General features: G+C 32.6%; 13 protein-coding genes across 26 annotated transcripts; 7 read left to right on the forward strand and 6 right to left on the reverse strand.

Moving 5' to 3' along the window:
* The first annotated feature begins 18,411 nt into the window (after positions 1-18,411).
* LOC130895715 (muscle-specific protein 300 kDa) lies at positions 18,412-223,608 on the forward strand. 6 transcript variants are annotated; one of them, XM_057803203.1, is made up of 30 exons: positions 18,412-18,831; positions 42,953-43,409; positions 65,771-65,832; positions 73,161-73,256; positions 76,764-76,940; positions 82,963-83,202; positions 83,262-83,760; positions 87,510-87,805; positions 90,385-90,586; positions 92,190-93,982; positions 101,317-108,475; positions 108,543-108,758; positions 112,733-113,003; positions 114,804-115,143; positions 117,473-117,547; positions 121,861-122,111; positions 122,189-122,900; positions 122,958-124,076; positions 125,669-130,036; positions 131,639-131,812; positions 138,482-141,499; positions 156,729-156,891; positions 159,225-159,367; positions 161,375-161,526; positions 185,506-186,316; positions 188,593-188,751; positions 188,824-189,036; positions 190,773-191,033; positions 201,054-217,955; positions 221,298-223,608. In XM_057803203.1, the coding sequence occupies exons 1-30, from the start codon at positions 18,529-18,531 to the stop codon at positions 221,427-221,429; spliced, it is 40,764 nt and encodes a 13,587-aa protein (XP_057659186.1). In that variant the 5' UTR covers positions 18,412-18,528; the 3' UTR covers positions 221,430-223,608. The 6 variants fall into 6 exon arrangements, with proteins under 6 accessions (XP_057659186.1, XP_057659188.1, XP_057659187.1 ...); XM_057803205.1 differs by lacking the exon at positions 201,054-217,955 and having other exon boundaries at positions 221,298-223,125; XM_057803204.1 differs by lacking the exon at positions 221,298-223,608 and having other exon boundaries at positions 201,054-218,099.
* On the reverse strand, positions 60,376-62,816 carry LOC130895721 (uncharacterized). Its single transcript, XM_057803223.1, has one exon. The coding sequence runs from the start codon at positions 62,729-62,731 to the stop codon at positions 60,431-60,433; it is 2,301 nt and encodes a 766-aa protein (XP_057659206.1). The 5' UTR covers positions 62,732-62,816; the 3' UTR covers positions 60,376-60,430.
* A 16,395-nt stretch (positions 223,609-240,003) lies between the features above and the next one.
* On the forward strand, positions 240,004-306,023 carry LOC130895716 (muscle-specific protein 300 kDa-like). Its single transcript, XM_057803210.1, has 11 exons — positions 240,004-240,240; positions 246,744-246,917; positions 248,209-257,976; positions 275,426-275,728; positions 292,641-292,898; positions 292,956-295,960; positions 296,052-296,090; positions 298,901-299,273; positions 299,353-299,760; positions 300,114-300,175; positions 304,836-306,023. Exons 3-11 carry the CDS (start codon positions 248,644-248,646, stop codon positions 305,065-305,067), a joined length of 14,013 nt encoding a protein of 4,670 aa, XP_057659193.1. The 5' UTR covers positions 240,004-240,240; positions 246,744-246,917; positions 248,209-248,643; the 3' UTR covers positions 305,068-306,023.
* A 5,541-nt stretch (positions 306,024-311,564) lies between these two features.
* Positions 311,565-312,108, reverse strand: LOC130895728 (biogenesis of lysosome-related organelles complex 1 subunit 6-like). The gene has a single exon (XM_057803237.1). The coding sequence runs from the start codon at positions 312,043-312,045 to the stop codon at positions 311,641-311,643; it is 405 nt and encodes a 134-aa protein (XP_057659220.1). The 5' UTR covers positions 312,046-312,108; the 3' UTR covers positions 311,565-311,640.
* Positions 312,109-316,508: 4,400 nt separating this feature from the next.
* On the reverse strand, positions 316,509-357,089 carry LOC130895718 (uncharacterized). The gene is made up of 18 exons (XM_057803217.1): positions 356,036-357,089; positions 353,029-353,468; positions 352,728-352,973; positions 350,357-350,686; positions 349,969-350,221; positions 348,791-349,030; positions 348,501-348,736; positions 346,283-347,670; positions 343,225-343,839; positions 340,594-340,810; positions 339,829-339,936; positions 338,399-338,581; positions 338,204-338,341; positions 336,531-336,780; positions 336,262-336,476; positions 334,101-334,316; positions 333,629-334,044; positions 316,509-332,106 (listed from the first exon to the last, which is right to left on the reverse strand). The coding sequence occupies exons 1-18, from the start codon at positions 356,299-356,301 to the stop codon at positions 331,426-331,428; spliced, it is 6,438 nt and encodes a 2,145-aa protein (XP_057659200.1). The 5' UTR covers positions 356,302-357,089; the 3' UTR covers positions 316,509-331,425.
* Positions 357,090-357,437: 348 nt separating this feature from the next.
* Positions 357,438-361,048, forward strand: LOC130895194 (WD repeat-containing protein 91). The gene is made up of 4 exons (XM_057802376.1): positions 357,438-357,809; positions 357,861-358,001; positions 359,312-359,427; positions 360,489-361,048. Exons 1-4 carry the CDS (start codon positions 357,566-357,568, stop codon positions 360,801-360,803), a joined length of 816 nt encoding a protein of 271 aa, XP_057658359.1. The 5' UTR covers positions 357,438-357,565; the 3' UTR covers positions 360,804-361,048.
* A 1,633-nt stretch (positions 361,049-362,681) lies between these two features.
* Positions 362,682-364,354, reverse strand: LOC130895195 (uncharacterized). The gene has a single exon (XM_057802377.1). It carries the CDS (start codon positions 364,352-364,354, stop codon positions 363,578-363,580), a length of 777 nt encoding a protein of 258 aa, XP_057658360.1. The 3' UTR covers positions 362,682-363,577.
* LOC130895193 (nuclear hormone receptor HR96) lies at positions 362,682-381,098 on the reverse strand. The gene is made up of 6 exons (XM_057802375.1): positions 380,370-381,098; positions 380,066-380,314; positions 377,927-378,146; positions 375,105-375,317; positions 370,603-370,815; positions 362,682-367,653 (listed from the first exon to the last, which is right to left on the reverse strand). Exons 1-6 carry the CDS (start codon positions 380,906-380,908, stop codon positions 367,456-367,458), a joined length of 1,632 nt encoding a protein of 543 aa, XP_057658358.1. The 5' UTR covers positions 380,909-381,098; the 3' UTR covers positions 362,682-367,455.
* An 8,273-nt stretch (positions 381,099-389,371) lies between these two features.
* Positions 389,372-413,299, forward strand: LOC130895062 (uncharacterized). The gene is made up of 12 exons (XM_057802175.1): positions 389,372-389,627; positions 391,712-392,028; positions 393,293-393,482; positions 395,751-395,982; positions 397,340-397,605; positions 400,515-400,894; positions 401,348-401,854; positions 404,114-404,820; positions 408,847-409,005; positions 410,869-411,072; positions 411,842-411,916; positions 412,004-413,299. The coding sequence occupies exons 1-12, from the start codon at positions 389,440-389,442 to the stop codon at positions 413,198-413,200; spliced, it is 4,422 nt and encodes a 1,473-aa protein (XP_057658158.1). The 5' UTR covers positions 389,372-389,439; the 3' UTR covers positions 413,201-413,299.
* A 3,304-nt stretch (positions 413,300-416,603) lies between these two features.
* LOC130895714 (complexin) lies at positions 416,604-968,852 on the reverse strand. Of its 8 annotated transcripts, XM_057803198.1 has the most exons (8): positions 968,760-968,852; positions 935,848-935,878; positions 912,366-912,387; positions 837,692-837,735; positions 746,249-746,316; positions 478,529-478,692; positions 460,945-461,074; positions 416,604-445,373 (listed from the first exon to the last, which is right to left on the reverse strand). In XM_057803198.1, exons 5-8 carry the CDS (start codon positions 746,301-746,303, stop codon positions 445,300-445,302), a joined length of 423 nt encoding a protein of 140 aa, XP_057659181.1. In that variant the 5' UTR covers positions 746,304-746,316; positions 837,692-837,735; positions 912,366-912,387; positions 935,848-935,878; positions 968,760-968,852; the 3' UTR covers positions 416,604-445,299. The 8 variants fall into 8 exon arrangements, with proteins under 8 accessions (XP_057659181.1, XP_057659180.1, XP_057659177.1 ...); XM_057803197.1 differs by lacking the exon at positions 935,848-935,878 and having other exon boundaries at positions 968,760-968,846; XM_057803194.1 differs by lacking the exon at positions 837,692-837,735 and having other exon boundaries at positions 968,760-968,846.
* Positions 503,446-504,270, forward strand: LOC130895713 (uncharacterized). Its single transcript, XM_057803193.1, has 2 exons — positions 503,446-503,633; positions 503,802-504,270. The coding sequence occupies exons 1-2, from the start codon at positions 503,574-503,576 to the stop codon at positions 504,210-504,212; spliced, it is 471 nt and encodes a 156-aa protein (XP_057659176.1). The 5' UTR covers positions 503,446-503,573; the 3' UTR covers positions 504,213-504,270.
* On the forward strand, positions 622,744-628,688 carry LOC130895712 (uncharacterized). 2 transcript variants are annotated; one of them, XM_057803191.1, is made up of 2 exons: positions 622,744-623,079; positions 626,947-628,688. In XM_057803191.1, the coding sequence occupies exon 2, from the start codon at positions 626,954-626,956 to the stop codon at positions 628,640-628,642; it is 1,689 nt and encodes a 562-aa protein (XP_057659174.1). In that variant the 5' UTR covers positions 622,744-623,079; positions 626,947-626,953; the 3' UTR covers positions 628,643-628,688. The 2 variants fall into 2 exon arrangements, with proteins under 2 accessions (XP_057659174.1, XP_057659175.1); XM_057803192.1 differs by having other exon boundaries at positions 622,750-623,079; positions 623,917-628,688.
* Positions 808,695-816,274, forward strand: LOC130895758 (uncharacterized). Its single transcript, XM_057803301.1, has 2 exons — positions 808,695-814,597; positions 816,097-816,274. The coding sequence occupies exons 1-2, from the start codon at positions 813,762-813,764 to the stop codon at positions 816,272-816,274; spliced, it is 1,014 nt and encodes a 337-aa protein (XP_057659284.1). The 5' UTR covers positions 808,695-813,761.
* Positions 968,853-995,806: the final 26,954 nt, after the last annotated feature.

A 995,806-nucleotide genomic window follows, 5' to 3' on the forward strand; every position in this document is an offset into this window, starting at 1 on the left:
AATAAACGTGTTTAAATTTCCTTGGGTGCCAGAAACAATATGGCCGTTTTCCTGATTTAGAAAGATTATATTTCTTACCAATAGAATGATAGCTATGAACAGTGACTTAATTCGAAACTATTAATTATCTATTTTAAACAGGTATATATTCAATCAAGAAAACACCTGTACCAAGCTCAAGCAAAACTTAGGATACCTAAGAAATTGATACGATTGTTGAGAATGACACTAAACAAAACAGAAAACATAGAAGGAAGCTTATTCGAAAAATTCGAAACAAAAAAAGGCTTAAAACACGGCGACCCGTTATCAACAGTTTTGTTGAATTTCCTTCTAGAGGTGATTATCAGAGATAGTGGATTACGATCACAAGGAATTATTCATAATAGCAAAAGGCATACGGAAATGACGTAGTGCTCATAAGTGGAACAAAACAGGAACTACAGAAAATGTTTTTACAATTTGAAAAGACACCAAAAAGATACGCCCTACATGTCAAAACCAAGTATATGGAAATGGGTAACGACTTTTTAAATCACAACCAATTAAAAATCACAATACAACAAAACAAGGAGTTCCGGTTTAAAACAAGGAATTCCGGTTTGATAGTGTACAAGAGCTTGAATACTTGGAAGTGACGGTAACAAGTAAAGGAGACGAAATTGAAGAAATCGACAAAAAATTGACAAGAGACAATAAAACAGTTGATGCTCTAGGAAACCTATTAAGGTCTAAAGATATCTCAAGGGTAGCGAAGCTAAGAATTTACAGTACTACTACTGGATAATATATCCGAGCTGATGATGGTAAACAAAAACAGAAGTCGAATGAATACAATCTTATTGCATTGGTTTATTGCGAATATTCTTAACAAAATATTCAATAGGAGACAGTTGCTGATGGTTATATTATATGTAGAACAAGGTTCTGAGTTTCTATTGACCTGAAAATATCATAATTATACTTTTCTGCATAAATAAATTACACTAACTAGCATGTATAGAATTTCAGTTATATCAAATAAACGCTGTCTATTAAGAAAAATGGCAAAATATTTTTCAAGTATGGTATGGCGCTATTTCAGCATTCATTCATGTTATAAATATCATATCACTTTAAGCTCTAAGTGAATTTATGAAGCTTTATTTTCAGTTGTTTATTGAATTAATGGTAATGAAGAATATTTTAAATGAATAGCTACTTCTATAGTTAGGTAAATTGGAAGTTTTACATCGTGTAGTATTCTTTCTTTGTTAATATCTGGGGATGTCCTAGAAACCTTGATATCTTATTGTTCCCTAGGATTGTTATCATGATGTATTTGTTAGAATGCAGGAACTTTCAACAGGCCTATGCAAGTTTTTCATTTGTATATTATTATTTCTAACTTTGTACAAAATAAACTTAAAACAAACGAAAGAAATAAAAATAAATTGAAAAATTTATTACACATGATGTTGTTACTTACAGAACAGAGTTCTCCTGAAATACTGGCTATTTATAAGGTTTCAATTTGATATTGAAAGACAAACACAGTTATGATACAGTTTGTTAATCAATTCTGATTCTGATGAAATCGGTCCAGCTGTTCTAGAGTTTTCACGAGACTAACAAACAACAATTCATTTTTTATATATAGCTTATTAATAACTATTATTATTAAGAGTAATGCCATTAATCACAAGTGAAAGTACAAACATTTTTTGTTTCAGGTAAGCATATTAATCTTCTACTGCCTAGAAATGATAAGGTAAGCTTAAAATGTTTATAGAGACGCAGAATTTATTTGAATGGGAGATATAAATCGTGTTATTAATTTTATTAATAAATTATAGTTAAAAAAACGATTTGATAGTTAATCAAGCTAAAAAGTCGCGAGCAATTTAAGAATATGAATAAAATAGCTGACGAGAAAATTAATGTCAATATTTTAATGTATTCAATTTGTATTAGTCCTTGGGCCCAAGCGACAAATTTGTTATTTATGATCACACCGTTGAAACTTTTTGTAGGTATATGTTATTTTGTTGGAGTCGTACAAATTTCAGAGCTGGCGCATTATAGTAGTGGTAAGTTTTAAGATTTAAAAAAATTATAACCACATTGGAAATATTATTAATAAATAGTTTTTAACATATAATTAGTGACAAAAAATTGTCGGTAAAAAATAATGGGTCACTTGAAGAGTCGGCCAAATATGTCAGATTTATGAAATAAACAGTTATTACCAAGAGAATCTGCCATAAAAAAATTTTGCTATAACTTGATAACCTTGTCGGACAACTTTTACGAGACATGTGAGCAGTCGGATGCACTAAAATTGTCAAATGTTTTATTCATAACCCTTTCATACTAACAGGTACCAGTGGCAGTTAGTTATAACTTTTTTTTATAATTCTTGGCCGTCGGTTCCCTCTCCCCCCAAACACAGATATCTGGATCTGCCCCTGGATTGAATGAGATAATTTTATTATTATAGTTAAGTAATAGAGTTAAGTAATCCAAAACAACCCTTTTCAAAGCGGCGCATCATCATCAATTACTTATTTATTATTATGAACTCTAACCTCATTAATATAATAATTAATAATAATAATAATAATAATTGTTTTTAAAAAGAAAGTTGGTGAATTGATTTATTTGATTATAGTATGACTAATTAACACTGATCTGAACTTGTAGACTAAACTAACTTAATCGTTAATGGGAGTTTAGGAGAGCTGCTACTCAAGTTTCGACATATGGCAACACTGATATGAATATGTCAAATTTGACAATGACATTTTTAATGGTAAACGTATTGTCATACGAGTGCTATTTGTGTTGTTTATAGACACTTACAGACATTCACAAATTGAAATTAAAACGCGAACTTTTTCGTGCGATAATTTTATATGACTGTAGACGAGGATTAAAGAAACCGCAGTCTATTGATCAACTCGTTTCGACTTTTGCTGATGAAGCACCATCACAATTCACCGAATTCAATCGTTGTCGCACTTCATTGCAATCGGTTAATGTGCCAGAAAACATCGATGATGTGCGTAAATTGTTGGGCATTAGTTGTTCGCACACTAAGCACTTCGAAGCAAATGGTCGTCTGTTTTTTAAGAATAACTGAACATGTCGCCACGTTTCCATTAGAGCAACGTAGAACGGTCAATTCTGAATGGTGCACCAGCATTTTTTTGCCAGAAGTGTTCGAAAAAAAATCACTAAGACAATTCGAGATCTCACACATCAGTTCAAACAAAAAGTTTTTGAACGGTCAAAACATCGAATTGATAAGTCATCTGCCATACAGACCTTGTTTGATACCCAATGATTTCTTCTTATTCTCGAAGATCAAAATAAATTGCGAGGTTTTTCTACACCTGAAGAAGCGGTTGATGCGTTCACATTACATGTTTTGGAGGTACCTCAATTGGAATAGAAAAAACGCTTCAACAATTGGTTCAAACGCATGCAAAAATGTATTGATCTTAATGGAGAATATTTTGAAAAAGAATAAAGCCATATTCAATTATTAATATTTGTTTTGATTTGTCTATCCAACATATACCTACATACTTGTTTATTTATTTGTTGTAACGAATTTTTCTTTGTTAGTTCTTGAACGATAGCCTTTCGTTTAAAAAATATCTACATGTCTGGGAAGAATTTGTAAGATATCGTTGAGGGCATACATTTTCCCCCAAACATAAATAAATTTGGTTACTTGAATAATTTATATTACAAGAGCTCCTGCTTCGAAAAATAATCACTTATATTTACATATCTCGAATAAACAGTGAAAACATATGTGCATTGGAAACAATTTCTTTTGTTTTTATACAGAGTGTACCATATTACATTTTTCGATGTTCGGATTATTTCAACAGATATCACAAAATGTTTATAAAAATTGCTAGAGATTTCCAGACAGTAAGGCAGCATACAAAAGAACATTTGAAAAACTAATGGATCGTACAACAGCATTTAATATTATTAAATATAAGTATGAGAAATATGTATTGAAAAACATTAAGTGCATATTGACTATTTCCGACTACAAGAAGAGTTACTTTACTGTGATTTTCAAAAAGTATGAATAGGTTCAATTCAAATTTAATCATCAGTGAAATTTTTTTGTTTCGCGCTTTTTGCAGATATGGCTAATCTTCAAATAATTAAATATTTTTTTATAACTTTTAACCAATCAACTCAATCCATTATATCTCAGGCAATGGCCAATTAATAAATGGAATGGAATTGTAAACGATCATAGTTCTTTGACGAAAAATGCCGCAAAATTGGACAATCGCTCTAAAAAGCTCGTGTCGATAGGTACGAAGAAATGCTGATAAAAATAACGGTGCTTCAAAAGACGTCTATAAAATCGCGACAAGCGACGAATCACGGATCTATGGATATAAACCCGAAACTAAATAGCAATTGATTGTATGAGTGTATAAAGAAGAGCCAAATGCAACAAATCGCGCTCGAAGCACTTCGAAGCAAATGGTCGTTTGGACATGTCGCACCGTTCTATGAAAGCAACGTAGGACAGTCAATTCTGGATGGTGCACAGAAGTGTTTGAAAAAATCAGTGAAACCAGTTGGTAACTATCCGAGCAGTGTGTGCATTATCATGCAAAAATGTTGCGTCGTCTTCAAGAATAAACATCAATGATACAAGATGGTCTTCTACTTGTGTGCAGTTGACATCCCGTTCTCAATTAAGACTAACTCCATGCGAACGTCCAAAGATATGCCACCCATATCATTACTGATTTTCCACAAAATATAAGTTCTGTACAATACACGCTTGGGCATATCTTTCGCCTTGTCGTCGCTACACTTTCACACATCTATCTCAATACGTAAAACAGAATCGCGAGTTATCAGAAAACAATACTCGACTACAATCCACTATTTTCCAAACATAGCCAAAAATTTACCCTGGTAATCCAGTGTTCACGAGAAAGCGGCGGTCCAATAGCTTTAGTCGGGGAAGAGATCCGGTAGCATGTCGCCTCCTAGCTGTCCACTCTTTTATGTTTATATTTTTTACTTCGACAGGAAATTGTCGTGATCGTTGGGTAATGATAATGGTTTTTAGGAATGTAGGGAAAAAAATTAAAATTTCTAAATCAGTATTATGGGTTAAATTTGTTCACAAACAAAAATGTTTATCATATAATAGAGAAGTAGCTGTAATATATATAACAAAATAAATACATTTAAAGAATCATTATTGCACAAAAAATTAGTGAGAACTTACTAAACACAATTAGTGAGATGATTTAGAAAGCGAGAGATATAATTTTAAAGTTGAAATTTTTCGTAATAAAGAACCACGTTTTTCAGTGTACCATCATTGCGTGTTTTATATAAAAGAAATATCAAGTCTTGGATTTTAATTGAATTCGAAGGGCGACTTGCGAAGTTGTGTTTTATCGCAACAGAATATCTGCATATATTTGAGGTTATTCAGGTCATTGAAGTAACTACAGATCAATAAATAAATGCCCTCTCACTCATATAAGTCCTGTAATTTATCACTTGAAAATATAAGTGACTCATATCTTTTCGGAATGTTGATAGGATTTAAATGGAGAAAAATGAAAAATGATCGGAAAGTATTATTCAATCCAACGATTACGTCTAGAATTCTGAAATCTAGTGAAAAGCGAAGGGCAATTGTTATAAAAATGTAGCATATATTCATTACGATAAAAGATGTAAAAATAGTAAAATTAGGATTCTCTCAACTCACAATTGGATATATTGGTATGATTGTTCATGCAATCAGCAAGATTTATTGAATGTGCATACTAGTACGAACTAGTTTACTGATATAGACTTTGAAGCCGAGCTTGCTCTAATATGTTAACGACTAATCATAATTTGTAGTCGGGGAGCTGGCTAAATAAAACAGCATCGATAAGGTACACGACATTTGAGCTTGGAAACGGAGGTCTCGTAATTAGTACATCACCAAACGGCATTTCTGGTACTCTATATAGGTCGGATATGAAAATACCCTCCGATTTTCCCGGGCGAAAAAATGGGCTGTAAAACTTCATATGGTACACGAGTGAAAACTCTGGATCGTGGAGCCGTACCTCAAATAAGAACGCTGTAACAGCGCCAGAAGTTTTGGAGGTCGGAAAAGCCTCGCTAGGAGTGACCGAAAGTGCCGTAAAACTCGCCCGAAAAACCCGATATGGTACACAAGTGAAACCTTGTGGAACGTGAGGCCGGACTCTTAACTAGTAGCAGTGTAATAGCGACAGAAGTTTTACAGGTCGGAAAACCTCCGAAAAAAAGGAAAATCGACGTACTTGTGAAAATGAAAACTCTTCGCTTTCGGCTCAAATGAAAATTATTTTTGTTGGCTTCATTGAAACTATCTGTTTGCGCTACCCAAAAAAATCATGAGGAAACGATGAAAACTCACTGAAATACAATATTTTTTTTCGCGCGCGTGATTTCAAGCCGCTTACTCATTTTCGGCCGTTTCGCGCCGCCGCCGCCAACTTCGCTGCCGCGAAAGTGGGCTTCTAACTTTTTTTTGTAAATTCATTTACAGCGCTAATTTTCATGAACTTTTTTAAATGTCTGCGAACAGTTGTATCTTTGCGAAAAGTCCTTCAGTAATGTTTATCGGCTCATGGTGCCCGAAGAAACTTTGAAGAACGTTGGGGAAAGATGATGCTCGCTTCTCAGAAATCCGTTGACGTGTTCGCTCAGTTATTGCGACTATTCCATTTTTAGTTATTTACTACATTTTTTGTACGCAATATAATAATAAAATGATTCAATTTGACCTGTATAAACAATATATAATTAAATAAAATTTCCTAGACAGCAAATTCAGAATAATTGGAACAAAAAATCCATTATTGATTTGCAAATAAACTAAGGCTATGAGCGAAAACTTTTAATTACAGTAGCCTTTCACAGATAGAGAATGACCCTCGCTGACGAAATTTTTACCCAAGCAGATCAAATTTTTTGACATGGGTCTTACCATCGGACCTCGAAGAGAGAGAAAAAGAGAGAGAGAGAGAGAGAAAGCGCAGATACTGTACCACTCCGCTGCTGCCAGTCAGTTTGACGCGTGTACCACGTGAGGTTTTTCTGATGAATTTTTCGGCACTTTCGGTCGCTTCTGGCGAGGGTTTCCCGACCTGCAAAACTTCTGGCACTATTTCCCTGCTATTATAATCTGGCCGCTCATTACAGAGAGTAATCACGGTGCATAGTGCGTGAGAGAGAAATTGTAAGCCTGAATCACACCATACACAACACTAAAAGGTATTTAGTAGCAAATTTGAATTGAATTTTAAATGCTTTTTTCAAACTAACATTTTTATTTGAATTTTAAATACTTTATTTTAATATCATATCATATAAATAATACTTTTATTTATCAATTGCATAGCATTCATACATTAAAATCTTCGTTCACTTAGTTAACTACTAAATGTTATACCTACATATTTCACACGTTGCCTTTTTAAAAGTATCTATAATATATATAATTATTATTTTAATCGTAATTTTGTTTTACCTAACCTTAAATAGCTAGACGGTTTTTCAAATTTATGATATATTAAATAAAAATGTAAGAGTACCTAATACTGTAAAGTAATATCTAAGAAAGAAATGTGCTATATGTTATATTCAAATACGTATCAAAGGTTATAAAGTAAATTCATACAAAACGATATAAATAATAATAATAATAATAATCTTTATAAACTACACAAGGTCCTTTCCTGAATAAATTCTTTGTTTTCAAAAAAGGTGGTTGAGAGGGATATAAGGGCGGATGATTTATTTTAATCTTAATCGGAATCTGATTACGACGAGGACGAATCAGCTCTTAAATTTATTATTAGAGGTTCCACTTGTTTTTCCATTAAATTATCAATGTCCCACATTTTATTTCGAAAAAATCGGACATGTTGGATTGCCTTACTCCAATCGGTTTGGGTAACATTATTTAAAGCTTTAGTAAATAAAGTTTAGACATCACTAATTTTAAATGTTGTGTTTTTCCTTGCCACCTCACCCTTGATTTGTGCCCATATTTGTTCAATTGGGTTGAATTCACAATGGTAAGGTGGCTTAGATGCATTTTGTCAAAATTCTAAAAGTATTAAAGCAATGACGCGTTTAGAAATGATTGTTCTTCAGATTGAATAACGTAAATAGACAGTTTAAATTTAGTTCCACGAATATCACAGCCACTTTTAACAATAAAATTTATTTTAAAATAGAGGATAGTCAATGTATAACATAACTATAATACCACATATTAAAGAATAATAAAAATTAAAGTACATGTTTAACATGCGCTATTATACAGTCACATAATTCTTACTGTAAAAGCGCATGTTAGAAATGTAGTTTAATTTTTAATTTTTATCAAAGTAAATAAATAACATAATAAAACAAAAGCTTAAAATAATTATTAATATAAAATTTTTAGAATATAATAATAATGAATTAATGTAACGTGCGGCTGTGTGAACTTGACTTTCTCAGACATTGCTCCAGCCAATACGAATCGTTATAAAAGGTACCACTAGCATCCCATGAGCCGATCACGCGTTTTTATCGCTCTTACTACCGACCGGCCAGAATATAGTTGAAAGTCCGACCTCACGTTCCACAAGGTTTCACTCGTGTATCATATTGGGTTTTTCGGATGAATTTTCCGGCACTTTCGGTCACTTCTGGCGAGGCTCCTCCGACCTCCAAAACTTCTAGCGTTGTTACAGAGTTCTTATTTGAGTTCGGACACCACGATCCAAGAGTTTTCACTCGTATACCATATGAGGTTTTCCAGCCCATTTTTTCACCAGAGAAAACCGGCTGGCATTTTCATATCCGACATGTACAGAGTACCAGAAATTGCGTTTGGTGATGTACTAATTACGGGTCCCCCGTTTCCAAGCTCAATCTTCGTGTACCTTATCGATGCTATTTAATGTAGCCAGCTCTGGGACTATTGGTGGTTCCGCCGACGATGATTTTTATATGATGGCTATTTGTTTGGATTTTTTATGACCTGCTTTTATACAGCGGATTTCTAAGAAGGCCTTTCTGTATGTTTAAGGCGAATGAGAGATGTCGAATATTTTAGATATGATGAAAAAGTTTATAGACGGGTCTTTAATAAACGAAGGGAGTGATAAAAAATTTAATGGCATCGCGAATATATCGGGACAGTGACAAGTAAACATAAAAGTGAACTAAACAATGTATTTCCATAAATTAGATGTTAGTGTTAGTAAATAGTTAACCGTGTAAGTGTAAATGAATAGTGTATGAATAAATTACGTGAGGAAGATACATCGTTGTATAAATTTATCCCAATGTTTTGTGATCAAAAACTGTTGAAAAAATAACAATACGTTTATTGGGAATAAATTGTAAATCTGGGAACTACTGAGAACTATAAAAATATGGAAAAATGAGGGAAAAGAATCACAATATACGTGTTTGAAACAATATCTACATCCATGAACAAAAATTTCGAAATGCAAAATAGTATATTGTAAGTGAAAAAAAATTACGTACTTTTAAAAAAATATAAAATTCTCTCACGTATCTCTTATATCTCACGTATATAACATTGAATTTATATAGAAAATAGAACTGTCATCAAAAATGAATGATAAATCACTTTATTATAATAGAAAAATATAATTTCAATCCTTAAACCTGGGTAGCCGGGACTGTTGGGCATTGTGGTCTGGGAGAGATGGCCACCACTTATTTTCATTTCCCTCTTTACCCTTGAAATGTTTCAACTCTTTGTTTCTCTTTATACCACAGTAAGAACACATGTCCTCAAATTCGTTGCCATTTCCATGCCCCCAGAGCATGCAAATGTTGCACTGTATCCAATCTTCGATTATTTTTGTCTTATAATAATTACTACCACAATTTTTTCTCTGTCTTCAGTTTCACATTCATTGAAAATGATGGAAATTTTGACGACCTCTCGTTTCTCAAGAGTCTTTTTTTTGCTTAAGTCTATCATTCTAAATTTCTTTCTTTTTTTGTAGTTAATTCTCTTTAATTTTCCGTTTTTCAATATGTTCTTCATATATCAAAAGAAAGCTTAATTATTGGAATCGTTTGCGGACTTGATTTAATTTTACAGAGAGTAGAGATATTTCGCTTAGTACTTATTAGGATTTTATTATAACAGGATTCTTGTTATAAGTTTGCCGGGTACAAGAAAGTTTTGTTGTTACATATAAAGAACTCTATCCAATACATTATGTCATTTTGACATAAAAATGTCATCATGATATTCAGAAAATATATTTTATAATGATATAAAAGTGTAATACAATTTAATGAAATTCAGAGTACTGTTATATATTTTAAGATAATGATTGCACATACTATTATGTTTATTCAATGATAACCTATTATTTAACTTGGGCGATAATTGAAATTAAAAATAAATATGAATTTTTATCTATTTATTTCATATGAATGGGAAAAATATACGGACTACAAAAATTATCGCATCATTGGTATTTTAGGATATTTTTAATACTTAATTTTAGTTTTTTGGGACAAACTGTATATGTATCAACTTAATCAATTTTCTGGTTTCTTATCATGGGCAAAAAATATCACAATTTCTCACAAATTTTTTTGGAGAAATCATTTCTGTCTTGGAGAATGCGTCGAGATCGACAACTCTAAGCAAATTGTGTTATTGTATAGTGAAAATTTAAATTTACGTCCAGAAACTGTTTAGAAACCTTCCAAGATGAATGGAAGTTGAAATTAGAGCGAGGGGCGGCAATATACGCTATTATAAATTCATCGGCTGGTTTTAGTTTAAGCACCGTTCATTTTTTTGTATAGATGTTTTGTACAATCTTTTTGATATTTTCTATGTTTTGGTAAATCAAACTTTTTGTCCTCTGTAGATAAACTGATGCAAAATAAATGTTGCAAAAGGCGTATCCATTAGTGTTTTATTTCGTAATAATAATAAAATTCGGAAAATAGGCAACACATTTAAAATATTTAAAAAGTAATGAGGGATGCGATAGTTTTTGTGGGGTGTTTAATATTTGAAATCAATAAGTATAAGTTCCAATAGTTTTGGCACATAATATTTAACCATATATTTGTGAGAAAAAATGCCAAAAAATCTTCAATTGGAGGGAAGCGTTCAAGTATTAGGTACGTAACGCAATGTTTCAAGATTTTCGAGCTTTGTTGCTTTCTTCTTCCTAGTCTTCACCTTCAAATTCACGTCTGGTACCCTGTTTAAACCAAACTTCCTTACAAGGAGGTACATTTCACTCGTCTATTTACATTTTATAATTTAATATTCAGTTGTAGCAAGTTAACAAGGTATAATAATAATTTTTTCCAAGTTCCAAGTTGAACTTTAATTAAGTGCTTCTGTATAAATAACGGTGTATTATGCCGTCCAATTTATAATAATTTTATTGCCTTTTAACGAATATTTTCTCGCATAAGATAAACATATAATATATATAATATAATAAATTTATAAAATGAAGTACCTACGTCTATGGTTCATCAAAGAAAATTGTTAGTAAGGGCTTTGAACCAGTTTTTATAATCTGCAATTGGAAAAACTATAACAACCAGAAAATTTTGAATTCTAATGGCATTTTAATACCATAATTTTTATATTATTTATAAATGTGAAGATAATTGTAATTTGGAAAAATATTCCAACAAGTTCTTAAATTGTAAATATAATGATCATTTTAAAAATAGAATAAATATAATAGTAATTAAATTGAGTTAAAATGTGATATTTAATATGTCCTGTAGTCGAGTTGGAATCTTGTGAGTCCCTCCCATAAATCACTTTAAATCATTTTACGTACATGTTTTTCCAGTAGCTGTTTTCTCTCTGATCTTTCCACTACTCACGCGGTATTCAACTAAGTACCCCAAGTCTATTATGGACAATGATTATTTAGTTATTCCCTGGAATTTATTTATTTATTTACTTTATACTACTGGTAAAAAAATACTTAAGGATTTCAGAATATTCAAAAGATGGGAAATGGAACTAGGACATTTATTTCCTATTTTCCTGGGAAATTTGTCGCATAACAACTCAATTCGGTTGAGTTAGTGCGACTTTAACGTACATTCTTCTATTCTAATTCATTCAAATACTCTTTGCACAGTTTTTGCTAATGTAATGCTTGGGATCGTTGAGATGCTGGAAGACACATTTTCTGCTGATCAGGTGCTGTTCAGAACGTACTATTAATTAATAATTGTTTAGATTTTTCTATAGCCTTCTTCCATCAGCTCTCTAGTTGCGCTTCCTTTAAATCAACCTCAAACCATCACCGCATCTCTGTCATGTTTCATAGTTGGGATCTAACATCCGTTTTTCCTTTGACCTGTGCACAAACAGTCTTCTCTTACACTCAAGAACTTTGACTCCACTTCATTCGATAAAAATCTCTCTCACTCTTCATGAGTCCAGTTTGTATGTTCTTCAGCCCACTGCAACCTTTTAATTTTATTTTAACGTCTTTTAAAAGAGGTTTTTTAACTGCCACTCTTCCAAAAAGGTCAGATTCTCTCACTCTCATTTTTTCATCGTAGAAGTACTCTCAAGACAAATTTCTAAGATCTCTAGATTTATTGATCTGAGCTACAATCTTTTGGACCGTGAGTCGTCGATCACATTTACTGATCAATACAATACGTTTATCTTTAGAGGTTGTGGATTTCCAAGGACACCTTGAATGTTTTCTTTTCGTCAAAGCTCCTGGTGCATGCATGTTTTTCATATTGTAGTCCATGGTATCCGAGGTATTTTGCCTAGACTATAAAGACTCGAAATATCACATGGCCAAAATCTCGAGGACGAAAGCAATTCGTAAATGAACACAAAAATGTCCTGTTTCAAAAAGTATAAATCACAGCAGGGTCTGGAGTCTCAAAGGGCTAACTGGGACTAAACTACAATAATAAAAACCAAAGATATAATTCAAAGTTAAAGAATAATAAACAAATCAGCCGGTACTTGCAAGTTTAAACTTGTTGTAATCACCGACAAAATATAAATGGATTATGGTTTGAGCAAAAACTTTTGACCAGTAATGTAGGTATTACCCACATTTCTAATGTTGCGAATCCGGGTTCTGACGCTAGAGCTTTTTTTCTAGTTTAGAAAATTACGACACTTGCAGCAGAGGTAATTTTAGATATTATACATGCTGTTGATTTCGTAAACTTCAACCATCTTTATTTCAGTCTGTATAGAAAATTCAAAAATACGTCGTTTCCAGTAATAAAATAAATCTGAGGTTTGATACTCCGATAGACCAAAAAATTATGTTTAGCCTTACGATTCACCGTTTTTATTTGTTGAACAACAAAGCATTTGCCATTTGGTGCACTTTGAACAAGTCCCTTCTTTTGAAAGTACATTCGAGTAGTGAACATTTCGTATCATAAACTTTTAAAAGCGAATTCAGTTTGTGGATAGAGAGAGAGAAATGCTTTATTGTCGAAAAATTGTTACAATTTGTAGACAAAATCTCGTAAAAACTAAAAACGAAACATAAAAATAACTAAATAAAGATACAAATAAAATTTTATATACAAAAGGAAACAAAATTATAGGGATTTTATTAGATAATAATTAGTATATCAGTCCATAGCAAAAATTAAATCATTATACAGTATATCTGGAATTAAATATTATGATTAGAATAAAAGTAGAAGTAGAAGGCACTTTCAAATAAATATGATGAGATGATATCGATTTGAGTTCAATTGGCAAGTGATTGTGCATTTTTTGCATTGTAAAATATTGAGCCCTTAACTAATTCTGAACGTGGAGTAGGTAGGTAAATGGAGTTCCTAAGTGCAACGATCTTTCTGAAATTGGAGAAGCGTGGTTTCCTGCAGTGAACCCTGCTGTTTTGTCCGAATAAATATCTAACAGCTCTTTTTTGTAGTTTGAACACCAAATTGAGTCGCACCACACGTACCCCTGAAGGGAAAGGCATATCGGAGATGCGACTCAATAATGGCATAGTAAACTGTTAAGTAGGTGGATAAGTTCAGTTCTTTTGAAACTGATCTCACCATGATTTATTAATGATTAGATTATTAATTATAATCCTATGAAGTACCGTAAGATCAGGGTTGATCAAGAGAAACTAGCATTGTCTGCAAATAGACATATTTTACCACTGATGTCTGATAGGTGTTGTCGTTTATAACAAAAGAAATAAAATGGGACCTAGTACTGAACCTTGGGGTACTCCAAATTGTATTGGCTTGCAAGAAGGCATCGTAGTATCAACCCAATTGTTACTGGAAGAAGTTTTCCAGAATCCAACTAACATTGAAACATTGTAGCATTCTCATTGGGTACTAACCAGAAGATACAAAAGAATAGAAAACCAACCGAGTGAAGACTTTTGTTTTATCTATATCTATAGATGACCTTGTCTTTAAATCGGACCACTAATATTGAAATATTCAATAAGGCAATTATGATAAAAGCCAATAAGGAGATTTGAAATCTTATTTAACCCTAATTGACCTAAAAAACCGTTTTCTCTTCCACATATGAAAACAAATTGAGACGCTTATCGTAGCAGTGAACAATTTTTGAAATTCAACTGTACACGACGCTATAGTATTTTTCGTTGTAATGAAAGCTTTGTTTTAAAAGTCTTTTCAATCTTGAAAAGAAGCCAAAATCACTAGGTGTGATATCAAGGGAGGATGAAGCAATGCAAAAACAACATTTTTTGAAGTTAACTCTGCCTCTTTTGTGAACTGCTTTTCTAGTCTTGTGTATTATTCATACCATTCAATTTACTCAGGGCCGGATTAAGCTAGGGGCTTGGGGGGGCTATAGCCCCGGGCCCCAGCTCCCAGAGGGCCCCATCATTTGGAAATCATTTTTCCGGGTTTTCGAATTCCTTCAGGGGGCCCCGTCATTATTTTAACCCCGGGCCTTATAAATCTTAATCCGGCCCTGAATTTACTAATTAAGTTAACAAGGAATTTTTAAGAAATTAGAACAAGAAAGATGAAAGATATTGATTAGAGGTATGATTGGAGAAAGAATTTTTATGGATTGATAGTTATGAATCGCTTAAGGTAAAGTGAAAACTTTAACAAAATCGGAGAACCAGTTATCGTACCAAAAAAATTCCAAGAAATGTTAATGGTTATTGGTCTGACAAGTAACAAATATTTAGCTAACTACCGATTTGATAAATAAATTTGTGAAACAATGAAAGTTCAAGTAACTAAGATAAACAGTGTGATAATTGAAAAAGTACATTAGAATTATCAATGTACATGGTAAGCGTAAAGTTCGTTAGTTCAGAGTTTATTGTAGGACTACTAATCTAGTCAACAAAAATAACGATAAAGCTCCTAAAAATATGAGTGATAACTCATTTGATTTGGAATAAGCTCTAGAAAGATATATTCGATGGATTTTACAATGAAAAAGACTAGGCACTACGAAGCCTAAACGAAAGGTAAGACCAGAGAAAACAAGACTAAGTGGAACGAAGCAAAGATCATAGCCAAAAATAAGAGGAAAGTAGTAGTATTTGGGGTCGTATTTATCCTCTTGTAAATTTGCTTACATAAGACATGATAAAATTAGCCAGTAAAAATTACGAAAACACTCACGTCCAACAATATTTGAGGCGATAGTTCTTCAACGAGTCAGAAGACGTTTTAAAATCGCAATTAGTAGTTTCAATTTTAGAAATAAGCAGAACAATTGAACACAATTCACACGTTGAGAACTCAGAAATCCTTTTTGGAAGCAGTTTTCAACATTCTATGGATATTAATTTATTGAGAAGTCTTCGAATGAACACTAATTTGCAGGTTTTATTTGAAACTGAGCTTTAAATATTAACTAAGCTGATGGAACCGATGATATACGGGAAGTTGAGCTTACGTGAAATGGTAATGAGTCAACCATATGATTAGCAGAATTTTCCAGGAACGAAGTCGATATTTATGTAAAATTTACGTCACTACATTTTCAAAAACTGTACAGAGTGGAGAAAACCCTACCGCTACATCTAAATGGTTAAAATCGAACAAAGAATGTTAAGGCAAGTGTCCAGTATGTCTACTAAAGAAGATGTTTCGCAAAAGAGCACCTAATATGGAAATGAATCGGTTGTTTTTAAATCTGGATTGGAAGAAGACAGGAACTTGATGCAAAAATTGTCAAACAGAAATCAACAAACTTCCCCGCTAAAAGCTATATGAGGAAATCCGTAGTCTACTCACGAGAAGTTGTTGAAACTAATGCTTATCCTGAGACTCTCAAGCCATAGCTGAGTAATGATCATCACCTCAACATCATTGAAAAATTAGAGAAAAAATTCTAATGTGTACTACTTATTCAGCTCAAATTCAAACAAACACTTTACATATTTATAACAAAAAGGTTTATTATTTTCGGTTAATTCATTATATAATCCTAACGAATACCATTCGAGTAATCGAAAGTAATCGATTATTATTTTTCACTAGTAACTCGATTAAATCTTCAAAAAACCACTTAATCTATACACACGTCATTTTTTGTAAAAATTTCGAAGCTCTTCTGATATCGTATTATAACTGAAAATTTTGGTTAGGTTAGGTTTTTAATTTTCTACGAAAGTAGTTCAGATATAAATCGGAATTTTTGAATAAACACACGAAAAAGTTAGTGTCGTGGAAGTGGTGGCTGCACTGGTCTGTTAAAAAGCGTAGGGAATAACCGGGACCACGCAACCTCGCTTTTTAGTTTACTTATAAACGAGAAGGATGTGTCAGTGTCCTGTTGTGCTACGCATGATTACTCGTTTTGTGGTCAAAGATAATGAAAAATTACTCAAGCAATTAGGAGATGAGTGCCTTTCCAAGAATAAAGTGTACGAATTCCGCTTTCCGAAAAGGCCAAAAAAATGATAGGAAACTTGCCACATACTCCGCGTCTTAGAAAAAACGATGTAAAAGAGCTCATTTTGGGAGGACGACACAGTACTGTATGCTGAAGAATAGTGCATCAGCCCCAGTACTCAGCAAATAATTCATGAATGGCTCGGTTACCGTAAAATTGCAGCCAGGTGGGTGCAAAGAAAGACATCCACACTCTGGAAAGTTTGCGAATCTCCTGTAATGGTATGAAGAGGAAGGAGAAAATTTATTGCGTCAAATATTCATCATAGATGAGACTTGGCGACTCCACTATATTCCAGTAAACGCGAGTCTCTGGAGTGGAGGAAGAAAGACAAAGGCGCGTCAGTTAAAGCGATGTCATCGGGAAAGATGTTGTGTACCGTATTTAGGGACATAAGAGGAGTCATTGCCATTGATTTTCTCATCAAATAACGAATTGTTAACGAACAGTATTTTTTTATTGTTATAGTTTCCCAAGAAATAAAAAGGTACCGCAGGCATGTAAAAGTAATATGGACGTTGATGCCAAATAGAGAGCCCAAGAAATCCTTCAATTTATGATAAAATGAGAATTCAGTGAATCGTTACCCTGTATATCGCTTATACTTCAATACTTTTTGACCATTTGCATCTCGGTTGCATCATACGAGAGGAGTTTTTCAAAACTTAAACTGATTAAAAATCATCTTCGATCTACAAAGGGTTATAACGACTGGCTAATCTAGCTGTACTTTTAATAGAAAGAAAAATTTCAAAAGAAATCGATTTCACAGAAATTATTGAAGAGTTCAGTAAATTGAAGGCACGAAAACACATATAACACGCTTCAAAAAGTACTATCTTTTATTTATTTTATCTAATTTTCTTTTGTCGATTCTTATTTTATTTTCTTCACCCATATCCATTCCATATTGTAGGTATATATGCTTATAATTTAAGTCGAATTTAAATTTCACTTGCCAGATTTTAACGAAAAAACATAAGCACTTATTTATACATACAGGAATAAAAAGCTTGTAAAACTACATTTCTTAAAGCTGGGGTGCCTCATTCAGCTTTTCCACCCCGAGACTCTGTCGGGCTTAGTCCGCCACTAACTATAGTTTACTAATCTCCTATTTTTCAAAACTAGATAAGCAGATGTTAAATAATTTATTTCAAGAATAAACCAAAGAAGAATGATATATCACCTGCCGAATAAATAATTTCGATGAAGTTAACCGCGAAAAATTCGAACACAATCGCGAGTCGACCCAACCTTTCATGTCCTACTCTGAAATTAACGTCTGCGCTTTCCAAGTTCAACATACACGCCCAGAATATTATCGAACGGAACCGTATACGGTATTAATCGTTTGTATAAGTGGTCTACTGTGCATAACTGTCGAGAATTATTGGTCTTGATATACCCAAACAAAGGTTCAACGTTAATCACTTGCGTACATTCAGTATCGAGCGATCTCGCGGACACGCGGTACACGGAAATCTCAATACGCGAAATGACAGAACCGGTAAAAATAAAATTCTTCGAAATAGTGCAATGACAATATGAGTCAACCGAAGAAAGATTCGGGTGAGGGGTCCAAAAGGCCTCCTGATAGCCCGCAAAGCCCTTCGAGTAAAAAACTCAGAGACCGGGTTAGTTTTTTCGAAAAGGTGTGGACGGGCTCTGAATCGGGAACTTTGAAGGATGAAAGTGGTGTCGACGTGGAGGAATTAGAAAGGAAACTGCAAGAAGAAAGGGCTAGAAACGCTGGAGGTACACATTTAGAACAAGTGACTTTAAGACAAATTAAATCTCCAAGACATGTGGTGCAAATGAAGGAAATCGGCCCTGATGGCAGCTATAAGGCAAGATTTTGAGTTTTTATTAAATTAATTGAATTACGAAAATAAAGGATACAAAAAACAATGTTGTGGGAGTTTGCATAGAATTTTCAAAATGAAACAATTATTATTTTTATCGCTTGTTCATTTCTAGTTTTGGTAAGCAAAATTATTAATCAATTTCGTTAAAAAAATTCATTTGAATAAGATTATCAGACATATATTAATTTAATATGTTTTTATTTGTGGTTCAATTATCATTTTGTATTTTTATATTTGAAAAGTACTGAATTTCTACTTTAATATTCTCTATACTAACTGGTAGTCATACTATTTGTATATGAATATGATGACCATGATTCAAAAAAGAATAATATGTGCTCTTGATGGATTAACAGGAAAATTTCTCCCTTATCACATAAATATATTAGTTTTTAACAATTTACGTAGTTATTTTTGAATATATTAATGAGGCTATTACCATAATTTTTATTTAAAATGAACTCGTTATAATTAGATGTTATCTCCAAATAATTTGTCAGTTCAGTAATTACCAATTTATATTCAACTATTGTTTTTAATAAAATATAGTGTTGATTCTGTTAGTCAGGAATTTCTGTCTGTAGAAACATAGATTAAATTGTTCTATCGATCCTCAAACGACATTGTGATAAAGTCTTTTTATTTGGAATCAATAACTCTATGAGAAATGGACAATTTTAGACCAATGTGTGTAATGTATTGCGCATTTGCCGGTGTATTTTGGAAAGTATTGTAAATACTTATTCACCAGAAGATTTATGGAATATATGATGTGACAAAATTGATTTTTTCGACATAATTATTGGCGTAAAAAATGTCTAACCGAAAAGACAGCTGGACATAACTTTTTTTAATTTAACAAATGAATTATTCGTTGTGACAGTTAAATCGATTTCCTGTACTGAACAAATTAATAGTACAAATGTTAGTTGCTTGCTTTAGAGAACTCTTAATGAAGTTTTTTACTATAGAAAATTCAATTTTTCAGCCGACATCTTTGTTTTCTAACGCTAGTTCCTGCGATAAAGAATTATTAGTTATATTGGTCTGTTCTGTTGTACGGAGCCAAAGTCTGGTCACTGGAAACCACCACAACCAACAGAATATAAATGTGGTTACAATGACGTATACAGGACAGGGAAGTTACATCCCCAAAAGTGTCACAGCTCGGTCATGTCTTCAAAGGAAATCGATACTGTACTCTAAAACTTAAAGTGCAAGAGAAAAGAGAGGGTGGTAGGGACGTAGAAACAAGAACAAATCTCCTGGTTGAGGAACATACATTATAATTGCAAATTTCAGGGTAAATAGTCAACAAACTTGCCAGAGAAATGCCTAATACTCTAATTGCAACTTCTGAGTAATATGTTATTCTGAATATTAGGAATTCATATAAATTTGACGAATTGAGGAGATAGTATATCGGTTTGTCATCGATATTTTGTTTGAGAAATTGCGAACACTAATTCATGTCTCTGGAAAATACTTTATTCCGACCATTCACGAAGAATCGAAGAATAAATTTGCCAGAGAAAAAAATGCTGTACTGAGAAGAGACATGGCACCACAGTTTGATATTAACGCGTCATTCAGAGCTAAAAACTGTGATTAGAGCTCTTGGCTGATATTCGATCATGACTATTCAAAAAACAACATCTAATAATTTCGTCGAGGAAAGTTCGCTGCACTGAAAAAGGAAATAGTGAATCTGAATGTCATTGATAGCTTTTTTTTGAGAAACTACAAACTCTAATTGAGGTTTCTAGAAGGAATTAACCAGAAAATCACTGCTGCACTGAGAAAAGAAATGGCACAGCAGTTTGATAACTCTATTTGGAGCACCTGGGTAATATTTGATAATGACCATTCATGGAGCAACATCTTACAAAATTATCAAAGAAAATGTGCTGTACTGAAAAAGAAGATGGTGGATCTGTTTGTCAAAGAGACCAGACGCCTTTCGAGTTGCTAAAAACCGTAATTGGAGATTCAGGAGAATATTTTATTGTAACCATTCATAGAGAAACATATGCCAAAGAAAATCTGCTGCGTGGAGAAAGGGAAGACACCATAGCTTAACATTGAAGTGTCTCTGGACCTGCGTAAAACTATAATTGTGGATTTAGGAATGTATTTTATATACCAGAGAAAGTTGGTTGTACTGAGAAAGAGATTGATTCACATTGATCGCTTGCTTGAGGGCATTTCCAAAGTCTTTTCTAATGAAAATGGTGAAACTGTTTATTCATTTTGATTTTTTGGGAGAAATCAATGAAAAAAATTACCAGAGGTCTACTCTATTAAGAAAGTTTAAGTTTCTATTTTTACTAAATTAGTAGTTAATGATATACATGATAAAATTATTATGGGAAAGTACGGCAAGTTTTAAAAATTATCTACGATATTAGAGAACGTTAAATTCCCATTGTGGATCTATTAAGTGGTAATTACAGGTTTATGGTGAAGATATTAGTAGATTCAATTAATATCCATGAACAAAAATAAACAAGATAGGTAAAACTACAGATATATTGATTAATTTCCACTGTTACAATTGAAGGACTTAGTAAGCTTATCTACTAGTAATAGTTGACGTCATAGAGATCGATGACGTTACCAGGTAACTGAAACCAATATTAAATGGGACCTTATGGTAAGTGACACCTCGTTTGAATAATATTTAAATACTTTCAATCATATTAATTTTTTTAGTGTTACTTGCAATAAGGTCCCATTTAATATTGGTTTCAATTACTTGGTGACGTCATCGAACCCTATTACGTCACCTATTACGACAAGTACAGAGTTTTTAGAAGCAGTGCATATGAATTTGTACAATGCCAAAATAACAGAAAATTCACACTGTATTAAAAAAAAAAATGAAAGTGCTTCGCTGGCGTCATCACACAAGATCTGTTATTTAACTAAATATTAATTCATATTATTGCAGAAATAAATTCGGATATACAGAATGATTTACATATATATATTTATATATATATAAATATATAAATAAATAAATTCTTTCCCATATTTCTTTGAACGAATATGATATTCTGAACAATTGTATCCTTTATTTTCGCAGAAATAAAATTTGATAATTAAACAAAAAAAAAGATGTGTAAAAAGTTTTGGCTAGTGTCAGTATTTTTTTATTCTATATCGTTTATTGAATGAAATTTAAGAATAATATCTTTTTTAACTGGAACTGGAATTGAAGTTGTAACATTACTTATGAAAAAAATTTAATTTTAGAATTATGTATTACACTAAAATCCATTAATGCTTCACATTAATTGTGGAAATAGATGATTATCTTATCTTATCGAGGGAAATTTTTTTATATTGTAAAACTAACAATAAATACAATTTTTACTTGTATATCAAAATGTTTCGATCACTACAGAATTTTAAACGTTACCACGTACAAGGATCATATAGATACTATTGACGAGTGTCTTTTTTGCTATAATGTACTGATAGCCTAGACCCCCATGGGTTAATTCTACGAGGAAATATTGAAAAATTCTTAGCTTACTATGGAACCAAACAAAATTTCAATTTTTAAAATATTTTATTACTCAGAATATTCTCCACTTAATTGGATACATTTATTACAGCGAACCTGCAACGTCTCTAGGCCTTTCAAAAAAAAATGTTTCTTCTTGCTTTGCAAACCAGACTTCTATAGGTTTTATCACCTCCTCGTTGGAAGAAAATTTACGACGTCTTAAACTTTTTTTCAGTTGAGGAAAGAGATGATAGTCGGACGGAGCTAAATCTGGTGAATAAGGGGGGTTTTCTAGTAATTCAAACCCTACATCACGAATTTTTTTCATGGCAACATGAGATTTGTGTGCAGGGGCGTGGTCCTGCAAAAACAAAACACCTTTGGATAGCTTTCGCATCTTTTCTCTTTAATTTTTTCCCGTAGAGTGGTCAGTAATGTCGAATGGTCATCATTGGTCAATCAATCATGATTACTTTATGGCAATCCCAAAAAACTGAAGCAAGAACTTTTCCAGCAGATTTTTGGACACGGTTAGGTCTTGGAGAACCAGAGTGTCGCCATTCCATAGATTGTTGCTTTGTTTCTGGATTGTATAAATGTACCTAAGTCTCATCCATAGTAACAATTCGGCTTAAGAAGTCAAATCGAGCACAGATCGAACGCGATGCTTCTTCCCTTGCACGCTTTTGGTCAACATTCAAACATTTGGGGATCCATTTTACAGCAATTTTTTTCATATCCAAATTGACGTGAACTATATGATGAACGCGTTCATATGAAATATTCAATGCTTCAGATATCCGTTTTAAACCAATTCGACGGTCTGATAAAATCATGTCATGAACTGCATCGATATTTTCGGGGACTAACTCAGAAACTCGATCGCTCATCATCTTCAATGGAAAATTTACCTCTTTTGAAGCTTGCACTCCAATTTTTCACGGTCGCATACGAAGGACATTGATCACCAATGGTATTAAGCAAATCTTTGTAAATCTGCTTACTTCTTAACCCTTTTAAATACAGGTACTTGATGATTGCTCGATAATCCAATTTTTCAATTTTCACAATTTTGGTGGACACCTCTTCTCTTTTAAATTATTGCGTAACTCTGGTTTACTTTTTTGACGTCAAACTTTACACTGACACTTCTTCAATAAGTTATTGTTCGTTGCTATGGTAACGCAATATTTTGTTTATGCATGGAACTGGTCTAGGCTAACTAGATATCAATACACTCTATTAATTGTGAGTTTCCTGGAAAATCATGAATATTGATTGATTGATCTTATTATTTTACATAATTCATCGGCAAATGCCTACTCCCTAGGTCTTCAAATCAAACATCTCATGCGTGTAAATGTTGTATAGTAACGGAGTGATAGCCGATCCCTGAGGTAATCCTTACTTCCTATACTTCCCCTGGTCTTGATTGTCTTCCACTACAAGTATCTTTAACCCTTAAACTGGCAAGATATTAACCAATGACTTTTTTTCTTGTTTTCATGATCATGATTTCCTATCATTTAGACTTCAAGTAAGATGTCAGAAAAAAACTTTTTATTTTCAATTTTTGAACTATATGTTCCAATAAGGTATCATATATAATACCTTGCCGGCTTAGGGAGTACTGAGATTTATAGTTATTTAGGTAAAAACTTCTAGAATTTAGCTAAAATCACATCTTCTATTTCCTTTTTTTGGCATTTAGATAGTCTTTTCAATTTTTTTTCTTCAAACTACCATACAAAGATGACATCTCTTTGTCAGGTCAAAATAAATATGAATAATTTTTGCGCAAGCCATTAAATTATAATCTCAATATTCTACATTTTTTTTCGTTCTTATGCATCCTAGCCCTCTCGTCTATTAACAGATGTATACGGATTACTTTGGCCCTAAGCAGCGGTTTTCTTTACGATCTAGTACACATTTCTCTGTATTTTGTTTTTTCCAGGACCTCGTACAATACTGGGGCCCCGTAGAGGAGCATATAGTGTATTATGTTTATTAGCATCCTCCTCCTCTGCATTCCAGGGCCGCCAGCCTAACTTAACCTAATTTGAAGGAAATTTACCCAGATGCTAATGTGGGGCAACCCTTATTTAACGTATTTCGACGAAAATTTTTCATATACACTGTCCCTACCATCTATACAAAGAAGATAAATTTAATATAATATAAGTGATCTGTGGAGTATCCTCTAAAATAGGGCGCGGTTCTCGGTTCTATGAAAAGTTGTCAGTTTTCATAAATAAGTGGAGAATATAATTGGAACTATTTCTATAAGAGCAAAATTAAAAAAAAAAATGTTTTTTGTTTTTCTAGAATATAGTACAAAATTTTTCATAAATTTCTTCAAATTAATTTAGGTGACAGCACAGGCCAATCTTGTTTGCATTGCATTTATTTTTCACTCATTTGTTATTTTTCAAGTATAAATATTTCTATATATTACAGTAAATCATTATTTGACAACATTTTTGTAGCCTTAACGCGACAAGCAAAATCTTTTATCTAGACAGTTAAGCTAAGTCATTCCTTGTAAGATACTTCCTTTCAAAAGCATATGGAGGACTTGTAACCATGTAGGTGTAACAGGTTTTCTGCTCACCAGTGGTGTGTATGAACATGTTTATAGTTTTTCTTCTTTTTTTTCTAAATATAATATTGCTCACTAAGTGTAAAAACAGACAAAAAACCACAAGCTAATATCTACCACCACTTTTTTTCTGAGACGGAAAAAACGGTGATTTGATATTGAAAAATTTTATACTAATTTTGTAATTGGCTTTAAATATTGTGAAGTTAGTGGTTGTTTAGAAGTTATGTTCAATATTATAAAGTAGAAAACTGTATGATTCCGAATTTTCTTTGACTCTGAATTAGTAGTGGTTTTGATGTCAGCTTTATTTTGTATTATTGAGCATGGCAGATAGGAGATTCATTGCAAGGTAGAACTACAACGAACTCAAAGAGTCACCTTGGTATATTCCCCTACGATTAGGTATTTCGTCAGTACTGAGGGAGTTTGAACCGATTTGCAGATTTAAATTTGTTCGCTATCTTTTCATCGTTGTTGGAAGGAAGTTTATAATAGTTGGGTGGACTTTGTAAATCTGCAATACCTCCACAAGCCAGGTATGAGGTACACTAGGAAGAATGCTTTCTTGTAATCTACGAAAGCAGTGGTGTATATTCTAGTGATGTTTCTGTGCTTGTCGAAGTGTATAATTTGTTGTTTGCACCCTATGTGATCTCTTTGCAACCTTTCTGTTCCTTTGCTAAGATGATATTTTCCTCGTCGTGCCTCTAAATTGTGGTGATACAAGCTGTATCTTTTACAAAGTGGGAAAGCACGTGATAGGTCTGTTTTGAGTGGGTTTATTCGTCTAGGAGCTCTTTGGAAGCAAATAAGTGGAACCCAGTGCTAAAAATGCTGAGATATCTTCTGGGCTCTGTAGAAGATGAGAAAATTGCTTCGCTAATTCCCTGTGTACGCTCGAGAATTTCTTATACTAGAAATTCTGGATATTATCAATGCCCGGTGCTTTCCAGTTGTTAGTATTTTGGATTACGTCAGTAGTTTCTTTCAGTGTATAATCATCAACCTGCATCGGTACAATATTTAATCGCATATATTCAGCTACTATCCAGCCGGCGTTTCTCTTCTGGTTTTTGGTAGTTAACCACAATGAAGACCAAAAGTTTTCCAACTACTGTTTCGATGTTATATGTTAATTGGTGTTGTAATTGGGCATAGCTCCAAGTTTCCTCTGAAATACTTTTTTGTTTGCTTTGAAAAGTGTTATTATGTTATTTTTTTATTCTTATTATATAAATCTATTAGTTTTCTTTCAAGAACCTCACTTTCTTGTTGATTACTAATTTTTGTTGCATTGGAGTTTTGTTATTTATGATCTTGTTTATTATCTTTTATAACGACCAGTTGTGAATAAATTACCCTGTAGAGATGTATATTGGTTTTGGTTAGTACCAACCATGGCCATGTCAAAGGGTTTTTCAAAAACCTTTCCACGTCAAAAATATCTGAGTAAACAATGAAATATAGAAAAGTTTTCACTTTCATAAAAATCGACATTGAATAATCGGTTTTATTATTTTCAATTTTTTTTTTTGATATTTATAACAAAAACTGACTTGTACGAGGAAACCCGGACGTTACTGAATGATCTGTTATAATCTGTGGATCGCAGACGATGTTGCTAACTTTTTCTTTTTTTGTGCCGTTGCGGACGCACCCACTCCATAGTCGGTAGAATACTACACTGCTGTTATCGTCGAAGAACATTCAGATCAGTGAAAATAATCAGACAATGAAGATGGAAAGTTCTGATAAAATTCCGGTTAATTCTTTCTTTTCAAACATATACAGAGAGAGTCTGTAGTTTGCAACATACGTAACCCATCAGTAATTATTCCCAATGACAACTTATAGAATTTACCGGTTTCGAAATATCAATTGATTGTTGATTTTTTTTATAACTATTCTTATAGAGTGTGTAAAGTTGTACAATACTGCCAAATATCGTCATCAAATCATATCTAGAGATTTTAATTAACGCACTATTCACACTACTACTACACTAATACTCACAATTACACTATTTGACCCGCGTTTCGACAAACAAGTTATCGTCTTCAGGGACCGAAGGTAGTAAAACACAATTTTATTAAGAGATATACCTTTTTATAGCGTTTATAGCCTTTTCTTCCATATGAATGTTGATTCTTCTTCTTACAACGCCGTCACCTTACTAAATTTCCGAGCAATCTACGCAAGTCTTTCAGCCGTGAATTTTGTCTACAGCCGACCGTTTTCTTTCGATCTTTCCTTCTATTATCAGGCGGAGAATCCCATATCCCTCACCTCTCATTATATTTCCTAGGTACCGCAACTTTCTCTCCTTGATTGTCATGAGACCCATTTGCTGTAGGAACTCTATGTGTGTCAATTTTCTTCTCTGTGGCCCCATCCATGGTCCAACTTTCGTATCTGTACCCAGGTATCTTTGAGATGTTGATTATGATAGAGATAGTGAAACTGCATCATATGTATCTGAGGAAGCAAATGCAATATATAATATGTTATCAGCCAAATCAAAATTAGTATATATGAGAAAAAATATGACCAATTTTGTTAATGATACGACAAGAAACATGTATATATAATAAAGGTTTCCGAAAATGTGCTATTTTAAGGAAAAATCATAAAACCTCCAACGTTATGTTAAGGAAAATATTTATTTAAGGAAGTTTTCAGAATTGCTCCTGCTTATTAATAACAAAAGCACCAGATACCAAGGAGAAAAATCTATCATCTATCAGTTTTATCATTGGATATCAATAAATTTTAATAAATTTCTTTGATTTATTTCTTTTGATAAATTAATGCATCTAAATGTTTTTGATTTTTTGATTTTAGGTCTCTTTTGTTTTAAAATTAATTTTTTTTCGATCATTTTTAAGAGAAAGATAAATTTTGACGTTTCGACTTTATTTTAAGCCTTTATCAAAATATATCAAAAAAATTTATTCAAAGGTAACTGAAGAAATTTACTGTATAAGATATAATCAATTTCCGTGGCACCAGGATTTGGATATGACGTATTGTAAACCGACTCAAAATAAGTCGAAAATAAGAGATAAAATTTTTCGATATATGGCTTCGTTTTCGAGATATCGATATTTGAATTCGAAAAAACCTAACCTAACCTAACCCCACCGTAGTTTGAAAACATCAGGGGCATATTTCTACATTGAATTTTCGATGAATTTTTCAAATGATTGCTAAATATCTTTTTTATTTTATAAACAAGGTTAAACTATTCGTTGATTCATCATATATTATGTAATATTGATCACATAGTGATGAAAGTTTTATATAACTGCCCATCTCTCTTAAAAAATCTGTACTTTTTAATACATATTGAAATATTAGGGTTAATTAGGCAAAAATTAAATAAAAAACCTTTTGTTGGTTAAATTACATAACTTGTGTTGAATCTAAAGCGATAAAATCTTTATTCTCGAAGAAAATTAAATGCCATCTGTTGTATAAGACAAATATCTATATCTCGAAAAAGAAAAGCGATATCGAAATATTTTATTTCTAATTTTCGATTTATTTTTGCCTTATTTACCTAAATTCATTGACAGATTGCAGCGCCACGAACATCGTACTCTTCCATATACCATTCCACGAGAAGCTCTGGAAATGCAGGGGACAACATCACATCCATAAAATACCACAGTGGCTGAATATATCCATATATAGAAGATAGTTTCTATCAAAATATTGAATTGTCAGTCTTCTTCCAAACAAATTACAAATTGCGGAAGCAACTCTTTAAGAAATATCTAACCTTTCCGATAAGCAGCGACATGGACGTCTTAGGGAATTTATTTTGGAAGTAATTGTTCAGCCTTCACTTTCAATTATTATTCCAATAAAAAGTAAAAAAAGTCTTTTTGTCACAGCAAAGAAAAATTAACATTTACGCATGAATAGAAATGAAGAAAGTTTTTTCAAAGTTGTACAAAACCGTTTGGCAAAAAATATAATTCCGTTTTTTGTTATTATTAACGTCAATTTGAGTGTGAAAGCGGAACTATTGATGAAAACATAGAATTATATTAGATAATAACCATATCAACTCTGATTTGGTTTGAGCTATTAACTTTTCAATAATTTATGGTTGACTTGGTTTATCATAACAACAATACCCGTCAATATTGACGGGTATTTCTTTTCTTCATCTTCTTCTGCTATCCATTAATATATGGATTGCTCCTGACCAATTTATTTTGTCTCTAATGGTATGAATTAATTCTGATGTGGTTCTTATCCCAGTGCAATTTTTGATATTGTGGAGCTATTCCTCTCTATGCCCAATCCCCTTCTTCCCTCTATATTTCTTTCCATTGAGAGCTGAAGCAAATCGTAACTCTCGCTCTGTATCACATGTCCTGGTTTTTATACTTTTTATCGTGTTCAGCAATTCACGTTCTCTTTCTATTCTCCTCAGAATTTCTTCATTGGTTTTTCTTGCCGTCCATGAAACTCTTGAAATTTTTCGGTAGATCCACATCTCAAATGCCTCCAATCTGTTCATGTTGAATCATCCAATCTGTTGAAATTGATTCTCATGAGCCAACTGTGTACTCCAACTATGTCCAGAAGCCTTTGGAGTTCATTAATGTTGTCTGCCATATCGTATATTGTTGATCCATATGCCATTTGCTTTGATTCCTAATTATTGACCGTCGAGGGCTTCTTGAAAGAGGTTTTCCGACTAAAGATTAAACAGGAGTAGGGAGAAGACACATGTTTGCCTAACACCTCTAAGGAATTTTTGGGCCTTCGAAATTTCGTTGTCAACTCTAACTGCAACTGATTGGTTCCATTACAAATTTCAATACGTCTTATATCTTTCTGGTATATGTCGCCTCACTGTTTGAACGATTTCCAGGTTTAGCATTCTATCAAAAGCTTTTTCGTTATTTATAAAACATATAATTACTTTTTTTTTGGTCGTAGCAGTTTTGAACCAGTACTTGGACCGCAATTCTTTCTCTCGCACCGTATTTCTCATTGCGAGAGAAATTTTCCGTTCTGAACGTATGGAAGCCATCAGAAAACTTGTAGTATTTATCTGTAAAAAAAGTTCTGCGACAGTTGGAACAAACTTCGGTTTTTATGAAAATTTCACTCGATATTGATGTGTAAATCATAATATGTCATAGATCCATGACAAGTTTCTCAAATATGAATTTATGAACGTATGTAATATCATCTTGCTTTAACTAATATGCAAAATTTTTAATCGACTTGATCGCTCAGTTTGTGAAAAAATCTAGCCAATCATGAATTTTAATTCAAAATTTTATTTTTAAAAACTTTATTCCCAAAGAAACAAGGTATAATTTTACGAAAAATATTGAATGAACTCATTTAATTTTAACGATTGAACAAAATTCATTCGATGAATGAATTAACAAAAACTCATTAAAATGATAGTCATATTAAAATGAATGCTGATTAAGTATTTATGAAATAGCATCGTTGTTTCTGACAGAAAAAACGTCTCAAAAATCAATAAGCGAGGTTTTAAAATGTATCTTTTTTTCAATTCAACTATAAATTATTTACGCTTAGTTTGGCCTAATTATTTCGTTACTAATTAATAGGGACATTTTCAATTTAAATTTCACTATTTCATTGTAATATTTCACAGGCTTTTTCACTTATCTTAATGATCCACAATAATTATCTTTCAATTTTTCAATAAATTTGATGTATTTCAATAATTACTATTCATATTAATATTATTATTAATTGACAAATTATTACCATCTACTAATATAATATATTTTGTCATAATAATTATCAATAGATTGGGGAAAGATTGTATAAATTTATAATTTTGTCAAAATAATTTTTAATATTACAAAATAATCTACAAAGGAACATCGTATTTACAATGACTAACTTTTTCAAAAGGTTTTATCGACTAGAGAAGGTACAAAAAATTATCATGTTATTTATAAATAATGAAGGCATAAATTGATCACATTGTTTTTCGTGGGCTTAGCCCCCTCACTCGTGCATTTTAAGTAGAAGTATAAGCATTAATTTAATGATAAAAACTCACATACCTACAATAAGGAATAGTTAAGACAATTAAAAAAAAATATATAAAATATTATAATAAATAAATAAAATAAAGTGAAAAGATAAGTTAGATAATGGCTTAGGTATACATTGGAGTAAAAAGCTATAAGTTCTACTTATGGGGAAGATAATCATAAAAAGAATGGACGGCAGCTGGGTTAACAGCCTTCAACTGCTGCAAATGATATTCTTCAAGGCTAATGCTAATTGGTTCATCATTCGATGGAATAAATGAATTTAAAAATGGAATTCATACATTAGGGGAATCAAAAAGAAAAATAATCATAGATGAAGAAGAAATTCGAACAACTTGGTATATGTATATCAAAGAACTGTATAATGACTCTAGATCATAAGAACAAATGCCATTTGATGAAGGTGAAGGACCAGAAATACTAAAGTCAGAAGTGATACATGCTACAAAGTTGGCAAAAAACAAGAAAGCTGTTGGAACTAACAACATTCCAACAGAGTTGCTAAAGGTTATAAATAAAGAACACATAGTGATATTAGTCAAACTCTTCAATCATGTTTATTCAACCGCTGAAATTCCAGAAGACTGGTTAAAATCTGAATTCATAACTTTGCCGAAAAAACAAAGTCCAAAGCACTGTAGTGACTATAGACTGATAAGTCTTATGAGTCACAGTATAAAAATATTCTTAAGAATCATCCACGCTAGAATCAGCAATAAGTGCGAAGAAGATAAATTCGGCTTCAGAGATGTATTTGCAGTCTTTATCGATTACAAAAAGGTAATTCGATCGAGTTCAACACGACAATTTAATAGATATATTAAGGGAAAAAGGAGTTGATAGTTCCGACATAAGAATGAAAAAGTATATTGGCACCAAAGAACGCGCGTTCGAATCAACGGAAATTCGACAGAAGAATGCAAAATGTTAAGAGGAGTCAGGCAAGGCTGCATAATCTTACCACTTCTGTTTAATTTGTATTCAGATAAGATCTTTTAAGAAAGCTAGACACAACTTATCATATATCATATGGACTAAAAATTAACCGTAAACTTATAAATACAATCAGATACGCAGACGATACAGTTGTGTGCGTGACAACTTGAATGGACTGCAATGCTTTTTAAACACCATCGACAGAGTGGGAAGAGAGAAGAGTCTAAACATATTTAATATATGGTATTTAGTCGCTTGACGTACCATGACACGCAGATAATTTAAAATTTTAACTCCGGAAACGGATGATTAAATGTTAAATATGGTAAGTTCCCTTATATGGTGTCGAAGCATGGACCACTAATGGTTTAGATGCTTTTGAAAAGTGGTTATATGGATGCATGCTATGCAAACAAACAATGCAGTCCTTAACAGAGCAAATGCGGTTCGTGAGTTGGTGGTTAACATTAAATGCAGGAAAATAGCTTATTTGGAACACATAATGCGTGGTACCCGATTTAGTATAAGTTGGAGGTCGTATAGGAATTGGAAGGAAACAAGTCTCTTGGTTGAAGAATATTAGAGAATGGACTGGGATAAGAGAAGCGGGACAGTTATTTAGACTAGCTCAAAATAGAGAGAGTTTTGCCATGCTGATCGCCAACGTCAAGGGGACTTGTTACGGCAGCTAAGAAGAAGAAGCAATGGAACATCTTTTTTTGGGAGGTCCACAAATTCGTCGTCAAAGTCAAACTTGAAAACTTTATTACTAAACTTTGATTTTAGAGTCTGCTTTTGATGTTATTGGCAGTTGGTACTCCAGCTTAGGTTCTTGGTTTAATTTCTTTGCGCAGTTGGGTTACAAACATGAAAAATGTATTTTTTTCGAGTTATGCCACTTCTCGTGAACAACGACGATATAATCTTTTTACGTGTTAATTTTTAAAGTCGTCTGGATGTTTCTAGATGTAACTGGCCTAAATACTGGCCTAATAAAGCAATATCCCGCCTGTCTCGGTATTCTTAATTACATTTATAATATTAATTCATATATTTAAACATTGCAAACAATCATATTTGTTAACGAATCTATACAATATGATAAGCTGTATCAAAATACTGTTATACTGATTAAATCATCGTTACTCTTAATCTCCCTTATTAGTAAAACTCGAGGTAAACGATAATAATAGTGTTTGCAACGTTTCTAAAAACGTATTTCAATATTCAAGGTTACCAATATATACAAGAGGTGCAATTATAAATTTGATTGATTACAGAACAAAATATACCGACCCGAGTTCGAATTTTTTTAAACAAAGCATCGAATTATTTTCGATAGATGTCTCATATCATCTTAAAATAAATTTGACAGAAAGCTCGGTTCTAATACTCATATGGAGGAAACTGTTTTCCCAGTTGGGAGAAGATGGAAACAAAAACATTTGAAAAAACCGAGAAAAAGTTTTCTTGAAAATTGTCCCGGTTCTTGAAGCAATTCTTTGTATCTAAAAGTGATCATAAGAGGGACATTCTGGCAGTACTGCATTTTTTATACCACAATTCTTTAATAGTATGATTTTTACTGCAGTTGAAACGCAGCTATCATAAAGTTAATTGTGGTATATAGAATTTGTCATCAAAATATTAATTTTTCAAGAGAATATGCACTATAATTTCTAGGTCAGTGACGTTTGAAAAATGACGTAGTGTGATTCATCTGCTTCCAACTAAGAAAAGAGCATAGCTTCACCATTTACAGTTGCTTCGTAAAGAAAGAAAGGTTCATGAATTTCCCAACAGGATTTTCCATATCCTAACAATGAATATAGGGTTTAGTGTTCATTAATATGAAAGGTCGATTTACAATTCACTCAATCCGTGATTTGCTAGTTTTAGATCTTCTAAACTTTTTTCACTTTCTTTCTCTTCTTATCTTTCTCTTCTCTAATCGACATGGACGTTATTGTGAACGTTTTCGTCATGATCTTACAGGTATTGAAACCGAAACCCATTTCTATATAGCGGCTTGATTTTCTTATTGCCTGTATTCTAAGTCTTTGAAATAGCCATGGCGCCACGTAACAGCATGGGGTTGGGTATAGATGAAAATTTTTACATAAAGCATATATCCTAAAATCGGCGAATGTCTTATAAAGTGTCACCTGTGCTATAATTAAATTATTTCGGGTTTTTTATATTTACTACAATCCATTTGCAGTTGAAAATTTTTTTTTTGCCCTTCAATATCCAAACTATAGTGTCTTTCTGAAGGTTAGACAGCAATGTATCTCGGAAGAATCAAGGCGGAAACTGGAACATCAACTGGAACAACAACAGCATTAAATTTTTCATTCACTGATAAATAAAAGAATAAAACAAATTGTACACATTCATACATGTTTCTAAATTGTCTTGATTTTAGGTATCTTCTGATTTAAAATTTAAAATTTTTTTAATAACAGAAAATAATTTGATATTTCGAACTGTTGACAAAATTTGTATATTTGTATTCATCAATAGATCACCTGCATCTTAAATACTAAAATAAAATCAAAATAGAAATCTGTTTTAATATAAAAAAACTACTTTCCACATTTCAAAAATATGTAGCAACCAACTATCCAATTATTTGTAATTGCATTGGAATTTATAAAATAGAATTAAAAATTTTACTTAAACCATTTAGGTCTTGTTCATCATTTATAGCTTTCTCGTTCTTTTGAAAGTGAACCATTTCTAGAAATTCTTTTTTTCGTGTATTAGATTCGATTCCAGGAATTTTTGAATCTTTAGAATTGAATTTATGTATTTTCAAAATACTAAGATGTCTGCCCTATGTAGACAGCGTCACAATCAGTACAAGATACATGATATATAATATTACTTCTTTTTTTGTTAACATCGTTGAATCTGTAGAATTGTTAGGGCTTGTTTACATATTGCCGCCTTCTCTAAAAAGTTAAGTTCCTCCTGTTTTGCGCTAATATCAGTTTCCAAAGAAGCACCTCTTTAACAATCTATCATACCCTTATTGAATCGCATCTCAGATATGCCCTTCCCTTCTGGGGTACGTGTGGTGCGACTCAGTTTGAGCGAATCTTCAAACTACAAAATCTTTGAATCCGTTTGCCTAATTCGTAAGCACTCTTCTACAATTTCAGAAATATCGTTGCACGGCTACACCTACCTTCTCCACATTCTGAATTAGTTAAGGGCTCAATATTTTACAACGCAAAAAAATGCACAACCACTTGCTAATAGAAATCAAATCGATATAATCTTTTCCCACATTCCGCAATAATTTGAGGGAATATTTACTGGACAGTGCCTTCAACTCTGTAAGCGACTTATTCTAATATTTAATTCCGCTGCATACTGGTGTAATTTTGTGTGGTTTTATTTTGTATATTGAAATTTTATTTTATTTGTATCTATTTTTAGTTATTTTCATGTTTGTTTTTTAGTGTTACAAGCTTTTGCTAACAATTTTTTGACAATAAAGCATTTGTCTCTCTTATAAACTGTGATAGGAATCGATCATTCTCGACTAGCTTTCAGGACGAATTTCTTTGGACTATGCCGTAACCACTGTTTCTCAACTCTCATAAACACTATAAATAATTAGTTTAATGAAACAAAGCTAATTTTTCTGCACATAATGTTTGATTGAACTTCTAAAATAAACATTAGTCACCCTATTGTTAGCGAAAGTGTTAAAAATCTCAAAATAACTGAACTAACATTATTCTCAAACTTTTCTTCTTTGTTAATATACATCTTTGCTCCAGTAATTAAATGGAAATTGCTTGATTACAGTTTATTCAAGTTCGTTCCGGGAAAGTGAAGAAAATCTCTAGCATGATAATTATTGGTATTATCTGGTACTATGATATTCATTTTCATTATGTTGATTTTAGTTATTAAAATAGACATTTTAATGAACTGTTTATTAAATATCACTTTAAAAGATTGAATAAGACATATTGATAATAATTACTAGTTGATTGGACGTCAATTTTGATATAAATAGAATGTCAAATCGATGTCTTCTGAAAAATGGAAAATAACACACCTACACAAGAAACTTTATTATCGGGAAACCTCACTTCCTCGAAGTATTTATCTTTTGATATAAATTGATTAAACTGAGCTGAAATGAAACGCAAAAAAAACTAAATACCAAGTACTATAAAATCATAAATTAACAGAATATGAGGCGGTAGAGAGAGAAGAAGAAAATTGAAGTTTCAATATAGTATCCTCGAAGTTGTCGAAGAGGTTTACCAAAAATACCTAACTAGAACATGAAAAAGAATGATGAATGGATGAGATGAGAAAGTTAATTAAAGTAACCATTTGAAAGCAGATAATAAGTTTTATGAAAACTTCAAATCATTGAGAGAGAAAGTCTCAATTAAAGTGAATGAATCCAAAGAAAAATCGGACACAAAATGATAGGAACCATGAGGAAAATCAAAAATTATTCTATGAAGTACTAAAATAAATAAGAAATATATTATGATGAATGTAAAAGGTAAGGAAGGAACTATAATCACTGAGGAGGATAAAGAGATAGAAGGAATAATTCGAGGAGCTTACGAGAGCGGAAAATGAGGAATAGGTGATAAAAATAAACAGTACGAAACATTTTGAGGAGGTAGGAGAAGAAGAACTTGTAGAAGAAGCAAATGACATATTAACGTTAAAAAAACATGAAAAGAAATCAATATAACTGCTGTAATAGAAAGAACAATATTAGAGAAGAATATGGATGAAATGAGAAGGGATAAAAAAAGAAATGATAAAAAGAAACGTGGAAAAAAGTATATGTCATAACCCCCAATCAAACAGCCTTCCACCTCACGATAATCTGGACTAGAATTATTTAGAAAATAAATGGAAATGTATACTGACTTCCATAATGTTGTACCTAAAATTTATCAAAGAATTTTGGTTAAAATGCTTATTAAACGTTTATATTCGTGATATAAACTGAAGATTATTTGAGAATGAATGATTAGATAACTGAAGAGATACATTTATACGTCATGTGACCTATAGCTACCTGCGGTAGTATCGTTACAAACTTCTTGAATCTCTTTTTTGGGATTGCCATGGAGTAATCATGATTTATTTTTTGGATAAGGGTGAAGCAATAACTGGAGATTACTATTCGATATTACTGACCACTCTACGGGTTAGATTAAAGAGAAAAGACGCGAAAAGCTATCCAAAGGTGTTTTGTTTTTGCAGGACTACGCCCCTGCATACAAATCTCATGTTGCCATGCAAAAAATTCGTGATTTAGGATTTGAATTACTAGAACACCCCTCTTATTCTTCAGATTTGTCTCCGTCCAACTATCATTTCTTTTCTCAACTAAAAAAAAGGTAATAAAAAGGTAATAAAAGCTGTTCTAGTTTGCAGAGCAAGAAGAAACATTTCTTCTGAAAGGTCTAGACGTTGAAGGTTCGCTGTATAAAATGTATCCAATTAAGAGGAGAATTTGTTTGGTTCTATAGTAGGCTAAGAATTTATCGTATATTCATTGATATGTTCCTAACTCGTTTTGATTTTAAGTCTCTGCTGATTTGAAATTAGTTTTTTTAAGACATTTCGACCTGTTGCGGTCTTTATCGAAATTTTTAGATTAATTTGAAAAAAAAAATAATTGTAAATTAGTAAAGACCTGTAAGAAATCAGAAATTGAAGCTATTTATCTATATTTATAACAACTTTCTTATAAATGGAACAGAACCATCATCATTAAAACAGTGCATAACTTGTAATGTCATATATTACCGTTTAGATTACAAGTTTCTTAGAAATTATCTTGTATACTGTAAATTTTGAAATTATCTAGAACGTAACCTTATAAAGTCTGATTGATTTATGTTTCTACTATTAGCGAATTACTGTTTTTTTTTGATATCAGTAAATAAAAATACGTAATGTATTGGATTTAATTCATGTTGTAACCTACTTTATAAAGGTTTAATAAATATAATTATGAAATCTAACTAAAAGCACTATCTTTCTAGTTTTTCGATAATTATAGTTTTTAAAACAGAGATTATCTAAATATATCAACAAATCAAGCAAGTATACAATGAAGTGAATAAATGCTTATTCATTGCACTATGAGTTGATACGAGAGCCGTTTTTTCCAGCTTCCGATCGCTACGCGGGCAGAAGAAAGCGGGTATGCGTGGTTAAGTGTGAATGGCGAGGTGTGATTCGTTTTCTACAGGCTGAAGTTCATAACACTGCAGAAATCCATCGGAGAATGAGTCGTGTCTATGGGGAAAACTGTGCTGATAAAAGGGGTCCAAAGACGCAAATCTGTTGTTTCAGATGACCTGGTTCAACGAGTTCACAGAATGGTTGAAGAAAATCGCAGATTCACCTTCACTGTTTTGTCTACGGAATTTTCAGGAGTTTCAAGGTCTGTTTTGTATTCCATTGATACTGAATGGTTGGCGGCAACTTTCTTTGAAGAGGTTATTGAAAAGCTTGTCCACAGATATGACAAATGTCTCAATCTCTTCGCGAATTATGTCGAAAAGTAACCAATCTTTTGGTAATAAAATTATTGTTTCATATGCACTTTTTTTATTTATTGCCTATCGCAGGTTGATAAAAACGGCCATCGTATATCGGGTAACCTAACATTACATTAGTGCTTCAGTTCCTTTACCACAATTAATTCAACTTACTCCGTAAGTATGTTTGTTTAAAAAAAAGTTTCTGATTAAACTTCCACTAAATTTTAATCAACCTATTGACTTCTCTATCACAATATCAGATTTGTCATATTCACATCAGTGTTGCCATATCCCAAAACTGGCACAAATTCAAGTTATGTGCTAAATTTGCAAAATCCGAGAGTGTGAATCAGGACTTGAAACAGAGGAAATTACGTAACAATAATACGAGTTGAAAAAAATCATTTTTGGAAGGTTGACAAAATGTAGAAGATCAAATTCGTTCAGAGATGCCTTTAATTCCAAAAACCGACGAAAACATGTAAGGGTTCTTATGAGATGAGACCGTCATGTGAAATGAGGTTAATGAATGATCAGTTAATTTCGTACCCTTCACAGTACATCAAAATTTGACATATGATATATGTACATGCGAAATATTTCTGCTGAAAAACCTTTCAAGTACACAGAAGAACAATAGAAAAAACGTATGGGTTAATATTGTATCAACAATGACCAATAACCCTGATGTTAATCGTTGTTTCCTTCTCCAGATATTAAAACATGTCTTCCAACAACTCCAGTGGTGTATAGCTGCTTAAAGATACTACTTTGAAGGGAATAACATCGTTAAAAAAATAAAAGCATTAATGTATGACAAATTGATCTCGTTATTTTCTAAGATGTAAGAATATATAATTCAGGGTATCATATATACGATACAACACGAAGTGTACACTTTTCTTGCTGTTGTAGCAGAATCTGAACCATTGAAGGGTTATTATTCCCAAACCATGTTTGCATCTCATGATATTGGAGCTCAAAATTCTAATGGCTACTTGGCTGTCGGAAAAGATAATAATCTTCTGCTTATAATAATTCCCTTGCAAGTTGAACTGGACGCAGTTTTCATTTTCATATTACCCAAGCTTTCAGAGTGTTTAGTTTCAGATCTGTATACTCCTATTCCAGTTCAATCTGCTGTTTTGAAGACATACTTATACCAATTCACAACATTTCTGTTCATTAGTAATATAGTGTTTTGATGCTATTTACTTTGCAACTTAGTTTCAAGGTAAAGTGTCTCTCAAAGCAAATATTTTTTGGTATATCACTTTCTGAGAGTGGCTTGTCCTTGGTAACTCTTTTAAACATTCTGAATGAGGTTCTAGTGCTGCCGTTGGGCATATTCTCATGAACCCAGTGGTACATCCTTGTAACTTATTGATTCTTGTAGTGTTCAGATCATTTTTAAAGCCCTCGACCACCCCCATATCAACTAGAATGTATCTGATCGTAGGTATTTCATATCTTAACGTCTTAGAATCTGAGAAAGTATTTAAAAATAGGAACCATTCTTTTTCACGAAAGAAAAGTGTATTATCAGGTACTCACTACTTAAAATTTTAGTTTCATTTTAAATATTTTCAATTCTGTCTAATGAGCAAGTGAAAATACATTTGGTTCATGGTAATCAATGTTGTTTTCATTCTTTTATTTACTTTCGATATTGATCTCTTACATGGTATCTAAAAATAGAATCATTATTACGCAATACTCACTATTCTACACATTTTACCCATAGCCTGAGGTCATTTGAATAAATTATGCAACTGTTAGGTTTTTATGGAGGTCAGAGGCGAATACTACACAAACATGAAATCGAATTAAATAATGAATATGGGTGGAACCTTTTTTGGTCTGTCAGATTTAATAAATGAACATTGTTTTTCAAATTATAAAGTTGTTTTTTTTACAATTTACAGTCGAATTACACATGAAAAATCATGATAAGATTTACGGTAAATGAAACAAATGTACAGGAGTTTGATGGAAATTATTTTCAGAATTTTAGGTCCACCATTAGAGGGCGTATTTGAGAATATAAAATTCATTTTGTCAAAATTTGCCCAATAAGTAACATTTACGATTATCGTATTCTATGCATGTTTCATTTTACAATTTTTCATTCTTCTCTTCAAATGAGCGGGGGAGGGGGGAGAGTCTAAGCCTTGTTATCAAAAAATGCATAAAAATCCAGTTCGGATAAGCCGATTTTTATGAACGAAAAGGTAGTCCGAATACATAATACAATTCGTGACAGATTTATTAAGAGTATTACCTGAAATTTAGTACCTAATCCACTTTGTAATGGTGAAAAATCCAAAAATTAAAACCTAGAATATCTAAATCCTTTAGGTTAGGTTAGGTTGGGTTTGGTTAGGATAACTTAGGTTAGGTTAAGTTAGGTTAGCTAAATTCACAATTTTATAAATAAAACGGATCTAAAAACCGAACGAGGAGAATATTTTTTATTGGACAATGAGTTAACCAATAACATTTGGATCTGAAATTCACTGTAAATATATATTTTATTCTTGTTTTTCTTTCCATAATTAAAATCCCGGGATACTGGTAACTGTCTTAAGTTAAAATTTTATGGCGGGTATTAAGATAATGAGTTAGCGCAAGCCCGATGTTGTTTGAAAGAGCTTCTGTGTGCATCAAAGTTTAAGTGGGTATTTTAAAATCAAACTAAATTAACATTGAAACATCTAAAAACTCATGTCGTATCTTTTTCCGAGATATCTTAAGAAATGTGTAAAGGGCGAGAATTATTCTTCAGATGTCTATTAGGCTGGTTCTCCAAACAGAAATTAAAAATTTATTCTGTATGTAAAGTTGTGTGTGCCATTTCATCGGTAACATATGAATTAATTTTTTTTATGCTGTATTATAATATTTGTAAGTTCAGATAGAACCATATTCATATCAAATTGTATATAGTGACCATTTTACCATATTTCTTTAATGTAAATGTTGTTGGAACCTTTTCCATCCTACGGCTGTGGTAAGATGCATTATTCATTACATTTACAGCACCGTCTGGCAATTTTTTAAAAAATTTAGACAACCATTTTTCAAATACCATCCACATCCTCAAGTTAATCTCCAGGTTTTTCACTTACAAATAGTAGCAATGCATCTTTAACAAATCCATGCTTAGAATATTATCTCAAATTATCTTATTATCTCAATATTATGTCAAAAGTACTTTGTAAAATCGGCTACAAACTAAACGATCAGGATTACACAGGATTGCCAACTTAAATTTAAATAAGTCCTATCTTAACAACAGGGTTAATATTTAATTCTTCACGCGGCATTGACAGACGGTTTGTTTACATAGAAATACCTTTAAAAATGATTTATGTACCCTTATTTCAATTGCTCAAAAAAGGTGATTTAACCAGCGTATAGTCCAGATCTGGCCCCAGTGATTACTGGCTATTCGCTGATCCTAAAAAAATGCTCTCTGGTAAGAAATTCAGCTCAAATGAAGAAGCAATTGCTGAAAGTGAAGCCTATTTTGAGTCAAAAGACAAATCCTTCTACAAGCACGGCATCGAGAAGTTAGAGAAGTGTTAGAATGATTGTACTGCAGGTACGTTAACCTAGCGGACCAATTTTTTCAAAAATGGCTTTTGATTAGCTTCATAATTTCCGTTTTTTGACGCTTTTTTGCCGTGAAACTCCAAGAATTTGCCGTTAGTTATTTTTTGAAACAAACCTATGGTCTGCTATCTTAACACATAAGTTAGCGAGCCACCGCCTGAAAAACCGCTTCCCTACGTACGGCAATTATATTTGAACACATCAATAATTGCCGCTTAATTTGCCCTTCAAGAAATCATCGTTGATTCATCCGGAGCACATCGAAGAGACTTTGAGCCCGACACCGATGTGCTCCGGATGAATCAACTTCTTGAACTATCCATACCACGAAGTATTTCTATCTCAACTACATGCAAAAGCATTTGTATATTTCACGAAATACAATTTCAAGTGCCCTAGCAATAAATTAAAGCCAAATGAAAGTTATTTTAGAACCAAATAGTCACCTCTAATTCCGCCAGAAAGAATCCTGTTGGGTATGATTTAAGAGCTAAATATCGATGAAAAATATATGGACAGATAGAAACAGACGGAGTATAGTTTATAAACGAATTTTATTAAAATTACATTGAAGATTGAAATTGATGTTGAATAGTGCACAATACATGTTTTGTTGGTATGTACCAAACGTTTTTAAAATGTAAATTTTCTGTATATAGTAAGTATAATTAAATATTGATTAAACTGATAACTGATGATTTTTAAATGTTGAGCGATGATTCTAAATAAGCTAAATTTTCCACTAGCCAAACATTTACACATTTTTAGTGGTAGGGAAAAAAAATAAAAATATCAGTCATTATTTATTATCTTATTCTTACAGGAAACTTATACGTCAACTACGGAAGAAGGTGATTTAACAACAGGCACAAAATCTGTTAAATTCGAGAAAATAACTGTAAAAAAAACTGTCAGGCATCTTAGCACAAGTACATCATCGACGTCAATCCGTCACATCACTTCCAGTAGAACTCCATCCGAAGAAAATATAGATTCTGCCTATTTAACACAAAGTAATGGGAATTTAGCCTCATTCTCAAAAACATCCAGCGCAAGCTCCTTAAACGGAAAATTTCCATCGGATGAAAGTTTTAAGAGTCCGAAGAAAACGGAATCGCGGGATGAGTGGGATGGGGATAGCAGTTGTTCTAAGGTGACTAGTAGTAGTTCGGAGTGGTATACAGATTACAGGTCTCAATCGTTCAACAAAAGCGACGCTAATAGGTTCGAGTTTGTAAGGAGCAAATCGCAGTATGATGAGCATATCCAGCATATTAGAGGTTAGCTTTCCAATTAAATTTTACAAATTTTCTACTATAATTGTAGGTTTACCGTGAAAAAATTATAATATACCATCAAAACTTGGCATTTTGGATATGCGCCAAGCAAAAATATGATAAAGGCCTGAACAGGCATATTTTAGTTCTAATGTCACTTGATGGAACCGAAAATGTGGTCATAGTGAAAAATAAGAAAGGAATCATTCGTTTGCTGTGGTGTTCCGTTGTAAAAATAAGTCTTATTAGACTTTAATATTGTAATAGAATTTTTATTTTGGACTTGCATATTGAATCATCTTTTTTTGGCGTGGTAAACGGTATATGAGCGGGGGAGCGTGTTTGGATAGTTGCACTCGGGGAGTTTTAGTAGCCATGAGTTACTTCGACGGAAAGCGTCGCGTTTTTTGTGTTAGCACGTTTTACGAGAACGGTCGTTCATACGTATTGACAAGGCGATTGTATCGTTTAGAATATGGATGAAGCTCCGAGTTGAAATTTAATTAAAATATAAGTTACGCGTTTTGAAGAGACCGGTTTCAAGTTTAAACCACCAGCAAAAGGTCGTCCAAGAACGTCTAGGACCACAGACAATATTAAAGGAGTCAGTACGAAAAAATCCGTATGTGTCTACTCGGAAGCGATCGGCAGCTTTAAACTTTTCGCGAAGAAGTTTACAGCGAATTGGATGTTTGATGTTAAACTGCATCCTTATAATCTCCAGTTAACACAGGAATTAAAATATACCGACTTTGAAGCAAGGTTGGCATTTGCTGAAGAAATGCTTAGTCGATTTTCCACTTTTGACAACATCCTTTTTTCTGATGAGGCACATTTTCATTTAAATGTGTTCGTAAACCGAAAAAATTGTCGTTATTGGACCGAAAAAAATCCAAAAATTAAACTTCAAAAATCACTGCATAGTACGAAAGTAACTGTGTTTGGTTTTAGGCCCATATACTTCTATTCTATTTCTGTCTGCAGCCTTGTACCATATAATGGCATTTCTGTTCATTTCTCGTATGGTGTTTTGATCCCATTTACTTCTACAGATCTACAAAGCTAAACTTTTTTGGTACTTCTACTACTTGAGGCATGTCCCAGGTTTGGTTCTTTAAGGACTGTTTTTTCTTTGATGATTCCGTCTCTGATCATTTCTAGTACCTCAAACCACTGCCCCGTATGTGATTATTGGTCTCACAATTTTCGTGTACATTCACAGTAGGATCTTTGGGCTACAACCCCAAGTCCTCCCTGCGAAGTTTCTGCACACCATCAGGGCTTTTGTGGCTTTAGTGGTTATCTCTTTCCTATGTTTGCTCTAGCCGAAATATAGAGGAAGGTATGTTTTCCGGAAACGTATATAATGGAGTGTATGATATAATTTTGACTAATTGAAAATATGACTAAAAAAACAAGTGAATATAGCGAAGTAGAAGCAATCGCCTCAGTCAGGTCCAGGGCCGCAAAGGTCGATCTTGCCTTCTTCTGGTAGTCTCTTCTAAAGCAAAATAGAAAATTCTTTTAATGAAAAAGTGTAAATACGTATGATTAAAGATTCAGTATATACGTTTCTTTTAGGATATAAATCCGGTATTACAGACAACAATCCATGGTTTGATAAAAAGTGCACTAGAGCAGTCAACAAGAAAAATGCTGCTCATCGAAAATGGCGCTCAAATTCACGTGTCGAAAATCTTAAAAACTTTTTATCTCGAGAAATACCTGCAAGCAAACCATATATGCTTGCAAGAAACGATATAATGGGAGAGTGAAGAACGAATTTCTGAACTCCCCAAATGTATCAAGGTCTTTCTAGTCTGTTACTAAAACGGACAGCCAAAGTCAAAAAATTCCCCGTTGACTGCAGAAGGTGGGACAATCGCAGTGGCTGCAAAAGGAAAAGCTGACTTGTAGGGTCGCATGATTGCTTCAAATTCAACTCGTGTTTCGCTTGAAAAACTGCCACCCAGACTGTCTGGAGTTAGTTCATCGATGGCATAAATAGAATTTCGACACCGAGATGTGGCAAAAGATTTAGACATCAATAAAGCCACAGGCCCCAAGAGAATACCACCAATCGTATTGAAGAAATACGCAGCTGAACTAATAGGTCCGCTATGCACTTTTCCCCATCATATAAAATAGTTCTTTTCCCTCCTTATTGGCAACTTGTATCAGTTCAATCCAAACCAATAAAAGGAAAAAGACAGTTTCCAACAACTACCGTCCGATCAATTATTGAAGTATATTGAGTCAGTTAACATCAACAGCCATCAATACGGCTTTCGTAAACATAGATCAACTAGAGATCTCTTTATCTATATAACCAGCGTATGTACTAAAGCTATAAAGATCTATAGGGAATCCAGAATAATCCTACTACACATATCGAAGGCTTTTGACAGGTTTCGGCGTGCCAAACTTCTAAATAAAATAAGATCGTACGGTATCTCATCCTCACTTATCGACTAATGTTCCTCAGAGATGTATCTCGTCAACTACTCTCTTTTCCTTATACATTAACGATGTAATTGATAATACTGATCTATAGCTTCGACGGCCTCCTTAAGACCAAAAAGCAATAGCATCTAATCTGAGGATGCTCGACTCAATACAGTTGACCAAAAACTTGGACAGTTCAGAGCATAGAAGAAAGGTCGCTGATATGACTGTTTTACCGAAACTAACTAACTAACTAACACCGGAAATGCTCTTCTGAGCTGTCTATCATAATCCTACCTGAAGAATTATTTGCAATACCTACTCGACAGGTGGCTCATGAACACAGAGTTCGCCTACAGACTCATTTCTTTGGAGAAGAACAAGCTTGTGGAATCAGCTGTCAAGGCACGTATTTTCCTAACACTACAACGTACAGAAGTTCTCCACACTGTAGACTCGAATTACAAAATTCCAAAAAATTCTATTACATTGAAATAATAAATGAATTACTAATTACCAGTTATTGGCCTGGCATGGCACCAGCCTTGACGACAAGTGAAAAGGTGTGGTCGTAAACCGTAACTGAGTTTAAGTTTATTCGTGAAATTATCGTTTTGAAATATCTGAATGCCCGCCGAAACGCTTCAAATTTGATCATCAATTTTGTCTGTAGTCAAATCCATTCAAGTTGTTTGGACCACACTTGGATGAGAGTTTTTATCACAAATTCACTCATCTAAAGTCAGAAACAACAACATGCTCTAACATTACGAAGCAATTTTACGTACCAAAATATTATAATAATTTACTGTATTAAAATATTTTCGACGATAAACTTCCTTGGAAGTGTATTTTTATAGAGACGTCTCTTCGTTCACTGGAAACTCATAAAATATTTATAACACTCATTTTTATCGCCAACAAGAACAGCACGAAAGCATATTTACGAACTATTTCTATACAGAACCAACAAAAAATAATGAATTTGGATACTATTACGAAGAAAAGATCAATAAAAGTAACTGACATACGGAAATATCGTACAGCAGCATATATGCCAACGTTTTTATCCGTTTTCTTACAATATTTAATATGGTTTGTAAAATGGCAATAATTAAATTTCAAAATACAAATTTTATTCAATAAATAATTGATAATAATCGAGAAATAATTAATAATAATTGGTTAGTATGATGAGTGAATTATGAACTTCATAACACGAATTTAAAAAGGAGCGTCCACATTATGCCGATCGACATGATTCGGCACAGGCCGGACGGAAAAGCCGAATTAGTGTGGACGTGTCTTTCGCCCTGCTCGCTGTGCCGCAAGCCGAACCGAATCGTGCCGACTCCAAACCGAATTAGGTCGGTACGGATCAAAGAAAGCTGAACCGAATCAGCACAAATTTTGCGCTGTGGACGTGCCGATAGGCTTCTGTTGATCAAAACTTAACGTTGCTTCATAGTATTGTTCATTCTTGAGTTTTTCAGTGTTTGGTACGTGATCGCAGATCGATATTAAGTTTTGTGAATGCCATGGAGTGGCATTTCATGAGGGAAAGAAAAGATTTGAGCTACTTTATGTGCCAACTCATAGCTTAATGTCTTGTGTTTATATAACTTTATTAAAGAATAAAGTCAAAACGGAAAGACGTCAAAAAACCGCAACAGGATAATGTACCTACTTATATTTAGTTATTTACTACCATAAATATAAAAAAATTAGGGTTTGCTCAATAGAAGATTTTCGCAACACAACCAATGTTCAAGATAAAGGGTGCTGAAACATAACTTGGCTGAAACTACTGGCAACATTGTAATAAAGTTTTAAACAAATATATTTTGAAGATTAATACTTTCTATCGTAGTTGTTGAAGGCTTTCTGCGATTTTCCCGTAACTTGGTGAACCAGTTCCACAGTAAAATGGCCGACGATAGGGAATAATGCAGCTGTACCCCTCACTTAAATTAAAAATAAACAAAAAAATTAAATTTCAAATAACAAAAAATTATAGAAATCACCATAACCCCAGAGCAATTCCTATATCAGAGCCAACTCCAACAAACCTTACTAACATAATAAATTTCCCTTATTTCAACCAAATTATCCATCTCTTTCTTTCACTCGTTCCCTCTCTCTAATACTTCCCATGAATTTGTTTGTGTATTTGACTCTCATAGAGGTTGTAACCATAAAGTGATATTCGGCCTCAGTTAACGTATTTAAAAACTGGTACTCAGATGGGGTGAACAATCAATATAAAATTGGACGCCACCAGCTTTTTAACTAAAAACGTTAAAAATTGATAAAAAAGGAAAAAAAGCAGGAAACACCTTATGAATTGAATTAAAAAATCCAAAACTATTCCCAATCACGATTATCCAAATTAATAATTATTGCTAATAACAATAAAAAAAAGTTTCAGCAACCAATAAATTCATTGAAAAAATAATAAATTCGCATTAACTGCGTATCCAAAAGAGCACAACTCAGATTTTTCTATATATTAAAGATAAGGCAGGAACTCTATGGAAATCCGGGATGGTTGTAGCTCTCAACTGGATTCCCAGTTGTTAGAGTTGAGGTTGAGTTTGTAGTCTGGTAGTTGATGTGGAAACTCCCAACTTGGCAGCTATAGAACTGCGGGAAAAAATATAATGAGGAAGGAACAAGTAGAAAGAACAGATTTGAACAAAAGGAGCTTATGCTCTAACAGGAATCTGTTCTATTCTATTCGTTCTGTTCCCCAAATAAATGGAAAATATGAATGCATTTGAAAACTATCATACAAAATTTGCTTAAAACAAAAGAAAAACCAGTAAGATAACTGAAATTTTTGTGAGTACAATAAAAAAGACAAACTTACCAGTAAATATAACAAGAATAAAATGACCACAAATTTATTTAAATTAACTTTTGCTTGAAGTGTAGACAGTTAGAAGAATATTTCGAATCAATTTCGAGGTTTTATTGGATTTCTCGAATGGAATGGGAGGTCGATAACAAATTAATTTCTCCAAAAACTCGAATGTTATAATGAATAAATAAATATTAAAGTAAATGTACCCATTTTTAAATATTTTCTTTCAAATGTAGTAAGTCAAATTATCTGGACTATTATTTCCTTTTTGTTAATCGTGACCTTAATAATGATAATTATTAGGGTTCGCGCCAGCATGGCGACATAGCGACAATTGTCGCCAAATCATCAAGAAATGTCGCCAAAACCATACACATTGACGACAAATTTGTCAGCCAAAATATTTTTAAAAAAACCTATGTTTTATATTTACTGTGCTGTTTTTGCATAAAAGAATTTATATATGGCGTAAAAATATGTATAAAAGTGTGTGTAGCATGCATATGTTAATTTTTTTACTTTTGTCTACCACGTTATATTTTTGGACCACTAAATCATAACTTAGGTGGTCCTTTTGGACCACTAAATTTTCATTGCTGGTGTGAACCCTTATAATTATACTTAATAAAGAAGAGAATTTGATTTTCTTCCAACTATTTCAACATCGAACACGTTTAGAAATAAAATTCAAATACGGTGCTGATTTGAATTGAAATATGCTATAAATAGTTCAAAGGTCTTCAAATAGATCAAGGTCTATGACCGTATCATTTGCCCTTTATCACGGAAATTCTAGCATGTCAATCATGTTGATATCCCTATTGCGTGTCAGTTCATCTAAATTTTGCGCGTGTATAGAAAATACTAATAAGCTGATGTCTTTTACTAAATTTATATCTTTCGTTCTTTTATGTTTAGTTGTTATAAAACATCCTCATAGCATTTTTAAACTGCTTTCTAAATTTTTCTTGTCACGAAGGTCTTTTGGGATTCGTTCGTTGAAGTCGAAGGAATTACTCAATTTCTGCTTTCAATTTCTGTTAATTGATTTGAACGCTCCAATATTGAAATTATATAACCGTGTCATCAGCACATCTTGATATTAATTCTATTTATGATATCGCTAAAGACTGTTAAGACCGCTTGACATAATGCAAGAAATTGCATTATGGCAAGCTCAAAATATTGCACGCCGCTAGATATTAATCTCTTGCCATTTTCATAAGTAAAAGTGATCAAATTCCCAACTCCAAATTTTATTCAATATTTTGGGTCTAGTTCAACAATGAATATAACAAAGCTAAGTTTTACGAACGTCAGCAGATCTGAGATTGATATTTGGTAGTTGCTAAGCCAAAGATAACTAGATATTTCCTAGAAATGCAGCTTGGGCGCTATGAAAATGACGCCAAACCGATAATGATGTAAGTGCGAGATCTTGCATGAAACTGAAACTGAACTTCATCTAGGCATGCATTGCACGTTGTATCGCATCATGTCTAGCGGCGTTTAGCTGAACTTCTTCTGCGTATGCTTTGGATCAAGAAATATTGCATCTTGCATTGCATTGCACGTTGTCTTGCATCATGTCAATTGCTTTAATTGCAAACTCGTCTAGCGCTTATATTGTTAAGCACTAATATCGAAAATTTTCTTGATATTATTTGCTTTCTGACTTTAATAAAAGTTTTCAATCATACAAAATCCTCGTATATGATCGATTTTGAATGTCGACATTCAATATAGCGTAAATTGACAAGGTGATTCAGGAGTTTTCATTTTTGAATGAGCTCTTGTATGCTAGCGAGATTTGATATTTAGTTCGATTTTTGCGTATATTCTGGGATGTTTTCAGCTGTCCTAAATGGTGGACCCTATTTTTAAAACTTTGTATTTATTAAAAGACAAATCTAAAATTAACAATTTATATAGCTACGAGAGTAAATCACATATAAACGGGTAGTTTTGAATAAACGCGCGAAAAATTTAGGGTCTCGAAAGTGGCCGCACTGAATGTTAGACTGGTCTGTTACGAAGCGTTAAGAGAACAACCGTGACCACATAATCATTATTCGTTTTCTAGTCGAAGATAATGAAAAATCCGCGAGAATTGATCGAAATTTACTCGAAAAATTCGGAAATGAGTGCCTCCCCAAGTCTCAAGTATATGAATAGTGTGCGGCTTTCCGAAAAGGCCGAGAAGTGGTTGCGCCCCAGAACTAGCGTCACCGATGAGAACGTCATCGCCGTAGAAAAACTCATTTTGGAAAAATCGATGCAGTACTGTACGCGATATAACTCAAAAATTGGGCATCAATGTAAGTAGTATTAAGCAAGTAAATCATGAACAGCTTAGTTAGCAAAGAGATGGTTGCAAAGACTCTTGACCAAAAACACGCGTGGCCCTCCAGCGGTATGAAGAGGAAGAGGACCACTGAACGGAATTTGAGAACACTGCCAGGGGAAAAATTGTTGTGTACCATGTTTTGAGACATGAGAGGAGTAATTGTGGTCGATTTTCTAGCAGTATTATAGTAACAGCGACGCGATATTCCAATTCGTAGTGTGATAATGCTACAAGGCAACACCAGATAACATGCAACTGGGCTTACGATGAAAACTTTGAACGAATTGAGCTGGAAAACACTGGACACCCTTCTCATAGTCCCGATTTATTATTATTCAATTTATCCATTGGAAGAGGTTTCAGTGAGGTACCAAGAGTGTGTAAAGTGTAAATGAAACTATTCAGAAAATTTGTACAAAATTTCGGCTCCGTAGATTATTTATAAAATTTTTTATACCAAAATTCTTGGTTTATATCTGAACCACCCTCGTATAGAAAGAAAAACCTTCGAAGTTTTTCTATAGATTGTAAATTTATGTATCCATCGTTTGGTGCATGACAAACATCTACTCGGTAACCAATCTTAGACCACCTTAGAGCATACAGTTACATGGACTGATACTCCTCCCTTTCTAATCAGCGAAAGGGAAGTTTGGAAACATCTAGTAGGACTAACATCAACCAATGAGGATTTACGATTCGTTTGAGACATGTTTCACTAAAACAGTCATCTATGCTGTTGGAAACAAATTTCTCCCAAGTACAGTTTACATACCGACCAGCAGTAATTGATTTCTGTTTACAAGAACCTGGCTGAAATAATAAATTGCAGTTGACGAAATTGCATACCACTCTGTGACTTTGTTTATTCAGGGACTTACGCAAATTAAGCAATAGTGCCCCCAGAAGAACCTCATAGGCGGCTTCTTGAAAACTGTAGTCACAGTTTCTGCACAATCACAAGTCCAAGGACAGGCTAATGTTTGCGCCAAGGTGATTACAACATTGAAGCTCTTCGTGCTTCAATGGGTCGAGGGACTCCAATTTTTTTTGTAATACTTTATTCAAACGTGATCCACATAAGAATTGATTCCGGCTTAAAATGGGGCTATTAGGGATAAATTGTAGCGTTATGTTAGGTTAGGTTGGGTTAGGAAACTATAACTATAATCGCATTGGTGAGAAAGTATTAACTCTGTTGTTAACTCTTTTATAATTTCACCACTCTTTTTCAAATTTGGTATTTTATCATTAGGATTATCCAACAATTATTTTAATGTGCTTACTCCATCCAGCGCCAGGATTAATACTGCAATAACTTTAACGAAGTTTACATAATGAAATATTTCTCATTTCTACGGAATTTTATTTTTATGTCATGATATTTACCACAGATTTCCTATCACAGATTTTTTCATTGTATACTAACGAAGGATTATAGAGAATAAAAATAAATCCAATTTTCAACGATACACTTACTGTATCTACCTGCAAATAGGAGTGGTCCATCTTGACCTTGTTATTCTTTATATTGATTTTCTTAGATGAAACAAATAACCTTAAAGTCACCGACTGCAAGTAAAAATAATCTATAAATATGCGTGAAATAGTCGTAAAAATGATAACAAGTTATTGTGGATGACATCATTTTTATTAATAACGCTTTTATTTATAGCAAGCTCATTTTTATTACCCCTGCAATTGAAATTGTTTATAGATTTCGCACGTATTAACAATGAGTTGTTGAATATAACAATATAAGCTGTCAGAATAATTAATCCTTAAACAGACAAAAATGTTACATCACGATTGTTAAAACCTGTATATGGATTTTAATTTGCATCGTATCATTTTAGTATCATAATAGATATGCTGTAGAGATCATCAAATTAGTATAAAATAGTTTTATTCTCTCATTGAGAGCAAAAAATACGCCAAATCAAAAAAATAGCAAAGGATTTTGTCGTCTTCAACAGCGTGCCATAGGTTAATTAGTTTTTTCAATATCAATTGCAGATTATAAAAACCCTTGCTGACAATTTTGTTTCTCCGGCTCCAAAGAAGGCAAAGACTGTTTCATCTGCAGGCAAGGTCTTGGCGTCCGTTTTTTTTGGATACGCATGAGATAATTTTCATTGACTATCTTGAAAAATGAAAATCTTTCAACCGAAAGTGTTGTTTCATCAAGACAATGCACCACCTCTCACATCCATTATTGCAATGGCCAAAATAAATAGCTCCGTTGAATTATTTTTTGCTTCCATGCTTGAAAAAATGGTTCAGTAGTCAAATATTTTTCACCAATGAAGAGGTGAAGTCGGAAGGTTTCATGTTGTACTAAGGTTGGGTAAAAAGTACAACCAACTATGAAGTAGTAAAATATTATGTATAAATAACAAAACGTCAAAAGTATTTATTGAAAGAGAAATACAATTAAAAAAAAACAATTTTCATTTCAATGATAAATACATACTTCTAAACAAAGTGAAGAAAATTTCAATATTATATGAATTACTGTAGTAAGCCTCACACGCGTAAGACTTTTGGGAATGAGTCCTACAAGAAAAACGTTTACATTTGCTACAAATTATTGTAGTTTTTGAAATTTGTTTTGGGGCGATTACTGCAACAGCAAATATGACATCGATCTGTTGTTCCTGCCTCTGGAGCTGCATTCAAATATTCTTCAGAACGATTTCGCAACTTTTTACCAAGTATTGACTCCATTCCCAGTATTACGTACGTAGGAATTCCATTTATATTTTCTGATCTCTGCTTAACTAATGGTTTTACAAGACTAAAATCCTAGTTATTGTAAGTAGATTAGCCTCCGATTTGTTTTGTTGCTATTCCAAGTTGATATGCTTTCAATAAACAGTGTGTAGACATTCAATTCCACAATATCAATTAGAGTGAAAAATATGGGCCATGTTCTTATTGGTCTTTTTGTAGAGTGCTTTCTGATTATTTGGTCCACCGTATCGACTTCTCCCTTAGTTGAGTTATAAAATAAATTCACGTCACTGTTATTTTTCAACTCAGCATTGATTTTTGCGTCGGAATGTTGAGTAGATTGAAAATAAGCACCTTTTTTGCTTTTTCACGAGGGATTTATAATACTATGTAACGGATGGTTACCTTGTTGTTGAGATCAGTAAACGCAAAAACATTTGAATGTAGTTCTCTTTTTTTGTTAATTTCAACTCCTCTGGGATTCCTTTTCGGTTTGTCTTCATGGTGCCTACAAGCGTAATGCCAAAATTTTGGTACAAGTCTTTTGCTAATTCGACAGATGTATAAAATCTGTCTGTGGTCAAGTTGCATCCTGTATTTTTTAGTGCTTCTACTAATCTCTTCACAATCGCTGCTAGACCTCTTGATGCGGGTGTAGTGTCGTCATATTTTCCAGCATATACTTCCATTCCCAATACATATTCCGTATTTGTCTGGCTTCTCTTTCATGAAAACTTCGAACGGGCATCGTCCTCCAAAAAGTGACAACATCTCGTCTATAACAATATTTGCTCCTGGAACAATATAATCGAAAAGCAATGCGTTTAACTTTTCGAAAACATTACGAATTTGGGCAAATTTGTCGGTTTTCTGCGCTTTTCGCGTGTGTTTTTATCATCGGGACGTTGTACTAAAATAGATGGACCTTCCAAACTTACTCGACCAAAGATCGTGATAGTCCATTTTGGTATCATCATTAGCGTCCGTCAGAATCAAACTTCCAATAGAAGCGTACATCTCGATAGTACTCGTAAGAGGAATGTTTTATAATTGCCTCTTCGTTAGTGTGCATGACGATAACACTCATAATTTTGTTCAAAAAAAAACTTTTGAAATGATTCCAATATAGTTTGTACTTTTCCGTTTAGCCGCAAACCTGATTTTTCACGCAATATATTCTTTAGAGAACGACGTGAAATTTGAGGTACATCTTATATATATACCCTACTATTTTTCGCAACAAATTGTGTCTTGTTGTTTTCTGACGATAAATCTGGAGCCACTTTTTCTTTACTAGACGTAGCTTCACTCACTTCACTAACATGATCTTCCTAATCACTATCACTTGAGGATTTGTCGCACTCCATAACCTCAAAGTTCGAAATATTTTCCACTCCTACAAGTTCGTTCTGAGAGAGATGTCGACTCATAATTGCACTTGTTTGAAGAATTGTATAAAAAACAAACTATTATTACTATTATTTGCAAATTTGCTACCCAAATTAGTCAACAATGCGCACAGGTGGATTTCGAGTTGAAAACTGAACAGAACTTACGAAAACAAAAGAATCAGCTGACGACTTTGTGCGGGAGCGTGTTGGACCAAGGTTTTAGCCAACCGATTTTGAGTTTATTTAAAAACGTCGACGTTGTACTATGCATTTTATGTTCACGTGGAAGAAACAGTATCAAGCTAGAAACAATATAGAATTTTTTCGAATTTTTTGTTGAAAATTTAAAGAAGATACAAAAAAATGTCTCAAGGTGGCACTAAGTGCCAAACCTTGGTCGTTCTAGGGTTAATGTCTATTTTAAGGAGGAAAAGCTAGAAAAAGTTTATGGAACTAAAAGAAGTTTACATTGAAAAATAAATATATTTTGTTTTACATATTTTTTGTGTTTTCTTTGTAGAGCCAGGTACTTCTGGGACCATCCTCGTAGTACATCTCTTAAGTGAAGATATTTTGTATGTTTTTTACTCATTTGTATCAGGAGAATGTCTTTCAAATTCCACATGACTTATTTTTGTCAAATTTTTTTTATTAGCTCGAGTTACTTTATTTTCGATTTTTATCATATAAGCGTATATATTAATGGATAATGTTTTTGTCTCATTAGATTGTGTGTTCATAAGTTGTAGAAAAGTTATATCAAGAATATTTCGGGATGCTCTTGGATATAAATTAGAAATCTTGAATTCCCAATTGTAATAGTAAATCTTTTGGGTATTGACACTAGTAGCAAAGTGGAAAGGAAGTATCGTTTAGTTTGGAACCCAGACTATAGGGCGAGATACACGAAATCATCTCGAATCTGTTACTCAGTGGCGTGTATGTAGATGGTATAAACTATAAACACTAAAAAATCGATCTAAATGACTTTATCCAAGTAAAAGTTGTATTCAGCATTCAGTGCAATGCTCACCTGACTCTTCAATGTCTAAGAATATATCTGAACCCTTAAAGAAATTTATGATCAAGCTCATCACAAAATGTTGTTGATTTTCAACGAGCCAAAATGCTTTTCCGGAAATATCAACGTACTTCTTCTGTTACCCTGCAACGGTTTTTTTTGCTATCGCTACTATGTTGATGCTTCGTTGCCAAGTTTAAGAGAACAACGAACAGCTGTTAATTTTGGTTTCAAACATTTTTGACAATAGCCTACAGTAGTTATAACATTGAAATAATATATAGCCTACATATGTTGTTAAAAAAAATGACTATGTTAGAACATATTCAACAAAGATCAATTATAATTCAGGTAAAAAGTGATTTTAAAATTTAATATTTTTATATAACAACATAATGTAGGCAATAAAAAAAATATGTCGAGCAAATAATGTCCCATTGACCATCTTCAAGTCTGGCCCACTATTTGTTGCTTGGGCCGGAGCGATACCGGCTAGGTTTGCTGTGCTTAATTATATATCCCGAACTAGTTGATAAGTACTTAGCCTAATTGGGCCTACATTAGCCTTCAATTGGCGTTTAAGATTCACTTTATGCTGAGGCAGCACTGAAAATTCCTTATTTGAACACTTAATTATTCTGGAGGGCCAGAGAAGGCCGTCTATTATATCGAGTTGATGAAACCACATTTTTGCTATTATACCTTTACCTTAAATGGAGTGAAAAATACAGTGTGATTTGTCAAACTTTAATAGAGAAAGTAGAGAAAAATATTCCTTCTTTTCTCTGATCCAAATTGTGGACTTGGTGCGCTTCTGAGCCACGACTTTAGAATGAAATTAACTCCTATGTGGGTAACATTACCACATAATATCTATGGGGTACGTGTGGTGCGACTCAATTTGAACGAATATTCAAATTACGAAAGAGAACTGTTAGATATTTAATCGGACTAAACAACAGGGCTCACTGCATGGACTTCTTTAAACGATTAAAAATTCTGACTTTTCCTTCCTTATTTATCTATGAATTAGTTCTCCTAATTCGTAAGCACGCTTCTCCAATTTCAGAAAGATCGTTGAGACGCCAAACAGTTGAAAAAGACTACATCTATCAACAGATGCTCAAATAAAGATTTTAACTGTTTAACTATATACAATCTGCTCGTGTTGAACCCTACATTATTTACTATGCTTTTTACTTATTTTCTAATTTTTAAACGAAGTCCCCATCTTGACTATGTGTTTTATAAAAGCAACAATTCATAACACACAAATAACAACCACCATTCCTGATTATCAAACAACAAATGACACACTGACAAAGTTAAAAAATTCTGTAACAAGAGTGTACATAGTTAAGCAAGGAAGATAGCTACGTCTTCTAGTTTATATGAAGAAAGAAGAGAGATCGATGACATAGATTAATGAAACTTATTAATTGATACAAAAAATAAATAAATAAATATATATATATATATATATATATAATAAATTACTTTTCTTACAGAGATACACAATTGTGTTTGATTGACTGTGTCACCAAAACCACAGATATATTGGAAATTGTCTTATATATATATATATATATATATATATATATATATATATATATATATATATATATATCTTCACTTCATCATCTTTGTAATGTAATGAGAAGAGTCACTGATGAACATTTTAATAAACATGATTTGAAAAACTGAAAGTCGACCATTTTTGACCCTGATTTTGCAATTTTGGCCGGTCAATTGCATAGTAAATGGCATTGAGCCAAAGCCTCATTAGTAAAAAGAAGTCGAACTGGCAGTTTCCTACGAAAATCCATCAACAGGCCAGTAAAGCATAACACACAGGTATTTTCTCAGCAGTTCCTTCAGTAAACCAGTAATTGATTGTACCAACAGCTACAAGAATTACTTGCTGGTCAATTACACTACTTAATATGGTTATTAAGTTTTATGTAATCATTGAGAACTGATTTGTTGTTTAAGTCAAATGTTTCTCGTCAAAAGCTAGGCGTGGTTCTTCGTCTTTCACATTTCACTTCTTCAAGGGTCAGGTCTTCGATAAATTTCAGCTGTACGATTTCTTCGGTCTTCGAAATCTTCATGTATTCTTTTTTATCAGTGAGAAGCTGGCCAAAGCAATGCAAATCTTTCAAAATTAGTTACAGCATTCTTAGCGTAAATGGCATAAATTTCACAGATCAGTTATAGACTTTTGTTAAGAAATTGCACTCGTCTTTAAACGATCAAAATATCCTCCCAAAAATCTCAATATAATGTAACTTCAAGTGCCATCTGTTAAACGTGGTTCAATCAGACCAGTAATTCGCAATGTACCCCTTCTATTGTTAAAATCGCAAAATACTTTTCTCTACAACCGTGCGTTTTAACCCACTTTCCCACACGCATTTTAGTTTTCAAAGTGTCACTTTCCCGCACTAGTGGAGAAACAACTATCAAACCACCCGGGTTTGATATCAGTTGCTATGACAACCCAAGCGTGTAATTGTTACTAAAACGTCAAAGTTATTCAAAACGTCTTGGAAGTGACCGAATAAGAACAATCTTCTTCTAAATTAAACCACATTAAACCGAACCCGATACAATAATATTAATGGATTCATCCGACGAAGGACTTCTCGAAGCCATTTTGAAGGCTGCAAATGAAGCTAATTCCGAGCTGTTACCTGCCAAATCCAGACTAAAGTATGAGAAACAATACGACCATTTTGTTACATGGATTAAGGAGAAAGGGGCCAAAACTTATGAGGAAGAGGTATTACTGGCGTATTTTTCAGAGGTTTTGAAATATAATACATTATGGTCCCGCTATTCGATGATAAAAAGTTTCTCTGTTCTACAAATGACTTAAAATTGTTGCCGTCACCGTCATCGTCATCGTTATGCGACCTGCAACCGATGCCATCCCCACCGATGTCATCTACCTTCCAGTTGAAACCAAATAACTCCATTGAGCCGGGAATTCTTACTAGTCTACAGAATGCAACAAATTGTGTTTTCAATATTAATATTTATAACAATTAGTAGTTTTTAGTTAAAATTTTGAATATTATTATGTTTGTTGGAATAAAATAATTTTTGAAAAATGGGTTGGTATACTTTTTTGTATATACGGTCGTAGAAAAAATAATGTTCCTAACTCATGCGTAAATTGTCTTTCCCGCACTTGACCAAACTCCGCTCCGCGTCGTTCGGGACAACTGCAGTCGCGCGCGGGAAAGTATCACTTTCCGCACTTGTTAGGAAAATAACTATTTAGATAACCTCCTATTAGTAATGACATTGAGGTATCACGCATTTTGATAGTGTTACTTAATTACTTTTTTTAAACATTTCATAAATCTTTCATGAATGAAAACATGGGAAAAAAGATAATAAATCGCGTCCTCGTGTTAATATCAATCTACAAATATCAAAAGTGAGCCAAAACATTTCTGTCAAACCCAAACTATAGATACGTGATTTTGTATTAACTTGACATGATTTATGGTCTTGACGAAATGATGTCCTTTGAAGAAGAAACTAACTTGATTTTCTCTAACATATCTCAGAAACACCGCTACCTATAAATTCAGTATATTACAGTGACAAATTATCATGGAAAGGAAGGATAATTCTGAAGAAATATCTGTGTATTAGTTTTTCATAAATTTTCCAGTAAAGTTTTCTTTACTCTTTATATAAATATTTTATGGTTATCATCAATGATTACAGTAGGCCGTTCTTCGTCATGAACGTTTATACGCTATCTTTATATACATATCATTTCTTCAGTGCCATAAACTATTTTATGTGGCAGCAGAGGCGGCGTTAGGCGGTGTGGGGCACCACCCACGTCCTCGCCATGCTAAGGGCCTTGCGCTTCATAGCCGAAAATAAATTTAAAATAAATGAATCCAGTTGATGGACCTTTATGGACTTCCAAAAAAATCAAGTCCTCAGATCATGCTAACCGTGTTTTGGGATACTTAAGGCCTTTTCGGAAACTATAATTCGGATTCAGGTAGCAACAAGCTTTCGAAATCTGTTATTAAATTTTTTCGAACAATTATCCATGTCCTTGGGTTGTCAATACTGAAAATATGACGTTTGAGTGTAGTTCGGGCACGTCATGTAGTTAGAGTCAACAATAACGATTTCAATTCGGATTTTTGAAATTTATTTTTTGTATAGAACTAAAATCAAAGTTTATAATTTTCAATAATCGACAATTTCTTTCCATCTTGTAGAAACTCCCCATTCTAAATTCATACTTATCAGCTCATGACGTGAGGGCAGTAAGTTTTGTTGCAAAATTCTTTGATAATGATTTGAATCGAATAACAATGATAATTTTGATAAAGCGTTCAAACAAGGTCTTGGAGTTTTTTTCCTGCAGTATACATTTGGAATAGCTAAAATTTGTTGTAAAGGTATTTTCAAAACAATGACGTACAATCCGGTAAATATAAAATGTGGATATAGTCTTTTTTCAAATGCGTTATCTGTGTTGAAAAAAACTCTTCCTTTAGTTAAACGAATTCCAGTAATTGAAAATTGTTCTAAAGCCAGTCTCGAATTCAAAATAGGACAAGACTCTTGTATCATATGCCATAAATTCAAAATGAATCCAGTTGATGGACCTTCTACATAGAAAAAATAACTATTGCCATTATCTAAGACGAAACCGGTGAGAATATCCAGCTTGTTCATTTCTACTTCATCGTGTTCAGATTTATTACTGAAGAAAACGCTATTATGATTGAATATTTGGTTAAACAAAATTTCTGCGAAAACTTTATTATCTGTGATGAAAAAAAGCCTTTTGTATGTTTCGGGAACGTGATGATAAACCAGACTAGGAGCTTGTGGTGCCATTAAATAAACCTCGATAGAAACAGTGGTACCAAATTCTAAAAATGTAGCTTCAGATATCTCATTTGTATTAACCAGGTCTTTTATAATGTTAATATCATTAACATTTTTTGTATCAGTATAGCGAAAAGTATAGTAGTCGGAATCGGTGTATAAAGTTAAATTAGGAGCGTGGCATTGTCCTATTTCTCTAAAATCCCAAATGTTTGCTACTATCGAACTGATATCAAAAACGCTTACAGCTAGAAGCACTGGTAAATTCGTCTCGACAGGTTCGATAAAAGGTTCGAAAGCTGGTCCGATCCTGCTTATGTTGTAGTCTTCGAAATTATGACCGAATAAATCACAATTTGAATTATCTTTTTTAATTTTCTTATTCCCATAAATTTCCACAAAAAATCTATTGGTTTGTATGCTTTCTATCAATCTAATTTTTGGTATGTAATCCATAAAATGCATATGACCTTCATTGAAATAAATATTCTCACTTAAAGGTTTTTCTTTAGTTGTACATTTGAGTATATCAGAAATGCGATATGAAGCAAAAATACTTTCGAAGCCTAATTTTCTCAACTGATCCGCTGGTAAATTTTCAATTTTGAAGATCTTAACTACAATTGGATTTAATGAAATTTTCTGAGCTCTTGATAAGAGATTGTTAGCCGAAACGAAAACGAAGGCACTATCAACAAAATTGTTTTTGCTTACAACGCGAAAAGTGCCCATACTAAACTCCGTGAAGAATATTTCTGCAGGAATGCTTATGATGATCTTATCTCTAGTTTTCGTTTCATCTTGTGTTTTTTTCTTTTTTTCTTTGAGGCTTTTCTTGTCGGGTTTTTGTTTTTTCTTATTCTTAGACTTAGATTTAGGTTCTTCTTCATCTTCTATTTGAATTTGTGAACAGGGATATATGAGTTCGTTAATTTTTATATACTTACCAGCGTAAAAGTTTTTCAACACATCGTAAAATATATCGAAATTATTATTGTCATTTAGCCAAGAAACTGTTTCACCTTTCGGAAAATTCGCACATTTAATAATTATATTTCTAATATAATGTTCTAGTGATAATCTTGATGCGTTAGCAGGATCCGAATCTCCTATAACATACTCGAATTTGTCTCTGCATTTGAATTTTTGATCTTCGTTAATTATTTCATCTTTTTGTATCACAATATTTTCTGTTTTGAATAATCCGGGTGCTTTTTGTATGTTGTTTGTGATATGGATTTCGATTATTTGATTATGGAAGGTTTTAATCTCCTTAATAGATAAAGATTCGACGTAGTGCTCCATGCGAATTGGTATCCATATTGTGTCATCTCTAATAACTGTATAAACAAGAATCTGGTTATCGTTTGTCAGGATTTTTGCTACTGGTCCCCAACAAACCACATCTAACTCATATTTACATCGATTAGGGATTAATTCGTAATGTATATGAACTGCAGATAATATATTTGTTGCGTTAAATTCTATTGTTGATGGTTCTTCCACGCTTTGTGTTTCAATAGGCTTTTTCTCTGTGATTTTATCTTTGCCTTTCTTCTCTTTAACCTTGTTACTTCCTTTTTCTTTTGATTTTGGTTTCTTTTTAGCAATAGAAAACGAAAGTAAGAATGATATAGTGAACGTTATCATGTTCTTTAATTAAGTGAACAATATTTTGACGTCTCAACGATTTGAATTTAAACCCCCTATACACAAACAACTCATTCATTTGCGCATCTTGTCAAAAATATTGTCAAATATGATGTTTTTCACAATACACAATTGTCAAAAGTTTCTACTTTTTACGCACTGAACGTCAAAAACATAACCTCATTTTTCTAGTGAGGGTTTTAATTCCAGATACTCTGAAAAATGACTTCTCTGAGCTGATAGAATTTATAGGTGCTCATGGATGTTTATATAACAAACAGTCGGCTGGATACAAGAAAACTAAAATTTGGCGGAATATATATCTTTCATTAAGAATGAAACGTCTATACCGCGTTAGGTTCCCGTTCATTTTATGCACCGCTGTTTCTATAATTTTGAATCACTGTATAGTTCTTATAACTATACACAAGAGGATATCTCAACTAGCACGATTTTTTAGCCAAGATGGCTGATAGGCTGACGTCAAATCAGTATACTGTCAAACGTTATTCATTTGAAATGTTTGGTAGCATTATCAATATCAATATTTTGAGTAATAAAATCTTAATAAATGTAGGTAGTATTTATTCATTTATTATTATATTTATTTTAACAATTTCTATCCTTGCTAATCCTTTATTTTCTTATGAAATGAAATCCTTAAATGGGCACAAGTACGTTTTCAGTGGCGCCTGGATCTGGCAATGCCATTGTGAATTGACTCAAAATAAGTAGAAAATGAAGAATAAAAGTTTTCGATATATCGCTTCGTTTTCGAGATTTTTATTTAATATTTGTGTATATCAACCTAACCTAATTTTTTACAGCCAAAATTGTCTAAAACAATTTCTTCGCGAGAGGATTATTTTAGTTTTATTTTATTATTATTTTTTTTGCATGGGAGGCTTCGCTCTAACTAATCTTTATAACTTATAAGTACCGATATCTCGAAAACGAAGTGAGATATCAAAAAATTTCATTCCTAATTTTCGATTTATTTTGGCTGTTAAATTGCGGCGCCACGGAAATCGTACTCTCCCCCTTAATTAATTAATTAATTAATTAATTAATATTAAATTATCAGTTTTTTCAGATTGACATTTTTCCTTCTCCGTACATTGTATGCCACAAGTTTTCTCTTCAAATCGAGCCAGATAGTTAAAATAATTAATTCGAATTATAATTCTTAATCTAAAAAAGTCATACATAATTTTCCAAAGTATATTTTCATTCTTTTTTATCTTATTTGCTAACCTTTCCACTACCCCATGTCCCAATTTTATGCTAAAGAATGTCGAGAAACGTACGAGAGGCACGAAGTTAAGATAAGAAAGTATTCGAATGACAAAGAGGGTAATATGCGCTTGGTGAATTAGTATGGTAAATAATCAAAATCAAAGTGCTAAATTCTGTATTCCATAATAGAATATATATTCTATCTAGGTATCCAATAAAAACAATGAAAGTAGGTACCCACGCAGTGCTCTTCATTATCTAACAAACACAATAGATCTGACAATAGTAGTCAAATATACCTGCTTGTGGGACCTTACTACCTATACCATCATCTAGTAACGCGCAGTGACGAGCGTGGATATTCCACATTCATTCCTGTATTTGCCAAAATGTATATTGTTTGTATCTTTTCAAAAATAGAAATTCCATTTTTCACTTTTTCCCGCCATTTCAAGGAAGTTTTAATAATTCCACTGCAGTAACCATCACGGACTATTGCAAGAATTATCAATTTCAACTTTATATGTGAAGTCTCTTAATTCAGGTTGACTTTCATTATGCTGTTTAGCTAAATATCTTGCAATATACTCAAGTGCATCATCTGTGGCTTCGGGTAAGGTGTTATCTTTGTACTAGAATTGGAAGCATTCCCAGATATAATAGCGGAGCTTGTTGAAGAGAATGTGCGACTAGAATTTCAACTTGACTTTGAACTTCTTCCTTTCAATGAAGTAGATGTATCTATCAACTCAAGGTTCATTTTTTCTAAAACTTTTTATGTTATATACATTTATTAAACATTTTATTATTTTGACTTTTAAACTGATGTGAGCGTTTTGGAAGATAAATTAACCAATTTTTATAGGAGTTCAATACCACAATTCATTGATTTGCGTTTACATTTTTCATACGTTTTTCTCATAATTTCTACGATCTTTTCAGAAGTGAATTTTCCCGTTTTTTTGGTGTATCTCCCATTGGAAGTTTCAATGATTGCATATGAAGAATATGTACTCTGCATCGATCAAAAGTAGTTGGGTGATTAATTGCTGACCTCCCCGTGACTTCTCTCTATCCAGATGGTAACAAACGCAATGTCAATCTACTTCGTTGATCCGTATTATAACTCTGCTGACTCTGGTCGATGGTCACCTCTTTCTTCTTTCGCGATTCTGGCTTTGTGGATGATGATGTTAGTTCTGATAGCGAGCTGTATGCACTGCATACTATAAGAGCGGCTTTGCGTTGCATCCTAGTTATTCTTTTGTGGTGTATTTCCATCTACATAGTCTCTCCTCATATTTATACACTGTACAGAAGTATTGAATTTGTGACTGACATACACAGTGTCCTTTTGGTGTTTAGTTTCAGATTTATTTGCATAGATCCATGATTCGTAGCCTGTCATTACTTTTGAAGCACCGTACGTTCATCATTAAAAATGTCAAATCCTTGTAGATGCAATTTTAACCATTTGAAATTGTCTTGAGGTACTTTGAAAATCAGTTTTATCAATTCCATTTTGTTACGCCTGTGGTTGATGACAAGTGATCTCGTTTATACGTAACAACACAGTAAATTCCTTGGAATAACTGATCTATTTACAGAATCCATGTAACAACAATGTAACATAAGATCATATAGATTATAGAACAAACATTAACTAAAAATAGATTATTTCTCATTTTTTTACATAAATCTGTATCAAATGTTTGTTGACAAATCTAATCGTATGCAAGAATAAATTTTACTTGAAAACATAAATCAACATTGAAACTTTAGTCAGAGTTTGTTTTGTTTCAGATGAACAAGAACGAGTGCAAAAGAAAACTTTCGTTAATTGGATTAATTCTTATTTATCTAAGGTAAGTATACGAATTCATATTTTATTTATTTCGTTTGGGAAATAGCCATATTATGGTAATTAAATCCATAATATCTATGGAAAACACACTTGATATGAAGTTCAGTTTCGTTTATGATACTATTTATTGGGAACCTGTGGATATGGATCAAAAAGAAAAAGTGCCGGAGTAGAGATGGAAATTAGTAATGAAAGCTTTGAATTCTTTTTAACGTTATATGAGTATGCTAGGTCTCACTTTGGCAGATCTTCCTCCTCAGCACGTCCTAAAATATATTATTTTTCTATGCGATCTATAGCTCACAATTTGGTCTAGACTTTTCTAGCAGGAAAATAAGCATTTTATTTACTGTTTCTTATCCTTTTCAGTGACCTCGTCTTGTCTTCTGTAGAAATAGAACAAACATACAAAAATCGTGAAAATAGTGAAATATAGTTACTATTTTCTTTATCGACATTCTATTATCAGAATTTTGACCAAAATTTATTTGGACTCATTAATTTTTGGCCCAATTAAACTTAATTACCTAATTTATTCATAAATTACACTTTAAAGACCGATGTTTTTGTCAGAAATAAACTTCGAGAATAAAATTTTCCTCAAAACTTAAAAAAGACATTTTCTGATAAAACGGATATTCAGAAAAGTAGATGTGACAAAATTTAACTGGAAATAGCTTCGAATCCGCCAAATTGTGATAAAATTGAACATAGATATACAACTTTTTCACTAATCTGAACTTAAAAAAACAATTTCTGAACTAATTTGGTAAAAAGAACTTTCTATCAAAAAAAACTTGAATCCACCAATCATTTAAATATTAAAATTAGAATTTTATTTAAAAATAAACTCGTTCATAGTGAACTTGGAGTCTAGATGCGAATATTGGACGAAATTAATTTCAGAAAGAAAAATTTACTTTGACTTGCCAATTTTTGGCCAGATTGAACTATGCTTATCAAATTCATTGCTAAATTACACTTGGGTAAGCAAGGTTTGTGGTAACTTCGAGAATTAAATTTTCGAGAAAAGAAACTTGAAAAAACCAATATCCTCATAAAATGAAAATTCAGGAAAGTGAATATATGACCAAATTTAACTAGTAAAAGAAAAAGTTCTTCCTAAAATATATAAGAAACCGATAGTTTTCGACCATATTTAACCGAGATAAGCGAATTTTTCACCAATTAAACTTTTAAAATCGAGATTTTGTAGTAAATAAATTTATAGAAGCACCTTTCGGTAACAAAAAAATTTTAAAACCTAACGCATTACATAACTGAACATATTTGAAAACTTGAAAAATTAACAAACTCGAATCCGCCAATTTGTGATGAAATTGAACATAGATAAACAACTTTTTCACTAATCCGAACTTAAAATAATAATTTTTGAACAAAACTAACTTGGAAGAGCGAATTTTTTTTTATCGAGTGCACGACAGTATAAAAAAATTCATTAAACTGTAGGTACATTAAAACTAATTTAACCCGAAAATCAGAATTTTGACCAAAATGTACTTGGTCTCGCCAATTTTTGGCCAAATTTAACTAAGCTTATCAAATTTATTACTAAATTAAAATTGCAGAAACAAAGTTTGTGACAAAAATGTATTCCGAGAATTGAATTTTCGAGAAAATGAATTTCAAAAAACTGAGTATATCACCAAATTTAACAATTAAGGGAAAGAATTTTCACTAAAATGTACTTACCGCACAAGTAAATTCGGCAAAGCCAATTTTGTATTTAATTCAACTTGAATCCGCAAATTTTTGACCGAAATAAACTTAAATAAGTAAATTTTCACTAAATAACAATTGGAGAAAGGAGCTTTGGAAACAAATCGAACTAGAAAAACGGATTTAACACAAAAATGAAGTTAGGAATGAAAATATTCAGATAAGCAGATTTTGACTAGAAACAACTTATAAGGTATAATTTTTTCGCCGAATCGACGAAATACGACAAACACCCAAAGAAGAAATTGAAAATTTCTGCTTTGAATGCTTTCAAACGAATAATAACTAGTAGCAACTACGATCTAATTTTATTTACGGATGCTTCCAAACATGGACTGATTCCACCAACTTGCAGCGTTCATACAGGTGAACTATTTAGCATTCTACAAGCCATCAATTTCATCATCCCTCCTTATAAGCATATTGCAATATGTACAGACTCAATGGCTTCAGTTTCATCTATTAAAAATATAGTTACCGATCACCTTATTGTCCAATCTATACATGACTCCTACCAATCTCTCACATCCCAAAAAATAACAATTAACCCATGGTTATCTCATATCTTCTACCGCCAGACCCATTTGCACCAACTGTAGTTCGAATTTCACGATAAAACACATATTGACTTAATGCCACAAATATGTCCCACAAAGATTGCAGTTCCAGTGCAAGACCAATTACAAAGACATCCTAAATGACTTGGACCAAATCTCTTTGGTGCTTCAATTCTTAAGGGATATGAATTTTTACCATAAAATATTATATATTGATAATGTGTTGATGTATGTTGTATGTGTACAGAGTGAGTTTTATGCAAGGAACGTCTCAATTATCTCGAAAACGACTATGCCGATTTATGTTTCCATTAATACAAAAAGTGGCCTCATCGAGAAACATAACATTACTTAAGAAGTTTGGATCGTTTTGATTGTAACATTTTTCCACCATTAGGTCTGCAAATTCTTCACGTCTATCAAAATCGTCTTCTGACAACTCTTGAACCAACGTTACTTTGTATAGATGGAATTTATTATCATGTAAAATTTTCATTACGGATGTTTGCGAAATATCAAGTTCCCTGGATATTTATCTATTACTCAAGTGTGGACCGTCTGCTAACAGGACACAAACATCTAAAAATTTGTTTTCAGTTGATGCAGTTTTTCTGCATCAACATTTTACTTTTACTAATTTACTGACAGTAGATCGTGTCCTTGGGATTTCAGTTAGGATATAAATTATTAAAGATATTACACGTTTCTTATTGACGATCCATTGTGACTTTCATTAAACTTTAACAATACTAATTTATTGAAGCGTCAAATTTGTTATTGTAGCAGTCATAATCACCTAAATCTATTATTTTAACTTCAGCGGAGATAACGCAAATCGTATTAGCCATTTCCGAGATTAAAAAGCCAACCTACGATATAACAATTAATGTTTGACCAAATTTAACTTACGAAGAACGTATTATAATATTGAATTCAAATGAGCGAATTTTCAATTAAACTCAACTAAAAAACAATTATTTTACAATAATAAATATAAAAAAACGACTTTTTCACCAAAATGAACATTGAAAAGATAATGATTGAGATTGAAACTTAAATCAATAAATTGTGTTTAATTGGAATCCAAAACTGTCACATCTAAAAAAATACTCTTGATAATGAGCATCGTGGTGTATTTATAGATAAACATTGTCGGTATTTGATTTGATGTTTTCACTTTATAATTCGCCTGATTAGAAAGGCTATATAACCATAGGTCGTTATCTAACCAGCACTTAGCGATTAATGAATGATTTGGCATTTGATTTGTTTTCCAGGCATATGGAGCATGGTACAAGATTGTCTCGTCTCTCGTTCTAAAGCTTCCATAATATAGCGGTTTTCCGCTAAAACTAGACGCTATCACGAACTGTTCACCATTTCAAATATCAGAAGTCATTTAGTGTTCGCGAAATTATCCTTGTGAGGAGTGTACGGACGTTAAATCGGTATTGCTTTTAATTAAAAGTTCGTGTATGTGAAAATTAGAGGTTTTCATTTTAGATAAATTCTGATTAGTAAGAGTGTGATAAGTTTTACGCCTAAGTTCGATTTTTAAATCTTCTAAAGTAAGTAGCTAATTTCGATAATTAGTAAAATTTTGATTTCAAACGGATTTGTTTTCGTTTATGGTATCCTTTGTTCCGTCGTTCGTATTGGTAAAATCAGTTATTAGAGGTTCAATTTTCTTTCTTCATCATCATCTCTATGAATAAGATTATGATCTTTCTTTTTACTTCAATTAACGTGTCTCGACAACTAAGATCCTTGATACATGGTATAACTATGATACAATTATTAGCTATAACTACGACACCTTAACATTAACAAACTGTTTGGATTATATACATTAAGAATTTATATTTTACCATATAAACCAATTTCTTCCAAATATTGGTAACTGTTTCACGGTATTTAAACTTTCTTGGGGCGAACTTCCTAGCTGGTGATTACTGCTCTTATTAATATGTGGTTGACCCTCAGTGTTATTTTGCAGTACTGCGTGAGTCAGTTGAGTATGCCCGATGTGTAGTATGCGTACAGCAACCGAGTTTCTATGACTCATGGAAGCTAGGTTTCTGAAAGCGATTGTTCTTTGAATTTCATGTAGCGTATAGAACGTCTTGTTGCTGTTGAGGTTGGCTGTCGAAGCTTCTTTTGCAGCTTGATCTGCAAGTTTATTTGAAACAACACAACTTAATAAGAAAAGTGACAGAAGCAAAAAGAGAAGGAAAGGGAGACCCAGAAAAACTTGGCTACAAATAGAATAGCAAGAGGGAAGGCAAAAAGGAAAGAAAAAATGGATGAAAGTAGAGTTAAAATTGAAATCCCAATACTCTGGTGCTTGAAAGGGCAAATAGTTTTTTAAAAAGAAGAAGGAGAAAAAGGAGAAGAATGAAAAGAGAAGAGGGAGAAGAGGAAGAAGAAGAAGGAAAGAAAAGGAAGAAGAAGAATAAGGATAAAACTTTTGACTAAAATTGATTAAAAAATAGTATATATCATAAAATTAAACTAAGAAACGTTGATTATCACCAAATTAAAACTTGAAAAGTAATTTAGAAAAGCGATCAGACTTTACATTGATGCAAAAAATAATGTACGAACGAATAAAACTTATAGAATCTAATTTTAACCATAAGAAGCTCAAAAATTCGTATTTTGATGAAATCAATTTATTGAAAAAGTATTTTACACCAAATTGAATTTGAAACAGCAATTTGATAATCTGGTCGAACTTAGAAAACGGGTTCTGAACAACATAGAACTAAACAGTACGATTTTGAACATAAAACTTGAACCAAGAAATTATTGTTTAAATAAATCTGGATGTCAATTTGTTAAATGAAATTAAATGTGTTCAAACGAGTTTCGGGCCAAATACTCAAAAAAACAATTTTTGACCAAATTGAACTAAAAAATCTTTTTTAACCAAAAATATAAATACTTTCAGAATTTGATAAACCAATAGAAGTGTTTGAAAAGTGGAATAAGACAAAATAGAAAATTAGTCTGATTTTACGTATACCAAAGAATGATTCTACCAAGAAATAATATATTTCTTTAATTTCTTATTTTTTAGACCTTCTGATGCTTGAGAATGTTCTTGATTTTTGGTCTCTTCTATTGAAAAATTAGTTTTTTTTTAAATTTTTGAAAAATTAATAAAAAAATTGACATTTTGACATAACATATATTGACGATGATATTGGCAATATCATATTTTGATACAGACTGAAGTTAAGTCGAAACATCAATTTTTTTCATTAATATTTCAAAAATTCTTAAAAACTAGTTATTTATGCAACTCGTAGGAATCACTTTACTCACGAGTTTCATACAAAAAATTTTCTACGTGCGTGGACTTAAAAAAATTCTACAAAACTTTTATCAATTTTTATTTTGTAATAGTAATATTAAAAGTACAACTGTGAGCATTATTAATTTGAAGTGAAGAAGAAGTTACATTACTATTGGTACTTGAATTGGCAACATTTAACGAGTTCAAAGAAACAACATCGTCTGTAGTTGTATTAGTACTTATTGCGATAAGCGAGGGAATTTTTGAAAAGGTATTGATACTTATAACTTGGGTTTTGCATTTTCCATTTCTATACCTCAAAAAGAAATGATCTGTTTTGACATTTGTGGGTCGTTGGATTTTATATTTTTTATAAATCTTACCAAGTTTAATCTATTGTCAGATATTTTACCAATAACAGTAAATCGACGTTGACCATGAGGTTTTGTATCAAGTACTGTAATAATTAAAACATTTCCGGTATTATTAATATCGTTACACTTCATTTTATATAATTCTTCCCTCCGCAGAGCTCCTGCGGTTCCGAATATTAAATCAACCTGAAAGATGTTGCGGAAAATATCTAAGCTAACATTAAAATTTTTTGTTCTCACACCTTATACATGAAATAATGATCGTCTGGAGCTTGCAATAGAAACTTATCAATTTCTTCAGAGATAAATGTTTTAGTTTTTTGGGTCTATAGCCAACTGATTTATTTTTTAAATATGCAATGAGTTTCGAGTATTTACTGATGTCTATATGTATATGTTATTTACCATTATGTTGTCTTTCAGTTTTGAATAAGTCGACTAAAGTGTTGAAGATTTCCACATTTTAGATTTAGTTTCAAAGTAAGCTAGTAACACTTATTCTGTGAAGCTGTTTATGCCTTTTTTAGTACCCTACTCCATAAAAGAATTATATTCCTTCAAATACTGTTCCCTGGATTTCTCAGGAACAAGATTCATTGTCGTTGCAGTTGCCGATTCAACAACATCTTCTGGTGTGCAGTTTAAACTTTCTTCACTATTACTCTCCATCACTAATAATAAAATAATAAAATGACACGTAACTGCACTTTTTTTAACGCAAAAGCGTGAAAAAATGCATCGCCACCATACTTTTTTGTACGCTTTTTGATCAATTCAGAAATTACATTCTTTATAAATGCAAATGAATGAAAAAAACGTGAATATTATAACGGACGTAGAAAAAACTAATTTTAAAACAGAAGAGACTTAAAATCAAGAACATTTAGAAGCACGAAATAATTTATTATATATCATTATAAGAGAAGCATTATGTTTTGTTATGGTTTTAAAAAAAATGTTGATTAATTAATTAATTAATAAATATAATATATATATATATATATATATATATATATATATATATATATATGTGTGTTCACTTTTTCTCACTATTTTGATAAATATTGAAATAAATAAAAGTTAAGAAATAAAACATAGATGTATTATACGTTTCTGAAATTTTGGATAACTTGACAATGATTTAAAAATACATTTTATAAAAGAAATACATTTTTTTTAACCAAAAAAATTTATCACTCAAATTGTCTGTTGAAAAGTAGAACGCTCTGTAGACTTCTTATTAATTAAAATATTTGGAGAGATAATAATTTCAGATTTTCTACCAATATTATTTTGAAATTTTCTTCATTTTTCTTGAGTTTATCATTTGTAATTTGACTCGAATTTTCATTATTTTCAGCGAGTTCCACCGCTTAAGATAGAAGATTTGATCGAAGATTTGAAAGACGGCACTAAACTACTTGCACTTCTAGAAGTTTTGTCAGGAGAGAGACTGGTAAGTTTATTATCAATTATTAATACGTCCATTAAGGGGGTCCTCTAGTTTCTCGGCTGTTCTTTCACGGCTTTTCTAATAATATTTTACAGGGAAACCATTGCAATAATTAATCTGATTGTTTTTGCATAATCTTGGGGTCGACAGGAAGACATCAAGTAAATAAGTGCTTCACGGTGACCAAGATTGCGCTTGTTATGTTTATGTGAAATTAAAAAACCAAACGGCATTTCATTCTTCATATTAAAGACTAGCGATTTAACTAGAGTTGATTCTAAATACACTTACATTCAACTTTTTACTCTTTTTTTCGCTCGTAGAAAAAACTATCCAAGCAATTATGATAATCTCAAGTCAATCGCTGACTAAAAACATACTAAAGATGCTTTATAAGTTTGAACAATATAGGAACAGTAATTTCTGAAATATCGAGGTCACCGTTTCAAAAAATAGTGTTCCGAGAAAAAACCGATTGAAAGTTCACGCATGTGATTTATGCTAGAAATTTCACTTCACCGTCAATCTGCCATAACCAGACCATACAATAGACCTTACTCTTTGTTTTGCAAGTCACGCAGAGCTACACCATCGTCTCTTTTCGCGATTCGGTCCTGGCAGTGATAGATCCGAGAGCTATCACGTTATTGAACATCCCCTGTAGCTGGTTGGCTGATTTTCACTCCCATGGCTTCCAACGTCTTCAGGATAGATTAGAATCTTTCGTTGAAGATTTTGGCAGCGAGAAACGTGGCGATTTCAACCACTTTTGGCCCAGAATGGAGATGCTTCGGAGCAAAAGTCCAGATTAGCGAATTGAGCGACTCGTTAATATTTCGAGTTTCCGCTCCCTGCTTCTATGGATTAATCCTCATGAATTGGAACTATAACTTTTTGACTGCTTCAGAATAAGGCGGTTTATTTTGCTTGAATTGCTCAGTCTCTCCCAAAAACTCAGCTATGCACCATTTGCACCTGCAGGGCAGTTTTGATGCTGTGGATTGCTGTCTTTGGGTTGTAATTTATGAACCACTTCAGATATCGAAAAATCATTTAGAATATATTTTCTACACATATTGTAGATGTGACTTATGAAAAAAAATCGATTTTTTCGATCTCAGAAACTAGAGGACCCCGCTTAAGTTAGCATTGTGAATATACCGGAATCAAATTTAGAATATTTCAAAATTTGTTGCTAATTTGTTATAACAAAATTAATTTTGTTATTGCATTCATTATAAGTTTGCTCATATACATTATATTGTAATTTTTAATCCCTTACGTTATTGATAAAATACCTATTATTCGAGGTTTTCCAGGAGTTTTACCCGCTTGTGTACAATACATTTTTTTCTTATAGTAGTGTTGTTTTTAGGGTCAGGTTAAAACCCTTGACCATATTAACCAAAATCACTCAAAGCCTCGTCGTTATTGAGCACACTCTTTTTCGAAAAAGTGACAACAAATAGTGGCTTCAGTGTTTTTAAGAAATCCTGTAAACTATGACAAAATAAACCTTAGATGTGTTAGTGAAAAATATTTATTTAATTTAACTTCGGTAATAATTTGAATTGTATGTTGAAAACAAAGATCAAAAATACGCTACAGTTGAACGTATGAATCATAGCAACTCAACTTTATAAATCAAGTGATAGGAAAGCTTGAAGAATCAATTTCATGACTGGAAAAAAAGGTAGATAGGAGCAAAACTAATTATTGGGACAACCTACAGGGGCTGAGATAGGCAAAAACTCTTCTGGCATACTATAACCAGAGAAGATCTACTGAATGTATCAATATAAGTAAGAAGAATATACAAATACTAACAGGGGTTCTATCGGGGCCCTGTCGCCTCAATGGACACCTGAAGACGTTAGACTTATCAGATAATGCAGTCTGCAGATTCTGTTGCACACGTACATACATAAATACAGTTTTATGACAAAATTCTACAAAGAAAAGTTAATTTTCCAGTAAATTATGCTTAAAAATGTGTTTGATTAAATAAATTTAGAAAAATTAACAAATTACATCCTGCAAGGTTGAAATATTGCATAGATCAATATTACAATATTGACATTATGAAAGTCTCTTGCCATTGCATCATGACCTCCACTAACAAAAATTCCATTAGTAAAAGTAAACTTATTCCTTACATCTAGTTTTGTTCAATATTTTGTGACCGGTTTAAAAATGAGAGTAATAAAACTAAGTAAGGAAGTAACTGAGTAAAGTAGATAGAAAAAAATTATCAGAATTATGAATTTCACTCGTGAAAACTATTTTATTACATTTACAAATTGCAATATGGAATGAATTAACTTCTATTTAGGTATCTTAAAACAAATACTGAATAAGTGTTCACAAAATATAATCTTTTTACGCGTTAATTTTAAATATATCTGGATTTTTGTAAATGTAACTTCAGTGGATTATTGTCAATAACTGTATCTGCTGCTACCCTGCTTTTGGAGCCTGGAGGTTGGTTTTTAAGTCAAAAGTAACTAGATTTTTCCCTATAATTGCAGTTCAAAAAAACGGTACCAAACCGATAATGTTGCAAGTGCGAGATCTTGCATAAAACAATCAAATGAATTTCATATGAGCACGCTTTTTATGAAGAAATATTACGCCTTGTATCGCATTGCACGTTGTATTGCATCATATAAAGTATCCTTTAGAGAAGCCTAGTTCTGAAATCAAATGTTTTACATTCAGTTAGATTATTTTTCCTTTCCCACTAACTTTTATTTTGCCTATATGGTTATGAACAATAAAATTCTATTTAATTGAAAGGGAAATGGATAGCTTTTAAAAATTTTCACATTCTGAATGTATTCGGAGTTGAAAGTCTCATACTAATTGTTTCTTTTGAGAAATAATTTTTCCAAATCCTCTGTGTCTAAGAAATGAAGAATGATTAAAATTTTGACAAAATATATAGGGCAGCTATATGAAACACAAAACGGATTCAGTCCAGGGTAATAATTCAAAAGATACTCCTAATATACTAAACAATAATATAATTATATTCTATGTATGTAAATCAAAAAAGCACTTAACGCAGTCGAAATACAAAAGTGAATTGCAGAATCCTCTACAAAAAAACTAAAAATAGAATAGTTAAGAAAAGTAAGGAATTGGTGATTATGTAAAACACAATTTTGTTATTCGGAAGGGTAACTTTATAACATAAAATTAAAAACCAGGATGCAGGGATATGGAATGTGAGAATATACAATTGAGAAAATTTTCCCAAAAATTTGTTCAAAAATAGGAGAGGGAGGGTCGGACCCTGGATTAGGTGGAAAAACGTAGTTGCAAAATTATTGGAAACATAGGAAGCTGAATCGATCGAAAAAGGGTATTGATTAATTGGAAAATATAAATTTTTTACACCGATTTTCTTTGTCCCTTATTAAATATCAGTATCACTTCATACTTTTGTGAATTTTTCAAATATTTAAATCATTTTTTATATTTTTACTCAACTATCTTTATCATTTATAGCCTGTGGAGAGAGGTAGGATTCTCAGAAGACCACATTTCCTGAGTAATGCTAATACTGCCCTTCAATTTTTAACGTCTAAGAGGATTAAACTGGTAAACATCAACGCAAGTGATTTAGTAGATGGGAGACCACCAGTTGTTCTAGGACTAATATGGACTATAATTTTGTACTTCCAGGTGAGTTGTTTCACATATACGTTTGTGTAGAAGCTTTAGATAATAATGCTATTCATTTGATTTGGATGTTTTAAGAAACTGTTCCGCAGTTCTAAAAAAAAACGATTTTGAAAATTGTAAGCGAATATTTTATGTCATTAATAATAGAAGTTGAATTAAAATTGAATAAATTAGTTAATTATATATTGACAGAGCTCTACCAGCGGAGCTCTAAGGTAGAAGAAATTTTGGAGCTTTAAGAAAAAAGTTTTTACTTATTATATATACAAGACTATACATTCTATTGAGAATTGTAGCTGCTCAAATTGAGATCTTTTGACCCTGTATTTTTGTGGATGGTCAGCTCATTTTATCCTTATTTAATTACAGCTTCTCCATTTCTTACTTTCCTGCATCTGTTTGTTCCAGTCACTTGCTCCTAGATTTTGCGTATCCTGCACAATCTGATCTTCTCATCTATTTTTTGGTCTACCAGGCAATCTTTTCTCGATCAGTCTCCATTCTGTACTTTCCCCATATGTTTGTTCCAGTCACTTACTCCTTGATTTTACATATCTTCCAAAATCTGATCTTCTCATCTATTTTTTTAGTCTACCGGGCAATCTTTTCTCGATCATTCTCCATTCTGTAATTTTTCCATCTGTTTGTTCCAGTCACTCACTGCTAGATTTGGCGTAACTTGCACAATCTGGTCTATTTTTTTGGTCTATCCGACAATTTTTTCTCTGTAATTTTCCTTGTATCCTGCCGTTTTTCCATTCTTTTAATGTATCCGTACCATTGTATTCTTTTTGTTGTAGTTATATTTACTATATCCTCATTTTCTACTTTTATCTACTATAATGAATAGAAAGTAACAATTTCCAATTTTCTTTCGTTCCTTTTTCTAATATCTTGGGATTAAATAATGAATACCTACTTCATCATTAATGGCTACATTACCTTTCAAAACATTAACAGTGCAATCAATAAACTGATCCACCCTATATTGTTAAGATTTCATTTTATTCTTGTTTGAATGTTGTCTATTACTTGTTGTTTTGTGCCCTTATTTTTCTAATTCTTCTTATGTCTTATTTTTTCTCATTAAGTTTTCCAAAATTGTATCATCTCTTTGGTCTCCATTTCTATTTTTGTACTGTTGCTATTAAACCAAGTTTAGTGGCTTGATCACCTTAATTGTTGTCTTTCAAAAGTTCTCATTATCAATTCTCTTATTATTCCATTTCATCTTTTGTTCTAACCCTTGTATTGCCGTTTTGTTCCTTTGTGTTTGTCTAGCTTTCACATCTGAATGTTAATATAGGTTTGACGATTGATTTAAACGTTTTAATGTTGTTTTCTGTGTTTTATTTTTTCGTTTATATACGTTTTGTTGAGTATCATTACATTTCTTTTTCCAATGTCCATTTCCAAGTTTCTTTTTTTTAGTAATGTATCTCATACATTTAAATTTTCTATTTCTAACACATACTATTTTGTCGTCTGCAAACACAACTAAATGTTTCCATGTATTCCATCAATACTTTCTTAATTTTGTCTATTACTTCCTTAATAACATCGACTGTTTTTAAGTTAAACTGTTTTCAACTCAGTTTTAGTTCTTCCTTGGTTCTCACCTCTTCTGATTCTGCGTTTTCCTTTTTTTTCGGGATGTTCCATAATATTTTCATTAGTACGAGGGTTGCTACCTAAGTTTTGTATTTCTTCCCACAAATTAACACAAACTTTTTTGAACGATTGTCAAATTATGCGGTATCCAATGAGAACAAATAATTTTGACAGCTAAATGTTCATGCAATATTGGATGTCTTCGATTGAACTAATGCCAAAGTATGCTGTAATCTCACGGTATGTCACATAACGATCTTGCAACATTAGTTCTCGCACAGCATCGAAATTGGTGGCTCTAGATGGTGCTCCATCACCAAAAGTCGAAGCCACTTGATCGGTCTACTGTTGTTGGTATAATCCACGTGGAAAGTCATAGGAAATCATCGCACAATTTAATTCCATTTTTTGACCAAAATGAATGTTCCATGTATCTGTAAACAACTCAAATAGCACTCGTATGACCACAAGCTCTAATGTCAAACTTCCTCGAAACTTAAATAGCAACTCTCGTAAACTGTCAAATGTTTTTTTACATCTACGAATCTTCTTTATGTAATTCTTTTCTATCGTTACCTTATGATGAAGATTTGAGCTTTCTTTTCTAAGGATTTTCTAACGTTGGAACTTATCAGTCCTTGTTATATAAGTTTTGACCGATAATCTTACATATATATAAGCTTATTCCTTTGTAATTTCAGCAGTTTTTTTTGTTTCTTTTTATAGAAAGGTAGGATTATGTTTATCTATCAATCTAGTGGCTTCTGATTTACTATTGCCTTTGCATTTAGTACTTGGGTTAATTCTGAGATTCCTTAACTTCTGAGATTAATAGAATCTCCGTTTTTATTTTCTTATGTATCAATGCTTAACCTCTCTTCGTCATTTTGATCACTGTTCTCACTTCTTCCACTGAGAAAGGTACTCGCTCACGATTTTCTAATTTACTTTCTATTATTTTTGTTCATTTGTGTGTGTGCTATAATTTTTTTGAAGTTAAAAAGACTAATTTTTCATTTCCGTGTGGGTTCTTCTACATTTTCATCACAAGCTTTTCTCATAACTTTTGCTTTACATTATTAACAGTTAACTCATCTTTTAATCTTCATATTTATTGTATTGTATTTTTGGTCAAAGCTTATATTGCTTCAATTCTTGGTTTGCTAAGAACCACTAATAAATATTTGTAACTTTGCTCCATTCATTTTCGGTCGAAATAAAAATTAGAAGAATCCAAATACATGACTTACACATCAAGTCATACCCAAAACAAATGAAAGCATTTATAATAAGTTGAGCTAGTTCACGTAAGCTAATTGCACGTTAAAATTTATTTATATTTCGAAAGCTTCGTAACAATAAGGATATGGAATTTTGGCACACGGTGAGTTGGCTAAAGTAATTTATCTAAAGTAGATTCACGTATTCAAAATTTTAGAAGTGGCATGAAAAATTGTGCAAAACTAGATGCATTTTAAGTAAACATTCGTTATAAATTCTCCTAGGACCACCGTTAGATTTTAAATGAGAATAAAGGTCAATAGGAATATCGTTTTGATAAGCAATTGAGTTTCTATCTAATTGTATCCTGTTTTGTTATTTTATAAAAACCAGTGTGTGATTAGAGCTTGCTTGCACTGGTATTCGTTATAATATTGACCCCCTTTTCAATAAAAGAATATTTGTCGGTTATAGTTAAATTTTGAACTTATAATTAAATGATCAAAAAAAAATAAATCTATATCAAATCTCAAAATACAAGCCATAATTCGATAGACGAATAAATAAGAAGACGGTTTAATCGACAGTATAACAAGTGATTTATTCTAAAAATGTGATAACTGTTAGAAAAACTAATTTTTTGAGTACATCGTGTTTCTATTTCTGAAAAGATAAAGGTTTTGAGATCCAATGTAGTGGCTGATGCAGAATATCTATGATCTATGCTTTACGATTCAAGTCCGCGCTGCAACAGCGCCTTTATCTTTCTCCAGGTCTCCTGTAGACTCGTCCTCTTCTATCGCTTCTATGCAGGTACACTCTGCGTTCGTCTGAGAAGAGAACGGAGCTCCATTATTCGTCAGTTCTATTAACGTGTTCTCTGACAAATCGTAGACGAGCTGCTTGGTGAGATGGGGCTTAGATGGTGCCAGTAGCTAGCCTTTTTGGCTCCAGGTTAGCTGCCTCAATTACTCTTCTTACTGTTCAGCCACTTATAGCCACTCTTCGCGTTTTTCTGAGCTCTTATTGGACCTGAACACCAGTGAGGGCCCGATTTCTCAGGGATGTGCTGACAATAAATAGGTCATCTGTCTCGGATGTACACCTTTTTTCGCTAGAACCGCTTCCTCGATGAATGTTACCAGTCTCTTAGCAAGACGATAAACTCTGGTAACAGCGTACTGAACACTTCTAGCTGACTCTGGCCTTGTCGCAATAGGATGAACATTTTAGCGGCTTTATCATTTGTTGTGTCAATTTTAGGACATAATTCTCGTTTGTTGTTAACGAAGGTGTGAATCGATTGACGTTTAATCTAATTGATAGTGGTGGATTAGATAGATATCTTTTATGGAAGTCAGCGTCATGGAAAGGGTGGTACCGATCATACCTTGCTGCTGGACGGTATAGTCAGGCAAGAAATTTTCTTTGAGAAAAAAAATATGTCAAAATGGATTTACTAAGGGAAATTAGAAAATGGATTCGATAAAGGGTTACTGCAAGTGTTCAAATTGTTGTTCATATAGATCACGACAACGCTTCTCAATGGAGAGGCAGGTCTAGGGAAGAATGTCAAACTGTCCGCAAAGAATTTAAAACTCTTCAATTGCATTTCGGAGGTCGAGAAGGGTGCGTGGTGGTCTTACAAAATGCGGTCCTTGAGAAGTCCCCACTGAAAGGAATCCCAGTGTGTCAGGTGACATGATCCTGCGGACCACTCAACGAATCATCATCTGTCATCATCCAATCTTCAAAATGAACATTAAAGTACTTCGGCACACATAACGCGGAGCTCGATCCTGCATAAAATAATGGATGTTCGCTAGTGCTGGACCGTTGTCCATTTGTCCACGTAAAGCTTCAAGCATTTCATACAACTTTGGCCCGTCACGTGACCCTCCAGCTAGGAAAACAAAACTTGTCAACGCTTACTTCTCAAGATCGCTAATTTAGGCCTTTGGTTCTACGATACAAGGTTATTTACAGACAAATAACATCCCAACAAGAAAATTTGAATATTTGGTTAATTTAACAAGGAATGAAAATCCATGGTATGGCTTGCTGCAGCTAATTATTCAAGGCAAAATATACGGGCATAGAAGATCGGCATGGATAAGAAACTTTTGGCTCAAAAATCTCAGGAAACGGTTTAACCACAGCATTATTCAGAGCAGCAGCTAACAAAGTCAGAATAACCATGTTTTCACTACCAAAAGTAGAAGGTTACCTTAGATACTCATCAGACCGCTGTGGGTTACATTCAGGAGTCAGTTGAACCACCATATGTTCTACAGAACGTTGTCAAACCCAATTTGAAAAAAATATAATGTGCGACCACATTTAAAGAGAGACGCTGTGATCAGTGCTCATTGGAAAAGTAATAGCCACTGCACTAGGAGGTATTGAAGAAGATCCAAATCAATCAAATTGTCTTTGGTCTTGATTACATCTAGGTAGTTGAATCACATTTTCTGCAGTACATCAGAAAGCCGTCGAACCCAATTCATTTTGAAACTTATCAAATCAATTAAACCCCTAGATACTTGATTTTGTATTAACAGAACACGCCTGGGACGTTTCAGAAAGATTACTCAATTTAACTTATTATTCAGAGTGGCACTCTGAAAGCCTGAAACGAGGTAGCTGTAGAGAAAATCGACCATTTTATTATGCGCCGATGTGTTCAAAGAACATTGTGAGATCTAATACATTATTAATTTTTTTTGTTTTTGACGAATTTTGATGGACGATTTACCTGGTCCTAATACACGCGTATACTATTATTGCAATGCAATGAATTTATTAACACTGGGTATTTCAAGTCGCTTAGTGTATGATCACTCCTGTCGATAATAAACCATCAAAAGGTTTGGCTCATGTTTTTTGTTTGGTACCAATAGGTAGTACATGCATTATTTATTACTGTCTTCTTTCAGTTTTTCAACCTAAAAGTAATTTTAGTCGAATGGAAATAAAATATAGGTACAATTAAATAAAATAACCCATGAAGAAAGCTATACAAAATTCTTGTTATATAGAACAAGTAGATTACATATTAATTTAACCATTCTGTTCTTCTGACACAAGCAACAAAAGCTATTAACACAATCTGATACATTTGTTTAGTTGAAACGTTATTTGGTAAGCTATGCTTGGAACTATAACGTGTATAATTTATTTCTATTGATAGATTGAAGAAAATAGAAGACAACTCGAATACTTAACTCAATGGGGAAGCACCAGTAGTTTGGAGAGCGCTGGAACCACTTCATCGAGAGACAAATGGAAACAAGGAGCTAGGAAAACACTATTGAACTGGGTTTCGAATGCTTTGCCAACTGATTCTGGCATTGAAATTCGTGATTTTGGAGCAAGTTGGAGAGACGGAGTTGCCTTTTTGGCAATTATAGATGCTATTAAGAAGAATTTGGTAAATAGATTAAATAATCATTATAAATAAATTAATAATACTCGATTATATTTTATTAGGTTAATATTGCCGAAATGAAGAAAGCCACCAACAGAGCGAGACTAGAAACCGCTTTTGATGTAGCTGAAACTGAGCTGGGTATTTCAAAATTACTAGATCCTGAAGATGTAGACGTACCCAAACCAGACGAAAAATCGATTATGACATATGTTGCACAATTTTTGCACAAATATCCAGAACCAAAAAGCACTGGTCCAGATGCAATAGCTGCAATTCAAGAAGAATATAATAATTTACTTTCTTGGTTGATGCAGAAAACCCAAACTTTGGAAAATTTGGAAAACACCAATTCTTTACCTCTCAATTATAAAGAATATTTAGATTTTAAATCTGAAGTAGACGATAAAGAAAAATTATATAGTAAGCTGAAAGCTTTGATCGAATCACAAAGCTCTGTATCTATCGCTAAAGAAAGCTGGCAACAAGTTGTACTATTATGGGAAAAATTACAACAGCAACTATTGAGATGGTTGTGGTTATTGGATTCCAGATTACCAGGTAAGTGGAATTATGAAATTATTCTTGCGACAATTATAATTTATTACAAATCTAAGTGGATTTCACTATATTAATTCAAATAAAGAACTCATAGTTACGTATACAGGTCGGCATAAGTCAGGCAACGCTCTCGAAAAATCGGCTTAAGTCCGACAACGCTCATATATTTGGCAACGCTGTCGAATAGTCGGCGTAAGTCTAACAACTCTCATAAGTCTGGCAACGCTGTCGAAAAAAATTAAAACGAAGCATGTTCGTGCTTCAGACAGGTGTTTCTGCGTCAAGATAGCACGTGCTTGTCGAGAAGAGGCGTTTTCAGAATGAATAACATCACACTTCAAGAAAGATGTTTGAGTTAAGGACACATTTTTAACACGTCAGAATGCGACAAATCAGATAGGCCGAACACATATCTGTGTTGCAAAACTTGTGTGCCAGCTGACATTGTGATGTTTTTAACCTGTTAAGTAGTATCCTCGACCTTCACTTTCACACAATACACATTCAGAATCCTTATAATATAATGGAGCACCTACAAGAAGAGATGGATTGGTTCGATGAAGAAGAGGAAATGGTTGCGGTTACTGCAGCATTGTTTGTGCTACAATATGAATCCAGGGAATACTGGGCTCATCCAATAAACCAACGTAGACACGAATGTGGTGAATAGCATGTTTTGTGGCTCGAAATCAGCAATGACGATGACAGGTGTAAAATGTATATCAGGATGACCAAAAAGGAATTTGACGTGGTTTACAATTTACTATTATTCACTTATTATAAGTAAATTAAAGAAGCAAAATACAAACTTTAGAGACGCTATATCTCCAGAAGAAAGGCTTTTAATAAGTTTAAGGTAGAAAACAACAAAATATAATACTATATTTTTTTAAATACAACCGAGTATAAAATATATTGAAAAAATTTCTTTGAGTGTTTTCTGGAACATAAGTATTGGTTTGAGATTGTTCGTAATTATGGGGCAAATAATATGTGGATGGCGACTGTACAACAATTTCAGAATCATTCGAGTAGGTAGTTACCGACTATAGAGCTGGCGAAGGTTGCGACATTATTAGAATTACAACTTGTGGTTGTATGTCTGGTGGTATGTTTTTCAATACCGATTTTGAAATGAACTTGTTCATTGTAGGGAAGCTTTTTTACAGTACTAGCTAAACTTGAGAAAAATGAATCGATATCATCACTGGTAGTTTGTACTGCAGTTTGATGTGGATATTGGATCTCAGACCTCATGAGGTTATTTCATTTCATTATATCCACTAAGACACTCATTGACTTGTCGATTTTTGTTTTGCCTGAAGATGACCTAGAAAAAGAACGACCATTTGGTGTATCAAGATCGTTTAGTTTTATCGATACTTCAGTGAATTAGGAGACTTGCTCGTTGCCTGGTCTTCATCGCCATCTTCCTCATCTTGCGTTTCTGTAATAACAGTCATACATCATCACTTTGACTTTCCACGTTACTATGTGATGCTCTCGGTTCAAGATGGGGTGCCAAAAAAGACATCTCATTTTCGAGTTACCATTTTTGAATTTTTTGGCTACTTGGCCACTATACAAATCTTTGTATGACTTTGTGGGACACTGTGTCCTTGGCAGGGAGATATAATTCGTGGAGGCAGACGCTTAATAAATTAGAAGAAGTAGGCCAGTATAGTACCTAATATTGTTTTCAGTCAGTAAAATTATATATAAATGTACACCTAATAATATTGATAAGTAAAAATCGATACTTACAGTTTTTGTTTAACACTTTTCAATCACGCTCAGAACATACCGGTAAACAAATTCAGCAATGGTGGTGAATATAACACTTTGTAACCCTTCTGACGAAAATCTGACCAACGTAGATATTGGAAACACGCGCTATGATGTGTTAAAACGAGTTGTCGCTCTCTGACGACATACCACAATAATATGCTTAGATCTATTTAGAATAACGTACTAGATATTTATATAGCACGTGTTAATGCGTGTTAACACGACACGTGTTAAAAATGTGTCCTTAACTTTATTGCTACGTCGTATCTGTGTGCGAACGCGAATTACAAAACTATATCCACCAGATGAGGATTCGTTGAGTATTCCGCACGGCCATGTGACCTGAAACCCTATGATTTCTTCCTCTGGAGCCTTTTCAAGGATTTTGACGCTTCCTTTTGTTCCTCTTAATGCAAATTTGATGCATGACTCATGCCGATTTCTGTTTATAAGATTGTAAGCGCAAAGGAGATTTATCATTTTTATGGAATTTGAATATGAATAAAATGGATGTTTTGTTTATATATCATTACATTTAACAATTATTTCTACATATTTCAACAGCCCCTATATCATATTCATTAATAACATTTTGCGCAACTGGAGCTCTACCTGTAGAATTTTATTGTAGTCTATAACTTTTTAACGTTTATTTAAGAAAACCATATACAATAGTATCATTCAAAGTATTGCCCATCTGAAGCTATGACCTTTTCCCATCTTTCTGGCAATTTTCGGATTCCATCCCAAAAGAACTGCGCCGGCTTGACAGCCAAGAATGAATCAAGCCAATTTTTCATATCTTGCTCTGATGTAAACCGTTTTCCGTTCTGCATCGACCGGAACAAATGGTAATCAGAAGGGGCAAGGTCTGAGCTATAAGGCGGGTGAGGTAAAACTTCCCATCCACTGTTTTCCAAATAGTTCTTAATAGCAATGTGGAGCGTTGTCATGATGGAAAATTATTGCCTCGTGTCTGGTTGCATATTCCGAGCGTTTTTCGGCTACTACTCTCTTCAAATGAATTAATTGTGTTCGGTAGCGTTCTCTATTGATGGTTTCTCTAGGATTTGGCAGCTCATAATGCAGCACACCCTTCTGATCCCACCAAATACAGAGCAAGGATATTCGGCTTTGTCGTTGAATTGGCTGGTTGACCGGATTTCACATATGATTTTTTGCGCTTGAGGTTGTCATTTTTTGTTACCAGTAACAATCCGATGCAAAAATGATTTCCTTCTGTGGCGTTCCAGTAACATTTCGGACATGCAAAACCGCCTTTCGACGTCTCTCGGCTTGAGTTCATGTGGAACCCAATTTCATTGCTTTTGAATATATCCAGCGGCTTTTAAACGTTTTGAAATGGCTGCATGAGAGGCACCCAAAGATTCTGCGAGCTCTTCTTGTGTTTGACAACAATCTTCATCGAGTAATGCTTCCAGTTTTTTATCTTCAAAGTTTTTTAGCTGCCCAGGACGTTCATCATCTTCCAAGCCAAATCACCACTTTTAAATCGTGCAAACTACTTTTGGCACGTTCGCTCAGCTAGAGCATGTTCACCAGAAACTTCCACCAAAATACGATGACTTTCGGCAGCGTTTTTTTTCATAATAAAGTAATGAAGAAGAAATCCCCGCAAAAACACTTTTTCAGGATCAAAGCTCGACATATTTGAGTGAAAAAAAATTATTGTTGTTAACGCTTAAAATGAATAACATATACTGAAAAGACGTACAATAACAAGAGGCAGTACTAACTATTGAGATTTTATAAAAATAATCTTTTTTAACGTTATCTTGTGTAGTTGTAACCAATTTTTAAATTGGTAATTACCAGAAAGTCTAAAAAGTAGAATACACATATCAATTAATAAAATATTTCCAAATAATTAACTTGCTTACAATAACTATCTTATAGGTATGTTATTCAGATATTTATTTGTGCTTTACTATATTTTATAGGTGATTTTAAATTCATCGGTGAATGGTTGGCGAAGGCCGAGAAACTGATTTATTGCGATAAAATTCCTACAGTGATGAACGAAGAAACTGCTTTGATAATCAGTAGAAAGTTAGAAGAACATAAAACCTTTTTTGTGGATCTACCCACCATTCAAGAAACATTCAACAGAGCTTGCAAAAGTCCATTAGCTAGAGAAGTGCCTTCCGAACAGTTGGAAAATATGACTGTTAGACTGAACGAAATTGGACCTAAAGCAGCTCAACGCAGAGTTAGACTTAAATTTCTAGAACACAAGGTTAGTATAAAGCGAAACATTCCAAAATCATTAGGAACCTTTCATTTCACATATACATTTTCATAGTACTGGGAATAGCTTAAGAATAAAAGATATAGGTTCTGAAAAGCACCATTAAACAATTCAATTATTCATACACTACCACCTCGGAAAAACCATTTAAACTCCAATTGAATTCGCTTGATGCAAATCCGACGTATTTATTTTCTTTATAAGTTAAATTAGCACTAAAATCATCGTTTTCAGTAAATAGAAGATATAAAAGTGACGCTATAACAAGTACCGAAATCGATTGATTTCAACAACAGAGAAAACTCCAATATCATAGATGATGGAAGGGAAGTAGAAAAACCTTCAGACACTTAAAAGATAGAATGTGAAATATGGAAAATAAAAAATACTGAAAGTGGAGAAGAAAATGATGCAACAATGGAGATTCTAAAAATAAGTGGACGAGAGGTGCACAAAAGGATCTGCAGATTAATAAGAAAAATTTGGGAAGAAGAGCGATCACCAAATAATTGGAAAAACGCTGTAATAAGCCTTATCTATAATAAAGGTTACAAGACCTGTTTAAAGAACTACAGGAACATAGCATTACTGGATGTGACCTACAAAGTTCTGGCCAGGATAATAAGGAACAAACTGAGACCAACTCATAACTATGAAGTCGATTAATATCAAGGTAGCTTAAGGAAGGGACGAATTACAGCGGATCAGATTTTTACTTTAAAAACAATTTAGAGCAATAATCAAGACCAAAATCTAGAACTACATCTACTATTCATATATTATAAACAAGCTTACGATACAATAGAGAGAACAAAGTTAAGTTGTATGAGACTTTAGTGTTTTTAGGTGTCTCCAGAAAAGAATGGTGAAATTGACTCTAGATTAAACTGAGTCAAGGTATTATCTGAAGGAAGGCTACCAGAAAGATTTCAAGGAAAAAGAGGACTATAACGAGGGGACACATTATCCACTTTACTTTTTAACCTCACATTTGGGGGAATTGGATAAAGTCTATAGTAGACTGGAAATGAAATCAAAAAGATTTGGTCTCAGCGTGAATGGCGAAAAAACTAAATACAAAAAAAAACAAGGAATAACATTTTGAAAAAGTTGAGTTCATCGACTATCTAGGAGTGCTTATTACGAATATGGATGATGAGAAGAAATATCTAGAAAATCGGATAGCAAAGGGTAGTAGATTAATGGAAAAATATTTTTCAAGCGAAACAATTTCCAAAGCAACAAAAAAAAAGGATGTAAAAAACAATGATGACTGTACTGCGTGGATGTGAGCGTTTGATTCTGACCAAGAATTGTGCTAAAAAAATAAAAGTATGGGAGAGGAAAATACTCCCAAAAATACTGGGTATGTGAAAATGAATAATGAGTCATGGAGAAGAAGAACAGAAATATATGCCTAATATTACGCAAATGTCAAAGCCCGAACAGTCAGGTGATTGGGACATGTATTCAGAATGAATTCAAACAAAATTTCCAAAATTCCAAAAGTGCACAAATGAGAGGGGAATTAAAAGAAGAAGAGAAAGGCCGAGAAACCAATGGAGAGTATGAGAAGAGTGGGAATAGCTGAGTGGAGAAAAAGAACAGAGGACAGAAACTAATGGAGAGTTACAATGAAAAGAGTAAAGAAACAACAATAAAACAGAACTTAAATAGTTTGAAACTAGAAATTATCACTTAATTTTAATTTTGTACTATATAATTAATTGTGAAGAAAGACATGTTCACGTTTAAACAGGCGTACCCGAATAAGTTATCGATAATAAGGTAGTCACACGTATAAATCCGTAAAATCTCTTCTTGTGCTACCCTACTATAATGAATCAAATTTTCACTTGTGTTAAATAGTATCAGAATGTGATATTTTCTCGTAGAGCTTGAGACATTGAGTGGATAAATTTTTTCAATACCGTACCAATAAAAAATCAATTTTTTAGTGTAGCACCACGATATGGTCTTTTGGAAATCATCAAAATTTTTAAATTGTTTACCACTGTTTAAATATTTAGTTATACGTCTTACTATTAAGTTGGAATTTCTAGAACCGTTGGTGAACACACTGTTTACACTACCACTACACTAACACTCACAATTACACTGTTTGTCAGTCTCATTATGAAATTAAATCGTTAACTGTTATTGAATAATTATAATGTTTATATTATTTATTCATTTAAACTACTTTCCACTGTGAGTTTATACATAATATTTCTCATTTAATTACTAGTTTATTCATATACTGTCTGCACTAGATTACTAATTTATTTAAACACACTGTTTAGTTGTTTATCCCAATGAATTCGGATCTATACAAACAAAACAAACAAAATGAATTTCTTCGAAATTGATTCCATAAAAACTGCCAAAACGTATTATAAATAAGTCATAAAAAACAATTTCTGGAAATATTTACCCGGCGTTTGAACAAAATTTCATATTCTAATAACGTAATCGAACAGGACCTGCTTCGCGGTCCATGTCGTGAACTAGATCGTAAAATTGAAGCAGATTGGGAACGTATTTTATTTTTGCTGTTTTGTTTCTAGTGTTGCCTTATTGCATTTTTACAACTTACTGAATCAAAACTAAAAGTGTGGACATCAAAATACGGACGAGTGGACGAAGTTACTCAATTACTGGACCAATATCGCAATTTCGTGTCAAAAAGTCAAATCTTCGTTGAATTCCAAAAGGCTTATATTGACATGCAAGCAGTAAATGAAGAATATAAACGAGATGGAAATATAGGTGAAATATATTTTTTAAATTTCTTTAATTTCTTAGACCTTTTGATATGTTTATGTTTTTAAATGTTATTAATTTTAGGTCTCTTCTGATTTCAATTTTTAATTTCTAATTTTAAATCAGAAAAGACTTAAAATCAAGAACATTCAGAAGCATAAATATATTTTTTATATACACTCCATAGTACTGCGGATTAACTAGAGGTACATTTTAAGATTTTACCCCTCTAAAAAACGCCAAACTATGTGTATAATAAAGTCATTACTAAAAAGAGGGAAAACAAATAGATTCAAAATATCTCTAATAATGCTATTAATAGTTAACGATCCCATTTCTGTCAGTATAAATTTCGTATGATCTGCTCCCAGAGAAAAACAGAGCATTCCCATAACTTAATGCTTTCCTGTTTTACAATTATTTGCAATATTCTTTGTACAGCTTCGAGGAACGCTTTGGATCGTTTTAATGCTGAAAAATAACTTTTTTACCAACTTGGCGCTGGCCAGACCGTACTACATTTTCCCTTCGAAATCCCTTCAATTTTTACCATGCCTTCAGTCGCCCTTCTTTCAGAACGTCTCCAAACCATCACCGTGTGACCTGCGCACAAACAGTCTTATCTCTCAAAAGCAGTTCCCTAAATTCATTGCTCTGAGTTGTTATCTGTGGGCACATGAGTCCTCGATTACGTTTCCCAATCAATACATTTCGATTATAAGTTTGTGATTTTCGAGGCCGCCCTGAAAATAACTTTTTTACAAATCGGACGCTAGCCAGAACGTATTACATTTTCCCTTCAACATTCCTTTAATTTTTACGATGCCTTCAGGCACTCTTCTTTCAGAACATCCCCAAACCATCACCGTGCCTCTGCCGTGTTTTATGTTTGACCTGCGCCCAAACAGTCTTCTCTTAGATCCAAAAACCTCAAATTTTGACTCATCAGTACATAAAACTTCACTGTCAACCTTCCAAAAAGTACAGCTTCTCTCAGTCACTGTAGAATTACTCAAAAAGCAGTTCCCTAGATTCATTGATCTGAGTTGTTATCTCTGGGCCCGTGAATCCTCGATCACGTTTACTGATCAATACAATTCGATTATCTTTAGCTCCTGGTGTATGCATATTTTTTCACGTCGTAGTCCGAGTAAGTCGGTTTTATCCATTTTAAAACTTACAAGTCTGAATTTTCGAGATAGAAAACAATTCGTATACGAACTTAAAAAGATATCATGGTCTGAAAAGTATACATCACAGGACTAACTGGGACTAAACTACAATCATAAACACCGAAAAAATAATTCACATTTAAAGAATAACAAACAAATTAGTCGATATTTGCAAGTTTCAACTTGCCGCACTCATTTTTAGTTTGTAAGATACCGTTTCGACTTTCGCTTGACAATATGAAGAGAAATTGGTCATTTGAAATTTATCTTGTAATATCCCAAGAAATTTATCAGGTCAACACTGTCTTCTCTTTTCGTGTTTACATTTTAATTTTCCAATTAGTTATTTTCAGAACATTTTATCTGTTTCAAATATGCTCTTCGTACTTTTTTAATTTTTTCAACACTTTCAACATTTTTTCTTTACTTATTTTTAGACAAAAAAGAAGTATCTGAAATTGATCAATTCATGCGGGAGATCGCCGAACGTTGGAAGAACGTTTCCATGGAACTCAGATGCGTTCAAAGTATGTTAGAAGAAGTGGTGGCATACTGGAGACGTTGGGATACTTTATCAGAAGAATTTGATAAATGGTTAAGTGCTGCCGAGAAAGCGCTCAGCCTTCCCGAAGAAGAACAAATGGAATTTTTCCAAAACATCAGCTTATGGAGAGATAATTATCAATTATTAAGCGATACTGTAAGCTTTCTGATAGCAACTTGCCAAGATAAAATATCTTCGGACTTGAAAGACCGGTTCCAAGTCATGACAGAACGATGGGAAAAAATTTACCCCCTGGTCAGCAAATACAGCCACGCTGGTGATATTATAAGAAGCAGAAAAGATTTTCGCAGTGGATTAGAAGCTCTATCTACTTGGCTAAGAAAAGCGGAAAATATTCTTGGTGCTCCAAGTTTAGGATCTATGGAAAGAATAAGACAGCATACTATAAATCTACAACGTCTTCAAGGAGAAGTGGAAGAGATCGAAAGCCTTTTTAAGAATATTAGCAAAGCGTTCCAAGGCTTGATTCAAGATTTATCAAGAGAAGAAGTAGAGAAAATGATGAATACGTTAAAACAAGAAAAAGAAGCTTTGGTTAAAGTTAGAGCTCTGTTACCATCTCAAATTCATCTCTTCAATCAACTATTGATCCAACAAGAATCTCTGGAATCGGGTCAAAGAGAAATTAATAAGTGGTTGGATGAGGCCGAGAATCTTTTAAGTGGCTTAACGTTAGATGGAGACAAAGAACAGCTAAAAGAACAAGTTGACAAAGTAAAACAATTCTTCACAAGAACTCTATATTATAAATCAATGTTGGATAGTAAAAATAAAGTTATGAACAATATCATTAAATCGGTTGACCTAGCTAATAACCCGGATGTGACTAATATGACAGCTGAAATGGATCAATTGAACGATAGATTTGAATACGTTACGCAAAACGCCCAAATTTGGGAACATAAACTACAAGAAGCCATCAGATGCTGGCATAATTTTACAGAGTGCGAAAGAGTAATTTCCAGTTGGTTGAATCAAGCAGAAAAATTAACTATGGAAAAAAGAATCGATAGTAAGGAGACTGTTGAACAGCATAAAAATTTCTTCCAATCAGTTAACGAAAGATGGATTCACGATTTAATCCAAAGTGCACAAGATTTATGTAACTGTCTTCCTAAAGAACAACATACACCAATTTTATCTTCAGTTGACTACCTACAGAATAAATGGAAGGAAGTATTGTCATTTGCACCTCTCCATCTTATGAAACTGGAGTTCAGATTAGACGAAACAACATTCAACTACTATGTTAGAGAAATTGAGAAAGAAATCACGAACCAAAAGATTATGTTTAGTCGTCAAGAAAACGTTGAAACTATTATTAAAAGAAATAATGAATTCTTCTCTTCGAAAGGTCCTTTATCCGAAACAAAGAAAAGCTTAGAAAACTTGATCAAAATATCGAATATATACACAGCAAATCACACTCACGATCAATCTTTGAAGCAATCCGTTGAGAAAGCTGAACAACAATGGCACAATATTAACATCAAAATTGAGAATTTGAAGCAACAGTTAGATCAAGTTCCAGAAAAATGGCAAGCTTACCATACGAAATTTGAGGAAATGTCCAAGTGGATGGATAGTGTTGATGACACTTTGAAGAATATTTTGAACGATGTTAGCTCAATGGAGGAGTTTGAAAAAGAGAGAACAATTTTCCAGGTAAGTTTTTCTATTTCGAATTTTGTAACTTCAATTAACTCAATCAAATGATTATTTTTCTATATTTCTTAGTACTAGCTGCAGTCTAGAATTTTTTAAGTTGGGCTAGGTTGACTGGGATTCGGATCACTTTTTTGGAGGGTATAAATTGATATGCTTATTTTGATAGTTGTCGTATTGTCGTTTTAGTATACTTTGTTTCTTGATTTTTTAATAATTTTATAACTTAAATTTGAATCTTCACCAACAAAGTTTTTGTTCTTTAGGTTGTAACAAATACAGAATCATAAACATATTTTTCAAAAAAGGTGCACATAAAAAATCAGTTACTTCCCCATATTGCATTACACCGGTCTACAACATTATTTTTTTGCTTTTATTCCCAGAAATAAGAATTAAAACAAAAAATGTTTCTGAATTTGTTTTTATGAGTATAAAATCAATGAAAGTACATACAAAATCCACAAAGAGATGATTTATTAAAACATATCAAAAATCAACACTTTCAAAATTAAATTAAGAAATTAAAAAAATATATTTTTTTCACTTTTTCTGTAATGTTTCTTTGGCAACGTCTCCCAAATTCCGCTATGTATTGATAGAAGTGTTCCCGTTGCTCTTTCAAATAAGCTCCCATATTATCTTCAAATTTATCTAGATGAGAATGTAGCATATGCATTTTTAGAGACATTTTACATCCTATGATAGAAAAATTCGTAATCATGTCAGTGATCAGCTCTTCGTACTTCTCAGCTCTATGGTTTCCAAGAAAACCATGAACTACTGCCTAGGCCTCTACTTTACAAAAATATCACAATTCATATTTTTTATTGTTTGAGGGCCAACAAATATTCCAGCTAATTTTCGCCTCTGAGAGCCTTGGAAAAAACTTCTCAAATAGTTTAAAGATTTGGACTCTCGATTAAGAGCCTTTACAAATTGTTCAATAAGACTCAATTTAATATGCAATGGTAACATTTATATAGTTTTGAGATCTACAATTATTTCCCGTTTAACATTGTATTTTCCTGTACAAGTCAATGTTTTTGTTGGTAATAAGCGACATAATTTCTACTATACCATAGGAATAAATAACAGGAGTGTTTAGGATAACCACCTTGCATTTTCTGTTAAAAAAACACACCATCTTAAAATCACCGATAGGCTATTTCCCACTTGTATTCCATATATTTAATTGCAGTTAATAGCATATCAATACTGTCGTAATTTTCTTTGAGATGTACCGAATGTGCTAAAAGAATCCATGGAAATTTGTTCCCATTGTGTAGTAGAACAGCTTTCAGACTTTTAGTTGAACTGTCAATAAAAAGACCCCATTCAGATGCATGACATGGAATACGGATTTCTTCAAATAGACCTTTCACGTTATGGCAAAAACAATCACCATCTTCATAACTGAAGAAACAAGAAAATTCTTCATGACGTTTTCTTTGACTGGATATTCGAACATCAGATTTAATTAAATTCCATTGTTTTAACCGCGATGCTAGTAACTCTGTTTTACTTTTTGGAAAATTTAAGTTTCTTATTAAGTCATTGAGATCTGGAGATAATGAGGTGTGGTATTTTTGGTTCAGATTCAGAAACGAATTCAGAATGTACGGATACAGATGAACTTCGTGATTGCGAGCTGCTTTGAGAGAGTAGTTGCTTTTCCATCAATGGCAGGATTTTCTTCTGCATTGGAGCATATGTGGATGGTAGGTCAGAATAAGTTGTATTCTTTGAGTTTTTATTTCTGAGTGGATTCACAATACAAAAATAACAATCAGTGTAATGATCACTGGGTTACCTCCAAATTCTCGGCACTGCAAACTTCATTGCTCTTTTCTCACCTCGGTAACAACCTACAATAAAACGTAAAGTAACGTAAACCTAGTTCATGTTATTATAAGATAGTTAATAGAATAAAAAAGAGAAAATGAATTTACCATCAAGATTGTACAGTTACATGATACATGTGGACCCCATTTTTGTCTTGATTTTTGACTGGTAGATTAAAGTAAGCTTGATAAACCTCGCAAATCTTTGAATTTGTACTTAAATCATACTTTCTCTCTCTCTCTCTCTCTCTCTCTCTCTCTTTAATAAATTGGTGGCAAATATAATAAAACGAGTAAGCATCTCGTTTACAACTTCTTATAGCCATTTGCATATATTCATACAGTGAAAAATGATATAAAAGACGTTATTTTTCTGTAATATTCAAACACCAACTGTCGTACACAATGAGCGATGCAAGAAACACTGTTCACACACCCTCTTACTTCTCTTTCTTCACCAATAGCGTGTGAAAACTGACATTGATTGGGCGCAAAATTCAAACATTGTCAAAACTCTGTAAGTTCCTAAAAAGCAAATAATTTGAAGTTCTAAACACATTATCCGTTTTTTTTTAACGTTGTAATATGGGCCCCTAAAAACATTAAATTTTAATGCCTAGAAAATATGACAGATTAAAAATTGGCATGTTAAATGTAAAAATTAAGAAATGTAGATAAGATAACTTGGAAACTATATTTTTAAATTGCACGTTAAAATTTATTTAGTAATTGGCCTCGCATGCTGGGTACTTAAAAGATGGTGTGACATCTCTTGCTGACAGTCCACAGCAAGTGTGACAGACGTATCATGTAATTCTTTTCATTTTTCTTCCAAATATGACAGTACTAAGATTCCTTTAAAGGAATTGCTTTGTCACCACGCATTGGTTCGTCTGAATTGGCTGGGGTATTTTCAATATGTCAGTACACGATTTGGACCTGTCCACATCGTTGTCATCGTCTAATGGTTCACTGATTAAAGAAGAATAGGAAAACCACGATGGTTGCCATTCACTTTCATCATCTGAACAATCATCATATGAGACTCATCGGAGCCGTTTTCGATGATGAGCGGTAGTTGAATTCTTTAGAGTAGGCATTCCTTGTTGTCTTTGTTGAAAATTAGCACCCTCTAAAGCGGTAACTCTACATATTTAGAGTTGTATATGATTCGTCACATGAGGCGATAATTCGGATACATTTGGATAAGGGTAGGTGTCAGTCTGGATAAGGGTAGGTGAGGAGGTAGAGGGCGCAGTGCCTCTAGGTAACACAAATCCATAGGGTTATCTCAAGGTCCTCTAGAAGGTCACGCACGCCCGCCTTTAAACACAAGCTAGTTTGTCTTTTCGAGTGATATACCTCCTGTTGTATCATGCAGTTACCTACCTACACCACTTACATGACGTTTTTTCTCCACGTTGCGTATTTTTTAACTTTGCTGTCACAAATGTTTAAATAAGTTTTAGGGGACCACATCATGTATTCCTGAAATTTGTCTGGGTATTCCTTTAAGTGCGAAAAATGATGCTGATATTCTCCCAGATATTGTCGCACATGATTCATGGGATGAGCGATGACTTAACGTGCCAATCAGTCACTATTTACATGCTGTAGGCACGTCATCAATATCATTACTACTGTCGCTTAACACCTTGTTCTCTACTTCTATCTCCTCACCTTGCGACTATCCTAATACAAGTTGTCGACGCTATGGACGATCTGTGCAGACAAAAGAAAACATCTGTTATTATGGAATCCAAATTAGCACTACAAAAGTCGTTACAAGAAAGTTGATGCATTGCAGAAGATTTTTTTAACATCGAATATAAACCTAGTGAATGATGAACGAGAGAAATGAGGAATATTATCAGTATAGTAGAGAAAAAAATGAAGAAATCAGTTTAAAATGTTTTTTTTACGTAATTGAACTCACAATCTATTTGTGGATTAGATTTTTCGTATTTTAGACTTGATCTAATTCAAAAACTTTTGTATTTCGTTTTTCCCAATTGTATACAGATATAACAATAAATATCTATTTTTTAAATGTTCCTCCTGGTGGAAACATTACATGGTCACTAATTCGCACAACAGAATTATTTTTGTATTGTTGAAAGAAATCGAAATCTTTGATACGAAATTGTTTCTATTTTTCATGATTTCACGTCCTATAATTGAAACTGTAACTTGTTACTTTTAAAAAGTTAGTTCTACTTTATTCCTTTTTACTGTATCTTTTTTAAATCTGTTTCGTTTAATTGATAACCTACCTTAAAAACCGAATTGGAAATATCTATCTGTAGATTCTTTAGTAACAGTATCAGTTGCAGAGTTGTTATTATTTTCATCAACCTCCATTTTATCTGGAAAGATCGTGTTGAAATGTATGCCCATCCCCATCTAAAGTCTCAGTCATAATAATATGAAATGATTAACTTACCAAATGCAAAAGTTTATATTATAGTTGTGTATTGAGAAATTTTTCACTGGTGATGTTTTATTTACCGTACTATTTAAAGATAAGACATACCGATCAAACTAACTATTTTATTTGGAGGTTTGGAAGGTAAATGAATACTATTGTGTGTTAATGTTTGTCTGGTGGAAATCGAAATGTTTGAAATATTAGTTTTTGTGAATTGTTTGTTGCAGTACGTAATTTATCAAATTTTTGAGTAAGATATGCGGTATAATGAAGTGGAAAATATATAGTATGTGATAAGTACAATTATGGACCATGTTTCTCGAAGTTTTTTTTTGGTTCTAATAACCGAAAAAACAGTCAGCTTCATTGAAGTAGTATTTGTTCAGTGAACAACGGTTTTACCTCAGATTCCCATAAAAACGCATGGATTTGCTTGAAATTTTAAAAATGGACATTAAATACCTTAAAAAGTAAAGTCTGTCCTATGCCTATATGTACTTTTTGTTGACATTAATCCAGAAATCTATGGAAAAAAACATATAATAAGCACAAGTTACTTTATAAAATTTTTTCAAAAAATCAATCGTTTTTGACTTTTGAATGTTTGTTACATAAAAATCATATTTTCAATCGAATTTTTACAAATAAATCATAAACTTTAGATTTTACGAGAAAAAACTGCAAGGGGGTCAGATGTAGCTTTTAAATAAATGAAAAGATTGTTTTTTTTTTTGTTTAAAGACCTAATAAAAAAGGAGTTATGATTTGTTCAATGCGGAACTTATTTAGTGAATATTGAAATATTTTCTTCAAAGCATAATCTTCGCAATTTTGAAAAATGAATATTTTTTTCATAAGGGGTAATTTTTAAATTTCATTTTAATTGCATCATCAAATCATTTACAAATCAAGCAGTACAAAAAATATCAATTTAACATAAGTAATAATTTTAATTCTATAAATAAAATCATAAATATTTTTTATTCAACTTTTTTGCAATAAGGGATGATTTTTAAGGATGAAAAATTTCTGATAAAGATGAATTTAAGTTGAATACAATAAAAAAACACTTTTAATATATACTAATTAACATAAACTACTATAATTTTTTATTCCACTTCATCATAAGAGGTTTTTAGACAGTAAATACCTTAAATAGTAAAGTCCGCCCTATGCCGATATGTGATTTTTGTTGGAACTAATTTATAATGAAAAAGCATTATAAGTACAAGTTATTCTATGGAATTTTTTCAAAAAATCAATAGTTTTTGAGTTTTGAATGTTTGTAACATAAAAATCATATTCTCAATCGAATTTTCACAAAGAATTCATTAACTTATTTTAACAAAAAAACTGTAAGAGGGCCAGATGTAGCTTTTAAAAAAATTAAAAGAATGTTTTTATTGTTTGTAGACCTAATACAAACCGAGTTATGATTTGTTCAATGTGGAATTTATTTAGTTAATATTAAAATATTTTCTTCAAAGCCCAGCCCAATCTTGACAATTTTAGAAAATTAATATTTGTTTTCTATATATATATATATATACATATATATATATATATATATATATATATATATATATATATATATATACTACTACTACTACTACTACTACTACTATAATTTTTTTTTCAATTTTATCATAAGAAAGGTTTGTTTTTAAGGGTTGAAATACATTAATTAAGAATTGAAACACATCAATAGTATTCTAAAATATCATGCGATCTTCATTTTTTTCCTAAAAATGTTTCGTTAACTTTCTAAATGCTTTAACTTTTATTTTATCGAATTTTGACAAGAAAGGGTAGTTTTCACCCCTCACATTAATTTACACATATTGTTATAGGGTAGATTTTGGAGTGATGGGTAAATAGAACTTAATTCCAAAATTTCACGCAAATCCGTGCGTCTTGAGGGAATTTTGAGATGATACCATATTTTTACAGCTGTTCATTGGACTATATCTTTCCTTCCACCACATATACTAAAATCAGAAATGTCACTTCTCTTTTATTAAATAAACTTTGCAATTTATACAGAAAAAGTAACAATTAATTTTGGAGAAACACAATCCCGATTTCTAGCATTTTTGATTTCTTCAAGATTGGTGGTTCTCAACTTTTTTTTGGTAACTATCAGAATAAATGGAAATCCGAGGTTGCCATATTGGACCAGTATAGTGGATAAGACAAATCCTCTCACCACATTTCAATAATTTTTTCTAAGGTTAGGTTTTTGAAGATTTTTTTGAAAAGAGCCAGTGCCTTTTACTTTTTCAATAGGGGCTTTTTTCTTTTCATAATATGGTGGACGCTAACAACTGCTTTGCATATTTTCCAATATGATTTTCTTATATTGTTAACCAAGATTAGTTGAGTGGATTTGAGAGTTCTTCGTGTCTGAAATTTGCTTCCGTGTCTCCCTTTTGCATGTCGTTATTCAAGGTTTATGTAATGTAAATATGTATGTAATTGTATGTATGTAATTATAGAAAATTTAAAATTACCGGATGCCGAATATGCTTTTCTACTTTTTTTTGGCTGGCCATTCTACCTCAAATTATGAAAAGTCTATTTCATTATACAGTGTGTCTACTTAAGTTGGAACAATATGGAAAACTTTTTTATTAGTCGTTTTATGAAAAAAAGTTATTCTTGATAAAATGCAACAGTCAGATATAAATTTTTTTAAAGCAGTATACGAGGTTAGTCAAAACATTTTAATTTTGTGCAAGAGTAAAGTGTATCTTTATTTTTTACAATTCAGAAAAATGTTATAAAGTTGTTTTGAATTGAAAGTTATTGGAATTACAGCCATTTATTAAGTAGTATAATTTTTATATATATAATAAAACCCTTTTTCGTAACCAGTCTCGTTAATTGATAGCCAAACCTCGTATTAGCCTAAATGGCCTTGAAGTTAAATTTATTAAACCTTATTTTCATCATAAATTTCAGACGGATTGTGCGATTTTAACAAGACATGGAAAGTTTATATCTATTTATAACTATCTATTTATATATTTTTATTTGACTAATACATATCTCTTTTGTTAAAGAATGTTTGTAAAGAAGCTGATTTAAAACGTGAAGATATGAAATGGCTGGTCCAAACTCTTGATTCCTTAACCTCTCACTGTCCCGAAGAACAAGCCGTGTCGGAGCAAAAAGCTTTGGAAGCCTTGATAATTCGCTATAAAAATTTGATACCTTCTCTAGAAATAACAATGGTTAAAACGGACACTTTGTCCAAATGCTACATCTACAGAAAAGAAGTGAAAGAAATTTGTCAGCTACTGAAACAAGTTCGCGAACAATCGAAAAAGCAAAGAGAACCGGAATCGTTTGAAGTAGTCGATCAAAATATAAAGAAACAGGAAATTGCTATATCACATTTAGATCAACGAAGACCTACTATTATGTCGTTATTACAAAAAGGAAAAGAGCTCACTAAAGATGAACATGCTCCTAGCTTTATGCAGCAAGAAGTTAAAACACTAGAAACTGGTTGGACTACTACTTATGACGAAACAGTAGATACACTTCATAAACTTATTGACACCCAAAACGTATGGACCAATTATTCTGAACAAAAACAAGAGATAACTCAGCTTTTAGAAAAAACCCAAAATGAACTCCAGAATCTAGCCGCTCCAACTACAGTCCCTTCGGAAATTATAAAGAAACAAGAAATGATAGCAAACTTGCGAGAAGCTAAAGAAGATACGTTAACTAAACTTACATATTTGAGTGAACATCTTAGTAAACAAGTTCCTAATCAAAAATCAGAACTCGACAAGGAAGTTGAACAAATCCAGCAACAACTTAATGATACTTTGAATCACGTACAGGAAAATGTTACACTTTTAGAACAATACAATACTAAAATCAATACAATCAGTAACCAATTAAGTCAGGTTCAGACCTGGACAGTTCACGAAGCTCCTCAGTTACTTACTTCCATAGACATTTACTCTGTAACACCTAGAGATAAAGTAGAGAAGATTGAGATGCTACAGAAGGAAGTGGAATCTAAAAAGAAAATGTTGTACAAACTGAACGAACAAGCACAACAGTTGATGATTAATGAGACACCTGAAGCTAATAGGTTGAAAGCACATATTGCAGAAATTCAAGAGAAAGTGAACGTGCTTAATGAAAACGTAAGAAGCCAATCAGCTGTTGTTTCCGACGATTTGAAAAATTGGGAAGCATATCAAGCTAGTTTAGAAGAAATAATACCTTGGATTGAAAATTCTGAAGCTACTTTACAATTGGGATTACAAAAACCAGGTAGTTTGGAAGAAGCCGTTCAGGTACATAAACAAACCAAGCAGTTTCATGAAGAAGTAAATCAACAACTTCGAAAGCTACAAGAAGTTGCTGAATTAACTCAGAAGATTTCTATACTGACACATGCTCCAGATGAAGTAGACTCAATTCAAACGCGAGTGTCGGTAATTCAAGATACTGCTGCTCATTGGGATGATAAAACTGATAAACTCTTGCAAAATTGGATAGACTTTGATAAAAATATGCAACATTTAGAAAATTGGATTTTGTCAAGTGAAGAAGAATTATCTAAACCTACTAATGTGAAAGTTCAAGATATTGATACATTAGAAAAGGAATTAGCAAAACTGAAAGCTTTTAATAATGAAATATCTGAACAGCAAGCTAAATTGATATCTTTAACACAAACTTCAGATCTTCTGAGCTATAATATTAGTCCCGAAGGCGCTACCTTGATGAAAGACGAAGTACAAGAATTAAAAATGAAAGTTTCGAATATTGCTAATAGCACCAGGGCTAAGATAAATGAAATTTCTGACGCCATATTGACGAAACACGATTTCCAAAATAAAATTGCGGAATACACTAATTGGATGGAACATATGAAAGCCAATATAGCTCAATTAGACGAAGTACCTGCTGATAAATTGGATCAGACCATTATGAACATCCATACTTTAATACAGGAATATTCCGATAAACAACCCTCATTTCATACCATATACAGTGAAATCAAAGAAGTATCTCTGCAGTCACCTCAACAAGTAACTGAACCTTTAACTGAGGAATTCTCCGCTTTAGTTCAACAAAACCAATATATAGAACAAAAATTACAAGAGAAGAAATCCCAATTACAAAAATGGAGTGAAGTATTGAATTGGCATACCGACACAACCAATCAATTATCACATATAAAATATCAAGCTGATGCGGAAAAACTAACTCCCAAAGATTTGAAGAAACTTATCACGGAAACGGATAATATTCTTGAAAAACTTATCACCTGGAAAGGAATTGCACAAACTATCGACAAAAGCAACGTCGTAATTTTAGATAAACAAACTAGTTTACCGAGAACAGCAGATAGTGTGGTTAGAGAAATTGAAGTCAATACAATAAATTTAAAAGGACAGTTGGGAAATAAAGTCGATGCACTTCAATCGTTAATGGAACAACGCGATAAATTTTCCAAATTAAAACAAGAAGCAATTGCAGATTTGGATAAAACTAAATCTCAGTTGGCTGTAATAACGAATCAAGTTAAGCATACTAGCGATCTTCCAAAAGCAGTTGAACAATTGACCTTACTTCTAGAAGATCAAGCTACAAAAGCTGCTATTAAAAAGAAACTCCACAGCGAAGCAATGCAGTTAATGAAAAAAGATATACAAAACGTTTCAGTTATTCAAAATGATGTATCTGAAATAGAACGTAGCTTTAATAAAGTGAATGATGATATTAGAGATGAAGATTTGAGATTATCGGATATAATATTTGCCTGGAACGATTTCCAAGAAGCGAAAGACAGAATCGTAACTGATATTGGAAAAATTGATAAAAGCATCGAAAATATAAGTGTACCAAATGATATAGTACAAGCTAATATAAATTTCGAGAAAACTAAGAAAGCTTTGGACGCCATTAAAAAATCTAAAATTGCTTTAGAGAAAGCTGACTCGAAAGCTCAAACTGTTATCAAAAAATCGGAGAACATTCCCGGAATTGAATCAGAAGTAAAAAGAGACTTGAAAATATTAAATGATGCATGGGGAAAGATATATGAAAGAATTTTAGTATCGGTGCAACAAACTGAATCACAAAGCGCAATTTGGAAGCATATCGATGAAACTAAAACTACATTACTGCAGTGGATAAGTGAGCAAAATAATCAAATGATCAAAGCTGCAGAAAAGCCAAACGAGAGAGAAGTAGCTACCGCTAAATTGAACAAATATAAAGAAGAGCTACCAGCTCAATTGAGACTTAACCAAACGATACCACAAAAGTATGCGCAACTTGTAAACACTACAGATAATAAAGAAATTCCAACGCTGCAATCTTTAGTTACTTTATTAAACGAAGGATTCACAACTTTAGAAGAAAACGCTAATCAATTAGAAGCTCTAAAATCAACTTTCAATGAAAACGAAAAAGCAATTAGAAATAATATTAAAGAAATAGGAAATAAAGTGTCAGTTTTAAGAGAAAATATAGTGAAATGTGAAGATTTATCAGGAGATAACGCAAAAATATTAGAACGGCTGCTAAGGATTAGAGATCTAAAACAAGAATTGCAAAAGTATGATAGCGATGTTAAAAATATAGACCAAGATATACAAGCTATGAAAACTAATTATCCCAATTTCGAAAATACACTTTCAAAAGAACAACAGACGCTGAAAAAACGATACGACACAACAGTTACTTACGCGGATAAAATCGAACATGCGCTGTTATCGTTTTTGAAAAAATTCCATAACGACAAATACGGTGCCTTACAAAGAATCATTAATACACACAAGGAAAAAATCCAGTGGTGTTTACCAGAAGCTACTAGTGATAAATATAATTTACAGGTGAAACTTAATGCGTTAGAACCGATTCAAGCTGTACTGGATGACTGTGATAAACGTAAAGAAGAGCTACAGAAATCTATAAAAGTACTAGAAAAAATCGAGAATCCGGATTCGGTGAAACTTCAGCAAGCTGAGCTGGATCATCTATTATTAGATTTGGAAAACATGAACTCGAATTATATACAAACAAAACACATACTTGAAAATAACATCGCGTTACATGACCAATACGAGAAAGTTTCTGAAGGTGTAATTAACTGGTTGAAGGATACTGAAAATAGAGTGAAAATCGAGAGTAGTCTACAAATGGATTTGAAAAATATCGATACTAAAACTTCTGAAATCACAGCATTACACGAAGATGTTAAAAATTATAAACCAGAAATAGAAAAATTGACACCTCTAAGTGAAGAATTAACCAACGAGGTACCTGAAAGTCGTATAGGACCGTTCGTACAACACCTGAATAACAGATATCAAGCAATAAACAAATTTTTGACTCATTATATTGATAAATTACACGAACTTGATAAATATAAAACCACGTATAATAATTGTATACAAGATGTAGAAAATTGGTTGATAAAAGCCGAAGAAAAAGTGAATAATTTCAGCAAAAGCGCCAGGAAACCAAACAATACTATTTTGGAAGAATTGAAGAATTTCGCTAAAGAAAAAGAAGTAGGTCAAAGTTTATTAACTAGAGCAGTTGAACATGGAGAAGCTCTGTTTCCGGGTATAACACCTGAAAATAGAGATACTATTAGAGCAGAGTTAAGAAATTTGAGAGACAAATCTGAAATATTGATCGATAAAGTGAACAAAATATATAAGCAAGTAGAAACAACACTGATGCAGAGACATTCGTTCGATGACAGTTTACAACAAGTCAAATTATGGATAGATGATGCTGAATTGAAATTGGGAGAAGGTGGAAAACTTGATGTAACTCTATTGGATAAAAAACAAACTCTTCATAACTACAAGATCCTTTCTCAAGACGTCAATCTCCACAAAACTATTCTAAAACAATTACAAGATAAAATTGGTAATTTATCTGATTCTGAAGCTGAATCTAAATTAGATGAAAATGTTAAAAAATATAACAGTTTAGCTGAAGAAGTTGAAAATAGAATAGAAAAATCAGAAGAATACGTTTTAAGTCACGAGGCGTATAATCAAGCTATAGAAAAATGTCGTGATTGGTTAAGTGCTTTAACTAACGAAGCTGCTCTATTAGTTGACGAATCATCAACTGAAAGTCCCGAAGCCAAATTAGCGATAGTAGAAAATCTCTTATCGCAAAAGGAAGAAGGTGATAAGATTATTGCTTCCTGTAAACACCAATTAGACATTGTATTGAATCAAACAGCTCCTTCGGGACAACCTATGCTGATAAACAATTTTGATGAACAAGAAAAATCGTGGCAGAGATTCTTAGATCTCTGCCAAGAAGCAAAAGAAAAACTAAACGAAATTCAAAGTCAATACGCTGAAGTCTCTAAGATAATGGATGATTTGGAAGCTTGGTTGAAATCGAAAGAAAATTTTGTTAAAGATCAGAGTTTAAAAAATACAGAAGACACAAAGAAAACACATTTGGAAAAACTTAAGATTTTAGATAAAGAGATTCAACAGAAAGAACCAGATTTCAATAAATTCCTTGAATTGAGCAAATCCTTAGAGGTGGATACAAGAATTTCTCTTATACCTACTAGATATCAGTCATTAAGAAACGCCGTTAAAGAAAATCATAATAAATACGAATCTTATGTTTCGGAACATCATGATTTCAATGAAAAATATAATGATTTCTTGCAGTGGTTAACAACTAAGGAAAATGACCTTCAAAACTTTTCTCAGATTGTTGGAGACCTTAATATTCTTCAAACTAGACAAAAAGATATAAAAGATTTAATAGACGAAAGGAATTGTAGAATACCTGAATTTGAAACTTTAATAGATAAAGGGGAGAAGTTGTATGCACACACTTCCCCAGATGGCAGAGAAATTATTAGACAACAACTTAAAAATATTAGAACTATTTGGGACGCTCTAACCGAGGATTTACAAAGTGCTAGTAATAAATTAGAGCAATGTTTGACCCAATTTTCCGATTTTACTGTAACCCAAGAACAACTAACGAAATGGTTGAAAGATGTTGAAAAAGCCATGCACCAACATACTGAACTAAAATCTACTTTACAAGAAAAACGAGCCCAGTTGCAAAATCATCAAATAATGCATCAAGAAATCAAATCACATCAACAATTAGTAGAGTCGGTTTGTGAAAAAGCGCAACAGCTGGTAGATCAAACACAAGACAAATCTTTGAATATATATTTGCAATCGATTAAACAACTGTTTTTAAATATCGTAAGCAAATCTGATGAGTTACTCCGGAATTTAGAAGAATGCGTCGACAGACACAATACCTACAATCAATTAACAAATGATTACAAAAAATGGATTGAAGAACAGAACGAGAGACTTGCAGAATATGCTGACACTACTGGTGAAAAGAATGACATAAACAAACGAATTGAAAATATCATGAGCATTAAAAGAGATAGTGAAATAAAAGGTCCACAACTATTAGAAAGCCTCAAGCAAAACGTTATTGTTGTTGCCAAAAGTACAGCATCTAAAGGAGTGGAAAACTTAAAGATAGAACTCGCCGGTATGGAAGATTCTCTTCATAACCATTTAGATTCAATAAATAATAAGTTAGATAATCAAAAAGAGGCGCTCAAACAATGGGACGAATTTGACAAAACATTAGAAGCTTTGAATCAGTGGATCAAAGATACGGAAGCTGAATTCAGGGATCAACCTCTTCAGGCTACGTTACACGATAAAGAAAATAAATTGAGAATTTTACAACAACAGAGAGAACAAATTGCTGCTAAGGAAAAGGAGATTGACGATTTTGTTGATAAAAGCCATGCATTATTAAAATGTACCGGTTCGCAAAGAATCCAACCAATAACTTCTCAAATGAGTAACCGATTCCAAAATTTACATACTTTGACTAAAGATATAATCAACAGATGGCAGAATATTGTTGACGATCATATAAAATACAAACAAAGATTAGAAGAAACTTCGGCTTGGTTGGCGCCTCTTGAGAAACACATTCAAGCTTTGAAGGAAGATGAAACTACCGATAGTGTCGAAGCTAATAATAGATTACAGGTACTTCTTTCTGAAGCAGAGCAGGGAGAACACAAATTGAACTCGTTAACTATTTTGGGCGAAAGGCTTTTGCCTGACACGGCTACTGAAGGCAGAGAAATAATCAGAGGTGAAATTAAGGAGATCAGAGATAGATGGGAATGCTTGTCAGAAGGTAAAAAAAATTATTAATACTTAAAAATAACAACAACAAAATAAGATATCAACAAATGGTTTTTCAGGGATCAAACAACAGCAGAAGTTACAAGAATCTCAAACTTTACAGTTGGCAAATTATCAAGATTTGCTACAACAGGCTCTAGCGTGGTTAGACTCGATTGAAAAACAAGTGAAGATTGAGCCTAATTCATGGATTTCCTTACAAGAAGTGAGAGGGAAGCTACTGAAGCACAAGACTTCTTTACAAGAGATTTTAACTCATAAGAGATTTATTGAAGGTAATTTTTATTTTTAAAAATACGGATATTGGAAAATATTGCACGTATACAGTGTTCCGGGATTTGATGCAAAAAATTCGGGAGTAGGTAGATGACGTGAAAATAATACTCATACGTCCCATCGTTTCTGACCGCAACTTCTACAGGGACAACCTGTACAATCTAAAAATAGCAAAAATGAAACTTTCGATCGATTTTTTTAATAAAGAGGTACTTAGGTACTTTTGTTCAACTCGATAAAATTTATGGTTTAGGAGATATGTAGATTTTTAGATCGTTGTACATGCCAAGGAAAACGTTCGCCTTAAAGAGAAATTCTGAAGAAAATTATCATAAATTGTAATTATTTATTGAAAATACTTACAGGAGGTATCTACTTACTCCCGAAGTCCCAAAACACCTTGTAGAATATAAAAATTAAAGCACCTCACTAGGTAGATACTAAATTTGTATGAGCTTTTCGCTTATCGTTAATGAATATGTTTTTCTGTAATTGAAAACATTTTAGGGGTGGTTTAATAATTGGAGGCCTATCTTCAAACCAAGGAAGTATGTTTGATAATGATTAATTCAAACTTTTTACCAGAATCACATTCATAAAATTCATATTTTTAATCACACTATAAACTATCAACTACTCTCATTCCAAAAATTTTGAACAACACATGGGGAAGATAATGGAAACATGAGCTGAATATAACAAGGATTAATTTAATACTTCAACACAAAAAAGATCAAAAAAACCACGATGTAAGCAGAGAGGAAGTAGAAAAAGCAGTACATAAAATACTCATACGTCCCATCGTTTCTGACCGCAACTTCTACAGGGACAACCTGTACAATCTAAAAATAGCAAAAATGAAACTTTCGATCGATTTTTTTAATAAAGAGGTACTTAGGTACTTTTGTTCAACTCGATAAAATTTATGGTTTAGGAGATATGTAGATTTTTAGATCGTTGTACATGCCAAGGAAAACGTTCGCCTTAAAGAGAAATTCTGAAGAAAATTATCATAAATTGTAATTATTTATTGAAAATACTTACAGGAGGTATCTACTTACTCCCGAAGTCCCAAAACACCTTGTAGAATATAAAAATTAAAGCACCTCACTAGGTAGATACTAAATTTGTATGAGCTTTTCGCTTATCGTTAATGAATATGTTTTTCTGTAATTGAAAACATTTTAGGGGTGGTTTAATAATTGGAGGCCTATCTTCAAACCAAGGAAGTATGTTTGATAATGATTAATTCAAACTTTTTACCAGAATCACATTCATAAAATTCATATTTTTAATCACACTATAAACTATCAACTACTCTCATTCCAAAAATTTTGAACAACACATGGGGAAGATAATGGAAACATGAGCTGAATATAACAAGGATTAATTTAATACTTCAACACAAAAAAGATCAAAAAAACCACGATGTAAGCAGAGAGGAAGTAGAAAAAGCAGTACATAAAATACCAATGATTTTGCTAGAGCAATTATGGGAAAAATATGGCGTTACTTCAGAAATTAATGCTTTAGAATACATCTACAGTAAGAAAGAATATAATGAAGAAAAATATGGGGGCCTTGGAGGAGATGGAAATATGCAGTAAATATGAGACCGTAAAGATTGAATAGCAGAGGAATGAAATTAGAAGATATATTAATGAAAAGATAAATATAACAGGGAAACAATCCACTATTAGTTATGGTTAAAATAAAGAAACAACTGATTAAACACAGGATCAAAATGTAAAGAGACCCTGGAAGTAACAGCCTATGAGTATCCTCATAGAGGATCGAAAGATGAAAATAGGAATAACAAATAAGGAAAAGAAATCAACGATATTGTACTACACACTAAACAAGACTTTACTGGGCATAGAAATGGAAGTAAAAAACAAAAACTTGTGATAATGCCTAAGAGAACAATCCTAAGAGATTAAGGACTAGACATGTACAGGGAACTTTGGCATATGAATAAAGAACTAACCTATTCAACGCATTCAACGAAATGTTATTACTAATCATTTTGTTGATTCCTTTTTAGATCATAGTTAAGTATTCCTAGTAAGTACTCGAGAACTTTGCTTGGTTGCACAGATTTTGATCTTGTGGAAAATAACTTATTCATGTATCTAATCATATTAAGTAGGATGGTAGTATTTTTGAAAAGAGGATTATTCGTGCTTCATTCTAAAGGTATATTTACAACTTTTGCCTTTCAATTTGGATGAAGCAACCAAATTGATCCATAAAAGTGGATCATTCAATGCCATTTAATGTTGAAAGAATTGAGCATACTCAATATTGGCATGACAACGTGGTTGATCGAAAAATGAATGTGTAAATTTGAACGATTCACTTTTCAGCCAGTCGTGCGTTACGCAATGGTTTTCAACTTAAAGGAGGATCATACCCTTCTGTTCTTGGAACAATTTAAAAAGTATACCTGTCTATAGAATTATAAAACGGAGGGTGATGAAAACGAATTGTCGTGAAAATACTATTAATTAATTAATTAAAGATTTGAAGATTAGCGGTGTCACCAAAGAAATTGATAATTAAAAGTGTCCGTACTTGTTTTTACTTAAGTTAACAAAAATAAAAAGATCGAACTAAAGCGGCTGTTCGAACACGAGCGATTTTTAAGAAACTTTTGTTGACATAAAACCATACATGGATGAATAGAATCAAATTTAGTACCCACGACCTCCCCCACTTCCTCTCATTCTGATTACTCGGAAGTAGACAGAACTACAAACTTTCTTTCGACCCTCTGGATTGACGAAAAAAATAGCACTCCAATTTGCCCTCCTTTCCCCAGATGATAAAGGTACAGATGGTTTGGGTACTTCCCAACTATCAAAGAGAGCGGAAAACTAAAAATTGCGGAATCCGGAAGAGAAAAATCTGGACAGTACATAGATCGTATGCTACGATTTTTTAGAAGATGCAAACACAGAGAGAAAAATTGAAAAGTGAATTTCATGAAAAACTTTTTCCAGTCTGATGAAATTCCAATATGCCTGTCTGAAAATCCTGATTTTTCTCTTTTCAAAAATATGTGTATTATTGCGGTTGCCCCCCTTTTTGGGGGATCTAGGTTTATCCAAAAGTCGGAATATTTAAACATCGCACTTGAGGGGTGCAACTTTTTTACCATACACGATAGCGAATAAACGGAAAGTACCTTTTCGATACCAAAAAAAAATCCATGGATTCAAGCGAAGATGATTGAGGTATGAATCTGGATCCTTTTCTTCCAATTCTCTTAATAAACGTTCGAAGCTCCTAATGCTTGTCTTCTTAATACCTATGATCGCACCTACCAACGATGGCGTTTTCTTAGCTTATTATCGATCTCATAAGCGCACAGCCTCATTTGACGACATCTTTCGAAAAATATGTATTGAGAAGTTCACTTTCCAAATACTGTGTAAACAAAATTCCTTTAATTTCTGTTCCATTCAACAAAAGTGATTCAATTTGGTTAAACTGTCTATTTTCGCTCGAAATTTCACTAATCTTGGAATATATTGACACAGAATTCGTATGCATTATAACCTCTGTCATCTGAACAAAAATATTGACGTGTTATTCAGAAGGATATTTCGTGAGTATACGCTTCTATTATAACCGTCTCCTGAGGCGGTTGTGAGCGATAACTGCGTTGTTAATTTCTCTACAAATACTAGAAACTTGATAGTGTATAAAATCTATGTGTACAAAGCTAGATCGCACACATTTACAAGCAATGAAATACTATTTATAAGATGTGATAAATGGAAAATAATTCACAAATTTATTGATCACATCACCGCCACGTTGTCAACTGTTTCTATGTTTGTTATTCAAGTGCAGTAACTACAAAGTAATTGGATATAGGGTGAATAATATATTTCCAATTTCAATTCCTATTATTCTAAACACACATTTTCAACTCTAAATTTTGACATGATCATATTAATTTGTTTAGGTGTGACCGAAAAAGGTCAATCTTTGGCGCAACTAACCAGCAGCAAACAAAAGAGAGACGAAATAGATGAAAATGTAACTTCTATAAACAATCGTTACCAAAATGTTCTCAAAACCGCACAGAATAACATCAAACAATTGGAGGATTGCATGGACATTTATCAGCAATTTTATGATCTCCACAAAGCTCAACAAGACGAACACAAACAATTATGGGAGAAGTTAAACTCCAATTTGGATTATGGTGGTAATAAACAGGTGTTGGAGAAAAGGTACATAGTTATTCGTTATTTAGATTGGATCATAATGTAATGAATTCGTTTTTGGTTTAGTTTATTCAATCGAAATTATTTTTATTAAACTTTACGAGTGTTCATTACGGTACTTTGTATAATTTTTTTTTAATCACGATGTACATCCAGCATTCACTCACTTTTTTATATATCTAAAAACTAGATTATGCGAATAATTCATGCAGGTCCAAATCCTTTTCCTCATCCTCTTGATCGAATTCAAACATTTTTTTTTCTAAAATGGCTACAACTTAACATTTGATCACAGAACACAGTTGATTTATCAAATTTCTGGTTCTATTCTGTTTCAATTTCTGTTCACTTTTCTCACGTTTCAGCTCCGCTACAGTTATAGTTCTTCAAATATCAATTGCAGATTATATAAACTGGTTCGAAACCCTTGGCTACAATTTTGTTTGATCTACCACAGGCGTAGTAATTATTAAAAGGCATTCGAATCATTATAAATTGGACGGCATTAAACGCCTTTATTTAGACAGATGTACTTAATTGTAATCCTACTTGGAACTTAGAAACAAATCATTATCATACTTCGTTAACTTGCTACAACTGAATATTAAATTATAAAACGTAAATAGATGAGTAAAATGTACCTGCCTCTAAGGGCGATTTGTTTAAACAGGGAATCAGACGTGCAAAGAGCCCTTTTTGTACCCCGTTTGAAAGTAAAAACCATAAAGGAACTAAAACAAAAGAAAAAATACATTTCAATTCCAAAATATCTTTATAAATAATAATCGTAGTCAGAATCGTCTGAACTAAAGTCATCATTTGATTGAATTATGGAGGGTTGTAGAGAGGATGATGCCACATACTGATCTTCTTTTTTGAAAACAAAGTTTTTCCAAAGCTCTTGGTGGTCTGCTGCTAGAACGTTCTTTACGAGTTTTACAACTCTTTACTCAGTTCTGGGGACGAATGATTACATTTTCGTAATTCTGATTTTACGTTTGCAAATATTAACCCTAAAGGATTATATATGCAATAGTAAGGAGGCAGTTTGAGAAGAATATGATCCTGTTCTTTGCACATCTTTCAATATAATAAATTTTCTCTAACTTTAGGCCTTTAATAACAGTAAGCAATTCTTTGTTTGTCTTTTTTACAATCGCTGACATGAAAAGAAATTTTTTTTGTTAAGCGCAAATGCTAAAATTTGAGCTTACTACTAGTATTTGATATCTTTGTTTGTTTTCATTGGTAAACAGTGGAGAGGATGAGTCCACGTGGACTGACGGTTTGTTAGATGTTTACCGAATTTTATACGGGGAGTAAACATCATTTCTTAATTTGGTATGAATGCGTATTAATGAAATATTGATTGATCTTCGCATAACTGTCTTCTGCAATTGTTAATGGAACAACTATACCTGGCGTAAATTGGAAGCGCTCGAAAACATGACGTCCGCTTCAGAACGTGTTGAGTTTGTGACGAGTCCTCTGGGATTTCACAAAAGTTGCATAACGATTCTATCCACTAATGGCGACCATTTTCTTTTTATACGGCCGTACTTACTATTTTTACTTCGGTCAATTCAGTTGGTTAGTTCTATTATAAAAAGCCACATGTGTAGTTTTTAGGACAGAAATCTTGAATAATAAGTTCATATACGACCACAGGACCTAACTTCTTCATCAGGATAGTATCCATAAAATTCTAAATATATATTTCTGCAGTTATTCCAGTCTCCAAAAACTTTACAAGACTATTAATGTTCATGTTTTTGGCAGTACATTTAGAAATTTTTTATATTCTAGGTTGAGTTATATAATAGAGCTGCAAGATAGTCTTCCAGAAAACATGGCGAAACTTACGGACCTCGAAACTTACATTCAACAAAAAGCAATTAATTTACCTGCGCGTGCACAAGAAAACATGCAACGAGATGTCGAAAATATGAAATTCGAACGACAAAAGTTCGTAACTACTCTAGCTGATATTAAATCGGCTTTGGAAAATAAGTTAAAACAATGGAATGACTATGAGCGTAACATGGATAGGTTGTTAGCATGGCTGGCGGATGCGGAGATGTCACTGAAGAGCTACGCTTTGAAGAGTACTTTGGAAGAAAAACAAGATCAATTAGATAAATACCAAGTAAGTTGAAATTACAAACTAGTCGGGTCAAAAATATAATTACTGAAATCGATAATGCGTGATTCTATCCTCATTTATGAAATTTTTAGTGTGAACATTGAGGCTTTAAACATTCTTTTAATTCTTCTAGAATAGAACCTTTATTTTCTGTAAGTTTATACCCTTCGGTCATTTTTAAGAAGTGGTGCTCAGTTGGACCGTGCTACAAGGTGCAATTTCTTAAAATCGCTTAAAATACAATTACTGTGACGGGGCCATCATTAGTTCGGTCAGAAATGATCTGTTGACTCGTTTAAACATATTTTCTAATATTTTAAAACCTTATAGACTACAATAGAAATGGGGTATAGGCGTATATTACAGAGTCTCTTAGACCATTCTTTATCGGCATTTCTTTTAACTAGAATTGATAGTTGATTGCTTGGTAAACCATTCATGTTTAAAGTGTAAAGTCGTATATACATAATACAGGAGGAGCTGGGCTGTTGCCTGTCTGCCAGGAGTGAACCTTTAAAGTATCTTAAGCCAGATATGTCATAGTTATTTCAGTTTTACTATTTTTTGAGTTATGAAAGAACAAACTTGATAACTTGATTATTTTAATACTATTCACAATTCACAATTATTAGTAGTTATTAGACTGTTGAATTAAGGTCACTATTCTTCTTTTTTTTATTGTACTTTATAATAGTGACTACTCACTAATAACCTAAATATTCAACATTGAGCAACAATGAGCTACCTATATCTTTATTATAGTTCACTATCTATGAAAATTGAACTATAATTTGCTGCTATTCTAGTTATTGTAGCAGTTACAGTTGGCCCTACACCATATAGCAAATATTATAAAAGCAAATGACCTCCACCGAATAAAATGTAATGGAACAGTAGCAAGCAAGCGCTCTAGTGAATTTTGGAAATTACGCTTGATAAGTAGACAACCCAACTCACATATCGATTGTTACTGCGTTCGGCTATGTACGTCTAAAGCGTTACACATAATTAAAGAGAACATGACGCTGGTTAGCTATAAACATAACCTCAAAAGTTAATGTATATAAAGAAATTTGAACGCAATCAACGATTTTGGACGAATGTTTTGAACATAGATAAATGAATCGGGGTTAATATGAACTTTTAAACTTATTCAGCAAAGACTTAACAAAATATTCGATAAGAAAACCTGATTGTCGATTAGATTAGGAAGTTAATCGCCAGCTCTTGTCATGGAATTTTTAAATAGAAAAATGATTCCTTATAATCTGCCAAATTTATATTTGTACAAATTATATTAGCCTTTAATTGAGAGAAGTCATTTTTCAGGGTATCCGGAACTAAAAACTATACTACAGGTGAGGTTATGTTTTTGACGTTCAGCGCGTGAAAAATAGAAAGTTGGTTAACTCCGACGTCAAGAGCGCGTAAAAGCGCGATCTTTGTGTGCGTTATCACAGTTTCTCTACTAGTTGAACTATCTTCGACGTTTATGTTTGTCTAATGCGCGGTATGCTCGCGTTTATTCTATGTACCGCTTAATGACGGTATCGTTGGGCAATCCATTTGATTTCGATCTCAGCGCTCAGCTCGTGTTCGGTTACATATATTTTTGTATACCCTTATTAAGATCTATTTGTTTGTGAAAGAAATATTACAGATTTTTTTAACTTCTTTAATATTTTCATGCTTATCAATTAGCGAGAGTTGTTTGTACTCATGTATTCTGAGCTATTTTTTTATATGAAGTAAATAGTATTCGTAATGCATAAAAACTGACTGAGTAGAATACTTCCAAAGCTCACGATTTGATCACCATTTGAGTACGAATTGTTTCTCAATTGCTATACAGCAAATAAACATTTACTAGTTACTGTTCTGACCGGAAAACTTCATTTATTTTAGGTTAAATTTTCTCGTTATTCGTTTACTGTTCGTCAATTATCAATCTGAACAACCTATGTTCACGTGAGCGCGAACGACATTATCGAATGCAGCTTTGGGGGGTTTGGAAATGTCGTAAAATATATTTACAGAAAAGTTCTTTCCGGAAGTTGACCCTGTGAGATTTGGCAATTCCTTATCTGTCACAGGTTTCAACTAAGGACTACTTTTTAAAATTGACCTAAGGCTATGTTCCACAAGCAAAATATTTATCCCAGAAGATTGACTTAATATCAAATCGTTAAGGCTTCGTTCAGTTTTTTATGATCTTACTAAGATTCAGTTTCAATCAACCGCAGTGTAGAACCTAGTGAAAATACATTTTTGTGAGAATCGCCTATTTTTTTTTATTTGGCATATACTATTTTTGTTTTTGATTTATCTCTAGGAACTATCTATAGCGATCGAGTCTCGAAAAATAGATATGAAGGAATTTGTAACAATTACAGATCAACTGGAACAAGTAAGGATAAATGTCTACCGTATCTTTGTTTCTGTAGTAACTTCTCTACCTTCATGTATCTTCTTGTATAATCATTGGTATAATCCAAAGAAATAGAAAAATAAATGTTTTATATATAATTTCACATTAAGCGGGGTAGAAGTACCTTCAAATTGAGTGCAAATTTTACATAATTTTCTCTTGAAACAATGAACTCTTGAGTGAGTTAAATTGGCTTCACCGACAACCCACTTTTTTGTCGTTAATTGTATTTGTTTCGCTATTACTCTTGTTTCTTATTTTATGCATCACTTCGCTTCATAATTTCTCTCTAACCACCTTTGGTGTCTCATATAAACCAATTATATAACATGCAAATTTTTCAACTCTGATTGTTTAAATTCTCGCCACCACTTAGAATTATCCTTACTGTCTCTTCCTTTTCCAGCATCGTTCTACATGTCTGATACATTTTTTCTCATATAGTTTTAACACTACTTCTAACATTAAGAATGAAGTTTTTAATCGCTTTCTTGACCTTCCTCGATTTTAGTACTTCCGTCTCTGAGGTATTTGAAATATTTCTTGATATTCTTAAACATCCATTCATTTATACTTGATACTTTTATAAGATACCATTGTGTCCAATAATGACTTTTTGTCAGAATTTACACTTGAATAACTATTTTCATGTTAATTTTGAGCATAGTTGAGTCATATGGCGTTATTTCATTGAAGAAGGTAACAACCAAGGACTCTTCCACAAATAATAGAACAGTCTGCATAAACAAATCCCTCAGTCTGTCTTTTGACAGAAATTACATTTTAGTGAAACATAAACAAACAACATAATAATGTATGTATGGATTTGGGGTCTCTTATATACTGGAACCCATAGGATCTTTAGGATCTTTTGTATCCTTCTTCTTGCTGTGATACTGGAGAACCCAGTGTTCACAGCTGATCCATCAATCCCACTCCTTTTAAAAAGTATAGAATGTGGGATGACTTTAATCGCCCGAGGTCTTTGTCTTCTATTTCATACGCATCCAGTTGTAGTGCTCTGGAATTCTTTAGTGAATGTTGATAGAGTTTTCGTCCTCTGTGCACCAAAATCTGCACGCCGCATTATTTGCTAGGTCTAACATCTTCAGGTGTTTGTTAATGCGACAGTGCCCCTATATAACTCCTGTTAATATTCCTAGATTGTTCTTACTTCATTCACTACTACATTCATTCATTACTACATTCACCAGATCTACTATGGTTATAGTTTCCCAGAAGAGTCTCTGCCTGTTTCAGCTCCCGCAGGTTGTCCTAATAATTGGTTTTGCCCCTATCTACCTTATTTTCCAGTGATTTTCCCATTGTTCTGTAGCATAGCAGAGTTTAAGTCTCATGAAGAGCTTTTTTGCCCCGATTTAGCGATCTCATCAACTATTTTATTTCCCTTCCCGGAATCTATTGTAGGGTATCTTTATTTTTCTTGCCTAGCTCGTTCAATTTTTCCAGATGATATAATAGAGAATGTGGTTCCTTTGTTGTAATTTGTAACGTCACAAAATTGGAGTTACTGAGACTGTCCTATTCCTTGTGGAAGAATCCTTGGGTAAAAAAGCTGATATTTCGATTATAACGCAAGTACCCCATGGCTGCCCTGAATAAAACTACACTTATTCCCATTTCTCTTATAGGAATAGTTGAATACATTTTTATGGTACTGTATATGACAAATAACAGTTCAAAAACCTTCCAGAATGGCGCTGGTGTAGGTAAAGTGTACGGTATGGTTGACGCAAACAGTTCACTATTGAGCATTTCAAAATAAACTGGAAGAAGTTTACCATGATATTTATGAAATACCACCTTTATTTAACACGTTGAGCCCTGGTGCGGTCAATAGGCCCGAATCTGAACTTTCCTCTCAACCCAGAGCGATCCTATGGACCGCACGACCTATTTTATTCCAAACATCCTTGACGGCCATAGGATCCTTGGAACATTACTCTACACTTGGTTCATTTGATTTTGTCTTAGTTTTCATATTTTTTTTTATTTTCTTCATTCAAATAATATTTGATTACATTTTTTAACGTGTGCTAGTGTTCATATTACCTGTACCTATTTTTGATAAAAGTATAAAAAACATGACGAAAAACATATTACAACATAAATATAACATTGAAAAATTACAACAATGTGGTTTTTCATAACAAAAAATGCAATAAGAAATCACTTATTGAATTTCAGAATAATTTTTTGTTCACTGGACCCATCTTTTCTCACCTTTTGACATGGACCTTCTTTATTCACTAGACAATGGGTTTTTTGGTTATAGCGTCTCTTGATCAGCAACATTCCTAGTTGCATTCTTCAGTAACTACTTTGCTACACTGATTTAATAATTAATAATTGCCAAATTTTCTTTTTTGTTATACTTTTATAAGGAATATGGGTATTTACCATTGCTCTACCAAATAACAGCTCAATAGCAATTTTTCCTCACCACATGCACGTCCTACTGAAAAAAATGTTTCCCCTTGCCATTTGGTCAGATAGATATATAGAAGATTTACCTTTGTTATAGTTGGCCACGGTTTGAAACTTTACAACCACTCTTAATCGTCTGTCAATGTTTACTCTCTCATTAGCATGTAAAAAGCATCAACATCTCGCGCACTGGGCACTGGGGAAAGTTTTAGTAGTAAACTTTCCCTCAAGCCCAGAGCAGACACAAAAAACATCATTTTTCCGCAAATTTGTTTCGAATATTTTTTTTCTATTTTTCCTTGGATCTTTACCGCATATGGAGTGTGAAAATACAAAAAAAAATTTAGGACCCAGGAAAAAGTTTATCAATTTTGCTTGGGGCTCAATGTGTTAACACATTTCGATATTCCCTTTTTTCTAGAAATTTTTATGTAAAATTATATTCCAAGACTCCAGTAAACTCTTCATTTATTCAAATAAAACTGACAATCTCACTTTCTCTTTGACATTCAACAACCTTACTGATTTTTTCAACAAAAGAACACATACTACATTACAATTGTGCTCACTAAGTCTGAGCCCACACCACATATACATAGTCTCCAGTCAAATACTAAATTAACTTTACACTTTTTCATGCATGGGATCATGTTCTTACATCCTTCTATTCTTACCAAGTTATCGTCTTCAGAGACTGAAACAGTTTACCTTCAGCCTCTGAAGACGATAACTTGGTTATCTAAACGCGCATCAGATAGTGTAATTGTTAGTGTTGGTGTAGTGGTGACGTAAACAGTATATTCAGTAAAACTTGACTATATAGTGTCTTGATAGATTGCCTACACATTGTCGATGAGATCATTCCTTTCTGCATTGGACCAGATTTAAGACATTTAGACGTGAAAAATAAAAAACATTGTGTCTATCACAGCATTCCTGTTTTAGTATTGAAAATTTCGGGGGTTCCATTGAATCTATTCCGCTCGATATAGTTCTAGAAATTCATTCATTTGTCTATTAAGAAAATATTTTTAATAATAATTCACTTTGGATGTTTAAACGTCCTGAATTTGATAAAACCAATGTATTGCAAGACGAACGACGAGACAAATCCCTTTGATCCTCTTCAAAAAATCGTCAGCGGACGGTTAACTTCCAATACGAGCGCCGACGTCTTTCAACATTGTTACCAACCCTATTTAGATCATCCAAACGTACGACGAATTGGTCCTGAAACTGGCCCCAAAGTGTGAAGTAATTCATATTGTGTTCACTACCGATATCAGTTATCAGTGGATAGATGGATGACATTGAAGAACTTACTTATTGCTCTGAAATTGCTGGAGTACCACAAAAGGAGCTTGAAGCAAAATTACAAACCATGCAAGAGCTTGTTTTAAGAAAAGAAGAGCTACAAACTTTAGCGGAACCAGCTCAAACTGGCCCTAATGTGTGATCTTATTCATATTTTGTTCACTACCCACATCAGTTATCTGTTGTCAACCTAGCAATGTTGCCACATAGAATTATCGTTAGACAAACAAACTTAGTCCAAGTTAATAAAATTTGTTGTGAACGTTATCACTTCGATTTTGATGTAAGGAATTGTTTCTTCCGAGAGTAATACTTTGAAATTGGTGGATTTTGAAGGCATTGTTTATATAAAGAGAAAATATGGTTATTCAGAAGTTTACTCGTAAATATTTTTTTATTTCTTTGGATAATTAATAATAACAGGTGATGGCTGTCTATTACTGATCCATTTATATTTCTGTTAATATTTAATGTCTGGTTCCATGAATAGAAAAAGATGTTTCATATAAATTTGTTTATCATATTTTTAGGCACTGGGCTTGACTCTTAGACAAAACGAAACAGAATTTGATAGACTTTCTGATAATTCAGCCGAATTAGCTCAAAGTAGTGGAGATGCAAGAATTGCAAATAATGTTCAACAGATACTATCCAGATTCCAATCGGTACAAGTGACTGGTAAAGAAATACTCAAGAAATGCGAGCAAGCAGTTACAGATCACAAACTATTTTCAGACAAATATAGACAATGTGCTGATTGGATTTCAGTTACTAGAAATCGGTAAGGATGTAGCAAAATTATAGTTTTTCTTTGCAAAAATAAAAATATAGTTAAATATATATAAGTTTCGATTCTAGGTATGAGAGTTGTGCAAATAGTATTGATAGCGCAAATCGGCAATCTCTAGAAAATCAAGGAAATATAATCGAAGAGCTTTTTGGACAACAATCCAATGCTACATCTCTTCTTAATAGCACGATCGAAATGGGCGAGAAATTATACCCTTCAACATCGTTAGAAGGCAAAGAAATTATCAATAAACAACTTCAAGAACTGAAAGATGCCATGGACTCACTTTTCGATGAAATTGGCAAAACTGATCGAAATTTGAAAGCTAACAAAGTAATATGGTCTGGATTTGAAGAAAGTTTAACCAAGGTTTCTAGTTGGTTAAAAGAAAATGAAAAGCAGTTACCCCTAGAAGTAGAACTTAAATCCACTTTAGATGAAAAAAAAGCGCAATTACAAATATATAGAAATTGTCTACACGAAATAGCCTCACATCAGCAAGACATACTGGATTTAAAAGACAAGGCTAATAGTTTACCAGACCGTAATGAACTTATCGATAGCCAATTTAAAACTTCATCTGATCAATATGAAAAATTGTTAAAGAGAGCTCAAAACTTTGTGGAACAATATGAGATAATTGTTAGTAATCACCAACAATTTGTTAAAGCTCTTCATCGAGCAGACGAATGGATTAGTACTACAAATAGTAATATATCTAATTTGAGTGATCTAGATTTGGATAGGACAAGTTTACAATCTAATTTAGAAAGGTTGAAGGTAAAATTTAATAAATTATAATATTTTGAAGATGTTTTGTTATCATATTTATTCCAGGTACTGAAAGCATCAATCCGTGATGAAGAATCTAGACTACTTACTATTAAAGCTTTTGGCGATAAAGTCATTCTGGGTACCATTGATTATGGTCAAGCTAACATCCGGTCTGAAATACAAAATTCTCAAAAAGAATGGGCCGCTTTGGTATCAAATCTTGATGTAGGTTTTCAACAACTGGAAAACAAATTGCAGCTTTGGACTGATTACGAGGCACTAAAAGATAAATGTCTCCTTTGGATGCGAGAAACTGATAACAAATTACATTCTGTCGATCTTAAATCTACAGCTGCAGAAAAGAAAATACAATTGGATGTCCTCAAAGAGCTACAAGGTGAAATTAAAGCTAAAGAACTTGAAATAGATCAAGTAACTGAAAGAGCCCAGCAACTTAATAAAGGTATCATGGGTAGACCCTCACAAATATCAGAATTGGGTGTTAGGTACCAGCAAATTTGTCAGAAGATTAAAGATTTAACCAACCGTTGGCAACAGCACGTTACTAATCATCAAGATTTCGACTCTCAAGTTGATCAGTTTTCTCAATGGATGGATGATATTAAAGAAAAACTCACGTATTGCTCTGAAATTGCTGGAGTACCACAAAAGGAGCTTGAAGTAAAATTACAAACCATGCAAGAACTTGTTTTAAGGAAAGAAGAGGGTTCGTCTAAGTTACAAACTCTAGTTGAACTAGCTCAAACGGTGTTAGCTAATACAGCTCCTCAAGGCCATAACGAAATAAATGAAACTTTAGTTAAACTGCAAGAGGAATGGTCTAATCTAGCCACTTCCATGGTTGAATCTAAAGGTCATCTTGATGATGCATTAACAAAATGGGCGGAAATGGTTGAAGAAATCAAAGCTCTGGTAAAAACTATAGAATTACTGGAATCTCAATACGAAGAACTGTCTGAACCACAATCTACCCTTAGTGAAAAGAAAAACATATTGGCGAAAATAAAAACATTAGAAGAGAAGACGAGAGCTGAGAAGATTGATGTTGACAATTTGAAAGCACACATCGCAGAAGTTTTGCAGAAGAAAAAAGGTAGTGAAGCTACTGAAGAGGCTCAAGAAACATTAAATAGATTCGACGCTATAGCTGCAAAGATATTTGTAAGTATTTGAAACTAGAATTAAGTTACCCAAATGAACGAAAAAAAATGACAGAAACTTTGAAAAAGCTCAATAATTTTTTGTGAGAGTTGACGTGGTGGAAATTGACAGTAGAAAGGAAATCGCTTAAAACTAAAAACAATGTAGGATAGAATGAATATGACTAAAATTAAAGCTTGATTGTCAGACGCGGTTTCAGCTTCTTAGTTTGGGGCGGTCACGGATTAAAATAAAATAAAGAAAAAATGGAAAAAACAGTAAAACTGTTAAAGAGCTTTCCATAGGTGAATTTTCTTAACTGAAAACCAGAAAATCTACATAATATTTTTCCGTTTGGAAACAAAATTGAAATATTTGAAGCTTTCTCTTCTTTAATTTACATTTTTATAAAGATAAATTTTATTTTCACCACTAATACTCTAATCGATATTTGAGGGCATATTTAGGTACTGGAAAGTGCCTTCTACTCTGTAAATGACTAATAATAATATTTAAATCCTATAATTACCTATCACTGTTACCTATAATTTTGTATCTTTATTTAGTCATTTTTATATTTGTTTTTTAGTTTTTACAACCTTTTTTCTATAAATTGTAACAATTTTTTGACAATAATGCATTTCTCTCTCTCTCCTTTTGACCCTGGATTATATGGATCAACTATCAGATGATTGCGGATCCTAACCCAGAACCCACCCTGACTCTGACTGAGATTTAGATCACAGTTTCCGAACTCGCCTTCAATTTTTGTTGGGAACATCAAATGTACATGATCAACAAAAATCTTTGATCTTTATTTCTTTATACGTGCGTTAATTTTTCTATGATATTTATTCAGTTGTTCCTTATGTTTAATAATCGTATCAAGCGAAATTTCAACTCACACGAATTGGGCATCAAATGTCAATACTAATAAGCAATTTTTATGTTGTAATGCAAAAAATATGAAAACCTCAAACTTCAATAGCTAATACGTTATATTGATCATGAGAACTAATGATAAATAATCATATACGGGGGATTAACAACTTTAATAAACGAAGAAATCCGTCAGCTGCGCGCTCCTTTTCAGTCTCACAAGTGAGACCTAATAAGTTTTTATCCGCAATCTGCACAAGCTTGAGACCGTGTGATTAGGTGGGTTTTGTGAACTTAGATTATAAGTGAGGTTAAGGACATCACGCTGTCAGATTTTGACATCAAAATAAGCAATTAAGTACACAGTACTAAATTATTGAATACAGTCATTGATGTAAATAATCTTATTGAGAATATTAACTTATATTACGTGTTCCTGTCATTCACTGAGCAATGACGTCATTATTTGAGTATAAGATACTCACATAACTAAGTTTACTTGAATGTAAAAGGAAAGCAGGCCATTGACAAGCGACAAGTGACTTCCGTTTATTTAAACCTTACTTTATTTAGAACCTTTAACCTCAAATATCTCAAGACAAGGTCATAAGATTTTTATGAATTTTTTGAAACAATTTTAAAATTGTCATCATATTGAAGGTGTACAAGCGTACTCAGATAATTATCTCTCTTCCCGGATTTACTTTAATTTTTGAATTAATTTTTCATTGTAGAAACTATCATTGGATAAAGATGCACAATACAAGGACCATAAACTATACAAAGAAGCTTATGATGAAGTTCAAAGATGGATGACAAGGGCTCAAGAGAAAGTACCTCAACTTCAGAGACCTCTGAGCGAAAAATTAACAATAGATACTCTTGCTGCTCCTTTGGATCATTTATTAAATAAAAAAGCGCAGGGTGAAGTTTTGTTGGAAAATTTGGAGCACACAGCTCAAGTTGTTTTACCAAATACAAGTGAAAAAGGCCAAGAGTTGATAAACAATGACATCAGAGCCCTAAGAGAATCATTCGATAGATTATTCAAAGACTTAAAACAACAAAGAGAACAATTAGATGCAGTTTTAGCTAACTGGAGAGACTACAAAGATGAATACGAAAAAGTTTCAGATTGGTTACAACAAATTGCAATTCTTATCAAGAATCAAAAAATTGCACTTATGTCTAACCTTCCAGAGAAGGAGAAACAAGTTAAAGATGTTGAAGGTATATTACAAGATCTCGTAAACGGAAAAGAACAAATTGAAAAATTAAATAAAACTGCAAGCATTCTATTGAAATCTCCATTAGAAACCCATGTCAATCACCAACTTCAACAACTTAATTCGAGATACCAAGTTGAGTTAAGTTTAGCAAATGATGTGCTCAAAAAAGTTGAAACTAATTATGGACAACATAAGGAATACGCTGATAATCTGGAAAAAACTAGAGCTTGGATTGATAACGCTCGAGAACTTATAAGAAATTGTTCCGAAGCCGTTTCACATAGCAGCAGAGAAACGCTGCAGTCTCATCTCAATAAAATCCAAGATTTACTTCTAAGACGCGAGGATGGACAAAACCTAGTTCACACAACTGTTAACTGCGGGGAAAAAGTTTTAAGAAATACTAGATCTGATGGTAAAGAAGCTATAAATAATGAATTAAAAGAAATACAAAACGATTGGGAACGCATTGTTAAAAAATTGTCTACCACAAAAGTTAACCTTGAAACAGCTTTACTTCAATGGGCAGACTACGATAGTTCATACAGTCAATTACAACAATGGATAACTGACCGAGAAGCTAAGCTACAACAAGTCACTGAACCTAAAATTACAAAATTAGAGAAGAAAGGACTTGGTAGTCTACCCATTGGCGACAGAAAAGCTACTTTACGTGAAACTGGGAGCATATTACAAGATATTGTTTCATTCGAACCTATGATCCAGTCTGTAGCTTCTAAAGCTGAAGATTTAAAACAAGCCGCACCAGCGTCAGAAATATCAACTAAATATGAAACGTTGTCTAGACAAGCTCAAGAATTATACGACAAACAAAAAGAAGTAGTTGAAAAACATGAGGCGTTTGTTGACGCTGTTAATGACCTTCATCAATGGATCCGCAATGCCCGTGAACGTCTAGGAAAATGTTCCGAACCAACTGGAGACAAAGAAAGCTTAGGAAGTAAGCTTTCACAACTTAAAGCACTTAAAAACGAGGTTTCAGAAGGCCAACAAAAATTGGAACTTGCTATTGATCTTGCAGATAAAGCTATTCCATTCGCTGATGATATGGATAAAGAAATTATCGAAGAAGAAGTCGGTTTGCTGCAAGAAGATTTCGATAATTACGTAGAAAATTTGAATCATACAAAGAGTTTATTAGAAGTTGGAATTGTTAAGTGGACAGAATATGAAGATCAATATAGAGATGCTTTGGAATGGTTATCACAAACAGAAAAAATGATACAATCTTTCAACAAACTTCAGGATAGCTTAGAAGAAAAAAGAGCAGTGCTAGAACACTTCCAATTACAACTACAGAATCTGTTCGATTGGCAATCTGAATTGGACCGATTAAACATGAAAGCTCAGATCTTATTGGAAACATGTGCTGATACCAGAGTAAGTAATGCTATAACGCAAATATCCACCAAATATAACGCGATATTATCACTTGCTAAAGAAATTATGAGAAGATTGGAATTACATTACCAAGAGCATCAACAACATAATGCTCTTTGTCAAGAATGTCAAGATTGGATGGATAGAACAAGAGATAAACTCAATAGTTGCCTCGAAATACCTGCAACCTTAAACGAAATAAATAATAAATTACAAGCAGTTAAAAGTATCAGAGCATCTCTCGAACAAGGTCAAAACAAGTTAAGATACATCCAAGAACTTAAAGAACGCGTTATAATGAATACAGAACAATCTGGCGTTGCTAAAATTAAAGAAGATACAGAAGTTCTTCGTTTGGATATGGAAAAACTTTTGAATGATGTACAAGATGCTAGATGCAAACTTCAATCAAGAGCCAATCAACTAGAAGATATTGATAAGATATACAAACAACTATTGGAATGGCTCCAGGAACAAGAAAGTCAAGTCCAATTAGATGATGGTTATCTTAACGAATTAGGAGAAAAGAAAGCGAAATTAGAAAAACTTAGAGCTATTCAAAAAGAAATTGACTCACACAATGATTTAGTGGAAAAACTTGATAATAAATTACAAGAAGATTCTACATTTATTACTAAAGAATATGAAAACGTGATACAACGTTACCACAAATTCAAAAACGATATACAATCAATAATCTCGAATTTAGAAAATGAAGTAGCGGATCACGAGAAATATAAAGATTGTTATAATTCTGTTTGTGACTGGATCAGGAAAGCACAAATTGAAATCCAATCATGTTCAGATCTACATCAAGAACTTGATAAAATCATTGAGAAGGAAAGTAAAATTTTAGAAATATCAAATTCATTAACGGAATGCGACGATTTAATACATAGAACTATAGAGTATAGTATTTTGGTGATGAAAACCACAGGATGGGAAGGAAATGATATAATCAGAAATGAAATAGATCAACTTAATACTGATTGGGAAGGCCTTCAATTTATATGTGAAGATACTAAAAAATCATTGAGAAACTGTAAAGAAGCATGGGAAGAGTTTAAAAATTCATATAATTCTGCTAACGATGCTATAGATACAAATCAGAAACGTTTAAATGAAAACTTGAACGTAGAATTTAATGAAACGAATCTAGAAAAATGTCGCAGTCTCTTGGAAGATATAACCGCTCTTAAACCACAAATGGAAAATCTCACAGACGTTTGTGAAACCCTGATAGAATACAGCGCCATTAGTTGGGTGAGAGACAAGACTGTTCAACTTCAATCTAAATACATAAACCTTCTCACGAATATTCAAAGCTTGGTATCCAAAATCGAAAAGAACTTAACAGATCAAACAGAATTTTTGAATATTAAAGCTGAGCTGGAAACATGGTTACAAAATGCACATAGTGCAGTACAAGAATGCGTAGGTGTTTGTGAGGAAGCTATTATTAAAGAGAAACTGGGAGTGATTTCTAATATTGCTGCTAATATGGGTGAAGGACAAGGACTTTTAACAAAATTACAAGAAGCTTTTGGTAAAGCCATAAACGTAGCAACGAATGAAAAACAGGCAGAGCTTCGAGATAATATGACAACATTAAGAAACAGCTGGGATCAAATTAATATGGATATTAAATCAATTCAAGCTCAACTTAAAGCTAGTCTAGCTAGATGGGAAGAATTTAATAAAAATACACAGAAATTCGAAATATGGTTAAATAACACAGAAAGTAAACTTCAAGAAAAATGCTCTAGTAGAGGACAAGTTAGTGAGATTAAAACACTATTGGAGAGATTCAAAAACCTCCAAACGGAAATTCAAAATAAAGAAACGGATTTGGATAGATTGAAATGTGAAGGCCAAGATCTCAGCGCTTGGGTTAAACAACTTTCAGTTCTAGAGCCAGTACAACAACTCGAATTGAGATATAAAAAATTGTCTGAATCTTGCAACGCTATTAAGGAATCTTTTGAAAACGAACTGGAAGATTACAACATTTACCACCAAAAACTACAAGAAACCGAAAAATGGTTACTTCAAGTATCTTTCCAACTGATGGCTCACAATTCTCTATACATCAGTAACAGAGAACAGACAGAAGAACAATTAGCCCAACACGAAACGCTTTTAGAAGAAATACAAAAGTATCAAGCGATTTTGGACGACGTTAGAGGCAAAGGACAGGCTCAAATGATCAAATACGAAAAAGAAGCACCTGATGTAAAAGACACAATAGAAAAACAATTGAGTAACGTTCAAGACAGTTATAACTCTTTACTACAAACCGCAATTCAGATAAAGAATAGATTAAACGATTCTCTGGCTAAATTTAAGGAGTACGAAGATACATTAGACAGCATCATGCAAAATTTAGATGAATTTGAGCCAATCATAGCTCAAGAGATCGAAAAACCAATTGAGAATTTAGCTGATGCCAAAGCTCAACTAGAAACTGCTAAGGTAAGTGATTATCTTTATTTGTGTTTAAAGGATAAAATTTCAAATTGCATTAGGCAATAATTAGTTCGCAACATGTGAAGATATGACATTTAGTGATGTAAACCTAGATATCTAAAGGTTTGGTGTATGAGCTAACAATGAGGTCCAGAGTGTCTAGTCTTTTCAGTCTTCAAGTTCGCAGTGGACTTTACTAAAGTCTTGGAATGGCCTTATAGTCTATTTTGATACCTAGTAGCAGTCATATGAATAATCGTTCTTATATGAAGATATCTGTGTAATATGTTGTTATTAACGTACCAAGGAACATCGCAGATTTATCTCAATATTTTTGACTGGAAGGTATTATTTACATATATCAGTCGCTTGCGGTTTCTCAGCTTCCCCCTTCGAGTACCGTTTGTCCAGAAAGGCTTCAGTAAATACTTATAAATTAGCAGTTTTTTGCAGTGAGTTGGTAAATTCCAAAAATGCTACTACTGGTATGAGTTTGAATATTCATTTGTTCACGTATCGTAGTCACGGATTTATTTATTCTAACTTTCGAGTTTTTGAAGAAATTAATTTGTTATCGACCTCCCACTCCATTCGAGAAATTCAATAAAACCTCGAAATTGATTCGAATTCGTCCTCTACCTATCTACATTCCAACAGATAAAATGACTGGACTTTATTACCGTGGCATAATGCCCATGTGACACATCTTTTCATTGTGATGTCCTGATAAGTCATCAAACTATCCTTTTGGACAACGGCGCAGGTACATTACGTTTATGGAATTATGATCCATCATGATACAAGCCTAATGGCATCTTACAAATTACAATTGTAAATTATTGAATGTATGGGGGTTGTAGGTATTCAAACCCCGTCTAAAATTTTCTTGGATTATACAAATTTTGTAGTTTGATATGAATCAACTTGTCACTGAAATATTTTTCAATGAAACACCATTCATCTATACGATGTATTAAAAATTAAATTGAGTACTAGAAAATACTATTTTTGCTATCTATACAGGGCATTTCCTAAGTAATCTGAAATATTTTAGTGGACACTTGGTTACTCCATCCAGATAGAAGGTGTTCAATTGTTTGTAATAAATGAGCTCTGACTCTAAGTGAATTTTATTTTTCCTAATGACGCTACTAGAAGTAATAAGAAAGAACAAGCTTATTCTATGTGGCCTTTCAAATAATGTGTCAAAAATGCAAAATTTATATCATAGGGATATTTGGTATTGTTAACAACGATGCCTAAGTTTACTAATACTGAAATGGCTAATAAGCACTTTTGGTATGAATTAGCGAATGGTAATGTTTTAGAGACTGGACTTATGTACGCCTACAGTTATCCAAATAATAATTTACCACGTTCTGATATGTTTACTAAGATACATATTCGTTTACAAGAGACTAATAATAAAATAATAAAACAATTCGACACCCTGTATCTCATTAACTACAGGACTTATCACACAAGAACTTGAAATGTAAATGTAAATATTTCGATTATTTCTTCTATATTGTTAACAATTTCTAATAACTACATCAAAAAGATCTCATGTATTTAACAACATTTTCATAGTTTAGTTTCCATTTTCAGACGCTCCACAACAAATTGCAGAGTGAGAAATCTCGACTGGCTGTAGCTGTACAAGCTTGTGAAGCTGCTACTGCTTCTATCAGTCGTCCTAGCAGTCCAAGAGATACACTGCCTCCTCCAGTACCCATCAAAGAACTTGAGTGTAGAGCCAGACTAGAAGATGTGATCGATCAAGTGAGTAAAAATACAAATAAATAACATTATACAAAATAATAATAACGTAAAACTGTTGTGTAAATGAAAATGCGATAAATAATGAAGTTTGAAGAATGTTATTTAGCTTTATTAAGTTATAGTAGTCGATAACATGTTTAATATCTTCATATATGTATTCGAAGCTATTTTTTTGTCTAGTATACATTGCTTTATCATAAAAAATATCAATAAGGCCACTGTTAAAAGTCTTATATTGAAGTTTTTTCATATTTACGAATCATGGCAGTTAAATAACGAGACTTTAATCATAATCTCTTTATTAAAAGGAAGTGGTTATTTCTTTCACAGTATTCTCCCTAGAGTACTATACCTTACTTCACCCCTCCTTTCACTTCTGGTAGTAACTCTAGTCGTCTGTCGATGTTAACGACTTTGAAACTGCCATCGTCTGCTCAATCGACCGATTCCTTTTCATCAGCATTTTAATTTTAGGAAAAAGCCAGTAGTGAACCAGATCCGAACTGTATGAAAGGTCTGGGAGCGTTGCACAGTCTCTAATGGCCAAAAATCGCTGAAATTTCAATTCGACTGTTGTTGTGGTTTAAAACTCGTAAACGCTCATCATTTCTATGAATAGTGTACACTGTGCTCGGTACAGAAGTCCCATCATTTTTTATCTAGTCACGACCTTCCCTAAAATGTATTTCTCATTCATGTTAAGTCGATAAACATTTATTAGTGTCCGTACACTTCTTACAATATTTGCACTATTGCACTACACTAATTTTGTCACAAATTTAATGACATATGTTTCTTCCCTCTTCTGATATATAATCTACAAACATACGAATACAACTGCCGTAATATCAAGAAGCCGGTTTTTGCTAATTGTCTCAAAAAACTACCTTAACACGTTGAGCCCCGGTGCGGTTTATAGGCCCGCAACTGTCCCCACAGCCCAGAGCGGTCCTATGAACCGCACGATGTATTTTCTTCCAAACCTACTCCACGGCCCAAGGGACAGTATTTAAATGTTTTTCAGTTTGATCAGAGCGTCCTGGGTTCTTGAAACATTGTCCTACACTTTGTACGTCATTTTCTCGTACTATTTTTTTCAAATAACTTTTTCCTTTAGTTTTCCCTGGATCTAAACCCCATATTGAGTGTAAAAACACAATAAAAATTTTAGGCCTAGGGGAAAGTTTATTAGTTTTGGTTGGGACCCAACGCGTTAAATAGCTTTACCGCGAACAAAAATTCAAGCCATAAAAATTTTAACAAAAGGGTCGTAAGCCACATAAATTTAGTTTTCTCTGTTTCGGCAAAGATACACTGGTTTCACTATTCTTTAAAAAATCATGTGATTCGCGATCTGACAGTGGACTACTTTATTTTTCTTCAAAATCAGAATTTTGCACGTGGTCGCCAACACAATATTTTAAAAATATTGGTCATAGAGAAAAAGGTTATTTAAATATATTACCGACATCTATCGACTGGTACGTAGAGCCACAAGTAGAAAACTTTTTGGGCACCTAACGCAGAATACTTAAAACTGCGGCTTAGGTTCCTTATTGCCCCGAACCACTCATTTCGTTGAAGTGTCTATTGAAATTTTGATAATTAGTTTAAGTGTGAATATTTTTTAAGGTCAGTTAAAGCTTTTGTAATACTATGAAGTGCATAATGCATACCGTAAAGTGGGGTAAAACCAATCAATTTTCATAGTTTTTTAGACATTTTTGGTTGTAATTTTAAAATTAAAAGTCTGACAAACAATATTAAAAATCTATGATTGTTTGTCAGTCAAATATGCAAAACCAATATTCAGATGTTGCAGGATTTGTTCTAAAAAAATATGATCATGATCGGTTTTATCCCTCACTTCGGGGTAAAACCGATCAGCATCTAATTTGTGCTAATTGGTATTAGAAATACGTATGAGTAAAACCGATCAGTTAAATTAGTTTAAAAAAAAAATCTTGCATTATTTAACAAAAAAAAATCTGACAAGGCATAAAATGTGCCAAAAATTCAAATTAAAATGAGATAAGGTTGAAATAACTCCAGGCCAAACCTTCTTCTTGTAAGTTCTAGGCATGATAGGAATTACCCTACAAAATTGCATTTTTAAGGTTATTGCTAAATTATGTGTTGTTAATCACGTAATTTCTGTTGTGGTAGGATTTGAAAGTCTTCTAAGGGTTGCGCTTAACCTAATACTAAGCTTACTAAGTCATAAACTTACCTGATTTTCACTTCCCGGAGTTTGTATTCACTAAATGCCTCTGCGTTTAAAATTGGTGTCTCTATTTTTGTTTTATTATGAACGTGTGGAACTAAGAAATACAGTTCCCACTATACTAATAGCTTCACAGAAGCGTACTGCTCGGTGAGAGTTCTAGTTCTTAATTTTTCCGCTAACTGCTAGATGGCAGGGTAGTTCAACTGTAAAAAACATATGTTGAATGGAAAAACCCCGACATATCGGAATTACCCCATTTTACGGTAGTAACTAATAAATATTTCTGTTTGTAGTATAAATGCTTCATTTTGTATTAGATAGTCAACTTTTACTAATAATTCATCGTTTTCAATCAAATTTTATTAAAAAGACCAGTTATATAGTTTTGGTTCCATACTTTAATATATATATATATATATATATATATATATATATATATATATATATATATATATATATATATATATATATATATATATTTATCAACCCACATGGGCAAAGATTATTCATTTTTCAGATTCTTAACGAAACACTTCATTCCATCATCATCATCATTACAATACGGTAGTGCTTTCCTATATGTATTAATATTTGTTGAATTGATTTGGTGTCAGGTTTCTGTGTTTGTCCACTTTATTTATCATCTAACAATTGTTTAAAAAATTTATTTCAAGAAACAAGGAGTTCTAAGAAGAAACTAACAACGTCATCTAAGTCAACTTTTATTTACCGCGTTGGGCTATTTACATCTGATAACTAATGATTCTTCGTATCGTTTGTGCAATCCATGTTATTTCGATATCACTGCAAGGTTCACGATTTTTGAAAACTCTGATTAAGATATTTTAAACACGCTAATATCACCTTCACCAGTACATGGTTATTTGTAACTCTCCTGTAGACAAAAAGGGCCGGTTTCTTCACATTCTAATGAAGTACAAAATATTTATTAGCCACATAACTTTAGTAGGACCTTTTAATTGTCGAACATATGTTTACCGTTTCTTCACCCTGGTTGGTTTAAATCCGAACTAACTAATAAGTCTAATAACTATTTGTCACTTTATGATGTATTCAACAAATAGTCTACTGTTGGTTACACTATCAAAGATGCGTATATAGCAATCGGCCATGTATTGAATAAGGAAAGAAATAAGCAAAAAAACGTTCTTCTATTGACGGTTTTCTATGATTTGTGTATGTGACAACGATCTGTGCTTAATTAAATTTGCACGTGTTTTGTTGAGGTTATGTTGAAATAGTCGCTAGTTGGAGAAAGATGTGTTGGTCTGAAAATTATAGTTTATATTGAAAATAATTGATAGGAATGGAAAAAGAAAACGTTCAAAAAATTTCATCATCGGACAAAAATTTGTAATGACGAACGGAATGAGCTTGTTCTGAAATTTTCTGTATTTCCTCAATCAATTCTTCATCAAACAAATCTTCTAAATTTTGAAAAGCATCCATATTAAATATTTAATTATTTGTTTGACGAATACTTCCAAATAATGAACTAATCAAATATAGGTATAATGAACAAACAAACCACTTTTGATGTATATATTAAAGGTTAAGTTTCTACTAAACTCTTTAATTGACACTTGTAACTGCCTAATTACTTATTTGGCAAATAACTCGATTTACTCGGAGGTTTAATTTATCAGAAGATGAAGAAACCGAATTTTTTGTTATTCGGTAAATAATAGTTAGTAGGGACATTATTAGGAAGTGAAGAAACCGGGCCTCGAAGGTTCACTCTAATAGAAGGTGAAGACACCGAATTTTTGGTTATTCGGTAAATAATAGTAGGGACATTATTAGGAAGTGAAGAAACCGGGCCTCGGAGGTTTACTTTATTAGAAGGTGAAGACACCGAATTTTTGGTTGTTCGGTAAATAATAGTTAGTAGGGACTTTATTGGGAAGTGAAGAAACCCTGCCTAAGAGCAAGTGGCTTGTTTCGTTCTATAAAGGAATCTCCGATCTCCTTGTTGGAAATGGAGAACTTATACGAGGGTGCTAACAATTGAGAAAATAAAAAGGAAAAAATACAGCGCCCTACACTTTTTTCACAAGAATGGTAGTATTTTTAATTCATTATTTTTAACTTATTAGTTTGATGTGCTTTAAAAACGTGTTTTTCGGTTTTTTTAAACTATACACGACGAGTTAAAACTATCTGTATATCGCAAAATACTTATAGTGAAATCATAAAAATTTCTACGATGTTTTTAACTAAAATATTTTAAAAGACTTCCAGTTCTACTGTAACTTTGTTATTTTACATAGAACACCCTGTATATTAATACATTTTTGAAATGTACGTGAACTTTTAGTATATTTTTGTCTGAAAACTGAAAAATACATACTTTTTGAGTTAATTTTTTTTAAATTTGATTGTTGCAGATTCTTATAAATTATTTTTTTACGAGCAAGGTCAGACGTATTTGAGTCTAAGTGGAAAATTTTTCATTATATACAGGGTGTGTATAAAAAGTGTTCAAAGTTTAACTTCATAAATATCAAATTTATTAATTTTTTTTTAAATAGAACCACTCGGTTTTTTCTATTTTAATGCATTCAGGGGTAAAACATAAGGCAAACTCATGTATACTTTCCTATACCTAAATTAAATGTTTCCTGTAAATTTTTAGAGATGCAGTTGCAGTTCATTAACTGGTTTAATTCGATTAACTTTTGCTTCAAATGAACCGTCACATTCACCAAAGCAAATTTCCATAATTTTCGTTATTAAATTGAGAACGAGCCATTTTGACGATATTCGAAAGTATCAACAATTGACTAATGACAGTTAAATAAGTGTCATTTATTACAAAGCCTACTAAAAGTTTACATAAGAAACCTCAAATATATCGGAAACGACTAAAAATTGGAATAGGAACTGTAAATACTATTTGATTTTTTTAGCAGACCTTGACAAGATAAAGAAAAATACTTTTTTATTTCTTAGTGCTTGTATCAACGGGTCAAAATAAAATTTAAGACTACACCTGCATCTCTAAAAATTTACAGAAAACATTTAATATCAACGGTAAGGTTTAGGTATAGGAAGGTATACATGAGTTTATTTCTTACCCCTGAATGCATTAAAATAGAAAAAACCAGGTGGTTCTATTTAAAAAAATTAAGAAATTTGGTATTTATGAAGTTGAACTTTGAATACTTTTTATACACACCCTGTATAAAATGAAAAATTTTTCAACATAGATTCAAATACATCTGACCTTGCTAAAAGAAACCGAACTGATACCATTTTCATATTTTTGAGAATGTCCTCGAAAAAAAATAATTTATATTGGTCTTTAGCGGTGTTTTGATAACTCAAAAAGTATGCATTTTTCGAAAAAAGTTCTTGAACAAAAATATACTATAATTTTACATAGATATCAAAAATGTATTAGGGTGCTTAATCTAAAATAACAATGTTACAGTTGTCTTCCGGTAGAACCGGAAAAAGATAGTATCCAAAAACCCAAACGTAGAAATTTTCATGATTTTACTATAAGTATTTTGCTATATATACATATAGTTTTAACTCGTCGTGGAACATCCTGTATATCAATTTAATTATTGTTTAACTGGACGATTTATTTGAGTAAGCTGATTCATAAGTTCCAACAAATATGATACCAAATGATCAGGTCGACCAAATGTTGGTATTGATATACGAATTGATAGTTGCAGAAATTGTAGTACCACTTAAAAATGGTGCATCAACTTTCAGATGATGACCCCGAACGGATGAGGTAATTCTGTGAAAATATGTCCTCTAAAATTCTCTAACATCCAGACTATATAAGAACAATTTATATTAGGGACGAACGTAATTTCTTCCTTAATAAAAATGTTAATATTTAAAATGTGACGTAATGGAGTAACATAAGTCCTCGAAAAAAAGATACACAGTTCCCATTGAAAATAAATGTTTGGAAATCCTCACATGATTCGAAAAAAAAACAAACATTAAATGCCCGACATTGACGGTAAATGTCGGAGCAGGTATTTTGGGAAACCACACAGTTGAGCCTTTTTTTTATCTCTAATTTAACCGTTGAAGAATATTGCAATCGAACCGTTAATTTATTAAATTTTGGTAAATAATTCAGAAGATTTGAGGACTTGAAAATAAGGTTCTACATTGGGCTCCTGTACACTATTACTAATCAATAATTCTCTTATAACTTTCGAAATTATACGATTCGAAACATCTTGTTGGTCCATTGTTTAAGTTTTGATGAATGTTCTATGAACTATTTTGAGCAAACTAGTAGATGTTATTGTGAACGTTATATTTTGGTTATTAATTACAAAATAAAAAATATTTTTGTAATCTGCATGTTAAGAAAGTTCAAAGTGTTTACTAATGATTCAAGGGAATGAGTGAATAGAGAAATTTCATATTATTTGTTTTAATTCTAGATACAAGCTCATCTCAGCGACTTGACAACATCGGTCGCCGAGTTTGAAGAAAAAGAAAAACAACGAAACGAACTTAAAAACTGGATATTATCCCAGAGAACAGTCGTTACTGAATGGAAAAATAAACCAGTCAAATTAAGAGCCGATGCAGCTAAGCAAGAAATTAACAATATGCACGATCTGCTAACAGCTATTGACCAGCGCAGAAATCTATTAATTTCCGATTTAACAACATCTGGAGACGAGAACGATGAATTGGAAAAGTTGTTGAACGATTTAGAAAGAGATCTAATTGGTATTATAGCAGAAAAGCAAGCTAATTTAGAAATTATCGACGAATACAGACAAAACGTGCAAGTAATGAATAGTTGGTTCGATAACTTAGGTAAACGTATCGAAGCTATCGACAAAGGTTCTGGATTAAATTGTGAACAGAAACAAGCTTCTATATTAGAAATCAAAGCAGAATTTGATGACCAAGGTTCAAAAAGACTTGAAGAAAACAATCGCTTAGCTTCATTAGTTACTGATTTTGTAAACAATCTAGACTCCCAGCAAATAGAAGAGCAATCTAAAGCTACAGAACGAAGATACAATGAGATTGCTAAAAGACTACAGAGAAAACTACAAGTATTAGAAATGACTAAGAAAGGTATAGAAGACACGAGAAACGAAATCAACGCAGCAAGAGATTGGGTGAAAGAGAAAGTATCCAGTTTACGTAAACCAGAACCACTCGGTTTTGAAAGCCGAAAAGCTGACGATAGGATAAATGCTCTACAAGATCTGTTAAAAGAAGCAGGAAATAAACTAGTTCTTAAAGAAACTCTTCTCAAACGCATCAATAATATGAGTAACGAACTAGAACCTACTGAGGCATCCCAAATTGAAAAGAGCCTCAAAGAATTAGAAAACGAACAAGGTCAATTAATAGACAAGATCAAAAGTGAAATAGATCGAGTAACAGCTGCAGCTAATACAAGACGAAATCTTGAACAAAACCTAGAAAAAGCCAAGGCTTGGATCAAAGCTAAAAGCGCAGATTTAAGAAAACTTTCAGGTTACTTACCTCTTCAAGCTAACCAAGTGGAAAAAGAAATCACACAACATGTCGCACATGAAGCGGATATTAAACAATTTAACGAAGGAGACTTGAATGATCTTCTCAAACTTGGTAACAGTGTATTAAAAGATTGTGATGAAAATGATCGTGAACGTTTACAACAAATACTTAATGAAGTCAAAGAAGAATTCGATAATCTCAAACAAGAATCTGAACAAAAAATTGGTGCTCTTCATGATTTACTTAAAGGTAGAAAACAATTTGAAGGATACATAGAGGAATGTGTGAACTGGTTAAAGGAAGCGGAAGTCGCTACTTCGTCTGATATTAGAGCCGCCAATTTAGACGTACTAGAAGAACAGTTAGTTAAATATGAAAAACTACACGACGATGCTAATAAAATACAAAATTCAATAGAAAAAGTTAATGAACAAGGAAAAGCTATCCTACCTACAATATCAGAATCTGACAAAATAACGTTGAACGACACGTTAAACAGCCTCAAAAATCGTCACAGAAAAGTTGCTGATATAATCGAAGATAGAATGATGGGATTGAAACAAAATATTCATCAACTTAAAGAGGCACAAAGAATTTTAGAAGATTGTGAACAGTTTCTACAAGACATTCAAGCTCAACTTAAGGATCTCAATAAACCTCTCGGACCCAAAGTAGAAGATGTCCAACAAGTAATATCAACTTATGATAGAATTCTTAAAGATCTCAAAGATAACAGAACAAAGTTAAGTAATGTTCCAGGGGCAAATACAGCTGACCTACAAAATTTGGTCAACTTGCAAGATGATTTAATCAAAACATGCGAAGATCAATTATCAAAATTACGTCAATTACTACTACTACGTGAACAATACTTAGCTTTAATCACTGAAATTATGACATTCATCACTAAATATACTGAAATAGTTAGAGACATTGAAAAATCTGGTGGCTCCATCCACGAAAAAATACAGAAGTACGATGATGTCATTTCGAAAATACAGGAATGCGAAGCTCTTTTGGCGTCAGCTTCAGACAAAGGACAGCAAATTGCCGCAGATGGTTCAGCTCAAGATAAAAATACTGTTACCGAACAACTCCAATCGCTTAAGCAAGCTCTACAAAATTTGAGAAGAGCCGTTGAAAAACAAAGACAAGAACATGAAAATACAGCAGCTGAACATTTGAAAATCGCTGCTGAATTGGAAGAAGTTCTTGATTGGCTACACGATAACGAAAGTGCTGTTAGATCCAGACCTTTGTTAGGTAGAGATGTCGCTACTGTCGATAAAGAATTAAAGAATCACTCAAAACTAGCAGAAAAAGTGAACGATAATTTGAATAAAATTAAAAGTATACAAGAGGCTACCAAGAATGACGATAATCTACCTGGTTCTATTCAAGAACAACTACAAGAAGCCAATTCCTTATTAGTTTCGTTACCTAGAGAATTAGAAGAGAGACAAAAATATTTGGAGAACAATAAGGTGTTGCGAGAAGAGTACGTCGTTCAGAAGCAAAAATTATACGATTGGGTGAAAGAAGCTGAAATTCGTTTGGCGACACATAAAGATGGAGTCGATTTCGAAAATATTGTTCAAGAATTAGAAGAACACCGAATATTCTTTAACACTGGAAGTAATATTAGAGAACTAGTTAACCAGACTATACAACAAGCTGCAGATAAAATTTACCCTAGTTTGACTTCTTACGAACAAGAGGAACTCAGCCGTGAGCAACAACAACACGTGCAGATTTTGAAGAACACTTTGAATTCGGCCAAATCCCAAAAAGCTCAATTAGAACAAGATGCTGAAATGTGGAAAGATTATTGTAATACCTTAGATCGAGTGAAAGCAGTTATATCGAGAACCAAATTCATCGACGAACCTGTGTCCACGCTTGCTGGTTTACATTTCAACATTCAGAAGATATCACATGCCTTGAATGACGTACAGGTAAGTTATTTAATAAACTATTTAATTCGGTCTATATGAAAGATTCCCAAATAGTAAATATTTAATTTAATTAATAATTATTAATACAAATTTGAAACAATGATTAAATTCGCAGAGAAAAAATGAAAAAAATTAAATAACTGTAGGTAATTGATCACTTTCTAGCAATCTAGCTGGAAATAGTTTGAAATTGATGAATGGCACTCTTATATCTTCACGGAAATCGTAAAAGATTCTGCTGCGTAACATGGTTAAACTGAACAAGTTTGATTATAGTAGACAATAATGTTATAATAGGATTTTTATATTGAAATTCCATGTACATTATTAGAGATTTCCAACAATTACTTTGCGAATTAAAACAATTGTTTGTTGATAGAGATTCGAATATTTTTTATCGTTATCAACAACCTTAGTTAGAAAAAAGAATAAAGAATTTGAATCAAAATTATTATTTAAATTATTTGATCCAATAAATAAGGTAACTGTAGATTATCATTTTACTGCCTTAATCCAACTCACCAGCATTTAATAAACATTATTTATTACTCGTTAGTTTCATGTATCATTTCTTTCTCACAATAAATTTATTATAACTTCTAATATTCGAAAAAAATTAACGTATTAATCTAAAAAGCAAGACTCTTTGGGACAGGAATTATTAAGATGATTTGTTATTAGTATAATGACACGATTATTAAAACAATGTAAGGACCTTTTCACATCATATATATTTTAATAATCTCAACCTTACATGGCCTTCCTGTCAGTCCTGAATTATCAAAATATGCATGATGTGAAAAGGTCCTTACTTTGTTTTAATGATCCCGACCTTACATTAGCGTTACGGATGCTACTAAAATAGATACTAAAATAGAATATTCATTTCTTCATTACATATTCAAATTTTTTTCATACATCATTGTCAAATTCCGATATAACTCTATGTATGTTTCTAATTACTAACGCTCTTTCAACAAAATTATTGAATTCATAAATTGCAAAAATCAATTTACAAGTTGACTCGTGACATAAATAAATTTCAACACGCAACAAATCTCAATTAATCAATTAGCTGATGATAGATACATAATTATTCGAAAGCACGGAATATACATTAAAAATAGTACAATTTGGTGTTTCATTTGCCACACTCCCACTACGAAAACGTTCATAAACTATTTGGCAAAGACTTCGTTCCAATTTATATCTTCTCCGAGTTTTCCGATTTATAATCAACATCTTTCTCTATCCTACCATAGCTCTTCTATCATTTATCCTACATTTCCTCATCCACGCCCTCCCCAATTCTTGTGGTCTTTCTTTTCTCCTTTTCCCTCGTGGTATCCATCGATTGATGTTTGACTTCCATTATCTCCCTTATTCTGTCATTTTTTATCCTGTCCTTCTTGGATTTGCCCGCCGCTTTTCAGTCCATTTGGATCGTAATTAGCATTTTTTCCGCCAATTGATTGATCTGCCACAATTCGCTGCCATATGTTACAATGCTTTTATGTTATATATTTGTTTTTTGTTGACTTTCGATATTGTTTGTTTCTTCGGAATAATTAGACTATGGAGTCTTTTTCATCTTTCATTTAACTTAAAATGCTTATATCTAACATATTCTATTTGGAACAAGCCTAACCTCTCCTAAATTATTCACGAAATACATTCTGTCAAAGTTTTTGAGGCTAAATTAATCTTAAGGCCCGTTTACACAGATTTTAGCGTATACTAACAGTTTGGTCTCATAATTTCCAACCATCATAGATATAGATTTTCTGCCCTGTATTTTATTTGTATCCCGTAGTCCAGGTCGATTTCTTATGCTGTTTGCTCCAATGCACATACATTCAGTTTATCTATGTTTATTTCGATACTCAGTATTCTTCTATGAGTTGTCGAGTTGTTGTAGCTTAAATCGTCGTGATTCTGTGCTATTACTATTTGATCCTCTGCTCTCTGTTTTATGTCTAAAACACGGCAAAGTTAAATATTCATAGAAACAATCAGGGTGCTATAGCAGTTTATTCTGAATTATATTCCATTGGCACTGAAATGGCTTTATAAAAGTCTTGCGTACAACTCGAATAACATTGTTAGTTGCATCATCAACTTTTTCAAATTTTCGATTAACTTTCTGTGGTATGTGTATGATCTGTAACATCCCGCACTTAAACAGAAATCGGCATAAGTCATACCGAATGAATTTATTAAAAGAAATTACAAAATGGATTCGAAGAAAGGTTACTGTTAATGTTCAAATTGATGTCAATCTTGATAAATGTATTTACAGCAACGTTTTCAACATGAAGCATGTCAAGCTGTCCATGAGGAGTTTCAAATTTTTCGGAGGTTGGGAAGGGTGCACGGTCCTTTTGCAAAAAACGCTTGAAAAGGCCTCACAGAAGGAAATCACGGAGTGTCAGGTCACATGACCGTGCGGAACACTCAACGAATTCTCGTCTGCCTATCCGTTCTCCATAAAGGAACATTAAGGTATTCTGGCCATCCTGCATGAAATGACGGATATTCGTTTGTGTTGGGTCGTTGTACATTTTCCCACGTAAATCTTCCAGTATTTTTAGATAACTAATGACCCACGAGACCTCCCGCATAGATAACTGCCCACACACACCCAGGTAGATTTAATTCTTCTTCAATGAAGACGTAGTTATTTCGATTGACCATACTGCTCAGCTTGAAGGTTCATGCATAGCAGCATTCGTTGTAAATAACGATTGAATATTTGAAATTTTCCTGATACGCTTACTCAACTAATGCTGGCGCCACTGTTTCCATTAGTTGTTACAGATACCGGTCGTTTAGAACGCGGCGCGTCGGTAACAGAGTCCGTTTTTAGGAAGTTCTGGTACGCCTTCCACACTGTTGAACGATTTGATAGCGATGAGATCGGAAATTGTCGTTGAAACTCGGTAAACATAGTTTCGTAATCCGCGCTCGTACGCAGACACGACGTAACAAAAAAAACTCATGTAGCGTGAACTTGTATCTATTATTCATTCTAAAAACGCGTCTACTCGTATGACACAGACACAACTGTTTGAAGCACAAACATCCTTCGTTTTCGACAGCGTTGCCAGACTACCTTAAATGGAAGAAAATGGAATGAAAGTTAATTATTCAATCCTTCCAATCTTTTTTTGACTGATTTTTATTTTATTTATTTATTTTATCGGCCGTCAAGATAATAAAATATACTGCATTGAATACTTGTTCAGGTTGGTTTTCTCTATTAGCTACTAGGTTTGCAAATGCTTCTGGTTATCTTTCTACAATATCAATAAGGATCAAAAAAATATTCGTTAAGCGTTAACAAATGATACCGAATATTGATGTTCACCAATTAGATCCGCGATCTTTAGTAGCGAATCGACAGTCGAAACTAAACTACATATTTGATTCATCCTTTGATCTGAATGATCCAGTCTACACATGCGTGTCTATCCGGCTTCGGCCAATAGAAATGCATCTGTGTTCACGATTCGATGTTTTCATTAACCAAGAGATGCTGAGTCCTTCTACAATTGATATTGGAAGAACTGTACTTATATCAGTTTTACGTCCGGAACTCTTGGATATTTTTATAATTCATCACTTGAAAATAGTTTTACTTTACTAGTATTATTGTTTAGATGCATGATATAATTTCATTTAGAGAACCACCGTTGCGTGGAAAATAAAAAAAAACGTAAGCACAGACGAACATGTTAAACGAAAGAATAAAAATAGTCGTATTCGTGCTATTATGGGATGTAATATAACTATTTAATAGCGTCAATTATGAGTACAAACTTCAATCAAATGATTTTATAAATTGACATTGAAAAGTTCAATGCTCCTAATAAATGAAAGATCTCAACACCTTTTTATGATAATTGAACCAAAGTGATATAACAATAGACATAATTCGGCTGATATAAATATATTGAATAGAGATCTTCATATTTTATAAATTTCTAATTGAAATTTAGGTTAAAGTAAGTGTATACAGAATTATATTACTTTTAATATATAGTTATTTATTCCATTCACAAAGTATTGTTTTGAATATTGACTCTCATAGAGGGCGCTAGTTACACGGTTCGTACCAAGTATTGTTGAATATTCAAAATTGTAGATCATAAAATTATTTACAAGAAACGTATCAATACTTTTTTTCCTACGAACCACCGTTTATGAGATATAACGATTCAAAAAATTGTAAAAGTTATAATTTTTCAGATTTACTGTCGTATTTAATGGCGATAATGATTGTACGAGAAATACCAAAGCTGCAGAACAACATCCTCGAACTTTAGCAGCATCTTCGTCAATTGATAATTTATTTGATGAAGTTATGACAATTTCAGCCAGTTAAAAAATTTCTTACAAATACTCACAAGTCTCGGTTCATTTCAATGTTGTAAAAAAAGTTTACTGCTGAAAATATATTGGTGAAACCATTAAATACGACAACTTTTACAACTTTTTGAATCATTATATCTCAGAAATAGTGGCTTGAAGGAAAAAAGTAGAAATTGTAGATAATTTTATGATCTACAATTTTCGACTAAGGTATTTTCATGATAAAATTCGCGGTTTCGCTGAAAATTGCGAAAAACTCATTTTTTTGACCTTTGAGCTTGAATAAAATTTTTTCCATACACGGAAATGAAAGGGGACATTCAAATTTTATGTTCAATTGTATTTTACACAATTTTACTGATTTTTAGCTTAATCGGAATTTATGTAACTTCTAATTTCTAAATTACTATTTAGTGTACCTAAATTCACAATAATTAATAAATATACTCTGCTTCTTTTATCTAACTAGAAAAATAAACGAAACTACGAAACTATAATACCAATAAAGTTTATCAACACTTTTTAAATTGGAAAATAACTACAAAATAATGATTATTACATCAAATTAGTTTCTATGTAAATTAAATAACCAAAAAAGTACTTTAAGGTAAACAACTCGAGTAGAGTACTGATGTGCTCCTATTTTTAGATCATGATATCAGATTTTACCTCATTCGTGAACGATTCACGGCCATAGACGTACTTTGAAATATTTAATTTAACCATGACCTGTTAAACGTTTTAAGAAAATAATTCAAGATGTAACTAATAATTTATCAATAATAAATTCAAGGTAATTAGATGATTTATATAATTTAGACTTTTATTTACGAGGATGTATTGATATCTAGTTAGCTTAGACCAGTCCACGCATAAACAAAATATTGCGTTACCATAGCAACGAACAAAAACTTATTAGAAGTTCCAATTTGACGTAAGTTAGAAGTAAACTAGAGTTACGCAATAAATTAAAAGAAAAAAGATGTCCACCTAAATTGTGAAAATCGAAAAATTGTAGACTTCTTAAACCGAATTGTTACTATGGGTGAGACTTGGGTACATTTCTACGATCCAGGAACAAAGCAGCAATCGATGGAATGGCGACACTCTGGTTCCTCAAGACCTAAGAAGTTTCGTGTCCAAAAATCTGCTGGAAAAGTTCTTGCTTCAGTTTTGTTAGATTGCCATGCAATAATCATGATTGATTTTTTGAATGAGGGTAGAATAATGACTGGAGATTACTATTCGACATTACTGACCACTCTACGGGCAAAATTAATGAGAAAAGACGCGGAAAGCTATCCAAAGGTGTTTTGTTTTTGCACGACAACGCCTCTGCACACAAATCTCATGTTGCCTTGCAAAAAATTCATGATCTAGATTTTGAATTACTAGAGCACCCCCCTTATTCACCAGATTTGGCTCCGTCCGACTATCATCTCTTTCCTCAACTGAAAAAAAGTTTAAAAGGTCGAAAATTTTCTTCCAACGAGGAGGTAATAAAAGTTGTGGAGATCTGGTCTGCAGAGCAAGAAGAAATATTTTTTTTGAAAGGTCTAGAGACGTTGCAGTTTCTCTGGAATAAATGTATCCAATTAAGAGGAGAATATGTTGAGTAGTAAAATATTTTGACATTGAAATTTTGTTTGGTTCTATAGTATGCTAAGAATTTTTCAATATATCGTCGTAATAATCTTAAAATATTGTAATTAAAACAGAAGAAATAACCCAGGAGATTGTTCATTTATTGTCTGTCTCAGTATTTCTGATACCTTCCAGAATTCTCTTATCTATGACATTTTCTTCTACATTTGCATTTATCGGAGTTATGAATCAAATTGATTAACTTCTTCACAAAGATATATTATTGACCTTATCATCAATTTCGTATTTTTGCTTTTACTTGAAAGCTTACAGCATCTTCATATAATTTGTTTGCGAATCAAACTTTTTGGTTTCATCCACAAACTTTCTACATTTTCTACATTTCTACTTTTTCAAGTTCTTCATATAGTTGTTTTGTGTATTGAGTCGTAAGCCTCTGGAAAATCAATGAAATGAAATGAAAATAAAAAATGTCATCACCACCATAGAAAGTTTTAGACAGCTTATGAGCTATGTTAGCACTTTTTTTCACGTGAAAAAAAAATTAGTGTTTTACGAGACTGTCAAAAATGAGTAGATACTACAAAAAAATATATTTTCCACACATAAGGAAATTCTGATTGAATGATGTGGTACCTTTACTATTTAAGAGAGTACGCTCATGTGCCTTCAATGCATTTCACACATGAATTTCCAAGGACGCGAATGTGTCCGACTGAAAATTATTATTGTTAATTATTTTGTTAACCGCGGTGGCAGTGCGCGCGTACATGATATTCGGCTTGTCATATTTTTTGTGATATGTGCGATTTTCCCTATATTATCCTAATGAAAAACTGTTTTATTGTACAGACAATAATTTTGAAAAGTGATTCGAAATGTTACGTATTAAAGTAGATGATAAGGTTTGTTAAGTGAGATATATAGTTTACTAGTTTACATCGGTAGTACTTGCCGGTAAAATAATTCAGAATAAGTATGAGATTTTATACCTCAAAACTATTATTTACAATGTAACTAGTAATTTGGTTCATTTTGAGTAACGTAATTGCTTATGATAACTTTATATTTCTTCCTATGTTCTATCGAGTTTTTTATCACATTTGAGTTAGGTCTCTTTCGACAATGTGTTGATTCAAGCTTTTTGAAACCGATGTAAATTCGAAAGTCTTACAAAGTATATAAGAAGACATTTTTGGCCGCATTATGTTTTTTGTGGCACGAGTACGATTTCCTTGGCGACTGGATTATGCCATTTTGTAAATCGATAATGAAGAATAAAATTTTTCGATATCTCGCTTCGTTTCCGAGATATCGATACTTGAAGTTGGAAAAATTCAATTTTATGTAATATTTGTACATGTTACAGATACCGTTTATGGAAAATAGACCATATATAAAAGGACTAGTCCATATAGAAAAGGACTGAGGATATTAGTCTATATGTGTAAAAAGCTTGTCTTTTAATGAATTCTCTAGCCCGTTTGTAAAAGGTCTAGTCTATTTATATACGGCCCAGCTGCACCTACGCCATATGTATATTTCTAAGATATTTAAACACAATTTTTTTACGAATTTATTATTTATAACGAAGTATTGAACGCCATCTGTTCAATAAAGCGAATTTTGAACTAACGTTTGATTATAACTTTAAGTATCGATATCTCGAAAACGAAGCGAGATATCAAAAAATTTCATTCTTCATTTTCGATTTATTTTGGCCTAATTTAGCCAAATCGCAGCGCCTCGGAAATCGTACTCTCCCCTTTTTGGTATAGTGGCAAATATCATGTCTTTCCCGGAGCATTTTTTTCCAGACCAAAACTTTTGAGATCGCTTTTTCATTGTTTTTATTATTTTATCAATTCTGAGTGCTTTTAAAATAAATTGATTTGTCCTATCCTCAATCCAGAATATTCTTTTCGATTTCGAATTCAGTGATATCCGCTTTTGAAGGACCTTGCATTCCGATACATTTAGAATACGATATTATACTGTGGGATCATGAAGTAATGTTAAAATTCTAATTTTGTGACTAATAGAAACGTTGAAAAAAACTTTTTTCCAATAATTCAGGCCGTCTATCGAAGTAATATATCATATTTTTCATAATCCATTGAAATACAAATAGTTCAAGACTACATAATTAATGTTATTTTATTGACAGTTTTTCAAAACAAAATAATTCACAAGAACGTTACAAAAATAAACAAATAACTTATGTAAGTCGTTATTCGATGTAGAAATCTAATGAGAAACGTGATTTCTAAACTTAAAGACTCTCCAAACTATTATACAAGTCTCAAGAGAGACGACTTTCGAACAAGTCGGCGCAAGACGTCAAGTGTGAGAAAAATGCATAACCCACTAGCAACACGCCACGCCACGCCATGCGACGTCAGTTCACGTGGTACATTGTTGTGTATACATTTGTAACACGCTTCGTAACGAAACGCTCATTTCATTCTATAAATTAGAACAGAAAAACAAATAACTTTTGTAAGTCGTTATTCGATGTGAAGATCTAATAAAAAACGTGATTTATAAACTTAAAGACTGCCCAAACTATTATACAACTCTAAAGATATGATCCCAAGAGAGACGACTTTCGAACAAGTCGACGCAAGACGTCACAGTGTGAGAAAAATGCATAACCCACTAGCAACACGCCACGCCATGCGATTCAGTTCACGTGGTATATTGTTATGTATACATTCGTAACACGCTCATTTCATTCTATGAATTAGAAAAGAAAAATTTTTAGTAGCATTAAGTAGAGGGAGCACTAGTAGTTCATCTTATGACCTAGTGTTTTTAGAAGAATGTGCCGTAGCAAGAGAAAAAGAAGATTTTGGGTCCATAAAATCAACAAAAATCCTGAAAAACATGGTGCTTTTCATGTATTAATTCGAGAACTGCAAGCAGATCCTAATCGTTATCATATGTACTTTTCTATGGATAAAGAATAATTTGATTATTTACACAATCTTGTCTAAGTGTCGGTTACGTCTGAGAATTTTCAATCGTCCCACGTGGGATGTCATGACGTGTCGTAGCATGGAATGGCGGATTATTTATTTCCAAAAATGCATCTCTTAGTTGATTATGTAGGCAACGAGTTACCATAACCAGCTTATCGTACAATTCTGGCCTTATCGCTATTGTATGCATTTCAGTAACTTATCGAGCCCTGCATAATCGATAATAATAAATAATTTTTCGTAAACTACCCCATAATTTACTCTGCGTTGTTTATACAAAATCTCCTAAAAATTCAATGAGTATCTTTAGTAGTAATAATACGTATGACACTGAATCGGATGACCGATGGGGAGTTGCCGATATGAAAAAGTTCCCAGAGGGTTAACAACAAGTAGAAGTCTCTAGATATACAAAAAGTAATTAGAAGATCCGCAAGAAAGAAAATGTATAGAGGATTGTAAAAGATTCCTGTCGAGCCTGAATGAACCACGAAGCTTTCCTTCATCAAAATCTAATTCATGGATTTTGGTTACTATTTCATGAAACCGTTCTTGGCTCCTGGATATATATAATTTATTGATTTCCTCTCTTATGGACAGTAATAACCTCATTATTATCATCTTCTAATAAAATCAATGCATCTAAATTTCGCATATTCATTTTTCGGATAATTGTTTCCACATCAATAAAAAAAATATGACTGCCAAAATGTATACCAAAGCATATGATCGTTATTACTGGTGTCTTTTGATCGAAAATTTTATGACAGGTCAAAATATTCACGTTTTGACCTATTTCGATCTTTATCAAAATATGACTTCACATTCGCACTTTGCATAATTATATTTATTAATAGATCATCTACAACATGAATATCAAAATAAAAATTTCTTTTGACAAAAAAATAATTTTTTCTTCCAAAAACTATGTAGTAACCGGCAATCAATTAAAATACACTATTCAAATTGATTAAATCTTTTGTGTATTTGAATTATTTTGATATTCATTATGCAAATTTCCAATGCCAAGATAGAGACGGAGATTGTTCAAAACGACAATATTTTTCTCTCTAAGAAAATAATTTTCCCTGAGAAGAAATTTCTGATAATGACTATTTATTTACAAAAATTCATTATCATATTTTTATTCAGATCCCTCTGGTTTTTTAAATATTATAATAATAACAACACTAGTTTACACAGTTTATATCCCAAATGGAAGTTAGTCTGAAAGAATGATAAAAATATGTAGTCACGTCTGATTCTATTTTTAAGGAGTGGAACTTGGTTAACATAGTAGGAACAAAAACAAAATTAAAAATAACAAATTTTGGCCTCATTTTTAGTTTTTTGAGCTAGTTTTTTCTAATATAGACCACAATTCCCTATCATATTTTCATCCCAGGATCATATATCCTAGTCCATTTTTGTGAATTATACATGTTTCATCTGAAATGAAATGCTTTTTCCAGCGATAAACAAATTCTTGTTTTCGACCTCGAGACAAGAACCTTGTCTACTGACGGAAATTTTTTTCTAAAGAAGAAAGCTTATACTTTCTTTCGAAGTCTTTCTTATAAATAATTTCCTATTTGACATTTTGGTTTTCCAGGAGCTTAACGTGCTGTTTGAAACTCGCCACATCTCTTCTCTTTAATAAATTTGTAAATCGTTGATTTCCCAGCATCAAGCGTACTGCTTTGTCATCATTATTTGTACATGAATGTTAGTCTGTAAATGATTTGAAAAAATTGAATATTGTTTTTTCATTAATTATTTTCACAATAGATTGCAAACTGCAGGGCTTTACAGGGCTTTTGACCACTCCAAACATTTTTCTATTGTTCTGTAGAGCTTATAGTGATAGGAACGCAAGAAAAGCTCAGATACATTCATAAAAATCTTAGGAAATATTGAGTTTATTAGACTGTAAACCAGCGTTAAAACCAGCAAAGCACATTTGTTCGTGAAGAAAATTAATCTCCAAATGCGTGTTACAGAGTTTTAACTCTATTGTTTACTCAAACCGATCTTAAAATAATAGATCATACAACACACTTGTTCTTTTGACAAGTTCATTTCTCCATGGAAAATCGTATTTTAGTCTAAGGCCTTCAGTTTCACGGAATCTAAAAATATGACTGCATCTTGTATAGGTGGTTTAGATTTTGGTGTGTTATTTGTTCCATCATTTAATTTTTTTTTGTATCTTGGATTATTCTTTCAAAAGAGAATTTAAATAAAAAAATTGAGAAGAAGTACGATAATGCAAGGAAAAATGATTAAAACGTATGATTTTTCACGTTCCGTAGAATTTATATCATTTGAAAAAAAAATATGAGTCAATTGCTGTTGATAAAACCTCCTCATTTGTATTATATTATTTCCAAAATATTATCTATAATAATATAATAATAATAACTATATTGATTCTGTTAATTTCGAAATACATTCATAAACCTTATCTATAACTTGATTTATAAAATTATCTATGCATCAATAAATCCTTATACAACATTGGAATTGATGAAGTAGGTTGTTTAGTTATGGAATGAGGAAGGGATTGATGAAATTTGGTACGGCGGAAACACCTACATTGGGAGATATGGAGGTTTGAATTTGGCCTTTTACTAGGGGAAGGGGATTATAGACCCGTTTTCTGAAAAATTCAATATAGAAAAAACGGTTTTCGTTGCTAATGACGATACGAGCGACCGATAAGGTACTTCACGGAAAAGTAGAACTCCAAAATGAGGCAACGGATAAGACGGAGTGAGCATTCAAAGACAAACTTAACATATGCTAACCTTTTTTCTTCCGCATTGTTTCATTGCATAGACTGTCTTTTATTATGTCTAGCTCCTAGTCTTTTTCTCTTTGATTTCCATTATAGCCCTATCGTTTCGTATATTTTCATGTTGGCAATATTGAAACTTCTTCCACTTCTTCCCATCTGGAGCAATGAAGCGTATGCTGTCTTCCTCACTGCAGCTGAAGCATTTTCAAACTACCTTCACACTGACTGACGCGCGTTTCGATATCCAAGTTATCACCTTCAGAAACTGAAGAAACAGTTCACCATCTATATCTCCAAGAAACAGTTAACCTTCAGTTTCTGAAGATTGTACAGTGTGTTCAGTATTAACATCACCAACGATTCCAACTTTGTTGGAGAGTAAATTCAACAATTCTATAACACATTGGATTGTTAAACACCCTTGGATCTTTTAAAACCCCCATCAATTCAAAAATGCCTTATGCAGTCATGGCTTATAACCATTCAATACACTCAACGACAAAAAGAAAACCTATAAACGTAATTAATAGTCATTTAAACTCTGATGATCCTTTTAATATAGAAATCAAAAAAATTAAAGACTACATCAAGGACTACAAAGAAAGAACTAAAATACTATACTCTAAATCCAATGAAGACTTATTGAATGATAAAGAGAAACGAATTGACAAAGCTTATAAAAACCGTGATGATCCAGAAATTTTTCAACAGAATCAAAAAGTTAAAACTCACAAAAGACAAAAACAAGCAAATACATTTAACAAATCTACAATAATAAAAGAGGTAAACGCGCAAAACTAAATAATTTCGACTAACTCGAAACCAAAACAATTCAAAACGACCTTTACAAAATACCTACGATTTTTCTAATTAACATTTATTCTTTTCAATTCCCATCAGCTATATTTCTAATAATAGGATCACTCACATATTAGGAATACCTATAATTTTAACCAAAATTTCTACTAGTGTTCAACCTACTCGTTAGCCCTCGAAGTTGAATTTTTCATCACCAATCATCCATTCGTACAGCGATTAGAGGAACAAACGATTGGATTGCCATTTTTCCTTTCAAAGAAATAATTATCAATCAATTTGCCAAAAACCAAGAGGAAATCTACTCAAGGCCCAGTATATAGACTATAATTATCTATTGTCCTTTTATTCTAATTGTAAGAACCATAGTTAGCAAAAAACTTCATTCCCAGTGGATGCAACCGACAGAAGACCTAACCAATAAACCCAACTAGTGTTCAACTTCCTCGGTAGCCCTCGAAGTTGAATTTTCGAAGGGAGGAATTATCTCGCCACTCCTGATAGGAACCATTTAAGATTTGTTAACCATAAATTAAGTTATATAATATGTCTCTTATTTTATGTTCCATTAACTTATCGTCTCGGATTACCTCATTTATGTCTTATATTAATATGACTGTGAAGAATCATAAATCTACCTTCTTACTATTGTATTCGTTTTATATTGTAAGATTTATTGTAGACTGACTGTGCTCAATGTCTTCATAAGCGGTTCCACATGTCCCTTAGACACTTAATAAATGTCACGTGACGACTATAAATATAATTAATTATAGATTGTGTTCAATAGAATTAGTATTTAAGAGAGAATAACTTGAATAGATCGTCAAATATAATCTTAACACTCAACGAGAACAGTAGTCAAATTATTGAAATTACTTTATTTATTTATATTCTATGTTAATAAACAGTTTTTCAAAGTTGTTAATCAAGATATTTAACTCGTACTATAAACATTGAAATGTTCAATCGAACACAATTAAATATAATCAATTTGTGAATTTAGATTTTTGGAGCGTTTCAAGTTCGCTTGATTTTGAAAAATATGAAATTAATTTAATTGCCGTGAAATACTGATATCATAAAATCATTGATTTGAACACAATGAGCTATTTTCTATGACCTTGATATAAATAACAAATTTACCATTATGCCATGCAATTTATTCAAATTTATCCATCGATACAGGGTGTTAAGTTTCTTTATACAATAAGTATAAAGCAATAATAAAATGAGTGGGCTTCTTCAGCCATTAAAATCTTGAAGTATAGGCTGTCAAAATTGGTAAATCCGCATCGGTGTTATCTTCTACCGAGTGAAATTTTTCGAAGTAGTCCTCGTATAATTGAATTATACATTTCCATAGGTATTTCCAAGTTCTAAAGAAATTTGAAATAAAATAAAATAATATTAAGTAATTTGGAACTAAAACGCTTAAGTATACCACCCATTATTCATATTGGTAGCGAAGAAACGTTTACATACAACGCAATTATAACTACTTCTTAAATCACGTGGTTATTATGTGCCAAGGAGTTGCGCAAACTTGTCAAATTTTCATAATGCTAGAGATTTTTCCCCATTACGAGATGGAGATTTTATAAAATGACCGATAAATTTGATAAGTATCAAATAATTTATCATATTTACCAAATTCAGTGGTGATTTCATACGAGGTCTGGCTATTAAATAACGAGACTGCGTGTATTATATTATTTGTGCAGTAGCGGTTTGAAACAGAAGCAACGTTTCAATCTGAAATTTCTCGTTAAATTGAATAAAACTCCGACTGAGTGCTATAAATTATTGCAAGAAGCTCATACCTCAACAATTCTCTATCTCGTCCGCATATTTTTGAGTGGTGAAAGCGCTTTAGTTAGGGGCGAGAGAGCACTGAAGATGACAAACGCCCAGGTCGCCCTATGACTGTTTCAACTCCTGAAACAGTGACCAAAATCAACCAAATTGTGCATGCAGATCGTCGAATGAGTATCCGGATGATTGCCGAGGCTGGAAACGCCGATAAAGAAAAAGTTAGAAAAATTTTTCACATGACAAAAGTCTGTGCGAAGTTGGTGCCAAAAAATCTGACTACTGATCAAAAGCTCTTGCGTGAACGGGTCTGCTCAGATTTCCTTGAAAAGTTAGAAAAAAATCTGCTTTGAAAAGGACCCGATTTGAGTCGATGAAAGCGGCAAAGAAAAAAAACGGCAGAGCTCCTAAAGGTCCTCACCTAAGAAGACTTCCAGCACTACTTCGATCTATAGAAAAAACGTATGGAAAGGTGTGTGGCGAGGTGATGGGAGTAAATTGAAGGGGAGCATTCGAATGTAGATAATTTAGATAATAATGCTCTTTTTTCGTAACCGGTCTCGTTATTTAATAGCCAGACCTATAGTCACCGAATTTATTACTTTTATTCAATATTAGTTGATTCATTTTATGAACACACTGTATACTATCTAAAAAACTTTATCACTCCACAATTGTTTGTTTTCCGATCTTATTCTCTGTCACTGTTTGGGAATAACTACAAGTTTTGCTTTAGATTTAATGTAGTGCATTTTTTAACGCTATCAAAGATCATCGTACAAAGAACAAAAAGTTCAAATTACTAGAAAAAAACCCGATTTAACAGAGAAATCTTATGTTTATACAGAACCAACAACTAGAACTCGACCTTCTGCAACAACGTGTCAACGAAATTATACAACAAGCTGACCAGAAGAATAGGCAGAATATACAATCTCAAAGTGATCAAGTCAGTGAAGAATGGACATCGTTAGTATCAGATTTGGAGAAAAGAAGAGATACTCTTACAGGTAATTATATATATTTTTAATCACCACAAGTAATTCATGTATATATGATGGTTATAAAAACATTATATTATATATATATAACGAACACAGTTTTCTGCAATAAGAGAAATATATTTCTACTATTAAAAAGTCTTTAAACTACTATAGTGTCATTTCCTAATCGCAAGTAATTATTAATAATTTCTGATTTTACAAAAAGATTAATTAAACGTGAATAAATTAACTAAATTCTGTTGTTTGGCCACGCATGTCACTGTCTATTACAACACTCGACAGAGTGTGGTAATAATTAAAGAAAATATGTATTTGTATTCTTCACATCACATTCCCAACGATGTGATGTGATGATTGAATTACCCTAAAATTATCTTTGGAGATACCATCTGTAGTGCTGTATTTTTTCTTGGTTCTTTAAATGTTTGTTGTGCTGTGTTTTTTCTTGGCTCTTTAAATCTTTGTTCGAATATGACTTCAGAAAATTGAATATTTTCACCATTATCAATGTAAATATTTATTAAGAATTTTCTTTTTTGGTGCCATTCTGTAATCGATTTTTCACTTTTTTTCTAAAGGTGTCTGTTTTAATTAACACGGTATGTAGATTTACATCTTGAAAATTTGTTGGCACATAAAAAATTTCGCCTTGGGGTGTTCTAATTGGGGTTAGATACATGACGTTCGTTTTTTCATCTCCTGGTTTTCCTTTCTTGGTGAACTCAAATCTCAGTTTTTCCATTATAATTTTCTTTTTGTGGATTTTACACTTTTTGATGATATTTAACTGAGAAACCTCAATTTAGTAGCCATTTAAACCAAGAAAACCCAAGTCTGGACCATGTAAAATGAAAAAAAAATATTTTCCAATTTTCCAGCAAACTTAGCCCCAGGAGAAGTGATTTTCCACCAAGTGTAACTCATAAAAACACTTTTTGACGATATTTAACTGAAAACAGTTTAAACATGAAAAAACAGGTCTGGACTAAGCCAAATGAAGAAAAATGAATTTCGACCAAAATTTAACTCAAACATCCAATTTTAAAGCAAGCTTAGTTCAGGAAAAGTTACTTTCCATCAAGTTTAACTCATAAAAACACTCTTTGGTGATAATTAACTGAGAAAAGCCAAGTTTGCAGCTATTTAAACCAAGAAAAAACAGGTCTAAACAAAGAAAAATGAATTTTCACCCAAATTTAGCTAAAAAATCCCATTTTATAGCAAGCTTAGTTCAGAAAACGATCTTCCATACTTTAAAGATATAAACATTCATTCATGATATGAGTAGATTCAAATATCAATACACCATCTTCAACAGCACTATTTGAACTGACAATATGTACTATTATCAATCTGCGCCTCTTCCTATGTTGGATTTGAACCAGATTCTTTTTTTCTATTCGAAATTCGCATCAACTGCTTTTTCGGGTGTAGAAAAACCTCGCAATTTATTTTTGATTTGCAGGAATAATCAAAATTATTAAATGCCAAACAAAGATTGTACGTCAGATAACCCATCAATTCGATGTTTTGATTGTTCAATAACGTTTCTGTTTGAACTTCTCGCATTGTCGTGGTCGGGAATGATTCGTCTTCTGTGATTGGTTTCCCTGATTTTTTGTCAAACAAATGATAGTGTACCATTCAAAATTGATCGTTATACGTTGTTCTAATAGAACGTATGTCCAGTTATTCCGAAAAAAAGGCAACCATTTGCCTTTGGTTGGATTTGGCTTATCTTGAAACGCCCATACAGTGGATTGTAGTTTAGTTTCGGGTTCATATGCATAGATCCATGATCTATGCAATGTATATGCCTCAGGTATTCCTGGTCATCATGTTGTAAGTTACATGGTTTTATCGCGTATCTTGCAGATCACTACATTTTTGAACATTTTACAAGCAAAGACTAATCATGTGCCATATTTATAAGTGCTTCTGTTTCCATATCGACCTTTCCATTCGCTGGCTGGTTTCTAAGTGGAAATTGTCCATACTTCTTATTTTGGTTATGTTAGTTGGTTTTTATTTTTATCATTACATTCAAGCAATGGCAGGAAAATTCGGTAAAAACTATTTTTGGATAGATTTGTCTAAAATGTGTGAAAAATATCAACATCAAAATTATTCAAAGCGTCAAATAATTTATATTTAAGAACATACCACAGTGGAAACCCCGACTGGAAATTATTTGGAAACATTTTACACTTTAGTAATAAAATTTCATACAAGATTATTATGATGAATAGGAAAAACAGGAAAACATTTTATCTCTCCACGTTTCCACCATTTATTTTGTTTATCTAATATAATATATAACTAATATTATTTATTACCAGGATTGGCTCAAATGTGGGAAGTTTTTGAAGGCAGATGGCAAAATTTCGAAAGTTTGCTAAGCAGTGTTTCGGAAAAGGCCAAACATCTCGATTATGTAGTTAGAAGTAAAGAACATCTTGTGCAAACAAATAAAAGCTTGAAGGTAAGAAAAATAGGACTTGAAACTATCTATTATTTAACATTTATTAGACACAGTATATTAATACTTATCACTCACCAGGGAATAAAGAACCACTGTAGATGTATTTATTATAAAGCCATGACCATTCTAACAAATTATTTTTATTACTAGCTTTAAATGCAAATTAAAACTCAAACTCTATTTCATCGAATAGTTATTTGTTATTTTAAAATCAAATATACAAAATACAGATAAAATTATCGATATAGAAAACACACTATACTTTCTAAGATAAGTTAAAAACTGAAAAATAATTTGAATTTATAAAAATATTTTGTAACGTATACGTATTTGAAATGAAAGGCGTGGAATAATAAAAATGTGTCACATTTCTTATGATTTTTTGAAACTACCGGCAACAATGTATTGAAATTTTATATGTTTTGGAAACTGACATATCTAATAAATTTGTTGTTATATATGGGTCCCAGAAAAGGCGCTAGCTGCACGGCTCTTATCAAATAATACTGAGCATATCACGTGACTAAAGTAACTTCTTTAAACTTATTTTATGATAAATACTTCACTTTGCTGCATAGAACTCATAATAACATCAGTGGGGTTTAATACACCCCAGAGCGTTTCTACAGCGTATGCTTTTATTCAGTACCAACCGAGTATTCAGTTGAGACCCATACTTTTAGTACATTCTTCCTTACCAATTCTTTCAAATACTCTTAGCCCAGCTTCAAGGAATGCAATGCTTGCGATCGTTGTGATGCTGGAAGAGAAATTTTCTGCCGACCAGATGCTATCTAGAATGTAGAACATTTTTTATTGACTTCTTTCGTCTCCAGTCGCCGTTCCTTTAAAACAACCCCAAACCATCACCGAGCCTCTGCCGTGTGTTACAGTAGGGATTTCACATGGATTTAGCATCCGTTCTTCCATTGACCTGCGCACAAACACTGTTCTCTTAGATCTTAAAACTCTCTCCCACTTTTCATGAGTCCCATTTTCATGTTCGCTAGCCCACTGCAGTCTCTTAATTTTATTTTGACGTTTTAAAAGAGGTTTGCCAACCTTCCAAATAGGCCTCTCAATCTCCTTTTCACTGTAGAAGTACTCAAAGGCAGATTCCTAGAATCATTAATCTGAGCTGCTTTATCTGATTCCAAGAGTGGTCGATCACTTTTACTGATCAATACCATACGATTATCTTCAATGGTTGTGGTTTTTCGAGCCTAAAGCTCCTGGTGGATGGATGGATTCATATTTTTTTACGTTGTACAGCTACTTTCTATGACTATAAAGACTTGCGATTAATAAATGAGTTTCAACCGATAGTTCCTTGGTTTTGCCCATATTAAAACTCACAAGTCTGAATTTCCCAGAACGAAAAGAATTCGTATAGGACTTCGCAAAAAGATATCTTGGTCTGAAAAGTATAAATCACATGGCTAACAGGGACTAAACTACAATCATAAAATCATTAAAGAATAATAAATAAATTTTTGTTGTGTGCCCTCGAATAAAGCAAATAAATAACGTACAGTATTATTTTTGGTTTGTAAGATACCGGTTCGACCTTCGCTTGACAATATTAAAGGGAAATTTAAATTTTAAGTGTATTATTTTGAAATTTAACGAATGGATTATTAGGTAGGCAAAAACTTTTGACCGATTATGTAATTTTATATTCAGTAGATGTCAAATGGAGTGTTACCTAAGATTTCTGGCCTCTATTTGAAACTAGAATAAGTCTATTTTATGTTAATTTTCAAAATTATAAAGAAGAAAATCAAGTTTTGGTGATAAATATAAAAAAAAGAACAATGTTATCACGTTTTTTCTTTACAGTGTATTATTTTGAAATTTAATGAATGGATTATGAGGTGGGAAAAAACTTTTGACTGGTAGTGTAATCTTAAATCAACTAGAAATCTACTATAGTAAGGATTTCTGGCCTTAAAACTAAAATAAGTTTATTTTTTATTCATTTTCATATTTTTATAATGTTTTTTACAGGAGCTCCAATCCGAAGCAGAAGGTATAAGATCATTCCAAGAAGAAGTTAAGAAATTATCGAGTACTATTTTGACGTATCTGCAGGAAAGCTCACCACCTTCAGCGAACGCCCTTTCCACCAAATTGGATCAACTGGATGAGACGTACGAAAGGTAAGATTTTGCAAAATATAATAATCGAAAGGTTATATTAACATTCCAAACTTGTGCCAAAATTAAAGATGCGTGAAAATTATATTGTGAATAATTCTGGGTTCGTTAATTTTTATTATCAATGATGAAATTTTTTAATTGACGTCGAATTAAGAAAAACGGCATTTTCTATAGAAGAATTAACAAAAGGGTTATTAAATTACTAGCCTTTACCCGCGGCTCCGCTCGCATTGAAAATCATTATGAAGTTTCATAAACTTCAAACTTTATTAAAAGATAACAACAAACGTTAAAACATATTTCTCTGTAACAAAAATAAATAATATTGAATTTTAACAATTTTAAAAGATATAAATGTGGAGTATGAATCTAAGACATTTTTAGTCGAATTTTTCAAGGAAAAATGGGGGCACATCATTTTTCCCATGTTTTGAGAAAAATAATTCAGGTAATTTGGTATTTTCTTGTCGACATGCTTCCTCCCGTACTTACATTTCCAATATTCAATTACATTATTCAGATTAACTGTTATCTCATGAGGCTGGGAAGTTAGACCTGACTTCTGTAGACCAACTCCAAAAGATGTCATTTGAAAGCAAAGGTTATACTTTTTTATCTTGCTTAAAAATTGCTTTGATTCATCTGCAACACTTAACAATAAAGTTTTTAAAGGCTCTTCTGGTTCACCTAGTAATGAAGCTCAGCACATAGTTTCAACTTTCCTTTTTTGAAAGCATCGCAATAGTGACATTTTTTGTTCATGGAGCCAATAAAAATCAAAGGATGATTATGATATTATATTGAAGGATCATATTGAAACCTAGTACCATTAAATACCGATCAATCCTTACGCATGAAATTTCGACGGCGCATTTCTACATTATGAACTTGAAGATGAATTTCAGTTGCTCCCAAAACACTTTGTCGCTCTGTTTGCTGTTGTCTTCTCATCTCTCTCTCAAAAATGACACCTAACCTCAAAAATTCAAATAGTTCTATACTACATATATAATGAAAATGAAAAAATAACAATAAATAAAGAAAAATTCCAATGAGCTGAAACTATAGTCAATTAGATTGGATATTGACGTGACTGTCGGTAATACAGTACTAAGGGCTGGAACTCCATTACTGGAATGCTAGATGGCGTTGAAAAAGCTAGATTTTGAGATATTTGACAAAAAATTGTTTTGTATCTCGTAAAAAACAACATTCACATTTATAATATGAGTAAGGATTATTACAGCAGGTATTAGGTCGATTTTTTTTCATATCATCGCAACTTTTTTTATTTTTGAATTTTGAAAAGTGATATATTTTGAAAATGCGTACAAATGCACAAATAAATGATACGAAATAATATACAGAACATGCTGGTGTCTGGGCACAGTTGGCGAAACTCCAATTCGACATTTAACGAATAACACAACGTAGTAATATTAGTAATATGGTGAAATCAGAACAGTTTTGAAATAATTTTTAACGGAAAATTTATATTTATAGACACAAAAAATTTACTGTTGGTTGGGAGTAGTAGTTTTTTTTCAATTTCCTTTTCTTTTTTATATTAGTTTGTCATGTATGTACATATGAAACGAAGACATGATTTTTACACAATTAGAAACACACTCTCAAAACCGGAGTTTTATTTTTTTTTTAGAAAAATCAATTTAAAAAGAAAATATTTATTTCTATCTAATCAGAAAACAACTTACTACTATGAGGGATTAACCTCATAAATTACAATTAAAACGTATACATGTATATATAAAGATAATCTCCAGGGTGTTTCTAAACTCATGTGACAAAATCAGGAGGTGATTGGTCATATGAAATTAAGATGGGTCTTTCCAATAACAAAATTTCCTCAGCCTAATTCTTTCCGATATATTACTCTTAAAGTTGTTATTTTTTTTCTAAAATTTCAATAAAGCTAAAAACTTGAAGTTATGCAAAAAATTAACTACAGGTATTTTTTGGGGGGTGAAATTTAGCAACCCTTAACAGGGTAAAAGAAATATACACCATAATTTATAATATCTCTAATACATTGAGTGGAAAATAATAAAGATGTAAAATGTATACGATTCATAATTATATCTTATAAATATGGTTGCTAATTCCACCCTGTCAATTCAAGTCACCACCTTTTAAGGGTGATATCTCGGTAAAGAGTGGGCTGAGGAAATTTTGTTATAAGGAAGGCCCATCTTAATTTCAGACGACCAATTACCTCCTGAAATTTGCCACATGAGTTTAAAAACACCCGGTATGTTTGGAATTGTGTAACTTGCTGCCACCGTATCCAGATTGTCCTATATAAGATACATATCGGACATCCCCAAATCCTCAGTTTTTTTCTTCTTCATTTTGTTACATGTTTTATAACTTGTAGTCAGGACTTTTTGAATACTATTTTATTAAGGAAACATATATCATGTACAAGATGATAGATAAGCGCAGGAGTGCCACTTGACGTCCGTTCTGCTGCCACCTAGTAGTCATGAGTAGTTGATATAGGAGACCATACACTAGCCATCTAATACTATCTTATGTAACACATTTAAAATCTTGAATCATAATTTGATTATTCCATATTATGATAATGATTATTGTTCCAAGGATACTTTCAATTATTAGTATTTGATTTTTTGATTTCACGATTCCTCAAATTTTTTTGAAAACTCGTTGATTTAGAAAAGCTCGTCGAGGTTCAATTTTACAGTAATTGGTAATATTTCGATGTTATAACTCTAATGTCCCTATTTTTGGAAGTATGAATGGTTTAGTATTGAAAAAAAAAAACTTTCTAATTGTATTGGTTGAAAAATTGAGGCTATTTTCTTCTAGTGACCTTAAGGTACAATTATCTTTACACACTGAATGTTGTTGGCAGTAATAAGTTACTTCTTATAGCGGACTTTTCTCTTTTCCTAATTGGTTTTCGTTTTGTATTCGTTTTGGATTATTCTAAACAAGTTATTATTGAAAGAATTTGGGATGATTAACTATTGAAATATAGATAGCAAAAATTATTTTTGATTTAAAAATTGACAACCGAGTACCGAGAAATTACTAACTCACGATTCATTATTTGAGTTTCTAGTTTCTGAAATGCGAAATTCAAATGTTTTGTACTCTAAATATCCCTTAGTAACCTCGGCATTCTTCCATACACCATAGCACTTCATCGTAGTCACACGGTCATCAACTTTTGCTAAATAAAATGCCGATGTCGGGGTTAATTGAACCCGAATATTTTGAAATTATTCGGAGAATTTTCCCAATTGTGTTTTTTAAGTTAGATTGTAAAATACAGCGGCCTTATCTGCAGGCTAAAAATATTTTCAATCTCTTCATTTCATTTCTACAAAAAATAGTGAAAACTCATTTTTTGGTCAGTTGTGATTTCTGGCACTGTTGCAAATGAAACTGATTTCTTCTATATGTGTGATTAACATATTTACAAGTTTTTGTTGCCGATATCCATAAAATACGCCAATCAAATAGTAATATAATTTAGTTGATCAAAAACGTTTCATTTTCTGCCTCATGAATAAATATTAAGACAATTTCTCTAGATAAAACAATGGATTTTTTTGTTGGTACCCTTTTGACCTTTGCTTTAAATACTCACATAATTTGTTGAATTTATAAAAATCAATATTTGTTTATCATCTAATATTTAGCCCACAAAGAGTTCGGAAAAAAATTTTCGGTTATATCTCTAAAGTACATCACCGCTTCTTTTATTCATTCATTCAAAATAGAAAAGTTTTTATGTTGAAGATTGTTGGTGTGAAAACCCAACGGGTTTTCGTGGAAACATTTGAATTATCCCTTTTTGTTACTTCTTACGACGTAATGTAACTAGTAATTAATGAAAATTCGACAGAAACTTCAGTATCTTTATTAGTCAATATATCGCTTTTCAATTAATGCATCCACATGTTTATTTCTTTGGTGAGAAAGCAAGTCCACTACTGCAGATATCAACGGTTTGTTTCATAATTTTAACATTAATTGACGGATCATAATTAAAAGAAATCGATTGGTCTGTTTCTGAGTTAATTTGTCTTTAAATTTATTGATTTCATTTGCAGCTTCAATTGCCGATACAGTCTGACCCTCAAGTTTTAAAACAGCTTGATGAAAACTTGTTTATTGAGCATGTAAAAAATAAAGCCATAATTCGGATGTGGGATCTTCAAAACAGTTTTTTTGTAACAGGGGACATTTCTCAATACTCAAAAAGTGGCTTTTTAACGGCTGATACTTTTTTAAAACCCTCCTCAAGACACGCATATTCTATCTACTATTCAAATTTTCGCGCTGTTTCTGAAAACGGGACAATTAAGTGTCCTAGATTTCGTTTCAGAGACATCAGGACTCGTAATTATAAAAAGCAACAGTCCCGTTCAAAACAGGACGTCAAATCACGTTACATATGAGTCTCTGAATTTTTTTGGTACAAGTTTTATGTTTCCTTCTGACGCTTATTCGAAATTTCTTGAGAAATTTGAAAATCTTTTTTTTTTTATTTTTGACTTGACACGTTAAATATTGAGTTTAATACTTATCTACCTATTTAAAAAACGCAAACAATAATAAAATAAGGTAATTGATAAATTAAAAAAAATATATTCATAATTCAAAACACACTGCTATTCTAAATCTTTTTGATTTTAGGTCTCTTCTGTTTCAAAATTAGTTTTTTTAATAAAAATTGACGTCAATTTTATTTATCATGAAAATTATTAAAACAAACTAATTTTGAAACAGAAGAGACCCAAAATCAAGGAGATTTAGAAACATAAACATATCAAAGGTTTAAGAAATTAAAGAAATTTAAAAGTTTGTATATACCACGGGTACTAACAGATATTAACCCTAGGGCCAGTTGCCTTCAACTTAAATCTTTCGCTCTGAGACCTACTAATAAATTTTAAATATAACTGAAGTAATTTATTTGTTATGAAATGAATCTCAAACAAAACGCAATAATCGTAGAATTGAATTTAATTAGTATTCGACACCTTATTTAAATAAAGTTGAATGAATGTTTTTTTTTTCAAATAAACTCAGTCATATCATATTTCGATGAGTTGGGTGATATATTTGAAATAGAGATACATTTCAATTCATATAAATCAATTACAAAAGTGAATATAGTAAGTAAGCACGTTTCGGTTCCTATGAATCAAAAGAAAGTACATGATGATGAACGGATTTCTGTTCTGTTTGTTTTTATCTTAATGATTTGAAGTAATTTTGAATGAAAAGCATTCCACCACGAATTTGTCACAATGGTGCCAATTAAAGAACATTTTTTGAAATTAGTCAAAGATTCATATATTCACAGTGTCGAAAATGTCATTAAACTATTGGATCCAAATGTTGAACATAATTCAACGAAAATCAAAATAGAGATACACAATAGTTGAAAAAGAAAATGTAATTAATTATAAAAAATGACTTTATGACATTATTTTATCAATGGTAAGCAATGAGATATACTGTAGTTAAGACCAAAATCACTAAATCCAATTTTTTTATAGACATCAAATGAAATATCTGATAAGAGTAATGAATTAACATAGGCGATGTAAGGTACTTATTTCCCATCGATAGCTCAGGTTCATCACCATAGTCCCAGATTCCATCCACAGAAACAATATTTTGCATTGAAATCCGGATATGCATGATGACGATCTTCCAATTCCAATTTGACAATTTACTACTGCACTGTTCATTAATTTCGTTCTAAATTTTGTTCCTCATTATCTAATTTTAGATCCTACAGCAAAATCCTTTCCTTGTATCCATCAGCTAAATTGAAACGTTATACGGACGCAACTCCGAAGACACATTCTGTAAAAAACTAGTGAAGTTTGAACCTGTCTACATTGGTATACCACTAAACAGACGATTATTATTTTTTATTTCTTCTGACAAAGACTAAAATGGCATAAACTTTTTTTTAATTGGATTTTTCATTGTTGAAAATGTTTGTTGTACATCAGATGTCAGGAAAATGTGTATGACACGCGTTACCTTGGGGTAGAATCACTCCCTCCGTAGGTAGCCATTACTGTTTGCTCTTGATGGACTTGCGTAGGCTACAAAGTATCTCACAATATACGTCTCTAACAATACTCGCGGAATTTGATGAGTATAGAACCTAGGACGTTAGATTACTTTTGATTCGTTGCTCTATCGTGTACACTACACTATTAACTAGTTAGGTAGCAACCACGTTGCACTTTCTGTCAGAAACAACAAAGCTGTCGGGAGTTTTCCGATGTTCTTCAGATTGTAATTTGTCGAGGAGTATCAAATGAGCATAAGAACTTTCCTTAGTTCCACTTTGCTTAATGAAAAGTTTTCAAGTTAGTACAATAAGACACAAATTTTTTATTTTGTTTTTTTAAACCTAGTGTTTTACTTGGTTCTGATCATTACTTGATGGCTTTTTGAGAAACTTATAAAAGTTTCTTATCCTATAGAAGTGCCGGGTGATTAGCCAGTGTGGACTAGTATCCATATCAGAGTAATTTCATAGTTAGTCCAGAGATTGCGTGGTAACTCTCTGATCCATTGATCAATGTATACCCCGGATTATTTACCAGTCAGGTAACAACGACTTTGCAAAGTGACCTACCTGTCTGATGGCTATGAGGCTCTAACTCAGAGAGAAGGTACTCGACTCTTTCCTTTGGTTCCTTGCAAAAACGACAGGAGCTGTCGGGAACTTCTGTAATATTCTTCAGGTGGTAATTCTTTGTAGCCTTCAATAAGCATAACAGTAACTCCACTTTGTTTCATGAAAGGCTCTTTTAGGTCCTCGGCCTTTTTGGAAAAACGGTTGTGATTCTATAAAAAGAACTATCCTGGAATTATTCGCTAGGTGATCATCTTGCACCTAAAACATGCACTCCTATGTAGCCGCGAACTCACATCAAAATCACTTTATTTTCTCCCAATTAGTTCAGAGGCATTGTAGCTATTTGCTGAAACTACAGTGCATACCTCTTAACTCATCCTGTCGTGCATAATATTTCGCTGGACAACAGGATGCAATTACCTGTTTCAGAAACAAAAACGGTTTCCAAAAACAAAACACTCTGGTGTCTTATGTGCCAAGATGCACATATTATTTTTTCTGTAAATAATCGAAACATAGATTTAATGAGAAGAAAATTTCTAAAGCAGTTAGATCGTGAGCCCATCAGTGATTATCGGAATCACAGAGCAAAATTAAAAAATTTGCCACGTAAAATAAGAATGCATCGACATGCTCCAATATCCGTGAAGAACATAGGCCTGGAAAACGAAGGCGATGTCAAGAATGTTTTGTTTCAGATAACAAATCTAACCTATACTCTAAAAAATGTTATAAATGTCTGTGTGACAACTCTAGTGAAAAGGCAGTTGCAGATGAATCTGATTAAGAAAACGATGAAATTCTTAGACTGTAACAGCAATATGTTTATGAATCATCAATACTTATTAAAATTGATTTTTGCTAAAAATTACTTAAAAATACTATTGACCCAGCGCGACAATACTTGACAAAAAAGAGGGGGTAACTACTCGAAGGTTAATTTAATTTGATTCAACAACTATAATCATTTAAACATTTTTTATATCTCAATTTTGCTAAAATTAGAATTCCAAAAATACATTCTTAGATATTAGATATTCCGAAATTTTTTAATAAATATGACATCATCTGAAATAGTAAAATGTTGTGTATATAGAATAAACGTGACATAACGACTGATAATATTATTTCGGCGATGTCATTTCTTATTTAAATGACTTACGTTACTTGTAAAAGTGAATATAAAGCGGCGGTACATAATTTATTTTATTATAAATAGATATTTGATCATCGATATAAGTGTTTTTTACAGGATTAAAGGAGTATTAGCAACAAATCAATTTGTTTTCTCTTATCAAACCATTTGAAAATGCATAAAGAATTATTAAACAATAAAAATCTATCCTATCTCCTCTGAATCATTTGCCGATAAAAAGTTCGTTGATAACATTGAATTGAGAATAAATATTAAAATTTTTGCATACAGTACAGGTGCCAAAAGAATTCACATATACAAAGTATGAGAGAGATACTCGTTGAATTGTTTTTGAGAGGGATATATTTATGCCGGATAATCCGAATTCTGGAACGTTCCTTATATAGGAAAATTTATCCTCTGCTGGGATGAAAATAATTGGAGCAAAAATTGGCTCGAGAAACCAGAAAGCTTTTGGAGTTATTGAGTGAGTACATAGGATGTGCGATGCTATTTATGGCTAATGGATATGTTGACCAGGTTACAGAAAAACTACAGAAAACCTGTAACATTATCAATAAACCAAATAAAATTATTTCATCGGAAGCCATACTGGTCTTTTCACCCTTCCACCAAAGGTCGGTTTTGACGAATCTTCTTCACCGTTTTCTTTTGAGTCAGTTTATGGACCCGACCGATAATTGTTTTTCGCGGTTAGCAGCTCAGTTTTTATTTTACCTAACAATTCCTTGTTCGGGTTCGTTGCTTATCGTTCGCTGTAAATATGTTGGAATATAAAAACAAAATGGAACAAATAAATGAGATAAATAATAGATTGCAATACCCGTTTAAACATTTCAGGTAAGTGTGAGTGCAAAAGAAAATATGCACGGATTGTTAAGTATCTCAAACAAAAGTAAAATAAAAGGGTTGTCTGAAAATTTCAGATCTCAAACTGAAGAAATCAGCAATTATCAAAGTTGATAGATTCTCACTAAAATTTCAGTTATTTTAGACATTTAGGCGATGATAAAAGCGAGTTGTTGTGAAGATTTTTTTTTGAAAATGGTAAAAAACGAGTATCAAGCTGTTAAATATGTATTTTTGGAAGGCAATACATCTAAGCAAAAATTTGGGCGGAGACTCTGCATCATCATTTTCGATCGTAAAATTTTGGGCGAAAACTAGCGATATCATCTAAAATATCACCAAATGGTACTGGACAAAATCTGCATCTACCACTATACTCCTGAAATGAAAAAAACAGTCAAGACAGTTGATTGCTAAGGTCGAACTTGCTTTAAAGACGGTTTTATTGGCAATAAATGTGACTGTTTCTTGGGATAATCATAGCATTGTATTGGCACTGCGTGCTATCTTGGTAAAATAATAGTATCAAGTATCATTGTTTGATTGATGTGAAAGTTTAATAAACATCGGAATTAATAAATTTGGTACTCGATGGCTTATACCTGTATTTCTATCTTCGACTAATTAACAGGTGAACAAACAAATCGAGAATTAATTCAATATTGGGTTTTTAAAAAAATAAAAACAAGAGGCGTATCACAACGGAAAAGCAATTTTCTGTTCACCGGACATTGCAAATTCCCTATCTCCACTTTCCATTGCCAAACAAACATTCATAAGGTTAGTGGTGTAAGTCCATTTGTTAAATTTATGAATGAATGTATATATGTATGTATGTATAAATTACAATCACAATGAACTTCCATAGATCTAATATAAATTTCGACAAAACCAATATCGTATTTTGTACTTTTTCAATGTCACTGTTGAACAAAACATGCTACTTTTCGGTGCTCATATTGATTATCTAATTGTAATAGTATATCGAAATTACCTGTGAGGAAAAAATTTGCACCAGAAAGTATACAAGAGAATTATGTCTCATCGTAGCTGAAAACGGATCCTATATAATGATCTAAAACGCTCTCCAGATTTTCATCACAAAGTATCACAAAGCTGGGTTCAAACCCAAAAACTCTGTATGTATGGATTTGGGGTCTAGTATACACTGCAACCCAAAGGATCCTTTGTGTCCCCCTTTCTATCTGCAATAATCCATCAATCCCACTCCTTTTAAAACCTCTTCGTCTTCTATTTCATACGCTCCCAGGTGTAGTGCTCTAGAGTGCCTTCGCGAGAAATCTGCATGTCGCATTGTCAGTTAGGTCTAGCATCTAGAACTCTTGTTCGTATTCGTAGATTGTTTTTACTTAGTTTGATACATCCAGCAGATCTACTCTGGTTATATATTTTAGAATTTGACAACTCAATTCGAGTGTTATTATTTTGGGAATGACAGGGATCGTGAATAGCAATAAAACCTGAAGATGATAGTGGAAAGGTTTTTAAAGTAGATAATTTTTAGAAGACTTGTTCATGAGATTTGTGTGCAGGAGCGTTCTCCTGCAAAAATAAAAAAAAAACATTTATATAGCTTTCCGCGTCTTTTTTCTTTAATTTTTTCCCGTAGAATGGTTAGTAATGTCGAATAGTAATCTCCAGTTATTGTTCTACCCTTATCCAAAAAATCAATCATGATCACTCCATGGCAATCTCAAAACTGAAGCAAGAGCTGTTCCAGCATATTTTTGAACACGAAACTTCTTTAACTTATTCATTCCATCGATTGTTGCTTTGTTTCACGATCGTAGATATGTACCAATGTCTAATCCATACTAACAATTCGGTTTAAGAAGTCTACATCGTTTTCAAATCGAGCACAGACCGAACGCGATGCTTCTACTCTTGCACGCTTTTGGTCAACATTCAAACATTTGGAGATCCAACGTGCAGCAATTTTTCTCATGTCCAAATTGACGTAAAGTATATGATGAACGCGTTCGTATGAAATATTTAGTGCTTCAGATATTCGCTTTAACCCAATTCAACGGTCTGATCGATATTTTTGGGGGCTGATAAGGTAAAGGTAATAATTGCAAAAAAAGCAACAGCACTTGAAGAAAAAGAAGTGTTTTCTATGAGGACAACGCATCTCATCACACCTCGGTGATCACACACCGAAATCAGCAGATCTCAGCTTGCTCATGGAATCTTTGGAGAACATCGATGTTGTTTTATTTATAAATTAAACATAAAATGACTGAACAATAATAAGGGAAACCATTGTAATGAAGGGAAACCATTGTAATGAAGGTTAACCATGTTTCTTTACCTAATACAGCTCAAAATGTCGCTCGTTTCCGCATCGCTGGAGAACACTCAATGCAGTGTCCAATCTTTTGATTTTTTGCTACCCTATTAACATTACAATTTCCGGTGATTTAAAATTCGAAACACATCTTGAAACAACAAAAAATTCTTCAGATCAAGTCGAAATCGTAAATAGTCTGTTCTCTTTCATATTACGGTCCATTTTTTTTAATCAAATCATCAGTAATTACTGAAGGTAACCCATTTTGTTCATCATGAATATTTGTGCGGCTATTTTCGCACCATACCAGCACTAATAATGTTTTGATCATAAAAATCACTGATTTTGCATTGCACGTATTTTCAATACTTGTATAATTCGATTTGTGCATATAATCTGAATAATTGGAAGGAACTTTTTTATGAACCGTAACAGTGTAATTTTGAAGTACTGCAAGTTCTGACGTAGTAAGATGTTACAGAAAACTCGCTCTCGAAATAAAAGTCTGTAATATTAGAAATGTTGATATAATATTCCTATATATAGACAACTTCTATAAGTGAAACAAATAGTGTATCGTTCTCTCTCTCCTCCGAGCACTTCAGTTAGTTCTGCGCATCTTTTTCGCGCATGAAGCATGCGCAGGATAGATAAAGTATGCCCAACGAGAGAGAAAATGAATACTGTCGGCACCGTAACGTGTTTTCTCATTAGAACTGTCCATGTAGGAGTTTCAAGTACATATGTTTGACAACATCCGAATAATATTTAAAGCAAACTATGGTAACAATATCAAAAGAAAAAAATACTTTAACCTAACTGTATCAATGATTTTGAAAGAGATGTTATCTTTGGAAATGTATGTATGTCGTATGTACAAAAGAAGGTAGAGGAACATAAATAAGATCAAATGGTAAACTAAGTATCAAAAGGTTCGTTCCAATCCATCAAAAACCCGTTCTTCTCGGTACGGTGACGATTCTGCGCAATAGAGATTACGTGTATCAACCGGGCGGTTACCGTTATACGAACAATTCTTATTTGTGTTTCAACCGTTTGTGAAACGTTTCCGGGACGGTTTTTTCGATTTTTAATTGATAACAAGTACTATTAGAAGAACCGTGCATAGCTGGAGATTGCGCAGAAAATATCTATAAACGCTTCCGATAACAGTTCCAAGAACGGTTCCGACTAGCAGGTTTGAACAAACCTATGATAAGCGTTTCATACAGTTTTGTGATCCGTTTTGCTACTACGCGTTAAATTTTTCTTCGAATATCGAATATATATATATATATATATATATATATATATATATATATATATATATATATATATATATATTCAAGCCTGTTTTTTTATACCATGTCTTCTTTGACTGTGGAGTAATATAGAGCTGTTGCAGAATGAGACATGGATCGTTGCAGTAATGGTTCGGGGGGGGGGGGCTATTTTTAATGGTAAGCAATAAAATATTTATTAGAAACAGATGGTTTACTCGGCCCCATAAATGTAAATCAAAGTGTGAAACTATATTAATTTACGCAACAGGAAAGTACTGTTTTTTCAAACGAGTAAACAAGATTCTACGGCGAGTTCTGGAAGTCTGCGAGTCCGAAAAAACAGTTTTCGGTCAGAACGAGCTCAATTTATTTGAAATGTTATATTTAAATCCTTGTTGTTAGGTGAAATATCCATATCATGTTGCTTTCAAGAGAAAGGTCTTTGATTTTGTTTGTAAGTGAATTATCTATATATCATTCAGTGACATTGGTAGATGATAAGTAAATAACGTCGCTAAAGTTCGGAGAAGGCAATTATCTGTGTCATTTTTAGGATTTGTTAGCTTTAAGAATTCTACAATTTAGCCCCAAATTTTCAAGACTGTTTATACCAACTGGATTATCTGTTGTGTGAAGCATGAGATGACCTCAATGACAAATATTGCCTGTATAATATCAAATTTTCTTACCCAATTACAAAAAATGCCAAACATATAAAGGTCTATACTAGTTGCGACTAGGTTGACCATTTTCTTATCTACAGCGGTCAAATTTTAATCCGGTTAAGTTAGGTTAGTTGAGGTTATGTTTTTGGTAACAAAATTTCAACCAATTACTTCAAATTCATCCCCATTCATGGAAGTTATCCCAAAATGAGGGGGGATATTGGTAAATGTATTCAATATTTAGTTATCGATAATCCTGGAAAGTATAATTAGCTTAGCTTACCAGAAGTATTTAGTCCACATGTTTTGAAAGGTTTTCGGGACGCAATTCATACACGACCCTTACAGTTAACCGTATAAATTAATTCAATAATTGTTGCTACCTGAAAGTAAAAACAAATTATGTTTCTTACAATTGTAATTTTTTATTAAATTACCTTTAGCATTAGGATTTTCATTGTGGGATTTCTTAATAAATTCATTGATTTGTTTTCTGTTGAAGACTTCTGATTTCTTTGCTTTATATCCACGTTGTACCTTTGAACAAATAATAGGAAATAAGGTGTTTTACATCATTATTAATTAAAATGGTATTTTACAGCATCGAGTAGACAGAGTTAACGATTTCTGATTTTTATGCCAAATAAGCTAAAATTTCGTAATAGTTTTGGATTTCTTCAGATCCATCCATTTTGTAAACAAACTATGAGTACTTTCGTACCTAAACTTTGATTTTTCAGGTAGTAACTGTTTTGTAGCAGCTGCTGGATCAGTAATTTCGTCAGGTATATTTTCAATCTTGTTTTCACTGTTGATTTCCATTATTTATTGCAATAATCGCAACCAAAAACCATTCAAACAAAAAACTTAATAATTAAGATGTCAAAGTCGTAAGTTGGTATGTGGTTCTGCATTCTACTGCCTACATGATCAACCATATGGTACCACTCTTCTTGAACGGCAGCAGTAAGGTCCTGAAGGGTTACAAGTGGGTTTTTTCGATTGGATATTGCTCTGCCAATATAATTCCACACATGTTCAATGGGATTGACGTTTAGTGAATTTACTGGCCAATCCATTCTCTGGATATCCCCTTTCTCTAGGATGTTTTGTACCATTTCCGATGTGTGGTCTGGTATTATAATCTTGAAAAATGAAAGTTGCTTCTTATTAATTGGGCAAGTGCTGAACTATCGGTTACAATGATGATGTACGGCGACCCCCCAAAATACCACGGATCCGCCATAATAGGGAACAACATCTTTGGTAAAATTGAATCGTTCCTGTCTACCTGTGTCTCTCCAGACCCTTTCCTGCCGAATATCACTGTGGAAACCAAATCGGGACTCGTCGTAAAAAAGAACGTTGCGCCATTGTTGTAAAACCTAAGCACAGGGCTCTTGAGCCCATTGGAGACGGGCAGCCAAGTGTCGTCGTGAAAGTATAAGTACCCTTAAAGGTTTTCGTGCCCTTAGATCCGATAGATGAAATCTTCTGATGGTACTTCTCGAAAATGCCCTTCGGTATGGTAGCAAAAAGTGACTTCGAACGAAGGTTATTGTTATAAATCGGTTTCTTCGGATGAAATTAACGGTCTTCCTTCTCCGATGTAAATCTGGGGCGACCCGTGACCGGTCTTCGCGCAACGCTGCTAGTTTCCTGGAAGAGGGGCAACTATCCGTTTTACTGTGACATATTCAGACGATTTCTTTTACAAAAATTCATAAATTTACGGACGAAAATATTTTTTTGCTACGATTGTTTTTATTTTTTAAAGATTTAAAAACAAAAAATGAGCTCTATACATAGGTTAAAAGGTTAGAAGGGGGGCCAAGACTTTTGGTTGCTAGGTATAATGGTACATATAATTTCAACAACGTATTATACTTTCCGGCCTAGTACTAAAAGTTTATACTTTCGGAAAATAGTTACTTTTTCGAATAAAGGTGGATTATTTGTATTTTTTTATCAAACATTAAAATTTGCTTCTTTGTTATAAACATTTTCAACTGTATATTAAAAAATAAAACATTCCTCGCTATTTTTATAACAACGTGTTTTTTAAGAAATAAAATACAAATTATAAAAAATTATGAATATTTTTCCAACTTCATTTCTCTTGATCGATTTAAGACATCCTGTACTAAGTTTCGAAATCGAGAAATCCATCTGCTGCCAAAAATGAAACGTAGCATTCTGCGCATCGGCGTCAAATCTAACTTCATCGTCACGACGCCTTCCAAATTCTGCAACCGGTGAAAATTCAACAATCGCGACTCGAACTTTCGACTCACTGGATGGCTGGATAGTCACAATTTGGGGTTTCCACCGCCTGGCACCGACTTTTTTATATTACAGGAAATATCAGATCGACGAGAGATAACACAAGTTAACGTTGGGTTTGTGTTGAACAGTGTTTGGTCGTTTTTATTTTTATAACCACGTGAGGTTTTATTAATTTTCGTTTCACGTGGAAGTGTAGTTGAATTTTTTCATAAAATTACGTGAATTTTCGTAACTTTTCAAAGTGTTTTCAGCCAAATAGTTAGCCAGAAACTTCAAGGTGATTGACAAAAATACCATTTTTATCTTATATTTTTAATCGATAATAGGGAATTGATGTTATTTAAATAAATAATAATTTTAGAGAAAAAAATATTAAGTAGGTTTGTATTGGATCATGGATAAATTGGGTGAGAACGATTGCCCAGTGAATTTAAAATTCGTTGCACCCAAAGAACAGTTTAAAATAGTGATAATGTTGCGCAATAATTTTATTGCTTAAGGACTGTTAGTGATAGTGATTTTATCAGCAGAGTGAAAAAATGTAACTCCCTTTTGATATATCTGATAAATTAATACAAGGTGTGATCATAAATAGGTTAAATTATTTCATTAACAAACAAAGTAAAAAAGTTCAAACAAATTGAAATGATTTTTTTTCAAAGACTGCATTTGAAGTTTTACTTATGACTAGAACGATTTCTTTTGGAATGGCATTAACTTGTACTATCGTGAATTTCTAATATCGAAAGTTGGGTAAAAATATTTTAATCTCAAACACATTTTCTAATAAAGTACCTGAAGTAGCATGTTACTAAATCTGGTAATTAAATCGGATGTGAACAGCCAAAACTCGTTATCCAAAGTAATTTACACGGTACATTCTCGTGTTGCAATCTTTTAAATAATTTCTTTTGAGAACAGTTCACAGTTGTTAATTTTGATTGACGATTCCTCCAGCATGAAAAAAATACAAATTTTACATCAATAATTCTGGTAATGAAATCTTAATCATCAGTCATAGTGCTCTACTGGATTTTCAAAAACTCAATTTATTGTTTAATCGCCTGAATAACTATTTCAGGTTTACTTTAAGTTGTATCGTTTCTGTTCCATTATTTGTCTATTTTTCATTCCTAATAAATTGGCTTTGATTTTTTTTCTTCATAAAAATTTTGGCTATTGTACTTGTTTGTACTTTGTACGCTATAACGTTCAAAAACTGTAATAGTTGTTTCTGTTTGACTATGCAGTTTTTATTGGTGGATTTCTATTCTTATTGCGTTCATTAATATCAATTTAAGTAATTCATTTTATTGAAAGCAACCCCTACGAACTCTCTTCATTTTTACTAATCCCTCCTTCTATGGTGTTTCCTGTATTTACGATGTAATCATGTAAAAATATGTTAAATATAGCTATATAGGGTATATGATAGTGGCGAAAAATCAATCTAGGAAATACAGAAGAACGCTGAATATTGGAGATGATCAGACAGTTTATAGTTACTAATATCTAGGAATTATTTTTTAAAACAATAAACTTCTAGATAAAGTAATAAATCACTGAAATGTTCAAGGGAGAAACGAAATAACGTTGCCTAACGTTACACTTTGGTATACGATAAAAAACATCACTCAATAAGTGATGTGACTGACACACAGATAGCGCTGCTATTGTCAAATCCATGTGACGTTTTTGAAGTAGAAATTTTAAAAAGACTAAGTGTGAAATTTCGATTAGTGAGAAAAAAGTGACATCCATATAAGGGAAGTTTTGTTATTTTGAAAACAATGGATTCAAAACAATTTCGTGTGTTAATTTATCATTACTTAATGAAATTCAGTACAATGGATCCATCAATGGATTCAAAATTGTTATATGGACTCTGCTCCATCGAAAAGAACTATTTGTTATTGATTATTATATTATAATTATTATATATGATTCGCTGAATTTAAACTTGGTCGTACAAACACCGATGATGGAGAACATTAGGGTCGTCCATTTGAAGTGGTTACTGTAGAACAACAACGTGTTGATGATTCAGAACAGTGTTTGGCCATGTATATACGTAATAAATCAGATTTTTAGCGTCGATATGTGACTGTGAATGAAATATGGATCGATCATTTTACTCCGGAATCAAAATACAGCTGAGTAGAATGTAGTCGATGAACCACGGCCGAAGAATCCAAAGGCCCAACAGTCAGCTGAAAAGGTTATGGCTTCAGTATTTGGGTATGCCCATGGAATATTGTTCATCGACTATCTCAAAAAGGGAGAGACAATCATTAGCGAATACTACATAGAATTGTTGGATCGTTTGAATGCGAAAATGAAGAAAAACCACTGTGTCACAAAGATAAAACACCGGTTCACAAGTCGTTGACAACGATGATTAAATTGAACGAATTACACTTCGAATTGCTTTCTCATCCACCGTATAGTCCAGATCTGGCCACCAGTAACTATTGGCTATTCGCTGTTCATAAACTATGCTCGCCGATAAGAAATTTAGCTAAAGTGAAGAAGAAATTGCTGAAAGCAGCCTATTTTGAGCAAAGCACGGTATTGAGAAGTTAGAGAAGTGTTGGCATTGGTATTGCTCTTGTAGGAGATAACATTGAAGAATGTTGCGTTTTTTAGTTAGTCACACGACTTATTAAGTAATTTGTTAAGTAAGTATATTTAAAAGAAGATTTATAAGACCATTGTGAAGAATATGATAAAAATGATAAGACAAGAAATATAAAAGCTACGGTCAATATGTTCTTGTAGTATTTTCGCTGGTATACAACTCTTCATCCAAAATTAAAGTAATGATTACTAATTTGAATGAAGCTATTTGGCCGTATAGTGAGAATAAGAAACATTTAGACCTTATGTTACCTTCCAGTGAAGTTACGTCGATATTAAAGTCGCACAGCGTAAGTAAATGTTCTTATAAATATATATCCACAATATGTCTTGATCGCACCTCGTAATTTTTTTTAATAATAATAATAAGTGAAAAAATTCAGAATTTTAACTATCATATGCTTAATACCTGTGTGGAAAAATCATAATTGGATTACATCATTACATGACTGAGGCTTCTCCAAACCACAAAAAATTATGGTTAAGCAAATTAATTTGAAAGTAAGATTCCAAATTTTTCCTGGATCGTTTTCTTATTTTATTCTTTCAATATTAGTTGTTATTATTTTTGTATCAATGTCATAGTTTTTGTTCGAATTGTTTGCTTTATATCGGTTAAATTTTTTTTTAATTTCCTTCAAAAAAAAACAACTTTTTTACATAAATTATAAAAGATGAGTTTATCACTTTTACTACTCTACAAATCAACTTCTGCCCTTCAGATTTGGAAGAAAAAACATTTTTTAACAATCCATTATTTATAATATTTCCGATATAAAAAATACAAATCTCTGTTTGAAGCCATAATCTCGAAAAGACCTAAATTATTTTACAGTTATAGGGCAAATCACATGGAAAAATTCTATCCAATTAAATGTAAATTTATCATAAACAATCCATAGTTATTTATATTTTTAAAATTATCAGGTGTTCTATTAAATGCATCACTAACTTGCAGACTATTCAAAATTTAAATCTTTATAACTGTAGATATATATCCAGTTTTAGGACCTCTAGTTCTCTATATAAAATGTTCATACTGGTTTGTTTATCATATTGAAACAATAATAATTTTATTTGAAATAATGTAAATTCAATCAAAGTCATTTCTGTCTCTGGCCCTTCTTATCAGCGCCTGAGAGTCTAAACCGGTCCATTCGCGAATATTCTTCAGCCATGAAGCCTGATGTCTGCCAGAACCACGTTTTTCCTCGATTTTCTCTTCGATCTAAAGTTGCAAAAGTCTGTATTTGTCCCAGATACGACGTTTTTCGAGTTTTTATGAATTCTATAAGTTTCCTGTCGGTGCCTATTATTTGCGTTACTTCTTCTTTACTGATATTAGCGATCCAGGGGATTCTCAGCATCCTCCGAAAGATCCACATTTCGAAACTCTCTAAGCGCCTTAGTGAGTTCACCTTAAAGTTCCAAGCCCCCGTTCCGTATAATCAGGTGCTGTGTACATAGCATTTCACCATCCTGTACCGGATTTTAAGGTCGAGTGCTCGGGATATAAGCAATTGTTTCATTTTTAGAAAGACATTTCTTGCTTACTCGATACGTGATCTTATTTCTATATCTTTTGTTACCCAACACCCCAGATAACATATCAGCAATAAATAACTCAGATGAAACAAAAATAATGCATTATGTACAATACGTTTAGTTTTTCTGATAAGTTTTATTTCCATTTTCTCTGAAAACCCTATTTTAACTTTTTCTTCGAGAATATTTTGATCTCAGTTCTATCCAGAGTCAGCCTGAGTATTCTTACTAGAACTTCTAGAAGAACACCAGATATAGTCCAACATTTTTCTTTTGGATACTGTCCACTGTCCAACTTTGTAGGTCACATTAAGTAGCGCTCCACCTCTGTAACTCTCAGTGCAAGTCTTGTTAACTTATAGATAAGGCATATAACAGGATTGTTCCAATCATCTGGTAATCGCTTTCCTCTCCATATTCTCCTTATTAGTTTGCAAATCTTTCTTTGCAGTTCTCGTCTACGTCTTTTAAATATGCTATAATTTCCTCTAATCTTATTTATAACTTTTCATTCGGTATCTGAAGTACCTACCTCATGCTCTACTTCCTGTTATTCCTAACTTGAAAGTATAACGATTGTTATGGTGAAAAGCTCACCGGAAAAGGATTTATGATGATATAGGTCACTTATAGATGATAGATCCTTATCTAAATCGCAACCAAATGACCTATTTATATAATTGTGAAACTTTTAGAAGTGGGTTCGATTAGAAACCGTTCCAAATTGTCTGACTAAAGACTAAAGTCGAAAATTCATTGGACGTTTTGTAGAAAATCCATTCGGAAAACTGCATTACAACATGATAGTATAGAAACCATCTATAAAATGTAAAACGTAACCTTCAAAAGGACTTTTCCGAAACTATAATCAGATTATCTCGATCATGATTCAAATGTTTAGAAAATAATCCGGATCACGTTCAATTTTGTTCTGAAATGGGGTCATAACCATATGAAAGGATAGTTCTACCCTAGTATACAAGTAGGTTAATTCAATCAATGAACTACTGTTTTATTTGGATATTTTAGAATTTTCTTTAGGGACCAAAATATAGACGAAAGTACTTTTCTAACTGACACCTTGTAGAACACATCTGTGTATTTATTTTTGGAGACCGGGTTCTATTTCTAACAACAGTTTCATTAAAATTAGGTCACCGATTAAATAAGTATTCGTATTCGTAATATCAAATAGTTCTAGTTTTCTCATTTATCTAGATAGGATGGGGTCAATGTTAAACATCAAGGAGCATCAAAAAATTTTGGGTTATTGCTTCATAATAATTTTCTATGTTAATGTTTTTCAAACTTTATTTTGAAAAATGTGGCTCAATTTTTTAATATAATTTAAATTTGCATTGTAATTAAAATAATAGATCTCATGTGATAGCCTTGTACACTTTCAACTTTGGACAGACCACAAAAGAATTTTCTATTGATAGCTATGATCACCACACGTATATCGCGACATGTCGATGCCGCAGAGAATAAAATCGATAAACAGAAAGCAACCAACGCAATTGAAGAAATGTCTTCACGTAAAGACGATTTAAAAAAATTTACTCGACAAATAATTGTGAATATGAAGCAATGACTGAGCAGTTGACACTGTTCATTAACATAATTTTAAATCACAAAAAAGTGCCAGAAGAATGGAAACAAGTATACTAATTCCACTGTTTAAAAAAGGTGACAGAAAAGAACCGGAAAACTATATAGGAATCAATCTACTACTCTAAAAATGACAACCAAAATTTTAATCCAACTAATAAATCAAAGAATATCTTTTGAGGACGAACAAGGTTTTAAAAGTGGGAGATCATGCGCAGACGCAGTATTTGTAACTAGACAAATCAAAGAGAAAGCTCTAGAATATAATCGACCGGCGTTCATTTGCTTAATTTACTTGACAAAAGCATATGACAGAGTTAGATTAAAAGACTTGATTCACCTTTTATACAATAGACAAATAACGTTAGACATCATCAAAACAATAGATGGACAGCTTACAGGAGAAATAAACATAAGCACGGGTATAAGACAGAGAAATTCCTTAAGCCTTCTACTTTTTAATCTCATAATGGATGAAATATTGAAGCCAGTGAAAAGAAGGAAAGGTAATGAGATGGGAAATAGAGAAATAAAATTCTCTGCTATGCAGATGATGGTATCCTCATAGTAAAAAGTGAAGACGACCTACAAAGATTGGTTCACAAGTTTAACATACCAGCAAAGAAGCTAAACATGGTAATTTCATCCCAAAAACAAAAACACTGGTCATTAGCAAAGAACCAATTAGATGTAAGATAGAAATTAACGGTACCAGCAGTGAACAGATTATGGAAACTAACTACTTAGGCACACTCTCAAGCTATGGAGATCAGAAGTAAAAATACAAATACAGAAAGCCAATAGAGCAGCAGGATGCCTCAATAATACAATATGGAGAAACAAACATATTACATCGGAATCTAAGACTAGAATTTACAAAGTTGTTATAAGACCAATAATGACATACACATCAGAAACGTGACCGGACACGTCCAAAACACAAAGAATACTGGAAATAGCTGAGATGAGAATACTGAGGATAATCACGGGGAATACCAGGGGACACACTGAGAGATCGAGTAGCGACTACATTAGAACAACATGTAATGTGGAGAAGATTAACGAGTGGTTATTGAATAGAAAAAAAGAATGGAACAACCATATAAGTAGAATGACAGATGATAAGATAGTAAAGATCGCAACAGACAAATCGCCAAATAATATAACTTAAAAGCACAACAAAAGAAATAAATAGGCAGAATTGCTATAAAAAAGATAGAAGAAGAACAATTGTGAAGCGTGAAAATACGAGGGTGACATTACATATACATCAATGGGCTTCTGAAATCGAAGCTTCCACAACTAAAAAGTCGTATTTTGGATAAATTTCAAAAAATTTCATGAATTATTCCATCTATGTCATCCTACATCATATAACATCAGCCACGTAAATTTTTCTTTACGGTAAACAATAATCAGAAATTACAAAAGGCCAATATAGGGAAACAGGGCGAAAAAAAAGGAAGGAGAAAAGTCACTAGACACAGCTTTCAAACGATCTTTGATTTTTTTATGCGATTTCCTGTCAAAAACAAGACTAGAATCACCATTTAATATTGTTTTCCTGCTATCCTCTTCCATACGGAGACAAAATAAAACTACAAATCCGATATGGCTAAAATTCTAAAGTAGCCGTCTACACAATAGTAAATTGCCTCTTTCTTCCTTCCGACGCGTCAAGCGGTGAGGCTAAGTATTTATCGAACTACCCTGAAAAGATGAAATAACCTGTGAATATACGAGGGTTGTTTTTTTTTAATCTCCTATCACACAGTATGATAGCCAAATAATAAGGCAGTTGGTGGACGACTGAGCATCTTCTCCGATCGAACACTCTGTTAATGGCGATTCCAACAGGTCATTTCCCATTGAGTCACATAAAGTATAATATGCGAGCTGTTATCAATAAATTTATAGAAAAATGAGTCCAGTGTATGGTAATACTTTTATGAGGATGGCATTGTTCGTGAATTGTGTCAAAAATTTAAAGATGGCCAACTGATTTTCATGATGAAGCGGGTCAAGAACGCTAGTCAGTCGCTACCTAACCTAACTTTAAGGAGTTAACCAAGCGGTTAGTGAAGTTAGAAGGTTCACCATAAGTTAATTATCGATGCTCTGTACTCTATCGCTACTAAACGTTTGGAGTACAAAAAGGTTTGCGCTTACTGGGACCCAACTATGTTGATTTACAATCACAAAACTCATATTTTGGGATCAAAAATATGAGTTGATTGTGGAGTTTCTGCAGCCTTGAAAAACAATTTACGCAGATTTATATTGTGAAACTTTGCGAGGCTTACGGAGAGCTATTGGAAATAAACAAAGAAGTATGCTGACTTTTGGGATTGTTCTAATCTACGACAAACACTCTCCATACAATCCTGACTTGGCACCGAGTGATTTTCATAATTTTCCTGAACTGAAGGCTCGGAGGCACTTCTAAAGAAACCATCTCAATTTACTTCCAATTATTGATGGTTACAATTTATGAAGAGGGTGTTGTAATTATTCACAAATATAAATAAATGTCTTAATTGTCAAGGTGATTATGTAGACAAATAAATTGTATTGTACCTTACTTTTGGTGATAGAATCTTTTTAGTATATTCACCCGTCTTTTCCTATATTAATTTTGATATCAACTCCTTTAAGCCTATCGAATTTGAACCGCTTTATAAATTGAGAAATATTCACATGCATAATAGAATTTATAAAAAAAATGTAACATAATTACGTAGTAATAAATACATTTCTGAAATGTTGTAGATGATTCAAATGTTTGGAACTGAAATAAATATTTCCCGCATTTCGCTGTGTTACTTCGATCCCCTCGGTTATTTTGGCACAATTCGAGAGGTCAAAAATTTAAAAATAGTCGAACTGAAACGCAGCAGTTTTAAACAGTGAGAGATTTCTCACAAAAAATATTGCATGTATATCAAATATTAATGTTATATTTTTATTTTCAGGCTTTTAACTGATTTAAAAGTAAAACGTGAAAATATTGAAGAAGACTTAAAGGAAATAGAGAAGGTATTGAGAGACATAAAGAACTATAAAACTAGTCTAACTAACCTTAAACAAGAAGTAGAGAAATTCTACGTTTTTGACGCCAACATCGAAAAAACTCAGGAAGACTTAACCCAACTTCAAACCAAAGTTAATAGCGAAATCGAAGATACTAAAGACTTTTCTAGTAATATTATTAAAAAATATACAAACTTACAAAGCTTAGTACCTTCCGACGTAGCACAAGAACTGAATCAATTAGAGTTACTAGCAGAGTCTATATCCAACGCAATGGAAGAAAAAGATAGAGAATTCAAAAAAGCTAGAACCACAAGAACTGATTTTAACAATGACGTTGATGAAATACAATCTTGGATTAAAGATGCCGAATTGCAAATTCAAGATAGATCCATCGAACCTCAAATTTTGCATGACAATCTCCAAAGAATTCAATCTGACTTTAGTAGTACCAACGATCGGTTAGACAAACTTACAAGAAATGGAAGATTGATCATTCAAAAGACTAGAGACAACGAAGAAAAAGAAATAACCCAATCTACTATTAATGCTTTGACTGAACAATTATCCCAATTGAAATCTTTGTTAGATGAAAGAAAACAACAAGTTGGTGAAACTTTGGATGCATGGCAACGATTCTTAACATTATACCAAGCTGTGATGCAATGGGTTGCCGAGAAAAAAGTATTCCTCAAGGATCAGTTATATCTGAGTACTCTAATTGAAGCTAAACAAAAGTTACATGAATATTCGGTAAGTTTCTGTATATATGAATAAATTTTTCAATAAATTATCTTTATCTTGGTCTTGATATCCTTAAATGAACAAGAAGTTTGTTTATAGAAAACGTTTCCGATTAAATATTTTCACGAGGGTCGAATTTAGGTCGAAAAGTCAGAAATTTTTTCTATGGAAAATGAACTTTATTTACAAAAATGAAACCAAAATCATTGAACTGTTTTTTATTGGGTATCTTTATCGTATCGGGGCATGCAGATAGTAAAATTTACTTCGCACGTTGTTAATTTTCCAAATACATTTCCAATCACCCTATATTTGTTCAATCATAAAAATATATTTGACACGAAAAACATTAATATTAGTAAATGATTGTAAATATAAACTACGTCTCAACTAACTTGTATAAAACACTGTTTCATTTTGCGTGAGACATTGGAATCAATATATTTGAAGTTGCACGCTATCTTTAGTGCCAAGTGAATATTTCTAGATAATATTTATAATAACGATTTAAAACTCTTGCCGCAACTATCGCTATCCATATTATAAAAAAATTCTTGTTTTGTATTTCTTTTTGGGCTTAACATTAGTTTTGATCACGCAAATTATCATGAGAAGTATTTTACACCATATTTTATTTAGGATAACCAGGATTCTTACAGAAAAGCATACAATGTAAAGAACATTCAGTACGAGGATGGTACCAGAAGTAACTGGCCTTACCTAGGGATGGCGGTAGTCGCTTGAAAAGTACCACTGTATTAGAAAGTACACAATCTATACAGCATGTTTAAAGTTTGAGGACGCTATGTTTTTTAGTATTTGTTTTGCAGCCATTAATAGTGACAGTTTTCAGTGAATTTGTAAATATGGAAAAAATTGGTTATCTTTATGTGATACATTACTTTTATTTGAACCAATATAAAAGCAGCTGAAATAGATTCTACTCTGGGTCAGACTGCTTTTTCGTAATCAACACTGAAGTGTGTTTAACAGTGTTTCACAGAAATAAAACCGTATCATAACCATGGATGAAAACGTTTTTGTAGCAGTTCCGAAACGAAACAAATACTTTAATAACAAGATGATGATAGGAGTGCTGAAAACAAAACTGAAGTCTGAATTCACGAACCAAAAAACTCAAGAAGATTTAACCCAACTTAAAACCAAAGTTAATAGCGAAATTGAACGTACTAAAGATTTTTCTAGTAATATTATCAAAAATTATACAAATTTACAAAACTTATCACCTTCCGATGTAGCACAGGAATTCAAGATAGGACCGCAAGAACTGATTTTAACAATTACGTTGATGAAATACAAACTTGGATTAAAGATGCCGAATTGGGAATTCAAGTCAAATTTTGCATGATAATGATAATGATAAGCTGTGATGCAATGGGTTGCCGAGAAAAAAGTATTCCTCAAGGATCAGTTATATCTGAGTACTCTAACTGAAGCTAAACAAAAATTACATCAATATTATTTGTTGTTTTGAATGCAAGGCGCAGCGCCTAATTTTTTATTTCTTTCTCATCTAAATTGTATCAAACTCTTCATCGTTCCTTTTTAAATATCAAAATTTCACTTACAAATGTTATTGTATCTTTATTGCTATATAGATCTTCACTTTCACTTACCTCTGTTTCTCAGTATAGTCATATTAAGTCCCTATTTATTATTTCTGCCTGTATCATTTTTTACTCTATCAATATAACATAATTTGAATAAAGTAAGAAATGAATTTTTACCTGTCCCACATAGTTAATGTTCGTGTTTAACTGCCTAGTTTTGTTTTTTATTCATTCAAACTATTCCTTTCTTCATTAATATATCTTTCGATTTAGTTTCTTCAATTTCTACTTTCTGCAGCACCATTTTTTCAATTTTGAAGCTACGCTATCTCGTTCAATTTTTTTCTGTCTTTATTTTATTCGTTGATTCTCATACCTCTTCTCTATCTATTTCGTACCATTCCTTGATCTTCTCTTCTCTTTGTCTTCCTATTTTAAAGTATTAAATTTGTCCACGTCATATTCCTGTTTTTTCTCTTTCTGTCTTTTCTCCTAATCTTCTTATTTGGATTAATAATTTTCGAGAAAATATATTTCTATTAACTAATCAACAAAGCTTTTTCTCTCCACCATTCAATTTCTTTGCGGCATTTAATAGATCTTGAGGCTGTTAATTGATCGAGGAGTCCAAATAATTGAGATATTTCATTTGACGTTTCCACGCTGTTTCTTTTCTGTTTCTTCTTCGTCCGTAATCATTTGTATATTTTTCAGAACGCCGCAAAGAGCTGCAAAAGCGCTACCAAAAATTTGAGTGATATGGCTAAAGAACTAGAAAATATTGGTGACATAACTAGTGTGGGAGACCTTCCACAAAAAATGGAAGAAGCTGAAGAAGCTAAAGCCGAAGTTGAAGCGACTATATTAAAAAGGGTAAATAAAATGATGAATTATGGTTTGTATACATTGCTCTAGAATTTCTTATCCATTTTTGTTTATTTTTAGAACGGATTGTTACAAGAAACCTCTGAAGAGTGGGAACAATGCGAGAAGAAGATTAAAGACGTGAAAGGCTGGATAGAAAAAACAAAAACCGCTCTCGATTCTCCACAGAATAAGAAAAAACCATTAAGAGATCAGCATGGATTAAGAGAAAAAATGTTGGCCGACATACATATCCAGAAAACAAAGATTTCTTTATCCGTTGAGAAATTACAGGTAAAAGTATCAAAAATATTATTCTTATTCAAACATTACATTCAATACAGATTTTTCTATCTCCCTATCCATCATTCCAAATTATATTGAGTTTTTAAAAATATAGAAATCATTACATCAGTCAAAATATTAACAAGCAATGAGGACCGGAGATAATAATCAAATTTCAAATAATATTTATTTAATTGATACAAAATTAAAACAATCACACTTTTAAGCTGATTTTATAAGCAACCAAAAAAATTTTTTCGATTTTTTGCTTATTTTAAGTGACTATCTTCAGAGATTCTTAATAGCAGAGCATACATCTGTCCTTGCCGGGCTTGTAGAAGGATTTGTCTTTTGCTTCAAAATAGTTTTCAGTTACAGCAAGTGCTTTTTCATTTGCGCTGAATCTCTTACCAACGATTATTTTTTTGAGATCAGCGAATACCCAATAGTCACGGGGGGCCAAATTTGGACTATACGGTAGATGATTTAACCATCGTTGCCATCTACTTGTGAGAATCAGTGCATTATCTTGGTGAAACAGTGGTTTTTTATCGATATATGAGGCCGTTGTACCTTGATTTTTGCATCCAAAGGATCCAACAATTCTATGTAGTATTCGCTATTGATTATCTCTCTCTTCTGAAAATAGCGATGAACAATATTCCTTGCGCATCCCAAAATACTGAACCTCCAGCTGAATGTTGTGCCTTTAGACACTTCGGACGTAGTTCGCCAGCTGCAGTTCACTTGATTATCGTTTTGATTCCGGAGTGAAATGATTGATCCATTACGTGTAAACATGGCAAACACTGCTCTGAATTATCAACACGTTGTTTTTTTCGATCGACTGTGATTAAACACTTTGAAAAAATCTTTCACATGGTCAAATGCTCATGCATAATTGTGAACAAATTGCCTTCTGATATCTTTATGGCCTCACTCTATCTCACGCAATTCCAATTTTATAACCAATTTATTGACCTTTTTGATGTTTTCTGGAGTAACCTCTTCAATTACAAGACCAGAACGTTCACCATCTTCGGTTTCTGTACGACCAAATACTACCAAGCAAAGTCCAGTAACAATTTTAAAGCCATTGCTCAGCTTGTACAGTATTTTCTTTTACTAAAAAGCAACGATAAATAAACAAAAGATTGTTTTGAATCCATTGTTTTGGAAATAACAAAAGAAGCTTTAATGGATGTCACTTTTTTCCAACCAAGCGAAATGTCATAAAATTTTACACATAGTTTTTTGAATGTTGGTACTTCGTACACGTCATATGGATTTGACAATGGCAGCGCCATCTGTGTGTCAGTCCCACGACTTATTGAGTGATGAGTATATGTATCATGGCACAGCATCACACATGACTGCGCGGTTTTCAGAAATTCAAATTTATTTAGGCAAATGAAACATGGTTGGCGACTTCTATCCTATTAGGAGACTGAACTTACTTCGAGGTACTAATCATGAACTCAGTTTTATAATAGATTTTTTTCTACTCATTCAGTTCAATAAATCTTGGGAAAGCTCCTGGTATTAATTAATTCCACATCTCATTTTTAGCTTTCGTATTTAAACTTTTATTTCAATTCAAGGTAAATACTCGCACTTATATACTTATATTTAGTGGAACACTTCTAAATTTTATCACTATGAGTGCAATAATTTTGATTATTGGAAATTTAAAAACGTTTACAAACATATAAAGGTCAATTGTTGATGTTTGTTTTTAATTTTAGGTTCATTTCCGTTCTGGCATAGAAAGCGACTCTAAAGTAACCGAGTCAGCCGAAGATTTACTTGTTGAACTCGATGAGCTCAAAGAAGTAATAAAAACTCAAAGTTCCGAATTAGAAATGGCTATATCACAAGTGGACAATTACCAGCAAGAAGTACAACAATTACGACAACAGATAGTCCAAGTTGAACAACAACTGAGAACCACAATGGCTCCCAATTATTTACCCCACGATAGAGACCAAGCTATCCGCGACCAACAGGTGAGGACATTGTGATTTTGTTTGATTTTCAAAATTAACTCAAAAATAACTATTGTGTAGACTAGATGGGAGTGGCATGAACTGTTGTTTCGTTTGGACGAAAAAAGTGACTGAAATTCATATAGTTAACGGCATAATGTCTTCATAAAGCCGTAACTAACTAAAACATGAAAGTTGACAAGTTGAACTTACTTTCAATGGATTTGATTATACCACTAATGTGAAAGAGTCATTGTGAAAAAGAAAAATAATTCCTGATGACTTTATTATAATTTTTTTTTCTTTTCTCTCATATTAATTTACAAATGAACATTATTTTAGTATTAATATGAAATGAAATCACACGAAAAATATAGTCAAATGATTGTCCTTTATCCTGACACAAAACGAATCGAAACGTTAAGATAAAGGAGCCCTAGTGGGGATTCACTCACTCCGGATTAATATAAAAGGGGATACTTCTACCATGTTCAGTTTGCCCATCAAAATAGTGAACACAAGTTATTGGGGAGGTAATGGGAAGACAGTCGAGGTCTAGTCAACAAGTTCAAAAACGTGGAAATAGAAATAAAGGTCCTGAAATTATGAGTGATACCTCAATTGATTGAGATTTACTTCTAAAAAAATATTTTCTACGGATTTTAATAAAGGTGAAAATTACAATTATTATTAACAAAATATGATGAAAAAAAGCTAATAACTCAAAATGTACTAATATTAAGGAAATTTCGTTAAAAGTTAGTTATAATTTGAATTCAGCGCTGAAAAGAGGGCTGAACCTTGGCTGCAACGCCGCTAAAGAGGGTGCATCGGATAACATAATTTCTTGAAGCTGAAAAAGAAAAAAATATGGTTTTATCTAAACACTGGAAAAATTTCTGTTTAAAAAAAATTTATGGATTTTTCGGATAGTTATACAATTGTTAACTAACAAATATTTCCTTAACCTCCTAACCAAGATCACGCCATACAAATTAATATTTTTTTATTATGATTTTTGCTGGTATATTTATAATAGAAAAATGAAATTTATAAAAAATGGTTATATCATTGTATTATTATGATTTTCACACCTAAAAATGATATAAATCATTATTAGTTGCCAATTTTTTTGTGAATTATTGAGAAATTTATTACTATTTAAAAATTTAAAAAAATAAAAAAATTACTATTAAAAAATATTTTTCACTATCTTAATCTTTCTTTATTATTAATACATTTTGAATTATTAATAACGATAACAATTTTATACCTGCGTCAAAATCCAAAACGTTTTTCTAGATATAGATCTCAATCAAATGAGCTATCGTTTAAAATTTCGGGACTTCTATCTCTAGTTTTCACGTTTTTGAAATAGTTTATCAGACTGCAGTATACAGAACGTGTGGAGCACAAGTTATCGAGCAGAATTGGAATTTTTATTATTTATAATTATTATTATTATTACATAAGAATTGAAAGTTTGTGGAGCAAGAAATTTACGTTGTGAATCACAATATTAACTTTTCTTTACTATCATATTTGCATAATCACAATCTACATCACGTTTGAAACCTTTATATTATGTTAGATTGAGCGCATCCCCTGAGTTGGATCCCGTACAGCCATATCGGCTTTAAAATTTTTAAGAATATTTGGTAAAGAGGCAATGCTTCAGTGTTTCTAAACGTTATCTTGTCTGATCTGCTGAAATAAACATTAATTTACATTTTGTTTTGCTCACCAAGGTATATAACATAAAAAGTTATGATCCGGAGGAATTAATCTACAACAAAAAAAATGTTAAATTTGATTAAAGGGTTGAAGAAAAAGTATTTTCCGTTCTGTTAATTTACCCCTGCGTTGTTTATAAAAATAGAAACACTGTCATTTTATATTTTAGATCATATTTTCAATATATGAATCATGAAAATACCACTAACATCCTTATCATCATCAAATATAAATTATCAAATATACAAACGACCTTCCAATGTGTAATACTTATGATGTACGAAATAAAAAAAATTACACAGTAGCGTATCCAAACTTAAAGGTTCTTGTACATAAAACAATGTATTAGTTGGTTTTTTATATTTGCGTATCTTGATACGCCATTGGACAAATATGTATCCAGATCATGCCACGACCATCTTTTGCCAAAGTGCACTGCAGCTATAGTGAAGCGAAAGTTAGTAAAACATGAAAAAATCTCACGACTTACTATCAGTCTAATATATCATCGAAACGAATATAGAAACTAATGTATATTAGGTAAATTTCAGTGTATTTTCTGTGGAAACTTTCTACGTAAGAAGTTAATTTATATTTACAATAATATAACTTCTTTATTTTTAATAGTATCAATTTGTAACGATGACTAAATATATTTGATAAAAAAAGTTATCATTCTAACATTAGCGAAAAAATTTTTCAGAAAACTTCGCATAACCTATAAATATTAGATATTTCAAACGTTAATTCTCTGATGAAATTTCTATGTAGCCAGATTTATTAATACATATGATTTATGATCATTTATATCAGTTATTCCGAAACAGAATCGATCATAATAATCATAAATAATTACACCCTTATCCTAACTTTAAGAGAATTCCATCTGCTGTTAAGATTGCGATCTTTAAGAAAAACCCATTATGAGATCTTCCTGTGACTTATTCTAGTTGTTACTTGCAATATTTGTAACTTATTAATTCACATTGCTACCGAACTATAACTGTATTTTCCTAACTGTTCACACCTAATGAATATTTGGTTCGTTAGCGAATCAAATTAAACGAATATAAATATGTATATGTTAATTATACTATATACCAACTAGAATAAATAATACGAGTACATTCCGTGTGCAAAATACTCGGACATTACTTTGAATAAGAAATTACGAAGAAGGTCCCAGAAGGACCTGGCCTGACCAGAAGATGGCGGTAGCTGCTTGAAAAATACCTGTACTGTATTAGGAAGCACACAATCTATACAGCATATGTTTCAAGTTTGGAAGACGCCACGTTGTTTAGTATTTATTTGGCAGTCATAAATAGTGAACGTTTTCAGTGAATTTGTAAACATGGAAAAAATTGATCATCGTTATGTGATACTTTTATTTGAAAGGCATTAGTCCAACCAATATAAAAGTCAAACTCGATTCTACTATATGTGAAACTGCTCCTTCGTTATCAACAGTAAAATATTTGATAGCAGAATTCAAACTGCGAAGACCAGCATCGCAGTTGTCAACCAAATGTGGTGACGACTGCAGAAATGTTGAAGAAAATCCACGAAGTGGTACTGGATGATCATCAACTGAAAGTGTGCGAGCTATCAGATATAGTGAGCATTTTAAAAAGTGCGGGACACCACAAATTAACTGAAAATTTGTACATGTAAAACCTGGTCGCGTTTGCTAACAATCGAACAAAAACAGCGTCGTGAAGATATTTCCATCGAGTGTTTCACAGATATAAAGCCCAATTTTTTCGCCGTTTCATAACCATGAATGAAACGTGTGTCCTTCGCTTTAAACACGAAATAAAAGAACAATCAAAACAGTGGACTGAAAAGGAAAAACCGTCTCCAAAGATGGCAAAGACCGTTTTATCTGGAGGCGAGGTCATGGCGTTGGTTTTTTGAGATGCTCGTGAGATAAGTTTTATTGATTATTTTAAAAAGGAAAAACTATCGATGGCGAAAACGGCCGCATTAGGCTAAGAAGAAAGTATTGTTTCAGCAATACAATGCACAAGCTCACACATCCGTTATTGCAATGGCCCAAAATTGGTGAATTAAAGTTTGATTTGTACCTTATGTATCCCATTCGGCAGATTTGGCCCCCTCGGATTGTTTTCTATAGCAAGATTTGAAAAAATGATTCCGTGGCCAAAGACAGTTGGTGGCTATTTTGAGAAACTTGACGATTCTCGTTATAAAAAGGATATCGAACCTACTGAACATAGCTGGGTAAAGTATATAGAGCTAAAAGAAGATTAAGTTGAAAAATAAATATATTTTTTTCCAAAATTTTAGTGCTTTCCGTGTTGGGTTAGGTACTTCCGGGAACATCCTCGTATAGCGGAAAGTCCATGTCCAAAAGAAACGTGCAGGGCTTAACATATAGTTGAGAAAAATGTTTTGGTTACTTGTAAGAAATTCTACCCTATAATGTTATACAAGCAAATATTAAAACAGATATATGGTAATGAGGGGATGAGTCAATCAAAGTAACTTTGATACAAAGTCTTCAGAACAAAATATTAAGGAATACAGTCGACGCTCCTTGGTACAGCAGAAATAATGGTATCCATCGGAACTTCACTAACACGTGAATGTTGATGCTTTCCAGCTCCTGGAAACATCGATTTAGTAAGAAGACTCAAGGAAGGAAGGAAGAAACTCTTTGAGTTAATGAAAGAAAGTAAAAGAAAAAAGCAGAGTATGGTATATACACGTTAAATGTAGAAGGATATCAAAAACTAAGATATATTAGCGAGTAGACTTTAGTTATTCAAGTCTCATGTACTACTTTGGGTGATACAAAAATTACTCATTGATCAAATTAGATAATAAGATTATAATATCATTGAAGGCACTGTAAGAACATTTTAATAGAGGAAAAAGACAGTGAACATCAGTGAATAACTTACAGACAGTATCCCAAGAATAATGACTATTTTGTAAACAAAATTATTACAACTTTTGTATGGACCTTACTAACATATGGCAGCAAATCTTTAAAAATACTAGAATATAAAAAGAAGATACTTTTAGCGATGGAAGTGTGAATAACAGAGAAAAATGACGAGAATATCATTAACATACAAAAACATTTATGTTCTGATGATATAAATTGAAGAATTAGAAAGAAACAATCAAGTGAAATAAGCAAAACATGCGATAAAACTTATCGACAATATATTTGAAAAGAAAATGGGAACAAGATCAAAAGATGCCCAAGAGAATCATATTAAGAAGTATAATAAACTGTCCATCTTACAGTAATATACATAAGTTAATATTGATAATTTCAGATTATAGATGATAATAATGAAGTGATATCCACAAATCTACAAGTCACAGCGAATATAAACTCAGATCAAATAAGATCATTAAGAAGACTATACTACTGCTCTAAAGGTTGCTTGTCATGATACAAGACAACGTGCAATTCAATGCAAGACGCAATATTACTTGATCAAAAGAAAGCGCAGATTAAGTTCAGCTGATTGTTTCATGCAAGATCTCGCACTTGCAACATTATCGTTTGTTACCATGTTTATTGCGTGCAAGTTGCAATTCTAGGGATAAATCTAATTAATTTTCTCTCAAATCAGCTGACTTTTGTAAAACTTAGCTTTATTTTCATTGTTAAGCTAGGCACAAAATATTAAATGAAATTTGAGGTTAGGATTTTGATTAATACTCTTTTCTGACCATCACACTCCAAAAGCAAAGTAACTGAAGTTATAATTATTGCTAGTGATTCACTGATCACTTTTTTCTTGTTTATTTTACCTAGTTTTGTTATTTTTATTTTTTGCACTTTGTCTAGCATCATGTCAAGCAGCCTTAAAGAGTTTAGATATCGTATTAATAACGACTTGGTAATTCGCAGTCTCTACATTATAGTGAAAATTGCATGAACAGTCATGGCATTTTCTCTTGGCTACAACTGTAGTGAGAAAAAATATGCGAAATTAAATATTCTCATCCCCACATACATAAATCTGTCTGTCATAATAGATAATTTTTTTTGGAACAGAATCACCAGAATTGACATAAATAGTTTAGATGCCAACAATAAACTCTAATAAAGATATAAAACCATGTCAATGTACAAAAAATTATTGAAGTTATATGATTGTTGATATTTTAACTTTTTGTTTCGAAATTACCAACGTTTGTTGCAATAATTCCTAGGAAAAATTCCAAGAAAATTGTATAAAACAGTTTGGAAACATTTTGATGAAATTGTGAAAATTTGTGAAAATTTGTGAAAATGACGTATCGGAGGTGGCTAAAACCGTTCATCAAGGTGTTTCCATTTCCCCCCCTCCTACCGGCGGCAGCGGGGATTGTGTTTGTTTTGGTTATCGGGCTCTCTATTATCCAGTGGCGCATACAATAATTGAATATACTCAATGATTAATACAAAGTTATTTCTTATCAGATCATTATAATCTACCGTCAGTTTGAAAAATCCACACACACGTGTTTACAAAAAAATCATCTCCTTGTTTATTAAAGAAAATAGTATAAAAGCATTTTAATTTGTATTTGAATTGAATATTTATATTAAACAATTTATGACTCTCCTTATTTTAAATCTTGAATACTGGATTCTAGATTCATTATGTCATATAAAACGCTGTTGTTTTTATAGTTATTATACCATTTTCAAAATAAGAAATAACTTCTTGATTAAATGAATTGATTTGCGCCACTACTTTTGGTTTACTATTTGCTTCATTTATTGCTTTTATGCTTTGACCATTCTCACCACATTGCTTGTAGTTGCCATATTTTGCTTGAGTTTCATCACATTTTTACCACTTGGTTTTGTGTTCACTCTCTACCTCATCACCTACACTAAATAAGACATATCCTAGAAACAAGTAGAAATAGAAATAAATAAAAACAGGTAAACAGGTATTTTGTGACTAACTAATTTTCAATAGTGATGATCAGAGTGTGTCTAGCCTCATATTCAAATGCAGTATATTTGTTAATATTTGTTAAAACCTTTCGAGTAAAAACTTCAATACTTCAACATTAACAATATACAAATTCATATATAAATAGATGTGAGATAGTTTTTAATAAATTTCAGTAAACAAAAACTTACATAAAACATTTACGTTCTGATAAATATTTGAGGACAACTTTTTTATGTATATAATAATTGAAATAACACAATACAAAAAACAGTAACTTCGCAATCATTTATTTCATGAATTTATTTTTTCATTCTGACATTTAATGTGTAGTTACCATTTCATTCTTAAAAAATAAATATTTGATTTACTTATTATCTACATAGTGTAACTGAAAACATGTTGATTATTGACCCTCTATTTCTAGAAACATACCTTAATATATATAATACGGATGGCTCAGAAAATTTCCCACTTTTAAAATAGTCATGAAAAAAAACACATTGTGTTCAAATTAATGTCTGTTTATAATACATAAAATGGAATATCATATCTTGCACGTGACTTCCATTTCGTAGCTAATATTCCAGAAACCTGACTCTTAGGTTTACACAAACTCTTCGTTACTTAGCACCGTATATACGAGGTTTGGCTATTAAATAATGAGACTGGTTACGAAAAAAGGTTTTTTCCATTGATCGAAGCAGTGCTGGAAGTCTTCTTTGGTGGGTGCTCTTCGGAGCTCTGCCGTTTTTTGCTTTACCGCTTCCATCGACTCAAATTGGGTCCCTTTAAAAGCAGATCTTTTTCTAACCTTTCAAGGAAATCTGATCAGACCCGTTGACGCAAAAACTTTTGGTCAGGAGTCAGATTTTTTGGCACCAACTTCGCACAGACTTTTGTCATGTGTAATTCTTGGTGTAAAATTTTCCGTTTCTTTATTGGTGTTTATCATCCGGATGCTCATTCGACGATCTGCATGCACAATTTAGTTGATTTTGGTCTGTTTCCGAAGTTGAAACAGTCATAGGGCGACCTGGGCGCTGGTCATCTTCAGTGCTCTCTCGGCACTCACTAAAGCGCTTACACCACTCAAAAACACGAGCGAGATACAGAATTGTTCCCATGGGCCTCTTGCAACAATTTGAATTTTACACTTAGAATAAGGTCAATTTTTTACATGTATAAAAATTAATTGTCACATTAAAGTGACCTAGACAGTTTAGCTACAACAATCAATTTGAAATATTGATTATATTTTTAACTGGTATTTGCTTCTTTTAGAAAAAAACAACAATCAGTTTAAAAGAAGTTTATAGCAGAAAAATTGAAAATCCATTCAATTCCATATTGAATGATAGCTTATTATATTTATTATACTTGTTACCTTCAATTTCAAATGTTTCCTTCCAAATAACTATCTACATTCCGTTATCTGTTTTATTTAGAGGTGCAATAGAAAATATTTTATTAAAAGCAAAGTAGAGATTAAGTTAGTACGGGCTCCCCCAACCTAGGTATGTCGTAGTTCACTCAGAGACATAAGACACATTGTATTGCCCTTTTTTCAGCAATTTGAAAATTTAATTAACAACCTAACCACGTTCATAGCTTATTTTAAGTATTTCCAACCCCGAATAAAGTTTTTTACTTCTTCATTGTTTAATTCTACTATTTCTTCAATAAAATTCACTGTAAGATAATCCAATGGTCTTCTGGATTGAGTGTTTCGTAAATCATTATCTTTTTTGATCTGACGCTATATCTCGCAATAATTTCTATCTGCACACATATCTTGAGTTTGGTACTGATTCTTGTGTCAATTGCATCATTCAGCAATTCCATCGGTAATAGCACAGTCTCTTCTTAAGTATCATCTCCCCTAGTCTCACATTTTGCAAGCATATTTGCTTTTCGATTCCTTTCCGCTTCTTGAGTGTCCATGTACCCAGCGGAAAGCTATTCTGGTGTCTCGAATCAAGGAGAATGTCTATATCGTCCCTTAAGTTGTTGTTGTTTTTTATGATGTTTGTTTTCAAGACTATTAGGGTAAATTTTTGTCCTTTTGTTTGAATCACAACTTCGCTCTAATAATCTGACATTATTACTTCGTCTAACCTAATGCAAAACACTGGTTGCAAAAGCAAGACTATAACGTGGATAAGGAAATATTTCAATTAATTTTGAACCACTCGATTATAGTTTGTCGTATAAGGTCGAGTATTGTCATGCAAAAACAAAAACTTTCAGTCATCGACGCTTGTTTTGATACCTTCTCCTGAGGTATTGCAAAGTTTGAGAGTATTGTGGTGCGAAGCGACAAAATTAGCCAACATTCTTTTGTCAACAAAAACCGTATAATATACCGCATCCAAAACTAGCCAAATTTTTGATTGCAATGCACTTTTAGAATTTGACTTATGACTGAACGCCGACTGAGAGAATACAAGAGGACGTTAAAATTTTCTAGATAATCCTCGTATTATGCAGATCCAAAGAATTAAAATATCGAGGAAATTTCTAATTGTATTTGTTTTATTTATGAGACTTATTTCCAATAAAAGGAAAAACTATATATTGAATGATAATAATTAGGAATTACCAATAGTAAAAATTCGTAATTTATTACAATCGAAATATCATCATGTTTGCTGGAAGTGTTTCACAAAAATTTTATAGTTAACAACAAAATTCAATTTTGGATCAAAAAGGTCTAGATCTACATAAGATGAATAAATCTTATGAATCAGAAAATTGATGAACTTTGTACAGTACTAAAATAGTATTAGATCAATTTTATCAGATCGTATTAGGTAAGTTTAGATTATAAACGATAAATTATACATATTTAATTATAAAATAAATGTTTTTTTTTATGAATAATTAGATTTTAAAAGTTTCTAGGATTTGTTCTTCTCGTGCATCTCTCATACACCACACGTGAAATCATGCTTTTACTATAATTTTGGGTGAGCCAGAAAGCGAACACAATCATGAGTATTTATGTTTTTCATTGTTTGATTATTTTTCAATGTACATTTTTGTTTTCTTTCTCTTCGTTACGCTGCATTTTCCCCTTAACCTTATCCTGTGCAGGTCCAAAAAGAGCGAGTCCGTACTTTGCAAAGAAAATTGAGCGTTCGAAATGAACGAATGAAACATATAATGCAAAGAGGAACGCCCGATAAAGAACCGCTTGGTACCTAGCAACTTCCCTTCACCTAAAAAAAATTACCCGACAAATCCATGAAATACCCCTTGAGACCTTGACATAATACGCGTCTTAGCCACCACCTTATACGTCTGTATATATATTATTGTTTATTTGTATGTTGCGCGTTACTGATTTCTTGCATTGTTGCTGTATAAACAGGCGCGGATCGAAGCAAGTCGGCAGAAGATTTCCTTACTCGTCGCCAAAATCCAACAAGTGGATCCCTATTCCACGCAACCCCACCCGGAATACTCTTTGCTCGGAGTATCCTACGCTGACATCGCCGCTGGACGCTCGAAATCTCAAGAACGTCGATCAGCTTCACCCGCCTACGAAAAACTCGATATCGAATTGAATAAATTGGAGAGAAATACAGATGCACTTCTCCCTGAGTCAAACAACGATCAGTCGAATGTTCAGCTGGAGCCAGACACATTCATTCAATCAAAAACATATACTCAATTAGAAAATATTCCTATAGTAAACGAACCAGAGCCTATTATAGAATCACAACAATCAGAAACACCTCCCAAAATAAAAACACCTAGACGTAGTCGTTCACCCAGGCCAAGAAATTTACCAAAAAGAAAGGTTTCAAATATAAAATCTGCTACGGATATATCCTCTACAGAAATTATTGTAGAACCGGTAATAGTCATCGACACTTCAACGGTAGTAGAAGCAACTGAAGAACTTTTGGATAATACTGAATCAAAATATTTAAATATAAAACAAAGAGGCAGAAGTCGCTCCCCCAGTCCCATGTGGGCACCAGGCGGATGTACTTACGCTGAAATTTTGAGAGGACAGCCAAGAACCTCAGAAGAAAGAGAAATATCCTCAATACAAGATGATACCGAACCGCCATTGTCAACAATACCAAACGTAGTAAAAGAGGAACTTGATCCTAATACAATGGATATTCAATCTGAATCAAAATCTGGCAGTAAAACTTCAGAAATATACGAAAGTATAATATCTCATCCAATTGAGGAATGGACACAGTATCATCAAAGCGAATATCAAACTCAAACACCTGAACAGAAACCAAACTATTTTAATCAAAATGTTCACGTCAATGCTAATATTGTTGAGTATATACAACCATTACCAGATATGGTAAATTTCATAGCCTCGGGTCAACAACTGATGAATTCAGGTCTAGGAACCTACCACAGCTCTGAAAACTTTAATATAACTTATAACGATAATAATTACTCTGATACAATGTATACGGAAGGGACGTATTCCATTTCTAATGAAGTATCTCCTCCAGCTGAAGAATCAGATATCAAAGAACAACTTGAACTTTCAAAAGAAGAACAAGTCGAAGAAATGCCGCGTGAACCACTAACGCAAACGTCGCAAACTGATGTTACTGGTTCGCATTTCTCTTATGCTCAAATTTTGTCTCAGGGACTAAGCGCCAAAAATCTCCAGCCATCCAGTATAGCAACAGTGCAATCTCCGAACGCCCGAAAAACCCCCAGACATAAATCTCCAATGCTTGGTTACACCACGCATGCGGAAGATACGAAGTCTCAATCGAGGGAGTACGAAACGCGCAAATATTTGAAGGACAGTTCTCTACCAGAGAAATTCCTCAATGTTGTTGAACAGCAACATACAAAAACATTAAAAGAAGATATAGATACCTTCGAACGTGATCAGTTGTCTTCTTACCATGGAGAGCCTATGAAAATAGGTGGTCAAGAAACAACTGTTGTTTCCTCAAAACAAGACTTATTACTTAGTGATAGTAACGCTTCCCCCATAAAAGATAGATATAAAAATCAAAAAAGTAAGAAATCTAAACCTCAAGAAAATACAGATAAGTCACATACTATCCATACCAAAACGAAAGAAGTTGAAGAACCACTCAATGAAATTTCTATTGAAAAGACTAAAACAACTATTAAATTGTCACAAACTAACATTTTCCAAACAGACGAATCGTTCGACGGTAGTGATGCCAACTCACAAGATAAAAAATCCAAAAAGAAAAGAAAATCGAAAGCTAAACCAGAAGAAAATAAAGCTACATTTGTTATTGAAGAAGTTATCAGACATATATCTGATGATGAAACTGAAAATGATAAAATAAGCCAGCTTCCGAAACAGGAGAAAAAACAAAAAAATAAAAAAGGAAAGGATTCACAGAAACAATCTATAAATGTAGTTACTGAAGAACAAGAACAAATTAGACAAGTACTTGAGTCTAACAAAAAGGAAAGTTTCAATACTGAAATCAAAGAATCTGAAAAGAATGTAGAGAAATCTAAAAAGAAAAAAGTGAATAAAAATCATCAATCTGATATACGGGAACATGATAATTATCAAGACACTAATAAAATAGAGAATGTGAAATCTGAAAGCTCAGATATCAACTTGGTTTCTATAAATACAACAGTAGAAACAAACATGGATACAGTAACAATTAGTACTGATAATGATATCAGCAAATCTAAGAAGAAAAAGGACAAGAAAGCCCCAGAAACAATAACTTCTGAAAAACCAACTGCAGACCATGTTATTGAAGAATCCAAGTGCGAAGTAATTGATGAAGCAAACATTGTATTTGATAAAGCTAGGACCAAAAAAGATAAAAAGAAAAAACACAAAAAAGAAGTAACAAAAACTGAAAATCTGGATCATTCAATTGAACCAGTACAAATAAATACAGCTGAATCACATATTAACGAAATTGAACATGTGGAAACAAACATAATCAACGCTGCTACACAAGTAGATGGTAACAAAATAGGTAAAAAGAAGAAACAAAAGAAACAATTTAAAGACAAAGATAGTGAAAATGCTGAGTCACCATATATTAATGTCACTGAAATATCTCAAGTTACACCTCCAACTGAGGTAAAATTAGAAGAAAACTCAACTACTGAACCCGATTCAAAAGCAAATCACTTTACTTCTGAAGATCAAATTGAAAATCGACGCAAAAAAAAGAAACAACATTCAGAAAAACCTGTTGAGGTTATTGAGCCTCAAAAATCAATTTCTGAACTAACTAGTCTAATTAATTTCATCGAAACTGAAAAATCTCACGCTGAACACGCAGTTATTGACGCTATGAGTAATTTCAAAACATTAGATGTAAAGGAAAACTCTCAAAAAATAATTAATTTAGAAGAAACTAATGCTACTTCTAACGATCAGATCAAAAAAGACAACAAGAAGAAACAAAAGAAAAAATCCACAGCTCAAAACCTTAATAAGCCTGTCGATAAATCACAAGAATTTATTCTCACATCAATTCCTATTTCGGCTACTTTTATCGGTCTAGATAAGTCCAAAACTGAACGCACGATAGTTAACACCGGAGAAACTGAATCAAAATCAGAAAAAGTGGAAGAACTGGAAACCAAAAGAGAAGTTATTACCAAAGTAATTGATTTAGAAGATAATTTGGATAATAAACAAGTTGATAAAAAGGAGAAACAATCCACACCTCTAGAATGTAACGAACTTCTAAAAAATGTTGACATTACTAAAGAAATTACCGAAATTTCAGTCACTGATACTAATATTTATAAAGAAAATGCATCAGAACCACAAAAGAAAGAAGAATCGCTATCCAATAAATTTGGTACAATCGAAACTATCGACTCAAAAGGTTGTATTCCTACTAAAAAATCTAAATCGAAGAAACAAACTTCAGCTAAAGTAGAAAAACTTGAGCAAAATGTCGAGTCACCGAAACCTAAATTTGTTTCTAGTTCATCCGATTTTATTAAAGCAGAAAGGTTGGATATTAGTAAATCGATTCATCAGCATACAACAATTGAAACGGAACCGGAATTAAGTCGAAAAGTAACATCAACCGATCTAATGAGCTCAACACAAATTGAAACTACTTCTAATAATGAATTTGAAAATAATGACAAAACCGTTGAAACTATTATACCACCTTTATCTATAGACAACGAAAATCCACAAACTGAATGGATTTGTGAGCACACGATAATTGATAAAACTGTATTGAAACCAAAAGAATCGCCAAATTTATCGATAACAGAAGATTCTGTAGTAAATGATACGAAAAGAAAGTCTAAAAAAAAGAAAGGAGAAGCAGAGCATCGACATAAAACAAATGTTGTGCTTAATTCTGCTATTGAAGAAGAAATAACCAAATCTGAAGACAACACACCACAAACTTCAAGTTATATCATTAGTGAAATTGATTCTAAGATTGTTCCCAATAAAAATGATATTTCAGAAGAAAGTACTAACATATTTGAAACAAAAGACGTAATTACAACAGAAGTACAAGAGAAATCCGAAAAACAAACTCAATACATACCAAAGAAGGATGATGAAGGGTTGAATAAAGTAACTAAAGCATCTTCATTAGGAGAAAATAACTACGATAGTAATAAAACAATCAATATTGAACAAATAACAGTTACAAGCCACGAAAATATTATTCAAACTACTGAATGTATACCTAATGAAGAAAGTAATAAAAGTAGTAGTGAAGATGAAATTGAGAACAATGCGATTGATTTAAATTTATTAGAAGATTCTTCTGATTTTGTTAAGTCCGTTATAGCTACAGCTGTAACTAAAGTAACTGAACTCACTGAAACAAAACAAACAACTAACTCTCCATCCTCGACTGAATCAACTTATTCTGTAAGTATTCAACGCGCTGCTAAAGAAAACGATGAAACATCGAACAAAGTTATTATTTCCGAAACTGAAATGGTGAGTTATCCAAAAGATACAACAAAAGTAACATTCATCACTCATGAAGAAGTTAGAATGAAACCCATTATCACTCTTAAAATGGAATTCATCGAACAACCTATTCTCGAAGAAATCCATCACATTGAAAAAGGACTCTATGAAGAAAAATCGATAAGTAGACTTGTAGAGGAAAATCAAATTCAAGCGGTATCTGAAATATCCACTTCAGAAGAAAAAATAACGAAAATAACAGATGTAGACAACAATATCGATGATATTGAAATTGAACAAGTGATATTTGGTTCTGTCAAGGAACGGCCCAGTCAAAAAGCTATCAGAATAGGAAAAGAAGACGAAGAGAATAGAAAAATTGTATATTATGACGACGAATTCGTGAACACCAATAAAAATCAACAAGCCATACATATAGATGTTACATTAGATCATTCAAATAATGACACTGACAGTTTTGAACAATCATTGTCAAGAAAAGATTCGGTTGTAGAAACAGAAATTACCACTTCTGAAGATTTAATTGATGTTTTGAATTCTGAGAAAACAACAAAAATTAGTGGTACAATTGAGATTGATTCCGTGCATTCTGAGTTATTAGAAAAATCTAAAAACCAGTTAGATATAGAAGCTGTGGATACAATGATAGTCGGAAACGAATCAGATTTTATTTCAGACGAAGAACTCGTTGAAAAAGATATAGAAGAATTATCTAGTACAAAGGTAACTCTGGATGCAGAATTAAGTAAGGATATTAATAAAACAGAAGAGCAGAAAAAATCTGAAAAAACTAGAGAACATAAAACTTCAGAAAACTCATGCGATGAATCGAAAACTGAATTATTACTTGAGGAAAATTTGAAAGTAATGAACAGTGTTGAACATATTCAAAAAGAGGTAACAGATATAGTAGATAAAAGTCAAAACACTAACAATATATTATTACAGTTGAAACAAGAAACGTTATCAAAGTATAAACCAGATTTGACGGGCATACCAGATAGAAAAGTGAAGTCCGTATCTCCATCACCCATTGTAAACTATACTTTGAATGAATCTATAGTAATTGGTGACTATAAAAATAGAAAAGATAGTGATGAAGATAATCTTGATACGGTAAATACAAATTATACGGAAAAAGTTGAAGAACTAATTTCAGAAAAAATAAACGCTCTACCTTTAGAAAAGCCTCTAACAAATGAAACTAACGAAAATAACGCATCTAGTAATTTAAGACAAGAGTTAGTTGAAGAGACAGAAGAAACAAACTTTTCCACTTCATTTATTAAAATTGAAAAAGATTTGATGGAAAGCCTTCCAATTATACCAATGTCTCCTGAAAAACCATTACCGGAAATAAGATATCTCGAACCAATAGTAACAGAAGAAGTTTCAAAAAGTAATAAAATTGTGCAACAAGATTTACCGGAAAATATAGCTGATGTGCTGTCAAAATTGAAAACCGAAACCATTCAAAAGTATCACGAAGAAGTTAGTAAAGAAATTGGAGACAATAACGTACCTAACGATAAGAAATCTGAAAATAAGAAGAAAAGGAAAAAAGAGAAGAAAAGGAAATCTGTAACTTTTGAAGAAACACCTCAGATAATTAATATTGATGATGTCAAATCTTCACCGCGTGATGTTCAAGAAGACGATACAGAAACAGCTGAAGAATTCATTTTTGTATCTACTTCAAATACACAAGCTCAAGAGACATTACTTAGAGAACAACAAATGGATGAAATTGTGAAGAGCTTTGAAGTAGTGAATGTATCAGAAGATATTTCAAGCATTTACCAAATTACCTCTACTATTGAAAATGTACAAAAAATAACAGAAGAAGAAGTTAAATCTACTGAAAACAAGAAATCCAAAAAGAAAAAATCTAAAAAGAGTGATAAAGTACAGGAGGAGTCTGGTCCAACGGAAACATATTTAATCAATGAATCCAACAAACAACAAGAAGACAAAATCAATACGGCACTTGTAGAATATAGTATAGAATCACCACTTAACAGCCCACCAGGTGACACAAAATTAACTGAAGAAATACAACAAAGTGAAATAATTGCTGAACAAAACGTCATAACTAATTCTACGAAAGTTGCAAAATTACAAATAGAAACGACGGCTCAAGACATAGTTTCTGCCGAAGCACCAACATCTGTGAAAGAGGATCTAGTTGAAGACATAAAACAGGCACAGCAAGAACAAAGCAAATCTAAAAAGAAAAAACACAAGAAAAACAAAAAATCAGTAGAAGAAATTATACCTGAAAGTAGAACTGTTGAATCTGAAGAAGTGAAAGAATTACAACAAAGAGAATTTGTTGATTCCGTAAATAACGAAATGGGCATTTCCTATGCTACCGCTCTCAAAACTAATATAAAAGAAGAAACATTCAAATTTGTAGCTGAAGAAGTAAAACATGAATTAGAATCAGTTGAAATGGAAGAGCCAGTATCAATTGTTGATAAAGATACTCCAAAATCCACACCAACTGATATACAAGAACTACCTTCAGTTGATACTAATCATCCAGATTCTGAAGATAGTACGAAGTCAGATACCAAAAAACCCAAGAAAAAGAAGCATAGAAAGAAGAAACAAGATACTGCAGTTGTAGTGGAAGAATCTACTCAGGACGAAACGAAAATTGCGGAAACTACAGACATCGTCACATTAACGAACAAACCTTCTTGGGCTAGTATTGTTAGTACCAATATAGAACTGAAATCATATACTGAACATCAAGCAACTGAGCCAAGTATTGAAATTCGCGAAAGTGTAGAAGAAACAATCGAGAAACCAACTGAAGCAGTATTGTCTGATACAAATGACTTGAATACAGACGAAAAAACACACAAAAAGAAGAAGCATAAAAAGAAGCATGCTCCCGTGGAAGAGGCGAAAAAACCAGCATTTGAAATTACTGAAGAAATACTGAAAATACCAGATAAAGTGAAAAAACATGATATTGTATTTGATCACAAGAAAATTGAGAAAGATCTTGGACTTCGCGAAGCAAAATCATGTGCTGAACATCATGTAACTGAGCCAAATATTGAATTTACCGAAACTGTTCAATCAATTGAGCAATCAGTTGAAGCAGAATTATCTGATACAAATGAAGTTTACACAGGCGAGACAACAAATAAAAAGAAGAAGCATAAGAAGAAGCATACTCCCGTTGATGAGGCAAGCAAGCCAGCATCTATAATTACTGAAGAAATACTACAACTACCAGATAAAGTAAATGAACTTGATTTGGAAATTGATCACAAGAAAGATGAAGTTATTATTGAGAAAGATATTGGACTGGAAGAAGTAAAATCATGTGCTGAGCATCATGCAACTGAGCCAAATATTGAAATTACCGAAACTGTTCTAGATGAAATCGAGAAATCAGTTGGAGCAGTATTATCTGATAAAAATGATAAGAATACTGACGAGAAAACACATAAAAAGAAGAAGCATAAGAAAAAGCATCCTTCCGCGAAAGAGGCGAGGAAACCAGCATTTATAAGTACCAATGAAATACCACAAATACCAGATAAAGTGAATGAACTTTATGTTGAAATTGATCACAAGAAAGATGAAGTTATTATTGAGAAAGATCTTGGACTGGAAGAAGTAAAATCATGTGCTGTACATCATGCAACTGAGCCAAATATTGAAATTACCGAAACTGTTCAAGACACAATCGAGCAATCAGTTGAAGCAGAATTATCAGATACAAATGAAGTGAACACAAACGAGAAAACACATAAAAAGAAGAAGCATAAGAAGAAGCATACTCCCGTGGAAGAGGATACCATGCCATCATTCAAAGTTACTGAAGAAATACTACAAACACCAGATAAAGTGAACGAACTTGATGTTGAAATTGATCAAAAAGTTATTATTGAGCAACATATTGGACCTAAAGTTCGAATTGATAAAGCTGATATTCCAAAAATAGCTACTGATGAGGAGAACAATGAACAAAAGAAAAAGAAGAAGAAGAAAGGTAGAAAACAATCAATTGACAGCTCAGAGGAACCGATTGTAGCCGACTTAAAAGTTATCCCATCACCAGAAAATACTTCGAACATCACAAAAATTATTCAAATGAATGTGCTTACTACAGTAACATCTACAGAAAAATCAGATCTTAATGAAGAAGAATTTAAAACTGCTTCCGGTATCTCAAGTAAGCCCATAAAATCAGAGAAAGGAGAAAATGGAACGGGTACATCTCGTGAAGTTGTGATGGCGATTGAAATTGATGACTTAATTTCTGAATCTATTGAATCCGAAAAATTAGAAAAACGTGATACGAATGAATCCTCCAAGGATATTATCAACACTGTAACAGCAGTAACAGAAAATGTGAAAACTGGACTTGAGGACGAACAAAATTTGACATCTCCACTTTCGGTAGCTGAGCAGACTATTGAAATGATTCTAGAGGAATGTAATAGATCGGATTATTCAGTTATTTCCGACATGAATATAACAGGAAAATTCAAAATAAAGAGAGATGAAAAAATAGACATTCTAACGACAGAATTTTCGAATGAATCAGAAGCATCGCAAAAAGAAGACTATGTAAATGAAAACGTCCCTTCGCATCCTATGGAAACTATAACAGTTGAGGAGAATCATACAAAAACGGAATTCACTAGTGAATTTGAACAATTAGAACAAGACAAAATTGAGACCGAAAACAAAGGTTTGCCTATAGAAAAATCGATAAATGTATTAGATGAACCCGTAATTCAATCAGATCAAAAAAGCAGTGGAAATAATTTGGAAGACCATGTTACTGAAACGCTTTCCTACTACATGACTGAAACATTATCGAGCCAAAAAGATACTAAAATGAATGACCTGGCAGAAGAAATTACTTCGAAGGAACTAGAAACTGATTCTGCATCAACAAAAGATATCAAAACTACAACTGATTACAAAGGTTTACCTATAGATGAGTCTACAAGTCTCTTTTTGGATGTACTAGATGAACCTATGATATTATCAGATGAGGAACCAACAACAGAAGAAGTATCTCTTGTTGATGGAAATATTACTAAAAAGCAAGAGCTTGGTGATATGCTTGAGTTTTTAAATGCTGAAAGAGGTGCTCATTTTGATGAACCTTTACAAAATAAGACACCTATCGAATCCAAAGATGCACTATCTGATCCTTCGCATGAAATTCAATACAAAGGTTTGCCCATTGATGAATCTACAAATATCTTCATTGATTTATTAGATGAACCTATAATACTTTCTGACGAAGAAGAAATAGAAGTAGATCAAATTATTTCACCAAGTAAACCCACAGACTATTCTACACCTCTTATAACAAACCAAATTAATATTGGTGAAACAATTACCGTTAAAACTAGTAACAACAATGAATTGGCTAATATTTTAACAGAATTTTTAACATCGGAGAAAACAGTACATTTAGACAAATTTAAACAAATTCAGGATGTTACTATATCTGAAGCTGATGATTTATTTGCTGATGGAGATACAAATATTTCTATAGATAAATCAAAAATATCAGAAACTGAAATCAACATCACAAATGAAACAGTAACAGAAGAATCATATTTAACTGCCATCAACAACGATATAGAAAATGAAGCAACTATTGAAAGAGCTCAACTAACAGGAAAATCCGAAATAAAAGATGATAATATAGAATGTGTTATTGATGACGAAAGTATTGAAAGACAAACAGATAAATTGACGTCATTAAGCGACGTAATCACTTCGAAAAATGGTAATGAATATTATAATTCCTCCCCAAGTACAATACGTACTCTCAAAAATCTGTCTGAAGAAAAAGTATTCACATATGATATTTTGAAACTACTTAAGTGCGAAAGAGAATATTTCGAGATGAAATCTGAAAACAATAAAATAACATCGATTACTGAAGAAATTTCGAATGAATCGAAAGCGGTACAGGATGTGGAAAATGTTTATGATAACATAAAAGATCTTTCAGAAGTCGGTGATAAGTTGTACGAACAAAAAGAACAAGGAAAGAGAGACTCTAAAGTTGTAACCGAATTTAAACCAGAAGTCCCAATAGCAGAAGATATAACTGTTTGGAAATATGATATACAAAATCTCGTGCAATCTGAAATTTTATGGAATGAACAGAAAAATAGAAATAAACATGATGTAACAGACCAGTATAAATCAGTCGAAATTGAGTCCACAGCATTCAATAAAGAAACAGACACGGCAATAAACTATAACGTAAAAGAACTCTTAAACGCGGAGATTGAATATCACGAACGGAAAACACAAGAAGAAAAAATAAAAGATGCAAACGAACCGACTTATTATGAATATATTTTGGACTTATGTACAGAAAATATATTTAAGTATAATATGGAGGAACTTATACACGCTGAGATTGAATATTACGAACAAAAAGCACACAAAGAGAAACGAGATACTAAAGAAGTTGATGAAGAAGACGTAATATTAAGTGTTGATGAAAAAAGTGTTTTGAATTATGATGCTGAAGTAGACAAAGCACAAGAAAATGAATATAAACCAATCGAAAAATCAATATTTGATATAGAACCAGAAGCTAACTTTAAATATAAGATGCATGAACTTGTAGCTGCGGAGATTAAATTCAATGAAGAAAGAGCTTTAAATGAAAATCAACAAAAGAAAGATAATACCGTTCGAAAAACAATCATTGAGACAGAAATAGAAACTGCGCTGAATTTTAATATTGTGGATTTAATGAACGCTGAGATTCAATGGCAACAAGAAAAACAGGATACAAAAATAACCGGCGATGTAGTCGAAATGCAACAAACAAACGAAGAAAGTAAAACAAATAATAATATAGGAAATGGAGGTGCGCAAGAAATATTGGAAATCGTAGACAATGCTTTAAAATATAACACGGAAAAACTGTTCAACGCTGAAGTTGAATGGCAAGAACAAAAAGCTCAAGAAGAAAAACTAAAAATGCATGCGTTAGATAATACGAAAGAAGAATTATCAGAAACAAGTGAAAATCAAGAAATAATCATTTCAAATGATAAAGTTGAAGATGTACTATTTGAATTTACAACAAATGAAGGAAAACTAGAATCAAAAGTAATCGATACCGGTGATACAGGTGAAATAGATGCAATTAGAGAAAATATTGTTCCAGGTGACATTCTTGAAGATGCCTTAGTTAAAACAGATTTGAACGAGGATGAAACTAATTTGATATCAGACTCTAATAATAGAGAAGTATCTTATATTAATCTAGATTTCATTCGATCTGAAAAAGAGGATAAAACAGCAGAAAAACTCAAAGAAACTTATTCTTCATTAGAAACATCTAAAACTGATATAAATGTTGAATTCATTAAAAATGAACAAATTAAGTCATCATTAGAAGAAACAGAATCAGACAATCTGCGTGAGGGACATTCTAGTGAATCGGTGATTGCAGATGAAGATAAGGAAGAAACTAATTTAACTGTATCTTTAGATAATGAACTAGGAAAAATGTCACAGAAAATGAGCTCGGTTGAGATTTTAACAGCTGTCGAATCAATAACAGAGGAATATACAACAAATCCGACTGAACTTAAAAGGATCGCCTCCCAGTTTGAAGCCATAGTCGACAATATCACTGAATTTGTACCCAAATCTGAAACCAAGTCTAAATCAACTTTCAGCTTAAATCCAGATGCCGCCGAGTTTATACCTAGTACAATATCTCACACTACCGTACCGAAAAAAAAAGATTTCAATTCCGTTTACGAAGTTGAAATGACATGGGATAATGACAATAATGACTCTAACATGTTTGAACAATATGAATCGGCTTACAATTTACCTCCTGCTCACACAACTAAATGGGTGAATGATATTCTTGAAGATAATGATGATAAAAAACGTAAAGAAGAAAAATTAGAACAACAAAGATTGGAAGAAAGTCTTCTTCCAAGTAACGTAGTATCGGAACTAAAAGTTAGTAAGGTTCAAGAAATATTACCAGTACCATGTAAAACAACAGAAACAACTGCTAACACTGAAGATATTAAACATCCAGTAGAACGTGTCGAAGAACAAATTACAGAATGTGTGCAACCTGAAAACAAAATATCAATCAACAAATGGGAAATTTTACTTTCCGGCGATAAAACATATGCTGATGTAGTAGCTGCTACTGTTCCATCTAAACCGAAAGAGAAAATACAACAGATGGTCGATACAAAGGAATCAATTAAAAAACCAAATATAGAAATTACATTAACAGAATGTAATATGGACATCAAAGATACTGAAGAACTGAAGAATGAACCAGATAGTGAAGGTTTTCTGGAATATATTACGAAGAAAGATAAAAAGTCTCGATCGAGATCACGATCTCGTTCGCGTCAAAAAACAATTACTATCTCGAAAGAACCCGTTCAAGAATTATTGTCCTCAGTCCAAACAGATGAAATAACATCAGATCCAAGTGTTTATTGTAACGACGAACCTACCAAGAATGATGAGAACAAACCTGATAATACAACTGATTCTACTCGTACTTATGCCAAAATTCTTGGTTCCGTAACAAAAACAAACAACGCAGCTGAACAACCCTCACAAGTAATAGAATCTGATGAAAGTCAACTTCTAGTTACCCAAAAAGTAAATGAAATTAATACCGACTTGATTACTACAACCAGTGTTCCTGATGAAACTGTAACAGTAAAAATAGTTGAAAAGAAGTCAAAGAAAAAAGATAGGATAAAATCAAAAGCAAAAGACATCCAACAGTCGAAGGAGGAATTAACAACTACGCAAGAAGACTCCAATATTATAACGGATGCGAAAATAACAGAACCTACATCACCAAAATTAGAAACGGAAACAATTCAAACTCAACTGCATTCTTCAGTTAAAGATTTGAGCCCGGAAAAATCTAAAGATACTGTTGATAATGCTAATTTGACAGAAAATGAAAGTGCTGAATTCGAATTAGTAACTATGATGGCATCCGATAAAGAAAAATTAACGAAAAATAAATCAAAGAAAGATAAAAAGAAATTGAAGAAGGTACAAGATGAGCAGAAAGAAGAACTATCTTCAGAAACATTGTGTGGTGTACAAAAAGAAACCGATATTGAAAAAGTATTTTCAGAAAAATGGCCATCTGATTCAGAAAGTACTGTTGTCGACATTACTCCTAGTTCCTCAACATACGCCACCATCTTAGGTACTAATCCGCCACCTAAACTGAAATCTCCAGAGGTTGAAATACACAAATCAGATAATATTGTCCAACAAGACTCTGATAATATAGAGAATACAATTCTGAATATCACTGGGCAGCTACCTGTCTCGGAACAAGTTGCTACTTTTATTGAACATGAAGTTAATGATAAGACTCTTCAACAATCTATGGATGACATAAAATCAGAGCAAGAATTGTATGAACAAACAGAAATTGATAGGAATGTAGTATCTTATGCGAAAATTACAGCAATTAAACAGGAGCAAACACCTGCAGACGTAATTGAAGTCGATAAAACAGTAGTTAAAGAAGATACTGAAAAGTCAGAAGAAATTCCAATAGAAAAGTACCAACCTAAGATCATAGAACATAAACAAGCTCAAAAGAAATCTAAAAAATCAAGAAAACGTTCAAAAACTCCCAAACGAGAATCTTTGCAACTGATTCCAACTGAATCAACACCAGAAATAAATATCACTCTAGAAAATAAAGAGGAAACGCCAAAAGATTTGACAGAAAATCAATTTAATATCATTAAAACAAATTTACATCATTTAACATATGCAGATGTAATCAAAACTGGCAGAAGTCGAGAATCTTCTCCTCATCCTAAAGTCTTACCATGCGAGACTACTAGTTTGGAAACGGAAACTTCAGTACACAACCAAACACCTGATACAAAGAATTTAACAAAGCAGTCCATCGAAATCAAAGTACAAAAAAATAAATACGTTGATGACGAAAGTTCTAAAGTGCAAACCAATAATTTCCTTGAACAAGAACAAGCAGCTATTCTTAAAGAAACTGATGAGAACGATGACTCTTGGGTTATAGTAGACCAAAAAGAAATACCTATTATCATTGAACCTACTTCGGATACAACAGAAAAAGATAACGAATCAATTACTAAAAAGAAACGAAATCGATCCAGATCTAGACGTAAACATCGTAAAGAAAATGTAGAAGCTACAGATATCCCTTTAAATACTGAAAATTTGTCTACAAAAGAAACCGGTATTAGATACGAAACAAGTTTAGAAGATAAACCAATGTCTCCAGGAAGAACCTATGCATCTGTTGTGAGATCTACCTTAGAGGAAATTACACCGGAACACATCACGTATAAGCCAGTAATAAGCACAGTGGATAACAAACCTCTAACAATCCCACATGAAAGAAAAATCGAAGAAATACCAGTAAACAAAAAGTTGATAGAAAGCGAGTCCAATGAGGAAATATCAACGCAAAGCATTTCTGTAGGTGTGTTAGAAAAGGAAAAGAGAAGTAGAAAGAGGAAACCGAAATCTAATGTATTCGTCTGTTCTCAAGACTCAACTAATCGGGATGGATTAACTCAAGAATCTGAACTAATTGTTTCAGAAGACGTAACTGAATTACCCAGCACTATTGATTCCAATAAACAGCTTACTGCAATAACTCAAGTCAATAAACAACAAATTGAACTTAATAACGAAACGGAGATAAATACAAGCGAAGTTGATATACAAGACGAGACTCTTAGAACTCCAGAAGATAAAATTGGAGAATTACTGAATGAACCAAAACAACAAAAAGACAAAACCATAATAACTAAAGTTGGCGCAGAAGATGTATCGATTGAAATTGTTTCTTGGGCAGAAGAGGTCGAAAAATCTGCTACTTCAGATAAAAAAGAAGAATTTATAGAAGGTGAAATGATAAAAGATATACATATATCGAATACTATTGAATCAACTGAAAAAACTGGTATAATTAAAGAAACTAAAGAAAATGTTCAATTAAGCGAAAATGCGAAAACGAAAAATGATATCAGCGAAAAGGAAGTTCTGAACTCCCAGAAGGTCTCCCAGAAAACTGAGAAGGAAAGAGATACCCCAACAGAAAATAGTAGTATCGAGATTATAGCCAGTTCTAGCGAAATACGCAAAGCAACTGAAGAAACAGTTATCCCTAAACCAACCATTGCAGAAAATAATACTGACAAGAAATTAGAGGAACTCATTCCTGAACAAGAATCAGTCTCCTATGAACAAACTACTGTGGAACAAAACACTGAGAGAAAAATAGAGGAACTCACTCCTGAACAAGAATCAGTCTCTTTTGAACAAACTACTGTGAAACAAAATACTGACAAAAAACTTATTCCTGAACAAGAATCAATTTCCCTTGAACAAACTGCTGTGGAAAAAGATATTGACAAAAAATTAGAGGAACTTACTCCTAAACAAGAATCGAAATTATTTGGAGAAGATACCAAGGAACAACTTGAAGATAAAGACAAGCATATAGTTGAACAATTTTTACAAGATGCTCGAACATACGATGAGAATGTTAAATCAATCGAATCAGATGAAGCATCTAAACAAATAGTTGAAGAATTCCTTAAAGAAGCAGCTAAATATGATGAAAACTTTTTGAGGGAAAAACAATCTGTTGAACCTGTTAAATCTTCGAATACAACTGAAGTTGATGTGAGAAAAACGAAGAAGAGTAAAAAGCATAAAAAAGATGACGAGGAATATAAAAAACCCGGATTTATAAAATCGATAGTGACAACCGTCGTTAGTAAAATTACAGGAAAATCATCTAAACATTGTGAACCACAATCGAATTCTTTAAATATTTTTGTGAATAATTTAATGATTGACGAATCATCAATTTGGTTAAATAAAAGAATTTATGAGGAAGCAGAAGAAAATTGGCAAATAGATATAGCCAAAAAAAGGAAAGATTATGGTTCTGGTGACGATGCAATCACTTCTGGAGGACCACCAGATGACGACGGGGGTTCTAATGGTTCTAGCGGTAGAACTTCACCTAATCAACCAGGTGGAGAATCGCATAGAATATTACCAAATTCAGAATATAAAATGTATAGCTTACCCGGGGGTATAGCTGGGTGGAAAGAGCCTAGTACATATTTATCACCGGAACCCGTTATAGTCGAAACAGCATTAGTAAAATTAGTCGATGATAAACAAAAAGATCCGGAATCCTCAGAAATCCTTCCTAACGAATCCTCCTTAGGGCCCGATATGCAGCCAACGATTTCTACATCTCTAGGTGGATCCAGCGACGACAAACATCTTAAAAAGGTGAAATATCATTGTGTTGTCTGTGTTTGGTTCCAAACTTTGTGCTTGTCTCTCATTAACCTAGTCGTATTTGTATTCTTTAACTTAATTTGCGTACTAATATTATCTATTGTATAGTGTCTTGAATACATGTGTATATAACAACGTTTCATTATTGGGAAATTTGTTTGTGCTACGTCCAAATTTATAGAATCTTTCAGGCTTCACCATATTTGTTATTATATGAAAATAGGACCATATAACTACGTATAGAGTAATTCATCTTTTGTATCATGCATTATAATCATTATATTACTTGTAATGAAACTGAAATTTCTACTATGGAAACCCGATTAATACCATTTTTGCGATGAAATAGTCGAATCCAGGCGCATATAAATTTGATAACCAATATGCAAAACGCATACAATATTTTTCTTTATTATCATTTATTTAACTATTATACCCGCATAAGAACAGACACAGAGCGTATAGGTAAGCTCAAAATATAACGAGGCGATTTATCTCTATACCAAGTTGCATCCATGACGAGTTATAGGGTCTGAAAGTAGAACCAAAATGAATTTCCTTGCAATCATTTAAGCTGAAGCTACCAAATTTGGTATCAAGAAAATATTTGAACATTTCAATAAATCGGTTGAATAAATTAAATTCGCTCGAAGTAAAATTATCGGACAAAGCTTAACATCGTACTAGAGCAAAAAAAATATAGTTTTCACTTGGAAATTATTGTGCTCATTGTAATTAATTATTGTGGCTAAAGTGAGTTTTTCTAATCAGAATAGAAATCAAAAATACTTCCATGTTAAATGGAAGTTTTAAATATATAGGAGGTGTTTGAATACTTCAAATTCAGATCAAAATCGTGTCGCGAGTTTGCGAATACACTGACAAACAAAAAAATAACGAAACAAATTGAAAAACATTCCTCGTGTAATTTTTGCACATCTTGAAAGCTCTCAATAAATTTTAACATTAACTGCTATCTTATTATTTTGAAATCATTTAGTACATATCAATCAATCAATATAGTACATGCTGGATTAGAATCTATAAAAAATTCATATAGTTTGATGTTGGATTAAAAAAAAACCTTTCCCATTCCTGATAAAAATCTAATCAGTCGAAGACCTTTGAGCTTTGAAGTCACACTAGTAGTCGCCTATTATTTTTTCAACTAGGGTTGTGATTTATTTGCTATAAATGATGATAGTACTATGAAAGTTGTACTTAGAAGTGAAATCCAACGTAATTTCCACAATCTCCGTTTTTATGGATATGCCATATTGATATCGCTTTTTGAAACCACAAAGTATTCAAAAATCGTTAAGTATCTTTGTAAGGCTATCTTCTCCAAATTCCAGTCACTCTGTTATTGATTGAGTCCTCTCTTTGTGATTCTCCATCTCATAATGTTTTATTTTATTTATTTATCTCTACTTCTATATTAGTTGCATTTTTCAAATACATTCTACTGATACATATCCTATTTTTTTAACTTCCAGTATTCTGCTTTATTCTACTTCTCTTTTTTGACCAAATATTGTTAATATCAACTTCCTCTTTTCTTTATTATGTCTTGTCCTATTAGAAATCATTTTCTCTCTGGTCAAATTATTTTCCATTCGAATCACTTGTTTCGTAGTGTTCTTTCTACATTTACTAGGACATCTTCAGCTGAATTCAATATCTCTGCATCTTTGTCATTTTATAATAGGTAGATCCTCTTGATTGGTTTCCTAAGTATTATCTACCCCTTAATGAAATATGATAGAATCCTCCAAAGTATACCAAAATCAACTTATATTGGAAAATGCTGACTTGATCTTATACTGGTAATTTTAATCCTCATCTTACTGAACTAGTTAATAAAGATAATTACAAACAAATTAACATTTCCTTTTCGAAATGTTCCTTAAGTAATTATAATTTATTCCATGTGAGACTCTTCTCGTCAAAAGAGAAAAATACACAATAGCACCATTGCTGATTCAAATGTTAAAGTTCAGAAACCATGGGAAAAAGAAAATTGGTGCTGTGTTAACAGATACGGGCGACTTCACGCAGAGATAACATTTTCAAATATTCGATTTAGACATTATTTCCAAATTTTATCAAAACGTTTATTCAATTCTCCATATTGATTTCACCATTGCTTGCAAGATTTGATTCATGGTCTGCTGTTAACTTTTTTAGAATCACTTTGACCTCCTCCACACCTCCTGTGATTTCAAAAACTATGGAGAGGCAGTATCGAGTGACTGCAGTTCCATTGAAATGCATTTTATCCCAAAATATTGTAAAATTAATTAGTAATAGCTCAGGGCGTTGTCGTGGCACAAGATTCAGCCTGTCCTGGCGATGTCGGATCGTCACTGTTTCTCCGGCAGGAATATATTCAAGATGAACAATAAAATCGCAACTCGGATATCTTCAATCATCTTTACCCACTGAATTGTTTAACGGTCTCGGGGTTAATTAGAAAATAATTTCCGAGTGTTTTTCGTCAAATATTACAAAAAATGTGAGCCCCCCCTTTTCGTGATACCTCTAAAAGATGTTTTTTCAAATTATATGCAGAAAACACCATCCAAACGTAATATAAACTTCAGACTCAAAGCGAAAATTAAAAATAGATTCTGTTTGTTAGGCATATGTGCACTGGGGCAGTGTCAGTTTTCAAGTTATAACTAAAAAATCTTACTACTGTGCTCGTACAGTGTTCAATACAAATGAAACAAGAACCATTTTTTATCTAAGTTTGAATAGATTTGGAAAACTCACCATCCATATAAGAAAAATTAGCCTTACTTGGTCTGGAAAATCTATTACTACGATTTGTTCCTTAGAAGAGTTTCAATTGTAGCATAATTATTTTAATAATAAATACTTCGTGGTATGTTACACCACCTTTCAGTTCCAATGTTGAGTCAAGAAATTATTAAACATGAGATAATCAAGTCAACATAACCAAAAATTTTATTGGAGTTTATTTTTTTTAATTACCCAAATAACGATTTGTAGGCTCATCTTTATGCATGATTGTTTTCTTTACAAACCTGCTTCAGTTCAGTTCATTTAAGAAAAAATCGAAATTTATGGCGTTGATTGGTGCGATTTTTCTGCTTTTTAAGTGGCATGTAACTTTTCTTATTTCAATAAATCTTTATCCAAATTAGTTTTCTTTCGTATTTTGATGTTATTTATTAGTACTGATTCATAATTCTTAAATATTTCACTTAAATTATTCACCAAATACATTTCAAACTGTGCTCAAAATATTGGATAAGGATTTTGATTTGATATGAAGCCAAACTAAATATGCAAACTGTTACAATTTAGGAATTTGCTTTGGAAGTTCAACAGCTCCAAAATACATTAGAGGCAACTGAATGCTCCGCAGCAGCCCTTCCACAAGAAAGCTACGACGAGATGATTGCTGCTCTAGAGGTGAGTTCCATAATTTTTACATGATACTAACTTACCAGACAGACGTTGTCAAATCATAACTATAAATATTCAATTCGAAAATATATTAATCTTACGACAAACACTCGGTGTATGCGTCATTTTGAGAAATATCAAACAATGTTATTAAATCCATATTTTGAAATTATCTCAAACTATACAGAGTGTTGAATAACTACATTAGAAACCAAACATACTATTTTTTAAACGAGAATCCCTGTATATTAGATTGAAGTCAGATAACTCATAGTGTTTTCAAATTTTTCAAAATATATAAGGTTGTGTAACGTTATATAAAGTCATTTAAGACATATGGACATGTTTATAAACTCGTGGCCATAAATAATGCGCCACCCATTATTTCAATATCAAAACCTTAAATGTTAATCTTTTGGGTTTCTTTTGTTTTGCTATCACAACAATTTAAAGTGTTTTAAATGTTAGCGATAAAATGTAAAATTTCTTACCATCAAATAACAGTTTTTGTGGTTTTTTAAAATTTTAATTTCATGCATATTTTAATGTTTCTTTCAATCTATTGTTGTACCAACTTGTGGACAGCAGTAATTTAAGTCAATCAAGGTGTGTTAAAGTCGATACTAGTGAAACAAAAAATGGATAGAGCTGGGCAGTTAAGTGATCGCGAAGCTGAAAGAATAGCCGAGTTATTTGGACAGGGACAAAGTTATCGTGAAGTGGCAAATCTGTTTGGCATACACCACACAACCATTGGCAGATTGATGCAAAGATTTCGAGAGACCGGTTCACATTCTAGGAGGCCTGGACAAGGACGTCCTTCAGTTTTAACTCCTCGAAATGACCGTTTTTTGCAATTAAATTCATTAAGAAATGCTTCAGAATGCTGGTCTACATAGCAGAAGAGCTCTCCAGGAAACTTTGCTAACCAGGCAGCATCGTGTTGCTAGACTAAGATCTGCAAGGCAACTTTAGATTTGAATTTAGAAAACTTTTATTTACTGATGAGACAAGAATCAGTCTAGGAGATCCAGATGGACGTAATCAAATTCGAAGACGGCGAGGAGAAAGATTTGCGCAGTCTATCATTTCTAGGGAGCCGTTACAAGGAGGGTCTATCATGTTTAGGGGAGGAATTTGTTTTGATGCCCGCACAGAATTAGTGTCTCTTCCTAGACCCGCCCTTAACGCAGTAAGATACATAACTGACATTCTTGAAAATCACGTCGTTCCGTTTGGGCTATTTATTGGTGATTATTTTCGTTTAATGCATGATAATGCTAGACCATACGTTGCGGCAGATTTTCTGAATTACCTAAACGAAGTAGGAATTCATACCCTGAACTGGCCACCAAGAAGTCCAGATATGAATCCTATCAAGCATGTCTAAGACATTTTAAAACGCCGCATTCGTCGTCAAAATCCATCTTCTCAAAACTTAAATGAGTTTGAGCAAGTGGCATTATTAACATTATTGTCTTATTTTTAAGAAAATTTGGTTTTATTGCAATGTTTTTATTTTTATTTTCTTACATATTAAAAATCACTCAAAATTACTACACATCTCTTATTATTGAAAAGAAGTTAAACAATAGCAATATTAATATAAATTTATTAAACAAAAAAAAAATTTTCAGAAATCGGGGTGGTGCGTTATTTTTGCCTACGAGTGTATGAAATACTTTTCAGCCAAATTTTAGTAAAACAGTTTATATAAATAAGTTTATAATACCTACTTATTTTAATAATCTGATCAGTGTCACATTCAAACTATCAATATTATATGGAATTTGTTATTAAAAATTAACAAAAAGAGAATGATCCGACAATGATGAAAACTGACGGAACTTTTGAGACACCCTCTGTATAAATTATCAATGGAAAATGTGAAAATAGAAATCCGCAACGAAAGGGCTAGAGCATTTTTCGTTAAAATAAATGTTTTCAAAAACCGTTATTTACCAAGAGCAATGAAAATATATTTTCTGTGCTATTATGGTTTTTCGGTATTATTGTTTGGATTCAAATCATAGACATTGACTAAAACGTCGATGATGAAACTGGAAGCTCTTGAGATGTGTGGTTGTAGGACGATATTAAAAATATCATGGATGTAACTAATTCCAAAGTACTACAAAAAACCAACAGTGAGACATGTGAAATCAATATTAACATAAAAAATTCAATATTGGAGTCACTTAACAAGAAATGAAAATGAAAATACAGTTATAGAAGGCCGGGACAGAGAGAAAACTCTTGCTTCAAAAATCTTTGGAAACTGCTTGCCTTGACCACCATAGAATTATTCGGTACAGCAGCCTACATAATTAGAATAATTTTATCGGAAATTTCATTGTTTTCCAATAATTTTCTCATATTTTAACTCGGTACCACTACAGATATTTGGTTTATTATACTACTGTATAATAAACAATGAAATTTTTATTGTTGTTGTTTTATCAATAAAATATTTAATTTCTCAATGCGCTTGGCAGATAAATATATTGGCAGGTCGTGGTATTACGTAGAAAATGGTTTCTATTTTTAGAATCGCATTCAATTGACCTTAGAAATAAATTTAAATTGTTTGCAGTGCATCGATCTATAAAAAGTGTATAATCCTTTTTGTAGATAATGTAAATTATGCTGCAATAAAAAAGTATGTGGATCAATATGCGTTCAAGGTCACATTTTATGTGGCAGTAACAGCAAATTCTTAGTCACACCCAGGGTAATCAATTTCGGGTCACTACATTATTAAATGTGGTCATAAAAACAAAAAATGAACAAGTTCTGAGTAAAAAAACTCGATAAAATATTTTTTTGTTCATTCGTCATCATCCACCACTTTTTCAACTGAGTTTTTTGCTATCAAGCCCTTATTATGTTTAGAATTAGATCTAATGTCACTGCACCTTATCTGTAAATTTAAAGTTATGAGAATTTACGCTCTTATGAAATCCAAGCTGTAATGGTTTCTGAACTTCGTTCATTCGAACTGCATTTGAGAAAATACCCTTTCGACATAGGCTTTAGAAGGAAGGATACTTATTATGCAGGATACGAAAGTTTTGAGCGAGTCCAAATTCGCTTCTTTGGCTTAAATCTCATCTCATTTTTCCTGAACTGTCAAAGTTGAATGCTTGCTAACTTCAGATAAAACTGGGTTCACACTAGAATGATTATCGAATAGGTGATCTACGGAAATTTTTTATCTCAATACGTGCGGTTGCAGCTTCTGAAAGACCTTCAATAGAAATATCCTCTGTCGTGGATAGATATTTTCACTAATAGGTTATCGTCAAAATATTTATCTAAGTAGTGGCAAATGTTGTCATAAAAATCTATTGAAAAACGACTACATCTACTTGATTATTAGCCATCCTCAGATGGGAACCAAAAAATTGTTCATGTTTCCTAGCAATAATTTATTCTTTTAAACGTTTCGTAGTTGCAAAGAGTTCAATAACCTTGGTTTCTGTTTTCTGAAGTCAGCAGTTATATCAACGCATTTGAGTAATCGTCTCTGGAAGAAATAAAATACGAAATAAAGGCAGTATAAAATATTAGAATCTTCTCAAAGGCTGCGCATAACGACAACCACCTAGTTGGTATATGTTTGGCAAGCTCTTGCTATTCAGCTTTATCTACGAACTCTTTCAAACTTTATCTACAGTGCAGGTTATGCAGGTTGTTGTAAGTAATTTCGATTTTGTATCAAAGCATCTATCTATTTTCACAAACGGTTGGCAATCGTGGGCACACCACTGATATTATTATTCAAAACAATAAATTGAATGATATAGATATAATTTTTAAGTAAACAAAATGAAATCATTCTATTCAGGTTTGCTGGCAATTTTTCATTTTTATGGGTTCTGAATTGCGAGTAGACGTTTACAGATCATATTGAATGATTTGGTGATGGTAATTGAGCTTTGGATATCTCCTAAATGTTTTACGATCTAGCATCGGTAACATTTAGGGCCGATTCTCACTATAAAGCCGTTCACAGTTCGTTCTCGGTCTAATCTCGGTTTGATAAAATATTATGAAGTAAAAAATATATGTGTGCATTCATACTATCCGTAACAGTCAAGTTTCGCTCGAACCCAGTCCAATCACGATCAGGTTCGAAGAAATTTTGTTTGAGCGATATCGAACTTGTCACGACATGTAACGATAGTGTGAATATTCTTTTGTTTCGGGTTCAGTCAGCTATTACTCGCTGAAGCGATCAGTACCTCAAATGCAATAAATTTTGAGTTTTTTATTTTTATTTTTACTTTCTTTCTTTTTATTTTCTTCAAAATCATTTCAAACGTAGTACATCCAACAGTGTAATTTTCTACTTCGTCTTATTGCTTTATATTTTCTTCTTGTCTTGATAATATTATCTTCTTCATCAAGAAGAAGAGCTACAATCGCTAATTCTTCAATCGAAAAGGTTAATGACATTTTTTCTCTGCAAATATTACAATAATTTTCTGATATTATTAATTATCTACGATCCAAATACATCCGACTTTGATTATTGACAATTCAAGACTGAATCGTGAACTGATTCAGATTGTATAATCTTTACCAGACCGAAATCGGATCGAGAACAAACTGTGAACGGCATTATAGTGAGGATGGTTTCTTTTAAACTTTCCTATACGAATTCCGCGGACTAATATTGCAGTAGTTCAGCCACTAAAAGAAAACTTTATAGCAATTATCGATAAACTTGACTAGAAATAAGAAACTGAAATATAAAGCATTGTTACATTTGAAGTATTTTGGCAATTAGATGGGGAACGTTATTGACATTGAGAGATAGATATTTTAGCTGAATAGATTAGTTTTCTGAAAAATGCATCATACCATTAAAAATTTTTGACGAAGTTCCAGCCGGGGCTCTCACTGCGAAATTTTTGTTGAAACCACAAACAAATGATGATAAACAAAAACAACTCAAAACGTGACTTAGAGTACAGAGCATTTCATGTCAAAAATTATGAAAGTCAAACCAATCTTACTGTTTTTGCGAGGAAAGTTATTGATTTTTCGAAAAACTTGTAGCAATTTAACAGAACAGTTTCGAATATACGAGATCTGGCTATTAAATAACAAGACTGCTTACTAAAAAGAGTTTTATTATAAAAATTATTCTACATTTGAATACTTCCTCGCCACATACCTTTCCATACGTTTTTTCCATTGATCGAAGCAGTGCTGGAAGTCTTATTTAGTGAAGGTCTTTAGGAGCTTTGCCTTTTTTTTGTGTTACAGCTTCCATCGAATCAAATCGGGTCCCTTTTAAAGCAGATATTGTCTTCGGAAACAAAAAAAGACTGGTGTTCGAGCACTGGCCAAATACTGCTTTACAGATAGCGCGTTATGGGCAGGTGCGTTGTCCTGGTGCATGATCAGACCGTTTTTTACAAACTCTTTATTGCAGTGTTGCCATAACTGATGAATAGTGAGTCTGGTTAACAGTCTGACCCACTGGAACCCTTTCAGTCATCACGATACCGTTAATATCGAGAAAAACGATCAACATTGCCTCTTGGCACTCACTAAAGCGCTTACACCACTCAAAAATACGTACACGAGATAGAAAACTGTCCCCATAGGCTTCTTGCAATAGTTTATAGCACCCAGTCGGAGTTTTTTTCAATTTAACGAGAAATTTGAGATTAATACATGGTGAGAAAAAAACACGTTCATTTCAAACCGCTATTGCACAAATATTATTATAGTGACGGAAACGTGTTTTGGGACTTGCATAGACAAGATATCTAGACGTACTACTCAATTTCTAGGGCGCCATCTAGGCGCCCAGTCTCGTTATTTAATAACCAGACCTCGTAGGTAATTCAGGTTGAATTATTTTTATCTTAGGAGTTATGTCTAAAACCCAACCCAAAGCGGGTAAAAGTTGATTTCAAAGATTACGTTACGTGCCAAGGAAAACATACGTAAATATTATCCCGCGATTGTTCCATCCTTTAAGATGATTTGTCTTTGATTTTATGCTGTGATCATATGAACACAGATGATACAAAACTACTCCTGAAATTATCAATAAAATTCGGGCCCTACCGGAAACGGAATCAGCATGTTACAGAATGAGTCGACAGAACCGCTAAGATCAAAAGAGATAACAAACTCTTAGGAACAAGACCCATCGATTGTCAAAAATAGAATGACATTCCACAACTACATCATAAAAAATGACGACATAGACCGAAACTATAGTCTGTTTATGTACCAGGGAGTAATAAAACCTAATTACTAATCTAAAATTTAGTACAATCATTTTAAGTATTATTACAAAGTATTCTAATTTTTTTTCTTAAATTTACATAGATGTATCTGAGCTACTATAATTTTTCGGTCTTTGGTGGATCTTTCATAACCATAAGCTGTACAGAACAATATTTGGAGTGGTCGAATTCCCTGTTTACTAAAGATTACATAGTCGTATCATAAGATCTATAAACTCCTATTTGCCAATAAAAGTTAGACATTTTATTTTAATTTCAAGAATCTCTTCCCGACAAATTTCACCGAAAACATTATTCTAGGTTTTCCCATATAGTAACGATGTCCAAGTAGTGTATTCTTAACAGTTTGGTTTGGTTCCAGCTTGCAAGGTGCAGTGTATAATTTTTTGTGAATTCTAATTTAATTATGGAAATTTTGGAAGGTCAGCGTAAATGGCGAAAAATCGGTTCTATAAAAGTTTATGAAAAAACATGAAATGTTTTGAATAATTTACAGACAAATATTTATGTGAAAGTGTTGATGACATAGTGGAATTAGTTGATGCTACGATTGGTGTTGAAAAATCTACAATTTACAGCGATATTAAAGAAAACCAACATTTCAAATAAAAAATCATTTGAAAAAAGACTGCGACATGCATTCGTCTTTAGAAAAGAATTTCCAACAGTAGACAAAGTTCTTGTCACGATTTGAGATTACCCTGAACTTAGTCGAAGCACCATTATGGGAACTCTTAAAAGAAATAGGTTTTCGCTAGAAAAAGCATTCCAGAAAGTTTATTATAGTAGTAAAAAACGATATTATAGTATGGAGAAGAAATTACCAAAGGACTATAAAATCAATGAGAAATCAAAGAAGAAATATATTTTATTTAGATGAAATGGATCAATGAGGGACATACACCAAATAAATTTTGGTAAGATGAAATTGATACAAATCGAATGCATGTTTTTTCAAATAATTCATCTACTGATTTAAATCTATCAACAAGAAAGAAGCGCAGATAGATAATAATACACATCAGCAGTTTAAGGTAAGGGGTTTTGTTAAAGGTGGTTGGAATCTACTCGCACTGGTGACTAACACGAAGACATGACTGCTGATATCTTTGAGATATGGTTCGAAAAAAGAATTTTGCACAAATTATCTACAACCAAGTGGTTAAAAAAAGATTTAGAGAATTGGCTACATTTTAAGAATATTAAGTTTCATTCTGGTTCACTATATTTTTTGTGTTCCCTTCACAAAGAGAAAAAATATGAAATTACGAGGTCTGGCTATTAAATAACGAAACTGGTTACGAAAAAGAGTTTTATTATAAAAATTATTCTACATTCAAATGCTCTCCTTCAATATACTCCCCTCCCCTCACCTCACCACACACCTTTCCATACGTTTTTTTCATTGATAGAAGCAGTGCTGGAAGTCTTCTTTGGTGAGTGCTTTTAGGAACCCTGCCTTTTTTTGCTTTACCGCTTCCATGACTCAAATCGGGTCCCTTTCAAAACAGATCTTTTTCTAACCTTTCAAGGAAATCTGAGCAGACCCGTTGACGCAAGAGCTTTTGGTCAGGAGTCAGATTCTTTGGCACCAACTTCGCACAGACTTTTGTCATGTGTAATTCCTCGTGTAAAATATTTCTAACTGTTTCTTTCTCGGCGTTTACATCCTCGGCAATCATCCGAATGTTCATTCGACGATCTGCAGGCACTATTTGGTTGATTTTGGTCACTGTTTCAGGAGTTGAAACAGTCACAGGGCGACCTGGGCGCTGGTCATCTTCTGCTTTTTTCAATTTAACGAGAAATTTGAGATTGATCTTGTTTTTCGTCACTGCAAGTGCAGACAATCTTGTTATGACGATGATTAGATCTCCACCATATCACTACGAATTAAATTCGATTGAACTGGTATGAGCACATATAAAGAGAGAAGTTTCAAGATACATTGTTTTTCATACCTTGTGAAAAATGATACATTTTAAAAAAACTTTTTACCTTCAGCTATATGTGTACACCCGATATAATATTCATTATATTTATACAAATGTTATTTCATTCGAAAATACTCGTGGTAATGACTAAAAAAAATATTTCAACTGTCTACTAAAAGAAGTGATACATTTATGGATTACGAATGCTTCACCATTTTATTACTCTCTCCTTCATAAAAATAGACTATAAACAGGCAATACAGCAATTTTTTTTAGTATATTGCTCATGTATTTATCTTTTATTGTTTTTTCATTGGTCTACGATATTTTTAATAAGTCTCAACATTTTGAAATGGGAGAAAATAATATTAAAAAATTGGCTGTTATGAATACCCAGCTAACATAAACGTGTTAGATTATTAATTTCTTGTATCTATTAGCATACATACTTTCATTTTATTTTTATAGTTATATCAACAGAATGACTTCACCGTATAATTATAATTGTGACCCCTGATTATGAAAGTTTGGCAAATCATTCACTTGCCGTATTAAATAAAAACACGTAATCACTATTTATATATCCATATTATTGGATAATACTTTTAAATAAATTGTCTACTGTGACTCTATTTTTGTAATAAAAAGTAGGTCATAAATATTTTCAAAATCTGAAAATATCAATCATATTTTCGACCATTTCTATCCGTAACATTTGTCCATTTAAATTATTTAAAGAATGGCTGTATCGTGTTGTATTGGATTTGTTTAACGTATGTAACAACAGTTTTCGATAAAAAATTGTAGTTGGATATTTTGAAACAACAAAATAATGTAATCAATTCATTTATTCAGCACTTGTTTCCTTAAAAAACAATTTAAATTATACCTAACGGGTAATTTTTTTTCAATTGCGCGTAATTTTTACTTAATGTGTTGCATAATATGCTATATCGTGTGATTGTCAATTTCGCTATTTTTTTTAAATCTTCTACATCAAAGCTGTTGCTCATTTTCCTCTTTCCAATCCTTATCATACAGTTTTCTACTCAATATCGCCCAAAATTCTTCAATTTGATGAACATGGGGAACATGTGTGGAATCATCTTCTTTTGGTACATACAAATAGTATGTCGTGAGACTCTAACCAATCTGGTTATTTTGGCAGAGTGACAAGATACAAACATAATATTATTCCGTTATTGGGATGATGAGTATCAATACAATCAACCAATTTTGGAAGACATCTCTATAAATACTACATCACTCAATAAGTCGCGTGACTGACACACAGATGACGCTGCCATTGTCAAAACCATGTGATGTTTATAAAGTACCAACTTTCAAAAGACTCTGTGTAAAATTTCATGACATTTCGGCTAGTCAGAGAAAAGTAACAGCCATTTAAGTGAAGCTTTTCAAAACAATTTGTGTTAATTAATCATTGCTTCTTGATGAAAAAAATACTGTACAAGCTAAGCAATAGCTTCAATAGTGTTATCCGGACTCTGCTTCATAGGAAAGAACCATTTGTTATTGTTTTACTGAATTTAAACGGGTCGTACAGACACTGATGTTGATGAACGTGATATTAGAAAGCTGTATGTTTACAATTATGCATGAACATTTGACCATGAGACAGCTTATTTCAAAGTAGGTACCTCGTTTACTCGCAGTCGATCAAAAACAACATGTTGATGATTCAGAGCATGTTTGGCCACTTTTACAAGTAATAATTCAGATATATGACAATGGATGAAACATGGATCCATCATTTCGCTCTGGAATCAAAACGATCATCATCTGAGTGGACTGCAGCCGGTGAACTACGACCGATGCGTCCAAAGGGACAATAGTCAGCTGTGAAGGTGATAGCTTCAATATTTTGGTATGCGCATGGAATATTGTTCATTGATTAACTCCAAAAGAGAGAGACAATCAATAGCGAATACCATATAAAGTTGTTGGATCGTTCGAATGCAAAAATCAATGGAAAACGGCCTCATATATCGAAGAAAAAGTCACTGTTTCACCAAGACAATGCACCGATTCACACTGATGGTTAAATTGAACGAATTACCCTTCGAATTGCTTCCACCGTATAGTCCAGATCTGGCCTCCAGTGAATACTGACTATTCGCCCCTCTCAAAAAATGATCGCCGGTAAAGCATTCAGCTCAAATAAAGAAGCAATTGTTGAAACTGGAGCCTATTTTGAGGCAAAAGACAAATCCTTCTACAAGCACGACATCGAGAAGTTAGAGGAGCGTTGGATCGATTCTTGACAAAAAATTGTGTTTTCATTAGTTAGTCACACGACTTATTGAGTGATGGTTGCATCCAACGCATCACCCTTCACATGCCCGACATAGGGCTTCAAATACATGCTTGGGATGTGGCAAACAGACCAAAACTTCATTTACAAATTTCTTTTTGGATTTATATTTGACGTCATTGGGAGAATTTTCTATGTCATTCGTGTAAAATTCGTCATTCAATTTCAGAATGTGATAAGGTGAATTATTTTTCGTCATCCATGATAACAACTTTGTTCTCTGTGAAGTGACGTCTTCTTAATCTTCAGTATATTTTTGAAATCTCTTCCTTTTACGATGTTCAACTACCTTTTCTTCAGTTCTCTACTAATAGTCATGTGGAAAAGCCGAAATCGGCCAGCAAATCTTCGAGTTCGTGTACCTAATTTGTCTTTTGCACATTCCACACACAATATGTTTGACTGGGCATTAGTCATAGCTTTTGACCGCCCACTTTTTGAAAGGTTTAAACATGGTATTTCTTGTTCACATTCAGTTATTGTTAAAGTACAATGTTTCGCTCTCTAAATATATTTACAATGACAGTTGTACGTCATAACTAAATTAAAATTTGACAAAAAATTTAAATGACATATGAAAATTGAACAATTATAAAATTTGTGTTATCTATGGCAACTCACAAGTTTTGTGAAATTAAATTGAAGGTAACATTCAATTGTATTGGTGAGTTAATTTATCCACTGTGGGCCGATACGTGGTCAGGTAGTCAAAAGTATTTTGACAATATTCATTTGAATAGGTCTAAAGAACATTATGAGAGTTTAAAGAAATATTTTTTCTAGTTCATTTAGAATTCGGTTTTTTGTATTCAACTATTTTTTCTTAAATGAATAAAATTACATTTTAACAACTTTCTTTTTTGATTCACAATGTCGTAATGATATATGAGAGTATGTCATCTTCTACGTACATTCTGTAAATGGTTAAATAGGTCTAGAAGACCATTACGAAACGGAGAAGTTCCCATTGCAACTGTACTTTTTATTTACGTATCTTGTTTTATTCAACAACTAAAAAAACTAGTACACAGTGAGTAAATATTCTTCATACTAGAAATAACAGTATACGGAATATTGTTTGTATTTACAGAACACCTACCACTGACGTGCATACTTTATCTCATCTAAGAAAATTCTAGGATAGTGTCTTCTTCAAAAATTACGTGAAACTATACAGAAAAATTTATAATGAGACAACCACCTGACAACCTTAATAATTACTTTGTGAGTGTAGAGGAAAATTCATGGATGCATGGAATAAGACGAGGATTATAATTCTTTAAACTGCTAGCTGAATACTATAATTCATCTTAACTATGATAACAAATAACTAAGATATATATATATATGCAGTTTGTTAGCCATAGAGTTATCATTATAGGATTCAGTAACATTGCTGGATTTCCAACCCTCATAATGTTTTACAATTAAAAGATCTACTCCTGCCTTAATCAAACAAGTTGCAGATGAACTTCGCAAGTACTGGCCTGTGTATAATTCCGAAGTTGGTGATCGCAAAAATTCGATAAATCTTTTATCATGATGCCAAATTTATTTATTCCCACGGGTTATTTTGTACATTTGCCGTTTTGGTAATATAAAAAAGCGTGTCTCGTCCGGGCGTGGTCGAAGATTTTAGTAAAATTGATAGAATTCTCCAGTGACTCAGAAATTAATAGTAATTTTGACGCTGAACACACTGTTTATAGCACCACTACACTAACACTAACAATCACACTGTTTAATGCGCGTTTAGATAACCAAGTTATCGTCCTCAATCACTGAAGAAGTATGAATATCACCAACGGTTCCAGAAATTCCAACTTAGTAGTTTTGGTACTAATATCGGGTAATTTTATTAAAGAGGTCGAATTGAAGCTAGTGCTAGTGGAGCTTGACATCAAAACCAGAAATTCAACAACTCGCGTAATTTGTAAAACTCGCTGTCCCTTGTTTTTGCAAATATTACGCCTGTTGAACGATATCACTCTTTTCATAACTAGTTACGTGAATGATTATTTGATGATTATGGTAATGTTTAAGTTGATGGTTTCAATTTTTTCAACAACTTGACAAATATTTTCAGAAAAAGCATTTGACTATACTTTTTAAATAATATTTTGATATGTAATGTAAAACTCTATATCCTTGCATTCCATTGAAATGAAAGTTCAAGAAATCTGAATTATTTTAGTATAAAAAACAATACAAGTATTCCCGTTTGGAATGTTGATAGCAATAATATGTTTTGGTTTTGTTTATCAATAGAATTTGAACAACTAGTAAATAATATGTCAAACTGAATCATGCTATTTCATTGTTTATTTTTGTGTTTGTTTCATATACCATGTAATTAAATTTGACCCGAACTGAACAAATAAAAAAACATTTTTTTGTATTGTAATACAAATCTTTATTATCGATTCCAACTCACAAGGTGTTGAATATAGCGAATACGGTGGCTGAGTGATAACTCTCTTTTCGTTTTTGTCCAAATAATCAGTCACCATCACGCTGTAATAAGGCGGTGGTGTATTGTGTGGTGGATAATTTATAAATTCATCACGTAGACGTTTTAAAACGACCATGTATTACTATTGAAATGTGTTCATGATGATCCATGACACGGTAATAAAAAAAAACGTTCAACATCTTGATTTTCGACCGATGAGGTTTTTTCGGTTTATTTTTGAAACGCTACTCGCTAGATTCTTGAGTAGTTCGTATTCTTAAAACCCACGTCTCATCACCATGATTGATCCATTTGCTCAGGTACGTTGTAATCTCTACTCGACGTTGTTTTTGCAAAAAATTCAGGTCTAGCTTCATATCCAAAATATTAACAAAAATATGATACATATCAACAAGAAATGTTGAGAGTCTCTGCTATATATCTAATGCCGACGATGATTTTATAGCAGCACCTTTTTTATGTTACCGTCATTAACAGAGTATCATATACTTGCGATAAAGTAAACTCTCCAAAACACTTCTGCAACATTTTCAACGATTCCATATCCGTAATTCCTTTAGAAACAAATTTCAAGTAAACCCGTTGTTCAATTTTTTTTCCATAGACAAACTTTTCTAAACAAACAGCTGGGAAACACGGACATTAATGGAGATATGACGTTGAAACTTCACAAGAACTTCAACTACTAATTTAGCTTTATTTTTCTTTTATTAATGTTGGAGAAACTCACACAATTTCAAAATATATTTTATATTAACCTTATTTATGTTACGTCCATAAATACATTGCTTTATATTTAGGGCTAAAAGCTCCCTAAAATATGCTAAAAGTACATTTTCTGTGACCGAATATTTTCACTGCTACACCAACCTTAAAAATTTTTGTACACACCTTTTTTAATTATTCGGGCAATCAATTCTTTATGATAACTTCACCTCATTGTTCAATTTTTAGAGGTGTACAGTTGTACTGAAGTGCAGTACACCTTAGTATTTAATTCTTTAATATTTTCCGATATAGTAGTTAGTTATTATAATCTATACTTTTTGAAATAGCTTAACCGTACTATAAGTAATTATTTTATCTATTCACCTAACATCATTACAATTCATTGGCATAATGTGTATTTAAAAATTTATTTTCATAATAAAACTACATGAATTGAATCATCGACTATAATAAAACATGAATAGCTAATTGAAATATTTTCTTCGTATCACCACCTGCATTGTGTCGTGTGTCGTTAATTTTCTATCACTGGAAACTCAAAACTAAAGTAAACTGCTTCAATAAGTCACGTCATTACCTTGTATACGAAGGCGATTTAAAAAGGAGTTATTCTTCGGAAATTGACAACACTAAGGTTATTATATCTTTAGTTTCCACCATGTTTCTGAAGTTATATGACAAAGTTTCACAAAAATCTGATACATCTATTAGTTTATATACTTATATAAAGAAAACCTTTTCCTTTGCTGGGTGAATATGAAGCAAAAAGATTTCTTAGCTTCGATTGAACATTACATTTTAAATCAAATGTAAGAAACCTAAGAAAAGTTACATAAATATCTCTAGTTTTAATAATAACCATATAAACAGAGATGTTGCTAAGTATTCGGCACACTAGAAAAACTACAAATATATGAAAAACTGTTTAACAAGAATCAGAAAGTGTATAAAAAGGTAATAGCACTGATTTTCCACTTTCCTACCTAATAACCAATATAATATTGTGCCTTCTGCTTGTTTAATTAGTTAATATAGTATCTGTTACATCATTGAAGACAGGATCATCATATCTAATTGTCCTTCTCCTTTCATGTGCTTTGTCCGGTCTCCTTGACGTTAGTGATCAGTGTGATCACCTGTATCCATGAAGTGGATGTTTGAGTTTTCGGACCGGAAATCGATTCTAACTTTGTTATTTTAAATTGAACATGCTGTATATTAACACATTGTTGAAATCTACATAAAATTTTAGTATACTTTTTTCGAAAAATGCATACTTTTTGAGTTATTACTTTTTTTGTAAACAATTTGATCATTGCAGATCCTTATAAATTATTTTTTTTATGAGGATACCCTTAAAGATATGAAAATGTTTTCTTTTCGGTTGCTTTAAGCAAGCTCAGACGTATTTGAATCTATTATGAAAAATTTTTCATTTTATACAGGGTGTGTATAAAGAGTGTTCAAAGTTTAACTTCATAAATATCAAATTTCATTATTTTTTAAATAGAGCCACCCGGTTTTTTCTATTTTAATGCATTCGGGAGTAAAAAATAAGGCAAATTCATGTATACTTTCCTAAACCTAATTTTTAAAGATGCAGGTGTAGTCTAAATTTTATTTTGACCCGTTGATACAAGCACTTAGAAATAAAAACGTAGTCGTGGAAAGTATACATGAATTCGCCTTATTTTTTACCCCCGAATGCATTAAAATAGAAAAAACCGGGTGGCTCTATTTAAAAAATAAAGAAATTTGATATTTATGAAGTTAAACTTTGAACACTCTTTATACACACCCTGTATAAAATGAAAAATTTTTCATAATAGATTCAAATAAAAAAATAATTTATAAGGGTCTGCAACTGTGAAATTTTTTACAAAAAAATCGATAACTCAAAAAGTATGCATTTTTCGAAAAAATCTTTTAGACAAAAGCATACTAAAATTTTATGTAGATTTCAAAAATGTATTAATAGATAGGGTGTTCCATTCAAAATAACAAAGTTACCGATAGAACCGGAAGTCCGACGCATTTGAAAATATTTTAGTTAAAAAGATCGTATCCAAAAACCTAAACGTAAAAATTTTCATGATTTTACTATAAGTATTTTGCCATATACAGATAGGTTTAACTCGTCGTGGGACACCATGTATATCCGGCACTTTATCTCGCAGTCTGGGTTTTCATCCTCTGTATTATCTGATCTTACCTAAATTCAGATAAAAATGAAGTATTTGCTAGAAATTTGCCTGCCTATTATGGCTTCCGCTTTATTTTGCAATACCTGTTTGAATGTCAACATCAAAAATACACTCTACTTGCAATACCTAAAGCGCAATCTATGAGGTTATAAACCTTCCTTAAAATAGCTTCCTCGAGCGGATCGGTTGCCAAAACATGTTTACTCAAAGTCTTAGTTTTTTTATCATTTATTCTTCTCGTTTGTGGTCTTCATTCGAATGCCAATTATGTTATGTAAGTCAACTACTAGCGTTATGATATCAGTTTGTTTCTCAATACCAGATTATATTTTAAATAAAAAAAAGCTTACATTCTTAACATGTTATTTGTGGTAACTTTTATTGGAATTGTAATGACCACATCCTTTCAATTAGTATAAACACGATGATACATCAGCATGATATAGTCCAGGAAAATATAAAAGGTGTCTACAAAAAGGTTTTATATCCACGATACTTGGCGGTTTAGAATTTTGAAATTTTTTTTTATTTTTATTAATTCAAAATGCCTGATGCGATTTTGATGAGATTTGACAAGGTGACTTAGCATTATTGAAAGATTGTTTTAAGTACATTTCAAGAAAATACTGATACCAGAAGTGACCATCATCGTCGTAGTAGAAACTCTCAATATTTTCTCATCAAAGTAGAATAATCAAAAACAATGAAATCTTTATATGTTGAATGATTTATATTCAAATTATTTGCACCTGACAATATGAGGAAATCCAAGAATACGTAGAATTTTTTGAATGGTAAAAATATTCTACGGCAATTACTTTCAATTGTATGTTCTTGTTGTAAAAATTACATATTCACTCACCTTCTTTTTAGTTTCACGAACAATTCCCGACCATTTCAACAGTTTAAACTCTTTTGAATGTTTCACTAATTGATAAAAGTTCTGTACTTATAAAAAATGTATAAAATTTATCGAAAAGAACTATTGAAATAATTTAGTAGCATACTTTGTTAAATTGATGCTAGATATTGGCGTCTAAATTTAAATATGTTTATAACAATTTTCAAAATTTTCAATTCATACTTAATGTAATCTTTGAGAGAAAAAGTATTATTTTCGTAAATATGGGTCACATTAAGAGGAATGGCTGAAAAGTTTCCAGACCTCAACCTGAAAATGTCAACACTTATCTAAATATGCAAAATTTCAGCCATTTTGAACGCTTAGTTCCTGTTTGACCATCATATAAGTGTATTCTTTTACATGCAACAATATACAACACTGCGTAACCTGGTATGAACAACCCATCATTTTAGCAAGTCCTCTAAAAAAAGTTCATCACTTCTTTTAAACCTCCTTTTACAAGTAAAAAAATACAGACTTATTTACTTCTTGTATAACCCCCGTAGAAGCTGCCGTCATTACTTGCACACCAACTAGAGACTTCTTCTACTTCTTGTAAACCAACTAGAGACTTCTTCTACTTCTTGTAAACCAACTAGAGACTTCTTCTACTTCTTGTAAACCCTCTGGAAACTTCTTCATAGCGGTAACCCTCCCTCTACCTGTTCATCCTATTTAGTGTCATAGAGTATACTTGAAAATAAGAAAAATTGAGTATGGAAATATCATTTTTTTATACAATACGCCTACGTAAATAAAAGAGGAGTGCGACACTGTGTATACAGACTTTACACCATCAATTATGAACATGAAATTTTGGGAAGCTGAATTAAAATGTGGCTGTATCAGCTTGATTGTCAAAGAGCGTTCGTGAGGGCTAAAAATTGTGAAAACCAACGATGGTATTTAACGAACATCGGATTGAGAATAAAGCAATAAAGCTATCCACGCGTTCGATGTTGTGATTGCTAATTCCGAACAAAAAGCGAATCCAAATAAACATTTTCCAGGCCTTATTGTAACTGTAGATGAAACTGGATTCACTACTGCACTGCTGAAATGATAAAAACACTCAACAGTTAATTGCAAGAGGCGTCTTTATCAGCCGAATAAGTCATGGTGACCGTTTTTTCGGAATAGTCATGGGATTGTGTTCAAGGTAAAACAATGACAGGAAAGTATTACACATCATTGGTTAATAAGGTATGGGGAGAAATTACGAAATAGTGACTGCATTTGAAAAAAAGTACTTTTCCATCAGGACAACGCACCTTCTCACACTTCAGTGATTTCCATGGCTAAAATTATTTATTTGCTCTTAGTATTAATTGACCATCCACTGTAGTCAATAGTTCTGGACCCTATCGATTGTTTCGTGTTTCTTAAATTCGAAAATTCATTCACAGGAGAAAAATTTTAAATAGAAAGACGGCAATTCTGATTTGCAAGGATTAAACCGTCACTGGAAAAAGTATATAACAGACTGAAAAATAGAAACGGTTATGGACAAAATGTCTAATTTTCACACAACCCTCGTATTTTTTCTTCTTTCAAAATATGTCTAAGACTCATTCATCAGCATTTTTTTTAACTCCTAGTTTGTTTAGAGTGAATTTTCCATTCAAATATCTTGTTAATTTTTAATTAACTTATTGACTTTTAATGACAATATATTTTTAAAAATAGAAATGTCACTCAATTTTTCAATTAGAAACTATTAGACTAGTCTGTAAATAGTAACTCCTAGTTGCCTTCTTTGACTTGGAGAATACCGCGCATCGGCATGAGATAGAAACCGGTACCGGTTAATCGGCAAGGTTTAGTTATATATCGAAAGCTGTATTAGCAAAGTCGAAATACGAAACGAGAACGTTTTAGCGATACGTGCGAGATTTAACAGTATAAAATGTATTTTAAATAGAACATAGTGTAGTGCCCGACTAAAGTAGTCAAAATTTTTTTCATCTAAAATATTTGTTTCATTTTCCAGGTTAGTAAAAGTATGCATATTCAACAATTATTAAATAATTGACCACAACTCTATCAATTAATTTTAATTTTAATTGAAGAAATTATACAGGTAGCATTTATGATATTGACACCCCCTTATTTATGGCGTTTGCACTAAGTCAAATTTGGATTTTTAAACAGTTTTACAGGGTGACGGAGTTCATTTTTCACCTTAATCATTGAAACATAAATTTATTATAAACCCATGAAAACGATGATTTCTATGGCAAAATACACATTTTTAGTTGTTTTCCTCTCCTTGGAATTCAATTTTTAATTTATTATATGTAAAGTAGTTATTTACATTTTGACGTCTAATTTAATGCTGTCATATATTCTAAAATCTAAAATCTAAAAATTACAACTGAATGATTTTCTATTCTAAGGAGATGATTAAGTTAAGAACAAAGTATACAAAAAAATATAATAGTAATAATTTAGTTCGAAATGTTTCAACTAGATATTAGTGGCATTTCTCAATTATTTTTCAATCTAATCTAATTCTAAAATCTAAATATAATAATATAATGTTGAATGCTTGAAAGCCCAAGGCTTTATCTTAAAGAATAAAAATTTGTCATCAGAAGAGGATTTCTCAAATTCCAATTGAAAGAGTTGTTTCCAGGCTCGGATTAAGCTATGGACTTGAGGGGGCTATAGCCCTGGGCCCCAGGTCCAAGAGGGCTCCATCTTTTGGAAAACATTCTGTATTTTTTGATGTGTTGATACCACAAATCTAACGTATTGATATTATTTTTTTTATTTTTTCGGGTTTCCGAATTCCTTAAGTGGGCCCCGTCATTATTTTACCCCCGGGCCTTATAAATCTTAATCCGGCCCTGGTTCTTTTTATCCAGGCTTTATGAAATTTTTGTTATAATCAACAAAATAATTGAATTACGATTGGATACACCATTTGGCTGAAAAACAAGACAAATGAAGAGGTGATTGCAAAGAGAAACGGGAATGATTGTATCTTGGACGGTTATAAAAAATTGGAAACTTCCCCTAAACCAAGTGTGCAAATTTTAAAGGGGAATCTGTTCAAAAATAAAATATTTCATCTCCTATCCTATCAATTCATATTTTATTTAGCAGTTTTTAAGCAAATAATAGTCTCCTTAAACAAATGACATTAATTTTTATAACTGACAACTATAACTCGATATAATAAATGAGAAAATTCTTAAAATATTTATGAACCGAATATCAAGGAATATACTTATGTACAAGACCATTAGCCATTATTGTAATTGAGGGGAGTAATGACCCTTGAATTATTTTGACGTTTTCAATCAAGTATTCAATGCGATATGTTGCTGGTTTGTTAAGAAGTTGTTATTGCACTAACGAAATCGATGATAATTGAGACAACGTGCTTTCAGAAAAAGGAGACTCCTCGGTAATCTGCTAAAAAATAAATTATCAGATGTTCGAAATATCGATATATCATCTCGAACAGTTAGAAGACTTTAACATGAAGTAGAGTTAAGCAACGGAAGACCAGCCAAAAAACCCTTGCTTACAAGAGAACACAGTTCAGAGATCAAAATTTGCAAGACTAAATCAATGATTGAAAACGGGTTCTGGTCTCCGATGAAACTAGAGTTAGCTTTAAAGCTCCAGGTCGACGTGAGCGTGTCTGGCGAAAACAAGGAGAAAGGTTTGTCAGCTGTAATATCTCTCCTGAAGTGCCTTTTCGTAGTGGCTCTAAAATGTTTTGTGGGCGAATTTTATTCGATGCTCGTACGGAATTTGTCCCTATACATACAAGGTTTATGAATACCCAATATTACTTAAACAAAATGCCTTTTGCTCCATTGGTTGGGCCTAATATTTAATATGCATACATGATATCAATATCCCTTTATTAGAGTAGCCACCTAACAGTCCGGATATGATTCCTATAGAACATCTGTGGGACTGTCTCTAATCACAACCAAATCATAGAGGTCGCTATTGAAGAATAGAATAGAATATACCGCAAGCTTTTGTTGAACATTTGATATTAAGCATATCGCGAGTTTTGCCCCCATTTTCATTTATTCTCTTTTACTATTCACTGGTTCTATTATTTTTCTTTTTAATTTGAGCAAATTGAAATAAGGAAAATTAAGATTATGTTCGACTAATATGTAGGTGCTCATTATTATTTCTGTCACTTAGTTTTATTTTGTGTTTATATTGTAAATATTCAGATTAATTAAATCGGTGCATTAATTTTGTCCATGAATTTATTTTACCGTTATTCACAGTTAACTGTCTAACGCATTTTTCGATAACAAAATTATCGTCTTCAGAGATTGGAGGTAAACTGTTTTTGTAAAAGTAATTTTAACAAAAGTTTTCATAGGATTATCACAGATGATTTTTAATTACGTAATACAGCTAAATACACATTCAAAATAATTGTATTTACCTATCAGCTATTACGCAAAATCAGTTAATTTACAAACAGAAAAATCAGTTAATTTACAAAGTTTCTTTCATATTTTCATGAAAATATGATCTTAATTGTTTTTTATTCCTTGTTTTTTATTTTAGTAAACATTGATGTTTCAAAACATCGATGATTTTCTTCCGATGATTAACAGCCATCGATGTTCATTAAATGAAAAAACATCGATGACAAACATCGATGTTTTGTCTACCGATACCCATCCCTAATTACAAATTTCATCTGTGTAAGTTGTGACCTAAATTACCACTCAGTAAATAAAATAGCATTTTGTATTTTCTGTACTTTTGTATATATATGATTTACAGCGGAAAATACATTTAAATTGCCTATAATCTCCTGGATTCTAACTTTAAATAATTCTCATGTTATAAATATTTACCTCACTTATCACAGTTTGTAGGTGTAAAAAACCGGTTTAGCAATATATCATATAGGTAATTTATAACAATAAATAATTGTTTAACTACAATAAACGTTTCCGATCTTTTTTAGCAACTTCTAAATACATAATCATTATTTTTAGAATGAGAAATATTAATAAATAATGATCCTGAATATTTTTTTCGTAAAAATATTAGTCTCATTCATAAGATACAAACAGTTCAAGGTCCACATTATCAGAATGAGAAAAGAAGTAGAACTCTAATCAATTGTTTATCTATTGGTATGTCAATATAAGCAGTTGATTTCTGTTATTATTATTGATTTGATTTCAATTATCACTTATGTTTACATTACTCAATCGAACTTCTGAATAATATGATTCATATCTGCTATAAATTTGCATTTTTTAAATAACTATAAAACACACAGTCAACTCTATTTGCTTGAATGGAAACTAATTATAATTGCTATAACATATTTTCCATCAATTTCACTTACAAAATAAATATCTCCCCTATATATGAATTGCAAATTGACAAATTCTTTCAAAAAAATTGTCAACTATACGAGGGATGATAAATAAGTCTCCGTCATAAAAATAACTTAACAATTTTATGATAGACCCAAGTCTGATGAAATACTTCACCTAATAATACTAAATTTGATTGTCAAACAAAATAAGAATCTATGGATCTAGCAATAATGTTCAATTTCTATTGGAGTAGTTATATGAAACAAATGCACTAATTTTAAAAAAGAAACAAATAAAAGGACATCATAGATGATGTTTTAACAATTATAAACTTTCTTCTTGTATACAAGTGTGGATTTATAGAATATCCATGTTTCATATGCCTTTGAGACAATAAAACTGAAACTGAACCCTCAATGAATCAACGAAGTTTTAGTTACTATATGTGCTACCAAATTATTTTGGTTGTTTAACAGATGAATTTACTGGAATTAACAAAAAAAAGTGTAAGCCGGTATATTTATTTATTTATGAAGACAACTTTTTAAAAATCCCAAATTCACACTTTAAACGAACGAGACTGAATTCAAAGCTGGTTGTTCACTTTGTCATATTGTAGAAATTTTTTGGAGTATATATGAAGCAGAAATTTAATTTGATTTTGTGGAAACTATACAACAACAATTGTACAGTGACTATAAAAATTTACTGCTACTACAGAGAGTTTTCCAGATAATTCCTAAGGACGATGAAACTATATCAAAGACGATGTGTTTTCTAAATATATAATACTTCTATATGGACAGTTTCTATAAGTGAAAGTTGTTTAGACTAAGGAAGAAATGAATGAATGAATGAAAACGATGTTCCAGCTCGGTTTTGCGTATTCTCAAGCTTACTTAACCTGAACTAGGTATCTGGAACGAGAGAGAAAATAATATATTGTCAGCACCTTAATAGTGGGTCATTCAAGGGCGAATCCAGGGTGTGGACAAAGGGGGGGTCATTAGTATCAGTCCTCCCCCAAAGACATTTTAAGCTTTTTACCCACAAAATATAAGTTAATTACGTTGTTTTTGACAGCATAATCACGAATTTTACGCAATTTTTACTACTTCAAACCTCATTTGTTCATCGACTTTGAAACAAAAAATCAAGTTAATTACTCAACGTTGGCCCCCCCCTGGATCCGCGCTTGGGGTCATTTTTTCCCGCTTAAACTGTCCATATACATAGGAGTATTACATATATGGTTTCTTTTTGTAAATAATCCAATTCATGTGTTCTATATCTATTAATACCCAAATCGATGTCCATGGTAAATACACAAATCCACTAGGTTTTGATTATATATACTGTGATCCATGTGTAACAAACTATCTTTTTCTGACTAGCTTTGCTATTATGTTTATTATGTTATCCCCCTCCCACCTTTAAATAAAAAACTAGACTCTAGTATAAGTGCAAACGGCGTAGCTAGCTAGCGCTATCTATCAATAATTATTGGAAATTTGTTAAAAATAGTTTTTTAAATAACTACTCGTATTCATTCTTAGAAACTACCTTGTAAAATAACTTACCTTTATGGTTTTGTATATAAAAATTGATAATGAAACATTGAAAATTATTATTTCCTTTACATTTTCATGATTAATCATTATTTCAACATTAATTTCCATTGTTACCTGATTTTACTTAATGAAAAACGTGTTTTGGTTATAAACATTTTTTTGGTGCAATTAAAAGCCTGATAACAATATAACAAATGCTGATAGGTTCGGATTATATATACTGGGTCCATGTTTTTCTTTTTATAATATTATAATAATAAAATAATAATATAGTCACAAACTATGTTTTCTGATAAGTTTTGCTATTATGTTTATTATGTTATCCCCCTCCCACTTTTAACTAAATAACTGATTGATCATAAGAGGCTTGAGTATTGAGTATTGAGTGCGTAGCTAGCGCTATCTATCAATCATTGAAAATTTCTAAGAAATAAGTTTTTGAATAATAACTACCCGTGATAATTATGTCTTAGAGACTGTCTTTTAGAAAAACTTACCTTTATGGATTCAGAAACCATTTTTTACAATACATAGGAACTTATAATTTAAATGGGAAAAGTGGAATGTTCAAATTAACAACAAAAAAATATAATATAATTATATTAAATTTTGTATACAAGAATTGATAATAAAACATTAGAAATTATTATTTCCTTTATAATTTCACATTAATCATTATTTCAACATTAATTTTTATTGTTACTTGATGAAAAACTTGTTTTGGATAAAAAAATGTTTTGGTGCAATCAAAAGCCTGATAACAAATGCTGATTGCTTTCAGAATAACAAAAATCATTGCTCCTGATATTTCCATGCACCTCTCTTCTCTGTTATCCTAATATAAAATCTGATTTTTTTGGGAAATATTTTAATGAAAATCACATTTTGTGTTAGGATAACATAAAAGAGAAGAAGTGCACAATAACTTGCTCCTAATATTTTTAAAAAATTTTTCCAAACTTTCACACATTGTTGATATATATCTGAATCCATGTATTATTATTGATATAGACTTAAATCCAAGTGTTTCTGTTGATATATACGTTAATTCATGTTGGTAAATACTCAAACCCATATGACTCTGTTGGTATATTCCTACTTGAATCCACGTGCTTCTGTTATCAAAAAATTCAATGATAGGCGTAGCTCAATAAATTCTATTAAATAATTTGTGTAATGTTCCTAGTTCAACTAAAATTGGTGTAACTTACATTAGTATAGATGAAATGTTGATAATGTAGTATCCCAAGATACTCACAAAGACAATAGGGTAAATTTATTAAATTAGTTTAACACAGCTTAGATAAGTTTCTAACACTTTTAACACATCTAATAGTTCAAAGTCATAAAAAGCTTCCGTTACATACGGGATTGTATGTAAAATTATTGTATTGTTGCTATTACTTATTCGTAATCAAAATATCAAAATTAATAGTCCGTTTGAAACTACTCAAAAATCGAGTCTCAAGATTCCGTTACATACATACGAGTGATCTATTTTTTGCCTATAAATACAACCAATCACTTAACTTTTTAACTTTGTTGTTAATTTCTTCATTTATTTTCGTATAAATAATATTCCGTTTTACTTTCAGACTGTTACAAGTAATTTGAAAAAACATGCAACTGAAGCAATCAAACTTGAAGTTCAAGTTAATTCTTTGACTGCAGACTACGAAACTCAGGCACTGTCTGCCCAATTGGCTGGTATACGTACAAGGATTGCTACGTTATTATCTCAAGCGGAACACGGCAGACTTGTAATTACGGTACGTAAATTCGCACCATGTAATACTTTAGTTTTGAGCCTATTCTTCCTTCCAAAGCACGTGTAGGCGTAAATATAGTTTGGTACTGGCATCCTTCTAGCCAACAATAGATAGTAGGTTTTCCTTAATAAATAATTGTTGTGAATTTCTAGGTTATGTTAGTATTTCACTGATCTATCAGTTAAGATCTTTTAAGCAATTTAGAAGTATTTTTGTTTGACTAATTGTTAACCAAAATAAAATTGATTTGAAGCAATTGTTCTAATACGAGAGCTGCCACTTAAGCTTTAGAATATGGCAACACTGCTATGAATATGTCAAATCTGTCAAATTTTACCGTGAACCTACACAGAATGCTACTTGAGTTTATAGATACTTGAAATATTCATCTTGGTCAAAAAATGAAATTAAATCGTGAAACATTTTCATGCGATGATTTTCTGTAACTTTCAACGTGGTTTGAACCAACAGCAGTGTGCCTATCAACTCGCTTTGAAATTGGTGATAAAGAACCATCTCGAGCCACTGTGTTTCGCTAGTTTCGTAAAGGTCGTCAAAAATCGGCTGTTAGTTTAAGTTGTACCAGATAACATTGATTCTGTGCGTAAACTAATATTGCAAGATCGTCATGTGACATACCATGAGATTGAGGCATACTTGAGCATTAGTTCCACTCGCATACATTCAATATTGCATGAACATTTGGTTGTCAAACAGATTTTTTCTCGTTGGATGAAGTATAAATTGACAATCGCTCAAAAAGAAAGGTCTTTCAAGACCCATACCAAAACTCACCAAAAGTTATTCGCGCAAGAAGCACTGCAAAGTTAATGGTCGCCTGCTTTTTTTTGGAATAACTAGACATTTCGCCACAGTCCCATTAGAGTAATTCTTATGGTACACAAGCATTTTTTGCCAGAAAAAATAAGGAAAACCAATCAATACGAATAAATTGTCCACCATCACAATGCGAGTTCTCACAAATCAGTTCAAACAGTTTTTGAACAGTCCAAACATCGAATTGATGGATCATCCGCCGTACAGTTCTTGCTTGACACCCAATGATTGTGCAGTCAACGTTTTTCTACACCTGAAGAAGTGGTTGACGCGTTCAAATTGAATGTTTTGGAGGTACCTCAATCGAAATGAAAAAAATGCTTTGTTAGTTGGCTCAAACGCATTAATTACAAATTTTTGTTTTCATTCTTAAAGCTTAAGTAGCAGCCTTGTTATACTATTTCAAAAAAAATTCACAACAACTTGCGTTTATTTCAAGTTGTTTTTGTTTTAGGACGCCCGAGAAACACAACAAAAGAAGAAAGAAGAAATCGTTCTGTATCAAGAATTATTAACAGAAATACAAAGTTGGCTTGAAACTACAAGAATCAGAATCGAAACTTATTTAATAAAGCCAGAGAGTGAATCTCAAGCTGAGGAACATATAGATAACCTCGAAGTTTTAAGAAAGGAACTTTTGAGCAAAGAAAACAAACTTGAGGAACTTAAAAAAGCTTGTGAAAAGTTCAAAAATTACTCTGATCTAGAAACTTTAGTGAATACTTTATTGGAAAGGCTTGAAATAATTACTACTATAATCGAAGAAACTAAAGTAATTGTTATTTGTAGAATAGAAACAATTAAAACATTGCTTAAAGATATTAAGGAACGAAGAGACAAACCACAAACCCCTGATCTGTCGCTTGAAAATACGTTGGACTCAACGTCAATGCCAATTGAAGAAATTCCTGTTCATGCTGATGTAAAAACTGTAACTAAAGATTTTCTATATAAAGAAATAGTACAAAGACCCGTAGCTACTATCGAAACTCAAACAGGAAGAAGCCTGTCATCTCCTATAGAAGAACCATTAACAAAAGATTTCACCGTAACTTATAATCAACCTGTCGACGTTCAAATCCAGACAATGTCGCAGTCGACAAGTGAAATGGAACCGGTACAGACCAAAGAAACAATAACGATATCAAAGGAAACATCAGGAGGTCAAGAAACGATTCGAATTGCTACTAAACCTATCACAGAACATCAACCTATAGTAGAAGAACCAGACAATCTTCTGGTGGAAGCAGATTATAGAAAGAGACCGGAATCCGAAACAAGAACGACAGAACTGAACATAACCAATGTTGCACCTAATCAAGCATTTGAAACTGTATTTGTAGAACCAGATGAAACAACTACAGAAGTAATAGTAGACGCTGATGGTACGAAGAGAATAATAATGAAAAAATTGCATAGAACTGTTGTCAGACACCAACAATCCTCTCAAAATCAACAATTCTCCACTTTAAATACGCTAACGGAAGGCGGTATTCCCGTTTCCCAATCATTCTCTCAAATAACTCTCACTGGTCAACAAAGCTCCACATCTATAGCTAAAGGTGACAATAGTAGAGCTACTGTCACTAGCCAGAAATATGGAGGAAAAGTTGTATCGGGAGCACTTGGAGGAGAAGTTGATATTCAAGAATATGAAACGGAACCGGAGACGCATTACAGTTTTACTGGACCTACTACAAAACCCGAAGAAGTAGAACTACAAGGAATGAAACTACACGAAGGAGATGTCACTTTCATCAGTAATGACAATAACCTATTAATACCAACCGAGACCCCACAAGTTGTTTTCGATGGTAATGAAATACATACTTCCAGCTCTAGTGTAAGAGCTGTTGTACAACAAGTTACTAGAAGAATAATCAGAAAGACACGAAGAATTATACGGCGAACAGTGATTATAGACGGAAAAGAACATGTACAAGAAGAAGTCATTGAGGAACCTGAAGAAATAGAGGTAACAGAAGAAGGAATACCAAGAGTAAGCATCAATGTAGTTAGAACCGAAAATGGCCAAGTTGTAACAAATCAACAGTTTGGAGAGCAACCCATAGTCGAAGAACCAGATGTTACTGTAACAGAAAAAGTTACCACAGTAAAGATAGATGCACATGGAAATCCACTAACAACTTTGCCAGAAGATGTAACTGTCATTTCCAAACCAGTGACGGAAGAAGGTGTTACAATAACTGAAGTAGTACAACATACATCAGAAGAATCGATTGCCAAAAAACCTGAAGAATCATATACGTTTATACCCCAAACTGATGTACCAGAAAAGGCTTCTTCAATTATGTTGGAAACTTCAGAAGAACCTGAAGAGAGGTATGTGATAGACCAAAGCACTGCACTTCAGCCTGAAACTGCACCACAAACCACTGAATTTGTTATATCCTCTCCAGAAAAATTCTATGCTTCAACGAACGATTTCTTAGATAATGAAAGGCATGTTCATAGTGATTTGGAACGTAGAACAATTGATATAGCACTTAGTTTCGATGCAATACACCAGCCAGACAACAAAGAGACTCTTATTGAAGAGTCAGTGAAACCTCTATCAATTAAAGATGATATTTCCATTTCTATAGACGAACCTCAACTAACCAAACAAATTGAAAGTCCAATAACAGAAAAGTCGGAAATAACTGCATATCCTGTTGGTCACCACACAAGTGCAGTTATACAAGAACTGGAAAATATCACGAGAACTATTGAAACAGCGTGCCCAGACCAAAGAAAGATCACTATAACCACTGATAGGAGCACTGATTTACAGTCAACCGAACCAGTATCTGAGGTAAAAACTGAACTTGAAAACTCTATTGAAAATCAGATAGACATCACAGTTAAAACGGCTGAAATTGAAACTGAAGATTCCAAATCTTTAGAAAGTCATAAAGATATTGTTACTTCAATAACTGAACAGTTACCAATAGTACCTGATATAAAAATAGATGAACATAGTGCTATTGCCATCACTGAAATTATTTCTCCTAAATCTGCAACTAAAGATACTGGGGTTACCAAAGTAACTATTGAAGAGTTATCTGTTCCATCTGAAAAAGAAATCATTGAAGTTAATTTACGTACCCCAAGTGCGCCTCCATATGAAGAATGTTTGGACTCAAGATTACTCGAAAGTCATATCTCAAATCAATTTATCTTAGCGGAACAGCAGCATCATTTACCAGACACCATAGTAAAAGAAGAAGTCAAGAAATCTCCACAATCGAAAAAGAAGAGAGAATTTGCAAAAACGAAAAAAGCTATTGGTACTCCTAGAACTCAAAGTCCTGTAGTACCCGAAGATGAAATCACTGTAATCGATGTAGATAAATCCGAAGGGGAATCTTCTGAACCTTTACCTGAAGTAGCTGTGATAAGTAAATCTGTCGATATCACCGAGAAAATTGAAGGAATAGTCGAAGAAGAGATGCCTAAATTTGACAAAATTAAAATACAAGAAACTGAAACCATGACTTCTACAATTAAAGAGAGCCCTGGTAATGTTGAAATCAATTTATCACTCAAAGAAATAAAACCTGAAATTACCATAGTAGAAATGCCACAGGAAGTTTCGTCAAAAGTCGCCAAAGCAATAGATTGTAACGCAAAGTTTATCGAAGTAGAAAAACAATTTAGCCTAGAAAATTCTATACGCAAAGAAGAAGAACCAATCATCACCACTGAATTAGAATCACACGAAATTGTATCAAGTAAGGAAGCTCCAGAATTGTTAACTGCACCTGAAAAAGAATTGACAGTCGAAACAACAGTTATCGAATCGGCAGGATCAGGTGATCTAGTAGAACCTATTGCAATTGTAGCATCCAGTAATCAGAAATTACCCTCCAAAGAAGTAGACATTATTCTTTCTTTAGAAGAAAAATATGAGGATACGTCTATTACTACTCCTAAAGTAAGCCTATCAATGAGAATTGAAGAAACTACTGACGCTACTGAGCCTTCCGACATTCTTCAGAAAGATGTCCATGTTCAGTTACCAAAAATGACAATCGAAAAAACGGAAATCACTGAAGTAACTTCAACCGAACCGAAACTAGAACTGGAGCAAACTGAACCATCACTTCCAAGCGATATTGATCACGGAGGTAGAAAAAGTAAGAAGAAAAAGAAACATAAAAAGAATGGAACGCCGACTTCAGAAGAAGAAAAATGTGATACCATAATTGTTGCCAAAGAGGCGGTAGCAGTTGAAGAAGAAATAGAACAATTGAGTCAAGATGTGGATGATGAAAAGCAACAGTCCGTTATAACTTCTTTGGCAGAATCTGTGGCATTATCGATTCCAGATGATTCTATCAAATCAGAAGAGAGTCCAAAACCAACACAAGACATATTTGGCTCGGTTAGTGAATCAGAAGATAGTTGTAAAGGTAAAGAAACTGGTTATGAAGCAGATAAAACTCTCGAAGAAAGTCTAGCTGACGAAGACGAACAAGAAAAGAAAAAGCGTCGAAAGAAAAAGAAGAAGCAGAAAATTAAAACCAAAGAATCCGAAGAATCTAATGTTCCCATATCAATACATGAATCTTATACTGATAATTCAATACAATTCAGTGATGACGAACCAGTTAAAAAAGTTGATAATAAAAATGAATCGGAACAGCCAAAGAAGACAAAAAAACGGAAGAAAAATAAAAGGAAACATGAAGAAGAAAGTGAACCAGAGTTAGTATCCGAAGAACCAATAAAATTCGAAGCACGAGATGAGATAATATCACAAGACGACTCTTATCATACAATATCTACTCTTACAGATCCTGGCACTGTTAAAGTTGTTGAAGAAAGTGTAATAAGTAGACCTGCTAGTAAATCACCAATTGAAATAAGTTCTAAAATAGTAACAACTGTTCCAGTTGTTGAAGCTATCATTACTCAAGAAACTATATCTCAAACATCTCCAATTGATGTAAATGCTGAATTTCTTAATGTTGAACGGGAAATGGCCGATGTCACTATTACGAAATCCGCAACGGAGCAAATTTCAGTACAGACTTCTCCTGAAATCCGGAAGGAAATTAGTGATAGCTATGCTCAAACTAGTATTGAAGAAAACAAAATTGAAATCAAACCTGATATTAAAGAAGATTCTACACAAGTTTATATAACAACAATCGAAACAATTACCCAAACCTCACCAAAAACTCAGTCGCCCGAAGAAAAATTTGCGACAGAAATAACTGAAATATCAACACAAACTATTACACCTGAAAAAATAGAAATAACTGAAGAATTTGTTCAAACCGATACTCCTGTACCAATAGAACAAACTTTTTTAACTGAATTAATTGACAAGAGTGATTCAGCTATGCAAACAAATGTAGAAAATCGCGAAGAATCCGCCCAAACTAAATCACCCGAACCAATTTTATCGACAGAGACTGCTACTCAAATACAACCAGAAATAAGTGACTTTGGTCTACAGACATGTCCAGAATTACCACATGAATGTGTCGAGCATATTGAACTTACTGAATCTTGTATACAAACTTCATTAGAACCATCTGCTCCACAAATAGTTCAGCCTAAACTAACTGAATTCGGTATTCAAACGTCTCCTGAGTCGTCTGCAAAATCTACTTCGTATAAACCAATAACTACAATACAAACTACAGAAACTATGTCTCAAACAAGTTCAATATTGAATCAAGAAAGTGATGAAATAATTACATCAAGCCTTACACCCACGACAAGTACTTCCGAACAATACGAAATTCATGTTAAGGCTTCAGTTATTGTTCCATCAGAAAATTCAGAATCAGCTGATGAAATTATCGAACATAAGGTTTTAACTATTGAACCAGCAGTTAGCGAAGAGAAAATACAACAAGACATAAAAAGCTCGAGTTCTATTTCATCTGATATGGTACAAGTTAAACAATCATCGGGATCTGAAGGGGAAATTGACGTTCAAATCAATATTGACGGAAAACCAATAGATCAACATTCTATAATAACAACATTCTTAGATTCCGAAAGAAATAAAGATTCCTCTGAGAAGAGACATAGAAAGACTCATAAAAACTCCAAAACGAAACGTCAGGAAAAAAAGACTGGTATTGAGAAAGATTTATTCTCTGAATTTAAACGACAAAATACTGTAGAAGGAAGTTTAGCACCTATATCTTATGCAGATGTTACTAGAAGATCAAGAACTCCTTCGCCTGTACGAGGAGAAACTATAGTTACAAAAACTGTTGATAAACAAGAAGAATCAGTTGATGAAACTCAACTTGCTTACTCTCAATCTATAGCAACGGGTGTTGTCACTGAAATATCAACGAATTTGGATAAGGATAAGAAAAATATTATGCCGACTACACCTAAAAAATCAACAACGTCCGACTTAACATTACAGGCATCATCTCATAAAGTTATTGAGAAGAACGTTGTAGCTAATGAACCCATAAATGTGGAAGAGAAGATCCAAGAACAAGGTATCGATAGTCCAAGTATTATTTCTCCCAATATTGTAAAACATTCATCGGGATCTGATGACGAATATAAAGCTCAAGTTGATGTATATGAAATAGACAAACATTCTGCAATAACTTCATTTTTAGATTCCGAGAGAGATGCAGATTCTTCTGGAAAGAGATACCGAAAGAAACGTAAACAATTCAAAACTCAAGAAAAAATTACTGGCATTGAGAAAGATTTGTTTTCCGAATTCAAACGACAAAATACTGTAGAAGAAACTCTAGCACCTATATCATATGCAGATGTTACTAGAAGATCTAGAACTCCTTCCCCCGTAAGGTATACAGAAATTAGAGGTACACAGGAAACAATAGATGAAACTGAGACTAAGCCTAAATCAGTAGCAACAGAGGTTGTTTCTAGAGTGTTTACAGATTTAGATCAGACTCATGTCAAAAGTAAATATACTAGACCTAAAGAATCAACATCGTCCGACTTAACACAACAGACAAGTATTGATATGAATTTAAGTGTTCCTCAGGAATTGGAATCACCATCTACAGTTGAAATTATAACAAAGGACACATATACTGTCAAATCTCATATCGACGTTCCCCAGCATGTTGCATCCTTTACTGTCGATTCTATTCAAACTGAACTTAAAGAAAAAGAACTTCCTTTAGAACATGAAGAACCTTTAGATACTACAATATTGGTTAAATCGAACGTTGTAGCATCTTCACCATGTGTATCAGCAACAATCGAATTTATAGAATTTGAAAAAGGTAATACTTTTAAAGATGACGGTACAATTTTGATTAATGATAAACCCGTACCCCTATCACATGAACAAGAAGTAAAAACAATTGAAAAAATTGGAGATACCGATCAAGAAAATATCTCAACTGATCAAGAAGTTAAAAATCAAATCGCTGAAGAGATGCCTTCTTCTGACGATAATAATATTGCAACCGTTGATGAAATCTATCAAGAAAAACTGAAAAATAAACCAATTGCTACTAAAACTAAAGATAAAATGAAAAAACCGGTCACCATAGAAGAAGTGCAATCGTCGATTATTATTGCAGACACTCCTTTAACACCAGCATCTGATTCAGGCCCATTATCCCCTCCAAATTATCAAATTTCAACTTGGCAAAAACCTCAAGACGTATCAGCATCGCTGATACAAGCTGAAATCCAATTGACCTCAGTTCCTTTAAACGAATTAACAATTAAATGGAATCAAACACAAGCATTGGAAAGAGTAAAGAATTTGCAGAATGCTAAAAAGTCTACACACCTCAGTAACGTACTTCACTTAGCTACTTTGAACGAAATTATCACCGACGAAACGATTCAACAACGAAATGATAACATTCAGAAGAATCTAAATTTGTTACAAGAAGCTGTTGAAAGAAAAGACGTGGTAATTATTCAACAAACTGTAATCACTACTGTAGAAACCATAACAACCTGGTTGGAAACAATCGAATACAGAATTTACGTTCATAGACAACAGACATTAGAAGGTCCATCCGAAGCTAGAGTACAAGAATTTAGTGAACTCAAACAAGAAATAACCAAAATAGAAAATAAAGTAGATCAACTTCAATCAGTAATACGACAAACCGATGATATTTACAATGAAGATGAACGCCAAAGAATAAAGAGTTACATTGAATCTCTTCAACAACAAGTTAAAGTTATCGAGGAAGTTACTGAAGAGAATGAACAAATCGCTGCTGAAGATTTGAAAAGATGGAACGATTTCGTGGAAGAAGTAACTAATATAAACCAACAAATTAGAAAATTACAAAGACAATTGAGTGAATTGAAATATTCTGATGCGGCTCCACAGACAAAATTAAATGAATTAGACAAATTTGAAAACAGTAATAGGTCGTATCTGAGTAAAATAGTTCCTCTTATGACAGAAGCTAAAGGATTGATGCGAGATTTCCCTACTAAAGAAATACCTAAGGAAGTACTTCTTAATAATGAATTAGCCAAACAAATTGAACAACAAATAGGTATCGAAAGAGAAAAAACTTACCAATTTTTATCTTTAGCTGACGAATACGAACAAACTCTCAAAGAATTCAGTCAAATTATTATCATTGCTGAAGCTTTAGTTGAGAGCTCGATATCAGTTCGCAATTTAGAACATCTAGAAGACGAAATGCAAAATCATCGCAAATTTTTCGTTAATTTGAGTCATTGTAGAGCAATTCTAGAATCTCTGGAAGAGAATTTAGATTCCGAAACACGAGCAATACATTCAAAACTGCACCAAAACCTTTACGAAAGAGCTAGTGTAATTTTAGATAAATCGACTGGTCGGTTTCAACAAATGTCTTTAGCTGCGTCTAGATGGACGGTCTTAGAACAAAGTACCAGAGACGAATTGAGGTGGTTACAAGTAGCACAACAAAGAGTTCCTGAACTTAATAACGTTACATCTACAGATTACGAACGATACATAGATCTCCATAACTCATTGGCTGCTGATATAGATTATCATCATGCCAAACTCACCCACCTCAATTGTGTAGCTCAAAAACTGCAAGAACTTGTTCATTGTACAGAATTAGAACAAGCTTACGTAGAATCTCTAGATATAATTCAAAAACTACAAGAAGATGTTAAGAACAATCTTGAACGGCTTTTGGCTTTTAAAGATAGTTGGAAAACTTACAACATGCTTAGCGATAAAGTGGAATATTGGCTAAAAGAAGCTGAAATAGAACTGAAACAAATAGAAGTACCTTCAGGTCCAAGAGGTCACTTAAGACGTTTCTGGGAACTTAAGGCACAACATGAAGTTCACAATTTAGCCAGATTGAACGCAGGAAATGCATTAGACAAATCTCTGCAAATTGTACCCATTAGCGATGAAATGTATCAACGAGCTAATAACTCAGAATTAAACGCGCTATGGCAGAAGGTGTCTAAAAAGATCGCAGAGTTAGAAGCTTCCATATTAGATACTATATCTGCTCCAGATATTCCTGTTAACGAAAAACTCGTATTTTTAGAACAAGAACTCCAAGATCTTAATGTTGACGTAGACAATCTTAAAGGTATAATAAAAACTGAAGAAGAATTAAGTCTATACGTAGAAAGACTTCAAATTATGGCTGTGAGAATCGAAACCATACAAAACGAATTGAGTAGATTAGGCTTACTCTCCGCTAGCGAGTCAGAGAAAGTTGGCTATCTCCTCTCCTTATCCAAAAAACTAGAAGTAATCATAGCAGAAGAATTAGAAGGTGGAACATTAATCAAAGAACGACTACAAGCTATACAAAAGAGTATTGAAAGAGCTAGGAAAAAACATGCGGATGTTAGTAAGGGGTTAGATCTCTGCGAAAGTGCAGAAAAACTTGGAAGTGAGTCCGTTGAAAAAGCAGTTTCCGACTGCTACGAGATTGGCGAAGAACTCGTCACTCTTTGGCAAGATTTAATGGCTATCCGTCAACTTCTCCATACTTTACCAACCAGATTAAAAGTCACCGTATCACCACTCACCGTCGAAAGAGACATCTCTAAACTACAAGATGACCACACAGCTCTAGAAAAACGATGCGGACAAATCTTAGCGTTACTCCGAAGTCGGTTGGCATTATGGAAGCGCTTCGAAAGACAGTTGGAGTTAGTACAACAAAGTGTACAAGAAGCCGACTTTATGGTTGAACTTCTGACTGTACAAGGAACTGTGGATTATGAAAGGCTGAGAAAAGCAACCGAAAGATTAGAGGTAAGTGCTTGTTATGTAATAATTTTTCACTACTGGAAGTTTTTGAGGCTTATAAGACGTTAGTTACCTCAGCTTTTGATATAATTGTTCGTGAGTGAATACGCAATCTCGCGACAAAATGTAGATTTGAATATGAGGTACTTAAACAACACAGATCCTTTTCAAACTTGAACATTTCCTTGAAATTGATTTATTTTTGTTCTTAATAATTTATTTTGATCAAAATATTTCTTTTTAGCCAAAATAAGTAACTAAATTAAGCGCCCTCACTCAGTAATTTCCAGTCATTATTATTTTTTTTATACCGGATTTTTGAATCAATTACTTTTAAACGTAAGAATAAAGTCTGCTAAGTTAACTGCCATGTATATATTCAGTTTCTAGTCCTAATCAACGATTGGAGGTAAATATCGGTATAGATTATGAAATTTTGTGCAATTTCAATAATAAGAATGATGTTACATTAGAATACAGTTGAATACGTTACTTCGTTTAAGGCGGGAGGCATAGAAAATAATTGAAAACTATACCAAAAATACACAAACAGTTATCTGTGCATTAATAAATTTTAATTCGAATCATTAGTTTACTGAATTACTTGGAGCGAAACTGATTTTTCTTCATACCTCGGCTGAAAGTACGTTCTTTCGTCCCTAGTAGCAGGGACGAAAGTTCAACATTTACTCCCTGTAGAAAGTACACGCGTGTCCTCCATAACAACGACAGGAAAAAAATTCTCATGCGTATTTATACTTGTAACTATTCATTCTATCTATTTATTCTGCCGATGTGTTAATTCTGAAGCTGCCTCTGCTTCTTTTCCTGAGAGGTGAATTGCCAATTATCTTTCCACCTTTTAGGTGGTCTCCCGGGAGGCCTTGAGCCGGGCGGGTTGTTTTCTAGGACTATTCTCGGAAGTCTGTTCTCGTCTATCCGTCTTACATGGTCGTACTACTGCCTCTTACGTTGTCTTCCCCATCTCACAATGTCTTGTATTGCTATGACATTAATAAATAATTATTAATGGGATAAAAAATGAAATTTATAAACGTACTTTCGACCGGCTATGAAGAAAAATCGTATACACTACACTGGCCGAAAGTTAAAATCTCGATCCTGCCCGGCATGATGTCCGAGGCGAAGCCGAAAATTTAACTTTCTGCGCTTGTGGTTTAATATACTAATATAATTAAAATTAGTTCTAATGCTACCCATATCTTAGCGTCAAACCTAGTTTCTTCTATTTTTTATCTATTTACGACATTATCACATGGCTTTTAGTGAGTTTCCTAATGTCCCTTTTTTATTTTAGGTCCCTAACTGTCCCTTTTTTGCAAATTGGTCCCTAAGTCCTTTTTTTTCTTAAATTTTGTATCAAAGATTGTCCACTTTAGTGTTTCATGGTATACATCTTATGGGAAATAATTAATTAAGATTTCCGATGATTTTTGATATTATTAAAGCTAAATTTTGAAACTCATAGAATTCAATATTCAAATTGATGTTGATATGAAATATTGATTAACTAACCAACCTTGCCACGTTTCTAATAAAAAACGCTCATAATATAGTTGGAAAAGATATATTTTATATATTATTTTTTCAATAAATATTGGGAGAAAGATAAAATTTGACGTTTTAACAATATATATATATATATATATATATATATATATATATATATATATATATATATATATAAAATATAAATAAATTTTATCTTTCTCCCAATAATTATTGAAAAAATAATTTTAAAACAGAACATTTAGATATATATATATATATATATATATATATATATATATATATATATATATATATATATATAAATTTTAAATTTATACTAAATTTCAAACGCGGTTTTTCCAAGTTTCATGTAACTTTTGTTGCTCTATATATACTTTTACAATTTTCCGAAAAACTAAAAAACGGGGAGGTAACAGCTATCAGTTTTGTGCGCACTTTTTCTGTAACACTTCCAACCTCAATATTTAATAGCTATATCTCGTATTATTAGGATGATTTATTATTTGGAGGAAAAATAAGACCACTCTCATCTCTTACTGCTAAAAAAAATTTCAATTACTTGGAACATGTTTTAAATTCTGTATTCTTAAAAATAAAATACAAACGAACATCCTGTACTCACAATTAATTTCATCTCTAAATTTTCTTTCCCTCTATTAATTTAAAGTGAACCAAAAATAAACATTCTTTTTTGAGAGAATGCTAAAAGTGCTTTCCGCGTCAATGGGAGAGTATTTATAGAAAGAGAATTTTCCATGTTGATAGCTATTAATTCTTAAAAATGTATACAGTCGATGGTTAAAATAACTGTTCGGACAATACATATAAACAAAGAACTCTGTAGAAATTAGTTATCAATTTAGTTATCTTTATCTTATTAACAATTCCACTAGCCGACAAGATTTTAAACAGGCCAGACCTTTATTTTTGAAATAGAAATACCTGTCCAATAATAGAGAAAATATTTATTAAGCCTTTACACGTACCACTTTTCAATAACTTAATTATCCCTGTTTACATTAGGTAGGTAATTTTATAAAGGGGCGGGTAACATCGGTAAATTTAATGGCCCAAAAAATACCTGTATTATTCAGAATAATAAACATAAAAATAATATTAAAAATTAGTATTATTTTGAGTTTCATAGTTAATGGTTCTCTATTAATAGTGCAAAAAGTGATAATAAGGTCGAAAATGTCAAGCCAAACGCGCCGCGGCTGCAAAACTTCTGGCAGATTTGTGGAGAATTTATGGTGAAATCTCAAGCTAGGCAATTTTCCGAAAACGTAAAAAAAGCCTATTTCAAATATTTTGGTACTTTAATTGGAGACAAGACAAGTAGTGGGCCCCCCACACGTGTTGTAGCGAATCATTGGTGGAGTGGATGAATGGAAAGAAAAAAAAACTTGCTTTTTGCAATTCCAATGGTGTGGCGGGAACCTACTAACCATTTTGACGACTGCTTTTTTCGTCTAACAAAGACTGGAGGTTATTCTAAGAAAGGAAAGCACAAGATCGAGTATCCAAATTTGCCGTCTGGTATACGAACTATTTTCCATAACAAAGATTTACCAGAAAAAAAATCGGAGTAATAACGTTTCAATGACTACACTCTGGCCTCTGGTATGCTCTTGGGCAGAAGGATGCTGTAATATAACTCAAGTAATGGTTGCTGTAAAAATTTTGTTTTCATGCCTCGTATATGAATATATTTTTGTCTCATAATCTTCATAATCATATTATTTCAATTCATCTATTGATATAATAATAAACGACCAATGATTCTATTAAATTTAATGACCAGTTCTTGAACCGAAACAATATCTTTTGTTGTCTGAATTTTTAATTATCTCTGGGTTAGAATAATTACTGGACTATTTCGGGAGAAACCGAACATTTGCTGATAACGTGGTAAATCAAAGCTCTCATTCGGTATTCAGTTTCAGTATCAAGAAACATTGTGGCAAGTGTGGGTTCGTGCGCAGGGCATTTTCAATAAAAATCGCGATAAAAATCTTCATGTTACAAAAAATTTTTAATTACAAAAAGTAGTTAAGTGAAAAGTTAATAGTTGTGTTTCGATGTTATCCATTCATTGAAATATCTGTTTTTTTTTACATTCCCAATACATAAACAGCAGTACTCTGTGATCCTGATAATTTAAGTTAGTATAAATTAATTGAATTTGATAATCACGTTTTTTTATTTATAAATATTATTGTTGTTTTTATTAAATAGGTGCTTAGTGCTCATTTTAGTCAATAACTGTTTACAAAATAATCGTCAAAATATTAACAAATATGCGTATAATGTTTTTATATTTACATATATTCTCCCTTACACGTGTCAGGGATAATAAACGATTAGTATACAGGGTGATTAACTTATACTCGTATTTTCCTAACTTGTTTTTTGTAAAAAAAATATAGTATTCCATAGGGTTAGTTATTCAATAAAATAATTGTAACGAACGATTGTTTAAGTATTCTTCATCTTCGATCAGAGTGGACTACTGCAGTGAAAAGTACTCGTATCGTATAAATTGTAGATTTGACTTGGATATCTCCATAATCCCTTAACAAAACATGAGGCTGAGGAATTTTACGGAACCAGTACTGCGAAATGAGTTATGGATTCGAATGATGTTCATTTTTTGCGATGCAAAATGGATTTTACCAGATGATTACCTACAGAGTATTATAATAAACTTTTGAATCAAAGAGATGTTAAAATTTTTGAGAAAATACTTTTTTTATACTAGGAAGACTATAACATTATGTACCCTCTAACATAGCTCAAAAAAACAGCGAGTTTTAATGAGAACTTTTGGAAAATCCCTTCTTTGTACTCTCAAACTTCTAGTTGTTCTCATTTGCTAAAAATTCAATCGTGGAACATATTTCTAATGAAGTAAGAGTTGGTAATATTTGTGGAAGGGTATTTCTAAGGATGGAATTCATAAATTAGAACATGATTGGAACAAGTACATTGAAGTTTGAATGATATTTAATGACAAAATCTATTTCAAACTATAAAATCGTGTTTTTCTTATTGAACCGCAAAACTTGTCGAACAACGAGGTATATTTTAAACAAAAATGTTTTACTATAATAAAATATTATACAATATGTCGCGTTTTAGTTGAAGAAACTTAATTTTTCTCGTTATTTCAAAGAATTGTTTTGCAGTCATGACGTGATTTATTTTCAAAGATAATCATTCAAAACTTAGACCTTGTCTACTACTAATAATTAGAGATAATACGTGCTCGTAGTGATAACATCACTGACGCTAATTTTTTAGTTTTTGGATGCAAGTAAATTGTTATTTTTATGTTAATACCACAGATCATTACTTTTTAATCCGGTCAAATTAGACCAAAAAATAAGAGTGAAATTATATAAATTCCCATCAAGCTGAAAATCAGTAAGGTTGTTTAAAATACAATCGAACATAGAGTTTGAATGTTCCCCATCATTTCCGTGTATGGAAAAATTTTATTCAATGTCAAAGATCAAAAAAATGAGTTTTTCGTGATTATCAGCAAAACGGTAAGTTTTATCATGAAAATACATTTAACAAAAATTGTAGATCATAAAATTATCTACAAAAAATGTATCAATACTTTTTTTCCTACGAGCCACCGCTTCTGAGATATAACGATTCAAAAAGTTGTAAAAGTTATAATGTTTCAAATTTACTGTCGTATTTAATGGCTATAATGATTGTACAAGAAATACCAACATCGTCGAACTTTAGCGACATCTTCGTCAATTGATAATTTGTTTAACGAACTTATGACAGTTCTCACCAGTCAACAGAAGTTTACTGCAGAAAATATATTGGTGAAACCATTAAATACGACAACTTTTACAACTTTTTGAATCATCTCCGAAACAGCGGCTTGTAGGAAAAAAAGTATTGAGACGTTTTTTGCAGATAATTTTATGATCTACAATTTTTGTCTAAAGTATTTTTATGGTAAAACCCACTGTTTTGCTGATAATTGCGAAAAACTCATTTTTTTGACCTTTGACTTGAATAAAATTTTTTTCACACACGGAAATGATGGGCAACTCTCAAATTATATGTATTTTAAACAATTTTACCGATTTTCAGCTTGATTAGAATTTAAGTAACTTCGAATGTCTAAATTGACCGGATAATATATCCACTTTTCATTTCACACGTCTCGAAAATTGAAACCTATTCACCTCTAATAATAGTTCCTTCGAATGCTCAATTTTTTACAATTTAACCTTTAGTTTCTATATTTTTTATCATCCTCAAAATTCAAATGGACACCTTGTACGTACGTATATTTCATTATAATATAGCAATAAGTTCATAAAACAATCAGCGTTTGATGATTCTTTGAATAAAAAAGACTAAATAATCGATCTCCTAAAATACCACAACAAACATTTACTTCCTGATATGACTATATGTTTTTAAATACCAGAAAACAAGTTTTCTAGGACAATCATTTTATTTATATAGAAAGTATTCACAATCTACATCAATTCACTTTGCAACCGATGCTTCCATAACTTGAAAACTTGAAATTCAATCCTCTTAAAAAATTTATGATTTACTTCATCTGTCTTATCCTTCGCCGCGAAACGTCGACCACGTAAATGGTTCTTCTGATTGAAGAATAGCCATGAAACCCATTGGGCCACATCAGGTGAATAGAGTGGATGTTTAATGTATGTTACATTTTTTTCACGTGTAAATTCGACTGCAATATAGTGGTGCTATACTAACCCGCGTATATTGACCGGCTCAAGATCCGCAGGTTAACTTTTGTCAACAGTTTGCTGTTGTTTGTTGTATCTTTCTCCATGCGAAACCTCTCATTTTTTGAAATAGCGCTGGAAGTCAGCTTCTCCAGGCCGCGTGCAGCTTCAACGGATTAAAATCTTGTTTTTTTCAATTAGATTTTACCTCAGGAAACAGATAAAAATTAAACGGCGAAATATCCGAATGATCTAACATTACCTCTTGATGAACAATACGAAATAAGCAAGAGAATTATTTTTATGGGATTCGGATACAATTCGGGTCGTTTTTCACAAATAGGTGAAGTTCGTAACGTTGATTCATAGTTTTACCTTATCCAATCAAAATAATATAAAAAATTTATTACATCCAACATTCTTTTTTTGATATTATGGAAGATGAGCTTCAGGCATCGATGCTTCGTTTCAGGATCATATGTGGAAAATCGTATTATTTTCCTTACCGATAAGTTTTGGTCGTTTTCTATGACATTAAAAGTATTTCAACTAATAATTTTTTGAGGTCCACATACTTTTCAAATCCAATTATCGATTCTTTCAATATTACAAACACCCAAACTACTGAAGAACGCGTGAACGCGATGAACATTTGCAGAGACATTTATATCAATAAATTATAACTTTAAGTTAAAGTTACGGCTGAACTGATTTGTTTACAGTGGCGAGAGTCACTTCATTTGTAACACATTTCGTAGCAACAGCGATTGGTGCTGAAGTTAGGCGTTATTCTTTTTTGAAAATTTTAGTCTCGTTGTTTTATGGTTCTCCTCATAATCACGGAATTTGTTTATCCTTACACAGAATTCTGTACATTGAAGATGTATTTTCGTAATACATAAATCCGAATCGTACGAAATTGAGAAAAAAACTCATTTTCAAGCAACTATGTGTACCTAACATCATTAAAATGATTAATACACTCTTATCAACAGTTAAATATTTCTTTATTAGCTAAACATATCTTATTTAGCATGGTGTCTGATGTAATTGTTAATTTTAACATAAATTATTCATTTCTTGATAAAAATGTAATCACCATAACATGACTATAATTGTATTAAAATAATTATTTTTGAACTAATTTAAGTAGAGACTTGTCTTAAACTGTTAATTTTCTCATTAACATTCAATTGCTGATTCTATTTTATAATAGTAAACGAAGTCAAAAGTATCTTGTATGATATTTGCAATAATTTGAATAATTTTGAATCATTGAAACATTGAAAGATTTTACATTAAACACCAGATCAGAAAACATCTTATTTCTCTTTATTTTTTTTTCAACCTCCGATAGTCTATAAATAAAAGACAAATTCATATACAACAATAATTTTATTACCAAAAGATTGAGACATTTGTTATATGTCGACAAGCTTTTCAATACCCTCTTCAAAGAAAATTATCGCCAATGAATTCAAAAAAAAACATCTCTCGTATTAACGAGTATCATTAAATTCTTTTTTTCACTTGTTTCATTGTGTACAAAGGGAGTAAATCCGCAATCTCGCGACGCAGTTTTGATTTTAAAACAATTACTTAAAATTGATGTATTCTTACTTCTATTTCTAATATTCTACTTTCATTAAAAAGGCTCACTTAAGCAACAATAATTGAAATAATCACTATAATTTCTATATTTTTCAAAAATATGTAATTTTGAAGCTTTTATATATCATATATTTAGAATTAATTTCTCTCAGAAATCTTTCATTTCCACTAAATTTAATAAAATTTCTTTTGACTACGAAAAAGAAACAAACTGAAAAATATTCAAAAAAGTTGTATGTAATTGCAGACTTATTACCCAATATTTTAATTTGGATAGGAGATTAATTCATTGACTATTTGACTATGACCAGAATCATTCTGTTAAATAATACCGAGTCATCAATATATTTCTTGACAATGGAAAGGGTGAATTTAATATATTTAACTGACATATTGAGAGAAAAAATACACTTAAGTCATAGTCGGGTGTGAAGCTGCATACAAACATTTATGAAATATAACAATTTTCCATTCTTCACTCTTCTATTACTTCATCCATTAATATTAATAAATAGGATGGGGCTTATACTTCGTTACATTAGATATATTTCCGATTTTCTGTTCTTGCTTATTACATAGTTTCACTTTTATCTCATATTTTAAATAATTCTTATCGGCGTTTCATTGGTCTTTCTGTTGTGGAATTTTCCCCATACATCTTTCTTTGGTACTGTCTAGCTTTGAATCATTAAGAATAATGAAATTGCCGCTAAGCTAACCGCTGACAGGACCAGAATCTGCAATGGGAATCCCTTGTTCACTGGGAATATTTTAAGCTATGTGAAAATGAAAAGGCAAGACTTCAATTATGTATCTATAGATCTCGCGTTAAGTTGCAATTTTAGAAAAAAATGAGTTTCTAAACTGATGATATTACATTTTATTTTTCTTAGAATTTTTTTCTAATGTTTCTTCATCCATTCTCAACAAATTTTTCCATGTTTTCTAGTCTCTAGCAACACTGTCCATTAGTCTCCAAAAGTAAGGCGGCAGCAGATATAATTATTGCCAGACCAGTTTTTTTTTCTTTACTTTACTTAGCTTTGCTATTTTCTTTATTAAACTCTCCTTAAATTATTAAATAGCGTTTGAGGTTAGAAAATTGTTTACTTCTACTTTTGGAATGGAATAGTAAGAGACTTAAATAAAGTCAAACAACGTGCAATATTCGTCTATGTAATATTTTGATCTTGCTCGAAATTCCATGTAACTTCTTGCACATTGTATTGCTTAATGTCAAGCGGCCTTAATATCAAGCAACGTGCAATATTCGTCTATGTAATATTTTGATCTTGCAAGGAATTCCATGCAATTTCTTGCATCATGTCCAGCGGCCTTTATCACAGATATAATATCAGTAGAGTCGTTCTGTGCAATAGAAGAAGAAATTACTATATACATCATCTGCAAACTGTTAAGGTCTTAATGATAGACGGAGGACAATACTTCAATTTGACCTAATGGAAGAGCCGTGCCTCAAAACCCAGTCACTCTCGAAGAATTCTCTACTTCTGACGAATTAGAAAACATTTAAAGAACAGTTTATAAAATGATATTCCGCAAAAAAAATATTTATTTTTGATAAGACTAGCCGTTTATTGATCGATATTTATTAAATGAAAAGGCAGTTGAAATTGAATAGTTGTTTGTACAAATCTCATTTAAACAGATAATTTAAGAACCCTTTATATATCTTTCTTGCTTTTTGGCGAAATATGTTTATGGTTTCTACTGATTTGTTCTCAATTCTATATTCAATCTGTTTATTATTTCTCTGAAAAGTATTAAAATTGCTTATATTTGTTTAATTGTGTTTATTTTTGTTGGCAGTTTAAATACTGCTTAATGTTAATGGAACATGTTTTCGATTTCTATAATACAAGGGTAGAAAAGTGACTTCTAGATGAAAAAGTTTCTTTACTCTGAAAAAAGTATTTAAATTTATAACAATATGGATTCAAAAACTCCCGTTCAGTTCAGAACTAGTTTACAAGGCCCAACGAAAATCTGGAGTTAGCTTTCAGCTCCGGCTATTGTTGACTGTTATCCCTATCATTGATCACAATCTATCACATTTTTCAAATCACAAATTATTCCATTTGACGAAGGATAATATTAACTTTTTCTTGTTTTCTTGAATTGTTGTTAATCGCAAAAAATAATGTTCAATCAACACTTGAAATTGTTTTTTTCTGCATCATTTTTGTTTAGATGAGAAATTAGGAAGTAAATTAGATTGTGAAATGAGGCAAATTTCGACAACACAGATCTGAATCGAAATTTTTGAATTATTTAAAATCAAAAGATTGTAGGAAATGGTTAGTATGAAAAAGTTTTGAGTTTGTTGTTTTGAAAGGATTCAAAAAACTACGAGGAAAAATATTTTTAGAGTTTCTGGGGGACGTCTAGAAGGTTTTATAAATTTTGTATTTTGTAATAACTCAATAATTGTTTAATAATTTTAACTGACTATTTTCTTCGAGATCACTACAACTATTAGGTACATATTTTTAAAGGGTAAACTTCCTAAATTGATTGGGCTATCTCTAAATCTCTAAATCTCCTTAAAATATGAGTCCCACACTCTACAATTGTGGTATTTCACAATATCGTATATTTAGTTATCTGCAACCGTTAACAATTCAATAATTAAAAATAATCTTTGTGATAAGTAGCAGTTAAACCGGATTTCGATTATATCGTTTCAGTTCCTCTAAGATTTGAAAGAGCTATACGCAACAATACATATTACGGTTCGCGAAATGGACGTTTAAGGGGACATTTCGACTTAGATCATCCATTGAGTTTTTAATTTTAATTTATATAATATAATACATTAGTAAGCAGAATTTGATTTAGTTAACTTCCAATTACCAGTAACACAGAAAATACAAATATGCAGAGAAATTTATGCTGCTTACGGTGAAGGTGTTGTAAATAGTGTAGTAATATGTTTTTCTTATTTATTTGTACGATTTCTATTCGTGGGGTTAATAGATAAACACTGCCACTTACGTTCTTAATTTATTTAAATACTATACACTACACTAAACTAACTTATAATGATTCACTAATCATTATCAATTAACTTTAATAATTTATTTAAATCCTTCGATTACTTCGTTAATTCGTTCTGTTCGCTACGATTATTTATTATAAACAAATAGAATTTTCAAAACTTCTGAAACGTAAAGAAAAAAAAACAAATAAATAAATGGTCCTTCCTAGAAATTATCCAAAAGAATCAATGTAGATAAACCGCTTGCTATAAAAACGGTTATAAAAAACAAAGATCAAACTGATTCCGCGTTTCATAAAAAGTAAGTCAAAGACACCGCGCGCGCCTTTTCCGAATTTTAGAATTTCAATACATCTAGGCAGGATCGGCTCTAGAGCGGAGACACGTTCGTAAGAATTAAAAAGATTTGCGACAGATTACATTTTACAATTTATCGAGGTAAATTGTTAAAATACCACTGGGTATTCACTATCAAACGATTTGTAAATATTTTTAAAAAGCTAGATATATAAATAAACGATTTTCAATTAACTGTAGCTGCAATAATTTCTTGAAACGCAATAATGTATGGATACTGATCTTGAACTTCTATAGAATGTAGTACTCGGGAATCTTTTTAATATATTAATAATACAGAAAATATCATGATCGTGGTCGAAGCTTGGTGAAGTAATACAAAGGTATGCAAAGCTCGAATTGACGCAGAAAAGTGATGATACATTTTTGACAGTCAATTGAGTAATTAAGAATTAACCACCACGTCAAAGCCTTGCCTAACACTCGCTAAAAATTGTCCGAACTAGGTTGATAAGTTGTATCAATACATTCTAGATGCCATAATTACAAAGTTTAATATCGACATTTATGTTCCCAATTCAAAATCCAGTTAGACAGGCATGAACGAGCTTCGTATGTTCTCGTATATGAAAAGTTAGTCACGAATTTAAGTCTGAAAATTATTGGAGTGGGTGGAGTACAAACTAACACTATATATTATTTATTAAGAACAGAGCTTGATATGCTCTGTTCTAGTTCATCACTAATTATTCCTCATGCGGTCCTGTTGTTGATCTTTTTTTCCTTGCTATCATTTTACTTAGACATTCGTTAACTTTTTTAAGCACTTTTATCTGGGTCTCCATCTTCTACCTCCTGGATCCGACTGACGCATTGACATGTCTACTGCTCTTCATAAGTGCCCAGACCATTTTATTCTTTCTATTTTTAGTTTTTCAACTATTTTCCTCCTATATTACATAATTTATATGCTAGTTGTATTCATTTTCATTAATCTTGATTATGCTTATATTCTCATGTCCTGTGTTTTCACCCATTTCCCTAGAGACTGTTTTCCGAGCAGACTTCTCATAAGTAGACCTTCCGTTACAAATATAGAGCATACCAGTTTGACCGTTATGGCTTTATAGCAGCTCTGAGTAGAAAAATCTGCTTATTTTGAGATATCTTTCGCAGAAGCCTATTTAGGCTAAGCCATTCATATTGAAGTCATCAGTATTACAGACTCAAAGTCCGCTATTTTCTGTTAGTAACTTCAAATCTCAAGACTAAGATCTAATAGAACTTCAAGTGCCTTTGTTGTGACCATTTGCATCAACCCCCAAGACACGCGATCCAGTTTTACTGAAACTTTTTTTAATGATTAATCTTCGGTAAAAAGCCCTATGTACACCCAAAATGTCCTGCTGCATACCAAGAAAGAGAGAGAGAAAGGGCAAGAACTCTTTTGGTGTCAGTTTGTACACTGTGAGTGTACAAACTTTTCTTATCTAAAATTTTTTTCTTTCTCTGTTAAATGTTAAATATCTGATTTTCCTTAAAAATCTTTTGTTATATTTATAAAACCACTGTATTTTATTTGTTTACATATTACAAACAAACTGTAGTTTTCATATAAACGATTTCCACGACTAATTTTACTTTTTTAGTTTTATTAAACATTAAAGTTGTACATGAATTAAATTTTCCTGTTCGACGCCAACTATTTCATATAGAAATTTTCTAAAATGTTTTAAATGGAACATTACTGAGGTTAATGACATTTTCTAATTGATAAGAATAATCATCATGCACAACAGTAAATAATTCTAGTCATACATAATTCACAATGATAATTTAGTAAGTATGCAATCCTTAATGTTAATTTCTATGCAATATTAAATATGTACAAAAATATGGTTTATTAATTTATAACTATGGCTAGAACAACGTTAATAATCTAGTATTCGTCTCAAGACTGCGTTGAACAATTTACGAAGATTTAGAACAAGAATATAAAAATACCAGGAAGGTTATAGAGGAAGCAGCATTCCAAGTCTTATAACAAGAATTGAAACACCTACTTTTAGGCTTAACAGATTGGATCAAATATCTAATCACACAGAAGAATCAAGCATGTAATGAATGTAATGAGGTCCGTTAAAAAATATATTGTTCAATAAATCGTTATTTTTGGATTTTACAAACCGCTACTCATATATCTGCATAGTTTCCTGGTTAATCATTGTACTTGTCATATCTTAGAACTGAAGTCTCCCGTCTGCTGAGACAGCTAAGAGCTCACCATCGCTTTTACTTCTCCAATGTCACTAAAGCACGGATCGCCAAGTTAGAGTTTTGAATTCAAATATGAGATTGGTTTTCGCTGATCTTCTATTCTCACAATTTTTTTTTCAATTGCATGGATCAAATCTTCTATTGATTGAATCAATATACATTCGCATACCCATATTTGAACTCCTTAACATATTTTCGACCTTTGCTATTAGATACTCATTACTTAAGAGCCATTTACTGCTATCTGACGATGAATGTCGAAGATAATGGACAACATACTGAGGTTCACACCTGTTCAACGATTCAAGCACCTTAAACATTCTAAAGGTGCACAGCTAAGCCTACAATATTGATATAGAGATGGAATTGACTTGCATTTGTTTGCAGAACAGCTCGCTTACTATTCCCAAAGAAGAATATCATGAAAATTGTTTTAATAAATGAATAAACCTCAACATGTGGAAAGTATATTATAAATCACTTCTCAAATTTAGCGTGCTTGATACTAATAATGAAATTAGTCATGAAATAACAACAATTATCAGTTATAATAAGTTAAAAAACATTGATCTCAAAGAATAATCAGAGATCTCTTGGTCCAAGCAGTACACCGACAGGATTACTTGAATTCAGCGAAGACATGTTGTGGGAACGTGTACTTCATCTTATTCATCAGTAAAAACAAACGAAACAACCAAATTAGCGAAGGTACTCCCATATCGTATCTATCTTTACTAAAATAATGGATATTCAAGTTTACATTTACATCTATCGATAATCTACTTATTCCAGTTAATCGGGAAGTTTACTTGAAGTCATGTACCTTGAAAGAGCTTATAATAATCTTAGAAATGAATTACGAAGAGCTTTCAACATCATTGTTATAAAGAAAGATCTCGTAAACTTTATCAAAAGTTTTATCAAGATTCCTTGCCAGAAAACGAACTTTGGCCATCAATTGTAACAACCAAATGCTTAAAGAGAGGTGTTTGCACTGAGCATTACAGGCATCTAAGTGAAAATGGCACAAGATTGATATGACTGACATTTCATGCTAACAAGCTGTATAAAACATACTCCAACTGGGTACTAAAGACAAGCTTCAGTAAAACCGAATTTTAAGTTGTTCATTGAAATCCGTAAATACTTGGAAGCAACAATGAACGAGAACAGCTTATGTCAATAAGAAATTGAGCTTCGAGTTCAAAAGGGAAAAATAGAAAATGAATATCTCAATTCCGCATCGTGCAACAGGGATATTTCAGAGAACCAAAGAAAGAAAAGTACATCATTATTGGAAGCTATGGATATAAGGCTTTGATCATCGAAGGTAATTGGTTACATAGATAGATGACTTAATAGTGCAAGAGTATGAAGCAGGTGACGATTACGATAATAGAGCTAAAATGGAAGTAGATTGCGTTAAATGGTTTGGGCAAGAATAAAAATGTCTTCCTAATAGAGGAACGCGAAAAATGCTAATAAGATCTTGGAATAAGAGCATTCGTAAGTCCATAGAGGCAACTAATTGAGGGTGATGCTTTTAATGGTTGAATGATGGAGGGAAACGACAAACAACCAACAAATAATTGTATAATTTTGCTGGAAAGTGCAAACCAAATAGAAACGCCAGGATCTATTTGAAAAACACAGATGATCTGTCTAACAATGTATTTACTACCATATTATTGGCCAAATTATAGAACCCTTTCAAACTATAATTACTAAAAATCTTGTAAACCATTCCGAAATAATCAAGATGTTCAATTCTTAAACTTCACATTGTATATTCTCGTATATTATTATAATAAACTATTGAAAGTAGAACATATTAATAGATATATGGGAAAGAAAAATACGCGGTAAAAAGGAGGGAGATTTATAGCCGAAGAGAACAGATGATGAAATGAGGAATCTATTTGGAGAAGCAGAACTAAGCAAAATAATAAGATCCAAAAGAATGGAGTGGCTGGGTCACATACAAAGAATGCTAGATTTTAGAGCAACAAAAAAAATGATGGACATAGAACAAGGAGGAATAAGAAAAGAAGGAAGACCAAGGAAAATATGGTACGCAAAGGTGATGGAAGACCTGAGAGAGAGGAATTCAAGACTAGAAAACGAGAGCAAAATACTTAATCAAGTTCAACAATGTAAAACGACAGTTTATAAAATTTATCAATTCTAGAGAATTGGACTATATTTTGTTTTCAATTTAATGATTTTTGTTCTTAAGTTCATTCATTCTTTTCTTGTCAGTGTTAACAGTTTATCATATAAAAAATAGAGTTCAACAAGTACTTCATAACGAGACTATCAGAGATATTTTTTATTTTCTTATTAAGCGGAGTTTTTAAATTTTTCATTATACAAGTTTTTATTCCAATTTGGTATAAATCAATCAAATCTGAAATGCAATTAGATATCTTTAAGCTGAAGTGGTCCATGCCGTTAATTCAATATCAACTTTTTTTATACAAAAAGAATGTGACAAGTATTCAGAGGCCTGCTGTTAATTATTTTTTGTGCAGTCGTAAGATACCAGTTGCGTTCTATTTATACCAATCAAAATATAATTTTCTATATATATAGAATTCAAAATAGGGGGTGAACCAACTAATCAAATAATAATAATGATTCTTATGATTTTCTCAAATTTGAAAATAAATTATCAATATAGGAATTGAAATAGGAATAGGAATATAGGAATGAGAAAAATTGATTATAGGAAAGTTATAATAAAATTTCTTTTTTAGAGTCTTACATTTTCATCTGATTCAACACTTTTTGTGAAGTATTCATATTTCTCTTTTGACCTTGCTGAGCTTTAACATATTACAATACACTTAATTGAAGTGAAGCTAATAAAAAAAGTCATAAAAATGTTTATTATTGAATCAGTTGCAACAATACGAACTGCCATTAATTTTTATACCACAAATACTATAAACTGTCATAACTTTCAACATACTTCTTGTGCTGGTAGCTATATCAGTTGCTTCAGACGAGTTGCGTCCCGCGGTCAACCGGGCCTGTAGAAGTCTATATTAGTTGCGTCCAGGCTGCCCGTTTTCTTATTTACAGTCTAAGGTTAGATTAGGTCATAAAATATCTTATCCCAAGATGAGAGGAGGTGTTACAATTAATAAGTTGATAATATGTATTTATGTATGTATTTAAGTTCCAGGTAAGAAAATAGTTAACCAGACCTTCGAGATGCAATTCATATACAATTCTTAAAGTAACCCGGATTAAAATTTGACCGCGGGAAGCAACTCGAATCAAACAAATCTAGTTATTGTTGTTACAAATCCAGTCAAATATGACTAAAGATCAGCTGAAATAGTTGTTTTCTCGATTACTTCTTTATATTCCATCATATGACAATGTAGCCATGGATTCACAATAAATACTTGCATTCACATGATTTGGGGAGAGATAATCAAATAAGTTTTGATAAGTTCAAGTTTCTCTATCAGAGCTATGTTTGAATATTTTATTTCATCTGTTAAGTTGGAATTTCTGGAACCATTGGTGACATCCATATTTAGCACTGTGTTTATATCTACTACCCTCACCCCGACACTCACAAATTATACTGTCTGACGCGTTTTTACCTTAATAATAACTAGGCTTTAAAAACGCGCCTCAGATAGTGTAATTTGTGTGAAATTCCTAATCAGTTTAGGTTCGATTGCATGCGCACTTTCGAATTTGTTCTTTACTTCTCTTTTTGGGAGGACACACGAAAGAGCTCTCAATGGTTAGTAGTAGCTACGATATATATTTTGACCTTGCAAAACATTGTATGTAAAATGAGAGTATGTATTGGTAATAAAACTTTTACTTCAATACTATTGAAATAATATTTTTGTTTATTAATTTTAACTTAATTCTGTCTGTAAGCCTTGATTGAACATTCCAGTAGGTACAATTTCTAATCACTTTATCTATAATAAAACATTGATTTTTTTCCTAGAATGTATCAGGAGATCTAATTTCCCGGGAAAACCTAGTATCAGAACTCAAAAATTCCGCTAAACCATTATCAGATAGCTGCTCACCGGAGGTCTCGGCGAAAATCGAGGCGGCAGTTAAAGAAGCCGTGACAGCTTATGAAACGACGTGTACAAACTTGAAAGAACTTTGTACCAAGTACCATCATGCTGCAGATCTATGGAAACAGTATAAGGAAGCTTCAGATTTAGTGAAAGAATGGATTGAGAATCCAATGGAGTCTATTGAAAATTTTGAGCCCGAAGAGGCTATTGAAAAAGTTAAGGTAAGTGGTATACATAGTATATTAAAATTAATGTCAAGTTCTTCAAACACGGAAAAGGACGAAAGATATAACAGATACATCTAAAGTTGTAATGGATGATTCATTTAGAGGTATATGTTTTGAATAAATAAAAAAATTGATAATAACAATTTTATTATATAATCTTTATCATCATCCAAAAGAACAATTATTTCAATAAAATGTTTTTCAAATGTTGTTCGTGATCACGGTTAACAAGGTCTATTGTAAAGTTACAATGTTCAATGACATGTGTTAGTATTTCGAGTGGTATTCGGCCAATAAGTTGTGTAATATTGGCATCCAATGCTTCCGTTTGAACCTAACCGAGCTCCCTAAAGGAAAATGACAAGAAGTGAGATGGATATCACATGATCTACCCTACCAATTCACTGGTCCAAAGCGTGTAATGAGCTGTTCTCCGAATTGCTGTCGCAGTAACGCCATGATCTCACGAACTGTATGGCAATTACTGCTAATCTGTTGGAATTAAATTTCATCGAGACCACGAGCTTCAATTTCTGGCACCAAATAATCACAGTCACCAATCGCAGAAACATTTCGGCTGCTCTCTGTTGTTTAGTCTTAATTTAATGGCAGCTCTTGAACTTCTTTGGGTTGTTCATCACACCAAATTGAGGATCTCGTGAAGACAATAATTGGCCTCATTAGTAAACAAAACTTTTGTCGAAATCAGTGGATCTTCTGTAAGCTTCAAGAGCACAACAACTAAAACGGAAACAAGTAGGAAGAGCTGTCGGTTCCAGTTCTTACAATAGTTGAATTTTATATATTTCCATAGAAAGATACCTACATTAAATATGTCAAATTTAGTAGATTTTTATCCAATAATGAAAATTGGGTCTATAAATTATGCATGGTAGAGCGAATTGTACGTTCGGTTGGCCAATTATGTGGACCATAAGGGGGTCATCCCTTGTGGCGGCCTGTTTTTTAGGGATTTTTTAGGATTTTTTTCTACGACCAGTAGATAGATATTAACATATATTTCGACAGTATAAATATACATTTTAAGCTAAAAATATTGTGTAGAACTTGAGTTACACGATTCCGGCTGATTGGCTGATCTGAAACAAAAAAAAACGGCGTTCTAATCTGTAAGCCTAAATGCATGAAATGGACTATTATCAAATATACAAAAAATTGGATTTTTGGTAGACATTTGAAATAAATGTTGCGAATTTTGCGTTTTTTTTTGTTTTTTGCTATAAAAAAATCAAAATTTTAGAAATTTTCGATTAATAATAGTTTATTCCATGCGTTTACATGTATTGAGTGTGCCCTATAAACTTCAAGTCATTCGGTCAAGCCGTTTTTGAGATACGATGGAGGAGAGTTTGAAAAACATGTTTAAAGTTTCAAGTCCATTTTAAAACTATGAAAATCTCAACTTACCCTCAATCGGCGAACTTTGGTAAAATATTTAATAAACTATAGAAATTTCTGTTTAAGCCTGTAGAAACTTGTCTAAACTTGTATAAATGTATATATGTATGAAAGGAGGGACAGGTATAAAGTCGACGGTATACAATGGGCCCGGACCCCAACTGCCAACACAGCGCTCCGAACAACTCTTTCTTCTAGCTGCTGCAACTTTAAAACGACACTAAATAGATAATCCATTACAAATAGTTTATGTGGGTTATCAATTCGAAATTTCAAAATATGTGGATAATTATAGTAGATAAAATAATTTGTGAAAATGCATGGAGGTAATTAGTAAGAACGGCGTGGAGGATGTAGAGGACGAAACCTATTCACATTCTCGCAAAGTATAAGAAACTTCGGAATACCTGGGGGCTTATGAAATAGACGAAGATCTGGTTAGCGGGTGTGAATATGTCGAATTTGACATTGCCATGATAAAGTTTGACATTTTTAATGGTGGACGTACGCAGAACGTGACGTCATACGATGCTATTTGAGTTCAAAGATAATTGAAATATTCATCTTGGTCATCATCATCGTGCGATGATTTTTTATGACTTCTGGCGTGGATTAAACCAACAGCACTATGCCGATCAAGTCGCTTCGACTTTTATGATGAAGCACCATCTCGAGTCACCGTTTTTTATAGGATTTATTTCTTAAAGGTAGTTCAAAATCGTCGGTTGTGCCAGAAAACATCGAGGCTGTGCGTCAACTGATATTGCAAGATCGTTATGTAACATACCTTAAAATTGAGCCTTGAAATTGAGGCATACTTGGGCATTTCACCTATATCCATTAAAGGTTTCATGAAGATTTGGCTGTCAGAAAGATTGGATACCAGAAACTAAACAATAATCGACTGTATGGATCTTTAAAGATTAGCAAAATCTAACAAAATTATTCACATACGAAACATATTCGTAACAAATGGTTGCCTCTTTATTTGGAATAACAAACATTTGTTTGCCAGAAAAAATCAGGGAAAACAATCGCAGTAGACGAATTATTCTCCACCACTTCAATGCGAGCTTTTACACATCAGTTCAAACAAAAATGTTTTGGAACAGTCAAAATATCGAATTGATGGGTGATCTATTGTACAATCCAATGGCACCCAATGATTTCTTCTTATTCCCGCAGATCAAAAATAAATTACGAGGTCAACGTTTTTCTACACCTTAAGAAGTAGTGGATGCATTCAAATCACATGTTTTGCTGGTACCTCATTCGAAATGATTAAAATGCTTTGATAATTGGTTCAAAATGCAAAAATGTATCGATCTCAATGGATAATATTAAAACAATAAAGCCATTCGATATTTATCGAAATATTTTAATTTGTAATTTTGAATTACTTTTATATCAAAAAACACCTAAAATCAAGACAAAACATCTAAAATTATTTAAGAAGTAAAAATAATATATAAATATATAAATTAATAGGAGCAGATGAAAAATATTATATTAAATGATTAGAGAAATTATTGAAATTTAGTAATAATAGGAAAGGGTGTAAGCTAATTAGTTTTTTTATCTTTTTATTTTCATAGTTTTATATGAGCTACCATCACGCAACAATCGTCAAGTTCTGTTTTAGACTAGTTTTTTAAACACAAAAAAAACTTTGTTGACTGAAAATGTGACATATAGAATTTTTACTGTCACGTGATTATAGCTGTAATTCTAATAATAACTTTTTTCTACATTTCACGATGTCACGAAAATATATCTTTGATCTCGTACATATTGTGTTTTTTTTTCAGAAAACTTAAATAATCTAATGGATCGGATCTGTTTATTCAAGTTTTTCCATTTCTTTTTGTTTTGGATTTTTCGTTTTGTTCATATATTTTCTCCAACAACTGTTCACTTGTTTTCTTATTATTTGAGATATAATTGGTCAAATGAATCAAGTTTGTTTTAGTCCTTTAATCATTTCGAATAAGGTAAATTTCGTAACCATGTGATGAACTATTTTAACGAATAATCGCATGTTTCAGTATTTGATCAGATGTAAGTTTTTTATTCTTTTAGAATACACTGAGAATATTCTGGGGACTGATTGAAATCGTTCGACAGATAAGTTAGATGATGCAGAAGATTTCAATGATCTTCTAAATTGAAATTTGTTATAGTGGAACAATTGATCTCAGCATCATTTTCTTGGAACAGTCTCCGAGAAAGTTGGTACTTTTTGTTCCACATATAATCTATAGAGATTGCGAAGAATTGATTCTTCTTGAAAAAAATCAATGCAGTTTGGTACACCATTGCCGTTCGTGTTTTTTTAGGAGCTGTCGAATTATCCACAATTTTTCAAACTGTAATATCAGGGATTCTTGGCCACGCTTTTCTAACTTTAAGTAAACAATTCAAATAATCATTTTTTTTTCTCAACGGGAATAGACACTATCGTTCTTTATAACTGTTCCATGGATCGAAATGAACTGACAACGCCAAAGGTGTTGAGACCATACATAATCCGACCCTGTTAGGGTGAGGTGTAAATATTCGTAATATGCACACGTTTCCACGCCACCTATGAGGTACTTGGCGCTTTTTTTTACCGTGGTTTTTCCGGTAAGCCTATTTTAGATCTTATTGAATTCAAAAGCACTTTATTGAAATACAAATAGAGTATTGAAAATGATGACAAAATAATTGTAATTTGGACTTGAAAGGCTGATGAGCTACTCAAAGATCCATATAAATTAACAATAATTGGAACGCTCAGTAAAAAGGAAATACCACCAGAACTGCTGGCTACAAGCGAAATGCAAATACATTATGTTATGATTAGGAAAAGGTATTACTTTCGTACGTGTCTAGAAAGCATCAGGGAGGTGAAATTTCAGAAGAACAGGAAACCTGCGATTGTTCAGAATTACAATGAAACTCAAGGTGGTGTCGATACATTAGATTAATTGTGTATCAACAAGAGCTGCAGCATAAAAATTAGAAGATTGCCCCTGTGTGTGCTATATGGTATGATATGGCCAGCATCAACTCCTTTGTGATTTATTCTACTAATACTTTAAAGGATGAGGAGAACTTTTATGTGAAATATCCACTAAGAAGTTACTCCAATTTTGAATATTCAAAATGATTCAAAAAATACTCGTACAACAACAGGAAAAGAAGCGCAAAAAATGTTTCTACTGCCCAAAAAGACGTATGACAACAACATAAAATCTTTGAACCGCTATATCACGGAAATGACAATAATGAAGAGAAAAAGTGTTGAGTCATTTTTTTTGAGAATCGGATGATCTACAATTTTTGTAAGAACTATTTTTGCTGTAAAACTCACCATTTAGCTGTAAAACGCGGAAAAACCTATTTTTGCAAACTTTTACCATCAATAAAATTTTTTGCACAAGAAGGATTGATTGGGACTTTTCACAATCCATTTATAATAGTATTCATACCAATTTCTAGCTCTACGGGAATTTTGGTTACCTTTAAAGTCTTATTTAACTGGAGTACTAATTACTTTTCTTAGATCGTGAAATAGTATATTGTGCAACAAGTGGGAAAAGTTTAACTTTTCTTCCGAGTGTGAAAGTTTGTGGCCCGAGCCCGAAGGGCAAGTACCGCGAACTCACGAGTGAGAATAGTACTTTTCCCACATGTTCTACAACTGCTCAAATTGAAAGAATAAAAGTAATGGAACTTAATGTTTATTTTTATGATTATTAAAATCAAAATAATACTAAGGTATCATTTTAACTGTTAAATAACATTATTTAAAATTGTAGTTGATTGTGACATTTTTACAATTTTGTATAGCTAAACCCGGAACGTCATTTCTTTTTATTAAATTTTCTGTTATGTTAATTTTAGATGTTGAGAGTTTATCGTTTATTGGGTATATTTTGTGTCTCTATTTCTGTGAAGGGTTCGAGTGGTTTTTCAATGGAGTTGACGATTTCATTTGCACAAATATCTATCTACCATAATTTGAAATAGAATTTTTAATGATTATTTAATTCTTTTTATCTACTGAAAAACCCATTAATTAGAAAAATCTGTGTCAATTCAAAGAAAAAATAAAATAAAATTCTAAAAATAATTCCTTCTAAATAAATTTTCTTTTATTAGTACAGTGAAACCTCTCTAACTTGAAACTCAAGGGACAAGCAATCTATTTCGAGTTAAAGTAGTTTCGAGACTTCGAAATAAAGAGCTGAAATAAATTTACTTCGACTTACGAAAGTTTACATTTTCTAATAAATTTTATTTTTGTTGATCAAAAAATTTTACACAATTTAATTGAAAAAATCAATTATTTTTCTTTGAGATTTTGATTTAAAAGATTGAAGATCTACGATATTATCGATGTTATGTAGAGATGAAAAAATATTTAATTTTAAAAGTTAATGTGCTGTCAGGTTGACACTTGTAAAATGAACCTAAAATTACATAAAAAGTGCACGTGAAATCTATACACACATTATTTTATCGTAACATAATTTTAAAAAAGTTATCGGACTTTGCTCATCGACATTGAAAATGTCATCAAAGTTATATTCTCTTATTATGGTTTGCAGTTTTAGCTTCCAATCGTCACATGTGTTATTGTTTACATCGGCACTCCCACCGCAGACTTTATGAAAAACAATGGCGTGCCTCTGCTTAAACTTCTGCAGCCAGCCGTTACTAGCTTTAAAACTGCCACAGCCTAAATCTTTTGCATATTGTTCAGCTTTCTCGCGCAAGATTGGTTCTGAAATTCTGGCATTTTCGCCGACACACTGCTTAAACCATTTCAACGTAGCTTCTTCAACACTTGGCTCTTCAGCCTCTCTCTTTCTTCTACGATTACAGTCACCTTCGTAAAATCGAGATAAAATTTCGTCTTTATTTTTCAAAATCGTTGACAATGTGCTACTAGGAATACCAAAATATTTTGCTATGTCTCGCTTATTCTTTTCACTTCGATCCACAGGTTCAATAACCTTTACTTTATCAGAAATGCTCAGACATTTCAGTTTTCTCTTAGCACCTGCCATGACGATAGTGGGAATGTAAATACCGACGCCAACTCATACGTACGTATATTTATATGCCTTTACATTTTTGAATCTCGAGTTGCAGAGGCTTGTGATCGTCGCTTCGGGTTATAGAGGCTATTAGTGCTAAATATTGGAAAATAAAAGACTTTGTCGGTCGATCAGACTTACACTTACAGAAGGTGTAATTTTACATTGATTTTTTTCGAGCTGGAGAGATTTTCGAGTCAATGAGGTTCGAATTAAAGAGGTTCCACTGTAGATATTCCTTGTCTAGAGCTTCGTTTAAAAATATTTGCAATTGATCGGATGTCAATATGTTTGATTTTTTAGGGACGTAATTGTCGGACTTTATTTTCAAAAATCAACGTAATTTCTGATACATGGATATATCGATTTTATTTTGTATACTGATAGTACTTCGCAACATTGAATATTGTGACTAAAGTGTAGACGCCTTTAAAGTTTTCGACAACTTTTCAAAGTATACCAAAAAGATTTTTTTTGCATTTCTCCTCTATTCCATAAATTTCTCGTATGCTAATTCATATTTTTTCTTGAAATTTCCGGCAACAAATCTAAAGTTACTTTTGTTGCTTTTTTCAATATCTCTTGCGGAGTTTTATCAAAATCGTCACTACTGTCAGTATCCATATTATTTATTATAAATTTGTATAATTATGTTCTACTAAAATAATATTTAATGAAAATTGCGATTTTTATCAAACCACGAATGAAAACAGTTGTGTCAACTATTTGAAGTTTGTTTGTGGTGTGAGTAAAGTGCCGTGAGAAATAACATTTTTAGACGACGCCATCTGAAAGTTGTTTGTTTTGTATTTATTTACATACCAAAAGTTGCGTTTTGAGTGTTCCATGTAGTGAAAGTGACAGTTCCGTACTGCAAAAAACTTTCGGGACGCTCTGGAGTAGACAACTTTAACTTCCTTAAATGTGACTCTAGCCACTTCAATGTTGACAGTTGACAGTTTCACATCGATAATTTTGCATAACCTTAAATTTTTAATTTTGTGAAATTCCATTAACATCTAGTAGATATATACATATTCCATTTGCATCCAATCCAATAAATATTAATAATTGTCCTGGAGGTAAAATCAACATACTTTTTGCAAATAATCAATAAATTAAAATTGAAATTGCAAATATCATTAAGTACATTATAATGTTCAATAAATAAAATGTTTATAAGTCTCTATTATTTATCTTCTTTCCTCAGTGTAATTGAAAAGATTTTGGATGTTATGCATCGTCTAAAAAATGTTGTGCACGCCGCGGCTGAAATACTACTTCGTTGCACTCGTCTGTTTTTTGCACATTGCAAGTTCAAATCTCAACATTGAATATGTAGTCCACAAAGTCAACGTCTTTAATTTCTTTAAATGTTCAAAAAAAGCAAGTAGTACCTTTTCGTTGATGCTGTTCATATTTTTCATGTCGACTTCTTGATTTTTCAGGTATCAAACAAAAATTTTCAGACTCGTTCAACAAAGTAGCACTTTCAGTCCTTGGCATAAAAATAACTATTCTCACTGTGTGAGCAATATGTGGTTTAGAAATTAAGTTAGTTATAAGAAATACGGCACTTTTATATTTATTGTTATTGCCGAATATAGTGAACTTATAATAATCATAACCCCACTTAATGAGTTACGTAACGCGAGTTATGGCCTAAATTCTATTATTTTACACTCACGTAACATTATTTAAGTGAAAAATTCGACTAGATGTCATATGCAGCATCTTCGTGCTAGATAATCTCGACCCTTCGGTGTCGAGAGGGGCAATTATTACCGTCAACCAACTAAAATCCGCCCTTGCGACGCGGCGTCGCTATCTGGGGGTCTCATACATCGTTTTTAGAGTCGATGGTGCTTAAGAAGTAGTCTGACACTTCGGTTGTGTTTTCATAGGAAGTTCATTTATTTTTAGAAAAGTAATCGCATCTCCAGTTCGTCCGGCGCAAAAATTTATAAATATACGTGTTCCCGATTCTTTTTGTTTTGGTATTCAGTACGTAATTTGAGGTCATTCGCGAAATTGTATTCAAATAACTAAATTTATTTTTAAAAACTTTTATTGCGTGAAATAGTGCTTCAAGTTTTTTGTGTCAAGTGACAATCACGATGGATTTTTATTTATTTTGGCGGTTGAATTATTCGAAATCTACTTTGATTATGATAGATTGTTAAAAGTGTTACCTTCAGTGCATTCTTAGAGTGTTATCGTAAATCAGTATACTATTTACCTAAATGTAAAATACAGAATATCCAGTAACTTAATGTTCGAATTTCGAGAGCGAGTACAAGTTAAAACTAACCCATTTTCGGAGTAAGCTTTCGAAATAAAAAACTTTTATTTCATACAAAATTAGTAAACTGTACAGGGGAAAGTACGTTCATGAACAATTTTTTATAGTATAAATGAATCTACAATTACTCACAGTAATCCAGAAGCGCTTTTTGTCTAGTGGAAAACAATCTGATAATAAATTTTCAACCTACTTGATAAATGACAAACTTCCATCTGGTTTTTCAATAAGTTTTGTGGTTGAATAATAGTTATTTACGGAACTAGTTATGGAAAGAACAATATTGTTCAACAAGCGTATTATTTATCAAAACGAGCGCCAGTGAGTTTTGCAAATTACACGAATTGAACAAAATCGTTCTTTTCATAACGTGTTGACGTACAACGTTTTATCTAATCACGCGCTTTTATAATATTCAATAGAATCTTCAATTACAATGAAAATATTAATATGGATTCAAATGATGCTAGAAGTATTGTTAATATGTAAGCAAACAACGATTTTTCAAAATAAGTCAAAACAAGTTAGAAATATCTTGAAATATCTACAGATAGCGAATCAGACATTCCATTTGAAGTAAGAGAGTCTGCAAATGCTGCAGCGGGTAGTTTGATGCCTGAAAAATCAAGAAGTAGATACGCCTTAGCCTACCAAAAATTTGAGAAATTAAAATAAACGAACATCAACGAAAAGGTACTAATAGCTTATTTTGAACATTTAAAAACATTGACTTTGTGGACTACATATTCAATGTTTACATCTGAACTCGCTATGTGCAAAAATGTCAATATCAATAAGTATATTATGCTTTTGACTTGGCTGAAGAAATGGTCAGCAGGACACAATCCAAAAATATCGGATATTCTGACTAAAGAAAATGTAGAAAGATTTAGTGTACAAGATGCTGAAAACGATATATTTATATTTCCTCAAGTACGACTTGATTTACGATATGTTTATAATTTATTATTAAATAAATCTGTTCGTTAGTCACAATGATAATAGGGATTTCAGGAAGGCTGAACAGACGTTCCTACACGAAGGAGACTTATTTGATGAAGGCACCTTTTTTAAAATTACAATTCCAGATAGCAAAACACACGTTATTCGCGAATTTGTGGTCACTGCTGCAAATATTGCTGGTGTCAATATTTTCGACCTTCTCAAAAAGTATAGAAATATTAGACCTCCTGCTGTAAAGCACGACAGATTTTTTTGTGCGATATTATAATATAAAATGTGGCATACAACTAGTGGGAATAATATTGGAAAATTACCAACAAAGATTGCTTAGTACCTGGGCTTACCTAATGTTAAAGGATACACAAGACATTGTTTCAGACGTTCGACATCTCTCCTGGCAGACTCAGGAGCGGACATGTTGAAAGTTCATAAGAAAATAAAAGATGAATTTCAGAAAACATTCTAGGCCAAGTCCCCAACATACATGTAGATATCACAGGCTTTAAAAGAAATTAACATTAGACAAGAAGTTCAAGAGAATATTCGCCCAAAAAATGAACTTACTTTAAATAAATGAATAAATGTTGTTTTCAATGTTTATAGATCTTAAAATACTATTGAATTAAAATTATGGGTTAATTGTTTAAATAATGAAATAATTGTCAGTTTTTAGAGTAATTAATAAATTATTCTTAAAAAAATTTAAACAGTTACATAAAGTTTTTACATAACTAATATACGAGGGTTATGAAAAATGTGACGTTTCCTAGTGTCGAGAAGTGACTTAAAATGTCACATTTGATAGCAAAATAAGATAAAAAAATTATTCTATGATAAGGAGGAGATTTCATTATAACTGAATGCGTTTTTGAAAAGAAAAGGAGAATTTTTGTGTGGTTTTTTGTTAGTTTCTGTTAGGAATAATCCTAATATAGACTAAATGTTCCTCTGCATGGCTTAGGTAGGATAGAAACAGTGTTTAACCCATTTGCTCTTCTCATTATAACATACCATAATAAATTCGTATTTATTGTGGTCTACAACTTAATTCGTGCGGTTTTTTTTTCAAAATTTGAACGTTTATTTAAGAAAAACATGTACAATAGTATTATTCAATGTATTTCCCATCTGAAACTATGACCTATCTTTCTGGCAATTTGTGGATCCCATCCCAAAAGAAATGTTGCCTTGTGTCTCGTCGCATATTCTTGGCGTTCAAACGGATTAATTGTGTTCGGTAGCGCTCTCCATTGATGGTTTCACCCGAATTTAGCAGCATGATACAGCACACCCTTCTGATCCCACCAAATAGAGAGCATCACCTTCGCGCCATGAATATTCGGCTTTGTCGTTGAATTGGCTGGCTGGCCGGATTTCACATATGATTTTTTACGCTTGGGGTTGTCGTAATGGATCCATTTTTTATCACCAATAACAATCCTATGCAAAAATAACTTCCTTCTGTGGCGTTTCAGCAGCATTTCGGACTCCCCACAAAAACACTTTTTCAAGAACAAAGTTCAACATAGAGTGAAAAAAAATTATTGTTGTTAACGCTTCAAATGAATGACATAAACTGAAAAGACGTGCAATAACACTAGCTTTCCAACGCAGGTTCGGAATATTGGAAGATGTAATATTATACAAGTTACGCCATCTCTTATCAAACCGCACGAATTAAGTTATAGACCATTTATCAAACACTTCATCAAAAAATATCCAACGGTATTTTTAACTAAAAAAATAATTTATTTTGTGTTGTATTTTATGTTAAACATGGGGGCCACTCTAATGTGGCCACACTATCTATCAAGCCACAGGTATCGCGAGGGAAATTAAATTTTGGAGTTTAAAAAAATTAGAATTCAGAAATTATCTTATGAGAGAGTGCACCATGCTACAGAAAAAATGCACAAAACCTGTCCGCGTGCACCGACGAGCAAAATATTCTTCCTCAGAAGCTCGTTCAATGTAAATAGTTTTCCACTCAAAACTTTTTTAGGATATGCGAACAAACAGAGGTTAGATAGAACCAAGGGCGGATCAGGCAACAGTTTGTTCTTTAATTAACTGATTTCTTGAGCTGTAGAGGGTACTGTGTCTTGATGAAAAATTATTATTTTTTCCTTGGTCTTATTTCACTAAAATTTTCATTCAATTCATTTAAACTATTCAAATATTACTCTGCATTGATTGTTCCTGCCAATTTAAATGCAAAACACAGAAAAATTACTTTCTTAATTTAAAAAAATGATGCTAATAACAATAGAATAACGGAGAACGTATAAATAATTTGACCATTCTACAAGTAATTCACATGCGTTCATAATAAAATAACGAACCTGGTAGCGCCGTCTTTTATGTAACGACTGAACTTATTGAAAAACCTCTTGATTATTTGCAAAACTGAAGTTATTTTAACTTTTTTCCCTTTCGAAATTACGACATTAAGTTCCTGGACTCTATAGTATAACAAAAACCAAACTATTAATAACTTCATCTAATCCAACTCACAGATTGTCTGTATTCATTTTTATCCACCCTAATTCGTTCTAATATTGTTTACTTCTATTCTATATACTCATGTTGAAAATCTACAATGAGCATTTCAATATCTACCTAGTGTTCATCATGCGTTTTTTTCATCATGTGTTTAATTGTATGTATTGCATCTATTTTAGATTTACTTAGCATTAAATCATATATCTGGAAGATGTAAACTACGTTGTTCAAAATCTTTTCCCTCTCAGACTGTATGATCGTAGTCGGATCGGAAGGATGCATGTGTATGTTCTGGCCTTCATACGCTGCATTTAGAAGCAAATTCTTCTATAGTTTTTGTCTCTCTCTTTTATGTCCGTTTTCCCTTTTTTTGTCATCGGTTTCTCTCTGTATATATTTATATAATCGTTTTTTCCCGCCGTACTTTACCAGTTTCATTCCTACCCATTGCAATTACCTCATTTTTTGTCTTCTTTCTCCCGATTCATCTATACAATCTATATTTTCGTTAATATCTGTTAAAAAAACTTCTAGCAAATCTCTACTTCTTAACTAAAGCGAATATTGTGCAAAATATTATTGTTTTTGTTTCACAAAAATCATTCTTTCTGACGAAATCGTCATCTAAAAGTATTTAAAATGGTGAAAATTTAACTGGATATTTTTTTTATTTGTAGAGGGTGGTACGTTTCCAAATTGACTTGTCCTTGTCCATATTTATCTTATTATTTATATTATTTCAAAAATTTCTCAATGTTTGGAGTGAAGTTGGGTATAAATAGTTTTTCTATTAGAATTGTCTTATAAAATTATAATTCTGTACTGCATAGTTCAGGTTATAATACACACATCCTTCCGTAACACATTTAGGAAGTTTCTACATCGTTTAAATGTGCACACCGGAAGAATTAAAGGTTAGTAATTCTGAAAATATATTCGTATGTGATTCCACTCGTATTAAATGTTATTGTCCTGTTACCTATATGGAAACTGAACAAAAAGTGCCATTGTGAGTTTAATCGCCAATTTTAAAACGCAACTATTATTTTAATTGGACACGCGAATGGTTCTTTCGCTTGGTGTTTCATTGCCCGGAAATTCTCTGAAATGCGGATAATGTCAGAATTTTAATTCCGTTTTCTTCTAATCTGACAGAAATATTTCGTTTTCTTTTGTAACTTCAAACAGTTTCTACAAGGTGTCTCAAAAAAGTAAGAATTTCATTGAATAAATGTTTGTTACACATTAAAATAAATTACTTGGGAATTTATTTCTTTAAAATAACATCGTCCAAGTTTGAACCGTTGCGCTCACGTCATTGTGCCGAGAATTCACTTTATTATTGTGAACATTTGATTTGACCCTTCTAGAAGACCTCGAACGCCCGGATTATGATTTATCCATTGTTGATTCAGCCTCTCAAATTTCTTGTCCCATTTTTTTATCAGTCGGGCGTCTGGCCTATTATGTAAGTGACGAATATTGCAGAATTTTCTACGCTCTACAGTCGCCGAATTGCTGTTTTTGTAGAACACACGAAAACACAACGCATGATCCGCTCTGGAGGAAAGCTCCATAGCGTCTGAATTGTCCAGAGCTAGGCTACGGATTGACATACCTTCGATTAGCTGCGTTCACGCAATAAGCAATAGAAAGGGGAACTTTCTTTTCAGACACCTTGTAGTTTTCCATCGTCGTTGTTAAATATTTTACCCATTAACTTAATCTTCAGCATTGCAAACAAAAAATAATCGGACAGGACCAGATCAGGGTTATATGGTGGCTATTCAATTTCTGTGTAAAGTAGTGAGAACTGGAGCGTTGTCATGATTTAGCCACGAATTTTTTGATAATTTTTTGACGCAGCTACCTCAGTAAGTCGGAGTAATAAGCCGCGTTCACGGTTGTATTCGTTTCCTTTAAGTTAATCTAAAGGATCCCCTCGCAGTCCCAAAATGTTGTAAACATCACTTTTTTGGTAGAAATTTTAAATAAAGGTGGACATTATATTCTTTCTAAAATAGTAACAGATATTGATGTTACCCACCAAGAGACTTCTGTGTGGCTTCATGAAGATTTACACCATCGATGGCCAAAAATCAAAAGTCCCTCAAGAAAGTTATGTACGTAGTTTTCTTTCGTCATCCACACCATTCGCCTGATTTGGCCAAGTCTGATTTCAGGTTATTCTTTAAATTGAAGGAACATTTATATGTAGGGGATTCTTAGTTGTCTAGGGTTTTTTTCTTCTTAAAACGCCAGTTAGAAGGAAAAAACTTTTATTATACAATTTAAACAATGGAAACACTTTACTTATGTACAATGTAAATAAGAGGTTAATAGTAAGAATATTCGTGTATGTGGTTTATACGTTAAATGAGCGGAGATCGTCATGATCACGCGGTAAGTCGTCTTAGTTTCGTAATCTTTACCATCTACGTCTTACTCCCGACTGACTGTTATTGTCGGCTGAAGAGAACTCGTGTTTCGTGCGTGGCTGTAGAATAATCTCAATCCTACATATATAAAGTTTCACAACGGAGGACGAGATAGAAGAAGAAATTAATTTTTTGAAAGATATGGGTGGAATCTAAAGCCATTTCGTGAAAAAATTTTGGACACTGTATTTTAGAGTAAAACTGCTTCGATTTAAATAATGGTCTCTCTGAGAGTATTTAAACCACGTGAGTTGAATCAACGTCGAGATAGAAAATGTTCTAAATTTATTTTTCGCATCGTTCCAAATATCTGCAGACTAGTAAAAGCTTCATTATAATTCCACTTTTATAATTCAAAACACGTGGTTAGAGTTTTCTCTGGAAATCTTAAATAACTATAACTTTAACCTATTAACCTTGGCCGACGTTTGGCGCTTAGAACCTGAATTTTCAATTAAATTCGATAGAAATCGAAACACAAATGGATTTGTAATAATTTCGTTTTGACTAAGTCACGCTATATTTAATCACTTTCATTGCCATTAGATTCTAAATTACAAACACGTTCATTTCTTTGTTTTCCACTATTTTCTGATATATTACTCATTTTCTTAGACGGTGAATACATTGGGTTTTGAATTGCATAACTCAGCTTGCCACCATTTTTTAAAAATACATATTTTTATTTTTGTTTGGAGATGACTGGTAAGAATTTGAATATATATTTTGAATACTATAGGAAAAAATGGTACTAAACTTTCAAAAATTAAATTGAAGCTAATCAAACGAGCAATATGGGTAAGATAGAATTTATTAAAAATGTAATTTTCCAGGAAAATTTGCTTGTGAAAATTGGGCAGGTACAAAGGCGGTTTGAGGAAGAATCTTGGAATAAAACTCTTCATGAATTGCGTTCATTCTCTGTTGAGTTTGCCAATAAAACTCAAATCAGTACAATATTGGTCAGTTATTATGTCCCTTTTCTCTAAATAACCAATAAAGGCACCGTGAATTTGAAGATATTCTAAAAACGCTGAATATAAATCGTAAAAAAAGGAGATCATGCAAGTTCGAAAGCAAAAAATTCGTTTTCAATAGTGACTATTTCAGCAACTAAAACTTCCGGAAGAAAGATTGACACGGCAGTAGACGTTAGTGAATGCTTTTTACTCTAGTAAAGTGTAAATACGATCAGCTGACAAGTTTGTTGGTAAATTACTCATTTCTGCTCAATATAAACACTGGCCTACACGATTTTTGTAACACCCATCTTCAAAAATTATTTTTATAATACCAAAATATATTCATAAAGGACTAATACTTACCATTTTTAAATGTGTACTTTAGATCCTTTTATGTTTGCTTATTGTAATAGAGGAAGAGTCAGTGACCAATTTTAGGTGGTTCAAAAGTCACGAAACTTTCTATAGTGAATCCTCTATACCTACTGAAAATGAAAAGCCACCTCTGGCAGCCCTATTTAGCCGGGGGAGGCTACTCTAAAACTTGAAGAAGGGTAAGAAATAAGATTTATTTTGGTTAAAGTTTTACTCATAAAATAAAATATTGATATATACTCATGTAAAACTGAGCATAAAAAAACAATTTATTGCATACGACTCTAAATTATTATATAATGAAGTAGGCAATCAACACCCGTGGAAATATACCTCGCGTTACTTTAAAATTGTCTTTACTCGAATATATTGTCAATCTTTAACAAAAAACATATTTTTTGCAATATTTTTGCAGTAAAAAATATTTATTCTGATAGCAAGATCGACGCACGAGTAAAACTGAACTGCACTCTAATAATGTTCGTAAACCCTTAGAGGATCCCTACTTTTTATTCTTACCTGTGTTAGGACCCTCGAAATGTAAAGTAAGAAATATAAAATTACGTCCCAGGTACAGGTATAGTTCTTCCAATATCTACGCAGAAGACAGTTATGCGAAGATCAATCAATATTTCATAAATACGCATTCATACCAAATTAAGAAATATATATATATATATATATTATATATATATATATATATATATATATATATATATATATATGAATATCTCTATTTTTTTTTGTCAGAAGTAGTTATAAACACAATATATAAACAGAAGGAGAATGTTGATTTTTCACTCGATCTTTATTTGTGATGAGAAATAATTTAAGTTGTGGTATTTATTTATTTACCAGGTTTGCGAAGAAACTTTAGCTGCCCATACAAAGCGGTTAGTAAAACTTCAGGAACTAGTATCTGGTATAGCATCAGCTGTGGGATTAGATGCTAATGCTCTATTAGGTGGAGAAGTTGAAGCTCTGGGAAAGCGTCTCGAAGATGTTAGAGAATCGCTTACAACTCTCGCTGATGTTGCTGAATCGAAAGCAAAAATTAAAAAAGACAACCAAAAAGAAATTAATGGAACCAAAAATTACTTAGATTCAGTACAAAAAGTAAGTATATTTGCCTCGCTAATAATTATTATGAAATAATGTGCTTATTTTTTGCAGAATATTTTTTCTCTTGAGAATAGTGCGGAAGATTCTGATGGCGAAGAAAAATTGTTAGTTTTAAGAGATCATCTATTAGCGTTAAGCAAAGCTGAAGGTCAAATACAAAAATTGAAAGATAAAACGATAGAAGTGTCTACTACAAAAACCGAAACGTCAGTAATAGAAATTCTTGAGCTGTGGCAACAAGTCTTTAGAGAAACTTTCCAACAATATCATCGTTTAAGTACTAGATTGGTTAAGAACGAAGACAGTGCCGCCGTTCTAAAACTATGGCAAGAATATTTATTAAACGTACAACAATTCCTTCAGGGCACAATTCCTGGAGATTACCATAGTTTATCGGATCATCAACATCTTTGTCAGTTACATCAAAATCTTTTAACAACTCAACAGAATGTTTTAAAGCCTGTTGATAAAAACGATCCTTTAGCTAGTGGTTTAGTAGAATCTAGTGTAATGAAACAATTCAATTCGCTCACGAATCTACATAATGAAACCCTTTCTAGGATCATGGATAGACATACAGAAGTTCAAAATCGTTTAGATGCATGGGAAAAATATAAAACAGACCAGAGTTGTTTATTGAACTGGCTGAAGAATATAGAGAAGGAAAGGGAACGTATGCAGTTGAGATATATGCATATTAGACGTATCCCCAAACTATTAACGAAAATACAAAACCTTCTAGACAAGATGTCGCAAGGTGAAGAACAAGCAGATAATTTGCAAAGACAACAAAATCAGTTATTACAATTTTGTGATGACGCTCTTGCTACGTCAATAAGAATGGAACATGTCGCTATTAAACAACGTCTTTCAAATCTACAAGCGGGTCTAGAAACGTGGAAACAGTTCTTAGATAGAATAAAAATAATGGTCCAAAATTACGAAGATGGTATACGAAACGTTCAAAAAGAATTTGATGATATTCAAGAGATAATTAACGAAACTGTCATACAGCAACATCTTTCTCATTCTGCAGTAAGTAACAGATTAGATCTATTGCGGAATACAAGGGAACGTGTCACAGTTTCCGAAAACCAGTTACAGAAATTGATACAAATGCAAGAACAATTAAAAGAGTGTCTAAGTCCATCAGATATGAAGACAATTAACCAAAAGATGTGGTTATTACGTCACCAACATGACGATTTGAATCATCAATTGATAAATCTATGCCTTCATCTCGAAGAAAAATTAGGCATAAGATCCCTGTTTGAAACCAGATATTCTAAATTCCTCATATGGGTTAACGAATTGGAAAAACGACTGAACCAAGACTACGACATAAATCAAACGCTTATAGAACCGAAGGAATTACTCAAAAAATTAGAAACTGAACTAAAAGCTGAAATGGCTCTTAAAGAAAGAGAATACAATTGGTTAATTAAAACTGGAAAAGATATATACGACTCATGCGGAGAGGAATATGCAGATGTTACAGCTAAACAAATAATTCAAGCCAGAACTAAAGAAATCGCGGAACAATGGGAAAGATTAGAACAACTCGGAAAGAGCAGATTTAACAAAATCAATGATTTAATGCAAACTATATTCCAATTAGAAGAACGAATAGTCTCAATCAGAGCTTGGTTGAGTCAAGTAGAAGTACAACTAGCAAAACCATTAGTATTTGAAGGCTCCACGCAAGACATTATAGACAGAAAAATACAAGATCACGACAGATTAAAAAAATCCATTGAAAACGAAAGTGGTGATATTGGAGAAGTACTTAACCTTTGCGAGCTAATTCTAAACGATCCAGATATTAACAAAGCCAATTTCTCAACAGAGAATATCAGTAATGCTGTGATTAACATCGAAAAACGATGGAAAATCGTTTGTGGTCAGTCAGCTGAACGAAAACGTAAAATAACTCTAATATGGAAATTATTACAAGATGTTACCAAACTCAGTGAAAGAGATGAGCGTTGGGTCGCAGACAAAGAAAAATCTTTAAATAATTTAGATAAACCTACAAGTCCTTTAGACAAAAATGAACTTCAACAACTTATATATAACGTAGAAACCGAAATAAAAGACATCGAATCTCATGAACCCGCGTTCCAAATTCTCAGTCAAACTTATTCGAAATTAAACACAGCTCCTGGCATAGAACCGAAAAACATTCAAGAACTTACCGCTAGAACTAGGTTGATTATAGTTAGATGGGAGAATCTACTTCCTAAAGCTCGAGCTATTTTATCACAAATTCAAACAGAATTAGCTCCTTTCAAAGAATTTTCTATAGCTCACGAAGATGCTATTGTTGGTCTGACTAGGTTAGATGCTCAAGTTACGGAATTACAACACCTGTTACCTCCTGAGAAAGTATCTCCTCAAGAAAGACTGAAAAAACTTGAAGAAATTGAAAAGCAATTAACAATACAAACTCCTAATTTAGAAAATGCTGATAAATTAGGTTTACAAATAATGAAAAGGAGTAAAGGCAAAGAAATCGAAATAATTCAAGAAATGATAGATGAATATCAGATACTTTGTAGAAATCTTCACGAGAGAATAACTTATATTAAAACAGAAATAGAAACAGTCATTTTGGCAAGTGGACCACAAGAAGTAGATGAGAGTATACAAGTAGAGACACTTAAATTTGAAAAGGATACCGCTGTGCAAGTTAATACTTTACCTCCGCAATTGCAGAGGATGACGTCGATAAGCGCTAAAGATGCTTATTTGGTAGAATTAGAAGCTGCATTGGAAGAATGCAAAAATAACCTAAAGCAACTAGAAGAATACGTTTATAAAGAAATACCCAAACAAGGTTCGACTGAACTACCAATTAGTAGCAAAAAAATTGCCAAAATATCAGGACAATGTTTAGCTAGTACTGAATTAATAAAACACCTCCATGATCTCCTCATCGATGAATGCCATGCCACAGAAGCAGAAGCATGTTCTCAAGAAGTCGAGAAACTTTTAGAAGAGTTTAAAATTTTGCTGGTCAGAGCTAAAGAAAAGGAACAAAAATTAAGAGAGCTTAGGTAAGTACATATTGAAACACTGTGTTGCTTACAATCATTCGTTTCACAATTAACTACACTAACTGGTTGTGGTTTTTTTCTTTTCCTGTAGAACGGCTGCCTGCGATGCTTATAACCTGCTATGCGCACAGTAAGTACTTCCACTTCAGACATCTTATTTCGTTTTTAACTCAATTTAAACCCAACTTTCATACTAATAGTTGAAACGAAACAATTGAAACACAAATAATAATTAACAAACTTCAACATATGAAATTTTTGATTAATAAATTTGTTTGAGTTATTTTTTTGAAATGGTATTTCGATCTTTATTTTTTATCTCGTAACTATCAACAAATACATTTTCATCTTGAAAATCCCCAAGTGAAAATTCACCATCTAGGATCGTATTTTAAATGTGTGTGTTAACAGTTAAAACCTGTTTTTAGTTAATTTTAGTTGGGAGAGTAGCTCCCACATTTCCTTTCCGTTAAAACTTGTTTGTACTAACTGGAGTTTACTACTTCTTTTTCATTGGACAGTAAAAACTACAAGGTGTATCAAAAGAAACTTCTGCAATTTTCGTTATTTAAATGATGCTCCAGGCGCTCGACTGATTGGAAAATGGTCCAAAAAGTTTGAAGATATCAGTTCAATACTGGGCGTTCAAGGTCTTCTAGAACGGTCGAAAAGGTAGACAGACTCAGTCTGTTCGGAACAAGCCTGACTTGTTTATTCGGAAACCTGGTATTGCTTGAAACGTGCATAAATCATATTAATTTCGCATTATACACAAAGATTTAGGATTATAAATTTCAGTTGGTGCAAAAATTAAAGCCTCAGTATACTGACTTCATAAACTAGATGATTGAGCGCTTTCCAACGTTTACCAACATCTTGTTTTCAATTGAATTTTATTTTCATCTTAATCGAAGAGCAACAAGCAAGATTGGCACTACTGGAGTGGGGAAGGGACGCACAGTTACAGTGAATTCAGAGCGTTATATGCAGATGTAACACCTATAGACTTTTTTCTGTGGGGTTATATCAAATCTAAAGTTTAAGCTGACAAACCGACTTCCCTGGTACAATTAAGAGAAAATATCCGTCAAAAATGGCATTTGTTTACATTTGAGTAGGAGATTTACTTTTCATTGTTTGTATACTAATACGGCTATTGGTGTCGAAGGAGAAAACAGAGAACGATTGATTTAATGAAAATAGGAACAAAAATCAGATCTTAAACGGGTTATAGTGCACATGATGTATTGGTATTTTTAACTTTGCATTTAAAACAAAAATAAGAGTCTTAAGTTCTTTATTGTTGATTTAAATTCACTATTTTTCCATTGGATCGAGTCTCAGATACAATATTGAATCTTCGTTATGATAACAAAGTAGTTTTAACACCTAGGGTACTAGTCAACACTAGTTTTAACTAGGAAAAACTAGAATTAAATGAAAACTACAACATATAAATATATACAATGAGGGGACACATTGCTGTTACTATTGTAAGAAATAAACATTTTTCGATTCTCATTTCTAGTTTTTTCAATTCAACATAAGTTGAGTTTTGAAAAATCAACTATAACTTGAAAATTTTCCAAAAAAAAACTATTTTTCTTTAAGTGACTTTTATGGAACAAATGTGACAAAAAGTTGGAAAATGTTGTTTAGAATCAACATCTAAGCCCATATACCAAATTTGTAAATCAGTTTGTCAACTGTAATTTTTAATTTCTATGATAATAAAAAATTCACGCTTGTCTTATAACTACTACCCTAATAGTAATTAGTAGTAATTAAATGAAAGTAAAAAAGTTAAAAACTTCTTATTAAATGATAGGCTCCACTAATTCCCCTCCTATCATGTACAAATGTTACCTGTATTTGATCTTTAGTGATTGATCGAATCTGCGCAAGTTATTCTGTTTTTTCAATATTTCACCATAATTCTAAATGTTTGTCAGTTCATTTTAACATATTAACTGCTTTCTAAGTACATTCAAGTGAACTGAGACACTCAGTTTTTGAGTATCTCATACTCAGATAATGAGTTAATATTCTCAAAAACCACATAAAACTCACCAATGCCATTGGTGATCCAACCGTCTATTGCAATCATTCAGCATTGTGTACTTTTTTGTTTATTTTGATGACAAGATCTGACAACGTGGCGACCTCAACTCTACTTTAAATCTGAGTTCACTAAACTCACTAAAGCACACAATCTCAAACTTGTGCAGATTGCGGATGAAAACTCAGTTAGGTCTGACATCTTTGTTACAAATATTAGACTTTGTTTGGCAAAATAAACAAAAAGAAAGGTAGTTGAACGATTATTTTGAAGTTTGGTATAGGGGTATGTTGATCCTAATCAATAAATTTTTATCATGTTTTCCACTCTGCCCATTCCTCATACTTTTGTAACCTTATTTTTCGGTTTCTCTATGTTCGATTGTTATTTTAAATGTTTTGCTAGATATTCCTCTTCTGAATTCCTCATCTTCTTCACATATTGAACAATTGCTTAAAATATGAGGTTGGCAATGGCATCTTGAACAAAGTTTTCCTACGTCTTAGTTTCCAGAAAATACGCAAGGTACCGTTCTTTTTAGAATCTCTATTATGTTTGCTAGCTCACACACTTTCAGTCGACGATCATCCCAAATCGATTTGTGAATTTTCTTCACTATTTCTGAATTCATCACCCAATTTGAATAATCACTGCAATATAATAATGTGAACGAAGGAGCAGTAGAAACCATTTAAATTTCCATAGGTATAAACTGAAAACATTTGTTTTATGGTGTATGTACCTAAAATACAATATTTTATATCATATTTTTTTCAAACCAGCCATATTTAATTTCACCAGTCAGAAAAATCTCATCTATTAACTTGTTTACTAAAAAATATGAAGACGTTTGTTTAATTAGAATTTCTTTCCAAATTTAGCGAGGCCGGTAGGATTCTTTGCCCACTCTGTACAAAACGTAATTGGGCGCAACTTGATAACGACCTGTGGAGATTGGAAAAATGGTTACAAGTAGCTGAAGGTACTCAAAAAGGTCAGAAAACTCCACCTGTGAACATTGAATACCTCGAAGATGTCATACAAGATCATCGAGAATTCCTTTTGGATCTGGATAGTCATAAAAGTATTGTCAGGTCATTGAACATTGTCGGTACTCATTTAGCAGATCACAGCGAAGATACAAGCAAAGCTGATGAATTGCGAGTGAGACTAGAGACTGATAATAGGAGATGGGATTTGATTTGCCAAAATGCCGCCAATTGGCAACTACAACTTCAAAGGGCTTTAATGAATGTAAGTAATCAAAACATTGATTTCATTTCTTTGTTTAAATATAGCTCTCGAAATTAAAAAAAAATTGTTTCTTTTATAGAATCAACAGTTCCATAATATTATATCTGAGCTTTGTATCTGGTTAGAGAAAAACGAAAAGAAAATCCGCGCTTCGGAACCAGTAGATCTTACGGCCGCTCATGAAGTTATAGAAGCGAAATATCAAAGCTTTCTAGATCTTCGATTAGAACTAGAAAGATGTGAACCACGAGTTTTAAGCCTACAAGAAGCTGCTAATCAATTATTCCGAGAAGAAGCACCCGAAGGCTCTAGTACTATATATAGAAGATTAACAGAACTCCGTTTGAAATTACAATCATTAATAAAACTTACAGGGGTTTACACATTAAAGTTAGGTGCTGTACTAGGAAGAGATCCAAACGTTATTGGATACTCAGCTTCTTCCGCTTCTCGATCCGGGTTACCATTGCAATCTCTCAATTACGATGTAAGTTTAACGAACCGTTGTATTATGTTATAAATCTGTAGCGTTGTCTAGTCTAAACAAGTATGTTGTAGAAAAGTAATAAGTTTAATGTGCCATGTTTAAAAAAATATTTCCATTGTATTACATTATTTTTATATGTTTGTAAAAGTTTTCTATTCAATTTGTCGTTTTTGAGCTGTCTAAATGTTCATTCTTCCTTAAAAAAATCTAATCAGTGAATAGAAAATTTTTAGATAATGATTTTACTATAGGGTAGTTTTTTTTTATTTTTTTTTGAGTAGCACTTTAGTATTAAATGTTTAGAGTAAAAAGTTTAAAGCACTGTTTCACATTTTCCTTTGCGTTTTGGATAGCTTTTGGAGCAGCCCGGGCAAGATCAACCAGATGCCACATCACCTGACGCCGCCCTTTACAAGTAAATATTTTTGTTTTATTTTTTATAATTTCCATTATATTAGTAACTGGATTTTCACACAAAAATTAATTATAATCCTTCTCAACCTCAAATTACAAATCATTTAGTTCAATTTGACAATCGTTTATCATTATTGAGAATTTTAATAATAATATACAATGCACATCAAAACAGAAATTTCTTACAGATTATTGACTGACACCTAGTTAAAAAACAAACTAGAATGTATCAAAAGAAGATTATGATGAACACGTAATGAATCCTAGACTCCTTTTCCTTCCTTCTACATCTAATTTCTTGTGCAAAACTATCAAAAATATGACAAATCAGTTCATTCCGATATACAAGCAGCTAAAAGTCCTGAACTTCCATGTCATCGATTCACACCTGACAATGGAAGTGCTGAAGCAAGCTTAATAAAATAAGATAAATTTCTTTAATTTGGGTAATTGCTTATAAAAGAATCAAAGGAAATAAAGATGACGATAAACTTGTAAGGACAAACATGTTTCGGTATTTTCCTATGAGTAGAATTTTCTGAAAAATGTGCCTTTAAAGACTGGATCCTTAATACCAGTAGATTCAAAAACATATAGATGTCATTGTAACCAAGGTACACATCCTCGCTAACTTGTTTACAGTATAAAACACCTTGGGAATCATCTGATGAGATTAGATCGATTAGAAACTGACGAGTATAGATTTTGTGATGATTCCAAGTCACCTGATTCTAGAATGCATCGCCGTTGCAAGCATAAACCAAAATTTTTCGAATAAGAAGCCCATAGGAGCCAAGATTTGACCTCCTTGAAGTCAACACAGAGACTAGAGTATTTTAGAACCCTTAAACTAGAAGATATCTTTGATAGAGGAAGAGGGTAATATTAAAGTTGCAGTGCTGCGTAACTTTACATCTACATTCAAATCAATTACAATTTTGTTCATAGTTGAGGCATATAACAATGTAGGATCCTCAACTTATTTAATCCTGGAATCCTTGTAACTTTCTGTGTCTAGTTATAGTTGAGTTTTCCACATCTTTTATTTTCTCGTTCCCATGTCTGTTTTGGTCATTCTTTTTGCCACTTTTTGCCTTCAACTAGATGTTTTACTGGATTAGTTTTATTACGTACCTTTTTGAAAGACCTGTTTCATCGTTATTTGGGGGGGCTAGAATAAAAAAAATTAACCGTAGTGGCTTATCTCGATACTCAGTACGTTGTATAATAAACATCAGATCCGTTGAATGGAATATTTAAATTAAAAATTTCAAGAAAGGGGTAAAGGAAATATTTAGGTTGCGAAAATCACTATGCCAATTTTCCAGTTTCATTTCAATTTCTAGCGTGTCATTATTAAAAAAAATTGAATATATGTACATTTCAGGAAGAAAAACCAATTTAACCCTAGAACAAAGACCACTCAAATATTTCAACATTTAGAAAAAAACTAACAAAAGAAAAAGTTTTAGGAATAAAATTATTAATTCTGATTACTGAGAAATATTGATAAAAAGTTGATAATCATGATTAATTCATGATAAATAATCCTTTATATCATAAACTAAGTGTGAAAATCAAATTACTAGATTGCTTCTTTTAATATTGCATGACTAATCTTTTACAAATTGTAAAAATTATAAATTCTTTCGATAGACTGAAAGTAAGATTGAATAATATATTTTTCACTGCTGCACTTAGCTAGCAATACACATATTCCAGCGTTTAAATAACGACCAAAAGCGAATGGCATCGAAACATTCCCTTTTCAACACATTCTTTATTTTCAGCAGAACCAGTACTCGTATAGTGCTGAATCTGGTGAATAGAGCGGATGTGCATAGATATATTTATCAGGATTCAAGTACTAATGACTCTTTAGAAGTAATGATTAGCTAAAACTTAAAGCAGGCATTTTCACCAATGTACAGTGGAAACTGGGGAGAAATATAATATAAATTATTTTCATCTATATTTACTTTGAAATTAAACATATTATTATCAAGGAATTGAAAAAGAAAATATGCGTACGGTCAAGTATCAAGAATTGCTTATGAAGGCTAACAAACATACTCTATCAGTTTATTGGTAAACTGTCATGACTGACATCTACTTATGGCGAGCTTTATCATCATCCATTTTGTTCTTATCGAAGCATTCAGTCACTTTTAAATCTGTTTTGCGTATTTACAATGAAAGAGAACACTGAACAAACAGTCTGCCCTTCAATATTCAATGAAAAATTCTCGATGTGGTGCTATCTAATCTAGCCGACTATTGAGTTATCGTCACCTTAAAGTTTTTTTAAAAAGTAAAGTGCATAAACTTGAACTTCAAGTCTGAATGTTTTTTCACTCATCGTCCTTCAGTACTTTTCTCCAGAGGTTACGAATGCGGGTTTTTTTATCGCTTTCCTTTTCTACTTCTTTTATACGTATCTTCTAGTACTACTTCCAACCATTTTTTTTGTTTTACACTTTTTTATTTCCTCTTCATCAATGACCATTTTGGTCTCCTGACATCTTTCTCATTCTCCATCCACCTCACTCTGGGCTTTTATATTGCGTATTACTGTTGAGTATTTCTAAATAGTTATAAGGGTGGCTGATTTGAACAACGTCCCCAGTGTTCTATAGACGGGAGGCTACAGATCGGGTTTGTAGTTTTATCGAGTAGATCGTTGATGTACAGAAGAAAGAGAATCGATGACAAGATGCGTACATGGTCAACACCAACGTTAACCTCAAACTTTCTTATGTGTGTTCATCGATAGCGACCTGGATCGATCGGTCTTTGTCCATTGCGACATTTCATCATTTTGTATCTGATAAAAGCAGAGCAGAGCTGAATGTGTAGCAGTATGTAACTTTATAAAAGGATTCACGTTTATACATTTAAAGTGGATAAAATGTCGTAACTATGAGGAATCTTCATAAATTTTAGCGATTTAAAAGTTGAAATAAAGTCGAAGGACTGTTAAATGGTGGACATGTGCTCTGATATCTGCTTTACCCACCAGATTAATCACCATGAGACTAGGGACTAGGGAGCAAATTAAAACCATATTAATAGTAGCTTCCTATAAATGCGTTATATCATAGATTTCTCGTTTGGACAAGTGCTTTGCTAACTATAGGTAGCAATTTGATGGATATTTTTACTTTTTTGTTACTTTTCTACTTATTTTTTGATAAAATAATTTCCATATTTTTATCATATAACTAGACATTCACGAACACAATTTTCAGGTTACAAGTTTTCATAGATTCCAAAATATACTATATGTTTTACATTAGATATTAATATAATTTTAGTTACTTCTCGTCTTTTCTATATAAAATTACGATGCAGATTACTATTAACTAACACTAATATATTTTCTGCGCATTTGTACAAGGGCTGATCCTCTTCTTCCGCCCCTGACACAATTACAAGAAAAGACTTACAAATACACTTATAATTTTAAATATAGTCTCCAAAAAAAGATTGTTCAATCTTTGTAAACCACTCATGACTTCATTATCCAAAGGGTATCGGTCACTAGGCAAGGTTCATTAAGTTTTGGAAATTTTCGGTAATTGCTGGGGGACAAATCTGTAAAATATGGTGGATGTTCTCCAGATTCGAAGCGTGCATCAACTATTACGGTAGTTGCAATTGACGACTTGTAACTGAGTGCATTCTCTTGATGTAATAGAACATTTTTGCGTAACTTTTGCCATAACTTTTCTTTTACTACCTCAGGTAATTTCGGAACTAAGACTATATTTTTAAATATTATCTCCTTTTTTCCATCAATGTTTTCACTTTTTCTGAAGTGTTTCGAATGAAATATTGTTCAATCTCTGTCAACTACTCATGACTTCATTATCCAAAGAAAATCGGTAATTGCTGGGAGTCAAATCTGTTTAATATGGCGGATGTTCAATAGATTCGAAGCCTGCATCAGCTATTCCGGCAGTTGCAAAGGCTGCATTCTTCTTTGAATTACTTCTGCCGTCTTTTTTCTTTCATTGCTTCAGGTAATGTAACTAGAATAGCATAATAAGCACATGTAATCGTTTATCATTTGTGCAGTTAATCTACCGAAGTTACATTTTCGGCGTTCCTGCTGACAGTCACATCAATTTTTTCTACAGTAATGAACCTCGACCCGTTGATCTGTCACTCACCCATTATTACTAATGTTGCAAGAAACTTTTCTTTGTCCTATCTCTATTGTGTTAATATCGACTGCAAATATCTTTGTTAATATTTTTGCTATTTGTTATGAACACAACTTTTTCATGTTCAGTTTCGTAGTGAATATGTTTTATCCCCAAGGTATGAGAGACCACATATGACACCATAGATATTTGTGTGTTGTGGTAGCTCTACCTATAAGATCGTCTGTACCTCTTTTCACTGCCATAGGATGGTGATTCTTATAAATTTCGGCTTCTACTGTAGGTAAGGTTTGAAAAAGTTGTTTTCGTTAAAATGAATGGGTCAAAGGCGTAGCGAAGTTATCAGCCCTTGTTTGTAAAGACTGCTTTTATGTTATCATTAAATAGAAGAATTTTTATGTATTCAAAAATTTTACGCCGTTTTTGGATACAAAATTATTTTTCTTAATTATTTCAAAATAGAACATTTAATATATTTAGTTTTTTATATTTCAGTGGTTCTGATGATGAATCTGAAATCAACACTTCAGTATTAAGACGAGGATGTCGTTTCTTGGGTAGAGTGGTACGAGCTTCGGTACCAATACAAGCAGTAATGCTCCTGTTACTCGGTGCCGCATCATTAGTACCTTTTTCCGAAGATGACTACTCTTGTTCTTTAGTAAACTCCATTGCAAACAGTCTTACGCCTACCTTGAGGTATAACGATGGACCACCACCTATATAGACGTAGATGACAATTTGTTATATGCAGTGTCAGTAGTTTTGTTAACCGTCGAATAGAGGTTCGTCTGTGATATAATTGAAACACAATTTTGGAGTATTCAAGAAGGAAAATACAACTACTGACGAAACTGTGTTTTTGATAAATTCATTCCAATTATTTTGAAGATTTTGATACATAAACTTTAAGTTTGTGTTTGAAAATCTCTACAATTTTTGTATATTTTATATTGAACATACATATATATGTGTAAATATGTGACTTATCTCCGATATCGTCGAAAATTAACACGATTTTGTATCATCCTATACATATGTAGGTTTAGTTTTTATTTTTTATCGTTATCGAATAAAAATACCCGCTATCTATCTGTATATTGGGTAAACATGCACAAAACGTGTGAAAGGAATTAATATATTTTATATCGTTGTTCTTTTTAAATTTTTAATTGTTGGTTGTGAAAATTAAAGGTTGTAAATTGAAGGGGTGGAACACTTTAATTTACAAGTCTCTTAATTTTACTCTGTGATTACCGTCTTGTTTTGTCTTATTTTAAACAGAAATTTAATTTGTTCTCTCCACTTTTTGAGTTCTTTTCAAAATACGAAATACTCAGTGCAACTTTTCTCTCCAAGTTGCACAAACCTATTTTGACATAATCAAGATGGTGTAAATTGCCTTGAAATTTGTTTTTTTATTATTATTATTATATTATTCTAATCGTTGCTTTTGCATAAGTTCATTTGACTACGTTTCTGTATTTTTTTGTTAACTAAGCAATGTAACAAGATAGAATTGCTTTCATTTATCTATATTGACGCTTTAAAATGTGTTTAGAAAAACAAAACATATATTAATAAAAGGATTGTTTTCGCTATAAAATTAATTGTGTTTATTTCGCATCTTAATATATAATATATCCACAATGTTTTCAGTTAAAAATATAATTTAAAATATTATTAATATTTTTTTTATTTAGAATTACCAAATTTCTATTTCCTAATTTACATTTTCCATTCCTTAATTTTCGTTCCGGCTTATACAATAAAAAGTTCTGAAAAGTTTTAAACTATAAAGTTTCATTTCCTCCCCAGCCCCCTTCAAAGTTATAACAATTATACTAAAATCCCAAAATATTTATTTTGAAGAGAAAAGTTTCGAACAAAAAATGAGGCTCAAAAAAATTCTTGTACCAAACGATATGATCGTGTGTACCGCTGAGCATTCGTACCTTTTTAATCACTGCGTGATTACCATTTAGGTATTAATAAAAAATGTACAATAATTAATAAGCAAATTAGTCTAAAAGGTGATATAATTTATAAGAATCACTTTTAAATAAAATTCAAACGGTTTGGTAAATGCTGCGTGAATCAATCAATTTTTTTCACTAAAAACGCAGCGCTTGTTTGGTGGTCCTAAACTGGACAAACAGCAACTCAGAAAAAACTGAACAAGTTTCAAAGGTTGATCTATCTGGCTAAGTCAACCTACCCCTCCTCAGCCTTAGAGGCTACTAAACCTGCCTCCTCTTCAACTTAAAGTAGAAAAAGAGGCATTCAGGGACATGCACAGATTAATCCAGATAGTAGAATTAAAAACAGGAAACCTGACAGGTAACTAAAAAAGCAGTGACAAACCAAATGCACAGCATTATGGACAATGGGTCATGGGTTAATAAAAACTTTCTGCAGCTTCGAAATGTATCCATCAGATACACCGACATTTCGAGGTTAGCGCAAGGAGCTGGATTGGACATTTATGCACCGATAAGCATGCTCTCCATACTACTAGGAATATCACTTATCATTTGTCAGTTAGAGTTGCTAGCAATAAACAAATGTGCTCGGGAGTGTTTGGATAAGAAACCTCTTTAAAAAGCACATCTACATTCTCAGGTAGCCAAGAGGTTTTGAAGGTCCTGAAAGCTAGTAGACCTAATGTGGCTACCGGGCCACCAGGGTATACCAGGCATATGGATGCAGACAGCAACGACTCCATACCTAGGGCCAGAACCCTAGTGTGAACTTATGACAGTGGCTTTTTTGTGAAGGGACTAATTATATTCGTATAAAATTTAAATTCTACAAAAAACTTTTTAGCGCCTAACAATTTTTTTGTAAAAATGTAAATTTCTTCATCTTCAATTGTATGATAGCAGTTAACGATTTAATATGTTGTAAAATGTCTTAGTTACATTTACTTTGCCTGCAATCAATCAACATAAAGTATTTTGATTGAAATGAACGCTCACTGTCGCAGACGCACATACTTGGCGGTCCTTTCCACCGTTCAACCCTCCACCCCTAAAAAAATATAATTCTAGATCCGCTACTGCCTCATTAGATGCCACATCGATAAGGAACTAAACGAATAGCTAAAGAATCAGATAGAGTCCTACTGAAAAAACGCTCCAGGGCTAAGACAATCCAAAAGAATCACAACCAAATCAGCTAAGAAGTCTAAAGAACTTGTCATGATGACCAGTAATGACATCAAATTGATAGTCGGTCTTCTAGCAGGTCACTGGAGGGGGAGGGAGCATGGTGGAGGACGTCAACTGCAGAATCCGCGAACTAGCTATGGAAACAACAGAGCTCTCTCTGAGAATATCCTCTATAATTCCTCAGGTGTGCCACTTGGTATAGACGTAAATTGCTCCCGATCGTCATATTTTGGGCTCCCCTATGCACATCTCCATCGCGTGGGTTCTTATCCTGCATATTAGTCATTTCGGATGCGATTCCAATCGTCCTTCAGAGTATTGAAAGATGAACGAATTTTGATGGACACCAGTAGCCGAGAACGCGAAAGTACATTTGCGCTCCTACAAGAGCGCTGGGAATTTGAAGAAACCGGGAGTTGCACTTATAGGTTAATTGTAGGGGTCTGTGACCAGCATAGAGAATTAAATTACTACCCCTCACAGCATTTCTACAGGACACGGAGTGTTCTATAAATGAGGATATGAAATGTCAAGTGCCTTGAAATCCAAAAGTGGTCGTGGATGCTAACAACGAATGTCAACTGAACAGCAATTAAGGAGTACACAAATAAGCCCTGATGGTAATTAAGAAAGTATTTTTGAATCTTTATGACCAAACTGAATTTTGTCATTCAAGGCTTTTGTTAAAAATTCCACCGTTGACTGAAGAAGATGGGTCAATCTTAGTCACTCTAAAAGAGACAGCGGACATGTCGGGTCATATATTTGCTTCAAACTCCTTATTCGCGGGGAAAACTATCACCCAGCCTGCCTGGAGTTGGTAAATCTATGCCAGAAATAAATTTAATCGCCGGGATTTGGCAAAACTACTCAAATGCTTGAATATCGACTCGCTCAGATGGAATACCACTAATCTTAATGAAGAATTGCGCAGCATAATTAACAAGTTCGCTATGCAAACTCTTTCCTCTACTATATAAAAGAGGCCCCTTGCCTGCAGATTGCTTGGGTCCAAGCCATACCAAAAAAAACTTTAAACCCAGCCTTTGTTAAGGTCATAAAAAAAGTCGTTAACCAGCAGATCGGTGTGTCGTCATCACTTATCGACTGGCTTAGTAGCTTGTTATCGATGATCACATTTAAAAAAAGTTTGAGTATAACGTTTGTGTTTCCCGAGGATTAATCTTGTCATCGACTCTACGATCTAATCGACAAAGCTGCATACCCGATCTATAGTTTCGCCGACAATAACACACTGTTGTCGTTATTCAAATCATCCACTCTATAACCTCATTCAACATCAAAATCCGTAGGCAGCAGCAGAATCATCACTATCAATACCGATCACAAACAGTCTGGAGTGAGGTAGAAGCAATCTGATAAGCAGACAAGACCCAAACTGCTGTTTTTACAAAGAAAGCTTGCACTTCGGCTCAGGATTTGGCCCTGTCCTCACTTAAAATATCACCATCACCGCAAATTCGCTTGTGGGGTGTTTAGGTTGGGAGCAATATGTCCTGACATAGTCACGTGGCCGAATTATCTAAAGCAGCTACACATAAACTTGGCGCCCTTTCTAAGACCAAAAAGTAATATACTCACAACAGCTCCAAGGCCCAGATTTGTCCATCTTTGGAGTATTGCCTGCTCATTTAGAGCTCGGCACCCAAGCATACCCTGAGGATGCTCAATTTAACACAGAAGGAGGCAAATCGATTTTTACGCGATCCAGAGTTGACTAGAAGTTTGGACAGTTTAGAGCCTAGAAAAAAGGTCGCCGACATGAATCTGTGTTACCTATACGACCACGGCAAATGCTCTTCCAAGCTGTCCAACATAATTTCACCTAAAGCAGTATCTACAAGACCTACTCGACTGGCAGATGTGGCTCATAAAAACAGAGTTCGCCTGCAGACGCCCAGAACATCAATTTATGGAGACTCCTTCCTTTAAAAAATTGCAAACCTTTGGAATCAGCTACCAAGACACGTCTCGAAAATTTCATTAAATTCCAGAGAAATCCTATTGATAAAACTTGATTTAATTATTAAATTTTTTAAAGGAAAAGATGGAGGAAAACACCATCAGGAGTTTCACTACCAGAAAGAAAGTAGACAATGTATGCTAAATCAAGACAAGGACTATTTTCAGCATAACAAAAATTCCTTCATCTATTCTAAATTTACAAGAATTTTTTTCCAAAACCTTAAAATGTTGAAAATGTGCAATATGGCTTTAAAGTATTAACACATAACTTTTTGAAAACATGATGTTTCTCTTGCTGAAAAGGAAATAATGGGAGAATAATATTGAAAGGACTTGAAACGGGTGAAAACCCATACATCTGAATAAACTAATTTAAGTATAGATATTTTCAATCACTCAACAACACATAAGTAGAAGGAAGATCTTTTGACAACAAAGCTATTATGCAAAAAATGAGATAAACATAATATGCTAATTTATTGTATTGCTACAAGACAGCGATATAAGAGATAACAAAAAAATGCACAAGGAAATGACAAGTTGAAACTACAGTAACTTTCTGCTGATCAAATTATCAGTAAATGCTGTAGAGAATTGTTTTTTATAAAGATGTTTTTATATATATTTAGGCAGTGTGAGAACTGTATTTTATATATATATATATATATATATATATATATATATATATATATATATATATATATATATTGTTATGGTATGAATATATCCAAAATAAATTATTAAATAATAATAAGATATAAATAAAGCAATAAGTTCAGTTCTGTTATTCGGTTACTTAGAGCAGTTTATCACAATAAAATAAATAACATTCTTTATATTAAGTTTTGGCCAACACTATATTCTAAATTATTATTTAATTTTGACAAATCCTGTATAATCAAAGAATTTAATCCATAAATTGACAGATAAAAACAGGAGCACCAACTTCAAAAATTTGTGTGACATACCAACATAAATTTTAAGGTTATAAATGATAAAATATAAAAACTTTGACAACTGCAATGATAAAATTAATAACATAGGAATGAAATAAATACAACAAAGAAATTATAGAATAATATTATTTGAATAAAGTCACAATAATTTAAAAATTTAGAAATGACAATTTAGTAACTAACTTTTAAAATAAATATCATTGGTTAAAAGAAAAAAAAAAGTTTGTTTAAAAAAAAAAACAATGAAGAAGAGAATCAACAACGAGAAAAAATTTTTTTTTTGGCAAGAGAAAAAAGTAAAATAATTTTAATTGAAATTTAAAAAAAATTAAAATCTTGATAAAAAAGGCATAAAATATTCAAAGGATTGATAATTAATAATTGTATAAGTGTAGTAATAAGAAATTAGTGAAAACAATTAAATAAAGTGAAATAAGTGAGAATACTCACAAAGGGACAATTTCCAAGATAAAGAAGTTGTGAAAAGGAAAAGAACAGGAGTGGAACTACAGCGGAATATCTGTTTATTCTGCAAGGCCGTAACAATTTCCAATTTAAAAAAAAAATTAAAAATACAACATAACAAACACTTAAGGTACTGTTCTATAAAGTTTAAGTATTTCTTTTAGTATATAATATTTGAGTTCACATTTCCATATAATTTAGTTTTATGAGTATAATTATGAGTATGAATGAATGAATGAATGTTTGTAAAATAAAATAATTGTAATAGCTAGTTAAGAAATTGTATATTTTGAATATTTTATTCATTATAAAGAACAGACCCGGTCTTAAAACTATTATAATCTGACCTTATAACCATAACAATTTATCGCAATAAAATTTTTTTAATTTGACCTCACAATATAATACCCTGAGAATAAAAAAAATAATAATAACATAATAAAATAAAGAAATTCAAATAATTATTAATGGCGCCCAAATTAAAATCTGATTTTATTTAAAATAAAATTTATAAAAATAAACATTACACACTATAAGACCATAACAATAATATATATATATATATATATATATATATATATATATATATATATATATATATATATATATATATATATTGTTATGGTCTTATAGTGTGTAATGTTTATTTTATATATATATATATATATATATATATATATATATATATATACAATATACACACACTTGTTTGTTTTCTCAACATTAGTTCACACTTTCAGATTTATCTGGTTTCGATCCAATCAGTTCTTCTTCACGCTTGAGGTCTAACTCAGACTGTAGCTTGGCAAATTTTTCTTTTTCTCTAATTTGTTGTAGTCTTAAAGCTCTATTTGTCAACTTGGTGCTCCTTTCATGTAACTGCTTCATGGCTTTTCTAATTGTTATCAACTTATTTTGATATAAATTCATCTTTTTAAACAATTCTTGAATTTCTGGAGAATGTTGAACATCCGCTAAGTCAATATTTTCATCATGCATTTGAATGATTAACATGTTTTGTTTACTTGTGAGTTCCGTTAGCTGCATCTGTATATTAGTTAGAGATGGCTTATAAATAGAAACAAAACCTTTCGATAGATCATTGATTGCATCATTATAAGGATTCATCTCAATGTTATGATCTGGAATGAATTGAAAACCATAATAAAAACATTCGACAACTGTCACAACAATAACCTCAAAATAACGAAGACTGTACCGAATAAGACAAGGCGCCACATTCAATATGCACAAGGGTGTGCCGAAGAAATTTTTCATATCTGTGAGGTGTACTGGTAACATGCTAAATTAAAAATAAGTAGAGAAGTCATTAATATAATAAAATTAAACAAACATTATTGATTATAACGAATTGTTTTTAGAAAAATTGATGTTATTTCAAAATAAAGAATAACTAAATTATTATATTGTATTGTTTATATACAAAACTAATTTTTTCTACGACCGTGCGTTTTAACCCACTTTCCCGCACGCATTTTAGTTTTAAAAGTGTCACTTTCCCGCACTAGTGCGGGAAAGTGACATTCTTCAAAGGAGAAACAAATATCAAAACTGGTTTGATATCAGTTGCTATGACAACCCAAGCGTGTAATTGTTACTAAAACGTCAAAGTTGTTCAAAACGTCTTGGAAGTGACCGAATAAGAACAATCTTCTTTTAAATTAAACCACATTAAACCGAATCCGATACAATAATATTAATGGATTCATCCGACGAATAACTTCCCGAAGCCGTTTTGAAGGCTGCAAATGAAGCTAATTCCGAGCTGTAACCTGCCAAATCCAGACTAAAGTATGAGAAGCAATACGACCATTTTGTTACATGGTGTAAGGAGAAAGGGGCCAAAACTTATAAGGAAGAGGTATTTCTGGCGTATTTTTCAGACCTAAGTAAGGTTTTGAAATCTAATACATTATGGTCCCGCTATTCGATGGTAAAAAGTTTCTCTGTGCTACAAATGACTTAAAACCGTTGCCGTCACCGTCATCGTCATCTTTATGCGACCTGCAACCGATGCCATCTTCACCGACGTCATCTACCTTCCAGTTGAAACCAAATAACTCCACTGGGCCGGCAATTCTTACTAGTCTACAGAATACAACAAATTGTGTTTTCAATATTAATATTTATAATAATTAATAGTTTTTAGTTAAAATTTTGTATATTATTATGTTTGTTGGAATAAAATAATTTTTGAAAAATGGGTTGGTATACTTTTATGTATATACGGTCATAGAAAAAATAATGTTCCTAACTCATGCGTAAAGTGTCTTTCCCGCACTTGACCGCTTGCCCGAACTCCGCTCCGCGTCGTTCGGGACAACTGCAGTCACGTGCGGGAAAGTATCACTTTGCGCACTTGTTAGGAAAATAACTATATTCGATTTGCGGTGATTATTTCATTGTATCAATTTTTTTCTAAAACGCTGCGGCCCCGTTCTGCTTGCGGCCTAGTCGACTTAGAAGTAAATACGACACTACGTGTTTGTATGGCTGTGATTGTGAAGCCTACCCTTCATATTAAACGTCTGGGTATTTTCGCAAAATTCCGGGAGTTACGCGCATGCTTAGCAGACATATGATTTTTCTTAAGCGATATATTAAGTATATTGTAAACATTTAGAAAAAGTTGTCGAACCGAACTGCTTATGAAGTTCTACTGGTCATGTAAGTGCAAAATTTTATTATTTTTCTTACCTCACTTAACCTAACTACCTCTAAATGTAACAACAAAGGCAACCAAAAGAATTTAGTTGCATTTATTCGACACTGGCAGTGCAAGACACTGACTTAAAGGGTCACTCTAGCTCCAGGAATTTTGCGAAAATACCGGCACTGATATTATTCCTAATGGATGGTAACAAGTACTTGCAAAAAAAAACATGATAAGTATTTTAATAATATTGATTTGACATTATCGTGGAGCGTTACCAGCTTTATGAACTTAATTTCACTACTTAAATATAGTAATTATCGATGAATTGGAGTATGCAGGGTTCAAAAATAGTTCATTATTGAAAATTTTAACGACTTGCATTGTACAAAAGAGTGAAAAGTGGTTCAGGCGTAAATCTTTGGCGATTCTTTCATATCGCACCGCAAAGTGGGGTCAATTATCAAAAATCGGACAATAACTAAAAAATTAAATTTATCAATCTGAAGTATCTTGCACTGTTCTATTTGTTGGTGATGTTATTCCTTATTTTTGTATTTTTATTATTAAGATTAACATACATAAAATAAGTATTAAAACTAGAGTTGAATAAAAAACTAAGTAAAGACCAAACATAAAACTAACTACGGAATACACTCGGGGGGTTTTGGGGGGTCGCTGATTACGAATTCGATGTCAAATTTCTTCCTTCCCCTCCTAAAAACCTCTCTATAGGGTCCTTGCATATTTTTGTTATACCCTAACTACGTTTGGTATATGATTCTTAATCACACATAATTCTTCAATTTTTTTTAAACGGTATATTAGTTCATAAAAAAATAAATAAATTTAAATACCTAAATGACACGCCAAAACTCATTTGTTGTCACACGACTGAGTGTGACGTTACGTGACTTATAAAGTAAGTAAACAGACTAATATTATTACACCAGAAATGGTATACACATTCAATATTATTTTCTACATAGATATTGTCATACTCCACATGAATAATGGTAATAAAATTTTTAAATTTTGAAAGTCATCAACGGCAAACGGCAACTATGAATGGAATGGGGATGAGCCCTTTTTCACAATTCTGTCTCTTAGTATCTTATTCATACAGGTTGACCCATTTAGATTGAAAAGACACATTTAGAATTATTGGTAATTACTTTTTCTTGCCCTTCTTTATAACATATCAGTTTAATCGGATGAAAACTACAACTTAAAAAATTTTTTTCTTATGTAAAATTTCTGCGGTCAAAAGGGAATAAGAAATAAATCCACACATAAATTTATTATTCAATGTATTGAGAAGATTTCGAATTATATATATATACAAAAAATAAAATTTAAAAATAAATACATAATTTAATATTAAGTTCCACCTCACCGGATGGAATGTGTAAATACCTATTGATGTTTTAACCTTAGGTGTATAATTAAATGCTGAAACGTTAACGTACAATAAAGGTCTTTTGATAGTACTACCATCACGAGATCAAAAATACTTTATAGTTTCCTCTACTATAACATTCTTCGTGTAGAAGAGCTCCAATTTCGAATCTAAAATGAATCCGATATGTTTCTTCCATGGAACATATCTGATATAAAAAAAGAGGAGCTGAGAATTGATGGAATCAAAAAAAATCACACAAAAATTATTGAATAGGAAATTTTTTCTTAAATCAAATGAAGACATTGCGGGACCATAGCTTAGTCAGTCTCCTGAGTAAGCTATGAACTTATCTGGAGTCACGTCAGTGCCAAGTAGTACCATCCTTTTCTCGAAGCAGTTCGGCCATTTTTGACTCTCTATAACTTCGTTGTGGATTAAATTAGAAGCCTGTATTCCTAGTAACCAAGCAAACATTGTAAATACACAGAATTTTTCAAATTTCATTCAATTTGAACCAGTAGTTTAAGAATTATAACTAGTCAAAGTTCTTAATTTTGTCACTCACTGACTTACCGATCATTAAAACTGTAAGGTCCTTTTAGTAAACATAGAAGCATCAAATTTTTGAGTACAATTAGTGTTAGTGTATAAATCAGAGGAAAACTTGAATAATTTGCAATTTCAGTTCAGTTTTCTGGAAACACCAACTGCATAAATAACTTTGTATAATCCCATATCGCACCTTTGCTAAAATAGTGTCATAAGTCCAAAAATTAGAAAAATTTAGGTTTATCGCTAACAGTTTCCTATATGTATAGCATATACTATAACAATACACAAAAGTCAGGGCCTAAGTCTCAATAATGTGCTGGTGGATATCGGTTCTGCAGCATTCACATCCAGGCAAGCTTACGTTGTATTCAATTTGTAAATACAATAGACTAAGAAGCATTTACCGTCCAGACTTGTCAAAAATTGTAACATTAAAACCTCCAATAAAAGCCCATAGAGATAGGGAGTGGACTTTGAGAAAAACTGTAGCTGGAACTCAAGAAAAAATAAGAAAAGCTCATAAGACATAGAGTGGGCTTTAAAAAAATTAGTTGTTTGTATTTAAGAAGTAGAGGGTACTAGAAAGGAAGAAAGGAGGTAAATCTACAAATAGAAACTACGCCTCGCAACTCAGTTCTTTTGCGATAAAAAGTTGTGATATCAATGTAATACCAAGTCGGTTGTTTTATTCAGTCCCTACTTAAGGGACCTTCTGTCTTGAGTTATTACGTGATTAGATAATCTAACAACATCTTATAGTGACCATAATTGTTTAAATGAAATAGATTTACATCGCAATAAAACTCACAAACTATACATATTACAGTGAATGAGATTGTTTAGTGCGATTACAAAATAGCGCTGATTGAGTAGCGAGACTTGTTTTTTTTACAAATCCTCATCTTCCCCCGAGGACTCTGAGCAAACAGAGACCACGGAACTCACTACCCCAAATCATTGATGTTTACCAATGTCGAAGCTCTGCTCAGTGCTTCTGACAATGTCCAGCTCAGAAGCTGCAACATCAATGATGCGGAGATAAAAAAAAGAAGGAAGACCAATGATGCCCAGACGGCTTGGGACTTGATGGTCTTGGATCTTAGGGTTGCCCCAACCTCCAATCCTTCTTCATCCAGGGCTTCCAACCCTGATATCCAGGCTTTACCTGGCTTTGCGCCCATCAAACAGCGAGTTCGATCCAAAAGCCATAAAATTGCACTCGCAGCAGAGTCCGTTGGGACGATCGAATCTGCAGCCGTGAATCGAGCTGCCGGTTTCTCTAAAGAACAGCTGATGGATTTCATACATGGAGCTAGCGTGCGGTATCCACCCGGTAGCGAAACAAAGCCACTGCAGTTTTTTCCTCTTCGACTGATTAGGAATTATATCCTAAGTCGTCGAAAGGTTCAAGCCAAAGCGCTTGATCGGCTTTTCAAAAGATATCTTTGGTAATATCAAGTGGGGAACGACGAGGCTATGAGGACTACGTGCTTAATGGCCGCCCACTACTATACAATGGATTACGAATCGCCAGGGAGTGGAAATTGCAACTACAGCTTGTTCCTTAAGAAGTCCTGAGCTTCACTGCCCCTAAGTGAGGGAGGCTGGTAGATATGAGGTCTAGGTATTAAGAGACTGCGCACCTAGAGGGCGCCCTAAACGGGTGGGGTAAAAAATGAGTAGTGCGTTGGGTATCTAGATATCTTGTCTATGCACGTGCCAAAACACGTTTCCGTCTCTATTATAGTATTTGCGCAGTAGCGGTTTGAAACGAACGTGTTTTTTTCTAGTGCCGAAAAACAGGAGCAGCGTATCAATCTCAAATTTTTCGTTAAATCGAAAAAAACTCCAACTGAGTGCTATAAATTGTTGCAAGAGGCCTATGGGGACAATTCTCTATTTCGTGCGTGTGTTTTTGAGTGGTGTAAGCGCTTTAGTGAGGGCCGAGAGAGCACTAAAAATGAAACAGAAACAATCAATCAAATTGTGCGTGCAGATGGTCGAAGGAGCATCCGGATTATTGCCGAGGCTGTAAACACCGATAAAGAAACTGTTAGAAATATTTGACACATGACAAAAGTCTGTGCGAAGTTGGTGCCAAAAAATCTGATTCCTAAACAAAAGCTCTTGCATCAACGGGTCTGATCAGATTTCCTTGAAAGGTTAGAAAAAGATCTGCTTTGAAAGGGACCCGAAGCGGTAAAACAAAAAAACGGCAGAGCTCATAAAGACCCTCACTAAAGAAGACTTCCAACTCTACTTCGATCAATGGAAAAAACGTATGGAAAGGTGTGTGGCGAGGGGAGGGAATTTGCTGAAGGGGAGCATTTGAATGTAGAATAACTTTTATAATAAAGCCCTTTTTCGTTATTTAATAGCCAGGCCTCTTATATGAGATTAGACGGATCAAAGGACATTCAGAAACCTAGTTTTAATTACTGAGCTAGATCAACTGGAGGCAAGAATGAATTTCATGATATTAAAAAAAATAAAAAATTTATCGCAATAATAGTTTGGAATACGTGGAATTTTTTCAAATTTTGTTTGAAAATAATTAAGAATAACGAATTATTTTTAAAATATCAAATGCAACTTTCTGATAATTTTATATGCATTTTTGAAAGTGTTGATGTAGCATTATCAAAACATCCTTTTATGTGATTATAAAAAATCATGACATCTATAAAATTATGTAGTTCAGTTCCCGTTAAAAATTAACATCTTGTTACAAGATAACATACAATAATTACATTCATCATACAGTAATGTTACTATTCTTAAGTATACAACTACAAGCCTTCCGTTTTTAATCTAAGGAAATCGAATACTGGGTATTGTATAAAGCATGACTAACTTCCAGCAATAGATATGTCATTTTAAGAGAGTTCTAAAGTAATTTTTATCAATATATTCCTTTGTTTGAATAGTTATATCAATACATGTAATTTTTATGGTAATAATTATTCAGTAGAACCTGTTAATCCGACCTCGGATGGTCTGACTCCCCGCTTAGTCCGATCATACGGCCGCAGCTACAGTCAGGTCTGCATTGCCATGGTCTAACTCCCAGTAGTAGCTGATTGTTGATAGGTGAGGTAGTCTGTACAGTTTCAACATAAAATAACTTATTTCGAAGTCGATATGATTGTTATTATGCACGCAGTTGTGACAGTGTTCTTCTATTGTATCAACGAAACGTAAGCATGTGACGTTGTCTTTAGCGGAGAAAATGAATGTGCCTGAAAGGTTGTATGAAGGCGTCTCTTTAAAAGGTTGGAAGTGGGTTAAGAATTAGGATAACAACTGTTAAAAACTGGAAAAAATCGGAAAACTCTTGAAAGTCTTACAGTGACGATCGATGATGAGAAATGCGCTTTGAAGAGCCTAAAATTGAAATTATAGACAACGCCTTGTGGGTGTGGTTTAAGCGGGAAAGAAGAAAAGGAACTCCACTGCCTGGACCCATTATTAAAGAAAAGACTCTGGTTTTGTATAAAAAGTTAGAGACAATGAAAATGAAAAGTTTACAGTGAGTGAAAACTGGCTATATCGGTAGAAAAAACGACACGGTATTCGAAATGTAATTATTTCCGACTGACGAAATAACTGCTAATGATTTTGTTCCAAAATTTCTTAACTTGGTTAAAAAGCTGAAACTTTCCCCGGATCAAGTGTATAACATTGACGAGTCTGGCTTAAACTACAAAATGTTCCCCGCAAGAGCTCTTGCTGCAAAAAATGAGTCTGTAGCTGGTACAAAAATTGCCAAAGATGAAATAACAATTGCTCTCTGTAGTAACACAAATGCCATTGATTGTGATCGGAGAGGCAAGAAAACCAAGGGTGTTCAAAAACATTGAAATGACATCACTGCCTGTATATTATCTTGGATGGATTCCAGAGTCTTTAAGGAATGGTTTTATGACCAGTTCGTCCCTGCCGTTACAAAACATCTAAGAGAAAAGAAACTCGCGTAATCTCACATCCGAAGATGAACTTGAAAAAGGTGAAATAAAACTTTGTTTCTTCCTGCCAACGTAACATGCCTAATCCAACCCATGGACCAGGGGGTCATTGAGTGGCTGAAGATGCGATATCGTCGAAAATAAATTAGATAAATTTTAGAGAGGTCAATAGCTAGTTTCAAGCGATGAAATCAATAAATATAAAAGGTGTCATCTATACAATTGCTGAAGTTTATGAAGAAATGCCGATATCAACGCTTGAAAAACTCTTGGCGTAAACTGTGGCCAAAAATGGAAGAAAATAAAAATGAAACGTTAAAAGAAATGAGTGAAGAGAAAGAAGATAAAACATCCCGTGCAACAAATGACGAAACTCAAGACGTAGACACTCAAAACAATTTTGAAGTAGTTGCAAACTTTACAACCGGATGTTGACGTAAGTGAGTGGATCAATCAGTACAGCTGCACAATAGAAGAAGAATTAACTGACGACCAAATCACTGACTTTCTAACTCGAACAACCGATGGGAACGAGAACGATGATGATAACGAAGACAATGAACCTATGGCTCGAGTATCGCATAAAGATGATAAAAATGCATTTGATGCAGCCCTTCAGTACATCGAACAAAGCTCTACGTCTACCCCTATAGATATTTTGTGGATTAGGAAATGGCAGAATATCGCGGCAAAATCAAGGTTGTCGTCTGCTAAGCAAAAGAACATTATAGACTTTTTTCGCGTTCCGCTTAAGAACATTTTTTTACCGTGTAACTTCTTACGTTTTAATTAAGTGCAAATCAATTGTGTGTCAGACCATTGTTTTACGAGGTCTGTGTATTAAATAACAAGACTGCACACCTTGAGGGCGCCTTAGACGGGTGGGGTAAAAAACGAGTAGTGCGTTGGGTATCTAGATATCTTGTCTATGCACCTCCCAAAACACGTTTCCACCACTATAATAGTATTTGTGCAGTAGCTGTTTGAAACGAACGTATTTTTTTCTCGTGCCGTTAAATTGAAAAAAAAAACTCCGACTGAGTGCTCTAAATTGTTGCAAGAGGCCTATGAGGACAATTTTCTATCTGGTGCGCCCGTTTTTTAGTTGGTGGGCCGAGAGAGAAAATCAAAATTTAAGACAATGTTGATCGTTTTTTTCGACATTAACGGTATCGTGATGACTGAATGGGTTCGAGACGATCAGACTTCCAACCAGAGTTCGTAAAAAACGGCCCGATTTTGCACCAAGACAACGCACCTGCCCATAACGGGCTATCTGTGAAGCAGTATTTGGCCAGTAAGCGCACTCTAGTGCTCGAACACCCGCTGTAGTCACAAGATTTGGCATCGTGCGACTTTTTTTTGTTTCCGAAGATAAAATCTGCTTTGAAAGGTACCCAATTTGAGTCGATGGAAGCGGTAAAACAAAAAACGGCAGAGCTTCTAAAGGCGCTCACTAAAGAAGACTTCCAGCACTGCTTCGATCAATGGAAAAAACGTATGGAAAGGTGTGTAGTGAGGGGAGGGGAGTATATTGAAGGGGAGCATTCGAATGTAGAAGTATTTTTATAATAAAACCCTTTTTCGTAACTTTCGTGTAAGTCGAAAGTTTACTTTCCGTTTTTATATTGTTTTGACATGAAAAAATATTTCAGACAGTATTTTCAGTTAAAAATTACAATTATAATCTACTGTATTGTGATGTTACGGGTCAATAAAAATTTTCCTATAATATAATCAAAAATTTGATGCAGGATGTTCAGGAACTTCGGAGCGGAGGAAAGAGTTAAAAAAATGTCAAATGATTAGATGAAGTTTCGATAAACTGTTTTTTTTTTTTCGAAAATTTTATCTTCGAAATAACGACTCTATATGTATCTAAATGTTTGAGGCAGATATTGAATTAGTTAAATGTTGAAATAATATTAGACATATGATTGAGCAAATGTAAAAAGTAAGGAATTTTTTTCATATTCTAATATATAAAAATTACCTTAAAACTCGTTTCAAAATAGTTATTCTAATACAAGTGTTATTTGAATATTGACACATTTCAACAACGCATTATAACGAATATAAAAAAATCCAATTGTACATAGTTTTCGCTATATTTCATATAATGTTTTTGTTCACTATGATTCTTATTATTCTTTCAATTCTTCTGGTTATGAAAATATGATGCTTTACAATTGAAGCGTTTATTTCTAAAAAGACGCTATTTTGAGGGAATCAGGGATATATAGAAGACTTTTGACATGGTTTGGCATGCCGACCTTATAAATCTGTAGTAGGTAGCAATTGATCATCACCATATTGAAAACATTCTGGTACTGCGGCTCAGGATTTGGTTCCGTCTAAACAATCTATATACCCCGCAACAGCTTCTAATCCTCTACGAGATTCGTTCATCTTGGAGTACTGCTCGCACATTTGGAGATCAGCTCCGAAGCATACTCTGAGGATGCTCGACTCGATACAGAAGAAAGAAATTCGACTTATAGGCGAACCAGAGTTGACCAGAAACTTAAACAGGCATCTCCATTCGAGTGTAATAGAGTTTGGTTTTCCCAAAAAAAAAAAACAAAATAGGAGAAGAAATTATTGTATTATTGTTTTCTTCTAATAAAAATGATTTTGGGATGTACGAATAACGTTAATATATAAATCCATCCTATACATCTAGTGCAAAAATCTAGTGCTCGGTAGTGTATATAAGTCAAGTGAAGAAGAATATTGGAACCCAAGGTATATTAGTGAATAGACTTTAGTTATTCAAGTCTCATGTACTAATTTGGGTGAGACAAAAATTACTCATTGATCAAATTAGATTATAAGATTGTAATAATTATAAATGCGTTGTAAGGACTTTTTAATAAAAGTTACAGTCCTGATTTCCTAAGGAGGCAATCTATAAACGAAGTGGCCGGTATCACGAAAAAGTTTTAGTCGATTGTAAATATTTTTAAACAGCGGTTTGTTCCTCTGTATCGATCTATAGAATTTGAATTGACCATGTCATTCATTTTTTTCTTCTACTTTAGGCCTCTTTATGCCCTTTCGAGCGTTAGAGTATTGAAATTCATTCTCTTTTTATCAATTTCTACCACTCCTGTCCAGAGTTGTGATTGACCAAAATAGATGAAATTCATGATTCAAGATCATCAGCCAGGTCAACGGATCTTGATCTCTTAGGACAGCTAGGGTTGTCACAAAACAAGGTTATCCTCCGCAGACTGTTGGTGCCTGATGTTCGGGATTAATTATTACAAAAGGTCATTGAATAATACCATAGCCACCTTCGCCGATGACACTGCCATTTTAGCAATAGGAGAAGTAATGAAGAAGCAACCAATAAGCTTCAAAAAGCTGTACACCGCATCTATGATTGAACGAAGAGTTGGAAAATTGAACTTAATGAAATTATCAGTTCAAATTAACTTCACAAACAAATAATAATAACCTGATTGTGCGCTCAAAATCAGGAAAATATTTAGGTATTAGTTCAGATGCCTAACTTCTATGGAAGGTTCATGTTGAAGAGAAAAGAGAACTTGGTCTGAAATATAGAAAAATTTACTGGTTAATTTGAAGAAACTCCACTCTGTCTCTACTCTGCAGATACTTAAGCTTGTATGGACTTCTGGTATCCAACTGTTGGGATACACCAAAGCAAGCAACTTAGCAATCATTCAAAGATTCCAAAAAAAAAGCATTTAGGAGCTTAGTAGATGCCTCTTTGTACATTCATAGGGACCTAGAAATGGATACTGTTGACCAGATCATTAAGAAATTAAGAAGACTCCATTATTATGTCAATGTGGATGCTATCCAGCTCCTTGATAATATTGGGTTAGAAAAAAGACTTAAAGAGGATCAAGCTCTTTGAGGTAGTTTAGTGTTAGTCCAAAAGCAGAACTTGTGTGGGCACTTTGGTGCAATCTATTCTACAGAATCTAAGGAACGCTGAAGTTAATATATAATAATATATAATAAGTTAATATTGAATTTTAAACTCCATTAGATTAAGTTAGAATTGAATTGCTCATTGATCACAGTTGAACACATTGTAATATTCCAAATGCCTTTATGGGTGTTTAATTTAAAAAAAGAGGATCATTGATTATTTTGTATTATAAACTATTACCATATGACATATGTTCCACATTTTTTTTATAGTTTTTTTTTATTATAAATTTCAAATGTTGTAGAACGTAAGAATCGATTTTGAAATATTTTAACACTAAATTTTGAAAAAAAAAATTCTTTACCTCATTTCTTCAATATTTTTATAAACGTGTATATTTTACCATTATTAAAATGTGTCAATTTATAGTTGGACACCTTTAATTTACAAAATATCTTTGAAGCCAACATAATTATGGGAAGTTAGACATTTTAACATTAGATCTAGTGCCGAAGCAGAGCATATGTGAGACTTTTCAAGTAACAGAAAGCTTGAAAACGTCTTTCGATTTCGTTAATATATTATGGCAATTCTACTAATTACTTGCAAACCTCAACAACTTCTTTCAGGTAACACAATAGTTATCTACTATTATTACTGCGAAATTTCAAAAGTGCGTACCTCTTTTTAGTTAGTGATTGTCATTAAATTATTTCTGTATAAATTTTGATTACTGTAAGAAGTCGTTTCTTGGATGTTAAAGACGAACGACACCGTCCAGCAATGACGGGATACATAAGGGAGGTGCTGCTAGGCTGAAGAGGTACTCGGCGATATCAGTGATTAGGAAGGGTGTACTAGTACCAGTATTAAATTAACTGGAACAAAGGCTGCTTTTAAGCAAGAGGCAATATTTGGCAAAAACAGGAATCTTAAGTGGTAAAAAAGAAAGGATTAATACGCCACGTGGAATCTCGTGTAATCTCCAGATACTATTTTGATTTTTGCAATAATGTGTAAATCAGTTTCGATAGATACTATCCGAATAGTTTAAATTTATTTTCAAGTTGTTCGTTTTCCATATAACAAGTTGTTTTCATGTTTTTGTGGTTTTTAGTTTTTTGAAAATAACTTAGGATTTACAAACAAATCAACCGATTTTGACCGACTGGGTGGGTACTGACGTGGTTTTTTGATGTTAAGAGCTGATTAGTTTTTGGAATCGGTCGTAAAGCCGTTTAAAAGTTATTCCCAAGAAAAAAATTTCATAGTTTTTTTAAGATTTCAAAATCTACCGGTCCAAATTGGTCCAAGCCATAGTCAAAATCTAAGTTCAGTCAAGCCCTTTCCATTGGCGTTAACTGCGGTCAAATCGATCAAGCCGTTCAAAAGTTATGGAAGGTTTTTAGTTTTTTGCAAATAACTTACGATCTACAAACGAATCAACCGATTTTGACCGGCTTTTTGGCGATCGACGTGGTTTTCCTACCGACCCGAATCTGTCCAAACCGTAGTCAAAATCTAAGTTCAGTCAAGCCCTTTCGAATGGCGTCGACCGCGATCAAATCGGTCAAGCCGTTCAAAAGTTATGGAATGTTTTTAGTTTTTTGCAAATAACTTACGATCTGTAAAAAATATTCAAAATTTTTTAGGAGATAAGTTATAGGATATCAAATGTTCAACAAAAAAAGTCCTACCAAATTTTATCATAAAGTTGATGGTTGCGTCGGAAAATTAGAAGAATGTAAATATTTTAAATCAATCCATCTTTAGCGTTAAATAACTTTTGGAAAAGTAAATATATCAGAAAATTATACAAATATTTTTTAGAGAGCGTTCAATTCTCTACAGAAATATGTTCTGACTCAACTATGCCGATCACTTGTTAACGAGTTCCAAAGTTAATCAAATGAGAAATTGAAATTTTCGACGCACCTCTTAATTTTAATAAATCTAAGTTTTTCAAGATTTTTTTTTTCGTAATTTCGAACAATATTTTCAATATTAATAAGAAAAGAACATAGTAGATTTTTTTTAACAGTCTGATGAATACCTATTTAGGTTTAATACATTTTTCATTAAATGGAAATATTTTCCAGTTCCAAGAAAATGTTTTTTCATTGTCTAAATAAAGAGTTTTTAAAAAGGAAATAACCCGCTTTAATTCCTACGGAAAACTGCTTATCTCCGTTTATTAGGTCATAATTTTATAAACAAATTACGTAACTCCATTTTCTTGGAAAATACGGAAATCAGCTCAAAGACAGTGAAATAACTCATAGGTTTACAATATCATTTGATCTATCCATAAAATCAATCACTTTTTTTAAACCCAGTATATTTCATTATAAAACTGTGTTTTGTGTGCCCTGAAAAATTTTCGGAAATTAATCAAGGTTCTTACACGAAACCTTGGTTCTCAAATTATAATGTCAATAAAGGCGGCAAAGAGTTTTGAAAATTTTGTTATTTATATATTTATTTTATAAGTTTTCTTTGGATACTATTACAAAAAACATTGGAAAATGTATTTATTCCAAATACCATATGCCCAGCTTCAGGACTAATTCTGATGTTTTTTAATATAAAGTCATAGATACATTTTTGATATTTCCCTTAATAATAATTTTACAATATAAACAATACATTGGAAATTTAAAAAAAAGTTCTTAAAATAAAATTTTTAAAAAGTATTATATTCATAACTTCTATTCAGAATTGTTAATAATCTCAATTTGCAATTTTTTTTATAATATAAAGTTTGATAAAATAAAGTCATATTCCACTTCCAATGCTATTTTTATATCATAATCCTCGAAAAATATCAAATCTGTTAAATGTTACGGTATATTAAGATAGCTCTTATAATATTTCTTTGTGTGGTTTAACTTTAATACTAATGTCTACGTGATTGGTGGTTTTGGTGAAAAAAGGGGTTACGATCCTTTCCACCGGATCTAGAGGTGTCGAATCATGAGATTTTTTTGACTAAAAGCTCCTCTTTTACAGTCCAACGCTTTGTAAGTTTTATTTCAAGATATTATTCCAATTTCGGTGGTTTAGAAAAGAAATTATCGAAAGTTCAAAGTCTCATTTGACTTGTCTCGATTATTTTTAAAAAATATAGACCACGGACTCAAAAAATCATAAAATTTTGAAAATTTGCAATTAATTTCTCTGAAACATTCAGGTTTCCCCTTTTCACTTTCTGTTTACACAAAATAAAATTTTTGTTTTTTCACTTTTCCTCAGTATAAATGTATAGAAAGTTATGAAAAACAGGGGTGTTGCAATTGGAAAGTAAAATTTTTTATGTAAATTTAAGAAAGAATACATTTGGCAACGTCTAAAATAAATTTACCCTTATGTTAACGACAGAATTTACCGACTTTATTTAGCAAACGAGTTCCGTAAAAACAATTTTGTTTTTACATTTTATCCAAATTTGATAAAAAAATGTATAAATATAAGAATTAGACCTTATTACGATCCATCTCACCAGTACCACGTAAAAGCAGAGCTCAGTTGAACACTATAAGTGTATATCTCGAAAATTCTGTTTTTCAGAAATCATGATCACGAAGTGACTAATAAATACGAGGTGTGGTTATTAAATAACGAGACTAGCGCTGCTACATAAAAAGTACGCCTACTATTTCGAATGCGATATCTACCAGTGTAGCCGTCGTCTTCCTTTTTATAGAATGTTTTTTTTGTTTTGCTATAAAAAGGATCGAATTAAAAATAGAGCAACGGATTGTTGTGAAATTTCACATGAAATTGGGAAAAACTGCAACTGAAATTTAATTGCCAAACATTGATGAAGATGATTCGCGTTCAGGTCGACCTTGCACGCCAAACACTGATGAAAATATGTAAAAAGTCGGTAATTTTGTTCTACCTAACTGCCAGTATTCTAAGTATTCGCGGTGCTTAAACCCTCATGTTTAAACAACAAGAAGTTCGTAAAAATATTTGTATTGACAATTTAATGTTATCGACAAGCAAGTGTCGGACTGCTCAGCAATGGAAACGGTAGTCTTATCAGACTAGACCAGAGTATGGCTCCATGGAAACAAGCGACGTAAAAGAGGCGCTGGAGACCGATCTGCACAAAGTATAGAAAAAAGAAATGCTTACAGAAGTGGACCCAGTATGTTCTGGGGGTAATTTCGCACAAAGAATTATCATACATTTCCCCGGGACGAAATAATGGTATCACTACAAACCGTTGTGTAGCAGAAGTTTTGAATGAGCATATAATAGCCATATTGGCAATAAATTTTTATTATACATTCAGGATAATCTCAATTCTCATACAACTCTGATATTAAAAAATTTCTTCAGAGATGTTGGTATTGTAGTAATTATATGGACGACCACAATCCAATAGAAAAGATTTGGAACAAGCTAAAAAAGAATCAAACCAAAAGCTCCAGCACCTACCATGGTTTTACACCTACAAGAGATAGCAGTTAAATGATGATTCCTTAAGTTATAAAAATCAGTTGATATCCTCTATAACAGCCTCATTGGGAATAAATTATCATTAATACAGGACAATCCCAAGCCTCATATAACTCGGATATTAAAAAAATTCTTCAGAAATGTAATTGTGTGGACAATCTAATAGAAAAAATTTGGAACAAGCTAATAAAAGCATCAATGCAAAAAATCCAGCAACTATCACGGTTTTGAACATACAAGAGACAGTGATAGATGAAACGATTGTATGCAAGGCATCATTCGAGCAAGAGAAGAAACATATTCATCACATATTGTAATTTTTTGGAAAAATATTATCGATAAAAGAAATAGAATTGATAAATTAATTAGAGCATTGAATGTCCTTCAGAATGATATGCAACAAGGGCAGATTCTAATAAAAAAAAGAAACTAAGTTATATTAAAAAAATTATCAAAGTGGCTCAATACTTTGCTCTTAAATTAGAGACTTTTTATTGATTCCAGCTCTATCGGTGACAACTACCCACCATAACCTAGTTTATACAATTATTTCACTTCAGACCTGGGTTAGGCTAAAAATGTGCCATTCAAGTATATATTGTTTTTAATCAAATTGGTAGACAAGTATTTATGACGTCGTGTATGAATTTAAAATAAAACTTTTTGTTACAACGCTACTTTATACAAATTACTTAAATTTACACAAAAAAAATTCAAGAACTATCTTAATAAAATACCTAAAATACCGTGAAAAAGGATAATTTTGTAATACCACCAACATCTAGGACCTTAAGAATTATACAGATTCTTTTCCGTTAAAACTATTGCACTACTCGGAAATCGAAGACCAATCAATTTGGGTTACACAATTTAATACATACGAAAAAAAAAAGATTACACTTGATTAAATCACAATTTGTCACTAAAAAAAATCACATAAAAGTGGAATTTTAAACTAACTAGAATATTTTATTCTTCCTATTAATAAAGTTATGGTATAATTTCTAACACAATTTCTTGATTTTAATTCCGTAAGTCGTGAGATTCACTGAAAATAATTTCCGTTTAGTAAATCCTAATAATTGTCACAATTAATAAGGATTGCGATTGATGTAGAAATAAAATCAAGAGTAACACAAAATGTATCTTATAAATAACCTGCAGAGTTACACGAACAATTTTTTTCTCCTTTCAACAAATTATTGCTGAATTATTTCCATTTATCGTCCAATTTATATTACACTGGATTTAATTTGAGTTAAATATGTGAAAATGCACATAAACAAACAATTTTTGTCGATTTTTGATAAAAAGTATTATCGCATAAAATGGAAAGGTAATTAATTTTGGAAGTACGATTACTACTGAAGACTAATATGTCTTAAATTATTTGAAGAGTTTTATAAACTCTTATGACACGATAGGTGAGTGATAAAATGACTTATGACAAAACAAACACGTGTTACAGTTGCGTCAGTACCTCCCCGCGAGATCAAGTTTCAACTCTTCTTCGATTTAATGATGACTCGTGCCATCTAGTTTTCAATTATTTTGATCGTGAAGGTGTAGTTGCTAAATTTATCATTTTAACTAGAGCAGCAGTAACGGGAACTGCATTTTGAAGCTGTTGATGATAAAAATTTATTTGAACACTATTGATACACTAGAGTCTCACCAATTCGAACTATTTGGAACATAATCTCATTCGGATAAGCAAAACTTCTGATAAGGTGGACTTTTGTCACATAATGTCATATTATCTCTTTGAGTGGAATATTAAAAGTCAGACACTAAATACATCTTCCGTTCCCAAAAACATATGACGAGTCAGTCAATCAGCGTGTGTTTTTGTGAGTAGTTTTTAATGTAGATTTTTAGATTCTGTACTTGACCATTCTATTATTTCATCATTACTAGCAAACCTTTCACAATAAAAGATTAGCTAGCCAAAGATGTTGGTAACTACAAAGCAACCTTGTTCGGTTTGAAAAAGAGCAGAGCTAAAATTGAAAACATTTCTACTTCTCCAAGCAACCATATCCGATTTGATAGAGAACGGAGGTAAATTGGAGAACTTTTGTACTACCCCAAGTAAACAAATTATTGAAAAACGTAGCAGTTTACCCAAGAAAGATAGTAAGGAATCCCTATCAGTGATCCTTTTATTAAAGATCAAACTGCATGAGCTCATGAATTTACGACTAGATGTGGTTTCTTAAGACTGAGAAAAGAAACAATACAGAATTAGACTGATAAACTGGAGAGAAACAATCGGCAAACAATGAAGTAATTATTCAACACCTTGGGGAATTCAAAGGTAATCCGGAATCAACTTAAAGCATTGTCTTCTAAAAGTCTGATATCCCAATAGGAACAATCTACACCAGGATTGAAAATGAACAAACAACACATAAGTGTGTCAGCCAGCTGCAATGTGTCTGCTAAAAATGAACCTCCACTGTTTTTACAGAAACTAGAAAAAGCATGTATGGATGACAAAATGACAATCACACCGCTCAGCATATGCTGCAACGTGTTAAACAAAAACTAAAGAAAATGGCCCTTTTTGCGCGCAATTGAAGAAAATATCCCTTTAGGTATAATTTAAATTGTGTTTCTTGTTAACTATATGTTAAGTAAGATATGCTAAATAAATGAATTGTTAACATTATTTTGTTATTTCAAAATTGCACTACAAATTTTTTTAAGAAAACTTTTGTTACATATGTTACTCATTACTTTGTGTCTTGTGTTAATAAATGGATGAAGTTATTTGAAAAAACTTGTTTTTCTTTACGTTTCCTAATTCATCTATTTTAGAAAAAAAATTTAAGTTATAGCACTGTCCGAATTAGGCAGATCTCCAGATTGGCAGGACTCTAGTGTATATGGTTGTGAAACCGGAGCACAATATTTCAATGGATGCAAAAACAATCCAATTTCTCTTTGGATTTCAAGGATGAAATTTCTGGAACTGTTGGTGATATTCATAATGAACACACTGTTTACTGCTACCACCAATACTCACAATTTTCATAACCCTGGACAATAACATATTTTCATACAGTTTTCCATTATCTGTATTTATATTTCACGGTGGAAACGGAGAAATTCAAATTCGAAATAGAAAATAGGAAAGTTTTCCGGAGTTGTAAGTTTGCCATTTTCAAAAAATCCCTTTTATCCCTGTCGAATAATTTTTAAATATAATATGTAGAGTTTTCGTTTTGTCTCAATTTTATCAAATGTAAACAATAAAAATCAATTATACTACTTGCATATTTCCAAATAGATTTTTCATCATAAAATATGTACAAAATTTCATAATTCAAAAGTCTAATGTTTCTAATAAGTAATATACACGAAAAATTTGCTTATAAAGTAAACATATATATAAATATATATACAAAGAAAAAAAGGAGTAAAGAGCGATGTGAAAGTCTGTCTAATTCTATCACTCCATGATATTTCACGGACAAAAAACTCAAAATATCAAGTTTTTTGAATCCCCAAGTCGATTGGTCTAAATTAATATTAAAACACCTTAAGAATTAGGATAATACTGCGAAGGAGGTGGAGCGACATTGTTCATGGGAGGAGCATATTGCTGATATTCACTATATTGAGGAGTAGGCCCGGTAGCCGGTGGAGGAGGATACATTCCTTGTGTGGGAGGCGGTGGAGGATACTGTGTTGGATATGGATTGTATCCCCCATACATAGGTTGTGCTGGAGGTGGTGCTTGTCCGCTATAATCATATCCCGGTTGTGGTGGTGGCGGATGAGGCGGATAGTGTGGTTGGGGCGGTGGCGGATAACCTTGATATCCATAATTATACTGGGGTTGTTGAGGTTGAGGCGGATACATCATATCGTACGGTTGAGGTGGCGGTTGAGGGTAACCGTAACCTTGCGGATGGGGAGGTGCGTGATACGGCGGTGCTTGGTAGTTGTAGTAGTTATTGTAGCTGCCATAGTCTTGATTTTCAGTCTTGGGCTGATCTGTAGTCGTTGACGATGATTGTTGATGATTTGGGGCTTGTGAATTATACTGAGAAGTCGGAGATTGATCGGAAACGTATGTTACATCATCGCTATGATCACTTATTTCGCTTTGTTCTTGGTGTTTTGGATCTGATTGTTCAGAGATTTCGTCGTCTTCGTACGATTCTAGATTTTCATCATTTGTCGCTTGATATGCACTTGTTATACTATCTAATGTGTCCTATAAAAATATTATGCTATTATTCACATTTTCATTATAAAGTAGTTCAAAATTAAATTATATTTTATTATGTTCATTATTATTGATGATAATTCAATAATTTGAGTTCAGTTCAGAAATTCAGAAAGCTGCCGTTATTGCCAAATTGGAAGATGGTTGGTCTATCAGAAGACTGGTAACTCATCTAGGTCTTAATGTGAGTAGTGAAGCCAGAGTGAAGTAGCGATGGAAACAAGACGGGACCTCACACTAAAAGGTTGAGTCTGGTGGAAGGAAAATTTCGAATAACGCGCAAGATGTAGAATTGAATAATTTTTAAAAGGAACATTCCTTTGAATCGGCTGCTAGTGCTTCATATGCGACAAACCTTCCAGGATTCCGACCTATGGCATGTAGACGAATTAAAGCTTCGGATTTCAAAAACTGTGCAAATGCTAAGAAAACATTGATTTCAAATGAGTGTAAGCGATCCAGAGTTATATTGGCATTTAATTATGTGTATCGTGGTAACAAATTGCCTTCACACTGTCGTGCAATGGCGGACCTATTCGCGTTTACAGAACACCGAATTCAAGATTTTTCCCAAGACTTGTATGTTATTTCAATGAACAGAAGTGTAAAACTAATAACTGTGCCTCAGTCATGCTGGTACCGGCAACTTACTTGATAGATTAGTACACTCAAATCTGTACAAATGTTTATTCTTCTTTATTTGATAATACGCATCGAACGTGTGGGTCATTAGTATAATTAAGGTTTACAAGTAATGTTTTATACATAAATTAATTCAAATTATATAAGTCTTAGAGCAACGATCGCTTTTAAAAACTGTTTTAAATTTTGCACATCACATGAGGAGGATTCTAGAGGTTCTGGTAGTTCGCTATAAGGAAGTTGCTTCTGTTGTTTCGTTGTTGATTACAGGGTGAAAGTATTGAAGAGAAATTAATTGTTGGACTGTTGTGAGAGGATATGGGTGTCTGAATACATTTGAAGTTTCGCACTTCTAGCATGTCTAGTAACACTCTTAGTCGATTCATACTCAAATCTCAATTCTTCACACTTCTAATTTTTCCTTCTTTTTTCTTGCCATTGCCAGAACAGTGCCATATGCACGGTATTTATATTTGGAATTCTGTCAAAAATTAGAAAATTTTGATAGCTCTACTCTTTTTATTTCTTTTCTCTTATTTCTTTTTTTTCTTCTTATTCTTTTTTTTTCTTCTTTGAAAAAAGATAGAAATAGAAAAGAATGACAAAAATTTGTTCATGAATTGATGTGAGTCGATTTTTTACACAGATAGATCATTCTTTTTTGTGTTTTATAACTTTGCCTATATAATTACGCAGATATTGAAATGTATAGTATTGTTGTTATAAAAGTAGCGATCGATGATAAGGAAAAGTTGAGAAATTGGAAAATAAAAAGTTATAAAACTTGATTCCTGTATAATTCTCGAATTCTTTTAATGGAAGTATCAACAGTATATTTGAATATTTTGATGGCAATGACATTGCATACCTGGAAAGGGGTACTATCACCTAACATCGACGAATTACTGTGATCCATTTGTTCGACGCCAGAATGCTCCGGACTACTTTCTTCTTTCTCGTCATCCTCATCAACTATCGCTGGTCGAGCCGGGGGAGCGAGAGGAAGTGGCGCTGGTGCTTGTTGGGGCGTTGGAGGGGCAGTTGTCTTAGCCGCTACCCTTTGAATGGAGATATTCTTTTTCAATAATGCTATTCTCTTTTCAATATCGTCGTTGCTTTCTTGATGTGGGGGTTGGGGAGTCCTTTTCATCCTTTCTAAGTGCTGAAGCAAAGAAGGGGTGTCTTTATGCTCGTCGTCGCTGCTACCAATTGGCATTCTGTCGTCTTTACCTCCAACAAACGACTTTGGAACTTCACATCCAACGTTTTGAGACATTTTTTTGCCTAAAAAAATTAAAATATCAATATGTACGTTTTATGATAAATTATTTGAATCTTACCTGGTTGTATGTTTTTTTGCATATTTTTAATCCTCGACACAAGATTGGGGACTGACTGCCTGACGCTCTGAACTCCAAACTTAGCAGTACCAGGTACAAAAGGTTTTACAACTCTCTTTTGGGGTACCACAGAGAGAGAAGGATTTCCTTTAATCGATGGAGGTAAAAGAGGTGGTTTTACCATCTTAGTTGGATCTCCGCCTTCATCGGCTTTTCCTAAAAACGTAAGACAAACTTTATTCTGACAAAGCTGACATAAAAGATGGAGACATTACTTTAAACATTTATTGGAAGAAATGACAACAGAAGAGGAAAGTAAACCGGACGCAATACTGTTTTACCCAGGGGGACTGGAAAACAGATATATAACAAAGAAAGAGTTAAAAGAAGCTTCTAAAAAAAGAAGGCAGGAAATAAGTGGATAATAGGCTGGCTAAGAGCCATAATAAATGAAATACTGAGAGTAATAGTGGCACGGGAAGACTAACAAACAAACAGTATTTTTCCAATATATAAAAACGAATACACAAGAGAATGAAATAATTATATACTGCTAAGCACAATTGGTTATCTTGAGATGACATTCAAAAAGATAAACAGAAACGACACATCAAGGATCCTAAAAATCAAAGGAGTGGACGAAACAACGATAAACAGAATATATAATAATATAATGAATACTATAAAAACAAGACACGAAATGGATGTAAACTATGCCCACTGCTCTTGTCGGATGTTTTGGACGAAATTATAAAATAATCCAAAAAAAAAACAAGCGACACATTTCAAAGTGGAACAATGTAATATGGATTACGTAAATGTATCTGCACAGGAATAGCCTGTGCAGATAATTTGGTACTAATCGCTAAAGACAAACATAATCACGATGATAGATTAGAAGAAAACAATGACTCAGTTATAACTTTTGAGCTATATGAGTTATAGTTATAACTCATATAAGAAAAATCTAGGAACAAAACTGTAGATACTAAAATGGAAGAAATGCAATTAAGCTAGTTTGGGCATGTGTCGAGAATGGGAGAAGACATGATAATTTGAGGAGTGTACAAAAAAAGAAATAAAAAGGATGACCAATTAAAACATGGAAGGAGGAATTTAGAATACAGACAGAAAAAAGGAACATTGAATGGAATAGGATAAGGCAGTAATGGATAAAAAAGAATGGAGGAACGTGATACTACATCATAGCTCGATTCCCCACCGCAAGGAGGTGAATTATACTATTTTGTAAGACCTAGAGACAAAATTTCACCGCCAATAAAGTCATTGTCATTTTTTATTATATTTTCTAATGATGCAATTTGTTTTACTTTTAAAGTAAATCCTTATAACGGGGTTTTTCATCAAACACACCTTGAATTATAGGAGGATTGATTATAGTTATTGGATTTTGGTAAGATTAACAAAAACCCTTAATTTTGACCAACAATCCTACGGACAGACGGTTCTACTTTCAATAGATAGTAATAATAGGGTGAGTTGCCATAATATCCACCATTGGTGTTGCGAAAATCCCCACTATATACAAGATAGAAAGATATTTCGTTAGCAAGCTAGTAATAGGTAATATCTTCTTGGAATACCTTTGAAATACACTGCCGAATAAATGTCCAGCCTGTATCACTGACTAGCTAATGTAACCATTTTAGATTTGTTCCTTTTAGTAATGAATATAAGGAAAACCAGTGAAATTATGAATCAAAATGGAAACCATTACTTCCCTAGAGTGGAAATTGAAACTTTCATTTTGCCATAAAGAAAAAAGCTAAGTTGGGAATAAGACTGTGGCCATTTTGAGCATGTAGAAAGATAATAAACAATATTTTAACAATCAATCTCTTTTAATTAACAATTTGTTACAAAAGAATATTAATTTTGAAAATCATCACAGTACATTTACATTGTACCTTAATCTGTTGAATTTTTCGTAATTTTAATTACTCCTAAACGCACTAATATACAATTCAAAAACTTGAAAATCATTTCCAGTAATTTCTCTTCACCAGTTTCCTAATATTTTTTTCCAAAAAGTGTTAATTTTTTTAAGCTATTTCTAAGATGCAACAGTTTACCTCGCTTATTTGGTTACCTGTTATGATTTCATGGAGGTTTAACTTTACACCAAAATTTATGAACTCACCTTTAACTTTAATTGCTGTCTTTATAGCAACTATCTTTCCGCTTTCTAGTTGCATATAAACTCCTTTAGGAGATTTGAGAACTAATACTTTTTGACCTGCTTTAAGAACTATGTTACCCTTTTCGGGTTGATTTGTTGGTATGACTACATCCAAAGGTAATGTCATTTCTTGAGCAGTCATTCCTTGCCGCTGCCAATGTTCAGCTGGTATCCATCTGAAATAATTCGTTATTTGAAAATATTATTATTCAAGTTTAAAAAAAAAATACCTCGATGGTCGTTCTCCCTGTTGCATCGGTCTCACTGAAGCCACGGGCCTATGCCCCCTAGCTGATCCCATCAAACTATAAGCAGGTTGGCGTGAAGCTTGTTTTTCCCTCTCATATCCCTTTTTAGCCAACCGTTTCTCTTGTTGCGATAGTTGTTTTTCTTTTCTATCCACTAGTAGAGATTCGTGTTGGAATGGTTCTTTATTCAAAGTTCTGCCATATTTTTCTAGCACCTTTTGTAACACTACATCTGAAACACGAAACACAAATATATTAATTATAAGACATGTGTGACCAAAGTAATAAGATTTGGCAACATGATGCCTATCAGCCTGAGCTAGACAGGTGTGATTGTACTTTCCACTTTATCAATCCGAGTTTCAATTGTATGCATAGAAATTATATTTGCCTGAACTATAATTATTATAGCTTTCCGCTGGCACATATCATTTTAGGATGGCCAGGAAGTCCATGAAATTCAATCTCATTTAGGGACACCACCATCTTCTGAAACTTACTAAAACGTAGAATTTGTGAGAACTTTTGAGAGATCAGGTCATCGTTTAACAATAAGAATGATTAATGAACAGTTAATGGTGCCAGATGTTCCCAAATCAGAGCCGAAAGAAACGTTAATCTTGTTGAGATTACCAATGACCAAGAATATTGGTTGAAGTCCTTGTAACTTTTTCCTTCTAGACTTCCAATGCTACTAAAAGTATTAGGAATAAGGATTTCACGTCTATAAAGCTCCCAAACAGGACTACTTTGATTTAGATGGTGTTGGTTGAAAAAATAAAAGTTTTATCACTTTTAACACACACCTTGCATATGGAGAAGAGATCCTCAAATTCTTCTCACGTCTTTTGCTCGTTTCCATATACTGCTCAAAACACTCACTGTGGTTTGTTATTACATCAGTAATAAATAAGGTCTCATGGTTGTTTTCTCTTTGGTCTTTGTACTACTGGATGATTAACTAGCAATGCTTTTAGACAAACTTTCAACTTCTTTTGGTGTAGCTAAGTTTTTATGTGCTCAACTAGTGTGAGTTCGAAATACCACCCTGGCATAAACAGGTTGGGCGTCACATTTTTGAAGACCAACTCGACCAAATGCTTCAAACTCAACCTGAACCTCTATTGTTCTATTCGAAAAGGCTTCATAATGTAAGTCAGTTTTTGTATTCGAGTCACTCTAAAGTCAAATCCTGCCCATATAACTACATTTTCAGCTCGCCCTCCAGTTCCAGAGTTCTAAAGAAGTCCAGTATCTGCGCTGGTTAGATTCTCGTTTTTACGCATTATCAGCGGTGGTTTTTGATGACGATACATTCTAGATTATTCAGAATTTCATCTTCCTCACTACATAACCTGCACTTGTCTGCTTATGCTAAATCTAATCTCACTAGGTGCTTTCCAAGGCTTCTGTATCCCGTAACAAAGCCAGTGAAAAGGTGTAGGAATTGTCACTAAAATCCAGATATTTCTTAGAGTGGTCCATTCCTGGAAGAATTCGCTAGAATAATTATTTGATATAAATTTATTTGCTGCATTGTTCCCATATTTTCTGTCTTCTTTTTACAAATAGTTTTAATTTCGTTGGCTAGTCTATCACATTGGTCTGTTGGTTTTAATAGTTATTGACTTACATGTGGAAAGAAAGTTACTTACCTATATAGTTGTCTTTGACGTGAGCCCAATCTTTTTCCTCTACGTCATCGGTTTTGTCGTCCCAACAAAGCGTACTGACATCTTTCATTGTAAGATGGGCATCAGGATTGCATTCATCTACTACTCTGTCGGACATACCTAAATTTATGACAATTAGTTAAGATTATCAATATTTAGATTTATTTTATAATTTACCTTGTTTATTTATTTGCCTATCATATATCTTCTTTTCTAAACAGTTGTCTACAACCAACCTATACACAAAACAAGGTTTTCTTTGACCGTATCTATAAACTCTACATACTGCTTGGGTATCGTGACATGGATTCCAAGAGGCGTCTAAAACTACTACTCTATTGGCTCCAATTAAATTAATACCTAAAATTTAATCGAGGTTGTAATACATTTTGAAAAGATGTTGTATATATTGTACATGTAGTTTGCTACGAACCCAAACTAATGCATTAAATAATAACTGGAGAGAAAATTTGTGAAATGCAATAATTTAGAATATAATAAGGGGTAAGTAGGTTTCTGATAGGGTGGATATTCACCAATAACAGGAACATTTTTCTACATTTCAAAATGCAATTATATGCTTTCCCTGTGTTTGCGGGTCAGTTTATCGGGCTACAGCAGTGTCCTGCTCTACTTCACTTTCTTTTCTAGGATCTCATTAACCACCGAAAATAACTGTAAACGCTCCATTTTGAGGTTACAATGTATACACTTGAAAGTGGCGATCCAAAGTGGTCTGATTGGTTATCTTTTTTATATTCACTCATTCAATGAAAATCACTTTGAAGTTGAAGCATAAGTGTTTTTGCCACCATAGTGTCACTTTAATTAAGTTTTGATCACTTCATTTACGCTGATATTAGTGAAAAATTAAGAATACAATGGGCTTATTCATTTTCAGTGGTACACAAAATATATTTAATAAATCATGATTAATTAATTAATTTTGGCCAATTATAAATGATAAAAAACAGTTTGAGGCACTTTTGTGCATAATTAAAAAGAATGAAGTCAACGTAGTTTATTTTTTTCACATAAAAGAAGGAATCGAGAAGAGGCGGTTCATATTTCGATTTAAAACATCAATGTTATAATTATCAAATTTTTTTCAATTAACAATAATTTAGTTTGGAACCAATCATGATACTAAACACATTGTTTACACTCACAACTTACACTGTCTGAGTTTACCTATAGTCTCTGAAGACGATAATTTGGTTATCAAAACGCGCATCACAGTATGATTGTGAGTGACTGAAGGTAAACCTTTAATAGTGAAGACGATAAATTGGTTATCGAAACGCGCGTCAGTGTAATTGTGTGTGGTGTATTGGTAGTGTAAACATAGTGTTCAGTATGTCAAATATATATCGACATAGGCATGAAAGTATCGAAAATGTATGACTCCAAAGCAATGGGACTGTTATTTATAATTATAAAGACAGAGTTTGAATGAAAAAAAGACAACGTGCAAAGCTGTTACATTGAGTCACGTGGGTGATACGTGGCTGTATCCTTATGTGATAAGTTATGTAGTTATCAATCGAATTTGTGTATGCAGTATTCTTATAACTAGTAACATAATTGTATTGGAACTGCTTCCTCACCTAGTGATCCTGCTCTAGTAGAAACTAGGAACACGTGTATTTTTGGATTTGAGTTGAACTCATTGATAAGTTTCTCTCTTTCCAGAGCACTTGTAGATCCATCTAATCCTGTAAATAATAAATGCCGTTATACTTTGAACTATAATGGAAGATAATTTCAACTGTAACCTGGTGTAGGTGGCAGGTAAGTGTCAGCCTCATCCAATATGAGAATAATTACAGTTTCCAACAGAAAGAATTACATTAAATAACGTGGATAATAAAATAGGATCCCACCAAAGTTAAGAAAACTGATGGATTGATTATAAAAAACTAATATGCTAGTGTAAGGACACAATATGTGGACAGAAAAACTTATAAGAAACTATTTTGTTCGACTATCAACGATAGTACTAGATGTTAATGTAAAAAGATCTTTGGACAATAATACCAAAGTAAACGATGGAGGTCCTGTTGCCAAAAGGAAAGAAATAGGGGAGGAGTAATCGTAGATATCAGCGATGAGGAGGTGAGCAGTACATGCAGTAACACAAAAGCTGTTCCATGCTGCTGCAGAGAGGTTTTTGTGGGGAGGATTACCACACTACCATGTAAAGTCAACGGGGGCTGTTTTCTTCACATTTGGCGACTGTTTTATCGACAACAGTTGATAGTTTACAAAATATTTTTGGAGAATTTATAAATATTCGAGTTTAAACAACTGATCTCACTGACTAAATATTTATTTCTGCAATTGTCTGGTATGAAAGGATATAAATTACTTACTATAGTAACTGCTATTTTTAGCCCAATTAAACGTCTCTCCTGGAACCTGACTCATTTGAAGGAACTGTTCTATTAAATCCAAAGTTATTAGAGATTGACTAAAAACTAACAGTCTATCACCTAAAGCGATGCTTTCTCGTATTATACAAAATAATATTCCCATTTTGGCAGAGTTTTCGATACATCCCGGTTTGTAATCTTGCAGTAACTCGATCGCCTAAAAAGTAAACAATCGTTAAAAATTTAATATACAGCTAAATGGAATAAATTCATTATTTCAAAAAATCCTTCTACCCCGGGACTTCCAAGCTATATCCTTTTTGAAAAAATCCACGTCACCTTTCTTTTGTAATCTCCTTATTATCCCAATAGCATGCAATTAACTTAATCCTCTCCGATATACATGGTACACGTTTTAGGAAAAACCAACATATTTACACTAACCCAGGCGAGACGTTTTGAATCTAAGAGAAACTCATTCTCTCTTGGGGAAGCCAAGACCTAGATCTATCTCTGCTCCTAGAGATTCGGCAAGCGCGATTTAATGTAGTTATACATTTTGTGAATATATTGTTATGTTCATGTATATACAGTAGTTATCAAACTTTGTTTATTGTGTTACATCTTCACCATACTCGACCCTAAGACTACTGCCCATACCTTGAATTCAAATTATTGACGTCTTCCTTCAACTTGAAAATACGATCCCTAATTTTGAATAACAAGTAGAATCCCCAAATTTTTAAATGGGTAGTATAGCTTTGCCATCTATCACTTGAAAGGTCTTCTCATCGTCTACTCAAAAATATCATTTATTACAGCAATTGTGATGGAATAAAATAAAACTATGAGTTTAGTTGGTTTAAAACTTCTCAGTAAATTGTTTTGTAATTATAAGTTGTCAGTATTATACGAGGGTTGTTTGTTTTCCAACCTCCGATAGTACAGTATGATGACCAGGTGATTTCACACCTCAAATGGAAAATCCTAAATCAAAAGGAGGCAAGTAATGTTTTGCTTTTGAGGGTAGATATAGATGAGCAATCCTAGTTGACCATCAAAGGGGGCAATCAAATTCACTCTCAGCATTTCTAATGAAGGCATTGACATATCGACAGTCTAGATTAAAGAGAACCGAGTCCCCAATAGAAATACACTAGTAACGAGACTGCTGTTAAGAACATCAAGGGGAGTACACCATAAGTGAGCCAGATGAACCTTAGATTTGAATGCGAACATCAAAATAGCCCAAGTGAACGCTCACCACGCTAAAGGTGCATGAGCAGTTATTGTTCAGATGTTGACTTAAGAAAATCTTAGCCTACTCCCTATCCAACGACATATCAGATGACACACCTGTAAAAACACCTAGGTAATATATAACACAAGAAGCGGTAGTATACTAAGATTCTGTATCAAGGGAAGAAACGACATAAACCATGTTTGTCTTTCAGAAGCTTTTCGAATTACGAAAAAAGATGTTAAGAAACCGTTATAGTCTCCTGCTACTATGATGAGAACAGGTCTGTATAACCACTAGAGCTACAAAGACTAGTGGAGTACTGTCAGAGAAAGAAGTGGCCAATATTCCTAGGATGCGATGCAAACGCCCACAATACTATCTGGGAAAGCGAGAACACCAACAGCAGCGGTGAGCAACTCTTAGAATATATATTGAATAATAACCTTTAAAAGAATTTTTAGACATAACATTAAGTACATCAAAAGTGTGAAAAACTGAACGGTATCGAATGAGCTGTCTCTTTCTGAGCACATATTTAGACTAGAGAGCGATTCCACTGAGTCAGAACTCAGTAGAAATCCAAGGAAAACTGTTTGGGAAACATACAATACCAATCTACAATATAATTTGATGCGCACCCAGAGCAGAACGGCTAGACACCAACTGATTCTGGAGCAAGATCTCAAAGAAATAAGAAGTGGTGGAATGATCATCTGTTCAAGAACCGAAACACGACACCTCTACATTGTGGCAAACTGTTCTGAGGACTGGTAGAGTTACACCAGAAAACTCACTGCCTCAAAAAAAGGAATCAGAAAAACAAAGAAAATTCTGTAAATATATTGACTGTATACCTGTGGCTGCAAGACTATAAATTATATAAATATATATATATATATATATATATATATATATATATATATATATATATATATATATATATATATATATATATTATATAAATAATATAACCATGGCACTAAGGAAACCGGATGACACCTTCAGGGAGAATGAGCAGGATAGAGTATAGCTCTTGCTAAAGACTCTTTCGGGGGAGCGGCGGTTCGGCCATAGGAAACAAAATGGAAAAAGGAAGACCCCGAGAAAAATGGGATAACAAGCTAGGAAAAATGTTAAAGAATGATAAAAATATATCGTCAGATAAAAAGCGAAATTTCCGGATTGATAACTTGGAAAAACATCTTGTTATAAATTATATTAGATTTTTATAATTTTGTTAGAATAATATACAAAGTTTGCAATTTTGGGTTAAAAAATATACAAAATGTGCATTTTTTGTGCATATAATAGTCACTGAAAAATGTCCCTTAAAAAATACTTTCCACTAGAGCATGAAAAAAAAAACAACAAAATATGGCCATATTTACCCAATCATAAGGAATACCACTATCCTCCTTAGAGTCCTTTAATGCCAAAGGATTCAATTTAGAAAATGGATTCTCTTGAACGGGGGTCGGCAGTTGGGGTTTTTCGTCTTTATGTTCATCCTCGTTTTTAATTTCGTTTTTAAATTCAGTCTTAATATCGGACTGAAATTCGTTTTTAAACTCTGTCTTAAATGGTGTTAAAGACGGTAGAGGCGGTAATACATTAGGTTTTACATCGTATATATCTACGCCTTCTTCAATTTTAGGCTCTATCTTAATATCACTGATGATATTAATTTTCTTGTCCATAGAAGTTGTAGTTGTGGCTGTGCTAAATACTGGCGGCAGTTTTATGTCGCTTATAATATTTATTTTCGGTTTATTTTCGTTACTAATCTCGTTTTTGAGGTTAATCATATTCGAGACATTCGGTTTTAGATCTTCTTTCTTCATCCAAGAGCTAGTTGAATTTGTTAAATGGGGATTAAACTGATTGTTCGGAGGACCAAAGTAATCGCTGTGTTGATTATCATAGCTAGTAGTGTTCTCCTGCTGCTGGGGTTGGTTCCAATAATTCTGTTGATAATTGTATTCGTTTTGGAAATTTGTGTTGTTCTGAAAAAAAATTCATCACAATTAAAATTCAATATTAAATAATTTTTATAAAATTTTTAACTTTAATACAGAGATTACGCATATTATCCTCACATGTTTTATCTATCGTGAGGTCGTATCAGCTTAATGCATCGAACATGTCGATTGAGTTTGAATGTAAGCTACAAGAATATCTTATGGTGGACTGTAGTTCTATGGTAGGCGACTATAAACTTGTAGCCAGGGTGATGATAATTTGGGGTCTCTGTAAGAGATTCCATCCTGATCGCCAGAAGATCCGAAAGTCACGAATTCTGTTTGTGAATGTTTATTACCTTCGATACCCCATGATTTTAGTTAATGGTTACACTGACTTGAACAGGGATGTAATTATACATGAATTTATCCTCTTTACAAAGTAACTTCTTTTGTTTTGTAGAGGATAATGGAAATAAGAGGGTTGGTGTGGTGGTAATAGTTCATAGTAGCATTGTTGAGCACATAGGTCTTCAGAGAGGCTTGTCGTGATCCACTTGATGTTACAAAAGGCTGATGTTCTTTGAGAAGCGGATCAGGTGCTTTGGCTTGAGCCTGTTGATGTCATTATGTGTGTTGATAATTAAAAAGGAATTTTTTTTTCAAATTGTAACATGGCACATATCGATCCATGATCATTTTCCTAAATTCTCTAATGCAATTTGCTGGAGATTGCGCTGTAGTTTGCAAGCACAGCTTAGGGCACTTCACATTTGAATATTTTACCCTTATAACTCTCCAATTCTGTGGAAAAGTTTATGCCCTATAATTTTATATAAATAGATTTGGAAAAAAAATTTAAACCTAAGCTTTACGGAAATTGTTAAATAATTTGTTTATTGACATACTGAAATATAGAATATTCTTAAAAAGTTGGTGTTCTCCAATTTTGAAAATTCAAAATGGGACCCGCATTTACTTACTTCATATATATATGAAAAATTTTCCGCAGAAAAAATTATGAACTATAAAAATATAGGCCCACAAAAACTACACAATTCGAAAACTCATTTTTTAGAAGTCAAAGACCGACAGGTACTGACAAAATATTATCATGAATCATATAATCATGAATTGCTATGTATTCAATTAGGGACATCTGTTATGGGGGAAGTGTTGATGTTGGGTTGATTTTTTAACCTTACTTGATGAGAATACTGTTTACACTACCACTACAGCAACACTCACAATTACACTGACTGTTTCAATAACCAAGTTACCGTCTTCAGACACTAAAGGTAAACAGTTACCTAGTGTGTGTTGGTGTAATGGTACTGTGAACAGTGTGTTCAGTATAAATATGACGAAAGGTTGCAAAAATTCGATGATAGACCTGAGTTTTCGATCATCAATAGACTTAGGGTATATACACATTAAGGAAGAAAGAAGAAGTTTCTTTGGGTTTTACGACTTTAAATGTTATAAACAGTCTTGGAATATAACTTTTTTGCAAAATTAAACGAAGTTCATATATTTTTTTCAATCTACAAAAAAATGAACGTTTCAAAAAAATCATATAGAAATGTTTATTAATTTTTTCACAGTTAGTGGATTCTGAATCATACGATGTCACGACATAGTCTATAGTACTAAAATTGGTTTTAGATATTCTGGTTGGTGCAGTTGCGGCACTCTACAAAATCTATATAAAATAAAGGCTAAGGAAGATCCTTACTGTGACTGTGGACAATTATAAGACTTGAGCTACACCTTTCTTGGTTAGATCATCTCACAAGGACAGCTTTTAGTCAAGTACCTAATATGAAATGGCTTAACACTCTAAGTAGACACTAGGCGTTTATATCCAGTTTTGTAATGCATGGCTTAGCTTATAATAGTTGTAGAATGTTGAAAATATTTTTAATTTAGTAGGGGCTACTTTCTAATTTTTTTTTGTTTACTTCCAGAGAAAAAAATCCTTTCTTTATCCTACCCTCTGTGTAATATCCTGGATACACCACAGAACGTGAAGAGTCTATATTTGTTACCATTGGTAGTCACTTATTCCTAATTTTGAATGGCATGAAGCAGATTTTCAGTCGTACTTCACAGTACACTCTTCAAACAAATTGGTAACAAGAGAAGAAGAACATTTAATGTCGTAAAATCCAATTGAACTTCTTTTACTTCCTAATAGGTCTATCGCCTAACCTAGTTATCATTATCAGAGAGGTAAACTAGACTTGAAAGTTAATTTACCTCTCTGAAGACGATAAATGAGGGAACCGAGGTACTAAATTACCTCAACCATCAGTTAGACTGCAATATCTTATAATTAAAGAAATCCAAACAACATATTTTCATTTACCAAAAAAAAAAAAAAAATGTGAACAATAACTCAAGTATAACTTTCTAGAAAAGAAAAGTTCCGTTTTTTTATTTACTAGATAATCTGCAATTATATAACCCTACAATGTTAAAAACTCACTTCTATATTATAATTTCTTTGGCGATCTTGTCCAAATACAGGATTATTTCCATTTCCGCTACACCCAATTTCCATAATATCTTCAGAACTAGGTTGCATATTATTATTCACACCATCCGGTACACTACCCACGGAATTTAACATGTTACAGGCATTCTTTAAAGGGGTAAGAGCGCTAGTGGTATTCAACGAATTATTCATGTTATTTAATGATGTCAATGTTGAATTTCCACTCAGTGACAGATCCTTTGTTTTCGATGTGAGTGGAGTTAGTGATACTTTTGAAGATAAAGGTGTTAGAGTGGAATTTTGAGAATCCAGATTGAGGAAACTGGTTTTTTGAGTATGTTCTGATAAGTTGAAGCTGCTGTTGTAATCGGTATTTGCGTTGGAAGTGTTCGGGTAATTATAATTATTACTATTAGGAAACGTTGATGGGAATTGAGCATTTTGATCAAATTCTTGATCGTAATAAGGTTGTAATATAGTATCTGGAAAATTGTTGGATATGTCTTGTATCGTCGTGGAATCTTGACTTGATGTACATTGCTGAGTTTTTATTTTACTCTGCTGAGAGAGGGCGTTTGCGAAGGATGTAATTGGGGATGTGCTAGAAAAAGTAGTGGTAGGAGCGGTGGATACTGATTGAACGAGAGGAGTTCCTGTACCTTCGGTGGAACTATTATAAGGAGTTACGGAAGCAGCGGGCTTTCCATTTTTCCCTTTTGCTGGAGTTTTCCTCTTTGATTTTGGTGGAGGTTTTTCATTGGCAGTTTTTGTTATAGGTGCTCCACCTACTTCTTCTAAATCTATATCTACAGCTTCACCACCGGCTCTTTTCTTAAGGAAGTTGTATAGAACGTCGGGATGATTCCAGATTTTACAACATACAGCAAAAGCTTTCAGCGGATTTGGCACAGCTTGAACTCGAACGACTTCGTTCATAAAAGTTTCATATAGTGTTCTTTGAAAGGGCGTCATCCTTACTAATAACACATATTCCTCTTTTTGGGGTAGAGCAGTTTGCAACACCGCATGAGATCTCCTTTGAACAAAACCTATCAGTAACGAATGAAGTACATGGGCTCTATATCTCATAAGTTTGATATCTGCTTCTGTTGAATCTATACACTGTCCATTCATAATGGGTCTTTCAAACATATTGCAAAATTCAGTTTTTGAACCGAGATAGTTTGGTCTGACAAAATCTACCATACACCAGTACTCCATCAAGTTATTTTGTAGTGGGTAACCGGTTAAAACAACTCTTCTTTTGGTTTCCATTTGTTTCAGCGCTTGGGATATGGAAGCATGAGAGTTTTTGATGCGGTGACCTTCGTCACAAATAACCAGATCGGGACCAGGTTTTATTAAAGCTGTATGTACCTCTGAAAAAAAAAATAAAAAAAAAACTGTAACTCATATTACTACTTGAAGATATAATTAGGCAAATGAAAGAATTATATTAAGTTGGATCAAATAAAAACTATTATAAATGTCTTTAAGTAGCCTGGTTATACTAGACAACATAATTATAAGAACTACCTAAGGCAATCCATAAATATTGCAACTTTTCGATCATAGTTTTACCAAGTAGGACATTTAAATGAGAAAAGACTCAACTGTGTTATTGCCTAAGGCAATCTAGAATTTTCATATCATTCAGCTGAGAAATCAGAACAACATTGAACTGACAGGTCAGTGACTTGTCTAATACTCCCTCAAGATAATAGGCAGGGAAGAGGAAACGAAAACTCAGAAAAATAGCCTCCTTCAGGAAGAGATTTCATTGACAAAATATTTTTTTAAGTGTGGATTCAGAGCAGTTGGAAAGCCAAAACGCTACCCAAACAATCTTATCTATAACACTAAAATAAATTTAAGCTTCTTTCTCTTCAAACTTTTATAGACTCTTGGCACATTTTAGCAACAGTTACAAGAAGACTTCCTGAAAAATGTTCGGGATTTTGAGCTGAATCTTATTCCCTAAGATTCACTGTAAAGAGGATTATGATTCTAAACTATGGTATGTCAAAACGTTTTAAACAAAAGAAAAGATTTTATACGATTTTGAAAATGTGCAATTTCTATCTTTCTATCCTAAGAGAAAGTGTACAAAAAAGTTCAGAGCAACTGTGGCAGCTATTAGATAGCAGATGAAAACATAAGACAGAAGAAGATGAAGAAAGAAAAATTTTGTATGCTGATAATTACTCACCATCAAATAATTTGCTATTGCGGTTATCATCAATTTCTGGATTAACTTTCCTTCGAGATTTTGGCATTTTCCTCTGGCTCAGTAATCTGAACTGTTCATAGCCGATTAATAGCACACCGCCGTTTGTTCTCCATTCATGTATGACTTTAGCTCTAGCCACCAGAGTTTTGTGGCTGTCATTTAAAACGAGAATATTAAAATTTCTCGGTCTTACTTCTCCATGTGCTGCCAAAGGGCTAAAAGAAAAATAATAAATGAAAATTTTCAACACGTTTTTTAATAAATAGTACCTGCTGGCCACACTTTCTTCAGGCGGGATCCACATATTATATTCTGCCATCCAATTTTGTAAAGTATTTATAGGCATTATACATAGAATTGTTTTTGCTGACGTATGACGGAGGAAAATGTCAGAAAACGTAACAATTTGAAGAGTTTTTCCAAGACCCATAGAATGGGCCAAAATACAGCCGAATCCCGTAGAGCTTTCAAATCGACTAGTGCTTTCAACAACGTTATCATATAGAAATCTGAAAGAATTAATAAAAATTAACAAAAATGTAAAGTAGACCTAAGTACCAAACTTATATCGAAGAATATCCCGAAGTAGTACTTCTTTCTTCAATATCTTGCATGATTTTTTTTGTTATTTGTAGCAGCTTGTTTCTTACACATATCATCAGATTATCTGGTTAAGTACCACGTCTTCTTAGTGATGAGCTCTTCTGATCCTGAATGGTTCTTTCAGTTCTCTTTCTCCTTTAGTTCTTGTTTATGTTTTTTCATTCTAAGCCATCCCCTCCTTTATTTCCTCTTTAGCATTTTATCTGTTTCAATATAAATTTCGTTTTTTGAAATATATTAGATGGCATCTGCCTTACAATACATCCTTTAATTTCATTTTGAATAATAATAATAAAATTTTTCACAACTTATTTCAATTTCCACCTATTTCTATTTGTTTACTTAATTACTTTTATTTTTTTCATGTTTTATATTCTATTTTTCAGTATATAATTTTTATTATTTCAACAATCTCCTCTTGTAACTTATTCAACCGATCGATTGTTTCTTCTTTATCTTTATTGAATTCCTTAATCAATTCATCATAGTTTCTTCTGCATTCTCCTTATTTACTCTGCCTTTGCCATGTGTTCTTTCAATTATTCTACTCCTTCCAAATACCTGGACTAATTTTCCTTTTTATTTTCCATTCTCCTTTTTATCAGACCACATTGCTAAACGAAAAACTCAAGTCAATCCATTGACTTAAGTTCTGTTTATCAACCATTATTTTCTTCAATTCTTTATGGCACCTCAAATTCTTATTTTTTACATAAACAGGTTGTTATCTGCCTTTTGCTGATAATTAGCTTCATTTATAATATTCACCTTCTATCTAACTGTAATATATTTTCTCTGAATTCCTCTGTAAGTGAAAATTAATAATGCAAAAAAGAAACTATACCTGACTCCACCGATCTGATGGGGTTTGATAATCCGAGAAATTTGCGGTGCTACAAAAACGTCAGGTTCTCCTTCAGGATGACCTACGTTTACCAATACTCTTCCTTGTTCATCTGGTTGATTGAATTGATCATTGGTATGCATGCCAGAGTTTGTTGGATCATCTTCTGTTTCTTCCTCTTCTTCTTCAGGTTCAGATACCACGATACAATCATCGTCGGAAGATATGTCTATTGTTTGTACAGGTGGTTTACCTAAATTTGATCCAAAAAATAATTTTAAGAAGTCTAATTGATATGAACAACAAAATGAGATTTTTCGTACAAAGGATAATATAATTTCATAAAAATAAAGACATTTTTGTTGTTCAATTAAAGTGGATTACTTACCCTTAGGTTTATGTGTTAAAGGAGGTGACATAATTTTTCTTTCATCACTTTCGCTATCGCTATCACTATGCCTCTGCATAATTGGTGGCATCATTTTTTTCGAGACGGGAGCAATACTGACAGAAGGAGTCAGATCAGGTCCTGTAGGAATCTTTTTAGGGGGCAAAAGATTTTTGGAGACTTTAGGAGCGCTCATGGGTTGCTGGGCTACCTTCTTTTGGTACCTAAGTAATTCAAATGGGCGTTTAGGAATACGAGTCATTGGCTTAGTTTGTCCATTGGGCAACTTTACTAGTACAGTGTTACCGATTCGTGTTTGTTGTGATGTACCTAATGAAAAATTAATTTTATCAATTGTTATTTTACAAAAAAAGCATTTGAAAGTCTTTGTTACTGCAGTATGTTATACAAATTACAACAAATTTAAAAAATGAATACTTAGTGACATAAAAATACAAATAATAGTATTATTAACTATTCACCAACAATTATAACTCAATAAAGATTCCTGTATGATACCAACTATCTCCTTTGCTCTGTAATATGAACTATTAAACTATGACTTAACAGCAAATCACCCAAATTTGCAAAAATACATATTGCAATATGCAGATTAGGGTGGTTCTCGAGACAGCCTCTTATTTTGTTCTATGATGGATAAAAAGGGTTCAAGGAAAATTTCAAGTAAAATCTTTGAAGCTACCAACCTTTAAATTATTAGAATAATTGCTTTTTTTATTTTTCTATACTGATAGAAGTATCAATGTCAACACAAATTTCTTCAATACAATATTAACCAATGTAATTTCAATTATTCTAATTCATGAGAAAGAGAAGCACTAATCTAAATTTCATGTTCAGACATCCAGATCAGACTATCGCAAAACGAACTAAATAAAAATCAGGATATATTCCGAATTTCATTTAATTCAAGAGATAGATTGTAATCTAATAAGTGACTATCAACTACAAACAGGATCAATTGGATTGAAGTCAAGACAGTACACTGGCAATATCACTGCTTACATTTCGATCTCTCTTCCAGATACTGGAACACGTCGATAATTACCAAGTCTGATCTTATAACTATTGGGGTTAACAGAGGTCCAGTTACTGCGCCTTAACTCAAACTTATCAAGCTATCTTCTTGTCAAATCATTCCATATCTGTTAAAAATCTTGGTGAAATGAAGTAGATGTTGAAATATATGTCTCCTTGTCACAAAAATAAAATCTGATTGATTTTTTTCCCTGTTTTGAAACCTTCTTAATTATCCAGAAAACGAGATTGTATCTCCAATCAAAACAATAGTCGCAGTACACTCTTAGGGGTATAAGTTGGGTTGTATACATAGACAAAATGATTTTAATAAAATCCACTCATTGCATTTTTGTCAAATTAACAAGTTTCATACAACAAAATATTTTCACTAAAATAAATTCTGAAGCACTCAAAGTAATATTAAAAAGTACCTTGTAATTATAGTAGTATATAGGCAAACAACTCAGTATTTAGGAAATAGACTAAAAGGTCATTAATATGATAAAAAAGACCATCTAAGTAAAATTTATAATTCTATTTTGGCTGCTATATGTTTTTGACCAAGGAAAAATTCATTTGTCTGTTTAAGGGACTGGTACCAGTTATAATTGTTTGAAAAATTGATTTTTTTCTTCAGTTTTCGAATCCTTTCACTTTAAAAAAATCGACAATTTTTTTAATTCTTTGTTCTTTTTATTTGATTCGTATATTTTACTGTAATTTAGGAAAAACAGTAAAAAAGACCTTAACTTTACATATTTTTTTAACAGCCACCATTTTTTTTTTCAATTTTTTTATTCACAGATTGTAAATTACCTTCCTCTTTAAAGAGCTTTTTGAATTTTTTATTTTAGATTTACCAATTTCGAGATTATCTCAGAGAAGTGGGGGGCTATCATTTTCGCAGTCTCAACTTTGGCGCCCTCTATCTAAAAATTTTTTTTGTTACACTTTATTATCAAAAAATAATGAACAAAAAGTTTCATATGAAATTATGATAAAGAAAACTAGGAAAAAAAATTAATTATGCATCATTTTTTACCTTTATAACGGGTACTAGTCCCTTAAAACAAATTTTTATTTTGATATCTATTGATTAATATAATTACGCAAATTGTCAAGTCATATTTTGATAGAGACCGAAATAGGTCAAAATGTCATTTTTTACCTGTTACTTTAAACTAATAATTTTGTATCAGAATATACCAAAAATCAAGGTGATTCATCACGAAAAAAATCATGATTAATTTGTGTGATAAACTATCAATTGAAATTCAAATTGGTTGCTATTTTCAAAAAAGTTTATTATTAAATCTAAAAATCTACATACCGGGTTTTGAATAATGGCCACCTTGTAACAAGGATATCACTCTATTTTGCATTCTTTCTTGTGCTGCTTGTTTTTGCAATTCTCTCAGAAGCCTTTGTTGCTCTTGTACCCTCCTGAGACGTTCAACTTCCTGCCTTTGAGCCGCCAGAGTCGATTCATCCAGTTTAGTTTCATCCATAACTTCACGAATGTTTCTCCTTAACGCAATTCCTTTGGGCAGCCCAGGAATCTCCTCACCATCAGCACCTGTAATTCAATAAGTATTAATTTTTCTTCCACTAATTTAATAGATATGCAATACCTAATTTTTTAGTAGTGACAACAACTTCATTTTCCACTACTTCAGTCTTTTTGGGTTTCTCCCCTTTCTTGACCGTTTCAAAACTGATCTCCCCCATTTCTTTCAGTTTTTCTTTAATATCAATATCGTAATCTTCCTCACTGGCAGCTTCCTGTTTTATAGGAATATTGGGCTCTTTGGGAGTGTTCGAATCAGGCGTACTGGGAGGTGGTGGTTCAGTAACAGTAGTCTGTTGCACCAATTTTTCAAAAAAGGATGCTCCACTACTACCTTCATCTTCATCAGAGTTACTTGGAGCTTGAATAGGTAGTTGAGGCACTGGAAAATTTTTATTGGGGGTAACTTTCTGATTGAGTGGTGCGTTGGTGTTGAGTTCATGAGATTCATCTTCTGAATCTTCCATTTCTGATTCAGAATCATAATCAGACATTTCCGTCTCACTAAAACAAATTCAATATAATTTTTAATAACATAATTATTTTTTAAGATTAAATGCAGAACTTCAAACTATACATCTTTTGCTTTCGTCATGTTTATTTTTAGCTAATATAAAATTATTGCTTATATTTTAATATAATAGTGAATTTACCTCATACGAAACATGTCTAAAGGTGAAGTATACAGGGTGTTTCAATAAAAAGTGATCCCGTCTCTAGGATAGATAGAAAACTGAATAATATTTGGGGTTTGCTTGTTTATATGAATATGTTTTGGAAGTTGGCAATCCAATGAATTTGTTTTTATGTCTGATTCTCATAGTGGGCGCTAGTTACACGATTCGTACCAAGTAGTATTGAGCATAACTTTTTCAAGTTAAGATTTATTAAGACAAAATTTCAAATGGATTGAAACATCATTTAATTTTAGACCAAAAAGGTACTCTCGATACCGTTTTTGGAATATTTTGATTTGGAAATTATAAAGTAATAACTGATGCTGATATAAAGTATTGATAAAGTTATTAATTATTATTATTATTAATTAGTAAGCAGTATGTGAATTGATAATTTGTTGTCACGTAAATGAGACCCTATTGATAAAACAGATATATTTACAATAATTGGGACTGAGGGCTTTTGTTTCTTGTAACGTTTCACAAAAATCCAGTCTAATAAGTATAGGATCTTGTTTTTCAAAGTTAAATAAGTATGGGCACTGAGCTATTGGAGGCATTAGAATGAAAGAAACAACAATTTGGTGATTATGTATTGCAGTTCTGGGACTTAAACTGTTGTTTGTTTCATACTAAGGCCCTAAAAAATTTTTTTCTATCATTGAACAAGGGAGCATATAATTAGCAACTAATTATGGAAGCATTCTACTAATATGGCACTTGATTGTCCCATTATTGTTTTTTCTGTCTGCTCATATTGCTCTACTAACTTTAGTGAAATAAATCTCATGTTTTCTGGCACACCCGATTTTGAACGACCTTCAGGAAATTCATCCTGTAGCAAAGTTCGACCACGATTTAATTCAGAAACTAACGAAGCACAGTGGTTCGTGATGGTGCTTCATCACCAAAAGTCGAAGCGAGTTGATCGGCACACTGTTGGTTTAATCCACTTCCAAAGTCATAGAGAATCATTGCGCGTTAATGAGAACAAAAAATTGAAATTAGCCCAATATCATAGGAATTGGAAGCAATGGATCAAAATACAATGAATCTGAAGTTGAAGCAGAAAGATATCAATTTCAACCAGGTTATGTGTCATATTGTCAATACCAAAGTTTGTGAAAGGTTGTTTGTCCAAAATTTATTGATAACTATTAATGTTATTGATTATTTTTTTCAAAAAAAAATATATATAAACTAGTTTGAAATTGCTGGCCCGTTCTTCATTTAAAATAAAAAAACTTACACAACTTTTATGTACAGAATTTGTTCTTCTAAAATGTTACTCATTTATTGGAGAATAAGCATGTATTGCTTTCAAACACTGACAATATATTTTTATAATGTGCTCATAACTAAAAACTAATTGTTTTGCTTTTGTTTCCCATTATTTAGCTTCTAAAAACACGTGCTTCCGACTTAATATTACCTGAGGTTACATGAGTTTGTTCACAAACAAACTCAATTAGTCTAAACTTGTGGTTTCCACAGTGAAGATGTCTAAAAGGGAAAAGCACACGAAATTAACAGGGAAGTGCGTTCTACCATCATTGTTTTACATAATAAAGGCAAATCCGAGCGTGAGATTACTTTATAATTGAAGTTACTGAAAACTTGTGTTCAAGTTCACACTTGGGAAGACTAAGAACTACCACATCAAGTGAAGATAATTACCAGCAAGCGAAACAGATGCTTAATAGCATCAGAAATCTACGTTATGAACAAAATCAGAGTTAAACCTTTATCATTTACTAAAATAACTGAGAGATGCAAAATCGTATGGTCGTGTTGCCATTTGATAACCTTTGCTAAGACCACAAAACAAAAAAAACAGTTGCAGTGGGCTCTTACCCAGTTCAGCTAACTATAGATTTTTTTAACATCTTTAACAGTTTAATAAACACTTAATATTTTATTGGAATTTTATTTAATTTTCCTACTTTAATTAAGGTGATCTTACTTTTGGCTTGCAGTGTATATGAACATGAATTTATAGTATCTTGCCACTCAGTGGGCACTGGGAAAATATTATTCATAATATATATGCTCCAAATCAGTCTAAAATTAGGGTTTAATAAATGGAAGCAAAATATTTAGATAAGTGGGAATAAAATTAATATCTATCTATATGAAAAATATGAGTGTATTAAAGTTTAATAAAACATCTTAATTTTTGAATTTTAGTCATTATTCAAATTTAATTCATTATTGAAGTTGCGAGAAATAATTCTGGATTTATTCTCTTACATGTTATCACCTCCACACTTTTTTGTACTAAAATCATATTCAGAATGCACTTATATAACATGTATATGAAATTAGCAGAAATATACTCTACTTAGTTCATACTAATACTTGGAGAAATTATACTTAGATAATTAAATTACTTACCTCAAGTCATCAGTTTTTTTACCAATAGGTAATCCACTAGGACCAAATTTGAACTTTTTCATCGATATCTCATTGGATATCATTGATCTTTTTAGACCTGGAATAGAAAAATCATCTCCACTGTCATCTTCAGGACTACTGTTCATTTCATCTTTATTCTCTTTGGGTTTCGCCACCGGGACATTTTGAGGTCCCATCTTGGGTTCTCTTGGTTTTTCAAGTCTCTGTATCGTAACATCACCAAGTCTTTGAAGTACAGGGTCCATCACGAGAAAAATGTTCCTGTCTATATTCTGTGTACTAAGATAATTCGCAGTTGACAGAAAAATCCATTAAGGGAGTCTTAACATTTCTGTCATAAGTTTTAAATAGTTACGTTTGTTGTTTACATATGGTTATTGAATATTTTCAAAATAACACATTGTCTGTATCTGTTTATAAAATGGTTTTGTTTACATGCAATTTTGAATTAGCCGCCATTTCAATCATCAGAGGGCCGGTAAGATATTTTAATAATTAGAAAAATCCACTACGTTAATAAAGTAAATGCTGGATATTTCGACTTGCCCAAGTGATTAAAAATCATTATTAACAAAGTTTTGTAAACACATCCAGTTTTAGTTTTCAAGATACAATAAACACTATCACAACTAGCAAGATTTACCATACACTTTTTTCAGATATCACGAACATAGTATGCATTAATGTAAATAATTATTTTGAGGAAGTCAGGAGAAACATTAGAATGTATTTCCAGAGTGCATATATATAAATACACGTTAATTAAACAGGAATTATCAAATATCAATAATCACCAAAATGGCATTGAACCACGGCATAACTCACTATTACAGAAACATCGACAGAGAGCGCTGGTTTATTTTGGCATATGTAATTAAGATTCTGCCTAAGCTTACAGATTTCGGAGATTTTACGCTTCGACAAACCGTAAGATAGTTATATTAAATAAAATATTTTACATAGAGAATAATATCTTAGCTCAATTGTGATTTAGCTTATTTGTGAAATAAAAATCTTTGTGAATAATGTTCAAATGTCTAGAACTATTTTTAAAATATTTGCTTTAATTTTGCTTCATTATTTTTGTGAACGTTTTAATAATTTCACGAAATACACATGTCTATAACTGTAGCATAAAACATCCATTATACATGTGCTTCCTTAAATTTAAAAATATCTACTATCCACTTGTGGAAAATGTTATATTATACACCGCAAGATGTACCTTCAGAGCGTACGTTTATTATATCGCAAAATTAAAGATCACTTATAAAGATTTTCTGAAACTATTATCGGTTAATCGGATTATGATTGAATGTTCAGAATGTAATCCTGACACATCCATCGAAGTAATCAGCTCATAACCAATTAATCTATGCTCACATGTTACTAGATTGGCTAACCTGTTTGCCAGTTTTTGTTGATTTAGATTATTTGTATGAGAATACATTCCAGTTATCAGAGTAAATTGATACAAAAGGGAAAAATAGTACAAAACAAAAGCTTACAATGGCCCATGCACAGTTTTTGGATGAAATGATAAGGGAATATTTATTGTATAAAGGATTTGGATCGACATTAAAAGCATTTGATGCAGAACTGAAAGCTGATAAAATGAAAAGTTTTAGAGTTGACAAAATAGTTGATCAACTAATATATTTTATAAACAATTATGATCTTATTTCACTTAGGGATTTGTGGGGTCATTTGAATAGACATTTGTTTTCTAAATTGGAGAGTCATTATTTACCTAGTATGTCAGTTATTAATTTTTATTTTCAATATTAATGCAATATCTTTTCAGGTGTACGTAAGCTGGAAAATGCGGTGTTGAAAATGTTCTTGATAAATACAGTATTTAATAGTAAACCCGATAAAATGAATGAATTTTTTGTCAAAATGACTCCAGAACTACAAAACCAAGCAGAATGGAAAGATTGGTTTGGTAAATATCTATTAAATATTTTTATTTATAGCACTTTAGATAATTGTTTTGCTTTCGGAATACACTTTTGAGCAAAAAAATCGCCTTGTTATTAGAATTAGTGCTCTCACAGTCCAACAATATGATCAGTAACCACCTAACCTAACCACCCTTATGCTTGTTTACAATATTGAGAATTAGAGTAACTGACTCTTATAAAAGGTTATCTACCTGATCCACCACCATCAGTTAGCCATCAAATGCCAACTGATACACATACACACCTGAATATTTAAGTGATAAAGCAGCTCAAGTGGTCACCCTATTGTAACAAGACCAGAGTTAGCAAAAAGTTGCCAGTGTGCTGAACATAAGTCAGTCTGCTGTTTCCAGAGTTTACCCTCATTACCAAGGGACTGGTAAATTTCATTAAAGACACGGTGCTGGAAGAAAAAGTTTCATCTCTGAGAGAGATGACCAATTCATTGCCAACACATTTCTGAGAAATCAGGCCCTCATTGGTGTTCAAGGGCTCAGAAAAATGTGAGGAGGGACTGTGAGTGGCTGGACAGTCAGAAGGCAGCTAACCTTGAGCCAAAAAGGCCGTCTACTGGCCCCAAATTAACCCTAGTCCATCTATTATTTACCTGATACATATTCATTAGACTGACAATCAATGGAGCCCCTTGCTCTTTCTAGACAAAAACAGAGTGTGCTTACATGGTAGCAATAGAAGAGGACAGTAGATCTAGAGAAAGATATGTGCAGTGTTGAATAAAAGAAACTGTGGCTTTTTGGAAGAGGTTCTGGGATGGTTTGGGCGGGCATTTCAAAGGAAGCAAAAACCGTGTTGGTTTTTATTGAAACTGTCAGTGGACCAGGGGAATTAGCGGGGAAACTGATACATAAAAGAAATTCTAGGGAATCACATCGTTCCTTAGGCCAGTTTCATGAGCAAAAATTTCATCCTAATTCAGGACAATGTCCGTCTACAAACTGCAGGCTCCGCAGGGCAGTATTTACGGAATGTAGTAATTGGATGGATTCACCAGTGCATTAATGGGATCCACTTAAGAGAAAAGTTCAGGCTAGAAATCCTGCACTAGCCACAAAAACGTAAAAATGAAAGCTACAAATTTTTTGCTAGAGATTTTTTACTGTGAACTTGACCTGATTCTTTTACTCACGAGTGTATTTTACTAAAAAATTTTCATTTGTAGAATTATTTTTGTTTTGGAATATTAATTATTTCAAATCACTTTTAATGTTAGTCAAAATTCGATTTTAGTATGTTTTACATAAACGAGACAGTTTATCGCATATATTTTTAGTATTACCATATATAAAAAATCCAGAAGAAAATCCAACATTTTCTTTACATTTTACAAAACAATGGCAAGATACTCTTTGGGTTTCAGTTCATAATTTCTTGGCCACAATAATACAGGTAAAGTCATTATAGATATTTTATACAGGGTGTCTCATAACGACCCAACTACTTTAGTTGGAAAAAAATACATTATACTTAATTTTACATGTATTTATTGGAATGAATTAAAAGATAAGAAACAAAATTTCACTTTTTAAACACGACATTGTTTAAATGACTGAAATGATGTTGATGGTATTCCTCAAACTGTTTGCATACATATTCAAAAACTTTTTGAAGAAATGGTCGAAGAATACTCCTGATCTTTTCTTCATTTATTTTTTCTTAAACCTGTCAAATTTTGTGTATTATTCTCCATACTCTTAAGATAACCTCAAAAGAAAAAATCAGGTGGGGTCAAGTAAGGGCTCCGAGTTGGCCATTCAATATAACCTTTGTGAAATCACCTTTTCAGGGAACAACTCGTGTAATGCAGCTAAAGAGTTGTTAGTGGTGTGTAATGTGGCCCCATCCTATGGGAACCATGTCAGACAGTTATACTGCTCACATTGTTGCAGTTGAGGCCCGAAAAAATTGAGTAGATATCATGACGACATAGTGTGCAGAAGTTATAGTCACTGCATGTCCTTTGTTATCTTGTAAATTGCCAAAAGTTATGATATGAACACTCGAACTATTAACTTGATGATCTTCGATGATCATATCAGTGTCTACTATACCTTTATTTATAGCATATGAATATTATTGGTATAAGCGTTTGGGAAATTGAAAAAATGTTTATTAACCTTTCCTTCCATATATTAACTATTGCAGCCTGAAAATTTACATTTACATTTTATAAGTTGACCTTTTTTTGGTATTTTCTGTGGTTTTGATCACCATTAATAATTTGTAAATGTCTCAAACAACTATATTACAAATTTGCTGATTAATAATTTTTAAAGACTAGACTGGAAACTTTCAAAACTGTATTTCTTCTCGGGACCAATTTTTTATATCATGAAATTTTTGATACCCTGTATAATGTATAATTTTTTAGTTGAATGACAAATTATCAAAATAAAAAAGAACATAGTGTTCTAGAAAATCATAATATTCATTAAAATTTATTTTTGTAGTTCATGCCAATCCCCACGTTAATGCATTTTGAAGATGATGCTACTAGAATAAGTAAACTGGAAGAAAGAAACGAATCTCTTAAAAAACGACTGATATTATTACTTGATAGAGGACCTCAATCTAGTGTCACTCCATGTCAAGTAGAGCCCCCTCAACACTTGTTAGACGACTTCTATGTTATAGCACAAGAAAATAATTTAGGTGAAAGTCAAGCTAGAAGCTTAAGAAGTATTATAAAGAATATGAGTAGCAGTGCAAGTCCAATTTTAGGTAGAAAAGAAAGCGCATTGGGAAAGAGACGAGAAAGGAAATAAAATTGTTTAACTTACCTTATGATTTTCCAGACATGATTAGTTCCAAAAAATTTTATCCATATTTATTTACCTTAGATATTAGAACTGGTCAGTATTAGTGAATATAAAATTGGATTAATTGTCAATTTCACCCCAATTTGTTGCAATAATTAACCCTTAAATCCATGATTTTTTGTTTCTTTTTGTGAAATTATGAAAACAATTTGAAAACGGCCAATATAATAAAGAAAAAATAATGAAAAAAATCCCATTCTATTTTTTCAGTTTTTTATTTTCAAAAAAAAGTTATGCCAAATGGCTACAGTAATGATTTACAAAAAAAAGCTGATTATGGAAATTTTTTTTTAGTAAAGTCCGCATTTTTCATACTTGATTCAGGTGAAACCTCTGCACTTAGGATATTTGCAACTCATTGGTGGACAAGCCATATGCCTGTTATATTCAGTTGTAGATATGGGATTTCCCAGGAGAATTTATAATAGACCGGACCGTTTCACCAATATGGAAAATTTTACCCTTTTTATAAGGTTCAGACCTTAAAAGCCAACATTTCGGAACAGAATGAGGATAGTCTTTTATCGATTTAACTTCTTCCTGAAGCCATAGATTAACTTTCTTATTATATTTTAATATATGTTGCTTTCGCTGTAATATCCTATGATCCTTGGTATAGCTCAAATTGACGTTGGCAAGGAAATGACTTGTGAATAATGGGATTTTAAAAATTTTCATTATTTTTGAGGTCTATTGTTCTTTGATTAAAGTTCCCTTTTTCTTTAGGATTGACAAAGAATAGAAAAGAAAGATACCATTAACTCAATGAAAAGCGTTGATAGTTATTTTAAATAAATCACAGCAATCCGAGTGAAAAATGTTGTCAAATAAATTATCTGTCAAAATTGGGCAAAGAATACGTACCATTAAGCTCAATAATAATCTTTGTTACCTAGTTTCCTTAATAGCTTTGAATGAAAAGTAGTCAAATAATGACATTCAAAGCTACGAAATTCGGGAAAGAATAGAAAAGGTACATACCATTAAATTCCATAAATAACTGTGATATTCTATTTCATTTACAGCTTCCGAAATGACAGAAATCGTTGTAGAAGTTAACTGACGAAGTTGGACAAGGAGTAGAAACATACTATCAACTAAATAAAAAGTGTTTATAGCTAATTGAAATAAATCACAACTTTCGAAATGAAAAATTTCGTCAAATGAATTATTTGTCCAATTTGGGCAACGCATAGAAAAGAAGGTACCATTAACTTCTATAATAATCTTTGGCACCTAGTTTCTTTGATAGCTTCGAATGAAAAGTAGTCAATTAATGACATTCAAAGCTATGAAAATTAGACAAAGAATAGAAAAGAAACATACCATTAAACTTCATAAAAAACTGTGATATTCTATTTCATTCACAGCTTCCGAAAAGACAAGTAGTCCTATAAATTTACTGTCAAAGCTTGACCAAGAAAATAGTTCAATTAATGTTATTTGAATCGTAAAAGATAAAAGTTAGAAAAACATGCAATAAGTCCCATTTTTTTGAATCTTCATAACAATGAAAAGAAAATTAAGAAATGAAACTTCTTAAGAGATGATATTTTTTGAAATGGTATGTTAAGAGCAATAATACGTTCTGGGTTAATGAACTTTTCTCTAAACATGTATCATTGAAATAAATAAAATTCTGGATACTTCGACAATTTTTGTCAAAGTTGAGCATATTGAACACATTTACTACCACCACTATTCAGAGTCTGAAGAGGATAATTTGGTAATCCAAACGCGCGACATTGTTTTTGGGAATGTTAACGAGAAATTTAATTTTCGTTAAGTTGCGCATACGAATCGAAAAATGAGTTTTTAACAAGATATTTTAAAAACAATTTTATTTTTGAAATAAACTAAATAATGGAAAAACAATAATATTTGTCAATCAAATTGATAAACTGAATCCTAAATCTACCATACAAAAAAACAATTTCTTTCAATTTTGTTTTGTAGAAAAAGTTGATTTGATAAAATTTGATTTATAATACATGTATTTTTATAGTACAGTGCGGTCGTAAAGTATGGAATAAATTCAATAATTTCTAATCCAAGAGATATTTTCAAAAACCCTCGGACACGTCAATTTTATTTTTCGACGAGGATTTTTTTGAAGAAAAAATTAATATACAGGGTGTTCTCAAAAAAGCTGGGCAGGTAGCAACTTTGTTTTTTTAAATAGACACCCCCAATTTTTTTTACATTTTCGGATTTCTTGTAAAATTCTAAGCATTTTTCATGTAACACTCCCTATACCTAACTTTAACCGTTTTGAAATTAGAGCGTGTTAAAAAAAATCGCCTCGATATTACATTTAAGTCAAAGTAGGCCATGAGCAGCTGCAAACAAGAGAAAAATTTATACGAAATTAATAGAATCCACTGGTTTTCAGGTAACATTTTTTAAAAATTACGATTTTTACACGACATTTTAACTCTAATACCTAGTTTACATAATTTGATTTTAACAAATGTTGAAAATGTCTTCCATTTGTTAACTGGCAATAACCTAACCGATTAATAAATTCATTCTGGACACTATTAATGACTTGTGGTGTGATACGTCGCATTTCTTGAGTAATACGATTTTTTAATTCTTCCATATCTGCAGGTTTTGTTTTAAAAACTTTTCCTTTTATGTAACCCCACAGAAAAAAGTCTAAAGGGGTTAAGTCCGGGGACCCTGGAGCCCATTCGATCGCCCCCCTTCTTCCAATCCACCTATTCGGCAAAATTTGATCTAAATATGCGCGAACTTGTGCATGGTAATTTGGCGGGGCGCCATCCCGGATATAACGTTGCTAGGGCTGGTAGAACATCGTTATGTAAAAGCTGCAAATACCTTTCACCAGTTAAACTTTCTTCAATGTAAAAGGGCCCTACAATACTGTTTCCTACAATACCCGCCCATACGTTAATTTTTTCCCTATACTGAGTATGGCCTTCGCGCATCCAATGCGGATTTACGTCCGACCAATAACGGTAGTTTTGCGTGTTTACTTCTCCATTTAAATTAAACGTAGCCTCGTCCGAAAACACAATATTTTTCACAAAGTTTTCATTCTCAAGGCACATAGCTTGTAAACGTTCGCAGAACTCGAGACGTCTGTTATAATCGTCTTCATAAAGTTCTTGAAGGACTTGCATTTTGTAAGGGTGGTATTTGCTTTTATGTAATGTTTTGATCACTGCTGTTTTACTAACATTTAATTCTGAGGCCAATTCTCTAGTTGTAACATGCGGCCGTTCTTGGACACTTAATAAAACATCCAATTGTGTTTCTTCTGAGATAGATGGTCTACCAGACTTTGGAGCATCTCTTATATGACCAATTTCTCGAAATTTTTTTTCAATCTTACTTACTGTTGATTGCGAAATTGGAGTCCGATCGGGATATTTTTGGTTAAATAACTCGCATACTTCCTGTTGCGTTCTGGTTCTATTCCCATAGCCAATCATGATTAAAACTTCTATCCTTTGCGTCTCAGTAAGCCGCATCTTGATAATAAAATTAATTATAAAAATGTTTTTTCAAAAAGAAAAAACTATTGCGACCATGCAAAAAGATACTTTGATAGATATTTAGAAATCGAAAAACACTTTAGGCAATATCGAATTAAAAGCAAAATGAAATAAAGTGCTGTTTTGTGTCAAAAAGTCATAGCCTACTTATAATTTAATAGTAAAAAAGTTAAAGTTAGGTATAGGGAGTGTTACATGAAAAATGCTTAGAATTTTACAAGAAATCCGAAAATGTAAAAAAAATTGGGGGTGTCTATTTAAAAAAACAAAGTTGCTACCTGCCCAGCTTTTTTGAGAACACCCTGTATATTAATTTTTTCTTCAAAAAAATCCTCGTCGAAAAATAAAATTGACGTGTCCGAGGGTTTTTGAAAATATCTCTTGGATTAGAAATGATTGAATTTATTCCATACTTTACGACTTTACCATAAGTGGGAAACCTTTTCACCATTAAAGCATTCAAATTAAGCAGTAATAAGAGAAGCCGCATAAACTGATTTGCATGCGAAAGTGATTTTTGTAAAGTTATTATAGTTTTGTATATGTTTATCAATTTATTGTATTATATAGAATAAATAAAATACAATAATATAAAAATCGCAAAATTACAATATAAAATATTTTTTTAATCTTGTAAGTTAGTGACTTAATTAACTTTGTTTTTTATTTTTTATTTGAAAGTAATTGTATATTTCGATCAAGCTTTGCAACACGCAGCTTTCATTGATACTCTAAATGTACATACATCTTAACACGTTGACTGCCGACTACGAAATAGCTTATAATTTACCCTCCGAAGAGATTTTTCTACATAATTCAACTAAGAAATAAATTTTTTTAAACATACATTTTTCATACCTTTTAGAGAGAACTTTGTATTTAAATTAATATTTTAATGATCTAATACGGTTAAATGGAATTGTGAAAATTGCCTTGGCAGTAACGTGTTAAACTTGTTTTAATTTTTTTCGCGAGAGAAAATGTTGTCTAGCAACAGTAAGTACTTCCAAAGCAAGAAAGTAAATGGCGGGCATGTTCTCGTAGACATGGATATTCAACAGTTATTTCCAGATTTCTAATTTTAGTGTTAAAAAAGGATTTGGTGATGCGTATTGTCTTGCCATGGGTCGGTTCGGTCAGGAAGCCAGAGAGGCGGAATAGCATAAATACGTGACCGAATCGATCCTACGGCAGACTGGTTCACTTCCTCGAACAAGAACCTTCTCGAATTGAGCTCGTTAAAAGTTAGACATCGTCCTTGGAAGACCTCCGACACCAGATGACTCTTTAGAGAATTGGGGCAAGAACAAGTGGCCTTGCTCATTACCCCAAGAGGTTTGCACCTATTTTGGTGCAAAAGACGGCGACAGTATTACCATTTTGTACTGGGGCAGTTCTAACTTTTTCTAAACATGCAATTGGCTATTACTACAAGTAGACAACAGAAACTCACATACATACCGGTTTTATGTAATTCTATTATATTTTAAATTGTAATATATAATTATATGATAATTAACATTAGAGTTATATTTTATAAAGGCCGCAGGTTCCCCACCTCTGATATATACTTTATTATAATCGAAGGACGAAACAACTTACGCATTCAAATAAATCTTATAAATTCGTTTCAACTTTTTGAGCTTTTCTTTCCTTTTTACGTTTTATACAATCCACTGTTAATAAATATGTACAAAATAAAAATAATTATTTTTTACATTTAAATTGTTTACGTTTGCGAGGATATTATTGCATATAATTTATTTTAAATGGAATGGTAATAATAAAAAAATACATTACATAATACGGAGTTATGATATGGTAATGCACAAAATTCATTAAACGTATAACGTTCGTTTTGTAAACTCGGAATATAAGATCAGAATGTAGAACAAGTTATGTCATTCAAATATCTAGGAGCGAACATTAATATCAGAGTACCCTGAGAGATGTAATTTGGCGGAATAAATATATGACTACAAGGAACAAAGTCAGTATATACCTGTGTGAGACCAGTAATGACATACGTTCTAGAGATCTTAGCAGAGAATCATAAATAAGCGGCTTTTAAGAGCTACTGAATAGCGGAACACCATTATATGACCACAAGAGAAATTATGAAATAAGGGAGATAATTAACATCCAGGATGTAGTCAGATGGGCGAGAAATCGGCGAAGGGAATGGAGAGACCACGTGGACAGAATGTCAGACGACAGGTTGGCAGATTGCAAAGAAAAACCGAATACATACCGACCACCTACAAGATAGTATGAAAGCTGGTCTTTATCATCCCAGCTGCAGATAGGCAACCATTGATTCAAATACAGGACTAAGTCCTAACGTATGATGAAGAAGATCCTTGGATTAGTGCGGAAGTTTGCACTTTCAGTTATTCTGTTGACCGTGCATTTTGTGTTCGGATAAATATCAGTCTGGAATTCGTTGAAAGAGGATATTTAGATTTGAATAATTTACACTCCGCAGTACAACGTCATTCGAGTTCTGAATCGTATTTACTGGCCTGGTTAAAATTAAAGTCATTTGGCTCAACCCGCATAGATTCCAATCTAAGTAAAGCAATTGCAACCGTATGTTTGCTTGGAAAGCAAGAGATTGGATTTTGCGCTACACTGTGGCTAACAGTTGTTATAGCAAAGAAAGTGGAAGGCTCACTCTAGAAATGTAAACAATTAGGTCTGTGGGTTAAAGGTAAATATACAAAAAACAAAGAATATTGGTTTTGGACCAGACATACTTAGTTGTGATTTTGATTTTTTTTCACAAAAATGAAAATTGTACGTTTTATGAATTTTTTGATCACAATTCTATTTATAATTTATCTTATATAAATATTAAGCATTCTGCGAGTCCCATATAACGAATCCGGTTTATAATCTAAAGTATATAAAACACAAAAATATACTAAATATTATTTTGCTTAAATTATATTAAAAAAATATAACGATGTTGATATTTTTCTTTCGATTATTTTAGTCTAACGACTCCTTGTAGAATGTTTCTTTTATCCGAGCCTTATGAACTAAAATTTTACTAATTTAAATTTAATAAACCGTAGCTAGCGATGTAAATCAAATATTTCAATTAGTAGTGGTTCCACTTCTGAGGGATTAATATTTAAATAAACGCTAATTAGTTCCTCATTTACCCTTCGAACTTCTGTTAGCTTCTGCATCAGTTTCAAGAAAAGCGATTTAGCTTCACACCCGGAATGGATACTTTCCAGGTATCTCCGCAAAAGGTAAAAGTATGCATTCTGAAAATACAACTTTTTAAAAAAAAATATATGATATGGAAAAATTGTTAATTATTTTTTGAAATATAAGACAGATCGAAATGTTCAATACAAAAACAACCCACTAGGTAATAATCAGACAAATACGAGGTGTGATCCAAAACACTTTCTTATTACATCACAGATTCATACCAATTGTAATTGAAATAATTTCATCTAAATATTTTTTCTAAATGAATATTAAAATAATTGAATTATATTGTAAGGTGTATTTCTAATAAAAATTTAGTTAATTTATGACATTAGCTGGTCAAACTAAAATAATCACTTTGATAATTTTCAATACCACAAATAATACCTGTATATTGATTAACATTAATATTTTTCTTTTCAAGAATTTTCTTTTAATAAGTCAAATTATTTTATTTTTTTATAACATTAAAATAATCGAAACTAAAATCAATAAATTAACTTGCAATTGAAAATGATAAGAAGTTTATTGGATTAAGAATTATTCCTCCATTATTTTGATTAATTCCTTCACTTTTTAATATATTTTGGAATAAACTTATTATAACTTCACCTTTTGACCAAAACTATCAGTAGCAGAAACATTTTTCTAAACCCTGTGTACTAAAGATTTTTAAAAACAAGCATCCTTAAAGGCTGTTGAATGTACATATAAGGTAGAGTGGGATTATCAATAACCTTCAAAAGCTCTAGCTAACAAAACAAAGTAGGGTATACCAGCTTTGCCAAAAACAGGGCAACGGCTCCATATTTTGGACCAGAGGAACATTCCATCTGAAAGATTCATAACTGTATCAGAAAGGAAATCTGAGGAACTTCTCGAGTCCAGAAATTACATTAATCTGGTAGTTGATGACTGTCCCGTTAAACACCACCTTAAGTTGTAAGGCACTACAGAAGACGATAACTGCAGAACATCTACTCTGCTACTATCCTGTACATTTAAGCAAAATGCTCAAGTACCTCGAAGTGGGCAAATGGGACAACAAACACCCGGAGAAATAGCATAATTTGGGAAGAGTCAACGTATTTTGAAGATAGAATAAAATATCTTTTAAGGTTTAGGTGCAAAGCGACTGGAAATCTAAAACGACTCCCCAACTTATAATCAAAATATAATTCTCCATTCCTTCCCTCTAATTTTTTTCTTTCCAATTCTGAATCACAATTGACACTACCTCTTCTTTGGTCTCGACTTTTTATTTTTAGAAATTGTTTTTCTCTAAATTACCAATTTAGGCATCTAATCTTTATGTACTCTCTCACCATGTCCCGTCCTAGTCACCCAACTCTTTGCTCTCTAATAAATATATTGTTACGAACAAGTTTGTGAAATGGGTCCTTATGCCGGTCCTGTCCAGTTACAATGAAATTTAAAATTCGGCGAATTCGCGCGGCACCTTTCATCTGCTTTTTATAAATGGCGGACGCGCCTGTTATGTTTCCTTTTATAACTTTTTATTATAGCAGTCGGTTTATTTACAGTATTTTCTTTCTAGTTATCTTATTCTTCCATAATTTTGTATTCCTTTGATTATATTGGCTTTCGGTTCTAATTGTTCTACTAGGTATACAGATATGGAAAACTTTTTTATAAAGACCTGTCTTTTTAAAGGCCAAAGTAGAGTGTAGATTGTTTTGGGGAGTCGTTTTGGCTATACAAGACTCTACATCCTATTGTTCTGATTCCAAAATACATACACTCCTTTCAAATGAGGCTATTTCTTAGGATTCTTGTGTCCTACTTCCTCAGATGTTAGTACTACTACTTCAAGGTACTTAAGCCTTCAAGCTAAAGGGCCAGGATATTCGCAGAGTAGATTTTCCCTTTCCATGGCTTGCTCGCACAATCTGCAATTGTCGCCATTCCCATCGTCTTAAGGTAGTATTTGACCGACCACCAGATTCATGTCCTTTCTGGTCATCACGAGAAGTTCTTCAGACTTCCGGTTATAAATCTTTTGGATTTTCGTAGACCTGGAGTGTTTCTATTCTAAGCTGAGATTGGATATGTTGTCAGAGCAAAAGACTCCGTTGGATGGAGCATTTAACTAGAATGGTGGAAGATAGTTGGGTGAAAAGATCCTTATTAAAGGACGAAGGAGTGAAAAGGAAAAGAGGGCGTCCACGAAAAAAAATGGATAGAAGATCTAGAAAGCATAGGTATAGAAAACTGGCGTAACACAGCCACGAACAAAAATAAATGGAGGGAAGCAGTAGGGGGACTAAAGCCTTGGACCTATAAGACCTGTTGAGCTGTTATTGGCCAATACAAGAAAATAACTAATGAAAGCAAACAAAAAATTGAAAACAGAAGGATACCAAAAAAAGAAGAAAGACAAATGGACTAACTAAGGACTAGAGATCAAAAAGGATATCGAATATTAGCAAAAAAAGTTAGTCAAAAGTAAGAATACAATAAAAATATAAGGACCATTGATTGCGTACGCCATGAATACAGTCATAAATAAAAAGGAAGATAATCGAGAGAAAATACTGAGAACTATACGAGGACCAAATATTACAGGATATGGAGAGAGATGATTGAAGACAAATAAAAAAGTAGAAGAAGAAAAAGCGCAAAGGCTAAATTGGGACACATCATGAGAATGGAACCTACATAAATTATGAGGAAGTTAATACAATGGATACCTCTATGGCCAAGAAGCAGAGGTAGACCAAGAAATACCTGGAGAAACCAAATTGAAGGAGATACTAGAATCTTAAGAATAGTAAACTGGAAAGCAAAATGCAAAAATGGAGAAAACTGAAAAACGAAGCCAGGACCAAGAAAAAACTATAACAAAAGAACAATGGGAGTGATCCATCTTGAGATTTAACGGGATGATGATGATGAAAGTCTTCAAATTTTTTTTCTTACATTCCTCAAGTAAATAATAAGTTTATTTCAATATATAAATAAATTATCTTAACTTATACCTGTTCTAGCCTTATGACGTCTTGGTGTACCACTTTAGGCCTGTCAGGTGAAAATACCAGGATCATACACAATATTAAAATTATATTTTCATCACCTTTCCATAGAGGTCCAAAGGTTTTGATGAATTTTTCATGTTCGTTGTAAGCAGTTCCTTTGTTAATTAATTTCAAAATTTTGGAATTAACTCTGAAGTTTTCGGTGGAATGTGGTATCTGCAAAAGAGGAAATTAATTCGCTCTATTTCGAAAAATGGATTTTCCAAGAAAAATCCTACAATTTTTCATTTATTATGACTATAGTAATTCTAGCTAATGGTTCATATTTTTTCTCAAAATACTTATAGGATTATATAGATTTTTTTCTGTAGCATTTTTTATACCTGGGTAGAAGTTTTGGGGACGCAAAGGGACGTAAATAAAAATGAAAAAACGTACTTTAAAAAATAGATGCAGATGATGAAATAGACGCAGTACCCCCGGCCTGATCAAGAGATGGCCGTAGTTGCATGAAAAATACTACTGTACACAATCTATACAACATTTGTTTCAAGTTTCAAGACGCCACGTTCTTTAGTTTTTGTTTGACAGCCATAAAAATTTTTATTTGAAAGGTTTTAGCCCACCCAATGTAAGGCAGGCAGGGTCTTGGCGTCTGTTTTTTGGGATGCACGTGGGATAATTTTCTTGAAAAAGGAGAAACTCTTATGCGAACTTATTGCAACGTTTGAACGAAGATATCAAGCAAAAATGGCCGCATTTGTCTGAGAAGAAAGTGTTGTTCCATCAAGACAATGCACCAATTCGCACATCCGTCCAAATTCGTCAGATTTAGCCCCCGCGGATTATTTTCTGTTTCCAAACTTGAAAAAATAGCCCGGTGGGAAAATTTACATTTAAACTGTTAAAGTTTAGAGTGGGGTTTGAGAAATAGGCCTTTTATTTAAACTGTTTAAACATGTAAATTTAAATTATTCGAACAGTTTAAATAGGGACAACCACCCTGTGGTTTAAGAGATTTTCCCGCTGGGATTAATTTTCGCGGGAGAAAATTTTAGTTTGATTATCGAAACGCGCGTCAGAAAACGTAGTTGTGAGTGTTGGTATAGGGGTAGTGTAAACGGTGTGTTCATTCTCATACCCTGTACCAAATTTGGTATTTTCAAGTTGAAGGGTAGCAAAGAAATTTTTGATTTTTTGGGCCCTACTTTGCGATCCTATAATTCCTCAGGTATGTAACTTGGTATAAAGGTAAACTGCCCCGTAGTGTCATATTTTGACCTATACGCCTCTGCTATATATTGGTTCTTATACGAAACACCATTTATAAGTATAGAAAGTTTCTAATGAAAAACGTGAGCTGTTTCAAGTTTAATAATGTAAAGTGTAAAATACACAAAAAGTTTTCTCATATTTCTCAATTTTACATAAATATTAATTGATTTGATTAATATTATAATTTGTTTATATCTTGTCGATGTTTAGAAACGATCAATTTTTATTTATCTATTATACCTATTATTTAAAATCTAACATACTGAAAAATTATTGATATTGATAAACTTTTGTTTATCAAACAAACTATTCAACCTATCTAAGATAAATATTTTTTGTAATCACCTCTAGATATTTTTTATTATTTGAACCAAAAATGATCTCTCATCATTAGAATAACATACAAAACATAATAGATAAAGCTCAACATTAATTAACAAAAATTAATGAACATACGGTAAGAAAAGGTTCCGATAGACTTGGCATAATATGTGAAAAAAAAAACTGTGAATAAGAAGGTGAACTGGAGGGCTGCAAAAACGATGTTCACTAAAAGTATTGTTGAACTCAGTCAGGCACAGTCGACAACAACTGGTGGTGTAGTAGACCACATCTGAACCAACTACATTGGAATTTCTGATATTTATACTGAGCAAACTGTGTACACTACAACTACACCAACACTCACAATTACACTGTTTGAACGCGTTTCAATAAACCAAGTTATCGTCTTCAGAGACTGGAGGTGGCTAAAATCTAATAACTTGACCTACCTATTTATACTAAATTTTCCAGCCACTGAAATCTCTCCTGCAAAAAATATTAGTCTACTTTTGTGGTCTCTCGACTTTGCTGTGTGTGTATTGGTTTTAGGTACCCAAAATTTTTCGAAAATGGCGAAAAGAGCTCAACACAACCAACTAGGTTTGGTAAACGTGTATCTAGATTTGTAAGATTGACTCGTATTTCTGGTTAGTAACAGAGAGTGATGTCCAAAGATTCCCGATTAACGCACGTTACAATTGATGGTTCATTTTGCTTGGGCTATCCTGTAGGTTTGAATTTACCGTCAAAGTTACTACATGCAACGCGGGTGCAATAGAGGGCACAACACAAAGTATCTTTTCACTGTTTAGAGCCGAGTTCGCTTAACAACAACTACCGTTCGATTGCTTTAGTCCTAGTAATCGTCAAGTTCACAAAGAAAATCTTGAGTCTGCTAACATCATCAGCGACCATCGATACGGCTTTCGTAAACATAGATCAACCGGGGATCTCCTGGCTTACTCCACGAACATTTGGACTGAAGCTATAGAGCAATCTGGGCAATTCGGAGAAATCGCCTTAAAAATACCGAAAGCTTTTGACAGGGTTTGGCATGCCAACCTTCTAAATAAATTGAGATCCTAAGATTTTTCGTCCCCACTCATCGACCGGCTTAGTAGCTTTCTCAAAACCGATCCATCCAAGTCGGTATCGATGGAGACATTTCAGGAAGGTTTGCAGTCAATGTTGGTGCTCCCCAGGGACGCATCTTGTCAACGACTCTTTTTCTCCCGTACATCAATATTCTAGTCGACAAAACTGCAAACCCGATTTATATTTTCGCCGACGTTAGCACACTGATGCCTTTGTTCAAATCATCCACCCCAATAAATTCGGCTACTACACCTTACTTACACCCAAATCGGTAGACAGCAACAGGTCAACACCTTCCATACCGATTTTGAAAACATTCTGGAGACCCAGGCTGCTAATTTTTACAAAGAAGGCACTGAAGCTCAGGATTTGGTCCTATCTGTATATACCACCACGGCAGATGCTCTTTCGAACTGTCCGACATGATATCACCTAGAGAAGTATTTGCAAGATCTACTCGACAGGTAGACGTGGTGCTAAGTGCTAAGTCGATTCTAGCGATACCTCGGGAAAATTTACGTCGATTATATGCATTTTTAAATTGTTTCTGGCTCAGAATATTTTCCTGGTATAAGAAAAAAGCCAAGAAACTGGAAGGAATACAGAAAACCGAAAATTGGCCGTCAGAAACGAGGGAGCATGATTTGACGATAATTTGATCACATTGAGCGCTGTGATCGATGCAGTTATCCCCACTATAGACTTCGATCCGTGCCAATACCTTATAACATTATTTTCTAAAACTTCGAATGGTGTTGCGGGTTGAGGACTAAAAAAAACTGTTCAAGAGTTTATTAAATTGCTCTGTGTCATAGTAGTTTTGAAAAACCCAGGTGAAGATGTCATTGTTGATATATTGTCCTTCCTAGTATGCAATTTTGAATGGTCTTGCGGGTTGAGGACTCAAAACTGTCCGGGAGTTTTTTAAGATGCCAACGTTTCGATATTTCATTTGATCTTCTTCAAGGCTAAAAATATATGGTATTGAACTCAAACGTTGATAAAGATAAACAAATATATTTGAGTTATAATGTACCATATATTTTTAGCCTTAAAGAAGATAAAATGAAAGATAGAATCATTGTGAACTTAAAAAACTCTTGGACAGTTTTATTTTGAATCATCAACCCGCAACACCATTCGAAATTGCATACTAGGAAGGTCAATATATCAACAATGACATTTTCACCTGGGTTTTTCAAAACTATCGACAATACCTATGACACAGAGCCTTGATAAAGATCATATAAAAGATCGAAACGTTGGCCTCTTAACAAACTCTCGGACAGTTTTATTTTGAGTCTTCAACCCACAACACCATTCGGAATTACATACTAGGAAGGAAAATAATTTTAACAATGACATTTTCACCTGGGTTTTTCAAAACTATCGACAATACCTATGACACAGAGCCTTGATAAAGATCATATAAAAGATCGAAACGTTGGCCTTTTAACAAACTCTCGGACAGTTTTATTTTGAGTCTTCAACCCACAACACCATTCGGAATTACATACTAGGAAGGAAAATAATTTTAACAATGACATTTTCACCTGGGTTTTTCAAAACTATCGACAATACCTATGACACAGAGCCTTGATGAAGATCATATAAAAGATCGAAACGTTGACATCGAAATTACATACTAGGAATGACAATACTTTCAATAAGGATTATTTTCTATTCAACCTAGTTTTCTGAACAATGGGACGCCACTCAAAACGACCAAATCCTTTGTTATTTTTTTCTTTCAATATATTTTTTGTTTGTTCGAGTGAAAAACAAAACATCGTTAGTGTGTTTATACTAACCTGCCAACTTTGTATCTTAGTATCATAATTCATGGCACTTCGCAGCATCATAACTTCAGTACAACCCCCTTTCAATAAAGCCACCTGATCCTCTTGGCACATATTTCTGAAGGCACCTATCTTTTTCACCATTTTTATTAATCTCCTTACGTATATCGTTGTTAAATTTATAACATCAACTAAAACAGTTGCGTCCATCTTTTGTTGGGAGTTCTGAAAGGATACCACAAATTATCACAATACATTTCTATAAGGGGGGGAGGAGGCTACTGGTTCGAAATGAATCGCCGTTGAATGCAAGAGATCAAACATCAGATTCATTGGACTGTAAATGTGTGGTGCCGGTCAAATGATGGGGCACGTTTAGATTTTTTACGAAACGAATTGCTACTTCTTTCAGAAGACTTACCCTTAGCTATTCATCGTGACATGTTCTTACAACGTGTTGGTTACCCGGTACATTATTCCAGACACAGGATGTTTCTAAATTCAGAAGGTGATTGCTCGTATGAAATTAAGATGGGCCTATTTTATAACAAAATTTCCTCAGCCCATCCCTTTCCGAGATATCACCCTGAAAAGTTGGTGACTAAAATTGATTTTTTTTTAAATTTCAGTAAAGCTAGAAACTTGAAATTCTGTTATTTTCGTTCTCTTGGGTGTTTTTTTTTCAATATTCCTGTTATATTATACGAGGGTGAAATTAGCAACCCTCACTTTATTTCATGTCAAAACTTTTTTTCAAGATTTCGTTTTATGAAATAAAATTATAACTAAAATTTTTTTTTTTAAAGATATTTTTTCTATTTTTAATTTTTTCCCCAAATCAATAGCTGCAGAGAAAAAATAAACACCATCATTTTTTAAATAAATTGAGTGGAAAACAATAAATATGTAAAATGTAATACGATTCGTAATAAATGCTTATTAAATGTTACGAATTCGTCCGCGACATGAAGCCGGAACTGTCCGATTATAATAAATTGTAAGATTTGGCGAAGATGAGGCTCGTTTGATGTTTTTTTGTATAATTTTTATCATAGCAGGTGATTTGTTTACATTGTTTCTTTTGAATTAATTTCTAGGAAGGTCTATTTATTTGTTTTGTTTCTTTATTTCCTAGAATTTTTTAGAACTTCGATTTGGATATATGAACGAGTATGTTTAGCGCAGTTACTTTAGTTTATACTAAAAATTATTCAATTTTTGGTGATAAATCGATCATTATAAATTAGTTAAGTGTAGTATAAGTTGTTCAAATAAAGTAAGAACTAAGATAATTTTCCATAGTAGTCAGAATTACTGTAAAGATTTTTGATGCGGTTATGTATAATATTTAATTATATATTTGAAATCAGTTTTCAACGCTTTCATTAGAATATAACATAAGTTTTTCTCAATAAATTTGGGAAGTAAAAATGAGAAAAATGAAAAATATGTCGTATTATGTTTTTATGAGATTTTTTTTACAAAACTATGATAAATTGTGAAAGTAATATATTATTTTATGTTGAACTTTAACCGCGAATAACTTTTAACCGAGTTGACTTATTGAAAAATTATTTCAGACCATTTTTGTAGGCCGTTTAATTTTCTACAAAAATATCTATTTCTTTTTACTACAAATTAATTCGTTGAAATACATTGAAAAAACTGTTAACCTCATTCAAGGAACAAAATCTTGAACCAAAATCATTTTGAAAAAAAAAACAAACTAGAAATAATTCATTCAAACCAAGAAAAATTTCAAGATTTTTATCTTGAACTGAGTTTATTGCTTTTTAAGTGTAAATAGTGAACCAAGGAAACCAAGGAAAAACTTAAAGTAAAAATAATTTATTTAAACTAAGAAAAAATTTATTGGTTCAAAATTGGTTCAGTTTAACTGTTTTTTTTTAATGTAAATTCCAGAGAAAACTTTTCATAAAAACTAATTTGAGCAAATTTTTTGAAAATGGAATAGATTTTTACTTTTTTGTCTCTAAAATTCTGACATTTCAAATTTTTTGCCAGCCTAGGCCTGGGCCTCACGGGCCTAGGCGTAAATCCATCATCGCATATATCTGGAATTTTTTCCTCTTGCCACAATCTGTCTAAAAGGTTATACAATTTCTTTTATTCCACTATGTTTTATGATTTCTGCGGAGGTTCCACTTTTTCAGGCGCTTCTGTCACTTTTCAAATCATTTTATTTTCTTTATACTTCCGTTGGAGTTTCTTCTCTATCATTTTGTTCCTCTTAGAAGCTGGCATTTTTCGTCCCTACAATAAATCTTTTTTGTCCTCATATGTTGTATTGATTTCTTCACTTCTATATAGACAATCTCACCCTCTTTATTTCCATTATCATAAATGGTTCTTGTTGTTTTTGATCTACCAAAATTCAATTTTTTGGTCTCACATTCTCAGTTTTTTCACAAGGTCGTTTAATGGCTCTAAATGTATTTTTACTTGACAAGTTTCTTCTCGACAACTTTTTTTGTATAACGCATAACATCTGCAATCATTTTAGTACTAACAGTGTAACTAGCGCCCTCTATGAGAATTGGATATAAAAACACATTCACAAGATTTAACACGTTCGAAAACATATTTTTATGAAATATCACAATGTTGCCAGTAGTGGTAAATGGTAAAAATGTGTATAAATGTTTTTTCTTCAACTTCTTTTGTTTTGGATTCGGATGGTACTACGAAAATTTTTACTAGGCAAACTCCAATTATATTTCAGTTTTCTACCTATCCCAGAGACAAGTTAACCTTTTTTTTGAAATGCCCTGTATATAAACAACTGATTAAATAAATTGAACCTACTTACTAACCTCAAAGTTTGTCCTGCCAACCAGATTTTCAAATTCTTCATCTATGGGTATCAAAAAGGCTTTATTAGCAACTATAAGTTCGTTCAATTTGGCTCGTTCCGCATCGTTCAACTCGCGCGAATTGGAGGGATTATGTGATATTGATGAAAAAGCTTGAAACTCTAATTTTATTGCTTCACAAAGGATAGATTCTATAGGACTACTATCTTCTGACCGGACACTACAAATGAATCATTATCTATACTATTATAAAAAAGCTAATTCCTAATCCACACTCTCTACGACGCCATACGAGTAAATGTTAGTGTGAGAGTGTGGACGGTGCGAGTAAAAGGACGTAACGGCATCAATATAGACTAAATCGAGAGTGTGGATAGCTAGCACTACTGCCGCCGCCTCCGCTCGCTAAGACTCATGTCGGTAGCCTCTAGGAAGCGCCTTGTGAGAATATGGATCTAGCATTAAGAGTTTGAATGGGAAAAATATTTTAGTCTTGGGTATATCGTCATCATACACCACGCTCCGATCAATATGAACGAAGCGTCAAAATTAATGAACCGCCATAGTATCACCATCTTCAATACGATAATCCATTACTGAACATTGACTGCCTCTAATTATTCTTTCCAGTACTCTCCCTTGTGGAATCATCAATTCTTTATTTTAAGAATCTCTACTTCTTCTCGACGTACTTTTAACCTCAACCTTTTAGGGCTGGTTCAGTATTGAAGATCTTTTTTACAATTGACTCTTTGTCCTTCAGTTACACCGACCACAGTTTTGCAAATCTTATGAACTGAGTACTGTTACGAACTCAAGTACTGATATGAGGGTTGCCTTAAATTGTTTTCAAGACCCAAAAGTTACATATTTGCTTACCAAACAAAATTGCTCTGTACTTAGATTCAAAAGAATTTGTACCACACAAATTGAGGTCCTTGTGTAGAGCAATAACAGCATAATATGTGAAACTTCTTTCAAAAAGAGCATATTTGAGCTGAGGTATAGTTAACAGACATTTCTGTCTACATGTACATAATGCATTTTTTCCAGAAAAACAAGTTTTTCCCACAAATAAACAGGTGTCGAATGTTTCAACACTCTTTTAAAAAGAACCATAAAATGAAGTTTTGAAGCTCATTAACATTTTTTACCAATTTAATCCATTAATTTTGGCCGAAACACGGTCATACTTTCTCCAATTAAAAATAAATCTACAACACATATTGCATACGATTTTTCAATACCATGTCAAAACAAGGTTAGTAAACAACAACAGAGATTCACAAAGCTTTTCCCTCATCTTAAAATTAAGAAAAGACCTGTATATATACAAAGATTCATCCTAGTATACCTTTTCTGCAACAATATCTTCAAATGTTCTTTGAACCTCAAGTTCATATCTAAAATAGTCCTAAGTTTTCAGCAAATTGTTTGAAAACCAACGTTTCACTGCCTTATTTCAATTTCAAATTTCTTTACAATTTTCTCTACGTCTCAGAGAACAGTGAAACTTCAGTCTTATTTGCATTCAACTTTAGATTACACTCAGTGGAATATTTAAGGATGCTCAACAGATCTCTATTTAGGTGTGTAGCTGCTGCTTCTGGATCTACAGGATCAAAATAGTGCAGCACCTTAGTGTAATCAGCTTATGACTCAATGTGGGAGAGAGACACAGTCAAAAACATATATGAGGAACAAAAGTGGGCCAACCATTGAGCCCTGTAGCACACTAAATAATATTTTGACAACCACAGATAAACTTTAACTTCTATCTTTGAATGACCCCTTTTCCCAACGTTTAGTCTTTTGATGCATACCAAAACAAAGTTTCAGTTCTTTTAGAATCTTTTATGGGGTCCAGATGAAATCATATAAACTAGTCGGAGTAGGAAATGCAATTCAATATGAAAATTTTGAATATTGAAGTTTAAATAAATTTGGTTTAAAAGACCTCTATAAACAAGCAATGGATTCAATGTGCAATGTATTATTCAAATATTTCAAAATATATCGAATTTTTCAATAGATGATCAATCAAATGTTATCAAGAGCAAATATTAAATATTTTGATTAATTAATTGAAAAAATTTTGAGTATAGAAAGGTAACTGATTGTTAAAATAATAAAAATTACCTTTGAACATCATTCATTACTTGAAAAATGTCTACTGATGGCATAAGATCACAATTTTCAGTATTATCACTATTTGAGCTTCTATTTACATCATTATTGCAGCTAGAATATCTTGATGTGTTATTATTTTTACTGTTTATATTTAAATTTGAACCACAATGGGAATCATTTTCAATATTTTTATTAAAATAAGAAGATTCATGGTCACCCTTCCTTCCAGCAGATCTATCATCATTGGAAGATATATATCTACAAAAACCATTTTTTAATTGAATTCCTCACTTACCTATATAGATCTACATACCTATCAGTAGGAGATGAAATGCTGCTTTCTGTAGAATCTAACGATATATTTGTATAATCATATATATTTGGAGGTGACGTAAGTTGAGGACTTGGTTGCCGAGGCGATGCTTGATCTGCATTAGTATAATTTGAATCTGAATCAGTATTTGATTGACTTTCTTGCAGAGAATCTGATTCTACATATTCCCTTTTGATCTTCTTGAAATTTGTTTTTATATTACCCATATTCTGTCGTTTGACTCTGTTTTCTTCAATTTTTTGTCTTTTCGCGACTTTATCTTGTTCCGACATTATCAAATCTTTACACATTCCAATAGAAAAACATTTATCCAGTCTACATTTTTGACAAAATCGTCTTGTTAACGTTGTTATATCACATTGATTATTGAATGGGCATTTAAGGGGTTTCTGAATAACAGCATTTCTTCTAAAAAATGCCTTACAGCTTTCACATGTTATAGCATTAAAATTGTACCCTAGGGCTTTGTCACCACACACACCACACACTTTTAAATCTATTTTCACAGTTTTCATCATGGGGGATCTTAGATAATAATATAATTAAAGACTAAGTATCACTTTACTTGCTTGCCATCATACAAGTGATAACGCATCTCTTTTAGATCTCTATGTATTACGAATTCAATTAGATTATGAAGTGTTTTGACCTTGTCCTCTGTATTCAAATTATCATATTGTTGGAATAATAAAAACAAAAGTCAATGTCACTAAACAGCTGTTGTGACAATTGACAAGAATTATTTCTTCTTTTATTATGAATTTGTGTCAAACGCTATAATAGACCAAGCAATTGACTTTTTTGGGCTTATCAAGAAAAATATTCGTCAGTGAATGGTTTTCAACGTCTTTTGGTGCATCCCATTAAGCGTTCACGGCGCCTGAAATTCTCTTTTGAGCGTTCCACATAACGATTACGATCGTTGTGGTCACGGCGAGAACGTCACTCATGACGTAACAACTACCCTTGCAAGAGGTGGGTCGAAGTGAGCGTTGAAAGAATTGGCGGAATTTTCAAAACTCAAGCAATGCAGATTGCAACTATGAGGATATATCTTATTATTTGATGCGGTATGAGATATTATAAGTACTTTTGAAGCATTCTTGTGACGCACCCCCAAATGTTTGACTATCGCCGCAGAAGATATTTTTATTTTACTTCAATGTAAATGTATGAACAATCAACAAAAAAATTGTACTTTTGGTTTACTTTGTGAAGAAAAACAAAGAGTCAATCGAATCCATAAAAAAGTGATAAGGTAATATGGAATGATAAGGGAACAAATTGGGAGGAGCTGGTAAGCGAATTTAATGATGAAAATAACAAAAGCTGACAATTTAAAGATTCGCTCTAGAACGAATCACTTTTTATTTTATCGGCGTATCGAAATTGTTAACAATTTCTTCATCATCAACATCATCATCGTCGAGTTCAACAAATATAAAGTACCGTTTATTTTTATACCTAAATCATTACTTAAGTGAAGAACTCAATAAAACTAAAAAACCTTAACCATTAGTCATATGTTCCACAAAATAATAGTAAACCCATATCTGATAGCCAGATACACTAACATTACATTCAATAAACTATACCCTGAGACTTATTACTAAACACTTAACTATTTCTTAACATATGTCGTTCACTTTTTACTATTTCGATATGCTTACTACGAGATCAGATTATTTTCTGACTACTTCTGTTGTTAGAGCCTCGTTTATATGCACTTCAATCAAAGCCAGAATGTTTGAAATCTCCAATTTGCCGTGAACAAATAAAAAAGTCTTCTTAGAAATTGATTCTATAAAAATGACCACAATATACTGTAAATAGTTATAAAAACAATATAAAGAAATTGCCACTATATATAAAAAACATAATGTAAATGGTCCTTCTGGGAATTGTACCCAACGCATCCGCAAAACTTTAGATTCTATAGAATTATGCCGGCTTCACGGTCTACGTCAGTGGACGAGTTTGTAACAGTACTTATATTATATGTGTATTATATTATAAATTAAAAAGAAACTGAATACAATATTGTTCCATATCTAGCCTGTATAGATTTTCAAAAAGCATTTGTTGCCATATAAACGTTCGTTTTTTATCATAAAAGAAAGCCTTAATATTCAAAATATATCGTATTCTATCACTTGAACCCAATGTTTAGTCTCTTTGAGACCTTGTTAAATTCATTCTTTGGTTTTAGAAGCAAAAAATTGTCGCATGGCATTTTCATCATCTCCTTTGGATTTAAACATTTTCCCAAGCAATAATTTCGCAATGGATGTGAATAAATAGTAATATGACAGTGCAAGGCTTGGACTAAATTCTGGATGAGGTAAAAGTTCAATACCACCCATTTCTTCGATCTTATTTCACATAATTTTCGCAGTATGTGATTTAGCATTGTTTTTTTGTTAGAGAACCAGCTTCAGATCACCTAAATCTGAATATTTCTCTGAAAAAACTTCATACATTCACATCAGCTGTCTACTAGACTTCGGTTTTCATAGTTTGATCATCTAGAATGATTTCTAAGTATACTAAATTTTCACAATTTCGCCAGATACCCAACAAGACTTTCTGCTCGAATCGATCTCTCTTTGCGAAGGTTTCGCTTGAATCTTGGTTAATTCGTGTGGCACCATTCGACAATTTTTATATATCTAAAATGACCAAGTACTGATATACTTCCCTTGTAGGCTTAATGTCCCACAAAGGTGAACGACCTCAGCACGAACAATCCTCAAGCATCTAATCTCTATTGAAATGATTGAACCAACGATGTGTCTTCTTCACATATTTTCATTGCTGCTACGGCTGCTTTCAACTTTCGTTTTCAATAATCTCTCAGCATTATATAAATTCCATATCTTTCTCACCCAAAACTATTGATTGTAAAAAAGTTTTACGTCGTCATTGAACAAAGAGAAAGTGAAGCAATTATCATCTTCATAGAATTGCCTTAACAAGTTAAAATATATTTGAATTAAGACGTAGGAATTTTCACGTATGAAAATCATGACACCACATTTCAACATAATCAAAATACATCGAGAAGTCCACCAGATAGACCCTATATCTCTAAAATATCTCTTTTCCTTGCATTGTAAGACATATTCAAAGAACTATCATGGGAACTAAGGGAGATAAGAATTGACGGATCCTACCAAACAATCTGCCCTTTTCAGACTATATAGTCTTAATTTCGAGTGATATTGGTGAGGTTGAGAACTTAACAGGCAGATAAGAACGTTGGGTCAATTATGAAAGTAAAACTAATATAATGGGTGATACAACAATCATAGAATATCGTATTATTGTAAATGTCAGCTTGTTTGGGTCACTATAAAATTTGAGCAAAGAAAGCTAGACTTCCGAAAAGGACAGAAGAATTTATTTACCTTGTGAAACTTTTGATCATTTTCGACATATTCTAAAAGACAGAACCATTTCCAATAACCTAAATAATGGAACTAATGGAAAAAAGCGATTAAGGACAACTAAGAAGGCAATGGACAGAGCCATGTTAGGAATCTTGCTCAGAGATAGAATCCTTAACGGAATCAGAAGACGTACATGAGTCAAACAGATCATATGGCTTATATATATGCTGAAATGGTACACTAGAAGAGCTCAACATGGCGACCAAGGAAAACCAGAAGAAAAAAAAGGAAGACACCAGAGACTCTGGCTTGACTAGAGTAAAAGGCCGTCACTGGATACAAATGACACAAGATATAATGATATGAGAAACATTAGGAGAGGTCTAGTAATTATTTCAAAATGTTGGCTTACTTTGGTCAGAAGATTTGGTTGATTTGGTAGAAAAAGGTAGAAGGTAAGGTAGAAAAAAATGTTCATTACCTACCAAGGTTAAAAAATAGAACCTGCTTGATTAGAATTGGATAGTGATCCAATTTATAGAATTTACTTGGCGTTTTCAAAATCAATTTCGTTATGTTATTAGAGACAAATGCATTTCTGGGTTTGTGATAGTTGAAATAAATATTCGAAATATTCATATTTTCCTTAATATTTAATATCATTTATTGAATAATAGGACCTCAAAGTTGAAACTCTATTCGTTTGAGGAGTAAATTAGCAATCAATTTTGTGGCATCAAAATAAGAATGTCGTCTGAAAAGTTTCTGACAGTGAACTGGAAACCTCAGCACTTATGAATATAATTTGGAAAATATATTGCTGAAATTTCAGCCATTTTAGTTAAGTATCAGTTACTAAATATTTATTTTTGAAATACAATAAATTTACACAAATGAAAGAGGACTTAGACAATGTTTACGGAAACTATGCAATATCATTTAGGACCGTTAAATTTAAGGGATTACCAACAAAAATCAGCGGTATCATCGAAAAAGTTCACCAAATGGTACTAAACGACGTCGGATCAAGGTTAGAGAGATAAAAGAGGTTATTGGCATATCACACGAAGGTAATGGTCTTATAATGACTGAAGAATTATGGATGCGTTTGTTCACTATAGACCAAAAGTGCATTCGAATGAAAATACAGGTGGTTTGAGCAAATAAAAAAACAATCAAGTCAGAGGGTTGGAAAGGGTGAGTCGAAAAAGGCAGAGAACGGAAAAGATTATCTTCAAAAATGAAAAATAATAATAGAAAAGCGACTGCATTTAAGTGGAAAGAAAACGCTTTTCTTTTCTTTTCTTTTTCTTGAAGTCTGACTTGCAGGTTTGAAAAACTTTCATCAGACGAGGATATTATCGTATACGTAAACGCCTATTTTGATGAGAAAACTCACAGTGATATCGATTTTTTTGTGAGGTCGGAAACTTTTCCACAAAACCCTCGATTTTTTATAAGTTGAAATTTCTAGAACTGTTTGTGATTTTGGAAGTTTACATTCAGTTTTTGAAGATGCTAATTTGATTATCGAGAAGCGCGGAAGACAGTGTAATTGTTTAGTATTCGCATTTTTTTATCGTACAATTTGTCATGCGAGTTTTTTTGGAATACCTGAGATATTTTGGCAATAGCTCCACTGTTCTCTACGGGTTCTGATTTGAAGAGTACAACCACTAGAATCGCTCATTTTTAGCAATCTTCACCACTAACAAAAGATTATAAATTATTTTACATTAAATAGAAAATTTGGTTTCCAAAAAAATTTTTAATTCCATATTATATGAAAAATTCTTAGCCTACTATAGAACCAATCAAAATGTCAAAATATTTTATCATTCAGCATACTCTCCTCTTAATTGAATACATTTATTACAGCGAACCTGTAACGTTTCTGGACCTTTAAAAAATTTTTCTTCTTGCTCTGCAAACCAGACCTCCACAGCTTTCATTACCTCCTCGTTGGAAGAAAATTTACGACCTATTAAAGTTTTTTTCAGTTGAGGAAAGAGATGATAGTCGGACGGAGCCAAATTTGGAGAATAAGGGCGGTGTTCTAGTAATTCAAACTCTAAATCACGAATTTTTTGTATGGCAACATGAGATTTGTGTGCAGGGGCGTTGTCCTGCAAAAACAAAACACCTTTTGATAGCTTTCCTAGTTTTTTTAAATTAAATTTTATTAAATTGGCTCAGAAAACTCACAGAAAAAGAAATATCTGGCCTTGTCAAAAGAGATAAATACATTAGACTACCAATTAATTTCTGATAAGGATACTTAGGTTTCTCCTCATCAGAACAGCTTTCGTCCAGATTTAAATTTAACTTAGCCTCCACTGTTTTGACATCAAAAATATTAAATTTCTTTAATAAATGATTAATATAATCTCTTTGACTTAAGATGATTACACCCTTTTTTTATCAAAATTAATTTGCATGCCCAAACGTTCTTTGACTTTACCCAAATCTTTAATTTTAAATTTGGAACTTAAATCAATTTTTAAATTATTTGCTTCTATTTCGTTGTTAGAGAAAATAAAAAAATCGTCCACATACAGAGCAATTATTGTGATTAAATTATTTTCCCTTTTTATGTAAATACAAGGTTAAATTTTTGATCTTTCATAATTTAATTCAATTAAAACATCAATCACACGATCATTCCGAGCCTTAAATGACTGTTTTAGCCCATATATTGCCTTTTTTAGTTTCAAGCATTTATCATTATCCGAACAAACAAGCCCTTCAGGCATTTGCATATAAACATTTTCTTTCAGGAAACCGTTAAGGGACGCTGTTTGTACATCAAGATGATCAATGCTTAAGCCAAGCTTCACTGATAATGAAAAAACTAATCTTAGGCTAGAATGCCGCACAACAGGAGCAAAAGTTTCCTCATAATCTACATGATGTTTTTGAGAAAAACCTTTAGCTACTAATCTGGCTCTATACCTCACTACGCCTTTACAATTGACTTTCTTTTTAAACATCCACTTACTTTTCACAATTGAAGCACTTGCTGGCCACTCGGCTATTTCCCAAGCATCATTTGCTGTCCAGTTCATCTGACATTGCTTTCTTCCACATTTCTGCATCTGGTCTGGACAAAGCTTCTTCAACTGTGAGAATGTTTTCTTGAAAATCATTTTCTATGCACATGTAAGTCACAAAATCATCCATTCTTTTAGGTTTTGAGACTCTTTGTGAACTTTTAATTTTTTCTTCAATCACATTTAAAAAATCATTTTCAGTGTCAGACTCAGGGTTTTCTATTTCATGTTCAATGATTGAAATTTCTCCTGTTTGTGAAGCAACATCTGAACCCCCCACTGAAGCTGCTGCTTCATTTGTGTCTTCTATGACAATATCAACTTCATCGTTGATGTCTTCCATTATTTCAGCATTCCTACATGTGATTGTTGTTGATATTTGCATCAGAAAGACGATATCCTTTGCTACATTCACTGTACCCAACTAAAATTGTCTTCTTAGATTTTTTGTCCCATTTCAATCTAGTGCTTTTAGGAATATGGGTCATTACTTTGCTACCGAAGATTCTAATGTGATTTATGTCTGGCTTTCTTCCATTCCAAATCTCGAATGGGGTTTTATCGTCGGCAATTCCTGAAACTGTACTTCTATTTCTCAGGGAAACTGCAGTATTTACTGCTTCTGCCCAGAACCTTTTATCTAATTGGGCATGGAACAACATACAGCGAGCTCGTTCAACAATGGTTCGATTTAGGCGCATATATATAATATCACACTAAATACAGAATTTCCAATTTTTGACTTCAAATTAGGACATTGGCTCTTGTAGTGCCCCATTTGTTTACAATTATAGCATTGAATTGTTTTGGTTGAACTGTCATTCGAGCCTGATTGTGACCGCGACTGACTTGACACTGACACATTCCTTCCACTATTCGCAAACTTCTTCTTTCCTTTGAGAACAAATTTGCCGATGAATACGTTACCTGTAATATCGTTGGCTTCCATTTATAGCAATTTGGTCTTTATGGCATCAGCTGTAATTTGGATTCCACTATGCTCAATGGCCATAATCATGGGTGAAAATTTCTCCGGAAGCCCCGCCAGGAGCAACAATCCAATCCATACATCGTCAATGTTGAACCCTGTCCCCCTTAGCCTCTCGGATGTTTCAATTACATGATTTACATATGACGCCATGCTGTCCATATTTTCTAATCGCTCCGAAATCAGTGATCGTAATAATGTTATTCTCCTCGCAAATCCAGCATCATCATAAAGCTTTTTTAATCTATCCCAAAGCTCTTTTGCTGTCGAGTTGTCCTTTATGTGGATGAATAAGGTAGAATCGATTGTCAAAATCAATTTTGCTTTAGCTTGAACCACTTTTGCTCCGTCCGATTTTGTTCCCTCGATGCATTTCTGCAAACCATCGAGAATCAGGAAATTCTCAGCAGCGAACGACCATTCTGCTTAGTTCCCGCGACCACGTAACTTTGGAACACTGGCTATGAAACTGCCCGCAGCTATTTCGCACCAGAATTACCACTCTGGGCCTATAACCTATTAAAATAATTTAATATTTTAGTGGAATAAAACGCGACGTGGTTTCCTTTCAGGTAATCAGCAAAAGACTGACACGACTTTTTATTAACATAACATGACATACTTCACACTTTTTAACAGTGATACCAACTAATAAAATAAAAACATTATTGATTAATACCAATATTTTGTTTGATATCCAAACATAAACATATACTAACAAAACTGTGGAAAAACATATAAATTACTCCTCTTCTGAAGACTCAAGAAGTGATGAGGTTTCCTTAGCTGATTCTTCTAGTGATGAAGATATTCTTTTCAAGGAACCGTCCGAAGATGCTGAAAGTATTTTTTGAGCTGCCCGGTTTTCTGGGGTACCTGTGGTGTTATTCAATTCGAACGAATTTTCAAACTACAAAAGAGAGCTGTTAGATATTTACTCGGGCTAAACAGCAGGGCTCAGTGCAGGAACTTCTTTAAATGATTAAAATTTCCTTCATTATTTATCTATGAAAACATTTGCCTAATTCGTAAGGACGCTTCTCCAATATAGAAAGCTATAAACTTAGGAACGCAAAGCCAGACCTTTACTATACATACTCCACGTTCAGAATTACAATGCAAAAAATGCACAATCACTTGCCAATTGAAATCAAATCGATATCACACTTTCCCTCATTCCGCAACAATTTGAGGTTATATTTACTGGAAAGTGCTTCTACTCTGTTCTACTTCTTCTGTTTATTGAAATTTTATTTAGTTATTTTTATGTTTGTTTTTCAGTTAGCATCTCATAAATCTCTGTGATAATAATCGATATAATTAAATTATGAAGAAATTATATAAATATTATATTAGTACTTATTTCATGTAAAATAAAACACTCCGTATAAACTATTTTGTTATAGTTTAAGTATTTAAATAACCTTGTACATTTTTTTATTATAATCAAAGCTATCCAAATTGGGTCATTGCTTGTTTATGAAATAAAAAAATAAAACAATTTTTGCTGACGAAGGGGTCTATTTATTGAAGACAAAATTTCAAATTTCTTTCACACAAGTAATTTAGTGGCCAATACGAGTAGACAATAATTTTTACTTTTAATATTAAATGAATACAAAATGTCTATAAGAGTAATATCATCGCAATTGTTGTTATTTTCTTCATTTTTTTTATTTGGCCATGCAACCGATGAACACATTGAAGTATCTTGTAACATAAACGTTAAAAAACCTACTCATTGTGTTAGTGAAAAATTTCTCAGTATATCTGTGGATCCGGCAGTTCTACTAGCAGGAGTAAATTTAAGGTAAATTATTATTTTATTATCTTTTTTAAATAGATTTTACCAAGAAAATATTATGTATAAAATTATAGTGATTTTTATAAAAGTTAATAAAGGGTGCTGCATTTATAACGAAGATACCTACGTATTTACATGATTATACGTACATAGAAGAATATTTTTTTGCATATTTATAAATACGTAGATTGTACAACATATTCTTTCAACTTCCATATGCCAAAATCGACATTTTGGCAATAATGTTTCTAAATTTTCCTTTTAGAGTTACTGTATTTAAGTTTTAACAGTTTGTTTGTGGTCTAGATGAATTTTCTAATCAGATTTTCATTCTATCTTTTATCCTATGTAAAAGCAAAGGAAATATTTAATTTTCTTGTTAAAACAGATTTCTATTTTGATTTTATTTTTATACATATACCAAAATTCACATTTTTTTATTACTGTTCCTAAATTTTTCTTTTTAAGTTACTTCATTTAACTTTTAACAGTTTGTTTGTGGTCTAGATGAATTTTCTAATCAGATTTTCATTTTATCTCTCATCCTATGAGAAGCAAAGAAAATATTTAATTTTCTTGTTAAAACAGATTTATATTTCGATTTTATTTTTATAGATATACCAAAATTCACATTTTGTTATTACTGTTCCTAAATTTTCCCTTCGAAGTTACATTACTGAAATACTTTTTATCCCCTACTCTTGACGGCTACCCCCGGCAAGCGGGTCGTGCGATAATTCTTTGGAAAGGGTTTGAAAAGTAGAACGCAAAAATGTATAATTTTCAAATTATGGATGAAACAATTAATTAATAAAAATTATCAGGAAATAATAGATTTTATTTATTCTTTGAAATAGAAAAAAATGATAAAATTATCCAAAAGTGAACTTAATCTACTTCAGGAGATGCCCGGAATTTTATTCATTCACTTCCTGGCAGAAGTAAATTCTTAGTTTCGTTACCTCCCTAACCTAAACTTCATGGTTATGAAGGGGCCCGAAAATTTGGCTTTATTTCTGTAAAACATTGCCAAACACTGGATGGAAACATCTTCACGACGCTGTTTTTGTTCCATTGTGAGCAAACGCGGCACCCATCTTGCTCACAGATTTCTCATGTCCAAATTTTCAGTTAATTTGCGATGAACCTCACTTTTTGAAATACCTATTACATCTGCTAGCTCGCGCACATTCAGACGACGATTATCTAGTACCGCGTTCTGGATTTTTTTAACATTCCTGGAGTTGTTAAGTCGTTTGGTCGACCACTAAACTCAAAATTTCAATGTTAATAACGAAGGAGTAATCTCACCCAGAGTAGAATCTAGCATTTATATTGGTTTGGCTAATTGCAACCAAATAAAAATTTTTTATCACATAACGAAAATCAATTTTTCCATATTTACAAATTCACTGAAAACGTTCACTATTGATGGCTGCCAAACAAAAATTAAGCAACGTGATGTCTTCAAACTTGAAATATTTGCTGTATAGATTGTGTACTTTCTAATATAAACAACTACCGCCATCTCTAGGTCAGGCCAGGTACTTTTGGAATTAAGTTTAATTCTAACGTTCGCAGAATTTTTTCAGTGTGATACGAAGTTGTTTGACCTTACTTTTTTTTTATTTAATTTCATTCTAATCGTTTTTTATTACACGTGCTCCTTGTTTAATAATGACTTTCAGCTTAGCTTTCTACTATACTATTTCCATTCCTTATTGGATGTATCTTGATTTTCTCATAGAGTTAGCTCAATGGATAAGTCCCGTATCGATTCGATATTTATTCCTTATTTTTGCTTATAACATATTTCCTTTATCATTTGAAATATTTTTTTGTGATCCTTTGCTCGATTCCGGGGATTATCCACAAAATATCACATAAAGACACGTGTTACTTATAGAGAAATATCTTCAACAGTCATTTATGTGACTACTCAAACGTTTCAATGGGATTTGACTATGAGAAAGGCTTTCTTCAATTAACTTTGAACAGAGTCTGATTGTATAATTATTAAAATTTGTCACTGGTAGTATTTAAAAGAGAAAAATGTATCAATAAATATTTATATACTATTTAACTTTCAGCGAATCTTCTCTTTGCTTAGCCAAGCATTTAAGCCCCGCGTTCATTCGAATAGCAGGTCCAACAACACAGTTCATGAAATATGTGGATGTCGAAGAGAGTTCTCATAAGATGCTTGCAGATGATGGTGGCAGCGTCAGAATTTCTCCTTCGATGTGGTTTGGAGTTAACGAATGGTTCAAATTAGCTAAATTGACTCCCATTTTTGCCATAAACGATGATCAAACCGATAAAGGTGTTTGGAATCCAAAATCTACGCTACCACTTTTCGAAATTTCTGATCAACTTAATGTTAGTTGTTACTGGCAACTTGGATACGGTAAGTCGTCAAGATGGAGTGTTGAAGTCGTAGATGTGTTTTAAATTGAAAAAAACCTGAAATGTTTGAATTACAAATTACAAAATTTCACAAGAACTATTTTCGATTTTGTCCGTTGTATTAACACTATTCTCTTGTTTGACATGTTTCGAAAAATGGTTTCTCTGTTTCGATATTAGAACGCTAGATTAATTTGCCAGGCAAAATGTCACTAACTCTTAGCAAAGATCTATTGGACGTGTGTAGAATCATGTTATAACCATCAGAAATTTAGAGTTTAGGCACGAAGAAGTCGGCTAACATCAACACATAACACTTTGAATTCACGGGAGCTATGATCATCAATGAAGTAATATTTAATAATTCCTTGCGCTGAAATCGCAACCCATACCGTAACTATAGGTAAATGTAGAGATTTCTGATGTTTATATTTTGGATCGGTTGCACTCTAGTAGCGGCAATTGTTGACGTGCCTATTAAGATGGAAATGAGATTAATCCAAAAAAAAAAATATTGGAACGCGCTCAATTATCTGATTCACGGCATCAAGCCTCTAACCAGCATCCATTGGCTTCAATTCTGCATCAACTGAATTGCTGGAGCCCCACATATTTGTGTAAAAGCGAAATACTAAATAGACAAGTCAGACTCATCACGAAACGACCGAGTATTACTGTGTACGTTTTTAATAGTTCCAGAGGACCTGGATCGCCTGATTTTTTTGTTTATCCACTGTTGGCATCTTGGCATCCGGCATCTTGAAACATCTCGATCCATTTTTCAATCAGCTAAGCGCCTGCCTCATCATGTACTTAAGTGACGACAATTGCAGAATTTCCTGCGCGCTACAGTCACTGAATTATCGTTTTTGTAAAACTCACGCACGCACAACCCACGGCCCGTTCCCGATAAATTTTCCATAGCAACTAAATTCCTAAAGGTTTGACATACCTCCCGCACCTCTCCGAATAGCCGCGTTCACGCAATAAGCATAAAAAGGTGAACTTTTTTTGAGACACCTTGTATCATGTTGTCCTTATTGTCCCTAATTTGCTGTTTATAGCACACGGTATGGAATTTCGGAACTAAAAATAGCAAGATACCCCCAATCACCTACAGAATGACTTTTTACTAAATTGACAATGCATATTTGAAATATATCAATGAAAAAAACTACCAATCAAAAGCTATTCTCGAATATTTTGGAAATATTGAAAACTGATTTACTTTATAGTATCACAAATTTTTTGTTGCGCTGTTTCAGATAATTCAGACAAAAACGAAACGCGCTATATACAAGATCTGAATATATTGCATTATATTTTGGGAGCCTATGGAGAAAAAAATGATACTTGGAAAATAGTAGGAAGTGATATAAGCGCTATTCCTGAAAATCAAATTGAAAATATTATGATGGAACTGAATGGTGTTGCTGAAACTGTTATATGGGAACCGTTAGTATCAAATTTATATCTAAGTATCGCTTTAGTTTAGATTTCATCTGCCAGGAAATTTTCTTCAATGTTTTTAAAGGAATTATGATTATATTCACGTTAGTTAGTGATTTTCAACTTTAATATTTCAGTACGTTTTTCTTGAAACAAATTGTCAGCGGTTCAAAAATCTAATATTTCATACTATGGGACTTATATATATTTGTTGTTTTGAAACATGATAGCAAAAGAAGAAGAAAGAGAAAATACAAATATTAAAAAAATCAACTATGAAGAAGTGAAAAGAGTAATATTGAAAATGGAAATCATGGAGAGCGGTGCAGATAAGATAGATTTAGAAATGGTCAAATATCTAGGAGAAGAAGGTAAGATATGGAAATGGGAGATGATGATCATGGATATGGAGCTCAGAAACAGTACTTGAAGAGTGGGAGCAGAATTTGCGAGTTCCAATCCAAAAGGAAAGAGAACAAACTAATTGCAAAACTACAGACCAATATGCCTAATTTGAGTGTTCTAAAAGATATACAGAATAGAAGAATGATTAAAAAGAGGAAAAGTAGACTCAAACTGGAGGAAGAACAAGCAGCATTCAGACAAGGAAGACAAATAATAGATCATTTTTTCATACAAAGAAAGATGATCATAGAAAAACGTTACGAAAAAGGAAAAACTGTACTGAACGTTCATAGACCTAAGAGAAACCTCAGCTCAGTCCTACAAAACAACGCGTGGAAGATATTAAAATAAACTGGAAGTACCAAAAAAATAATGACTGTAACAAGAAGAGTATATAAAAGAGTTAGAGGAGAAGTATAACTGAATGGTAAAAGATCTGAAGGCTTTACTATAGAAGAAGGGATAAAACAAGGATAAAACAAGGGACAGTTTACGCCCACTATTGTTAATATTAACCATGGATGAAATACTGCAGATTGTAAAGAAACGAAAAAGACATCTACAAAAGAAGATGATCCCAATAAACCTATATGCTGATGATATTGTAATTATAGTAGAAAACCACTGAAAGATGCTGGTATTAACAAAAATTTGGATAAAAGAACTTTAAATGGAAATTAACACAAAACAAATCAAAACAATGATGATGAACGAGCAAAATGGGAACGAATTCAGACTAATAACAAAAGAAGAAGGTATAAAACAAAATAGAAGCGGGTCTTACAAACAGAAGAATTTCAATTTTGATTTTATTTTTATTTTGATATTCAGGTGATCTATTGATTAATATAAATACGCATATTGTTTGAGTCAAATCATATTTTGATAACTGAAAGTAAACGAAACGTAAAATTTTTAACTGTCTTGAAAAAATTTTAAATCAAAAGGAACCTTAAAAACATAAATATATTAGAAAGTCTAAGAAGTCGACCCTTTCGTCGATATTAACAATCCCAATGGCTGTTAATTGCAAGGAGAGGTTGTAACTACTGACTAGTTTAGACGTTATCACGTCTCATCAGAGCAGTTTAACAACCCTCGATCGGGCTTGAGACCCGAACTAAAGACAACGTCAAAAAACGTCGCTATTTGATACCTGTAGTTAAACATTTCCAAGCGAACACTAAGGGGCGCTATTCTCACTTCCAACTGCGAACCATTGGTCAGGTAGAAATCTAGCGTAATCGCTGATAATGTAGATTTTGATGGTGAATGAGGTGTGTAAAATGTATCAAAATACAGTATTTCTACTATTCACCTTTGATATCATTTCGAATGAATTCTGTCGTTCTTCAAAGGAGAAAACAACTACTTTCCTGGCTAATAATATTGAATTACAACTCCTCGTCGAACCTTTTATCGACATTAAAATCCCCAATGGTTCGCAATTGCAAGAAGAAGTTGTAACTACTGATTAGTTTCGACGTTATTATGTCTCATCAGACCAGTTTAACAGCCCTAGTTTTGGTTGAATTTTTATTGTGGTTCAACCGATTCTTTTCGAATACTAATATATCATTGAAATGGAGAAAATAAGCGTAATAATGAATATAGTAACCTCGGTATAGATATTGGTAAAAAAAAACCAAATCGCTCCCCTTAAAGAATCTCTGTTATATTGGAGTGTACTAAGAGACCAGCTAGATTTGATTGCTGCGCTTGTTCCTTCCGTCCATGAAGCCTATTATAAACTTCGCTTTATTCATCCTATATTTCATTGAGAAAATATTGTCGTTAATCGGCACATATTTGTTATATATTTTACTGAGGTTAATATTCAAAATGACAAACTTTGTCATATTTACTTAGGAATGGCATAGACGTGAACAATTTTCCAACAAAAGATGTCATTTACAAAATACTACAACGTCCAAGCTCTAAGCCAAGGGTCAAAGTATGGACCACCGTTCCTAAATCAACAGAACCTGTAACTTTTTCATCGGCATTACTGTGGGCTAAGCAGATTGGTAACTTAGCAAAGATGGGATATGATGTTGTTTTCAGACAACCACGTATACACGAACTGTTTACTGCCACTCCGGTGAGTTTTTAATTATTATGCATTTTCTTTTGAAGCAACTAGTTCATCTGAAAATATAGGAGTTGAAGTTTTCGGAGTTATGGAAAAAATGTATCCATATTAACAGTAAAAGCAAGTTTACCATGTCTAGCATGATATGTTTATTCGAAAAATATTCTAAAATAAATTTGAGGTTGAATAAAATAAAATATTGCAATATAGAACAAATGCTCGCATTTACATTTATCCCTCATTTTAATTGCAACCTACCTCTGCAAAGCGCAATTTTCCTTCATGATTTCTTTATCTTTCAATTCAATTTTTCATGATTTCCAGTTTTGTCCCTGTCTTCATTCCAATCTACGTCTGCGAAACGCATTTTTCTCCATAATTTCTTCGTTCTTAAACTTGTCATGATATCTGATTTCATCCTAGTCTTAAATCCAATCTACCACTGCAAAATGCATTTTTCCTTCATAATCTCTTCACTTTTCATTATATCCAATTTTATCCTTGTTTTCATCCCTTCATTTTTTTCATCCTTCAGCTAAATGTTTTATGATATCCCATTTAATCTGCGTCTCAAATCTAAAGTACCTACGCAAAATGCATGTTTTGTTCATAATTTCTTCATTCTTCAACTCAATATTTCATTTTCTTTCATATTGTTTTAATCCTTCGACCTAATGTTTTGATACCCAATTTAATCCTTCTCTTCATAACAACACCAACGCACGTCTTCGTAATTTATTTTTTCTTTCATATTTTCATCGTACTTTAACCTAATGTTTCATGGTACCCAATTCTACATGTGTTTTCATTCCATTGTATCCTCATGAAATGCACTTTTCTTCATATTGTCTTTATCCTTCAATCTAAGGTTTCATATTATCCAGTTTTATCCTGCGAGTCTTCATTTCTGTCTTAATAATTAATTGTGATTTTTTTTGATATTTCGGCCAGAAACTTCTCAAAATGTTCATCATAAATTTTTTGTTTTGTTTTTTAACTTTATATTTTTATACATTTATCCGATTTCTGATTTTTTGAGAAGTGTTTTCTGTTACTATTTGTAAGGGCTTATTTACTGTTTTATCGTTGTATTTCTAAATTTATCCAAGCTCCCAGACTTTTTGCTTCCTTTATCTTATCTCTTATCAGTTATACTCTCAACTCTTCACACTATTCCGTTTTTTACTTTATTCGAAACTAAAAACACTTATTTCATTAAAAACAAAGCAGAGTTGCCTTTTTTCCAAATAAAACTTATCAAAATTTTGTAATAATTTCAGTAACGTCCAAGAGATATTTATCATTATTTTTCTGTGTTTATTCCCTCTTCAATAAAAAATTGACAGAATAGAAATTTTCCTTTTAGATATATTGGTGCTCGCTTCTACACAAGAAACTCATGGGATGTAATGTGCTAGAAACAAAATCAAATTTATTCCAAGAGGATACAAATATTTTCGCCCATTGTACTAGAAAACAAAACAGCTTTGTACGTAGAGGAGCGCTTACCGTTATGATTGTGAATGACAATCAGAATAAATATAAAGTAAAAGTTAAATTGGGAAATACTCTACCAGAAAAATCTATGGAAGTACAGTCGTACATTTTAACTTCAGATAGTGCAAATTCTACGTAAGTATATTTGATGATTTTTTCAAAAACAAAATAAAGAAAAGAATATAATTAGAATTTATCTTCTTTGAGCTACTGTTGTTGATAGCAATACACGTTAAATCCATCATTTTAAATAATTTTTTGTGTTTTGTAATACCAGATAATCAAATTTGATATTATTGCTTTGCTCAAATTCATATTTTTTGATAATTTTTTTATATTCTCTCGTAACTGTATACACAATTGAAGAAGCAATCCAGCAATTTTTTCTGTTTTTTGAAGTATTGATGGCCTCTTCAATTGTAGAAAAGCGTGGATCTCGCAATTTATTTTTGATCTGCGAGAATCACCCTCAATTCGATGTTATGACTGTTCAAAAACGTTTTTATTTGACTGATATGTGAGAGCTCGCGTTGTCGTGGTGGAGAACGATTCGTCTTCTGCGATTGGTTTCTGGCAAAAAATGCTGCTGTACCAGTCAGAATCGAACGTTCTACATCGCTCGTATCGGAGGCGACATACTCAGTTCTTCAGAAAAAACAAGTGACCATTTGCCTTGAAAGAAGTGCTTCGTGCGCGAACACTTTGGTTAGATGTGACTCGTCTTGAAAGTCCCATACAGTCGATTGTTTGTTGTTTTGTTTTGGTTTAACATGCATAAATCCATTATTCGTCGCCTGTCATGACGTTTTTGAAGCACTGCGATCAAATTTTTTCAGCATTTCTTTTTTTTTTGAGCGATTGTCAAATTATGGGGTATATAACGCGAACAAATCTTTTTGACAGTCAAATTTTCATGCAGTATTGAATGTAAGCGAGAACTAATGCCCAAGCATGCCTCAATCCCACGAAGATTTTGCTATATAAGTTTTCTGGCACAATTGACGATTTTGCGACCACGATTGAATTCGGAATACCAGCGAAACACGGTGACTTAAAATGGTGCTTCATTACCAAAAGTCGAAGTGAGTTGATCAGCGTTGTTGTTTAATCTGCGTCATAGGAAAACCTCGCACGAGAATGTTCATTTTTTGACCTTGATGAGTGTTTCAAGCATCTGAGAACAACTCAAATAGCACTCGTTTGACAACACGTTCAAGTCAAACTGTCAATGTCAAACTGCATGATGGCAATGTCAGATTTGACATATTCACATCTCAAAACTTACGTAGCAGCTCTCGTACTACTTGTAAACAATTTTCAAAATTATATTATCACAGAAAGGTTCATTTCGTGGGCTTCTTCGACACTTTTTTCAACAAAATTTTATGTTCATAAGTGCATAATTCTAGATGCTTTACAATAGAAATTGCACTATGTCATTAAATTCATGCACATATTTTCTTTGGATCACACCTCGTATAATGATAGCTGTGAATGGTATTCTGGAACGAACAATGATCAATACAATTTTAGAATACTGAATTTTGTTTCTTATTAACTGAAAAACTATATTTTTTAACAATGAATTATAGTTTATAAAAAACTGATCAACACGCTTTTAGCGATAATTACACTAAAAAGTAGAAACTACTGATAGACTAGAAAATTATAATTATAAATGAGGTGCTGAATATTATATTGATATAATTATTTGATAATCTCATTTCGACAAGCAACAGGAACAGAAAAATGGTCGTATGAGGCATCTCAAGTATTCTCCTGATGTTTCTGGCAAGGAAAATTCTACGAATTTATTAAATGATTATGTTATAATCGATCCTTAGTAAGTGTGTAAAATATCAAAAATTTTAAACGGTTTGAAGTGCTTAGAAATCGACTTGATATTTCGTTACATACGAGGGTTGTCTGAAAGATTTTCACTGAGTTTTTGGTGAATTGGACGGTTAGTTTCCGTTTGACGATCGTATGAGTGACTCGATTCTTTCGAAAACGGAGAAAATTTAGCATCGATCTGTCATTAAATATTGGTTTTTTGAAAACTACGCATGAGGAGATTGAAGAGCACTGTGTACGGAGACTCTGTACCATCATTTAAAGACAGAAACCATATAGCAGCTTAGAAATCTTTTCCACATCATCGAGCAGAACTTCAATTCAATAACTTAGTTGAACTAATGTCAAGAAAATGTGCTGCTGTGATATGTGCAAATGGAGCTCACATAAAATATCAGCTGTTGTTTGAACTTCTCTGTTATCAAATTCCATTACACTTCTTTTGTTTCGTTATTTTATAATTTATCAATTTATTCAATTCTCAGTATTTCAGGATATAAAAAAGTTTTTGTGATCCATTTTTGTTATACACTTTCAAGAAATACCATTAATTTTTTTTATCCTAACCTTAAAAATCGAATTACATCAATATCCTTAAATTTGGATCGATTTTCCATCGGTTTTAATAGACTTTACGAACCAAAAATAAAAACAATTATCTTAATTTTGGTGCAATATAACTTTGCTTTAATGACCTTAGATATAGATTTGGATCTTGGAAAGGGGAATTGCGAGATAAATCAAAAGTCGCGTTTTTTGAACTCAGTTATATCGGGAAATTTTTTTATCATTCATTCAAGGAAAAGTTGAAGCTTCTACTGAAAAATTAATTTTGAGATCTACTAAGCACTTGAACATTTAAAAACGCAATATTTGAACCATATTAATCAATGTTTTCACAAAATTTGTATAGACTATATGAACAAATGAATTTTTTTACAAAAAATATGAACAAAACAAAATGGTAGCTCAATTTTGGTGAAAATTATGAAAAGTATGATGATGACATTAATTTTGTCTCCTTGTACATTTTTACGATATCTTGGAAGGAGAAGGCTGAAAGAATGTGTTGATTGTCTCGAAAAATCATTATAATAATGAAATGCGATTATGACAAAACATTACTAAAAATTTTTGTTCTTAATAAAATTCAAAACTCATTGTACGAATCACCATTTATTTTGTTTCAGCGGAACATATTTGAACGGAAAACTCCTAGCCCCTGAAGTTTTTCATGAAAAACAACCTTTCGAACCGAAGATTCGTCGAACTAAATCAGCAACTCACATTCTCTTAGCTTTGCCGCCATTATCTATCGGTTTCTTTGTTTTACCTGGAGCTAGAGCTCCAACATGTATCGACAATGAACAAGAAACTAATTTACTCCTCGAAGAAATAGAAGAAGATCAACAGATGCCGTTCTCCGAAGAAGTAGCACTTCAACTGGGACCAAGAGGAAAATTTATCAAACATAATTTACTAGAAGAAATCACTAATAATCTTAAGAACGAAATGAAGTTTGATGAGAGATATTATAACAGTTTTGTCAAGCAGGAGCTAACAGTGTTAGGTAAGACAGATTTTTATAATATTTAATTTAATTTAGAAGAAATTGATTGTTTACTACTAGTAGCTTTTACAGTTTATTACTCAGTAGAGCTACATGATATTTAATAGCGACAATTTTTGTTGGATTTCTAAGTTTGGATAATACCAGTCGAATGCTTACTAATAGTGTACTGCAGCATGAAAAAATTTCACAAATCACTCTGTAAGTAAATAGAGAAGTTGACACCATAAAGGACTCTACACATGGTTGGAGTATGTAAGGTTCTTCATGACTCACCCTGTATAACAAAGTCGATGATGACACTGGCTCTTATAATTTTTGCTAAGTGTATCATAAGAATAACTTTAAAACTATTTTTTATACATAATAATTTACACTCAAGTTGCATTATAAATTCTATAATGTCATGAAGTTATTGGAATAAACTGAAAAATACTTTTTTTTTAATTCCAGATGCCGAGCAGCAGCCACCAGAGAAAACTGAAGATAAAATAGACCAAAAAGATAGGAAACATTTCATCGATAAACTTAAGTTCTCAGATAAACATAAGAAAGTCTTCGATATTGAAAAAAAGAGAGAAAACTTGAAAAAATATCTATTAGAAAAGGCAAAGTCAATGAAATTTGAAACAAAACCAGAGAAGAAACAGACTAAATTAGAGCTGACTAGCGATGAAATTGAGAATATTTTGAAAGAAAGAGCTGTTGAAAGAGCTGCCCAGAAAAACATCAAGTTTACAGATGAAGAGCTAGACGCGTTGTTGAAAAAAGCTAGTAAAAATTTTAACAAGTCTAGAAGTAGGAGATCTGCATTACCAAAGGAAAGAAGAGCCATCAATATGCCACTGTTGGAAAAGTATAGTCGGATGAACGAAAATCAGCATTTGGATGGTCATCAAAATACGGAAATAAAAAGAATACCGAATTTCAGTAACAAGAAGAATGTACGAGAAAGACGAGGCAAGTCCAAATCTATCTTCAACTCTTTATTTTGTAAATTACAGCAACTATCCGATTGTTCTGATTCGTTAACAAGCAAAAGGAGATACGCAAATACATTTTCATTCCCAAAAAGATTCAGTTTACCTCGAAACTCTTTTCTTCAACCGAAACCCATGAAACTTTTGAAATTATATAAAAACCCTTTCAATTTATATAGATTATTCCCCTGGAGAAAATCCACATTGCGCAAATCATTTATCAATCCAAGACTTGGTAGTATTTTCAAACCACCTCGATATTTATACAAAAAATATTTTGGTATACCCAAACTATACAAACCAAGACTTCCTTTTCTTCGTATGAGATTCGGCAAACCTTTTTTTTATAGGCTACTTCTACGAAGACCATTCATTCACAGATATCCTTTACGAAAATATATTTATTATCCTTATAGATTATTTTAGACAAAGCAATGATAATTGAAAATATTTTGGTATAGTAAGTAGATTTAAAAAAATATCTCAATATATTATGAAAATTCGACGTATTTTTAACATTATTTCAAAACTAATCACAACATTATGAACGCATGATTTAACTTACCACTACACTGTCCGATGAGCGTTTCGACAAACAAGTTATCGTCTTCAGAAACTGGAGTTAAGCTAGTAAACAGTCTCTGAAGACGATAACTTGTTATCGAAACGCACATTAGACAATGTAATTATGTGTTTTTGTATTAGTTGTGTGCTCAATAAGGATATCACCAACGATTCCAGAAACTCCAGCATTATAATTAAATTTTGTGTATGTTAATTTATAATGCTAAAATTATCTGTCATCTTAACTGGTGATATTGATTTTTGAAACCTTCTCACATTCCTTGTAGCTTCTCTAAATGTTCGTTCCTCCAGCTAGCTATTTTATGTAGTAATTTTTTTAATAATCAATTTACTTCACTGGTACATATCAATTGATGGTTAGCTTTGCTAGGCTGCTCAATGTAGGCATTTTGTGTATGTTAATTGATAATGCTAAAATTATCTGTCATCCTAACTGGTGATATTGATTTTTGAAACCTTACATGAAGTTTGCTTCAGGGGAAGAGGACTTACTAATTTCCATAACGAACACGTTCAATTGAACACGTGCAATTGAAAACATTTAAAATTCGCATGACATGTAGCAAAATTTTTTCTAACACTAATTTAAATTGAATGTTCGGATTGGAAAATTCGAGAATTTTATTATTGGTTGTATTATTTTATCGCAAAAATTAGACATCTACTTGCAGTTTTCCTAAAATACTTTGTCAGCAACAGACTTTCCATAGATGCTAGATAAAGTTAATGGTGCTGCTGTAAATTAGCCTCCACTTTCTCCAGACTTAATTCTAGTTGAATTTCTTGTATGAATATCTTAATTCTATGGTTTAAGTTAGATTAATTAGGTTAGGTTAATTTAGGTTAGGTTTACAAGACACATCAAGCCCAAATATAGCAATGTTTTGGATATACAATGAATGGTCTTAAAAGAGACGAAGAGATTTTGTAGTGGAGTTATAGAAATCTATGTCAGCGAGTCAATAGAGAATACATTCCATAGTTATTCAAATACATTAATTGCGCATTTCCAGTTTCATTTATTTAATTTTTCTAATAATTTTTTCGTGAAATAATCTAGGGCGAATTATTATTTTATACCTTACTGCTATAATATACTATCTAAACTATGTGATTTTGCACGAAGATAAGTTCACTTAAATCAGTTTATTTGAGTATAAAAGATACGAGGGTTGCTACTTACTTACGTTTTGAGGTAGAAATAAAAACAAATGTTTATAATTGGATATGATTTCAAAAAAAGAGGCGACCATTTGCTTCAAAGTGCTTCGTGCGTGAACAACTTTTGTTGAATTTGGCTCGTCTTGAAAGAATTTTGTTCTGTAACAACTCAAATATCACTCGTATAACAACACGTTCATTATTAAAAATGTCAAATTTGACATATTCACATCAGGATTGCCATATCTCAAAACTTAAACAGAGCTTTCAAAGAATTTGTAATTTAGTAACGATTATTGTAATATATGTTATCTTAATCTATATTATCTGAAGATGGAGTTTTCTTAAAAATTGTATTTGGTATATATTTTTCTTTCCAAAATCCAGATATTAATTCTAGTGAATTCTGAAATTTAAAGTACACATAAAATTATCGAAACTGTATGTAAAGATTGTTTGGATTAGTTTATATACCTAGACATGTTATTTTTAGCTGTAAACCTAGACCTGGCGGATCTGAAGGCTAAAATTGCCGAAAGAAAACGGTTTTGGGAAGATAAGAGAGAAGAACTCATAGGAAATTCAATAACTTTGAAAGAAAATATAAAAGACAAAATAAGGGGTTTGAAATCAAATCTCAGGTTTAGAAGAGACATCAACATGGATCTTTTGAATAAAAACGCCAAAGATCCAAAAATTGTTAAGAAAAGTAATAAATCTAAGCCGAAGGAGAATATTAGAGCCACGATTCGTCAATCAGGAGAAACAAGTCTGGATGTTTTAGATGATTTTCAGCGTTCTGAAGATACAGAAGGAAGTCGAGCCAACGGTGAAATTTTTGCAGAATTAGCAGACTCGGAAGAATTAGAAGAGCAAATGTTCATTGATGCCAACAACGGTCCTAAATTCAAAAAACATAAACTATTTGATAAAAAACCTAAAGTCGATCCTTTCGGTATCGAACATCCGACTATAGATATAGTTGAACCAACTAGAAGAAAGCACAAGAACAAATCGAAAGGCAAAGCTGACGATAGATTACAATTTTTAACATCTTCTGAAGAGTTTACTGACATTGAAGAGGATCTACCTTGTATACACGAATTTTTCGGACCAGAATATAGTAAAAACAAAGGTGCCAAAGCTAAAGGAAACATTCCAGAAATTAATGAATACTACGATCAAAAAATATTCAAAAAGGTTAGTACGATCTTTAAGTAAATTTTTCATTAATTTTTATATCTCAGTTAAAAGATAGATATCACAAAACTTTACGTACAATAAATATAATAATGTCGCATAATATTTAGAATGTATTTTTTATTAAATCAAATGTTCAAAATGACCACCATTCATTCCAGGTGATTTTGAAATTCTCTTACAACATTTCGTATGACCTTCGTTATTTTGTTAATTTCTTCCATTATCCCAACTTTTAAATTAGCAATATTTTCTGATTTGTTGAATTATAGTTTATATTCTGAATAACCTCATAAGAAGTAATTGAGAGGAGTCAAATCGGGGGATCTAGCCGACCATTCGATCGTTTTACGTCTTCCAATCCACCTATTGGGAAAAACTTTGCCTAAATAATTTCTTCTGTTGGTATGAAATAGATTGATCTATCTCCTTTGGATGATTAACATCAGGAAAAAGTCTTTGTAATATAGGCACTGAAAAGTTAATAAACAAATCTAGTTAAACCTCACCATTAACTGTGCCCTCAAAAAAATAAGGCGAATAATTTCACTGTTAATGATACCTGCTCAAACGTTCACTTTTTTAAGATACTTAGTTTGAGCCTAATACATTCAGTAAGGATTTTCCCTACTCTAATGTATACAGATTTGTTTGTTAATTGTTTCGTTTAATGAAAAGTCTCTTCATCAGAAAAAAAAACTATTTTTTTATGAACTGCAAATCTACGTTTATTCTGTCCATCATCAATTCACAGAATTCTTGTTTTCTATCAGAACCATCTTCATTTAACGCCTGAACTAACTGAACTTTGTAGGGGTGGTATTTTTCTTTATGTAAAACTCTCAAAATAGATGATTCACTAACATCATCGTCAGCTGCAAGTTCTCGAGTTGTCTTATGCGAATTTTCCACAATCTCTAAAAGTACTTTTTTTCATCAGTAAATTGAACATATCTACTTGGTTTTTCAATCTTTTTGACATGTGTAGTGTCACGAAACTCTTTTTCAATTTCGTTAACTTTAGACTGCGAAACGCGTTGACAGGGTATTTATTATTAAAAATTTCATAAACCTCCTTTTGAGTTCTTGTTTCATTACCACAATTAATCATAATTTGAATGTCTATTCTTTAAGTCTAGGACAAATGACGTCTTTTAGTAACTCTAAATACCCAAATGACAGTAACCTACCAGATTCATATCAGTTGGTCATACAAAATGTACGAGAGTTCCAAAATCGCCTGTTATAATTGCACCAAATTTGAAAAATTTTATATTGCTGAATAGAGAACTAAAATCCCTTACCAACAAAGTGCTACACGACCCCCAATCTTATTTAAAACTTTCGAAGGGGTGGAGGAGGGGGATGATATTCTCATATTGTAACTTGTCAATGTAAGAAAAAAATCAACTTGTTTCAGGTATTTTTCACATAGTACATAATAACGCTAAAATTGAATTTATTCGATACATATGAACCGCATTTTATATCTGATTTAGAGTCTACAGTTAATTTCAATTGGAGATTACTACAGAGTTTGATAATATCAGTTTTTTCCGGAATCTCTTCTCTTTGTATAAAGAAGATCATTGAAATGTTTGAATCCACCAAACTAATGTGGTGTCCAAAAAAAAACAGATGAAAAATCCAACTTCAATTTTTTTCGTACAAATTATAGACTCGTCCGAAGTAGAGGAATCAGAAAATTTTATGTATCTGGGTGAACTACTAGATAATAAATACGAGGAACAAGGGAAATCGAACTAAGAATTGACAAAAGTAACAGCTGTGCAGGCAGACTTAGAAGAATATTAACATCGAAAAAGATATCTAGATCTACGAAAGTTCGAATTTATAAGACAATGTTGAGACCCATCCTGACATACGCCTGTGAAACTTTGATAATGACGAATAAAACTAAACAGAAATTGGATATCTTGGAGAGAGAAATATTAAGAAGAATTTTTGGATGAAAGCAAAGTTACGATGGAAGAGAAGATCAAACCATGAAATTTATACACGTTTCAATGAGGATTAGCTCGTTTATAAAGACAAAAAGATTACAATGACTAGAGCACTTAGATCAAATGGACGAAGACAGGCTCTTGAAACGAGTAGCATAGATAGAGGGAAACGGTGGAAGAAGACCTTAAAGAGAGAAACATTGAGAGCTGAAAAAAAAGGCAAGAGACCGAAAGAAGTGGAGAGAAATTACAAGGCTATGGACCTAAATGGTCTGCATATAAGCCTACGAGGATATATTGAAAAATTCTTGCCTACTATAGAACGAAACAAAATTTCAAAGTCAAAATATTTATACATTTATTATAGTGAACCTACTGCTTTGCAAACCAGACCTCTACAGCTTTTGTTACCTCATAGTTGGAAGAAACGACCTTTCAAACTTTTTTTTAATTAAGGAAAGAGATGATAGTCGGACGGAGCCAAATTTGGTGCATAATTCAAACTCTAAATCACGAATTTTTTCTATGGCAACATGAAATTTGTGTGCAGGGACGTTGTCCTGCAGAAACAAAACACCTTTTGATAGCTCTCCGCGTCTTTTCTCTTTAATTTTTTTTCTCGTAGAGTGGTCAGTAATGTCGAATAGTAATCTACAGTTATTGTTCTACCCTTATCCAAAAAATCAATCAATGATTACTCCATGACAATCCCAAAAAACTGAAGCAAGAACAATTCCAGCAGATTTTTGGACACGAAACTTCTTAGGTCTTGGAGAACCAGAATGTCGCTATTCCATCGATTGTTGCTTTGTTTTTGTATCGCAAAAATGTACCCAAGTCTCATCCATAGTAACAATTCGGTTTAAGAAGTCTACATCGTTTTCAAATCGAGCACAGATCGAACGCGATGCTTCTAACCTTGCACGCTTTTGGTCAACATTCAAACATTTGGGGATCCATTTAGCAGCAATTTTTCTCATGTCAGAATTGACGTGAACTATATGATGATCGCGATCGTATGAAATAATCAGTGCTTCAAATATCCGCTTCAGCCCAATTTCACGGTCGCATACGAAGGACATTGATCACCAAGGGTATTAAGCATATCTTCGTAAATCTGCTTACCTCTTAACCCTTTTAAATACAGGTACTTGATGATGGCTCGATATTCCAATTTTTCGATTTTCACAATATCGGTGGACATCTTTTTTCTTTTAATTTTTTGCGTAACTCTGGTTTACTTTTTTGACATCAAACTTTACACTGACATTTCTAATAAGTTATTGTTCGTTGCTATAGTAACGTAATATTTTGTTTATGCATGGAAGTGGTCTAGGCTAACTAGATATCAAGACATCCTCGTAAAAAGCCTAGTGAACGTCAGTTTCGGCTCGGTGGGTGACATAAGCGGCAGTAGCCTCCCACGCACGACAAAAAAAAAGAAATTCAGTCATTTCCTCCCAGCTGCAAATTTGTAAGCTGATTGTTAATATACTGATGTGATAAATAAAAAAAAATTAGCTAGTAGTGAGTCGAGGAAAATCTGGTCAGCTGATGCAATAGATGCTTTCTACGTAATAACTTCCAAAGTATCAGATGAGGGTTTGTCCGCCGAGATATAGCTAGCTGACTTATATATTTATTCATATCTACATATAAGCTATCATAAATAAAATTTTTATTTGAGAAGAAATCATTGAAAATATAATTTTTTTTTCATGTTCCAGGCGTCAACTCATGTATTATACACTATAGTATATTCAGCTGATTATTTTGTTTCCTAGAGATATTGAGATAGTTGGAGTTTCACAATTTTTTAGTTGGGAGAAGAAATGACTAAATTTCTTTTTTTTCTCATGTTATCTCACCCATCGAGCCGCAGCTGACGTTCACTAGGCTTTATGATACAACTTTCTGATGCATTCTACTCACTATTATCTCTTAAGAGGAACTTGGTCGTGTATTTCTGTTGCTGGCGGACTATATGTTTTTATGGTTATATTCACAACACATCTGGATAATATTCTTCTACAAATAAGTTAATTTTTTTCTTTTATTTCAGAGATCAGTTGGCACAGAAATGAATGAACGAATTGCTCGTGAGAAACGTGACACGGGTATAACAATTATTGAAATATTTGATAACGAGTTACCAGCTTCCGATATCCTTCCAAGTTTGATATTGGATGATCCTGTTTTGGATAGGCCGTTTCTAAACGAGGTAAGTGGAATATAGAAAATAATTTTTTTAGTTAGCAAACACTAATGTTTACCCCGACGCTATATGGACAAATAACACTTACAGCTTTCAAAATCTGTGAAAACCTTGACAAAAATTTATATAGGTTGTTTAGAAAATGTTGCCGAATTCCGCTATCTAAAAACTTCGAAAGCTAAATTTTTCCAAGTGGCAATCCCCATTTTTATCTTTATCATTGAATTCTACATTATAAATTAAGGGGACTTCGTTAGTAAATTCATACAAAATATAGTGATTAAATAAATTTTCAGATATAATGAATCTGAGATAGTGGAGAGATCGATGGCAATATTTTTTGTTTTAAATACCAGATATGATAAGAAGCAACCTCTTATTGGAGGTTAAACTCAGACTCAAAACTTTGCGTGTCTATATCCTGGAGGCCACAACTTAATTTTCAAAAATAAAGATTTACTTTATTTACTCGATGACTACAACAATAGGTGATAGAATAAAGACTAACTGTATCTATGAATTAACAAATATTAAATAAATGGAAAAATGCTGAATACAGTAAAGTGCAACAAAATGATAGGTATTATATTAACAGGATGTCTACATATGTTTGCTGCTAACATTAAAAATATTATCAGGTTTTTTGAGAAAACTAGATTTGCTGAATATAATTAAATAAAAAAGAAATAGTAGATATTTGTTAACAATATGTTTCTACACATGTTTGCTGATAACGTTAGAAAATTATGATATTTACTACGAGAAAATAAGTTGTATGAGCTGTACTGTCATCTCTTTATTATATTGAATTATGTAATTGTCTCTATATGATTCGCAATTTTCATCTGAAATCAAACGAAGTTGTAATTAACAATTGAACGATTATTTTCAGAGATTTTCACTAAAATTTCAGCTATTTTAGATGCTAAGTTTCTGTTCGATAATCATTCAAATCATTGTGAAAATATTTATGAAACTTGAAAAAAATTAATAACGAATGAAATACTGAGAATTGGAGTGGAATTAGTAGATTGACAGAATTGTTCTATTATACAAGAACGGAGAGTCAAGAAAATGCCAAAATTATTCTGCTCAACAAACCTGATAAACTGTCTAAAAGGGCAATGGAAAACGGGCTGAGATGTAAGAAACAGGGATGAAATAAAAGAGAAAACATAGTAGCAGACGGAAGTATCAAAAAATATTTTGCTGGTAAAGAAAGAGATAGCGAAATAAATAAAAACACAAATTTTTAAAAGGGTATACTCATTTTTGATTCAGAAAATATGTACCATAATATAAAGCTAAAGAAATGAGATATAAAGTTTGGAGATGGGATATCTAAGGAAGATAGAGATGGACAGAAATAAAAACAAGTAATACTGAAAAAGCCTGAGAACAAAATCTATAGATACCAAAATTGGAGAAGTGCAGCTTTGATGGTATGGAAATGTTACAAAAAGTGTATACGAAGCAAGAACAGCAAGAAAGGCCAAGAAAAATGAGGAATTTGATGAGTCAAGGGACAGTACTTTAGTTGTCGGCTAAGATGAATGACGGAGCCGTTTGACCTGAAGTTTCCCAAGCAGTAACTAGTATTCTTTTCAATTCAAGGATATCTGTCGATTTATACTCCAATTGATTGTTCCACTATACGTTTAGGTGGAATATTGGAATATGCACAATATTTTTTTAAAACTCTTTTTCCATGTATGCAACAACGAATTTTTACAACTATGCTTTAAAACCACATTCGCTGATTGCGTCAAATGGTGAACCTTTATTTGATCGACAATGACGATTATTTTCAGCCAGAGTGTTTATAAACAGCAAATTCGAAAGATATATGATTTTATTGTTTGATTTCAGATATTCGTATATAATAATCGTGAACCCTACTATGATGAAACACTCAATAAAACATCTGATGAAACACTCTCTAAAACATCTGATGAAATACTCAATAAAACATCTGATGAAACTGTAGGTATGGAGACTACTATCGAAGATAAAATTGTGAAGGATCTGAATAATGAAACAAATAGTTCTTCGAAAATATCAACTGATAATCATGTAAGTTTTACCAATATTTCAACGCGGAATTTTAATTTGCTATATATTGAATAAGTTGTAAAAAATTTCACCGGTATACAAAACGAAGTATCTGGTCTGTTTTGATATGGTCAACAAATTTTTATAACTGTTTTTCAAAATACACTTTTGCATGCGTTTGAATTAATTAACGAAGCATTTTTTCCATTCCGATTGAGGTACCTCCAAAACATGTGATTTCAACGCATCAACCTCTTATCCCTGTCCAATTTTTAATATAAGCGAGCCACGACATCATATTTCTGCTCAGTCCTCTTCTTCTCTCTATTTTTTTTTGTAGCTCTGTATCAAATGTTCCAAGTATGCTGTTTTGCTACGTTTTATTGTACCCAACAATTCCAGATGTCTTCATTTTCTTCTCGGAATTTCTTCGTTAGTTTTTCTCGCCGTTCAACTCTCAAAATTCTTCGGTAGATTCACATCTCAAATATCCTCCATACAATCGTAAGCTATGGATTTTATCATGTGATTATCTTCAGCAAAGTTGTTCTGCATGAGCCAACGAAGGTTTCTGTGTGGTGGATTAATTGACATTTAATAAAGTCAAACGCATTTTGAAAGTCGAAGATACCTGTTGTTTATTTGAACGTTTCGTTTTATGCAAAAATTATGGATGAAAAATCGAAGTTGCATCCGCGACGGGATATGTTAGTTGTCGATATGAAGGATTATACGTTTTCCGTATTTGCAAGAAAAATAGTTTTGAGACAGTTTTTTTTTTCGTTCTCAGGTGGATGAAATTACTGAGACGACAGTACAATTTAACGATTCTGATTTACGCCTAGAAAATGGAGTTACAAGCAAAGTAAGTGAACCAATTTCACCATCATTGAATTTCTCATATTTTTTCCAACTTTATTAGTTGATCTTACCAATGTTATGATTGTTTCAGGATTTAGATTCAATACAAGATCAATATATTCGAGAAAGGCGTAGCATTCAAAAAGATCTCAAGCAAGAGAAATTTTTGGACAAAACATATTCCAACAAAGAGAAAGAATCTAAAAAAGACGAAACGTCTATGAAGAACTTAAATAATTTGAACGATCAAATGTACATGATACGAGATAAACTTCAAGAGAGGAAAGACGAGCTTGATAAATTGGTACAAAAACAATTAAAAGACGATAAGAAAAAGCGAAAAATTAGTAAATTGAACATTGAAAAACGATCTCGTCCAAACCAAGGAGATTGGAATTTTAATATTGAACTCCCGAAACTTTATACTGAAGATACACAGAAACAAAAATTAAATCACGATGATATGAACAAAGTGCGTCGATCGATATTTCAAACGAAAAACGTGTTTGGTGATTACCAGTCAATGACTTCCGATTTAAAACCGTGGAAATCTTCTGACGTTTCTTCATTCAAAAGAGATTTATATGCTGTAAATCCTAATTTAATACCCCCTAATGACTATTATTTATTCAAAAATATCATAAGCGCACCAAAAGATACTAGAAAAAGACGATCAATTGATACAGATGTAGATTTTAATGATAATGCTATAGACACTAGCATTAACGAAATAAAAAAAGAAGACTATGAACAAACACCAAAAACTTATAAATATGGTAAAAGTGAACAAGATATTCAAGATGAGGAATTTCTCAAATTCAAGCTTCCTAATAATGTTGAACTTGAAATAGTTGATATGGATGATATTAAAACAGACAAAAATAAAGATATTCTAAAATATGATGATAAAAACGATAGACAAAAGAATGAAATTGTTAATAATCGATTGGACAATTCACCCACAAATAAAATTGAGAATCAATCAGATAACGAACATAACGAAGAAGATGATGCAAGATTAGATGTTATGTTGGCGGATAATTTATTCAGATTGAAACTCCCGAATGAAGATGAGCTTGATTTTATTAACAACGGAGGTGATACGGGAATAAAATTAATTCATAATTCTGCTATTAACGAAGATATGGAAGATGTGAAAGAATTCATTCCAGAAATAACCCCAAGATCTATTAAAAGCGTCGATACATTCGTTGATGAAATCAAAAATTTTTTCAATCAAATTGGGAAAGAATTGAAATATTTTTTCAATAAATTCAACAATAATTGATTGTTGTTGAAAGTATGTTAGTTTATTATAATTATTTATTTTACAATTAGTAATATTGTTCACTATATGAAAATAAATGCATTTAGTTTCAAATTGTTATTCAGACTATTTCTTATTGAAATTAACTGATTGTATTATGAACATTATTAATAATGGTGTTTGATCATTCATAGATTTAAGTATTTATTTGTAGTATTACTTATTTATTTTTCGTATATTGATAATTTATTATAAATAGTTTTAAATATGTGCTTACTTGTTGATGAAATATATTTTAAAAAAATTGTTTTTCGTCATTTATTTCACGCATAAAGTAGACAAAATATTATTATAGGAAATTATCAGTATGGAATTGATGTGAACAAATGTGATAATGATTAATATTTGCATTAATTTGTTAAGTGGATATTTGAATGCAGAAATGATAAAAAAAAGGAATTATTGTTTCAGAAATGTTGATGGATACAGTCCAATGTCTATTTTATCTTGTGTCATTTTCTGAAGTGGTTGTTCTATCGCCTGTTTCACATTGTACATTTTTGTTTTTGTAAATTGGACAGTTTGTGTCTCGTGCTTGACGATCCCTTGGTGTAAGTTTTAAGGCTTCGTAGATGATACAATTTGAATTGGGGACCTGGCATGACGACCCATCGTGTCTGCCACTACATTTCTAGCAAGTTATTTGTTTAGTCTTTCACAAAAAAATAGCGACTATTCAGATTATCTAAAACTTGTGAAATTAATAGGAATTTAGAAAATATTCACGATACCAACTTTATTATTGCAGAAGAAGAATCAACAAAAACATTCAAATGGTGGGTGATTCGTCCTACAGTCCTTGTTTTACACCCAATGCTTTCTCCTTTTTTTCTGTGAATCGAAATCAATTGCGAGGTCAACGATTTTCTTTTTCTGAAGGATCAGCTCAAATGATATGTAACGTACATCCAAGTAACTAAAATTGTTTAAACAAAACCATCGAAATGATGGATGATTTGTCCTACAGGCCTTATTTTGCACCCAATGCTTTCTTCTTTTTTTTCATGGATCGGAATAAATTGCGAGGTCAACGATTTTCTTTATCTGAAGGATCAGTTTAAATGACGTGTAACGTACATTCAAGTAACTAAAATTGTTTGAACAAAAACATCGAAATGATGGGTGATTCGTCCTACAGGCCTTGTTTTACACCCAATTCTTTCTTTTTTTTCCGTGGATCGAAATAAATTTAGAGGTCAGCGATTTCCTTTATCTGAAGGATCAGTTCAAATGACATGTAACGTACATTCAAGTAACTAAAATTGTTTGAACAAAAATATCAAAATGATGGGTGATTCGTCCTACAGGCCTTGTTTTGCACCCAATTCTTTCTTCTTTTTTTTTTGTGGATCGGAATAAATCGTGAGATCAACGTTTTTCTTTATTTGAAGGATCAGTTTAAATGACGTGTAACGTACATTCAAGTAACTAAAATTAATTGATCAAAAACATCAAAATGATAGGTGATTCGTCCTACAGACCTTGTTCAGCACCCAATGCTTTCTTATTTTTTTTCGTGAAACGAATTAAATTGTGAGATCAAAGTTTTTCTTTATCTGAAGGATCAGTTTAAATGACATGTAACGTACATTGAAGTAACTAAAATTGTTAGAACAAAAACATCAAAATGATAGGTGATACGTCCTGCGGTCCTTGTTTTGCACCCAATGATTTCTTATTTTTTTTCGTGTATCGAAATAAATTGCGAAGTCAACGACGTCAACAATTTCCTTTATCTGAAGGATCAGTTCAAATGACATGTAACGTACATTCAAGTAACTAAAATTGTTTGAACAAAAATATCAAAATGATGGGTGATTCGTCCTACAGGCCTTGTTTTGCACCCAATTCTTTCTTCTTTTTTTTTGTGGATCGGTATAAATCGTGAGATCAACGTTTTTCTTTATTTGAAGGATCAGTTCAAATGATATGTAACGTACATCCAAGTTACTAAAATTGTTTAAACAAAAACATCGAAATGATGGGTGATTTGTCCTACTGACCTTGTTTAGCACCCAATTCTCTCTTTTTTTCCCTGGATCGAAATAAATGGCGAGGTCAATGATTTTCGTTATCTAATGGATCAGTGCAAATGACATATAACGGTACATTAAAGTAACTAAAATTCTTCAAGCAAAAACATCGAAATGTTGGGTGATTCGTGCTACGGACCTCATTTTGCACCCAATGCTTTCTTATTCTTCTCCGCGTATCGAAATAAATTGCGAGGTCAACGATTTTCGTTATCTAAAGGATCAGTGCAAATGACATGTAACGTACATTTAAGTAACTAAAATTGTTTAAACAAAAATATCGACTTGATGGGTGATTCGTCTCACAGACCTTGTTTTGCACTCAATGTTTTTTTCCTTTTTTTTTTCGCGTATCGAAGTAAATTGCTTGGTCAACGATTTTCTTCATCTGTTCAAATGACATGTAACTAAAAATGAGAAAAGCGGACGTTTTGGCCCGGTTTTCGGTGTATCTGGTGTACTGTGAAGCTTCTGAAACATTGCGTTATGGATAAATCGAATGTAAATAAACGAAAATAAACTGTAATATTTTATTAAGTCCCCTCATTTCACAATAACGTTGCAGGTGGTGTACAACTAACAACAATCATATTGATCGACTAAGACTTATTATTAATATTATTATTAATATTATTATATAACAACGTGAACAGCCTTACTAACTATAGGTACTCAGGCAACTACAACGTGTTGTTTCACAGCTTTTATGAAACAATTACTGGTAATAAGTGTATGAATACAAAAATTTTGTCTACGATATTTGTGTATTTTCTTTAGAAAAATTACAATTATAGTTTACATATTAATAATCACATCAAAACTGAACAAATTTCGTTAGAATTTTGTAGAATATTTTTGAATTTGAATCGAAATTAGTTCCATTTTACCTATTAAGCAACAACTTGGAGAATTGGTAGGAAACTTTTTGTTACAACCACAGAAGAACCTTCGATATTTTTCAAATATTGTTCCAAAAGGACCATGGCCTATGCAAAAGGAACTAACAAGTGTTGTTTGATTGATATTTAGTCAAATATTTATGCTACAAACTGCCAAAGAAAACGGTCGCTTAGATTGCAAGCTTCGTAAAATCACGTGTGTCGGCGCGCCGCGGTGCCCGCATAGAACGGCCGTGCTCCGAAAATCGGCTATAGTTTATCAACCAATTGTCATGGAATTTTTTTCGACAATGTTTAGTCTTCTTTGCAGGAATGGGCTATAAACAAATAAATATGTCATTTTTCTATTTAAATTTTTTCTTCCAAGTGCTATAAAACTGTTCCAAATGCTTAAAAATGTAGATATGAGGGCTGGTTTTGAAGGCAAAAGTATTTTCTTTGAAATGAATCTTCAAATGTCTCATTTGAATTTGCTTAGGGCAAAATATGACCGATTGAAAGAGAAATCAGCGCATTTTTGCATTTTTTACAGTACTCTGCCTATAACTTTGGTTCTAACAAATATTTTTTCAAAACTCAAAAAGAGAAATATTCTTTAGAAGATTTGCAACCAGACGATTTCATCATAAACCCCGTTACTATTGTAGATAATACATTATGGCCGTTTAAACAATTAAATTGTTAATAAAAAAAAAATGACCAAGGTGCCAGTCTCGCAACCCCAAAAATCGATTCTTCGGCCCAAAAACCATAGATATCAATCATTTTTTCGTGGTGATCCATAAAGGGCTACGGGAAACCTGTATTCTGGCATTCTTTGCATGTTACCACACCATTGCAATGCTGTATTTACTAATTCTTGTTAAATATTTTACACCAATTTTATGTCATATTTTTAACTGTAACTTATAGTTACCTGCTCATAGAATCCAATTCGACCGACTCTACTTTAAATAGTTGTTATCAGTATTAGTATTCTGTATCAAGTTTTGGAAAATATGTAAGGCAAATTCCATTTCTTTGGCATTTCTTCTCTTGAATGAAAACTACGATCCTTCCCAGTCCGTACTTGAATAACTTTATTCCCATATTTCCTAGCTCACAAGCTTCATTATTTTAAAGTATTTAATTTGCTTTAAAAAATAATAAACTGGGTCTGGTTGTGAAGGACAGGTGATAATCAAGTATTTACCTACAACTTTTTGCCGTAGAACTTCTACAAAACTTGATTTTAGAAAAAGAAATGGTTACATTACATTAAATAGAACAATAAATATTGAAGGTCTTCTAAATAGAACTTAATGAGTAAAATTGTTAAGAAATCTATTTTAACAATCCATGGTTAGTTTCGTTGTAGTATACATCATAATTTATAATATATCAATTTATATTTTATAAATAAGTTAGTAGTGATTTTAGTAAAGATAATACACACATATTGATGTTAAAACTAAAAAATTTATCGAATCAACAACAATATCTACAATACAATATAATATACTGCGAATATCATCTTGTTTTCTTATAACAATAAAACATTGATAACTTCGATAACGTTTTTTTTTTCAGAATTTTGCTTGATTCTTTATCACTAGCTTTAAGTATATGTTTCTTAAGCAGAAGCTGATGTGAAATCCAAAATAACCTTTTTAAATTCTTGATACCCATCGATTTGTAATATTTCAACTGGATTTGAGTTAAATACAGTCTCAATATCTCAAAAATGGTAGCAGATGAAATGATAAATATTGTAAAAATACACAATCAAAAGAATAGAGAGTGAGTGAGTATTTAAAAGATTTGGACATAGTTTATTTGCCGTAACAAATATAAAGTTGAAATTTCTGGAACAGCTGGGGATATTTACTCTGAACCACCACTACACTAAAATTCACAATTACATTGTCTGACGCGCCTTTCGATAACCAAGTACTGAAGGTAAGCTTCAGTCTCTGAAGACGATAACTTGGTTATCGAAACGCGCGTCAGATAATGTAATTGGGAGTGTTAGTGTAGTGTTAGTGTAAACAGTGTGTGAGTATAAAAAAATATGTTGTAATTGTAACTGAATAATAAAAATTTGCGTGATTAATTTATAGATACACAAATTTGAGATATGATAGGCAAAATAATTAACTGTTTCGTGTTTTCTTTGAAAAATGGGCAATGTAAGACAAAGTTAGGCTACTAACAGATTTTGTCTGGAAGTTGAAACCCATATAATATCATCCGATAGAAACCTAGATTCACGGCACCTACAGCAAATTGTGATTAGCTACATTGAAGTATTTATAGTGGAAGACAATGTAAATGTCAAACTGATTCTATTCGGATCTCCACAAAATAACACAAGCTGCTCTAGTCTTCATTAACAGTGAACCTATTTTTGTGAAGGATAATCTAAAAGAAAAAATCACATTACTCCAGTGTATTATACCAACACAAGGTAACGCTAATCGAAATGTCATAGCAGCAAAAATTTCAGGCTCTAACCTAACCTATTTTTGTTAGAGATATTCTAAAAGACATACTCACATTACTAGTCTATTATACCCACACTAAGGTAAGTAACAAATTGAAATGTCATCTATGACAACTTTTTCATGTACCATAAAGTGTATCACAATTAGAGACATAAAAGTGAAAACTCTTAATCTGATTGAATAGCGAGGCAGACACTATTCTTTGATCGAAAATCCTTGAGGCTGTGATAAGACAACCCGTACAAAATCCAAGCAAAAGCTGGAGATATTCCGTTCACTGTCTATCACCAAGACTTGATAAACCCAACTTTCACATTAACGAAATCTAAACGACAGTTGATTGTACGAAAATTAAATCTATTTGCTTGTTAGACTAAATTACTTATTGGAGAATCGCTAAGAACAGGGGCAGTATATTTCAGACAACGGGAACGGCTTCAGAAATATCCGGAACGCATTCAAATCGAGCAATTCAATTCACGATGTAGCCAAGTATCAACATATCTGTAGTTAAATCGCGAGGACAAGCAACAAAAGATCTATTCGAGGATTCTGGTTTTTTTGGATTCTAGTCATAACGACTAGAAAAAAACCGTATATAGTAGTTTGAAGACAAAGAATAACGTATAGGTAGTTAACATTAGCTCTAGCATCCTCGAGCCAAATAATTGTGCTAAATATCTATCTTGACAGCCTGAAAAACTGAGAAGACAACAGACGCAATAGAGGAGATTTATTCGAGGATTCTGGGTTTGGTACTAACTTTGTAGAATGTTTTTTTCTGATGACATACTTAAATTGAGTTTGAACAAGTTCTTCATGTCATGACGACTAGAAACAAACCGTTTATGGTAGTTTGAAGACAAAGAATAACGTATAGATAGTTAACTCAAGCCATAGCATTCTAGAGCCTATTAATTGTACCAAATATCTACCATGACAACCTGAAAAGCGCTGAGAAGACAACAAACGCAATGATGGAGATCTATTTGAGGATTCCGGTTTTGGTACCAACGTTGTTCTTCATGTCATAAAAACTAGAAACAAACCGTGTATGGTAGTGTGAAGACAAAGAATAACGTATAGGTAGATAAAGTTAGCTATAGCATCCTAGAGCTAATTAATTGTGCCGAATATGTACCATGACATACATACTCCAAAAGTTTTTGGTTCATCAAACTATTTTGATTTATTGTATTTTATCCTCTTCTTAAACCCCTAAACTCAATTCCAAGCGCAATAGATAGACGAATACATAGACTGAGCGAGCACCACCTCAAAACAAACCATTCCATAAATAAAAAATCACCTCATTCCAACTCGCAACTGAATATGTTTCCATCAGCAAAACCATATCTAACTTAAATTTTTTGATCCTTCTTAAAACCAGATCACGAGTTACGTTATCACTATTTTCCAAAGAAAACTTAATTTTGAGGTTATAGTTGTAAGGCTATCAAAAAACCGTCCTTGGTACGGTGACGATTCTGCGTAATAGAGATTCTGTGTTCCAGCCGGGCAGTTACCGTTATACGAACCCTGCATAGCCGGAGTTTGCGCAGAAAAGATCTATAAACGGTTCCAATACCGTTCCAAGAATGGTCCAGATTAGCAGGTTGGAACAAAGTTTTCCATTTTTTGAAATATGTTAAGTATTTGTTCATTCGTTACAAAATAGATAAAGAAACAATCGTAACTTGTTTCTTTACGAAATTAGAATGAATAATTTCACTTATATTTTATGATAATTATGGATTTCACATACAAATCTTACGAGGTAAATAGGATGGCTCGTTGTATGTAACTAAAAAGGAATATATTGATTCATATGGTGAGTATTTCAATATCTAATAATAATCATAAATATTATTTCTTGTATATTATTACTTTAAAATCTATATTAAAGCCATCCTGTAGACCTATCAGATCATTATAATATCTGGCCGTATATTTTATGTATTTAATTATTCAAGAAAATGGATTGTTTTCTAAGGTATGTGTGTCGTTGTCTCTAATTTAGTTTTTTTTTATTCATGCAATCGATACAAAAGTGGTACGATTTTCGGCATTTTTGATCTAAATAAAAATTTTTTATACATATTTCACCAATAGAATATCTTATTATTATAATATAAAATTACTGTCTCATAAATATAACAACTCAATTACATAAAATAACAAGGTAGCATAAAAAAACTGAATTTATTGTTAATCATAAAGATAGTCCCTAAAAAATTTGTAAATTTATATCAGTTTACTCTTTTTTTAAATCTAAGCGTTTCCAAATACACTCCTGAGCAAAACTCAACTTAAGCGATACCTTTGCAATTAATTGTCATTGAGAAAAAAATGAACACAAAATTTTGCTCAAAAAAATCTTAAAGCTGATGGTATTAGCTTCAAAATAATATGAAATATTCTAGTTTTTTGCTTTCATACTCTAGCAATATGTCATTTTTATGTTTGCTTACAATTAGGGGAAACTGATCTTTACAAAAGGTTATCTACCTCTACCAGTTAGTCATCAAACATCAACCAACACACATCTTGGTTAACAATTGACAATAATTCTACCTGAAAATTGACACAACAAGTAATAAAGTTGCTAAAGTGGTCACCTATTGCAACAACGCTAAGCTCAAAGAAAAGTGGCCAGTATAGTGAACATTAACTTTATTCGAAGATGCTGTTCCAGATGAAAAAAGGTGCGTATCCTATAGATATAGAGATAACCGATTCATCGTCGGCACACCGCTGAGAAATCAGGCGCTCACTGGTGCTCTAGTCTAGCAAGAGCTCAAAGAAATGCGAGGACTAGATGTAAGTAGCTGGACAATAAGGAAAAGACTCAAAGTAGCTAACTGTTAACTAAAAGGGACAGCTACTGTTCCCAAAGTAACCCCAGCTCACCGAGCAGCCCGTTTACAATTTGCCACGTTAATTAGATTATAAATTAATGGGGTTCCGTCCTCTTTTCAGATGATAGCGTGTCTGCAGCGATAGAAGAGGACGAGTTTCCAGAAAATCCGAAGAATGATTCGCGTATTGTTGCATGAAAGGAAGCTCGACTTTTGGAGAAAGTTCCTGGATGGTTTGGGTGGATATTCCAATGGAAGCCAAAACCGAGTTGGTTTTTATTGAAACTGGCAGTCGGACAGGGTGTTAACGGCGAACCGACACATAGAAGAAATTCTATCGGCGAAAATTTCGTTCTAAAGCAGGACATACTGTAGTTTCCGTACGGGATATCGAAATTATCGCTATGGATTAGTCAGCGCGTAACCCGTATTTGAATCCTATCGAGCATTTATGGAATGAAGAGAAATGTTTGGGTTGGAACTCTTGAAACAGCCACGAAATCTAGCTTCAAAGCAGCGCACACCAAAGAATAGGAAAGCATCGAACAAAATCTAGTAAATAAACTTATTCGATCCAAGAAAAAGCGATTGGAAGCTGTTATTAGTGCCAAGGAAGAGAACACGAAAAATTAATTAGTTAGGGACTATTGACCGCGAGCGTGCGACTTAAGTCGATTTTTTTGCTAAGTGATTTTCAAAATTCCAAATTGACAAATAATTGTACAAGCAACGTTTCATAGCGAGAGAAAAAGATGACATAAAACTATGATAAAATATTCATTTAATATCAAATTTCCTTTAAGATGTTGTCAAGTTCTTAAAAATCTATAGAATGGTACAGACGTTAGCTTTCCCAATCACCATAAACAGTTATTTCACAAAATAGAAGAGAAAGTATCAGAGAAGATTTCACGGTTATTAGTTTCTGAGATAATGTCTTGATCTCTTGATCATCAACTGCTGAGGACATTGAGAAATATATGGATTGCAATTATTTTGCTAAATTGATAATAGTTTTCACAAGATTAATTGCTTCTGCGAAAATAAGCTATCATTCAATAGAGAGAGGTTTTTAACATCTGTCTATTTAATATGTAACTTTGTAAGTAGCATACTTTATCATTTAGAGACAAAATGCCTCTTGTAGTAACTAGCTCTTAATGACCGAGAAAACATTCTGATTCCAGCGTGACGTCATGCGCAAATCGTATCAAATTTGATCCGACAATTCAGCATACCGTCATATATGTTCGTGTTCTAGAATGAATAGAATATTATGTCAAATAAATAGCAATAGAGATATGAAACTTCAGTTTCCATCTTAATTTTCCTAAATTTATTTTAGTTTTCCTTTAAGTTGAATTGGTAGATTCATAATTTGGAGATTCCAAGTTTTTGTCTATATTTAATTGCCTCATTCATGAAACAGTAATTTGTAAATAATTTTATTGATTCAATTGATACTATTTGGTGAAACTTCGCATAAAAATTTATGATTATTAAGTACAATAAAACGTTTAGATAATAGATTTTAACATTTATATCACACACCTGACTAAGTCGTACTACGAATTGCTTATATTTTTGTTACGTTTTAAAGATGGTTCTAAAACAACAACAGACGGTAGGAACAACTTTTTGAGCGTATTTCCAGGTATATGAAAGTTCATCAGCCTTACTTTTACCCCACCAGATAACAAACATATTTTTATCCAAACTTTATCTACAGAAACAGAAAATATATTTTCACTATCATTACATCATTTAGTTAATAATTTGCACTATGCGATATACAGCAATAACTAATTAACTGGTTCTAGCAAATTTTTTATGGTTGCCTAGCATGTGGAAAATTTTTCGCTTCCAATATAGAGAAGCTCAATCTGCGATAAAGAAAAATAGCGGAAGGAGTCAAAACATACAAAGAACTTACGAAAAAAGTAGAAAACAACTACTTTCCTGGCTAATTCCTTTACGAATATTGAATTACACTTCCTCTGAAGAGCGTGATGTCAATTGACCTTTTTGGCTCGCAGTTGCAAGGAGGGTAGTTCAGAGTAGTTCAACAACCCTCGTTCGGGCTTTAGACCCAAACTAAAGACAACGTCAGAATATATTTTTGAAATTATTTCAGAGGTAAATAATTTATTTTGAGAGATTTTACACACGTGATTTACCGTCGAAAATCATATTATCGGCGACTACGCTAGATTTACAACTGACCAGTGTTTCGTAGCTGGAAGTGTGGATGGCGCCAGTAGTTAGTGTTCGCTAAGGAATGTTTAACTACATGAACCAAGCTACGATCTTTGACGTTGTCGTCGGGGGTTGTTAAACCACTTTGATCAGACATAATGACGTCGAAACTTGTCAGTGGTAAAAAAACCCTTCTTTCAACTGTGAGCCATTGGGGATGTAAAAAATATCGATCGGCATCACGCTCATTAGAGGAGATGTAATTCAATATTCGCCAAGAAAGTAGTTGTTTTTTCATTTGGAGAACAGCAGAATACATTATCGAAATATTGTTAAGTGTTTGCGTTAATTCTGAGTTTATAGACGCGTTCTTGTACTAATTTGAATAGAAATAGTAATGAGTTTCAACTTTGGTTCGAAAACAACTGTCACGGATTTGTTGAGGATTCTTTGTCTACATAGAACTATTGGACACAGCTAGAGTATACGAAGTTTCCACTAATGGACTAAGGCTTAAGCTGGTAAATCAGGTAGCAGTACGTTTTTTTTGGTTCGAAGTAGATATGTTAGACAAAAAGTGAATCTACAGTGCGTTTAAGAGAGCTAAGAGTATCTTACACAAAACATGGAACATGGACACATTGAGCCATTGGGGATGTAAAAAAGATCGATCAGCATCACGCTCATTAGAGGAGATGTAATTCAATATTCGTCGAGGCATTAGCCAAGAAAGTAGTTGTTTTCTCATTGGGAGAACGGTAGAATATATTATCGAAATATTGAATTTCGAAATTTTTTGGGAGTTATTACTAAATTTAAAGCAGCTTTAGTCAAAAATCAGATTTTGTTTTTAAATATTAGAAGTAAATCTCAAGCCATTTTATAAAATTTAATATTTGTCGGTCATGAAAAAATTTATACTACATATCTATTTTATAAATTGTGACCTTAGACTTCAGACAAATATTGAAGCCTGGATGAGTTTTATGTTATAAACAAAATAAAGGTCCGAAATATGGTGTTAAGAAACATTGGATAATTTCATACCCAACTTCTTTGTCTACACTGTAGAAGTGGAAAATCTATGTATACAGTAGTAGAAAAGTTAATGGAAAGCTGTTAGAATAGAAATGAAGAAGAAGCTGCTTTAGAGAAGAAAGGTTCTAAGTTGGTGAGACATTCGATATGTCAGTATAATTTATTATACTTTATTTATATCATCCTGATCACAAAAATATGCTTTTTCTGTGTTTTCACAATAACATGATCTTTCATTAGACTAGTTAACTAGGCATTGGTCTCTTCTAAATGATTTTTGACGTGGGATTAGTAGCTTAGTCGAATTTAGAGGTACTTTCAATGATTTTTAAACTGTTAGCAATACAAAATATCTTTGGAAATGTATGGTGTTAATTAGTAACTTGAAATCAATGACTGTAGTTGACTAGTCATAGGTACCCAAATTTATTAGTTGATGATTTAGACAAAACTTATAAGAAATATGAGGAATGGATTCTTTTTTACATAGCAAGTAATTCGCAGTTTCGAATGTCATTAATAATAATTCTTTTTGCTAATATGGAGCTTAAATTGTCATAAAAGCTCGAAAATTTGATGCATTCTATTAAAAGAATAGGTAATCTCCAGAATAAGTACAAGGAATAAATTCTAAAGTAGCTGCTACTTTGTAGTAAGATCTAACACCTCCGATATATTTGAATGTACACATTTATATGGACGATTTATTTGAAAATTTTTCTGTTGATGAGATAAAGTTATGAAAAATTTTTATATCTTATACCATATTTGCTTACGAACTGCGAGCTCATTATTATAATTACATCACTCGAGTGAATCAGTCAGATCTTATTTTTGAAACAATAATAAGTACAAACGTATTCGACTCATCAATATACTTTCGAGTTCAAAATATATATATATATATATATATATATATATATATATATATATATATATAGGAGTTTTTTTGAGCTGATAATCTTGCTTTGGCTCCATAATGCCACGACTTTGGATCAGAAAGTAATCTGAATAATGCCATGGAAATCTCTTCAAGGTACTATATTACGAACAATCGCAAACCTAATCCCTCAAAACCACAAGCATTGGTTCGCCCCCTAAGAAATCAGAGTTGGATAAAAACAAAGCTACAAAAAAAATATTTGGACGAATTGTAAAGCAGTAAATCCAATAATGAATGCATATTACACTGCAGAGTATGCTTGTCTTGTTTGGTATGACTCAGTTCATGTCAAACAGCCTAAGGTTGCGTTCAGAATACTAACAGTATGTCTGGAATTGAATGACTTCATATTCTTGTCGAGATAGTGTCACCTTCTGTATAAATAGAAATTACAATAAATAAGGAAAAGAAGAATGTTGTGGAGAAAGACTCATCCGTTACATGAGCACGAACCACATACATATACACACACAAAGAAACTCACAACCACCAAAGAACATGTCAGGTTGAAATCTTGGAAAGCCGAAGGTCTCCTTCTGAAGATTTTAAACTACAATATGATCAGGCATGAATTGTGTGGATGTTGAAATAAGGAGTCAAGAAATTTGGGACTGATATGACAAGTAGGCTAGCTCTGGTCAAATTATGTAGAATTTAATGAGTCCTAACTCCATGAAAGAGTATATTTTCTTGGTTTTTAGATGTTGGAATAAGGAATAGTTGCAGAAAAATGATATTTTTATCATTATTTTTAAAAATGTGTACGTACTGAAAATAAATAAGTTTGAATCATCCAACAAACCAAACATTTATAATTGATGATTATAGAGATAGGAAGACAGACAGATAGATTCTTATTGGTAAGGAATTTTCTGTCAGATTTGTTCATGTTGGCTCTAATAAACGAATGTTTTTTGCTGCCGGATTTGGGTTGAGAAATTTTTAATAAGATTGTATAGTACCAATGGTACTAATGGTAATATGGTTTGCTGAATACAAACTACGTGGTGAATAGATAGTGTTTGCGTTAATTCTGAGTTAATAGACGCGTTCTTGTACTAGTTTGAATAGAAATAGTAATGAGCTTCAACTTTGATTCAAAAACAACTGTCATGGATTTGTTGAGGATTCTTTGTGTACCTAGAACTATTGGACACAGCTAGAGTATACGAAGTCTCCACTAATGCACTAAGCTGGTAAATCAGGTAGCAGTACGTTTTTTTTGGTTCGAAGTAGATATGTTAGACAAAAAGTGAGTACCATTGAACTGCAAACTAGGGGAAGAAGATTATTCGGCAGTTAAGCTGATATATTGGAAAAACAGCAGTTTTTCAAACGTCCGTGATTAACCAAAGGTTAACAAGTCCTATGGACTCATGCACGATACTGTTAACGATCTTTGCACTATTTACTTAGATATTCTCTCCACAAGTAAAAAAAACTGAAAAAAAGAGGACATTGAGCGGAATAGATCTTGATGTAAATTCATCCTAATCGTTTAAGAATTTGCCGATAAGATTTTAGTTTGTAATGATATAGAAGTCCTCATTATTTGACTCCATTAGATTTTTTTCTGGTCTACCTGGAAATTTCATTAGTCTAAAGTATATCTCTTTCTACGACCCTTTACGAGGTTGATTTTGTATCTTCATATTACAAAGAGGCATCTTCTTGGAGATTTTGAACATATACATCTATGGAGCATGTTCTTCAGAATACGATGCTTAATCAGAAAGTAAGTCTTGTTTTCTCATAATATCGCTTTTAATATAAATTTCGATACTTGCTGTAACTTAGTCGACGCCCAGCAATTACCACGGAAAAATTTCAACAGGGTCCTTTTTATTGCAAATTGGAATTTTAAATATGTGCTGCAATTGAAGATTAGGTCAATCGTCGTGTAGCGATTTGAATTTTATTGGATAATAAACCTAGAAACCTATAGAATATACAGACAAATCTTTGAGAAAAGTCTAGCTATCTTTCTGTAACTGTAGCTGTTATCAGCGAAAGCAAAAGTATGTTAATTACATAAAAAGTATTGGAGAATCCATAAATTATACTAAAATGACAATTCCCTAGTGGTGTATAATACAAATACGCTTAATCTGATAACCATGTATGATAGAAAAGTATTTAATAGTTTTAAATACACGAGCAAAATAAGGATGTTTTGTTTGGTACATTTTACATTTATTAATTAATCATCTTGATTATATAACTGATTCACATAAGCGATGATAATACAAATGAGTCCAATTTCTTACGACAGCCAATGATTGTAACAGGATTTTTTTTTTAAATTAAAATAATAATAAACTGGTGGTAGCTCTTATCATTATACAAAATATACAGTAAGAGTTAAGAATTTATACTTCCAGAACTTTCAAAAAATGATGTTTTAAAAACAGTTTGTTTTGGAAACAAGCACAAAATATTTATTAGAAACCTTGGTAACCGGGTAACATTATAATATGTTCAAAATACATTGACCATTATTCACAATGTTTGTTTTTAAGTTTTTTTTGTAAAATGTATGAATGAAAAAGGTATAAGGCCAGCCTATAAACCTTGTTGTGTGATTGCAAAATTTTGGATATTTCAAATACATGGTAGTTCTTTATTTATGGCTTAATCAAGTCATACTACAGATTAGGTTAGGTTATAACTAAATATTTTGACACTAATTATGTTTTCAATATTATGAAAATGTTTCTTCATACTTTTTTTCAAACTGAATCTGTTGTTAAGTTGGAATTCTGTTCAGCATGATTCTATAGTTTGCAAAATATGGACACCATGGAAAAGCTTTCACAATATAGATCATAATAAAGTGATATATTGAAGTCAATTTTTTATTGATAAACTTTTCTTTACTTTTCTGTACACTTGAACAATCCTTTTTTACATATTCTTCAAAGTTAAGACCGTGAAAGTTTACATCATATGTGGTGAACTAAGATGACAACTAACCCTACAAATTTAGTAAGTAAAAAATTTGATTGATGCGAATATATTTTTAAAAAAACATGATAATTGGATGCTGTTCTTTGGAGTCACGATTTACATGTGAAATTTCTCTTTATCTATAGTTTTTAAGAGAATACCTATCCTACAACTTCTATACGTATCTCAATCTAGATTTTTTTATTTTGAACAAGATGGACCCCTTGAAGTTGATAGATATATAATTTGAACTGTCAAATTTTATATTGAAGAAAATGAATTTCATTGTAACTTCCAAAAAGAATAATTTCATTTCTGTTTATAGAAAATCGGATAAGTACTATAACATTTCAGGCTATAACACAATAAACGTTTGATATTTGGAAATCAAAAAGTTCCATTGAGTGTAGTGTGAATGTATTCAGTTTATAAACATGCAATTTAGAACTAAACATGCTGATATATTGATGTTTTGAACTAGATGTCGCTTTTCATTTTTATTACTATTATGTAGAAGCTTTTGCATGGATTAACGAGATTTTCCATGTCATGTATTCCAGATAATTTGTTTTACTGTTTCTTCCTTTGATTTTGACTATTAGACATTGTGAGAAATAGGTAAAAACCCAATATATGGCTTATTTTTTTCCAAATTTGTAGGAACTCATCGTTTTTTCAATGAAAGAACTACTATATTGAAATACCAAATTTGCTGTTTATTAAGAGTTTACTTACTGACCATTGAAAATATTTTTAATTTTCACGTTGATTTCACCCAAATTCCACATTGAACATTGCGTTTTGCCAAAAAGACACTGTCAAAAATAATTGAGCAACGACACCAATCATATTTATAGTTTTAAATAGTCTAAATGCTACACATTTCTATAGTGTGAGATAGACATAGATTCACTACATGCTAATAAGAGAAAATTGTTGATATAGAATTAATTGACATAGAGACAATAGAAAAGATAAACGATGGCCATCTTCAAGAAACAAAAATGCTAATCTATATTTTCACATTCTCGTATATGATTCGTTTTTAAGACTTATTGAATTAAATACCAAGAGATACGTTTTTATATACTTTCTTTTTAAAGTTCTCTATTAAGATCTATCAAGAAAAAAAACTTTAGTCGAAAAAACATGAAAAATGGTTCAAATGAAAGAGAACAATCTACAGTAAGCGATGATGTTTTTGTTGCAACATAAGAGTAAAATGTATTGGAAATAATAGAAAAGAAGTAGAATTACAAGAGCAAGTTGATAAGAGAAAAAAACAATTTAGTATTATGAATAGATCTTGTTGGTTATCAGAAAAATAGAACAACTTGATAAATAATATATTTATTTTAGTACTATTCTACTAGTTTCGATTAATAAACTAGAAGTTCTGTTCGCCATTCATAAACAAATACTTTCGAAAAACCGCATCGTAGTATTGGGTATTTGAATCGACATAACACAAAATATTTTGGACATTATTCATAGTCCACAGTATAGAACTTCCTACTTAATGATTAGTACATACTTGAAACTTTGCATATGGCTTCATTTTTTATCTATTGAAACTGCTAAAATTAAAATGTATTCGGTAGCTAATATGACAAGAAATCAAATAATCAAACGTTCATAGTGCCCAACAAATTTTCTGCTGCGTTTTTGGAGTCCGACAGTTTAACGATTTTGAGAGGTTTTGATTTGCTATTAATATATGTCGGACAAGAGAAGCCAATCATTTATTAGAAAAAAGATAACATAGTATACTACTGTCCCTCACAAATACTGATGCATAGTAATTCCGACAAAAATAACATAAAAAAATGAAAATAATGGAGTTCGACAGCTTAACTATGACGATCTCGCGAGGTTTTGTTTCGCTATTAATACATGTCGGTCAAGAGAAGCAAATTATCTATTAGAAAAAAAGATAATATTGTCGGACTCACCGAAACATAGCTATATGTAAAGTTTCTCTGGAACAATGAATGAGAGATACTAATCGTTTCTACCTACTAACTACCAAGACTCTATGAGAGGCTGACTGCAAAAGAAGCATTTCAAAGTAATAGATTGGTAGTGAAGTGTTTATGAATCTTTGGTGAGCCCTTCAAATACTGATTTCCAGTATAAACATAAGTGTCTGCAATCCTTAAACATTCGACTCAATGCTCCATAAATGCTCTATAAAGGTATATGTATCAGTATTCCTTCTAATGTAGCATCTTGATGTAATAGAAAGATCTAGCATGAATTCCATTAATTTGATTCAATTGATTTTCAAATACAATAACGGTTTGAAATAGTCTACAAGAAAGTTGAGGACTTTATATTGATTGGAGTTAACTAACTTTTCTGAAAGTAATAATATTTTAGAAGCTTGAGATAGAGCTTTTTGTTAAATTTTCGAATGAGTTTGATTGTCTAGAACAATTTTTATATGTGTAGAAAAGATTTGTTGTCGATTTTAGAGACGTACCAGCTCAAGTACATAGTAAAACCCTTCCTTGGGAAAACATTTAGATAACGAGAATGTGAAATCATTAAAATATTATGCTCAATTGTGCGAATAGACTAAGCAGTGCAATCTACCCAGAAATCAAACTCTAAAATACATATAAATAGTATGTTGATAAAACATAATATAGTATTGAAAATATCATACACTTTAAGATGTACATTGAATGCTAAATCATTTACAGGATGTTACATTTGGTCGGTTGAAATGTACTGAGCAAGGAAAATGTTTTAATTGTATTTAATTATCTTTGAATATACAACTTTAATGAGAAGTACATTTTAGTATTAATAGAATCCATTAACATTACAGGACAACAAAATTACATTGCTTTGTATTCATATATTTCTTGCTCAGTACAAAAGACTTTTAGGATAATTTATAGGTAGAGGTATCCACATAGAGAAAGAGACGAAGGCAACAACAATAAACATCGAACAATCAGTTGTAATGACATGCGACATCAAAAATATATAAATAAATATAGTTATATCGGAAATGGTGGAAATTACTTTTTATACGCTGCTAATAAAAAGCTAAATTCCAGAGAGGAATTTTAGCATTCATTTTCTGATTACCATCACCGATAGTGATGTGGATGTTCTTAATACAAATGTATTAAGAACCATATTTTTGGAACCTATTGGAAAAGGAGGAAAATATGATGAAAAATAATTTTCAGATGATTTGAGGTCGGGAAATGGAGGAGGGTAGTTTTTAAGGGTGAAATACGGTTTCTATCGATTTCAGGCAAAACTACATGTCCTATAGAAAAAAGTCAAGTGACAAAGTTGTAGATAATAAGAAGATCTACCACATTTATGATCACACTTTTTTCACATAACCCCAAAATTTATGTGAAAAATTTAAAAAACCAAGTTTTTCTACGAAAAACATTTATTTTCAGGAAATTACCTTTTCATGTCCCATATACACTCAAATTTTTGAAATATTTTTTTCCTACGTTATTTTGACATAATATCAAAAAAGCACTCTTATTTTCGAACGAAAATTCTCCCGTCAAAATCAGCTTTTTTTTAAAAAGTCGTTGAGATTTTCATTCGTTGAAATCTCTGCTTCCTGATAGTGTAAAAAAATATTTTCATTCCCATGGTAAATTTTCTCAAAAGAGACAAAAAATAAGACGAGAAAATCTCGCATCCGAATTTTTTTTAATCATTACGTACAATTTTTAATTATTTATCTAATTTTTCCACTCTAATTACACGAAAAATATGAGATTACATGTTACATAGATAAACATGAGTAATTAAGAGCCTAAAATTTTAATAAATATCTAAAAACTGTACTTACATACAACTTTGCCAAGTGAAGAAAAGTAAACAAAAATTTATTAATATTTTAATTCGGGTTTACATTTATAATTATCTTATAAATTCAGTATTTCCTGTTAGGTTAGAAATATGTATCTATCGTTTTAGGAATGCGTTAAGTTTTTTAGTCGTTTAACGTTGTAAGGGGTATACGACAATATCTTTTTGTTTTTGCGTAATAAATCACTGTATTTTCGAAATATTGAAATAATGAAAATTTTGCAACTTTAATATAAAAAAAATGAAAAAACGTGTTCGGAAAAAAAGGTTATTCTATTCCTTACACCGTTATTTCAGGGATGTTTGGATATGAGGGGAAAAAATGATACAGCAGTTTGTACTACCCGACCTAGCACAGAATTATTTAACATTCACGGACTCTCCAGAATTCAACACGTTGTAATAAGAAGATTAAGAATTGCCCAAATTTATTGAATTCAGCCACCAGATCTACTTAACAAAAATTACGCCATTTAAAATGGATCACTGTTATCTTTGATTATTCTATCAAATGAGGTTTATCATGACATCCATTTCTGTTATATAATTATAATGAAAATTGTTTCCAATTCCAAAATAATTATTTTACTCCATAATTTTATCCTTCACTGTATAATAAATTCTGATATTTGAGTTTGAGATCGTGGGAAGGTTTATTAATGGAAAATTATGCAATTTGTTCCCAAACAAAATAAAGGGAAAAGGCTAGAACATGTTGAATCAATTTACTATTTCGGTAGTTTCAATGTCAAACTCCAGAAACAATTTAACGATAAACACAGAGTTCTATTATTTATTGAATCACCAGGCACCACCATTATTTGAATTTATTCTTTTAGTAACGTGTAGGGAATAACAGACTTCTATTCTTATCAAGGTTTTTCTTTTTATTGCCACTGAAAAAAATACGTGTCGTAAGTGAATGACGTGACTTCTGTACTATATGTGTTTGTCATATCGTTCATTTTAGTTCTGTTATTCGTTATAAAACCAGCTTACTCACTAAGTTGTTTATATTGTTTGCAAAGTTTCATTCTATTCACTTTATGTTATTATGTATATTATCTTGCTTTCTTCCTTCATTTAAACTATGGTTTTTATCTTCACGCTTTTTACTTCCTGGCGAAATATTTTTCCAAATCTTCTTCAATTATCTATAAGTGACCTTGACATCTAAGTTATTCAATGTTTGTGATATCATCGTTGTCTTCTTTGATGGCTTCCATTTTAAGGATGCGAACTCACTGTTTTTATATCTAATTAAATCGTCAGGATTCTATGCAGATGAATCCTCGATCCTATTTCTTGCATATGATGATATTTTCACCAAGATACTTCGTAATAGTTGCACTTAAAGCTTTTTTGAAGATTATACACTAACGAATATTTAAAAAGTGCGAAGAGGTTAGTGGTGACACGCAGTTTGGGTTTAACAAAGAGGCTAGGTACCAGGGAAGCAGTTATGCAGTTACTAATTCAAAAATCCTATGATCAAAGAAGAGATGTTTTCGTCTGCTTTATAGACTACCAAAAAGCGTTTGACTCCATTCGGCATGACTTACTGTTTGACATCCTAAAGGATGTTGATATTGATAGTAAAGACATCAGGATCATACATAAGCTGTATGTAGATCAAACAGCGGAACTGCGAACTAGTGGCTCTCTAACTACGGAACACTTTCAGATACTTAATGAAGTCCGTCAGGAACGCATACTCTCACCGATGCTATTTAACATATATGTAGAGCGCATTTTTCAGCTATTATTAAAAGACCATCAAAAAGGCATTAAAGTAAATGGAACTCTCATAAATACAACGTAGAAAACCTACAAGAGATAGTCAATTCTATCAACGAAAGTGGGACCAAATACGGATTCACAATAAACGCACATAAAACCAAACTAATGATCATAAGCAGACAACAAAACGGCAAAGCTCAATTACTTGTTAATGGAAATAACATAGAGACTGTCAATTAAGTTTAAATACTTTGGATGTATGTTAAATGAAAAATGGGATTGTGACGAGGAAGTTAAAACTCGCATAGTACTTTCAAAAATAGCTTTTACAAAGTTTGAAAGTTTCTAATCCGCCAAGAAGTCCTTTTAAGCCCTAGATTGAGGGTGATAAAATTTTATATTTGGCCAATTCTTTTGTATGGTGTGAGATCCTTAAACAAAACGGAAGCAATGAAAAAGTGGCTGTTGCGCAGACTTCTGTGGATTCCATGGACCGTATCCTATTTGGGACACATCCTGCGATACCGAGATATTCAACTATCAAGCTCATACTGTCTGGAAAGATCGACGGAAGGAGAGGACCAGGACCAGGGCGTAAACAACCCTCCTGGCTACGGAATATACTACGGAAGAGACTGGTGTGGCAATCAGGGTGCAGCAACAATTATTTTTTGGACAAAAGAACACCTACACGTTGCAAAGTGTATGATACTTGAAGAAGAAGATACATTCGATTAAGAACTGTTGCCGACCAAATTGAGCTCTTTTGACCTTGTACTTTTTGTGGATGGTCCACCCTAATTAATAACAGCTTATCACACATTTTTGCAGCTTCGAATATTGTTCTTCATTTTTCTCTGTCCTGCATCTGTTTGTTCCAGTCACGTACTCCCAGATTTTGCATATCTTGCACAATCTCACCTCCACATCTATTTTTTGGTCTAAAAGGCAATCATTTCGTCTCCATTGTGTAATTTTCCTTGACGTTTTTCCATTTTTTGAATGTGTCCGTACTATTGTATACTTTTCGCTGTAATTGTAATTACTGTATAACCATATAATTACCATAACCCGCATGAATTCTTTGTTTTGTATCGTTTTCTGTGTCATTTCTGTTGTTTATCATTGTTCCTAAGTACTTAAAGGTGTCGACTACTTCGAAGATGTAGGTCATTTATATTCAGTATTTCTTGTTTGCAAAATACCTTCTTTCTTTCAATTTCCATATATTTTGTCTTTTTCTGATTCATTTTCAATCCTATTTTCCTTGCTTCTCTCACAATTTTCTGTAATCTAGATTCTTTCGGTCTCTTGCTAATAGAGTTAAATCATCAGCATATGCTATTACTTGTATTGATTTATTAATAATTATTATGCCTTCAAATGCAATGTTAAACAAGACTGCTGAGAGTCCGTTACCCTGCATTACCCCAGCGTTTATTTCAAATTCCTCAGATGGTCCATTTTTTGTTATTGCACTATCAATAGAATTTAGCATAGTCATTTTCCCCAATCGTATCAACTTTTGGGGTACTTGTAGTTTTTCCATGTCCTTTATAATCATCCTCATTTTCAGACTGTCGAATGCTTGTTTGAAGTCGATGAATAGCATTTGCATATTAATGTTGTACTCATAGCTTTTTTCCAACACTTGTTTGATTTTTCTTACATAAATCATTTTTGATAGTCCCCTATTTTTGGTTCCACTACTTTTTTCAGTCTATCATTTATTGATGTTGTTAGTATTTTGTTTACGGTATTAAGCAAACTAATACCTCTATAATTACTTCACTTTGGGATTTCCTCCTTTCAGTATTGGTATATTCAATTTAGTATATATCTTGGCATTGCTTCTGTTTTCCAGACTCTTTCTATGATCTTGAATATTTTGTACCTTAGGTTATCTCCCCAATATTTTATTAGTTCATTCACTATTTCGTCTGGTCCTTTTGTTTTATTGTGTTTCAATTTGTTGATTATGTCATTACATTCCGCTTCCGTCGGTTTTTCTTCATTTTCTAGAGTGGTACAATTGACACTTATATCAGTCATGTCAAAGATACGGCCCGCGGATCGCTTCCGGCCCCTGGGCCGTATTAATAAGGCCCGCGATCGCAATGTGTCACAAAAAGAAGAAACATGTTTTTTAGAACTTTTAGACTTCATTTAATTCCTCTACGGATGTTTTAAATACTCGTTATCTCAAGTCTACGGATGTTTATAAGTAATTTCAAGAGCAGCACGTGCCTAGACAAGTGAGAGAGAAAGACAGTATCGCCATATCTTAGCAGCAAGCGATAATATCCTATTTTTTCAACGCCCTTCAAGTCTAGATTAGAATCTTCCTTAACCATATAAAACAAGTGCGTTGGCGTTATGTGAGTCAGTTGAGTCGATTAATCGAAGCGATACGGTTGTTTAGCTTAGGTCATTTTTTTTATTTTCAATGTGGCCCACCTACAAATTCAAAATTTGAGATATGGCCCTCTGCAAAATTGAGTTTGATACATCTGACTTATATTATCTTCTTCGTATTCACTGTCTTCTTCCGTTAATAATTTTTTGAAATACCGACTCCATTCTCTTTCTTTAATATTTGTTGTATTTCGTTTTTTATTCTGTGTCTTTATATGTTGATATAATTTTACATTATTTTTATTGACATTTTTCAAGTTGTCCATTTAGCCATTTTATTTTCTATGTCTTTATTATCTTTTTTTATTTTTCTATATATATTATAATCATCTTGTTTCATAGTCCACAGCCATTTCAAATTAGCTTCCTTTTTCTCTTTAATTTTTATTGTACATTCCTTGTCAAACCAGACGTTATTTTTTCTAATTCATAGTTAATCCATATATTTATTGTTTTCGTGATTAATTTAGAGTATTTACATTAATTCTATTTTATAAAACGTTAGCATGTTAGCTGGAAGTACTCGTAATATCAAAATATTGATTATGGTGGTGTGAAAAGGTCTTAAAGTTGTTTCAATGATCTTGCATGGCGATCCTGTCAGGATAAAAAAGGTACCTGGAGCTATAAAATAATTAAATGGAAAATTCCAAGATCCTCCATCAAGTGATTATTTTGTTGGTGTTGTTCCTTCTAATATAGAAGGAATCTGAGGAAGCGTTGGGAAAGAAACCTTGCCACTTCTAGAATCAGCGTTGCAGCCGTATAGTGGTCAACTACGAGGATAAAATTTTTTTTCTTCTGTGAAACTATAAGAACTGCTGCGTACTGAAGTAATGAACAATTTTATTTTGGGCGGGTGAATATTTTTTAATTTCTCTTTGAACTATATATAGTTAATAATTTGTGTATTCTAGTTTCTACAGCTTTTTCTTAAGACACCCAATGTACGGTCCTTTTCTAGTAGGAACATTTTCGAAAAGATGATTTTTCTCTAACGGTTTTGGTGTGAGTTTTTATGACCATCACATGCGGTGGTCTTACACAGTTTTTCTGTTAAATAAGCTGCGGCTTATGACATGAGCTTTCTATAAATGATCAAACGCTGCTCATCCAGCCCTTGAACCCATATTTAATTATGTAGGATATTCCAGCAGAAGAAATATTTTGTTCAACTAATCTATAATCTGGATTGTGCTTTCATGACCTCTGTCATAAAATATTGGATATGCAACTTTTAATATTTCTTTTACTAGACTTTTTTTTGAGTTCTCTTTTTTTGATTCTCTCCAATTTGAACATAATTAATCTCCATTCAAAGATTTGGGAAAATGTTGGCAATATTTGTATTACTGATTTTAGAAATTCTATTTTGAATCTGCCTGGATGAAGATGCTTATATATTAGATGAATATGATTAATTATTATTTCAGAAACATGTATATTATCTACTAAAAACATACAGCACATAATATACAATTTGTCTAACACTTACATGATTCAAATTGCATTGAAAAAATAGAAAATAATCTACGAGTATGTTACCGTCAATTTAAATCCGTTATTTTAATGCCAGTTTTTGTATACATCAAGTTAATTAAAATAATTTGGACAATTGGAAAAAAATTTAGTAATAAACCCCTATTTTCCTTAAAGAAATGAATGTTTTGTCATGTATATTTAGGTCATATACATAAATCTTTCCAGGAAAGATGCATTTCAATGTTGCAGTCTGATGAACAGTATTTTTAATAAACATTTTAGTTACGTTATAAAAAGTAATTCTACTATTTCATCATTTAAATTGATACTATAATTTTTTTGTTCTGATTAACTGAAAACGTACATGTATGAAATTTTTGAAAACAATTATCTACGTAATCGTAATGGATGTACATATTCAGATTCAATGTGATCGTACGGGTTTATATTTTCACTGTTTATTCTACATAAAAGTTGTAAGACACTTCTTCACTTATAGTTATTGTATAATACCATAATATAATAATTATACTGAATATGTCTACTTCAGTTGAATTGAAACTTAAGTAGATTCTAAAAATCATTTCCATCGAGTTTTCTTTGTTTATGGACTGGATTGTAGAAAAAGTGAAGTATTTTACTCGTAGTATATATTTTTGAAGCTTGTTGACTGTTCTCTCGATTAAAAAAATATTAATATCGTCATTCATTATACAATTTAAGATGATATTTTCACTGATCATTTCAATGTACACGATGATAGTGGATGGAATTATAACGAATGGGGCATTAGAACTGGTATAAACACCACGAGAATCAATATCTTTAAGGTGCAAAAACTTGTTCGCTTATGTATAGCCGAGACCATGACAACAAAGTGGTTATAAATCTTCTACGACTTCATATATTATTGAAAACCTAACTAAGAATATTAATCAGAGATAAACCGAAACCTTCCTAAAAAATAACTGAACGAAACATCGAAAAAGTGAGCTGTAGAAACAAATTAAATCAACACATCATACTAGAAATGAACGCAAATGGCATTAAATAATATAACAGAGCCGGCCTCGGTACCAAATGCTCCGAAATCTTTTTCAACATAACAAATATTTTTCAAAGAGAATTTGAGAACTGTACCTAGGTAAATTACCCTTAATGGGTTCCGGAGCACTTGTAAAATCGGCTTCAGAACTACATAGAAAACATAAAAAGATATATAGGGGAAAAACTAGTTAAGTTAAGCAAAGACACTCCCGGGAAGCTATTACCAGAGAATATCAACCTACGAATACTAAGAGGAGTCTTGTCAGGACATCACTGCCTAAATAGACACCTGAAGAGGCTGGGTTTTAGAGAGAGTACATTCTGTTATGTAAAGAGGACAGTAACTCTATCCACATCCTCTTGAAGTGTGAGACCTCCAGAGCATTACACCTGGGATCATATGACATAGAAAAGAAACTTTGAATCTCTAAAAGGAGTGGAATTGATAGATTCGCTGTAAATACTGAAAAGGGGACTTAATATACACTATTAATACCCATTCACAATAGGCATATTTGAAATAATATATTATTGCATGTATAGGGTATAGTCGCCTAAGAGTACGCGTGATCTAAGAGTACGCATCATGATTTTATTGGAAGTGGTGTTTAAGTGCTTTCATACACGTTTTCCAATTTTTCATGTTAATGGTAAGTTATATTAAAATTTTACTAAAATCGGCTTAGCCAAAAGTAAATTATTAATGTTTTCATGTTTTGACTACCTTCATTATAACTTTCTATGTATTTAATTCATAAGTTTAAGTTTGATACAAGGTTATGTTTACGCCTGTATCAAGAACCGTGGAGCTGGTGTATCGTTGGTTTGATCTTAGGCGCTTTATACTTTATTCAGTTTTAATTCGAGATTGATTAAAATCCAAGAGCCCGCAAAGATGATTTCTCCAAGAGTACGCGTGCGTTCTCTTGGATGTTTCTTTTTTACGGTTTACTATTTTTGGATTTGGTCGTAGATGGCTCTTTTCTATAAGAAAAAAAGTGACCGAAGATTGGAATTAACACAAAAAATTTTTGATGAAATGGAAGAAAAAATTAACAATGGGCAGTCCAAAAGATCCTTAGCTAGAGGCTCAGGAAACGGTTCAAATCAGGACATATTCCCACATACTTAGGTCATTTTGAGCCCGTCTTTGATTTAAACCAAGAGCTTCATTTCGTAAACAAAATAAAATAGATGAATCAACATTTTTACAGGTTGCCAATCGAGGAATTACGTGTAGTTGTATATAGATTCGCAGAGGAAAAAGTTGTGGAGAGAGTGGTATTAAGAGGAAGATGATAATGGATTACAGTAGTCTGCTGTTCAACGGCAGATGATATTATATACCTCCTGCTTTAATTTACCCCAGAAAGAGGAAGGAATTTATTTATGGGGCACCTTAAGATAGAATCATGATGCTATCTGAAAGTGGCTTTATAAATTCTGACTTTTAAAACAATGTACGGTTGAATATCGAAAATCCAGTGCGTTCAGTTTTGGACAACTATTTTTCATATATAAGTCTCGAAGCCATATCTTTTGCATGGAAAATAGTATCCATCTTCTTAGTTTGCCATCTCGTTGTAGTCATAGATTACAATCACTCGATGTCAGATTTTTCGGCCCCCTAAAATCGGCCTACAGCCAGGGAAGTGACAGATGGATGACTATGAATCCAGGAAAAGTCATTACTATTTATAAAGTGGCTTAAATTTTTTTGGAAAGCGTATACGAGGACGATAACGTTCCGTTAGTTTCAGCATCCGCAAACGTAATCTCTGAAAAACCAATTCTCATAGAGGTAAGTTCCGAGAGCCCAAACTTGGCTCAGGCTTGGCCCAACTATGTAGAACTTTGAGGCAAGCTTGTAAGCCAGGCTTGGCCCAGACTTGATAAAACTCGTAATAACGATGGGCCAAGCTTGGTCGCCAAGACTGGGCCATGCTTAAATGCCAGGACCAGGCCAAGGTTAAATACCAAGACTTATTCATTACATAACTTTTTCTTCTTTATCTTTATTCCATTTCTTGGATACTTGGATAACACACTGCGTACTCTTGAAAGAAAGTAAAACCCAAGAGGACGCATTTCGAAAATTTTTATTTTATTTTTCGTTATTCACAATAGGAAATCAATAAATTTTGATTCGCTTTTGTATTCTTATATATTTCTCACTTGAATAAATATTTACTTTCGAAAATTGATTAAGTTGAGGGATAAAAGTATAATCAAATTATAAATATATTCTTCAATTAAAAAGCGTGGAATTTCATTCATTCTTGTCAATACTGCAGAATCGATGATATTTTTGATACGCTTGACAATTGGGTGTCAATCTTTTGATTCGTACTTTGGTAGTTCCAGTAACATTATTGAAAATATAACTGATCTTTCCAAATCTTAAGAAATTTTAGGACTATTCCCATTAAAGTGTGAATATAATAATCTTAGTTAGACAATAAGGATGGTTAAATTATTTTGTTTTTCAAAATTCATCATGTATTGAGATGTGATGTATCGCTGCAAATTTTATAAACTTAAATAATAATAATAATTTAACATTTACATTATTTGAAAATATTTCACAGATGAAATTACCATAAACGTTAATGATTATTCTTTGTAATATGATCCATGTTTTTTGAGCCACAGCAAAAAAGATTCACTGTACGTTAAAGTAGTTTCTTGAGAGTATCCCAAGAAATGATTCCAGATTGTGATAAGTGATAAGTGATGTTTTTAGACAGAATCATTATAAATATGATTTTCTGATGATATATGTACATCCATTCCATAAACATTAATAAGCACATAATGAGTATCATTAACTTTTTCATCAATAGAAACAATTATGAAAATATTATTTCTATCGATGGAAAAGTCACACACTGAAGGCTTCTAATACTACAAGGAATTTGGATGACCCATCATGGAATGTGTGCTAGGAAAGACGAAACGTGTATTTAGAAATAATACAAAGGAAAGCCTCAAACATTCGTCATATTAAAAAACTACATGCGTTCATCAAAACATTATCTAACTCAAAAATAAGGACCAGGCACTGATTATACAGTAAATTTAAAACCAAATTAATTCATGTCACTTTATTTATATTTCAACATAATTTTCATTCGATTTCATAATGTATAGTGAGTTTTGGAGAGTGATAGTCAATTTCAAAGAGTTTTCAGAAATAAAAATAAAGTATTCAGTGAAAAAATCTCAGATATTCTGTGCTTAGTCCTTTATGCCGGTATATGCACACGTTTTTTACTTCATTTTTGGTAATAAATTTTCTGACGATACAAAAAAATAGGTTAAACTATTTATCTATCTACAAAACCTGTTAACAATTTACTTAACACTACTACAAACGTATTATGATGCTAGAAATATCAATAAATAAAAAATGATGCTCACAAAATTATTATATTTGTTAATTTGTGGTGAAAGTTACACAATAATTTTAAAAACAGTTTTCATAAACTCCACTCGCTAACCATAACAATTCATCCCTTTATAGCTAGTCGGAATTCCAGGTAATTATTTAGAATTGGTTAGGTTAGGTTAGGTTAGATTTAATTGATTTATCATATGTAAGTTGAACCATGTAATGTCTAAAATAATGGAAATAATATGTCTCCCCCGCCTTAAATTTACTATTTGTACCTTCAGAAATAACCCCAAATGCGTAAAAAATTTTTTGGAACGATTTTTGCCTGGAGCCCCAATTCTAAATATTTACCGAATTCTTTTATCCTACGTCTCGACTAACTGTTAAGGCTCATTCAGACATACCAGTTTATTCGGGCGATTATTTGACTAGCAACTCACTAGCACTCAAATAATATGTGTCAATAGCTTTACTTCGAGTTAGTAGTCGAAAGTACAAGTGCACTGGCAAATGTAAACATATACTAGCACGTTTCTTCTGTTTGTAAACACGTTGAGCTCCGGTGCAGTCAATTAATCAGCAACAGCCGTAGTTTCTTTAGTCAGTAACCTCTTTGCAACACTGATTTGAGAATCAGCAATTGCTATATTCTTTTTGTTATTCTTTCATGAAGAATATGGACATTTAACATTTTAACAGCACAATAACAATTTTCCTATGCCCCTTCAACGTCCTTCTCAAAATATTGTAATTTTGGTTGGCGCATAAAGTGTTAAAATAAAAATTAGCATGAATTAACATTTGAACATGAATGAAAAGGAAACGTAAAATGTGATGATTATTAAAATAGACATAGAAAGAAATTCTGCCAAAATTCGGTACCCAATTTTAGCAATTATATCTAAATCGGAAACATTAAATCGGCTTATTATCAGGAGTTAAGAATACCTCCAATTCGTCAATTAAAACCGTTGTTTAGTTGTCTATACAACACTTCATAATCTGATTACTCATATTATTATTTTGTATTGAAATTAATACCCTTTATTGAATTTTAAAATCGATCTGGAAAACGCCATGTTGCGTTTTAAGTTCCACAGTATCCTCCCCTAGAGGGCGCCTCAGACGGTTTTGGTGAAAAACGTTTGAAACGAACGTGATTTTTCTCGTATAGTTTCTTATTAATTTAACGTACGTGACTGAGAAACTTTTAATTTCAATGGTCTAATAATAGATAGACATGAGCTCACTTTTTTTTAAGCAGTGTTGTCATTTCTTAAACTCAATCCAAGAATTCATAAAATTAGTTTATAGTAAGTTATGAATGAAACAAATAATAATCAGAATATCAGAATCAATACAAGAAATACTCGAATAGAGAATGGAATATGGAAAACAAAATAAGAAGATACGTTTCTATGATGGAAAGCAGTACCGATAAACATCAGAACCAGAATATGAACCAATTGCGAACATCTAAAATACGCACTGAAGTAAGTAAATATCGTATTAAAAATATTCTAACCTAAATATGAACTTCTACAATACCAGTAAATACTAGAGTACTACACTTGGGAGCGTATGAAGTAGACAAAGATCGCTGTCAGTTATAGTCATGCCAAATTCTGGATTTTCTAAAAGAAGTGGGATTAACAGATCATCTGTATACATTTGGTTCCCCATTATTGCATCCAGAAAGGGGGACACTATAGATCCTTTGGATCTTAGTATATATGAAACCCCAATACCTACATACCAGTCAACACTTTTTTAGAGAAACGGATGCTACATTAACAGAATGCATGCAAATTTGATACGAATTAATCGAAATTTTCAAGAAGAATATAAAAGATGACAACAACTTTGTTTTTGGTCAATCGATTTGTAACTTAAAACTCACGTAAATTGAATGTAAAAATATGAAGTAAGTGACTATTAAAAGTTTTTATAGAATATGTACTATGTTTTCCCATTGCATTGAAAAAATATGAAGACATTCCATTGTAATTTTGATATCTAAAATCAGAGTAATTGTTATTATAGAATTTAATCTAGAGACTAACCTCACAATTGGTTCGATTTATACGTGGAAAATATTGCATTGTTTACGAGCATCATTTTTTGGAAAATGATATTTTGAATTTATACTTGGCAAGTTATATTTGAACACATGTCATCATAATATATTTGTTTTTTGTTAATTGTTTATCGCAGTCTCTTTTTTTGTTTTAGGCATTTAGCTGCGTGGCCAAGTTATTGTTACATAAAGTGTATGGTGGGGTCTAGAATTTGCAACAATCATCTAATATTAGAAATAATACTTTGGTTTACGATCTGTTTGCCTCTGTTTATCTTTAAAATTGCTTTTCCTAACATAAGTGGTACTGTTGTCAAATCCTCACCCAATTCAAGGGATTTTTTTCTAAAGGATTCCATATACAGGGATTACAAGAAAATTATTGTATTAAACGACACAAGTTCAAGATAATGATTTTCATATTGATACTGATGACGCTTGTATGTAGTATCTCATTAACGTTCTTAATTAAAAACCATTGTATACTTATATCGATTAAAAATGTTTTTTTCAAAGACAATATATACAAGCTATCAAAATATAAACCCTGTTTTCGAACTAAATAAATTAAATTATAAAGGTTGACTTGTTTCTCTATAATGACGCCCTATGGTGTAGACGGCCCGCAGTAAGTGCCTTGTGGTATCCCAAAATTCATTGCATAACACATTTACTTTCTATTTGAGACTTGAGTTCATTTACTTGTGTCTCTATCGTGTTCTTCAATTCTGAAATTCAAACAGGTAAACATTGAAAATACATCGAATAAATAAATTTAGATCACAGACATTCGTTCACAATCATTCTTGATGCCAAAGTATTTGAAAATTCGAGACAGTTCAAACATTGGAATCAAAAACTGATACCTACATAAACATTTAAAAGTTGAATGTTAACTCTCTAGAGAACTTTGGAGATCGTTGGATAGGTTAGATTAGGTGAAGTTGAAACCTTTTACAACATTTTTAATGTATGTTATCTTTAGCTAATGCTCTCTTCCGATATCTTCTTGTAATTTCATAATAATATATTAGCTCGTTTCAGCCCTGTACACAGTAGTTCGTTGCTTTCTTAGTTAAAAATGTATAGGCCTTAACCAATTCATTTTGAAACTCTTTATAAGGAGGTCAACGCGTTTATGGATGGCAGCCTTCTAACTCTCTCATTAATTTCTTACCGAACTCTTTCCCAATAACGTCACACTGGGGTCAATAAGGTTAAAAGAAAAAGTTTTTTGACAGTTTTAAAAGAAGAATGAAGGTATAATATAACTAATATAACTGGGAAGGTGGTGGCGCAATTATGTAATATTATTTTATGCGGAACAACAGTAACATTTCTATTTACAATTAAAAACAGATTTTTCCAATAGAAGACAGAAAACACGTCTTCTCGAAAAAAAATCAGCTTGGAATTGAACTTTGATAATTATTGAAGGCATCTATCTCTCGAGAATAAGCTACTGATTCAGCGTGTTTAGATATAAATAATAGTAATTAACATCATTGTAAGGGAATATTAAGAGTGACCAGTGAAGAGTACAATAATAGAAGACTTCAGTCTCTCTCCAATCTACCGGCCAAAAATCTAGTGTCAGAACCTAAAAGACTTAGTTGAATGACGTCAAGTTTGGCATTATAGATCGATCAAATGGAACAATCTGAATCACTTTTTAGTGAAAGCAAACGAGATTTATGAAGTAATCGTGGTAGGTATGGAAGCCTATATTCATTACTGCTCTAAGTGCTTTTCATGCAAGAATTTTGACACCGAAATGTGAATAAATTTCTCAGAGACTTGGATATCAATAAAGCTACCGGCTCCGATGACATATCACCAAACGTCTTGACGAAGTGCGCAGCTGGAATAACAAGTCCGCTATGCAAAATCTTTTCCCTATCATATAAAAGAGGTCTCTTTCCTGCAGATGGGAAACGTGCATAGAATCAACCCATATAAAAAATGCATCTTGTCACCTAATCTCCTTCTCCTGTACATTAACGATGAGCTCGACAAAACTGCAAATCCCGATAAGATCTGCCAACATCCAAATCCAAAGCAACGAATCACCATCATCAAAACCGATCTTTAAAACAATCTGGAGTTGGGTGGGAGTAATCTGTTTGAGCTTAATGTGGCAAAGACCCAGGCTGATGTTTTCACAAAGAAGGCTGGTCTGCGGCTCAGGATTCGGTTCTGCATGGAGAAAAAAATTACCATCATTGCAAATTCACTTGTTGGGTGATTAGTTTGGGAACATTATGTCCTGGCCGAATTAACTAAAGCAGCCTCACAAAAATCTGGAGCCCTCTTTAAGACCAAAAAGCTGTATACTCCACAACAATTTCTAATCCTATACATGCTCTGCTAACACATTTGAAGCAGGCATACTGAAGATACTCGACTAAATTCAGAAGAAAGTAATTATAGGTGATCCAGACTTGACCAGGAACTTTTTTAGTCCACAGAAGAAAGGTGGTTGACATGATTCTGTTTTACCTATACTACCACGCCAGATGTTCTTCCGAATTGTCCAACATAGAGTAGTATCTGCAAGATCTACTCGATGGCAGATGTGCCTCATCAACACCGAATTCGCTTGCAGAATTATTTGGACTTATTTGGAGAAATGCAAGTCTATAGAATCAGCTACCAAGGCATAAAGTTTCTGATCACTTGAATATACAGAGCTTTAAGATCAATATCTACAGGCATCTTCATACGACAGGGAGCGCTAGATCTACTTAAATGTAATAAGGTTTGCCCCCTTATCTTTTGCTTTTTACGGAAAGAAATTAAATAATGTCGTCTTGGTTCACTATCATATTTCAATATATCTTATTTTAAATTGACTGTGTTAGGTGAAATTTGACGTTTCAACTTAGTTCGTTTTTATTGAAATAATACTTAAATGAGCAATTTGCACAATTATATTAATTAATAAATCACCTACAGCATGAATATGAACATAAATATTTGTCTTAATCACAAAAAATAATTTTTCCTTAGTTGTTACATTCCAAAAATATGAAGCGACCATCGGTTAAATTATTCATTGAGAATAAATAAAATATAAGAATCTAATTTATCTTTACATATTGTTCGATTGACTGACTGAAGTTGCTTGAAATTTTTCGGTATTGTTCAACCAAAATTAACATGAGAGCCAGCTCAATTTTCTTAATAAGATTCAGGTTGGATATTATGATATAAGGTCTATATTCTTGTCAAAATGAAGTTAGAAGTAATCCATCATAATAATCTAAAAAACAGATGTTTCGTAAAAGATTAATTGAATTGTAATACTCGAGGAAGTTCTTCAATTATTTTTCTCAAGATGTATCATCCAGTTCTATTTGGTCTACTGGACAATTTACGTTTTGGTTTCTTTCCTTTTTCTAGTATAATTTCGCACAATATTACTGAAACTTCATTAAAATCCGCAGACATTTTTTTCGATAATTGATTTGTTATCTACAACACATTCAATTATTTCACGAGAAATAGATATATTTTGCAATAAGAATGTTTTAACTGTCTCTGCATTTTCAAGTTTAATTGTGAAGCATTATACTAAAAGTACTTACCTACTGGAACTCAGGATCTATTGGAAAATCATACCAATCCAACAAAAAGAGAAAAGGAAAATAATAAAGGAAGAAAATGAAAATGCCAAATATTTATTATTGATAATTAAAAAAGCAATACAAAAATAATAAAAACGAAAAATTTCTACTGCCAATAGAGAAACACAACATTTTCAATGCAAGGTTCAACTGATCTTTCTGGTATGTTTATCAGGTGTATTCAAATCTTCCTTTTTTAAAATCATACTTTGTTTTCAATAAGTAATGTCCAAGTACACGCAAGATTACTTTTCATGAAAGTAGCGTAAAAGTATATAATAACCCAACCACAATATTAGCTTTTTTGAATGAAAACAACAGAGCATTAAATTCGAAAATTATTTAAATCAACTTACAGCTGTACCTACACTTTTGATGTTAAAATGAAGTTTTCTTTAAAAATGAATATCCACAGATTTTATTTCTCTTCCTATATATACATACACAACTTTTTTTGATATAAGATTTGGATATATAATGGCCTTTGTCTCAGAAGTTTATAACGTCGAAAGTCTTCAATTCCCTCAATCTGATTGGAAAAATGGTTTCTTATAAACCAAAAAAATACGATGAATGTATTCTATTTACTGAATATATTATTTATGACAAATAATTTCATAAAAAATAAGAGACCTCGACTTGGAAAATAACTAATACTTGAGTTTGGTGAAACAGTTTATTATACGAAAAAAAAGTGATGAATTACTTTCTGTATATTGAAATAATCGAGCGATTTATTTATTAACTCATCTACAAAATGAGGTTTTTTTTCTGTGGTGGATAAGAAATCTCTACCAACCTACACTGCCCACCAGTGCTAGCAGCACGCATGCATTCCATTTATGTCTCTGTGGGCCTTTATTCCCCCACATAAGCAGTCAGATATTACTTCGTAAGCGAGGCATTAGCTAATTTGCTCTTATTTCTTCATTACTTCCCTGTGTCCCCTAAAAGTTGCAGGTTACTTGGAGGTTAAGAAAGACACATTCTATTTATGATACCTTGATCAAGCTTCGATTTCAGCTCATTAGTAAGTCTGAAATCTTTGAAATTAAGGAAAGAATTGCACCGCTGAAAATTGGGCATTTCGGCGACTCCTCGCACTCCTATTAACACAGGTATACCCGAAAGCTTTCATGCCTAGCCAGCATCTGCTTTAGGTAGTAGTTAACACTAACGATGCTGTGCTTGTGTCACTTATTCACGTTGGGAATTGAACGGTAGGTTCATTCCTCTTAGAAGAGTCCTCCACGTTTTTTCCCATCTTTGTATACTCCTTTTGATATGGTATGCATCCCTATTGTCGTTTCTTACTTAGCAATAGATGCACTTTCCTCAGCTAGTTCCTCAATAGGTAAAATTTCTGCGATTGCCTCGGCGGCTTTTTTCAGAGCTAAATCGTACGAAATGCACTAATCACTTGTAGTTCACTCAACCAGTCTATTGATATATTGATATCAGCTTCTAAAAACCGCAAGGCGCAGAAATCAGCGCAGACCAGAACAGAATAAATAAAGTAAAAGAACAAGCAAACAAAACCAGCCGAATATCAGACTCACTCCGGGATATTATTTGGAATAATACCAGTTTGAACAAAAGGGCAAAAGTCAAAATATACAAAGCCTGCGTTAGATCCATATTGACATTTGCTGTAGAAACAAGAGCGGACAATAAAAGAACTAAAAACATCATTCGAACAAGAGAAATGAAATTACTCAGAAAATATGCACACACTAAGAGACAGAAAAAGAAACACAGACAGGGTTTGAATCACTAGAACACCACCCTTATTCACCAGGTTTGGATCCGTCCGACTATCATCCCTTTTCTCAACTTAAAGAAAGTTTAAAAAGTCGTAAGTTTTTTTCCAACAAGGAGGTTGTAAAAGCTGTGGAGGTCTGGATTACAGAGCAAGAAGAAACACAAACATAAGACAAGAATGTGAGGTGGAAGACATAGTCAGATGGGGACGTGAACGTAGAAGAGCTTGGAACGAACACGTGGACAGGATGACTAGAGAAAGGATAGCAAAGATCGCATTAAAAGGTTATTAGACGAAAAAAAGTAATAAAATTACTTACTTCCATATTGAGATTTCTGTGCATTAAAAAAATCAAGCGATTGATTGACTAATTCTGAGGGAAGTTCACAAGAATGTGAATAGCTCTAGCAATTCCCCATGTTTTCAATTGGATTTATATCAGAAGAGTTGGTTGGTCAATCCAGTGAGCCCTAAAACTCCTTACGTACGTGAACTTACGGGGTGTGGAGGTTGAGTATATTTCTTTCTAGGACATTATGTTAACTTTTGATAGGAAGCAACCCCAGAGGGAAAATTAAAGCTTCAAAGATTCAATTTCTTACAAATTCCGATTCATACCCGTCATTACATTGAAGAATCCTCTTTATATCGTGTGTCAAATTATTAATTACATTTGTGTTTAATGTGGAATTACATGTTTAATGTGGAATAATTCATTTGTTTACGTATGAAAATAATGTGTTTCTCGAAAATAATGCAATCAGCAACAGCACATGAAACGCATATTGTTTCTAGAGCAGAACAAAGATCGCAAGTGTGGATTCCAGAAATATGGAAGAAAAACAGTCAGCAATGAGAGAGAGATATACAAAAAATGTAGAGGTTTGGGCGTGTTTTTGGCAATATTAAATAGTAATGTTTCCATTATAGTATTACATAATCTTTATTAATAATTTGTGCTTAGTTTCTTAGTATTTTCAACATATTGTAAAAATACTTCTCTTCATCAAGAAGAGTTTTGCTTTGTTGTTCAACACCAAATATAATGAAACGGAAACATGGTTTTATAACAAAGAAGAGGGACAAAGTATTATCAACAATTCTTAAGATACACTTTTGGTAATAAAAATGTAGATATATTCATAATTTTCTTAAAAATATCAAACTTAAACTACTTATAGATGTGCTTCCGGAAGTAAAATACATTGATTAATACAAATAAATAAACAAATGACACAACAACGTCAATATTAGAAAGCCACATATATAGAAAACCCACATTATCTGAATTTATTATTTTGTTTGTTTATAGCTTCATACAAAAATTGGAAAATGTCAAATTTCAATCACAAACTGACATTCTTCAATGCGAAAATGTGATTCTCACATTGAACTCCCTTTGAAAGCCCAGGTTTTTCTCTTTAATTTGAACACCGGTTAAGTCTGTAACTAATAGATACTACTTAAGTTGAAACCATATGAAAAACTTTTTTATTAGTGGTTTTATGGAAAATTATTCCTGATAAAAAGTTCTGCATAATCCAAAAATTAAAATGCAACCGTCAGATATCAATTTTTTAAAGCAGTATACGAGGTTTGTCAAAAAATTTGTTTTTTTTATTTTTCGCAATTCAGAAAAATGTTATGAAGTTGTTTTGAATCAAAAGTTATATTTGAATATGTAATTACAACCATTTATTATGAAAATTCAAGTATGATTATTTACACTCTGATCCAAGAAATGTTGGATCAAAACTCGTTTTTTACAAGAGCTATAATATTTTCCGTTGGGGCAACATTTTCTTCAAACTAAACCGTCACTTCACAAAATTAGAATTATTCATAATTATATATTTAGCAATAATTTATAAGAGATTATTTTGATCGGGACTATCAGTTGATTTCAAAAGGGATTTAGTCGCGCGCGCTCTGCCCTCTATCTCAGAAACGATTCACCGTATGAAAAAATTTTTACAACAAAAGTTGTAGAGAATTTAATGCTCTACAATATTGATGAGGAATACAAATAGCGTAAAACCCATAGGAAACGAGTTATTTGCAGAAAATATGCAAAAAATCAATTTTTTTGACTTTTGATCACGATTTTCAAAGTTGCTCACATCGAATTATATGTTTTGAGAGGAATTTTACGATGTCAAATGAACAAGTTTAAACAACTTTATGGTTGGGTATCTCAATTTTCCGAAATTCTTGTTTAAATCTCCCTAAAATGACTGGACTACTGATTGAATAATTTTTTGGGATAATGGAATTTTTCACTAGATCAGAAGTGGATGAAGTCAAGTAAATGTCTTTCTTCTAGTAGAGGAGGTATGCATGGGTCTCTCAGTTAAGTTGTGGAAGTGTTTGCGAACCAAATAAACAGATTCTAAAATGGAGAGAGCGGAGAGAGTTAGAATTTTGTAGCTCGTTTTTGTAATTTGATAGATAAGATAGAATCGAAGAGGTTCAAACTACAAGACCCTCAGAAAGACAAACCATAACGAAGATGCGATTTGAATAACGATTAGTAAGTTAAAGCAGTACGAGAATCGAGATGATCAGACACAGATTTAATGACAATCCAAGTAAAGTTTAATTTAGTTGTCAGGTTTTCTATGTAGACCAAGAAATTTGATTGAATTTAAGGATCGTTTTTTTTAGTGTCTAAACAGAGATAGTTTGCGTCAGACCAGGACTTGCTAGTTATAAGATCATTACCCATGGTCTAATGTAGAGCTTGTATTTTCAATTTCTACATTTAAATTTACCAATTTGGGTCGCTAAATAGATAGAATAAGATGATTAGATGATTTCTAAGAAAGAATAACATTCACAATTGATACCGCGTATTATATTAATTAATCTTAGACATTTTCATTTTAGATTACGATGTTGCCTAGACATTAAATTTTGTGCATACCTACTTCGTTGATAACATCATTTTTTCCACACCATAACAAATAAGTTGGTTATATTTTGAGTGTTCTGTGGTACTTATCGGTGATAATATTATATTTTTATCATAGAAAGGAGAAACCTAATTCATTTTCTAATTAAAAACTTATATCTTGCTTCAAAGGGGAGAATCACATTTTCAGATCAATTTATATTTCAAGTTTGATGTGTTTTGGGATTCATCATTATGTACAGGGTGCCCAGGTAAAAATCCAAAGTGTTTTATCTTCAAAACTGTTAGTTGTACAAAATTACGCTGAGAAAATTCTGTTCCAAATTAGCCAAAAGGTGATCTGAGAAAATAGGTTTAGGTTTAGATGATAATGATAAGACGTATCCACCATGTTGATTTTTCACTAAAAGCCACCAGGTTCGTTCGTCTAGGGCTAATAGTTTCCAAGATAGAGTACTTTGTATTTTTATCTAAGCAATAAATAAAATAATGAATGAATTCCCTACTGTATATCTAAATATAAAAATGATGTTACTTAGTGAATGAGAGAATCCGTCAATTAATGAAATGAATGATGTTCTTTAATCATTGAAGAGTTTTCTGTATTTTCTGCTTTCTAGTTGTGACTAGGCTTTTAAATTTCATTTTTCTCGTGAAACATCCACGACAATAATTTATTTCATCTAAATAAAAATACCGATGAATCGCTTTTTTCCACTAATATTACGAATTTGAATATTCTAAATAGTTATATTGTTAGTAAATTGACAAAACTGTCATGTCAAAAATACGAAAGATAAAAACTTTTGAAAGAGGATCGATCCTAAGTTAAATCAACCTTCGTATGTTGAAATTTATTTAAGAAATTTGTTGCTTGTAGAAAATCGGGCCAGGCTATAATTATTTAAAAATCAAAAATAATTTTTTTTACAATTTCTACCGATAAGTTTAATGAGGGAATACCACACCAATCGAAAGTACAAAGCCTGCAGAACTCGGTATAATTCAATTCATCTACAATCACTGATTTGTCTACATCAGCGCCATTATGGCTTAAGATTTTTGATCTGGTATTTATAATATATAACTGGACAATTCTTGAATATGAGATATTCGTCCTTATATAATATGTTTAAAGAATTAGTCAAGAAGATGATGTTAATGCCCCAACTAAAACTAACTTCCTATTTAATACAGACGAAAGTGGATTTAATAGTGACCCTTGCAGGGTACAAGCAATTGTTAAAAAGGGTAAAACATCATCTAGAGTGTCACGAGGTGAAGATCTACGACAGTTCTGACTTACATAGCGGTCAGATTGGTCATTGGATAAGACATGTACACACTTTTTGTTTAATAGTTTTCATGTAAATTTGTATTTTCTATTTATTTAGGGATCAAAACGAATAGAATACGAGATATTCCTTTATATTTAATTATATTTTAAAAAAATATGAATTCAGTTTTTTCTATATATAACATAAGCTCCTTTTTATTAAAATCTATTCTATTCTATTCGTTCTGTCCCCTAAATAAATAGAAAATACGAATTTACATAAAAACTTTGCTTAAAACAAAAAAGAAATTATAAAGACAACTGGAATTTTTGGGAGCGGGGCGTAGCTCACGCATTCTTGGAAGACGATCCGTCTGAACGATATGCAGTGAGTTCGCCTCGGTAGAAACCAGGAGCGTGGGAAGTCCACGACCGCTTACGTTCCATATCAAACGTGTTTGATTTTCAGGCGTGAATATGACAGTTGCTAGCCAGGTTCTGACGAATTGACACGTTTAGTGAGTTTACAAGATGTCTGAGCCATCAGGTACTAGAGTAGTGAAGTTGCAATATAATGAAACAGTTAAGTTTATAGAATTGTATGCTAGTGAGCGATTGTTGTACAATTCTAGCTACAAAGATAGAGATTAAAGATTGGCCGCAGCGAAAAGAGTAAGCGAATCCATGGGATCAATGGATTTGGACCAAAAGAGGTTTTAGCTAAATTTTCAGTTTTATTTTAGGGCCCAGAGCTTGTCTCATGTCAGTGTCTGATTTTAAAATATGTTTTGATATACGTTCCAGGAGATAATCAACCTATTCTTCAGACATTCGTAATAGATTTTTAAAATCTTCATGATGATTAATCCTTAGCTCATGGTCAACGAAATGTTGAGCCCTTGAATTTCTTTTCTGTATTCAGTTATTTGTATTATATTTGAAATACTTACTGGAGCAAATATAGAAAATAATATCACCACATTTAAATTGGAGTGTAGTGTAGATAGGTAGAGATCGATATCAAGTACATTATCGTCTTCAGAAGGTAAACTAAAACAGTACCCGTTTTATACAAAATTTTTCCACCAATTAAAATGTGAGAGTTGAGACAAAGGGCCAATTCCTTACAGCCCACTCTATAGATTTGGAGTTAAGGAATAAATTTGGAGATTCCCGCCAAGGACGTTTTCCCGCTAGAATTAATTTTCATGGGGGAAGGTTTATTGGTGTAAAAATTAAGTATAAAACAAGTCCAGTCATTAGGTTCCCAGTCTCAGTAGACGATAACTAGGTTATCGAAACGCGCGTCAGACAGATTAATTTTGAGTGTTGGTGCGAACAGTGTGTTCAGTATGAATATCACCAACGGCTCCAGAAATAGTTTCAAAAATATACGGTGAAAAACGCATCAATAGAAATGAGAGTACGTTTTATCGACAGTTGTAGACTTTTATGCGACTGTGAAGGTAAACGTTCGACAAACAGATCCAAGACAAATATTTCGTGGGATATAGGAAAATGCTGCATGATGTGAATGTTAGTAGTTCATACAATAGAAAATGATGGTTATATGCCAGTATACACCAATCTTTTGAAGTAGTTAAAAACCTTAATCTATAATTGGTTGCGAAGGTACCTTTACTATCAGCCATGGTTTTACATACAGGGTTCATTTCACGGGCTCTTGGTTATCTCAATTTGTAGCCACCAGATTGTCGTTGTTTTCGAGGTATGGAAAAATTAAAAATTCAACTCCATATGAATTTCAATAAATATGAAACATACAAAATAACGTAATAACTGTATAACGCACTCGCTCATTCCAAAAATTTGATCCTTGCCCTACCCGAGACCTGTATGTTGTTATCAGTTGCTACAAAATATTTTTTTTTGTTTGCTAGTAATTTTATCTTTTTCTCTATTGCTCGAGATAATTGGCTTTGACTTCTTTGTCGCTTGTTTAAAGTCGCATAAAAATTTTATGTATCAAAATTCGACTTTTTGCAAACCACTTTATATCATTATATTCAATGCAAAGATTTCACTATTGAGTAGAAATAACTCGAAAGAAAATATCTGGCAAGCGTTTGCTTATTCTATATGCTTCGTATCTACATACAGTTCGTGGAAAGTTTTTTCTTTACACTCATCGGTAGAAATCGAAATAAATAAAGGTTTTTGAATCCGTACTTAATTATAGCCTGTCCAGAATTTTTGCATTTTTTATAATTTTTAATATACTCAATACACAATACTTAATATAATGATTTTTATCCCCTAAGCAGATTGGTGAAGCTCGATTTTACTCAGAATGTTGAATTGATCTTAGTTGCAATTACTCATTATTTTGGCATGGCAGCTTTTGGTGAAATAGACAATTATAAAGTTTATAAAAGTGATAAAAACAGTTCATTTAACAGTTTTATAACATCAAAATTGAGCCCAATAAGTTCATTGAAGTATCCAAATATTGTCAAGGATTTAGAAGAATTCATTCTAGATTCAGATTTTCGAATTCCTTTAGCTTTTAGCAAATATATTTGTTCGCATTACTAAGAACTACTCAATAACATTCAATAACTTTGTTATATCTTTTTTTTATTGTATCCCTCTAACATATTGGTGGTAAATCAAATATTTATAAGGTCACAAATCAATAAGATTAATCTGTTTACCGATATACATATTAAGAAAACCTATTTCTAATGAAGTTTGCCAACGACTTTGCTAACAGTGCTTGCATATGTGCCTTTGCACCTTCTTTTTTGGTTTTTAGAGATTAAGTTTTATTGGATCGTCTGTTCATTCTATATGGATACAAATAAAACTTAAATTTCTTCTCCAGTCTAAATCCAATCACAAACTACTCTACTATGAATTAGATAAAGAGTAAAAATGTGTGAATAAATGTGAAATATGATAATTCTTCCTAGTGCACATGTGTCACGCAGGGTGAGAAATGCAAAATCTTGGAGCTTGTAGCCTCTGTAGATAGTGTCAGTACGGTTGAATTGCATTAAAAAATTTCATCAAAAAATACTTTCACTTTGGATTCTAGTAGTTCGCTAGTAATAGAGCAGTCAAACTGATCGCAGATTCTGATCGTGCCAACATTTCGTCAACTGGATCACAGCCGTACACATCATTTATCGTTTGAGACTCTTTTAGGAAAACAAAACGTTATCTGTCTTCTACAAACTGTCAATTGACGTTAGGGATTGTCTTCTACAAAAGCAAACCGTTATTTGTCATTAGGAGAACAAACTGTCATTTGACTTTAGAGACTGTCTTCTACAAAAGAAAACTCTCATTTGACGTTAGGAATTGTCTTCTACAAAAGCAAACTGTCATTTGACGTTAGGTATTGTCTTCCACAAAAATAAACTGTCATTTGATGTTAGGGATTGTCTTCTACAAAAATAAACTGTTTTTGACAATAGGGATTGTCTACTACGAAAATAAATTTTTCTAAAAATGTATGATCCTAGAGATGGTGCCAATTAAAAGTTTTTCTTATGTAGTCAGCAGAATAGTTTGAGAATCACTTAAAAAAATAGAAATTTTCAGTTTTAAAAGGTTTATTCTACAAAAGCAAACTGTCATTTGACGTTAGGGATTGTCTTCCACAAATAAAAATTGTCATTAGACGTAGGGATTGTCTACTACAAAAATAAATGTTTATTTATAATCTTAGAAATGGTGCCAATTGAAAGTGTTTTTTATGTAGTTAGCAGAATAGTTTGAGAATCACTTTTTAGTTTGAGAAGATTTATTTCCGAATTGAAGAGAGTCCGTAAAGAAGCAGTTCAAATCGAAATAAATGCAGCATTGAATACAAGTATTGTGCGTTTGCACGTGAATGAAACATAAAATATTTCAAAAGTACCATGGATGTACCATGAGTAGTTCTTATTTAACTTGATTTATATTTTATAACAAAGTACATCAATATCTTGATTATGTTATTGGTTTAATTATCATCTTTGTATGTACTATATTTCGATTTTTGATCATGTCACATAATTAGGTTATGTACATATAATTTCACTCACTAAATTTTCAACTTATGTCGTGTTTTATAAATATAAAAACTACTTTCTAAATAATTACTTTTTCACAATAACTCGATAAATATGAAAAAAAAACAAAAAATGTAGTAGAAAATATCCTATAAAACTGCTCCAAAGCAACTGTGATGTATCTGCAAGACTAAACGAAAAAGTGAGTACATTAGGTACTGACACAGCTGGGTTTGAAGCTATAATTTTTCGACTCAAATCATATCAATTTGTAATTCTCATTTGGTGAAATTTCACATAACCTTTAAATGTAGAAGGATTATATAGTGGTAGGTTTCAGTAAGAAAAACATTTCAATAATACTCAAACTTAACCTTGAAACTATCCAGTTATTGTATTACAACATTTTTTGATTATTTTTGCTCACAAAATATTAGTAACTGTATGATTTTCAAGGTTATCTAAGTATGTCTCGAGGCGTTGCTTATCTAAGTACTTTTGGATCTAGAATAGGGAGGATCGATGTTTAACTGAGTAACTATTTAAATAAAAGTGAAATATCCATTATAAAATGAATCCAAATTATAAAATGTTACCAAGTAATATATCCCGATGGAGATATTTGATCTGAATAAGATTGAGCAAAAATAAAGAAAATTTGACAATTTAGCACAAATTCGAAAAATTTTTAAGGACTCCAATACTGTAATTATATACATAATTATATTTTTTGATAGTGTGTAGAAAAATGCTTACATCTTATTTTTTAAAAATTGTCCGTAAATTGTAAAGAAGCAGGCAAATTATGGCAGAAAAATTCACATCCCGACTGATTTTATATACACATAACATATAAAATATGTCTAGGGATTCAACTGATAGGCTTTTCTCTTTGCCCAATGATGTCAACATGGCTGTAAAAACACCAATTACTGGAAGAAGGAGATTTTCTTCCTTAGGAATTTTTCTGTAGATACAGAATTGCGGAATGCGGGATCGATTTGATTTCAATTGGCAAGTGATTGTGCATTTTTTTTATTGAGCCTTTAACTAATTCTGAACGTGGAGTAAATAGGTAAAGGTCGTGCTCCGCGTTACTAAGTGGATAGCATTCTGAAATTTGAGAAGCGTGCTTACGAATTAGGCAAACGGATTCAAAGATAAATAAGGAAGGAAGAGTCAAAATTTTCAGTCCCCTCAGTGAGCCCGAGTAAATATCTAACAGCTTTCTTTTGTAGTTTGAAGATTCGCTCAAATTGAGTCGCACCACACGTATAGGGCATATCGGAGATGCTACTCATAAGGGCATGATAAGGAGGGTTAAGGAGTTGGATAACCTCAGTTCCTTGGAAACTGATTTCAGCGCAAAACAGGAGAAACTCAATTTTTTAGATACGGCGGCAATATTTAACTCCTTTTTCAAGGAATTGTCGACAAAAAGTTCTAAGAATTTTATATATTCAACGACGTCAACCGTGATCTTATTTAATAAAAAAGGCAGCAATGTAGAGCAAGATGGCGTCTTAGATGACCGCGTCTGATTAAAAGATCAGTCATTAATGAAATTTAGTACCTATTACAATAATTCTAGCATTTTTACTTGAGATGAAAATGAAAACGATGTCTTTTTTCTCCATTTAAAAAAATGATCCAGCAATATCAATCTTTTACAATGATGAATCTAATAGTGACGTAAAAAATGCTTGACTCTACTCAAAGTGATGTTGTCGTGATGGGTCAGCTGAAATCTTTTTGTCACATATGATTATACCAGTACTTCGAGTATTTCAATTCAGTTTTAGAATAAGTAGCCCACAGAAAAAAATTGTATACGCTTTAAATGATTGGAGCAACTATGATAATTTATCCTTCTCCTTATGTGGACCAAAGATTTGACAAATCATCTTAACCAAACTTGTTATACAAGTGTTGAAAAATAATAACTTGAGAAATGTTTTTCATCTTTTGGAATACATCCTCATTTAAATAACATGATTTAGCTATGAGAATAAACACTTTACAGTTTAATTAATTGACCGAAAATTTATTCTAGTGCAACTACGTAGAAAACAGCTAGGGAGCACACGGACCGGATTGAAAATCTTTACTTAGCTCCGAAGGTATATAGGACGTATTCAGAATACGTTCGGAATTAGAAATCTGTCCTTCATGAATACAGGATATTAAATCCTGAATATATTCTATTAGCACCGCGAACGCATGCGCATGTATCTGATGACATAACACGTTCAGGATATCTATCATTATTTTGAATTTTGTATTGCAAATATCTTTCTTTCTAACGCAAAAACAGTGAGTTATTATGATCAATTTCACAAGAAAATTCAAACCATACAATTTCGATTCGAGAATGCCTTTTGGATCTTTTCATGTTCACGAGATATTTTCGAAAAAGTGATAGTTCATTCATCATTAATTTTCGACTTCACAAAATGATTTTATTGGTCTATTTGAAATCTATTAAAACTATGTATGAATGGGGTTTTTCAGTGAAACTTTTGTGAAATTTCATATGGATATTGATGCGTTTTGTATAACATTAAACCGTGTTATTGCTCAAACAAACTCTTTGCGATCTAAAGTACAATCGTTGTGTTTCCGTGGAAGCAATATGTGCCATCATCTACATAACTATAAAATACTACATCTCTTTCTCATATTCCTGACTCTGCTGAAACACTCACTTGTAAATTCATCTTCGTCCGCCTCTTCTGCTTCCCGAGCTAATTCCTCGGGAGTTTTCTTCTTCCGCATAAGAGGATTTGGTTCTTCTTGAACGGGTTCTACTACTTCTTCTTTTTTCTTTATATTATACTGAAAAAAAAAAGAATGATATATCATAGATAAACATAGCTCTTGTGTGAGTTTGTGTGAAAATGAATACAGAGTCTGTTCTGAAAGTAGTAGGACCATAGATTACTGTATGAAATATAAGTTTTCAAGCAACTTTAGTGTTGTTGTGAGAATTTCTGATGAATGAATCGTCCATAAACACCTCAAGTGCGAACACGATACATAAAATCTACAATAATAAGGGTTGAGTGATACCTTACGTATCCTAAAATTAAATGTAAAAAATGAACAGGAAAATATTTATTTTTTTTAAATTTTCGAAACCATGATATAGTAGACACTGAGTCATTTCAGAAATCTTTTGTCTGAAACTCTTATATATATTTTGAATATCGAGATTTTGTTTGACAAACAATCGATTTCTAATCCTCCTAAAGAAAAAAATCAAAACCGATGGCACAGTCAGGCGATGTTGTTGGGCATTCAATTACCCATCTTCGACCATTTGAAGTAAAGCCACTAATAGACATATCATGTATTTAATATTTCTACCATTTAACAGAAAATGGTATGATTTGATTCACTCGACTAAGAAATCCTCTTGGGTTGATATTCGATGCTGGTGTAGTTATCCCTAAAGGGAGTCAACCTGACTCCGTTAGGGAGTCGCTATAAAGTAACGGACTCCCTACTAGAGTCAATTTGACCCCGATTAAGATTCCATCTTCTTTCTTCTGAATTTTCACCTAATTATAACAAGAATGTTGAAATAAAAATATTTACCACACGTTGTTTAGTACATATGCGAATCACTCATTAAGCAGAAGCATATAAATTAATATGATATTTAATAATGCCCTCCATGTCGAAAAAATATCAGAAAAAAAAATATTATGTCGTAGGCTTGTCAGATTTCTTAGATGTTCAACCGGGATACTGGAATATCCCCCAGAATCCCAGGTATAGAAGCGAGCAAGGTTTGTTAGAGAGGGTAGTTTATTTTAATCATATTAATAAATGCTTACTGATGATCCGATCTAGTTGTGAGCTGAAGATGAGTGATTTTGATGACGAGTTTCTGTGCTGGCTTTTCTTAGAAAAAAAAAGTCCTCTTGAAGAAATGTAAGAAGAAAGTTTGGGTACATGATTTAATTTGGATAGATCTGGAAGAGAGGTTTTTACAACATGCCAACCTTTGCGGAAACAAAATGATTTGAAAAATCTTACCAAATTAATAGAGTAACTTAAATATATTCTTCGAGGTATGAAAAAGAAATTGATTCTCGCACAAATTTGGTTGTAGCGCCGGGTGTCAGATACCGCTCTGGAAACATTTTTAAACGGCAGTTGAATTGGGAGTGATCGGAAGTCATTGGATCGGATTGGGAGTAAAGAAAGACTGTTGGCATCTGTGTTAAAATGTTTGTTTCTCCTCCAACGGTCGAGAGCAATCGAGTCGGATCAGAACGGAAGAAATAGGCATTCAATGTAGGTGTAGCCTTAAAACAATGAATGATACAATCACATGAATTTGAACATTGTATTTATTATTTACTACATAAAATCATCATCGACCATTAATACGGCTTTCATAAACATGAATCAACCGAAAGTCTACTGATCTATGTCACCAATGTATGGACTGAAGTTATAGAGAAATATGGAGAATATAGGGCAAATGCATAAATCGAAGGCTTTTGGTAATGTTCGGCATGACAACCTTCTAAATAATTTGAGATCGTACTGTTTGTCGTCTTCAATCATAGACTGGCTTAGTAGCTTTCTCAAAGACCGATCCATCCAGCCCGCTCGCATGCCAGGGATGTATGTTGTCACCTACTTTCTTTTTCCTCTACATCAACGATTTATCCTCTACATCAACGATTTAAATGACAAAACTACATACCTGATCAATAGCACAGTGGTATCGTCGTTCAGACCAGCCACCGCAAACTCGACTAACAGTTAAATACGCAACAAATTACCACCATCAATACCGATCTTGATAATATCTTGAAGTGGAGTAGAAGCGATATGATTGAATTTAAAGCAGCGAAGATTTAGGCTGCTGTTTTTACTACTATTTGGACAAAAATATTGACGCAAATTGGATTGTGGATGTTGAGGTTTGGAACAATTTGATTTGCATAGTTACGTAACCGAATTAACTTGGACCCCTCTTTAAGACCAAAAAGCTATATACAACAGCTTCTAATCCTATACAAAGCCCAGATTCGTTTATTTTTGAAGTATTGCTTGCATATTTAGATTAAGACAATTTAGAGCATAGAAGAAAGGTTGCTGACCTGAATCTGTTTTACTGATACTACCACGGCAAACGCTCTTTTGAGCTGTCCAACATAATCCCAACTAGAGAAGTATTTGCAAGACTTATTCGACAGGCAGTCGTGGCTCATGATAATCGAGACTCGTTTCTATGGAGAATGATAAGACTGTGGAATCAGTTAACAAGACAAGTTTTTCTCGAACACTACAAGACACACAAAAGTTCAATATCAATATCCACAGGTATCTCCATATGACAGGAATCATTTGAACTAGTCGAGTGTAGTAGGGTTTACCCTTATGTGCTTGATTTTTGTGCTCGTTTTTCACATAAAACATCTTCCATTCGAACTGACAAGATCTGTTGAATTGGTCAGTTTTTTCCTTTTGTTAATTCTCACAGTGCATAGTCAGTGGTTTGATCAATTCAATTAGATAATGATTTAGTGATTTTTTCGATTTGTTTTTTCACTTGCTGGGGAAGTTTTTTAGTATGTTATTTTTTGTAGAGGTACTCTGTCAAAATTTTCTGGCTTCTTTCTTTTCTTGAACTTTGTTTGAACCTCCTTCACTAACCGGTGTTAATAAGATATTTAGCACAAATAAAAAAAATTGGTTATTAAAAATAATCCTTATAGCGCGGAACATGAATAAAATACCCAGAAATTGGAAGATCAATTGATACCACTAAATAAAAGAGAAGATTACCTATTGCTTGCATTACTTCTTTTTCTAGCTCTGATCCAATCAGTTTCTTCATTTAATTCGTCTCAATTCAAACCCATACATATCACAAATCAAGAAACTAGTATTCACTCCATCAAAAAGAGACGTTTATATTAAATTTTCATAGGTCAAGCCCCAGGACTCAATTTCTCGCACCAAATCCAAAAAAAAAACTCAACCCTGGAGTCACGACTGGGAATGTAATACACACACTCATCACAATTAATACTTGAAAACACAGCAGTGTGTTTCTAAGAATCCAAGGTTTTGTAATCAATCTAGTCCTAGAAAATACTTTGGTACTTGGTACTTTGGAGCGCGTCCTTTTTGAGTCCTATCAAAAAGATTGAGAAAATCTAGCACCAGTTTGTGATACATTGATAAACTTTCGTAGAAACTCAAAACTACGCCTATGATGTTATTCAAAAGTAGTCTCCTGTGTGAGGCAAGAAGAGTGTTTTCTTGTTACCCTTTTCTTGTAGGGTTAGAAGTAAATAATAAACGTATGTTCTGGATCAATGAATCATCATATCATCGGCTGAACAGTAGGAAGGCCATCAGGGGTTACCATTATGAAGAAGTTTCCAGAGGGCTTACAAGAAGTATCTAAATGGTTTACAAGTAATGACGGTAGCGTTTACCGGGGTTATACAAAAAGTGAATGAGTGTGTGTATGCTCTATGACACTGAATCGGACGGTCAGGTGGATGACTAATAGGGGTGTTGCCGATATGAAGAAGTTTTTCTAGAGGGATTTTAAGAATTAGAAAAGTAATGACTGTAGCGCGTCTACGTGTGTTAAGCAAAAAGTAAATAAGTATGTATGTTTTCACGTGTAGAAGATATCCCTCTCTGTCTGTCTCTCTCTAGGTATGTTTAGAAGAAGCGAAGTTTTTGTGACGGGGGTTATGAGAAAAGTAAATAAGTGTAGTGTATAGGAAGCTATGCAGTTAACTGATTTTTTTTAAGGATACTACATTTTTTTGCCACCTAGATTATGAGCGTTTTCGTATTGGGAACGTGGCAATGAAACACCAAAGTGGACTGACTTCAATATATTTCCAAGCTTTCGAAACTTTATGTATTCATTATCTGGAACTGAAGTGGTAAAGTACCATATAAATATTTATAAATGTATAAAAATATTTGAATTTCAGAAATTAATATTGAAATTTACGCTTAATAGAATTAATTGATTGCAATATTGATTTTGGTTACTACAGAATCATTATTTTCATTGGTTGGATTATGAATGATGTTGAATTTTTATAGGTTAGATAAGGTTAGGTTGTTGTGAATGATGTTGAATATTGATTGATTAGAATGGAGCTAAATATTTATTGGTTCCATTATGAATGACAAATAAATTTTATAGGTTAGGTAGTTATGAGTAAAGTTAAATACGAAAACGCTTTTATATATTTTAAACACAATTCACATAAATTTGGATAGCAACCAGGATCAACATTTTAATATTTATCGCAAGTTGATTTGAATATTGATTTTTGAAACTTTTGAATTTTATGCCTATAAAAACTTTTTTTTCGTCTGTGAAGTATTTAGTATGCCTTGAGTTTTTTCGTGCTCCATTTTGATTGTTGTTGATTTATTTTCCCTATTTTGGTTTGTAGTGAATATTTCTAAATTTTCATTTGTTATATGAAGATATTTAGTTTTTTTATTTTTTTCTTTTCTCTTGTATCCATTCATTTGATTTCTTAGCCTGTTCTCATTGAAGAGTGCTTGATTTGTTAATCAAATATCACCTCACTTGATGTTGACGATTGTATCAACATATTTATTGTACTTATTCACTTCATATTATCCCTTACGATGGGATATCACTATGGATAATTTTTCTTAAAACTTAGATATGGATAAAATATTAATCAAATAGTTTTTTTTATCAATTTTTGTTTACTCATGTAATTTCGGTTTTTGTATCATCAATAATTACTATAGAAGATCGTAACATACCACGCACTCAACAAATTTCGAAATAATACTTGTGTTGAAACAAATTGAAGAAATCCTTGGGATATAAAAAAATTGTGTCAAAGTAGGATAATGAACAATCATTATGGCTGACCCCTTGCCTGGCTAGTTTCATAATAACCCTGTTCATGATCTTATAAGATGCCGTTCGGCTTGTTCGGTTTTGCTTCAAACATTTTGAATATTCCTTTATTCACGTATTTTGCAACAGGAGCCACTTCTAATTTATTCATTCTAACATTCGAGTTTTTCAAAAGAATTAATTTGTTATCGAACTCACACTCCAATCGAGAAATTCAAATATATTTGTTGATTTTTTTCTTTATATTCGGTTTATATTTTCTTTGCTTTTTTTATTGTGCTCGCAAAAATTCCAGTACTTTATGGATTTCCTTTTATTATGTTAGCAAATTTTGTTTGATAGATTTAGTTTTTTTATATGTTAGAGCATAAGCTCCTTCTATTCAAATCTGTTCTCTCTACTCGTTTCCTCTTCATTAATTTCCATCTGTATTCCCGTTTCCTACCTCATTTTATTTTTCTCCAGCAGATCTACAGCTGCCAGATTGGAGTTTTAACCACACCCAAAAGACTCAACCGGTAAATCACAAGAAACAAATTGAACTCCATTAACTGAGGATACAGTTGAGGGCAGCAACCATCCCGGATTTCCATAGATAAGTCTCAGCCTTATCTAAATATATATATATATATATATATATATATATATATATATATATATATATATAAAATCTTTGCCAGTTATATTGAGAGCGTTTTCTTATTGGGAAGGTGGCAATAAAACACCAAACTAGACTGTAATATATTTTCCGAGCTTTCGAATACTTATGTATTTATCATCTGGGAAATAATCAATTGAAATTTGTTTTGGCTTTAAGATGTATAAATTCTTGTGAAAATTTCAAATTCATAGGGTTCAAAATTCAATATTCAAAGTGACGTTGATAGAAATATGGATTTATCCGCTTTTTTTAAAATTTTTAACGTTATTTTAGAATTTTTGATTCATTTTAAATATACAAAGCTTCCGATGAACATTTCGTGTTAGAACTTAATATTAGTGGGTTTTACCATTCAAACCAATCATGTTCTTATGCAAGATGGCGATCTTGATAACACTAGTTTCACACGCGAGCTTCTACACACGCATCTCCCAAAATTATATGGAAATGAGAATGAACGATTGATAGTTTCGAGAGCACGAAATTACCAGCAAAACAAAGCACCCTCGAATAGTAAATATTATTCAAGTTAACTGCATGCGATTCTATAATAAATGAATACACAATTTTTTCTAGTTATTCTAAATACGTATTCAGATTATTTAAAAAATGGGTTGTCGTTTTTATTAGTACAGTAGCCGTCGTTCAAAGCGTTATAACGATCGGACGTTTATATTTATATCAAATCAACAAAAGCGACCAGAAGTTTAATTCCGTATCAGGAAATTGCCGCATAAAACGATTAATGCCGTTAGATACAATGATCACAATATTTTGCTCATTTTCTATGAAATTCCCACAATCATATTTCTTCCGTCATCATGTGGACAAAGATTTAGAAATCTGAAACAATACTGTTCTTACTTCAGTATTTTTTTCGTCTGCTGCCTTAAGTCGGATAGATAGTTCTTCATTCTTTTCTGCTGACTGCAGAGTGTCAATTATTTCGAAATCTCAAAGCCGAAAGCTCCAAACTTGCGGGAATTTTTTTTAATAATTTTGATTCTTTGAGCAAATGATTCAAATACGGAATACCGTTGAAGATGCAAAAGAGCCATTTCTTCAGTAGTTTCAGGCTGCATGACAGCTCCTTTGTCTAGAGAGAAAATCTGCGGTGTTCCACAGTTGAGTACATCTAGATTATTAAAGCAATGAAATTTAATTTCTAATGAAATTTCTATTTATGAAAAATCCGGAAAGCAAACGTCAACGAATTAGAAACGAAAATATGTAATAGAAAGACTTCTTCAGTGATTTCAAGCTGCAAGTCAGCTCATTTGCCAAGAAAAATAATCTATTTTTTGGATAAGTTTGATTCTTAAACCTTGAACCTTAAAGGGAGTCTGTCGTGAAGCTTTTTTTTCTACGGTATTCCGTATTTGTGTGATTTGTGTGATTAGAGTCCTGAATATGGGCTAGATCTGAGACAAAATAGGCGCCTCCACTGAGATCTTATACTCAAATAGAAACATCTTGAATGTACCAACATATGACAGCAAACCTTCATCTTCCGGAACCGATCTCACCAGTCTAGATGATGTATCTATTTATGACAAGTTCCGTTACCAAAAAAAATCGGAATATATCTAAGAGAGGTAAAGAAGCCATCAAAATATTCATATTAAACGAATTTATTCAATCGTAGCCATCTAAATATACAATATTTATTGTAACTTTGGTGCAGATTCTGTTATTGTAGCTATATTTCCGAAATTTTGTCATTTAGGATTTCTAAAAATACCAGATATATAGATCTATTTGAAATAACAAAGTTCGTTATTTTTCCGATTTTTCCGAAAAAAAAGGAAAGATCTGACAACAATGTATCGGCTGTGTCAAAAGACTCTTGAAGAAGTTAGCCTAGACCACTTCCATGCAAAAACAAAATATTGCGTTACCATATCAACGAACAATAACATTAGAAGTGTCAGTGTAAAGTTTGATGTCGAAAAAGTGAACCAGTTACACAATAAATTAAAAGAAAAAATATGTCAACCGAAATTGTGAAAATCGAAAAATTTAAGTATCGAGCCATCATCAAGTATCTGTATTTAAAAGGGTTAAGAGGTGAGCAGATTTACGGAGATATGCTTAATATCCTTGTTGAACAATGTCCTTCGTATGCGACCGCGAAAAATTGGACTGCAAGCTTTAAAAGAGGTAAATTTTCTATTGAAGATGATGACGGATCGGGAAGGCCAGTTTCTGTATCAGTCCCCGAAAATATCGATGCTGTTCATGACATGATTGGGCTAAAACGGATATCTGAAGCACTGAATATTTCATACGAACCCGTTCATCTAATAGTCCACATCAATTTGGACATGAGAAAAATTGCCACCAAATGGATCCCCAAATGTTTGAAGGTTGACCAAAAGCGTGCAAGGATAAAAGCATCGCGTTCGTTCTGATCGCGCTCGATTTGAAAACGATGTAGACTTCTTAAACCAAATTGTTACTATGGATGAGACTTGGGTACATTTCTACGATCCAGAAACAAAGCATCAATCGATGGAATGGCGACACTCTAGTTCTCCAAGATCTAAGAAGTTTCGTGTCCAAAAATCTGCTGGAAAAGTTTTTGCTCCAGTTCTTTGGAATTGCCATAGATTAATCATTATTGATTTTTTCGATAAGGGTAGAACAATAACTGGAGATTACTATTCGATATTATTGAGCACTCTACGGAAAAAACTTAAAGAGAAAAGACGCGGAAAGCTATCCAAAGGTGTTTTGTTTTTGCGGGACAACGCCCCTGCACAAAAATCTCATGTCATGCAAAAAATTCGTGATTTGAGTTTAAATTACTAGAACACCCCCCTTTTTCATCAGATTTGGCTCCGTCCGACTATCATCTCTTTCCTCAACTGAAAAACAATTTAAAAGGTCGTACATTTTCTTCTAACGAGGAGGTAATAAAAACTGTGGAGGTCTGGTTTGCAAAGCAAGAAAAACTTTTTTTTTAAAGGTCTAGAGACGTTGCAGGTTGCAATCAAGAGGAGAATATGTTGAGTAATAAAATATTTTGACATTCAAATTTTCTTTGGCTCTATAGTAGACTAAGAATTTTTCGATATATCCTCGTACATAAAACCCACTGTCTATTTTGTCATCATCAAGAGCGAGAAAGTATGTGGAGTTTCAAGTCAATCTTGATTTGAAGTGAGTGAGAAATGTATTAGAAAATTTCATTTAAACTAACAGGGTATGTTAGGTATGTGAGGTGGAAAGTTTGGTTTTCTTACATTCAGAAGAATGAAAAAATAAAATCATGATATATGATACAACCATCATTGTTAATATTACATGAAAATATCATGTTATTATTTTTGTAATATAAATGAAATATTATCTTTCACAAAAACAGACGCAGCATAAATTATTTCTGATGTTTTGCGTATACCAAGCTAAGTAATATATTCATGCATCTAAATGTTCTTGATTTTAGGTCTCTTCTGCTTTAGAATCAGTTTTTTTAATCATTTTTGGAAGAAAGATAAAATTTGACGTTTCGACTTTTCTTTAAGTCTTTATCAAAATATGATATTGACACTGACAATTTGCGTATTAATATTAATCAATAGATCATCTAGAACATGAACATCAAAATAAGAATAAAATCAAAATAGAAAATGTTCTATTTTTTCATCGTAATATACAGGGTGTTCCACGACGAGTTAAAACTATCTACAATTTTCCTGAATAACATTTCTTGATAACAAAACAACATACACATACCAAACTTTGTTGAATTTAGATTTCCATACCCATCACTCATCATATTTCGTGAAATACCGATTGTAATGTAATAAAAGTTTTCGCAATTTTATATGAAAAGTGTGAGGAATACATGAGATGAATCTTACGAAAATACATTTTAGTTTAATAGAATAATAAATACAGGAATAATTTCATAAGAATATACAGGGTGTCCCACGACGAGTTTAAACTATCTGTATATGACAAAATACTTATAGTAGAATCATAAAAAATTTTTCATTTGTGTTTTCGGATACGATCTTTTGAACTAAAATATTTTCAAAGATAGCTGACTTCCGGCTCTACCGGAAGTTGACTGTAACTTTGTTATTTTAAATGGAACACCCTTTATATTAATAAATTTTTGAAATATACGTGAAATTTCAGTATTCTTTTGTCAAAAAACTTTTTTTCGAAAAATTCATACTTTTAGAGTTATTCATTTTTTTGTAAAAAATTTGACCATTGCAGACCCTTATAAATTATTTTTTTACGAGAATACCCTTGAATATATGTAAATGGTTTCTATTTGGCTGCTTTTAGCAAGATCAGACGTATTTGAATCTATGTTGAAAAATTTTTCATTTTATACAGGGTGTGTATAAAAAGTGTTCAAACTTTATCGTCATTAATATCAAATTTCTTAATTTTTTTAAATAGAACTAGCCGTTTTTTTCTATTTTAATGCATCCAGGGGTAAAAAATGATGCGAATTTATACATACTTTCCTATACCTAAACCTTACCGTTATCCAGATATTAAATGTTTTCTGTAAATTTTTAGAGATGCAGGTGTGGTCTAAATTTTATTTTGACCCGTTGATACAAGCACCAAGAAATAAAAAAGTATTCTTCTTTATCGTGTCAAGGTCAGTAAAAAAAATCAAATCAAATTGTATTTACTAATCAATAATAGTTACGTAGAAATATTCATGATTTTACTATATGTATTTTGCCATATATACAGATAGTTTTAACTCGCCGTGGGACAACCTCTATATTCTTATGAAATTATTCCTGAATTTATGTTTTTTCAATAGGGGAAACACATTCTAATGAACTAAAATGTTTTTTCGTCGGATTCATTTCATGTATTCCCCACACTTTTCATAAGGAATTGTAAAAACTTTTATTGAATTACAATCGGTATTTCAAAAAATATGATGAGTGATGGGTACAGAAATTCAAATTCAACAAAGTTTGGTATGTGTATATTATTTTGGTATCAAGAAATGTTATTCTGGAAAATCGTAGCTGTTTTCAAGATACATATTTTGAAATCACCTTAATCATTTAAACCGAGTGTTGCATAACTTTGTTACAAACTAAATATATCTTTTTTTAAATGAAAACTTTTGTTTACTATACGAGATCAGAATTTTTCATTTTGTTTTAATGCCTTCTATATAAGGTTTATATAAAAATAGTAGATAAATCAACTCTCAGTTAGAATAATTGGGTGTACAAGAACTTAACCTTCCACTTTCCTTGTGCTTCGGAATGGAATACCCTGTTTTTTATCGCACGAATAGATTTTTCGAATATAAAAATTAGTCACAGATGGAACATCAGCATTTACAATACATACTTGATTTTTTTTTGTATTGTATATGAATTTACAAACAAAATCGACTATAGATCAAGTTCACAAGATAACTAATATTATTGAGAAATCGCTAGAAGAGAAAAACGTGAACTCTACTGTTTTTCTTGACGTAATTCAAGCTTTGGACAAAGTTTGGTATCAAACACTGAAATATAAAATGGATTTACTACTGCCAAAAAGTTTTCAGAATTAGTAACTGATACTCCTGAGATGCAGATATGGAAAATTAGTTATAACTTCTTAAATACCCCGTAAAACTCCTCACCCTATATTATTGTAAAAGAAAAAGTCAAGTTTATTCCTAATATGTAATAAAATATAGAGTGTTTCATTTGAAAAAATGTAATTTTGATATGGCAGAGCAATCTGGAACATCTTGTAAGATTGTAAATAATTTTACAATGTGATGACCATAATACCTCAAATTTTCGAATTGATATATGGCAAACTGTATACTTGTTGTTATAAAAAGTCCGTATGCAACTCTACAAAAAATTTGGGCATTACTTTGGATTCGAAACTACGCTGGAATTCTATGTCAAAAATAAACACAGAGCTTAACATCAAGTTTAGAAAAGTGAATTGGGTACTTGGAAGGAATTCTACTCTATCATTATACAATAAAATAATGTTATATAAAATCAAATCTTGAAACTGATATGGACATATGGTATTCAGCTTTGGAGATGCGTCAGTCAAAATATTTTACTTATAATATAGAGATTTCAGAACTAAGTATTAGGTGATGGAGTTAACGCTCCTTGGTACATTTAGCTCCTGGACATTCCTGACAACAATGATTTAATAAGAAAACTCGAAAGAAAGAAACCTTTTGGTTGAGTGTGTAAGTGTCAGTGAACGAAAAAAACTGTGCTGAATGAAGAAGGATATCTGATCCTTCTAAATAGACTAGATTGGTTATCTTAGTCTCATGTACTAATTTAGGTTACAGAAAAGAACTTCTTCTTCTTCTTCTTATCCAATTTTAAGATATCATGATATATTAGTTTTGAAGGTTCCTCTGTATCAGTTCCTTAGCGGTGGACTGCCAGCTGTCCATCCATATCTTAGGTGGTCGTCAGGGTTCTCTTTTCCATATTGGTTTCCCTTCAAGTGCGATGCGTGGCAGTCTATTCTCTTCCATTCTTCTCACGTGGGCGTACCAGTATCATTTTCTTTGTCTCTCCCATCTTACAATATCTTGCACTCCACATTGTTTCCTGATATCAGTGTTCCTGATTCTATTTACTCTTGTTTTTCCCACTCTAGTCCTGAGCGTTTCGACTACCTTAAGCATGCTTTTCGTTTTTTTGGTTTCCTCTCTGGTTTCTATTCCGTATGTCATAATTGGCTTGCTACAAGTCCTAACAACTACAACCTAACCTAACTTTGCTTTCATTTGTTGATCTGTCTTCTTAGGTCCTCCACTGGGTCGTGATAACTCGACAGGTTCATAACCAGGTATTTAATTTGTGAGACTTGTTCGATGATTTTGTCCTGAACTACCATTTTATATTGCACGGGCTCTTTAGTAAAGGTTATGATTTGGTGATGATATTTAGTGATAATAGTTCCTCTATAATTTTGACCATCAAGAATTTGAACAACAGAAATGGACTGAGGCTGTCGCCTTACCTGATGCCTCCTGTTGTTGGTATCTCTTCCGTATAAGTGTCTGCTGCCTTTACTTTGGTCGAGTTATTCGTATTGAGACTGCTGAGAATGATAATAAATACACTGTAAGAAAATTTTAATAAAAAAAAACCTTAATTTGCAATAGGAAATCTTAAGGAAAGTTTTAACGGGTCAATATTCGATCTTTTTCCCTTTGAAAATTCAAACTGGTTACCCACATAACAAAAAACCTACAGGAAAATGTGACGTGTTAGAGTATTTTACACTTTCAGGTTGAAGGAAATAGTTATTTGTATCCCAAGAACTGAAAGTAATGAAAGAGCAACAGACGTGTCCAACACAGTATTTCAATCGTGGCGTACACAACACGCATCCAAAACTTTTTCAATTACACTGAGGAAAGAAAATAAATAATAGAGACTTATAAACTTATTTATTCAACAATATAATGTACTTAATGATATTTGCAATATCAATATTAATTTATTGATTATTTGCAAAAAGTATGTTGATTGTAACTCCAGGAAAATTATTAATATATTTGGATTGGATGCAGATGGAATATGTATATCTCTACTAGATGTTGATAAAATCTCATTTAAAATGTTTGTAATTTCGATACAATTTGTAGATATGTTTGTGTCTTTGATAGAATTTGTTCATTGATTCGTATTTGTGGTAGAAGAAAGTTATGCAAAATCATCGAAGTGAAACTGTCAACTGTCAACATTGAAGTGGCTAGAGTCACATTTAAGGAAGTTAAAGTTGTCTACTTCAGAGCGCCAGAAGTGTTTTGCAGTACGGAACTGTCACTTTCACTACATGGAACACTCAAAACGCAACTTTCGGTATGTGAATGAATACATTACGAACAACTTCCAGATAGCGTCGTCTAATAAAATAATTTGTTTCGGGGTATATGTAAACATAAAGTCTAAATATATATATATATATATACTAGTGTAATAAATAGATAATATAATGAGTGTTTAATTGAATAATTCAATGTAATTATTCCATCACTTGTTTTCAGTAACTTTGGCAAGGAAATAAAATTGAAATGGTGAATTTATACAAACTACAGTCTGTGAGATGAGTCAAATTAAAATTGATTGTATATTTTCAGCCCTTAATCTTCTTTAAGTCAAAGTTAAAGACAAACAAAGTTCCTATTTTTCTTTCGTAAAAAATAAAAAATAGCAGCGTTAGCGTTTTAATATCTTCCATCTTTGCAGTTTTTATTAGCACTCGACCTTGGTAAATTTTAACCAAAGGTGGGGAGAGAGTATCTGTTTTTGTCTTAGCTAGTAAAAAGTCGTGATGAATAATACCATTTATTGTAGGATAGTCTTTAACACATCCTTTCAACTTAAATTCAAAAACGAACATAAAGAGATTACTAATCTGAAAGTACATTTTATCTTTCTTATCTGTGATTTTTCCTTTTGCTTCTTGTGATATTTTTCCATTTCTTGAACTCTAGAACTAAGTCAGATGATGTAACCTCAAGAACAGTTAACTTATTAAACCGTGATGAGTTTTGCAAAATTATATTAGTTATTTTATGAACATCAAAATTGTGGTTACATTTTTTTAGAGCCTTAGATATTTTTCCGAAATCCCTGTCACACGGGAAGAAACTGTGGCCGCGAACAGGGAAATACTGAGTGACCTTCTGGAAACGACCTGAATCTATCAGGTATAACCAGAGCCTTGACATCGTTTGGTTTTTGTTTTGGCTTAAACAAAGTTGGAATTTCTGAAACAGTTTATTACTGATTACACTGTTTACACCACCACTACACCAACACTCACAATTACACTGTCTGACGCACGTTTCGACGAGACTGAAGACTGTTTACACAACCGCTACACCAACACTCACAATTACACAGTCTAACGCGCGTTTTTAGATTTTAGTTTACCTCCAGTCTCTGAAGACGATAACTTGGTTATCGAAACGTCTAATTCTAAGTGTTGGTTTCGTGGTTGTGTGAACAGTGTATTCAGTTTGGCCTGAACAGTTACCACTGAACAGACGAAACTTAGTGTATTGGCTTGGTACTGGAAAAGAGCAAACCTCATTAGGACTTTTTCGTGCTACACCTTCGTGGTACAAGAATAATGTATTGTTACTCTTAAGATTAACTGACAACTGTCTCATGTAGTATAATTTCTGAACGAAAATTGTAGGATATAGTAGATATAGTTTTCATGTGATCGAATGCTAACGACAAAATATGTTTTTCGTCTTTACCTTCTTGTGACTGTTCGTGCTGCAGTGCTGAACAAAACTTTTTACTTATTGATTCATGTACCATAAGCTCTGCAACTGCCGCTCGTTTAGCTACATTATTTAAAGTAGGACTCTTAATTTTCACATTTACTACATACATCAACTTGTAAGCGACCAAATCGATAATTGAAATTGTCTCTATAATATTGCCAATAAAATAATTTGCTTACTATATACCTAAAGTCAGGATGTTTTTGCATGTACAATCGCCACATCATTCTAATATTTAGATCGGGTGATAAATAATAGCTTTTACCCTTGTAATGAGTCCAGAAATCAAACAACAGAATCCATAGAGGAAATGGAATTACGCCTTATAAAAACTCTTTTGGATTTGCGCCCATTTTAAAATAAAACAAAAAATTTAAATGCTGATATGACCTATTTCCAGTCGTTATAAAATCACCCATTTAACTAAAACAAATTCTTTATTTTCAATATCAAAATTTAAGTAGTAACCATCGTAGATAAGTATAAAATGATATTAAATATCCTCATATTTCATTCTGATATGGAATCATTATTGGAGATAACCTGGAATTTTGTTATTAATTATCACATATTCTGTGGGTATCAGTTTTGTTTACTGTGTTTTCTAATTCACTCTCGATGGAAGGCTTTGAATTCTATCAATAAAACTAACCGATCCGTGGTAATAAATAATGTATTAGTTCCGTCTACACGAAATAGCTTTCAACAAATCTTCTATACTGACCAATTCGCATGGTGTTGACTGTTTGCTGGATGTCAATAATAAAACGTGTTTGGGTTACTTCAACTTTTATTCCAAATTTAATGGAGGATTAGAATAAATTTTTATTATACAAATAACAGTTACTACCATTGATATGTTCCAATGTCATGAAAACTCTCTTTCAAATAAATTGGTAATCGAAAATACTCGACAGCTTTTTGGTAATTTTTCAATCGATCAATAGACATAATCTGCTACCTACATCAAAAAATTTATCATAATGATTAATGCTTTGACAGTTTTTACTTCCATAAAATATTTTTCCAACCAATCTCCTTGAATTTTCTCATTAAAATCGCTGCATGAATTAAATCCTTCAGGTTTTCAAAATCTTTTTTTTTTATATATAAAATATAACCAAGAATATGCGGAGGAACCGGAAACAGCGAAGAGTAATCACGCTTGCGACTGGTCGAGGCTCGGTATGCGTATATTTCACCGGCATGGTCCCGCTTTATTTTACCAACATCGTCTGAGCAATGTTAGTAAATAAATTACCAGCAAACACGCTCTGTTTGTATAATTAGGGAAATCCTGCCTACGCATTATGATTCAATGGAGTGGGCATAACGCCTGGATTAGTCGTACAAATCTTAGATTTAAAAATATGAAAAGAAAAGAAAAAGAAATGGGACCAATACTGAATAATGTTCCATGGGAACATATCATAAATACCAAATTTGCAAAATATGATATTCGACAGACTGAGAGATCTGTTAATGTCCGGTTTAAAGAGTACGTAGTTCATTTGAAATATGGACGAATCGAGTGTTGCCAATCACGCTGGCAGTTAAAAAATGTATCTAATTATGAATTGGAATAATTGTAATAAAAATACAAAAAGTCAAATCCTTATAGCCCACTCTGTAGTTTAGTAGTTAAGGAATGAAATTGAAGATTTCCGCCAGGGAGGTTTTTCTGCTGGAATTAATTTCGCGAGAGAAGGGAAAATTTGAAGATGATAACTTGGTTATCGAAACTAGCATTAGATAGTGTAGTTGTGAGTGTTGGTGTAGTGGTAGTGCAAACAATGTGTTCAATATGAATACCACCAAAAGGTTCCAAACATTTCAACTTAATCTGCAAAAGTTCCTACAACGTCCTTTGCATAATGAGCCATTTCTGGCCACAACACAATATTTCCTTTAGGATGCTTTTTTATGAGCTACATTAATCTAAAAACAACTAACTTATTCATATATTTTGGTTACAGAATTTTCAGGAGGACACATGTAGGCTGAAGATCAACTACGAGAAATATATCTCCAACCATACCAACATTTTCGAGTTGAACTTTTTGTGACTTTTGAAATACACGTTTGAATTTACTTCCCTGTCTCTCTGATAATAATAACTCTCATTATTTGCTGTTTCACTCCCGTAAAAAGTGAAAATGATTTCCACACCTTAAGTGGGGAAAACTCGTAGTCACTGATTCTTCTAAGTTTTAATTTTCTTTTCTCAGAATATTTTGGTGCCGATTTTCTTGATTTTTGAACCTCATTATGTTCCATTAATGAATTTCGCTTCAGAAAAGTTGAAATATAGAATAAATCTCTAATAAATGCGAACATGAAGAAAACAAGAAAACCACGTCTACAAAAGCTTGTTGTTTGGATTGTCCACCTCGCAGGAAATATAATTGAAATACAACAATCAGGTTTTACGTGACGTACCTTATCCCTGATTTCTTGTCTCATCTTTTCCCTTTCTTCTTCCATTTTTCTGTGTTTTTCCTTCCTTCTTTCTTCTGCTTCACGGATAGCTTCCAGCCGCTCCCTTTCGGCCTCTTCCTCCTTTTCTTTGTCGTCTCCATCATCACCATCACCACCCACCGCTCCTAAAACAAAAATAAAACGTGTCACTTATTTAATTCTACAGATTCTGGGATTTATACAGTGAGTTACTTAAACATATAAATTCATTCCCCACGTAATTATGCCTTTAATTGAAAAATACCGATACTTTTTTGCATTAGAACCCTGTATACATTCATACGTTGATTAGTTAATCCACTTTACGAACGAAATATTCCTGTGAATAAACAGGCCGTGACGTCTAAATGCTCATCAGAGCCTCAAATGTAGCGTCGCGTCGCCAAGAAGTCGCCGAACGGATTCAATAGTACAGAAAATATCTAATTCTCCTGAAATCCTATGCTTTTCCTTGTTACATTACATCCTCGTAAATTTGGTGTGCAGTTCAATTGGATCTGCAACATATTTATTAGCATTTTTAACGAGTTTTATATTACGAGGGTATTGGGAAAGTTTCTAGCCTAAACGTCAAGATGGTATTAATATAATTTGAATAGTTATTTACGTTATAAGTACGGGAAGTGATTTAGTATGGTTATGAGACAGATGTTTAGGGACGAAGCGTCAAGAATATCTAATCGAATACCGTAATAATAACTTCACTGACGTATATCGTAATATATTTTTTTTTTATATTGTGAAGTTGACTTTAGAGTACAGTATGAAAAAAATATATTTGCGCATGCGTTTGAGAGATTTTTGACGCTAAATTTCTGTTTAATAATCGTGGTTTATTTTTCTATAAATTGAAAAAAATTAGTATGTAGCTGTTAGGAAGCATGTTTTTCCATCAGGACAAGGCACCATACTCCGTATTCACCAGATCTGGCCTCTTGTTTCATAACCTCAAAGTTCAACTTGCAGGAGTAAAATTTTAATAAAACATACGTTATTTTTATATATATATATATATATATATATATATATATATATATATATATATATATATATATATATATATATATAGTTATTTTGAGGAGAGAGACTGTAACTATTTTTTACAAGGGTTTAAAAGATTAGAGCATCGCTGGACTGAGTGTACTGACTTGAGACTATAAGATAATTGAGAGGAAGGATTTGAAAACATAAAAATTTCAGTGTAAAACTCTGTTATCTTCAATTTTTATCAAGTTCATATCGATAGCCTCAATATTTTGATATCCAGTTCAATCGAGTTTTGCGATTTTACAAATAAAATACTAACTAACTCTAAACAAAAAGTAACTAACTGAGAATTATTATCTGACTTTCCAAACGTGAAATCATGCAAATAGTAAGTTAATTCTAGAATAAATTCCAATTGGGCAAAGTTTAGACATGTACAACGACCTAATTTGCGCGAACTTTGATATTATAGTTAAAAGATGTACTGATAGTTGGATAATTAGTATTTTCACAAAATTTACTTGGGCTAACATTTTAGCAAATTCTACAACGAAACACATACAACTTATTTTGCGTTTTTGGAGATTTTGATTATTTTCTAGGTTTCTACAGATTCAAATATATTGATCTCTTCATTGAGTATGTGGCATGACGAAAATAGAAATGATTAGAGCCACTCACAGAGAATAATTGAATTCCTATATAAATTTCAAACGTTCTGAATCTAATAAAATATTCACTCCTGTTACTCCTAGAATTGATTTTTACTTAAAATCTGAGCGATTAAAAAGGAAAGAAGCTGCAATTTATATAAAGAAACAAAGCGAATTATCTCTTGATGGTATACTTAGCATGTATAGGGACTCGCAAGAAAAGAGATTTAGTTGAAGTGCTGGAAGAAGCCCAACACGACCTACAAGAAAATTGCTAAGTAGCTGACAACCACACCTTCTAGAAGAAGCTATTGATTTCATTTTAGAAAATAATTTCACAAAAAGACAAAACCATGGTAATAGAGATGACGCCAAATCTAGAAATTGTCATATTCACTTATCATGAAATAAAAGATCACAACCAAGTCCAAACACACTATCAAGTGTTGAAACATGTTTTGGCCATCAGACCCATCCTATATTGTGCTGAACTGCCTCCGGATCAAAGTTAGAAACGTGGTTTTTAAGACGACTGTACTTATTAGCACAAAGTGATCTAAACTATTTAAAACGTGATTTGATTATGTCTAAAAAACAGGCTGACCTTTTGGGGTTTACATTGAATGACTGAAATCTACTTTCTTATAATACAAAAATTTCTTATTTTCGACATCGTGATGATCAAACTTTTCTCTAGCAGATGATTAAGTATACGGCGATAATGTTCCTGCTTTGATGAATTTATCGAATTTTGAATATGATCAATGTCATTGGTAAATGCTCAAAAGTAGTGTTTCTACATTATAGGAAGAAACTTCCTTCAGTGCCGTCTGCTCATAGTTCTGATATGACATTTACCAGAAAAATATCAGATATGAGAAAACAATGAAAGGGCAATTTGTGGCGATTTCAAAGGCATCGCACTTTGCAGTTTCATTTATAAATGGACAGTGTGGACAGATTTACATGATACATTACTAAACATTGATGGCATTTTCTGACCATCATTGCACACAAAGCTATGTCTACTAAAAATTTTTATGAATTGGCAAATCTAGAAGATAATTTCCCCAAATTCAGCGAGGCAAAAATTTAAAAGATAATGTAGTAGGTTTACTAATAGGGCAACTAATAAATGATAAAGGCTGCGAATGGAAACTAAGTGACCAGGAAAAACCCACCTGGAAATATTTTGTATACGTTGTCCAATTTTTTAACCCATCCTAAACCATAAAATTATAAAAACTTAATAAATGAACTTATAATATCTTATAAATTCTTGAGGTGTGATAGGTCTTTATAAACACATATACTAGACATTAATTTGGATTTATTTCCGACGAAATTGATTGCTGTAAGTAACGAACATGGCGAGAGGTTCAATCAGGATGGAAATGGAGTCCAGAAAAGCAAGCAAATTGTTGGAGACTTGAAAATTTTTCCAGGAGCCAAATATTCACGACAAAAATCATAAGTATCCATTCTATATTAAGCAAAAATATCTTTAGATGTAGATGATGTTTCTACGAAAGCATATGTTTGATGTCGTAAGAAAAGTGAAAATTTGTTAACCGGTATAATTAAAAATTTTATTTATACTTTATCCCAGCATATTATTACTTCATAATTTTTAAATTAAAATATTCCGAAAACGGTACACAGTATCTATCGAGTTTTCTCAGGAATACTTTTTTGGTGAAAAATAAATGTTTTGCTTGATAAATCAATTAATTAGTGAGCATTATGTGAATTGGATTTTTTTTTGCCTAATAAATCTACTAATATTCAAAAAGTTATGCTCAATATTACTTGGTACGGTATTGTAACTAGCGCCCTCTATGAGAGTCAGACAAAAACATATTTATGCAATATATCAGCTTTTTTTGGAAAATCGTGAAAAGTGTCTATATATGCATTGATTATTTTTTTTCTATCTCTTCTAGAAACTTTTTTGAAACACTTTGTATATTTTGTAGGTTACGAAAATGATAAATATATCGGAGACTCAGTAAGGGTTTAAGTACACTTAGTGGAAAGAAAAAACCCCTCTACATTCGGCAACCCTATGGATATATCATCAACAAAGATTTAATTAGAAACCACACAATCAATTAACACTACGTTCATTTTGATTGGCCGAGTAGCTCGGTTCTATAACAAGGTTTGTTTCCATGGTATTGGGCGAATTATATGAGGGTTGCGGTTTTCTGATCGAAGGTAGCTCAATTTAATGAGAACGTTTCATATTTTAACGAATTTATCTCAACGAGTGTCTGGCTTCAATTAATAGCCGTATTCATCATTTGAACATTACAATTTGTATTCGATATATTAATTTTTGATTATTATATTCCAACGCCAAATTATCGAAATAGAAAGATTGCGTTGTTCATAAAATTTATATATATGATGGTTGTTTGAAAAGTTTCCGATCTCAAAATGAAGATTTGGGCAACTCCAAAGCTTAACTGATGATGTGCGTTCGGGGCAGCCAAGAACATTTAAAAATTTCTCCAAATAGTATTAAAAAGGTTAGAAGGTGTCAAAAAAATTCACTTGTTATATACTGACTGAAAATTTATTCATTCATTGAGTGTTGCGTTTGCTTACTTTTGAAGAAAAACGTATTCGAATGAACATTGCGCAGTCCTTATTGACGCAGTTTAAGCAAAATGAGTCGGATTTTTTGCATCGATCCATAATTTGGATTCATCAACTACACTTCTAAAATGAAAGTTAAGAAAGTGGATTGTAGAGGACGAACTACTCTGAAAAATGTGAAGCTGGATTCATTGGCAATAAAACTGATGACACGTGTTTGGGATAGTCATGGGATTGTGTCATTAAAAAGGTAAAATAATAAAAGTAGCATATAACTCACCATTTCTTTATATGATAAAGGGAACAATTGCAAAAGAGAGACTACGTATAAAGAAAATGAATTTTTTTTATCAGGATAATGCACTTTCTCAAAAATTCGGTGATAGTCATGGATAATATCACGAATTGCACTTCGAATTGGTTGACCACTAAGTGTCAATAGTAATCACCAGATTTCACTTACAGGGAAAGATTTCAATCTGACTAATACGTTATGGCACAGGAAAATGTCTATTCTGAGAGGAATGATGGCAGCTTTCTTTTGAAAGGAATAAAAAAGAGCATCGCTAAACTAAGCTGAAAGGTCGGAAACTTCTCGTACAACCCTCTTAATTTTCCGTCGGGCGCATTTAATGTGTGAAATGAGTTTGTTTTGATATACCAAGTTTCTGTGTTGCACAACATATAGAGAGTCTGCATCTATCTTCCTAACCGCTTTCTAAGAGTTAGAGACGCAAATCCTACGGAGGTAGATGAATTCAAGAAGTTTATCGGATTGCTCTATTTAACTGGAGTACTAACGAGGGATCGGTAGTTCATGGTAGTTATCAATTATGAGAAATTCAAATTTCTTGTGACATCCATTCGATTTGCTAATAATATTAACAGCAGGAAATCTCATTCTTCTTAATTATTTAAATACTTCACACGTAACTAACTTATAATGATTCACTCATCACTTTCACTTAACTAGCTTGAGTAATTTATTTAAGTTCTTCGATTACTTTGCTAATTCGTTCTGTTCACTATGACTATTTATCATAAGCTGAACTATACTACCCTATATATACTTCTTACAATCCCAAAATAATTCTCCAAAGATCTAAAAAAATAAAGAAGTAAAACAAATAAATAAATAGATCTTCCTAGGTATTATTTAAAAGAAACAATGTAAGTAAACCGCTTGCTATAAAAACAAAGATCAAACGAATACCAGGTATTTCATAAGATTTTAGAATTGTACTATATATAAGCAGGACCGGCTCTAGGACGGAGATGAGTTGGTAACAGTAAGTTTAATTATTTCAGTTCCGTTTCTATTTTTTTTTTGTCATAACTTTGTAGTTTCTAATTTTCGGCTTTTACATTTTTTCCTTATTCAATATGCTTCTTGTCTTGCATATCTTTATTTTGCTGGTGATCTGTTAATTCTTCTGTTAATTATAGACACTACAGTAATTATCATTCTTCTAATTTTTCATAATTTCTTAATAACCACAATTATCATTTCATGAAATATAGGAAGAAAACTCTACAAAAATTTGTTGTATGACTGAGTAAATCAGCATTAATTATTGCTTCCCTTTTCATTTTTCAAATTATTTTTCTTCAAACATTATTTGCAGCTACAGAAATCAAAAAATCGTAAAGAATCTTAAGAAATTGTTTCTATAAAAGCACCTGCAACCATCAAAAGGCATTTCAAAAGTATTTTGTGGAAAATGAACATAAAATTCAAAATTGTGACCAGTAGATCTACATAAAATCTCGAAGAATAAAAATATTTCTCCTTCTGTAGAAACTGACCTATTTTATACCCTTCACACCAACACGTGTGTTCTGCGGATGAATTAACCTCGGTCTATATGAGGTACAAAATCGTGTCACTCGACCCATGAAATTCTAAAGACGGCAGATTTATCCCACAAAACACAGGGAAATTCAAAATCGTCAAAAGTAATAATACTAATATGGTTGTTTCGTTACTGTGAGTAAGTTCAGTGACTATAATGACCCGAAATCGGATTTCATGCTTCGGTAAACTTCTGGTTCACACCCTCGCATTCCATGTGTGTCAGATGTGTGTTGATACAAAAAAATGGGGACAGTACCGTAACTACAATCACGTTAACCCCTGTTATTTACGCTTTCCTCTTTTAGACAGAGTGTCTCAAAATCCCGTCTCTGAGATAGATAGAAAACTGAAAAATATTTGGGGTTTACTTAGTGAAAAAATTCGAAGCCCCATCCGTATTCAAGTACGAGATTAGAAGAAAGTAGATTTCACTCGTTCAATGTAAACCCCAAAAGGTCAGCCTGTTTTTTAGACAGAATCAAATCACGTTTCAAATAGTTTAGATCACTCTGTGTTAATTAGTACAGTCCTCTTAAAAACCACTTTTCTGACTCTATAATTGATCCGGAGGCAGTTCAGCACAATGTAGGATGGGTCTGTTGGCCAAAGACAAGTTTATCATTTTATCCATTTTTGCACATTTTCTTCTGTGTAAGGGGCCGAAGAATATCTAGGTCATTTCTCATATTCCTAACAGACACATTCGCTCATACCACTTGTAATCATTGTTCAAGATCCATATTTCAAGAATACAAATTGGTTTTCACAAAGCTTACGAAAGTAGGAGGCATACTAGTTGAAATAGACATTCAAAATTTCTTAAAATAATATTGTGTTTGTGCAAATATATTAGATGGTAACAGCGTTGATTTAATGGACAATGAATTTAGTTTTGGGTATTAATAGAACTCATCTCCTCCTTGGAGCCAGTCCTGCTTGGAAATAATGAAATTCTGAAATTTGGTGAAGACGCCGTCTTTGATGAAATACCCTGAACTCGTTATCATTAATTTTTTTTTGTTTCTTCATTATTCTGTAATGGTGCTGCAAAATAGATCCTCAAATGTTTGAATGTTGACCAAAAGCATGCAAGGGTAGAAGCATCGCGTACGATCTGTGCTCGATTTGAAAACGATGTAGACTTGTTAAACCGAATTGTTACTATGGATGAGACTTGGGTACATTTCTACGATCCAGAAACAAAGCAACAATCGATGGAATGGCGACACTCTAGTTCTCCAAGATCTAAGAAGTTTCGTGTCCAAAAATCTGCTGGAAAAGTTCTTGCTTCACTTTTTTGGAATTGTTATGGAGTAATCATTGATTGATTTTTTGGATAAGGGTAGAACAATAACTGTATATTACTATTCGACATTAGTGACCACTCTACGGGTAAAAATCAAAGAGAAAAGATACGGAGAGCTATCAAAAGGTGTTTTGTTTCTGCAGGACAACGCCCCTGCTCACCAATCTCATATTGCCATGCATAAAATTCGTGATTTACGGTTTGAATTACTAGATCTCTTTCTCAACTGAAAAAAAGTTTAAAAGGTCGTAAATTTTTTTTCAACGAAGAGGTAATAGAAGCTGTGGAGGTCTGGTTTCAGAGCAAGAAGAAACATTTTTTTTGAAAGGTCTAGGGACGTTGCAGGTTCGCTGTAATAAATGTATTCAATTAGGAGAAGAATATGTTGAGTAATAAAATATTTTGACATTGAAATTTTGTTTGGTTGTATAGTAGGCTAAGAATTTTTCAAAATAGTACAGATAAAGTTATTGATTATTATTATTATTATTATTATTATTAATTAGTAAGCATTATGTGAATTGGCATTTTTTTGCCTAATAAATCTACTAATATAAAAAAAGTTATGTTCAATACTACTTGGTATGAAACCTCTATGAGAGTCAGACATAAAATTTCAATATAAGGTTGTCAGTAGTTGCGTTAAAATTGTAAAAAATGTGTATAAATTTTTTTTCTTCAAAATTTTTTACTCAGCAAATCTCAAAAATGTAGAAAAATCATTCTAAAAGGAGGATTATTTTTCTAAGAATTGTTTGATTGATTTGTTTTTCGGTTTCACAGTCATTACAACAGCATCAATAGCTTAGACAGGCTTCCGATTACTGAAACATCCTTCATATTTTCTAGATTCAGCCCCCGATGTTAACCAGACGTTTCCAAAACTCTAAGAACACGTAGTAAATGAAGAAAAAAGCTGCAATATCGTCAAAAAATGCATTTATATTATTGGAGGGTATATTCAAGAGTATATTAAAAGATAGATATCTTTATCGTAAGTGAGTCAGAAGTTTTCAGATCCTTAACATCTACCAATGCGGATTTGAAAACTTTTCTTTTTAGATACCCTCATAAAAAGGTCGCTAGCCTCCCAATTACTTCCACTTACACATTAATCTGTGAATACAATATGAATAGATCTTTTCAAATTGATATTAAATATACACCCCACAAAAATTATCGGATCAATGGTATTTTAGGATATTTTTAATACTTAATTGCAGTTTTTTGGGACAATCTGTATATGTATCAACTTAATAGATATTTCTGGTTTATTATAATGGGCAAAAAAATATCACAATTTCTTACAAATGTTTTTCCGAGCAAAAATGCTCGAGTAAATTTGTCTTTGAGAATGCATTGAGACCGAGAACTTTCTAAGCAAATTGTGTTATTGTATAGTGAAAATTTGAATTTTATTAATAATCGGTGTGCCTCAACGTCAACAAGACATGTGACGAATGAAGAAGCCGCTAAAATCATCCCGCTCATACAAGATGGTCTCAGTCACTGATATGTCGCCGGGGTAATTGGAGTTCAACAAAGCACCATATCCAGAGTTGTTATTCGCTACCAAGGAACAGGGCAACTAACCAGAAGACACGGACAAGGCCGCGGAAGGGTAACTTCGGTAGTAGATGATCGTTATTTGAGGTTTACGGCGTTAAGAATTAGGCATACCACCGCTCGAAGGCTGCAAACAGATCTGTTGGCTGCTCGTAATATCCGAATAAGCCTAAACAATTCGAAATAGGCTGAGAGAAGCAGGTATACGAGCCAGAGTGACAGCTAGAGGTCCACGTCTTACCAGAAAACATCGAGTAGTAAGATTGGAATTTTTATTCACGAATGAATATTTTATTCACGGATGAATCAAGATTTTTGTCTGTATTCATCAGATAGGCGTGTACCAGTATATAAGCGACGTGGTGAACGGCACGATTAGGTTAATTTTTGTCAAACTGAAAGCTTTGGTGGTGGCTCTATCATGGTTTGGGGAGGATGAAAGACTAAATGCTGACAGGTACATAACCAATATCCTAGAACCCCATGTATTGCCCTATATGCCTCATATCGGTGACAAGTCTGTGCTAATGCAAGATAATGCTCGTCCACACGCTGCTAGAGTGGTTCAGCAGTACTTAGAAGAGGTCGAGATAATACCCACCCTAAATTGGCCTGCACGTAGCCCGGACCTTAACCTAATAGAGCATGTCTGAGACCATCTGGGATGGCAAATTTAGAAACATCCGGCACCAATAAGAACAGTAGATGATCTTCAAAATGTTGTTTTTAACTTCTGGGAACACATGCCGCAAGGATACGTCCAGAACCTGTTTAGAAGCCTTCCAAGACGAATGGAAGCTGTAATTAGAGCGAGGAGCGGCAATACACGCTATTAGAAATTCATCAGCTGGTTTTAAATTAATCACCGTTAATTTTTTTGTATAGATGTTTTGTACATTTTTTTGATATTTTATGTTTTGGTAAATTGAACTTTTTGTCCTCTGTAGTCCTCAGAAGTAAAAAAATGCAAACTTCGATAAATAAAACGATTCTAATCTCGCACGCTCTGCCCTCTATCTCAAAAACAAAGTTATTTGTATAAAATGGGCAAAAAATAGTTTTTTTTTTTAATTTTGATCCCCAATTTTCCAAGTTGCTCACATCGAATTATATGTGAGGTTTGAGAGGAGTTTCAGGATATCAAATGAACAAGTTTAAACGACTTTATAGCTGGGTATCTCGATTTTCCTAGATGAACTACCTTAAATGAATGGACTAATATACCATTTCATTGTTTTACTTAGAAAAAGAAATCAAAACTCCTTATCTCGAGCTCTTCAGCTTTCTAGTTTTGTTAAGCATAGATAGAGCTTGTATTTCCGCAGCCATTAAAGGTCAACTACAGACAACTCTACTTAGTATATTAATTCACGGAATACCCTGCACCACCGCTGCTATCTCAACGTAAAGGACAGAGAATTTGTCACTGGATTCAAAGTGTTAATGAATCTGCTTGCATCTACGTTGTTAGTATAAGAAGAACTTACTGCTTCCCTTCAAGAGATAGTCAGAACGAATGATATTAAATTTAAAACAGTCTCCATTCAACAGTCTATCTGTAATAGAATAATGTTTACCAAAAACCGTATTTTAGATTCAAGAATGCGATTGCGCCAACTGTAGAGCATTCCAGAAACTTAAAAATAATTTCTAGCGCTTCCTTTTAGCTATATTAGTCATAAATTTTCCCACCCCAGGTCTTCACGGCAATTACTTCCGGAGATAGGGCTGAATGGCTTTCTTAATTGGCCTCCCGATACAACTTCAACAACGTTTTTGGCTACAAAGTGAAAGTATTTTCATCAATTATTTGTTTACATTTACTATTGCGCAGTGGATATACTACATTGAGTCGAAATACTCCCCAAACAATTTATTTTCAGCATATGAGCGTAAAAACTGTGTTTAATTTAATAAAAAATCTCGCTTATAAATTCGTTCTTGTAAAAACATGACAGTCATTGTTAAACAAAAGGGCGAAAAAGCATGTAAAAGTAAATACGAAAGCAAAAAGTTCGGCGTTATCACGTCGCACATGAATGTATGTTTTTTGTTAAACCATTTAATCCCGGACATTATAATTCGACTTAAATTTATGACCATGATTGTACTATATAGGCGAATTCAAGAAAAAACAACAGTTGTTGATTTTGGTGCATTTTTTATGTTATTGTTAAAATATTCACTTGTAGATGTGCTTCATTCTGATCATGATCACATAACTTAGGTGTCCTTATGATTATAACGTTAAAAATATTCATTTTATTGAAATAATTGAGCCGGAGGTTCAATATTCAGGTCTCATACTAAATATTCCGAATAATATAGTTACACAAAATTCTACTCTACTCGTAGTTATATTAACAGCAACGAAAACGCTTCGTTCATTATCGATTATTAAAAGTGGGAGGCGACTATGAAATCTTTCATGATTGACGTTGATTTGGAAATAGCAGCAGACAACAGATTTCGAGACAATAGGCAAGAATATGATATTATCATAGTCGATGTCCTAGTGGAATATCATCTGGTTAGTGAATAACGCAATAAAAAAGATCCTAGGTATCATGTCAACTCAAAAGACAATATCCCAGGCTGGGTAGGTATTTCATGAGAAAACACAGAGTTTTACATTAAGAAGAGCTATAGAGAAGGCGACGGACTACTGCCATGGAGGGTCAGAAAGGTTTTACTCAAGGCAGCGGTGCAACACATTAGGACGACTCAGACAAGGGTGTATAGTTGTCGGAGCTAACCCTTTACGAGACCTTTTAGAATCTCCTACATAACTAAAAGGAGCAACAAAGACTAAGCACCGAAAAACGTGACTTAAAATACGATTAAAACCTATCGTCTACATAAACAATACAAGTGACATCAGTCAGCTAAAAGACAATATCTACCAGGAAATGGTAGCAATCACCCCAGATTTATTGATAAGAGTTTTCATAAAGCTGCGTTCGCGTTTAGAGGAGTACCATGTTCGAGAGGACCGTCATTTAGATGATGTTATTTTTAAAAAATAAACTTCAACAATACCTTATCTATTATTTTTCTAGCATATATTTAATAAATGGACGTTCTATTGCGTTATCTTGTACTATACTGTATACTATTAATGTTAATTTCAACAAAAGGATGAATCCGTTTTGAATACTTTATGGCGTGTTTTATGACTTATGAAATAATAGTTTTATATACCACATAAAAGGACGCTAAGCAGTGGAATTATGACGTGACGTATTGATAGATTTTATTAACGTGCTGATGTTAAAAGATTATTTCGAATTTTCGAATTTGACGAACAATTGAAATGTACTGTATTACTGCTTTACGATCCTGTAAATCGGTTAACTGCGGCCGATTGTATGTGTATTTTTTGATGATTCAATTTGGAACTACGTAATGCTGAAATTTGACAAGACAACTGAAATTCGAACTATTGTTTGTTAACAAAAACTAATTCATCATTCCCTACGTTTTCAATTTGAATTTTTGTTGTTACTGTCAACATTAATAAGCCAGTTGTTTATATTCCTATCGAAAACATTCGAGCCAATTTTATCACGAGGTTGCCGTTATTCATTTTCCGAATTCATTGCGTATTATTCCAAAAGTTGATTTCGATCTAATTGTTCATACTCTTTTCAGTTTGGAGAGAGAGAGAGAAAGAGAGAAATGCTTCGTTATCAAAAAATTGTTACAATTTGTAGACAAAAACTTGTAAAAACTGTGAAACAATCATAAAAATAACTAAATAAAGATACAAATAAAATAAAATTTCAATATACAGAAGAAAAAACCACAATGAATAAAAAAATTACAGGTAATAGCACTCGGCAAGTCGTTGACAAAGTAGAAGGTAATTTCCAGTAAATATGCCCTCAAATTATTGCGAAATGTGGGAAAAGATGATATCGATTTTGATTTCAATTGAGAAATGATTGTGCATTTTTTTGCATTGTAAAATATTGAGCCCTCAACTAATTCTGAACGTGGAGTAGGTAGATAAAGGTAGTACTCTTTCTGAAATTGGAGAAGCGTGCTTACGAATTAGGAAAACAGTTTCAAAGATGAATAATGAAGGAAGAGTCAGAATTTTTTATATTTTAAAAAAGTCTTTGTTTAGTCCGAGTAAATATCTTGAAGCTCTCTTTTGTAGTTTGAAGATTCACTCAAATTGAATTGCACCACACGTACCCCAGAAGAGAAGGGCATATTGGACTCAATAAGTGCATAATATACTGTTGAAGAAGTGGATAAGTTTAGTTCTTCAGAAACTGATATCATTGCAAAACAGAAGGATCTTAATTGTTCAGACAAGGCGGCAATATGTAACTTCCATTTCAAGGAATTGATAAAATGATAAAACAAAGAAAATAGTAGTACTACAATTTGTTGATGAAAATATTAAGATTAGAGTACACATTATTAAGGAGGGAGAATATAGCATAATTTGTGCATTTGTTACTCGAAAACCCAAATTGGGTAGTAAGTATTTTATATTTGAACAAAAATGATAAAAGCCTCTTTTTGATTAATCTTTCTATGATCCAAAGTTGAAAATACTTTCATAGATATGCAAATACATGTATACCTTCTATTGGTGGAAAAGACTATATCGGTCAACTTAACCGTTCATATATTACATCAGGAAAAAATTTAGAAGCAAATTTAGAATTATTTGATAATCTATGAGAATCAGAACAATATAAAACTGAGGATGATGTAACAAGACCAAGCGATTCAAAACTGATCAAAAAATAACTAGAATTGATGAAAATGACAGTAGAATAGGCGAAACTAAGATAAAGGGACATGATTACCATGGTGAGTACCTGATTATGCCAATTTTCTCCTATTTCTCTATCTCAACTGTTAACATTATAAAAGGCCGAATGAAAAAATTGATGCATAATCAAACATATTTACAGTTGAACACTATTCTGTTTGCTGAAGCTAAAATGAATATTTTTCCAGATGAAGGAAAGAAAATTCCCTTGTTGGTCTAAAACTAATAATATTCTTATGAAATTACCTCGAGTAATTGAAGAATACGGAAGAAATATATTCTTGCTTTTTTTTCAACACTCTCTTATTAGTTTCATTTGTATATTTATTTACTTTTCAATAGGTACTAACCCGAACACAAAAAAGTTTTCTTGCGTTGACTGTTTTTATAACAAAGGTATAATCACTAAACTAATAAACTCTACGTAAACTATAAACACTAAAAGATATCGTCCATTAATAAACTAGAAGAATTCGAAATGTGGACCCTTCAAAGAATATTGCGTATACCATGGACAGACAGACTGAGGAGCGAGGATGTACTAAGAAGGTTGAATACTTGGAAAAAAATATGCAATACCTCAATTGATCATACAAGAGAAGGTCGACGGAAAGAGAGGCATAGAAGAGGTGAATGCATATTGGAGAAAAGCAACACAACTCTGGGATGTCATCAAGGTATTTGTTGTTATGCACTACCTTGATGAACGCTAAGTTCTCGAAGTCGAATATAATGGTATTATACAAGCAGCCTTTAAATCGATGAATATTATATGAGATCCTTTTCCATGTTTTATTTTCTTTTCTATTAACCTTAATATGTATATGTTATGTATCGTTTGTTTCCCTTTTCAATATGCATTTTGGTCTTCCTCCAATTCCTCATAAATATATTTCCTTATATTCGTCTGGATGATTCTCGTATATGATTTGAAGGCAACATAAGCATATTGCTGATGCTGATGATGCTTCTTTATTCGATTTTTTCCCAGCCTGGGTATTTTATTTGTGTTCCTTACTAAATTGAATATCTTATTATCCATCTCATTCCTGTTTGTCTTGGATATTTTATCATTTTTGCCTCTACACGCTTTTTCTATTTTGAGTTTACCTATCGCTTTTTTCACTTCCTACCGCGTGATTTCCTCTCTTTCTTTCTATCGTTACATAATTCTGTGCTATCCTCTAATTCTTTTTCATCCATGTCACCAATATGTCTTCTGTGTTCACTTTTATAACTTATTCTTCTTATATCCCTTCTCTTACTTCCTTTCATTGCTTTGATTTATTTCCATAATTTTGTTTTATGTGATAATTCTTCTCCAAATTGTTACTATGTTTTCTTTTTTGCTTCTTTGATTTCTTTTTTGAATTTGTTTTATATGATTTTGGATGTCTCCTGATTTTCTTCGCTTCTATTTTTAATATCTATGTTGCTTTACAATTTTTCTTATTTTTTTCCGGTGGAATTTTAGAGATATACCGATTTGTCTTGAGCATTTTCGTGTTCGTCTCGAACGCTCGTTAACAGTCAAGGTGGTACGATTATGTTTGAGTTCAGCTCGATATTATATTTTTCCTTTTTAGAAAAATCTTTGATTTATACGATTGTTAAACATAAAGTGTCGAAATTTTAGCGAAAATCTCTGATAGCATGCACAAATACTGATAAGTGCTGATATCTTTAGGTTGAGACAATTTTTTAAAAAACCCTCGTAGTGCGGATTCACTGAAACTCAGAGTATAAACCAAATAGTAATCGCCTACATACACAGTTCGTGTGACTAACAAAAGTAAAACCAAAAAAATGTTAAGGGGTAACGAGTGAGGCGTGAAAAAATCCAAAATGCGGGTATTTAATTATAGATTTCAGTTTCATTACATCATCCGATTTCAGCTGCCCGCTTGTCATTAGGAATTCCGTATCAATACCACATGTACCGAAAATCCAGAAAAAGCCGCAGATGTGGAAGAAGGCCGTAATGCAAAATTGAATTTATTCAGGAATGCTGCGGTTACTAACGACATGTGTTGAAGCCTGAGTTGCAACAAAATGATAAAAAAAAATAATGAACCGAGAATGTTAAACTTTCTAGATGCTTGAAAATAATACAGAATCACTTGAATTTATAATCCAAATATTGTGATACTCATTTTATGTAACTGGCATCATAATTATCACCTATTTTAGTTTTCCTAGAACTTGAATGATTTCCGAAAATTTTTCTACGTGCGAATTTTTTAAGATTTTCCCATGCCCTGGCTGCTGGAAATTTTATACAGAAGCTGAAAATATTAACATTTATCACAAAATATTAAATATTTGGTGAACCATTCTGGCCTCAATCTCGAGCTAGAGGATTTATTCAAAGAAATTAGTAATATTTCTTGAGAAAGCATCCCTTTCAACAATGGATTTAGTATTGTGAAATAATTATTTACGTAACTAGTTATGGAAAGAGCGATATTGTTTATATTTGCCAAAACGATGAAGCTAAGCGTGTTTTGTAAATTCCGCGGATTTAAAATATTTAATACAACCTTCAATTACAATGAAAATATTAATGTGGATTCAAACGATGCTAGAAGTATTGTTAATATGTAAGCAAAAAACGATTTTCCAAAATAAGTCAAAACAAATCAGAGGTAATTACTTAGAATGTCTTCACATAGAGAGCAGATGTTTAATACATGAAAAATCAAGAAGTAGATGCGTCCTGACCTACCAAAAATTTGGGAAATATAAAGAACATTAACAAAAAGGTACTACTTGCTTATTTTGAAAATTGAAAAGCATTAAAGGCGTCAACTTCATGGTCTACATATTCAATTTTAAGATCTGAACTCACTCACAGAAAAATTGAACATTTTAACGAAGGAGAATGTAGAAAGATTTATAGAAAAGGCTGAAGAAGAAATATTCCTATTTGCAAGGGCGATTTAGTATACGATATGTTTTTTATTTATTGATGATAATAATGATAATAGGGATTGTGGGAACCAGGAAGGCTAACCTGACGCTCCTGCGAGAAGGAGACGTATTTGATGAAGGCACCCTTTTTAAAATTACAATTCCAAAAAGTAAAACACATGTTAACGGCAAATTTGTAGTCACTACTGGAAATATTGCTGGAGTCAATCTTGTTCTCTTTAAAAAGTATTGAAATATTAGACACAGGACATTGTTTCAGACGCTCGTCAGCGTGTCCTTGGCAGATTCAGGAGAGAGGACATTCTGAAAATAAAGCAGCACAGAGGATGGAAATCCACCAGTGTAGCCGAAGGTTATGCTGAGAGTTTATTGAGAGAGAATAAGAGAATAATTTCAGAAAAAATTTTGGGCGAAGCCGCTGGTATACATGTAGATATCACAGCTTCAAATAAAATTAGCGTTAGACAAAAAGTTCAAGAGAATAATCACCCAGAAAATGGACTTTGATACATACATGAAGGTATTAAAGCTGGTCGTCATCATCCCAGCTGCAGCTAGGAACCCATTGATGCAAATTTAACCAATAAGAAGAATAAGAAGAAGAAAATGGATTCATTTTAAATAACTTTGCCTTAATAATGCTTTCAATGTTTATAAATCTTAAAATACTATTGATTTAAAATTATTGAGTTGATTGTAATTTTTTTACAGTAATTAATCAATTAATCTTTGAAACGTAAACAGTTACGTGAAGTTTTTACATAACCAATTCTCATAACTAATATTCGAAGCTTATGAAAAATGTGACGTTTCCTAATGTCAAGGAGTGACTTAGTGTCATATTTGATAGCGGAATTAGATAAAAAAAGTTATATCGAAGTATTATTTTCATTTTATGAAGCATGGACATTCAGAAAACCCAGTATGTATGACGTTATTCACCTTTGACGATCAAATAAGTAGAAATCGAAGTTATGACTACTGGTTCCAAAAATTCCGACTTAAACATAGTGATATTTGTATATTTTATTCAACTCAAAAAATAGCAGTTATTTTTATTTTTTTACTCACTTTCCACTCAGCTTCTGCAAATATGTGAGATTTGCACTTAATTTTTTTGCATGTATTTTTGCACCAAATAACTATTATAAACCATTTTTGATTGAATTTTCACGTGTTTATTTATATTAAGAGCATGATTTGATGATCACTTTGAGCACTGTGATCAATTCAGTTGCCCCTACTAAATACTCCGGTCTCTCCCAATATAACATTTATTAACAAACTGCATATTTTTTCGACAAAATATGAGAGCGTTTGTAGGCACTTTAAAGTTTCTGAGAAATATCTAGTCTCATTACATTTTTAGAATGTGTAAATGTTCTGGGAAAAAGGTTTTTCAATATAACGGTTTTTCTTACATTTTCACAGTCGCTTCATATTTTAATATCTTTTCGATAGCTGAATTGGTCGTAATATGGCCTGCTAGATTTCTTAATATCACTCATTTGTACTTTCATGTAAGTCTTATTATACAGAGAATTAAAAAAAACAGCCGAAAAAATGGTAAAAATAACTTAAATAGAACACAAACAGGACATCTTTTTTTAGGTTTTACAAACAGCCGATCATATCATCTCAAAGCAACGCTTTAGTGTCAAATTACTCAGAGTCAATCTCTTTTACTCTTGTGGACAATAGGGTACTTGTATGGTTTGAGAATAAAATAGTTTTCAATACTTTTTATAAAACTTTTATTATAATTTTTTTAAATCCTGTGATCAGTATTTATAGAGAAAAAGTTATTGAGAATTGAAAATCTTTGTAGGTAGTTTAAACATTTCAGTAAGTCCGCCATATTGCATGACGTCATACATATAAAATGAACACTGATATGATACAAAGTAAATACGACAGTTATTTTCTCGGTTATTCTAAAATAAGCGTTATTATTAAACTTTGATTAACAGTGTTTTGTGCAAGGATATCAAAATACCACGGCTAAAACAATTGCTAAAGTTTCTTATGATAAGAAAATATTCGAATATACTTTCGATTTATAACGTGAAAATTTGCGAATTTTTCCGATTTTCAGTTGCATATTTAGATATTATGTTTTGATTTTTAATTACATATTCTACTTCTTGGCATTATTTCATATCAAGAACTTATACAATGAACAAAAAAATAAATACTTTTTGAAAAATGCAAGTACCCTATTAATGGTACTGACGCAGCGGAAACTTTGTCTTTTTGTGGACAGACTTTCGAAAATCAAATCTATAGACAAAAATTATCGCAAATAAACATTTAATTACGATTTATGATATTGATAAATTTAAGAAACAATGGAACTTCAATCCATAAAAGTCAATAATAGATCTTATTTTCCATTAAAAATGTAAATTGAGTTGAAAAGGAATGCTTTTGCTTAAAATCTGGAAATACCGGACATTTATTGGGAATAAAAAGTTGATCGATCCAAATGCGAATATATTACTTTGTTTATGATTGACAAGTGATTAATTTTTCATCTACAAATTGAGGATTATCGTAATTCTAAGAAGAGAAATAAAAAAAAATAACTTGGATTCGATGAAAAAAATTAATAATGATTTGTACAATTAGTAATTATTTTCAGGACTATGAATCGGAGAAGACTTTTTAAAATAACCCCTATAATATAACAAGATGATATATTGATGCGGATTTCCATTTACAACAATTTAAATTGAAAACAAGCAAATTGTGGACCATTGGGCTGCAACATGTCAAATAGATTATCTATTGGGTTGTTTAGAAAGATTTATTGATCAAGATTTGAGTGAATGGTCTTTCATTCTATTAAATAATATTGATATTTGCTTTGTTATTAGTATATAGGATTTATTTCAACATTTCTCTGTACAAATAATATAAAATTATATCCAAATTTATTGTTGTTCGAATAATTTGTAACGGGATACATTATTAAATTAGAGAACCAATTCAAATATTATATTGCTTTGTTCATAATTGACTTTTCATATTTTTATCTACGGATTAAATATTATAATGATTATTCAATGTTTCTATAAAGAGAATCGAAAATAATTTGGAATTGATCAAAACAATTCAGATTGAAATTAATAATTATGTCAAATCATAATTTTGTTTTACAAAAAAGTTGATTTAAACATCCTTAAAATGCAAATCAACTATAAAATAACAATGGCGGACATTAGTCCTTTGACTTTTCCACGCATTAAAACAATTGAAGAGACCTGGAAAACTCGCTTTGCAGCGTTTTTATCATATTGTCATGCTTGACGGTATCAAACGCCTTCTCGTCGTCGATGAATGTGATGTAAACGTCTTTTCGTTGGTCAATGCAGTTTTGAACGAGGGTATTTAGAAAACTGCTTCGCGTGTACTCATACCGTCTTTAAAACCAAACTGGGTCACTGGATCACACTTAATTCTCCTAACTTTCTGCACATCCTTGTGTGAATGATACGGAGAAATAGCTTGAGTATATGAATGACTCATTAAACTAATCAGTCGATGATCTTTGCATTTTACCGCTTTTCATGTCTTATGAATTATTATAAAAGTTGAGTAGAGCCAATGTTATAGTCTTCGAACAGCTTTATAGCTGGATCCAGATTGTGACACCATCTATTTCTCGGTCGACTAACACTTCTTCTCCTCCTGCTTGACATCTGGGTGGATTGAGTAGCCCAGTGGTTGTGTTGCCGGTACCAAGCCCAGATAAAAGAGGAGAGTTGATGGGCCAGTTTAGCACCCTACCAATCGTGAAACAGCAACATGCTCAAAGCCCAAGTAAGCCTCGGAATTGGATTGATTTTCTCGTCAGTTTGAAAACCAAATCGTCGTATTTTGAAATATTTGAAAGTCATAATCGTATAATGTTGTCCTGATTGGCAGTCTTCAATCAGATGATTTCAAATTAATTGATTTCATCGGGATTCTACTCGAGCAAAAAAATTTCTACCACATCGTCTTCAAGAAATAGAAGAGATTCATAATTCCAAACTATCACCTTATAATTTGAAAAACCTCATAATTATTTTATATTATTTTAATCTCCGCTTCACGATCCAATGATTTAAAAATACTACTCTAAGATAGAGCTGGAGATTATAACAAGAAATATATTTTACCTCTCTTGTATCGGTAGTATTACTTTCAAATAATGCTTAAAATCTTATCAAATTTTTCTGGATGCAAAGGAACCTGGTTTTCAAATATTGAAGAAATATAAATAAAAATAAGAAACTATGATTGTTTCTTATTTTTAACGGATATTATTTTATAGCGATCATCCATGGATGCAGTGCAGTTTTTTATTGTCTCCTCATAGTTTTAATAATCACAAAAGTCTTGCATCACATCGACCAACTGGTAATGTTTGTACAATTATAAGGACGTTAAACGTCTTTAATTATTTCTAGAGAAACTTTTAATTTATTAAGAGATATGTAGGGTATTAAGTACTTATTGCTTCGGAGAATTGGAAGTTTCTCATGAAATTCATTTTATAAATAACAAGGGGGATCTTGGCATATCCAATTTATTGTAAGCACAAACTTTTATTGCGGAATTTTTTATGGTATCAAATATTTTCAAAGTAATGAACGACGCGATGAAATTGGAGATTATACTTGAGAAACTTCATCACTTAATAAGTCGTGTGACTAACTTAGAAAAACACATTATTATTTCCTTCAAGAGCAAAAAAATCATTTAAACTCTTCTCCAGCTTTTCGATGCCATTCTTGTAGAAGGATTTGACTTTTGCCTCAAAATAGGTTTCAGTTTTAGCAATGGCTTCGTCATTTGAGCTGAATTTCTTACCGTAGAGCATTTTTTAGAGATCAACGACTAGTCACTGAGATCCAGATCCAGATCCAGATCTGTTCTATACGGTGGATGAGGGAGCTATTTGAAGTGTAATTCGTTCAATTTTACTATCGTTGCCATCGACTTGGGAATCGATGCATTTTCTTAGAAAAACAGTGGCTTTTTCTTCGACTTTTAAGGCCGTTTTTCTTTGATTTTTGCATTGTCGCTTCAACTTCACAAGAATGATACAAAAAGTATTATTTCGTGGCATCAGTTCTTTAGAAGAGTCATACTACATTCCACTGAAATTGAGTAAAACAGACTTAAAAGTAAGTCTACTAGAGAAATGACGTTTTGAAAGAGGATATTTTCCAAACATCGAGAGTAGAGGCAAAAATGTTATTAATTCTAATAATTGTATAATAGTATTTTTCTACGTCAGTTATAATATTCATGTTTTTCTACATTCATTTGCATTCATAAAAAATATAATGTCTGAATCGGTCAAAAAGCATGAAAAAAGGTACCGTAACGGTTTATTTTTTCACGCTTATGCGTTCAAAAAGTGTCATTTTATTATTAGTGATGGAGAGTAATAGTGAATGAAGTTCAAACTGCATACCAGAAGGTGCTGAATCGGCAACTGCAGCGACTATGAATCTTCTCCCAGAGAAATCCAGGGAACAATATTCAAAGGAATATAATTATTTTATGGAGTGGCGTACTAAAAAAGGCATAAACAGCTTCACAGAAAGACTTACTAGCTTACTTTGAAACTAAATCCAAAATGTGGAAGTCTTCAACACTTTGGTCGACTTCTTCAAAACTGAAAGACACCCTAATGGTAAATAACGACGTAGACATCAGTAAATGCTCGAGAACTAGTGAAAAAAGTATAATTTTACTCATTTGTTGCATAAATAACAATTATATCGCAATTTTCATGAATCATTGTTAATTCGACGTTAATGATCTAAAAGAAAATAAAAAATATTTCCAATGTCTGTAGTGAGAATTTAATCAATAAAGGGTTTTCAAATAATCAAGATGCATATTTTGAATAGGATAAACTATTAATAACTAAAGGTAGCAAGTTGACTTACGACCTGCCGTCAAGGACAATCGATTTCTTTTTGGTAACTCACGTCCTTTAATTCTTCTTCTCTCTCTATTAGCCTTTTGTCTAACGACATACAGCCAGGATCTGTATTTTGCTAGATACCAGCTTATTTGAAGAGTGTACCGTGTGGTACACCTGAAGACCTGCTTCATGTCCTTCAAAATGGGAATAGGTTATTACAGAGGGTAGCAAATAGAGACTCTTCTCCTCCTGTGGTGTATCCAGGACGTTACACAGAGGGTTGCATCGAGAGAGTAGGATAAAGAAATAGCTCTAGAAAGTAGCTCCAATGGAAGTAAAAGAATTGTCTACGATTCTACAACTATTATAATCTAAGCCATGCATTACATAATTGGTTATAAGCATCTAGTGTCTACTTAAAGTGTTAAGCCATTTCGCATTAGTTATTTTTTACTAAGAGCTCAACTGACTTTGACCCTGGAACCAAAAGCAACGAAAAGATATTAATGCTCACATCCTTAAAAAGAGTGTCAAAATGCATAGTTTACGATACAGGGAGGAGAGGAAGTGCATTCAAGATACGCGATACGTCAATAGCACCAACTTTAAAACAAAAGTTTTTATTCTCGCTTGATTTTTTCGATATAGGTAAAGGTAATTATTCATATATACCAAAAAAGTAATACCAATTTAGGAACAACGCAGACTATCAATGGACGTAATCGTAAAACTTCACGAATAAAGAACTTCAACAAATGAAAGAAAAATAGGAAAAAAATTGACATTCCATCAATCAGTTCCGAAATACACCCACTTCATTTAATTTGAAAAGTTATAAGAAACCATTACGAGATGTCTGTTTTATTCATTGGGATGATTTTCTTTCCTCGTGGATAATTAATGATGAAAATCTCAATTGCAAACGGCCCGTCATGAATAAGGAATGAGTCACATCATTTAGTCAGACAAACATTTTTTAATTTGTGCTAGACTACATTCGACAGTGGCGTGCCGTGGAAATTTCAGTACTGAGCACATTATTGATAATGAAGAAGTTTTAATTTTTTTTTATAGATAAATTATAAAAATTTAAGTAAAATAAAACAAACACGTGAAAGAATTAATAAAATATCTCAAGAAATTAAAAAGTTATGGGACTTTGAAGTTGCGCTTGCAAGAATAATTTTATTACACGCGGCGCTCCATCGTGTGACGTCATTTGACCTAAACGACGCAGCACGTATTCGCTGAGTACGTACGAATGTATTGTTGTGTAGTTGCTTGCGCCGTTCGATTCGCAGTTTGTTTATTACCCGATGGCAGAAGTTAAAAAAAATGCCTACAAATATTGTATTGTTCCTATGTGTCAAAGCACAACAGTTAAAAATCCCAATATAGTTATTTTCCTAACAAGTGCGGAAAGTGATACTTTCCCGCACGCGACTGCAGTTGTCCCGAACGACGCGGAGCGGAGTTCGGGCAAGCGGTCAAGTGCGGGAAAGACACTTTACGCATGAGTTAGGAACATTATTTTTTCTACGACCGTATATACAAAAAAGTATACCAACCCATTTTTCTAAAATTATTTTATTCAAACAAACATAATAATATACAAAACTTTAACTAAAAACTACTAATTATTATAAATATTAATATTGAAAACACAATTTGTTGCATTCTGTAGACTAGTAAGAATTGCCGGTCCAGTGGAGTTATTTGGTTTCAACTGGAAGGTAGATGACGTCGATGAGGATGGCATCGGTTGCAGGTCGCATAAAGATGACGGTGACGGCAACGGTTTTAAGTCATTTGTAGTACAGAGAAACTTTTTACCATCGAATAGCGGGACCATAATGTATTAGATTCCAAAACCTTACTTAGGTCTGAAAAATACGCCAGAAATACCTCTTCCTTATAAGTTTTGGCCCCTTTCTCCTTACACCATGTAACAAAATGGTCGTATTGCTTCTCATACTTTAGTCTGGATTTGGCAGGTAACAGCTCGGAATTAGCTTCATTTGCAGCCTTCAAAACGGCTTCGGGAAGTTATTCGTCGGATGAATCCATTAATATTATTGTATCGGATTCGGTTTAATGTAGTTTAATTTAAAAGAAGATTGTACTTATTCGGTCACTTCCAAGACGTTTTGAACAACTTTGACGTTTTAGTAACAATTACACGCTTGGGTTGTCATAGCAACTGATATCAAACCTGTTTTGATATTTGTTTCTCCTTTGAAGAATGTCACTTTCCCGCACTAGTGCGGGAAAGTGACACTTTCAAAACTAAAATGCGTGCGGGAAAGTGGGTTAAAACGCACGGTCGTAGAAAAAATATTTTTTTCGTGTACCAAATAATATAACAACAAGGAAAAAGTGGTGCAAAGTAATGAAGCGTGATTCAATTGGCCCTAAAAGCACTAAATATGTGTGTGAAGATCATTTTGATGTAAGTAACTATTAATAATAGGTGCCTATTTCTGATCGATATACCTATTGAATCGTAAGTAGGTCCGGAATAACTTATTCAGTAAAAATAACTATATATTTTATATAAATATATTTGTTATTTACTTCATATGTATGTAAGTACTGTGAATATCGAATTTATTTACAGGTTGAAAATGATACTGAAAATTTAGTTAAACATCGACTAGTTGGGGAAACAATGAAGTTAAAAGCCAACATATGTCCTCATAAATTTGACTGTCAAAAGGTGGTGAAACCTCAAAAAGAACGAGTAGCGTATGAAAAAAGACGTCGAATTGAATTTTATGAAAATCTATTAACAAAAGAAGTACCGTCGACTTCAAGTCAATCATCTTCGTTTCAATCTTTTGAAATGATTGTGTGTGATGAAATGGAGTTAGATGAAATAGAGGATCCGCTACCAGAGAGCATTATTTTTACAGAATCAGATAATCATCCCAATAAAAAAAAGAAACAAAAGAGTTCAAGTAAATATGAAAACGTCACAGAAAAATCAAGCAGTGCAAACAATTACAAGAAGGAACAGTGTGAAAAATAGAGGAAATAAATACTTCCAAATTGTTTATGAATCTCCTCAGCACTCTCCATCGAGAATATCGATATCTTCTCTAAGCAGTTCCCAATCAAAAGCATCAATATTTTCACTGAACAGTACAAGTTCAGCTAGCTCCTTCTCAAACACAATCAAGCCTCAATATTGCAATGATGCCATAAACAAAATAACTAAAAACGTTATTTTTTATATGGGGTTGCCACAAGAGATTTTTTTTCTCACGAAAGTGTTGCTAGTCCAGTAAGAGATATTTTAATATCATTGAAGAAAATTCGTTTAGACGATTCCTATGTGCGTCTGGCTATAGATTTTGATATTTCTAAAAGCTGAGTAAGTAAAATATTCAATAAAACTGTTTCCTTAATAACTGACCGAATGAAACAGTTAATATATTTTCTACCTATCGAAGAAATTCGTGAAAAGTTACCGATATCTTTTAGAAAGAGATATTCAACTACAGTGAGTATTTTGGACTGTTTTGAAATAAGAATCGAAAAACCTTCAAACGACTGTACGTAAATAAACACGAACGAAGCAAGAACCCTAGCGCAACTCGGAAACTAATACTTGAATGATTCGTAGTTCGGTGATATTGAATAGGTCAAATGACGTCACAGGCGAATCAGAAACCACAGACGTTCCGTACTAAAATACGTAAACTTCAATAATTTATTTCTAAGTCATTTATAGATGGATTTCAAAAATTTTTTCAGTGATTAATTACTTTTGATCTATATTTTAATAGCATCACGTTAAATATAGTATTAACAACATCATGAAACTTCTCCATTATATACATATTCCAATGATCAGTTTTTCAGTTTTTCATAATGTGAACCAAGTCGTTCTAATAACGAACGAAGAAATCACGTTGCGAGGATGGTCCCAAAAGTACCTAGCTTGACCTCGAGATGGCATGTGTTTCAAGTTTGCAGGCGCCAAGTTGTTCAGTATTTGATTGGCAGCCATCAATTTTAGTGAATTTATAAGCATGGAAAAAATTGGTCATCCATATGCGATACTTTTATTTGAAAGGCATTAGCCTTACCAATATGAATACTGAACTAGATTCGACTGTGAGTAAGACTGCTATGAGTAAAATATTGGGTAGCAGAGGCCATACGATATGCGAGCACAAGCATCGCAGTGGTAGATCAAATGAGGTAACGACTTCAGAAATGTTGAATAATATCCACAAAGCGGCACTGGATGATATTTTAATTTGAATTATTTATGACCTTTTCAGTATTACTTATACTAATTTTTCGACTTTGTGGAGCAAAATAAAGCAAATCAACGATAATTTACTTAAAATACAAAAAAAATTCAGTGACTCATAGAACCAAACGTTCCGTTTATCGAGACTAGTAATTAACGCGATGTTGCCAAATTTCAAAATTTCTCTGAAATGTTCGTTAAATAAAAAAAATCGTGGTAGTCAAACTTTTGCATATCATTTCCGTTATTTTTTCATAAATCTGCAGTACAAATGAAAATTTCCAAGAAAATTTATTGAAATAGAAATTTTTTTTCGATTTCTTGAGTAAAAAAACAAAATTCCCTTAAAATAAAACAATTTCAGTACTCGTAGAACCAACGCTCCGTTTATCAAGACTAGTAATTAACGCGATGTTGCCAGATTTCAAAATTTCTCTGAAATTTTCGTTAATCTAAAGAAATCGTGGTACTCAAACTTTTGTGTGAAAGTGCAGGATCTAGCAGACATTACGGTATATCGGATATTAACTGAAAATTTGGGCATAAGAAAGCTATGCGCAAGATTGGTGAAGCGTTTGCTCACAGTGAGGCATCACTCCATACCTGAAACAAAAGAACAAACAAAACAATGGACTCAAAAGGGAAAACCGGCACCAAAGAAGGCAAAGACCGTTCCATCTGCAGCATGATCATAGCGTCGGTTTTTTGGGATGGGCGAGGAATAATTGACTATCTTGAAAAAGGAAAAACTATCAACGGCGAGTATTATGTGAACTTATTGCAAAAACGGCCGCATTTGGCTAAGAAGAAAGTATGATTTCACCAAGACAATGCACCAGATCACACATCTTTTATTGGAATGGCCAAAATTGATGAATTCAAATTTGAATTGCTACCTCATGCACCCTGTTCGCCAGATTTAGCCCCATCGGACTTGACAAAATGGCTCGGTAGTTGAAGATTTTCCAAAAAAGAAGGCAGTTAATGACTATTTTAAATAGCTTGACGATTCTTGTTATAAAAGGGTATCGAAGTTATTGAACATGCTGGGAAAAATAAACATATTTTTTTCCAACCTTTCTTTGATCCATTTTATATTTTCGCCATACAAGAAATATGACAGTAATCTTTCGCTCTAGCTTCTTCTAACTCCCAATTGCCAATCAACAGAGTATTTTCGTAATTTCTCCACCCCTACCTAGGATTACTTTTGCTGTGAAACATTGGAACACCGGCTATAAAATATATTTTACGTATAAATAGAGGAACTAATCGCATGTGTAGATATCGTCGGTATTGCAAGTTTTCTGCGGATTCCCTTCAACCTGGTGAATCGGTTCTCCAGTCAAATGCCCGACGATAGGGAATAATATAGCCGCAACTGTACCCATCCACCCCATATTGAATTTAAAATAAACAAAAAAAACACAAAATTCCAAAAAACCAAAAAAAAAACAAAAATAAACAAACCGAGAAGAGCCGTTTCTACTCACAAGTTCCACTTCGTTTTCTTCGGTCAATATCCTGTGTTAGAAATAGTAAGGTGAACACATCCCAACGAAACCACAACCCCAGTCCTACAGAGGAATTATTCCTATATTAGGGCCAACTTAAACCATATTCCTTACAAAAATCCTCGTTATCCTACCGAACTTTAACCAACGAATCTCTCTCTCTCTCTCTCTCTCTCTCTCTGTATGTGTAGAAATAGTGATGACCTTTCTGAGGATAAGATTGAAATAGAGGACTAGGCTCTAATAGGAATTCTGACACTGACTGAAAGACGAATTATTCAATGCTTCATCCTCTGGTACTCGCTATGTTTCTTTGATCAGTCGCGAATATTCAAATTTTTGTTGAGATGTTTGAAAACCGTGGATGAACAGGTGTTGGGTTTTAGCCGTCATGTCCTTTTCATATGTATATACTTCTACAGTCATTGTCATTGAATAGGTATTATACATAATTGCTAGTTATTGTTTAGGAAATGTGATAAATTAATCATTTTAGCCGAATATTATTCATAATAACGAGCCAAATTTAGCCAAAGTAATAAATTCGGTTGCTATCGGTGTCTGATGATGACAGTTCAAATGCAAAAACATTGCACATAACTATACTTATTTCAAGTAGAGGAAAAAATAGTCAGTTGTTTACAAATGATCTATATTTGTTATTAATTCTAAAAGGAGAAGAATATTTCTAAGATAACACCTGAGTAATAACAGTGGATGGCAAGGTCGTCAAATTGAAACATAAGGAAAACTGATAATTACGCTAGAACACGGAAATGATCCCATTATGTATCATGCTAATTTAGCATCAAAAGTTTGTCTGAGAGATATAGTGTGGAGAAACATAGCGATGAGCTCACAGAACAAGACCAGAATCCATAAAACGTGTGTGAGACTTATTTTTACATATGCCTCAGAAACTAGAGCCGAGACATCTACAACAAAAAGAATAATGAGAATCACACAGATGTAAATACTGCGAACCATCAAGGGAGTCACCCTCAGGGACCGAATAAGGAGTGATGACATAAGAGAAGAATTGGGCTTACAGGTTGTGGTGAGATGGGTTAGGGCACGAAAAAGATTCTGGAGGGATCACGTAAAAAGATTGCCAGAAGACAGATGGGCAAAGTGGGCTAAAACTCAGAGACACAACACATGCAGACCCGTAGGCAGACCACCAAAAAGGTGGAGTTCAGGTTTTCAGGAAGATCCAGGAAGAGGACCAAACGTACAGGATTAAACAGAACCTGGTCCTATTGAAAGAGGAAGAAGAATAAGAAGAAGCTCATTTAGACTACAATTTCCAAAAAAGACTGTCATATTATTATTGCACACAATGGTGGTGGAAGAGAAAATTGAAATATAAACATGTAACTCCAGAGCTCCTCATAGTAAATTTGAATCTGTGTGAATCATGTCAAAAAAACAAGGCTTTGTTGTAAAACCGATTATAAGTAACGAGCTCAAACGCTAAAATTGATTTTATTCCATACATTTGGATCACATTGTAAATATTCTCCGATAGAGAAGAATACAAGAAACGTGAAATGTTGGGCACCTTGGCTGATATTTCAGCCTTATTCTACAGTTCTTATTGCACTCTTTCAATTGTCTTCGGTCTGCTTACCACGAGTTTAGCCCTTCACACGGTTGTGAATTGTAAAATGGACATATATCACGAAGAATCATGAACAGAAGAACAAAGTATGCAACTTCTATGACTAATGCATCTTCATTAACTGTTCAATGATGTTAGCACTATATGACGGTCTGATGTCTGAGACGAAAACTACACGACGTCGACTATACTGATAAATTCGTTGGGTATTAATTGACAGTTTCTAATTTCATATACTTGACCAAATCAAGTGTTAATTGAACTATTATAGCAAGGGCAAAACTCAATGACAAACTGAGCCACTTTTTTGCGATTACCATCTCACTCGATGGTACCCTACTATTGATCAATGGATGCTTTTTCTCTCAAAACTGTTTATTTCGAAATAGGAGATGTTTATCCTGATTAACATAAAAGCTTGTATTTCAGCTTTTTCAGTTTCTTTTTTATTTATATTTTATTCCTTACTCATTTGAAATTCATAGCATCTGAGACTTTTGAGGAACCTGTATATAATTAACAATTACTACTTCATTTACAAACATAGTATTAAGAATGCTAGAACATAAATTGGGGAAATTGAAAGAGAGTAACGTTTAAAAATGTACTTTGATACGAAAACATTAATTTTTCTCTACTTTAATTACACTGAAACACTCCACGCGGTACCAATTACTTAGATCTTATTCCAGACAAATAATTAATAGACTAAGAACATCTCGTGAAGTATCTCGATTATTTTTATCTTGATAATTCTTCAAATAAATTAACGTATCACTAAATAGAAAGAATAAATGAGAAATGCAATAAATATTATTGTTGGATGTAGCATGGTGCTCTTTTCATTTTCTCGTTTTTAAAACTCATTGTAAATAATTTTGTAATCACAAACAGTCGACAATATTTAATTAATATAAACGGTTAGCACATTTCTTAGCCAAGAAGGCTCCTCCAACACATATCAATAATTTTTACAACTAGCTGGCCCTGCAGACTTCGTATTGCTTCAATCGATAAATAAAAGATCTAAACTTTCGTATGAAATAAACTTCAAACAAACAAAATGTATCTTTTTCTCACTAAAATAAATTAAAAGATTGATTACACATGATGTTGTTAGTTACAGAAGAGAATTTTCCTGAAATACTGGCTATTTATAAGGTTTCAATTTGATATAAACAGACACACAGTTATGATAATATTAATTAGTATGTTAATCAATTTAAGTCTTTTGAAGACGCGACCTATAATTGTTTATGCGCGAAACAAGGTAATTCCAAGTTGATTCCGCAAACTTCCAACGGTTTGCCTTGCGATTTATTTATAGTTATCGCAATTGCCATACGTACCGGAAATTGTTAGCGTTTAAAATCTAATGATATACGCGGGATCAAAACATCTTCTCCTTTGTATTATCCCTTTATGATTGTTGCCTCAATGATGTTATCCATCACCTTTTTCACAGCCAGTCTTGTTCTATTGCACAGTCGAAGTTGATTAATGTTGATGAGACGAAGAAGGAAATAAATATAATTGTTGTTGAGCTGGATGAGCTGAATAATGGATCGCTGAATCTATTTACTTGCAGTAAGCTGTTCCGAGATAAATTATCCAGAACTTCATTGCTGTTTTATTCAGCACATATTGCTTGTTCCTTTTTGAGGTTTTTCAATGTTTCTGTTCATGATAAAGCTACATGGTCCAGGTGATCCATTTTAATAGGCGGTTTTTTCAACTCCCTACTAATTTTTCCCAAAATAGCCTCATTCTTGGTTAACTGTCTTTTCGACCCTCGACGTCCCGAATTATTTTCTCCGGCATCATTTTATGATCATAATGATGCTGGTAGTGATGATGAAACTAAAGATGTTGTAACTTGGAATATTGCTGAAGATGCAGGAGATGGTGGAGGCATCAATGATTGCGTTTACTCAGATGTTCAGAACAGTGTCGACTGATTTGAAGGAAACCAACTGTCAGAAAATTCTGAATTGTCGCATTGAGATCGTCGCCAATATTCCTCGTCCACCCAGTCAACTATGGTTGCACTATATCTAGGAAAACTCGCTGAATAAGCTTCTATTTTGAGTCTGTGATGTGACAGAAATCTGTGGGTAACGTGATAAATCCGGTCGAGGTGTCCACTGCTACTTTATTATTTCCAATGTCTAACAATGTCTTCGCAAACACGTTTGCAAGTTTCATCTTGTTGTAAAAATACTCTCACAAAAATAGAAGGATGCACTTTTTGCCTAAGGTCAAATGATAAATATTATGGTTGCGTTCAGAGATATTTCGAGAGTTGACATTGAGCATATGATTTCTTAAGAATCTATATAAGAAATATTGTGTACAGAAATTTGTTTTGTATACATTTTGGTTTGAATATTGACAGTAAACAATTTTGGGTACGCTATTGAGACGCAAATAAAAATTTTTAAATTGTATTTAAGAAATGGTAACTTTTTTATTAAAAACATTTTTTGAGGTATTTTTAAATTATTAATGGGTATTGAGTGTCACTTAGTTTTACAAGACTCAATCTCGTCGCAGCTATTATGATCCGGTACAACCGATAATCATCTAACTCTTTGGGATAGTTTGCTTTCAAGTACCTACATCTACCAAAATATCTAAGTGCATTTATTCAAAATCTCATTTTGCAATGGTATGATTCACATTTAAACATCACTAGTTTGTCTTGCTGGTTAATTATTAGATTCCTTGACTATTCATTTCGAAAATATGTAAGTTTCACAAACATTTTCTCATTCATTTTTTTTAATTCAGTCAGGATGCTGCTACCTTTCAGCGAGACGTTGACTATCTTATCAAGGGGTTTTTTAACGACAATTAGAAAAATTTTTGTTGTTCCTTAAGAGGCTAGACAATATAGTTCCCCAGATTTTGAACTGCAATTATTGTGGTTGGTTATCCAAAATTCTAAATTGGAGTCAACAATTTTTTTATGTGAATACCCTTGTACCAAACGAGATATATATTAGCGGAGGGTAATGTCATCCACTTTGGTGCAAAAGAGTAAATCATTTTGGTAGTAATAGAAAATGAAATATTATAAGTTTGCAAAATATCTCAATATTCTAAAAGCTAAAGCTAAATTATAAGCACTCCATCGAAAATTTTAAATAAGAAAGTGGGTCGTGTGGCATTTTGTTGGAGAGGGATTTTAGTCCTCTGTTCAGCAATATAGACTTTTTTTGAGTTTGTATTGCTCACTTATAACAAAGGTTCAAATGGTTTGGAGACGCTTCGTATTTCCAAGACATGTAGCGGCTAATTTTTTAATAATAAAAAGCCGAAAGAATGCTACTCGAAAGGAATTTTTCAGTTTCTTTTTTAATTATATTTTATTCCTCACTCATTTGAAGTTAATAGCTTCTGAGACTTTTGAGGAACCTGTATATAATTAATAATTACTACTTCATTTACAAACATAGTATTAAGAATGGTAGAATATAAATTGAGAAAATTGAAAGAGAGTAACGTTTAAAAATGTACTTTGATGCGAAAACATTAATTTTTCTCTCCTTTAATTACATTAAAACATTCCACGCGGTTCCAATTACTTAGATCATATTCCAGACAAATAATAATTAATAGACTAAGAACATTTTGTGAAGTATCTCGATTATTTTCATCTTGATAATTCTTCAAATAAATTACCGTTTCACTAAATAGAAAGAATAAATGAAAAACATACAATAAGTTTGTATTGCTCACTTATAACAAAGGTTCAAATGGTTTGGAACGCTTTGTATTTCCAAGACATGTATCGGCTAATTTTTCAAAAATAAAAAGCCGAGAGACTCATATTCTGCTCAGAAGATCTCCAGTTTGAATCCTTCGAAGAGGCAATAGCGCGGAAAATATTACAAAGCCACACAAAATTTTGAAGTGATTTCTACAACTCTCAAATAATATTCGGGTAAATACTTACATTTTTCTTCTATCTATGGCATGATGCGATTGAATCCTTACCTGTAACAAAAGTTATTTATCGAATAAAAAGAGTTTTTTTTGGTTTAGTACATGCGACAAATTTCAGGTAATCAATAAAATTGATGTATGTCATCCTACATACGAATCAAAAAATTAAAGTCTCATTAGTTTGATCTATTTCTTAAAAATAAACTATCAAGATATTATCTCCCATCACACTATTTTTTATATGCAGTAAGAGCTGGAGAAAGTTGTGAAAATAATTTCACATATTCTTCTTTACTCTAATTTCAGGACGAATATCTAATTGTATGTCGAAATGAAAATAGATTTTTGTCAAGCAATTTTTCACGCTGATTTTAAAAAAGCAATTTGTTTTTCTCTACCAAGTTTGGTTAACTCACAAATCGATATTTTCTATCAGGAGTATCCATTCCCGGCCACTAAATAATCAGATACACTGCGGTGATTAAGCGTGTACAACGCTTAAAGCACAAATACCCAATAAACGATTCGAAATGGAAATGCTTTGCCCATTCCAACTTAAAACTTGGAGATCAAGACAAATCATAAGCTTCCCATAGAGTGTGTCGTTCTTGTATAGAAGATTTTTGTCTTTGGAAGGCAACAAAACAGGAGCAAATGCCTTTTGGAATCCATATGGTATGACGAGAACCACAGAATCATGTGAACCACTGCTAGGCCAGTGAATACAGTACTAAAAATAAAAAAAGAGTTGTTTACCAGAGCATTTACTCAGCAATACGATCTGTGCCACAAGATGTACCTTCTGTCTGTTTTACTAATCTTAGATGCCATATCAATGGTCGCTACTACTTAAAGCAGGCAGGAAGGCCGCGTCATCCATATATCCACATTTATACAATTTGTCCAGTAATATCAATTTTTTCAAGGAGATCAGCTTTTGATAGCTTTTAGTGATGCACAAGACTAGAAAACTCATGTACTCAACGGTTCACAACCCCTCACTCTTACAACTTTGACTTGAACAGATTTGAATTATTTCTAACAATTTCATATTAATTATAAAGAAACTGGAATGGATATAGAAATAAAATATCCCACACTTTCCAAATAAAAAGGAAATATTCAATCGTCTAAACATTTATTTACGATTAAAGAGGCACTTTAGCTGTTAAATGTATAAAAAACTTGGAGCTTATTGATAAAACGTGTCGCTTCATTTTTAAAGCAAAATCAATTTGCTACTTTGTCACTTGAAAGTCGAAAAGGCTTTGAACGGGTTGGAAAATAAGTCGATTATCCTCTGGAAAATTCAGCTTATTGGTTCCAGCTACGAAAGTCCTCGTAAAATTATACGCAAAAGAAAATTTCAAAAGAAAAGTTTTTTATTCGAATCGGAAATATAGCTGAGTGATGTGGTAAAAATGTAGAATACGTATGTAAAATAATATATTGCGAAAATTATACAAGGTATATGGCGGTTAAATAACAAGATCAATAGTGTATCAGTGTAAATGCGTATTTGCCAACAACAATCAACTATTACTGTTAATACAAAATGCAAAATATCCAAATTAGTCTAATACTCGAAGACCTCAATTCTCGTACTCTGGAATGGGGATTCGAGGAACCATAAGAGATTGGAAAGTCCTGGACGAATGCTATATCAGTAACCATGAATACATAATTTTCTCTATTGACAATTCAAAGCAAAAATGCGAACATCAGCGCGTTCCTAGGTGGAAACTAGCAAAGCTGGATAAGAAACAAATTGAAAACAATATCCAAAAAGAGAAAGAAGCTTTAGAGAAGATAAAGATAGTAGAAGACGCAAAGCAGCTAGTAGAGGCAACCAAAAACACATGCGTAAACTCTGAGAGGATATTGCCAATGATCATGAAGGAAAACGTAAAGAGAAAACAGAAGTCAGAAAGTAGTAGATGATCAAGTGATTAGGCATCTCACTATAGCCATTAAAAAAAGTAAAACAACGAAAGTGTTGATTACTGACTAGGGTAGAAAATTGTACTAAACTTAGACGCTCTTGTTGACGGTATACCGTTATTTACAAAAGAAGAGCTACTAACAGCAGTGCGCTCTATGAACAACCAGAGAGCGCCGAAGCCAGATAATATTCCCCCAGAAATTCTCAAAATTGTGGCGGAAATAGTTCCCACATAACTTTCTCAAAAAGATAAAAAAGGCAGAAACTAGTTCTTATAGCCAAACCAGAAGCTATCCAATGCCATACGAATTATGAGAAGATGGCTCGATGACCATGGACTTTGGCTAACAATGGAAAAGATCGATATGATCTTATTACCAGGAAGCAGAGGGCAAAGTTTGATAATATCCAAACGATTAGAATCGAAGAGCTCTCCATCGAAACGAGAGAATTCATCGAATATTTAGAATCCACATTGAAAATGAGTTTTTGGGAACATATGCGGAAAGGAACAGATAAACCATCAACAATCAGACAATCGCTAAGCCGACTAATGAGAAATATCGTGGATTCGACTATCACCAAAAGTGTCAATCACAAATTCAATACAACTATACGGCACAGAGACTACCCAAATAGAAGTCCACCGCAAAAAAATAGCCAGGTTACAGCGCAGAGCCACTTTTAGAGTATCCAAGGTATACTGCTCAGTATCAGAACCAGCTATATCTAGCTAATCTTCACAGTAGATCTGCTAGCAGCTATCTAGAACAAAAGCCAGGAGTGTAAACGAAGGAACAGTCGTGAACTGTGAACTGTGAACCAATGAGTATAGATTATCGAGGTAGATAGACTGCGCGCCTCGTACCATGTGTCAAAGAATCGATAGTTTGCCGAAGAGATCACAGAACAGCGAATGAACAGAGCAAACGCAAATCAAGCGAAGAACAGCTATTCTGTAGAATGCTAACGCGAGTCCAGAATGGAAATTTCAAAGAAATTTATAGCTCAAAAAAGTAGGATTTTAGAGGGCAGTACAAGTGTAATACAGCCCCACACAACATTCGGACTCACAGGACCACTGATGGTACGAGTGCTCCTTTCCTCCTCTTGGGAATTAACAAGAAGTATATAATGTATCTTGTAACTGTGAGTAAATCATTATAGCCGTAGACTTTATTTGTATCAGTATTGTTTTCTATTTCGCCTAAAAAATTTTTGATATTAGAGTAACCGAATTTCACGTGAAAATTTGAAAAAATTCAACTGAAACTAAAATTTGCGAGGAATAACTGATTGAGAAGTGATTTTTTCATAAAAAAGTAACTACTATGATAAATAATGATCATAGAGAATCATAGAAAATAGAAAGAAAGGGATATTAACCTCTTTTAAATTTTCGTATTAGTAAAGCGAGTTCTCACTGAATCATCTCCTTATTTCAAATGTGTTGAAGTCATCAGGAGAAATCGTTCATATAAATTTAGTTCTATTAAGTATATTAAATGTTCGATTAGTGCCGAGAAACAAAATGATGTTTGTAACTACCTCTCTATTTGCCAGAGGGAATTATTGGAGACAAGTTATATCTTGTTGGAAAAGCAAGACGGCGTATTCTCAATCAGAATTAATTCTGCTCCAGACTGATAGAAGTACAGTATATCTAACATCTATCCATCTCTGTCGGTCTAACAGCGTCTAGGAAGTAATTGTATTTAGTTGGGATTTATCGTTGAATGCGTTTATGTAATAACGTTCTGGGGTTTCTATCGATTTTGCCTTTGGTTTCAACATTTAGTATATATTATGTAACATATTAATGACTATATACTTGATTGGATTAGATTAGTCAAACTTTATATTTTTTATTAAAAAATTATATTTCCCGATGAAAATTTAGTGCCAGAATTACCGATTCTGGAATCTTGATGATTTAAAAATTACAGATTATAAGAGTATAAAGTTTGACATTTGTAATGGTAAACATACTCAGAACGTGTCATAGGCGTGCTAATTGAGTTGTTTACAATTACTTAAAACATTCATCTTGGTCAAGAATTGAATCGCGAACATTCAAATGCGTTTTAGAAGTACATCAATCGGATTGGAGAAAACGCTTCGACAATTGGTTCAAACACAGGCAAAAGTGTATAGATCTTAATGGATATTATTTTGAAAACCAATATAGTCATGTCCAATTACAAATATTTGATTTTATTTATATATGAAGTTAATTAAAGTGTGTTTTTTCACTGATTGAATGCGGTGTCTGCTCCTTCACTAGCGGCTTCACTAATCACTGTCGGTCGAGCGTTGTGGTCAGCTTCTTCATTTCCTCATAGACCATTATGGGAGCTCCATATTTGTGCCTTAAACAGGTATAATGAGATCACCAGAATTTGCTTTTAATTGATTTCATGAGGTTTTTGCCACTTTGGTTTTATTTTTTGACCTGCAATATGTGCTGCTTTCTGTTGAGTTTTTTTCTCAAAACTCATTCCAAGAAAATTTGAGTTATTAAGTTTTAGTTTGTAACATGCCATTCGGCTTGTTATGGTTGTCTTCCAAACATTCTTTCCATATCCAATATTTATTTATTCACGTATTGTGGCACAATATTTACTTCTGATTTATTTACTTTAACATTCCAGGTTTTGAAGAAATTAATTTCTTTTCGATATTCCACTCCATTCGAGAAAATTAATAAAACCTCGGAATGTATCTACCTACCTACACTCAAGTGTTTAAATCAAAGTCAATTTCAGTTAATTTGTAATAATATTATTACGAGGATGTATTGATATCTGGTTAGCCTAGACCAGTTCCATGCATAAACAAAATATAGCGTTACCATAGCAACGAACAATAACTTATTAGAAGTGTCAGTGTAAAGTTTGTCGTCAAAAAAGTAAACCAGAGTTACGCAATAAATTAAAAGAAAAAAAATGTCCACCGAAATTGTCAAAATCGAGAAATTTGAGTATTGAGCCATCATCAAGTACCTGTATTTAAAAGGGTTAAGAGGTAAGCAAAATTACAAAGATATGCTTAATACCCATGGTGATCAATGTCCTCCGTATGCGACCATGAAAAATTGAACTCCAAGCTTTAAAAGAGGTAAATTTTCCATTGAAGGTGATTACCGATCGGGAAGGCGAGTTTCTCTGTCAGTCCCCCAAAATATCAATGCAGTTCATGACATGATTTTATCAGACCGTCGAATTGGGCTAAAACGGATATCTGAAGTACTAAATATTTCATACGAACGCGGTCATCGTATAGTTTACATCAATTTGAATATGAGAAAAATTGCTGCGAAATGGATCCCCAAATGTTTGAATGGTGACCAAAAGCGTGCAAGGGTAGAAGCTTCGCATTGGATCTGTGCTCGATTTGAAAACGATGTAGACTTCTTAAGCCAAATTCTTGCTATGGATGAGACTTGGGTACATTTCTACGATTCAGAAACAAAGCAACAATCGATGGAATGGCGACACTCTGGTTCTCCAAGACCTATGAAGTTATATGTCCAAAAATCTGGAGCCATGGAGTAATGATGATCGATTTTTTGGATAAGGGTAGAACAATAACTGGAGATTATTATTCGACATTACTGATGACTCGACGGAAAAAAAATTAAAGAGAAAAGACGCGGTGTTTTGTTTTTGCAGGACAACGCCCCTGCATACAAATCTCATGTTGCCATGCAAAAACTCGTGATTTAGGCTTTGAATTACTAGAACACCCTCCTTATTCACCAGATTTGGCTCCGATCGACTATTATCTTTTTCCTCAACTGAAAAAGTTTCAAAGGTCGTACATTTTCTTCCAACGAGGAGGTAATAAAAGTTGTAGAGGTCTGGTTTGCAGAGCAAGGAGACACATTTGTGTATCAAATTAAGAGGAGAATATGTTGAGAAATAAAATATTTTGACATTGAAATTTTGTGTGGTTCTATAGTAGGCTAAGAATTTTTCAATATATCCTCGTGTTTATATTCGCTAGTACGTTTTTCCCATATCTTTTGAACTTTGCTTTTTCATTATAGTGCTCACAAAAAGTTCCAATTGTTTTTATTGATTTCCTTATGTTTTAAGCAAATTTTGTATAATAGTTTCCGTATTTTCTATTTATTAGGAACAGAACAAATAAAATAGAACAAATTCCTAAAAAAATTTTAATTTAGTTTTTCATTCAAATATTTTCTTTCTACTCATTCCTTCTTTAGGAACTTCCATCTGTGTTTCCGTTTCCTTCCTTAACTAGATTCCCAGATGCTGGAGCTGTGGAATTTGTTGCTTGTGATGTGTGGTTGAATTCCTAGCCTGGCATCGGTAGAACTGCGAGAACAGAAAATAAAATGAGGAAGGAAACGGAAACATAGATGAGAAAAGTAAAGAGTTATTAGAATTGATTCTAATTTTGATTCTAGGGGTGTGAGATTGTGTTTCTTATAAAATAAAATGCATTTGCTTTTCTCAATTTAAAATTGTCAAAGTCCAGTCTTGGAGTTGTTTCTAAGTTTTTTTTTTTTTTATAATGAATGCTTGTTGTGAGAAATATCTTGATCTAACTCCAAGCAGTACTTTAGTCCATTGCAATATTTGGATTGAATTGAACAAAACATCAACTACAACCTCTTTTATTCAAAACTTTTCAAGACCCTTATTACAAATAGTCTTCAATTTGTGAGCAAATAAAAATTTGTAGTCGACTCATGGCATGAAATTTGATACAGGGATCTTAATGTTGATTATGAATAACATATATATTTTTTGAAAATATCTGAGGAATACTTAATTTGATAATTAGTTTTAAATCAAGCAGGACTCTGGAAACTGAAAATTTTTATTTTTCACAATAGTCGGTTCCCCTATCCGAGGACGTAATATTTAAATTTTCTCTCGCAGATTTTGTGTAGGGTTGAACATGATTACGAAGAAGTATTGACGGAAAATATATTTAATTGAGTTGGGGTGATTTTAATGACCAAACAATTTTAGTCCACATAAGAAATAGAGTTAATGGATAGGCAAAAATCATACATCTCACCTTATCAAAACTTTCCTAAATAGACCCAAAAATTTCGTTTCAACTACATTTGAAATTAATATAATATCGTCCTCCATCTCATGATCTAAATACAAACTAATAATGATTCATGTAATAAAATTCAAACAATAGTAGATTCATGAATGGAAAAAATTTAATTCTTCTTGCAATTGGGAACATTGTACTTTTTTTTCTTTTTTCGCTACATAGAAATAACTGTGGACTTATATTTGACGTGAAGTCCTATAAACATTCTAAGCTGGTATAAGATATGTGACAAGCTACACTGGTTGAACAGCTGTCTAAAATACTTTTAAACCTTTCGGAATTCTTGGGGTCGGATTTGGTTAGATTGTTTAGAGATCGATGTTGTAGATTGTTTCAACGTGTCTTTTAAGATGAGGTTAGGATATTCGGTTTAATAGAAAGTGTGTAGAAATCGAAGAATGGTATTTCATGAAATGGATAAAGTTTATTGAATAGGATATACAGAGTTGAAAGAAAACATTGCAGTTTTTATATAACTAAGAGAAGGAACGTTTCTAATTGTTTTATTTATAATGAAACTTGGTTCAGAAATTTACAGCTCCAAAGAGTGAACACTTATAATTCTGTGGATAAATATGAGCTCAAAACTGTTTGAATTAATTTAGGTTATTCATTTTCAAATTTGAGTGGCAAAAGATATTATTTCATGTTTAATTGAATGATTACTCACAATTTTTCTTAAAAATTTATTAATATTGTTGAAATTGACCTCACTTAGTACAAAATAACAAAAAAACCCGTGGACTAAAAAATTTCTGTCTCTTCAATAAGTAAATTAACTTCAATAGAAAACTTTTGACTTTTATATATCATCTGCAACAGTCTTTTGAAGAACTTCTAACTAAATTTGAAGGGCTTTCTGGTATTGTGTAAGTTTTCCTTTGAGAACATCAATATTTTCAATTCCTGGCTTCTGAAGGTCGTGGATTCGCCATGATTCCCTACAAATTTTCTGTTGAGATCCGGAGTAAAGGATCACCAATCGAACATGTTGATTCCAAAATCCCTTATCGATTGTTTAGTAGAGAGTGTTGTAGAAATCGGCGCGTCTGAAAAAGTATTTTTTTGCTTTTCTTCCAAGAAATGTAATAAACGGCAATAAAAACTCTTCCTATTTTAGTACATAACAGTATTCTCTTGCCGCAAATGAATGCTGTTATGGTACACATCCAGAAATTGTTTTTTTTTTAATATTTGACTTGTTGGAGCACGTCAAAAACAATTTTTCCAAACATTTGACTGTTGGTACAAATCTAGACCGTGTTCGTTAGTACTTGCCTTGTTCGAAGACATCCGAAATAAGATTTTGAATATTTCACTTATTAGAACACAGCCAGAATGTGTTTTTGAATATTTGACGTGCTGGAGTACATCCAAAAATCGATTTATCTTCATTTGGCTTATTGGTACATCCAAAAAAAGTTTTCATGCATTTGGCATTTGGCACACGTCCAGAGCATGTTATGTAATAGTTGGCTCGTTTGAATACATCCAAAAAAATTTTTAAGCATTTTATTTATCAGGACACATCCAGAAATTATTTTTTTATTGTTTAACTTGTTGGTACACGCCCAGAAAGGTACAAAGACACAAAATCATGAAAATTGTCAAAAAACAGCAAAATAACTGCCAAATAAGTAAAAAATTCCATTGCAATCAATAAATTAAAGACAGACACAAAAAAGGATAAATAAAAGAAATAATTATAGGAAATCATACAAATTGCTTTAAAGTTGACAAAAATTAATAATGAGTACAAAAATATTTGTCTTTTCCCCTTTTCATTAAAATATGCCCACACTATGACTTTGCCATCCCAATGCGACCTTTTGACATTTTTTTTCTCTTTCAAGTCATCGCTGAAAATAACACTTGACCATGTTTGGCTATTTTGAATATGATTTGAATTTGATATGATACAGCGAAACTCCGCCGTCGTTGCAAATAATGTTATATAAGCTGTGGTTTTTGCATTACCCCAAAATATTTTAGTATTTTTGGTTTTATTATTTACTTTCCATACCATCCATATCTTACTTTAACATACAGGTAGAATACTACAACATAGAAATATCTAATAAATTGCCGCGAATAGATTTCAACAATTGTTTCTATTTGCAAGAATCTGTCAGAAGGTTTAGAATTATATTGGTTTCAATATAAAAAACTTTTTTATTCGGTTTTAACCAACAAGTGGTCGTGGCTGATAATGTGGAACGTTCCACATTAACCTCTCAATGAAGAATAATACCTGGTAGTTATGAGATGTGTTCTTTTGAAATTGAGAATTTGTTTGCGTTAGGGAAGTATTAAAAATTAGGACGGAAGCTTATTCTTAGCAAAGTTCTAGAAAAACAGTTGGTCAAACATTGCTTGGATATGGACCAGATTTTTGTGAATTGATACCGCAATATTGCTTTCCAGCTTGCAAGAAAAAATAATAATTCTAATTCTTTTACATTAATCAACAAATGAGCTGGCAAAGATTAATGGTGCAATTTCAGGAGAAGACATGAAGATGTTTTAAGCTTGAGAAAACTCACTTGAACATCTTATCGAGCTTTGGAATCTGATAAGAAATATGCAGTGGCTTCTTCAATATTTTGTTAAAGAAAATGAAGAGATCTAGCTTCACATCAGATAGACGTTAGTCACATCTGTTTTATGTATGAGGGTATCCGGGTTTTTTGTTCCACCGTTATTGATTTTCTCTCGGAAAAATTGTAGCGAAGCGTTGAAGAAAGGTACACCATCGGGAAAATCATTTGCTTTTCACTCATCAGGTTGGATCTAAACTAACATATTCAGTTCTATAACTTTCTTGAACACGTTCTACCAACTACTGGAAAATCTGTGCGTCTTATATTAAATGACCATCACAACCATATGAGAAATTTAGATGTGATAGCTACAAAACAAAATTTTGTTACCATATGCTTACCAGCCCTCACGTCACACAAGATTCAGTCGTTAGATAAAACAATAATGGACTCAATAAAATGTTCCATAGCGAGGAAATTCGTCAGTTTTTTAGAATAGACAACCATCCTTTTTGAAAAGGCCTATTTATAAGTACAAAGTGGGAAAAAGCTGTAAATGGTTTCAGAAAGACCGGCATCGTAGAGGTGTAGCTGCAATAGCAAGTAGAAAAATTCGAACAATTTTCTAATGTCCAGTGAAGAAAGTCTAACTCTCATTCAATTTTATCCAGTAAAATTCAACCACGATTCATCTTGCCTAAAAAAAAAGGAATCAGAGTGCGGAAATTCGGCAAAGCTGGAGTAATAATATCAACTTTCAATGAGGATAAATGATAGGAATCACTTTCGCTTGCTAAGATATCTAAATGTGGACATCAGGTGAAAAGAAAGTTTTACAAAGAAAAAAATAACCCTCCTGCAGTAAACTATGCAAGAGTTGGTCCTAGTGGAAAAAAATTGAAGCCTTAGGAATCTAAAACTGTAAAAACTACTCCTTTTCTGAAGAGGAAGTGATGAGGTTTCCTTAGCTGATACTTCTAGTGAGAACACATTCTGTCCAAGGAACCGTCTGATAATATTTTTTGGGCAGCCCTGTCTTCCCAAAACACGAAGGTTTGGATACAGTGTCTTTTAAATAGCCTTTGGTCTCCGGTGCACCAATAGGTGTCAAAAAAGATACCTATTTGTTCGCTTTATCAGAAAAATTAAGTTCCTCCTGTTTTGCGCTGATATCAGTTTCCTAAGAACTGAACTGATCCACCTCTTTAACAGTTTATTATGCCCTTATTGAGTCGTATTTGCCCTTCCCTTCTGGGGTACGTATGGTGCGACTCACTTTTAGCGAGTCCTCAAATTACTAAAGAGAGCTGTGAGATATTTACTCGGACTAAACATTAGGGCTCACTACAGGAACTCCTTTGAAAGTTAAAAATTCTGACTCTTCTTTCCTTATTTATGTTTGAATCCGTTTGTCTAATTCGTGAGCACGCTTCTCCAATTTTAGAAAGAAAGCACGGCTTTGCACGACCTTTACCTACCAACTTCACTTAGTTAAGGGCTCAAAAAATTGCACATTGCATCACTTGCCAATTGAACTCAAATCATCTTTTCCCGCATTCCGCAATAGTTTTGTTACTCATTTTGATTTTCTTCTGTATATTGAAAATTTTCATTAGTATCTTAATTTTTGTATTTTAGTTTTTACCAGGTTTTGTCCACAAATTGTGAAGCATCTCTCTCTCTCTCTCTCTCTCAACAGAACTATAATTCTATATAATCCTATCATTTTGTGGAGTTTCGATCAAAATGTTTTGTTCAATATATTCAATAACATTAGAAACAAAATATTTTGGTTTGTTTCAGCACATTCAAGCAGTGTTGATCCCTATCAATGAAAAAATTCCTTTAATTCATAAACTATTGGCAAAAAATAGAAGGATATTCCATAACAACAATTAGAAGAGAGCTGAGATAAAAATAGTCCTTAATTATATTTGACAATAAAGAATGCACATTGAGGTCAGACATGGTTTGTTTACATACAAAATTTGATGACTAGAAATCAACGGTCATTCAAAACTTCTTGATAATTCAATAACATGTTAACAGATCTTGAAACATTAATGTGCAATTGATTCATTTTTCATGAACTCTTCAATTTTATAAGGATAGTTTACATTATTTCACAGGATTATTTATTAAATACTAGCAATACGAGAGATTGATTTTGTAGAAAATTGGAGTTGTGGAACAGAAAAAATAAGCAAAAAAAAATCAAAATGTTTGTGAAAGTGATGAAAGTGATTGGAAAATAACATAAGCGTAATAATATGAAGTCAATCAACCAAGTTGATACAAAATTTCAAAAAAATGATCTCGACCTAAAACAAGCGATGACATCAGGAAAATATATTTGACTGAGCCTAAACAATTTGCTTTTATAAATAGGTATTATATAAAAAGTATGGAACTTTGCGTCTCTTGTCTATGGCCCACCACTGTAATAGTTAAACAGTTATAAAAGCACTTGGTTCTCATATCATCGACTCAAAAGTTCATATACAATTAATAAGCTTATTTAGTTAGAATTCCTGGTGAAAAAGGTTTCAAAGAAATGAACAGACCAATACACCAATATCATCTTCTTAACTGTAGCATCAGTATTTACCTGATTAGATTAGATCATAAATATCATAAATAGAGCTCTAGAATCACAAGGCGAATATCTAAAAGTTATAAGTGAATATAATAAATTTTAATTCCGAATCTAATTAAATAAGAGTTTGCAAGTATGTCATCATGATCATTATAGTCATTCGATCAACTAAATTTTCACAACAAATATAAAGAAAAACGATTAATATTCAATAGCCACACAGTATTGGATAAATTCAATTCAAGCGATCTCCAATCAACTAAACTAATCAAATACGTGACACTTCTGAATCAGACATCCATCGTTTCAGTTCGATCGTCATAAACACAATACCTACTTTAAAACGTCACGTGAGAGTGACATCCAGTCCATCAAGCTATTGTTTGTTAAGTGAATCCCATAGTGCAAGCAGATGTGACCGAGTTCCATTATCAATAAATAATAAAGAATCACTTTATGTAGAGGGATGTGTGGAAAAGCTTACTGAAGCTGACTGTGATATAAGTAACAGAATTTTGTTATGAAATTGAGGGATTATACTATTCGAATATTTTATATAATATCGAATTCAAGCCACAGAAAATAATCCGCCGGACATTTTTTAGTATACGAGGTCTGGCTGTTAACTAACGAGACTGGTTACGAAAAAGGGTTTTATTATAAAAATTATTCTACATTCTAATTCTCCTCTTCAATATAGTCCCCTTCCCTGGCCACATACCTCTCCATATGTTTTTTCTATAGATCGAAGAAGTGCTGGAAGTCTTCTTTGGTAAGTGCCTTTAGGAGCTCTGCCGTTTTTTGCTTTACCGCATAAGAAAATCTGAGCGGACCCTTTGACGCAAGAGCTTTTGGTGAGGAGTAGTACCTAACCAATTTAGCACAGACTTTTATCATGTATAATTTTTGTATAAAATTTTTTTTACCGTTTCTTTATCGGCGTTTACAGACTCGGCAATTATCCGGATGTTCATTCGACGAATTGCGAGCACAATTTGGTTGATTTTGGTCACTGTTTCAGGAGCTGAAATGAAATGGAATTCTCGAGGTTTTGCGTCCCTCGTGGGATTAATACTCAATCATAATCATTTTGAAGAGCTGCAAGTTTGTGTTTGGAATTTGCAAAGCCTTTGAGTAGTATATCTTCTTTTAGGCTGTCGAAAGCTTGTTTAAAGTCTATAAACAGAATATAGATATTCCTATACTGATATTAACATTTTTCTATAAATTGATTTGGAATATGACTAACAGCTATTATTGATCTTTTCGGGACCTAAATCCATATTGACACTCACCAAGTTGAGTCTCCGTATACTAATCTCGTATTAAAGATGAAAGTTAAAATTTTATATCACATTAGAGCGGATTTTTGAGCTTCCTTTTTTTGAATATAGGTCATGTTGCTCCACTATTCCATCTAGGGGTTGGTTTATTTTTCCAGATTATCTCTATTAACTGTTGTAGTATTTTCAATAATACCACCCAAAATCTATGACGAAATGAAAATAGATTTTTTCAAGCAGTTTTTCACGCTGATTACAGAAGTGCATTTCGTTTTTTTCTCTCGTGTTTCATTAGCTCAAAAATGAATGCATTCTATCGTGGGGTTTAATTCCCGACCAATAATTACACACGCACCTGCTTCAAGTATCTTTCAAAAAAATTTTCCCGCATTACCTCAGAAAACATCAAGGCAAGAATTTTCGTGAGTCAACTAATCCGAATTTTTATGGAAAACGCGCAAAGTATGAATTAGAGGAAAACCTAGCTTCTAAAAAGTCATGCGCTGCTTTCTGGACAACCATAAATATCTCGAGTGCAAAAGCGTATTAGGAATAATGTCATTATGAAAATCTTAGATCCAACATTAGCGTGAAAGTACAGTTCTTACATTCCCACCTTGATTATTTTCTTGAGAACCTAGGGGATTACAGTGAAGAGCAAGGTAAACACTTCTACCAAGACATAAAAGAAAAGAAAAAACGGTATCAAAGTAATTGGAATAAAAATATGATGGCTGACTTCTACTATAATCTCAATTTAAAATTAAGTACTTTTTCTTTATACCTTGATTGAAAGTACATCCATTAGACCAAGGTATGAAGTAAGGTATATGTAAGGTATATGTAAAATTAGATAAGATAGTAACGTAATAGTATATTACACTACAAGAGCCGAAAGTTGGAATCTGAGTCCTGCGCGTCCTGATGCCCACAGCTTCGCCTCAGGAATCATGATAGTCCGGTAGACGGCAATCTCAAAAGACGCATAATCAAGTAATTGCAAAATTTTTATATATACCGACAGCTATTAATTAGAAGAACAAAATGCACTCGGTAAGCGTCGATTTATTTGGCCGCAAATAAGAAAAGAAAAATAAATATTAAAAAATATTCCCGTCACTGCGGATTTCGATAAAAAACGGTCTATTTGATAGAAATTTTTGTGAATTAATGAAAATAAATCGGCTTACCAATTTTTTTAGCCGGAAGGGCACAAGTTACCTATTTAAAGGGTGTGATTGGAGGATACAATTTCCCCACTTTTTTTCTTTAATTTTTTTATCAAGAAAATTTTAAAAATATCGTGGTATGTGTGCCTGAAAACTCATTACACTCTAACTACTAAATACTAAATATTTTCTACAAAAATATTGTTATTTTAATTTCTTAATACTTTTTAATTATTATTATTATTATTATTTTTTATAATTTCAAAATATTATTGAGCATCCACAAGACATTAATAATAAAGAAAAAACAGATATAATACAAAGATTTACAAATGAAATGTACACTGTATAAAATAGTGAAGTAAATGCTGCAAGATTTGAATTATTTCTGAAGTTCTTTGCAAGTATAAATGACAAAGAAGAATTTGATTTTTCTTTCATATGATCCAACCCAATGTGGATGGCAATTCACGGAAAATTATAAATTCGAACCATTGTGGTATAACAGCCCAATGGCAACACTAAAAGTTGAAGAAACTCTGAGTCAACATGAAAATAATGAAGAATGTGACGAATCAGAGGATGAAAAACATTATAATTGTGATGATGATAGTTTAGATAGTTTAGATAATTATGTTCTGATTTAGTAAAGTAATTGTTTATTGTGTTATCTTAAATTAATAAATTTATTACGATATTTTAACAACTGAAATAAAAATTAAATCATTGTCATTGATGAGAATCGACAATATTCCCGATATTTCAAGTCGTTTTTAGGCACGCATACCACGATCTTTTTAAAATTTACGAAAATGATGGGGAAATTTTATCCCTCAATCACACTCTTTAAATAGTTAAGCAGGGCCCGACTGGAAAAATTTGATAAAAGTTTTTTTTCATTAATTCACAAAATTTCCTATTGAATAGAGTGTTTTTTATCGAATTCCTCGATGACGGAAAAACATTTTTGATTTTTTTTTAAATAATTTTTTTTTCATACTTTCGGTCAAATCGATGCTTATCGAGTGCATATTGTTCCTCTAATTGATAGCTGTCGATTTACATAAAAATTTTGCGATCACGGGTCTTTTGAGATTGTCGGCTCCAGGTCTATGACGCGCAGGGCTGAACATTCAACTTTCATCCCAGCAGATATAGAATGAACATTTCAGTCAGATATTTTCATTGAATTTATGTAATCCATTTCTCCCGTATCTTATCGACGATCTCATCTGGTCCTTCTGCTTTCTTCAGTTTTAAATTTTTAATGGTATCCTCTACAACGTTGACTGTCTATAAAAATCCCTTCTGCTCTCAAATAATTTTCTCCTAATATATTTTTATAGTGTATAGTAGGGCAGCTTTTAATATTTAATGTATTGGTAAATTTTTGTGTTGTTTCACCTCTAATTCTTCCTTTATTTTATTGATCCACACTTCTCTATTGTTTCTATTTCTTTCCTTAGTATTCTTTTTCAAAATCTAGCCATGTTACTCTTGTCTTTAAACTTTCACTTACCGCTATTTCGCAATCTTCAACAAATCAAAATTTTTCTTCTTTTGCTATTATTAATTTGTAGTCTGCTATTTGATGTGTCCAAAATAATTTTTTTCATATTTTCTCAGTTTATGTTCATCTCCGTTCCTTCGCATTCATTTAGGTCTGTCTTATAAATGAATTGTGAAACTGTGGAGTATATTTCAGTTTTTCCTTTGTTATATCTTTATTTGCTCTAATTTCTTTTTTATTGGAACGGTTTCTTTCATTTCAGTTATTACCAGAAAATGGTCCAAGTCGACAGTCAGGTAAAGTAACTAATGAATCGCTGATAATATTTAAAAGTAACTAATTTTTTCCAGTGAGAGCTTGTTTATTGATATTCTGTATTATTTCTCTATTATATGAAAACCATCAGGTAAACTTAGTACCTCTGATACTAATTATACTACCTTGTGTTTGAGCTTGAAGTGAAGCGTGACTTCTAAGACAATTTTCAATCCAAAGTCCACTCCATTAAAACTTAAAGTTTAGTCCCATCCCTTAAATTTCAAACATTGTATATGAATTAATCAAGATGTTCTTATAACTGTGTAAGCAAATAATGCCTGTTAGTCCAGACACATTTCGGGGAAATACAATTGTTTACAATCTCATTTGAAGTTTCGCAAGAGATACTGCAACAAGAACTTTTATAATTAACTGTACGTTTCACGCTTGTATCGGGCAGGGTAACCAGTGCCTGCAGGGAAGTGATATATTTATGTGCCGCGTTTAACTTGGCAGAATAAAGTGGTTGAGATTATTCTTTGATTTACGATCAATAATTTCTTATGAAAGATACCATATTCCGTATTCTTAAACGTTGAATTTTGTTCATCGTGAGCTCTCAATTCATTAAATTTGTTAAATACAAATAAAACAAAACTTTGAACGCATCTAGATTATACTTGAAGTACTTGACACAGCTTCTTCGTCAAATTTGTTTAGAGCTCATCGTTACCACATTATGATGGGAGAAGAGAATTTTAAAATACTCAAAATTAGAGCATGCTTCCATTTACCTACATAATGGTAGACGCGAGAGCTTGGAATTTATCGAAGAATTTTACAATATTATTATTTATGCCTAAGAAATTGATGTTTTGTTTCATTTATACTATTTTTACTATCAATTTTATTACCTACAATTCATCCAAAATCATCTAAAATAATTGGTAACGTAATTTAAGACTGGAGACTACAAAATCACCACGATGTTTCCACGGATTGAAATCAGCACAATATTTAGAAAAATACTGGACAAGTGACAAAGCTCAATCAAATATTTGAACATTTTATCAATCCCTTAAATTCGATTGTCTTAATGGAAAATAGACGAAAGCGATATCACGACGTTTTGCTTATTAGTGCTGTTATTTTCTGCATCTGCTCAAACGTTAGCTGTAGTACACAAAATCAAGAGAAACACTTATTGTAAATGGAATTAAAAGAGATTATAGATCTTCCTTCATCTTCCTTTTTCCTCAAATCATCATACATAGTATTGTATTTACAACTTCAAAAATTCATAACTTCGAATATAAACAAGATATTTATATTCTGTCTTTTGTATGTATTACTGCAACTAATAAAGTTTTTTTTACAATAGGCTGAACAGTTATAAGTGAAGATGTGGACACCGCAACAGAAAGCTCAATGCGTGTCATGGTTCATAGAGATGAAATCAGATACACAGGTTCAACGGAACTTCAGGACAAAATTCCAAAGAGACCCATCATCCAGACCCTCCATCCATGCATGGCACACAAGCTTCATGAGCACCGGATCAGTATTGCATAAAAGTGGAACCGGACGACCAAGCACAAGTCCAGAAAATGAGGAGCGAATACGTTTAAACATTCCAGCACAATCCAAAAATTTCAATTCGTCAGGTTGACAGCAGTCGGGGAACACCTCAACGAAACTGTTCCCAACCGATGGATGGATGGGATGGCCCAATTCCATGGCCACCAAGGTCTCCGAAAATAACACCACTCGACTTATTTTATTTATTTAAAGGACATTGTTTACCGGACACCGGTTAATGACATTTATGATTTGAAACGAAACGCCGCATGACACAAGTTTTTAGTACAATCACAGGCGACATTTTACAGCGTACCTGGCTTGAAATTGATTACAGACTGGTAGTGCTTAGGGTCACCAATGGTGCGCATTTTAAAGTGTAATAAAAAAATTTTATTAGTTACAGTAATACATGCAAAAGACAGAATATAAATATCTTGTTTATTTTCGAAGTTATGAATTTTTGAAGTTGTAAAGATAATTTTGAAACATCCTGTAGTTTCCGCAGTCCAAAGAAACACTAATGACATTGAAAGAGCCAGATCTACTTTAGTCTCTACATCATTGATCAAAATTTTGACGTGTACGAGTCTCGAAAAGCTCGTTGGTGTCATTCGATTATCTTGATGCTAGGTGAGACTCTTCGATTGACAAGTTAGTCAATTTCGTGTGTCTCCTTTTTTTCTATAGTGCTACCGCTAACTGTGGGCCTTGATCTCCAGACCTCTATAATTTTTTCCTCTATCCAAAACTGTCTTTTTCCAATTGCATCTTCAGCGACTTCTTCCAATAAGCGTAAGCTCTTCAAAATAATATTCAACAACTTTTCTCGGCATTCTCTGTCTATACATTTGCACAATTTCTGAACTCTAAAAATCTATTATATTATACCTGTAGTTCGTTGTATTTTTGATATAACTTAGGATCATATTTGAATCTCTATTTACCATAGATATTTACGTAATCCGCTTTTGTGTTTCATAACCAAACGTTATTACCTTTTTTATTCTAACTTTGTTGTTTATATCTAACTTTTTAGATTTTAATTTTTGCAGAAGAGTTTCCTTATTTTCCTGGTTGATTTTTCTTTCAATATATATCTTTCCGTTTTGATCCTTGATGAGATAGGTGGAATCTGTTACCTTTCTAGTTTATCATCTTTTATTATAACGTTCTGGAACATTCTGTTAAAACGAACTCGTGTTATCACTTTCGTTTTATCCATTTTGACTGCTTTGTAGTGCCTTTTCTAATTATATTGATGTCATCTGCTTAAGCTGCTATTTTTGAGGTTCTATAACTAACGATTTATCGAGGATCGATTGTCATTTTTATGATATATTATATAACTTTAATAAAATGGCTGCTAAGCCATCACCCTCTAAAATACCCCTAGTTATCTCGAATTGCATTGCAGATATTTTGTTACAATTGACTAATAATGATAATAATATTTGGCTTTCATGAACAGCTTTCAACAACCTCTATAACAGTATATTATACTCTTCTCCGATATGCCGTCTCTTCTAGGCTATACGACTCAATCCAAGCGAGTCTTCAAACTACAGAAGAGAGCTGTTTCATATTTACTCAGAATAAACAGTAGGCCTCACTGCCGGACATTTGTCAAAAGATTCAAAATATTAACTCTTACTTCTCACGATCTGTAAAAAGACTACTTCTGTTTTAGAAAGGTCATTCCACTGCTATTCACTTAGGAACTCCACAGTGGAATTAATTATTTCCTGCATTTAGCTTGAATTTGTATTAACTGGAAAGTGCATTCAGTTCTGAACATTATTTACACTGGATTGGTATTAATCAATTTTTAATATACATTTCTACATATTTTATTATTTGATTCATTCACAACATTGAATTTATAAAGTGAAGAAACTATAAAATGGAATGAAGAAGTTGCAGTGGGCTTCTTCTTCATTTTTTTCTTCTGCTATCCATTAATGGATGTTTGCAATCACTTCTGATCATTTTATCTTGTCTCTTGTGGTATGAATTAATTCTCATGTGGTCCTTATCCATGTGCAATTTTTGATATTGTGGAGACACTACATCATCTTTCTGCCCACTCCCATTCTTCCTTCTAATAAGAGATGAAGCTTAGTATCACATGTCCCAGGTATGCTGTTTTCTTAAGTTTTATCGTCCCCATCAATTCCTTCAGAATCTCTTCGTCGTTTTTTCTTGCCAACCATGGAACTCTCAAAATTCTACGGAAAATCCATATCTCAAATGCTCCCAATTTGTTCATGATGTTAACTTTCAGTCTCCAGCCTCCCATACCTTGCAATAGCATGGACCATACGTGGCATTTTATGTATCTTATTCTGAGGTTGAGATCAAAGTAAGAGTTCGGTTTATGAATTTCATGAATGAGCAGCTCCTTGGTTTTCATATCCCGCACTTAATCTGAGTGTCTGAGTCTTCACCTAAACGGTCAATTAGACTTTTATGGAGTAATGAATCAAAGTTTGAAGTATTTGGGTCTAGGAGAAGAGTGTTTATGCGCAGGTCAAAGAAAGAACGGATGTAAGATCTATGTGTAATCCCGACTCTTAAATACGGTGAAGGTTCGATAATGGTTTGGGGATGTTTTGAAAGAAAGTCAACTGGAGACCTGGTGAAAGTTGAAAAAATATTACATGAAAATGAAATACTTTCGGATCTGCAGAAGATTTACCATTTAGCATGACAACAGTATCAAAGCTGCGCAAAGAGTATTTACAAGAATTGGGAAGGAAGAATAATTTGACCGACCGACCCCAACCATGGTGGGACAAATTGAACAGGGAAGTCAGCAGTATCCTACTTCCACTTCACATATTTGGGATTATCCTGAAAACCGATTGGAACCAAATAGACGACGATTATTTGTTCAAATTGTCAGAGATAACGCCAGCATTGTGCCCCGAAATAATAAACACAAAAAGGGGGTTACATAGATGAATAGATAATTTGAATATGATGTATATCACGCAAACTATAGGGTGGGCAAAACTAAACTTTTGATCGGTAGTGTAAGTTATGAATCACCGATAGGAATTCAGCGTATAGTAATATCGATTTTTTTTCCAGTAAGATATCCTGAATTGAAATCGATGTTTCGATTGTATAATAAGCAATGTTTCGGTCAAAATCATCAGGTTAACTTAGTATGTCTGATACTAGTCATACTATAATTGTTTGTGATTTGATATAAATTTTTGCATCAATTTAAAGCACACTGTATGTCACAAGAGCTTAGTTTTTGACGTTTTGAATGTTAATATTTATATTTTATACAGTATCTGCAGGCATGTCCCAGTAATCGATTTTATAGCAAAATTTCGCTCTTCGGTAATTCTTATACTAGTAAATTAATTACGTGTTTCAATCTTGTAGTAACAGAACTTTAGATTATGTTTTAAACTTGATTTACTTTTAATTTTCTACCTAAATGAGTTTATAATTGAACAAACATAAGCTCCAAGTTTTGTTTGAAATAGGGCTGTCAATATTATAAAACTGACCGCCAATTTCAAGCTACTCTCAACTTTCCCAAACTGGGGAGCTCTATATTTCGCTACGTGTATTATAGTGAACCGTATGATGAAATTATGTGGTAAGAGAAATATAAATGATAACAATAAACTTACTTTATCTTAAAGATATACCAAGATAGTAGGAATTGGAAATAGTTCTTTCAAAATTTATTTTATTATCAAGCTGAGAACTGTAAAATATCCAGAACATCCAAGAATCTAACTAACCTAACTAAACAACTCGTCTTAAATTTTATAGGATTCCATTGCAATGGACGAAGTGGCAATAAATTCACATTTCACATGATTATTAGGAAATATATGAACACTTCTCCATCGTTTTGCTTTGCCTACCGATTACCACCTGTAGCCAAATCTTAAATCGAAGGAAATTGTATGTATAGTATCAAAAATGTTCTTTGCAAGTTCGTTGAAGGTTGACCTCATAGAAATCGGAACCTATTGGAATTTTGATGATGCCCATGAAAGTCGTGATATAGTCCATGGAACTGACGAAAAAGCACGAAATTATTGGATGTTATGGAAAGTATGTTAACATGTAATGTAAGCATACTTTATAGTTACATTTTGGATGGCCAAGAGGCCATTGAATAAATAGGCCTTCAGTTAAGCCCAGCGTGCCCCACTTGACATTACCAAAGGCCGATTTCATTTGAGAAGCTGATCAAGCGCTTTGGATTGTTCCCTTTAATATACAGATGCACAGATGACGTGGTGTGCGGTGTGGTCGGATTTTGCGCCTGCTTAATTGGAGCAGTTGTTTGGTAGAGATGCACAAAGTCCATCTACATATATGTGTTTTGCTTGTCTGCCAAGTTCTTCCATCGATTAATGCCGATCTTGCCTTGTAAGTAAACCATTTAGTGACGCATAGCAACGTTTTTAGCTACACCAAGGATGGCTTCTGGGCTGGACTCTGAAGTGATCACCCAGTAGTAATTATCATGATTATTGGAAAATATAAACACTTTTCTATCATTTTCCTGTATTAACGATTAACACAGAGGGAATTGGGTGTATGTGATCAAGAAAGATCTTTGCAAGCTCCCTAAAGACACTTAAAGTCAGTTTTTTCTCATGGCAATTAGAGATAAATATATTAAATTGCCAAATCTTGAAGCGAAAGGTAAACTACTGAGGAAATTAGGTGTATAGAATCAACAAAGTTCTTTGTTTTATTTTCATTATCATATGATTTTGAGAAAATATAAAAACTGCTCCATCATTTTGCTTTACCATCTGTTGTCAAATCTTGAAGCGAAAGGTAAACTACCGAGGAAATTAGGTGTATAAAATCAAGAAAGTTCTTTGTGAGTTCGTTGAAGTCACTTACAGTCAGTTTAACCTCAACAAAATTAGAGATAAATCTAATGGAATTCTGATGAGGCCCATGGAAGTAATGATAAAGTTCTTGGGGAATAAAAAAGTCAAAAGGAAGTTGATGGAAGTTTTGTAAAGGATGTTAATATTCAATGAAATCATGTGATTTTATAATTATCATATGATTATGAGAAAATATAAAAACTTCTCCATTATTTTGCTTTGCTAGCGGCTACCATCTGTTTCTAAATCTTAAAGTGAAAGGTGAACTACTGAGGAAATTAAGTGTATAGAATCAAGAGAGTTCTTTGTGAGTTCGTTGAGGAAATTGGTTGCATAGAATTAAGTTTTTTGCAATTAATTCAATTTGACCTCATGGAAATTAGAGATGAATTATTGAAATACTGATGAGGCTCATGGAAATCCTAATGATGATAGTTCTGTCGGCAATACAGAAGTTATTTGAAAATCAATTGAGGTCATCTGAAAGTCTTATAAAGGTAGTTGGAAGTTATATTTCTATCACATAACGACATATTTCAATTGAAGTTCTCGGTTCGTTAAATAGGTGTCGTGTAAGTTTTCAAGCTGCACAAAACTGTAGTAGTGGTTCACCATTAGTCTTAAATTTGCGTCTTGAACAATTTCCCATGTGTGCATTAATCAAGATTGGAAAAATTTGAAGAATTTTTCAATCAAGGCACATTAGAAAGCTGATACGAAAAATTTTCTAACCTTAATGGAGACTATATTAAAAAGTCTTTCAAAAATATTTCCTGAATTATATGCGATAAAATATTCAGTGATCATGTTTTCCAATACAAATGACATGAACTTATCTAAACAACTCTGCACATTTACAAACAATGAGAATGTGAATTTCGAGTTAAGCGTTGAAATACTTTTGAATTCGTTTGAGTGACATACAATATCAAAAAGCATAACGTTTGTTTTTTCGTTATATCAGTGACCACAACTGAGTTTGAATGTTTGTCAGTTTATTCATTTTACAACTATGCACGAATAAATAGCATTGTGAATGGAAAGTTATGATGGAAATTCAGTGGTTCTACAAAAAAAAAGTTTCAGATTTGCTGCTTCAATAAAAGAGAAAGAACATAACGGGAAAAAAGTAGAAATATAAATAATAGGTTTCAACTCGTAAGAAGGATTGTTTGACTTATTTAAATGAGGATTTGTTCAAATTATTATTCTATACTATAAATTTCCAGGATTTATTGAAACAAGTTTTGTTTTTCTACAATTATTGATAGAGGTTTCTATGGTTGTCAATGGCAACGTTGTTTGAGTTATTCCATCACTGATTTTTGTGGAAGTTGAAGACATTATCGAAGTAGCAATAAACCTAATAGAATTTTGAGTGAAGAAACTTTCGATAGTTTGAAAAAATGGATAGAAAGGATTTATTGTGTTTAATTGGCTTTATAAACATTCAATAAAGTTCAAATAAGGTAAAATGAGTACTCCAAAGAGGTTAGATATCATCGACAAAAACATCGAACAAATCCTCCGAATTATTTCGGAAAATCGTGTTGGACCTAACGTGAATGGATACTTGGGTATGCGCGTATTCTGTTCATAGGGGAACCCAGGAGGACTCTCAATCAACTGAAAACAACGAATCGATAATTCTGAGCAGTGTTTGGTGAAGTTCAGTGGCAAGTTCTTGAGTCGATAAAACGTGACTTAAACTAAAGTTCAATCGACAGTTAGCCGAGTGAACTGTGCGTGATGAACCGTCGCCAAAGCATGGAAAGACCCAAAAGTCGGCAACTAAGATCATGACATCAGTATTTTGGGAAAATATTTTGACTAAAAGTCGAGACGTCAATTTTCATTTGTCTTCTGACATTGGCCGCCTATACGCTATTGATTTTCTGCCGTCTCTACTGACAACTGGAATTGATTATTTTCACAGTAAAGTGCAGTTAAAAGACATTATTTTAAGCAAAGTTGAAACATGTTTCAAAACTATTCAACACTCATATAATATGGATAGAGCTTATACAATGTGTGACGTTGATACATATTTCTTATTAGACCTATAGTTTTGCAACAAAACCATCAATTCTATTGTCGTGTGAAAACATGTTCATTAGGTTTGACTCTATGCATAAAAGAGCTGGAGCGTTAAGCATTTCTCCTCTTGAAGACGATGGTAAATAGCTTCTCACACCTGAACAATTTAAAGGTAGTCTAAACAGAGCAATACGAAGTGAAAGATGAAATTTAGTTTTGAAAGTGTACGTATTCCTGCACTAATTCCAATTATAAATCGTTATGGTACCATTTTTCCAGGAAACAAACTTTTTTGTTAGAACTAATGATAAAATCTCACTCAATTTCATATAATTCTTGCTGTTTTGGTAATTCGGATATTAGACAACGAGAAACGTATTAACTCGGAAGTTATCACTAGCATTTATGACAATATTTTCACCAGATGTTCCATCAAATGTTATTTTTTGTTGACTTTCACATTACTGTAATATATTCTTTCTATACGCTTAATTCCATCGCGTTTTATCCAAAATTATTTGATCAGTTTAACAAAATTCATGTTTTTAGTGAGAAAAATAATCAATTTTGTTAATTTAAATGAAAAATTCCTGGACAAACCTACTTAACCTGCTGGAAAAACTATCACTAATCACTGGTAAATAGTGGTGTGGATGATATCACACAATCAAAATTTTGAGACCTCAATAGTTGCCAGATGTTGTGTATTATATAATATTTGTTTTACATAGTTCAAAAAGATCATCCTCTTTATATCAAAATTGTAGTGTTCATCGTAGACACAGATAATTGAAAGATAGAAATAAACTTATTATTTCAATTCGTCATGTGTTTTGTTATACCTTCCAAAATATTTCCAGGTGTTCTTTGAAATGATGAATTTAGATTTTTATTCTTCACACCTCTCTGATGCGAAAAATAATGTATATCTATCACAAACTCTCAAAATGAATTTTTTGATCAATGTCTACCATGTCTATTAACCACTTCACTAACCATTTCCACTCCAAGGAACGGATAATGCTCACATTTCCAGCTATGACATTTTTATTACTACGTATTCACGAGTAAGAGAGTATAAATGACACAGTCTTCAAATGTAAGACTGGAGTGAGATAAATGATGGTGAAATGATATTATTGAGAGAATTTCTCACAGACAATTTTCGATTCCAGAAATTTCTCATTCTAGATTTTTTAATATTATATTAAAAAAAAATTCTCAATTTTTCACAGTTTATTCACTAATTACTCAAGAAAATGGTAGTCTTTGGCGACTAGTTAGAACAAGAACTAGAACATTGAAAAATGCAGTAAATTTGGAAATGAGAACTCTTCATTAAACTATAATTCCAAGCTTTGCCATCATCAGGACAACTACAATATAGGATGAAAATCATTAGTTAGACTTTTGTAATTCAAAATGTATATAGAACAAATGATATTGAGAATGAGTATGAAAAATCCTTAATTATGTAAGTGAATGACTTACATGATTCGTAGTGATGAATTATGTTTTTATATTTTACTACGTTTAGACTGATTAAACGATCTCACGATTCAAAATAAATACGTTTAATATTTCTATCAGATAAAATATTGAATTTTGAAGTTGATGAAATCTGATGTTTTTAATAAAATATAACAAAATTCAACAAACCGAAATTCTTGGTTTGATTTGGCCACAATCTCACTACGAATACGTTTGTATATATATATATATATATATATATATATATATATATATATATATATATATATATATATATTTATATATATATATATAAATATAAATATATTAGAGCTGAATCTCAGCGTCTTTATGAAACTTGTCAGGATATTGCTAGGATAACAAGAATCGTAACTGATATTAGAAAATTACCTGCGATAACTTGTTACACTATGAAGAAGTATCAGAGGAACAACATAAGATAAATTTGCGACGTGGAAATGATGTCGAATGCATCAAAAGTATCAGAAGAAGGATAATGTGCACCTCCGGTACCGTTCACCAAAGAGATGATACAAAAGCTTAACCTCGTTACCCGGAAATTAAGTTTAATGGTAGCTATAAATTATAACCATTTCCTAAAAAGGGAAAAGAAGAAGCATTAATAATTCTTCCAAGCGTCAATTTGAATTTTAAAGTTGTTGAATCTAATTTTTTTAGAAGATACAATAAAATTTATCACACCGACTATAAATACATAAGTATTCGAAAGCTGAGAAGTATATTGGAGTTAGTACACTTTGGTGTTTTACTACAATTCCACTACGACAACGTTTATATATATATATATATATATATATATATACTTGTCAGGATATTGTTAGGGTAACAAGAACCGTCATTGATATTAGGAAATTACCTGCGATAACTTGTTGTGCTATGAAGAAGTATCAGAGGAAAAACATAAGATTGATTCACGACGTGGAAAATGATGTCGAATTGTTCAAAGGTAGGGGAATAAGACATCCTTTACCAAAGATATGATACGAAAGTTAAACCTCGCTCTCCAGAAATGAGATTTGATCGTAGCTATAAATTAGGACCATGTCCTAGAAAGAAAGAAGAAGAATCATGTTGCTGTCTGATATAACTTTGCTAGTGTAATGAATTTCTGCCCATATGGCTACCATATATTTCTTTCCGTTCGATTCGTTTTCATTTTTAAAGTAACGGATTGTTATTAAATAACTCATTGCACTTCACAAAATCAAATTCGAGAATGTTATTCAATTGCTAAATTACATTAAATACAAATAACAAAGAGTCATGAATTTCCCTCGATATATATACTTGAACATAATTTTCTGGATCATAACAAAAGGCGATTTCAAAGCTTTAGATATAGCGCCATTTATCATCCATTTACTGCAGTTGAATGAGCTTTTGATATAATGTCAGATTTACCTAATAATTTCGTACAGCACGGAACCAGGCTTTATTATTATTATACAAATATAGCAGCAGCATGAAGCTTATTAATTTATTTATACAAAGGTTTTAGACAATTTTATAACAATTATTCTATTAAAGCTGTCCAACTTTGTTATTTTAAACGAGGAACTTGCCAAATGAGATGAATGTTTGCTGGAAAACTCAACGTACGAGGACAAGAGCAACGAAACATTCCTATTCAATGTATTTCTAAATTAACGCGCCAAACCCCTACAAGGTGGTAAGTGAAATTAAGTGTTACTGCCAATCCGTCCATCGACCATTTGAAACACAAAATTCATAAAGTTATAAATAACTATAGAGCCTTAAGCTGTGTCGATACCTCTCAGAGATGCCGCATGAGCAGAGCCGAGGGATACCTCGGAAAATTAGAACCGACAAGGCTTCCTAAGTTCGAACTGATTCGAAATAATGTTTTTGCGGATGGTTGATACACCATCCGTTGCATAGTGGATCGAACCAAAATCATATTTTGTAACATTTCAATCGATATTCTGTTACAATAGTATATATCTATATTTGAAGTTATAAAATCCCTAAAAATACCCTTAAACCTTAAAAACATCCCATCCTAAATTCCCCCACTTAAATTTGCGGGGAAAACCCCTATATTGGGAAACCTGTCTACTACCACCCGCTTTACATCCTATCCGTGAGGGATTGGAACGAAGTTTGTCCGCGATTTTCTGATTCCTGTCTTTTGGAGTACTGAAAGAGTCTAGAAAGTACTTTTGATTCGTGGAAAACTTCTTGAGCTTTCATTATCCTGAGTAAATGAGATTTTCCAAAGACAAATGTATGACCTGGTGCAATTTTTTATTCCTGTCATGGTCAGAGAATGATATTCCATTATCAATATTTTTTGGCATTCAAAATAAAATACGTATGAACATTGTTAAGATCTCTTTCAATAACTAGTTTCAAAGTTTCCAAAAAAGAACCTATTTCAACAACACGTATGTAGATTGATGTAAACTATCGTTCTATAAACATGGCAGGAACCAGAAAAGCGCGACAGGAACTACAATTTGTTTGAAAAGAACATCTTATTTTTTCCTTATATTTTCTCAAGAAAATGTCAATGGAAACTCAGGAATTTACTATACTCTTCCAGTTTTCCAAACGACAGGAAGTCAAAAAACACGTAACTCCGTTTTTTCTTATATCAAAATTTTTATACCATTCAAGCCGTGGAACTAATATTTTAGCTTTTAGTTTAAGAGGATACAAGTCTCTCACTGAAACTCTTTAATTAGTGAGATTTGACTTAAGACTACTACTAGACATTGGTGATGGCGGTGGTGGTTTCTTTGGATTTTAGAACAGAAAAATGTAGGTACTGCAGCAGTTATTGATGATAGATCTTTCGTTTTTTTGCCAGCCCGATGCTTGTGTGAATTAGCTACATAAAAGTAGCAATTTTACACTGATCAGTGAGCTCCCTTTATATTGTTGAATCTCACAACTGAATAATTCTTATTTCCTCAATACCAAGATGAGAAAAATAACATAAAAATATTTATTATCCTTGAGAGTTATGATGTTACATTCTACCGTGTTTTTTGTTACTATATGAGAATTTGGGTACCCAAATTTCAACTTTATTTGGATGGAAATATTGAGTTCCCCGCAAATGTAGGAAAAAGACACAAATAACTTTGTTTCTTATTAATGTTCAAAACTTCATTCAATTTTTTTCCTCGTTAATTTATTTGTGTCCACTGTCCCAGTCTAAAAACAGTTTCTGCTCAATATATAATTCCAAGCTTAGAAACATTAATAATTTTTTATTGTAAAATATATATATGATTATTTGTTTATGTTATTTGATATCAATAGTCTCTGGTCACTTTTAGTTGTAGATGATTTTCATTTACATACAAAGCAAGAAATTTTTTTTGGTGACACCTCTAATTTTCATAAACCTGCATCGATTTCAATGAAATTTTGACAGCATGTAGAGAATAGTACAAAAAATAAAATCTACCATACGCCTATTTGTGCTTTTGAACTAGGGGTGAGTTACACCTCAACTAGGGTGAAAAGTTTTATGTTAAAAACCACAGAAATTGACAGAGGTCTAAATTTGAAGCAAAAAATGTTCCTGGCAGTTTTTTTTAAATAAATAGTTTCTTAGTTACCCACGATTAAAAACTTGATTTTTTCTTGAAAAAACCACGTTTTGAATCGATTTTTCATGAATAACTCAAATACTTTTGATTTATCTGAAAAAAATGGTTTTCTTAAATTTGCTTTAGACATAACACAAAACGAGGTATGATTTATTGAAAGTTGAAAATTTTTATTGAGCGAAAATTTGTTAAAATTCAATGTAGAGTAACGGAAAATGGTCAACTTTTCGAGGTAATTGCACATAACCTTTTCCAAAGTACTTTTAAACAGATTCAATATTAGAAAGCTATGGCCAAAATAAAATAGATTTATATTTTTTTTGTAGAAAAAATCAAAATTGCTCTCTTAGCAATAGTACCCAAGTTGCACTAAAAATATAATTCAGTGAACATTCATTTAATTCGAGTACTGATAATGATTTCTATAAGTTTTAATGATTTAGAATGCGATTTCTAGAAGTTTTAATGATTTAGAATGCATAAATTCGAAAATAATTATGCTTATAGTCGAAAAATCATTATCGAAATTTTTAAAAATTTCCAGTTTTCTTTAAAACTTCTGAAAAACTATGAGATATACATAAAAATTGATAAGGAACAAAAAGTCAGTATTTTTTTTTAAAACATTCTGCTTTTTCCAGTTTTCTTTGTAACTTCTAAAACAACTGAGATTTGACCTCTCAAATCGTACACCAACGTATGACTGATACCATTTTCCAACCTTTAAACGTTGCTTTTCAAAAAATAGAGGGTTGAAGAAATTTCAAACGTTCATAAACTTATGGTATATAAAATTCCCTATAAATCTACGTTTGAAGCGACTAATTTGCTTGAAAATTAACCGATTTATGGCCAAAATACCTAAATACACTTTTTTAAATTTTGGAGCAGGTAGATTTTGGGAGTATTAGTGAAAGTATATGTAAATGGAGATGTAAATAGTATTTCCAGTTTTTTGTGGTAAGGGATGATTTATATGGGTGGAAAATTTTAAAGTTAAAAAAGATAAAAAAGGTCAATTTGATATAAATAAACCAAAAAATTGTATAAGTACATCTGTAAATATTTTTTTAAATTTTTTCTGAAATAGGGAATGATTTATAGGGGTTGAAAGTTATAAATACAACATACTTAAGTCAAAGCAGATAAAAAGATGTACAACTGAAATAAAAAAATTATCAAAAAGAATAAATACGTCTATAAATTTTTTTTTTTGAAAAAGTGGATGATTTATAAGGGTTGAAAATTTGGGATGTGAAGTATTTGAGTTGAACACAAACAAAAAGAGTCAATTTGATATAAATAAGCCACACAAAGTATTTAAATAATATTTTTTCAATTCTATATCAACTGGGGTGCTTTATAAGGGATGCAATACAACAAACAGGGATGAAAAATTATAAATACTATATTAAAGCATTGAAATACTTTTACCCAAACCTTAAAAGTATTTTTTTACTCATTAAATGCTTATACTTATAGTTTTATTCATTTTTTGCAATAAGGGGTAGTTTTCACTCCTTTTCACTAAGTATACTTTTATAGATGCTATTATTACAACACATATTCACATCACTAATTCATTAAAGTTTAATATTTTGAACAAATTTTTAAAATTAGTATACTTAGATATTTCTTTCTATAATACAGAACTGCAATTATAAAGTGAAGAAACTTTTTGTTAAAAAGCGCGTATGTCAAAGCCAATTTCACGGTAGAGTCGGGGAAAATTTTATTTAAGTTCCTCAACAATGTTTCCATTAAAGATAGATAATCTAATTTCTTGGTCAGTCTCTATTTCTCGCTATTCAAATGACCCAACTGGATTTAATAGAGATAGAACATTAAATTACAGTAAACCTACAATGTCAGTTTATTACAATAGAAAATTTTTGTCTATTTTTATTTATTTATGAACAAAAAGTCTATTTTTCTACCATCGAAACGTCGAATTAATTTGAAATATTTCACATCTACTCGTATTGAAGATCAAAAAATTCGAATTGTAAAGAAAATTGTTTTCTCTCATCAATCCAATGAAAATATCCCAAAACTGTCAAGGAGTGCTTTGCTACGTACTTTTAGAGATATGATAGGTGTTGAAAGGAAAAAAGGATGGTACCTTTTTCAAAAAAAAAATAATTTATGAAGCAGAAATAGTAGACATTTGAATATATATTATATAGATGAAACGGTAAATTCTAACAATACTTCCTACAAATTATGCCGTATCTTTTCAGAAAGAATTTTTCTAAACTTCAAGCACCATTGTCAAACAACTGTCTGGAATATGCTCTCTGGTGATGAGGACTTCGAGTTTTCTAGATTCATGAAAACACTGAACATGATATTAAGAATAAGCAAAATAAACCCTGGTCCACTAAAGATTTACGTATATCTGCAAAGAATATGCGACCTTTATCTCACCTAAGGAAATTTTCGAATAGTGTCTTCTTCAAAAATTACGTGAAACTATATAGAAAAATTTATCTTGAGACAATAAAAGCTGCCAAACATATTTATTATAATAGAAGACTCGCCAATTCTTGTAATGTTTCAAGAAACATGGTCTATTGTGAATGATCTAAGAAATCAGGCTTCTTCATCGAGCATAATCTCTACTTCGACTGATAACCTTAATAATTACTTTGGGAATGTATATAAAAATTCATCAAATTCTGTATATCCTTTTCATGAACCGCTTTCATCCTCTGTCTAGAGAATGAGATAAAAATTAAGCATCGAATTATCGCCCCATTGCACGTTATATAAGATCATGGAGAGATTGGTCAATAAGATGATTTTATTATTTCTGTTTAAATATAAAGTATTTACTACCCATCAATTTGGGTTTTTAAGTAACAAATACACATTCTCCCTCCTAAATAATGTCTACTCTAGTCTAAACAGCCATCACTCCCCTATAAAAACTTTTTGTGTTTTTTCTTTCGATTGGGTTAATCAAAATATTTTAATTAACAAATCCGTGGGAAAATATGTCTATATGTCTATAACACCACCATAGACGTCGTTGAATCAATAAAATTCTTAGGGCTTGTTGTGGACAATTCCTTGAAATGGGAGTTACTTATTATTACCAAAGAACTGGTACCCTAACTTACGCTTTTGTTCACGGAAGCAATAGAAATGATACTTCGTTGGTACTTGCCGATGAAGATACATATAAACTTACATTTTTAGAACAATAAAAGAAACAAGAGTGATACCTTCAGAGTTACTAGAAACGAAAGACAAGAATACTATCTAGTGCATACTAAGAAAAAATAAATTTGTATTATTGCTTTCCGCATTGCATTAAGGGATGAAAATTTCAGAAAAAATAGTAAACCAATGATAATTGTCAATTATAATTGAACCAAAGCATTGACACTTTCGATCGACTAATATGAGATATAACCGTAAAACATGAAGATGTTATGTGTGTTTATGGCGCGAGGAAATCACACAATTGAATTGCTCCCCCCCCAACAAATCCATGGATGGAGCACAGCATAAGCATTCCAAGTTTGCATCAAAATCTTCGCCAAAATTTTCCTGAAATATTCAAGATAGATACGGTTCTTCACGAGAAAAAACGTACAATTTATTTCCATTGTCCAAGCAAACCAAGGGGTATTACCACAACCTATTTTTTGCAGTGTATAAATGCAATGGGCGGAATGCATCGCGGAAATTACTGTACTAAATGCGCGTCAAGTCAAAAAAAATAATATTTTTTGTGTTACTAGATATATAAGTGAGGGTTTTTTATAATGTGTCCCTTATTAATAATTTACGACATTATAGTAATTACGTATATCAAATTTACTACAGTATTCTAGGGTTGAGAGATAGAACGTTAGATATAAAGCAAAGACATCAGAAGTCTTCAATGGAAAACATATAAACAAATTGATTAGAGAATCCCAAAAAGGAAATGAATCTAATACCAAAAGTCATTTAATGAAAAATCACAATATTGAGGAAAAAATTTCAGCAATTATTGGATTAGAGGGTGCGTGAAGACAGGAAGAACAAAGATGACAATTGAGTCTGTAAACGACAAGGAAAAATTGCTGTTCATAATAATTACAGAATCGAAAATACATTATGAAAGAATATTTCTTTTAATAAGGCAAAAAAATTTTCATAAAATCAGTATTTGTCATTACTACCTTCCGAAACTCCACACAAAAGATTTTTTATTATTCTAAAAATGTTCGAATTTATATCATAAATTTAAAGAGACATGGTGGCTGGAGGCTATATGGACAATTCACTTACAAACAAAGTTGAAATTACCAAAGATCATAAAAAATTTCTTTCATGCAAATAATAATCATGATTCGGATACTTTTTTAGACTTGTGCTCATTTTTCAATATTAATAAAAGCAAGAATTAGGATGTTCTTAGTTTGATTCTATAAAAAATAATATAAAAAAATGTCTTTTACTTTTTTTATATTGATGTTAATAACTAATCCATATCTATAAATGACATCACCTCCAGTGTTGCCACAATTTAAAAGGTGAATGTAAAAATTGAACTAGAAAATGTACTAGATTGTACTAACTTCAAACAAATTTAATAAAATTATATAATGTATAAACATAAGTTTAAATTAATTTTTTTTTCCAAAAATGTTATAGACTGTGTCAATTATTATTTTAAGGATGAAAAATTTATAAAATTAGCAATGCAGTACAAAAATCTCACGATCTAAATATAAATCAACTTGGCTCTGTTTTCTAATTATTGTTACAATCTAGTACAATTTCTAGTTTATTTTATTAAACGAAAATATAAAATAACTTTATATTTGGGAACGCAGGGAAAATGTATTAGAAAAAAGGAAAAATGTACTAGTGTATAAAATACACTAAAATGTACTAAAATTGTACAATTGTACTAGCTCTGGCAACACTGATCACCACCATAATAATTATTGTTGAATATTTATGAGAAAAATTCAATTTTTCATTGTATTTTGAATACAATATGCTTTGTGAGCAGAGTTCATCATTCATTGAGATTCATTCCAGATCCAAGATTCATTAAATAAATTTTTTTCAAGAAAGTTGAAGATGAATGTAATTCAATTGAAAGTACGAACGTACTGTTTGATATAAAAATTAAGTTTGATCAGATATTACATTCAAACAGAGGAACAAACTAAAAGAAGAAGTTGAATAAAGTGTAATGAAACTTATGTAAACTAAACTATTCGTGAGGGTTGATTAAGCACAGTTACATAATGAAAATATCACTAAGATGTACAGGGTGGTCAAATAAGAATCCAAAGAGTCGTATTTCTTGGATCAAAATAACCCAAAGAAAATTGTGAATAATTATTTTATATTTCAATGTATATAATATCAAATATATAATGATAGATCCGTGATAAAAATTACGTGACTCAGTATTAGGTTTAATACACATATACGAATGCAGTTTTACGAATTACTGATTTTCCAGGTGTTAATATTGTATCACTAATTCATAAATTATGTAAGTGTGAAATCATAAACAGGATGTAGTATTGAATAGGTACCAAATTTTTTGTATATCTGTAATCGAAATACTACCAAATTGTGTTATTTTATAAGCATACGGTATAATAATGAATGTATATTTTAAAAAGGAGATTAAATATATCGAAATTTTGAAGTTGGTTTTTGACTTTTCATCTTATTTATAGCTAAAACGTGAGAATAATTAGAATTAATAGCACAGCAACAAAGTGAAAAGTTATGTATCAACTTTCTTCTCCGGAAATTAATTTAATTCAAAAATCAACTCACCTAGTAATATTTACGGTCAAAAAATTCACTTTAATGAATAAAGATGAACTTCAATATAGCTTTTATGAAGAACGATTTTTTTATTTAAATATGTTTGCATTTGATTAAAAGTTATAAAAGCTCGTCATCCAAATACGAAAAACATCTGACATAAAATGAACATGCACCAAAAATACAAACATCGAAAAATACAGAATAATAGCATTAAAAATATCACTTCAATAATTTTAAAATAAAATTCCGTTAAAGAAATCTCCTACCAACTTGAAATAAATTCTTGTTGTCCGCAGGCAAGTCCAAGTAGGCTTACCTAGAATGTTCATATCTCGAACCTCGACCGCAGGACACTAGATGTCGGACTGGTTGCCGTCGTAGCGAGTTTTGTTATCCGCACTACGTTATTCCCCTACTTCTTCCTCCTCGTGACTTCGTGGTAGGAGGAAATTATATAACTTCTGCGCTCTTTGCACCGTTGAATTCTATACCAAAGTTGTATGCCTCTTTTTCCATTCCTAGAGCACTATAATATTTTCATCTTAGTTTTCTTATTTGAATGCGAAGTTCCAAGCTGCAGAGAAGAAATGCGGAGTTTTATAGTGAGTTCCCGCTGCAGGGTTGTCAAATTTTCCCAATATATCTGATATTTCGAGCTTTTTGTGATATCCTCGATTAATTAACTGATCTCCATTATTTTATCTTTCGAAACTTAGCAGAACGGCAATTATGGCGTCATATAAAAAGCGGACAGGAAATCATTGAGCTATTTTAAACGGTTTTGATGCCCTAGCTCAAAGTTATTAATTGTAGAGAGAAAAAACGTTTTTTGTCAAGCAACCACGGTGAAAAACTAAAAACGTTATAACTTATTATGTTTTAAATTATTTTTTGATGTAGGTACACAAGAAAATATAACAGGATATGAGCTCAAACTAATTCGTTATTCCAGGACTTGATGCAAAAAATTCGGGATTGAAAATAATGCTGTGACAAAAATAGTGAACAAAATTATATATTATAAATTATATTATAAATTATAAATATACATAAATTATATCATACATTTTCGTAAATCTGCTTAACTCTTAACCCTTTTAAATACAGGTACTTGATGATGGCTCGATACTCCAATTTTTCGATTTTCACAATTTCGGTGAACATCTGTTTTCTTCCAATTTATTGCATACCTCTGGTTCACTTTTTTAACGTCAAAATTTACTCTGAAACTTCTAATAAGTTAGGGAATTGGACTATGAAGATTTCATAGATTCTAACAGAAATACTTTTAAATTATCGGAAGTGAAAGTATTACTATTTGAAAAAGGAGCTGACAAGTTTTTGTTTAAATACAGGACAAATTAAGAATATTAGGTTGAAACCTGCATATGCAAGTAAAATCACTCAGCCTGACAAAAAGACAAAAAAAGAGTTGTGTGATAGCAACATGATTTCCCACTATTATAAAAAGTTTGATCAAGCTCTATAAATTCAAATGTGTTTTATTTCTTGTTTAGGGGGACTAATAACGTTATTTTTATCTATTTTTTATTAATTTTTCAATGTTAAGCAATGATAATTTAAAATATATCTTTTTCTTGAAAGAATAAAATAAATAAATTGATTTATTTATGTTTTTTGTTCTCTTTATACCCTGGTTCTACCTATTGATCCTTTTTATATTATATGAATCAATAAATATGCATTTTTGAAAGTTATTTAAACAAACAAGAAATAGAATGTTAACAGTTACATATCATAAAGTAAAAAAAATTGAACTAACAAAGGCATAATTGATTAAAAATTTGAAATTAGGGTTGAATATTAATATTGTTTACTCCCAAGTCTGTCAATATGAAAGTAAAGAATATGTGCTATATTGACATTTGTCAATATTGTCAGTCACTTGATTTATTTTCACTGTAAGTATTTTAAATAATTTTCTTTCTTCTTTTTGGTCTCCTGTAAAATTTCAGTTTTAGCAGTTGTGTCATTGTTCTTTTAGAACAGCGATTATCATCAGTCATTGAATCTCTGAGATTATTCCGCTCAGGATGGGAAACGTGTAGTCAGTACTATAGCAAATAGTAGACGAATTTCTATTTCTGTGCATTTAAATGCTGCTATCAGTAAATATACTGTCCCAATAATAATTGTCGTCTCCACCTAAATTCTTTGATTTGAATAAACTGGGGCACGCATGAGCTGGTGTCCCTTGCTTGCGGGGCATCCTTTTTTCGATAAAAAAAAAAAGAAAAACGCGATCGGTAAATAGGGATTGATCATAGAGGGATGAAAAAGCTTGCCAAATAAACTAAAGATTATAATTAACAGATAAAAAATAGGGGTTGCTCGTAGAGGGTGATGCTGTTATTTTATGTAAAAAATAAAAAGAATTAGAGGTGGACTATCCTTAACATTTAGGGGAGTGAAAACTAGATGTTTTTAAAAATATTTGTATTGAAACAATAAAATTAAATCTCCATTTTTAACTCAATAAACATATTTTCTCATTCGCCATCAGATAACATTGAGCTTGCAAGTCGTCTGCATTTCTAATAAAGGGCTCAACTTGATAATCAATAACAATGTCTATATTCTAATTCTGGTTTCAACCTTTTCCTAAACATGTCGAATACACTTTCTCTACTTATCAGGTGTAAATTGACTAATTAACTTGGTGAAAAATATTTTTGAAGTTTTAAATGTTTTATTTTCTGCTGCAACAAATTGTTTCACATCTGCCCAGATCAACTCAACGGGATTGGGTTCACAATCGTAGAGCGGTAATCAAAAATGGTTTTAATGTGTGTTCAAGTTATACTTATTTTGATCCACTTTGACAATTTCTAAAGGCTTTGCCTCAACCATCTCACCATCATTTCATCAAAATAAATATTTTTAGAAGTGAGCCATTCTTGAATACCAGCTTTCCTTGTTGGAATTTCCTCGTGTGATACGAAGCATTGTCTGATACGACAACACAATTATCTTCAAGCTTCGGTAAAGTTTTCGAAAACCAATTTTTGAAAAGAGAGAAATTTTCAAAACTTTATCAGTCATTACTCATACTTCCTAAGGAAAAAGATCGTAAGTACGTTAAGGAGTGGATATTTAATGACATAGTATAAGGTACCTCGAAACAAAGTTCACATTAAAGAATATAATTTTAAGAAAAGTTTATTAGAGAATGTTTGTTATATATTAAGATACATTGCTTGGGAATTTGAGCAGGTAGAGGTAGGTTTGTTAGGGTAAACTTTAGATTTGACATTTCTGTTTTTATTATCCTTCCGAGAAACGCTTCATCGCGACTAAGTTCCCAAAAGCCAAGCTACCGATTGACATGCCTCCCGCGCTCTTCCGAAACGCATCAACCGCCTTTTCAGTGCAAAAAACATTAATCTGCGCGAATAAGAAGAAATCATCAGGTGCAAAGCAATAACTGTACGGCAGATGAACCATTAATTCGATGTTTTGACTGTTCAAAAACATTTTTGTTTGAACTGATGTGTGAGAGCTCTCGATGTCGTGGTGGAGAGGTTTTCCGCGATTGATTTTCCTGATTTTTTTAACACTTCTGGCAAACAAATGCTGAATTACTGATCAGAAGTGACCGTGCCAAAACATCTTTTCGCTTTTGAAGCCCGGCGAATGAATTTTTTCAGCATTTCTTTGCACCAATCGATGCGAGAATTTTTTGAGCGATTGTCAAATTATGCGGCAATCAACGCGAACAATCAAATGTTTAACCAAAATTTAATGAATTCGAGTGGATCTAATGCACAAAAATGCCTCAATCTCACGATATGTAACATGAATATCTTGCAATATTAGTTTAGATACAGTATAGATGTTTTCAAGCAGAACTGCCAATTTTGGACGACCTTCACGAAATTCATCGAAATACTATCACGATTCGAGATGTTACTCCATGACTAAAAATCGGCGTATCGGAGTTGATAGGCGTACTAATGTTAGTTTAATCCAAGTCGAAATTTATAGAAAATCATCTCACGAAAATGTTTCAATGTTTCAAATAAATTTAACTCAAATAGCACTTGTATGACAACACGTTCTAAGTATGTTCGCAATTAAAAATGTCAAACTTTATGATGGTGATGTCAAAATTGAGTAGCAGCCATCGTATTCGTAGTTGTAGCTCTTTTAGATCTTGTAGAAACCATTCTTGGGGCTTATGTGCAAAAAATGTTTGCAGTTTCAGCATCTCCTTTGAATTCATATTTTTCCTTACGAAAGGATTTTGCCATGGATCTGAATAAATGGTAATCTGACGGTACAAGATCTGAACTAAATGTTGGATGTGGTAGAATTCAATATAACCAAATTATTGATTTCATTCCACGTAACTTTCGCAGTATATGGTTTACATCGTCTTGTCGTAATAGAATCTGGATATTTCTGCAATAAAATCTCATACATTTTCATCAGCTGTTCACTGTATATCTAGGCATTGATAGCTCGACTATCTTGAATGATTTCGAAGTACATTAAACCTTGATGATTCTACTACTGCATGCAAGACTTTTCGCTCGAATCGATACTTTTAGCGATAGGTTAATTGTCCTTTTGTTTAATCATTGATTTTCCATGTTGGCGTTGCTTCAATAAAATCTCTCTGAGATCGAATAAGAAAATCGAATCGAAGAAAAAATTGCAGTTGAAAGTTGAAACAGTGGTTTCGCGTTATTACCACTTAACCAATACTTCAATGTGACCAAATCAGTGAACTGATTTCAATTTTATTCCATGCAAAATTCAATGTTCTCCAAAAACTGGATAATCGTTTTCATAAACACGAGCTTGATGTATCAAACTTCCATCCAAATCTCAAGTTTTAGCAATATGTAACATAGATACTCAAGCATAATTTCTACTGAAAAAAATCACCAAATTTATTGTCCCCTATACATCTCTGATAAAATAATTATTACACACGTTACCTCGTTGGAACAACCCTTGACGAGGGTAATAAAATGCTTGCCTTTCCTGCAATAAAAAATAAAACATTCGATGCGTTCTATACTCGTGGAGGGTCCTGAATTTCGTCAGGGAGATATGCCATCTTTTTTAAAATAACTATGTGATATTGGAATGTATACAACAAATCATGGGAGCTGAAATGACACGAATAATAGAACGGTAGGACGATGAGATATTAGATATGTGAAAAATTTAAGCGTCAAGATATCTGCACAACCCTTTTCCTTTTCCTTTACTCACACGAATAAAACCTCTTCAATATTCCAGCTCTTCCTAAAAACCGTCAGCAACTCCATCTTCTAATAAATTACTGTCCCTCGCTTCAGGATCTCTTTCTACAAAATTCAATTATCCATTCACTTATATTTTACTCTCAATGCCACTACGACGCTCATCAATTTAATCTTCCTTTTAGTAGAAGTGTTCTTTTGAGAGTTATCGACATGAGCACATCATGTAATGAATATGTATCATCTTACCAAGTTTTAAATATTCCACTAATGATTAGAAAATTCATATTACTTTAATAATATTCAGAAAAACATGTCGATAGTTTCCGAGGAAAAACGTTCATGCAGCATAAGAATTATGTTATGTAAACCACAAAAACTGAGTTGAAATAATTACAACTGTGGAAACAGAAGTTTTTAAAGAAAAATATAGTGATAGGACTAGATATACTAGTTATATTTATATCTGCGGAATCAAATAATTTAAATTGAAATTTTTGGAAATATCACTGTAAACACTTTGAATAGAAATATAAACTTAAATACAGTTCCATGAACTTTGAAGCAATTTCGTACTAGGGAAAACGGTTTTTGTGTATAGGTTGATTTGCAAATAGATTATATTGAGCGGGAAAATAACCTTCCATGGATTTTTCGCTCCTATGACTATCGTTTAACATACCAGCTCCTCTACAACCTCTTCACTGCTAGTATTACTTTATGAATAATTTCTGAAATCCATTAGAATGCGTTTATGGGAGTATTTTAATCAGTTGCAGCAGTCAAATGTTAAAAATCTTGCACCAGACTATAGGGATGCTCCGTAAGCACTAATGATTAGAAAATTCATATTACTTTGAAAAATATTCAGAAAAACATGTGGATAATTTCCGAGAAAAAAACGTTCATGCAGCATAAGAATTATGTTATGTAAACCACAAAAACTGAGTTGAAATAATTACAACTGTGGAAACAGAAGTTTTTAAAGAAAAATATAGTGATAGGACTAGATATACTAGTTATATTTATATCTGCGGAATCAAATAATTTAAATTGAAATTTTTGGAAATATCACTGTAAACACTTTGAATAGAAATATAAACGTAAATACAGTTCCATGAACTTTGAAGTAATTTCGTACTAGGGAAAACGGTTTTTGTGTATAGGTTGATTTGCCAATAGATTATTTTGAGCGAGAAAATAATAGTTCATGGATTTTTCGCTTCTATGACTATCATTTAACATACTAGCTCCTCTAGAACCTCTTCACTGCTAGTATTACTCTATGAATAATTTCTGAAATCCATTAGAATACGTTTATGGGACTATTTTGGTCAGTTGCAGGTACAGAAAAATCATTTGGACCTACTTAAATGGGGCAAAGCCGGGAAAACTTCACTGGCTCGACTATAGAAAGGCGTCGCAGTAAAAAGGTTAAAATCTTAATAATGTAATGCTAAAAAACACTCAAAAAGTATAAGCGGAGACTCGAAATCAATCTCCTGGAGCGATTTTCAAGACGGTTACTTTCAATACTCAAAGCTTTGTCCTCAAAAATTTCAGTACACTCGTTGATTTTTTGTCCATGCATCAATGATAATTTTGATCCCACTTTCTTTCTGTTCTCCTGTAGGACAATCTCTCCTCTCCCATCCTCTATACGTGCTTTTCCTCCAAATGGTCTATAATTGTATATTTGCTCTTCTCAAGGTGTCCATTTTCGTGACTTCTAGTTTTTACCTTCAGTTTTTCTTCTTTTTCTTTATGTTTCCGATCCATATTTCAACGTTATCCTTATTATTGCATAATAAATTCTCAGTTTTCCTTGTTTTTCCATTTCAGTATATCACAGTATTCCATCTAGTGTAGAGGTACCTTGCAACTTGGATTAAGAAGTATTCCATCAAGTAATTTAGTTACACTTGTTTTTAAGTTGTATGTTAGTTGTATCTCTCCTATACACAAGTACTGTGCTTTTTCTACGTTCATCGGCACTTCCCATTATCCATATTCTTCTTTTAGTTTACGATTATTTATTTCCGATTTTTATTGCATTCATATCTTTATATGAGTTCTGGATTGCCTATGTATGAATAATGTTCGAATTCTCAAAAGCTTGGTGTAATTTTGATATTATCAATTTATACCACAACTCATTTGCAGCTATACGTATACTTAGGTTATATACAGCATTGCTCAAACTTGTCGTTAACTTTCTCATCTAATAGGACACCCTAATCATCACCAAATCGCATCACTCAATAAGTCATGTGACTAGCTAAGAAAAAATCGATTTTATTCATCATTGTTACCTTCTTCAAGAGCAATACAATCATTACAACGTTTCTCTAACTCCTTGATGCCTTGCCTGTAGAAGGATTTGTCTTTTACCTCAAAATAGGCAAGCATTTTTTTGAGATCATCGAATAGTCAATAGTCACTGTGGGCAAGATCTGGACCTGGACTATACGGTGGCTGAGGAAGTGTAATTCGTTCAATTTAATTATCGTTGCCACCAACTTATGAATCAGTGCATTGGATTGTAGTTTTTTCGACATATGAAGCAATTTTTCCTTGATTTTTGAATTCAAACGATCCAATAACTCCAAGTAGCATTCTCTATTGATTGTCTTTCCCTTTTGGAGGAAGATATTCCATGCGAATCACAAAATACTGAAACCATAACATTCCCAGCTGACTGTTGTGTCTTTTAACGCTTCGGACGTGGTTCACCGGATGCAATCCACTCAGATGATCATTTTGATTCCGGAATGAAGTGATGAATCCATGTTTCATCCATGTAGATGCAAAAAATGTGATTTATTAATTGTAAATATGGCCAAACACTGCACTGAATCATCAACACGTTTTTATTTTTGATCGACTGTGAGTAAACGCGGCACTTACTTTGAGAAAATCTTTCTCATGGTCGAATGTTCATGCATAATTGTGAACACACTACCTTTATGGTTTCAACTATTTACGAAATTCCAATTTACGATTCGATATAACCAATTTGTGGATTATTTTGATGTTTTCTGGAGTAACCACCTCAATTGGACGACCAGAATGTTCTCCATCATCGGTGCCTGTACGACCACGTTTAACGTTGTTTTTTAAAAGGTTAAAAGTCCTGAGCACTATGGGACTTCTTATCGTATAATTTCTTAGTCGTGGTTAATAGCGTCATAAATTTATTGTATTTTCAAAAAGCTTTCCAGTGATATGTACATATCGGTTCTAATATATTACAAAGAACAAAATCCAATCAAATTATCTTGAAAAAATACTGATCTACATTAAAAACCGCTTCTGGAAAAATGTCATACAAGTTGTTTTCAAACGAAACGGATATTAGACGAAAAGAATTCAGAATCGAATTGAAATTCGAGTGTTTGTGTACAACTTAGAAGTGTTCTAACGTTTCAGAAACGGCACAGAATCGTGATTTACTCGAAAAACCCTTTTAGACATAATGAAACGTTTTGAAATTCAAATGGCAAGGGCTATCGGCATCCGAAAGAAGTAACAGGCAAAAAGAAGATAGAAGAGATCGATGAGGAATGTTCCACGGAAAGATTAATTCCTTTACATTTACCTTTTGTACGAGTTCTCATCTAAATTCGTATAAAAACTAGGTGCTGCAAAAAGGCAGAAAAACTGTGATATACAGAGTATGTCAATTTTGAATGGGAAATACTGGAATTTTTAGATTCAATTACTATAATGTGAAATTTTATTACTGTACTGTTTGAATTAATCGAGAAAACATGTTTTCTGGTCTGTATTATGTCAAATTTGATAAAGATTGGTATATGCCAAACACGCTTGTGTTTGTGAATACTTATCGAGACTTGTCAAGCATGTGAAAGTATCGGAGGAATGAGCAACGTTTCAATGTCTACTTCGTTATTATTGATAAAACAAGTAAAACGAAAAAACGATTTTCAATCCTCTGACCGGGACATCATTCTGTACGCTCTTACACGGAACATCAGACATAACGACAGCTATGTCTGACGATTTATTATTAGCTGTTTTCTTTTTCTGGGAAATATAATGTTTGTCAATCGATGTTTCCTCTTCAGCAACTACTTGGGGTATTAATTTGGGACAAAACTACAGCGTCAAAACGAATTTATTTTCCAAATAAGAAAAGCAATCATTTTAGTTACGTGACTAGTAGTTACAGTCTTACAATTCATTTGGTAAGGCACTAATAAGATATATGAGAACAAAACATCAAAGAAAAACCGTAAACTAATGAAATCACATAGGTTGGTGAGAAAAATCACTTATGAGAAAACAAATGTCATCTCAATAAAACAATAAAAAGGGAATGAACACTGTTTCTCAACAAAATCACATCAATCAGCAAAAATCATTCCAATCAAAAATGTAAAAAAGAAAAAGAGTTTCTTGTACCTTCATACACAGTTTTTGGAAATTTTTCTTGTACATTCAGCACATGCAGGTTGGCCACACTTTATGCATATATATCCTGCCTTCCTATTCTTTTAGTAAGGGCAAAGTCGGCAATAATTCACTCTGCGTTGAAGTTTATCTGCTCGAGGGGCGATGGAAGATGTTTCTTGACGTGGGTTTGAAACCCACCCAACTGTCATTATTTGCTCGCAGACGACTTTATGATTTTTATTTCAATTTAGTTGCCTCTTCACCTGCTTCTGAGATAATCGTCCTCAAATCTTGGGGCTAATTAGATATTAGCAATCTCTGCTGAACGAAATTGCAAATCAATCCGAATGCCACCTCTCTCTGCATCTAAATTATGTTCCAGATGAAATATCGGTCATAATGACCTACTAGGTTTCAGAGAAAAATTTTTCACCACTGAATTACGAAGCTACCAGTGAACCAACTGTCACAGAACTACACAGACACTGAGCATATTCGTCGAATGACGGATATTCCGGTCAGAGGGTTAAAGTAGATTCCGACTTTACAACTGTTTACAGATGGTTTTAGTTAACTCAAACGTTCAATCTTCTTAAACAAAATGTGTTACTGCTATTTTGGATGAATTTCGTTTTGTTGGTGCATGTTATACGTACGCCTCTGTTCTATTATGTTGTTACTATTACGTAGTTGGGTTAAAAGCACAACCTCAACTCGTTATTGGCCCAATAATAGGCTCATTCCAACAAACATTGGAATTTGTCAGTGATTAGTCGATCATTACAACGAATACAAGTGGGCGTCTGTTGTAGTTCGTAGTAAGCGCTTGTTGAAATAAAAGCAGCTATTAAATGTCTATTGTTTGTGTATTGTTTTCAAAATCGAATCATGCGAAAATATATAGAATTTTGATATAATGGAAGACTATGGAAATTTAACATTTGAGCTTTTTGTTCAATAAGACATGGTTTTTTAGCTTTTATTATACAAATCAGATGTCTGTGGTAAGTATAAAATTTGTTAGTCAAAAATGAATTATATATTTCTCCAATCCTCTCATAAAAGAATACTGCAAAGTATTCCTACGCTAAATAATCATCACTGACTTTTTTCTTCAAATACTGGTAATTCTGAACTAGAAATTAATAAATGTATCCCCTATTAAATACTTTCGACTTTTTTAACCGAAATCCTGCAGAGTTCTGCTTTATAAATGCCATTACTGTTTTGTAATTTTTGATATCAATATCTTCTTCTGTAGAAAGGTAAGCTTTTACCATTGACTACTCATACCAAAGTGATGATGGTTTAATATATCGTTTTTTTTAAATATGCAAGAAGCATATTTAAAAAAAAAAACTAATTTCGTCAGTAGCTGTTGGGAATCGTCTATTCTACTTTCTTTAGTATGGGTTCAACACAAGCAGTTTTCCAATTTGCAGGGGAGAGAGCTTTTTAAATAATAGAGAAAAGAGTTTGCAGAATTCTACAATACGATTAGTGGTATTCCATCTAGGCCAGTTGAAGCCTCTGAAGTTTTGCCACATCTCGTTGTCCAAATTCTATCTCTTGTATCGGTCTACCAACCAGGCATGCTGGGTTGTAGTTTTCTGTGCAAATCAAAAGTTGAATTTAAAGCAAACATGCAACACACCAAGTACGCTTTCTCTTTTGTGGTCACTTCGATTGACACATCTCCAGTCAATGGTGGAATTTTTTACTCACAACTGCATCCGCAGCCTAATTAAAAGTACTGTTTTAAAAAAAATTGAGTTTATATAAATCAAAAGAATGAAACTATACTTCTAATATCCTAAAATTTACGAAAACATAGTCTTAATTTTTGAATATTGTTTATTATCCATTTACCCATTTCCTCTATCTTTCCCTGTTCTGTGCCATTCTTGTGAAATTTTAGTTTAAAATTCTCTTGAATTTTCTTGTTCTACCTTATTTTTTATAATTTCTTTTTATATTTTTATTATCTGTTTTATTGTTAGTCACCCAAGTTTTGCTTCTAGTATTGGAGCTGTTATTCTATTGTGTATGTTCAGATTCACTTTTTCAAAATATCTTTTTCTTATTCAACAGTGTTATTACAGTTCCAAGATAATCAAAAGCTGTGACTTGTTCTATTCAAGTTGGAGTTTCTGTTTACACTACCAATACACCAACATTCATAATTACACTGCCTAACGCTCTTTTTTTAAACTGTTTATCTTCAGTCTCCGAAGACGATAATTTGGTTATCAAAACGCGCGTCAGACAATGTAATTGTGAGTGCTGGTGTATCGGTAGTGTGACCAATCTGTTTAGTTTGTTCTATCTGTTCTTCTTTTTATGTTTCTGTCCGAATTTGGTACTATTTCACTGTCGTCTGCAGATAGTAAGCAGTAAGATAAGTAAGCCTTTCTTAGTATGAAAATATCAACTTTTGTTTGTCTTAATTCTTTGAATATTGCTTGTTCTTCTTTCAATTTCTTGTCTATTTCTTCTCGTTACCTTCATTCTATCAACCTAGTGTTTGTCTTGTAGAACACTGATGTGTTTGTTTCTCTTTTATTGTAGATAGGTAATAGAAATTTTCCTCCCATTCTTGTAGTATTATTTCTGACCTCCATACTTCCTTCATCATCTCCCATATCCATGTCTTGCCTTATCACAGATATTGGACCACTTCTTGATCTATTTGATCTGTACCTATCGCTCTGTTGATCTCAATTTTGTTTCTTCTTAATAGCTGATTTCTTCCCAATTTGTATCTTCTCTTGCCTCCTCTTTTGTCATGATTTATGTTTTGTCTATTTCTTTCTTGAATCTCTTCACGTGAAAGGACTTTTAAGTATTTGATATTGCTTCACGTTTCTATTCTAAGATTGTTTTCTATATCTGAAAATCCTTCTTCTTTTTCTTTGATTCCAATTCTTTCATACTATGGCAAATTTTTTTATTGTTATTATTATATTCTTTATTCAATCATTCTCAGAAATCCTCCCAACTTTTCTGGTACGCTTCTTTTACATTTTTATTCACCTCTTCACTTTATTTTATGTATTGTTTTCTATGTTGATGTTATGATGATTGTAGAATTTATAACTTTCCACTGGAAAAACCTTTTTCTCTGAGATTAATGATGAAAAACTTTTCCAAATCTAATCATTTCGATTATAGAATATACCAATTCTATAATCGAAATGATTAGTGAAAATGGTATTTCATGGATATAATGAATAGTTCATTATAACTATTTAATTAATTAAATCAACTAGAAATGTTGAAATGAATCCCGGAAAACTATTCTTATTTCTATGTGCGTGCGACTAGTAAATTGTAATTGATTGAATTTGTTTTTTTTCCCTTATTCTTTTTGCTTGTATTAAACTCTCCCATGCGACAATAACAGCCTAATTGACAAAGGATTTTCCTTGATAATAACAAAGCTCATCAGAGGAAATTGAAGAGTATAAGTAAACAGAGGCAATTAAATGTGTAGAGTTTAACACAGTTGAAAGAATTTCAAAAAAAAAACATCATGGTGGTAAATTAACACAATTTCCGCAATACCACGATTTCAAGTATTTGCGCTTCGTTGGTAATTGCTTCTAAAAATATTTCTTTTTCTACCACTTTAAGTTATAAATTTGGAAAATATATTCGAATCAAAACGATTGATGTTGCTTATTGTTTTCGCTGCATTTCAATATTGAAAGTTTATTATTATTTTTGTTTTTTTCTCTGAGAAGAATATTAAAGTATTATGATGAAAAAAAAAACAAATACGCAATCATTTACAAAATAAGTTAGACTAGACTTTGAAGTAAGTTAATTAATTAACAATCATTCAAAAAGTCATAAAAATAGGTATGAAAATGTCGTTTCCTGAAGAAGATTTAATTGTCCGAAAAAATTCGTCATTAACAAGGTGATTTGTATATCGTGTAACATTAAAGAAGCATATAGAAATAATGAACCAAGCTCATATTTTTTTCCGATTCTGATTTCATCTTCTCAAGAACAGAGATCCCTTTGCACCCAATACTAACTTTTGTTAACCCGTTCGCTGCCTAATGGCGTCAAACGATGCCCCCACTATGTGCGTATGACGCCATTTAGCGCGCCAGTAGGTAATATCAAGGTTACTAGAATAATAGAAGGTTTGTGACATGCGCATGTTTTTGTAAACAAACGATCAGCTGCTAGAATATCAGCTATGTCATTATGTTTACCTTTTGGTTTCGTTTATATTTTTATGTCAAACAGAACCTCATTAACATTATGTTCGAGTTATGAGGATGTGTGTTATCTCTTGCTGATCTGGCTATACAAACGAATATATTTCTAACTAACCAATTTACTCACAAACCTTTTATTATTTTAGTATCCTTGGGTAATATTCTTATTATATTATTTTTATTATTATTATATATTATAGCTTAGTATTCAATCAGCACTGAGCGGAGCCGATTGTATTGTGGTACGCACATTCTTAAAGGTCTATTGCAGGTATTTTTAAGGTCGCTCGTGATTTGGCTTATTTTTCTAGTATTTACGGTTTATTTAAATATGAGTGATATAGACAATAATCAGGAGGGTGTTAAAAGACGCAAAGTGACAATAATAAATCCACAAAAACTTACTTCTGATGAGATGGAAGACTTATTATACACTTCAAGCGATGAAGATTCAAATTTTGATTCAAATTCTGATTATGACGTTTCTTCAGAAAGTGAAGAGGAGGAAGATAATGATGCGTTTAATATTTCAATCTGTTGGAATTTTCCGCAGCGTTTTAGTGTACTTATGGTTGTATAAATGTTTTTGATAACTTTTTTTACAGGCGATGATACAATAGACGAAATAGTGGACGAGGTAGAACGCGTTACATCTAACGACACAGAGGTTTGGAAAGATGACCTTTCCATTTTTTGCATTTATTGAAACTAATCAAATGCTTGTCGACCTTCCAGAAGATGCTGAACTTTCTGTTGACGATGCTTTTCTTAAAAATATTGTAACAGAAACAAATAAGTATAAAGAAAACTTGTTTTTATCGAGTGGTGGTAATGAAAGGTCACGGATTTCTCTGATCACATGATTCGAGGCGGATTCTTGAACATATTGAGATGTTTACATTTCGCGACCATTCCGGGACCAAATGAACCTGAAGCTGCCGATCGTCTACACAAAATTCGGCCAGTTATTAATTATTTCAATGACAAAATGAGAGAATTATATTATTCAGGCAAGAACCTCTCACTTGAAGAGTCCATGCTTTTGTGGAGAGGTAGACTGTTGTTTCGCCAATATATCTCAAAAAACGGCATAAATATGGTCTTAAATTTTATATATTGACTGAGAGAAATGGACTTATATTGAAGTTCGCCGTTTACACCGGTCAGCTAGATGAAATGGCTGGAAAAGGTCATGCCTAGAAGGTTGTTCTGCATTTAACAAAAGATTACCTCAATAAGGGACATTCTATATTTATGGACAATTACTACAATAGTTGTTAGTTAGCTCGAACCTTACTAAATTATAAAACATAATGCACTGGAACCTTACGGAGTAACAGGAAAAGAGGAAACAAAAAAGAGGGGTTGCCAAAAAGAACCCTTACCAGTTGTAAAATATAACAAATATATGGGCGGGATAGACCGGCCAGATCAGATGATGTCTTATTAACCTTCCCTAAGAAAAATATTATATTGGTATAAAAAGCTTGCTATTCATATTTTGCAGCTTCTCCTGTTCAATTCTTACTTGATTTTCTGCAAACATTCTGGCAACAAAAATGGTATTTTTCGACCATCGTTTAGCAATAATTGAAAAGCTATTGCCCGATCCCGACTTATCAAGCACAGTTGATATAACAATAACTAAACATGTGCCTGGCAAAATTCAGGCTGTTGACGACACGAAGAGAACGCCAAGAAAAAGATGTCGCTTTTGCTGTCAAAAAAATCAGAAAATATACCGTGTGGGAATACGAAGTTTTTTTACTGTTTTTGCTAAAAATATTCATATTAAAAATGTACATTATCCATAAATAAAGTATTCAAAAAAAGCACATCAGCACTGGAGCACGGTTCATGATATATGATACGCAGTGAAATCAACCAAAATTGTTACTAGTACCATCACTTAGAATTATTATGCAAACCCTTTTCTATAGAGGTATATGAAGCTATAGAGATATATGAGGAATTCTGAGGCAATCGCAGTGGACATATCTAAAGCTTCTGATAAAGTTTGGCATACCAACCTTCTAATTGGGATCGTGTGGTTTGTTGTTCTCACTTATCGACGATAGCACCTTGATGTCTTCGTTCGAATTAACCGCCTCAATAAAATCAAAATCGATACCAATCGTGAAAAATTGAGTTTGCCTATCATGCTGCCAGTTATAATCATGAAATAAATTTAAATAACGTTAATAAATTTATACAATTATAAATTGTTGGATGCATTTGAAAGACTTAAAAATGTTGAATGTAAAAACAGTTTAAATAGGGACTAAGGGCCTATCCCCTATAGCCCACTCTATAGTTTAGTAGTTAAAAAATAAGGTTACCGCCGAAGATGTTTTCCCACTGGATTTATTGTTCGCATGTGGAGGTTCATTGTTGGAAAAAAATTAGTATAAAATAGTTTACCTTGAGTCTCTGAAGACGATAACTTTGTTATCGAAACGCGCTTCAGACAGTGTAATTGTGAGTGTTGGTGTAGTGGTAATGTGAACAGTATGTTTTGTATGAAAAAGCTCATTTCCCATATTGAAACGAATAAATTATTCAGACCGCTATTTGGTTCTGTTTGGGTATAAATAAAATATTTTTTCTAGTACCTTAGACACACTTTCGAGTGCATAAACTTCACTTTACGCACTAGTCCGTAAAGAAACAAACTAGAAAATTATTCTTAAGGTCTCCGTAGCGAAGTGCTAGAGTGCAAGGTCCCAGGTTCAAGTCGGGCTCATATATCTCTTTTTTTCTACTTTTGTAGTTATAATAATTTTTAGGTGATAATTGTGCATGACGAAGAGAAGAGCTGACAAATTTCATAGCTGCACAATGTGCTGTTATTGTACGCTAGAAAAAATATTGTATGCAATTAGTGTGTAAAGACCTTTATTCGATTAATGTGATTGTCGTACAATATTCACATTTGACGCAAAAAGCTACTTCATATACTTGTTATATAAATAACTATTTTAGCATCGATAGATCCTCGATGATGAAATCTGGATTCAGTATTACATATCTGAATCAGAACTATTTCAGAAATACAATTTAAAGTACCCTTCGAACGTGTGTACAGGTTCATAACACTATAGCCAAATCCAATGGAATGAAACTCAAATTGCTTTTGACTTCACTATAGTCTCCAGATTTTATTCCCAGTCACTTCTAACTGTTTTTGGACTGAAAAAGAAAGATATATCAATCAGAAGACAAAGTTATCGCTGGAACAAACATTTATTTTGATATCGCAGACAAATAAAACAATAAAAATAGTATGGAAATAATGTGAGGGTGATTGAACCACTTTCAAAGAAAACTTTTTAAATCAATAAAACACAATTAGGTAAAAATTTGTTGATTGTATAATGTGGAAAATCTGAGGCACGAAACGAGATAACTGAAAGATATCGTTGATCAACATAATCATCGGAAACTTGGTTTGGGTTCAGATTGACGCAGATGTATAAAAATATGTTTCCTTCCAACTATTTCCACCGGGATTTGTGATAAATTAACTAAATTGCGTTTGAACCACGATTTCAGCATTCTACAAATGGTGAATTGAATAGTCAATAAGAGATTTCTCTTTTCGTTTGCTGACGGAAGTTTGTATTCGAGTTTTTATCGTATAAAAGAGCAATGGGTTTTACAGCATAGAATTAAACCGTTTTAATCATATAATGAACACAATGTATACCTCGCAACTTATTTATTTTTAGTTTTTATGGTGCCGTCAAATTTTTTATTCTTATTCCCAAAAGGCATATCTTTAACATGAAATTGGGAAACCAAACAGTCGTTAAAAGTAGGGTGAATATATCATTCGAATTTCAGTGGCTATTTCAATCTTTTGTAGTATTCAATTTAAGAAAAAAAACAGAATATGAGGTGCTAAGTCAAAATATGGTCGGTAGAAATAGAAATAGAAATTAATGCGGAAGAGAAAAAAAATATGAGATAGAGAAAGTTTTAGATCCGAATACTTGGAAGTGTGAATAGAAATGAAGATGAATGAAATAAACAGACGAATAGCGAAAGGAAGTGAAGCCGTGAGATCATTTAAAAAGTTAATGAGATCATAGAAGTAATCTGGAACAGCCAAAATTCTGTAAAAGGAGAGGATCAAACTGGAAAACATTGGAAAACATGAATTTTTTTGGAGAAGAAGATCTTACCCAGAATTAAAGAATCTTAATAAATATCCAGCAGTTAAAAATTTCATACGATCTGAAAGTGTAAGGTGGCTACGATACATTGAAAGGATATAGGAAGATAGAATGCAATGGTGTTATTCAAGAAGAGAGAGGAGGTGAAAGAAGATGTGTGAGACTGAAGAAAAAAAGGGTTGGATTAAGTTATTATAGGGGTAGTACTTGATTGGAATGCGAAAGTCCAGAATAGCAGCCTTGGAAAGACGAATAAAAGCAGTCGAAGACCTCAAAGAATTTATAAATGCTTGTAAAAATACTATACATGTCTTCACAATGAATAAGGTGATAGAGATCGAAAAGGTACATGTTCATACTAACATCCAAGAGGTTTCTTATATATTATGTCGTCTTCTAATGTTCACTTTGTTCATCAAATAATCATATAAAGAGAAAGCCTCAATATTTGGAGTATAGCCTATCACATCCTATGGTTATAATTTTTAGAAAGCTCTTTGAGACTTTGGTAGAACCACTCTTTGGGATTATATGCAAAAAAAAACTCTCTTTACAACGGATCTGGTGATTATCCTCTTTCTAACCACTGTTTTTTCATGTTCGGGTTGTTTAGATGAATCTAAATCATCGCAAATAACTGCGTCCAATAAAGCCATCATCCTTCGACATGGAATGAAACAGTTTATACACATCTACTCGACGTTTCGCTTGAATCTCATTCACTTTGTGTGGCACTATTCGACAACTCTTATGGATCTTATCTAATGATTTGGTAACGTGAATCATTATTTAGTTTGAATGTATCCATTCTGTAAACTTTTTCATTTCGTTAATTTGCATAACAGCTTGCGTGAATGATACAAATATGAAGTGAAACGTCTAATTTACTTATAGTCTCTCGAATGCTTCAATTAGTTGTTTATGCAGGAAGTCTTTTTCTGTCAGATCATTCAGAACGCGCGCTGCTTTTTCTTCCACAGCTCCAACATACTCAAATGTCTTTCCTTTCATTACATATTCGACTCATCACAAGTTATCTCCTCTTCTAATATGTTTGAGTCATTTTCAATCACTTTCAAAGAATCTATACAAATATTTTTGCGAGCTTGTTGTTCAAACGTGAGGATTTTAGGCACCAGTTGTGAACACATTTTTCCCATGTTGAAATTTTTACGTAAAATTTGTCGGACACATGTTTTGTCGATTTCTATTGATTCGCAAATAGCACGAATACTTAAAATACTGGCAGTTAGTAACTAAGCTGGAATTTTTTGATATTTATATTGAACACACTATTTGAACTAATACTACATCACTCACAATTACTCTGTTTAAATCGCGTTTCGATAACCAAGTTATCGTCTTCGGAGACTGAAGGTAAACTGTCTAAAGACGATAACTTGGTTATCGAAACGCGCGTCTGACAGTGTAACTGTGAGTGTTGGAGTAGTGGTGGTGTAAATAGTGTTTTCAGTACTGGCATTTAGATCCAATAATATTACTTTTCCAATATTTCCATCAGTTTTTGATGAGGAAAGTCCACCTGAACCTGAATCATCTTCAATATGTTCAAAATGTTTAAACTACTCAAAAATAAGCCATTGCCATACAATTTTTTCATTTAATTGTTTCAGTCGCAATTTCATGTGATATTTCACAACAATTCGTGGCTTCATTTTTATTATTATTAAATTATTATTTATTCGACAAATAAAACGGTCCCTATAGACCTGAAGGCATGGCTACTCTGGTTTGTCAACAAACACGGTAGAATGGCATTCGGAAGAGTATGCTTCAGGTTAAACAGTTGACAGTAGTTAACTGTTAGTGCCAGCGTAATTTTTCTGTAGCGGCGCTAGTCTCGTTACTTGATAGCTACACCTCGTATGGTCATAGATCATATTTCAGTTAAATCCATAAATACTTGTTATTCAGGAGTCATCATTCTCTATGTTAGTTGTGAAACATCGGCTACTACTCGCTTTGATTCTCATATGTTCTTCATGTGCAGCTTAATATAGTAAAAAGCGAGATGCCTCAATTGATGCAAGTCAGTTTTTGAGTGTAATCGAACTCGGGATAGAGCTTGATACTCAGGAGCATGCTTTTGGATGACTTTTGGTCCTAGTAGGACAGGTGGTACAAGATGTTTTGGGTCGAATACAATTAGAACTTCTGCCATTTGGACATACCGTAACTGCTGAATTTTACATCGAAATACTACGAAGATTGAAGCAAAGGGTCAACCACGTCAGTCAGGAGATCTAGGATTCTTAGAAGCTCCATCTGACAAAAAACTAGATCAGCGTCATACCTCATATCGTTAGCTAGAGAGATGGCTGACATATGGAGACCCTCGAAAACATTAGATTCTCCTTGACGAGGTAGTTAAAGAACATCCGCAATGAAATCTTTTATATTGATGCGGAAGGGCCTTATTTCGAAAAATTTGGACCAATTGTACAATTCCGATCAGTAAATTTTTAAATCCAGGCCTTAACATATTAGTTTCCGGACGTATCCTGTTTATAATGTTTACACACTGTTTACATTACACCAACACTCACAATAACACTCTTTGTAACGCGTTTCGATAACCAAGTTTACCTTCAGTCTCCGAAGACGATAACTTGGGTATCGAAACCAAATTATCGTCTTTAGAGACAGTTTACCTTCGGTCTCCGAAAACGATACTTGGGTATCGAAATGCGTTTCAAACAGTGTAGTTGTGAGTGTGGGTTTGGTAGTAGTTCAAATAGTGTGTTCAGTATAAATATCACGAACGGTTCCAAAAATTCCAACTTAGTTACTAACTGCCAGTATTCTAAGTATTCGTGTTATTGCCGAATCGATAAGAATCGATAAAACAGGTGTCCGGTAAATTTCACATAAAAATATCAACATGGGAAAAGAGTGTTAGAACTTGTACCTAGAATCCTCATATTTGAACAAAAAGCTCGCAAAAGTATTTGTATAGAAACTTTGAATTTGATTGAAAATGACTCAAACTTATTAAAAGAGGTGATAACGTGTGACGATTCGAGTCTGTTTTAAGAGGAAAAAAATTTGAGTATTTTGAAGCTGTGGAAGAAAAAACGGCTCGCATCCTAGAGGATCTAAAAGAAAAAGACTTCCTGTAGTGTTAGGTGAGATCTAGAATGCCTCATAAGCAACTAATTAAAGCAGTTGAAAGACTATAAGTAAATTTGATGAAACTGAGTCGTTTTTCTTGAAATCTTTTAGATATTGTATTGAAGCCTGAGTAAATTTTCAAATACAGGCCTTCACGTATTAGTTTCCGGAATTATTCTGTTTATACTGTCTACACTACACCAACAGTCACAATTACACTGACGCGCGTTTGGATAACCAAGTTTTCTTCTTCAGAGACTGAAGGTAAACAGTGTTGGTGTAGTGGTAGTTTAAACAGTGTGTTCAGTATGAACGATTCCAGCTTAGTATCATATCTTTTAGCTTGGTAAAATAATGCAGCAGAAATTTTCATTAAGGACGTCGCTGTTATTTCAACAATACGATCACTTGTGTTTGTTTCTCTTCCAAAGATTTATCTTTACCTTCGTTATTTCCAATGTGTATAAACAATAGTTTTTGTTGTAAGGATACAGTCAAAATATATCTATATAATATTGACAATACTTCGAGAAAATATGAGAAACTCTAAATTTTAATCAGTAGGAGTTTGTAAGGGCTTGAAATATTCCTTTCAGTATTTGTATATAGTAGAGACGAAATACAATAACCCACAGAAACAACCCTTTGATGTGTATATTTTGAATCGGAGACGTCGCTTATGTGTTTAGAGTTATCGATTATACAAATAGCCTTTCGATTACAATATTCTTAGTGAATAGACTGGTACAACTTTGTTCCTTTTGAAATAACAAAAGATTACACGGCTTGAGGCAACTATGATAATGAGATATAAATAATTGCAGATTGGGAGATATTTCATCTTCACACAATATTTTTATGATGATGTTCTGCATAAATTACCTAATTTCTATCACGTAAACATTAAATGAAGAATTGAACATTGGTTTAGTGCCCTGATTTATCTGATGATTAGGCAAATTTTATACATATAAACACGAAAAAATATACAAACGCCAGCTAAATATAGAGGACTCCGTTTTATCACAAAACGTGTCAAGGTTATGGAATGTTTCTCATATTGGTTAATGATCAAACAATTGAAAATTCTTTTCAAAATATTTTCTCCGGTTTTGATCATCCAAAAAAAAGTAATTACGAGGAAAAGGGATCTTTTAAAAACGTAAAAGAAGTGGTGTTCTGGAGAATGGAAGTCGTCTGACTGTCATTAAGCCTTTTACCTAAAAAGTCCAAGTTCCTTGAGAAATTACTCCTACATAGAATAACTGAAGACTTACTTCCAAAGAATTGGATCCCCTGTCATCAATTTGGATACCGAGACCAACATTCCACAGTGAAATACGTCCACCGACTCACGCATAAAATAAATAAAGCCCTGAATAACGAAGAATACTGCTCTGCTTTGTTCCTTGATATCGGACAGACTTTCGACAGAGTGCGGCATCAAGGGTTGCTATACAAAATTAAAAGAACTCTTTCTCCAAACCACTACCCACTTTTGAAATCTTACTCAACCAACAGAACCTTTCAAACAAAAGTTAATAAGAAAAAGTCCGAAAATTTTAGTATAGCAGTAGGGGTGCCACAGGGTAGTGTACTAGGGCCGCTATTTTACATACTGTCCAAGCTCATCTTGACCAATAATAGGAGTGGTTACAAAAATGGAAGATTAAAGTTAATGAAACCAAATCAATAAATGTAATATTCACGCTAGGTAAGGGTAAACTTCCGCCAGTTAGGTTAAGCAATACGGAAATTTCACAAGCAGATAGTGCCAAATACTTAAGAATCCACCTAGACAAAAAACTTAACTGGAAAGAACACATCAAAACAAAAACAAAACAACTTAATATTAAAGCAGTAGAACTTATTGATAGAGAAAAAACAAAGTCCTTATCTATAAATCTGCCATCAAAAATATGGAATAGAGATGTGGGGCTGCGCTTCCAAATCTGATATAAATATTATTTAGAGATCCCAATCTAAAATACTCTGTCAACTAGTAGACACACCATGGTTAAAACGAATCACACCATTCACGTGCCCACTATACAAAAAATTATCCAAGAGAGGTTCATCAAATACCACAAAACTATAGATACTAACTACTAGAGGAGCTGTTAATGTCACGAAGCGCGAAAAGACTGAAACAAAATTGACCAATAGACCTAATTTGAGGTATAAGAGGTTGCATCACTGGATGTAAGACTCACCAAGACATTATAGATGTTAGATTATCTAACACTCGCGAGCAAATTAACCGATAGAATGTGAAAAATATTCTTATTTTTAACAAAAATAAATTTAGGGTTCCTTTTTGAAATAATAAATTATTCCACGACTTGAGGCAACTATGATAATGAGATATAAATAATTGCAAATTGGGAGATTTATTTATGATGATTTTCTGCATAAATTATCTAATTTCTATCACGTATACATTAAAAGAAGAATGGAATATTGATTTAGTGCCCTGATTTATCTGATGATTAGGCAAATTTTATACAACGCTGACAAAGACGAAAAAATATACAAACACCAGCTAAATATAGAGGACCCGTTTCTATCACAAAACGTGCCAAGGTTACGATTTCAATAGAATTACTTCGAAAATTTGTCCAGTAATTTAAGGACTGAGAATGACTTGAAGGTTAAGGATATTTTTTATATTGGTTAATGAATAAAAGTTTACAACCAATTAAAAATTCTTTTCAAAATATTTTCTCTGGTTTTGATCATCCAAAAAAAGTAATTACGAGTAAAAGGGATCTTGCGAAAACGTAAAACAATTGAAACTGGTATTTTGGAGAACGGAAGTTTGTAAAACTTTCTAAAATTCACTTTAACCCTTTAGAAATATAATATTTTTCATAAGTTTCATCTCATAATTCTCCTTTCATACCAAAATTTCGAGAAAAGCAACAAAAAAGTTGGAAAATAGAGATCTGTAGCAGAGATTTAAAAAAAAGGGTGGCCCAGAGAAGCGGGAAAGAATATTTGTGTGATTAGTTTTAAACAAATAAAAATGAAATTAGTCAGCAAAATTAGAGATATATGAGAGATATTGAAGCGCCAGTGATATCAAATTTATCATATCAAATCAAAATAAATTCTAGTAAATTTGTGATAAGTTTTTCAATTATCTTAACTTTGTTTTTTTATTATATTCTACATAAAAATTCCAGTTATCTTCATTAATTTTCATTCGCTTTCATCAATTTTTGTATAATAGTTTTTGTATTTTCTATTTATTCGAGGATCAGAATGAATGGGAAATAACAGATTCCTGTTTAGTTATTTTTTATATTCATATTTTTTCGTAATTCTACAACTGCCAAAACAATAAAATAAGGAAGGAAACGGAAAAACAGATGGAAATTACTGAAGAAGGAACGAGTAAGTGGAACAGATTTGAATAAAAAGGAGCTTATGCTCTTACATATTAGAAAACTGTTATTTATATTTTTTTAAATTTTGCTTAGAACAAAAGAAAATTACTAAAGATAACTGATAAATATAATAAGAAAAGCAAATATGAAAAGATGTATGAAAAATTCACCAGCGAATATAATAAACAAATTTACTAAAATTTATTTTGATTTCAATTCTTGAGCGTAGATAAGTAGAGGGCGATTTCGAATACATTCCAAGGTTTTATTGAATATCTCTAATGGAGTGGGAGGTCCATAAGAAATTAATTTCGTCAAAAACTCGAATGTTAAAAAAATAAATCAGAAGTAACTAGTGTGTCATAATACGTGAACAAAGAAATATTCAAGAAAACCTTAATAAGCCGAATGGCATGTGACAAGATAATTTCTGCTGTTAATTGCGTTTTGTTATACAATTTTTAACAACTCAACGGCTAGAATGTTGCTTTGACTGATAGACGTATAACACGATTTTTGGAAAAAGTAAATTATTCGCATAGTAATAAATTTGTTCAATAATCTTTGGATAATTTGGATTTTTGTAGACAAATTTGACTCAAAAATTGAGTGTTAAACGGGTAAACCTGTTTTAGATGACCTTATAATTACCAATTCATTAGGTTACTATAGAAAATTAATTGAGTTTTGAGAGTTCAATCAATTACAACAATTATTATTTGTTTATTAATTGAATCATTTATATTTTGTAGTTGACATACAGAAACAATGTTCAAAATAATTAGTCACTGACAATAGCAAACTTGCTGTTATATACTTTCCAATCACATAAATTTTAGCTCCGAACAAATATTATCAATAATAATATAAATATTTTGATAATTAATCCATCTGGTTCGAAATAATTTCGTTTTTAGAGTGCGTTTCAATTGGTTAGACATCATAAAATAACGTAATAGTTTTGAACTTTTCGCACAAAACAATTAACTATCGATTGCGATCATTCGAAGGTAAATATTTTAAAGGTGGGTTCCACAATGCAATATTGATTTTTTTTATCAAATTTTTCACGAAAATGGTTTGATGTGAATCTGAGGAAACTGTCACAATGTGTATCAAAGCGAAGCGCATTTAACCACGTCGAAATCTGATTTGCATGCGTGATGTGCCTTTGGTGGAGTTTTGGAAGGAACCCCTCATTATGCACCCTTAGTAACTAACCAAATTATTATCAGAGAATTGTAGAGTGGACGATTGCAAAGGCAAAACTGAGCTTTAACACAAAATAATAGGGATAAATATTAAGTATTTCAAAATAATAGCGTTATATCGTTGTTTGAAGTACTTTGTTCGAATGTATTAGATGAAGAAAATGGGTATTAAAAAACGATTATCAAACTTGTGTTTTGATGAACAATAAGAACCCCATAACCTTCAAAAGCCTCAAACTTAAGCAGTGGGACAATCAAAGAATGATTACCAACTACTTATATAATATGTATAATGAATAATATACAGTGCTTTTCAGATAAAAGTATCCACCTTTAATAACTTTTGTAATACTGGTATTTAGAAAAAATCCAAAAACACGTCAATTTATGTTGGAAGGGGCAAGCATTATGGCTTATTTAAACTTACTGGAAAAGCCACCCCCTCACCCCTAGCAGCATCCCCTTTATTTTTTTAAATTACTTTTCATATTTTTTATGTAAAATTTGGATACTCCTCTTTGAGCTGATTTCAAAAATGTATAATACTTGTAGGTTAAAGTGGTTAGTTTATGAGATAAACAATTTTTCTTTTAAGAGCACAAATTTTACTTATTATTTACTTTCACCTTATTTGCCTGTACTAAAATGGGTTGTACAACAGTTCAAACTCTTTAATCTTTTTAACTGTGCTATTTATTATGAAGTTACAATAAGTGTTCAAAATGAGTACCATTCACTTCCATACAATGGTATAATCTATTTTGAAATGCCTCTCTGACATTGCTTAATACGGCTGGATTTAATTGAAATCTAATTCATTTTCTATCCTCTCTCGTAAATCATCCAGAGATTCTGGTTGGGTAGCATAAACTTTTGTTTTTAAATACCCCCATAAAAAGAAGTCTAGGGGTGTTAAATCCGGTGACCTAGGTGGCCACTCCATCATCTGCCCCCTTCTACCTATCCAACGAGCGGGGAATGTTTCGTTTAAAAATTGTCGGACAGGCATAGCATAGTGTGGGGGAGCTCCGTCTTGTTGAAATACCAGTAAATCTTCGGAAAGGTTATCATCATTTTCTATTATTGTTGTAATACGTGGGTCAACCCCTTCCCTGAGTAACTCAAGATATGATTCACCATTTAAATTTCCGTTGATGAAGAAAGGTCCGACAATGTGGTCACCTAGGATACCACACCAAACGTTTAACTTTTGGGTATGTTGTGTATGGAATTCACGCATAATATGTGGATCACTTTCAGCCCAATATCTACAATTATGCCTACTTACTAAGCCATTTAATGACCATGAGCATTCATCAGAAAAGCAAATATTGTTTAACAATTGTGGATTGTTATTGATAATTTGCGTCATTGATTTGCAAAACTCTAGACGACGATCAAAATCATCTTCATTCAACTCGTGCACCAACTTAACTTTGTATGGGTGGTACTTGAATTTATGTAGAACTCGGAAAACTGTAGAAGATGAAACACCGATCGCTCTACTTGTTGTACAACCCATTTTAGTACAGGCAAATAAGGTGAAAGTAAATAATAAGTAAAATTTGTGCTCTTAAAAGAAAAATTGTTTATCTCATAAACTAACCACTTTAACCTACAAGTATTATACATTTTTGAAATCAGCTCAAAGAGGAGTATCCAAATTTTACATAAAAAATATGAAAAGTAATTTAAAAAAATAAAGGGGATGCTGCTAGGGGTGAGGGGGTGGCTTTTCCAGTAAGTTTAAATAAGCCATAATGCTTGCCCCTTCCAACATAAATTGACATGTTTTTGGATTTTTTCTAAATACCAGTATTACAAAAGTTATTAAAGGTGGATACTTTTATCTGAAAAGCACTGTATATGGACTACCCAAAAAACAAGTTTTCTAATATTTGATTCAGTTATGGGCAACCTTTGTTCACTAGAGGACATAATTCAGGATTTAATTAGGTCGTGAGCATGACAATTGAAATATTTTTTGTTCATTACTCTTAATAGTATAACAATTATACCATTTGGGAAAAATAAAAAACAGGTTGATTGAAAATCAAATAAAAATTGAAGGGAGCATTGAGTATGAAGCTGAGAAACAAGATTCAATACTGAGGTCCTTTTTTCTCTTTCTATTTCTTTCTCAATAAAATCTTATAAGGGCTCCACCTCTGTTTAACTGACACATCGTGGTATTCTCAAGAGATATCTGAAAACTGTCGATACAAATAGATCTAATGGAATTAATAGCATTCACTTCTAAACTCATAACCTCAAATGAAATAGACATAGAGCGAAAGGTTTGTTGGAGAACTCAAACCATATTTGTCAGAAGTACTTTGTACATCGATTTTAGTCTTTCAATTTTGACAAAAATATTGTTCTCTGTAGGTTATTTGTAGCGTAAGACCGCTAATTGAGCTGTCACTGAAAATTCTTCGTAGCTAACTCTCATCAAAGCTTTTGAAAATTCTCCAAAACCAGCTACTTATTCTATCAAGGGAATTGGACATCTTTTAAAATATTTAACTCCATTAGTTTTTTCCTAACTATTTCTAACACGCTCTATAATTTTTCAAAGCCTTTGCTAAATGATATTATTTATCAAATTTAGTCTTGATGAGTTGAAGGAAATAATTTAACGTAAGTTGATAGTAATTACAAATTAACTGAGTGTGCTTTATTCAATTTTTCTGAATCTCTAGATTGAAGCTAGTTGGCCTGGGTGTCAGGGGTTATCCAAATATGAATTCTCATCATTGACACTACCAACGGACTACGAAATACTTATACTGAAGTAACGAAACTTTACCATAGTAATTGATAGAAGGTTTTTTTTATATAAAAATCAAGCAAAAAAAGGTAAAACGTATTTCATTCGAATAGTTCTAGATGTCTGTGGATATCTATCTTGAATTTCTGTAGGTTATAGTGTTCGAGAAAGACTTGCCTTGGTAGCTGCACTTGTCCAAACAAAGGAGTCCCGAGAAATGACGTTCTGGGGGTCTGCAAGTGACTTCAGAGTTCAGAGCCACGTCTGCCTCTTGCGAATACAGCTTTAGATGGGATTGCGTAACACAGATCAGTAGAGCATCTGCCATGGAAGTATTGTTGAAACAGTGACAGCTCTAAGCTTTCCAAGTTTCTGGTCAACTCTGAATCGTCTATAAGTCGAATTAATCTTCTTCTGTATGGACTCCTATTATCTCAGATTTCAATACATTCTAATATGTGTAAAATTTGACTTATAAATATGAATTATTTCACAAATAAAAGAGCAACTCGAACAGTTTTGATTGCCGAAAACAACAAATAATTATCTGTACTTCCTGTAAAGTATGCGTTCCGTATTATTTACGATTAAATGATGGTTTTCTTCATAGATCTGATCAATAGTTTCAAGATTAAATTAATGAAGGAACGTACGTTACAATCGAGATTTCGTGACATGTGCGTTCACATGTAACCCAAATAAATCCATTCGTCCCCACAACGATTATTTGGACACATTAAGGAAAAAATTTACAATCACATTTTTATAGCTTGCAGTTGTTATAGTCTCTGAAGAAGAGACAGACAACTTAGACCTCTACCCTGTTAATCGTTTATATTCTCACTATAACCTCTATTCAATAGGATCAAGGCTATCGCTAAGACTACCTTCTTGTTTATAAAATGAATATTTTAACAAGTGCACGTTTTTCTTCATAAATCAAAATCCAATCGAATCGATTGAAGGGTAAAAGTATAATTTATCATTCCTTCCATTTGTTTATTATTGTCAAAACAACCCTACAATAAATCGTTACTATGTCTCCGGAAATCATAAAGGCTTTATTTGAGAAAATAAAAAATCCCCTTGTAGAAAATTCGACCTATATTTACTTCGACTTTTCATTTTCTGACGCGGCTTTCTCGGGTTCGATTAAACCATTTTGAGACGAAGCGGAAGTCAATCCAAGTGCAATATCACTACTTCGAAATTTGCGTGTTTCTATGACGAATCAAATATACAGTATGAGGCAAAATACATATAAGAGCCAATCAAACGAGAGTGGTCTAAGAATAAATTTTTTCTATAATAATTTTCTTAACCAACCCTTTTCAATTCTATACACTTTTTGCTCTATCCTTTTCTCAAGATGTTTTCTAATGTGATAAACCCCTCGTTTGATGAAGAGAAAATTTGAAGTAAGAAAACAGGAAAAAGTCGCTTAAGGCATATCTGTTGAATACAGTGGATGATAAAGCAACTAGAAGTGCCATGACGATCACCGAAGTGTGCGAAGGAGCGTTAAGCACTGTTTTTCTTCAAATTCAGTTGTTTTTTTTTGGAAATTTTCCATTTATTTCATCAAGATGTAATGCGGCATACTCTTCTGTCATTGATTCACCTCTTAAACGATAGTTGATGTACACAATCTTGAAAAAACGTTCACCATCACTTTTCCGTCTTCACCCTCTTTGTAAAAGATTCTTCCTTAGCAATTCACTGTCTTTATTGTTGTTTGTTACAAAAGTGTAGTGGTGGATGCGGATTTCATCTAAAGTTATCGAATCGATGCAAAAAATTCGACTTAAGCGTACATATGTATTATTCTTCAGCCAGTATATGATATGCTTGTAGCTTCTTCTTTCTTTATAGCCCCAATCCGATGATCATTAATTATAATTTGGTGACATACGCTATGAGGTCTGGCTATTAAATAACGAAGCTGGTTACTAAAAAGAATTTTATTATAAGAATTATTCTTAATTTGAATGCCTCCTTTTAATATACTCCCCTTCCCACGCCAAACGTTATTTCATATCCAGACCTCGTAGTTGTCAGTCAAGCTGTAACTGCCACGTTTGAATTCAACTGTCCAAAATTTATCGGTCGTCAATTCCATTACTGAAAAATCTTCACCATGATTCATTTATAGAATGATGAAACAAGAATCAAGCATTTAGAGTAGCTTAAATTTGAGTGAGAATATCTCAACTTATATTAGGTGCTGACATCTTCAGGCTGCGATCGGAAACTTTTTAGACAACCCTCGTATATGATAAAAATTGAGAGACATCCAGAACATCTTCAATTGTGTAGGATTGTCGAGATAATTTGAATATTCACGCCAATAAATATGTACAAATACATGCAATGCAAGACAATTAGAAATATAAAATTATTATATTTTTCTGTGTAGAATTGGTAAAATTCTTGAAAAAGCGGTAAAATTACTGGAAAACTTGATATTTCAGTGACTTTTTATGACAGAGAAATCGTAAATATTAGGATGACATTAACTTCCTTTTACCGCTAAGTGTCGCACTAGAAAACAATAAATTCCCGATTCAAGAGAAACGTAGAGGAGAATTCTAATCTCACGCACGCTCCATTTCTTCTAATCTTAAATTATCTTAGAAAAAAGATATCTTGACGAATGGCTATAAAACCTTAAGCCATATACAGTCAAAAAGCTCGTATTATCTTTGATAGCTAGCCACACAAATGTACTTTCAGCGTAGTTCTTTTATTCCAGAGAAAACCAATTTTTAGATTTAGTTTCTCACAATAGATATTTTACACTTTTATTCTACCATTAATTTTTCGTGGCGATTTATCTTGATTTTAGGTCTCTTTTAATAGAAAATCGGTTCGAAATAACAGGTAAAATTTCACGTTTCAACCTAATCCAGTTTTTATCAAAATATTAATGTTTGCTTCTATATGTTCTTGGTTTTAGGTCTCTTCTGTTCTAACATAGGTTTTTACAATCAAAATATTTTGATAAGGACTTAAAATTTGTCGAAACCTCAATTTTTATCTATTTTTTAAAAAATTATTATGAAAAAACTAATTTTGAAGCAGAACAGACCTGAAATCCAGAACATTTAGAAACATAAATATATCAAAAGGTCTAAGAAATGTGAAATTTCTTATTTCTTACACCTTTTCATATTTACATATTTTTGAGGTGAAAATAAATTAATTAATTAATTTTTCTTGTTAGACAGACTTCTATTTTGAATTTATTCATATTTTGAAATTCATGTAGGTGATCTATTGATTAATATGAATACACAAATCGTCAGTGTAAATATCATAGTTTGAACAAGACTGGAAGAAGTCGAAACGTTAATTTTCATCTGTTTGCCCATGAACTTCTGTAAAACTCGATTGGCCGAAAGAGACCATTCCATTATTGTTATTAAGAGGAGTAATAATTTCGACCTTTTCAAATTAATTCCTAATTTTGTGGTGAAAGATATTAATTTAGATAGAGAAGACGAATTTTAAAAAAGCCACAACACGTTCTGTGTACCTTGTGTTTGCCAGAGCGCATTGTCGCTGTTCTGATTTAGGCAGAACCCGAATGCAATTATTTTAGATTTAGAAGACGTCAGCTCATGTATTAAAATGCTATTTATTAATAATCATTTGGTGACAATTCAGTTCAACATTAATTTTTTGAATAAATTTTCAATGATATTATGTTTTATATCCATATAGTCAATAGTTAACTTAACTAACCTAACCTAACTGCATCAAACATAAAGTTCAATGCAATTCAAAATGCCACAACAATTTCTCATGTAAAAACAAATAGGTGGATATGCAGCGAAGATTGATTTTAGTAATATACTTTTTACATTGAAACGACTGTTAATAATTTATATTGAATATTGACTATAAAGGATATAAAACATATGTGAAAACGTTGTCATTAAACATTCATTCAAATACTGAGTGTTATACTATTTTTTAACCAAATGATTATTAATAAGCAGTATTATATTATGTGAGCTGACGTCTTCTAAATCTAAAATAATTTCATTCGGGTTGTGGCTATATCAGAACAGCCACAACGCGTTCTGCGCGCCTTGCGTTTGCCAGAACGCGTTATGACTGTTTTTTAACGGCCAATATATATATTCTATAGAAAACTATAGAAATTGAAACAAAAAGTATTATCAACCCTCTAGAAGAGGAAAAAATTGGATAATTATAATGAAAAACTGAAAATAACATTATAACGATATATAAGGTCGTTGACACCGAAGAATATATAGTAAATACTGAACAAATTTGCGGAATATTTCGTGTTATGAAAATCTGAACAATTGAAGTATTGCATAGTATAATGTGCATTGATCTTTTAATTTTAAGGATATTCAATGAAGTAAATCAATCCTCTAAACAAGAGCGGTTTTGATAGAAAAGCACTTTATTATTTTTCTTCAAATTCAGTCCCTTTTTTGCAATTTCTCAATTTATTTTATCAAGAGCCTTTGGTCAGGAGTCAGATTTTTTGGCACGAACTTCGCACAGACTTTTGTCATGTGTAATTCCTCGTGTAAAATTTTTCCAAACGGTTCTTTATCGGCGTTTACAGCCTCGGCAATCATCCGGAAGCTTATTCGACAATCTGCACGCACAATTTGGTTGATTTTGGTTACTGTTACCTGGGCGCTGGTCATCTTCAGTGCCCTCACTAAAGCGCTTACACCACTCAAAAACACGCGCACGAGATAGATAATTGTGCCCATCAGCAATTTATAGCACTCAGTCGAATTTCTTCTCCAATTTAACTTATTTAGTATCCAGACCTCGTAGTTGTCAGTCAAGCTGTAGCTGCCACGTTTGAATTCAACTGTCCAGAATCAATCAATAGAATACAAGTTGCCAATTTAGGAAAATTATATAGCTAGATATGGCATAATGGGCAATGATCTTTCAATTTTAATTCAATTCAATAAAATCCTCTAAGCAAATTTTTTTCTGTTGCAAGGACTATAATATCTAAAAACCTTCCATACGTCAAAATAACATGGGACTTGATGTGAAAATACTCAATTTAAGTGATTTTTCTATTCTCAAAATCAACATGGAAAAAGAGAATTGTATTTCTAGTCTATTAAAACAACTGAATATGCAGAGAATTTCTGAGTTTGCGAGAGAAAACGTTATTGAATTACATAAGCAGTTTTCTGATATTTTTGTTATAAAATCTGATATCAACACAACATCTCAAATTTACTGATAATGAATCAATTTTCATAAAAAATTTAGGGAGCTCCGCATGTTAAAAAAAAAAGAAATAAATACTTGTTTCTAAGAATCGTCTCATGGCAAAAACGCTTGGCGGTTAGTGATTAATTCCAGACAAATCAACAAAAGAAAAGATAATAGCTGATAAATATTCTCTTCCACGAATAGAGGGCAGATTAGAGATATCACGAAATTTAGTGTAGATGTGGGATCCTTCAGATTTACTAGACTATCGTTCGATCTTCAGATAGTCATCCTAGGATCTAAAACAAGTATTTGAAATTGAAACCTGCCGAAAATATAGTTAAAAATTAAACCCCGAAAAATGCTAATTTTTGAAATTCTGAAATTCGGCAAAGACGTAATGGATATCAGCCAATAAAATCTAATCTGATTCATAAATTTCCGAACCAATAAGAGATCCTATCAGTATTTCCTTAATAACCAAAAGTCAAAACTAAGCGACAAGTCATTTCGTCTCAGAATTTGAAGTGTGTAACGAGACGGTCAGTGATTTTAGATAAGCGATATGATTAATGACTTTCCATATCATATTCTGTCACACAAGCCGAACACGGGCCTGTGACAGATAATGAAACAAGTCGGAACGCACCCTTTGATAGATCGAATCGGCGGTTTCTCAAGAAGTTGCCATTCAATTGTCTCCCACTCCGTTCTGCGAATCTTGTGGCTTTTCAACGAGTAAGGGCACATTGTTAAGCGGTTTTTGTGGCTTTGTGCTTGTCGACGTTTATAGTGTGGAACAGGGTTTATTATTAACTTTCCTTCAGGGACTTCAAGATGAAAGATATTTTCGTTTGTACGTGAATAGAGATGAGTAGCGTGTTAAGAAGATAATAATTTTGAAGCGGGCTATTTACTTGGTAGGTGATGATTTTGTTTCGATATAAATTCGAGGCAATTAAATTCAATTCTTCGAACTAATTGAAAATCCTTCTCCAGAGAAACATTAAGCTGGATTAAATGAAGTAAACAAATTGATGTTTACAAAGAAATTACATCGATTTTCGCTATAATTGAACATTCGAAGCTTCCAATAAATTGTATGCAAATGGTTACATTATTTGAAAATATCTTCCATGAAAGATTTAGAATGAATTAAAAGGGGTGAATAGTTCTTATGGGGGTTGACATAAAAAACTATCAATCTTATTAATGGGTTCAATATGGACTATACGGAGTACCTATAATAAATTAGATATCAAATATCAATTATTAATCTAAAAATTGTTATTGGAATTTCAAACATTGTTGACAAGTAATTATTCACTTCGAATAAGCGCGTGACTTGCTTAGACTTGTCGCTCATATATATAACAACGGCTCGTGTCTACAGAGGGGGAAAATGAGCAGTTGTTTTAGTTCTTATTAAAGTGATGGTTGATACAAGTAAAGAAAATTTGTCCTTAACATTGAAATTTTGTCATCATAATACTAATTACTGATCTTATGACAAATTAAAACTGAAATAAACAAAAAAAAATTATTGCTTCTATTAGATGCTTCTTTTAATATGAATTTTTCAAACAAAATTTATGATAGACATGTTTCTATGGAGTAATCTCGATCTCACGGCACTCATAGGACCATATCTAGTGACCTTATCACCATTGAATCATGGTGCGATTCTAATCTTTTCTGTCTTAACGTTTCTAAAACCAAGTTTTATCATAGAAAAATATATTATAGCCTATTAAACAACACCACCATTGACGTTGTTGAATCTGTTACATTATTAAGGCCTATTGTGGACAATTCCTTAAAATGGAAGTTACATATTGCCGCCTCTAAAAAATTAAATTCCTCCGGTTTTGCATTGAAATCAGTTTCCAAAGAACTGAACTCATCCATCTCCTAAACAGTCTATTACGCCCTTATTAAGTCGCATGCCTTTCCCTTTTGGGATACGTGTGGTGCGACTCAATTTGAGCAAATCTGTTAGATATTTACTAGATATTTACTCGTACTATACAACAGGGCTCACTGCAGGGACTTCTTTAAAAGATTCTGAATTTTCCTTTCTTATTAATCTTTGAAACCGTTTACCTTCTCCACATTCAGATTTAGTTAAGGGCCCAATATTTTACAATGCAAAAAAATGCACAATCACTTGTCAATTGAAATCAAATCGATATCATCTTTTCCTGCATTCCGTAATAATTTGAGGACATATTTACTGGAAAGTGCCTCTACTCTGTAAAAGACTTCTATTCTGATAATAATATTTTAATTTTAAATCCTCCTGGGAAACTTCTCTTGAATTAGTCTTGAATTGTAAATATTCTCTACTTATAATGATTGAATACTTACTTCATTTTTGTTGAATAAAATGACTAGAAAGTCGCAGACTATAATTGAAATTTTATTACTGATTTATGATGATGATTTATGACTAGAAATATTTCCAGTAAATACTTTAAAGTCAAATTATATCATGATCTATCATATTATAGTATCAGTAACATCCAAAAAACCATTACTGTACAATAATGTTACCAATTGGGATACTTTCAAAGATAAGATTGAAGACCTCTTATTCTTCGAAGTACAACTAAAAACCGATTCATTATATTGAAGAGATATTGAACACTTATATGAAATTATATATGAGGTAGAGGAGTGGACAACTCCTGAATAAAAGCAAGTCAATATAATAAATGATTTATCAGTTGCAGTTCGACGAAAAATCTCTGGAAAGAGGAAGTATAGACAATGCTGGAAAAGTACCGAATCACCTGTAACTTGAATAAACTAACTAATGAACTGAAATAGACACTTAGAAAAGAAAATTCGGAAATACCTGGAGAGATTGAGTTCAAATGAAATAAATGAGCTATGAAAGCCTATGAAATCAAACCCGCCTATTAGACAACCCAATGGACATGATTAAATGCAGTTCAAAATCCTTATAATAGTAAAAACAATTTAGAGTCTTCCTTACAAATTTACCTATGAAAAAATTCCATATTACCGAGTCCATATCTGTGTTAAAATATGATCTAAACCCGAGAAAAGCTCCGGGCTACAGCCGAATTATTCGTAAACTGCTCTACTGAACTGAAGTACCTTCTGTCGTGATGCAAAATAGTACAAATCATATTCATTCTTAAACCAGCAAGCTCACCGAACAACTAACATCACATTGAACAATTAGTCCACTACCAGTTTTGTCTAAAGGACTCGAAAATTACTCCTAACTACAAATAAAATTCCCTGGGACCACCAGTTTTGGTTTCGATAGCAACATTTGAAAATCTAGCAAGAACATAGACTAACTGAGAAAATTAGGAATGACTTGAAAGCCAAACGTTACTGCCGTTACTGACAGATTCTTCCGAGTTAATTACAAAGATGAATATTCATCGTTACATCCTATAATATCTGAAGTGCCACAGGGTAGTGTGCTGGGACCCGTGCTCTACCTGATCTACCTGATCTACATAGCTGATCTTCCTATAACAGTTGCGGTTAATCTACTGAACAATAGCCATTATCAAAGTGTGTAAAAGCACTTGATTCAGTTTATAGATTTAGGTGAATGTTAAAATAGATTTGAGTAATATGTCAAATGAAAATTCTAAAGGAACAGTCATCAATGGACTACTGACTCATGTTTGCATTCAAATCAAATTATTATGCTCAATGTTAATTGATTTAACAGATTGCATAACATATAGATACCTGAGGAAGTGTTTTCTTCCAATGGTTCAAAATTGAGTTTTTGAAATATATGATAAAAGAATCTGTTTTACTTAATACCTTATTCAAATTCAACGATTGTGATAATCGTTTGTCTTCGACCCGGGTATATTTTCTCGGTAAATTCGACGTTTCGGAAAGAAATCCACGCAAAGAGAAAATCCGGGTGTGAACTTTATTTGAAACGGGCACATGCGAATCGGATTCTGCAGATAACTATACTTGTGATAGTCTGTACTAACACGGTAAATGCATTTGGGTTAAAAGTGGATTAAGCTTGTGTTTTTATCTTTGAAATTTGCGAGCTAAGTCACGTTCCGATGACACATCTTATTTGAAAACCTATATATTCTATTAGAAAGTAATTTGATAAGGTAAAGTTGTATCTATATATACTATAAAACGTAATGAGGGGAGGATTAGCTATACAAATGTAGTTGGAGGGATTCCAATAACAAGTCAATACTTATATGACGTTAAATGTTTTGAAAAACGAAAAACACAAATAACCATCTACATTGAAGCTAGTCATCTTTTGGAATGTTCTCTAAAAATTGATGAATTACTTTATTTATATCATAATACGTAGTGAAACGTCGACCAAGTGAATATTCCGTTAATTTCAACTATAACCGGGAATCACACATGACCAAATCAAACAAATAGTGGATATTCAATGAATGTCACATAATATTGGTTTATTTGTTAATAGATGTAAAAATTCCACCAAGGAAAACCAGTTATGTTTGAATTATGTAAAGGTCTAGCAAGCCGGATAGCCGATTGGGTCGGTTAACTAAATTTATAAATATTGCGTCCTGACATCTGTTATTGATATAGTTTTAATACAATATTTATTCCGTTCCAAAAGAATGAACATTTGAAGTTACACTAAGTTGAAGTCCACGGAGGCTGTGGCACCAACCTTTTACGAATTTTAATTGTTCTGTATAAAGAGGTCAAAGAACTCACTAATCGCAGTAACGGGATTGTCTTTATTTCAATTTTCTCTGTCTTGAGTGTTGTCAAATCGTGAAATGGCTAATAGTATCTAGTTCTTCAAATACTGCTCTAAATATTTTTTTTTCTATTTCATCAGTAGGAAATATTCTTCTAACATATTCTTCTTTCGATAACCTAACCTAACCTAAGAGACATTGCTGTTTTCCTATCCATAATGTGTTGTAGCTTAGGTGGAGGAGGCACTCGTATAATAGATGTTGTGTGGATGAGAACAAGGATATCCGCTCTATTCCATCGACCAAGACTGATTCTTGTTGATGGTGAAACATATGCAGAAGAAGAAAAACTGTCTTCTTCTTCCTTCTCAGGAACAAATACGTGAAAGAAAAGATGCTACTACAATTATTAGAAATACGGAATAAAGAACCTGAATCAAGAAGTAAGAGGCAGCTTCTAAGTGCAGAAATAGATGGAAATGAATGATTACATCATCATTTCCAGTTCAGGAAAACATTATTGCACGGCCTCGAGAAAAGAGAGAGTGATCAGCCCACTCCCGGTGCTTCCAAGGAAGATATAGGGACATGAAGACGTGGAGGTCACAGGTCATTTTCATATCGGGCCCAGAAGAATTAATCTTTGAAGCTTCAACGGAAATTAGAGAAGACGAGGCTGCCATAGAACACTGAAGGGACTAAACCCTTGGTAAACTCGACAAAAATAAGGATTGAAGGCCTACTGATATATGATAAAAGTAAAGGTAGTACATCTAGATCATGTATTATGGTAGGACATGATATGGACCATCTTTGTTTCTCAAAACTTTTGGTATAAGACCTCGTACTAATTCGAGCATGTATCGAGTAAAAGAAGAAGCGTCAGTCTCCTGTTACTGCGATGATATCGTGCCTGTACTGCCGCCGGAATTGCGAAGACTAGTGGAGTACTGTCAGAGAAAAATGATGAGATACAATGAAAAGCAAACAACGTTGTTTGAAAAAGCAACGACACCAATAGTAGAGGTATCGAAATTAAATTGAGTAGTTTCAGCTTTTAGATGAAGTTAATCGATTGAGTGTTTCTCTCTTATCAAAATTGAGACTAATCCTGCTAAGCCAAAGATCAATAGTTATTCAAGGTAAATTGGAAAATACGAAATATTAATATACAGTAAAACTTGATGTATATCCAAATCAGATGGGCGATATCACGAGACATATGTTTTCAGTTGCTCTATAGTATAGAACATTTATTTTTACTCCACTTGTTTTTTTCTCATAGAAATGAGTCTTGCTATTCTTTCTTGCATCATTTCCTACTAAATTTTCTTGTTCTATTCTCTTCACTATTTGTATTTGTATTCAGAGTCTACGTCTTTTTCAACTATTTCCATATATCAAATTCACCGTGTCCACCAGTTTTGGCGTCCAGTAACTTTTCCCATTTCCTAACCTAAAAATTTAATTTACAGGATAAAATTTCCTTAAGACGAGGACGTTATCGCATAAGTAAACGATTATTTCGATGAGAAAGTTCACAACTATTATTTACAAGGGTTTAAAAAGTTTTTGCATCTCTGGGTTAAAAAAATATGGAAAAATGTCTTATTTCTCTATGAATTCGGAAATTTTTTGATACAACTTCCTTATAATAGATGAAAAAATAATGTCTTTCTTCTCGACTCCCTGTAGATCGGTATACAGAGTTAGTTTTATGTATGGAACGCCTCAATTATCTCGAAAAGGGCTACGATTTTTATAAATTTTTGTGCACAAGATTGAACTTTGTTATTTCAAATTAATCACACAAAAAATGATTATTTTTTATGTAATATTCTCTCTACTCAAATGCCATGATTTCGGAGTTAAATTTAAATATTCTACAATAATTTATGTGCTAATACAAATTTCCTAACAAGGTCTTGTGTAAGTGAGTTAGGAAAAAGTTTAACGAAACTGGTGCAGTACAATATTTACCCAAATCATGGTACAGAAAACCTACAACAACTGAAGACAAATCTTTAAATATTCGTCTCATGTGAGAAGTAGATCCACATTTACGGAGTACGAATTTTAGAGAGCTTACAGTAAAAGCGATTACAGCAAATGCTCATGATGTTGTCCATTTAAGTCAATACAACAAGCAATGCGATTATTAAAACTGCAATACATTTTGCAGCATCCATGATTGCTCAATTCTTCTTATCTTTATGGTAATCCTTTCTTCTAGTTCCTGAAATTACCAGTTTTTGTTTTATAAACGATTTTTTTTAGTAACCCCACAGGAAATATTCCAAAGGATTCATGTCGGGTGATCACGGGGGCCATTCGATAGAACGACGTCTTGTAGCCAAATATTGTCGTTTGGGATATTTTTATTGTCTGAAAATTTCACACAATGAAGTTTTCTTTTGAACACAATTGAAAATACTTACTTGGATTTGGAAATATCCAAGCCAACTGAGGTATAACACTATTTTCCAATAATTCTAAACACGCCGGACCATTTAGTTAACCCTCAATGAAAAACGGACCAATTATTTTGTTGTCTATTATTCCAGCCCATACATTCAGTTTTTTGAGATATTGGGTGTTGGATTCGCGCATCTTACGAGGATTGTTACGTGGCCAGTATATAAAATTACGCCGATTCACATTTCCATTAATACAAAAGTGGCCTCATCACAAAACATTACTCAATAAATTTGGATCGTATTTATTGTAACAATTTTTGCATCATTAGGTCTGCAAACTCTTCACGTCTATCAAAATCGTCATCTAACAACTCTTGAATCAACATTACTTTGTATGGATGGGATTTATTATCACATGAAATTTTCATTAGGAATGTTTGCGAAATATCAAGCTGCCAGGATATTTTTCTAATATTCAAGTGTGGATCGGCTTCTAGCAGGACACAAACATTTAAATATTTATTTTCAGTTGATGCATCTTGTCTGCATCAACATTTCCTTTTTACTAATTTACGGACAGTAGATCTTGTCATGGGATTTCGGTTAGGATATAAATTATCAAAGATATTACAAGTTTTTTCGGTTACTTCCATACCTATCACCATATCCTAATATCATCAAAATATCAATCCGTCCTTTTTCAAATAAACGATCCATTGTGACTTTCAATAAACTTCAACAATAATCATTTATTTAAACGTCAAATTTGTTATTGTGTATAACGCAAAATAATAAGTATTTCTTAAGGATTTTGAAAAGCGAAAAATATACAGTATGATCTATTGAATATCACCATAATACCGGCCGTATCACAAAACTCTTGTACATAAAAATTTAAGAAAATCCCACAAGCGTTTTCCGAGATAATTGTTCCATACATAAAACTCTACCACCATATCTACCACCAAGTGATTATTGATATTTCTTCAACCATAATTTCAATTATCATTACGTTATTAAACAATATAATTTTATCGTTGTATTAATAATATTACTAGAAATGGAATTGAAATCCCTGAACATAATGTAGCACTCAAATCTCCAATTTCCCATTAATGCACTTCCAAGATAGTAACATTAACGTAAATACGTTGATCAAGAATCGTATTTATCCGTAAAACGACCGTTTTATCACCCACATCATCCATAACAGAAAGAGAATGATATTATTCTTCCATTATATTTCCATTAAATCAGAAATCAAAGTCTACTCGTAGTTATTTCTCAATAGGAAACGTCGCTCTGTGCAGTTATCGTGGAAAGTTTTCATCATTTACTGGAGAAAATAAGGGCGAGAAAATGCGTCAGCGATTTATCTTGTGGAAAATGACGGAGAATGGTAAAATTCGCGTAAAATGAAGTACGTTTTAATTTAAATATTTCCATTGTGATAAATAGTTTTATTTAAAGAACGTACTGTTCGTATGGGCAACGGAAGCAGTCTACTCTAATTGTTGATAAAATACATCATATTACAAGGAAATGCTGAAACACGCTTATTTTTCTCCTAAAAAGGTCACAATTTAGGACAGCTACTAGATAATTACATAATTGAAATTATGAACTTATACGAGGGTTGCCATTTAAATTTTGAGAGAGACGAATGGAAACAAATATTTAGAATTGGATATGGCATTATTGTTTTTCAATATCAATACACTTTTGGATAATTTTTAACTAATTGTTGAAGTATTTTCTCCATCTTGATTGAGGTATCTCCAAAACATGTAATTTGGACAAATCAACCTCTTCTTCAGAACTAGAAAAACGTTAACCTCGCAATCATTCTAGATCTGCTGAAATAAGAATAAATCATTGAAAGTCAAACAATGGCAGATGACCCATTAATATGATATTTTGACTGTTCAAAACCGTTTTTGTTTTGAAAGTTGAGTAGCCACCCTGGTACGATACAACACGAAATTTTTAAAACTTAGCCTTTGTCTTATATCTTGATAAACTGATGAAAGTCAAATGACGGTGAACCACGTTCAGTAAAGTCCACTTCCATACAATTCAGGCTATCAATTCTCACTTTTATTAGTTTTCTTTTTTTAATATCGTGTATATTGATATAATTTAACCTCCATGTTGAACCGTTTATATTATCTACTAGCTCGATATGTGATTTACACCATCGAATCAAACCCAAAAAACCCTTCCGTATTCTGGATCAATCATAGATAAATCCTCCATTCAAAGCTCAACAGGAAAGTTTTCTACACTCTCTTAGGTCACTAGCAACTACGTACGAATTTCTTCCAGAAGATAACCTCGACAATTCTTTCTCATCTGTATTAGTTGAAAACCTTTTCTAAATCCTACCTCTTCGATCGTCGCTGCTGCAGGTTTCCCTGCAGTGAACCCGTTTCTCAGCCCACTAGCAGATGTTAGGAAATAATACAACCGCAGCTGTACCAGCAATTATTGAATTAAAGAAAAAATCTATTACACCATACAAAAAGCTGTTCGGTTCGTCGATTTCATCTAATATAAAATAGTGTTGCTTTGTACATAAAATTGTGAAATTTTCTCATGACAATGGTGCTCATATCTCTCTTTCTCTTATTTCTTCTGCTTCTTTTATTTCAGTTTGTAGCCCACTTCCCTTCTAAATCCACCACAATCCCAGCTTGCAAAGGACATGAATAATGTCCTCTAGACGCTGAAATAAGTTTTTATCGTTATAGAAAGCTTGTAAAAACTGAAAAACAAACATGAAAATAACTAAATAACTATACAAATGAAATTCAATATACAGGAGAAAACCACAATTAGTAACAAAAATTAAACCAGTGTGCAGTATGCCCAGAATTAAATATTTTTATTAGAATAAAGTCGTTTACAGAGTAGCACTTTCAAGTAAATATGCCCTTAAATTATTGCGGAATGCGGGAAAAGACGATATTGATTTGATCTCAATTGGGAAGTGATTGTGCATTTTTTTGCATTGTGAAATATTCATAACCGATTCTAAACGTGAAGTTGGAATGTGAAGGTCGTGCTCCGCGTTCCTAAATGGGCAGCCGTGTAATGACCTTTCTGAAACTGGAGAAGCGTTAGTCAGAGTAAACATCTAACAGCTCTCTTTTGTAGCTTAAAGATTCGCTCAAATCGAGTCGCACCACAAGTACCCCAGAAAGGAATGGTATATCGGAGATGTGACTCAATAAGAGCCTAATAAACTGTTAATGAGGTGAATAGTTCAGTTCTTTGGTGGCAATATGTAACTCAACGATGCAAATGATGGTGATGTTATAGACATATAGACATATTTTACCACGGATTTGTTACTTAAAATATTATGATTAACCTAATCGAAAGCTTGAGAACAATCAAAAAAGTTGTTACAGTGACGTGATGACTTTTTAGGCTAGAGTGACATTATTTAGGAGGGAGTATTTAAAATTGGTAAGGTGATTCAATGTAAATTGGAAAAACCTAAAACTAAAGTTGTAGATCTAAAAATTCTCTGCAAAAATGCTCTCAATGATTAAAAAAACATCAAACTGAATTTGTAGATGTTAAAATTCTCCACAAAAATGGTCTCAATGATCAAAAAAAAAACATCAAACTGAAGTTGTAGATCTTAAAATTCTCTGCAAAAATGGTCTCAATGATTAAAAAACCTCAAACTAAAGATGTAGATCTTGAAATTCTCTATAAAAATGATCTCAATGATTAAAAAATCCTCAAACTAAAGTTGTAGATCTAAACATTCTCTACAAAAATGGTCTCAATGATTAAGAAACCTCAAACTAAAGTTGTAGATCTAAACATTGTGTACAAAAATAGTCTCAATGATTAAAAAAACCTCAAACTGAGTTGCAGATCTTAAAAGTTTCTATAAAAATGGAAAACCAAAAACTAAACGAACGAACAATACCCGTTAAGTTCTAGATATTACCTCATTTGATATTGATTACTGATATTGCTATGGATTATTGGGTTGACTATTTCGTTGAATATATATACTCTTGAAAGTCTACAACAGTAATGTCTTCTTCGATTTCTTTCTCTTTTTCGTGCTGGACGTTCATAAATTGATCATTTTTACTCTTAAAAACTCAGCCTAATGACAGTTCAAAAAACATTTTGTTCCGTCAGTAGACCAATCTGTTGTTCGATTTAAAATTAAAATAAATTTTTTCACTTACAATCCTTACAAGCCTACGAAATGGGTGTTAAAAAATGTATGTAATGGCGGATGCTATCACCGAGTATGCTTATTCAGTTTTGTCGTATTACGGAAACCTGACTTCAGGAGATCTAGTGAAACCTGACTTACTTGTGAGTACAAGGATTGTGTCAAAATTGATTATACAATAACCCAGAATGTACTTTTTTCGTGGTATAAGGGAGAAAAATACATGAAGGTAACTTAAAAGCTTTAATTTATTGATTAATTAGAATGAATATATTGGAGGTCTCCACCACGCAGACTTTAATTAAGGGTCACACTGTTTCCCGAAGAAGTCATTGAAATAGTAGCGAAAGTTATTTTTTCTGGGACTCGAAATGTCCAGTATCAATACTTTTTATTATATAAACTTTCACAATGGGGGCAAAACAAACAAACCATCAAGTATGTTAGGAAATTAGTTGACAAACTGACAAAAACTTTCTTCGGGGTCTTAGAACTTCCGATACACCATCATCTGTAGATACAGAAGAACGGCTAAATAGAAAACTACAAATTTTACGCCAAAATGATGAAAAGGAAAAATACTGGCAATCGGAGAACTGCGTAAATTTATGAGACTTGGTCCCATAAGCTGTGATTACATGTTAGTGATGTCTTCGAATGGTACAATTCTCTACAATATTTAGCGTTGTCTTCAAAATTTACCCTGATGCTAATAAGGCTTTAATTAACGTATTTCGATACTTTTTATGTACACAGGTTGTTCCCTTTTTCTGTACCTATATTTGTACAGTAACTCAAATAATGAATTCACTTCATTTGGCTTTTATAAAGTCCGCCTATGGCTCTTAATGACTGCTGCTTTAATAAGTTCCACATAGATTTATACAAAATGAAAGTTAGCACTTCACGAACTACATTTCCAATTCTTAATTAACAAAATACTACAAGAACAATAGAGGAGAAAAAAAACCATTAGCAACTCTCGCTTTGTTGAATTTTCTAATTTTTCTTACGCTTCCAACCACGACAGGAACGTGACGAAGAGAAACTATTTGGGGTCAGAAAGTTTTCTAGCAAACAAATGCGCGAAGATACTCCACTCTGGCTGTGGGCAAAGTTAAACAATGATGAATTGAGACGAAACATTCCTGATAAGCTGGAAAACCGTTAGTAAATAGACCGATAAATCAGCTTAGGCGGGTTCGCACACGTAGAAAAAAATGTTTTTTTTAATGATTTAGTTTAGTCAAGCAAAATATTTGAATATTCTTTTCGTAGAAGTGTAACTTCTAAATGAAAATTTGTTCACTGATATTGTTTCCAATTGATTCAGTCGACCATTCACAGTTTTATATTGAGTGTTTTTTATTTCAAATTCAATGTTCCTGGACAGCGCTCTTACTTGCATTAGAATGATCTTGCAACAAAAATAATTACATCTTGCAGAATCGTCAAAACGTACACTTTCAAACCATTTTTGTTGTATATTCGAATTTCTCGACATCATCAAAAAATTTTATCTGGTATTTTAGTCATGGTATTTTTGGCAATAAGACGGAACCTTGTGCTTGTGTACACACACCTGTGTACAGACACCTTTGCTAACCAAGCAGCATCGTGTTGCTAGACTAAGATTATAAGGCAACATTTAGATTGGAATTTAGAAAATTGGTGCAAAGTTTTGTTTACTGATGAGACAAGAATCAGTCTAAGAGGTCCAGATGGATGTAATCAAATTCGAAGACAGCGAGGAGAAAGATTTGCGCAGTCTTGTGTGATTCCTCCTATCGAGCATGTCTGGGACATTTTAAAACGCCACATTCGTCGTCCAAATCCATCTCCCCAAAATTTAAATAAGCTTGAGCAAGCGGCATTAGACGAATGAGAGAACATACCTCAAGAAGTGATACAAACCTAATTGTAATCATGACCAGAAGAATGCTAACTAAAATTACATCCAGAGCAGAGCGTTTAAAAAAAGGAACATTATTGTCTAGAATGCAAGTTTCATTTTTAAGAAAATTTGGTTTTATTGCAATGTTTTTATTTTTTTACTCATTAAAAATCACTCAATCACAATCACATATTTCTCTTTATTGCGTCAAAATGATTGAAAAGAAATTAAACAATAGCAATATTAATTTAAATTTATTAAACAAAAAAAAAAATTCAGAAATCGGGGTGGTGTGTTATTTTTCACCAAGAGTGTATTATATTCATAACATATTCTTAATTCCTAGATATATAATGAGTAAGTAGGCGTTTAAAATTTTGATATAAATCGAATATTCTTTCTTTTACCTGTTTGTCTGCACCTCTATAATCATACCAATAATATGAATGGTATGTATAAATCATCAAAGCCTCGTTTGAATATACAAAATATGCCGTTTAAGGGGACTGACTGGCAGTGAACAGAATGTGGAGGTGGATCAGGATGACAATAGTTATCCACTCATACAATAGTGAACCTTATCTCCATATCATGTCCTCTGCTGACGGCACACTATCAATAGAACTCAATTTGATGCGAACAAGTAGAGTTTTGTTAAGAATACTCCAATATGAGGGAATCAAGGAAATGTCGAGCTTTTGTTTTGTTAGTGAATAACCACAAAGAAATGGGAACTGTGTGAATTTCTTGTTAACATTTCTCAATTTCAACTAGCAACATGAAGCTTACTACTACACTTTATTTAAATAAGTTTTTTGACTTATTAGTTGGAATTTTTAAATCTAAATTCATATCAACTTTAAATCGAACGATTCGATTCCGTTGTCTATATATTTCCCATTGTTTCTAACTTTTGATAACAATAAGTGATTCATTAACAAGATTGGCAAATAGCTTAGTTTTATTTTTGTGAAATTTTAATTGGATTTTTTGTTATCAATAATAACAGTCTACGAGTCGCATTACAAAAAAAAATATTTACCAGCTTGTTACAAATTTAGAAATATTTTAGTACATGAAATTAGACAAAAAATAAGCTGAGAGGTGGAGACTTTTCCTATGCCAAACCTGAAAGCATATCAATTGTACCATAACCTAATTATACCACGATGATTAGCAATTCCATTTTGAGTTTGACTAGTGACTGCTATTCACCGGAAAATCACCGGTCGAGCTGAAAACCCGCATCTAAAAGCAATTTTGAGTATGATTCACTATAGTCTATATCAGAAAGGTATAGAGTAATAAAATGAGTTCGGATCAATTTCGGTGTTGGTAATAGGTGTAGGTCTTGAAATAGTATTGTTTGTAATATTAAAATTTCAAGTAATTGCGTAAGAGAATTAGGAAAAGTACGTTTTCTGGCCTGAAGTGACAACATCGAAATATTGTGTAGGGATTACTTAGGTAGTAGATTATACAGTTACTTTTTGCGTTTAACAGGTACCGTTTAACCTTCTGCCTAATTCCAACCCCTTTCAGATTCGGCTTTCCTTTTTACGAGTATCCTACCGGCATGCCTTTGGCACACTATTTTCAGTGTTTGTGGATGGATAATAATAGGCTAAACCGGTAAATTGACCCCAACCCAGGTGGTACTACCTGCACTTGATGAATAAAAAAGAATTTTACAATGAAATCAATGCCAAACTATGAAAGTGGCTTAAATATTCGTTGGGTCACTCTGTTGTCCCTTGGCGTACCATCAGGTTTTATTACTCTATATCTTTCTGAAATAAACTATAGCATCATGTTAACCCTATAGTGCACATCGTAGCAAATCTGATACACCATTCTTGTATGTAACCTAATTTGAGTCTGAGCGATATAAACTCTTTGATGCGCTTTAAAGCAGGTTTAATAGAACTTTATATACGACACCGTATGTGAAGAACCTTCTTCGATTTTTCTTGCTTTTGTTAGTTATTGTTTTATTTTTGTGTTATTGCTGGTTGAATTATAATAAGATGGTGATTAAAATAGAAGCGTTATTTAGATTTATTCCTGGACTGATAATTTTTCATTAATTGTCTCCTTTTTTTGGTTGTATCAGATCTACAACATAGCGATTGTTCCACGGTTACGATGGACAATAAGTAGCCATTATCAGAACATGAAATTCAGGAAATTGCTGCGATTTCTGGAACAGTGACTACAACTTGGATGTCTGGAAAGTGTAATTCGAGAGCAAAATGTCAATGACTTGAACATTAATGATATTGATATAGAAAACCTACCTGTAAAATTTGAGGATGAGATTATTGCTAATAACAAGCCTACTGACCAACAAAAGGATCCTGTTCCAGAGAATGATATTGCTAGTGTAGTATCAGTGCAAAAATGTGGTATGCAAAAGGAAAAATGAGACACCACCCATACTGGATTTGTCTACACCTTATGCTTCCTTCAAACATTCTTTTGATGATGAACTAATTCAGAAAATTGTGTATTACTCCAATAATTATGCTACTGAAAAAAATCCAACAAATACTTGGGCATTTGCATTTATATCTTTGGTTCAAATGCCTAATTGTTGAAGTTATTAATCTAATTCCTTGGGTTATTGTCAAATAAAAAATATCATTAGCGAGAAACGATTCTAGTTTATAAGAAAATGCATGCATTTTAAAAATTTCGAAGCATTCCATTAGAAGAAAAAATTTCAGTTGATGAACAGATGTGCGCTTCTGAAGCCAGACATTATATGAAACAATATAAGCCTGCTAAGTCCCACAAATAGGGCTATAAACTTCTTGTTTTATGTGGAGCTAGTGGATATTCATATAATTTTGAAATTTATACTGGTACAGGAAATGACAACAAACATCGCCGTTTAGAAGAACCTGATCTAGGTGTAATTGCCAACGTGGTCGTTAGGTTGACCAAAATTGTCACACAAGCTCAGAACTTTGTTATACAGTACATGTCTCTAGGCAAGAAGGTACTGTTAGACGTAATCATATTCAAAATTGCAAATTACCTTCGGATAAGGCTGCAAAGAAATGGATCGTGGGACATCCGTTTCCTGGAAAGATAACAAATAAGTTTGCTATCAACTTATTCTGGAGGGGTTACCAAAAGGAAAACTTGATAACCTCCATATCGGGGATGTTGATTTTATGGATAGCCGCATTGGTGGTATATGAAGTTGTTCTACCAACTCCTTTACAAGATAGGCTGCTTGAAATTTCTGGCTGCATTACCGAAGATGCTTGGCACAAAACGGAGTTCAAAAGTATTTGAAACTTACAGATTTTAGAGCTGAGATTGCATATTGTTTCTGTGATGTCAATTCTAAACTGTACAGTGAGAAGAGATAGGTTATCAGATCTTGAAAAAGATATACAGGGGAAAACGAAAAGGTCAGCAACAACATCCCACGTTCCTTCAAAAGATGTAAGGCTTGATGACCAATCATATTGACCATTGTACAGAAAGGAAAGGCAGAGATGCAAGCTTTCCAAATGTACTTTTTCCTTTATACAATATTCTAAGTGAGGATAATATTTTTGTCTCAATAAAAACAATAATTGCTTCCAGAAGTTCCACAATACTAGTTTTATAGGTGTGTTATTACTTTTTTGTTTGTATCCGCTATGTATCATATCTGGTACAACTTATTTAAAAAAAACACTTTTTCAATAAGCCTAGAGGTTTTTCACTATTTTTGGTCGTGAAATCGCCGGCCAAACTACCAAAAAATATATTTTCCAGTTCACTAGAATTGCGCACTATAGGGTTAATGCTCCTTTTGATGTTAATACAAGAAGTTGTCATTTTTTCGCCTAAGTTAAGAGTTTGACTCCATTTTGGTTAGTAGGCAGATTATAGTAGGTGTATATGGTCGACGATTTTAAAGCGACAATGGAGCATTGAAGGCTTATAATTTATTTATGAAAGTTTCTATTGAATCAAGACTTGAATAGAGATGGCGTAACTTGTATAATATTACATCGTTCCAATATTCCCAACCTTCATTGGAAAGCTATTGTTATTGTACGTCTTATCAGTATATGTCTTTCATCTGAAGCGTTAACAACAATAATTTTTTTTCACTCAAATATGTCGAACTTTGTTCCTGAAAAAATGTTTTTGCGGGGAGTTCTTCTTCATTACTTTAATATGAAGAAAAATGCTAAAGAAAGTCATCGTTATTGATGGAAGTTTATGATGAACATGCTCTAGGTGACCGAACGTGCCTAAAGTGGTTTACACGATTTAAAAGTAATGATTTTGACTTGGAAGATGATGTCCTGGACAGCCAAAAAAGTTTGAAGATGAAGAACTGGAAGAAAGATTGTTGCCAATCACAAGAAGAGCTCACAGAATCTTTGAGTGTTCAAAATTGGGCAATTCAAAAGCAAGATAACTGGGTTCCACATAAACTAAAGCCTAGAGATTTTGCATGTCCGAAATGCTGCTGAAACGCCACAGAAGGAAGTCATTTTTGCATCGGATTGTTACTGGTGATGAAAAATGGATTCATTACGACAACTCCAAGCGCAAAAAATCCTATGTGAAATCCGGTCAACCAGCCAATTCAACGGCAAAGCCGAATATCCATGGCGCAAAAATAATGCTGTCTATTTTTTGCGATGGAATAATTTTCCATCATGACAACGCTCGGCCCCACGTTGGTATTTCGGTTAAGAACTATTTGGAAAACAGTGGATGGGAAGTTTTACCTCATCCACCTTATATCCCAGACCTTACCCCTTCTGACTACCATTTGTTCCGGTCGATGCAGAACGCCCTCACTGGAAAACGGTTTACATCAGAGCAAGATATCAAAAATTGGCTTGATTCATTCTTGGCTGCCAAGCCGGCGCAGTTGTATTGGGATGGGATCCACAAATTGCCAGAAAGATGGGAAAAGGTCATAGCTTCAGATGAGAAATACTTTGAATAATATTATATCACATGTTTTTGTTTTAAATAATCGTTCAAACTTTGAAAAAAAGCCGCACGAATTGAGTTATATACCACAATAAAATATGTTTGGAAAATTTCTCAAAATGATCTCGTATTTGAGAACTTTTAGCATGACATTCGTGCAATATATATAAAGAAAAAAACTCACTCATTAGGTACTTTCGTAAGACATTTTCTTCGAATAAATCTTACCTGTAACAAAAAGAAAGAATTAATACTAACTAATGTTTCTTTTTCATTAGATAAAATCAGGATTTTTTTGATTATTTCAAAGATTGAAATGACATTTATTTCAACAGTTTCTTATATTCATTAATTTACTTGAGAAGTTCCTCCTTGTACCAGTTGCGTAGAAGCAATGGTTCGAAATGGAAAGCTTTTATACCTTCTTGAGCCTCCTGGCGAGGTTCTGTCGGTAATTCGCCAGCAGAAATTCGTTCTCATCTCCGTCATCTTTATCATCTTTGGCAGTTTTCTTGATATCGCCAAATTTCAGTGACAAATTGCGCAGTAGGAGATCAATGATAATCTTGCATCTGATTTCTGATTACTGAGCTGAGCAGCTATATTCTCAGATTCGCTGTTGGCAACGAAAGTGATGCGTACGTTATTCGGAGAGATAAGGGGCATAATTCCTATTGATTTCCTTCCACTTGGTGACTGACTGTTAGTGTGGAACATTACAGAAATTGCGACGAGAGGTTTAAAATACTCACAGCAGGCGTACCCAATTTCAATGTTGGAGACAATGTACGTCCACATATGGCTCGATGCACAGTAGCTGGTTTAACCAGAATTTGGCTAGGAGTTGTTCGATTATCTACTCCACACTCTGATCTTGCTCCCAGCAACTTTCATGTCGTCTGGTCTCTAGTGAAATTTATGGTTACTACCAAGAAAAAAGCTGAAGACGTCTGTTAGACCCTGTTTCAATTCACAAGCGACAGAGATTTTCAGCAGAGGGGTACATAATTTGATTCTACGATATGACAAATTGCTGTATACTTGTTGCCAATGAATAAATGTGATCTTTTTTTGAGCAAATGTATAGTGTAACTCATATTTACAAGGTAGACCTTTGCGAGTGCAAGGGGATAGAAAATCATAGATTTGCGTCAAAAAAAATCAAATATGGTAATATATTTTAAAAAATACATACCATGTCTTCCTATTTTTTGTGACTTGACGTGATATTTTTGAATTCTCTCATTCAAAAAATTAGGGTTTTCCTTACTATGACAGTGCTCGTACATCTGCAATGAAGATGAAGAAATTTGCCAGACACTTTTGTAAGGAAGTTCATGAAAGTCTTGGTCTTGTGAATAAATTTCCTGGTACTAGTCTTTTTGGACTAGAAGACATATTTTTATGTTTCTATCATCATAATATTTTAATACATACGTCCATTTCTTGTATAAAGTTTAGCAAGAAACAACAAGACCTCACAATATTTATGATAGATGTCTGTTTTGTACCCAAAAATTATGAGACGTTATTCAATCGTTTCATATCCTTTGCTTACTCTGTGAATGACTACTGGTCTCAAATTATATGGTTCCATTTGTGAAGATGTCTATCACTACCAATTAAATATCGTACCGACTTTATGAGGTGGGGTGCAATAATTTGACATAATTTTTGTCTTTCCGCGATTAATTTTCAAGCCAACTTTCTTCATTGGAATTCAATTCATGAATTTTCATACTTTTTTATCCCCAATTAAGTTTCCTATATATTTTTTGTTATAATGGATGTTTTTCAATTTAAAATTGGGAATTTACACTTACTTTTGTGAACAAAATATTTTTCAAAGTATTTTTAATTATTTAGCACGTGATAGCTAATTGAGTGTATCAATATTATTGTGATTTATCAGGGGTATCATTTAATTCAATTTAAGTCATAGTTTCAATTCAATCACTCAACAATCTTAGAATTTTATTCGAAGAATAAAATATTAATTAATTAGACTATTTAGTTACATTAAAAAATATATATAGCAGTTTGTTTTTGCATAATAATACGCTTCTGGTTCCTATATATACATAATACTATTAAAACACGTTCATGGGTTTCTCGGAGTCGTTTTCTCGTGATTATGGTCACTCTCACATGGCGCCAGACTGAGAGACATCATTAAATATATCTTTGATACGTAGTTCACAATGGAGCGTTTCATATCCCGTTGCATCTGCTTCGTTCACCCTATAAATTTGATGATGGATTCGGTCGTAGAAGGGAGACTCCGTATTGTGTGTAGTTTCAAGTTTCCATTCATAAGTTCGAAGAGGGAGAAAGACATGAACTGTAGTTCAATATACATTAAAAACCAGGTTAGTTTATTATACCATCGAGTTTTGATGACATATTTCATTTCGTACAAACGCATTTCTTGATTTCTTAATTTCGCTATAGTAATTTTGTCATTTTTGTGATGTCATCTGTCAACATTTCACATTTACATCTTCTAATAGATAGATGAGTGCTTATCCTCTTTGGAGTTCCATAATCTCTCACTCTTTGAGAGAATGTGGTAGCAGTATGTTACATGCTGATATCTTCAAGTGTCCAATGACAAAACTACTATAAGTATTCGTGAATCGTTTTTATTTTGATTCTTATTTGGTTATAAGAAGCTTCCAAGAACAATTTTTTCTATCTTCATCCCTGTAGATCATTCATATTCTTTCGATTTTCGTACTGAGACATTTTTCAAATTTGATCATGTTCGACCTATTCCTGATGAATTCTCCTCTGATTTTCTTCTGCCTTCCACTACTACATAAAGAGGTGGAGGATTGAAAACTACTTTTAGTGTAGCCGTTGGACAACATATTCTCGTAGCCTTTGAACAAGGCTAGTATTAATCAATACAAGGCATTGATTTTTGAGGTGCTCAGGATAGATCTAGTGCCGTCTGCTACTGCCCACAACATGATTATTGGTCTCACCTTCACCGTGCAGGATCTCTGGCTTACAACCCCAATCCTTTCCCGTGAAATTTCTGCACACCATCAGGCCATTAATAACTTCACTGCTTAACTCTTAAGCCATGTCCCAGAAGATGCTTTATTTCAATTTAATTTCAGAAAATGCTACGAACTTTTGGTAGATATCTTCAGAACATAGTCCATCTCCACATTAAGTATTTTTAAGTCTTCTCAAGAGGCTCTTCATTTTTTAACGTGGTAGAAAACGTTTTTTCCATCTACAAGTTTGTGTATGAAATATTCCATCCATTAGGATCTTAAAATACTTAAAAGATTGTATTATCTGCACCAACCTTATTTTTTTGCTTAATAAGTGAGTATTGTGTAACAGTACAACGTTTGAACCAGTTTCTATTAAGAAATTGTAATTCCCATTTTTCCTTTTAACGCCAAATCGTAGTTCAATGTAAAGTAAATCAGTGTTTTTGTTTTCGTCAAGCCTAGATCTTTAGCCAAATTGGCTAAATTTACCCACTGCACCAATTTGAGTCAGCAACTATTCATACTTATATCTTTGGTTATGATTGACTCTCTCGAAACTATTTGTTCAGACTCAGAAACAAAATGCCTCTAAGTTTATCAATTATTCTGAGTGCTATAATGCTCATTCAATCTCTCTCTAGACTTGATTATGGATGTACTTATCTAATTGGAAAGAAGCCTGACAGTGGAAGAGTTTATTGCATCTTGTTTTCAACAGAAGATTTGAACTCAAAGTTAAGAAGTGGTACTAAGCTCCAGCAGAACTTTAGTACTAATTTTCACCTCCGAATATGCTACAGAAAGTACTTTCGTTGGAATAGAAATCAACTAATCATGTGGCTCAGGGACACGGAAGCAACAATTTGTCCTATGCTTGGGTGAAACTGAAAAAATTTAAATTTATTGTAATTTTTTTCTTAAAAAAGGGGTGGCTTTTATGTCCACACAAATATATGATACCGTACGAAAATTATTATACGTATGTACGATATTTCAATAGAAAAAACAAGTTAGCTGTTGACTTGGAATCAAAATTATAAAATGTATAAATCTGTTATATTAAGTATGTAAATTCAAGTTTTCCAACTTTCTATTCGTAATGGGCGACCTGAAATCCCCCGAGGAGCAAAGTTACAAAAGAAATTACCCAGTAGAAAATTTTCCTCCCTAAAGAATTCAATGGGATTGATAATGACATTAATAGCAGAGATTTTCCTACATCAAATTAGCTAGCTTGGAGGAAAAAATCGTAAATCACCTTCTGGATATAACCAAAAAAATAAAATCGTTTGTTCTTTCTGCAGTTGGAAAGAAAAATAGTCCAAAACACGATTTCATTTTTAAATCAAATTAAGTAATCGTGTGAATCCCTCACTTTCGAAAAATAAGGTCATGTGACAAGGCAATACATTTGTCTTATAAAATCTGTTTATCTTCGGTCTCCAATTTGGTTATAAAAATGTGTATCTGACTGTGTAATAGTTTATATTAGCTCTACTTGTATGTGGCCTTGTTTGTTTGTTTATGAGCTTATTTTCAACTCTCCTAACCTAACCCATGGTCGTGGGTTCAAATCCCGTTCACGCTATGAAAAAAATATGTTTTTTCATTAAATTTTTTTCTCTCAATTTTCACTGCAAACTTTTCCTTTACATCGAAACAAATTTCAAAACTATTCGCCTTCTGATGGAGATTTATTAAGCCACCTGCATTATTTTCACTTCAGATTTATTTTATTATGTTGTTCGGAAAGAATTTACAATACTAATGGCTAAAAGGAAAAATTTCATTTTGACAATAAATTAGAAATTAATATAGTTTCAAACAACTAATAAACACGCTATCATATCATATCAAACCAAAAAGTGAATAATAAAAGGAATTCAAGAAATCTGAGAAATGCGCTTTCAAAGCACATCAAAAAATCAGAGATTAGGTGAACTAAGTGGTCAGTGAATTAATCCTGGTCCTCCAATCCACCTCCTTCAAACTAGTTATCCAGAAACCTTCGAATTTCAAAACCATAATGTGATGGTGGACAATCTTATTAAAACCTAATACTTGAATCCATGTTTTCCCTATTATTTAGATCTGGAAATAACGCAATTGGGTTCGGAAGCATTGCCATACTAATATATTCTAAATATCGCTTAGCTATTGATAAGACGATTTCTATACAAATATTAGTTTTTTTGAAGCGCTGGGTGCGTTTGGTGTGAATCCAGTGGGGATTTTCTCGAACCATGTAGCGTCAATTGTACCACTCAAACAAAACGTTCCCTCGTATGAAAATACTACACTACTGAGAAAATTTGGATTTTCATCATGAAAATTTCACAAAATGTCTGTTCGGATAATCCCCGTGATAGTGCACGAACAAATTTGTATGCTTGCAGATTTTTTCTATAAAAAAAGTTGAACAGACATGACAAATAATTCTGGAAACAGTTTATCCACTCTGTTTGTTGAAAACTTTCGAAACACAGTTTTGAAAGTATCTAACAGCTTCTTGAGGTGATGAAAATTGTGCCCCGCGCATCTTTTGTTCGACAACGGGGAACAAGAACAAGTCAGGTGAATATGGATAATGAGATATCTCTCCTCCAAATATTCATAAGTTTCACGTAAGAAATCGATTGTATTGCAGTCTGCGATATCATAAGAAACGGTTTTATCTGCCTGTAAGTCCCCTGCGAATCTTCTTCAATCATATTTTGCACAACATCGATGTTTTTCGTGATGATAACCGATTTTGGTCAACATTATCGACATTCATTACTAATGGCCACACGACCATGAAGAAATGCTGCAAAACAATCTTCTTTGGCGGTGCTTCACTATCAAAAGTTGTACAATGTGATTCAGTGCATTGTTATTGAGTAAACCCTTTTTTGAAATCATGAAAAATCATCCTTCATGGATGATTTCCATTTCGGCTCAAACTTTCGCCTTATAAACGTTCAATATTAATTTATTCGGTCAATTTTTAAATTACCACTGGCTTCAGAATAAGAAACGACAATTTTAACCTCTCATAGTGACAGAAAAATGTATAACTTTGTATAGTCGCTTATTCCTGGTCTTCTAGATTTTGAAGCATCCCTCAAGCTTCCCATTTCATTGAATCTAGCACACTATTTTTTTATGTTCTTCTAGTAATTCGATTGTTTTGCCTCATGCTTTTTCATGACTTCGAAGTCTATTGCCGTAATCTACCATCATTAGAATTTGGTAAAAATAGATAATCTTACAAGATAACATTTAATTTTTCCAATTTTTCTATTTATGTAGTTTTTTTCATGAATTATAATCCGGGCAGATTTTGTTTTTTATTGAATTTTTTCTTATGTTACGTATTTTTGCATTTTTGTTTTTTCAAAACATACGGTTGACGCATTTTATGAATTTTATGTTATTTCATAACTCTGTTTGATAATACTTTCCTAAAAAAACTGGAAGTTCATGATATTCGGAAATATCTATGAAAAGGGTGGACTCCAACATGGAATATTCATAACATATTGTAGACTTGATGGAAACTTCAATACAGTAGATTCTTCGCAAAATTATGTCAAAAACAAGGTATCTGAAATTATAATAATTATGAGAACTGTTGTTTACAGATACTTAAAACATTCATCTTGGTCTACAAATGGAACCAAATCGCGATAACTTTTTATGACTTTCGACGTGGATTAAACCAACAGCGACAAACCGATCAATTCGCTTCAACTTTTGGAGATGAAGTACCATCTACAGCCATCGTGTTTCGCTGGATTTTGGAATTCAATCGTGCTCTCTCTTCGCTATAGCAATAATATCATGAGTGTGTGACGTACCATGAGATTGAGGCATAATTGGGATTAGTTACATTTGTATATATCCAATATTGTATGAACATTTGGCTTTCAAAAAGATTTGTTCGCGTTGGGTCTTTCAAGACGACCCGAATCCAACAAATGTTGCTTGCGCATGAAGCAAATTGTCTCCTGTTTTATTCGGAATAACTAGATATATTACCACTGTTTTATTAAAGCAACGTAGAACGATCAATTTCGAATGATACTCCATCATTTATTTGTCAGAGGTATACGAAATAATCCTGCAAACTAATCGCAGAAAATGAATAATTCTCCACCTCGACAATACGAATTCTCACACATTTGTTCAAATAAAAGCGTTTTTGAACAGTCAAAACATCGAATTGTTGGGTCATCCGCCATATAGTTCCTGTTCGGCACCTAATTATATCTTCTTATTCCCGCAAATCAAAAATTGATTGCGAAGTCAGTGTTTTTCTACACCCGAAGAAGCAGTTAATGCGTTTAAATGACATGTTTTGGAGGTACCTCAACTGGAATGGAAAAACGCATGCAAACGAGTTTTGAACTTAATGAAGAATATTTTGGAAAAGATATAAATATTTGTTTTGTCTATATTAAAACTTCAATAGCAGCCCTCGTATTGTACTATAAGGGATGTAAGTAAAATACCTAACTGGTTGAGACCGATTGGGCACCCGAGCAGTAGCGAGGACTAGTAAATATACTCAAATCTATCGGAATAAAAGATTTTTTCTCCTTTCTAAATATATTCTGGGATTAACAAATGCATTCTGTTTTGACTGATCGGCACATATGTTTCATTTTGAAAAGTTCAATAGTTCACTATATTTCCTTTTCAGTTCATATAACAAAACACTCATATTAATTTTTTTTTGTATGAGTATATTTCAAATTCCATCCCTTGTATCCAATTGTTATGGTGAAAATTCTCTACCTTTATGAATTGAATAAACGAAAATCTGTTGCTGAAAACCACGCTTTGTTCCTAGCTGAATATTTGAGGAAATTCCTCAACTTTCAAACGGAATGCTTTGTTAAATTCTAAAAGCAAATTTTGCTCTCTGTGTGGTAAGGTATAAAACGGAGAATTTGGAAAAAGTTACATTCCAAGCAATCAGTAACACGTTCCTCCCCTTTACATACACAAGAGATACATTTATTGTAATTGTGTGTATAATTGAGGTATCGTGTATATAGCATAACTTCATATCTACTAAGTATTAAATTTGGTACTATACAGGGTGTCCCACGACGTGTTAAAACTATCTGTATATGACAAAATACTTATAGTAAAATCATGAAAATTTCTACGTTTGGATTTTCGGATACGATCTTTTTAACTAAAATATTTTCAAAGATAGCCGACTTCCTGTAGAATCGGAAGTCGACGGTAACCTTGTTATTTTGAATGGAACCTCCCGTACATTGATACATTTTTGAAATAAACGTAAGATTTTAGTATACTTTTGCCTAAAAATTCTTTTTGAAAAATGCATACTTTTTGGGTTATTAATTTTTTTGTAAAAATTTTGATCGTTGGAGACCCTTATACATTATTTTTTTACGAAGATACCCTGGAAGATATGAAATTGATTTCTTTTCGGTTGCTTCAAGCAAGGTCAGAAGTATTTGAATCTATGTTGAAAAAATTTTCATTTTATACAGGATGTGTATAAAAAATGTTTAAAGTTCAACTTCATAAATATCAAATTCAGACCACACCTGCATCTCTAAAAATTTACAGAAAACATTTAATACCTGGATAACGGTGACGTTAAGGTATAGAGAGTTATACATAAATTTGTCTCATTTTTTACCCCTGAATGCATCAAAATAGAAAAAACCGGGTGGTTCTATTTGAAAAAATAAAGAAATTTGATATATATCAAGTTAAGTTTTGAAACTTTTTATACACACCCTGTATAGAATGAGAAATTTTTCAACATAGATTCCAATACGTCTGACATTACTAAAGGCAACCGAATAGAAACCATTTTCATATCTTCAAGAGTATCCTCGTAAAAAAATAATGTATAAGGGTCTGCAACCTCAAATTTTTTGCAAAAAAATTAATAACCCTAAAAGTATGCATTTTTCGAAAAAATTTCACGTTAATCTCAAAAAATTATTTTAATATAGAGGTTGTTTTATTTAAAATAACAAAGCTACATCAGACTTAAGGTAGAACCGGAAGTCGATCATCCTTGAAAATATTTTAGTTGAAAAGATCGTATCCGAAAACCCAAACGTACAAATTTTCATGATTTTACTATAAGTATTTTGCCATATACAGATAGTCTTAACTTGTCGAGGGACACCTTGTATAATGAAACTCCAGAAATGAAATTATTCGCATGAATATTGTAATCTCAAAATGTGTTTTTTTTAGAGGTTCATAACTCCTGTATTTGACAATCCATTTAACAGCCACTGAACACACTATTGACCTTCAGTCTCGGACGATTACAGCCTGGTTATTGAAATGCGTGTCAAATAGTTCCAGAAATTTCAGCTTAGATACTATTAACAGCTGATAAATCTGTAATAAACACGGGCCTATAGAAGATAATTTAAAATAATTCAATAAACTCACAAACCTGCCTGTAACTAAAAAATTTGCAAAAAAAAGGTGCAGTGTAAGCTACTTGCTAATCAAGCCAGGCGAATATTTAACCCATTTATCGATTGTACATAACAAGTGTTCGAAAACTCATTCACTTCCTTAAAAGTTTAATAAGCCCTTATTGAGTGGCATCAAGAACAATCTTTCCCTTCTGGGATACGTGTGGTGCGAATCTTTAAACTACATAAGAGAGCTGTTTACTCGGACTAAACAGCAGAGTTCACTGCAGGGACTTCTTTAAAAAATCAAAAATTCTGACTTTTCCTTCTTTATACATTTCTAAATCCGTTTACCTACTTCGTAAGCACGCTTCTCCAATTTTAAAAAGATCGCCGCACGGCTATGTGCATAAAATGCACAATCACTTACCAATTGAAATCAAATCGATATCGTCTTTTTCTAATAATGATATTTAATTCCAGGCATGCTGCATACTGGCTTAATTTTGCTTTGGACTTATACTAATTATTACCTTTACTAAACTTATAATTTTGTTTTTCTTCTATACATTGGAGTTTTATTTCATTTGTATCTTTATTCAGTTATTTTTATGTTTGTTTTTTAGTTTTTCAAACTTTTGTCTACGAATTGTAACAAGTTTTTGACAATCTCTTTATTTTCAAATCCTGTGTCTTGTTATTGTCGAAGTGACCTATTTTCACGTCACTACACTTAAGTGAATCAGCAAAAGGATCTTCAATAAAATGAAGAGTTTCCGAACGACAGGGAATCAGTTTCACGACTGCAAGCGATCCCGATATCTCAAAACCGCCAGGAACCCAGGAACCAAAGCGTTGTAGTAAAATTTTGCTGCGAAGTAAGCGAACATCTCAAAAATAGTAAAAGTGTTTTACGGGCGAACGCGAACGTGCATAGCGTATAGGAGAAATTTCATGAAGCCGAAGTTAAACTTTTTTTCGGTGATTTTCGTCATTTGCCAAGATTTTATTTTAATAGAGTGTTTTGATACACAGCTATACATACGAGGGCCATTTCTTTTTCGACTTCCGATTGCTTCGTGCAGAAGCTACGCGGACAGAAAAAGGGGGGCTTGCACTTTACGCGACTGCGAAGCTCTCGCAATACACACTCCGCCATTGTTGACATTCAGGCTTCAGTCGGCGTTGTGCTACAGCCACGTAAATATGTCCGTTGTTGATGATCCCGCCAAGTGTGATTGGTTTCTACAGGCTGAAGGCAATAGTACCGTAAAGTCGTGTGTATGGGGCAAACTTCATGAGTGATGATGTTGTGCGTGAATGGTGTCTACGGAATTTCCAGGAGTTTCAAGGTCTGTTTTGGACTCTATTGTTACTGAACGGTTAGGCTACATTGGTGGCAACTTTCTTTGAAGAGGGTATCGAAAAGATTGTCTAAATCTCATAATCACGGTGATTTTGTCGAAAACTAAAAGTGTACCCATCTTTTGGTGATAAAATTATTGTTTTAAATTTGTCTTTCACTTATAGCCTATCGGAGGTTGAAAAGAAAAAAACGGTCCTCGTATATCTAAATATGTGTTAATGAGCAGGCATATCTTAAGTAGTATCCGTACATTTATAGGTTTCTTTATTAATTATTGAGTGAGTAATTTTGAGAAAGAATTGAAAATTAAATGTATACAATAGGGTAGTCTAGGTCCATTTTTCTTTAAAATGAAAACGACCCAGCTACCAAGGATAAGGTAGCTGCGGAAGGAGCAGTAAACATCATCAAGGAACTAGAGAGCACCTCGTCCAAACGTTTCTAAGTCCTAGAAACCCATAGAGTTTCATTAGGATCGTAGTAACAGCCTAACGATTCGCCTTTCGCTTGGGCAACGGCCCACTTTTTATTAAAATAATTCTCTTTGTACGTATCGTTAGTTTGGTGATAATCTATTACAATTCTTTCATGACTTATATAATTGGTCAACATTCTGGACATTCATCACTAACGGCCACACGACCATGACAAAATGCAGCAAAGCAATCTTCTCTGGCGGTGCTTCATTAGCAACAGTTGTATAATGTGATTCTGTACATTGTTATTGAGTAAACCCTTTTTCAAAATCATGGAAAATCATCCAAAGTATGCCTCCACGGGTTTTATTAGAAACTTCTCTATAGATGACTTACACCAGAGCAGCGCTTGGAAATTGTTGAAATAATTTATTTAAATTTATTTGAGTTATTGGGCGCTTAGCCCATTTTATGACTTAATGATGGATCGTACTAAAGAAAATGTAGTCTCTGTAGATGAGAACATTGAAGAATATCCAAAACAATAAATTCGTCGTCATTCTCTGCAAATGGGGTTTTTTCTCTTTTTAGCCACTAGTCACTACGACCAATAATTTCCAAGATACAGCAATTTACTACCCTGTAGTTTTTCTCTGAGTTACTCCGAAATGAAGTTGATATTAAACCCATTTTCGCATAATTCATAATCTAAAAATAATGTTCTATTCGGCGTAAGGTAAATTATCTGGAGTTAATGAATATTCCAAGAATTTATACAAATTTAAAATGTAGATGGCATCTCGATTGTCCCAGTTATTAATATTCCTCAGTATCACAAATTAAATTTCAGAAATGCTTGACGCTAACTGTAATGAAATATTTTGGATATTGGGTACATATTCAGGAGAATTTTACTCATCGATTTTCCACTTGGTATTCCTATTATCGTCAGTCGCATAACTTTAAGAAACGGAATAGTTCATTATTTTCGGCACAATGTTATTTTTTGATCGTAAAATGAAGCTAGTACTTAAATTTTGTCGTCAATCAGTTATAATACTGAGTTTGTTCAATATTTACTGTAATCCGCATTAAGAGGTAATAAAAGTTAATGTCTGATTCCGACGTTTACTAAGATTTAACGACATCTAGTGATTTGAGGGGATGTTTTCAATCCAAGCAAATTTCTGGAATACGATGTTGATCGATTCTACATACTTCATTACTTCGAAATTTCGTTTTTATTTTTCAGTTTTGTAGATTATTTGATACATGTTAACGTTGTTAATGCCCAACATTCCATAAATCTTAAACTAGATTTCTAAAATTTCTTATAAAATCAATAGTAAAATGTGTCGAATAAACTGATTTTTGACCATATTTATCAAATCGATAGAAATTGCTACTAAATCATCAAAAAACAGGCCAAAACAATCCAATTTTTGAAAATTTTCATTAAATCATTACAAAAACGTGTCAAATGAACCGATTTTCGAAATTTTTATAAAATCAATAGTAAAAAGTGTCAAATGAACTGATTTTCGATAATTTTTATCAAATCTATAGTAAAATGTGTCAAATGAACTGATTTTTGATAATTTCCATCAAATCGATAGAAAAACGAGTAAAAACAAACAAATGCTAGAAAATTACTACTAAATCATTAGAAAAATAGGCCAAAACAAACCAATTTTTGAAAATTTTCAATACGTTATTGGAACAAGCATCCGTCTCATCAAGATCCACACCAGGTCATCGAAATAAAAGACAGACATCCAAGGAATTTTTGATGCTCAAATGTTGAATATGGATTACTTCTTGAGAAGAAGAAATAAACCTGGACAAAACTTTTTTTAATTTTTCAAAAACTGTAAATGCACCTAAAATTTTATTTGCGTACCTGGCAATGGCTGCAATAGCTTAAGTAGATATTGCGCGCTTTTCGTTGGCGTTGCATCGCCAAAATGGAGAATGTGTGTATCAATTTGACATATAATAATTTATAGTTAATTTGGGTTATCATAATAATATTTCTCTATTGGCGGATATTTATATTGCGCTTGAAAGTCTTAGTATTGAGTATATGAAAAGTAGAATATTCTACATCCGTTAAAAAGTACATTCTTTTACAGAATGTCTATTTTTCTAAGAAATATATTGGTCACATTCAAAGCAGTTGGTAGGAGAAAATATGAATGTTGACGCACTCTTATCAAGATGAATTGAGAAAAAACAATTTACAGAACTGAAACCAAATTATAAAATATTGAAATTAATTCTCAAAATTATTTGCTATGAAGGAGCTAGATTTCATTTTAGTTTTTCAATAATTTCGGTTATTATGGTTTCCTTGGAAATCAGTATAATCACCAAAAATAATCTGGTATTCATATTTATGATTTTCTAGAGCTCACCATTTATTCGGAATCATAATATTCCTCTCTGTGCACATATTCTTGGTCAACCTAGACAGTAGACAATTTATAAAATTGAAATTAATTAATCAACGATGAATAGAGAGAACGTGTGTAAATGGAGAAAGGAAAATTAAATAAAAGGGATCGGTCCATTGTATCTAATTATAGTTAGTGAAACGGTTGAATGCATACGCATATGCGTCACAAAGAATTAACTCGAAGAATAGAATCCGATTATTGATGTGAAAGCTACTAAAAAACTAAAAAAATTCTTCTATAAACTATTTATTTTCCTGCTGCAAATGGTATTTGACCAAAATTTAGTGTGAGTGCTCTCTAAGCTTCAAAACATGGGGATAGGATCTGTTAATAATAAGTTCACTTTTATAAGTATTTTCTGTAAAGGTTTTCTCTAGTCAAGCCTTTCATTTTGAAGTCCTCCGTATATCAAATGATATATTATTCAAAATGCGAGATGTTCTCTGTTCTCTGTTCCTCCAAACTTTTATTATCAATGTCTCAGGTACCATTTGGACCCTGCCCAAAAACATCATTCGGCATTCACCAACCAAGGCTAGCCTTTATGTATAACACTCAATAGAACATACGTGATATGTGGATAAAATTTTGAAGCCTCGCAGACCCCATCATAATTTCCTTTTTTGTTACCATAAGTTTTTGAAAATTTTTTAAGTAGTGTAAACAGGCTGAAATCATTTTTGACCTGTTAAAGACTTACGTATAATGTATTACGTATAATGAATTTTTGAAAAAAAAAAATTATGTATTTTTTTAACAAAATTGAAACTAATATATCAAAATATATAGAAAGTAAATTATCTCAACTTATTTGTAAACTAAGTTGGAATTTCTAGAATCGTTGGTGATATTGATCCTGATTACACTGTTTACCACTACATCAACATCAACAATTACACTGTGTGATGTGTGACGTGCGATTCGATAACAAAGTTATCGTCTTCAGAGACCGAAGGTAAATTAAAACCTAATAACTTCACTTACTTGTTTTATAGTAAATTTTCCTACTAATAAACCTTCTCTCAATTCCATTCTAAAGATTACAAAATTTGATAGGCTTGGACAAAATAGGTTTGAAATGAAACTAATTAAATCTGCACAGTTTTTATTTATACACTATAAATTGTATTTATTTCACGTTTGGGTTTTCGGAAACGACTAAAATATTTTCGAGGATGATCGACTTCTACCAAAATTTGACTGTAACAGCACCTGTTTACATCACTTCCAACCACTTTAGATGGGACCAGCTTATTTTACCGAATAAAGAATAGCGAAATCATCAGCATAGACCTGAATAAACAAGCCAGCTTTGCTTAGATTGAGTTACCAGCAACGAAATACATTACTGCTATTCATATTATCAAACAGAGCTCATTGTCAAATCTGTCAATTGCTGAGAAGATTATTTCAGAAGGACTGTTCCTTCAATGCTATTCATCTACGATATTGATGACGATCTGGTGTAGAAGCTACGACGAAGATAACAAAAATGACGATAATGATACGAAAAGAAACTTCATGTAAATAACGAAAGTCTCGCCGGAGTGAACTTATGGGCTAGAATGTTTGTTATAAGATTTGATAACCCATAATTTTAACATCATTTTATCGCTGTATAACGTGGCATCTAATTGAATATAGCGATATTCGAAACATCCTTTAAGTTAGTTTGAAAAAACGAGTGGTATTGATGCAAAGGATATAGCAGACTAGAAATTCTTCAGGAGTAATAGTAAATATTATACAGATGTTGAAGAATGCAATAAAACTGTTAATATTGTAACAGGGTAATGTGTCAATAATTCATTGGGAGCAAATTATGAGAAGAGATTCTTCAATCTGTGATAAGTATTTTTCATCAAATTTCGAATTGCAGTATGAATAAACACAAATAAAATTACTGTACAAAGATTTCATGTCAAATTATAATTTTCATATAATTATAGTATTCCAATAATTATTTGTCGCAATTACTTTATGACGTTTCTTTTTACGAGCAAGTCATCTATCACCAATAGTAGGCAACATTGCAACTTTCAATATACAGTTTCCAAATTTCCCTAGATTATATTCCGAAGATAAGAGATAAGATGGAACTTTTGAATAGATTCCCGATTTTATTTGTGGGTGCAAGCTCTAGAAGTGATTATATGGGGTACAATATATCATGCAAGCGAATCCTCTGAGCTTTTATTGATGATAACATAGGCCAATGATGAAAAAACTTTTTCACTGAAAATACCTTATTCTTATGTTTTTAGGTTGTTGAATCCAAATATGATGCTTAAAAAGCTGTATCACCCACCATTTTTTCACATTTTATAAGCAAACTTTTCAAAATTTAACAGCTTTTTTATAATTAGAATAAAATTGAAGGTAATAAGCTACCCTAACCTTCCGTCCGCTATCCGACCAGTAGGGCACGGTGAGGATTTGCCGGTCCTTGAACCACCAGAGGACTTAAATTTTATTAACTGAAGAATTTTCTTATGTACAGTCGGAGTTAGACGAATACGATGAAGAATTTCAATGTGTCACAGAAAATATACAGCCTAAATTGTTTACTCAGGTCGAGCTTAACGACTTAGTTAGGGATCTAAGCTTAACGAAAGAAAAAGCTGAACTGGTGGGCTCTAGGCTAAAAGAAAAGAGCTTGTTGGCGGCTGGAACTAGCGTTCATGTATATAGGAAGAGAGAACAGTATTTTGAACAAGAGGGTGATTTGGTGTACTGCTCAGACATTCCTGGTCTAATGAGTGAGTTTGGAATTGAGTACAAAAAAGAAGACTGAAGGCTGTTTATTGATTAATTCAAAAATAGTTTGGAGGCTGTTTTATTACACAACGGTAACGTGTATGCTTCTGTACCTGTTGGTCATTCTGTACATATGAAAGAGAGCTACGAAAATCTAGAAATAGTGTTAAATAAAAGTAATTCTGCACTTGATTCGAAAGTAATGTGCATGCTTCTTGGTCAGCAAGGTGGTTTTACCAAGTTTCCATGTTTCCTGTGTGAAAGGAACAGTGGAGCTAGGAATCAACATTGGTGTAAAAAGAACTGGCCTGTCAGAGAGACTTTAAAGCCTGGCGAAAAGAACATTCTACGCAAAAACCTTGTAGACCCAAAAAAAGTGCTCCTACCACCACTACATATTAAGTTAGGCCTCATGAAACAGTTTGTAAAGGCTTTGCCTAAAAACGGGCCTTGTTTCAAATGTCTCTGTCAGAAATTTCCACACCTTTCACAAGCTAAATTGAAAGAAGGCGTCTTATTGGATATTAGAAAAATGATGTTAACTTCGAATCCACATTGACCTCAAATGAAAAAGAAGCATGGGTATCCTTCAAGCAAGTTGTTACCAAGTTCTTGGGAAATGAAAGAGACCCAGAATATAAGTCTATTGTTGCCAACATGCTAAAAAGTTTGAAGATTTAGGATGTTTGATGAGCCTAAAAGTTCACTTTTTGAACAGTCACCTCGATTACTTCCCGGACAATTTAGGAAATGTTAGTGAGGAGTAAGTGAGCGTTTTCACCAGGATGTTAAAGTGATGGAAAAACGTTACCAGGGCCGCTGGAACACCAACATAATGAGGGATTACTGTTGGTCACTTCACCGGGAAGTTCAGCAAGCGAATTATCGCAGAAAAAGTTATACAAGGAATTTCAAAGAAAAGGGGAAAAGAAATATAGACAAATTTCAGCTGACAAGTGAACCCTGTATTAACACACTACATTACTATACTGTAGATACAAAACATTTTCATGATGTAACATATAAGTGTTTCATTGATTTCCTCATATACCGTACAGGGGTATTGGATTATAATTAAATACATAATGCTTGTAAACTAAGGGTAGATTTGGATTCAGCACATAAAAATCTATAAAGATGAGCTATTAAATGGAAAAAAATTTTTTGTTGGCCTGTGTAACCAAACCATAGAAGCTAGCTACATTATCAATGTGTTGAATCTTATTGCGTTTCCATATCTTCTTCATCATAATGTGACGGTGGTGAATATTTGAAGTTTCTATTCGCAGATTAAATATTTGTATTAACTAACAATGTAGAATCGTTTCTTCATCATGAAAAGAATCTTGTGATTTCTTTTAGTCTTCCCTTAAAATACAAATGATTCGATAATTTTGTAAGATTGATCCAAATTTAAATGAAATCCTTTTCTTTCTATATTTCTTTCAAGTTGTATTATGAAAATGGAAACAATATCTAGAATTTTTTTTCTTTTTCTCATAGTTTATTTTTATTGCTATTTTCTATTCAATTCAATAGTCCCTTCTTTGTTTGTATCCTTGATGAAATTAGGACGTTGTTGTTGGCAAATCCTTTACGTCATACTTTGAAATCAATGTGCATTAGATAAACACTCAAGATATTACAAAACAGAGTGAAGACAAGCAACTTTATTCAATCTCAAAAACCATATCATCTTTATGGATAACTGCTATGCTGTTCGTGTATAAACTCGCGATAAGGCTGATTACATGATCAGGAGCTCCCGTTTTCTTCAATATATTTCTTAATTTGGGCATTCTTTGTTTGTTTACTGTTTGTAATACGTTGATACGATACCTATCACAAATAATAATAGACTGTATGCTTGTATAATAAGAAACATAGAATAATACAAAGAAACCGTAGCTTCTCCATCTCTGTATTCCGCTTTCGTTAACAATTATCTAAGTTTTCGGCTTTAAATCCTTCATTAACATCCAAATCATACGATACAGATCATTATAATTTTCATTACCAGCGTGTTTCTCTATTTTTAAATTTGTTTTTCCTGAGCTTCAAGAGCTAATAATGTAGGCACTTATACGACAAGGGCTACATAACATTCTTCATAAGAATCCACCATCATTGTCTTCACACGGCCGGCTTGTTTGCCTGATTTATCATCGGTTGAAGATCAATCATGGCAAAGCAACTTTCTATTCGTCACTTATTGCGCGTGTATGCTCATGTCTAGCATCAACAATTGTCCACAGATTCCTAAGAAATTTCTAGTATGAAGTTTTTTCTTTGAGAGAAAAGGGTAAATTTGTGCGCAGTATTGTCTTTCTGTGCATATCAAATATTCTTAGAATAGACCCAAGTGCGTGTTGGAATGTTAAGAGTCACCATATAAAGAAACATCTCCAATCTTTGGTGAATAACTGAAAGGGAGTGAAACCAACGAGCGCGCAGAAAACTCTTTCTATCCATACCAACTAAACAATGATTGGTAAAGCTGCACATGAGAATTCTGAACTGCACGTGTGATGCTCTCAAATTAGGTCCAAAAGAATCATACTTACTTTTGACCGACTATAGGAAATATATTATATACGGAAAGAGTTTTGAGAGCTCTGAGCTGCGCTACGTAATGGTACGCAGGGCAGAAAAAACTAATTTTCTACTCTACTAATGTGATATACTATTTCTTGTATTCTTTTTCAGTCTTATCAGGTATGGAACGAGGATTCCAGTTCTGGTTTGTCTTCAATTCAAAGTTCCCATCCATTATCATCCCACTTTCATATTTATGGTATATCTACCTTATTACTTGTATATTTCTGCTTCTATAGATATCTTTTTCTACTTTATATATGACTGTTCATTTCCAAAATGCTTTTTTTGTATCTCTTCACTAAGCATTAAATATATTATTAATTACTTCCCTCTACCTAACGTAACCCAATCATTTCCTCAAAAATCTCATCCAATTTTTCAAACAAATCTCTTATCACAAAATTTGAACAATCAAAGAAATTAGCGCATCTTATGAGTAATCTTTTTTAATTTTAATTATGTCTCCATATTTAACCATAGCCCCAAACATCATTTGATTTCTTTAAGAAATCGATTTTTGTGATATAAAGTAGATATGGATGCCTTTATTACCCTAATATTTCTTTCATTCTTTCTCTTTATTTTCCTTATTTATCATTATTGTCCGATTCCAGCACTTCCACATTTGTTCCATTTTGATTTATTTGCCGTAGGTACCTAATCTCAATTTTTTTAGTGTGTATTAAAATTTCGTTATTATATTCTCTTCACTCGTTATTTCTGCTTCTATCTTTCATCTTATATTCTGATATATATCTCTTTTTCAAAGTTCTAGTGTAGGTATGGTTTATAGCCGTTTCATCTAGACTTCATCCTATAATTATCATATGGTGCCTGATTCCTTGTTTTTGCATATATTTTAAGTCTACTCTCTTCCTTTTTGTGATCGCTATTTTATAATTTCCGCAATTATTCCGTATTATCGACAAGATTTCTTTGTTTCCATTCTACGTATTCCATCTTCTACTTTCTCGCTGTTTATTTCCTACTATTCTTGATGTTAAATATCTACCCTATCTTTCTGTGTTAAGGTTTTAAAACCATCCTCTTATTATTCAGCTAATGTTTCCTTTATATCTATTATTACCGTAGTTGGTTAGGTTAGGTTAGGTTAAGTTAGGTTAGGCTGCTTCAAGTTCTTTTTATTGAATTCTTATTAATTTACTAATATCAAGATATTATATATTTTTGTTATTTGATTACTAAATTCTCAACATAAAATATTTTTTCCTTTATCCAACTCTTTCACTTTATCCATTTTTATTTTTCTAGAAACACATTTTGCAAAACAAATTACGAAAAGTTTTTGCTGGAATGTGATGTTTATCACAGTATAAAAATGATATTCTTGACTATTTTCATATTAATTCAGATTTACCGATATAAACCTACTTTTATTTTTTCTTTATCTACAAACTAGTTTTAAAGTCTGTTATTTATTATATATATTAGGGTGGGCTGAAAAAACTAATTTCAAATAATAAATAATTAAATTATATACATAATCGCATCAAAAATCTTCACATTTATCCCGACTAAATTTAAATCAGTTTTTCTCAATAAATTTGGCATGTACAAATTGGAAAAGTCACGAAAAATATGTTGTTCTATGTTTTTAAGACATTTTTTTGTAGAATTGAACTTAAACTGGGAATGAAAGGAAATTTATAAAAATTTGGCAAAGAACACACGCTTTCGCTGACAAGACTGAGTTGAATCAGGCAACTGCAGAACTGAAAACCCTACCCAATAATAATAATAAATAATGAAAAAGATGAAATACATAACTACCTTAGGAATTTAAACGCAACAGAAGCAACTGATTACGACTTATGGAAAACAACAAAAAAACTAAATAGACCACAACTAACAAATCCTTCTATCCGCACACCTGAAGGTGTGGAAGGAAGCAAAAAGCAGTCAAGATAAAGCAAACATGTTTGCAAAACACTTAGAACAAATCTTCCGTCCCAAACCCTTGAGAACAACTTTAATATTGAAACCGAAGTCAAAGATATTCTGGAATCTCCATATCAACTGGAGCCTCCCGGATATGATTTGAAGTAACTAACTAATAAAGGGTTGAAGTATCTAACACAATTGTACAATTCAGTATTAAGAACAAGGTTATTTTCCAATTTTGTGGACCAAATTATACTAATCACTAAGCTAGGGAGACCTCTTGAAGACACTACATCTTACAGGCCAATAAGCCTATTACTAGTTATGTCAAAAATTTTTGAAAACTACTGATTGAGAAAATAGAACCGATCCTGGATATTACTACATTTAACGGAGAAGAACCTGCCTAACTGTAATTTAAACGGACATCTTCTACAACAAAAAAAAAACGTGCAAAATACCTCTGAATTCATATGGACCAATGACTAACCTGGAGCATACACATACCAATCAAGAGAGAGCAATTGGGTCTCAAACTCAGCAAACTGTACTGGCCAATAGGTCGAAAATCTCAACTATCAATCGACAACAAGCTGCTAATATACAAAGTCACACACAAACCCATCTGGAGTTATGGTAATCAACTATGGGGCACTGCATCCAACTGAAGTATAGCAATTCTAGAAAGATTTCAATCAAAAGTGTTCAGATTTATTGTAAATGATCCTTGATATGTACCCAACAGCGTTTGTGACCTCCAAATTAAGACAGTTAAAGAAGAAATATTTCCTTTCTTCCAAAAATATTCTTACCGCATGCAAACCAATCCCAATATATTGGCTCAACCTCTAATGAGACCTGACACCCAGTGGAGGCTTAGAAGACATGCCTAACAGATTTTAGTATCATAGTGATGTGTTATATGATTATCCTTCAATAAAACGATAGTGAAGGGAAATTGCCACTGGGTGATTCTCCTACAAGACAGTTTATATTGCTTTATACCATTTGCTCATTATAAAATTTTACAGATTGCAAATAAAAAAGATGTTAAGAAAAAACACTGCGAATAAGTTTTAATCGACTTTACTTAGAGAAAAAATATTTGAAACCTTTTTTGTAGGCCGATTAATTTACTACAAAAATATCTATTTCTAGCTACACAATAATTCGTTATGATTCATTGAAATACCAAAAAAAAAAGAATTTTTTCATCATCTTGGACGACGATATTTTAGAGGTAGCTAAAAAAAGTTCTATTGGCCCAACCTTATATATATATATATATATATATATATTTATTAAAATCAATTAATAGAATATTTTTAAAACTTTTATGTATGCAAAAGATGTTAGTACTTTGGAAATGATATAAATATAATATATAAAACAAGTTCGTCGTTATTTATAAATTAATAATTAGCTATAATTATCAATTTATCAGCTCCTAATACCCACTAAAATCCAGCTCCCGAACTATATGCGTCATCGTCAGCGATTTTGGATGGTTGTGCTTCTACTACATGGTCGATAGTGCCGGGTTGCCGGCATTTCACGATAACTTCAATCTCATTTATTAGAACGTATGAAATGAAATAAGTTAATAGCAGCCAATTATTTGCTAGAAATTAATACCATTAACGGAAAAATTATATATCTCTAAAGTAATTAAATTTAAAAATAAACTCTGCGCCTCATTTCCGCTTGTGTTATTTGTACAGTGAGGCATAGGCAACATTGTAAAATGTTTATTACAGTCGACTTTGTATGCGCCGGTTCGAGTCTATATTTAGTTTTTACATGAAATAGACTTTTTAAAATACACAGTTACGTAAAGAAATTTAGTGATTGGCAAGCCTCAATTAATTAATTATTGAGAAAGGTAAGTTAATTTTATAACCGCCTTTTTAGATATTGATAATCAAGAGCTTAAAATGTACATAACCTCACAATTACCATCTAGTTTTATCGTGAGATATAAATCGAAATATACCAGGTTTGTGTAAAAACTAGAAAAATGTTTTAGACATTTATGAGATAGTTGATTGCGTAAACGTAGAAGTTCTCTTCATTATTTGATTGTGAAGATATTTTTCGTTTTGGTTTCTTAACGTATGTTAGAACAAACTGTTCAATAAACGTGAACATCAAAGCTTACTCTGATTATTGGTTTTTTCAATAAATCAAATAGAAATGAACATTTTTTTCTTCCCTAAATTGTAAACGACACATTTCACACTGTTTTAAAGGACGTAAGTGACAATTACAAGAAAGGTATCGATTGCTCTTGACGGGTAGTGGTAGTGAATTAACTTACCACCATTGGGTGGTAGTAATTTGTCAGATGAATTTTATCAACTTAAACATCATATATTCAGTTTTCAACTACAAGTAATGGGGAAATACCTTTAATTTTTTATCTCAACAACAACATTAAACAACAATAATTTATTTACTTTTTTTTTGAAATTGCTCGAAGTTTAGGTTACTTTGAAATATCTATCTTTTTACCTATGAGAAGGATGGACTTCGTTATAGAATATTCACACCATAAGCTTAAACGTGTCTTTAATACAGAAAATTTTTCGTGGAAATACTCCAAAAGCACGGTTTCTTAAGCTGCAATTTTTGTTACCGTTTTTTGAAGTATTGAAACGTCGCCTCATACCTCTTTCTCAATTTTGTGACAGTCAAACATTATTTGCTGATTCCTTTTTAGCAATTTGGATGTCATACTAATTGGTGATTACAATTTCTCCCAATTTATTGATGAGAGCGAGCGAAGTAGGACGTGCTACAACTGACACACAGTGCGAGGCGCTAGGCTATGTAACAGCAAGCTCCCTACACTGATGCAGAGGATATTGGGCCGTGCCCAATCGACAAAAACGAAGTAGAAGATCAAGAAGAGCCTAATTTGTCATCCTGAACCAACCAGTATGAATTGGGAGATACAGGATAGTAATGAAGAAAAAAGAGCAAATTCTGCTAGCACTGGTTGAGGTTTACTCTTCACCCCAGGGGAAAAAACATTAACTGTGAGATGTGCAAGGAACTTAGAACGATCAGTGAATTCGATTTTCGAATCTAATTCTGAAGCCTACTAACTATTAACTTAAACTTGTGATATACTAATATAACTTCTTGGGCAAATGGATTTTTAAATTATTTGTCTCAATTAAGATTCGAAGACTTTTAATAGGGGTGTTTGTGACTTGGCTCGTGAGACGCTTGCGGTTTCCGTGTCCATCTATGTCAGTTTGTGACACACAAGAACAGAACGTCAATCATGAAAGAGCTAGGTTTTGAAAGCTGTGACGTTATGAGTTTTTTTTGTACTAGAAGATTGATCGTCTACACGACACAATGACCAGACGCTTCTGAGTTACAGAATGGATACAAAACCAGATGATTTTGGAAACTTTCTATGAATGATTGAATGATTGATTCTCAGATTCAATACCTCTTACAAATGTGGGTCGAATTTGAATTCAAAATCGGACACAAACACTAAACTCCATACTGTTGTTACGACCTTTTGGTTTCACTAACGATTTCACGACTAAAATCAAACATGTTTCATTCGTCTACATTGAATCACTCCACGTCGAAATGCACAATTATTTGGCCAGTAGTAGTAAGTTGCCATAATTAATGAAAGTCGTATTTTAGCCACAATTTGTATTTTGAATCTTAGACTTGACCCTTGATATTTTTTTTTTCGTAATGATTTGTCTTGATTTTAGGTCTCTTGTGATAGATTTGAAGTTTCGACCTATTTCGTTCTTTATCAAAATAGATCGAATCGTCAAATTTTGACCCGTTATTTTGAAATGATTTTCTATCACAAGAGACATGATACATCCGAGGAATCTGAAATATTAAAGGCATCGGTTCCCACTAATAGAGATAATTTACCACAGAAGAGAAAAAGGAGATAAAGAATTTTTGAGGCAGTAGCTCCGGAAGAAATTAATTATTCAGAAAAACCAAAAATAACAAGTAATTTGGATTTGATGGCTGATGAATTGAAAATATACTCTCCAATAATTCACAATTCTATAGAGAAATTGATATATGGATGACACTCCATCTGATGATGATAATGATTAAAAAACATTGATTTTATAAACTATTATGGAAATCTGTAATGTCATCAATGTTTTTTATACTTTATAATAACTTGTGAATGAATAATTTTATTTTTAATTTTGTACCATTCTATTCAGTTTTTTTATAACTTGTTTTAAATTATTAATTCCATCAAGTCCTCCCACACTGTATTATTTGTAATGTTCATAATTTGTAAACTAGGTTCTAAAAATATTATAAAAATGAAGTTTGCTATCAAAATGTTTTTGTTTTTCAAAAACCCATCCCTTATTTATGATAAATGTCATAGAAAGTTATTAATTATTAATTTTTTGATAGATGGCGGTAGCTACGCCGTTTGCTTTTATCGTAGAGTCAGCACCAATTAAGCCTCTCATTTTCAAATAAACATCAGTAGCATTCCGTTATAAGGGCAAGGATATTTTTTCTTCCAAAAATAAATATTAATCATAACACATCATTTTTATATCCTCAAACTTAAAGCTTGTCAAAGAAAGACTATCGATATTCCAGCTCTAATAGGTTTTCTGATCCATTTGTACATTGACCGGTTTCAAATCTAATCCGGCTCGAAGGACCATGGATACGAACTACTCAATTGTTTCTTGGTTTTCTTGAACTAGATTTTATTGTTTATTCTCTATTTTTAAAAAATACAAACGATAATATATTTTACATATCTTTCGTTAGCACATGGTTTTTTAGCGCTACCACACAGCACAAAATGTCTTGTTACTTGTCATCTGTGACATTTCATATTCTTTATACCCAGTAAAATGATTAATTTTATTTGAATTTAATAGTTTGCATGCAATGTTAAAATTTTATTCAACTTGAATGACCTTCATTTGCAGATAGTACCTATATAGATACAGATAAAGAAAATATTTTATGAAAAGTCGTTTCATACTAAAAACATTATTAACTAGTAATATTTTCGTTCTCAATCGTAATACCAGGCAAGCAGATTCCCAAACCGAGAAAAATCGTTTTTACTTAAACCAGAGCTTACTTTTTTTTCTGGTCAATGAATGATCGTTCGCTTTACCCCTTCTAAGCCAGGATAGCACAATCCCAAGCAACCACCACATCCCCAGCCCTGCAGAGGAGCAACTGCTATATTAGGGCCAAATCCTGTGGAGGTTTCAACTACATAAAGAAAATATCTTCATTGTGGACTCTATCTTTATTTTTTTTATCATTTGAATCAACAAAATTTTTATACAGAAGTTGGAGAAGATTACACTTTTTCCGCGATCCTCATCCATATTTAAAGAAGAAGAAACTTCCGATGCTGCCAATTTGTCATGGTTTTTGGAGTGTATTCAGCAAACCTTCCTATGAAAAATTTCCTTCATCGTACCTGAAAACCATCCAACGAAACTCTGTCTCTGACTTAAACTTAAAGGATTCTTAGAGCAGGCTTTAAGCTCAATAGCCGATTATGAAACACACTTATAAAATCAAAAGCTTAAGGTTGAAAGTCACTTCAATTTCATTATAAAACCGACAGTAAGAAGTAAAAACTTTAAGGAAATTAAACTTCCATTTATATACAAATAAAGAACTCGTTATTTGTAATTCAGTATAAATTCGTTCTGACATTACAGATTAATTTTAATGTTTTTTTCTTCAGGTCAACAATGGATATATCCTTGAACTACTATGAAGTATTGGCGGATTCTTATGTAAACACAATTCTCGAATCGGGGCTACTTTTGGACGAAGACTTGCAAATTCTATTCAATTACTATAAACCTAATAACCCACTCACGTTTCCTAAATATAAACCTTCTAGTGCTTTAAAATTGAGCTTAACATTTTTATTGGGCAACTTATTATTAATAAAAAAATTGCATAAAGCTTTTCTGCTACCTCCCATAATCGCAACTGGCATATCTACGTACTTTGAAATAAAAAAATATAAGAGACGTGGCTTTCAACAATTATTATTGCAGGATATGGTGGATAACTTTAAAAATATCAATAATTTGAATAATTTCATCAAAAAGTATATAAAAACAAGAATTGATGTTGAAAATAAAAGTCAAAATAATCTATTCAGTGGTTATACTAAACAAATCGATATATTTTTGAAAAATACCCTCTCAAATGAAAAACTGTATTTTGATAAAATGATTAAAACCATAGGAATGATTGTTAATTTCTCAGAAAATCTCGTGGATGATTTCAATTTATTCAAATACTTTCAACCGTTAAACGATTTAAATCGATTCGATAACCTACAAGATGGATTAGATTTTTTGAATAAAATCAAAGATATTCATGTGTGGTTAACATCAAAATTATTCAGTTACTTAAGTATCATGTTCCTCTGTCCAACTGATCAACTCACTGATAAAGTATACGAAAGAATCATAGACAAATTAAATTCCTTGTTGAATTTCTTGAAACAGCATTATAATATAACAAAGAAAGAATTTTATACTTTAAGAAACATCGATGCGAAAATCAACGAACTCAAATCAATTAAACCAAAACGTTATATCTCTAATAATCTACACAAAACATTGTTATCTGCTATTGATAATATTTCGGTTATATCTGAAAAATATCATACTATTATTACTGAGATAGAAACTACCGATGACCCGCCTTCTGAAACGTTACAAACCGCTTTAATCGATTTAAGGAATCACACATTCGCTGCGTACGAATCACTAGATCTCTTGTGTAGATTATACGGTATTCTAATCACGCAATCAACTTCCGAGAATAACGAAATCCCAAAAGTAGAACAACACTCCCGAGATTTTATAAACGTGAATTATCACCACGATGATGTAACTTATGTACCGGAAGAAAACTTCGAGCTTTATTTGGAAAAAGATTATGACAATGCCGCTGATGAACCGAGCTCATATCAAAAAGATAATACTGAGGCTTACTTAAGTTTGATGTTACAAGAATTAAAACAGTCTCTAGGTAAACACGAACGATTCATAGAAGCAAGAAAAAGAAGGGGTAGTATAGATGTGAATGTGGTTGCCGAAAAAATTGAAACTGTGATTCCCAGTTTCAATTTGAGCGCCTTAAAGTCTGTTAAAACAATAGATGTTGATGAATCAGATCAAATCAATGATGTAACGTTAAAGACAAATTCTTCTGTATCTCCTCCTCCTCCTCTTCCTCCTCCTCCTCCTCCTCCTCCTCCTCGATTACCAATTACGTCGTTTAATGTACAAGATTTATCTATGGAAACACCACAACCTAAATCGATGTTTGATGGTATTAAAACATTGTCAAGTCAATTGAAGATGAAAGAAGAAATATATGAAGAATCTATAGATGGAAACGGAAAAAAAGACTGAGATAAATTCTAATGTTTTTCTATTGATCAATAAATTGTTTTTCATATTCAGTTTTATTTTAATCCCCATATATATATACATATATATATATATATATATATATATATATATATATATATATACACTCAATATTTCATACTCATGATATGGAAACATGAGTAATAAGTTGATACGAAACGCTGCCAGCATGATTTCAGTATTGTACTTCAATTTGGAAGTACAAGATGTCCAGCGGAAAGATATACTACTTTATTTTGCCGCTAGTTTGGTAGACATTAGGGTTGATAGTTCATATTTGGTAGTCGTGGGGACGTGGCAGATTTATTATGGAAAATATTCGATAAACCAACGTGTAGTCGTTAAAACATTTTATCAAAATCAATCATCGATTATTGTGACGATGAGAAAGTTACGTGAAATTTTTGGGAGAAATACCGTGCCAACAAGACGCACTTTTTATCGTGTAGTGAATGATTTCGAAGAAAGAGGGATTGGAGATGATAGGCCCAAGCATAGACCACAACGTACTGCAAGATCGGCTGAAAACATTACTGCTGCTCAAGAAAGTGTTCAAAACAATCCATCGACCTCAATTCGACGCCGTGCTCAGGAGCTTGGTCTTCAAAGAACAACTTTGGCCATAATTTTGCACAAAGATTTGCATTTGTTTCACACATGACAATCCTAATTTTCATGAAAAAATCATGAGTGACGAGGCACTTTTTCATTTGAATGGATATGTGAATAAACAGAATAGTCAGTTCTGGCCAATGTAAAACCCTCAAATTATTGATCAGTCACCTTTGCATCCATTAAAATTGACACTCTGGTGTGTAATTTGGTTAGGAGGAATCATTATACATTACTTCTTTGAAACTGAAATCGGTCAATGGGGAGCGATATCGTGATATGATTGAAAACTTTTGAGGATATCTGAAAAGCAAGGCGTATGCAAGCAGACCAGAAACGATTGAACAGCTCAAACAAAATATTCGTGATGAAATTAATGAAATACCTCGTGAAATGTGTGAAAATGTAATGAAAACTGTGCTTTAAAGGGATCGCATTTATCTGATATTGTATTCTATAGATAATTGCCGACATTAAAAAAAACATTTATCAATATAAGATTCATTCTATTTCGTTTCATCAAAAAGTATGAACAAAGTACGAGGATATATTGAAAAATTCTTAGCCTACCATAGAACCGAACTAGACCTTTCAAAAAGAATGTTTCTTCTTGCTCTGCAAACCAGATCTCCTCAGCTTTTATTACCTCCTCGTTCGAAGAAAATTTACGACCTTTTAAAATTTTTTTCAGTTGAGGAAAGAGATTATAGTCGCACGGAGTCAAATCTGGTGAATAAGGGGGATGTTATACTAATTCAAACCCTAAATCACGAATTTTTTGCGAGACAACATGAGATTTGTGTGCAGGAGCGTTATCCTGCAAAAACAAAACACCTTTGGATAGCTTTCCGCGTCTTTTCTCTTTGATTTTTACCCGTAGAGTGGTCAGTAATATCGAATAGTAATCTTCAGTTATTGCTTCACCCTTATCCAAAAAATCAATCATGATTACTCCATGACAATCCCAAAAAACTGAAGCAAAAACTTTTCCAGCAGATTTTTGGACTCGAAACTTCTTAGGAATTGGAGAACCAGAGTGTCGCCACTCCATCGTTTGTTGCTTTGTTTCTGGATTGTAGAAATGTACCCAAGTCTCATCCATAGTAACAATTCGGTTTAAGAAGTCTACATCGTCTCAAATCGAGCACAGATCGAACGAGATGCTTCTACCCTTGCACGCTTTTGGTCAACATTCAAACATTTGGAGATCCATTTTGCAACAATTTTCCCATGTCCAAACTGAGGTGAACCAAATGATTAAAGCGTTCGTATGAAATATTCAGTGGTTCAGTTATCCGTTGTGGCCCAATTCCACTGCAGCGATATTTTCGGGGACTGACACAGAAACTGGCTGGTTCACTTTTTTGACGTCAAACTTTACACTGACACTTCTAATAAGTTTGTTCATAGCTATGGTAACGCAATGTTTTATTTATGCATGGAACTGGTCTAGACTAACTAGATATCAATACATCCTCGTAGTATACATTTCCGGCGGACACTCTATTTAATAAACTCAATCAATGAATAATATAAGTCTAAATTTGTTATATGCCAAACATATAACTAACTAAAATACTAAATATTTCAACTATATGCAAATGAAATATATATCAATTTTCACCATTCGTTGGTATTAAATTACGTATATGAGAGATAGCAAATTGATCGTATGATTGATGATCAAAATCATCAAAGTTAGATAATCCAATTCCAATGAAAACATGAATTGTTACTGTACTGTTTGGAATATTTTTTAGATATTATTTAATTGATAACCAAATTTATTAGTCAAAATTGTTACTAATGATTTCCATTCCCTCAAAATATCAATCTCACAAATTTCTCTTACTTTGTAAAAAACACCAAAATTGCCAGATACATTCATTCCGATTCTTTCCTCTTTTCTTCCTCCGAGTTTACAACGACAGCCTAATCATTAGATAAGTGTAAAAAATACCCTTCCAATCTTAGCACATTTATAACCAGATCCGGTCTCTAATCTCAATTTCTGCTGGTTGGCCAACTTTCAAAGTTCGCCCATTTGTTACCAAATGTCACGCCAGTAGCGTACTTACTCAGTTTCTCGGAATAGAAGTTTTAAGATTTGGAATAACTCCTTCATATATAATCCTCGTTTCCATTTTTTTGGAGGTTAATTTCTGTTTAGTTAGAGTGTAATTTCTGATACACTATATGTAGTTGCCTTAGAAATAGGTAAATATAGAAAAATAAGATGTGGAGTATGGTCTATGATCTCCTCTTCATTGTCTATTCCATGCAACTACCCACAAGTATCACAAAACATTTATGACAAATAGATTGAAAATAGCTTTACATAATTAGAACTGCTAGTTAATCTGAAATAAATATGATATTAAATATAGACGACATTTTAAAGCTGATTAGGCTACGAGTAAGGTCTTTCATTGTATTTTCCACTGGTCAACTTAATTTCATCTGTACCGAAAGGATTTAAAGATTATTCGCAATGATGTTATTACACACATACCATGGAGCATTTCTTATCATTCTCAGAACTTTCGACTGAAATTTTTCGATAATATTGATATTTGATGTAAATGCTGGATTCCATATGTCTAAATAGGTTTAAGTATTGTCTTATGTACCAATAACTCATTTTCGAAGGATAATTGTCTAAGTTTCATCCCAAACTGTTGTCTTTTTGTGAAGAGGTGTTTCCTCCAAGAAAGTCTCCTTTCTAAATGGATTCCAAGCTATTTGACTTCCTGTATATGTACAATTGAAGGGTAACGGAGGGACATTTTTCTGGTCTGTTTGTGAAGGTCACGTTGATGGATCGTTAACTTGATTTCGCCATACTCTCAACCATTGCTGTAGCCTGTCGATATTTGCTAAAAGAAGTTGTAATGCAATTTGAGGATCTCGGTGAAGCTATGGAAGCGGTGGACAACATCTGCGTCTATGATCAAGTTTTTCTAGTAACCATGAAATACCAAACTTCGGGGTAGGATTAGAAGATAAGGAAATAATTTGGGGAAAAATTTTGTAATGTAGACCCAAGTACAAGACTTAATCAGATGCCTGACATCGGGAAATATCTTGGAGCAGTACTTTTTATCTTCATATTATTATGGTTTTAATAGATTCTCAGTTTAGCCCGTATTGGAAGTAAACTGATCTATGGCAAGTCACTTTTTGAGCCAGTTCTCCAGGGTTAGGTATTGAGGATGGTTTTAGCTAATTTCCACTGAATTGGGAAAAAATCAGAGTATTGCATTATAAATGAATGAATAATTTTAATTGCTTTTTTAGGTAAGTGTTGAAAGAGTTTGATTGTAATTAAGTCTAATTTTGAGGAGATTTTTGGCGCCTTGGAAGATAGACATCAAATATTGATTTATATTGTTTTCTCGTTCATTTCTTTCTGCTAGGCAAAAAACATATTATGAGTGCTTTGCGAAGTCTTCTGCTTTCTCGCTGTTGCTTTTCAGCCAGTGATCTTCAGGGTTGTGGATTGGTGGATTTTGAACTTAAGGACGTTCTTATTTTTATGTAGCCATCCATTCCATTTTAGATATTGTTGGATAGAACTATGGTTATTTAATATAATTTTCAGTTCCAGAGCTGCTCTATTTAGATTGGTTTCATCTTCGAACGACCTTGTATGCTGCCAAATTTATTTTATAAACTATTTTATTTTTATTATGCTAGATGTCTTCGTTTTTAACAGAGAAAATTATATGTTTTGCCAGGAAACCTGATGGATTTTTTATGTTGGCTTTTCTACTGCTTCAGTGATCTCGACATCTGTTTTCAAAGGAATATTGATGTTCAGACTTTTGATTACTTTCCTTCTAAAATTGTTGCAGGTTATGGATTTGTTATTTAAAGCTGAAGTGGGTTTCTCAACTATTATTTCTGTGATTAGACCAACTAATACCTGAAAGTGGTCAGAAGAAATATCAAAGTAAGAATTAGCCTCAACTGCGAGGAAACACCTTTCGGAACAAAATAGGATGATAAGTGGATTCCGTATATTATGTCTATCATTTGGCCAGTGTGTTGGTTCACCTTTTGATAAATGTTCCATGTTGTTATGTTTCATTTTTTCATGAATTTGTCTACTCAGTAGTTGTTGAACGAGATTCTCAATAAACATGGATAGCGCTGTAGTCACCACCTGCAATGTAGCGTTTTCCGAGAGTTATTCAGGATTTAGTGACCTGTTCTTGTTTTATGGCGTGTCTTGGTGGGCAATAAATACTTTTCCGGTTCGGTACAGTGTCTCTCATGGGGAATAGTAAAAGAATACAGGGAAAACTTGCTTAGAAGCAAGATCTGTGCCTATATACCAAATGTTCAAATCAGTTTTCAACTACAACTCAAATATAATCAGCAATAAACTAAATATCTTTTTTCAATACGTTGTTGGAATTGTTCAAAAAAAAATAACTTATCGATTAGCGTAAGTTATTCTGTTTTTTGATATTTCAGTATCATTCGGAATGAGCTGTTGATAAACTATTTGTTTCACCCTTCCTTATATTAAAAAATCCATTATTGTAAGGAAACTAGTATTCAATTATCTCACAATGAATCTACCAAACGATTTTCTATTAAACTGGTTAGGTAGCCAGTTAGTAGAGTAGTGGCCATGTTGAAAGAAATGAGTCGAATATTCAAAAGAAGTTCGTCAATACAATTTGTACAGAATTTGTGAGTAAATATGCTGATTTAAAGTTCCTTAATTGAAAACAAAACTCCTATGATTTCTAGTTTTTATGATACAACACACTAAACATCTACTTTTTTGAAATAATGCTTTCTTGTTTTAATCACATAATATCGACAGTTCTGATAAGAAATTTCCACCAACAAGTACTTTCGTAGAAAAATATCGCGGATGAAAATTTCTGTTTTCTAAAATAAGCTCTTCGTCTGCATCTATTGAATTTGAAACAAATAAGATATCTGCTTCAGTTTTGTCAGTCATATGCATTTTAGCAGTAACACCAAATATATATAAAACACAAAATACTTACTTTTTCGTGGTACACCAGTTTCTTTGAATTTGTCTTACCTGTAACGAAAGAAAAATTAATAGTAACTAGCCTCTAGACGCCTCTCGAATTTCATGTGATAAAATTGTGTTTTCTGCTGCAAGTTCCAGACGATCATTATTTCATGCATAAGTTATAACATCAAAACATTTTAATGTAAGTTTAGATATTATTTGTAACATTTTTCAGGTTGCTTTAATATTCGGAATCGCATGAGATCTGCGGAGGGAGGAATTCTATAAAATGAAGTATGACGATATTAATAATAAATGTTTTAATTATCACAGTACTTTATACAAAAACTCATGTTAAACGTCGATTTACTGTTACCGAAAGTTGCGTTTTCAGTGTTCCATGTAGTGAAAGTGACAGTTCCGTACTGCAAAACACTTTCGGGACGCTCTGGAGTAGACAACTCCATCTACATCAATGTTGACAGTTGACAGTTTCACGTCGATGATTTTGCATAACCTTAAATTTTTAATTTTCTGAAATTATTTGTTTCATCTGTAGTTTTGTCTAGATTAATGGATAACAACGAATGATGATGAAAAAGGAATTCTCTATTATTTATTTTCTTTCTTTAGTGTATATGGGAAAGTTTTGGATGCGTGTTGTGTACGTCGCTGCTGAAATACTACTTTGTTGGACTCGTCTATTGCTCGCTCGTTTCGCAATTTTCAGTCCTTGGTATACAAATAACTATTTTCTCGAGATATATAATAATTGAGACTATTGCTTGTATATAATACCCATATATACCCAGTATCGTATGTTAACAGTGACAACCACTGTCAAAGAAAAACGTCAAGCTTCTGATAAAAAGTTTTTGCGATTCTGATTCTAGTTCTCACAATTATTATTTTCATAGTTTTCGGTACTTTTTTGCTTTCATTTAGATAAATAATTCACTAGATTTCACTAATTTTTTCCCAACTTCTGTTTCACTCTATTTCACTTTCGATAACTACAGTTATTTATAGCTTCTAAATTGTTTAATTTGTTCTCCCTGTAATTGAAAATATTGTTCTCTCTTGCTATTGTCATAGTTTTATTTATTCAGTTCCATATCAATTTCATTCATTTCCGTATATAATATTTGCAGATTATGATACAGAGTTTCTAAATTCATGCGGCAAAATTTGGGAGATTATTACTCATATGAAATCAATGATAAGTCTTTCCTATAACAAAATTTTTTTTAACTCACCCTTTCCCGAGATATCATCCTTAAGACTGAAATTGAGCTTTATATTTTTTTCTCTAAAAAATCAATAATGGACCATTGAACAAAATAGAACACGTTGGAGGGTATGCACAGCGTTAACATCCAATACACTTTACGTAATAACACACGAAACTACTTAGTACGAAAATCGAACTAAGCCAGCTGTGGAATAGTCACCGAGTACTTCTTAATATGACAACTCATTATCAGTGGGCAAAACCCTTGTTAAACAGTGTTAGTATTGAAAACGGTAGTTTAGTACACATCCTTGTTCAACACTAATCTTTGTGGTGAATTTTCTTCTTCGTTTCAACATTTTTATCACTTTTGCATATTATTTCTGTCATTGCTATGATCTTTATATCTATATAAAGAATTTTGAGTACGTTGGATAGATCTTTCCTCATTAATTGACCTAAGGCCAGTTCCTATTAACTAACGTCCTATTGCTTTAGTTCCAGCAATTGCCACGGTCATGAAAAAGACGTGAACCAGCAAATAATGAGTCTGGTACCATCATCAGCAACCATAGAAAAATATGGGAGATTTCGAGCAATCGCACGGTTCTGGCATGGCAACTTTCTAAGTAAATCAACTTAACGGCTAGCTTAGTAGCTTTCTAAAAGGCAAAGTCATCCAGGTCGTTATCGATAAACACACCTCAGAAAGGTTTGAGGTCCACGCTGGCATTCCCTAGAGATTCATCTTGTTATCTGCCTTGTTTCTTCTGAATATCAAAAGATCTACTCGATAAAACTGTAAACTCGATCTATAGCTTCGCTGACGATAGCACACTGATGTCTTCCAAATTAATCGCCCCAATAAACTTGGCTTACACCCAAATAAAATAACATCATCACCGAGAACTTGCTTGCAGTTTCTCAAAAACTTTCCAAGACTAGAAAGCTCTATATTCCGCAACTGTCTCTAACTCTCCACAAGATTAGTCCATTTTCTGGAGTTGGGCTCCCAAGTATACTTTGAGGATGCTCGACTCAATACTACTTATAGGCGATCCAGAGTTGACCAGAAACTTGGACAGTTTGAAGCATAGACGAAAGTTCGTACACCTGTCTGTTTTACCGATACTACCACGGCTCCTCTGGCTGTTCAAAATAATCATATCTAGAGCAGTACTTTGGAAACCTAGTTGACAGGCAGACATGGTTTATAAACACCGAGCTCCCCTGCAGAGGCTCGGAACTTTAATTTATCGGGACCCCTTTCTTTGGAGAAGTGCAAGTCTGTTGAATCAGCCACCGAGGCAAGTCGTTTCCTTACACTATAATCTACAACCCGAAGCTCCAGATCAATATCCACAGGCATCTTCACACGGCAGCCACCACTCGAACTACTCAACTGTAATAGGGTTTACCCTCTTATCCTTACTTTTTACATAAAAAAAGAAATTTATACAGTATAAAAGAATCTCACTATTCTCACCATTGTTTAAATCAGACCTCTTGTGATCTTTCTATCTCTAAATCTACTGTTTGAATTTTTTAAAAATGACTCCAGGTCCATTTCAAATTTCTTTCTCCATTATTGTTGTTGGTAGGTTATATCTCGGTAGTTAGTACAATTTTATATGTCTTCACTTTCACACATAGGTAGTATGAGTTCCAATCTTCTAATACTATGTCATAATGATTAATCCCGTTCAATGATTCCGTTAGTTATTTATTCCCTACTGAACACAATGTTTCACTACTACTACTAAACCATTTCAGAGACTGAAGGTAAACAGTTTATACCTTCAGTGTCTGAAGACGATAACTTGGTTATCGAAACGCGTCCCAAAAAGTTTAACTGTGTGTGTTGGCGTGAGCAGTGGGTTCATTATAATTATCACTAACGGTTCCAGAAATTCCAACTTAGTTATTTATTTCCTATTTATTTTATATTCTTCATCATTTTATTAGTTATAGTGTCTTTCCCAGGCGCTTTTTCTAGCTCTAATAATTTAATTGTTTCTGTTACTTTTTTCTTTTTTATTTTAATTCCTTACTTTTATAGAAATTTTCATAAACTGTTGTCAACAAGGTTTCTCTTCTAACACTATTTATAAACTCCGATTATATGAATTTGTTAAAAAGAAACAGAAAATTCCAAGTGTTCACTTTATATTGCCCTTTTCACTTCATTCGTTTTACCTCGCCAAGTAAATTTTTAGAGTACGCATCTGGAATTGTTGAAGGGTTTTTTTTCGTCGTAGGTGACAGGACTGTAATCTTCGTCCTGAATTTATGTCTCGGAAAGACTTATTAGTTCTCAATTTTTTGCTTTTCGCACATATGGCGAGTCGACCTCCATAATCTTTGAAATGTGGTGAAATCATCAATCATTGATAGTTTGGTGATTTTTTTAAAGCATTTTGCTTCTAAGCAAATACTATTAGACAAATAGAAAATCGTCTTTCGCTAATAAATGACATGAAAGTTGTATAGTACAATTTCTTTACGATATACTGGGTGTTATTATTTATATATATATATATATATATATATATATATATATATATATATATATATATATATATATAAATATATATATTATAAATCTTATAAGTTATATAATTGATCAATTCACTCAAAGTGGTACTTTATTTTGTACTTATATGATCGCTTGGAAATTTCTGTAGGTAGCTCAACGGATTCGTATATTCTTGGATATTATACGAGTGGATACCAAATAACGCTGCTTCAGAAAAAATACGCATGCGCCAAATTTTAACAACTATCAGCTGTGTAACATGAAGCCTACTCTTTGTAATGCGATGTCTACGGTGTCTTTAGACAAACCAATGTAGCCATTACATGCGTTTATATAGGGCCTGTTTCTTTTGCTGTAAAAATGATATGAAGTGAAATTTCCGATGAAACTGCAACTGAAATTTGTTGAAACACGTATATGGCGATGAATATTTGACGCATTCACGCGTTTTTGAGTGGTTTCAACGTGTTTCAAGATGCCCGAGAAGATGTTGAAAATGATTCACGTTCGGGTCTTCCTTCCATAATCTCGTTCGATCTGACCATGAGCTACGTGTTCGAGCGATTCCTTAATCTATAGGAATTGCCAAAGAATGTGTGTGACAAATTTTACATGAGTTTTTCAACATGAGAAAATTGTGTGCAAAACTGCTGTCTAGAATCCTCACATTTGAACAACAAGAAGTTCGCAAAAATATTTTGATTGACACTTTGAATGCGATTGAAAATAAGTCAAACTTATTAGCAAGGGTTAGAAAATCAAATCTGCATTAAAAGGAACAAGATTTGAGTCTGATTAAGCTGTGAAAGGAAAAGCGCCGGGCGTCCTGAAGTTACTGACAGAAAAAGATTTCTGCACTTTTTCGAATAATTGAAGATTCGCATGGAGCGATGATGTTATATCCCCAGTTTTCTAATTTAATAGCCAGTTCTCGTATATAAAAATTTAGAATCATTTATTATGGATTATCATTTATAATATCACAGGAGTTTAGAAAATCATAGATTACTCGAAAAATCTCGAGAGCACAGCTCCAGTAGTTTTTTTAAGGATTACTTCGAATTGCGAGTTAAAAATAATGATCGATTAGTTTCGATTGGTCGATTCGCTATAATAAACTGACGGATTATGATAAATTATGGATTTAGTATTAATATTGAATGTACGGGTTCTGGCTATTAAATAACGAGGCTAGTGACGAAAAAGTGTTTTATTATAAAAATTATTCTACACTCAAATGCTCCCTTTCAATATACTCTCTTCCCCTCGCCACACTCCTTTCCATACGTTTTTTCCATTGATCGAGGTAGTGCTGGAAGTCTTCTTTGGTAAGGTTCTTTAGGAGCTCTGCCGTTTTTTGCTTTACCACTGCCATCGACTCAAATCGGGTACCTTTCAAAGCCAATATTTCTCTAACCTTTCAAAAAAATCTGAGCAGAGCCGTTGATGCAAGAGCTTTTGGTCAGGAGTTAGATTTTTTGGCACCAACTTCGCACAGACTTTTATCATGTGTAATTCCTCGTGTGAAATTTTTCTAACCGTTTCTTTATCGGCGTTTACAGCTCCGGAAATCACTCGGATGCTCATTCGACGATCTGCACGCACAATGTGGTTGATTTTGGTCACTGTTTCCGAAGTTGAAAAAGTCACAGGACGACCTGGAAGCTGGTCATCTTCAGTGCTCTCTCGGCTCTTACTAAAACGCTTACACCAATCAAAAACACGCGCACGATATAGAGAAGTGTCCCCATAGACCTCTTGCAACAATTTATAGCACTCAGTAGGAATTTTTTCGATTTAAAGAGAAATTTAAGATTGATACAATTATCAATGTATATGTATGAACTAAGTGATTAATGAAGCACTATTCAGAATGAGCAGATAGTTCGGAAAATTATAAAAACTCATGACATAAATAAATTGGCTGCACTTACCTCTTGCGTATAGGAATAAAAAAATGTGATCATTTTAGTTTTTATTTTTATTTTGAAAATATACATTATTTTTATAAAATTATTATGATAGGTAAATATACTAAAAGTACTATAAACGATCAGGTGATTTTAAGGACAAACAATGTGGCTATATAGCAGCGCCGCTATTTCACATACTTAGAATCCAGACAACAATAAAACCAAGCTGCAATATACATTTAGAAATTGGATTTGATTTCCAGACCTGTATGTAAGACCATTGTGAAAACTCAATATTGAGAATATCTCCAACAGATAAAAACTTTATCTCGCATACCAATTGGTTTTTGAATATAATTGAATCAGAGTAAAGGTACCCAATTATCAAATCGCCCAACAGCTAATTAGCAATATTCATAATGTCCAGATATTATGATGAATAAATGAAGTTTGAATAGGTATTAATTATATGATTCGATTTGATTTGTCATTATTTATATTGACCGGGAATTAGGAGCAGTGCCCTGATTATTCACTTGACACATATATAAGTGAAACATTGTTATCTGTAGATGTGCTTAATCTCTATATTGTGTTTGTGTTCATAGCTTAGCCTTAAATTTGACTTAAGAGACACAGATACTTAATGACCAGTAATTTTAATAGCTTCTTCATATCAAATTACAGTCTTCTTCTTATTACTGTCACAAACAATTCATTTCTAGTGATATTTGGTATTTTTCGCCCAATACCTTCTGTAGTAGACGGACTAAACAGTTATTTTGACATTCCTTTTTCGATATCTACTATTTAGATGCAATGGTAAGGTTTTCTGTGCCCTGTGTAAGAGGATAAGGAATGTCATCATATATAAAAATTTCCACGCCTAAGCATATCGTAACTTATTAAGATTATTCTCTAATTCTATTAAAAAACAATCGCTTCACTTTCTTCTAATCATCTCACATATCACTTCAGCTGCAGAACTGGAATTCATTTTATCTGAAAGCACTTGTAATTATATTCTTTAGGCGTTCGAAAACTATGTCTGCAAATGGATATATTTCTTATTGAAATGTTTGGAATACTTTTTCTGTAGAAGTTTTGCGGAAATATTCGAAATAGTTCCCACAACTCCCTCCTTATAATCGATGCGATTAGTTGGCCCTGTAATTCAGTGTTCGAACTCACCCCAAGAAATTTTCAGCATATTCAAAGGCATTGCAGATCCAATCGCTTCGTTTATTTCTAATCTTGGTGTTATTTCTGTGAAACATTGTCAAACGCTCGATCGAAACATCTTCACGACGCTGTTTTTGTTCCATCGTGAGTAAGCACGGTACCCACCTTGCGCACTATTTTCTAATGTCGAGATTTTCAGTTAATATGCGATGTACCACACTTCTTGAGATGCCTACAATGTCTGATAACTTGCAGCACTGTGAGTTGACGACCATCAAGCATCGCTTTGTGGATTTTCTTCAACATTTCTGGATTCGTTACCTCATTTGATCGACCACTGCGATACTGGTCTTCACAGTTCGTATGGCCTCGTTTAAACTCTCCCCGAGAAATTTTTACCATATTCAAAGGTGTTACATATCCAATCGCTTCGCTTATTTCTAAGCTAGCTGTTATTTCTTTGAAACATTGTCAAACACTCGATAGAAACATCTTCACGACGCTGTTTTTGTTCCATCGTGAGTAAACTCGGCACCCATCTTTCGGCACAGCTTTCTAATGTCCAAATTTTCAGTTAATATGCGATGTATTGCATTTTTTGAGATGTCTACTATGTCTGATGGCTTGCGCACTTCCAGTTGACGATCATCCAGCACCGCTTTGTGGATTTTTCAAGCAACTACCGTAATCTTTAGGTCAGGCCAGGTACTTCTGGAACCATCTTCATATATGATATGCAATTAAATCGACTCTACCCGTATATCCATACCTGATTCCAATAGAGTTGGTTTATATATGATTCCAACACCTTTGTGTCAGTTTATTTCAAGCTTTGGAATGGTGTGTATTGAAAGCAAATGTATTTTATAAAATTCAACTGTCTTTTTTTTATACCAGGTAAATACTATAATAGTGCAGATCTGTACAATAAATAGCCAGAAATTCACGGTATTATAAAAAGATTGTTATCAAGATTGAAGAAATTTGCCTCTTTTTCCTAAGCCGCCGTTGGCGTTCAGAGCCATCCATGGGTGTAGTATTGGAGCTTCAGTAGCACTGTGTCTTCTTCAACTACACATATTTCACTACCTCCTATGGCTGCTCTAAATATTTTTTCCAATAATGTCGTGACCATACAAGAATTTCATATTCAACGCACTCCATACTATTTATTATAAGAATAACCCAATAAATGATGATTAAAAGAAAACAAAACAATTGTACTCTAAGAAGTAGAGACTAGTCTCAATACGTTACGTCCTGATTAAATTGAAGCGTGGGTATTTTTAGATATGAAAAAACTATTAGAACCGCCTAGAAGGGCGGGCAAATATAATTTTTAAGGATACTATTATTATAAGGACGCCACTGTTTTGCAAATTTTACTCTCTGAATTATCTGCATTAAAAATTCTATTGGAAAAACCATTAAAACTATTTTAACAATAATTTCGCCTGCCGAACTAAACAGAGGCTTTGTGTTAGATTAGGATTTTAATATAATTTAATTCCTGTATTCATCAGTGACCTGGAAACGATAAAACGTTTGTAGTTGAATTTGAAAAACGCGTTTAACGTCAGATTAAATTTACATTTTTTCACAGAACTGGAAGAATGATTTGGCGATTAGGCTAAAGTTTGAATTATTCAGTATTCCTAACGTAGTTTTAGTACCCGAACGGACTTTTGTTGGAATTTCAATTACGAAACAACTTGAATCTATATTTTAGAATAATAAGCTGCATGAGTAATTAGGTTATCAATACAAAATTGAATCACGCGCATTGGGCCGGATCTAAGGGTAGTTATATCGGGGCTAATGCTACAGGATCTCATAGAAGGGGAGATCATACAATGGAAACTTTAAAATAAACAATTTATTTTGGAAATAAATGTAAGGTTCGGTTTGGTAACAGTAAAATTTCAGATAATTCTCAGTAGCGATGATATTTTCATGTTTGTTAAATTCTGAAAGAGACTAAGGGTGTGGGGACAAAAACTGTTTGTTTCAATTTAATTATTTGCATAATTACAATTTTCCTCACCTTTCTGACAACAATAACTCTTGATATACGAAGGTTCACTCTTGTCAAAAGTAAAATATGACTGGTTGTCGATAATGATTTACAAACCTTTAGCGAGCGAAAACTCACTATCGCTGAAACTTCTAAATTTTGATTTTTCTTCAATTGGTGGATTCTCATAATAATAGGATGTCCATTTCCTTGATTCTTGAACTACTTTCTGCTCCTTAAGAATGTTGCTTTCATATTTTTTATCAATTTTGAATTTTATGGCCAATTCTCGCAAACCGACTCCAAGTTTTCAGTCAGCCGCTTTAACCATACGAAATTTCAATGTAAGAATAACTTAGGCGATAGCTTTTGTGGTTGTACCTATCAACGGCTTGTTAGTTGCATTTGATGAAGCAAACACTTTCTTCAGTAGTGATGAATTGTAATTCAACGATTCTTTGTATGATTGTTAAGAAGAAGATGCTGATGTTGAAAATCTCGAGACAGATGGTGAACAAGATGTATCAGAGATCCAGGACAAAATATAAAGAGATTATATAGAAAAAAATACTTATTTTTTTTTGGTAAAGGTACATGACATAAGCATCTTATTGATAAGCGAATGTATCATGTAGTTACGAATCTAATAACATCAAAAAATCACGAAATTAGAAAAATATCACTTCAGAATTTTTTTCGACAGCTACCAAAATTAATTTTCAGGCAATTTCCTTTGGAAATCACTTTTGACCCGTTAGGTGCTTTAAGATCACGTAGTGGGCAAAATATAACCAAGATGGACGACTATGGGGGCTTTTCGACCCAGAAAGCAACATGTACGTATATATAGTGTCAACATTTTTCGAGAAAACCAACAAAAAATACGATGGCGAACATAAAAGGTGTATGTTAAATGACACGAGAGTGGGGTACAAGCGGGAGATGGGTAGAAAGAGGATGAATAGATGAAACTCGATCACTCTATCCCTGTGCCATCGGTAGACCCACCCACCTTCCATCCATGTTTTCCTTGGTCTTCCTGTTTATAAGTTTTCTGGTGGTATCCATCTGAAAACTTTCTTAGGTAGTCTTGCTTCTATGATTCTGTAAATATTCCCGTACCATACCAGTTGTTTCCTTTCTCTACACATTATGACTGTTCATTCTACACACATTTGTTCCTTAATTATCTTATTTATCACTTTTTCCAGTCGATTGATGTTGCAGATGGTCTTCTTCTTGCGTCTATGTCTGTAGCTCCTATTTTCCTTTCCATTTGGTGCTTCAATCGTCACGTCTCTGCTCCATATAATTACGTGCTTTTGATCTTGGTATTAGATTTTTTTGCTTTCCTGTTTTTGCCTATCTCTATACTCAATAGAATTCCATTAAGTAATTTTATTATCTGTTTTGCCTTGTTTACTTTCGATTTAATTCCCGCGGCATCCGTACTTATGTTAAAATTCTTAAAGTTTTATTATTATGCAGAACAAGATCTGTGGTCTATTCACCAACGTAGAGATATTGTAATTTTGTATATATATATTGATTTGAAAACCCTATTTTTCGGATTTTTTTACGCCATGCTTTCGAACTCCCTTCTCTTGTTTACACATATCATCTGATCATCAGCTGCTTTACTATTTTTGAGATGTTTAATTGCATTTTTATTATTTTCAGTCAGAAGCAGTTTACGAACCATTCATTTGTCGGAATCAACTGCAACGGACTATTGAGTTTTTCATCGGTTCTCACTTTTTAAATAAATCTCTAAGCTTCTCTACATCTCGTTCTTCAAACATATGTTTCAATTTCCTAACATTTCTGATCCTATTGTTCTTTTTTCGTCTCTCCTATTTTTTGTCTTTTTTATCAAGTTTTCAAGTCTTCTTCGTCCTTTGTTTTCACCCATTTTTGATAAAATTTCTTTTTTCTATAAACTGTTACTTTTTTCTGTTAACCGTTTTACCAATGAAGATTAAGCTGTTTTTCTGTTTCCTGATTTCTTGACGTATTAAGGAATATTGTAGGTTTGAAGATGTTATAGTCAAAAATGTCACAAACACCAATGTACACTCTATCATCTTCAACTTTTCCCTGTGATGCACAATATCGTTTTTATAATAAGAATCGTCAATTTCCTCAAAAGAGTCAATAACTGCCGATATCATCTCTCGTTGAAAATATTTGATCACCAAGGCGTGTTTTCAAGTCTGGAAACAGAAAATAAACTTCTTCCTTTTCAGTCCATTGTATTGATTGTTGTTTTGTTTTGATTGTGAAGAAATGGACCCACGTTTCATCCATAGTTAAGAAACAAGCTTTATTACTGTGAAACATTGAGATAAAATTCGATGGAAACATCTTCGCGAAGCTGTTTTTGTTCCATTGAAAGCAAACGCGGCACCCATCGTGCGCAACCCGTTCTCTTGTCCAAATTTTTAGTTAATATGCGATGTATCGCTTTATTGAAATGCCTACTAGCTCAAGCAGTCTCCACCAGAGCAGAATCTAGTTCAGCTTTTATATTGGTTGGGCTAAAGCCTTCCAAATAAAAGTATTGTATCACATGAGGATGATCAATTTTTCCATGTTTATAAATTCACTGAAAACGTTCAGTATTGATGATTGCCAAACAAATTTTTAAGCAACTACCGCCATCTATAGGTCAGGTCCGATATTTCTAGGACCATCTCCGTAGATATGTGTTTGACTGGAACCGAATAATATTACTTTTCCAAATTACTATTGCATTAGAATGAAAACCTGATAACATGATTAGTTTATAAAATTGCTATAATGTCATCAATATAGTTATGCCCAAGCAACCACAGTCACTTCTGATCACTTAAGGAATAATTTCTACCAAGCAATTCAGAATTGAAATTAGGATAATGACATTAAATAGTTTTGAAATCATTTTCATCAATCATTTAATTAGAAAAGTTGTCTAATAATATATTTCTGAAAGTATTTCTTCATGGTACATTTCAAGTGGAGTGAAAAATTTCTTACGTAATTATTGGTTAGATTTTAACTTGATATATATATATATATATATATATATATATATATATATATATATATATAAACAACTTTATATTAAGATTCTCTTGTCACAATTAGATGGTCTCACCAATCCAAATCAAGCTGATTTCTCCATTTACAGGATAGTTGTGATTTAAGCATAATTCTGAAGAATATACAGAACATATTTCCTCTGGAATAGCAAAAGGTCTATGTTAGAACCTAACTGCCTATGCAATAATTTGGAAATGAAATAAAATTCACCCCATACGTTACAAAATTGAATTCGGACTGTAGATAATAAAGATATAACAAAATACAAAAAAAGTTTTCCAGTTTCTCCTGAAAAAAGCAGCAACTTGAGTTGCATCAAAAATTTAAAATAAATTCTTTTCCTAAAATTTTCTTGACCATAATTATGAAAGTAATAGATCTGTTAGGAAAAAAATAACTTTTCCTTTTTCACAATGAAGTCAAGCAGGTATTTGGCAAACAGAGATTTATCCAAAGCAACTCCCTTTCTCTATAAATCTCATAATATTGTCAAATAAACCACATGTTCATTTTTGTACCTTCACCCTTTCACCATTAAAAGTTTCTCTTAATACAAAAAAATTTTTATTTAAGGAAAATTGTGATTTGACTTGCAACTTTCGCATAATCAAAGGTGTGTTCGATATAATATTTCACAATTGCAAATATTCCCATGAATATTGAACACATTTTAAAATTAAGTATACGTATTATCCTGATTAAAAATTTTTGAAGTTATCTTTGAAATTCATATCGTTGTTTCTCAATAATCTAATATAAATTCAACCTCTTAATACAAGATATAGAGTCAAACTACTTTACATATAACCTAGAAAAGCCTATCCCACACTCGACTTAATTCTACTCCGTGTTCGCCTCAGATAAGACCTCGACCAGTTAACCTGAATGTGGCGATATTTTCTTCCCTCATCATAAATAATCGTGTTCTGGGAAAGGCGAATAATAAAATTTCCCATCACCAACGCCAAGAATGAGGTCCGTTTTCCGCATAGATTGACACGGTATTACTAAGCCTGTAAGTGACTAACGCGCTCCAGTGAACTGTATGCTCAATCCGCCGTTCGATGTTGAGGCTTTCTGGAAAGTTAGATAGATGCAATAACATTGACATTCTCCTTCCTATACTCAGATAATGAAAAGATTAAAATCGTATATGAATAGTGGGGATATTTAGTACTGAATCAACAACCGTCGACCTCAAAAAAAATTCACGCCATGGTCGGGTCAAAGATAATTTATATTCTTTTATTATAAAAAAAAACATTTACGTATGCATGGAAATTTGTAAATATTTTTTCGTATCCAATCGACTTTCGAATATCTTCTAGTTTTTCTACATAAAGCCTGCGCTACTACACTTAACAAATTAAGTATTTAACATTCTAATATATTTTGATTAAAAAAATGTAATCTTACGAATAAGATTTCACAATATAATTATTATCATAAACATTGTAATGTAAAGGACATTGCTAGAATTCTAGAAAGTAAACAAATAAAAACAAATAAGTAGAAAGACCTTTCTAGAAATTACTTCTGAAAAAATAATATACTCACTACTGCTTATAAGAAGCATATCAAAGACGCCGCGATTTCACCAAATTCTCGATTTTCATTATAACCGGACAGGACCGGTTATATTGTCCATATTGTGGACGGGTTCGTAATAATCAATAAATGATAGTTTTTTATGGAAAAAATAGAGAATTCGAGATATACCAATCAATGGATAAATAATAACTTTATTATCATTTCATACAGTATTTTTTTCTTCAACGCCCTGCTTATAAAGAACATATCAAAGACGCCGCGATTTCGCCAAATTTTAAAATTTCATTATAACCGGACAGGACTGATTCCACGGCCCATGTCGTCCATATTGTGGACGGGTTCGTAATAATCAATAAATGATAGTTTTTCATGCAAAAAATTAGAGAAATTCAAGATATACCCCTGAATGGATGTATAATAACTTTATTATCATTTCATACAGTATTTTTTTCAACGCCCTTTATCCCAATCATTTTTCAGTTTTCTATCTTTCCTAGAAATATAGTCATCTTCTTTTGAAACAGCGTGGATAAATGTAAATTGAAATTGTGTATTAGATGGAAATTTGTCTTTTTTATTGCTAGAAATAATTTCTTATAGTTCATCAAAACAATTTGAAAAATGGTATTAAATATCATGAAACAAATCTTAATACAAAATAAGTTGAAGGAATTGTCGGCAGTTAATCTTACGACGGTAAAGTTTGTATTCGAGAAAAAGTGTTTCACGTCGCACCTGCTATAAAATACTGTTTGAGAAGAATGGAGTTTATAGATATAAATCTTGAGTTTTCTTGAACTTCCTCACGAAAAGTAACCTGAGTGATACGTGGTTTTGAACAAAAATCGGATTATACAATCAATGATTGCTCATTAAGTAACGAGGAAATAAAAATAAATAAAGCTAAATTGACTGTACCAGATACTCATAGAGAATATAAATGAAAGGAATTTAAGAAAAAATGGAATTTTCATTAGATGAAGGGATGTAGCAAATGAAGACAAACAAACTGGAAATAATAAACAGATATATTATGGGAATTAACAAACGGAAGATAATGAGAAGAAATTAGTAAAAGAACTAACAAAAAACTAGATAGTAGAAGTTGGGGGAAAATCTGGAGAAGATTGAATAATTTTGAAACTGATAAATTATGTCAACTATATTTGAAGCAAAATATATTGTGAGGGGAATGTAAAAACACTAGATCTTTATTTGAATACTGTTTATAGATTTCTAACAAGCTTTCGACTCTATAGGTAAAAGATAATGAAGGCTTTGAGAGGCCAAGATATGGGATCGAAATTTCGAAATTGGGAACATATATCGCATTGACTGTGAAAGATTTAGAGGCAGATATACTGACCAAGAAAGATTAAACTGAAACTTTCTCAAACAACTTCCAAGAAGGACTGAGACAAGTTGATTTACTATTTGTAACGCTATTAAATCTATCCTTAAAATACGTACTAAGAAATAAATTGAATATATAACAGGGACAATATACTAACATAAACAAATGATATAGATTTTATTACAAAGAGGAGAAATATCATGGGAAGGAGTTTAAATAAAAAATTATGGGGTAAGGGAAGTCATTCAAAGAAGGAATAATAGAGAACGGAGATTATTAATAATTATGAGTTACAGTAATATAGAGAGAGAGAATTAGAAATAAAAGAAAAGATCTCAGCAAGATATAGAGCATATCAAACAAATAAAAGAATAAGAAGATCAAAATGAATACGAGTGAAATGGGAATCAAGCGATATCAAGAAAAGATCAAGGACAGGACGGCAAGGAAAATAATAAGTGACAGAATGAAATATGTAGACATTGAGGACTGTAGTTCGTTGAAACCCACCCTGCAAAAAGGATTTGCAAAAATGGGGGGATATATAAATTTCCTAGAGTTTTTTATATATATTCGTTGCTGAGCCATTTTGATTTTAAATCTCTTATGATAGAGTGAAAGCATTTCAATGTTTTATCTCTTTTGATCTAAATCAACATATTTTCATAAATCTAAAGTTATTTCTTGTCCTTAAAAGTTCAATTTGAAAAATTTTGATGTTTTAGGGTTAAAGAATGTGTCTCTGCAGTTACTGGTGCGTGTCTTCAGATGATTAAATGGGGACAATGAGTTTATTATTGTTGAAATATTAATTTTTTCAACAATCAATAGAAAGTTGTGTTGTGCTTGATGGACATACTCTTTTACACAAAACAATTTATTAAACTAATGTTGGATGTGAAACAGGTTTTGCTATGCTACAGCACTGGGGATTATGACATATTTGTAATTGATAATGCGCATTCTAATGAATTAAAAGAGATATCATCAACCTCTGCAGCAATAAAAACAGTTGTGTAGGAATGGTTAAAGTCCCGAAACATTCCATTAGATTAGATAAGCTATTAATTGATTGTGTACCACAGACTGTTTACCAGTAAGGTTCAAAAATTTTAGAGGCTAGACAATTTACATCCTTTTACTTTCAAAATAGTGAATGCAAGAAGAGTTACTTTTGATGGACAGCCCTGCACTCACAGAGAAGGTGCTTGTTTGTCTCCTTCATTTTCTTGCAGATAATTGTTTTAATATTCTTCTGGTAGTAGTTCATCGTGTCCAGTGCTCATACCAGTAACTCTCCTTAGCACGTCTTTGCTCAATGAAAGGAGTTTAGTTTTGGCTAATAGAATGAGAAGCAAATTCCTTCGATTGTTACATACCTGAGGTCTTTTTCTTTCACTTTTTTTCCACTTTATCATGATTTTGATTTGAGAAACCTATAAAATGTTGTGATCCTTTAAAATAAGTCCCCCCCACATTTCTTTTCCAGGTGTGCAACTAATTCACTAACGGTAAATTTCTATAATCACCTTCAAAGGGAACAAATCTATGATGATTTGAGGTAAGACGGTTCATCTAGTGTTGGTTTCTCAATGTTTTTTTCTAGATTGCTGATGCAAAAGAAATCCAAAAGAAATGGAAATGGGCAGGCCATGTAGCCCGAATGACGGATAATAGATGGACGAAAAGAATATTGGAGTGGAGGCCAAGAATGGATAAGAGAAGTAGAGGCAGGCCGCCAACAAGATGGAGTGACGATGTAAAGAAAATTGTAGGAAATTGGATACATACAGCTCAAGATAGAGATAGATGGTTTAAACTAGAGGAGGCCTATATCCAGCAGTGGATGGAAGATGGCTGATAGATGATGATGATGATGATGCAAAATGAATCGATCAGTTTCTGCTTTCAGTTCCATGTTCCTTCGACCATTGTATAGAAGTCATATGACAAACCTACACGGGTTGATTCCGTTATAGTCTCTGTTCAATTGAGCTAGTTCAATTAAGTTCATTTTGATGGGTTTTGATGGGTGGAACACACTTATCTCAGTTATAAATAGTAATTTTTGATCCCTACTAAGATGTATCATAATGTGAAAGTCTTCATGCATGAAAGTTTGTTTATTGAATGAACAAGTCATGCAATAGCCCAGGTACCCCGTTGTAATGACCGGGAACTTACACCAGAGTTTTGAACACTTTTTGGTATAACTGACGTGTGGGTATTTTCATGAACATAGACTTTAAGGAAAACAAACACTTCTGCCATATCTAGAAATTAATTCTTGATTATTTTTCATAAAACAATGATACTTAGTTTCTAATTATCATATTCTGTTCAATTCGAAAGTTTTTCCATTCGATAGTTACGTTATTATCCATCGTATTCTTGAAAAAGTGATAAATTTATCGATTATCACTGTATACTGGGTAAATATCTAGATACTCTTTTGTTTTTGGTCACTAGAAGATGAATTTACCATTTAGATTTATCTCCGCCTTGTACTGGAAAGTAGTTTCAGGATAATAATTCCATTTTGGCAAATCGTCCGGAAAATTCATAGCCATGAAAACAATATGCGGATAAGTTACCAAAGGAATTCATGTGTAGAAGGAAATAATGGATAATAAATGACGACCTTGTATGCCAAATTGTGCGAAGAGATCATTTTGTGAAGATATTGTAAATAACGTATCTCCGAATAATGTATAATAAATGGATCGCACCACATGAAGTGGCAAAGTAATTGTGAAATGGAGGCGACAGACATTTCCACTAAAGTTGATTGTAAAATATATTGTGAACGTTGCGTAGCTCAGCATCGATCAAGATTGAAGATATTACTGCTATCGAGGTGATCCATTTTTTATTTTTTACTGTTTTAAACAGTCTGGAATTAATTTTTATTCAGAAACTTGATAGGGTGTAGGGGTGTCAAGTTTCCTATTCAAATATATTTATAAGGAGTTTCTTGTTGGGAACGTGGTAATGAAACACCAAAGTGGACTAACTTTAATATATTTTCCAACCTTTCGAATACTTCAATATAGAAATTGACGTATATAGAAATACTGATTAATGGAAATATTGATTCTGGTTACTATCTATTTTTATCAATTTTTAATTGGTTAGATTATGAATGATGTTCAATTTTATGGGTTAGATAAGGATAATCAATAACATATTAAAGTTAGTCCACTTTGGTGTTTCGTTGCCAGGGTCCCATAACTTTTTATCATAATTTTTAACTTCATTGATAACCTAACCTCCTTTTTTAGATTTTTCCTATCGTGTTGTCCCATGTTAATGGTGGTCTTTCTTTTTCCTCTCATTTTACTTTTCTAATTTTGAGCACTGTGCTATCCTTTCATCGTAGGTGACCTCACCACTTATATGTAAGTTTCTATTTTACTCTTTTCGCTTTTTGTCAATACCCAATATTCTCAGCCATGTGTGAATTGGCCTATAAATCGCTGTGTAGACTTTCATTTTTGTTCCTTTGGAGATTTCTTATTGGTTTATGAGTCCCAATGCTCAATGCATAGTATATCTTGTTCTCCTTCTCTACCCTATTCTACATCCTGTTTTCCTGTTTTTTCTAAAATGATTTTCAGCTATTGAAAGCTACTCACTTGTTTTATAAGTTTTTCCTTAACCCTGATTTCAATTTTTTTATTTTAAACTATCATAACTATAGTTTTATTTTTGTTCATTTTCATCCGGTTTCATCATGTTTCTACTTATTGCCTTATTTCTCGTTTCTTTGTGCAGGCCTTCAATGATTTTCATTGATTTTTTAATTCCTTGTTTGCAAATTCTCCTATATTTTCATTTGTACTTCCATTTCCATGTATACTGTTTTGTATCTTGCCATTTTTCTTCAGTTTTTTTTCACAGTGATCGTGTGTGCTTCTACAGTTTAAAAATCCACTTCGCGTATCTGTCAAAGCTGATTCTATTAGTTCTATTCACGATTTTTGGTTCAAGAATACATTGTAAATTCAATTATTCCTAGAAAGTACTTCACAAACGAATAAGAACTATACAGATTACCCAGATTAGACAGCTAAAACTTAGCTCCAAGTTAACAGTGAGAAAATACGCAAAGAATCAAACACCAAAAACCAATGTTATTGAAGCAGGTTTAAAATGAAAACAATCAAACCTGAAACCGAACTGGAAGAAGTTAAGAACAATCGAAGAGTTATATTATATTATTCAACTAGCGGTAATGGTAATGATGCTCATAACTCACGTATCACAAGCCACAGGTGAGTGCGAATTCATCAAGTGAGTATACCCCTATTTTACTCCTTATATGGTGTTACTGGACGCTCAAGTCCTGTGTTTTCAGTTTCCTTTCTCAGTTACTCCTGCTCATAACTGTTATCTTCTAATTGCTCATCGTTAGAAGGCTAATTGCATCTTCCGAAAAGAGTTTCCATTCTTAAAGGGTCGTTTTCTAGTATTCATTCTCGTTTCCACTTCAATGGGCTCATTTTTTATCATCTTTCTCAGGACAGAGCTATGCACTTCACTACTTAGCATTCGTGTTGTGTGCTGTTCGCAGTCCCTAATTAACATACTTCAAATCCTCGGATTGGTAAGATCTCTATAGATGATTCTTCTTCATAATCTACTCTTGTTTCTTCTGCTTTCACTACTGGTGGTGGTCAAACTGTTTTCTAGGTTATAAATGTCTGGTGTAGTCTTCTTTGGTGTTGTCCTTCAGCTCCTTTACTTGGATGTTTTGGTTAGTCATCAGCTCTGGTTCAAGTATCCGCGAAAATTATTTGTACCAAAAAATTTTCGACTAAATTCGATTAAATTAAAAACTTTTCTCTTGAACGACTTTTGTTTGTTGGAATTGCAATCAAGTTCAAGGGAAAATCAAGAAGATTCAGAAGGTCTGAAATAAGAATGAATACAAGTACTGAAAAAGAGCGTTATTGTTTGCAGATATGTTTATTATGGAACTTATTGAGATATTTGAAGTATTTTTTTGAGGATTCACATTCATCTTCACTATCTTTTGAACATAATGGAACATAACTGATGAAGATAGAAGAGACGTATTGATCACAAAGCAGAACTGTATGGATAGTTAATACGGTATGGAATTTTGCAACATACAGACCTGTACGAATATAGAGAAGAGCGGTGAAGATAGAATTGCAATGGATAAATATAGAAAGTGGCTACAGAAATAGGCAAAACCAGAGGGAGAGAATCTTCATCAACAAAATTGTATTGGGAGTTATAAGACGATGATGATGATGAAAAATTCAACTATTATTGAACATTATTGATCCCAAGAAAGCTCCTGGGTATGATCTAATAACAGGGGATCTACTACAGAAGATACCAAGAAAAGCAGTGGAACTGTTAACAGTAATGTGTAATAGTATGTTAAGCCTCCGATACTACAAGAAAATCTGTTTGTCTGCAAATTTTCATCAATAATTTTCCTTTTCCGATAAAACCAGTCTTTGATTACTACGGTTTGCATTTAGATTAAAAACTTACATGGAGAACATATATTAATAACAAGAAAAAACTAAAAAATATGCAATGGCTATTAGAAAAAAGTCTCAACTAAGACTCGAGAATAAATTACTCATTGCTATTCAAACCAAACTGGTGGTATGGAATAGAACGATGGGACTGCAGTAAACCTTCAAATACAAAAATACTTCAAACATTCCAATCCAAAACACTCCGTATGTTGAGTAGAACCTGCTGGTACGTTACTAACCAAACAATTCATGACGATCTGAACATCTCACTCATCAAAGATGTGATGAAGAAGTTTTCCACAAAATACAAAATTCGATCCAACAATGAATTAATAAATATTCTACTCAACCAGTCACTAGCAGAGGGAAGATTGAAGAGAATATGGCCACAATAAATACTCCCATAGTACTGTCAAAGGATGGTTCCTGATTCACTTTAGTGACTCATAATCAATTTACTTAGTGTCAACAAAAAAAACATTCTGTGTGTCAGTCAACGATAAGTGTAGTCCTAGTAGTCCTCAAGCGTAATGTATGATCATAGGATATATCTAAAATAATGAAAAATACTAAGAATCTTAGAATACGAGGTGTGGTTATTAGGTAAAAAGTCTAGCACTGCTACATAAAAAGTACGCAAGCGCTAAAGTTTAGCGACTGTCAGTTGTTCAGCCACTCTATCGAATGCGATGTCTACCGTGTCTAGACACAAACCAGTGTAGCGGTGACATTCGTTTGTATGGGGTTGCTTTTTTTGTTTTGACCTGAAAATATAGCAACGGATTGTTGTGAAATGTCACATGAAACTTGAAGAAACTGCAACTGAAACTTATAATTTATTGAAACAAGTGTATGAGAATGAATATCGAAAAATTATAGCTATCAAATCTATCGATCTTTTCCTAAATAGATTTCAAATTCAATGAAGGCAATGGAAAAGAATTGAAACTGTCGAGTGAAAGATTTTTCAGATTGATGCAATCGCTCCAAATTTGAAATATCAATAATAAATAAATATATCATCAAACATATTTTTGTTTTCAACTATTCGCATATAAATTATGTTTGAATCACGATATTATAATATTTTATAATATATTTTCAAGTGAAATAGATAATTAGATGAATCGGGATAAATATGTGTCCTTTTACATGGAAAGCATCATCAATATGAAAAAAGTCTATAAAGCAAAACAGACATGTTATCTGAATCCTTCATAATGAACACAAAGCTTGTTGTTTCGTAAAATATTCACAAAAGACAAAATAAACTCTGAAAAAAGTCCAAAAGAATATGATGGCATAATACAAAACGTGGAGTTGTCATAATATGCACCAACATAAAGGTTTAGATGAACTTAGTATTTAACTAAAGAGAAAAACATGGAAAAACTACTGGGTCTTTTTTGCATACTTCATCAAAAATCACCAGAAATAACAATGAATTTCTTAAAATTGTCATATTTTTGAAAATAATTCAGACATATACATCTAAGTTCGCACCAAATGGTAAACTCTCTTATTTTTATTATAACGAAAAAACTGTTCCTCATAAAAAGTTCTGCATGGGCCAAAAACTGGAATACAACTAACAGAGTTTGAAATTTACCAATTGTATACGAGGTATGATGAAAAATATGAATTTTACTCAAAAGTACATTAATTATTTATAACATATAAGTAAGAAAATTTATTAATAATAGTAAACTATGTTCAAATATATAAAAAATTTCGTTGTAAATTTTCGTATTCACATAAAGTAGCTGAAATATTTAATAACAGACATCAAGGAAACAATTTATACCAAAAAAACAGTGATGAGTAAGTGAAATCAACAAAGCATTTGCTCTAAAAAACAGCTGTTTAGCTATTTTCTGACGTTAACCGAGCTTTTGACATTGCATGGCATGATTACATCATAAAAAAGTTATACAAATTCAATATACAAGGTCACTGTCTGGTATTGAAAAATGCGATGTTTTGGATTTTGGATTTTTTATTGTGAATATGGAAAGCAGGTAAGTAATTATTTCTACGCCTTTCGTGATAAGGCGTAAAAATAATTGTTTTACTGAAATGGTAAGCCGAAGAAAACGTGAATAATTTTGTGTTTAATGCTTAGTATGGTTTGCTCTAGCTCAAATCTATCTACAGGTAGAGAATGTCAGTGATTCTTTTAGAAGAAACTTGGATATATTTTAGAGCTGACATTCTTACTAACGATCACGAAATAATTGGTAAGTTAGTCTGAGTCGAGGTTAATAGAGTTTGATGAACGAGTTTTATTTCTCAAATCATTGATAATAGACCAAGTTTCTTTCGAGGAATTTCTAGCTTTAGAGATGCGATTTTGTAATAGTTTTGTTCAATACTATTCTTAGATGTACGTGTTTCTTTCATCGACCATGATTTTTGGTGATTGGTTTTACGTGGACGACGAGAGAATGCTGTATTGAAAAAGCTGATAACTTTATCAAAAAATTCCAAAAATTTGGGTCAATATCCTCAGAAAGATCAATCCAATTATTTACTAAACATAGGTTATGAAATTTGGTGAAGTTTTGCTCATAGAAAATCCTCACCAACTAAGTGTTTTTTTTAATAGATTTACAAGGTAATACAAACTCGGCAAAAACTGCTTCATGGTCAGAGACCTGAATTAATTATTAAGTGATTCAAATCATGGGGTAAGAATTCGGAAACTATGTAATCTAGAATTAAGGAAGTTATTTTAGTAATTCAAATTGTTCAATCCACGTGCATCGATAGTTTTGTTGTAAATTATGAAAAGCTCAAAAGTTTTTTCTAATAGTAAGGAATCATAATTTAATACACTCTAGAAGTCCTCACCGGAAGACAAAATTAGTGTTTAACTCCAATTTTTCCAAAAATAGTCAGTTGGTGTCATGCACATCGTTAGAGGTCGCGTTCGAAGCATGGTTTGGAGGAAAAAATTTAGAGAAACTTCGTACACAGTTTATTCAACTTATAGGAGACTAAGGTGGCAAATTAATTTTTATTCAATCGACTCAAGAAACTAATTAATTCTATATCATTATAAAATAATATTAGGAGGGTGAATCTATCCAGATAATTTCTTTCCACAACTGAGAATAATTAAAGATCCCAGAAATTGCTTCTAGTATCTTTAAATTGGAATCAAAGTATCGAAATTCGAGATACGATTCTCGTTAAGAGAAAACGTCAATTAAAACGTCTTTTTATATCTGATTTATACTTAATTCGATTCCACAATTCAAGTTGTTTCGTCAATTACCTTGGAAATGTACATAATCTTAATGTATCCGCTCAAGTTGAACTTGAAGGAACCTAAATTAACTCTACGAAATTAATTGCTTCTTTCTCAATTCAATCCACTTCCCGAGATTTCTCTTCAAATAGTATCAAGTTGAGGGAGTTGATAAAATCAAATGCCACTCTATATATATGAGGCTTTCGTTGTTATTTATTTAACAACAAGATATCCTTAAGCGGTTTGTTATTGAGGCATTAGCGTAAGTTTGTATCACATCACTTAAATTAGAGGCTTACTGTTACGTAAATTTTAGTCAACCCCTATTCAATTCACATCCTCTTTATCTCCGTAGATTGTAATTATATTTTGGCGGTTCTTGTGGCTTTTCTTATCAAAACAAGACAGCTTGAATGCGCCTCGTATATTTTTGTATAATTTATACTCACAAGTGAAATTATATAATAATATTACGATCAAAAGCCTGTGTAAGATTAAGTCTAAAATGATCACATTAAAAACATTTACAAATTGTTTTGAACTTTATGTAATGAAATGATTGTTATTATGAAAAAATTAATAATTTTTGATTGTCCACAATACTTTTTCTCTGTAAATTTGAACCACATCTGCAGACAATAGATTATTGAGACTGACAGCTTCACAAAGCAAACATGTAAAGGTGAAATAGCTTTCACAAGAACTAGTTGAAGTTCGATATGTAGAAGTAACAAAAATCGTCACAAATTTTTCAAGAATTGCTGAAGTTAAAGACAGAGCAGCTGACTCTGCTAACTCGATTACCAAAGAGCACTATGCAGCTAGTTGAAGATTCGCACGAGGTACTTTGCCATTATACTGGAAATCAATCAGTCAACTGTATTTAGGATAGTTGCAAGATACTGGAGGATATGTTAGAAGGCCAGTGCGGGGACGATTGTCGGCAACTACATCTGCAGACAATAAATTGTTGAGGTTGCAAGCTTCACGAAGAAGATATGTAACGGTAAGACAGCTTCAACAAGTGTGAGGTGAAGCTCAAAAAATAAAAGTAACTTTAAAAACCGTCACAAATTTCTCAAGAATTGCTGGAGCTGAAGTCAGAACAGCTGACACTGCTGACTCACTTACCAAGAAGCACCATGCAGCGAGTTAAAGATTCGCACGAGGTACTTTGCCGATATATTGGAAATTAATCAGTCAACTGTGTCCAGGATGGTTGCGAGATGCTCAAGGCCAATGCGGGGTTAATTATCGGCGGATACGTTTGCAAACAATAGATTGTTGAGACTGCAAACTTCACGAAGGAGAGATATGAGAACCATGCAGCTTCAATAAGAGTTAGTTGAAGCCCTAAATGTAAAAGTAACTTCACAAACCGCGAGAAATATTTTACCAGTAGTTGGAGCCAGAATAAATGACACTGCTGACTCAACTTACCAGGGAACAACATGCAGCTAGGTTGAGATTCACATGCGAAAATGTAATCTACTACGGACTAGTTCATATTTTTTTTAAGTACTTAACAGCGGAGAATACCTATTATAGGTGAAATGCTGGAGGGTATTTTCCTCGCAATGAAAGACCGCCAATGAACAAGGGCTCCTATAGTATTTGTACTATTATATAGAGGATCATTAACTGTTGATAAGTACATTATATACATAAATTTTAGAGCCGCTCATTTTTATTCTTGATTATTAATCGCAAGTTACTGATCCAATAACATAATTTCCATTGTAAGAATTTATTGATTAGGAAAGTTTGTTAGCAATAATTCATTGAAAACTAACTGATGATTCTGGAAATTTCATTTCACATAAGTAGCATCCGAAACGATGGAATAGTTCCAGTTTATTTCCCAACAAAATAAATGTTTTCGCTGTATATTATAAACGACAATCGAGGGCTCAACGGTCAGAGTTCGTTTCTGTTATAGAAAGTTGTGCTGGCGATGCTTTCGGAAATATATCTATCGATACCTATAAATCAACGATATATACCGCAATTCGTGATAGGGCACTGCGGTCGCCTATAGGGAAATAACAATTGGTCAAAACTTGGAATTGTTCAAAGCATTCCTGATATTTGTATCAATTGCGTTTCTCCTATTATTTCATTTTTGAAAATTAAACACCAAATTTAATGTATAGATATGAGTAATGAAATCCATTCCGAAAACAGTCTACCTGAGATCCATCCATTCATGGATCTAAAATGAGATACCCAAAAGCAGTAGCTACTTTGGGAAGAATTATGAATAAATTTCTAAATTGACGCAACAAAATTCTGGAGGAATTGCTCGTTTGAAATTAAGATAAGTCTTTCTTATAACAGTTGAGCTGGAAACTTTCCACACAATCCTGGTATATTCACTGTATAGATACTGTATAGATTGGAGGGATTGGACTAATACACATCAGGTTTTCATAGAATCAGGATTCAAGAATCTTGGATACTATAGGAATCAATCGAACATCAAAGATTTCATTTGTATGTTTTCATTTCAAGAATTTTTCGTTTGTCAACTCATACTTCATTTTTTTTCAAACTACCGGCAATAAATTGTTATTTTCATAGCTTTTTCAATATCTCTGGCAGAGTATTATGAAAATCATCCCAGTGTGAGCAATATATGGTTGCTTTTCATAACAGCAGCGGTAAAAATGATTTTCCACCTTAATATACTAGTATTGATTTTGGTATTCAGCTTGCGGAGTTCCAACAATCTTTCGTTCAGTCATATACGTTCAAATTCACATTTTCACTCGTGGTATCAAAATGGAAGCTGGATTTTAATTTTCATTATGAGTTTCCAGTGAACAGGTATCATATTATATCGACACATTCCTTCTAGTTGAAAATTGAATTTACACTCTGCCAGAACAGTCTCCTATCACCTATAAAAATGGCAACATTGCTTACATAATCAGCCTCAGTGGAATTTTTATATTAATACACTATTAGAAACTAACGAAAATATCAGTTTTTTTAAGCACAAATCAAGAGTATGCAGTTTGTGTTTTATTGGGTATTTTTAAATTAGCATTCACTACTGGTAGACAAGTTTAAGTAGGTTCTTGAAGCAACACGAACTTTGTGTAAGTTTTCTCTAACAATGTTTAAATGAAAAATTTAAAACCTGGCTGGAAGGTAACGAAGCATTATTAGAATGTATGTTTTAAATAATTATTTACTCATTATTCAATTGTTCTTAACGCATTTTGGATTTTTATGATGATTAACAAAAAGAAAAAGTCTAGGTTTAGACCATCAGGTCTAAAATGTTGCCGGCTACGTTTACAAGCGCCCCAATTTTTGGTAACAGAGTATAAATTTAAATTACTTCTGATTAAGTCCTCCAAGTAATTTAGGTCAAAATTTTCCAACTCAGTCATCAACTTGTTTTGCATTTGCCGGAGGTTGGCTGATATCAAATATCAGAATCTCACCCTTCTATAAATATTGTCCCACAAATGTTAAATAGAGTTTGTCTCCGAGCTGCATGCAGGCCAGTCAAAAATTTCTAGTTCTATTTCCAGTCTAATATTTCCCTCTTAAAGGTACTGATATACTCTGGTCAGTTGAGGAGCTACTCTTAATCATACTTCCATCATTACTTTCTGAAACATGTCTCGTGATTGTTTCAACTGAAAATCTAAGATCGGGCTGGTGGGTAACGGGGCATTATTAGCATAATCAATTATTTATTTACTTATTAAATGTTTTTGAGGCATTTTAGATTTTTCATAGCTTAATGATTAACAAAATGAAAAAGCATCAAGCCAGATCATTCCAACAAGTCCAATATGTTGCCAGATGTGTTTACAAACGCTTCTTTTATTGGCACCACTATATTTAATTTAAGTTACAAATACTGTTATTCGTATGCTGTGAAAGATGGTTGTGTTGAAATGACTTTAATGACGATTCATCTTGTGAAAACCATGAGGAGGGCGATACAAAAATTGTCCTCCATATATGTAGACGTGAAGAACCAGTAATCAATGTAGTCGTTAAAGTTTGCAATACAGACGTCACAATGTTGGAAAACATGGATCACCTTGAGAGCGACGATCACTTGAACATTTTCATGCATTATAGTACAGGAAACGGGGGAGAATATATTGAAATTGTTCGTTGATTTGGGACTTTCTTTATTTGGTTTCAAAACATCCGAGCTATCAAAACGGCGTTAACGAGACTTGTGATTACTCATGTTGTCGACTGGCACGATTAAATTTTTGAAATTTCAGTGCAATGCATCTGTATTTACTGATTGCAGTGGTATTAATGCGGCAAGGTTCCAGAAGTTTTGCGTACCTCAGAAAGCAGATAACATCAAAGACCTCTGCAATGAATCTTGTGATCCTTCAGCTTTACCGATGCGTCGAGCTGTAGGAAACGAGAAATGATAGCATTGATAACAGTATGACACCTTGTTCTTCATATAAAATCCAGTTCTTCGGTAGCGTTTTCAAAAAAATTTATTGGAAAATGAACGTACTTTTATCTTTGTTTGTGAAGTGAATTTTAACAAAATTATAAAGGTTTGTTTTTCCGTAATGCAGCAATTCCAATGTAATCTGATATCCAGGATTTTAATTTCGTTTTTTTGAGAAAGCATAATCGGAAAATTTTTTGTCTTTCATCCGTCCGTATTACAACATTTGCAGCTTCAAAATCTTATTTTACGGTTCTGTTCAATAAAACACATTTTTGTAGTCCTGTTGCTTCAATTTTTTTCACAGTATTATGTTATCCTGCTGTTTTTTTAGTAACCTGAAATGTGATATAACTAATTCATAATTTCATATATGAATCAAAACATACAGTACTCCGTCTTCTATTTGGCGACTTATCACCATTCTATTGTCTATTATTCGACTTTATATTGGTCCCATTAGTTTTCACCCGTTAATTTTTTCTACGTCACAATATCATATGATGTTTTCGTTTTTTTCTGGGTCTTATAAAGATGAATGAATTCAATTTATATTGACCTCCTCGAGTTCTAATCACATTACAACAACTTCTGATCAAAATCCTCTAAGTAATTCAGATCCAAATTTCCCCACTCAGTCATTACCATCTCTTGCAGTTTTTAGAAGATAGCTGGTATCAAATCTGTGAATCTTTTAACTTCGTTTAACGTCGAGTTGCTTGTAAGCCAGTCTAAAACTATAATATTTCCTTCTTGAAGATACTGGCGTTATCTGCTCAGTGGAAAAGCAGTGTCAGCTCCTCTTGTTCTACTTGAACAACTTTTTGAAACGTTTTCTCTAACAATGTTTAAACAAAAAATCGAAGACCTTGCTGGTGGGTGGTGCGTCAACCTTAAAAACGTTAATTATCATGTCTTTTTTAGATGTTTTCGAGGTATTTTTGATTTATTATGATACTGATACTCAACAAAATGAAAAAGCAACAAGCTAGATCATTCCATCTAAAATAAAATATTGGTTTTTCATTAGTTCTAACGGTGGTGCCTTCTTGAAATTGATGGAATTCCTAATCAAGACATATTTACAGCTCCCAATGCCAACTGAATAATTCTGTGGAATAAATCCAAGTAGGTGGATCTCACTTGACGGAAAAATAACAAAAAATTAGTCTGATAAAACCGTATTTTTTTGGCTTGACAAATTTCCCGGAGATTTGCAGTTAAGAAAAGTATTCGATATACGTTTTATACGGAAAGTCAAGGTAGTAACTACAAACTCTGGGTCTTAGCTTTTTGATAGCGAGAATATAAATGAAGAAAATATTTGAAATACAGCTAGGATTTCAACCTTCTCCATATATACGTTTTTGTTATGAAATTCGTTTTTTTTTAAGTTCCGAGGTATATTTAAAAAATTCCAAGTACATTGTTCGAAACTATACGAATTTACCTTTTTTTTTCTATGTACAGATTATCTTGAAATATTAACAGAACCGAAGATGAATGCAAGTATTTTAGACATCTTTTTCGGTATCCCACTCTTTTTTGTTTAAAACTAATAAAATCTAGTACTACGACAGCACTCCCAAGGAATTTCTTGTTCTTCTTCTTCTTACACTTATTTAAGGGTCTTCCCTGTATTTTCCAATTTCTTCAGCCTCGATCTTCGGATGTTGATGTCCATAGTTCGACCAACCTCTTTACATAGCTGCCTGCTGATCTTCTCTTTGAATGCTTGCAGCTGTTCTTCACTCATTTTGACGACTTGTACTTTCCATTTTTGTCTTCTCCTCCATATCCAGATGACTACTACTATTATCTGCTCGTAGGCTTGCCTAATGTGGGAACTGCGTTTTCTATTCCAGAGGGTTTCTCCAATTATTGATCTGAGGGTTTCTATTCCTGTTGTTCAGAGTAGTTGAAATTTTCTGCTTGTATCGACTCTCGTTTCAGCTGCATAGGTTAAATATGTTTTTCAAAAAATTTGATTGAAAAATAAGAGTTTTTAAGAAATATAATGTACTTCGATACTTGTCTATATTATGGTTTTTCATACACAACAAGTTTTTCGATATTCAAAATATAATCTTATAGGATATCTTATTCTGTTCTGAAAATTTTCTTAATTTTTGCCATCTCTTATTTCGGGCAGTATTATTTTTGACAAATCTTCCTATTTCTGCTTTCCTGAATTGGGGTTACATGTACCAATCTTACAGTAAAGTTATGTATATGTTATTAAGAGAGATATCAAAAAACTTTCAGGAATAAGAGAGCAGAAAGCTTTTTTCAAGCTTCACTCAATTCAGGATGCTCTAAAAATATGAAAAAATATGAGTTTTTGGCGCGAATCTTGGTAGAATTGTAATTCTGGGACTATGGCGCCGAAGAACATCATTGATCTTATAGGGTGGATACCTACTAACAAATTTGACTTTGCCATCATAAAGCTTGGCATTTTTAATGGTGAACGTACTCAAATTATCATACAAGTGCTATTTGAGCTGTTTACGGATACTTAGAACATTCATGATGATTTTCTATGATTTCTCTATTGGATGAATTTCATAAAGGTTGGCCAAATCGGCTGTTGCACCAGAAAATCATTATGTGACATACTGTAAGATTGAAGCATACTTGGACATTGATTCCACTCGCATACATTCAATATTGCGTAAATATTTGGCTCTCAAAAAAACTACGTGTCGATAGATGCAAAATAATGGTGGACAAACTTAATCGCGGTGCTTCAAAAGATATCTATATCATAAATCTATGGGTAAAACCCATAACTAAGAACAATCGATTGTGCGGGTTTTTCAAGACGAGCCAAATCTAGCAAAAGATTTTAGTGCACGAAAAGCTTCGAAGCAAATGGTCGCCTGTTTTTAGGAATAACTGGACATGTGGCCACCGTTTTATTAGTGCTGTGTGATACAGTCAATTATGAATGGTACATCAGCATTTGTTTGTCGGAAGTGTTCGAAAAAATCAGGGAAACCAGAACATAAATCATTCTCCACCACGTTAATGAGAGCTCTCACATATCAGTTGAAACAGAAACTCTTTTGAACGGTAGAATCATCCACCTTCATTTCCAGAGATCATTTTCTACACTTGAAAAGTGGTTGGAGGTACCTCAATAGAAATTTAAAAAAATGCTTCGAGAATTTGTTTAAACGCATGCGAAAGTGTATTGATCTTAGTGGAGATTATTTTTTATAGCTATATTCAATTATGAATTTGTTTTTATATATCTATTTAAATACTCAAGTAGCAACCCCCGTGGAAACATTTTCGTCCCGGTTATTCAAAACGTAAGTAATTACGATGTAAATGAAAACCTATATTAACTAAAAAATTTCTCTTTGCTACTAGAAGTAGAACCGTTTATCTCTAGATTTTGTTTCCACGAACATTTACGCAACTTTTTCAACACTTTTTAAATGAATGTATCGTGCTGCGTTCCGCCTTGGCCATTTTATTTGTTTTGTGTCGACAACGTGTAACCGACAACCCATTGGAAAATCGATCGAAGAGAAGTTAGTGAGGCAACATAAATCGCTGGAGTTTCCAGCGGTTCCGATAGTCTGGTAGAGACATTTTAAAAGTTACACCATTTTTTTCTAGTTTTATTTCATACAAGAGAATTAAGAGAATACGTTCATGGAATTCGTTTAGCCTCATTTCAACAAACATTCTTTCTGTAATTGAAAAGTACAGTTTAAATTCATTAAAATTCCTCGAGGGAGAAATGGGATATGAGTATACGCCAATTCAAGTATGTATGAAAACATGATTATTAGTCATGTTTTGAAAAGACCCATAAAATAATTGAGAAAGAGGAATTAAGGAAATAATCAACAGAATCCAAAATGGAAAATTTTGCGTGCCAAGAAAGTCGAATTTCTAACATTTGCAACGAGAAATTCCTATAAGATACTGTCAAGAATTTTTAATACAACAACTATCAAAAAAAATGGATACTTATCAACAACAACAAAAGACGTAGTCTGAATGCGGCATCTACAGTAACAGTTTTACATTAATATATAGTATTAGTGTACTTTTTTGAAATACAAAATGACAAAGAAATGAATTGCTGTTTGTTTCATCATAAATTTCTCCAACTAAAGTTTTCAGGGCTAAGTACCTCGCAAGGCAAAAAAGGAACCTTAACAAAAATTGAACCTCATCAGTTGACACAACACACTGTCTGTGAACACTGATAGTTGACAAAATTCTAACTAAATTTGTATGTATGTAGATATTGGAGTATCATACAAACTACGACCCAAAAGATCTATTGTCTCCCCATTTCTTGCTGCAATACTGGGTAATCAAGTGTTGATAGCTGATCTGTCAATCGCACTCACCTTAGAAATTTCAAGTGGGATGGTTGTAACTTCATACGCTTTAGAGGTCCGCAATGTTCCACACTTCAAGAAAATACTGATAGAGATTTCGTTTTCTGTTTAATAAAATCTGCAAGTCGCATTATCTTCTAAGTATAGTGTCTATTGACGCGACAGTGCCCAGATAGGACCCCCATTAGTATTCGTAGTTTGTTATTACTTAGGTTAGGTTAGGTGTTAGCTGTTCTTACTTAGGTTGATACATTCAGCAGATTTTCTCTGGTTATACTTTTCCAGGAGAGTCTTATATACCATAACCAAAGGATCTCGAAAGTTATCGAATAAATATCGAAGCTAGCCTGGAAGGGCAAAGAAACTCTGAAAGCTGAAGCTAATAGTAACAAAGCAACTGTAAATACCTGGTCATTAGGTAGAAACAACTTTGTCTAAAAGATTTACCAAAGCTGTAGCCTCATGAGATATCTAGTTGCTGAACAAATTGGTAGAAGATCAGATGGAATTTTCATTGAGAAGTACTTCAGATTAAGGTAATCTGAACATAACCGTATCATTTAAGACGTCTGACGAATGAGATGTTCAGAAATGACTGTAAATGGTAGTTGATCTTCAGACAAGTCACTGCCTCGTCAAATACATCCCTAAGACGAGTGAACTATGAGTGCAAATTATACGAACAATCTTCTACTCTGCGAATGTCCTGTTCCATTCAATATAAAGGCTTGGGTATCTCGAGGAAGTAGTGCTGACACCTTGGAAAAATAAAAAAACGTTACAAAGAACTAGCCTACTTTGGGAGAAATCTAAGTCCTTTGGAGGCAGAATAATGTACAAAATATATTCAAAGTATAGGTGTAGAGCGACCGAAAATCCAGAAGAAACTCCCAATATAAGAATATGCCATAGAATAATACGGATGGAAAGAACGTATATTTCATCACTCTCTTGGGAATGGAAATTTATAGCTTATTTCCCTTTGGCGAAGAGCTACCAAAATCAGGAAAATCATATCACAAATATAGGAAAAAATATTCAAACTATACATTTGTGATTATATCATGAATAAAACAATCTTCATTTTAACAACGTAATTAAGCAATGTTATAATTGTATGTATGCCCTTGTAAAGATTATTGATTTGTACAGGAAAGTAGAATCTGAAAGCCGTAAATTTTAATTAAATCAGTATAAAAACATCACCTTTATGTAGGAAACGATTGTCAAAACTTTGAGTTTACTGACGGTAAACAGATGGCTTGATATAAAATAATTTCTAAAAGGTAATAGGTAGGATTGGCAATAGCTACGAGGCATATTTATTAGGAAAAAATGATTCCAGGAAATTTTACATATATAGTACATAATGAATATTTGAAGGTAGCGGCCATTTGCGGTAGGTTTAGAAGCTGCCAAAGATATTTATTATAATAGAAGACTCCCCAATTCTCGTGATGTTTCTAAAGAAATATGGTCCATAATCTAAGAGATAAGGCTTATTCATCGAGCATAATCTCTACTTCACCTTAACAATTACTTTGTGAATGTAGCCAAAAATTTCATATTTCCCTGATGCTAATGCTAACAGTTTCTTCTTAATGCCCGTAGTTTTAGCAGAGCTTCCCAGTACAATTATTGACAATACTCACCACTCCCGTTTACAGGCTACTTCGTAATTTGATTTTTTTTACACAACCCTTATTTCAATTCTGCCGTTATCGCAATCTACGGCGTGGCACGCAATAATCATACTAAGATGTAGCCTGTTCATGTCACTTCCATTCCAGAGCATCAACCGTCTTCTTTTCTTTATTTTATTCTTGCCCAGCTGTGGTTTGTCAATGTCTATCATATTTACTGTTACTGGTATAATAAAGTTTATATACGGCAGTTTTGAACGTTTTGTTTCATTGTACATTATATCTGCATTTTATATCGCAGTTATACATAGCTTGTGGAAAACTTTTCGCCACTATTTGGAGCTTTTTCTATTCGAATCATACTATGATATAATTTGATTCATTATGGACCATAATTGCATCGAGACAAGTAATGTCTTTTTTAATTCCAACTTTCGCTTTCTCTCTAAAGTACCGATACTGCCACTGTGACAAGAAATTTCTAATGTCTTGCCAATTATTTTGAATATATAGGTTATTGAATACTGATGGGACATAATGTCTCAACAATTAACACTGTTGAGACATATAATTCCTTTTTTCAATGTTCGAGATGAAAAAACTTTTAAAAACTATTGCTGCAAACTAAAAAAGTAAAATGAAATAGCTGGCAATTGCGAGCAAATATAAAAACACAGCTAGTAATAAGCTTGAGACGTCTCTACGTTTGTTAGGATCATCTAGAATTCTAGACTGACATAATTTTATAGAAAAAAAAGCAGACAGCAAACAGCAACAAAGCAGATATGCTTGGACTTGTTTAAGGGCCTATGATCATACAATACGAAAATCTTTAAATGTATTTGTAAGCATTTGAATTATTTTCATCAAAAGTTCTATGAGACAATGTCCCACAGCGTTGAAAGGGTTAACAGTGTTTTGTTCAATATATTGAGAGGAAAAAATTGTCCTTCATGCATTTTCATATTTGCATGCAACGGCACTAGAATAAAAGAAAGGAACAAGTTTTGTTTTAATGCTCGAAAAATTTTTGTGAAATTGGCTGCACTTGATGTCAGAGTGATATGTTACGAAGGCTAGAGAACATAACCTCGCTTTTTAGTATACTTATAGCCATGAGGAAAAATGATGTACCAATGTTTGTTACACAATGCATCATTATTTGTTTTTAATAAAAAATAATGTAAAATCCATCCGTGGAAATTTATTGAAATTCCGCCTTTCGAAATGGTGGAGAAGTGATAGAAAATTGACCCCAGAACAAGTGTTACCTATGAAAACGTCAGCGTCGTGGAAAAACTAATTTTGGAAGACCAACGCAGTACTGTATGCGATATGGTTAAAGAATTGGGGATCATTGTAGGTAGTACTGAGCAAATAATTCATGAACGGATCCATTACCGCAAAATTTCAGCCAGATTTGTGCCAATATTTCTGAATTTTGTGTCTAAATTCACATGCTGGGAAGTTTGCATGCGTCTTCTGCAGCGGTAAAAAGAGGAAAAAGAAAATTTATTGCACCAATCATTCACCACAATGAAGGTGCGCTAGTTAATGCGAATACACTGTGAACGAGAAGGTATTGTGTATCGAGTTCTAAGACATTTTCTCTCTGAACAACGAACTGTGAACGCGCAGTATCATAGTAACTTAACTAAAAAATACGGTGAAACCTGTATTGCAACTATTATTTATTTGATCCATTGAAAAAGGCACTTAGTAGACTGCGATTCGAAAGCGTATGGTGCGCGAGCCAAGAGGTTTTTACAAAACAGGATTACGAAAAAATGTGACGGAAACTAATAAAAAAAAATTAGAAATGTCAGTTCTGCAGCTTATTCATTTATACAGGGTGTCCAACGTCGAATTAAAACTAAATCTGTATATGGCAAAATCTTTTTAACTAAAATATTTTCAAAGATTACCGACTTCGGATTGTAAGAGAATAAAAACAAATTGTATTCACTAATCCTATTCCAGCATGTACTTTATTTGCTGCAAGGTATCCAGATACACCACAACTGAACTCGCAAACTGTTAATCTCAACAATTTGAAGCTATACGGTTCATTTGAAGCAAAAGTTAATCGAATTGAACCAGTTACTGAGAATAATGATGCTGAAATTAGTGTTGTTGCTACTTACTACAAGAATGCATCCCTATTCTCATAATTTGTTTCAAAATTTAAAACCAACCGAATTTATTCGACGAGTAGAGTTTGCTGAATGAAAATTTATTATCAATAACTAGTTTAATTCGATCAACTTTTGCTTAGAATGAACCGAATAGCTTAAAATTATTAAGTATTCTTATTTTATTATTAACAATGTGCGATTTCCATCTTGGTCTATCTGGCAGCACATGTTCTTGTAACAACTTTACCATATTTACCATGTCTCAGAAGCAAATTTACATAATATTTTTAACTTCTAAGTGCTTGTATCAACGAATCAAAATAAAATAAAAAAATTATTTATAAGGGTCTGCAACGGTCAAATTTTTCACAAAAAATTTAATAACTCAAAAAGTATACATTTGTCTAAAAAAGTTTTTACACAAAATTATACTAAAATTTTACGTAAATGTCAAAAATGTATTGATATACAGGGTGTTCTATTTGAAATAACAAAGTTACATTCGACTTTCTGTAGAACTGGGAGTAGGCTGCCTTTGAAAATATTTTAATTAAAAAAATCGTATCCGAAAACCCAAACGTACAAATTTTCATGATTTTACTATAAGTATGTTGTTATATACAAATAGTTTTAACTCGTCGTGAGACATCCTGTATAGTAAAATTTTGATTTATATTCGAACCCTTCTTATATTGTAAAATGGAAAGAAGTGAGTTACATTTCATCAGGGATATTTAGCGATGAAAATAAAAATTAATATGATTGTTTCATGTATTGTCTAAAAATAAAATTCGTAGAAAATGGAATGCTTTTATTTTGCAGCGAGGGGAATTTCAAGTTATTTCAAAAATGTGTTTTGAAATCGATATTCAAATATCATATCAAAAAAGTTCATGTTCACTATATATTTTTCATAGATTATTCCCTAGTCTATAATTCTAAAACACACACAAAGTAAGTGGTGCGGTAGACGATGTTTTGGGGTGCTTGGAAAAGGGAACGTTGGAAACCGTTGGCTTGTGCCTGCCGTTCGATATCGGCGGTCCAGATATTTTTGGCATTCTGCCAAAACCGGGAATATCACTAGAATATTAGATTGAAAAAAGAAAAACTGGTTTTTAACTCGTAACCTAGTTTTATGAAAATAACGGAAAGTGGCTTCTGCAACAAAAGAGGACAATTTTAAACTCGATGTTATTATGTAGTTCACTATATTTGTTCCAGTCAAAGTATACATTATGTTATTCCGTCTCTAAGATAAAAAACTGCTCAGTAAAAAATTTTCTTAACGCCATCCGTATTCAAGATAAAGAAAAAAAATATACACATTTTTTACTATTTTGGTGCATCTACTGGCAACACTGTATTGAACAACACTGTATTGAAATTTAATACGAACATCTTTTGGTAGCTGATACATCCAATGAATTTGTTTCGAGTTTTATTAATAATATCTTTTTGGTGTATTGAGAAGTTATGTGCTTATACTACTTGATACAAAAAAAATTCATTGGATGTATCAGTTTCCAGTAGTTACGTCAAAATCGTATTTTTTTCTTCAATGCCCTTTATTTTGTATACAGATGACGTTCCAAAAATTTTTTAATGAGCAAACCCCAAATATTTTTCAATTGTCCATCATGATCTAAATATTCTTGATTCAGTTTACATTAATTACAAGATAATAACATCTTTGTATCATATGAATTTGACACCAATATTTTCCAGGAGGAGTTTCAAAAGAAAACTGTTTATCTCTATATCAAATTGGAACTATCAGGAGCTAAAAAACCTTAAAGAAGCGTACAAAATTTCGAAAAAAAAAAAAAATAATATCGTTGGAATACTTAACATAAAAAAAAATATTTGAAACACTTCTGCTTGATTCAAATAAATGGTGACGATATAATTTTCTTTGTTTTTACTATAACGAAGATATTCAATATTTTAACCCGCTTTAACTGACTCCATGGCCTCGATTTAAACTTTATACACTTGCCAAAGACTGAGACAAAAAAATTAAGTGCGACGTCGTAACAAAATCGAGATACAAAAATTAACGCATCAGTACATATTAATAAATTTAGTTTGAAAAAAAAACTGAAAAAATACCCTTTTGAGCACATCAAACCAAAAAGTTGAGATAATTTTGTTTAAATAAGCTTCAAACAATAATAAATGAGAATACTTGTATCATTGAATGAGGCTCGATGTACGAGAAATATTGAACAAAGCAGCCCACTTTTTTTTCACAATAATACTATAATTTATTTTTCACTCCTAAGTTCTTATGCTACGAAAGCGTGTTTTTTGTTTTTTTTTGAAACTAAATTTATTCAATTGATACCACCCTCGTATAATGGCTTCGTTGCTTGTACCTACATATCGTCGAAACTTGTATCGAGCCATAGCGTTGTAGTTGGTACGGTTGTCGAAGTGCTCGATTCCCAACAACAAACATCGAAGGTTCTATTTCTCTGTCGAACGAAATTTTCATTAAATAATTCACGTCCTGTGAATCCAAAGGAGAGTAATGAACAAAGGAGTTTATAACTAACAACAAACCTACATATAAGCATATGACAAAGCAAATTAAACCAAAAAGGAATAAATAAAAACAGTTCAAGAACGTTTTAGAGTTAATTATACTAGAGAGTGAAAAGTAAATTGTAGTTTGGAAATAGTAGAAAACACTTTCAGTAATTATTTATCGAAAAGTGAAAAATAATTATTGGAATAAAAATGGAATTACAGGTAAGAAATTGTCATTATGATAATGGTGTGGGGTTCATTCCATGATTTTATTAAACCAACTCCGTGTTTTAGAATGAATGAAGAGAGAAAAATTCCTATTCAGAGTATAACTTTCCATCAATAGAAAAAAAAATTCAGACATTCCTTGATCTGGGAATCAGACTCAGATCTATTGATTACTAAATACAAGGATAATTTTAAAATGTCATGAAAGCCCCTCACGCGTTTATAATAGTAACCTAACCTAATCTAACCTAACCTGTAATTCTATTCTTATAACATAAACTATTTTCCACTTATCAGATTTATTATTGCCAACTGTATTACTTTTTGAACTATAATTTATTTTAACAAAAGGGATTCTATGAATCTTATACGAAGTCTGCTAATTAAGTTTTGAAATATGGCAACACTGATGTCAATATGTCAAATTTGATCACCATAATAAAAATTTGACATTTCCAATGGTGGAAGTACTCAGAACAACTAGAAATATTCATCTTGATCAAAAAATTTTATAGCGAGCATTTTAGTGCAATGATTTTTTATGATGATCAATTTCGACGTTGATGAAACAAACAGCAGTGTTGTTGCTGTTGTTCCAGAAAGCATTGACACTACGCTTGAACTGACATACCTTGAGTTTAAGTCATACTTGGGTATTACTTCCACTCGCATACATTCAATATTGCATGAGAATTTGTTGTCAAGAAGTTTTGTTCTCATTGGATGCCGCATAATTTAACAGTAGATGAAAAAAGCTCGTGTCGCTTGATGCAAAGAAGTGCAGGAAGAATTCAGAGACATCTATAAGCGAAGAGAATCCTAAATATATGCATATAAACCCAAAACAAAACAACAATGGGTCTTTCAAGACGATCCAAATTCAACAAAAGTTGTACGAGCACGAAGCACTTCGAAGTCGTCTGTTTTTCCGGGCTAACTGGACATGTCCCCACTGTTCCAGTATAGCAACTTAGAATTGTAGAATTGTATGGTAGATCAGCATTTGTTTGCCAGAAATGTTTGAAAAAATCAGGGAAACCAATTGCAGAAGACGAATCATTCTCCACCACGACAATGCGAGCTCTCACACATCAGTCCAAAGAAAAACGTTTCTGAACAATCATTGAATTGATGAGTCATCCGTTGTACAGCTTGTTTGGCACCCAATAACTTCTTCCTATTCCCGCAGATCAAAAATAAATTGCGAGGTTAATGTTTTTCTACACCTGAAGAAGCGGTTTATGTGAAAAATTGCTTCATATCTAATTATAAATATTTGTTTTTATTTGTCTTTCTCAAAACTTGAGTAGCAACATTCTTATAGCCAATAATTGGGAGAAAATTTTGATTGTTGGAGAGTTGTATATATCCTCTCGAATGAATATTCTCATCCTCCAAGAAATATTCATATAAATTCAGAAAAACTACGAAGATTAATGCTGGACAACACCGGTTGGAAAATTGTTTCCTTCCGGAAGTTGTAAAACATAGCCCTAAAATTCAGGTAGATTTATACTTTTGAATATAGAAAAATATTTTGAAAAATACGTGAGGCACAGTAAAAACTTTCCGTTTAAATTGAAACGTGGTTTGTTGAGTTGAGCTGTTGTTTGAAATCCCAGAATCGAATAGCATTTTTATCAGGAATTTTTGTAAACAAATGGTTGAATTTTTATTTTCCTCAATTTGTTAAATATAAAAAATATAGTGATATAGTACAATTGGTAATAAAAGTTAATTTAACATTCAATTATTACAACATGTTTGAAAGGAAGACCAATATTAGATTCTAATGATAAAAAAATTTACTTTTCAATCGTTTTTAAAAACTAAAATCAATTTCCTAGATTTAATACTAGATAGAATGGAAACAAAGTTCATATTCATACATCTACATCTCGTCGAAAATTGTATCGAGCTTTAACACTGTAGTTGGTAGGGTAGTTGAATTTCCCGTGGAAATTTGTTATGAAAATGGCTGAATTTATACACCCAGGCAGTATTCGAGATCGCTGGTGTCCAGAGTAGCCGACATCTACATCATCTCCTGGAGTTCTGTAAAAAATCGTTATAAAATTGGCCGAATATACACTCCTTGGTACTTTTCGAGATCGCAAAATACGAATATCATGAAATAATAGGTCCACGAAGTACCTGGTGCCAGTGTAGACGACATTTATGTCGTCTGCTAGAATTCCGCGGCAATTCGTTATGAAAATGGCCGAATATATACATTGAGGGTGTTTTAGAGATCGCTGAGCACAAACATTATAATTGCAACTATCTGCGAGGGACCTGGTGCCGGGTTGGCTGATTTATACGTTTATACGTCGTCTCCTAGAGCCCCGATGAAATTCTTTATTTACAAGTGGAAATGTGGCTTTACGGGAATCAATATGACATGAATTCACTGATTGGGGATGTTTACCAAAAGAAAAGCATTTAATTCCAATGCAAAACCGATTGCGGCATTGCATGTGGATACATGAAAAATAGTTTACACTGCAGTGTCGCTTGCAGGCATCAATTGGACAAATTTTGTAAATTATTCTGCCAAAGAAACCGCAGTCGAAGAAAATAAAATGGAAGGGGAGGAAAATAAAAAAGCAGCATCATAATGCTGCAAAACAATTAAATTTTAATTATTTTTTCACTATTTTCATAATGAAAATGAACTAGGTACTCAGAGTTATACCTGCAATCCCTATTAGTGAGGATTTCTAACACTTTTCTGTCGTGATGTTCGTGTTCAGCCCCCTCGAAAACCCCTGTATATATTTGACGAATTTCAAAACGAATATCTACAGGAATCAAGTAAACGACTTAGATGTCAGCCATTCTGGGCACCAGGTATCTCATAGACCTTTTCTGGTATGATATTCGTGTTCAGTGACCCAGTGACCTCCAGAACCACCTAAGTGGTAAAATTGAATTCAATTCTGACAATAAGTTGTGAGTTATAAATTTTCACTCTTCAACTATTCAGGATGATTCATAATGTTTGCTAACCAAAGTTACCCGGGGCTCTACGGCATCGAATACACATTATTGCATCTTGATATCAGGTACTGCTCTGAAAATTCCAAGTTTTGAACTCCATTTCCTCATTATCGCTCGATGAAAGATATATTATGTTTCAACTATTTATTTTATTAAATATCCCAAATATGCAAAGTTCTTATAATTATAATAAGGATGATATAATCGAATTTGACCAAAGAGATTTTCTTAAACTGCTCATATTTCAACAAAGCAGTCATCTAGCATTCAAGAACCGAAGGAATCTGATTAACTCTGGCGAGAATTTTAATCCGAAGTGACATTCGCACTCGCTCCTGAGGACTAGTTCCGGTAAGTAATCGGTTTGCTATTCCCAGAACGATTACCCTTAGTCCTTAATTCAGCCGACAGAAGCTTGTTAAAAGACCGGACAGGATTTACATCTCTGCTAACTGTTGATAGATATATACTTCCAAAAGAACAGACCTCAAACGTATTAATTTAAAAGGGAGATTTAGGATTATCATTAAGATTCATTTATGATTACTTTTATCTATGGAGATGCTTCATATCCTGCTTCTAAGCAAAGACAAAGACCTTTGTAGGATATCTTTAGGCGTAAATTATTTTATATACAGAATGGGTCATAGAAAACATTAAACCTGATATTCCTCATATTCTATGAAATATCTTGAAAACCAGATGCAAGCAGAAACAAATTTTGTGAAACAATAATTATAATTTATTATAATGGAACAAAAGTTTGGAGTTATGACAAATTAATTGATATTGGTAATGGATTGAGTGATCAGAATAAACTTCTTACGTCCATTAAATTTTTCAACAATGCGTATTCTGTGTAGAATTTTTTTTTCAAATAATGAATGCCACCAGAAAAAAGAACCAGCGGTGTTGAATTGAATTAACTTGTAAAGCATTCAAAGAAGCCTTTCCTTCCAATTTATTGCTAAAATAATCCTTGTTGTGTGAAATTGTGGCACCTTTTTTTTGGATTATCCTTCTGAGAGAGATAATCATAGTGTCCTCTAATATAAATTTTCACGATCTAATGACATTTCTGCCAGATGTAGTCTAAAAATAGCTAAATCCACCATGGGCGATATTAGATGAGCCGTTCATCCTGTACCTGCACCTCATTCTGCAATTCTTCTTATAAAGAAATATTGATGGGGGCAATAATCAAAAACTCATGTTGTTAATTCGTGGGAAATTAACGCAACCTAGGTTACTAGGTGCACTAATAGACGAAAACGAGACACACGATGCTGATATAATTAAAAGAATTGCAAACAAACTATATTTGAAAATAGAAAACGGACACCATACTGAGGATGGTGTCTCTGGACTTATCCTAACATTCAAATGTGAATATTGGGTTTCGTCCGAACGACAAAAAAGTAAAAGTCAAGTACAATGGTGGGGACAACGAATGAATGAAGAGCGACCTGTTAAAAGACTATGAGAAGCAGAAATTGGAAAAAACAAAAAGAAAAATGGGAATATTGAATGACCGACGAATACATTGTGAAGAAGCGAAGGACCTAACTCATAATAGGAATAAATGGAGGAAATTTGCGCAAACATAACCATCAACATCCTACAACACCAAGTGGTAGAAGGGCTTACAGATATTATGTCTTCTTCCAATATATAAAATTCTCGTGTCGGCGGTGTTGAACATCTTTTTTTCATCCCTCTAAATGTTAAGAGTAGTACACCCCAGTTTTCTTTCAATTTTTAAGATAAAATATTTTCATGATACAATATTAAAAAATACATACAATCCTAAATTTTCAACCCTCTATGATCAACCCCTATTTTTCATTTGATGATTATAAACTTTAAGTTTTTGGGCAAGATTTTTATTTTTTTATCATTATTTTTGATCCTTGATAGGATTGCAAGGTGGAACCTAACAACGGCTATTATCGTCCCCGTACTTAACATTTTTTGAAAATAGTTTTAAATCAAAACAGAAACGTGTACGTGTTTAATAAATATACGTGTTCTATTACTGTAAAAGGTAAGTCGAATAATAAGCAAACGAATACAATATTGAGACACTGTTTTTCACAAATAAGTATTTTAACTCGATTTATTTATATTTATAGGTTATATGTACAGTCATCAGTTCCAGCAAGATTTAAAGGGACCAATTTGAGTCGTCGAATAATCAAATCTCATGCATATGAGAGCACGAACATCAGGTTAACAAAACAATGAATATATGCGTGTGAGCATGACCTAGTTATGTCAATCACAATAACAAGAGGCACGAGATGAACGAGATCAACAGTGACAATTAGAAAAGAGAAACGCGTAGATTCATAGTAAACAGACGTAGAGTAGTTGACCAACAATGCCAACAAGTTTTTCGAGCATTTACATCAGATTTATTTCTTCGACTAGAATTCCAGTATGAGCCTATTGCTGTCCAATTAATAGTAAAAATATGAATAATTATTTTTTATGTCTTGACAGCTATCAAGAATTCTAATTTGAAATATATTCGTTACTTTAATAAAGAGTCCGGCTTTCATATCGAAAATATTGTGGTCTCCTGGACGCCTGTGCTCGAGTGAGGGTGGCCGAAAAACCACGATTTGTTTGGACTTGTTTCAATTTTTGGCTTATAACTCCCAAACTATGCATTCTACCGAAAAAGGTACTATATACTTTTTTAAAGTATATGAGAATCGCTATCGTTTAACCTTTGTAGGTCTTTTGCATGAAATACTGTCTAAACTACTGATCCTACGAGAGCTTTAATTGAAACAAACCGCAACGCTTAGAACAAACAGTTTGCAAGTTATAAGGAAACATCGAAACATCAACAAAATCCGATTTCTCAAGAAATGGAGCTTTCAACAGTAAAGCAGTTATCCTGTATAAAATTGCGAAGTTATTGATTAGAAATGTTGGGATATTGTTCGGGGATGCCAAGGGAAGCTTAATCCGAGTTTTTTTGACAAAAAAGCCTGTGTTCGATCGGGGTGGCCAAAATACCGCGATCTTTTCTGACGGTTTTTGGCCTATATCTCAAAAACTATGCTTCGTCAGGGTTTTTTTTATTCCATTTCCAGATATTTCTCGTGGTATCCAGCATTGACTGCGATTAAATCTGTTTGTAACCCCTCCAGAAAGGTTATACCATATAATTTATGTGGCAGCTAGTATATATAGATACATATATATATTTCTATCAGTTGTTAGGGGTTGAGACGTCGTTTGCATTTGAAATTTGAACACAGTAAAACTGAAGTAATAAAGTATAGACCTCAGTAAAGACGTGAAGTAAAGCCTGATGACTGACATTTTTCTGTGTGGCAAATGTTCAAACTATTTTCCACAAGGAAGTAAATCGATGGAGATTTGATAAAATCTTCTACAATGTAATTTTCTTTTAAACATTGATATTGTTGCCCTTCTAATTGCGACTGCGGTTCTTACGAGTTTTTGCGAACTTTTCATTAAGCCAGAAATCAATAATGGGAAAATCAGAAACTCGTATAAGTTGCACTTTAGGGAAATTATCGATCAACAACTAATTGTTCATTCTGGTCGTATTAATTAATGTATTCCCTACAGAAGACACACAAGCTGAAATGTACAACCTCAATCAATATATGATGTTGATGTCGGAATAATTACCGTCAAGGATATTTATCTTAACTGCAATGATCGCACTGGAATTTATCTGCATTAATTAACATATTTAGGAATCGGAGTATATAAATCGTGCTTTTATCATATAGGGTGACTGATATACGAGGCCATACATTAATATAAGTAAATATGTTACTGCATGCATGAAATATAAGATTAGAAGCAAAAAATTTTTGAAACAAAGTTAGAATACGAATATCAGAAGAATACGAAAGCAGCGAGAGAGTATGACAGGCTAAGTTTTTACTTCTGTTTTATTTTCACGTTCAAGTTTTTAAAGGAATTAATATCATGTCGATCTCATAAAGTTCAATAGAATGTCAGTTTTGATTCGTAATATTCGTATTAAAATACGAGTCGTTTACAGCGAAGAAGGCCCCAATAAATATGCCATCAATTTCTCAAGAAATGAGAAAAAAGATGTTATAGATTTGATTTCAATCAGCAAATGATTGTACAGTTTGTTCGCATTGTACTATAATATGCCTTTACCTAATTTTGTACATGGGGTAGTTGGTGAAAATCGTTCCCGCGTTTTTTGGTGGGTAGCTGTGCAGTGACCTTAAAATAGAAGAAGCGTGTCTACGAATTAGGCAAATGAATTCAAAGATGAATAATGAAGGAGAAGTTGATATTTTAAAGGTTTTTTAGAACTCCTAGAAGTGAGTCCTACTGTTTAATCTGAGTAAATATCAAATAAGTTTCTTTTGTTGATTCAAGATTCGCTCATTGAGTAGCACAATACTTACTCCAAAAGTAAAAGGCATAAAGGAGATGCGACTCAAAAAGGGCATAACTAACTATTATAGAAATTGATAAGTTCAGTTCCTTGTAAACTGATTGGCATTAAGTAACTTAAGTTGACGACGATATTAATTTATGATTTAACTTTGATTTTATGATATATTATATAAGGCTCTTCTCCATATATTCTCATTTTCAATTCTGTCGCTGATTGTTAGCATCTGTGAGCTCGCCAAATTTTCCTGCTAGAAGAATGGCTGTCTACCTATGCATTGTAGTTAGAGGACGTTCTAAGAGATATTTTATAGAATTTTTCGAATGAATTGTAATCTTAGTAAACATAATATAAAACATGTGAATATTCATTCTTGTGAAATCCGACTCTGACTTAATTTTCACTTGATATATATTTCTAAATAGAACTAATTTATGATAAAGCAGAGAAACAGCCTCGAAATTTTTAGTAATAAATCATTTAAAGAGGCATCGTATATTTCAAAGATGTGATTTTGAAAAATATTGATAGCAATCAGTGAAAAAAGTTTAAAACGAAACTCCCCATTCGGATCATTTTTATCCGTCCGAAGCCAAAGCATATCTCCGAAGCTTCAGAATTATGTTAATTGAGCCATATTTTAAGCCCAGAATTGTATTCCAAAACAGATCGTGGCACAAATTTCATTATAATCTCGACCGGCACGAAACACAATCGAAATGCAAATTCTCCTTTCTCGACAGAGTCCCACCGCTAAATTAAGAACGAAGGATAATCATAGTTGTGAGATGGATATGTAGAAACTAAATTGATGGAAACTTTTGATAAACTGGAAGTAGGTATTGTAAAAACACTTTAAGTGCGAAGGAATATTGTTGTTGATTATATGAATTCGGTATTTTTCATTATCGTATGTAAATTTCCATCTCAATATTGTTTTCTCTTGAAAATACTAAATACTGTTGCCCAAGTTCATGTATGTGAACACGACAAAAAAATGTATGTAGAAAATTCAATTTTATTTCCAATTAGACGAGGTGAATCGAGAACCGAGCATGAAAATATTGTAAGTAAACTCATATGATGATATTTTCAAAAATTCTTAGCCTACTATAGAACCAAACAAAATTTCAATATCAAAATATTTTATTACTTAACATATTCTCCTCTTAATTGGATACATTCGCTACAGCAAACCTGTAACGTCTCTAGACCTTTGAAAAAATATGTTTGTACTTGCTCTGTGAACCAGACCTTCACAGCTTTTATTACCTCCTCGTTAGAAGAAAATTTACCTTTTTAACTTTTTTTCAGTTGAGGAAAGAGATGATAGTTGGACGGAGCCATATCAGATGAATAAGGGGGGTGTTATAATTCAAACCCTAAATCATGAATTTTTTGCATGGCAACATGAGATTTGTGTGCAGGGGCGTTGTCCTGCAAAAACAAAACACCGTAGGATAGCTTTCCACGTCTTTTCTCTTCAATTTTTTCCTGTAAAGTGGTCAGTAATGTCGAAAAGTAATCTCCAGTTATTGATCTAGCCTTATCCAAGAAATCAATCATGATTACTCCATGGCAATCCCAAAAAACTGAAGCGAGAACTAACATTTCCAGCAGATTTTTGGACACGAAACTTCTTAGGTCTTGGAGAACCAGAGTGTCGCCACTCCATCGTTTGTTGCTTTGTTTCTGGATTGTAGAAATGTACCCAAGTCTCATCCATAGTAACATATCGGTTCAAGAAGTCTACATCGTTTTCAAATCGAGCACAGATCGAACGCAATGCTTCTACCCTTGCACGCTTGCACGTCAACATTCAAACATTTGGGGATCCATTCTGCAGCAATTTTTCTCATGTCCAAATTGACGTGAACTATATGATGAACGCGTTCGTATGAAATATTCAGTTGTTTATATATCCGTTTTAGCCTAATTCGATGGTCTGATAAAATCATGTCATGAGCTGCATCGATATTTTCGGGGACTGACACAGAAACTGGTCTTCCCGATCGGTCATCATCTTTGTAAAATTTACCTCTTTTGAGGCTTGCAGTCCAATTTTTCACAGTCACATACGAAGGACATTGATCCCCAGGGTATTAAGCATATCTTCGTAAATGTGCTTACCCCTTAACCCTCAACCCTTAAATTCAGGTACTTGATGATGGCTCGATACTACATTTTTTCAATTCTCACAATTTCGGTGCACATCTTTTTTCTTTCAATTTATTTTACTTTTACGTTTACTTTTTTGACATCAAACTTTACACTGAGACTTCTAATAAGTTATTGTTCGTTGCTGTGGTGTATATCAATACACTCTTGGAAATTATTATTTTTAAAAATTTTTGCATTGTTTTGTTAATAAAAAGTGCCTACTCCTTCAGTTCTAGCGTCAGTAGATCTGGTGTCAGTTCCTTATAAATATTATTTCAAAATGAAAAAAATACAAGGGTGATTAAAGGGTGATGATTTGGAATATAGAAAGTGTTATCTGCAAATAACAATTATAAAAAATTTCGTATTAGCTCGAGAAAGGAAAATTCATAGTTGAATAAAATTAACCCTCGGTCGGTCTCATGCAATTTTCAATTCTATTAGAGAGCCCTAAACTGGGAAGATTCCTTCTCCATAGTACCTTCCTGTGCCACATTAGTTTAACTAGCTATTGTATCATATTGATACATTGTGATATAACGCTCGAGTATTGTTTTACTTTCGTTGTAGTAAGCTATTTTTGGCCTAATTATTATAGCTTAGTGTTATTTGATATTTATTTTACTTCGGAAATTCAAGATGGATGGAACTACCACGCGCAAAAAAGGAACGCACTGAGCCGCATAATATTGTACCACGTCTCCCAGATGTAATACATGAAGCATGACAAGCTAAGTTAGCTATAGAATGTTGGAATTATATGTTTTCTAATGAAATTCTACAAGGAATAGTCAAGTTCACAAATCAGCACATTCAAATAAGGGATCGATTTGGCTGACAACGTGATGCAAATGATACGAACATGACCGAACTCAAAGCTTTCATATGCCTTTTACACCTAGCAAGAACTTTACACGCCAATAAAAACTGCGGATAATTGGTTTACAGATGGGCAACTTGTTACAGAACTAAAAACTAATAGTTTGTCATATTTTAGAACAATAAAAAAATAAAAGAGAACTGCTGAATATCAAGGGGCGACCACCACAATTAAGTATGTTTGGTTTTGGAGAACAACTCTTGCTTCCTACGTACCAAAAAAGAATTGAAATGTTTTTGTTATATCTTCTCAGCATTATGATGATTCCATAAATCAGGAGTCAGTACAAGCTGCGAAACCAGAAATGGTCACATATTATAATAAAACCAAGTCTGGCGTCGACGTTGTCGATAAGCTCTGCGCTTCATACAACATTGCTAGAAACACACGTCATTGGCCCATGGTTCAATTTTTTTCAATGTTGAACGTTACAGGCATCATTGCACAAGTGATTTCAATCGGAAATGAACAGGAGAATATGCGACGTTGCCTTTTTCTTCGGAAACTTGGTCACGGATTAGCCTTACAACAACTTAAAAAAAGTCATATGACACAAGGTCCTCCTTCTGAAGGTGTCAGAAGAGTCAGACCAGCGGAAGAACCCGATGAACCAGTGGTTGCAGAAAATACCGTATCTCCAACAAAGCGTCGTCGCTGTGCTTTATGTTACACATCACGAACAACCAGATTTACCTAAACCATTTGCAAGAATTGTGAGCGATATATTTGTGGAGATGCCAGATTTTATTTGTGTTACCAATCTACAATGTAAGAAATAATATCATTTTATATGAGTACCTACCTACTGAGGTTATATTTTTGTTACCATTTTTTCATAAATATTTCAAATCATACTAAAAAATGAATATAAAAAGCACAACAACTAGAACCAGACACATTTGACTTCTCGTAACTAAATTTTACAATCATGTATCAAACAGATACATTGCGACATTGGTGTCAATAATTTTTTACAGGTAAATCACGTCTCCGGGGATTGACAGAAATAATTTTTTTTGTGATCATAACATGCTCAAACAAATAAAAGGATGAGAAAATTTGATAATTGGATATAATCTACAACTAAGCTTGATAGAAGAATTAATGCTCTTAGTGTAATTCTAAGCTAAAGCTAGATGTATCAATATGATACATTGCGACACCTTTTCAATAGAAAAATGTTGTGACCGACGGAGGGTTAAATACCTAAGTCGATGAAGGAAGTTGCATTAGGATAACAGTTACAGATCCGTCATTGTAACAGCAGTGATTGCTCATAAGGGCTCCGAATTAGTTGGGCAATCTCTCTCAATTCTTGAGACTTAGCCGTCAGCGATCCCGTTTTTGTAAACGATTTGGATGAGTAGTATGGGCAATAAATATTTTGCAAATTTTTCGAAATAGATCCAGGGTTGAGCAAAGGAATTAGCTCTCGTGAATTTTGACTAATACAAAATTATAAGGTAATATAAACTAATTTCAACATTCTACAAATGAATAAAAGGTACTTTGTTTGGATCACAAGTATAACCAAAAATCAATTATGATATGATTATGGATAAACATGAACAATCTGTTGATATCAATAACTGGTCTACGACATAGACCCTGAAGCTAGTACTGTCCAGTTATTAGAAAGTTAAAATTTTGGCGATTGCGCTGGTTCTTGGAAACTTTTTGATATATTTACAGGTATTTATCTGTTTATATCTGTTTATTTAAGAACCAATTTATCAAAAAGCCTTTGTATTTATTCACATATTCACTTTAATTTATTCTTTTGGGTATAAATACTAGTTGGTATATCTGCTGAGAAGCCAGTAAATAATCTGGTATCACAAATGAACGGTATGTTTAAATAAATCGAGTTGTTAATTATAAGGTGTAGTGTTAAGTCTTAGTATATAGTTCAGTGAAAAGTAGCTGGTTTAAAATAATTAGTCTTAGTTTATAAATGAAGTAAGTGTATAAATCATCTCACTGTGAAAAAAAAACAGTTGACATAAACTGAAAATAACAAGAATATTACAATAATCTTATTACAAATAGATGAAACGGTTTCAGTTAATATCATAGATAAATCATGGATACTCCCAAATCCAACCGCTTTTATCATTACCTTATAATCCCTTATCCTAATTTATGTCTACATATCTCGTAAGGAATCTCTAAATTAATTCCCCCATTGCATTCCTTATCCAGTATCGACTTACATATCTATAGATTCTATTACACCTTGATTTTATTCGTATACAGTATAATAACTTATTTTAATTGACATTCCATACATAACATAAATAAATTAATATCAGTACTAATTGCTACTGAAGTTTTGAAATATGGCAACACTGATATGAATATGTTAAATCTGTCATTGCCTTCATGAAATTTGACATAACTCGACATTACTTGACGTACTCAGAACGTGTTCTCATATAAGTGATATTTGAGTTGTTTACAAATATTTGAAACATTAATTCACGTGCGATTATTTTCTATGACTTTCCACGTGAATTAAACACTATACCGACTTTACTACAGGATGGATTTTGTGACATTTAGCTGTCAAAAAAATTTTTTTGCGTTGGATGCCGCATACATTGAAAATCGCTCAATAAGAAAGCTCGTGTCGATTGATACAAAGGAACGGTGAAAAAATTCAATCGTGGTACTTCAAATGTCGTCTATATGATCGAGACAAGCAACGAATCATGGATCTATGCAAATCAACCCAAAACTAAGCAACAATCGACTGTATAAGTCTTTCAGAACGAGCCAAATCCAACAAGAGCTGTTTTTTTGAATAACCTGCCATGTAATCTTTGTTCCATTAGAGCCAGGCTGCTCAATCCCAGGCCCAGGAATTTTAAGTAGCCCGCGCAAGTGTGGTTTAAAAATACGTGTGTGCTGTGCAATGGCTTTCAAGGGGCAGCATGTTAAAACATTTCTTCAACTTGCGAGAACAGGTTTCGGAATTTTTATAGCAGAAAGGGGCTTTACCATTCGAAGTTGATTTACTGAAGAATACATCTTGGTTGATTGATCTGGCATTTCTTGTTGACATTACGAATCACCTCAATATTTTGAATCTTAAATTACAGGGTAAAAGTGTTCACTTTCCACTATGTTCAATTTGATAAGCGGATTCAAAGCAAAATTAAATCTCTTTTCAATTAGCTCTCTTCCCCACACTTAAACATTTGGAAGAGTAGCTCAATATTGTTTCTGTTAATTATTCTAAATAGCAATCTAAAATTAAATGCTTATCACAGTCATTTGAGAGGAGATTTCGAGAGTAAAAAACTAAGTGTACAATTTTTTATAAATCCTTCAGTAATAAGTTTGGATGAAATAGTTACTTATCCTGCCAATATTCAATTAGAACTTGTTCAACTGCAAAATCATGATACGTTAAAAAACATTTTTGCTAAAAAATCGTTTTCGAAAACATAAAATTCTTCAAAAAAATTTTCTGATTTCTGGTAATTAGTACCAAAAGGAGAATTTCCAGCAATAACTGACCTGGCGATACAGTTTTTAAGTAGTTTTGGATATGTATGCAATAAGGTTTTTTCAAATCTTGATTATGTAAAAAATAAATAGTTAAGTAAGCAACATATTTTTGACTTATTATTGTTGATGTCGGATTTGTCGCCAAACATAAGTGAATTATTAAAAGACAAACAATGGCAGAAATCACATTGATCACATTGATTGTATAAACAAACATCCAAAGATGTTCTTTATTTCCGCAACCCTCCTAATTCACTTGATAAATCAGAGTAACCCAAAAATTCTAGCGATTCTATATACTGAACATTTTTAAACATATGAAACATTGGTTGCATTTGGGAATTGGAAGAGAAACCTCCAAAAATATGAGATTTTCATCAACATAAAAACCATTTTTTCCAACTATTACTCATATTTCCCTATGATATTAGAAATTTATTGATCTATATATCCTTGAAAATATCTCTGAGATATAATAGGAGCAAACGTATAGCTCTTATCCTTAATCAAGCAACCTTTAACAAGTTTCTTCTTGTCTCATGGAGGCATTTGGTTCCCTTTTGATATCAAATTTTATAGTCAAACTGTAAAATTGCCGTACGTCTCTGTTTCTTTAAAAGTATAATCATGCATGAATCCTTGTAGTACATAAGTTGTGGATATGATGGGAGACACCTTAGAGCTCTTATTATCGCTCAATTTCTTTAAACTAGGTTTTTTCCATGTTGAATCGTGGTTCTCTTTTAAGAATAAGTTATAAAAACCACTGTTGTATCGGAATGAAACTGTAAAATTTCCTCCATATATGATTTCGGTTACGTTTGAGATATGATGTGAGACAACTTATAGCTCTTATTCTTGCTGAAACTACATTCAAAAAGTTGGTACATGCTTTTTTAAAACATTTGGTTTCTCCCGGAGAATTTAATTGCGTTGAAGTGAAACTGAAAAACACGTTTCTATTTTGAATTTTTTATCTCATACATTTTTCAAACAAAATAAACCTTCTCTTGGAACTACTTATAGCTTGTATTCCAGTTGAGGTATTTTCAACAAGTTTTCTCTTGTTATTTGGAAACAAATGGATCTTCGTTGAGATGAAAGTATCGGACGAATTGAAACTGTCAAACATTTGAACAATTCATCCATTTTCGAATATATTTAAGATACAGACAATTTAAAGAAACGAAACATACCCAGCTCAAAGGTTTGTCTAGCTCTTAAAGAAGAATTTATTACACAAACTCATTTTCATGTATAATTTTGAGCTCTATTCATTTTTTAAAATTTTTTGTATCGTTTTATTCCTTATCAAATGGAAATTATATAGATTCTTTAGAAATATGAACCAATTTATCTTTTGCTAAATCAATTACTGAAAATTAACAGTTTGTCGATTTTTGTGTGGATCAATGTATTATGATTAGCATATTAAAATAATTTTTCATGAAAAATCGAGCACAACATTACCTTTCTGTATTTAAAACGGCTTTTATTACCTGAAACAAAAAGTAATGATTATTAAACGGTAAATAGACAAACACATGAAACAAATTTTAATTAAATATACACAAAAAACTGCTGCATTATGGAAACTCCCACAATGTATTAAAATTAAATTCAAAACTTTTCAACAAGTATGCTTTTCACTAAAATTCATATTAATGAGACTAAAATTGAAATGTATACTTTTTGTTATTATTTAAAATTTAGTTAAAACAGTTTTCACATTTACACTGTAATGTATATTTATATGTTTATTATATTCGCATGCAGATATCCATTTATATCTACCGACAATAATTATACGAAAAAATTCTTTTTTATGATAAAATTCGTCTTCTTCTAACAGGATCTTGACTTTCTCAAACACTTGCATCCTCCTGAGTACGTAATAGCTAAGCTCCAGCTCTTATACTTTTTTTGCTTATCATGTCATTTGGCAAAAGATTGAGACTAATTTACTTAAACGAACTAATAAATGCGGATGACCTACTGATATTCGCTAACACAAGAAAAGAGCTACAAAATAGAATACAGAAGTGGAGTAATGGGAAGAAATAATTGCGCGAATACTAGAACTAGAAAATAAGGCTGGGACAATCGTAAGAACAGATAAAAAAATTGACGAAGAAATAACCAATAGGGTAAATAGGACAATATCTAAAAATATAACCCTGTACAGATTATTCTTCAACAAAAAAGAGATAACAAAACGTAGGAATACGAAAATCTACGAAGCAGTACTACTACCAACGCTAACCTATGGTTGCGGTTCCTTGATACTAGTCAATCACCATCAACGCAAATTCGCTTGTTGGGTCGTTTTAGCGAAGGCAGCTTCACAAAAACTTAGATCTCTCTTCAAGACCTTAAAGCTATATACTCCGCAACAGCTTATAGTCTTCTATGAAGCCCAGATTCGACCATCTTTAGAATATTGTTCGCTTGTTTGGAGCTAGGCTTTCCAGCATACCCTTAATATTCTCTACTCAAGACAGAATAGAGCAATTTGACTTATAGGCGATCCAGACATTTCGACAGCTTAGAGCTGACTCTGTTCTCCGACATCACCACGTGAAATGTTTTTCCGAGCTATCCAGCATAATCTATGCATAGAGCAGTTTTTGGTAGATCTACTCTACAGGCAGACATGGCTTGTGACTTATTTCTTTGGAAAAGCGCAAGCCTGTAGAGTCAGTTGCCAACGCACGTCTTTCACGAACATTACAACTTTTAGAAGTTCAAAATCAATATCTACAGGCATCTCCACACGGCAGGAACCACTTAAACTTCTCGAGTGTAATAGGGTTTACCCTCTTGAACTTACTTTTTATATAAAAAAGCTCTTATCGCTCCTTATCTAATCTATCTAAGATCCTCTGTAGCATAGCATCAGTATTTTATTCTTGTGGAAGTGATTGAATATGAGGGTTCTTCTCTTTATTGGTGGTTTTGTTTGGTTCTGACTGGAGGCGCTGGTAGCTTTTCGCTTTGTAAGATTTGTAGTTTGTAATTTCTCTTTTTTCTTGGTTCAATTTGTTTCATTATCCATGCAGGGATGAGGGAGAGTAGTTGACTTTTTCATTTGCTGATTCTTTATTTTTCGTAGTTCTTTGGCTATTTCAAAAGCGTGGTAGTTTGCTGGATAACCTTCATCACAGTTAACGCAGTTGATGAGTTTCAAAATATCAATATTATCATTATTGTTTGAATACATGTTAACGTTTGCTTTCCTATTACAGTTTTACTATTAAAAATTACTTAACCTTCGTGTTCTGTGTTTGGAGCATTCCTAAAAAAAATTGAAGAATATTAAAAAAAAAATATATGAACATATAGTTCCATATTATAAAAAAAACAATTTTTCAACAAATTTTTGCATGATTCCCGACATCTTCGTTAATTATATTCCATTCTGATATTATTTCTATTCATATCTTATTGTTTTTTCACTTGAATACTTACTATGACAGAACTATGGATCCTAACTCTCAATATTTAATATTGTGCTACGATTCTTCGGCATTTTCAGTCGGAATAGAAAAGAAATTCATTATCTGCGGTATTATATTCAATAAAATGGAGCATCACGGATACCGGAATGTACTTTCTCATCAAATGACACCACAAATTGAAAATCCATTCATTTTCAACATTCGCCAGGCAAAAATGCTTCCGCGTTCCTCTCTTTAAAATTTTTATTAAAGGTTTTAATTAAATTCAAGAGGCGAGTATTTGATAGTTATCTAAAGCTTCCGACTCAGATACGAACTTTTATATATTTAAATAAAAAAACAACAACTTTGTTATGAAAATATTCTCGACTAAAGAATGAAGTGTAACTAATAATATACCAGTTGAAAATTTTTTAGAATGAATTTTCTAGGCTCTAAATTTCTTGAGCATACGAGGTCTGGCTATTGAATAAGGAGACTGCGCACCTAGAGGGCGCCCTAGACGGGTGAGGTAATGCGTTAGGTATCTAGATATCTTGTCTTTGCACGTCCCAAAACACGTATCAATCTCAAAAACTCCGACTGAGTGCTATAAATTGTTGCAAGAGGCCTATGAGGACAATTCACTATCTGGTGCGCGTGTTTTTGAGTGGTGTAAACGTTTTAGTGGGGGTCGAGAGAGCACTGAAGATGACCAGCGCCAAGGTCGCCCTGTGACTGTTTGAACTCCAAAAATAGTGATCAAAATCAACCAAATTTTGCGTGCAGATCGTTGAATGAACATCCGAATGATTGCTGATGCTGTAAACGACGATAAAGAAAGGGCTAGAAAAATTTTGCACATGACAAAAGTGTGTGCGAAGTTGGTGCCCAAAAATCTGACCAAAAACTCTTGCTTCAAAGGGTCTGCTCAGATTTCCTTGAAAAGTTAGAAAATAATCTGCTTTGAAAGGGACCCGATTTGAGTCGATAGAAGCGGTAAAGCAAAAAACGGCAGAGCTCCTAAAGGCATTCACTAAAGACTTCAAGAACTGCTTCGATCAATGAAAAAGATGTGTGGCGAGGGAAGGGGAGTATATTGAAGGGAAGCACTCGAATGTAGAATAATTTTTATAATAAAACCCTTAAACTCCAATAAAATTTTGTAAGTTTTATTTTATATATATATATATATATATATATATATATATATATATATATATATATATATATATATACATATGAGAATAATTATAGACAGGGCTGCTGGTACTTGTGAGCAAAAAAAGAGATTTTAGCGGCTCTTAAGTCATTTCGGATGATGTTTTCTTTGGAGTAGATATGTGCATGAGATAGAAAAAATTTAAAGCAAAAAAATTAACTCTAAAAGGCATATTTATTTATAGACTAAAATGTCAAATTGAAAGCATTTACTCAACTAATGGCACACAGACACGATGTTTAAAAATGCTTGAAAATTACCCAAAACTGAAGATCATATTTTTTTCATGAATAAATAACAGAAATCGTTCTTGTATACATCAAAAATATACAGGCAATGTTAGAAGAATTGTTAATGAAATATTTACGTTTGGAAGGGTGGGGATTAAATTGTTTTCGAATATATATTGTAAAATATATGAGGGGTCATTATCATCAAATAAACGAACCAACCTCAACGCTCCAATTTCATTTTAAAAAATTATCTATATCTATCTATATCCGTATATTACAAAGGGGGGAGTAGACGCGCTTGTTTTCAAGAATAATCAACAAATGGAAAAAGTTAATTTCATTAAATTACCATCGGATGAAATGGTTACACTTCAACTTTAAAGGATAGTGACAAATAAAAAATTTCTCATGAGATGGGATCCTATATTAGAAGAGATCAAAACGTTGACCCTAAAAAGTCAAGAATTGAAAGAAAGACATTTTATATATGTTGCATGTGTTATAAACCCATATGAGGCGAATGCTTATTACAAGTATACCCAAAATATTTAAAATTTGCATTTCAGTTTTTGTGTAATATATTGTGTAGTAATATTATTTCGATTTTGTAGTATCCATGTATATTTACCGTTAAAGTAAAGAATGGAGGTTGTTGTAAGAATCATTAGTTTAGTTGTGAGAACGATATTTTGATACCGTTTAATTTTTTTAACTGTATCTCTATTTTGTATTGGATTTATTTTCTCTTTGTGCGTCATTTGTGACATTTATGACCGTTCAACCATCCTTCTCTACTTCTAGTTCACGTTTTACTACCTGTCCAAGGTCTCTTCAACCCTTCATAAGCAATTTACCTCCAAAAGAAGATTTTCTATACCTATTCGAGTCAAATTCGACGGATACATAAACAAAACGCTACTTGAAGTTAAATTGGAAATGGCAATTTTGAGGGATATAGGAATAGCTTTTGTTTATTTAAATTATCCTATTAGTTTATTCAGATTTTTCATTCTAGCTTTTCATCAATTGACTTGAGATTAGTTTTTTTTTGTAAAAGCCGTTTTGTGCTTAGAAGGCCGTATCTCTATTTTGTCTTAGATTAATTTTTTCTTTGTGCGTAATTTGTTACATTTATAACTAAGCCATCCACAAAATATCTGTTTATTTGTACGTTGTAGCTGCCACCGCCGCCCTCCAACTTTCTTTCCCTTTTTCCAGTTTACGTTCCTGTCCAAGATCTCAACAACCCTTCATAAATACTATATCTCCAAAAGATGATTTTCTATACCTATTCGAGTCAAATTCGACGGATACATGAACAAAATGCTATTTGAAGTTAAATTATAGGAATATTAATTTTTTATCCAAAAAAATTCTTGTAAACTTTGCAAATTATATTATAAAAAAGAGAATGACACATCAACCAAAAAAAAAAACATTCACTGTAACCATTATTCGATGTCTAAGCCCCTGGGCGCTCCACTAATGAATTGGAAATGGAAATTTTGAAGGATATAGGAATAGCTTTTGTTTATTTAAATTATTATATAAGTTTGTTAAGATTTTTCATTCTAGCTTTTCATCAATTGACTTGAGATTAGTTTTTTTTGTAAAAGCTGTTTTGTGCTTCAGAAGGCTGTACTTCTATTTTGTATTAGATATTTCTTCTTTTTGCGTAATTTGCGTTTTAATTATATACAATAATATAATTAATTATTTAATTAATTTAAAATTGTCAACAGAATTGGAAAAAAAATTTTCCAGTACTGCTCTGGTACCGAATTGATTCCTGATTCGGACGGATAAATTTCCAATTTCCATGAAAAATGTTATTTCAACGCAGAGCATGTTCGTTATCAGTTTATTTTTTCCGTATTTCGAGTTCGACTATGATTAATGAAAAGAAATCGTAACTTGTAATGATACTATATTTAATGTATTATCTAGAATTGTCCTTTATATATTAAACACGTCATCAAACTCGTTTGAATAATTTACTTACTTAAAATCAATAAATCTAATAAATTATTCTATTTTATGATTCTTCAATGTTTTTTTGTCATGCCATGGATATTCTACCGATTTATTTGTTATGAATTACCCACCCTTTGATTTTGTTACTATTATTATTGTAGATCAAAAAAGATTGAGTTAAAAATGTATTCACTAAATTTAACATATATACAAGTAGTAAAGCACCTGGAGCGTCAAAATCATACAAATTAGGCTATAAAATGGTTTCTTTGTATCAAAATAAAGTTAATGTATATTTATCTGTATATAATGTATGAGTAATTCGAAGCAAATTGAAAAAAATATGAGATTTAAAATGAAATGTCGATTTATTTCGTAATTTTACATCATTCATCTGTGTCAAATATTCTCTTCAGTTATTTTAATGGTATGTAAAGTATTAAGGAAACTTTTTTCGATGCACTGTAAACATGCTACACTACAATAAATCACTCTTCCGACGTCCACAAGCAGCTCCACCTCCTTTTTTTTTAATTACAAAATTATATTTGCAGTAGATTATCCGGCGCTGGTAATTGGTTCATTATTATTGAGATTAACATGTTATTGAGACATTTCCATCCCTAATATCATCAATATTCATGTCGTTTCCTAGCCACATCTGGGTTTGCAGATACCTACATCTTTTCAAGTGCCCAAATGCGGCATCGGTATTCACGTCTTTAATTTTTGACAGAGCTCCATATAAAGCCAAAATACATGCTACATCTGCTTGATTGAAGTATTCCTTACCTTTTTCGAATATTTTTGTTGATTCACTGTATCAGGAAGTATCCAATCTATACAGTATATGTTTCAAGTTTTAAGACGTATTTGTTTGGCAGCCATCAATAGTGAACGTTTTCAGTGAACACGAAAAAAATTGGTTATCGATATGTGATACAATACAATTATTTGCAAGGCTTCAGCCCAACCACTATGAAATTAGATTCTACGTTGGGTGAGACTGCTACTTCGTTATCAACAGTGAAATATTAAACAGCAGAGTTTTAACGAGGCCGTACAACCTGCCAAGACCAGCATGGCTGTGTTCAACCAAATGAGGTAACGACTCCAGAAATGTTGAAGAGAATACAAAAATTGGTACTGGATCATCTTCAACCAAAAGTGAAAATGAAAATTTGAGCATTGGAAAGCTGTGCGCAAGATGGGTGCCGCGTTTGCTCACAATGGAACAAAAACAGCGTCGTGAAGATGTTTTCATCGAGTGTTTGTCAATTTTTCACAGAAATGAAATCGAAGTTTTGCGTCGACTCATAACCATGGATTAAATGTGGATACATCACTTCACACTAAAAACACAAGAACAATGAGAACAGTAGGCTGAAAAGAGTGAACCGGCACTAATGAAGGCAAAGAGCGTTCATCTGCAGACGTCATATTTGTGTATGTTTTTATTGAGTTGGATGGATGGATTAACTCTCTTGGGAAAGAAAAAACTATCAACGGTTAATGCGAACTTGTTGCAACGTTTGAGCGAAGAAATCAAGCAGAAGCGGCCATATTTGTTGCTTCATCAAAACAATGCACTAGCTCACACATCCTTTATAGCAATGGCCAAAATGAATTAAAGTTACCTCATGTACTCGCCAGATTTAGCCTCCTCGGAAAGTTTTCTGTTACAAATTGAGCATCGCTGGGAAAATTGTATGGTGCTACAATTTATTGCAATTTATATATTTTCACAATTTCTATTTTACGAATTCACCTTCGATCATCTACTAATTATTCAATTATTTGAAATTCATTACAGTTTTCTAATAAAATTACCTTAATACAACATGAAAAAATGGAAAAGTTGAAGCCAAAATATTTTCCAATAAATCTTCCGTTAGTAACATAGTAAAAAAATCACACAATTTTCACTTTTAAATAAACAACATAAACAGGACACGTGTTATTTATAACTAAACTGTCAGAAAATATCCGTTTAGTTATACGTTGAAGCTGCCACTATCGTCCCTTAAACCTTCCTTCTCTCCTTTCAGTTTATGTTTTACTATCTGTCCTACAACCTATCTCTACAACCCTTCATAAACACTATTTAACAAAAGATGATTTTCTATACCTATTCGAGTCAAATTCGACGGATATATAAACAAAACTGTATTTTTAATTGGAAAAAATTCTTGTAAACTTTGCAAGTTATATTATAAAAAAGACAATGTCACCTCAACAAAAAAAAACATTCACTGGATATAGGAATATCTTTTGTTTATTTCAATTATTGTATTAGTTTGTTTAGATTTTCCATTCCAGCTTTTTATCAATTGACTTGATATTTGGGTGAAAATCATTATTTATACAGACTATCCGGTTCAAGACCTTGTTATCTTGCTTCCTAGTTAATGAAAGACAGAAGAAAATACATACAATATCTTCAAAATCTTCTACATTTCTGTGATGCAATAGTAGTGGTATTTCAACTGTACTAATTGAGTTATATATTCTATTACAGTAAGAATGTGAAATATGGCGTAAGCTATTATTGCTACCAGATATCCCCATTCGGCAGTTATCGCGAAACCATGTTTGTCAAGTTGCAACGCTGTTACAGAAAGACGCCTAATTGTTCAAAGTTACACTCCTGTTCGAAGTAACTCCGTTTCAGGGTATAAATAAGTTTAAAACAAAATATGAAGTAGAAAAAATTCTAAAAATATCCACGCACTATTCCAGGTTGTGTCTATGATTTTTGGAAATAACATGTTTTACAAATATACAAATAGACTATGAGCTTTGTATTATATTATAATTGTCTGAAAAGCTTCCGCCCACATTCAGAAGATGTCAGCACTGATATGAGTTGAGGAATATATTTGCCCAGTTATGGAAAAATTGTTAGTATCGGTAATTTTGGACGTATGGTATCTGCTTGGCAATCGTGACAGTGGATTGCAGATAGCTAACTCACCCCAAAAAGTAATGAATGAAAGTAATGGAGACCATCCACTCTTAAAAAAAATTAAATAATAAAATGAGAATATCACATAACATTGATTCTAAATACACTGTTCATACCACTACTACACCAACACTCACAATTACACAGTCTGACGCGCGTTTCGATAACCCAGTTATCGTCTTCAGAGACTGAAGGTAAACTGTCTCTGGGGGACAAATAAAAAAGTGACAAATGACAATCTTTCCACAAGAATTAAAGTTTCCAGATCTTTCAAATACGCATAGTTGTACTATTATCGAGACAAAAAATAAGCGTCAAATATGCGCTGCTTCTATCTACTTTGTATATTGAATATGTTGGCTTGCATACCGAAACAGGCAAAGCAGATATAATGATCAATTATAACCAAAGTAAAGAGGGCATTGACGTTATTGATCAATTATCTGCGACAACAAACAAGACGCTGACCAATGGTGATATCTTATAGTACACTCAACGTCGCCAGTCAACACCCCGAAAAATATTCCTAGAAATAAAGTCTCTCTCTCTCTGACGCGTGTTTTGATAATTAAGTTATCGTCTTCAGACCTTCTACCATCACTCTGAAGACGATAACTTGGTTATCGAAACGCGGGTCAGATAGTGTAATTGTGAGTGTTGGTGTAGTGATTGTGCGAGCAGAAGTGCGGTTCCAGAAGTTCCAACTTAAAAGCAATTATTGATAAAGTGAAGGTAGATAGGGCAACGCACCTATTCACACATTTTGATGATTGCCATAATTGAAATTATACAATTTCCTTGTCAGTATCCACGGGATCTGGCCCGACTTCCTTCTTTTTCCTAACCTCAAAGTTATTTGCAGGAGAAAGATTATTTGGAAGATTGAAAAAGTTTTATGGTCGCTGAAAAATATGAGATTATATCGAAAAATAAAAAATGTTTCTGGTAATATAAACGTCGTTTATAAATTATTTAGAAAAATAAAAACCAAAAAGTATTACGACACAAGCAACCCTAACCTAATTTTTTTCGTGTATTTATCCGAATGGTATGAATATGAGAACGAATTTCATCACTTTCTTAATACACGTCACCAATAGATTGAAGTTGATCTACTCAGAGTGAAACAATTTCATCGTTTATCCAAATATATATTCCTTCATCAACAACATACATTTTCTCGTCAACAGTTGTATCAGATGACATTGGCAATTAAACTATGTCGGAGTAATTTTACCTGGTAAATTTCGAAGCATCGTCATTCCTCCTCAGTATTGAATTATGTAAATAACTACGTGCCTTATAGTTAATGAAATATGACAACAGAGTGCCACTTGACAAATTGATAATGATACAAACTATAATATATAATCCTTTCACTTATTTTTACTAATTTTAGTCCAGTGAACAACGGTTTTTGCCTTAGATTTCCCACAAGACGCATCGATTTGCTTGAAATTTAAACTGTACATAAGAAATACCTTGAAAACAAAGTTTATCCTATGCTGATATGGGGGTGAATACCATTCCAACTAGGGTGTTTGTTGAAAGTAACCGTAGACATTGATAAATAGACATTCTAAGCACAAATTATATCATGGAGTTTTTTGAAAAAATAAATAATTTTGACTTATTCGTAATTGAAATTTTGAATTTGTGTTACATAAAAAACATATATTTATAGAATTTTTCACAAATAACTTTAGATTTCATCGAAAAACCTGTGATTACGATAAATGTAGTTTATATAGTTATAAATCTAATATCAACCGAGTTATGACTTATTTGGTAAAGTTAAAATTTTGAAAACTTGACTAAGTGGAAAATTGTCAAATTCACGAAAATAATTTATGGAATCATTTTGAAAGAACTTTGAATATCAATTTAAAAGAGACTTTTACACTTTGTCATACATAAAATAATGCAGTTAAGAGGAAAATGTGAATCCCCTCATTTAATAGAAAAAACGTCATTTCTACCCTAGATACTACCACCCTACTTGAAATAAAATGTTATACATTAGCAAATTACAAATAAAAGGATCAAGAAGTTCGATAGTTTGGAATTAGAGAGCTTGATTCTGAAAAAAGTATTATTACAATGTAGAAAGCATTTTCCAATTTATTGAAAAATTGTCTTTTTTTAATAATAACCTAAAAAATATAAAAAAATATATCTCTAAGGTAACACCATATGTTTAACGTAGTTCCCTGGACAATTTGTATGTATTTCATTATGCATATAAACCTATTAGTACCCGTTATAGATATAAATTTTATAACATACCAGTGCGTTTTAAATAATAAATATTTTTCTACTACCTTACTAGAAAAAGTAGTTCTCGACCTTTAACCCTAGAGTGGTCGCGTTAATTATGACAGCTCCGCGTTCCGCAATTTTGCGCGTCCACCTAACTTCTTGATTTACGGCCAGGGATGCCAGATCTCACGATTTATAGTCTGATCTCACGATTTATAACTTTAAGCCATGATCCCACGACTTTTGATCTTATTCCCACGATTTTTTGATTTTTGAAAATATACTTCAAAATATTTCAACACTACTACTGGCATAAATACATACAAACAAAAAAAAATATTTTATCTGTAAAGAAGAGAAATTCATAACATCATATTTTTCCAAATGTGCGTATCATCTATATGAAATTTAAGAAATCGCCTCTAAACCACAACGTTGGAATGGCTCATTTCAACCAAAAGCTTCAAATAACGGTAATTGCTACAACTTCACTGTGTTTACAGATTTAACAAATAAATTGAATCCTATCTCCAAAAAAGTGATTCAGATTGAATACATTTATTAGTTATTTCTAATTTTATTTTGTGTTATAGGCAGAATAATTAAGTCAAAACAGAAGAACAACATGCTGGAAATCCATTAAAGCAAATTAAGGAATTGAAACCTCTATTTAGTTGTTAATAAATGTAATATGAGTTAGCACCGTCCTGGTTTTTTTTTTAGCTGAAAAACAGTGCGTCGGGCGGAAAATGTAATTCTATTCAAAATTCACAGGTCTAAATTCTATGTCTGCCATTCGAAAAATAAAACTCGTTTTAGTAGTATAGCCAAAATTCAATGTTAAATTACAAATCCATGTTTTTTGGATACAGATACTTCTATTGAAAAAACACGTGCAATGAAAGTTGTGGAGAATGAAATTTCACGTTACATGGATACCCTAGCTTTTAAGAAATTTAACATCAATTCGAAATCGTTTTCTCCGTTGTTTAGAGTAAATTTATATTATGTCGAGTAGTACAAATAAAAAACCAATATTAAGTTTATCAAAGTTTTGTATTGGCATTAAATAGTGTAAGTATTATTATTATGAATTTCCCAATATTCTAAGTAGGGACATGAACGGCCAAGGTCTCGCAGCATTAATTATTGCGTAAGCAATAGCACAGGTTTTCGTTTTTTGCTTAGGAATTTATGAGTTGGCACAAAGCCTTCGAAGTCTTCTATTCCTGACAACGTGAACTAGAATTTGTCTTCATTTTCTTCTTTATATTGCCACATATAGTTAAATACCAGGAACGCATCTTTATCTTCAGGACAGCCAACTGACTATCCAGTTATTGTATTTTTTTCAAGTAACAGTAACCAGATCATTCTCAAGACGAGTTCTCTCAAGTACCTTTTCATCCAGCCATTATTCAGCTGCGTCAAGAAGGAATTTGTGAACTCAATTATTGACACATACTGCATTCGCCTGTTCAGAGGCTTTTTGCTTTCTTTAACCACAAATTTCTCTTGGGGTTTTCTTCGTCAAATCTCTTTTTCTTTGAATATATTTTCCTTCGTAAATCACAACTGAAGCAAGAACTTGACGTCGAAGGTACTTCTCATCCTATACTTCTTTCCATAAATGTTTTTATTCCTCTTTAGGTAGTAGTTGTGGCTGCAGCATGTGATGGTTGTTAAACGTTTTGCGTCATCCATATTTGTAGATGTTGAACACATCGTATAGTCTGTGAAAAAATATAACAAGATATTATTATCACACACTTTTCAAACAACTTTTCACCCGAACCATTATGAAAGCAAATAAAATTGATGCAAAATGTAGTGATTCAAACTTGACTAAGGCAGTTTTATATTACGTAGAATTTTATTCTTTACATGTGTTTTTTGAATAGGAGTATCTGTTTTCAGAATATGTGATCTTCAATGCCGCACTGAAATACGATTTATTTTTCGTTTTTAACATTCAATTTCGGCTATACCAATTAACCGAATTAAAGCTTCATTTGTCAATCGATGCAGAATTTCGTTTCCTGTTTTTTGAATGGCATTTTTCGTCTGTTACACGTTTTCCAGCTACAAACAAAAAACTAGTGATATAAATTGGTGGTTTTTTCGTTATCAAAAATTCAGCTCAACACCTGGGATGGTGCAAGTCGCATTTAGGACCTAATAGACGTTTTAAAACGATTTTCAGCTTTCTGGAAATCAATTCCTCAAAATATATTAATTTTGTTGGCCTATTGGAGTTTAGTTAGGTTAGGTTGAACACTCTTGGATCCTATTTTCATAAGAGTTGGAAAATAAACAGAATCACTTTTATTTTTTACTTTAATTCTTACTCCAGAAGCTTTATTTCGAAATTGCAGGTTTTCCCACGATTTCTCGCGATTTTCTCACTATGAACTTTACGATTTTAACTTCTTACCATCTGGTATACCATTACGGTGTGTTAAATAAATTAATTAATTGTGCATAGTTGTGCTGTCATTTATGAAAAATCTGGAATCTTCTAGACTTCTCGCCAACAACAGTTGTGTTGTATTTATTTTTCTGTAATAACTATTAAGTTATCTTCATATTTAATACCGAAAGACTTAGAAATCAGTTATTTATAGACAAAAATGACTCTGACGAGATGCCAATTGATGATGAATCAGATGTAGAAGATGATGTATTGGAATGTAGATCTGATAACAGCGATACTGTCCAAGAAGATTGCTTGGAAGATGATTTCACTACACCTAGTAAAAATGTCAAGAGTTAGTTAAGACGGAAAAACAAAATAAAAAAATCTGTTCCGAATCAGATAGTGAGAACTTGATCCTGTAATGTCAATGAGTCAACTTTTCCCATACGAGTTGTAAGGCGAAAAAAGCAAAAATTTCTATCGGGTGCTGTTTGTAAATAACGAAATGATCGATAATATTGTAGAACATACAAATATATTCAGATCAAAGATAATGCTGGACAACATAAGACATAAAGATTGGAAAGAAACAAATAAAACTAAAACTAAATCCCTGATGGTTTGTTTGCGTTGCTTTGCTCCAAATTAAGTGTTTATAAAATATAAGATAGATAGGAAAATGGAGTGTACCGATTCTGGTTCAGAATGAGAAAGAATCGGTATATTTTTCTTTTGAGGAATTGGCGCCATCTCAAGCAGTTTTGTCTATGAGTAACTGCATTATTTGATTTCACAAAATGTAGCTATAGATAAAATGTTACCAGAGTTCTGTGACAGAACATTTTATATAGTTTCAAGAAAGAAAAATTGATTGACACGTGATCATTGTACGACTATTCAGTAACCCCAACCTAGTTATAATTATCTAAAAATACAAGAGAGGGATTCTACAAAATTGAAACATTATTATGTCTTCAAAAACTCTTCTTTCGTTATATTCATTAAACTTGATAATTCCCGACCGAGAACTTCGTATTACAGGAACCAGATAAAGGCGGATAGAAAAAATTATCAGAAATGTTCTTCTCGGAATGCGATTAGCGTCAACACGCTGACAATATTAAAGGAAATCTCATCGCAGCAGAGTTGGATGAGACTCCATTCTAAAGGAAGGAAAATTCTTGCCAAACCCTCTACTTAAATTCACTCACGTGCTTATTGAGTGAAATTCCTAAAGGAAGACGCCCTGGAATGTCAGACAATTGACGAGTGAACATCAACACGACGGTAATATGCCGAGCGCGATGTGAAAATTCGAGGTTGTTATCGATATTTTTTATGTGGTACAACGACGGATATAATTGTTACGCGAAGGGTAATAATGAGAATATTAATGGCTTTGAAAAATTATATCCCCATGACGGATATTGAGAAAAATATGACAAATTAATATGGGTACGTGTTAGATATACTATAAGGGATGTGAGTAACATTTATTAGTCGAGATTCTGCACAATAACTAGGTTCGAGAATAATCAATATACTTACATCCTTGTTACATTCTGTTTACTTTGTATGAGCACCTCGGAATATAAGTCCATTGAATATATTTTGGATATCACCTAAAGGTAACTCTATGAGGGTTATAAGTAACATTTATCAATCGAGATATTGTACCAGAACGATGACGTTCGAGGCTAGTCAATATACTCACCTTTGTATGAGCGACTCGGAATATAAGTCCATTGAGTATATTTTGGATCTCAATTAAAGGTAAGCCTGTAAGGGTTGTAAGTAACATTTATCAATCAAGATATTGCACCAGAACGATGAGGTTCGAGACTAGTTAATATACTTACATTACATCCTTGTTACATTCTGTTTACTTTGAATGAGCAACTCGGAATATAAGTCCAGTGAATATATTTTAGATCTCACTTATAGGTAACCATGTATACAAAGAAGGACGTAGGTTAATCGGAACGATTATTATTGATAGCGGGGTTACGTCTATCAAAGAAGGTTGTAAAGGACAGTATGAAGTTCTGTTTTCCGTGGTTGCATACATTATGGCGTCGCTCGTAGGATATTTTTACCACATGCTTATTAAGCGAGCAGACCAGAAACTATAAGAAATTTTCGGATCTCGATATAGTTGTTGAGTGAAGATTCAGTGGAGAATTCGTCTCGAAAAACCAGCATTTCAGATTACAAACAAGAGACTTTTGTTCCGCCATGTAGACGTCGGACTAAAGTCCATTTGAATACCTTCCATAAAGGATACGTGGTACCAAGAAAATCACAAGGATTTTAATAGTTGAATGATTTTCTTCTTATCCTCGTCGGATGCCGCTGATGCTATAAACGTTAGAGTCTAATTATCAAGTAAATGGACCACGACAAACACGGACGATGCACGGCGTTCGCTTGTTGTCTCTTTTTGAGCCAGGGTCGTACACTGTGGCAGGGGCATTCGTATCGTCACTGCCATTTGAAATAAATGATTAAGTTGAAAAACTATAAAATTATGAAAAAATATTATCTACAAGCCTTTCATTTTGAATTTGGTTAGTTGATATGTAGTTGAGTTCTCAAATAAATTATTAATACTTATTCCTTCTCCTTCTTCTTCTTTCATACAGTCACGGACTTTCGAGATGATTTCTTGCCCTTAACTATGAATAATCAGACCCTTCTATTCAACTTCTTTTGGAGCCATGATAAATGAGTCCAAAAATAAAAATTTAAGTTACTTATTGTATTTTTCGTATGTATACTTTATATTTAGATTTTATTCTATTTGTGCTTTCAATCAATTATTCATATTTGTTTTATAGTTGTTTACAGGCTCTTGTCTACAAATTGTAAACAATTTTTCATAACAAAACATTCTTCTTCTTCTTGTTCCTTTAGAGTATGTAACTGCCATTCAAAGGGGATTGAAGATAGTGATAACTTTTTATCGATGAAGAATGTGAAGTTATAATTAAAATTTGGCGTCTTCCAAATTTTTTATAATCATTTACTCAGAACAGATAATGTAGACCCTGTATATTTCGAGATATAAGCTCCGTTTCTTATGTTTCAAAAACTAAGCGTCAGTGTCGTGGAAGTTAATTTAGGTCGAGGAAAACTACGAGAGGATCAGTTGCGATAATGCATATTCATAGAATAACCCTAAAGCTACATATTTTAGGGGATATATGACAATGATCTACCACTTAAAGTTTATTCTACAGTTTCCCTTATCTCAACAAAACATGACCTGAAGCTTATTCGAACGTCACTTGCTTTAATTTCCATCAAGTAAATCAAATTAGTTTCACATTGTAATATTCAATTTAAAAAAAATAGATGAATTTCACACGTTTTTGTTCACTGAAAATTTGTTTGCTGTCACTTGCTTGACGTGATGCAATACAAAGTGCAATGCAATGCAAGACGCAATATTTCTTTATCAAAAGTGTGCGCAGATGAAATTCAGTGATTATGCAAAATCTCGATCGATTTGGCACACTTTTTATTGCGTGTAAATTGCAATTCTAGGAAGAAGTCTAGTAGCTTTTGGCGTAACAACAAATATGTCCATCGGGCTCCAAAAGCGAGGCAGCGGCAGATATCATTATTGCCCGTTATTGCCCGCATGCAATTTCTTGCAAGATAAATATATTGCTTATGCGAATATTGCATGTCACTTGACATTATGCAAGTCTTTTGCCATTGCATCATGGTTACCACTAATAAAAATACCATGAGTAAAAGTAAACAATTTCCTAACCTTAAATTAAAAATAACAAAGAAAATAAGAAAACCAGGTAAAGTGAACAAGAAAAATTTTTCAGCCATCACTGGCAAATCTGCTACTGTCTTGTTTTTTAGTCTAATGGACAGAAAAGAGCACCCAGATGATGGTAGGACAGGCTAGATAGGACAAAAGGAAACACGAATTTAGCTATAGAATTAGACAAAAAAACATATAAAAATTAATTAAAAATGGACGAAGCTCCTAATGAAAGTAAGATGCAATATCAGCAGATTAGAAGCTCTTTCTCTCTGGAATTTCAGAATTTCATAGAATAATCAGCTCAACTTCATCTGCGCATACTTTTGATCAAGAAATATTGCGTCTTGCATTGCATTGCATGTTGTCTTGCATCATGACAAGCGGCATTAATGAAGAGAAATCTAGCAATTACTTGCTCTTATAAAAACGAAGTAAATGCTTGAAAACCAATTAAAAAAGCTTGAGTAATTGCTTGTGCTTCAAGCAGTTGCTATTAGTAAAAACACCTTATTAAAGAATTATTACAAATATTAGAAGTTGCTTACATTTGTGGAAACTGTGATAAAAAAGTGATGAAATGCTTTTTCTAAACATCGGAGGATCATTAATCAACAAATTAAGATTCGCTGATGATACTGCTGTAACGGCTAAGAGCGAAGAAGATCTTCAAATCCTATTAGAGATAATCAACCGATAATATGAAAATGTGAGACTCACTATAAATATTGAAAAAACTAAATTCATTGTTATAAGTAAAATCCAAAATATTAATATTCTCACACTGAATGGAAAACAAATAGAATGGGTGCAAAGATTTAAATATCTTGGTTCAGCAATAATTGCTCAAATGGATCCACACGAAGAAATCAATATCAGGATTGAAATGGCAAAAGCCATTTGTCAAGTATTCCTCAAAGTTAGCAACTTAGACCTTGAAAGCTCAAATGATGAGCATTTGAGATGTGGCTCTATAGAAGCATCCTGAAGATACCCTGGACTCACAGAATCACCAACGACGGAGTACTGAGACGCATTGGTCGCAAAAAAAGCTGTCGACAATTATTAAGATAAGAAAAACATGTTGCTTAAGATTTTATACAACGACAAATATCTACTGCTACAGAACATAAGAGAATGGACAAATCTCGGCGTCGGAGAATTGTTTCATGCTGCGAGGGACAGAGGCGATTTAACAACGTGGTCAACAACTTTTAATGAGAAGACGGCATGAGAAGAAGAATGTGAGAATTGCTTGCAGATTTTTAACGTAGGTCGAACTCTAAATCATTTTCTAGCTATGAAAAAGATAAAAGTTTTTCCACGACATAAGTCAGATACAGATTTTCAGAATTTTGTAGGTGAAGAACTCGATATTCACTAAACTACTGTCTATAATATAAGATCATTATTTGGATTAGATTTTGTTGCAGCTCAACGATTGTGGTTTGAAAAATACCATGTTCCAACTGCCATTGGTGCAATAGACCGTACACAAGTTCTTTCAAATTTATGATAAATATAAAACAAACATCGTAGCATTAACGTAGAGGTAGCTTGCAATGCAGAAATAATTTTTATAAATGTAGATTACCAGTGCCCAAGTTCATCCTTAAGTGATAAAATCAACCGCAATCACTCATCTCATGTTTCAAAATACCGTGCAAAACTCCTCGCAGACAGTGTAAGCTTCGCTTCAACTGGCGCGTCTCCCTCTCCTCCAAAGACGCGCGTTACTCTCCTGAATATAGTGGTGTACTCAAATCGTGTGTATGGTGAAAATATTTGGTGTAATAAATTTTCTCCTTCCTATTCATACCGCTGTAGGAGACGCGTGTGAATTTCAGTCTTGGCACCCATCTGGCTAAAATGGTAAATTATCCGTTCATGAATTATTTTCTCAATACTATCTGAGCCATTTCACATTATCTTTGACTAAGAAATGTATAATGATAGGCTATAACACACCAAAATGCGATGTTGCGCGGTCCCGGCCGTTCTCTACGCCGACTGACCTTTACCCAAACATAAACGGCACATTTCTCATTTTCACTGTCTATTCACGAATTTTTTCTTAGTGTATGATATTTCACCATAAACTTGTTTCGTTCGTGACGTGAAAATGTGCGAATAACACGATAGAACTAAAGTTATTGGGATTTTTGTTCTCTAAATACAATGCGACAATGATCCGCGGCTATTCAAACAATTATTTTTCAGTATATGTGGGAAAACTATATAATATAAAAATAATAGATATTCAAACGAAAATTTCAATCATACGAAAATTCAGAAACCTGAAGTTTTCACAAAATGTATAGAAACATTAGATTGAAAATGGGAAGACTCATGGTTATGGAATATATAAAAGTATTCTATTATACAGTGCTTTTCAGATGAAAGTATCCACCTTTAATAACTTTTGTAATACTGGTATTTAGAAAAAATCCAAAAACACGTCAATTTATGTTGGAAGGGGCAAGCATTATGGCTTATTTAAACTTACTGGAAAAGCCACCCCCTCACCCCTAGCAGCATCCCCTTTATTTTTTTAAATTACTTTTCATATTTTTTATGTAAAATTTGGATACTCCTCTTTGAGCTGATTTCAAAAATGTATAATACTTGTAGGTTAAAGTGGTTAGTTTATGAGATAAACAATTTTTCTTTTAAGAGCACAAATTTTACTTATTATTTACTTTCACCTTATTTGCCTGTACTAAATAAAATGGGTTGTACAACAGTTCAAACTCTTTAATCTTTTTAACTGTGCTATTTATTCTAGTTAACTACTCTTTGCAAGAAAGAATTGAAATTGTAGGTTTATACTACCAAAATAATAATTGTGCAAGAGCTGCTGCTAGAATATTTAACGAATTACATGACGGAAGACATGCAACTCATAAGTATGTAATTCAACTAATGGAGAAATTTACCACAACAGGGTCTGTTTGCAATAAAGTGCATAAGCGAGAGGGACTTGTAAATAACCAAGCAATCCAAGTGGCAATTTTAGGGCAAGTCAGCTTAGAGGCTCAACAACCCCAATCGTTGTCAACAATAAGTAGAGCGATCGGTGTTTCATCTTCTACAGTTTTCCGAGTTCTACATAAATTCAAGTACCACCCATACAAAGTTAAGTTGGTGCACGAGTTGAATGAAGATGATTTTGATCGTCGTCTAGAGTTTTGCGAATCAATGACGCAAATTATCAATAACAATCCACAATTGTTAAACAATATTTGCTTTTCTGATGAATGCTCATGGTCATTAAATGGCTTAGTAAGTAGGCATAATTGTAGATATTGGGCTGAAAGTGATCCACATATTATGCGTGAATTCCATACACAACATCCCCAAAAGTTAAACGTTTGGTGTGGTATCCTAGGTGACCACATTGTCGGACCTTTCTTCATCAACGGAAATTTAAATGGTGAATCATATCTTGAGTTACTCAGGGAAGGGTTTGACCCACGTATTACAACAATAATAGAAAATGATGATAACCTTTCCGAAGATTTACTGGTATTTCAACAAGACGGAGCTCCCCCACACTATGCTATGCCTGTCCGACAATTTTTAAACGAAACATTCCCCGCTCGTTGGATAGGTAGAAGGGGGCAGATGATGGAGTGGCCACCTAGGTCACCGGATTTAACACCCCTAGACTTCTTTTTATGGGGGTATTTAAAAACAAAAGTTTATGCTACCCAACCAGAATCTCTGGATGATTTACGAGAGAGGATAGAAAATGAATGTCGACAATTAAATCCAGCCGTATTAAGCAATGTCAGAGAGGCATTTCAAAATAGATTATACCATTGTATGGAAGTGAATGGTGTTCATTTTGAACACTTATTGTAACGTCATAATAAATAGCACAGTTAAAAAGATTAAAGAGTTTGAACTGTTGTACAACCCATTTTAGTACAGGCAAATAAGGTGAAAGTAAATAATAAGTAAAATTTGTGCTCTTAAAAGAAAAATTGTTTATCTCATAAACTAACCACTTTAACCTACAAGTATTATACATTTTTGAAATCAGCTCAAAGAGGAGTATCCAAATTTCACATAAAAAATATGAAAAGTAATTTAAAAAAATAAAGGGGATGCTGCTAGGGGTGAGGGGGTGGCTTTTCCAGTAAGTTTAAATAAGCCATAATGCTTGCCCCTTCCAACATAAATTGACGTGTTTTTGGATTTTTTCTAAATACCAGTATTACAAAAGTTATTAAAGGTGGATACTTTTATCTGAAAAGCACAGTATATTCCAGTATATATAGTAATGACAACGCTATTAAGTTGTGTTTGTGAATTGAATTAACGTTTGAACAACAAGATAACTTCACAGGGCGATAGATTGATTAGTGTGATAAAGTTTAGTGTCTCCTTTATCCTTTGAGATATCAACTTTGATGGAATTATTATTAGTCTTTACAGCATTTACAGGGTTTCCCGGAATGCTGTGTCATATCAGAATTAAATCATATCAGAATCATATCAGAATTAAAATAAAACACTCTATATTTCATTGCATATTTGAAATCAGTATTACATCGCAGGTTCTACGGGGTATTTGAAAAGTTATTTCCAACTTTCCATACAAATCGTAACAACCTCAATACCCTGTACAATGATAGAGAAATTAAAATATGAAGATCTGTTACGGCCGAAGCATTCGGATAGTAGTGAAAATTCTGGAATATTACTTATTTCCTTAGTATCCATTGAATCTGATACAGAGTGAATCAAAATACCCTGTATATGTGGGATTGAATTATGCAATTTTTGGAAAAAAATCAGGTTGATAGCGCTCCGAGTATAAGAGAGAGAGGCTCGTTGGATGGTTTTTGAATGGGATTATAATGCAGGCATTCAAGACCCTAAAACATCCATGTCCGAAGATCATTTGGGTCAAATAGCTATTAACCTCTCCATGGGTCAGGTTTGATCAGATATCTAACCGCGGGATAAGTTGGTGAGTCCACCTTCCCTTGGTCGAAGTATCCCATAAGATCTTTCTTTTACTAACACATCAATGGGCAGCATTCCTGAAATAACACATACTGCGTCTTCTGACACTATTCGCAATGCGCTGTGAATTCTTAGGGCACTTAGCCGATAAACACTGATAAACGTCGTCATCCCTGCTTTTGCAATACGTCGGACCAGATGGCAATGCCATATGTGATCACCGATATGACTACGGACGACAACAAAGCTTCTGTTTTGGACCTTTGTTTGCTACTTTAAGTTCAATCTGGCATCGATCATCACTTCCAAGTAACGAAAGGTTGGGATGTGATATCGTGTTTTCAATTTTCCAATTTTCAGTTCGATTCTCTCCACGTCTTTCCTGTTCCTAATTAGCATGCCTTTATTTTGTCTTCTGCTAGTATCAGGCCAACTAAATTCATCCACTTACGAATCCTCGTATCAAAAGTAAAATTGATCTCCTCCAAGTGCTTTTCTACTATTACCACGACCACGTCGTCCGCGAATGCTCCAAACTCGCCTTCCGCGGCAAAATTAGTTTCAGTAGCCTATCGTACATGATATTCCAGAGAGGCCCTAGCACTGAACCTTGGGATACCTCCCAGTGATTTTTTACTTCTTGGGTCTGAGGATTTTATCGGTGAAGTAGGAAGCTACCATCCTCTACAGGTATCCTGGCAAGCTCATCGTTGATGATGATGATCAATTCTCCATTATTTTCAAGGGTTATTTTATGGCTGTGAAATTGTATGCATTTGTTAAACAATTAAGGAATCTGTAGATGTCAAGGATATCTTCTAACGTCCAATTGAGTGTGCGGAGTAGAACATTGTCTCGAAGCCACGATTTTTGGTCCCCCAAAAATATTTTTTGTCTACATCGACCATTGAAAAACCGATTTTCACAAATACGATTAGATGATATCAAAGTTTGCAAACTTGTTCTTCTTCCTTTCATGATAACTTTTCTATCTGGTCTAAAATGTCTTTATCTGTTGGTTCCTTTCCAATATCTTCTTTCTTTTTCTTTTCTGTGAAATGGGCAATTCTCAAGGACATCCGACATCATTGTCGGACTCTGGGGTTCCCACACTGAAATGGTATCCGCTCTCGCATTTCTTCGTTGCAAAGACTGTCTTTCATTATGTCTAGTTGCTACTTTCTTTCTCTTTGGTCTCTGTTAGAGCCCATATCGCTTCATAAATGTACTTTCAGAGTTCCTCTGATTCTAACAAATATTCCAACATATTGTTTGGCAATTTTAAAACCTCTTCCATGTTTCTGGATATACGAGTTTATCAATTCTTCCAATTCAGAGCATTAGAAGAGCGTATGCTCGGCATCTTCGTCCCCGCTGCTATAAGTGCACTTAGGATTGTCTGATCTCAACCTGGTATATAGGTACTTGCAAAAGCCTGTGTTTGTGTTAAGAAGTAGTTAGTTTCCGCATGATACCTGTTCACCCAGACATTCAAAACAGATGTACTGAGGCCACCAATGTTTGGCATTATGCTCGCCAGAAAGAGTGTTCTCTGCTTTTTCTATTGTCTTCTCGACGGTTTTTTTAAGGATAAATTTCATGCCTAGTCTAACGCTTTTTTATACCTTGTATCGTCCAATTTTCATTTCATGTGTCCACAAGGCATCATATGTTTTTTGATCTAGTTTCGCACGAGCTGCAGTGCTGTGTAGCTAGTCATTCTGTTACAGCTGTAATTACTGAAGAGACGTTGTCTGCAAAGTCAACTAGGGTAACTCCTGTGGCATCTCTGCTAGAAACAGCTCATCATACAAGATGCTCCACATTCCACAGGGTTGGGTCATCGAGAAAGTATTGCCACGATGAGCTATTACTTCATATTACGATCCTTCCTCTTGTCCATTCAGCATTCCTTCAAAGTATTAAGCACATCTATAAAATTGCCCATTTTTGGGCTGAAAAAATTTGGAAAAAGTAAGCATCACAATAGGTGGCATATGGATTATTAGATCACTCAAAATCGCTATTCAAAGTTTGCAGATCACTTTTTCTGGTAGTACAAAATGCGATTAAGCATAAGCAAAAAAACTTTTCCACTTGCTATACCAACGAACAGCTTCCGTTCGAATACGTGATAAATTGTTTATTTTGAATCTATATTTATAGAAATGAAACGATACAATATTAGTACTCCGCGACTTTCAAAAACCTGTATCACAATTACTTTCTCTGATACATAATAATTAATAGTTGGAACGAGCCTAAATATAGAAATCCATAAACGAAACAACTAATTAGAGAATGAAGAAGAGTCGAAAAGCGGAGAACCATGTTAAAAGAACGTCAAGCATAACGAAGATAATTGCAATGTAGATGTTAACATTGTCTAGGTTCACAAGACTGTGTAATTGTATTAGGATCGAATTGATAGGTCAAATCAATTGGCCATTTTCCAGAAATGGTCTACTGTAACGAGATTTGGGAATCAATATCCCGGAAATCAGCCATTCGATTATCCCAAAATAAGAAACCCATTTGTGATTGTTTCGATGGAAGGACTGGGAGAATAACTAGACTTAGGTTACAGGATTGGAGAAAATCTGGTATAATATCACTCCTATTATTTTCTGAACTTCATAAATGAAGTGAAATAACTTTGTAATGACCCAAATTTTTCCCATATCTTTATTTTTTAATTATAAATTACATGGTTATATATCTGAATTTTATATTATAAAGTGTGTCCCCGAATAAGTAGAATGACTCTTGTGGTAGATAGAAAATTCTCGATAAGTTTTCATTATTCAGAATCCATCCGTGCTTAGTGAAAGACTAACTTGTAGCCACAGGGTCAAAAAATTATAAGAATTATACCGACGGAAATCTTCGAAATGCAATAGAGTCGATTAGGGCCGGTACGTACCAAAAATTAGCCGCGGAAACTTCCCCCCAGGTAACTCTATAGCGGAAACTTCTCGAAAGAAATTGGAATCCAGTTGGTCACTTAAGAGTTCTAACGGACAATTTGAGAATTGTCATTAACTAGAAGTGATGTAAAAATGCTAATAGAAAAATACATTGGAAAACGAGGAACTTATGTTAAATTATTTGTAAATAACATCCCAGAAGGTGATTTTCTCAATAGTTTCATTGTCAGAAATAATTTATCAATATAACTGGCATCCAATAACAAAAAATCTAGAGCGTTCGTTGATAATAATGAGATTGTGATATTTTTAACAATTTCCAAAAGGCACTTGTTGGGACTGAAGGGGATTCTCCAGGAACTAAATATGTCAACAGCGCCAGCCTTTACATGCGAATGCTACCCACCTCATCCATTTTTTATTATTATTAATGAATATTTTAATCCTAATTCCTGAAAAACAATACAAGTTATGGTTTTTGGTCTCTACTTGGTGAAATTTTACCTATTTAATCTAAATCTGTGTGAGCACCTGGTTGATCGTTTGCAGTTGGGCTTTAGAAACTAAATGGGAACTCGAGAAGCTCTTTTCTCCTTGAATGTGCCGACTCAGAGATGTAGAGACATGAATTCTGATGTTTTTGCATGCTTTATTGACTATAAAAAAAGCTTTTGACTGTATGTCGTACCAAAAAATGATTAACATCCTAAAATCAATCGGGATCGACGGAAAAGATCTGAAGATCATAACCGGCATCAAACAGCAACAGTCAAAATAGAAAGGTCCACATCAGAAGAGATAGCAATAAGAAAAGAAATACGACAAGGATGTATATGGTCTCCCCTACTGTTCAACCTCTATTCTGAGGTAGTATTCAGCGATTTCCTCGAGAATACAACTGTAGGCGTAAACCTCTATGGTAGGTACCAGTAGCCTACCAGAACTTCAGTTTCGTATGGAAGTTATTGTAGAATATAGCGAACCATTCGGCCTTTATATGAATAAGTCCAAGACCAAATTATTGGTATTCTCAAAGATACAAAGAAACGCAACCCTAAGATTCCATGGAGAGATCATTGAACAAGTGTCATCTCTAAGATACCTGGGCACGCTTGTCAACCAGCAATGCGACCCAAAACTCGAAATCAGATCAAGAATTGAGCAAGCGCGGAAAACTCTGAACAACATGTGGACACTTCTGGCAAACCGCAACCTCAGCCTGGAACCAGAATGCTTCGCTGTTACATCTTTTCTGTTCTTCTGTACGGATGCTAAAGTTGGAGGGGCCACAGAGAAGAAAGTTGATGCTTTCGAAATACACACCTACAGGCGAATGCTACGGATATCTTGGACAAACATAGAAATCTTGCAGCAAATGGGTAAACATGAAGAACTTTTTATGACAATTAAGAAGAGAAAGTTGCGGTACCTAGGACATATAATGAGAGGTGAGCGATATGGGATTCTCCGCCTGATAATAGAAGGAAAGATCGAAAGAAAACGGTCGGTCGGCCGTAGACAAAATTCATGACTGAAAGACTACAGACAGACGTAGGGAGATGGTGTCGTAAGAAGAATCTAGACCTGGAACCATATGGTCATAGTAACGATTCAAATGTAATTCACAACGTATTTGATAAATCTGCTTAATCAATAATTTTTTTTCTCAGAAACTATTTATATTTTACTTTGTTTTGCTTTCAAATCAGGTCCGTATATCTAATTTCTTTTTCTGCGAATCACTTTTTGACACTTGACGAAGAAATATCTCGAAAAGTTGCCCAAGCAGCCCCGGTTTACGGTAAGTTGAATCAAATTCAAAAAGATGCAGATCCTGAAATACTACTCAGCTATGAGTAATTACAAACATAAGTAGAACACATTTACATAGAATTTATTATCAAAATCAAAATTTGTCACATTTCATTCACAAAACAGTTTTGATAGATGTTCCAACTGAATTTATAGAAATATGAATTTAATTTGAGGGGCATTTGAAATTACAATGATTCCAATAATAAGACCACAAATTTTTAAAAATGTTAGTAAAGTGAAGAGTAAAATAACATCAAACAGATCATTCTCATTATATTTAAGGTAAATATGAGAAATGTTATTTATTTTTCTGATGTTATACTATTTATTCTTCTAATTGGAATTCTCTAGAGAGTCTTGAAACGAATAAAATTCAAATAGAAAATGAAAAGACAAAAGTACTGCTTTCATAAAAATGTGCTGATTCCACAAAAGAATAAGATTTTCATGAAATTCCACAAACTTTGAAAAGCGCTTTCCATTTGTATATGCAACCGAAGCTTGAATTTATCTGGGGATGAAACAAAAAGAAAAGGCACAAGGAGATATAGAAATTATATTAACACAAAAAAGTCTTATTGTCTACGCAGACCAGAAGTGTGAGTTTTGTGGAAAATTGCAACTTTTATATTCCTTCCATAAGTTTATTCCACTTCATTGTTACCACGAAACTATTTATATAAAATGCTGTAAGCTCAGGAAAATTGGTTTATTTACCTTTATGGAAAGAATGCATGGAATATTTACGTATTAAGATTGATGGAGAATTTAATACAGGAGATTTTTTGTTCCACAGTTTTTTATCACTGGTGATTGGATATATGAAACAGAGTTCCATCATCTTTCCCATATAAACTTCACTCATCAATGTTAGTTTCCCATAAGCAACTTAGTAAGAAGGTATAGCATATTTTCATTAAGAATTAGATTTCTCAGCTTCGAAGAAACTTCAAGGAAGAGCCAGTCCTGAAACCAATCACCATAGTAATTCTCAGATTTTTTCTTATTATTCATGTCTACGTAATTGAGATTCCTAAGGCACATCAAAGGTCCATGAAAATAAATCAATTTCAAGATTTATTTTCATGGACCTTTTAATTACAAAAATATCAGATAGTCATACAGGAGCCTAGCATCTGGTGTCTACGTCGGTTATACCAATGACAGCTGTGGCAATGGTTATTGTAATATGTTAATACATAATAATTTTTATGACAATATGAGTGAGGGATTCCGTTTAATAATATTTTTCATGCTTGATAACTGTACAGGAGATTCCTGATTACGTTATTTTTTAGTTCATTTGTAATGGCAAATAAAATACTAAACTTTCTCCTTATTCACCTTTACTACATCATTAAACTATAAACAAATAAGTAGTGGACTGTATTTACTATTTAACTAAATTGTACTTTGAAACTAAAACATTTATCCACTCTTGCTAATTGACATAAACCAAAATACATAATATATAAATATATTAGAAGATAGTAGCGCGCTAATAATCACACGCACGCTACCAAGTCCAAAAAGCAAGTGTTACATTTCTTTTTCTATTTATCTTTTGCCCAGCGTTAGCCGACGGGCGAAAGCAAAAAAAGGTCTAAAAATAGAAACCACAATACAGCTTGTTGCCACGTTAACAAAATTCAGTATATGCGGCGAACAGATTAATAACAAGAAAGAAATATACATATATACGATGTGCGTTCACAACACTAACATAGAAAGCGTTATCGATGCTCATTTCCTTTATCTTATCAGCACTAGAAACATTCGCTGATACTTACTCAGAGAAGACATCGTTCTATGATCCAATAAGTCATATTATGAGATTTGACTCATTTTTTCGGAATAATAGTTTGGTCTTGCAACTATTTTGAGTAGTTCGAGTTCAAAAATTCCAATTCTACTCTCAATTTGTACCAAAACTTGTTTTCCTCATTTTTCTTTTCCATACATTTTTTTTCACGTCTTCAACTTTATACTCAATGGAAGTACTACATATTATAATAAACTCAATTAATTAAAAAAGGAATTTGAGTGGAAATCTCATTTTCTTTGACTTACTTTATTTCTGAAGGGGAAAATATTGAGGAAAGCATAATTTTGTGATGAATAGGTTCAAGAAATTGTGAGAAGAAGCATTTATAGTTTTGCAATCATCTTTATTCAGTTCATAGATTAGACGTACCGTGTACTCACACCTTTCCAAAATTTTTCATGCTGAATTCCTTCCAATTTCCATATCATTAGTGTGATACCCATTGTAGAGATGTTTATTAACTTCAAAGTCCAGCTTCATTAATTGGCTTCATTTCCACGTCTATCATAACGACGAAAATAGTACTGGCATTGATTTTCAGAGCAAGTAGTTTTCAGTGAGGGCTCTTTTATATTTTATAGAGCCATTAACCGCAAATTTCCGTAAATTTATTGCCGGGGAGGACATTTAAAGCTTGACTTGAAATTTCTTTGCTTATAAAAAGATTGAATGAAAAAGGAGTGTCTGTAAATTAATAATGACCAATTGGAATGTCATTTTTGCGAGGGATTTATTCTGTCATATTTTTACCATTGATAAATCATCCTCGTTAGGTCCGCGTTTTGAAGGAGAAAGAATTAACGGCTATTATGTTTGTTTAAAACGGCCAACTAATAACTAGCAACTGCTACTTTTGGTATACTTGGACAAAAATTGACAGAAACTGTTTTTTAAATTGGACACAAGATAAATCCATCACTTTTGAGTGTTCCATGAATGAATATTGTCTAAAGATAGCGACATTAGCATGATTAATATATTTTATCTTCAACTATCATATGATCTATAGTTTACTTCTAGAATTTCAATAAATAATGGAAGTTCTTTTACTTAGTGTCCCACATGAAACTCTTTATTTTCAAATTACTGAAATACCATACAAGTTGACTGCTATGAGTGAAGAAAGTGAAATGTTTCTAAAACTGAATTTTACACGCGTTATTTCGAAGATGATCGGAAACATTGTGTGTGATAGAATAAACTAGAAGGGTAATAATCAATGGCAGTTACCAACAACGAACAAGCGAATAATACTAACAGGAATTCGACAAGGTGTCAGTCAATTTAATTATGGATAAAGTAATAAATAGCATAGAAGTTTCTGAAGGAAACAAGATGGGACGAAGATCAATATTATGCTACGCCGAAGACGCAATCATGATAGCCGATAATGAGGATGACCTACAAAGTTTGCTGTATCGGTTCCAAACAACAGCCAAAAACTTTAGTATGCAGATATCTGTAGAAAAAACAGAATCAATGTAGAGCCTACAAAATTTGAACTAGGTATGAACAACAACTTCATTTACCAGACTATGCAATGTACATACTTAGGAGTCGAGATTACAAGCGCTACAAATTTACAATAAGAGGTAAGAGCCCAAGTAAATGAAGCCTCAGGAAGATTTGGATATCTGCGGAAAACAAATATAAATCTAAAAAGTGGAGTACGCATATACAAAACAATTGTAAGAAAGAAACTCGAGCAGAAACAAAAAAAAATTCACGATGATTGCAGCAGAGATGAAAACGTTATTGAAGGCGTGAGTCTAGGAAATCAAATAAGAACCAAAACTATAAGAGAAGATCTGAAAATTCAGTATATAATAAGATTCACGAGATTAAGAGGCCAATATTGGAGAGAACACGACGACAGAATGATGGAAGATCGTTAGGCTAAATGGGCAAAGGATGAAAAACCAACTTCAAAGAGACCTCCCAGCCGACCTCCCAAGAGATGACACTGAAGCTGGACAGCTACTTCTCAAGAGGCTGAATGGTAGAAAATACATGACTAAGTCTTAAGAAAGAAGACGAAGGTATTTGATCATAAATAATTTATGTTATCAATTTTTTTTTCATTTCGTCCATTTATCTAACTAGACCTAAGTTTTAAAACCACAATCTTAATACTGTTTTGGCTACTAAAAGTACATACAAAAACCAAAAAACAAACGAGTGGATATCATTAATTGAACAATTTTTATAAATTACTGGAAATTTTGGAAGAATATGTACGTGAAATCAAGCAAATGGATTGCTCATAAAAATTAAGTTATTGATGATATAAGTTTTATTTTTTCTCAGCCAAACAAGTTTCAAGATTTTTATTCCCAAACTTAGGTAATTTTTACCTTGAATGCATAAGAAAGATGAACAAAATGGAAAGAAAAAATCATTGAAAATGTAAATTTTTCGATTTAATATAGAGGAGATGACAACAATTTTAACAATTTCAATATTTTCAGTGATTTGTAAAAATGATTAAATGATGATATTAAATTGTTTCTGTTCTGAAATTGTTGGTTTTCTCGAAAAAAGTACGACATTTATAAAAAAAAAAGTTCAGTTTTCGGATACAAATCAAGTAATTTATGATTTTTACATTTTTCATTAGGAAAAAAGTATTGTAATTTTGGATTATGAACTTAATAAGATAAAAAAATTGGAAATATCAATGTTTTTATGACCGTAAATGTGTGCACTCTAATTTTACCACTTACCATACTTATAATCTGAAAGATAAATATAAGCAACTATCTTTTAATAACAATACTACTATTAATAATTATCAACATTAAAACTCATAACATATTGTGTTTTCCCCTTAAAAGTTGTAGTTAAAATATAGTATTCCATTCGTTAGTAATAGCTATACTATATATGGCTATAATTTACACTAGAAAAATTCAGCACAAATATGATAAGCCACCCCACAACGATCAACATGAAACTCTATACATAGACTAATGATATTGCGAGAAATCGATTTATCACATCAATTTCATGCGTTAGGTTAGGTTAGGTTAGGTTAAGATAGGTTAAGTTAGTTCAGGTTAAGTTGGGTTAGGTAAGGTTAGGTTAAGTTAAGTTAGGTTAGTGTGAAGTTAGATTAAGTTTGGTTAAGTTAGGTTAGGTAAGGTTATGTTAGGTTGTGCTAGAGACTGAAATAAATTTGAAGCAAAATAATTTTCTTTGATCAAATATTTCAATTAGACTCAAATCTATAACTTATACATTTGAAAATATTTTTGATTTCTTCTATAAATGAATAGATCTATTTTTGGTTCAGATTCACGACAATTCTTCGCCATGTATATTCTATGATTCTCTCCTCCCAATCTTCTGAAGGTACATGCCAATAGCGGAAGAATGCTTTCAGATGTTTCCAGCTGGCCTCAATTATTTTAGTATGAACCTCACTATCAGAAACAAATCTTTCTTCGTGATTGATCCACTAATAAGTGTAGCCTTCATCGCTGAGGCATCGCTAGGCTAGCCAGCAATGAATTATGTTTTCTCACGAAAAAAATTCGCTATTATTAGCACTTGGTGTGTTCGTTTATCTGTAGCAGCAATACCTCCTCACAGGAAGCATGCATCTAGCCCAGGTTCTTTTGCATCCAATTTCTGTATAGCTATAGATGTGCCAAAACGAAATAAATTTTACGCATTATTAGGAACAGATCAATTGGATCAACCAAAATGTGATGCCATTGGCCAAATTTCCTCAAATAACATGAATTGATATCAATCGGCGTCAATAGACATCGATCTTGATGATAATCAATGTCAATTGGCTTCAATGGACGTCAATTCCTGTGATTTTTTCAATGCAGAATTGTCAAGAAATAATAAAGAGAAACTTATGAAATCGATGAAATTAAAGTTCCTTTCCTTTATTTTTATGAAAACGGTAAAAAATATGTGACGACTTTTTCACTGATTTGTGTAGTATGATTAAAAAACGAATATGTCTATAAGGTGCGTTATACAATAGCATGGATTGATATTTGAATAAAAAATATGAAACATCCATAAATACGAATATGCAACAAGAGAACTTTCACTTTGCATATCTAAAACATACGAAATTTCTAGCACCACCTGCTGCTTATATCCGAAGCGGTTTTACGAAAAGGTTCTTTACATCTTGCGACACCTGATTTCAGAATATTGCTCACGTTTCAGGGTTCTAAGTCAACGATATACATGGAAACGTCGTATATCCTAGTAGATGAAAGTTAGTTTCCAGAAATATATTTCAGCAAAGTACTCGTAAAAATCGTTTGTATTTTACGTAAGAAACGAATGGCCATCTTCTCCAGAAATGAGATATATATTTATCACTAACTTTCTCATATTTTGAGTTAGTTAGATATTATATTTAAATATTTTATAACTAGGCAGGTATAGTAAGTATATAGTGGGGATAACTGAATCGATCGCAACGCTCCATGAGGTAGAATTATCGTCAAATCATGCTCTTATTAGAAACTGAATACATGTTTTTATCTATTTATATTACAGAAAAAATAAAACTGAAAACTATTATGTATAAATATCTTGTAAGTTTGATATCCTCTGGATCAAATCCTGAATACAAATCATTCTCAGAAAAACGTAATTAACAACATTAAATATTAAGCATCTGAATTCAAAATTGGCTGTATAAGCTTAACTAACGACTAGCGTTCGGGACGAACAAGAACTGCGACTGTTGACCAAATGGTACTGGAAGTTCGTCAGATTGAGGTTAGAAGGATAGAAGAGGCTATCAGCTTATCAAAAGAATGCATTTTCCATATACTGACCACCATGGTTGATATTAACGAATTGGTTAACAGCATAACGATTTTTTCAGATTTTGACTCCAGCGACTTTTCCACTTGCAATAAAGATTTATCAGACCAGGACGTTATTTCGAGGAAAAAGATGAAGAAGGCTGAAGCACCTCTAGGAAAAGAATACAGACTTGAAAGGAGACTATATTGAAAAATGAAAATTATTAAAGAAAAAGCGTCTTGTTAGTTTATAGATCGGAAATTTTCCGAATAACCCTCGTATTTATCAGATTTTGAAACAAAGTTTTCTTTCTAAATTGCCAGCAAGCGATTATATCACTAATAAATTAGTTCTAAATCTGGCAGAGACATCGACTTATTGAAAACGACAAATTCAATAGATGAATTGAAGTAGCTCTTTTAAAAATAGTATCAGATTGTCGTTTTACTTTATTGGGAGGTAGTGGTTAAAAGTTTTTGACATTAATCGTCAGAAATATTTATGATACTTGGGTATAAATATCGATAGGAGTGTATTGTTCACTCAGGATAATTGAGACTGGCAATTACTTCTCTAACCTGTTATACCAGCCATTTCATTAATATGTTGCATAATATAAATAAGTTGCTCAAGGATTCTTAGAGTAATTGAAAAAAACTAGAACATAGCTCTTAAAAAACAAAAAATTGTGTCAAGGCTACTGTACACAAATTCGGCCTCACAGAGATTAAGCACGCAACATATAAACCTGATCTAGCTCTTTCCGAATTTTTTCATCGCAAAGCTGAAGGCCGAGTTAATGGGTAGAAGACTTAACAGCGATAATTGGATTGAACAGGCGGTGTACGATTATTTTGACTCTACAGTTGCATCATATCTTGATAGTTCCATAAAAGCTTTACTCAGACGTTGCAAAAAGTGTGTGGAAATAAATATGGAATATATGTAGAAATAATCACAGTTTTCCTACATATCTTAATTTATTTTATTTCTTCAACACACAGATATGAGATTACATTGCTTCTCATCGATTTTCGGGCAGTGTATCTTCATTTTATTTTGAGAACAATAAAATCAAGAAACCTACAAAGAGTTGATCCGCTAAGTTGCATTCTGAACGTTCATATTGAAGGGAAAAGTTTTCCACATCTTTCAAGTCAACACAGAGAAAGAAAAGAAGAAATGAATGAAATAATCTCCATTACATCCAAACTGTATCATACACTATCAAGGTCATTCATATGCACAAAAGAGATGAGCACAAAAACCAACTTGATGATATATAAAATAATATACCGGCCAATAACAACATATGGAAATAAGATTTGTGTACAGAAAAATAGAACTTGAACCATAATACAAATAATAACATCACAAGACAGAATAAGGAACAAAGCAGTAAAGGAATAATTGAAAAATAGTTAGCGGGTATTATGGTAATCAGCAAACTAAAATGGTTAGGACACATGGCTAGAATGACTAATGAAAGAATAAAGCCAGATGGGAAGCAAGAAGCATTGACAAATGAAAGATGGATAAACCTAAGAAACCCTGAAATCAATATATAGAAGAGAGAACGGAAAAAATATGTAAAAACTTTGCATCATTCAATAACAATTATAGTGAAAACATTGGAACAAGTTTATTCATAAAAAAAAAGAAAATGGAAGATCTCTACAGGAGCCCTACATATTTGAGAATATAGGACCTTATGTTTATTCAAAACTCTACACATTTAGTTTCTCGAATAACGTTTCGACTATACTTTGAGTTTTTGATGTATAATAATGTAGCCATATATTAAGGATTTTTTTGATTTTTGATAGAAGCGAACTTTTTATCAGCATTAATCATTTGCGACACTCACTTTGAAGATATATTTTTTCAAATGTGTACTTACATGTAGAATACTGCATAAGTTATTAAAATAGGTCTAGTAAATAACGATTTCAGACGTTCAGTATCACCCTTGCTTATATGATCACATTTAAAAGCACTTATTATAAATAAAACTCTTTCTCAGTTTTCTCCGTGGTTTGCAGGGGTCAAATCATAATAAATTATTCAGTACATTGAACAAATTTGCTGTCCACAGAATTACGCTGAAATAAAAAGGGATCCTACGCAGGAGTATCCTACACAGAGCAATTCAATATATCTCACGATTCAATGAAATGTTCAATACATCTCGCTGGAATGAATAATGAGTTTATAACAATAATAAAGGCCTTATCCTTAAGCTTAAGTTATAAGGCTGTATCAATCCATATCTGCAAGGATTTTAGTAAATTTCATAAAAACATTTTTCATCGTTTGTATCGTATGCTGGATATAAATGATGAAATGTATATTCAAATATATCCCATACAGTGTTGCCAATAACGATTTATTTTAAAAGCCAATAATGTTCGAACGAAATTGTCTTTTTAAGGGGCGCTAAAATGGAAATATACATGCATTTGAAATTTATGACAGTAGTAACAAATCTTCGCAACATTTATAACACCAACAATATTTATTTTATAGTTTACTTCACGTTTCCATACAACAGACTGTCGCATATCCCGTAGCGTTTTCCTGTTAACCGAATTTATCAAAAAATTGATGACCCGTTTATACATGAATCCATCGATGTACGAGGGTTGTCTGAATAATCGGGAAATATATCAACACATACGTTTTATTGATTTTCAACATAATTTTAACGTTTAGTTTCTGTTGGATAATCGTTTACAAGGTTTTTCTGAAAATGGGACAAATTAAGTATCGAGCTGTCATCACATAAGAGTTAGATACTGTGAACGGAGACTTTGCACCATTATGAACAGCTGAAATCAAACGTGACCGTATCAGCTTGACTAACGACGTACGTTGGGGCAGACAAAAACTACGACTTATCAGCGACGTCATCGAAAAAGTTCACCAAATGGCAATGGACAAATTTCGGATTGACCATTGGCCATATACGGACAAAAAGATTATGCATAAATAAGCTATCCGCACGCTGGGTGATGCTTTGTTCACTTTATTCCAACAAGGCATTCGAATTAGCATTTACAAGGATTTATTGACGGTGTTTAAGCACAATGGCGCACAATTTTTTGCATCTAATCATAACTGTAGATGAAACCAAAATACTTCGCTACATTCTTGAAATAAAAAAAGATTGCGAAGGAAAAACTTGCTTCTAGAAAAGCAAAAACTGCATCAAGGCATTGTGTTCATTCTTAAAAATGGAAACACATTAACAGGATATTACTAACCAACATTGCTTAACATGCCAAAGGAAGAATTTGAAAAAGAGGAAAGTGATTTTCTATCAGAAAAACTCATTCAGTTATTGAAAAGACATATACTTAAAAGGAGACTATGATGAGAGATAAAAAATGTTACTGGAAAAAATAAGTACTTTTTTTAGTATGAGGGAAATTCTATTATAACTCGAGGTTCCAACATAATCCTGGTATTTTTTATAAGGAAAAAGGACAAAATCAAAATCAGTGGTTTCATTTATTTTTTGCTTATATACTAAGAATTCTATAGAAGATGCACTCAGTCCAGTTTGAATTTTTCCAAAATCTTGATGTATTATAATGTATGTCTCATTGACAAAAAAAAGAAAATGTTTGTTTAAAAAATTCTTTATTTCCGAAATATGTTGCACTAAAGTGACTGCTCTATGAAACACTGTTCAGCATAATCAATGCTTTCCCTAATTTTTCCACCTTTAATAGCTTCATCCAACATTCTGTCACTAATATTTGTACCCAAATATTTGTTTTTTCAGCCGCTTTTTATATTGTTGTTGGTCTTGTTTTTATATAAGATAATCGTCTGTAAATCTTAGGGGGTTAATTGGTTGTTATTGGGTGGAATACCTATTTCACTGCATTTCCGTAAGTGAAAAAAATAAGCAGCATCCCTGTTTTAATAGGCTGTTTATATAGACATTACTCGGTATTAACAAGCATCGTAAAAATTTACTTCTCTCAAGTGTACTAAACAAGGTATATCTCGAAAGACAACATATGTTTTTTACTACGTCCATGTCTGTAAACGCCAAAAATCGCACTCTCAACATTCCTTGTAAATGACATTTAATAATAATATGACACGTAATGATATCTCATATGAAACACATGCGTTTTGAGAAGAAAACTTGAACTTCTTGGTCTAATTAAATTCGTTTAATTCAAATTTTTATTTACGTAGGACTTTATTAAAATTTGGTCTATTCACACAAATTTAGTCAATTAAAAAACCAAAAAACTTTCAGTATTAGGGAGATATATGTATTTGGGACTGAGAGAGTGATGCCCCTAAATGTAGGCAGCATATTATGCAATTTCTTTAAACATAGGACACGTTTTCTTAAGTAGCATGCTATGAAAATAAATTTCTTTTCATTTATATTGTCAATTTCTTCAACAAAATATGATTGTATCCGAACATTTTCTCAACTTTATTTACGAATATGTCTGTTGTTAGTGAAAGTGATGAAATTATCTCCACCGGAGATTTTAGAAAAAGCTCAAGCTGCCATACATAATTTTTTACCGTTAAAATTCAAAGAAACATCAGAAACTATTAAGCCATCTTCTCTATGGGGTATTTACTCGATGCTAAGAGCTACACTAAACATTAATAATAACATTAACATAGCAAATTATCCAAAACTAATCGCCCTACTGAAGCGGAAATCGGATAGTTTTGGAAGTGAAAAATCGCAAATCTTTTCTACAGAACAAATTATTAAGTTTCTGAAAGATGCCCCAGACGATAAACATTTGTTGTTAAAGGTAAACAATTAAAATGTATAATTATCATCACATAAAATTCTGAATTAGTTTTTGGTTTTTGTTTCCAGGTTATCCTCATTATTGGATTGAGCAGAGCTTGCCGTAAACAATAACCTAGAAATATAAAAATGGAACACATCCAGGACACGAGAAAATCCTTGATAATTGATACTCCAGATTCTAAATCTAAAACGAGACGTTCATTTGAAACGTTTAGAATCAATGTCAAAAATACATGAAATTGCGTCCTGCTGAAATGAAAGTGAATGGCAATCTTCTACATTAGCGGAAGGTTATGTGAATCAATCTCTTAAAAATAAAAATGAGAACGCATCGGAGGCAATTACCAATTACCAATCTTCGTCTTCTAACCGTTCATTTACAATACTTGTTCAATTGTTATTAACAACTATTATAATAAAGTTTAAATAATTGCCATGTTTTTTATTTAATGGAAAAAAATGAATGGGCGTTGAAAAAGTATAGTACGTTACACGAGTTGTAAGTCCATTACGCATTCATGAAATTTTTCACTTCGTGAATAATGGATTACTCACAACTCTTATTACGTAATATACAATTATATATGAGTTTTGAGATATGGCAATACTAAAATTTGACATTTTTAATGATTTACGTACGTCTATAAGATCGTGACAGGCGACGAATCATAGATCTACGCATTTGAAACTGAAACTAAACAACAATCAACTGTATCAGTCTTTAAAGACAAGCCAAATTCTACAAAAGTCGGACATGTCACCACCGATCCATTAGAGGAATGTAGAATGGTCAATTCTGAATGGTACACCAGCATTTGTTCACTAGAATTGTTCAAAAAAATCTCACAAATCAGTTTAAACGTTTTCGAACAGTCAAAACATCGAATTGATGGATCATCCACCGTACAATCCTTGTTTGGCACCCAATGATTTCTCCTTATTCCCATAGATCAGAAATAAATTGCGGTTGACGCGTTCAAATTACAACTTTTGGAGGTACCTCAATCGGAATAGAAAAAATGCTTCGACAGTTGTTTCAAATGCATGCAAAAGTTCATTGATTCCGATGGAGAATATTTTAAAAAAACATTGAAGCCATATCCAATTATAAATATTTGTTTCCATTTGTATATTCCCAAACTCAAGTAGCAGCCCTCGTACACGGAAATCGTTATTATTTCCTATGTTTATTTTATTTTTCTTTGGAGCAATCGAATATTTTTTCGGTGTGATCTATATCGAGTACAGACGGCGCTTTGTTCCTTGGATAAGCGGGTAGGTATCTGAATGTAATGCATATCAATCCATTCCCTTAGTAAAAAGATATTCTTCTGAAATATATATCACATTTATTCTAATATAACTGCAAATTTGGTACAATATCAAACTTTTCTTAGAAAATGGAGAATTGAATATTTCTTTAAGATGCAATAAACCTCCGTTTCCCTGATTCTAGGCTAAAGTATAGCACTTGCATTCCAGGATACTGTCGAGTTTTTATTAAATCAAAGATTCCCACCAAGCGTCTATTGCTTTCCGTTGGAAAATTGGAAAAGTTAAAGGTCATAAAAAGGTCGGTCCATGATAAAATGTATCCAAATGAAGTTACCCTTAACTTGATGTTATAGCAAGGGATTATGTAAATTCGAAAAGGAATTGTGAAGGATGTGGAAAATTGTATAACATAAAATCATTTCGTAGATTAGAAAATGATCAAGCAACGTCTGAGAAGTAGATAACTCTATTCAGATTTATTGTTAGTAGCAATAATAATTCTATAACTTGCATTTGAACTCATAAATAAAATCTTGAATTACCCATTCAATGAAGCAATCACAACTATGACATTTTATGACTAGTGAAATAGACGATTTGAGTCTTTTCTTATAGGTAATATTGATTCTGACAAATTAAGGGGTAGTGGAGCGAATATTGAAATTATGTTACTTGTAAGCATAGCCTCTCCTTCTAGATGGAACTCACAGGTAACCTGAGCAGCCTAGAAACATCGTGATAACCAACGATATAAAGCGGGATATAGGCTGAAAAGAGAGGATTAACAATTTGATATTGCCCCAGATTTCGGAAAATCACAAGGTTTTCAGCACAGTGGAAATAAAAGGACTTCAAGAAACTGAACGTGAAATACACAGGGAATAGCAAGGAAAAGAACAAAAAACTCTTAAAAATTGAAAAACTAGACATAGATCTAATAATGTTGTGCTAAACAAAAAAGTAATAATGCAGATACCGTTGTCGAACATGAAAAGTAGCAAAGGGGAGTCAATACTAATGGAATATGAACGGAAGGGATGTATACAAGGCTACTGGCTGATAATTAAGAGAATAGTAAGAATCAAAATGAAGATATTTGAACTACCAACAACAATAGTTGGAATATATTTAATGAATACCCAAAAAGAGAGAGGAACTCTTGTTGAACACACTAAAGGATCCACCAGATTTACCGCCATGTGATTTTAACACATTTGGAAACAATGATTTGAAACCAACCATCAATCGCAAACATTCGAGCTCAACTAGTAACCTACCTTCTTCTTCTTCTTCTTTTTCTTCATATTACGTTAGGATTTAGTCTTGTATTTGAATTAATGGTCGCCTAGCTGCAGCTGGGATGTCGAAGACCAGTTCTCATACTATCTTGTAGATAGTCGGGATGTATTCGGTTTTTTTCCTTTCCTATTGATCTTAGCGTTCTCATTTCAGTAGCTCTTAAAAGCCGCTTAGTTGTGGTGTTCTCTGCTCTTGTCTCTACCTCTTATGTCATAACTGGTCTCACACAGGTCTTTTTTTTATTACAAAATTCGCATCAACCGTATACTGGTTATTAGCGATTTAATAAAAATTAAGTATTTATCTATGAATATTTGTTAAATTAAATTCATGATAGAGATCTGTTTAAGGTAATTTTTAAGGTAAGTAAAACTATATTTAGGTCCTAAAATTTCACGTATTGTTCCAAGTGGTAGATTTGATGATGATCTTTCTGAGTTAAGAGATGAACATTCTGCGATTATGTGTTTTATAATCAATTTGCAATTGCAGTTGCTACGTTTTGGTTCAGGTTTCTCATCAAATAAGTCGCTATGCGTCAGTCGCGTATGGCCTAGACGCAAACGTGTCAGAAGAACTTCATCTCTGCGATTTTTGGGTAGGACCATGGTTTTACTGAGTCTTTTACTTCACGAAGTTTATATGTGGATATTGACCGTTTGTTCAAGCATCAAGCACACTATCGGCAGTAATTAAAAAGTCACGCAATCCGCACTATCACTATTTACAGCTTCCTTAGCGGCCAGGTCTGCCTCTTCGTTTCCTTTTATTCCAGTGTGTGAGGGGATCCAACAGAATACTATTTTTTTGTTGTCTTGTATATATTGCAGTTGTTGCTTGATTTGGATTGCTAAAGAATTTGTGGTGTGAATTTTTTGAAGACTTTGGATTGAGCTAAGGGAGTCTGTGAGTATGAGGTGATTAGGTTCGTTTGATGAAGTGGCGATATACGTAGCTCAATATATTGTATATAACTCAGCAGTGAAAGTGGATGGGGCTGGAGGAGCTTTTAGTATATATTTGGAGGTTGGTGTAATGATTGAGATACCCGTACCTACTTGAGATATCAATGCGTCTGTGTAAATGTGTACAAAGTTTTTATACTCCTTGAGTATGTTATTTAAGTGTCCTTCGATTAGCGTATGGTTGGTGTGGTGTTTGTCGAAAGAGGTGAGCTGAGTAATGAATTTGGTGCTTTCTTTTGTCCATGGTGGAGTCTGAGAAGATTCGATAGGAAGGCATTCAGGAATAAAGAAATTCAATTCGCTTAGATATTATCTAATTCTAGCAAAGAAAGGTTTGGAGGTTTTGGGTTTATTTGAAAAAAGATTTGGGAATTTCTTAGAGAAGCAGTTTTAGAGAGTTGGATTGGATTTTAGTTTGACTGCATACGTAAGGCTCAAATATATTCTTCTGTCTCCTAAGGATGGTTCCCCTGATTCGTAAAACAGACTTTCTACTGGTGTTGTTTTGAATGCATCTGTTATCAAACGTGAGGCTGAATTGTGAAAGCTATCGAGTTTTTTCAGAAGCGATTTGTTAGCGATTGAGTATAAAATTGATTCATAGTCTAGTTTTGATCGAATAAGTGTTCGGTACAATGTTAGTAATGTCTGTCGATCTGCACCCCATTATTTGTTCGTTAGCGCTTTCAGTAAGTTTAATCGTTTGTTGCAAGCTAGGAGAAGTTTTCTAGTATGATAGTTCCAGCTTAAAGTGTGGTCAAATAGTATACCAAGAAAAAACAGTTCTAAGTTATGGATAAAAGCCTGACTTCGTGAGAAGAAGTTTTCAATATTTTTTCCTTTACAGTAAACAACTAAGTCATCTGCGTATAGTCGAGCTTTTACTGGTAAGTTTTTTAGGATGTCGTCGATTGCGATGATAAAGAGTGTAGGACTTATGATTGATCCTTGGGGTATACCATCTTCGAAAGCCGCTTAGTTGTGGTGTTCTTTGCTCTAGTCTCTATCGCGTATGTCATCACTGGTCTCACCCAGGTCTTATATATTCTGACCTTGATCTTGGTAGTCATATATTTATTCCGCCAAATTGCATCTCTCAGGGTACCCTGATATTAATGACGCCTTTGTTGTTTGAGCTTTCACTTTAATGTTCGTTCCTATATATTTGAATGACATCACTTACTCTACACTTTAATCATATATCGCGAGTTTACATCTTCTCGGTTCTCTGAATACTGTAAGAGATTTGGCTGTCTTCAGGAATATTTGCATGTTAAAAGCTTTCGCTATTTGTTCAAAAATACCTATCAAACTTTATTCTACGAGAACGTGAAGAAGAAATACCATAATTTTCGGAAAAATATAAAATGACAGAAGAGAATTATATAAAAAATGATTTGTAGGAATGTAGCTGTTTTGTCTAAATTACATTTTGCTGCACAGTAACTCGTTTTTATTTGATTGGTGATAGTTTTTCAATGTTACTTTCATTCCAATACTTCTCATGAATTTCTAAACTATCTTTTGGTGCCAAAAGTTTTATAAAAGCTGGTACTTCACTGGCCAAATTGTAAATTTCAAAAGTATACTGGTTACTGTTAGATTTCCATTTACATTTTTTCCAAATAGAATTTTGGCATTATCCAAATTTATTTATATTATCTTCAGTTATCTTGCTATTTGCGTTGAAGTCATATGTTGTGATAAATGAATTATTTTAGTTGTTATCAATTTCTTGATATCAATTGTACCCAGAGTCACTTAGTTACTGATAAATATTTTTTTTGTTTTTATTGAATATTTTTTTCTTAAAAGTATATCAGAAGAAACAAATGACTGATATGGAATTCAGACACGTGAAATAACCATTATAATCCATCAAATTATACCTCTCCCTTGAGTATTTCTCAGTCTCCTCACCACGCTTTGGAATAATTAGACAGGGGTTTTGTGGTTAATTATTATATTTGATAAATGGACTTTTGGGAGGGCCAACAATATGTGTACAGCTTTGTTGTAACCAGAATTGAGAGCTAGAGATTAATATAATTTTATAATTATATATACAATTTTTCATGTTTTTTGTATATAAAACAGCAACATACCGGTTATTCTCTCTCAAGTTTTCAATATTATTGTGTTGTGAACAAACTTATATTCACAATTAGTGTTGAACTTCCTTTGTATGAGTAACAGTCAACGATATGACTTGTTTTGTAATTTCAGACTCAATATTTTACTTAATCCTAAAACGACGCTTAGTGCCACGTTGAGACATTTTTTTTTGTATCCTCAGAGAAAGTTTTCAAGAGAAAATTCGAAAAAATTCTACATTGTTTCTAGGTCGATACTGTTTTTATCACGTGAAAATAAACTGCATAGTACAACGTCGTACTTTTTTAATTGAATTCAAAATCGGTTAGCTAAAAAGCGCCATGCCTTGGTCCAACACGCTCCCGCACAAAGTCGTCAGCTGATTCTTCTGTTTTCGTAAATGCTGTTTTCAGCTTGAAATACGCCCGTGCGCATTGCTAACTCATTTTGGGTAGCAAATTTGCAAATAGTAAAAATAGTTTGTTTTTTATACAATTATTCAAACAAGTGAAATTATGAGTCTATTTCTCTCTCAGAACGAACTTGAAGATGAAGTGGAAAATATTTCGGACTTTGAGGTTATGGAGTGTGACGAATCCTCAAGTGATAGTGAGGAGGATCATGTTAGTGAAATAGGTGAACCTGAGTTTTGTGAAGAAGAAGTGGCTCCAGATTTAACGTCAGACAACTTTAGCAAGACCCGATTCATTGAGAAAAATGGTAGGGTATATATAAAAGATGTACCTCGAATTTCACGTCGTTCTCTAAAGAAAATATTGCGAGAAAAACCAAGTACAAACTATATTAGAATCATTTCAAAAGTTTTTTACTGATGAGTGCTAATGATGATATTGATAATCCCAAAATGGACTATCACGATCTTTTATTATATTGTTTTATATTGTTCCGGGAGCAAATATTGTTATAGACGAGATGCTGTCACTTTTTGGAGGAGGATGCCCGTTCAAAGTCTTTATGAAAGAGAAACCAGACAAATACGGAATTCTCATTAGAATGTTGGCAGATTGTGAAAAAAGGAATGTTTTGCGAATGGAAGTATATGCTGGAAAATCTGAAAACACTACACCTGCATCAAGAGGTCCAATAGCGATTGTGTCAATACTTGGTTAAAAGTTGCGACATCGTTCTGAACAACATTCGAGTGCAGCTCCAGAGGCAGGAACAACAGGTCGATGTCATATTCGCTGTTGCAGAAATTGCCCCAAAAAAATTTCAAAAACTACAATAATTTGTAGCAAATGTAAACGATTTTCTTGTGGGACTCATTCCAAAAGTCTTACGTGTGTGAGGCTTGCAACATTAATTCATAAAAAATTGTAATTGATATCTTCTTCACTTTGTTAGAAGTATGTATTTATCATTGAAATGAAAATTATTTTTTTAATTGTATTTCTAATCCAATAAACACTTTTCATTTGATGTTTTTGTTATTAATACATAATATTTCACTACTTCATACAATCTATAAAAAGCGATTGTACAGACTAAATAGATGGTAGCAGTTTTTATCCAACCTTGGTACAGCATGAAACCAAAAATAGCTTGGTCTTTCGAGGGTTAAGTGATAGTAATCAGTATTTGAAGACAACACTTATAAGATGAAAATGAAGAAATTAGAATTATCCATTTTGCTTAGCGATTTTCAAATAAGAATTTGAATTCAGTGGGTTTAAAATTGTATTATTAAAATTATGTGGACAAAAAATCCGCACATACTGTTTCAATTTAATTATGTATTTGCAGTTTACTCTATAAAACAATGGTTACTACACTATGATTACAAGCATTTTATATAAATGAATCAGCAACAAGTCGGCTCGTTTTCCGAATTTTGTTTCTAAATGTTGCATTAAATTATGAAATACTCAATCTGGCGTTTGCCGGAGTGTGCTCTGAATTCCATTTTTCAATTCTTCATGTGTAGTTGCTTCCTAATCTTCAAAATATACTTACGTCCAATTGGACTCAGCTGGATATTTCTAGACTTCTCAATAAACCGAATGCTTAACCCTACAAAAGATCTCACAACAACCTTTGCATAAAGAGCAATTGCCATATCTGGGAAAAACACAAAATTTCCTCCAGGATGCTTTTTAAAGTATAAACTTCATTGATCTAGATCTAACAAAATATTTGTCATATATTTTAGAGGTGCGGAATTTCCAGAAGGACAAAGGTATTCTGAAGAACGAACATGAGAAGATATCCCCAACGATACCAACACTTTCGAGTTAAGCTTTCTTTTGAAATGCAGTTCTGAATTTACTTTATCTTCTTTCTAAAAATAAGTTTCACTCATGTCTAAACTAAATATGACTCGTCGTTAATCAGTTACGAAGCTTTATCGGGCGTTACTGAGGCTTCTAAGTTTTGATTTTTATCCAATTTTTTTCTTCTTCTTCTTCTTTCTCGGGATACTGATTTTCTTGATTTTTGATCATTCTATTCCCTTAGGATGTTGCTTGTATATTTCTCATGAATGAATGGATTCCGTGAGCTGCTTTAATCAAATCAGCTCTGATATTTGTTCCTCTGCCTACTAATCATGACTTCTTTAAATCGAAATTCAAGTCTCAATACACCAACAGATGTCGTAAATTGTTTGTCTGACTATTCCCATTCTCAGCCAACTTCTTTACTTGCTAAACTATCTAAAAATGTACGGATCCTTTCGTACCTCCACCAACAAGTTTTTACGCTTTTTTTATACATTTTTCATTTCAATTATTACCAATTTTAGATTTTTTAGAATTTGTCTCACTCAAATATATTCATTTAAGAATATAAACGCATCTTTAATTTACGAACCTCTGCTAATAGCTACAATTTGAATTTTTCTATTGAAAACTGAGTTAAATAAATCGGTCATATGTGTTTCTTCGGCATAATATGATATTTTTAAAAAGCTTTTCCATTATATTATGGAAATAAAACTGTTTTAGTCTAATATACAAGTAGTATCCTACCAATTAGATAACTGCAGATTTCAGATTACTGTTCAAGCAAGTTAACTGCTTCTTGGCTGACTATCTCGGTAGCAAATAAAACGTACAGAAAAGTAAGGAACTTGGTCTAGAATCACTTCTATCAATCTATTACTCATAAAATGGTAATTACGAGCAAAGTAACCTGCAATATAGATATATTGGGATATGGTAGAAACAGTTATAGTGGAAGTACTGAAACAAATCATTTATTCAAAAAGAAAGGAATAGAGATGACAACAGTATTGACATCTCATATAAAGTAATGAATTATATATTCATAAAGCAAAAACTTTCTACAAAAGACTATAAAAATAATAGTTATGAATCGTGGGAAAAATACTTGAAAGAAAACAATACAAACAGAAAATATATATAAAGAAGAGGAAGAAGGAATTGGATATATCAAAAAAGGAAAATAGGGGATAGGACAAAAGGAACCAATATTTAAAAAAGATAAGCAAGAGGCGTGGACAGATGGAAACATTGGACATAAAAGAAAACGGAATTTTCCTACAACACCTGAGAGGGAGGAGGAGATGTTAACGTCGTTTTTTGATGCTTTCGACAATCATTAACTTCAGTCTAATACAAAACTACTACTATATAATTATGTACTACGAGATTATTTATTATTATTATTATTAATTACATATCAAGAACAAGAGAAGATGGATAGATTTGAAAGTAAAAAATATACACTGGCTACTCAACAAAAAGTCTCAACTAAGATTTAAAAATAAATTGCTCATCTACAAAACTATATTCATACCAAACTGGTCGTATGGAATAGAGCTATGGGGCTGCAGTAAACCTTCAAATACGAAAATACTTCAAACATTCCTATCTAAAACACTCCGTAGAGTAGAGCCCCTGGTACGTTACTAACCAAACAATTCATAACGATCTGAAGATCTAATCAAAGATTTGATAAAGAAGATCCAATGATCAGAAGAATGAATTTATAAATAATCTATTCAACCAGCCACTAACAAAGAGAAGATTGAAGAGAATATAACCAGAAGATCTCCCACAATAAATACTCTCTGAGAGTACCGTCAATGGATGGTTCTTGACTCACTTTAGTGTGTTTGAGGAGTCGTTTTGGTTATTCAAATACTTTGTGCCTGTACCAAGAAAATATTACACCTCGTAGTTTCTTCCCACTGTTTTGAAGATTCTGTTTCCCACTTCTCACTCCTTTGAGGTACTGATTTCTTTTGATGGAATGGAGATGATGAGTAGACACTCGGCTATTTCTATGGCTTGCTGGCAGTATCAGCAGTACTCGTCCTCTGCCATGGCAATGTTTCTGACCATAAGTTCAATGTTGTTTTTAGAAGTTCCTCAGATTTTTTTCAAGTTGTATTAAGCCTGGTGTGCCACTACATCTGATTATCTAACAATTCGTTACTGATGTGATACGAGGCATATTTTTTAAGTACCGTTTTGGAATTAAAAAAAGAAGTGCAAAGATATCGCAATAATTTTATTTTTACATGGAAGCCTTTATCTTAATCTACTTTTCTACATAATTTCCGTGAATATTGAGGCACTTGTCATAACGTTGCACCAGTTTTTGAATACACTCCTCATAAAATTCTTCCGTCTGATTTGTTAAACACTGTATCACAACTGTTTTAACTTCGTTATCGTCTTGAAGACGCTGACCACCCAGGTGTTTCTTCAAGTGCAGGAACAAATGGTAGTCGCTGGGCACCAGATCAGGGCAGTAGGGAGGATGATCTAGAGTTTCCCATTGAAAAGATTTGATGAGATCTTTGGTCCGATTAGCCACATGTGGACGGGCATTGTCATGCAGCAAAACGATACCCTTATTCAACTTTCCACGTCTTTTGTCTCACAATAAGACGCTGCATTGATTGTCTCATTACGAGGACGAAACTCCACTAGCAATACTTCTTTTCTGTCCCAACAAACTGTGCACATAATTTTCCAGGCAGAAATTGTTTGCTTAAACTTCACTTTTTTGGGTGATGATGAATTCCATGGATTGTTGTTTCGATTCTGGTGTGACGTAGGCAATCCATGTTTCGTCACCAGTAACAATTTGGTCTAAAAAATCTTCACCTTCATTGTAGTACCGCTCAAGGAAAGTCTATGCACTGCCTAAACGTTGGGTTTTGTGCAAATCCGTCAACATTTTTGGAACCCTACGTGAACACAATTTCCCGTATTTCATGTTCTCGGTCAAAATGCGATACAAAACACTACGAGAATATTGAGGAAAGTAGTTGCACAATGATGAAATTGTAAAGCATCTGTTTTCTCTTACCTTTTCGTCCACTTTCTGCACCAAATCTTCATTAACGATCGAAGGATGCCCACTCCGTTCTTCATCATGCACATTTGTGCGGCTATCTTTAAATGCTCTCACCCATTTCCTCACCATTCCATCACTCATAATGTTTTGTCCGTAAACTTCACAGATCTCATGATGAATATCGATCGGTTTCACGCCTTTAGCACTAAGAAATCGTACTTCACAATCGGCGGGACTCACGATTGTCGGAGGCATCTTAAACACTCAGTAAACAACGTACACAATGAAGAATCAGACTGTAATGGCGTCAGTGCGTAAACAAGATATGTAGGTAACCAACGCGCATGTGCGGAACGCCGACCTTGGGGTTGCGGTGGCGGAATCGCAAAACGGTACTTACTTAAAAAATATGCCTCGTATATATCTACAAACTAATGTATGGAAAAAGTACCGCAAATTCCTATACACCAAAATAAAAAAGTTTTCAGTCTTCGTGTATGATTAAGCGTACTGGATTGTAACAAATTACTATATCACAAATACACAGATTCGAGAAATTTTTCCGCTGTAGGCTTTTGAAAGTGATTAAAGCTGATAAGAAAACAAATTAATTAGGAGTAAATAAAATACAGAATGCTGAAGAATCAGATAGAACTTAAAAGCTCTATGACCATTTGGTTAGAAGAAACGATCCTGAAAGGGATCAGGAAAAAGATAGAGAGGAAGATATAACTAACTTAATAAGAAGAATAGATGAAATTATAACACAGCCGAATATTGACAACATTAGAAACTAATGATAATGTAAGATATCGAATAAACGATTAAGAAGAAGACAAAAGGTCGAAGACTTTCGAGTCCTGTTGCGTTCAATATATAATTTTATTTAAATTATTGTTAGAAACTATGGAACAACAAGATTTGGTAATAAATTGTGGAAACATTTGAATCAGTGTTCGATAAAATTGGATTTTTAGGCATAGCCTGAAAAACATCATAAACTACTTGAAATAATTGAGTTTTCCAATAGAATATCGTCGTGCTACTTCATTATTCCATTATATTTAGCTTATTTGGTAATTAAACTATTGTTTTCCATAGTAGAATGAAATATTTGGTCGACAATGCGAAACCAATGTGCGAAATTACCACATTATAGAATATATCTCTCATGCTACAACAAACAATCATTTTATGCCTTTGATTACGAATACCATTATTTTGCAAAATCAACCGTGGTGTGACATCACCATTACGAGCTGAGTACATTAATTAATTTACCCTGTATTCAACTGAAATTACAGCAATGATCTCGATCTTGTAGGCTACTAATTACATGTTCCAAAGTTAGTTGGGGATCGGCCACATTAGCTGTGCGGTTCAGGAAGGAACATATAGTCATTGATAACGTCGTCCTCGATTGAATTACTTCAAGATTAACTACTAGTGAGAAGAGATTTGCTCTACAATATAACAGGCGATTTAATTTTCGGAGAACGTTATTTTTGAATAAATTTTCTTGTTTATCCAATAATAAGAGTTTCAAAATGCAAAATTGTCTCTAATGCTTCTCGAGTCTATCTACCAATATGAAATTGAATGTGATAACTACACTACCCATCCAAAGTTTTTGCCCACCCCAAAAATCATTTTTCAAAATTCAAAATAATACACTTTAACACATTTTTCTTCCATATTGTCAAGCAATGGTCAAAATGGAGTCTTGAAAACCAAAAATAATAGTGTCCGTAATACCTTATAGGTAGAAAATATATTTTCCAGCATGTCAACGATTCCAAGTATTTCTGAAAGCTGGGTAAGGAATATTTGAAAGAATTGGAAGAGATGAATGTACTGAAAATAATAATTTGAACATCACACATAAATTGGACAGGGAAGTCAGAAAGTAGTGTCCTAAAAAACAAATGGAACCAATCACACGGCGATTATTAGACGAAATTAGTACAGAGAATGCCAAAATGATGTAACGAAATAATAAAAGCAAATAGGGGTTACATCGTTAAATTAAAAATTCAAATATGTAAAATTATGTACGGTAGTTTTATTATTACTATCTATTTATGTTTCTAAATGTTGATTTTAGATATCTTCTTCTCTATTTCAGAATTAGTTTTTTTAATAATTATTAAGATAGATAAAAATTGACGTTTCGACTTTTCTTTAAGTATTTATCAAAATAGTTTGTCAATTTTCATCTATCTTAAGAACTATTAAAAAACTAATTTTCAAACAGAAGAGACCTAAAATCAAGATCAATTAGAAACATAAACATATGAAAAGGTCTAAGAAATAATAAATTAAAGAAATTTATTACTATCTATATATGTATCACGCAAAATATCGATGATATCGATCGATCGATGATGTATCTGTGAATTCTAATACTATAACTCACATTTTTTCTCGTTTCATCCCTTATTTTTGAATATATCACAGGAAAATCCAGTATAATTTTGGCGATAAAAATTCCTTTGTTCAACAATAAAAATATATTTAACGGTTTTAGCTCTGGAACTATTTACTTCGAGAAAGTGAAGATGAGTGAAAAGTTAAAAGAGTCACGTACATGTTTCCTGTTATTTGGTAAAATACAGAATACTAGTCGTTTCAAAACTAGCTAAAGATTAATACGTTGTCTCTAAGGAGAATCGCAAACGGGTATTCTGGAATATAACGAGAGCTGTTTGTCAGGATAAACATAAAAAGCGACAGATTTTATTGGTTTTCAAAGGCAGTATATCAGGAATTTAGAATTCAGGTCTGCGAAAGATTTTTTTGCATCGACTGTTATTTTTTATTTCTCCTACATATGGATTTTTGATTTTAGTAACATTATGTTCGAAACAACGTTTGAATGTTCTTTTTCAGAATTGATTAGGCCAGGCAATGGAAATAATTCAAATCGCAAAGTAACTGAAAGTTTTGATTTTTGAATTTGATATTGAGAGTATTAACATCAAAAATTATTTGCCAGTAGCAGAAGCTATAATTTGAATTGAATGATCATCTAGAATTTTCGGTAATAGGTAATACTATTATTGGAGCGATTTCTCATTGAGGAAACTTAGTGGAAACTAGTTTTATATTTTTTTAATTAAAAATGACGAGGCGCGAGGCATTTTCAATCTGACTGTGACAAAGCTGTGGTAGTCAATATAGGCAGTTTTTACCAAAGCCAACTTGAACTTTGAATCACCGACGTTATAGATATACACTATACATTTCTCAAATTTTGCAACAACATATCATGGGAAACTGTGTAATTTTCTATGAATGGATGACGAACGAACCAACATCTTCAAATCGGTCCAAACTCCCTCAGTACTGACGAAATACCCATTCGTAAGGGAATATTCCAGGACCTCCTTTTCAGTCCGTTGAGATTTTGCCTTGCAATTAATCCCCTTCTTTATATGGACGATATCAATCTATACGCAGCAAATAAGCGTCGAATCAATCATCTTCTCGATATAACACATGATTCTCCACCGGTATACACATGAATTTTGGACTCTCTAAGTGCAAGACTCTACATAACGAGATTGGGATTGTCATTAAGGAAAATGTGCAACTTTGGAACGGAGATATCGTACAGGTGATGGAAAAGAGAGAAACCTAGGATTTCAACAGTCTAAATTACTGGACGTCACGTTTTAAAGAACTCTTTTGTAATCCTGAAGTGGACGAAAACAAAGCTAGAGGGTATTCAGAGTTGACACGAACAATGATGATGAAGAACAACAACCACCACCCGAAGTCATACATTATTAGAACAACATTACCTCGAATAGAAGGTGAAGAGAAGATGAAGAGGCTTCATCGACCTTCGTGTCATTTTCGTAAGACTTATAAGCTTCTTTGAAATACTTACTAAGTTAGTTCATAATGCTGTGCAGATGCTTTTTATTCATAGTATCGTAAGTTTTTTGAAAATCTATGGAGATTGAGTAAAATGGCAGATCGTATTTATACCACATTTGCCTAAGAGTGAAAATTAGGTCTGTAACTGATCTTCCAAATCTAAACACACAATGGTAGTCTCCGAACAAGTTTTCTCAATAAACTCTTCACTTTTATGTGTATTGGTATCATTATTGTCATTTTCCCCTTTTCTGGTAGTCGTTTTCCCATATACTGCTTATCAAATGATATATTTCGTCTTCAGTGCAGTTCCACCATACTTGATTAATTTTGGCTCTATTTCGTCCTCTCCAAGGGAAATAGCAAGTGATGGTATCACTAATTAGGAATTATCCTCATGAGTAATAACAATCGTTAATCTACTAATACTATTTTGAAAATTTATATATCAATTATAAATATTCTGTTATAACGGTTAATCTCAATATGAATTATACTCACTACAACCCTGGATAGAAGAGACGTGACTTCTTTGAAATTGTCAGTGTAGCAGAAAACATTGTTATAAGAATACAACAGCGACTAGGATATCTTTTTAAGATAACGATGACAATATCAGGATGTTGGGTATTTCAAGTTGGCATATCCTATTTCGCCAAGAAAACAAAAAATTCAACAAATTGCAATAAAAGTAAAGAGAAACATTGAAATTATGTGAAACTTGGAATTTCTTAAGTAAACGCTTCAAAACTTTCCGAATACTACCAAACAATTTTTTCGTACTTTAGCGGAGATGGATGAACGTGATTGGTGTGGAAGAATTGTGTATTTTGTTTCATAATTTGGAAAAGATTCTCTTACTTTTTTTAATTCTTTATGCATGGAAATATTTGAAAACTAAATGGGAAACTATATCTTCGAATTTTCACTGTAAACTTAGGAATAAGATTATTTCAAACTTATCAAATTAAAAATTCAGGGAAATCAGAATAGGAAGTAAACAAATAACGATATAAAGTTTTTGCAAACTAATAAATAAACATATAAATAACTAAATAAAATACAAATAAAATGAAATTTCAATATACAGAAGAAAACCACAATAAGTAACAAAATTATAGATAATAGTAAAAGGTAATAATTAGTATAAAAGTTCATAGCAAGAATTATTCCAGTATGCAGCATGCCCGGAATTAAATAACATTATTAGAATTGAAGTTGTTTACAGAGTACCAGATATGGTTTTTTCAACAATTTTGAGATCAAAACTTATTAGTATCATTACAGTTTCTCTTCGTAATATTTTTTCTCCGATGAAGTATCGATACTTCAACCCTGTAGGTTTCCATACGACCTTTAAACAGCTGAGTATGAACATTTTTTTCCTGAGAAACTAAGAGTCGACTTCAGGGTCTGATAATAACTATACCCTTGAGTCCGGTGATCTCGACCTGCTTTGGACTCTTCCCAACCCCTTTACTATCAACCCTATGGGGCCGGTGATAAAGTCGTGGATAGGTTAGGGACTCCGGAGTATCGTTTCAAACTCCGCGATCTGGCAAATTAACCCTGATTATCCCAAATTATATCATCCGGAGGAGAATTATGCTCCTTAAAGATTTCAGATGGTAAGCATTCGAAATGGTGTCGTTTAAATTTATTTATATGGGATATTTCTGTAGAAAACGATGTTTGCACAGTTACAAGGCTGAATGATATTGAATACTGTGTGTATTGAAACGAAATTTTTCATTTAACAATTATTCAAAAAGTGAGTAATGAAGGCTATCTCTTCTTAGGATAATTTTAGCACTAAATCACCAATTTTAGTCAAAAAATAAATGATCAATAGTTGCATTAGAATTTATATGTAGGTTCTCTTTTTACATCATATTATGAGTACTCTTCCTGTGGTAATATGACTTATTATATATTTAACAATTTGTACGGTACAGTTAATTTCTATAACGATCTCAGGCGAAACTGGGCGCGGAATCGTTATTGGTCCAAATCGGAGGCACCATGATATACACAAATGAAAAGCCGTGTAGGAGGGGGCCAGTATTTTCTTAAATATGTGTAGCACAGATACAGCTGATGAAGTTGTAGCCTAAGAGCTGAAAAGCTTCATCTTAACGCTTTACTTCTTGAATTAAATGTGGGTAAGCACTGGCTAAGGAGAAGGTTTGTGTCATTTTTTTATCTAGAACTATCATGTGTGATATGAAATAATAACCGAAATGAAAAATCCCTTTCCTATGTTATTTATTTATTTCATCGAATAAGAAATGAGATCGTTCAGCATAAGCCGTACCATCTATTGAGTTTCATAAATAAATCAAAGTCTTTCCATTCGACGAAACGATTGAAAATGTACAGTATAACCATAAATCGTCGATGTCTCATTTTGAATTCTCCAATGAGCAGTCGTTTCTTTCCCATTCCATCGTATTATGTAGACTACGACATGATGCTAAATTGGCACCAACGACACGACGAAATTACGCAATCAAAGTATCTCTCAATGTATCTCTGTTAGTGTCCTTGGTTCGCTTTTTCAGTATAGCTAGCACAAACACTTTGGAAAATTGTATTTGACTTTCTTATTGCGATCGTAAAGTACAGTATCACAATGTTCAACCATCAGGAGGGGAAATTTTTTATAGCGAAGCAAAACGTGCGTTGGTTTCAATAATCGTAGTACAAGATGAAATTTTTGGAAATAAAATCATCTCTTTCAGTAAATAATGATTAAATACGATCGATATTTACTAGTTAGTTGACGGTACAAAGAGAAAATATGCTTTTCACAAAGAAGGGATCAAGTTTGTAACAAAAAGAAAAACTTTAATAACACGAAAAATGTCTATCATACGGTTAGCTAAAGATTTATGATACTTTTAGTTAGAGATATAATTTACTTCACATGTCGCTGTTTATATTGCAAAAAATCGTATGTCAAAAATTTCATATTTCAGAATTTTATTGTATTTTTAATCAAAATGATTAGTTGTAACTTTAGTAGAAACAGGCAACGTTAACTAAGAGTCAATGTTGGATTGGATTGCAATGGATGCGTCAGTTGATGGTGAATTTCACCAGTAAATAGAAAGGTTCAAAGTAATATTTTGAGTGTACTGCAATAATTGAATAACAACGGTAAACTACACTCGTGAAGAAAAAATCGACATGCCATCTTTTATTTATAAACTAATTTATTCCATTTGGATGTTCCACACCGTATATTTATACAATGCGGTCCATATCTATGGAATAAATTCAATTTTAGCGTTATTATGTACTATGCGAAAAAAACCTGAAACAGGTCAATTTTTTTTCATAAATTTACAGTATGAAACCTTTTTATAAGGAAATCTGTTCAGCAATTTGAAGTTTTCTCAAATTTGGTACAATCATAACTGACAAAACTGTTTCTTAAAATATAAAATTTTGTTAATGTTTCTCTCACAGAACTTCAAATAAAATGGAGATAAGAATGTCGCATAATATTAAGAATGTATTTTACATTTCAATTAAATGTTAAAAATTACCTCCATTTAATTCTGATTAATAACCGAGGCGATTTTAGAATCCTTGTACAACATTTTGTATAACCTCAGTAGTTATTTTGTTGATTTCTTCCATTATCCTGGCATTCAAATTAGCAATATTGTCTGGTCTATTAGGATATACTTTAGATTTAAAAAAAGTAATCAAGAGGAGTCAAATCGTGGGATCTATCCGGTCATTCGATCGTTCTACGTCTTCCAATTCACCTATTGGAAAAAACCGTTTGAATAATTTCTGACTACGTTCAAATCATTTTTGATAGTGGAGCTTCGTCTTGTTGGTAATAAATAGATGGATCTATCTCATTTGTATGATTAACATCAGGAAAAAATCTCTGTAATGTAGGCACTAAGAATTTACTCAAAAAATCTAGATAAATCTCACCAAAAACTGTACTCTCACAAAAATAAGAACCAATAATTTTATCTTGTTCTATCAGGATCATCTTCATTTAACTCCTGAACCAAATGAACTTTGTAAAGGTGGTACTTTTCTTTATGTAAAACTCTCAAAATAGATTATTTACTTACATCATCGTCGGCGGCAAGTTCTCGATTTGTTTTATGCGGACTTTCCTCAATCTCTAGGAGGACACCTAACTTTTTTCTATCAGTAAATTGAAAATTTCTATCTGGTTTTTCAATATTTTTTTACTTTTAAAACCCAAATGACAGTAGACTACTTGATTCATATCAATTGTATATTTGGTGTTTTGTGATAGAGACATTATCACAATCTTACATCTCAAAAATTCATTTTATCATTTATGATTGCACCAAATTTGAAAAAACTTTACTGAACAAAACACTAAAATCCCTTTCCAACAAGGTGCCACACGACCCCCTTTCTCATTTGAAATTTTCGAGAAGGTGCTTATAATTCAGGAAGGGGATAATATTACCATACAGTAAATTTTTAATTCAACAATAAAAATCGATCTATTCAAGGTTTTTTTCACATATAGTACATAATAACGCTAAAAATGAATTTATATGGCATTGTATACCTAAAAAAAACTCTTCACAATATTTATCTAAAGCTTGTTGTATACTGCTGATTTTTCATTTTAAACCGCAAAATAAAATTTTATTACGAAATTTAAAAGTCCCTAAACGTTTTCACAACGAAATTGTACTGGCGACATATTTTATACCTTCCGTATTGTGACCTAGAAATTTTCCTTATAATGGAATACGCTAGTGGCATGCAAAAAACCCTATTATTTACCTTTAACGGCGTTTAATTTGTTTCCAACCATTTGTTTCGCTACGAACGCAGCCATTATTGAAGATTATCTGAAACAAAAAAGTCACGTTCATTAGATAAAGCAGCTCAAGTCGGCAGAAATATGATAAGATTACATTCAAGCATTTCAATTGTGGAAGAGGAATGCTTAAAATTTTGAAAATTTATATAAACTCGATCTGGATTTTACTTATAAGCATCAAGTAGCTTACAAATTTTGAAATAATTTCCAAAACCATATTAATGAAGAAAATTCACTGGTTTAACATTATTGCATATACAGCGTGTTTCAAAAAAGGTGATCCCGTTTCTAGGATAGATAGAAGACTGAACAATATTTGGGGTTTGCTCAGTAAACATATAAACTTTGCGCTAATTCCGAATCATTTTCCAAAAACTTTTCAAAAAGCTATTTCTACAAAAAATATTGGAATCTTTGGCAAACCAATAATGGTCCAATCCTGGTTGAAATCTGGATGACTTAGCTCAGACCAATCTATAGTCAGCCAAGCTTGGCTGAACTCTATATAACCTTACCTTGGACATCCTATAGTAACCCAAGCCGAGCTGAACTCTGGGTAACCCGACCTCGGCCATCCTGTAGTCAGCCAGGCTTGGCTGAACTCTATATAACCTTACCTTGGACATCCTATAGTAACCCAAGCCGGGCTGAACTCTGGGTAACCCGACCTCGGCCATCCTGTAGTCAGCCAGGCTTGGCAGAACATTCTTTTATGCACAAAAGACAATAAAAAATAGAATAATAAAAAATAGTATCATTTCTTCATATATTTAATTATTTAACTAATATTTTTATGTTCATTAATTAGTAGAGCGCATTGATAGGATTTTGTCATAAAACTAATTCTATTAACAATATATTAAAAATTTATCTTTACAAGCAACCAGCCTGGTCCAGAGCTGCAGATCAGTCTTGGGTTTACCTAGGCAAACGGGCCTGGTCCAGGCTTACTCACCAAGCGAGAGACATTGTTATCATCCCAGAGTCCCACCAGGTCTGGGCCAATAACGGCTTCCAAGCTAGGGCCAGAGTTGTAGATACTTGGCCCAAGTCTGGGCCTATACTGGGCCCATCGTAAAATCCTATATGGGCTTTTGTCCTCTTCTCACGAAGAAAACTACTCTTTCGCTCTTCAACAGTTATTTTAAATGTTTCTTTTAATGTTTTTATTCTCATTTTCTTCACTGACGCTACTTGATCTACAAGAAGTGGTCTTCATACTGTTTATTTTCTTCCTGGTAACTTGAGTAGCTCTCAAATCTGATTCATTGTTTTTTTCTGATATCATCGCTCATGCTTGCACTTTTGGTTATGACAAATATCAACACCTCGTAAGCCACTTCAATATACCTGTCATTATGGGATACGATTTTTTGCTTTAACGACAAAACTATGTAAGCCGCACATGTGGATGGAGTACGTCACTTAAGTAATATTGCGTGTGATATCTGAGATTTTTCTTTTTAAATATACAGTTGTACTCATCATAGAGTGATGTAAAACGTATCGTGTTTATTTTTGAAGAAAAAAATGTAAAAACAGGTTAAACAGTTCATTAACTTGCGCGTCTTCTGACAGAAGTAAAATAATAGAATTTGTCAAAGTTATGAATATTTGCGTTTAAATGAGAAACTTAGAACTTTTTACGTTCTCAGATAAATCTTGTTTATCTGTATTTTAAAAAAATAATTATCACATACGAAAAGTTGTATGAGTTATACGTATCTTTCATGTCCAATTTCTACCATTAAGTTTTTCAAATTGTCTAGTGTGTTAACGGAGACCCAACCTCTTTAATGCTCCCACATAGTAAATCAAAAGTGGTACGATCAAGTAGACCACTTCATTGATCCAAGTTTTCCAATTCACCTTTCTTTAATATCGTTAGCCCCATGCTAAAATAACGAATGTGAAAGATCGCGTTTTTCAAGTTCGATGGTTTCCCGTAGTACTAACTACTGGTAATGTGATGAATCTGTTAAATGGTTGTAAGCCAATGTCATTTTCACGAATTTACAGCTTTTCCCGATTAAGTTATGCTATATTTACGAATATGATATTCAATAGTTTACCCAAGTAAACAAATAAAAAAATTCCTAAGCGTTATAATCTAAACTAGTGAAAATGCCAGTTTCGTTAGTTTTCATTACCACTAAGACAGTTGAATGCGCTTTTCTTGCATGTGTCTGTTTGCGTTATACATACACTCTCATTTAGAAACTATTAATAGTTTTTATTTTGAGTCAGGCCATTCGCAAATGGAGTATGACGCGGTCCACTCTAAGATTGAGGCTAAAGCAAAAAATATACCAGAACACGTAACCTCTGACTGGGACCAATGGATCAGATTGCCGCGTACAAAACCCAAACCTTTCAATATGACTAGGCTCTAGCATGATGATTTTTCAAATTTTAATCCTTATAAAGACAAGTTTGTACCAGAAACCACTGAGAGAAAGAAAAACTCAAAAAGTTTCAATTCTTGTATGTGATTTCAATCGGAAATCTGAATTGAATTAAATTTTTGTCAAAAGTAATTTTGATGACATTGATTTCGATGTTTTGATCCGAAAACGAAAACGAGGAAAAAATTTCTTTACTCCCAAACCTTTTATGCCATACGATGGTCAGATTTGTATATAGGAGGTGAGAAGAAAAAGAGATTTATTGCAACTATGCAATCAATGCCCAGGGCATACAAGTCTTTTTATGAGGAGCTTCTGAGTTTCAAATCAGTCCGCGCTTCTCTGGCAGAACCCGATAATACTGAAATTGAACAGTAAATTCATTTTTTATGTATTATGGGTTTTCGATGAATCGTTTGTAAAATGTAACTAAATTACTTACCTGATTATTTACTTTCCATTAATAAAATATTATATTTTTAAGGAATTTATTACCTCATCTTGTGTTTTTCTTGGTAAAAAAAAAGTTTTTTTTATCTTTTCATCTTTTTCAATTTTCCCCTATTACCTACTTGGATCCAGGAATACCGCAATGTTTGGATACACTACTAAACAAAGATATTCTAAATTCAACAGCTTAGCGATCAATTTCAAATCTCATCAGAATGCCTCATGAAGATTCCAAACGTCTGTTCGGATCATCTCCTGAGATTTCATGATCAAGCTGCACTTGTATGTCTGCAGCAAACGATTAAAAAATGTTTTATTATAAAGCAATTACTATTGTAGTTTTATGAGGGTTGCTTCCTAATGACAGAATTTGAAGCATCCCTCACCCTTCCAGTTTCATTTAATTTCGTAACAATATTCTGAAATATTCTTAATTAATTTGTTATTTTCTCTTCTTCACTTTTCTTCATACATCGTGAGTGATGATCATGTCAAACGGTTTCAGCACTTCTATCAACTTCGTTGTTATATGTTTTGTAATCGGTATTGGATTATTATTATCAGATAATAGATTGGTATATAGTAATATTCTCGTTGTTTTTGTATTAAATCTAAGTTGACTCTCATCACGAATAGAAAATAAATTGCAATTTTTGTTACGTAACATCTAAACGAATGTGCTTATTTAACTATCCCTCTCTCACACACAACGTTGATGTTAACGAGATGAGAAATGCCCGCCTGAGGCGCCAAAAACGGTAGATGATAACGATATTGGTGTAACGTGTAAGCTTCAGGATTACCTTTACAAATTAAATTATTTTCCACTAGCTACAAATATCTGAGCCTGTTTATTAGGTAAATTGATGGGAACATACATATCAAATAAGTGGATAAAAAACATTTTTTTGTAGTAAGACAAGAATAAATAGCATATTGTGATAAAAGACTTATACACACACATTTCGTCTGAAGCAAGGGGACGCTTTTTCTTGTATTCTGTTCAGCCTGATCTTAAAATAATATTTAGGAGGCTGTAGACCAACCTGAGAAGAACCCTACTCAACCAATTAAGACAGACGGTGACCTACGATGTCGAACTGCCAAGCAGAAGGAAAATAGAGCTTAGAGAGGACTTCCGGACTTTCAATGAAAAACCAAACGAGAGAGCCCAGTGTAAACAAAGTTAAAGCAAAGTACATACTCATGTCGCGCAGCCGAGACCACGCAGACACGGCATAGTTTACGGTAGTTAACTACACCCTCGAGCGAGTTAACAACTTGAAATATATTGGCTCTATTATAACAGAAAACACTAAGACTATACTGGAGGTGAAGGAGAGAGTGAAAGCTAAAAACAAGGCGTATTGCAGTGCCTTTAAGATTCTGAAATTCCGCCTATTTAGCAGGTACATAAAAGAGAGGATCTACTCTACAGTACTAACGCTAGTCGTCATGTATGCTCCTGAAACCTGGGCAAAGACTGCTATAGAGGAACTAAGACTCAACTCGTGGGAGAAGAAAGTAATTCGTCGCATCTATGGCTCAATTCAAGATTGAAAAGGATTGCGCAGTAACGGTGAGGTTTACGCCCTGTATGGAGCATTTTGGTAGCAGAGATCAAACTCGGGAGTCAAACTCGCTCAACTACGAAGCCAGGATGGTCGAAAACTACCCGAATGACTACGAAGACCAAGAAGATGACAGGACACAATAGAACAGGGCTTAGAAAGAATTAGGCTTCCAAAACTGGCAAAAAAACTCAACATCGAGTAGAATGGAGGACAGTTGTGTGGGATAATAAGGTACTTCAAGGACTACTTCAATTGGTAAGGTAAGGACAAATTTTTTTTTGTTAAAACAGATCGTGATTTTGAAATTCATGTTGTAGGTGGTCTATTGATTGATATAATATGTAAATTGTCAATGTCTTCACTGGTATGAATTATGCTTGAAATTGATTATTTTGAAATTTGAAACAGTATTCTTTGGATCCTTTTCCCTTTTGTACAACCGTATAAAAAATATGAAAAGACGATATTTTCATAGATTCATGTGTTGAAAATAAAAAAAAATGTTTCCTATCTAATTCAAAATTGTTGAGCTATTTTCGTTGAAATTATCTCGGAATGTAACAACTATGTAATAATTGCTCCAGGGATTTTGAGAATTTTAATCAGAGTTTGCGAATATCTATTCATCAAGAGATTTTATTAAAGACTGTGGAAGATTATGTCAGGTATTTGACGGGTAGATTAATTCCTTGTGTTGAAACCCTTCATCGAAACTATGAAAATAACTCAAATACTTATTACTCCCTATAGCATATTGCAAATTATATTCTAGCGAATTATTCAGTTAACTCGAATTTAGAGACAAAACATAACTGATTCTGATGGATTTTGAGAGAGGTGGAAAAGTTTTTGCTGAGAGAGAGCATCGACATATCCGAATTTTTCAATTCAATAAAATGCCAATTACAAACTTTAAATCTTCTATCTTCTCATAAGATATCAAAAAATTTTCAACAAAAGCAACTGATAATATAGCGATCAAAATGAGTGATTTCTTTTTATTTAATAATAACCTTACTCTAATATTCGAAAATTTCAAGTTGTTTTGTCAAGAGGAGTAGCAAGCGCTCATCATGGTGATGAATTGTGTAGCTTGCTACTTACTGATGATGATACCAATGTTATTAATATTAGAACGAGTAGCTCATCACGGAAGTTTGTGATAATGGATCCTCTGTGTTTGTATTCGAAACTTAAATGTTTTAAGGCAAATGACAATTGCACAAATGTGTAGTAAGTTTTAGAAGGTCTCAGGCGACTATTTCAGGAGATGATGGAGGAGATACTCTTCAACTAAAACAACATGGAGACTGGAAATCAGAAGCGGTAGCGGAGGACTATGTTGAAAATAACATTGCTGTTAAAAAACAATTGCAGAATGGTGAAAAGACAACTTCAACTTCTACTTCAACTTCTACTTCAACTTCTACTTCAACTTCCACTTCAACTTCCACTTCAACTTCTACTTCAACTTCTACTTCAACTTCTACTTCAACTTCTACTTCAACTTCTACTTCAACTTCTACTTCATTTCTACTTCAACTTCTACTTCAACTTCTACTTCAACTTCTACTTCAACTTCTACTTCAACTTCTACTTCAACTTCTACTTCAACTTCTACTTCAACTTCTACTTCAACTTCTACTTCAACTTCTACTTCAACTTCTTCTTCAACTTCTACTTCAACTTCTACTTCAACTTCTACTTCAACTTCTACTTCAACTTCTACTTCAACTTCTACTTCAACTTCTACTTCAACTTCTACTTCAACTTCTACTTCAACTTCTACTTCAACTTCTACTTCAACTTCTACTTCAACTTCTACTTCAACTTCTACTTCAACTTCTACTTCAACTTCTACTTCAACTTCTACTTCAACTTCTACTTCAACTTCTACTTCAACTTCTACTTCAACTTCTACTTCAACTTCTACTTCAACTTCTACTTCAACTTCTACTTCAACTTCTACTTCAACTTCTACTTCAACTTCTACTTCAACTTCTACTTCAACTTCTACTTCAACTTCTACTTCAACTTCTACTTCAACTTCTACTTCAACTTCTACTTCAACTTCTACTTCAACTTCTACTTCAACTTCTACTTCAACTTCTACTTCAACTTCTACTTCAACTTCTACTTCAACTTCTACTTCAACTTCTACTTCAACTTCTACTTCAACTTCTACTTCAACTTCTACTTCAACTTCTACTTCAACTTCTACTTCAACTTCTACTTCAACTTCTACTTCAACTTCTACTTCAACTTCTACTTCAACTTCTACTTCAACTTCTACTTCAACTTCTACTTCAACTTCTACTTCAACTTCTACTTCAACTTCTACTTCAACTTCTACTTCAACTTCTACTTCAACTTCTACTTCAACTTCTACTTCAACTTCTACTTCAACTTCTACTTCAACTTCTACTTCAACTTCTACTTCAACTTCTACTTCAACTTCTACTTCAACTTCTACTTCAACTTCTACTTCAACTTCTACTTCAACTTCTACTTCAACTTCTACTTCAACTTCTACTTCAACTTCTACTTCAACTTCTACTTCAACTTCTACTTCAACTTCTACTTCAACTTCTACTTCAACTTCTACTTCAACTTCTACTTCAACTTCTACTTCAACTTCTACTTCAACTTCTACTTCAACTTCTACTTCAACTTCTACTTCAACTTCTACTTCAACTTCTACTTCAACTTCTACTTCAACTTCTACTTCAACTTCTACTTCAACTTCTACTTCAACTTCTACTTCAACTTCTACTTCAACTTCTACTTCAACTTCTACTTCAACTTCTACTTCAACTTCTACTTCAACTTCTACTTCAACTTCTACTTCAACTTCTACTTCAACTTCTACTTCAACTTCTACTTCAACTTCTACTTCAACTTCTACTTCAACTTCTACTTCAACTTCTACTTCAACTTCTACTTCAACTTCTACTTCAACTTCTACTTCAACTTCTACTTCAACTTCTACTTCAACTTCTACTTCAACTTCTACTTCAACTTCTACTTCAACTTCTACTTCAACTTCTACTTCAACTTCTACTTCAACTTCTACTTCAACTTCTACTTCAACTTCTACTTCAACTTCTACTTCAACTTCTACTTCAACTTCTACTTCAACTTCTACTTCAACTTCTACTTCAACTTCTACTTCAACTTCTACTTCAACTTCTACTTCAACTTCTACTTCAACTTCTACTTCAACTTCTACTTCAACTTCTACTTCAACTTCTACTTCAACTTCTACTTCAACTTCTACTTCAACTTCTACTTCAACTTCTACTTCAACTTCTACTTCAACTTCTACTTCAACTTCTACTTCAACTTCTACTTCAACTTCTACTTCAACTTCTACTTCAACTTCTACTTCAACTTCTACTTCAACTTCTACTTCAACTTCTACTTCAACTTCTACTTCAACTTCTACTTCAACTTCTACTTCAACTTCTACTTCAACTTCTACTTCAACTTCTACTTCAACTTCTACTTCAACTTCTACTTCAACTTCTACTTCAACTTCTACTTCAACTTCTACTTCAACTTCTACTTCAACTTCTACTTCAACTTCTACTTCAACTTCTACTTCAACTTCTACTTCAACTTCTACTTCAACTTCTACTTCAACTTCTACTTCAACTTCTACTTCAACTTCTACTTCAACTTCTACTTCAACTTCTACTTCAACTTCTACTTCAACTTCTACTTCAACTTCTACTTCAACTTCTACTTCAACTTCTACTTCAACTTCTACTTCAACTTCTACTTCAACTTCTACTTCAACTTCTACTTCAACTTCTACTTCAACTTCTACTTCAACTTCTACTTCAACTTCTACTTCAACTTCTACTTCAACTTCTACTTCAACTTCTACTTCAACTTCTACTTCAACTTCTACTTCAACTTCTACTTCAACTTCTACTTCAACTTCTACTTCAACTTCTACTTCAACTTCTACTTCAACTTCTACTTCAACTTCTACTTCAACTTCTACTTCAACTTCTACTTCAACTTCTACTTCAACTTCTACTTCAACTTCTACTTCAACTTCTACTTCAACTTCTACTTCAACTTCTACTTCAACTTCTACTTCAACTTCTACTTCAACTTCTACTTCAACTTCTACTTCAACTTCTACTTCAACTTCTACTTCAACTTCTACTTCAACTTCTACTTCAACTTCTACTTCAACTTCTACTTCAACTTCTACTTCAACTTCTACTTCAACTTCTACTTCAACTTCTACTTCAACTTCTACTTCAACTTCTACTTCAACTTCTACTTCAACTTCTACTTCAACTTCTACTTCAACTTCTACTTCAACTTCTACTTCAACTTCTACTTCAACTTCTACTTCAACTTCTACTTCAACTTCTACTTCAACTTCTACTTCAACTTCTACTTCAACTTCTACTTCAACTTCTACTTCAACTTCTACTTCAACTTCTACTTCAACTTCTACTTCAACTTCTACTTCAACTTCTACTTCAACTTCTACTTCAACTTCTACTTCAACTTCTACTTCAACTTCTACTTCAACTTCTACTTCAACTTCTACTTCAACTTCTACTTCAACTTCTACTTCAACTTCTACTTCAACTTCTACTTCAACTTCTACTTCAACTTCTACTTCAACTTCTACTTCAACTTCTACTTCAACTTCTACTTCAACTTCTACTTCAACTTCTACTTCAACTTCTACTTCAACTTCTACTTCAACTTCTACTTCAACTTCTACTTCAACTTCTACTTCAACTTCTACTTCAACTTCTACTTCAACTTCTACTTCAACTTCTACTTCAACTTCTACTTCAACTTCTACTTCAACTTCTACTTCAACTTCTACTTCAACTTCTACTTCAACTTCTACTTCAACTTCTACTTCAACTTCTACTTCAACTTCTACTTCAACTTCTACTTCAACTTCTACTTCAACTTCTACTTCAACTTCTACTTCAACTTCTACTTCAACTTCTACTTCAACTTCTACTTCAACTTCTACTTCAACTTCTACTTCAACTTCTACTTCAACTTCTACTTCAACTTCTACTTCAACTTCTACTTCAACTTCTACTTCAACTTCTACTTCAACTTCTACTTCAACTTCTACTTCAACTTCTACTTCAACTTCTACTTCAACTTCTACTTCAACTTCTACTTCAACTTCTACTTCAACTTCTACTTCAACTTCTACTTCAACTTCTACTTCAACTTCTACTTCAACTTCTACTTCAACTTCTACTTCAACTTCTACTTCAACTTCTACTTCAACTTCTACTTCAACTTCTACTTCAACTTCTACTTCAACTTCTACTTCAACTTCTACTTCAACTTCTACTTCAACTTCTACTTCAACTTCTACTTCAACTTCTACTTCAACTTCTACTTCAACTTCTACTTCAACTTCTACTTCAACTTCTACTTCAACTTCTACTTCAACTTCTACTTCAACTTCTACTTCAACTTCTACTTCAACTTCTACTTCAACTTCTACTTCAACTTCTACTTCAACTTCTACTTCAACTTCTACTTCAACTTCTACTTCAACTTCTACTTCAACTTCTACTTCAACTTCTACTTCAACTTCTACTTCAACTTCTACTTCAACTTCTACTTCAACTTCTACTTCAACTTCTACTTCAACTTCTACTTCAACTTCTACTTCAACTTCTACTTCAACTTCAACTTCTACTTCAACTTCTACTTCAACTTCTACTTCAACTTCTACTTCAACTTCTACTTCAACTTCTACTTCAACTTCTACTTCAACTTCTACTTCAACTTCTACTTCAACTTCAACTTCTACTTCAACTTCTACTTCAACTTCAACTTCTACTTCAACTTCTACTTCAACTTCTACTTCAACTTCTACTTCAACTTCTACTTCAACTTCTACTTCAACTTCTACTTCAACTTCTACTTCAACTTCTACTTCAACTTCTACTTCAACTTCTACTTCAACTTCTACTTCAACTTCTACTTCAACTTCTACTTCAACTTCTACTTCAACTTCTACTTCAACTTCTACTTCAACTTCTACTTCAACTTCTACTTCAACTTCTACTTCAACTTCTACTTCAACTTCTACTTCAACTTCTACTTCAACTTCTACTTCAACTTCTACTTCAACTTCTACTTCAACTTCTACTTCAACTTCTACTTCAACTTCTACTTCAACTTCTACTTCAACTTCTACTTCAACTTCTACTTCAACTTCTACTTCAACTTCTACTTCAACTTCTACTTCAACTTCTACTTCAACTTCTACTTCAACTTCTACTTCAACTTCTACTTCAACTTCTACTTCAACTTCTACTTCAACTTCTACTTCAACTTCTACTTCAACTTCTACTTCAACTTCTACTTCAACTTCTACTTCAACTTCTACTTCAACTTCTACTTCAACTTCTACTTCAACTTCTACTTCAACTTCTACTTCAACTTCTCCTTCAACTTCTACTTCAACTTCTACTTCAACTTCTACTTCAACTTCTACTTCAACTTCTCCTTCAACTTCTACTTCAACTTCAACTTCTACTTCAACTTCTCCTTCAACTTCTACTTCAACTTCTACTTCAACTTCTAATTCAACTTCTACTTCAACTTCTACTTCAACTTCTACTTCAACTTCAACTTCTACTTCAACTTCTCCTTCAACTTCTACTTCAACTTCTACTTCAACTTCTAATTCAACTTCTACTTCAACTTCTACTTCAACTTCTACTTCAACTTCTACTTCAACTTCTACTTCAACTTCTTCTTCAACTTCTACTTCAACTTCTACTTCAACTTCTACTTCAACTTCTACTTCAACTTCTACTTCAACTTCTACTTCAACTTCAACTTCTACTTCTACTTCAACTTCTACTTCAACTTCTACTTCAACTTCTACTTCAACTTCTACTTCAACTTCTACTTCAACTTCTACTTCAACTTCTACTTCAACTTCTACTTCAACTTCTACTTCAACTTCTACTTCAACTTCTACTTCAACTTCTACTTCAACTTCTACTTCAACTTCTACTTCAACTTCTACTTCAACTTCTACTTCAACTTCTACTTCAACTTCTACTTCAACTTCTACTTCAACTTCTACTTCAACTTCTACTTCAACTTCTACTTCAACTTCTACTTCAACTTCTACTTCAACTTCTACTTCAACTTCTACTTCAACTTCTACTTCAACTTCTACTTCAACTTCTACTCCAACTCCTTTTTTACCTGCTGATGATTATGCTACCGTAAATAACATTGTCGTCAACATACCCACTTCTAACTTTACAATGCTTCCGAAAATAAATCGGAAATGGCGATTCACGTGACATGCCATAATTGCATCGTCACGATATATTTGACGCTTATTAGAAAGGTGCCAAAAATGGTATTAAGTGCTAATTTTGAGTTTACCATAATTTTTAACTAAAATTGTGGTGTTGGAGGGAACAAAGGCAAGCAGCACCAGTGCAAACAGAAGATAGCAATTATAATCTGAAGTTCACACCGACTATTTCCATTGATGTATTCAATGCTACCTATAGATTTGCTGGTCTTAGAACGACATGAAAATCACTTAGGAACTGACAAAACTACAACTCGAAATACCCTTATGCTTGGATGGTAACTGAGATGAGAGACACAAACAACTGGACGAGAACATTAATTCAAAATTTACCTGAGTGTATAAGCAGGAAACACGCCTCATACAGACACTCCATGGACGTGGATGTTTCAGAGCTTATAGAAATTGGACTAATTTTTCCACGATGATTTACGATGTTCTTGGGATAAAGAGAGCTGACTTTCAATGAAGATACATACCTCAGAACTCAACAGTAATAAACTGAAATAATACATTAGGCAAACTGAACTTTTGAAGTAATGCTTACTTGAAGCAGTTTAGTGAAATAAAAGTGTATATAAAATTCGTTTATTTTGAAATTATCATCATTCTGTAGTAGTTTGTTTTGTTGAATACATACATACTTCAAAGGAAATTGATGAATAGTTTAAGAGCGAAACTTTCTCAAGTATCCCAAACTAATCTCTAAGAACCATTAAGAATGTTTTGATAAAGCTTCTTGTTAATCAATACATCTAAAATACTCTGCAAACTTTGTCCTTCAGAGAGAAGCTACTATCGATATTTCACAGGTAATGGTATCTTTCCAGTTACTTTCCTCCGTCCTCGTTAATCGAATATTGGAATTTACGGTTCGAAAGAGGGTTTGATGATTATAAAGTTAGTCAAGTATGTGTCCTTATATATTTAATCAGAAATATCAATAAGAGGTATCACTAAAACGTAAGAAATTCCACATCGTCGTTATTCAAGTGAAATTGATCATGAAAACAAATTATGTTCATTATCTGAAAATCATCCCCCACCCCTATCGACTTGGGATTGTGGGGGATAATAATGAAAAGTGTAGTGAACACACACATAAAAAAATATTCCAGCCGTTGGTTAAAAAAATATATAATAAAGAGCGGGTTGAAGAATAAAAATTTGATATTTTTGGAATTACGTGTGTTAACAAATTATAAATTTTATTTGAAAATATATATACAAATAAACAGCTAAATAGTGAAAATACATATGTAAAAATTGAAAATTCAATAATTTTTTTTATGGTAAAATAAGGTGAAAAAAGGATCAAAGAGTGTGGCGGTGGGGTGTTGAAAGAGCACGGAAAGATGTTGTATTAATAGTGCTCTTGAGTAGAACCTAACCTAACCTAACTTAAAAAACAATGACCGACGGCTAATTCCACCTTTTATATATTGTAATCACCTCCCTCTTACACCACCAAGTCGATAGGGGTGCGGGATGATTTTTGGATAAATACCCAAATTATTTCACATAAAAAATTCCAACGCATTTACATACGAATATCCAGAACAGCCTAAAACCAAATTAATCGAAAATATTCATCATATGCATAGAATTTTCTCTATTATTTGTTATTCGAAAAAATCATTCATTGCATTCTAAACATTGATACTTGATATCAATTCTTAGGCGGTTTTTATCGTCTTCTGATTCTCTTTTTGAAACACTTAAAACATGATCCTGTGACTTTCTCCGTTAACTTCTTACTTTTTTAAGACTCTAGACATCATTATTTGTTATAGTTGATACATGACATGTTTAATAGAAAGTTCGAAGCAATTTCGTCAATTTATCATCGATTCAAGATGGAAAAAATACTGTACAAGCTCAGCAAGAGCTTCAAAAGTGTTTGTATTTCGATCATTATGGACGTTCTGTTCGTCTAAATGAGCTGGTTAATCCAGAAAACATCAAAAAAGTCCACAAATTGGTTATATCTGATCGTAAATTGAAATTGCATAAGATAGCTGAGGCCTCAAAGATGAAGGCAGACAATTATGCATGAACATTTGACCACGAATTAAATTTTTCAAAGTGGGTGTCACATTTACTCACAGTCAATTAAAAACAAAGTGTTAATTATTTAGAGCAGAGTTTGGCCATGTTCACATATAATAAATCAGATTTTTTGCATCGATATGTAACAATGGATAAAACATGGATCCATCACTTCATTCCGGAATCAAAACGATCATCATCTGAGTGGACTGCAGTCGCTGAACGACGTCAGAAACGGTCTCATACGATTATGTTGAATAAAACTCCAGTGTCACCAAGATAGTGCACCCGATATCAACGATGGTTAAATTGAATGAATTACACTTCGAATTGCTTTCTCATGCACCCTATAGTCAATATTTAACTCCTTGTGATTAGTTACTATTTTGCCTATTTTAAGGCAAAAGACAAATATCGTTGAAATGTTTGTTCTAGCTATAACGATATATTTTTCTCGTCTTTGTCTATGAAAGAACATATTTATATTATATTTATGTATATATATATATATAACATATTTATTATATATATTATATATTTAATACTAATTTTAGGACCTAGTGATAGAAATTATTGTGAAATATCATGGGATATCTCTGTATTTGGAATATTTTCAATTCAATTATCTTGGGTTTTAAGAACGTTTCCCAATTTTAACAGATCATTCTGAATATTTTTTTTTTCAATTACTAACCATTTCATAATTTGAAAGCTAATATACCAACTTATTACAGATAAAATAACTGTTTGAGGTTAGGTTAGGTTAGGTTAGGTTTTTGGTTTCTCTTTCCTATCGTGTAGGTGAGTATTTTTTCTCAATGTGTGTTATTATTCTGTAGAAAAGTATGAAGAATGTTATTTTTTTCTATATTCTAAGAGGAAGCATCTTTTATTATATTTTTTCGCCATTTGCAGCTTGACCTGACAGATCACGATTTTGTATTTTCAAGAGTAAATTTACCATAAGTTCTTTCGAAGTGTCCTATATTTGTATGTGAATTGGAACGAGGTCTTTGCCAACCAGTTTATGAGCTCATAACTTGGTTTGTAGATAAATCAATCTTTCGCTCATTTTTTATTTTGAGGAGTCTCAAAATATCTATTTTTTGTTCTTGTCACAAAAATAATAATAATTTAAAAATAATCGACAGTTCATATATCTGTACAATCATAGACCAATTTAAGAGAGAAATAACAGAGTATTAGGCTCTTATGTAGAAGAAAAAAATCTCTTCCAGCAAAAAATGTACAAATCGATAGAATCAATGAAGAAATTTGAAGTAGCGAACTTATAATTGTTTCAACACCTAGAATAGTCTCCAAATCCATTACTTGACGAGTACTAGATGTTTATATTAGGAATCAATCAATCATTACTTAATCAAAAGTCTATTTTTTGTAGCAAAATCGTTAAATAAAAAGTTTTGATTTGAAAATTAATTTTATCTGCCATGCATTTAAAAAAATATATTTTGAAGAATATATGGAAAACATATTGTATCATCTGAATCTTGTATAAACTTTACTTTCACATGTATATAGATTTGGTGAAACATTTCTTCCACATTTCAAAAGTTATTGGAATTTATTTGTGCTCGATTTTTCGAGTTTTCACCATTCTAAAAGTTGGTAATTTCTCCAGACGGATGTTTTAGTGCTACAATGTCACGAGGCTGATAAAAACTTTACTGAACTTCAAGTTCCAACATGCGAAACTACTTCGAACAGTTTTCAAATAAGATAAAACAATGAAATTACGTAGAAAATGGAGCGTTGGCATATTTACATGCTGGCTGAAATATATTGTGATGTATCCACATGCTTTTATCAATAGTGTTACTTTTCTAGGGCGTATAATATATAGGGTAGGATAATTCATATTGGAGGATATGCCAGAAATAGAATTTCTACACCGAGATATGACAAAACTTCTGAATAGTCCTGATGGAATACCACTAATCGTAATGAAGAATGGCGCAGCTGAACTAAGAAGTCCGCCATGAAAGTTTTTTTCTCTATCATATAAAAGAGGTCTCTCCACTACAGATTGGAAAATTTCTCTTGTTTATTTCATTCCAAAAAAGGCAAAGAGGTGGCTCCTAATAACTACCGTCCGATTGATTTAGTCCCAGAAACTTGCAAAGATCATGGAGAAAGTCATTAACTCGCAAATAATGGAACATCTTGAGTTTACTAACATCGTCAGGGACCATAAATACGGCTTCCATAAACGTCATTCAACCATGGGCTTTCTGGCCTATATCACCATCGTATGGTCTGAAGCTATAGAGAAATATGGGGAATCCAGTGCTATCGCACTTGAAATATCGATGGCTTTTGACAAAGTTTGACCTGACAACTCTCTAAATACATGGAGATCATACGGTTTGTCATCCTCACTTATCCATTGGCTTAGCAGCTTTCTTTGAGACAGATCCGTCCAAGTTGCTATCGATGGACTCACCTTAGAAAGGTTTGAGGTCAACGCTGGTATTCCCAACGATGCATCTTGTCACCTACTCTCTTTTTCCTATACAACGATCCACTCGACAAAACTGCAGATCACCATCATCGATACTGATCTTAAAAATATTCTGGAGTGGTGTGGAAGCAATCTGATTGAATTTAATGCAGCAAAAACCCAGGGTGATATTTTTACAAAAGTAGACTGGTCTGCAGCTCAGGATTTGATACTGCTTGATATAAAATATCACTATCACCGCTTGTTGCGTGTTTAGGCTAGAAGCAATAAGTCCTGGCCGAAGCAGCTTTACAAAAACTTAGAGCCCTCTCTAAGACTAAAAACCTATATACCTGACCTGACCCGATACTATCACGACAAATGCTCTTGCGAGCAGTCTAACATAATACTGCCTAGTGCAAACCTGTGGATTCAGCTAGCAAGGAACGTTTTTCCCGAATACTACAACCTACAGAAGTTCAAAACTTCCACATGCATCTCCACAAGGCAGCCAACAGCCGAACTACTCGATTGTAATAGGTTTTACCATCTTGTGCTTGCTTTTTACATAAAAAAAGGAAGTCAAAAATCAATATATCGAGAAAATCCTACCTACTTTCATAGAAGTTGAAAATAATCAACAAAAATCGTTGTATCATTATAATTAAGAAAATTACAAGAGATGTTAGTCCAGTCGTAGATCTTGAAAATAGGAAGACGTAAAAACGCTATACAGCCGACATTTTTAAATAAATCGCTTCAAAAAAATTATTGTGAGCAGTTTTGGATATGTATTGTCAAATCACGTTTCTGTTATCTGGATTTATTTTATAGTATTTCTGAAAAGACATACTTAACAAACCTATTTTGTATGACTTCTACTGTGGTCTTATACTTTAAAAGATGCAAGACTAGGAACAAGATAAAGAAGAAGAGGTCTAGTGGATAAGGTTGATGTTGCAATTTTTCCTTGAGCTCGGCGAATGTGTAAAAATTTTTCTTTTTCTTAAATGAAACAGCTACTTTTTTATGAATTTTCTCATAAAGTTGATCCAAAAGATCACAAGACTAAGTAATAACTATGCCTTATTGTTCAATTTCTAGGCGCTTACTCGCCAAAGTACCAGGTTCCCGGTAGTCTATCATTTTCATTATCTTACATAATGATGAAACCAAGAATCATCTAATATTATATCATAGTTTTAGATGGTAATAATGAGAATAATTATCTAATATATTTCAATAATATTTTATGACTGGTGTATATTATTCAAATTCAAGTTTGGAAACATTCCAATTCCAATTGTAGAGATTTACCTGTATTACCGAAGTGCAGAAGTAGAATTGCTTAAAATAGTTTCATAGATATGAAAAATTGTTTCAACTGGATTCGTGTAGTCCTTTGACAAATCTTTCCAATTTGTTTTCCAAGTCGATACGTCGTAAACTCGGATTTATTTTATGGCGAATATAAGTTTCCAATGGAACTCGACAAGATAATAAGAGAGCAGATTTTAGGAAATTATATTATAAGAAGATTACTTATCTAGTTATATGAAGATGTATGAAATTGATTAAAAAATTTCTTGTGTATGTGTCTTTTTGAACAACAAATATAAGTATAAAAGAAGTATCTTACAAGTATATAGGATTTTCAAACTTCCGGCGGACATGCGCTGTAGGCGACTGCGAATCTCTCGTACTACACATTCCGCCATTGTTGGCGTCAGTCTGCATTGTGCTATATGCACGTAAACATGTCTGCCATTATTTATCCTCCCGCCAAGTGTGAATTGCGAAGTGAGATTCGTTTTCTACAAGCTGAAGTGCTTCAGGAATCCATCGAAGAATAAGTCGTGTGCATGGGGAAAACTTCATGAGAGATGGTGCTATGCGTGAATGTTGTTGAAAGTTTAAAGATAGCCGTAATGATGTGCATGATAAAGGTGGCCAAGGTCGCAAATCTGTCATTTCATATGACCTGGTTCAACGAGTTGAGAGAATGGTTAAAGATAACCACAGATTTACCATTACTGCTTTGTCTACGGCATTTTCAGAAGTTCCAAATCTGTTCTGAACTCTATTCGAATTCATTGGCGGTAACTTTCTTTGAAATGGGTATTGAAAAGCTTGTCAACAGATATGAAAAATGCCTCATGCTCTTCGGTGATTATGCGAAAAGTAACCATAAATGTACCAATCTATTGGTAATAAAATTATCGTTTTATATAAACCTTTTTTTTATATCGGAAGTTGGAAAAAAACCAGCCCCCGTACATATCGTCGTCTTCATTATCAGAATGCGTAACTCCTTCTGGCTGAACTTCACAGGAACAAGTGAAAACTATTTATTTTTACTATGCATGGGAATCGTTTGAATGCAATAATTAATCCAGTAGAAGTAAATATGAAGGAATTCAATTTTTTTCTAAATTTACAAATTACATTATTGAAGAAATGAACTTGACGAACTTTTCTTTGATGTGTATCCATTCTTAGTTGGAGTTAAGACTTTTTGTTCTTTTCATTAATCACTTTGCTTACAACATATTAGGTGATAATATCAAAGTGTAGACTCCTGTTACAAAAACTTTTTATTCGTATGATTAAGAATCAACCGACTCTATTGTCTTTAATTCAGGTCTCTCCGATCATGAACCGGTATTAAAAAAATCCTATTACTAAAAATGCTTCTCTTAAATTATGCCTTATCTTTTCGGTGAAAAGTTTTCAAAACTTCAGACATCGTTGTCAAAAAATTCACTGGAACATGCTCTCTGGTGATATGGAATTTTCTAGATTCATAAGAACATTAAATAGTCTGGCATCCATTTCTTTTCCCCTTAATTACCCTTAAATCATGGTGCGATTCTAATCTTCTGTCTCTGAACGTTTCTAAATCTAAAATTTCATCATTTAAAAATACTTTTCAGCCTTTTTTATCACCACCATTGACGTCGCTGAATCTGTAAAATTCTTAGCGCTTGTTGTGGGCAATTCCTTGACATGGTGATAGTTAAAAGCAAAGTTTTGGGCTCATATCGCGTAACTCAGAAATAGGTATACTAATGAGTAGGACCTTTGTTTTCAAGAACTTCCAAATAAGTTAAGTCAGAAAAAAATTGCTTGTTGATCTTGATTATCACATTATAATAACAAAAAAAATCACCCTACTTAGGTGTTTTCTCTATACCATACTACTGACATACTACATACCATACCTAAATTCCCATGGTATATTTTTGATCCGCCAGGGCTGCATCACTTTACAATCTGGCTATTGGCCCAAAAAGATTGTATAATACTGATGAAGCTCATATATATTTAACATTATTGAACACAATAAATATTGCAGACGATTTCTTGTATCGCATCATTTTTTTCTCCGACCACTAGTTGCTAGCAAATCTTATCTGATATGATGTGTTATACCTTGTCTAAAATTTTATCACAATATTTATGTGAATGTTTCTAGATCTTCTTGATTTTAGGTCTCCTCTGTTCCAAAATTAGATTTCTTAATAATTTTTGATAGAAAGATAAAATTAACGTTTCGACCTTTCTTTAAGTCTTTATCAAAATATGATATTGACACTGACAATTTGCATATTTATATTAATAAGTAGATCACCTCCATCATGAATATCAAAATAAGAATGGAATCAAAAAAGTACTTTGTTCTAATAAGAAAAATAAATTTTTCCCTAGTCCTCACATCTCAAATATGTGGAAATACTTAATCAATTAAATTATTTTATTAGAATTTACAAAATAGAGTTATGAATTTTATTTGAATTATTTAGACCTTTTTTATCATTCACAGCTTTTTCGTTCTCATGAATTTGAATCATTTTTGAAAATTCATAATTCATAATTGAATTTATGTTTTTTTGATATTTCATGGTTCGTTCATGCAGTTCTATTTTTTTTATCGTATTGATGACCTCTTAGTCTATTTTATAAATACTGAGATGTCTGCTCTATATAAACAGTGCCACAATTAGTACAAGGCAATTGATATATAATATTACTTCTTTTGTTTTTTTGAATATATTACATCAACCAAATATTTCACTGATTTAAAATTTAAAACACATTTGACTGCGAAATTTATGTTTATTTCATACGATTCATTAACTAGAATAATTTAATAATGAAATACTATTTATATTTAAAAAATTAACTTAACTTATTTGTTATTTGAATAATCCAGTTATGTACATTTTTAAATTTGATACTGAAATTATTGGTAGTTAATGTGAATACATCTTGTTACCTATCAAATTATTTTAATAAATATTATATTAGTATAAGTCATAAAGGACATAATACGTTAACCAAATATTACACTAAATTAAAATCTAAAACATAAAAAAAACAAAAAAAGTAATATTATATATCAAGTGCCTAATTGTGTACTAATTATGACGCCGTCTACATAGGGCAGAAATCTCAGTTTTTAGAAAATAGATTATCAAATATCAAAAAAAAACATAAATTCAATTATAAAGATTAAGAAATTCTTATTTTGATATTCATGATGAAGGTGATCTATTGATTAATATAAATACTCAAATTGTCGGTGTCAGTATCATATTTTGATAAAGACTTTAAGAAAAGTAGAAACGTCAATTTTATCTATCTTTTAAAAATTATTAAAAAACTAATTTTGAAACAAAAGAGATCTAAGATCAAGAAGATTTAGAAATATAAACATATTAAAAGGTCAAAGAAGATATTTATGTGAATATATCAATAATATGGTTAGTGACATTACAGTGTCGAAATCAGAAGAAAATATCGAAATTTTAGGAACAGTACACCGAATTAAGTTTTATACTGTGCTTTTCAGATAAAAGTATCCACCTTTAATAACTTTTGTAATACTGGTATTTAGAAAAAATCCAAAAACACGTCAATTTATGTTGGAAGGGGCAAGCATTATGGCTTATTTAAACTTACTGGAAAAGCCACCCCCTCACCCCTAGCAGCATCCCCTTTATTTTTTTAAATTACTTTTCATATTTTTTATGTAAAATTTGGATACTCCTCTTTGAGCTGATTTCAAAAATGTATAATACTTGTAGGTTAAAGTGGTTAGTTTATGAGATAAACAATTTTTCTTTTAAGAGCACAAATTTTACTTATTATTTACTTTCACCTTATTTGCCTGTACTAAAATGGGTTGTACAACAGTTCAAACTCTTTAATCTTTTTAACTGTGCTATTTATTCTACTTAAAAAATCCAAACAACAAAAAACTCTACTTTTTATTAAAGTTTGACATTGTCAACTAGAATTTGTAGTCACTATTGATAGTGTAATTTGATACATTATTTATTTTGTTTCTCTGAAATGGTTTACTATTTGCAAGAAAGAATTGAAATTGTAGGTTTATACTACCAAAATAATAATTGTGCAAGAGCTGCTGCTAGAATATTTAACGAATTACATGACGGAAGACATGCAATTCATAAGTATGTAATTCAACTGATGGAGAAATTTACCACAACAGGGTCTGTTTGCAATAAAGTGCATAAGCGAGAGGGACTCGTAAATAACGAAGCAATCCAAGTGGCAATTTTAGGGCAAGTCAGCTTAGAGGCTCAACAACCCCAATCGTTGTCAACAATAAGTAGAGCGATCGGTGTTTCATCTTCTACAGTTTTCCGAGTTCTACATAAATTCAAGTACCACCCATACAAAGTTAAGTTGGTGCACGAGTTGAATGAAGATGATTTTGATCGTCGTCTAGAGTTTTGCGAATCAATGACGCAAATTATCAATAACAATCCACAATTGTTAAACAATATTTGCTTTTCTGATGAATTCTCATGGTCATTAAATGGCTTAGTAAGTAGGCATAATTGTAGATATTGGGCTGAAAGTGATCCACATATTATGCGTGAATTCCATACACAACATCCCCAAAAGTTAAACGTTTGGTGTGGTATCCTAGGTGACCACATTGTCGGACCTTTCTTCATCAACGGAAATTTAAATGGTGAATCATATCTTGAGTTACTCAGGGAAGGGTTTGACCCACGTATTACAACAATAATAGAAAATGATGATAACCTTTCCGAAGATTTACTGGTATTTCAACAAGACGGAGCTCCCCCACACTATGCTATGCCTGTCCGACAATTTTTAAACGAAACATTCCCCGCTCGTTAGATAGGTAGAAGGGGGCAGATGATGGAGTGGCCACCTAGGTCACCGGATTTAACACCCCTAGACTTCTTTTTATGGGGGTATTTAAAAACAAAAGTTTATGCTACCCAACCAGAATCTCTGGATGATTTACGAGAGAGGATAGAAAATGAATGTCGACAATTAAATCCAGCCGTATTAAGCAATGTCAGAGAGGCATTTCAAAATAGATTATACCATTGTATGGAAGTTAATGGTACTCATTTTGAACACTTATTGTAACTTCATAATAAATAGCACAGTTAAAAAGATTAAAGAGTTTGAACTGTTGTACAACCCATTTTAGTACAGGCAAATAAGGTGAAAGTAAATTATAAGTAAAATTTGTGCTCTTAAAAGAAAAATTGTTTATCTCATAAACTAACCACTTTAACCTACAAGTATTATACATTTTTGAAATCAGCTCAAAGAGGAGTATCCAAATTTTACATAAAAAATATGAAAAGTAATTTAAAAAAATAAAGGGGATGCTGCTAGGGGTGAGGGGGTGGCTTTTCCAGTAAGTTTAAATAAGCCATAATGCTTGCCGCTTCCAACATAAATTGACGTGTTTTTGGATTTTTTCTAAATACCAGTATTACAAAAGTTATTAAAGGTGGATACTTTTATCTGAAAAGCACTGTATATTGAATATTTTGATCGAGTTTATTATTGTTGTAGCATTCCAGTCCGAATGTTCCTGGATCATTTTGTTTGGGTGTCGAAAGAACCTCCTCAACTAAATAAGAAAGAAAAACTTCAAAGAAGGTTTAGTGATTCTACAAAATTTATCTGGAAATCTCGCTTGTATTCACTTGCATTGCGCATCTTGTTGCATTCTGTCAAATAACTTAAGTTTAAGATCCACGATTTCTTGTCGAATAATGTGTATGTAGCATCAATTCTGTCCAAGATCTGCTTAACATGAAATTATTGCATTCGGTATCTTTTTACTTCAAACATAGTATGAAATGTAATGTAGTGTCTATTAGAGAGATTGTACTGCACTCATAGTAGTACGATAAATTCTACTCATAAAATCGTAAAACCATTCATCTCTTTATACGAAAATGTATGTATAGAATGACGAAATGCAAAACAATTCCGAAAAGATAATTCAATCGCTATACCGTGGATCTTTTCACAAACGAAGAGAAGAGCGAGACTTTTAGAAACGATAATAGTAATTCAACCATATTTTTAGACGGCGCTCTCTCGCAAAAATGATTTATATTCGAGTTTATAGTGATATACGGAGTTTTTATGAAAATTTACTCTACCACGTTTCATCGAATAAACAAAAAGATTATACTATTAAACTCTTTTTGTACACCTAGCTTTATATTCATGGATAATTAGTATAAAAAAATAAAAACTAAATAGCTAGAAATTAAAGGAAGACATTCGAAATTGTGTTACGACTTGTTAGAAAAACTACGATGATCATTTTTTAAGTAAGACTCTCTCTATAATTGAGTTCAAGAACCTACAATAGGATGGTGTGGAAATGCTTTCTGTTTCAGATTTCTAATAGTTACAAAAATTTGCTAAGAGGAGGTTTAATCAAAATAAAAATACTTCTTGAGTGTCCACCAAACCTATCAAAAGCCAAATTTTTGAAAAAAGAAGCCCATTTATTTTATACTTCTTAAAACATATTTAAATATGTTTTTTCATTCGAATAGCGAAAAAGTTTGAGATCACAAATATAACTACTTAGCTATATCATAGTCCTAATGATATATTAATAACTGCAGGGTCCGCAAACAGTAGACAAAACTTATACAAAATTATTATTTCACGTGTTAAGACCACGAAGCACTAGCTCACTTCTTCTAGTGCAAGTAACCCAGAGCTCACGACTTGGAGGTGCCTACTTATTGAGCTCCTCCACTTCCCAGCCGTACCAGCCAACCTATATCAAAACCTAGGACCTTGAAAATTTACAGTTAATTGTTAAAATTCATATTTCCTTTTGGTTTCAAAAGTTTATATTAAAGTTTGTGACTTCAGCTTTGCTTTTATGAAACCACATCTCTTCTCCTTGGCCCACTTACCGATGAAAAAGCTCAATACTTCGTTCCACAGCTTGTATATGACAACGAAATTTAGGAATCCTCAACTTCCTCTTCACTTGGGTTGCTTCTTCTGTAATACGCCGAAAAACTGGTGATTCGGCTTTGCCAATAGATTATCTCTGTGTGCTCACTCGCATCAAAGCTAATTGATGGTATTTGGAAATAGCATCACAAGGAACTGAGTGCACAAAAGATGCATTGCGCTGATTGAAAGGATCTATGACCTTGTGATAATTTGTGTCCATACATATAGAATACTTCAAGAGCTTTCAAAGATTTTGTGCACCATCAGAGCAAAAATTGCTTTCTTTTATACTGATTATTAAGGTAAATATTCTTCATTTTCAATTCCATTATTGGAGAATTATGAAGTCTAACCATTAAACCAACTCATTAGAGCGTATTTCATCTCATTATTACCGAAGCGCTTTCCACCAAAAATTTGCTGAGGTTTTGGAAACAGATTGAAGTTAATACTTCAAATCTTGGCCTTCAACTCAGGTCATCACGTGAAGCGTCCTCACTGAATTGCAGGCTGGACCAACTGATGACCAAAATCTGGATGCAGGTCGCTGGTGAGTGTCCAATCATTTTGATGGATATTCAGTAAAATGTCCATTTGACCGTTATCATTAAGCGCTTGTAAACACATATCGCTAATAGACTGGCGACTCTAAGACTGCAATACAAAAAAATTATACCACCTGGTACACAGATGGTTCCAAGATGACTTGTCCAGAGCTGGAGCTCGCTTGTGGAACGTACTATCGTATTCAAAATCGAAGTATTCGTTGTTATGTAATTTGTACGTGAGATCAGACTTTTCTTCTTTCTCCTTGTCCACCAAATTCAAATATTTATATTCGCTACTTCTTTGCCTCTGGACCTGAAAAACTCTGCTTCTATGTTTCTAGATTTTAGGGAGCATAATCGTACATCATAATCAGGAAGCATACATTTTATAGAATACAATTTTCCCTTTTAAATACTTAGAGGCTGCTTAATTGTTTTATGGGAGTCTATTTACACTGTTCACAGTTTCACCTGTATTCGGTTGTTTATGCAAAGTTAAATGATATAGATTGTTTAAAGGGTGACACCAGCAAATCCCATAACGTCCTTACTCAAACACTACTTTTATTTTGAAGTTAGAAATGATAGATATTTTTGATTGGCACATGCTTTTTAAATCCAAAAAACATGACACCCCTTTCTCTACCTGGTGTAATTCTAATGTGCTGGGTTTATCTTTCTCCTCTACTTCTTGTGAATATTGGCAGCTTCCACCTTTTTCCTCTATTGATGGTTTTGGACTGACAATATATTCAATTGAAATATTTGGATAGGATTTGAGCACACAGTGCAGCCAACGCAAATTTTCAACTCAGAGATCTAGTTGGGCACCAGATGGTTTCATCAGTCGAAGATTTTTCATGTTGACAGGGTTTTGTATGAATTAGTCGAATGAATAATTATTTTTGTGAATTCCTTTTTCAAAATATTTTGTTGTTAATTCCATAATTTTGACGGTCTGAGTCTCTAATGTCAATGTTCTCACATAATCAGTTGAGGTGGATTTTTCGCCACCAAAAGATTATTATAGATAACTATTTAATATGATATATGAGAACACTATTGATTTAAAAGTTTACCAAGAATTAGATTAGAAGAAAGATTAGTAAATTCAAAGTTTTATTGAAAGAAAAATTTTCATACTCTTGGTTAAATTTGATTATGTCTCTCGATTTATAAGCGGAAAAGAAATACATTTATTGCGCGAAACCCTGTATATATACTCTAACTCAATATCAATTAACTCTATTCATTTTAAAGTACTTGGAGAATTTGCTAATGGTTATGAAGATAAGAAGGGAAACCCTTGTCAAGAATTAGATTCAAGTTACATTGAAGTTTTCTCAAATAACCAATTATTTTTGATAAATTTGGAAACTCTCATTAAATTCATCACTAAGATACCTATATCAAAATAATTCAATACGAGGGTTGCTACTTAATTTTTGAGATATGACAACACCGATTTGAATATTTCGGATTTGACACTACCATTATAAAGTTTGACATTGATATTGGTGAATGTATTCAGAACTTATTGCCATAAAAATGTTATTTGAGTTTATTTACATATACTTGAAACATTCATTTTAGTTAAAAAATGGAATGAAATCAATTTCGACGTGAATGAAACCAAGAACAGTGCACCGATTAACTCTCTCCAACTTTTGTTGATGAAACACCATCTACAGTCATCAGGTTTCGCTGATTTTCCGAATTCAATCGTGGTTGTACTTTTCTACAGGACGAATTCAGTGAATGTCATTCAAAATCAAATATTATTAGACAAAACATAGATGATTTGCGTAAACTGATATTGTAATATCGTCAAGTGACATACCTTCAGATTGAGGCATACTTCGACATCAATACTTTCAATATCGCATGAACATTTAGATATCAAAAAGGCTCGTATCGATTGTTGCAAAGAAATAATGAAAAAATCCAATTGACGTCTATAGTATCGTAACAGGCGACGAATCATGAATCTTTCAAGCCGAGCCAACTCCAACAAAAGTTATTCGCGCTCGAAGCACTTTGAAGCAAATATTTAGTTATTTCCCAACTTCCTCAAGTGAGATACACCTTGATGTCATTATCAATTCCAGACATTCCATCTATCGCAAATACACTCATAACAATCGTTTTCTCAACGTTCAATCCTATCATCAACCGGCTCAAATTAACTCTGTCATTGATACATTCATATCACAATCCATCTCGTCAACTGACGCATCCAGTCGATCATCTAAAATCAATCCCAAATCTTCAGGAGCATCCACAAATTTTTATCCCTCCATCCTCCTTCACCGGTTTAAAAGATCAATTGATGGTGTCACTTAAATCAAAGGTGTAACAGACAAAATGTGCAGAATCTTAAGATCAGAACACCATGAAGTGTATGAAATCCCCTGCTCAGATTGCTCCCGTTCCCATATTAGCCAGACAAATCGACGTATTTCCATCAGAGCCAAGGAACACTTTGTTGTCTGTTACTAATTCCGATATTTCCTCCACCCAACATTGTGTCCACACCGGACACACAATCGATTTCGATAGAATCAAAACTATCGTCCTACTCCGCTCCTTCAAGTCCAGGATTATTCGAGAAGCTATCGAAATAGAGATACGTCCAAACTGTCTGAGCACAAGGGACGATAGCCAGAGACTGCCGGCAACTTGGAAACACCCCAACGCACCAAAAGCCCAAAACCCCGCAATAGGTCCTCTATAATTACAAGGTTCAGGTGACTAGCTGCCCAGTTAGCTCAAGGAGTGAGTGTGTTAGTGTCAACAGTGTTCTTGATGGTGAGCATCTCATTTTTATTTCCTATTTTGATCATTTTATATTTTCTGTTTCAGCTTTTCATTTCATCGGTGAAATTCCAAGTATAGGCAGATTGACGCCTTGGAATCAACCAAGAAAAAGGGGGGATTTGTTGCGTGGAGTAGGTAGATTGAGACCACGGAATCACTTCTTACTAATGAACGAATAACTACCCTTCTCTTGATAATGGCTCCAAAGGAGGAGCCAAAACGTCGAGAATTTCCAAAATTTCAACGCAGTTCTTTTGTTTATGATTTTAGATAACCTTTGTACCGAAGTTTGTTAAGTTAATTTCTTCAATACTCTGATTAACATGTTATGAAAATCGGAATATTTCAAATTTAATGCCAAATATTTATGGTGCTCTCACATTTTTAGGTCACAAAATAGGGTCATATTATATAGTAATTCCTTTTATTTCTTGTGAAAATAGAATTCTTAGAAGTTTAACGAGTACGAAGTTCGATAACTCAGAAATTATAAAAGTTACTTACAGATGAATTTAGCTCTCATTATTTTACTACCATAATTAAGTTCCGAAGATTGAAAAAGTTAGAAGTTGGGAGTGAAAATACTGTATCTTATTCAATTGTAAACAAAAAAAGCTTGATTTTACGATTAATTTTCTTTAAAACATCCCAACTAGAAATGCACCTACCCCGAAGTTTACTCCATCGCTTTTTAGTACATGTTTTATTTACTAGAACACCAAAACATTGTATTGTAGTGAAATAAACTTTTATACTTTCCTTTTCATTAAAATAATGTACTCGTTATTGAGTATACATATTCACTTTGATTTATTAAGTAATATTGTGTCAGCTCCAATTTTTACAATCACAAAATTTTTGTTGTTACCAATCAATAACTGAAACTAGGACAAGGTGAATGATTATAGTTTATATTTGGTTTGGATCAGGAGAATATTATTCAATAGTTATGTTGAATTACGACTCCCCACACCCATCACTGCGTTATTAGAGAGGTTATCAATTTAGAGCTATAAAGTTTCACCTCAGGAAACAGTCTTAGATTCAATTATTATCACCAGAAACAATGTTCTAAATGAAACCTGGATATCCATAAATAACATAAATTTGAAATTCAATCACTGTCAAAAGCCTCTCTTTGGGATTCTCGTAATCAACATGAAATGATTTGCATAAACAATATTTTCAGTCCCCTATGAAGCTCTTGAATAGTCAATCGACTGTTTTGACGAACGAATTTTACACATTTTCATTATCTAGCGATTAAAATAGCCTTCCTCCATTCCTAATTGACCCAATTACACTATATCTTACTTTCTGCGATACTGAAGAATCCAGCTGATCCATCAATCCTACTCCTGTTAAAAAGTATAAAATATGGAATGGCTTCAATGGCTAGAGATCTTCGTCTTCTATTTCAAATGCTCCCAGGTGTATTGCTCTGGAGTATTTCACATTTCGAGAGAATGTAGATAGAGGTTTCGTCCTCTGTGCAACAAAATCTGCACGCCACATTAACTGCTAGATCTAGGGTCTTTAGGTGTCTGTTGAGACGACGGTGCCCTTATAGAGCTCCTGTTAGTGTCGTTGATTCTTCTTACTTAGGTTGATACATTCTACTATAGCTATAGTTTCCCAGAAGAGTATTTGCCTGTCTCAGCCCCTGCAGGTTGTCCCAATAATTGGTTTTGCTTTTATTTACCTCATTTTCCAGTGTTTTTTCCATTGTTCTGTAGCTGTTACCACAGAAAGGTTCAGGACACATGAAGGGCATGTCTACTCCCGCTTTAACGAGCTTATCAGCCCTTTCACTCCCTTCGCTCCGGTTTGTCCGGGAATCTATTGTCAAGTAATTTTACTTGAAAATAGTAAAAATGATTCTTTCAGAAAATAAAATTGTGGATATTATACTGATTGATCCATACAAAGCGTTGAAGCGAGTGCTATCGAGACATCAAAAATAATTCCCCGTAAACTATAATCAAGAATAAATGATTCTTTATTCGAGAATGCTTTGCAATTTGTTTGGATAATATTTTCACATGGATAATTTCAGCCCGCTTTAAAAGCGAGCATGAGTGATTTTTACTCTAATAGAATCCAATATTTGAGCATTAAGTCAGGATGTTCGAGCTTCGTAAGCAGAGATGTGTACATAATGTAATTTATTTCTCTTATGGTTATTTTTTATTCATATAATTCCTTAATTTTCTACAGTACAGCTCAAGAACACGATTTGTTGGAATTATTTTTAATTGCTTTCTTGGATTGCTCGTGCACTCAATACTGGTTGTTTTTGCTATATTTGTGGTGAACGTATATCTACATTATGGTATGATTTAACGAGAGCCTCAAAATCCTCACGACCTTAAAACTAAAAAGCTTTATATTCTGCAACATCTTCAAGGATTCGTCAATCTTTCGAAAATTGCTAGCTTATTTTGAGCTCGACTCCCAAGCATACCCTTATGATACTCGACGCAACACAGAAGACAGCACTTCGACTTTTAGGCGATCCAAAGTTGACCAGAAACGTTGACAGCTTAGAGCATAGAAGTTAGGTCGCTGACCTGACTTTGTTTTACCGATACTACTACGTAAAATGCTCTTCCGAGCTGTCGAACTTGATCCTGTCAAGAGCAGTTTTTGGCTAGATCTACTCAACAGGCAAACGTAGTTGGCGAATATCGAGTTTGCTTGCAGACGGTCAGAACTTCAATTTATAGGTACTGTGGAATCTGCTACCAAGGTACGTCTTTTCCCGAGTACTACAACCTACAGAAATTCAAGATCAATATCCACAGACATCTCCTCACGGTAGACACCATTCGTGATTGCTTTTTACATAATAAAATCGAAGTAAATGGTCCTTGTATATACTAAACTTATATTTTGCTTAACGACCTCAAGGAAAATCACGGGAGGTACAACCTTTCATACATAAATCTTCTGTTGATCCAAATCTCTGTAAACCTGGACGAAAATATCGGGTAAACACTCTGATCCAGGCTTGGAATTGAACAGCTCAGAACCTCAACCATTAAATCACAAAGAGCTAAATAACTCTTGTAAAGAAAAAGGCTTGTTACTGTATTGTTCTAGGTATTTTGCAAAATATGGATTTTAAAAAATACCAAACTAGTGATTGGCGTCTTCTCATAGACACTAAGACAAAGAAATTTCAAATTGTTTTGCTTCATAGCGGTAATAAAAGTATAAACACCACAACTATGTCATTTGTGTTGTTCTGAAAATGGTAAACTTTCTATTGAGTCAACAAGGGGGTACAAAGACTCAACATACTTCCATGACTTCTTATTAAGCTCTGTATAATGAATCAGTTCTTGAGGACGCTTGACAAAAATTGCGAATGTTTTGGTTTTCCTCCACGTAAGTACTTAAACGAGTTACTCATTATATTCGTGGAAGACCCCAATTTTATCAAATCATTGACTAGAGTTGAATCCAAAGGCTTGAATTAATTTGCTTTTGTTATGAATACTAGGGTTGTTATTTGTGTTTTGATATAGACAAATAAAAACAAATATTTATAATTGGATATCGCATATTCTTTTTCAAATGCATGCTTTTGAACCAACTGGCGTAAGTATTTTTAAATCCTTGAGCTTCCTCCAAAACATGTGATTTGAACGCATCAACCGCTTCCTTGGGTATAGAAAAACATTGATATCGCAAATTCTTTTTAATCTACCGGAATAAGAAAAAATCATTGGGGAACAAACGAGGACTGTACGATGGACGGATCCATAAATTCTACGATTGCTTTTAATTACTTCTGGTAAAAAAATTATGATGTATTTTTCAGAATTGTCTATTCTTCGTTGCTCTAATGGAACATTAGTGACGACATTTTAAGTTATTTCGAAAGAGCAGGCAACCATTTGCTTCGAAGTACTTAATGCGTGAACAACTTTTGTTTGATTTGGCTCATGATTCGTCGCCTGATATCGAGAAGAATTTTTTTTAACCGATTATCAAATTATCTCTAAAATCGAATTTAGAAGAGTTAGGGTGTAATAGTGTCATGAAAAAACATTTCCTGAACTGGTATTTAGACCGATTTCCACAAAATCTAAATGATTTCAGTGACAAGCAGAGTGGAATATTAATTAGGAAAAGTGGATTCACATATGATGGTAAAGTACTGCTAGAGTTTGTAACGAGATCTACCTCAAGTCATCCATTCAACGAAATCTTATAAGAGATCACTTGACAGTATTATATAAAAGCGTATGTATGATTCTTTATAGTTTTTTGTCAAATTAATGAAACTGCTCATTCCAAATTAAAGCTCCTGGAAGTTTTCTCATAATCAGGGCCATAGAAATACCCAGTATCATGAAGAATTTAAGGGAAACAAAAGTTTGATGAAGTTATTATTCAAATTATGTTATTTTCATTTTTTAAGTTCCTGCTGCGTTTAAGCACTTGCCACCCCTAGTATATCTATTTCTAATGAGAATTGAAAATTGGATGAATTGAAGGCACTAAATCTCCTAATATTTTTTTTTGAAAAAGATTTCTGTATAAGGCACAATTTCACTATAACAGTAGAAGATTTAAAGTATAAATTGACCATAAGTCTGCAGTGAGGATTTCCAATTTCTTCAAAAGCAAGCGTCTCTCATTAAGCTTTTTCGTATCAAATTGAGTGGAAATAAATAGCTTTCTATTCCACTATTTCTAGATGTTCTGAGAAGAAGGCCTTTATATATCATTGGTCCTTTCACAGTCAATGGAAGGTTATTTTGAATAGAGTTTATAGCTGGATATAACGTGAATAATTTGGGATATTATATTAGCAGTTGTCTCCCAACAGTTAGAACAGTTTATGTATTAGAACATTCACCCCCCTAAAAATAAAGAGGGTAACATTTTAAATATTACTTTTCCATTATGTGGATTTAATTTTTCAAAATAGGTCTATTAAGTTCGAGGAAAAGTGCTTGAAAACAGAACGTGACAACATGAGATTAAAAAACAATATCAGTTAAATCTGTGATTTTAAAATTGATGTTTTATTTTGTGAGTGAAAAGTTTGTGGGAATTGAGCAGTTCCACTAATCAAATTAAATCACTTTTAAAACAAATCTCATACATTCAAAATTTATCTTTATATATATATATATATATATATATATATATATATATATATATATATATATATATATATATATAACTCTTCCTAAACGACTGGTCCAATTTGAATGAATGTTTTTGTGTGTGTTCAAGTAGGTTCAAGGATGGTTTAAATTCACAAATAAGCCGGGTAGATGCCGCTGCAATCGATATTTAGGTTATTCGATTTGAATCAATTTTTTGCGTTTGTTCAAGTGTATTGGAGGATGGTTTAAATTCACAAATAAGCCTGGTAGATTTCGCTACAATCTATATCTAGGTTATCTGATTTGAATCAATTTTTGCGTGTGTTCAAGTGGATTCGAGGATGGTTTAAATTCACAAAAAAGCCTGTTAGATTTCGCTGCAATCGATATCTAGGTTATCCGATTTGAATCAATTTTTTGCGGGTGTTCAAGTTGATTCGAGGACGGTTTAGATTCACATTTGAGCCCGGTAGATCTCACTGAAATCGATATCTGGGATATCCGATTTGAAGGAATTTTTGTGTGTGTTTTCAAGTGTTCGAGAATGGTTTAGATTCATGAATGATCCCGGAAGTTAGCGCTGCAGTCGGTTTCTATGTTAATTATGTATACTGCAAGTAAAATGCTGAATTGACTTGAATGATTTTTTCTGTACAGATTTTGTGTATGTAATGCATTCAATGCAATTTTTTTGTTCGCTGTTTTTTCTAATATGCTGGGCATTTGCCTTGACTATTAATAAGTCACAAGGTCAAACAATGTGGATTTGTGTGATAGATCTAGAATATCAGGTTTGTTCACATGGCCAATTAATTTTGGCGTTGGCAAACCATCAAGTTTATTCATTCATACCCATGAGGAATTGACTAAAAATATTGTTCATCAACTCGCATTAAGATAAAATTGAATATTATTAATTATAACGAATTGTTTTTAAGAAAATTGATGTTATTTCAATGTAAAAAAATAACAAAATTATCTTTTTTTTTTTTTTCTTAATTTGTTATTTGATTTGATATCATAATTGCTTGGTACATCATGCAGGATAACGTCTATCGAGTCCGCTAGTAAAATATAAAATCCAGGAGCATCTTATAAACTACTGAAGAGATATTAATAAGTATCAAGAAGATAATTGTATTCTAATCATTTTCTGAAACTCTTGACAATGTTCTAGAACTAATGACGTGATAATTGAAGTAACAAAGTTATTACTATTTTAAAACGTAAAAAATGTAATTCTTTTTCGAGTATAACCAGGATTGGAAGAGGATAACCGTTTTTATATTTGGCAGAGAAGAGACAGGTCTCGAAGAACAGTGGGACACACTGCATATCATACATAATCAAAAATCATTCTTCTAGGCTATTATGAATTCCATCCTAGTTCGGTCGAATACTTTCCCTCTCAGCGCACTAGAAGCTCCTCCTCATCACATGGTACTAGTTCTACTGTACTCAGGTCGCTTCCGCATAAGTCATCAGTTGTTTTCTAGTATTTGTCTCGGAAGGTTGTGTCGTTGCTCTTGACTTGAACATTTGCATCGTAGAACGACGATAAGTATGTCTCATCATACCTTCTTATGACATGTTTGATCCTTTTTGACTTGACGGTCTACTAGAGTGAGATCGTGAGTGCAGAGTCTTGAAACATGCTAAATAAGCTTATAGTATTTTCAAATATGTTATTGGTGATTTTGGAGTAAATTTTAAAACTACATATTTACAAGTGGTATAAGCGATATAAAATGATAATACATTATTTATTGCTATTACTACATTAACCATCTCAATTACACTGTCTGATGCTCGTTTCGATAACCAAATTATCCTCTTCAGAAACTGAAGGTAAAACAATTATTGTATTGGGTTATTGTGTAGGGTTTTTCAATAGGGACAATTTTGAATTATTTTGAATTTAGTTTGTGAACGCACTTTTTCACTTAACCTCGAACTGTCACTGTCAGTTTACTCAGGAGACATAACCTATTCATGATTGTGAAGTACACGAACGAACAGCGTCTGCAAATCCTAAAAATTTACTACAGAAATTCGGGGTCGGTTTAGTAAAAAAGTTTGAGTCTACATATTAGTTGTGTGATGTTGCCGTGCCAGTGAGACTACTGGTTGGTCAAAGTGTCGAAAATATCGCTGCCGTTGAAAAGTCCGTAGCAAATGATCCAAATTAGTCAATTCCACGGCGTTCTCAAGAGTTGGGCATCGCCAAGACCACTTTATGGCGAATTTTGCGTAAGGATCTTACTTTACACCCATGCAAAAGCAGGCTCACTCAAGAACTGAAGGTGATCGTTATCGTGCCATGATTATCGATTATATTTGTACCGAATTAGAATATATGAACTTGCACATCATGTGGTTTCAACAGGACGGCGCCACAAGTCACACAGCACACATTACAATCCATATATTAAATTTTAGTGAGCGTGTTATCTCAAAAAATGGACCGGTCGATTGGCCGCCCCGTTCGTGCGATTTAACGCCTTTAGATTTTTTTTTTGGCTACGTCAAGTCATTGGTCTATGCTAATAAGCCGACGATGTTGGAAGAGCTCAATGCCAAAATTGAACGCGAAATAGCAGCCGTTTCGGCCGAAATGTGTGGCCGAGTCATGCAAAATTGGGTCCAACGAATCAACCGCTGTTAACATGAGCGCCGTGGCCATATAAGCGAAGTCGAGTTCCATAAAATTTTTGCAATATCTCAAATGGTTTTCATTTTATTTTGAAAAAAAGTTGTGAAGTCCTTATTGGAAAACACCTTATAAATTTACACTCATCCAAAAACAGCGCAGGTCTCTATTGTTCGAATCAACTTAAAAACAAGCAAAGTAAACATACGCGGTGGTAAATTTGGAGCCATTAGAAAGTTCGTGAGGATGTGATTCAATTTCAGTAAGTCTCTGATGTATACAAATACGTAAAATATTACAAAGTCCCTGTTATATCCGAACATCAGTCAATTTCCAAAATTGTACATACCATGAAGCTTCATCTTTGCTAGATTACTTATCAAACGTCATCATATATTGAAGCTGAAAGTCTCTACGAATCTTCGGTATATTTCTATAAATGATAATCGCCAACTCCAATCAGCATCAATGTTACAACTTAATCGATCAAATTAAGTGTATTATTTCATATTATTTTATATCAAAAGTGATAGATTTTTCACATTGTGTTGAAAAGAGCACGTCGATTTTTTGATGAATACAACTGGAAATTAATGGAGAAAGTGACCCATTTTCTTAAATAACGTCACGATAAAAACCACCAAAACCTAATTCCGGCTATTATCATGAAACATGCGCTAAACCGCTAAATCAGTAGAGTGTCAATTTCACGTTCAAAACATGATCCATATCGGCGTGTCGCCAACTGACAAAGGTTTGAAAATAGCCAAAGAAAAAATCTTACGGCGTTACACTGACAGTGAAAGGACCTTTGGCAAAAACAGCTTCTCACCGGAATATGATAGAATATGGGAATAATGTGGAATAAGCCCCACTTAAAAGGTGAGTTGGGGCGGAAAGTATTCAAAGAGTTCACCGCTAAATAAAGGTCAAAATTTGATAATAAATGAATGATGTGACCAATTTGTCGTTTATTGAAGTAATTGTCTAATTTTAGATATGGTATATTGAAATTTCGACACATAATAGACCAAATAAATGATATAAATGGAAAACTATACTTAACATTTCTTCAAATTTCTTCTTCTTCTTTCTCTTTTCTTAAGAGCTAGTCTTGTTTTTTATTCCTTCAAGTTTGTTACTAGTAATTCGTTCAGATTCTAATCTTAAAATTGGTACATGTTTAAGACAATTAATTTGAGTAAAAGCACATACGAAACCTATTTCCAAAATTGTGGCTAGAGAGTTAATTATGATATATGGAACATTCAACAACTAAAGAAGTGTTCAATTCATAACCCAAACCAATGTGATATTTTTAAAAATCATTGCGGAAGAGTAACTTCTTTTTTGCGTAAGAATATTGAATTTCATCTCCATCGACATTTTTGTCGATGTCGATGGCTCAGAAATGCAAGAAGAGGCGCGCAACTTTTACTAATTTCGATATTATTGCATCTTATCAGAACGGTGTAACAACTTCTTTTTCGGAGTTTCTAGCTGCTATGTGGTTCGTGTACGTGGTTCGTGTACGTGTTCGTGTTACCACAATCAAACAGATGTTTCCAAGCACTATTGCCATTACATGCATTTTGATAGTAGTACGGAAAACGACACACATATTTATCAAACAAAATTTACACCTTAGTGGGACACTTTAGAGGCAATTGACACAACAACGCTTTTTTACTTTCTTCTTCTTTCAAATTAGACTAAGTAGCAGGGCTCACTGCAGGGACTTCTTTAAAAGATCAAAAATTCAGGTCCGTCCTTCTTTATTTATCACGCTTCTACGATTTCAGAAAGATTGTTGCACGGCTATCCACTTACGGAGCACGACTTTTATCTACCTACTCTACGTTCAGAATTAGTTAAGAGCTCAATATTTCACAATGCAAAAAAATGCACAATCACTTGTCAATTGAAATCAAATCGATATCATCTTTTCCCGCATTCCGCAATAATTTAAGGGTATATTCACTACAGAGTGCCCCTTCTACTCTGTAAAAGACTTCTATTCTAATAATAATGCTGCACACTGGTTCAATTTTTTCTATAGACTTTACTAATTATTACTTTTACCTATAATTTTGTTACTTATTTTGGTTTTCTTCTGTATATGGAAATTTTATTTTATTTGTATCTTTATTTAATTATTTTTAAGTTTGTTTTTTAGTTTTTACAAGCTTTTGTCTACAAATCATAACAATTTTTTGACAATAAGGCATATTACTTTCTCTCTCAACTCAATCAAACTACTTGAATATAGTCGAAGAACAAATTATTACCAGCATGCGTATTGGAAATACATCTTCATCAGTTATAGGAACTAACAAGTTTGGATCTTCAGTGCACTTTCAAGCAAATTGCTATTGCTCTGTATTTTTTCGATAAATGCAGACCTGTTTCCAAGCAATAAGCTTTTGGAATGTGTTACAACTTTTTATCGAACAATTATCAATGTCCTTGGGTTATTACTACTAAAAATTCATATGTAGTAATCGTATGTTTGATAAATATACCATTAGCTACATTCTTAATCTATCACTTCTGATAAAAGGCGACCTAGTTCTTTCGTTTTGGGCTGGGGGTTTTATCGAGAATATTATAATTAAGGTTTGTAGCGTAACATCTGAATTTAATGGGCACCTATTTAATTTTCTCCCAGTGTTCATTAATATAACGTTTCCTTCAATAGGGACACGATAAGAGGTTAAAAATCTGAAATTATAGAGACGATAATTACATTTCGTACACTTAGAACAAGCTGTACCCGAAGTTAATTGTGTAAAGCTACCATCGACGCTGAAGTAATGGTATCGAGGAAAACGTGAAAGTTATACTCAAAAGTAAATATGTGTATATTTTCAAAATTCCTTATAGACAGGGAAAGTGGAGTCAGAAAATCAACTTAATATTAACTTTTCTATATGAGAAATATTACATACCTAATTAAAAACAATTCTCTAGCAAATTCCGCTGAAGCTTGTGACGCACCTTGTATTTTGTTTAATAATTTGAAAATTTTCTTACTTATGCGGAAATTTAGATGAAATAACAAAATTAAATCAACGTACATATAGAGAGAACAATTTTTAAAAAGTTGGAGTGTGTGAAATGCCACACGGCCTTTTACGTTCTTTGTTCAAATATCTTTAATGTTCCTTGGTTCACTCATTATCGCTCAGTAGTCACTCCTATTTCAATTATAACGTACAATTTTTTGAAGGAACTAATTTTTTGACGACCTTGCACTCCATTCGATAAGCTGAATAAGATCTCAATGCTCAATAAGTTTCTTGGTCTACACTTAACGGTTCCCTTCAGTGGTCTGTACAAGTTTGTCCTTGAGTTAGTATTTGAACGATCTAACAATTCTAAGGAGTATTCGCTCTTGATTGTCTCTTCCTTTTGGAGATAGTCGATGAACGAAATTCCATGAGCATCCCAAAATACTGAAGCCGTAAACTAGCGGTTCTCTTTAATGATCTGTACAAGTTTTCCCTTTAGTTTTACATTTAAGCGATACAACAATTCTATGGAGTGTTCGCTTTTGATTGTCTCTTCCTTTTGGAGATAGTCGATGAACGTTATTCCATGAGCATCCCAAAATACTGAAGGCATAACTTACCGGTACCCTTCAATGGTCTGCACAAGTTTTTCCTTTAGTTTTACATTTAAGCGATACAACAATTCTATGGAGTGTTCGCTTTTGATTGTCTCTTCCTTTTGGAGATAGTCGATGAACGTTATTCCATGAGCATCCCAAAATACTGAAGACATAACCTACCGGTACCCTTTAATGGTCTGTACAAGTTTTTCCTTGAGTTTTGCATTCAAACGATCTAACAATTCTATGGAGTATTCGCTCTTGATTGTCTCTTCCTTTTGGAGATAGTCGATGAACGATTTACCATGAGTATCCCAAAATTCTGAAGCCATAACCTTCCCAGCTGATTGTTGTGTCATCGGACGTGGTGCACCGGCTGCAGTCCACACAGATAATGATAGTTTTGATTCCTAAATGTACGATCCATCTTTTATCCACTGTCACATATTGAGGAAAAAAATTTGACTTACGAGTATTACGTGTAAACATGGCCAAATAATGTTCATGTTGTTGCTTTCGATCGACTGTGAGTAAACGCTGCACTCACTTTGCAAAAAGCTTTCTCATGGTCAAATGTTCATGCATAATTGTGAACACACTGCCTTCTAATATCTTTACGGCATCTGATATCCTACGCAATTTCAATTAACGATTAGATATAACTAATTTGTGGACATTTTTTTATGGAGTAACCACTTCATATGGACGACCATGAGATTTAACACATCGTATTTTGAAAATTAATCCTTCATAAGCGTCATAATGTTATATGTGTTACCTACTGTTTCCTACTTAAGTAATTTCCATCCTTATTCCCATTCTACAGCTGACAAGTTAAAGTTTAGCTGCATTAAGATATTGTTTATAGCGATTAATTTTCATCTGGAGAATCGTGTCCGGGTATAGTTTATTTATTGTTTATAAATTTAATTCATAAGTTGTGTCCAGTTTTTTCACCTCAACAATCATATAGAAAGTGATTGTAAAAATCGAAATTCATGAGTAAATTTTACAACTCAGTTTCTTTTTAATGCGGTAACCAACCTCCTCTGGTCGTTAAGGTGTATTCAGATTCTCATATATTTAGTTAAGGAAAGGACCCAAGAGATTTTTCACCATCGAGCTTCGAAAATTTATAAACAAATCTCCCCGTAAAACGTTGAGGAAAACTGAATCTATCTAAACTTGCGGTTATATATCTTAATTTAATACATAACAACCATTGATAAATAAAGGTGAGTAAATTTTTAGTTTCATGATCAATTTGTAAAATAAAACCTACTAATCTACCATACGAGTATAATACAGAGGTCGGCATAAGTTCGGGCTCTGTTGCCGACGCGCCGAGTTTTGGACGTCCGGTATCTGTAACAACTGACGAAAATATGGAAAATGTGGCGCTGGATGTACTTGAGTAGCCGAACGCACTTCACGAGGATGCTTTGGATCATAGATTGGAATTTTGCGAATTGTATCTCTGATGCAGACAGTATCTCAATTTACGCCAGTTATAAAGAGACAATTACATAATTACATAATATAATAAAGTGATGACAGTGTAGTTCATACAACTTTTCTCGTAGCGAAAATTGATCATAATTTTCTAAGGTTATCAGCAAACATTTGTAGAAACATCCTGTTAACAAATATTTACTGTTTCTTTCATATTTAATTGTATTCAGCATTTCTAGTTTTCTCATAAAACCTGAGAATATTTTTAATGTTATCAGCAAGCATATGTAAACATCCTGTTAATATAATAACTATCACTTTGTTACACTTTACTGTATTCAACATTTTTCCATTTATTTGATATTTGTTAATTCATTCATACAGTTGTTAGTCTTCATTCAATGACCTATTGTTGTAGTCATTCAGTAAATAAAGTTTTTTTTAAAAAAGTAAATCTTTTTTAAAACAATTTCTCTACATTTCCATATAATATCGTTTTGATTGTGTTATTTTCACTACTATTTTTATTATACTGCATTAATAAACACATTTTCGAATTATTGTTTGAAAATTAAGTATAAATCTAGTTTTATTTCATTATACATAGGTCGGAATGCTGTCGAAAAATCGGTATAAGTCCAGCAACGGTCATAAGTCTCGCAAAGCTGTCTTTTTGTGAGTAGTACCTCCGATGCACTCAAGATGCCTGGGATGTGTGTATGGGCAGATATTCACATGGGAGGTCTCGAGGGTCCATACTTTTTTGAGGATCACGTGACGTGCCAAAGTTATTTGAAAATGATTTACGTGGACGCATGGACAAAGATCGAACACTCGCAGGATGAATCTTTGTCGTACTAATGGAGAGACAGATGAGTGGCCCGCACGGTCATGTGACCTGACACCCTGTGATGTTTTCCTGTGTGGCCTTGTCAGAGCCGCGTTTTTTCAAAAAGAATTTGAAACTTTTCGCGGACAACTCGACATGCCTCTCCGTTGAGAAACGTTGCCATAATGTATTAATCAAGATGGGCATCAATTTGAACCTTTTTTTCGAATCCCTTTTCAAATATATTCATTTTGATGCTGGATTTTTGTCTGTTAATGCAAATTTGTTTCCTGACTCATGACACTTTTGTATGAGTGTATTTTTCAATTTAAATGTATATTATTGTCTACAAGTTGAATTTTTCTGTTCACGATATTACAAAAAAAATTTGAAGTGACTTCAACAGAATCAACGCGCTGGTGGTGTTAGTATCACCCTTCTGGCAACATCTGTCAAGTAAATAACATTTATCCTCAACACTGACAAATCTGCTTATAGTTGTATTTCCAAACCCGGTGAAAGTTCCGTAAAAACTTCCGGAAAACGATTTTCCGTGTACTAGAAATTGTTACCCTCGGGTGACAGATATAACATCTGCAACGTGTTGTTTAGTGTTTTTCCCGGTGAAAAATATAGATATATCAAATTATGGGATCTACTACGGGCAAGTAAATCTCTTGTCGATAAAAATAAATATTTACATACTTAGAAAAATAGAAATGATAAAAGAATATAGGAAAAAAACACGATGATTATAGGATAAAATGATAAACTTAAAATTGATTTTAAAAATATTTTAATGAAAAAAAATGTAATCTTGCACCTCCCTGCCGTACCAGTTGATGGTATGTTTTAAAGATGGTTAAACCAAGGTGCTGTTCGCCATTAGCACAGTCCTGTGGAAAAAATTCATATACAATATCATTCACCTAGATTCTACTGAAATATTGAACTAATTAATTTTTTCACGGGTAAATGCTTTAGATTTTTTGGATCTACAGCTAACTGATTTATTTTTCAAATATGCAATGAATTTTGAGTATTTACTGATTTCTACGTCGTTATCTACCATTGGGGTGCCTTTCAGTTTAGAGAGTGCAAAAATTCAATAAAGAACTAAGAATTGTATATAGTGATTAAAAACAAATTCGGATAGCAGTTTTTCTCTCTTATTTTTTGCCTTTTTTGAGAAAATTTATCATGATAATGGTAGTATTTTCTCACACCATCAGGAAGTAGAGATTTTAACAAGAAAAAATCTCACCGACTTTTGGAAAAAAGCGGAAATTTTGACAAGACAATTTTCATTCAAAAATTAGGGTGCTATGTTAAAATAACGTGGAAAAATAAATAATCCAAATAAAATAAATTTCGTTTTTTGTAAAAGAAATTAAAAATCGAATTTTTTCCATAGGACTTATAGTTTTGCCAGAAATCGAGATAAACAATTTCTCACCCTTTTTTCCCTTCCCGACCTGAGATCACCAGTAAATTATTTTCCTCCTATTTCCATCATATTCTCCTCCTTTTGCAATGGGTTGCATCCTACTATTATTATTTTTTTTGTTCTAAAACTATTAAATAAATGGAGAGATATAAAATTTACATCTCGATGTTTTTAAAATAATCATATTATTTACCTGTGTAACTGAACACGGCACTATTATCCTATTCTGATTGTATTTTTGAATCTGAGAGATTCCTTATGTCTTTCGTATGATTAGTTGCCTCGTGACAAAAAGTAATACTTTAGGGTCTTGATAAATAGATAACTATTATTACAAAAATTCGCTGCATTACACTCAATACTCATTTCCCATTTAACTCTTGAAATTGAAAGAGTAAGCAAATACCATTCTACCATTTCTTTCTATAGATATGAAATAAAAGAAATGAAAAAAGTTTGTTTATTTCTTTCAAAACTAATAAATAAGTAACTTGTTATAACTGCACGTGATATTATAGTTAAGTAATCCAAAACAACCCTTTTCACAGCAGCGCATCATCATCAATTACTTATTTATTATTAGGAACTCTAACCTTATTAAGTTATCGTTACTATAAATTGTCTGTGTTCAGTATTTTTGTCAGTTTTATAGATTCAACTTCAATATCATTAGAGTATCGTCTTCAATTATTTAATTATTATTAATGTGACTAGAAGGAATCATAAATATATAAAGAAGCCCTTAAAACTAATACTGGGTTCATTCAATTTGATATTTGTCTAGTAAGCCAGATTAGTGTAACCACTTGTTACTTTAAATTATTTAGTCCTCAGTTTGCTAAATAAATTTTAAAAAGCAAGTTGGTGAATTGAGTTATTTAATTATATCAACAAATATACGAATAATTTAACAGAAAATAGAAAAAAAGTTTTGCGAGCTTGGTGATTTAATACAGGTAAAGAAGTAGTTACCAATGTAGTTTGTGATACAACGAAATTGCCCTTTGTCCCTATTTGTCTGTTGTTATATTTAGCAATGTCGATACTTTCAAATGCAACCAATAATTCATTATTGGATACAATTTTTAACAATTTTTAATTATTAATATCAATTCTATGATATGATAGTGTCATCGACAATTCTCGATTTTTCGGTACGTCCATAATTTAAATGAGCTCTTTAAACCGAACAGTAACGGATCTCTTAGTCTGCCAAATTTGGTTACCTTGATTATCGAAACCCGCGTCAGATACCGTAAATGTTTCAGTATTTTCTTGGAAAGTATTCCAAGTTTTGATGAACTGTTTTCTGTGATCTCAAAATATCAATTTATATGAAAACATGATTATAATATACGATCTCCCTTTATTTTATCGATCAATTTCCAGCTCTCATCAAAATTTCCGTTTTGGAATTACTCAAGTTAACGAGATTTTCCTCCGTGGTCGCTGTCCACTTACAGATAACTGGATTTCACTTGAGCAATATCACATTTCAGTTCATTTGAAGGACGTTTTAATGTAGTCCACTATAATCAAATTGCAGCGACTCTAACATTTGGAGCAGATACAATAGGTGCGTCGTATTTTATATATAGAGACGCTTCTGGTTTTACAGATATTCGTTTCCTTAATCCATCTTGTGATATACTTACAATTAAATTGGAAGGCTTTATGTGTGATATAAATTTAATTTGGACGCAGATGTTTGTAACGTACAGAATAGTATAATGTATTCAATGCGACATCTTGTTAACAAGAAAAAAATTTAATACACTAGCCAGAGTGGGATGAATTTTTGAAGAAAAAGTGAATTTATATAGTTTAGTATAAAAATTTATTCTTTCTAGCTTTTTAATGTTTTTATTGATAAATTCTCTTGATTTAAACAACAACAAACCAGCATTTCTATGCTTCATTAACTTCACAAAAGCCTTTGACTGTATTAGAGTGGAAGATGTTATATCACTTATTGTACGGTATAATCCAGACCATAGAAAACATATAATCACACCATTAAGTTCAGGCTCGCGTTAATAGTAAATAATTAAACCCCATAGCAGTCAATAGAAGTATCAGACAAGGAGAAAGAGGAAAATCATAAAAAAATGTGCGGTTAGGAAGGGTTACGGAATAGACGACAGAGAAATCAAAATATTTTGCTATACCGATAATATATGACGATAATGAAGATGATCTTCCAACATTATCAAATATCTAACAGAAAAATAGTATAATATGATTATCTCGACTAGAAAAACCGTAGCCATGACAGGATCAGAAGAGGTCATTAGATGGAAGTAAGAGCTAGAAGGTCAAACAATACAACAGAAAAAGTACCTTGGAATTGACATAACCAGTTAGAGACGTAGAAGACGAGGTGAAAGGACAAGTAGCTAGAGCAAGTAAGATCGCGGGATGTCTTCATAACGTAATATGGCGAAACAAACACCTAAGACAAGAGCCAAAGACACGAATTTAAAAAGCGAATATCAGACCCATACATCAGAAGCAAAGACCGGAAACATCAAAAACGAAACAACTCTTGGAGACCACAGAGATGAATATTCTCACTCGGATCTCGAGAAAAACACTATTAGACCGAGAAATAAACCAAAATATCAGGCGATTATGTGACTTAGATAACATAAGCGTAAAAACTAAAGGAGTAGAAGAGGTGGAGGAATAGATAAAGTAAGGAGCTCATTAATGAGATTCAAAAACGTGTTCACGACCTCTAACTTCGACTCCAACCATAGAATGAGATTTACAAAATACTATACTACTACGTATGGTCCTTGATATTGTACGGTATGGAAGGCTGGACACTGAAAGTTAACACCATGAAAATATTGGAGAAATTTGAGATGTGGATCAATCGAAGAATTTTTAGAGTTCCATGGATGGCAAGAAATACCAACGAAGAAATTCTGAGGAGCATAGGGAGAGAACGTGGTTCAAAAACTACATACCTGGGACATGTGATATGGAGAGAGAGGTGAAATTTGCTTCAGCTCTTGATAGAAGGAAATATAGAGAGAAGAGGAAGATTGGGCAGAAATTGGACAGGGATAAGAACAACAGGTCGGAAGTGATCGCAAACATCCATAAATGGATAGAAGGAGAAGAAAAAGAAGTAGTTTTCCTAGGTTGGATGTTCATGGTTGCTCATAATAATACTGGCATATGACAATATTAGGTATTGTCTTCTTTTAGCTAGTAAGAACTCTCCTAGTACTTATATATAATAGTACTTCTTTTATTTTTGTGTTGAGGTTCTAGTTTAGTGAAATATTTCTTTAATTTATCATATCTTTCATGACTTTTACTGATATTTATTGAAATCATTAAGTTAATCATGAGTTATTAATTTTTTTGAAAAACTTTGATCGTTGCAGACCCTTATAAATTATTTTTTTACTAGGAGACCCTTAAAGATATGAACATGGATTCTAATTGGTTGGTTTTCTGTAAATTTTTAGAGAATCAGGTGTAGTTTAAATTTTATTTTGAGCCGTTGATACAAGCACTCAAAAATAAAAAAAGAATTTCTCTTTATCTTGTCAAGGTCTGGAAAAAAAATCAAATCAAATTGTATTTACAATCCTATTTCAACTTTTAGTCGTTTTTGAGATATTTGAGGTTTTAAATTATTATTGTATTTCAATTTTTTTTGTATACTTTTACTAATAAATAACACTTATTTAACTGTCATTAGTCAATTGTTAATACTTTCGAAAATCGTTAATAGGCTCGTTTTCTATTTAATGACGAATAAATAAAATTTAGACCACACCTACTTAACTAAAAATTTACAGAAAACATTTAATATCTGCATAACGGTAGGTTTGAGTAAAGGAAATTATATATGAATTTTCCTTGTTTTACCCCTGATTGCATTGGAATAGAAAAAACTGGATGGTTCTATTTAAAAAGATGATAAATTTTGATATTTATGTAGTTAAACTTCCAACACTTTCTATACACACTCTGTATAAAATAAAAAATTTTTTAACATACATTCGAATACGTCTAACCTTGCTTAAAGCAGCCGAACAGAAATCATTCTCATATCTTTGAGGGTTTCTTCGTAAAAAAATAATTTATAAAGGTCTGCAACGGTTAAATTTTTTATAACAAAATTAATAACTCAAAAAGTATACTTTTTTTGAAAAAGTTTTCAGACAAATGTATACTAAAATTGTACGTAGATTTAAAAAATGTATCAATATATATGGCGTTCTTTAACACAGTCCCTGTATATAACTGGTACAATGAACCCATGAAGATTTCCAGTTGCTCTAAATTGATCTCTAATGTTTCTTGAGCGATTCTTTCTCGCTCTACTATTTGGAAATTTTGTCCACATGATATAATGTAAAATTGAATCTTCTGTTGTGGATTCAACTCAACAGTTGCCTCAATTACATGATACTTGCGTTTTCTCCCATAATACTCTCTCAATGTTTCCAACAGAAACTCAAGAACAGTGTGTAGGAGCACAATTTCATCTAAAATTCATTCATCCGTAATTCAAGCACCTTACTGTATAACCGATTGTTGTGTTCGACTTCTATAGTTTCACGAAAGTGAGAAAGCTTTTATTCTAATTGTACAATAATCCCATAACGAACCCTCAATTATGCCAACACTCCATCTATTCCTGTTGAAATTAACTCCTTCCGGGACTTCCTGTCACTAAAGTCGAATGTTCGAAATGACGAGCAAGCCAAAAGTTGGATATAACGAAACAATGCTGGAATCAGCTTCTATCATTACCCGAAGGGAATTGATGTCATTAATTTGATAATATTTTATCAAAAAATGATTATATTTCATCCTGCCCATAGTCTCATCAAGTTTATATGTAGTTATATAGAGTTGTATAAAGTGAGTGAGTGAGATAAGCGTTCATTAGAGAGAGGGATGCAGCATAAACGCCTCAAAATTTTGTAGACATTTTCATTTCAGTGAATACCGCTTCGAAAATTTAACTAATGGTGATTTATCGAAGTACTAGGTGAAGGTGTGCAATACATAGCCAAGTGAAAGAGTTAAATCTGACATTTATATATGATCCTTTATAACATTTATTAAATAATGTTTGGAAAAAGTCGGCAATCAGCTCCGGGTCGTTAAAGAAAAAGCATATCGCTTGTAATTCCAGCCCCTGTCAAAACCCTCATCACCGAGAATCTTAGAGCGTTTACTGGCGCAGCGATCTTGTGTAAAGCTTGATAAAATGGGCTATGAGGCTCACGAGACGATTAAGGAGGCCTACATTAATGCTGTCTTGGCTAGATCGTGTATTTTCGAGTGCTACAAACTGTTTTAAGAAGATGGGTAAAGAGTGAATGCCTTTCGATCAGTCCAGTCCAGTCCAGAATTACTGATGTTAAATTAAGCTGAACTTAAGCCCATGTTTATGAAATCGTGTCCGAAACATTAACCACGAGGAAAGTGGCAGTTGTCAGAGGAGCAGAAAGCTAACCAGAAAGCGATCTGCCAGGAGGTGACTCAGGAGCTGAACAGCACAGGCGTTCCTGGAGTGGTCGTTTGTACCATTTTAATATATATATATATATATATATATATTTATATATATATTTCAAATAACATTTTGACTTATTTAAAACGACAGACTGATGGCTACATAGCCAAAAAATTTTTACTGAAGAAAACATTAGCAAAATCTTGATTGAAGCCCCTGAAGAGTACTATCTTCTTGAAAAAATGTTCTCATTCTCGGAATTGCTGAAGACTGTTGACCAAGATAAACTATAGACTTTATCGAGGATAAAGACTCGATACATATTTTGAAAATTACAAATTCAAAATTAAACAGAAACCACATAATATTCGCAATAACTAATACTAAATCAATAGATTATTGGTCGTATTTCAAGTGTACTTGAACATCAAAAAGGTACTCTTGATAAAACTCGATACTGTGTACCGTTTTTATTTGAAAATTATGAAAAAGCGATGCTGGTATAAAGTATTGATAATGTTATTTATCATTATTATTAATAATTAGTAAGCATTATGTGAATTAAGAATTTTTTTTGGCGTGAATGAGGCCCCAAATTTCGACACAATGTTGCCAGTAGTTGCGACAAAATCGTAAAAAATGTATATATTTTCACTTTCTTTAACGTCCTCTATCTTGAATAAGGATGGCGTTACTAATATTTTTAAATGAGCAGACCCCAAATATTTTTCAGTTTTCTATCTATCCTAGAAACTGGATCACCCTGTATATTGAAATCAGATGGAAAGTTTACCAATTTTCAAATTTGTAATATAATTTCTTATTGTCCCTTAAATTATAAATATTGGGATGTCCTCAAAAAACTTTCGCAGTACAAAAACTTGTCTTGTATGTAAAAATCGCGACTGTCAAAGACAAAGTTGAAATTTGCATAACGATTTTAGCGGTAAAGACGTAAGTGTGAAGTTTACAAACTGCGGTAGAGGCGTGTCGAGAATTTCAATTTCTATGGAAGGAGACGTAGATTTGCATAGAACAGAAAATTAACCTTTGTTTCACAGCTTCTAGAGATCTGTATTCTAATCTAAACAGATTTCCATTCGAAATATTATTGTTTGAAGTTTTGATTATAAATACAATAGAAGTTGAAGCTGAATCATTGATATTATATCCAATTAGCAGGTATTGACGCAAGCGAGTAGAATACTAAACTTTATCTACGACTGCTAAATATTTTTGTTGGAACATACTCTTACAATATTAGAAACACTATTATTTTATTCTTACAAATATTTCATACATTATATCTTGAAAATTAACATAAAAATGTATGTATTCAGCTGGAATATAATACGTATTTTATCTTAGAAAATGGACACCTTCATAAAACTGTTATAAAACTAGTAACTACTAATATATTGGTTACCTCTACCCAAATAGTACTAATACCGCAGCCCTGCAGAGGAGCAAATCCTATATCAGGGCCCACTCCAACAAATTCTCTTCCTATAAAAATTTTCCTTATCATATCAAATTCTTTCCAACAAATCTCTCCCTCTACCTTTTTATTTTCTAAATTATATGTTCGAGCATACAATTGATGATTTTGCCAGGGGCGGCTCTTGCTCAATGTTTAACAATCTGCAGCTTTGAGAGGGACAAGTTGTATAATCTATAAGGTTCTTTCTGTTTAAATTGATAAAATTTATGGTTAAGGAAGTATATAGATTTCTAGATCGTTGTACATGAAACCGTTCGATATAAAGAATAACTATGAAGAAAATTATCATTTCGAAACTTCAGCTTATACACGTTATACGAAACGCAATCTGTGAAAATGTTGTCCAATTTATAGACTACAAAAAGATAATTTATAACTTAAATTTTAACATTTATCCTGATTGCAATTAAAAAAAAGTAGTCTAAAATTTGGAGCTTAACCTAGTTCATAAAGCAATAATTAAAACTGTCTCTGCTTTCACCAAAAAAAGGATCTTACCTTCTTTTCTAATGAAGGGAACCCATATCTAATTCTTATTAGAAGTCAATTAACAATTTTATATTAAAAAATTTTTGAAATCGGTGGAAGGCTCCTCTAGGGCGGGAAAATCCCGCTTTTCAAAAATCTCTGGAGAAATTAATCTTCACGCCAGCATGGTCGCTGACCTAAAGAACAAGGTAACCATCTATCCAATTGTCAAATTCTCAGTCGGAAATATCACGACTTCCGCAAATATATAATTGGAGCCAAATTTAAAAATTTCTTATCTAATCCATAATAAAAAATTCCACATCAGTTGACAGTCAAAAGGAAAATATGGATGAAGTTAGCAGTAGACTACTTGAGCAAAATCGGGTCACCCGTCATAACGACACTTTATCCAGGTGCAACAATAGCTCAATTTCAAAAACAACAGCTAACAAATCACTGATCAAAACAACCTTTCAACGGCCTGAACAACCAAAAATCCATATCCGCAAAATTTACAAATATACTGCACGAATAACTTAATTCTTGAACAGTTAACTTGATGTTGCTCAAACCTTCCAAGGAGAAGCAACTTTGCTCTTACAAGCAACATAATTCTGCAACCACTTATACAACGTCTGGCAAATTTCCAAAATGCTCGAGTCCTGTAGAACAAGACCAAGACTAAAAATAAAATAAACCAAACATTCAATTTGTTTGAATTAAAATAGTACAATAAAAAGACAAATTAAACTAAACCAAATAACTTCAATTTCGGGAACCCAGTATGTCACAGTATATATAAAAAACTACAAAAGAGATATGGAATTCTAGCAATATCCGTCGTGGTTTCGCCCGCGGTTTATTGAACCTCGCGTAATATAGGGATAATTGAATGAGAAATGACACGTATTCTATGCATTAATTCAATTTGAAAAAGTTATGAAGAAAAGACACATTATCATTTAAAAATTGCACACATTTATTATTTATACAATAAACAATATAACAAATACATACATACATTTCATTAACATAAAGATATTAAATATATGATTTATTATTAAAGTAACAATGATTACTAAAACGCAAAACAAAATATTGTATCATATATAATTTATGTCAATACTTCTCTATAAACCACATTAGTTGTTTGCCATATACTGCTAAAATAAATAAACTTGAGAATATATTCGTGAATTACTTTCTGCCGATTCAGAAAATAGTTCACATGAAAACAAAACATGTTTCCAAGGTTTCAAGTGTGCCATATGCATTGTTGAACACTGCATATGGTCTTTATGTGCGACAAATTTAAGGCAATGTCTGTGCCAAATCGCATAGAACAAGCCAAAAGACTTAAGTTATGCTTAAACTGTCTTCGAAGTAGCCACAAAACTAACCAATGCAGATTGGATGCTCCATGTAAAACATGTCGGGATAAACATAATACTCTTTTACTCATAGAAAACAAAAATCAAGCAAATCAAAATATAAATCAAGAAAATGTTTCCCTAACTACAAGTTCAGAATATTTTCAAATTCTGTTATCCACTGTAGTAGTAGATGTTTTAGACAGTTATGGTGCTTATGTACCTGTCTTCCTTTATAACTGAGTCTCTTCACTCGAAACTAAATATTCCAAAGCAAACAATAAATTTTGTTGATTCTGGTTTGAACAGTGCCGTCTAATGTGAAATTAGCACATTAGAAACAATATTTCTAATGTGAAATATTGTTTAAAATTCAAATCTCAACATAACAATTTTATGACGGACTTGTCTTGTTTTATATTGCCAGAGATAACTGGAAACTTGCCTACATTTTACATTGATAAGCAAAAGGTATCGATACCTAAAGATATCAATTTGGCTGACAAAAACTTCCATAAACCCGGACCAATGCTGATAGGTGCTGATATTTTTTTTGAATATTTTATGTCCAAACCAATTGAAGTTAAATGCAAATGGTTCTGTTTTGCAAGAAACTCAGTTTGAGTGGTTGGTTTCAGGTAAAATACAAGGCTTTCAATTTCTAATAATATAATTTGTAATTTTGTTAAAAATGAAGGTGATTTATCTATCCAAGATCAGTTATCAAAATTCATTGAAATAGAAAGTGTTTGAACTGCCAGTCCTTGGTCCAAAGAGGAAATGTACTGTGAAACTCATTTTAATGACACAACAAGAACTCCAGAAAGTCTTTTTGTTGTATCGAGTCCATTAGAAGGAAACACGAAAATATTAGGTGCATCTTTAGATTTAGCCAAAAGAAGATTTAAATCGCTTGAGTAAAAATTCTCAAAAGATTATCAATTTTTAAGAATGTACAAGGATTTTATCCTCGAATATGAAAAGCCCAGTCATATGTAAAATATAGGTGAAGTATCTGAAGTGAATCATGAGGATGCCTATTATTCACCGCACCATGGGATTTTACGTATACATAGTACGACAACGAAATTAAGAACAGTCTTTGACGCTTTGGCGCGACCTACAAGTGGAGTTTCTTCTAATGAACTTCATGATTTAGTGTCAATATTATTACGCATTAGACAATATAAATACGTTGTTACTGCGGACATTGAGAATATGTACCGTCAGGTCTTGGTGTCAAAAGATCAGCATAAAATGCAAAGAATTCTATGGCGAGAAAACGAAAATAAAGTACTAAATATCTGTGAACTTTCCACGGTAACTTATGGTACTACAAATGCACCATTTTTAGCTATTAGGTGTTTAGTAGAGTTAGGTAAACTCTGTGAAAGAGAATTCCCGATTATTTCAAACATTATTCTTCATGACTTCTATGTCGATGACCTTTTGACAAGTTTCGATGACATTCACTTGCAGCAGAAAGTTGTATTAAATTATGTGAAATTCTTGGATCAGGCTGCTTTCCACTTCGAAAGTGGCGATCAAACTTTCCAGACATAATACTTGATTTGAAAGTAGGTAAACTTGTATATCGTGGATGAATAAAACGGATGAATTAATATTTCATATTGATGTTGAGATGAAGGGTGAATGTTTAACAAAAAGAGTTATGCTTTCATGCATATCCAATGGGTCTACTTGGCCCTTGCATTCTAACTGCCAAAGTAATGTTACAACAATTTTGGAAGGAAAATCTAGCTTGGGACAGTCCAATTTCCCATTCCCATTCCAAAAATTCTTTAAATTATTTAAAAATTTAGCAATATGTTATTTGTGATAATTCGACACAAATAGAATTACACGCGTTTTCAGATGCTTCTGAGGTAGCATATGGTGCAGCTGAGTATGTCAGATCATAAAAACTGCTATGGTGAAACATTCTGTCATTTGCTTATCTCTAAAGTTGAGGTTGCCCCAATTAAATCACTAACAATTCCTCGGTTAGAATTATGTGCAGCCCATCTTCTGGCTAAACTTGTTGATAAGGTTACTACTTCTTTGAGGCTTAATTTCAATTCTGTAACATTATGGTCTGACTCCACAATAGTGTTGGGTTGGATTAAAACTCCAGTTCATTTGTTAAAACCATTCGTTCGCATTCGAATTACTGAAATACAGGAGTTAACTGATATCAGTTCATGGCGTTATGTTCCAAATTCAGAAAATCCTGCAGACATTTGATCAGAGGCTCTTATCCTAGTAGTTTGAATAATTCGAATATATGGTGGCAGAGTCCATCTTGGCTCAAAGAGAGCCCTGACCTTTGTCCAAAAGCGATAAGACGTCTATTCCTCTTCCAGAAATAAAAACGACTTTGGTAGCGGTGTCTGAATTTAAATTTCCATTCGAAAGGTTTTCTAATTTGAATCGATTGAGGAGGTGTATGGTTTTCATCTTAAGATTTGTAAAAAGTTGCTCAAGTAATAAAGAAAATCGAACGTTTGGTGTATTTACAACAACAGAATTAGATAACTCATTGAAGTTGCTCGTAAAACTATCTCAAATATCTTCTTCTAATGAAGAGTATAATGATCTAAAAGCTGGAAGTGAAATTGACAAAAAAAGTGAACTTTTATCTTTAAACCCGTTTAAGGACACGAGCGGTATACTTAGAGTTGGAGGTCGTTTGCAGAATTCAAATTTTCATTTCAATAAAAAACATCCAATGATTTTTTCTTCAAAACATCATCTCGCAAAACTTATTTTTGAACAAGAGCATAAAAATTTATTGCATGCAGGACTATTACAGATTATGCTGGACATTTTCATGTACTTAATAAAAAGGAACGTGGCTCAAAAATCATGAAAGGTTATTATATGAAACGCTTTATTAATCGACAGACAGTCGAGTGATGGAAAACCATGTCAAATTTATTCAGACCACGGTACAAATTTTATTGGTGCAAATAGAAACTTGAAAGAACTCTATGATTTTCTCACTGAAAATGAAAGTTTAATTAGTGATTCTATGAACAATCAAGGCATACGCTGAAACTTTAATCCTGTTCAAGCTTCACATTTTGGTGGATTATGGGAGGCTGGGGTTAAGGCAATGAAATATCACTTGAAACGTGTTTCTGGTAAATCTAACTTTACCGTTGAAGAGTTCACGACATTGTTCGGTCAGATAGAGGCCATATTAAACTTCTGTCCTCTTTGTCTGCTATCTACTAACACTTTAGATCCTTCTCTTTTGACCCCAGCTCACTTCATCATTGGTCGTCCACTGACTTCAATCCTGGAACCCGATATGATTTTAGAAAAGGAATGCAGATTATCCAGATACCAAAAAATCGAAAATGCTCGACAACACTGGATGAGATGGTATAAGGAATACATTTCTGAACTTCATCAACGATCTAAATGGAAGACGAACAATGGAGAGTTGGCAGAAGGTATATTGGTGCTTATAAAGGATGACAAACTTCTACCTCTTATCTGGAAATTGGGACGCGTAACCAAATTAACCCGTTAATCAGAGATCAGAGATTTTACCAAACTGTGCCCTTTTCCGTAAGACGAAATAAACGTATGTGCTTAGGTTTAAGTGAATGTTATATACTCTGTTAAAAACTGGTGCTTTCAAGGCCGCGGGTATATTACGACTCCTGTTACGATTTCTAAATTTTATATGTTAGATAATGGAAGGTGAGCCCGGCAAAACTGCGACTACGAGGGTCTAGAAGAAACACAGCGAGAACCAGCGGCATTCAATATACATACCGCAAGAGTTGCAGACGTTAAAATTGTAAGAACCCGTTTAATGTCTATAAATATATTTCACATACATATAAAAGTACAAAAATAATAAATGTAAAGAAAGTTTGTGCGTTTCCGAAGTACAATAGTGTATTATTATTATAAAAGAAGCAATAAAACAAACACCGACACCTAAGCAACATCTTTTTTTATAGATATAGATAATACGTAAATATTTCTACTCGAAGATAATATGACAGAATATCTTATAAATAATATTATTTATAAAAAGAAGTTGGTAAGTTTATGTCGTAAAATGTTTATAACAACAAAATTAACGCAAGCTGTGAGCAGTGAAAACGTTACAACGTGTTCCCTTTAAAATGCATGAGCATGCGTTATATTTGTCTTAATCATCCTGATTTCTCTCATCGCTTTTATTTTGTTATTTTCCAAATCTAAACCCTTCTAGTTCTAGTCCTTGAAACTCGAACCGTTTTCATATTTCATTCAGTTGAACAACATTTCATCTTAGTTTACAGAGCCATTTTGAGTTTATTAAAAGATAAGGAAGAAGAGAAATCCTTCTCGCTTAATAGTTTTCAGTAATCGGAAAAATCAATCGAAAGGTCTCAGATCTATTGATTAGAAAACTTTCATACAAAGCACCCCGCCTTTTTATAATAGTTATCAGTAATTCAATTCATTTGCGTATAATCTATTTTAGAACATATTGTAAAAAATAATGTCGGAATTGGATTTCAATCTAATATAAGTCACGCAATCACTCTCTCATTAAAATTTTGACGATATAATGAGATTGAACATTCAGAAACTTCAACGATCTACTCATGTTAACCCCTTAGGATACGTCAACTGTGATTGAAATGAGACACATAGTAGTTAATTCGAAAACAGCAGTAATCAATCGCGATTTAAACGATAATGGGGTGAATCCATCGATCCCGTCTTCTCTACATCAAAATATAGTAAAGCTAAATTAGGGTGTGTTCAAATGAACGAATATCTCGATCGAACCTTCAAAACTCAACAATTATCAAGTTTAACCATTAGTGGGAGAAGGGGATTAAGTAAATACGGTCTAAGAGGTTTTCTATCAAGCTATAAACGTCACTTATTGTCCCTGTATTGACTGATTTAACGATCAAGTTCTCTAGATAGTTCATTCAAAATATTGACATGATATATAAGAACAAATGTAGAAAAAAAAATAATAAAATTTTTCAGAATATTCATGATATACAGGGAAAATCGGATACCAGCACATCGCTGTTTACTATTACGAATGTTTCTTTAACATCCCATTCAATAGCTGATCATTTCATAATGAATTGCACCATTGCATTGCTTATAATATTGAAATTGTTTTATAAAAATACTGGTTCTGTTTGTAAAATTAATCTTGCTCTTCCAAGGCAGCTAATTTGATTATCAATAGAAACAATGGAACTTATTTTTTCCACTTATTCCTTATATTTGTTAATTCTTACTAATGTAAGACTTGTGGCAGAGTTCCTTTTTCATCGGGCCTTTCTTCCATTAATCTTTCAATTTCTTTGGGTTCTTTGTTTGTGGTAGTACCTCGTGTAGTTTTTTCTCTCTGTTCTCAGTAATTTTTTCAATTTCTTCCATCCAGATCTTCTTCTATATATTCTGATTGTTTGATTGTATAGTAATTTCATGCAATGGTTCAGTTAATTAACCACCCAAATTGTGTGATTTGAACCTATTTTCACTAAGGTTATATTAATTGAAATGTATGAGTAGATGAATCAGAAAAAATAAGATACCAGGAAGTCAAACGATTTTACCTTGTGGACGCCAGCCGCATATTTGTAAACTTTAATGTTATAAAATTCACTATCCAATGAAAACCCTTTCAGTGATACTAAATATATGTTTTTCGTTTTATCTTGATTTGAAGTTGCATAACAGTTAAAATACCCCTTACTACCTTACCAACTATACTACCGGAAGCGAGCTCGATAATCTAGTTATCGTCGTTAGAAATGGTAAACACAATGTTAAATTCAATTCTTCAGATCTTCTAACACACAATTATTTTATATAGATATTGTCATCAAACAAGCTCTTTTCAGTAGCAAAATAACACAACATTGGAAAGTTGTGAGTGGACTGGACAATTCGTAGACTGACACATAGGTCGATATGATTTTCAGTTCGCCGTAACTTTCAAAAGACACGTGTATACATCCGAAAGCTGTCCTACTATTAGTTTATAAGTTATAGCATTTTTAGTGAAGAAACTCTTGTTAGTTTCTAAAAATGAATAATAAGTAATTACGTATGATAATAAAGCATTGCTTTGTGGTATTAATCCGAGGATAATTTCCGGATAATCAAGCATTGAAAAATGGTTTGTTAAGCTTGAGGACGCGGTGGACGCCCCAAAGAAGCTGTCACCAACAAATTATTAGAAAAGTTCACAATATTATTTCAGATAACTTTGAAGTGAGGCTATTTGGAATAGTTGAATCAAAGTCAAGTGTTGGACACATCGTGAATGAATATTTGGGTATATGAAAGCTCTTTTCAAATTGGGTGCCGGGCGATTTAGTTATAGACCAAAAACGACAACAAATGTATTATTTTGAACAGGATTTGGAGCTATTCAATCGCAATAAAACCAAATTTTTCGTCGAGATTTGATAAAATATGAAACTGGGCTGCAACATTTCAATCCAATCGACAGTTAGCCGAGTGGATTTTACATGATGTACCGACTTCAAAGCGTTATTAGACCGTGTGAAGGACAAAATCACTGAAAAGACAGTGCCTTGTGTTATAAATAAAAAAAAAAACGATAAATACGGTTTCGAATGACTTCCACATCCACCTCATTCTCCAGACCCCTCCTCCAGTGCCTTTTTTCTAATATATCTCAAGAAGATGTATGCTACAAGGTACCTTAAAAGTATTATCTTTAATTAGCTACACTCAGAGAATATTCTTGGGGAAAGATGTTGAAGGAAAATGAGAAGAGTGGTTACTGCTATAGTATAATATAATAATAACAACGCCTGGGTAAGATCTAATTTTAGGAACTATATTAAAGAACAATCAATCGGAAATAAACTACCAAAAAGTACCGAATGAGGTTGGTTGGTAGAATGGAGGAGACATACGAAATGGTAGCAAAAGATCTGATTCTAGATGCTATCCTAGGATGTAAGGAGCATGACTAAATTTGAATTATTTAAAAATTCAGTATAAACAAAATTGCTGGCTCGAACAAAAATATTTACTATTGATTTCATACTTTACGATTTCTAATTAACGTAACATTATGGAGCTACAAAACATGTCAAGCAAAAAATCTTTGGAATCATAAAGTAGCTTGAAATTGTTGATCTCAAAACCGTGGATGGATGTTTTTGTCAATTATTATTATGGAAAACTGAAAGTACACATAGGATGTAGCTTTAAAATACGAGTAATACGAGTATGTTAATATATTATTTTGGAGTGAATCTAGATCAACATTTTTGGAAATTTAACATAAATAGAAGTATCAGCATATTATGTTTTTTCATGAAGAATCTAGTGCCCCAAAACTAATTCACATTTCCACACTTTTGCGGAATTTGCGAAATTATTTTTCTAAAGATATTCCCCATTTACTTCGATGCAGTAGTTCTTTTTAATTCTATGAAGTTGATCCTTTCCACTTAATTTATAATAAAAACTTACTAGAATTAGTAACATAAGATTCGGAATTAAAGATTTTTTGAATTTCTGTTTATTACAAAAAAATACAATTCTTCTCTCACAGAAATGGAATTGAACTTAATATTGTTTTAATTTAGCCAATTTTATGAATTTTTGAAAGAGAAAAACATCTAGTTTATCGCCTAACTACTTTTTGCCCACCGACTAACAAAAGATGCTCGGATAGCGATTTTCATCACCTCAAAAAGCTGTTGAAGACTTCTAAAACCGTGCGTATAGACTTTAAGGGTGAATATTTTGAAAAGTGATAAAATTGTTAGTAAAATTGTTCATTTTCGTAAAAAGTGAAGACTACAGATATTGAAGGTGGGGAAATTTTTATTAGCTTCTATCTTACTACCTTCGTGTACCTACTATTCTAATAATTTAGGAGCTAATGTGATAGAAGAATATTTACAGTTAACAAAAATATGTGTGGAACAAAACTTTTTCGTACCTAAATGTTGGACATTTAATTAAATATGTTTTAAGATATTTAAAATGATTTTATCGCTGCATATAAATAAAAAGAATCGGGTTCTCGTGTTGGCTATCTGAAATTTATGAGGGGCGGAGTGGGTGCTATTAACGTATTCAAAGCTGACTAAATTAAAGACCAGCAATACTCACTCGACATTTATCAAGCAGTGACGAGAGAAGAGTGTCCTTCAGTTCTCGCTGTCAAATATCCTGGTCCTCTTAGTTATTCCAGGTGGTTGACATGTGCAAATAGGACACTAAGGCTAAACATATCTGAATTTAAACCTTCCGAGGAGCTTAAGACGCTTGTCACCTACAATGTGAGATTATACGCTCCTGCGTGGCTTGAAATCAAAAGGTATCATCAGGGAAATTTGGTCAGTCGTCACGACAGATATCCTAAAGTGTAAGGAAAATAATTGATCCTGTGATTCAGAGAAAGGCTTTCTTTGTCATCTCGAAGATTTGTTAATAGCAATAATGTTAGATGACAGAATCTATGTTCGGCAGTTAGTTTTTCGAAGATTGATAAAAGCTAGAAAGCAATATTCAAAAGGGTATTCAGTGACTTCTTTTCAGCCACCGACCATGAAATTCACTGGTTCAAAGTATATTGAACTTAATGATTGGCCTCGGTGCAAACTTTCACCAGCAATATGTCAAATGAAAGTTTAAAATAACCAATTTGTAACACAGTTTTTCCTAAGATTGTGTTTTCTTTGCCTTATACAAAATATGGGAAGAATAGTAAAACTGGTAACGGGGTCTTGTACAAAAATTTGCGGGGAAGAAAATAGAAATGGTTTCATAAGATCATTATTACTCTCAAGAGTAGGCTGTTTAATTACTAACTGAGATACGTAAATGTAAATGTGTTATGACATTGTAAATATACTACACAACCTTCCCTAGAATTGGATGAATGGATGGGTAGGGAGTTGGGAACATTTTCACCATTCCAAGGTATTTCAAATGTAATTTTAGTAAGGTTTATTTATAAAATATAGTTGAAATATCAATTTAATTGCCTAGGGCTTGAGCTAAAGATAACATAAAGAACATGAAACGCTTATTTTTTATCCATATTATAGTTCTGTTGCAATTGGACAGAAAAAAATTTTAGAAATATACAAGGATGTATTGCTATCTAGTTAGCCAAGACCAGTTCCATGCATAAACAAAATATTACATTATCATAGCAACGAACAATAACTTATTAGAAACGTCGGCGTAAAGTTTGTCGTCAAAAAAGTAAACCAGAGTTACGCAATAAATTAAAAGAAAAAATATGTCCACCGAAATTGTGAAAATCGAAGAATTGGAGTATCGAGCCATCATCAAGTACCTGTATTCAAAAGGGTTAAGAGGCAAGCAGATTTACAAAGATATGCATACTATCCTTGGTGATCAATGTCCTTCGTATGCGACCGTGAAAAATTGGCTGCAAGCTTCAAAAAAGGTGAATTTTCCATTGAAGATGATGACCGATCGGGAAGGCCAGTTTCTGTGTCAGTCCCCGAAAATATCGACCGTCGAATTGGTCTAAAACAGATATCTGAAGCACTGAATATTTCATACGAATGCGTTCATCATATAGTTCACGTCAATTTAGACATGAAAAAAATTGCTACAAAATGGATCCCCTAATGTTTGAATGTTGACCAAAAGCGTGCAAGGGTAGAAGCATAGCGTTCGATCTGTGATCGATTTGAAAACGATGTTGACTTCTTAAAAATTGTTACTATGGATGAGACTTGGCTACATTTCTACGATCCAGAAACAAAGCAACAATCAATAGAATGGTGACACTCTGTTTCAAGATCTATGAAGTTTCGTGTCCAGAAATTACTGACGACTCTACGGGAAAAAATTAAAGAGAAAAAACGCGGAAAGCTATCCAAAGGTGTTTTATTTTTGCAGGACAACGCCCCTGCACACAAATCTCATGTTGCCATGCAAAAAATTCGTTATTTAGGGTTTGGATTTGGCTCCGTCCGACTATCATCTCTTTCCTCAACTGAAAAAAAGTTTAAAAGGTGAATTTTTTTCCAACGAGGAGGTAATAAAAGCTGTGGAAGTCTGGTTTGCAGAGCAAAAAGAGACATTTTTTTTTTAAAGGTCTAGAGACGTTGCTGGTTCGCTTTAATAAATGTATCCATTTAATAGGAGAATTTTTCAACATATCCTCGTATCTTAAACATTTTAGAATGTTCTCAATATTTTTACCGTATTTCACGTAACAAACAGCAGATTTTTAGTGGTAATGGAATTTCGAAATATACATATAAAAATAATATTTTTTCCAACCAATGGCTCTGGTTAGTTACTTTGTTCACAAATATATCGATAAAAATTTCTGAGTAATTGTTTTAGAATACACTCTGTCAAATATTATCAATTTGTATCAATTCGAAATTACTCCATATTTTTGGTATATATAATCATATTTCCAACAAAAGTTCAATTTCATATTATATTTCTTTGAAACAAACATATTTTTCACTTATAGGAGAGGGAATATTTTTTTATATTCCAATTTGAAGATATCTGATCTTAAATAGGAGATAAAAAAATGGTCAGAATTCTCCGAGGAAAAATGGAGAAGCGGGGCGGTTAATTTCCTGAAAAAGATGTGGGACCGTATGGCCTTCCGAATCAACCAAAGAGGATTAACAAAATTAAAGTAAATGCTGCAGATTTCAGCTTTATAAACACATTGTATCGTAAAAAAGGAAGATTTTTTGTTGGAATAATGAAATTGAATAAGCGTTTTTCATAAAAGTTTATTGGATTTCGTTTCATTATGTTTTGATATGAAGGATAAATTTCTTTTCTACGTAGATATAAATGGAAATTGACAATTAGGTCAATTTTGTAATTAAAACTAATTTACTGATACAACTGATTTCTCCTTTGATTTGATCAAATTTCGTGCCTATTTGAGCATATTTGGATTTGATCTAAAGAAGATTCTAGGCAGGGTTAAAGCATCTCATATTTCTGATGAAATATGCATTATCCAAATCATCCAAATTGTAATCATATGGCATTTTAGAAAAGAAAAATGATTTTTTAGTAATTTCGTAATCCAATTATGTTTGTTTTGATCACAAACCTCTATACTATATTTACAGATGAGTGCAATGAATATTTATTGCACTAGTGCAATAGAGATCTAAAAAATGTATAATATATTTTATAAGGAATCAATAAAAGCGTTTCTTATAGAGGGAAATCAAACTTATGTATAACGATAAAATTTTCGCTAGTAGAAAAATTATTGTACGCAATTCGACTATAGATTAACACAGTTTTGTCCAGTGAGAAGTACTTTCAGAAACTGTAAGTTCACCTTACTTATATTGTTCTCCAAGTTATCTAAACTTAGTGAATTACACATCATAAACACAGTCAATTCGATTAGTACTTCACCTATAAAAGCAGCAAACCAATTTCGCATGCTACTATTTACAAATAGCGGCCAGGGCCATATTCCAAATTCCGGCCAAATAAAATCAAATTTCAATGATGTCTTCAATCAATAATACACAGTCAGACACTCCTACAACAGTCATCAAAAGCTATTCATCAGCAGTTAACCAAGCTGTTTTTCCAAGCAAACAACAAGCAATCGTTTTTTCCGCTATCAACAATGCCAAATTACAGGACTACCTTATCCCATTAGGATCAATCATTCAACCAAAAAATATTATTTTTTTATCAAGGCTTTCGAACAATCGTGTCTGTATGTACTTGGCAAACAAATCAGTTGTTGACAACTTCATGAACAATTATGGCTCCATAACCGTCAACGGCGAAAAACTAGTAGCTCGTCGACTCATAACTCCGGCTGATAGAATCATACTTTCCAATGTAAGTCCAACCATCCCTCATCAACTGCTAACAGATGAAATATTAAAATTAGGTCTAAATCCAGTTTCTCCCATGACGTTTCTAAAAATCGGTGCAACATTACCTGAGTATAGTCACATCCTAAGCTTCAGAAGACAGATTTACGTAAGCCCCTATACGCAACAGCTTCCAGACTCCATACTGATTGAATTCGAACAAACCAGCTACCGAGTATTCCTCCAAAAAGATGGACTAACATGCTACAAATGCAAAGCTGATGGTCATATAGCCTCACAATGTATCAATAACTCCAGCCAATCAGAACCTAATACATATAGTTCAACATCAAATATTCAACCGCTTTCGACTTCCCAAACTCTTCTTACAACCCAAATCCAAACTCTTCCACCATCTTCGTCAACAAATAACATCAATACACAAAAATTGACTTCTTATCCAACAACAGAAGACTCTTCACTTAATCAAGAGACGCCCGCAACTTCAACGAATATGGAAGCAGAAACGGATGCAACAGATATTCCCAAAATCACAAACAAAAGGCCTATGGAAGACACCCCCACACTCGATAGCGATAATAACATAACGCCCGAAAAATTATTCCCTAAGCCAAAACCAATACTAAAAAAGAATAAATCGAGCAAGAAACAATCAACAATATCCTGCAAAGAGTTCATCGAAAATCATTCGCCACCTTTCATTCTGGACTACGACCAATTAATTGTTCTACTAGATAATGTAACCGGCTCACTCCAACCTGTAAATATAGCTCTAGATTTCACTTCTGACCTCCTTGCGCTTACTACTATGTTATCCGAAGTATATACCTACATAAATGACAAGACAACAAAAATGAGAATCACCAAACTTAAAAAAAAGATATTTACTCATCTTGGCCAAGACTTAATTGACTCTGAATCTGATTCATCTACTAACAACTGATTTGTCACACATAACCCTCTCAAATTAGTCCAAAATTCAACTCAATTCTTCAATGGAACATAGATGGTTTCTACCATCGACTTGGTATGCTACAAGTTATTATTAAAGAATACTCCCCGGATATCATATGCCTTCAAGAATCCAATCTTAAACCAGATAGCAGCTATTCAAACAGTCAATTTCAATTCTTCTCCAAAACTCGTAATAATACCAAACGTGCTAGTGGAGGAGTGGTAACTTTAATAAGCAAATCTTTACAAGCAGGTCACTTCCATGTAAACTCAGATATCGAAGCCCTTGTAGTAAAACTCACCAGCCATAAAACCTCTTACATCTGTAATATATACATTGCTCCCGACTCCACAATAGAATACAAAGACTTAGAAAACTTACTAAATCAGATACCAAGTCCAAGAATCATTATTGGAGATTTTAATGCACATAACATAACCTGGGGCAGTAAATCGACAAACTCAAGAGGTCACATACTAGAGAAACTCATTGCCGACATTCCACTGAATTTTCTGAATGATGGAAGCCATACTAGGTTCAACATATCCACCGGAGAAACTTCTGCTATCGATTTAAGTCTCTGCGACCCAGCACTTTCTGCCAATCTATCATGGGAGGCTCTCTCGTACTCCTATGGAAGCGATCACTTTCCAATTATTATCGAAAATCGCACCTCTCCAGGAAAATGTTCACCAAAATACTCACCTAAATGGAGAATAAATTCTGCAGATGGGACATCCTTCAGTAACCAGATTGAGCTAAACATGGATAGCTGCGATAATACCAATGATGTCCAGAAATGTGTATTGAACTTCAATAAAATCATCTTGGACAGTGCCAGCCAGCACATTGGCCAAACAAAAGATATAAAAGGCCATACTCCAGTCCCCTGGTGGAATCAAGATTGCAAAAAAGCTATCAGGGAAGCAAAAGCAGCGTTGAACAAGTACAGGAAACACAAAACTCTCCAAAATCGCGTAGAGTTGAAAAAATACAAAGCAAAGGCACAACTTGTGATCAAACAATCCAAGAAAAAATTTTGGCAGGAATATGTTTCTGGAATAAACTCCTCCACTCCAATAAATCAAGTCTGGACCAAAATAAGAAAAATGAATGGACATAGTTCAAAAAGCACTATCCGTAGCATTAAACACAATGACCGGTACTACTCATCCACAATAGATATAGCCAATATTTTGGGCCAATCCTACCAACAACAATCGTCAACCTCAAATTTCACACGCGACTTTCTCAATAACAAGGCTCAAATCGAACAAACTCCCATCAGTTTTGAAGATACACTGGATAACCCTTTAAACCTTCCTATTACTATAGAAGAACTTGACAGCTCCTTAAAAAAAATGAAAAATTCGAGCCCAGGTCCAGACAATATTCCAGTCATATTCCTCAAATATCTACCACCTTCAGCAAAACGGCATCTACTGAAGCTTTTCAACAAGATATGGGAAGATAAAGTATTCCCTTCTTTATGGTCTGAAGCTATTATTCTACCATTTTTGAAATCTAAAAAGCCCAAACAAGAAGCCAACTCGTACAGACCTATATCACTAACATGCTCAATGGGAAAACTGCTAGAGAAAAATGTCAACCAAAGACTCATGTGGCATCTCGAAACTTCTAACCTCCTAATCAACGAACAAACTGGTTTTAGACCAAACTGCTCAACTCTTAACAATATTGTGGATTTGGAAAGTGAGATCAACGAGGCTTTTGCCACCAAACAGGTATGCGTAGCCATTTTCTTCGATATCTCAAAAGCATTTGATACCTGTTGGACTCCAAACATTCTGATGCAACTACGAAGATGGAATATCACAGGAAATTGCCTAGCTTTCATCAACAACTTCCTTGCCAACAGAACATTCAAGGTTCGGGTTGACAACGTACTATCTGATGCTTACCGCCAAGCAAATGGAACCCCACAAGGCTCAGTTATCAGCCCTACTTTATTTCTGATTGCCATCAACAACATACTCAATAATCTGAAAAAACCATTGAAAGCAAGAGTCTTCGCAGGTGACCTAGTAGTTTACATAAAAGGAAAAAATATAAATACAATATCTCTATTTATTCAACAATTCATCACAAATCTGGAACTATGGTCACGTCAATCCGGCATCAGGTTCTCTGTTACCAAAACAACAGGTGTGGTATTCAGCAGAAATCGTTCATATACTATCCCAAAATTGAAACTTTATAACCAAAATATCAACTTTAAATCATCAGCTAAATTTCTAGGAATGATCTTTGACCATAAGCTTACCTGGAAAGATCACATAGAGAAGTTAGTCCAAACATGTATGAAGCGGCTTAATATAATGAAAAGTCTAGGAAATATAAATTGGGGATCTGACCAAACAACGCTACTACTTATATATAAAACGCTGGTCTAAAATAGACTACGGCTCCATAGCTTACGCATCTGCCAGAAAAACTGTACTTCGCAAACTCGATGTTATCCATAATACAGCATTAAAAACAGCTTCAGGCTCGTTTACAACATCCCCTAATACCAGCATTCGAAGTCTTCTTGGTGAACCATCATTAAACTACAGACGCTCTATATTGAGCTTGAATTACGCGGCTGCTATATCCACTAATGCTGGAAAACCAGTTTACAATAAGACATTCAACAACATATATAGAGATCTTTTTGATAAAAAACCGCACCTATCAAAGCCATTCTATGCCAGAGTTAGAGATCTTCTTCAGAAATTTAACCTAGAGCTCCCAACAATGTTTCCATCCACTGTCGAACATCCAGCTCCGTGGACAATCTCTACCCCTCGCTGCCATACTAACTTGACCGGGTGTGATAGGGATACAAATCGCCATGAAATCCTTGCAGAACTCAACAGGATACTGCATAACTACATTGACTTCAACATAGTCTACACGGATGCTTCGAAATCGGAGGCAGGAGTGGGTGCTGCAGTAGTGACCGCAACTGAATCTTACAGCATAAAATTCTCCCCTCACACAAGCATATTTACGGCAGAACTCTATGCTATCTTTCATGCCCTCAAAGTAACTACCTCCTTCCCAAATCCCAAAACCCTAATTTTAACTGACTCCTTAAGTAGCATTCAATCCTTGAAACATCTCTATCCCAAGCATCCAATATTACAATCAATCAAATCACTGCTTCACAATATCCAGAACGACAAGAAATCTGTCGATTTCATTTGGATTCCTGCTCACATTGGCATCAGAGGCAACGAAAAAGCGGACCTATGTGCGCGTAACGCAATCGTAAACGTTAATGCTGAACTCATAACAAAGTGCGTGGTGAGTGACGTGAAAACACTTATTCGGGAAAAAGTTCACAACCACTGGCAACAAGACTGGCAGCGATCGCAAGACAAACTTCGCGAATTCAAATCAACAGTGACACTGTGGAAGCATCCAAAAATATCACGCAGAGCACAAGTGACTATTACTAGACTTAGAATAGGGCATTGCAAATTTACGCACACTTATCTTTTCAATAATGACAATGCTCCTATATGTGATTCATGTCAAGAACACTTAACAGTGAAACATGTCCTGATCAATTGCACTAAGTTCGACACGTACGGGCTAAAATATAGACTACCCACAGACTTAAATATACTCTTAGGTGTAAACTGCCCAGTTGATAAATTGTTGGGATTCCTAAAGGACATTAATCTACTAAACAAAATCTAATATTGTATATTGTTGTATACTGATATACACCCCGCTAATCACCTTAAGTGGAAGCGGATTAGCTTGAAATAAAAAAAAAAAATTCGACTATACACACTTGTTACATAAATAACTATTTTGTATGAAGTGCATGAAATGATTTTTTTTTCAGAAGCTTATAGAATGCTAGTTTTCAGCCGAGACCTTGAGTTGAGGCTAAATGTGTCATAAAAACACGAATTTCATACACATAATAAATACATTTCTATACCGGGTGTCCCAATAAGAATGGCTCTCGGCCTTATTTCGGTAACCGTTTATAGTACAGCTTGACATAATAATTGGAACTATTATTGATAAAAGACAATTTTGAGGAGTCAAAAAATGTTGAAATCCGTTCAGCCAACCGGGAGTAATTTATGTTTAAAGGAAAATGCTTAAAATTTACATATCCTCTACTTTATTTATCCTCACCATAAATGAGCTTGTCTTGGTGCCTTTCGCTCAAGCCCTGCCGCTAGTGTCAATGTTGAAGCTAATGAGCCACCACTATTCCTAAGACGATAATCTCTTCTCCTGTCATATGCTGCTAAAGTATCTTCCAATCCTTCTAATCCTGTCCGTTCGCTATTTACCACCACTTCCGTACCCAACAACTCACGAATAACTGTAAATTCAATCCCTCAATTGTTCACACCTCTACTCCAAAATACCAACCTCTCATTGAACTTTCCACTTTCTTTGCCTTCTTCTCCCCTGTGGATAAAAAATATTCCCATAGTAGATACCTCACTAACCATCTACAATAAACACGAATCCCCTAGCGTTCTTGTAGAGAGAGCATTCTTGGAAATTATGCATAAAAATTCCTTCGACCTAATTCTCTATAGGCATGCCTCCAAAGCTGAATCCGGTGTGGGTTGCGCAGTCACTACAAACCACGAACTCTTAAGTTCTTTCCGTTTACCCTCGTCGTGTAGTGTTTACACTGGTGAACTATACAGTATCCACAAGCCTTCAAATATATTTCTTCTCCCCATAAACATATCGCCATATGTATTAACTCTCTTTCATCCATACAGTTCATCTCAACCATATTCACCGACCACATAATAGTCCAAAACATTCATGACATCTACCAAACTCTCATTGCTCTTGATATAACAGTCCCTCTTATCTGGCTTCAATCGCCCACTGGAATTGCTGAAAACGAATGTGCCGATCGCCATGCCAAAGAAGCCACAAAAAATCATCTTGAAATCCCGGTACAGCTGGACAATTATCTGAAGATTACTTTCAAACACCTCACTAAAAAATCTTGGCACGATACATGAAGCAAGAGCACTACAGCACTACATCAAATCCACCCAACTACTTCTCACATTTCCCTAAACTTTCTGAATAGGAGAGAAGCTGTGACAATAAGAAGACTTCGCATCAACCATACGAAACTTACTCACGGCTATTTGATGTCGTCAGAAAGTCGTCCTGTCTGCCGAACTTGTCAAGTTCCTGTGACTGTTAAGCACATCCTCACCGACTGCAGAGAATATTCCACCGCATATCAACATATCAAGATATGAAAACCAACCTCCAGGAGACACTTAACTGCCCGACGGAAATAAGGAAAATCGTGCAGTTCCTTAAAGCCACCAAGCTGTGCAAGAAAATATAATTTAATTTATACATTGTAACAGATTTTATTTTTTGTATGTAACTGTATTTAACTTTAATTTTATTTTTATTTAATTCGAATGTATTTAACTTGTTTTTGTGTGCCAATGACCAGCGCTGTCGAGGCACGTTAAACTGAAATAAAAAAAAAAATTTTTTTTTTCGAAGCTGTACTATAAACGGTTCCCGAGATATGGCCGAGAGCCATTCTTATTGGGACCCACGGTACAACTGTGAATGTGTAGTTAGATTGTTTGAAATATATTAAAAATATAAATACTTCCAATAAATTTTGACGTGGTTTTTCATCTGGATAAGGTGAACCTTTTAAACGACTGTTGTCCATAAAAAAATTTCTAAACTAAAAAAATTACAATGTGTTTGTAACATAAAATGGTAAGTTTCCACAATCTCGTATTTTCTTCTAAAATTTGGTATTTGAATTTTTCACATACATTTTGAGGTTATGTGATAACATCGTACACACGAACGTAGAATTTTCCTTTTCCTACAACTTCATCATCAAACTTTTTTTCATAGGACATAAAATTTCAGATAAAATTTGACCTTAGAAATAAAGCTCTTCCTCTTCCCTAACTCAGATGGCTTGTAAACTATTTTTCTAGCCATTTTTTTTAATTTTATGTCACTTTACTAATGAGTTTCATCCTATTACTGTTTTCTTTTGGTTTCCAAAATATCGAATCTGATCTATTTTAGAATGATACTCTATTTGTTTAGTGATACGACACTATTCAATAACTAAATCACAATGTGTAATATTGTTACTGAGAAAAAAGAAATTTCGATATTTTGAAATATTTTCCATACTTGTCCAGAATGTAAATTGCTATTGAGTTCTGAAGTTGACATGAATTTTGAGCGCTGAAACTCGCAGGATAATAAAATTAATATGTTTCATATTACAGAAAGAGAAGCTGTTAAACTGATTAGTCAAATTGAGTTTAGATTAGGGAAGCCGACTTTGTTAGTTACAGCTTTTATCCAATAATTGAATCAAATTATATAATTAACGCGTGAAAATGATATCCATCAGCTTTCTAAATGCATCTTCCACAAATTTTTAATCCATTTAATCACTTTGACCATTTGACAGAATCAAAAACGCGAGAATAATATTGAAAATTCTCAAAGGTGTAAATAGATTTAAATGTCTCGGAAAAATAAACTTACGTGCAAAGTAAACTGTGAACTTTTTTCCGCTTTATTGTATCAACATAACATTAAGAAATCATAACCTCAATCCCATTCAAATGTAATGACAGCTCCGTAAGGTTCGAGGAGTGACTATTTGCCAGTGGACGGTAAGACGAATACTGCAGGAAGACTACACGACCACTAAATCACCTGCGATTGGTCCAAAACTTACTCCATCTCCATCATGGTGGTCATCTAAGAAGGAAAGTGTACTCAAGATCAAGAAAGCAATTTGCAGATTGCTGCTTTGAAGAGTGGAGTGCTTATGGAGATGGTTCCTGCAACGGAGTGCAATTTCTATAGGAGCATGAACCGACCCTATATTCATTCATTGGAGATAAATTTACCTCTATACATGACAACGCGAGGCCACACACCACCAGAATCGTGCAAGATTACATTGCAGATGTGTCGTTTTTGGGTTAAGGAGTGGACAGTGATCTAAATCCGACAGAACATTATGAAATAAACTAAAACCAAGAATTCTAGTTAGACTTCCTACTCCAAAATCGATACTAGAACTCATTGTTGAGAAAAAAGAAAAGTTAACATACCTCAATAGCTAATTTGATTAGATCCATGCCTAATCGTTTGAGAGATGTTACTTTCTGCAAAACAAAAAGTTAAAAATATGCAGGACTCTAATAAGACTCATTGTAAGTTATGGCTGCGAATTATATAAAAAAGCTAAGAAAAACCAAGAATATTTGAGAAAAAAATTTACAGAAAAATATATAGAGGAGTTTCAATGATCGTAGTAGATTTAAGAATAAGAAATAGAGACATCCCTAAAATACTAGACAAAGAAAAAATTGTCGGAAGCTCAAAAGTTGACCACATTAAAAGAATGGGCAGGATAAACAGATTCATAACAGAATGCCAAAATATAAAGCAGTAGAATGAGAGGCAGACTCCGTATCAGTTCACGAAAACTGTGGGACTATGAGGAACGTAAAGAAAAGTTTGGGGACGAATTGTCCAGCAGGCCAAGGCTCAACCGAGCTGTAGTGCCAATTTGGACGGTACATTTTAGTCGATAGTCGATAGAACTAGGTGAACCTAAAGGGATCATATAACGACAAAGTAAACACAGCAAACGCAAATCGAGCGGAAAATAAATATTTTCTATAATGCTAAAGTGAGCCGAGGATGAAAAATTCGGAGAGGTTTTGCTCAAATAAGAAGGGTTTTAGTGTAGTATAGCCTCACATCAATCCGTCTTTTATACCCACTGTTTAGGTTACGTTGAGTTAGGTTATGTTAGGTTATGTTAGGTTATGTTAGGTTATGTTAGGTTATGTTAGGTTATGTTAGGTTATGTTAGGTTATGTTAGGTTATGCTAGGTTATGTTAGGTTATGTTAGGTTATGTTAGGTTATGCTAGGTTATGTTAGGTTATGTTAGGTTATGTTAGGTTATGTTAGGTTATGTTAGGTTATGTTAGGTTATGTTAGGTTATGTTAGGTTATGTTAGGTTATGTTAGGTTATGTTAGGTTATGTTAGGTTATGTTAGGTTATGTTAGGTTATGTTAGGTTATGTTAGGTTATGTTAGGTTATGTTAGGTTATGTTAGGTTATGTTAGGTTATGTTAGGTTATGTTAGGTTATGTTAGGTTATGTTAGGTTATGTTAGGTTATGTTAGGTTATGTTAGGTTATGTTAGGTTATGTTAGGTTATGTTAGGTTATGTTAGGTTATGTTAGGTTATGTTAGGTTATGTTAGGTTATGTTAGGTTATGTTAGGTTATGTTAGGTTATGTTAGGTTATGTTAGGTTATGTTAGGTTATGTTAGGTTATGTTAGGTTATGTTAGGTTATGTTAGGTTATGTTAGGTTATGTTAGGTTATGTTAGGTTATGTTAGGTTATGTTAGGTTATGTTAGGTTATGTTAGGTTATGTTAGGTTATGTTAGGTTATGTTAGGTTATGTTAGGTTATGTTAGGTTATGTTAGGTTATGTTAGGTTATGTTAGGTTATGTTAGGTTATGTTAGGTTATGTTAGGTTATGTTAGGTTATGTTAGGTTATGTTAGGTTATGTTAGGTTATGTTAGGTTATGTTAGGTTATGTTAGGTTATGTTAGGTTATGTTAGGTTATGTTAGGTTATGTTAGGTTATGTTAGGTTATGTTAGGTTATGTTAGGTTATGTTAGGTTAGGCTGGAATAAAATAATTCTCCCAAATAATAGCCGCAACTACTTAGTGAAGTATGTTTATCCCATATTATTTTTGTTCTGTGTAAACGAATTGGACTATCATGTAATAGAAAGTGAATAATCGATGAAATTTCTTGAAGTTTAAAAAGCCACAAAACTACGGATACGTTGTTGAGATCTGTGAACAAAAGTTCAAGTACACACCTTCACTGAATAATTTAGAAGCGAAATGATAATAATATAGAAAGTATCGAGAAAGAATCCTCTGAAATATTCACGTTGGGGATTTCTTACGTCTTACGAGCTTGTATTGAACTTGGCAAACGGAATTGTGTTTAATTTCTCCAGGGATGTCGTTAGAAAAGAAGTCCGACGTATTTCGGTTTTAATAATGATGGAACCATTTAGTTGGAAAAGAGGCTTTGCTGATTTTCCGCAAAACTCCTTATTTTTAGATGAGGCTTACTCTGCTAATGAATTTCCAAGAAAATTAACAAGGACTTACTATAAAATATACTGAACATCTTTTCTCGATACTTGGGAGCAAATCTCGGGGGTATTGTTTTGTGGTTTTATCAAGGCAATTCGAACTAATTTCCATTTGCATTGTTCTCTTGAATATATTAAATCATTAGATCCTTGTGGAGAGGAAAATTCTCATAATAATTGGTTGAGGAAATGAAAAATAAAATGTCGTCCACTGACAGATGGGCAGACGGACAGCGACAAAACGCTAGTGATGCGCTAAAGATGGATCCTATTGAGACGAAATCAAAAGAATCACGTTAATTACAGACCATTGAACATTTAAGACGAGACGGTTTTTGAAGCAAACCCCTTTAATGTTACGAAACTTAAAATCTCGATGAAAATGGGATTTTTTCCATTTTTAGAAAATATATTATCATGGCATTGAGACATGAGAGTGAAAGTTTTTTTCCAGTACAGTTGTTATGAATTCGAGAATGACGAAGCACATTTAGAGTATTACATAGTTTATTATTCAATATCTCACTGGCTAATATAGGAAAACACGAAAAAGCACTCCAGAAATACAAAAAAAAAAACTAAATATGATATGACTAAAAATAAGATAAATATGAAATAGAGAAGTTGAACCATCAAATAAAATCATTAATCAAAAATTACACAGAATACCAGATGAATTACGAAATGAGTTTTCAATTTTAAAATAAAATCTACAAGGGCGGCAGAATAACGAATTCAGAATATACTAGGCGAATATCACAGATTTTTAGCACCCAAAAGCTCGCAAATCAAAAGCGTGTCTTACTGTCAACGAACGTGTTATTGTTCTCATTTAACAATCTTTTTCAAAAGCTTTTCGAGAGTTCTGATTTCGATAATCACAGCTATAGACCGAACTATAATCATCCAGTTTCATGCAAATTAAAGTATGCATGTCTTTAGTTGAAACTCGAGCTCAATCGATTTGCAAATGATCTACTTTCACTAACCTGTAGATCTTTCTTCTTCCTTTACTAAGCTCTCGAATAGTTTTAACGAACAATTTTGCGAATTCCTCTCTCGTCCTTCCTGACTCACTTCTATCGCTTGTCCCATTTGAAAATTCTTAAAAGTTAATATACAACACAATATACATTTCTGGACATTTTGGAAATGATTTGGACAGAAAACACAACTTAATTTTAATGCATTGTTGAAGGTACACTAGCACTGCAAACATTATCTCTCTTGTGTTTGCTTGACCCAACACATGAAGGTATAAAAGACACTAGTAGAAATACTAGGGGATTTTGACCCCAATGTTTATCATTGAAAATTGTTTACACTTGTCACTATGTGCAGTTTTTTGCAATAACGCTTACATATGAAATAAGTATTTGCAAGTTTGGTGTCGCTGTTGCTTAATCCTGATTATAAGCTGGCTCTCATTTAAAATTGATACGAGTGTTATGATGTCAAATTAACCATATCAAAGTGAATTTTTCTTTCAATATGTACATCATTACACCCCGAAGCAAAGATATGGGCAGAACAATGTCGGAAGTACGTCGTCACAAGAAAAGTAAAACTTTCCACACTGTGAACTGATTGAAATATATGTAAATACCATAAACAAAACCAAATAATTGATTATACGAAAACTATAAAAAGAGTAAACAAGATCTTTTTATTTGATACCCTTCTAACAACTTTAGCATATTAAAGCCGATATAAAATTTTGCTTATAAAGTTTTGTGTTTCATCTACTTCCTTTCGGTGAACACTTAAGTTCGCCGTCGCTAAAAAGAGTCAGTCTAGTGCATAATAATCAACCATGTTACGAAATTTCCACATCATTGACCGTCCCAATATAACCTTGTTATTTCTGTCATAGCGGCAATTGAGCATCGGATGTTACGTAATCTCTGACGTCTGTAGTTGTTTGTGTCCCGAAAAGTTTTTCGATATAAATGCAAATCTGGTGCTTTCTAATCGTTTCACCTCTAACGGTATTGCACGTACAATATAAAAAGAACTTTGTCAAATTGGCGAGAGTGGAGCTTTGGGCCATTGAAGAATTTTTCATATATATAAAAAAAACGCGATCAATAGGTCGTAGATTAAATCTTGTAAGATAAATACAAAGTAGCACAAAAATATTTTACTAAGTTAATAATAGTCTCGTAACATAACCTAACCTAACCAAACCTTTCTTAAATTAAAAGGCTTGTTTGTGGAAAATTCAAAATACGCAATTTTTTAATTATTTTGAATCTAATACCAAAAATGCACTCATTCTTAGAGAAAATAATTTTTTCTCTAAATTTTTGTTCAATATTTTATATAATATTGAACATTTGCTCATTTTTGAAAATCTTAAATGTTGTTGATGGTTTTTCGTTTTGTCTTAAAGATAATTATTCAGAATTTCGTTTATTTGCCCATCCCTTCCGGATTCGACACACTTAGTGTGCCATAGATGAACGAAATGTTTTTTTAATTTGCCTGTGCGCTCTATGCACGTGCACTCCTCGCACCCCACCATTCTGATACCTTTACAGGATTTAAATGCTAGTTATCTAGTCAGTTATTTGCAATACCCCAGTGTTGAACCTCCATATAAGTTTTAAAATTATCTCGTAGAAAAAAAGCTTATTCTTCTAGAATTTATTAAGCAAACATTGGAACCTGAATTATAAATTCCATATATATCCAATTTTTCATTTAGTAGCAGTTTGACGTCTATTAATGGTGTCACTATTCGTTTTTTGTTCCGTATCATTAAACTCTGCTTCTATAACTGAATTGTTCACATGTTTAATATAAATTTATTCAACTTTTTTGTCATTTTTTGTCCAAAACCAACATAAATACTCTGGGTGGTAACGAATACCTTTATTTGATTTTTGACAAATTGTACATTGATTTTTTCCCTCAATCTTTCCATTCAATTTCTAATTTTTTTTCTATCAAAAATACTCTTTTTGCTTACTATATGTTCATTCTTACTCAGTTCATTAAACAAATCCACTGTATCTTTTTATCTATCATTTTTATTCAATACAAAATCATTGTGCTTTTCATTTATAGCAATAAGTTTTCTTTTCTTATAGCATAATCCAACAATGACCAATCTCTATACTTAAAAAACAATGCATATGTTACTGAATTCCATCCCTTATTTATAAATGATTCACAAAATTTGTTTTTCCATTAGACCATTCTGAATTCAAAGAAAATTTAATAAGCATAGAACTGTACCAATCCACACAATATTTGTCCATAAAAAGATGCAAAATTTCAATTTTCTTTTCATCTGCTGTCACCTCAAAACGTGCTCAATCCATTGATTTGCATTCGAATTCTTACTTGTGAATTTTTCCAGTACAAATTTATCTGCAATAATATGTTTTAAGTTTTGTTGTCTACCTTCTTGTGTATTCGTTATAATTTTTCTCATTTTCTCCAATGAAACTGTTTCCTTCTAATGTGCAGTTGAAGTCTGTTTCAAATTTATATCTTCTAAAAATTGTAAGTTGCCATCTTCATCTATATAAATTTTTTTCAATTCTTCTGTCACTGTTATCCAAACTCGTCTTTTTTAATACCTTTCCAATGAACTATTCTTTACTTTAGTATAAGCAGGTGTTTTTAAGATTACTTTATGTTGCTGAACTGATTGCACTGTAGCTGGTATATTGCATGCACACTGTTATCAACTGTTGCTATTAAGGTTATGCAATAAATATATGATTTTCCATCACTTAATAGTGCAATTGCTAGGCAATAGTGAGAGTTCGAAACGAAGTTTCTCCATCGGTATCTTCTTTCTTCACAGAAGTGAACGAATGTCGTTTTATAAGATGATTTTCAAATTAATTGAGCACATGTGTTGCTCTAAAAAACAAAGATTTTATTTTTCTGACAAATGCACTACATAAGTGATATTAATAAAATGTTTTATATTACATAACTAATCTCACCTAAAAAACAAAGAAACATTTAATGTTTATTTATTCAACTCTTTCTCAAATGAGCAATATTTCTTGAACCACATTAATTAACCTCTATTATCTTATTCTAATCAATCAAAATTCACACTTGTGACAGTGACATTTGTGAACCATAATAAAACTAAAGAAATACTATTTCTTTTCATATAATCGTGAGCTTCTGCCAACCAAGATACATATGACGGAAACATATCTTTACAAAGGGGAAACAGCTGAGTATTAATTATTTTTTTTTTTTCGATTTGTATTAGTTATGAAAACTGATATACTCGAACATAAATTGCCAGTAGAGAGAAACCTGTTATACGAGCCACGAAAAAGAACTTCGCTACGTCCCACGATTACATTTTTTAGTCAAATCTATGTGATGATTCGTAATTAGAACAAGATCAACAAAAAACTTCCATTTCGAAGACAAATCAGCTTCAGATAAGTGAATGTCAAAGTGATTTAAAAGAATTTGGTATCTTCTTTTATATTATTTGGATTGCTTTTCATACATTACATACATGAAGAAATTTCTACTCCGTGACTTTAACCGGGACATGTCGTGGTCGTTAAAAATATATTTTTCAAGCTATTTATATTTCCTGAATATTTGATCGTTTTACATCACTTTTTAATTATTAAACTCCTGGATTAACATTCTTGATACGCATCAGTTGACTTCATCGGGATCGAATCTGGAGTTGTGTTCTAAGCTTTTTCAAATATTTGCTCTTCAAATCTCTCCCATCTCATTCAATACTGAACTTTCACAATGGATTTGTTGAACAATCGCGCATACTTATTAATCGATTGAAGAACTCCAATTCTTCCAACTAATATATAAAAGTTTAGTAATTTTTGAGGTAATTGTTGATTGTTTTTTTATATTCTTGGACAAGAAATAATTGGGAGAAATTGATTATGTTGGTAATAGAAAACTCATAATGAAACCAGATAAACTGAATATTGATGAAAACAGAATAAGAGATAAAAGAAGGATAAGGGAGAGAATAGGGGATATGAGGGAATTTTGATACATAAGCAGAGAAAAATGTGAAATAGATGGTCACACCGACAAACAGCGAATAGAAAATTCGGTAAATTAGAACGAGAGGGAGAACAAGCGTAGAAGCCATTGAGAAAAATAACATAAAGAGATACTGAGGAAACTTGTGGATAAAAGATGATACGCAAACACTAAAACACAACTAGATGGAGAAAAGAAGAAATAAGAAAAATAGTTAAGCAGCAATAAGTAGCATGAAATAATTATATTGACAATAAAAGCGATAGAAACAAAGAGGTATACAAAACCATAAGAAACATAGTCAAAGAATGAATTGAAAGAGAAAAGAAGAAAATATTTAAATAATAATTATGAAATGAATATGAAGACAATAAGAGAAGCTGTTGGACCAAAATCAGTGCGATGAGATGGAGAACCAGAGCGGAAATATGAAGATAAACAATGCGATATGAAAATAAATACAGAAGTTCCATTGGGGGCAAAGTGAAAAAATATTCAGTAACAGAAACGGAAATACGACAACTGGAGAATAATGGGTTGATGAATGTGATTTATACGATGATAAGGGGACAAGATAGGAGACAACGGAAGAGGGAGTAGAAGGTATTGAAAAATCTTAAGGGTGAAATGGATATGGATGGCTATTAAAAATATTTATATAGCATGGAGCAAAAGTAAAACGTACAAACAGGGAAGGGTATCTGCCCGATTAGATAAAAGCATGACAAATCTCGATCTTGAAGACGTTCCGCGACGCTTCAAAGTAGTATAAAAAATACCCAGGATTCCAAAAAGCGGGCCGACAGAAATAGATCAGGGCCAATGTATCTGATGTCTGATCTAAGCATGGCGACTTATACTAACAATGTGCTTATTTTTTCCTTGGGTAAACGACGCTGCTGCTATGCGAGGCTTCATATCGAAGACATTGAGGCATGTAGATCTATAATTGATGTCAATCTGAAATATTGAACAACAAAAAAAGCCCGAGCTTTTCATTTTTGTCATAAGGTAAGATATTGAGCATACCTTTAATTATGAAAACGGCAGTGCAGCTAAAGAGGCACACATTAAATGACAGAGCTATACTAAATAATAGCTAAGTCATATCAGGGTTTTTACCTCGGTATAAAAGATAATAATCTGTATCTTCTGTACTGAACTGTACATTCCTATGATTCAAATTTCTCTATTCCTTGTTTATTTTTGGCTCGCTCAGTCCTGTTATATTGATATTGCGTTGCTCAATTAACATTTGCAGTACTTGTTCCTGTTAATGAGGTCATGTTCCATGTTCCTACTTGTATCGTTTCATTTCTGTTTTTCTCTTTATTTTCATTATACTCATCCTTATTTTTGGCTGTATTGGATGTTTCATTAGTCTGCTCATTTTTGTGTTATTTTTTACTTTTTTGTCAAATATCTACTCCCCTATTTATTTTTTTTTCGGTTGTTATTACGAGGGCCGTTTTTTTTCAACCTCCGATAGCCTATAAATAGAAGACAAGTTCATATAAAGCAATAATTTTATTACCAAAAGATTGGTAAACTTACGGTTACTTTTCAACATAATCACCATAAATATTGAAACATTTGTCATATCTGTTTACAAGCTTTTCAATACCGTCTTGAAAGAAAATTGCCTGTAGCCTAACCGTTCAGTAACAATAGAGTCCAAAACAAATCTTGAAAACTTCTGGAAATTTCGTAGACAAGGCAGTAATGGCGAATCTGTGGTTTTCTTCAACTATTCTGTCAACTCGTTGGACTAAGTCGTCTGAAACGACAGATTTGCGTCCTTGGCCCCCTCCATCATGCACAGCATCACGGCCATCCTTTAACTTTCTACACCCTCAGACACCATCACTCATGTGATGTCAAGTTTTCCCCATACACACGACTCATTCTACGATGCATTTCTGCAGCACTATGGCCTTCAGACTGTGGAAAACGAATCACACTTTGCAATTTGGTAGGAGCATCAATAATGGTAGACATGTTTACGTGGCTGTAGCACAACGCCGACTGACTCCTAAATGTCAACAATTGCGGAGTATGTATTGCAATCGTAGATTGAAAAAAAAGACCTTCGTATATTTTTATAATCATTTTCATTATTGTGATCATTCTTACACGTGTTTTTATATTCAATTATTGCAACAAATCGTTTTTTTATATTCATGAATATGATAAGTACAAATTTTTCTGACCTTGAGCCACCTCCTTGTTCTTTTCCTCTATTTTTGTCTTTTAAATTGTAGTAACTGAGTTAATTATGCTTATTAAATCGTTAACTAGCAGTTTTGTCCATATTTCGTTTCAAAAATTTGTTCCTTCACATTTCAACGCATTGACAAACTATTCACGCTTCATTTATCAAAAATGAATTATAAACATTAATTTCAACTAACATACTAACAAAACCACTTTTTTTTCGTTCCAATGAGTTTCTAGGTCACATGAAACAAACCTACGTCGTATAAGCTTCGCAACCACTCCGAAATCATAATTATCCAGAAAATACAGAGTTTCATGTTTATGTATCCAAAGTTCCTAATGTATGTCGAAGAAAATGGAAGTCGAGGCATAAAGGCGTTTGATGAAACGAACTAGTAAATGTCATGTTTCGCAGACTTTCATTAATATTTGATGAATGTACTGATTACAATGTTTATTTCAAATTGAAGGGTGGAATTCTAAAATAGATAGTCAATTTACGACACGTACAGGCTCAAAAAGCATTTCTGTATCGAAGATCAGAAAGATTTTTTGAAAGAATTTGAACAGAATTTACTCAGGAATGTGAGAACGTTCACGAGGGTTGCTACATAAGTTTTGAATTTATCACATGAAAACAAAGATTTATAATTGGATATGGCTTTACAGTTTTCCAAAATATTCTCGATCAAGTTTGAACCAATTATCGAAGATTTTTTCACATGGATATTGAGGTACCTCCAAAACATGTAATTTGAACGCATCAATCGCTTCTTCAGGAGTAGTAAAAAAGTTACCCCGTAATTTATTTTTGATCTACGGGAATAAAAAGGAATAAATGGGTACCAAACCAGGACTTTACGGCAGATGTCTCATCAATTCGATATTTTGCTGTTCAAAAACGTTATTGTTTGAATTGACCTTGCATTGTCGTAGTGGAGAATAATTTGTCTTTGGCGATTGTTTTCCTCCATTTTTTCGAATACTTCTGGCAAACGAATGCTGGTGTATCATTCAGAATTGACTATTCTAGGTTGGTCTAATGGAACGGTGATAATATATCCAGTTATTTCGAAAAAAACAGGTGACCATTTGCTTCGAAGCAATTTGTCTTGAAAAACCCATACAGTCTGTGATTGTTTAGTTTCGGTTTCATATGCATAGATCCATGATTTGTCGCCTGTTATGATTTTATAGACGTCTTTTGAAGGATCACGAATTTTTCAGCATTTATTTGCACCAATCGACATGAGCTTGTTTTTGAGCGATCGTCAAATTATACGGTATCCAACGCAAACAAATGTATACGAATAAAACGCAAATATGCCTCATTTCGACGGTGTGCAGCCAATTCTGGACAATATTCTCAAAATTAATCCTGTGGCCGCGAAAGAATTCGGAAAACCAGTGAGATCCATTTCATCTTTTGACCCAGATGAATGTCTCAAAAATCTATAAATAACTTGAGTAGTACTCGTTTGACAAGACGTTCTGAATGCGTTCATTTTATGTCAAACTTTATGATCTATTTGAAATATTCACATCAGTGTTGCCATATCTCAAAACTTAACAAGCATCTCTCGTTTGAGATGCCTTGTCATTGAGAATAGAGTTAACAATTGAATTTTCCACTATAACTACATTTCCATTTTGTATTTTTGGTTTTCCATTATCTTTTTTTCTAACCTGGATCTTGCTTACATTGTTTAATTATTTATAATCGCATGCCATGGTCAATCTTATTCTATTTAAATTTCACGTGAAATTGAAGAGTATTGTCGACTTCTCCTCAATAAAAGATTCAGACTTCAATTAATTCTAAAATAGCATTCCTTCCTTCCCTCCCAGCTTTTACAGACTCTAAGAGAACACCGTTGAAGAAATATCCGACCTTGAAGGTGTAAATGCGACATTACCAGGGGACTCACAAAAGGATTCCTGTAGCGGTCTGCATTTCAGTCTGATTATAGTACGTATCCAGTTCAAGGTTTTACTTAGATACTTAATTAACTAATTAAATTGAGGTATCTTCGGACAATTTTCTAAATAAATATATTGGATATATTTGAAAAAATTGTGAAAACAACAGTAGATTCATGTACTAATAGTGGACATAATCTCTTCTACCTCCCTTCAGCAGTTGTTTCAAAAAATGTCTGCTGTTCGAAGTGGTGAATTCGGATGGGTATTGAAAACTTAACAACTATTATTTCAGGCTCGAACCAGGGTTGCCTCTCAAGTTTTAAAACAGACAAATAAAAACAAATTTATCGAAGTATTCTTTTCATTCCAAAAAAGTGATTTGAACGCTCTATCCGCTTGTTAGGGTGTAGAAAAACGTTGATCTCGCAATTTATTTTGATCTGCCGGAACAAGAAGGAATCAATAAGTACCAAAACAGAACTGTGTGGCGGATGACCCATCAATTCAATGTTTTGATTGTTCAAAAACATTTTTATTTGAACTGATTGGTGACAGCTCGTATTGTTGTTCTGGAGAATGATTCGTCTTCTGTGATTGGTTTCGCTGATTTTTCAGTTTGGTTTTGGGTTAATGTCCAAGTGTGCCTCAATCTCACATGTCACACGTTGATTTTGCAATATCAGTTTACGCACAGCATCGATGTTTTCTGGCACAACAGCCGATTTTAGATGACTTTTACGAAATTCATCCGGTAGCGAGGTGTGACCACGATTCAATTCGGAAAATCAATGAAGCACTATGACTCGAGATGGTACTTCATCACCAAAAGTCGAAGAGAGTTGATCAGTATCCTGCTGATGGCTTAATCCAGGTCGAACATCGTAAAATATAAAATGTTCGAGATTTAATTCCATTTATTGACAAAGGTGAATGTTTCCAAAATCTGTATGACAACACGTTTTGAGTACGTTCACCATTAGGAATATAATCAGTGTTGCCATATCTCAAAACTTAGGTAGCTAATTTCGTATATAGAGACGGATTCGGACACTTGGAAAAAATAAAAGTTTAATTTGTGCAAATAAACTAAAAGATACCACAAATCAAACGTAAGAATATAAGAATGAGTATCAGAATAGAAAAACACAATTGTTTATATCTAAAACAAGTTTTTTCTTCGAAACTAGTCAACCAGTCTACAACATACTCCAAGTGATGTCACTTGGTGAATTTGAAAATAACAATCTCTTTCTTCCTACACAAATTGGATTTACAGTTTCCGCAAAATATCAGTTCGTTTTAATTCCCTCCTCATTGATTCTTCTTTTTCTTGCGCTATCCATTAATGAATGTTGGCCATCATTTCTGACCATCTTATCCTGTCTCTAGTGGTATGAATTGATTCTCCTCGGCTTCTTATCTTCTTCAATCTTTGATATTGTGGAGCCACTACATTCTCTCATCGCCCGATCTCCTTCTTTCCTTCATATTTACTCCTATCAAGAGTTGAAGCATATAGACCTCTTGCTCTTCATCCCATGTCCCAGGTATGTTCTTTCTCTACATTTAATCGTGCTAAGCGATTCACGTTCTCTTCCTATTCTCCTCAGAATTTCTTCGTTGGTGTTACTGACTCTCCAGCACGGACCAAACGTAATGTTTTGTGTATCTTATTCAGAGGTTAAGGCCAAAGTCAGAGTAAAAACCTTTTTGAATTTCATGAATGAGCTCCTTGCTTTTTCTCTTGGGCACCTGATCTTCAAGTCTGATAACTAAGTTCTCAGATAGTTGAACTTTTCAATATCGTCGCTATTGTATGATAGTTTTAGATTCTGGAACTCGCCTAATTTGTGGGTAATTACTAGTCATCATTGATTATTAGTGAATAAAAGAAAAAAATCATTGTGATGACTTTTTTTTCTATAAAAATCTAGTTGATCTATTCAAATCATATACTTTTGAATGAATTACTCATCATATTCACATTCTACTTTGATCTTGCCAAAAACGTGAATTGATCATATAGTACGGCTCTGAACGCTTTAAAATGTAAAAAGGGTTGTTTAACTATTCCTCTTCAACGTCTCATGGGAGAACAAGGGGTGAAAGTAGCGTTCAATACGCTTTCGACGGAATCGAATAATATACATGGGTTTTCTTGGGTATGCCTCAGAGGAGGATTTTACGTTTCAGTTCGGAAGATGAGAAGGTACGCATAGATTTGTTTAATTCTTGTGGATTTACGGGATGTGGAATTTTATGAAAACAAAGTTGATTTCATCGAGTTAGATCTCCAAACAAATGAGAAATTAATTTAGAGGAATTTGGCCGGTTTGCTCTTTGTTAATATGCAAAGCGCTACATAATTAAATAAATCATAGATTTTCACATATCGTCGGCACCATGCTAAAATTACGAATGTAAAAATTGGAACTTTTCAGGAGAGCCAAAACATTGAATATATTTTTTCCCACCTGACGCGTTTGGTTAGGTTAGGTAAAATTATAAATAATTGTTTAAAAATATTCTCTACTTTACCAAAATGGACATTTTTGGTCGAAAGTCAATGAATTAAAAGTATCTAATATGAAATTTTAGGGAATATTCGATAGTTTGTAATGAATTCCTATAGAAATTGATAATAATGGATGAAAATATATAAAGAAAAAACTTTTTTTACTAAGAAAAACTTTTATTGAACACAAGATAAGGCAATACATTCTTAAAAATATAATATAAATAATGGAAAGTAAATAATCAGGTTTGTGATTTAGTTTAATTTTACAAACGATTCATCGAAAACTCATAATACATAAAAAATAAATTCGCTGTTCAATTTCGGTATTATCTGATTCTGCCAGAGAATCGCAGACTGATTTGGAACTGGGAAGCTGCTCATAAAAAGACCTATTTGCCCTTGGAACCAGCCCTTGATTGCATAGTTACAATAAATCTTTTTCTGTTCACCTCCGATATACAATGCCCAACCAAAAAAGTAGGTTCTGAAGAAAACGTACGGGAACAGGTATTTTTTTTAAATATGTTCAGAGGTGTCCCCTGAATGTAAATCCAAGTGGGCGTCATGGAAGGGGGCTTCACCTCAGCCGCCATCTTGAAAAACACGTTTTATTAAATATCTCGGGAACCGCGCATCGTATGACAAAAATTGTGAAAATCATTATTGTGGATAATAATATTTGCCATCTTTTTTATTTAAAACTTTTTTTGTATAATGCATATGTTTTTAATTATAGCGCTCTAAACTTTTTATATTATAACAAATGTCAGAGTCCGTTTTTTTGAAGTAACATTCGTAAAATTCTTTTTCTTTTAGTGATTTCGACAACAATTTTAGACAGTTGAAACAGTTTAGCGATTTTCGAAAAACTCAGATTCACGTTAAATTGAAAAAAAATAGAAAATTAATATTTAATGCCAACCTTCATATTCTTCTATTAAAAAAGGAATCATTTTCAATATTAAATTCTATTATAATATACAATATAAAATAATACTGTTCAATATAAAATAGCATAATACAAGCATAACGTTAATTAATAATGATAATATTAAAAATAACCATAACAATTCTTTCGATGTAGCGTAACTAAATATTTAGCAAAAATCATTTTAAAAAAAAATTTGGAGCGCTATAATTAAAAATCTATGCTTTACACAGAAAAAAGTTTCAAATAAAAAAGATGGCAAATATTATTATATACAATAATGTTCTCCACAATTTTCGTCGTACGATGCACGGTTTGCGAGATATTTAATAAAACGTGTTTTTTAAGATAGCGGCCGAAGCGAAGCCCCCCATGAAACCCACTTGGATTTACATTCAGAGGACACCCCTGAACACATTCAAAAAAAAACTACCTGTTACCGTACGTTTTTACAAAAAAAATCCGGCTCTTGGCCTACAAATCTGACCATCTTATGGCATAAAAGGTTCAGAAGGGCTCAATAATTGGACGTAAAGAATTTTTCCCTCGTTTTCGTTTTCGGATAAAAACATCGAAATCAATGTCATGAAAATTACTTTTGACAAAAATTTCATTCAGTTCAGATTTCTGTTATTGATACCACATACAAAAATTGAAACTTTTTGGGTTTTTCTTTTTCTCGGTGGTTTATGGAACAAATTTGTCTTTATAAAGATTAGAATTCAAGAAATCATCATGCTGGAGCCTAGTCGCATCGTAAGGTTTGGTTTTTGTATGGGCTAATCTGATTAATTGGTCCCAGTCAGAGGGTACGTATACTGGTATATTTTTTGCTTTAGCTTCAATCTTAGAGTGGACCGAGTCACACTCCATTTGCGAATGGCCTGACTCAAAATAAACATGATCAATAATTTCTAAATGAGAGTGTACTTGTAACGCATACAGACACATGCAAGAAAAGTTAAAATTTTGCTCTGCCTTCCGCAACTGTCAGACATCATGGTTACTTCAGGATGGTCAAAAATGAATTTGAAAATGGATGTAGAAATTTCAATACTACCCCTCTTTCCCTCAGTTTTGTCCCAATTTTGTAACAATTGACTTTTGCGTTCCCCAAATTATTTATAGTCAAATTATAAACACCAAGCTTGTGCACGTAAAAAAACCGCCCAGCTGCAAATGAGTATTACGAGAGACTCTATTCTCTACCTGTTCATTTTGGTTACTTTCATCGAATTTAACACATGTCTTATAAAGATCTTTTTTAGGTCGGTGAAATGTTAATGTTAAGTTCTAAAAACAATAAGGTTTCATATTATTTTCAGCTTGACACTTATATAAGTTTTACATAGATGTAATATTTAGATCTGCATCTAAGTATCTGAACTGACTGGATTTCCTACAGTAATGTGATTCCACAGCTGGGAATGACATTATGTGTTCCTTTATGAAATTTAACGAAACTGTCATTTTCACTCGTTTACATTATAACGTTTGGGAAATTTCTTTATTTGTTTAACTGTATAAACTGTTAAATATCATATTCGTAAATATATAATTGGCTTATAACCATCTAATAGATTAATCATTTTACCAATAGGTAGCCTTATTTTTAGTACTACGGGAAACCATCGAACTTGAAATCGCGATTTTGGTATGGTACCGACGATATGTTTTTATTTTTTAAAAAAAATTTAACGAAAAAATTTTTTCAATGCTAATTAAATGGAAAAAAAAACTAAAATAAAAAAGCGACGAAGTTGAGTTGAAGAGTTCATGTTTTGTGACAAATTTTTAAATATCTAATATCTGAGTAGGTGGAAAATAGACGAAAATATTATTATTTTACAAGCACCTTTATGTAAATACAGGGCTACGGAACAAATTAGAATATCATCGAATAATATAATAATGAAAACAAGTACCAATGTTATTGAATCAAATTAATCTTCAAGGTCTATATTTTGAAATTAACTCAAACTATACAGATTGCTGCATAATTTCGCTAAAACTAAACATACGATTTTTCAAATGAAGACCTTTGTATCATATATAGGTTACTCAAAATTTTTGTAGCTTCTGATAAGAGATTCTTTTATGTTATACAGAGTCATTCAAGAGGTATGGATACGTTCACATGAAAAACACTCTCTAGATTACAATAAAAAATGTCTATCAATCCAACAGAGTTTCGTATTATGATGCAATATATTTTTTCTTATACAAGGTGGACTGAAACTCGAAACTTTCCTTTCTTCTCTCATTTCACTTCAATTCTCTCATCAATTTTTCTTGAACTTTTTATACAAAAATATTATTCTTGATAAGAAGTTCTGCATGATCCAAAAGTTGGAATACAATCGTCAGATATCAATTTTTATAAGAAGTATATGAGGTTTGTCAAAAAATTTGAATTTTGGGCCAAAATGTTTGAAGTGAAGTTGTTTTGAATTAAAATATATATTCAAATCTGCAATTTCTGCCGATTATTGTGAAAATTCACATTTTGTGATTATTTACTAGTTATTACGTATTAATTATTCAGGCTGGATAGAGTTTATCTCTCTCACCTGTAAAAAATATGAAAACCTTTCTATTTATTACTGTTTCCCAACAACCTTGCAATTTACATACGTAATGAATGCGAATCCTCCAAGAAATTGTTCAAACGCGTGTTCAAATCTATCTAAAAACTTAATTAGCAGCCATAGTATATATATATATATATATATATATATATATATATATATATATATATATATATATTCTTCAATTTGGGTGTTTGTAAATAAAAGGAAATTTCAGATTGATTCTAAGATGAATGATTTGTTGCACAAAGTATGCAGATTGAGATGATTTTCCTATGGTAATAGTTTCAAAGATTTGGAAATCATATAACAAACCTTATTACAAAAAAGGCAACTGTCTTCATATATGTGACAATGCACCAAAAACCACTTTGTCAAGTTCATTAAGCGGACTTCGGGTATTTCCTTAACTATATCTTTTCATGCTTTGAACTCTAAATTTTATTGCGTCTATCTTGGATTAATTATGTTGAATGTGCAAGTAATAAAAACTTTCGACTGAAATGTCGCTCTAATTTACTTGATCCAGTCGCAAATAGTTTCTCTCTTAAAACATCTCTTCATTGAATTTAATTAATTCAATGTTACTGTTCTGTTAGAGAAATTGAACCAATAGTAATTGAATAATAAGTCAAAACAAATAGAAAAAATAAAGGACAGAGAAATACTTTATTGTCAAAAAATTGTTATAATTTGTGGGAAAAACCTTGTAAAAACTACAGAATAAAAATATAACCGACTAAATAAAGATACAAATAATATAAAATTTCAATATACAGAAGAAAAACATAATGAATGAAAAGGAATGAAATGAATATGAAAATAACAAACCTCAGTTACCTATCAATGACGCTATTCACGAAAATTAATAGTAAGTAGCCATTTCAGGATAATAAATAACTTTTGAAGTTCAAAAAACCATAGACAAATGTGAAAACCCTTCATCTGATCGCATTTACCCACCGGTCTATCAGTGGAAAAAGGATCATAACAAATAACTATGACCCAATTATTTTCCAAACATTCAGATCATTTATCGGGGATTAACCCGATCGTAGTTTCCAAAAAGTCCTAAAGGCTACTAGATTTGGCTCTACAATATCTCCCAGCTTAAAGCACTCGTAAATTTTCAATCCACTGAGGATCTTATGTAGATTAAATCATTTTTAAATCCTTTCTGATATTCTCAATATATATTTTAGAGGAATTTTGTATATTAGTACGATGGATGTGCAAATACGATGATGCCAGAAAATACTTCAACGAATCTGGTCGAATATTCTGGTGCAGAAACCGAAGCTGTCGATATTTGGAACAAGATAAGATAGAATAAAATCACCAAATTATTAATTGTTTGTGACTATTTTTAATGTTTTTTACCGTCCTGGTCTAATCACAAGTTTTTATATAAATAAACAATCATTTATGCAAACTTTTTCCAATATTGCATAAGATTCTGGGGTAGGGAAGAATATTTATTTCGAAAATTACTATTCAACTAAGAGGTTAGGTACATAGTCGTCAATGCTATACGTTTTGAGACACAAGGAAACTACAAATCTTGTTGAGAAAATAATTTTACTTATGTTCAAAATAATCACCTATATCGATGCACTTTTGTTAGGACAGCTTATACAACTTAAGCTGATATTTTGTAATGCCCATAAATAATTGATGAATTTTTCCATCTTATTAGCCTGTATGAAGAATAACCCAAAACTACTCATGACAAAACAATGATCATGAACTAATTCAAGAGCCTTAGATTATTTGTTTTTAAATATATATCAATTTGTATATACTAAATGCACTGCTTCAACTTCACAATCAGTTGCAAGGGGTTTTTAAGCAAATCTTTACCAAATGAAAATGAAAATTTTAATTTATGATATGATAAATTCTAACCATGATTCCATACCCAAGAAACCATATGCTCATAAGCTCTACTTTATATATTTCAAGCCTTTTAACTCAATCACATTGTCAGTTTGAGGTTTACTGGTCAAACTCCTCACATAAGATGGAATATCTGGTTACAGCTAGAGCAATCGATTTATTTCGTAGTGATGAAAAACATCAAATGAATATTTTAAATATTTGAGATTTGACTTTCATTTTGGGATAGCATTATTAAAAAAAGAACCGCGTTATCACAAACTTTTTTCCACTCTTTTTTATATAACCAACTAACTTTAAAAGCATTTTTTTCTAGCTTCACAGTTCATATGTATGTAAATCATTCTCCAGAACTCAAAATTGAGAAAGAAAGCAAACAACTCACTTGTTTCTTGTAGTTGAGTGTATGCAACTGGAATTTTCTGTAACCTGTAAGAGAAAAATAAATTTTAGAATATTTCCCCAAATTATTAAACGATAAATCCTCACGGCCAAACTAATACGTTATTTCGATAAATCCTCCGTATTCAACTCGTACCTTTAACTTTGAATTGTCGTAACGGAGTCCAGAGAGGCCAGATATAAAGAGAATACTTCAAAGATATTCACTTTCATATAGTTTATATACGAAGTTGCCAAGTTCACGGTTTCCCTAAGTATAGGAAAACTATCTGGTAACATAGCATGGAGAGAATCTACCCACTAGTGCCTTTAATAACGGATATACTCTTCAAAACCTATTTATTTTCGAAAATTTTGATTCACCATGTTTCTATAGAATAGCAGATGTTCAGAACGGGTATATAAATGATCAATTACTTGTAGGAGGATCGTTCCGTAGCCTGGCGAATTTGTACATTAGCCGAAAATCGGACCCACCTACCTATCTTCTCGCTAAATACACAAAAAAAATGATAAAAATACCCAAAAAAATGATGAAAACATACAAAAAAATGATAAAAATGCATAAAAAAATTATGGAAATACACGAAAAATATAAGAAATACGAAAAAAATACTAAATAAACAAAAAGACAGCAGAGAAAAACACAAAAAACAAAAGAAAACACCGAAAATTGAGGAGAGCCGTTTTTATTTTCTATATAGGGCGTTTCTCCTTTTTTATTTTTCACTATTTGTTCTCATTGTTCGCTTTTTATTCTTTTCCAGCCTATTGCAGTACATATCACTCAACTATCCGCGATAATTCCATTGCTGTAGAGGAGTAAATCCTATATCAGGACTAAAAATAATGAATTCTTACCTTCAAATGTAAACCATCCTAATCCCAACCACAAAAAACTAACAAACCTCACTCTCTCTTTAACGGAAGATCGGAGTATTTAGCAGTGGATATATGAGCGAAGCGATGCCGTTGCGATGTTGTCTAGATAAACTCCTAGTTGAACGTCGATGGTAACCAAAATAAGTTCTTCATCACGCATCATTCATTCATTATTTGAACAGGGCCTTACCGATTAACACTATGAAACTTTCCTGTTCCTTGAATCCGTCTTTCTCCATGAGGAACCACCCGATTAGAAATAAATTTTCTCAAATCAATTGTCAAACAAAAAAGTTTTATAGAATGTTGAGATTAGGTCACCCCTAAGTAACTACCCAGAAGTGTGTGATCGCTTCTCATTCACTATTACTCAAAACCCTTGATAGTATCATACAGTATACCAAATTCGGTATTTTTAAATTGAAGAGTTGTAGAAAAATTATTTTTTTTTTGATATTTTGAGCCCTACTTGAACTTCTTAGGTATGCAACTTGGTACAGAAATCAATTGCTCACAATTGTCATATTTTGGGCTTCACAATACGCCTCTGCTTTATATCGGGACAATGATTTGAGGGGAACCTAAGAAAATTTGAAGTTTTTTGAGTAAGAGCAAGTATAAAATAGTGTACTCTAAGTTCCCATCAGTCATTAGACATTAAGTCATGCTGATTCTAGCATAATAGCTCATGGGAGTCCAAAGAAACATGATGAACCGAATAATTATGACATAGAGGATTCAGAACATGTAAAATAATTTTCTATCAGTAACTTACAATTTTTGACACGAGGCTGATTTCTAGCAGGAGCTCGCTAAACAGATCATAAACGATCGATATTCGTAGCCTAATATCTGAGCATAAAACAAGGAAACATAGCACTTCACCATATCACCTTGATATACTATATATGACTTTTTTCTGATAAAGATTCTTTTATACCCTTATATTCAAACACAATAAAAAATTATGTTCTCTTGAAATCCCGAATAAATTCACATGATAAACCAAGTAAGAGAACTGTCGAGAACAAAATGCAATTTCCTTGTATACGAGCAAAATCTTTTAGCGACTATATTACACAGTATTTGATTATCAATTTTGTCGTTCGACGTCTAAGTCGATTCGACGAGAATTTAGTGCTTTTAAGTAGCTTTTAGAAAGATTTGAGTGTAGCTGACGTTGTATGATGCTCGATTCTTATAGTTAAAGCAAACTTTCAGTGAGATCTTTCGGAAAATAGCGTTATACTTTACAATTTTTATTCGAAGATTTATAATTTTCTTGAAAATCTGAAAAGTTAGTTGAAAAGTTTTGCTATGAAATTGATCAGATTCTACAGTTATTAATTTGCAAAGTAATATTTAGTTTAGATTTATTAGTTTTGGGAATATGAGATTTTTGAGAAAGCCATAATGTTTATCGAAACAGATTTATTGACAACTGATATTACAAATAATACCAATTATTAACAACTCTTTCGACGTGCACTGCAATGGTATAAGATGCTGAAGGCTTTGAACTCCTAAGAGGTGGGATGGTTCTTGATGGACTATATTACACAGTATTTGATCATCAATTTTGTCTTTCGACGTCTATCAGATGAGTAACCAACTTTACCGACGCCTTTTAGCAACCGGGTACATGGGTACCTACAAACTTAAATATTAAAAGTTTTGTTCATTATGTTAAAAAACAAAGTCTAAACTTTGTTTTCTCAAAATATGAATAGTTAGTGACAATTTAAAAAAAAATAGAATAATAATAATGTACAGTTGCGAATGAAATCTCAAACCAGTTTAGGGCTCTCCAGGTAGTCGATCTGTTTTTATTTTTCGGAGCTGAACAGAAGCCGGTGGAGATAGAAAAAAACTCGAGATTATTTCTTTTTTTTTTCTATCTAGAGCAACAGTCGAGTATTTTTTAGTACGTATTATATTTTTGGTGGGATCAGACATGTTTTATTTGTGGTGTTCTCTTCACAGTGAAAAATAAAACTATTAGTCCGGGAGCCGGCAATTTCAAAGGATCCGTGATCGCGGAATTGCAAAATTTTTATATAAATCGACAGCTTTTAATTGGAAGAACAAAATGGATGGCAATTATCCTTGTAATTGGGAGCCATGAGGGATGCAGATTCCAGCAGATGTCAATGACATTCTTCGGAAAGTAGTTGTTTTCTCCTTTTGAGGGACGAACAACCAATGCTTCTAAATGTTCTGGATTTTAGGTTTCTTCTTATTTGAAAATAGTTTTTTTATAATATTTCAAAGACAGATGGAAATTTGACGCTTAGAATTCTTTTAATCTTTATCAAAATATCATATTTTCAAAATTAACATTTCGCATGGAGCAAATTTGACCCCTAGAGTATTTTTCAAGTAAATAAAAATCGGTCTGATATTTATGACGAAAGTGTCAAGTTGTAGTAAAACATATTTTTTATATAAAAACTGCAATTTTTATATGAGTTAGTTGACACCTTTTGCTAGTTATCAGGCATTCAATAGATTAAATCAAAAAATCTAAGGGTACTGAAACTTTTAGAAAATAATAATATTTTCCTTTCTCATTTTAACTATTTGAAAATCAGTTTTTCACTTGAAACCATTAGTCCAATAAAATCGAAGTCAAATTTCCTCTAAATTAAATGTAATATGTTTATTTAAACTTCAACACCTGGTATGTCAAAATTAAAAAGTTCAGTGCATATAAAATCTTCTTGTATTTGCTCCATTAATGTGTTAAAATCGTTTTTTGTGGCAAAATAGCTAGTCATTGCAATTTGTCTGAAGAAAATTTTGTCGAATAGGCAATCTCCTACACAATCGGCGCTGATGACGTAGTACCTATTTGGAATAGATCTTGGGCGGTATAAACTATTTCCAGACTTCTAAACTTTCTAAGTTTGTTAATACTAATCCTATCAATTCGAAATTATTCTTGTAAAATTGAGTTTCGTTGAAAAATAATATACTTTTTTTTAATTTTCCAAATCCATTGGACAATAAAGGAAACACAGAAAGTCAAGTCGCCCTATTCGGGAATGGCAAATAGTAAAAAATATAGTCAATGAAAATGATTTAAAGGAATTTGAATGACATCGATTTTTGTATATGAAAGTTCTTTTCAAAAATTTAATGAGAATCGAAAAATAATTTTCAAATAATCATTAGGCATTTTGTGACTTCTAAAAGAGCCCTTATATATATCGTGTAGATAGATTTATTTCATTCCCATGTTATTTAAAATCTGTTTTATTTTCTAATACAATACATCAATCCACTCTTCTGTTAAATATGAAAGAATTTTTTAATGAAAATTATTTCCTCTGAATGCATTTTATAATTCAAAACATAACATAAAAAGAAAAATAACATTATATATTGGATATTGACGATAACTGTGATGTCATACTGAAATCCTTTATATAGAGAATTGGATCGATTTTCGCATTGACCCCAATTTTCATCGAAAATCTGGAACGATGATTTATCATAATGGTTGTTTGGAAGGAATCCAAACGGAAGACATATATGTTGTGCTTGTTTTGAGACCAAATACATAAATTATCTTATTCAATACAAAAATAACGACATATTTTTGTCTTAAACGACATGTTGAAGGAAAAAATTGAGAATATTCCAAGATCAGTATGAGATATAGAAAAAAAACAACTTTTTCATGTCTAGGGAATGGAAATAGGAATAAGAATAAAATTTTGTCAAGATATAATATTTCCAAATTCTTTAAAATTAACTTGGACAAAAAAAATCTCTCTAAAATATAAAAAAATTGTTTAATTATGATAATAAATATAATTACAAGTCTTTCAAACAGACATCATTGTTTCTGTTATGGATAATTTCATGTAATTTATTCTGATTTGTCAAATCGGACATCACATTCCAAAAGGCTTATATTGTGGTTGTAGAATTGAATATTGGTCGTTGATAATGGATGATTTTTACTCAAATACATATTTTTGTAGCATAATATTGAGCCTTCCTCATTTGTCACTTGATATATATCATATTTTTATCCTTTAACCGCTACCTTAGTAGCGCGCTAGCGGTCAGTGGAATAACACGTGTAAGTTAAGAGCGATTTGTTTTATTTCTCGTTTTTTTTGGGATTTTTCTTTTATAAATATGTCACAAAGGGTAAGGCTATTGTCGATGTATCCGTATGATTCAAAATTTGAGGAATCAACTAGAAGAAAACAATAATTTTATAAGCGATGATGATAAAAGTTACGTCTCTGAAAGTGAGCTTGACACAGAATCGGAGTAATACGGAAATGAAGAAGAACATGAAGAAGTAAATAATGAACTTAAAGAAAATCTAAGAAGACAAGATTTTTTTACTGGCTTGAGAATTCCACTACAGAATGGTCAAAACAACCGCCTCCAGCTAATTCTAGAACAAGAAGTCATAATTTAGTGAAGAGGTTACCCGCAAGCCCTCTACAAAGTACAAGAACCAAGACCATTCACCATTGACAGATGTAGTTATTGCTGAGAGCTTTTTTGGGGTTGCTTACATACACAGAAATTTTTAAGGCAGGAAGAGAGGGCTTAAAGGGTTTGTTTGTTACTGATGGCACTGAAAGAGATGTATTTAGGTGTACAATGTCAAGAAGAAGGTTTGTAACTTTATTAGTCGCATTGAGATTTGATAATGACACGGATAGAGCATGCCATAAAAGCCTGCAAAATATGGCATAAAGATGATGTGCCTTACAGATGCCAGGAATTATTTGTATAATGCTCACATTTATTGTGGAAAAGGTACGGACAATTATGGTTTATCAGCAAAAGAAAAAAATTGCAAGTTCCCACTCAGTCTGTGGTAAGGTTAGTGAATCCCATAGAAAAGATTAACAGAAACTTGACGGTAGATAATTGGTTTAGCAGTTTACAACTTGTGACAGAATTACACAACAGAAGACTAACATTTTTAGGTACATTGAAAAAGAGCAAGCCGATGATTCCTGCCTGTTTTTTGCCAGACAATAAGAAAGAATTCGGTAGTAAATTATACGAATTCAAATAAACATTACTCTGATTTCCCATGTTCCTAAGAAAAATAAGGTTGTATTGCTAATTTCTTCAATGCACCATCCTTCAAAAGATGACCAGAAATCCAGAAATGATTGCCGATTACAATATGTCCAAGGGAGGTGTAGATAGTTTAGATGAGAAATGCAAAAATTATTCTTCTTGTAGGAGGATTTCACAGATGGCCCATGGCTGTTTTCCTACAAATGATGAATATGTGCTCAATCAACGCGTAAATTTTCATATCAAAGCTATAAGAATTACGAACCAATTCATGCAACACCGATATAATGAATACTTTAGATTACCAAAAGAGCTTAGAAGCCGTATGGAATGTCTACTGCAAGTAGTAGAAGATACCCAAGAAAAAGATCCAAACGATGAGTGACTGCAGACTAAAAAGACCTGTTTCTTATGCCCCTACAAATTGAAGCGGAAGACATTTTTTGTTTGTCGAGAATGCGAGAAACCAATTTGTTTGAATCATGCTGAAAAAATTTGTAACAATTGTGTAAAAAATCGAGAAAAATAAGAAAGTATACATATATAGAATTCATCCATTTACTTTGATTGTTTAAAATGTTTCTTTTAGCCTTTTGGTTTTAATTAATTTAATTAATACAATTAATTTAATTAATAAAGAAAGAACAAAACAAATAGGGAAGTCTTAACTTTAGAAAAAAAATATGGGTGATACCACATATTATGTATAGCGGTATCTCATACGGATGGTACTGAGAGTGTGAAAATTTAGCAGTTAAAGGTTAAGATTACTTTCACAGATCTGAAGAGAATATATTTCAATAAAATTATGGCAAAATGGAAACACAATTATATTCATCACAACAGACAAACAGCACGATATTTATTATTTTTCTTATTTTAATTTATACACAACTTTATGTTTACTCTCATTATGAAACGTTTTCTTCTTTCTATTATGAAATTTAGTATTGTAAAAAAAAATTAATTCCATGGAATTTCTAAATATTTTTATCGCGGTTTTTGAACATTAGAATCTATAAAAAAATATATGAACATTCTATTTAGTTTTATACCAGGTGCTCCAGAGAAACTTACTTATTTGAAAGTTTAATAAAAACAAAAGTACTTCAGATATTGTTTTAATTATTTTTTTACTTATATTCGGTGCTGAAAATGACAAATTACATCTGTTAAATGGCAACCTCTATTGCCTATACATTGATTTTGGCAATTTCGGAAGTTCGTCTCCACCTTCGCTGCATAATAATGGGTATATTGGCAATGGAATTACGAATGTTGTTCTTCAGGTGAGCAATGATCCCTGGTCGATCGTCATAAACCAGGGATTTCAAATAACCCCATAAATAAAAATCGCATGGATCCAAATCCGGAGAGCGCGCCGGCTATGGGAGATCACCTCTGAGAGAGATTAGGCAGCCGGGGAAATCCATTGGGCCTCGTGTTGTGTGCGTTGTTGCTCCATCTTGCTGAAACCACACGGCCCTAACGTTCATTTGTTGGAGGCTTGGAAAAAAAATTCCATGATCATGTTACTGTAACGAGCTACATTCACAGTAACTGCACGTTTTCTTCAAGAAAATAAAGACCAATCATTTCCATTACCGATATCGCACACCAGGTAGTAACTCGTTCACAATGAAGTGGCTTCTGGTGAAGTTCACACGAATTTTCACCACTCCAATAACGCATGTTTTGTTTGTTGACGCAGCCTGAAATGTGGAAGTGAGCCTCGTCACTGAAAAAAACGACCGAATCTTGAGACAGGTTGTCAAGCAGCACTTTGCATGCGTTTTGACGGGCAACAAAATCGCGTTTAGTCAATTCTTGCACAACAGCCAATTTAAAGCGATGAAAATGACGGTCTTCATGGAGAATTCGCACAACAGTGGTATCAGAAATTCCCAGAGCAGCTGCACGACTGTGAGCGGACCGCCGAAGAGACCGCATAATTGAACTCATCACTCTTTTGACATTTTACGGAATTCTGGTGGTTCTTTGGATGTTCAGTTCTAGGATTAGCGACACTTCCCGAAATGAAGTAACTCACGACAGAATTAAATTAAGGCCAGGAACAAGGGATTTCAAAACTAGTGCGGAAGGCACGTTGTGTGGCAACAATTGAACGATTGTTAGAAAAGTAAATCTCAACGGCGAACAAACTTGGGGACTTTCCCCTCCGGATGCGCTATTTCCCATTACTCTACTCTCCCAACTCACCGCTCGGGAGTTTTTTCAAATAAGTTAGTTTCTCTGGCGCACCCTGTACTTGCAGACATGTGTTTTTCTTCGCAAATGAAACGAAGCAGAGTTATAATATTTATAGTGTTTGAGTTCCACGTAATTGTATACTTATTACCGAATATTTTTGTTTGTATAGGAGACTGATTCCTTGAGTAATAATTCTTACCAATTACCATTAGGGTGCCTTTCAGTTTAGAATAAGTCGACCAAAGTGTTGAAGACTTCCATATTTTGGATTTAGTTTCAAAGTTAGCTAGTAACACTCTTTCTGTGGAGCTGTTTTTGCCTTTTTTAGAACTCCACTCCATAGAATAATTATATTTCTTTAAATACTGTTCCTTGGATTTCGCAGGAAGAAGATTCTTAGTCGCTGCAGTAGCCGATTCAACAACATCTTCTGGTTTGCAGTTAAAACTTTCTTCACTATTACTTTTCATCATTAATAATAATACTACACTCTTTTAATTATTTAATTAGACACAAAACAGATTTTCTTGAACGGATATCAAGTAATAAAAGTGTGACAGTTTATCAGAGAAACTAATTGACATGAGAAAGAAACCGTTCACAGTCCATTATATTGATGAGACAATTTTATAATTGCGTTAAAAAATAACACGTTACAGCACTTTTTTAACGCAAAAACGTAAGTAAATTAACCACTGCGGTACTCTTTTCACGCTTTTTGTCTGAAATTACATTCTTTATGAATGCAAATTAATGAAAAAAATCGTGAATATTATAACGGACTAGAAAATAATTTTTTTAACAGCGTAAATGGAGAATATAATTCATTTAATTGACGTTTGTAAAAGGAAGAAAGCTTAAGCAAATATGTTATCACTTAATCGTGATATATTCTGAATTTTCATATTTTGTTTGACGATAGCAAATAAAAAAGATTGATTGAAAAATACTTCCCCAATTTCAATCTATCTTATATTTTCTTTTCTGCTAGGTTTGTTATTTTATTAAATAATATTGTGTGCCGATACATCGCCCAATCTAAAGAAATGTTTGTTGCGGTTAGCGAGTTTGACGTCCATGGTCTAGAGGAATTTAGAATATTGGAATCATGTCCGTAGCATCCCATTCTCAATATAATTAACTCAACGTTAACGATCTAGTTTATTCATATTTAAATGTGAAATGAAAATGAATGAAATGTAAATTCTACAATTCCAAAGTTGAACTTTCTTCATAGGAGCATCCTACTCAGAGATCCTTAACACCAGATTCTACAGTAAGGTTAAGAAATCGATGAAGTTACAAAATAGAAGATTGCAGTGTTGTCATGTTGTAATTAATTCCTTCACTTAAATATAAAAAGCTCCGTGCATAACTGTTGTTGTTTCCATTAATTAACCTAACTTTCAATAGTTTAATAATAATTTAATGATAATATTAAATCACAAACAGTGTAGCGGTCTAAAAAATTCAGAAAAGCGAAGAAACTCATGAGATAAGCAGATATCTATGTAAACAGAAACAAATAGGTATCTTAACCTGGACTTGTCAGGATGAGATATCTATTCACAAACTTTCAAAATGTATTGCTTAACATAAATCCAGGACAAGGTACCTAGGAATGTATATATTTCTCATATTTCGTGGTAGATAGAAGACGTTTTAGAATCGATGCCAAGATTTTATTGAATATTTCGAATTGAAAGCTCGATAAGAACTGGAATCAATCCTCAGGACAGACAGTGGTAATTTTCACAAAATATATAAGAAGAATACCCCACTACTATGATAGTACCTTCATTTTTTTTGAATTGCCAGCACGGCGAGCGAACTATACAAAAAATTGTTTCCAATTATTTTGGATTATAGGTCTTGAAATGAATACGGATGTGAAATATTTCGGTTGGTAGATAAGAATCCAATAACTCTTCATATAGATACACAAATAAAAGCAATTTGATCAGAAATTTGCAATCAGGAGGAATTACACTCAAGACGTTAATGACTAAGCCTGAGAGAGGTTAAACTTCTATCATTCTTGATCTGTTAACTTAAATTAATATTTCAATATACTTTTTTTAGGTTCACTATATATTATTGTAGACTCAATATCTATATGTGAAAAATACGATTTCTGTATCATTTTGCATCAATGTAACTTCTCGGCATTGAAGGAATAAAAGTTCCATCCGAATGAAAGAAATGTAAATACTGGTAACATTTCAAACTATAGTATTCTCTGCAAAGTTTACATATAGATTCTAAGTACGTTTTATACTGATTACTCAAAGTGAAAACTCACTGAACTTTATATCGTAATCTACGTTAATGGTTCTACCTCATTCGCAGAGATATTTTCACTCGGTTGAACATCAACAAATTTCACAAGTAAGCTTTTCACATCTAGTTACGAAGCAGAAATCACACAGACTTAGCAATTTATTCCAATCAAATATACTCGGTAGTTATTTCATTTTATTGAGTGCAGTTTATATCAGTGAATTCTAGATATCTGGTAGATATAAATATCCCATATCCGTGATAATAGTATTTAAAAAGAATGAAGTATAATGAGTCAATGGTAAAGAAGAGGTTTTAGAGATAATTCTTCAAATATTATGAATCTTTCTAGCGCTATGAATATCTTATGTGAAATATTCCATTTACACTAGATTCAAAAAGTGTTTTAGAAAGTATTAAAGCAAGTTAAGAAAGTTGTCTTTTGAAATCTGGTACTTCATAAACGTCATATGGGTTTGACTAAGGCAGCGCCATCGGTGTGTCAGTAACACGACTTATTTTCATTTATTATTTTTATTTATATTAATATTCAGACAACATAGGGTACCTAGTCCATTGCTCTGTGTTTTGCTACTTGATAATCTGAAAAAGTGACTATTAATTCTTCTCCAATAAGTTTTATTAGATAGATATTTGAAGTAACAGACACTTGAACTTATATACGTGGACTAATAAAACTGAAAAAACTTTTGTAGGAGGCATCTATATCAATTAAAAATCAATTGGCAATCAATGACATCTGAAATAAAATATCAAAATTCCAAGAAGGGCTGAAAAAACAATACAAAAGTTATAAACAATAAAGTGAAATAAAAGATAAGGGTTTGATTTTTTTGAAGTATTTCAAAAACTATTTTGAGATACTCGGAATTCAAAAAAAGATCGTGAAAAAGCAGCAGTACGAACAATACTGATAATTATAATGTAGCGGAGATTTTTTTTGATTTCTGGGAGCTAATCTTGAAATGGTTTAGAAGAGATCCCCGTTGTAAAAGTTCAAAAATTTTGATATTTAATTTTTTTATCATCATCCAAAAATTGTTTTCAAATATGATTATCAATGATTTTTTAAATAATAAAGATAAAGCTCGGCTGCAAAACTCAATTTGTTCATTTATTAACGAAGAACAAAAATTTTCTCAAATGTCTTTATCATATTTTTATTAGTTTATAAAAGATTCGAATTGAAAAGTAAAAAACGTAAATTTCGCATCAATTAAATAAATAAATCAATAAAATAGAAAAAATTAATAAACAGATTAGTCAGAGGTCCGTTTCAGACCTCAATTTGTTTAATAATTAATAAAGAATAAAAAAGTGTTTTTATCGTATCATCAATAGTTTATGTTATTTTAATAAAAATGAGTGAAAACAAAAAGAAAGCTACAAATTCAAAATTATAATTTATTTAGAAGTTATATTAAAGATATATGCAAAAACTCTTTGATATAAAAAAATATAGATGTCTCTTCAATTCCTTATTTCTTAGACCTTCTAATAGGTCTAATATGTCTATCTATGTTTCGACTTATTTATGTCTAAATCAAAGTAGATATATTTTCTAATAGGAAATATCAACTTTGCCTTTACCTCACATCTCAAATATGTAGCAGTGATCGATTAAATTATTTGAAGTTTTATTATAATCCACAAAATAGCGCTATGAATTTTACTTATTTTATTCAAATCTTTTTTTTTTTTTTCATTTATGGTTTTTCTGTTCTTATTAACCATTTCTGAAAATTCTTTTTCCGTGTATTAGATTTCGTTCCAAAAATTTTTGAATCTTTATAATTGAATTTATATTTTTCTGAAATTTCGTGATTCGTCTTATTGTTTTTTCATCGTGATGTCTTTTTAGTCTATTTTCTAAATACTGAGATGTCTGCCCTATGTAAACAGCGTCACAATTAGCACTTGATATATATGTCCTTATGTCCTTCATGACTTATACTTATACTGATATTTATTGAAATAATTAGTTGGTTGTTGGGAAAGTCCTTGTACATATGGTAAAGAAAAATGTTTTGATGTTTCTTTTCTGTTTTGTTCCTTAATTGGTTATAGTGTATGTATACTTTTCTTGAATATGTAATTCATCATTTTTTCTTGGATAATTATTTTCTTATTTTCTTTCAATGCAGTTTTTGTTTTTTGAATAGCTAAGCATCTGAATTCAGGATCTGATAGTTGTATAGATCTATCAGCCAAAATTATTATCACTGATGTTTTCTGTGACATATGATGAAACGAATCGAGGGAGAGAGGAAAAGAAAAATTTGTTGGATAGAATTTGGCGAGATAAGGAAAATTTTTATAGGAAGAGGGTTTGTTGGAGCGAGCCCTGATATAGGAATTGCTCCTCCGCAGGGCTATGGTTGTGTTTGCTAGCTTTTCTAGCGGTGGAAAAGCGGAGATTTAGGATTTTGGTCTAAAAGAGAACTAAAAGATAAGTAAAAACGGTTCTTCTTGGTTTGGGTTTTTTTTCCAATACTTTGAAAAGTTTTATTCGTTTTTTTTTATTTTTTGCAGAATTTTGTGTTTTTTGTTAATTTGAAGGCTGGGCGGATACAGTTATAATATAAAGGAACATAAAAATCATAATTTTAGAAAAAGGTTCCTTGATATTGATATTAAGTAACAAAAAAGAATTGTTCATTAACAAGTGCATATATTTATTGGAAACTTTTTCTACGAAAGGATTTTTCAAAAAATCATTATTTTCAGGATAAAATTCCAGAAAAAGAAGTTTTAAGAAATCTTATGAACAAAGCAATTCTTACTTATTATTTATTATTATAATATTTATATGGTTTTCATTATAGGAAAACAAAATATTAACAATAATTGGAAAAAAGTTTTGAAATAATCAGCGTTTTTATGTTGAACTTAAAAAAACGAATTATCAAAAGCATAATTAATAAAAAAATTGTGATAAAAATTTTTCGTTGCCGGATTATTGTACTACTCAGTACCCAAATAAATTTTTTAATCCTTAGTCTTGATATCTAATCAGGTGAAATAATTTTTCATAGTTCATGTGTCAGATTGGGGCGTTGCACGAGGCAGCCAAACCATCACTATTCTACCCTTATTTTCGCCCCTAAGTTAAAATTATAAGCATTTTCGGTACAGTTCCGGGAATTGAGAATTCTTTTCTGCTCTTCAACGATCTTATTCCAAATTTTGGTTATCTCAAATAGTATTTGGAATATTTCAAATTGGTCTATATGCCATTTTGAATGGAATGAGACCAAAATAATCATTTTTGGTGCTCCGGATCATGTTCTGAGCAATATGGAACTTGTGAATCAGACTATACGTAGTCCGTAGTCCATAATGCTGATACCGGTATAATTTTTATAGAAACATTTTTTCCTCTTTTCAATTAGCAACACAACCTCGTGTTACGTCAATTATAAATTGAAAAATGTCAACCATTGACATATAAATTTCCATTAACAATCAATTATCATTTTTTCATTGCAGTACTAAATAGGATTTCAAAGAAACTGTCATGTCCATCCGATATTATATCAACAGCATTAGTGTTAATATAGACGTCTGACAACGTTTAGAGGAAATGTTTTAAGTTTAAACGCACCCAATAATTAAATTTATTCCAAGTAACCCGCCATATAAATTAAGTGAATCACATCATTTTTAAAATTGTGAGGATATTGATGAACTAAATACTTTAAGTGAGTATCCTTTCGGTTATAATAGTCCAGTCAATTTAGCTATTTTTTTAATGAAACCTCTAATTACTTCGAGCGTTAAGACCACGTCTCTATGTATTTAAAAGCGCTTTGTCCAATCAAATGAAAATCATAATGCAAAACTCCATATAGGAAAATCATCATTTTCGCCAAAAAAAACGCAAATTACCGAAAAAAGGCACTCTGATGATAAAATTGAGCACGTTAATTGGAAGAGGGAAAAATTTTGCTAAAAAAATGTATATATTGCCATCAATGAACTTTTAAACTGGACCATAAGCGCCCAAGTAATTTTCATTCTTGAAAATTACATAACATTTTTATTATTTGATTTCATTTCTCGACGATAACATATAGTTCAATATTTTCTTGTGATTAAATATCTATTTAATCTTTTTAGATATAATGAAAGTGAGAAATCTACAAAAAATTTTTTCAGTATTAAATTCATGCGCTCAAGAAAAGAACGTATATGCCCTCTACCGCCCTTTAACACAAGGTTACGTGTATGCTGCCAGCACAACAAACAACTGATTTCACGCCGAGCATTTGACCCTCTTAGGCTTATCACACGTAAATAAAATTATAAAGGGGTGTTAAAAATATAATGTATTTACACGGGGTTAATTTGCACCCTAAGATATTGGAAATTGTAGTTGCCAGTTTGCTTTTTTGTAAGTCAATGTTCCCAATGAGTTGAAAAAAATATTTTTCAAATTTTTGCCATTTGTATAGGTTCTACAAAAATTAAAGATCAAGGAAAGTTTTTTTATAAAATATACACTCGGCACTCTGTGAGTGATTTGACATTTTTGTGTTTTCTTTGTTGGGCCAGGTAATTCGTGGACAATCCTCTCTTTAATTATACTATTTAACAATCAATAGTGAGTTAGCTACGATTTGTTTGTTAAAAACTGACAATTGTGAATACAAAGAAAAAAATCAGTATAATAAATAAATTATAGGAACAAATCAATAAAACACCATCTTATTCACTAGAGTATACATACACGTCTTGATTATCATAAGTATGTATTAGAAATGATCTCCAAAGATATCTATGCATGTTTGGAAGCGATCCATCGTTCATAAAATATTTCATTCAATTTTCATTTAAATTTTTCTTGAAAAATTATGACTTTACTATATATTAACCAACACACATTCAACGACCATCTAATGTGTCTGTGTGTCACTATGTAATATGTATTAGTTGATGAATAATAGTTGAAGTTTTGTCTGTTGACACAAACATATTTAACAAACGTGGTTTATCTCCAAATAGGACACAGTCGTTAAAGTGTCTCTGTGGATTATGTTTTCTTTAAATGTAACTACAAAATTCTAGTTTTCTCTCAAAATCAACTTCAGTTAATTCCTGTTGCAAGTGAATGTCGTAAGGATGCATGTCGTTTTTGTCAAGGATTCATTGCACACCGTAGTAGCTCAGTTCTTGTCCGCTAGAAATACCCCTTACACCTGTGTGTGGATTTCCAACCGCCACCAAAACAGAAATTTTTAATCGTTCATGATCTAGATAATTAACTGAATCCTGAAAAAACCCGCCTTCAGGAACACCTTCATGGCATACTCTTGCTTATAGTGAGGCACTTTTATTTCCAGATACCTTAATGTACCTATTAATATATCACTAATGACTGAAGATATACGGTGTGCTCTATAAAAAATAATTATGTTGGTAGTACTCTTCCATATTCACATAAAATACAGGGTGATTAATTTGAAAAAAGCCGAGAAAATAATGTAATAGTATTTCGATTCACTCTGTACAAGATTTAATGAGTATTATCCTAATTCTTGAATTTCCCTCACATTGTATAGGACACTTAACAACCCTGTATTATTGTTATGATAAAGTCAAGCTGATTCTAAATATGCAAGAAAATATAGGGCGTTTCATTTATAAAAATGTTATTTTGATAAGGATGTGGTTCTTGAAAACTCTAAGGAGACACTGAACTTTATTACAGTAATCAATCACTCTGTATAAAAGATGAAGTTTGTTTATCTATATGTGGGACCGTGGGCTTTAATAAATTAAGAGATTAAAAAAAAGTAAATGGGTGATTCCATTATAACTGTGATATTCAATGTCCTGTATTGTTTTTTTGTACTAGTCATCAATTAATAATCAATTAATAAAAATTTTGTGTTAATTGAATAATTCTTAAGATATTTAAACATTATTTTTATACAATATAACTTGCCACTTAAAGAAAACTTATACTACATCACTTGAATGTCAGTACCGTGTCATGTCCATTCCTAGAATTTACCGATAAATTATTAATTTTTTTTGTCGTAACAAATGATTTAAACTAATTACCTTATAAATTCTAATGTTTATGATCAAACTGAGGAAAATTGATGCACTTGTTGTTTAATATCTTAAGTTACCATGTCAGTACCGTGGATAAATGAGTCAGTACCGTGGAACTCAAAATCCGACATTTGTGTCTTGCTCGTGATACTTTGAAGTTGTAGTAAATTCCTCTTAGAGTTTTATTTTTACAGTAAAATAGATGAATAATATGCATAAAAAAGTTAGAAAAGTTAAATTTTAAAATCTTGAAATTTTGAATACAAAAAATCACAGTTAGAACGGAATCACCCAAATGTATAATATGGAATAGATTTGATACATAAAATATGTTGGCCATTTAGCATTTATATACTACTAATATATATATATATATATATATATATATATATATATATATATATATATATATATATATATATATAGTATAGTATAGTTGACGAGTTCCTAGTAACAAATTGTCTCGACTATTCCTCCAAACATTCACGTTCTAATACTCTAGAGGTGAGAGTAAAAAGATGAACAAACAAAGTTGTCCACAACATTTATATTCAATTGAGCTGACATACATTTTTAATATATCTTAAACACGCCACGTATCCTTAAGCCCCGGAGATTACACTAACCCTTTTGAGCTCTAAATTACAGTCGTATTTCATTTCATCCTATGAAAGGCGAAAACTGGAAATCTCAATTCCCAGTAAATATATACACATACGGTCCTCGAATATAACATTTAACATTTGATGAATGGGCTTCGAAATGTGTTTGAAATTGTGTTTTATCCTGAACATTCCTCGAGTGTATGGAAGATGATAATGTGAAAAGGACTATAATTAGATACACTAGCTGTGTGCAGTAGTAATTTGTCAAAGACTAAAGTACTTATTTCATGTGCAAGGGTATGGTGGTTTTGTCGATTAATACTTAGTTATGCGATTCGTATTCTGTCTGTTTTTGTCGTTAGTACGATACACATTGCGATTTATTTTCCTTAAGAGAGTGTTCGCTTATAACGGCAGACGATTTAGCACTGTTTTTTAGGGCGTTATAAAGACATAAGCATCTTATTAATCAATTATATTTAACGCAATTTTTCATATTTCTGAAAGTGGTGGTGATATTCATACTGAACACACTGTTTACACTATCACTACACACGACACACTATTACTATACCCTACACACTATCACTATACACTACATACTATCACTACACCAACACTTAAAATTACACAGACATTCGATCCTATAACCAAGAGAGAGAGAGACAGATAGAAATGCTTTATTGTCAAAAAATTGTTGAAAATTGTAAACAAGAGCATGTAGAAACTGAGCAACAAACATTAAAATAACTAAATTAAGATATTTAGTGCAAGTAAATATCTAACAGCTGTTTTTTGTAATTTGAGGATTCGCTCAAATTGAGTCGCAGCACATGCACTCCAAAAGGGAAGGACATAACGAAGATGCGACTCAATAAGGGCATAATATGCTGTTAAGGTGCTGGATAAGTTCAGTTCCTTGTAAACTGATCTCAGTACAAAAAAGGAAAAACTTAATTTTTTAGAATCGCACCATGATTTAAGGACGATTAGGTCACTAGATATAGACCTATGAAGTGCCGTGAGAACAGTGTTGCTCCAAGAGAAACTAGTATCTGCAAAAAGACATATTTTGCTACTGATGTCTAGATGTCATTGATAAACAGAAAAAACAAAATAGGACCTTGTACTGAGCCTTGAGAAATTCCACATTTTATTGACTTGCAAAGACTTCGTTGTATCAACTCTTAGAAGCTGACTTCTGTTGGTTATCCTTAAGGAAATTCTGAACCTAACCTAACAAATATTTTTGCTTACGTGATTTGGTTCTGAATGAATCAGACTTCTGTGGGAATATTTGAATGCAAAAATTTTTCTTATTTAAGATATTATACTTTTATAATATTAATTTTAATATAATGTTGGAAGTAAAGTTTTTTAAAACATCTCTCAAATACATATACATAAATATTTTAACATGTTCATTATTTATTCATATTTCATATGTGCACATGCAAAATTTAATTCCACTACTTATTTTTTGAAATATCAATTCTCAATAAATGAAATTTTAATTTCTAATCAATAATTTTTCAATAATGGAATGGTGTACATATGAGATAACGTATAGTATTTTTGGTTTTTCTCTGTGGCTATATAAAAAAAACTCCGAAATTCACGATCGTTTCCTCTCTTCATCCTAACCAAACACTCGAGACAAGTTTATTTGTTTGATTGGTATCTCTCAAGAACTTATCGATCATTATTACTCTAGCAAACAAATTTAAAAGCATCCGATCGTAACAAAAACATATCTTAACTACAGTTTTATTTGTAATTAAAGATTATAAGATTATATTGAACTTGGAAAATTGGAGTACAAATTTGAAATAGTAATTTGAGTTTCTTATATGAATTGTGGTTGAACGAAATTACTTATAAACATGAAAAATATAAATTTAAATTAATATGGAAATAAATAATTATCGTCTATTTGGTTCCATTCCATTCCATTTCTAGGATATTCCAAAAGTGCAGAGGACACTGCTGTCAGACTTCGCTGTCCAATTTGTTCCTCAACTCAATATTATTGAGGTCGGGCGATTGAGACGGTCAAATAATTACTTTCAGTACATTTTCGTTTTACAATTTCTTTCGAATACTCTTTGAACAGCTTCGATGAATACTTGGGATCGTTGTCATGCTTGAAGATAAATTTTCTGGCCAACGCCCGATGAACAGAAAATTTATCTTCTCATCAGGCGCTACTCATACTAGCTTTTCCTTATATTTATACAGCTTTGTTTTTAAAAAATCCCTACAATTTCTACCAAATCTCCAGTCGCCCTTCTACCAAATCATTTCCAAACTATTACAGAGCCTTTGCTGTATTTTATAATAGGGATAACACATTGAACTAATCTCCTCTTTCTCTTAGACTCAAAAACTCCAAACTTTGTCTCATCATTCCATAACTTCCACTCTTAAGCACGCTGCAATCTCTTAATTTTATTTTGAGATCTTAAAAAAGGTTTCTTCATCAAAACACTTCCAAATAAAACAGCTTCTCTTAATCTTCTTTTCACTGAAGAAGGACTAGAAGGCTGTCGGATATCTCTGGGCCCATCAGTCGTCGATCACGTTTACTCATAAATGTTATAAGTTCATATTCGGTGTTGGTGATGTTTCGAGGCCGTCCTGATCGTCAAAGCTCCTGGTGGATGCATATTTTTACATATTGGAGTCGAGCGGTGATGGTACGGTTAATTTTGCCTATACTATGAAGACTTGCGATTAATCCAAGTCGAGAATAATTTGTATACGAACTTACAAAAAGATTGGTTGAAGTTGGTCGTGATAGATGTTTTGTCATTTGTTGAGAATAGAGAAAGTTAACAATCTATGTAAATGTGAATGATCAAGTTTGAACTCATTCTGACTAATGTAGCAACCAAAGAAATGATGTGTTTGAAGAATAGTATGAAAGCCAAAAAGCTGACGAAATATCAAAATATGTTTTTAGTAATAACATAGTAATTATAAAATGACAGTTAGTAAGTGCTATGAGCGATTAAAAGAGGATATGAGTTAGTTGAAGACGAGGAGCGGTTAGGACTAACAAAATTTGTATATATTTGGTCTTCCAAATGGACAATTGGCTTCTCGAGAACAATCTCGTATAAATCCGAGTTAATAATTTGAGGAAATGATTTGCAAATGAGATGAGTATATTCCAAATTTTTTGCAAGACTGATGAAGAAAAAAATATGGAGATAGACAATTGAAGACTTGTGAATGGAAGTCAATATCAATAAATTTAAAATTGTTGTAAATTAAATGAAAACATGGGGAAGATTTACTAATAACAAGATAACGAATAGATTGATCACTTGAATATCTGGGTGTCATTTTAGAATACGGGGAAATAGATATGGAGATAGAGAAGAGAGTGAGTAGTGCAAATCAAATATACTATGTTCTCAAGAAGACAATTTCTTGGGAAAGAAGAAATGGGAGAAGACATAAAAACAAAAGTATACAACTCGATAACCGTAATTGGTACTGAACAAAAAGATACCAAGTAGAAAATTAGAAGCGGAGATGGAGCTAAACTGAGGAAAATAACAGGGAAAACATAGATGGATAGGATGGGAAATGAGATAATACCAAAGAAGCTCAAATAGGAACCAATAGGAGAGAAAATAGTTGAAATATGTTTAAGCTGATAGGGACACATAAAGAGAGAAACACCACAAAGCACATAATTGATTGAATTAGAGAAATATGAGAAAAAGAGAAAAGGAAGACCCAAGAAAACTTGGCTACAACAAGTAGCACAGGAAATTTTTAGATTTTATTTTTTTATAATGGTACACCTCTTCAAAATAGCCAATAACTCTTTATTGTTGGAAAATCTTTGACCAACTAGTAAGTTTTTCAAGTCTAGGAACATAGAATTATTTAAAGGAGCTAAATCTGGTGAGTAAGGTGCATGAAGTAGCAATTTAAACTTTAATCAATCAAATTTTGCCATAACGAATATATGAGCTGGTGCTTTGTCTTGATGAAAAACATTGTCTTCCTAACCATATGCGACCGCTTTCTTAGTGGTAGTTTTATAATAATCATGTATTTATCCAGGGCACTCACCTCAATGATCACCTAAAAACGTTAGACGTTAGACAAATAATGCAGCTTGCATATTATATTGCAACCTCTATCTACATTCTCGCAAAATTTACAGGGGAACACTATAGATTTTGGATCGCAGTATATGTATTCATTTTACTTTTATTTGGTATTTTTTCGAATGCACCAAAAACCTGTCGTTTGTATCTTCGTTTTGATGGATTGCACTATGTCGAAAAATAACTGGAGTTTGAAATATGCCGCCAACAGTATAAGGGAAATTGTTGTTTCCATGTACGTATAGTACTGCTTATGAACCAAGAAATGGCGTTGAAACGAGAACTCGAGTTGGCTATCTAGAATAATTTTGATCTATAGGGTAGACCTCGGAATTCTCAGGTACTGTAGGCTTCTATTTCGTGTCAGAGCAGGGGATAGTAAATGCTGTGTTAAACTGAAAATTCTATAACGTAAATGTAGTTATAATAGATTATTTGGTCACAATTCTACATTTATTAAATATTTAACTAGTATCGTGCCCCCTTGACTCGTTTTAACGCCCCTGATGAGGAGGCGCCTGCCAGCTTAGGAACCCCTACACATACAAATACAACATATCCATTAGATTGATCATAAATAAAAGATCACCATTTGTTTCTTTTGTTTTTCTTCATTTGTTTGAATGAGGCTGAGCCGAATGATGTGCCCACAACGAGATTTATTTTGCCTCTTTTTTTATCTGTTTCGACGCACTTTATGTTTGTTCATTGTGATAAAATTATCTTTTACATTCATGTTGATTTATTCCGATATTTTCGATGTTATTTTCCATGGTATCACTAAATGAATTCGAGCGGTAAATTTTCAATACTGAAACATATCTTCATATCATCTGTATTCATTCAGACCTTGTTACAGCCTGTTACCAACGAATGGAGCAGAACTCTATCTTGATTGGAGAAAAAAATCATTTTCCACAATTACATTCTATTCACAATCACCACGTGAAGACATGTGATAACAATCAACATTGTGTAACGATAAGTCCGTTCGTAAAATTAGTTGTCGTCATGTCAATTACTTTTTAGACATTTGGAATAAATACAAAGCTGATGATAGATGCTTATAAGGACCGTAATACGGTAATTTTGGCACTAAATTAGAATATTATAGCTCATAATATGACGTAAAGCATAATGATTGTGGATTATACGTGCCTCACTAATTGTTGCAGCTAAATTACTGGATCCAATTTGAAGAAAATTAGTTGGTATCCTCATGCGCATTTGGCGTACAGCAATTAAAAATATGCGCCTAGTAAAATTGACATCTGTATGACAATGTCCGTTCTCACGAGGGTTACCTCATCCATTCCAAAGTCCTGATTTGGCATATAGAGATTTTAACTTTAACAAGATTACTAAACTAACTAGTGACACACACAGAGCTGAATCTGCAAGAGATTTTCGCTAAGGAAGCTATTTTAAAGTTTTTCCACTACTACAATTGCCTCTATTTTGATTTTGATGTGGCCTGAGGTTGCCACAATTTTGTAAAATTCACTTACATAGTAATGTAGATATCTTTGATTTAATTTATTTACAGTACATTGAAGTACGATTATAAAACATTAAATAACAATGTTACAACTGTTTTTGTTGCAGGAGCTTCTGCAACAACGCGATTCTTACCACTGAATCAATTATTAAAATTCTTGGATATGATGTTGGTAAAACTATGATCGCTTTCCATAACCTTACCGGTGGAGATTCTACGAGTAAAGTCAGGACAAAACATGCTGCTTTACAAATTGGGTCTCAATAATTTGAATTGCTGAATGGTTGACATTGGTTTTTTCTTTCAAGTACAGAACTTGTGAAAATCGTGTGTTTATGTGTTTTAAATATTTTTAAATGTATTTTAAAACGTGTGAAACCGTTTGAACCAAAACAACCCAGACTTACAATACTTAAAAACTATTATGAAACAAATTTCCATCATATATAAGCTTCACTTTAGAAATGAATTTTTTATAAAACAACAAGACCCTGAAAGCTTCAGGGGAATCCCAAAATCGGTGTTAATATCAGGTGATTTAGGCAACCATTCATACGTAAGACTATAAGAGTAGAGTTACGAGGGAGGTTCAGCATGTTCCTTCGATACGATTGTCGAAATCACTCGGAAGTTTTTTGATCTACACCAACACCAACTTGCTGTGCCTGTTTGGCACAGTAATATATGGGTGTTTTAAAAAAGGTGATTCTGTCTAGGATAGATAGAAAACTGAAAAATATTCAGGATTGATTCAGTGAACAATTGGCTACGAATTCCTACCTTCTCGCAGTAGACTTTAATTTTTTTGCATTGTTTATCGGGTAAAAATTTAAGTCCAATGAGAAGGTCATCTCCAAAAAGTTCAGTTCAGTTCGAAAATCTCAAGTAAAAGTATCGAATTTTTGTAAATCAAATATTCATTGGTTCATCCTCGTATATTAGTAACAAATATATGCTTCTTCACACTTCGTTCTCTTGGAGAATATATGAGAGTTTTTGAAATTAAGGTTATTCGTTTTATTGAACGGTAGATTGCTGGTGATATTGGTCTATACGATGAGACCTTGTCTACAGGTTTTCCTGGATACTTTTCAGTATCCAGGCAAGTGTTTTGGCCTAATCTTTGCTGGTTCTGTTTTCTGTGATTACGCAATTTATTCATAGTGGGATTTCGATGTTATCTGTTTCATTTGATCGAAAACTATTTTTCAAATAGTGCATTTTCTCGATTACTTCTTATCTACGTTCTTTTGAAAACGGGTTCCGTGTTTTGATTTTTGCCTTTCCAGAATATCGTCCTATTAAGTAAGCCCCTGAAGATGATGAATTATCATTTTTTTATTTTTTCAAAATGTATGAGTTAATATACGGGGCTGTTATTTTTCAACCTCCGATCGCTTCGTGCAGATGCTACGCGGGCATAAGAAAGCGGGCATGTACTGTAGTTTAGGCGTTAGTCGGCATTGTGCTACAGCCACGTAAACATGTCCGCCAATATTGATGCTCCCACCAAATGTGAAGTGTGATTCGTTTTCTACAGGCTGAAGGGCATCGGAGATTGGGTCGTGTGAGTGGTCTCGAAAGTTTGAAGAGAGCTGTAATGATTTGCATGATGAAGGGGGCCAAGGATCTGTCCTTTCAGATGACCTGGTTCAACGAGTGGACAGCATAGTTGAAGAAAATCGCAGACTCATCTTCACTGCTTTGTCTACGGAATTTCCAGAAGTTTAAAGGTCTGTTCATTGGCGGCAACTGTCTTTAAAAAGGATATTGAAAAGCTTGTCCACAGATATAACAAATGACTCATTCTTTTCGGTGATTATGTATCATGTGTACCAATCTTCTGGTAATGAATTTATTGTTTTATATGATATTGTTTGTTATTCAACAGCCCTCGTATGAATTGATACTTCATGCACTATATTCGCGAGATTTGGCCCCATTGAATCATTCACCATTAAAAACATAGAAAATGTTTTAGCACCACCATTTATGATACATTGAAAAATGTATTTTCTTTCCCAATTCAACCAATTAGATTATTTTGATACCAAGTATGTCCATTATTCACACCCTATAAATTAGATACCGGAAAGCATTAACAGATTAAGCACCCATTTCTATCTAAAAGGGGAGTTTAGGTGCTAATGTACATCAAATTCGAATAAATCATACTCGATCCAACTAAGAAGCGAATTTAACCAAAGATGCATCCTAATGAATAATGCATCAGCATACCCGTGGAATAAACAAGATTTAATGTGTTTAAAGTGTTAAATCGAGCAGCTTAAGAGAAGTGGATTTCTATTGAATATAACTTCGAAATATGGAATTAGGGAACAAATAAAATATTTTCTCGGCCACTTCGAACTCTTACTTTCTATTTGACAATCGCATAGATGAATTGTTGTGGAGCTGAACTGGGATTCCAGAAGGATTCTTTGTAGCTTTTTTTACATGGTGATCAGCAAATTCGATTCCAGTGATTCCAGATATCAAGAGCAATGAGAATTTTGTAAATGTCGTGGATGTTTTAGGCAATGGGATGGTTTATGAATATGGTTGTATGAATACTACGTTTAACTCCTATTTAAATCTTCCAATTAAAATAATTATCAAGTTGTGTCTTCACGGTTTTGCATCTTTAATTACTTGTTTACATTTGGAATTTTCTAGATCTTAATTCGCTATGATTTTTTGTTCAAATTTCGATGTTTCATATGATTGAATTATATATAACAAGATTATTAAATTCGATACCCTCATTTCATCAACCCGCGCGCGTTTTTGTGATCAATAACCCCGACTATAGGGCTTTCGAAAGATGTTTTGTTCATATTACAAAGGATGGAAGCTGAAATCGAAAAAAAGGGGAATTCCGTGCTCTCTATGAAGAGATGAAGAGCTTCTTGATGTGCGTTGAATATACGACGCAAGTAATGGTGACGCCTTTATGCAGTGAGAATGATAAGTCTACAATTTTCTCGCAAGTCGTAGTTTTATTTCTAATCTCATTCAAATATGGAATATTTGAGTGCAGATAATTGATTTTAATACTATAAATTATGAAGCTCGAATATTTTTGTTCTATTGTGTTTTTTGCATTAATTCTACAAAAAAACACTAGTTAACACTACAAGGGTTGTATGAATAGCTTCCAAAATCAATAGATGTCAGTCCAACCAATATGTGCACACGTTTCACTTAATTTTCTCCTTGAGTTCGAATTATTTCCGATAAACTTTTCGATGTGCGATTTTTTTTGGAAATTTCCCGAGGCACTGACCACAATATGAAAACAATATGGAAAGAAGAAGACTATAAAGAATTGGCTGCAAAGTTTGCCTGATCAAAGTGAATTAAAACAAAAATATTTATTCGCCGTTGGTGTAAAACAAAGTAGAAATAGAATACAAACAAAAACAGTTTTAATTTTTAATCGAGAATACTTGTGAATACCATGTATAAATCCATATTTCAGGAAAAAATGAATATATTATGATAATATATTTTAGAAGGATTCCGGGATTAAGGATCTTTCTCTATGCGCTTGTCAAATTCTGTCGTGACGTGTAATTAACGATATTTTTTATTATACTTATATGAAAACAACGCAAAAAAAGTTAAGGTGTTCTTCGGCAACCATATTGGTAGAAAGCGGCGCTGATTTGTTCACTTCAAAAAGACACTATTTCTACGAAATAGAAGGTCACAAAGAAGAATCCGTAAAAAGAAGGAGTATAAGAAAAATTGTTTAGCCCTTCTAACTTGCAAAATAAAAGATCTGCGATATTTTATATTTGACAATTCTGGCTGTTTATCTCTAATTGCTTCATCCAGTTCCATTAATTGTTGACAGTAAACATCAGAATTTATTTATTGGTTCCTTGGAAGCAGCTCAAAAAATAAAATACCTTTATAATTCCACTAAACTGACAGCACGAGCTTTTTTTCTGTTTTTCATCTTTTGATGTGGTTTGTGCTGATTCATAGTGTTCGCTCCATGATCCTTTTCGAATTATGTTATTGTACAAGACCCATTTTTCATCACCAATGATGATACTTTCCAAGAAAGCCCAAGAGATTTCAAATGTTTGTCAATTGTTGTTTTTCGAGAGGCTGCGATCTCGAATGTAACCTGACGATGCTCTTCAATTATGACTTTGATTTGGTCTTCATCATCTTTAGTTGTCCCACTGGAACGCTGCTCATAAACACCGGTAATAGAAGAAATAAAGAAAAAATGCTGAAGTACTTAGTTATAAACATTGAGAAAATTACAGAGGGATATCACTACTTTGTATTACATACCAGCTTTTTGAATATTTAATCGAAGTCTGATTAATACATAGTTGAAATGAAAGTTAGTTAAGTGAATACAGCTTATCCATCTTACATATAAATATTCTAATAATAATAATATAATACGCGATGTGGCTATTAAGTAACGAGACTAGCGCTGCTATAAGAAAAAGTACATATGCACCAAAGGTTGATGACTGCCAGCTGTTCAGCCTTAATCCTAATCTTTCGAATGGAATGTTAGCCGCAATTTTAATATTTGAAATCGTCACATTTGAACAACAATAGGCTCGCTATTGGCACTTTGAATGTAATTGAAAATTATTCAAACTTATTAGAAAAGATAACAACTGTCAATACAATGGATGACAAAGTGTTTACTACATATCAGCACTACTACTACATGTTAACTGAGTCACGACTTATTTTGACTATATCAGTCAAAAACACGTAACTTTGAATAAATTTGAACACATATTCAAATACCCAACTTATTTGGTAGCCTTATTAATATATATAATATATATATATATATATATATATATATATATATATATATATAAGGTGTAGAATTTCCATGATAGACGCATCTTGTACATCTTCTCAGAAAAGAGCTTGTTTTCTCTTTCCCATTACGACTCTTCTGAAACGTTCTTATAAAGAATAGCATTCAGTAAAGAAAAATTCTGTGGTTTTAAAATATTATTTGCCAAAAGAGTATAAAGCCTGAAATATTATTCAAAGTAATTTACATTGTTCATGCAGTTTTAACCTCAGAACTTGGTTATTATACAAAGATATACAGTGTAAAATATTTAGCGACCTAATATATTTTGTTTAAAATGAAATTATGAAATTTTGATTCATAATTGGACCACATTTGCCATTTCATTGGGGTAATGTGCGATATTAATTATAATTTGTTAATATGTGTTGAAAAATATAAACCCCACAAAAATTATCGCATCACTCATTATTTTTTAAATATCTTAAATGTGTTGCCTGTTTTTCGATTTTATTATTATTACGAATTAAAACACCAATAGATACGCCTTCTGCAACATTCATTTTATATCAGTTTAATCTGGGACAAAAAGTTTAATTTACCAAAACATATAAAATATCAAAAAAAATGTACAAAACATCTATAAAAAAATTGAACGGTACTTAAACTAAAACCAGCCGATGAATTTCTAATAGCGTGTATTGCCGCCCCTCGCTCTAATTACAGCTTCCATTCGTCTTGGAAGGATTCTAAACAGGTTCTGAACGTATCCTTGCGACATGTTTTCCCAGAAGTGAAAAACAACATTTTGAAGATCATCTAGTGTTCTTATTGGTGCCGGATGCTGCTAAATTTGTCATCCTAGATGATCTCAGACATGCTCTATTGGGTTAAGGTCTGGATTAAGTGCAGGCCAAGTCAGGGTGGGTATCTCGACCTCTTCTAAGTACCGCCGACCACTATAGCAGCGTGCAGACGAGCATTATCATGCATTAGCACAGAGTTGTTACCGATATGTGGCATATAAGGCACTACATGGGGATCTAGAGTATTGGTTATGTACTTGTCAGCATTTAGCCTTCTATAATTCACTGGTACTAACTCCGTGCGACCCTCGAAAGAAATTCCTCCCCAAACCATGATAGAGCCACCACAAAAACAATCAGTTTGACAAAAATTAACCTGATCGTACCGATCACAACGTCGCTTATATGCTGGTACACGCCTATCTGATGAATACAGACAAAATCTTGATTTATCCGTGAATAAAATATTGGACCAATCTTGAATATTCCAATTTGCGTGTTTTGGAGCAAATTCCAATCTTGCTACTTGATGTTCTCTGGTAAGACGTGGACCTCTAGCTGTCACTCTATCTCGTATACCTGCTTCTCTCAGCCTATTTCGAACTGTTTGTACATTACGAGCAACCAACAGATCTGTTTGCAGCCTTTAAGTGGTATGGCGAATTCTTAACACCGTCAACCTCAAATAACAATCATCTACTATCGAAGTTACCCTTCCGCGGCTTTGTCCGGATCTTCTGATTAACTGCCCTGTTTCTTGGTAGCGATTAACAACTCTGGACATGGTGCTTTGCTGAACTTCAATTACCCCGGCCATCTTATATGAGCGCTATGATTCTAGCGGCTTCTACATTCGTTACATGTCTTGTTAAACGTTAAAGCACATCCATTTATAACCAAATAAATGTAAATTTTCACTATACAATAACACAATTTGCTTGGAAAGTTCTCGATCTCAATGCATTCTCCAAGACAGAAATGATTTACTCGAGCATTTTTGCTTCCAAAAAAAAATTGTGAGAAATTGTGATATTTTTTTGCCCATGATAAGAAACTGGAAATATCTATTAAGTTAATACATATACAAATTGTCTCAAAAAACTAAAGTTAATACTAAAAATATCCTAAAATACCAATGATGCGATAATTTTTGTGGTGTGTATATTTAGATTGCTATTGAGCTTATTGCCTTGTCTTGATTGTGGAAATTTTAAGTCGGTTATTGAATGCTTGACATTAAGTTAAGTCCTGCATAATTCATATAATATAGATTCATTTTTTGTAATTAAGCAACTATGAATAACCTTAATGTGACTTTTTCACAACCTAGTTAGTTTAATTTTTTTCGTAATCTGCAAAATTTCATAACAAGCAAATGATTGATAGCAATATACGGGGTTCTTCACGATAAGCTGAATCGATATGCATATGGGAAAGTACTCTGTAGTGTTTGCATATTTTTTTTTAAACGGGATGCTATGGTTTTTATAAAATTTTTGGAATCTACGCGAAATGTCAATATAACTTTATATAGTATGCTTAAAGTCCACCATTTTTTAATTATTTCACATTTTCGAAATTTTTGGACACATGCAGCCCTCCACTAAGAAATTATATTAAAAAAAGCTATCAACAAACAAACAAACAATGAAAACAGCTTGACGTTAGCTTTTTTTTGTCGCTTTAGACAACCGACAATTTTTTTTTTATTTAAAAAAAATTAACGTGAGTTACATGAAGAAAATTCTAGAAGGACATTTTTATAAAACGCAATTGTATTAAATATCGTAAACACTTCATCGGCAATTATTTTATTATAAATATATATATATATATATATATATATATATATATATATATATATATATATTATATATATATATATATATATATATATATATATTTAATATATATATATATATATATATATATTAAATTTGATTTGGCTGAGAGTTGGTGACATTCAGTTAATGTCAATGTCAATGTATTTTAATGTCAAATGCTTTTGACAGACTTGACTATAGGTTCGGTTGCTGGATGTTCATTATTTATCCATGCGTTAACTTCGAATGTCCGATGCGTAGTCTCCTTATTATGACTAGATCTCGCCTTGAAACTACTATAGGAGCAGGAAGAGGGCTCTTGATTGACGGTTGTATTTCGTGTGAAAATGAACGGTTTGTGTCCCAGTGCTGTTGCCATATAATTTTCGTTCGTTTTTTAATGTGTGCCTTCAAATCGTTGCATATTTGGATATTGTCAGTAATTTCAGTGGATGTTGAGGCAATTTTAGCGTAATGATCTGCAGGTTCATTGCCTGCTATACCAATGTGTAACTGATATATTTTGGGAAATGTGAAGCTGGTAGTAAGTATCTTGGATATTTTGGGTAATTGGGTATTGAGTGAATATATTTTGGATAGTCTGGATTGAGGCTAATGAGTCTGTGCATATAGCTACATGCTTATTTGTTGAAGTGATATGTTTGAAGGCTTGAAGTATGCCAAATAATTCGCCAGTATGAACGCTGCATAAAAGAAGGATAAGGGAGGAATTAATATGAGAATGGGACGTTGTAACAAAGCAGCCTACTCCTGTTTTATTTTTGGAGGCATCAGTATATAGAACTACATCGAATTAATTTGCTAGTATGATGTTATTAAAAGCTTTCATTATGATTTCCCTTGGTGATATGTGTTTGTCGTATCGTGTAAGTGATGTGTTGAGTTGAGGGATGGTAATGACCCAAGGAGGAATCTGAGCAAGCGCTAATGGAATGAGTTTAATAGATAATAATGGATATTCGTTGTGTGATATGGATGTCGGTGATGTAAGATGGGAGTATACAGGATTATGGGGGTTCGAGGATACGGAGACTGCGTAAGAGAGAAGTAGCTGTTGTCGTCTTAACCAAAAGAGGGGTTCATTGGCTTCGCAATAGAGGTTTTCAACAGGGCTGGATAGAAAGGCTCCTAGGCAGAGACGTAGAGCTGTATTATGTATGGGGTTTAAGATGTCAAGGTATTTTTTGGAGGCTGACATATGTATTAAGCAACCATAATCAAGTTTGGAGCGTAGAGGTGATCTATATATTTTAAGGAGGGAATTTTCGTCGAAACCCCAATGAAAATGTGAGAGGGGTTTTGATTTTGTTGAGCCTCTTACTGCACTCACCTTTTAATTCAAGTAGATGTTGTTTCCAGGTAAGTCGTGAGTCATATGTAATTCCGAGTATTTTGCAGTGGTCAACTCGAGGAATACATGTGTTTTTAATCATGGTATGAGGAGATGGGGAGGGACTACTTCGGCTATATTTGATGATTTTAGATTTTGTGTAGGATAAAGACACACCTAGGAGGTTAGTTCTGTTGCCAAGGGTATCGACAGCAGATTGAATTAGTTGCGATGTGGTAGTGACAGAACGTCAGTGGCAGTATATTATTAGGTCATCTGCATATAACAGTGTCTAATGGGTGAAGGGAGATTGGAGCATTAATCATTTATCGTCAAGTTGAATAGTGTAGGGCTTAAAACCGAGACCTGTGAAGCCCCATCCGATTGAATGTAAGATGATGAGAAAATGCCATTAATTGAGAATCTGTACGATCTCGATGATAGGAAATTCTGGATAAACTGAAATATGTTGCCATCGATGTTATGAAGGGTAATTATATTATGTTTGTCAAAGTACCATAAGAGCCTTTTATTAATCATTTTTTCAAAGATCTTGCACATAGTGCATGTTAATGATATTGGTCTGTATTGTATCTGTATTGTCTGGGTGAGGTAACCGCTTGATTTGGTTTTTTGATGGGAATTATAACAGAAGTACGCCACTGATTGGGGAATGTTTTGGAAGTCCAAATTAAGTTGTACATTTCAAGAAGTTTTCGTTGGCCATCCATAGATAGTTTTTTTTAAAAAGATATAGAGAATATCGTGAGGAATAGAAGCATTGTTCTTGGAGGATTGAATGGCCGAAGTTAGTTCTGTGTGAGAGAAAGGAGAGTTTAGATAAGTGATGTCTTGAGTTGTTATAGTAGAGGATATATGAGGTGTTACGATCAATGGTTCGTGTAGGTTGGGGTGGATTTTGCTTCTGAATTTCTCAAAAAAATTTCTGGCTAGAGTTTAACCAATTTCTTGATTGTCACTAATTACAGTATTATTAGAGATAAGATTAGCTATTTTATGACTGTTATTGTTTCCTTTAATTTGTCTAATTTTTTTCCATAGAACAGTGGGATTAGTATTTTCGTTGATTGAGGACACATAGTTTCTCCAAGAAAATTTTTTACTCTATTTTATAGTATATCATGTCTTGGCTCTCGCTTTTTTGAGTTTTAAAAGATTGTCTTGGCTCTTGTTTGTTCGGTAATTTTTAAGTGCCAAATTTTGTTCATCTACAGTAATTTGACATGAGCTATTCCACCTGGGAACTGTTTTTCGTTTGTGTGAAATAACATTTTTTCCAATGTGCGTATTGGCAGCTGAAAGTAAGGCGTTTGTAATTAACGACAAGTTATTGTCTGTATTGTGGGAGAGTGAGAGGGTGGATAAAGTGATATCTGTTTCAGTTGTGTAACTGGTCCAGTCGGCATTGTTTTGGCGCCAGTAGGTCCTCGTTGAACCTGTTGAGTATTTGGTTTATTGGATGATAAGAAGATAGGATAGTGATTGCTGTCGTAAAGGTCATCGGCAATTTGCCAAGTTAGAAGACTAGCTGATTTAGGGTCACTGAAGCTCAGATCTATTGAGGAGAGAATAGCGGATGAAAAATTGAAATGTGTACTGGAGCCTGTATTCAATAGACAGGAACCTGTGCAAATAATTACTCTTTCAATAGTTTTACCTTTACCAAATGTATAGTTGGATCCCCACATGGTGTTGTGGGCATTGAAATCACCTACTAGAATATATGGGGTGGGAAGTTGGTAGATAAAGTTTAATAGCTCTGTATCTTTGAGTGGGTGGTTAGGTGGAATATATGTGCTGCAAATAGTGAGTTTATTAGGGCACCAAGTGGTTATGGCAATAGCTTCAAGATCTGTTATGAGTGGGAGGTGCGATGAAAATAGTTCTCTTGAAATTAAGATTGATTTGCCGCCACTGGCACGAATACAGTTGGTACGGATAAAGTGGTACCCTTCAAAGTTTTTTAATTTGGGGAGCTTGGATATTTTGGTGTTGATTTCTTGAAGGCATATTATTTCAGGCTTCATCAAGAACCAATTGCTGGATTCATTCTAATCGAGGAAAGAATCCCTCGCAGTTCCATTGAATTAATTTGAAGGTGGCTCTTGACTTAGAGGTGATAAAGGTGGCTGTGAGGATTTTTGCAGGTATTCGGATTGTGGCGTATTGTATTCTTCGTCAGTTTGATATTCGGAGGGAACGATCATATTATCAGAGTCAGGATTTATTTGTAGTCGAACTTTTTTCCTAATTCTTGTAAGGCGGTTTTTGAGGGACCTTTCCTGTGAGAAATTGTGGGAGATACATTGGATATGAGAATACGTTTGGCCGGTGTAATAAGTCTTCGGATAGGGATAGTTGTGGAGTTCTGATGCTCTGATGCTCTGATGGGTACTGAGAAGGTCATTGACGATACTATTCGAGGATAGATAAATACAAATACGGTTATTTGAGATTCGTGACGCAGAGGTAATATTTTTGGGGGTAACAACAAAATTCTATGTTGCAGCAACATAGGATTTTGTGCGATTCGTTGTGATAGGTTGTGATGACGACATTTGATTTTGGTTGTTATTGGAGTTCATTTTGGTGAATGGTCCTGTTTGCCAAAACCACTTCACAATAATTTTATTGATGCGACAGATGTCCCGGTAGGACTCTGTGGATAATATAAAAGGAATATATCAGTTACTTGATGATTGTAATGCTACGCTACTGGAGTAAAAAGTTGTCAGAGTAGCAGTTAACGATATTCACTCGTTGGCTATTCAGACGGAATGGACAAACGACAATTAAAAACCATGAAATTTTCAGTTATTTCAAGTTTCTACAAAAATCGTTGATTTGAGATATATGAATTTACTTACGAAGTCCCCTTAATTTGAAGCGTAGAATCCAATGGTGAAGAGAAAAATGGGGGTTGCCATTTGAAAAAATTAAGTGTTCGAAGTTTTTAGATAGCGAAACTCGGCACCATTTTCTGAAAATCCTATATAAATTTTTGTGAAGGTTTTCACAGATTTTGAGAGCTGTAAGTGTTATTTGTCCAGATCCCAAAAATATTGGATCTGACTCAATTAAACTTAGAAACATAAATTTAGTAGAGGACTGCATGTGTCCAAAAATTTTGAAAATGTGAAATAATTAAAAAATGGTGGACTTTAAGCATACTATGTCTTATATGAAGTTATATTGACATTTTGACAACTATAGCATTCCGTTTAAAATAACGAAGTTTGGGTATAACCGGAAGTTTCAGAAAAGTTATTTTAGCTGAAACGAGCATTTTTAAAAAACCCATGCAAGCAAATTTTCAGAACACTGGTCCCAGTACTTTCCCATATGCATATCGATTCAGTTCGTCGTGAAGGACCCTGTACATTGTGTAATGAAGTAATGCAACAAGAAATTTGTCAGTGTCAGTCTTATTATTAGTTTCAGTATCCACAAAGCACATTTTGAAAGATCACCAATTATTAAAAGCAAAGTAAGTAAAATTTAATTGAAATTGATTTACTTGTACAACTAAATGTTAGTCAATCGTTTGTAGTAAGTTTTTGGAGAAAAAGAAAACTGCATCCACACAAAGTTCATTTGGTTTGCGAATTTTCAGGAGATGATCTAAAGCGACATTTCGAATTTTGTGGAATCTTCATGAGGCAATGATAGAAAAATCCAAATTTTCTTGAAATTATAGTATTTTTAGACAAGGCAACGTCTTGTTTAAGTAATACGATCCTTGAAATATCTTCGTACAGCAGTGTTTCCGCACCTAATTCCACCTTTTTTGAGATGCAAATAATAGGAATAACTAGCGTCCCAACAAGATGGTTCACCATCATATTAGGGTCTCAATTTTCGAGTTTCTATATAACCAACAAGGGGCTTTTACCTAGTTCAAATCTTTTTCTATTTTTCTGTACAGGTGAAAATGAGGAAATGTTTCTCGCAGAAGCATTTACCTTATTATAATCGAATATGAAGAAGGAAGAAACAGCAGAAAGATAGAGTCAGAGTTTTCCTAAGAAAATTATAAAATTATGAATGTATGCATTGTTCAATCGAGACATTAACTGAATTATTGAATCTAATTCAACGCGAGTTTTGAATTATATCACTTAGAATAAGGAACATTAATATTCATGGTATGAATTTCAAATTTCCGAGTTTTCTGGGAAACCTGGATTCGTCTTTCTTTTATTTAAAAGTTTCAGTAGCTAGGTTACAATAAATGTTTTTTGGTGATTTTATCTTCAAAAATGCGACAGTTACAATGGAAACATCCTTTTCAAACTTCAAATTACCTTCTATACATGAAAACTGTCACCTAGATGCGGACCTAAATGTGAAGTTCATAGAAACAGGATAGGACTTTCTGATAAGAAGGTTTTACATATATTTTCTTGAATAAATTATCTTGATTTTAGGTTTATTTTGAGTGATAAATAAAGTATATTTTAACAAAATATTTCTAAAGTTTCGAGCTTATTTTGGTATCAGTCAAATTATACCTTTTAACTATATTTTTTATAGTAAAAATACAAAATTATACGAAACTATTCTAAATTTATGAAGTATAATTAGAAACTGTTTAGTATTTTCATCATTTCTCATTTTAATGTATAGAAATAATTTCTAAAAATATTTTTGTCTTGTCGTATTTGATTTTGTAACCAATTTTCATTATTGAAATACTTGTTATTTCATGAAATCTATTCTCTCTAAGTCGCAGGATTTTCATAAATTTAAGAAACAACATAAAATTTATTTTTTCTTTTTATCTGATGAGTTGCTATTCCATCGAAATTAACCCAGCGATTGATTTACAATAATTTCTTCAACCATCTGGTAGACAAGAAAAGAAAGACGAAAACACAACTTGAAGGATTCATTGGAAGAAGACGCAAGATGAAAACGAAGACAAAGCCAATATGCTAGACACAATTAAGATTGGATAAACTGATAGGAACCATCGTGAGAAACTCCAAGCCTGGTAGAACATCAAAATCAATAGCGGCATATATCGAGTTGAACCAAGAGAAGATTCAATAGATTAGGGATGACACCACCAAGAAGATAAGAAGATCTGAGAATTCACCTCAACATCTAGTTGAGGAATCTGCCAGATCATATAATGGAAGACTACGACAGACATCAAAGACCGAAAAGTTAACTAGACCACGACCTGCAATTGATATGTTGAGAAAAACGAGATGGAAGAAAGTGACGGAAAAACCTATTTGAGGTTCCGGTGACACATGGGGTAGGGATAGGAGCAACTCTTTTTAAAAAGTTTTTAGTACTAATTCAAAAGAAAACTTCGAAGCTAAAAGTAAAAACAGGGATTGGAGTAGATGGCAAATCTTTAGGTAGAACACAAGTTATACACTTCCATTAAACTAATTGAAGTAGTACGGCAGCGAATAGAAATAAGGATTGAATGATGTCTGTAATAACCTGAATCATTGAGATAATACAGTTCAATGATTTGGCGATTTTTTTTTTTCAAGATTTGACTACTAGAACATACAGCAGTTTTAGGATAACCTGGAATTACGGGTTAATAAATGTACGCTTCATATATCTACACTCCAAAAGTAAAGTGGGTTTTATTGATTTTGAGAAAGATTCGGGCGGTGTTCAGGTTGAATTTAAGGAATGATGAAGACTTTCTCATAACCGATGGTATATCAGAATCAGGAGAAATTGAGGACAGGAGTTTTCGATGGCAATACAATCTCCTTAATAGATCTTGTGAGTTGAGGAGATTGATAATGCCCTCTGGAAAGTATATTTTCTGAGATTACCTCGGTGGTTAGATTGTTCAGAGGTTTGGAATTATTTGGTAGTTTATCATTGTCAGAATTGAGGTGCTGCGTGGTTCGTAGTTGTCAGATGAATCGATGTTTGGTAGAAATAGCTCTATTCCTTTTTGGCACAATACTGAGAAGCATTTGACTGGAAGAAAGTGGGGGAAACAAATTGCTGAGAGAACTGGGACGAGTTTGATCTCACGAAAAACGCAGCCGATGGACTCCTACTATTTTAAGGAGAGTTCTGGAATAACTGTAATCACAATATGGAGATTTTCTTCGGTGTATTACTCTATGGTTAAGATTGTCAAAAATCTTGATGAAACTGACACATATGTTGTCATTAGAAGTAGGTTGTTTTGAAATGTAGACCGTATGATTCTAGAAATTTTTTTACAGTGAAATCAGATTCCAAGAAATTGTATTCTAGAATAAAAATAATATTTGCTAATAATGATTAACTTAATTAGCAGCTAATGGATTTTCATAGTCGTTGATGATATGGATACTTCATACACTAATAATTACTATCATTACATATAACACTAATTACCCATATGCAATTTTCTATAAGCAAGTGAGAGAGTGATGCTGGATAATTCATAGTAATAAAGGAACAAAACAAATTAGAAAAATGATCTCACACAAATGCTCAGGAGAAAAATTGGAGTTTTTCAAATATGATGCTACGGTAGTTCAGAATATTCAGAGAAGGTGGAAGATATCAATTACTGAGGCCAATAATTAAATAAGCAGCTGAAAGAGAAGAGGTTAAATATGTTTCATTGTCATCCAATTTGAGAAAATGCTATGTAAGCTAGTCAAACATTGAAGTTGCAGTGAGTAAATTAAAAAGTGAAAGTGGTGGTTTCCAGCCTCGGAAAGAAAACGGATTCTAAAGAATAGCTCAGTTATGGTAAATAAGTATGTGACTCATTTTGGGAATCTTAACTGCTATTAATAATCCGGTCAATTTAAACATTCGAAGTTACATAAATTCCCATCAAGCTGAAAATCAGTAAAATTGTTTGAAATATAATTGAAAATAGAATTTTAATGTAGGTCTAAAGTAAAAGAAATGAGTTTTTCGCAATTTTCAGCAAAACGGTGAGTTTTATCATAAAAATACCTCAGACAAAAATTGTGAACCATAAAATTATCTACAAAAAACGAATCAATACTTTTTTTCTTACAAGCCATTGTTTCTGATATATAGTCATTCAAAATTGTAAAAGTTGTCATATTTAATGATTTCATCAATATAATTGCTGCGAGTATTTGTAAGAAATTTCTGTTGACTGGTTGGAACTGTCATAAGTTCATCAATCATTACAGCAATTGAATACGACAGTAAATCTGAAACATTGTAGCTTTCACAACTTTTTGAATCATTATATTTCAGAAACGGTATTGATATGTTTTTTGTAGATAATTGTATGATTGTACCGATTTTCAGCTCGATAGTTGTAATTTGACCAGTCTGTAATATGTGAATTACACTTCTCGGAACCAGATTTATGTGAATAAATATTTTACAACGTATTTGAATTCAATTATATGGTAGTTTAGACGTTATTTTATCTACGAAAACTATCGCATTGGACTTATGGTACAAAAGAATAACGCACAATTTGTAAAATCGGGTTGGGAAAACTGTTATCTTCAAATTGTTCAGACAGTACTGAAATATTAGATGTTTGCGATTATTTCAACAAAATTTATGCAAATTTATTTCAAACTCAGCCGGAAAGAGTAGCTGACTAGTAACGGCCAGTATTAAATTTCATACATTAGTCGTATTTTCTCGTCAAGTGGACTATTATATGTCACCGGACACTGTCGGAAAGTCCTATCCAAATACAAGTTCCAGGAAAGGTTCGGGTAATTTGCAATTAGCCCTCTCGCATTATTATAGCGTTATTATACATTGTAAGGTATGGTGCTAATAGCTTAACCGGTAATATAAAGTAGGAAGGGTTGGATTTTCGAGTAGTGGTAGATTGACTAACTCGGCTAATAAGCTTTAAATTGAATTTGGGCTTGTAATTAGAAATTCGAATAAATCTAAGACAAACGTTTCTGTTTCGACAAACCCAAATAAAATTTCACAGTTTGATAGAAAGTTAAAAGAAATTACAGAAGTCGAATTATGAGACAAGCCGTATAAGTACGAGTAATATTTGAATTATAATGAAAGAACCAAAATTTTCTCATTATTCTCATTTTTTGAAAATTCATGAATATCTTTAAGAAAAATCAACATTTCTATACACTTTGTTAATAAGAGACCGTTTATTTCATAATGACTTTCGTACTTATTTTTTTTTCTCTTCAAATTATTCATCAAATGAAAAAATATGGCGTTTGAGAGACAATTTAATATGCTATATGTGAGTATGAATTTATAAAAAATTTCGTCTTCCTATGTTCAAAATAGTGCAGTTTAAACATAAATAGAGTTATTGACAATTCAAAGCTCAAAACTTGATTTCTTTATAATGGATATAATCTCCTCTTGCCCTAATAACATCTCTCATACGATTAGGTATAGAAATAATCAAGTTTGGGGTAGAAATTTTACCTCAAATTATTCTTTGTTCATCTCTTAAATGTTCTATCGAAGTTAGGATAAAACTGTATGCTGCCCACTCCATAACTCTAAAATCGCCTTCTTCATTTCTCGATTCTGGCTTGCATTGTCTTCGTCTTTAATATAGTCGACGTAACGTAGGTACCACATGAATAGCTGAAATCTCCTCGATATATCTATTAGCCCTTGAAGCTCCTCCTTCTATAGAAATTGCATCCCAAATCATGCAGGAACCACCTCAATAACCTTCCGCTAGGCCCTTATATTTTTACAACATGCTAGAACTTTTGTTCTATTTCACTTTCCAATTAACTTTTGATAATGATTTCATTTGCTGTTTTACTATGAGATTGTTCATTTTTAGGTGAAATAAAATCATATTTTTTTACACAATGTATCACGAACTGCTTTCACAAATACCTTCCATGGCATTCAAACAATCTTATATTAGAATATTTCGAACACATAAATACTGAACACTTTTCATAAGATTTTATAGTGTTTGATTTTTATACTTTACACTTCTTATACAAACCTCTTAGCCGCTTTTCATAGGACACTGCATCTGAAGATGTAGCAGTCTCTTCAATGCCTCAACGGGTTCTTTTCTGATAACGAAAGCTTAGAAAAGCTTTTACATCAATAGGAACGTTTTTTATGTTTGACAACTATTCTTTTATCAAATTTTCAGCCAGATTTTTGAAAAAAATATTTCATTGATCACGAGCATCTGCTGGTAATCCAGAAGTAAGCAATATCATTTAAACGTATTTTCGCACAAAATATCGATTACTAGAGATAAAGTGTGAGATAGGAAACAGAATACACTGAAAACAAAACTTTATAGTAACTTTTTTATAACAAAACACTTTTTTATTGACCAAATATTCATTACATACTTTGTTTTGAACTACTAAACATCCTAGATACTTAACTATATACTAGATACAATTTAATTATTGACATTTTTTATGAATGCATTGTAGAAATTTTTCATTCTTATACTTTTTTAAACGCGTTAATCCAATACCCTAATCAAATTTTGAAAATTGCAACTTTCTAGTTACTTTTTTACAGCGATTTTGATATTTATACATATTTTCAAATGTAGTTCATAGTTATCAACATATTAGATTGTTTTTTAAACATCATGTTTCTTTTTTTAGATCTGATAAATAATTGACAAAAAAAATAGTTAAAGTCTGAAGTTTACAGCCGTCAAATTTCAATGCACGTAAGATTATAAAGTCTCAAGTGAAATAACTGCAGAAAATTTACACCCCTGCAATCGCAAACCTCTCATGTAAAGTTCAGCTATGAGATGCTGAAATTACAAAAAGAATGGAAACTACACTTTTTAGCTAGACACAGTGTGACAGGGTGTACATAATATGTGATATTGACAAGTATTTTTGTTAAAAAAATATATTTTGTAACAATTTTTTCAACAGTTGTATTAGGTTATGAACACACTGTATGCCAAAAACAATTCCGCACAATATTTGTTAGTATTTGAGATTTAAAACATTTTTGTTTGGAGTTGATGAGTATAAATAAAATGTTCAAATAGATAAAAAGGAATTCAATGAATTCAGTAGAATGTCAATCCGAATAACATTTCGTTTTGAATAACTGGATTCCGAAGGTAATATCGAATTGAAATTAACTTGTTTGAAGTGTATATAATATTATAAAAGAGGCCTTTACAATCCAGTACATGTTGAATGACTAAATTTTATACAAAGTCCCCTTCGGGCGATTGTCAATATCAGTAATTGAAATTACATTGCAACTTAGTAGTAAAATTATATGTCATGATTTGAATGTGGAGAAACAAAAGATTTCACTAACTGAATACTACAAAGCAATGAGACAAGTTTCCTATTTTCCATCCTAGTTCATCGTTGTTTAATAGGTAAATACGTACAGGGTGTCAAACATAACAATAAATCAAAAAACGCAATAAAATATAGGGTGTTTCTTTTAAAATTCCAAAGTTTATGTCGATACTGAAGAATTGGGACACCCTGTATAATCTAAATGTCAAAAATCTAAAAATTCTTTCGAATACAAAGAACTTTTGTAATTAAAGTATTTTGATAACTCTTACAGTTTTGGAGAAAAGTATATGTGTCACCTTATGTTTGACACACTGTACATTTCCACTTATATCGAGCAACAGTGAATTATGTAAGGCTCGGTAATGTATATAAAGTTTGAATCTCAAAAGACTTACATAATTTGTGGAAACTATCACTCACTGTGATCACTTCAAGCTACATCAAATTGATCACTTTTAAATTACTAGAATTTTAAATGCATTGGCCTAAGTACTATTCGATACCTAAAAAAATTAATTTCTTATAACAGAGTTGCAACATTTTATAAAAATGCTGAGCAAATTCACAATAAAAACAAAATTTCCTTGTACAATTTGTCTCAAGATGGAGTTGCGGTCACTAAATCCATTCTCCTTCATGAAAATTTTCTTTAAATTGTGCCAGGGAACTCGTTTTGTTAGCGTAAACTACAAATTTGACATAACCTCACAAAAAAAGTCCATAAAAGGGGACTACGTGGAGACCAGCTTATGTCTCCTCTCCTGAAGATCAAGTTGACAGGAAAAATTTCACAAACTCGTGAATTCGTTTCAGATTCAAAAAACGAAGAAGTCGTCTTGTTGACGCCCCCATTGAGATGAAATTATTCTTCAAAATAAGATACTAGTGAACATTCGAAACCCCCAATAATTTGGTATACGAAGTCAAACATCTGACTAGTATCTTGAGACTCCAGCTCTTGCACCAACTGAATTTTGTAAGGGTGCAGCCTCAAATATTTGAATAGACAAGTCAGTTTCAGAACCAGTAGCACTGTCCACGTTTTCAACAAGTCTAGAGGAACCTGGTCGCTCGGATTTTGGTTTAACCAACGGTTTCTTCAATCTTCTCGACCTATTGTCTAATCAGTCGGGCGCCTGGCCCATCATTTAAGTGAAGAATTTCGCAGAATTCTCTACTCGCTAAAGTCGCCGAATTATAGTTTATCTCCAAGAGCCACGCTACGAACTGACATGCTCTTCCGAATGGCTGCGTTTACGCAATAAGCAATACTAAATTGAACTGTATTCTGAAACATCTTGTATAAGTAAATAAGATACAACAAAAAATGTTTATTCTTTATGTTCGTATAAGTGAAATTTTATACGAATATGTCTTGGAAGCTGATACACCCAATGAATTTGTTTTATGTCTGACTCTCATAGAGGGCGGCAAAATCGTAAAAACTTTCTATAATTTTTTTTTCTCCAACGTCCTTTATCTTGAATTTTTTTACTGAGAAAACTCCGAATATTTTTCAATTTTCTATGTATCCTAGAGTCAAGATCACCTTTTTCTGGGGTGAGGATTATCAATTCGACTCTTGTACACTCTAGCGTACAGTTTGGTCGAAATTTATCTGCATTCTTGTGTTAAAAAGAGGAATTTCTTAAGATTTCTCCTAGGCGGCGTTGTCGTTTAATATTCTTATTAAAAATGTGAGTTTTGAACCTTATTGCAGTCACGTTAGGTTATTTTTCTGTAAGCCACTTAATCAATTTGAATTGAAAACAATCAATTTTGTTCGTTGTCCTGATTATGTCATCTGTCATGTGATTCACGTGTTCATGGATCTCAGAATTTTAATTTCGAATGTGTTCTTAACACTTCCAATATATCCTCGGACTTTAGTAAGGATTTTATTGAACAGATTGCAAATTTCCTAGTTTATTTCATAATGCTTTAGACCCCACCGAGGTTCTGGTACACGGACGGTACACGGCGACGGATCAATCACTGCTCGTGAAATTTTGTTCCATAATGATTTATTTATACAACCTTCTGCAACTATATTAAACTACTAAACCCTATGTTTTTTGAGGGTTGTAATATCGTGCCCTACATCCACCAGGAGTGTCGTGAAGAACATTTGTAAACATTGCCCTGTATATAACTCTGGATTTTATTAATGCGTATAAATTACCAAATTTGTCAACATTTATTGGTTGTCTTGTACATTCCAGATATTCGACAATTTTTATTTGACACGATTCTTGCACCAGCAATACCAACAATCATTTTTCATGGCGAATAGATGAAATGAATTTTGACACTTTCTTATAGAGTCGTAGGAAATAGTAAATTATTCAACGAGCAAGGAATGATAGTTATTATTCCACGAGTATGAAGTTTGCAGATAATACAAGTGAGAAATTAGCATGCTATGCGTGTTATACACTATTTATTTTCTACAGTTCCAATGGGTAATATCGGAATGATATCATAAATAACATGAACTTCCCCTTCGGTATAATGAAAATATCAATTACAGATTTAATAACAATGAAAAGGTATTTTCATTCTTTTAAGAAAGTTATTTACTCATTCACAATATTGACTGTTACAATATTACAATGATGAAACGTAATGTTTGAAAACTCTTGGCAAGGTAGTGATATATCTTTATATTCTTTTTGTCCAAAATATTCGATCTCAAATTTTGGGCCATCCATAAACATATATTTTGCATCATAAAAATGCCCCAATTAACATAAGCAATTACAAAAGATGCAACAAGTCTCGTCATCCAAGAAATGCTGCCAGACGTGCCAGAAAACTTCTTTGTGTGGATGATGATGATGATGAAGCTGTATGGTTGGATGGAAAACATAATGACACTACTAATCTTCCTGACATTAACAATCCAAACGAAAACGGGGTGACTGCTACACCAGTTATAGTGCAGGAATTCAAGCTCAAAATGGTGTCAAACGTCCGAATTCTTTAATGCAGCTCCGATTGTATAAGTAATCCTCACACTATAGTGAAAGATTAATTTGGTTATAACTCCGTCAATTTTTATGCTACAAAAAAAAATAAGATCCAAAATAATTGTCATAAAAATGTGTTAAATTGATTATTTATTTGTATTTGTATCTCTTATAGTTATGGAGAAAAAAGAGAAATTTTTTTTTAAATCAAATAAAAATATTATTTAATGCTCATTTTTATCAAAATTATGCATTTCTAATCAGCCTCAACTTTCAAATTTCGTAAATAACATCCAAACGAAGTGTCTGGAATAAGGAATAAGTTTAATTTCGATTTTCAATGAAATGGCATTAGTTTTAGTGCAATTTTTTTAGCTTTAACTATTGTACATCATATCTCACTGAAATTTCAGTCAAAACAACTTTTATTAAAAGTCATTAGAAAGATTTTTTAAGCTCTTTAAAAAGTATGACGTTTTGTTGAAAAATGTACTCTTTTCCCGTTATTACGCTCAATAACGTAAAACAAAATCTATTCAAGAATCTATAATTTTCTTAAGGTAAAATATAGCTTGATTTCTTTGTTTCTTTATAAGCTTTATTTTTGTTCAACACACTTTTAATAAGATAATAATAAAAAATAAAATGCATTTTTTACTTTGACCTAAAGTAGTAAAATCAAAGTTCATAGAGAGTCCTAAAATCTATGAAACTATAGATAGAATCGTTTAGAAGTGTTCTTAACTCAGAGACATTACTGTAACTAAAATCTCATACATTCATACTAAAACAGTGAATTTGTTACACACTGTGCTATCAATTTTACACCGCACCGGTTTGGAAGAAGAATTCGCAAAAAAAAAACAAACCAGCTCTTATCAACTTGATATGAGGTGGCCTGTGCCAAAACAGGTCCGCACTCTAGAATCAAAGCGGAAATATTTCTAAAATTAATGATGCAAAATACAAATGTTGGGACTTCTGACTACAGAAGCTCTCAGAATATAAACCCTACAAAAACATACTCATCTATACTTAGTCAACCACAATTTCATACAAAACATCAAGCAATTGTTTTTCCAGCTGTTGATAACCTGAAAATTCAAGATTACCTGATATCACTTGCAGAACTAATCGGTCCAAAAAATCTACTATTCACATCGAGGCTATCAAACAATAGAATATGCATGTACCTCGTAAATGAAGATACTGTAGACCGCTTCATGACCTTTCATAAAGGGCTGATCATTATCAACAACACTTCAATCCAAGCCCGAAAGCTTATAACACCAGTCTAATGATTACACACGAGAACACTAGCTACAGAATTTACCTATCCCAAGACCGTCTACTATGTTTTACATGTACAAAACTAGGTCATACTGCAGCAAACTGTAAAAACTCCCAATTACAAACTTATGAACAACCCCAAATAGCTGAACTACCACAAAACCCCACCCAACCTTCCCAGCAGCCCCAAAATACCGAAGCCAATACTCCACAAGCACACACCAAGATCCCATCATAAACCCCTATAACACCTCACTCCCAGAATGTACCCCCCATAAACATAAAAGAAATTCCGCAAAACAGAACCAAACGCAACTACGAGCAAATAATTACGCCTCCCCTTCAAACAGAAGGAATTAAACCAGAGAACCCTAAGGAACCGTCTTTCTCCAAACAAAATAGGCCAAGAAAAAGGTCAAAAAATAAACCAGACATCTCTACAGAAATTCTCATGGAACCAATTAGAAAAGTCATTTCAGAACAGAATACTCCTTTCATATTGGACCACAACCAGATATCTAACCTTTTTGAAAATGTCTACGGCTCATCTGATCCAATTAGTATAATAAAGAACTACACAAATGATTTTACTGGATTAATAGACATGCTAACAAAAATTTACCCTTTCTTTGAGCACAGATCTATCAAAAGCAGATGCACTAAACTCAAGAAGAAACTGTTTTCTCACCTACAATTGAACATATCAGAAACGGACCTCTCAGAAACGGAAAGTGAATCATCTCAAACAAATATTAACTAACTGAACCAATAATTTACTTTAATATTTTTCTCCCCGTATTCTCATGGACTTTACATCTATACTACAATGGAATATCAATGGCTTTTATAACAACTTACCAATGTTGCAAACCATCCTATCCAAACAGAAATGCGAAGTTATTTGTCTTCAAGAAACCAATTTCAAATAAAATAACAACGAACCGCTCAGGAAATTTAACAGCTTCTACAAGAGCCGAATAAATGCTGAAATAGCTAGCGGAGGAGCAGCAATATTTGTGGAAAAATCTCTCCACGCTGCAGAAATCACGATCCTTACAAACCTTGAAGCCGTAGCTATCGAACTACACACTAATCCAAAAGTAAATATATGCAATGAATACATCACTCCAGCATATCAAATAGATGCTAAAGAATTAAATGAATTATTGGAACAAATTTCTCAACCTAGAATATTAGTCGGAGACTTCAATGCCCATAACACCTTGTGGGGATCAACATCAATAAACCACAGAGGTCGCTTACTAGGAGATACTCTTGATGACGCAAATCTCTCCATCTTAAATGATGGGAAGCCAACTAGATTTAACATACAATCAGGACAGGGTTCCATATATTGACCTCACTATCTGTGACCCAACTTTGACTCCAGCTCTTTCCTGGGATCGACTATACCTACAACAGTGACCACTATCCAATTGTCATTCATAACAATAGAAAACCAAATCACAATCACGACTTATATCCAAAATGGAACTTAAAAAAAGCAGACTGGGCTCTTTTCAAAACAATTATCTCAGAAAGTTTGACAACTTACACAATTATAACAGATATAGACGAAGCTTTAGAAAACCTTATTAGTATTTTTCAGCCAGTAGCAAACATATCAATCGGAAGAACTACACGTCTGAAACGAAGGAATCCTGTGCCGTGGTGGAATAGTGACTGCGAATCAGCAATAAAGAGCAACAAAAAAGCTTTCAATAGATATAAAAGACACAATACATCAGCAAACAAAATCGAATTTTTGAAAACCCGAGCCGAAGCTAGACGTACAATAAAAACTGCTAAACGCAAATCCTAGACAGAATACGTCTCTACAATAAATTCTGAAACACCCATGACGGAGGTATGGGAAAGAGTGAGAAAAATATCAGGACTTTACAAGCACCATAATATACACATGCTAGAGAAAGATGGACGCACAACCACAGATAACTCCAAAATAGTCTCAATACTAGCTACCACTTACAAAAACCACTCCATCACACGCAATTCCGATGATACTGTTATTACCCATGAGAGAGAAGAAAAGGATGAGGTAATGATACAATTCGATGAAAACGAACCCATCAATTTACCTAATACCACCCAAGAATATTATGAAGCTCTTTCAAGCCTCAAAGGAACGTCAGCAGGACCAGATGAAATACCAGTTGTCTTCTTGAAACATCTTAATTGCCCACCAATACATCCTTAACCTGTTCAATACCATCTAGCTGCAGCATAGCTTTCCTGAAAAATGGCGTGATTCCATAATAATTCCTATACTGAAACCACAAACCATTAGAACCCATCCTGAATCCTATAGACCTATATCACTCACATGTGCTATGAGCAAACTAATGGAAAAAATAATAAACAACAGACTACTCTGGACTCTAGAAAAAAGAAACCTCATTATATCGGAACAAAGCGGATTTAGACAACAAAGATCAGCCCTGGATAACATAATAGACTTGGAAAGTGAAATCAACGAAGCATTTGCCCTAAAAAGGAGCTGTCTAGCTATTTTCTTTGACATTAACCGAGCTTTTGACACTGCAAGGCATGATTACATCATAAAAAAATTATACGAATTCAACATACATGTTCACTGCCTGGATTTTATCAAAAACTTCCTGAGAAATCGAACATTTAAAGTTAAAACCAACGGCACCACCTCCGAAGAAACATATTTTAATAATGGTGTACCCCAAGGATCAATCATAAGTCCCACACTCTTTATCATCGTAATCAACGACATCCTGAAAAACTTAAAGTTACCAGTAAAAACTCGACTATACGCAGATGACTTAGTTGTTTACTGTAAAGGAAAAAATATTAAAAACCTCTTCTCACAAAGTCAAGCTTTTATCCATAACTTAGAACTGTGATCACAAAAAACTGGTTTTAATTTTTCAACTACAAAGACTCGCTATATTCTTTTCTCAAGACAAAAGAACATACCAAACAAACCGGTACTGAAACTTTATAATGAAGACATAAAAATGGAAACAGCAATAAAATTTTTCGGAATACTATTCGACCACACACTAAGCTGGAACTACCATATTAGAAACCTTCTCCTAGCCTGCAACAAACGACTGAACTTACTGAAAACGCTAACGAACAAAGAATGGGGTGCAGATCGACAAACATTACTAACATTGTACCGAACACTTATTCGATCAAAACTGGATTATGTATCAATTGTATATTCAACAGCAAACAAATCCCTACTGAAAGAACTCGACAGCTTTCACAACTCAGCCTTACGTTTGATAACAGGTGCAATCAAAACAACACCAGTGAAAAGTCTGTACTGCGAATCAGGGGAACCATCCTTGGGAGACAGAAGAATATATTTGAGCCTTACATATGCAGCCAAACTAAAATCCAATCCTTCCAATCCGACCCTCCAAAACTGCTTCTCCAAGAAATTCCCAAATATTTTTTCAAATAAATCGAGAACCCCCAAACCTTTCTATGCTAGAATTCGATCATATCTAAGCGAATTAAATTTCTTTATTCCTGAATGCCTTCCTATCGAATCTTCTCAAACTCCACCATGGACAATAGAAAGCACGAAATTCATTACCCATCTCACCTCTTTCGACAAACACCACACCAACCATAAGCTAATCGAAGGACACTTAAATAACATACTCAATGAGTACATTAACTTTGTACATATTTACACAGACGCATGAATATCTCAAGACGGTACGGGGATCGCAATCATTACACCAACCTCCAAATATATGATAAAAGCTCCTCAAACCCTATCCACTTTCACTGCTGAATTATACGCGAATATATCGAGCTACCCACTTCGCCGCTTTATCAAACGAGCCTAATCATGTCATACTCACAGACTCTCTTAACTCAATCCAAAGTCTTCAAAAAATTCACACCACAAATCCATTAGTAATCAAAATCAAGCAACAACTGCAATACATACAAGACAACAACAAAAAAAAATAGTATTCTGTTGGATCCCCTTACACATTGGAATAAAAGGAAACGAAGAGGCAGACCTGACGGAACTTTTCAACTACTACCGATATTAAAACAATCTTAAAACGTAAAGTGTTTAATGAATGGGAGATCAAATGGTCAACATCCACACACAAACTTCGTGAAGTGAAAGACTCAATAAAACCATGGTCAATACTACCGTAAAATCGCAGAGATGAAGTTCTTCTAACACGTCTGCGTCTAGGCTATACGCGACTGACGCACAGCTACTTATTTGATGCGAAACCCGAACCAAAATGTAGCAACTGCAATTGCAAATTAACTATAAAATACATAATCGCAGAATGTCCATCTCTTAACTCAGAAAGATCATCATCAAATCTACCACTCGGAACAATACGTGAAATTTTAGGACCAAAATACAATATTACTTACCTTAAAAATTACCTTAAACAGATGTCTATCATAAAATTAATTTAACAATTATTCATAGATTAAATACTTAAACTTTACTAAATCGCTAATAACCAGTATACGGTAGATGCGAATTTTGTAATAAAAAAAAATTCTTGGATCCAAAATTATTAAGTTTATATCTTCAATATTATAATTCTATTGATATTATTTTTTCTATTAATTTCTTCAATTAAAATAATTAATCGCTTTTTGTTTTCTTAATCATTTGATTTGATGTTAATTTCATTAAAAAATAATTTAAATGGAAATAGAATTGATTTCGGAACCGCTATTTTTATTCAATAATTTCTAAATGTAATTTGCAAAATATGTAATGTTATACAAAGGAGGAGGGAGTCTCACAAATGTAACCAGCTGGACAAGGACGGGGGGGAGAGGTGAAAAGTCATGAAATTCTTGTGACTTATGGATGACCCCTTGTAGGATTTTAACAAGGAGTTTATGCACACAAAACATAATGACTAGACTTTACAGATAGGATTTGGAGTTGATAGTTGATGACCCAGACGTAAAATTTTCAAAAAAGGTGAAGAATTGAATACAACTAGTTTCATATTTAAGAAAAGAAACTTACAACTCAAATAATTTATCACGATATATATGAATACACTCTCACAATAACGTGAAACTAAACGATTTTCAAACAAATTTCGTTGATTTAGAGTCGTTGACGAAGTTAATAAAATCGTCTACACAAAACTCTCAAATATTTGTACAACACTGAAACATGTAATCCTTTCTAATTAACTGGCGGTAGGAAAATCAGTACTAGAGGGATTATTCAGGATATTAGTTTTTTCTGTTAAGACGTTAAACTACCTTTCTCTACAAAATATGTTTGTGGATATTTATAATACAGTGATTTCGTAGTTTTACCTGCATTTTTTTCGGGAATTTTATAGATTTTGTGTACTATTTCCAAATATGCACTCAGCCACATCGTATTAAAGAAAGAAATAAGAAAGAAAGAAGGCACTTGGAAGCGATATCTTGCAATCAAAACAATAGAAAACTGTGAAAAATACAAAAATCAGAGAAAAAAAGTGTAATATGTGGTAGCTGAATTAAATATAGAAAGCTGGACAGACTTTGGTAACAAAATGAAAAGAGACAGTTGAGGAAATCAGAACCTACAATTAATTCCTCTAGAGAGGGTAAGAAACAAGATGAAATTCACATTAAGGATGAAAATGGTAGAATTTTAACAGGAGAAACAAAAATAATGGAGAGAGGAGGAAAATTTAATAATGAAAATAATAGAATAGGTAAAAAAGAGGGCAACAACGTAAACAAAGAAAATATAACGAAGGATGAAGTTATAGAAGCGATCAAATAGCTAAAAAATGGAAAAGCGGCTGGATGAGACAAAATAGCACTTTCAAACATAACTTGGAATACGACACAGATATCAAAAGACTGTAATATAGATTGTTATTAACTATTTATAAGTCAGGAAATAAGAAGCGTATACTGCAAAGGTACATCACTTATTTACCATTAAACAAATTATAGATAAAGCTGGCCGACTAAGTACCGGATGTCGACTGTAACTTTATTATTTTAAATAGAACACCCTGTATATTGAGGAATTTTTGAAAACTTCGTAGTATTTTAGTACACTTTTGTCTAAACACTTTTTCGAAAAATGCTCACTTTTTTAGTTTATGAATTTTTTTAGAAAAAATTTGACCGTTGCGGACACATATAAATTATTTTTTTACGAGCATACCCTTAAGGATATGAAAATGGTTTCTGTTCGGTTGTTGCTTTTCGGAAGGTCAAAGGTATTTGGGTCTATATTGAGAAATTTTTCATTTTATACAGGGTATTTCTCTAGAAAGTGTTCAATTTAACTTCATAAATATCAAATTTCTTCATTTTTTTAATAGCACCACCCGGTTTTTTCTATTTTAATGTATTCAGGGGTAAAAATTAAGGCAAATTCATTTCTACTTTCCTATACCTAAATCTTACCGTTATCCAGATATTGAATGTTTTCTGTAAATTTAATAGAGATGCAGGTGTAGTCTAAACTTTATTTTGATTCGTTGATACAAGCACTAAGGAATAAAAAAGTATTTTTCTTTATCTTGTCAGGTTCTATAAAAAAAATCAAATCAAATTGTATCTACTAATCCTATTCCAACTTTTAGTAGTTCTCGAGATATTTGAGGTTTTAAATTATTAGTGTATTTTTTAACAATTTTTAATTAGTCAATTGTTGATAATTTCGAAAATCGTTAAATCGTTTTCAATTCAATAACGAAGATTATGTAAATTTGCTTTAAATACTTGGTGAATATGACAAAGTTGATACAAAACCATGTACTTTATTTGCTGCAAGATGTCCAGAGAGACCACGGCCAAACTCGAATACTGTTAAAAGAATCCTCAACAATTTGAAGCTATATGGTTCATTTGATGTAAAAGTTATCGAATTGAACCAGTTATCGACAATAATAATGCCGAAATTAATATTGTTGCTTATTTTACTGCTTATCCAGAGGCTTCAATACGTTTTATTGAACGAGTTGAGTTTGCTGAATTTTCAACAAAAAAATGCCAGGAAGACGAAGATTTTTTAAAAAACAATTTAATACGACGAATCGAAGTTCACAAAAAACGGAGTATTTAATAGATACAATTTCTATTATTGTACTAAACATCGTCAATTAACCAAAGAACGTGCTTTTCAAGATCGGTGTCAGTTCATGTCTTTTGTGATATTATAAAACAAATTAAAACAAAATTATTTATACCGCTTGCCACCACTTCAATCGTCATAGATACATTTTTAGAAGAGCAATTTGGAGACATGTAGTTAGCAAATAATCATCCTTTTCGGTGGCCCCCTCGTTCTCTCGATATAACGCCTTTAGATTTTTTTTATACGGGGTCACATAAAACAAGAGGTTTATACACAAGTCTTAACAACTGGAGAAAATTGTGAGCTAAGAATTCGGAATTTGAAATTCCATGAGAATAAACAACAAATGAGAAATATTGAAGTAGAGGGTAATACAATTGAAAAAATATGATGCAACTTTATAGTTAGAATGTTCATGCACCACCTGTTTGATTTCATCACCGCTATTAAATCTTTTAGTCTTCAACTTAAAGCCTTTCGCTTTGCGAATTAGAGATAGTCGAACAGGGCCCGATCAGTGCTACATGGTGGATGTTATTCGTGTTCAATAGCCTTGGAAAACAAATCAAGGTAGACTGGAACATTGTCAAGAAGCAAACTCACTCTTCGGCTGATTTTGCCGCGCCTTTTATCGCTAATTTTTTGACGCAACTGCCTTAGTAAATCAGAGTAATGTGCAGTGTTCATAGCCGTAGTCCCAAAATATTTTAGCTTTTGGTGCTTTTCGTAATCTTGTATTTAGTTGGATTCTCCTTACTGATGAAACTCCATGGAAACTTCGTTGGATGCTGGATCATAGTAGAAGATCATAGTTCCCATTACAATTGGTCAAAGTACACTTTCTTTGTCTTAGCGGCAAATAAAATGTAAAAATGCTCACAACATTCTGACGATACTTTTTGTTGATATACCGACCAACTAGAACAATTTCTTCCACTAATTTAATGTTTTCTGGAGTAATCATAGAACCTCCTTCACGTGGATATTTGTTTAGAGCTTGTCAATGACAGGTGCATAAATATTTTTACGAGCGCACTCTGTTTACTATATGAGGCCAAGAGATCATGGACCGCATTACGTACTTTTCTATCTTCCAAACCAAACCAAACATTAACAACTACATAAATGATATACTAAATTCATTTTAATCCCTCTGTAATATCGAATTCTCTTTTACCATTTGACCGTGGATACCACCCGATAACTTGTACCTTTATACCCCGAAGCAAAAAATGATTTCGCCTGAGTCAATACCAAGAAGAACGAACACTAAAGTTAATGAAGAAAAATGAACATAGACCTTCGATAAGTAATTTGTCAATAGATAACTTCGAGAAATTCAATTACATATCGAGACGTGACTACTTGCTTTAAGTGTTACCGTTGAATCTTAATTCATTTGTATTGTTATGGAGTGTCAATATTGCAGTGCTTTACAAAGAGAATTAAATCTGAAAGACGAAATGCTCTTTCAAGTTTAAATATTAAACATAGAATATATCTCGTTGGAACAATAACAATCTAATCATATTTTCTAAAACAGATAAACTTTATGATTGATATCTTTGTTTTCCTTTCATCGCATTTACGTCGCAACAAACATCTGAAGGCACTGAGTTACAATATTCAAACATACAAAACTTCCTGCCGCTTGTTTGATATGAAGGGCTCGAGAAAATAAGATTCTTAAATCAAATAAGTGAACAAGATATTCGGTTCTGAATTTATAATTGCTTCTTACATTGAAAATTATTGTTTAGTTAAATGTCTGATGCTCGATAACTTCAAATATGGCTCCATCACGTGACTCAATCTACGGTTTATCGAGCACACTTTTTTGTACATACTATCAATAGAAATCAACATAACAACATAAGATCGAATGTCTTCTTCACAAGATCAACTACAAGGCATGCGAGATAGTTTAAATTAACAGTAGTAATCTCAACTAAAAGTTGAAGTTGACATAAGCTTTGTTAAAGCTTTTATTCAGTTCCGCCTCTCCCGTTGTCTGTAATCAAATCTTGCAATTTTGCACGCATGTATAAATCGGGGTATGTCGTAGTACCCGTATCGTCACGTCTAACCGCAATATTGGCGGGTCATGTTATAAAGCAATAGTTTCGGCTACTATTCCAAGGTTAACCTCCTCCATAATCTCTCCTCACATCTCTCTCGTTTCATCCTTTTTTTCACACTGTATTGACATATTTTCAGCTATTATATTTTAGAAATTAGGTCGTATTATTAAGTAAAACAACTAAATGTGTCACTACTATTTATTTAGTGTGTAAATGATATATCAAATTTTTTCAAGATTACTTTATTCTAAAAATACATTTAGTTGTTTTACAGTGTGAGAAAAAGTGGGAAAAGTGAGAAATGTAACGAGAGATTTTGGAGGAGATTAACTTGGTAGCCGAAACTACACCTTCTGTTGTTACATTTAATAGTAAAACCCAAATGGAAGAACAAAAAATGAAATAGACTTTTTTATCACGACGCGGAAAAGATTTGTCACAGATGTTACAGTTCTAAATAAATTCGGTATAGGGAGTGATCATAGAGCTGTAAGAGCAACTGTAAGAATAAACGCCAGAAATGAACGACAAAAAATGATAAGAAAGAAACAACAAATAAAGTGGGAGACCCCAGAAGATATTGATGCGTATAATACTTTCTTAACTGGATCCCTGAACACGAACCAGTCACTAGACATAAACATATTAAATGAAGAAATCACTGGAACAATATTAAAAGCACAACAAAAATACTGTAAAAGAGATGGAGATAAAGAAGAAAAAATAAGCAAAAATACAAAAGATCTAATTAGACAAAGAAGACTTCTAGTAGAACAACAAAAGGAAGATACAAGCGAAATAAGAACACTAAATAAGACTATTTCAAAAGAAATATGGAAAGATTTAAGGAAATATAACACAGAAAAAACCAGACAAGTAATCGAAGAAAATAAAAGTATGAAGGTGCTTAGAAGGAGACTAGCTGATGGGAAAAAGGAAATCATCAAACTCAAGGATAACAACAAAAAAGAAACAAACAATAGGAGAGAATTGGTAAAAATTGTAGAAGAATTCTACAAGGAACTATATAGGAGCAGAAGAGAAGAATTAAATATTACAGAAAATAAAATGAAAGTCGTAAACCAAGGTTCAGAACTTGTACCCGAAATAACAATTGAAGAGTCAAAAAATGCCCTAACGGAAATGAAAAACAAGAAAGCGGCAGGAGAAGACCAAATTGTGATAGAAGCTGTCAAAGTTGGGTGTGAGAAACTTTTAAAAGAAATAATCTCCCTCTTCAATCTATGTCTACAAAAGGGGGAAATCCCGGAAAAGTGGAGAAATGCGACGATAATTCTCATCCACAAAAAAGGGGATATAACGAACCTTGAAAACTATAGACCTATAAGCTTGCTTTCTCACCTTTATAAATGGTTCACTAAGATCGTAAAGAAACGATTGGAACGAAAGTTAGACTTTTATCAGACCAGAGAACAGGCGGGGTTCAGAATAGGGTATGGAACAAACGACCATTTGCAAACGATTAAGATACTGATAGAAAAATCCATCGAATATAATAGGCCCCTCGTAATGATATTTGTCGATTTTAGAAAGGCGTTTGACACAGTTGAACTTCCAGCAATTTTATCAGCCCTGCAACAATGTAGGATAGACTACAGATACGCAAAGCTCATTAAACACATATATGAAAACGCAACTCTAAATGTAAATCTCCACGAACCAACAAATAAGATACATGTAGGACGCGAGATTAGACAAGGAGACACTATCTCTCCTAAGCTCTTCACATGTGTGTTGGAATACTCTTTCAAAAAATTAAACTGGGAAGGGAAAGGTATAAATATCGACGGTGAGTATCTAAACCACCTGCGTTTCGCAGACGATATCGTCATAATCACCGACAATATGCAAGACGCTCGGCAGATGGCCACGGATTTGAAAAGAACCACAATAAATGTTGGCCTAGAAATAAATCTAGACAAAACCAAATTTATGACAAATCTGGTAACAAATGATAACATAATTATCGATGGAGGTGAGATAGCGCAAGTATATGAGTATAAATATCTAGGCCATGAAGTGAGGATAGGAAGAGATAACCAAACGTGTGAGATAAAGCGTCGAATACAGTTAGGATGGATAGCTTTTGGCAAGTTGGGTAGTACCTTGAAATCAGACTTACCAATAAGCCTAAAGAGAAAAGTATATGAGCAGTGTGTTATACCTGTGATGTCCTATGGGGCAGAGACGCTTACCCTCACGAGACAAACTGCAGGAAAGATGAGAGTGGCGCAACTGGCAATGGAAAGGGCAATGTTGGGAATTACGAGAAGGGATAGAATTACAAATGAGAACATAAGAAGAAGAACAAACGTTAAGGACATTATTGAAATTATAGCCCAAAAGAAATGGAAATGGACAGGCCATGTAGCCCGAATGACGGATAATAGATGGACGAAAAGAATATTGGAGTGGAGGCCAAGAATGGATAAGAGAAGTAAAGGCAGGCCGCCAACAAGATGGAGTGACGATCTAAAGAAAATTGTAGGAAATTGGATACATACAGCTCAAGATAGAGATAGATGGTTTAAACTAGAGGAGGCCTATATCCAGCAGTGGATGGAAGATGGCTGATAGATGATGAGCATATTTTGACTAATGGATTTCCATTTTTATTAGCATATTTTGACTAAATGATTTCCATATTTATGAGCATATTTTGATTAAATGATTTCCATATTTATGAGCATATTCTGACTAAATCATTTCCATATTTATGAGCATATTTTGACTAAATGTTTTCTAAATTCAAGAGCATATTTTGACTGAATGATTTCCATATTTATGAGCATATTTTGACTGAATGATTTCCATATTTATCAGCATATTTTGACAAAATGATTTTCATATTTATGAGCATATTTTGACTAATGGATTTCCATATTTATGAGCATATTTTGACTAAATGATAATTAATAGGTAAGAATAGTAGATGAATAAACTGAAATATGTTATGTTAGGAGTGTTGTGTTAGGAATCAAAACAATAACAAAATTTCATACAAGTTTGCATATGAATTTTATATTATTCATTAAGACCTTTTATCGATTATCTTGATAACAAAAATATCATTTTATGTAACGAACCCTTGCCATGAAATTATTTGTGCTATCATACCATTGTAATCATTTCAAAAGTGGGAGAGAAGGAATTTGTATAAATCACCATCTTAGACTATCTAACAGTTCAGAATCCGATTAAGTCTCTTGCATTTGGTGTCGCGGTAATAAAGGTCACAATTTACATTGATGATGATAATTCTGCGGAAATAACTAATGAGGGGTAAATCGGTGGCTTCGTCTTCTCAGAGGGTGTGGAGAAATAGCAATATTGAATTTGGAATATTGAATTCAATTATGTCAACTTTGTTAAATCGACGTTACATCGACAATTCATTCTAATTTGAAAAAAAAAAATTTAAATTAAACTCTGGATAGAGGCTTGATGAGAAATACAAAGAAAACTCTTCATCCTTTTCCCTATTTTTGTAGGAAAAGGTCCTGTTTTAAACTCTTCCTTCTTTGGATTTGGTAACGTAGTTTTCGACAGTTACTTATACTCATTGAACCCATGAAACTGACAATACTTCCCGAAATGAGATGATAGGAAGTTTTTCCCGGAATGTATCGTTCTCTGTGGAATGTATTCGGAAAAAAGACGAGTTTATATGCTTATCCACTGGTAGATTTCAAGCTATGAGTGAAAAGGTATTAATAGCTACCATAGTAAAGCTCCCCAATTATGATTTATAATTTTACTTTTCTAAATTCTGATAGAAAGTAGGCAAATCAATACCTAGAATTAGGCAACTGGTTGGCTGACTACGTGGAGTAAGATTGAGAACGCGAATAGGATCACTTCCCAGAACAAACAACCATTTCGATAAAGGCTATAAAGTGCTTAAGCTTAAGCTGAAAAGAATTAAATTTTTGAACTACTTTTCACTTCGAAAGAATCTCACAGTTTTGATCATTCAACATACCACTGGCAGTTTGACAAAAAACTAATTTATAGTTTCAAAAACAATTCAAAAGAGAGGAGCGTGATGTGAATAATTTACTTCGTGTTTCTCGTAGAAAGTTGAACAAACATCAACACCAGTTTCCTTGTATTTACTAACACAAATTTTTGAACGGAACGTTAAAGTTGTTTGCTGAAAAACAATTTTATCTTCAATTTTATTTTCTTGAATCGTGTATCGTCCTTTTTTATTGATGAGCCTCTTCACCTTCATTGCTACAAATAGTTAACCTTCTTCGGAAAAGCTTTATATCGAATGCTATAAAGAAGTGGAATTTCTCATTTGGAAATTTATTGGTATAGGTAGGGGCTGAGTTGTAAGAATTATGTTATAGTACAGTTTCAGTTAGATTGTTAGATCTACCGTAGCTTTCGCTACTGTAAAGTGTGGTGTTTTCATTGGTATAATATTTAAAATGGTTGTTTTTTCTCAAAGTACAATTGAAGTGGAAATCCTGTCATAGAGATACCTTGATCAAATCAAAAATACTAAATAAAAATCGCAAATTTCGAGTATTTATACAAAAGAAATCAATAGATTATTGGGAAAAGAACCTTCCATCTATACGAAATAATGTTTTATGGTAATTATACTTGTATCATCTTCTTCTAACCCGTTGAACCTCGGTGCAGTACATAGACCCGCAAATGAACTTTCCCCACAGCCCGGAGTGGTCCACGACATATTTTATTCCAAAATTTCTCCACGACTCAAAGGTCTATATTTAAATGTGCTTCGCGGTTTGCTTCATTTGCTTAGTTGCTTGGTTTGCTTGACCCACCGTCCTGGGTCATTGAAATATCACCCGACATTTGGTAATTTCGATTTTTTTGCATGATCTTCAGCTCCATTGTAAAACAAAAAACCTTCTTCAATATAATTGAAATAATATTTTATTTGTGCTCCAACTTCACGTTACCTTCATCTCATATAATATTTTTCAAAACACATCGCACATTTTTGTAAAAACATAAATAATCGTTCAAAGGATAAAAAAGCAAACAAAAATTTGTTCTTCCATACTGTATATAGGGTGTACCATCGAAAAAATCTTTTTCTCAAAACCACACCTCTTATAGAGTGTAAAAGAACAAAAAAAATTTTAATATAAAATTCTCCAGGGGAAAGTTTGTTCAGATTGGTTGTGGCTCAACGTGTTATTGCTGATTAAATGACGATTCTATAAGATATGTTGAAAAAATTCCATCGCCGTGCTTCAAAAGGCGTCTATTAGATCGTGACAGGTGACGAATCATCGATCTATACATATAAACCCGAAACAATAACCGACGAGCCAAATTTAACAAAATTTGTTCGCCCACGAAGTTCTTCGAAGCAAATGGTCGCTTGTTTATTCAGTAATAACTGAACATGTCGTCAATATTCTATTAGATCAATGTAGAAGGTCTTTTGTGAAACAATCGCAGAAGACGAATCATTCGCCTCCACGACTATGCGAGCTCTCACACATCAGTTCAAAAATAAATTGCGAGCTCAACGTTTTTCTACACCTGAAGAAGCCTTCAAATTGAAAGTTTTGGAGGTACCTCAATCGGAGTGGAAATTGCAATTTGCTTGTAGGATATTTTGCAGAATTTTGATCGCTTCGTTGAAGATATGACTTTTTATTCTGATATCGCATCTCTACTAAACAGAAATTATATCAATGCTATAATGTTTCTTAAAGCAGTTTCCTAATTATCTGTACAAGTAGTAGATCCAAAATTGGTGAAATCTTGGCAGAGCGTTCATTGTAGTAAGAGAGATAAAAGTTGATTTTTTCACGCCCGAGGATTGGTATGCAAGTACACGGGCAGTAAAACAAAGAAGCTTCTTATAAAGTAGTTGAACTCAACTTTGATAACTTTTCACAAAATCAAATGGGTACAGTATAGAAATTCAGATCCTTCCCGAATATTTTATAGATAAAACTTTCCTATCCACAATTCCAATATATTCTCATAGAAAAGATCTTCAGAGACTTGAGGGATAATGTTGAATTGCTTCATAAAAAGCCTCTGTGCATAGCGTAAAGAAATTTTACAACTTACTCCAACTATGAAATTCCCTGCGTATTCTTGCAGCTTACTATCCATTTCATCAATATTTGAATTGTACGGAAGAAGTTACTTAAATTCTTCAGTTGACGGAAATACTATTTGCGTCAAATAATTATGCGTTTAATTTAGTTTGATAAGTTTAAGAGTGAGTGGTAAGTTCCAAAAACGAAAATTTAGGTTCAAAAATTCCATAAATAAAATTTTCTAAGCCACATTCTAGAATTTTAATAGCAAAAACATGTTTTTTTTTTCGGATAAAATTTTTTTCCAATACAATTAAGATCATTATGGTTAAGTTAAAACCTTCAAATATTGAATACACTCATTACAAAATAAAAATCTTGTGTTACTTGAATTAAAATTTCGAATACAGTTCAATGAAAACATAAGTTCAGTGGATTAGAATCTTCCACCACTAGGTACATGCTTCCACTTGTCTATCCTGAGCAAATTTCCTATCTTCGTACACCAGTTTGAATGTTCTGAGGTATCAATTCAGTCACCAATGTTCTAACATTTTTTAAAACCTTATTAGTACAGATGCGATCTTCGAATGTCTTCTGAGCGAAGTTTCCCTACTGTGTGCTTCCAGTAGTCTCTGTCTCTATGCAACTGTCAGATGTTATCCATCACATTATCGTAGGATTTTCTATCTATTGATCTAAGATCTTTCTTTATCCTTTTGACTCTCTTATGGTTCTAAAATAAGATCTATTTTTTTCACTTGGTCCCTATTATTATCTATGAGAGTTACTTCTTTCTTTTTAAGATTATTTCACCTTGAATATGAGACATAGATAATAATGGAAATAGAATGGATGCAAATGGTAAGAAATTGACAGAAAAGGTTGCAGGGCAAATGCTAGGTTTGGAGAAGCAAATGAATAAGGAAGAATGGTTCGATCAGGAGTGTAAAAGACTGGACGAAAAAGATCTAGTACGAGAAACTGATTAGACGGGAAAATACGAAGTCTGAAACTGAAAAGAGAATCAGACAGGAAAAGAATATACATGCGTGATATAGTACAAAATTTTTCAAAATGTAGCCAAAAAATTACGAGAAGACACAGCTAATTACCAAGTACCTTATACCAAGAACAACGAAGGTCTAGTGGAACCAACTGATAGATAATCTTAGAACAGATAAAAAATTTGATAAACCATAAAAGTGCAGAAGCTGATGGGATTCAAGGAGCAATTATTAAATTGTGTGAGGAAGATTTACAGAAAAGATATGCAGAATAATTCAAAAAATTTGGGAATGAGGAATGAATGACTGGAAGATTGAATAATGGATTTGTATATCCAATATTGAAATTAGAATGTAAAACAGTAGTACCACCAAGAGCAAAGTGAAACCAAGTTTTAGCAAAGGCATAAGAAAAAAAATGATTTTATAAGGAAATAAATACAAATATATTTGTACAAAAAGGTCATTGAAGAAGTAGAAAGAGATACAAGGCCAAAGAAAAAGTGGTTGGATATAGTGTGCAATATATTAGAGGGGTAGAACTGGAAATTGAAGTGCAATAGTACAAAAGCGTAACCTGTGAAAAAGAATTTTGATATCAAACATTTTTCATACTCTTCAGATTCTTATCTATTTTATATGTATTGACTGCTTAATTGCCTCGATTTCATGTATTTCCTGAAAATGATGATGAAAATTATTTTTCATAGTATGTAAAAAATGGATGTTCGAACTATTTCTATTTCTGTTGTTTATGAATTATTTATTTCTATTCCGATAAGATGAACCCTCGATTTTCCTTATGTTTTTGCCAAAAAATAATCACTAGAAGGGTTTTCACCGACAAAACTTCGCTTGCCCCTTAGCTTCTCTCAAAATAATAACAAATTTAGTAAATATTCTTAAAAATAATGATTTCAAAGAAAAGGGAATTTTAAAGAAAAGAGATTATGAAAAGCTCTAAAGCGGCAGCAGTCAAATTGACTAACCGAACTTAACTCAGCCTAATCTCCTCCAAATGCGTTAAACGCTGCTGCTGCTTTAAACTAAATAACCATTTTGACAAAATAATAGGTTCACGTGAAAAAAATTTTTTCATAGAGCTTAGTTTGTTGTTTTTTATCTCAAATCAATATTTTTGGTAGAATTGTTATAACTTTGAAAGTGGCTGAGTAACGAAATATTTCCCAGTAAAAATCCTTTTAGAAAAGTTCCACCATAATCGGTGGGTTCATCTTGTTAGAACTACACCTTTCATTCCCATAACCTCTAAATACGTCGATATAACTACATGCCGAATGATTTGAATTGAACAAAAAATCCGCCTTTTTAACCTCGTAAATAATAATTATCAAATATTTTTTCTTTTATAAATATTTGTTGTATGTGGAAGTGGAAATAAAAAGAAAATACAATCACGTTTTATTTTTATCTTATCGTTTCTTCACCTCAAATCCTTCAAACATTTTTTTTATAAATACGTAGTATATATTTCTTCATTTTCATAAAAGTTTAAATAACAAAATTCCAAAATTTTTCAATCAAGTTGTATCCTTAAAACAAATAGTAGTAAATTCCTCGTTTCTTGGGATTGTAATTATAATAATTTCACGACATCTGTAACTACTGCAGTTTAAACACGAATCATTAGGCATCCTCTGAGTTAACTAATGTGAATTATCTCTCGAGAACATAGATTTCCTTGTAGACGAAGTAGTGTAATAGATTAAGGGTTTAGGGTGAAAAATCGTCGAAATTTCAAATGCTTTATACCAAAAGGACCGAGAATAATAATTTTGTTTCAAGAGATTAATTTTGTGTGAAAGATACAGGGTATACAGTTCGCCTCGATATTTTCCAGCATTAATATCTGCATCGGTCAATTTTCAACCCGTTTCCTTTCAGTCTTTCCACCTGTTATTTCTAAATTGTATATTTTACTATGTAGGGTACCATTGAAAAATCGTTAGAGATTATGACTGTCTTTAGGGTATTGCATCAAAATATGAAATCAGTTCTCCCCTATCAGCTCCACTTTTTCAAATGTACGAAAAAAACTGATTGTGTTTTGGAGAGGAAGTGACCGGAAGTTTTTAGACCGGATTTTCGCACCTGTGGCGGTAGCAACGGGTAAAATAATTTGGTTTGCGCATGCTCAGTCTCAGTCAATTTTTCACTTCCCTCGGTTAAAAAAGAAACAAGCTGGAGCGCATTGCTACGTTGTAGAATTTTTGTTTTATTAGTTAAATGAGTTCAATAGAAGAATTTGCGTAAATCATCTTGATTTGTTTTGTTACTTATGTAGAAAATCACATTTGAGATATAGAAAAATCATTACCAACTTGATCTTGAACCTGGGTACCGCATCAAGTAAACAAAACTTGTGTAGACCTTCTGAAATTTGATGTACCGATGGTTTGGAGGGAACCAAAACTCACATCAATGACTGTTATTTCTGTCTGGAAAATAAATTACTTGAAACAATCGTAGCAAGCTACCACTTTATACTGCTAAAGTATTTTCGAATCCTTCTAAGCCTGTTCATCCGCTATTTACCACGTCCTTGCTTACGAATTCACAAACAATTATTATAAATTCTATCTCTCAATTGCTTGCATCTCTACTCAAACGTACCAACCTCTCTTTTATATCTCCATTTCCTTCACCTTATTCCCTGCCTTGGGCCAAAAATATTTCCATAGTATACACCTCACGGTCTACAACAAACAAGAATCCTCTAGAGTCCTTGTAGAGAAAGCATTTCTAGAAATTCTTCATAAAAAATTGCTTGACCTAATTTTCTATACTGGTGCCTCCAAAACTGAATTCGGTGTCGGCAGCGCAGTCACTACAAACCACGAACTCAGAAGTTTCTTTCGCTTATTCTTGACGTGTAGTATTCTAGTGGTGAACTATACAGCATCTTTCAAGCTTTCAAATTTATCTCCCCTCTCCATTAACATATCGCCATATGTACCAACTCTTCCGCCCAGACAGTCAATCAAAACTATATCCAGCGACTATCTAATAGCCCAAAACATTCACGGCATCTACCAAACTCTCATTGCTCTTGATATAATAGTCTCTGTCAACTAAATTCCATCGTACACTAAAATCATTGGAAACGAATCTGCATATCGCCATACCAAACAAGCCTCGAAGAATCCTCCTGAATATCAGTTCAGCTTACCAATAATCTGAAGACTATCCTCCAAAACCTCTTCCAAGTATCTAGGCGCGGAATATGAAGTAAGAGTACTTCAGCATTACATAACTTCCACCAATCTACTTCTCATCTACTCCTAAACTTTTTCAGGAGGAGAGAAGCTGTGAAAATAAATAAACACACACAAGTTACTCAACATCAAATATCCTTGATTTATTTGCCTCTTGGATAGCAGAGACAAAGCACATCATTGGAATAGAGAAGAGAGAAAGTACAGATATCGAAGAAAAAAATATCATTAACAATGCCTTAGTTAAATCAGAGAAAATCATTTAATCGCATTTAATATCATGCTTTGCATATATAAGTGAGAAAATTCCTCATTTGAGTATGGAAAAAATTGGGGCAGGAATATTCGACGGTCCTCAAATAAGGCAGCTCATTAAAGAGCCTGTTATCGTAAATTGAACGAATGGAAAGCATGGACTTCTTTTGTTATATTTGTCATTTTCTGGGCAAATCTAAGGCGGAAAACTATGTTCAATTGATATTTCAAATGCTTAACAGATTAAAATTTCTCGCGGGTAAGACGAGAACTATAAGCATGATTTACACAACGACTTAGATCATTTTTTAGAAAATTTAGGAGACAACAGTGACAAGTGACAAACTACAGCAAGATATGAAAATTATACTAGAAACGACGATGGGACAAGCATATGTCAGCAGAATACTGCTGTTCCAAAATGCATTCGAGAATGTCGTGTAAACAAAGTAACTGATTTGTAGTTTTTCGACTCTGCGCCTCATGATGGTCCAGGTTAAACCGCAGGATCAAAATTCCAACTTTTAGTCCGTGTAGTGACTGCAAAAGTTAAACTTTCCTTTAACTTTCGTTTAACTTTTTAAACATTTGTATCATATAATAATAAAATTTTTTTATATTGTGATGTATGCAATGTGATGTTAACAAATGGCAAATGTATGTAGACTACTACTTTGACCAAAAACTTATCATCCTCAACCCTGCAGTAAGTTTTTTCTTCTACTTCTAACAATCGTGAAACAAACCATAAACCTCTTTTCACATCCAACTTCTCTCTTTGTGTCAAACCTAGATTTTGATTTAATCAAATTTATTCACTACTTTTGAATTTCCAAAGTATTATAAAATGAAAATCCAGCAGCAAATTTTATTACTTATCTAAACTCTCAAGAGCAAATTAATTTCCGCAACCAATATCATGTAGGCAGGATAAAACTATTTTTAGGAATATTTCCAAAATATAAAAAAAATACTTTTAGTCATATATTATTCTGCTCGCATAAAAAATGATTTGAGCGAAATTTATTTATATCTGCACACCGAGAATCGTCTATAAAATTAAATTTTCCGTTGTTGTGAGCAACGTAATATCTCTATTCGTATTCATTCCAAAATTTCGCATTCTCTAAATTATTATAATAAAATGTAAGTATTCAACAGCATGCTGGGTATGCTCAATGGCACTAACGGTGCTTTTAGTATCCGGAAGTTGAATCTTATCGCTAAAATTTACCGTTCAGAAACTCTTAACTGCTTCAGAAAATTTTAGATCGCATCAAATATATATTAAGGAAGGATATATTTTCTTGTTTTTTAATAAAGATTCTTGATTTTAGATCTACTTTAATAACAAAAATCTCATTTTATTTAAATTATTTCCTATAAGTTAATCAAAATTTTATGAAACATTGATGTACGTAACCTTAGTAAACCGTTGAATAACTAGGAGAGTAGCTCAAATATAAATCAGAATTTCTGTATATAGGTGTGAAAAATGTAGTGTTGTAAACTTTTGAAAAACATCGATGGAATTCCACAGTGTAAGAGCAGGTAAAATCAATGTTAAGTACCAGGTACCAATAAGATATGAAAGGCTTTTGATATCCAGCTAGAATTTTTCAAAAATTCGTGTGTATTGTTTCGATTTCTAGTTCGAAGTTTATTTTTGACTTCTGGATATTTCCATTTATATGTTGCCTTGATGATAATAACTTCGATTTTCAAGCTATTTAGGAATCTCCTACTAGGACCTAGTCCATAAAGTGAAATTTTAATTGAGTTGAGTATTTTGTAACTTATACACATAGTATATCGATATGTTTATCAAAAGAGTTTTCCTAAATAGATGATGTTAACCTTATAATTCAAATATTTTCTAATAATTTCTTTTTTAATTACAAATTCGTAGAAGGTAGAACTTTGGAATATTAGTCATAACGATTATTTCTACTGCGTTGTCAAAAATTTTGATTTGATTCATATGAAAATTGTGCTGACGTATTAGGGACTTGATGGAAGACCTCTATTATTTCTACTTTATGACTTCATTATCCAAATAATAGTTTACTACTCAATGTTCTTTGCATTTTAGAAATAGACGGAGACCAAATTGGATAATACTGATTCGTAGTCTGCCTTAGCTATTGAAGCTGTTACTGATGCCAGGAAGGTTTCAAAATTATCAAATTACTTTCATCAACGTCTACATCGAACCCATCTGCATCTTCGGACAATGTTTTACAGCGGCGCACAATGCTGAGAAGCCCATTTGTCTTTCTGGCAGCAAGTCCTAACCTTTCATACATTTGCAGACTGTTTTGGTAAATAGAATAGATGGTTCGAGTTGTTCTTATATCCTGTTCTTGATATCAGATTGTACTAATAGGTAAAAGAAATCTTGAGGCATCTGCTTAAAGTTTTCTAAAGGAGGCGACAGATCTACTGATAACCTCACAAGAAGTGGTTGAAACCTTGTCTAGGATATCATCAACGAAAACAAAATGATGTACAATACAGACGAGGAATTCCCCGTAAAACATTAACAAAGAGGTTTGCAAACTTGGAAGATTTTATTTTCCTAGTAAATATACTCAGTGAGATATTTCAAAAATTTCAGTAATAAAACTATTTGCAAATAAAATCGTGATGCATTAAATCTTATTCATGAAACTATTACAATTTACTGGAAAACGCTTTTTCGGAATACGTGGTATTTACTTTAATAAAATGACTATCACGAACATTGTTAAGCGATAATAATAACGTGGAATAGCGTTGCATTTAATTGTGTACGGTGTAAGTTGAAGTCTCAGCTTTTGCTATTTTAATTAGAGCAGAAGTAAGTCGCATGAAATGAGCTTTTTGTATTCAAGAGAACTTACTAGGATTTTATTAGATGTAAAGCTTACATTCGACATAATTTATTGCAAAAGAAACGAGTTATTTCGAGACAAATATTTGTTTTACGATAAATTTCTCCAATTTTTTAAAATGATGCGATCTTCATTAAAATATTAATGGGAATCGAATACGCCTCTGAAATATTTTAAGGAAAGGTTAAGTTATCAATTTAATATACGTAGTTTTGCGACGCCCTGTTTTCTCAATCTTCATCATTTACATCATTAATTGCCACTATTTTCAGTACAGAATTCTCTCTGGTTAGGTTAGGTTACCTAACCTAACCTAGGTTTATTGGTTAAACTTACATGATTCCGACAGTGGGCCCAAATTATCCTTAGCACAAATAGAAAGATCATTCGGCTCCTAGATCCTGCAGTTTATACAGGGTGTCCCACGACGAGTTAAAACTCTCTGTATATGGCAAAATACTTATAGTAAAATCATGAAAATTTTTACGTTTGGGTTTTCGGATACGATCTTTGTTATTTAAAAATGGAACACCCTGTACATTAATACATGTTTGAGATATACGTAAAGTTTTGTCAAAGAAGTTTCTCGAAAAATGGATACTTCTTGAGTTATTAATTTTTTTGTAAAAAATTTTACCATTGCCGAACCTTATGAATTATTTGTTTACGATGTAACCCTTAGAGATATGAAAGTGGTTTCTATTCGGTTGCTTCTAGCAAAGTCAGAAGTATTTGAATCTATGTTGAAAAACTTCATAAATATTAAATGTTTCTATTTTTTTAAACAGAAGAGATGCATTAAGGGGTGAAAATTAAGGCAAATTCATGTATACTTTCCTATACCTAAGCCTTAACGTTATCCAGATATCAAATATATTCTGTAAATTTTTAGAGGTGCAGGTGTGGTCTAATAAAAAATTAAAAATGCAATAAATAATTTAAAACCTCAAATATCTCGGAAACAACTAAAAGTTGGATGAGGATTAGTAAATAAAATTTATTTGATTTTTTTCACAGACCTTGACAAGATAAAGAAAAATACTTTTTTATTTCTTAGTGCTTGTATCAACGGGTCAAAACAAAATTTAGTTAACACCTGCATCTCTAAAAATTTACAGAAAACATTTAATATCTGTATAACGGTAAGGTTTAGATATAGAAAAATATACATGAATTTGCCTTCTTTTTAACCCCTGAATGCATTAAAATTTTTATGAAGTTAAACTTTGAACACTTTTTATACACACCCTGTATGAAATGAAAAATTTTTTAACATAGATCCAAATACCTCTGACCTTGCTTAAAGTAACCGACCAGAAAAGGTTTTTATACGTTCAAGGTTATCCTCGTAAAAAAATAATTTATAAGGGTCTGCAACGGTAAAATTTTTTACAAAAAAATTAATAACTCAAAAAGTTTGCATTTTCAAAAGTTTTTAGACAAAAATATACTAAAATTTTACGTAGATCTCAAAAATGTATTAATATACAGAGTGTTCTATTTAAAATAACATAGTTACAGTCGACCGCCGGTCCCACTAAATTTTCATAATTTCATTTTGCCATATACAGATAGTTTTAACTCGTTGTGATAGTGTAAAAAAGATAATCGAAATCTGACACCTTTGTGCTTCAATAGTGTTATTTCAAAATTTCACAATGTAAATTCTATTTACGAGTATGTGTATACTTTTGATTTGAAATCTTTGTGTGCTTATATATGTATAACAGCATTTCACGATGGTATAATGGGATTGTCATCGACTCTAATAATAACTGACAGACGGCAGCGATCCTAGTAATTAGATCAGAATATTTCTGAATATCCTATGAACATTCTAGATAATAATAGAAGGGTACTATCGTTCGGATCACTGGAAAATCTGATTATACTCTAAATTTAATCTATTATGCACATAAGTTTATACCAAATATCAATCAAACTATTTAGGATATTTCCATTTTTTCTCAGTTAGAAATAGAAAATTATATAAAATAGATACAGGGTGATTCTATATTCGACCGAGAACACTCTAAAACAGAGAGATCTCAAAATATGATTCATTTTGATATAGGAATTCAAACCATTACAGGGACTAGTTGCTGAAATATAGAGTGTTCAAAATTTTAAATCAAAATCAAAAGTTTGCCATGAATCAGGAAATTTCGTGACCAAAAGGCTCCTCAATAAAGTGATATTTTGACACAAACCCACTTTGAAAAATTTAACCAGTGGCGCGCTATCAGGATCAGTTGTCACTATTATCCCCCTATTTTTTACGCCAATGAAGGAAACTCTTTTTGAAATTTTGTTCAATCTCAAAATTAAGTCCAAAAGTTTTTGAATGGTATTTGTAAAAAATTTAAATGAAACTTGTATGACAACACGTTCTGAGTCAATGTCAAACTTTATTATTTCCCAAAACTTAATAACAATCCTCGTATGATTGTTTGTTGAGTCTTATATTTTTCAGAAATAACACATAATCCTAACCTCTGACCTCCCTGTCGAAATAACCAAAATCGTTTGTACTCAAGTATCCTATGGGATTGAGACCACTCAAAGTTATAGTGACCATTATGCCCAAATGAACCATGTCCACGTATTTAGATGAAAACAAAAAAATTTTGAAATAAATTATTTAATTTATGATCGTTTATTGTTAAATGCGACCACAGCGCTTCTCATAAAACTGTTTTACTTAATATGTTAGTTATAAATCACTAAATTACTCATCTTTGATATACAATTACCAAACCAAAAGCTAGCGAATCTGTTTATTTGAATTCTTAGATTAATTTCAATTCAGAATTACTCAAATTAATTACATACTCTGCTATATCGCTTTTACCGAATATTTAGTAAAACTAGTTTCAGCATGAAACTGTGGCTTGAAAATTATCTGAGTTGCATTTAATTGTGAATATGCGAGTTAACTTCTCTCCGCTTTTAGTACGCTAATTACAAATTTGTTCCACCCAAAACTACTGAATTAAATCTTTTGAAGTAGTTAATACATGATAAATAATCCACGGAATTTATCGAGCATCAAAACTCAAATAAATATTTTCCCGTTATATAACTTGGAAGCTCGAAAAATTATTTTTCACAACGAGGAAACATATGCGACAAGAAAACAAAAGAAATAACATCAAATATAGAAGACATTTTAACTATATTTCTTCAACTGTCTGTAGCTTCAGCCATACAGTTCTTTGTACTTTTTATCCTTACCAATGGAAAGTCCATATTAAAAATTAAAACAGTATGCAGCAAGCCTGGAATTAAATATTATCATTAGAATAGAAGGCACTTTCCAGTAAATATGCCTTCAATTTATCGCGAATTGCGGGAAAAGATGATATCGATTTGATTTCAAATGATAAGTGATTCTGCATTCACATTGTAAAATATTGAGCCTTTAACTAATTCTGAACGTGGAGTAGGCAGGTAAAGGCAGTGCTGCGAACTTTCTAAAATTGGGGAAGCGTACTTACGAATTGGGCAAAGATAAATAAGGAAAAAGGAGTTAGAATTTTCAATCTTTTAAAGAAGTCCCTGCAGTGAGCCCTGTTGTTTATTCTAAGAAAATATCTAAGAGCTCTATTTGTAATTTGAATATTCTCTTAAATTGAGTTGCACCATACGTACCCTAGAAAGAAAGGGCGTAGATGCGAATCAATAAGGGCCTAATAGACTGTTAAGGAGATGGATAAGTTTAGTTCTTTGGTGAAACAGAAGGAACTTAATTTTAGGTAAGAGATAACTTCCACTTCAAAGACTTATCCACAACAATCCTTGAGAATTTTACAAATTCAACAATGCTGGTGTTATTTATGAACAGAAGAAATAAAATAGGGCCTAGTTCTGAGCCTTGGAGCACTCCAAATTCTACTAGCTTGCAAGAAGATACCGTTGGTATCAACCCTTACAAACTGACTTCTTTTGATGAAGTATGACTTAAACCATGCAAGAGGTGTTCCGCTGAAAACTTAGTACTGCAATTTGTTAATTAATATATTAAGATTAACACAATCGGAAGCCATCAAGTGATAGCTGTTTAAGTTAGAGTAGACATTATTTAGGAGTGAAAATATGATAAAAGCCTCTTTTTGACCAATGGTTCTATGATCTCAGATAACCTGGGAAGCAGTGCAATTGAGCTAATTCGATGCTTGTTTTTTATCTCCTCCTTTATGTAGAGGTATATTTATAGCCGTCTGAATGCAATTGGGAAGTGCCATTTTGAAATGAAATGTTAATTAAAGTGGTAAGATGATTTAATGTGAAAATGGGCAGACTCGAAAGCATGAAACAGAAGATTTATTAGGACTGATGATAACCAATGGGGATTTTCGATCTGTTTTCTTAAAAATGATGATTCATTTCGTCTAAAAGCATTTCTTATTCCTGCATTGTAAAATTGTAACATTGCTTCTAGATTTTTTTTAGGAAATAACAATTGATCTTGATTCTTTGAAAGGAATAGAAATCTTTTCTTAAACCATTTTCTAATGACAAGAGAATTGGAGACGCTTTTGGAGAATCAATAATTTATTACTTTATAGAAATTCGGTATATTTATGTCAGAAAAACATTTTCAACAATATTTTAAAGAGGTGGTTGCTCATATGAAATTACTATAACAAAACTTTCTCAGTCCACCCCTTTTCAAAATATCACCCTAAAATAACTGAAATTAAATGTTTTCTATAATTTCAGACAAGCTGGAAACTCTGTACTTTTCTCTAATTTCTAAATGTCTATGGGTATTTTTTCAATATTTATGTTACATTATACGGGGGTGAAATTAGTAACCCTTACTTTATTTCATATCAAACCTTCTTTTCACAATTTCGAAGTTTCATGAAAGAAAATTACTGCTCAAAATCCTTGTTTTATTTGAAAATATTTCTAGTTTTCAGCTTTTTTCCCAAAACCCATAACTACAGAGAAAAACATAATTTACATTTTTTTAATAAATTGTGTAGGAAACGGTAAAGACTTAAAATGTTATACCATTCATAATAAATGCTGGAAATAATCAGCTCTATTTTGAGGAGCTCTTCTTTTGAATACGATTCTTCTAATCGTTGATATCAACTATGGATGTCGTGTAGACTAATGATGTAAGGATTGTAAGGTAACCCAATAAACAGAAATCATAACGATTTAACTCTGGAAATCGAGTAGTCTAATGTTGAGGCCCTTCTCGACCAATCCAAGGGTTGGAATATGCTACATTTAAATGTTGCCTCGCAGTACGAATGAAGTTTACTAGAGGACCATCGTGCATGAATCACATGTTTTATCTGTTATCCCAATCATAGGAATTGTCGACTGTCTATACATACTTATGAAAAGTTGTGATGGATACTCTTGAAAAATGAGCCTCGTTCGTAAACATTACATTATTTGAAAATTGAGAATTATGTCCCATTTCGTGTGTTAAGCATTAACAAAATCTAAATCGCTGAGGAAATTCTCTACGTAGAAGAGCTTCATCCCGTTGGATGTGGTACGGGTGTACATAAATTTGATCTAAAATTGCTCATTCCATTATTACATTTCTAACTATCCGGAAACGAACATTTTGACTAAATTTCTTTTTAACTTTCCAGTTTCGGATAACCGGTTGTGAATACTTGCAAATACGTAATGATGAGGCGTCATTGGTTGCGAATAGTTTTTAACATAAAGACGTCTATCTTGTCGAGGATTATGCCAGATCATACACAAAATGCATGTCGGCCATTTCAGCGTTCCACTCAATTCGATAAAACCAATTAAACCTAAAACTCGATTCTAAAATATAAAGTAAATTCTAGAAAATCTGTGGTAAAACAAGTCCTTATATTCGCTGGAAAGTTTTCTTAATACGTCAGATTCGTTTAGTCGTTAGGCACTTACAAATGTTTATTTTAGAAAAAATAATCCAATGTCTTTCCAAGTTTCTATTCTAATCTGGTCATTTTCCCTTACCTGTATACACTACAAGCAGAGTCTGGAACAAAAAACAATTTAATAGCAACATATAGTCTTATTATAATCAATGTAGTAGATCCAGTACACAAATTTGAAGATGAATATACAGTCTTCATTAAAAAATGTTCCTTAACAACTACAATGGTAATAATTTTCAAAAGAAGTGATGAAATACATCAATTCTTTGTTTCCAACAAGCATAATACATATGTTACGAAAATTTCCATGGCAGAGGAGCTAATTTTATACTCCTTTTAAAAGATCTTTAAAATTTCTTCACTATAATTTATAATTTTTACATCAAATTCATCAATGGATTTTTGAGAATAATTGCTTTTAATTTTGGATTTTAGTAGAAGAAGATGATTTCTTTTTGACAAAGATTTCTCTTGCCATTATTTTCAATTCTCGTGGAATAATCTAAAATCATTTTTCAAGCAATGAAAACGCTTTTCAATTCTTTTTAAGTCATTAAAAGCAGCTAAGAGTATATATAATGTTATGTATATATAATGTTAATAAAACCGAGACAAACCAACGGGCAGTTGCTCAATTTAAGGGAAAAATCATGAAACCGAATTGAGTATTACAAGAACAGAGAACATGGAGACTTACGATTTCAATTTCGATAAACTCTATCAGGAATAAACCAACAATATACCCATTAACACAAAGAAGAGTTTTGATAATACACTTTGCGACATAGTTTAAAGATGACTCGAGAAGATGGTATGGATGTCAATCCCAACAAGACCCACTCAGTCACCTTCACTGGGTAGAAAATATATGAAGGCTATCAATTTGGATAGGCAAGCAATTGAGAAGAAATATCTGGGATTACCCTTGTTTTAGAAGAGTTTACCATCTCTTTTGAAACAAACATGAAAAGGAGTGAAGCATCGAAAGCCTCGATGATGAGCAGAAACTTTATTGGAAAAAATTATGTATTTATATGGCTTTTGAGACGAATTACCAGGTATGAAGCAGCGGTTTGGGATATTAATGCTAATATGAACACCACGAAAATACGAGACAATAAAAAAACACCAGATAATCAAATCATTTACTGGAATAATCTACAAGAGTTGAGGTAATCTGTAATCAAAGAATATCTGTTGAAGGTAACACAATTGAATCATATGTTTATTTTAGAAGATTTTATTTTATTACTTGAAATACATACTGGTTACTTTTAATATGGTAACATTGTGTAATTGGCGATTAGGAATTGTTTATGCAGGGTTATTGATTAGTGTAATGAAGTTAAGTGCCTTTGAGGGTTCATAGCCATCAGTAGTTTTCACATTATAAAATTATTCACATTCTCACAGAGTTTTCCAGAATGATGTGCCATATCAACATTTCATATATGATACAATCTATATTTTATCGCATATTGTTGATATACCTGCACATGACAATCACTTAAATGATGGTGAAATGAATGAATCATTTCCTGAAAGATAGATCGGAAGTAACGGTACAATACAGTGGCCACCAAGGTTACCAGATTTTAATAAAATGGACTCTTTTTTGTACAAAATACCTCCAACAACAAAGAATCAGATGATGAAATAAATTTTTTTCAATTATCTCTTGTAAGCATGCTTAGAAATCTTTGGAGGTCATTTATTGTTATAAGACGTTTAGGTATACTGTATTTAGTACAGGATATTTTTTTATTGTTTCATTATTGTAATTTATTTGTAATATACTCTGAAATTATTTCTTTCTTGAGTACCCACGTTTAAAAACCTAGGGCTGTATTATTTCAGAAAATAATTTTTCTTAGAGAAGTTCAAATCAGTATGAAATGAACTCTCACTTCAGATCCTTTTTTGGAGGTTTAAATTCTAAAAATGTTTATTTCTGAAAAAATTGACTTAAGTCTTACTTTAGCATTCGAGTTTATTGTACTATTAATAACTTTATAACGTTAAATAAAAAGTATATAACAGATCTTAATCATCAATTTTCTTTGAATATAAAAGACAAAACAAGCCAATTATTAACTGAAAGTATTCGCTTTGTCCTCATTTAGTACAACTCTTTGATAAGAAGACCTAAATTGTTACTTTTATTCGAGTGAAATTCTCAACTCACAAGATACTAATTAGTATCTTTTAAATGTAATTATCGTATCTATGATTTCCGCTCTTTACCAACTCGGCGGGTTCGTGTTAAAAGTAACAGAGTATGATAATGAAAATTAAGAGGAAATTAAGTAGTTAAAGATTCTAGAATGAACGGTGAATGGCAGGCATATTTGTAACTAGAAGAAAATTTTGCCAAAAGTAAAGTAGTTTGTAGCAAACACTTGATGATGCAAGGCAATGCAAGACGCAATATTTCTTGATCAAAAGCATGCGCAGATGACGTTCAGCTCATTGTTTCATTTAAGATCTCGGACTTTCAGCTTAATCGCTTTCTAGTTTCAATTCTAATTCTCTCTTGAATTTTTTTGTCTAAAATAATTCTGTAGCTAAATTCATGTTTCCCCTTGTTCTATCTAGCTTTGGCCTGGCTCATCATCACCTGGGTGCTCTTTATTGTCCACCCGAAGCAAGCAACAGATATAATTATCACCAGTGATCCACTGATAACTTTGTTTGGTTTACTCTCCTTAGCTTTGTTATTTTCGTTTTTAAATTGGTCACAAAATATTAAATCAAATTTGAGGCTAGCAAATTGCTTATTTTTACTTATGGAAATTTGATGGTTGGCAACTATGATGCTAGAGACTTGTATAATATCAAGCGACGTGCAATCTTCGCCTATGCAATATTGTGATCTTGCAAGAAATTACATCATTGTCTTGCATCATGTCTAGCGGCCTTTCGCTTTTTGATTTTCATTTTTAAACCGATTCAAAAATATCAAATGAAATTTGAGGCTAGGAATTTATTAAATTTACTCATGGTATTTTTGTTATCATGATGCAGGGATAAGAGACTTGCTTAATATCAAGTGACGACCAATATACATCTATGCAATATTGTGACTTTTGGAGTAACTGCATGAAATATCTTGCACGTTATCTTTCACCATGTCCAGCTGCCTTCAAGCATATACGCATGAGGGTTACAGAAAAGTAATAAATAAAGATAAGAGGGGGAAGTGTGCCAGTGACGGCATTTTGCTTATTATGGTACACTAAACAAATTTTGTTCAGTATAATTATTTGAACATCTTGAACTAAATGTCTCCTAAGTAGGGTATAGGTAGTTTAAGCTCAGTAGAATTTGGAATGTAAAATTGAATATCAGTGTTGATATATCATTAGTAGTGAGTATAGTTGTTGAATTTCATCATTATTCATTAGTTTTCATCATCTCTCTCTATATATATATATATTCTTGCTTTCATGATTATAATTTTCATGTTCGATGCAGATTGAGATTGTGCCATTTCTTTCCTTCAGCCAATGTCAAAATTATCACCATATATGATGACATACCCAATCGTTTCCTATGATGGCATAAGGCGCCATTTTCTCTGCTATTCTTCGATAGTCACAGCAGTCATAATTCATTTGAATATGCAAAAGCTGAAATATCTTGATTGGGAAGATCTGTTAATCGTTAACAGGTAACTGGTACAAGGGATTGCTACTTAAATTTTGATGTAAACTAATAAAAACATATATTCATAATTGGATATTGATTTACTGTTTTTCAAAATACTCTCCATTAAGATCTTTTGCTTGCATTACAACCAATTGTGTAAACATTTTTTCCATTCTGATCAAGGTACCTCCAAAACATGTGATTTGAACGTATCAATAGCTTCTTCGGGACTAAGAGGAAATTATTGGGTACCAAACAAGGACTGTACGGTGGATGATCTATGTTTTTCGATGTTTTGACAGTTCAAAAACGTTTTTGTTTGAACTGATATCTGAGAGCTCGTGTTGTCGTGGTGGACAATGATTCGTCTTCTGCGATTGGTTTCCATGATTTTTTCAAAAATTCGTGGCTGGTATACCATTCAGAATTGACCTTTCTAAGTAGCTCTAATGAAACGGTGGCAACAGGACAGTTATTCCGAAAATACAGGCTACGAAGCTTTAAAAAATACTGAATAAGTCATCGGAAAAAAGACGAAATTTCTGATGATGTAATTTGTTTGAAGGTTGTTCAGGAATTGAATTGCCTAAAGCTATAGCACTGCCCCATCACTAGAAACAAATCAAAAGAAATTGATTAAAATGCATTACATAGACTTGTAAGCAGTTGATCAATTACTGATGACCATAATAGTGGTGATAAGCATTCTCTTTAAGGGCATCCGTCTCCCGTTTTTGCAGTTCCTGCTCCAATCCCTAGATTGATATTGATCCGGGGTTATCATAATCCAAGCCGTTGTTTATACGAATACAGTGCCACTAGCACCGGCTATGCAGTGTTTAAGGGGCGGTCCTGGACCAAAAAAAAGGTTGTCGGTCTATTTCGATGCTAGACTGAATTGAAACATGTTTACATTAATACAGTGCTGATCCAGCGCTGGAATCCAGTGGGGGTAGCGGCAGCAATGTGCAAAAACCCACCTCATACACGAAAACGACTAATGAAAAAACTAAAAATATTAAACAACAACTTTCACCCTTCTTTATCAAGTCTATTAACACGTAATTCTATTTAATACAAGATTGAAATATATCTAAAGATAGAGTAAAACTTAAGTGCATGCAATCTGGAAATCATTAGATTGTTGAAATCGAATTTAACAGTCCATAAAGGACGAGGAAGTTCCTTTTATTCGTTACTCATCTCTTATCAGAAGGGTCGTAATTAAATTGGAAAGCTTCTCCGTTATAATCAAATTTTTGTGAGAGAAAATGGCTGACGTGAAAAAAAAACAGAAACTAAAGTTCGAAATATTTATATCATCGGCAAGCCAAAATGATCAACGTATTCAAAGTATGTAGGCCAATAATCAAATAGTCATGAATTTTTGATCCAGATAGTTGTTTCGTACAGATTCATAGGTAATTACATAGAAATTTCATTCTTGAAATAATTGTCCTTCCTAGTATTAACATTCAAAATTATCGAGAGCACATATGGCACAGAGCCTTGATAAAGATCAAATAAAAGATCGGAACGTTTGCATTTTAGAAAACAGTTTTATTTTGAGTCATCAACCCGCAACACCATTCGAAATTGCATACTAGGAAGTAAAATAATTTAAACAATGATAATTTGCAATTTTCGGTAGAAACTTCTGAAATTTTAAGGTTAGGTCACATCTAATCGACCCCCAGAATAGATCGATCGACACACAGTCGCATACAGTGTACCAAATTTTATATCTTTAAATTAGAGGGTTGCGAAGAAATTATTTTTTCGAAATATTTCGCCCAACCTAACCTTACCCTGTAACTCCTTAGGGATGCAGCTTGCTATAAAGGTGAATTCCTCCTAATCGTCACACTGTAGGCTCCTCTATTCGTTTCTGTTCTGTGTGAGTTCTTATGGTAAACACCCTATATTTATGCTCGAGTTTCAGAATACTTGAAAATATTAGTTTTTCTGCATGAAAAGGGCAAACGTCTGCATGGAATATTCAGACTAATAGTTTCAAGAGGGCTTTATACAGCAGATTTTTCGTCAAAATATGCCAAAATCGCATTTTCTAATACTCTAATAGAGGTTTTTATTTGGCAGCTTCAGTTTTAGCAATTGCTTCTTCATTTGATCAATATTTTTTTGAGATCAGCGAATAGCCAGTAGTCACTGGATACCAGATTTGGATAAATACGATGGATGAAGAAGCAATTCGAAATGTAGATCATTCAATTTAACCATCGTGGCCATCGACTTATGAATCAGTACATTGTCTTAGTGAAACAGTGGTTTTTTCTTCGGCATATGAGGTCGTTGTTTCTTTTATTTTTGTAGTAAAATGATCCAACAACTCTATGTAGTATCCGCCTCTCAATAGTCTCTCCCTTTTTGAGATAGTTTCCATTTCCATTTCATGCACATCCCAAAATACTGAAGCCATAATCTTCCCAGCTGACTTTTATGCCTTTTGACGGTTCGGGCGTGGCTCATCGGCTGCAGTCCACTCAGATGATGATCGTTTTGATTCCGGAGTGAAGTATTGGATCAATATTTCATTCATTGTCACATATCGACGAAAAAAATCTGATTTATTACGTGTAAATATGACCAAACACGTTTCTCGATCATCAACACTTTGTTGTTTTTGATCGACCGAATAAACGCGGCACCCACTTTCAAAAAAGCTTTCTTATGATCAAATGTTTATGCATAATTATAAACTCACTGCCTTCTGATATCTTTAGGGCCTTATTTATCCCACGCAATTTAATTTCACGATTATATATAAACAATTTGTGGACTTTTTGATGTTTTCTGGACGACCAGAACGTTCACCATCATCGGTGTCTGTATAACCACGTTCAAATTGAGCAAACTAATGCTTCTTGGCTCTTTTCGATAAAGCAGAGTCCTGATAACACTTTTGAAGCATTTGCTGAGCTTGTACAGTATTTTTTACAAAGAAGCAATGATAAATTAACACACGAACTTGTTTTAAATTCATTGTTTTGAAAATTACAAAAGTAGCTTCACTTAAATGGCTATCACTTTGTCGTGACTAATCGAAGGTCATGAAATTTGAAAGTAAGTACTTCATATGGATTTGACACTGGTAGCGCCTTCTGTGTGTGAATAACACGACTTATTGAGTTATGTAATATATTGATGTATGCCCTTTTTTGCATTTAATTCCGTATAGCTGTAGATGTGCCGAAACGAAAGAAATTTTGGACATTGATAGGAAAAAATTAATTTAATTCACCAATTGTGATTATTCCCTTACAAAAATTTCTCACTTATACAATTTTTTATTATTATTTTCCATTGATATATAAACTGATCAAAGCTGTCCATAATTTCATGCAAAAAGTATCGAATCAAATATACTTTACATGAATCTTATCGTTATGGTACAAAATCGTTAATACTACTTAATATTACTTACATCGCTTATAGTATAAATAAAAAGTTTAGGACCACGATCATTCTAATGATGGGAGAAAATTTAGATCCTCTCACGAATAGCAATAAATTTCAATTATATTAAATGTAGCAGTTTCAGTCTTATCCCTTCCATTTCATCATTCCATATAACATGATCAAGTTTCTTGTTTAAAGCATCGTTCTCAGTTACTTTGAAGGATAGTCGAGTTTAAATATCAGGGGAGGTATCATACTTTCATAAATGTACAAAGTTATAACTCTAATGCGTACGATAGAAATAAAACTTGACGAGCAGAAAGTTCCTGAATAGTGGCCCTAAGACTTCCCTTTGTGTAGTAACATATTTTTATACAAAATTAGGTTATGGGACATAATTCACCTGCAATAGAGAATACTACCCCAGTAAACTTTTAATTTCTGTTTTTTATTACAAAAAAATATTTGCATAGTAATAAGTATACAAAAAGAATTTGAGATAACATCTGTAAAAATTATGTCTGTAAGAAACTGTCGTGAATTACAGTTTGACAGCATATGATGTTTCGAACATCAACGATTTCATTTTGATCAATGACTGTTAACTTTAAAGGTATTATTATTGTATTGTTAGACATAAAGATTGTTCTTAAACGAAGAAAGCAAAAGGTACGACTTGAGTTTCGAATACGTTAATAGATTCAAATATTGAAACGAATATAATAATTTTCTTCTTTATTTATGAAGAGAACAGATTCTGATTGCCTGTCATGTCGACATCTTCTAAATCTTAGATATCAAAATTTCAGGAAAGAACTAAATAACAAAAACATAACAAGGATCAAAACCAGAACGGGATGATCCAATGAAGTACTGATTTTAAGCAGGATACGAGGACACAACTTTAGGTCTTCGCTATTCAATATTTACATGAAGATAATCATAGAAAGCATCAACAATATCAATGAAGACTACAGAATGAGAGGTCTATCATGAAAAATATTATATTATGTGAATTACGGAATAAATGAATGATCAAATATACTATTGAACGCAAACTAGCTGTAAACAACAACATAATATAGTAAACAATGAAATTCATTACCTTGGAGTAGTAATATCTAGTGAAATTGTTACAATACATATTGGTATGACTACCATATATCATTACTGATTTCCCAACATACCAAGATTGCTAAAACCTTCTATTCCTTTTTCTGTATACTAGTGGATCACCAAATAGATATAATCTGGGCTCATCTGAACACTAGTGTTATTGTCATGAACTGTAAACGTTCTGTGATTGAAGGAGATCTAACTGCAAACATATAAAACTACTGAATAGGACAAAGGTCGATGAATACAATAGAAGCATCTAAACTGAGAAGACTCAATGAATGGAATGGAACAACATAATTCAGTAAACAATGAAATTCATTACCTCGGAGTAGTAATATCTAGTGAGATGAATTTAATTGGAATAATATGGAAAACCGTTGAGCACACAAAGCAAAACGATAATCTCTAAAACATGTATAAGACGTATGCAACGGAAACGAAAGATCCCTGACATTAAAACGCCAAGAAAATGGAAGAAGCATGCCTCAGATATAGAATATGAAGTCGGGATATTAGTAAAGATCTAGGAATTCAAGATGCATCGAGATTGGCTAGAGAATTTGACGAGATTGGTGAGATCATGTCGTGATATTTGCAAATAATCGAAAAAAAAACATGTGTCGACTAAGCACACCACCAATAATACGAGAGCTGGAATGTCTCAAAAAGAACTAAGGACGCGGCTAAATATTCTGAATTCAACATATTAAAATAAAAATAATGGAGAGCAGGATATCTCCGAGATTATAATATTTTACGGCTGTGAATATTAAGATTATTCACTTCAATGATCACCAAGCTGGTATGACTACCATATATCATTACTGATATACCAATATACCAGGATCGCGCAAACCTTCTATTCGCTTTTCTGTATACTGAAGTATCACCAAATAGACATAATCTGGATTCATCTGAACACTGGTGTTCTTTTCATGAATTGTAAACGTGCTGTGATTGAAGAAGGTCCAATTGCAGATATATAATATATAAAACCAAGAAATTCGTCAACTTATCGTATTATTGCTTTATGAACATACTGAACCTTGAAGTTGCATTAAATCCTAATTTGCATCTATCCCACGGTCTTAACAGTCCCTCGAAATACACTTAATACTTTAGTTGAGCTTCAAAGAACCTTTGGGTCACTATGTTTGGGAACATTGTATTTCATGTTGCGAATCATGTTTTGTGTAAAAAGCAAACGGTTATCATTAAATCTGTTCGAAAAAGACGTCTCGAATTTAGAAATGAGTATATTTGAATATGTGATAAAAACAGTTATGGGTTCAAAACCAAAACTATTTCTGTCTTCTCATGGTAACCTCTCATAATTACAACAATTACAAGAAGAAATAATTGTATTTAAACAAAATAACAAATGATGCGTCAATTTTTACTAGCAAGGGTTGATTGAAGACGTTGTTGATAAAAAAAATAAATTCTGCTAGGTAATATATGATGAGAAAACCGATGAAAAATAAGAAATTCATTGTGAGTAGTCCATTTTCAAGGAGAAAAATAGAGGTGAGTCGACTACAACAGCGGTTAACATAATCCATATTCTTGAAGTTGTACTTCTTTTAGCGTGTCAGGAAAAATGATTAGATCGAATTTCTAAGATGTGCGTGTATACTGACATATTAAAAAGTATGTAATACTCATATCGTGATACTTCCACTGATAACCGATGGCGTATCAAGGTGTTTGGTAAATATTTTCAAGAAAACAAACTTTTTAGAAAGTGTGTGTCAAATACCAACTGATTTTATCGGTTTAATGGATTGTTGGAATGGTTTTATTACTATTCTTTCAACTTTGAAGTAGGGTAATTTCACTTTTGGAATTTTTATTAGTGGTAACCATGATGCAACGGTAAGAGACTTGCATACTGTCGAACGACGTGCAATATTCGTCTATGTAATAATTTGATTTTGCAAGGAATTGCTTGCAGTTTCTTGCATGTTGTCTTGCATCATGTCAAGCAACCTTAACACTTCCAGAAACTTAACCATGTTGAGACTTCATTCAACTGAGGTATGCTAATAGGAAAATTATTGATTTTTGACCAAGACACACATAAATGTAGCGTTAGAAAATAATGGTTATTTACATTTTTTTAAAGCGTTAACATAATTTTATACTTATGTCATTTAAAAATTACGATTGTCGACAACTGGTAGGATTTTTATCGTCTTACAAGGAACCTAATTTAACCTAACTACTTATTTTCAGCTACTGATATTCTGTGCCTATATCAAGATTTTTTATGATACAAAAAAGCTCAAATTTCTCCATCTCCACCGTTATAATCTTTCTATGCTTTATGCAATATCTTGTGGAAGGAAATTAGATTTTTACTTAAAGACATATATTGGAAAAAGCATATAAAGGATATGATGGTGCTCGTGAGGTAATTTTCGGAGTTTTTTTTGTCATAAAAAATCAGTAGCTAAAAATACGTGGTTAGGTTAGGTTAGAAGAATGTTTTTTTTACATCCTTTTTTCTTACGAGACGTCGATAATCTTTTTAGGTACAATCATCTAGTGTGTAATCGGTGTATCGGTGGGTTCCCGTTTTCGGAACTCACATAATATTTAGAATGCATTTTTCAATGTACTTTACAATTAAATCAAATGTTCAAAATGACCTCCATTCACTTCGATTCTGATCAATAACCCAGGCTATTTTTAAATTCTCGTACAACATTTTGTATGACCTTAGTAGTGATTTTGTTAATTTCTTCAGTTATCCTAACTTCTAAATCAGTATCATTGCCTGGTCTATCAAAATAATCAGGTATTTTCGTTTCTGTTCTGCTAAACATCAGGAAAAAATCATTGAAGATACTAAAATATTAGTCAAAAAGCCAAATAAACAATTTATGTGAATTAAAATACATCAGTAAAATATTTCTGCTCTTATTAAATTTGATTATTGGTAATTTTTCCGGGACTCAAAGAAGAGACATTTCAATTATGATGGTTGTGGTAATAAAACAAGAACTCAAAAGAAGGTTTTTAATAATAAACATCCTGGTCAACGCGTTTCATAGTCTATAGTTAGCAAAATTGAGAAAAAGTTTCGTATAACTAGACACATGAAAAATATTGAAAAACCAGATAGAAATGTTCAATTTACTGATAAAAACAAGCTAGATTTACTTCTAGAGATTGAATAAAATCTGCATAAGACAACTCGAGAACTTGCCGCCGATAATGAGAGTTTTACATAAAAAAAACACCCTTACAAATTTCAGTTCAGCGCAGGTGAGTAGGAGCAGAAATATCCAACCATCAAGAGCACTTTGTTGACCCTGAAACAGGTGTCTACACCCAAAATATTGATTCCAGCTGGAGGCACATGAGAAGAAGAATATCGAGGAAGGGAATCAGAAGTAGCTTGGACCTGCATCTTTGTGAATTTCTCTGGAAACGGCGAGTCCGGCGAAAAAATGTGAATCCATTCGATGCAATCATTGTAGATATGAAATTTTTGTATCCTGGAAAGAATGGTCGACCTCTAATGGAAGAAGATGAAGAAAGTGACTAAATTTTTGTGGAATAAAATTGCTTTTCATTTATTTCTATTAGTTTCTTTGCTCTTTCGGGATCAGGAAATACGTCGATGCTATCGATTCGGTCAGGTTAAGTTAAGTTAGGTTAGGTTAGGTTAGGTCCGATGCGTTTACTACCGTATTTCTATTCTTATTACCTTTTTCGTGGCACGAATAGGTATATTTTTTTAATCTTTATTCAATTGTTACCATTCCCTATCATTTTTACCATCCAATACCTCCTTGCATTTTTCGGAAGTTTATCCAAGTTTTGTGATAGAAATATTATCAAAATTTTACATCTTAAGAATTCATTTTCTCAGTTATGATTCTACCAAATGAAAAAAACTTTATATTGCAAAACAGAGGACTGAGGTGCCACACGACTTCCTTCTTTATTTGAAATTTTCAAAGGGGTGCTTATAATTCAGTATACTGAAGGGAGATAATATTTTCATACTGTGAAGTGTAAATTTAAGAATAAAAACCAACCTGTTCCAAGTTTTTTTTATAGTATATAATAACACTAAAATTAGACCGCATTGTATACATATTATGAAACACATCATTAACATTCCTAATAAAAAATTCTGTTACAGTACATTCTAGTGAACATTAATTTATAATTAATTGGAATATAATTTTTATAAAGATTATAAAAAATACCAATAGAAAGATCAATTACCTGTTGTCAACTTACTAGAAAGGTATACGTCACTGAATTACACTACACGTTTTGATAAAATTACGTCTGTACGAAACTGATACACTCATTTAGTGATAAACCTCTATTAGTAAACACAAATACACGTTATCGATTAGAGTTGAGTCATTTAAAAAACTCTATCAAATAACTGTATACGAAAATTTATTATCTACTAGTGAACAAAAAGGAGGTAACCAGTTTTTGTTAGTGAAATAATTAAACAGCTGATTCGCAGCGTTGCCGTCATTTCCCGAACAAACTTTATCTTATTAACTTGCAATCAATGAACAACTGAAGGTCAACGTATCGTTAGTCGGCAAGCTAGATCATATGCGTATACAAGTTTAGAAAAAATTAATTACTTTATTTAAATATTTTTTGGATTTAAAATTATGATGTAACCAGTTATATTGATGTAATATTCAATTAAATCGAAGAGAAAACAAAAATATCAGTTTTATATATAATTACAATTTTGTATCTACATCACGTGATTATACATCACACTAAACCGTGAAAATAATACTTAAAATAGCTCCAAATAGTGTCGTACTGAAGAAATATTTCTAATCCTTAATAGTAATTACCGATTAATTAATTATTTGGTGATATTCTATCTACTGGGAGGGTTGTACCAAAACTAAGATTATTGTTCACAAATAGATGTTTATCTTATACATTATTTCTATTTTTCAGCATAGTCTCCATTTTTCCAACACACTTTTGTAGATCGTGCCCCAGCGTTTGCCACCCAAGTGATCCTTTAGCTTAAGAAAGAGGTGATAATCGCTGGGGGTTAAATCCGGGCTGTACAGAGGAAGAAACATAAGTGTCTATAGTTCTTTGAATATCAATTGCAAAAGACAGTTAAGCGAGTAGCAATCAATATTTCATAAATACCCACGGCACTCATACCAAAATATGAAATTCACGTAAACTCATGACCTCCACTGTGTACCTATGAAAACATCGAATCGTAAACATATATGCAAAAAAACGAATGGGGTACAAAAAGGGATCAGTTCACGTTTGCTGCCTTGTTTAAACCAAACGCCATTTTTCTCGTCTATTTACGTTTTATAATTTAATATTCAGTTGTAGCAAGTTAACGAGGTATAATAATGATTTCCATGTAAGACTACAATTAAGTGCATATGTCTAAATAATGCAATTTTATTATTATTTACTTTTTACCACCATTATAGTCGATTGATTCTTGAAAACATTTGATGAATCACTTTTTTATGAGAGAATAAAAATGCTAATTTGTAATTGTAGAGAAGTCAAAGTGCGATGAGCCTTCAATTATGTAAATCATCCATAGGGACAAACTAAACAAATTAATTGAAAACTGACTTCATTACATTGTTATGTCTAATAAAGGTGATGATTTGAAAGTATTTTTATTTGGCTTCATCATTCGTTAATTTTATAGACTAGACATCCTATTTTTACTTCAGTAAGTTGTTTTTAAGAATAACAAATTACTCGATAATTTAACGACGAGTAAATTATGGCGTGCATGTTGGCCATCGATAAATTTTCCCACTCACCGACTTTTCCGGGTTAGAACGTATCGATTTTCGGAAATAGAAAGATTAAAAAGGATTATACCCTCAATGTAGGTAGTTTCGGATCCATAATGATATTATTATTGGCTATTGAAGTATTACAGAAAGCTTGACGAGTTAATATTAAGAAAAATGAAGAAAGAGGATTCCCTCACAAATTATAAATGTAGAAGAAATGTATGGTTAATTGTAACAGTACCTTTCACGAGACAATAATCTAAGATCAATTCAAAGTTTCTTTGAGAGTCATGAATTTGAATATAATTGGAGCCGTAATTGAAAAATGTCCATCATCATTTGTCCGTGTTGATGACATTTTACAGAACATTGGTGGCTAAAAAATTTTAACAGTTGCCCACTACATGTAATATGGTATTTTCAAAAATATAATTCGAATAATTTCATCAGCTGTAATTTCTGAGTTTCAACAATAACGAGACTGGTTACGAAAAAGGTTTTATTATAAAAATTATTGCAAATTCGAAGGCTCCCCTTCAATATACTCTCCTGCCCTCGCCACACACATTTCCATACGTTTTTTCCATTGACCAAAGCAGTGCTGGAACTCTTCTTTAGTGAGCGCCTTCAGGAGCTCTGCCGTTTTATGCTTCACCGCTTCCATCGACTCAAATTGAGTTCTTTTAAAGGCAGATCGTTTTCTAACCTTTCAAGGAAAACTGAGCAGACCCGTTGACGCAAGAGCTTTTGGTCAGAACTGAGATTTTTCGGCACTAGCTTCGCACAAACTTTTTTCAAGTGTTATTCCTCGTATAAAATTTTTCTAATCGCTTTTTCTTACAGCTTCTCAATCATCCGTATGCTCATTCGACGATCTGCACGCTCAATTTGGTTGATTTTGGTTCCTGTTTTCGGAGTTGACACAGTAACGGGGCGCTGGTCATCTTCAGTGCTCTCTCGGTCCTCACCAAATCGCTTACACCACTCAAAAACACGCGCACGAGGTAGAGAATTGTCCCAAAAGCCTCTTGCATCAATTTAAAGCTCTCAGTCGGAGTTTTTCACAATTTAATGAGAAATTTGAGATTGATACGTTGCTCATGTTTTTCGTCATAGGTGGCACGTATATAGACAAGATATCTAGATACCCAAAGCACTACTCGTTTTTTACCCCACCCATTTAGGGCGCCCTCTAGGCGCGCAGTAATAATTGAAGCCAACTTACAGTAGACCTCAATGCTGTCAAATTTTACAATTAATGTTTATTATTTTAACGCTTGCTACGTTTCACAAAAATTTATTTATACATCGTCATAATCCTCACTAAATTTGGTTAATGGGCAATATTTTCCACAATTGATCTAAACAAAAATATTTTCATGACCAAGAAAATAATTTTTATCAAGCTAAGCAACATCGCTATGTATTCATTTGCGGTAAAATGGCTGCCTTTATTTGAGAAAGAGTTTCGAATAAATTTGTTGTGTGAAGTGGAGTGATTGGATATTGTGATGTAATTCAACTTTATTTATCGATAAATCGATTAACTTCTTACAATATAAAATTGTAGATTTCATACGAAGGTAGACCAAAGACAAAAGTGGCTATCTGTATTCAAAATACAGGAAAAAGATTCATCGAAATAAACCCATATTTCATGCTCTCATTTCAAAGCAGACGATTTCCATTGGCAAAGGTTAGATTAACAGGGTGATCTCCACTTTTCAGCCGAGATCCACTCGGAGGCCTTAGGCCCATTGTGATGCCCTTGCTGACTTTTCAGTCAGCACCATTTAACTCCCTTTCTCTATCTCTTCCGTTGCCAGGTCCTTGCCCCCTTCTCAAGCTTTTCCAGATTGAAATCAAGTGAATCAGGTCCTTAACACTCAGCTCCGCTTCCAGTAAAAGGTATTAATTTGAGTAATTGATAAGATAAGTAGCTTATTCACAAAGAATATTTTGTTCAGGTAAAAATTTTTGTTAAATTTGTATATTGAACCGGGTACTTTTTCGCAGTGTTTAGACTCAACATCTGAAAGTATTTATTGTTTGTTGGAAAAATGTTTTTAATGCATATTTTGTAGTTTAGAACAGTCTTAAAGAACCGATTGATTCAAATTTTCAGGAACTGAACTATTACACTTATCTGAAAATTTTTTATTCGACCAGGATTCTTCTACTAAATTTTACGCAAATTTATCTAGATTATTATGGGGGATTTAGAGTTTTATGTTAATGCATCCCATACTTTTTGATTATAGTAGAAGGACTTCTATAAGCTCAATATTATTTTCAAATTCTTTATTTTCGAGAAAATTCTGCATCACAGAAACGGAAGTCGTCCAAGCTTTCAGCTCTGGCTCAGTTATAGAATTTCTATAGTAATAATTCTGTATCTACTCTTATTTAAAAGTTATAGAGAAAAACATCTCGAATCTTCTCCATGGTAAAAAGAGAAATTTTTTAGTAAATGTTTAATGCCCAATTTTGAAGGAAAACTCTGTCACGAGCTACTAATGAATTCTGAACTATAACCTTCTTGCCAAGCTCCATATCTCTTCTCATCTGCCAGTTTTCCTACCCAAAGCTCTCGTTCAGCTCTACTGTCTCAAAGACATTAAAATAGAGTGCAACTACTTTGTTTACCAAGAAGAATGTCCTTCTTCTTCTTATTCTTATCAATTAATGGATATTTGCGATCACTTCTAATCATTTTATCAAGTCTCTGGTGGCAAGAATCAATTTTCCTGTGGTTCTTATACATTTCTAATTGTGGAGCCTCGACATCCCCTTTCTGCCCATTTCTCTTTTTTCCTCCTATCAAGAGTTGAAGAAGACCTGTAGATAGGTTTGAGCTCCTCACCATTCAAAACAAGACTTCCTGCGGCATCGATGGGTTATCAACTTAGTTATTTTTTAAGTTTCCAGAAGTGATATTTCATGTTCTCTAATCAACGAATCCTTTGTATAGTGGTTTTTCCCTAGATGTCTAAAAACAGCTATAATTGTTCCCCTGCACAAGGGGAGTGGGAAAATAATTGAACGACTGATGAAAAGCCTTTTCTTTTTAAATATATAACCTGGATAGCTCAACAATTTGGTTTCCTACCTAATAAATGCACTAGTGACGCTATGTTTGCTGTTTTTAACGGAAAATATACTTCACTTAACAATAAATTCAAATACGGCTTCGGTATTTTTGATTTCGCAAATCCTTCGATTGCGTTGATCAAGAAATTCTGATTAAAAAACTAGAATATTACGGCATCCAAAGTATTTCCTTAAAATGGTTTGTATCTTACCTTGAATGTCGAAAACAACTGGTAAGAGCTAATGGCAAAGTTTCAAGTAAATTGCCAGCTAGCAATGGTGTACCTCAGGGTTTAGATTTGGGTCCAGTTCTTTTTTTAGTATTCATCAATGATGTCACAGACTTACGAATTAATGGTGAATTCACAAGCTTCACATTCTACCAAAGTCTCTTTACTATTTAGTCCTGGTTTGATGCGAACGGTGTCTGCTTAAACAATGAGAAAACTTTAGTGACTTGATACGATTCTCAAATTCGATCAAGTTGCTCGGTCTACACATTGCCGGTGCTCTTTAATGGTCTGTATATGTAGCAAAAAAAATATCCTCTGCTTGTTTTGCGATTAAATCCGTGTCTGAACACCTCGTATTGCTATAACAATTTATTACCAGTTATTCGAATTGCATCTTTGCTATGGTTTACCTTTCTGGGGGTCTTGTAGTTTGCACATCTTTGAATGTATCTTCAAATCACAAGAAAGATTTTTTTGTTATATTTTTGGTTTGAGTAGTAAAACTCATTGCGAATTTTATTTTACAAAAAAAGCAAAATTCTAACTCTCCCAGATCTCTTCATTATAGAATCTATTTGCTTGGATCTCAAACTCTTTCACAACTCAATTGAGAGACTCATTTATGCCTACTCTATTAGAAGAATGAATTTGGAAATTTGGACATTTACTCAACTATACCCACTTCCAAACTGGTAAAAAAATCCATCATCTTTAGTGCCAAAAAGTTATTAAATCAACTTATATATATTTTAATTTATGCTTCTAAATGTTATAATATATCAATAAATCTAAAAAATAAGAAATTTATTATAATTAATATATGAAGTCAAATATTTATTTTATATGTTCATATTTTTTATATTTTCATATTATTGCTTTGTCGATGAAATTATAAAATAGATACAAATTGCAAAGGGGTAATCATTGCAAATAAGAGGTTGTAAATTTTGCACATAATTATCTCAAATTTAATCCACCCTCTTGTTATTCTAATCAACCACCAAGTATGGGAGGAATGGGCGCAAGTGTACAAATCAACACTGACTCCAGGAAATCTAATGTCACTAAGGAATACACAACCAGCGAAAGTAAATTAACTACAATTTCAGCTGCAATAATTTATATGGGAAAGTTTAGAGTGAGCGCCTTTCATGTCTAGGTTTTACAACTTTCCTTAATTTGAGTTACGCCATTAGTTCGTTCCATGAACGAACTTCAAGTATAAGTACAAGATGGTGTTTTTGGTTGTGCCAAGAGTATATCTCGTGAAACTTTTTAAATGAGAAGAAGCTTTGTGAGATGCAGAGCGATATAGATAAAATTAGATAAAAGATATGAAAGTTAAGAACATATTTCGTTTTATATCGTCTCGCTGGAACGTATAATATAATCCTCAAAACTCCGCAAAAAAATAATAATAAGAAGAGTGGGTTGTAGCAAAATATATAAATAATAGTTAACAAAGGTAGGAACGATGTTGACCCAACATCTTGGGTGTTAATGATCATAAACTACCAAGAAGATTAACAGTAGATCGGATACGAGAACTGCTACTTACGTTTTGAGATTTGGCAGCACTGATATCGATATTTTAACTTTGACATTGCCATCATAAAGATTGACATTTTTAATGAAGAACGTGTTCAGTTGAGTTGTTTAGAGATACTTGAAACATTTATATTGACCAAATTCAATCGTGATTGCCATTCCACCAATAAAGCCCGTCCCATTTATTTTATCACTGCTTCTAGATGGCACAGGTCTCTCACAAACAAGCCCTTTACCTATTCCCACTACCCTACCATAGACCAGTAACCTTCCAAAATTCAATACATCTCTACGAGATTTGATAAACAGTCAACACCCAAATAAGAAATCGAAAATGGTTTTAACACAATGTTAATTAGTGGCTACTATGACCTAAGAATGAAACAGGAGTAGGCTGCGCAGTTACAACGTCACAATTTCCAGTCAAATCATCTCTAAATTCACCAACTTGCAGCGTTCATACAGGTGAACTAGCATTCTGCAAGCCATCAATTTCATCTCCCTTCCTTATAAGCAGATTGCAATATGTACAGATTCACTACTTGCTTGAATTTCATCTATTAAAAATGTATTTTCCGATCACCTTATTGTCCAATCTACCCATGACTCCTACCAATTTTCACACGTCACTGAAAATAACAGTTAATATCATCTGGTTGCCTTTCCATAAGGACTATAAATCTCACTTCAAAAGAAAAACCAGGATAACCTGGCAGCAAAACTTGAACACCCCCTCACACTCAACCAAGTAACTTCACAGGCCTCTCCAGATACCAAAGATTGGAGTTCCAATTCAAGACCAATTACAAAGACATCCTGAAAGACTTGGAGCAAATCTCTTCCGTGCTTCAATTTCTATGAGATGTGTATCCTCACCATAAAATATAGAGCAATCATATATCGATAATGGGTTAATGTATGTGTATGTATATACTAATAGAATTGTGTAAGTGGCCATAGTAGCCGGGCATGTTAAATATGAATGAAAAAATCATGGTTGAACCTCGCTATAGGATGAATTTCGTGAAGGTTGTCAAAAATCGGCTATTGTGTCAAAAAACATCGTTAGATTGAAGCATACTTGGGCATGAGTTCCACCCGCATAAATTCAATATTTCATGAACATATCTTTGTAAAAAAGAACTGTTCGCGTTGGATACCGCATAATTTGGCAATCGCTCAAAAAAAGCTTGTGTCGATTTGTGCAAAGAAATGCAGAAAAATTTCAATTGCGGTTCTTCAAAAGACGTTTTACTGTATTGGCCTTTCAAAACAAGCCGAATCCAACCAAAGTTGTTCGCGCACAAGTCACTTTGAAGCAAATGTCATTGGAGCAACGTAAAACGGTCAATAGGCTAGTTGACAAAATTTGGAAATTAGTTTAAAACTATAGCTTAACATCTATTACACCCCAAAAATATATTATTTTAAGAAAAATACGTTTTTCACGTTAGTATTTTCAGTTTTTAAAAATGGACTTGAAATTGACTGCGAAAAAGTCAAGACTGTTATGTTGAATGACGTCACACCTCGCGAAACAGCTGTGTTTGACAGTCAATTGTGTTTTTTAATAAATAATGAATTACTCGTATTATAAATACTGTATAGTTTCCCAATGTGAATGTACAACGATAAAAACGCCAGACCAATTATTCAAGGAGACAAGATGCTCTTACTTTATCAACTAATTCCACAAATTATTTCTGTGAAGATCATTTTCATGTATCAAACAAAACTTGATGTATCTATTTATAAATGTACAAAATCTACCATAATATACCACACATAACATATATAAAGCGTTATGACTTAATTAAGTTAAAGTTATTGAAACTTTGTATTCGCTAACCTCAAAATCAGTTAAGTATTTTCATTCCACAGTGGGTAAATGCGACTTTCTGACTGATAACGGCTAATTGAATAAGACTATGTTTGTTCTTCACATAATACTTACATATAAGTTTTAAAATTGTGAACTTCCGATGAACAAAATTAGGTGTTCATTGTAAATAATTTGTCAAGCATAACGGCGTCAATTTTGGGCAAATTACTGCAGTTTTCTGCGTTAAATCTTGATTTCATGGCAAATTATACCTGTCATTCAAGATTATACATAGTGTTTCGCGAGGTGTGACGTCACGCTTTTCTAATTGGTGTTTAATTTGGTGCACAACCATTTATTTGGCAAAAATGATCGAAAAAACTGGGGAAACCAATCGCAGAAGACCTAACCATAACAACTCAGCTCCCACATCAGTTCAAATAAAAGCGATTTGAACAGTCAAAACATGTTCGACACCCAATGATTTCTTCTCATATCCGTAGATCAAAAATAAACTGTAACCTCAACGTTTTTTGATTACCGAGGAAGCGGTTTATACGTTCAAGTCACTTGTTTTTGGTGGTACCTCAATCGAAATGGAAATGCAAAAAAGATTCCACAATTGGTTTAAATGCACGCAAAAGTGAACTGATTAAAATGTATAATATTGTCTCAAAACTCCTATTTTTAAAAAAGGATATTGAAAATATGAAGAAAATCTTGAATCGATTTGTATTTCTAAATGTGCGTTTTCTTCAAATAAATATACAGATATATATGTCATGTGACATTTGACCAATAACTTTATCAATATAAAAGCAACCAGTGTGAATTATTTTGTATTTGTATTTGTGTCAATATCGTAGGGTGATTTGAAAAGTTTCCGACCTCAACCTGAAGATGTTAGCATTTATTATTATAATTTATAACTTGTAATTGAATTTCAATTTCATTTAATGATTCAATGCTTAGTTTTTGTTCCAAAATTATTTACGTGAGTAGTTGCGAAAATTATTCCAGAAATGGAATAACTTCTGTTGTCATCAAATATTTGTTTTTCAAGGAAATATGCCGCAAATAAAAGATGGGTTCACAGAGAATAATTTACGATCGAAAAATTGTGGGCATTTAAGATGGTCCGCAACTTTGATATCATCGGAAAAATTTACTAAATGGTACCGGACAATTGTCGGATTGAGATTGTAGAGACAGAAAAAAGACAAAAGAGACCATTGGAGAATAAAATAACGCATTACCAATATACTAACTATGCGTCAGCTTCAGCGCGTTGGATGCAGCATTTACTCAGTTTGGAATAGAAGTCCATTTGAATGTAGTGAGTGAGCAAATAAAAACGGCCGTCGACTAGTTTTTAACGAGTTCTACGTATTTTTCATTCCATAAATTTTAGTCTATTCCTTTAAATAAAAAATGGGAGAGAGTTGGTAACTTGAAATGAAGAAATGCCTGTTAGTCCGGTTCTACTCATCCGATTTTCATAAACTTAAGGTTGTTTGAAGTAACTTTTATCTAGCAATTGAAAATATATAAAATCCGAGTAATTTATTTAGCACCTTGAATGCTAGATGGTGTTACTTCGTATATTATAGATATAGTGGTTTCTCTTGACAAATTTTGCTGGAACTATGAAAGTTTGAATGAGCCTTTCAGGAGTGAACCAAATTAAAATTAAAATAATGAGAACCGTATGTCAATATTTTTTTTCTGTCGCAAGATATCTTAAGAAATGTGTGAACGACAAGAATTTTTCATCGAACGTCTATTAGGCTAGTTTGTCCTAGCCATTAAAAATTTACTCTGGATAAATAGTTGGCTTGCTTGCAATAATTTGAACTGTTCTCATTTCATTTAGAAGGCATACACTTAGCCATTCGTGGTGATATCTTATTACAACATGATGGTTGTCTATCACATTATTTCATGTGAGTTCGGTATTTTTCATATTATACATACAAATTTATATACTTTGTATGGATAAAAGTTTTTTTGAACAACATCAAGTTTATATAAATCCGCTAAACAGAGCCGGCATTTTGTCCCAATTCACCTCTTATTTCAAGAGATAGACTAAAATTAGTAAAATGAAAAGTACGCGTTGTTGAAAATTTTGAGTATCGTGAATAGAGTGGCAAATAACTGGATAAATTTTAAGAAATTTTAATTTTATATTTTCAAACACGCCCTCTAGTGGTGTACTTAAATGGAATTATTGACTCGGTTCAAGCAAAATAACTGCAGATAAAACCTGGATCTATAACTGCACTTCTGGAACAATAGTTCTCCAATTATTTCCAAAAAGGTAAAATCACATCAGGAGAGTATTATGTATATTCGTTAGATTGATGAAGGAATAAATTACAGAATATTGACCACATTTGAGAAACAGAGAAAACCCACTTTTTCATACAGTGCCATGGTGAGAATTTACAAATTTTAGGTCATATTCATCAAATCTAAACCTAATTGACTTTTTCCTTTTTCTAATTTTTATCAGATGATAATATTAAACTTATGTGAATGCAAATTTTGAAGAAAAAAGTGACAACTATTATTTAGGAGTCTGAAAAATGTTAAAATATCGGCAAATTAACTTATATTGAAAAATTCCTATAGAAAAATGTCTTGTTAATTTGTTAGGTAGGAAACTTTCAAGACAACCCTCGTATATAACGTATTTTCCAGAAAAATAGTTCGATATTTGTTATCATGTTTCTAACTCAAGATATTTCATGAATATTGAAAATTTGCTCGGAGTTTATGAAAAATATGAATAAAAAATTTCACTTTATGATAAACGAGTACACTGGAAAATGTTTCTCATAGGCAAATATAGAAAAATAATAAATTGGATGAAGAATATCAACTTACCAAAATTCCTCTCGAAATGCAAAAACTATTGCTGTAAGAAAATAATACTTCAATTATCTACAGACGACTAGATATATAGAAATAACGACATAGTGTGAAAAAAACATGAAAACATGCTAAGAAATTAAGTCCTGCCTGTTTTGCGCTAAGATCAGTTTCCAAAGAACTTTCCTTTTGAGTTACGTGTGGTGCGACTCAATTTGATCGAATCTTTAAACTATAAAAGAGAGCTGTAAGATATTTCCTAAGCTTCACTTTTCCATTTTTCATAATTTTTCTATGAAAAGCATCAGAAATTCACAAACTTTTTTACCTCGTAAACCACTTTCATAATACTTATTACTAGTTTTTTTTCGATACTTTGATAGATAGTTAGATAATTGATACTTCAGTTGATTGATATTACCAACTCTTAAAAAATCAGATCTAACTAAGGAAACTCAAGTACACTCCTATTGTAGAGCTTCCCGTGGACCTCTGTCAAAATGTCAAAATTTCCGGTCTAGTAAAAAAGAGACGTTTTTTGAAAAAAGTTTAATTTTACTCCGAAAATCATCTGGAGTCGTTTTTTTTTTTCATTTTCTTCGGTCCAATAATATACAGTAACATATTATATTACTCATATTTTTTTTCAAATTATCATTTTTGTTTGTTTCGCACGGCTTTTGCTGGGTCCACTTCATTCAGATAGTTACCGTTTCAGTGTATAGGGGTGAATCAGATATTGATATTGAAAATTTCATCTAAGGGAGATGTATGACTGTTTGGCTGAGATTTATGTGAAATTAAACCAAAAGATAGTTCATCAGTAGTTAAAAACACGTAGTTACAATGATCATTGTAGACGAGGGCGACTGGAAGAAAAGTTGACATAACTCAACCTGAAGAAAATTTCTGGATTTGATAGATAAACGTATATTCAGGAAAGTAGTTGTATTATAACTTGTTTAGCAAAAAATTGTGGCCTTTAAAGACAAACATTTATACAAGGAAAAAACATGAAGAAAAATTCATTATAACTGATAAAAAAATTTCAATCTTCACAGATGACTCTGCAACAGTATGGTTTCTAAGGAGCTGAGCATCCAAGAGACTGAAAACTGGAACTAATATCCTTTAATCGGAAATTTACGCAATGGAGGATCCTACCAGACATTGAGGGAAAGTGATGAATCAAATAGAATAACAACAATCTACACAAATGACTTGAAAAAATAGAATCGGAAACGGCACAATCAGAAGTTGTCTCGAAGAACTCTTCTGGATTCGTGACACTAAAGTGAGCCTCTGCTTGGTACCTGAAGACTTTGAAAGTAAAGGGATATGTAAAGTAGATAGGATATCGTATTTAATTACCGATAGAGTTGTTGAAAGATGCTTTTGACATGGTAATCAAAGCCAAATATCAGAATATACATCATCTGCTATAATCGCTTTTAATATATACTTTCAACAATTCGTAATTTTTCTACTTTACTAATGTGTACTTCTAACATGACACAAACATTTGAAGATTTGTCTTCAGTTGTTGTAGGCTTTTAGCATCATGCTTTGGATAAATATTTTACTGCACCAGTTTCGTTATTTGTATTAACACATAAATTATTAAAGAATATTCATTTCATTTAGGAATTTAGGTATTGTGAATATTTCATGAAAAATATGTAGGATGATCCATTTGAAATAACAAACTTCATTATTTTTCCGGAAAAAGGAAAGATCTGAAAACAATGTAGATACCACCATAATACCGGTCATATTACAAGTCGTACAAGCCGTTTCCGAGATAACTTCCTTCCATACATAAAACTCACTCTGTATAATAAATTCTTGGCTAATAGCGTTAGTCTGTCCAGTACCTAAAGTGAATAGTCTGACTAAATTGATAATTTTATGTCCTAAAAGTACATTGGCAGTAATTTTTTTACATGAAAATAACCTTCTTCTTGTACCATAATATAAAAAGAGCACAGGATAAAAAGAAGGCTGCCATATTCGTCTCCTTGGATTACTCCAAGGCATTTAATGTGTTGGGTGAAGATCTTCTTCGTGCAATATCTGAGATTCGTCGAAATATCTCAGTTAATATTTAGCCCGCTTTTTTCCTCGTATTTGTTTTTGATATATCGGTGTGACCCACATTGAATCACATGCTGATATTACTCAGATCCCCCACCAATTCCCACAGATCCCAAAGCAACTGAAACACACATGAATACAGATCTGTTAGGCACCCTTCAATGATCCTTCTGCAAACTCCTGCTAATCTCTTCTACAGACATTCTGAGTCTTAGACAAGATGTTATTTTCCTCCACGAACTTATAAATTATGTCTGGGGGATTACTGCAGTACTTACCTTACCTATATAGGATACTAAGTTACAAAAATATTAGACTCAGTTCATATAATAAAATTGGGCACTGTATGGTAAGTTTTTTATATCATAGGATGTCGGCGAAGGTGTTTCTTAGTAATCGCAGTTTAAACATGTTACATTTGAAGATGAGAAAAGAAAAATAAAAAAATCTGGTGGCAAAGTTATAAAGTAGAACTATTTCAAAAGGCGAGGAGAAAGTTAAAAGTTGTTGGCTAAACTGATACAAAATAAATTGAAACAGCACTAACAGATGTCGAAGAGTTGATGTCCTAATTGGGATGGGGCGCTACTGTTGAATACCATCGACGGCCAACCGACGTTTTCAAAAAAACAATAGAAACTCAATTTTTTTTCAACTTTTTTCTAAAGGAGGTAGAGAAAATTTGGTTTTAAAAAATAACTATATTGATTTTATAAACATCTATTATATTAAATACTACAAGAAGCATTTTTCAGTTATGCAATGAACGTCATGTTCATTCTCATTTTTTCACATTTTTCATACGATCTACTACACAGCGCCCTTTTCATTTATTTTTCAAATTGTCACTATGATGAATATCTGCGAATTCCCCATTGGGACTTGTTCCCTTGCAATGCCCATTTATTGTGTCAGATATTTCACACTGCCTATCTTTTACAACTTCTGCTTTTCGAGCATCATATGGTCAACAATTAAACATTTTACAAGAGGGCTCTCCTAGTTCAAGAGACCCCAAGCACTGCCATAAATAAAATTTTGGTTTTATGGACCGTATCACAACGTTATCAGTGGTTTGTAACTCGTGCCATTAATTATTATCTGTCTGCTCATTTAATTGAGCCGTCCACGTAATTCTTCGTATTTTATAAATATTGTCAGGTTTTTCGTATGTATGATGTACAGGAGATTCCTGATTACGTTATTTTTTAGTTCATTTGTAATGGCAAATCAAACACTAAACTTTCTTCTTATTCACCTTTACTACATCATTAAACTATAAACCAATAAGTAGTGGACTGTATTTACTATTTAACTAAATTGTACTTTGAAACTAAAACATTTATCCACTCTTGCTAATTGACATAAACCAAAATACATAATATATAAATATATTATAAGATAGTAGCGCTATAATAATCACACGCACGCTACCAAGGCTAAAAAGCACATTTCTTTTTCTATTTACCTTTTGCCCAGCGTTAGTTGACGGGCGACGGCAAAAAAAGGTCTAAAAATTGAAACCACAATACAGCTTGTTGCCACGGTAACACAATTCAGTATATGCGGCGAACAGATTAATAACAAGAAAGAAATATACATATATACGAGGTGCGTTCACAACATATCCCCCACCTTGGAAGAATATCTTCCAAAATAAACCAAAAGTCTAATCAAAATCACAAGTCATTATTAGGTAACACACAAATCTTGGACAAAGCACGTTTAATGATTCCGGTACGAGTCCTTATTTCTGCTACTCGGCATCTTCCATCAGGGCCAGGAATTAGCTTCACAATACGTCCAAGCTTCCATAGTTTTGGGGCCAGATGGTCATCTTTAATAACCACCATTTGATTTTCTTTCAAACCTGGTTGCAACAATTTAGATTTGGTTTGGAGTTCAGACAAGTACTCCTTGGACCACCGCTGCCAAAAATGTTTTCTTTAACATCTTGATAATCCCCATCTGGCAGAGACGTGAGTCGTTGACCAACAAGGAAATGACCAGGACTCAGGACATCAAAATCATTAGGACTAGGGAACATAGGAACTAAAGGTCTGGAGTTCAGAATGGCCTCTACTTGCGTAAGCAAAGTGGACAAAGGTTAAAGAATATGTTCCCAAGACACGCTTTAAATGGTATTTACAGGACTTAACCCCCGCCTCCCATAAACCTCCAAAGTTTGGCGAATGAGCAGGTATAAAATTCCAATTCACATTATCTTTTTCAAGCTGTTCTTGTAATTTAGAGGATTGTGAAATCAATAAATTTCCAAAATCCTTCAAATCTGAAGAAGCCCCAACAATCGTAGTGCCGTTATCACTAAAAACATTGCTATGGATACCCCTTCTTGACACAAACCGCCTACATCACGCAATAAAAGCTGCTAATGTAAGATCACTCACCAACTCAAGGTGGATAGCTTTGCTACTAAAGCACACAAACAGGGCGATGTAAGCTTCTATTAAACGAAATCCACGATCAGTTTTATTTCTTATCATTATGGGACTCCCATAGTCCACACCTACATTTTGAAAGGGCAAAGAAGCTCGGACACGCAATTCAGGCAGCACACCCATAATTTGGCTTGCTTGACCCTTCTCGGGATGAGCTCGAAAACATTTAATACAATTTCTAGTGATCTTGTGCACTAGATTCCTGCCTCCAACAGGCCAATATTTTTCGCATAGAGAACTTAACAAAAGTGTGGGCCAGCATGCAGAAGTCTTTCATGCTCATATAAAACTAATAGCACTGTGAACTTATGTTTTGATGACAACAATATCGGGTGCTTCTCATAATATTTCAAATTAGAACACTGCAACCTACCCCCCACCCTCATAATACCACAGGAGTCCAAAAAGGGGGTTAGACCAACTAGCTTTGAAGACCTCAAAGACGCGTTATGCTTTAAATTGTTTATTTCTGTCAAAAAGCATTCCCTTTGTACTAAAATTATTAAGGTTTGTAAAGCCTTTTGTTTTTCGCATGCTAATGCATTACTGCCACCAAATTTAGCAGTCCTCTTAGACTTTATTATTTCAATAAATCTTAGAATGTACACCATGCAATTTATTAATTTGTTAAGACTAGAAAATCTGTCATAATTAATGAACCCTTCAAAGACAATATTTTCAAAATTACAAACAGCAATTTTTCGTTTAATTCTTTCAACAAGGTGTACTAACACTAAAGCTCCGCTTAGCTCTAGTCGAGGAATGGTCAATGATTTAAGTGGTGCCACTTTTGATTTCCCAGAAATTAATGAAATCTTGATACAACCATTCTTATCGATACTTCTTATATACACGCAAGCACCATAGGCTTCCATACTGGTGTCACAAAATCCGTGTATTTGGATCTCCACTGGATCCAAACATATAACTTGTCGTTCAATCTCGCATTCATTTAAAACAAAGAATTTTTTTCTTAACTTTTTCCAATAAAAATCTAAGTTTGAAGGCAAAGATTCGTCCCAACTTATTTTTAACTGCCATAGTCTTCGCAGCAAAATTTTAACCAAAACTATGCTAGTGCTTAATAACCCAAGAGGATCAAAGATTTTTGAAATATCTGAAAGGATGCTGCGTTTATTTACTTTGGAAACGTTGGTAGAAAAATTTATATAATACATTAACACATCCTTTTTAAAAGACCAATACAAACTCAATGTCTTATTGGAATCCTTTTCTCCAAAAATTACATTTTCCTCTGAACTAGACGATCCTTGAATACCAGCAATGACCTCAGGCCGATTTGATATACACTTCCTTAAATTAAATCCAGCACCTCCAAGAATTTCTTTGACTTGTTTACACACATCCATCATTTCAGTAACAGAAGACCCTCCACAGAGCATATCATCCACGTAAAATCCATGCAATATAACATTAGAAGCCTCTGGATGTGCTTCAAGATTGTCCAATCCTAACTGCTTCAGACAGCGTATGGCCAAGTACGCTGCTGACCGGGTACTATAGGTAATAGTATTTAAAGTATACTCCTGAACATCTTCATCAGGTTTTCTTCTCCATAAGATTTTTTGTAGACATCTTTGTTCTGAAGCCACCCAGACCATACGATACATTTTTTCAATGTCCGCAAATAACAACCACATTAAACTGCCTAAACCTAAGCAGATTATCCAATAAGTCATCCTGAATGACCGGCCCAGTTTGTTGGATATCATTCAGTGACACACCAGTATCAGTAGAAGCAGACCCATTAAAGACAACTATAAGTTTAGTTGTTTGGCTTTGCTCGTTTAATACACCATGGTGTGGGAGAAAATATGATATGCCACCAATCGAAGTCTCATTTGCTCATATTCATTCATAAAAGGGAAGTACATGTCCTTTAAAATGGGGTTTTTATTTAACCTCCTTTCCAATGAGTAAAACCTACCCAAAGCATGACTTCTGGAGTCACCCAGCTTGTCTATAGAATCACAAAGTGGAAGCTGCACAACAAACTTCCCGTCATCAGTACATCTATATGTGGTTTTATCAAACATATCTTCACAAAAAAGACTTTCTTTTGACATTGTTGAGGTTACAATTGATGGAGGCTCCTCAACCTGCTAGAATTACTCTAACTGGTCCTCAATACTTGGTGTTGTTTTGACAATGTTGCATAATCTAATTGTAGCTTCCGGAACCACAATGCTGCCAGACAACACCTATCCAAGCTTAGTTTTTTGCATGACTGGTTGCTTTTCGCCAAGACTTATTTGCCCAATACAAAGAAGACTATAGAAGATTAGAAGGTCTTAAACATTTTTTCCGAGATTAAATTGGACTGGGACCCACTATCCAAGAGAACCCTACATGTTTGATATTTACCATTAATGTCCATTGCTTGCACTAAAGCTGTTGACAATAAAACATCTGTTATATTATTTGAATTACAATACAAAGACCAAACATTAGAAGTTGTAGGCACAGATTCCTTCGGTTCATCTAATGAAGGTTCCTCCTTCGACTTCACCAAACCAGACTCACTTATTGCAGAGCAAACACTGCCATTTGAGGTGCTCGAGAGGATGCTATTATTTTTATTTTTATCATAGTGTAAAAAAAGACCCACATTTTTTACACCCTCTCTGGAAAAAATCTTTACTCATATACCCAGGTCTTAGTCAATTTAAACAAACCTTAAGGTGTAAGGCCTTTTGAAACCTAACATAAGTGTTTAATTCGAAAAATGATTAACAATTTTGAATAAAATGATCAGAATTACAGAAGGAGCATTTTTGATTAACAGAAACGTAGGATTTTTGCTTTGCCCTATAAAACCCTCTTTCTTTAATGATACTTACAGAGTTATTCATCCCTAAGCATTCCAATAAATCGGCTTTGCCTTTTAGGAAACTTTTAAACTCGTCAAGTGTAGGTAATGCAGCTTTATTTTTTCTTTCCTCCCACTCTCTTTTTGTATGAGAATCAAGTTTTGAACATGCTAAAAATATAACCATTATATCTCAGTGTTCTGTATTCACCCCCAATGAGTTAAGCGGTTTTTAACTAAAATATCCAACATTTTCCTAAGATCAACAGCATTTTCCTTTTGTATTTCTGGCAAATTAACGAAACAAGTTATTATTAACCAACAAAGAAGTATTATCTTTCATTTTTGTGAACCAAAGAAGAAAAGGTATCCCTGAACTCGAGCTAATTTTCAATTTTCCAGAAAAGGTAGGAATTGGAATTGGCGGAAGTTTTGGCAATGCTTTTAGAGCCAGATGTTCCTTTTTACTACCATGGGAACTTAAACCTGAAGAAGTCGATCTTACAGATTCTTCTTCATTATCTAGATCATAGAAATTGTGTTTTGTCAATAAATTACGCGCTAACATTGAAAACCTATAAAAATTATCCTCGAAATTCTGACGTTCTGTAAACTGATTTTCCAACTCATCCTCATCCGCCAAAAATTCTCATTCTGAATCGCATCAAATATCGGTAACAATTCGGCCATTTTTTCTAAGCGCATACCTAATTCCACAAAAAAAGCCCTATCAACACCATCCGTTAACGTTTCCAAGGAAGCATTCAACTTGTCAAAATAAGCTTTAAAGATTGTTAACTTAGACTTTAAACTACCACGCTTTTTTACCAAAGATTTGAACTCTTCACCCATTTTGCTTACGTTAGCAGAGAAAAAAGTCGAGGTTTAAAGGGAAAAATATTGAAAGGAAATACTCACAATCTCCAAGAACTTTTTCTTTGTGTTTTTGTACTTTACCGGTCCGCTCAAATCCAATATCTAAGTAGCACAGCAATCCCAGGAATTTTTAGCATCCAAAACCAAATTATTCTTATCACTAGTGCTCCAATAACACCATTCTTGTGAACCAAAACCAATAACTTGCTGCAGTAGTCCCAATAACTACGCGAGCAATGTGTTTTTGCACAAAACACAACCAAAACCAGTATCCAATAGTTAATAGCCACGAAGATTACACCAAAGCCCACTGGATTCTTCAATATCCGGCTTGAAGGACCATTTTTGTGTACAGGAGATTCCTGATTACGTTATTTTTTAGTTCATTTGTAATGGCAAATCAAACACTAAACTTTCTTCTTATTCACCTTTACTACATCATTAAACTATAAACCAATAAGTAGTGGACTGTATTTACTATTTAACTAAATTGTACTTTGAAACTAAAACATTTATCCACTCTTGCTAATTGACATAAACCAAAATACATAATATATAAATATATTATAAGATAGTAGCGCTATAATAATCACACGCACCCTACCAAGGCTAAAAAGCAAGTGTTACATTTCTTTTTCTATTTACCTTTTGCCCAGCGTTAGTTGACGGGCGACGGCAAAAAAAGGTCTAAAAATTGAAACCACAATACAGCTTGTTGCCACGGTAACAAAATTCAGTATATGCGGCGAACAGATTAATAACAAGAAAGATATATACAAATATACTGGTGCGTTCACAACATATGAAAACATCGCAATTCTTAGTTTTTTTGTTATGGGAGGATCTATATCATAAGTTTCAACACAATTAACAACTGAAAATCATAATAAAACTATTTTTCTTCATTTATTGCTTGGGTTACGATAGGCTTTGTTTGATTATAACTTAAAAATAAAAATTCCAGGCAGGTCACGGTTAGGTTAGGTTAGACAGGATAATCTCTATCTAAAGGCTTGTTATACAATGTGTTACCCTTCTTTTTACACAATTTAAAAAATTGGTAGACTAAATAATCAACTTCCCATTTCTATAGTCTTGTGAAAAGTGATCATTCCAATAGATTTCTGAATTTTTTCTGGAAAAAGGAAAGATATATCACAAGACCATTGTACAGAAAAGTTTATAAAAATCGAGATAATTCCATACATAAAACACACACTTAAATATCGGTAATCAGAGACTATCACTTCCAGCTGCGTTTGATTTAATTGTGAATATATATAGTTGGGGAGCTGGCTACAGAAAACAGCATCGATTTACCTTACACGACGTTTGAGCTTGGAAACGGGGGGCCCGTAATTAGTACGTCACCGGTATTTCAGGTAGTCTGTAAAAGTCGGATATGAAAATGCCAGCCGGTTTTCCCGGGCGAAAAAATGGGCTGGAAAACCTCGTATGGTACACGAGTGAAAACTCTCGGATCGTAGGGTCCTAACCACAAATAAGAACTCTGTAACAACACAAGAAGTTTTGGAGGTCGGAAAAGCCTCACCAGAAGTGACTAAAAAAGTTTTCATCGTTTCCTAATGATTTTTTTTAATTAAGTACGTCGATTTTCCTTATTTTTTTCGGAGGTTTTCCGACCTGTAAGACTTTTGGCGTTATTACACCAGTCTTAGTTAGGACCTCAAGAGTGAAGTAAAAAAGTTGAACGCGTGTACCACGTGAGGTTTTTCGGATTAATTTTCCGGCACTTAGGTCGCTTCTGGCGAGGGTTTCCCCTGTCAAGTTTTTCAGACGAATTTTACGGCCCCCCTGTTTCCAAGCTTAAACTTCGTGTACCTTATCGATGCTGTTCTATGTAGCCAGCACTGGGACTAATAGTTATAAATCGATTTAGCTCAACTTCTTATGAAGGTCCATTTTATGGCTTTTGCAGAAAGTGCTTATTGATCTCATTGGTCTTTTGCAAACTTGTGGGCAGATTTGAGGATATTCTGTATTCGAAAATATTCATATTTGAAGCCCCTCCAAAGTGCATTTGTATCATTTAGACCTTATAGAAATTCAAGAGACCCTCTTTTTTCATTTCCGACTGAAAATATCAGCACGACAATGAAAAAGTCTTAAATAAATCATTATTTAACCTGTCTCTGAATTTATGTTAATATTTTATCCAAAAACTCTTATTTGTCCTCTGAATAATGAAAATGATACAGTTGAAAATTATCATTGGCTCTAATCCACATATTATAAAGTGGATTTCTCCAATTCCATCATAGTATTTCCAAATTATACAAGACGATGAATTATGTACTCTACAGGTCTAAAGTTTTCGTCCATCCTACAGTTCACACAACAAATGAAAATTATACGATCCATTTTGATATTCTCAATATAAGATACATAGATAACAATGTAATAATATTGAAACTACAGTCTGTATTTGTCAAATATTCAAATTTTTGTTCCATCGATCTAATCCCCTATGACTTTTAATAATTCTGTGATAATTTTGACAAATAATTGTCGTCTACTCTGTTCTGTGGTAGTACGAGACTGCTTTGTGACTTCTCTGTCCAATTTATACCAAAACAACACAATCCGGTTGAGGTCGGGCGACTGTGAGGATCAAATCATTATTTTCAGTACTTTCTTTCCAATTCTTTCAATCGAAGAAAGATTAAGATCATTGTAATAAGATAAATTTTTCACCTACATTCTTCTCTAATATTTTTTATAGCCTTTTTTCTTCGAAATTCCAATTTTCCAGCCCTCCAGTCGCCCAAAGCATCCCCAAGCCATCACCTAGCCCCTACCGTGTTTCTTCTTTGACCTGCGCACAAACATTCTTCTTCTAAACCTAGAAACCTTAAACATCGACTCATCACTCTACGAAACTCTTTCCTACCTTCTAGCGTCCAATTTTTATATTCTCTAGCCCACTGTAACTTCTTATTCTATTTTGACGTCTACTGCTACCCTTCCAAAAAGAACAGCTTCTTTCAATCTCCTTTCCACAATACGTTTATCTCAAGCGTTTTTATCGAGACCACTTTGAAGGTTTTCCATCGCTCCTGGTAGATACATATTTTCTCACGTTGTGGTCCATGATACGTCGAAGTATTTTCAATTCTGCGATAATTTGAAATTTAATGAATGAATTGGGGTGTGTGCAAAAACTTTTTACCGATAGTGAATATTTTTGTTCTTGTAGCGTTCTTTTATTTTCCAGTTTAACTCAATATTTTACCTGCTTAGTTCTTGGAAAGTCCCATTTACCTTACGTCATGAGAATAACTTATCCGATTAGGAGCACGCGATCTTGTTTGGTTCCACTCGACCCCCCTTCAATTGAGACTGTTTTGACCTTATCTGACCACCTTACACGAAAACCGCCACGAGTTCTTCGTCTTTTATATCATGTTTCTCAAGCTTTCTACTAATATAACCCATCATATTCAAAACCACTTAATAAGTTGTTTTTAACTAATATATATTCCTCATGTAGTTATTCTAAAGAAACAAATTGAAACTTTGAAATTTCAATACTTTTATTTCCATTTGTGGAAAAAGTCTGGTTATTGAATCGTTTATTTTCTATTTAACAGTCTCGCTCTATTATACAAAAGTTTACAGTTATACCAAAGTTACTACTTCCCAACAAATGCTTCCTTTCACTACCGTTCCGTAGGTCTTTCACTCTGAAGAGATATTCTCATTGAAAGTTCTTACATTTATCCAACAAGCGTGGCATTTAAATTGTTTTATAGGAAAGAGTCGAAGTAACAAGCAATTCTAAAGAATCTGAAGAACTGAAGTGAATCCATAGAAAAAAACTTACAGATTGTGATATCTACTGTGTTATTTTTAATGCTCGAATTATAAACAAAATTAATAATGAGAATATTTTGAGCATTTCTAGATTTTTTGCAGGAAAGCCCTTCATAGGATCTGAACCCTTCTGTGATATCAGCTACAGAGCAATGGAAATTACGCTGGAAAAGGAGATAGATAGAAACAGAACCAATTATTGGGAAAACCTACAAGAACTGAGATAAGCAAAGACTCTTCTGGGAAATTGCAACCAGAGTGGATCTGCAGAATGTATCAACGTAAGTAATAAGAATCAACGAATACTAATAGGAGTTATATTGGGACAGTGTCACCTCAACAAACACCTGAAGATATTAGGCTTAGTTGATAATGCGGGGTACAGGTTTTGTTACATAGACAACGAAACTTCTATCCACATTCTTTCCAAGTGAAACACTAACTCCAGATAACTGCACCTGGGAGCGCTTGAAATAAAAGACGAAGATCTCGTGCCAATTAAAGCCAACCCACATTCTAGACTTTTTAATAGGAGAGGAAGTAACTGATCAGTGGTAAATACTTGGTTCTCCAGTATAGCAGCGAGACATGGCGACCCAATAGATCCTTTGGATCGCATTGTATACGACACCCCAAATCCAAACATACATAAATACATACTCGTAGGTATGCTTTGAAATTTGTTGGCATATTAATTTTTCATTTTTATACGTTTCTGTACATATTTACTCAAATTTATGAACATGATACTTCTCAGATAGGGCGTTAAACAGGGAGACCCAATGTCACCAACGCTAATCAATATCATTCTGAAAGGCATTGTGACAAACACAGGACTACAAAATAAGAGCACTATAACAGATGCAATACAGATAGTAGCATACGCAGATAATGTAACGATCATAGCAAATGGACAGATGGAATTAATAGAATCGATTAACAAATTAGTAAAATAAGTAAGAAATTACGGACTAGAAATGAATGCAGAAAAAACAAAATATATGAAATTAGGAGGGAAATCAGTACAGAGAACAAACCAACTGAAAACTGGCAAATACAATTGTGAAACGGTATCAACCTTTAACTATCTAGGAATAACTTTGGGACAAATAACCAAAGAGAGGATAAATGATAGGATACAAAAGGACTATTAAGCCTATGGAAGAAACAAAAACCTACTAAAAAACAAAAACATAACCAAACAAAACAAAATAAAAATGTACAAAACCCTAATCAGACCAGTAATCTCATGTGCGATGGAAACAACAGTAATAAACAAAAGAGAAGAAGAACATAAAAGAACCGAAAAAAAGATAATGAAAACTATAACAGGTCCAAATAAAACAAAAGGAGAAAGAAGAGCAAAGAAAAACGCAGAAATAGAGAGAGAACTGGAGAAGGAGAATAAAGGAGATAAAAGCACAAAGGCTCAATTGGGCCGAGCACATAATAAGAAGAAACCCAATTGAAATAATCAAAAGAATAACGGAATGGATCCCATTGTGGCCAAGGAGAAGGGGCATGCCGAGAAAAACTTGGAGAAACGAAATACAGTAAGACATAAGACCACTTAATATAGAGAACTGGAGGGCAAAATACCAGAACCAAAAAGAATAACAAAACGAGCCAAAACAAACGACAAACTATAAAGAAAATAAAAATTAGAAAACGAGGAGTAATCCACTTAAAAAAAAAGAATTTAAAGCGCCAAAAGCGATAGCAATAATCCACATGGGATTGAAAGGCTTGATGATGATGATGATAATGATGATGATACTTCTCAGATACTTCCTCATTCTTCATTAGTCCCATCACCTACCGGTTTTAAATCTTCTTATACAGGTTGGGACTCGTATTTATCTACGAGATTTTGAAGGAAATGCGATATGTTTCTTGTTTTCATTGTTTTTTAAAACTGGCCATTCACAATATCAGGTGTTCGACATACATATCTGTGCAAAAGCTGGAGTTCGAAATGTGTTCAAAAATATTGAAACGGAATTGATCCTATTCGAAACTTTCCTTAAATGAGGGATTTGTGTTTTTTATTGTATAGAAACATTTTTTAACAACAGTAAAAAATACATTCCTTTTAACATTTTCAAAATAATAACTACTGTGGTAGTAACTACCAAACATATAGATTTTATAGGTCTCAAATTCAACAAAGTACCAAATTGGCCAGCATTGTGAAACAACTCTTGAAAAAAAAATCTACGAGAAACAAAATTCTCAAAATTTGCTGTAGGCGTCCATTTGGAAGGCTTTGTTCATTTTACCACGTGAATCTGGGCACACCAAATAACTTGACTCTCAAAAAAGTACATACCACTAGACCACTCGCATAGATACCTGCCCAAACACATGTATACATTAGGCATGATTAATTCTTCTTCAATGAAGACTTGTTGATTCTGGTTGTTCTGGTACACGCAGTTATACCGATTAACCGTAACATTCAGATTAAAGGTTGCTTCATCCGACTACAAAATGGAATGCTAGAACTGCGGATTATCCTAGCTGCATTCGAGATACCACGCAAAATTCCAATCTTCGATCAAAATAATGCTCGTGAAGTGATTACATTATTCGTCGTACGAACGGATATTTGAAATTCTACCGATAGTTGCAAATCCTTATTTGTTATAGATACCGGTCGTCTAGAACACGACGGGTCGGCAACGGAGCCCGTTGGCAAGATATCAAAAATTGGCTTGATTCATTCTTGGATGCCAAGCCGGCGCAGCTCTTTTGGGATGGGATCCACAAATTGCCAGAAAGATGGAGAAAGGTCATAGCTTCAGACTTTGAATAACACTATTGTAAATGTTTTTCTTAAATAAACGTTCAAATTTTGAGAAAAAAAACCGCACGAATTAAGTTATGTACCACAATAATATAGTAAAAAATCTAAAAATGTCTAAAATATTCACAATATGTATATGATCCTTATTGATAACGAAGGTTATTAAAGATATTGGAAACTCATTTGTTTGAATTAGATTCACTTATCGTGTCCCCCCGGTATTCCGGATATAATTTAGTACACGATTTCACGGAATGGAACTTCTTATATTATTGTTAGCCTTGTCATTTCTCAACGTTAGTAGTAGTTGATATTAATCTTGAAGAAAAAATGTACCAAATCAATTTCCATAATTTTCCTGCTACAGAATATAAAAACGGTTAGTAAGAATTAAATTATCTTTGTTGTGTACCAATAAATAACACACTATTAAACATAACGTAATATTAGAGCTCCAGTATATTCTTACGATTTATTTGCATCCGAATAGAGCAAAACTATAATTTACCCCTATTATAACTCACATATATACATCATATTTAACGTGGTTGTAAATTCTGTAAACAACCGTACACCGTTTGAATTAAATGATATGTCAACCCTGACATGTTGATTATATTCCTAATTGGATTAAACCCTGTATACAATGCGGTCTATACCGAAACAGGTCGATTTTTATTCTTAAATTCACAATTCACAGTATAAAAATATTATTCCAGTCCAGCACCCCCTATGGATTATAAGCAACACCTCTAAAATTTTAAATTAGAAAGGGGATCGTGTGGCACCTCTTTGGAAAGGGATGTTAGTCCTCTATTCACCAATATAAAGTTTTTTTTACATTTATTGCAAATATAATTATTAATACATATAAATGTTCTCGATTTTGGGTCTCTTCTGTTTTAAAATTAGTTTTTTATAATAATTTTTGGAAGAAAGATAAAATTTGACGTTTCGATATTTCGTTAAGTCTATTGAAGTATAGGGGAGAGTATAATTTCCATGGTGGCTTAATTAGGGCAAAATAAATCGAAAGTTAGGAATGGAATTTTTTAATATCTCGCTTCGTTTTCGAGATATCGATACTTAAAGTTAAAATCAAACGTTAGTTCAAAATTCGTTTTATTGAACAGATGGCGTTTAATACTTCGTTTCAAAAGAAATATTTCATCACCTCAAATTCAATATGAATCTTGTAATTCAATAAAAAAAAATATTTTTCACTTAATTTCATATTATTCATCCTGATACTCCAAAATTATATTAAAAAAATAGATTTTTATAACAAAATGAGCCATTTTTGATAACTCAACAAACGATAAATTCATGAATAATTTGATGTTTTTGATAAAGAATTTTCGGCTCTTTTCCATTATTGATGAAATGAAAAAAATATTTAATAATAGTTTGAAGATTTGATTAGTAATTTAATGTAAAAATATCCTCTTTCGAGCAAACAGTACGTTCTGAATGCTTTCCAAAGTTTTTTATTTTCGTTTGTTTTATAATTGAAAGGTCAGACCACTGTATTATTTCACAATTATATAAAAGTTCTCTAGCAATTATTTTTGCATGATTTATCCTATTTTTAACGACAAAATCAACCAAATAAGAAAAATAACTGCAAGAAATCCTTCCAAATCTACCCGCTCCGAATTTATCTGTCCCTAATTTCCCCTCTCCAAACTCACCAGAGTCCGGGGTCGAGGGGGCGAAGCCCCCTATAAAAGAAAATAATAATAAAATAATCCTCACGCAAAGAAAAAAATTTCTTATACAATTGTAGCTGTGAAAAATTCACGACTTTTTACACTCAAAGTGCACCACGAGAAGGTTAGATTAGGTTAGTTTAGGTTAGATTAGGTTAGGTTAGGTTGATATATACAAATATTAAATATAAATAAATTTTTCAGCTTCAAATATCGATATCTCGAAAACGAAGCGAGATATCGAAAAAAATACCTGATTTCCGACTTATTTTGGGTCGATTTACAAAATGGCATAGTCAAATCCAGGCGCCCCGAAATCATACTCGTGCCAAAATATGATATTGACACTGAAAATTTGCGTAGGTATTTATATCAATAGATCGCCTTTATTATGAACATCAAATTTAAGAATAAAATCAAAATAGAAATTTGTTCTAATAGGAAAAATGAATTTTTCCTCAAACCTTGCATCTCAATATGTAGCAGTCTTAATCAATCAAATTATTAGTAGTTTTATTTACAAAATATTTTTAAAAATTCTCTTTCTCGTTGGTTAGATTCCGTTTCAAGAATTTTTGAATCTTTATAATTTACGTTTTTTGATATCCCATGGTTTGCTAACGCAATTTTATTTTTTTTTGTCGTATCGATGACTTTTTAGTCTATTTAGTCTAGATCTCGCCTCTATTGATGCATTTTTTCAAATTTTTGTTAATAGTATCAATAATGATAACATTACTTTAAGTACATCTGTTGCTGACTACATATGATATGCTATTTTCAAAATACAAAAAACTGGACTTTGGATAATGACGTAGCAGAGATGCCCTCTTTCTATGATATATATTATCCCTGCTATTTACTCATATTTCCTAAATTTTCCAAAAACCTCTCCAAAATCTGTTTCACGAAGACTAAAGCGGTCCAAAACTTTAGTTATAATTCAGTCATATAATTTCTAAGAGTATCTTTGCTAATGTGACTTCCAAGCCACCAGGGTATACAAAAGATTGAGGAAGCAAACATCCTTGCAAAAAAATGAGCATACGTTGGACCAGAATCCTACTATGGCCTCAAGAGATGCCACATCAATAACGAACTGAACGAATGGCTTAAGAATCAGATAGGGTCTTACCAGTCCATACCTTAGACAATCTAAAATATTTATAACTATATTAGTTAAGAAGTCTGAACAACTTCTCGTGATAACCCAAACTGGTAGTTAGTGTTCTGATAGGTGACTGCCCCATGTTAAGACGATGAGCATGGCAGAGGACGACAACTGCGGATCCTGCCAACCAGCCATGTAAACAGCAGAGCATCTACGTAAGTACAATTCCCGAAGACAATTTACAATGATTCGAGAAAGATGCAGAAGCGAACTGGTATCAAATTGCTTATCAACGAAACCATGGGCGGGATATGTGGAGAAGCTGTAGTAATTAACGATTGAAGATGGCTGCATATGAAGATGATTATCATTTTTATCCAATCATAGAAAACTGAGAAATATAATTCTGATCATTAAATTATTAATGTCTTCATCTATTCATTATTTCAACGACTACGTCGTCAAAATACTATGAACGAGGGTGAGAAAATATAACATTTTCTCAAATAACCCTCTGTTTGAAGCAGAACATGTTAATTGAAAACAAATATTAGATGATCCATTTTGTGTTCAGGTACATGGAAAATAGATGAACTAGATAATTTCCTGAATTTACGTTGAATTGAAAAAATGATGACGGCAGTCAAATTAAAGCAGACGTTATTTATCACGACATATCGTTCAGCTAGTGAAAAGATAACCGTGTAGATAATATGGAGTACATTTTTGTATGAAATGTATCCAAAAAGACGATAAAGATATTTTTACAGAAAGATATAAATCTAAGATATAAATCTAACAATCAATTCTCAATTAAGCTAAAGCTAAATATTTCCGATTTGAAATCAACAAACATTTATAGAGTGAGTGAATTAATATGTATTCATCCATTCATTTAATCTTTTATTATTAGCGCGCGGATTTCTAGCTAGTATACCATAAGTAATTTTTGATAGCAGATGTATTTTGATCACATATATGCATGAATTTCAATAAGAGGATTCATAGGACTAATTTTTTGGTGTGCCATTATGTCTATTTTCAGTCTTAATACATTTATTTTTTTAGTGCTAGTTTTATGCATATTTTAACAATTAGTGTTGTATTTGGTGCTAATTTAGTACATTCATTTTTCGGCATGTAACAGCTTTGTTAGCCAAGCTATCACAATACTCGAGGACAAGACACTTCCTCTTGTAGAAGCTGTGGAAATAATCGAAACATTTAACAACAAGACCTCAAAAGTACGTGGCGCTTCAGGAGTTTTAATTTTTAATAAATTGACTGAAACGAATATACAATTTAACAACATTGTTCCTAAATTCGAACGTTTTTCTCATTTAAAATATGTGCTGAGTGATAGAAGAATGGGATTTACTGTTCACAATTTAGAAAAACAGTTAGTTATTGGTTTATTCAAACAAGAGTAGTTTGTAATATTTAAAATTTTATTTGTTCCTATTATTTAGTGTTTTTTCTTTTGCCAGAAGTGAATTTCTGGTTTGTTTAAGAAAAAGTAGTTAATATAGTTAATAATCCAACCCGTAGTGCGATATGGCTGCAAGATTACGCTAGGCAGAATCAATTCTGTTCAAATGGTTACGAGACAAATCGGAAGATGTTTGCGAATAAGGAGGACGAATGCGCGCTAGTTAAAATGAAATTACACAGTCAGCGGTAAAGGTGTTATGCCCCATGTTTTGGGTCATGATTATACTTATCTGCATATCAAAACTACGCGATAATCCAATCCGTAGTGCGATATTGCTGCCAGACTACGCTAGATCGCAAATAACCCTGTTTATGATGAAAACGTTGAACGTTGCTAGGAAACACAGAAACACCCTCCTAATTGTCCCGATTTATAGCCGTGTGACCTTTTTCTAATCAATCTATTGAAATAGACACTTGGCGCAATGTACCCAGCTAAGTATAATGTTTTGTGCGCAAATATAATTTAGACTGGAGTGATTTCGGATGGTTTAACCAAGTTTTCATATATAATCTACCAATTAGAACATCATTTGGTTCTATTTCTCACAGATTCTTTGCGGAAAGGAGAGGAAGAAAAATCATAGACAAGTAGTCACGTTATGGTACTTTGAATCTCAGATTTGAAACATAATTTCGTGTGGTGCTTTCCAAAAAAATATCGATTGGGGTCTCATTCCCTCTGAAGTGAAAAGTGTAGAGATTGAATGAATATTTTTGGCAGCTTCTCCATAGATGTTTTTTATATTGCCATATTTATCTCATATACACCAGCTGACAACTTAACTTGACAGATCTGAGTGATGGAGAATCTAGAAAAAAGAAAGGAAGGCTCAAAAATAGCATTTATAGTTTTAGGGTCCGCGGTGTTCTCGATGGCAATGACACGCTCTTTTATTTCTATTTCAATTCTTATTATAATTTCTTGCAGTTTTAAATTTCTCGATGGAATATCAAGAAATGAGCAGATTAAGACCTTGGAATCTATCAAAAAGGGGTGATTTGTTGCGTGGAGTAGATAGAATAATATCACTGAATCGATTAACTTTTTGTAAATGAACGATTAATCCCCCTACTGTCCTCTATTGATAATGATTTCAAAATAGGAGCCAAAACGTCGTGATTTTTCAAAATTTCATATATAAAGGAATTGTTGAACTCAATTTTTCGAAAGTTTCACACTGATTCAGGTATTTTTATTAACCTTGCCAGGTTTGTCTTGATATAAAAAAAATGTACATTTGATAACATCAAAAATTCGAAGTTTAATATCCCTATATTCTTAATGTGAATAACCAGAACTTCTTTGCTATAACTTAAGAGGCGATAAAGATATCTTTCACGTTCCCATAATTTAGACGTGTACTGCATAATCACTACACTCATACAATTCTCCATCTCTCTTTTATCAAAGAGTTCCTTTCAATATGGAAACGTATTCCAAATAACGCGACCTTCGCATATAATTGTACGCTTTTTCTTTTCAAAATTCCCCTTTAATCTTCCAGAATTACATTTTCAATCTTCCTGTGAGCTTTCTCGTAATTCCTTAACAACTTTTTATGGTTAATCTTGCTCTACCTCCTCGAGCTCAGTTCATAACGGAAAATTTCTAATAGGATTTCAATTTCAAATTTATAATTAGAGAAAACCCCTTTCTTACAACTTGTACTTTTCTCTAAGCGATTTATTTTTCAGGTAGCTTGGGGTTTAAACTAACAAAATGGACTATAACCTGATCAGGAAATAGGGTGAGTATCCCATCAAAGAGGATTTAAATGAATTAATTAGAAAAAAATTTTTTTCTATAACTATTTGCAAAATAAAATATCTAATGTAATGTATAATGTACTTGTATATGTATAATAGATTTGGGTTCTCGATCCAAGGAATCTATTGTATCCCAATAATTGGTTTTGCTCCTATTTACCCTCTTTTCTAGTGTTTTTCCATATCTCTGTATCTGGGGGGTTCGGGTCCCATTAAGAGCTCCCGAATTTATTGTAGGTTATCTTCATTTTTCTTGCCTAGCTCGTTCAATTTTTCAAGACAATTCCAAACGAGTTTGGATTTAATGATATTTGATCTAAGAGCTCTAATGACTGCTCGACTATCAGCTGGATTGATGATCTGTTTGCAACAGTACTGAACTGAACACATTTTTCAATTGCATACATTTCTGCTTGAAAAATGCTTGGTGCGCTACTTAGGATTACAAAGTGTTTGGTTCTGGGCCCTTACACTCCAATTCCAGTACCATCTACTGTTTTGATCCATCCGTATACTATTTAATGATATTTCTTCTCTTTTATTGTATGGTTATATTCGAGTTTTCTTTGATGATTTAATCTCTGAACTTTCTAGGTGACGTTTTTTCTACGACGCTTTCCAGTACTATGTGGAGAGGTGCTATTTGTGGTATTCAGATTAGTTCTAGTACCCCAAACCACTGCCTCATATGTTATATCTTTGGGTTACAACCCCAATTCCTCCCTGTTGTGGGGGTCTCAGATATTTCCAGTCGATTACTTCTCCGTAATTTATAATAAAAAACGTGATGATAGGGCTTGTGGTGTCCCTGTGAGATTTCTTTACCCTATTAAAAAGGTCGACTTGTTAAAAAACGATACTAATACAATGTATATTATACGTGTATGATTTCTCACATATATTGAAACCACAGTTAAATAAACATCTACGAGCTTCTTATAACCTTTGCTCTACTTTTACATATATAAAAACAGACTGTTCCGATTGGTTTGTTTGTGTCCTACTTGCCGCTCACTTCATCTTCTTCCTTCTGACGTTGTAGATTTCAAAATATTCAAAGAAAATTGTTTTACCCAAAAACAAAGCAATCCGTTTCTTCTGGAATGTTTATTTTGTGTTATCTCTTACAATTATCATTCATTTTGAGAAACTTTTCTGTTGCAGTCACTTCAAAAATTGTAGCAAAACATTTCCCATTGATAACAATATTTGAGGCGACAATTTTCTCCATTTTCCTGCAATGTTTGTATAAGTTTTTTATCTTGAGCTGATGCGCGTTTCGATAACCAAGTTATCGTCTTCAGATACTGAAGGTGAACTGACTAAACTCAGTTTATCTTCAGTATTGAAGCTAAATGAGTAAATTATATAGATCAAGGGTCAGCAACGTTCCAACAAAGAGGTTTTTATTCATAATTTGGAACAAACTCAAATTACTATATCAAATTTTTATAGATCTAATGAAGTACATCAGTACAAATGAAGTAGATCAACCATCAAGAGAATTCTCCAAATTTAAGGATTTGGAACTGGAATTTGAAAGATCTTAAATTATATTTGAACCTTTATTAATATAACTTCGTTTTGCTCTCTGTAACTCTCTGTAACAATTTCGACAAATAATCATCGTCTAATTGCTTCCATTTGTTGTTCAGGGTTTACCAAAGATGTGAAGTGAAAGTATGTCACTGCTCTTCGACTTCCCTGTTCAATTTGTCCCACAACAACCCAATCGGGTTGAGTTCCGTCCACCATGACATCTAAATCACTACTTTCAGTACATTCTTTCTTTCCAATTCCTTCAAATACTATTCACATACTAGAATATCAGTTTTCTACCGATCAAGCGCCGGCCAGCCTCATTTTTCTAAGTCGTTTTTTCTCCAAAATATCTCCAAACCATCATCGAACCTCCGATGTGTTTTTCAGTCAGGATTACACAGTCAGGTAAAAAAAACGGACACAATTATTTTTGGTTTGCAAGACATTGTTTTGCTCGACCATTGCTTGAAAATATGAAAAATTTGTTAATGTGTATTGTAATTTAAAGAATGCATTATGGGGCAGGGAGGAGCTTATGAGAGGAAGTGCACCTTTCTAAAGACAAGTATCCATTAAAAATAATATTTTAAAAGCATATATGAATGTAATTAGCTTCCTTACAATCACAAAAATGAAATATAAATAAGCATTATACTACGCCTACGGATGTTGAGTTAGAAAACAATTTGTGCCTATGTCCTAGTAATACTACACCAATATTTGTCATCCAGTTTAACAGGTTCATACTAAATTGTTCTTTTTATAAGAATTTTCGCCCCTAATACTTGTTTCCTACCTATGGCAAGTCGCGAAATTACGCCTTCGGGTAAGTGAAGGTTTGGAGAATCAACTTCACAACCTGACGGAGCTTCCAAAATCGATGAACCATATCATTCAAATTTCAAGCTCTTCAATTAGCAAAATAAGTTCGGTAAAAATGCCTGCTCCATCACTGAATCTCAAGCCTTTGGATTAGTTTATACATTGACTCCTAGAATCAAAACTTTCTGCCTTTGCTTTTGCAGATCTGGAAGAATTGCAGCATTGAACCGTAACTAATTCTAATTATACCGAATTTTGCATGGAAATTCTTTTCTCTTTCAATAACCCTTTAAAAGTATCTCAATTTCCAAGTTTTCACATAGATATGGTACATGTGTATATTATTCATGTTTTATGTAATATGGGGTAGGTACTTCAAAATTATATAGGTATTTGGTAATGGTTTGCATAAAAATACACCCTGAATGTTCCTTGCGCAAATATATTGCAAATGTTCGCTTGGGACCACTTATGAAACATTCAAAAACTGTTTTCCGTCGTTTAAGATTCACTACTGCATTAGATATCCATACTTTATGATATGATGTATCATAAAAATCCTCTAAATGTAGCACAATGTTTGCCTAGTTTCAAATATTTGATGAGACATTCACTTGAGCTAGAGTCAATGATCCTAAGAAATTTAGTATATGTTTTGTGACAGAAATTAGAATAAATAGAAGGTTAATATAAAATTGAAAATGAATTAATTCATTTCAAATTATCTACTGTTATTGATTAGCGATGCATTTCCTTTTATAGATGGCATTTAACGACAAACTTTGGTATAAACGTTACCAGCGATATGGGTGTAGTTTAAACTTTAGTGTAATATGAAACTGAGAATCTCAATCTAGCTGTTTCAAATTGTTTACGTTTTACGATATTATCTTGAGTGAATGTTTTTAGTTTTATGGAATGTGAAGTGAAATCCAGAATAGTTCAAATGAGCTTTATTACATATTTTTACACAAAAAACGGCACTACTTTTCAACATATTAAACGTGACCATCGTGACATTGACATTACATATTGACAATTTTTGAATAATGTTGCCAGCTTTAGAAAAGTGTAACGAATTAACTACCAACCTCAACACTAGTTTATTCACCATTATTTATTGTCATATTGTTACTAATATCAAAACAGTAAAGGATATTGATTATGATAAAGAGACTCACGACATGCACTTCATATTCGATAAACTTGATAATGATGATGAAGAAATTAACAACTTGCATCGTATGGTAAGATACCACCGCATCGAAGCAATGCGACGTAAATTAGTTTAAAGATTTTCAAATCTCGTCGCTGACCGGGGGGGAAAGAAAATATAACATGATGGCATCAGCTAGAACAAAATATATCTCATAGTGTCCCTTTTGAATTTCCGGGTGAAGCCTGATTTTGAAGCATCAGTAAAAATATCTTTAAGGTAGATTTTTACACACAGTTGTAAACACGAATATAAACTTTGTACACCAATATCCGCAGTCAAAGAAACCTCATATTCCGGCTTTATGATGATAACTTTGCTAGCCTCTAAGATCTGTTCCTAACAACCAATATGCACAACGCAGCCATACATGCACCACTCGGAACATCAGATCACAAACTAATTACAGAAACGTGTGAGCAAGAAATAAAAAATCAAAATCTACCTAGACCTCGTTAAGTTTGACTTTTTAGAACAGCATCTGAAGGATTACCTTTTAATGTTTCCTTGAAATGATATTTTCCATATGAAGAGATTTCGGAAGTAATCGTGATAGTTATAGAGGCATATATCTTACTCCTTCAAGATAATTGCAGGTTTTTCTACCTCTCTCATCAATTGGTCTTGTAGCTATTCAAGGGCACGCCTTTGAAGCTTTCAGGTGTACCTGCAGATAGTAACAGATCACTGCCATAAACACCGACTTTGAAAACATTCTGGATTAAGGCAGAAGAAGATATGGTTGAGTTTAATACAGCAAAGACTCAGGCTGCTGTGTTTTCAATGTAAGCTAGGATTTGGTCCTGTTTGGACACAACACCAGCTTCGCAAATTTACCTGCTGGATGTTGAAGTTGGGAGCAATATGTGCTAGCATTATTATGAGGCTGAGTTTCAAGGACTAGAGTCTTTGGAATATTGCTCGCACATTTGGAGCTCAGCTCCTAAGGGGACCCAGAGGAAGCTTAATTCTTTGGAGAAGTGCAAGTCTGTGGAACTAGCTACCAAGGCTCGTCTTCGCTTTTTAAATAAAAAAATCGCACATTCAACTTGTGCTTAGTGTGTATTCTACAGAACGAAATACTGAATTACATATACTTTTACTCAAATTGTCCTACATTTTTGTCAGAAGAATCAAGTACCAATGAAGTTACAAATGGACCAATAGTAATAGAAAATTTGCATAATAGATTTTAGTTATATTGACAGCATCCATACATCCATTGAACGACCAATATATGGCAGCTGTTACAAATATCAACACATGTCACCAAAACGCAAAATGAATGGAATTAGATAAGGTGTATAGTAAAATAATTAACTCACATCGTATAAAACAAAGTAACTTTCATGGTTTCTCTGTTCATCCTCTCCCAACGGATTTTCATAGGGTTTTCGCCATTCTTCAAATTATTTTTTAACAGCACGTTTTTATAATTAGAGATAATTATCCCATTGTACTTTGTTCAATGGAAATTATATTCTTCTTTAGAGAAAATTGAAGGTCGCATTTTAGTTTGTTACGTGGTTTAGTGCGAACAGGCGCGGAAAGAGATTTTCTTTCATATTCTTTATGAGATTTATGTATGAAAACGTAGCGAGCGAAACCAAAAAAAAAGTGAAATAAATGTTATACTGCTCCTTCCCATGGAATATTTGTGAGTGGTTTTCCGCTTTTACCTACTAAATAACCCCCAGTTTTCCGAGATATCAATCCTCCGTACATCTTTTATGGGGGCATTTCAATAGCAACGATTTTTGAACAAAAATATTTCGACCTCGTTTAAGATATCGTCAAATATTGAAGAATTGACGAAACCAAAGAAAAGTGATCTAAATGTTATGTTACTCCTTCTTAAGGAATGTGAGTAGATTTCTGGGTTCAATGTAGCGATATGAACACGGATGATGTCGTTAAATGTTACTCCTTCAAAAATTATTGAATTTTCTATTGATACGTCATATTATACAACAAAAATAAAAAAAAACAATCGAAACATCATCATTATCATCAAGCCTCTCAATCCTGTGGATTATGGCTATCGCTTTTGCCGCTTTAAATCCTTTTTCTATTACTCCTCGTTTTCTAATTTTTATTTTCCTTATAGTTTGTTTTCGCTGCTTTTTTTATTACATTCTTCTCTTTTGTTTATTACTATTGTTTCCATCTCATACGTAATTACTAGTCTTATTAGGGTTTTGTACATTTTTATTTTATATTGAAAATGAACAAATACTGAAAACCGATTCAATAAATATTTGACAATTACATTACATTACATTCACCTTCAGTTGGAGCAGCTTCTCTACAAAACCTATAAAATTAGAAACAGGTTTTTCGAAGCAACCGATCTCATGTTTTCTAAGATAAAAGAGAGTAGCTGACAACATCAACTAATAGACATACCACGCAATTGGATATTATTCGGCGGTACTATCCAGAGATACCAAGATGTTCTATTACAAAGTACATAGAGTATATTATCTGGTAAATTTCAACAGCTAAATATTTGTAACTAACGCTCAAGTCATTCTAAATTTAAACGAAAAGATGGACGATGTTATATTTTCAAAGCTTTAACTTAATGGAACGAAACATTTTACTTTTGGCTATATTTATTTTTGGATGTGCATGGATGTTTGGATGTTCATCGCCAAAATGGAGATAAAATCAATAGCGAATACTACAGTTATTGGTTCGTTTAAATAGAAAAATAAAAGAAAAATGGTCTCATATATCGAAGAGAAAACCAAAGACAATGCACCGATTCACAAGTCGATGGCAACGATGGTAAAATTGAACAAATCACTATCTGGCTATTTGGCTATTCGCTGATCTCAAAACAATGCTCGCCGGTAAGAAATTCAGCTCAAATGAAAAAGCAGTTGCTCAAATTATAGTCTATTTTGAGGCAAAAGATAAATCCTTCTACAAGCATGGCATCGAGTTAGTTAGAGAAGAGTTGAAATGATTGTTTTGCTCTTGAGGGAATTTACATTTAGCAAAAAACTATATTTTCCTTAGTATGTTACACGATTTAGCAACATTTTAATCAATCCACCCACCTTCGTCCTCTACTTTTTTCCCTCTCATATGAAAAACTTCGTCTTAGATTTAAATATTCAAGAAATACTTCGATTTGCATAAAGGTAAATAAAAATTTGTTACACGCAATTTCAAATTAGATATGAGTGTTATTAACTTAGCTATTTTTAGAATATAAACAAACCACACAAATCGATTTTGAAAATGTTCATAGCGTGCTATAACATAAAAGCTTCCAACTTTATATAATCCCTCTTCATGTGACAGTTATATTATCGATTTTTTCATGAGATACATCATATTATAACACTACCAGAAGCTACTGGAAAAGTTAGTTCAATAATGTATGAAACTTCAATACGGAATTTGCGAATCAAGAAGTTGTATAAGGCATAGTTTAATTTTAAATTTTGATTCAACTTTTCCAAATTATTATTAATTTACTAATTGAATCAAACTCTTATTATTTTTTTAATTTAACTATAACCAACTCTCAGTCACATTTAAACCTCCTTGACATGGATGAGGCCTCTCAGTTCATACAAAAATGAAGCTACGATGTAGAATTTATTTTTTTTTTTTTTTTCATTAACAAAGCATATATTCTTGATTCTTTCATACTCATAGTAAAGTATTGTGCAAAATTTGTGTTTGAGTTATATCCTTGTTTATGCCTCACCCGTCTAAATGAGTAATTAATTTATTACAATATCACAATTATGAACGCCCTCTATTTGAAAGTAGTCGATACTGTCTGGGAGACTCTGTGATTTTCCTGTACCTGTAATCCCCCTAAATAATCTGCACTTCCCCCAAAAAGATTCTCTGATTGTGGGATGTGTTTTTTCATTTTCAAAAAGTAACAGATAGTCATGCGTTTATATAGTTTGATTTGAATCTAGACAAATTTTATTTTGAAGATGAGATATTGAAATTGGTGAGTTCATTTTGATGTTTTGTGTACGATTTGAAAGAGAGATTCAGCGCCTCAACGATCTATATCTGTTCCGAATGATGACGAATACGATTCTAGTTCTCATAGTGATAAAGAGGTAGCTCAGAAATTCATGAAAACAGTGTCGAACATATTAATATAAGAAAGAAAGCACAAAGTGGGCAAAATTGGTTACTCGTAAGCCGTATCAGAAGAGATAATATCATTAGCGATCTACCTGGTACCCTCAGAGAAGTCAAGAATGCAGCGACTCCCATTGACTCTTGAAATTTTTTTTGGTAACATCGTCGATGTCTTAGAACAATATACAAATTTGTATATATATATATATATATATATATATATATATATATATATATATATATAAAATTGCAAGAAGCTACAGACAAAGACGATACTACGACATCTAAAGTAGAAAAGGAAACATTTCCAGGCTTATTGTGTCAAGCTGGTCTAGATCATGGTGGTAGGAAGAATCTCCGGGAATTTTGGCAGGAAAGTTTTTATAGCGACCATGTCTCACAGAAGATTTATATTCTTCTTGAGAGTTATAAGGCTTGATATAAGAATAAACAGAAGAGCAGCTGACAAAATTACAGCTATAGGTAACGTGTTTTCGCTAAAGATGTGTATTCCGCTTGTACTTGCCACAAAAGTCAAGAAAGTAAGGTATAAAAGTATTTTCTCTAGTAGATACCAAAACATTGTATATTCAAAATAGTCCTCTACCTATCTACGCTGAAGTGTTCAAATCAACGCAAATTATAGTAAATTTGAAGAGGATATTATTGTTTATTTTCGTTGGTAAGTTTCTTCTTAACTTTGTTTTTATATTATATTGCTTACAAAAATTCCATCTTTATTAATTTCCTTTTGTTTCAAGTGAACTTCCCATTTTTTTGAGGACCAGAACTAATAAAATATAATATAGAATAAAATAAGATAATAGAATAAAAAACGGCAAATTTCTAAATATCAAATTTCGAAATAAGAGGTGATCAGTAGTTTGCAGTTATCGGATAGAGTCAAATAGCGTGAATATTCAACTACATGAACCAAATAGATGCGCATGTTGACATTGTTTTCAGGTCGGGTCTCTACTCAAACGGAAGTTTGTTATACCACTCTGATGGGACGGCATAACGTCGAAATTAGTCAGTGGTTACAATCCTTTGCAATTATAAGCCATTGGGAATGTTTATATCCAGAAAAAGTCGCGCTCCTCAGAGGAGATTTAATTTAATATTCGGTATTAGCCAGGAAAGTAGCTGTTTTCTCCTTCGAAGAACGAAAGACTTTATTCTCGAAATGATTTTCATAGGTTAATAGTAGAAATCATTTAATTCAATATATTTGTCACACCTCATATAACATCGAAATGTAATTACACATACTGTTATTGAAGCAACTATAATTAAAGACTGGATCAGTAGCCATATTCACTAGATGATCTTTCATTTTTCTGAACGTGATTTTAATTCCTTTCGTACAAATGCGTATCAAACTCCCTCCACTGCAATGTCAAAAGTATCATTTCGTTTCTTACTAGCTCATATTCGAAGAAAGTTTTGAAGTATTGGTTTCAATTTGAGAAAGTTACGAGTAGTATATACTCATCAAAGTATCCAATTTATCCATAAAACATATAATAAATTGACAAGAAATACCAATTTGGAATTAGCTTACACAGGTTACGTGCATTCAAAAACTAGGGCGTATATAAGTTTAGTTCTTCTATCAAAAATTAGCTCGTACAAATTGTTAATTGCCAAGTAGATCCAATATCAATTGCACATGTTATTTTTAGCTGATTTTTGAAGAACAGAGATCTAAAATTAAGACAAATCATCAAACATAACCTCCAGAAAAGTTCTGCAACGGTCTACGCACTACTCATCTGTTTGGTGCTAACACAAATTTTATATAGAGACGCAGAAGAACCACCACTTTTCTAACGAAGAAAATGATAAGAATCTCATACGCTGTCTGTTATATCGAATAAGAAAAATCCAGTAATCAACATTTTCATGTCTGATCGTTGGCGTTGTAAAAAGAAAATTCTGAACTAGCTCAACTACTTTTTTATCACACAATTCACCCATAACTACCCAGACTGAATTTGCGATTCGCATATAGTTATCTCATCAGTAAACTCATCCTCAGTGAATTATAGCCCTCCCTTTCAGAGACCTAAGTCTTCAAACCTCAAATGTCAGTACCCACAACAAGCACAATGAAACAAGAGCCTTAAAAAATATGGTAGCTTCCATAGGATGCTTCAAAGAACCAAGTTGAAATTGGGACCGACTTCTACTTCAAGAATTCATCAATTCCATATCCATATCCATATCCTTATAGAGATATCATCATATCATTATCAAGAAGAAACTACTCACCTGCAGGAGTAACAAGATAGGCAGGCATAACAGAAATTTTCTCTACAGGACCTGCATTTCGAAATAAAACTCTTAGACAAAACAACAACCGATAGCATCAGGTGTACCACAGGGAAGCGTACCGGAGCTAATTGTCTATCTTCTGTGTGCAGCTGATTACACTGCTGTATTATCCTCTCATCAAGACCGAGCTACAATATTTTGGGCACTGCAAATTGAGCTTGATGCCATCTCCAGCTTCTATATGATGCTTCAAAAAACCGAGACGGAATTTGGACCACCTTCTATTCCAAGAATTGATCAATATCCTTGCACCCTATCCTTATAGCAACCGAATCTTAAAGTTCATTAATAGCAATTTGCCTACAATATTTCAATCTCCCTAGAGTTATCATATCATTATCAAGAAGGGAGTACCTTCAGGAGTAACAACATAAATAACATGTGCGACCCATCTTACACAAAAATAGAAGGAAATGAGAAAGTAAAAGACATTAGCTTTACTTTATGTACAGATTTCAATGCATTTTATTAGATGACATAACTGAAATCCTCTCTACAAACTCTGCATTTCGAAATAAAACTCCTAGACCATACAACAAACAATAACCTCAGGTGTGCCACAGCATACCGGAGCTAATTCTGTATCTACTGTGTGCAGCTTATGACATCGCTTTATTATACTTTCATCAAGACCCAGCTGCAGCATTTCGGATACTGTAAATTAAGCTTGATGCCATCTTCACCTGGCTCCTACAATAGTTCATTGAAGTGAATAAAGAGAAAATCCATCCACATAACATTCAAACTATAAAAAGAAGAGTACGTCAAATACATCTGGATTTGCTAGAGAGCAATTAGGATTGGAAATATATTGGATAACACAGCGCCGATCAGAGGCTACAAAGCGATTTTGAAATCAAAGTTTATCGCAGTATTGTAAACGCTCCTTGGTATCTTATTGCTCAGAAACTTGCTTGGAACCTGTGAAAGAAGAAATATTCTAATTTTCTCGAAAATATGTGTCAAGGCTTAGCTAAGATCCTAACAATCCGGCAAGGAACCTAATGGTACCAATCCAATCGGCGGAGGCTGAGTTGGCATTATTTCACTTAATAGATTTTAGAATTATTAAACTTAAAAAAGCTTATAAATTGAGAATTAGCATATTATGAACCCCCTTATTGTGAAGAAGGGGAAATATCCACTTTCTACCATGTCCTGTTCATTGTAACAACCAATACTGAAAGAAATTATGTTATCAAAATGATAAGGAGCAATTCAAATTGTACAAAGCCGGCTCAAACCATCACGTCTGGAGCTCCAACCGAAAGAGTGATCTTTTTCCGAATTTCCAAAGCCGTGAAGTCGCTAATAACCCTGCGTTGTTAATGTGAAAAAAACTGTAAGTAATATCAAACGAAATACATAGAACGTCAATCTATTATCATACCAGTTTCTCGTGAATGAGCGTTAACCAATCCATACGTATTTCGTTTGACAGATGTCATTTAACGTTGTACACGCAACATCAAACACGTTTTCACCGGTCACAGAACTTCGAACACAACAATTACTTAACGCGTTTCTTCACCTATGTCTATTAACACTATCAGTATCTTTGACTTGTGGTTACATTTAAAAATAACCTTTAATTAAATAGGTCAATTGCTTGTCTGAAGGTATTAACGGTAAATTTTTATTTCAAGATACCATATAGTGATAGATTACCTCAATAAAATAATTATATCGTCATAATTTAAACAATTAAACCAACTGTTTGTAATGTTCGATACAATTTTGACCTAATAATTATAATTCTTATGATTTTTTTAACAATAATTCATATGAAAGAGGTTATTTTTCGTGAAAATGTGTAGAATATACATAAAGTGATATATAAGTGCTCAATTTACTTATATTAAAGTGTTCGTGCTTATTAAGTAGCTTTATTTTCCAAAAAAAACTTACCTGCAGTGGAAAAATGTCGAAATCAAAATTCGGATTGAGTTTTAACGACGAACAACCTGAAAGAAGCACGGTAGCCAACTTAATGCCACGAAATACTTTATAAAACGTGATATAACCGAAATGACAATGCGCATGTTAGTTAAATGTACGTTCTGTCCTTTCGTGGGTTTCCGGCAAAGACGAAACTTCCACGAATATGTCTGATCTTGATGTGTTATACTCTATATCTACAGGATATATAGGTCAGAGGGGTTAAGACAAAGAAAGGTGATGTAGATTATAACAAAAAATTTGTAACAATCAATTTTCCGAAAAATTGAAATACGAGAGTTGTTTGAGAAGTTTGTAACCTCAACTTTATAAATAACAGTGGAGAAATATATTAGTGCGTGCGATGAGAGTTGCTCACATAATTATACTGTTTGATACGCTTTCCGATAATCAAAGTGATGCCACAAACAGTAGAAAAGTTCTATGAAAACGAGATGGACCCGTATCCAATGTTTTTGATAGTGTCTACAGGAAACTAATACAGCAGGTGATAAGAAAAAAGATATTTACTCGAAGCTTTTATATATATATATATATATATATTTATATATATATATATATATATATTTATATATATATATATATATATATATATATATATATATATATATATATATATATATATATATATTTATATATATATATATATATATATATATATATATATATATATATATATATATATGATAATGAAAATAATGAAAAACTCTAGCCTTAAAATTTTGGCAGAAGATAGATGATTCCTGTACAAAGAGAAGTTATACAAGTTATACAAAAGAACGCTCTTTCAACAACTCAATAGACAAAATAACAGATGAGAAAGATGTGGAAGAACCACATAGAAAGACTACACTTAGAGTAGGATGTACTAGGCTCTTATGGTAAGGGAAGCTTGAAAAAACATTGTGCGGTTGAAGGAAAAAACTGGTTAAATGGGGTTGGGGGTAAATAGCGATGCAAATAATAGAAGCCTAGAAGTGAGTGAATCAGAGCAGAAAATAGAGCTTACTGCAGGTTGTGAGGTTTTTCAGGAGTAAAAAGCACAAACACAAAGTTGGAAATATACAGAAGAGGCATTTGACCAGTCGTTGCATATAGAGCCGAAACCATGTACTTCTCCGGAAACTACGAGGAGAATTTTTGGATAATGGATCAAAAATCTTAACTAAGATACAAGTAACCTTTCCAAACCGATGTAGGAGACCTAGGAAGGTTGATAAACCACGAGATCAAGGACAAGATGATAGATGGTGATTTAATGACAATGTGAAAGATCCAGAGGCTTAAATGGTTTGGAAATATACGAATATACCCTGATACCGGCACACACTATTCAAATATGTAGGCTAGAAAGGTTTTTCTTGTTTTTTCCACTTAAATGTCGTGGGTTATCGTGATAAAAACTTAAGCTTTCTCCATTAATTAGCCGTCGTTTCGGTCTAGTATGATACGACTAGGCAATTGAAATCACCAATAATATACATAGCGTTTCAAAAAGGAACATATTTTTAAAACTAATCATCATCTGTACACTAGATTACTTTTATGTTAAAGTACAACTAATACAGTTGTTTGAGAAACCATTCACATGTGCTTAGTATGACCCTGCATTTATCTATCTGATAATTGGTTCCACATCTTAGGTAGCATATCTTGTGTGATGGATTCGTAACTACTCTAATACGGCTGTTCAGTTCTACAAATATCATTACAAGGAATATTAACCCCTCAAATTTCATGATTTTTCTTTTACAAAGACTGTATCACTAAATTGCTTATGCTATGAACTTTCCTGATTCGTCGATTAACTAAAGGTCTCTTCTAACAACTGATCAAGGACATGATTTATGAAGAAGAAGAAAAAGATTAATATGAACAGATTCTTTTTCTGTTAAAGTTTGGTCTAATATTTTTTTATTGTTCCCTAACACCTTGTATACGTTTGGTTCGTTGATAAAAGTTCACAATAAAAAATTACTTCTTTCGAATGTAAATCAGGCTTTGCTTTTGGGTCACTGGTTTGAACATCTCAAAAAATTGGTATAAAGCACCAATTGTTCATCTTTTGTAATAATTTGCTCTAGAAGTGACGGGTAGCTTCGAAAAGAAACGACAAAACTGCAGATTGTCAAAATATCAAGGTTTTGAACTAAAATCAATTACTTCATATATAGTACACTAACTACCAAGATGGAATCAGTTACATCGAGTATAAACTGCAACTATTCATAGGCAAACCAAATATGGTAGATCCATATCGTTTTTTTATTCGCGAGACCATTTTTCTTTTAGTGGAATGCGCTTCTGAAGTTCTCTATTTTTCTTTCGATACTCTCTTTATCTGGATCATATTTTTCACGAAATATATCACGTTTCAGTCAATTGTTTTTATAATTTCAATAGCGGACGTCCCACAATATTTCTTTCTTCCTATAATCTTTAACAAAGTTTGAAGGTTTTTCATTACTTCACTCCATGACTGATAATATTCTTCAATTCAATTTCTTCACTTTTAGAAACAATTATAAACCAAACATAAACCAGAAACTGTTTTTTCAAAGAAATATTTTCGGTAGCTCTGGAAGTATATAGAAGTTAAAGGAGCCCAATTCGAACATTTTTATTTGATAAGTTGTAGGCTAACCAAGTAAATATTTTTACATTTCAATTTTTTCACATAAGTAACACGATGTTCGACAGTATGTAGTTCAATTAGAAATGTTTGATACCTCCTTTGAGAATTTTCAATAAATTTATGACAATTTTCTTCAGAATTTCTCTTTATGGCTATCAAGTCCTGGAACACCCTGTATGTTACATGGTGTTCGGATAAAGCTACGGCAGTCTGCCACAAGACGCAAGGTATTGCCATGTCATACAATGCTTGCCACAATGTGCGACATTTTTAATTATTGTAGCATGCGGCTCTGTAGCATGCCAAAAGGGCCGCATAATTTTGACCTGATACAAAAGGGCCGCTAGATCTACAAGCACCTGTTACAAGCTTTCCAAAGCATTAAAAAAATTGCCTACAGAACGAAAGAAGGCTAGTGGATATCACAGAAAAAGGACAACAAAATTGAGGATCAAAAAAAAGATAGTGAACGCTCAACGTTTTGCGTATTGCAGACAGGATAGACGAAAAAGGTATAGTGATCAATGAGAGAATGCAAGCAGTTAATATACTGGAACCCACTATTATAAAAATATTAAAATATAAATTGATAAGATAATCATAACAGCAAAAATAATTAACAAATTTGTAGTATGAGCCTAACACAAACTTCAAAAGAAAAATTATGAGAATGAAATAAAAAATATTAAGAATTCTAGAATGAGAAAAACTAATAAACAATGAATATCCTACACTTATGAAACACGAAATAGAAAATGGAGACATACTAAAGTGTGTACAAGAACAGAGACTAAAATAATTAGGTCTTTTACAAATAAAAAACAATTAGTCACTGTTAAAAAGTTTAGACCAAATTAAAATAGACTCAAAGATTGACGGTAATCCAGATAAAATATACGAATACCTTAATGTACTGGCAGCCGTGAACTAGAAGGAAAAAATAGATACATTGGTAGACAAGGGAAAACACCCCATTGTATAATAGAAAGAAGTCAAATGAAAACAAAAATAAAATATGCATTGATCTACCGTGATAAATGGATGGAAATAGCGCTCCAAAAATGGCCACATAAAAAAAGTGATATCTTTTTCAAGAGATTCAAAGCCACGTAGAAAAGACGTTCAAAATTATTATATTCGTTTAATTTGAAGACTAATAATATAATTTAATTCTTCATACTCACAGGTATTGTTGAGACTTTTATATATTGTTTGGGTTTGATAAAACACTGCATATCTTTTAACTCTATAAAGTTATTTTGATTCTCCACTTTTTTGAGCCTCTAAACAAAGAATAATATTCGATTTCAAATTGAGCCTCTATTTCAATGAAAACTTTCTCATTTCATTAATAAATTTCTCTCCTTGGAGCATTTTTCTAGGTCTAGAAATTTGAAAAAATGAGATATGTATGAAAACAATATGATATTCAATACATCAATTTGTCACATGTGACATGTGGAAAGACGATTATTTTCTTAGATATAGATACAAATTTGGCATAATATTTGGCACAATGCACTGAAATATTCTTGTCATGTTAACATATTTAACTTGGTACTCAGCAGAATATCAGCATAAGAAGCCCCTTTCAAATATAACTTGTGAAATAAGTTTTTCACGAGAAAAATTATTATAAACGAAAAAACATACCGGAGTTAAGTGTGGAAAAACCTCTACTGTGGAATTAGTATGAAACTCATCTTTATTTCTGAATAGGTTCAACAACAAACATTTTACAAATCGTTATAAATTTGTACTTTTAACAGCAAATTCATCGTTTTTATGACATTTTCCTGGTCACATTTTATTAATATGGAACCAAATAATTGGTAATATATGACGTAACCCAGTAACGAGTTTCCAACCTCATATTTCCCGCTGTAAAGTGGCGGTGCCTCTAGTAAAACATCGAAAACAACCAGAGCGCCGTATATTGATTTTCCCGCCCTTATTTTCGTCTTTCTCTACTAAATGAGCTATAAATTATTATGCCTTCTCTCATTCTCTCGCTTTCTCCTTTTCCTTCGGATTCGAGAAGTGCAAGTAAAAAAGTGTTATGCCATTGGTTTAGGTCGGCACTCAAATTATCCGACATGGGTATACACAACACCGGCGTGCTATAGTCGACCCGGAAAAATTAAAGGAAAGGGAATCCCTTAGGTAATTTTGAATGTATATTTATAACATAGAAACCTCTATATCCGTTCGTGTGAGGTATGTTCGAATGTAGGAAAAATAAAACATGTAAGGCGTTATGATGAAAATTATTATACAATATGTCTTCGGATAAATAAAAAGGTTTTTATAAGAGATTAACAATTCTAATTTAAATTTAATTTCCTTTAGCCCTGCTTGACAAAAAACTCATTTATAACATACCTCAGAAATTTTTCCTAAATTTATATTTCATATTTCAAATATAAGAACCATTTATTGTGAAAAGTTGTGAATTAATTTCCTCCTACACGAGCAATATGTCCAAAAGCTGTCTGTAATTGTTTCCTAGTAATATTACGTCACTCAATAACTTGTGACTGACACACAGATGGTGCTGCCATTAACAAATCCATATGACGTTTATGAAGTACAAACTTTCAAAAGACTATGTGTAAAATTTCATGACATTTCGATTAGTCAGAAAAAAGTGACAGCCATTTAAGTGAAACTACTTTTATTGTTTTCAAAACAATGAATTCATAGTTATTTATACAACAAGCGAATAAAATAATACTTTTTTCACAAGTAGGATGATTTGACGGCAATTCTTAAGAGTGAAAAAAGTTTCATACAAAATTTTTTCTACAAAACTTTTATTTTGTAATAGTAAAATCAACTTATACTATATATACTTATAGTAATACTTGAATTGGCAACATTTAACGAGTTCAAAGAAATAACATAGTTTTTAGTTATATTAGTATTTAGTGAATTGTTGGTAGGATCGAGAACATTTATAATGTTGGTTGAAGTCATACTAGTTGTTCCCGTTAAAATTTTCACTGCGGAATCCATTTTATTATTTTTTGACCAGTAGGTGCCGCGTTTACTCATAGTCAACAATTTGTTGATGACTTAGAGCATTGTTCTGATCCATCACTTCACTCCGAAATCAAAACGATCATCATCCAAGTGGACTGCAACGGGTGAACTACGTCCGAAGCGTCCAAAGGCACCACAGTCACCTGGGAAGTTTATAGCTTCAGTATTTTGGGATGCACATGGAATATTATTCATCAACTATCAATCCAAAACAGGGAGACAATCAATAGCAAATACAACATAGATTTGTTTGATCGTTTTAATGGGAAAATGGCCTTAGTGTCCCACCAAGATAATGCATCGATTCACAAGTCGATAGCAAAGATGAATAAATTGAACTAATTACACTTCTAATTGCTTTCTCATCTACCGTGTAGTCCCGATCTGGTCCACAGTGATTACTGATCTCAAAAAAATGCTACCCGGTAAGGCATTCGGCTCAAATGAAAAAGCAATTGATAAAACTGAAGTCTATTTTGAGGCAAAGATAAATCCTTCTACAAGCAAGGCATAAAGAAGTTAGAGAAGCGTTGTAATGATTGTATTGCTCTTGAAGGAGATTAAATTGATGAATAAAATCAATTTTTTGTAATAAAAATTTGGTTTTTTTTAATTAATCACACGACTCATTGAATGATGTGTTAGATATAACTGCGCGAGTTATTCTGTTGATAATAATTTCACCATTATTTGAAATAATTCCTTGATAAACTATATGTTTTACCCGGCACAAAAAAATCCAATTTAGTATGGTCCATTAGGTCGATAGGTCACACTCAATCTCCCAAAGTTGTTGTAGGATAACTGGGACATATGGAAAACTTAACAGAAAGCTGCGAGCATAATGAAGGGTGAGATAAAAAGATCGAGGTGGTGTGGAAATTTGGAAAGAATAGAACTGAGAAACTGGAAAAAATAGCTATGTATAGACAGAAATTAACAAGTTACGAGTGAAGTTCTATGAAATTCTATCTTGAAAAGGACTCGGTAGAGCTAAAAAAACGGACACCCTGTCCATACTATTGTATATAGAAGGGGTTCACTGAATCCAATACTATTTTTTCCCATTCAATTTGTGGTAATTTCACAACATTTAACAAGATGAAAGATCTAAATGCATGAAATTGTTATTCTATTTTACTGATGATAGACGGGAAAATGTGACTTCTAGTAAATATTCTGTATACTTCAGGAGGCATTCTTGTTTTATAACCTACTTCAACTAATATTATTCTTCCAATGTTTATGGTCTCAGATAAGTTCTTTTGGTGATTTTTGAATATTTTAGTAGGTCAATATTATACAAGACTTGGCCTGGTTCAGGATTTTTCATTTGCATTTATAATTAAGAAAGGATTTATCCCTTACTTTACTGTCTAAGTTTGAATGCCTCCAATTTCAAATATCTCAAAAACTTTGAGACCTGTTTGTGAAGCTTCAAATATGATGTGAGAAAATGGAGATTTTAATTTAAAATTTAGATTAAAATGGGCTTATGAATTATATATTTAAACAAGGTATTTCAAAAACGATAGAAGAGGTAGGAAACTAAAATATAATTATTTGGTAAAAAATTTTCGTATTTAATAAAAATAGGACCGAAGGAAAAAAATTATAACATTTTTCACAATTTGTCCGTAACTACACGTAACATTGTATTAAAATTTTGTACGTACATTTCATGAATTTTTTTTTATATCTGATTCTCATAGATGGAGCCAATTACACGGTTCGAATCAAGTAGTTTCGAATATTACTATCAAGTTTAAATTAATCCTTCAAGGTAATAACCGATGCTGATATGAACTAATGATAAAATTATCAATTGTGTGTATTGTGTGTGTATGGAGGATGGATGTCCTCAACGATCACTGAGGAAATACGAATAAAATTTCTTGCAGAATTATTCCTGTTTTTAACCTGTTTCCTGTTCTATCATCAGCTGCAACATCTTCAAATAGCGATAAACAGCACTCTGAACTAGTACCATATTTCAAATAGCAAAAATTTGTTATCTTCGCCAGGAGTCTGCATAAGCAACTGTTTCAATTGCACAAGAAAAAGTCACTTCAAACGTCAGTTTTATGAAAAGTTCTTTCTTTTAACGTTAATTCTATTAATGAATATGAAAATCCTTGATATATCTGATACATTTAGGGCATTATACATAAATTGAATCTAGAATTGTCTAAAAAACCAGAAAAACATTATTTAGAGGTGGTTGCATTTGGAATAAGAAATTTGGTACATTTGTTTTAAAAAAAGTAGGAACGAAAAATTACAAATCGATGTGTATGTATTAAGAAAATCATTCTATTTAGCGCTGTTCCACGCCACACAATAGAAAATTGTTGAAAATAAATGCCATCAGCGATAAATCAATTGAGTATACTTTACCAAACATTCTTTCATCTTCGAAGGAGACGTATAACGCATTATTACCGCAGCAATTATAGCTGAGTCAAAATTTAATCTCAGAATACTGATCTCAAAGCTTCAAACTCCGATTCTAATAAAACTGTACCTTCTAACTCACATACAAATTCAAATACAAAGTAATTAGACACTGCTTACAAACCAGGTAATTTCAGATGTCACTTTATCTTCGTATTCTAACAATTTAAACGAGGTAAAGTCAAGAAGTTTTCATTATCTCGTCTTTAATCACGCTATAGAGTGTTAACAACGACAGACTTTTCTTGAGCGCATCGACTAGATTAATATTTCATCAGGTATTATTTCTAACAGACAAGAATGTACAAATAGAAATGAAAATTGACAAAGAAATAATTACGCTTCGCTTTCGTCTCACTCCCTGATTATATCAAGCCTGAACAAAGTGAAGGTTCATGCTATCCTTAATTTGGTTTACACTACTGCCATTGAACTATATCAGAGGCGCGGAAATTAACATAGATTACATGGAAATTTGGAATTAGAATTGAAAAATAAACTTAATATCGTATATCCTCTACTATAGAATTATAAATATAAATATATATGATATGATATATATGATAGATTGATATACACGTTTCACTCAATTGATAATTCAGACAATGAGTAGAATTTATACTCACAACTCGCATAGAGAAGATAAAAAATGATACGTAATGGTCGGAGAGACTGAAATTAATAGTCAAGAAAGAATAGATGATTTCATAGAGGAATCAGCAGAAGACTAGGCAGGTACTAGGTAGATTCACCAAATGATCTTGTAGACAACTTATATAACTAAGAAGATTCAGATGAAGTCATGAGAAACAGAGAAAAAGAAGATACCAACGAGGATAAATCATAAAATGGAGTCAACTTGAAGGAAACGGTGAAAAGCAAAAATAATAAAGACGATGATGATAAGGGTGAAAAATGAATTTCTAAATAACAGCAAGGATAATACAAAGACCAATTACTAATCAGAGTTTGGAATTTCCGATTGAAATAAAAGAATTTTGTATGAAGATTTGGCTGTCAAAAAGATTTGTCCGCGTTGCGATGCCGCATCATTTGACAATCGCTCAAAAAAAGCTTGTATCGATTGGTACAAAACAATGCCGGAAAAATTCACAGTTCTTCAAAAGATATGAACAGCAATGGTTCTTTCCAGATGAACCAAACCCAACAGAAGTTGATCACGCACGAAGCACTTCGAAGAAAATGATGGTCTGGGAATAACTGGACTTGTCTCCGTTCCATTAGAGCAACGACAAACGTTCAATTTTTAGTGGTACATCAGCATTTCTTTACCAGAAATTTTATTTATTTTTTATAAAATGCTTCGACAATTGGTTCAAATACATGCCAAAGTGTATTGATGTCAATGAAGATCTGTCAATCTGTCTATCAGTAAAAACTTGAGTATCAACTTTACTATACTAAGTGCAACACTGTATAGTCGAAAAAATACCTACAAATCTACGTTTCGGGGAAGAAATTTCGCACTTCTTCAAGTAGCAGTTATTTCGAAGTAAACCTGAAAATAATCAGGTCTAACGGCATTTGCTCACCCTACGGAGGCCATTTATAAATATGCATAAGCTCAGATTGATAATAATCCGTTTCCTTAATATCAAATTATCATTTAAATCCTACAGATTGTGAATGAATACCATAACAATTTCTTCATAAATTGGCGAAAGCCCAAGTGAAATATTTGGCGGAGGATCCTCTATATCTGTGACTATTGTAATGCCATTTCATTTATTGCAAGTAACTATTTTTTCGGAAAACTTCGACGCTTCTAATTTCATTTTGAACAAGCAATTTTTTTATTATTCAATATTGAGAATATTGAAAATTAGCGTCACTCATTCATAGAATGAAACCTAATTCTATTAATTAATGGTTCACATCGTATTATCCTCTCCATTTTCGTCCCTTCTTTCAACCCTTTTGCGTCTCTCATATTGCAGTAATGTTATTCTAATTGAATTCAACAAAAGCAATTATGTGAATGCTTTGTTCTGCATTGGATGAAGTGAGAACTCAACATAAGGGACGATCTTCGAATGTAAATGAGTCGAACTGAATGTATTCCAAATCCGTTTATCAAACTTTCTACGGTTTTCCACTCAGAGGATTGTCCAGCTCACTATTACTCTTACTCGGTTTGAGGAAAGTTAATTATATACAACAATCAATTATATTAATTAAATTGAAGATTCGTCGTAGTAAAGTACACTCGAAATGCAAATTTTGAAGGAAGGAAACTCCTATTTGTAAGTAATTATTTAGATTTTATTCTAAGTCTAATTTACTTTGTTTTTTTCCTAATTTTCAACTTTCATTCTTCCTAGGTCTTGACCTCGTCTATCCACCGTTTTCTGATAGTTACAATTCTATATTCTGTTTTTATATCTTCTTTATTGTTCTTTCATCATTTATTTGCTTGAATTTCATAACGTTCACTATACATTTTTCTCAATAAAGCTCTTTCTAAATATCTTCTTCTTTCATTGGCCCATATTTTCTCTTCAGACCACCAGTTCGGCTCTAGATCTGCCTATGGTACTATTGAATAGGTACATAGAGTAGTGACAAAGATATCTTTAGCCCAGGAAGGTAAATCCTACCTATTAGCAGCTTCCCTGGACGTAAGCAAAGCGTTTGATAAAGTCTGGCAAACATAAACTTAGAAAACAGTTTCCTTTTTACCAATTCCTCAAATCATATTCAACAGAGAAACATTTTTTGGTAAGACAGCAAGATGAATTCACAGTATTGTATTCGATTAAAGCTGGTGTTATACTGGGGCCCTGTCTATATCTCATTTATACCTCTGATCTTCCAGCGAAAAATCATACCACAATCGCAAACAACAGAACAGATAAATGGCTGAAAAGTCAAACTGAACGAAACCAAGTCCACTTATATAACTTATACAACGAAACGTGATACGTGTGCACCAGTTAGATCCAGTTAAACGATACAAAGTACTGGGTATTCATCTTGACAGACGTTTACTTAGCAAAAACATATATTTATGAAAAACTAATAACTTGGCATTGAATTTAAGCCAATTTATTAGACGATTGGTCTGAACTGACTTTGGAAAACAAACTGATGTTGTACAGGGCTATATTGGACTCATAGCATTAAGCTGTGAGAGACTTCAAGTAATTCTTACCTTGAAATACTGCAGCGGTTTCAAAAAGTTACAAGCAACGGTAAATACTGTTACATAGAGAAAGACCTTCAATTAATTTCCTAATATTATTTTCAAGGACTGTTTGACAATGAAGGTGAGTTGCGCAGACTGAAAAAACTTCAAACCTGATGATTTGGTTAAAATTAGAAATTTATTATTCATGTGCTGGTTTTTGCGAAAATGTTTAAAATCTATTAAAATTTGTTGATTTTTTTATGGATATCATATGTTCCAACGATTATATGTATATTAGCAAAAAATAATATTTGTCTAGTAAATTCTTTTATTATCCACCTTGAATAGTATGCTATATCGTGTATATGAAAAAGTCTAAATATCCAATTTCCTGCCGTTTTTACTGAATGGAAAAAGGGAAAGTGAAACTGGAAAAGCAAAAGATTCGAGGCATTCAGAAGTTCTCGAAAAGGCTGCTTATCATTTACACAAAAACTACCGACGTATGTCAACAACAGTCATCCTTCTATTCAGTAGTGGACACGAGGAATTGTGTATCACACACTCTTCGTAGATATCTTTTCAAGAAATATTTTGTTGTTCGTAGCTATTTCCACGTAAAGATAAAGTCCGTTGTGTGAATGAAATAACTAGAAAAATAACACAATTTTTAATATAGATATTGTTACCATTAAAATCATTTGAAATCTGGTTTTCAAATTCGAGGGGGGTTACTGGAAAAGCTACAATTCTGATTTTGACATATTGACTTCTGTTCATTTACAGTAGGGGGTAGACATTCTTTCAATAATTTGCAAGAAAAACACAGTGCCAATCAAACTAATAACACAAAAAATATCTGAAAACGATAACTTCATTATCGAAACGCACGTCAGAGAGTGTAATTATGAGTGTTGGGGCAGTTGTAGTATAAACAGTATGTTCAGTATAACACAAAAAATTATCAACAAACTTTCAATTTTTTCTTTCTTTTGTACATAAAAAAGAGAAAAAGTTTTATACTGTATAGTTCATCGTTTTCCTGTACCCTTTCTAAGAATATTTCTTAATATATACACTCAAATATTCCAATTTCATACATCTTCTTCGATGTCTTAACTGCAATTTGTTATTTAGTTAGACTGTTTTTCGATTTTAATATTTTGACTATTCCGATTAACTCGATACATTACAAATTTCCCTAGGTTCAAAGTTGTTCTTACTAGTTCCAGCAAGTGAAAAAACACGATTTTTGTGTGTCAAAACCACTCATTGGAATCTGAAAATTTCTCTTGAAAACTCTATAGGTAAATTGCCAGAAGTTGAGGCATGTACACTGACTATCAACTTGATGCTCTTCGACGATCTTTTCAGTGACTACTATCCCTGTATTTACAGCATATTCACTATACAGTCATCAACTTTGGAAGTAGAAAATGCAGATAGTTTTATATTTCGCAAAATAAATTTCCAGAAAATGATTTTCACACAAGTGATAATTTGATATTGAGCATTAAATATTATAAAATTCTTCCCGTTTAGAACACACCTTGAGAAAGCGAAAATTCAGAAATTGATGACTGACATATTTACATTGACAGTAATGACACATTCTTATCACACTAGCGTCACGATTGGTATGTGACAGAACTAAATTAATGTTGCCGAGATTTACATACAAGTTAACCTTCTTTTTGGCATGTTCTGTGTCTTACCCTTTTCAAGTGAGTAATAAAATTCATTTTGTCACACATCTGGAGGACCTATTTTTTTGAGAGCACATTTTTTCCTGGAAACGATTGAAGTATTTTAGAATTTTATCATGAAGTTTTTTCCCAAATATTTTTTATTGTTCAAGTTTCTACTTTATGTTTATGTTTGAATAATAAGTTTCAAATTAAAATTATGTATAATAATTTGTTTTTGGTTTCTCAATTTCCATCGCTAAATTATTACAAAAACTCGATAAAAGATTGGGAACTAAGAAATAAGCCTTTTTTCAAAAAGCCTACATTTTCTAAGCCGATCAGTGGTAATTTTGAATCTAAATTATAATTTTTCATGATTTAATGCGATTAAATAAAATTGTGAAAATTGCCTTGGCAGTCAACGTCTTGAAAGGTCAATTTGTGTCATATATTGGATTAACTTCAGAGATTTTAATGTCAAATTGAATATTTCTCATTATTTTTCAGAGGATTTTTTGATTTGACGATAATTTGAAAATATCGAGCGCTGTGATTGTCCCCACTAAATACTTTGCTGCTTATTAAATCATTGATTTTGTGACATCCTTGATTTTCTCCCACGACAAATATTCATCACTACAAATTTATTAATTTCTATTATTATAAAAATGCATTAACATTTACATTAATATTTAAATATACACAATAATTACGTAAGGAGATATATCATCAAACTTTTCGCAATGTTTTATGATATACTGAAAAAAACGTGAGAAATATTATGTGAGAAAGTATCTGTACTTATTATAAAATCTATCAGAATTATTTGCACGTTTCTTGTAGTTCAAAATGAATTATTCCATATTGAATATGAGGGATGTTAAAAAAATTAACACACCTTGAGATATGATTATGTTAAAGTTGAGGTATTTTTTCTAAAGTTGGTTAATCAAACTTGATAAGTTTAACATGTCATGGCTTACATGATTCGACGGTGCAAGGTTTTATAATAGTTGAAGGCATTTGAAACCAATAAAAAACAACAAAAATTAACATAAAATTTATAAGCGTTTGTATACAGCTCTGTTGATTGGATTAAATACTTCCATAGTAAATTATTTACAATATTTAAGTGAATTTCACATAATTATTAAGCTTATCACATGCTGTCTATAACTACTTGAAATGAAAATTGCGGTCCAGCAGTCTAAAGTTTAATTAATGAACAAAAAATTTTATGTTCTTGCAAGAAATTTGAGAAAAAGCTTTAAAAGATGGCTTATAAGATTAACGGTACTGTATTCTTCACATTTCTTGGTGCCTGCTTTCTCAGCAAGTGTAATAAACTCAGATTTTAAACTTCATGAAAATATTCATTCATAATCATATATGCTGTTGACATCTTCGTAATCAGCGTTATTTATCTTTTGGTATCATGCAATTAGAGGATTTCTGCTTTGTCATCTTTGAGTTGTAATACTGTTACTTGGTCTTTTTTCTAGTCCGTTCATCGCTTTTTTTCAAAATTGTTTCTTTGGTCTTACAATAGTTTTTCAATTTGTTTTGCAATGTCTGATTTTGTCTTCTTTATTCATAATGTCTGTAAAAATTCCTTGTATCGTTTGAATCCTCCAGTTAATTCTTTCAATTTTTCGATGTGCATTGTAATTATCATGTTTCTTTTGTATTTTAATCTCCTAACACTTCCTAATTGCTTCTTTTTCTTTGGGCACCCTTATTTTCTTAGATCTATTATTAGAAAATTAGATCTATTGTCATTTATGCAGACGCAACTTAAACTAATACTCAAAATCGGGAAAAAAAGGCTTATTTCTTTTGAAAGGGAAGTTCTGAGAAAATATATGGACTAAAAAATAATGTAGTTGAGTTTACAAAAAAGGACAAAATGGACGTTTTAAAAACTGAGTGAATACAGTCCGGAGCGAATGAATGGAGAAAGAGAAACAAAGTGAATGTATAGAGGAAGATTATAATGTACAAGAAGAATTGAACGTCTCAGAAAAAGATGGTTGAATGAGGTAGAGCAAGACCTGACGAGAATACAAGTTAAAAATTGGAAAATAAGGTCAAGGATAGGAGTAGAGCTTTGTAATTAGGAAATCCAAGATCGTCTTTGGACTGTAGTACTAATGAGTCAATAAATAAGTACTTGGGACACTATTGTCATTATTTTTCACCATTTTCATTAACTACATTCACCTTAAACAAGAACATTCAAAAAATATATTTATATATCAAGCAAAATTATCAATCTGCCTGTTTAAATACTCAAACTTGGGATTTGGTGAACGTCAGTTCTGGAAAATTTATGAACCATTGCAAGATGTAGTTAAGTTGACAAAAAAATGTACGTTGTAGAAGCTAGACGAATACAGAAAACCGGATGATATCCGGAGCAAATGAACGAAGAAAGAGAAACAAAGAGAATTTATATAGGAAGACTATAAGGTACAAGAAGAATTGAACGTCTCAGAAAAAGGTGGTTGAATGAGGTAGAGCAAGACGTGGAAAGAATGAAAATTAACAACTTGTAAACAAAGGTCAAGGATAAATTTTTTTTAACTATATTGACGTTAAACGAGCACATTCAAAAAAATATTTGTATATCAAATAAAATTATGAATCTGCCTGTTTGAATACTCAAACTTAAAAGAATAAGAGTTAAAAATTATAAAAACAAGGTCAAGGATCAGAGTGGAACTTTCTAATTAGAAAGTCCAAGATCCTTTATCTACTGTAGTGCTGATGAATAAGTATTTGGGATATTAGTGTCATCATTTTTCATCATTTCATCAACAATGTTGACGCTAAACAAGCGAGTTTTGAAAAAATTATTTATATATCAAGCAAAATTTCAAATATGTCGGTTCAAATACTCAAATTTGTGGTTCAGTAGTCTTCAAATTTCCATTTTCAGGGACAAAAAAATAAACTTGTTTTCGAAGTGATGGTAGGAATGAAAAAAATACTACAACATTTTTCACATGCACTGAATTGTGATGAATATAACAACAATTATATGTTATAAATACGGAACGAGATCAACAGCCCCCATGTTCATTGTGAAAATCAATAGGTGTATCAAACAATGGAATTGCCATCATAGTTTCACTTTTTATATGTATTGATTATAACTCATTATATTTTAAATATGAACGAGGTTTCATAATTCAATACTTTTGCGATTCTATTGTGTGGGATGCTCAAGACGAAGCCGTTTCTTTTCTGTTCATTTTAATTTATTCCACTAAAAATTAATGTTGAAATGAACCTGAAGAATTTAAACATATATGAAAGTTAATCCCTTCGCTCTGTCTCAGAAGAATTTACCAAGGTTGTTTCCATCCTAAGAAAGAAACAATCAGCTATCAAGGCACGTTTTTTTCTGAACAGTACAACCTACAGAAGTTCAAGATCAATATCCACAGGCATTTCCATACGGCAAGTACTACTCGAACTACTCAAATGTAATAAAACTTTTTGTGATTCCTCTTTCCATAAGCTTCTGTACTTTATCTTCCTTTTCCTTTATAGTTCCTTTTTATGCTCATACACTTTTTCCAACCTTCTCAATCCTTCCAAATAATAGTCTCTATGCTCAAAATAGGCTTCTAATGTAAATCACACTCTCGCAAGCGAAATTTCGAGGTTGAGAAACAAGAAAAATTCGCTGGAGGGAGACCTGTGAATACCGTGGGCGGTAAATCAATTCAAAATGTAATTCGTGGATTTTCTCCATAGCAGATGTGTGAGAAGGTACATTGTCCTAATGCAAAACTACTTTCTTTTTATTCGAATGCAAAGAACTGTTTTACATTGTCCAAAAGGCGCATTTTAAGTTCAGATTGAGGTGAAAAATTGTTGTAACGCTTTCGCCTTCAGTTTTCCAGCTGCGATTGGTATGGATAGTCGTGACCATATCGCATGTCCTACCTCTTCTTCAGCTCTTCGAAGTCGGCCATTTCTTCAAGAGGTATCGTCTGGAGTACATCCAAGGCGAATCAACTCAGTACAATGGTCAAGTTCACTGCTTTTTCTTTATTAGACCAATTATTCACTCTAGCGGCTGCCTCAAACTATTTAACGTAATTGGTGTAAGATGTCTTGCCGTCGAACGTTGTGGGATTGACTCGTGTAGAGCTGCCGATCTCTTCTGGTTTGAGTGGTGCTTGTATATTGCATGATTCTGTATATTCGATCTCCTTTTTTTCTACTATAATATCTTCTGTTCTTGAATTCGCGATTATTTTTCCTAACTCCTTGATTTTCTTATTCATCGTTGTCATTTTGTTCTCGATATCGGTTTTCGACGTCAGCGGTAATGTCTGATAAGGAATGATAAAATTTAGGCAAAAATGTCGCTCTTAATAGTCGAAATATCATTCTTCAGAGTTGAAGTATCGCTTTTTATATTGGCAGAAATATCGTTTTTCAATGTCAAAATCTTCTCGTCCATCTTAGTAAAAAGTGACGAGATCAAAATGGAAGACTCATCTTTATCAAAGCCTTCACTTACCTGTACCACCTTGAGTCTTTTTACTAACTTACTCTTCTCACCAGATATTTCCAAATCACGATTCTCCAGTTTTTTTCCAGTTTCGTAACTTTCAGGTAAGCAAGTCTCTTCGCCATGTTAATGTCTCTATTTATTTACGATATCCCATGTCTGACTACAATGTAACGTTTTTCGTATTTATTTACAGTCCTTCTATTCGTGGGGTGAATTAATAAACACTGTTTCTCACGTTCATAATTTATTTACACATTTTACAATTCACCTAACTTATAAATATAACTTGAACAATTTCTGAGATTACTTTTACTAATTTGTTCTTTTCACTACGACTACTTATTTGAAACTTAATAACTGAGTTTACACAATCATTTATATACCTTAATAAAATTCTACAAAGTTCTAGAAAAAAAAAATAAATAGATATTAATTAATTATTTAAAAGATATACTGTGGATAAATCGCCTTCTATAATAAAAAGTTTATCAAAGACACGTCCTTTATTTATAAAAAAAAACAGATGAAAGGCGCCGCGCGATTTCGCCATGTTTAAAATTTCATTATAGCTGGTTTTTCCTAATTATCTATAGATCCCAAAAATGCTGTCTAGACACAATTTACATACTTTTGAAAAATATTTGGAGCTATTTATAAATGCAATTATACTTGTTACACGATTATTTTTTTTTTGAGAACATTTCAGTAAAAAATGATGGGAGTAATATGTAAAGGATAATTCACGTTCATTATAGATTCTGTTATAATTATAAAGGCATTGGATATCACAATAAAATTGGGTATATCTATTTCTCACAGGTGTTTAAAAAATAATAAAAAAAATATATTCCTTCTGATTAAAATTAATTTACATTACATTTACATTGGATCATAAAAATAAATATTTACTATCAGTATTCTCTGATATATTATACATACATTTTTATGAAAAGCAATGGAAAATACCGTAAATTTGTCGACTTAATTAGTATACAGAGCGGGCTATACAAAGCATTCCACATCGATATTTAGCACTATTTCTAATACGAGGATATATTGAAAAATTATTTGCCTACTGTAGAACCAAACAGAAATTCAATGTCAAAATATTTTATTACTTAACATATTCTCCTTTTAATTGGATACATTTATTACAGCGAACTTGCAACATCTCTAGACCTTTCAAAAAAATGTTTCTTCTTGCTCTGCAAACCAGACCTCCACAGCTTTTATTACCTCCTCGTTGGAAGAAAATTTACGACCTTTTGAACTTTTATTAAGGGGTGTTCTAGTAATTCAAACGATAAGTCACGAATTTTTTGCATGGCAACATGAGATTTGTGTGCAGAGGCATTGTCCTGCAAAAACAAAACACCTTTGGATAGAGTTCCGCGTCTTTTCTCTTTAATTTTTTTTCCGTGGAGTGGTCAGTAAGGTCGAAAAGTAATCTCCAGTTATTGTTCTACCCTTATCCAAAAACTCAATCATCATTACTCCATGGCAATCCTAAAAAACTGAAGCAAGAACTTTTCCAGCAGATTTTTGGACACGAAAGGTCTTGGAGAACCAGAGTATCGCCATTCCATCGATTGATGCTTTGTTTCTGTATCGTAGAAATGTACCCGAGTCTCATCCATAGTAACAATTCGGTTTAAAAAGTCTACATCGTTTTCAAATCGAGCACAGATCGAACTCGATGCTTCTATCCTTGCACGCTTTTGATCAACATTCAAACATTTGGGGATCCATTTTGCAGCAATGTTTCTCATGTTCAAATTGAAGTGAACTATCTATCTGATAAAAGCATGTCATGAACTGCATCCATATTTTCGGGGACTGACACAGAAACTGACCTTGCCGATCGGTCATCATCTTCAATGGAAAATTTACCTCTTTTGAAGCTTGCAGTCCAATTTTTCACGGTCACATACGAAGTACATTAATCACCAAGGGTATTAAGCATATCTTTACACTGACATTTCTAATAAGTTATTGTTTATTTATGGAACTGGTCTAGGGTAATTAGATATCAATACATCCTCGTAGTCCTAATGCTATTTTTACAAATCCCAAAACTTTTTCCTCCATTGCTTTCGATCTGCTTGTCGAACATAGTTTCATCCATCTTGAATGAGAAAAAAAATCTGCTAAATTGGTTTAGACTAGGTCGTAGTAGTTTATTCTAGAATGTGCGTATCAGGATCAACTAGTTTGGTATAGGCAAAACTACTTTGTCCTGAAATGTTGAATTACAATGTTGTTTTTCTTTTATTTTTAGTGCACTTTTTTACCATCATAAATTTGTGTTGGGACACATACCACCAATGCTATTGGGACAATATGTCTCAATTATTATTACACAATTATCAATAAATAGTATGATAATTCATTTAAATATTTGTTTTTCCTCTCAAACTAAATTAGCAATCAATATTTTGTGCTATGAATATTTCATGATTTATGAAAATGAAAAAATCATATTCAAAGGATTAATGTAATCTAAACAGTTAATGTTAATGTTCAAGTTTAGTAGTTTGATAGTAAATGATCTCAATGTCCTAACATGTTAATTCAAATTCAAAAACGACGTCTTCACAAAACCGAAGATTTCGTCTAATAAAACTATGAATCCAGTCTACAAGTCTTGAATCTTCCGAGAGTTGAATTTTTTTTTAATCATATAATTAATCATATTTAAAAATAATGGCTAGTTGCAATATATATAGTGAACCTCCTCTTCTAGACTTTCGAACGACTTACTTTTAATATAATTCTACAAGATAGAAATTTTGCAAATCGTTGACTCCGTAGGCGTGACAAGAATTATAATTTCAACTAAAACGTGAAAGTTACTCGTATTTAATCATCTGTGTTTCGACCAGACCGTCTGGATGAAAATATACCAAAAATCAGTGGCGTATGTGAAGCTACATTTGAGCTGGTTTTTAGAAAGTGGTATAAGTCTATTTTTTCATATATTGAGATATTTAAAGGTTTGCGTTTGATTCAATTTAAAAATATTGAACAAATTCGAATCAATTAGAATGTTTTCCACACTATACACATATCTTAATTTAGCTCCACATGGACTTATGATCACTTTGAATAATAACATATTAAAAGAGATGGAAACAGGAGTAAATTTAAGTCTATATTTTTATAGATATAATAGTCCAGTCCAGTTCAAGCATTTTAAATCCCAATAAAAAAAAACAACTTACCAAGAAATTATGTGTAAGAAATACTGCAAATAAACCGCACCACAGAAATTCGTTGAATTTCTTTAATTTCTCATTTATTAGACCTTTTAATATATTGATGCGTTTTCCACAGAACCGGGATGGAACTCAATATTCCGTTATTCTACAAGGTACGAAAAACGTTGTATAGGTATGAGGTTTTAAATTTTGATTTTTAAGCAGCCTCATGTTCATAAGGAATCATTTTAAATATAAAAACTCAGAATTGAAATCAAAAGATGAAATATTGCAACCAATATTTATGATGAGTAATTCGATAATTTCATCAAAAATATTGTCCAGTTTCTACATTTCTTCTTCTTATTCAATCATATTGTTAACTGCCTTCTCTCAATTTTCAGGCTCCACATAATATACAGCTTTCAATAACAACATCATTTAATAAGATTGTTTTTCTTGAAACTTCTTTCTATATCTGTGTCCATACCAGTTCAAACGGGTTTAGTTAAAGGAAAGACAAAAATACAATTCGTTTTCCACAGAACCAGGATGGAAATGAATATTCTTTGAGTTTAGACGTTTCTGTAAATATTTCTTACCCACTTGGTTTTGTAAAAGAAGATCTATCATTTGTTAGTACCATTCTTCTACCTTTCAACGGTACGAGTAGGTGCAATAGTCAATAATTTAAGGTGGTCAACACATTCACAAAGAAACAATTATAAAGATTCATAATTTACAGATTCGTTCTTTTCACTACAAGTATTTATCTAAAACTAAACTAAATGCGCTTACACAACCCCACATTTATCCTAAATAGAATTCTGCAAACTTCTAGAACAAAAAAAAATACAATAAATAAATAAATAGACTTTCCTAAAAATTATTTTGCAGAAATACTGAGAATAAATCGTATGCTAAAATAAAAAGTCCTAAAAGGAAACAACTAAGGTGCGTCTGCCATTTATGAAAAGCAGATGAAAGACGCCGCGCGAATTCGTCGAATTTTTTTAATTTATTATTTCTTAGACCTTTTTATATGTTTATGCTTCCGAATGTTCTCGATGTTTGAGTCTCTTCTGATTTATAATTAGCTTCATTAATAATTTTTCAAGGACAGATGAAAATTTGACGTGTTTATCAAATTTCCATCTGTCTTTAAAAAATTATAAAAGAAACTTATTTTAAATCAAAGATCAAGAACAGAAAAATACACATACACAAAAAGGTCTAAGAAATAAGAAATTGAAGCACATGGTAAACGGACATATCAAAATTTTTAAATGTACGAGTATAAGTTATATATAGCGATTATTGATGAATTATATGCTGTAAAACTGTAAAAGAAAAAACTAGCTCTAAATATTTTTTTTATTCAAAGATCTTAACGAGATAATCTTCATTTTTATATTTTCAATACAATTGAAATAAACTCTTGATAAATTTAACTAAAAATTAATTTCAGTAAAGCTTATTACTCCAGTCATTTTATGTTATATCTTCAAAAAAATTCCTAGTAAACTTAATTTTCATATTTTCATTTCCATCTTTATTAAGGTGTAATGAAGATGTAAGAAATCGATATAGATATCTTGCAAACTGAAAAATATATAGATAGAAAATATATATAAAGATCAAAAGGTCACGAAAATCAGTTTTTCGCAAATATCTCGCGATCTATTGCTCGGAGGTCAATAGCAATTATTATATAAATTATTTCTGGTAAGATTATCTACAAACTAGTTTTGTTGCATGGTTCTAACAAATGATAGATCTTCACACTTTTCTATCTTCAGCTATTTAGAAATCATAAGTAGTTGAATTAGATGAAAATATAAGTGTACACATCTATTATTTTGATGCATGACAAAATAAACAATGTATGACTTGAAAAAATATTCCAACTGTCTACTAAAAGGAGTGCTACATTATTTTTACGAATGCCTCATCCTTTTATTACTCTATCATACAATCATTTTTTAAAACCTTGAAGCTTCTTTACATATATATTTAAAACTCTGCAAGTAATAACATATAATCGGCATTGTCGTGAGGTTTTACTCCTTTAGCAGCACTATTTTGGATGTAGGCTTCAAAATCTGAGATGAACACTATTAAAGGGCTTGGGACGTATTGAATAAATTATAATAAGAAGTAGTAGTTGCGCGAAGGTTAATTAACCTCCAGAAGAATTGTTTCGTCACGCCTCTGAACTGAACAGACCGAGATTATCACTTTCATCGACCATGAACCAGCGTGAGATTCGTTGTACTGAAATGAAAACGAAATTTTCGAAACACCGATACTGATGTATCACAGAGATTAAAGATTCATAACGTATAAGCAACATTTATTTATTGATATAAGGAATATCACTGAAGAAGTATCGACAGCAGAATAAGAACAAAAATTAATTGAACCTTTATGAAATGTGAAGGTTGGAAGACAGATGATAAACTTTCAAAAAAGTAAGGCGCTCGTGATTTACGACTTTTAAAATATTGGGAGAATAATAAGCTATTTTATACAAAGCGGATGAAAGGGCGTAATGACCTTCCGATGACCAAAATTTTCAGTAGATATTCTCGTGAACTATGGTAAACCTAGCAATTGAAGAGTTGAATAACTTAATCTACAACTTTGTAAAACGATATCTACTGAGAAAAAAATATAAATAAATAAAGTGGGGTAATTATCTAGATTAGGTTACACCCCTCCGATTTCGTTAAAATTTTAGTATGTTATGAAGAAAATTAAGCTGAATAAGAATATGTATATGTATATAGGGCGCTGAAATCATCCCTTCAGGTACTTTTTTTCGTATAAAGAATCAAATAATTGTAATGATCTTTCAGTGATATTTAAATTAATCGTTGAATCCTTACCTAATCTAACCTAACCTAACCTAACCCAAACTAACCTAACCTACATACTTCTGTACAAAATGAAATCCAATCAGAAGCTCGTGGCTCTTAAATGGTATTTTTTTGATGAGCTGGTCGACAATAAATAAAATAGATATACAAACTGTATGCTTCATCACATATTTCATTTATTGTCGACCACCTCGTCCAGAAAAAATCATGGAAGAGTTTTCGATAACAGCAACCCCTGCTTGTGATTGAATTTCATTTTGTACCGAAGTAAGTAAGCATACGAAATCGCTTAACTACGACGTTGGTTTCCGTCAGGGAACGGTTAGTTTACAATATGTAAATCTTAACGAATATAATAGTAACTAGAAGTTAAATAGGTAAACTCATGATTCTTCAGAGTCACATTAATATAAGACGAAAATTAGGTATGGAGCATGAAAAAGTGACAAATTGTAAAATTTAATATATGGTTAACAGATCCTAATGGTTTCCATCGGGAGTGGTGAGATAATACATGTTTATTTGTATAATTAGTCTTAATTCCTGACTTAATTTGTAGTAGAACCTCTTATATGTTTATCTCTTTTCCTTTTCCATTTCATTAATTTTCGTTACCACATCTTTTTTGGAAAGTTTCTATAATTTTCATTTAATAAACCAGATTACTGCAAATACAAACATCACATTTCTTCTTTGTATGATATAATCTATTTTATGAATAAGAGAGCAATAAATTGATGAACCATTCGTAATCCATAGGCATACCACTTTTTTTAGTAAAGATTTGAAATATTTTTTCAAGTCATATCTCGATCACGTTACCCTCGAATTTTTACCAAACAGCTGAAAGTAAAACATCGGCATTTTTTCTAAAATGTTTCAGTTTCTCACAAGGTATGAAAAACATTGTGTCATACTGGTTATATAGGTATAAGGGCTTAAACTTTGATTTTTGAAGAACCTCACATTCATAAAGAATATTTTCAATATAGAAACTTACTAATATAAGTAGAGCTACTTCTTGCAAATCCAAATCAGGATCGGAATCAGAAGATGAATTGCTGCAACCAATCAACTATTCAACATCACTAATTTTATATTCATTGAATTTTTTTTCATGGAAGGAACACCAAGCATTCAGTTCTTTTCTCACAGAACTGGAATGGAATTTGATATTTTATGAATTTAGCCCTTACTGTTAATCATTTTTCAATTACTTAGTTGTTAGCAATTATTATAAAAGTCTCAATCCTAACAGTTTTGGTTAATACAACTTTTGAATTGCCCCCAAAAACAGAAACAAAATTGTTGTTTCTATATACGTTTAGTACCGCTAATGAAGCAAGAGATGGCGCTGAAACTGAAACTCGAGTTGGCTATCTAAAGGATGTGTGGTGATCTGGGCTGAATATAAGATAGTGCTTTTTGTTACATAGAAATTAACACAGAACAGTATTATTCATCTCGCAGCCACATTTGTGGCCATACGAATGAAATTCACACCAAATACAAACGGTATCAGGCTAGTGTCACGACTAAGGACATTTTTATCTGGTTCACCATATGATAATTTCTATAAGGTTACACGGATACAATACGTTTCAAAATAGGTTCCAATATCTTAGTATCACTAACAAGACCAGGTCTAAAGCATCGAACTCGTAACCTCAGATTAATCTGCTTAAGAGAATTAGTTTTCTGTGACAAATGGATCGTTTTACGCAGAATATATCATGAAATAAAATATTAAACTCCATTGTATTACAATACTGGTTACCTGATATATAAAGTTGTTGCTAAAAATTACGAGGTCTGGCTATTAAATAACGAGACTGGTTACGAAAAGGGGTTTTATTATAAAAATTATTCTACATTCGAATGCTCCCCTTCAATATACTCCCCTCCCCACACACCTCTCCATACGTTTTTTCCATTGACCAAAGCAGTGCTGGAAGTCTTTTTTGATGAGCCTTTAGGAGCTGTACCATTTTTTGCTTTATCGCTTTCATCGACTCAAATCGGGTACCTTTCAAAGCAGATCTTCTTCTAACCTTTCAAACCCGTTGACGCAAGAGCTTTTGGTCAGTAACTAGATTTTTTGGCACCAATTTATCACAGACTTTTGTCATGTGTAATTCCTCGTGTAAAATTTTTCTAACCGTTTCTTTATCGGCGTTTACAACCTCGGCAATCATCCGGATGCTAATTCAACAATTTGCACGTACAAATTTGTTGATTTTGTTCAGTGTTTTAAGTGTTTAAACAGTCAAAGGGCAACCTGGGCTCTGGTCATCTTCAGTGCCATCACTAAAACGCTTACACCGCTCAAAAACTCGCGCACTAGGTAGACAACTGTCCCCATAGGCTTCTTGTAACAATTTATAGCACACAGTCGGAGTTTTTTTTTCAATTTAACGGCAACTTGAGATTGACACTAGGGGCACCCTCTAGGCATGCAGTCTCGTTATTTAATACCCAGACCTCATATAAAAGTTAATGCACTGTTGGAAAAATATTGCTTAATAAATATTACGATCGTATAACATTCAAAATTACTTATGTTTAAGTTATTGAATATTATTTATAAGTCTGAATGACTCCAAAGATAGATCTTAAGTTTCTTAAATAAGGAGGTCAATGCTCTCTCTCTCTGAATATCTACTTTTATATTTATGGAAAAAAATTAATTTTGCAATAGCAATTACGTTTATGTGACTTATGGATTTCATAGATAATTTGTAACGACATACGAGTCAATAGTTGATATTTCTTTATTATATACAGTGTATTTTCTTTTGAAAGGTGATAGTTGGACTGGTGAATTTTTGAGCGTAAAAATGAACTATAGGCCTATTCCAGTAACTATTCTTTAAAAAAATAAGGCTAATGGATGACATACACATGTTCAAATTGTCTGAAGAGTATGAAAGAAGATCTGAAATGGATATTGTCAGTTTATTTCGAATGCCGGCAACTACGGCGTTCAAACATAAACAGACCCCATCAAAAGTAAATGTCTGGGCTGGTATTTTGGGAAACCACATAGTTGGACTCCTTTTTTTGAACTTTAATATCACCGGTGTATACTTCAGGCAATTCACCCGTAATAGATCAGCTTGATTACTGAATCTAACACTATAGGAGTGGAATCTGGAAAATGAGTATCTAGGAACAGTGACATTGCTTCACCGTTTGTGCTAGACCAGATACCATTTTCCAGTTTAAACTTGCCTATTCCACTGTTATCGTCCTTTGCTAGGACTTAAAATGCTCCTGGTATAAAATTAAAAACAAGACTAAATAGACCACACCAAAAACGAAGAAGATAAGAGAATCAATTAAGATGGTTCGAATTAGCGAAGAAAGAAGAATATTAGAAGCCAGAATATTAAGAGCGAGAAAAGACCTGGATAGATGAAATC

This window comes from Diorhabda carinulata, chromosome 6 (genome assembly GCF_026250575.1).
Source record: "Diorhabda carinulata isolate Delta chromosome 6, icDioCari1.1, whole genome shotgun sequence".
In the NCBI taxonomy this organism is placed as follows: domain Eukaryota; kingdom Metazoa; phylum Arthropoda; class Insecta; order Coleoptera; family Chrysomelidae; genus Diorhabda; species Diorhabda carinulata.

Bases quoted from the DNA above. Each gene is read 5' to 3' on its own strand.
- LOC130895715 (XM_057803203.1), top strand. From the start codon at position 18,529: ATGAGTCAACCGAAGAAAGATTCGGGTGAGGGGTCCAAAAGGCCTCCT. The intron at 186,317-188,592 runs GTAAGTTTCTGT...TATATTTTTCAG, and splicing joins AAAAGTTACATGAATATTCG to AACGCCGCAAAGAGCTGCAA. The intron at 188,752-188,823 runs GTAAATAAAATG...GTTTATTTTTAG, and splicing joins AAGCGACTATATTAAAAAGG to AACGGATTGTTACAAGAAAC.
- LOC130895721 (XM_057803223.1), bottom strand. From the start codon at position 62,731: ATGATAACGTTCACTATATCATTCTTACTTTCGTTTTCTATTGCTAAA.
- LOC130895716 (XM_057803210.1), top strand. From the start codon at position 248,644: ATGCCAATTGAAGAAATTCCTGTTCATGCTGATGTAAAAACTGTAACT. The intron at 292,899-292,955 runs GTAAGTATATTT...TATTTTTTGCAG, and splicing joins ACTTAGATTCAGTACAAAAA to AATATTTTTTCTCTTGAGAA. The intron at 296,091-298,900 runs GTAAGTACTTCC...TTCCAAATTTAG, and splicing joins TATAACCTGCTATGCGCACA to CGAGGCCGGTAGGATTCTTT.
- LOC130895728 (XM_057803237.1), bottom strand. From the start codon at position 312,045: ATGAATCCTTATAATGATGCAATCAATGATCTATCGAAAGGTTTTGTT.
- LOC130895718 (XM_057803217.1), bottom strand. From the start codon at position 356,301: ATGGACCCTGTACTTCAAAGACTTGGTGATGTTACGATACAGAGACTT. The intron at 338,582-339,828 runs GTGAGGAAGCAG...ATTAAATTTTAG, and splicing joins TACTAGAGCAGGATCACTAG to GTATTAATTTAATTGGAGCC. The intron at 336,781-338,203 runs GTAAGTAACTTT...TTCGTGTTTCAG, and splicing joins CGTCAAAGACAACTATATAG to ATGTAGTGTTACAAAAGGTG.
- LOC130895194 (XM_057802376.1), top strand. From the start codon at position 357,566: ATGGCCCATGCACAGTTTTTGGATGAAATGATAAGGGAATATTTATTG. The intron at 357,810-357,860 runs GTATGTCAGTTA...ATATCTTTTCAG, and splicing joins GGAGAGTCATTATTTACCTA to GTGTACGTAAGCTGGAAAAT. The intron at 358,002-359,311 runs GTAAATATCTAT...ATATATTTTTAG, and splicing joins AGAATGGAAAGATTGGTTTG to TATTACCATATATAAAAAAT.
- LOC130895195 (XM_057802377.1), bottom strand. From the start codon at position 364,354: ATGCGGCTTACTGAGACGCAAAGGATAGAAGTTTTAATCATGATTGGC.
- LOC130895193 (XM_057802375.1), bottom strand. From the start codon at position 380,908: ATGATGAAAACTGTGAAAATAGATTTAAAAGTGTGTGGTGTGTGTGGT. The intron at 380,315-380,369 runs GTATGTAGATCT...TGGTTTTTGTAG, and splicing joins ATTTCATCTCCTACTGATAG to ATATATATCTTCCAATGATG. The intron at 367,654-370,602 runs GTATAAGTTAAG...TTGTATTTTCAG, and splicing joins ACGTCATAAGGCTAGAACAG to AATGCATACTTTTACCTTTT.
- LOC130895062 (XM_057802175.1), top strand. From the start codon at position 389,440: ATGTCTATAAGAGTAATATCATCGCAATTGTTGTTATTTTCTTCATTT. The intron at 393,483-395,750 runs GTTAGTATCAAA...ATATTTACTTAG, and splicing joins GAAACTGTTATATGGGAACC to GAATGGCATAGACGTGAACA. The intron at 395,983-397,339 runs GTGAGTTTTTAA...TTTTCCTTTTAG, and splicing joins AACTGTTTACTGCCACTCCG to ATATATTGGTGCTCGCTTCT.
- LOC130895713 (XM_057803193.1), top strand. From the start codon at position 503,574: ATGAAGCGTGATTCAATTGGCCCTAAAAGCACTAAATATGTGTGTGAA. The intron at 503,634-503,801 runs GTAAGTAACTAT...ATTTATTTACAG, and splicing joins TGTGTGAAGATCATTTTGAT to GTTGAAAATGATACTGAAAA.
- LOC130895712 (XM_057803191.1), top strand. From the start codon at position 626,954: ATGGATATATCCTTGAACTACTATGAAGTATTGGCGGATTCTTATGTA.
- LOC130895714 (XM_057803198.1), bottom strand. From the start codon at position 746,303: ATGGCTGCGTTCGTAGCGAAACAAATGGTTGGAAACAAATTAAACGCC. The intron at 478,693-746,248 runs GTAAATAATAGG...TTTTTGTTTTAG, and splicing joins CAAATTAAACGCCGTTAAAG to GAGCGGTGGGTGGTGATGGT. The intron at 445,374-460,944 runs GTGAGTGTTTCA...TTTGAATTTCAG, and splicing joins GGACGAAGATGAATTTACAA to AATTGAAGAACACGATAGAG.
- LOC130895758 (XM_057803301.1), top strand. From the start codon at position 813,762: ATGTTTCCATCCACTGTCGAACATCCAGCTCCGTGGACAATCTCTACC. The intron at 814,598-816,096 runs GTACGGGCTAAA...CTTTCTGAATAG, and splicing joins AATTGCACTAAGTTCGACAC to GAGAGAAGCTGTGACAATAA.